The following is a 1078039-nucleotide window of genomic DNA, read 5'->3' on the forward strand; positions in this document are numbered from 1 at the left end:
AGCCCCCAGCTATTTGAATCTTTCCAACCCAGACATATGAAGAGAACATTTTTCTTTCTTTCTTTTCTTTCTTCCTTTCTTTCTTCCTTTCTTTCCTTCCTTCCTTTCTTTTCTTTCTGGCTTTGTTGGGTCTTCATTGCTGCACGCGGGCTTTCTCTAGTTGTGGCGAGCGGGAGCTATTCTTCATTGCAGTGCGTGGGATTCTCATTGCAGTGGCTTTTCGTGTTGCAGAGCATGGGCTCTAGAGCACAGGCTCAGTAGTTCCGGCACGCGGGCTCAGTAGTTCTGGTTCACGGGCTCTAGAGCACAGGCTCAGTAGTTGTGGCGCACGGGCTTAGTTGCTCTGCGGCATGTGGGATCTTCCTGGACCAGGGCTCGAACCCGTGTCCCCTGCGTTGGCAGGCGGATTCTTAACCACTGCGCCACCAGGGAAATCCTGAAGAGAACATTTGGGATGACCCCAGCTCCAGCCTGTCTGCAACCACATGGCAGACCCCAAGCGAGAGCTGCCCAGCTGAGTCCCGTCAACACCAGATTCATGAGCAAATTAAAGGCCACTCTTTGGGTTGGTCTGTGAGGCCACAGGAGACAACTGGAAGACTCCTCCTTCGCTTCAGAGTAAGAAGTGTAGGGCCCAGAGGAGAGAGGAGAACAGGGGACTTGGAGGAAGCGATAAACCTTCATGTTTATCACTTGGTGGAGGCAGCAGTGGGGTAGTGGGTCAGCTCGGAGGAAGGAGCGACAAGGTCTAAGCAGGGATGACCCTTGAGGCTCACATGGTCAGGACGAAAGGGAAAGAGAGGGTACTGACTTTACTGAGTACCTATCATGTGTTAGGGTCCTTCACCCCAAGCCTTCTACCCCTAGCAGGCCTTCCAGTAACGCAACACTGTGGCTCTAGGCTGTGGCAGCCAGCTTTGAACAGCACCCCAGTGACTCTCTCCTCCTGGCATCTGTAACGGGGAAGAACCTCTGTATTCTATTCCAAGCTACTCACCAAAGGGATGTTGCCTATAAGCTTAAAGGATACATAATGGCCCAGCTCTGGGAGCCCTGCTTCCCAGGTAATGAGCATTAAGCTGAAATACCTTTGATGCGCTCACGGCAAACATCCTGACCGGGCCCACCTGTGAATGACTGCAGGGAGGAAGAAAGGAACACCTCCCCTCCGCGGCGGATGGAAACCAGGAAGTATTTGATTTGACTCCCTCTCCCCTTTTAGTATAAAAGGAGCCTGAATTCTACCTGGGCAAGATGGTTCTTTGGGACGTGAGTCTATCATCTTCTCGGTCTGCTGGCTTTCCAGATAAACTCACTATTCCTCACCCCAACAGCTCTTGACTTACTGGCCTGTCCCGTGGCGAGCAGTACAAGCTTGGACTTGGCGACACGTTCACACCCTTGTGTGGTCTCCTCCCACATGGTTAGGGCTGAGCTGTGAAGCCACGGGGATCCTGTGGACACGGTGTTCTGTGACCGCTGGGGCTGAGTCAGAAGAGACACTGACGCTCCCACCTTCCTCCCTCTGGGGGTGAGGATCTCAATATACACATTTCGGGGGGACACAAACATTCAGACCATAGCACCGTCTTACTAAATTTAGAAGGTGGTCTTGCAAAATGGAGATGATTCCTTCATTCCTGATTTCATTCAAAATCACATCGCCTGCTGGGGCACATGCAAGACCCCAGGAATGTAGAAATGAATACCTTGTGGTTCCCACCCAGGAGGATCTCACGTTTAATGAGAGAGAGAGAGATGGAAACGTTAACTACTGTACAATTAGTGGGACGAATGGCACCAGAGGTACATTCATGAAACGCCACCAGGAGCTCAGAGGCGGAAGTCAAGAGGGGCTTCCTGGTGAAGGGGACATAAACTGCTCCCCTCTGGTCCCACCCACTTAGGAAAGGACCCACAGGGTCATGTGCTAATGGTACTTCTCCACCTGAGTATTTTGCTTTGTGGGATTTGCCAGTGAACAGGGATAGAATTAACAATCCCATGTCATAAAAGATTGTGGCTTGATGTTTCGAAGGAGTTTTTGAAATATCAAAAAAACAAAGAGGGGCTTCCCTGGTGGCACAGTGGTTGAGAGTCCGCCTGCCGATGCAGGGGACATGGGTTCGTGCCCCGGTCCGGGATGATCCCACATGCCGCGGAGCGGCTGGGCCCGTGAGCCATGGCCGCTGAGCCTGCGCGTCTGGAGCCTGTGCTCCGCAACGGGAGAGGCCACAACAGTGAGAGGCCCGCGTATCGCAAAAAAAACCCAAAAACAAAAACAAAGAAAAAGGTAACCAGCACTATGCCCTACTTCTCAGAATCCAGAATTTAAACTATTAATATGTTGTCATTTTTATTTCAAATCACTATTTTTTAACATTTAAAGGAGCTAGAATAATATAATAAAGATGAAGTACCCCTTGTATCCATCCCCAGCTTCAATCTGCTTTTTCTCTCCCCAGAGGCAATATTATCATAAATTTGGTATGTATTTGTCTAGTTTATTTAAAATGATTTTATCACGTTTCAATGAATATATATCTCTATACCATATTGCAGGGTAGCATTTTATGCATTTAAAACTTCTACAGAAGTTCTATGTTAGGCAACACATAACATCCTAAAGCTTGATTTTTTATTCAACATTATGTTTTCCAAGATACAGCTGTCTTGATACATATATTAGCTTATTAATTTTAAGTGCTGTAGGGCATTCTTCTACTGAATGACCATTCCATGATTTATTTATACACTTTCCTACTGATGAACACTTAGGTTGTTTCCACCTTTTTGCTCTTTCCAACAATGCTGCAAGAAGCCCTGTGTACACATCTGGTAGAAAACTGCAAACATTTTTGGACTGTAGACTACAAGCATCACCAGATAAAGCCAACTTGCTCACCAAAGCGGATGGACCAATTTTCACTCCCACCGCCATGTAATGCATCTTTATATTAAACACTCAGTATTGCCAGGCTTGCTGATTTGCCAGTTAGTTGTGTGAAGTGGCATCTCATTGCCAGGCATGTGCTGGAATTGGTTTGAGCTGCTCAGGAGAGCCGATCGCATGCATCTCTTCCCAACTCTGGGTTCGGTGACATCATGACATTAGCTTGAAATTAGCCAGGATGGGAGTATTTACACCATGGAAAGTGGCAAACACGACCAATCAGGATTGTCCCCTGGGGAGCAGTTGTTAAGCAGGTTCAGGCACACCCCTGCTTACAGCACCCCTGAGGTCCACCTTCCTACCCTGAATTCCACTCACAGACTCCCCGGGTTACCAGACTGATGCGATTCTTACCGTTTGCGGCTGTAAGTCTTACACAGTTAGTTGAGGCAACTGTTGCTGTCATGGAATTTAACATGGTCTTAGCTGTTCCAGGCTCAAGGGGGCACCAGGCAAGAGGCGCTCCTGTAAGCAAATTTAAAAAACATCTGTGAACTTCAATGGTTTCTTTATTGAGAGGGTATGCAAACAGGTATTTAAATACATTAATACATTCTATTTGTATAACTTTTGGGCAAAATGTCTATTCAACTCTTTTACTCATTTTCAGTTGGGTTACAGAAGGTCCTTAAATATCCTGTTATAAGATGTTACAAGTTAATCAGATACATGATTTGCAAATATCTTCTCTCAGTCTGTGGCTTGTCTTTTTGCTTCTTAATGGTATCTTTTGAAGAGCAAACGTTTTTAACTTTGATAACGTGTCATTTATCACTTTTTTAAAAAAGATTATGCTTTTGTTGTCATATCTAAGAAAGTTTTGCTTAATCCAAAGTCACACAGATTTTCTTTAATGTTTTTCTTCTAGATGTTTCATAGATTTAGCTCTTACACTTAGGTCTCTGATCCATTTTGGGTTAATGTTTATATACAGTGTGAGTCAAGGATTAACTTCTTTTTTTTCCCTGTATGGATGTTCAATTGTTCCAACACTATTTATTGAAAAGGCATTCTCTTTCCCTTTGGGTTGCCTTGGCACCTTTGTAATGAATCAATGAACTGTGCATATGTGGGTCTATTTCTTTCTTTCTTTTTTTGGCCACACCCCACAGCATGCAGAACTTCCCTGACCAGGAATCGAACCTGCACCCCCTGCAGTGGAAGTGCGGAGTCTTAACCACTGGACCGACAGGGAAGTCCTGTGCGTCTATTTCTGAATTCATTTCCTCCTTCTATCTATATTTCTATCCTTTCAATAGGTTCTTAAATACTCCTGGGGATATCACTTTAAAAAATGGATTTCCTTAGCTGCTTCCTATACAATCTCTTTTTCTTGGGAATCTGGCAGAAGTATCTTTTTTTTTTTTTTTTTTTTTTTTTTTTGCGGTACGCGGGCCTCTCACTGCTGTGGCCTCTCCCGTTGCGGAGCACAGGCTCCGGACGCACAGGCTCAGCGGCCATGGCTCACGGGCTCAGCCGCTCCGTGGCATGTGGGATCCTCCCGGACCGGGGCATGAACCCGTGTCCCCTGCATCGGCAGGCGGGCTCTCAACCACTGCACCACCAGGGAAGCCCCCCTTTTTTTTTTTTAATGAGTATGGACCTGACTGACATCTGTCAAGGTTTGATTCTTTGGCTATCAACAAGTCAGCGAGGATCATGTCCGGATCCTGAACTGTCAGGGGGTATTTTCGTTACAGATCTCACCAGATGTGTTCTCTTGCCCTGGCCAGCGTCCTGACTGCTGCCGCTGCCGTGCGCCTCACTGTATGGACCCTCGCCTCCCACTCCCACCCCCTGGTCTCCTGCAACCACGGACCAGGACAGCATGTCAAACAAAGGGAGGATAGGAGGGAGCAGGTGAAGGTTGGGAAAAATGAACTCATTTCTGAGGTTTCCACTGAAATCTGGGCCCTCCTGTTCCCTTTCTGTCTCTCCGCTTTCTTTCCATGAGTGGTGTGTGTCCTTATCTCCCTCTCATCGGGTTAGAGGCTTGGATGTTCTTGACAAGCTCATGGGCTGTTATAAGGATCAGATGAGATTAGAGATGAGAAAGCACTCACGTCTGAAAGTGCTTCATCAATGTACAAGATTATTATTAATCTCCCATTGATCTCTTAATACAGGAAAAACAAAAAACAAAAAAAAACAACTGACCCTTCTCCCGTGGAGTTTCCATGGCAGAGAGATGGCTGTGCCTCTCATCTGCCCGGCCCCTCTCCTCCCTTTCTCTGCTGGATCCAAAGCCCTGGTCCTGGAAATTTCATCACCCTTGTGATTTACCACTGATTAGCCCTCTCCGTAAATCAGGGGGTGCACGTCTGTCCCGAATCAGGTGCACATATTACTTTTGCTTGGCTCATAGAAGGTTTAAGAATTATTTTTATTTTGTGGGCAATGTACAGAAATCAGGAAGAACAAGAATTCAGGTTTCTGAATTTGGGGGAAAAGTTAAAAGACTTGGCTACTCTGGGAATACCTTTCTACCTGTTAACAAGGGTCCTCTCCCCACCTGCCTGACTCGCTCTAGGGATTTCAACTGCAACTCTGATGGGACCGAGTAACCCGGTGTGTCGGTGGCAGGAATCAAACGCACCAATACTCTCTTTTGGGAATTCGTGAGCAATGCTGAATGGATCTGGAGAATGTTTGATTTGGGGGTGTGTTTGTGTCCTTCCCGGGGCCTGTAACATCATCACCCCATGCATGTGGCCGTCCTCCCCACATTCTGGGGAATTAAATCCCTCCACAAAGCCGGGCAGGAAGTCCATGGGTGGATAACAGTATCAAGACAGGGAGACTTTGAAAAACTGCGATTCTAAGTGTAAGCCTACGTTTGTTCTGTTTTAGGATGAAAACATCCCAGACGAGCGTGAAGCGTAATCAGATAAAAAGATCCAGCAGGATGGATGAGGGGATCTAGAACCAATCTATGAAATGAAAAATCCTGGGGTGCCGTCAGCAAGATGGCTGAATAAGACGCTCCTCACGTGTATCCTCGTACCTCAACAGCAATTTGGGGTCCATCCACCTACAGAAATGCTCTTGTAGGAGCTCTGGGATCCAGGTATGAGATTTTAAAAGCTCAATGCAGTCCTTGATGAAGGAGAGGATTCTGAGAAGGCAGGCTCGCACCCCGGCAGCAGATCTGCTGACCATGGTCCCAGCTACAGACCCAGAGACGGCTCTGTATCCCCTGAGGACTCCGCTACAGCCCCGTTTGGTCCTGTCATCGGCACCACGTGCTAAGGGAGGAACCAGGCCCACCCACAGGTCGGGTGTTAGGTGTACAGACCTTGGTCCTGGCTGTGGGCCCTGAAGTGACCCGTGAACCGGTCCCAGCCCCTCTTGGCTGTGGTCCAGGAGCCCATGGAGGTGAGTCCTCCAAATTAAGTCAGACTGTAGATTCTGAAAGGGCCCTGTAACTGGGCTCCAGAAACAGAAAAAAAAATCCTAAAATTCATATAGAAGCACGAAAGATCCTGAACAGCCAAGAAAATCTTGAGAAAGAAGAACAAAGGTGGAGGCTTCACACTTCCTGATTCAAAACTATACACAGGGCTTCCCTGGTGGCGCAGTGGTTGAGAGTCCGCCTGCCGATGCAGGGGACGCGGGTTCGTGCCCCGGTCCGGGAGGATCCCACGTGCCACGGAGCGGCTGGGCCCGTGAGCCATGGCCGCTGAGGCTGCGCGTCCGGAGCCTGTGCTCCGCAACGGGAGAGGCCACAACGGTGAGAAGCCCACATACCGAAAAAAAAAAAAAAAAAGACAAGAGATAACAAGTGTCTACAAGGATGTGGAGAAAAGAAAACCCTAAAGCCCTGTGGTGAGAATGTAAATTGGTGCAGCCACTATGGGAAGCAGTATGGTAGTTCCTCAAAAAAATAACAGTAGAACTACCACATGATCCAGCAATCCTACTTCTGGGTATATATCTGAAGGAAGTGAAATCATTGTCTCAAAGAGATATCACTACCCTCATGTTCACTGCAGCACTATTCACAATAGCCAAGACATGGAAACAAGTGTCCATCAACGGATAAATGGATAAAGAAGATGTGTATACACACACACACACACACACACACCCCAGAGTATTACTCAGCCATAAAAAAAAAGAAATTTTGCTGTTTGCAGATATATGGATGGACTTGGAAGGCATTATGCTAAGTGAAATAAGTCAGACAGAGAAAGACAAATATTGTATGATCTCACTTATATGTGAAATTAAAAAAAAAGTGCCAAATTCATAGAAACAAAGTAGAATGGTGGTTGTCAGGGGCTGGGGGTGGGAGAAGCAGGGATATGCTGGTCAAAGGGTACAAACTTCCAATTATAAGATGGATAAGTTCTGGGGAATCTAGTATTCAGCATGGCAACTGTAGTTAAGAAAACTGTATTACACACTTGAAAGTTGCTAAGAGAGTCGATCTTAAGTGTTCTCACCCCAAAATAAAATCATAATTATGCAACTGATGAATGTGTTAACTAACTCTATTGTGGAAATCATTTCACAATATATACTTCTATAAAACATCACATTGTAGGGCTTCCCTGGTGGCTCAGTGGTTAAGAATCCGCCTGCCAATGCAGGGGACACGGGTTTGAGCCCTTGTCCAGGAAGATCCCATGTGCTGCAGAGCAACGAAGCCTGTGCGCCACAACTACTGAGCCTGTGTTCTAGAGTCCACGAGCCACAACTACTGAGCCTGCATGCCACAACTACTGAGCCTGCGTTCTAGAGTCCACGAGCCACAACTACTGAGCCCGTGCGCCACAACTACTGAAGCTCGCATGCCTAGAGCCCGTGCTCTGCAACAACAGAAGCCACTGCAATGAGAAGCCCGCGCACCATCACGAAGAGTAGCCCCCGCTCGCCGCCAACTAGAGAAAGGCTGCGTACAGCAACGAAGAGCCAACGCAGTCAAAAATAAATAAATAAAATAAATTTTAAAAAATCACATTGTGTAACACCTTAAACTTACATAATGTTATATGTCAATTATATGTCAGTAATGCTGGAAAAAATTTTAAAAAATCTTTACCCAGTGTGTTGAATAAAACCTGATTCCAGACAAAAATCAAAACATACCTTTCAAAATTTTTGTTGTTTTGGTACCTGTCCTCTGTCTCCCAGTAAAAATGTGGCTAGCCCATGAGTTTTTGGTTCATTCTTACATGACAGACATTCCCAGGTCAGTTTAAGAAGCAAAAGCAATCTCAGATCAACATATCCGACTTGAGATATTCATCAAAACTCCAAGCCTGTTTTAGCATTGAATCTCCATTCTGGTTTGGACCTGCTTCAGGCTGGGGGCCTGACGTGGAGACCCGATTGGTCTCATCTGTTCCCTGGCCTGCTTTCTCACAACACGCTACCTGTAGCTTGGAGAGAGACGAGGGGAAAAAGGAGAGAGCTGGTGCTATTGTAAGCTAACTCTGTCCTCCCTGAGCCTGTTCTCTAGGTCCACACAGAATGCATGTTTCCTTTGGGTGGTTGTTCCAGTTACCTGTTGTTAGTTAACACATTAACCCCTAACTTAGCAGCTTACAACCACCATTTTATTTTGCTGGTGATTCTGTAGATCAGGAATTGGGGAAAGGTTGGGATGGGCGGAATTCCCTGGAGCCTTTCATGGGGCTGCCGTCACATGGTGCAGGGGCTGCGTCATCTCCAGGATGGACCAGGATGGACATCCAAGATGGCGCACTCACACAGCTGGAGCTCAGCTGGGTCTGTGGATTAGAGCGCCCCCAGGTGACCCTTCAAGGTGCCTGGGCTCAGAATGCACCAGGGCTGGGCTCAGAGAGGGGTGTCCGGGAACCAGTGCTGAAGTCCAGAGATCCAGATGACCTAGTTCTTCAGATTCTCCCCCACGTAAGTCAACCAGCTGGAGAGTTAGGACACACCATAGTCATGAACTCACCTCCCCCAGGGGATTTCCTCTTGTTTTTAATTTTTTTCCCCAAAGACTGTCTTGGCTAATATTGGCCCTCTGCATTTCCACATAAATTTAAGAACACTGTTAATTTCTACAAAAATTATAATTTTGATTGGAATTTGCATCTGTAGATTCAACTAACATCTTTGTATTGAACAAAGGCGATTGTAACAGCTTTGCAATACTGAATTTTCCACTCCATGAACATAGTATTTAGGTTTTCTTTACTTTTTCTCAGTAATGCTTTTCAGTTTTCTTTAGAGATAACCTGTATGACATTTATAAGATGCATTTCTAGGTATTTGAATTTTTTGTGTTATTAAAATGTTATCTTTTTACAGGCTTTATTTTCTTTTTGTTGCTGGTATGGGTGAATAGATTTTTATGTATTGGCCTTGTTTCCAGCAATCTCGTTAAACTCATTTACTAACTGCAATTATTTTCTGTAGATTCTTCTGGATTTCTACAAACCATTAATCTGTGAATAATGCCCTTTTTATTTCTTCTTTTCCAAGTCTTATGTATTTTGTTTCTTTTTCTTGCCTTATTCTTATCTCACAGGATCTTCGTTATAATGTCGAATTGAAGTGACAGCTGGTATTCTTGTTCCTGTCCTTAAAACTTTTTTTTTCAAAATTTCATTAAGTATTTCATGTAGTTTGGTATTGCTGTAATTTTTTATTTAAAAATTTTTTTTCTTTCTTTTCTTTTTGCGGTACGCGGACCTCTCACTGCTGTGGCCTCTCCCGTTGCAGAGCACAGCCTCCGGACGCACAGGCTCAGCGGCCATGGCTCACGGGCCCAGCCGCTCCGCGGCACGTGGGATCCTCCCAGACCGAGGCACGAACCCGGGTCCCCTGCATCAGCAGGCGGACTCTCAACCACTGCGCCACCAGAAGCCCTTGCTGTAATTTTTTAAAGAAATATACCCATTATCATATTGAGGGAGTTCCCTTCTGTTCCTAGTTTGCTAAAAGTTTTTAAAATCACAAAGATGATAAATTTTATAAAACTTTCTGCATCTATTGAGCAGATACTATAGTATCATTCATTGATTTTTGAGCAGTAGAGCCACATTGTATTCCTGGAATAAACCCAGCTTGGTCATGAACTGTTATTGTTTTTGTTTTTCTTTTTATTTACCACTGGGATCAATTTTGATATTTTACTTCAGAATTTTGCATTCAAATTCATGAATGTAATTGGTTTTGTCAGGATCTGGTATACTCACCTCATAAAACGAGTTTTGGAGTGTTCCTTCTTTATTCTATTCTCTATTAAAGTTTGTAGAAGATTTGCATTATTTATTCTCTAAACATTTCATAGAACTTCTCAGTGAAAACAGTCTGGACCTAGAGTTTACTTTGTGGCGAGTTTTTAAGTTATAGATTTAATTCATTTAATAGTTATAGAACTATGCAGATTTTTGATTTCTTGTGTCAGTTGTGTTTTTCTAGGTATTTGTAAACATCTAAATTTTGAAGTTTATAACTGCTCATATTAGAAAATTTGCTCTTATTTTTATTTTAACATCTAAATATCTGTAGAAATGTTACCTTTTTCATTCCTAATATCTATTTATTCCTTCTCTTTTTCTTGCCAGAGAACCACTGATTTTATTAGTCTTTTCAAAGATACAACTTTTGGCTTTTTCATCCTGCCTATTGTATATTTGTTTTTTAATGTCTGCTCTTTAATATTTCCTTCTTATCTACCTTCTTTAGTTTATTTGCAGTTTAATTTTTTTAAGTTCTTGAGATGACTAGATGATTTTTTGTCTCACTGATTTTTGGTCTTCGTTTTTAATTTTGGACTAACACGAACAGGTTTTAAAGTCATGAATTAGAAATATTTCCATCTTACTCCACATATAGCTTAAATAACACACAATAATTACCTGTTTCCTTAAGGTTAACTAGAAGCCATCTTCTTGTCATCTCTTTATTTTCAAGCTTTCTGTGTCATTTGTTTCAGGTGGTTTGTTTTAACTATATGTAGCTGACTATTGTTTGATACATTCTGAAAATGTTTGTCTCTTAACAGAACTTAACTGGGTTTTTACTTGTGATTACCAATATGTTTTAATACATGCCCCTGTCTTATTTTATGTTTTATTTCCTGTCTTTTGAGGATTGATATTATTGTTTTATTATTATTCCTCCAGCAGTTTGAAATCAAGTTATATGTATACTTCTATTTTTCTACTGATTGTTCTTAAATTTAAAAAATGTCTAGAGTTAATCAGAATTTTTATTTTCTCCTAAGTAAGACCTTTCGTATAATTTTACTCCCCTATTTTCCTACCAGGCTTCCCCCTCTTCTTGCTAACATACCTTTCCCAAGTTGAATTCTTTTGGAATGTTTTCAGCTTAAAGTTTTCAATAACACATTTTAAAATATTATGCATCCTGAATTGTCAACAGATAATTTTTTTCTCCCCTCCACTCTCTCAGTTGTCTACACGTGAAACTCATGAGATGACTGTTAGAGTGATTTTATTGTTTTTCTCATTTTGGTTACTTGCATCTTATGTTGCCTACTTAAATTCATTATTTTTGTTTGTTTTGGTGGAGCAAATCCTTTACTATTTGTTCAAAAAAGATTTATTGGGTGGTAAATGCTTTGAGTCCTGGTATGTCTGAAAGTGTCTTGATTTTGATCTCACATTTAAGTATTAGTTTTGGATGGTGTATAAGATGCTGGATTCAAAGTAATTTTTATCCTTAGAGTTTTGAGGTTGCTCCTCCTTTGTCTTCTAGCATCCACTTTTGCCAACAAGAAGGCAGAACCCAGTTTCATTTTTGTTCCTTTGTGGGCAATCTGTTTTCTTCTCTCTCTCTCTCTCTCTCCTGCTTGCTTTGTAATCTTTTAGGACTTCCCCTTCCTCCTGTTGTTTTGCTTATCTGTTTCACTCATTCTGATCAACTTTCAGTGAACCTATTCAACCACAATCCTTGTGTCTTTCTTTAACTCTGGATAAGTTTATTATTAAATTTTTTCCTCTCCTCCATTCTTTCATTCTTTACTTAGGAAATTCATTTTGGAATGGTTCGATTATTCAGGAAATAATCAGTTTTTAGCTCCATCAATCTACTATTCGTTTGATCTGCTGAGTATAAAATTTTCAGTATCATATTCAATATTTCTAAGACTCCTCATTGGTTCTTTAAAAAAAAAAGTCATCCCCCCCTCCCCCCGATCTGCTGTAATCTCACTAGGCGTTGCTTTATCTGGGGCAATAAAATACTTCATGAAAAAACAGAAACCTTGTCAGTGTTACCCAGTGTGTCAAATGGCTTGAGAACTATGCATTCATAGTTGACCTTAACCTTGGTCATGTGCAGAAAGAGCTGAAGAAAGTAACACATCCACAAGTCGTACTGTTAAAAACAAAATTACTCCTGTCAAGAGTAAAGTTAAAAATCTTGAGATTTATTTTAAACCAGAGCAACACGGACTTACTGTATTCCCCAAAGCGGGACAAGCAAGCTGAACAGACACTGTCTGAAACGCTTTGAGAACTCTGCCACTGTGATGCTAACTTGTCACAGAGCCCGATCTGTAGCCCTAAATTTAGCCCATTCCTTGTTATGAAACCAGGACATTCCATCTTTGTTCAAAAAGGAATGAAACAGAAGTCAGTCCAGCTGCTTTTAATTCATGAAACGGATTTAAATTCAGCTGAGGAAACAAAGACGTTAATTACGGTATTATTTATAATAGCACAAATTGGAAACAACCCAAAAGGTCAAAAAGAAGGAAAAAAAATAAATCCTAATCAAAGTATATTATGTAGACATTAAAAACGATAGTTATGAAGATTCAGTGGCAAGATGGGAAATACGTTATATAAGGTTAAATGAAAAACAGGACAAATTTGTACGTATATTCCTCTTACAATTATGCATATGTAAAATATACCTGAAAATAGGAAAATATAAAAGAAATGTTATTGTGGTAATGAACTGGGATGCTTTTTCTTCTTTTTGTTGTAATTTTATTTAGTTTTTATGGTTATTTCTTATTATTTTCTTTTCCATTACAGTTTGTTACTGGATATTGAATATAGTTCTCTGGGCTATAAAGCAGGACCTTGTTGTTTATGGGATGCTTTTTTATGGGGCAATTTTTCTGTTTGTTTTTTAAAGCCAAAGTTTTGTAACTTGAGATTACTTTTAAAATATTAAAATTTAGGACAACATTTGACAGAGATAGGGAATGTGATGGAGAAATCAGTGGACAGAGCCAGGAGTCCTGGGTTCTAATCACAGCTCTGCTCTGGCCTTGGAACATCCTGGAACAACATCACCTTTCCTGTTGCTTTTGGGCTATTATTTCTGTTGTCTTTTCTCCCTCCATAGATCATATCCTGTGTACTTCCCATACTTCAAAAACTCTTCTAGTTGGGGAGGGAAGGATTGGGAGTTTGGGATTAGCAGATGCAAACTATAATATATAGGATGGATAAACAACAAGGTCCTACTGTATAGCACAGGGAACTAGATTCAATGTCCTGTGACAAACCACAGTGGAAAAGAATATAAAAAAGAATGTATATATGTACTATATAACTGAATCACTTTGCTGGGCAGCAGAAATGAACACATTATAGATCAACTATACTTCAATAAAATTAAAAAAACTCTTCTACAGTCTAGTACTATTATATATTTGTTCTCGTTAAAATTATATTTTCTGCCATTTTACAGAAGTTGCAGTCAGAGGAGAGTGATGCTTAGTCCAGCATTTTGTTATGTCTCTGTTGTTCATCTTTTGTTAACTAATCAATAAATCTGAAGACACGCTTATTCACAATCTTTGTTCTAAAGTTACTCCTCCCTTAAATCTTTGTTAACCAGTAAACCTCATCCAGTTGTTTCTAGAAACTTAATCCATGGGGCTGGCACAGGATATCGTATGTTAGTTCTGACTAACCTTTAAGATTTATTTCAGGCTTTAACAATTGCTTGCCTCTTGGAGTTAAATAAACTTCATGTTACTCATGGTATTGATTACGGATCTCACATCTTGCCCTTTGCTCTGTTGAGCTTGCTTGGGAGGAAATGTTTAGCGTCGATTATGTAACATCGCATTGAAAGTCACAACTCACGGGCTCTGCTTTCAGCTGAGGCTCCAGGTTACGGACCAACTGAATCCGTTTTATTTTACGTGATACATATTTCATTATGCACCATCACCTGTGCTGGTCAACCTGGATCCGTTCATAAAACAGTACCTGTGGGTAGGTATTACTGGTTGACTAAACTACGAGTTATTAAGATGGCATCCCAATAGCTGCCTGCCTTTTAAAATGTGGCTACTAGAAAATTTAAAATTACACACATAGCTTACATTCATAGCTTGTGTTATATTTCTACTGGGCTAGGCTGAAATAGAGTCTAGAAATAGATCCATGCATATATGATTAATTTTTGACAAAGATGCTGGAGCAAATCAACGGGGGGAAAGTCTTTTCGACAAATGGTGTTAGACCTACAGACACAGAAACCAAACCTATGATTACCGAAGCGGAAAGTGGGGGAGGGATACATTAGGAGGCTGGGATTAACAGATACACACTACTATATATAAGATAGGTAACCAATAAGGACCTACTGTAGAGCACAGGGAACTATATTCAATATTCTGTAAATAACCTATAAGGGAAAAGAATCTGAAAAACAATATGTATGTATATCTATATCTATATCTGAATCACTGTGCCGTACACCTGAACCTAACACGACATTGTAAATCAACTATACTTCTGAAAAAAAGTTGAAGAAAAAATGGTGCTAGAATAACTGGATATCCATGTGGGAAAAAAATAAGCACCTGGGCTTCCCTGGTGGCGCAGTGGTTGAGAGTCCGCCTGCCGATGCAGGGGACACGGGTTCGTGCCCCGGTCCGGGGAGATCCCACGTGCCGCGGAGCGGCTGGGCCCGTGAGCCATGGCCGCTGAGCCTGCGCGTCCGGAGCCTGTTGCTCTGCAACGGGAGAGGCCACAACAGTGAGAGGCCCGCGTACCGCAAAAAAAAAAAAAAAAAAAAAAAGCACCAACCCTTACAGAAGGCCACACACAATATTAACTGAAAATGGAACACACACCTGAATGTGAAAGCTCAAACAAAGCTCCTAGAAGAATGCACAGGAAAAAAATATTTGCAACTTAGGGCATGCAATGATTTTTTCTTTTTTGAGATCTGTATTATAATTTCCAGTCAGAGAAATAGCAACGCAGTGAGACCTCATGGAGAATGGGGAGTTTTAGATACATAAATTTCATCAAACAGATAAGGAGGCAAATAATATATCGAGAGGCAGCAATGTACCGGTCCCTTTTTTTTTGGTCACGCTGCATGGCTTGCGGGATCTTAGTTCCCTGACCGGGGATGGAACCTGCGCCCTCGCAGTGAAAGCGCGGAGTCCTAACCACTGGACCACCAGGGAATTTCCCGTGCAATGTACCAGGTCCTTGCTGGCTGCACTTTACATCTGCGACGTCATCCCAGCCTCACAGCACCCCTGCATGGTGGGAAGGATCGTCTCTGCTTTATAGAGAAGACAGACAAGAAAACGGAGTGACCTGCTCACATCACTTAAGCATAAGACATGAATCTGGAATATAAACCCAGTCTGTAGCCAAGTCCTATCACCATATCATGCTGCCGCCTTTGAGCTACCAATTTTTTTTCATTCAATAGTCAATCATTTATTAGCCAATAAATGGTCATAAAATGGGAGTGAATTTTAGATGTGAACTTCCTTTTTTTCCAAAGAAGACATACAGATGGCCAAGAGGCACGTGAATAGATGCTCAACATGGCTAATTATTAGAGAAATGCAAATCAATAAGGTATCACCTCACACCAGTCAGAGTAGCTATCATCAAAAAGTCTAAAAATAATAAATGCTAGAGAGGGTGTGGAGAAAAGGGAACCCTCGTACACTGTTGGTGGGAATGCAAATTGGTGCAGCCGCTATGGAAAACAGTATGGAGGTTCCTTAAAAAACTAAAAATAGAACTACCATATGATCCAGCAATCTCACTCCTGGACATATATCTGGAAAAGATGAAAACTCTAATTTGTTTTTTTTGCGGTACGTGGGCCTCTCACTGTTGTGGCCTCTCCCGTCGTGGAGCACAGGCTCCGGACGCGCAGGCTCAGCGGCCATGGCTCACGGGCCCAGCTGCTCCGCGGCATGTGGGATCTTCCCGGACCGGGGCACGAACCCGTGTCCCCTGCATCGGCAGGCGGACTCTCGACCAGTGCACCACCAGGGAAGCCCGAAAACTCTAATTTGAAAAGATACATGCACTCCAATGTTCATAGCAGCACCATTTACAGTACCCAAGCCATGGAAGCAACCTAACTGTCCATCAAGAAATGACTGGTTTAAGAAGATGTGGTGTATATATACAGTGCAATGTTAGTCACAAAGAGGAATGAAATAATGCCATTTGCAGTAACATAGATGGACCTAGAGATTATCATACTAAGTGAAATAAGTCAGACACAGAAAGACAAATATTACATAACTTACATGTGGAATCTAAAACATAATACAGGGAGTTCCCTGGTGGCCGAATGGTTAGGATTCTGGGCTTTCACTGCTGTGGCCTGGGTTCAATCCTTGGTTGGGGAACTCAGATCCCGTGAGCCAAACAAATTTATGTACAAAACAGAAACAGACTCACAGATGCAGAAAACAAACTTACGGTTACCAAAGGGGAAGGGAGGCGGGTAGGGAAAAAAATTAAGAGTATGGGATTAACATATACACACTATTATATATAAAATAGATAAGTAACAAGGATTTACTGTATAGCACAGGGAACTGTATTCAATAGCTTATAATAACCTATAATGGAAAAGAATCTGAAAAAATATAAATATATATTTAACTGAATCACTTTGCTGTACACCTGAAAGTAACACAATATTGTAAATCAACTATACTTCAATTAAAAAACCTAGAATTTCTTAAACAGGATACAAAAAGCAAATTATAAAATGTTTTCAATTGATAAACTGGACTTTACAAGATGTTGAAAATGTCTTATTGAAAACATCATTAAGTAAACAAGAGGGCAAGTCACATAACTGGATTTTTTTTGTTTGCAATATCTGTAATACACATATCTTGCAAAGGACTTGTATCATATATATGTAGATAATAAGAAGATGAATGGCCAAATTAAAAATGGGCCAAATATTTGAAAAGACCATTCTCCGTGGATTTCCTGTATGCTGGCAGGGTCCGGGCCTTCTGAGCAAAGGACACATTTCAACAGCGAGCCTGTACTGAAACCTAGAGCTAGAATATTCCACCAGAGAAATTTAGAGAAGTACCTTCCTAGAGATGTCCCAGGGTCATCAAGATAAAATCTCCTTCCTCTCCTGGAAATATCTGCTTGCATCCCAGGGTAGTGATTAATCTTCCTCTCCAGAGGGGAAGGCTAGCAGATATGCCAGAAATCCCATAAGAGTTCAGAATCTCCCCATGTTAGGGCCCTGGGGTGCACCCCACTGCCTGTACAGGTGACATCTAGCCCTTCAGGCATGGTGCTGTGGGCTTTCGGGCGTGGGAGAACACATGAGATGCCACTCTGTCTACTGTTTGTGCCATGAGTGATACATCAGTCGTGTCTCTGACCCATGTCTACGGACATAAAATGGTATATGAAATGGTGGCCAGTAAATCCTTAGCGCGCTGGTGGGGAGAAAGCCCAGGCCCTTCCCAGATCCTCATGAACGCTTTTGGTAATGAGGCTGGGGTCCTGACCTGGCCTCCTGGACACGGCAGACGAGGGGCCCAAAGACCAAGTAATGGGACCTGAGGGAAGGTCATGGGAATCGGTACTTGACATGTTGGCCAAACTCCACGATCAGCTGGGCCGTACGGGCTTCTCCACTCGGTCGCCCGTTAGTAGTGTGGCTTGGGAAGGAGGCTGTATGGTCGAAACAAGTAGTCCAAATGGTGATTTTGGGTTTTGCTCTCTCCTCCAGGTGGGAGAAGAAAGGGTGCTGAGCCCCCAGAGCTGGCAGAGGGCTTGGGGTGGACTCGTGACGTTGGCATGTTGTTCACTGGACCACGAGGAGAGGCTGTCACGCTGCTGAGACCTGCGCGTCAATGTGACTCGCACACGCTGCCTCTGGGTCCCGCTCTGCAGCTTTCAGGATTCAGGGTGAGGCCGCGTCTCCCTGTGCAAGAGGAGGACTGAGCACCCCGGACGACTGTCTAAATACGTTGGGAGGAAGGACCTCAAACGTCGATTTCCCCATTGGATACAGGTACCCGAGTGTGTCCATCCCACCTGGTCCTGCGGGGGATGGGACGCTGGGCGCAGTGGGGGGAGGGGTAAACGCACCGCAAGGGTTTATTTTCTGTGTCACCTTGGAGGCTGTTTTGGAGTGAGATGAACGTTTCAGTGGGTGAACTCTGAGTTAGCAGATCGGCCTCCACACCGTCGGGGCTGCACGCGGAGAGCCGGAGGGGGTGGGCTTCCCTGCCATCTGCTACCACTGATGACGGGTCAGGATTCTGCGTGGGGCCCCAGCACCCCAGCGACCTCTCTAGATACTGGAGGCTGAACAAGCATGAGGATCCTGCTTAACTGGAGCCTCTGGGCTCCACAGCAAGGCAGCCTCCACCAGGAGGTCCCTTCGGGGTTTTGGACTTCTTTTGACGCAGCTGTTAGATAACATGACTTTCAAAAAGCAGGTACTAGCTTGCTACCCGGCTCTTGGTGAAACAGAGGCCTGGGTCGTCTGCGTGATCTTCCCATTTTGGGGGAGTGGGTGTACTGGACTCTATGACTGACTGGTGGGAAGGGCCCAAGAGCCTTTTGTGTCCAGTGGGCCCGGTGTCTTGGGGACTGTAGTCAACCTGGCCCCAGAGCAGCTGAGCTTTACAGGAGAAAGTGACAAAGCATGAGTTACTCGCTCTTAAGGGTCCTTCCTTCACAAAAGTTCCCCTAAATGCCTGGGCCCGGCCGAGCTGACACCTATGCCGGTTGCTCTGGCTGGCCAGCACGCAGGGCTGGGATTGGACAGCCTGCTCAGCGGGGCGAGTGCAGACCCTCAGACCAGAGAAGGTCAAGGACACCCCTCTTTGGGGCCATGAAGTGTGGAAACAGATCATGGCAGCTGACTGAACGGACTGGCCACGGTCACGTATGTGGCATGACAAAGGCGGGGTGAGGCCGTAGGTAACGAGGGCTGCAGTCACTGATGCCTGCTCTGTCCTCTGAGGGGACCCAGGGGAAGCACGTGGCTGACGGGGCCCGAAACCTGTTTTCAATTTTTCACCAAGTCGCTACGAACATCCAGGCACATCCCTTCTTATACACGAGACAGGTGGGGGCAGGTGGAGGTCCAGGGAGACAGAACTCTCGCATCGGAGGGTGTGAGAAGTTAAAAGGTTTACGGATGCTGATAGATCGCCTTCCAAAGCAGGATACAAGTGACAAGTGTTCTCATTTCCCTCTGCTTTTAATACAGAGTTTAAAAAATATTTTAGTAAAATACAGAGCATCTGGCTTGATCATAGTGTTTTGGTTTCAGAAGCTCTAGTTTTGTCTAGCACCTGAGGCTTTTCACTGGGAAACATACGGGGCACCCACTCTCTGCTCTAGGTGTGAAAACACAGCCAGAAGCAAAACAAAGCCCTTTCCCCTTGGCTGCAGCTTGGAGTGGAAGAGACCACAGCCCAGCCGACAAGCACACACAGAACAGGGTTGACAGGCAGGGGCTGCGGAGCAGGGGGTGGGGAGTGGGCGGGGCCGGGTGTGTGCGATCTTAGATCGGATGATGGGGAAGAGCCTCTCCAACGCCGATGCCGATGCCGATGCCGATGCCGATGCCGTTTGAGCCGAGATCAGAACGAAGCAATGCGTATCAGGGGATCAATAGATGTTGACTAAGTGAACTGATGTTGTATATAAAAAATTTCCACCCACGGCACCGCCTGCCCGGCTCATACAACTGGTCCCAGGCTGCGGCTGCCGCTGAAGGACCACGTGTATGGCCTGACCCCTGACCCCGACTGGCCCAAACTGAAGATGTTCGCAGGACCCGTGACTGACAAGACTCGTGTTAACCCACTGTGCACACACCTCTGGACTTGTTCTCTTTACAATGGTAGCTGTCAATCTTTAATTAGCACAACTACCAGGGTCCCCTCTACAATCTAAACCCTGCATTTCTTTTTTTTTTTTTTTTTTTTTTTTTTTTTGGCGGTACGCGTGCCTCTCATTGTGGTGGCCTCTCCCGTTGTGGAGCACAGCCTCCGGACGCGCAGGCCCAGTGGCCATGGCGCACGGGTCCAGCCGCTCCGCGGCACGTGGGATCCTCCTGGACCGGGGCACGAACCCGCGTCCCCTGCATCGGCAGGCGGACTCTCAACCACTGCGCCACCAGGGAAGCCCTAAACCCTGCATTTCTGCTCAGCACTTATCTTCAGGGACACCTGCCCCATTGTCTGCACTGGAATGGACTCGGCTTTGCATGTTTTGTCTAAGCTCTGATCATCTTTATTCTTTGACGGCATCCATTCTGATCAAAATAAGTACATAAAGAGTCAGAGATGTGAAAAGGCCAGTGAGGATAAGTTTAACTTTGGTTTATTTGCCGTCTATGGACTGTTGCTGATACCAAGGAAATGTGGCACCCAGGGACCCTTACACCTTTGGTGCCCTTACCCTGAAACTGAGCCATGAACCATGACATCAGGTAGAAAGTCACTCCCAGAGGACTTCATGCAGTGGAAGGGCAGGAAAAAATCACTTTGAAATTCAGGAAGCAAGACGGAATTTACTTTCCCTAGCAGGTGAGTCGCTGGAGATGTCTCCTGCCCTTTGGGCCGTCTAGGTTTCTAAGGATGGTTATTTTGGTGCTGATCAAGTGTCCAGTGGGCTACTCTGGACACACTCAGTGAATGGAAATGTATGAAGGTAAGAGCTGAGCCATCGCTCAGCAGCTTTTGTTTAGGATGCTGACAACCCTGGTTAACAGAATTAATGATGCAATTCAATAAAGACATAACACGTACAAAAAAGATACGGTCTGATGCCTTGTATTCTTCAAAGTGGAATCCATATATGATACTACACTATAATGTAAATTACTATTGACGTATTATGTCATATATAAGCATAATATAGTAGAGTATAATATAGTATGATATTATTATGTCATAGGATGACTTGGTTGTCTGATCTCAGTCCTGGATCTCAATCCTTGGAGGTATAGCTTTCGATCAGATTAAGCAGAAATTCAATTTGATTGTTAAAAGAGCTAGGATTCAATCCATCACGACTTTCCCTGCTAATTAGGTTGGAACAGTGCTTCTTGATTTTAATGTCCGTATGAATCAATGGGGATCCTGTTAAAATGCCGAGTCCGATTCAGAAATTCCAGGGCGGGACCTGGGAACCTGCATTTCTGACCAGCTCCCAGGGGATGCAGCCGCTGCTGGCCCCGGTGGACCCCAGTCTGAGCAGCAGGGGTAGACCGTGGAGACACGGTCTGCCAGGCGTGCACCCCAGGAGTTAAGATGTCGCTCTCTGCAGATGGGTAGGGCCTGGGGCGGCCTGAATCTCTGGACTGGTTCCCTCTAGCCAAGAACAGCCTCACACTTTTACTCCAGTGGTTTTGGTTTTTTTCTACACTTACCAGTGTGGGGTATGAACTAGCTTTGACTTTACAGACCCTGAACTATCTGTTATCTGTTCAAATTCTTTAGATCTCTGGGGACGAAAACCCACAATCCAAAATGACTTTGACAAAAAGGAGATGTATTGGTTCATGTACTGGGAAAGTCTAGGAAGAGTCCTGGCTTTAATGACTCAAATGACATCACCTGGACCCACTGTGCTCCTATATTCTCTGGTCCCACTCACCACCAAGGGGAGGGGGGTTCCCTCATATTCTTGGACTCCTATTCCCTCTGACAGGCCAGAGAAGGCTGGGGCGCCACCAGACCTCATGTCCCCTCAAGGTCAAATCCAGAATTCTTAGCTGTCATCTCGCTGCATCCGGTTGGTTCCTACTGGGTCACATGCTCCTTCCTGCATTAATCACTACTGTCAGCGATTGAACGGCGGCTGAATTGTGTTTCCCCCAGAGATGTTGCAGTCCTAACCCCAGCACCCATGATGGGACCTTATTTGGAAACAGCATCTTTGCAGAGGATGAAGTTAAGATGAGGTCATTAGGGCGGGCCCTAATCCACTGTGATCTATATCCTCATTAAAAGGACACAGGGACAGAAAGGCGCACAGGGAGAAGGAAGAGATCAGGGTGAGGCATCGACAAGCCACAGAACGCCAAAGACTGACAGCAAACCACCTGCAGCGCGGAGAGGAGTGCAGAAAGGACCCTCCCCCACAGCCTCGGAAGGAACCCACGCTGCCCGCACCTCGATCATGGACTTCTGGCCTCCAGAACTGGGAAACCACCAATTTCTGTTATTTCAGCTGCACAGTCATCACTTGGTGATGGCAGCCCTAGCAACCCATTGCCCAGGGTCATGCAGTGCCCATCTGTCTCTGCTGTTCCCTCCCCCCAGCTCACCCCACCCATCACCCCAGTAATGCCCATCCTTCTCTCCTCTACAGACTGTCCTTCTCCAGTGACTCTCCAATTTCAGTCACCTGGGGGGCGGGGCTTGTAAACACATGTGTAGCTGGGCCCCACCCCCAGGGTTTCTGATTCAGCAGGTCTGGGGTGAAGCCCGAGAACCTGCATTTCTAAGTTCCCAGGGGATGCTGAGGCTGATGGTCTGAGAACCCCCTGCTCTGATCCATCCTGTTTTCAAGTCTCCCTGAGAGGCTCTAGATTTTCCCATTCACTGCTTTGCATTGTTTTTTAGACTTTCCTGTTTTCCTCTCATCCCGGCCACATTTAAGCCTCGGGAAGTTCTGTGTGCCCCTCCTCGTTTAGGACACGATAGACACGCCAACTGCCAACTGGTGTCTAGACTTGGGAGGAGAAAGAAGAAAGCCTTCCTGACGTTTGTTAGTCACCAAAGGCTGCAGAAGTGCCCTGTCGCTCGCACTTTCTTTCCTTGCAACTTTCCTAATATCGCCCGCGTTTGTGTACATCTTGATGTACACCTCGCCACAGTCCCCAGGAACCCAGCTTAAGTTAAGTCTTCAGAGAATAACACTGCACACGCTTTTCTTGGAGATTTAAAGCAAGGAGACATCAGTGTGAATTCGAGGGACATGGAAATACTCCTTGGCTGGTACCCAGCCAGAGCTGCACACACGGGGCCTCCTCCTCTTGCTGCATGTCATCTCACGAGGAGGGAAATGGACTCTAGTCTCCCCTCAGCCCCCAGGATGCTCCCTGTACACGCTGGGAAATCCCTTTGTGCCCCTACAACTAAGAGATGAGAAAAGCCATGCCTACAACAGCTTGGGGAGTGCCCTCCCCCCCGCAAAGAACCTTCTAAAAGAATAAGGGCTTGGTCAGTTGAATAATTGGTTATGGTTTCCTGTAATGCACCCTTGTGTGGTCTTTCCTGCCCACGGTTGTTGGGCATTGGCTTTGGCCAGTGGGATGACACAGGCAGGGATTCAAAGTGTGCTTGCAAGGTTGGGCATGGACTCTTGACCTTCTGTCACTGACAAAAGAGGAGCTTCCCCTGAATAGCTTCTGCGTCTTTCACCTGGATCCAAAGTGAGTCCATATGGCACAGACTAGAGTCTTAATCCTAGATGGGGAAGGGGGAAAGGCCAGCTAGACTCGTAGCCTGAAGCAGTAGAAACCCCCCAGATGAGCCCAGACTAGATCAACAAACACATGCAATTTTTTTTTGCCACTGAGATTTTTGTGATTATTCCTTATGCAGTGATAGCTGACTGACGCAGAAGGCAACGACAATGGTGAGGAAGCTGGGATGCAAAATATACTTTTCTCACCTCAAAGTTGCCCAGCCAGGCCCTGCTCCTGCATCAGAAATCACAGGTCCATGCATGGCTTTTTCAAACACCTGATTCACTTTTGTCTCCCTCGTTATGATTTGCAGAAAACGATGTCGTTAAACAGCTTTAAAAACTCTTCCATTAGTAGAAGGCTGGGATCATAATCAACACTTTGGCAAGATTTCAAAACCGAAGGAGAGTTGTGGGGTGGGTTCATTTATAATAAAATGAAATGCCTTGAACGTTTTAGTTTTCAATTATGAAAGTATGAGTGCCAAAGTCTCAGCTGTGCAGTTCAGTTCTTAGCTATTTTCACTAATATCTCCTCAGCCCTTCACATCTAAATACCCAGTCAGTCAACAGCCATAACGGAGTTCTTGTTACCTGCAGGGCTGTGTATGGAGCTGCTGGGAGAAGAGAAGAAAAACACTCTCCCACGCTTTGGGAATTTATAACTTAGAATTATAATTAGTTACTTAGTGAGCCACTAAATAGATCAATTATTCATTTAAATGCCGAGAGAAATTTATCAATGCACTCTTTAGTAACTTTACTTTTGTAAGTTATTATAATCATTTGTGTTTACTTCAAATACTTTACAAAGTATGAGAAACAAAGAAAAAAACACATTGCCAGTAATCCTAACTTTCAAATAACCATTCTTCACATTTTGATCAATAACCTTTCAGACATTTTTTCAAGGCACATGTATTTTCTTTAAAGAATTTTTTTGATGTGGACCATTTTTTAAGTCTTTATTAAATTTGTTACAATAGTGCTTCTGTTTTATGTTTTGTGTTTTTGGCTGTGACGCATGTGGGATCTTAGCTCCCTGACCAGGGATCGAACCCACACCCTCCGCATTGGAAGGCGAAGGCTTAACCACTGGACCACCAGGAAAGTCCCAAGGCATGTGTATTTTCATACACATATTTCTTTTTCAAAGAAAAATAATATCATATTGCTTTTTTCACTTAATATTACATGGCCATCTTTCCATGTCAATGATTACTGAACTGCAGCATAATTTTATAGCTGAAAAGTATTCTTTGCATGGCTGTGTCATGACTTGCTAATCAATTTTCTATCAATAGTCTTTTAGGTTATTTTCTTATTTTCTCTAATATAAAGAGTAATGCAGGGACTTCCCTGGTGGCGCAGTGGTTAAGAATCTGCCTGCCAATGCAGGGGACACGGGTTTGATCCCCGGTCCAGGAAGATCCCACATGCCGCGGAGCAACTAAGCTTGTGCGCCACAACTACTAAGCCTGTGCCCTAGAGTCCACGAGCCACAACTACTGAAGCCCGCACGCCTAGAGCCCGTGCTCCGCAAAAAGAGAAGCCACTGCAATGAGAAACCTGCGCACTGCAACGAAGACTAGCCCCCGTCTGCCCCAACTAGAGAAAGCCCGTGCGCAGCAACGAAGACCCAATGCAGCCCACCCACAAAATACGATGTAACATTAAAAAAAAAGAGTAATGCAGTTAGTAATATCATATATTACTATATGTCCAACGGTCCGCTTTTGACCTTAAGACAGGTTCCTATGTGTGGAATTTTCAGGTCGAATGTATGCTTTTTGAATAAAGCACTTGATATATTCAGGTAAACTGACTTCCAGAGTTTCCATTTTAAATGTCTTCTCTAAAACTTTAATTATTTTGATAAGATGATCATGTCATCATTGAAACATATACTGTACCTGAGTCTCTCTCTTGATGTTAAAGGCTATTATTTTCAAGTTTGTAAGTTGGTTCTAAAAGTTTGATGTCCTTGTGACTCAATCAAAAACTTTGAATTTTGGTCCTTTCAACTCAATGTTCATTAGAGGGGAACATCTACACATATGCAGGAAAAAAAGAGAGAGACGGTGCTACTGCCTCTCTCCTGAGACTCAGCTCTCACATGCTCTGAGTACCTTACTCATCCCCTCCCAGCTCAGCATCCCTACATCAATAATTGCTTCCAACAAACCAGTACCGATCTCCAATCGCTAGACACCTCCCAACGGCTGGGAAATTCCACGGGCTGGAAACTGGCAGCCTCTAGGTGGGACCAATACATCTGTTCACATAGTCTCCACTGTTCCCCAATGATTAAGCCTGGTTGCTTCACTTACTTTCCCTTCCTTGTTTCTATGGCCCTATTGGAGCAGGACCCTGTGGGGCTCTTGGGCACAAAAGCCTTTCTGTGTCCCCCGTTTCTTCTTTTTAGGAAAGAAGCTTCATTCAGCCTCCAGGACCTTCCCTGAGTTCCGAAGGGCAGGTTCCAACAGTGGCTAATCAGGGAAGGGAGGGGATGCGGAGACAAGGGAGGAACGGTGGAGAAACAAGAGTGCACCCTGGGGGCGGGGTCCTGTTCCCCTCCAGGGATACACATAGTACCTTTGAGCTGTTCTGCATACTGAAACTCCCACCAGGTGGAAGAAGTTAACTGCACGCTGCCCACAAGCACGTAGACCCCAGCCAGGCTGGAACCAGAAGGTTGATGATGCCGACTCCCAATTACCTCACCACCGACCAATCAGAAGAATGTCCATGAGCTGACCACGCCCTCCTCCTTGAACCATTCCTATAAAACTCCTCATTCTCGCCTCCAGGTCGGGACACACAGTTTTGAGTGGTTGGGCTCCTGTGGCCCCCTTTGCCTGGCAAAGCAATAAAGCTATTCTCTTCTACTTCACCCCAAACTCTGCCTCCGAGATTCAGTTCAGTACTGGTGGACAGAGGCCAAATTTTGGCTACACTATCTATGAATTTTGTTCTAAATCTCTTCTGGTTTAGAAGAAAAGGGTCTTACATGCAAATACGGAACTTGTGAAGTGACCTCACGTGAACTCTATTTCACAGAGCTTGTAGAAGGAACGGACCTGGGGAGGGGGTACTTTCTGCCCAGATTTGGGGGGGGGGTCGCTTCCCACTGGCTCTCTTGGTTCTTCCTTTCTCTGTGGGTCCCCTTCTGCCTCTGGTCCCCAAGTCCCGTGTCTGACCTCATGGAAAATGAAGGCAACTAAAAGAAGTCAAAATATAGGAAAAGGAAAGAGACTGAGCTGCGGTCTCCACCCTTTGTGTGACAAATGGGCTCCTCTGGCCCTTTCAACGGTGCACATGAAGCTGGATCTTCCCCAGCCGCTCCTATGATTCCATCTGGGAAGCCAGAGGGCAGGCTGGGGCAGGAAGTGAACCCCTTCCTTCAATCTAAGCAGTGTCTGCAGAAGAAGTCAGGGATTGTATAATTTGCTCTGGGAGAGGGGAGACGTTGCTATGACCCCAACCATTCTCTTCTACCCCCCGTCTCTTGTTTTTAAGAGGTACATCTAAAGCAAAAAGCATGCAGAGGTTGAAAATAAAAGGATGGAGCAAAAGACCTGTCAGTAATATGCTACCCCAAAGACTGCTGCTCTTCAATATTAGACGGATTAGTCTTTAAGACATAAAGCGTGATACGGCACGGCGCTGGTCTCTGCAAAATGGTAAGAGGTTCCATTTGGCGAGAAGATACGGCTGTTCTAATCATGAATGCACCCAACAAAATAGCCCTACACGGAGGAAGCTAAAAATGGTTAGAACTGCAGGGGAAGTGGATAAATTCACCCTTACAGTTGTTTCAGTTATCGATAAGGTAATCACACAAAAAATGAACAAGGATTTGGGAGATCTACACAAATGACAACATTGGCTGAATGCACCCACGTGGAATCCTGCATTCAGTGCTAAAGATGGACAGGACCCTCGGGCACCCACCAATGTTAGCAGCGTCATTACCAGGCCACACAGCATCCTCTATAAATCTCACAGGATAGTTTACATACAGCCCTTGTTCTCTGATCACATATTATTAAGTTAGAAGCTAATGTGAAAAGACAATCAAAAAATGCTCAAGGGCTTCCCTGGTGGTGCAGTGGTTGAGAGTCTGCCTGCCGATGCAGGGGACACGGGTTCATGCCCTGGTCCGGGAAGATCCCACATGCCACGGAGCGGCTGGGCCCGTGAGCCATGGCCGCTGAGCCTGCGCGTCCGGAGCCTGTGCTCCGCAACGGGAGAGGCCACAACAGTGAGAGGCCCGCGTACCGCAAAAAAAAAAAAAAAAAAAGTGCTCAGTAGTTGGGAATTTTAAAGCATGCTGCTAAACAATTTGTAGGTTAGAGAAGAAATCTTAAAAAGCCGAAAGTTGATTCTTAAAAAAAATAAAACCCAAACCAAACAAACCCATACAAAGTTCTAGCAAGACTGATCGAGAAAAAAGAGAGGAGGCCCAGATAAATAATGTTATAAAGGAAGAATCATACTTATGGATAAAGTCGAGATTTAAAAGAGAGCACTATTACCAAATACAGTTGATTTTTGTTACTCCTGGCATCTATGTTTTATAAAGTCACCACAAACTCTGAATTAATAGTTGCTCCCGGGAATTTTGGGGTTAAGTTCCCGCCAGCCTCTGGTCCCAGCATTTTCATAAATGGGTCAGTACATAACTTTGTTTTATGTGTGTTTCTGTTAAAAGACACCTTATTTTATATTATTGATTCATTAATATTGAACTCACAGCCAACCGCGCTGCAACTTAGGAATTCATGAAGCTCATCTAACACACGTGTTTTCTCTGAAACGCACATCACAGCCGTTATGCCCTTAGGAACCCTAGACCACACTCCAGCACCATGCTTAGGGGGTATTTTCAACAGCAAAGAGCATAAAAAGGCAAAACACGGCATAAATATACCGCAGGAAGATTGCCTGTTTACAGCACAAGAACTGAAACACGAAGGCAAGGGGTCGCATTGGGTGTGTCAAGTTTTTCTGTGCTTTGCACAGCAGCCCTGCAAGTCCCGATATGGGGATTACCAATACGTTTTAGGGTGAAGGCACATTCGGAATTATGGAACCCGCGAATAAAAAGCATCAATTGCAGGTGCCGGTGGTTTTTTTTTTTAAGACTTGAGTTTTTTAAAAAGCAGTTTTAGGTTTATAACAAAATTAAGGGGTAGGTACGCAGATTTCCCATTTCCCCTACCCCTCAAACAGCCTCCCCCATTATCAACATCCCCACCAGAATGGTATTTTTTTACCAAGGATGAACCTACATTGACACGTCATCATCACCCAAAGACCACAGTTTACATTACTGTTCACTCTGGGTGCTGTACATTCTACGGGTTTGGACAAATGTGTAATGACATATATACAGCATTATAATATCATAAAGAGTATTTTCACTGCCCTAAAAATCCTATGAACTCTGTTTATTCATCTCTCCCTCACCCCAGAAACCACTGCTTTTTTTTTTTTTACTGTCTCCATAGTTTTGCCTTTTCCAGAATGTCATATAGTTGGAATCACACAGTATGTCCTCTTTTCATGAGTTGATAACTCATTTCTTTTTAGCACTGAGTAATATTCCATTGTCAGGATGGACCACAATTATTTATCCACTCACCTACTGAAGGAGATCCCGGTTACGTCCAAGTTATGAATAAAGCTGTTACAAACATCCATGTGCAGGTTTTCGTGTGTACAGACGTTTTCCACTCCTTTTGTTTGCAAACCAGGTTCATCTTGCCTGCCGCGCAGCAAGCCACGACGCTGGGAAGCCAAGGTTTGCAGCAAAGGTCACCTGACGCTGGCGCACGCCTGACTGCAGGGTGGGTGGCCCTATCCAGTCTCAACCAGTCTTAACCAGTCTTAACCAGCTCAGCTCGAATAAGACACAGCTGACTCCAAGTGCCTGGAAAACAACTCAGGCAAACACCTTGCTGTTGAGGCTTCGTGCAGTTTGGAGGACGTGCAAGTCTTTTGCAGCAACAATTAAAACGACCTTGATTCGTGAAGGCGGGTCACAGGTGAAATGGATTTAACTAAAGATTACCCATGGTTTCACTTTGGGTAAAACCAAGAAGCGCCACTGCTGGGTCCCACGGTACTGTGGTGAAAGCAGAGTTAAATTTTGTAAGAAGTCGTCAAACTGTCTTCCGAAGCGGCTGCACCGTTTTGCATTCCCTCCAGCAATGAATGAGTTCCCGCTGCTGTACATCCTCCCCAGCGTTCGGTGCTGTCAGTGTTCAGGATTTCGTCTGTCCTAATAGGTGTGTAGCGGTACCTCACTGTTTTAATTTGCGTTTCTCTAATGACATATAATGTGGAGCATCTTCTATACTATTATTTGACATCTGTATATCCTCTTCGGTGAGGTGTCTGTTAATATCTTCGGCCATGGTCCACTCTTTTTTTTTTTTTGCGGTACGCGGGCCTCTCACTGCTGCGGCCTCTCCCATTGCGGAGCACAGGCCGGACGCGCAGGCTCAGTGGCCATGGCTCACGGGCCCAGCCGCTCCGCGGCATATGGGATCCTCCCAGACCGGGGCACGAACCCGTGTCCCGTGCATCGGCAGGCGGACTCTCAACCACTGCGCCACCAGGGAAGCCCCTATGGTCCACTCTTATAGAGACAAAGTGAAGCACAGAGCTGAGATGATCTGAAGATTCTAATCTAATTCCTGCAATCAGCTAGAACGTAAACTTAATGAGGCCATCAACTTGTGTTTCTAATCACTGCTAAATTTCTAGCACGAGATCGGTGCCTAGCACATGACAGAAGTCCTGTGTTTGCTGAGTGAATCATCAAATAAGACATTTGTATGGATGTGTTCAAGAGTCAGCAAATGTGGTCTCTGGGCCAATGAGGCCCTCAGCCCATTATTATATATAAAGTTTTATTGAGACACAGACACACCTGTTTATTTACATAGTCTAAGGCTGCTTTTGCATTATAATGGCAGAGTTAAGTAGCCGCAAATGAAACCATCTGGCCGGAAAAGCTGAAAACCATTTACTCTGTGGCCCTTGACAGAAAAGGTTTCTCCAGCTCTGGGTCAGGTTGTCAGTTTACCAGTTGCCCAGAGGAGAGCTGCACTTCGGAGCAGGGAAGGACATCCTCTGATTCCTCAGCGCTACTTTTAATTTCATTCAGCATTTTCTTGGTCACACATGGTACTGAGGCTTCAAATTTTATGGATGGCTGGGGAGCCAGTGTCTCCCAGCCTCTGTTCAGTCTGGCGGGGTAGAAAGGTATGTAAACAGGGGTGCGTAATCCTTACATGCCACTCCAAAATTCTAAAGTTCTTCAGAACCTGACCTGACCCGATGAGAGGCTACTTATAATCATTATTTTCCCTGCTTAGTCTGAATATTCATGTGCTTTTCCGCAGAAATATTAATGGGTTTGATTACAGGTTGCCGTCCCTGGATCCTTCTGTGTCTTTAACGGGATAGAAAGCCTCGGCCGTGCATTCTTTGGAAAGCTGCAAAGTTCTCAGTGCGAAAGCACGCACGCCCCCAAGGGTGTTGGATAAGGCGCGTTGGCCTCTCATGGTGATATGACACGATGCAGTTGCAGTTCAGCCTACAAGCAGAGTGCTCGACTCTGGGCGGGGGAAGGCGAAGGGCTGGGGGACTCAGGTGGGCAGCGCTTCGTGGGTATCTGGTAGCAAAGCCGGGGCCATGGACGTTCATGAGGCACTCGGGGCAGTTTGGGGAGAGAGAAAGGGATGATGGGAGAGTTCTACTGAAAGCAAATTTCTAATGGGCTGTCTCACAACAGGAGGTCCTGATAAGGAACTGGTGCTGCCCCCAAAAACTACCCAGGAGAGTTCGGGAGGGGCCAAAGGGGGGAGGATATGCCAGCCCATAATATACCCTACCAACCTCCCAGAATCCTTCACGCTGGGATCCATCTTGGCTGACAGATGCGCGTGCCACCGGAAGGACCCTGAGTCAGACCAAATATGGGCCACTCAGGATGGCTGGTCAGAGATAACCTGGAAGCTAAGCCTGATAGCATAAAACCCGAGGCTGCGAGCCACGTGGCAGAGTAGATCTCCCGGCTTCCCTCACCCTGCTTCTCTCCGCCCGGGCGCCCCTTCCCAGTAAAGTCTTTTGCTTTGTGAGCACGTGTGTCTCCTCAGACAATTCGTTTCTGAGTGTTAGACAAGAGCCCGCTCTCGGGCCCTGGAAGGGGTCCCTCTTCCTGCAACACTTGTCTGATTTTGAGCTGCAAGGGAGGCTGGGAAAGTGAGTCTCTGGCATCTTCAGCCCTGGTCTCGAGAGCTGTCTCTTCCACACACCCCCACCCCAAACACACACCAAGAAGGGACCCTTGACTGGAAAACAAAACGGAAGTAGAAAACCAATGAGATCATGGAAATTCCTAAAGCGTCTATCATTTGGTTTGAGTTTTTTTCCTTCTCATGGATGCCAATCTTTGCTTCCCGCCCTTCTCTTCTCACTTGAAATCAAGTTATGCTTTCAAAAACTGTCATTTTTTTATGGACTGATTGAATGACTTCATTGACTTGAAAGAACTTTCTGCCAACTGCCTTTAATTGATTTTTTCCCTTTAAATCAAAGGTGCTTATATTCAGTCCTGGATCTGCTCCAAATTAAGTGATTATATGTTGTTGCTGCCACACTCTCTCTAATTTCTTCAGAGTAAATGGACTATTCACATCCCTGCCGAAAAGTAACAACCCATTCACAGAGGGAGCACCTGCCATGGTGGGTGCTTGGTTTCCTGGGGAGAGGTGAATTTTCTCTGGCAGGCAACCCCCTTAGAGTTCTTACAAAAAGAGCTAAACGAAAAGGAAAAGGTAGAAAAAAATAAGGGAAACAGTTGGTCTCCAGGATGACAAATTAAGAAGAACGGTAACTGTGATTGAGTTGCTTTTCTCATCTTTGGATTTGAGTCATTAAAACGTGGGAGGGACTGAACACCTTTTCTGTGTGGAGTGCTTCTGCAGAAGCTTTTAGGAAAGACCTCTGTGGCTTAGGGAAGAGGACAGTACAGGGGAGAGGCACAGCTCGGCAGCGATGAAAAAAGGCATGATTGGCTCTAATTCTGATGTCCCGAGTGGCCAACATGAGGTCTCCGGACCCATGCCAATTTTCCTACTTTCTGTAGGAAGAGCTTCTTGTGACATACAAACCCTTTGCAAATTCAGTTTCTGGGGCACCTGAAAAGCAATGATACAAGTTGCAATCATGAAATGGAATCTAGTTAGAATAAATTGCCCAGGCATGAAGGTGAATTAGCTACGGAGGCACTGACGGGCAGGGACGGCTGGATTTGGTGATTGCCATCTGCTCAATTATCAGGGTGATAATTATTTGAAACGACCTTTCCGCCCATCTCTAGGCTAGCACAGAAGGGTAAATGTATTCCCCAATCCATTAACTGTGTGTATTTTTAATGTTTGTGTCTGTGTTCAGTTTGAATGAAGGGAATTCAGAACAAATTGAGGTGGGGGTGTTTAGGAAACACACAACTTTTCCTAGATGTGATGACTTTGATAAATGGGATGCAGGAGAGAAAAACCCAGGAAGGCATTGCAGAAGGAAGGAAGGGAGGGGAGGGAGGGGAGGGAGGGCAGGGGAGGGAGGGGGAGGGGAGGGAGGGAGGGTGGGGGAGGGGAGGGAGGCAGGGAGGGAGGGAGGGTCTCTCTGGTTAAGCAAGGCCACCTTCTTCTCTTTTTGTTGGTTTGCCTCATTGCTTTTGGTTTTAGAAATCAAAACAGAAAATTCTGTGAACTCCCACATGTGAATCTAGCAAGACCTGACCTGCTGTGTCTGGGGCTGGGGTGAGGGAGGGGGGGCTGAAGCCCCCCAATGTGGTCCCCTCCCCGCTCATCTCCATTCACTCACTCACGTGTTTATGCCTTATCTATTTATTGAGCATCTACTATGTGCTAGGCCCTGTGCAATATGCCGGGGAAACAGTGGTGAGCAAGCAAGCAGACGTGATCCCCTTGAAGCTTCCAGTTTGGAGGAGGAGACAGATAAGGATGTAACCATGAGTGTGCATCGTGTCATTACAGATTGTGAACAGGGCTACGAAGGAAACAGAATTTGGTGAAACAGACCAACAAAACGAAAATACCTTACATAGTTGCTCAGGGCAGATCTCTCAAGCCAAGACCTGGAGGATGAGAAGGAGCCCATTCTGTAAAGAACAGATTGTTCTGAGCAGGAGAAAAGGCAGGTGCAAAGGTCCTGAGGCAGGACACTGCTTGATGTGTTCTAAAAGCTGAAGACAAGCAAATATGGCCGCAGTGACATTTCTTAAGTGCTGGATTCATCTGGAACTCATTTCTTCTGTGGTTGTACGTTTCCTGAGCATAAGGGTTGGGTCCAGTAATTTTTTAGAATTTCTCAAATAATTTGCCATAGCAGGGAGAACACAAGGTGGCGATGAGGAAATGCTCGTGGAAGGGAATTGTCAACACCTTCTCAGAAACTCGAGGCCATGACTTGGAAGGCTGCCAGGCCCACCTTTGGCTTTTCCCGAGGGTGAATGATTTTTCTTGTTTAAGTGTTGGAAAGAGAAAGAAATCAAGTTAATAACCCCGCAGGAGCATGCCCCAGGCCTTATGGTTTGTAAAGATTTAACATCACCCGTTTATAACGACTTCATTAATTTATGAGGTTATAATAGTGCTCTCAGTTACCTAAAACCCTTTTAGGAACATCGTAGGATGTAAATAAATAAGTAAATAATTACAATGATAATGTCTTCCGAACCTGAGCCTGTGAAAATAAAGCATCCGCTGTCGCAGGCTGTTTGCTAGGCTGACTGCAAACTGCTGCTTCCTTGTTAATAAATTTGATCACGGAAAACTTTGGAGGTGTCAGAAATCAACCGCCGCGCTGGGTGCAGAATTTCATTTAACGAATGACATCATGTACCACGGTGGTGAAGTGATCGATAAATACACTATATAAACGGTTGCCAGAGACGGATCTGACGCAGCGTTAAAGGTGGGGTCTCAGAGGCAGACACGTCTGTCCCGCTCGCTGCTCTGTCATCCTCAGCTGTTTCAATTGAGGAAATCACTTAATATCCCCAGGCTCCGTTTCTTCATCCATAAGGGGACGATTACGGTATTACCGCCTCCCGGATTGCTGTGGCCTGTATATGGCTTCATGGGGCCTGTTGGCTAAGTCTGACTCTCTACCCATACAGCCTGTGAGCTAAAAATGACTTTTATATTTTTATTATTTATTAATTATTATTTTTAACATTTTGGGCTGTGCCGCACGGCATTGTGGGATCTTATTTCCCCGACCAGGGATCGAACCCGCATCCCCTGCATTGGAAGCGCGGAGTCTTAACCACTAGACCGCCAGGGAAGTCCCTCCCTTTTTAAATGACTGCTAAAAAAATAAAAATAAACACCAAAAAACCAAACAGAATAATATTTCAGGGCACGTAAAATTATGTGAAAATCAGATTTCGATGTCCATAAATGTATCATTGGTTTACACATCATCTCTGGCTACTTTCAGGCTACACAGCAGAGATGGGTATTTGGACAGAGACCACGTGGTGGCCAGCAAAGCCTAAACTAGTTTTTATCAAACCCAGTGGTCCTGTCATTTGAAGTTTCTAACCAGCATCTTGCTACCACATAAGCTGGATTTCTACTGACAAATCTCTTTTCGTGCCACTCAAAGCTACAACAGATGTCGATGTACAAATCATGTTGTGAATGTTTAATTATCATCAACACAATAAAGGGTAAGAATCACACCAGGAAAAAAAGTAAACTTGAGAAAAATATAAGTATGTTCTCTAAGTATGGATTTAAATAGAAATAGAAATGTGAATTCCAAATAATTTTCATGGGTTCATTAAATCAAGTTCAGTAGGACTTCTGCTTTTCGGAGGTTGCTTACTAAATGTATATCCTGTTAATATAACCACATCTTCCCCTAACTAAATCAAAATGAAACTTTTCATTGCATCAGGACCTACCTTTCTTTCTCACCCACCCTAAGCACTCTTTTTGCTACATCATTTAGCACTTATCTGTTCTGTAGATGCTGGAATGTTATTTAGAAGTTACCTTTCAGGTAACTATATTTCAAGGTTATGTGGCAGAGGCAGTGCTCATTTCTGGTATTTTTGCCACAACTTTCTATTCTTGGGTTTTTCTTGACTTGTAGGAATGCTACCCAGCCCTGTAGGACATTCGAAGGTGGGTATCCCTGGGGTGCATTTCTTTGATGCTCTTCGAACTGTAATGGCCTTTCAATAAGTTAGGGCTGGAAAATTTCTCCTTCTTTCCCTAAAACATGTGTTAGGTAACTCATGGGCTTGTGCTGGAAGTCTGAAATTCTATGATCTTAGGTTTTCCAAAAATAGGTCCACGGCCGTCGCCTTTCAGCAATCTGGAGGATGTGGGACTCATTTGAAAGAAAGAGTGGTTCTGCTGCTCTAGACAGTTATGTCCTTTGAAGGGTTATTTTCTTAATGTATATGCTCTCTGGGGTTTTGACACAGATGGGCAAGTCCCTTGAGCATTTCAAAGTATTCCTAATCAGCCAGAAATGGTTATAAGATGCTCATGGTTACATAGTTCAAGATGCTAGAATTTCTACTGTAGAAAAATCACTGTCTCCTTTCCCACATGGCTCACAGTTCAGAGGGAAGGAAAGGATACAGACGGACTTTATTCTAAAGAATAAGTCATGGAGTTGTCCCAGGACAGCGACCTGGAAACCTGTCTGTCTTGGAGTTTGGCAGGGAATTTGCTATGGGGGTTCAGGAGACTGGAAAGGGAGGGTTTCTTCGGAGGGTGCCTTTGAGAGAACACTGTGGGGACTTGCCATGAAGCCCGTGTAGTCAGAGATGGAAGGCTTGGGGATCAGACTCATACCGAGAGCTGTAAAGGTGGAGGGCTGTGTGGAGCGCCCCCTGGTGGCTGCGCAAAGAAATGAAAGCTGCCTTGGGAACAGGCGGCACCACCATCAATGGGACCAAGTGCTTGTTCTGGTGGTGATGGGGGAGGGGCGGGGGGAGTGACCAAATGTAGATTCCAGGCAGTGAGTCATTCTGAAGGTCGCTCCCAGCCTCTAAAGAGTGCCTGGCAGGCAAAGTGACTCAGCTGACCTGTGAATTGCAAGAAGCCTGGGATTGTTGAAAGCAGTCAGATGAAGGAGGTACCGCTTTGTATCTGGGAAATGTAGTCAGATTCCCAGCAGGGATTACCTAGGGGGACCCCAAACACACCAGATCACAACTTCACCAGCCAAGTAACATCTCCTCCCCTGTCCTTCTCCTTCCCTGCCTGACGCTGGGGAACTCATAGCAATAGCTATCGAGTGTAGGAAACAGAAGACCATTCTCCTTTCCATGGGAGGTTTCTAACCCCAAAGCCAGCCTGAGCTGATGGAGGAAAGACAACTGGAGATTTAATAAAATTAGAAAATTCAATCCCTGAAAACGATACTTGTCTGTATTTTCTGGAAGTGATCCAAACATCTCTGTGATCTGCCTGAGATTTCATTAAGGGGTGAGAAGAACTGGTGAAGAAAAGGGGTGCGAAGAGTCAGCAGCGGGAAAGAAAAAAGGTGATTGTTTGCTACTCAGAGGCAAGCTCTGTTGATAAATCTCTTACGTGGGTTTTTCTCAAAGGAAAGGAAAGCTTAAGCCAAGCCGATACTTCATTTTCCTAATTCAAGAGTCACCATCGCTTTCATGGCTTATCTCAACTCCTCAAACATCGACCTCAAAAGGCAAACTTTCACCACTCCATATGCCTAGTAACGCCCGGAGTCCAAGGAATTCTTGAGAGCTTTACTCACAGGAGGATTGGGTGGGGATTTTAACACTGGGGGTTGTGTCTCTCAGGGTTTTAGAGGTGCTCCGAATTCCACGAAACTGCAGGCAAAATGATAAGTGTTTATGTACATTTTTCTGGGGGGAAATGTAAGCATCGTTTTATCGAAAGGGTTTTGAAGTTTCTAGGCCCAAGATAGCGCCATTCCTGCCCCCGGATGCTGTGTCAGCAAATGGAGACTTAGGTAACTTTTGTGTCCCTGTAAATGCTCCCCCTGACCTGAAACACCGGTCCACAAACGCCAAGAAAATGTCATGATTTCCTTGCTTTAAGTAAGTCCAAATGTGCAACCCCAGCCAATCAAGCTTAAGCCAAGTACTCTCGCCTTATTCCCTGAGCATCCAGCCTTACGAGGAAGGAAATCCCACCTCACAGCCGCCCCTGCCTGCTTCCATTGCTCCATAAACCTCATGCTTGCCCCAAATCCCTCGGGAACGGTGCTCCCCTGCTTGTGAGGCGCTGTCCTCCCTGAGTCCATGCGCTGTTTTCCTTTGAATTCAGAAACACTGAACTCGCTACTAAATTGGTTTATTTTTGTCATTTGGCGAGGGTCTCAGACCTAAAAGAGGTCACGAACAACTGGTTAGACTCTTGGGCCCTGATGAACCATTTAAGAGAACAAGGGCTTCCCTGGTGGCGCAGTGGTTGAGAGTCTGCCTGCCAATGCAGGGGACACGGGTTCGTGCCCCGGTCTGGGAAGATCCCACATGCCGCGGAGCGGCTGGGCCCGTGAGCCATGGCCGCTGAGCCTGCACGTCCGGATCCTGTGCTCCGCAACGGGAGAGGCCACAGCAGTGAGAGGCCCGCGTACCGCAAAAAAAAAAAAAAAAGAGAACAAACACTCCATCCCAGCACCCAGGCGAGCGGTTTGGGTTCTCTGGAAGCTGAGTCGGAGATGGATACGTGGGTGGCGATGCTCATTAGGGACCAGTTCTGGAGAACAGAACGGGAGGAAGCAGGAAAAAGTGAAGCTGCCCAAGAGGCCAGCCAAGCCTCAGCCTGCGCAGCTGGGCCCTGGAGTCAGCACGTCCATCAGATGCTATTTCAGAGGAGCCTCCAACCCTGGTCCGGGAAGATCCCACATGCCGCCGAGCAACTAAGCCCGTGCGCCACAACTACCAAGCCTGTGCTCTAGAGCCCACGAGCCACAACTACTGAGCCTGCATGACACAGCTACTGAAGCCCACATGTCTAGAGCCCGTGCTCGACAGCAAGAGAAGCCACCACAATGAGAAGCATGTGCACCACAACGAAGACCCAACACAGCCAAAAACAAATAAATTAAATAAATAAATGACTGATAAAGATGTGGAATCTAAAATATGACACACATGAACTTATCTACAAAACAGAAACACACTCCCAGACATAAAGAACAGACTGTAGTTGCCAAGGGGGAGGGGGAGTGGGGGAAGGATAGAGTAGGAGTTTGGGATTAGCAGAGGCAAACTATTACATATAGGATGGATAAACGACAAGGTCCTACTGTATAGGCACAGGGAACTATACTCAATATCCTGTGATAAACCATAATGGAAAAGCATATGAAAAAGAATGTATATACATGTATAACTGAATCACTTTGTGGTACCATAGAAATTAACATAATATTGCATATCAACTATACTTCAATAAAACAAAATTTTAAAACAGAAAAAAAAAGAAGAGCCTCCTCTTCTTTAAAGAGAAGCAAATCTGACGTCCAGTTGGACCTTTGTTATGCTTGTCATTTCTGGAACTTTTCCATCACAATTTCCGAAACGCCCACGTGACAAACAAAAGAACACCAAGAGTAGTCAACAAACTGTCAGTAAGAAGCATCCTTGGCGCCCGTCTACACCGACTTGCTCAGCCACTGGTAAGGGGAACCGTGCTGAATTTCTGGAATCTGGGCCTTTGTTACCGAACCAGATTCGTTTTGCCCGCGCACACCGCAGGTCAAAACGCTGAGACACCGAGGTTTACAGCAAAGAGGGGCGTTATTTGCAAGGAAGCCATGCGAAGAGGGAGAACAGGCCCCAGATCAGCCTCCCTGAGGCCAAGGGTCTGGGTAAATTATGGGATGAAGCATAAAGAAGCAGGGTGGTCGGCGGCGGTGGGGAGCCTGCGGAGAGGGGATGGGAAAAGGTGTGATCGAGGTCGTTCTGCGCAGGCGTAACTAAGCCACGGCCCTCAGCACGACCTGAGGGTGGAGTTTGCCGTCCTCTGACGTCAAAAGGTCACGGAGCGGGCACTCGCGCATGCCCAGTTGGAGGGTCGGTGGTCCTATCCAGTCTTAACCCGCCCAGCTAGAAGCAGACACAGCTGACTCCGAGCTCCTGGACCACAACTCGGGGAAACGCCTTATCGTTTAGGCTCCGTGCTGCTTGGAGGACGTGCATCCTGAAGACCTTGATTGGCGGAGGCGGGTGCGATGGATTTGGCTAATGATTCGGCTTCGGCTTCACCTGATCACACCACCCTCCCGGCCTTGCCCACCTCGCCCCTTGGCAAGTTTTACCTTCACAGACTGGAATCCTCTAAAAGATGAGGCTCGAATCACCCAGAAGAACGCTCACCTTTTCAAATGTCAAGCTCTTAGCTCCCGTTTAATCCCTTACAAGTTGCAGAAACTGGAATGAAAAGTAGGCGTTCAGCGGGCTGGGCGGCTCTGTGTCGGCCGCCCCGGACCCTTGTGGCTATTTCCCGCAATTAGAATGTTTTCTGGACAGTTTGCTTGAGAACTAGGTCATAACCTGTTCAGCTTTCTCCATTTGAGAAGTCCCACTGATGCTCTCTGTGTCTAAGTGTTAAAAAAAAATCCCTATTGTATAAATTCAACTGGATTCGACTCTGGAAACACTGAGTTTATCCAAAGAATATGCAACATAATCACTTTCCTAAGTGTATTTATGACTCAAGTAGTTTATCATGTTCAAGAACAAACAAAGAGACAGGAAAAGATAGGCATTAACTCGGCCCTTGATTTGTTAAAAAGGTATAAATCCATTTAAAGGAAAAAATACAAAAGTGAAGTCTGGGAATTTTCAGTTTTTTAAAATTGGAGTGATGTGGAGCTCACTGGAGAGACTGATCTCTAGATGGCTTTGTGATAGAGGTCCCATTTTGATCAACTACTGCCGATGTTTATTCTGTTGGGGGACAGATGTTTATTTTGCTGGAGGGCAGCAAAAAAAAAGCCCCTGTCTTAGATGAGATAGGATCACAGGGGACAATTTAGAAGATGGGGTTTGTGAAATCTGCACCTGACTCTGGGGTCAACAGGGGGCTACTTGGTTACCGCATTGTCTCTTCCAGGACACTGCGATGATCCCTCCCTAAAGATGGTCTTTGTGGATCCAGCCCTCCTCCATTGGTGCTCAGACACAACTGACAGTACCCTTCCCAAGTAACTCCTAGCTTTTGGTACTTAAGCCTGAGTTCTATTTTGTAAAGAAGTCCATTTATATCTTTTTTTTTTTTTAGATTCCACACAGAAGTGATATCATGATATTTGTCTTTCTCTGTCTGACTTACTTCACTTAGTATGATAATCTCTAGGTCCATCCATGTTGCTGCAAATGGCATTATCTCTCATTCTTTTTTTACGGCGGAGGAATATTCCATTGTATATATACATATACCATATCTTCTTTATCCATTCATCTGTCGATGGCCATCTAGGTTGCTTCCATACCTTGGCGATTGTAAATAGTGCTGCAGTGAACATTGGGGTGCATGTATCTTTTCCAATTATGTATAGCACAGGGAACTATACTCAATATTTTGTAATAACCCACAGAGAATATATATATTATGTATTTATATAACTGAATCACTTTGCTGTACACCTGAAACTAACACAACATTGTAAATCAACTTATACTTCAATTAAAAAATAAATTAGAAAACACTGAAAGGAAAAAAAGAGACTGAGCTGTCATTGGTAAGACTTATAACCACTTCTTCAGGAAATACTTATAGGGCCTGATTATGAATGTTCCACTATGAAGGTTGAACATATGTGTAGGATAACGTCTGTCTTCAAGGGCTTTGTATGCTCTTAGGGAAGATAAGGTACGACCGCAAATAGGTATTACACAAGGTGGCATGGGACAGATACTAGCAGAGAGCTGTAAGTGTTATGGAAGTTTGGGAAGGCAGCGCTAACGTCTAGCTATGTGCAGTATTTGTGTGCATGGACTCTTACGTGATTACATGAGGGGTGCATGTGAGCCATGTGATGGTATCTCATCAGGAAACGACTTTGAGGGCAGAGGGACAGGACTTACTGATGAATCCTCATTCTGGGGCCTGAGCAATGGGAGGACGGTGTTGTAACTGAGACAGGAGCGCCCAGCGAGAGAGCTGAGTGGCAGGGCAGCCGAGGGTTCCATTCTTCAGCCCCATGAAGGCGGGGAAGCCTGTTAGGCAGTGGGTGGGGAGAAGGGAGTGGGATTCTGAGCCCGAGGACTGGGAGAGGACCGGGCTGCGGATGTACACTCGGGGCCATCGGCTTCAGCCTGGAAGAGGGGACGGCTAAGGGACAGAGCCCTGGAGACTGGAGGGAGGGGAGAAGAGGAGGAAGCAGCAAAGGGGTTCCAGGGGAGCAGCCAGAGAGGTGGGAGGGAAACCCAGAGGGTTTGGCGTCCTGAGTCCGAATGAAGGAAGCAGCTGGATGAGAAGCGGGTGATCAGCTGTGTCAGGTGTCACTACCTGACACCTGAACCAACAGGATGCAGGCTGAACACCAGGCGTTAGACGGAACAGCGTGGAGCTCTTGGTGGAATCGACACAGCGCCGTTGAGACGGAAGGGTCTTGAAAACTCTGACTGGAGTCTGCCTGAGAGATGTTAGAAGAGGGGAAGTGCAGGGCTTCCAGAAGCAACATCGGGACCAACGGGTGACGGTTTTGTAAGAAAGAGCACAAGGCCGCTGGGGTTGCCCACGGCGGACGCTTATCCACAGGAGCCTCCCCTCTACGGGACCCGGTGCAAGGAAATGGATCTGCACATTTATCAGGAGGGTTTCTACCGCACGAGGAAGGCTGCGTAGACGATTTATCAGGTCACTTGCAGCTCTGAGACCCCATCGTTCACTTTGCCGTGGGCTCTGGGACAGTCAGCTGTGGTCACATAATCTGAGGGAGTGAGCATACCTCATCCTGGTGGTAACATCAAGGCAGACAGATGCTCCAGCAGGAGACCTGTCTTTCCATCGTGTGTTCTTTCTCTTTTCACAATTGTATTCACATTCCTAGCCCCTCTTCTTACAATGTTGAATGTAGACCACCTCCCCAGAGAAATCCGAGAATTCTCCGTAGGATCAATGAGCAAAATTGAAAGAAAACTGTTAAAAAGAAACCTGCACAGGAAGCAGGGCCTCCCCATGGAGAGGAAACACATGTTCTTAAATGAGTAATGATCATGAAACTCATTCATAAATAATGCTTCACTGGGTGGTAGAGTATAAAGGGCCTACAAACCTTTGTATAAATGAAAGGGACGTTCTGAGTAGTGGATAAGCACAGTCTCAGGAGGGAAGCAAAGTCACATTATCACTTTCAGTTAGGAAGCAACCGGATTTTTGAGAAAAACACTTGGTTCTCAGTATCATTTTGCACCAGTGTTATTTTATATTTTGGCCAGAATGATTCACCTTTCCGGCATCACTCTCTACCTCTTTACACTCTTTTAGTTTCTTCAAGGTGTATATCACCATTTAAAATGATCGTGTTTACTTAATTGCACACATGTTTCTTGTCTACTTTCCTTGAGGACTGGAATCTTCTCTGTCTCGTACATTGCTTGGCGTTTAATAGATGCTCAGTACGAATTTGTTTACTATCCCTGACTCTCCGTGGTTGCGGCTATGACACCAACCTACTTTACCAGTGTTTGGGAGTCGCTGCATCTCTGGAATGAACCCTAATGAAAACAGGTGTTCACTGTCAGACAACAACCATCCCCAGCTCTCTTCCCTTTTGTTTACCTTCCACTTGAGAGAATGTAAAATGGCCAGATGTTTGCTTTCCCAGTTTTTTTGTTTGTTCGTTTATTTTTGGCCACAAGGGATTGTCATATATCATAGTCCCAAGGGAATGTGCTGAAGTGCTTCAACAAAAGTTTTTCTGTTGGTGATAATAAAAGAGAACCACTACAGAAAACGACCTTTTGCCACTGCACCCATCGTTTCCTGATTTCGAATAAGGCAACCATGCCTGGAGCTGCAGCAGCCATCTTGTGACCATGAAGCAACAAACATCAGATCAAAAAGCTCACATTGTAAAGATGAAGGAAGCAAAGAATGGAGTGATCTTGGATCCCTGACAACTCTTTTAAGCTAAGGGCAGGCACCACCTATCTCCTTGCTAAGTAAGCCTCTATGAGTTCAGTTTTCTGTTACTTGCATCTAAGGTGCTCTAAATGATACCATAACCAGCACACAGTATCACTAAACACCTGTAAGGTAAACACTTGGTTTTCCAGACTGTCTCCAGGATGTTCATGAGTCATGTTCATGGTTGATTCTTGTCTTTCCTATATCTGGGGCCAAACAGAGTGAGGCACAGAAGAGTTTACTAACTTGTTGAAGTTCACCCAGCTAGGACTGGGGCACCAGAACTTGGACTCAAACCCAAGTGTTCCAATTCGAAGCCCTCTAGTTCCCTCTATACTCTCCGCCCACTGGAGGGAGCTGATGAAGGCAGTGCAAGCCTAGTGGGTTGGGTGAACGTAGACTTTAACAAACTTACAGGAACTGTTTTCCAAGGCATGGTTTACTTAATGACAGCTACCTGTACTATAAAGAGATCTGTAAGTAGTGTGATGTAGTGATAAAATATATGTCACTTTTAAGAAATTTTAGAAGTGATAAACCTCAAAGAGACATTTTCCCAAAACATTTTTGTTCATGATTAGCATTATGCAGATCCCTGGTGATGAAACACTGGCTGGACTTTGGCCCTCTAATAAAATACTCACCCCTTAAATTTGTATTTCTTGTTCACCGATTCTACAAACAAAATGGGTCATAGTGAAATTCATGTTCATTGGCACGGTAAATCTAGAATAATTATTTAAAAGTTTATGACATGCTACATCAGCTAGGATACTTTAGCTACAAGTAACTGAAAACTTGATTAAATGAATAGGATGTTTAGGATGATTAGGGTTAAATGATACAGGAGTTGAGTCTCTCTCATTGGAAGAAGTCCAACAGTAAGTTGTTCCAAGACTGGTTATTTCAGTGGAACCATGAAGACATCACAAACCTGGGTAGTTTCTCTCTTTCTGCTCAGTCATCCTCAGCTTTCTCCCTTAGGTAATTTTCCTCATGGTCACCAGATGGCTACCACAGCTCCAGACATCACATCTTTACCCACTCATGCCCAAAAGAATAAGGAGGACTTAATTCTCTCATTCCCTGCTTGACCAGGGAATTTCTCTCAGCAGATGTCCTCTGATGATCCACCGGACAGGAGTTGGACCAGCCTAGCTGCAAGGGAGGCTTCAATGTACATGTTTTTCACTTTCAGCTGCTATGGTGGGAGGAGACTCTGCCACCTGGGAAGAGGGTGGAGGAAGGAACGGCAATAAAGTCTGCTCCACGGGCCCATCTGCACAGGACAATATTGTGAATTGTCTTCAAGGGTCTGGGAAAAGAAACAGTCTTCACCAAACAATCTCAGAATTTGATGCAATCACTCTTCTTCCACAGGATGGCATTGCAGGGAAACAAGTCACTATGATACCTTTCAATGTGTACTTTGGTTTGAGGCCGTAGGGACCCACTCAGGGACTCCTGCTGGTATCCTTATATATTTTTTCTCCATTCATTTCAAAAACGGTTTTAAGTTAAAATGAAATTTCCCTCCTGTCACGTCCCCCAGTCTTCTTCCCTAGAAGCAGCCCGTTACCAGCTCCCTGTGTATCTTTTTAGAAATATTCTGTGAATTTGCAAGCAGACACACATGGACCTGACGTAACGATGCCTCAGCGTACGAGCTTTGGCTGTGATGGCTCTCGGGAAGTTACAGCACTTTTTAAACAATGACTCCTTGTGTGTATATATGTGTGTGCACATGTGCGTCATGACTTTTTCACCAAAATCGCACTAAATAAATATGCTATAACGATGCCATATTTTGATATGACAGCTTCAAGCAAGGACATACAACTTACTTGACCCAGTTTCTTGATGGAGAATATCTGTATAATAAACTTTAGGGACATCCCTGGTGGTGCAGTGGTTAAGAATCCGCTTGCCAATGCAGGGGACACGGGTCCGAGCCCTGGTCCAGGAAGATCCCACATGCCGCGGAGCAACTAAGCCCGTGCGCCACAACTACTGAGCCTGTGCTCGAGAGCCTATGAGCCACAACTACTGAGCCTGTGTGCCACAACTACTGAAGCCCGCACGCCTAGAGCCCACGCTCCGCAACGAGAAGCCACCGCAATGAGAAGCCACCGCAATGAGGAGCTCCATGCGCCGCAACGAAGAGTAGCCCCCGCTCGCTGCAACTAGAGAAAGCCCGCGTGCAGCAACAAAGACCCAACGCAGCCATAAATAAATAAACAAATAAATAAAATTTAAAAACCACTTTAATTTCACGCCAGCATATTTTGCTTTCCTATGTACGCCAGCTGAGAGGTGGTATTTTCAACAAGTCTTCAGTCTGTTTTGTGGACACCCTACTTCCACATTTTAGCTTTGAACACTTCTCTGTTTTGCCTTTATTTGGCCCTCAAGGCGATTTTATGCGTCATTATTTTTAAGTTCGCTTTGAGTCACCAGGCACCCCCCCAAAAGGTTGAAAAATTGGTGAAGAAAGTGCTGAAGACAAAAGAGCAAATGCAATAAAACTTTATTACATTTTATTTTATGGACAAACTCTATCTATTTCCTTTAAGAGTGTTACTATTTATAACCTTGTTTTCCTTGCTCAATTTGTATTTTATCTGTGAAAACTGTTTGGATATTTTAGGTCGGGATGGAACACATCACAATTTTTACTTTGAATAATGGAAACACTTTTTTCACTTAATAGCTCTTCACTCAGGAGTAGGGTTTTTCAGAAGTAAATGAAGATTGCTAAGTGAGGTATGGATGTTATAGATACATGCTGCTTCTTAAACCCACAAGAACTACACATTTTGCCTCTGCTCTTAACCACTTACTGATTTATTCAGTAGGGTGAATAATGCCCCCCCCAAACAATACTGACATCCTAATCTTGGACCTTTATTATAATGCTTAGGTATGCAAGGAAGTTGTGTATATAACGGACTTTGATTTTTTTAATTGAAGTATAGTTAATTTACAATGTTGTGTTAATTTCTGCTGTACAGCAAAGGGATTCAGTTATACATATATACATTCTTTTAAAATATTCTTTTCCATTACGGCTTATCAGAGGATATTGAACATAGTTCCCTGTGCTATACAGTAGGACCTTGTTGTTTGTCCATCCTGTGTATAAAAGCTTACGTCTGCTAACCCCAACCTCCCAGTCCATCCCTCCCCCAACCCCCTCCCCCTTGGCAACCACCAGGCTGTTCTCTATGTCCGTGATTTTGTTTCTGTCTCATAGATAGGTTCATTTGTGTCATATTTTAGATTCCACATATAAGTGATATCATATGGTATTTGTCTTTCTGACTTACTTCACTTAGTATGATAATCTCTAGTTGCATCCATGTTGCTGCGAATGGCATCATTTCATTCTTTTTTACAGCTGAGTAGTATTCCATTGTATATATGTACCACATCTTCCTCATCCGTTCCTCTGTTGATGGACATTTAGGTTGCTTCCACATCTTGGCTATTGTGAATAGGGCTGCTATGACATAGGGGTGCATGTCTCTTTTTGAATTAGAGTTTTGTCTGGATATATGCCCAGGAGTGGGATTGCTGGATCATATGGTAGCTCTATTTTTAGTTTTCTGAGGAACCTCCATACTGTTTTCCACAGTGGCTGCACCAACTTACATTCCTACCAGCACTGTAGGAGGGTTCCCTTTTCTCAGAGTTTGATTTTTATTTATTTATTTTTGTCTGCGTTGGGTCTTCGTTGCTGCACGCGGGCTTTCTCTAGTTGCGGCGAGCGGGGGCTACTCTTCATTGCGGCGCGCGGGCTTCTCATTGCGGTGGCTTCTCTTGTTGCGGAGCACGGGCTCTAGGTGCGCAGGCTCCAGTAATTGTGGCACGCAGACTCAGTAGCTGTGGGGCACGGGCTTAGTTGCTCTGACGCATGTGGGATCTTCCCGGACCAGGGCTCGAACCCGTGTCCCCTGCATTGGCAGGTGGATTCTTAACCACTGCGCCACCAGGGAAGTCCCTCTCGGAGTTTGATTTTAAAGTCAGGAAGTGTGGTTCAGTCAATAGTACGCTTGGAAATGTCCTATGTGAGGGTGAGTTTGATGCTCAGCCTGGTGGGGCTACAGGACCCAGGTATATAATCAAACACTAATCTAGGTGTTGTCACAGAGGTTTGGGTAGTTGTGGTTAATATCTAACAGTCAGCTGACTTTAAGTAAAGGAGATTATCCTCCATCATGTGGTCGGCCCTCTCCAATCAGCTGAAGGCCTTAAGAGCACAAACTGGGATTTCTTGGAGAAGAAGAACTTCTGCCTCCAAACTGTAGTGTCGATTCCTACTTGCGCTGCCAGCCTGCTGGCCTCTCCTGCAGATTTTGAACTTGCCAGTCCCCACAATTGTGTGAGCCAATGCTTTAAAATAAATATAGAGATCAGTGTATCCTCTATAATTGTAATTTGCATAATCAATAATGCATATATGTAAATGTAACAGTCAATATATTATTTATAAAATTATACTAACTATATTAATTACATTGTATATCAGATATAACATACATATAGTAATATACCCATAATTGATAATATAGTGTCCATGGTTTCATGTATACACAGAGTGGTTAGTTAAGAGTGTGCAGGCTAAAAAAAATAAGAATCTTTAAAAGTGAGAATCACACCCTCTCATAGTTGACTACACACACTGTATGAAGGCAAGTGTTCGTAGGATGCAATTACACTGTTTCCCAATCTGTTTGGTCTCAGCCACATCTACTGAGTTTCTATCCAGTCACAGGCATGGGTTGGGTTCTGAAATGTTACGGTGACCAAGAAGCAAGTCCAGGGAAAGTGCACAAGGCGTTTATGCTGCAGTCTCAGGGTAACAGAGCTGGGTGTCTCTGAGGCATGGAGAGCCCCCCACCCAGGAATTCCTGCGACCAGTGGGACCACACCCTGGACAAGCAGCCCCTTGTCGCCACCAGTCCAAGCTCCTCCCCAGTGAGGAACTGGGAAGACGTGGGAAGCAGTGCTCCCTACATCCTACAGCCTGGAATCTTCTGGTGGGCTTTACTGAGAATGTCCCTTGAGCTTATTACAGAAAATGTCAACTTCTAAAAGATATATGTGTCAGAGAACTCATTTTATCAAACGTCAAACCCAGTCCTCTGAGGAGGTACTTCAGGGACTAAATTAACATACTGCAGCCCTGAATCTTTCTCACACATCTTTGTCCCCAGTGAACAATGACAACAATGACAGTTCCTGCCCTGTGACAAGTCGCACATAGAGGGGGGGCACCCATCTCAGCCTGGCACGCGGCGAGAGAGATGCTTCAGAAGAGGACTGATGTGAACAGGTGGAAGGGGGAGGAAAAGGACAGACATTCCAATTCCAGGTAGAGGTAAATGCACACGCACAGGCTCCTGGAATGTTCCAGCAGCTGCCAGGAAGTGGTGCTTCTTAAAATCTGCCACAGGACCCTCCTGCACTGTTGGTGGGAATGTAAATTGATACAGCCACTATGGAGAACAGTATGGAGGTTCCTTAAGAAACTACAAATAGAACTCCCATACGACCCAGCAATCCCACTACTGGGCATACACCCAGAGAAAACCATAATTCCAAAAGACACATGCACCCCAATATTTATTGCAGCACTGTTTACAATAGCCAGGACATGGAAGCAACCTAAATGTCCATCAATAGAAGAATGGATAAAAAAGATGTGGTACATATATACAATAGAATATTACTCAGCCATAAAAAGGAATGAAATTGGGTCATTTGTAGAGACATGGATGGACCTAGAGTCTGTCACACAGAGTGAAGTAAGTCAGAAAGAGAAAAACAAATATTGTAATATTAACTCATATATGTGGAATCTGAAAAAACTGGTATAGATGATCTTCTTTACAAAGCAGAAACAAAGACACAGACGTAGAGAACAAACGTATGGATACCAAGGGGGAAAGGGGAGGGGGGATGAATTGGGAGATTGGGATTGACATATATACACTATTGAAACTATGTATAAAATAGATAACGAGAACCTACTGTATAGCACAGGGAACTCTACTCAGTGCTCTGTGGTGACCTAAATGGGAAGGAAATCCAAAAAAGAGGGGATATATGTATACATATAGTTGATGCACTTTGCTGTACAGTAGAAACTAACACAACATTGTAAAGCAACTATACTCCAATAAAAATTAAAAAAAGAAAAGCTGCCATAGATTTCTGTCCAGATAGGGAAATGGGCAGTGACTGGAAACAGCTCAAATTTAAAAATCAGTTTTTTCCTAGTCGGTGCAAAGTGCCACTCTCTTTTTGTCTTGGAGCTGCACGTGAAAATCTTTACCAGTTTGCCTCTTTAGCACCTCTGGCAGCAGCCTAAATGGGCCAAGTTCTTCTGCTTAGGAGAGGGAAATATTTATACTCCTTGAGGGGAAAGCGAACAGTTAGCCAACACTGGACGCAGGTCATGAACAGGTGATGCAAAGGGAAACGGGCACTGCACCTCATGGGATGCTGATGGGAAGTACGCACAAAGAGTCCACCGAGAACACAGGTGAATGTTTACTGGGAAAGGCAACAACCGTAAATGGCACCTGGTGCATCCTCTAGAAAACTTCCAGGCACAGGACGAGCACAGGGTGCTCCAGCCTCTCACCTTCCCGTTTTCCGAAGGCGCCTGCTGCAGTGCTTCCCGCCCTACGTGCTCCCCTTACCACTCTTCTGACCCAGTGGATCTGTGTCCCCTCCTCTAGAACCTGGGTGGCTCCTGGTACAGCCTCCACCAATGGAGTACAATGGAAATGATGCTCTGTGACTCCCACGGCTGGTTCATAAAAATGCCTTCCTGTCCTGGAACCTCAATCTTGGAACCCAGCCACCATGCTTAAGGAAGCCCAAGTAGCCTACAGAGAGAGGGAGTGGGAGAGGGAGAGGGAGTGGGAGAGGGAGAAGGGGAGGGAGGGGGGAGGGAGAGGGGAAGGGAGGGGGAGGGAGAGGGGGAGGGGAGGGGAGGGAGAGGGGGAGGGGAGGGAGAGGGGGAGGGGAGCGGGGAGAGCGTGCACATGGAGAGGCACCAGGACCACCCCGCCCCCCACTCCCCAACAACAGCTCTGGCTGAGCTCCCTGCCAACCACCAGCCAGCACCTTGACAGCCACGTGACTGTGCCATCTTGAAAGTGGATCCTATGGTCCCCAGTTGAGCTGCCCTAGCTGAAGCTATTTGGAGCACAGCTGAGCTGTCTCCTCTGAACCCTGTGGATTGTGAGCAAAATAAATAATTGTTAAGGTGTTAAGCGTGGGGTGGCTTGTGGGGCAGTAACAGATAACTGACTCTGAAATTAGCCTCCCTCTTGCTACAGCATCATCTCTCACTCCATGTCCTCATCTTACAGTTTGACACTGAGGCTCTTCCATCAGGTCACAGGATCTATGTTCCCTACCCTTGAATCTGGGTCTGCTTGTGACCACGGCATGAGTGACACTACGTGACCCCTGAGCCTAAGTCCTGAAAAGCGACACAGCTTCCTGTTGGCCTTCTGGGGGTGCTCAGTCCTGGAACCCCGCTGCCATGCCATGAGGAAGCCCAACTAGCCCAGGCAGAGAGACCCCATGGAGAGGTCACACAGGCATTCCAGCCACCAGCCCAGCTGAGGTTTCAGCTGACAGCCGGCGCCAACTGCCAGACGCGTGAGCAAAGTCGACTCTGTATCTGTGCTACCCAATAGGGTGGCCATGTACACTGAAAGTAACTGGAATTAAATAAAGTTTAAAATTCAGCTCCTCAGTTGCATTAGCCCCATCTCAAGCTCTCAAAGGCCACATGCCCACAGTTAACATCTGAAGGTTTTTCCTTCCATGCTTATTTCCATGCAGATATTTAGGTGGTTTTTACAAAATTAGGATTATACTCCATATCTAGTTCTGCGATCTCTCTCGCTTAAATATATATTCTACTTTCCACGCAATTTTCTTCTAATTCAAATGAACTTTCTAACCTGAGCTGAAGAAAAGAGGATGAATTATCAGTGTAATTTATGTTTATTTGCTGGTTGAAATTTTTGAATTTATGGCCTCTTAGGTGAGTGTCACAGGATACAAACCTATTGCCTGAAAAGGTGTTGTTAGTTAGAGGATTTAAATAGGTTAAGCAAGAGAAAGAATTGACAATGTGTGTTTCTGAAGGATGTTATCTGTGAGGCTGGGCCAATTCTAAAATGACTCTTTGAAATTAACCAAGAGTCATGAATTTAGCTGATGGAAGCAAAAGGCAGTCTATTTATAGTAAATGTTATCTCCAGGATCTCTTTATTGCAATTTAGGGAATTCTGGCTGGCTCCCATGGGGTTTAGACCCTGGCATTTGGGGGTGGGGGTGAGGGACATCCATGATTAGTGGTTGCTATGGTTTGAATATGTGTTCCTCCCAATTCATATGTTGAGGTCTGGAATGTGATGGAATTTGGAGATGGTGTCTTTGGGAGGCGAGTAGGTCATGGGGTGGAACCCTCATGAATGGGATTAGTGCCCTTATAAGAAGAACAGGAGATAGTCTGTTTCCTCAATCTCTCTCTCTCTCTCTCTCTCTCTGCCATGTAAGGACACACCAGGAAGGCATCCATCTGCAAAACAAGGAGAGGGCTCTCCCCAAGAACCCAACCATGCTGGCACCCCAATCTCTGACTTCAGCCTCCAGGACAGTGAGAAACCAATGTTTGTTGTTTAAGCCATCCAGTCTACGGTATTTTTGTTACAGCAGCCTGAACTGACTAAGACAGTGGTGACAAAGGTTATGTAGGAGTAACGGAACCTCAGTGCATCTGTAGCCTGCATTCATGCTTTGTATGTGTGCGCTGCATGGTGTGAGGTCCAGTGACTCACTAGAAGGGCTCACGAACCAGAAAAGATACCTGCTCACAGTTACGGTTTATTATAGCAAAAAAAAAAAAAAAAAAAAATAGAGGTTGGGGTGAGCAAAGGGAAGAGGTGTGTTGGGTAGAGCTCCATCCCCATGGAGGCAGCAAGGACGCGTGACAGTACATATGGAGCACGGCCAGCCCGGGAAGCTCACCCATGCCTTGGTGTCCAGAATTCTTACTGGGGGTCAGTTGCAGAGGCGTGGCTGAACCTGGTCTCCAGTCCTTCCAGTGGTCAAGCGGATACCGTGTGGCCGGAAGTCCCACCCTAAATCACATCACTAGCGTAGGCTCTCTGTCACAGTTTAAGGCCCCAGATAAACAACAATAGGTTTAGACAACTTGGACCTGCTGATTTAACCCTTTGCTGCCCAGACTCCCTTTCACCAACAGTTACCTATTCCTTTAAACTGTGACTTAAACTCTGCTGTGCCATTTGTGCCCTTGATCTGAAGTTCATTCCGGGGCTCAGATGACAAAGAAGAATGTCCTTACCTGGATTCCCTCCTGCTCAGCTGCTTCTCTTATCTTGCTCTTAAATCTAATTAAGAAACTAAGAAGGGGTTTATTTATGACAGATGGTGATGTTCTTCCTGATATGTTGACAGTGGAAGAAGAGATGGATTAAAAGGGAATGCTAGCTACATATGACGAGAAAAATCTTGGATTGTGATCAAAGTATAAGGTAACCATTCAGAATCTGATGGAACCGTGTAGAACCGGTACTGTTTAGACTCCCTAGGTAATTGCATGGTTTAACGAATACAAAAGTAGGTTAATATTTAATAACAATGAGATTTCAGTAAATGTCAAGGAATTGTGATGGTGGTATTGGGGGATATGACTATTTTTATCAGGATGTTATTATTTATAACTTTAGTATTACAGTGGCTCAAGTCATTATGAGGTTCTCCATAAAAACACTATTTAATAACTGTCACAAATAGCTTCCCTAGGGAGCTTGAAGAATTTTGCTTGACAAAAATCCTGAGAGTGAACAAAGACTCCCCCAAACCAACACACACCTTCCTAGACCACACACATGGACACAGGGGCTTAAGGAATTAAGCATTCAACAACAGACTTTATTTATTTAACATCTTTATCGGAGTTTAATTGCTTTACAATGTTGTGTTAGTTTCTGCTGTATAACAAAGTGAGTCAGCTATATATATACATATATCCCCATATCCCCTCCCTCTTGCGTCTCCCTCCCACCCTCCCTATCCCACCCCTCTAGGTGGTCATAAAGCACTGAATTGATCTCCCTGTGCGATGCAGCTGCTTCCCACTAGCTATCTATTTTACATTTGGTAGTGTATATATGTCAATGCTACTCTCTCACTTCATCCCAGCTTACCCTTCTCCAACCCCGTGTCCTCAACTCCATTCTCTACGTCTGCGTCTTTATTCCTGTCCTGCCCCTAGGTTCATCAGAACCATTTTTTTTTTAGATTCCATATATATATGTGTTAGCATCCGGTATTTGTTTTTCTCTTTCTGACTTACTTTACTCCATATGACAGACTCTAGGTCCATCCACCTCACTATAAATAACTCAATTTCGTTTCTTTTTATGGCTGAGTAATATTCCATTGTATATATGTGCCACATCTTTATCCATTCATCTGTCGATGGACACTTAGGTTGCTTCCATGTCCTGGCTATTGTAAATAGTGCTGTAATGAACATTGTGGTACATGCCTCTTTTTGAATTATGGTTTTCTCAGGGTAGATGCCCAGTAGTGGGATTGCTGGGTCACATGGTAGTTCTATTTTTAGTTTTTTAAGGAACCTCCATACTGTTCTCCATAGTGGCTGTATCAATGTACATTCCCACCAACAGTGCAAGAGGGTTCCCTTTTCTCCACACCCTCTCCAGCATTTACTGTTTGTAGATTTTTTGATGATGGCCATTCTGACTGGTGTGCGGTGATACCTCACTGTAGGTTTGATTTGCATTTCTCTAATGATTAGTGATGTTGAACATCCTTTCATGTGTTTGTTGGCAATCTGTATGTCTTCTTTGGAGAAATGTCTATTTAGGTCTTCTGCCCATTTTTGGATTGGGTTGCTTGGTTTTTTGATATTGAGCTGCATGAGCTGCTTGTATATTTTGGAGATTAATTCTTTGTCAGTTGCTTCATTTGCAAATATTTTCTCCCATTCTGAGGGCTGTCTTTTTGTCTTGTTTACACTTTCCTTTGCTGTGCAAAAGCTTTTAAGTTTCATTAGGTCCCATTTGTTTATTTTTGTTTTTATTTCCATTTCTCTAGGAGGTGGGTCAAAAAGGATCTTGCTGTGATTAATGTCAGAGTGTTCTTCCTATGTTTTCCTCTAAGAATTTTATAGTGTCTGCCCTTACATTTAGGTCCTTAATCCATTTTGAGTTTATTTTTGTCAACACCAGACTTAAAAAAAAAGAAAAGGCATCTGCTAGACAAAAAGCATATGAAAACATGATCAACCTCATTAGGTTGATCAAATGAAAATGAAAATGAAATGCAAATGCAAATGAAAGCCACAGTTAACCAGGTTAGCAGTACTTAGAAAGGTTGACTCTAGGAAACGTTGGTGAGAATGTGAATCAGTAGGAATACTCGTATACTGCCAAGACGATGACAGTAAGACACAACGATCCTGGAAAGCGATCTGGCAATATCTGGTGCTGTTAATGACACCCACACTCTGCCAGAGAGCAATTCCAATCCCAGGTACAGATCCTAGAGAAAACCTTGCACAGATATTCACAAAGACTTGGTTGAGAACGTTCATAGCAGCAGCGTCTATAAAGACAAAATGATGGGAATGACATAAACATCTGTCACCAGGAGACCAGATGAATGCACTATGCCACACAACGGATGCCATCTTGTGGGCATGGACCCCCAGCTTCCAACTGAACCTGTGATGGGAGCCTAATCAACCCTTGTCCAGCAAGGCTGGAAGTTCTGGGGTGTTAACAGCCCCCAGCCCCTGAGAGCCATCTTCAAACTGACTGGTGGAAGCTGGTGGGTAACTCACTCTGGCTCCATGATCCCTCTGAGGCCTCTCCCAGAGCCAGGAGGAGAGGACACTCCCCCTCCAGGCAGTCTCCCAGAGTCCTCCAGTGGGATGGAGCCCCAGGGTCCATGATGCAAGCTGCTTTCCTTTCCACTGTTTATTTGGAGGTGGCCCGAAGAAGCAAAGGGATATTTATTATTATTTAATATTTATTATCTACTATTATTATTATTTTCACATTTCCTTCCAGGAAGATGATGTGGGCCCAGTCCTTGCCTCAGGGCTAGCCTTTGGGTGAAACCAACTGTAAGACTTGGCTTGAAACAAGCCATCTTTGGGAACAGTCCCCAAATTCTTTGTAAGTGCCCCAGCAGGCTTGCCATCCCTCCAGTGGTAGCAAGAAGCATGAATTGTCCCTTTAATTCACTCATTTCTCTCAGCTGACTCCCTGTACCCTCTTCTCTGTGGCTCACGGGAAAGAAAGAAAGGCTCTGACCTCTGGGATATGTTCTCATCGGTTTCCCAATGGCCTGGCTAACTCACTCACTGACCATGTTGAACAAAGTTTATCCCCATAAAATGCCTCTTCTAAATCTCAGGAGCTCCTGCTGTCCTCACACAACTCATGCCAGAGGACAATGAGAGACAGATTCCCTTTCCCACTCTCAGACTCTGAGATACCTTAGAACAAGTTGGACTTATTTCTGAACAAAATCACACAATTCTACCCAACCATTTTGATAAAGGACTTTGTTATACACTTGTCTCCCCCATCGTTGTATTCTGGAAGGTCATGTTACCCTACCAATCGGGGTGGGGTTCCAGTAACTGCTGGGTTGATTGATTTTCAAATTAAAAATGTATAAAGTAAGCTACCTGCATAGCACCTGAAGGTGGACGTTCTCTATGCCATATTTGTAATTTGCTTCTTGGTAGGAAGGAGTAGTCAGATAAATGATTAAATACGAAATAACATAAAAACTATTAAGTCACCCTAATTTTATTTACCATAAAAGCTAATCAAGGTAAAATCATTCTAGCTTGAAACTGGTTACTTTAACTAGAAGCAGGATAAATCCTGAAAAGAGCTTTAAGCTCCCAAAATCTTTAGTGAGGTTTAGTGATTTAGTAAAGTTAAAAGGTGGGATGTTCCATCTCTTTTTATGTTGCCTTAAATCTCTTCCAGAACAAGAAAGGTTACAAGATGGGGTTACCATATAGTTTTTTTTTGTCCCAACTGGAAAAATTTTGAAGCTAAAAAGTGATGCTAAAATATAAATAATTCTAAAATTATTTGTTTATTGACTTACAAGTTGGTTTCATGATATTGGTACAGCTCTAAAGCAGTTCTTTCAAAAATAAATATTTTTAAAAAGTAACCAAAATCAAAATGCATTAAAGGAAAAAGAATTTTAAAATGTTTATATTAATCATCTGAACACTAGATAACAACATGGGAAGAATAATTATTCCTGGCGGCTATTCACATATTCCCTCAGTTTTTTTCTTTTTTTCTTTTTTTTTTTTTTTGCAGTACGCGGGCCTCTCACTGTTGTGGCCTCTCCCGTTGCGGAGCACAGGCTCCGGACGCGCAGGCTCAGCGGCCATGGCTCACGGGCCCAGCTGCTCCGCGGCATGTGGGATCCTCCCGGACCGGGGCACGAACCCGCGTCCCCTGCATCGGCAGGCGGACTCTCAACCACTGCGCCACCAGGGAAGACCTCCCTCAGTCTTTTTAGCCATCTCTACTTCTAACATCATCTCACTGGTATTTTTCTGAAAAGGAAAGTTTTTCAATATTGTTCTATTTTATTTTTTATAAAATTGCCTGCAATCTTCCTCAAAGTGGTTTTTATGACTAATGCATTTGAAATCACTGACACCTTCCATCGATTTTTCTCAGTCAATCATAATATTTTAAGTTACAAAAACATTCTTCTCTACAGGTGCTGAGGTATCTGGTAGGCTCAGAACAATTCTGATAAATGGAGGTTATTATCAATTTTGTTATTTTTGTGTTAAAATGTGTAAATATTTCAGTCCAAAATTTTACAGAGCCTGTCTTTTTTGCTTCCATTCAGAATACCTTCTGTTATTGAACGGTGAAAAGCTGAAAGCATCTCCTCTAAGATCAGGAACAAGACAAGGATGACCACCCTCACCACTTCTATGCAACCTAGTTTTGGAAGTCCTAGTCATGGCAATCAGAGAAGAAAAGGAAATAAAAGGAATCCAAATTGGAAAAGAAGAAGTAAAACTGTCACTGTTTGCAGATGACATGATACTATACATAGAAAATCCTAAAGACACTACCAGAAAACTACTAGAGTTTTCAACGAATTTGGTAAAGTTGCAGGATACAAAATTAATACACAGAGAGCTGTTGCATCTCTATACACTAACAACAAAAGACCAGAAGGAGAAATTAAGGAAACAATCCCATTTACCATCACATCAAGAAGAATAAAAGACCTAGATATAAACCTACCTAAGGAGGCAAAAACCTATGCCCTGAAAACTATAAGATGCTGATGAAAGAAATCAAAGATGACACAGATGGAGAGATATACCATGTTCTTGGATTGGAAGAATCAATATTGTCAGATGACTATTTTACCCAAGGCAATCTACAGATTCAATGCAATCCTTATCAAATTACCAACAGAACTTTTTTTTTTTTTTTTTGCAGATCTAGAACAAAAAATCTTAATATTTGTATGGAAACACAAAAGACCCTGAATAGCCAAAGCAATCCTGAGAAAGAAAAACGGAGCTGGAGGAATCAGGCTCCCTGACCTGACTATACTACAAAGCTACAGTAATCAAAACAATATGGTACTTGCACAAAGACAGACTTATAGATCAATGGACCAGGATAGAAAGCCTAGAAATAAACCTATGCACCTACGGTCAATTAATCTACAACAAAGGAGGCAAGAATGTACAATGGAGAAAAGACAGTCTCTTCAATAAGTGGTGCTGGGAAAACTGGATAGTTATATGTAAAAGAATTAAATTAGAACATTCTCTAAAAACATACATGAAAATAAACTTGAAATGGATTAAAGACCTAAATGTAAGACCAGATACTATAAAACTCTCAGAGGAAAATACTGGCGTAACACTCTTTGACATAGATCAAAGCAATATCTTCTTGGATCCACTCCTAGAGGAATAAAAATAAAAGCAAAAATAAACAAATGGGACCTAATTAAGCATAAAAGCTTTTGCACAGCAAAGAAAACCATAAACAAAATGAAAAGACAACACACAGAATGGGAGAAAATATTTGCAAACTATGCAACCAACAAGGAATTAATCTCCAAAATATACAAAACAGCTCATGCAGCTCAATAAAAAAACACCAAACAAACAGACAACCCAATCAAAAAATGGTTGGAGATCTAAATAGACATTTCTCCAAAGAAAACATACAGATGGCCAAATGGCACATGAAAAGATGCTCAGCATGGCTAATTATTAGAGAAATGAAACTCAAAACTACAATGAGGTATCACCTCACACCAGTCAGAATGGCCATCATCAAAATGTCTACAAACAATAAATACTGGAGAGGGTGTGGAGAAAAGGGAACCCTCCTATACTGTTGGTGGGAATGTAAATTGGTACAACCGTTATGAAGACAGTATGGAGGTTCCTTAAAAAACTAAAAACAGAGCTAACATATGATCCAGCAATCCCACTCCTGAGCGTATATCCAGAGAAAACCATTCTTCGAAAAGATACATGCACCACAATGTTCACTGCAGCACTATTTACAATAGCCAAGACATGGAAGCAACCTAAATGCCCATGGACAGACGAATGGATAAAGATGTGCTGTATATATACAATGGAATATTACTCAGCCCTGAAAAAGAATGAAACAATGCCATTTGCAGCAACATAAATGGGCCTAGAGATTACTATACTAAGTGAAGTAAGTCAGACAGAGAAAAACAAATATCATATATCACTTATATGTGGAATCTAAAAACAGATAGAAATGAACTTATTTATAAAACAGAAACAGACTCACAGACATAGAAAACTTACGGTTACCAAAGGGGAAAGGCTGGTGGAGGGATAAATTAGGAGTTTGAGATCAACATATAAACACTAATATATATAAAATAGATATTCAACAAGGTCCTACTGTATAGCACAGGGAACTCTACCCAATAATCTGTAATAACTTACATGGGATAAGAATCTGAAAAAGAATGGACATATGTATGTGTATAATGGAATCCCTTTGCTGTACAGCAAAAACTAACACAACATTGTAAATCAACTCTACTCCAATATAAAATAAAAATTAAAAAAATTTCTGTGAAGTTTATTCTATTTATGACTCTCTTAAGCATGTCACTAATCAAAAATGTTGAGAAATTGTAAGTACTGTCACTTTATCAAATGAAAAATAGAAGCTCCATCAGAAGATTCTTTCTGCAAGTCTAGATATTCCCAATCACAATTTTAGAATTTTAAAATTAAATCCTGTACATGGTTTGAATTCTCACATCATTTATTTCCTCGCTTACTTTTGCGGCAACAAATTTCAATACCTTCCTGATTGCAGACTTTATTTCCAATAATTGCATTTGGCTAAGATCTTCAAGTGCTTAAGATCTCTTGGCACTCCATGATTACTTTAAAATTTCCAACGTATCTGGAAAAAAATGGGCCCCACATTTGGAAGATTCATTTATAAAAAGGCAAAACAAACAAAAAATATCACTACCATTGCAGGATGCTTAAATGAGATAGTTTTCTCTAACAGTGGAAATATTTCTAAAATGCATTGATGATGGCAAGCAAAGATAGAAAGTGTTGAAATTTTTTCTTTTGAATTTAGCATCAACATCATTTAAATAATTTTGTAGTTCAGTTACTCTGTGCATAAAAAGCTATCTGTAAATGGTGACAGGCACAGTTTCTGTTTCTACTGTTAGAAACTTACTTCATATTTGGGAACAATTATGTGGGTACCACAACCAGTTCCAAGTATGTTTTCGCTCCACAGATTTTAATAATTTAGTAAGAATGCTATTTTTATCTCAACATTTTTCTTCATAAAATTTTGTACTGCATGATTACAGTCCCCTAAATTATTTTATCTTCAATACTGAACTTTTAAACTGAATTTTCAATAGTATTTATAATACTTTTAGAGGTTTCACCTTCAAATAGATGAATTTTCAAAGGCTTTACTTTGATAATGTGAATTGGATGAAAAAGATCACACTATTACTGGAATGAACTGATTTTCTATCAGAAACATCTCATGATGTTGATACAATACTGGCATCATTTAACTGTTTGTGAAATTCTTCTGCCAATGAAGTTGACAACTTAACAGCTAATTCCTTCACGTTTTATACATATGCAGTAAAATTTGGGAGTAACATTAGCAACACTGATTTAGAAGAACAGTCATTTGATCTAAATGAAAAGTCATGCTCCATGGAGTGCCATAGAAATGGACCTTCTGCAGCTGCACGTTTCGTTGTCATCTTTGTCATTTTAAGAAGGCTGTGCTCGGGCTTCCCTGGTGGTGCAGTGCTTGAGAGTCCGCCTGCTGATGCAGAGGACACGGGTTCGTGCCCCGGTCCGAGAAGATCACACATGCCGCGGAGCGGCTAGGCCCGTGAGCCATGGCCACGGAGCCTGTGCTCCGCAACGGGAGAGGCCACAACAGTGAGAGGCCTACGTACTGCAAAAAAAAAAAAAAAAAAAAAAAAAAAGAAGGCTGTGCTCAATTAACTTTATTAAAAAATTTTTTAAAAAATCATGGCCATTTTTATTTATTTTTGGCTATGTTGGGTCTTTGTTGCTGCACGCGGGCTTTTCTCTAGTTGCAGCGAGCGGGGGCTACTCTTTGTTGTGGAGTGTGGGCTTCTCATCATGGTGGCTTCTCTTGTTGCAGAGCACGGGCTCTAGGCACGCGGGCTTCAGTAGTTGTGGCTCGCGGGCTCTAGAGCGCAGGCTCAGTAGTTGCAGCGCACGGGCTTAGTTGCTCCACGGCATGTGGGATCTTCCCGGACCACGGCTTGAACCCATGTCCCCTGCATTGGCAGGCGGATTCCCAACCACTGCGCCACCAGGGAAGTCCCTCAATTAACTTTAAAAAAATTTTATTATTTGGCTGTGCCAGGTCTTAGATGCAGCACCTGGGATCTTCGTTGCGGCATGTGGAATCTTTATGTGTGGTGTGTGGGCTCTCAGTTGCGGCATGCGGGCTCTTAGTTGCGGCATGCGGGATCTAGTTCCCTGACCAGGGATCAAACCCCAGCCCCCTGCATTGGGAGCACGGAGTCTTAACCGCTGGACCACCAGGGAAGTCCCTCAGTTAACTTTTGAAGTAGATACTGAAGCATCTTCAGGAGGTTGGCCTTTTTCTGGTTTTCGTTGGGGGGAGTGCTATCCCCATGGCCCCCGGGTGAGTGGTAAATGTCAACAAGCATTTTGTGTCAATTATGCATTTGTCATCAATTTTCTGGAGAAATGGAAATTCAGTCCTTAGTTTTTATTAAACATGCACTTTTGCTTTTCATTTCCAGTTTATTACTACTGTAGGAGTTTGTTGTGAAATAAAAAGGCATTATCTAGCCATAAAATACATAACTAGTTGTTGATTTACTCTATGCAATAAATGTCTGTACTACTACAGCAAGAGTGTTCAGATGGTTCTAACACACTCACCAGCAGGGGCTCAGTCTCTATTTCCCACGTAAATTCCACACGCACCTACATATATTTTCCCCCGTTGCTTACCAGCCTCACCAACCGCTGGCCTGGTAGTTTCATACATTTTGCAGGTCAAAGCACAGGCAGCTGTACTGAATACTTCCCCCTCATTCCCAACTGGAAGGAGTTAGCCGTGTCCAGCCTCTCCTGACTTCACTCCATTGGTCAGCAAGCCTGCTTTGTTTTCTCAGTGGGTCCCCTACATGCTATCCTTGAAAGACAGGGATCCGTTTCTGTTGGAAATATGGGGAAACAAGGGATGGATGATCTCAGTTTAGCTTTCAGATTTTGTCACATGTGAGAGTGAAAACTCCATCTCCTGCATGTACATCACACACACCACCAGACGAGGTGAGGACCAAAGCTCCACGTACACAGAGTGCTTTCCATCTGGGCTTACACTAATGTGGCAACTACCGCCCTGGGTGCTCAGAAATGAGAGATCTAGACAAGCGCTGACCTGGAACACAGGCATAAACTGATACTATTTCAGGCAAGTCGGGAAGTTGGGTCACTCTAGTGATGATCGATAAGAGACTGATCTATATCTGTATCTCTATATCTATGATAAATAGATAAGTGATAGAGGATATATACACAGATGACAGATAATGAAACCAAGTCCCTCTAGAGCCCAGCTCCTCTGCTGAGGTTGCGATGAACCTCTCTATCCAAAATGTTCTTCTCTTTCTCGTCCAACACCTGTTCCCCTCTAGATAGAGGAGAGTCAAAGAAAACGGGGGACTGAAATTGAGCAGGACCCTGTGGGGCCCTCCCTGGCATAAAAACCTTTCCACGTCCCCCATTTCTTGTTTGTAGGGAACAGACTTTCAGCCTCCTAGACCTTCTCTGAGCTCCAAAGGGCAGATTCAGTTACCAATTAGGGAAATGCAGAAAGATGCACTTCCTGGTTCCTCCTGTGGGCACGTGCACACCAATCTGATAGGTGTCTCTGAGCTCTTACACAGCAACGAAGGCCCTCACCCAGGTGGAGGACGTTGCTTCAGGCTGAGCACAAAGACGGGGACCCCAGACTGGCTGGAACCAGAAGGCTGATGATTGAGATCGCTGTTACCTCACCACCGACCAACCAGAGGAGGGTTACACACCCTGCAGCCCTCCCCCCAAATTTTGTCTATAAAAACCTCTTCCCTGAACTCATCAGGGAGTTCGAGTCTTTTGAGCACGAGCTACCCGTTCTCCTTGCTTGGTCCTGCCATAAACCTTTCTCTGCTCCAAACCCTGATGTTTCCGTTTGTTTGGCCTCACTGCACATCAGGCACAGTTGAACTTGGGTTCAACAACGATACACAGATGACACACAGATAAATGATAGATATATAGACAGACAGGTGATAGGTAGAGATGAGAAATGATAGACAATAGGTACATAAATAGTAGATAACACATAGATGATAGACGATAAATACACGATTCATAGATGACATATATACAATAGACAGATGATAGTTAGGTGATAGATGACAGGTAGATAGATGATAGGTGATGATAGACTGACTGATTGTTTTGCTAATTGTCAATGAATTTTAGAGCCAACTATGCTCAGGCTGACCACTAATATTTGGCAAATTTACTATTTTGTGAAATGTTAGGCGCAGCGTGGTTTGACTGTGTACTGGGAAGCCTTCTACTCCGGGAACTTAGAATTAATCTAAGTTTTAGTTTCCTTATTTAAAAAATGAGGGTAACAAGCACTTCTGGCTCATAATACAAACGTGTGATATTGAATAAGGTGGTATCTGTGAGCACACTTTGAAAAATGTGAACGAAAAGCACCGTCTTTTCATTAGAGAAGGATCTCTGATGTTAAACTCAAGTCATTCCAAACTGCTTCCAAGTTTCTGCCGGTTCCACCAGGGAAGAAAACTACGTTATTTCTTCTTCTGGCGAGATAAGAGATGTGGAATAGTGATGATAGTTTATATTCTTATATAGATTTTCTTTTCTTCCAACTAAAAGGTATCACTTATTGTGTTTGATTTTTTAATTAAAAATATCTATCAAAGTATCATGTGCATGTATTAAAAAATCAAATAGTATCACAAGGCTTATAAGGAAAATCAGTCCTCCCATCCCGAAGTCCTACTCTTCACAGATAATTGCTTTTAACTTTTTTTAAATGGGGGTAAAATATATGCACCACAAAATTTATCATTTCAACCACTTTTTTTTTTTTTTTTTTTGGCGGTACGCGGGCCTCTCACCGCTGTGGCCTCTCCTGTTGCGGAGCACAGGCTCCGGACACGCAGGCTCAGTGGCCATGGCTCACGGGCCCAGCCGCTCCACAGCACGTGGGATCTTCCCGGATTGAGGCAAGAACCCGTGTCCCCTGCATCGGCAGGTGGACTCTCAACCACTGCGCCACCAGGGAAGCCTCATTTTAACCACTTTTAAGTGAACAGTTCTGTGGCATTAAGCACATTCACACTGTTGTGTAACCATCACCACCGTCCATCTCCAGAACTCATTTCATCTTCCCAAATGAGACTCTGCCCCCCATTACACACTGACTGCCCCTGCCCTCCCAGCCCCTGGCACCCACCCTTCTACTTTCTGCCTCTCTGAATCTGACTCCTCTGGGGACCTCACAGAAGTGGAATCCTGCAAGATTTGTCTTTTGTGTCTGGCTTATTTCACTGAGCATCACGTCCTCATGGTTCATCCATGCTGTAGCAGGTGGCAGAATTTCACTGCTTTTTAAGGCTGAGTAATGTTCCATTTATGTATACCTTTATGCGTAAATGGAATACACTATTAATAAACTACCATATATAAAACGTATAGACCACTTTTCGGTTATCCGTTCATCTGTGGCTTGGTTACTTGGGTTGTTTCAACCTTTTGTCTATTGTGACTAATGCTGCTTTGAACGTTTAGGTTTACCAGGAAGCGTTGCACTTGAAACACAGTTCTCGTCAGAGCCCTCCCACTGACAAGGTAACTATTCTTCCAATGCTGACAGAAGCTGACGCTTGGACACCCAGCCTTGCTCCGTTGGCTGCCTCTGCAGGAGAATTCGTTACTGTGAACAAAGCCCCATTGCGGTAAATTAATCCTTGTCGAGAGACTGGCAGCGTCAGGAGGTGTGAGTCTAGGTGGAAACTTTTAGTTGCTTCGGGTGAAGAGATGAATCTACTGGTCACTGACTTCCCTTTCAGGTGTTGGAATCCTACCTCCGGGGTAGGAACCCAAGTGATGCTGTCGAGACTCTGCCTGCGTGGCCCCTCCACCTGCTGGAAGAGAGAGACGTGGAGAGAGGATGCGGTGCAGCTGTCGGGGAGACCAGCGAGAACACCCGCTACCCCCGGGGCTGAGTGGGCCGCCTCATCTGGGAGCACAGTCTGATGAGATGCGCAGGACCACTCCACTTCAGACACGGGGGGCAAAGGATGTTGCCAGCCCTCCCTTCTGCCCTCTGGTTTCCAGGAGCAGCCAGGGCGACACCACCATCCGCTTCGCAAGATAAAGCTCAGTGGGCAGTGGTAATGCCATTCTGCATTTACAAGAAGAAACCCCTTCGCCGAGGAGCCGGGGAAAATGGACTTGGAAAGGCCAGGGAAGCTCTGATGTTCGGAAGCCAGAGGCGTCGTGAGCTGCGTCTTGAATATCCGAGAGGACGAAGACAGAGAGTCCTTCGTGGGAGGTGGCAGAGGACGGATGCTGGGGGCCGGGGCCCATGAGCACAGAGGGCATGCTGACCCACCCATCCCTCAGCAAGAGCACAGTGTTTCCAACCCCCCCGCAGAAGTGCTCCTTGCAGCGATGGCAACCGTGGCCGAACAACAGAGACATTTTCTCCTGGAAGCTTCCTTGTCTGTTGGCTTCTCAGCAGCATCTTCCACAGCATCTCCCACCGCATCTCTGTGCCTTTGCCCGTCCCTCCTCTGCAGTGCATCCCTTAGACACCGGTGTTGCCCAGGGCTTGGGGCTCGGATCTCTTTTCTTCTTGCTCTGGTTATGTGGTGTCCCCCAACCTCGGTTATCCCACAAAAAAAGAAAAAAAGTCCGAGGGGAAATGAACGTAGGCGGGAACAGTTACACACCGTAAAGGCAGTTTCCCCCGCAGACCTCCATCTGCAGTACGAACGCTGAGTGCCCCCTGGAGGCAGCCTTCAAGGAACCATTGGGTCAAAGCCGCTTCGCTGACCCGCCCAGCCCAGTGGGCACTCGGACAGTCCCCTGTCCCTGACTCCGGGTGCCCCCATCCCTTCCTCTCACCCTTTTCAGATGGACCGTTACCATGTGAAACCTGCAGCGTCTCAGGTGTGACCCCTCTCAGATGTGGAAATGAGATGCAGCTTCTTTGTTTCCTACCACGGGTCTCATTTTCCTTATTAGGTGCCCCCTGGAGGATGGAAGGGTGGGAGGGAGACATATTTGCCCAGTCAGCCTCTGCCACCCCAAATACCATCTTTGGGCCAAACATTCAATCTCCCAGCACTCAATCTCCTCGCCAAGGAGGCAGCTGTGGGTCCAGGGGCATCCACGTCCTTAGGGCACTGGGTCCGGGAGAGCCCCTGGCCTCATCCCTGCTGGTCTCCAAGAAGAGGGGCTGCTTTTGTCCTTTGGGGCACTGGGTCAGGGAGAGCCCCTGGCCTCATACCTGCTGGTCTCCAAGAAGAGGGGCTGCTTTGTCCTTTGTGGGTCCTCTGGCTGCCGCCCACTGAGAAGTGGGGTTCCTCGTCCCATTCCTGGGTGTGTGAAGCTCCTTCCTATTAGGACAGCCATGGTTTGTTTTCTTGTCCCCAGGAAGCTTGGCCATTACTAGCAGGGTCCCGCCTTGGTGGCGTTGGTGCCGAGGACCCCAGACGTGTGGCCGAGACCCCCCACCAGATGTTGGATCCTAACAGCATCTCCCTTTGACATCACTTGCTCCGGGAACTTCTTCAAAATCAACTTATCCGAACCATGGATTTCCCCAACAGACCCCTTCTAGGACCCGCGACTGCTCAAGTGGGCGGAGCATCTGCCCACCAGACAACTGTGTCTTTATCAAAACTCCTCCTAGATCCTTGCCTTAGTGGCCCCGTCAAACCTAAGCTGTCACAGTGAGAGCTTTGCCCTATCCCGCTATGATCTCCCCAGTGAAAGACCCGCCTCAAACCACTGGTGACACGTAGCGGGCTGAAGGGTGCCCCCCACAAAGATATGTCCATGTCCTAACCCCTGGACTCTGTGAGTGTGGCCTTGTTCGGAAAAAAGGTCTTTGTAGGTTTATGAAGGATCTTGAGATGAGGAGATCATCCCGGGTTAGCTTGGGGGCCCCCAAATCCAAGAGACACAGAGACAGAAGAGGCGGGAGCAGTGTGACACGAGTCAGAGACTGGAGTGATGTGGCCATAAGCCAAGGAGCACCAACAGCCACCGGAGGCTGGCAGAGGCAGAGAACGGACGCTCCCCTGGCGCCTCTGGAGGGAGTGCGACCCTACCAACATTGAATTTGGGGCTTCTGGCCTCCACAACCGTGAGCAGAGAAATCTCAGTTGTTTTGAGCTGCTCAGGGTGTGGTGGCGCGTTTACAGCACCCACAGGAAACTGACACAAGCCTAGACCTCAAAACCGTACACACGTCCACCCTTGACCCTCTCCCCTGAGAAGCAGTGAGACTCCGACGAGCTGGGGTCAGACTTAACCGCTGTGGGTGAGAAGCCCAGCTCTGCTTGGTCAACGGGTAAGTTGTCTTCCGGGGAGGTGACAGTCAATACCTCTCTGCTCTTGTGTCAGACTCCTTCTCTCCAGCGCTGTGTTATAGTGTCTCCCCAGATTCTGCAAAGAAAATACCCAACAGTGGTGTGAAGGGCTCTCTCTCTCCCTTCCTCCTTCTCTGTCTCTGTCTCTCTATCTTTCTTCATCTCTCTCTCTCCAGCAAGCATGAATGCCTCAGGGTCACACTTTTTCATAAGGATTCTCTTCTTGGAATATGCTGCATTTGTTCTGTGGCATCTTGGCCCAGCAAACTGATGAATTAATTCATTTGTCTGTTCTTCATGCATTTGCCGTATATTTTTTTGTTTACATAGTATTTTTACCAAGGTCCTTGGGAAACAAGAGTTAGCACAGAAAAATTGTCGATAGCGCGTAGAGTGGGGAATCCTGAAATAAAACAGATTAAGTGGGAAGAAGATACACATCTAAAATGTGTATTACGAGTGTTTAATGCCCTACTACTGTATTAGTATTGATGCTCTACCCAGGACGGAGCCAGTTCCTGCTAACAGCAGTCACTCCAAACAAGAAAAGAATTACAGCATGCTTAAAAATACATAGAAAAGGAAGAAAAGTCACATTTAATAGTACTCAACGTGGATGCAATTGTATTAGTATTGATAGAAACAGCGTGGCACCCACGTGCCCCAGAGTTTACAGGACAGCTCTGATTTCAAATATTCTGGTCTTTGCTCAGATTCTATGTTGTAATTTGAGCACTGAGCTACAGGGACAAGACCAGTCAACCATGAGAGCTATCTGTTCATCTCTTCAAGAAATAGCTGAGTGACACAGAGTGGAAAATCACAGATTTTGGACTCAGGTACCACAATGCCCGTGGCCTTGGGCAAGTCACTTCACCAATCTCTGCACCCATTTCTTCACCTGTAAAGTAAGGATGGTAACTAGTAGGGAGGAAAGGAGATCATCCAAGTTTGGGGGTGATATTGTGAAGAATATACCATGTTCTTTTTCTTCTTCTGTTAAACCCTCAGTGGTGTCACTTGTAACTAGAGGGCTTCCCTTGCAGCCCTCAGTCCAAGGTGGGGGGGGGCAGGAACATCAAATCAAATTACTGAATTTTAAGTTTGAAAGAACCAGGGCTTAGATATAAGACGGAGAGATTTGGTATAAGCACTGTGGCATCAACACCCCCAAGCTTCATGTCACTCCAGAGGAAATAAATCTTCCCTGCATTTGTGGAGGAGGAGACACTTGGAAAGACAGCAGAAATTTAGATGCTGGCGAGATTCCTGCCCCCTGCCCCTCACCAGGTGAAGGCTGCAGGAAGTGGGCGGAGGGTCTGCACGTGTGAGCTCAGCAAAGAAAGAGGACACACCATCATATCTTATTAAAAGCTCCCTCAGAGCACGGAGATTTGCATTTTAGGTATTGCCTTTTCAAAGGGTTTACCCCACCCCACCGCGGGAACACTGACCACATATAACAAAAAGAATATGGACATTGCAGTCAGGAAAATTTGGGCTCAAATTCTATCTACAGTAGAGAGAGAGACTGCACCAAGCTGGCCTGGGGGATTAGAACACAGCAGAAGTGATGGCTTGTCACTGTCTAGATCAGGTTATAGAAGACACTGCCTTTTCCATCCTGATCTACCCCTCTCAGATCCCACACGCCGGGGGAAGCCAGCTGCCTTGTCTTGAGCAGCCCTTTGGAGGGTCCCACCTGGTGAGGTGCTGAGGCCTCCTGCCAACAGCCATGACCAAGAACTTGGAAGCCCATCCGCCAACCCAGTCAAGCCTTCAGACAACTTCAGCCCTAGCTGACAGCCTGACTGCATCTCATGAGACCCCCCCCCCCAAGCAAGAACCAGGCAGCTGAGCCACTCCCAGATTTCTGATCCTTAGAAACTGTGTGAGATAATCAATGCACGACGCTTAAAGCCTCAAGGCTTGGGGCTAATTTGCTACGTGACTACTACACCATCTCTCCCAGGTACTGTTCGGTAACCTTGGGCACCTTGCTTCCCGTTTTTCATCTGTAAGACGGGGACTGGGCAGTCAGTGCCCACTCCCATCCCCTTGATTCTTCCAGAGATCCCTGAAAGGGGGGTCTTATACACACCAGCAGCTCCCCATGTCTCCTGCCGGAGCCCGTTCTCTGGCCACGGGAGCATCCCTGGCCCGAGCGTGGAGGCCAGGCTGGAAGCGCCAGGGAGTTGGTACCCCAGGAGAGACCCTCCACCAGTGCAGAAAGGGGCTAGGAGGACCGATACCCCAGCTCCTGCGCCCACGTGAGAGGGCAGTTCTGAGTAACCTACACTGTCTCTCGTGGTGATACCCTTCATTTCCCTTCCTCCCTTCCCCGTCTCATCCTCCCACGACCTCACTATGCTCCCTGGGACGGCTCTCAAGGACGATGCTTGTGCCCACATCCTTGTCTCAAGGTTTGCTTTAGGGACAATCCGAACTAACACTGGGATAATATCAACTAAGTCGGCTTCTGGGTGGCCAACCTGATGCACTGAGGTGCCTCCTCTTCCAGGAGACTTGCAATGAGAACTTGGTTGAAACACCTCATTCTGAGGTGCTTCATCCACAGGAGACTTAGTTATGGATTAGTTGTTTTACACAGTCTTCCTTCCTTCTTTCCTTCCTTCCTTTTTCCTCCCTCCCTCCCTCCCCTTCTTCCTTTTTCTTTCTTTCTCTTTCTTCTCAAATACATCATGTACCTTTTCTTTCTCTGGAAGAAATAGTACATAAATACAGATCTTCCAATCTGAAGGACAATTTGATGCCTAATTACCATGAGCTCAAGAGACAGATTCCAAAATATCTAGAATTAAAGCCCCATCTTTCCTTGGTGGTCCCTCTTCTGAAGAAACAACCTGTACCTGAATGACGGTAGAGAAGGCTTTGCTCCATGAAGAAAGTTATGAAAACATCTGGACGTCCAGGCCACCCCATGGTGAGGAGAATTACCTCAGGGGCGGGGGAGGAAACAACGAATAGAACAAATAAGCTAAAGACAGGCCAACGCATCTCCTTCAGACCAAACCGGGATCAAGCTTCGGTTGATTTTAGCTACTCATGGTAGTTACGTCCTATAAACTCGCCGCAAACGTGGAATTAGTGACTGTGGAACCATTTCTCACAGGGGAAATACAGGGTCAGGTTCCTGTGAGCCTCTGGTCACAACACTCTTGCCAAACAATCAACACGTTCCCTGGTTTTATGCGTGTTTCTCTTTCAGGACACCCAATTCAATGATATTTCTGATTCATTCACATCGGACTCACGACCAGCAGTGCTGCAACGTGCACCTGAACATAGCTCATGTAACATGTGTGTTTCCTCCACGGGGCCCATCACAGCCTTCCTGGGCTTGGGAATACCAGCCAGCCCTTCAGCAGCAGGCTTGGGGCCTTTTTCAACAGCAAAATCGCCACCAGAAAGCACAGAAAGGTGAACAAGCTTCACTAGGTAGACCGTGGGAAGCATGCTTGTTAAAGCGTGAGCTGAACTGAGAAGGTACAGCATCACCTGTTCAACCTCAGCTGGAAACGTGTCACCAGGTAACCAGTCTGGGCTGAACTGTGTCCTCTCCAATCCACGTGTTGAAGCTCTAACCCCCGGGACCGCAGAGCGTGACTGTATTTTGAGATGGGGTCTCTAAAGAGGTGACCGAGTTAAAATGAGGTCATTAGGGTGGCCCTAATCCAACAGGACTGGTGTCCCCATAAGAGGGGGAGATTAGTATGCAGAGAGACTCCAGGGGCACTTGTGCCCAGAGGAAAGGCCAGGTGAGGACACAGGGAGAAGGTGGCCGTCTGCAAGCCAGGGAGAGAGGCCTCAGGACAAAATAACCCCGCCAACACCTTGATCTTGGACTTCCAGCCTCCAGGACTGTGAGACAACAGACTTCTGTCGTTTCAGCCCCCAGTCTACGGTATTTGGTTCTTGCAGCCCTAGTAAACTAATACAGAGACTCAAGTTTTTGCTGCTCTGCGTGTGTCCACGATGGCCGTGAAAGCACTGCCAGTACTGGCCTGGGGTTTCACGTGCATCTTAGCGAGTAGGCAAATTCCCAAATACTGAATCCATGACGTGGAGGGTGACTAGACTGTCACCAAGCCCAGCGTCTGGTCTATTCCTCACATCTACAATCAAACATCCGGATTTTGATTGAATCACAGCCCCACCCTGCAGAGAACAGGCCCTGGATCTCAGAGGCATAAGTGCGTAAAACAGACTGAGGAGAGAGATGTCTCGCCAAGAACCCAGCTCTGTCCATGCGCTGTGGGCCGACGTTTTCCCAACTCAGTTGTACCTCAAATCCCTTACACAAGTTTCACTGACTCCTGGTTTTAGCGCCGAACACGTTGCAGAGGCTGACGGAAGCAGGGAGGATGACCGGAAGCCACAGGGGCTGCCCGGGCTTTGCTGCCTCCCTGTGTGAACCGGTGCCCTGTGACAGATCAGTGCTGCCGTCGCAGGATGAAGCAAAGCCCATTAAAACCGTGACACCACTGACCCACATCAGTGGGACCTAGAGCCTCTGTTCTTTTGCCAGTAATGACCAACGATTTACACTGAGACATTTACCCTCTTAATGGGCAACCCCTTGGATCACTGGCTGGGATTTAAAGGATGGCTGGAAGGGGTGAGCAGTCCTTCTTACAACTCCCCGAAATACTGACCTCATGACACTGGCCTCATTAGCAGCATGCCGTAAAACCAAGGGTGTGGCCCAGACAGCATCCCTCCTCAGCAAAAACGGACCATTACATGTCCCGAGAAAGTGAAGAGGCGTTTCCTTTACTCCTCCTGACAACACCTCTTAACACCAGTTTTTGATAGAATGGTACCTAATGTTTTAATTGATCATTGTGCATTTCAGGGAAGTTCATGGGTTCTCATCCATTTAGTGAGGGTCTCTTTTATGGAAATCATTATGAACAATAATTGTTTCACAATCATGGACATACAACAGCCTTAAATATATATTTTAAAGTTAAAACTTTTTCCTCCTCAAAGTTGATAACAGCTTTCTTTTTCTTCTTTTCTCAGCGGCCATGGCTCATGGGCCTAGCCGCTCCGCGGCATGTGGGATCTTCCTGGACCGGGGCACGAACCCGTGTCCCCTGCGTCGGCAGGTGGACTCTCAACCACTGCGCCACCAGGGAAGCCCGATAACACCTTTTTGAATAGATAATACATTTACGTGGTTCAAACTTCACAAGCTACAAAATAGGACATAGTGAAAATCTTCCTTCTACCCCCGTCTCATGTTACTTAGTTCTTTTCTCCAGAGGCAGCTTATCTTGTTTGTCATCATACACGTGTATGGTCAGCTCTCCGTATCTGCGGATGCAGAACTACAGAGACAGGGGGCTGACTGTACAACATCACTTATACAAGGGACTTGAACATCCGTGGATTTTGATATCCTCCGGGGGTCCTGGAACCCCTGCCCTGTGGATACTGAGGGACAACTGTATAGACTTCCAGACATATTTTCTATGTACAACCAACCAGGTGCATGTGTGTGTGTACATGTGTATACATATATATGTGTGTATCCACGTATGTGCATGGAGATATATACACACATGCACACACGTGTGCATATAGTGGTGGGCAGAGGGGTTGGGCTGCCATTGAGAACGTGCTGGTGGGAGCTGGTGGGAAGGAGACCCTGGCTCCGGGGTGGCAGAAAGCTTAGCTGAATGGTTGCTGTGGTAACATGGGAAACAGGAACTGTCTGTAATGAACGGATGGATCTGGCTAAGATTTCCAGGCAGAATGGCAAAAGCGTCTACTGGTTTCTCTCACTAAGTTTCCTCTTTGAACTGTCTCTTCATAGCCTTTGTCCTTTTAAGGTTTTTGTGACTGGTGTCTTCTTATTAGGGAATTTAGACCCTTGTGATACAACTTGCAAATATATTTCTAAGTTTGTTGTTTGTCTCATGAGTCTGCTTAGGCTGGCTTGTCACACAGAAGTTGTGATTATTATTGTTATTATGTGATCAAATCTGGTTTTTTCTCTTACAGTTTCTGACTCTGTATCATAGCTATACAGCTCCCCAAATCCAAGATTATTTTTTAAACCTAGAGTATTATTCTTTATTACTTTTGTGGTTTCCTTTTAAAAAATAATTTAAACCTTTGTTCTAACGTATTATCTATGTGGATGTGAGAATGGCTGTCCGGTTGCTCTAAAACCACTGATCGAGATGCCAACCTTGTCATAAATGAAATTCTCATAAATGTTTGAGTCTATTTCTGGACTTTTTATTCTGTCCCATTGATTTTTCTGTCCATTCACGTGTTAGTGCCACACGATTTGAGGGAAGGTAAGTTTAAAATCTGTTTTAATATCTGGTAGGACTGATTTTCCCCTTCTTTTTCAGATGTTCCTGTCTGTTCTTACCTGGTTTTCCACATCAACTTGACATCAGTGGTGTATATTGGACACACACACACACACCTTCTTGGTATTGTTATTGGGGTTATGGTAGATTTACACACTAATTTTGGAAGTATGGGCATCTTATTATGTAGATCTTCCAATGTAAGAATGTGATATATTTTCCCACGTATTCTAGGCTTATTTTGTGCCCCTCAGGAGCATATTAAAGTTTTCTTCATAATGACCTTGCGTATTTTATCCTTAGGTATTTTATCTTTGCTGTTGACGTTCCTGCTTTTTTTAGGGACTTGCTTCTTCTGTTATATATTCTAATTAGTTGTTTTAAACGTTAAGACATTTTTTTATGTATTAATATTTTTTCTTTTCTTTTTGCCTGCAGTTTTATACAAAGCAAAAGTCTCTCTTCTCTTTGTGATTTCCACTTTGTCCCACCTGCCCTGCTTCTCGCGTTCAACCTTCCCTTTCAGGGGGACCTCTGTCTCCAGGGCAGGTACCTGATTTATGTTGCTGCAAACAAGGGAAGGCCCCGCTTTTGCCAGAAGTGTTCTCAGAGGCTCCTCCTGTGCTATGCAGCAGCTGTTGCTCAGATGTCTTGTTATTTGCAGTCAAAGACGATTCTAGTCAATAGAGAAGATAACATGGTGAAAGTAGAGCTTAGCAATGGAGCCGGGCTGGGCCTGATGACACCAGCCCTGGATCAAGGTGAGGTCTCCCCTTGGATTTTTGGTTATACAAAGCAATAAATGCTGTCTTGTAAGAAACCAGTTTGACTTGAGTCACCTGGCCCCAAATCTTCCCCTGTACTCAGGGATGACCCCCCTCTATCTTCTCAGTCCCCATTCACTGAGTGCCACTTCATGACGGGCACGTGTCACGGCCCACGGACATCCATGGTCAGATACCGGAGATTTATTTTGTTCTCTTGTTTTCCTGATTCTTTGTGTTGCTTGTAGCTTTGAATCGTGTCTGCGTGTTTGAAGAAACAGCCGCCTACCTCAGGTGTTATGGACTGGCTTTGGCTGGAAAGACCTTTACCGGTCAGCCTGGTAGAGATCTGGGCCTTTGTTCCTCACTGCCCAGATGTCCCGTCTTTTTTTTTGAGGCAGGGGAGGCTATAATCTCTCGTTCTGGTTGGTGTCCGACTGCCAGCTCGGCCAGTGCCCCGTATGAGGCAAGGTAGAAACCGGCCCCTCAGGTCCCCTGACGGGCAACCGGAGCTCGAATGACTGTGGCCATCTCTCCCCCGCCTGCTTTGTCAGTTGTGGAATGACTCAGGCCGCCAAGGCAGGCTTGACCACTATAAAGTTTTAAATGGTTTTAAACGATTTAATTGTGTAATTTTACATGGCTGTCGTCCTTAGCCACAGCTTAGAGCATACATGGACCAGACCACTGTTCAAAGATGGGGTGCACACTGAATGCTCAATTTTAAACACAAGTTAACAGGAGAATAAAAAAGAAATAGGGAGACTTCAGATTTGTCTCTAGATGACACTCAGGAGCTCCTTACAAGAGCCATAAATTGCTGTCTTTGTATCGAAAATGACACAGTGAGATTCCTTTCTCTTTTAAAAACGTGTCACAAAGAGTGAAGCAAGAGTCCCGCCTGACTTGACTCTTCCCGGGCGAGTCTACCCATCTCTCTCCGCTGTGCTCTTTGTGAAGAGATGCCAGCAGCAAGCTTGAAACCATCTCTCTCATCTTTTCACTTGGAGCAAAGGGAACCCTCTTGCACTGCTGGTGGGAATGTGAATTGGTACAGCCACTATGGAGAGCAGTATGGAGGTTCCTTAAAAAACTAAAAATAGAACTACCATATGACCCAGCAATCCCACTACTGGGCATCTACCCAGAGAAAACCATAATTCAAAAAGAGTCATGTACCACAATGTTCACTGCAGCACTATTTACAATAGCCAGGACATGGAAGCAACCTAAGTGTCCATCATCGGATGAATGGATAAAGGAGATGTGGCACATATATACAATGGAATATTACTCAGCCATAAAAAGAAACGGAATTGAGTTACTTGTAGTGAGATGGATGGACCTAGAGTCTGTCATACAGAGTGAAGTAAGTCAGAAAAAGAAAGACAAATACCGTATGCTAACACATATATATGGAATCTAAGGAAAAAAATGTCATGAAGAACCTAGGGGTAAGACGGGAATAAAGACGCAGACCTACTAGAGAATGGACTTGAGGATACGGGGAGGGGGAAGGGTAAGCTGTGACAAAGAGAGAGAGTGGCATGGACATATATACACTACCAAACGTAAAATAGATAGCTGGTGGGAAGCAGCCGCATAGCACAGGGAGATCAGCTCGGTGCTTTGTGACCACCTAGAGGGGTGGGATAGGGAGGGTGGGAGGGAGGGAGATGCAAGAGGGAAGAGATATGGGAACATATGCATATGTATAACTGATTCACTTTGTTATAAAGCAGAAACTAACACACCATGGTAAAGGAATTACACTCCAATAAAGATGTAAAAAAAAAAAAAAGCCACCCCCCCCCCAAAAAATAAATAAAACACGTTTTTGTTTTTAAAACCGTTAACGATTTTGAAATCCAAGATTCAAGAATTTCAAACATCTAGCCAACTTTTGTCCATTTTTAGGATGTAACAGGTAGTTGAAATTCAAGGTAGATTTCAATATTCATTTTTTATTTTAAAATTTTAAGTAAACAAATCAAGCTTTTTGTATAGCTTATTGGAAAACCCCACCTATTTCCCTATATTTTATGAAATAAATGTTTATAAAATAACTTGTGTTAAATATGCTTTCAAAATTATACTGACCCAGATACAGTGTTTTAACTTCACTTTAGCATTCACCATGCGTGCAGAATTACCTGATCACCTTGGCCGAGGCTGAGAACTACATTTCCCAGTCTCCGCCCTATAAGCTTCTGGTTAGAGCTGGTGGGAAGAAGAATTTATGGGAGATCTGAGGGAGGGACGAGCAGCAGCTGCAGGTCAGACGTCAGAATGGGCAGACGCAAGGTGCCCCCGGGGCCAGTGGTCCTTACACTCTGCACTCTGCCCGGGGCGGGTGCGGACATCCTCTGGGCTCCATGTCACAGCATCCTCTACTCTTTTCACCTGCAGACCCTTGGCCACGGTCCAGAGGGACAGTAGCCACCCAGGTGTGCGTCCCACCATCCTCTCCATGGAATTCCCAGCCAAGTCTGCTAAAGTTGCCGCGTGTGTTTGACTTCTTTTATTTCCCCCAAGGACCCACCTTGCCCATTGCTCCATGTTCCGGGGAAACTGCTGAATGACTTTTCTGTGATCTCCCAGAAGCACCTTCCAAGCCTTCACTTCCCGGGTGTGTAAAGGTCCAACGTCTAGAATAAACCCCTAGTTCCAAAATTCTCATAGTGGCCCTGCTTCCCTGATTGAACCCTGACAGATACACCAAGAAAAAGTTCTGAAATGGTTAAGACCCCTGCAATGGTTCTCACGGTGACATAATACTGTGAAAAAGGCTGGTATTCAGAATACACAGGGAAACCCTCAGGTGAATTCATAACTAAATGCGATTTTGTTTTTATTCCTTCGTATGATACTTCTACAAACCCCAAAGCAACAACACCCCCGCCCCCCAGATCCCACAAGGCCACATTTGGAGGAAAACATGGTCACCGTATCTGTATTTTATTCTCAAGACCTGGCACAGATGCTTCACGAATACTCTGAAGCCAGCTGGTACCTTCTGCTCTTGCCTTTTGTGTTCTCCCTCCCAAGGTTTTACAAAGCCTTTCCTAGTCTGACCCTCAATGCAGAGGAGGCTCCGGGATTCCGGGTAAAGTCTGGCTCTTTCTGAAATCCTACGCTGGTGGCGAGCCCTTCCACACCCCTTGGGATTTAAATGAAAACTTTCAACTGCTGGCCAGCAGTTGGGACTTAATCTTTCCGGGTTTTTAACTGGACACATGCAGTACTTATCTGTTTTTTGTTTGTTTTCATTTGAATTGTTAACAGCTTTTACACAGCTTTTAAGTGAATCTTGATTTCTGACCCCTCCGAAAACAATCGGAAGATGCAGCACTACAGGGTCCTCAAGCCCGCCCGCCCACAGGTGGGTGGGTTTGAGCAGCAGCTGCCCTTCTGGGCCGTGAGCCCCAGTCCCCACCAAGCCCTATTGTCCTAACCCGAGCCTGCTCCCTGCATTTATTCTGGCTGCCGGGCTCCCCTGGTGGGTGGTGAGTCTGTGCCTCGGTCCTTCCCATGGACACCCTTCCAGGCGTTGACCCTGGACGTAGTGAACCGCAAGGTGCTCTTCTCGGGCTGCAGGATCCTTCAACACGCTGTCCTGCCACCAGCCCTGGGAGCTCTTCAGATACTTACTGCTGTCATCGACGAGACAGGGTGAGCAGGGGACATCGCACCCAGCGTGCAGAAGCTTACATTTCGGTCAACTGACACTTTTTCTGTCTGGGAGATTTCAGCCCACTTATAAGCTTTTTATCCTTTTGGTGTTTTGCTCCAATTCTTTGTTGATTTTCACAGCCTGTAGGTCTGGATGACATTTTCTGCTTCCATGACCCTCAGTTTGTCCATCATCAGGCATAGCTGAAAAATCAAGTCTCATCTGGAGATGCCAGCATTGTCTAAGATTGCTATTTCATTTACTATTATACTCATTTCACATTGAATTTTTCTTTCACTATTTCAAAGTCTCTTTTTAATCATTTTCAGGTCTTTACATCAGATTTTTTCCACAGGACTTTAGAAGCGGCTACTGGTCTGGTTGCAATGGGGTGCAGTGTGGGGTACAGGGCCCCAGTTCTGGCCCCATTTGTCAATCTACCTGCCCCTAACATCCCATACTCTGGCCAGACTGAACACCAGCAGACCCACGGACACTGCACCCACTTTTTCTCTTTGCTTAAAAGCTCTTTCCCCTCCCTTAGTTGCCTGATAAGTGTCAGTTTGCGCCGCCCTCCCAAGGAAGGGTACCCTGATTGTAACAGGGAAGAATAAATCTGACTCCATACTGGACCTGTTTCTTTTACTTTAACCTTTGTACCCTATTGCTTTAGCTTCCCGTTAAGAATGTTGCCTATAGCCTGAAATCCACAGGACAGCCCATTCTCAAGGCTCTGACCTTTAAGGGTATAACACTTTTCCATTTAGATCGAGATAAAAAGTTGCAGAACAGAGAAAGACATTCGTCCTGCTGGAGGTTTACAGGAACACGGTGACCTGACCTACGTGCACAGCTGCAGGAACAAAGGATTCTTGACACCAAGAAGTCTGCCGCGACCAGCCACATCACCTTCCCTTTTTAGTATAAAAGGAGCCTGAATTCTGACTTGGCTAAGATGGTTCTTTAGCTTCCAGATAAAGTCGCTCTTCCTCGCCCCAGCAGCTCGTATCTTGATTTACTGGCCTGTCGTGTGGTGAGTAGTACGAGCTTGGACACGGTAACATGATCTCTTAGAAGGAGCACAGCACCCTGCCCTGCCTCTAGGTTCCTACGACCCTGGCTCATACATTTGTAACAGCACCTCTGTCAGTTTTGCATCAGTTTACAAGTCTGCACCCCTCACTCGACTTCAAGCCCCTTAAACACTGGGATCTTCTGTTATAAGACTTTTTTCATCTTTGCACCCTGAGTTTGAGAGTACTATAGGAGTGTATTGGTCAGCTATTGCCACAATAACGCTGTGTAACAAATCAACCCCAAACTCACTGGTGAACAATGGCAAGCGTTTAGCAATAACAAGCGCTTATTTCTGGCTCCCATGTCTGCCGGCTGGTGGGGATTTGGCTGATCTAGGCTGGGTTTGGCTCTGCTCCGCCAGAGCTTGCCTGCTCTGTGCTTCTTATTTTGGGATTCGTGGGACACCAGAGGCATGCAGCACGTAGCCCAACTGGATGAGCACATTTTAAGCCTTAGCATCTCGCCTGCTAACACCCTATTAGCCAAAGCATGACATACGGCCAAGGCCAGTGTCTGGTGGTGGGGAAATACCCTGCCCACCACGAACGTTTGGATGTACAATACAAGGGAGGGAAGAATTCACACCAGTAATTCAGTCTACCCCAGGGTATGTAAATATCTGTGGAATCAGCAAATATGGTCTATTCAAGAAATTATGAAAGATTCCTCGTTAACTGTGTAGAATTCAGCAACTGCACATTAACTCACACGTGAGAACGCACTTTGGGAGGCTGCTTCCCACATGGGCCTCTGCATCACCCCGCCCATTTTTAAAAGCAGCACTGACTGTTTCAAACCCACCTGGAGGGTCCGTGTCATAAATGGACAGCAGCCTTGACTGGGATGTTCAGTTCCCTCGTGAACTGAGGCAACACGGGGCCATCTGGGTGAACCCACCTCCGGTCCCCGTCCCCGTCTGCTGTATTAACATTCACTCACGCGTCAAAAGGGAGCAAAAGGCTGAAACGTTATGAAATGCTTGTCGACCGTCGTGTTTTATTGAACCAGCACTGTAGGATGAGTGTGGGCGTATATATGGGAATTATTAACACAGCTTATGAAGGAGGAAATATTTTGGCCCATTATTGTTCCTAATGTTTGTTCTTTTGATTATTTTCTGAATTTCATTACAGGAACCCTTGGGCCCTTTCCAAGCTCTTGCCCATGGAAGTTAATCCTGGGGATTTTTATGCAGTGAAATTTGTTTTTAAGGTTCGTCTTTGTCAGGTTGGTGCAGAACTTCCCTTTAACATTTGAAGAGAGGCAGAGGTCAGGAATCATATGCATAAATATTTGTTTCCTAAACAGTTAATTCCTTCCCTTAAGATGATTTGGGAAAGTGGAGGGGAAAACATTTTCATTATGTAGCAGAAAACGTTGAATAATTTAATGGGCATTTCCGAATACCTGCCTGTGAAATAAAGGCGAGGCACAAAAAGTGAAGGGATGCTTGGAATCGTTCAGGTAGGGACATGCGCCCAGCACAGAGGGGGCAGGAGAGTGACAGGAAATGACAGAAGGGCACTGTGACTCAGTGAGGGGCTGTGGTCTGCAAGTCCCACTGACCTGGTTCTTATCACTCAAGGCTGGAGATGCTGAATTACATGTGGGCAATCGCACGGCTAATCACCGTGGAGAGGAAGTCCTCACTGCCATTGTGGCTGTGTACTTCATACCAGAGGGCAGCTCTCCGACGCTCGTGTATGGAGATGAGGTTTTGCTGAGAAATGTCTCATCATCATCGTTTTCTACAAAAACCGCACATCTTGTTCTAGGGCGCGCTCAGTTACAGTGACAGGTTTCGTACACTGTACTTGCCTTCTCTCTGGTTTCTCAGGTTTGGCCTCACTGACCTTCTTTGTTGTGGGGTGTCCCGTACACTGTAGGACGTTCAGCTGCATCCCTGGTCTCTGCCCGCTAGATGCCAGGAGCACTGCTCCCCCAGCATGATAACCGAATATGTCTCCAGACTTTGCTGCGTTGTTGCTGGAGGGGATACAGTCGCCCCTGGTTGAGAACCACTGCCTTCATCCAATCCACAAACAATTATGTGGCTTGTCATCCAGGGAGATGGAGATGAAAACAATTCAGAACTGTTTTCCTCACGAGATTTGCAACAGCATCAAGTTGGAGAACGCAGGGTGTTGACAAAAGAACAGGGAGACAGGTTCTCCTAGGGGCGTGTTGGGACAAGCACTGGGGAGGAGGGGGGCAACTGTTAGATTCTATTCAAACTAAAAATGCACATTCCCAGTGACCGAGACCTCTTTCAGAGTCAACCCAGCAGAAATCGTGGCACTTTTACAAGAGGAAGCGTTTAAATGATGTCTGTAGCAAAATGACTTGGCAGAGTGAAAAATGGAAAACCTCCTATGTGCCCATCAACAGGAGAGGAGCTCATTAAGCAGCAGTGACTGGGACGCCGGGCGATTTTGCAGCAGCTAAAAATAATTAAGTGCATCTGTGTGTACTACTGTGGACAGACCACTGAGACAAAGCGTTAGGAAAATAAAAAGCAAATTACCATATGAAAGGTCCAGAATCATTTCATCGACGTTTCCCTCTCTCTCATATAAACACACTGTTTCTTTCAGTTGCACGTTTGTGTATGTAAATAGAAGTACATAGAAAAAGGTCTGGAAACACTGTCCGCGAGCGGCAGGGCCACTGTGACTCCATTCTCCCTTTCCTCAGGGCTTGGCGGGGGCGTTGGTGGTAACTGGGCTGGGAGTCTGGAGGGGATAGAAGGACGGGGTGGAGGTGAGTGGAGAAGTGGCACAGGCCCGTGTCTGTTCAAAAGTAGGGCATCTACACGTGTGTTCACAGCATCGTTAGTTACAACCCCAAAGGTAGATAAACCCAAGTGTCCAACAGATGAATGGATGACATAGTTACACACCCAATGGAGTATTATTCATTCATGCCAAAAAAAAAAATACTGCTTCACACTACAGCATGGATGAACCTTGAAAACATGTCAGGTGAGAGAGGCCAGACACAAAAGGCCACATATTATATGATTCCGTTTATACAAAAGGTCCAGAGTCGGCAAATCCATAGAGACAGAAAGCAGACTAGCATCTGTCATGATCCGCTGGCAGAGGGCTCGGGGTGGGGGAACGGGGAGCGACTGCTTGAGGGGACAGGGTCTCCTTTTGAGATAAGTTCTAGAATTAGAGGTGGTGGCTGCCCAACCCTGTGGACGTACTAAATACCACTGAACTGTTCATTTTAAAGGGGGCAATTTTATGTGATACGAATTTCACCTCAATAAAAAATAAATTTTAGGGCTTCCCTGGTGGCGCAGTGGTTGGGAGTCCGCCTGCCGATGCAGGGGACGCGGGTTCGTGCCCCGGTCCGGGAAGATCCCACATGCCGCGGGGCGGCTGGGCCCGTGAGCCATGGCCGCTGAGCCTGCGCATCCGGAGCCTGTGCTCCGCAACGGGAGAGGCCACAACAGTGAGAGGCCCGCGAACCGCAAAAAAAAAAAACCATAAAAAAAAAATTAAAAAAAGTAGGGCAGCACTTACTCTGAGAACCAGGCAGAATCAAACGTGAGCACAACTGCCCAGATCTGTTCCTCCAGAAACGACTCTTCGTCATGACACCAGGGCCCGGGTGACCCCTTGACGAAGCGCGTGTCTGCCGTCAAGGACGTGGGAGAATGTTCACTCCTAATTGACGAAAGTCAAATACTTGGATTTGAGACAAAACGCTAAGGTAACAACTCAACTCCGCCGGACACTTGGTAGAAAAACATGAAGGCAGCACTGAGCTGGCCTCCAGGGCCTCTCGGAGTCGAAACGGGCCCCAAAACAAATCATTAATATGTGGTGAATCAGTGCCAGAAGGATGCTCACCATTTGGGGAGAACACGAGGAGGGGAAGAAGCACATCCCTGAGATGGTGGGTCTTTGCGGCCCCACCCCCCGACAGGGGAGGGGAGCTCAGGAGGAAGGAGCCTACAGGCACCTTTAAGATGCAGATAAAGGGCTTCCCGGGTGTCCAGTGGTTAAGACTCTGCGCTCCTAATGCAGGGGGCCTGGGTTCGATCCCTGGTCGGGAAACTAAGATCCCACATGCCACACGGCACGGCCAAAAACCAACAAAAACAGATGCAGAGGGTGTGAGGTACAGACTTCCTGCGTCTGCACGCGGCCAGCATGACCGGCTAAGGGCCAGGCCCTCCGTGCCCCCAGCACGCCCACCAGGTCCTCTCATCAGCTCCCGTGTCTGTGATCCCATGTTTGCTCTGACTCTCAAACCCCGCATCCTTCCGCCCCCCACCGCCCCGCCCCATTTTAAGACAATAACTTTGCATCCTTCTCCACCTAGAAAACGGAAGCGGCCAGTGCGAGACTCCTTCACTTTCCCAGGCTGTGCCCACAAGGGCCCTACGCCTGGGCTGCCTCCTCCTTTCCAGCTGCTGCCCCTGGTGGTGGGGGGAGGCCCAGATCAGGGCCTGACCCTCCCCTGTGCCCTTGAGCCCCTCCTTCATTCCCCCGTTGTTTACATCTTATCTGTGCGAGATGTGTGCTACGACTGATGGCCCAATACTTGCTGCCTTGTCATTAACTGAGTGCAGTTTCACCGTGCGTCAAACAATCCATGGGTTTCGACAAATGCATCCACCGGGCTTGCACCAGAGTCCTCTCCCCGCCCTGAAGTTCCTCTGTGCTCACTTATCCATCCCTCCCTCCTTCCTGCTCCCAACCCCTGGCAACCGCTGATCTTTCGACTGTCTACAGAGTTTCACTTTTTCCGGGATGTCATGCGCTTGGCCTCACCGTCTGTGGCCCTTGCAGTCTGGCTGCTTTGGCTCAGTGATACGCATTGAAGGTTCCGCCGCACCTGTCCACGGCGTGACAGCTCGTTTCTTTTCTGTGCTGAATAATAATGCGTGGGTTGGATGAACCATGTGTATCCATGCACCTGCTGAGGGCACCGTGGCTGCTTCCAATTCTTGGCGACTTCGGTGAAGCTGCTGCGAGCATCCAGGGGCAGGTCTTTGCATTTGACGCAGGCAAGTGCCTGACGCCTCATTCCGTTCCCTGCGGCTCCTTCTCCATTTCCTTCCTTGTCTCTGCCTTTCTTCCCTCACCTCCCACTCGCTTCTCAACTCAACCCACTCTCGCTTCCTTTCTCAAAGCTGTTAGCCAGCTAGGTTTGTTTTGCCCGCACACAGCAAGCCCAAACGCTGCGGTGCCCGGGTTTGCAGCACAGACAGGGCTCTCGGCAAGGCAGCCAAGCGAGGGGACAGAACAGGTCTCAGATCAGCGCCCCGAAGGTGAGGGGCTGGGGTGTCTGTGGGATGAAGAATGAAGCAGCAGGGCCGTGGAGGCGTGGGGGGCCTGGGGAGAGGGGATGGGAAAAGGTGGGGTCGAGGTCATTCTGCGCAGGCGGAACTAACCACGGCCCTCAGCACGACATGAGGGTGGAGTTTTCGGTCCTCTGACGTCAAAAGGTCACGGAGCGGACACTCGCGCATGCCCAGTTGGAGGGTCTTAACCGGCTCAGCTGGAACCAGATACAGCTGACTCCGACCTCCTGGACCACGACTCCGGCAAACACCTTATTGCTTAGGCTCCGTGCTGCCTGGAGGACGTGCAAGTCCTCGGTAGACTACCTTAATTACCGAAGGCGGGGGAAATGGATTTGGGTAATGATTACCCGCAGCGTCAGTAGTTTGGCAAAGTGGTTCTCAAAGTGTGGTCTCTGGAGCCGCAGCGTCACCTGAGAACTCATTAGAAATGCACTTCCCGGCCACCCCAGACCTGCCGAGTCAGACAGTGGAGCAGAGCCCGTCTTCTGCATTTTAATCTCCCTGCGTGATGCTGACGAGCGTTCAAGTTTGAGAAGGGTAGCACTAAACCGCAGCCCTGGACGGTCCTGGCATCTCTGAGCTTAAAAGCACTCAAAGACAGTGGGATACCCCTCACACCCTCCAGAACAGGTAGATCGAACAGTCTGACAACAAGTGTCCACGAGGATGCGAAGAGGCTGGAACCCTCATCCACTGCTGGTGGGAACGGACCACGGTGCGGCCGCTGAGGGAAACAGTCTGGTGGCTGTAGGACTGACCACAGTTACCGTACGACCCAGCAGTTCCACTCCTGTATACCCATAAGAAATGAAAATGTACATCCATGTGAAAACTCGCACACCCGTGTTCACACAGCATTATTCACAGTGGCCTAAAGGTAGACGCAACCCAAGTGTCCACTGATGGATGAAAGGATACACAAAATGTGGTCTGTTCATACAGTGGAATATTATTCAGCCATAAAAAGGAATGAAGAACTGACACACGTGCTACGACATGGATGAACCTTGAAAACGTGATGCTCACCGAAAGAAACTAGTCATAAAGGACCACGCACTGTATGATTTCATTTGCAGGTAATGTCCAGAATAAGGAAATCCATAGAGATGGCAAGTAGATGAGTGGTTGCTAGGGGCTACGATGGGGGCGGGGAAGCCACTGATCCTGTACACTTTAAATGGATGAATTGTAGCCCAATAAAGCTGCTTTAAAAAAACACACAGGGCTTCCCTGGTGGCACAGTGGTTAAGAATTCGCCTGCCAAATCCAGAGGACACGGGTTCGAGCCCCGGTCCGGGAAGATCCCACATGCCACGGAGCAACTAAGCCTGTGAGCCACAACTACTGAACCTGCGCTCTAGACCCCGCGAGCCACAACTACTGAAGCCCAAGCGCCTAGAGCCAGGGCTCCGCAACGAGAAGCCGCCGCAATGAGAAGCCACCGCAATGAGAAGCCCGCGCTCACCACAACTAGAGAAAGCCTGCGCACAGCTACGCAGACCCAATGTAGCCAAAAATAAATAAATAGATGAATTTATACACACACACACTCCATCCCACTGCTTTTACTATCAAGTTAGGAGTCTTTCCAGCAGGCTACAGAGTGACCCAGGGGAGGCTGTCTCCCCACTGCGATGCTTTTCTGTGCTCAGACTTTCTCTCAGATGCAGCTCACGTGGGTCTCTGCTCGGGTCTGCCCCTCCCCCAGCCCCACCCTCTCAGGGTGCCCTGCCTTTTCCTTCATCAGGCTTATCACAGTTTGTGAAGTATCTTTGTTTTTGTTTCATCAGCGTCTGGTTCTCTCACGAGACCCTAAGCTCCACTAAGCCCCGCACCAGATCTCTTCTGTCTGCAGCACCGAGCACGGTGCCTGGCACAGAGAAGTAAATATTAATCACGTTAACTAATATTAATGGAAATGCTAATGAGTTTCCATACACCTGTGGGGAATGCATCAATATTCAAATGCATGCAAAAATCATTATAATTGCTTTTCTTCTTAGCTGAGCATAAATTTCGCATAATTGCCCATCTTTTTTGAGTTGGAAGTAAACTTGGAGAGGTCGCTGTCATTGATTGCATTAGGTTAAAAAGCCCATAATCCCAGCTGACCTTTCGTCTATAAACCCCTGCTGTTGGCGGGAGGGGCAGGAGTAAGTCAGTAGCTTCGTAGAAACCCACACAGAACTTGGGAATATCCACCTTCATTATCCTGTCTGCAAGGCAGGCCTCTGTCGGTATCTTGACATAAATTTATCCAAGTTGTCCGCTCATGTCAGTCTTGGGTTTCAAGATATTTATTATTTCTTTAGGGGTTTGTTACAAGAAGGTCAAAGAAGAGCGTGACAGTGGGAGACTGATGTGAGGAGAACAAGATTTTCCAAGGATGCAGTCAGGTGATGCTTAGCAATGATGTTCTGTGACGGGGGCCCCGCCTGTTTGTTCGGGCTCAGAAATTGATTTCCTCACGGTTCGGGAGCCTGGAAGTCCAGGGTCAAGGTGTCAGCAGGGTTGGTTCCTTCTGAGGCCTCTCTCCTTGGCTTGCAGATGGCCGTCTTTTCCTTGTGTCCTCACGTGGTCACCCCTCTTCGTGTCTGTGTCCTAATCTCTTCTTATAACCAGTCATAGTGGGTTAGGGCCCATCCTAGTGACCTAATTGTACCATCATTGCCTCTCTAGAGACCCCGTCTCCAAATACAGTCCTATTCTAAGGAACTGGGGGTTAGGACGCCAACATATTAATGTTGAGGTGGGAACGGCACACAATGCAGCACATCACACCATCCATGTGAATAAAGAACAAGTTCGGGGGGACTCGGCATTTGTAACTCTTTCCAGAGTAGTCATGCCAACGTTAGATATTCCATGAATGATATTCTGATCAAAAGTAGAGAAAAACCACCATGACTCACAAGGCACACGCTCTCTTATCAGTATCACGTTTACTTATCGTCTAAACAAATTTGAGACTAGCTCTCACAGTTTTGGTAAATGTGACCACATAGTCCTAGCACAACACAGATGCTTAGTGATGAGAGCCACTGCAGCAGGTGTGAGGTGATACCTCCTTGTGGTTGTGATTTGCATTTCCCTGGTGATTAGTGATGCTGAGCGTCTTTCAATATGCCTGTGGCCATCTGGATGTCCTCTTTGGAAAAATGTCTATTGATTTCATTCTCCTGCCCATTTTTTTTTTAATTTAAAATTTAAAAAATTTATTTATTTATTTTTGGCTGCATGGGGTCTTCGTTGCTGCGTGCGGGCTTTCTCTAGTTGTGGTGAGCGGGGGTTACTCTTCGCTGGGGTGCGCGGCCTTCTCATTGCGGTGGCTTCTCTTGTTGCGGAGCACGGGCTCCAGGTGTGCGGGCTTCAGTAGTTGTGGCACACGGGCTTAGTTGCTCCGCGGCATGTGGGATCTTCCTGGACCAGGGCTTGAACCCGTGTCCCCTGCATTGGCAGGTGGATTCTTAACCACTGTGCCATCAGGGAAGCCCCTCCTGCCCATTTTTAATCAGACTTTGGTTTTTGTTATTGTTCTGTAAGTTCTTTATCTATTTTGGATATAGTTATCTATTAACTCCTTACCTGATACATGGTTTTCAAAGATATCCCATTCTGCAAGCTCTCTTTTCATTTTGTGAATGGCTTCTTTTGCTGGGCAGAAGCTTTGGAGTTAGATGTAGTCCCCTGTGTGGATTTTTGCTTTTGCTGCCTGTGCTTTTGGAATCATGTTAAAGAAAATCATTCCCAAGACCAGTATTGATGAGCTCTTCCCTACATTTTCTTCTAGGAGCTTTATGGTATCAAGTCTTACATGTCAGTCTTTGGTCCTTTAACAAATTAATCAAAGATGTTTTTCATCAGCAGCTGTTTCCTGCTATTATAAACACAGACTGCTCCCCCCTCATCTCACGGTAGGGCTTGATGCAGGGCTGTTCTTTTTCATCAGGCATTCTCATGTACTATATATATATTTGTTTTTTTTGCGGTACGCGGGCCTCTCACTGCTGTGGCCTCTCCCGTTGCAGAGCACAGGCTCCGGAGGCGCAGGCTCAGCGGCCATGGCTCACGGGCCCAGCCGCTCCGCGGCATGTGGGATCTTCCCGGACCGGGGCACGAACCCGCGTCCCCTGCATCGGCAGGCGGACTCTCGACCACTGCGGCACCAGGGAAGCCCCTCTCATGTACTTTTAGAGACAATTCCTCCCTCCTTACTTTTCAGCCCACTGAGTGGTGAGAGTTTTCAAGCCCTAAAGATTGACTAAGAGATATTTTTGGGTAAACAGGGCCATTGGACTTGCCTTTGATCTTTTCTCACCAGGATCCTAAGAGCTGCCTTCATAAATAGCGCTTCATCTGGCTAGTGGCTGGGGCTAAACTACCTTACTTGACATGTTATTAGTTGTTTTTTAATAATAATTGTTCTTTTTCTAAAATAATTAATTTTATTTTTGGCTGCATTGGGTCTTTGTTGCTGCACGTGGGCTTTCTCTAGTTGTGGCAAGCAGGGGCTATTCTTTGTTGGGGTGCGAGGGCTTCTCACTGCGGTGGCTCCTCTTGTTGTGGAGCATGGGCTCTAGGTGCGCAGGCTTCAGTAGTTGTGGCTCACAGGCTCAGTAGTTGTGGCTCACGGGCTCTAGAGCACAGGCTCAGTAGTTGTGGCTTACGGGCTCAGTAGTTGTGGCACAGGGGCTTAGTTGCTCCGTGGCATGTGGGATCTTCCCGGACCAGGGCTTGAACCCATGTCCCCTGCATTGGCAGGTGATTTCTTAACCACTGCACCACCAGGGAAGTCCTTTTGTTAGTTTTTGATTTAACAAACAAACAAACAAAAAATTTTGCCTGTAGGATTTTCCTTTGCAGAAGAGCTAGAAAAAAAAAAAACCCATTTGGTCCACGCAGTTTATGGAGCCATTTGTATTTGCCAAGCATGGTGCAAGGTGCTAGCTGGGCTGGAACTTATCTTTGATTCCAGATCAAGTCTCTCCCTTCAATGATGAAAAATCTCTAGATGTTTCTCAAAGTGTGGCCCAAAGATTTCTTTCAGTCAATTGAGACACTTGTTAAAAATTCAGAGGAGAATTATCTTATGAACATATCTATGAAACTCAATTTCCCCCACAGTTCAAAAAAAGAAAGTAAAAAATGCACACTTCATTTTCAGCCAGTGAAGATAAACTCTAGCATATAGGTAAAATGCTGACAAAAGCAATGGAGCTCCTCCTAGAGCAGGAGGAGACGGAGACGCTGAGGAGAGACCCAAATGGTGACAGTCCAGGTGCTGCAAGTCTCGGAAAATACCAGCAAAAGTGCAGTTCTGTAAGGTAAGAGAACTGATGAGCAAAAGCTTTTCACCTGCTGCTGCAATGTGGCCAGAGAAATGGAGGGTGACAAATGCTCCCCTGGAACCATTCCAACGTACAGAAGTCTACACAAAGGATCATGAAGACACGCCACGCGACAGGAAGAAGTCTGTTCTTGCTACAGTGAACAAAAGGCAAGACTTTGCGTCACGAGACCCTGCAAGGCTAGAAGGCGACCTGAACGTCCCTTCCCACCTACACGATTGTCTGGACGCTGGTTGGTACAGAGCCCTAACTCATTCGGTAATGAGTCATAAAAATATATAGAAGCAGCACAACATCTACCTAAACAGACTAAGAGGAAAAAGTGAGAAAGACAGCAGCCAAACGTTCTACAAAGAGTCACTCAGATACTCTGCAAGTGCATCAGTTTCCTGTTGCTGCTGTAACAAATTACCACAAAACAAGTGGCTTATTTTGAAGGCCAGGAGTCACAAAATGGGCTAAAATGGAGATGCCAGTACGGCTGTGTTCCTTTCTGGAGGGCTGAGGGGAGAAGTGTTTTCTTGTCTTTTCCAGCTTCTAGAGGCTGCCTGCTTTCCTTAGTTCACGGCCTCTTTCTCCACATTTAACGCCAGCAATGGCCAGTTGAGTTTTTTATCATGTTGCATCACCCTGACCTCTTCTACCTCCTGCTTCCACATTTAAGGACCCCTGTGAGTACATTAAGCCCCACCAGATAATCTAGGGTAGTCTCCCCGTTTTAAGGTCATCTGATTAGCAACAGGAATCCATTTGCAACATTCACTCCCCTTTATTATATAACGTAACGTATGCGCAGTTTCCACTAATTAGGACGTGACTACCTTTGGTGGGGACTGGGGTCATTATCCTGCCGACCACACCAGAGTATACACGAGAAAATTGCAAACAAACGTTTCACTAGGCATTTTTTTTTCAAAAAATTAATGAAACAACTGCAACTAAGGAAGACGATAAGTAAAATATTCAAAATCTCAAGTGAGAGAGAAAGAGGGATAAAGCAAAAGCTGACAGCACTTGGGAAAGAAGCAGAAGAAAAGAGTTAAACCATCTTGGAAACGTAGATGGAGTTGGAAGGAGAAAGGGGAGACTGCCACAGTAAATACTGCCCAAAATAAAGGTAATAAAAAATAATAAAGGTGTAGTCTACAGCTGACATAGAGAAGCAGAAAGAAAAAAAAAAAAGGAAAAACCAAAAAGAGACCATTTTAAAACAGGGTATGGAGGGAACGGTGCACAAGCTATGAAAGGTGACTGCTACATCCAGGTAATTGGAGTCCCTGAGGAAGAAACCCAGACAGGAACACAAGAACTATTAGAAGATACAATTCAAGAAAACTTCTTTGAAGTAAAAGAAGACGTGAATCTATGTAACGAAAGAACGTACGACATGACTCAAAGCATTCAACACTGAAACGTTTCTAGTTTGTTACTAAACTTCAAAGATAAAGAAAAAATTCCTTTGGGCAGCCATGCAAGTAAAGGAAGACTCTTAGAAGGAAAAAGTCCAAGTAGGTCTCAGATGTTTTCACAGTAACACTCAAAGCGGAGAGGGAGAGGGAGGGGGAGGGGGAGGGGGAGGGGGAGGGGCAGGGGGAGGGGGAGGGGCAGGGGCAGGGGCAGGGGCAGGGGCAGAGGCAGAGGCAGAGGCAGAGGCAGAGGCAGAGGGAGAAATCCTTACAATATTCCCATGGAAAGAGGGTGTGCGCCATGATTTTACATCCAGCCAAACCATCCTTGAAGTGTAAACACTACCACGAAAATGCCTCTTGCTAAGAAAATATCATTCTATGAGTCCTTCTTGGGGCAATTACCAGATCTACTTTAGCCAAGCAGCTTGTGACCAGAAAAAGAAGGAAATGTTTCAAATTCTTTTCATGAAAAGAGCGTAAGCTTGATATTAATACCCAACAGACTGCAATAGTAGCAGACAGGATACAACCATCACTAGTTACCACGAATGATAATAGTAACAACAATAATAAACTGTCAGCTACTTTCACTCATGAATGTAGATGCAAAATTTCTAAATAAAATATCATACGAGTGAATGAATCTACTAACATTTTCAAATACATCATGACCAAGTACTTTATTATGGAATATAAAAACAATCCAATTAGAAGAAATCTAATAAAATAATATAATTTAAAGGGAAAGGAAAAGTTCAACTTCATTTTATGCTAAAAGGGTATTTAAACATTTTCAACATCCATTCTAATTTTATAAAAGGCATCCAAAGAAATAGGGATAGCTGGATACTACCTTATCCACCACAGGCACCTATTAAAACATATTTACCCCAGCTCAAAATCCAGGGTCAGGGACTTCCCTGGTGGTGCAGTGGTTAAGAATCTGCCTGCCAATGCAGGGGACACAGGTTCAAGCCCTGGTCCGGGAAGATCGCACATGCTGCGGAGCAACTAAGCCCGTGTGCCGCAACTGAAGCCCGCGTACCTAGAGCCAGTGCTCTGAAACAAGAGAAGCCACCGCAATGAGAAGCCTGCGCACCAAAACAAAGAGTAGCCTCTGCTCACCGCAACTAGAGAAAGCCCACACGCAGCAACGAATACCCAACGCAGCCAAAAAAAATAATAATAAAAAAATCCAGGGTCATTCTTTCTTTTTTTAAATAGCAAGAAGATGTTTTATTTTATTATTTTTATTTTTTCCTTGTCTATAAATAATGTTTTATTGAAACACAGTTATACTCCTTTATTTACATTTTACTGTGGCTGCTTTTTGGCTACAATGACTGAGCTGAGTAGATACAATAGACATCATATGGCAAATCTAAAATATTTACTCTCTGGCCCATTATACAAGTTTGCTAACCCCTGCTCTAGAAAAGCAGAATTTTTTTTTTTTTTGACACATGTATGCCGGGAGGTATACTTTTTTTTTTAAACATCTTTATTGGAGTATAATTGCTTTACATTGTTGTGTTAATTTCTGCTGTATAAAAAAGTGAATCAGCTATACATATACATATGTCCCCATATCCCTTCTCTCTTGCGTCTCCCTCCCACCCTCCCTATCCCACACCTCCAGGTGGTCACAAGCACCGAGCTGATCTCCCTGTGCTATGCGGCTGTTGCCACTAGCTATCTACTTTACGTTTGGTAGTGTGTATATGTCCATGCCGCTCTCTCACTTCAACCCAGTTAACCCTGCCCCCTCTCCATGTCCTCAACTTCATTCTCCATGTCTGTGTCTTTATTCCTGTCCTGCCCTTACGTTCATCGGAACCGTTTTTTTTAGATTCCATATATATGTGTTAGCATACAGTATTTGTTTTTCTCTTTGTGGCTTACTTCACTCAGTATGACAGACTCTGGGTCCATCCACCTCACTACAAATAACTCAGTTTTGTTTCTTTTTTATGGCTGAGTAATATTCCATTGTATATATGTGCCACATCTTCTTTATCCATTCATCTGTCGATGGACACTTAGGTTGCTGCCATGTCCTGGCTATTGTAAATAGTGCTGCAATGAACATTGTGGTACATGCCTCTTTTTGAATTATGGTTTTCTCAGGGCATGTGCCCAGTAGTGGGATTGCTGGGTCGTATGGTAGTTCTATTTGTAGTTTCTCCAGGGTCATTCTTAACAGCAATCCCCCAGAAGCATTTCCACTGAAGTCGGTAACATATTAATGATGGCTGCTCTCACTGTTGCTGTGATTTCACAATGCACTGGAGATTCCAGCCCATGCAAGTGGAGGGGGAGACACCACCTAGAGTCTTGCCAAAGAGATCGAATGCGGGTCTAATCAAGCCTCTGGATCCAGATGCCACTTTGCAGGAAATACAGAGACTGGAGCAACCTGCTGAAGGGCATGCCGTCGGCCAAAAACACCCTGGAGTTTCCACAGTGAAACTGCAAGAAAAAGGGAGCGAAGGGAAATCCCGAGATGAACTGAGACTTAAACATAATTTTTAAAGTGGACAAGACTGAGTTATAGGGTCCTGGGGACGCACTCTGGGTGAATCAGTCTTTTCCAGAAATGCAAGGAAGCCCTAGGAACACGGCCAAGAAACCCTTGCCCACGAGCCCAGGAGACAGACATGTATGGGGGTACCGCCTGCCGTGTCGCTGGTAAGTGCCTCAAACTGCAAACGAGCTAAGTGCCCATCAGTGGGAGAACCGATACAGATTGCTTCTTCACCCAGTGGAATATTACGTAGCAATTAAACAGAGGAACTAGAGCCACACATGTCAATATGGATGAATCTGAGAAACAGGACAGAATGAAGAAACGTGCAGAAAGATTTGTACAGAAGGCTACCTTCAATATGTGGGGCTGTAGAAATGGAAAAGAATACCCTATAAAAGTCCTGGAAATACCTCTGTGTATTAATAGCAAAAAACATAAAAACAGGCCCCCGAATGACGCATACCAATTTCTCAGAGCATCTGCCTATGGGGAGGGGAAGGGAGAAGGGTCAGGGGGAAGATGTGGGGGGCTTTGGTTACAGGCATACGATGTTATCTCTTTAAAAATGAAAAGACCTGAAATATACACAGCAAAAAGGATTTGACAGAGATCAAAAAAAAAGGAAGGAATGCAAGGAAGTGATGGCCGTACAAGCCAGAAGGGTGGTCCCTTTGTGGGGTGAGAGAGGACTTGCAGCCCATGTAGATGGGGGGTTTCGGAGGCTGTCCACGACCCGGGTGTCCTGTACCAGGGCGTCTGCCTTAAAATCACTCATGAAGCTGTGCGTCTCTTCTGTGTGTTTTTCTGCGCCCATGTTTTATATTACAATAAAAGTGTTAAAATCTGCATGGCATAAAACAGCACGCAAGTCAAACGTCGAAGTCAGATTGTGACACCGTGTTGGCCACTTATATCAGAAGCAAAGGGCTGACGGATTGTATAAAGAGTTCTTCCAGGTTAGTAAGAAACAGAGCAGCTGTTTATTAGAAAAATTGACAAACTATACGAAGACAGAGTTAAAACATCGTTTACGTGACACTCAGCTTCACTCGCCGTGGGATGGGCGCTGCGGCCCGTCGGCCTTTGGGTCCCCTCCTTTCTGGCCCAGGTGCCTCTGAGGTCACGGGACAGGCTCTGGCAGAAGTGAAACATGTCACTTGCTGGTGGCAGTATTTAAATGCCTGTAGGAGGGGCTCCAGGGCCCTCTTCCCCACCCATGTGACCGTGGCAGCGCTCACCATGGAGGCACAAGAACGGGCCATCACACGGAGGGCAGCTGCCTGGACGGTCACCGAGGCCCCCCAGGCACTCTGGGGCAACTAAGACACCAGCCCTTTCCATCTTCAGCCCCTGAAGTTTTGGGGCTGTTTGTTGCCGCAGCCTAAGCTGGCCTATTCTCGGGAGCGTGTGCAGGGGCTACAGACGTTCTCGCCTTTGACAGCGGTTATCCTGGCCCACACTCGGGAGAAAAATGCTGCTGTTCTACAAACTGCGGAGGCTTCTCAATGAAGCTGATAAGAGGGAAAAAAGGCCAACCAGCTAAGCAGCGCTGAAGAGCTTCATATTTCAAGTACACCACAGACAATTCGTCTTGGTGACCACACGACTGCCATGTATTTGGTCATCCCCACAAACGCACTCTATTACGAAAGAAGCAGGTGACACTGTCTCCCCCTCACTTATTCATTCAACAAACATTCACTGAGTCTGGCACACTCCTGGGTGACAGATCGGAGAATAAAGCAAGTGGGGATGCCTGCTGGCCTCCAGGCCACATTCTAGCAGGGGAGACACAGACAATAAACAAACACAGCACATACACCACGGGCAGCGCGCGACGGAAGGTGTTGCGGGCTACGGGGAAAACAGGGCAGGATAAAAATGATGGGGAACGCTGGCGGCAGGGTTGGTATTTGGAATGAGTGGTCAAGAGAGAATTTATTGAGAGAAGTGACATTTGAGCAAAGATTTGGTGGGGGAGAGAGGCTGAGCCATCCAGCCGTCAAGGAAGTATGCTCTGAGCAGATGACCTGAGCAGATGACGTGGTCTGTGCAAAGGCCCTGGGGTGTTAGAGGGACGGCAAAGAGGCTGGAATGGGATGAATGAGAGCACGTGGGAGAAAAAGGGCAGAGAGAGAGAGAGAGAGAGAGACAGACCAGCGGGAGGACCTGCTAATCCAGCATGTGGAGGCAGAGATCCTGCCTCTCCGATTCTGGGTTCATATTTTCCAAGCTGGAGCTACAAGATTTCCTGATGGTTTGGCTGTGAAATCTTAGAGAAAGAGTCAAGAGTGTCTCCAAGGTTTTATCCTGAGCAGCTGCAAACAGGAGACGACGTCAACGCAGAGGGGACGGTTCTGGGTGCCGGGGCCTCGGAGGAAGACCTGGGGCTCAGTTTTGGACACGTCAACATGAGTTGACCGTTAGCTGTTATACTTGTCTCTTGTGGCTTCCCTAACAAATTTCCACAAACTAGGAGGTTTAAGACAACAAAAATTTCTTCCGTCACGGTCCTGGGGACCGGAAGTCCAAGTCCAGCGGGGCCACGCCCCCTCTGGGGGTGGATCTGTCCCAGGCCCCTTCTGACTCTGGTGGCACCAGCATTTCTGGGCACGTGCCGGTCCCACACCTGTCGCTGCCTCTGTGGTCACACTGCTTCCTCTTCTTCTGTCTGTGTGTCTCTCCTTTGTGTGTCTTGGAAGGACGCTCGTCATTGGATTTGGGGCCCGTCGGGATAATCCAGGATGCTCTCCTCATCTCCAGATCCTTAGTAACAGCTACCAAGCCCTTTTTTCCGAACAAGGCCACGCTCACAGAGTCCAGGGATTACGACATGGACATATCTTTGTGGGGGGGCACCTTCAGCCCACTACGTGTCACCGGTGGTTTAAGGCGGGTCTTTCAACAAGGGAGATCATAGCGGGATTGGGCAAAGCTCTCACTGTAACAGCACAGGCTTGACGGGCACAGTAAGGCAAGGATCTAGGAGGAGTTTTGATAAAGACACAGCTGTTTGGTGGGCAGATGCTCCGCCCACTTGAGCAGTCGCATGTCCTGGAAGGGGTCTGTTTGGGAAACCTGTGGTTCGGATAAGTCGATTTTGAAGAAGTTCCAGAAGCAAGTGATGAGGTCCTTTACTGCATCACAGCCATACGGCTGAGCAGGAAGTCCCAGTTCTCGGTTCTGATACTTCAGCCAGGGGCCTAGAGGTGGACTCCGCCCTCACAGGGGCAAGATGGGCAGCCCCGGCCCCCCTTCTCTGGGCCAAAGTCTTGGCGGGGGGTGGAGGTGGGCATGTTAGACAAAGAGAAGGCTGGTGACAGATAGCCTTTGTGGCACTGCTGTTGGGACCCTCGGCGATACTGCTTCTCCCAGGGGTCCCCCAGCCCCTCGGTGCAGGGGCCCTGCGGCAGGTGGGCAATGACATCACCATTCAACCCAGTGCAGCCATCCAAGTGAAGGCATCAAGTGCTATTATGAATGACTTTCACGTCTGTAACGCCAGATGAGACCTTCAGATCACTTGCTAGAACTCCCGCCTTCTTAGGTGAGGAGGCCCGGAGACATAAAAACAAGGATCTCGTTATTGACATCTCGGTTATTGACCAGGATCTGGTTATTGACATCTCGTTATTGACAAGGATCTCGTTATTGACATCTCGTTATTGACAAGGATCTCGTTATTGACAAGGATCTCGTTATTGACATCTCGTTATTGACAAGGATCTCGTTATTGACATCTCGTTATTGACAAGGATCTCGTTATTGACATCTCGTTATTGACAAGGATCTCGTTATTGACAAGGATCTCGTTATTGACATCTCGTTATTGACAAGGATCTCGTTATTGACATCTCGTTATTGACAAGGATCTCGTTATTGACATCTCGTTATTGACATCTCTGCCACGGCTACCTTCAAACCCAACGGACCAACCCTCAAAGCAGAAGAGTGTTCTGGGTGAGGGGTTTGACTCACAAGCAACAGAGACGGAATCTGGTTCACGCCCCAGAGGCTGCTTTGCCGATAACAGCACCCCAAACTCTAAACAGCAAGGACCTCCTGACAGCACAGGGAACTATATTCAATATCTTGTAAGAACCTATAATGGAAAAGACTCTGAAAAAGAATATACGTATATATAACTGAATCACTTTGCTGTACACTTGAAACTAACACAACACTGTAAATCAACTCTACTTCCATTAAAAAACAAAAACAAAAACAGGGCTTCCCTGGTGGTGCAGTGGTTAAGAATCCGCCTGCCGATGCAGGGTACACGGGTTCCAGCCCTGGTCCGGGAAGATCCCACGTGCCACGGAGCAAGTAAGCCCATGCGCCACAACTACCGAGTCCGCGCTCTAGAGCTCGCGAGCCACAACTACTGAGCCCACGTGCCACAACTACTGAAGCCCGTGCTCCTAGAGCCCGTGCTCTGCAACAAGAGAAGCCCGCGCACCACAACGAACAGTAGCCCCCGCTCGCCGCAACTAGAGAAAGCCTGTGCAGCAACGAAGACCCAACACAGCCAAAAATAAAAACAAAAATGAATAAATAAATTAAAAACAAAAAAAAAACAATGCCCCCAACTCGCACTGGAAGACGCCGAAGTCCCCACCCTGGGGCACCGCTTGGATCCCACGCGCTGGGGTTGCCTCTATGGTTGGCTCCGGACACTGGACAAAGCTGCCCTACCATGGCCACTCTTGGCAGGAGGGACCCAGGACGTCCCTTTTCCTTGGCCTCCTGGCATCGACTCCAAGACTAGAGAAACTGCAGCCCAGGCCACAAGCCCTCGCCCACTTTCCAGTCTGTCTGCGGGAGGTCGAGGCCCTGTGCCCAGTTCCCCAGACGCACAGGAGAGGCGCAGGTGGGGCGACCAGAGTTCACGGCCATGTTCACCGCGAGAAGCGGGATGCGCCCATGTGACATAGTGACAAACACAACAACTATCTTCCTCAACTACAGGCAGACCCTGGAGAGACTGCGGTCCGTTCCAGACCACTGCCGTGGAGCAAGTCACATGGACTTTGTGGTTTCCCAGGGCATAGAAAAGTGACGTTTACACTACACTGGAGTCTATTATGTGTGCAAGAGCATTACGTCTAGAAAAACAATAGGCATACCTTAATTAAAAAAAATACTGCTAAAAAACGCCAGCCCTCATCTGAGCTTTCAGTGAGTCCTAAAGTTTTTGCTGGTGGGGGGGGGGTCTTGCCTCTGCATTGGTGGCTGCTGACTGACTGGGGTCGGGGGGTTGCTGACGGCTGGGGTAGCTGCGGAAATTTCTTAAAATAGGACAACAATGAAGTTCGCCGCATAGATTGACTCTTCCGTTTACGAACCATTTCTCTGTAGCCTGCAGTGCCGTTTGAGAGCATTTTACCCACAGCAGAACTACTTTCAAAATTCAATCCTCTCAAACCCTGCTGCTGCCTGACCAACTGAGTTTATGTAATATTCTAAATCCTTAGCTGTCACCTCAACAACGGATTAAGTTCAGCGTCTTACACGGGCGCCCTTCCTGGCGCCCCACAACTATGACAACAGTAACATCAAAGACGGACCACAGATCACCATAAGTATAATAATAATAAAAAGTTTGAAGTACTGCCCGATTTACCGCCATGTGACGCAGAGGCACGCAGTGAGCCCACGCCATTGGAGGAGTGGCGTCCACAGACGGACGGGACTTGGGGGGGGCCACAGACCTTCGATGTGTAAAAACCCACAGTATCTGCAAAGCGCAATGAAGCAAAGCCCAACAGGACGGGGTGCGCCTGCGCAGCGTCGGTGGCGTCACGCTCTTACACTAAAACTCAGCGCATCCCTTGCAATGCAAACCAGAGTCCCGTCCCCTGGTGACGGCTCGCCGGCGGGCTCCAGCCGGTCTGCCGGGGCTCAGCTCGCCCTGGCACCTCCCACCCTCAGCTCCCTGTTTGCTGCTGCTGCTTCTTTTTTTAGGTAAAATTTACATACAGTGAAATGCACAAGTCTTAAGTGTTAGGATCTGAAGAGCATCGACAAGTGCACACACCTGTGTCAGCCAAACCCCTCTCAAGACATAGCACTTTCCATCACCCGGTCATTCTCTCAGGTCCCTCCCCGTCTCCATCCACTCCCAGAAGCAAGTACTGATTTACTTCCGTCACTTAGGATTTGTTTGGCCCGTTCCGGAATCTCGCATCAGTGGATGCGACAGTATGCACTTTTGGTGCCTAGCTTCCGTCACTTAGCAAGACGTTCGTGACATTCATCGCTGCTGCTGTGCGCATTAGCAGCTCGTCTGTGACTTCTACTCACTGCGGCAGGATCAAGGGGTCCATAATGGACCCACAGAGAGCCTGGGAAATTCACTGCTTTGAACAAGGATTTTTCTGATCCCGGAGACTGGCTGAGGAACGGGGGATGGGGGCCACTGTGCCCTCCAAACCCATTACAGTCAGACCCCCTTTCGTCTCTTTTTACACAGTGACGCTTTGGCTAAGGCTGTGTTTCGGGAGAAAAAGAAGAGTTCCTCCTCCAGAACATCATTTGAGAAACACGGACTGGAAACGTCAAGTCAACTCTTTTTCTCTGAACCGAGCACATCCTCCAGCTAGAAACCATTTCACAGTCAAGAGCTTGAGATTTTAGAAAATCAACGAACAAACGTTTGGCCGCCCAGCGTGGGCGCAGAAGCCCGTGAGACTCAGCGGAAGGTCCCCCAGACCCCGGCACAAGGCTGTACCTGCAGGGGCCGCGGTCCGGCCGGTGACGCCGCTGCCCGGAATACTGCTGCTTGTCCCTGGCGAGCTGCACTCGTCCTGCTCAGAGAGCTCATGTCTCGTGGAACATTCCAGAAGCCTGAGGAGCCCTCCCGGAGCTGTGAGATAGGAAAGGCGGGGAGATTAGAGGCAGCTGACAGTGCAGTGTTCACAGCGGGGGTGTTGCAGAGGAAACACTTGCGCGTTTCTAAACAATTTTGAGGCTTTCTGGGCAAACATCTCTGAAACATGGGATCCTGATTAAGAACAAGCTTTGGAAGTTAACTGGCAACTGTGTAGAGGGTGAGAGGTTCCCCTAATCGTGCAGGGGGAAGAGGCGGGCTCCAGGACCTGGAGACGCTGGGCTTCCGTGGCCCCTGGAGGGGGGATTCCATGCAGAAGGGCTGGAAGGAGGACCCGGCTCGCCCCACGCCCCTGGGGCCCCTCCCAGGCACTATCCGAGGTTTTCGCCATGGCCGCACCCCACTTCTGGGTGCACATTTATATTAAGGGGTATCACGTAGGGTGTGGGCTGAGGATACAGGGAGCATGGCTCCCGTGAGGGTCTCTCTTACACGAGCGTCCGCGGCTCTCAGTCCTGCCTGCTGCTGGGGGGTGGGAGGGTTCTCCATGCTCCACGACGTCACTCGGGACCCAAGGTCCTTCCGTTTCGTTGCTCCCTTCCCCTCAGATTCCGTCCACATCCAATACCGTGGAAGCGGCACTGCTCCCACGTCCGCCTTCCTGCATTTGGAGAGGAAGGAAAAACGCCAACCTCCGAAACAGGCGCTTTGCCTTAGGCCGGAGCCCTGCACGCCCCTTCTGCTCACACCCCATTGGTCCCTCAGAGTCACATGACCACATGGAGCTGAAAGGGAGGCTGGGAGGTGTAGTCTCCGCGGGTGGCCATGTGCTCATGGCTAAAGCTCCGTTTACACGGGAAAAGGAGAGAGAATTTGGGGAGACAGGCAGCGGTCTTTGCAGGAAGTCCTTGAGGGACGGCTGAACGATGTCAGTTCCAGGCAGGTGTTTCTTCTCTCCTGCCAGAGTGAGGCTACTTCTCATCCATTCTTTTTTTTTTTTTAATTGAACGAAAGATTCTTTAAATTCTACAGTGCTTTACAATTTTCAGAAGTTTCACCCAGATGATTTCATATAATCTCAAAATAACCCCTTTTTCCTTCTACCCGTATACTGCTCCTCCCCCTTCCCTCTCCTCTCTAGTAACCACTAGTTTTTTCTCTCTATCTGTGAGTCTGTTTCTTGTTTTATTCACTGGTTTGTTGTATTTTTTAGGTTCCACCTATGAGCGAGATCATACAGTATTTGTCTTTCTCTGTCTGACTTATTTCACTAAGTATAACGCCCTCCAAGTCCATCCATGTTGCTGCAAATGGCAACATTTCATTCTTTTTTATGGCTGAGTAATATTCCATTGTGTGTATGTCCCACACCTTCTTTATCCATTCATCTGTTGATGGACACTTAGGTTGTTTCCATCTTGGCAATTGTGAATAATGCTACAGTGAACATTGGGGTGCATGTACCTTCTCAAATTAGAGTTTTTGTTTTTTGTTTTCGGATATATGCCCAGGAGTGGAATTGCTGGGTCATATGGTAACTCTATTTTTAGTTTTTTGAGGACCCTCCATACTGTTTTCCACAGTGGCTGCACCAGTTTACATTCCCACCAACAGTGCAGGAGGGTTCTCTTTTTGCCGCATCCTCTCCAGCATTTGTTATTTGTGTTCTTTTTGATCATGGCCATTCTGACCGGTGGGAGATCCTGTCTCGCTGTGGTTTTGGTTTGCATTTCCCTGCTTCTCACCCATCCTTTACAACCCTGCCTCCTCTGCTTCTCTGAACCAAACTGGGGCTGAGGGAGCTTCCTCCACCGCCTCCTGCCCCAGCTCCCATGCTCACTGTTGCCGACATCGGTGCAGCTGTTGTGTTTCAGGGCGAACCCCTCATCTTAGGGGTGCATTCTGCACAACTGGTGCATTCCTCCACTGCCCCTGGTGCCCCCACACTTCTTCACTTCCTTCCCTCCTGTCAGGTCCTGCTCAACCCCGGCTGCTTTGTCAGTCTGTACACGTACTTTGAAGTCTGTGGACTATATCTATTGTCTGGTTTCTCCGAACATGCAGTTTATGGGGTTTTATAATTCTCCTTGCTCCTTATGCATGATTTCCAGGAGGAGACGCAGAAAAATGTTCTTATGCAGCCATGTTCATTCTGAAAGGCAATGGGATAGTTTAACGAGTCACTTTATTCTGGTTCGAAGGAGCCAAGGTCTTGGCCTCTTGAGAAACGGCAGTAGAAGGGATTTCTCTGGAGGGCAAAGAGACGGTGGCAAGTAGCAATTTAGGCTGGTGACTGAGAATCAGCTTGACTGACGACAACAAGAGCAGATGAGGAGGACAGGATGCATCTGGGTTTGTGCCTCCCTGACTGCCAGCCCCAGGCACAGCCCTGGGCAAAATATAAGCCTGGGCTCTCCACAGACAATGGCCCAGACGCACTCTGGAGGTAGGTACTGATTCTACAAACAAAGGAAAAACTCCCAGGAAATCAATGTGCAGGTGCCACTGAGTAAATGCAAAGAGGGATGTCGGTGGGCACAGCCGCCCCCTGCAGGGCATCGTAACCACGGGAGGCAAATGAACTGAGCACAGAGAGCTGACAGAAGTGCTGTTAGGGCTGTAAGTCTGCCTCCATCTGGGGTCTCCAGCCCAATAAAGATGGAGAAAGTGCAGCTCACTTCATCTCCTTACATGATTGTGACTTGCAGCACTGAGGTTTCTCTGGAGCATCCAATTTTGTTGTTTTTTCCCTTTTGAAGCAGATTGCTGGTCTCAGAGCCAAAACTGTGAACATTTCTGTGTCCCCACAATGTAACCCATCACCAGGTTAATTCTGGACAGTGTGTGATGTATTTGGATAGAGGACACGGCCAGGCTTTCTTCCAGGGATGCCTTCATTCAGGACATCCTTCGAAACCCAGCCACCCTGCTGGGGGCTGAGGACATGGTGTTGTTCCGTTTCATGGACAAAGAACAGGCTCACAGGGCTCAAGGGTCTTGCTCTACGTCACTAAGCCATAACCTGGTCAGGTGGCTCGAGTGGACACTGCTCACTGGACACCTAAAACTTGTCATCCCATGCTTCCTTGCTAAGAGGAACTTCAGTTTAATACTGCAATGCGCCCAGCCCCAAGTGATGACTTATGAGACATGATTAGCTAAGATGATCATGGGAATCAGCTGTTTCCCAATCCCCCAGCCTCTCCTGCAGCTAGGGGAAGCCATGTGATCCAATTCTGACCCATGAAACCTAAGGAGAGGACTGCTACATGGACATCTGGGAAACCTTTTGCTTTTTTGTTAAAGAGAAAAAAAAAAAGGAAAGATGTGACTAGCATGACTTCTCAGGCTTCCTCCCTTCTCACTGCCTTGTTAGCAGAAGTGATATCTGGTGCTACTGCAGCCATTTTGTGACCCTGAGGCAAAAAAAAAAAAAAGTCACAAGTCTAGGAGCTAACATAGCCTGAGCCCCTGATGACGTTATTAAAGCAGCTGAAGCAATGCCAGCAAAAGCCTACCTCCAGATTTCTGTGAGAAAAATAATTCCCTCTTTTAAAAACCCTGGTTATTCAAATTTTCTCTTAACTGCAGCCAAAATGCATGCCTGATAAAGTAGCAGAGCAGAGCTGAAATGTTTTCAGAGCTGTGTGCTTCCAAAGTCCTGTGGTTGTCACTTTACCATGGAAGCTCCTTGGCAAAAGCCTCTGAAACAGGTTCCCCAAATCCAATGGAATATGGCAAACACGTCACGCAATGAGGTCGGGCATAAGGATTCACACGCGTGACGCTGAGTCTCACCTCGCTGCGCGAGAGTTATCTGCGCCCTTTCTGCTCACGTGCTGCCATCAGACGGTGGGGATGTTCAGTTGTCTGGGGACTGGATTGGGATGGACTTCCGAGACGGCACACCCAAGTGGCTCGCCCACGGTCTGGTGGTCGTCGGGGCCGGTGGCCTCTTCTGCCTGGTGGAGTTTGTCCTAACATGGCATCTGGTTTCCTCTAGATGCCTCCAGAGCAAACGTTCGAAGAGAATGGTCTTTTTCTGCCCTGACCTTGGAAGTCACCCAGCATCACTTCTGTTCCGTCACAAAGAACTCACCAAGGTCAGCCTCGTTTGTACTGGAGGGACAAGAATCAAAGAATTCTAGTGAAGTGTTTTAAAGCCACCACAATCATCTGGAAGGAAATCCTGCTAGAGAACCACCTAGAAGGGCAGTGTTCTGCCAGCCACCAGTGCTGTGTTGAAGGCACAGATGCCAGTAAATTGTTGACCATTTTTTGAGCAGCTGTTGCCTCTTTGCTGATTAGAAAATAATACATGTTAATGGTAGGAGCTCTGGAAAGCAGAGAGAAACTTGAAATCATGCCATATATCATCCCATCCGAGATAAGCCACCATGTTACCAGTGGTTGTATTTCAGTTCTTTTAGTTTCAGATCACACTTAGTTCTGTGCAAGAAATGGAACAGGATAAGGGCTAGAACAGGCCTGGGGTCTTGGGATGCACTGGCTTAGATGGGGTTGTCAGAGAGGACTCCCAGAGGGGGTGATGTTTTTACTGAAACCAAAAATGGCAAAGGACTTGGGGAAAGAGTGGTCCAGAGGAAGGTGTGAGCTGGTGCAAAGGCCCTGAGGTAGCAAAGGATCTGGTATGGCTGTGGATGAATAGGGCGTCTGGTGAGCCTGGAGTGTACTGAATTTCAGGGAGAGACATAAAATGGGGTAGATGTCAGCAAAGAGCAGGCTTTGCGGGGCTTGTCTGCCTTTGTAGCGAGGGTGAATTAATTCCTAAGTAAAATGGTAAGTTTGAAGCGGCAGGGAGAAGGGATCTGATTTAAAAACCGTTTCTCTGGGTGTATTAGTTTGCTAGGGCTGCTGTCACAAAATACCACAAATTGTGTGGCTTAGTAACAAATTTAATCTCCCCCAGTTCTGGAGGCTACAAGTCCAAGATCAAGGTATGGGCGGGGTGGGTTCCTTCTGGGGCTGTGAAGGACCGTCTGTTGCAGGCTCTTCCCTGAGCTTCTGGGATTTTGCTCGCAGTCTTTGGCATTCCTGTGGAAGCATCACCCTGCTCTCCACCTTCATCTTCACATGGAATTCCCCGTGTGTGAATCTGAGTCCAAATGTCCCCATTTTATGAGGACACCAGTCATATCGGATTGGGGCCCCACCCTAATGACTTCATCTTAACTGGATCCTCTGCAAAGAACCCATTTCCAAATAAGGAAATGCACCGGGGTTAGGACGGTAACATCTTTTGAGGAGGAAAGCACAATTCAACCTGTAACATCGGGGCTGCCTGGTAGGTGAGTTTGGGACCAAGAGTGGAAGGCAGAACTACTGACTGACTTCACGGAGAAAGTTCTCCGCCCTTCCTCCAGGGTCTGAGGCCCAGAGGTGGGTGGAGTCCCTGCCCTGGGCTGTGGGCATCCCCGTGGCGCCCTCGCCCCCAGGCTGAGGTTACGAGGCTCCTGCGAGCAGATCGGGCCTGTAAAGGTTGATATCCATCCCCTGCAGGGCCGCCCAAGGACCCGGGGTCCAGGTCTTCCGAGCGGACGTGGCCTTGTTCTGGTCCAGCCTGGGATGAGGCTGCTTTTCCTGGTCTCCCCAGTGACTGCCTTGCGCGGGAGAAGATGCCCGACACTTTGCTTGGAGGTTTGTTTTGTCTGCTTTGCTTGAGATCGTCATCTTCATTATGGGCCCAAACCTGGTACCCTGATCCCAACCCTGATTAGAAGGAAGTCTGTTCTGCTCACACTTTAAATTCAACACAGTAGCTCTGGGAGGGGGAATGTTAAGATCCTGACATCTTCAATTGAGACGGTAAATCCATGTGGCTTAGCAGGGACTTGAGGGAAGGGAGTGTTATGGGTTTAACTTTGTCCTCCCCAAATTCACATTTTATGGTCTGAATCCCCCAGTATCACAAAATGCACTGGTATTTGGAGATGGGGCCTGAAAAGAGGTCATTAAGGTAAAATGAAGTCATTGGGAGGGCCCTAAACCAGTAACATGGGTGTCCTTAGAAGAGAAGATTAGGACACAGACACACAGAGAGAAGATGGCGTGCAGACTCAGGTTGACGACAGTCGTGTACAGCCGAGGAGGATGGCTGCGGAATGCGTCAGCCCTGCCGGTACCTTGATCGTAGATCTCTAGCCTCCAGAGCTGTGAGAACATAGATTTCTGTTGTGAAGCCACCCAGTCTGTGGTGCTTTGTCATGGTGTCCCCAGCAAACCAATACGGAGACTCAAGATGGAGAGATTTGGATAAGAAAGGTATAAAGAGGTTTAGGATATAGAATTCCTCCTCGTTATTCACGGATTCCACAGTTACAAATTCACCGACTCCTTAAAATTTATCTGTAACCCCAAAGTCCACACTTACGGCACATTCGTGGGGTCATAAACGGCCCCAACCTTGGTGCTTGTCCCGTGTTCCTAAACGCAAGTTGCATATGTTAGGTGAGCTTCGTCCAGGCATGAGATAGAGGGCTGTTGGCCCTCTATTCAGTGTTAATGAATAAACAATACACGTGGATTAAATAAGGTGTCTTTAAACGGAAATGCACCTACACTAGGTTTTTTGTTTTTATAAATTTTATATTTTATTTTTGGCTGCATTGAGTCTTCGTTGCTGCGCGTGGACTTTCTCTTGTTGCGGCTCGCGGGCTCTAGGTGCTTGGGCTTCAGTAGTTGTGGTGCACGGGCTTAGTTGCTCCATGGCATGTGGCATCTTCCCGGACCAGGGCTCGAACTCGTGTCTCCTGCATTGGCAGGCGGATTCTCGGATTCTTAACCACTGAGCTACCAGGGAACTCCAAAGGCATTCTTTTTTTTTTTTTTTTTTTTTTTTTTTTTGCGGTATGTGGGCCTCTCACTGCTGCGGCCTCTCCCGTTGCAGAGCACAGGCTCCGGACGTGCAGGCTCAGCGGCCATGGCTCACGGGCCTAGCCGTTCCGCGGCATGTGGGATCTTCCCGAACCGGGGCACGAACCCGCGTCCCCAGCATCGGCAGGCGGACTCTCAACCACTGCGCCACCAGGGAAGCCATACACTAGGTTTTGCATTGATCTGTTTTGCATATGCTGTGTCCAGAGGCTCCCTGGGAATGGCGTATTGCCCCTGGGAGCGACGGTTCCATACTGGCGGAGACTTTACAGGACGTAATTACTGGGAATGATGAGAATCAGCTGTAGGTGCTTCTAGGCTAAGTTGGTAAGATGCTAACGGGGCAAGGGTTTGAGGGGCACCTTAGGGGTGCTTCTGCTTAATGGTTTTTTGGGAGTTGGGCCTCAAAAGGTGGAGACAGGATTAGAAAAGGGATCAAGGGGCATCTCGTGACTCCCGTTTCTGTGCTGATTTCATCAACCCTCTTCACGGCCACGGACAATGGAGATGGTAACTTCCCCTTCCTCCCCATGGAGTCTAAGTCCCATGACCAACAATTTGGGCTCACCTAACGGCCTTCATTTTCTCTTAATGACCATCAGTGGAGGATAACCCTTGTGCCAGGCTGGAGCCGAGCACATCTTCATTTTCAGGTGGCCACGAACCCACAGCACCACACAGTACATTTGGGGAATAAACACCCGAAGTTCTGGGAAAGTGGAGGCACCTGACACCTATTCTCTTTCTAAATCGGACAAAAAATTATTTTCTCTTTAAGAAAAGGGGTTTTGGGGGGAAGTTATTTGTTTGAACTTGACTCTTACTTTTGGGCACCTGGAGGCAACGTTCTATTTCCATAAGATGAACTATATAAATTCCCAGAAGATGGAAGACACGTAGCAGATTTCCGGAAGGGAGGGCTATTTTAAAACGAGGAGGGCATTTCACTGAAAAGGGATGGAGAATAACGTCCTTTTATCCGTACATTAACTCTAGATTCTGAAGCCTGAAAAGAAAGTACCGCCAAGGTCTCCCCATCTCTCCCAGATAAAGGACCGGGAACCGTGTGACTATGGATTACAGACCTTGGCCAGACAGGGAGGGAGCTGAAAGTCAAAATGAAGGAAGGTCCAAGAAGGAGAAATACGTTTTTCTGCTCTGTATTTTAGTCCCGCCCTCCTCTGGAGACATAATTAACATTGTGAGGGAGGACAAGACAGATCACGGCAAAACGATTCAGCAGAAATCAGAGCTGGTTACTGACCTCATAAGGGGAGAGAAAAACAATCAGGGAGGCTGGTAGCAGCCAGCAAGTGCAGGGAGCCTCCCAGCCCCCCCATATGCGGCCCTCCACTTGGGAGAGCAGTTGTTCATCTGCACGCACTAAAATAAGAACCACACATAAACAATACTCAGTATCTTAAAAAATGAAACCCTTAGTGTATGTAACTGCCTATGTTGCTCATCCTTCCCCTCCTGAAACGTATGAAAAATCCCTTCGCCGGGGCCAATTAGGATCCTCCACTGTTTGCGCAAGCAAAGCCACTTATTATAGGTGACAGCATAATTCTAAAACGACGCTTAGAAATAAAACCCAGGCTGTAACCATTTGGCCGAATAAGACTCCGTTGGCTTTGGCAGCCTTGTACATCTGCTAAAAATTCTTCTTTCCCAAAGGTTACGTCTCTGCTTACTATTTATTATTGTGCAGGTGGGGCTGGGAGTGGGGGTCTGGTGGAGGGGGACCTCCGTCACCGCTCGGGCATGCCAGAAATGTCTATGCCTTCAGGGTCTTTACATCGACTTAATTTCGTCTCTGAGTCTCCGTCCTGCTTGGCTGGGTGGGAATACAAGAGGCGCTTTGATGACGCGCTCCCACCCTGGCTTCTTTTGGAAATTGAGCCTAGGATTTGGAGTTCCAGGTGGGGCAAAGACAGCTGGGGTGTTGCTTGGGTCAGAGATGGGTGAGAAGAGAGACCCCCAAGTACCAGCTCCTATGGACCCTCCAAATCTGGAGCTCTCTTTGCTGCCTCTGAACCAGGTTTGGGGAAGCTGGGGGTCCAGGCTGAGATCCACACCCCAGGGACATCGTGAGGCCATGCCTCTGGGGTCTGGGCACCATTTGGGGTATAAAGGTCTGACACAGGCCCCCGCTGTTGAGGGGAACTGTAGCCACTCCTGCACATGCCCAGGAGATGCTGCTTTTTTATCTGAAACTCTCCCTCTGCTTCTGTGTTTCCCCCAGAAACTCACTTCTCTCTTCAAACTATACTATCGATGAGCTTAAGCTTTTGAAACTAAACCAGGTACAGAGAGAAAGTATGTGGCAAACACCTCCTGTCTCCCTCCCTGCCCCAAATCTTCCGATGCTGATAGCATCAATACGGGGAGAAAATCAGTCTTTTAAACAATATTCTCTGACGTTTGACTGGGGGAACTATGGTCTCCGTCATATGAATTCTGCATTGCGGCGAGGTGAGGGCTGAGCGAGGGGAGCGAGCTCTCCTTGCGTCTTGCTGGGTCAACTCTTAAAGAATCAACAGGGGGTATCACCCACATGCCTCTAATCGATGTGATTTAGTGTTTTAAATTCACGTGTTTGGAGTTAGCCTTGCCATCAACTTTATCAATCATGGAGCTCAATATTTAAGACAGTGGGTTGAGATCATCCCTGAAGAACCCCCGCCGTAGAAATCAGAAGAATCCTAGAGTATGCGGGCTATGAAATATCTTTTAAAAGAAAGTCTCCAAGAGTCATTTATTTATTTATTCAACCTAGTCTAGGAGCAGCTGGAAATTTCAATGAATTTGAATATTCTTTCAAATGAGGCAAAACTAGATGAAGATACGCTTGGGGCATAAGATTTAGGTGGTTAACGAAGCTGTCCTTTGCAGGTGAAGATGACGTTGTTAACCTACCACCAGGAAACAATGCACTTGATTATCTTTCTAGTAAAACTAGTGGATTTGTGCTAATCTGTGTTTTTTTTAGTTTTGGTTTCTAAAATCCAATTCGGATTCCAGTTCTGGATAAGACGGAATAATATCTCACCCCTATTTTCCACTGTATGTAATTATAAAACCTGGACAGAAGGCAGAGCAGCTATGGGAGGACTTTGAAGAGAAAGCAGTAGCCGTCAGATTGGGGAAGAAGACCAGAATTTAAAGCACCACCAAAGGGGTGGGGGATTTACCATTTTCCCCCTCCAGTGTCCCCAGCCTGAATTTAATGCAGCTGTGGGGAGAGAGGGATGGGGGTAGGGGAGAGCGCGAGGGAGGGAGAAAGAGAGGGAGGGAGAGAACCCAGGGAAAGTGGCTGATTCCAGCTCAAAGACAAAACAGGAACTCTTATCCTCAGACAGAGAGAGAACATCAACCCCCCGGGGTTTCCTTTCCTTCCTTCTCCCTTGTTTTCTCCATCCTCTCACACCCCAGCTCTCAGACAGCCCCAGCGGGAGCCGAGACTCCCGGAGAGGGGAGCTTCTGTTACAGAACCAGCTTCGTTTTGCCCGATGCCAAGATGCCCACGTTTGCAGCAAAGAGACGGGCTCTTGGCAAGGCAGCCAAGCGAGGAGACAGAACAGGTCTCAGATCAGCGCCCCGAAGGTGAGGGGCTGTGGTGTCTGTGGGATGAAGAATGAAGCAGCAGGGCAGTGGAGGTGTGGGAAGCCTGCGGAGAGGGGATGGGAAAAGGTGGGGTCGAGGTCGTTCTGCGCAGGCGTAACTAACCACGGCCCTCAGCACGACCTGAGGGTGGAGTTTTCAGTCCTCTGACGTCAAAAGGTCACGGAGCGGACACTCGCGCATGCCCAGTTGGAGGGTCGGTGGTCCTATCCAGTCTTAACCCGCCCAGCTAGAAGCAGACACAGCTGACTCCGAGCTCCTGGACCACAACTCGGGGAAACGCCTTATCGTTTAGGCTCCGTGCTGCTTGGAGGACGTGCATCCTGAAGACCTTGATTGGCGGAGGCGGGTGCGATGGATTTGGCTAATGATTCGGCTTCAGCTTCACTTTTCTCTACACGGAGGTGTGATCCTAAGAGGAGGAACCAACCGGGATTATGTGTTTCTCTCTCTGTCTTCCCACCACTTGGGCTCAGATGCAGACCTGGTCACAGAAGTGCCCAGCAGACGGTTGTGCCTGGAGCCTTAAGCTCTGGACAGAGGACCTACAAAGGCAGCAGCAGGCGGAGGTAGGAGCCGGGAAGTGTCTCCAGTACCCTGTGAGCCCCAGGCTCCCCTCGGGGTCTGTGGGGGGATGCCTGGTCCTAATTAGCATACCCCAAAACCTGAGACGTGAACTGGTGGATAAGCCACCTTTCAGGCCCCAGACTGACCACCCGGGGGGAACACACCCAGGACAGACAGACGACGTGAAGAGCATGGTGAAGGCTTTGAAAGCTGAACGACATCGGAGCTGCGGTCCCCGGAACTTGCATCTTGAACCTCACGAGGCTGGTTGTTCACTGAGCAAAGAGATCAACATTCTCCATAGGGTTTGAACGAACCCAGAGTCTCACAGCTTACGGTTAAAAATGTCTGGGATATAATCCAGAGTTATTTAGAGTATGAAGAACCACAGAAAGTTCAACTCTCATGATGATCAAACGAGCGATCGCAAGGATTCTTGGAATATATATTGAAATAGAAAGTCTCAGTAAAGAACTAGAAGACATTTTAAAAGGTGGAAATTTTAGAAATGAAAAAGTTACAATCATTGAAATAATTTCACTGGGTGAACCCAGTGGCAGAATGGAGATGACGGAGGGCTTAATGAACTGAAGATAGATCATAGAAATAATCCAATCCCAACAATGGACAAAATAAAGGGTTGAAAAAAGATGAATACAGCCTCAGGGACCTCTGGGATAGTAACATGTTTAACATTCACGTCATCAGAGCCAGAAGGAAAGGAGAAAGAGGGTGGTTGGCACTGAAGAAATATTTAAAGAACTAATGGTTGAAAATTTCCTAATTTTGGAGAAAGACAAACACCTACAGATTCAAAGGCTCTGTGAGCCCCAAACAGGATTAACCTGAAGGAATTCAGACCCATCATAATTTAAAAACCCCTGAAAACTAAAAACAAGAAGACATGTTGAACATAGCCAGGAAAGCCAACAATAAAACAATGCAGGGCTTCCCTGGTGGCGCAGTGGTTGGGAATCCACCTGCCGATGCAGGGGACACGGGTTCGTGCCCTGGTCCGGGAAGATCCCACATGCAGCGGAGCGGCTGGGCCCGTGAGCCGTGGCCACTGAGCCTGCGCGTCCAGAGCCTGTGCTCCACAACGGAAGAGGCCACAACAGTGAGAGGCCCACGTACCGCAAAAAAACAAAAACGAAACAACAGCAACAACAAAAACAATGCAATACCTATAGAGGAAGAAGGATTTGAATGATTACAGGTTTCTCATAAGAAAACATGGAGGCCAGGAGAAAGGTTCAACACCTTTAAGGCATATTGCTGAGCCTACAATATAGATGAATATGGTGTATTTAACAATAGCAGCACAGGGGAAGCAGTGGGAACCATGCTGTACTGGGGTAAGGTAATGACACCAGGTGACACCATGAGACTGCAGAAGAAATGAAGACTCATAAGTGGTAAATAAGGAGGTTACTATCACAAACTCCATAAATATATTATTGATTCTCGAAGTTTCTTTAAAAGACATACAACCACAGAAAGTAAAAATTATGACAATGTTCTGTGGAGTTTATAACACATGTAGACATGGTGTATATAATAATAGCGCAAAAAGAGGGGAGAGAGATTAGAACTGCGTAAGAGTAACATTTCTGTATCTCTTGTTAGTATAAATCTGAAGTAGATTCTGATAGGTTAAGATGTAAGCCCATGAGAAATCAATATGAAAATAACTTTAAAAATTGGGTAAAAATTTCTCAAAGGAATTAAAATATTATTTTTGAAAATATTCACTTAACCCAAAAATGGGGGGAGGAGTAAATTTTAGTGGAACAAAAATACAGATATATAGAAAACAAAAATCAAAATGGCAGATGTACCCCAATCATATCAATGATAATGTTGACTGTTAACGGATGATGCAAGCCAGTCAAAAGGCAGAGCTTTTCAGACCAATATACAAGCAACAAGCTGTGTTCTCGACAGGAGACATATTCCAAATCCAAAGATGTGAGTAGAATGAGAATAAAAGGATAGAAATAGTAATACCATGCAAACAGCAAGCACGAGAGCTGGAGTGGCTATCCTAATAGACAAGATAGACTTTAAAACCAAAAATGTTACTAAAGATAAATAGGGACGTATTATAATGATAAAATGATCAATCCACTAGAAAGATATATAAAATTATAAACATATATGCTTCTAACAAGACAGAGTCCTAAAATATATGAAGCAAAAAATGATAGAATTGAAGGGAGAGGGACTTCCCTGGTGGCACAGTGGTTAAGAATCTGCCCGCCAATGCAGGGGACACGGGTTCGAACCCTGGTCTGGTAAGATCCCACATGCCGTGGAGCAACTAAGCCCGTGCGCCACAACTACTGAGCCTGTGCTCTAGAGCCTGCGCTCTAGAGCCCCTGCGCCACAACTACTGAAGCCCGCACACTTAGAGCCTGTGCTCCACCACAAGAGAAGCCGCTGCAATGAGAAGCCCACGTACCGCAACAAAGAGTAGCCCCCGTGTGCAGCAATGAAGATCCAAAAAAAAAAAAAAAAAAGGGAGAAATAGATAATTCAACAATAATAGTTGGAGATTTCAATACTCTGCTTTCAAAAATGGATAGAAAACTAGACAGAAGATCAAGGATCTGTAAGACTTGAAAAACACCATAAATCAACAAGACTTGACAGATATCTATAGAACACTGCACCCAATAGTAGCAGAATAGACATCCTTCCCAAGTACACATGGAGCAGTATCCAGGATAGACCCTGTTCTAGGGCATAAAACAAACCCCAATACATTTAAAAGTTGCACTCATACAGAGTACACTTTCCAACAACAATAGAATCAAACTAGAAATCAATAGCAGAAGAAAATTTGGGAAACTCACAAAGACTTAGAAATTAAAAACATACGCCTAAATAACCAATGGGTGAAAGAAGAAATTAAAAGCAAAATTAGAAAATACGTTAACATGAATGAGAAAAAAGTACAACCAGCCAAAATGTATGAAATGCAGCTAAAGCAGTGTTTAAGGAAATTTACAGTAGTGGGCGGGTCGGGGGGAGAAGAAAGATTCAAATCAATCACTAACTTTTCAACCTTAAGAAACAAGAAAAAGAAAAGCAAACAAAACCCAAGGCGAATAGAAATAAGGAAACTATAAAGATTAGAGTCGAAATATGATAAAGACTAGACATCAATACAGATTACCAATGGAACAAAAGTGGGTTCTTTGAAAAGGTCAACAAAATGGACAAAACTTTAGCTAGGCTGACCAAGGAAAAAAGAAGTCAAATTCCTAAAATCAGGAATGAAGAAGGGGATATAATTCGTTCCTCACAGAAATGAAAAGGATTACAGGGAATTCTATGAATAATTATATAAATAACCTAGATAACAGGTGAAATAGAAAATTCCTAGAAAGACACAAACTACCAAAACTGCCTCAGGAAGAAACAGAAAATCTGAATAGACCTATAACAAGTAAAGAGATTGAATTAGCAATAAAAACATTTCCCATGAAGAAAAGCTCCTAACCAAATAGCTTCACTGATTAACTCTATCAAACACTTAAAGAAGAATGTACACTAATGCTTAACAAGCTCTTCCAAGAAACAGAAGAGGAAGGACACTTACTAATTCTGTGAGGCCAGTATTACCCTGATACCAAAACCAGACAAAGACATCACAAAAGGAGACCAACACTACAGACCGATATTCTTTATGGGTAGGGACGCAAAAGTCCTTAACAAAATATTAGTAAATAAAGTCTAATAACATATGAAGAAGATGATATACCTTCACCAACTGGGATTTACCCCCAGGAATGCAAGGTAGTTTAATAAGTGAAAATAAATCAACATAATAAAAATATTAATAGAGTCAAGGACATAAACCACATGATTATCTCAATAGACACAGAAAAGGCATTTGACAAAATCCAACACGCTTTCATGATGAAAAAACTCAACAAACTAGGAATAGAAGGGAACTTCCTCAATCTGATGCAGAACATCTATGAAAAACCTACAAGTAACATCATAATTAATGGTGAAAATTTAATGATTTCCCACTAAGCTCAGTAACAAGACATGATGCCTGCTTTCACCACTTTTGTACCATTTTGTACTGGAAGTTTTAGGCAGGGCAATTAAGCAACAAAAAGATACCAAAAGCATTCATGTTGGAAAGTAAGAAGTTAAAGTATCTCTATTTGCAGAGATATAATCTTGTATTTACAAAATCTCAAAAAATGCACTTAAAAAAAAGAGAGACCTATTAGAATGAATGATGAAGTTAGCAAGGATTCAGGATAAAAATCAACACACAAGAAGTCACTTGTACTTCTATGTTGTGACTATTCCTTCAGTTGCCCAAACAAGCCTCTGAATCATTTCATTTTAAAAATTTTCCATCGTAGAACTGGCCACTTTCTAAATATGTCAAAGTCTATTGTTTTTTTATTAGTGTTACTTCAGCCTTAATTCATATTCTTACCACTTTCCTCCAATTACTGCAATAATCACCTGAATGAGTTTTCTGCCCTATTCCACTTTCTCACTTGTATTTCTATATACTAGCAATGAACAATTCTAAAATAAAATTAAGAAAACATTTCCGTTTACAATAGCACAAAAAGAATAAAACACTTATGAATAAATTTAGTAAAAGAAGTGCAAAACGTGTACACTTTAAACTATAAAACATTGTTGAAAAAAGTTTTAAAGATCTAAATAGATCTAAAGACATCCCATATTCATGGACCGGAAGACATGTTGTTATGATGGCAGTACTCCCCCAACTGATTTCCACATTCAGTGCCATCCCTATTGAAATCCCAGTTACTTTGTTTTGCAGAAATAAACACACTAATCCTAAAATTCACATGGAAATTCAAGGGACCCCAAATAGTCAAAACACTCCTGAAAAAAAAGAATAAAAATGAGTAGTAACACTTTTTCATCTCAAAGCTTACTACAGAGTTACAGTCATCAAGATAACGTATTGGCATAAGGATAGACATAACTCAATGGAATAGAACTGAGAGTACAGAAACAAATCCTTACATTTATGATCACTTGATGTTTGAAATGGGTGCCTCATTATTGCAACGGCAAATAATAGTCTTTTCAATGAACAACGCTGGGAGAGGTAAATAGCCACAAGCTGGAGAATGAAGTGGACCCTTGCTCACCGTCATACATAAACATTAAACCAAATGGATTGTAAACCTAAATGTAAGAGCTAAAATTATGAAACTCTTGGAGGAAGGCACAGGAGTAAATCTTCATGACCTTTGGTTAGGCAATGATTTCTTAGACGTGACACCAAAATCACAAACAATAACAGGAAAAAGAGATAAATTTGACTTCGTCAAAATTAGAAACCTCTGTGCTTTAAATGAAACCGTCAAGAAAGTGCAAAGACAACCCATAGGTTAGAGAAAATCTTTGTAAATCTACATCTGAAAAAGAAATTGTATCCCAAATACGCAAACCTCTTACAACTCAGTGATAATGCTTTAAAAAAATAACACAATTTGAAAAAAATGCACAAAGCATCTGAATAGACATTTCTCCGAAGGAGATATATAAGTGGCCAAAAAACACATGACGTGATGATGCTTACCGTCAGGGAAATGCAATTCGTAACCACAACAAGATACCGGTTCTCACCCTCTACGATGGCGGTGATCAAAAAGACCGACAATAACGAGTGTTGGTGAAGATGTGGAGAAACTGGAACCCTCATGCATTGCTGGTGGGAACATAAAATAGTCCCATCACTTTGGAAAACACCCCGGCATATCCTCAAAATGCTAAACGTATGACTATCCTATAGCTCAGACGTTCTACTCCTGGATACAGTCCCAATAGAAATGAAAACACAAAAACTAGTCCATAAATGCTAATAGGAGAATCCTTTGTAATAGCTGATAAGTACGTCAACGGACGATGTGTTCAACAATGTGTGCTATAGTCATGCAGTGGAGTAATTTTCAGCAATAAAATGGAATGAATTACTGAAGCGTGCTACAGTACGGGTGAACCTTGAAAACATTATAATAAATGAAAGAATTCAGTCACAAAATACCACATATTGTGATTCCATTTATATGAAAGGCCCAGAACAGGCAAATCTATGGAGTCGGAAAGTAGATTAGTGTTTGCCTAGGGGTGGGATTGGAAGGGAAGTGGGGGTGGCTGCCGACGGGCACAGTGTTCCTTTTGGGGCTGATGCGACTGTTCTACAGTTAGATCTGTTGATGGTTGCAAAACTGTGCCTCTTTTCAAAACCATTGAAAGCGGAGAGGAGAGGGATAAATTAGGAGTTTGGGATTCAAATATACACACTACTATATATAAAATACATAACCAACAAGGACCTACTGTAGAGCACAGGGAACTCTACTCAATATCTTGTAATAACCTATAATGGAAGAGAATGTAAAAAAAGAATATATATATGTATAACTGAATCACTTCGCTGTACACCTGAAACTAACACGACATAGTGAGTCAACAATATTTCAATAAAAATGTTAAAAAAAACCCCATTGAATTGTGCACTTTAAATGGTGAATTATATAACACATAAATTATATCTCAATAAGGCTCCTAAAAAAAAAAAAAAGACAGCACATGATTCTAGCTGATTCACGTGATCACGCTACTGCTGTCATCTTTGACACTGTTGTTTGCGAGTGTTGAAAGGTTGTGATATTCTGGGGTAAGTTCTTCTCGGTCAGCTCGTAGTTTGGTGTGTGTGATGTTGGCTTTGGCCCAACGTACTCATCAGAGTGGAAGCCTCGATCAATGTGAGAGCCAGGGTCAAGCCCCAAACACCCCCAAACCCTACCCTGGTTTGACGTGCCACCCCTGGAGATGGACGTGAGCACAGACGCCCGCTGGAATACAGGAGTCACATCTTCGGGCTGTCCTGAGGCACAACTCCAGGGGGCAGTGTTCACAGTGTGATCTATGCAGAGGGTGCCCTCTCGTGTGAATAATTCCCCCAGGAATGGTGCCAGGCATAGAAGCTCACGAGCCGTGCTCTTACACACTCTCCACGAATTCTCACCGCCAGCAACGGGGGACACTTACTTATTCCTGATAGTCTGGTGGCCATTCCACACTGAAAAAAGGAAGACAGGAGACTATATGAATGCTCATGGAACCTCTCCAAACGGACGATTCCTGAGGACGACTCCTCAGATTGCCGTCACCCCGCAGTGCTGGGGGCTCCTCCGTGAAAGGTCCTCATCTGCGCAAAGAATGGACAGCATGAAACGTACTGAGCGCGTCTCCCTCTGGGGGAGCTCCGGTCCCCACCAGGTACCTCACCAATGCCTTCGGGGCTGGACCGAGTGTGTGAATGTGGGAAGCAGGCAGACGGAAGACCAGGGCCCAGGGGAACTGCAGGTGAAGGGTCCACAGCCACATTTGGGTGGCCAGTTTGCAATGCCCTGTTCCGGATGTCATATGGGGCTCCTCCCGGGGAGATGTGCGCAAAGGGACGTAGGGAACCCCTACTTCAGCACCAGTATTTGTGTCAAATCTGGCTCAAGGTCCTGATCTTCAGGGGCACAAAGCAGCACCTGGAGCAGAAGGAAAAATGCCACCTTGCAAAGAGATTGCAACCCACCAGCAAGCCTCGCTGGGACCCACAAAGAGGTGAGATGCCAGCGATCTACCAAGCGTCTCTTTGAAGTTTAATTCTGACACAGCCCTCCCCCAGGGTGGGTCTCGCGAATGACCCTGATTTGTCACCCCCTAGGAAGAAGGCTGCCGTTGCTGTGCTATTTTACATTTCCCCAAATATCTCGACTTTGAAACCGTAGTTTTAGGACCGTGAATGTAAATCCGAGTGGAAAGAAGAATCTTCTGGAGCAGGTATTGGGATAAACGAGCCAGAATGACTCTGGGTTCGTGAAGCAGCTCGTTAGTAGGAATCACATTATTTTGTTTGGCTCAAAAATGATCCCAGATCTTCTTCATTATCTGTGCCTCAGCTGCTCTCCAGAGACGTTTTAGCTGCTCTTACAGACAGATTATGAGAGCCTGGCTCTCCTACCTCAGAGGGTTTTAGGATTTCACTGTTACATGTTTGTATCTCTACTCCCTGGAAATTTGGGTCATTTTGTGCATTACTAAGGACTTTCACTGTCCGTGTTCATTTACTGTGATTATGCTGGTGGTCAAAGGAATCCAGCCAAATTCACAGGTGGCGGAAGAGGTCTCTGTCAAAGGTAATTGGCCTTGGAGCGCCAGCACCTGCACCGTGTTTTACACCTGGGCACACCTGCCTCTGAAACACTCCTGTGATTTCTGACAAAGCAACTGCAATCTCCCACCTCTTAGGAGCCACTAGTGACAACCTGTTCTGATGAAAGGGACAGTCCGTTATGGACTGGGCCTCAAACAGTAAAGAAAACCCACTGAAATGTTTTTGTTGTGGGTAACAGTTTTGGCTTTTACTCCACACAGGGACGATGGACTGAAAATTCACTCGAAACTAATTTATTATAAACCTAAAGGGTAGAGATACAAAGAGCGAGTGTCCTTCCTCTACCCCATCCTCTCTCTGTTTCGCTTTTGTTTCGTTTGAACTTTTGACTGTGTTCACCTCCTTGTTAAACGCGCTGTCAGATATTTCACTGGACTTTTGTACTTGAATTACTGTTATTTTCACGTGGATTGTAGTAACTTTGGGAAATGCACAAAAATCATGGACAAAACAAATACTACCCCAAATCACACCTCCCCAAAGCCGGGCCTCGTATCTCGATGTATTTGTTTCATTAGAATTTTCAAACGTTCCACTGTATGACTGAGAGCTGACTATATGTCGAGCACTGTTCCTTTCAGTATTTTTTTCTGTGATTATATGTCTCTGTATTTACGTAGTTCAGAATTAAGACGTACTCTGCGCTTTTAATTTTGTATCTTGCTTTTGTTACCTAATGTTTTAGTTCTTGCATTTCCCCATGCCATTCAGGAGTTCTCTAACTAGCACATATAATTTGTTATACAAATTTATCATGGTTTATTTAACTGTTTACTTATTTGTACATATTTAGGAGGTTTCTGGCTGTTATAAATGAATATCTGTGTATAATTCTTTGTGTGTTTATTTAACTGCTCTTTGAGAATGAATTGCGAAGTAAGATTTGTAGTCAAAGGTATAAATATCATGTAAGTTTTAGATGCTTATTTCTAAATGGTGCTCCAGAAATATTGGGAGATTTTCTCTTCTATGAAAAGTTGAATGGAAATGTCTAGTTCATAGTTCTTATACCAACACTTATGCTATTTGCGGGGGGCGGGGCTCAAATATTGGATTTTTAATACCTTATTTTGCAATGTTTTAAATTTTTGATGAATAAGTCAGCTGTTGTGTATGTTTGATAGCTAGTTATTTTTCCAGTGTCAGAACTTGCTTTCAAAGCCAGTTTTTCGTACACATTGCAAATATTTTTCCTACTCTGCCTTTCCACTTTTAATTTTGCTTGTGAGGTTTTTTTTTCTATTTTCAGTATATTAGTATAATTTCATTTATCTCTGTTGCCATTTCTTTCATGTTTTTATGCCTAGAAAGTCCTTTCTACCTTGAGACTCCTTGTATTTCTTTCTAGTTGTTGGCTTGCTGTTTAGCTTTAACTCTTTAAAGCATGCAGTTTTTTTTAATATATAATGCAAGGGAGGAAACTCTTTTTATCCAATTAGTTAATAATCTTGCTTCATTCCTCAATGAGGAGTGGGTGGTGTGACACGCTCTTGGAGAAACAGAAAGTATGAAGCAGAATCTGGGCTTCACGTCCTGAAACTTCTCTGTGCTTTGGTTTCCCAACCTCTAAAGTGCAGAGAATAGTTAACTTGTTTTAAGCATTCAATTACTATTTTTAAACAGTTCTACTTTCAGATGTAATTCACTGGCTTACAGCATACCATTCAATGGTTTTTAAGTATATTCACATTGCTGTGCGCCCAGCGCCATGAACATTTTTATCACCCCAAAAAGAAACCCTACACCCCTTAGGCAACCACTGACCTGCTTTCTGTCTCTATAGCATCGCCCGTTGTGGAGAGTTCATATAGATGGAATCACACAGGAGGTGGTCTTTTTGATGAGTTTCTTTACGAAGCACGTTTTCAAGGTTCGCGCAGGTTCTAGCGTATATCAGTATTTCATTCCTTTTCATGGCTGAGCAACATTTCATTTCGTGAACAGACCACGTTTCATTTATCTATTCACCAGCTGATGGACCTTTGAGTTGTTCCTACTTTTTGGCTCTTATAAATTATGCTGCTGTGAACATTCCTGACAATTTTTGTGTGGGCATACGTTTTTGTTTTTTTTTTTTTGGTACGCGGGCCTCTCACTGTTGTGGCCTCTCCCATTGCGGAGCACAGGCTCCGGACGCGCAGGCCCAGTGGCCATGGCCCACAGGCCCAGCCGCTCTGCGGCATGTAGGATCCCCCCGGACCGGGGCACGAACCTGCGTCCCCTGCATCGGCCTGGGTATATGTTTTGAGTGCTCTGGGGAGAAGCATTCTCTCCACTTTCAACCCAGTTTGATTCAAAAGAACCATGGTCTTTGGGTTGTATCTGCAAGAAGCCAGCCACTTTGGAGATGCAGGTTAGGGAAGAGTCCCTAAGACACCCTCACTTTTGACATCAGGAGTCTGATGTAAGTTCAGGAGTCTCTAAGACCACCTTCGGGTTCCATGATTCTCTAGGACTCACAGGACTCGATGAAAGCTGAGCTCTGATTATGGTCATGGTGTAGCAGTGACAGGATGCGGACTGACATCAGCCAGGGGAAGAGGTGCCCAGGGCAGAGGCCAGGAGAGTTCCAACATGGCCCTTCGAGGAACGCCAGCATTACTTTCCTGTGACAACACACACAGAGCACTGCCAGCCCGGGAGGCTCCCCTGAGCCAGGGTTTTCACCGGACGCCAGCACGTGGGCTTGCGACTCCCCGTGTGGCCGAGCTCAGCCTCCACCCCCTCTGGAGCTTGGACTGACGTCCCAAAACCCAAAGCCCCAGGCCTAATTCACATTCTGACTACTTGCTGTGACCCAAGACCCCCAGCAACACAAACACTTCTATCAGCCGTGACATTCCAAGGGCTTTGCGATCACTTCCCAAAGCTGAGGGCAAGGGCCAGACTTCTTTGGGGGCAAGGCTAAAGTCTTCATGACACAGTGAGGGACCCATACAGATTTCCTAGAAATGAACCTGGAAGACTCCTGTCTCATACGCCACATTGCAAGGTAAACCTGTTACAAAATATGGTCTAGAATCCGGATATATCATGCCCCTAATCGTAGAACTTTGGAATTTGGGAAGAACTTTAGAAACCAACATTATTAGCCATCAGGGAAATGCAAATCACAACCACAATGAGGTACCGCTTCACACCAGGTAGGATGGCTGGGATCAGAAAGTCAGATCCTAAAATACAAGACCTGGCAAAGATGTGGAGAAGTCAGGACCCTCATACACTGCTGGTGGGAATGGCGCAGATGCTGTGGAAAACAGTCTGGTGGTTGGTCAGACAATTAAACACAGTTACCATGTGACCCAGCCTTTCCACTCCTAGGTATATACTCAAGATTTCTGGGCCTCTCCTCTTTTCTTTTCTTTTTTTTCAAAATGTGCTTTTTATTTTTTTTTTATTCTGTTCTTTTTGGGCACGCCGTGTGGCCTGCGGGATGTTAGTTCCCCGAGCAGGGATTGAACCCGGGCCCTTGGCAGTGAAAGCCCAGAGTCCTAATCACTGGACCGCCAGGGAATTTCTGGGCCTGTCGTCTTTTCACTAGAGCTGTAAAGAGAAGTCTCCATCCTGGGGTTCAAGGTAGAGAGGAGGAGTGTCTCCCTACCTGTCCTGACCCGTTATCGCCCAGGAGCACAGAGGGAGGAGAGCCATGTTTGCCAAAGACCACACTTAGCCATTCTGTCTTTACCATGAGTCTTGGCCTCAACTACAAATGAGGCAGAACTCACGTGTAGACTTGCCTGGGCCACGGAGCTGACAGACGTGGGTACGCGTCCAGGAACAGGCTGGAGCGGGGTCAGGCTGCGTCCTACAGGGGCCATGTGCTCGACTGCATGGCTGCCCTGACCAGGGACAGGCTCTGCTCCATCCTTACTCCAGGTGGACACAGGATTGATTCCCGCTGTGCCCGAGCTGTGGTGAAAAGCCAGCTAGTCAAATAGGTTCCACGTGATTCTGATTCCCTTGATTGTGCCCGTGAGGATTTATGCAAAGGACGCAGACTTCTTGGGGGCTGCGCTCCGTACAGATCCAGCCACGCGGGGGCCGCTGCGTCCTCCCCGCTCTGACGCATCCTCCAGGCCGGCCTCATTCGTTAGGCTGTGACCCCATAGTGAATCCGGAAAATGGCTTGCCCGTAACCACAGCTGGAAATTTAAATTTTATTTTCGACACACCTTTACCCTTCCTGCTGCCTGATGTGTCTGGCTCTGAGCCAATCTCCCCATGGCTTTGGCTTTAATATGTGGCGATAAACCCCTCAGTGTTACAGCCGCTCTGAGTCGGTCCTGGTGTCACTTTCCTCGACACAGTTAATTGCGAGCACAGCGTGCAAATGGAGATGATAAAACTCCCCGGCTGGAGAGAGTGGGCTGGAGGCATCTGGGCGAACATTCAAATTATCTTTTCACAATGGTGTCAACACAGAGTGGCCAGAGGCCATCTGGGGTTGGGTGGAAAGTGGTGCTTGTATGTTCCTTTAAAAAAATTCTACGATGTGTCCACTTTTAGAGATCAATGCAAGAGAAATGGAGACATAGGTCCACAAAAGGCTTTTTCAAGAATGATGATAGCAGCATCATTGGTTTTAGTCCCAAACAGGAGACGACACGAATGTCTGCCCACAGGAGGCCGGATAAGCACACTGTGTTACGTCCACACGAGGGACCCTTGCTCAGTAGTAAACGGGAACAAACGACACGAAAAGTACATACTGGATGATTCCATTTTTTGACATTCAACGGCCAGTAAGACTAATCTACAGTCACAGAAATCAGAACAGTGGTTCCTCATGGGGGTGCGCAGCCTGGCTTGGAAGTAGCACAAGGGAACTTTCCAGGGTGATGAAAATATTCCACACCTTGAGTGGTGCAGTCGTCCCATCGGTATATATGTTTATCAAAGTGCATCCAAGTTTGCGCTTAGGGCCTGGGCATGTCACTGTATGTAAGTGTTATCTCATCATCAAAAAAGTTCCAAGATGATACACCCCCGAGAGTTACCAGAACTTTGCGTGTCCAGCCCGCTTACCTTTCAGAATGGAACTCCCCAGGCTCCGGCCAGTGCTTGGGATCGGGGTGAAGATGCAGATGGGGGTCACTAACAAGTGTTCCCTTGGGGAGGGTCACCCCGGGGATCTTTTCTTGCAGACCCTCTTGAGACGTCCGCGGAGGAGTAGAGCCTGAGGAACTCATTCACCTCCAGGACTCCACCTGCTGGAAAGAAAGGTGTTTAGCAAGTGGTTACAGAATGCGTCCAATGCTGGACGCTCAGAAAAATAACTCTGTCTTTCAGAATTCTACTAGGCACCTCTGCTTGCGCAGGGCCCACGGAATGGCTGCGCAAGAGAAGATGCTGCGAGCTGCAGTGAGGTGGGGCTGGACCGTCCCGTACGTCATTGGCTGTCAGCATGTATTTACCACCGTGCGTCTTGCACTGGGTTAGGGGCGGTTACTTTTAGGCTTCTTTTAGCGTTGGTATAACCTTTCCTTTCTCACAACAGACTGTGCCTATATGTGTATGGATATCCGAAGTCTACTGGGATTGCTAACTCAACATGGTCAAACAAAATTCTCTTTCCCCACCAGACGGTTCCTCTCGACTCCCCTCCTGTCTTTCTGTCAATGGTCCTGCCCTCCACCCACTTGCTCAGACACAAACCCTAAACATGCCCTTGGTTCTTTATTTTTAAACACACCCTGTCCAGTCCAACAGCAAGTCTCATCCATGTCACCTCCCAAATCTCTCAAATCCAATCAACTTCTCAGTGTCCACTGTTGTCCTCTTTTCCACCTGGACCTCAACATCCTCACTGGCCTCTCTGCCTCCATTTTTGCCCCGTGCATGTATCCCATCCCATCCCCCCCACCGCTCGGTGGTTTCCCGCTGCAGAGAGATCAAAAGCCCAGCTCTATCCCTGCCCTCCTCCCCGGCCTCCCCTGAATTTTCTATACTCCAGTCACCCTGGCCTTCACCCTGGGCTCACGGAGCCCATCGCTGCCCCAAGGCCTCCGCACCTCCTGCCCCTCCACCCGGGACGCTCTATCCTAAGGCTGCCTCCTTGGAGATGCCTCCCAGAACACGTGACCCCAAGTGTAACCTCCAGCCAAGCCCGTCCCCACCCCCTCCCCAGCCCCCAGTCCCTAGCCTGCGGTCCTCCGTGCCGCCTTCACCGAACGGCTCCCTGTCTGCGTTAATCTTGCTTCTTTGTGGGTCGACTTGTCTGCTGCCCTTCGGCCACCTCCCCACCCGGGAGCATTTGCACAATTTGCAGGGCTCAGGGCACAATGGAAACGCAGGTCTCCTTGTTCAAAAATTAATAAGAATTTTAAGCAAAACAGCAAATCAAGCGTGTGGCCCCGTGCGCCTGCTCAGGCCTCCCACCTGGAAGCCAGCCCGTCTCCGCCCATCACACCTGGAAGGGGAGCATCCTGAGGCTACAGCTCTCGCCCTGCTTGTCCACCGCTGGACCAATGGCGGCACAAGGCAAGGGAACGCCCTGGAAGGAATGGAAAAAGGACACGATCGGGAGACCCCTAGCGCAGTGTGGCAGCCGGAGCGGGATCCAGCCCTGTGACATGATCCCTAAATGTTCAGTCAGTCCCCCGGGGTCTCCCAGCCCCGACTCCCCCAGCTTTCCCGCAGTCGCCCACGACGCCCATCTGCACAGCTGGACGTGCGCCACGCTTCGCGGCCTGGCCTGCAGGTGCCTGGAGCCGCAGATGACTGAGGCCTCGGGTCGTAACTTCCAGCTCCGTATTTTCATACCGGTTCTCAATTCACGTGGGCTCTGGGCCTTTTAGGCCATCCTAATAATGTGCGGGCCTGGGAAGAGGCAAATGGGGCTCATCTGGCTTCCCATGAGAGTCTATAAAAAGAGGAAGAGAAAATCGTGACCATGTATGCCCGGGCTCCTGGACCAGAGCCCCTTCCGTCCACGTGCTCCAGCTCTAGGACTCTGGAAAGACCCAGGTGCTGCCTCTCTCCTCCCCAGTGGTCACACGACCCTTCACCCTCTCCAACTCGTTCCAAGCCCCTTCCTTCCCAATGTTTTGCACCAGAAAGTCTCCCTGGCAGTGGACAAGGGGAAACGTCTGAAGCAGAGTCACAGCCATTCGGTGTTTAGCCATTGGTGCAACCAGCGCCCAAAAGACATTTGGGTGCACCTAGTACAAAACCTCTGTCGACCAGAATTGCCGAAGCACGGGGGGCGGGGACTGGGGTAGGGGCTGGGGTTCGGGCGAACCGAAAGAGGCAGGAGATACTCTGATCACTTAAATTGAACAAGAAAAGGACTTGCATTTCACGATGGTTCTAAAAATGTTTCTGAAGCTTGAATTGACTTTCCTGTTTTTGCAGGTCCGGCCCCTGAATATAAATCTTTCTAGGACTTAAAGATCGTGATAGTTGAAGTCATCACCGTGCAGGAGAAGAGACTGGCTTGAATTCTAGGTGGAGGGATATTGTTGCTGGGCAGGTACTGCCTCTCCAGGGAACAAGCTCTGGTTTGAGGTGTTCACCAGTTTCCATGGTGTGAGTCCTCCTTCGGGAATGACCTCAGGCTGCAGTGTGACATCCCTGAATGTGACATGGGGGCGAGTTTGGCACAATTGGCTCTGACAGGGGGTACAAGCCAGCGGTTACACTCCCAGGAGACCTTTTAGTTTTACTTTTAAAAAATTTCAGCTGTGTGTTTACTCTGCTATCTTTGGCCCCTTTTGCCTAAAATGCAAGTGCAGGTGAAAAATTGAGGGATGAGAAGGTCCCACGTGGGGCCTCCCACTGCCAGGCTCCGTGTCACTGGGACCCGCCGGCAGGGTTCCCAAGACGCCACTTCCCCATGTCCCTGCTGGGGGGTGGGTGGGAAATGGGACAAATTAATAGTCAAAGGTAGAAATGTAGTTATCATGACCAGTGGACAGGAGAGAGAGTCTGGGGACAGGTCTGCCTGGGACCTCTCACATCCCCTACATAGGAGGCTGCCCGCTGGTGAAGGCCTGTAATCTTACACGTGGAACCCACTCAGATCCTAGCTGCCTTGACATATGACTGTTTTAACTTCAGCAAAGAGATAAATCGTGTTACTTTGGGTGCCACCATTGGGTGCAGTCATTTCCACATTAACTTGCCTTTACTTTCCAAAAATGATCGCCAATTCACAGGCAAATTTTCCACATCTTAGATGCTGGCATGATCGCAGCGAGACAAACTGTATTTTTCAAAGCCATCTGAGTATGACGTGAACAATGAATATGAAAAAGGGCTTTAAGCCTATTAGCTGATGATTCATTCCTGTCTCGGGTCTAGAGGGAGGGAAAGGAAGTTGCCAACTCACAAAGCCCGTGTTGAACTCACTTCTGGTCAAGAACACGAAGGGAAGGAGCAACTGCACATTGGAAACTACCCTTCGGTTGGTACAAAGGGTGCGAAACTCCTGCACGAGAACTTACTTGATGAGGACAGGACCCAGGACGACCAGGAAGGGCTGTCTGCCTTCACAGATGCTGCTGCAGATGCAAGACCAAGACAAAACAAAATGGCAATGGCTATTTAAGAAGCCGAGATGTCCCGGTTAGCGAGCCTGGCATTTCCTCTCTGAGAATTCTATGATTAAGCAAGTCCCCCATTTCCTTTCCCCCTTACAGTATAAAAAAACCCGAGTATGAATTTTAAGGGCACAGCCCGATAGGATTTCTTCCACGATCTTACCTCCACTCACCTCCCCAGTGCTTTATCAAGCATCATGTCTCCAGTCGTGTTGAAATCTTTAGTCTTTGCTGTATCCAGAATATTCCTGGGATTCCCCCCCCCCCCATTCTGTTTTGGGACATGTAATCGGAAGAGTTCAGTTTTGAGACTCTTGGCAGCTGTGATCACCACCACCCAAAATAAGACGCGGACGTGTCCACCATCTAGAAAGTTACGGTCAATTTGCCACTCAGCTTCCTACCCCCAAACCACCTTCTGATTTCGACCACCATAGATTCACTTTTTGTCTGTTCTTGGACTTCAACAGGCTGACATCATATTATACGTATTCTACTGTGTCCGGCCTCCTCTGCACAACGTGACGTTTGTGGGATGCATGCACGTTGGTGAGTGTATCCATAGTTTATTTCTTCTCATTGTTGAGTAGGATTCCATTGAACGGAATGTGTCCGTTTTCCAAACTAATCCATAATTTGTTGATCCATTTTGTATCGATGAACATTTGGATTATGAAGGAGCCTGCTGTGAACATTCCTGAGCGAGTTGTTTGTTTTTGACACGTTTTCATTTCTCTTGGGTGGATACCTAGGTGAAGAACTGCCAGGTTACAGAGGAAATGTAGGATTAACTTTATAAGATGCTGTTCTTCAAAGTGGTGGAGCCATTCTACACTCTGACCAATAATGTGAGCATTCCAGTTGCTCCACATAAGCACCAACATGTGACGATGCCAACCTTTTCTATTTTTAGCCATTCTAATGGGTGAGAAATGGGTTCTCTCCTTTTCTGTTTAACCAACTTCTATTTGCCCTTCAAGTGCTCAGACACCACCTTTTCTATGTGGCTTTCCGGCTTTGTCTGTGTTCCCTGTAAAACTAGAATGGGCTTCGTGTGGACTTTGAATCATCTTTCCTTCACAGAACCATGAGATCCCTAAAGACAGAAGTGGTGCGTCGTATGTCTCTGCCCCTCTAGTGCCTGGCACTGTGTCTGACCCACAGCAAAAGCCCCCAGAGTCTGATGAATGAATGAGAAGCAGAGAAGGGGTTCGAAGCTGATTTCTGGTTTTGAAATCTTGGCATTTCTGACTCTTTTAAAATGGGAATTTCAAGAGACGTCGAGGTCAGACCGCATAAAAGTGTTATCAAGATACTGATGGATGGTGTCCTATATCATGTCCCCTGCCCTCAAATTTCTTAGCAGAGGACATCGGGCAGCAGCACTAAAATTTGTTTTGCTTGAATCCTGAGAGGATAGAGGGAGAAAGGGAAACTGAGGCAGGACCAGCCACAGCATACGAAACGCTGCCTCGGTAGTGGCTCTCACAGGGAAGGATTTTAAAGAAGAAATCAACCTGCATAAAGACCTTTCTGCCAGGACCTGGGCACGCACACTGGAGAAGGGGGGTCCTCCCGGCTGCAGGGAGTGGCGGCTTCTGCTCATCCTTGAGGTCACCCGGGGCCAGCTGGGCTCCTGGCTCACTCAGCACCCTCTGTATCCCGCCTCCGAGTGTTGTATTTGCATCGGGCCATCTTCCCCAATGGACTCCCAGATTTTCTATGTAACCAGCTTCTACTCACTCCTACGAACTTCTCAAGACCTTACTCAGATATCACCCAGTCCAAGAAGATTCTGGAAATATGAGCCCTTGCCCTGTACCTGATTCAGGGCTCTGCATGCAGTTGTGGTCCAAATACTGGCTGATTAATTTTCAAACTGAGGAGGACACAGCAATGCCTCTGAATCCCCTGTATGAGTGAGACCAGGGTGTTCCACAGCAGAGACGACAGTGGCCACTGCGCTTGCACTGCAAGTTGGACAAGGCCCCGCCCGCCTTATCTTGCTGCAATGGAGGGAGAAGGAGTCACGGTGAGAGGCTTACCCCATATTTTGCCGTATTTCTTAAAACAGTTCAGATTCCAAAATCCCCCACAGAAGAAGAAAGACCTGTTAGACAGGTGATCCTCTGCTGAGTCCACATGGCTCAGACACCCGGGGACCCTTCTCCACCTCCCAATCCACTGTTTCCCAAAGTGGCCGCAAGACGATTTGGGTGGTACATGGACTAACATCCGTTAGGTTAATAGTAACTATTTTAAGGTAAGTTAGAAAAACATACAGCTAGTACATGTAGTCCAGAATTTCTAATCTATTATTTCATAAGATAAAGCTACATTGATTTAGGTTTAAAAAATTAAAGGTTGACTTAAAGAAAATCATGTAGTGAATTATAGTACAGATAGTATTTGGAGATGGGCAAAAATAGTGATGATAGTAGGTGAATGTCAAAACTTTGGAAAAACACTGGACTATCCAAAGCCCCTATCATGCCCAGAAGGAGCTCAGGCATTCATGGAAATCATCAGCTTCCCACCCAGGGACTAGAAAGGAAGTGTTCTCCAACAGTTCTCTGTGAGGTCTGGCCACTTTTCAACCTGAAAAATTAGCACCAGTTGGCATCTGCATTTGCAAACTAGTCCAAGAAGTGGAACTGGGCTGCAGTGGATGGATTTATCTTAGAAACAATCTCCACGCTCCTGGCTGTGCCTCTCCATTCTTGGTGCTGACACAGCTTTGGATGGAAACAAAATGCTGTCTCCCCAGAGCACAGAGGACAGACACTGCTTTCAGAAGATTAGAAAAGACAAACCCTGGAATTCCAGGGTGTGAATCCACCTGGGCCAAGGGCTTGGAAAGGCACCATGTTTCCATCTCCAGCTGGTCAAACCTCCTTCCCCTGCGGAGACCCAAGAACCGCCTCGGGTCCCAGTTATGGCTTCTCTCCTCTTTGCCTTCCTAACCCCACCTCCCCATTAGAATTAGGTGGACAGGCCAAAGGGTCCCAACCACTGGGGGAAAATGACTCTGAAACACACTCACCTTTCAATGTTCCAAAAATGTCCCAGTGAATGATAGAGGCCTGGGTCTAGGAAGACCCAGTTTCTTAAAAAAATTATTCGCCCATATCCCACACCTGTGATGGAGAGCGAGGCTGTATAAAAGGTGTTCGGTCCAACAGAATTTCCCCAGTGATGGAAACGTACCATCATCTGTGCTAATACGGTGGCCTTTACCCACACGTGATACTGAACCCTCGAACAGTGACTAGTGTGACCAAGGAAGTACATTTTACATTTTAATTAATTTAAATTTAAGCAGCCCCATGTGACTGGTGGCTTCTGTACTGGAGAGCACAGCTCCAGACTGAATGCATTTAAGGGCTAGTGAAATAGTGAAATGAGTCAAGACACCCCCTCCGTCCATCTGCCCCCTTTCTTCCTCAGCAGTGAGGAATCGGGGATTTGTGGACATGGTAGTGTCATATGTTGCAGAGAGAGAGTGGGAACTGAGGAAGGAGAGCCAGTTCTGTCTAGGCAGTGGGTGCGTGGGGAGGGGGCATGAAACCAAAAGTAGGGAGGGGTACGGTCAGCTGTCAACACTCCTCAGCCTGCCCACGACGATCAGGTTTTCTCAGCCCTCAGTGAAGCCCACGTTCACCTGACAGAGAAAAACCCCTAAGATGTCACATTAGAAAGATGAACGTGGAGGTGAAGACGTGCCGCTGTCCAGCTGGTGCCTGGGAGGCACGGGACGCAGGCAGGTGAATGTTTTCAGGTGTGTTGTCCCCTGAGAACGGCGGTCTCTTGCACATCTAAAGCCACATTCAAAGTTTGATCATCTTTTCTATTTCAAAGACAGAATGTGTCTCATCTTTCAACTGAAACTGCCTCGCAGACGTCCTTTGAAGAAAGAGGCGTTCCGCCTTCATCTGTGTTTTCGGCCCCATCGATGAGAAACTGGGAAATTACTTGTGTGTTGAAAGAGAGGCGCGTCCCTCGAGGTCTCCTGGGCTCGGCCGTCCTCCTTCTTCCCCGGCAGGTAACCATTCCCAGGGAGTGATTTGGTCCACTTCTCTGGAGGTGGGTGGGTCACGGGCTCTGAAAATCAGGACCCTGTGATTGCTGTGGTCCCTCCGGGGCCGGGAGCCGGAAGGAAGGGCTGGGGTCTGCTGAGGCCTGGACTGTGAATTAAGAATATGGTAGGAACGAAAATCCCCCGATGGGCTGGAAGCTCCCGACTTCTTGACATGATCTAGGGCTGGGGAGCGAGATGAACTTCAGCCACGTCACTTAAAAATTGGAATGTTGGGGCGACAAAAGAAAAAACCATGAAAAAGGGCATCTCTTGCACAATCTCCCTGCCGAACAAGAAGAGGGGGAGGGTTTGCACCCTCTCACAGGCGGGATGTGTGCTCTGGTTTCAATATGCTGGGCTTGTCCCCGAGCCAGGAAGTGCTTGATGCCCACAGCCCACCCCAGGGACACCCCTGGGTCCCGTGAGGACCACACGCCTCCTGCCGGCCCGCAGGTCACAGGGCCCTGAGGACCAGCCTTTGCACAGACCCGCTGCTGCTGGTTTTCCGCTAACAGGACCACATACAGCATCTCGTGGGCAGCGTGGTCCCCACCTCCCTCGTTCCCACTCTCACCTTCCTTCCCTCCCTGGGGGTGTCCCTGGGGCATCAGCACGGGTCTGTGCGGTTAAGAATGACGTTTTTACATGGAAATGCCCCCTCCTCACCTTCCACCTTCTCCCGTTTTCACAGCGGCTGCCAATCGTGACACGAGAGCTGGGTGGGCAGAATGTCCGTGGGGAGAGTGGCTCTCAGAGGTGGGGAGGTTTGAAGAGGGATCAGGGCTCTGGCCACATGGGACTGGCTCCCGGAAAACAGGGGAGAGAGATGCACCACGGACCTGAGAGCCGTGGAAGTGGCCCGTGACAGGCGGAGCTCACACAGGGGCGGCCACCCAGCCCATCATTAGGAGGAACGGCGCTGAGGCTTCCATTCAGTTACAGAGAATAAAGGTCCACGGTGGCCCCCGTCCTTTCCAGCTGCCACCGTGAGGTTCAAACCTCTACCCGATTTGCAATTTGCCAGTGACCTCAGGGCCACGCCTCGGGCCACAGAATTGTGGTGGGCAGCCTGGGTGGGAGCAGGGGGTAGGTGGAGGCCACCCTGAACTCTGATCTAGCATCCATTCTCCCTAAAACATATCTTCTTCCCCCACTTTTTACCATGACACATATAATCCAGAAATAGATTTTCTTTTTTTCAACATTCAGCAGCTTTATTGAGGTATAATTGACATACAATAAACTGCATGTATTTAAAGAGGACAATTAAGAGATATACACACATACCCAGGAAACCATCACCACAATCAAAATGTTGCCCCCCAAACGTTTCTCTGATCACTCCCTTCTACCCGCCACCAAGTGTCTCATACCCGCCCTCCACAACCAAGGACCTGCCTCTGTCACTCGCCTGCATGTCCTAGGATTGTATATAAGATGAAACCATATGGTCTGTTCCTTGCTCTGTCCGGCTTCTTCATTCACGGTGCTTTTGCGATTCGTTTGTGAGGTCCCCTGTGTCAGCAGAGTCCGTTTTGTTGTTTTCGTTGTTGCTGTGGAGTCTTCCACGGTATGAATGGACCATAATTTGCTCTATCAATTCCCCTGCGATGGACATTCAGGTTGTCTCCTACTCTGGCAACTGCGAATAAAGCCACGATTAACATTTATATATAAGTCTTTGGATAGACACCACCTTCCACTTCTCTGGGGTAAATCCCTCGAGTGTAAGAGCTAAATTACACTGTAGGTGTACGTTCAACTTTTTAAGACCCATGCTGATGCCAAGGGGACAACCCCAGGGAGGGAAGGAAGGCGAGAGTGGGGATGAGGGAGGTTGAAGTTCATTTTGGCGTGTGGATGTCTAATGGCTCCAGCACCATTTCCTGAAAAGAATTTCCTTTCTCCATTGAATTGCTTTTGCACTTTGTCAAAAATCAGTTGGCCGTACAAATGTGGAGGTATTTACGGGTTCTTTATTGGGTGCCATGGATCTATGTATCTAAACCTCTGTCAATAGTACACTGTCTTGTTTTGGCCATGCCTGTGTAGCTTGCAGGGTCTTAGTTCCCCTACCAGGAATTGAATCTGGGTCCTCGGCAGTGAGAGTGCAGAGTCCTGACCACTGGACCACCAGTGGTAGCATGCCATCTTGATTACTGCAGCTATATAATGTCTTGAAGACACCTAAACTGGCTCTTCCTGTTTACTCTTTTTCAGAAACTTTGTGATCTGGGGCTGGGCAACGAGTATTTTAAAAAATTTTTTTAGTCATTTATTTATTTATTTTTGGCTGCATTGGGTCTTCGTTGCTGTGCGTGGGCTTTCTCTAGTTGCGGTAGCGGGGGCTACTCTCCGTTGTGGTGCATGGGCTTCTCATTGCGGTGGCTTCTCTTGCTGCGGAGCACGGGCTCTAGGCGCATGGGCTTCAGTACTTGTGGCGTGCGGGCTCAGCAGTTGTGACTCACAGGCCCTAGAGCACAGGCTCAGTAATTGTGGCACGCGGGCTTAGTTGCCCTGTGGCATATTCCCGGACCAGGGCTCGAACCCGTGTCCCTTGCATTGGCAGGCGGGTTCTTAACCCCTGCGCCACCAGGGAAGTCCCTGGGCAACGAGTTCTTATATAAGACACCAAAACCACAAATGATAAAGGGAAGATAGGTAACTGGACTTTATCAAAACTAAAAATGTTTGTGCTTCAAAGGACACCATCAGGAAAGTGAAAATACAACCCCAGATTGGGAGAAAATATTTACAAATCCTATATCTAATAAGGGACTTGTATCCAGAAAACATGAAGAACCCTTGAAACTCAGCGATAAAAGGAGAAATTGCTGAATTTAAAGTTGGGCAAAGCATTTCAATAACCATTTCTCAAAAGAAGACGTATGAATGTCTGACAAGCACATGAAAAGGTGTTCAACCATCAGTCTTTAGAGAAATGCAAATTAAAACCGCAAGATACCACGTTATACCCACTAAGATGGCCAGAATGAAAAAGACATACAATCATAAGTGTTGACAAGGATGTGGAGAAGTTGGAACCCTCATGTTTTGGTGATGGGAATGTAAAATGGTGCAGCCACGTTGGAAAACAGTCTTGTCAGTTCCTCAAAATGTTAAATGTATCACCCAGCAATTCTACCTCTAGGTATATACTCAAAAGAAGTGAAAACCTATGTCCACACAAACCCTTGCAAACAAACGGTCATAGCAGCATTATCCAGAATGGACAAAACCCGAAACAATCCAATTGTCCCTTAACTGCTGAGTGGATAAGCAGAATGTGGATATCCATACAGTGGAATATTATTTGGGCAAAGAGAGGGAATGAAGTAATAATACATGCTACAGCATGGGATCCTGAAAACGTTCTGCTCAGCAAAAGAAACTGGTCACAAAATTCCATGTATGGTGTGATTTCATTGACATGAAATGTGCAGAATAGGCAAATCTGCGGAGACAGAAAATAGATTTGTGGTGGCCCAGGCCGGGAGGGGGGCGGGCTGGGGGAAAATGGCGGCTGACGGCTAATGGCACGAGATTTCCTTTGGGGATGAGGCGAACGTTCTAAAATTTGAGTAAGGTGACAGTTGTGGCTCTGTAAAGGGACAAGTCAGAATCGCTGGCTTCCACACTTCAAACCCACGTGAATTATTTCTCCATAAAGCCCTTAGAAAAACGTTAAGCGGCAGCGGGCAGCCCGTAGCCGGTGGCTGTTGTCTGCACCTCCTGGGGCTACCCTGACCCCACTGGGCAGTGGTCCAGCCTGTGTCCCATTCTTCCTGGAAGAAACCTCTGGCTCTTAAATTCTCAGGGCTTGTTGCACAATGAACCATGCCCCGGATTTTCAAAGGTTTTCTCTAAGGAGCCATGTTTATCTTTTCCCCACTCCTGAACTCTGTATTTTGGAAGACTGTATCTATGTAGCTCAAATAACAGCAGGCTTAGCCCCTTCAGACTGTTGCTGGGAAACCTCTCTTTCACTGAGGCCTACACTTACCACCCTAGTTAAAGTGACAACTGCCCCCGCCTGCCCCCATCTCCCCTCCCCCGCTCTATTTCTGCTTATCTTACCACCACGCAGCAGCCTACACACTTCACTTTTAATTGCATCTACTGCTTACTCTGCGCTCCCCTTACTTCAAAGTCAATTCCAAGAGGGGGGCGGGTTGGTCTTGCTTGTTCACCGATGGATTCCAAGTACATGGACCATTGTAAAGAGCTCAACACTGATCTCTTGAAGGAAGGAATGATTACTAAGAAATACTTAGCTTTCCTTTCATTAATATTTTAAGAATCGGGTACAGTACCAATAGCTACCATCTCTTGAATATTGTAAGTGTTTTACAGATGGGAGAACTGACCCCAGGTCATGCAGCCAGTAAGGATGGGTCCTGGGTGTGAATCCGGACAGTGGCCTCTGCAGGCCCCAAGGCAGCGGCCCCAGCTTGGGGCTGTAATTTCACACCGATGTTATTTCAGTGGAAAGCAGAGAGACTGTACAGCCGAAATTAGGGAAAATAGATGACTTTTTGTTGGGCATATTGAAATATTGAAAATATCTTGCGAAATTCCCTCATGGTACCTCTTTGGACCCCTGGACAGACTGGTGAGTAGAGCTTCCGGAAGCTCTACTGGAAGGTGAGAGTATACGGCTGCGGAAAACAGAGCTTAACGTGCAGGTGCATTTCGATTTAGAGAGATGTAAACACATAATCTACATGCTCACAGTCTACCCTCATAATCATCTGGTGCAAGCCTGGGGGGTTCTGATAGCATCTGATGTGGGATTTTAGCTCCAGGAGATCCGTAAACTGGGAAGACAGCCATGCAAAGCCCGTGCCTCTCAGGGACACAGACAGTCCCGCACGGCCTGCCGTGCCACTGTCCTCTGTCTAGCTGCCTCCTGTTCAGCTGTCTCTTTCCTAAGCCCTGGCACGGTGATCAGTCTCTCTTCCCGTCGGCTGGATGGAAGCGGCATGTCAACGAGGGCAGACACACTGGCGGGTGGCAGATCTGGCGGAACAGCCGCCTTTCTGAGAGCAGACACGGGCATCGGGAGCTGTGATGACCGTGAACTCATCGAACGTGGGCGTTCTCCTGCCCGACGTTCATCTTCCTCCTTTCCACTCATCTCTGCTGACAGCCACCCAGACTCTCTGTAGTCTCATTGTGATTCCAGTGCGTTTCCAGTGTTAGTACAAGCTGGATTCTGATTCACCCGAAGGCAACAGAAAATTCAGACAACAAATTCAGTGGTGATTGTCCTTGACATGATGAAAGACAATCAGAATGAAAGGCTACTCAGGAAGCCAGGATGCGATGGGGCAAGAGAAGAGACAGGGGCTTAGCCCCTTAAGGTTTCAACTCACGAGCTAGTTTTCAACTCACGAGTTAGAGAAGTATGTATTTCCAAAACTTCAAAAATAATTTTAAAAAATGTATGGCACTCCCCAGTACAGACAGGATTCTGAATGGAAGATGGGACTGACCCAAGGCACAATTTCTTAGCCAAAAGACTGTAAGTTGCCCCGAAATGAAACACTGACCACGGTTCAGTTTCAGTGGGAACTGGCTGACACCAGCGTAGTGAATTCTGTTTTGAACGGGGCTACTCTTCTCTAATACCTACGAGCAGGAATGGCGTGCTTGAGGTGGGGAGCCTGGGCCTGTCTTCTGCTTCGGTCCCCCTGTGAACACTGGGCGGCCAGGCCGGGATGGCTCGCACACCCTGGGGTTGGCCTCCATTTCTCACTCAAGGTGCCCTGAGATGGTGGCGGTGGTGCCCACAGGAACAAACCGACCTAACATATCTTTGGAGTCCGCAAACCATCTTCCCACCCATTCTTCACTTAAGCCTCAAAATAACCTAGTTATATTAGGAAAAAACAAAAGCAAAAAACCAGAGAGGATTAGTGAGTTTCCCAAGAGCACACGGCTAGGAAGTGGCCCGTTGTCTTCAATGCCTGTTGACGTCCAGTGCCCTGGATGCCGAGAGAGAGGATGGGCTCTGGGGAGCGGGGATGGGGAGAGGCCCAGTCAACTCAGAGCTCCAGCACTGCTCCATTGTTCTCTTTTTTACATGAAAAGATAATACATGTACCTGGTGAAAAATACAGAGGGTGCCAAGGTTAATCTCAATCCACCCTGGTACCCCCCATTTTCGTCCCCTCTCTAGAGGTAACTGTTACCAAGTTCCCGTCGTCCATCTTTCCGGAGACAGTCTCTCCACATTCTGCACTGGCGTATGTGCACATCTGCACGTGTGCAAACACACACACACACACACGTGGGAGCACACTTATTTTTGCACAGCATGGTATAACTTGGAGATTGCCTTGCACCTGTGTGTGTAATTTCATCTTGTTGAAACAGCTGCGTAGGCTCCAGTGTGTGGACGTAGCAGGATTCTTTTCCTGCTTGGGTGAGTGGGCGCCACTGAGGTGGATGACGAAAGGGGGGCTCCCTGAGATGCAGACAAGGTCCCCCTCGCTGGGGTCCCCACGAGGCTGTGTGGCCCCCTTTATCCATCACAGATGCCCCTGGAGGGCTTGCTGGGTTTCTGTCTGGTTTCTGTCACCCCTCATCTCTGGAGCTGCAAGTCCCCAATCTTCCTGCCCTCGACGTTCTCGAAAACATGTTCCCGAAGACCAAGAGGGGTACAGGACTATCCCCCACAGGCTCCGGGGCTCCATCAGGTTTCTTCTTGGGCTCCCTTTGGGGCCCCATGGGGCTGTCTGGACCCCCAAGTCAGCAGACCAATTACGCTGTTTGCTGGTTGGAGAATCCCACAGAAACATTTTCAGGATGCCTTAGAAATCTGCATTTTTTAATTAAAATATTTGAGTCTGGATTAGATTCAACCCCATAATGTCGTTATTTGCTTACGACTGCAGAATGTTGTCTTATCTGAGGAGAAGCAGGACATTTTTAAGACTGCAGAGCCCAAAATTAACAGCTTGGAATTTTCGCCCATGCTGGCTGTTAACTGACTCCAGCTATTAAAGGGAAAGAGACTTTGGCAAACCCTAAGGTCCTTGTACGAGCAAAGCCATGGACATGTTCACATCATTTTAAAATAGGCGTCTGGCGAACCGATCGTGTTCGGAAAACAGGCTGGTTGATCAGAAGGTTTGCAAAAGCTTCTGCGGCTCCCGAATAAAGTATCTGAAAATGGTTTCACTTCATGACAAAACTAAACCTCTAAAACTTACGTGCCAATGTCACAGAAATTGGCAACAACCATGTCAAGCTTCAGTTTTCTCCCGGGGAGGCCTCGTCACCAACCTCAGAGCCCCTCGTCGCTCTGCCTGTTCTTGGTGCTGGGGGTCTCCGGTGCCCGCAGGCGGGTGCTCTGGGAGATCATCACTGGTGGAGGCAGAGAGAATCACTGCCTCCATCCGGGGAGAAGGGTTCGGCTGTGGTGGAGGAAGGGGCACGTGTACACAGGGGGCAACTGGTCCCTGTTAACCATTTACCTGATGTTCTGGGTGGGTGGGCACAGCGATGCTGACTTAGAGGACACTTCGGGCTGGGCCATTTAAAAGTAGTTCATGAAAACTAAAAACAGAGCTACCATATGATCCAGCAATCCCACTCCTGGGCATATATCCAGACAAAACTCTAATTCAAAAAGAGACATGCACCCCTATGTCATAGCAGCCCTATTCACAACAGCCAAGACACGGAAGCAGCCTAAATGTCCATCAACAGAGGAACGGATAAGGAAGACGTGGTACATATATACAATGGAATACTACTCAGCTGTAAAAAAGAATGAAATGATGCCATTCGCAGCAACATGGATGCAACTAGAGATTATCATACTAAGTGAAGGAAGTCAGACAGAGAAAGACAAATACCATATGATATCACTTATATGTGGAATCTAAAATATGACACAAATGAACCTATCTATGAAACAGAAACAGAATCACGGACATAGAGAACAGCCTGGTGGTTGCCAAGGGGGAGGGGGTTGGGGGAGGGATGGAGTGGGAGGTTGGGATGAGCAGATGTAAGCTTTTATATATAGAATGGATAACCGACAAGGTCCTACTATATAGCCCAGAGAACTGTATTCAGTATTAGTATTCAGTATTTGATACACCATAATGGAAAAGAATATTATAAAAAAGGAATGTAAAAAAAAAAGTAAAGAACATCAATCAATCAAAAAAAAAAAAGGATAAAATGTAGTTCGTGATTTTCACAGAGTGTTTTCCCCCCGCCAGAAATGCCTTGTTTTGTGGAAAACACATGTAAGGCGACATCCACAGCTCGCTGTGCCCTAGCCCTTGCCCGCTTGGCACATCCTGTCTATAAGGTGGACCGTCCCTTTGTCCCAGCTGGAAACCAGGCCGCTCTGATTTGCTCCTGAGCCCAGGCAGCCGGGCTGGGGGGTGTGACTGCTCCCCTGGGGCTGAGGGCCCCCAGGCGTTGCTGCAGGAGCCCCCGGGGTGGCCTTACAGGCGCCCAGAGCTCGGCCTGGGGACCAGGACCCCTCCAGCTGCCAGCAGGGGCGTGGTCTCCAGCTAAGTTAAACAGGGGAACTTACTGAGAGGCTGTTGGGAGCCCTGGAATTGGCAGGAAGCAAGGCTGCTGCTGCAGCCGGGAGGAACCTCAGAGGCGCCTCTGCTTCTTCCCCTGCTTGGGGGCCTCATTCCCAGGAGGGGCACCTGCCCCCTCAGCCCCGCTTGGCTCACCTGTCTCCTGGGAGGTCGTCCTGCCCCAACAGTATCGCTCGGGGGACAGGCAACGCCCCAGGAGCAGCGAGGGTGCGTGGGGCAGGAGAGACACGTTCTAGGGCCCCCTCGGCCCCGAGCTTACCCTGGGGGCCCAGCCCGTCTCAGAGTTGCCCTGCTGAGGGCAATGCCCGGGTCTTCACCTGCTCATGGACTGGGCTCTCTGTGGAGGAGAGGACCCAGACCCCCAGCTCCTTCCAGAAGAAAGCTGACCTCGTGGAGACGCAGGGCCCACCAGCCCGTGACGCCCACCTTCCACAGTCTGGGCTGGGCTCCGCGGGACTCAAGGCCCGGGAACAACGTGCTTCTCCCAGGAAGGTGTAGGCATCAAGGTGATGGCTCCCTCCCCTCCTGCAGAGAACGGAGAGGTCACACTGAGCTCACCCAGCCGGCTGGGTGCAGTGAGGGCTCCCCCCCGAGCCATTTTTCCTTCTTGGGGAGGTCCATCTATCTGTCATCCAACAAGGTAATAGAGATTTCTTTTCTCTGTGATCACTGGTTGCATTTCTAAAGTTTTTAAATTAACTTTTCAGTAATAACAACAGTAACAGTAACAACGGCCAGGCTTTGCCTAGAACAGGCCAGATTGCGCAAGTGAACTGCCGCATTTTCTCTTTACTAACAAAGGAGAGACCCATGGCGGGGGGGGGGGGAGAATAACTTCTGAGCTCCAGGTGCCTTTTTGTGCAGGTGTGGTCCCCACGCTGGACCCTGCGCTGTGTGCAGGGGGCCCTGCCTCCCCGAGGCCAGCTGTCCCCGACGGGAGGAAAGCTTGGGGAAGGCAGATGCCCTCTGGGAAGGCGGGCCGTGCAGCGGTTCTACCTGCTCTGCAGCCCGACTGCTTGGTCTGGACCCTGCCTCTGCCCCGTGTCCACCTGGGGCAAATGGCTGCACCCTGGGCGTGTTTCCTCGCCTGCAAAACGGGATCCTGACAGACCCACAGGGCACGGTGGACCCTGCGGATGGACGAAAGCAGAGCGCACTGCGCCACCCGGAAACGGTACCCTTCACGCGGCAGCTGCGGTGTCCAAAATACTGCAACGTGGGCTGACCTTAAGTGCATATTTATGGGGGCGGAATGTGGGCAGACAATGTGGAGAACAGAGAGAAAATGAAACGTTCTCACCTCTGGCTTGTCAGTGTTTGCACAGGCCCCCTTGTCCCTCCTTCGACCCAGCCCCCGGGCCCCGTCCTCGCAGCGCATGTCCTCCTTGGTGGTACCTGGAATCACTCGGGCAGCGTTTCCCCCGAAAATTGGATGCCTGGGCCCAACCCCCAGAGGTTCTGTCTTCCTGGGCGTGGGTGTGGCCGGGCACTGGGATTTTTAAGCACCACGTGGAGGGCCGCGCTCTGAGGCTGGGAGGACCTGAGGCTGAGGGCAAAGCCACGCCCCCCGGACGCTGGTACCCACGGCACCTTGGCTCCAGGGCACACGGGCCCGGCTGGAAGGGGCGGGAAGGGCCTCGGGCTCGCGGAACCTGCTGGGCCCGCACGGAGAGGGGAGGGGAGGGGAGGGTCCATCGGAGCGGGCAGTCTCCTCCCAGTCAAGGTTAAGTTTGGCAATGATCAGCCTCCCCTCCAGGCACCTGTGGAGTCTTTGTGGGGTGCTCCAGGCGGTGGGGGGCTGGTCCTGAGGATGGCTGCTGGCCATGCCGGGGTGTGCGGGCCCCAGGCTGCTCGCCTCAGGCCCCTGGCCGCCCGGCCGGGCTGCTCCCCGGGCGTGCCTCTCCCCGGGAGATCTAAAACTGAACCCCTCTGACCTCACCTCCGCTGTGCGTCCACACCTGCATCTCCAGGAGGGGCCAGCGCGGCACTGGGCTGACGTTTCAATGTTCGATCCTACAGCCCTAGAATTCATGAGTCACTTCATCAACACTTGCTGAAGAAAATCACAGGCGCATAAGGAACAAAATGATGCTTTTATTAAAAACCGTACCCATAGCACCTCCCTGTCTTCCTACAATTTTTTTTTTTTAAGGAGGTCTGGTTTCTGCACAATTCCAGAAATCGCCGGGAAGACTTCAGGACTGACCTAAGCCCCCGATAAACCAGCAGGTGAGGCACGCACAGCAGACCAGCGCAGTTCCTGGATTTCTACCTGCTCCCACCTTTCGGAGGGTCCCCGCTACAGGGATGCTGAATCAAAGGGCCGCATCTGGATACGTGGATACGATCGCTCACCGGCACCAGGACTACAGTGTGCCAGGAATTCGTAAAAACGGAAAACCATGCTACAAACCCTTAGAAACATTATGCAAACACCATGCTTCAGTCCCGTCGCGGTCCAGGGCAGGCACAGCGCCACAAGGGGTTTACGGAGCGCGCGCCACCCTCCGCGGTCTCCCCCGAAGCTGCCCCACATCACGTCTCTTCCGTGACGACATTTACCGAGCGCTCCTTGAAAGCATGGCCAAGGAGGGGAGGCCTTGGTTTGGACCCATTTATTCAGAGGAGGAGATGCAGTCCAGGAGATGTGCCCCGCGGCCCGCTAACCACAGGGACGGCCCACAGCCCCGCCCGGCTGCTCACTGGTCTGGAAACCTGTGCCCGGAGTCCCCAGTGGGGACGGGAGCCCCGCGCAAACCCATCCCTGCCGCTCAGACAGAGAGCGCGGCCCCGCGGCTGCTTCGCTGCGGGTCCTCACGCGGAAGGGGCAGCTCGCCTGCCCATCACGGGGCCTTCGTCGGGGGACTCAGCGACAGCTGAGCGCGAGACACCTGAAGGGCACCATGGCTTGGAAGGTGCCAGGATAGAACACTCCTCCTTGCCTCGGTTAGAGAAATGGTGCTCGTCCTTTTTTTCAGAGCCGAGATTAAAATCCAGTATCCATTTTCCTATCCTGTGATTTTCTTTTTTCCTCCCTAAAGATGAGAGGTTAGGAATCGATGCTTCTCAACGCCCACACTACCTGGAGGCTGAAACCTAACCAGAGACACCCCACTCTTCCTCTGGTCCAGTAGCTCCCACGGCCCACAGTGCCGGTGCCACTGGGCGGAGTGCGGACGCCAATGCCCACCGCCGCCTCGGACCGCCTGTTCCGTCCCAAAGAAGTTCGCTCAGAGCAGAGAGAACACAGGAAGTATAATGACCCTGGGGAAAAAGGCGTCATGTTGTCACAAAAGCCCAAAAGCCAAAAACACGCCTCAAACCAAGCCGTCCCCACGCTAAGACGTTTCAGCACTTTCCCGTATATAAAGCAATGGACGTATGAGAGCAGAGAGCTTAGAGAGCAGAGCGCGGAAGGCAGTGTTTCTCCACGTTCTCTGTCCGTCGCTTGTCTTCCGAGAAATTCGAGCTGCAGCCTTGGGGCTTCCTGTCCACTTCCCCGTCTGGGACCGAGAGGACCGAGGTGGCTGGTCCTGTGCCCTGGGTGGGTCCCGTCCAGGGAGCGATTCTCATGCAGGAGAGCCTTTGGGCAGAGCGTCTAGGATTTTTGGTTTAGAACGTTTCCCCTCTACACAGAAAAGGAAGGAAGGAACGGAGGGAGGGAGGGAGGTAGGAAGGAAGGAAGGGAAGAAGAAAAGAGAGAAGGAAGGAGGAGGAGAGAGAGAAAGGAACCTTTCCACACCTCCTACTTCTACTTTTAGAGAAACTGAAAGGGTTTTTTTTACCCAACACAAACTCTCAAACAGAAGAGGCCTTTTTTCAGCAACACAAAACTCTCCTTGGTCTCCTGGGGATACCGCACCCAGCAACTCTGAAATCAGAGGGTTAAGACAGCCCTCTGCCCGGAGGAGGCGTGGGAAGAAGGGACCCCGCAGACCACGTGACCCGCGGGTGGCCACGAGACTGGCTCCCCGTGGCGTGGGTGGCTGGCCCAGTCCTTCCCCCCTTGGGGACCTGCAGGCCCGTCCTGTGCCCTGGGGGGTGTGGACAGGCTCCGGCTGACCGGGCTGCCGGCGGCAGGGTCCTTCTGCAGTGCCCCCCCCCCGGAGGGGTGGGGCACACCCCCCGCTGACAGCAGCAGCGCTCCCGGTACATCTGGCCCTGGGACCACGGCTTGACCACGTGTACCTCACACACCTCTTGCAAAAAATGATGTGATGGGCTAGAGGCAGAGCTACGGTTTGGAGTTTCAAAATAGTTCACGCTATTTCCATTTAGCTAAGAAACGAAAACAAAACAGTAACAATTAAAGTAAAAAACGGTTTCCAGAAAATCCATTAAGGCTAAGAGCTGGCCTGGGGTCGGGAAAGGGACAGCCACACCAGTCACGGCAGCGGCGGGAACCCGGAGGCCCCAGGCCGCGCGCGCTCCAAGGAAAGCCGCGGGCCACGCGCACGGCAGGGCCTGGCAGGCACGGGGGGCGGGGGGAGGGGCTGGGGACCCCGTCTTCTCAGAGCCGTTTTGCTATACTTGGAGACACTGTCGCTCTTCGTCTTTCCCATGTACAAAGCTAAACAATTAATAAAAAGGCACCTGGAGACAGCTGAGACTCATTCATTTCATATGACATATTTTAAAAAAAGATAAAAAGATTTTAAAAATACTCTGGTTAACAATGCACACCTCGTAACACAGCGAGCGATTCTGCAGCCGCTGCCTCGCTCGCTCGGGTTGGCGGGCTGGCCGTGTGCTGTGCTGCCAGGGAAGGAGCGAGCTTGCCGAGGGCCACGGCGGTGGCTCCCAGCAGGGGTGCTTCCTGCTCCTGTGCTGCGAGGTCGAAAGGAAGAAAGGAAGGGGGAGCCCGGAATATTTCACCCCTGGAAGGACGCCGAACGGAACCTTGGAATCTGTGGCCCCGCGGCCTGGAACCTTAAAGCCGATTCCTCGCCTACAAACTGCCGAGTGAGAACATTTCAGAGATGGACGCCCTTGGGTCCGGAGGCCCTGAGCCTGGGTCACACACATGCTCTTCGCACGCCGGAGACGGAGACGGTGGGATGGAGCCCCAGGCGGGCCGCTGGTTCTCAGGCAGGGGTTAGAGAAGAGAAGGGAGCGGCCTGCAAGAGGCGTGGCCTCCCTGGACCCCCGTCTCCCGCCCCCCAGCCTTCCTAGTCGGCGCAGAATGGAGAAGCCCGGGACCCGCGGGCTCAGGTCTTCCCAGGTCGGGGTGACGAGCCCTTGCACCAGTGAAACACACCTTCTCGTAAAAAGAAAAGAAACACAAAGAAACCCGCTTCCTGCAGCGATGTTACAAAAAGCCAGTAAAAAAAAAACTTTCCTAATTGCAATCTCGCGTTCGCAAGTGGGTAAAATCAATCATCAGGCGTCAGATCCTCTTAAACCCAAGCTGGAGCCCAGTTCCCAGAGCTGACTGTCTTAACAAGGGTCGCCGCGGGGTCGGTGCCGCTCACACGAAGGACGAGAAGCCGGTGAGCGGAGTCCGGGCGCCGTGGGCGGCGGGCGCGAACACGGCGCTCTGCGTGGTGACCACCGCGCGCGGGGCTGGCCCGGCCTCGGCCCCCGCCACCGCCTCGTACCTGTGCGGGGCCGCGCCCGCGCGCCGCTTCCACGAGTTGTAGTAGGTGGGGTCGCTCAGGTAGTGGTTGACGAAGGAGTGCTGGGGGAGCGCGTCCTCGGACTCGGACTCGGTGCCCTGCGGATAGACGGGTGGACAGCGAGGCGTCAGCCAGGCGGCCGGGGGGCTGGGGGGAGCTCAGGGGGCCCGTGGACACTGGGGCGGTCACAGACGGGGGGAGCTATGCGGGAGCGTGGCCGTGGGCAGCAGGGCTGAGCGGGGAACAGGAAGGGCCAGGAAGGGGACCAGTACTGGCCGCCCACGGTGGGATGGTGCCGGTCACCTGTTTCCTCCCACTTCCCCCACCCCAGACCTCCTACACTCCACACAAGCCGCGCACGGAACCCCCGGACCACCCCCCAAGAGACCCGGGCTGAGCTTGCGCCAAGCCAGGCAATGTGCTGTCTCACTGCCCTTGAGCCTCTGCTCCCCAACCCATCACTGTGCCTGAGCCCGTCCCCGGAGGGTCTGCATTGCACTCGTGCTCCAGGAGAGGTCTACACCCCATCTCCCGCCCAAGGAGAGGTCTACACTCCATTTCCCACCCAGGAGAGGTCTACACCCCATCTCCCACCCAGGAGAGGTCTACACCCCATCTCCCACCCAGGAGAGGTCTACACAGCACTCCCACCCAGGAGAGGTCTACACATCACTCCCACCCAGGAGAGGTCTACACTCCATCTCCCACCCAGGAGAGGTCTACACAGCCTCAAGGGGATGGTGTGTATCCTCGCAGTGCAGAGTACAGAAGAGCACGGGAATGTGGAAGGCCTAGGGGCCACAGCCTGCCCAAGACCGTGACGCAGGCTCCCACAGACCAATGGGATCCCATCCTGAGCTTGAGAGGGGGTGAGGAGGAGGTCTGTCCTTCATGGGACACACATTTCCAGGGAATGTCACGTCCATGCCGATCTCCGAGGGGAGGTTGCCAAGAAAGGACACCGTAAATGAACGTGGTGTCGTGGTGTCTGAAGTGCTACGGGCCCCTCCCTCTCCAGGCACTGAGGGACCTGACCCCTCACCATGCGGCCCCCGAGCAGCTGGTGGAGGAAGTGGGCCACCCATTGACGGCTCAAGATCCGTCCCTCTGAGGGTCTTTCCCCCCTTTTCTTTCTACAAAACAAAGCAGCAGTTTCTAGTAAGAGCATTTAGCCCGCACCGTTTCTATGTTCATTTTCTTGAAGTAAAACTCTGTGCCGTGTACTGTGTGGTCTTGGGAATGGATTTTCAGTGCTGGAAGGTCGGCTGATCCAGACAGTGGAGGCCGAAGTGTTTTCCCAGAGCAGGGAGGGCTCCCGGTTCCCCTGTCCCAGACCTGCCAGGCGGTCCCGGGGCCCCTCCCCTGACTCCTGGGAGCTTCCTGCCCCCCGGTGGGTGGGGATGGTACCCAGGCTGGCCGGGCTCTGCTGTGAGGACCCGCACCCAAGACGCTCCCCAGACCCGGAAAGCACAGGGGTTCCTCCCCGCGCCTGCTACCCCGGACCTCACAGAGGCCACCTTCCATGTGCCAAAAATGGGCCTGCAGGCACGGTGGCTTCCGGCCTTTCAAGTTCAGGGAGGGGACAGGAATCGTGGCCGAGTAAAGCCCCTCCCCTCGCGGGGCACCCTGCCAGGTGAAGGTCGCCGTGGGCAGTGGGCGGGTGACTGGCTGGTCCCTCACACTCCAGCCGCCCACGGGCAGGGCGCCTCCCCGCTGGGCTCCAGGGCCGAGCCGTCAAGGGTTCAGTCACACCTGCCCTTTTTCCTCTCCCCGCAGGGTGACGGAGGCCTGGGTGGTATAAAGGACCGAGTGTCCCCCTAATGCTGGCTCAGAATCTCCGGGGAAGTCTTGGAAGAGCACAGCTTCCTGGGCGGCGGCTCCCGCTCTGCTCTCCTGACTCAGTGGGTCTGGGATGGGGCCCTGGAACGTGTATTCCCTGGAGGCTCTGGGAGGATTCTGAGCAGTGGCCAGGCTGGGGTGCGGGCAGGGGAGGAGGGGACAGTCGCCTTCCGGCCTTCACCTGGGGAGCAGCGTTCTGTGCCGTGAGAGCGGGCGGCCTCTTGGCTGTGCAGACACCCCTCGTGTACATACGGTGGAGCCAGAGACTTCTGGGGTTTTTCAGACACAGACTGAAACCCTTGCTCTAAATGGAATATTTACATAAAGTAGCAACGGTGAGTCACAGATCTGGGAATTCTCAGGACGTTAAATGTAAACCATCTGCGTTGTGACATCATACATGGCTGAGGCAGAGCTCCTGGAAACGGGGGCTGACAAAAACGCCCTCCCAACACATCCCAGAGGTGGAGGACAGCTCCTCCATCACTGGACAGCGATGCCGAGAGGCAGCACAGGCTTCTTTCCTGTGGACACTGCTCACAACAGAGTAGCCTCGTGCCACCTCTGTCGCTGCACCATGACCCTGCGAGGTGGGAGTGAGGATTCCGGCTTATGGATGAAAAAGGGCTGTGTGGGCCCTGGGCGGCGTGGGAGCCTCCCCTGAGCCTGGCCACCCAGGCCTCGGGGTTCCCGGCTCCAAGCCCCTCCTGCACAGCAGCTGAACAGGCTCACCACCCCCTAGACGTCAGTCCCAAGCCCATGATGCACTGAAAACCAAAGGCTGTTTTTGCAACTTGTTTGGAGGCAGAGCCTGACCTGCGTCGAGCTCAAGTGCCGCGGACCCCGAGCTGAACTGCTGGGAGGCCGTCCGGTGTGGATGTCCTCAGGGGTTGCTGCAGAAACACGAGTGGGTTCCGCGAGAGTGCCCCCCGGCCCCGCTGGGGATGTGACCCGATACGGGACTCAGCCCCAACCTGAGAAACGCGCAGTTCTCGAAAGTGCATCTTTTTCAGATAAGAGCTCAGGCACCTGCATGGGTGGCGGGTGGTTAAGATTCATCTTCATCTGTTTTCTAGAGGCCTTGAGGGGCTTACGAGGCCAAGCTCTGTGTAAACTCAGAGAAAGGAGGACAGAGCTCGTGGAGAGAAGCTGAGGAATCTGTTATCAGTCCCTGAGTTGGGTCTGTCACTTCTTCAGACACTGATTTTGGTTCTAAATTTCTTGAAGCTCAGGGGAAGGAAGACACCGAAGCCCTCTTTCCTCACGAGGAGTTCACGGAATGTTCAGAATTGGACGACAGCAATATGGCTCCTGGTTTCACAGACGGGGTCAGGGTTTATGATGAGCTGAAGACTGAACGTTAAGATTCAAGATTTCACCCTTCAGTGTTTGGGGTCCTCCCCACCCACCGTCCCAACCACGTGAGGACGAATGTGAGAAGTCGCGATTGGGTTCCATCTCATTTTGTGTTGGAGAGAATGGAGGCCCACAGAGGCAGTGACCATGTCAGGGTCATACTGGCTGGGGACAGAGTGGGGGCAGACCCAGCTCTGGCATCGCAGCCCAGGTGGCAGAGACAGAGGCTTCTCAGTAACCCTTCGGGGCCACCTTCAACCCCAGCTGTATAAAAGGTTAGAGACACTTCCATGGGTGGGTCTCACACCAGGTCTCTCCAGTGATGGAAAGGCCATCATATGCGGCGGTCACTCGTTTTATAAACACGTCCCACACCCAGGGGGTGTCCCGGGGCACTTCTCTCCCCTCTTTCTACCCTTGTCCCCCCTCCTGCAGCTGTTCAGGATGTGGGGAAGCCGGGTTCACAGTCACCGAGGGACCGAGGTGTGGCCTGGAAGGGGGCTCTGCGTTCCTGCAGGAGCCAGCACTTCTCAGAGTATGTCCAGCGCTGCTTCGGGAATGAACACATCACGTGTCCCACACTCATGTGTATGTCCATGTGATTAACAAAATGTAGTTCCACTGGAGACCTCTAGTAGCTATGTGTCCTCTAGGCCTGTGACAAATGTGGGCACTAAGAGGCCCTGGCAGGAGACAGTCGGGGTCGGCTGTCCAGCTCACAGTGATGTCCCAGTGTTTGCGTCTGAAGTGTGACCCTTTGAAGGAAGTGACCCTTGTCCCACCTTTCCCTGTGACATGGGCTGAAGGGCTTGACCCTCAGAAAGCAGTGACTGGCTAATGGGTGGGCATGCGGCTTAAGCTGAGCCAGTCAGAACCTGCCCTGGGATTTTTCCCACTGCATCTGGAAGGGCAGAGTGCTTCATGTGGGGACCAAGCTGGGCGGCTGGCAGCCTTGAGTGGCAGGGCTGCAGGTCCAGCCGAGTGGTCCCAAAAGCCACTGTGAGAGATGGTTTTGATAACCATCGTGCAGAAAGGAGAGGAGAGACTAAGAGCTGCTCCTTTAGCTTCTTCCTGTTCATTTAGGGAGAGTGAGAGGTACCCAGGTCTCATGACACACGAGGGCGGGGTCGGGGGCGGGGGTGAGGGCGGAGGCGGGGGTGAGGGCGAGGGCGGGGCCGGGGGTGAGGGCGGAGGCGGGGGGGCGGGGCCTCCTGGCTCCTGCTCAGGTCTTGCCTTTGCCTTCACAAGAAGGCACTGAATTAAAATGCCATTCGTCCTTCTGCTGCCTGCCCTGCTTATTGTTTATATGACATTATTATTTTTTCATGAGGATGTATTTTAGTGATTTAGAATTATTGACACAAAGGAAACACTGCAGGGTCTTCTTTTTAAGTTTCCTGTGTGATAATGAAATAGCGTTGTGTGTTGGTTTCCCAGGAGACCGTAGAAGGCCAGCCTGTGATTGGCTGTGCTGGCAGACGGGCTGTGAGAGTTTCTAAAGGTGCATGGACGCCTGGCAAGCTGCTAATAGAGATAATCTCAGCACTTTGGGTACTATATGGGCGAGATGAAAGGCTCAAATATTATTAGGGAATTAATTAAGCAGGAGGGGGTTGGTCTAAGTTGGTTGGAGGAGAGATCTTGAAAACTGTTTCCTTGGATTTCGAAAACAATTTTTAAGATGCGATTTGAACAGTAGCCCTGATGTAATTCAGAAGCATCTGTGCGATAAGACAGAGACAGAGCCTCTTTTTCCTAAACAGAGGTACACAGAGAGCCACAGCACGTGTCATGTGACGCTGATGGCCTAATTCAGAGCAACTCTGATCAGTCAGGTTGGTGTGCACCTGTGAACGGATTCTTAGAATTTTCACTTGAGCAATATTTCTGAAAATTGGGAGAAAAGGATGGCATCACTATTTTTTTTTAGTGAAATATTAGCTTTGCAAAAGAGCTCTTCCGGCCAAGACCTCATAGGGTTTCTGGCTCTGGAGGAGCGGGTGGACAGGAAGGGAGGTCAGGAGATCCCGCCCCAGTCAACCAATCATCAATACAAAGATCCTTCCAGGACGGTCACAGGAGCCAGCAGGTCCTCTCCCTAGTGGAACAATGATTTAACTGGGGAAAATGATCTTATAAACGTTTAGAGTCCCTGGAATTGGTGCCAAGGGCATATAGCAAAGGGGGGAAGACTTACTGCAGAAAATCTAAAATCACTGAAACCAGCAAGCGTCTGAGCCACTCGACCTATGATTTGCCCCCCCCCCCCACCGCCCCTCAGCCCAGGGTGACAGAAGCTCCACTCTGAGCACATGTGGCCAAGAAGACCCAGCCCCTAGTCCAGCAATTTGGTTCGACCTGGAGCAGGAAGCTGCCGGCATTTCTCATCCAACTGCCTGCCCCCAGCTCCACAGTGCAGAACTCTATGCCAGGCAGGTATGGCCAAGAGAACTGGGCTTCCTTCCCTCACGCAGCCTTCGCTGGGAGGCTGGACCATGTGCGTCAGGCACAGCAGGTCGAGAATACTGAGCCCTGATCGCCCCCACCCCAGCCGGCCAGGACGGAAGAAGTTCCACACTGCCCAGATGACCAGGGGCTGCCGTCTCCACCCAGCACCCCACTGGTTCAGCAAGTGCGTCACTATGGAGAAGAGGGCTGTTGGCCCCACTCCAGCTTTGGTGCTGTGACACAGATGTCCTGCTAGGGGGAGAGTCAGTCCTTAAGAATAGAGAGCTCCCCTGCTCTGCCCGAGGGGAATGTCTGTATTTGGACCAGAGCAGGCCTAAGGGCATTGTTGGAAACAATGGCGACCACACGGGTGAGAAATTGAGAGGGAGCTGGCAGCTCCACGATAGCAACAAGTGAAATAATAATAAACCGGCCAAGAAGTTTAGCAGCGAGAACCAGGCAAAGAGACAGCGAAGGAGAGCCCTCTCGGGGGTTAGAGAAAAATTCAAAGGTTAACAACATCCTGCCACTGCAAAAGGGCTGGGCTGTAACTGGATCAAACTATGGAGTAATTTATACCCTGGAGCTTTGTCAAAAATGATAGAGCTAGCAGGTAGTGGAGGTTAACAGCTGGGTGTGATACCCGTGGTGGGAGACAACCCAGAATCCTAATAGGGAGGCAAGAACGAGAGACAAGGGGACCCTGGCTAAGACCGGTCATCCCTGGTTGTCAGGGAAACTGCACGTGTGCCCAAGGCTGCAGCTCTGAGGGGTGACATCGGAGGGTATACACTGCTGAGGAAACGGACGTCCCTGAACTGGTCCAGGCAAGTCACTAAACAAATAAGCAGATAAGCGAACAACAATGACCACAACCAGCGGGGGCTGAATATCAGTATTCTGAGTTGATACGACATAGTATTGAAAGTGAGCTGTTTTCCAAAAACAGGAAAGTGTGATCCATACAGAGGAAAGAAAGCAGGCAGCCTCTGGGGAGCCCCAAATATTGGCAAAGACTTTGAAAGTAGCTATTATAATATGTTCAAAGAACTGAAGGAGGTTTTCGAGAGAAAATGGCGGAAGAGTAGGACGCGATCACCTTCCTCCCCACAGATACACCAGAAATACATCTACACGTGGAGCAACTCCTACAGAACACCTACTGGACGCTGGCAGAAGACCTCAGACCTCCCAAAAGGCAAGAAACTCCCCACGTACCTGGGTAGGGCAAAAGAAAAAGGAAAAACAGAGACAGAAGAATAGGGATAGGACCTACACCTCTGGGAGGGAGCTGTGAAGGAGGAAAGGTTTCCACACACTAGGAAGCCCCTTCGTGGGCGGAGACAGCGGGTGGCAGATGGGGGGAAGCTTCGGGGCCGCGGAGGAGAGCACAGCCACAGGGGTGCGGAGGGCAAAGCAGAGACATTCCCGCACAGAGGATCAGGTCCAACCGGCACTCACCAGCCCGAGAGGCTTGTCTGCTCACCCGCCAGGGCGGGCGGGGCTGGAAGCTGAGGCTCAGCTTCGGTCAGAGCGCAGGGGGAGGACTAGGGTTGGCGGCGTGAACACAGCCTGCGGGGGGTTAGTGCGCCACGGCTAGCCGGGAGGGAGTCCGGGGAAAAGTCTGGAGCTGCCGAAGAGGCAAGAGACTTTTTCTTCCCTCTTTGTTTCCTTGTGCGCGAGGAGAGGGGATTCAGAGCGCTGCTTACAGGAGCTCCAGAGACGGGCGCGAGCTGCGGCTAACAGCGCGGACCCCAGAGACGGGCATGAGACGCTAAGGCTGCTACTGCCGCCACCAAGAAGCCTCTGTGCGAGCACAGGTCACTCTCCACACCTCCCTTCCGGGAGCCTGTGCGGCCCGCCACTGCCAGGGTCCCGGGATCCAGGGACAACTTCCCCGGGAGAATGCACGGCGCGCCTCAGGCTCGTGCAACGTCACGCCGGCCTCTACCGCCGCAGGCCCGCCCCGCACTCCGTGCCCCTCCCTCCCCCCGGCCTGAGTGAGCCAGAGCCCCCAATCAGCGGCTCCTTTAACCCCATCCTGTCTGAGCGAAGAACAGACGCCCTCCGGCGACCTACACGCAAAGGCGGGGCCAAATCCAAAGCGGAGGCCCGGGAGCTGTGAGAACAAAGACGAGAAAGGGAAATCTCTCCCAGCAGCCTCAGGAGCAGCGGCTTAAAGCTCCACAATCAACTTGATGTACCTGCATCTGTGGAATACATGAAGAGACAACAGATCATCCCAAATTGAGGAGGTGGACTTTGAGAGCAAGATTTATGATTTTTTCCCCTTTTCCTCTATTTGTGAGTGTGTACGTGTGTGCTTCTCTGTGAGATTTCGTCTATATAGCTTTGCTTTCACCATTTGTCCTAGGGTTCTGACCGTCTGGTTTTTTTTTTTTGTTTTATTTTTTACTTAAAAATTTTTTTTCTTGATAATTATTTTTTATTTTAATAACTTTATTTTATTCCCTTTCTTTCCCTCTTTCTTTCTTTCTTATTTTTTCTCCCTTTTATTCTGAGCCTTGTGGATGAAAGGCTCTTGGTGGTCAAGCCAGGAGTCACTGCTGTGCCTCTGAGGTGGGAGAGCCAACTTTAGGACACTGGTCCACAAGAGACCTCCCAGCTCCACGTAATATCAAATGGTGAAAATCTCCCAGAGATCTCCATCTCGCCACCAGCAGCCAGCTTCACTCAATGACCAGCAAGCTACAGTGCTGGACATCCTATGCCAAACAACTAGCAAGACAGGAACACAGCCCCATCCATTAGCAGAGAGGCTGCCTAAAATCATAATAAGGCTACAGACACCCCAAAACACACCACCAGATGTGGACCTGCCCACCAGAAAGACAAGATCCAGCCTCATCCACCAGAATACAGGCACTAGTCCCCTCCACCAGGAAACCTACACAACCCACTGAACCAACCTTAGCCACTGGGGACAGACACCAAAAACAACAGGAACTACGAACCTGCAGCCTGCAAAAAGGAGACCCCAAACACAGTAGGATAAGCAAAATGAGAAGACAGAAAAACACACAGCAGATGAAGGAGAAAGGTAAAAACACACCAGACCTAACAAATGAAGAGGAAATAGGCAGTCTACCTAAAAAAGAATTCAGAATAATGATAGTAAAGATGATCCAAAATCTTGGAAATAGAATAGAGAAAATGCAAGAAACATTTAACAAGGACCTAGAAGAACTAAAGAGGAAACAAGCAATGATGAACAACACAATAAATGAAATTAAAAATACTCTAGAAGGGATCAATAGTGGAATAACTGAGGCAGAAGAACGGATAAGTGACCTGGAAGATAAAATAGTGGAAATAATTACTGCAGAGCAGAATAAAGAAAAAAGAAGGAAAAGAACTGAGGACAGTCTCAGAGACCTCTGGGACATTAAACGTACCAACATTTGAATTATAGGGGTCCCAGAAGAAGAAGAGAAAAAGAGAGGGACTGAGAAAATATTTGAAGAGATTATAGTTGAAAACTTCCCCAATATGGGAAAGGAAATAGTTAAGTCCAGGAAGCGCAGAGAGTCCCATACAGGATAAATCCAAGGAGAAACACGCCAAGACACATATTAATCAAACTATCAAAAATTAAATACAAAGAAAGCGTATTAAAAGCAGCAAGGGAAAAACAAAAAATAACACACAAGGGACTCTCCATAAGGTTAACAGCTGATCTTTCAGCAGAAACTCTGCAAGCCAGAAGGGAGTGGCAGGACATATTTAAAGTGATGAAGGAGAAAAACCTACAACCAAGATTACTCTTCCCAGCAAGGATCTCATTCAGATTTGATGGAGAAATTAAAACCTTTACAGACAAGAAAAAGCTGAGAGTTCAGCACTACCAAACCAGCTTTACAACAAATGCTAAAGGAACTTCTCTGGGCAAGAAACACAAGAGAAGGAAAAGACCTACAATGACAAACCCAAAACAATTAAGAAAATGGGAATAGGAACATACATATTGATAATTACCTTAAATGTAAATGGATTAAATGCTCCCACCAAAAGACACAGACTGGCTGAATGGATACAAAAACAAGACCTGTATATATGCTGTCTACAAGAGACCCACTTCAGACCTAGGCACACATACAGACTGAAAGTTAGGGGAGGGAAAAAGATATTCCATGCAAATGGAAATCAGAAGAAAGCTGGAGTAGCAATTCTCATATCAGACAAAATAGACTTTAAGATAAAGACTATTACAAGAGACAAAGAAGGACACTACATAATGATCAAGGGATCAATCTAAGAAGAAGACATAACAATTGTAAATATTTATGCACCCAACACAGGAGCACCTCAATACATAAGGCAAATACTAACAGCCATAAAAGGGGAAATCGACAGTAACACATTCATAGTAGGGGACTTTAACAAAGAACTGAAGGAGACCATGTGGAAAGAATTAAAGTATGCTGACACTACCACACCAAGTAGAGAATATCAATAAAGAGACAGAAATGACTTAAAAAGAACCTAATGAGAAGTTCTAGAGTTGAAAAATACCATAACCAAAATTTAAAAATTCACTAGGGGGACTCAATGGTAGATTTGAGCTGACAGAGGAAAGACTCAGTGCACTTGAAGATAGAATGATAGAGATTATGCAATCTGAAAAACAAACAGAAAAAAGAATAAGAAAAAAAAAAAGAACAGAGCACCCACCAAATGTGAGAATGCACTGAGTGTACCAACATAAGCACAGTGGGAGTACCAGGATGAGAAGAGAAAGAAAGAAGCAGAGAAAATACTGGAAGTAATAATGACTTAAAACATCCCAAATTTGGTAAAAAAAAAAGTCTACACACCTGACAAGCTCAATAAACCACAAGTGAGATAAACGGAACAAGATTCACACCCAGACACATCATAGTTAAAATTCTGAAAGACAAAGACAGAAGGAAACTCTTGAAGTCAGCAAGAGAAAAATGACTCAACCAGAACAACCGAACTCAAACAATATTAACAGCTGACTTCTAATCAGAAAAAATGGAGGACAGAAGACAATGGGGTCACACATTCAAAGTGTTGAAAGAAAACTGTCAACCAAGAATCTTATATTCAACAAACTATTTTGAAAATGAAGGTGAAATAAAGACATTCTGAGATAAACAAAAACAGGACCATTCATTGCTAGCTGACCTGCCTCACAGGAAACACTAAAGGAAGATTGTCAGGTTGAAAGCAAGTGACACCAGAGAGTAATTCAAATCCACATGAAAAAACAAAAAGCACCAACAAAGGTGATTACATAGGGAATTATAAAAGACAGTATAATTACCTATTTGTTCTCCTTTCTTCTCTTATCTGATTTAAATAGCAATTTCATAAAATAATATGTATATAATTGTATTGTTGGGCCTATAATATATAGAAATGTAACATACTTAACAATAGCTATGCAAAGAGGCATAAAGAAATGAAGAGAACCAGAAATAGTAAATAAAAAGGTTAAAATGGTAAACTCTAAATAGATAACTTGCTCACCTTTCTTCTCTCAACTTCTTTAAAAGACACAAAATTCTATCAAAGGATACCTATAAAAATGCATTCTTGGGGTTGCCACATATATGGACTTAATATGTATAATAATAACACAAAGAGGGGAGGAGGGAATGGATCTATACAGAAATATAGAGATTTAGTATAAATCTGAAGCAAATACTGATACTAGGGCAATCACTATAAATGGTACACTAGAAAATACCCACTCAAAAGAGAAGATGACAGCAAAGGAAAAAGAGAGAAATAGAGATATGAGACTTACAGAAGGCAAACACCAAAATGGCAGAGGTAAATTCTGCCTTAGCAGTAATTACATTAAATGTGAATGGATTAAACAACCTGGTGAACAGGTAGAGATTGGCAGAATGAATAAAATAACATGATCCAACTATATGCTGCATGCAAGAGACACATTTTAGATGCAAAGTTTCAAATAGGTTGAAAGTGAAAGGATGGAAGTGATACACTATGTGAACGGGAACCAAAAGAGAACTGGAGTTGGCTGTACTAATATCAGACCAAATAGACTTCAAGACAAAATTGTTACTAGAGACAATGAGGGACACTCTGTACTAATAGAAAGGGTCTATCCATCATGAAGACACAACAGTTATAAACATATATGCACCTAGAAACAGAGCCTGCAAATACATGAAATTAAAACTGACAGAAATGAAGTGAGAAATAGACAATGTTAACAATGATAGTTGGAGACTTCAATACAGCGGATGGCAGAAGATAAGAGTGTAGAAGACTTGAACAGCACTATAAATCAACCAGGCATAACAGACACACACGAAACTCACCACACAGCAACAGCAGAGCAACACACCCTTTTCAAGTGAATTCTTGCAGCACAGACCAGATGCTATGCCATAAAACAGGGCTCAATACATTTGAAAGGACTGAAAATATACAGAGTATGTTCTTTGACCACAATGGAATAAAATTAAAAATCAGTAACAGAAGATTTGAGAAGCTCATAAATCTGAGGAAACTAAAACACACACACCCCTAAATAACCAATATGGCGAATGGGTGACTTGTGTGGTATGTGAATTACATCTCAGTCTGGTTGTTTAAAAGATGTGGTTCAAAGGAAGCGCTCCCACTGGAGCTGGCACTCCCAGATCCCTCTGTTGGGATCCCACGCATCTGCCTACAACTCTCCCAAATCATAAGGGTCAACGTCGGGACCCAGCAAGATTATGGAGCACAGAATCCTGGAAGAAAGACGGGCCTCATCCTATCTACCTGAGAACCCAGGAGCACACAGAGAGCCCAGACATGCGAGTTCTTAGCCTGGACCCCACGGGGCCTTCGCTGGAGGTGATACCACAGGCTTCAGGGGGGCCTGGAGCCCCAGATTCAAGGTGAAAATCCTGGGTGGAGAGAGCATCCACACCTCTGATCAACTTTCTTGAACCAAAAAGCATCTGTGGGAATCACAGAAGGAACCCCTTCCTCCAGGCACAGGGCTTGCCAAGGCCCCGCCTTCACTCAGCCACACGTCCCGGGGCTACGACAGCTCAGCTCTGCACAGCAGGTCGGCAGGAGAGATGGAACTGCGAGCCCGAGGCCCATCAGTGTGTGTCTGGGGAAGACGTTCTAAAGCCTCGCCAAGGGCTTCCCTGGTGGCGCAGTGGTTGAGAGTCCGCCTGCCGATGCAGGGGACGCGGGTTCGTGCCCCGGTCCGGGGAGATCCCACGTGCCGCGGAGCGGCTGGGCCCGTGAGCCATGGCCGCTGAGCCTGCGCGTCCGGAGGCTGTGCTCCGCAACGGGAGAGGCCACGGCGGTGAGAGGCCCGTGCACCACACACACACACACACACACACACACACACACACACACACAAAGCCTCGTCAAGCCTCGGCTCTGATCTATTACGTGAGGACCCGAACAACCTCCTGGCAGGACGTACTGTGGATTCCACGTCCCTCTCCTCCCCTCCCCCCGCCGTCCTCCCTCCCTGCCTCCTTCCTCCACGTGTGTCCACGTGTATGGACTTAGGAATGCGTGTACGTGTGCACGTATGCGTGTGTGCATACGCCTAGCTCAGTGCCTGCACGCGTTTAATAATCCTCCACGCAGATCAGCTGAAATCTGAATCTCAGGACACCCGCGTGTGTGAGAGGAGAAGCAGACTGAGTGCCTCTTATCAACCCGTTCTGAGAATGCTTTCATGAACAAAGAGTCCAGAACTGATGAATCCAGTCCTGACAGCGCTGGGAACGGCCACAGGTGCCTGGGAGCTGGGCTGCAGGAGATGGTGAGGGCGGGGGTCAGTAAGCTCTGGACACATTCGGGGGGGGGTGGTTGTGTGGGTGTGCGTCCAGCCTCAGCACGTGCATGTGGGACGACCTTGGCCTCAGGCTTGTTGTGTGAACAAGGACGAGAACCGCTCTACCTCGCAGGGCTGGTGTGAGCGTTGAACGCACGTGCCCGGCCCAGAGCAGGCGCCCAGTTAGTGCTCAGCACACGCGGAACCGTGAAGAGCGCAGCCCGCAGAGCTGACGCCCGGTCACTGTGAACACCATCCGCGAGGCCTGACGGTCTAAGCGCAGCAGGCCCAGGAACCGAGGACAGATCAAGGCACGTGCGGGTGACTGTCTCTAATCGCTGAGCCAGAACGTGCTGGACGGCGGAGCTGCCCCTTCCCGATGTGCTGCTTTTGGTACAAGCTGCGGCTTCCTTATCAGGAAGAGGCAGGTCTGTGTCAGCTTTTCACTGGAAAACCTACAGCCCCTCAACCGTAGACAAATGTTCCTTCTGAACGTGTGCAGCGCTGCTTCTGCTGTTTTCCCCGTGCCCACGGCTACGGTACAGACGGGGGGCCCGGCGTCCTTGTGAACAGAGCACATGGGGCCGACGGAGCGAGCTGTGCCACCTGCCATGCCCCTGCTGTCCCGGCCCCACCGTGAGCTCATACACAAGCCACCATTTAAAAGACGCCATTCTATGGAGCCTCAGGGCTCAATAAGGCCTGAGTTCAGATCAGAAGGAAGGTGAGACTTGTCTTAGATTAAATATTGATTTAGAGCATGAATGCCAAGGGGTGGGGCGGGCCTGCGCGTCCATCAAAGAGCTTGGTGAATTTCATCCCTGTCAAGGCTCAGCACCGCTGAAACCAAACAGTCTAGGACTGACCGGGCCCCAGCTCTCTACCGGCTGCTTCAACTGGTTTTGTTCGTGAACGTGAGAGACTGACTGGGGCGCTTGTGGGGGAAGCGGGGCCCCTGGGGAGGGCGGGGGCCCCGTGTAACAGGCACCCACCTCAGACTCCGTGGCGTCCCCTGACTTCTCCTGGAGGGTCCCGCCCTCGGTCAGCGCGGCACCGTTGTACTTGTTGCAGATGTCCTCATCTGAGTAGTGTAGTCCGCCGGGGCTGGGCCGAGGCGGGGACCTGGGCGGGACGGGGACACCAGTTACCCACCCCCACTGAGGCCTCCCGACCCACCCTCTGGCCTGCTTCGAGGCTGAGTGGGAGAAATCCACCGCCTCTGGCATCATTTTGGCCCCCAATGCAAACAGTTCGCAGTCCCCCTGCAGCTTCGCATGACGCCCGCCCCGTCTGGGGCCGGGAGATCTCCCGAGACCGCGCCCCTGCCCCTGAGACCTGCCCTTCTTTTCTGTCTCTGGAAATGTCTTTAAAACGTCCCTAACTCCCCACACGCTGCCCCCCCCCCCGGCTCGGCGCTGCCCCACTGGGGGGCCCGTGGGCGTGGGCCCGGCCGAGCGGGTCCTCGGGTGGAGGCAGCACGGGGGCTGGAGCTGTCGCAGCCCTACCTGGTCCCGTTCTTCTTCGAGAAGGTGTTCTTCACGTTGAGGTGGCGGCTGCTGAGCTCCAAGGTGGCAAAGCCCCCGTTGTCCAGGGTCACGGACTCCTCCATGTTGGAGATGCTCTTACCTAAAGCCGGACGGGGGAACGAGCACAGATGCTTCAGTAAGCTGCTCCCCGATGGCCTGCTGGACGGAGCCCAGGGCCGGGCCGGCCTGCGTCAGCCCCCCAGACAGGCAGAGTCAGGCTGCGGAGAGAGGCTGCACGTCAACCCCGCAGCAAAACGACGTTCGCATTTTGGTGTTTATTCTGCTTGACACCAAACTCCGAGTATTTTGATCAGTATTTTATTAAAGAGCACTCAGAATAGGTGAACTCTGTAAACCGTTGAGGACATTAAAGATTCAATACATTTCAAAATAAAAGCCTCACGGTCATAGGACAAGACAGCAAGTGGAGGGTAACTGTATAGGGGTGACAGCTAGAGGGTGCGGGGTCTCTTTCTGCGGTCGTGAAAATGCTCCACAACTGACTGTGGTGATGATGGCCACACGTGCCTGTGAATGTAACTGAAAACCACTTAAAATAAGTCTATAAATACATATCAAAACATATTCTAAAATACATTAGCCGGCCAAAGTTACAAGTAACTCGAGGACAGGAAGAGGTCCCGGTGGCTCCGACCTCGTTTGGCATGAGAGTTGGTGTGTCCTCACGGCTGTCCCTCTGCTCGGGCTGGTCTAGCCCCCTTCTCCCTCCCCCACCTTGGGAGCCCCTCCCCCAGCCATCTTCCTGACTTATCGCTCACCGCCTCCTTCAGGTCACAGCTCAAGGGTCGTGAGACCAGAGAGAACTTTTGGACCCTGAAGTCTTCGCCCTGTGTTTTTTCTCTCCGTGGTGCCGTCACCACGTCTGCATTTCTCCTGCGCTGGCTTGTTCTCTGTGGTCATCTGTCTGTCTTCCTTACCGGACTATAAACTCTTGGAGCACAGACCCAGTTACGCTCGCACAGTAACGCTCTTAGTCACATCCCAGCCCCCGGGACGCTGCCCGAGCACACGCCAGGGGCACCCTGTGTGTCTGTACAATTCACCAGCCTTTCTGAACCGCAAGGGTCCTCTCTGCTGGGGATCCCACAGCCCTCACCTCACCTTAATGTTCTACTCGTGTGCAACGGGGAAAGCCAGCAGAACACAGAGAGTGGTGAATGAAAGAGGAAGCTGCTTGTGAGTAGGGATTTGGGTTGCTGGGAGGAGAGCAGGTGGAAACTGTTATCGGAAGGGGACTCTGACGTCGTACGAGGCAGCAGGATCGTGCAGCAGGGTTAGAACGAGGCTGCAGCGGCAAAGGTTTAGGTTCTGTGCGTCTCCTGGGCAGGCAGGGGGACATGCTGGTAGACAAGTGTTTCTTTTCTTTTTTCTTTCCCCCTGGGCTTCAATGATGACGTTAAATGAATGCTCCAGGGTGAGGCTGAGTATCAGAAGCTGCGGGTCAGATCGGACTTTTCAGGTCTGTTTCCCAGATGGAGAAGAAGAGTGAAAGCGGGGAGATTTTCTCTGCGCCAGACATAGGATTCTGTAATAGCATTAGCTCAGTAAAGTGACATGCCATTCATACTCTGTAAATCCCGCAGGAATAAAATCTGATTTACGAACACTTGTTAGAAGTGAATGCATACAGAAAAAAATAAATCCTTTCTTGGAGGGATGAATGGCTCAATGTTACAAAAGCAAATGGCAGGCACTTTAGGTGCCTGGTTTGATGAACCCTTTTGGTGCCGTGACAATGGTGCTGGGGGCTGGGGTCGGGGATCTGCTGGCCCCCGCTTCACAGAGGTATCAGAGTGTTCCCAGCACCCCGTGAGGTTCCCTCACGGACCTTCGCTGCTTATACTTCTCCACTAAGAACACCCACCACCCTGCCTTCTAGAAACATCCATTCACTAGGTCGTTCCTGACCTTTCTGTAAACGGAGTCACACTGTATGGGCCCTTTTGCGGTCGGCTTTGCCCAGGTTTGTCCATTTCTCTAATGACGGTGATTCCTTTAGCAACGCCACGCCAGGCTGTGCTGGGAACACCGGGGACCCTCTGACCCACAGAGGGCTCGGAGCTGTGATGCGGGACCTAAGGCAGGTGCTCACCCTGTGTTAGTGAGAAGCGCTGGGCCACAGACACGATTCTGTACCATCCCCGAGCCACACCGAATGCCTGAGACGTGCCCCACTCACTGTCCTCATGATACTGGAGTGAGATTTTTCATCTGTTTAACGCTTTCCGCTCTCTAATCATCGCTTAACAAAATACTCCTGCATTTGAGCAACAGTGCAGATGAGGAAACAGACTCACAGAGGCCAAATGACCCAAAGGCCCACTTGAGGGCGGAGCTGGGACAGAATCTGGTGGCCGAGGTCCAGAGCTCCTGTTTCCCTGCACCCGCTGCCTCCGAAGGGATGTCTGTTGTGCCTGTTTCATCGAATGAAATGGAATGTGGATGTGGGCACCCCGGATCCAGGAGGGAAGCCCCAAACGTTTCAGCTCCAGAGTTCCCCCGTGGAGAGACGGGGAAAGGCAGGCGCCGTCCCACCTGGGCCGCAGCTCCCGTACTTCTTGTTCTGGCCGTGCAGGACCAGGGTGAACGCCACCAGCAGGATGCCGAGCAGGCTGGACAGCGCCATCACCAGGAGGAACCACCACTGCTCGTAGAACGGGGCCTCCACCTGAGCTGAAGGGCGACACGGGCACGGTCACGTGGGACAGAAGCTCCGTCCCTGCCGTGAGCGGGGGAGGGGAGGGCTCGAGGGGCAGCCCCGGGCACGGGGAGGGTAAACCCCCCTGCCTGGGCTGGGTTGTCGTGGGCAGACCGACCCAGAGACAAGGCTCTGGTTCCACCGTCTCTTTTGGGCCCAGGGTCCTGTCCCCCCCTTCCCCCCCCCCCCCCCCCCCCCGCCGCTCCCAGCCCAGAGACTTCACTGTCCTGGACCCTGGCCATCGTGTTTATATTCTCTCAATTTCATCTGCTTACAAATGTCGTCTGGGTTAAAGGGAGGGAGGAACAAAAGCGCCTGGGTTTGCTCGTCTCTCCCAGTGCTGGGGCTTCCCTCCCAGACAGCCCCCAAGTCCCCCGGCCACCTCCATCCCCGCTGCCACCCCCCGGGCCACCACCACCGCCGCCTGGGCCACCGGAACCACTGCTCAACTGTGTCGCCTCTTCCCGTTGTGCTCAAACCCTTGACATCACAGAGAGCGTTCTCAGGTGGGAAGTCGGCCCCTCCTAAAAGGCCTCAGTGCTGCCCCTACTGGCCTCGGGGTGCGGTCAGTCTAAGCCTGGGAACCCCGTGACCCCGAGCCCTGCCCGTGCCGAGCACTGGACCCTCCCACACCTGCCCAGGAACCTCTGCTCGCACCCTCCGGCTGGGTGGGCCTGCCTGACCACCTGTCGGCCTCCTCCGCTGCATCAGGGCCCCCAGCCCCGGAGGCTGGGCTGTGTTTTATTTATTTCGATCCTCCAGCAAAGCTGAGCCGAACAACGGGCCCCCCTTAGATAACGTTTTCCCAGAACGAACAGAAAAGGTTTCACTTGAAAGTTGCTTTGAAGAAGCATCGTCTTCCTCATGTTTTATTCTGTTTACTAAGACGAGAAAAATGGGAATTGCTCCTCGGTAGGTGTCGGATGGCCCTGGGGTCCCACTCGTGCCTTCCACGAGCTTCCCTGTTTCAGGGCATCGGACGTGAGGGACGGAACAGGAAGCCCATTACAGGTGGAGCCCAAGGTCTGGCTCCCAGGAGCAGAAACCCCCAGAAAAGACCTCTCCCTTATGCTAAATACCTCACTGGGTGGACGCGAAGCGTGTGCACCCTGGGAACGAGGGGGACGTCTGCTCTGGATCACGTAACAGCACAGGGAGCACTTTAAATCCAAAATACATGAGCTGGATTACAGGCTGTACGTTAAGTCTTCCATCTAATAAGGCCAACACGTCCAAGCCGACCTCTGGGCAGTGGCGCAGAGCAGGCCTGGGCAGAAAGGCCTGGGCGGCTACAGGACTCCAGCCCCGGGTCGGGCTCCCCAACCCCAGTCTGCACAGCGGGGCCTGAGGGGTGCCGGCAGGGGACGGCCTGCTGGCTTCTCGAAACCATGAGATGAGCGGACCGCCGACCAGCTGGAAGCCGAGGCCAGCGCGGGGATGCGACGGATTTCAGAGGAACGGTCCAGCCACGGCGCCCCGTGACCTCAAGGGCCGGATCCGCGTGCTCACGTAGGAACTAGCCTTTGCCACCGGCGACGCGCGTGTGGAATGAAAAGCTCTGTGCATTTGGAATTGTTTTCTAATGATGACCAAGGGAGGCATATCTTGAATTGCTGAACTGGGGTGATGGGTGCTGGGGGTTCCTTATTCTATTCTCTCTACTTTGGGGTGTGTTTACAATTTTCTTAATAAAGATGAAGGAAGTGAGGAAAATTTGACTTTTCTACATACTGTTTGTTAAACAAGCGAGTGGTGCCCGGGTCCTTCCTGCGACCCCTCTCACTGAGCGCCCCTGGGATTCATGTTGCTCCCAAGACGCTACCCTTCCCCCAGACTCACGACCAGGAAAGGATGAAGGATGCTTTCAATCTGAACAAGTGCAGTCAGCGGCTTGAACAAATGCGACTGCAGGGAAGGGAAACAGATTTGTCTTGATTGGAAGGAAAGCTCTCGTGGCTTCTGGCCCGGACTTGGCCTGCTCCCTTGTCCAGATGACCTCCAGTGGCCAGCCCTCAGTCAACCCCTCTACAGCCCGGCTCGCAATCCTGGCTGCACGGAAGGACCGCTGCGGAGCTAGACACTCATCAAGCCCAGACCTGTGCCCCCGGCGATGCAGTTGCTGTCCAGGGTGGGGCCCTGCGTGGCTGTTTTCTAAGCATTCCCTAGGGGTGACCCTAAGGTGCAGGGCGGGGTGGAGACCCGCTTCTCACGCGTACCTGGGACCAGCCTCACCTGCCCTCCCCTCCCCACCCGCTGGTCCTCACTGGGCTCCTCACCTGCTACTTCCTCTGCCTCGTCCCAGGCTCTCCTTCCCTGCAGCCGCCCCCCTGCACCCTTCAAGACCCAGACCCGGGCTCCCTCCTCCGAGAAGCCCTTCCTGATTTTCGGGCAGTCACTTTGACCCCCAGCTGCCACACGCCTTGCCACGTCACTGGTGAGGACAGTCTGTCGCCGCTGACACTCGAGCTCTGGGAAAGGGAGCCTGGCCTCCCCGTGTGCTCTGCTCCACCCAGAGCAGGGCGGGGGGCGGGCACCTCCCACTTCAGGCACAGGGCTCACCGGGGCCCCCGTCGGACACGACCGCGTGTCGAGGGCTAACGCACTCCCCGGTGGCTGCTGGGGGCGAGCTTTGCTTTTCAAAACCAGCCCATGGCTCCACGGTGAGGTCGCGTCCCCTCATGGAGGATCTTGGGCTCCACTTTGCCTGGGAAGCCTCCTCCCCGGGGGGACCCTGCCTGGCTGGAGCTGGTGGCTCCGGTGCTCAGGGAGAGAGGAGAATTCAGAACGGCTGGAGCACAGCGTGGTCGGGAGTGCGGAGCGCGCGGGGCCCGCGCCGTCCTCCCAGCTCCTCGCGAGGCGCGCGCCGGCCCTCCTTCCGTCACCATGGCTCCAGGTCACCCTCCCTGCCCCCGAAGGAGGGGCATCGCCCCGGGATTCCCGCAGGGCTCCTACCTGACACGGCAGCAGGGGGGCTGCTGGGCTCCCCGTAGCCCACCTGGTTCACGGCCACCACCCGGAACTCGTAGGTCACTCCTTGCCTGAGCTTGTCCAGGCTGGCGGTGTAGGACGTGGCGCCGCGCGGAATGTCCTTCACAAACATGTCCCACAGGCCTTCATCTGCAGGGCAGCGAGAGCAGAGGTCAGGGCGCCTGTGCGGGGATGCCCACCCTGCCCTCAGCTCCCAGCTCCCTCCCCTGGGGACGGATGTGAGCCGGAGGCTGGGTGAGCTGCGGGGGCCGGGGGCACAGGCAGGAGAGGGGCCTCCCCCTGGTGACCAGACTCTGCTAAGCCTGCAAGCTGGGCAGAAGCACTTCCCCCGGTGCTCCCTGGGCCTCTGGTTTCTGACTGGATCTCACCTTTGGTGTAGGGTTCCGGCTGCCTACCGACCACCTCCTGCCGCGTGTCCCTAAGCCCGCCTTCCAGACTCACCGAGGACACCCGCTGGCCCAGTGGCGCTGCGTGCACCGGCCACTGACCTGAGTTCTCAGTCCCACTGCTTTCTAACTGGAAACGACAACCCCGCCGGCGGGTCAAGGAGAAAACTTTGAACGACGCCTCTTGTGCCAGCCAGCCGCCAGCCTCGCGGTGACACCGCCACGCTGTCCCCACCGCCTGCGGTGGCCACTGCAGCGCGCTCAGCGCAACTTTCCACCGTCGATAACGGGCCGTGGGCTCTCGCGGGGCGGCGGCGCCGAGTGGCAGCTGGCATGGGGGGGCACGTGCTCCGGGGCGACCCTGCCGGGGCCTAGTTCCCTCACCTGGGGACCCTGCCTTAACCTGCCCATCCGAACGCCCGAAGTGCCGCCCTTGAGTTCGCGCATGCTTTGGAAGCGCTGCAGCATCAAACCTGCCCTAAGACCAGCAGTTACTTAATCTATGCCCAGGTGCTACCGAATACAGGTATACATTTTAAAAAATATACTGAATTTTGAGCAGGCGCCGACACATCTATGTTCATAGAGCATTATTCACAGTGGCCAGAAGGTGGAGGCAACGCAGATGTCCATCAACACAGGAATGGATAAAGAAAAGGTGTCCATCCATCCAATGAAATATGATTCAGCCTTAAAAGGGAAGGAAACGATGATACCTGCTGCAACACGGGTGAACCCAAGGACAGGATGCTCAGTAAGTAAGTCAGAAACAAAAAGGATAAATACCGTATGATTCCACTTAGAGGAGGTCCCTAGAGCAAATTCATAGAGACAGAAAGTAGCAGGGTGGGTGCCAGGGGGCGGGGGAGGGGGATGGGGGGCTAGGGTTTGACGGGGACAGAGATTCAGTTTGGGAAGATGGACAAGTTCTGGAGGTGGACGGTGGTGATGGTTGTGCAACAACGTGGATATACTTAATGCTACTGAACTGTACACCTACAAACGCTTAAAATGGTAAATTTTATGTTATGTATTTTACCACAATAAAAATACATATTGAATTTCTTTAAGCCCTGACGTGTAGGAAAACATTAATAAAATTGAAATTGAAGCCAGAAAATCAGGTGCAGAGAAAAAGGAAGAAGCTAGACAGCCTTGGTGTGAAGCCTGCCTCACCGCACGTTAGCTGTGTGACCTCAGGGAGAGGACTTAACCTCTCTGTGCCTCATCTGTAAAACGGTGACAACAAAGGGCACCTACAACACAGGTGTGTTGCAAGGGTTAAACAAGTTAATATTGATAAAGTGCTTAGTAAGCAGTACACTCCGTGAGTGTCTGCAAAATAAAATATAAATCCAATCTCTGAGGAGGTCTTTCAGTAAAAAGTGGGCTCAGGGCCCAAAATGTTCATTTGAAATAGTGATCCTTCATGAATTATAAATTCTTTTATAGGCACAGGTTTGTGATCTTTTAAAAACAGCAGGAGATCTGGAGAGGAATCTCCATGCACATTTGAATATGCATACATACGTGCAGACAGCTTTACGGGGGCGGGGGGGGGGCGTTATCTGGAAACCAACCTTATCACACATCCTGGAACACCAGATATGTTTGAGAGGATCACAGTAAACAGAAAGAGACAGCTAGTGTGTAAGTTGCATTTGCATAGGGTTTAGAGTTTGCACCGATTAAGCCCTTGTAGTCACAGGTTAATGAAGGAATGGATGTGAATGAGACCTGAAAGGCATAAATCTCTGTACAGGCAAAAAGGGAGTACGCTGATTATTTATTTCTACATATTCACATTGATCGTAGTTGCTCACCAAGCTACCCATTACCACTAATAATGTCCAAATGGCAAGTCATAGCTTAAGCCTTTCTTTTCCTTCTAAAAATACTAAGGTTTACACTCACGCTTGTCATATGTGATTTATTTCTGGTTTGGCAAGAAAGATCGGGGAATAATAGGCACGGAGGGTGCGTTTTCTCTGCACGTGCCACTCCCTCTGCCTGAAGTCCCCGGCGTGGTGGCGGGCATCCTTCCCCTCCGCCCCCTCTCACTCATCCACGCATTCGATGCACAAACACTTAATGCTCCCTCTTCGGTCAGGCCCTGTTCCAGCCAACAGGGGATCAGATGAGATTTCTGTTCTCAGTGGGCTGTTTATAAGTCTATGGGGGAGGGGGGCGATGGAGGAAAATCAACAAGCTCATTGCACCCTTTCAGACTCATCTTTCTGAGGCCAGCCTTGACCCTCTCCTACACCCCTTCTGCCAATGGGCCTCCAGAACGCTTCTTCACATTTACCTGTCTGTTTGCACCACTGGGCTCTTGAATTTTTGAAGAGTTCAGTAAATATCAGTTGACCTGATTCATCTCCCCTTCCTTACTCCTTCCCTTCCCTTTCCTCCTTCCATGCATCCTTCCATCTACCCATCCATCCATCCTCCCTCCATCCCTCCATCTGTCCTCCCATCCATTCATCTTTGTGCCCCCACAGCCTTTCACAGGGCCTGGCACTGGCAAGCTTTCAGTAAATAATCACCACCACCATTTAATTTAGCACTTACTATGAGCAATTCACTGTGCCAAGGGCTTTAAGCATTGAATAAACTGTGCAATATTTTCCCTCTAAAAGGACAGATCATTTTATGCTGTGAAAGAGACTGAAGAAAAAATACAGACTCTTGGAAACGGGATACTGCTTAAAGCCATTGAAATTAAGGGACTTAAGAGTGTGAAAGGCATTCCCAGACCATCTGCGGGCCTGAACACTGCTGCAGTGGGCTCTCTGGATGGCTCTTGCACGACTGTTTCTGTAATGCTTTCCTGCTACTGCGGAAAAAGAATTACTTCCCCTGCCTCTACTGTCACCTGAAGTCCACATTTTATTTTAAGCGCTCTGTCATAGCTCCAGGAATTATGTGCATTTTTCATAAAAACATTTAAAAATATTGATACTGAATCGCAACACACGATTTACTTCACACTGAAAAACGCTGCGAGGGGCGGAGTCACGCCAAGAGGACTTCCTGCGGAAGGAAGCTCGCACTTTTATTCTGCTTAATTCTGCCTTTCCAGAATGAGCACCCTCAGCGTTTTAGGCTGCACTTGTGGTCCCCTGGGCTATCTATCCACACTAACATTCACACCGCGATCACGGCAGGCAGAAAACCCCGGCGGCTGCCGAAGCCTCCGCTCTGTCTCTCCACTGTGCATTGTTTCCTCGCTTGTATTATGTTGTTAAATATCTCAATAAATCAATGACGGAGAAAAGCATGTCTACAAATTAGGGGGAGAAATAACATTACAGAACTATTAAGCATAATGAGATTTGCGCAACTGATTTTCCACGCACCAGGGTAATCCCCGGGCCTGGACTTACATTCTCAATCAATACCTGAGGGGAGCGCGGGCCCTTGTGCTTTTCTGGGGATGCATTCAGCCGGCTGTCAGACTCCGGGCGAGGTCACCCCGCCGGGTGCTCAGCAGACCCCAGCCTGCTTTCCCTCCCCACTGGGGGCGCTCCTACCCCTACATCACCCTCGTGTGGGGAACTCGTGATTGGCCCGAGGAGAGCAGTCGCTCGCGTTTCCCAAAGCCACATCCCTGGATGGCCGATGCCAGAGGCCTGAGGACCAGCCCTGCGGGCGGTGCCCGGACTTCGACCTTCCTGGGAGTCACGTCGACCTTCAGGCCAGGGCCTCCTGATGTCTGTGGCGGGGTGTCCGTGGCATCTTGCTGGGCTCGGTTCCCCTTCTTGGACTCCCAGCACCTTCTCGGCCTCTCCTTACTGTGACACTGCTGGGGAAACGCCACCTCGAGGTATGAAGGTGGGGGAACCGTGGAGAAATACACGTGGCAGAATGCTGCTCGATAGGCCGCACTCCGGTCACACACCTCCATCCCTGCCGGGCTCGGAAGGAAAGCTGCGTGAGGGTCCACACACGCACGTGCGTCCCACCGGCTGCTTTTCCTTTAAAGATATAAGCTCTGGGTCCCGGCTGCCCTGTGGCAGTATTTGTTTACTAAAGAAGGAGAACAGCTAATACTGAACATCCTCGAGGAGAGCAAGCGGTTCCAGTCCACGCGGGTCACTGCCCCGACCGCACTTGTTTCCGGCGCTTGGCGCAAGGCAGCTTCTCTCCTGCGGGGCCGGCACCTTGCCGCCCAGGCACATCTGCTCCCGGCCGTGCCCTCGTCACCGGGGAGCAGGGACACCGCCCTCCCGAGTCCCAGGGTCCACGCTCCACTTACCCTGCCGACGCCCAGAAGCGTGTGTCTATGGCAGGTTTCAAGGCAGGCGCCAAGAAAGACGTTTGACCCCGTGGACGACCCAGCAGGGTCTCCACGCTGAGTGAAACTGTCATTCACGGCCCAAGGGTTCTGGTTCCACTAAGCTCATAACCAGCGCCATGACGTCGGCTTGCAGCTCTGAGCCTGGGAGCTGCTTTTGTCTTAAACGCTGCCATTTCTCTTGGTGTAACTGGGCTGGGTCGGAAATTGAGCTGAAACAGGTGGGGCTTACACCCGAGGCTAAATACATCTGATGATAAAATAATTGTATGTTACCCGATCCTTGTTGAAGGCAGGACACCAATGAGATGAACGCAGAGGATGGCCTGGGACCAGGACCCAGCCCGGAGAGAAACGGCTGCAGAGCCCGACAGGCTCTCAATTCGGGGTCATGCAGGAGAGAAGAAGTGAACACAGGCCAGTGACAGAGTCAGAACTGCAGCTGCAGCCCTTGGGCTGAGGCGCTGACTTGGCAACTTCCGTGGATTTTAAACCTTCTGAAAAGCACTGATTGTTTTTCTTTGTTCAGTTGAAAAGTCCCGCAGGCAAAGATCAGAAGGGGACAGAGTGAGTGGGGAGGGGCCTGGGGGGGCCCCCAGGAGGACCGCAAGTGGGCAGGGAGGGGCCCACGGAGACAGGGGCCCTGCTCCATGTAACCCCCCTCTCCTCTCTGGGCTAAACACATTACGCGTGAAAAAAGCAACACAATGTCTGCCCTGCCTTGGGTACATCCTAAATATGTATTTCACGGCTGCTGTGGAGAGGAAAATATATTTATAGTTCCTTTAGTGCCATTCTGGTCTATTGTGTAAATATGTAAATTAGGTTTCCCGATCTATACAGTAAAATGCCTCGGGACAATTTGTATAAATAGATCATCTGCATATGCCCGCTGCATAGTTTCCACTGCCTTCCTGGGAGCTTAGCAACTCCAACTGGGAGGAAACCTTCGCCCAACCGGAGAAATGAACCTTCGGCAAGGCTGTCCTGTGGCGTCCGGGGCCGCGTCCACACTCGCTGACTGCCCTTCTCCAGGTGTGACGGGGGTGTGTGTCCTAGTCCGATGTGAATTTCACCAGCTGCCGTTCAATTCGGTGTTTTCACGTTAGGGCATCAGCAGAATTTGCAGGGGTTCAAGTGAAGAGGCACAAGGCTGCAGGGCCACCTGCCCGGGCCGCTGGCCACCGTCCCCGCGCCAGCCAAGCGGACGAGCTCCATGCCTTCCAAGGGCAAGATGCAGATGAGGCCTGGTGGGGAGATGGCAGGCAGCCTGGGGCCCCCAGGGCCACCCAACAAAGGGGCTCAGTCTTTCCAGACGCCCGCGGTGACGGGAACCCCGGTGGCCCCCTATTAAAAACTACCCCTCCCAGGGCCCAACACCACTACCAAGCTCCCTCCAGACACCACTGCCCTGCCGGACAGGGCGTCGCCAAAGAGCCTCGGGGAGAGAGTGAGATGATGCAGCATTACTGTTCCGTGTAATGAGGCCTGTAATAGATGACAGCTGAGATCCAAAGCCCCCAGGTACTGGCAAGGCGTTTAAATATTGACAATCCGTAAATGCATTTCGTCTGACTCCAGGCAGCTGCAGGCCTCCGTTAAGGGGGGAGGGCATCTCTCTCAACTTTCAGCGGCTGGACGGTGAGGCCGGCGGCCTGCTCTGGCCCAGTCGAAATCGCTGGCAACCTGCTCTCCAATGTTGAGAAGGTGAAGCAGGACCCTCGGGGCTCGCTGGAAACGACAGCGTCCTCCGGGTCAGCTTCCTGGCACGTCTTGGTCCCTGTGGGTCAGCTTCCACCTTCTGGTAGTGACCCGGGGCGTCAGACCGCCAGCTGCCGGCAGGAGGCTCGTGTCTGGGCGAGGCCCTTGGGTGTGGGGCGCCACCCCGTTAGTGCTGCACCACCTTCCAGACTCCCAGAAGCTGCGCTTGTAACCACCAAGCACCCCGTTTCCTTCATCGCAGCAGACAGATGAGCAGGGGCAGCACGAGGGGAAATGAACCAGCTCCCCAGGGAGCCTGAGAACGCACCCTCCAACCCCGGGGCGGCCCGAGTGCTCACTAGGGCTAGGATTCCCACGCGCCTGCGTCTGGCTGGTGGGGGGCTCCGTTCCCCGCAGGCCGATCGCTGACATGAAGGTGCTCGTTTCAGAGAGACGGTGCACCTGACTGACCAGGGTGAGGAGACCATCCGTGGAGATTAAAAAAAAAAATTTAAGCTCAGCTTTTTCTTTTGAGATAATTGTGGATTCCCACGCAGCTGTGGGAAATAGCACAGGCACCCCATTGTGTCCTTTATCCAGTGTTCCAACCCCCCGTCCCCCCGCAAGGGAAACTACAGTGCAGCGCAACCGGGAAACTGATGCTGACACAGTCCTGATGGGACCCTGTGCTGCAATGCTTGCACCTGGACACGTCTCTCCTCGAGAAACAAAAACCAAAGAGACGGTATGAGACTAAAAATAACTACGTGCATGCCCAGTTGGGACAAATTCTGGACCCCAAAGATACAGAGACCCAAAAACCCAACTGCCACTTTTGAAGAGACTGGAGCAAAAGCAGGGGGTTGGGAGCAAAAGCGAGGTACTGAGCGCGCCCCCTGCACGCAGCACCGCCCAAGAGGTGGGCAAAACACCTGTCTCCCCTCTGGCCCGACTCCTGGATACACCCCTACCCCCACCCCTTGTGAGGAGCACGCTCGCTCCACCCCCTGCCCCGCCCCCGTCAGGGCGTGAAGCAAGGGAGGCTGTTGCTTGCTCTCGAGCGCCCCCTGCTGCAGCAGGGGCCCCAGTAAAGCCTCGCCTGAATTTCCTGTCTGGCCTCTGATCCATTTCTATTGGGGAAGGAGGCCGAGAACCCTGGTGGGTAACACTGATCCACAGCGTTTCCATCGCCTCCAGGGTGCCTCGTGCGGCCCTTCTGCAGCCACGTGTCCGCTGGGATCCTTAACTCTTGTCGGGGAGACAAGCTTTCAGGTAGAAGGAAACGACTCGGCGGGAGTCTTGGGTGCGTGTCCTCTAGAGCAAGGCTTCCTAACCTTTTCTTGGTGCCGTGGACCCTCTGCCAACCCGCTGACTCTGAAGGACCCCATCTCAGAATGGTTTTCATGCATCAAATAAAACTGAAAAGGAAACCCGTTACATTGGTGGTGCTCCTAAATGCCTGGCAGTAACCGCAGGTTCACAGGCATGTCCGTCTCCCGGTTAACGCGGAAGGTCTGGATCACGTGGGTTTTCTTGGCACCCTTGTTAAGCTACGTGGTCTTTGGAAGATGTGGAGGAGAGACGTGCATTGAGGTGACACCCTCATCCCAGGGAACTCAGAAGTCTTCGCTTCTTCACGAACGCTTTCGATAAGAAGGTCTAGCAGGGTCTGCAGACGACCGTAATGTCAACGCCGTGGTGAGTATGAACGATCTCGGGAAATCTCTGCACACCTGGCACGTGACGTGAACGTAGCTGTGATTTCTACTGCTGGTGGTTTCACAGGTACTGCAGTTACTTACGTGGGTTCTCACCTACGGTTATGGGTTGAACTGGGTCCCCTCATCGTTCATACCCTCAAGGCCTAATCCTTAGTATATCAGAATGCGACGTTATTTGGAAACAGGGTCTTTGCAGACATAATTAGTTAAGATGAGGTCATGACGGTGGGCCCTAATCCAGTATGACTGGGGTTCTTCTAAAAGGGGGAAGTTTGGACACAGGAACGCAGGGAGGAGGCCACGTGAAGAGGAAGGTAGGGGTCTCGCTGATGTTCTGCTACAGGCCAAGGACCCGCAAAGGTTGTTAGCGACACGCCAGAAGCCAGGGGAGAGGCCTGGACCAGATCCTCCCCGATGGCCCCCAGAGGGAACCAACCGTGCCGACACCTCGACCTGGGGTTCCAGCCTCCAGACCTGAGAGAGAACACGTTTCTATGATCTAAGCCACCCAGTGTTTGGTACTCGGTTACAGTAGCTGAGCAAACTAACACGTGTTTGTAAGTGAAGGAAAGCTAATGAGTTAGAGGGCTAGTGAAGATAAACACGTATTTTTTCCCGTCGAAGCTGATGGAGCCCCTTGGTGGACCCGAGCAAGGCAACCTTTGCAACAAACGCTCTCCTTGGATTTGGGGAGCAAGCGGCTTTGCCTCCTGAGGCCAGTGCAGCCTCCACTGCCTCAGTCTGGGCACAGACCTCACAGGGCCTTTCAGCCACAGCATTTGGGTTTTTTTGTTTGTTTTTTTTGCGGTACGCGGGCCTCTCCCGTTGCGGAGCACAGGCTCCGGATACGGAGGCTCAGCGGCCACGGCTCACGAGCCCAGCCACTCTGCGGCATGTGGGATCTTCCCGGACCGGGGCACGAACCCGCGTCCCCTGCATCGGAAGGCGGACTCTCAACCACTGCGCCACCAGGGAAGCCCGCGGCACTTGTTGATCTCCGAAAGTGCCCCGGGTCAGATGTCGCCAGCAGAGAGCTGGCTGGCTCTTCTGGGTCCACTGCTGTCAGAGGTACGGGGGGAACAAGTGACCACAGAGGCCTCTGGCGAGTCCAGCCCCGTCACGGATTTGGGACCCTCCATTTCCAGAAAAGGCCAGATGCCCTGCTTATCAGAAACTGTCGGGATCCCCCAGGCCCGGGGGCTGAACATGGGCATTCTTGAGCCAAAGAAGTATCCACATCGCCTTTGCATAGAAACTGTTTTGGTTTTATGTACTAGGTTTCTCCTTAGAAGTTTCTAGAAGGCACTTCTAAGTAATCTTTCAAAAGCCGTTTGGTGGGGAGGAGGGACGCCCGTGACGTCTGCGACGTTGGGGCTCTTCCCTCTTGGTCTAAGAGCTTCTTTAAACATCACACTGAAGTGCTCACAGCGCTGTAGTCCACCTGGAGGCGGGGCCTGGCGATCACTTTCCAAGTGCGTCCCTGGCACGCCGTGTATTTTCACGCTCGGATGTTCCTGCTGAGCCGTACGGCCGTCTGAAGGTCGCGGTGAACGTGCCCGGGGCTCCTGCGAGGGTGATGCTCCCCCAGCTCCAGCCGTAACATCCGACTCAAACCATCCCTCACTTTCCAGTGGTGCCTGCCCTTAGGTATTACTTGAACAGAGAGAAGGCGGAAACCCTCTTAGGGTGGATGGGGTTGGGGCGGATCTCAACCTCGCTCCCCGCGGATGACGTGTGGGTTTCACTACTAACAGGAAGGTTCATGACGATCGGAAATGAGCAGGACACTCTCCACCGAGATCTCGAGCGGAGCCTCTGAAAACACTCGTGGGTCTTACCGCTGAGCTGAGAACATCCTTAAGTGACCCTAAGTTCTCTCGCACGTGTATCTGAGTGACAGTCATCCTCCCCCAAGCCCAGGTAACGTGGCCGGAACACCATGGGTCTGATGCCCGTGAGGTCGCTAGCGCAGCCGTGGTTATGAGAATGGGGGGGGGTGGGGGCTTCCCCGGTGGTCCAGTGGGTAGGGCTCCGCACTCCCAATGGGGTTCCATCCCTGGTCAGGGAACTAGATCCCGCAGGCCGCAACAAAGATCCCGTGTGCCGCATCGGAGACCCGGCGCAGCCAAAATAAATAAATAAATAAAAAATAAATATTTAAAAAAAACAACGGAGGGTGGGGGAGTGAGAGGGCACCTCTCATTTCAAGTCAATGCCCTCCGTCTCCATGTCATCAGGGAGATGCTGGGCCGGGGAGGCCCCAAGCTCTGACACGTCCCCTCTTTTACAGATGCAGAGACACCGTTTCGAGGTTTCGCCCGCCCTACCTGAGGGCCTGGCCTCGATGACGTAGCCCGTGGTGGGCGTCCTGCCCGCGCGGCCCTCCGTCCACTGCAGGGTGAGCTCAGAGGCGGATCTGGTGACCGAGACGTCTCGAGGGGAGCCCGGGGAACCTGTGGACAGAGGAGAAAAGAGCGGGTGGGCTTTGGCCCGGGACTCCTGGGCCTGCAGAGGGGCCGGCTCTGCTGCTAGGTCTCCAGGCGGGGCTCACCCTGGGTCAGTCCCGGTCCCTCATCTTGAAAGTCGGGGTGGGGCTGACACTGGCCTCACAGGGTCCATCAGAGCATCAAGAGAGCTGAGGCGTGGAGGTGTCCTCTCGATCCACTGCCCCCTCCTCCCAAAGCACTTAAACAGAGGCCAAGGGCGTTTGCGCAGCGGGGACCACGCGGTTCCTCTTCATGCCAGGAAAACTTCAAATTTTTCTTACGTATCTTATTTCAAAAATCGAATGCACTTCCTTTCGCTTTTTTTCCAGAAGACAAATACAAACTGGACACGCTCAACACCTAAGAACTTGCTCGCCCACACTGAATGCGTCCGCGTGCAGACGTTCAGGTAACACACGCCTTGGAAGGCGGGGCCAAAGGAGTCCTGAGCTGACGCCAGCTCTGAGCGTCCAGCACGGCTCGTCGGGAGTGCAGACCAAGCCCTGACCGGACGAAGGAGGCCCGATACTCACCCTCGGCCGGCCCGGCCGTGACGCTGGCCCGCAGCTCGGGCCCGTAGGCGATGGTCCGCGCTTGCACTCGGAAGAAGTAGGTCACCCCCTTGGTGAGGTCGCGCACCTTCAGCCAGCGCTGCCAGTTCCCCTTCACGTCCACCGTCACCACCTTGCTCACCCCTAGAGCCGCAGGGAAGGGCGAGAGGGGCCCTGAGCACCGCCTCTTCAGCTCTAATGACCAGGAGGCCGCGAGGTTTGCTGAGGAAGCGTTTCTTACCACCGGGACTGTAAGTGGTGGCAATGGCCGATTTCCAGCACACGTAAGTGCCCTTAGAGTCTAAGCGTGGTAAGTGGGTGCTGACACGGGGAAGAACCACCCACAGCACGCGGGAGGAGGCCCCGGCTCACTGGCCACGTTGGGGCGGGGGAGAGAACCCCGGCGACAGGCACCAAGGTGGGGGCAGGCCCCCGACGTCTGGAGGGTCCCTCCCCACTTGGCTGGGAGCTGCACAAAGCCCTGTGTCACGTCGAAGGCGACCTCGGGCTTCCCAACTTAGTCGGGGGACAGAACGTGGAGGAGGAAGATGGAGGAAGGCTCTGCGTGGGCTGCAGGCGGCCCCCCCACGGGGTCCACTCTGCGGCCTAAAGGCTTTGGCAACGCATGACAACTTCATCCACAGACCCTGAAACATGACGAACCTGTCACCACAGAGAGTGGTAGTGACGCAGCCCCACAGACCTGTGCCGGTACAGAGACGCTTCCCTCAAACCCAGACGCTGAGCAGATGTGATGCTGGCTGTACTAGGTTTAATTAGAAAATAGAGGTTGGACACTTTGGCAGGGGGATACAAACTGCAAAGTACACAAACGCAGCATTTTCCAGAAGGGAAAATAGGGTTCTTTGGTAAAACAAGTCTGAAAATGAAGCATTCAAACAAAAAAAGCTACATAAGTTCTAGACTGCGGGACTTCTCAGAGCCTTCAACACACCGATGTCTGTCGGGCACCTCTTGGAGGAGGGTGTCAGGCTGGGGCAATTCCAGGACTTGTGAGTCAGCAGAGGTCGTGCAGAAGAGCCGCGCTGGGGGCCTGCTGTCCTGGGTCCGGCGTCTGCGCCACCGGGTCCCGTACACAGAGAACAGCCGTGCTTCCCAAGAACAAGGGGCCACCTGCCCTTGCTGCGACCGGCCGGTGTTATCTGCACCTTGAATCCTAGGGTGGCCTTGATCTCAGAAGAGCCCAACAACGTGCGTCCTCGCTACAAAGTGGGTCCAGCTTTCAGAGTCATCAAAGCAAATTCCTCTGACCCTACAGGCCTCCAGAAGCCCTTCTAGTTGGCTTACTGTCTTCATATTGCGCCTTTTATGAAACATTTGTTCAGCGACATGATTCTCTTCCAAGTTGTTTTGGAGCAATTTGGGCTGCTCTTGTGTGACTGGAGCTTTTCGGTAGAGAAGCAGGGCCACTTCTGCACAGAGAGGCCGCCCCTCAGCCGCATCGCTCCAGAACGGGGTTTCAGGGATGAGTCCACACCCATGGTTGACTGTCACCAGTGAACACACGCGGGATCCTGCCAGATACAGTTTTCCTGGAGAGCAGCCCCTTCTTTTGTTAAAAAATGCCCTCCTTCTCCTCAGAGCAAAACCAACCCTGTGCACAGATCTTGTGAACTCTGTCCCGCCAAGAGGTGGAGCTGGTCTGCTTCCCTCCCCCTCCCCCATCCCAACCACATCAGCGTCTTATTTATTCAGTCAACTTTAAAACCATGCCCTGCACTCCAAACCTCAGGGTGCAGTCGCCTGAAATACTTCCATTTCAAACACGTAAGAAAGCATAAAAATAGCTCTTCTATGGAATCAGAGTCCCAAGAACACGGCTCAGTGTTCCGAGGGCCTGGGGGCTCTCCACGCAGCCAGGCCTACTTTCCTGGTGGAGGGACCCGGGGTCCGCAGCACTGCAGTACCACATCGACGCCCCTGTTCCCGGGGCCTGGGCTGCAGGCTGCCCGACCAGGGTCTGCAGGTGTCCCTCCAGACGCTGCCCGGGCCTGGGGGAGGGGGCATGAAGAAGGGTCACCCCAGGCAGAGGTCACTGTTTTACAACTGCTTTTTACTGTCTTTACCACAAACTTGTGCATGTGCATATCAACATAAATATCATATCCTCGGTGATCTTCACAAGGGAAGCGGCGTGACCACAGAGAGTTCATATAAAGATGCTCGAGCTTCTCCCTACGTTTGCAGCCATATCTCTGGGAGCTGCACGGGTCCTCTGAGGCATATGAGAGTACCGAAATGGTCCGGAGTCCCGCTTCCTACTTTGACGGTTCCCTGCCGAAATCCCAGATCCAACCGCGAAGGGGGTGAGGGCCAGGCTTCTCCAGGAGACGCCCTCCAAGAGGCCTGCACACCCATCAGGTCAGCCAGCCGCCCTGAGGGGAGGAGACATAGCATCGGGGCGCTGGGGGCCGCTGGGGAGGGATGGGCCCAGGTGTGGGGACGCGGGGCAGCCAGGGCTGGACCGGGGCCCGAGGTGCCGGGCAGCCTGCCCTCAGCGGGTCCGGGAAGCTGTGCGGTGCTTTCACAGCCGCGGCCTGGTGTTCAGCCTCTCTGTTCTCACCCACGACTCTGTCCACGGTGTCGGGCCTGCTCAGCTAGGCAACGGCGCGGTCTTGGGTCAGAACGCCCCAAAGAGCCCTGGCAGAGAGGCGCCCAGGGCGAGCGCCGCTGCTCCACGATCGGCCGAGGGCGGGTCCCCTCTGAAACTCGCAGGGTCGGCCAGCGGGACGGGGAGTGCGGACGCCCCGGGATCTGGAGCCTGTTCCAGGCCTGTTACTTCTTCCCCGTGTGACGCCGGGCGACGCACTGGACCTCCGCAGGCCTCCGTTTCCCGTCGGTCCTGAGTGGGCAGTGCCCACCTCACAGCAGTGTCGGGAGGGCCGGATCCCAGACCCTGCAGTGACTGTTCGAAAGCACGTCAAACTCCGGGCGCTGCGCTCCACCTGCGTCCCCGGCTGCAGCTCTCCCGCTCCGCGGTGGCCACGCTGCCCCAGCACCCAGGGCTTATGGCGGCCACCGCGGAGCTCAGCTCGCCACCCAGGGCTTATGGCGGCCACCGCGGAGCTCAGCTCGCCATCCCGCTGGTCAGGCCTTGGGAGGCGGCTGGCGTGGCCGATCGCGGCCGGGCGCCTGCGTGCAGCTGGTCCTCAGGTGCCCGGCAGGTGGCCGGCTGTCCGCCAAGGCAAGAGGACGGAGAGGTCACATCCCCGGCATCTCCCCGAGGGCCGGCTCAGGCGTGTCCACGAGAGGACAGGGTGCCTCCCGCGTGCAAATGCTCTCCACGCCTCCGCCCGCCCCACGGCGGTTACTGCTCCAGTGGCCACTGCGAGTCACGCAGCCGAGTCTGGAGGAACACAATGGGGCTCGATCTGGGGCCTTCCTGTGCTCGACCCACGACACCCACCAGCAGGAGGACCGCCACCGGCAGCCGCTGCCCACGCCCCGCGTGACGGCCTCCTTACGGCCCCACTTCGGCCGGGCCGTGCTCCTCTCTGGCTGCCAGCCGTGGCCGCCGGAAGGGCCCAGGACTAGTGTACATCTGGCTAAGTCAGGGGTTCTGGCAGAGGCCGTGGTCCAGGCGGGCTCGCGGTGGGATCCTGGGACGTGATGCCGGGTTGGCGGTGAGCGGGGCACTTCGGGAAGGTCACAGGGTCACCAGGGCGGCACCAGGGCAGTGGGTCGGTGAGCTCTGCTCCTGGGGAAGGGGTGTTTGCTGGTTGCCAGGGAGGCCGGGGGAGGCTTGAGGCCTGTGGCCAGCCTCACCCCCGCGGGAGCAGGGCCCGAGCTGTCGGGGGGCAGGGTGGCCTGCGGTTGGCGGCCCAGCTTAGTGCCGGCCTGGTGCTAGAGGCAGCCCTGCGACACCTCAGGCGGGACTGGACGCTTCCTGTCACCGTCACTGTCACGTGGGGTAGCCCCAGCCCTGGACCGGCCACTCGACAGGCAAGCAGGCGTCAGTGGGTATGGGACGTGCACAGCCAGAGCCTGGCGTCTGGACAGTTTGCTGCTGAGGGCGCAGGAGCCGGGGCGGCGGCTGAGTGAGCGCAGGGCTGAGCCCCCATTCCTGCGCCGATGGCAGGGCAGGTACACTGGCCGGAGACCCAGGCTGAGAGCAGCGGGCCTCCCCACAGACAAGGGACGCTGCTGCGGACGGCGGGCGTCTCGCTACTTGTGAAACGAGGCGAAGACGGCTGTGACCGAAGTGACTCCACCTGTTGTCACTCCAGGGAACGGCAAGCCCAACTCGCGGCTGGAAAGCAAGATGATTTCCTGACTGCCCCTCGGGCTCCGTCTCTGCCGCTCAGCATCACGTTCACGGTCAGAGACACAAGCTCCGGACGTTCCCCATCACGCGACAGATAAGACCTCGGCTCTTGAACCTACCCGCCTGGGTTCGAATCCCTCCTCTCCCCCCGTTCCCCAATGGTAGGCCGCGGACAACGTCTTAAGGTCCTGAAGCCCGACTGCTTTTTTTTTTTTTTGCGGTACGCGGGCCTCTCACTACTGTGGCCTCTCCCGTTGCGGAGCACAGGCTCCGGACGCGCAGGCTCAGCGGCCATGGCTCACGGGCCCAGCCGCTCCGCGGCATGTGGGATCTTCCCGGACCGGGGCACGAACCCGTGTCCCCTGCATCGGCAGGCGGACTCTCGACCACTGCGCCACCAGGGAAGCCCAGCCCACCCGCTTTGTCTGTGGCGTGAGGACAGATGCGGCGCGCCCCGCAGGGCTGTGCTGAGCATGAGGAGAGAACGCACGAGAGCGGTGGGTGCGGCCTGCTGTGTAGCCAGTGCCGGAGGGGCAGCGCCTACCGGTCGGCGTGCTCGGTGGGGTCGCGTTGACGGGGGCACCGGGAGAACCCTGTGAGCTGCTCGTGGCGAACCTGAGTGTCCAAACAACGTGAAACAAACAAGCAGCCCCGGGGACACCGGGAACTGGAGCTGCTGCTGCCCCCCCGGCGATGAGGCGGGGGCAGGGGTTAGGCGTGGGGAAGCTCTGCAGCAATTCTAGCGCCTGACCGTGCAGAGGAGGGTAACGGGGGGCACAGCCAGGCCCCGCTGCGGAATCCGGCCGGGCGGTGGCCTCGCCGGGAGGCCAAGGAGACAGCTGTGGGCCGTGGAGTTTCTGGAAAGACTGTGCAACCCCCCCCACACAGACGCTCTGCTCAGCACTCAGTCACTTGCCGGAGGAAGCGCGGGAAACCTCACTCACGGCCTGGGGTGAGGACGGAGGCGGAGGCCAGTCAGGCACCGTTCTCGGCAACCCTTTCTCATCTGGACGGCACCAGTGGGTTAATATCCTTGAAAAGGTGTTTGGGACCTGGGCTCGTGGAATCTGCGCGCACGTGCGTGTGCAGGGAACGCCGGTGAGCAAAATGGAAGTCTCCAGCAATTCTCGGCCCTCCCTCCCTACCTAACGGGCGGGAACGTGGCCCGTCTCCTTCCGGACCTTGACCCAAGCCACGCCCAGGCCACCTGTCCGCAGACAGGCGCTGGGTCCTGGAAAGACACAGCAGAGCGCGCTGAATCAGTGCTGGTCCCCAGCCTCTCGGCTGTTCTACAAACCGTTTCCACACGTCGCCTCTACTGTTATTTACCTAAGTTCACGTGAGAGAGAGGAAGGACCCTCTGTCACCTCTACTGCTATTTACCTAAGCTCATCGATTTTCTGAGACGCGCTTTCTCCCCCTCGCATTTTTACATCTCTGATTTGGGATGCAGCTCGGAACTGATGCTTCAGGAGGACTGGGCCGTGGTTTAGTGGAAGCATTTCTTCGTTCTCAGCACTTCATAAAATAACAATGAACCTCCCAGGCCGTGGCGGTGTAGATGTGATGAAACAAAATCTGGGCTTAACTTTTCTTCTTCGAATCAACTCCCTGTTTTACTTGAATGTGCTTGTTTTAAAAGGAAACTTTTATCATGGCTTTAAATGGAGAGCCAATATCATTTGATGTGTTGGTGATATCTTTTCCTCCCAGACATTAAATAATCCATAATTTCTACAGTCTGTCTGTGTCTATGACCAGGGCCTCACCTCCCTTCTCTGCACCACAGTGCCAGGCACACAGTGGGGACAGAGAGGAATGCCCGCTCGGCCCTCAGGGTGCGCTCCGGGAGTGGGGCAGCGGGCAGAGATGAGTGGATAAGAGATCAAATCAACACAGAGCTGGCGGCACTAACTACAGCAGGGGCGCAGGGACAGAGCCATGCCGTCACGGCCCAGCTCCTTCCCCCCCGCCCTGTCCACCCCGGCACCTGTCCTCTCCTCTCCCGTCCATCATCCCCGCCCGGAGCCCCCTGCCAGCCCCCCTGGTGGCGCCGGGGTTGATTCAGCCGCGGATCCCGGTCTCCTGTAACTCAGACCCGGCGCCTCTGGCTCCACCTCGGCCCCGTGTCACTGGCCCTGCGGCCGCCCGGACGACTGGCATTGCCCCCTCCCTGCAGGCCCCGCGTGACCGAGCCTCTGTGGGCCAGTCTCGTCTCGGACGCTGGGCGCCTGGGCCCTTCCTGTCCCTCAGCGCCTGTCCCCGCTCCACGCCCGAGGCTCTCACGCAGTCCCACTCTCCTCCTCGTGGCGCTGATCGCTATCAGACTTGTGTGTGTGTGTGTGTGTGTGTGTTCGTGTGTTGCTCTCTCCTCCTTGGAGCGCAGCTCGCTGCACTCAGGAAAGCAAGGATCTCGATGAACAGGTCAGCTCAGATCCCAGCTTCCCTGAACGGCACCTGGCACACAGCAGGTGCTTAAGAAAGACGTGCTGAGTGGAGTTCCCCGGCAGTCTAGTGGTTAGGGCATGGCGCCTTCACTGCAGTGGCCCGGTTCAATCCCCGGTGCGGGGGAAACATCCTGCAAGGTGCGGGCCCAAAACCCCCACCCCCGACACCAAAAACAAACAAAAACCTCGCTGAGTAAACAGAAGAATGAGGGCAGCCCCAGAGGAGCACCCGAGGGAAGCGTCCGGGCCCAGCTGCCCACATGGCTCCAGTCTGCGGCACCCAGGGTGGGACGAGCGCTGAGAGCTCAGGCGCAGCAGGAGAGGCGGGTCTTGGGTGATAAAGAGGCCGGGTCGGGGCCCTGCGGAGGGGCCGTGTGGAGCCCCGGACGCGCTCAGTCGGTTCACCCGCCCCTCCCGGCGCCGTGCCGTGTGGACGGTGGGTGTCACGCAGCCGGGAGGCTTACCTTGGACGGGTGCTAAGGGCTCGTACACCACTCGGTAGCCCTGCAGGACGCCATTGGCTGCCGTGGGCTCCCCCCACGAAACGTTCAGCGTGGTGGAGGTTACTTCCGAGAATGCCAGGAAGCTGGGGGTCCCGGGAGCTGGAGGACAGGACAGAGAGGACGTCACCAAAGCCCCTTTACGTCGTCTACATACGCGTCTACGCCTCCGCGTGGAATAGGGACCTTATTAGATGGAATCTCCAACTTAGTGAAGTCTCAGTGCCGTGGATGAAAAGGAGATTTATTGGTCATCTCCGAACTTCCCAGGGTCAAAATCAGAAACTCAGAGCCTCCCGAGAAGAGCGGAGAAAACGGCGGTGTTTAAACACAAAGGAGCCTGAGAGGTGCAATGACGAAGGCATAAACACGAATAATGGATGGAAACAGAAAATGCGGTGCAGACAGCGCCATCTTCTAGCACCTGCTGGAGGATTCCACGGGCTCCAGTTCTGCTCGTCCGCGGGGGTGGGGGGTGGGCTCTCCCCTCCCCTCCCCTCCTGGGGGCCCAGAGCCTCTGAGGACATCCCCGCACACGCGTCCTCATCTGAAATCCCACGGGCCCCCGGCCATCTCCCTGTCCCCCTTGGTCCGGAGCTGGGGGAGCTCACGCGCCACCCTGAGCTGGAGGAAGCTCCTGGCAGACGCAGAGGCAGGCTGTGTGGCCGGGGAGGACGCCGACCCCGCCGCGGCTCCCGCCCGTCTGCCGGGCCCCGTGGGAGGGCCGGGTGGGTGCTGGTACCCAGGGCTGCCCCACCCCAGCGGGCACTGACGCCCCCCAGCTGGGCTCCCCTCCGTGCTCAGAAATGCCCACTGAATCGGCCCCCACTTGCCCCCTTCCGTCCTCCCCCGTCCCTGGGGGCCCTTTGGCCCTGTGACCCGCTAGGCCCGCAGCGCCCGAGGGCCTCCGCCTCCTACCCTCGGCCCCACAGGTCCGCCCATACCCTTCCCGCTCAGAGCCCACAGTCCACAGACAGCTCCTCCCGGGCTGCTGGACGGGCCCCGAGGACGCAGGCCCTGCAATGCAGTCATGGTCATCTCCCAGGGGGCCTGACCCTCAGGAGCCCCTGTTCCCAGGAAGGCTGAACCCACAGAGGTTTGGGGAGCCCGGAGCCGGTGGGTCTGTGCCCCACGGGCTCCCTAACTTCACTGCCAGCCTTCCACTCCCTGCATCTCAAGAAGGCCCCAGAGCTCCCGGGACCCCGGGCCCAGCCGCCGTTCCCTCGGGAAGCCTGGTCAGCCTCAGGAAGCGCCCCAAACCACTAGGGACTCTGCGAGTCGCCCGGAGAGTGAGTGAGCGGCTCAGAACGTACCCCAGATCAGGAGAGGAGGTCACGGGCAGTGTGACCCCTGGCAGGGCAGCCCGGCCACGCCCGAGGACCTGCGCGGGGCATGTGTCTGAGAGACGGCCTGCCAGCTGCTTCCAGGGGACTCTGTGGCCCAGAGGCCCGGGAAGGCCGACACTGCGGCCTGGGCTCAGCACATCAACATACAAGGAGCTCCCCCTGCCCCGGGATCTGGACCCTGAGAGAATCCCCCGGAGGCCTGGAGCAAGTCCTGCCGGTGACAGATGAGGCCTTGTGCAGATGGAAGCCCGGCCCCCCATTGCCCACGCTGCTCACGCTGGTGAATGTTCACGGGGCAGCTCCACGCAGCAGGCCTGGGCTGGGCGCTGGGGACACCACACGAATCGGACCCAGAAATTCCCAGCTACGCGGGATCTGACTTACAGGACGGGCAGAGCGGAGAGCCGAGGGAATGGAGAGGGAGGGTCGGGGAACAGCGCCAGGGCAGGGAGGTGCCCCAGGCTGTGGGAAGGAAGCCCGTGTCCTCCTACCGGCCTGGTGGGTCCGGCCCTGCCGGGGGTCACTCCTGGGCCCGTCTCCAGCGGCGTTGAAGGCCGAGATGCTGACCAGGTACTGGGTGTGGCTGGTGAGGTTCTTCAGCTTCGCCGTGGTCTCGGGCAGGAACAGCACCCTCATCTTCTCCGTCTCGTTCCGGCTGTCCGCCTCCCAGTAGTAGATCTGCCAGAAAGAGCCGGAGGCTGGAGGCCAGCGCGGGGGGGAAGGGGTGGCGCCCCCTCTGTTCCTCAGCCTGGGGGCGGGTGGCCACTGAGCCAGAGGGGACCTGAGTGCTCCCGGGGGCCGAGCTGTGCTCTGCAGAGTCGGGGGTGGCTGAGGCCAGGCCAGGGTGGACGGGGCCTGAGGATGGAGGTGGCATTTCGGTGGCATCTCCTTCGGCTGCCAGGAAAGTGCCTTTTCTCTCACAGGGCTGGCTGTGGGGGCCCTGCCCCTTCCCCCAAGCTTCTGGACAGAAGGGAGACCAATCTACCCCCTGCTCCAGCCTGTGGGTAGAACAAGTCCCCAGCTTCTACCCTACGCTCCCACGTTTTCTTTAAGGCTGAGATCGAAGGCTTGGATCAATGTGACCCCATACTCCGGATATTAAAACAGCCAAAAATAACTTGGAGACGAACCACGTAGGGCTCAGCCCTGCTGGAGCAGCCCTTGTTTCTCCTGGGTTCCGTTTCTTCTCGTCTAGCTTTTAATGCGCCCGTGGGCGAACATGATGCCCGCGTCCAAAGGTTTACTAAGGTCATCAGAACTGCTTCCCTAGACGGCTGGCTGAGAACCGCTGCCCAAGCCAGTGCCAGCCAGGCCACCCACAGACAGCCCCCATCCACGGATCCACCTCGGCTCTGTGGGCCTACAACAGGCCGGGCCGTGAGAGCCGCTGGCCCACGCGCAGGGCAGCCGAGGCCCGGGGCCTGCTCTCCCCTGCCCCCATGGCCGGCCAGGCCGGAGTGGAGCTGGCGGGGGAGCCTCGCCGTATCCGCCTGCCAGACGCAGTCCAGCTGCTGCTCTGAACTGGCCAGATGAGACGCTCTGCTTGAACAGGCCTTACTAGCCTGAACTCAATATCCAGGTTCAATGTCTCTGTCATTAGGAAATTAGGAAACATGTTTTGGACATACATAAATAGCACCTTGGCTCCGGGCTCAGGGGACTTTCCGTTACCTCATTAATCACTGCAGGTGCCCTGCCGTGGAGGACGGTATTTATTTTCACAAAACACCTACAAACGTCATTTTTAAAGGGACGTTGAATTGGCCCAATAGTCTTCAGGGGAGGCTACCATGGAGTCTGATGGCTGCTCGACGTGGGCTCAACAGCCCAGCCTCACTCTGGAGGAAGGCGGGGAACTCTCAAGGGACTGCACTTCCGGACGGTTCTAGCTGACCTCACGGGGTCCGAGCCCCCTACGCAGGGGTGATGTTGGAGGTGGAACGCCGCGGGGGCTTCCTGCCCCCACCAACTCTGTGCCATTGTTCATCACCTGATGCTCGGACTGCAACGGGCTGCTGCCTTTCTTGGATCCCCCCTCTGGGATATTGAACGTGGAATCATGACAGTGCAGTGTAAGGGTTCTCAAAGTGAGGTTCCCAGGAGCACGCAAATCCTTGGACCCCATCCTGGACCTACCGAACAAGAGACTCGGACCCAGGGCAGGGCTTGGCGCGGGGGGAACCTGTTCTCCTGAGGGCTTCCCTTTTACTGTCGGCAAAGGCGGTGGAGACTCCCAGAGTGGGTGCAGGGGGCGGGAGGCGCTGCTGGTCGCGCGGGGAACTGGGCTCCGCTCTCCCAGGCCAGAGGCAAGGTCAGGCTGAGCCCGTTCCAGCCGCCCGGCTGGGGGCCGAGGGTCTGTCGGCCTGAGTCAGGACGGGAAGCAGAAGCGGCCAGGGTCCCAGCGGAGCCCTCGGGAGATCTGGGGATTCAGGCCACCGACCCTGGCCCGCAAGTGACCTGGAAGGAAGAGGCAAACCAGGCGAGAGGGCGCCTTGCCTTGTAGCCCTGGATGTTTCCGTTCTGGCTCTCGGGCGGCGGCGGCTCCCACGTGACCTCCAGCTGGCTGGCCGTGAGTGGGTTCACCTGCACGTGCTGCGGAGCCATGGCCGGGGCTGCGGAGAGAGCAGCGGGGTCCGCTGAGAAGTCCCGAGACCCTGCCCTGGACCACCCAGCTTGTCTGCCAGCATGACCACACACCCTCCTCAGAACCGCGCCTTTAAATGCATGAAATAAAACCTGGAGAATCCCAAAGAAAACCGATTATATCGAGACACAGCAGAGCTTTGGAAACGAAGGTGTGACACGGTAACCCACGTGCTTGTGCTTGTGACTGAGCCCTGAAGCCAGGCTTAGGAGCTGCTCGCGCGACACCTCTGAGGTCAGGTGGGATGAGCAGAGACGGCGCAGCAACCTCCAACCTCGCCAGGACGGCGGCACACCCGGGGGCACACCCGGGGGCCCTGCTGCTGAGAGAGTCCCAGGCCCCAGGGATGCGGCACTGGTACGTCGCCACATTCATAACTGAGGGAGATGCTCAGTTCCAGGTGGAACTCGGAGAATATAAAGGCATTTATGGGAGCTCCCTGGCGGCCCAGTGGTTAGGACTCTGCGCTTTCACTGCTGAGGGCCTGGGTTCGATCCCTGGTCAGGGAACTACGATCCCACAGGCCTCGCGGCCAAAAATAAATAAAGAAAGGCATCTGTGTTCCCACCACGAGTCCCGGATCCTGGGTAGGAAGCCGTGCTCCAGGTGGAGCTGATGTCTGCAGACCCGGGGCTGCCCCTTCTCAGGGACGGAGCACAGAGGCCACAGCTCCGCACCCCCCAGGAGGACCCGGTCCCACTCCTTCCCTCCCAACCCCGAGGGCCCCCGGGTGCTGTGTTGGTGTCAGCAGGGCCACACTGCGCAGATCAAAGGTGAAAGGTGACTGACAGGGCGCCATGGCCGTGGCCTCGTGGCCTTGCAGGCAGCCGCGGGTAAGTTGGGAATGACGCGGAGGACGCACGTGTACGTTTGGGGACATTTCTCCCCTCTGGCCCGTCTGTCCTCTGCCTCCCAGGAGCTACTCCTTCCTCCCACCTGGGTGACTCCTCCCCCAGTGAACTTCACGCTGGGCTGGACCCTGGGGAGCTCCATGGAGCTGTCGGGGACATTGCTGCGGGGCCAGGGCGCCAACCCAGCACCCTCACGTTCCACGGCCCTGCCTGCGGCCAGGGTGCTGCCTCTTGACTCGAGTCTATTTAGGGCCATGAATGGAAAGGACCACGCGTCAGCGGTCAGCGCCGGAGGGAGACCGCCCAGCTCACAGTCTCTCTGGAGAGGCCTCCTGGGGAGAGGATGACCTCCTTGAGGCACCCCTCCCCCGCTTCTTCCCCTCCCTGCTTCCCCACCACCAGTGCAGAATAAAATAGTAATTAACGCCCACTCAGCCTGACACCGACTATTTATTTTGCTCTAACCGCCTGGCTCCTGTATTGTCACTGCCCACCCTGCCGCTAATGGAAATGTTAATAGCCCCCACCAGGTGGCTGTGACAGACGCTCCGCCTCATTATCAGAAATGCTTATTTACCGCCCCATTAAACAACAGAATCGCACAAAAAACAATTCAATCAAAACCAACCGGAGGAATTTTAACAGCCACATTAATAATCCAAAACATAAATAAAGTTAATGTCTTCTGCGTGTTTGCCATGGGCGACTCTATCACAAAATCACTGTCGTACGATTAAAACGCGAAAGGCAAAATGGAGCACAGCCATTACCCTGGTGGCGGGTTAGGACCACCTGTGCGTGGTCGCCCCAGTCCCCCAAGTTTCCCTCTCAAAGCACAGCCGAACCCAGGGCCCACGACGGCTCTGGGGTCGACACGGGCTGGACAAAGCCTCCCTCCACCGCCACCCCCGGTGCCGTCCTGGGCAGCTGAGCCCCAGGCGCCGCTGCCCCCAGGCTGAGCTGTCTCCACGCCCCCCAGCTGTCCTACAGCACAGCCCCTTCCTGCCAAAAAAATGCTGCAGGTGACAAGGACTTTTGTGATGCTAACACAGCAGGGGAGGGAGAAACCTAGGTGAACACCGAGCAAGGCACGCCAGTTTCAAGACTTATTTTTTTTGGTTCCTGAGATCCTCAGGGTCTCCACCCTGACGGGAGCCCCTGACGTGCAGGAAGGCCGTCTGTCTACACCCCCAGTGCAATCCTTTTCTGTCAGGAAGGTGCTCAGTTTGGAAACCGATGGAGCGTCTGGTGGATCGCGAGCCCCTTGTTCTCCAACCTTAGCATCTGTGGAGTACGGCGCACGCGAACATTGGCTCAGAATGCTGTGTTAAAATGCACGAAATTCGTTTTTAAAAGCACGCTGGCCTGGCCTGGCAGTCCCTGGCGTTTGCTGATCCGCAGATTGCCCACGGACAGCGCTGGAGGGCGGGTGCAGGGTTAGGGCACAGAGCGGAGATTCTCTCCATCCGGCGTCTCGGCCCAGGCAGACGACGCTTTCCCACAGCTGTCACCCACCGGCCTTGAGGGATCGCTCCCGCCACCCCAGCCCCGGAGAGAGGTCCGGGCAGCGCAGGGATAGAGAAGCTTCCTGGACTTCTGGGGGCTCCTTGCACCTGACAGCAGTAGTGGAATCCCAGCGATTTCTGGAATCTTCTGGGATTCTGGCCGAGCGCTGGGAGAGGCCCTGCACAGCTGGGTGCTGTGGGCTGGACTCGGCGGGCGGGTCCCACGGAGCAGCGAGGGCAGCACTTTGGCCGGCTTGCTCGGCCCCGACGTGGCCACCAGGCATCAGGGATACACGGTGGCTGCCCTGACCCGGTGTAGACTTGCTGCCGACAGGAAGCACTGGCCCACGGGCTGCTGGCTCTGCGTCCCGCAGACCCTGGGCGGCCCTGGGCTCACGTCAACCTTTCAGAACCTCTGCTCCAGGGAGGCAGCTGGACAGGCACCCATGTGCTGAACCACGGCAAGGAGAGGAAACAACGCCTCAAAGGCATTTGGTAAACAGCCGAAGCTGGAGGGCAGGGGCTTGTCAGTGGCTCGGCTGGGGCCCTTCACCATCCGGCCCCCGCTTGCCCGCTCACTCTGCCCCCGTGGCGCGGCAGGGGGCGCCCACCCACCCTGCAGAGTCCCCCCCCCCCCCCCCGAGGGAGCTGCATGCCTCCGACACCGGCCTGGCCGACGACGGGGGAGCAGTAGTTACATGCAGGGCACTTCCCAGCAGGAGCTTCCAGAGCGTTCCACGGCGCCGACCTCTCCCCACCCCCAGACCAGCGGGGCCCCCAGATCCCCATCTGTGTCTGGGAGCACAAGAGGCGTAGCTGACCGCGAAGGACAGGGACGTGTGAGAGGAAACACGGGGCGTTTCAGGCGCCGAGACTTGGGGGTGATTTGTCGCCACGGAGCAACTTCGCTGACGTTTTCCTGGACATCAACCGGGCCCTCGGCTTAGCTTGCGGGGCGAGTGGACACGAGGATGGGCAGGACAGGTTCAACAGGAGACGTAATTCACAGCAGTCACAGCACCAGGCAGAAAGTGAGGACAGGGTCAAAGGGCCACGACGGGTTACCGCTGTGGCTGGGGGACGTGGGGCCTTCCTGGAAACAGAACACCCAGCTGGCTCTTCAGGAATGGGGGGGATTTCACACGGGGCCGTGGGCCGGGGAGGCGGGGATGGAGCAGTGGAGAGCTGCGGGGCGGGGCGGCTGCCGGCGTCACGACTGTCGGGCGTCTCGGGGCTGGAACTGCTGCTGCTGGACCAGGCCAGACCATGCTCGGTTTTGACTTTCCCTCTTTGTAAGCCTGTGATTTATTACTTGGGTAGAGCAAGTTTTTAACTGATAATCTGAGGATCACTGTTAATGTTTTAATATAAGGAAATAAGAATTTCTTTACGTGATCTTTCAAAAATTGTACATTCATCAGTTCACTTTAATTACACCAATATTTCTCTGGTCAAACACTGTTTCTCATTTCCTGTCAAAATGAGTAGGAGGGGCTTCCCTGGTGGCGCAGTGGTTGAGAGTCCACCTGCCGACGCAGGGGACACGGGTTCGTGCCCCGGTCCGGGAAGATCCCACATGCCGCGGAGCGGCTGGGCCCGTGAGCCATGGCCGCTGAGCCTGCGCGTCCGGAGCCTGTGCTCCGCAACGGGAGAGGCCACGACAGTGAGAGGCCCGCGTACCGCAAAAAAAAAAAAAAAAAAAAAGTGAGTAGGAAACAATTCTCGAATGTATTTTCACCTTCTCAGCAAACTTTGCCAACACATCTGTTCCCCTAAGCAGGGATAACCGGCGGGGAGGGACTCCAGGTGTGGGTAACTGTGTGGCCTCTGGGCCCCCTCAGTCCATAAAGGAGGTTTGCATGGGTGGCGGGGCTTCGGCCCCGAGGGACAAGCAGCGACTTCGGCCCAGGAAGGAAGGAGGGGCAGATCGCTAGGATCCAGGAAGGAGCCACGTCCGGGCAGGCGTGCAGCCCCTCCTCCTCCAGAAGAAGGCCGTGAGTCACTGCTGCCACCAAACGGGATGTCCAATGCCCGGTCACCCAGGACGCCGGGCAGCTGTGAGCCCCGCCCGCAGGAAGTCAGGCCCGTAAATGAGCATTTCCACTGACATTACAAAGTAATCTTTAACACAGCTTACGACAGACAAAGTGAGATCATATCTGATAAATCTGTAACGCACATGAGGGACACGCACCACCCTTCTCTCAACCGACAGCCCCCACTTCTCCAGCACCCCCAGGACTCGTGGAGACAAATACAGTGGTGCTAACGTCTGCTTTAACTTCCGGTTAACGCAGGGACCCGTCAGTGGGGTGTGAACAGCGCTGAGGCCGGTATCGACGGTGCGCCCTTCATACCAGGGGATCAGGCATCTCTTGCAAACCCTTCATCTGGCCTCACTTCATCCTCATAACCTGGGGAGGTGGGTACAAGTCACTGCCCATTACACAGACGGAAACACTAAGGCCCAGAGAGATCCGGGAACCTGCCCGAGGCCACACACTCAGCAACCGTGTGGATCTGGCCGTACAAACCCAGGCAGCCTGGCTCTGAGCCTCGCTCCCTCCCTCCCTCCCAGGGGAGGGGCAGGGGTAGTGGGTGGGGGGGGTGGGTAGTGGGGACAGGGAATTCGGCCCCACGTGCCGTGCCTGGGTTCCTGGAGCAGCCCCCTCGGACCAGCACGTCTCCCCCCGCTGCCGTCCTCCCCTCCGAGCTCCGGCCCCCAGCCTGTCGTCCATCACCTCACTGCTGAGCCAGGACCAAAAACAACTCCAAGGAAGCTTAGCAAGAAGAATCAGCAAACTGGTCACAAAAACTATTTTCAGAAAACTCAATGCCATGTACCCCAGGCTACAGAAAACATAGCTGGGAGGCTGTGGAAGAGGCCCTGGCTGGCGAGTCGAAGGTCTGGGCTCAGCTGGTGGGACTTGGGACTCCGCTCGATCTCTGCGCTGCAGTTCCATTGTTTGTAAGATTGGAGAAAATACCAGACGTAAAGGGTTTTCGAGCTGAAACGAAATGGGTGGCGTGAGAGCAGAGCAAGGCCCGGCCAGGGGGGCGTGGTGGCCCCAAGCTCGTCCCCGAGGTGACGTCTCTGTCCTGATAATCGCCCGAGGGCTTATCTGGGCACTGGGCACATGGGCACTGCTCTGTGTGGGCTCTGTCCCTGTACAGACGGTAGGTAATCGAGTCACCACATGCTGACGCGTGTAGATGTCCTGGTGGTTCCCGTATGAACCGAGAGCAGCCCAGGTGTGTCACCATGGATCCTGGTCGCAGCTCCAGGGACCCCACTCCTGGTGCTCACAGCCTCACGCGATCCTTCTGACACATAGGATATGGCAGACGCGGTGGGGTGGGCAGCCTCCTGCAGGCAGGTCAGGGAGCCTGAGCTGCCCCTCCTGCTGGTGCCCCCTCCTGGCTCCTCTCGCCCCCCCCACCAGCTCCCTCTAAGGAAGCCAGCCCGTATGGTGACGCTCCACAGAGAGGTGGCCAGGCGAGGACCTCGGGGAGGCCTCTGCCCATCAGCCCAGGAAACGGGGTCCCGTGCACAACCACCCGTGAGCTCAGAAAGGGGCCCTCCCTGGTCAAGCCCTTGGACAGCGCTGCAGGCCTGGCGACACCTTGTGAGAGCCCAAGGTAGAGGACCCAGCTAAGTTGAGCCTGGATTCCTGACCCACAGACTCTGCGAGGTAGCAGGTGTGTGCTGTCTGAGCAGCTACGTTGGGACAATGTGTTACCCAGCAGCAGATGACTAATACACCCCGACCAGTGTGAGCTCCTCAGGGAAAGCACCCAGCCCAAGGCCAGACTGCACGCTCTGGGCTGCCAGAGGCTGGCTGGAGTTTGGTGCGGCCCCTGTTGTAAATGCAGGATTTCATGGTGCGCCAGCGAAACACCCTCTGTTAAGGCCAACATGTCCTCTTAACCAGCCCAGGCCCAGCTGTGGCCTTGGCCCCATGAGTTTGCACAGGAAATCTAGGGTAAGCTCCCGGCCTTTTCACTGGTGGACGTCCTGGCAGAACTGCAGAGCTCTGGAGCACTGCAGGAGCTGGAGCGGTTCTGATTACAGGTGCCTCGGACCAAGGACGGGGTGAGTTAACGAGGGCTCTTAGCTCTGACAGAGCACGTTCACACGTGTGGACAGAATTAGGGGTGCTCCAGCTGCGGACCAGGCAGCGGCAGCCCTAGGACTCCGAGTGTCCAAAGAGTATTTAAAAAAAAAACAGTGGTTTCAATCTGAAAGGAGGTGGAGGCCAGAGAGCTCCAGACTCATAAGAACAAGCACATTTTACCTACAGATGTTTCCGTGATAAAGGTTAGTGGCGAGCAAATCCAGCATTTGGTTTCATCCAGCAATGACCTTTGCTTTCCCATCATCACCACCGCTCACACCATCTTATCAGCTTAATCACTGCTACCGCCGTCGCGAGACGCAAAGTTAGAAGCCACTCAAGCAAACCAGCTACATTGCTCGCGACTGTGGTGGGTTTTCTGTTTTTCCTCTTTGCCTGTAGAGTGAGTTTCCCATCACGGCAAGATCCAGGTCCTGACAGACCACGACCGTATTGTAGCCGACCTGGTCCGCATAACGCAACTCACGGCCCCTAATTAACCAACTGCATCCCACGTGGTTTGTATGCACAAAATTCAAGCTGTAGGGAAAGGATCTTATTCTCATTTTCCCCCTTAGAAAACTGAGGCTTAGAGGAGTTAAGTCACTTGTCCCAGGACGGACTGGATTTGAACTTGGGTCTGCTGACTCTAGGGCCCAAGCTACTTCCCAAGGGCAGAGTTGGGAAGCTTTCCATAAAGGGCCAGACACGTGTCTGAGAACAGGGGAGCAGAGACGCAGGTGGGTGGCGAGACGGGGGAAGATGGTCGTGGTGCCTGGTGGTCGAGCGCTCAGCCTCTGTGTCCTAGTCTGTCTACTTGAAACTTCCCTCATTTCCCCAAGTTAAACAACATAAGACAAACGAAAGCAAGCAGGTTCTCTCACGAAGAGCTTGACTGGGAAGGAGAGGCAAGAGCTGGGCCAGTGTTTGGGGTGAGACACGGGGTCACGGCACGTCTGGAGCCCAGCGGGCGGCGTCAATACCCGACCCTGGGTGGCCGTCTCCCCAGCTGCCCACATGGAGGCGGTGCCTCCTTGGTGTGGACGATCCAGCGTCCACTCTGCCTGCGAAGCTCAGCTGCAGCCCCGCTCCTGTCCACCCCGAGCTCTGTGACACTCAGAGGCCCGCCCCGTGTGGCTTGACCCTGCATGGCCTCAGCCCCTTCCAGGACCCATGGGAGGCCACTTCCCTTCTGCCCAGAGGGCTCCCTCGTCCAGGGCAGGACAGGGGTCTCCCCGCCTTCAGGGGCCTAGCGAGGGGTGGGCTGCGAGCCACCGGCCGGGTGAACCGCGGGGTTCTCTGGAGGCTCCGGCCGAGGACGTGGACTCCGAATGGTGTGGCGTTTGCGATCCTTTCCAAGTAAAGAGCTACGCGTTAGAATGTTCTCTATAACCTTCCTACATTGATGGAAATAAAGTTATGAATAGTGTCATTTCTCTATGAGTGCTTCCTGGGCTCCCGTGCCTGCTAGGAAAGGCCGGAACCCAGGCAGGGCGACGTGGGGAGCCCGGGGGGCGTGAGAGGGATGCCCGGGTTTGGGGGAGGGGCTGACCCCACCGTGGCGGGAAGAACGCAGGGTGGGCCTGGTGCAGCTGAGGTGCTGCTGGGGGGCAGACGGGGGCGGGGCCGGAGGCTCCCATGGGCCCCTCTCGGGAGCACATCGTGCTTCCCTACAGACACGGGGATGCACTGAGGGGAGGAACCGGAAAAGCGACGGGATGGGGTTCGGGCCCAGGAAGGGTCAGTCCAGTGGGGCATGGAGGACGGGTGGCGGGCGGCTCCAGAGGAGGGGCCTGGGGGCCCGCTCACCCCGGGGGGCCCTGCCCCGCCCTCTGTCCCAGCGTTAACGAGGCGCTCGCAGCGCTGGCCGCTTCCCTCTTCCCCGCCCCCCGGGCCGCGTCTGACTGCTCTACTGGCCTAGTCCCGGGGGCACCCCGAGCTCTCGGCGCATCTGCTCCTGTTACCCCGCCCCCACTGCGCTTGCAGGGCGCTTGAAAACCAACGCGGACGCTGGGCTCGTTGTCTCCTTCCCCACGCGGGCCTCAGAGCAGGCATCCTGGGGTCAGGGGTGCAGGGGAGAGAGCCCGGAGGGGCGGCAAAGGCCCAGCGGTATCTTGCTCTTCTCCCCGGCACGGCGAGGGGACGGGCGAACTCTGCACCCACTCCACCTCCGGGCCCCGTGGCCCCGGGTCGGGGGCTGCAGACGCTCCACCGCCGACCTGAGCTTTCACGGGCATGGCCCACTGGACGCAGAGCGAGCCCTGGCTGCTTCGCTGCAGAACCGACAACAACGTTCTTCCTCCTGTTGGGTCAGGGACAGGGCGGACCTCGGCCCCGGGTCTAATCAGGGCTGAGCTGTTGGGACATCCGGGATCACAGAACAACACAAGGAAACTGCAGGCTGTGGCTCAGACCTGCACCGAGGGACCCACCGACTCCAGCAAGAGATGCAAAGGGAGAGACAGGCCGGCGCAATGCCAAAGTCCCTGCATGGGGACCTTTGTGATGGTGACTTCCCACGGCAGGAAGGTGATGGCCGAGACTGGCCTGGGTCTCCCCCTCTGGAGCGAGGCTGTTTCCCTGTGAGGCTCGCACACAGGCACCCCCACTAGCAGCCCGCCGTGGCCCCCGGACCCCCCTTCCCGTGTGTCCAGTGAGAGCTGGAGCCCGACGCAGCCACGCAGCCGCACACCGGGCCACGGAGCCCACGCACGCTTTGCTGGGCTGTGCGGAGCTCCCCCTCCCTACACCCCAGACCCGCAGCCCTGGTCCCGCGACAGTCTGTGAATGTCAGGTGCGTATGGGCGTCAGGTCAGAGCCTCAGGCTTTGTTAGGAGGGGCTGGGTCTGCTCTGCTGCTGTCAGGGCCCCTCGTGGTGTCAGAGCCCCTGGGGATTCTCAGCCACCAGGCCCCCTGAAAGGGCAGAGGCTGCAGGGCAGGCGGGAGCTGGGGCTGTAGGCGCCTCGGGCAGGATCCCTCCCTCTGGGGTCTCCCCTCACCTCCCCGGGCCCCAGGGGGTCTCCTCCCTCTGGGGTCTCCCCTCACCTCCCCGGGCCCTGGGGGTCTCCTACCCTCTGGGGTTTCCTCCCTCTGGGGTCTCCCCTCACCTCCCCGGGCCCCGGGGGTCTCCTCCCTCTGGGGTCTCCCCTCACCTCCCCGGGCCCTGGGGGTCTCCTCCCTCGGGGGGTCTCCCCTCACCTCCCCGGGCCCCGGGGGTCTCCTCCCTCGGGGGGTCTCCCCTCACCTCCCTGGGCCCTGGGGGTCTCCTCCCTCTGGGGTCTCCCCTCACCTCCCCGGGCCCCGGGGGTCTCCTACCCTCTGGGGTTTCCTCCCCCTGGGGTCTCCCCTCACCTCCCTGGGCCCCGGGGGTCTCCTCCCTCTGGGGTCTCCCCTCACCTCCCTGGGCCCTGGGGGTCTCCTCCCTCTGGGGTCTCCCCTCACCTCCCCGGGCCCCGGGGGTCTCCTCCCTCTGGGGTCTCCCCTCACCTCCCCGGGCCCTGGGGGTCTCCTCCCTCTGGGGTCTCCCCTCACCTCCCCGGGCCCCGGGGGTCTCCTACCCTCTGGGGTTTCCTCCCCCTGGGGTCTCCCCTCACCTCCCTGGGCCCCGGGGGTCTCCTCCCTCGGGGGTCTCCCCTCACCTCCCTGGGCCCTGGGGGTCTCCTCCCTCTGGGGTCTCCCCTCACCTCCCCGGGCCCTGGGGGTCTCCTCCCTCTGGGGTCTCCCCTCACCTCCCCGGGCCCTGGGGGTCTCCTCCCTCTGGGGTCTCCCCTCCCCTCCCCGGGCCCCGGGGGGTCGGGCAGGCTGCGTGGCTCCCCTCCTTCCTGTCCAAACCTGCTCTCCCCCACCTTCACTCCCCCAACATTACAGTGTTTGCAGTGCTCCAGGCAACCAGGAAGCCCCGAGCACCCTGGACACTGGGGTGAATCAGAGGCGTCTTTGCATCACAGACAGGAGGTGCAGAGAGCAGAACGGGTGGCGTGTTCCGGAGCAGAGGGGTCCCTAGTTCTGCCCAGGCCGGGGACAGGGCGGCCAGGCCTTGAGGGGCTGGCCTTGAAGGTGGGCTGAGCGGAAGACTGGAGGGTCTTCCAGGGACTGGAGTGAAGAGCAGGGGTTCTGGGCAGATGCAGCGCGGTGTGGGTGGGATGGCGTATGTTCCGGGGGAGCAGTCTGGGAGGTCTGGAAACACAGACGTGTCCCAGGCAGGAAGGCAGCCTTATCCTGAAGGTGGGGCCTGTCCTCCAGTAGTAAGTGTCCTGAAGGCCAGGATATGGGCTCCTTTCAGCTGTAGAGCCCCGAGAACACAGAGCTGGGCCTGGAGGTTTCACGGGGCGGGGGCGGGGGTGACTGGCCGGCAGTCCTGCTGAGGAACCCACAGACACATCTCCCAGAAGCAGCTCTGGCCCCTTGGAAAACTCTGCCATGAGTGCCGCACTGACAGCTGAGCAAACACCCAGGCCCCTTCTGGCAGCAGCATTCAGATCTCCCCTGGGGATCTGGGGATCCTTCCTCCCATTCGGTCCATGTGGTCCAGGTAGAGATGACATCATCCCCTGGCTTTGGGACCTCAGGCCATTGGCTGCAGCAGATGGGCGTGTAAGGCAGGCTAACGGGGGCCGGTGGACTGCCACTGGAGGCACCGTAGAAAAAGGAAACTCTCTTTCTGCCGCCTGAGGCTACAGGGCCACCTTGATGAAGAGCCCGCCCCAGACAGGAGTGAGCTGAGAGGACAGTGCAACCAAGAGGGGACGTGGGACCAGCCTGTTAGGGTGCTGGATCCAGCCATGCCTGAAGCTGTACCCAGGCTCTTCAACTCTTCTGTTACGTGAATTGATAATTGATTTTTTCCGTTTAAGCTGTTTGGGTTTCTATCTCTTGCAAACTGGAGTCCTTACTAATGTATTATTTTTACCAATTTGAAATGCCTGGACTCAGAAATCAATCTCAATGAGAAATCTCCTAAAGATTATGCTTTCTCTCTGAGGTTAAAAGGATTTAAATATTACATATTTGGACTGGAGGGGACCCAAAGATCATTAACTCTCAACCTCTCATTGTTCTGTAGATGGGCCAGACCAATCCAGTAACCACACAGGATCTCAGTCATTCACTCACCACTTACTGACTGACCAGTCCAGGCATGTCCTGGACATTTATCCTCCAGGTGGGACAGGCAAGTTGGGGGCAGAGTTGGGACAAGGACCCCAGTCTCCTCACTCCTAGCCCAAAGCTTTCCCCTCTGCACCACGGTCCTCAGGGCCAGGGCTCAGAGAGGTGAAGTAACTGGCCCCACATCACACAGCCGGAAACCGGCCGAGCCGACACTCAGATGCTCAGGGCAGCCTAACTCGGGAAACCGTGTTGTTTCCAGGCTGTTTTCACACAAGTCTGAGTGTTTCATGCCGACCAGTCTGCGACATGATGAAGCGTCTGGCCAGGTGAGTGGAAATTGGCCCCAGTGAACTTTATTTTCTGCAGGCCTGGTTAGCAGCACTGCTCAGCATCGGAACGAAACCATTATAAGGGGCCCTTGGGCTGTGAGAGGCGGAGACTGGGAGGGCAAAGGGTAACTGGCAGCCACGCTGGAAGTACTGGCATCCTCCTTTCAGAACATTCTCTGCAGCGTAAACACAGACGGCAGAGCAACGCGCTGAGGGCGGAACATCCGCCTCTGTGCCCCGGCCCCTGCTTTCCGTGTTCCTGATGGAGTCTGTTTGGAGGCTGCCGCCCACGCCGCGGTGGCAGAGCCGATGGACAGCCTCCTTCCATCCCTCTCTGCGACCCCCCCGCCCCGGGAGAGTCCGCATGGGGGCAGGTGTGTGTTGGCAGAGGGGCCCCCGTGGAGGGGGCGGGAGCGGCCAGCACCCTGCATCACGGCCAGGCCACACGGGCTCAGCCTCAGCTCAGCACTTGGGAAAAACACCTGGTCCACCCGCGTTCACAGCGGCTCCACCACAAACCCGAGAGGTGGAAACAACCCAGGTGTCCACTGATGGGCCCACAGGTAAAGAAAATGGGGTGTCTGCCCACAGTGAACATGCCTACTGCATGAGAAGAAACAGAGTCTGACACCTGCTCCAACACGGATGAACCAAGAAAACACGCTGAGTGAGAGGAGGCGGGTGCAAAGGACGAATGTGGGGAGTCCATGCCTAGGAAGTACCTAGACTAGGCAAATTCACAGACAGAAAGTAAATTAGAGGCCGTCCGGGGCGGGGGGGAGGGGAGAGGGAAGGGTCTGCTGACGGGCGAGGGGCTCCTGTTTGGGAAGATGAAGGACCCCAGAGGAGACGGCGGGCAGTGGCCGCACAACAGGTGAATGTGCTTCACGCCCCTGAGCTGGACGCTTGCCAGTGATGAGGTCGGCACGTTTCACGTTAACTGTGCTTTACCACAAAACAAACAAACAACAAACGAGACCCATGAACTGCGCACACCCCACGGTCGCCCGCTGGCTGGCTGCGGCCCCAGTGCCGGCCGGGTCTCCCGCCCGGGCTCCAGCCCTGTTCTCTGGACGTCTGCTCTGGTCCTGGGCCTGAGGCCCTGTCCGGAGTGCCTGGGCCCCCGCAGGCTGGGTCCTTTCCCTGGAGTGCAGGCTGGCGGTGGGCGGGTCAGCTCTGCAGGTCGCAGCTGGCCGGCCGTGCGCCCCTCAACCCAGCGGTACGAAGGCCCGCACTGATGCCCAGCGAGGTCCCAGAGCTCCTGCTCTGACGGATGGCACGCGCCACGTCCCCTCCCTGAAATGTCCCCTCCCTGCCACGTCCCCCGTCTGCCCGCGTGGGCTCTTCTGTGGCCAGGCCCATGTCCTCCTGGAACGCTTGGCCCCTGCCCCACCTGCTCCAAGGAACCTCCACCTCCCCCCAGACAGACTTTTGTGTAGAGGCCGATGCGACCTCCTGGTGGCGCACTTGGTTATCCTCGCTCACACGAAAATACTGTGGGACCGGTCCAGAAAAATCCTGCTGAGTTCGGCCCTCAGTGCTGACTGGTTTACGACGATAACCTCTCCAAATAGCAAAAGGTCACCTGATGTGTTCTGTGCACCGGCCGAGTGACCAGAACCCCTCTGTCCTCCGGCAAGCCTGGGTCTCTGTCCACAGAGGGATTCCAAGAATCCTTCACCCTCCCAACTCCGCACCAGCAGATCTGAGCAGAGCCCTCAGGCCAGCTGTCAGGCTCAGAGGAGACGGCCGTCGGCGGGGCGGTGGGCGTCGGGGGGAGGGGTCGCCCTGTGGGCCAGAGGGCAGGCGGCACAGCTCGCAGCAAGGCCTCCACACAGGACACGACGTCTCCCTGTGGGTTAGCCCCACAGAAGGGACGGTCCTTGAAACATACCCAGGGCCACCTCTTACCTAAAAGGGGTACAAACATGGATCCACGTGGCTTTTCGAGACCTGGGAAGGGCCTGTTACAGACGGTCGGGCTGACTCAGTGCCGGGGCCACTGCCCGGCCCAGCCAGAGACGGCAGCTGACAAACATCCCCCCTCCACACACGGAGGCTCCCGCACACCTAGGTTCCCATGGAGGCGACAGCATCGCTCCCCTAGAGCAGGTCCTGATAAATCCAGACGTTAAACACCCTGAATGTCAAAAGCAAGACCTGGCCGCTGTCCCCGTCGGGACACCCAGCCCTCGGCCTCTTTCCAGCCATGACCGGAAGCCTCCTGCCCCACCAGCAAAATGACCTTCATCGAGGGGGACGCTGCTGGCGTCTGAGCTCCGGGCTGGGGGTGGAAACGCGGGACCTACCGGCCTCGCCGACGAAGACCTCCACGGGCGCGCTGGCCGGGCTCTCGCCGATGACGTTGTAGGCTGTCATGACCACTTCATAGCGCCGGTATTTCTTCAGATCTGCAAGGGCCAGGGGACAGGGGTCAGCTGGCGGGACCCCCTCCCTTTCTTAGAGAACTCCCTCCATGAGCCACGCTGAGGGACCAGTGCCCCTTGAGAAGACGCGGGGGAAGAGCTCTTTCTTGCAGAGAGAGGTCTGCGAGGGGCCTGCCACCCTCCGTCCCGGCATTAGTGCACTCGTGAGGCAAAGACGCAACCCATCCTGCGCTCAGGGGAAGGCGGCAGCAGGCTCGTCTTCTGAGGGAAAGAAGCGAGGATACAGGGCCTGACCCGGGCTTGCCTTTTGGTCCAGAATCTCTCCGTAAGCGTAGGAACCGACGGAGTGAGACCCTGGCCCAGTAGGGCAGGCAGAACCCTGACCACCTTCAAGGGGGGGCCTGGAGGTCGGATCCGCGGCACCTCTGCTGAGCTAGCCGCTCGCCGGGAGGCACGATTTGCAGGAACCATGCACCCAGGTGGTCCGGCACGCACCTGGGGCCTCGGGAAAGCCACGCAACGGGGAGAACCTTCCAGAATGTTTTGGCCTAGAGGTCAGCTGCTCTCACCACGTTGGCTAGTACAGAGCTCGTGCCTGGCTACGGGGCCTGGATTCACATGTCATTTTCTTCCCAGGACACGGCCATTAACACCTCAAAGGCCTCGGTATGCCGATATGCGTACAATTCATGGTCGAGGTTCTGTCCACGTGGTCCAGCCGTGCTGCCAGACAAACAACGTGGCTTCGTCTCAACCCCGGGACTCGTGTGGCCCGGGAATCCACGGAGACACACCCGAGTGGACTCTGCTGCGTGGTCGGGGCCGCCCCTGCCGCACTGCATAACCATGATTGGAGGGCCTGGACGAGACCCCGGGAGGGAGCCCTCCACACTGGGGCCGGGCCTACACTGGACCCTTCACCTGGCTGCTCGGGGAGGTCACGTCCGGGGGAGCGCCCGGCCCAGGAGGGACTTGGCGGAGAGACCGGGAAATAACCAGGGGGCGGTGGGTGGCGGGGTGAGCGAGCACACGACAGATGGACGGATGAGGTGACGCTGGGGAGGTGGGACAGCTCTGTGAGCCCCGCCCCGGCTGCCAGGTTGGTCAGCTGGCCCAGGTGGTGGCAGGATGAAAGGGCACGGGCTGGCAGCCAGTGCCCGCACACCTGGGGCCGGAGGAGGGCCGGCTCCCCCTCCCCCATTTATCCTCTTTCTAATCCAGCCACTTCTCCGTGCTGACGTGAATCGCATCGGGGCCCCTTAGCCTTGCACTCGGTTGCTGAAACCCATCCCCAGACAGGAATCGAGGGGAAGCAGTTTGGTTGAAGAGGAATGGAGGACGGGTGGATAAATAAATGGGGTGTGTGCATGCGGTGGACGGTCCCTCAGCCTTGAGAAGGAAGGAGACCCCGACGCTACAGCACGGGTGAAACTAGAAGCGAACCCAGCAGGCGCAGAGGGACCAACGCTGTGCGATTCCACTTCTGTGAGGTCCCCCGGAGGAGCCAGGGTCACAGCGGTGGAAAGTAGGGGGTGGGGGCCAGGGCTGGGGGAGGGGACGGGGCGTCCGTGTTCCACGGGGACAGAGTCTCAGTCTGGGAAGATGAGAAAGTGCTGGAGGCGGACGGTGGGGATGGTTGCCCAACAGTGTGAACGCGCTGAACGCCCCTGAACCGGACCCTTAAGTGGTGAAGACGGCAGTCGTGTGTTACGTGTACTTTACCACAGTAAGAAAGGGGCTTAAAACCACGTCCAAGGAGCCAGAGAGGAGATCTGCCCACTCTGCCTTTCCTCCCGTCCCAAACTCGAAGACCAGCTGCCGGTACCCCGCACTCCCAGCCTCTGCTTCTAGAAGTTTCCTTTCCTGTCTCCCTGGTGGTTCCGGCATACTGCGAAGCAGCGTTTGAGGGGGACCCCAGGAACGAGAGCCTCGACTCCAAGCTGCTTCCACTGGGCCCCTGAGAGGCCACGCGGCGCCGCCTGGCGGCTCGCGGTCACGCCGCCACACGGCTCCCGCTGAGGGCGCTGCCACTTACGTATTAGCTCGTATGTCGTTAACGTGGAGCTGCTGTTCACGCTCTGGAAGCTGCCCTGGGCTGTTGGGGGCAAGCAGAGCAGAAAGGCGGTCAGTGCACAGGGAGCAGCTCTCGCGTGACGGGCCGCGGGCGCGGAGCCGGGGCCTGGCCGGGAAGTCTCTCCACGCCCCGCGTGGCGGGGTCCGCTCGCCGGGGCCCCCGCGCTGCCTGGAGAACCTGCCAGGCCCCCCGGCCCGCGAGGGGGTGGCGTGTGCTCACCCCTCAGGTTAAACGGGTCAAGTTCGCATCTGGCGCGAGGTAGCGGAAGCAGCGCAGGGGGAGATGGAGGTCGGCGTCTCCTGGGCAACGCCTCGTCGGGCTACCTGCGCCCAGAGCCCCGGGCTGAAGGGGACGAGCAGACCCCACCGCACCCTCTCATTCCACGGATGTGACTTTGTGACACAGCCCAGGGAGACGCTCGCTGCGGTCTGGACATCAGCAAGGGACACCCAGGGTGACGCCGAGACTGGGGCTCACGACTGAGCCAGTCCTCCTGGCGGGGCCGGGGCCGAGCTGCAGCCCCGAGGCCCCAGAAGGTGGGCTGGGGAGGGAGCACGGGAGCTGCCCATAGCACGCGTGAGCCTCGCCGAGACGCAGGGCCCGAGCAGGCCCCGGCAGAGCAGGCCCCGGCTCCCCGGCCGGCCCGCCCGGACGCCGGCGCGCAGGGGTTAAGGCTCAAGTATGTCCTCTGACGGTGTGTGGGACTCCAGGAAGAGAGGAGCGGGGAGCGCGGCGCCTGCCCAGCAGCTCCAGAGCTTCCTCAACGGCTGGTGGAAGGACTGCCAGGGTCCGCGGAGGGGTCTGGCGGGGTGCAGGCGAGCAGACAGATGAGCCGGGACAGAAGCCGGGGCTCCCTGCAGCCGCCCCGGCACACCCCAAACCTGCTCCACTTGGGGCGGCCCCGCGCAGCACACGCCCTGCGCTGGCCGGCTGACCCCTGGCCCACCCGAGCCCCTGCCGCCCTGCTTGCCTACCTGCACCGAGCTGTCCTGGGCCCTGTGTCCCCCACTTCCCGTCACATCCTCAGTAACATCCTTTTACCCCGACAGTCACCGCAGATGGATCCTCCTCCGGGCAGCCTCCCCGGTCCCCCAGCGGCCGGGGGGCCTCTGCTCACGGCACCTCGCCACGCCCTGGGCCGTGCGCACCGGCGGTGGGAGGGGGCAGAGCCGCACCTCCTCCAGCCCCCCGAGGCCCAGGCCTGGGGGGCGGATGCACCGTGGTCACAGGAACCTCCCTGCTGCCGGCCCGTGCAGGGGGAGGAGAGGGCTCACCTGTGAGCTCGGCCCGCAGAGCGGAGGGGGTCTTGAGCGTCTTGGACTCGGTGGCCGAGGCCGCCTCGTACTCTAGCTCCCGGTAGTAGATCCTGTAACCCTGCAGGAGGCCGTTCAGGCTCTCGTCCCTCGGGGGCTGCAAAGACACCACAGTCAGGGGACCTGGATCCACGTGTGGCCGCCTGGCGAGGAGGGATTCACCAGTCCACACGGAGGGGCCTCAGCTGTTTGCGAGGAAACAGGCAGGTGTCACACTGATGAGGGAACTCGGGGACAGAGCCTGCTGTGCGGCTGTTTCCCTGGGGCTCCTGGTGCCGGAGTGCGGCACGGGCGTCTCATCCACGTCCAGCCCAAACCCCCGAGCCCCAGGGCTGAGGCCGGAGACCATGGCCCAGGTCACAGACGGGCGAGGACGCTGCCCGTAGCGGGCCAACCCAGGACCTGAAGGGAACCGGGGATGTGGCCTGGCTCTGCATCGTCCGCCGCTGGCCTCACCCCGTCCCCTCAGTCCCTGTCCCTCTGTCCACCCAGGCTGTGGCCGTCTCACTGGGACCCTCACTCACCCCTCCGCCTGCCCGGTCACCCCCACCCTGCCCGACCCAGGCGCAGGCTGGAACCCACACCTCCCTCTTCCGCGTCAGCGCGTGACGGCGGGGCTCGTCTGACTCCTAAGAACCCGGTGGAAGCCAGGTGACGGGTAGCTCGGTGATGAGGCTTAGCTTGAGGGAGAATGCGAGCCCCGTGAGTGTAAGCCCGGGACCCCTGCAAACCCACACTGGGTGCAGCATCTGGTCAGGCAGGGCCCAGCCGGCTGTCCCTTTCCCTGTGGCTGACAGATCTGTCAGGAGAAGAAAGGTCGTCTCGTTCCACACGGAATCCCAGTGAGGCCGCAGCACCGCCCTGGCTTAGGGGCTTCGGGGTCCAGTTTCCCCTCTGGGATCCTCAGCGAGTACAGGATCAAACCTCCCAAACTGTGACCAGACAGACGGGCCGAGAGCACGCCCGTGATCCTGGCTGGAGGGGTCACGAGGCCCTGCCCGGGGACAGGGACGCTCCCTGGACTCCTGTGACTCTGCAAGGCCACCGCCTAAGTGATGCCACTGCGCCTTGGTACACAGCATCCTGGTGCCTGAATGGAGACCACAGCTTTGGCAGGAAAGCCCCTCTGTTGTTGGTTGAACTGTGTCCCCCCAAGAGATATGCTGACATCCTAACCCCGGGTACCTGTGGACGTGAGACCTTGTCTGGAAACAGGGTCTCTGCGGATGTAATCAAGTTAGGAAGCGGTCACACAGCGGTAGGGAGGCCCTGAGGAAACGACTGGCTTCTTGGAGGCAACTCCGTTTTATTTGTCTAAGTCTTTAATGCACTTGCCTTTTAACCCAGCAGTTACAGGTACACGTCTGGAAATCGATGCTACACAAACACTTGCAGGTGTGCAGTCCTGAGTCCCACAAATACAAGCTCGGGACTAACCCCCGCCCCCCCCCCCAAAAAAAGAAACCCGACGCCTAAACCAATCCTCTCTGGGACTTTCCAACGACACGAAGACAACAGGACGACCTTCCAGCCTGAAGGGCACGGACAGCAAAATTGCTTGCAAACGTAATCGCAGACTTAGGACTCGTGAACGCCGTCAGGTGTTATAATAGCTAATTCACACAGGCACCTAAACGTTCAACGTGATGGCTCCATGAAGACAAAGCACATTTTAAGAGGCAATATACAATCTAGCAATTATCTGACAAATGCTGAGACTATAAAAAGACCCAAAGATTCTTATAAGATGAGGACATTTGGACACAGGGAGGCCGTCATGTGGAGGCACAGGCAGAAGTTGGAGGGACGCGTCTAGAAGCCAAGGAGCACCAAGGACTGCCGTGGCCACCAGAAGCTGGGGAGAGCAGGGAGGGTGCCTCCCTGTGTCTTCAGAGTTAACTGACACCTTGATCTTGGACTCTGGCCTTCAGAACTGTGGGAGCGTAGATCCCTGTCGTGCTAAGGCGCCCAGTTTGCGGTGACCTGTCACGGCAGCCCCAGGACACCCGCCTGCTTTGCTGTCCAAACTCTCACCCTTCAATCCTGGTCCCTGAACCCAGGCGCCACGAGGACCTGGATGTTCGGATGAGTCTGTTTCTCTGTGACTTCTTGCTACTCGGTCCCAAACCCAGGAACCAAGCGGATGTGGACAGTGCAGGCTCCGCTGCTCCCCAAACTCCCCAGCAGGACAGCGCAGGCAGCAAGGGTAGTTCCCGAGACACGGGGGGCCCTGCGCACGCTCGCGCACGTGCCAGTCACCACGTTGTCACCAGCGAGGGCTGCCGCACGCTCCCTCGAGCCCGCGCTGCACTGCGGCTCTGCTGCAGCCCTGATCCTCACGGTGCCTCCCGGGTCCTCGGTGACGCCCTCGCCTCACGACAAGCACCTCGGCAGGTCATTTTCCCCATCAGACGCAGACACGCGTGCCTGGGAAACTTGAGTGGACTCGCCACGCGTGTCCATCTTGTTGGAGGAGCCCAGCAAATCCAATCACACGACAGTCCTCCTGGCTGAGGGGCGACAGACCCCAGTGTGAGCTCAGGGGCAGAGAGCCACCAGGAGGGCCGCGGTGGAGCCGCCAATGGCCCCGAGCACGTCTCCTTGAGGAGCCTGTCCAGGCTCCGCCCACCTGACTTTCAGGGAGTGGGAAGCTTGGGAGGAATGGGAAGGACTGGATTCAACTCACCCAAAATATCAAACAGGCAGGATGCTGGGAGTTTGTGAAAATAACAACGTCCTCCCTGGGGACCAAACGTGGCTCTGGAACCAGCGGCAAACACCCGGTCCCCAGCCTGCGTCCACACCTGGCGGGGGGGGGGTGCGGGGCACGGGGGAAGGGACGGAGGCTGCCAATCCCAGGCTCAAACCCTTCCAGCCGAGGAGGAGAAGATGCGGCAGGGGTGTGAGGAGAGGCCGAGCCCCAAGTCCCAGGCACACCTGCTGCAGCTGCGGGCAGGTCCACATCTGGCCGCACCAGAAACCGCGCCCCCTCCCAGCAGGAGCCGTACCAGCCCGGGGAGGAGGGGAGGTGGTCGCACAGCCTGGAGGGCGGCCTCTCTGAAGGCCTCACTAGTGAGGCTCTCGTGACCCATGGCGACGCACAAGGCCTGCCTGCCTTCGCGGGATCCTGAACAGGGTGTAACCACACTTGCTATTCCTCGAGCTCGGAATAAACCATCTGTCATTGGTGAGAGGCCTCTGCGACTCTGGGTGTCCTGGGAGGTCCCGGTAGGGCAGCTCCACATGACCCAGAGAGAGTTCCAGAAGCAGTGGGACCAGTTCAAGTCCTGGCTCTGCGATGGCCTTGCAGGGCAGGCTCAGGCTGGTGCCCAACCTCTGGGGCTCAACCCTGTACCTGCTACATGTGGAAGCCGGCCTAGGTGGTCTCTAGGGGGTTTCTGAACAGAAGTCTCCCTTCGCACGTGCAGACCTTTCTCCCAGCCCTTGGCCCTGACGACGCGGTTCCTGTGGCGTCTGACTTAGCACGTGCCCGTGGAGGCCGGGCCGTGTCTGTGTTGTGTTCGCTTCTATCTTCCCGCAGCTGCTCTGCCAGGCCTGGGACACAGCCAGTGCTTAGTCAGTGCTGGTGGAGGTGCGCTGGGTTTGCTCAAGTGAAGGCGACACCACCTCCGGCTGGATTCATCCTGGATCAGCCATCTGCATGGGCAGACACTTGAAGGGACTGGGGTCCCCTCTAAAAACACCTTCACTCTGCCTTTTGCACGTCAGAACTTCTACCAGCAGGCTTTCTGGGGGTCCAGGGCAGTTCTTCAGTTTTCGAAGCCCCCGTTAAAATACAGATGAGCTGGTCAGCGTGCCCTGGCCTTGACGGCCCACTCCAGCAGATGGAGTGGGAAGGGAAGGGAACCAAGAGCTGGGGACGGCCGGGAGGATGAGGGCGGGCGTCTTGTAGGCAGCAGCGTTGAGTGGAGGGAAGGGCCCGGGTGGGGAGGGGGCAGGACTCCCACCACGAGCCTCAGTCCTGGCCGAGCACTCAGGGATGGGCTGGAGCCGGCGCAGCGGGCTTTCCCAGACCAGGCAGGTCTGGGGTGGGGAGGGTCCACATGGAGTCTGAGGCCTCACGGCGAGTATGAGACAGAGCTGGAACTCAGCTGCTGTCGTCCTGAGGTCTGAGACCATGACTTCCCATGACTTCTGTTTCCTGGAGCACAGAACAGGGATGCCCTCTGACGCCTGTGGGATTAAGTCCCGATGGTGCAGCGGAGCACAGGAGGCCCTAGAGAACCCGGCTCCATCGTGCCTTCCCTTGAAACGTAGCACCAAAGCCCAGTAGCCTTTGCTCTGGCTGTGCGTGATGTTTGTATAGTCGTCTCCCCGCCTTTTACTGGGGGAGTGAGGCAGGAGATAGATGGGCCCCAGGCTGAGCGGCTGGCATGTGTCCCCTGTGGGGGGACAAGGGCAGAAAGAAGCTGAGCCCTGCCCAGATAAAAGATAAAGAGACCACGTATTTCTCATTCTTGAGGTCAAGGAGACCTGCCCCGACTACACATGTGCAGAAAGGTCCCTCGGAGGTCAAAAGGGATGGGGTGCCACCCCACAGTAGGTGATGTCAACCTTCCCAGAGGCCTCTTCACTAGAATCCATCTTGGCTAAGAGATGCGCGCGCGCACACATGGGAGGACTCCGAGATAAACCAAACACGGACCCAGAACCAGGCAAAGCAAGATGACTGGCTGAAGGAAACCCGGAAGAAATGCCCCATATAAGTGATTCAAACTACCACGAGGGCGCAGCTCTCTCTCTGAGTCCACCCGTGTGAGTCTATTCACACATATCCTTTTCCCTCCTAATAAACACTTTACTTGTTTCACAACTTTCCATCTCTTTGTGGGAATTCATTTCTGTAAAGCCGATGGGCCAGGGCCTTGTCCCCGGCCACTGGTCTAGCGGCTATAGGATTCAGGACTCTCACTGTTGCAACCTGACTTCAATCTCTGGCCGGGGAACGGAAATGCTGCTTCAGGCCGCCGCAGGCCGAGGCCCCGTGAGATCAGGAGGACCGTTCATCCTGTCACCTCCCACCTCCCTCTGGCCCGAGTCAGCTGTTCCCGTCCGCTGGCTTCGCACTAAGGCGTGTAGAGCTCAATGCACTAAATGGAATGTGTCCTGTTCACCTCAAGGCGCCCAGCACTCCAAGCGGGAGCTGGTCCTCTGCAGACAACAGAGCGCGTGGTGAGGAAAGCAACAAAGGCCGAGAGCTGTCCTGAAGAGGCCCCGCCGCCCTGCCCCCTCTGCCCAGGGAGCTGCAGCACTCCTCTTAGGGAGGCGTCCCGTACAGCGCTGAGTCCCCCCTTCCCCCAGTCCATCGTGCATGACGGGATCTGTCCCTTAGGACGTTTTCTTTGATCCACTGCAGTCACACGAGGGGAAACGCCTTTGAGTGACAGACTGTGTGACCCGCTGGAGGATTCAGAAGAGCCAGCTTAAACGTTGGGATCAATTCAGAGACGTGAATGCCCAGTATGAGCTGCACTCAGTGTGGACACAAAGCCACCACTGTCTAGAACATACACGCAAATCCTTAGATTCCAAACAGCACTGGACCCGTGAAAGGCACAGTTTGATCATCCTACTAAGAGGAATGAAATCTGACAGACAAGCCCATTCAAATGGGTCAACGGCCTTGAAATTACAGGCAGTGTTTGCATTTTAAACAAATTACAAAAACAAAAAAGTTTACAGGTGAAACATTTCATCTGGAATGCAAATCTATATTTAACCGTAGTTCCTTTGTTCTGCTCACTCTGATTTGGTGAATTACTCGTAATTGTAATTATACTTCAATTGCCCAGCAGTTGACGGGCAGTTATTTCCACAGTGCATCATACTGACCACCTCCTGTGCAGGCTTCCCGGCATTAGTTTGTTCTGCTGGGGTCTGAAGGGGGACAGCTGACACACACACGTGCCGAGCGCCTTTGGTGCGGCTCTCGCCACTTCACAGAGTGTTCTAACCGCAACTGAGGGCTTGCGGCCCAGTGGCCAGAGGCGGGATGGCCGGGCTGACAGCCAGCACCTCGTCCACAGCCACGTGTTCGGAGGCAATGAGGTGACATAGCCCCGAGCTGCCGCCTTCGCAGAAAAGCCCACCTAGTCCCTGGACAGACAGGCCCCACGCCTACAGACAAAGCACAGACCTGGCCGGGTCCAGCACAGCCCGAGGGACCTACCTGCTCTGGGTGGATCACGGTAGTGGAGGGCGGGAAACACAAGTGCCCGGGACCCTGATGGAAGTCAGGGCGGTGGAGGTCTAACGGGCCTTGGATCAGAGACCTTGTGGTGACGTCAGAGGTCACCTTTGACCTCCTGTTTTTATGCAGGAGGAAACTGGAGCCCGAGAGGCCTCTGGGGATCAGAGTCACGCAATGACACACGGGGGCCTGCAGGCTGAGCCCAGGCCCCGGTCCTCTCCCGGGGCTCCCTGGTCCCCTCCCGGGGCTCCCTGGTCCTCTCCCGGGGCTCCCTGGTCCCCTCCCGGGGCTCCCTGGTCCCCTCCCGGGGCTCCCTGGTCCTCTCCCGGGGCTCCCTGCCCCTTTCCGTCCCGCCCTTTCCTCCTGTGGCGGCGCAGTGCACCCGGCCAGGATAAGCCCTCCCCGCTCTCCAAGGCCACGTCCAGACCATCATTTGTGCCTGGTTCCCGCTGGTTCTGGGTGTGCTTCCGGCATTATCTGGACGATTACCATCGACCCGGAGGGAGCCTCTCATGCCGCACAGACCACTCCCTGGACCCCCGGCCCACAGAGGCCACTCCCAGGCAGACCTCAGCTCCCCGTGGCTCTGAACCCAGACCACAGCGCCTGACCTCTGTCTGCCCTCGCCACGGCCTGCTGGCTGTAGGCACTGCCCCCGCCCAGGACGGCAGCCCCCATTCTGGACTCAGGAACTTCCCTTGTTGGCCAGATGCTGTGCCCACACTCATCACTGCCCTTGGCCCCTGCCCACGGGTCTGCGTGCCTGCCCGGCCCAGCTCCAGCCCTGCTCCTGAATTAGCCCCCCACGCCCTGGCTGGATACCTCGCCCTCCGCTGGGCTCGCCCTCGGGCAGGGCAGCCTTCCTCGGCGGTTCTGCCCCTCATTATTTCTGCCCTCAAGGCACCTCACTGTTAGCAAAAATGATCCAGAAGTGGAAGTAAGGCAGAGAGGGCAGCAGGTCCTTTCATGTTGTATTAGAGCACTGCTAACAGCTCACCAAGGGCTATTTGATTATTTAGGAGAAGGTTCCTTGGTTTGACTAAAGACCTGGAACTAACAAAGATTCATGTCATCCTGTTGATGTTTTGTCTGGTTGGAAATAATTCCTGTACCATCGATAACCCAGTAGGACGCGAACCAGTCTTGCCACAGAAGCCTTGCTCCGTCTGCATCCTTCTCCAAAGCTCAGTCCGTCTGCGCTCTGGGCTCCCCCCTTGCCATCCTGCTGGTCCCCTCAGTGCGCTGGGCACGAGTCCATTACGCCTGCCACGACAGTCCTGCATTTCCCGACTTGGAAGTTACACTCACCATTTCCCCGCACAGTGTGCAAGCCCGACTGGCGTGTCCCCTTTGTCCCACTCCACCCCGATCCTGGACCCGGCAGGTGCTGGCTGACCACGCGGTCGCATGAACGGTTTTACCAAACACCGTGGGATGCTGGGGCCCTTACCTGCCACTGGATCAGAACAGACGAGGTGGTGTGCGGTGTCACAGAGACAGAGCTCGGAGGCTCTCCCGGAACTGCAACACGAGAAAGAAGGCAAGGATTAGGCGGCTCTGCCTGTGCCCCGCGGCTGCCTGGGCCACAGCTCTCTCCCGCCCCAGTCAGGAGGCAGGGCCGGGCCCAGCCCCCGAGAGCCGGGGAAAGCTGGCCAGCCAGCATCCAGCCCCCCTCTTCCCTGGGGATGCCCTGCCCCCACCCGCCAGCCTGTGTCCAGGAGACAAGGAACCTAATCCTGGTCGGGCGATCACAGCTCACGTCCCTGACCTTCCCCCCCAGGCGGACCCCAAGACAGACACGCGAGGCTGGGTCTCTCCACGGGGAGCTGCTCACACCAGAGGAGGTGCCCGCGGAGACCGTGCGCTTCCCAGATCTCCCCGGGGGCCTCCCCTCCCCCAGAGGGGGAGCATCAGTGTTTTGAGGTCCTCAGGTCAGAGCGACTCCCGAACAGGACGAGTGATCAAGCCAGGCCACGGTGCCCTTGGCTTTAAACACGGACGTGACTGTCAGGGACGGAGGCTGGCTTCTGGGGGCTGGAGGGACGCCTGCCCTGGTCTGGGTCTCGGTGGTGGCTCTGCTCTACTCCCTGGGGGACAAGGTCGGTTTGATCCCTGCCCACAGCCCCGCCCTGCTCTCTGGAGTGCCTGCCATGCCCAGCAGGCCTTCCTGACATCCCTTCCCCACCTCTGCTCCCGCTGGGCCTGTGCGGCCCTGTCTCAGCAGTCGGACTGGCCTCCTTACGGCTGCCCCACTGGGACATCCTGACACCCGACGCACAGTTGAGGTTCAGCAGTGGGCTGTGAGCAGGGTGACTGGGGAGTTCTCCACGCCCCGCCCCGCCCCAGGGTGTGTCTGGCATACTGCCCCGACGCGGCCCCGGGTCTCTGCTCTGTGAGTCTCCCCTGCACCTGTCAGGCCTCCCCGTCCCACCCAGGGACAGCTCTCCACCCTGCGCCCTCCGACCTCCTGCTGTTCTATCTTAAGACCCTGGTCCAGCTTTCCTGATCACACAGGATTACTATTACGGGGTGGTCTCAGTACCCTAAACACTGTTATAAGGAAACGTTTATTAGCAAGCCATCCACGGGCTCCCAGGCCTCTCCCCCAGCACAAGGCTGCCACCCCTGGAGTCAGCCTCTGCCGCGAGCTGGACTTTGAGAAGATGCAATGACAACACGAGGCTGTTCCAGGGCAAAGAGAGATCACAGATCTCCGAAAAGGAAGATGACACGATAAACGCATCCAAAGGAGTGATCTGAATATGAAAGGGGTGAGAGAGGCCCTCTTCTGACTGAGCCCCTGAGGGGCAGAGGGAGGCTGGGGGAGGCGTCCTGCTTCCACAGTCCTTCTCAGAGACTCCCCCCCAAACCAGCGTGCTGCATTTTCTTTCTTCTAACAATCAGTGCTTAGCTGAAGTGGAACCTTGGTTGTGTTAAACGTGGGATTAAAGCGGAAGCCACAACCTCAGTTTCTCCAGGGCCAGGTCACGCCCCTCCTCCCCGGGAGCTCAGCTGGGACTGCAGCCTCCCATGAGCTCGGCGGCATGTCCCCGGTCAGGACCACCAGGGGGCCCTGGTGGCTTCTGCTCTGTGGCAAATAGTCTCTGCGTGCCCCTGAAGAGCTAGAAGGGTCCCCAGAACCCCTTAGCTGGTCCTTCAGGTCACTGGCGGCCTGGTGTTGGAGAAGCCGCCCTCCCGGGTTACAGAAAGAGCAGAGCTGAAGGTGGGGGGGTCCCGGGGCGAGCAGGCGGACGTGGGCTGGTTTGAGCCTCGCTCCCCTGCTGCGTTAACTGGGGGAGAGGGTGCTCGGGGCAGGTCTGGGGATTATCGTAAAGCACCGCTGGGCGGGCTAAGGGTTGGGGTCTGCAGTCCGGGATCAGAGCCCAGCACTGCTACGCAGCAGCATTCCCTTCCTACCTAAGCACCTGCCTGTCTGCTGGGCGGACTTGAGGACACCGTCTCCCAGCTCCCTCCGAGCCTGCTTTGATCATCCATTGCCAAACAAACTCACAACGGATCTCCGGGCCCAATTCCTCTGAGCAGGACAGGGCGGGTGAAAAGTCACCTGGAGCTGTTAGGGGGTCTCACTTCCATCACTCAACTGTGCTTCTGTCAAGTGACAAAACTGGGTGGCTCGTGAATGAGAAAAATGGGGAAAACCTCTTAAAACACAGCTACCCCACGACATCTATCTTTAATGACCCTATAAATTAGTCAGTCTCAGGGATGCTAAGGGATGGTCGGGGTTTGGAAGCCAATCAAAGAAACCTCCTCCCTTTGGAAGCCCTTGAAGTCTTGATTTACGGCCCTGGGCTGTACAGGAGCGCCCAGCTTCTGCTGCTAGTTGAGCTCCACTGCCCACGGCCACTCCCCCCACTCCCCTTCCTGGCTCAAGACGAGAGTGGGTCTCTCTAGGAGCCGGGGTTCCGGGGCGCAAAGGCGGCAGCGGGAAGTGGGCCCCTTGCTCACCGTCCTGCAGTGTGGTTACCGCCTCTGTCTCCGCGCTGAAGTCACTGTCCCCAATGTCATTGGTGGCCTTCAGGCGCAGCTTGTAGGAGGTGAAGGGCCTCAGCCTGAAACACGGAAGGGACCCGTGACCGCAGAGACCTCCGCCTGTCCGCGGGCCCGGGCGGCGGCGAGGAGCGGGCATTCTGGGGCTGCGGCTGAATCCCCGGGCGCCCGGGACTGTCTGGGGAGCAGCTCCCAGCACCCAGCCCTGGCTCACTGGCCGGTCTAGGGCGACAGGAGATTCCCGGGGCGGGGGGAGCCCAGAACTTCCCAGCAGGGGGAACGGAGCGCTCGCCTAGGGCTCCTGGGGAGGGACTACCACTTCCTGCAGTCAGAGACACCTGTGCTCCGCAAATCGCTGCTCTCCGAGCAGCTCGGAGGACTTCTCAGCAGGAGCTGATCTCACACCGGCGCAGGCACGGGGCCTCGGAGCGCGGAGAGCAGGCGCTCCCCTCCTCCCGCAGCCCAGCGCTCCTTCGCGGAGCCCCGAGCCAGCCCAGCCGCGGCCTGGCTCCAGGGGCTGCCCCTGCCCCGCCCCCTCCCGCCGACCGAGCCAGACTCAGCAGCACAGCCCGTCTAAGCCGCAGCGCGGCTCTGCAGGGTAGAGCCGTCAGGATTCCTGTTGCACGGCGAGCGGACAGAGGCCCCCACCCTCCGCCGGAGGACTGGTCAGCGGCTGGGGGGCGGAGGCTGGAAGAGGGGTCTCGCCCTGAAGTAACACTGCCTCCCACCCTAAGTAAGGCCAAGACAATGTTGGCTGTCCATGTGAAAAGATGTCCCCTCGGCCCACGGATGAGACTTCCGGGACATGAATGCTCTCCTTGGCGCCACCACTGCAGGCTTCCTCTCTCCCTCCCATCCTTCCTCCCTCCCATCCATCCTTCCTCCCTCCCTTCCATCCTTCCTCCCTCCCTTCCATCCTTCCTCCCTCCCTTCCATCCTTCCTCCCTCCCTTCCATCCTTCCTCCCTCCCTTCCATCCTTCCTCCCTCCCATTCGTCCATCCATCCATTCCCCCCCCCCCCACCCAGGCGGTCCGTGTGCCCAGCGCAGAGCCACACTGATGACCGAGGCTTCAGACAAACTCCGCCGTGTGGACGACACACAGACCTTCACCCAGGTCCCCGGCGACGCTCCCCTAGCTCAGCCCCGCTCAGCACCCGGCTGGCTGGCCGGCCGCTGTCACCACCCTTCGGGTTTTACTTCCAGAGGAGCAGATGAGGGCCCTGCGTCCTCCCTTCCCTCCCAGCAGCGGCTGTGTCTCAGGCAGCGGCCCCGCTGTCCTCTCCGTTTCCCGGACCCGAAGATCCGAAGTGATTCTAGACGCTCCCTCCCCGTCCCTCGAGTCCAAACCATCCCCAAGTTTCCTCAACTTGGTCTAAGCACAGCCCTCCCTGCCTCTGACCAACCCTTCCCGTGGCTCTGACGCAGCCGGTAGACCAGTGGTTTTCAAACTGAGCACTGAGGAACCCCTGAGACCCCGAGGGACCCTCCGGGCGTCCAGGGCCTCCGTTCCCCCTGCACCAACCAACAGCAGCTCCACTTCCACCCGGTCTGTAACTGGTTCTGGGTGACACTCTGTTTAGAGAAGGGATTCTGCGTTTTGAAACACTGACAACCATTTTTGGAAAGCATGATCAGAGAAGTTTTCTCTACCTCTGTTTTCAAATCGCCTCCTGCGTAAGATGGATGGCAGCGGCTCTCTGTGAGCCGACACCTCGAGGGATGCTGTTGCTTCCCAGCCCCCCAGAGCCGACTGCACCCTGCTGCTCGCTAGTCCATCGGCGCCCCGATTCCACAGCCAGGAGCAGCGGTGACGGGCAGCCCTGCCTCGGGCCTGGCTTTAGTGGAGACGCTTCCAAAGTCCCACCTGAAGGGCGATCTGGTTTTTGGGTGACATCTTTATTCAGTTAAAATAGACAAGTAAGTTCCCATCTGTCCCCAGCTTCCTAGGAGGGATTTCATGAATGGCGGAGGTAACCACGTCTTTCCTCCCCCGGCCTCCGTCTCCCCCCATCTCCCCATCTGGGCTGACAGCAGCGCCCACACCGTGAGGCTGTTGCTGGGATGAGTTCGGGGAGACGGGCGGGGGGGAGTCTGGCCCACAGCCGGCGCTCAGAACTGAGAAGTGGCCGTAGCGTTCTCGTCCTGCAGGTGTCAGCTTCACCAGCTCCAGGCGATGCCTGTCCCTGCCCACCGTCCCCTACACCCCGTTCACTTCCTCGTCTCCTCCATCGCAATTTGTAATTAACTGTTTCCTTGATGACTGTCTGTCTTATTTACAAGACGCAGGACTCCTTGGGGACAGGGACCGAGGCCCCATTTATTGCCTTGTCCCGAGCACCAATGGCAGTGCCTGGCACCCAGGAGGTGCTCAGTGAATACCCACATAAGGGATGAATGGCTGAGGTGACATTATCTGTCTCTGAAGTTTCTTGGGAGGGTGGAATAAGAGGACACGTCCGGCACATGGTAGGTGCCCCGGAAATGACCCTTGTCTTCACGTGTAGCGCTTTTATCAGCTAGTGCACTGCCATTTAGAACACGGTAGTCACGTGATTTATTGCATTATATTCAGTACTTCACTGCTCTCCAATGATTTCGGTCTGAGGCCAGAGGTCTAGCTCTTTGAAGACCACCCTTTCTTTCCTGACCTCCGGGGTCTCCAGGAGTCGGGGGCACAGCAGGGGAGCAGTAAAGGATGTCTGATGACGGGATGACATCTGAAGACAGGCCTGTGACAGATGGGCTGGGACGAGGAGACTGGGAAGCAGAGCTCCCGGCATCAGACCTGCGCCGTGCGAGCTCTCCCCCTTCACAGGACTGATGACTGTCCCTGAGAGTCGCAGGGGACAGGAGGGCGTCTGAGCTGCAGGACTTAGCCTCTCGGTAGGAAGCCCTGCCAGGAGCCTGAAAACAGGCAGAGAGACTGGGAGGCCGTGAAGGGAGCGGCCATCGCCCTGGAGACGTGACCACGGTTACCGTGTCCGCCTCCTGGTCTCCGTCCTCCACAGGCTCCTCATGTCTGTGGAGCTGCTCCTTTGGATTACTGGTCTACCTCCTCCCCTGAGCACACCCTCATCGCCCCATCCATCCCAGCCCCTCGCTCCCTCCGGGCACAGCAGGACTTCATGACTACTTGATAAATGAATAAGGAACAAGCCCTCCGAGTTCCGCCAGTTCTGCCCCCTGTTCACTCTTCCAGGCCTCCCTGAGCCCCTGCTTTGGAGTCGGCCCAGCAGGAATTTAAATTCTGACCCCGCCACTCCTAACTGGGGCCCGCCGTTTAATTTCTCTGAGTCTCACTCAGTTCATCTATGAAAACAGAGGTAATGATACCCACGCTTCCAGGGGAAGGTACATGACACAACCCACCTCATGAGGTCTGGCAATCGGTCACACAGTAGGCGTTTCCTAAATGTTACTTTCCCTCTCCTGCCTTCCCAAAGGCTGCCGGAGAGGGCAGGCTCAGAGGAACAGCAGGGCCCACGGTTACTGGACACACAGCCAGCGCCGGAGCCCACGCCATCACTGCTCTGTCCTAAAGGGACGTCCAGGACGTCCACGTGGCTCTGTGCTCGGAGCTCCTCTCTTCAGCTACACTGCATTTCTATGGGACGCAACCATCAACCAGGAACCGGTGATGCTGCAATAGGTCCCTCAGACCCAGCCCCTCCCAGTGCCCTGGACCCACATTCACCAGCGTAGGTACAGGCACGAGATGTGGGTCGTTCAACGTTTTGTTTTACACTTTTGTTTAAACGTTTTATGTTGTTTTGGCCACTAGCAGACTTCGTGCAACTGGAAAAAGTAAAATGTAAAAAGAATGTTTAAAAAAAAAAGGAGAAAATGTAGCTGCCAGGACGATGAGGCGGGAAGGGGGATGACACGGTGGCAGCGCACAAGACGTCGCCTTCCCGGGATCCCGCCCGCGACATGTTTTCTTCTCATAGGGGAGGAACCACGTGTCCTGGTTATGGCCCATTAGGAAACTGACAACAGTGTCTCCCGCACCAAATTAAACTGTCTGTCCTGAAGCACGGACCTCTCCTTTCCAACGCAAAGTCCCAAGCACGCCATTGGTCTGTTGGAGGCTCCAGGACAGGAGAGGCAGTTGGATTTTATCGCTCTTCTTTCTTTCACACGGTTACACGAGGAGGTGGGGTTATTTACGGCCGGGCGCCCAGCGCACTGGAGTGTGTTGTACCAAGTAAGCTGGGCATCCCGGCCACGCTCGCCCGACCCCCAACCCCCGGGCTGCACAGGAGAATCCTGGCCTGCGGGGTGTGTCCGCAGCAGAGTGCCTTCCTCTGCAGGGGGAGCTGTGCCTTGCGGGTCCCACGCTGTCGTAAGGCTGGCGGGCTCCACGGGGACAGGCTTTGACTATTCTGGGGGCCTTGTTACTTGGCCGTCCGTTCACTGCTGTCAGTCACCGAGGCAAATCTTCGGCCCGGAGCTGAGAGGAACCACGGGATGGTTCCTCCAGCCCCGTGTTTCACTCCTCCAAGGCCCCCTGGCCACTCGGGGGTGGACGGACTGCTGAGAGCTTGGGGTGTAGATGATAAACACTGTTCGCTACATCTGGACCCGTGTAAATTAGCTGGGTGCTGGTTTGCATCCGTGAATCTTTGAGCTACAGGCCCAGGGAATGTCCGAACCACAAAGGGATCCCCTCCCCCGTTCAGAGAAGCTGAGGCCCCTTCGTTGCTTAAGACGCGTCTGCTGCCCCGTGTCCTCGTCTGCACGACGGGAATAATAAAAAGTCTGGTCTGTACCCCACAGGCCCCTCTCTCCACGTGGACGACCTGTGGGACAACACGTGGGAATTGTTCTGGAACTGATGGAGGGCTGGGTGATGCTGAGATGGTGACGGTGGCGATGACAATGACAGCAGGAAGATGGCGCGGGAGGCTTCACCACCAGGTCGCCGCGGGGAGCGTCTCGGAGGTGTGCGTCCGCACCGATGCCGTTCCAGCCTCATCTCCCCACCACGAGGAGGGCAGCTACAGCTGCCGTGACTGTCACTAGTGTCCTAAAGCCCTACTCGGCAGCAGACGGGCCTGAACAAATGTCGCCTCTAAGTAGCAGGCAGGGACCTCAGCTCTTCCGGAGGCAGAACGTGTGCGTGGGGACCGTCCATCCCTCATCTCCAGACAGAGCTGAGAGCTTTCTGGATCACGGGGTGAGGGAGTCACTCAGACCAGGAATATCACTTGGGGGTCCCAGGAGGCCGCAGCTATAAGTGGCGAGCTGCCTTCCTTCTTGGCCTGGGGCTGCCTCTGAAGTCACCTCCAAAGGGGGCGCCCGTTCTGTGCGCCAAAGCAGAGCTGCCGGAAGGTCCCTGCGAGCCGCCCGGGCTGCTACGCTCATCCCGTCAGGGTGCAGGCCGGCCGCACAGCCGCCCGGAGCCGACAGCACCCGCCGTGCGCGCAGCCTCGCCCCCGTGGGTGCCGGCTCCTTGGACCGGGGGCGTGGCCCCTCTCCTTCAGCCCCGCTGCTGGCTCGTGGAGGAGAGAGCGACGGCGTCGCGCTCCAAGCCCAGCCCTGAGCTGTGCCTCCGGGGCTCTCTGATGGCGCACAGCTCAGGGTCTCTGCTCAGTGGGCAGCAGACTAGCGGCCTTGCCACGGGAGGGCGGGGTGCCCAGGGAGGCCCACACGTGCTCCCTGCTGGCTGGGCAGGGCTGCAGGCAAGGTACCAAACCGACCTCTGACCCTGTTCCTCACCCATGGAACTGGGACGGCAGTGCCCGGAGCTGTCGCGGGGATTCCACGAGCAGGTGGACGTCAGTGTGGCACGGTACCCGGCACGGGGCTCGTTCTGAACGATAAGAGGACCTTGGCCTGCCTAGGAAACCATGGTCCTGGCCTCCTCCGTCCTCCTAGGAGGTCCTGGCAAGGGTACTAGCACCCATGGGGGACAGTGGGGCCCACCACTTAGTGGCCCCTCCCCAGCCCCGGAGCATGAGCCTGGCAGAAAGTGACAACACCAGGGCCGGGTGGGAAGTACAGTGACGATGCCAAGGCGTCTCCCCGGGCTGCTGCCATCACCCTCCCAGGCGGGGGGCTTCCACGCCAGCGGACGTGAGGACGCAGGGCCCAAGGCCACTTCGTAGACCTGCCCGTCTAGACTGTTCCATCTGTAGGATTCTGGCGGGTGATGTAACCCCTCCCAGCCCTAGTCTCCTTCACCGTAAGGAGGGTGGCGGCCGAGAGAAGAGGCCCAGGTGGGATCACGACACAGCGGGTCCAGCTGTGGCCGGCGGTGCAGCCCCTCCCTCCTGCCCAGCAGTTCACCGAACAGCTGGCTCGGGGGCGGGGCTCTGCTCCTGCCCCATCAGCCGTCACTGTCACTAAGGAAGGGCGGCCCCCAGGTGGAATCTGTCCACCTCGCTGACGCAGAGACAGCACAGAGAAGGGCCTCTCTCTGGCCTGTGACACGGTGACAGTGGCAGGCTGGGCTGCCCTCCCCGCCGCCCCCCACTCCATGCCTCTCAGGCACTGGGGAGCCTCAGTCCCCCTCCCGGGCTCAGGGCCCCACCGCCCGTTCATCTGAGCCTCGTCAGTCCCCGGGGCCTGGGGCGGGCGGACCATCCGTGCCGGGCCGCTCGCAGGGACTGGCGGGGAAGCGGCCCGGGTGGGCGTCTGGAAGCGGACGCGGGATGCAAGGACTACCGGGTCCTGGCACAGGAGCACTGACTAGAAGGGGAGACATGGGCTTTCAGTGGCGCGTCTCCGCGTCCTGCACAGACTCCTTACTCAGTGGGCAGGAGCTGGCTGGGGAGGGCAGGGCCCCCGTACCCCGGGAGAGGGTCCCCCTGGCCCTCTGGGTACCTTTCAACGGCACAGGCTGTGGCCTCGTGGCTGATGGACGAGGAGTAGGTCTGCCACTGTCCCCGGGGCAGCTCGCGCAGCTGCACCGTGAAGTACCGGATGGGGGAGGCCCCATCGCTGCCCGGGACCCACTGGAGCTGCAGGCTGCGCGCGGTCACTTCCGCTTGGGGCACCAGGAGCTCCCTGGGGGGCGCCGGCCGCTCTGCAACCCAAAGAGGACAGATCAGGGACATGTGAGAGGCTCGCAGTGAAATTACGCAGGGGGAGGCACTGTGGCGGCCCCGAGAGTCGGATGCATGGATTAGATGACCTTCAGACTGTTCCTGGCTCCGCAGGGATGTGAGGGTCTCTGACTTCGGCCGGGGCCCAGCTTGGATCTGACTGGAGACCCCTGCTTGCCCTTGGAATGTTCCATCCTCAGAGCAGGCAGACAGACTGGAGGTGAACCCACCCATGCTCCCCGACGGCACCGCCACGTAAGGCACCGTGAGCAACACCTGGGCGCCCGAGGACTCGCTCCCGCTCTCTGATTTGGGGACGAGTACATCTTTAACACTGATCTCTCCCTGGAAGTCGACCTGGGCCTGAAACCGTAAAGGCATGTGGAGCAGGGGTGCCTGGGGGCTGTCACTGGCCACTCCGTGCCCACAGGGATGGAGACTGGGATGCGGGCCGGGACCTGGTTTCTGAGTGGGGGTCGTCTGCCCGTCGCTCTGTCTCCTCGCCCCATTGATTTCAACAGAGAAGCTCCCCAGAGGGAGGAATCATTCTTTCGCTGTTTATCAGGAAGAGTATCGATTCTGATTAGAAGGTGTGGCGTGAAATAAAGCAGCAATTCATTGCCGGCCCCAGGTGATGGGCTGCCAGGGGCCCTGGCATCTAACTTAATCAGCAACCTTTGCTGAAGTGCACCCTTCGGCCGGGCGGTTTCTTCTCGCCCCCAGCAGCCTGGGTCCTGCCCCTGCTTCTCAGGCCCCTCCCGGACCCACTGGAAGGGACAAAGCTCTCCTGGGCCCCCTCTCCCTGAGCCACGTGGACCGAGGCCCTGCAGGCCCTGGCGGGGCAGGTGTTCCAGCTGTGGGGCAGGGTGCAGGCGGGGGCACGTGGTGGGCAGGGGACAGGGCTGCCCCCTTGGGGGAGCTCATGTCAGTACTTGCACTCGGGTTTGGTTCAAGTCACATCAAACCGTGAGCAAAACTCTTTCCCCCTCCTTCAGAGGGGCTGCACAGAGTCTAAGGAGGATAGCAAGAAACAAGGCCTGCGGCTCTGAGCTGCCTGGGGGAGAAACGCAGCCCTGCTGCTCCCCGCACACTGAAAGTGCGGGCCTGACCGAGTCCCGGTGGGGGAACCTGCAGGAAGCTCTGGCATCGCTGGGGGGGAGAAGAGCTCTCTATCTTTGGACCTGGGAGGATCAGGCCTGAGAGCCCAGCCTGGGGCGAGTGCTGGGCTGTGAGACCCGCTGTGCGTCCAGCTCCAGGTAGGCTCAGCGGTGCTTAAAGAACGAGCAGTTCGGGCAGCCACCCTCCCCAGGCACGCGTGACCTCCCCTCCCCCGGCCCGGCAGGGAATTGGGCCTCCCGGTCTTACCTCTCTTCTCGGTGGTGATGACGGTGGCCTCCAGCGGCTCCCCCCAGCCCTGCCGGGTCTTGGCCGACAGCCGGAAGACATACGCGGACTCCGGGGCCAGCTCAGTGGCCGTGAACTGCCTCACGGTGGCGCCGACCTCCACGGTGGTGAACGTGTTAGGGCTGCTGCTGGCCAGGCGGTAGGCGATCTGGTACCCTGGGCGGGGGGCACGAGGGCTGCTGGTCAGCTGTGCCCTCACTCACGGGGAAGCCCCCAGTCCTGCCACCCGGGAAACCCTACAGAGCCACGTGTTTCTGCGCTGTTTCCCTCTCCCAGGCCAGCATCTGAGCAGCAGGCTGGGGCTCTTCGGAGCGAAGCCAGGCTCAGTGATGAAGGGAGGGGCTCGGGGCGCCAGGCCCCCTCTTCTTCCTTCACGAACTAGATGTGAAAACAGCTTCCTCTTCCCCGTGGTCCTCGGCGCCCAGAGGACCCAGGGAGCAGCGCGGATGGCGGCTGTGTCCACTGTCCCTGCCCCCGCCCGCCTTCCAGTGGCCCTGCCCTCAACCCCCAAGGGTCTTCTTGCCTGGAACGCCCTTCTCCCTGGAGCCGGCTGCCCCGGAGGCTCTCACACCTGTGCTCAGACCATGTCTGTGTGTCTGTCTGTCTGCACACCCCGCTTCCTCCCGCCAGCCCGGCGCTCCCGCCCCTCCCAGAAGCCCCACCCCTGTGGCTCTGAGCCGGGGGCTCCCCTGAAACAGCTCGTCCCACTGTCGAGGACGCAGAAGGGAGTACATCAGCTCGGGGCAGGCCCCCGGCTCGGACCGTCTCTCAAAGTCCCCTGATCATCAAGGGTTCACGGTTGATCGGGCTTCATTAAGGACCAGGCCTCCCCCACCAGGCCCTGCTGGGGCCCCTCTGCCCGCATCTGAAGAGGCAGAGCGGACCTGCAGACCCGGCCCGAGCCTCCCGGGCTCCCAGACAACTGTGGTCCAGCCGCTGAGTCCTGCGCTAAGACCAGAAGTGGCGGTGCCGTGACCTCCACACCGCTAATGACAGCCAAGCCACTCAGTTCAACGGGGACCCTCAGGGGACCAGGCCAGCAGCGCTGACCCCAGCTCTGCCTTCGCAGGGCGTCCCGTGGGTGTGACGGCCCCTGTGGAGATGGGCTGCTGGCCCTCGGGACAGGCCCTCCGGGCCTCAAGCAGCTTGCGTCTCCGTGGCTTCCCTGCCCCGGGTGGGCATCTCTGCTCCTTCGGGCATCTCCTTGGGCTCCTTCGGTCCTCCCACTCACACAGCCTTTGGCCCCATCAGTGGCCAAGCTTCCTGGCACCTGCCGCCTGCATAAGGAGCCTCAGCGTGCCCCCCACGTGGGGGGCCAGGAGGACGATCCCGTGGGGTCAGACGCAGAGTGTGCCCTAGCGCTCAGCCCCTAACCACTGCGGGTCACTACCATGGCCACGCAGACGGGGGCTGGCAGCCCAGCCCTGTCCACAGTGACCACCGTCACAGCATGTCTGCAGGACCCTGGACAGGCTCGCACAGCTCTGTTCTGCCTCCAGTGGCCATCCTCCCCGCCGTGGCGGCCAGCTGTCCCGGGGTGTCCTGCTGGACACATGTCCTTTCCCACCCACTGGCCGACGACCGGCGGCTCTCCTCCTGGACCTCCCCTAGCACCTCCCTCGCCCCTGCCTGGTCCTGGAGGAGGGGGTGCCTGGAGTTCGGGTGCATCGGGAGCCCAAGCCCAAGCTCTGAGACTCCCAGACACCTAGCGTCCTGAAAATGAGGGCAATGTGGTCAGCGTGGCCACCGCAGCAGTGCCCTCCTACTGCACGCCTGATGGTCCGCACCTCCTGAGCCTCCGGTGGTCCTGCCAGGGAGCAGCAGAGCTCAGAGAGGTAAGCAGTCAGCCTGAGGTCACACAGAAAGTCACCAGCAGAGCTGGCCTGAGCCCTGCGTCTGTCCGGCTCCAAAGCCTTCACTCTCCGCGGAGTCACACTGTCCCGAGAAGCGAAAGCATCCACCCCAGGCTCCCAGCAAAGGGAGTGGGGCCCTTGGCGTCCTGCCCCACGAGAAGAGCATGTCTCCCAGGGACGACGGTGCCCCGGCAGCCACAAGGTGTGGGAGCTTGTGTCCGGGCTGCGCTCCCGGCTCCGGGAGAACGTGCCGCTCCCTGTAGCCCGCTCATTTCTGCGTCACCACTAACACCTCTGCGGTGGGCATCTGCTTTGTCAGAGTCGGTTTCCCTTCCAATCCCCGGCCCTTCTGGTCCTCACCCCTGCTAGTCCCAGGTGATGCGATGAACTCGGTCCTCCGACTTCCGACAGCACCCGCTGGCCCCTCACCATGACCGTGGTGGAAGCACGAGACTCCCGTTCCGCTCACCTCCCCCTTGTCCGTCACACCATCTGTCCTGATTAGCTACGTTATTGCTTGTGTTCTTCCCTGGCCTGGGCCTTTACACTTTAGGTCCATTTCTCTCTCCGTTATTTGATGCATCAAGCCCCAGCTCTCTTCTGAAACTCACCCACTGCTACGAGAGTGATGTAAAACCACGTTTTTACACCAGCTCTAACCTCAGTACATCTACGCTGGCTTTTAGGTGGCGTATTGTTATTTTTGTGTTGTCAGGATTTGCAGGTGAAAAGCGACGCCCATGTTCGGCAGATTTCGAGGGGCACAGGGGGAGATCAGACGGCCTGGAGGCAGCCTCTGTCCGAGGGCGGCGTGGTCCGCGTGGGCATGTGGTTCATCCACAGAGCCTGCAGCACGCCTCACGGGGGACTGGGGGCCTCTATGTCCCCCTGGCCACCGGAGGAAAGTCTGTCTGTGCCCCGTACGAAAGCAACTGACCAACGTCATTATCGCACGCACATTCCCAAACTAAAGCAGGGAACTAAGGAAAGATATCTTGCACAGACAATCCGAACTTTACCCTCCAGCACAAAGACTGCACAGGCAGACACAGACCACCCATAAGAACATGATCAAACACAATACCTTAAAAACGTCAAGAGGGAGGTGTGGCCCAGGGTGAGTGAGTACGGCCATTCGAATACCACTCCTAGTGAAGAAGAGATACCAACCCTCCCCAAAGAACAAACAAGTAACTGCGTTAAAAGCAGATGAATGTATGTATGTCTGAGACCCGGGCCCGGTCTGCGTACACACGGAATTTCTGCGTAGGACTGCGCTGACCAGGTTTCTTTTTCAGAGTGTGACACGGCGTGCCTACAGCTGAGACGGCGGGAGGCGCAGAAACCACCTGACCGGCACGCCCAGGCGCCGGGAACACCGGGGCGGCCGCTGCCGTGTGGTTAACACTTGGCGTCCCGGGGGCCCCCGACGTCCGTCAGGGAGCTCCCTTCACGACCCCCACCAGCCAGCGTCCGGTGCCTTAACTTGTCCCTGCATATTTCGGGGAGTCGTGTGTGTGAGAGATTAAGACGCTGCATTAATTCAGATCACCTTTCACCTGGCAAGCCTGAATTGAAGAGGATTTATACACTTTTAGGAACAGGACGTGATTACGGTTGAGCTTTCTTTATCCTTTATTCTTATGATGTTTCATCTCTTCTCAGATTATCTGCCGCTGGAATTAAAAATCCTGGGATGAAACTCAGATTTTGTTCAAAGGCACATCTTTGTGAGCTGGGATTTGGGAACGAAATGGGAACCGGTCTCCCTGGAGGTCCTCCCCTCCCTCCCCCTTCCTGGGCTGGCTCAGGTCTGCTCTCCATCAAAGGCTCCACCTCTGCCCTCCCCCACCCCCAGAGCACGACGCTAGGGTGACCCTTGACCTCGCCTCCACCTGGGCGGTTCCTTCACACGGTCCCTTGCTCACTCCCTGTCCTGTCTCTTGCCGGCCTTGCCATCCTGGCATTGGATGGCGTGTTGTATGCTTCTAGATGGTCTCTTGTCTGTCTGTCTGTCTGTCTCTCAGAAGCCCCTGACCACGTAGCAGGATGTCGTCAGGAGACCCGGGTCCTAACCCAGCCTAGCTTTTCTCACCTCGGGCAAGTTTCAACTCTCGACTTTTTGTTTCTAGCTATGAATAAAGAAAAACACCAGCCCCGCTCATCAGGGCCTCTGTCCTCCAGGCGCGTCACTCCTGCCACGTGCAGACCTCGCGGTGGTCCACGGGGCACATGACAGCGTCTCCGTGTCACACCCGAGGACGGGCGCGCGGGGCACCCAGTAGACAGGACAGAGCTCCCTCCTGCTCTAAAATGATAGGCTCCTGATGACGTCACGGAAAGGGGGACAAAATAGAAAACAACTTGGCCACTCAACAGGATATTTTCAGGGTGACTGTGGAAGAGCATCTAGACGCAGCGAGAGGCACGGTGCCCGGCCTGAGGCTGGACTCAAGCGCGAACCTCCGTGGGTGACGTTCCATCTGGAGGGGACGCGTTGTTTCAGAAAGCAGCCCAAGAGATGGGGTGCCTGGAAGAGCCTTGGGGTGCCTGTGCAGGGAGGGGCTCAGGCGAGGGGCGGGTCAGGTCCCCTGCGGCAGGGCCTGGAGCCAAATCCGCCACCTCTGGGGGGGGGACAGACAGGCGGCAAGGAGCAGGCGGGCTCACCCACGGCTGCGGAGACCAGCCTTCGGGCCGGCCGCAGCCAGGGCGCTGTGCTGGCTGTAAGGGCAGGGCACGAGGACAGTAAGGTGTGCAGCGGGACGGCAAAGTGGATGTCCCAGCCCGCAGGCCTGCTGTGGGTCACCGAGGCCAGGCTGCCAGGAGATGCGCTCTGAGCTCCCGAGCAGGGTGGGCAGGTGGAGAGGCCGGGGCTCTGCCCCACACGAGACGCTTCCCATTCAATGGCTCTTTCTGCCTGAGCCCCGAGGGCTCCCGGCTGCCCAGAGAACTGCGTGAAATCTGGGCTGTTCTCTCTGATCCAGGTCCCACATGGAGCCACTGGGAGAAGATTCCTCGGCCCGAGGGATATATTTGTATCTTCCTGTCATTTGCCCTAAAGAGAGACAATACCCCTACTGTCCCCGTTCTGTGGTGCGCTGATGAAGATGAATGCCCGCACCTCACCTGGACACGGACGTGCTGAACAACGGAAGAGGCTTCTGTACAGAGACGGCCGGGAGCAAACGCCGAGTGCGGGCTCGCGCATCAGGAACAAGGATGGCGCTCGCGGGACGAGGCTCGTTATGTGACTCTGGGCCCAGGAAGCTCAGAAACACGAGCTGAATCTCAGCGACGTGAGGTCAGAGGCCGCAGCCACGCAAGGAAGGAACAGGGGGCGGGGTCCACGGCGGGAGGAGAGGCGCCCAGAGCAGCCGCTCCTGAAGGTCACAGTGAACCGCGGTGACACAGGCATTCGGAGAAGCCAGGCCACGTACGAGCCGCGGGGCCCCACGGCGAAGACGAAAACCGTGGGTGAGAGAAGCCTGAGCAGCTCAGAAGTGCCCGGGAGATGAGGAGACGTGGCTCATCCAGAAAATCAGGACCCAGAGAGGTCGAGGCTCCAAGCAGGAGACAGGTTCCGGGCCACGCGCGGGGGAGGCGCAAACAGGAGAGTCTGAGAGATGCCGCTGAGGACGGGAGGCCTTTGCGGGGGGCCGGCGGGGGGCCTCGGCTGCCTCGGTTCAATGATCTGGCTGTCGAAGGGCCCCAGATTCATTTTGAGAGAATCGTGTAGACATTTTAGGTGGTGGCAGGCTTTTATCAAGACTGGATGCTTCCCGGGCAAACACAAGGCGTCGATCTGAGAGTCGCCTGTGCGGTGACCATCCCCGGGGCCTCGAGGCCAAGGCCACGAGGGGGGTCCGGTGCTGCCGACCCCTCTGCAGGCACTGTCGGGGGGTGTGGCTGGTGACAGCCCCCCCAGCGCCCATTCCTGGTTCGTGGAACCCACAGCAGCTGAGTCTCCCTGCGGGCAAGCGTCAGCCTAGCCCAGATGCCACCTGGCTCGCTGGTTTTATGGCTTATCCGTTCGAGGGCTGGGGGCTGACAAATGCAACAGTGGAGGAAACGACGCATTTGCGAACTCGGATCATAGTCGAGCCCCTACTTCCCAGCACACCCTTGTGTGACAAGCTAAAGGTCAAGGTTCAGCCCTTGTGGGCAAGCTGACCTCTAACGGGGTGGAGGGGGGGATCTGGCGTGTCCGGCAGGGCAAACCCGCGTGGATTTGAAGATCACATGCATCACTTGAGTGTAACGGCATTTAAGGGACTGTGGAGCAGTTGGTAAGTGGGGGGGGGGGGGATGGCCACTCTCCGGTGGCTCCCACCGCGCCCCCCAGAGGGGGGCTCTGAATGCCGCCAGCTCTCCCTGGTAAAATATTTACACAAATAAGCAAGTGTTTTTCCTTCCAGGCGCCTGCAGCGTTTCCCGCTGTTAATCTCTTTTGGAAATGTAAGAACACGCTTTGGTACAGATTACAAAAGCACTGGCTTCAGAGGTGGTTATATACCCAGAAGGCCGCGCCGCCGGAGTGGGAACGTGGATTCAAGGCCCCCGGATGCAAAGTGAGTCTCGAAGAAAGATGTCTTCCTTTGTCCCCTGTGGACACCAGTCCGAATCTTTAGAACCTGTTTTCCCGTCTTTCCTACGGCATCCGCCATTTAGTGCGCTGGCTGTAACGATATCCAGGTGACAGGTTACCCAAGACAGCGTTCGTTACGATGACCCCTCAACGCCATTGCAGCCACAGAGGCTCCAGTGTGATGTCTCCCACTTTGGAGGGACACAGAGCACTGTCTCACTCTGTCTGGCCACGGTTGGAACCGTCAAGGGATTAAAGTACGACCCCCTCCTTATCTGGAGTTTTGTGATTTTTCAGCGACCCCCAGGGACTACGGATCCACACCCAAGCTTCTCAGTGCCTCGGGGGAGTCCTGTGACCTGGCCCCATGCTGCCTTCCAGCACAAACCCTCCATTCCAGCCGCCAGGGTAGCGGAGAGCAGAGCTGTGCAACACGCCCTTGGTGGGTAGGAGTAAACACTGCGTGTAAATACACAGTGATGCACAACACTCCCCGGTCCCAGAGAAGGGGTGAGATACCGAATGGCCACAGCGCTCCAGCTGGTGCTGACCGGGCACTCGCTGGGAGGCTGGCCCTGTTCTGGGTTCTCTGTGCACCACGTACTGGCCCGACCAGGGAGGCACATGCCGCCTCCCTGGAGGGTGGGGAAGCCCAGGCACACAGGGACTAAGTGACTGGTGTGAATTCACTCGCCGAGGTCGGCGCCCGGCCACGTGGCTGCGGGTTGCCCCCTCCACCCAGCCTGTCCGCCACGCAGTGTTTAAAACACAGGGGAGGCCCAAAGCGGGCAGCCCGTGGTCCTGCCGGAGAGGTCGTGCAGACCGTGCCTGCCTGGGGATCCACGGGAGGATGAGGCCCGCTGCTCAGGGCTGGGTACGTGGGGCCACATCCTGAGAGACGAGCAGTTCTGGGCCTGGTTCCTGTCTCTGCATCACACCCTCTGCAGCCCGAAGAGGCTGGGCCACGTGCGACCCTCTGTTGTGCCACACCTGCCCTGACGTCCCTGCGGACATGACGCCCGGCCAGTGCTCGTGGTGGGACTTCAGGCCATGTCCCTGTGGGTCCAGGGTGGGGAGGAGAGGGGAGGGCCGTCGTCACTTTTTAAATTAATTAATTAATTAACTAATCTTTGGCTGCGTTGGGTCTTCGTTGCTGCGCGCAGGCTTTCTCTAGTTGCGGTGAGCAGGGGCTACTCTACTAATACTTCAGTTGTACTCTAAACTAATACTTCAGCTGTACTCTAAAGTATTTCAAAGGTGCAGAAAAATGCTTGGAATAATATAGATCACACAGCCATGTATTCATCACACACTGAACAAATCTTGAGATTTTGCCTAATTTTTATGGTTTTTGTTTTTATTTTTATAAGAGAGAAAATATGACAGAAAAAAAGTTGAAGCTATTCTGGTGGTCTTATTGGATCCTCTTCCTCAAAGGTAACCCCTATTCTCAACTTATTGCAAATTCCTGCCAAGTTTTTACACTTTTACTATATACGTGTGGCCATAAATGATACACGGTAATGTCTGTGGAGTGCTTAAATGTACAGAGACATTCTTCAGCTGGATCTATTCTTCTGCAACTTGCTTTTCTTCACTCAACAGATGTTTGTGAGACTTATTCATGTTGACACATGTAGGTCTTGTTCGTTACTTTAATTGCTACCGTGATTTCTGAGGTAATGAAGAGCCCGCGGTTTACCTTTTCATCGCCTTATTGATGGACATTCGGATTGTCTCCAGTTCTTTCTTTTTTAAAATTTTCTGTTCTTTAAAGCAGCTCTCAGTGGATCTCCTTGTGCGTTTCCTCCTGTGAACAGGCGTGAGGATTTCTCCAGGGTTAAGACCTGGGGTGCGGGGTGCACCCATGCCCGGATCGCCCCACCGCGGCTGTGCCAGGTCGCGCTCCCAGCAAGAGTGTGTGGCGCTGCACCCCCAAATCCTCCTCTCTGCTGGGGATCGTCAGACTTTCTGTGCTTCTAAACTGGATGAATGTGAAACGCTGTCTAAATTACCTGCATTGTACACGTGCTTTTATGATCAGAAAAACTGATGTTGAAGACACCCGTAAAAGCAGGTGGCACGATTCTAAAGCGAGCCGCCGGTCTCCTGTGGACGGAGGATTCGTGCTGTGACTGTGAGCGCAGGTGCTTTGGGAGCAAAGAGGAGAAGAGCCCAGCCCGGGTCGGGATGGGCGAGGGGGTAAGCCGCAGGCAGAGACGCCATCTGATGTGACTGTCAAAGGAAGAGCAGCGGCCCGGGGTAGGGGGTCTCTCCTTGCGAAGCACCAGGCGAGTACCACGGCTCAGAGCTGGTTGGGGCCAGAGCCTCACCGTGTTGGCAGGGAAGCCCTCGGATGAGCAGTTCAAAGTCACGGCAACAGAACCAGAGCGCACGGCGGTCCGCGCGAAGAGGGAATCCCACGTGAAGGGCACACTTGCCTTCCGCACATCCCCGTGGAGTCCTGCTGTCAGAACCAATTCTTATCGGCCCGGAAAGCTGAGGAGAGCACAGAGATGATCGCAGAATCGGCACGAGCCGGGCTATCGGCAGAGGCGGTGGCGGGGGCCTGGGGCCTGGGGCCTCCTTCCCCAGCAGCCGGGGCCCCCGATCCTCACAGAGAACACCGCTCTGGAAGGCTCCTAGGGCTGGAAGTGACAGGTGGAATTTCGCATCTTGTGCTCTGAAAACGTTTCCTGTTCCACAGCGTGCTGGGGCGTGCCCTGGGTAAACAGACGGTTCGCCCTGCGTGTTCGCCCTGCTTGTTCCGGGAAAGGCTGTAGGCTGGGCACTGAGTCGGGGGGCAGGCCCTGCCGGCGTGCGGGCTCCAGGAAACCTGGAGGGTAGCAGCCAGCTCTGCAGACCGCTGCCGCCCCAGGGCCTGAGACCGGCCTGCGATGGCTCCTCAGCTGGACGGGATCTGAAACGCACACGGCAACAGAGGCTTCTCCGGCTATTTGTCGTGATTTTAATAGCAAGAACCTGCGGTTCCAGAGGTCCCCTAGTTCAGAAACACTGTCGTCACCGCAAAGCGGCTGCAGGAACTGCAGAAGGAAAGAGTGGAGCCGAAGGGCCCCTGGCCTGCTGTGCAGATGACTCGGGAGCCCCAGGCTCCGTCTTAATGAAGTCAGAACTCAGTAAGTATCTGCCTTTCTGTTCACCCTTTTCACGGCTGCCCGACATTATCCAAAAGACACATCCGATCGTGTCACTTCGCTTCTCAAGGTCCTCAGCACAGATTTTCAATTTTTTTTAAAAAAAATTAAGTGTAACCCTTTTCTAGACCAAATCTTATAATCCTCAGCTCAAAAGCAGGTCTAAGTGGTGCATTTTACTGCTGTTTGTAAGCCGTGTTTATGGTCCTACCGTCAATCCCCGATAACCCAAGCAGGCGTATGTGGGGTCTGCCGTGGGTGAGGAGGTTAACACCGCATCTCAGGGCTGCCTGCGTCTGGAGCTTACACCGGGCCTCGTGCCTGGCCTTTAAAGGCCCACTTTGAAAGGTCTGGGCCTCTGGCCCCTCCTGCACGCGAAGCACGCCCTTCCCAGTGGTTCCCAGCCCGGCCCAGCCCGCGTCTCCCTCTGGGAGGTCTGTGCTCCCACAGGCAAAAGGCAGCGCTCCATTCAAGGATTTGGAAACCACTTACGCAACCGAGCAGGACCCCATGGGGCCTTCCCAGCATGGACCCTCCCCGTATCCTCTGCTGTAGCTCCTCTCTGAGGTGCCCAGATAACAGTATCTGATGCCCTTACCCTGAGCTGTTTTACAGATGCTAAAACCTCCACCACGTGGAAGACGTTAACTACTCGATGACCTTGAGCAAAAACGTAGTCCCCAGACCTACTGGAGCCTGAGGACTGATCACGTGAACCCCTGTGCCACCGCCCTTGACCTCACCGTCAACCACTCAGAGAGCTGCGCGTGAGCTGATCGCACACCCCGCGACCCCCCTCCCTCGCCTGGCCTTTAAAAATGCTCTGCTGAAACGCTTCGGGGAGTTGGGGTGTTTTGAGCACCAGCTGCCCTGGACGCCTTGCTTGTTGCCCTGCAATGAAGGCCGCGCTTTCCTTCACTGCAACCCAATGTCAGTAGATTGGCTTTACTGGGCGCGGGCTAGCGGACCCAAGTTGTGGTTTGCTACCACTCATCCTCAAGATAAAGCCCGACAATGCCTTCTGCCCACTGAGCCCCCTGGCCCAGGAGGCGTGGCTTGCAGGGCGTTTCCTGGAACCCCTACCGCATCGCGACCACGTGGTAGTGTCGCTGGTGTCTACCCTGCGAGGACGGCCCACCTACATCTTATCCACTCCTTACCTACCACTCTGAGCATTGAGGCTTGACATATCTGAGGCCCTTAATTTGTCCTGGTGAAAAAGGGCGAACAAATAAAGGGGCTGATGATTTTTCAAAATAAAATTTGCTGCCTTTAGGAAACTAGGACAAATTAAGGCTTTTCATCAAAGTTATCAGAGCTGCTGCTCTGAGTGAAAAGTTCAGAGTAGACCATTTCCCTGAGACCTACGCATGCAGTTCACTTGGGAAACTTCCTCAAAGGGTTAGGTGCAGGCCCTGCAGCAGAAGACAGACGTTTCCGGGACATCGGATCAGAGCCTGGGAGTGAATCTTCCATGAAACACAAGCCCGTGGTTTTCCAAACACACATCAAAATAGCTGGGTTATTTCAGAGCGGACGGAAGGTCAAGTACAGACTGCCACGAACCACGAACGAACACGAAATTCTGGGCTAACAAAATGTAAATTTCACTCTGCAAAGAAACCTTAGTGCAGGACACAGTTAGAGGGCTGCAGTCTCTCAGTTCAGAAGACGCCAGGCTGCTGTAGACAGGATTTTTCTTTTAACCTCTTAGACACCTAATAAAAATAGATGAAATCGATCTATTTGTTATCTCCCTCTAAGCTGTGATCTGTCTCTAAGCTGTGATCTCCTTAGTCACTGCCGCTCCCTTACCCAGAATAACGCCGTTGGGCTCCTCCGGTGGCTGCCACACGATCCGCACAGACGTGAGTCTCACCTCTGGGAACACAAGCCTCACGGGTGGGCCTGGGGCTGAAGGGAGAAAAAGACCGGTGGTTCAGGCGCCGCTGAGTCACGTGGGTACACGACGGGGCCTCATGGGGGAGGGTTCTGTGGGCTGGCCGAGGACAGTCATGACTGCCGATGACACCGTTCATGGGTGAGTTACTCTCAGTTCTGGGAAAGTGACTTTTGGAATCTCTGTGTCTCCCTAATGACTTTGAGAAAATGCCTCATTTTGAATCCAGCTCATCTGCTTTCCAAGCGGCGTAAGCAGTGCTCATGAGCTATGCTGTGAGTCCTGTGAGCGTGTTACCTAAAGCTAGCGGCCCAGTCGCTAAACAGCATTGTAGAGGGTACGTCAAGTCACAGGAGAGATTTCACCAATCTGAGCTGATTCCTCTCCTGGGCTGGACATCCACCAAGCAGGTGTCAGATAAATAAGGTGGCCGAAGGTCCCTCCCACCTCCAAATGGAGGTTACAATTACTGACCAAGTAACATGGCTGTAACCAATGATTTTTCTCTTAGGCACACGACCCCTCTCCCGCATTATCCCAGGAAATTAAGAGTTGATGTCCACAAACACACGGAATAGTGCTTCTGTGTGGTCTGGTGCACCAGTAATTCAAAAACCAGCTATGTATCCCGGCACCATTGAATAATAGCGTCACGGCCATCGTAAAATATATTTACTTAAATGGAGAGGCGAGCAAGCGTGTGGCCAGCGTGGGAACTTCTTGTTGGAACTTAAGAACTGATTGGTTCCCAGGTAAGAGGCAATGAGCATGCAGCAATCAATACACACATAAAATGACGTGCGTTACAGTCATTCCAGGGCTGCTGGATTCTGCCTCAAGCTATTAGGTTGAGAACAGTATTTTAAATTATAAACATGTGTCATGACCCCTGTGTTCGGGTAAAACACAGGGGTTCCTCACACACCAGGACCAATTCACGAGTAGGAAACTCTGACGTCTGTCTTCTGTGGTTTCTGCCCCCTCACTGTCCCCAAGGCTGATCATTTGCATCACAATGAAATGAGGGGAAGGAGAAACACGTTTATATCGGGATTGTGAGAGAGAAAGAGAAATCAGTCCATGACTCTCCCCAGCCGATACTTTGGGAAGAAACCGTGGTAACTGCCCGAGTCTGAGGAACAGTTCCTAAAAGCTCCTGTTACTTTTTACGGGTGTGGCCCTCGACAGAGCATAGAGTTTTGCAAAGACATGACCTTGAGGTTACACGGTCCCTCTCAGACTCCAGCCGCCCTGAGACCAGCTCCCAGGGAAGGACCAGGTTCAAGGCTCCCCCTCTTCTGACCCAGGGGAGGCCCAGCTACGGCTGTCTCCCAGGAACACGGAGAGAACGTTGTCAACTCAGCGGTCAGAGTGCGCTGGGGGCTTGATTTAATTACTTCAGTAAAGATGCTTAAGAAAATCTATGGGTGTTTCACTTCTGTCAGCTGCTTCTGAGCCTGGGTTTTTTGGGGGGAGACTGGCATTTTCCCCCAGAATATTCATCATGGTCTATTTAACACAGATCATGTAAAGCAGCTAACCTTTAAGTGTTTGACATCTGCAAGGTGGAGAAACGTATTTCCTGATGATTTAGACAATGCCGTCAAGATGTACTTGTTACGGAGGCTGCGAACCCCGGGTATCCCGGGAGCCCGTCACACAGCGCACTCTGTGGGGCCTCTAATGACCCCTTACTATGCAAACGAGAGCGGGAAGCCCAGAGGATCTAGAATTGAGGCACGGGGTCTGCAGTGGGGTTTTCAGCCAGTTTGTGCCGACACCACCAGGCCTTAGGTTTTTCTGGCCCAGCTGCCCGGCCTTTACTGCACTGCCTACAGCAGAGCTACGATGAAACTGTGCTCAGGCTGTTAATTAGGCTGTGAACATTCACTCCGGCTGAAACTGGCCATAGAAGCGCTCAGTGACCAGAAAACAACTTTGTTTTGTTTTCCTGTGCTGAAACGAAGAAAAAAGAGTGTTTTGAAAAGTAAGTTAAAAATGACAACCATCCAAAGGGTTTGGATGGCGACAGCAAACCTGGGAGACGGGCAAAGGCAAGCCGTCGACGTACCGTCGTCTTTGGTCCGCTCCAGGATGGGGGGTGAGCTGGGGACCCCGTTCCCGATGCGGGTGAAGGCCAGCACCTGGAGCTCGTACAGCACGAACTTGCCCAGACCCGCCAGGAGCGCGGACTGCGTGTGGTTCCCGCGGACCACGTGGCTCCTGGGCTCCGGATCCAGATCTCTGGCGCGGTACAGGATCTGCATGACACACCGGGGGCGGGGGGGGGGTCAGGAGGACGGTGTGCAAGGAGGGGCCTCGCGGGCCTGGACCACGCGGCAAGGACCAGGCAACTGAGGGTCCTCCCCCTGGGCAGCCGTGTTGAGGGCTTAGGGATCTAATTCCTATCCGCTGGCATTTTGGGGGAAAGATGGAGATGAAGCAGCTGGACTCCAGACTGGAAGGCAGGTGGAGATGTGCCCCAGCCATGGCCGGAGTGGGAGAGCCAGACGCCCCGCTGTAATTCACAGGGTTTCAGGTGCCCAGCGGCAGCCACTGAAACCAGGGCTCGCTAGGAACACAGAGACGTGCTGCTTCCGTGCAAGGGGCCAGCAGCCACTCGCTTGCCCGGCTTATTGGGACATTAGGCTCCTGCCTCAGGGGACCTGTGCTCTCCCCCTGAACCCGAGGCCCCACCCCTGGGCTAGTTACTGCCCACGCTGCAGACACAGCACGCTGAGATGCCCCCTCCACGGCCCGCCTGCTCCCCCTTATTCCCTAAGCTCACCCTCTCGGAACTGGTCCCTCAGATCAGTGACCAGAGGGCCGTAAAAGAGGGGGTCATCAGGGGGGACTTTGAAAAGGGCTTGGCGAGCGCTCTTCTCCAGGGTCCGGGTAGGGGGCGTGGAGTGCTGGTCACTGAACCCACTCAGTGGGATCGCCGCGTCTAAAGGGGCCAGAAGGGAGCCATCAGGGTGCCGGGGTCAGGGGAGGGCAAGAGAACAGGTGGGGAGACAGAATAGGATCTAAATGATGGAGAGCGGGGAGAAGAAGGTGGCAGTGCACGAGACAAGCGTGGCCTTGTGGCCAAATCCAGGAAGATCTGTCCTGCTTCTTGGGGGAGGGGACAGAACAAAAAGAGAGTAGGTTTTTAAGGGTCTGGGTAAACACACACAAGACTAAACCCAGAAACATCTTCCAGAGAAGCTGGAAGGTGTCCAACCCTCACCGCTGATGACACACGTGCAGACACACGCGCAGGGATCTAATGATACGTCCTTAGCATTTTACAGAAAAAGCCATTTCCCACACCAGCCCCGGGAGGGAGCTACCATCACTCCTCCCACTCTACAAGAGAGGAAACGGGCTCAGAGCTTTTAGTGCCTTGTCTTGGCCCACAGGAAGAGGGAACACCGATGCCTCATCTCCAGCCGGTGATGAAGGTAGACGAGACAAGTGACGTGGGGTCAGGAGACAGGCCAGAGCTGCAGATCGGCAGGAAAATGTGGGCTCACGGGTTTGGGGAGACAGGTGACAGCACCGTCACAGCGTGGGCGGAGGAAGGTCACCTGAGCACATACCTTGTAGCCCAGTATGAGCCCGTTCTGGTCCTGCTCCGGCACCGAAGCCCACGTCAGTAAAATCTGGGTGGAGCTGACGGCCTCGGCTGACACGTTTTCAGGGGCGGCTGAAGGAACTGCAGAGAATGAGTTAAATAGATTGGCACCCAAAGTCTAAAGGCTTCTACTAATAAAGGTCTCATTTTTACCCACATAATCAAGTCCTTGAAACAGCAGTGTATTCTGAACATTTTGCAGTGATCAGATTAAACCTGCACAGAAATGTAAATCTCTTTAATATTAGCAACAAATTCCATAAATCCTGGGTATTTAGGAGCTCAATTTTACCTGAGTCCACGCAGCAAGAAAACAAGCTTCGTCTGAGTCTTATATTAACTTGTGAGAACTGTGACTTTCACCCTAGACGGAAATCCTCACCGTCACACACCAGTTTACTGACATCTCCAAACGGGGCACTTTGTGGGGGGCAGGTGGGTGGAGAGGGGAGGGGAGGGGAGGGGAGGGGAGGGGAGGGGAGGTTTACCAAGTGCACATCCCTGTGTGAGAGTAACAGGCACCAAGAAAAGGGCAACTCTCAGCACCCCCAGAGCCTCCACGGTCGAAAAGGAGAACACGTCAAGTTCATGAATCTCATGGGTACATAACACGTGATAGGGCTTTGGCGTCTTCTCAGTCACCCCCAGGACCGCCCTGTGGGCTGGTTCACTCTTTCGTTCATTCACTCACTGATTCATTCACTTGCTCACTCACCCATCCATTCTCTCACCCATCCATTCGCCCACTCATCCATTCGCTCACCCATCCATTCGCTCACCCATCCATTCGCTCACCCATCCGTTCGCCCACCCATCCGTTCGCTCACCCATCCATTCGCTCACTCATCCATTCACCCATCCATCCGTTCGCTCACTCATCCATTCGCCCATCCATCCATTCGCTCACTCATCCATTCACCCATCCATCCATTCGCTCACTCATCCATTCACCCATCCACCCATTCGCTCACTCACACATAAGTACTTCCTCCTCATGGCACAGCCACTGTGAAGGTGACTCTGTTAGTCAGTTAGTCTGAATCCGGAAAGTAATGTGTGTTTGCACGACGACAGTGCTCCCAACCTATGATTCCTAGAGTTCCCACACTGAAGTGATTTGGTCTTTGTTGTGGGTTGAATTGTGTCCCCTCAAGCTCCTATGCTGGAGTCCTGACCCCACTACCCAGAATGTGACCTTATTTGGAAACAGGGTTGTTACAGATGTAATTAATAACATGAGGTCACACAGGGGTAGTGTAGGTCCTAATCCAATAGGACTGGTGTCCGTATGAGAAGAAACAGATGTGCACGTGGGGAGAACCCCCCGGCAGGACTAGGCTTGTGCTGCCCAGCCCAGGAGCTTCTGGAAGCTGGGGGCTGGCTGTGACAGGCCCTCCCGGCCCCTCCAGAGGGGGAGTACGGCTCTGCTGACGCCTCGGTCTCCACCTTCTGGCCTCCAGAACTACGAGAGAACATATATCTGTTGTTTGAAGCCAACAGTTTGGGTCCTTTGTTACTGCAGCCCCAGGAAATGAGCACAGGCTTTAAGAAAAACATGCCAGGATTCATGCTGGGCCTGGAAGAGGTGCTGCTCCGTCATCGCAAGCTTGACCTGGTCGTTCCCACGACTGGCAGGTCTGAGATGGAGAGAAGAGGAGGCCCAGCAACAGGCTGCCACCTCACAGGGCGAGCTTCTGGGGGACACTGAACCTGGGCTCAGCCACCTCTGTCCTGGGAGGGCTGCAAGCCCCAGGAAAGGGCGGCTTCCCTGGCTCGATGCCCAGGAGGCAGTGGCCCCCCTCCCTTTGTCCACTTGCTACACTGACTGACTGTCCTCAGAACTCAGGCACCAGACCGGCTGCCAGTGCCCACAAAACAGAGATGCCACTGTCGGTGCCTGTTAGTCCCAAGCACAGGGGCCCTCCTGGCATTTCTGGAGAGAGAAGATGCAAGTCAGCCCACTGGGCCGATACAAATTTTTTCTTCCCAAATATGTCAGTTGAGAGTCATTCATTCCGTTATTCAGTCATTCAACAAAAGAATATTAATTTATTTGAGCAGATAAGTGTCACAGGAAAAGAATCTTCACGGTTTCCGGTTAACTCAGCCCCCTGAAGGGGAGCATGCTTGCCACACATGCCGCCCTGTGTCCCCCGGCCTCTGGCGGTGGCTCCCACGGCGTCACCTGTGCTCTCTGTGCCTTGGGGGCCCCCACCGGGTGTCGTAACTCCCGAGGCAGTCACCAGGACGCTGTTCACACTCATGCTTATCTTATAAAACATGAGGGATAAGCTGGCGCCTGGAATCAACTGTGAATTAAAGGAGTCAGTATCATTCACAGAGAAGGTACGCCTCCCGTTTACCTAACTTCGTTTTCTGACTTTATTTAGAATCAGGTGAGAGCAGAAAATATACTCTATGCCCAAGATGCTAGTGCTATGTTCTAAACTCCCATCCCTGTCTGTGAAGAGAGAAGCCATTGTCATAGCAACACAAACGGTCAACCTCTCAATCCTTAACTGCTTCCTTTGGGTTAATCTTTGAAACCGTGAACGCCCAATTCTCGCTGTAGATCTACAAATAACAGCTGATTTTCTAAGATGCAGTGACATGTGAAACCATTTACTGGCAGGCCATCCACATCTCCAGAGAATGAGGGCAACCCTGTGATCACAGCAACTCAGCCCCGGCGCCTAGAACACAGCTGGTTTCCTAATGAGAAGACAGGCAGAGAAAATCGCAGTGTTCAGGATGAACATTTCAGCTGCTCCGAGTCCCACCAGGATAAACTCTGCCATCTAATTACAAAGTATTTATGTTTTTAAGATTTGAAAAAAAAAAAATCTTACTCATTACCTAACTTGAAGGAGATTCAACTTCTTTCCCAACCTGATATCTTGAGTTTTGAGACCATCCTAGAATCTCCCCTTTCATTAAAAACGATACCATTTAAAATGCGTTTTTCCTTCAGTTGTTCTCTCTCCTCTACAGGGTTTCCCACCCCTCAGCTCACAGCTACTCCTCATGTAGTCTCTTTGATTTTTAGGGCCTCATTTACCCTTATAATATATTATAATATATCATAAGGTGTCATGAAACCAGCTTGACTGCACTTCAAAACTGGAAACCTCACTTAAATGTGGTTCAAGACGTTCTGCTCGGTACCTCCATTGCTGGCTTTCAGCGCGTCTGCGCACCGTGCTGTCTCTAAGCACTGATGGATGGCTATCTTCACTGAGGTGACGCTGGGTTCCAGAGGTGGGAGTGCAGCTCTCCTCTCCCCACCAGTTCTCTCCAACCCCTCTCCGTCCTCATCAGTGGTGGTGGTAGCACTCCACCAGTGGGCCCGTGTAGCCCCTTCACCCTCTTTGCCCAATGCTGAGCAGTGATTGGCAGGACAAGTCATCTGAAGGGGCTGATTTCTCTGCTGGGGAGGCTACCTGCCCAACCTCGGCAGCACCAGGGAAGGCAAGATATCAGAGCTGCCACAGCTGGGAGGGGCTTGTGGGTCAGAGGTGAGAAGCTTCCTGCAGCAGAAGGTTCTGGAAGCTCCATTTGGAGGTGGGGGTACTGAACCCCTCCAGGACCAGCCCCAGATGGAGGGGCCAACATGACAGCACCAGTTTCCCTAGAGGAGAGAACAGCCCATAAGGGGTCCCAAGGAGCCCACTCTTCTGGTATTAAAAATATCTGAGGGCTTCCCTGGTGGCGCAGTGGTTGAGAGTCCGCCTGCCGATGCGGGGGACACGGGTTCGTGCCCCGGTCCGGGAGGATCCCACATGCCGCGGAGCGGCTGGGCCCGTGAGCCATGGCCGCGGAGCCTGCGTGTCTGGAGCCTGTGCTCCGCGATGGGAGAGGCCACAACAGTGAGAGGCCCGTGTATCACAAAAAAAAAAAAAAAAAAAAAAATCTGAAATCTGAACCACCCATATCTTGAAATGAAGATCAATAACCCTATTATCAAGTTGTAATGGAAACACCTGCTGAGCCAAAACTGTTCTCTTCTTCTCCAAGAGATATGTGTTGAGCCAAAATTTCTCACTGAACAAACATTCAGTTAAAAACGAAAGATAATTTTCTGTAAGGCATAAGCCTCAAAAGAAGAAAGAACGGGATAGCTGGCAAAGCAAAGTGTAAGCTGTAGGAACAATTCTCCCTTGACATCAGCAGCTTTCTCAGCAAGCGAACTATGAGCCTGGCCACAGTCAGCCCCGCTGGCCTGCACGCGGTCCTCTTCTGGCCACACGCACACACATCTGTCAACCGAGACGAATGCGAGCCCACAGTGCTTTGCTGGATACAAAATCTATACCTCAGACAACGACACTGCTCGGCAAAGTCTTTTCAGAGTCCACCTAAGAGATGATCCAAGATCATCTGAGGAGAGCAGAGGTAGAAGAAAACACTGGAGTGAGTTCACACATAGAGCGATGGCCTCTGACCACTGGAAAGATGGCCGCGCAGCAGCTGGAAGGATTTTTACAAAACCAGAGTCTCAGTGCAGCAGTTTTGCCACTGGTTTACTTTGTTCTTTGAAAACTTACCCCAAAGTATTATTTTCTGTTTTGAATGACACTTTCTTCATCTTTACATAACATGTAGTTTGTTGTTTTCTGAACAATATCCTTGGAAAGCGTAGCCAGGCGTACAATTTAAGGTTGACAGTTACTTACTTTCAGCTCCTTCAAGACCATTATTGCATTGTCTTCTGGCCTCTCTTGTTCTGGAGAAGTTGGCTTCCAATGGTCTTTGTAGGTGAGATGCCTTTGCTCCAGATGTCTTTAAGATGCTCTGTGGCTTCTGCATTTGCAGGTGTAGTGCAGTGCATCTTGGTGCAGACTTATTTTTATTTATTCTGTTCAGGATTCACGACTTCAGTCAGATACATAATGTCTCATCTCAGTTCTGGAATTTCTCGGCCATAATCTCCACATATTTCCTCCCTCTCATTCCCCCCCACCTTTCTCTTCTGAGTCTCATTAAATGTATGTTGGACCTTCTCATTCTGTTCTTTATGTCTCTTAACCTCTCTATCATACTTTCAATCTTGATGTCTTAGCACTGTATTTTGAGGTTTTTTTACTCATTTCCAGCTTCCAGTTTGGTAATTCCCTCTTTATCAGTGTCTAACCTACTTTTTACCTCAATCAGAGTGGTTTATTCAATGACTGTGTTTTTCCTAGAAAAAAAAAAACTGTTTAAAATGGCATTATAATCTCTACTTAAAGTGTTCATGCTTTCCTTTAATAATTAAATACTTTAATATTTATTTCCAGCTTTACTGAGATATGATTTGTATATAACATTGTGTAAGACTGAGGTGTACAACATACAACATGTGGCACATTTTAATCTCATACACTGCAAGATGATTACCACCATAGCATTTGCTAACGCCTCCATTAGGTCACATAATTACTATTTATTTTTCTTTTTTGTGGTGACAATGTTTAAGATCTACTCTCTTAGTGACTCTCTCTCTCTTTTTTTTTTGAATTATAACTGACATACAGTATTATACTGGTTCCAGGTGTACAACACAGTGATTCAGTTCTTAACAACTTTCTATAATCACTATGCTGTACATAAGGTTACTCAGAACTTATTCATCTTCCTACTAAAAGTCTTTAATTAATTTAAATGTACTTATTACATTTTGAGGTGTCCAGCGTGGAAACAGCTGCTGGGAGGTGCTGGCTTCCCCTGGCTGCCCTTGCATCCCACACGGGCTTCCAGGGTGACCTCTCTGCTTTTGTACCTGTGGAGCCTTGAGAAGACAGGACACACCCTGGGCTCAGGAAGCCTCCGAGGAAACAGCTAAGTCACAATGGAGCTAGTTCACCGTCTCAGACTTTCTACCTTCTTCTCACCCCTCGTTGGGCGGAGGTCAGGAAGGTATTGAACAGCGCCCCCCCCCCCCGCCCCTGCCCCCAACGGGATACATCAAGCACTGGGAGAGCATCATGGGGTAAGGGGATGGTGAGAGGAGCAGAGACGTTCTTCCTTTTCAGGAGAAAACCTCACTATTTCAGACTAGTGGAAAGAGCTGTCCTGTGCGTCCTTAAAGTGTTACCAACACTTTTCTGTGTTTCTACAAACTCGAACCAGGCCAGTAAGGGTCCTGCAAACCATGTTGACCACGAAGCCTAGAAGAAGAGCATTCTCCAGAGAGACCCCTGAAAGTTTTCCTTTCCTTCCTGACCGTGAGCGGCGCCCCGAGCCCCACGGACGTGAGCAGAGGGGTGTGTGCCGTTTCTGCGCAGGTGTTAAGACACAGGTGCGCCCAGCCTTTGCTCATTCTTCCCCTCTGGCAGCTGCATGCAGATGGTGGCTAATTTACAGGACAGCAGAGCCTGGGTCCTTGAATCACCTCATGGACGAGAGCCACCCAACAACAAGAACACCCATCTTAGGCTGTAATGAGAGAGAAATAAACTGCCATTGTGCTAAAGCAATCGAGCTTTTGAGGGTCTATTTTCTAGCGCAGGAGAGGCTCAGCACATCACACGCATGACTTTATCAGGAGAAGGTCCCGAACACCTTGCATTATAAAGATCTCCTTAGAGTCTCTGTACACGCCTACTTTTCATCATCGGTGGTGAGAATTACCCCTAATTAAAAAGGTAATAATGCGAGTCTAGCCCCTGGTAGAATTCATCATCAATTTCAAAGCAGCGTCATGGGCTCTAATGCAGTTGGACCTAATTACTCAGGAAAGTGTCAACATAGACATGGCAGGGGAGTGAGGGATGAACCAGCGAGATGCCAGTGACACTGCGGACGCTCTGCTCGGTCTCCAGGGAGACACGGGGAGGGCCCGGTCAGCCCTCGTCTCACCTGACTCCCGTGTCCGGCCCCGCACGGACTCGCTCCAGGGCCCAGCCCCGATGGCGTTGAAGGCCTGCATCTGCAGCTCGTACTCTGTCCATTCCTCCAGCCCCTCGACTGTGAGCTCCCTCTCCAGCCGGTCGCTGATGACTTGGGCCAGCGCAGTGGACGGGAGGTCGGGGCGCCAGCACGTAACTCTGTAGCCCACGGACTCGGGGTTCCCATTGTACTGCGAGTCGGGCAGCGGCTGGAAGTGGACAACAGTCCGCGGTGAGCCAAGGTCTTGGGGCCGCCCCCCGTGAGGGTCTCCATGCACGGGCCTGTCTTAGGGGGCCAAGTCCCCGGAAGAGATGTTCTGGGGTGCATATTCTTATGACCTTTATTCCACTTTCCCCTGGAACTTTTCTTCTGTTAATTAAATGAAGTCCTTTCAGTAACTTTGGCTGGACATAATTTCTTTTCATACATTTCAGCTTAATTTTGTGGGGAAATGTTCTGATTCAATATCAGCCTGGCTCTCTTACAAATACCGAGTATTGGTTCCGTGTCAACCTGGCTTAAGGACTTAACAGGTTCAGCCTGCAGGGCCAGTGGCTTTCCTCCCCAAAGATATTCCTCGGTTCCAAGAAGCCAGTGAGTCATCCTACTACTTAATAAGAAGCTGGGGCTGGTCTGAGATCCAACACCGACTGTAACACGCAATACTGCCTGGTTTAACGATGAGATTAGTTTGGACCGGGACAAGGCAAGACTAGGAAATGACTAAGCTCTGGGCTCCCACGCAGGGCCCCCACCTCCCAACTCACCACCCAGCGGAGCCGCAGGCTGGTCTCGCTTGCGGTTCTGACGGTGATGCTGGTGGGGGCCACGTCCGGGGGGGCCTGCAGGGTCTGGATGACCCGGGAGGACTGACTGAAGGGGCTGGCACCGACGACGTTCACCTGCCTCAGTCGGAACCTGGAAGCAAAGCCCACGACCGGAGTTACTCTGCACAAGAGGTAATGTGGAAGGATGGAAACCCGCCCACAACTTCCAGGGGTACGAGGTGGGCGGGGGCAGATCTGTGTCTGCCCGCATCACGGAGGCCATTGCTCAAGGCCGCGCTCTTTCCACCTGGTTTCATTAAAAATGTGAATTACATATATGGCCTCTTGCCCTAAAAGCCTCCACAGAATGGTAAAGGCACCGCAACTCAGCAGTTTACCGTTCCGAGGGAAGCGTGACTGGATGGGTTACGTGGCCAGAACCTGTGCCGTCAGATGCCCTTGGCTGGTTCAAGTTCAGGGCGAGACCAGATTAGAGCTCAAGTAGCTCTTCAACGGAAGTGGAATGCCACAACGTCGCTACCAGATGACAGCTTTGAAATTCCAGCGTCTCTTAATGACCAAGGGTGCCCTGCAACCCATCCTCTGTTGGTTCAGGAGACGAGCAACGGCCCCAGACTCCACACCCTGCGACTCTCACCCCATCGCTGACTTGCCTTTTTCCTTGTCTATAAAACGAGGGTGGAATTAGATGTTCTTTAAAGTCGATGTTAATGTTCTCAGTTTTTATCTCTTCTTTATTAATATGCACAACTATTCGAATTGAACTTATATACCAGACAAATACCCTAAGTAGACACACATATTAATTAGAGGGGCTTCCTAAATTTACGTGATTTTAAGACAGGTTCGCTGATCTCTAATCACACTTTCTGATCTTGGAAATAACTGTAGAGCTTATACTAATTTCCCACGGCAAGTCTTGCATCCCAACAGGTCATTTTATGCTGAATGTTTTTCTCTAAAAACAAGCGTATCTTGACTCATCTGCTCTAATCTTAGGAAGGATGGTCAAATGAATGTAAGTTAAACAGCATCTCTCATCAGGTTTTTTCCAAAACCCCTAAGCCTGCTGTATCGTACTGAAAGTGTCCTTCGCAAAAAGACGTAACATCTCACCTTTTACGCCCTGAATTAGTCATTCTGAGTCTTTTGTTCCCCGATCTTATGAAATGTATCCATCCTGGCAGAACAGCGACTTTATCAAACTCAGCATCTGGTGATAACTGGAAATTCCACCTCCTTCAGTGACCTTATGGGGGAGCCACGATGTCTCTACCAGCCCATGACCAGCCTACCCTTTGTTAAGGCCAAGGATGTACTGCCTGGACAGGTTTCAGGATCAAGGAGCAAAGGTTAAATGGCACATTAAGTGCTTGATCACTGCTAGTCCTGGGCGGGGAGGGGGAAGAAGGGTGCTCTGAGGACGCCTGCCCTGTGTACACACAGCACGGTAACGGTCCCCAGAGGTCGTGGAGTTTTGTAAAGAAAAGCACCACATCTCCAGCCACGTGGGCCTTGGCTACTAAGCCTAATGTACCAGCCATGCTGCTGGCTGCCTGGTCAGCGGCGTTGGTGGTAGGGGGCGTGGCTGACCTAGCATCGGGTACCACCTCCCTGGAATAACACTCGGCCGTGTCTCGTGCCCCGAAAGGTTCAATTTACTGTTATGTCCACCTGGAAGTGTCTCGCTTACACTCATGCAGCCAGGTTTCACTACTGCAGATGGGGCCACCTGTGGGCGGGGGGCACCCCCTTCCTCGTGCGGGGTTCACGGCCTGCCGCTCTCACCTGTAATGCGTGTAGGGCGTGAGGTTCGGGATCTGCAGCGTCTGGGCGTCAGGTTCATTCTCCTCCTCGTAGAGGGTAACCCACTCTTCCTCGTCGCCGACGGCTCCAACCTGGGGAAGGGAGGTCTTGGGACCAGCTGGACGACACAGGGCGGAGGCTGCCATTCATGTACGTGTGGCCGCCCAGTGTCCCCCACGAGTGGGGCGAGTTGAGTCCTGTGTGTGCACACCCCCAACTCGTGCCTCTGAGACGTGGGATCCTCTGTCCCTGCCACTGGGTCTGGGGGGGTTTCAGTCACCAGCTCACAGTCAGGACCTGGGCACAACTGCCCGAGCGCTCTGAGGCCGCGGGTGCAGGAGAGGACCTGGCTGTCGGGTCCTTCATTCCTGCCGAGGGGATAACTCGTCAGAGAAGACCTGCCCAGGACCCCACGGGACCTGGGTGGCCGGGTGTCCTCACGGAGGGTTCAGAGCCACTTCCACTGCAGCCGAGCAGGGGCCTCAGCCTTGCCCGCTCCCACCCTGACCCCTTCTGCCCAAACACACACCAAAGACACCGCCGCTGGCCGGGACACCGGAGGTCCTTCCGCAGGGGACTCGCTGCTGAGGTGTGCCCCGCCTCGGGGCACAGCTGAGCCCTTTCCAAGTGGGGCGCCCTGCCCGCCCTCTGGTCCTGCCCAGGGACCCATTCCTGCTGATTTATTCCCCGTCCATGAACTTCCCGTCCGGTCGGCTGCCCTGGAGGTATTTTCACGTGGCTCTGACCCTCCCAGGACCACCCAGCCTGCCCCCGAGCCACACATCTCGTGGTTCTCGCCACCTTCTGAGGCAGCTTCGAATTCTGCCTGCCCCAGTCTCTCTGCCCCACTCGCGCCGCCTTGCAGAGCCCCAGGGCCTGTCCCCGCGAGAGAACAACGGGGGGACACGAGTCACCACGAGCCAGGGAAGCCTCTGAGTTCTCTTCATGTCCCTGCATCCCTGTCCCAGGCAGGCTGGCAGGTGGTCATGGGAGGGTGGCACGAGAATTCAAACGACCTTGGTAAACTGGAGAAACGGGCGCGGAGGATGAGAGGGGGACAGCAAACACGGGGCCGGGCGGCATGAGTCCCCAAGAAACTGAACGCAAAACTCCAAATACCCTTGACTAAACACGTGAAAGTGGCTTGGCACCTCCTCAAAAACCTAGAATCACCACGTGACCCAGCGCTTCCACCGCTGGGTCTACACCCAGAAGAAGTGCAAACTGGTTCTTCCGCAGGTCCTCGTACACACACGTTCACGGCCGCTCTGCTCACGGCGGCCAAGGGAAGAAGCAGCGCGAGTGTCCATCAAGGGGTGATGGAGAAGCAAAGCGCGGTGCGGCCACAGGACGGACACTGCTCAGCCGGGGAAGGGAGGGGCCCTGACACCTGCTACAGCGCGGGCGGGCCTCGAAAGCGTGGTGCTGAGAGAGGCCAGACCCCAAAGGCCACGTACTGCATGATCCCATTGCATAAGATATGCAGAACAGGTAAACCCACAGACACAGAATGCAGACTGGTGGGCGCCAGGGGAAGGGGAGCGGCCGCCTGACGGGCATGGGGGGCTGGGTGGAGCCCGGCAAAGGTTGCGGAACCAGATGGAGGTGGTGGGGGATGCCGCAGAGGCGCTAACTCGTGAACCGTACAGGCGAACACGGTTCACTTTATGTTCACCACGATTTCACCTCGGTTAGAAAGCGTCAAAATAAAACACGGGATGACCAGCCACAAACGTATGGCGGGGGAAGGGCAGGAGGCCAGAGTGGGTAACGAGCCCGGGAGGCAGCACAGCAGCGAGCCGCTGAAGGGACATCGGGAGGACGCGGCCGGAGTCCGGGGCCCTGCACCGAGGCGGCCAGCCCTCCGCGTCTGCAGCGCGGGACCCCACAGAAGGGGCTGCGGGTCAGCTGTGGGGCTTTCGCTCTGATGAGTGTAACCTACAAGTGTCGGGTGGGGACACCCGAGGTCACCCCGCCCCCAGCAGCGCTCTGGCTCCTTTTTAAAAGACCTTCATTTGAATGGAGGCCGCATTCTGGGGGCTCAGGTGGGTGCCGCATGTCTCCGCGGACCCCGCCCGCCGCTCTCCCTGCGGGCCCAGCCGTCACGACCTAATGGCATCATATAGTCCCAAGCGCACCCAGCCCTCCGCTCCTTCACGCGGCCGGCGAGCTCCTTCGGGTCTGGGCAGCACCAGGCCTTTGGGAAGCCCCCGTGAACGGGACCCCCTCGCCCCCCACTATCCCCCCATCACAGGCCGCCAGAAGGCGATGTTCTAATTCCGTGCTGTGCCGGCACCTTCCACGTGACCCAGCGCACCCAGTTCTCGCTCAGACGCAGTGCGTGTCGAAGATCTATGCTGCTCACGGATGAGGGAAGCAGCAGGTGCGAAGGTGGTTCAGGGGAGAGCACCCGAGGCGGAGTCTGAGTCAGTGGGGGGAAGGAAGCCGCAAGGAGACGGCAACATGCGACGTGAAACCGGTTAGAAGAGCAGCACGGCGGCAACCTCTGCGTTTGCGGCCTCTACAGGTTTGCAGCTCACTTTACAGGGTCTGGGCCAAATCCTAAATAGTAAGTCAAACACAGTCAGAGTCCTTAAGGCAGAGGAGCCTTAGGCAGACTTACTCAGCAAGGCTCTAGCTCTGGCTGGCGCCTGCAACCTCCGGCCCGCAGGCCGAACCCGGCCCACCTCCTGCTTTGTAAATAAAGTTTCACTGGCGCACGGCCTCGCTCACCGGTTCGTGTACGGCCGGCCCCACGTTCATGCTCTCACAGTGGAGCCGCGAAGCTGCAGCGGAGACCCCCTGGCCCCCGAACCTATGTGTTTACCACGCGACCTACCCTGCCTGCGTCCCGCCACAGGGCACGCGGTGTGTCTCCCGCCTCCTCCCGAGGCGTCTTCCACACTTGCTGCCACTTGTCCCACGAGCCCCCAACGTGGGTTCAGGGTCTGACTCGCCACTGAAGCCCCAGCACCTCCCCCAGGGTCCAGCCCAAACTCGGGGCCCGACCCGTTGGTTTAACACACGAATGAATACACAGACAAACGTGTGTGTGTCTTCCAGGGCAGTATTGAAAACGGGCCGCCTGGCACTGAGCTCCAGAAACAAATTATTACCAAAAACATGATTGTAGTTCTAGACCTCGGCGGCGGCGGGGGTTAAATTTCTACAATAAAAGGTTTACATTTGGATCTAAAGAGACAGGAGCCTTCTCAGTGCGGAAGGGGGTCCTCTGATCCCTGCTGGGCTCCTTGGGCTCTGGCTGGATTTCAAGACCATCACGACGACGGCCTTTCTAGAAGCAAGCGGCCGCTCTCTGCCTAGCAAGCGGCTAGGCAGAGCGTGTGGCGGGATTCTTTAAGGATAAAACCAACCAGAGCTCCGTGGGGAGGCTGGGATTTTAACAATTTTTTCCTTCTTTTTCTTTTAATGCTAACAAACAGCACTTTACAATACTTATTACAAGAGCAGAAATGCCACGCGTTTCAAATGCCACTCAGCGGGGGTGGTCATTAGGGCCCACCGGGAGCCCGCTGTCCTCTGCTAGAGCCCCAGGGGAGGCTGCCCCACTGCCCACCTCCACGGGAGGGCCCTGGGACGCTGCTCCCACGGCCCGCCTGCACTGGGCGCCTTCGGACACACCTGCTCTTTTAGTTCCTGGGGTCCCAGACCCCGCCAGCCTTGCCGAGTGGTTTTTCCATCAGAGCCCGAGTTGCCACGGCCGCCGTTGCCATGATGAGCTCGGCACCCGGAGGCCAGGGATCAGTGGCCACTCAGAGGACAGGCATTAACTGGCCCACAAGGTAACTGCACGTGGAGACGAAGCACGTGGACCTGCAGCTGCGCAGGGAGAGGACGAGCCGGACGGGGAGGGCGGGAGGCGGCAGCTCTCCTCTCACCCAGAGCTAAGGAGAGGGGGAAAGATACTCCAGAATCCACCCTATGGAAACCCGCCGAACCCCGGTGTCAGGAGGAAAACCTGCCGGCCAAGCAACCTGCACAGCTCCCGCGTCCCCTCGGGCTGAGCTGTGTCCCCGTGCCTGAGCCAGTGGAGCCTCCCAGGGAGCCCCAGACAGCTGGGGCCCCTCCGCGCGGCACTGCTGGCAGACGGCAGCATAGCCAGGAGGGGACTCAGGGTGGACGGGGCTCGAGGCCAGTTCCCGAAGAGTCTGGACAGCCTGCAACCCTCGTGAGCTGGTGGGGGCGGGGCGGGGTGCCTCTGGCAGCGACTGAGTTTCCTGCTCCGAAACAGCCAGAAGCAGGGTCCCCGCCCTCCCCGCTCCTCCCCAGTACCTTGCTAGTTGCTTATTCATTTACTTTTTAACTATTTAACACTCTTTTTTTTTTGCGGTCCGCGGGCCTCTCACTGTTGCGGCCCCTCCCGTTGCGGAGCACAGGCTCCGGACGCGCAGGCTCAGCGGCCATGGCTCACGGGCCCAGCCGCTCCGCGGCATGTGGGATCCTCCCGGACCGGGGCACGAACCCGCGTCCCCTGCATCGGCAGGCGGACTCTCAACCACTGCGCCACCAGGGAAGCCCTTTAACACTCTTCTTATCTTCGGAAGCAGGAGGGCTGTGAAATGACCATTTGGTCCTCTGCCTTAAATGTCCCTCGATCTCAAATGCTGCTCTCCTGGGTCTGTGACCCTGGGTACTCCTGGCCCCGTCTAGCTTCCCAGCCACCTCTCCTCTGCTTCCTCCTTTGCCCGCAGTGACCCCGAAACAACATCTCTCCCGGGTCTGTCCCGGCTCCTCCTTTCTCCCCTCAGCAGTGTCCTCCTTCCTCCTTGCATTTGGCGTCCCTCTATGAGGACGGCTCAGACCCCGGCGCGGCCTTCGTGCCTCTTGACCGCCGGGAGGACATTCCTGCTTCCAGCCTCTGAGCCAGGGCCTCACCCCCGACGCCTGCTGCCCACCCGCCTCCGTCTGCCCGATGCTGGGAGGCCCCTCGGCCTCTCTTACCTTCACTTGATTTCACTGACAGGACCCCAGTTTAGAAGCTCCTGACCGGTCGCTTGAACTATTTGGATAGTCAAGCTCAGTGACTTAAAAGAAAAGAATGACATCTCTTAGAAAAGCCTCTCTTCCTCAAAACAGACCAAAGTTCAGGGCTGCCGGCTAGCCTGCCCTCGCGTCCGGTCACGGCCACTGGCCTAGCGAGCCTGCTTCCCTGATGAGCAGCTAGAAAGTCACAGGTCAGATGGAGCCCCGGCTGTTGATCTCGGGAAGGCCCCCCTTCCCCATCGGTCACCCTACACAGCCCAGCCTACAATGCCCACAACACTCAGGCCTCAGAAATTTCTGGGCCTCACCTGTTGCGGCCATAAAGTGAGAGACCGGGTCGTCCTCCAGTTCGGACGGCACACGGCTTTACCCGCCGGCCCAGGCGCCACTGAACGGCCTTCACTGTCCGCAGACTCGAGGCCGGCCCCCCAGTCTTACCTCCCCCCATGCGCGCCTGGGTTTTTGCCACCTTATTCACATCCCCTCTGAAATATCCTTCTAGGAACCAGTTTTTCCATAAAGTCCTCCCTGACCCAAGGAGAGGCTTCTCCTGGAAGCCACGTCCCACGCACGACTGTCCCTGCACTGGGGGCCCCTGGGGGCCTGCCTCCCTTGAGTCTGTGGGCCCCCTGTGCCTGGCCCAAGCCCCGCACACAAGAGCAGCTCCACGACGCCGGGCGGCTCGGGACCGGTCTCGGCACCCCGCCCGCCCTCCAGCCGCAGTCTCCGTCCGTCCTGCCGTGGGACCCCGGACCCCTGGTTCCTCTCCTCCCTGCCTCGACAGCGAGGCTGGCCTCCTCCATGCCTGTCACAAGTGTGGGGGGGACAGCATCTGTGTCTGTCCCTTCTCTCCCGTCAGACACTGAGCCTCTCAAGGACGAACAGGACTGCCCACGCCGTCCTGCACCCCGTGGCGGGATTTGGTGCCGCCTTCTAGGACCCTGCAGTGCCGGCGAGGATTGGGCCCCATCACTCATGGAGCGGGGTGTGTGGAGGGTCGGGAAAGGGACCGGAACACCGGAACCGTCCCGACACATGCTCGTGTGATGCGGGGACCTGGCCTTGGGGCTCCGAAGTGAAGGCCCGTCGGGAGACTCTGCTGGGGTGAAGCGTGGGGAGCACCGAGACACCCTGGCCCATGCTCAGAGACCAGGAGATGCAGGCTCTTGCCGACGTTTACAGACACAAACAACCTCCACCCTTAGTAAAGGTGCTGCAGGCTGCTCACACCGGCTCCTGCCTCCCCTCCGGTCTCGCCTCCCATCACCACCTGCTCACACGGGGCCCGACCATGCAGCTGCTCAGCCCTCACCACGTGTGTGTCAGCCACAGTTCTAGTTTCTGTGTTTCATGCCCTGACATCCGGGGCCTGGCTGACCCAGCTGGGACTGCCCCTCCCAGGGCAGCCGGGTCCTAGAGATAACAAACAACTCACCTGTGAGCACACCTTTCCAATGCAAACCAGCCAACCCAGAGCCCTCACCCCACCCCCTCCTCCACGGGGCTCCCACACTCTGGACCACTGTCCCCCTGCCCTCATCACCCAGGGCAGGTACCAGACAACCAGGGACGGGCCCTGTGCCCCAGAGCCTGCTGGAATGGTCCAGACTAGCCCGTCCCCAGCCTGCCCACCCTGCCTTAGTCCACTCCTTCCACGGAAACCACAGTGAGGTCTCTGGTCCACACTGCCCCCCTCTGCCTCCTGGGAGACCCTGGTGCTTCCCTGTGTGGCCCTGCCCGGCATCATGTGCTCCCTCCTCTTGGGATCTGTGAGAAACAAATGGTCTTTTCAGGGAGTTGTCTCCTGATCCATTGGCCTCACTCTACCTGAATAGAAGTGAAATTCACGTTTTAAAACGGCGGGCGCCATGCCTTTCACTCCGCTATTCTCTCTGTTTGGAATGCCCCGCTCCCCATCAAAATACTGTGCATCCATCCTTCAAGGCCCAACTTAGAGTTCACCTCCTACATGGAGCCCTCCTTGATTACCCTATTCTGTTACCCATTTTCTTTCTGCTACTGTCTTGGCAACATTTTTTATAACGATTCTCACAAGCCTCATTTTTATTGATTATTACATTACATCTCAATCATCCCTCCCACATTTCCGCCCAGATTGTGAGTTTCTGGAGGTGGGGACCAAAAGTTTTCCATCTTGGTAATCTAGTACGTAGCATGAATCCTGAAACCTATGTGACAGTAGATGCTTAATAAATGTTTGCTGGATGAATGTATGACTAAATGAAACAAGTATAAAACCTAATGACCAGAAAAATGAAACATACAGGCAAATCTAAAATTCCAGCAAGAGAATTAGGATGGAAGAATTTGAGCGGTCCTCAAAAAGAACAGGAAACTATGACTCTCGTAAAATTTAATTTAGTTGGACAGCTGTGATTTACATGTGCATTGACCTCTATTTTTTGAAAATGACATTTGTAGTAAAACGCGTCCCTCAGTTGTACTTGAGTTGTCACTTACGCCGCAGTATTTTCTTCTCCTGTCTTATTTTTAAAAGTCCCATAACAGGACCTAAAAGGATCTGACAGACTAATGAACAAAAAAGCCACTTCAAACCGTTCATCTTGTACAGATTTCCTATGCAAGTTGAGAAACAAAAGAGAAAAGTCATCGTAAGGGTGTTATTATGGACAGTCAAGCAAACAATAAACATTTTGAAATATCCGAGTGTATATTTCACCGTCACCTAACCCCTCAGTACCTAAGCGCTCAGGCAGAGGCGTTACACCAGAACAGAGCTGAGGCCCGTCTCGGCAAATCTACCCAGATGGCTGGGCCATCGTTGAAGAAGCCATCAGAGGAGTGACAGCCCTCTTACGCATCTGTGACAGACTGTTCAGAAAAAATGTCACTCTTTTTCTTCCTATTATGAAAAAGAAATTCAACCACAGCCAAGGCGTATTACGGTTGAAATGGTGACAGATGCTTATCAAAAGGGCCACAAACAGCCCTACTGCCCACCCACATGGAGGGAAGGAGGAGAGAGAATTAGCGATCAGAAACCCCCAACTCCAGACCTTGAAGTGATGAGATAGAAAGCGTCTGGCCTGTGACCCTGCCAGAGACCCTGCCAGAGACAGAGCACACCGTCGGAGGCAGAAGGCACACAGACAAAGGATGGAAGGTCTCTGCTGGGAAAGGGGACCGGGGACGGCTGGACGCGGGATGGCTTTGGCTCCCTGTGACTACGCTCTCCCCCCAGCAGCTGGACGCCCAGCTGGCTTCCGGCTGCACGAGCTGCTCCTTCCCAGCTGCGCCCGCACCGCCCCCACCGGGGGACGCGGCCCACCTGCTCCTCTGACCGGAGGCCCGCGTGGAACTCCAGCACCTCCTGTCCTGAGCACTGCAGGCCGCTGACCTTGGTGGGCCCAGCCTGGGGCTGGCCTGGCGGTTGGCTGGACCCTGCAGTGTTTCCCGGGCGGAACCCTGCGCTGTCCCACGGGCCTGTGCCAGGAACACCCCCAGTGCAAGGACGGTCCTTCCTCGGAGCCACAGCCACTCGAGCAGCTCTTTGAGTCCGAACACTGGCCTTGGCTTTAATATTTTCATTATGTGCTGTGTTTACTGAGTGCTTAATAGGTGTGAGTCCGGCGCTGAGGCTCTCAAGGCGTTGTTACTCTCCCAACGTCTTCCCGAGGGAGCGAGGCCAGGAGAGGCCGCAGGACTCGTTCTGTGGGCCAGGTCCCCGGCCCTGTGGCCCTTGGCAGCGCGACGGGCCTCCTGCAGCCCCGGCAGCCTCGTGCGAGGACGGCTCCTCTCTGACGTGCCCGGCTCCCGCACTGGCACTGTCTCCGCCGGCCAGCCTGCCCCTCCCCGGCCTTCCTGGGGCCACGTACTTCCTGGCAGGTCCCAGCTGGTCCCATCCTGCGAACAGCCGGGCCCAGCTGAGGACGGAACGCTGGACGGCCCCGGGCAGAGCCGGGCATCTGAGTGTCTTGTTCCAGGGAACCTCCGGTCTTCCTAAGCCTCTGTGTTTCCCAACTTGCTATTTAACGCTTTGATGGACTGTTAAAGAGGAGAAATCACTGGGAATCATACGCAGCAAAGCAGACCGTTGAGAGCAACGTTTCAGAGAGCTGCTCCCCCGACGTGGGCACACCTCCCCGTCCTCGCTCTAAAGGAGGGTCGTGAACGGAGCCTCCCGGAGGCCCACGGCTGTCTGCTTCTCCCTCACTTGCCGTGAGGTCCCGGTGCCCTGTTTCTTCCGTGAGTCCCTCTTCCCTCCGCGCTGGAGATGGGGCACCCAGAGGTCAGTTCGGGACTGGAACCCACCGGCCCTCGGCACGTGCGGAGTGGGTGCAGGCGTGGAGGGGACAGATGAGGCCTTGGACGGGCAGGAAGGCTCCCAACCTGGAACTCCCAGGCAGCGTGCTGGCTGCAAGCCCAGCAGCCTGGGCCTCAACTGTGACAAAACGAAGTGTTTTTCCCGAGAACTCAACGCCAGGAGAGATTTACTGGGAGAGGCCTGGACCAGGTATGATGGGGAAACACGGGGCCCCATACACCCCAAAACTCTCTCTCGGGGGAGCACGTCAGCAAAAGGAAAAGGAAACAAAGCCCGGCCTTCCACTCTTCAGCCCCTGATCCGGTCCCTTGGGGGGACGTGTACTTGGGAGACAGAGCGTCACTCCACCCCGCACCCCAAGTTCTCCGCGCAAGGTGTGTCTCCAAATGCCACCGCCGCAGACACTGCTGGGCCACCTCGGGCATCTGTGAGCGCCTCGCCCGCGGCTCCTGGGCACTGGCCCGCCACCTCCGCTGCTCTGTAGTTATCTAGAGACCAGCACTCCGCAGCCCACGCTGCGTTTTATTAGCCCATAACACTCCCTGAAACAGTGGCTGTTAAGAAAATGGCTACTATTATGCACAAGTAAGCACTAAATGGGCTTTTTCTTTACATTTTCGGATGGAGCCAGTTTTATCTGCACCCAAGTGCTACCACCAGCATCTTCATTACAGAAAACCTTGCTCAGAGCAGCCTTTGGAGAAGCCCGGGTGTTATCTTGGCTACTAGACACAGCCAACAGCTGCGAACGGCGGGGCTCCCAGACGCACCGGGCCGGCAAGCAGGATCAAAGGAAAAGACGTCACATTTGCAATCGCCCCTTTTACTGCACGCCGTGAAAGTGTGGGAGGAGATGTTCTGTTCACTCTGCAGTCAAAGGTTACTAATTAAGCAAAGCATTACGGAACCAGAAATACCCATAAAAGCTGCTATTTAATTTTTTTTTTTTTTTTTGCGGTACGCGGGCCTCTCACTGCAGTGGCCTCTCCCGTTGCGGAGCACAGGCTCCGGACGCGCAGGCTCAGCGGCCATGGCTCACGGGCCCAGCCGCTCCGCGGCATGTGGGATCCTCCCGGACCGGGGCACGAACCCGCGTCCCCTGCAGCGGCAGGCGGACTCTCAACCGCTGCGCCACCAGGGAAGCCCTGGTATTTAAGATTTTAACCCACGTCTGAGCATCAGCTAATTACAGGGCCTTTCAAGGGGCTCCTCCAGTGATGAGGATCTTTGGTTCCATAATTCACTGATGACAGCTCCAGGAACACAGCCTGCTCAGCGCACTTCGACAAACGGTCAGAATTCAAAGGAAACTTTTCTGCAAAGACGTGGATCAGAGGGGAGGAAAGCAAGCGCCGTCCTGCCACAGAACGTTTTGGCAGGAGCCCAGTCCTTGCTCCCGGGGGCTGCTCAGCTGTCCTCTGCCCTGGCTAACTGTCGGGGTCCCTGGGGACGGGGCTCAGATGTCACCCCCTTCGTGGGCCTCTACGGCCACCCGAAGGACTCCGTCCCTCCCTCCTCGGCGTCCACCAGCACCCTGAGCGAACCTCTATAATCACCTGCCCACTTTCTACGTGATTAATCGCTAAGCGGCCGACTTCTTGCCGGCCTGCGTGTCCCCGAGCCTCACTCCTCCGAGGATCCCAGCCTGCGGCCAGGCACAGGGCAGGAGGCGACAACCGCTTCTTGGGTGAGACACTGGGTGAGCGAACGCTGGGGCTGCACTGCAGCACAGAGCGCCTGCCTGGGTGTGGCCTGCATCCATTTGAAGGGAATTGGGTGTGGAATATTCCAGAAGACATCACCTGTGCCAATCACGGTCTCTAGGGTCCCATCATGTTGAGTCCAGGAAAGTTGGAGCCTGCCTGGACCAGCAGTGTGCCAAGACACCCTCAGAGAAGTAGCGGTGGTGCACTGAGGCTTCCTGGGGGACAACATGACAGGGACATGGCCTCCCACTGCCCTGAGGGGCTGACGGGCTTCTCAGAGGAGATTTTCCTTGTAAAGTACCTCGTGCCTATAGAACGCAGAGCCACGCACATCCTAGATACATAAACATAAACAAATGTTCTAGTCCTCCAGCAGCCTGCAAGACAGGTGCCGTCATTCCTGTTCTACAGCTAAAGGACCCGAATGGGAGGGGCAGAGCTGGGGTTCAAGGCCCGGGCTCTCTGGCCCCAAAGCCTGCACTGTCTGTGTCACTGACAGTGTCGTTCTTCGTGCCACATGTCCTCAGGGACCTTGTCTGTGGCCCCTCCTGGGGGTGAGTCAGAGGACGATGCATGGAATGTGATGAGGCCAGGAGGGTGGCACAAGGAAAGATCTCTCAGAGGCTGCAGGTCTGTTCTCTACCTGGACGGGGCCATGTGTGTTTTAGGAGATGATGGGGGCGGGTCGAAGTACGCTCTGCCTTGAGTCTGCAGATGACTGAACACTGGCCTAGCAATGAGGTGCCTTTCAAGGCCTTTAAAGAGACGCCCATTCATTGATCTGTTTTTTGTTTTTTGTTTTTTTTTTTTTTTTGCGGTACGCGGGCCTCTCACTATTGTGGCCTCTCCCGTTGCGGAGCACAGGCTCCAGATGCGCAGGCTCAGCGGCCATGGCTCACGGGCCTTAGCCGCTCCACGGCATGTGGGATCCCCCCGGACCGGGGCACGAACCCGTGTCCCCTGCATCGGCGGGCGGACTCTCAACCACTGCGTCCCCAGGGAAGCCCCCCATTCATTGATTTTTGAATGGACACCCTGCTGTAATATGCCTTCGAGGTTTGTAGGAACCGTTCACAGATAAAAGCAGGATTCGCTTGCCCCAGGATGGATGTTCACGCTAACCTTTGCCACATCACTGTGATATTTTCTTGGGATAACTTAGTATATGATTGAAAACCAGTTCCAACGAACTTGCCCGAGCGAATGGATTAGTACAACGTAAACCAGGTAGCAGCCTGCTGGTGGAGTCAGGGCAGAGGATGGAGGAAAGGGGCACCTCGTCCACGTGGCAGGAGGAGTCGTTACAGGGGCCGCGTGCGTGTCAGCTCTGGGGTGGGATCGGCTTGGGCCCCTACCCACCGAGTGACGAAATGCTCGACACATCCTCTAGTCTCCTCTTGGCCAGGAAACGTCTGTAACCCTCACCCCTGGGGTTTGGCACTAAGCTGCTTTTTATAGATGAACATTTACTCTCTAGGAATATTGAAACACAAATGGTTCAAATAACGAGTTTCAGGAGAAAAAATTACCTTTTCGGTTTTGAAGTTCCAACTGTCTGCACCACTACCAGAATTTTTAGACGTGCCGAGCTAACGTTAACATATTTTAGAAAGACTATTTCAAAGGGACTTCCAGTTCTGGAGATATGGCAGACTAGCTAACCCGAAAAGCCTCCGGCCCCAAAGCCAGAGCAGAGCTGGGCAGAGTGTAACAGACGCATAACAGATGCACGGCTGGGCGCAAGGGGAAGCAAGGTCCGTGCCTGGAGGCCAACAGCGTGGGAAGTGAAGCTGCAGCTAAACTCGCCGTGAAAGCTAAGCAAGCACTGACTATAAGAAAAGATGGTAATTGTCATCGGAGCCTTCGCGGATGTAGGAAACAAGGAAGAAGTGAACACTGGACACAGCCACAAGTATGACTTGGAATGAAGGAAGTTTAGAATCCTGTACCACTGGGAGGAAGACAGAGATAATGGTTAACTTTAGATTTTGACAACTTAAGTTTGCAAGTTAAAAGTCTTAGGGCAGCCTTCATCCTTCCTTCCAGAAGGTCAAGGCAAAGGAGCTTATCCGGACCTGTGCAGAGAAGTGTCCACCCGGCTCAAAGGACTGGCCGCACATGGGGGGCTCAGCAAGTAAGTAAACAGAATGAGGATACTGGGAGCAAAGCAGGGCTAGTATAAATGTGGAAGGGGGGGGTAGCCTGAGTAAATGGATGCTACTGAATTGTATTTGGAGGTGCTGCTGTCAACTACTGCTTCTCAGTGTGTGCAGACAGATATAGAGACAGACCTGGATGTAGACCTGCATGCACGTGGGCACGTGTGTCTCCTAGCTCTGTGCGCTGAGAGGGCCTGGGAGCTACGACACCCTAGGAGCAAGGAGCACGTCTCGTGCCCAGATCTTGCTTTCTAAATACCGCTCTCCACTGAAAGGATCCAAGTTTCCTTGGAGAATGGCTGGGAAGGGAGGTGAAAGAAGAAGATAATCCAGGAGCATCTTGTGCCAGAAAGTAAGGAGGTGCTCCCAGCAGCGGGGACACGTGAAAAGAGCACAGGTGCTGGGCCAAATGCAGGAAAGTAAGGAGGTGCTCCCAGCAGCGGGGACACGTGAAAAGAGCACAGGTGCTGGGCCAAATGCAGGAAAGTAAGGAGGTGCTCCCAGCAGCGGGGACACGTGAAAAGAGCACAGGTGCTGGGCCAAATGCAGGAAAGTAAGGAGGTGCTCCCAGCAGCGGGGACACGTGAAAAGAGCACAGGTGCTGGGCCAAATGCAGGAAAGTAAGGAGGTGCTCCCAGCAGCGGGGACACGTGAAAAGAGCACAGGTGCTGGGCCAAATGCAGGAAAGTAAGGAGGTGCTCCCAGCAGCGGGGACACGTGAAAAGAGCACAGGTGCTGGGCCAAATGCAGGAAAGTAAGGAGGTGCTCCCAGCAGCGGGGACACGTGAAAAGAGCACAGGTGCTGGGCCAAATGCAGGAAAGTAAGGAGGTGCTCCCAGCAGCGGGGACACGTGAAAAGAGCACAGGTGCTGGGCCAAATGCAGGAAAGTAAGGAGGTGCTCCCAGCAGCGGGGACACGTGAAAAGAGCACAGGTGCTGGGCCAAATGCAGGAAAGTTTGAGCGTCACCATAAACAATGACAGCACTGGATTACCACCTGTTACATAAAATAGGAATCAGTGAGTCCACACTGATATAAACAAATAAATGAATAAATAAGGGAGAAGAGAAAGCTCTTTTGTTTTTTAACTGTAACAGTCCAGTCAATAAATGTAGAAGAAATGATTGAATCAGAAAGGTCACAAGTGCGTGCCGCATTATACTAATTAATTCTGGTAAAACATAATCGGAGAGTGACACACTAGGGATGTGAGTGGAAAGGAGAATGAGATTTTCACATAATCTTGAAGTATCTCCCCACAAAACACTCATTCATCGTGAAAGGGAGAAGAGTAGCTTTACAGTGGACAAAACCCGGTGGACTTCATTTCAATCGAGTGAGCAAAATTAGCTCCACCAAAGATGGGGCATTTCGATATCATGTTAAACCCAACAAGACACAGTGTGAAGAACTCAGCATCGCTTCTGTGACATTCTGACCAAAAATGCATAATCTGGGTCTAATCGTGAAGAAATAGACACATCCGCATTGAGGGATATCCTAGGAAATGAATGGCCTGTGATCTCTGAAATTGTCGAGGTCATGAAATTACAGGAATGGCCGAGGAACTAATCCAGGTGAGGGGGATGGAGAGACAGGACGGCCAGGTGCAACGTGTGGTCCTGGACTGGATCCTTTTGCTACCGAGGACATCTGGGGACAAGTGACAAAACTTGGATAGGGTGTCTGGGTGAAGGGTCATTCTTTGTAGTATTCTTGCAACTTTTCTGTGGTTTTGAAATACTTTCAAGGTGAAAGGTAAAAATGAACTTCAGGGCAGTCTCAAACTTTTAAGAAACGGCTACAGGCTGGCGGTGAGCTAGCTGTGAGCACGGCAGCCCAGGAGCTGCACAGACGGGGGGGTCTGTGTCATCACCCACGGGCCCCGTGCCATGGACCTGCACTGCCCTGGCCACTCTGAGACACCAGGTGCAGGCCTGGAGGGGCACGGCCACCTCTGGGGAAAGGCACGGAGCCTGCCCAGATCATCCTCCCTGGGGAACGGAGCCTCGGAACCTCTGGAAAGAGACGTGGGCAGAGGCCGGATCACTGACACGTCCTACTCCAGGCCCCATGCACGGGGCCCCCGAGGCAGGACCAGAGCAGCAAACGTGGTACCTTTTCAACCCCCCGTGTCACCTGGGAAGTTCCATACAAACAGGATGGACCCCACGGCCGGAAATGCTGACGAACTGATCTGAGGTGGGGTCTGAGCGCTGGTGTGTCCTGGAATCTGCACTGACCCGCGGCTGGGATGAAGAACGCCGGCTACCTTAGGAAGACGGTCACGAGGCTCCTGTCTGTACCAGCAAGGCCAGGGCGTCAGCACCCCTCCCTCTCAGCTCCCCTCAGAGCAATCACAACCGAATTTATGAAAACTGGTGAGAAAGCGAACTCTTGGTCTTGAAAGCCAAACCAACAACCAGAAAAGCCAAGTTCACCTACGAACATGAATACAAAAATCTTAAACCCAAACTAAAGCAAACCAAATGAACATCGCGTTGTGTTTATCTCAGGAACACTGGGACGGGCGAACATTAGAATACCAACATAAATCATCTCAGCAACAGATGAAAGAAGAAAAAACATGAACAACTCAGTAGATGCAGAAAACAGTTTGACAAAATTAAACTTCTTCATGATTTTTTTAATCCTAAAAAAACGCAAAAAAACACCCCTCCTAGCAACCCAGGATTAGAAAAGCATCGTCTGAACCCAATACAAACTACCTGCAAAAACAAAGCCTCAAGAATCCCACACAAAACCTCCCGTAAGTCTTGCAAATGTCACACTTGATAATAAGATCTTGAAAGAATTTCTTTAAAGTCAGTAATAAAACAAAGGTTGTCCTAACGCTGCTCCAGTTCACTATGATCCCGGACGATCTAGCCCTCCCATTAAGAACAATAAATAACAAGAAACAGAAAAGAGAAAGAAAGGTTTCAAAGGAAGAAATAAAACTGTCACTAGCAGCAGGTGACGTGACTTCTTTACAGAAAACTACAGAAGAATTAACAGACTAACAAGACATTCTCCGCTTCTGGCCCTGAGGCCCTCACACCAGGCTGGGCGGTGGCACAGCTGCAGCCTCAGGTGTGGGCCCGGGGCCAGGCCGCTCAAGCCGGATCCCCTCCCAGGCTGGGCCGTGTGGTCCGGGGACGTAACTGAGTCCCTCGGGTCTTGTCTGCAGGAGTGGGTCACAGCAGCCTCCTCTCGGTCAGGACGAGGTTTAAATGAGTTAATGTTTGTCAAAGCACTTAGAACACAGGAGAGTTCATTAAATTAAAAAACAAAATTCAAAAATCAACTGTGATCTTATATGCCAGCAACAGAGTCAGAAAATGTAACAAAATGTACATACATTGATTAATCCTCCTGACCATCTCGCAACAGCACTACTGACCCTGTTTTACAGACGAGGACGCTGGGGCTTGCGCAGAAGTTAAATTATGTCCAGGACCACAGAGCTAGGAAAGGAGGGCAAGAAAAAGGGGGGCCGGGGCCGCTGGTGCACAGTCCATACTTCTCCAATCACAGTTTTTGAGGCACGCTGATGGCCCCTCAGTTTGCCTGCCTTTTTGGGAGCAGGGTGAAGGTAGGAATAGATAGCCCAATGCTTTTGCCAGGAAGAAAAGAGCTGACAGAAGTAGGTTTAAACAAATGGAAAGATGTATCATGTTCCTGGATAGAAAGATGATATCATAAGACAACAGCAAGGAGAGTAAAGCAGTGTGCACGCATGCGTGTGTGAGTGTGTGAGTGTGCGCGTGCATGCGTGCACGCATGCGTGTGTGTGCACGCGTGCGTGTGTGCGCATGTGTGCCTGTGTGTGTGCGTGCGCGTGTGCATGCGTATATGTTGGTGGGGATTGGGAAGACCTTACCAGACATTAAAACAAATTTTAAAGCCTCTCTAATTAAACAGTGTAGAGTTAGAGCACGAACAGCCTGACTAATAGAACAGAATAAACAGTTCAGAAACAGACCCAAGTGCATATGGGAATTTAATACTACAAATCAGGAGGAAAAAACGGACTTTTTAATAGATGTTCTGGGGACAATTGCACAGCTATTTGCAAAGTGATAAAAGATGGACTCATACCTCACTCCATACGAAAGAACAAATTCCAAATGGATGGAGACCTAAATGCAAACATGAAACCACAGAACTGGTAGTAAAAAAATTGGGTGAATTCCTTTTTAACCTGAGAAGGAGGAAAATCTTTCTATCTAAGACTTGAAGTGCAAAACCTTGCAAGAAAAGATTGATAAATTAGACTTCAATTTTTTCTGGCATGGCAACAAATTATATATATTGCTGATGGAAATGCAAAATGTACAACCTATAGCAGAGGGATTTGGTAATGTCTAGGAAATTTACATATACATCCATTGCTTGATCTTGAAATCCCGTTCCTAGGATCTATCCCGAAGATTCAGTGGCAGAAGTACAAACTGCGTACGCAAAGGCTGAAAGCACCTTTAGGCAGAATAATGCCCCCTGCAGGCATCCTCCCAGCCACCCCCCAGGTGTCCACACCTTAATCCCTGGGACCTGTGGGTAGTTGCTCCACACAGAAGGGATTCTGCAGACGTGATTAAGGTCAAGAGCCTTGAAATAGGGAGATTATCCTGGATTACAGGGGTGGGTCCTGGAAAGTACGAGAGTGGGGCAGCAGAGTGGGTCAGAGGGATGAGACAGAAGGAGACAGTTGAAGCCTGGGAAGGACCTACCCGCCATGCCTGGCTCTGAAGGTGGAGGGAGGGACGTGGTGGCCATACAAGCTGGGGATGGTGACAGCCAGCTTGGTCCTAGGACCACCGGCAACAGCCTGAATGAGCAGGAGACGGTGGCCTTCCAGAGCCTCCGGACAGGAACGCAGCCTGCCCACACCTGGACTTCAGCCCACGGAGCCCAAAGCTGTGAGATAACACACTTGTGTTGTTCCAGCCACTGGGCTTTGGCTGTTCGTTGTGGCGGCAGCAGGAGAGCAACGCACACCCCAGGTGTCCAGAGGACCAGCTGAACACACAAACTTGCACGTCCACACAAGGGAAGACCACACGCCAGGCACGTGATGTTCACGTGTCCTCAACTGAAGAAAGCAAAGCACCTTCTGCATACGGAAGGGGGACACGGGTATGTGTATTGCTAACGCTGCAAAAGACAGAAGAGGACCAGCCAGAAACCTACTGTGGGGCTTCTGGGGAGAGAGGCAACAGCGTAAAGGGAGAACGACGAACACAAACTTCCCTGAACACAACTAGTAGTTCTGACTTTGAGATCATGCAAATGAGTTACGTGCTCAAAAGTAAATTAAATTTTAAGGGCTTCCCTGGTGGTGCAGTGGCTGAGGGTCCGCCTGCCAATGCAGGGGACACGGCTTCGTGCCCCGATCCGGGAGGATCCCACATGCCGCGGAGCGGCTGGGCCCGTGAGCCATGGCCGCTGAGCCTGCGCGTCCGGAGCCTGTGCTCCGCAGCGGGAGAGGCCACAACAGTGAGAGGCCCGCGTACCGCAAAAAAAAAAAAAAAAAAAAAAAAAAAAAAAGTACAAATGATATTTAAAGAAAGCAATCTCTAAAAATTGAAGCAAAAGAACAAAACAAAGACACTGAAATGAATGAAGCTAATCTGTATTAGGTTGGTGATAGAAACACACAGAGAAGAATTTAGACTCAGTATTTTGACTGTACATTCACAGTGTAATACGGTCTAAGGACAAATAAGTGGCATTCAGCAGGCTCCTTGGCAATATCAGGGACATTGCAATTTTGAAACTCTTTATAGAATAACAGGATAAAGAAAATAAGTAATTTTGTTCATATTTCTAGAAAGCACACTTTCAGTATAAAAGTTACTGAAAACGTGAATTCAAAGTTAAGTAATCTTAAATTTGAATTGGAAATAGCAGTACGAACTCACGATGTTTCCAAACATATGCGTTTCCTCTCTCTATCCGCTGGAAAATTCTAGAAACAATGAGCAGTCAGCAGCAATGAGCGCCCTCCCCTCCCCTTAGTGCCCGGATTACGGCCTTTAAATACGATTTGACGCTAAACGAAACCAGGCAGCGGCGGCTCAGTTTGAGCTTCAGCTCGGCGCTCGAGGGCGCAAGATGCTCCCGGGAAATCCCCCTGCATCAGGGAACAAGGAAATCATCCAAGATCAGTCATCGTGAGGTCAAAACACCTGGACCATGAAGGGCTGCCCACGGGCCAAGATGGGTCCGTGTTAGGTTCAAAAAGAACGATGACTGTAGGTGACTGAAACAGACTGAATACACAAGAAAACCCGTCCTGTCCTACTGACACTCAGGAAAAGAGAGAGCAGGGCAGAAAAGGAAGAAAGAAAAACCTGTTCACGTTGGGAGTGACTGGGAGCCGGTTCCCCACTCTGCAACGCCCTGCCTTCCTGTGTTCAGGGTAACGACCTGACCTGAGGGAGGAGGGTAGCGCTGCTTCTCGGAGCTCCGGCTACTAAATGCGGAAAGACTGATAGAAAGTTGCCCTTTTGAGTATCTGTAGATAACACTGAATCCAGGCAAAGGTCACCGATGGGTGAGACCACTGGATACGAAGCCGACGGGAGGACAAGGCAGGGACCAGGCTGCCGATCGTGCGGTGTCCCTACGTTCCCTAGAGGGGGGTCCCGAGACCCCATGTGTCCTGATGTGCCGCCGTATGAAGCCCCCAGCCCCGCCCAGGAATCACTCTCCACCACAGTGACCACGACAACGTGGGAGCGATCCAATGGAGGTTTTAGAATGAACTTCCTGTTTACAGGAAACACGGGGGCAGGGGGACACGTGAAGTGACACTACAAGGATGCAGATGGGAGATGCTTCTCCGATGGAGGGCATTCCACGGGACGGGGGACTGGGGTTTGTAACAAGGCAGTGGCAGGGGAACAGAAGGGGCTCTGGGTGAAAAGGGCAACATCTCTAGTGGCAGAAGGCAGCTGAGTGGTGGGCTTGAGGGGGTGCCAGGGAGGATTGCAAAGGGCGCAAGGGAGCTAGCTTGTGGGGCCGATGGGCTTGCTCACTATCTAGACTGTGGCGAGGGCCTTACAGGTATACAGACATGCACGTCTGGGTCAAAACTTAACAGACTGTATACTCTAGAAATGTCAAGTTTATTATATGCCAACTACACCTTGAAAAAGCTGTTAAAATTTTTTAAAAAAATGATTTAAGAGACACGACAACCAAATGCATAATGCGAACTCTGTGTGGATCCTGTTCTCATCAAAGCCACACTAAAGAGACGCTTTCGGAAAATCTGGGGAAATGGGAATGTGTCCTGATTATTAGATGATATTGAGGAATGTTTAGTGATTTTGTCACGTGTGATAATGGCATTCTCGTTATGAGAAAATACATCCATGGTTTAACGTAAAGGTATCGAAGGAAGACAAGTGCACAGGATGAGAACAGGTGTGCAACCCAGATCCAGACCGAGAAACAACATTCCTAACGTTCCAGAGCCTTCCCGTACAAGACCCCAGAGGGGACCAGTGCTCTAACGCCCAAGATGATGTTTTCTTCTCTGGGACTTTGTACCTGTGGACTCAAATCACGAGTGTGGCTTCTCTCGCTCAACACTGTGCTTGTGAAATTTGTGCCCATTCAGTGCTGAATACGTGGGAATAAAATGACGTGTGGTCTGAGATACGCAGTGGTCACCAGTGGAGAGAGGGAAGGGGGGGCATGTGGGGCAGGGGAGTACGAGGCACAAACTAAGCTACAGGATGTGTTGCACCACACGGGGAATAGAGCCACTATTTTATAATAACTGTAAATGGAGGACAACCTTTAAAGATTGTGAATAACTATACTGTACACCTGTAACTCATATAATATTGTACAGCAGCTATACTTCAATTTAAAAAGAAAAGGTGCAAACTAATAGGCATGAAATAAATAAGATATAAGGATTTAATGTATGGCACAGTGAATATAACCAATATTTTGTAATAACTTTAAATGGAGTACAATCTATAAAAACATTGAATCGCTATGTTGTACAATTGAAAATAATGTAATAGTATGAATAGACGATACTTCAGTAAAATTTCTTTTAATTGAAAACAAAACCCCCAAACACTCCAGCAACAATAAAAAGTAGGACTAGATGGATCTAGATAAGAGAAGAGACGAGCCTGGGTGATGGGTGTGTGTGGGAGTTCATTAGATCATGCTGCTTCCTTTTGGGTATGTTTAAAATGTTTTAGATTAAAAATATAAATAGGTCAGTTGTGGGACAGAAGCACGAAGCAAACGTAGTGTGGAGAGAAGTGCTATGTGTTCCCCCATCGCTTCCTCTCCTCGGACAGACAGAAGGAAGGACCCTTCCCAGACCCCCTGCGGCTGCCTGGAGCCCGCGACTGTCCTGGCGAACAGAACCCAGGGCAGAAGGAGTGTGGACGCTCCCAGGTCCGGCTCTGGAAGCACAAGACGCAGATCTTGAGTCGCGCCACGGAGGGGTGGGCATCTCCACTCCTGTGGCCCCGCCTGGCCTGACTCCCACTCGGAAGCCCTCGGAGTTTGTGTCCTTGGCGTTCACCGTGCCCAGCTGTACTGCTGTCCAGTGACGCCAAGGACAGACTCTCGGCTTCTGTGTCCCTCCGAGCACTCGCCCGGCTCCATCTGGCCGACTCTGAGACGCCAGCACTGGTTTCCAGGAGATCCCACAATTTTTCTCCTTGATTTTCTTTGATGCGTTTTAAAGTTCGCTTTTATTCTTTTGGTTTTCATTTCCAGGGGATTTATTTCTTCAGTTTGATGGGAGGTAGGGGCATACGGTGATTTTTTCCTACGTAAGTAATTGTTCCAGCCCCATTGATTGATCAGTTCCAAATAGCTGGTTCCCATTGTCAGAATCCTGCAGAGGTTTCTGGAAACAGTTGCTCAATGAAAGTTTTGAAGATGTAGATGGAATCCGTGCCCTGATTTATGGCCAGTTTCCAAGAGCGAATTGTCTTGCAGTAGAGCACAAGCACAGTCACGAAAATCACTAGGGTTTTACTACGGACAATAACTGTTTGGAAGCTTTACCACCCCCGTCGTGCAGGTCTTTGTTTGTTTTCTCAGCTCTTAGAACAAGGCGCTTCTGGGTGGCTGGGATTCACCGAGGCCCCTGTGACCCTCCCTCTGACGCGCGAGCCCTGTGGGACTTGCTATCTTGCTATCGCGCTTTGAGTCAGAGGCAAAGTTCTCCCTGAGGTCGACCCTCAGGCTCCCCGTGACCTGCCCCCGGCTCTTCCCTACACGCCCTCACTCCAGCCATCCGGCACCCCTGCCGTCCTCACAGGTAAAGCGCATGTTCCTCTCCCAGCAACCTGAGGGTCCTTCTCCTGAGAGAGAACCTTCCTCCTTTACGGCACAGACTTTGTCTGTTTTTGTTTACCACTGTGCCCCTCGTGCCTAGCATAGTGCCTGGAAATAAACACGCTCTACAAACATTGCTGAGCAAATGCATATGCATTCATTCATTCATCCGAGAGAAAAGTTGTACCAAACGATCCTCTTAGTCTGTTCGGTAGCGAATTGTGATACAGAATTAAAAGGAGAATCTCAACCAACGATGCCATCAAACTGGGGGAACTTACCATATACTGAACCACAACTTGAATGCTCACCCCATGATCACTTCTCCCACCCTCCAGTAAGAGCCCAGCCTAACATCCCGCTTTCCCCCATCTTCCCACACCCTAACCCCGGCACCCCAGCCGCCTCCAGTCTCTGGTTCACCTCCTCCAAACATCACCACCTCCCAAACTACCCAGAGGCAGCTCCAGCTACGGATTCATCACTCTGCAAAGGCATCAGTCAACCGTCTCTCAACTTTAGGCCCCAGTGTTACTCTGTGGAAACTGCAACTCTCGGCTTCAAGGAGACCATACCTGTCCCTCCACGATCCACCTGGAGATGGACGTCTTCCCGTCGTAGCCGGGTCGGAACTGCAGGGTGGCTGAGCGAGGGCTGATGTTGGAAATGACCAGATTGGATGGGGCACCAGGGAGCTCTGGAGATAAATGAGAGGGGAAAGGTGGAGGTTTAAATTCCGTCACAGCGTAGGAAGGGTATCAACATATCAGCAAGTAAACAGCTCCACAACGCCTTTATATCAGAACAGGGCTTGTTTTCACAACCACGAAGGTGAGAAGCACAGCTCTCCAGGAATGTGCTCACAGCATGACTGCCACCCCCAACGGGGTGGCCCGTCAGGCCCCAGGCCACGTGCCGTGTCACTGGAGACCTGTGAATGTGGCTCCCAGATGACAAACCATGAAGGTCGGGTCACGTCTCACTCATCATCTCCCTGAACAGCAGATGACTGTTCAACAGCAGACACTTGTTGAGTGAAGAAAGGATGGACGAAGGTGGTTCTTCCAGGATCCTCAAAGAACCCAAAGGACCCACCGTCCCTCCTCCCTCTGACAATGACCTTGACGCCTTCGAAAGAGGCGGGGGGAGCGTGCACCCCGTGCGTCTCCAGGCAGCTTGACGTGGGGAGGTGTGCAGGTCCTGAGCCGCAGGCTTCCTGGCTCTGGTTTCCAAGACAACTGGATTCAGGTGAGAGCGCAGAACTCTTCCCGCTCTGCGGGTGCTCGGTTGCTCTGGCAGCTAAACGAGGGGCGGGTGGGCTCTGCACGAGGCTCCCCCGTCTCGGGCTGCCTGCGGCTAAGCCTCCTTGCTGAACACAGGCGGGTTGCCCACTCCCCCCAAGGAGCCCGTCCCACTCAGAAGTGAGATACTGTGAGTTCAAAATGAGAGCTCTTACGTTATTGGGCGATGCAAAAACTCTAGAGAAAGACAGCAGGATGAAATGAAAGCGAAAAAGATGCACTGCGAGCAGGAGAAAGGCTCTCAGGCCGCGCCGTGTCTGAGGAACAGCTTCTGAACTCGCCCGTGTTTGGGGTATTTAAGACCAGGTCTCGCACAGGGACAATAAGACCTCTTTGGTGATCAGTTCAGTATTTGCACAGGCAGCGTCGCTAGGCTCTCGAGGGTCCTTTCCACATCACGTCTAATGAATTTGAAGAGGAAAATATTTAAATCGAAGGACAAGTGACTCTTTTTTGCAAATTTCTCCACTCTCTGCATTCTTTAGCTGGTTCTTCAGTCGTTGATGGATGTAAACTTTAAGCACGGCAAACGGAACACAGCCCCCAAAGGGACCGTCATCACGTGATTTTGCTCGGCCTGCCCCAGGGTGGACCCCCGGCTACAGGTGACCCGAACCGTCAGGGAAGCAACAGCAGCCCCGCGGCCTCCCCCGAGCCTGCGTATCAGGTTCACTCGGCACAGCCGGGCCCGTGTCCCCTCCAGCGCTTCTCTGCGTCCAGGACAGAGCTGGTCACGGTCACGCTGGGGGCGGAGGTGAGGTCAGCTCGCCCACTTCTCAGCCCCGGTTGGACGGTATCCAAGCCGTCCAGGGAACAACCTGGTCACGCACAGGGACGTGCCCCCGGCGTTACCCCGGCCGCTGTACGTCAGCCGTGCCTAACAGATGAAATCACGTGCCGTCGTCATCTCCTCGTCACTGGTTATTAAGCACTAACAACATTTTAAATGTGTGCTTGGCAGCTGGCTGTTTACGCAGAATAACTGCATCTCTCTGGAAGCCAAGGACTTCTTTCTTAAGAAAGGATACGTGTATTTTGAAAATATCTTTAAAAAAACATCGGATTGCCTCAGGTGTGGCCCCCGACCAGCAGTGTGGGTGCCACCTGGGGCTTGTTCCACTGCAGGCTCTGCAGCCTCACCCCAGACCCGGGAGTCGGCCATGCGGGAGTGGAGCCAGCACCGATCGGGGGCAGGCCCTCATCTGATGCTCTGCACAGCGCTAGAAGCATCACTGCCTGCGAGGGAGGGCAGTGGTGACTGCTTGTCAGTAGACAGGAAGCCTTGCTTCGGGACGCTGCGGGCTCCAGGCTCCCCAGACAGCCAGGAAGGTAGAAAGGGCCCCGTGGGGTCACAGCGCTCAGAGGACAGGATACGCTCCCTCCTCCTCTACCACCCCACGGCTTCTCCCGAAACACAGTCCCTGTGCGGAGAGGCGGTTATTCCTCTGGGGAGTTTTAAAAACTGTACACATTTTATTTGTTTTGTATTCTCTTCGGGTCCCGTGTGGTGTGCCACGCTTCCAAGAAAATAATTAGGTTACAAGACCCTAACTGGGCGTGGAGGGTGCGATGGGGGTAAATGCCGGCTTCAGCCTTTCCGGGCCTGATGAGCAAAGCCGTTGTGCTTTTTTCTCAAAGACCAAAACGAGGCCAACTGACCTTTTCAAAGAGCAAGAGACTTCTGGCTTTAATTACAGGACTGAACGGATGGCCCCGTGACATCCTCTCACACCCACACGTATTTTGTAAATTCCTTGGAAAAACACTTTCATTTTAAACATAAACTGTGGAGAGAAAAAGTTGAGTGCAATTTCCAAAGCTGGATGAGGGTGAACGTTTAGGAGGAGATGCTGACTTCCAGAAAGCCCCGCGAGCAGGGTCCCCTCGGCCCTGCTGTGTGTGGACAGACTCTTCACCCTTCACGCCCCTTCCTCGCTCCCCTCCCCCCTGTGCCTTTCCCCGCCACCTACCTTCTCTTCACTCCTTCCCTCAAACCCACATTTTCACTCTTTTGTTGCGTGAATGCAGTTTCGTGCTTCCTGGTCTTAAGTGTAACGTTCATTGACCCCCGGCCATCCGAGCCAGGAGCTGACACCCCTCTTTTAAAGGCCCCCAGGGACTTCTGCACAAAAGATGCCCATCAACTCCGAGCGTGAGAAACGGCCCAGGGAAACGCGGCAGCGGGGACGCCAGGGCCCGAGCACACTGACCTGGGGGCACCCCGGAAGAGATAGTGGACGAGGTGGCCAGGCCAGCGCCCACGGCGGTGAGGGCCGCCACGTCGATGGTGTAGGTGGTGAGAGAGGACAGCCCTTGGATCTTATACTCGTGCGTCGAGCTGTTGAGAGTGCGCTCCATCCGCGAGTCGCTCTTCCCGTACACCTCCCAGGAGATCTGGTAGCCTGGAAAACAAGCGAGGGCACAGGGTGAGTCCCGGGGTCCCGGGGACAGAGGCTGGGCCACCCGTTTATCTCGGAGAATCTGAGCAAGAGCAGGGAGCTCAGCCGGGCCCACTGAAGTCCGCTGCGAGTCCACAGCCCCCGGAAACGAGACCCCGGGCTGGGCCCCTCCGTCCGGCCGCTGGATCTACAGGGGCGGCAGGAGGACGGGGCTGGGATCTCGGTGAGCTCGGTCCCCGGCGCGTGGACAGAGGGGGCTGAGGGCTGGCTGGCAGCCTGCGGTGCTCGGGGCAACCTTCTCTTGTCAAATGATAGACAAGCTTCATCCGCATTTCCATCTGTAGAAGCTGATATTTTCACTACACGGTCTCCAAATCAGCAGCTTGCTCCTGGCTTGCAACTAACTTGTGGAAACACTGCCACTTTTCCCTTTACAAAATGACTGAGAAAACACTTTTTGCCTTAAAGTTTCTCTCCCCCAGGGCATGAGTGTCGCTTCCAGCTCTGCCTTCCCCTTCGGGCCTGTTTTCCGAGCGACATCTGGTCTCCTCTGCACTCGGATCGTCCGGCGGGGCCTCAACGATCACAATTTATCCAGCCATTGCAGTTTGGGGCTCAGAGAAAAAAGACCCTGCCAGCCCCTGGGTCAGCCCCCTTAGAGGGGGCTTCTGTGATTAGAGAACATTTAAGAGTGTCTCCTAAAGAGGGAGGTGGAGATGGAGGGCGCTCCCGGGGCCAAAGGCAGAGCGCTGAAAACGCCTGTTCTTCCGTCTTCCCGGACGATAAACTGGGGAGACAGAGGCACTGGGAGGCGTCTTCCCGTTCCTCTCCCTCTGATGAAAGCAACAAACAGAGTGAGAAACTCTCACTCACAGGTAAACAAGAATTTAGAGGAGAGCGTCCCGGGACCTCAGTGTTGTGAAAACAATAAAATTTTCATGTCAGAAGCCGCTGCCCGTCTGCTGCCCCACAGCCTGGCGACCTCTGTGTGCTGGGGGGCTCCTGTGCTAGGGTGGGGCGGACGGGGCACCCGGCAGTGGAGGAAGCAGGGGGCCCTGCCACACGTCGGAAGCCCCTAGCTGCGCTCCTGGCCCGCGGGGACCGCTAAAGCCCACTAGGCCCACGGCTCCAGCTGCCTCTCGGGGGGCCAACCACTCACCATCTCCCGACTCCAGACCTTAGAACCTCCCTCCTCCCGGGGACCATCCTGACCTCTGGCTTCCCGCATCCTCAGTGGGCCGGCACGAACACCACGGTGCCCTAAAATCAACCCGTTCTGTCTTTCTGGCCAGTTCAGATTTTTGGAACTGATTGTACAATTAAAAAAAGAGAAACCTTCAGGGCAGTGAGGATTAATGGCTTCAAATCCACAGAGTATTTATGATGTTCCTGTGATGCTCTGAGCACTTCACCTGCATTAACTCGCTCAGCCTCATGCCAGAGCCCTGAGGCTGGACCATCGCGACCCCCACATACAAAGGAGGAAGCCTGTGCCGCCAGAGGTTCCTGGACTGGCTGGAGGCGGCCCAGGCTCTTCACGCTCCACGAAGCCTCCTTCCACACGACCTTGCCCTTGACGTGCACAGGCAAACCTGGAAACCAGCCCCGGCCTTGGCGGGTTAGCCTGATAAATCTCTACATGGAGTGACGACACTCGGGGTCTTCCCTGAACGCACAGGAGGAGAAGGCTGTCGTTATGTCGTCATACACGTTTGCCGTTATGTATGTTGTTAATGTCACAACCTTGTCTGTCGGACAATTGTATTTGTTTAAAAGCTGTTCTTCATCAAAATTTCCTAAAATATAGCCTTTTGTTCTGCACGGCAACCTGGAGCCCAAGCACGGCAATTACAACACCTTTAGCAGAAGAGAATTACTAGGATCTCCTGGCATCAAAACTGACACTCCAGCGTGCTGCCGTCATGGCTACAAACACCACCAAACGGACGACTGAAGACGCCCGTGTGCTCGGGAAAGGGTGTGACAAACACCAGCAGAGAGAGGGAGCTGGCCTGGAGGCCGCGCACAGAGGGGCCACGCGGGGGCGTGCGGTGGGCAAGGCCCCGAGCGGGCCGTCCTGGCCGTGAGTGTCCCTCTGGCTCCGGTGCAGGAACGGGCCTCCAGCTGGCGCCCTACCTGCTCCAAACAGCTGCCCAACTGAGACTAGCGACCGGAGGAGCTTCAGAACTAATTCTGCGTGGATCCGGCGCGAACTCTCTGCGAGAGGGCAGTGCATCCAACCCCAGGCTGTCTGCCTGCATCCCGGCCCTCACAGACCAGAGCTCACGCAGGGAGACAGGAGGACGCTGGAATTTACAGGGAGCGCTCGTGGGCAATTCGTGCGCGAGCCCGGCGGCCCTGCCGCTCGCCTCTCCTTCCGGCAGCACAGGGGAGCTCCCGGCACCCAGTTTCCTGAGGGCCGTCTGCACACAGAGCCGCCCGCACGCGGGACCAACGGCATGCTGCCGGCAGCTGCTCTAACAGCCTCGGGCGCAGAGGGACGGTCGCTGGTCCCACGCGGACGTTTCCTGAAAGGGGCTTTTGGAGGCCAGGTCTGCCCACAAACACGGTTTTTCTTTTGCTATACTTGGTAAAATTCTCTCCCTCCAGCCTGGAAAAGGCCTCTGGGGTGCTGCCGGCGTGCCCCACGGGAAACCCAGTCAACCTGGGGAGCGCCGCCCTGCGTGTCCAGGCGGAGCGTCCAGGGCAGGGAGAGCCCCACGGAGGGCAGAGGTCCCTGGCAGGTGACCACCGCCGGGCTCCCCCCTCTGGGGAGGCCCTCTTCCCCCGCAGCCCATCGTACAGGGTGGGCGGGAAAGGCGACGGCACAGGCCAGACGTGGTGGGACAACGCGGCCCCGAGACATGAGAGCGGAGCGTCTGCCTGCAGCTCCGGCCCAGACCCTCAGAGCTGCCACCGCGTACTCGCTCCCGGCCCAGGGGCAGCGCGACCCAGCTCTGAACAGCCGGCGCTGCGAAGGCTGAGTTCCACAATAAACATATAGCTGCTGCCTGTAACTACAGGAATTTGTTTAATAAAGCACGAAATTGGGTTCGTTAAGCTCTATTAGCTGGCGTGACGGAGGACCACCCATCGGGAGTACTGGTGCCGCCGCTCAGCCTGGGGATGTCAGCTCCCCTCGGGTGATGACGCCCGGGGGGGCTCCTTCAAGACTGGAAACTGGAGGGGAGACCTCGGTGCTCCCCAAGGGCAGGGTGGGGCTGAGGGTGTGTCTGTGAGGGGGCGAGGCCTGCCTACCGCCCCGGGGAGTGCGTCCACCGAGGGGTCCTGGCCAGATCTCTGAAACGCAGCACACTGAGGTGAACCCTGAAGCCTGAGCTGACGGAGGTGAACGGTCTGCCTCTCCCCACCTCAGCCCCCTCTGAAATCAGCAGTAGGTACGGCTCTAATTCACTCTAATTCAGCCACAGACGGTCCCCACGGGGCCTGAGCTCGAAGGCCTTTTTCTTCCAGGCGGTAGGGCCTCCTGCTAAGCATTTGCTTCTGGGTTTGCCTTCCCTCTTCCCACTAGCCTGTTTTTCCTCCCTTTGTGTACCTTAAAGTGACATCCTGCTGTCTGCAACCTCCCTCCTCCGCCCCTGCACCCGCCTGGTTTAATTCCTTCCGCTCCTGGCCACAGGAGGGCTTCTTCATTACCTACTCAGCACTGCAGTCCTCTACTACGGAGACCTCAGAACGTGCAACACATTGGGGTTTTGAGGTCCAGTTTCAATAGTGACTTTTCCCCATTCCTGGACTTAACATTATTTAAAGTGGGTATTTCAAAACATCAGCTTCTCGAGGGCAGAACTAGATTCGTAAATTTACTTCATTTAACAGTGAGGGTCAGAGGCGGCGTCAGTTCTCAGGTACCATCTGGACCCGAGGACTCCACTCTGTGAGGGGGTCTGGTCGAGTCCAGGTGAGTAGAGGGCACCCAGCAGGGAAGCAGTGGGCGGGGCTGACGCTGGGAGGTTTCCTGAGTGACGGGAGAGAAAGGAGGAGTTTCGTGGAGGAACACGGTCCCCCGGGGCACTGCAGGGAGAGTGGTGCTGGCCCCCCGCCCGTGTCTGGGGGCCCCCGCAGCCCTCCGGCTCGAGTGAGTCACCATTCAGGATCAGAGCGCGCCGCACTCCTTTGGACGCCCCCTGTGTTTGCAAAGCTGAGTTTTTGGTGGTGGCTGTGATAAGGACACAGGAACAACGTGAAAGCCGACGTGGAACAGGAGCTTCGGCAGGCAGGTCCACTCTGATTCCAAGTTGGAGAAGCTGGGCAGGACCTGGGGGCGCACACGTCCCATCAGGAACTAACTGGTTATTTGAGAAGGTAATGCAAATATTCTTTTCTTTCAATTAATGTGTCTTCTCTTTTCAAACGTCTATCAAGGAGCTAGGATAGAAATACTTACTAAGTTGTGTGCACCTGACCACCTGGCAAGCAGAACTGCCGGGTGTTTCTCTGGCCTGCGGCGTGGCGAGGGACCCAGCGAGTCACCGAGCGCAAGGACCCGAGACAGGGACGCTCTGGGCTGGGGTGAGCAGCGCGGGTCGAACCCGCGTCCAGGCGTTGATGACGTGGAGGGGAGGACGCGGCATCCCTGTCCTGGCTTGGCCACCTGCTGGCCGCGTGACCCTGGGACATTATTGCCCAAGGTCTCAGACGAGGTTAGGAGACGCGCCTTGCCTGGTCGTTCGGAAAGTAAACAAGAGCCGGAACGCTAAGGGGGCCTGCACGCGGGAGGCGCCCACAGGTGGTGCTGCCACCCAGGACACAGGGCGGGAGGAAGGGGACCCTGACCCTGTGGCCAGGCCGGGGACAGCCGATCGCCCCTGGTCCACACTGCTCATTCCCGGACAGTTTTCTTGACCACACAGCCGGCGTGAGCATGCTTTCTGGGCCACGGGGCTCACGAGGGACCCCAGGGGCATTGGTGGTCGGCTGGACCACCTGGCCAGTCGCTGAGGGGTGGGCACAGCTCCGGCTCCCGAGGGGTCACCAGCGGACGGACGTGAGGTCCCCAGGAAGGGCTGCCAGAGCGGTGGGGCCTGCGCTGTGAGAACGCTTCGTGGCTGGCGGGACAGTTCAAGTGCTGTCTACTGAATGGAAAGGGCCGCCCGGGGCAGATCAGGCCAGGCAGCCCCCGGGGGCCGCCCGCAGCCCCGTGAGGGTGTTTCGATGCCCGTGTGTGGGGAGGGGGGAAGGGGTGTGCGAGGGGAGCCCTGAACCTGCTGGAACACGGTCCTCCCCAGCCTCCCCCGAGGCCGAAGCCCATGCGGATTTTATCAAGTCTGCGATTCTTTCACCCAAACTAGGGTTTAAGTTCAGCTTTAACCTGAGAGGTTCTTCAGAAACCTCTTCTACAACAAAATCATTAAAAGCCCTACTAAGGTGAGCTGTTCCCCAGAGACCCCGCGCAGGAGAGGAGAGGCGGCCGGTGCCCAGCCCCGCGCCCCTGGGTCCCCGGACGCGGCTCACCCTGAGGTCCCCCGAGGGTCCCGAGGGGGCCGGCGGCCTGGCACTGGCCCCGGGGGCGTGGCCTGGCCACTCGCAGGCCGGGCACCGGGGCCGCACGCGGCGGCGGGCGCCCAGGGCACAGCCGCCGAGGAAAGGTCACCCCACCCGCCCGGCCTCAGGCTCCTCAGCTGTAAACAGTCGTAATCTCAGCAGTCGCCTCACCGAGTTGCCGTGAGAACTAAGGGAGAGAAAGGCCCACGAGAGGACGCACCAGAAACACGGATTCCTGCCGACCGGAGGCGCTAGAGGCTTGTTCAGATAAGGCGCGGAGGCCAATCTCCAAACTCTGAGGCTGCAGCCCAGGCAGGAAAGGGCACCGCCTGGGGGATGGCGAGCGAGCCCTCTGCCCTCCGCCCTGCGGCTAGTCACCCTGCAGGGGCCACAGGCACCCGTGCGCTGCCAGCCGCACTGCTTGGGGCTGGGTCCATCGCTCTGTGTTGGGGCAAACGTGTTCCTCCTCTACCTGAAGACTGAGACCCTTACCTGTAACGATGCCGTTTTTCTCCAGGGGCTCCTGCCAGCTGACCTTGAGAGACGTGTCCAGGATCTCCGTGAAACTCAGGTGTCCCACAGCTCCGGGTTCTAGCAATTAAACACAAAGACGTCTGTTAGCAAGACAGCCCAATACTCTCTGGTCAGATTTGTGTGGAACGTTCTCACTGTGGAAGGGGGCAGGGAGCTGGGCCAGAGCCCACAGGAAATGTCGGAGAAAACCCAGAAGGGACAGGGAGTCCGAGGTGTTGGAGGTGACCTGGCTATGGTCACATAACTTATTTCACTCGGCCTCATCCCGACCTCACCAAGAACTGCAGAGACCGGCAGCAGGAGAGGCAGACACAATCCCTTCTCTGTCTTTCTCCTGATCTGATCTAATTGGAACAACCAGGTGGCTGGATCCTGAAAGCAACCGCGTGCACCGGCATCCCCAGAGGCCTTTGCAGCCGTGTCATGTGTCTGGCTTGTGTGTGGACAGAGCCCGGAGACCTGGCCCGGAGGTAGTCCCGGCCACACCTGGCTGCAGGGCGACGCCTGCCGACCTGATCCAGAATTCCAGGCCGCAACCCTTACTCACTCTTCCCAGGGGCCCCAGGGGCAGGGCGGGCGCGAGAAATTTCCAGCAAAACGGCACGTTTCCCTGGAGTTTCCCTGACCGTAGCCCCTCCTAGTGCAGGAGGGCAGAGTGGCGGAGCTGCGATTTAACGCTGGGCTCAGCGGGGTTCAAGCCTGGCCCCTCTGCTTGCTGGCTGTGCATTACTTAAGCTCTCTAAGCCTTAGTTTGCTCATCTGTGAAACGGGGAAAATAAAAATGACTCACTCCGCAAGGTAATCGTGAGAAGGAATGGAATAAAACACGGAAGCGCTTAGCGTGTCCTGACACCACAGAAATGCTGATGGACGTTGGCTGCTATCGTTACTAGTTGTCAGTTATCGTACCATCAGAATATAAAGTCATCTCTAAGATGAACTTGCTGTCACTTTGAAGAACACCAGAGAGAAAAGGCCTGAGAGGCCACAACAGGAGTTCAGCAGATCCAAGATCACGGATTCTCAGAGCCGGAGGGACATTACGAATCTGCTCGGATCCCTCCCCGGCTTTGCGGCCGTAAAGTTCAACGCCAGGCCCAGGGCAGCGAAGCAACTGCCCGAGGATGCACAGCTACCAAGCCCAGAGCTGGGGCCTCCTGCTTGCTCTGGGGGGGACCGCAGGGCCATCCGGGGGCGCGGTACTTGTGGCGCACGGGCTTAGTTGCTCCGCGGCACGTGGGATCTTCCCGGGCCAGGGCTCAAACCCGTGTCCCCTGCACTGGCAGGCGGATTCCTGACCACCGCGCCACCGGGGAAGCCCACATTTCACTCTCTGAGCGTGGAACGTGGTAAAGGAGAACGGCTGTCAGGACCATCTCATCCTCCCCCAACTGTGAGTTTCCAGAAAGACAGTCTGACGGATTTTTGAACTGACTTGTTCTTTTTTCAATCGATAGAGCAGCAAAGAAAGCTTTTGGTTCCTTTTCTATTCTCAGTGTTTCTGCTCCCTGGATTCCTGCCCAAATAGTCCTGTCCTCTAGCTCTGCTGGAACCAGCTGGCAACGTCCAGGCTTAAGTTTATATTGTTTCCTCTCTACTGAGCTTCCCACTCCACACACCCTGGCCCCAAGTTCTTATTTCATCAGAGCTTTGGAGAAGAGGCCAGCTGGACGTGGGGCTAACCATGGCGCCGTCCGCGCCGTCACTACAGAGCGATGGCGGCCATTCCTCCAGCACCCAGAGTCCCAAGTCCTCTTTTCCATACACATTTTTTTTTTTTTTAGAAGATGTTGGGGGTAGGAGTTTATTAATTACCAAGTCCTCTTTTAAAGGCCACACCCCCCCCAAGAGCTGACAGCAGCCCTACCTCCCCCGTTTCAGTGAGATCGTCCCTACTTACAAGGATGCTCTATCTTTCTAAGTAGGATGAACAGGCTCCCTGCCTATCAAAAAAATGGTGGTTCAGTTAGAAAATTCTAAAAAGATGACATCACTGCCATTTTTCTCAATTCCCCAGACATTCCTGATTTCTCTCTTCCTTACGAACGGCGGGCCTGGCGGCCCTTAAGGCTCTGTTTCCTGGCTGCACAGCACTGTGAGATGTTTCCCCATAGTCAGTGTCTGTCTGTTTAACTGGCAACAATAGGGCTTTTTTAGTAAAGAATTCAGCCAGGAGTCTTCTCTCACTTATCTGAAGAAGTTCTCTGCTTTTTGCCACTTTTTATTTTTAACAAATGTCCTCTGGGAAGTAAAACCTGACATCCGGTTGGACCTGGCCATGGTCGTTGCTGAGATGCGGCCCTGGCCTCTTCTTTCAATAATGAAATAGAGGAAAACGTCCAAATGATGAAGGGCCGTGAGGGGTGCTCGACAGCCGCTCCTAGAGTTCACCACCACCTTCCTTAGTTATGGGGACTCTCCCCTCCCACCCCGCTTGCAGACGTAAAGCTGTTAGGCTGTGTTTTCCCACAGAGGAGTGGAGCACGGGGCCTCCGAGCAAGCAGAACGTCCCTTCTTCTTCCAGAGGTCCCTCTGCTCGCCACCCCCGCACTGTCCCCAGACCAGCCTCCCCTCACACGACACTGCCAGCGCCCAGGGAGCCTCCCGTTCCTCTTACGCCCACCTGATTCCCAAAGCGACTGCATCCGCTTAGGTGGATGGGCACTGATATCAGATATTTCCATCTGCGGTTAGACCACGGGCTCAATTATATTCCCTCAATTATTTTCCTCGGAAAATAAGGTCATGATCACTAATTGCTAGGACTCCCAAACCTACGGCTTCAGACTCTCTGCTGCCCACAGGCCACACCTGCCTCCATGTGAGTGTGATCCGACCAAACCCAGCGTCCTAACCCTGGACCTGTTTCCCTCCTTTCAGTCACGGGCATCACCATCTGCCCCGTCACCTACGCTGAAGTATGTGGAGTGATCTGCAGAACCCCTTCTTCCCACCCCCTAAGTCTAACCAGCCCCCAGTTCTCTGTGACATGCCTCTAGCGTCTCCCCTACTGCTGGCTCCACCGCTGGTGTAGAGGTGCACATAATTACTTGCCTTCTTCCCAGATTGCATCACCTTTCTCTCTAGCCCATCATCACAAAACCTCCAGACAGAGCTGCTGAAACACTCAAGTCACAGCCCTAAGGGAAATCCCTCTGTGGTTCCCCAATGCCTAGACTATCTCTGTCCAAGCGTCTCAACTTAGCAGTTGAGACTCTCCTGGGTCGGCTCCCAACTTGTTCTCTAGGGTCACCCCCACCCCACAGGCTACACTGAAGCTGAGCTAAATGCCTCATACCCTCTCACACTCTCTTCTACTCCCTTTGCCTTTACGGGTTCTGTTTCTTCTCAACCATTCTCGGCATCAGAAGCTCATCCGTCAGGGCTGACCTCGGTTCTCAGCTCCTCCACAAGACTGACCTGGCCCCCCAGGTATTTTCTGTCACTCCTCCCTGGGCTGCCGCAGCCACTGCTAACGACCTCCTTCCTCAGTGGCACTGACCTCAGTCCTGTCCACCTCAGATCTGATTAGGCTGGGAGCTCTAAAGGCAGAGGCTGTGCTTACTCATCTCTGCTCCCCCTTCAACACGCAGCTGGCTACCTCTCACATGATAGGATTCTACAAACCTCGGAATGGAAGTACATATACACGTTTGTATGTTGGACAGATGGATGAATGAACCCCCTGTAATTATGACAGGTCCAGTACACACAGAACTTGATGAGGTAGCCTTAATATCTTTTTTTGAAAAAAGAGAAGGCTACACCTGACCAACTGTCTCTTTTAATCCTAAAATCTGATGAGGGCTATAGAAAGCTTATAATTATAAGGCAGATTCCAAAGCAGAATACACATTATATTTTCAAGAACTCATGAAACCTTAACTGAGACTGATCATGTTCTGGGCCATAAGGCAAACCTCAATAAATTTAAAAGAAGTGAAATTATGCAAAGTGTGTTCTTTGACTGTAATGGAGCCAAGCTAGAAGTCAAAGGCAGAAAGACAGCAGGAACATCTCCAACACATGGAAATTAAATGCCACACTTCTAAATAATCCATGGGTCAACGAGGAAGCCTCAGAGGAAATAAAAATGTATAGAGCTCAGTGAAGATGAAACAGAACGTACCAAAATATGTGGGATGCAACTAGAGCAGTGTGAAGAGGAAAATTTATAACACTAAATGCTTACATCAGAAATGAGGACAGACCTCAAATCAATCACCTAAGTGCTTACCCCAAGAAATTAAAAACAGAAAAGCAAAATAAACCAAATCAAGCAGAAGGAAATATAAGAGCAGAAATCCATGAAATTGAAAATAAGAAAACAACAGAGAAAAGTTAATGAAACAAGATAGCGGTTCTTCAAAAAAAATCAATAAAATTGATAAATTTCTAGGAAGAATGACCAAAAACCTCCGCAAAAAACAGAAGAAAGAATGAAATAGGGAATCTGACTACATATTTTGCAGCCACTAGAAAAACAATAAGGAGGTACTACCAACAACTTTACACTCAGAAATTCAACAACTTTGTGGATTGATTCCTTGAAAATCACATATTACCAAAATGAAACAGACGACTGAGCAGTACTGTAACCATTAAAGAATCTGAAGTTACAACTTAAAAACTCCCAAAAAAGAACTCTCCAGGAACAGAGGACTTCACTGAAAAATTCTACCAAACATTTAAAGAAGAATGAATACCAATTTTACACAATCTCTTCCAGAAAACAGAAGAGTACGAACTTATTTTATGAGGCCAGTATTATGCTGATACCAAAACCAGACAAAGACAATAAATACAGTAAAGTAAAATCTCAGACCAATATCTCTCATGAACTTAGATGTAAAACATCTTCCATAAGGTATTGGCAAACTGCATCCCACAACATGAACAATAATTATACACCATGACCAAGTGGGATGTATTCCAAGCATGCAAGGTTGGTTCAACATTTGAAAATCAATCCACCTTATCAATTAACAAACTAAAAAGAAAAATCATATGGTCATATCAATTGATGCTGTTAAAGCAGTTGAAAAAATTCAACATTTATTCATGACAAAAACTCTCAGCAAGTTAATATCAGAGGGAAATTACCTCAACTTGATAAAGAACAGCTATGAGAAATATCATACTTAACAGTAGAAGACCAAATGTTTTCTCTCTAAGATCAAGAACAAGGCAAGAATGTCTGCTCTCACCACTCTTATTCAACATAGTACTAGAAATTCTAGTCATTGCAATATGGCAAGAAAAAGAAATAAAGGACATATAGATTAGAAAGGAAGAAAGGGAAGGACATGGATATGTCTATAAAAGAAGAATCTTTGTGGTATTGGAACCATGCAGTATCTTGATTGTGATGGTAGATACACAAATCTATACATGTGATAAGTTGCATAGAACTAAACACACGCGCGCATGTGCGCGTGCACACACACACGAGAACAAGTAAAACTGCAGAGATCTAAATTGGATCGATGGGTTGCATCAATGTAGATATCCTGGTTGTGATGTACTATACTTTTGCAAGTGTTACCATTGATGGAAACTGGGCAAAGTGTACATGGGATCTTAGTATTATTTCTTACAAGTTCATGTGAATCTATAACTATCTCAATAAAATTTCAGTTAAAGAAAAAGCAGATAGCAGATCAAAGTCAGAGTATGGAAAGAACATCAGGGATCAGTTAATAGTGGCAGAGTTACTTTTTATCTTTTTAATGGGAGGAATATCAGTGGTCTCAGAGGGTCAAGAAATCCATTTCTATTCTTCCTGTGTCACTAATTTGACACAGACCTTGAGTCAATTCAAGGCGGTTACAGCAGAGTAGTAGAGTGAAAGCCAGGTGGCTAGGGGTTATGGGGAGTGGGAGAGGTTAGGAGGCACAGTAATCGTTTATACTGAGAGCTGGGTGACTCAGTGGGCAGCACGGTCAGGGAGTTGGCACTTCCAGGTGAGGGAGACCTGAGCACATTTGTGGGCTGAGGAAAGGTCAGACTCTTCATCCTCTGAGATAGGGAAGAGGACCAAGAGTGAGAACATAGGGAAACTCAGGTGGAAGGGGGGGAAGCGAGGAAGCTCAACTTGCACGGCCTTGACCTCTGTAAGTGTCATTGCTGGGAGGACAGTGAAGCTGGGTCTCAGGGGGCAGGACAGAGCGGAGCAGTGGATGACAGCACCGAGCAGAGATAAGTACAGAAGGTCAGACCACACCCAGAGCCCAGCTGAGATGGGAGAGGAGGAAGCTGGAGGAGAGACAAGTGGCAGCCTTTTTAAACTTATTTAAGTTTTAATTCTCCTTATAAAAGAGTACACACTCATTGTAGCAAAGAGAATATGCAGAGAAATAAGAAGAAAATAGTAAAAGATACCCATAATCATGTCACATGGAGATAACAACTGTCGGAATTGTGATATATTTCCTTCAAGGTCTTTTCTCAGCTAATATGGTCTTATACAAGTGTATTTGTATAAAATTTGTAACTCATATAGTTTTGTATACTGTTTTTTTTTTTTTTTTTACCATGTAACATGAGATCAAGACCGTTTCCTCGCAAAACTTCTTTTTAATAACTACAAAATATTTAGTATATTGTCATTCCATAGGTTTTCAATTATCCCCCTTTGGAACATTTGAATGTTTTTCATTTTTTTTTCAATTACTAATAATTGTAACTAACCTCATTGTATATAAATCTTTACGCACATCTGTGATCATTTTCTTAGAAAATGTTTTCCAGAAACATCAGTTGGCCTAGGAGCAGAGAAACAGCTGATCTGAATTGACCAGCTGGAGACAATGGAAAGTCCAGGGTCTTAGAGAGGCGCAGGTGAGATTCCCCTGGGGAAGGTCGGGGAAGACATGGGCTGGGAGGCTTTAAGGGGAGATTCAAGAAGAAGGTAAGGGGATTGGAAGTTGAAATCTGAGTGAAGAGTAGTCTAGCGAGACAAGACCAAAGGCTGACTGTGCAGCTGGGACTGGACTGTCCCTCTTGTCCTCACAGCTCCTTCCTCTAGCCAGGCTTCCTTCCATATTCCACAGACCACCTCTGCCAAACATTATTACTACTTTCAATGACTTACCTCTCCAGGGTGAGCAGACTGTGAACACACTGAGAACACGGAGCTTGCTAGAGACCCACCCTGGCTCCTCCCCTGTGCTGGATACGACAGTGGCCCAAACCTCTTTGACAACTGGCTAAAGGCTATCGATAAGAACTGGGAAAGGAGTACTCACTGTCTTCATGTGTCCGTATGAGCTGAGGCGGGCTTGGAGGCCCGTCCCCCGGAGTGGTGAAACACAGAACTGATGTGAAGTAAGCAGTAAACTTCTTCAAGTTCGTTATGTACCCATGGTGGACTCCATGGAAATCTGGAGCAATGGTGACGACAGTGACGGCCTCGGGGACATCGGCTGGCCACGCCAAAAGCTGGGATGGAACAGGGTGAAAAAGAGATCCTTTTAATTGCATGTCTTCACCCTCAAGTCTGCACCAGAATTTTATTTCACAATTAAAATGTCTTCAAAGAAAGCAAAGTTGTAATTAAGGAACCCCATACAGCCTACATTTTATAATCTCACTGAAAAATATTGAGTTTAAAAGATATCTCGTAGATTATTGAGTACAAATATGTATATTTATATATATTTTTATACATGTGTACATAAATAAAATATCTACTCTAACTCATATTGGGAAAATGGACACTCCTCAAACCTTCACCTTCTGTTCACTTAAACATGTTACAGAACATATTTATTTTTTACCATTTAGAAATAATGATGACATTACTGTTATTCAACTGCATCAGTGCAATCAAACATCAGTACAAACATTTTTCTAGTTAGGCACCCGCTGATTCAAAAAGAAGCCCCTGGTTCAATGGGAACAATGGTAATTATTTATAACTCACATGACACCAGTTTTCTAAAAAGGATTTTAGGAGACATTATACTTTTAAAGAAATGTAGTACATATACACGTTCCAAGGGAAGTTGTTTTAATGTTTTGGCAACATTATGTATGAATGTGACTTTTAATTCCTCTGACACCAAACATTTCTAGGGTTAATTAGGTCTGAAAATGGACACTGTGCAGAACAAGGAGCATATTCATATAGATTTTAGGCCGACAACCAAGCCATCGAATGAACACCCCAGTCTTGCCAATAAGACCTGACAGGAGAGTCAGGAAGGCAGAATCCACTTCGTTGATCAACATGATTTCCTTTCTAAGGGGCTTCTGACTGTAGATACCTCGGCGGGGGGGGAAAAAAGGCAGGACAAATTTCCAGCTACGTCTGCCTTTCTAGTGAAAACCAAGTGTTTTAGTAAGTTGAATCCAAATGGAAAAAAAAGTTGGGAAAAAAATTAACTGTGTGTCTAAGGCAACAACACTCTCTGAATCCGAAACGACCAAGTTTTCAAGCAAACTCTCTATAAAGATACTCCCTGAGTTCACCTGCTGTCACAGAAGATTTGCGAACATGCTGCAGGTAACATTCAGATGGCCTCCCAGGCCAGCCAGGAGATGCTGATCTAAAAGGAAACGTAACCTGTACTTTTGGAAACTGCATCCAGGTACATCTCTGAAGGTAACATATTCTGGTACTCAGACGAAGGGCAGATAGGAGTCTGTCCTTGTCTCTAATTCAGTCCGGATAGGTGCCCCGAGTCAGCCGGTCCCAGTTCTACAAACAGAACTTTCCCTAAAGTAGCGAGAGGGGGACCTACTTATCCTTACTTGGTAGAAACATCACTCAGTTGCACCCAGTGCGCTTTGAGAGAACGCCCTTCCAGGAAGAAGTGGTTTGTACACGTGCCGATTCCAATCAACAGGGATAAGTCTCCGACTGGGCATTTGAAAATGGACGGCTCTTCTCATAACATTGTTCAGTTCTATATGAACCGTCCTCTTTTTTTCTTTCTTTTTGTTTTTTGGCCATGCTGCGCGGCTTGCGGGATCTTAGTTCCCCACCAGGGACTGAACCTGCACCCTCGGCAGTGAAAGCACCGAGTCCTAACCACTGGACCGCCAGGGAATTCCCGTGCACCATCCTCTTGATAACCAATAATTTGAGTTTCTGAACCAGTATAGCTGATGAAAAGACCCTGGATAAAAGGTGACCCCAGGAGGTCAACACACTCTGTAACCGGATGCCGTGGGTTCCTGATGAAATGAGGGGCGGGCAGCCCCCTCACTCATCACAAGACCGTGACACACCACGGCAGCCGCCCGGAGGCTGTGGCCCAAGGCGCCTACCTTGTAGCCCTGGTTGATGCCGTTGATGAACTGCTGGGGTGGAGGGTTCCACAGGAACTGGATGGTCGTGGAGTTCACGGCTTCCACCTGCACGTTCTGCGGGGGCGAGGTCGGCACTGCTCCAGGGCAGCGGAGGGAGACAGCAGGACACGCGGCAGGAGGCGTGGGGCAGGGGAGGGGAGAAGAGACGCTTAGCTGCTGCTCAGGATTCCCCGGCGGTCGCAGCGCTGAGAACGGGGAGGGTGATGGACGTTTTGGGAAGCTAATCGTGACGTTACAAAGAAGAAGAACTGGGCGACTTCTCATTTTCTGCTGGGGAATTCTTTAAGGCATATGCAGAAAAGTGGACCGGCTCACCTGAGCCCCGTGGGCGAGCCTTTCCTAGGGATCCCAGGATGCATAGCAAACAAAAGCGTTCTCTGATTTTTTTTTTCAGTTACCCAATATTTGAGATCAAGGCAAGCTTTCATCCAGAAATCTGCCTTCCCTGTTATATGTCACAGTGTTTCAAGCCCAATTATCCTTCACATGAAAAAAAAAAATCCTTTTTCATAGGTATTGTTATTAATTCATCTGTAGGCTAAATTTCTTTGTCTGCCATAGAAATTATCATTTAAAACATTTCCACTGTCCACTTCTTTTATTGATTTCAACAGCTACTGAACCCAATCATACACCTGCCCAGTGGCCTGTCTTCAAGGAAGTCATATTCTAGGGGAGGCTGATAGAACTGAAACAGGCAAGCGACTCTAGAAAACACACAGGGCAGAGCCTCTGCCCTAGGGAAGCATGGAAGGCCTCTCATCAGAAGACACCTGCACTAGGTCTGGGATAGAACTCTGAGGAGGGAAAGGCCTTGAGAGAGGCATTCGCACCTGGGAAAATGGAGTGAGCAAAGGCGTGGTCTTATGAAAAACCTGGTGAATGGCGAGAAAACAGTGAGCATGGCTGGACATGGGGCCCAGGGGGTAAGAGGGGCGGAGGAAATAGGTCACTGTGGGGATTGCCTCACATGCCGAACGCAGTGGACAACAGTGTATACGGTAGGCAATGGGGAATCAAAAGCCTTGGAAAACAGCAGTGACGTGACATGGCCAGCTTTTTAAGGACGATAACCTCAGTGGCCCCTGCAGAGGGTACTAGTCCACTGGCCGTGCCACGGCAACTTTTTGCAGGATGCAGACGAAGGTCCTGGTTCTTCAGGAGCTTGTTTCAAAAGAAAGACGCTGAATCCCAAAGGACCCTTTGGCTTAAGGTACAGAAACAAAGACAAGAGTCTCTTGGCACAAAACACGTGAGGACAGAGCATGGTCCTATTAAAAATTACTATACACCTTTCATTACACTCTTCTTCAGAAGCTCATCTCATTAGGAAGAGGTGAAAAACATAGAATTCATCCAGGCCCCTCCAGTCACGCTCCAGGTCACCTGTCTTTTCCCATCTGCTCTGGCTGCGCTATCTCTGGGTCCCTCCCTCAGTAAGTCACCAAGAAGACTGTCCCACTTCTCACTCAGCACCCATCCAAAATTTGTGGACTAAAGATGGCCACGGGGATTGCTTTGCCTAGGCTGTAGAAAGTTGGAAAGAACATCGCAGCCATTAAGCATGAGAAAAAGCTGAACAAACGATAGAGTCCGAACTTTTCTTGAGCCCGTAAGGAAGCTGAGGTCACAGGGCAACCAAGTGTCTAAAATATAAGAAAAGACGGACCTCCCCAAGGAGTAGGAATGTGAACATGGGCTCGCCTGTGACAGAGCACGAGAGAAAGAGCAATGGACACCACACAATTGGGAAAATTCAGCGAAATTCTTAATGAATTGCTAAAGGCTGAATGTGGGCTAGCAAGGGAGTACATAGAAAGTCTGTGCTGCAGATACACAAAAAGGTACAATGCATGTAAGACACAAAAACAAGAATAACAGCCCTTCTCATCAGAAACTATGTGAGCCAGAAGGTAATGGGGTGATATCTTTAAAGTACTGATAGAAAAATCTATCACCCCGGAATTCTACATTCTGTGAAAATATCTTCTAAATATGAAAGCAAAAAAAAGACATTTTCAGAAAGACAAAAACTGAGAGAATTCATTACTGGCAGACCTGCATGCACTATGACAAATGTTAAAGGAATATGATATCAGACACCAAAACTTTAGATCTATGCAAAGAATTGATGACTTCTGGAAATAGTTAAAATGAAGTAAATGTCATGTACTTTTTTCTTATTTTGGCTCTCAAAAAATAGTAGCAATTTATTGTGGGCTTATAACATAGGTAAGAATAAAATGACTGACCACAATCGCACAAAAGGTGGGAAGAAGGGATTGAAGGTATACTGTTACAAGGTCCCTACATTACTCACACAATGGATTTCAAGATACATTGTAGTTAATGAATGATATATATATTTAAACTCCAGAGTAATCACTAAACAGATTTGAAAAAGAGATCTAAATAAGGCAAGAGGAGAAAAAATAACGTAATTCTAAAAATATCTAATGAATCAGAAAGCAGGCAGGCAAAAGGAAGAGAAAAGGAAAAAGATAAGAGAGAAAACAAATAGAGAACAATTAGCAAGACGGCAGGTTTTAATCCCATCATATCGACAGTTACATTAAATATATAATGTAATATATTGTCAATATATTTTATTGTATAAGCCAATAAAAGAGAGATTATCAGTTGGATGAAGAGCGAGACCCAACTACACGGTGTTTAAAACAACCCCACTTTGACTATGAGGACACAAATAGCTTAAAAGTAAGAGAATGGAAAAAAATACATGAAACGCTAATTAAAAGGAACCTGGAGTGGTTATATTAATATCAGCCAAAGTAAATACCCTACCAAGGAATTAAACCAATGATAAAGAGGGATATTATATAATGATGACGTGATCTATTCACCAAGAAGACTCAGCAATCCTAAATGCAGGTGCAACAGACCTTCAAAGTACAAAAGGCAAAACTGAAAAAACTGAAAGTAAAAACTAGACAAATCTATTAGTATAGTTTGCGACTTCAACACTCCTTTATTTAAAAAAAAAAGAGGTAGACAAAGAATATCAGTAAGGATCTACAAGAACCACATCATCAAGTAACTTGACCTACATAATATTTCTTTTGAAATCTACCCAATAACAACATACTACACATTCTTTTCAAGCACATATGGAACTTAACTGAGGTGGACATATTTGAAATATACATGTCATATAAAACAAACCTAAACAAGTTAAAAATAACTGAAATCACAAAAAGTATGTTTTATGACCCAACAGAATTAAACTTGAAATTAACAACAGAAAGATATGTGGAAAATCCCTAAAAACTTCAAGATTAAGGAGCACATTTCAAAATAACCCATGAGTTAAAGAGGAAATCACATGGAAAGTTAGAAAGCATTTTCAGTTTAATGGAAGTGAAAAACACAACATATCAAAATTTGGGGATGCAGAAGTGTTAGAGGGGAATTTATAGCATTTAGCTGTTTATATTAGAATCTAAACTTCTACCTTAAGAATCTATGAGAGTAAATTAAACCTATGGAAAGAAACAGTAAAGAAAAAGAGCAGAAATCAATGAAATAAAAATAAACAATAGTTGAGGAAATCAATGAATCCAAAAGCTGGTTCTTTTAAATATCAATAAACTCTTAGCCAGACTGATCAAGAATAGACAGAAATCACAAATTACCAACATCACCAGTATCAGGAGACGCCTCTATAAACCCTACTGAGATTAAAAGAATAGAAGAGCATTTTGAGTATCTTTATGCTCATTAATTCAACAACTTAGATGAAATGAACAAATTCTTTAAAAGAAACACACTTCCAATCTACTCAAGAAGAAATAGATGATCTGAGTAGTCAAAGAGCTATCAAATATTTGAATACAAAATTAAACCCTTCCAACAAAAAAACCTCTAAGCATATAAGGTTCACTGGTTAATTCTACCAAGCATTTGAAGAATGAAATAAAAGACACTGTAAAGCATTATCCTAACACCAAAATAAGAAACAGATGTTGAAAAAAAAAAAGAAAACTACAGGCCAAATATCCCTGAGAACACAGGTGCAAAAACCCTTAATAAAATATTAGAAAGTCAAACTCAGCAATATGTAAAAATCACAATTTATCCTAATCAAGTGGGGTTTATCTTATAAACATAAGGCTGGCTCAATATCTGAATATCAATCAGGGTAATTCAACATTATCAATAGAATTTTAAAAATATAATCATCTTAATAGATTTAGAAAAAGAATTTGACAAAATTCAACCTCCAATAGTGATTAAAAAAACCCCCTCAAACTAGGAATTAAAAGGAACGTACTAAACTTGCTAAGGAGCATCTGTAAATCACCTACAACCAACAACTTATTTAAAATGAAAAACTGAACGCTTTACCCTAAGATCAGCAACAAAGCAAAGGTGTCTTTCTTGCCATCCCTATTCTGGAAGGGCAAGCTGGTGCAGTAATCCGAGAAACAGAAATCAAAGGCACACAGATCGAAAAGGAAAACAAAACAAAACAAAACAAAACAACCTCTCTCTCTTCACAGACAATATGATCATCCATGTAGAAAATTCCTCAGTCTACCAACTATATACTCCTAGAACTGAAATCAGCAAGATCAAAACACAGAAGTCCATTATATTTTGAAACATGAGCAATGGACAACTGGAAATTGAAGTTAAAAATTTAGTACTGGGGCTTCCCTGGTGGCACAGTGGTTAAGAATCCGCCTGCCAATGCAGGGGACATGGGTTCGAGCCCTGGTCTGGGAAGATCCCACATGCCGCGGAGCAACTAAGCCCGTGCGCCACAACTACTGAGCCTGCGCTCTACAGCCCACGAGCCACAACTACTGAGCCCACGTGCTGCAACTACTGAAGCCCACGTGCCTAGAGCCCATGCTCTGCAACAAGAGAAGCCCCCACAATGAGAAGCCTGCGCACCGCAACGAAGAGAAGCCCCCGCTCGCCGCAACTAGAGAAAGCCCGCGCGCAGCAACGAAGACTCCACGCAGCCAAAAATAAATAAATAAAATTAAATTAAAAAGTCAGTACCATTTACATAGCAGTTAAAACATGAAATAGATATAAATTTAACAAACTGTATGCAAGATCCGTATGCTGAAAACTGATGAAAGAAATTAAAGCCCCAAGTAAAGGATGAGTCGCATATTAATGGGTTGGAAGACAACATAACAAAGGTGTCAACTCCCCCAACTGATCTATGGGTTGAATGCAATCCCAACCAAAACTGAAGCTAGCAGTTTTTAGAAATTGAAAAGTTGACTTTAAAATTTATATGGAAAAACAAAGAAATTAGAATAGCAAAATCAATTTCCAAAAAGAAGAACAAAATTGGACAACCTTTACTACATGATATCAAAACTAACTATCAATCTACAGTAATTAAAACAAAGTGCTACTGGAGAAAGGAGGAACACATCGATCAGTAAAACAGAGTTCAGAAATTATTCACATGCATGTCAGCTGGTTTTTAACAAAAGCACAAAGGCCAACTGTGGAAAAAGAGAGTCTTTTCAACAGACGGTGCTGGAACGAACTGGACACCCATATGCCAGAAAACCCCACAAAAACCAATCTGGGTCCATACCTTACACCGTACATGAGAACTAACTCAAAACGGATACGGATCACAGGCTTAAATGTAAATCTATAATTACAAAAATTCTAGGAAAAAATAGTTTTGATGTCGGGTTAGGCGAAGATTTCTGGATATGACAGCAAGGGTACAACCCACCAAAGAAGAAAACTGTAAACTTCTGCTCTGTGAAAGACACCTGCTGAGGAAATGAAAGGAGAGGCCTCAGAGTGGGAGAAAATACTTGTAAGACACATATCCAATAAAGGACTTTTGTTCAGAATATATACAAAAAACTTCCAAAACTCAATAATAAGAAAACCAGAAACTCAAAAAAATTGCCAAAACTAATTAAACAGTTACTTCAACAAAGAAAATATAACGATAGAAATAAGCACATGAAAAGGCCCTCAATCGACATCACTGGCCACCAGGGAAATTAAATCGTGATGTGATACCGCTATATACCTACTAGAAGAGTTAAAATAAAACAGTGACCAGATTCTAGTGAAGATGCAAAGCAACTGGAAGTCTCATACTTTTCATGGGAATGCGGAATGGTAACAGGTACTTGGAAAACACTTTGGTAGTTTCTTACGGAGTTAAACACGCTCTAGCCACAGAATCCAGCAGTCCTACCCCTAAGTATGTATGCAACAGAAGCGAAAACTTCAGTTCACATAAAAATCCGTATGCCACGTTTATAGCAGTTTTAGTAATAACCACCCTAAACTGGAAACATCCCAAAGCCCTTCGACTGGTGGAGAGGAGAACGAACTATGGTCCGTCCATGGGATGGAACACTGCTCAGCAGTGAGCGGGAAGGAACGTCTCACGCTCACCAGCAACATAGGTGGGTCTCGAATGCATTACACTAGGGAAAGGGGCCTGACTCAAAAGGCTACATGCCGGGTTTTCCCATGTTTATGATATTCTGTAAAAGGAAAAGCTAAAGGAGAGAAAACGCGGATGGTTGCCAAGGGCTGAGGGTAGGCGCAGAGCTCTACCCTCGAGGTAGAATTTTACTGTATGTCAGTTATACCGCGACAAATCTGAGTTAAAAATGCTGCAGGTTCTTTGATGCTTTTCTCTCATCTAGAGGTGGTGTCTGTGTCTGGACCCCCTGAATGCAGGCTCTGTGACTATTTTGACCAAGAGAATACAACCCAGGCCTTAATGAACTAGAAGCTTCTACTCCTTATCTCTAGGACTGTCCTTTCTGGGAGCCCCGAGAGGCCATGGCAGGAGTCTGGTGACCCTGCAGCCACCATGCTGGAGAGGCTGTGTGCAGGTGCCCAGGTGGACGGTCCCAGGGTGCCCGGCCTCACAGCCTTCCCTGCTGTGAGTGAACCCATCTCCCCTCCCCCGACACCCACCCGCCAGCCCAGCCCATCTGCCAACTGACCGGGCACAAGGCACTGCCCCTCCGGGCTCCAGTTCCCAGCCCACCCAACCATGAGATATGACGCCTTCAGCCTCTACGTTCATTCTACAGCAATGGATAACCGGACGATCTCCCCCGGAAGAAAGAAGGAAAAGAGGGAAAGGGGAGGAAGGAGAAAAAGAGGGAAAGGGAAGGGGAAGGAAAACTATCAAGGGCTGTTTGGGAAAGGACTGAAAAGAGCTGTGGCGTTTTCTCTCAGAACCCACGCTCTCATTCTTCGCAGGCTTAGTTCTGGGATTTCATTTCCAATCACTGACTCTGAAATTCCGCACAACTTTCCAGTCAAATGTTGTTACATTTCTCTAAACTAAGACCATACGGATCAAACACTTTACTAAAATGGCATTTTGCATAAACGAAATGAGCAGTAATCTCCTGCTGTTCTTTGCTTTGCTCTGCGTTGGTGCCACGTAACAGCCATGCCGAGAGGCTGTGTTGGTGCCACGTAACAACCACGCCAAGAGGCGCTCATTTGCCTGGCTCTGGCCCCTCACCGCACCCCAGGACCCAGGCCTCCAGCCCTGGCTGACCCGGTTAAGAAGGCAATTCCCCCTCCCTTCTCATTACCCAAGACGGCACACAACCATGAGACTCGAGAACCACTGTCTGTGCCGTCCTCACATCAAAGCTCACAGGGTCCGGCCCTTTTGCACACACTCTCCACCCCAAAGTCACAGGATAGAGGTTCTGAGGCCTCAGATTCCTTTCTCTTACCCATCCTGGGTTTTACTCCAAAAATCGCCAACTTTTCTCAGCACTCTTCTCTCTCAGATCCTTCAGCTTCTCTTTTTCCTAATTATTGTCATCAAAAGTGACTCAGATTTGCGAACAACGGGATTAAAAACTCCCTCAACTGAGAAGAAGACCTACAGCCCATAGATCCTTCTTGACAGTGCTTCAAACACACGAGTCACTGTGGCTGAAACGGTTAGGTAACCCTGCCCTTCTGGGGAAGGCTGGGCTTAGGCTCTGAGCTGCCACCGGTCTGCAGAAAGGTGGAGGCCCACGTGTCCAGAGCCGGGTTCAGTCTTCACCAGGATCCTAGCTGGAAGCTGTGGCCTCCTGCTGCTGGGCCTAAGGCCTCCAGGGACCTTTTCTCCCCAGGTAATTAGCATTTGAAGTACCATTCTTTCCAATCCTCTAGCTGCAGGCCTTGAAGAGGCCTGGTGAAGTGACAGGTGTTATGCTTTTCTGTGATTTTCATTGCTCAAAAAAAAAAAAAAAATCCATTTTCACCAGGTAATTCCCCCACAGCACAGACCCCAGTGTGTCCTTGGTCTTAAGCTGGATGCACCATTAGCTCACTGGATACTGTCTCAATTCTCACAGCCAAGGACAAGGAGCTCTGTGGTGAAGCACCCAGCACGCGAGGGCACCTGACAACTAGGTTATGCGAAAGGAAAACCACAGGAGGGGTTTCAGATACAGGAGTCCTTTTCCTTATGGAAAACTGTTTGCAACCTAAAACGAGGGCCATTTCTGGGAGCTGAGAATGGATTTCTTAGAGAGTGGCGAGTAGGGGGCACTGCAGGGTAGAGTGGTCCCATCAGGGTGCTGTCCACGGGGTGCACCGGGGCTGGGAGATTCTCACGTCTGTCAACTTTTCACAGTAGTAAACCACTGTTTACAGCCACTCAAAAATGTACAACTGTTGAAACTACATCTGAAAACTATATGTGTGCATTACACACATTGCTAAGCGAAGAAAGGCAATCCGGAAAGCCTCCATCCCTTAGGAGTCCAACTATATGACATGCTGAGAAAGGCAAAACTGAAGACAGAAAAAGATCCGTGTTGTCAGGGCTGGGGAGGGAGGGATGAATAGATGGAACACGGGATTTCTAGGGCAAGGAAACGATTCTGTGTGATACTGTAATGGTGGACACGTGCCATTCTACATTTGTCCAAGCCCACAGAATGTCCAACACCAAGCGTAAATCCTGGGTGATAAACAGGCGTCAGAATAGGTTCATCAACGATAACAGAATTACCGTCTGGAGGGGGACGCTGACAGTGACGGACGCTGTGGGAAGGGCAAGGGGAGATGGGAAATCTCTGTAGCCGCTGTTCAAATTTGCTGTGAACCTAAAATTCCTCTAAAGTCTATTTAAAAAGTGAAACTATACATAGACTTGCTCTGTAAACCTCCTGAATCCGTCACTATTTTGCACTTTCTACAATATATAGTATCTGCGGCCAGGGGGGCTGGGAGCGGCTAAGCCACGCCTTCCCTGACGCCCGCTCGTCCAGCGTGTCAAGCTGAGCTTTACTTTAGCTGCAAGTTGCTTCTCATCAGTGAATCGTTGTTGTTGTTCAGTGTGTGGGGGTATTTTTTTCAATTAATTTGGTTAGTATTTTCACCTAGTCATATATACAGGGCATGTGTGATTATGCTTACGATTATTTTCTGGTATTAAGTGCTCCCCGATAAAACATGAATGATTTAAAATCTGTTCTTCTCCCTCATTCCCTTCCTTTCACCTTGGATAGTGATGTAAACTCAGCAAGATCTGATTCTTGATGAAATTTCAAAATGAATCATTTTTTAGAAATTTAAAAACATGTTTAAAAATAATAACCTAGAGAAGACATAGAAAATGGACTTGAGGACATGGGGTGGGAGGGCGAAGCTAGGGTGAAGTGACAGTAGCATCGACATATATACACTACTGAACGTAAGATAGCTGGTGGGAAGCAGCAGCCCAGCACAGGGAGATCGGCTCGGTGCTTTGCGATGACCTAGAGGGGTGGGATAGGGAGGGTGGGAGGGAGACGTAAGAGGGAGGGGATATGGGGACATGTGTATGCCTATGCTGATTCGCTTTGCTGCGCAACAGAAACTAACGCAGTATTGTGAAGCAATTATACTCCAATAAAGATCTATTAAAAGAAAAAAAAAGGATTCCTTGGTGCTCAACTGTAGAATCTGAAGAAAAGGAAGCAAATATGTGAAAGTACATGGTACTGGTCTTGGCAAGGGTGGCCATCGTGGCTTAGTAAGTAATGAAGTGGAGAATGAATGGGCCCATCTGAATTCCAAGCGGCTGCTTCCCACGGAAGAAGAGGAATCAGAGAAGGAAGCAAGGGTATGCTTCCCAGGGGGCTCTGGAAGGCAGTGAGGGTCACTGGCCACAGAGGTGACAGCCAGTGATGAAGGAGGAAGGGCAGAGAAAGCGGTGTGGCAGGGAGGTAGGGAACTGTGTGTGTGCATGTGCACACATGTGCATGTGTGTACATGTGTGTGCACGTGTGTACATGTGTGTGCACATGTGTACATGTGTGTGCGTGTGTGTACGTGTGTGTGTGAGGAGAGAGAGGGAGAGAGAATGATTTTTGGTAGTTGCAGATAGTGAAAAAAGTCTGATAAAGAGAGAGTCTAAAGGGGATTCTAGGAAGACTTCTGTGTGGTACACCTTGTCAATCCCATGAGCCACTTCTTCTCACCTTTAAGATTACCCTTTAAGAACTTGGTGTCAGAGACACACTACTGTATATAAAACAGATAAACAACAAGGACCTACTATATAGCACAGGGAACTATATTCTATATCTTGTAATAACTCATAATGGAAAAGAGTCTGAAAAAGATTATCTATATATGTGTATATATATGTGTATATATATGCATAACTGAATCACTTTGCTATACATCTGAAACTAATGCAGCATTGTAAATCAGCTATACTTCAAATTAAAAAAAAGGAAAAAAAATAACCTACTTAATGAAATCAACTCATTAGAAAGGACTACAGGGCTTTACAGCTTCAAATAATTTACTTTTTGAAATATTTTGGATAAGAGATTACACAACTTATATATGTCATGAGCATTTCAGAATTTTAATCCTTTAATTAAATAAAAAAGGAATGTATCAATATTGCTTACTGCATGCATTTTTTTTTGGATTTTCCAACCCGATTTATTTGAAAACTTCCTTAAGAATTTGTTCAACCAAAACTTTTTGAAAAGTTGATTTCTGAAGTTACTACATACATACATATAGTCCACTTTATTGTACTTGATATTTAAATATGTAAATCTTTATTAAAATTATTTAGGTCAATATTATTAATACTATTTTGTATTTATAAAGACATATTTTCTCACCATAATGAACAACCTTTTGATTAAAGGAACATCACCAGGTATACCGAGTCAGAATAGTAGAAACATTTTCTAATCAGGGACCATGACGAGGCTGATCTAGAATTCAGACTTGTGTGTTCCGATAATCTTCTTCTTCAGCCTAAATGTAGTATTTGATGGAAGCAAAGATACCAGGAAAATTATGCCAGCACCTTTCCCCAAAACATCACTCTTACACAAAAATATTAGAACTGGGAAAACTGTCTGCAGGTACAAAGTAAGAAGGACAAGTATTTGTGAGTCTGGTTACAACTGTACCAGTCTGAGTACAAGAAGCTAGTTACAAAGTCCTGCATTTAATAGCTAAAGCCAAACTCCTCCTGCAATTGCGGAATCACTCACATTGCCAGGCTGTGTAGAAACTGTCAGCAATGAGTCTGAGACCAATGAAACCCAGGAAACAGGCAAGGTACCATTTCTGAAGAACACGGTTAGAAGCTGCACGGATGACATGTCAGATGTCCCAGAGACACACTCAGTCTGGAAGATTATGAAATCAGAAAAGCTTCCACTGCCGACTGATGGGTACTGATGTTGGTAACTGCACTTGATATGTAGTAGTAGTTGACTGCCTCAGAAGAAATGCGTACAACATTATGTTTCAAAAACATACGTGTATTAGACCGAGTGCCCTGGAAACAGACTCTGGCCATGAAGAGTTTTCTGTATAAGATTTATGGGTGCTCCGTAGACACACTGCCAAGGAAGAGAAGAGGCCAGGGCTGGGCAGAAGGAGAGGCTTCCAGTGCTGTCTCATTGATCCCACAGGGAGTTCCAGAGCAGGGATGCCCCTTCGAGTTGTCCCAAACTGGGGCCAAGGGACAGGACTTTTCTGTGCCCACAGCAACCAGCCATTGGTCATAGACTGACCCATGGGAGGGGGTCCCCTTGGGAGGGGCACGTCCCCTTGGCAGTAGCAGTGCCCAGGAGGGCCACAGCTCTGAGCCTCAACAGACCAGGTGTTGGCATTGGGGATGGGTGTGTCACCTAGAGGAACTGTTCTGGACAGGGGCACCACAGTGTACCCCATACCAGACAGGCTGCTAAGGATGAAATCATCAAAGCTAAATGGACACTGGGAATAAACAAGACACTAGAGAACAAATTTATAAGTTTTGTATACCAATGCTGACAGAAAGGTATAAAGACTTGGGTTGGAAGAATTAATATTGCTAAAGTGGCCATACTACCCAAAGCAATTTACCAATTTAATGTGACCCTTATCAAATTACCCACGACATTTTTCACAGAGCTAGAACAAATAATCCTGAAATTTATATGGAGCCACAAAAGACCCAGAAGTGCCAAAGCAATCCTGAGGAAAAAGAACAAAGCAGGAGGCATAATCCTCCCAGACTTCAGACAATACTACAAAGCTACAGTAATCAAAATAGCATGGTACTGGCATAAAACCAGACATATGGATCAATGGGACAGAAAAGACAGCCTAGAAATATACCTACGCACCTATGGTCAATTAATTTTCAACAAAGGAGGCAAGAATATACAATGGAGAAAAGCTGGAGAGTCTCATGTAGATCAATGAAATTAGAACACTCTCTAACACCGTACACAAAATTAAACTCAAAATGGCTTAGAGACCTGAACATAAGACATGACACCATAAAACTCCTAGAAGAGAACATAGGTGAAACATTTGCGTACATAAATTGCAGTAATATTTTCTTCAATTAGCCTCCCAAGTCAAAAGAAATAAAAGCAGAAATAAACAAATGGGACCTAATAAACCCATAAGCTTTTTTTTTTTGGAGCAGAGGAAGGTTTATTGCAGGGCCACGCAAGGTGCAGGGCCACGCAACGAGATGCGTGGCTCGTGCTCCAAAAAACCCCGAACTCCAAACCCATAAGCTTTTGCACAGCAGAGGAAACCATAAACAGAATGAAAAGACAACCTATGGAGAGGAAATATTCACAAATGATGCAGCCAACAAAGGCTTAATTTCCAAAATATATCAACAGCTCATGCAACTCAATATCAAAAAAACACAAACAATCCAATCAAAAAATGGGCAGAAGACCTAGATAGGCATTTCTCCAAAGAAGTCATGTAGATGGCCAACAGGCACATGAAAAGATGCTCAACATCACTAATTGTCAGAGAAATGCAAATCAAACTACAATGAGATATCACCTCAAACCAGTCAGAAAGGCCATCATGAAAGTCTACAAATAATCAATGCTGGAGAGGGTGTGGAGAAAAGGGAACCCTCTACACTGCTGGTGAGAATGTAAATTGGTGCAGCCACTGCGGAAAACAGTCTGGAGATGCCTTAAAAACCTAAAAAGAGAATTACCATATGATCTAGCAATCTCATTCCTGGGCATATATCCTGAAAAGAAGAAAACGCTAATTCAAAAAGATACAGGCACCCCAATGTTCACTGCAGCAGTCTTCACAAGAGCCAAGACAAAAGCAACCTAAGTGTCCGCCGATGGATAAAGATGTGGTACATATACACAAAGGAATATTACTCAGCCATAAACTGAGTAGTTTGAACTAACACCACTTGCAGCAACATGGAGGGACCTAGAAATTATCATATTAAGTAAATCAGACAGAGAAAGACAAATATAATATGCTATTACTCACATGTGGAATCTAAAAAAATAATACAAGTCAACTTATTTACAAAACAGAAACAGACTCACAGACATAGAAAACAAACTTATGGTTACCAAAGGGGAAAGGCGGGGAGGAGGGATAAATTAGGAGTATGGGATTAACAGGAACACCCCACTATACATAAAATTGATAAACAAGTATTTATTGTATAGCACAGGGAACTATATTCAATGCAGGTATCCTGGAATAACCTATAATAGAAAAGAATCTGAAGCTCTACACCTGAAGCTAACACAATACTGTAAATCAATTATAGTTACATTAAAAAACGCAAAGGATAAAAAAGAAGACTTTATGGCAAAATTCAATCTGAAAAGCCTGAGATTGAAGAAATCCATTGTTTTAGTCACAGAGTTCTCTCGTCTGTACACCTGAACTCCTCATTAAATGACGTTATCAGGAGGAAAATCTAACGAAGTCCAAGCCACTGCAGTCCCACCTGTCTTTCGCTTTGTGCAAGCAATGGAATCAGAATATACCACTTTGACAAAAGAATTTCGTTGGAGGGACTCCAGCTGGTGCTGTACATTAGTCAGTACTCATCGGCCTGCAATGGAAACGTTGATTTAATGATCTCAACTGGGTCTGTCTCTGGATCACCTGCCATGCCAACCATTTATCTTCTAACAGTATTATTCATAAATGGAACTTCCCTATTTCCGATTTCAGTTTCAAATTGAAGTCTACAAGAGCTTTTGCAAGAGTCTGTGAACTGAACAAAGCATTATTATTGTCATTGTTGTTAGTGTTTTTAGTGAATGGGTCTCACTTCGAAGGGTTGCTGAAGGAAAAGTTACTGGTACCAAAAATGGTCATTAAGTGACATTTTCAGCCCCTGAATGGACACAAGAGAGAACTCCCCAGGCCTTGTGACTGTCTACTAACACGTATGTGCAAAATGGATGGATTCAAAGCAAACCTTCAACTTCCTTATAGGGTTAAAAATTGTTCACTAGTGACATCTAATCAGCTTTATAATTCTAAAGGAATCAGTGTTTGAACTCTAAAGAAAAATTATTAGGACTCGCAGCAGTTATCTGTGTAGATATACAGAAATGCCCATTATTTTTAAATACTTGATATGAAAAACATTTGATCAGATTCCAAATCCATTCACATTATCACAAAAACTGTTTGACATTACATCTGTCAAAGGAATAGAAGGAAGAACTGTTAACTTAAAGAAACACCACCCTTACAGTATAATTTAAAGAGGCTGAATTATCTACGTTCTGGTTAATGGCAAGAAAGAAGTTTCTCTCAACTGTGGAAAAGGCAATAAATAATCTTCAGGCATTTGTGACCACCTGTGCAAATACTTTCTTGTCAATGGTTACTTTCAAATATTTGAAGAGGTTATCATGAAAAGTCTTGATGGTATCTGAATGGGACCATCTCAAGAATAAAACCAGACAGTGAGTAAGTTATGTTTACCCATCAAGGTCAAGTTTCTCACTAAAAATTTTGGGATTTTGATTGGAAAGTTTTATACAAATTCAGTATGTAATAGTTTCCCTAGCATTCTCCAAAGATGACTAATGAGGCTTTTTTTTTTTTTTTTTTTGCGGTACGCGGGCCTCTCACTGTTGTGGCCTCTCCCATTGCGGAGCACAGGCTCCGGACGCGCAGGCTCAGCGGCCATGGCTCACGGGCCCAGCCGCTCCGCGGCATGTGGGATCTTCCCGGACCGGGGCACGAACCCGTGTCCCCTGCATCGGCAGGCGGACCCTCAACCACTGCGCCACCAGGGAAGCCCTAATGAGGCTTTTAACATACATACTGTTATGAATCCATGGACTGAAATGTATTTGGAACACTTCAATTCACTGCAGTTATTACTATTGATTTTCACATTATCCCACCTTTAACGAGTGGGAGCCTCTTCAAGGTGGCACAGGAGTCTTCCTGACAAGCCCTCACGAGTGTCTGATAAGCTTCTTTACTTTTTGGAATTACATATTATATGATATATTATTTATTGCCTGTCCCTGACTTGGAATCATCCATTTACCCAAGAAAGCCTGTTTATTTTGGGGGGTTACTGGGAAGCTCAGTGCTATTAGGTTGGTTCTTATATCCAGGCCTTTTTACAAGAAATTCTTTTTTTCTTTGAAGATAAAATTATCGTACTGCCAATTACAATTTAGGGCTTCAACTTTGCCAAAAATCTCCGTTCCTAACGTCCACACAATCCTTATTTGCTTTATGTCACGATACTCATACAGCTGCACCTTAAGAGACCAAACCCAGCACTACCATTACCAACACGATTGCTGAAAACAGCTTTGGACCTTTATCTTTTTCCTCCAGCTTTTGATTTTGGTTTTGTGCTAGGGATTGTCAATCAAACTGTCATGTTTTAAAGTTCCTTGAAATAGTTACTTTCCATTTGGCTAAGTCACCAATCCAAAATACTGCTATGATCGTTCGTTTCATTTTGCCTTCAGTTTTTTAGAATTTCGTTTATAAATGTTTTAAAGTAATTTAGTAACATCTTACGGAAAAACCTGAATGAACTTTTTGGCCAACCCAATATTTACATGGTTTCAAAGTCAATGAAAAGCCTAATTTCTATTTCTGTACCCTCCTTTTCCTGTAGGTATACTTCCAGCACCGTGAGGTCCTGGGGTTCACCAACCTGTCCTTGCGGGAGCCCACCTGCCACTCCTCCGGCAGGCAGCCACTCAGCTGCTGCCCGCAGAGCTTCTTAGACGCCGTCCCTGCTCTTTAGTCAACTTGCGCCCTGGCCGTACGCTGTAAAGGGACTTTCCTTACTCGGAACTGAAACCCTTCCTTCCGCAATTGCTGCCTGTTGATGCCTGTCTGTCTCCTTGCCCACAGAGCTGTTAGACTAAATGAAAATCACAAAAATATCCAGCTGGGCTTTGCTCCCATGGGCCAAGTAAACACCCCGCTTCCCTCCCGTTTCCCACATGACATGATTGACAGAGCACTGCCCGTGCTGGTCATCCCCGTCTGCAGAGGCCCCGAGTTCTCACCATCCCTCAGGGTGGCATCCAGCCCAAACAGGATTCTGTGGCATTACGATCTGCCTTGACTTGGAAGTGTGTCATCTACAAGGTGACGGTCAACGCTCTCCCTGGATCCGTGCTCAACTCACCTCCCTGACTCTTTTTATGGTAACCGTTGGCAAGTCCCGTCTTCCCTCCCTCTGTCACATGGCTGGTTGTGTGTATGTAAATGCAGTGTCTGGCTTATCCCTTTTATGTTTCAGCCTGATTTCAGCCATCAGTCTAACACAGCAGTTTATTTTTATTTCTGATTCGGGGACAGAATATCTGAATGGCCCGTCTCAGCTGTGACACCTGCATGTTTGATCGGCATGTCCTCTCCATCCCCTCCAAGTCACCGACAGAAGTGCTGACCAAGAAAAGCCCAGAAGACTGATGGGTTTTGCAACTGGAGTCACCCTCACAGTGGCGGTCCATCAAGTGAATGACACTCTTCGGGCAAAGCTGAGCTCTTGGAGTCCATCTAATTACTTTATCACCCAATCCACATTCCCCCTCTTAGCCACGGGGTGCTGACTGAGTCGATAAATGAATGAACGAACGAGTGGAAATCAAGCCACCGAATGAATACACTATTTGGATCCATCGACTCGGTAACCCTCCCCCGAAAGGAACTGAGTTTGGTAGCCTGTGGCCCCTTCTGAGTGACCAAAGGTGACTCCTAGTGACCCTTCTCCACCTTTTCTTCCAGGAACGTCTACTGCTATTTACGGTGCACAGAATTTGAGACTCCGCCAGGCCAGCACCTTTCCTGAACCAGTCTCTGCAGCTGAAAAGAGAGACACCAGTGGTTTTCATGTTTGCTCTTTCATTCAAGTACTCAAACAGCATCATGCAGATTACGTAAAGCTTAGTCGCAGGATCCCCGAGTAAATTCTAGCTGATCATTAGAATGCATCTTCTCTGTAACCTACGTAAACGGCAGAAACAGTTTAAAGTAGGAGTTAATTGAAAGAAACCTACACTGACCATGGAGCTACCTGGCGTCTGGGAGAGTCACAACATGCCAAATAAAATTAATAACCTGAGGCTGTGACATGCCAGCAGGGAATTCACAACGTCTCATGGGACAGGTGGGCGTGGCCTCTGTAGTAGGAAAGTGATTGACTTCCGCTTCCTGCTTGTTTCCCGTATCAACGGGTGCAAACCCAACCTAAAGATGCTAACGGCCCACTGATAATGCTGTAAAATTAGCTGAATTTAGCACAGAATGAAATTACAGCGCATTGCCCGACAAAATTTCTATATGCTAACATGCTCAGCGGCATCTCCCCGTGATACCTTATCTACCTTATCTGTTACAGGTAAACTGTGGAATCTCAGTGTCCTACACAATAGCAGTTCATCTCTCATCGCCCTACAGGGCAAGGTCAGTCTTCCTGGTTGTGAGCAGCCTGGCAGGCGAGCATTCAGGGCACCCCCCTTGCCTAGAAGAGCAGCTCCTCACTTCTGCTCAAATTCCACTCACTGGGAACGGAGCTGCTGGCAGGACAGCTGCTCCCAACAACGTCCACACCACAGAAGGGAGCGTGGGTCCTCAGGTCTCCACCACAAACCACACACCCTGATTTTCCTTATCCTAAAAGCATATGATTGCTAGTATCAGGGACTGAAGTATCTACCCAGAATTCACAGGCATCTCCCTCTCCAGGTGACCCCACAGAACTAAATGCCTTTCAGAGAGGGGAGAAGCAGATCATCATGTGGAAGAATCACGGGCTACACTTTGCTGTGGGGACGAATATATCACAGTTTGTGCGTTGGGCGTTACTGTTAATTCCCGATCGTTACAGGCTGCGGCTGAGTTCTCGTGTTGTGACGGTTCTTGGGGTTTTGATACCCGTAAATGTCTAACTGCATTAAACATTCCTAACACGTTATTAGGACAACAAATCCTGGACAAAGCAGCTCGAGGATCTTTTTTTAATGGCCAGCGTAAGAAAACAGCTTAACACTTAAAAAGTGTTGTGCGTCCTTTTCTGAACTTATTTTTCCCAATTCTTCCTGCTCCAGGCATTGGGGAGAAAGCATTTGGGACCAGCTTCTAGGCTGCGGAGGTACAATGTGTGGGGCAGGGCAAGCAGGGACCCGGCTCTCCTTCTAAGACAAGCAGAAGACTCGGGGGAGAAGGCCAGGCATTGTGCTGCACGCGGACATTCAATCAGTGCAGTGTTGGAAACCGAAATAGGAACAGCAAGGGTCTGTCTGTAATCAGACAGCTATTTACATTCTGTTTATTTACGCATCAGGCATTGTGCTTGGATTTAGGGATACAGATGTAAATAAGACAAATCAGACGTGGCCCCTGCCCTTGAGGCATCCACAGGCTTGTAGCGAAGCCCAGTCCGTAATGTGCTGGTCACAGTAATTTAAGATGGGTTTGATCGTTCCTCGTATCTGCCAGCAGCAGCGGAAGGGCAAGTCCTACCCCGGAAACCCCTTCTCTCCCATGAGGTCGTCTGCACAGATACAGGTGCTGGACTCAGCCTCCTCCATCCCCCAGATCTCAGCTCTGTGCCCAGGCCTGTCACCCCTGCCCAAAGCCCCACTCAGACCCTTGTTTGGTCTTTCAGTGTTGGTTTTAGCAGTATCTCCCTTGCGAAGCCTGATGTGTCCTACAGGCCAGCAGAAGCCTGTTCTGAAAGGGATTCATGATCAGCTGAACCAAACATCCTGTATTGCTTAAATTCAGTGTTTTTCAAAACTGCAGGTTATAAATGCATTAGCAGCAGCCCAGGAAGTCAATTTAGTGATCACAGCCTGCATCTGTTAAAGGAGGAGAGAGTGAAACAGAATGGAATACAAAAGAAAATATTAAAGAACTTCACACACCGTCAGGGCAACTATTGTTCTATGAGCCTTTTGTTTCAGGGGTGTGTGTGTGTGTGTGTGTGTGTGTGTGTGTGTGTGTGTGTGTGTGTGTGTGTGTGTGTGTGTGTGTGTGTGTGTGTGTGTGTGTGTGTGTGTGTGTGTGTGTGTGTGTGTGTGTGTGTGTGTGTGTGTGTGTGTGTGTGTGTGTGTCCTGGGTGTCCATGTAAAACAGACCTCTTATTGTGGATGGCAGTAAAAAATGTCCACGAGCTACTGCAAGCCCACTTGCCATGTGAACATAAGCACCAAAAACCTGGAAGTAATTTATGTCCGTGTTTGCTATATGCAGAATGAAAAGCAAAAGCATACATTCTAGCATTTTCCAGCCTTTTCGAGCTATGTGACCTTTGGAAAGTTAGTTACCTCTCTGAGCTTCCATTTTTTCTCTGTAAAATAGGGACAGGGGTGCTTTTCTCACGTGATGGCTGGGGGATGACTGACGAAATGATAATGAGTGTAAGTGGGGAGCACAGCACAGCAAAACTGGCATAGAGTGGCTTCCCCTAAAATGCTCGTTTCCTATCCTTTCCTTTCCTGAGAGTTCTAAAAGGCCAAATGAAGCCCCTACCTAATGGAATATCCCATATCACTCTGTTCAGTAGTGTTTTAGGTGATGCTGGGAGATTCTGAACATCATCCTGTTCTGTAGGCGCAGCTTGAGGTCTAGAAGGTCTTAAGGATTTTGCACAAATCTTTTGTGCAATGTCATTTATGCCACATTGAGAACTTCCCAAGAGGAGATAAGAATGGAGCTTGCAAACGGAGTGTTCATTTATAATCCTTACTTTAGAAAACCTTGCAAAGCCCAAGTGAACATTTAAGGGCTTTTACTAATGTTTTAGAAATGTGGATAACCAAATGTTTTTTTCCATTTCTCTTTAAATATGAAATATTTCTCTTTCATTAGAAGGTAATGTTCTGAAACCAGAATAAATCATTACAGCACAAAAATACCTGTTACAAGAAGAAAAATGATAAAGAAATAAAACCAGAAAAAATTAAAACCTTGGCATGCTCAAAAATGATGATTTATAGTATAATTTGTCTTTGGACCCTTTCTAGAAAAACCAACATCTGCATTTTTATGGATACATTTAAGGAAGGGATAGGAGTTTGCTAACCTCACTGGCTTATTTTAGGATGGAACCATCACCTATTACATCCATATCCTAACAGTATGTAGGATTCCACACTGAGGCTCACCTCAGACCTCTGTGGTCACCTTACTTCTTCATGTGTCTTTCACCATTAGTCGAACAATTTTTAACAGAAACTGACTGGAACCAAACACTGCATCAGCATCAAATCTGAACCACTGATTGCTTCAGATGACTACAGTGCTTTATCCTCCCATACTAGATGATTAGAAAGTTGCTGAAGCAGACATTGGCCATAAGAAAAATGCTTGTAATTATACTGCGCGTTTAGTCATGCAGAACGTAGACTCTATGGCTTTTTCTACTTGAAACTAACAGCATATTGCTTTCTGGAAGGGGTTTGAAGTAAATTCTCGAGTAAACTTAAGCTGTTTTTCATTCATTTTGGGTAATCACAATGGAAATTTGACGAGTGGGTTCCCGTATTGTGAACTTTAGGCCACGGCCACTGTGACGAACGCACCACGCCCTGTCTTCCCCCGACCCCGCCCGGAAAGTTCGCATGGCTGGAGCTGTTATTAGAGTTTTGCTGCTCCGTGTGTGAATTAATCTCTGGCATTTAAAAATTCTTCTCTAGAGCAGAGAAGGTCATGAGGCCCTGCTAATAAAATCTATCAAATGGGATTGGCAGGCAAGATCATGGTGGGTGGGGGATGAGGGGGGGATATGAAAAGTTGGGAGGTGAGAAAGTTTGTGTTAAATAATCCCTGTGTGTCCAAACCTTAAAGGACGAAAGCAGACAAAGCAGACGTTTTTATTGTATCTTAACAATGACTGGGACTGAAGAGAAACGCGGGGTGTGTGACAGGTGGCACAGGGGGTTCAAATCACTTCAGGGATCAATATCACATGCGGCTGAACTCAAGGGAGGAGTAACTCACTTATCTTCCTTTAGGAGCTTCCTGGAAAAAGGTGCCTCTGAGGCCAAGCCCATGTGCTCCAGGAGCACGAGGCCACTGCGTCTCCTGGGCAGCAGCCTTCCCGTCCCCGCGTTCCTGCCGCTGTGTGCCTGTACCCGGGCCGACCCTGCATTATTTATAAGTTCTCTTTGCGAGTGATGGTCCAACACGCCACACGCCCCGCTAATGGCAGGGGGAGCCGCACCAGCTCTCCTGGCGTTCCCATACCTTCTCGAGAGGAGCCTTACTGAAGTCAAGATAAATGACATCTCATTTCGCCTGATGGATCAAGCCTGCCACGCGGTACAGGGACAGCGACAATGAGTCTGGCTGGACTGCAGCTTCACTCTTCCCAAGGCCACTACTTCCTGATCCTCCGTGATTGACTCCTGATGGACTCCAGAATTATGTTTATATACATTCCAGTAATTTCCCAAATTAGGCTGACAATTAATCTTATGAGTTATTTTTTTCTCCTTAATATACAAGCATTTTAATTATTCCCTTTTCAGCTCCAAGGGCCAACTCAGCCCCCAGGCTTTCTCAGCAATGGCCGCTAACAGCACTGGGACACGCGAGGTGCTGGGAAGGGTCCCCGGTGGCGGATCCACGTGTTCGGCTGTTGGCCAAGCAGACCCGCCGAGCTGAGGGCTGAGGCCGAGGGGTCCGGAGGGGCTGCGGGTTTGCAGTTTCTGCTAATTCCAATGTGCGCGATTATGAAGGATCATGAGACGCTCTTCATGCAGCAGCCATGAGACAGGTTGTCCCACAACTTTATATCTAGAAAGCATAAATACATCCTCTGGGTTTGACTCCCCAGCAGGAGTCACCATACAAAGTGGGGCCGAAACTGCTAGCTGCCCTCCACTTTGCCCTCCCCCTTCCTTCCTTCATAATGGACAGAAACGCACCCAGCTGAAAGACCCTTTCCAGGCTCCCTGGCACAGAGACAGTCCCTGAATTGTAAGCATACGTCTGTGGCAGATGGGACTTCTAAGAAAGCTCTTCAGAGGTGAGCACACTTGATTACTAGGCCACAAGGCACACCCCATGCCTTCCTCCTACTGGGATGTGGACGTGACAGCTGGCATCGCAGGAGTCAGCTTGTAACCATGAGGCAGATGCTAACGATGGCAAAGCAAAAGGAAGGAGCCTGACTCTCTGCTGACCATAAAGGTGCCACTATGACCCTGAGAGAGATAAAAACACACCTCCACCTCAGTTAAGCTACTGTTCCCTTGGGTCTGAGTCTAGCGGCTGGACTCCATTCCTAACCAAATCAGACGGCTACGCTTACTTCCCTGGTGCAGTCCCAGCAAAGCCCCTTCTCAGGGATGCCTTCCCACCAACGGCATACTCCTCAGGGCATCTCGGCTGGAAAGCCTTTACAGCACGTTAGTAATGCCTATCTTGTGGGCAAATGGGGAGTCACTGCCTGTGAATGAGGCCGGATTCTGTTCTAGTTCTTGACCTTGTCTCACAAATGTCAGTCTTTGCTCCCGAGCGAGGCTGCAAGCCCGCAGGTTTGACAATGAGACAGACAGGTATCCCCTCCACTCTCGTTGCCCTGGCCCATCGCCCAACCTTGAGCACACAGTAGGTGCTCACATCAATTCCTGAATGTGTGCTCTCGATTTTACTATTAGCAGAGAGAATAACCCCAAATTTCTTTCTGTACAACTACCAGTACAGAAACATTCAAATACCGCAGTACATACTGGTCATTGTCACGGTGGAAGGAGGAATACAGACAACAACACGGGTGTTTGTACCATAGCTCAGCGTTTTCAAAGCCTTTTCACGTGCATTGCCTTGTTTTTGCTTCACAACTGCCCTTAAAGCAGTCAGGGCAGGTAGACACGTCACAGCTTTACAAATGAAAACAGCAGAGGCTCAAAAAAGTTACTGTGTTTCTCGAAGGCAGATAAGGAGTAAATAGTAAGAATCAGGCCTTACAGACTCCAGGAAAGGGCCGTTTCTGGGGCCACGTGTACAGAAAGGGGAGTGTACGCGAGCCTGCGTGCGTGTGTATGCATGTGTGTGCGCAAGCTTGCGTGCGTGTGTATGCATGTGTGTGCGTTGTGCGCGTGCGTGTGCAGTGCGTGTGCCTGTGTGTGCGTGCCTGTGTGTGTGCGTGCATGTGCGTGTGTGCATGTGAGTATGCGTGCATGTGGTGCACGTGCCTGTGTGTGCACGTGCGTGTACAGACATCTCACAAGCGCCCCAGCCTCATCTCCGTCTCCCTAAGTTACTCAAGGCCCCTCGATGGCGCCGTTTTCTTCCCAACGTCCCACCTTCTAGTCAGAGGCTCCTCACCCGGCTTACCAAGTCATTTGCTCCAGAGCCAGGCCAGCCGCACGTCCCCCCGCACTTGCCCCCATTCTTCCCGACCTTGTGTCTAAAGCTCTCCTGTGACTGTCCTGTCCTGGGCGGCAGCGCGGATTCAAGGACAGAGTTAACGTGCTTTGCTCCCTCTTGTTGGGCTGTGGGTGCCTGGAAGGCTCACAAGGAGCATGGATGATGAGCCCCGTGCGAGCGCGCCCGTGTCCCACGTGAGCCCCGCGCGAGCGTGGGTCCCACTGACAGCAGAGGCTGTTGACGGCGCCCAGAAAACTGAGCTCTCGACTCAGAAGACCCAGCATTAGCGCTGCTCCGCCGTGTGTTAGCCGAGCAACCTTAGACCAGCTCAGTTCGAGCAGAACGTGTCCTGTCCTATGCCATAAACTGCAAGCAAGCTGAGGGAGGGGCCGGCCCCGGTCCTACCGGACAGGTCGCTTGGGGGAGGGCTCGCGGGGCCCCTTGCAGTCTGGGTGGGGTTCCGGGGGCACTGCAGAGGGAAGGCGTGTGGAGCTGCTCTGAAAACCATGAAGCAGCACCCGAACACGCCCCTCAGGCCAGCGCCAGAGATGGGGGAATTCATCACTTCGCAGCCACGCTATCGCTCTTTTGTCTCTGGAGCTGCCGCGTCATCCTCAGCTCCCCTCCGCCTCGCCCGCACCCACCGACAGGCCCCTCTTCTAATGCGGCACTTTGATCACGTCACTCACAGCCCTCAACCTTCCACGGGTCCCCAGGGCAGACTCCACAGCCTCCCAGCCCTTCTCCATCCAGCGGAGCCTGCGGCAGCACAGGATGCAAACGCCCCGGTAACCGAGGAAGCAGAGTCACAGTGAAGAGCCATGGGGATTACTAACAGCAATATCTGTCATTTTAAGTGTTTCCAAATTTATTGTTATTTTATGAAATAGACTAATTAAAGCAAGCATGGACTGTGCAGGGTTTCAGCTACTTTCATTTTTCAGTGAGTGATCAAGGATCACCAGCAGATAAACAGCCCCTTCCCGGTCGTCCTGCACGTTAAACATTTCTCCTATTCACGGTGAACGCAGAGGTGACGGCGCTTAACTCATAAAGGGGGATTTATGGACTTACGGATGACAACAGACGGCCGATCAATAAGGGACGGCAATGACAGCATGTAGTATCAAGGAACATGAGGTCCCGGGCGTGATTTGGGGAGAGAGGTGGGCAGTTAGAAACCTTACCGTTTGAAAAAGGTCAAGGCCTGGTAGCAATAAAAACGCCTAAGCAAATAAAATCACACCTGTGAGTCAGGAGAGGGTAAAACTGCTGAACGAAAAAGGGTTTCAGATCCTGTGGGAAAACTGATTCCCCGGGCAAGGCTCTGGGCTGCTCTGGGCACACCTGGCTGTGTTGAGAGAGGGTCTATTTATTACCGCTAAGAGCTTTGAAAGCGAAATGCAGACACAGAGGAGGTTTCTGAGCGCTCAGCCCTTCCTGGCGCCGAGACCCGGATCCTCCAGAAAACCAGTGGAAATCACTGAAAATAACGGGGTTGGGTCTTAGCACATAAATGTAAGACCCACTGGCTTTATGACATTCTGCCTGGTCATTTTGGGGGGGTGGGTGTGGGGAAGAGTTTTGATCGATTTAGTAAATTGTTTGCTTGTGTAACTGAAAAAGTAAACCAAAGCGGGGGGGGGGGGGAGAGCACCAAGTTGCAAATTCCATTACTAATAATTGTATTACACCATTAAAAGCAAAATACTAAATACTCATCCTCTTTGAAAAACATTCACAGTTTCACACAGGACTCCACGGCCAGCTTCACTGCAAAATATACTGTTATTCCATTTAGGAAAAGCCAATCCCACGGACCTTTTACAGAATAAGTGGACCAGTTAAAGGATGTGTGTAGATACACCCTGTCCTTAGTAACCAGAAAAAAGCAGTTAGAATCGTATCTGTTTCCCCTCTGTGGTTTTGCTATAGTTTTGGAATAGACAGAGAGATGAAATTAAATACGTGACCACTCTCCTAACCACTCCCTAGAGGACTGGACGCTGTCTTTATTCCGAACATGCTCCGGTTGAACTTTGCAAATCCTGCTCCCTAGCGACGTCTGCAGCCTCGGGGGAAAGCAAGCTTACCTCCTTGTAAGGTGTACTCGGTCACCGCCCTGCTGAAGACGCCCAGGCCAGCCCCATTGTAGGCGGCCACCTGTATCTCATACTGCGTCCAGACGATGAGCTCCGTCACCAGGCAGTAGCTGACCTCGGGGCTGCTGATGTTCCTCTGCTGGTACTCTCCGGGCAGGCCAGCCAGGCGGTACCTGCGGCGGACCCAGGGGAGATGACTTGAGCAAGGAACTGGCTTTACCTGAAGTCACTCCACACGCTCAGAGGAAAGCGGAAGTAAAAACAAGAGTAAAGCCAGAGGTCAGCGTCAGACGACACTGCTTCTGCTTCAACCGCTAAAAAAGGTATAACCTAATCTCACAGTGATTATAAGCTCTGGGCCAACAGAACTGACATTCCAACTATGTTAGGGTTCAGGGAAGATGGTCGCTTTTTAAGTGTCAGTTGTCCAGGGAGTACAGTGATTTAAGGTCCAAAATTCCAGACATGATTTCTAGCGGGTGTGGCTATAAATCGGTCTGAGCGAGCCCTTCCTCCTGTGACTAGCAGTGCGCGGTCTCTCGGTGTCCCTGGGCTGAGCTCCCCGCTGGGTTTGCTCACCAAGTCCTGGAGTCAGAATGAGTGCTTTCCAAAGGCATTCACTCTCCTAAAACACTAGGCTGGCGCTAAGTATGACAAATGGCTTTTTAGGGGACCTGTAAGAGCGTGGTGTGTATGCTCTTCAGTGGACTAACGGCAGAGATTTAAAGTTGTATTTATTTAGAACAGCGACACATACACGGCTCTGGACACAGAAAACGTATTAGCTAGGACATCGCTATTTGTACAATGAAAGGGCTGCTGGAGTGTTGTTTTGAGTAGCGAGTGTTTTCCACGACTGCATGTGTAGAAGTGAATCAGTTGCCCTGGGTAAACCGAGGGGCATGTGCAGTGGGCGTAACTTCCTCAGTCATTGGGCAGCTTCCAAAAGCACGAATTTCTATCCGAGAGCTGGTTCTTGCCTCAGGAAGACGTGGCTCTGATGCTCAGTGGGGCAGGGAAGAGAGCACGAGCCCAGAGTGGCAGCAGGAGACCGTCCACTCTCCGCAGAGGGCCGGGGTCTCCAGGCCCCTCCCGGACACTGAGCAAGCCTGCGGAGTCCCGCTCAGTCATCTGCGCTGTCCCCAGGGGCGGAGCGTCTGGACGCAGGCGGACCAGCAGGAGCCCCGGAGTTCAGGCCTGGAATGGAAAACAGCCCTCCAAAGGGAACAATGGCTGAAAAGGCAGTCCGTGAAAATCAGGATCTTCTGAGACTAGTCTTTTGTCCCTTCCTGCTACAGGCCACTTGTACGCGGTGAGGACTGTGGAGAGGAGGCAGAAACGCTGGAGAGCAGGCCAGCTGTGAAAAGCACAAAGACCCAAGGCCTCCCCGACTCCCGCCTGAAAGGAGCAGCAGGATGCGGGCCCTGCAGGGCCCTGGCGACGGTCAGTGGCGCTCTGCGACGGGCCAAGATGGAAGTTAGGGTATCAAACCCCATTTGTGCTTCATAGCCCATCAACTTCCGATCCTACTCAGCTGACACTCCTTTTCTGAACTACCTGCACCAAGTGTAGGCGCCATTCACAGCACGTTAAGTTCATCCGTATAACGGGACGGTCTGTGTTCCAGGCAGGGGACAACAGGAGGAAGGCCTGGTGTGGAATAACCCGCGTACCAAATACTTCCCATCTACGAAACGTAAACTTTTAAAATAAATGGCGCTGAGACAATTAGACAGCCATTTTGAAACAGGTAAATATTGGCTTCACACCCACACCAGACCCCAGAGTGACGTGGCACGTGACTGGTGCCCAGGATCATGGGTAACCAACGTGGCACAAGCCGGGCACGGCTACTGAAGAGCTCACTCCACTATCTGATACACATTCCAGGGAAAAGCAAAGCAATCAGCTCAGAAGACTTAGGCTGGGAAGAAGCCTTAGGAGCTGGGTGGCCTCAAGCAAATTCTTAACGTCCTGGAGCCTTGCTTCCCTCCTCCCTAAACGGACATAATAATGATGGCATCTCACAGGCTTGTTGTAAGGATAAAATGAAACAGTGGGTGCACAGGAGGCGTGACAGTGTAAAGCACCCCCTACACATTTCTCCTTTGGAAACACTGCTCTTGTAGGAAGCATCCTAAGAGAGAACACCGAGCTATGAGAAACAAGCGTGCTGCACACCTTCTCCCAGGCCCCTCTGTGTGAGGTTGTGTGTGACGTGCTGCAGACTCCACGTCTTGGAGACGGCAGCTCTCCCTTCGAGGCGGGCAGCTTGGTCCACTCTGACCGGCGGCTCAGGGTGCTTTTGTAACATCCATGGGATGTCTGGGAAGGTCATAATTAATAACAGAAGTGCAGGGCATCGTCCTCTGACTGGCCGGATACGTTGCCCAGGAGACCGTCTCAGAGAGAACGAGATGATTTTTCACACAGAAATAAACAGGAGAATGTTTTTAAAGGACGTAACCCCTATGCTCCTCTCAAAGCAACACCCTGCCCATTATTATAAATATTTTATGACTGTGAACACACTCTAACTAATTCTTATGGCCAGGGCGACAACAGTTATTTGTTTCCATGTTGTTCTTCCGTGGGCTGTGCTGTTTATCTGCCATGGAGACTTGTGCCCCAGAGGGTCCACACTTGCAAACAGAGCTCATCTGCAGATGGGAGGATTATTCGGAAATGTTTCCAAGCAAAGTCATTTTGGCACGGGTCTTCAATTTCTGAAAACCTGGATATTCACAGGCCTTGGGTAGTGTACCCTCATCTTAGAGCTTTCTTGATTCAAGCCCCTGCAAACACAGATGCCCTCTTTTCCAGTGCTCCACTCGACTGATACCATCACAGAAAATCCTTTTAACAGTCGTAATCCCGCAAAATAGAAAAACGTGCGGTCCCTGATGGGGCCTTGTAACATCAGAGAGATTTCATTATCAAACTCCATGCCCCGGGTTCTGGTTCTGTGGGCTGACTTTTAAAGTCCTTACTTGGCAGCCGGAGCGCAAGGAAACCTCTCCCTCCATGTGCTCAAAAAAAGACAGAGGCGGCCCGGATGACAAGCATGGGAAGGAAGGGCTGGTCTGGGAGGGGAGGCCAATTATTTTCATTAGTTGATAAGCACGGAACAAGGGCGACAGCTGGGGTGAGCAGTGAGGGGCAGGATCGTGACAGAAAACCCCAGCCTCAAGCAGGGGGAAGCACCGGGCTGCTTTCCCCAGGGAAACGGGATTGTCTGGAAGCACCCACAGAACCAGAGTCCACAGGCGCCCCCTGCCCGCAGGGGACAGATCCGCGGTGTCCCCTTTGAAACGGGGAAGGACGGCCAGGGGCGCGGAGACCGAGGGGGCCCTGAGTGCTATCAGTCCTCCGGCCCTCGTGCACCCCTGGGGAGGGCCGCACTTGAACCTCTTCAGGCAGATAATGATCTGGCTTGTGTTCAGAGGATACTTCATACGCTCGAGGAAAAACTCCAAAATAGCGGTGAAATGGTTGTGACGGGTAAATATTACAGGCATAAAGATAAACACGTATGAAACCATGAGTGGGTGATTATGTAAATACATCGGGAATGAGCTCTCTCCCACACGCAAAGATGCGGAGTGAAAGAAGCAACTCTTTCATAATTTCTTACATTGATCTAAGAGACTATATTTCTCCACTTAAGACCTTTGTTAACCCGGTATTTTCTGATCACACTTTTAGAAAGGGCATGGGCTGGGCATCTGGAGGACGGTAATGACGGACACCCATGGTCCCTGCCCCATAAGGCTGGTAACAGATACAGCCACAGCTGCACGGTCCATTAGAAGAGGTTTAATAGTTATCCTTTTAATACTGCTTTACTGTTTTCTTTTTACTTGTGTCAACAAACCTCTCAAATGATCACTTTTGCTGCAATCTTAAAATTAGCAGTGGTTTTGGCAAAGCAGGTGCCTTCTGTCAACCCAGTCGGTGCTGGTACAGTTCACTCAATGTGCTCAGAAGCCTGACGCCCCTCCCCACGGGGGCAGAGACAGCAAACCGGCCACTCTTGGGCCACATCTGTTCTGTAGCTGTGAGGGTCTGGCCTGCCCTGTGTTTCAAAACACATTGATTTCATTCCCAATTTTTAAAAACGGTGAGAATGTGTGTAAAAAGCTGGATTTAAAAATTTCTTTGTAACAGTGGAAAACCTGGCAATTCTGAACAACGCACTAGCATGGCAAAAACTGGCTTATAATTAAATCAACCGCATTATTACTAATTAAAAATTATTATACTTAATAATGCATGCCCCTGGTAAAAACTTAAGAGTGAAAGCATTTACAATGAATAAGCACACTTGCTCCCAACCCATAATATTTCCCCTCCATTCTTCTGCCAAAATGCGACCCCGATAGCGGTTTCTTGCATGTGCGCATCACGGCTGACTGCAGAGACTATCCGGTGAGGCTGCCCACAGGCTCCTGTTCTCATTGGTCTGCCGCCGTCTCCACCAGTCCCTAGAGTCTCGCTGCTGGCCTGAGTCTCTCGATTACTGTTGGGCTCCTACGGACATTTGAGTTTGCGACCTGAGCAAAACAGACCCTTGACTCTCTATAAGGACAGTCTAAAAATGGCCGACCACTGGCTACTTGCCTGAGGATGTACCCACGCAGCACCCCGTTGTGCTCTGTTTCCGGGGGCGGCTGCCACTGGACCATGATGGACTGATTGGTGCGCCCACTGGCCACTATATTTTTCGGGGGAGCGCTGGGTGGCTCTTCAGGGAGCATCAACCTAAGAAAAAGAAGTCCGGGAGGGGGAGAGAGGTCAGCCCCGGAGGCGAAGGGTCCCCGCTCGCATTCTCTACCTTGCCGAAGCTTGAGCCGAACTAGTTACTCAAATCGAGCAATGAACACAGCAAAACGCACAGCGGATCAAACGGAAAGGACGTGCACGAAACAGTTACAAAAAACCAACGTAACAGAAAATCAGTTCAGCAAGCAACAGGAAAGGCGTGGGAGGCGACCTGCTGCTGCTTGAACGGCCCGTGGTACCTCCGCTCCTCGAAGGATCACAGGCGTGAGTGAGGCAGCTCACGGGCCGTAGTCCGAGGCTCCTTCCCGATTGTTTCCTTCGGCTCTTTCAATATTTCTCATATCAAACTCCCACATTTTGAAAAGAGTCATTTAGATCTCTCAACTCTTCTATAGCACAAGCCCACTGAGAGCTCAGGTGCGCTGGGGAGGGCACACTGAAACAGGACGAAGCCCGTTCCCCACGTCACATCTGAACAGGCTTGAAAGCAGCCGCCTGGCCTGGGGAGGTGGGGCTGGTGTGGGGGACAGCATCAGGACCACCAGGGAAACGCCAGAGCTCACTTGGCTTCCTGCCGACACCTGCTCAGTGTTTACCTGTCAAGACGGTAGCACCAGCTCCCGCCTTGCTGGCAGCCAGGCACACAAAGGGCGCGGGGACCCCGCAAGCTCTTAATCTCACGTAAACCGAGGGCTGTGCGCTTGGGAATGATTTATGTCGGCACAGCCAGAGCACCGCAGAAGCTAAGAAACTCCCCTCGGCAGGTAAGGCCCCCCTGGCGAGCCCGGCGAGCCACTGTGCCTCCTCTCTGCTTCCCCCAGTGTGACTAAGGGATGGTGGCTGATGGCCTAACCCGATGCGCCCTAGGCTCCCTGTGCCTCTCCAAGGGTGCGCGTCACACACCTGCTCGTCTCTGCGCTGTACTGGCCCTTGCCCACTTGGTTCACGGCGCACACCCTGAATTGATAGGTACGAGCCGGGGTCAGGCCACGCACGGTGACGCCTGTCATCTCGGGGCCCACGTGTGACAGATGCACTTTCCACGGAGAGTCTGAAAGAACGAGCAAAACAAGGTCAAGCCTCTACAAGCACATGTCTGAATGACAATAAGTGAATGCAAAGTGCGTTCCCGCAGATTAGCTCATTTGCTTACCAAGGCAGGTGGAGTGGTTGGCTCCACTGAACAGATGGGCAAACCGAGGCTCACGGTCCCGTGGTGAGTAACCAGCGGGCCTGGCTTTGAACTCGGGTTTCCCACGCAGAGTCCAGTGTGCCTCCTGTTAACCCCATGCTGTTGTCAACAGGTAAAGGGATTTTTGGGTTCAACCTGCAGACGGCAGTTTAAATGGAACCCAATATTCCTCATGCCTGTGTTCAATATGTGACGGGAAGAAGTTCTCTGTCAGCTCACATGGCAGACTGCAGATTTGTCTCCCAGAAAAGGATGCTGCACATGTCACCAAATGATAAATAAAACCTATAGTCATTAACATTTTAATAAAAGAGGAAATGAGCGTGATAAAGACAGATGGGCTGTGCATTCTGCAACCCATCTGCGTGGCAACTCATTATACTGCCACACCCCTGAGCGGCTCTGGCTGGAGAGACATGGAATGAAATTCACAGCGAGTTTAGAATATCTGTGCTCCCAGCTTTCCGGCAGGCGTGGAAGAGGGACTCTGTCAGCCAAGCGGGCTCTTGCCTGCAAGGCTTCAGAAGGTTCTGTCGGCTCCTACACTTTAGTGGGACTTTCTCTACAGAGTTTAAACAGGCTTTTTGGCCCAATCGTTTCGTGCAGTGATGCCCTGGGATGAACAAGTGCCCCGTGTCAGTTCCGCTCAGAATTGCTATGACCCTGAACTACATTCTCAAGTTATCAGTGAAGTGAAAGGTGGGTGCTGGGGACTGACCTGTAGGAAATCAAGCTGTCTCTCTTATTTCTTGGAAGTGGTGCTAAGCATTATGAACATAACAGCATTATTCATAACAGCCAAAAGGCGATGCAACCCAAGTGTCCATCGACAGGTGGATGGACAACCAGAATACGGTCCATCCATACAACGACCTATTATGCAGCCTTGAAACGAACAGAAATTCCGACACACGCTCCAACGTGGATGAACCTCGAGGACGTGACGCTGAGTGGAATAAGCCAGTCCTCGAAGGACAGATAATGTAGTAGAATTCCACTTAAATGAGACACCTGGAGTACACCGGGGGCTGGGGGAGGGGGGACGGGAGTTAGTGCTTGATGGGGACAGAGTTTCAGTTTTGCGAGATGAAAAGACTTCTGGAAATGATGGTGGGGACGGCTGCACAACGGGGCGATTGTACTTAACGCCACCGAACTGGACACGCCGAAGTGGCTGAGACGGAAAATCTCATGCTGTGTGTATTTTTACCACAATTAAAGAGTTTAAATGGTGGGAATTGCACATAACACAAGGGGGATAACACACGACTCCTGAGACCGATGAGTATGATACAAGGGAAGGGCGCCGACGCGTCTGGCGTAGGCCCGGCTCCGGCAGAGACTCTGCCAGGCGCTCCTGTTCTCACCGCAGGCCCCCTCTCCACCCTGCCCACCCTGCCTGTGCCCTGGAGGGCCTGCCTGGCAGGGAGGGCTCTTCCCTACTCACTGGAGGTTGCCCCAGACTGTCTGCATGCTTCACCCAAAGGCCCCTGCTCTTCTCACGGCGCAGCCCTGCACAATCTCTCTCCCCGGCTCTGCGGCTCGCCTCACCCCTGTGACCACGGGTGATCCCGGCTCTGCCACTCCCCCTCCTAAACTCCCCCCTTGATTATTCTGAGTCGCGAGTGCTGCCTGCTCCTGCGGGGGCCCTGCCACACGCGCTGAAGGAAACACGTCTTCCACCCCCCTCTTCCTGCAGATTACAGGGTCTGTAAGCGCACGCCGCTCACCTGCTCGGTCAGGTACAGAGTGAACCGCGGCAATTTCAGAAAGAGGCAAAGTCAGGAGGACGGTGGTCGAGCCCGTGGACTGAAACGATTAGTCGCACAGGGAAGGGGCAGAGAAGTGCCCCGGACGCCTCCTTCCCGCCGCAAGCGCCCTCCCTCCCTCCCACCCAAACTCAGCCCCACGCGATTCCCTGACTCTCAGCCATTTGTTCACGCAGAGTGTAAACAGCTCCTGAAAGTGTAGCCTGAGTAGTAGGAGCTGCTGCCCAGTTCGATTCGATGACGGGGCCTATTAATCTGCTCTAGACCCTGGGGCTCTGCTCAGTTCTCTGGTTGTATCGATAGGAATTTTTACTTATTCTTTTTCCTCTCCTACTAGAAGATAAAAGATCTGGCAGGAAGAGAGATTAAACTGAAAACTAAAATAAATGAACCCAGTCATGTCATGGGCACTCTGATTTGTACCAAATTAAAAAAAAAAAAGTGGTCTAGGAAGGACTTGCTCACTAACAGACTTTGGAACTGCAGACTTGCTGAGAAGCGTTAAAATTTAAATAGCGAGTCTGCTCCTGACAGTCAACAGGCAAAATCCCTCTAAGAGATTCTTCTTCCAGCCCTCACAAAAGAGTATTATTACAAGATGCTTGTCTCAGGGCTGGAATGTAGAAGAATCTTTTGATAAAGGAACCCATCCCATAAAAGTTTCAATAGCTTTTTTGCACCCCTTTGGGGATGCCCCTTGCTCCTCTAATCTAGAAGACTAAGGGATTTTAGTCTTCCCCGGCCAGGCTATTAAACAAAGCTCTGCTCCACAGACAGGCATCACTAATCTTTCTCTTGGCTTCAGGCGCCCAGAAACCACGAGGCGTTAATCACTCCTCCACTCTGCCTGTTGGTTAAAAAGCTGGTGCCTTTCCATCTTCCCAAATATACTGGAAGCTTTTTTCGATTTAAAAAAAAAAAAAAAAAAAGAGCATCACCATTTTCTCAATTAAAGGTACTTGAGGAAGGAGAATACTTTTCAAAGAAAATTTTCTTAATTGCCAAAAGAACCATTATTATTATTAATACCTAACATTTGTGCAGCTGTTTGAAGTCTGGAAGTACTTTCACATCTGTAACCACAGGAGTCCTCTTGGGAAGGAGGTATTATCTCTCCTCTTAACAGATGGAGAAATCAAGACTCAGGAAGTTTAAATAACTCCTCCCAAGCCTTACGGGCTGTCACTGCCTAGGCTCCTGGATGGTCCAACATCACTGAGAACAGAGCAGCCGGGCCTCCAGCGTTGCCCTGCGAGGCGAGGTACGGGGTACCCAGAAGCACCCGGGAAGTGCTGACACTCACACACCCCCCAAGAAAGCACAGAAAACCAAAAGCTGAATGTGTCTGGGCAATGAAGAAGATGCAGGAACCAGTTAAGTGACACCAGGAGGAAGCGGAGAGCCAAATCCCGGACTTGGGACATTCAGCAGGCAAGCGCCCTGGGCTGTACCCCAGGCGAGAGCGGGTAGGAAGGCAGGCGGGGCTCAAAGCAGGGCGAGTCGGTTAGGAGACGGAAGAGACAAAACCACCAACACAACAGATGGACCTTGTCTGGATCCTGATTCAAGCAAATCAACTGTGAAAAGACATTTTTAGAAAAACGATGAGGGACACTTAAATGTGGACTGAGTATAAGATGATATTAAAGATTCCATTAATTCTGTCATAGGTATACAACGTCCTCTTTCGAGCTATTTACTGAATTACTTAAGGATGAAATGACAAAATCTCTGGGATTTCCTTTAAAATACTTTAGCAAAAAAGGTGGGGAACTGATGAAACAACTGTGGTAAAATATTAATGGTTTTTGAAACCAAATACAAGCACACTCTGTACCTTTGTGCGTATTTAGTACTTTTCCTAACAAAAAGTTTTTAGAAAGTGACTCTTGTCACTACATTGCCAGCAGTGAGCATTGTAACTGCTTAAATTGTACATTGATAGCTGAAAATATATGATTTCACTGACGCTGTACCTTGTATTGCTTTACGTGGATGAGAATGAACATTCTTTCATTAAAATAACTTCTCCCAGGTTACAGCGTGAGTTAAGTGGAAAATTAAGATGCAAATTTATTTTTCTAATTGTAATTCCACTGCTGATTTGGCTACAACTGTCTACATACTGTGTCTCCTGAAATATAAATATCGTAAGTATTATAATAGTAATGGCTACCCATGAGATAAACTCCATTCGAATGCATTTAATTCACTGTTGGATCCTCGGCACCTAGAAGAGTGCGTGACCCACCGTAGGAACTGGATTCCTCCCTGTTCTGGGGAAGCACCTGCTGTGCCCCAGGCACTGGCGATGCCTCCATCGGGGCGCATCCAACCTCCACAGTTACCTGCGGCAGGTACGAGCTTCCCCGTTCACACCCGAGAAGCGGAGGCACGGACTATGGCCTGATCTTTCCACCTCGTGGAGACTCCCGGATAAGCCCGATGTTGTTCTTTTGACTTCTTGTAGCTGCTTAGCATTAAAGCAAGGAAGCCGAGGGCTCGGTCACAGAGATGATTCAGAAGAGGAGCTATTCTCTCGGACCGTCGCCTTCGAGGGTCCAGCACGGTCACGCTGATCAGACACTCTCCTTTCCTGCCCCGGGCTGGCTGTGTAGACGCTGAATGCAAGTGCTCTGGGCTTCTGAGGCCGACAGTGCCCACTCAGGACAGGGGCCACAGAGAAGGCGACCGTAGGACAAACTCCGTCACAGCCCCCGACGTTTCCAAAGCCTGACCCACATGAACAGCAGTCAGCTGAGAACAGGCGCCTGGGGGGGGGTGGCGTGAGGACAGGGCGCTTTGTCTCCGTGGGCTCCTCCCCCAGAGCCCCAACTCCAGTCTAACCACGAGGTGGGGCGGGACGTGAGGACAGGGCGCTTTGCCTCCGTGGGCTCCTCCCCCAGAGCCCCAGCTCCAGTCCAACCACGAGAGGACACTCTGACAAACCCCAGTGGAGTGGCATCCTGCAAGACGCCTGACCTGCCTTCTCGAGCTGCCACCATCATCAAAACCCGGGTAAGTCTGAGAAACTGCCTGGCCAAGAGCAGCCCCAGGAGACGTGGGCCCTCAGTGTGACGTGGTGCTGGATGGGATCCTGGGACAGAAAAAAGCATCTGCAAAACGCTGAGGAAACCCGAGTAAAGCATGGCCTTCAGGTAATAACCATATGCCAATATTAGTTCCCTGATTGTGACCAATGTCCCCCACAAAGGCAAGATGTTAATAAGAGGGGCAACTGAGCATGGGGTCCAGGGAGCCCTCTATCTCCACAATTATCCCGTAAACCAAAAAGTGTTCTAAATAAAACGTTTACCGAGGGGGGAAAAGGCCAGTCAGTTAATGGGTCGACAGGGCCAGGAGGAGAGGGCCAGGTGCGGGGCCTGCACTGGAGGCCCGGGTGTCCTGCGCGAGGAGCGGTCAGGGCTGGTGTATGAGGACAGCAGCGGGCGCGGGGCTCGCCAGCTGTGTGCGGAAAGCCCGGATTTAAGCCACTGGGATTCTTCTGGGGTCGGAGCTCTGCAGGGCGGGCTGTCCCAGACGTGGCTCACGGGAACCTCTCGTGTTTGAGGACCTGCTGCCTTTGGGTGGAGTGAAAACAAGGGGCCGGGCCCTCCACGCGCTGCAAATAGCGGTCACCCAGTGCCCTCACGGTGGACCCTGTGCCCCCTCCAGCGAGACTTGGGTTTGGCCCCCATCTGCGCTGGCCCTGCCCAAGGTCCCAGCAGGGGTACTTGCAGCTTTGAATGGTTTTTCTTAACCAAAGCTCCAAAATTACATAAGCTATAAACCCTGGGTCTATCCTGTAGAACTGTACATCCACAGAGTAATACGAAAAGGTAAATATATGTATGTATCTCACGAAAAAAGTAATAGAAGTTCATTAACAAAAATTTTCTCTGGAAAATAAAGAGTAGGAGAAAAACATGAAACAAAACAAGTACAGGTCAACATTACAGTCGTTTTCTAAGCCATTCTCATGATTTTTCAAGTGCTTTGTGTAATTCTTTTCAACTTTTTCAGAGACTCTGACCTATACTTCAGTGTTCGGCTGAATGAGTTACTGACGTGAGTGTGGCGGGATGAACCACATTCGCTTGTCTATATTACAGCACCCTCAGATCATGGTCACCGTGTCGACAGAGACACAGTGTCAAAGCCCAGACACACAAATAATCTCACCCTCCACAGAGTGAGGCCTCTCGGGGGTGGGGGTGCTGTGGAAAGGATCCCCACTCCAAGCCGCTCATCTGCTCCGGGCGGACGGGAAAACTCAGGGGCAAGCACACCCTGGGCTACGGAGCAGCCTCTCTTGTTTATTCACAGCCCAGATAATAGCAAGCTCTGCGAGGTTAAGTGAGATCCTTCTGCAGGATTCTGGATAAAAAATTATTAAAAGAATGAAAGGCATATAATTTGTAGTGACACTTTAGAATTTCAAGCCTGAGCTGGCAGAAATAACATTTTTAGAACAGACCGTAATCTTGAGAGAAGGCCATGAGGTCTTCCACGATTCTGTCGAGGCATTAAACGTACCTAAAACGAGCGAATCGAAGCACAATTTTCAAAGGATGTTGTGACCCAGAGCTACTCATGGAACCATGGGGGATAAGTCTGAGGTCACAGGAGGGCCGGGCCACTCCCCTAAGGATGGATGGGGTGAGAGACTCAGACTAGTCAGACATCGCCACTGGACCAGGAGAAAGAGCAGAAGTGGACGGGTACTTTCTGCCTAAGACAAAAGCCCAAAGAGCACAGGCTAAAATAGTTGCACATCTTTCACTTGGGGAAGGCTTTCTCTGCCGTATCTGTCTTTAGAGGAGCAATAAAAGTCTGTGGGGTTAGACTTACAGTGTACCAAGTTTTGCCTTAAGAGTTAAGAACAAAAGAGTTGAGCATTTAAGGAACTAAATGAACTTCTCTGCTAAGGACTATGGCCAGAGCGATGCCAAGAACAGGCTTTGAGACCTTCAGCTGTTCACATCTAAGGGACTGGGCCTCCTGAGCTGCTGGTAAGACACCAAATGTGCCCCAGGCGTGGGTTCATGGGGCGACACAGTCCTGGGAAGAGTGTGGTCCCTGAACTGGAGAAGCCGTTTGCATCAGAGGAGACACTGGCCAGAGAGGTTGGACATGGGCACTGGACAAATGCAGAAGCGGAGGGCAACTCAGCCTGGGGCAGGAGACAAGTCTTGGTCGCAGGGAGCCCCACACGGTGGGCTGGGGACAGGTCCGACCTCGGCTGGCCGGCGACCCGGTGGAAGCAGCTGAGCCGGCCTCGGGGAAGACACGCGGCAGGGGCCACTCTGCTCTGCACCGGGTGTCCCGCACGGGAAGCCGCGTCCGTCTGGGGGCCGGGCTTGGGAAGGCAAGGACCCGCAGGGGCTGTGCGGCCCCTCGGCTGCCCTGCCCACCTCCTCATCTTGCCCAAGGGCAGGGAGCCAAGGGGACAGGACCCCAACCCCCCCTCCTCAGCCCCTCTCTGGGCCTACGACACAGCAACGCGACAGGGAACGACTGTGACGCGTGCTGTCCTCCTGGATGGATTTTAAAATGGGAGCAAGTGCTTTTAACGTGAGGTTCAACGTGAAAAAACCCACAGAAAAGTGAGCGAAGGCCGAAACCAGTTCCTCACACTCCAAGGCTTTTAGCAAGTGCCCGTGTGAGACGTGTGTCCCAGACGGATGAAAACGATTTGAAGCGTAACGAACAAAGTCTCTTTGCCACCCCGGCAAGCAAAGCCGCGCAAAGCCCAGCGTCAGCTCTGGAGCAGCTAACAGCGAGGCAGGAGAGGGTGTCCCATGCTCGCGGGGAGGGGCTGGCGGGCAGGCGGCAGGAGAGCCAGCAGAGCCGCACGGGGTCTCCTCACCTCGCCGAGGATGCCCAGGGGCGCAGGCGTCGGGGCCTCCCAGAACCTTCTCCAAAAGCCAGTCTTGGGCCAGCAGGTGACACAAGAAGCCCTGCTCGAGAAAGGTATCGGCGCCAGAACGTTCCACGCTCCAGGAAAGACAAACTGCCCTGGGCCGTCGCTACCTGAACCCCCAAACACCATCTCAGACTCAGCAAGCGCCCGGACCACGACCTCGCGGGGCGCTTCCCGTGCCCGCTCCCGGCTTCCTGGCCATCCTCGGCCCCCTCTTCCCGGAAATTCACTCACCAGTTCAGAATAAGGGCCCTTCCCGCGCCGGGCCCTGGGCCCCTGCCCTCTGCCGCCGGGATGAGAGCTGCCCGCACAGCACCGCCGGCCCAGCTCCGCGGGGCAAGCTGCCAGGCTCTGCGTCCACGCCGTGCTGCTCAGCGGCGCTGCACGGCCCTCTGCGGCTCGCCCTTCAGTCTGGCATCATTCTATCCTGCGTGAGTGTGTATGTGTGTGTGTGGAGAGACAGAAAGAGAGATCTCCTGCTGTTAAAGACCTGCTAAAGTGAAATATGCATGAAACTGGATGATGAAATGAAAATTAAAGATCAACAAATCCAAAATCACTAAGCAGAAGAAGCCAGAGAGATGTTCTAACACCCGGGCGACTTAGGGAGCTCAGCTAAGCACTCGGTCTAGCTTTGGGTTCCCTGTTGACTAAGGGAACAAAGCAACACTCTGGATGCGGGGTTTCAGAAGGAAGCTGCTACGTCGCCCGGGAGAACCAGCAGCCTCCTGACAGCAGCGCTGCCTGCCGTGTGGATTCTCCACGCGTCAGAGGTGGCGAAGGTGCATGGGACGTAGAAACGTCCTTCCAACCTGACAGTTCTCGCACACCTTTGGAAAAGACGAAGAAAGGTATTAACTTACGGAAGACAGTGTTTCTTTCCAAGTTAAGGAAAAATACACTGATTTCAAGTCTGAGGCTCGGGAACCTCATAATGATGACCAAGTTCCTCAGAGTCAGCTCGGAAACCTGTCCAGAGGCAGGACCTTGGGAGTTCACGGCAGAGCTGCGAGCCTACAGGGTATTCATATAGTGAATTCTCCTGCATAAATTGTAGGGTACTGCTAAATGGAATTTAAAAAAAAAACACAAAACTAACTTGCTTAGAAAGAAGAAACATCCCTACATATATTTTTAAAACCCTAAGAACCAGGAATGGGTGGAACGTATTACAGGATGAGAAACGGCTGTTTCAAATCGGTGTCGTGTTCATTTATATGAGTTTCAGATGGAAGTCGGAAGAGTGCTTGCCTTTGAAGGAGGAAGACTGGAAAGGGACACAGGGAACTTTCTGAAATGTTGAAAGTGTGTTGTATCTTGCTTAAGGTATGAGCTACGTGCTGTAGATATATTTGTCAAAACTCAATAAACAACAAGAATATCAACGTTATACACAACAGTAAAATCCTCGTAGACGTCCCACTGAGATCAGATAAACAACGACTATGCCAATCACCTTTACTTTTTAAAATTATTCTGACCGACCCAGTAAGATATAAAAGCAAAAGAAGAGCTTCCCTGGTGGGGCAGTGGTTAAGAATCTGCCTGCCAATGTAGGGGACACGGGTTCGAGCCCTGGTCTGGGAAGATCCCACATGCCGTGAAGCAACAAAGCCTGTGTGCCACAACTACTAAGCCTGTGCTCTAGAGCCCGTGAGCCACAACTACTGAGCCCACGTGCCACAGGTACTGAAGCCCGCGCGGCTAGAGCCCGTGCTCCGCAACAAGAGAAGCCACCACAATGAGAAGCCCTCAGACTGCAACGAAAAATAGCCCCTGCTTGCTGCAACTAGAGAAAGCCCACGCACAGCAACGAAGACCCAACGCAGCCAAAAAAAGTACATAAATAAGAGGATTAACATAAATTATTAAAAAAAAAGCAAACAAAACAGTTTTACTATTTGGAGAAGATATGACTGTCTACCTTGAAAACTAAAAGGATCAACTGAAAAATATTTATAATAATAATAAACAAATACCTAAACATCAATAGCTTTCCTTTGTTTCAACAATGAATAACTCTTTAGAAGATGAAATGGACAGAAAATCCTATTTATAGTAGCAATAAGACAAAATCTTAGGGCAACTGTAACAAATAAAGTATAGAACCTATGGGTATAAACCTGCAAACTTCACTAAGCAATATAAAAAAATAGCTGAAGAAACGGAGAAGCATATTATTTTTCTGGATGGGAAGACAGAATCACCAAGAAGTCAGTTCTCATAAAAGTTATCATAGGTTTAACATGATTAAAAAGTCAATGTGGGGCTTCCCTGGTGGCGCAGTGGTTGAGAGTCCGCCTGCTGATGCAGGGGACATGGGTTCGTGCCCCGGTCCGGGAAGATCCCACATGCTGCGGAGCGGCTGGGCCCGTGAGCCATGGCCGCTGAGCCTGCACGTCCGGAGCCCGTGCTCCGCAACGGGAGAGGCCACAACAGTGAGAGGCCCGTGTACCGCAAAAAAAAAAAAAAAAAAAATAAAAAAAATACATATATATATGTTACGCTTGATAGTGTTGAAATATCCCAACATAAAAGGGACGAAAGAAGTCATAAAGGAAAACATCAGTAGATTTACTACATAAAAAACCCCTCTGTATGTCAAAAAGTAAGACACAAAAATTAAGGGTAAAAAAACAAACTGAAAACATTCTTGTCACAAATGACAGGAAAAACCCTAAGGCCTTGATAGAAAAATAGGGGAAAGGAAACTGACAGATCGTAGCAGGGGAAGCACGAAAAGCAGCCAACTTGGAAAAATGTGTTCAGCACGACCAGAAATCAAAGAATGAAAGTAAAGTAACTACAAGCCCTGAGCTCAAGGCTCAGAGCCATAGATCTTCTCAGCGAAAACACGGGGAAATATCTTCGCAAACTCGGAGCAGGAAAAAATTATTAAAGAGTTTCCTTCCAGACATTTTGCTTAGTTTTGGCATCCTGCCTGTGCTGATGCTCTAAGGGCCTACTTTGCCTGCCCTGCACGTGGGGGCAGGAGTCTGGGGACAGCACTTCCCGGAGAGGACAGTTCCCAGAGGAGGTGCTACGAAGCAGCCGGCGGAAGACGGAAGGGCAGGACTGGGGAGCTGAGCAAAGGCGCAGCGGCGCCGCTGGGTGCGCTCAGGGAGCTTCGAGCAGAGCCCTGACGCTGAAGCTGAAAAGCACAGCAGTGAGTGGCTGGAGATAAATCTGGAGCGGCAGGCGGGGGCCAGGTGATCAGCGGCGCTATCTGTGTGCTAATAAGCCTGGAATCTACTCTCTAAGCAAGAAGGGTTTCTACACGAGAAGGAATTAGGGCTGGCGATCTGGTTAGAAGGTGGCCTGGGACTAAGTCTCCGGCTGCTAGAAGCACAAGCACACTTGGGGGAACCCGAGGCTCCCTGCCCAGCCCGGATGCGACGCCTGCTCTGGGGGCCTCTGCAGCGCTTCAAGACACGCAGAGAACGTGGGGACTCCTGGGCGGAGAGGGGAGGCCAGACGGGTGGGGTTGTATGGCGGGCCAGAGCCAGTCAGGGACAGGGCTGCTGAAATGCGGAGGGGCAGCGGATGAGACAGGACGCTTACGAGGTAAAACCAACCCAAAGGGACGTACTGATGCCTTTGAGGGGGGCGGGGAGTGCTGAGGGGACAGGAATGACGTCTCTGTTTCTAACCTGGAGGGTGATGAGGTCTCCTTTGACAGTTTGCGTTTGGTGAACCTGGGGACGTCTAGGTGGGGACGTCTGCATGAATCTGAGGTCTGGGCTGGAAGCACATGACGGGGAGCTGCAGCCCGTGGTGGGAGGTGACCCTCGGGGAAGGGATCACTGGGGGAAACGTGGGGAGAGAAGACCAGTGTCCCGAGCAAGGAAAACCAAGGGACACCAACACTGTAAGGGCAGGACTGGAAATGAAGTCAGATGAGTCAGAGAAAATGGTCCAAGAGACAAAAGACTGAGACGTGAGAATGAGGAGGGAGATGGAAGTCAAGCCCAGGGAGCAGAGTTGTAAGTGGAGGGGTGAAGAGAGCATGGGATGCAGAGACGTCGGGGAGGAGGGGACCGAAAAGTGCTCGCTGGGTCTGTGCTGTGGAAATGATGCCACGGCTTGGGCAGAGGGGAGCAGATGGCATGAGGGGGTGGAGATGATTCTCCTCTGAGGCAGAAGGAGCCAGGAGACAGGGGGAGCTTGAAGATGGAGGGCCGAGGGATTCAGTGATGGAGCCGAGTCCTGGAGGACGCGGCCGCAGAGGGACCGAGCACACGGCGGGCGGGTTGCTCTCCACACATGTGGGATCGTAGGGATTATTTGTGTTCTTTGTGCTGTAAGTAATTTCTAAATTTTTTATTAATGAGCATATGTAACTTTAATAACAAATTACAAAGGTATTTTTAATATTTTAATCAAATTTAAATATCATAAGGTATAAAGCTATGAACACTCATATCTGTTAAAAACTAACAGGAGAGCTAAACAGGACGAAATATTCTGAAATTTTCATGTAAGTATGCTTGTTACCTGCAATGACTTAACAGGAGTCACGTGCTAAGATTTAAATAAATTAATGCGGAAAAGACTTACTTTTTCTAAGTGGTCAAAGACCAAGCTTATTCTATTTTAGCAGCAAAATGCCTCAGTTAAACTCATGAAAACAGGGAAGGGCTCGGTTTGGGAATTAGTCTGAGATACAGCGATGGCCTTCCCCGAACGTCAGGTATCCCGGAAGCTTGTGGCATGTGCTGCCTTAGATGAGTCTGTGCGTTCCTAACACTAGAGGATGCCAATGCACTCGTGTTAAAGGATACATTTTTAAAAAGGGAAAATCACGGTTCTCATCCAAATATAAAATGAGCATGTGTCAAAGATTTTAGTTGTCATTAATTAATGAGGGAACCAGTAAGATGTTACAACGTATCAAAAGAGAATCTGAACCCCCCCCACACACATACCGACAGTGAGGAATGCTAAAATGAATTTACAAATAGATGCAAAACTGACCAATAGCTACAGAGCAGTAACTAAGTACTGCAGTAACCGCTTATAACCAGGACACGATTCATTTGCATTTCTATGGACAAGAATGATTTGCAGCACTGCAAGTTTTCTATCATCTAGAGTTGTAAAAACAGCTCAAAAACGGTGAAAAGTGCAGGCCCCCAAAGCATCAGGGAACCCTGAAGGCTGCTCGATGAGACACCCAGTGACCTGCTTTTGGGTCCACTTCAGAGTCCATCACAAGTTTTTTCTGGCAATCTCCCCCTTGTGATCGTAATAATCTTAAAGAAAGATTATTCTTAATTAAACTCAACAAATATTTTAGAGAATGGGCCAAATCCTTTTGCTATGCAACAGCGTTTTCAGCCTGTTTACAGGGTCCCTGCTATGGAGACATCAAGAATCCCTGCTCTCTCTTAACACAGGGGTGCCCCAAGGCAGTCCCTTGGGGCACTGACCCCTGCTCTCAGCCCAGCAGGCTTGTACCTCAGGCCAGGCCTTGGGACAGTGCTGCGCTCTCCAGCCCCTGGCCTCCCACAGAGACGCCTGGGCCCAGAGAACTACCGGCTCCACAGACAGGAACTGCAGGACGCCTGCAGGGGCCCGTACTGTCCATAAAGGGCTTCAGCTGCAGTCCAGTGCAGACACTCGGCACAGCTCCGGAGTTCTGCTCCATAAAAGCTCTAAAGAAGCCCTTTCTTAACGGCTGGCGTGTTGTGGGGCAGGTGTTACAAAGCGCCTGCCTCCGCCACTAAAGCCCTCCAGCTTGGTCCCTGCAGGACCCACGGTCTCCAGGAGAACGGCGTCCTACTCAGCCTGCCAGGAGGCGCTGGCGGCAGCGGGTACCCTGAGCCGCTGGACGAGTGGGCTGTTGGGCGGAGCTGTTTACAACTGTCCACTTGCACACCACTGAGTGTTTAGAACTGTCCACTTGCACACCACTGAGTGCAGGCCAAATATCTCCGTTTTAGTGTCCTTGCAGCGAAGCTGTTTTTTTCTGACCATAATCAGCCAGCATGTTCAGCTGCTTCATCAGTGCGGCTAATCCACTGATAGCAGCGCAAAGTGATTCACCCAAGGCCGCAGACGTGTTTTATACAATTGAAATCAGTATCGGCCCGGAGACACCCATGCTACCCACTTTAGATTCTTTGTGTAATAATCACACTGGGTGCGATCATAACAATAGTGGAGAGTATTCCGGATCCTTCTACACTACTCTTCCTCTGAAGCAAAAGCATCTGGGTATCAGCCAGCCCCAGGGGGGTCCAGTAGGACAGCCAGAGGCTGATGAGGGACTCACGACGCCCTCGGTCACCTTCTCAGCATCCTGGCCTGGTTCCCCACATTGGCGTCACCTTGAAAGCCGGCTGGTTCTAAACGCCTCGAGACATGCTCTGGGGCCTTTGCTGACGCTGCCCCTTGTCGTCTGCTGGCCCCGGTCTCCTGCATGCCTGCCCCTCTGAGGGCGCTGTCCCCTCCCAGCTGGGGCCTCCACACGCCGTCCCCCTACTGAACTCGGGACGTACCTCAGCGGGAGCGCCGTACGGGGCAGGATGTGTTGACGTGTCTGACCAGGTCTCTGCTGTTGGTGGGTTGAGACTGACCATTTCAGCTCTGCGGCCCAGCACCCAGCAGAGTGCCTGGTGCCGAGCAGATACCCAATCAGGACTTGGTGCTGAATGGACGGACGGATGGATGGATGGATGGAATAAATGACTGCACGTAAGACCTGCTTCTTATTTAGGCAGGATGTCTGACAGAGAACCAGCCGATCATGCAAGTTGTTAAGAAAATAGTTGGTGTGGCGTTTTGAAACAATGCCTTATTTTACATAACCGGGCTGCCATGGAGCACTCCCCTTTTGGCAGACGGTCTGCGACTATAACTTGAGTCCACCACTGGGGACTCTGCCAGGGACGAACCCAGTTCATCTGGTGAGCGCCTCTGAAGGGCACAAAGACAGACGAGTAAAACACAGTCCTGATCTCAAGGAGGTGACACCCAGCGGGGGTCGCCTCTGCCAGGGCCCTGATGGGGAGCCTGCTTCTGACACTTCTCTCCGTGCAGATCCCTGTCGGGTCCCGTTTTGCTTACAGGCCACGCGGCCCAGACATCCTCGGGAAAACCTTAACCGCCCAGAAAAGTTACGTCAATAAATACTGCCAATCCCTCCCCTCTTTGATCAGAGCTGTTGAACTAAAACTAAGATGGGTGTTGGCTGATTTCCATTCACACCCTACCCTCTCCTTGAGGAAAGAGACCAGATCAGGCAACGCAAAGGACCGCGGAGAGGGAGCGAGGGCCTGGGCCCCGGCACCTCAGTCTAGGATGTGCTTGGAACCGGAGCCATTGTAGTCAAGGGTGAACATTTAGAAAGGCAGGACATGGAAGCAGCATACTGAAGGGGTTGGGGGAGCCCAATTCAAATAAAGGCAGGTCCACAGAGCGGCTTCCCTTAACCCCCGCAGAGACTGACACCCAAGTGCTATCCTGGGTCCACTTTCACCACAGTCGCCGCTAAAGCACGAGAGGGAGGGGTCTGCCCCCTAAGGCTTCTCTGCAGTGGCCTGGCCACCAGGAAGAGCACAGGCTCCAGAGGCTGACGGCTGGGCGGAGCCCCCTCCTCGCCTATTACCACCTGCGACCTCGGGCCAGGGCTTTACACTCGCACGTCACCGAGTGACAGGGCCTGCTGTGGTCTAGCATGCAATGATCAGAAGGGGATCCATCGTGTGAGAGGAGGTGGAAGAACCAAAGGTAATTAGGGGAAACCCGTGAGTTCGGTCAACAGCCAGTGGGAGAGTGTACAGGGCGAGCGAGCTTGGGAAGAGCTGTGGCAGAACCGTAGGCTGTCCTGCCTGAGGGAGTGGGTGGTGCCCAGTGCCTGTGGGGTCTCAGCAGGACAGCCCGCTTTGGCTGGGGGGACACCACCGCTCCCAGCTGTCCTGAAACAGAGACCCACTTATAATAACGTCACGATGAGACCGGCTGCCAGCCCAGGGAAGCTGACCATCACAAGAGCCCAGTGACCTATGGTCTGGCCAGCTCCTCCCTGGGGGAGGCCCCAGGAAGGAGCCTGGAGTAACAGTGGGATGACAAAGGCAGGAAGCCAGCTTCGGCAGGAAGCGGTTCAACGGAGCTCGTGTGTGGAGTCTCCAGGCAAGGGGCCGGGACAGGGGGAGCCTGGCCCTTAGGGAGACATCGTGAAACACGGTGGGTGGCACAGAGCAAAAAGCAGTGGCCTGGGAGGCTGCCCGGGGGCTGAGGCGGGGTGGGTTCTGCTCCAGGCCCTGCTGAATTCGTACGGGGGAGGGAGGATATAGTCCAGTTATATTTTAGGAAGGTCAATGTTTCGGCCTGTGTGAGAACGGTTTGGAAGAGGCTGTGGCACTTGTCCTGGTGAGAGGGAACCGTGCCCTGGAGAGACAGAGAGAGGAGAGCAGGTTCCTGCTACGTCCTAGAACACAGACGGGCAGGGCTGCTGATGCATTGGGGTGGGAGTGGGGTCGGGAGAGGGAAAAAGAAACCCAGGACTATTCCTGGGCTTCTGGCTTGAGTGATACAGGAGTCACCAAGGGGGCACACACTGAGATTAGAATGGCTGCAGTGATGCGGCGGGAACAGCTAGGGTTAAAATGTCCAAAGACAGAGTTTGAAGAACCTCAGTTGGAGGCATCTGTGAGACACCAGATTAGAGATGCCAACTGCTTATGTGGGTTCCATCTGTGGTCCCGGAGGCCAAAGATGAGGAAAAGACGCCACTGGAAATCACAGGGATGCACGAGATGTCCTAGGAAGAGGTTCTGGGAGAGCGGAGAGGAGAGGCCAGCAGAAGAGAGGAGGGGAGGTGGCCAGTGGGGCTGGAGGGGAGTCCAATGAAGGAGGAGACTGTCTGGTGAAGGATGGTGGTGACCGCTGCTGAGAGGCCGAGGAAGGTGAGGAAGGAGACGGCCCACTGAGCCCTTAGCATGACGTCTGCGCCCAAACCACCAACACAGGTTAACTCTCGTTGTTGCTGACCCTCAGACCAGCCCCAGGTGGAGGCACTGTTCATGCGTTTCCAAGTTCGTCCCATGCTGAACTGGGTAGCCTTGCTCAGGGCGGCCCCACGGGCACAGGCATCTGGGGCCTCGGCCCAAACCCAGGCTCCCCCTGGAGGCCCTCCAGCCACTCCGCCCGCTGCCCGCCTAGGCTCCCACGCCGCCCTTTAATTTTCCTGAAGCCCGAGCTGTGGTTTTCATTGGAAACTCCGTAAAGCATCGTAACGTTTCACTAGCTGTTCTGGGACTGGGCCAGAAGTAAAGGTTAAGGACGTTAAGAGCACAGGCAGAAATCTGATTATTGTCCATGGCGACAGTGTTGCTTCGTTACTTACTGTTTTCAGACAGCTCCACAACGTAGTAGAGAACAGGGCTGTTTCCATCAAAGGGTCGGACCCAGGAGAGCATCACGGTATGGCTGTGGGAAGAATTCAGGCTGGCCAGGAGGTTCTGGGGTGAATGAGGCAGTTCACTTGGATACAAAAGAACAAAAAACAGAAAAGAAAAGAAAACGCAAGTCAGAATTGCAGGTCAGCCTCCTCGTTCTTATGTTGCCTGGTCCTTGTGTGCAATGTTTTGAAAATGGAGCACATCAAACACGCCCCGAACACAAATACTAACTACTCCCTGCCCCCAGAAAACCCTTCAGCATTCACAATGTGTTTTATTTTCCAAACGTAATTTGATTTAATCCCTCTGGTAGGGATTAAACAACTAATGACTCTCACTTAAATCGAGTGGGAAGCGCCAATTTTATACAGTAGACTATTTAATCGAGAAAACTTGGTCAACAGTTTGTTTTTACAGCTAGAGGCTGTTGGTGGGAAGGCAGCAAACCATAGAATAGGAAAAGGCCTGGGAAATATAATTTACTGTGGAAGTTTCCGACACCAGCCATCTGGAGTTACCAGCCAAAATGCCCATATGTATTCTTGGACAACGGAGCAGCCTCATTACTGAGCTTGCGAGGTTATATTGTTGTTCTGTCTTCTGTTGGATAATGGAGATTTGGGGAAAGCACTGGAAGGGAAATGTGGTAAAAACACTAACTGGAACCCCATGGAAATAGAAAACAATGCATCAGCAAGGCTATAAAATGGAAACACAAAGCAAATAAATTCTGGAAAGAAGTTACTAACACAAAGGGTCTTCACTGGGATTTACTGGTGACGAAGCGTCAAAATCCAACTGCGTGGTTTCTACCACCGACGGGTCAGCAACCTTGCAGTCGTGAGCTGCCCAGCCCATATTTAACCTTTACATCTCACGCTCCGGGAGCAGGACCCTGTTCTGTGGCCATTGAGAATGGCTTCTTCTCCTACAAGGAGTGCTGGGAAAGGGGAGGCCGGGTATCACCCACTTCACCCACTAACAGCTTCTGGTCTCTCTTAGACATCAATTATTGCTAACCCACATAGGTCAGCACAAAAAGCCATAATTATCCTTGATATTTTTAATTTAAAAAATGTACTCATTTCACTTTGAAATTTATTAAGCTGTTATGTGCTTGCAGCTACCTAAGAAACACAGCTCTCTCTAACCCACCACACCATTTATAAACAAACCAATATTTCTAACATAGACTGTGACTTTATTTATTTAACATCTTTATTGGAGTATAATTGGTTTGCAGTGTTGTGTTAGTTGCTGCTGTATAACAGTGAATCAGCTATATGTATACATATATACCCATATCCCCTCCCTCTTGCGTCTCCCTCCCACCCTCCCTATCCCACCCCTCTAGGTGGTCACAAAGCACCGAGCTGATCTCCCTGTGCTATGCGGCTGCTTCCCACTAGCTATCTGTTTTACATTTGGTAGTGTGTATACGTCCATGCCACTCTCTGGCTTCGTCCCAGCTTACCCTTCCCCCTCCCCGTGTCCTCAAGTCCATTCTCTACGTCTGCATCTTTATTCCTGTCCTGCCCCTAGGTTCTTCAGAACCATTTTTCTTTTTTTAGATTCCATATATATGTGTTAGCATACGGTATTTGTTTCTCTCTTTCTGACTTACTTCACCCTGTATGACAGACTCTAGGTCCATCCACCTCACTACAAACAACTCAATTTCGTTTCTTTTTATGGCTGAGTAATATTCCATTGTATATATGTGCCACATCTTCTTTATCCATTCATCTGTCGATGGACACTTAGGTTGCTTCCATGTCCTGGCTACTGTAAATAATGTTGCAATGAACACTGTGGTACATGACTCTTTTTGAATTATGGTTTTCTCTGGGTATATGCCCAGTAGTGGGATTCCTGGGTCATATGGTAGTTCTATTTTTAGTGTTTTAAGGAACCTCCATACTGTCCTCCATAGTGGCTGTATCAATTTACATTCCCACCAACAGGGCAAGAGGGTTCCCTTTTCTCCACACTCTCTCCAGCATTTATCGTCTGTAGATTTTTTGATGATGGCCATTCTGACTGGTGTGTGGTGATACCTTGCTGTAGGTTTGATTTGCATTTCTCTAATGATTAGTGATGTTGAGCATCCTTTCATGTGTTTGTTGACAATCTGTATATCTTCTTTGGAGAAAGGTCAATTTAGGGCTTCTGCCCATTTTTGGATTGGGTTGTTTGTTTTTTCGATATTGAGCTGCATGAGCTGCTTGTATATTTTGGAGATTAATCCTTTGTCACTTGCTTCGTTTGCAAATATTTTCTCCCATTCAGAGGGTTGTCCTTTCGTCTTGTTTATGGTTTCCTTTGCTGTGCGAAAGATTTTAACTTTCATTAGGTCCCATTTGTTTATTTTTGTTTTTATTTCCATTTCTCTAGGAGGTGGGTCAAAAAGGATCTTGCTGTGATTTATGTCACAGAGTCTTCTGCCTATGTTTTCCTCTAAGAGTTTTATAGTGTCTGGCCTTACATTTAGGTCTTTAATCCATTTTGAATTTACTTTTGTGTATGGTGTTAAGGAGTGTTCTAATTTCATTCTTTTACATGTAGCTGTCCAGTTTTCCCAGCACCACTTATTGAAGAGGGTGTCTTTTCCCAATTGTATATTCCTGCCTCCTTCATCAAAGATAAGGTGACCATATGTGCGTGGGTTTATCTCTGGGCTTTCCATCCTGTTCCATTGATCTATCTTTCTGTTTTTGTGCCAGTACCATACTGCCTTGGTTACTGTAGCTTTGTAGTATAGTCTGAAGTCAGGGAGCCTGATTCCTCCAGCTCCATTTTTCGTTCTCAAGATTGCTTTGGCTATTCGGGGTCTTTTGTGTTTCCACACAAATTGTGAAATTGTTTGTTCTAGTTCTGTGTAAAATGCCATTGGTAGTTTGATAGGAATTGCATTGAATCTGTAGATTGCTTTGGGTAGTATACTTATTTTCACAGTGTTGATTCTTTCAATCCAAGACACTGATATATCTCTCCACCTGTTTGTATCATCTTTAATTTCTTTCATCAGTGTCATAAAGTTTTCTGCATACAGGTCTTTTGTCTCCTTAGGTAGGTTTATTGCTAGGTATTTTATTCTTTTAGTTGCAATGGTAAATGGGAGTGTTTCCTTAATTCCTCTTTCAGATTTTTCATCATTAGTGCGTAGGAATGCAAGAGATTTCTGTGCATTAATTTTGTATCCTGCTACTTTACCAAATTCATTGATTAGACCTAGTAGTTTTCTGGTGGCATCTTTAGGATTCTCTGTGTATAGTATCGTGTCAACTGCAGACAGTGACAGTTTTACCTCTTCTTTTCCGATTTGTATTCCTTTTATTTGTTTTTCTTCTCTGATTGCTGTGGCTAAAACTTTCAAAACTATGTTGAATGATAGTGGTGAGAGTGGGCAACCTTGTCTTGTTCCTGATCTTAGTGGAAATGGTTTCAGTTTTTCACAATTGAGAACGATGTTGGCTGTGGGTTTGTCATATATGGCCTTTATTATGTTGAAGTAAGTTCCCTCTATGCCTACTTTCCGCAGGGTTTTTATCGTAAAAGGGTGTTGAATTTTGTCGAAAGCTTTTTCTGCATCTATTGAGATGATCACATGGTTTTTATCCTTCAGTTTGTTAATATGGTTTATCACATTGATTGATTTGCATATATTGAAGAATCCTTGCATTCCTGGGATAAACCCCCCTTGATCGTGGTGTATGATCCTTTTAATGTGCTGTTGGATTATTTGCTAGTATTTTGTTGAGGATTTTTGCATCTATGTTCAGCAGTGATATTGGCCTGCAGTTTTCCTTCTTTGTGACTCTTTGTCTGGTTTTGGTATCAGGGTGATGGTGGCCTCGTAGAAGAGTTTGGGAGGGTTCCTCCCTCTGCTATATTTTGGAAGAGTTTGAGAAGGATAGGTGTTAGCTCTCCTCTAAATGTTTGATAGAATTTGCCTGTGAATCCATCTGGTCCTGGGCTTTTGTTTGTTGGAAGATTTTTAATCACAGTTTCAATTTCAGCGCTTGTGATTGGTCTGTTTATATTTTCTATTTCTTCCTGGTTCAGTCTCGGAAGGTTGTGCTTTTCTAAGAATTTGTCCATTTTTTTCAGGTTGTCCATTTTATTGGGATAGAGTTGCTTGTAGTAATCTCTCCTTTGTATTTCTTCAGTGTCAGTTGTTACTTCTCCTTTTTCATTTCTAATTCTGTTGATTTGAGTCTTCTCCCTGTTTTTCTTGATGAACTGGCTAAAGGTTTATCAATTTTGTTTACCTTCTCAAAGAACCAGCTTTTAGTTTTATTGATCTTTGCTATCGTTTCCTTCATTTCTTTTTCATTTATTTCTGATCTGATCTTTATGATTTCTTTCCTTCTGCTAACTTTGGGTTTTGTTTTTTCTTGGGTTGTTCTTTCTCTAATGGCTTTAGGTGTAAGGTTAGGTTGTTTGAGATTTTTCTTGTTTCTTGAGGTAGGATTGTATTGCTATAAACTTCCCTCTTGGAATTGCTTTTGCTGCATCCCATAGGTTTTGGGCCATCGTGTTTTCATTGTCATTTGTTTCTAGGTATTTTTTGATTTCCTCTTTGATTTCTTCAGTGATCTCTTGGTTATTTAGTAGCATACTGTTTAGCCTCCATGCGTTTGTATTTTTTACAGTTTTTTTCCTGTAATTGATACCTAGTCTCATAGCGTTGTGGTTGGAAAAGATACTTGATACAATTTCAATTTTCTTAAATTTACCAAGGCTTGATTTGTGACCCAAGATACGAAGTATCCTGGAGAATGTTCCATGAGCTCTTGAGAAGAAAGTGTATTCTGTTGTTTTTGGATGGAATGTCCTATAAATATCAATTAAGTCCATCTTGTTTAATGTATCATTTAAAGCTTGTATTTCCTTATTTATTTTCATTTTGGTTGATCTGCCCATTGGTGAAAGTAGGGTGTTAAAGTCCCCTACTATGATTGTGTTACTGTCGATTTCCCCTTCTATGGCTGTTAGCATTTGCCTTATATATTGAGGTGCTCCTATGTTGGTACACAAAAATTTTTTTTATTTTTTATTTTTTCGGGGTACGCGGGCCTCTCACTGCTGTGGCCTCTCCCGTTGCGGAGCACAGGCTCCGGACGCGCAGGCTCAGCGGCCATGGCTCACGGGCCCAGCCGCTCCGCGGCATGTGGGATCTTCCCGGACCGGGGCACGAACCCGTGTCCCCTGCATCGGCAGGCGGGCTCTCCACCTCTGCGCCAGCAGGAAGCCCGGTACATAAATATTTACAGTTGTTGTATCTTCTTCTTGATCGCTTGATCATTATGCAGTGTCCTTCTTTGTCTCCTGTAATAGTCTTTATTTTAAAGTCTATTTTGCACTGATATGAGAATTGCTACTCCAGCTTTCTTTTGATTTCCATTTGCATGGAATATCTTTTTCCATCCCCTCACTTTCAGTCTGTATGTGTCCCTACGTCTGAAGTGGGTCTCTTGTACACAGCGTATATGTGGGTCTTGTGTTTGTATCCATTCAGCCAGACTGCAACTTTAAATCATAAATCAGTACAATGAAGATTAAACTTGAGCTTGAAATGTTGTCTTGTTTTCTCTTTGTGAACTAAGCTTTAAATCAGAAAAGGAACTTTTCTTTCTTTCTTTTTTTTTAGTGGCTTTAAAAAAAATCAGTTTACTGTATGTATTTTTTTTAATATTTATTTATTTATTATTTATTTATTTATTGGCTGTGTTGGGTCTTCGTTGCTGTGTGCAGCCTTCCTCTAGTTGCGGCGAGCGGGGGCTACTCTTCGTTGTGTGTGCCGGCTTCTCATTGCGGTGGCTTCTCTTGTTGCGGAGCACGGGCTTCTAGGCACAGGCTTCAGTAGCTGTAGCATGCAGGCTCAGTAGTTGTGGCACATGGGCTTAGCTGCTCTGTAGCATGTGGGATCATCCCGGACCAGGGCTCGAACCCGTGACCCTTGCATTGGCAGGTGGATTCTTAACCACTGCGCCACCAGGGAAGTCCTGAGCTGTTATTTCTATCTGACTTCTCCAATAATGGAACCTCCCTTGGATTTCCAACGAAGGCCAAGATGAAGAAAATGCCAGGATGAAAACATCTTTTCTGCTTCTCCCCATTTCCTGCTGGAATTGGTTTGTTCTGAAACCAAACCAAACCGAAGTAGTTGAAACAGTCCCACCTGAAGACAAACTAAGAATAAACGTGGATAAATTTTCCAAATAAGACAAGTTTCTTCTTTGTCCCGGGATGGAAGTAAACCCTTGGAATTTCCTGAGTGACAGGGGTGTCTTTGCTATTCATGGTGGGCCCCTCAGGCCACACCTGAGTTTGTGCTAAAGGTCGCTCGTTGGGGGGCCCCTGCATAGTTCCAGGAGGGGGGTATACACGCTGGAGAGACCAACCATGTATCAGAGGGCTGGGGCTCTGAGACAGTGACATCAGCCTGACCTTCTGATCCCCAGGGAAGTGGAGGGTGGGCGCTGGAGACGGAGTTCAATCACGTGGCCAAGGATTCAGTCATGACCACGTAATAAAACCCCATAAGAACTGGACACCAAGCTCAGATGAGTGTCCTGGTCGGTGATCAGACATGTATGTGCCGGGAGGGTGGCGTGTCCTGAGGATACGAGTTTTGTGCTTGGGACCCTCCCATTCCATGCCCTGTGCATCTCCTCATTTGTCTGGTCCTGACTTTTTATGATAAAACTGAGATAGTAAATAAGCATTTAGCTGAGCTCTGGGGGTCTCTCTAGGGAGCTACTGAGCTGACAGGGGAGTGAGTCTGTCAGGAGCACGGGGGCCTGTGAGCGCTGGAGCGAGGACAGTCTTGTTGGGGACAGTGCCCTTCACCTGTGGGGTCTCTGCTAACTCCAGGCACTCAGTGTCAGAACTGCGCTGTAAGGACTTGCCCTGAAATGGAAGATTTTCTGACATGAGGAGGGTTAACTTAGCAGGCTGGCAAGGGTGGTTGGGGGCCGGGCCATTTTCTACATGCAGACACTGGCCGTGCAGGCGACCGGAGGCCTTGGGAGCAGATGCGGAACGCACGAGGCTGAACAGGCCTCCGTGACGTGGGCGGAGCGCTGCGGGGGTCCTGAGTGGCGCCTTACAGCAGGTACAGGCAGAGGCTCCATTAAAACACTCCAGGGCGTTTCGCCTCCGGGTTGACAGCGAGTCACGAGCCTTTCCTCCCGCCAGAACTAGTGATCTTCTCTGCCCGTCCCCCCTTCCCGCCCGCGGTGACGCTCCAGGATCTCCACTCCATCCACTGTCCACCCTGCACACGGGCATCTCGTGAGTCGCCGGGTCCTACCTGCTGGACCCTAGAAAGGCCCACCCCCTGCTCCGCCCACCCACCAGCCCTCCTAGAGCTGTCGCCTCAGGCCGCATGGAACCTTCTGCACCGTCGGGGTCACGCCACACCCCTGCACCCTCTGCAGCTCCCCCTCCCTGCTCAGGAGCTCCGTTCCCACACTGGGTGCGTGGAACCGCCCGGCCGTGACCAAGGCCATCACCAATGACTCGCAGCTCCCTGAGCCAGGCCGTTCCCACCTGTGCCGGAGAATCCAGCTCAGCCTCCAAAGCTCCGGAGCTCAGTCTCTCCTCTGTGAAGACTTCCTGGGCCTCCCTCTTGCCCTCGACGCACTTTGGAGCAGAACTGATCACGTCTACCCCTCGACGCCCTCTGCGGTTCGTAGCTCTTTCAGCTGAGGAAGCCCTTGGAGCAGCTCAGGCAAGTCCCTCCGTCCAGCCCCAGAGCTGGATGCTCACCCAAGTGTGAGTCTGGGAAGAGTGGCTTCCGATGTCCCCCCTCCTAGCGCTGAAAAGCCTCCCAGGAGAATGCCACAGGGCGTCCAGAAGTACGCACCCGAACAGCAACAACGGCAGCCCTGAGCTTGGTGTGGAGGGGTGAGAAAGACTTAAAAAGAGTGACGAGACTTCGGAACTTAAAAGGCAAGGTGGCCTTGAGGCATTTAGAACAGGAACCGAGATCTAAAGCCCTGTGGTGCCCAAGGACATCACTGTCCGTGATGCAGCTAGAAATAACGAGCCCTCGTCCACTGCTGCCCCAAAAGAGTCCACGGTCGCCCCTGGAGGGTGGCCCACGCAAAGTGTCTTCTTTACAGACATCACAGGACTCAGAGTTGGAAGGAAATTTAGATTTTTTTCCCCCCTAGTTCCAGCCTCTCCCCTCCATGGAAACTCCCTCTAGCGTACCTCGTGTCCAATATTACCTGTTTCCTAATGCAAAGAACTTTTTAATACGCATTGGAAACGTACACTATTTCTTTAAATGATGTTTCGGTTATCTGGAAAATCAAGCTTTGCGAGATACTTGACTAACCCATCAATAGCCGATAAATGAGGCTTTAATATATTCTGAATCCATCTCAGAGAAGCTCATCTAATAGCGGGAGACTGTGTCCTGGCACCTTCTCCGCCAAGTCTGAAAGGAGAGAAATGATCAGCCGTGACTCACAGACAGTGATTTGCAGACAGGGCGGCAGCTGAAAGGCTCTGGGAACAACAGGGACAACGGGGACGAGGCCAGTGCTGTCACTTAAGTGAGTTAGAGAGAAATCATCATCAGGAAGATGACGCCGCCATAACATCAGAAATTAACAACAAAGCCTGGGCCGCAGGGGACAGCGATGAGCGAGGTGTGTTTGAGAGGAACGGCTTGGGGAGAGGCTCGAGAGAAGGCGGTTGGGACAGTGGTGGCCATGGGGAGCTGCTCTCGTGGGAGAGGACTGGGTAAGCATTTCCTACACAAAAGCGCTGTCCCTCTAACGCACAAATGACACCTTGGTCAAACCCATCTCCTCTGGCTTCACTCTGAGGATGAAGGCGATGGGGGCCTGATAACTCTCGAGAGATGGTATTAAATCGTTCGCTCCTTATTATGGCTTTGTCGGAAGTGGTTTTATTGGAAGAAACCTCTCCCACTGCCTCGGGGCCCGAGTCTTCCAGTCGCTCTGTAAGTCAGGTTTTTCTCTGTACTCCGGGCTCAGAAGAATTAGTCTCTGATCTCAGAAGGAATGATGCAATGCTAATTGGGTCTTTAAATGATTAACAATCAATCCAAAAAGCCTTCGTGCCTGGTCCCTCACAGCAAGAAGCTTTGGGGGTCCGGAGTCACCCCAGAACCAGTTCCTTCCTGTAAGGCCCTAGCAAACTAGCAGGAGAGACACAGCTAACACAACTGGTGACTGGCATTGATGATGACCTTGTGTTGTTAATTTACCAGACGCATAAGGAGACCCTCTGGGATTGCAGACGCCTCTCCTCTCGGGGAGAGGATGAGGCAGACGCCTCAGAAATTAGTACCTCCTTGGCGGTACCAAATCCCAAACCCGTTTCAACCTGGTAAGTGGAGCAGGGCTTCCTCAGACGCTGATGGGGCACCTGCTATGCCCCTGGCGCCGTTCCATGCACGGTGGGCTGGCTCCGCAGCAGACAGACACACCTAGTGTGTCAGAGGATAAAAGAGAGAAACTTCCTGGCCCTGGGTGACGGGGAGGGTGCCGCGGATGAAAGGAGGAACACTTTTTATAAGATGGCGAGGAACGGTAAGAGCTGTGACTGACTGTCTGCCCTAAGCTAGGCTCCCGGCCAGGATTTACAAACAGCGGTCCACTCAAACCTCACGGCCACCCTTTAAGGTCAATGGCAACGTGCCCAGTTTACAGGTGAGAAAACTGAGACTGAGGTGCGAGATGACCTGCCCGAAGTCACACAGTCAGGGAGAACTGGGGAGGGGTCTCCAGGCCAGCCTCGCTCCAGAGAGCCGGTGACCCTGCGGGGACTGTGGCTTCTGCCCGCACGGTGCCCTCCCCCGCCCCGCCCCCGCCTGGCACGGCACCAGCTACCGAGCAAACCAACAGGAGAGCTGCCAGCAGGCGGCCTGCTTCTGAAAAGCCCACTTGTGACGCTCCTAATTTCTCCATTTAACAAAGTAGCTTTTAACTCAAGTGGGGAGGCTGGGAAGCAGGCTTTCAGGCCCTTCGGAAGGACACTATTTAGCCACAAGTACCTCTCAGTCACTCCTGCAACGGGAGATTCTGTTGTCATCTGAGTGAGTCAGGAAAATGTTACTGGGCTGGGTTTGTAAGTTCTCCGAGAAGCGCAGAAGACCCTACAACCCCGAGCTGTGCTTGTCATTATTGCTCTCGTCATCACTGATGTCTCAGAGTTAAGACCTTATTGGATGTAAAGATACACCACGCTCTTGCCTACAACCTTCCCCATTCATTCTGATTTGGAAGAGTGGAGCGCTTATTACACCAACAATTCACAAGGAACCACCGTCTTCCAAATCAGCTCTGTAACCAGTTGTACCTAAATTGGTTTGAATCACGAATCTGCAAGTATTTCTATATTTAGAGATGAGGTGTTTTACCATCACACAAAGCCTATTATTTTATAGATACAGCAACGCTTGCTGAAAAATGTATTTTACTTAGAGGAAATCAAATAAGCAAATACTAGGGGAGATGTGCAAATCAGCAGAACATAAACGTTGTGCAGAATAGGAAGAGTTCACTATATTGGAAGCACACAATTTGGCTTCTGCTGACAGAGTCTTTATGAAATGCTAACACTTATTTATGTGGTACCAATGATGGATGATCTGAGAGTTCTCAAAGGTAGTTTAAAAATTGGGAATAGCACAGCGCATTATGTGAATTCACTGGTCATGGATGCCAACGTCATCAACAATTTTTAAAAAGATCCCCACGTGAGCTATGGATGGAGGAGGAAAGCCTGCCGATCAGAGCTGAGCAAGGGTTGGCCGTCCAGCTCTCGACGGTGGGGGGAGCCCAGGGCACATGAGCATCTAAGGGAAGGTGATCCGGGAGGATCGCCGGGGGCCTGCAACAAACACACATTCATTCAACCAACCAACGTGTACTTATTGAGCGCCTCCGGTATGCCAAACACTGCCAGGCACTCACAATGCAGAGCTGTGCCACCCTTCTACTTCAAGAGGGAAGAAGTCGCCCGCGTGATCGGTGCTGACGAGGGCGGAGCAGGTGCTGGGAAGCACGGGAGAGACAGCCTGCATCCCGGGGGCAGGAAGGGATCCTGCGCTGATTCCAGAGGAGGGGCGCACCCTTCAGGGGGAGGTGACAGAAGAGCCAGGCCAAGCCGTGGAGGCAGCAGAGGCTGAGGTGCCCTGGATGGGGGCCCGGGGGCCCAGGAGGGCAGGAAGAGCCCAGGGTCAGCGGGTCCAGTGGCGAGAGGCAGGGTGGGGAGACCCCCACTGGTCCTCTAGGGCCGAAAGGCAACTGGGTGATCTTTGATCACAACAGGTGACTAACCTCTGCGGAGCACAAGGTCATCCTGGGGAGGCCAGCCTGGAGGTAGAACGGCGCTTTCCCAGGTGCCGCAGATCCAACAGCCGGCCTTTCTGGACTAGCAGCTGCCCGTCATTAACCCGTCAAATCCCACGCACAGGCTGGCAGAGAGCTGCTTGTTCAGGTCTGTGTGCAGCCAACACGGGGGGCCCTGGGTGCAGCACTGAGCAAGCGTCCTTCCTTTTCCTTTTTAATTCCCTCGGCCAGGCCTGGGGATTCAAAGGCAAATGAGACATGGCCCTGTACTCAGCGTTCACAGCCTATTTCAGGGAATGAATTTTGCCTGTAGAAGCCTTCCTGGATCGCAGTGGGCAGAGTCCCGTGGGAAAGACCGCTCAATCCTCTCACAGGCCCTTCCTGACGGCCAGCGTGCCCCTGTCGACCAGAGGGGCTGCTGCCCGGCCAGCCCTGCCCCGCTTCTCTAGTTTCCGGTTTGACTTCCGTGCGTATGGGCTGGGGGAACATCTCTGGGGGGCAACATTTTTAAAAAGCAGATAAATACATGTCGGAAAAACACACCGGGTCAGCAGGCTTTTCAGCTTCCTGCCCGTGCGGAGAGGGAGCTGTGGGAGGATGAGCCCGGAGCACAGAGGTGGACGCAACCAGGGCTCCCACGGCCCCCACCCCCAGGAAGGCCCAGGGAGAGGGAACGGGGCTCACAGAGAGGCCGCTGGCTTTCCTGGGACCTGGGCCAACCCGACACTGACCGGAAGCTGCGGACGGGCATCACTTGGAAAAGTGGACCTGCTGTCACTTACACACGGTGTGGTTAAACAGTCTACAACGATATGGGCTCAATGCAGAGAATGTGATAAAAGGGATCAATGAGGAGGAAAACCAATAATTAAACCATCTAAACCGAAGCTGAACATATTATCATTTTAAGGTTACCAAAAAAACCCCAACCCTGTAAGTGTACGTGCCTGAGACCCAAGGCGGTGGCCTCTGACTGTTGGGTTGCGACCCATCACGCGTGTTACGTGATGGTCACATGGGGGAGGGTTGACACTGTGAACACGGAGCAGCCGCGATACTCACATCACCTCCAGGCGGGCTGTCCTGGAGTCGTTCCCGCCCTCAGAGATGACTCCACAGGTGTAGTCTCCAATGTCGCCCGACCACGTCTGGCTAATGAGGAGGGACCCGTCCTTCTCCACCACAATCCTGGAGCTGCCAGATGGGGTGATGATCACGTTGTCCTTCTTCCACACGTAGCTGTGGGTCAAGCAGAGAGTCCTGAGTTAGGACCCCAGTCGCTGATCCTTCCCTGTCTGTTAAAAAGCAAGCAGCTGGGGCTTCCCTGATGGCGCAGTGGTTAAGAATCCGCCTGCCAATGCAGGAGACACGGGTTCGAGCCCTGGTCCGGGAAGATCCCACGTGCCGCAGGGCAACTACTAAGCCTGTGCGCCACAACTACTGAGCCTGCGCTCTAGAGCCCGTGAGCCACAACTACTGAGCCCACACGCCATAACTGAAGCCCGCGTGCATAGAGCCCGTGCTCTGCAACAAGAGAAGCCACCACAATGAGAAGCCTGCACGCCGCAAGGAAGAGTAGCTCCCACTCGCTACAACTAGAGAAGCCCGTGCACAGCAACAAAGACCCAACACAGCCATAAATAAATAAATTTATTAAAAAAAAAAAAAGCAAGCAACTGATGACCTTGTGAGTACAGTAAAAACTGCCAAACTGTGCTCTTAAAAGGGTGATATTTAATACTATGTGAATTACATCTTAAAAAAAAAAAGGAAAAGTGACCAGATGTCTTGTCACAATACAAAGATAGATGCTGAAGTTAAAACAGGAGAAAAAGACAAGTGCAGACATTCGTCTGTCTTTGGGTTCAGGACGGGGAGTCTGAGGGCTCCTGACCACCGGTGTCACCACTGCAACTGTACCTCCCGCTCCTGCAGGAAGGTCTCTGGGGGACAAGAGTGTAGCCTGGGCAGGGGGCAAGGTCCCCAGGGTGTGCCCGTACACGTTTTCTTAAAATCCAACCATTCTGGGGACTTCCGTGGTCGCAGAGTGGTTAAGAATCTGCCTTCCAATGCAGGGGACGTGAGTTCGATCCCTGATCAGGAAACTAGATCCCACATGCCGCAACTAAGAGTTCGCATGCCACAACTAATGAGCCTGCCAGCCGCAACTAAGGAGCACACGTGCTGCAACTAAGAGCCGGTGCAACCATAAATAAATAATCTAATCTAATCTAATATAAATAAAAATGTTAAAAAAAATCCAACCATTCTGGCAGACTGTCCTTAAAACTGCATTTCTTTCTCTTTTAATTCCTTATGACATTTTAGCACATTTTTCTTTTCAAATGTAGACTCCACTAAGAGCCTGTCCAGCCCCTCACTAGTCACGGCTGGATGAGATCAAAGTGCTGGCTTTCCTTTCCAAAGTACTGGATTGGATTTCCAGAATGCACCCCATTCTTTAAAGGCTTAATGCACACAGAGCACAGACATTTACAAACTGCTCCTCTGCAATTACCCCCAGACAGAGCAGGATTGTCTCCACCAGAAGGAAGTGAATCAGCTGCTCACTTGGGGAGCAGCATTTGGCGGCCAGTGTCCCTTAGGGCCAGGTGCTCCTTGGGGCAAAGGAACCCAGGACAAGGGGTGCCCCAGAGGAAGCCGCCTACTTCCTTCTCAGGAGGGAAGCTCCGATTTTGTCTGTTTAATCACACTAAAGAAGTTACAAGAAAACCACAAAGATCTGAGGGGGTTTCTGGTGTGCCCTTAGGGTAGCAGAAAACTGGCTCATTTGTCCTTCGTTCGGTGACACTCCCAAGTCCTTTAGAAACGAATGAATTCCTTCCTAGAATCCTAGATTTCTCCAGGTAATCTCTAACTTGTTGGCTTTCGTTTCTTCGTTTTGCATTCAACATTCTTGTAACGAAAGCAAACTTGGTTTCTGAGCTCTGGGGAAACTCCAGAGAGACAGGTAGAGATGTGGAAATTCACGATTTGTCAAACACCTGCCCAGGAAGAGTGAGGAAACAGCTTAGTCTCCAAATCCGGTGAGTAACGTATGTAAACGTCGACAGCCACCTCCCTCTGCTCAGTGTGAAATGTTCCAGAAAGGAGGGCATCTTGATTCTATCATTTGGCTAACTGCATGCCTTTGGGGCTAAGGCCAGAGTGAAAATACTAGGATGACTGCATCTTTCTTTCTAGATTCATTTTCAAGGCTGGTTCTGAAAATTAGAAACTATTCTGAAAGTGGCAGCCCTTTGGGAAGAAGCTCGCCACCGACAGCCAGCTGTGTCTGCTGCCGCGTGTCTACCTGGGCTGTCACGTTCTTCATCACGACCGTCCCCGTCTGAGTCAAACAAAGACAGGTGTCACCACCCACTTCGTGGCCCTTCACGTCCTCTGGGTCCCCTGGTTCCCCGCAGTTTCCTCTAAGTGTGTTAGATAACCGCAGGTGCCTTTCTTCCATGCGGAACTCCCTCTCCCCATGACACAGTGGCGCCATCCTTGGAGTAGAGAAAACCCCTCGAGGCTAGCACAGCCCCAGCACAAACACTGCTGAAATCCCATTCGATCCCTCTGGATTTTTCTCTCATTAAGTATCGGCCTCTGACAAGTACGTTTTACAGATAGTGTATTAACCTTGGCAGAAAAATCATGAAAAGCTGTATTGAAGTCATGAAGTGGAACATAGCTCACTGTAAATAATACATAAGGCTGGAGTGGAAAATGGGATTTGTGTGATTAATGATGGAGCCCAGAACTGTAAGATGCTCTAATCAGGGATCTGCGGCTGGAATCAAAGTTTCTGAAATTCTCCCTTCTCATCTCTACTTCAGTTCCCCAGCTCCCAGAATACTAATGAGCCCCAAACGTTGTAATTGACCGAGCTGACCGGAGAGAAGTGCGGGGGTCGTGGGTGGTCCCACAGTGCAGCGTGGCCGTGGTCCCCTTAATCACCACGCGGTCCTCCGGAGGGTTCACGATGGACGTTCGATCTGGAAAGACACAAGTCGCGACTCAGACAAGATTACGTGCCTGAGCGTTTCCTCCCTCAGGGGGTGACGAATTGGTCATCTGACATCAAAACCTCCTAGTTTTCTCTTAGCTCGGCAAAACCAGTGCACATGGAAAGCACCCAGAAACGTTCAGGGAATTGAAAGCAAGCCTGTCCGCCTCCCCCAGCCCGTCTCAGGTCACTCCCGGACCTCAGACACTCCGGAAGGGAACAAGAAGGAAGATCGTATGCAGACGGTTAGCGGGTTCTACACCCTGGATTCTTTCCCAAGATTGTCAACATTCTGGTAATTTCTACTGTCTACACAGCACGTCATGACTTTGCAAAGTGCTTTCATTTATGCTGTTTCAATTGATCCTCACAACAGTCTTGTGAGGGCTGTGATAATCCTTTTCCCAGTCATCAGGAAGGAAAACTGATACAAGTACAGGGTCTTGCCTGATGCCACGGGGCCAGTAAGCAGTGGGGCCTGGTGCCAGGTGCAGGCCTGCAAGATCGTCCGGACCTGCGGCCGCCCGACACTCCACAGCTGCCAGGGCCAAGGCCCTGGAGACGGCCCTGGGGTGTGTGTCCCCACGCTGCACACCTCTCGGGAGGGCGCCGCTCGGGCACCAGGAAAGGAGACGGAACTTGGAGCCATGAGACTGGGTTCAGCGCCCAGCCCGACGGCTTACCAGGGGGGCATCCAGAGAAACGCCTCTAAGCTTATTAGTCTTCTTGTCTATGAAAGGGGGCGCTGCTACACTCACGCTGGGACAGAACAGAGTAGGTGACGCCTGGGAAGACCCCTGCCGGCCACACAGCACTGCACCAACCAGTCTAGTGCCATTATAATTTTGAATCTCAGCAGATCCACAAAATTTTCCGGCGAGGGACCTACAGAGATGCAGACATCAGTTTTCCACAAGCTTTTAAATTTATGGTTAATTTTTGGGGACACTGGATGAATCAGATGTGGTTGATAGAACAGACCACCAAATGGAACAAAAGCTCTTTTTCAGTGCTTAACAATATTGGAGGATTTGGATTCATTCCTTTTAAACTTGTGATATTTTTAGAACACCTAATAAATGAGAAAGGGTCATTTATCGAAGCGGACCAACTATATCATAGGAAACGCTAAGCAGACATGAAACAAAGCACAATTTCGTTTTTCCTCAAGGATGGCATTTTAACAAGTTAGTCACTCAGGCAAGTTAAAAATTTCTCTCCTCGTATAGACGGCTTTACAAAAATCTATTAGTGAGCCCTGACCGTCTCTTGCTTCTTTGAACAATAATTTTTTAGTGATACAGGTATGCATGAAGCAGAGAGAGAAAAGTTTATCAGCCAGTGAAGCTAAACACTTGGTAATCCAATCCTTACGTTCTGGAGGACAATTTATTCTGCGTTTCAGAAACCCGTGTTCTAGATAAAATAAAGAGAAAGAAAAGCTGGAGGAACCACAAAGATCCTTCAGTTCACTCCTAACATAGAGGAAACATCCATGTTTAATAGACGAGGAATGTTTTAGTTGGCTATAATGATAGTACAGAAAAAATGCTTTCTCTGGGATTTTCAACCTGGGTCCACTTTTCTTACGTGATGCTTATAAGATTAGCCAACCTATCCGGTTTTTTTTTATTTGAGCTAGTTTTGGGGGTAATATCCCTACTCTACTGAGGTTAAAAAGTTAATCTTTTCTCTCTCCTGAAACGTCCCCATTAAATCTTTGAAGACATTTTCTAATTATTCTTTTAGAAGCTGAAAAATTAATTACTCAACAGATTTCTCCAAATTAGTTGTAAAAATAATGATTCTCCTTTGATTGGATTAGCGAGTCCAAGGGCATATATTGACATCCCCGAGCACAGATGACACGCTGATTAAACCATTATTAACAGAGAGCTGCACACGGGCTGTGGTCCTTACTCCACACGGTGAGCGTGACAGACGCGTTCAGGGAGCCCTCGGAGTTGGCTGCACAGCACGTGTAGTTGCCGGCATCCTGGATTAGGACAGGGGTGATCTGCAGACCCCCAGACTCAAGGAGCGTGAACCTGGGAATTCGCACAGAGCCACTGGCCAGAATGTGGTTTCCTGGGGACGACAGACAAAACAGCAACGTGAGAACTGCAACGTTCGAGAGAAGGTAGTGCTCTGGCCGCACCCAAGAAGATAACGTGAGGAAATAATCAGAAGAAGGCGGAAACTTGATGCACAAAAGTAACCAAAGCAGTTCGCTTTAGCGTTCATTAGAATAACAGAAACCAAGAGCATCCTAATCGTCCAATGTCGAGAGATTTGGTTACACAAGTTATGATCCATGTATGTGATTGTTTCCTTTGGGTGACTGATTCTGAGCTTTCTTTATACGTGTATGCATTTGAAAACTTTCTCTATAAAGCCATTATTACATTCTAAATCAGGAAAGACAAAAAGAAAATATATAAAATGAAAGAACCCCTCTTTCTGATTAATCTGTAGGTTCGCAGATCTTCATAAGCCACGGCCCCAGTGCACGAGTTGGGAAGCCACCGACTGGTTTTCTGGGAGTGAAAACAGATGTAAGTTCTGACGTTTCTCCCAGATCCAGTCCCCTAAGCATGACCAGTTAATCGATGAGGATGAACCCAACTCAGCCGCGGTTCGTTAAGGACAGACTATGTGCGCTGTTCGTTTAGTGGCAGGTGTGCTCAATGTGTAGACAGGGCTGCAGACGAGCTGCAAAGAGCCCAAGATGTGACACCACTCCTCACAGGAACTGAAACTACAGTCGGATTAAGAGAGCCACACACGTCAAGCTGCGGAGGACGCAAGCGATCCTGTGCTAGAGCAACTTTCTTAGAAATGAAGGCGGATGTAGTCTTAACTGTGACTATTACCAAGGAAGCACTCCTGCATTCACAAAGGGGAAGCTGCAGCTGAAATCCAGAGCCCGTCGGGCCCGGGGCACCCGGTGAAGGGCTTGACGGAGGACAGCACCATTCACACGGTGTACAGAAACGTGCTTCCTCTTCTAGGCTGTGAGCTGCACAGAGCTTAAGGGGTCTTGCTCGTCTGACCCCTCCCCGTGCCCCTAGCATCGGCCCCTGGTGGGTGCTCAGTCAATGGATTTTTACTCTTTACCGAACGAATGAGTGAGAATAACCAACACAACGCGGGGCCGCTGGGCTCACTTGCTGCGTCGGCCGCGCCCTGCAGCAGGTGCGAGCGCCTACCTCTCCTCCACGCGATGGCCGGCCTGGGAGCCCCGGACACCTCACAGCTCAGGACGGCTGTCGTCCCGTCGGTAACCGTGGTGTCCGCCGGAAGCTGGGTGAAGGCTGGGGCGACATCTAGGCAGAGGAGGTGAACAGTGAAATATTCAGTGCGTCGTCCCTGGGAAACGCTCAAGCCAGCCTGGTGGAGTCATCCACCTGGGCTTTTACAGAACTAAACACAGAGATAACTGAGCGATGAAAAATGGAAACCTTTCAGGAAGACTACAACCCTCCACTACCCGTCTCCCAGGCATCACCATCTTTGTTTACAGCCTGAAGAGAAATATGGTCTCGTGACGTAATGGACACACAAGTGGGGAAGAGCAGGAAGAACTGTTTTTGACCGACGTTAAAGAGAAGAGAGATGTTTATTTAGATAAATCAAACAAGCTGCTTTCATTATGTAAAGAAAAAGGAAAAAGCTAGTTTCTGAATATCCTACATCGTCCTAAAGATGACACTTTGATACTTCTTAGGATCCGTTCTGAAAGTTAAAACGACCAGATTCCAAGGGCTTCAGAGAAGAATCCCTGGGGGGAGCGTTGGGTCTTCCTGCTCACGGGGGACCGCCCGGGCCTCCAGCTTCCAGCAGCCCTGAGTCAGACCCAGGAAGACAGCGGCAGCTCGGGCCGGCTTCGGGGAGGACTCCGCTGACTCTGCACTACTTTGCGAAAGATTAAGCCAGAACCCCTGAGTCCCAGCCGTGACCTGCAGCGCCCAAACCCTGTGTCAGGGTCTCTGGGGTGCCTGGGCCAATGCCCCCGGGGCAGAAGCGGGCAGGCCCAGTGGACCCTGGGGCAGCCGCCCGCCTCTGCCCTCCCTCCCCGCTGGGCGTCCACCTCTGGTGCGAACCCCTGGATGACGTGGGGGCCCCCCGACTGGTCTCTTCCGTTCGTCCCCTCACTGTCCCCCCACACCAGGTGCGGAGGCCCTCTGAAAGCTTCAGACGACGCCCGGCCAGTGCCCACCTCAGAGCCGCGAAGGCCCCACTCGCCCCCTTGTGCCCGCACACACCTGGGCCGGCCTGTCCCTCCGCGCATCTGTCGGGCCCCTGCAGCCCCCACCTGCACCGTGGCACGCACCTCTCCAAGGCTCTGCAGGGCAGCGTCCTCCCCACCTGCAGGCCTCAGCTCCAGTAATAACCCTCTCATCTCAGAGAACCCAGCCCCCTGCGCCCGCCCTCCAACGAGCTTCCCTGGCCGCTCTGGGCCTCGCCTAGTCTTCCTCTGTAGGGCCCCCAGCGCCCTCTGCCGTCTCTCCCCTCCCCCAGGACCCTCCGTCCTGGAAGCACGAGAACCTGTTCTTCGCAGCATCCTCTTAGCTCTGTCCCCGCGCCTCACGGGCCCAGAGTAACTGACACAGGTGCTCACTAAACGCTTGTTAAGTGAACGAATAAATATTGATTGTTTTACACACTATTTTTCTTTCACTAAAAGTACTTTAATTAAAAAAAAATCCCTTTTGCCAAACCCCGTACTTACAAAACAGACATGCAGCATTACCATTATCACGCATTTATTTGTTCACTCTCCAGTTGTCATGGTAACCAGGTGAAGTAGCACTTTCATTTAAATTTCCAAACCGATCCTCCTAAGAACCCTGTGAACTGGGCTGGTTGGTTCCATTTTGAAAAGAAAACTGAGTCTGAGAGAAGTCGGGTGATCTGCCCTGGGTCTCTCCCGAGAGCAGGGTCTGCAATCCACCAGCCTGGGCCTAATCCAGCCTGTCCCTGCTTTCATAACGGAGTTCTGTGGAACAGCCACGTCTGCTCAGAACCGTCTGCGCTGCCTGCAGGCTACGACAGCAAGGTGAGGAGCAGCAACGGAAACCACGTCCTTCAAAGGCGAAAACAGGCACCATCTGGCTTTGTACAGAAAAAGCTTGCCCATCCCTGCCCTACAACATCCACTATTCCAAACAGGCTGAAATCATTCTAATGGATCAAAACACAGTTTTTGGCTTAAGTCCGCAGTATTATCTCTGCTGCTTGAAGTGATACTGGTTTCCTATGCTCCACAACGGAGGGGAAATTTGACCCCCAGCCAAGGCTGGAGGAAATGACCCCTAGTTTACCAAAACATACGCGTGAATATTTCAGGATCGCGTCGGTCCCTTCCTACTTCTGGCTGACGAGAGCCACTGGCCACGCACACGCTGACCAGTCTGCTTTCTCCGACGGCTCTCAGCATTTTGCTTCCAAAAGGGCAGACGTGAAAGGTAGGGTTCCCTAATCACTAAATCCTACTTCGTTTTAGAAGAACAACATTGCGACTATGGGAGGTTAAAGAGAAAACCCGCACATATAATAAAAACCTTTACCTTTACTTCATTTTTCAGAGGGCCAAAGTATTTCTGTTACTGGGACAATAAAAGAAAGTCACAAAAGAACTATAATTGTTCAATAAAACTAAAATAGAGAATGAATATAAAAAAATGGAAAAAAGATCCAAAGAAAAAGACGCGGGATGAGCTGCTGTTCACTAACCGTCTTTCCAGTTCTGTCCAGAAAAATGGGGAGTGTGTTCCTATGTCTCAGCAAAGCGGTGTGTTCAAGGGCTGGGAAGGCCAAGGCTCCAGAGGGCCGGGGGGAGCGCCGGGATGGGGGTGCTCGGGCTGAACAGACACTGGTGTTTTCTGACATGTCCATGGGGCGAGGACTGGGGAGGCCGGCTCTGCAGCGGGTAGTACTCACTGGTGACGTCCAGGTAGGTGTAGGTCTGGACCTCCCCGCCCTCGTTACTGGCGAAGCACTGGAAGATTCCTGAGTCCTCCGGACGCAGCTTCTGGACGCGCAGGCCTCCACTTGACAGCACGTGGTATCGAGGGCTCTGGAGCTTGTTGATGGAGACCGCGTCCTTGAACCACCGGAGGGTGGGAAGAGGGGCCCCTGTGCAGAAGGGAAACAAAAATCGTTCAGCTTCAAGAACTCCTTACGTGAGGGCTAAATGGCAGTATTTCAACGGGCATTTTCTCATCTAGTCGTCCCTCCCAGCACCCTGTGAGGCGTCATTTTTCTCATCGTATGTGAAGACGGGGTGGGCGAGGCCTGAAGGGGGCGGTGTGGGGCAGCTGCAGACCCTCCCGGCTCTTCCCACGCCTGTGCTCTTGTCCAGATGGTTCTGGCCGCGACTGACCTCGGGCAGGGCTGGGAGGAAGGTCTCTGTCTCTGCCTCTCGGGCTCGGGAAGGGTCACCAGGGCGGAGACTGTGCCACTCGGCAGAACACTTAACCCCGCCTTGTCCCCGCAGGGAACAAGGGTCACAGCGACCTCAAAGGTGGCTGTGAAGGTTAATTGGGTCAGTACACGAGTACCGCCTGGGGCCCGGCCCATGGCGCGCGCGGACAGAGCCGCTCGCTGCTCGTCGCCACAACTAAGGCCAGTGCCGGCGCGCACCGGCTTGGCAACAGCTCTAAGGAGCGGGATATCGCTGACCACCCGCTAGCGCGCTGTGCCGCGGCAGTGATCGGTTAGGTAAAGGGATAAGCACGGGAGGTGCATCTGGTTCAGGCCGGGGAGACACGAGAGGTCCACGCTGTGGCTGCAGGAAGTCACCTTGGCCCCGGACCCTGTACCCAAGAGCGGAGTGAGCTGAGATCACAGCCAAGACTTCGACCAAGAGGGCGAGGGCCACGCTGGGGCTCGGGGCCCAGCTGCCCCTCCTGGGTGCCCCTTCCTCATCCTGATGATCTCACGGGGCAGACCTAGGCCTCCAGGCCGTGAGACTGGAGTTGCTCGCGGTCTCGCCACCTGGAAGGAGGTTGAGGCTGGGGTCGGATGGGGCGTATGCGGTGGACAAGGTCACTGGGGAAGAACCCAGGTTGTCGATGAAGGGACTGTCCTTAGCCCGGGAGCACGAGGACCTCTGTTGCTCGTCCCCCAAATGGGTGTGGTCAGTGCAGGTAACCAGGCGATGATGCACTATTTCCTGGCGGCCTCGCTGCGTGGGACACACCGGGCTCCTCCTCCTGGTGGCTTTTCCGGGAGCCTCGGGGAACCAGCTGAGGGAAGACTGCTTCCGTTCTCCTTCTTCCTGGACCTGAGCAGGGTCAGGTTATCCAGGGAGGGTAGACAAGGGAGCCCGTCCAGGGAACGAGACCACGGCACTCAAGACAAGAGTTCTGGGCTCCGGGGGGCACAGTGTGTTTGTTGTGGCCCTGCGGGAAGTGCAGAACGTCTGGGCTTATTTCTAGATCTCAGATGGCGCTATGCCTCAGTCTCCCTAAATAGGAAATGAATTTAAATAAAATATCCTGATGTGATTCATGCTGAAAGGCACACCCAAATCCCTTGCCTTAAGATGCTATGTAGGTATAAGATGTCTTCCTTAATAAATAAAGTTAATGTCGTGGAATATTTCAAGAGAAGGTATTCTCAGATTCTGTTCTTTGCCTAAATTATGCTTCCTGTCACCTTTCATTAAATCAGGAAATTAAAAAAAAATCCATTGCAAGGTAAAGGCATAAGCAATCCATGTAAACTCTCATAATAGCAATTACATAATGTAGTTTTCATAAAGAATAACCACTTCACATGCTGCTATAGTTGCATTGTCAAAAGAAAGAAGTAAATTATATGATGGCCATGCAAGGCTGAAAGACCCGTTCAGCGTATATTTATCAGCGTGTACTTAACAAGCAGTTTACTCTGCAGATATCAGGCCAGAAAAGCACCCTCTTGTCAAGGGGAGAGCCTAACATTGTCATTTATTGAAAAATAGTTGTTAGTATATAGGGGAACTAGGAGTATATCTATTTTGGGGCAAGTTAATGTCATAAACAGAACTCTTATCCCCACAGTATCGTAGATTCTCGTTTCCAAAATATCAGCACTCTAAATATTTTGTAGCTTCACTTTCACAAGAGTTGTTGGCCTTAAAAAGCTGGTGTTGATAGAGAAGAGAGAACAATGCAGCAAAGATCTCCACTTGAACTTCATAGGACTCTTCTCATTCCTGTCTTCTCCCGCCCTGAGCCCCAGCAGCGGAGAAGAGAAGCAGAGCGGGGATGGAGACTGCACCCTGGGAGCTGGCGGGACTGGGAACCAGAACCAGTAAGGAAATGACTCTTCTGGGCGGGAGCAGCTGTGGCAGAGGCTCAGTGGATGGAGGGGAGGGGAGGGGAGGGGACGGGAGGGGACTCTTGGCCGGACGCCCCTCTCTACGCTGACACTCAACACTGTCCTGAGTGGCACTCCCACTCCTTCCCAGAAATGGAAAGTGACCTGCAGATCGGTGTTATCTGTTCCGAGTCCCAGGGCCTTGGCTCTCAGGGTCCAGGCCTAAGCACTGGCTTTGGAGCTGGTGCCTGTGGGTTTCGATCCCGTCTCCACCAACACGTGGCCCGAGGCAGGCTGCCTGTCCGGGGCTCAGTGAGCAAACGCCCTGGCGCCAGACCGCGGGCGGAGCTGAAGGTGTCTCCTTCATTGTCCTGACCGCGCTTCGAGCGCGTTACTTAGCTTTGCTTCTTAAGGGGTGTTTTCCCATGTATAGAGGGACGTAACGATCGCTCCCTTACGCAGCTGTCATGAAGATTTACAGAATTGTTAGGAATCCTCGCCCGCCAAACTCTTAGAAGAAAAACCCCACCCTTAAGATGAACAGGTGTTAACATAAAGGGTCCTTTTCCTTACTTGACAATCTCCAGAGGACTCATGAAGTTTTGTTTGTGAAATCGCCACAGACAGCCCGTCTCTGTCGGGGCGTTTAGCGTAACTACTTGTGTGCTGGACACGAAATGGGAACAGGGGACAACGAGGGGGGTCGAGGCTCGGGGCGAGAGGTAGAATTCCCTGAGTAACAAAGGAAAAGTCGACTCCAAGCTGAGAGGGTGGAAAAACAGAAGATTTCCTATCTGAGAAGTGGGAACGATCTCTCTTCTCTCAAGTGGGCGTGGTCACCAGTCCCGCTCACCCCACGGATGAGAATGAACTTCCCGCCCCGAGTCTTAGGGCTCTTGCAGAATCAGAGCCTCTGAAGGGAGGCAAGGGGACAGGACTTCATCTCTCTCCGTTGGGACGGACAGGGTGAAGGCTTCCTTGCTGTTCCCTTGGGTAAGGATTATTATCCCCGCTTTGCAGGTTACATGCCCAGCAACTGAGTTCCACTCCACGCCAACGGCCCCGTTTCTAATCACCACAGTCAACCCGTCGCTGTCCAGAGGACGGCTCTCCCTGGAGACGCCATTTCTGTTCCTCCACCACGTCGCTGCTTGCCCTGCGGCTCCCGCACTCACCCACGGCTGCACACACGATGTCCACGGTTTCTTCTACTTCCACTAAAATCCGACTCTCAGGTTCCGCAGTAAAGTACGGCGGCTCTTTAAACAAGAAAAAACCAAAACAGCCCGTAAGCCAAAGAGGTGTATTTCAGAAGACCCTCACAGCCTACAAGAGTTTGAGCTCCTTTTAAAAACTATTTTTGAAAACTTCATTAGTTACCATCGTGCACCCAGACTCAGAATTCGGTGCGCAGAGGCCAAAGGCAATTTACAGTCTAAGGTTCTGGAAGGCAAATTACTACTCAGGGCACTGGCTACATTTCAGTTCATGGGCTTGAATAATGGAATGTCTTAAGTCATATTTTAGAAGGACTATCCCGTGAGGTTCATAAAGGTTTATATTTACAGCACAGTATTTTATAGTCTAGTTTGCTTCAGTATCTAAACTAAACAACAACTCGTGAAGCATGTTAAATAAAGCACGGCAGACAGGCGCCCGGCCTGTTTCAGGGAACGGGGCAGCCTATTAACATATTTTTTAAAGTCTTAGCAGTTCTTCTTCTCCAAAATATAGATTTAATACTTCAGTGGAATGCAAAGTAATAGCTAAGAGAAGAAGAAAATGGGCCCCTCGTCCATCTTCAGTAGCAAAGGAAACCCAACCACTCGCATAGCTCCAGACACCCTGCTCGCCTTCCTGCTCAACAGCAAGACAAGCAGCGGTTGTTTGTATTAAACGATGAATCTCCTTGGAGACTAAACTGCAGTATTTTTCTCAGTTTATTCAGCAGGAATTCAACGGTGGCAAGGCCAGGTTCGAGGAGTATTAAGGTAGTAGTGATTTCATTATCGTGATAACAAAGGGCCGTTGTATTCACTTGCTGTGTGATAATTTCTGGGCGCTGTCTTCCAGAGTGGTTTATTTCCACTGTAATTGTGTTGAATGTGGATACTATAGCTTGGCTATATCTTGTATGGACTGTATCGTTAAAACAGGGTGGGACCTAAAAGACCAAAAAGAGAAATGAAAACTTAGCATTTCAAGGAGATGATTAAGGAGACAAGGCTGAAGGTTCCTCGCTGGAAGCAGTCAGGTATCAATCCTGCAATTACCTGCATCGCTCAAGCGGAAACAATCTGCTGAAGGAACCAGTCTGGCTGAGGCCAGGGCTGCAAATTCACTAGACGGAGGCAGATTCTCCACTGAGTTGTGTGTGTGCAGAGACCAGGCCTCAAGAAATACTGCAGAGATCCTATGTCTCTTTTTCAAGCTGGTCTTCACTGCACACTCCTGCGTGCACACTCACGCGTGCACATTCAGCCGTGCCTCCTTCATCCCTAACAATGACAACAGCGTTGCTTGTGCTCTAACTACACAGCAGCTGCACCCTGCCGAGGCCCTGGTGTGCAGGTCACGCCCCATTCTCATCAGCAAATGCTGAAGCTGATATCTACCGCTGTGGTCTGGTTAAAGGGATGTGCGGGGAATGGAAAAGAACTAAGTTAAAACATCAACATCTGCTATGACGGATTACAGTTTTCCTTTCTTAAACATTTTTATTTTGAGATCACTGGAGAGTCCCACGCGTTTGTAATACATAATAAAGATCCCTTGTGTCCCCTCAGCAGGGACATCTTGCAGAAACTATAGTCCAACCAAGATACTGACAGTGAAACGTGTAGCCTATTGTATTCAACGTTCCCGGCCCCCCAGTCTCGGTTGTACTCGTGTGGACGACTCAGTGCAGGTCTGTGCATCCACACCGCCGTCAAGATGCAGAACGGGCCCGCCACCACCGGGGTCCTCCACGCTGCCCTCTGTAACCACGCCCACCCCAAGGTCCCATCCTGAACCTCCGGCAACCATGCATCTGCTCTCCATCTCTATAATTCTGTCCTTTCAAGAACGTTATATAAATCAAATGATACAGTATGTAACCTTTGGAACTGGCTTTTTCCACGCAGCATGCTTCCCTCGAGATTCTTCCAAGAGTCACACTTTGGTGGGAAGAACCCATACCTATAGACATGCTCAACATCTACAGGACCAGACAATCCCCGAGGCACTGATTACAGAGGCTGTCTGGCACCCTGGCCAATGTCCCGGTGCTGCTGTCCCTCGCCCTGCAGCGCCCAGGTCTTCCCCAAGTGCTGGGGGGGGGAAGGCCCCAGGGTCAGAGACAACGGGCCCTCCTCACATGGTGACCTGAGGCTGGACCGAGCTGACGGAAGGCCTGGCTCTGGGGCTGCAGGTGCCTTAGGGACCCCCGGGCCTGCTCGGGGCGGCTCCTCTGCGAGCGCCGTCATCCCCGCCCGGCCAGTTCCCCGGGCTCACGGCTCCATATCCTCTGTGGCCCCGAGCTCAGAGCCGCCAGGCTCCCTGGGCACGTCCCGCCGGGCGGTCTGCCGGAGCTGGCCGAGCGCTGTGTGTCTCCTCCGCAGCCGACACCCAGGCAAGCTTTAGTGGCCAGGGAGGCCGGGTCTGCTCACTCACTTACTGGTTCCCCTGCCTCTTCCAGGAAGCCTTCCAGGCGCTGAGCCCTCAGCGCAGCCGTGGGGCGGCCGAAGCCCTCCCAGACGCACGCGGCTTCCGACGGTAACGTCATCTCTCCCACGTCCGCACGTTACCACTTCTCTCCCTGCTGACCCCGTATTCCAGCCCAGCTCAGCAGTGCCCTCGGCTACTTCCGCGTACACTTGTCTACAAGGAGAACAGTGGGGGAAAGCACCGGGCGGTTCACCCAAGAAAGACTGAGGTGACTGGTGGGGAGAACCTGCTGTGAACGAGTCATCCCCGCCACGGACTTTTCAACCACTTGATCTTCAAAGGGCAAGTGCGCGTCTCAGCTAATCAGCAACAACTCTGTCTAGAAAGGGTACCCTGCCAACGCAGGTGCGCACTAGACTTAAAAATTTATCGCGATTGAGGCCAATAAAACCAGGGACTGAAACTAACACTTTCACCTCTTTTGAAACAATATGAAGCCGTCAGGAAAACGTTCTCATCCCGTGTGACACCGGCGTGTTAAGAAGAGGCCAGCCACGCGGGCTGTCCTCCACACGTCCCCCGGGGGCCACGGGCAGCTCCTCCAGGCAGCACGGCAAGCCTCCAGTCCCCCGACCTCAGAGCCTGAGGCAGGGATACCTCCCAGGCAGCCCCCAAATTAGGATCCCTCAGGCTCTCCTGCCCTTGATGCTGGGCTCTGGCTCCTGCACCATCCACCCCGCAACCCCGGCTCACGGCACAGCCCAGAGATGCCCCCTCTGCCGTCTGCCCTTCTCCCAGAGCGGCCGTCTCGGGAAGCGGCAGGGCCCGTGGTGTGCCCTTGACTCGCCACTGTTGTCCACGCTTGCGTGCCTTTGTCCACTGGGGTGGGCAGAATGCCCCCAGGAGACGTCCACCCCCAGTCACGGGTACCTGTGAACATGCTACGCTACGCGGCAGGGGAACTCTGCCGACGTGACCGAGGTCATCGACCTAAAAACGGGGAGATGATTTCAGAGCAGCGGGGCGGGCCCAGTCTCATCACAGGGACCCCTAACAGCAGAGAACTTTCTCCAGCTGGCAGCGGTGTGAGGACTCGGCCTGCTGCTGGCTCTGAAGATGAAGGTGGCCGCAGCCAGGGATGCCGGTTGTCTCCAGAACCTGAGAAAGACCCCCCAAGAGCCAGAAAGGAAACAGGCCAGTCCCACAACCGCATGAACTGGATTCTGCAGCCCCTGGGTGAGCCGGGAGGTGGATCCTCCCGGGGCCTCGGGAGAAGAGCCCAGCCCAGCCACGGCCTCGGCTGCAGCCTCGGGAGGCCGGGAACCGTGAGGCGACACATCTGTATTATTTTAAGCTGTTGAGTTTGTGGTCCTTTCTCACAAGAGCAACACAAAGGCCGTCACTGGTCCTGGCTCCTCCCCGTGGACCAGCCTTTCTCAAGTTGCCTCGTTGGCAAATTCATACCCATCTGCAAGGCCAGTCCTCGTGTTCCTTCTCCTGCAGCCGGGCTGGGTCTGCCCCACCCACGTACCCCTTGGGACCGATGACCCACGTCTGTGTGATGCGCCCACCACGCTGGAGGCTGCTTCAGGGAAGAGCGTGTCTTGGTCATCTCTGCGTCTTAGCACCTGCCATCATTTCTGAGAAGACACTTAGAAACCGCCCACTGGAGAAGAGAGAGAGGAGACGCCCACAGACTTCAGGACCCTGAAACTCCTTCAGGGCGGAGACGCATCTAACTCGTCTTCATGCCACCCAGGCTGGTACTCCCGCTGGGTGCCTGGCACACGCTCTGCGCTGGTGAATGACAGGTGGGTGAGCGGAGAAGCAGAGGATGGCAGGGGAGCCTGGAATTGGACGGCGTGTGCGAGAGTTCACACCCTGCTCCCCAGACAGAATTCCTGCTCATCTCGGGGCACCAGGAGCTGCCGGTGCTGCATCCAGGGGCAAGTCACGCCAGCATCGTCTGAGGTCTGTCTCACGCTTCCTCTGGTTTTAAGGAACAGCTCTGTGATAGCTCTTTTCTGAGCTTTAATCAGTGGTAAGATGCCATGCGGATAAGCTCTCCAGTTGGTGACAGGACGCCGATAATGAATTTGGGTGCTTTACTAGGGGTCGTATGTGAAAACTATAAAAAAAGACATCTCAGGCTTTTCTTAAACCGATGTGAACAAGTTAGCAGGCAGGTGCTCTGTGAATCTCCATGAGGAGAGGACTATATGCTCCCTGCAAGATTCTCTTCTGGCCCGAATTGCTGTGAAAGCCCCTCTCCTGCCAACCCCAGGGGAGCCCCCTCACCCCCCGCCTTGCTGAGTGTGTAAGCACTCGCCGTGTGCAACTATAGCTGCCGCGTGAAGGGACTGCCTTCCGCATAAGACCCTGGACGCCAGGACCAGCAGAGCTTCGGGGAGGCCGACTCAGTAAAGACCTCCGTGTCAAGTGGAGGGAAGGAAGGAAGAGAACAGGAAGGAAGGAAGGAAGGAATCTGGGTTGCAAACAAACGTCTAAGAGATGCTCAGTCTCAGCTCTAGGGGAACAACTTCTCAGTCACGGTGCTGCTATCAGCAGAGAGGTATTACAGGTAACTTGTTATTTTAATAGTAGTTCAGATATTGGAGTTTCTGCATGATGTATGTATAAAAAATCAGAATAGACTTGAGGTTTACAGAGAAAGCTCTGTACAACTGTCATGCCCACTCACCCGAGTTTCTGAGCGGGGGTGAAGAAGGCATTGCGCCTCGGGCAGGACACGTGTATGCATGGCCGCGCTGTGCGTGGGACCAGATCCGTCAGTCTGGACGGGAGATGGACCCGCCGTGTTTCACTGAGGTTGAGACGTTGCAGCATTGGTAAGAGGCGCCGTTTTGTTTCCGCCCAAGAAAGAAGAAATGCTTCCATGGGTCGTGAGACACATGCTGACTTCAGAGGCTGCAGGCGTGGAAGATGCATCGTGTCACCGCTGCACGTAAAGCACTAAGGGTGACGTGTGTCACCGCAGAGTCCTACCCACGGCTCCCAAAGCTGCCATTTCAGTCCTTCCGTGCCCGTTACTTCATATCGTCCTCACAACACGAGCTGGAATCGTCTTCTGCAGCACCCACGTTTCACAGCCGTGGACGCTGAGGCCCGCAGAGGCCAGCGAGTGGTGCAGTGAGAACCTGGGCCCAGTCCCGTCTCCACAGCCTGTTCCGTCATGCACGGAGCATCAATGACCCACTAGAGTGTCCACTCTCTGTAGCACAAGAGCTGGGACAGCGTCACTCCTCTGCCTGGTGAAAAGTCTGAGAGGTCACAGAGGCAAGTGGTGACGACTGACGGAGTCCTGAGGGACACGCAGACCCACAAGGCAGGTAAGGAGGGACCCGGGCAGGAAAGGCCATTCATCCTAAGCACAGGTGCTCGGGGGTCTGAAGGGCGACGGTCCACGTCTTGGGTGGGCCTCCTTGAGAGGCAGACCTGAGAGGGTTCCCTGCCAGTGGTTTATCTGGGAGGTGATGGGGACACCATCGGGAGGGCGGGAGGCCGGCTGTAAACGAGCGCGTCGCCAAGGCGGCCCCCGCTGTGGGTGACTGGGTTTACCCCGCGGGGAGACTCTGGAGGCCAGCGAAGACCCCAACCTCCAAATCACATCCCCACCTCGGGGCTGAGGACCCTCCAGTCCACGTGGCGCTGGACTGACGCACGCCGGGGGGTGTGGATGCCAGCACTTCCAGCCTGCCACATGGCGGGTGCCCTGGCCTCACCCAGGGGCAGCCCTGGCTCCAGTGGCCAGAGAACGCAGTCAGGAAACGGGCCCTGAGGCGTCTGTCCCACCGCGTGGGGTGTGCGGTGTGTGGGCAGGTAAGCAAACAAGCGGCGAAGCAACAGCCGCAGACTCCCCGCAGGGCAGGTGGAGGAGACCGTGGACCGCCAAGCCCAGGAGGCTGCTTGCCCTGCCGTGCGGAGACCTCAGAAATTAAGCAACGCGGCAGCCGACTGGACAGGTGGGCTGGACAGCCTGTCTTGTCTCATCAGCAAGAAACAGGAGGAAACGGAAGCCAGTCTGTGTCTGCTTTCTTTCATCTGCACGTTCATGTCGATATTCGCCGCACGGTTCCACCGGCGACGGGGCCGTGGAACCGGGACCAGGGTTTCCTGGGGATCCCTCCCTCCACGATCGCTGGGCTCGGGGCTATAATCTCCCAAATCACTCCGAATTGACAGAGGCTCTTGAGGGCTTTCCCAGGATGATTCAACCACAAAATCCTACCTGTCACAGCGAATTCTTATGAATAAAGGGGATTTAAAGGAACATCATAAAGGTACACGAGTGTGTCTGTGTACCTTTAAAAGCCGGAACACGGAGAGATGGCAACTCAGGAGAATACAGAAACAATCTGCTCTGGAATCCAGATGGAAGTGCAAAACCCAAGTTCACGTGACAGATTTAAAAATGATTTTTTCAGTAAATTTATTTATTTATTTTTGGCTGTGTTGGGTCTTCGTTGCTGCATGTGGGCTTTTCTCTAGTTGCGGCGAGCAGGGGCTACTCTTCGTTGCGGTGCACAGGACTTCTCATTGCGGTGGCTTGCAGAGCATGGGCTCTAGGTGCCCAGGCTTCAGTAGTTGTGGCACGTGGGCTCAGTAGTTGTGGCTCGCGGGCTCTAGAGTGCAGGCTCAGTAGCTGTGGCGCACGGGCTTAGTTGCTCCGCGGCATGTGGGATCTTCCCGGACCAGGGCTCGAACCCGTGTCCCCTGCATTGGCAGCTGGATTCTTAACTACTGCGCCACCAGGGGAGCCCTTAAATATTTTAAAAAGGGAATTATAATGGAAACAAACGTTCTAGTTTACAGGGAGATAGATTTCTTCTCTTGCTTAAATTACCTTGAAATGTTTTAACACAATATAGTCCTGTCTGCTGGAGATTTACACGTTTACAATTTTAATTTGGGTTCAATCTATAATGCGCTGTGCTCACGTAGCTGTAGATCACCCCCGACAGAAAGGTCCTTGACGGGAATGGGGATGGGGTACTGACATCTCTAAAGTGTGGCTGAGAAAGGGAGCAGAGAATCAGCTCAGATCCCTAGTGGAGAATCAGCAATGATTTGCGACTCAAAACCTGCCTTCTCTGACACTTTTAAAATTCGTGCACATCTTTCAGAGGGGCTGACAGCTTTGCATCACGTGAGTTTGGCAGTCATTTTCAGGCCACAGAGCCACTTCCTAATGATTTAAAGGAATGTGACACACTCAAGGCAAACCGCCTTTTATGCAGCATTTCTTCACACTCTAGATAATTTTTTATGAAAACACAAGCTTTCATTTTTCCTTAGTTTGCAAAGTGGCAAACTGCAAAATATGTTATGTGAGGGGCGATTGCTCTCAAAGGGCTTTCTGCTCATGGGATCCTTCCTGGTCTCAATCTGCCTTGTTTGCATGGAGAGGAGAGAGGCAGAGATTCTCCCACCTGGAGTGGACCCTGAAGCACCTCTTATCAGCAGTGGCCACTAGATGGGTCACTGCGACAGTGACCACAGCCGCTGAAGAGGCCTAAACACATTATAGGAGCTGAAGAGACAAGAGAAATAAAGGCCTTTGCCTCACAATTTAATGTAATCTTATCATAATCTGAAAATAGACTGAGGATTCCCTTAGTCTGTGTACAGTGCACCTTCCTAAACATAGAGATTTCCCAGCGTTTAGAGCAGCTCAAATGTGCCTAATTTTGTCTCCCTTCTCCCTGGTTTAAGAATAACACATGATTCTAGGAAGCCTCTCTGTTCTCCCTTTCTAATTTAACAAAAGGTTGACACCCAAGACTTTCTGACTTTCTTCTGGGTCACAAAATAAAAAATAATGGTCATAGATTAATCTCTGAACATTGATCGTAACGGCCAAATAAGAGTTACAGAAAAGCCTCATGGCAGAAAGGCCAGCACAGGGAGGTGATAAACACGCCAAGGATTTCGACACTCTATTTCCCAAGCTTTACGATTGGAAGTTTTCAGAAGGACGTTTCTTGGGAGTATTCAGAACATCAACTCTTTGGACTTAACGCATTGATATTCTTGGGAAAGAAGACTAGGCTGAATCTGGGAGATAAACTCAACTTCACTTCCGTGTGCTGGGTTAAAAGTAGGCGGTGGAACACAGGTGTTAGCTACGTTGTTTCCATGGCCTGGGGTGTGCCACCGCCCTGCGAGGATGCCGACGCCACCGCGTCCCAGTTTGAGCCTCATCTATGGTAGAAAGGACACCGCGTCCCAGCCTGAGCCTCGCCTGTGGTAGAGAGGACACCGCGTCCCAGTTTGAGCCTCACCTATGATAGAAAGGAAGGCTCTGGCTCTGGCGGGCTCGAAAGCACTCCCTGGCAGCGCTGCCTCGCAGGCGTACTCCCCGATGTCCGAGGAGGTCGGGGTGCTGATGGTGAGGCGTCTCCCGAAGCTGTGGAGCCCACGGGTGACTCTCACCCCGTTTCTCTTCCAGGTCACACTCAGCTCCTCGATGGGCCTGTGAGGACGAAGGGCTTTAGTGACAACAATTGTGGATCATGTAGACGGCAATAATAATCATTCTACCAGGAACCATGGCGGGTTGAACAGTGGACATTCAAAACTCAATCCAGATATTACTCTACTCCCTTAAGGCACGCGTCAGCGACACAGTCTGCTCAAGGGCTATTGAGCAGGGATAGCTAATTGCAGCAGCAATGGACCGTAAGTGCTAATGATTCCATTTGCTCAGGAAAAGAATGCATAAAACAAATACTGCTAGGGGACGCGCTACACGGGAGGCGTGATCACGGGAACTCCATCCTGCAGCGACCACTAATGGGGCTGAGAACACCTACGACAACAGAGGAGAAGAGAATTAACTCTTTCCTTTGCACCCAAAGGAGAGCAAAGCTCCTCTCTCTCCCCTTCAGCCAGAACCTAAGAAGAGACCCTGTACCATGACCCAGAGCTAAAGTGGAAAGCGCTGCTTTCCAATATAAGTATTACGTGCAATGTAAATACTGCAGAACAAGGCCCGGGAAAGGTCAGCACACCCGAGTCCTAGCTTCCCATACGCGCCGTGCCCACAGCCCAGCTGGATGAACAAGACCGCCGTTGCTGGAAGAGCCAGCCACACGCGGGAGGGTTCTCATGGGTCGGCACTCCCCGCGAGGGGGCTGGCACGCACCTGGCATTGGCTACGCATTCCAGGGTGGCCTCACTGGACCCGGCCACCACGCTTCTGTTGCTCGGGGGGATCACGATGACAGGGGCCACGGCTTCAGGCGCGCCAACATCTCCTGCGGCAGAGAAAGCAGAAGCCCATGGAACTCTCTGAAGTACAGAAGGTGTGAGGATTGGAACATGACACGAGAGTCCCGTCCAGCTGCTCCGACAGGACACCCAGCGCCTCGGGACCCGACCCCAGCCCTCGAGGGGCACTCGGTGTGGTCCTGGTCCATAAACACATGTCCCACCCAGGAACCACGGGAACAGAGAGCTCCTGCTGCTTCTCCACACATCGTGCCCATAAAGGGCTTCAGACTGTTGTGCATTTTCCAAAATGCTTGCTGACTTTATCAATTTTAGACTTTGCTGATTGAGTTACCTGGTCTACCCACTACTTTCAAATCCGTTGAATTCCACAAATATTTCACGCATCAGGCCCTCTGCTGGGCACGCGTGTGTTTGGGAGGCGGCTGCTCTCTGACTCGGGCCCGAACGTGGTCCCCGGAGCAAAGACATCCCATGAACCAAGTGCTCGGTTCTGTGCGTGCATGTTTAATCCCTTCTCTCTGAAAAGTAACTATTCCGACTCCGTCTCTGTTGTGTGAGTATCAAACTATAAATGACGTAGCTCATACCTCTGGTGACAAGGGAGAAAAAAAACACGAGATGTTTTTGCCACTTTTCTCTCAAATACAAGTAATATCAAAATTAAACTACGTGCGCATTACGACTGTTTATTTAGGGAAAATGAGGACTGATCGCACATTTCGAGAGCAGGACTTTCAATAAAGGGTGGAGATGGAAGAGGCTGGAAATAAAACTAAACTGACATCACAGCAAATGCCCAGTGCTTCCTGGAGGACCTCATGCTGCAGAGACCCGCCACCAGTGAGAGCAGCTGAGGAGAACCGTGGAAGGTTCCAGCTGTGGGCAATGCGGTCAGGGCATCGCGAGAGAGCAGGGGGAGAAAAGAGGACTGGCCTCTAGTCAACTTCCCACAGCTCTGAGTCCGGCTTTCACTGCCTAAGCAGTATGAGATTCTGGAATTAAAGGTTCACGTGAATTAAAAAAAGAAAAAAAAGCTTGAGGCGGGCAGAGCCAACAAATCAATTTTTTAACCCTGTGTATCGACTAGTTACTGCGAGGCCGTTTCAGGCCCTCGGGGCTCCGGGCAAGCGCCGGGCAGCCTTCCCCTCCCCACGCCCGGCAGGGCCTCCCCGGGACCTTCCCAACGCCCGACACCCTCGGCTTGTGAGACTGGGGATCGCGGGGCTGGTTATCAAGCCTCGGTGGATGCCGGAGTACAGACACGTTCGAGACAAAGGCTGAATGCCTGCCTGTCATCTGTGAAAGTCGCTGATGAGGAGAAATGACCTGAGCTGCTAATATTTGCAAACAGTCATGTGAAGTGAAGGAAAGCAGCGGGGCGCGCAGAGGTCGCCGAGCAAGGTGCTAATTTGGCATGAATCAGCGCTCCGCCTGGCGCCGGAGAGGAAGCCCGTGCTCAGCATTTGTCGCCGCCCGGAGGGCAATCCCCCGCCCCGCCCCCACCCCACCCCACCCCGGCGGGCGGCTCAGCCTCGCCTGCGCGCTGACCCCGAGAGACCCGCAGGCGACAGACAGGTCAGCGCCAGGCCCGAGTTCACAGCCCGGGGACCAGCGAACGGGAGGATGCGCCTGCGGAGATTCCAGCCGCCCCGAGGAAAGAGGAAGTCGTTCGTAATTGTGATTCGTAGGGAACAGCAACTTCCGTCTGTATTGCTCTCGTGGCCTAGACCGTTGCCTGATTTCAAGGACCCTCACCCATGGGGTCGACAGGACAAGTCGAGCGAGCAGCTCGACTCGGGGCTGGTAAATGTCAGCCTGCCCGCAAACCCGACCACTTTGTTCTTTCTGGTGATGCGCGAATCACACACGACGCTTGGAGAAGTAGGTCCCAGAGATGCAGATAAAATGTGACGGTTCCTAAAACGTGCATTTCTAACACACACACACAAGGTACACACATGCCGGCAAAGTGACCTTGACTTATGGACACTACAACAGGAAGATCAAATCAAGGTCTTGTGATTGAGGAGTCTGTGCGTTTTCTACTGAAACTTAACGTTTCAGTAAACTTTTACGTAAGCTCCCGGAATCCACATCCCTCGGTAGCAAGGACAGTGCTCGCTGTAGCACACGATGCTGGTACGTTTGCTTCATTTAAGAAAAAAATGTTTTAAAATTTCAGTCAAATTCGTATGAGCACATGGATTAAAAAGAACAGCAAAGAGAGGCTTAAAACGAAATGTGACAACCCACCCCCTCCCCCAAATGTGACTTTTAACTTGTCAGTGGGCAACTTTGCTTCCATCAGGCGGGAAGTTCAGTGTTGTCCCGAAGGGACCCTGAACCCCAGAGTGCGGGGCTCTTTCCTCTGGGGCCATTCATTCTGACGGGGGGCGGGGTGTGTGTGTCCTTACCTGTCTGTCTCTCTGTCCACTCGCCTTAGCTGCCGAGTACTCTACAGTGGGAGGTAGGCAGCAGACTGTCCCAGACACAAACCATTAACTACCCCGGCTCTAGCTCTGGGTCATAACTAGTCCCAAGGTGGCCAAGGCCGCTCCCCAAGCCGAGACCTCCTCCGCCCACCCCCATGGTAATCATTCCTCCAACCAGACCCTTGTTTCATCTCTCAGTCACTAACAGCGCCTACTTGTCCTGTGGCCCTCGGTCTCTTCTCCTGTACTGCATTTTGTAAGGCCAAGTGGCCCGAGGCAGGGGAACACAATCAGATTCACAGGTTGCATCAGACCGAAATTCTCCGGACCACCCAGTTCCAGAAACTGCCCTGGAGACATTCCGGACCACCCAGTTCCAGGGACTGACCTGGGGACTTTGAACCCAGCCCAGCCTTCCCGCCTTTCAAGGGGCGGGACTAACGGTCCCCCAGGATACCCGAAAAGACCACCAAATAAGGAATACCCTGCGCCCTCCCAGATTGACCACACCCCTTTCCCTTCTTCCCCTATAAAGTCTTGCCCGACCCTCGCCCGGGCGCGACTTCTCTGGCCCCTTTCTCTCGGACCAGTGCACCTCGCCCGGGAGCGCTCCCTGATAAAGCTCACTTGAAGCTTTCCTCTGTTTCGCGGTGCCGTTTGCTAAAATCCGACCTTACACATTTTAGTGGGTTTTTACTTCTTTTTTAAGTGAGAGGAGGTCATGGATGTGTATTTTTAAACTGCCAAGCTGACTTTTCTACCAATTTTTTCCCCACGTTCAATTTTTAGAAGAGAAATGCAAAGAAGACTATCTGGGCATTTTTAAAAGAATAAAATGACCTCTTCATTTCTGGTACTCTCACGGTGTCTAAGATGTAATAAGCACTGAACAAATACTCAATGATTGGTTAATTTTTCATAAATATTCTACAATAATGAGCCACTACTACCACCACCAGGAAAATTACCCTCTCCTTCAGGGTTCCGCATTAAAAAACATTTTTAAAATACCATATGCCAACGTATTAAGAATTATTTCCAAGAAGAACGAAAACAAAATGGGAAGTGGGAGGGAAACTGTACTTCACCAAGTTCCCACACAGCCGCTCAACATTCTGTTACGTGTTTACATTTACAAATGTTGCCCAATTTAGGCTAACAACAAGCTATTAAGATAGCTGTTAGCATCCCCCTTTTATAAGACAGCTATTAGCATACCCCTTTTATAGCTATTAGCATCCCCTTTTTAGTCAAAGTCACATGACTAAACATGGTAGAGAATGGGTTTTAAATAGAGGAATGTCTTCATCCAAAGTTCATAAGCCTTCTTTTATATAACGATGTTTCCTCCTAATAAAAACTTTGGTTGTGCTCAGTTAACCAGAAATTAAGTTAACTAGAACACTCCTTCCCCTGAGCATTTCCTTAATTGAGACTTTACTGTAGCGTTTTCAACTGAGCATTTCCCAGGTTGGTTTAGGTGGTTGGGAGGTGCAGACATCGAAGCAAAAGAGGATTTCTGCCGAGGTCAGCAACCGTGGGTGCTAGGTAGCTTCAAAGGCAGAAAGGCGAGTGCTTTGTAGTTCTGGGAAGAAAGGCTCCAGGCAGAGGGAAATGGGGTCTACTCCTAGTCAGTTTCTCCCACATGAACCCCTTAATCACTGGAGAGGCTGAGTAGAGAGGAGCTGTCCAGGTTGCATTTAATTAAAAAGTACATTTAAAGAATATCAAATCTCTCAGACAGAAAAAAAAAAAAAAAAAAAAAAACGTTCAAAGTCTACCAGAACTGCTAAGCTGTGGAATTACTGCAGATGAAGTAGGATGAATGGCACACAGCCTGCTTCCCTGCAGTCAACACAGTGCCGGTGGTGGGACAGCAGCGTGAGGATAAAGGGCATGTCACCTGGACCCAGGGTCAGAAGCACAGGGACAGGCGGGAGGTGGTGACCGAGAGCTGGAAGGAAGGAGCCAGCCCCGCGGTCATCTGGGCGCAGAGTCAGAAAGTCAAGCTCTGGAGACGGAGGTGGGCAAAGGAGGACACGGGAGCTCAGCCAAGTGACGGCAGGAGCCTGGGGGTTGGGAGCAAGAGAACTGCATTGAGAATCCAGTGGAAATACCCTGGCTCCCGGCGGGAAGCAAGTGACTCACCTTCTCCGAGCCTTATCTCCCTAATTTGTAAAATGATGCCCGTCTCACAGGGCCATTCAACACAGGAGTATACTTTTGACACTCTCACTTTCGACGTATGTTTGTATGTTACACGACGCACATCAGACAGCGTGTGGCACACAGGACGTGCTTCGGAACTCGAGGCCGCAGCACCGCGGTGAAGGGGAGACTGAGGCCCTCAGTGCCTGCTCTGCCCCAGGGCTTCCCGTCTCTGCCAGGACGGCCTCCCCGCAGACGCTCTGAAGGCCCGTGCGCCCTGGATGTGAGGCTGCGGGGTGCTGGACCTCGAGGGAAGGCCCGCAGCCCTGCTCGCGGCCCGGGAGGAGCGAGCCCGCCTGCAGGCTTGGGGCCCACACGTCCCCACACGCCTCCTCATGAAGGTCTCCACAGCTCACTCAAAACACAGCCTCTTTCTTTCAAAAAAAGAGCCTATGCCCTGAAAGTGGAATTTTCCAGAACATCTGAGAAAGCAAATCCCTCGTTTGGGCTTCCTCTGTCAGAACCGTCATCTTGCCCGTCCTGCTTCCTAGGCGAGCGCTACCGGCCACGCGCCTCAGGGGATCTCCGTGGCCAAACCGGCGAGGCTGCGGCTCCCCGCTCTGTTCCCTCCGTGGAGCCGGGGGTCGCCCTGGCCGCCCGGAAAATAACGAGCTCAAAGGCCCCCTCCACCGGGAGATGCTGAGGCACATCTGCCCGGAGACACACAAACGTGCAAGATGAGCCAACCACACGGGCACACGTATTCAACCAGGGGCAACCCCGATCCGGGAAAGACGGGGCGGCGGCAAAGGCCACGGCCCCCAAGACTCCAAAGAACCTCGGCTCTCCGGTTCCTAGTGGGTCCAGATCTACAGGGTTCTCACTTAGGTCAGAAGAGGGTCCCGTCCAGAAGCAGCAGCCAATGGCGCCTCCAGGACCTTTCGAAACCTCCAAATGTTCCTGCTCCAAAACAAGTGGTCTAAAACTTCTAGGAACAAGAGAAAAATAAGGTGGAGAACACACGGGAGTCAAAGGCCTTAGGAGAGCCCTCGGTGCTGAGCTATAGGTTCCTCGGTGTTTTCTGAAAGCTTTTCTCAACATCCAATAATGATGATATTTATTGGTTGCATTGACCAGATGACGTAAACAATTACAGACATGCTTTAAAATTCAGGCAACTGGCTATCTGGGCAGAGCAAGAAGTGACCGTCTCGAGCCAGGGCCACGGGTGCTGGGCTCCTCTGGCATCTCTGGTGCCGGCTCTCACCTCACTGCAGTGTCCCGATTTGCGGGGAGATCCGTCCACCTTCTGGAATAAGGAGGGGCGGATGTGTTATTCATCTTTGCACGGAGCAAAGTGCCTGGGCTATAAGAGCCCTTCTGTGAGCGCTCGTTGAAGGAAGAATTAAGTCTTGTCCAAATAGAGCACGGCTGGTTATTATTACCAGCTCTTTATCGCTACAGGATGATAACGACAGGAGCAAGTACCTCTTATTTCCAGGCACTGCGCGAGCTGGGGAATATGAGAGTTAACTGCAGGGGGTCAGAGGTCAGCGACGTCAAGGAGGTCTGGGTTTAGCAGAGGAAGAGAGTCACGTCAGAAGAGCAAGCAGCTGGTGGTGGGGTCAGGAGAGCCGAGGGGAGGGACGCGGCAGGATGCGGGGTCGGGAGTGCTGCGAGACTGATTCTTCCAGGGGAATTAGGAAGGGCTTGAGCCCGGCCCTTGGAAGATGGACAGTATTCACCAGGCAGAGGAGGGAAGGAAAGGCATTCCAGGAACAGGGAAAAAAGAAAGTGGAAACCGGGTTGGCTTGTTTGGAAAACTATCAAGTGGTTCTTGAAGGTTGAGGGGAAACTGGGGCGTGGGAGTGACCCCAGAGGAGGCTGTCAGGGGAGGGGGGCCATGCTACCAAGTTTGGACTTTATCCAGTAGGAAATGGAGAGCCACTGAAGGCCCTTGAGGAGGAAAGTGGTGACGGAGACCGTGCGGGGCTGTTGCGGGCGTCGGTGGGGGGAGAAGAGGGGCCGACGGCAGCTGGGTGTGCGCAGGGAAGCTCTCCCGGCTTCTGGCTCCAGTGGTTTGGGTGGATGGCGGAGCAGCTCATAAGAGTGAAAGCTCAGGAGCAAGAAGGGTTGGGGTGATGATGCGGGCATGTGAAACTGGCGGACAAGGAGGCCTGGGGGTGTCCACGTGGGCAGGAGCACTGGCTGGTCAGCGGCACGAGAGTTCGGGGATGAGCACGGAAGACAGGGCTTGGAGGGCCCCCAGGCGGCTGGAGTCTTAAAGGGCAGGCACAGGAAGTGCACATGGATGGGATAATTGGCGGTCGGGGCAGCGGAAGAAGGAGGAGAAAGACATGATGACACTAAGGAAAGAGGCTGCTGTTCCTTCCAAATGAACAGGAATTCTCACACGGACAATCAAGGTTGCTTCTGCTCAGTTTTTGAAGATGAATCTTTGAGTTTCCCTCCTAGGACAATTACTAAGGAAGGCGGAGCTATATATAAGTAAAAATCCTGACCTTCCCCAAAAAGCGTTTCATTGTGCCACGGAGCACACTAGTAGACACTGCAGAGCTCGAGTCACTCTTTTGTTCGGTTCTATAGCTCAGCTTCTACAAACAGGCTGCCTAGGGCCATTCTCAACCGCTTTCTGGCAATAAAAAGCACAATTTAATTGGTCAGTCTCTTATGATTCTTGACCTTCTTCCATGCACAGCAAGGTACACTCGTGCCCTTTTGGGGGATGGGTGAAACAGCTCCAAGACATTTTACTTGAAGAAAATCAAGTGGCTTTTCTTTTCTTTCTTTTTTTTTTTTAAATAAATAAATTTATTTTAAAAAAGAAGAAGAAGAAAGCTCTACTGCTTTCTGCTCTCCCACTTAACAGCCTCGTGACATCGCAGGCATGTTACTAACCCTCTCCTGTGCCTCATTTTCCTCATCTGTAATGTGGGGATAATAGTACCGCCTCACCTACTCAAGCTCATCACTGAGTGCCCCAAAGTGATTATTAACATTGAGACCCAACTTAATTACTTAGTTCATATAACACAGCCAGAAGAGACAAGTTATATTATAGCATCACTGGGTTTATAATAATATATAAGTAAATATCAGAGCCACACCAGGGAGCACAAAAAGTTAGATTTATTGTTTCTGACAACTGCATAGCGACTTTTAGTTTGTTCATTATTCCCAGCATCACAAATCTGAAATACAATTTTGCTCCTCAGTTACAAACAAATACTCTGAAAAGTGATTAGGTAGCTTTTAAAAAATCATCATTATTCATTTAAGCTAGAATATCTTAAAAATCTTGGCCAGGCAAGATATTAGCTTGACCTTTATAAACCTCTGCATAAAGTGAAAAACCAATCAAGGCATACAGATTTCATTTTGTTCTATGTTTTTAAATACCATCCTTTGTTTCCCTTAAGAGGTTTTGATCTATTCATTCAAAAGTATTCTGAAGCTCTACTGCCCGTTTAAGACAGAATGAAGGCATTTAGAGCATCTGAACTGAGTGCTGTCTTGACGGAACCGAAGCGGGAACTCGATCAGGGTCCTCGCGGGCCTCCCAGCCATGCCTTTGCACAGGAAAGGAACCATCTTTGTTGGTCATCACTCCTGTTATGTCTACATGCGCCCACTTAGGATAGTCACAAATTCTTTCCGAAATGCTGCAGCCGTCCGTGCTCCTGCAGATCTGTATTTTCCAATGCTATTATTAACATCAGCTAGTTGGCAACCTACAATCTGTGTTGTGTAAGGTTCAAAGACAGGCATCCTCCAGACACGGTCTCCCGTTTCAATGCTGGCCTCAAATAGTTTGTTCCACAGCCAGGAAGAACTGGTAAAGACCCCAGTGGCACCGGACCCCAAAGCTGCATCCATGGCACCTGTCAGGGTGGCGGCACTGATGACGACCTTTGGGTTAAAAGTGTGCACGCAGCAGAGCACATCGGCCAGGAGGAGTCTCCCCTCAGCGTCAGTGTCATCCACCTGTATGGTCTTCCCGGTCTTGGCTCTAACAACATCCCCAGGCTGTTGGCCTTCCCGCTGGGCATATTTTCACAAAGAGGGGCCAAACCTACGACGCTGAAGGGCAGGTCGAGCTTGGCGGCAGGCACGATGGCTGAACAGACATGGCGGCTCCTCCCATGTCAGCCCTCATGAGGTCCATGTTTGCAGCCGCCTTGAGGGAGATGCCACCACTGTCAAAGGTAATCCCCTTCCCAACAAACACCAAAGGAGGGTCACCTGCATTGCCTTTGTAGTGAATTTCCAGGAAGACTGGAGGCTCTTCGGACCCTCTGGCCACACTGAGGAATGACCCCATTTCCTGTTCCTGAATCCAAGGCTTGGGTCTGATGTGGACGTCTGTTTTACTACTAGCAATTTGAGATTCTTCTCAGTAATTCCGGAAAATCTGGTTGGCATCATCTCATTGGCGGGCGTCTCACCAAGTGGCACGCCAGGTTCTGCCCAGAAGCAAAGAGGACTCCCCTCTGCCAGGCCTCCTGATACCCACTTCCATGGAGCCACCTTCTTTTCCTGCTTCAGGTCGTCACACTCGTAGAGCCCAGGCACCACTCCTCACGCATGGGCGTCTCCACAGGGGTCCGCCTCCACGGACGGGATCTCCGGGTCCTGAACCTGTCTGCACCCCGCTGCAACAGCGGCTCTGATGTTTTCTTTGCCTTTGCCAGTTTTCCTGGTCATCAACTCCGGCCGTCTTTTTGCCGAGGCCAACCACACCATGCTGGAGAAGCCCTCATGCAGACCATAAACGGTTTGGGTTTTGCCTGCCTTCAGGGGTGGTCCAGATATGTTCAAGAGATCTCTCAGCTTTCCAGACACCAATTTATTAAAATTCTCTCCTGCGCTTATAAACTGGGGCACATCATCTTTTTCTTTGCCACAGATTCCTAAAACAAGGCCCTTCGTCTTGTCTGCGGCGGCTGGACCGAGTCCCCAGAAGCGCTTCCCGCTCAGATGTCGGACGGGCGACTCTCACGGCAGCCGGAAGAGGCAGCAAGAGCATCTTTTCGGCTCGGCCCCCCGGCACCGCCCTCCACCAAGTACGTGGCGCAAGGAGGGCGAGTGCGCGCCTGGGAGCCCGGCTTTCGTTGGGGGGGGGGGGGGCGGGGGTCGGTGGTTGGGCTCCAGTGGCTTTTCCACTCATCAGTTGCTTTTGCAACCCTTCGGAGTCTGTCATCCTTCTCGGAATTATTAAAACGGCCTGGCAAAGGGATTAAGTGCTCTCCTGCCTGCAAAGCATCTCAACAGGTGTGTCTGATCGCTTGCCACCATGGGAGCTGGCGTCTTGATAGCTCAGATCCTGTAGAGCTGAACCCTCCAGGGCACGTACGTTTTAAGAGACTAGGAGAGAGAGGTGTGTGTGTGTGTGTGTGTGTGTGTGTATATATATATATATTATATATATAATCTCCAAGAACCCATAGAAATTATTACTTTTGTTGTTGTTAACATGTGCTACAGTAAAAGGTGTATAGGCAATAGGCAAACCAGGTCATTCCCTCAGATTCCAAGAGGTGAGTTTCTCAAGGCAGAACCTGGGCAATTTTAAGACGCACTTTATTGTGAAAAGTGAAATAGACAGCATGAATTTTCTCCTGATTGGAAAACTCTTGTTCACCAAATAGAAAGTCCCTCCCACCTTTCACTTTCCCCAAACCCACTTTTTAGTTTCTGCGCCCCTGGCTCCTGAACGGGCGAGGCAGGCGTGTAAATTCCTGCGTTAATAATGCCCTGTGTGTGGAGCTGCCGAAGCAGACTCTCCTATCCTTCTAAATGCTGCGTGCTTAGTCGCTCAGTGAGCGAGACCCCGCTCACGGCCGCGAAGGCGCTGGGCAGTGCCGCTGGACGAGCCCCGTCACAGAAGCCCTGCTGCTCCCTCCGAGGAGAGTCTGCACCGGCCGACTCACTCCTTGTTTACTGTACAACGGTGGGAGGGAACACAGCCGTATACCCCATTCACAATTTTACCTTTACGTGTACTCCCATTTTTATCTCAATACACTTCTGGACTTTTCTATTGACGAGAGAGGATAAATAAAATAATGTGACAGCTTGACAAACAATCCAGCAGTTTCTTTTCTTCTCATTCATAACATGTTTGAAAACTTGCACATTTGGAAATCAATGGAATGTTACCAAGAATGTATTTTCATCAGCAGAGGAAAATGAAGGTGATAAAAGGCAACTCTGCAGCAGGCTTATTCGTTTATTTATTGATTGATAGAACACAGAACAGGAGTGTGGATTTAGGAACTGCATGGCTGGACCCTGGAGTGATCCAAACGTACAGAGACAGCAGCTTTCCATTCAAGCATATAAATGCATAACCTACCGTTGAATGCAAAAGAACCACAACCAACAAAGAAACTGGGGCCATGTGTAGTTTGGGTGGGACAGAGAAGTAAGAGGGTGTTCTTCAGGAAGTTAGGTCAATTTTCCAAACGGCCTACTGAAATTATTGAGAAGGTACCTAGGCACAACAGCAGATCACTTTTAGCTTCAGTGAGAAATGCCCTTGAATAATTTTGCCAAACGTGCCAACCTGGGCGTGGAGCCCAAGCCCACCGGGGCGACTGATGCCCATCTGAGGCTATTAGCAAGGACAACGGGGAACTGCAGGACCCCTTGGCAAGGGCCCTCTGAAGCCTTGGTCCCTTCCAGCCGCAGCTGGAGGAGTTCCAAGGAAAAAGTTTTTCTCAAAGTTCCCATGAGACACAAAGTATTTAGAGGTTGGTAGATCTGCAGGAAGAACACCACTGCCTTGAGCAACCTCGAGCAGAGAAATCAAAACCACGTCTGGTTTCTTTAGTGACCATAAAGCCATCATTTGGAGGACCGGAGCTACGCTGACGGGGGCCTCTGCCTCCGCAGGCTGGGGGGCCCTCTGACAATGGCGAGCCCACCCCTCCCAGCCGAGCTCTTCCCCTTGCTCCGCGCTCCACGGGACCCTCCACTCACTATGCTTGTTTGGTTTGTGTCTGTCTCTCCCCGCAGGAGACCAGGAGCACAGGCACTTTCGTCTGTTCTGTTTTAGCCACTCTCTCCAGGCCTACACAGTGCCTCGTGCACAGCAGGTATCCAGTAAGTATCTGTTGACTGAACACGGAGAGAAGGGCTTGGGTTCCTGTGCTTCACCCGCCGTGTGGCAGGCGCTCTCTGAAACATCCCAGCCGCCCTCCTCCGACCTGAGCGCCTCCGCCTGCGACAACTTTCCCCATTCCTACCCCCCGCCTGCACTGCAGCCTGCCGAAGTCCACCATCCATCGGGGCCAGGGAGCATGCCACCTCCTCCAGGAAGGCTTCCCAGGCCCTCAGTTAAAGTGCCCTTCCCTCTCGGTACCTGCTGCTGCTTTTTAAAAGTTGTGGCTAAATATACATACCATGAAATGTACCATTTTAACCATTTTTAAGTGCACAGAACCGTGGCATCAATTTACACCGTTGTGCAGCCGTCCCCAGCATCCCTTTCCAGAACCTCATCTCCCCAGACTGAGACTCTGTCCCCATTAGACACCTGCTCCTCATCCCTTCCTCCCCAGCCCCCTCCCCCTCTCCTGCTCTCTGTCTCTGTGAGTTTGACTCCAGGTACCTCACGTAAATGGAGTCACACGGGATTTGTTCTTTCATGACTGGCTCAGTTCACAGAGCATAATGCCTTCAAGGTTCATGTATGTGGTAACATGGATCAGAATTTCATTCTTTTTTAAGGCTGAATAACGGTCCATTGTATGGACGGACCACATTTCATTTTATCCATTCATCTGCAGATAGACACTTAGGTTGTTGCTTCCGCCTGTTGGCTGTTGTGAATACTGCTGTTATGAACATGGGTGTGTGAGTGAGTATCTGTTTCAGTCTCTGTTTTCAGTTCTTTGGGGTATATATCCAGAAGTAGAACTGCTGAATCAGATGGTAATTCTGCGATTAAGTGTTTAAGGACACATCATACCATTTTCCACAATGGCTGTGCAATTATACACTCCCACCAGCAAGGCAAAAAAGAGTTCCAACTTCTCCACACCCTCACCAACACTTGTTGTTTTCTCTTTGTTTAGACTGTCTTCAGAGTAGCCGACCTAATGGGTGGGAGTGGTGTATCATTTGATTTGATTTCCCTACTGATTAGTGAAGTAGAGCATTTTCCCATGTGCTCAATTAGCCATTTGTATATCATCTTTGGAGAAACATCTATTCCAGTCCTTTGCTCAGTTTTTTTTTTTTTTTTTTTTTTTTTTTTTTTTTTGTGGTACATGGGCCTCTCACTGCTGTGGCCTCTCCCGTTGTGGAGCACAGGCTCCGGACGCGCAGGCTCAGTGGCCATGGCTCACGGGCCCAGCCGCTCCGCGGCATGTGGGATCTTCCCGGACCGGGGCACGAACCCGCGTCCCCTGCATCGGCAGGCGGACTCTCAACCACTGTGCCACCAGGGAAGCCCCTTTGCTCAGTTCTTAAATCAGGTTGTTTGTTTGGTTGTTGAGTTGCAGGAGTCCTTTATATTTTCTGAACATTAATCCCTTATCAGGTGTAGGATTTACAAGTACTTCCCCCTATTCCATGGGTTGCCTTTTCACTCTGTTGATAGTGTCCTTTGATGCGCAAAAGTGTTTAATTTTGATGAAGTCCAATTCATCTGTGTTTTCTTTGCCTGTGATTTTGGTGTCATATCTAAGAAATCACTGACAAATCCAATGTCATCAAGCTTTCCCCCCTGTTGTCTTCAAGGAGTTGGACAGTTCTCGGTCTCAGCTGTAGGTCCTTTGACCCGCTCTGACCCTGGCCCTGGGGTACGCGGTGTAAGGCACGCAGTGCACTTTCCACACTTGGTTCGTATCGCTCTGGAGCTGGTGTTGCCCGTGCCCTGCCCACAGTCTCTGTCACCTGCCGCTTACTTACAAACCCACGACTTTCTGCAAACACCTGCCAGTTCCTATCTGAGGTCATTCTCTGGCCAGGGGTATGACTGGCCTACAAGGGTGAGGTGGAGAGATAAGCCTGCATGCCTGGACGTTAATGTCCCTGGAAGTCGTTCTCAAGGAATAAAGCATAGGAGCTGATGAGTAAATCCCTGCACTTTCTCCCTCAGTCAGCGACACTACGGTGGCTTCTATGTAGTCTCCCTGAGGCTCCTGGGGGACCCAGGACAGATGTTCACTGAGGATGGGCTCACTCACTGATGCACCTGCACTTTGCCCACTCCTTTGCCCATAGTTCCTGGGACCACCTCTAACTAAACGCCTGGACCCACATTTTCACTGAACCCACACGCTCTGCTTCTGGGGGAAAGTGAGACAAACCTTGGTCTCCTTCAGACCAGGGCACCTGTACAAGCACACATCTGCCCCATCCACTGTAATCTCCTTAAGGTGTGCGATTCTTAGTCTTCAGAGCCTCTGGAAACAGTCAGTGCCTAACAGATGCTTGCCAGATCGAATTTCCAAACAGACACCAATATCTGTTCCTAAAATAATCAAATCTCTTCCCAAGACAAGAGTTTTGCATGTAAGTTTCTGGAGAGTAGCACAGCTCTGCTCCTGAGACATGTTTATGACCCTCTGTCAGGCTCCAGTCCTGCTGAACGTCAGATTGTCTTTACATAGCATGAATCACAAACAGAATCTGTAACTAGAAAAGTGTCTCACAGATAAAACCCAGAACAAAGAAATGCAATCCTGAGTCCCTGGAGAAAAACAGAAAATTATCTTAACAAACGCTGTGAGCACATGAGAGAAAGAAAAAAGAAAAAAAAAGGAGATAAATAAGAGAGAAAGGGGCCACAGTATGTTAAGCAGAATATATCAGGAAAACCACAGTTGTGCCCTCCTCCTTAAAATACAATAAAGATCTTTAGAAAACCAGACTAAATTGAAGTTATTTTCCTTGCTACAGATACCATTGTTCAACTCACAGACTAGGAATTATGGCAATTGAAGCTGAAAGTAAATTCATGGTCTAGTTATAAAGACGCCTGCTTGGGAAGCCAGACCGCAGGTGAACACTCCCAGGGCTGTTACTTTCGGAAGACTTTGTTTGACTGGAACAACATAAAACTGAAAGCTTTGTATTCTACAGCTCCCCCAGCCACGTGAAAACACAAAGGGCTGAGGGGCCAACAGTTTGAGAAACAGGTTTCTCAATGTTTCAGCTCCTTCCCAGAAGGGGCACCCCACAGACCAACAGATGACCTTCTTTTTATTTTTTCATGTAAGACTGATATCCTAAATAAAACCAGAGCTTCTCAAATGAGAAATCCAAGACCAATAAAACCTCTCACTTACATATTTAGTGTTTCATAAAACTGCAATGCCGCAAGGTGGTTATACCCAGAACTGGAGAAATATTTTATCGAGCGTGTGGTATTTTCTTCTGTTTCCCACCTTAAATGCCAATGTTCATACAAATATATTGATGAACACTTCCTCTGCTGTGTTTTTAGGTAATCAATTTCTTATTTATTCCATCTTAGAAGAGAGCAAACTCTGAGGCAGGAAATCCTGCAGGTGTCCTAACCAGCACAGAGCAACTGAGAGTACTACATGTTCCAAAACAATAAACGGTAAGTAAACAACCTGATGGGTAACCATGTCCAACAACCATATTCATTCCAAGCTAATTCCAGGAATAGAACTGTATTCTGTTTCCTAACATTAGGATCAAGGAGCATTTCTCTCTGGAGGATGGAGTGAGGACTTTACCCCAGCTCATCTCTAGGTGGGCCAGGCAGGGCTGTATCTCTACCAACGTGGCAGGGCTGACCGCTCCCAACGTACCAGCGCAGGTTCTGGGCTCGGTCTATTTGGAGATTCATCATTCTGACTGGAGAGCGCTGGCCCCGAGAAGAATAAATAATCAGGCTGGGGACATTCAGCTAGAGAGCAGCGCCACACACAACCTGAGCGCACAGGTGAGACAGGAGTGGGGGGCTTGGCTTGTGTCTTGGTCTAACTCTCTCTCCCTCCCACTCCTGCTCACGTGTGCGCTCTCTCTCCCCTGTCTCCGGAAATTTGGTAGGTCATTGTCCTTGATGGGGAGCACAGCAGACAAGACCACAGAATGAGCCGGGGCACAGGGAGGCTTCGATAGTGACGGATGAGAGCTCGTAACTGTGGAGGAATCTCCCCTTCTGTTTTCCCATCTCTCTTCTTTTTGCTAGTGTTGCTATATCAGAATTACCCTTGGGTGTCACAACAGAGGTACAAAGAAATCAGGAAATCTTAAGAGAAGAAAATATTTCTCTTCCTGTCTGCCCTAGCTTCCTTTAAATGAATAAAGTCAGTCCCACAGTGCAAGAATAGAGTCCTCAGCAAGAACAAGACGTTTTCTGACATGACCCAAGGTTATCTATTTAAGCCAACTGCTCCCCTACTCAATCTGCTAGGAAGCAAGTTTTTTTCTTTTTTTTAAATGTCAACACAGTCTCATTTATATTTTGGTCTAAAATCAACACCAACAATAAATCTAAGGTTGATGACAGAAAGAGGGAGAGCATATGAAGAGCAGAAGCTGTGGATATAAAGAATGAAGCCCACCAAACGCAGCTAAGGTCCCGCTTAAGATACCTACTTAAAATTAATTACTGCAGGTGTTATGAGAGGGGAGTGCGCTGCTGGTGGAAACATAAGACGTCTGTTCACATAACCTGGAAGGCAGGTGAATAAAAAATAAACTCCTAATCCCATGTATGGGATTGTTCAAATATACTAAGAAAGAAGCTGGCCATTGTGGGCCTGTTTAAAACGTGGAAGGGTGATGATTACTCAGCAAACCTGGACAGTGCAAACTATCAATTCAAACAAATAAGCACTTCGCGTGTTTCACACACTTAGCAGTCTGCTGTAGTTTTAAAGCAGCATGGCCACTCAGCTTTCTGCGTGACAGCACGAATAACAGATTTAGAGAGAATTTATAGGAGATCCAAAAGTAATTATGGCAAATCTTTAAACAACAGGCACTTCCACCAAACCTCTCCCAAAGCTTCCAATAAGACGATCCATCTGTTTATTTAAATCTACCTTAGTGTCTGGTCAATCCATGGAACTGCTCATTTATTGGCAGTGAAATGCCCCCAGAAGCTTGCACAGAGGGGGAGACAGAACGGAACTGGAGCTAGGACAGTGTCTCTTTAACCAGCATGGGATCAGTCAGCACACAGATGTGGGTGGAACTCACCGAGGAAGGCAGAGGGGAGCTTAAGGAACTTAGAATTCACCCCACATGCCTGGACAGAGGCAAGAATCTTCCCCCAAATTACTTCCCCCCAAAGTGGGAGCTGCCTTTGGTTGAGTCCTTTAAAAGTCTCTCAGATGACAAACGCTCCCTTTATTTCTTTGTTTTGAAAATTAAGTACTGCTTGGGAAAGACACATTAGCCTAAAATAACCCCAATTGAAACATGTGGTGGTTACCTGGAAGGAATCAGTTTTTAGAAAGATGTAGAAATTTAACATAGGGTTAGTAATTTGCTCCCACTTATACGTGTTGGTTATTGTTCTGAAAGGCCTTTTAAATATCATTTGGAAAAGCAAAATGTTAATGTGGTACATCCACACTGTTGGATGCTACCCAGCAGTAAAAAACGCCGAGGAAGCTCTTTATAGACTGATATAGAAAGACCTCTAAGATGTACTGATAAATGAAAAAGCAAAGTGCTGAACAGCAAATATGACACGTTCCTTTTGGGGTAGGAGAGAAGGAAGAAATAAGACTATGCATGCATATTTGCTGTTATTTACATAAAGAAAAATAATGGAATAAAAATAAAAATAATTCAGTGAGACAGATGCAGGAATCATTTTTCTTTTACAACTAGGCTTTTCTAAGAAATGGCTAGAGATAAGACCTTCTAAATGATGATAAAAATACAAATCAAATATATTTATAAACATACTTTTCTTCTTCTAAACCTGGTACAAAATTTATTTTCCTCAGAGTGTCTTTTCTGATTAATTAATTTCAACCCACTCACTAATTAGCTTAATTTGACATCAATATTTTCAGTTTCCAAAACACCAAAAAACCACGTACAGTTTTACAAACATTCTTAAGACCTTTTTATTTATATCTTCTAAACTGGTGCTTCTCAAACCTTCATATGCACACAAGTCATCTGGGAGCCTGTTCCAAAGCAGACTCCAAAGCAGCACGTCTGGGCAGAGCTAGATCCCACATCACTCAGCTCCCAGGTGAAGCCTGTCCTGCTGCCTATGCTCTGACAGCAGAGCTCTCACTACTTAGAAGGAAAAGATCATGCTTTTCAGCACATGGTGAGTTTTCAATACATATCAGCCAACTCATTGCTCCTCAGAGTGGTACTGGGACCTGCAGTACAGACCTCTTCTGGGAGCTGGATAGAGGGGCAGAGTCTTGGGCCATACCCTGGGCCTACTGAATCAGGACCTAAATGTTAAACTCTCTGTGTGATGTGTAAGCTCATTCAATTTGAAAAACTCTGTGCTAGGTGATCTTACTCTTCAATTAGGATTATTTTCCCATGTTTATCAATTACATAAAAGAAAACATATACAAATACTCTGTATTCATGAATGTGACTCAGCAGGAAGGAGTCCTGCTGGGGGTGGAAGGATGCAAGGTCTGGGACAACCACTGGGAAAAAGAGGCAGGAGGAAACTTGGGGTGAGTCCGAGGATTTCTGCGCAGCGCTGCCATCTCCAGAGACTCTAGAAGCTACCAGTCTGGGGGAACTTCAGTCCTGCGGAGGAGGAAGCAGGTGGAAGGTGGGCCAAGCCTCGGCAACCTGGGTACGCTGGAAGGTCAGGAGAGGACTGACACCACACGGGAACGATTAGGATGCGGACACCGTGGTGTGGAGGAAGGAAAGGAGGCTAGGAGAGGGCTAACAAATTGGGCAGGAGAGATGAGCTAGGGATTGAGGAAGTAACAAGGACAAAGGGCAGGAAGAGTGGAAGGGAAGGATGACCATGAACAGAATTAAAGATCCCAAAGGCAGAACATTTTCAGGGATTATAAGGATTACAGCACATTTATGAACTGCTGAGTGCGGGCCAGACTCACTGTGCTACTCACTGTGTGTCCATTATCATGTCTGTTTCTATTGTTCACATTTTGACAGATAAGGAAACAGACTCACCAGGTAGCTTTCCTGCCCCATGTCACAGCACAGAGCTGGATACACACCCAGGGCTTTATGACTAGAATCTGTGCTCTTAACTCCTACCCCATCCTAACCCCAATGAGGAGGTCCCAGGTGTGGTCACACACAAGTAGCAGAGATAAAAGTCCATAGAGAGAAGGCTGAGAAATCCTGTAGCCAGAGTGGTCATTTCAAATGCTGAACTCAGGCCAATCTTCCTAGAACCCAGGCTCGTCACACTCAGACCCTGATAACTGCTCCAGGACCCGCCACTTTGAGTCTACACACCCCTACCTTGGGTGGGAGACATTATCATGGTTCACAATATGTTGAGCTCTCTGCTCCTTCTAGATACAAGGGGAGGATCCTTCTCTTTTCCCAATGAGTTAGGTGTAGGTACCAGTCAGCCATGTATCGATAACTGGTTTTGGCCCATGAAATGTGAGTGGAAGGGATCTACGTCATTTCCAAGCAGATGCATTCAAGTGCCTCTGTGCGACCCCCTGTGCCCCTGCAGTGAACCTGCGGACACGCCACATCTTAGAACAGTGACAGACTTGACAGCCTGGGTCTGAGCACTGTACAGTGAGCAGACTCCTCTCCCACACAGAACCTCTGCTGCACATGCAACGTGAGTGAGAAATAAACTGTGCTGTTTAGGCCCCTGAGACCTTCAGGTTGTCTTTATTGCAGTGTTCCTCTGTCTACCCTGACGGACTGACTTGGCTTCCAAGAGCCCCTTTAATCCATTCCCCCCAAATAATCTGACTGTGTTCTCCACTTCTCCCCAGCATCCCTCCTCAACTCTGGTCATGCTGGTTTCCTCACACCTGGCCCACGTCTGCTGCTCTGCTCCTGGCCCGTATCCGCCCCTCCACCCCTCCCAACCGATCTACGAATGACCTCATAGGCCATCTAGTTCCACAGACATCCTTCAAGGGCCAGACCAAACCTCCCCACCTCTGAAATTTTCCCTAATCACTCTGACCCTTCTTCCAAATCCATAAGACCCTCACAGAACCCATTACACAAGGTAACACTTCAATAAACATTTTGTTCAAAGGAATTTAGAAGACCAGCTCTGCTGCCTTGTCTAAAAATGCCAACAGAATCCTGAGATTAACCTTCAGAACACCCCTGGGAGTGGGGGAAACACGGCACTGCTTGTATGTTCCTTGTAGGTTAAGGCACAAATCTGGAACGCCCTTCTGGTTGCTGGTCTCCAGAAAAGAAGGGCAGGAAGGTTTGAGAAGGACACACAAAACAGCCAGGGCGACGGCACAGGCGGGGTCGTCTGGTCTGTGAAGGGCACTGCGTTCAATCTGGCAGATGCAGGCTGGGCAGATGGTCACCATCTATAAAACCCTGAAGCCTGTGTCCAGGGTCAACAGGGACGGCACCATCAAGTCTCAGCAACGAGGGACAGAAGTCAGGGGCAAGTCTGGACTTTAAGGACACATAAGAGGGCAAGTAGGGGCCAACTCTGCCCAGATCATAGCTTGACCAGGAGTGAAGATAAACACAGTGGTTCCTAGCCCATAATAAACTTTTAAGGCAGCTTAGGCTCCTTTGAGGAAGACTCCTGTGTGTCTAGAGCTGACACTGGCAAGGACAGCTATATCTAATGTCTCCTGATGACACTGAGACAGAGCATCAGATGGGACAGAGAGTTGGGTCCAGCAAGGTAAATTTTATCTTCTTGAAAGAAGTCAGGGCTCCCCTGGTGGCGCAGTGGTTAAGAATCCACCTGCCAATGCAGGGGACACAGGTTCGGGCCCTGGCCCGGGAAGATCCCACATGCCGCGTAACAACTAAGCCAGTGCGCCACAACTACTGAGCCCACATGCCACAACTACTGAAGTCTGCGCGCCTAGAGCCCGTGCTCCACAACAAAGAGAAGCGACCGCAATGAGAAGCCCGCGCACCGCAATGAAGAGTAGCCCCCGCTCGCCGCAACTAGAGACAGCCCGCGCGCAGCAACAAAGACCCAACGCAGCCATAAATAAATCAATAAATAAAAGCAACTTATTATTACTTAAAAAAAAAAAAGAGAAGTCACCCTCCACACGGCAGTCTGGCCCAGTGGCTGAGAGGGCATGCGGGGGGAGGTGGGGACACCCCACCTGAGTCTAACTCTTGGCTTCCCACTCGGCTGTGCGAACGTGGACACATTCCCGACCGTCTCCAAGTCCTAGTTTCCTCATCTGGAAAGTGGGACAATAGCTCCTGCCTCAAAGGTTGCTGTAAATGTGAAGATGAAAGGGCATGTGAAGCGTGGGATCGGATCCCAGATACGGACTGAGGGTGTTTTCAGTGTTAGTTTCTGCGTTTCTATCTGCTGTTGCTGCTGCCGTCATTCTCTGTATTATTGGTCTTTCCAAAGAAAACGTGTCCACTTCTGCTGCTGGGTAGAACCAAAGGTGCATAAAGCTGTCTTGCAGCTTGGTATTTTTGGACCTGACCTGTTCTTTGCCACTTTTGAGCAGTTTCTTTTTTTTTTTACTAAAAAAAAGTTTAATCATCATAATCAAGTAATATTTGCACATGTAGATAAAATGTGCATTTACTGATAAAATTATCTTGTGAAAGGTTTTTAATTAAGTCGTAGAATTGAGGCACTTAAACTAAGTAACAGTATTAGCTCACGACATGGAATTCTATACTGAAGAAGCAAAGATCTGTTCAACAATCTAGAGAATTCGACCAAAAAACCCACTTGCACTTTAATCAACTAGCCTAGCAGCCCTAATGGCTCTGGATACAGTAGATAATGACTATAGTTTATGTTAGCGGAGAATTCTATTAATTTTCCTATACCTTTTTGAAGTTATATCATGAATGGCTATTAATGCTTCCTAATCAAGACAGAGCCAGTCACTGAAACAATTAACCTATTTCTGAAGGTGCAAATAGAAAGATAATTCATCAATTCCCTATTTTTTCCCTCTGCTGCAACACTAGGCTGGCTTTTGTCACTAAATACGCTTCTCCTCAGGACTCACAGCAGCTGCTGTCAGCAATAGAGGACACACAGAGCATGTGTTCGTTTAGAAGGGTCATTGCTGTAGTTCTGTGGTGAGGAACAGTCATTTGTTAACTCAGGTACGAGCCTCAGTCACAACCACGATTTCCACCATCTAAAGACATTAAATGAAGCTAGATTCCTGCAAAGAAATACACCTCAAAATCCCATCTACTTATGAGATTAGAGGGTATTGTTTTTACTGCCGAGCAGATCTCTCTACAGTGACCTAAGGCACGTCCAGACAAGCAAGCTGGACGGGACAGCAGAAGATGGCGCAGACGGGGCACCTCTGTACCAGCCAGTGGCTGCACTTCACGCAGAGCCCTGGTACACCACACGCCCGATGAATGACGGTGTCACAGAAAGAGCTCACGCTTGGCCTCCAAGGGCCTTGTGGTTTGTTCCGGCTTTGCTGCCCACTCTCTGACCCTGGCAAGCTTGTTCCCCTCCAGCTTCCTCTTACTACGGGAGAAATGGGGCTGCGCTGCTGTGAGGACTAAGTGAAAGAACGCATGTAGGTGCTTATAACAGCGGCTAGCATGCGGTAGGTGCTCAATAAAGTGAGCGCCTCAAAATACCTAACTACAAAGCAGGAGAAGAACTAAAGAACCCAACATTTGCTGGATTAAAAAAGGTTTTTTCCGCTAAGTCATGTGACTGCTTTAGAACGTCATACATTTTTTAAAAGATTCTCAAATACCAACATGTTTATCACCTTTTCCATATAATATTTAGTCAGACCTGGTTCATTAAGACCTCAACTTCTGAGCCCCCAAATCCAAGCTATGAAATCTGAGGAACAGAACGGGGCGAGCCCCTACCTGCCCCTCACGCACAGCGTGAGCCGATGGAGAGCCGTCGGTGGACGGATCAGGAGCCGGTCTGAGGCCTGAAGCCCAGGACTGAGGACCCCGCTTAAGTCCTAGGAATGACCAGGCTATCGAGACTGACCTCTATGTAAGTTCAGGTCCCCACATGTCCTGTGGGAAATGGGGCTTCTGCCGACTCGCTCCCTAAACGGATTAATCCTGAAAGGATTATTGCTCCTGCTTGACATAAGGGGAGAAGTCAGGTAAGTTGGCCTAGTCACCGAGTTACGAGGCGGCTGGGACGGAAGGTGAACCCAGATCTGTGTGACGCCCCAGCCCGTGTCCCTGACCACCACGCCTCGCTGCCCCTGAGACACACATGGCTGGTATGTGACAGCCTGTGCTCTGAGGGGTGACTGTGAAGTCAAAACAATTTAGTGCCATTTCCCTGGAACCAGCCCCAGAGCACCGTTTGCAGAGCACCTACTCTTTGCCAGGCCTTAGGCTACGTGTCTATTCACACATCACCCAGTCACTGTTGACATCAACCGCGTTCTCCCGCCTCCGAGGGTCCTCTCATGGCGAGGAAGGAGTACCATCTACAGGTCTGCTCAGCACCGCGGCCAGTGTTCTTTCTGCTGTAACTCACGCTCCTGTGACCTCCATTCGTGTGTGTTTAAAGAGGCGCTTATTCGGGGTCTGGAGGATTAGAAAAGACACCGTGGCTGTGCCTGGGCAGAGCTGATCCACTCCCCCCGCAGAAGCTCCAAATACTCGTCACAGGCTCGTCTGGGGCCCCTGTACTTCAGGACGCAGAAAGGGGTAAAGTGTTTGTACCGCTTATTACCGTACAAACCTCTAAAACCGCGGAAACACAAAGGACTGCTGAAAACACAATTCCTAAAGGAGAACTTCCACATCACGAATGGGAAGAGGTGGCGCGATGACGGCCCAGAAGACAGGGAGTGCAGGTGATGTGTCCGCGCACAGGGAGGCTGAGCTGGGGGCCCCTCAGCAGACGGGGCGGCACGCGCAGCCTTTCCCAGCAGGCGCTCCGCCCGGTCACCTCCTATTCCGAGACATTGGCGACCCTCAAGACACCTGCCCTCGGCTGAAGACAGAAGCGAGGTCCTCGTGCCCGAAGAGTCCCTGCGAGGAGCGCGGGCCGGCCCTTCCGAGGTCTGCGGGGTGCGACCCGCGGGGCGCGGGGGCGGGGCGCAGGGAGGCCCCCTCCGCTCCACCCCGACCAGCACCGCCGCCTCGGCGACCGGAGTTGGACCGCGGTGGCTTCCGCGCAGGGGACACGCCGAGCCTTGGGGCGCTGTAGCATCACTGGCCGCCATCCCGCCCAGCAGAGCAGGGCAGGGCTCCCTGCCCAGAGTCCCCGCGGGGCTCTTCCTCATGTCTAGTGCCGGCCACGTTAAGAGAGGGTGAACCGACCTCGAGGTCTCAGTCCTCTGCTGCAGTGATGTCACCGTCCCCACGGGGCAAGGGGGTGGTGCCTCCCGTTCTCACGTGGGTCTGAAGCCTCCCAGCCCTGCGCCGCGACACTGGGCTGCTCGCTTTGGTCCGTCATACGCTCAGGAAGAGCGGGTGGCCTCCGAGCTACAGTGGGACAGGGAGAAGGGGAAGGCGCTGGCAGACCAGACCTCGAGGGTCAGTCTGGAGGGCAGCATGTGGCACGTCGTGGAGCGAGTGACAGACTCCAGCCCCCGTCCCCACAAGACCAGCGGGGAAACGACAACGGCCGTAATGAGGAGTGAGAGTCCAGGACCTGAGGTCCCAGACAAGTGGGCTGTTTACAGTGAAGGCTGTGGCCCCCTCACCATAAACTGTCACAAACACGGCAACAAGAAAACAAACATTTTGAGCGGGAAGAGTTATGACAGACAGGAGGAGGGCGATGGGTGGAGAAATTCATTATTATCTTTAGTGCCACTTGGTAAACCTGAAAATTAACACGCCACAGCTCCCTGCGGGATGGCTGGTGGGACACTGCAAACTAATCCACAGAGTGGAGGGTCCGCGCGCCTAAGGAAAAGGGCTGCCCCTCCTCGGTCACCTGTCAGCACCCCTGGAGAAATGTTCTGAGCACTCTTCTCCTCAGCAACAGGCTGAACGTAATAGAACTGAAAGGGATGTGCCGGCATCGGCCTGCGTCCTGCTTGCATCCCGCTTGCTGTCCGACAGCGACTGTGCGCGTGGCCAGGGTGGCCCGGGATGCACCGCTGGCGGGGGAGGCTGCACCCGTCACCACGCCCAGCGGATGCCTATCCTGCTATCCCGGCTACAGCACCCCTGGTCAGGAAGGGCCTCCTTTTTCCGTTCCCATATGCAGAGCATCATTCTGTCCAAGCCAGGTACAACTGAATGTCTTCCAAGAAATCATCCAGGAGCCAAACTGCACTTTCTAGCACACGTCCTCAGCTCCATCCTCTCTCACACTCCTCACAGGCCACTGCCATCAAGTTGAGCCACTGTTGCTCAGAAACACGTGGGAGCCCAACTTCTCCCCGCCACCAGCATCACTCACTGCCGCAAAGGCCGGTCTCACCGACCACCTGGCGGATACGGCAGCTTCCCGGGTCCTGTGAGTCTCTGTGGTTACATGCCCTTGGGTCACCCTGAATGCTGCTGTTAAAAAAAAATCAAACTCCTGCCCCTAGGTGATTTGAACTCACCCATTTTGTGCTTCTTAAATCCCTATAGAAATTTCCAAAGGAACAAAATAGGGAAATAACTGTATCAATACTGAAAATCAGGATTGCTTCCATCCACAGGAGAGTTTTTGCAAGGTGGTAGGAATGAGCCCTGAGGGGGCAAAGGCTTACTGATCTGAATTCCCATCTGCAGAAGAAAAGTCAAAGGGACTCCCACCTCACCCCCTGGGGAACCGCGTAAGTGTGGCCAAGGTCAGAATGAGCAGTCTTCATTTTAAAGCATGTGGAGGAACATCTCCTTTATGAAATGGAACACTTCAGGAAATTTCTGAATCACACTGATTCAGATGAGTCAGAAAATCTGAATCGAATAAAAAACTCATTGAGAAGAGTCAATAATATACTATAAATTTGAAAACGGAATAATCGGAGATCAGGAAAGATTGTTTTTAGATGAGAATACAATTGCCAAAATGAAAAATGCAATAGAAGCCCAGAAGAACAGATCAAAATAGTGCGTAAAATCAAATCAGTGAATTTGGCTGGGATTGAGAGCTCTTCCTAGAATTCAGAGAAGATAGATTAAACGAGCTATGAGGAGAGGATAAGCAAAATGGAAGACTGGTCCACTATAAGCACAATAGGAATTCCAGATGGGAGAAGTAGAGCCAGTGAAAGAAAAATGTTAATCACATTAACAATGTGGAAAAATTCCCTGACATGAACACAGAAGATCTGTGTCTTCAAAAAAAAAAAAAAAAAAAAAAAAAAGGGCTTCCGGAGTACCAGGAAAGAGAGAGCCACTACAGTCATGTCCCAGTAGAATGTTGGAGCTTCATGGAGAAATAAAACTTACAAGAGTCAAGATAGATAAAGCAAGGTATCAACCCAAAGGAAACGAAAACTGAAAACCTCCAGACTTCTCCTCTACAACATTAAATGCTAGAAGAGGATGAAGTGACATCTACAGAGCTTTAATGGAGTTAAATTGTATCGCAAATATCCTAAAGATGTCAATCACGGGCCATCCCTTCTCAAGGAATCTGACAGTTTTATCCCATGTCACACCCAGTGGTTTTGTGATAAACATTTAGCAGCCGGCCCCAATCTGCAGTATTCGCCAATGACTCCCACCCTGGCATATCTCAGGCTACACGTACGCCTACAGTCAGTACTCACCAGCACAAGACTGACTGAAACCCCACCCTCAAGCCCCCAACCCAAGGCTGCCCAAAGTTACCAGGCCAGGACTACAACGGGTAGGAATCTGGCAATCAGACTTACCTTCTCAGGAATTTTAGCAAAGAAACAGAGACGACTGTCAGCCACTGAATCTGAGTGGTCATGATGTAAAACTGAGGCTGGTGGCAGAAGTAGGCAAAACAGGCTGGTGAACCAGAGGAGGGTGCCAAGAGGCACAGAGGAGCAGAGATGAGGCCGCCCGGCTCCCGAGGAGCTGGGAAGTGCTTTGGGTCCAGGGAGTTTGTACTTTCAGTTTCTCAAGAGGCCTGCAGGTATCTTGTTCTTGAGCTCCATGAGATTCACTCATTCCTTTTGTTCATATGAACCCCATTTTCACACTGGAGCCAGCAGGTTTTTATGGGTATCTATTTCTTGCGATCAAAAAGCTCTACTAGGGCCTCCTTGGTGGCGCAGTGGTTGAGAGTCCGCCTGCCGATGCAGCGGACACGGATTCGTGCCCCGGTCCGGGAGGATCCCACGTGCCGTGGAGCGGCTGGGCCCGTGGGCCATGGCCGCTGAGCCTGCGCGTCCGGAGCCTGTGCTCCGCAACGGGAGAGGCCACAGCAGTGAGAGGCCCGTGTACCGCAAAAAAAAAAAAAAAAAAAAGCTCTACTAGAACACCCTTAAAATAACAGCTCCACTTCTAGGAATTTAGTGTGAAGAAATAATTTTGATGTTCACACAGATACAGCTAAAAGGCTATTCATCATTCTGTCTATAATGGTGAAAATCTGGAAACAACCTAAATGTCCAACGATTGAGAATTAGGCTGATGAATCATGATGCTTACTTAAATGAAGAACACTACGCAGCTATTTAAAATGATAAGGTAGATAGCTAATACTGTATAAGTAATAAGATATTAAGTGAACAAGTTTACAAAATAGTACATACAGTATGATCTAATTTCACTAAAAATGTCTATTTTTTATTTGTATGAAACACATACAGGCAGACCTTGGAGATATTGCTGGTTTGGTTCCAGACCACCACTATAAAGGGAATATCACAATAAAGCAAGTCACATGAATCTTCTGGTTTCCCAGAGCATATGGAACATAGTTATGTTTACTCTATGCTGCAGTCTATTAAGTGTGCAATAGCATTATGTCTTAAAAACAATGTAATATCTTAATAAGAAAATACTTTATTGCTTAAAAATGCTAATCATCATCTGAGCCGTCAGCAAGTTGCAATCTTTTTGCCAGTGGAAGGTCCTGCCTCGATGTGGACGGCTGCTGACTGATCAGGGTTGTGTCTGCTGCAGGTGGGTGGCGATCTCAAAACGAGACAGCTAAGAAGTCTGCTGCACTGATTGATCTCCTTTCACGAAGGATTTCTCTGTAGCCTGCAGTGCTGTATGACAGCATTTTACTCAGAGCAGAACTTCTTTCAAAATTGGAGTCGATCCTCTCAAACCCTGTTGCTCCTTTATCAACTAAGAGTGTGTACTATTCTAAATCCTTTGTTTCACTGCAACAATCTTCACTAGTAGATTCCAGCTCAAGAAACCACTTTCTTGGCTCATCCATAAGGAACACCTCCTTAACCGTGAAAGTTTTGTCATGAGATTACAGCAATTCAGTCCCATCTTCAGGATCCATTTCTAATTCTAGTTCTCTTGCTGTTTCCACTACATCTGCAGTTATTTCCTCCACTGTAATCTCGAACCTCTCAACGTCATCCATGAGGGTTGGTATCAACTTCTTCTAAATTCCTGTTACTGTTGATATCTTGACATCGTCCCATGAACCAGGAATGTTCTTAATGGCATCTAGAATGGTGACTCCTTTCCAGAAGGTGTTCAATTGACTTTGCTAGGTTCCATCAGAGGAATCACTATCTATGGCGGCTACAGCCTTATGGAATGTATTTCTTAAATAATAAGACTTGAAATTTGAAATGACTCCTTGATCCATGGACTGCAGAATGGATGTTGTGCATGAAACTGGCATGAAAACATTAATCTCATTGCACATCTCCATCAGAGCTCTTGGGTGACCAGGTGCATTGTCTGAGCAGGAATATTTTGAAAGGATTCTTTTTTTCTGAGCAGTAGGTCTCAACATTGGGCTTGAGATATTCAGCACATCACATTCTAAACAGATGTGCTATCATCCAAGCTTTGTTCTTCCACTTATAGAGCACGCGCAGAGTAGATTAATTATCATTCTTAAGGGCCCTAGGACTTTCGGATGGTAATTGTCTTCAACTTAAAGTCACCAGCTGCTTTAGCCCCTAACAAGAGAGTTAGCCTGTCCTTTCAAGCTTTGAAGCCAGGCATTGACTTTTCCTCTCTTGCAATGAAAGTCCTAGATGTCATCTACTTCCAATATAAGGCTGTCTCATCTACACTGAAAATCTGTTGTTTACTGTGGCCAGCTTCATGAATTATCTTACCTGGATCTCCCGGATAACTTGCTGCAGCTTCTACGTCCGCACCTGCTGCTTCACCTTGCACTTTTTTTTTTTTTTTTTTTTTTTGCGGTACGCGGGCCTCTCACTGTTGTGGCCTCTCCCGTTGCAGAGCACAGGCTCCGGATGCGCAGGCTCAGCGGCCATGGCTCACGGGCCCAGCCGCTCTGTGGCATCTTCCTGGACCGGGGCACAAACCCATGACCCCTGCATCGGCAGGCGGACTCTCAACCACTGCGCCACCAGGGAAGCCCCACCTTGCACTTTTATGTTATGGATATGACTTCTTTCCTTAAACCTCATTAAACCAACCTCTGCTGTCTTCAAACTTTTCTTCTGCAGCTTCCTCACCTCTCCCAGGCTTTACAGAATTGAAGAGAGTTAGGGCCTTCCTCTGGATTTGGCATTGGCATTAAGGGAATGTCGTGGCTGGTTTGATCTTCTGTCCAGACCACTAAAACTTTCTCCACATCAGCCATAAGGCTGTTTTGCTTCCTTATCAGTCGTGTTCACTGGAGTAGCACTTTGAATTGACTTTCAAATTAAAGCAAGAGGTGCAAGAGGCCTAGCTTTCAGCCTGTCTCAGTGTCTGACATGCCTTCCTCACTGAGCTTAATCACGTCTAGCTTTTGATTTAAAGTGACAGAGGTGCCACTCTTCCTTTCACTTGAACTCTTAGAAGTGACTGTAGGATTATTAAGTGGCCTAATTTCAATACTGTTGTGTCTCGGAGAACAGGGAAACCCGAGGAGAGGGAGAGAGATGGGGGAACAGCGGTCAGTGCAACAGTCAGAACACACACAGCGTTTATCAGTTAAGTTTGTTGCCTTATGTGGGTGTGGTTCGTGGTTTTGTCTGTATAGCTTTGCTTTCACCATTTGTCCTAGGGTTCTATCCGTCCGTTTTTTTGTTGTTGTTGTTTTGTTTTGGTTTGTTTTTCTTAAAAAATTTTTTTTCTTAATAATCATTTTTTATTTTAATTATTTTATTTTATTTTATCTTACTTTATTTTATTTTATCCTCTTTCTTTCTTTCTTTCTTTCTTTCTACTTTTTCTCCCTTTTCTTCTGAGCCGTGTGGATGAAAGGCCCTTGGTGTTGCAGCCAGGAGTCAGGGCTGTGCCTCTGAGGTGGGAGAGCCAACTTCAGGACACTGGTCCACAAGAGACCTCCCAGCTCCACGTAATATCAAATGGTGAAAATCTCCCAGAGATCTCCATCTCAACGCCAAGACCCAGCTTCACTCAATGACCAGCAAGCTATAGTGCTGGACACCCTATGCCAAACAACTAGCAAGACAGGAACACAGCCCCATCCATTAGCAGAGAGGCTGCCTAAAATCATAATAAGGCTACAGACACCCCAAAACACACCACCAGATGTGGACCTGCCCACCAGAAAGACAAGATCCAGCCTCATCCACCAGAACACAGGCACCAGTCCCCTCCACCAGGAAGCCTACACAACCCACTGAACCAACTTTAGCCACTGGGGGCAGACACCAAAAACAATGGGAACTATGAACCTGCAGCCTGTGAAAAGGAGACCCCAAACACAGTAAGATAAGCAAAATGAGAAGACAGAAAAACACACAGCAGATGAAGGAGCAAGATAGAAACCCACCAGACCTAACAAATGAAGAGGAAATAGGCAGTCTACCTGAAAAAGAATTCAGAATAATGATAGTAAAGATGATCCAAAATCTTGGAAATAGAATAGAGAAAATGCAAGAAACATTTAACAAGGACCTAGAAGAACTAAAGATGAAACAAGCAATGATGAACAACACAATAAATGAAATTAAAAGTACTCTAGATGGGATCAATAGCAGAATAACTGAGGCAGAAGAACGGATAAGTGACCTGGAAGATAAAATAGTGGAAATAACTACTGCAGAGCAGAATAAAGAAAAAAGAATGAAAAGAACTGAGGACAGCCTCAGAGACCTCTGGGACAACATTAAACGCACCAACATTCGAATTACAGGGGCTCCAGAAGAAGAAGAGAAAAAGAGAGGGACTGAGAAAATATTTGAAGAGATTATAGTTGAAAACTTCCCTAATATGGGAAAGGAAATAGTTAATCAAGTCCAGGAAGCACAGAGAGTCCCATACAGGGTAAATCCAAGGAGAAACACGCCAAGACACATAGTAATCAAACTGTCAAATATTAAATACAAAGAAAACATATTAAAAGCAGCAAGGGAAAAACAACAAATAACACACAAGGGAATCCCCATAAGGTTAAAAGCTGATCTTTCAGCAGAAACTCTGCAAGCCAGAAGGGAGTGGCAGGACATATTTAAAGTGATGAAAGGGAAAAACCTACAACCAAGATTACTCTACCCAGCAAGGATCTCATTCAGATTTGATGGAGAAATTAAAACCTTTACAGACAAGAAAAAGCTGAGAGAGTTCAGCACCACCAAACCAGCTTTACAAAAAAAGCTAAAGGAACTTCTCTAGGCAAGAAACACAAGAGAAGGAAAAGACCTACAATAACAAACCCAAAACAATTAAGAAAATGGGAATAGGAACATACATATCGATAATTACCTTAAATGTAAATGGATTAAATGCTCCCACCAAAAGACACAGACTGGCTGAATGGATACAAAAACAAGACCCGTATATATGCTGTCTACAGGAGACCCACTTCAGACCTAGAGACACATACAGACTGAAAGTGAGGGGAGGGAAAAAGATATTCCATGCAAATGGAAACCAAAAGAAAGCTGGAGTAGCAATTCTCATATCAGACAAAATAGACTTTAAAATAAAGACTATTAGAAGAGACAAAGGACACTACATAATGATCAAGGGATCGATCCAAGAAGAAGATATAACAATTGTAAATATTTATGCACCCAACATAGGAGCACCTCAATACATCAGACAAATACTAACAGCCATAAAAGGGGAAATCGACAGTAACACATTCATAGAAGGGGACTTTAACACCCCACTTTCACCAATGGACAGATCATCCAAAGTGAAAATAAATAAGGAAGCACAAGCTTTAAATGATACATTAAACAAGATAGACTTAATTGATATTTATAGGACATTCCATCCAAAAACAACAGAATACACATTTTTCTCAAGTGCACATGGAACATTCTCCAGGATAGATCATATCTTGGGTCACAAATCAAGCCTTGGTAAATTTAAGAAAATTGAAATTGTATCAAGTATCTTTTCCGACCACAACGCTATGAGACTAGATATCAATTACAGGAAAAGATCTGTAAAAAATACAAATGCATGGAGGCTAAACAATACACTACTTAATAACGAAGTGATCACTGAAGAAGTCAAAGAGTAAATCAAAAAATACCTAGAAACAAATGACAATTGAGACACGACGACCCAAAACCTATGGGATGCAGCAAAAGCAGTTCTAAGAGGGAAGTTTATAGCAATACAATCCTACCTTAAGAAACCGGAAACATCTCGAATAAACAACCTAACCTTGCACCTAAAGCAATTAGAGAAAGAAGAACCAAAAAACCCCAAAGTTAGCAGAAGGAAAGAAATCATAAAGATCAGATCAGAAATAAATGAAAAAGAAGTGAAGGAAACGATAGCAAAGATCAATAAAACTAAAAGCTGGTTCTTTGAGAAGATAAACAAAATTGATAAACCATTAGCCAGACTCATCAAGAAAAAAAGGGAGAAGACTCAAATCAATAGAATTAGAAATGAAAAAGGAGAAGTAACAACTGACACTGCAGAAATACAAAAGATCATGAGAGGTTACTACAAGCAACTCTATGCCAATAAAATGGACAACCTGGAAGAAATGGACAAATTCTTAGAAAAGCACAACCTTCCAAGACTGAATCAGGAAGAAATAGAAAATATGAACAGACCAATCACAAGCACTGAAATTGAAACTGTGATTAAAAATCTTCCAACAAACAAAAGCCCAGGACCAGATGGATTCACAGGTGAATTCTATCAAACATTTAGAGGAGAGCTAACACCTATCCTTCTCAAACTCTTCCAAAATATAGCAGAGGGAGGAACACTCCCAAACTCATTCTACGAGGCCACCATCACCCTGATACCAAAACCAGACAAGGATGTCACAAAGAAAGAAAACTACAGGCCAATATCACTGATGAACATAGATGCAAAAATCCTCAACAAAATACTAGCAAACAGAATCCAACAGCACATTAAAAGGATCAAACACCATGATCAAGTGGGGTTTATTCCAGGAATGCAAGAATTCTTCAATATATGCAAATCAATCAATGTGATAAACCATATTAACAGATTGAAGGAGAAAAACCACATGATCATCTCAATAGATGCAGAGAAAGCTTTTGACAAAATTCAACACCCATTTATGATAAAAACCCTGCAGAAAGTAGGCATAAAGGGAACTTTCCTCAACATAATAAAGGCCATATATGACAAACCCACAGCCAACATCATCCTCAATGGTGAAAAACTGAAACCATTTCCACTAAGATCAGGAACAAGAGAAGGTTGCCCAGTCTCACCACTCTTATTCAACATAGTTTTGGAAGTTTTAACCACAGCAACCAGAGAAGAAAAAGAAATAAAAGGAATACAAATCGGAAAAGAAGAAGTAAAGCTGTCACTGTTTGCAGATGACGTGATACTATACACAGAGAATCCTAAAGATGCTACCAGAAAACTACTAGAGCTAATCAATGAATTTGGTAAAGTAGCAGGATACAAAATTAATGCACAGCAATCTCTGGCATTCCTATACACTAATGATGAAAAAGCTGAAAGTGAAATCAAGAAAACACTCCCATTTACCATTACAACAAAAAGAATGAAATATCTAGGAATAGACCTACCTAAGGAGACAAAAGACCTGTATGCAGAAAATTATAAGACACTGATGAAAGAAATTAAAGATGATACAAATAGATGGAGAGATATACCATATTCTTGGATCGGAAGAATCAACAATGTGAAAATGACTCTGCTACCCAAAGCAATCTACAGATTCAATGCAATCCCTATCAAACTACCACTGGCATTTTTCACAGAACTAGAACAAAAAATTTCACAATTTGTAATGAAACACAAAAGACCCCGAAGAGCCAAAGCAATCTTGAGAACGAAAAACGGAGCTGGAGGTTATCAGGCTCCCTGAGTTCAGACTATACTACAAAGCTACAGTAATCAAGACAGTATGGTACTGGCACAAAAACAGAAAGATAGATCAATGGAACAGGATAGAAAGCCCAGAGATATACCCACGCACCTATGGTCACCTTATCTTTGATAAATGAGGCAGGAATGTACAGTGGAGAAAGGACAGCCTCTTCAATAAGTGGTGCTGGGGAAATGGACAGGTACATGTAAAAGTATGACATTAGAACACTCCCTAATACCATACACAAAAATAAGCTCAAAATGGATTAAAGACCTAAATGTAAGGCCAGAAACTATCAAACTCTTAGAGGAAAACAGGCAGAACACTCTATGACATAAATCACAGCAAGATCCTTTTTGACTCACCTCCTAGAGAAATGGAAATAAGAACAAAAATAAACAAATGGGACCTAATGAAACTGCAAAGCTTTTGCACAGCAAAGGAAACCATAAGCAAGACCAAATGACAACCCTCAGAATGGGAGAAAATATTTTCAAATGAAGCAACTGACAAAGGATTAATCTCTAAAATTTATAAGCAGCTCATGCAGCTCAATAACAAAAAAACAAACAACCCAATCCGAAAATGGGCAGAAGAGCTAAATAGACATTTCTCCAAAGAAGATATACAGATTGCCAACAAACACATGAAAGAATGCTCAACATCATTAATCATTAGAGAAATGCAAATCAAAACTACAATGAGATATCATCTCACACGGGTCTGAATGGCCATCCTCAAAAAATCTACAAACAATAAATGCTGGAGAGGATGTGGAGAAAAGGGAACACTCTTGCACTGCTGGTGGGAATGTGAATTGGTACAGCCACTATGGAGAACAGTATGGAGGTTCCTTAAAAAACTACGAATAGAACCACCATATGACCCAGCAATCCCACTACTGGGCATATACCCTGAGAAAAGCATAATTCAAAAAGAGTCATGTACCAAAATGTTCATTGCAGCTCTATTTACTATAGCCATAAAAGGAAAAGAAATTGAGTTATTTGTAGTGAGGTGGATGGACCTAGAGTCTGTCATACAGAGTGAAGTTAGTCAGAAAGAGAAAAACAAATACCGTATGCTAACACATATATACGGAATATAAGAAAATAAATGTCATGAAGAACCAAGGGGTAAGAAAGGAATAGAGACGCAGACCTACTAGAGAATGGACTTGAGGGTATGGGGAGGGGGAAGGGTAAGCTGTGACAAAGCGAAGAGAGTGGCATGGACATACATACACTACCAAATGTAAAATAGATAGCTAGTGGGAAGCAGCCGCATAGCACAGGGAGATCAGCTCGGTGCTTTGTGACCACCTAGAGGGGTGGGATAGGGAGGGTGGGAGGGAGGGAGACGCAAGATGGAAGAGATATGGGAACATATGTATATGTATAACTGATTCACTTTGTTATAAACGAGAAACTAACACACCATTGTAAAGCAATTATACTTCAATAAAGATGTAAAAAAACCAAAATCACTGATGGCAGATCACCATAACACATTAATAATAATGAGAAATCAAGCTAGAAAGTCACACCAGACACTTCCCTCTCTTTAGCCCCATAAATTAGGGTATGATAAATCCTGCTGACCCTACATTCTCCCCCAAACTCACAAGTATGATCCGTTCCTTCTACCCTCTTTGCCACTCGTAGGTCAAGCCCTTGTGCTATCTCATCCGACATACTGCAAAAGCCTTCTTCCAGTTCGCCCAAGTGCTGCAGCCAGCATGGTCTTAAGACACTCACAGGTCTGAAGCCCTGAATGAGTTACCATGACCCACGGAGGAAAGTCCAAAAGTCCCAGCATGCACAGCATGATCTTCCCATATTGAGCCCCAGGCCCGTATTCCATCACCTCCCTGGACACAAACTGGCCGCCAGCTACGGCGGAGTGACTGCCATTCCCGGGGTGTCTTTCCCGCCTCTGCAGGCGGCTCCCTGCCAGCACTGTCCTTTCACCTGTTCCTCCCCGCTGCTTCCTTTTCATCCTGAAAGGCTCAGCGAATTGTCCTCTCCTCGGTAAAGCTTCCTCAGAGCTGGCACCCCCTCAGGCTAACTGGGGGCCCCCCTGTGACCGCAGAGCCCCTGGGGTTTACTCTAGGGGTCAGTAGCGCTGATCACCTGCCTAACCGTGGTTCTGCTTGGTCTCTTCCCGGGAGGACTGAGGCCTCTCTGAGGTCCAGTCTGCGTCTGGGATGTGAGGCGTGTGCGCAGCCCGGGTCTCGTGCAGTCTCTGACGTGCAGTGGGTCCCAGTGAATTACACCGTGAGGTCCTCGACTAGACTGTAGGTTCCGTCAAGTCAGCAGCCCCTAGCCACCCCACAGGGCCCAATGCGACAGCACGCTCGCCGTCAGGTGATCAGTCAGAACTTTAAGTGCCCTGAAGGCCGATGCTGCGCTCAGAGGCTGACTCCACGGGTGAGAAACACATGCGGCTGGTCAACGCCTTGATGTGATCAGTGCTCCCTGCTAACTGTCTCAGTTCACCAGCGAGAGTGAGAAAGCCACTCTAGCGCCTCTGCCCCCCACCTCCCCCTCCAGCTGCCCTCCGTTCCGTCCTCACTGGATGGGTGCAGAGGGCCGGGCACGTGACCCATCTCTGCTTCTTGACCTGCACCTTCAGGTGGGCCCCCTGGCCTCAGTAAAGACAAAATCCGACGTGAAGGCAAGGGCAGTACTGGTGCACACCTCTGGGCCGCACAGCCAGCGTTCACCCTAGGTCTTGCCTCTGCGGACGAACTGACCGTCCACTGGTCAGTGACACACGTCGTTATGTCCCGGGGAGGGAAGGCTGAATCTCAGGATGTGCCAGGAACCCTAGGTGGTCTGGTTTGTCAGGCAAGGCAGGGAGAAGGTAAAAGGGGGTAGAGGGAGGTGAGGTACCAAAGACAGATCGTGTGAGCTGGGATATAGTTAATAATAGTAATTATAGTAGTGATAGCTTGAATTATTCATATTTAGTTAATAGTCATTATATTAGCATTGATAGTAATAGTTATGAACTCATGGGCTAATGATGATTGCATTGAATGTTGTAATAATAATGGATAGAAGAATAATTTTATGCTAACAGATCAATCTGAAAAGAAGCAGAATACAACACCATAAGTGGTACAGATGTATTCATGAGAAAAAGGGTGCGAGAAACCACGTATGTGGAAAATTATTAGAGGATAGATTGGGCCAGCTAAAAAAGGAAGGCTTTAGGTAGAACTGATATCCAATGTCCTTTCCTACAGACGAACTTGAGTAACCCACAGATGCTTCCCGAGTGTTCCCAGTCAGCATGGTGTGGAGATGGGGGACACAGGGGCCCCCACTACTTCTGGGGTTCCCAGTCGTCCCGAGTTTGGGCTGGGAAGGCAGCGCCTGGGGCAGCTGATCCGACACCCAGGCAAGGAAAGTATTGCCGTGATCTCTGCCTAGACGGGAACTCCTACAAAACTACGGATTCCTTAGGAGGCCCGTGAAACTGAGTTTCTTGGGCCCTGAAACAGAAAACTAGAATTAAAAACGAAGCTGCTTCTGCTTTATTGAGACTTTGCTTAGAATCCCTGAGCCCTGAATCTTCTCATCTTCTAATGGTGACCATACCCTGAGTGCAGGAAGAGGGGTGTGTGTGTGTGTGTGTGTGTGTGTGTGTGTGTGTGTGTGTGCAGAAAACACCGTTGGGGCAGACCTTCATAGTGGCCCAGGGAGGCTTCAGACCAGGATGGTAGCACCAGTGTGAGAGAACAGTGCAGTCAGTTAATACTTTTTCGTGACCTTGGAAAGCTCAGGCACCTTTCAGAATGCTAAGGAAACAGATTCCCTGGCCAGAAGAATCTGGCCTCTTGAGGCAATACTCTGCAACATGCAGCTGTTTTTCCTACACAGGCGAATTCTCCAACACAGAGAGCCTTTATAGACAGAGTACGGCTTGTAAAATGTACAGGAGACAATTTTGAACAGAGTATTGTGCTGTGGCAATGTGGCAGCACAGCAGAATAATCTGTTTTTGTCTCGTCTCTCTTTGAAATGTTCCGATTGTCTCTCTGCTGAGGCTCTGTGAGCTGCAGAGAGAACAGAGGTACCGAGCTCTGCACATTCCACCGGAAAATAATGCGACTGTCTGCTGACGCAGCAAGAGGGGAAGCATCGTACACTAGGTCATTGTTTTCCCTGCAGAGAAACACAGTGCTTCCACATCGGCATCACCAAAAAGCTAGCAGTCCCTTCAGATGGTCTTTCAATCCATGGGCGTTTTTATTATTTTTATACATTTTAAATGAACCTTACCCTCGGTTTCTACTTCTCCTATAAAAGATTTACTTCCCCCGGGGTGTCGATGCATAATGATCCTTACTGCTCATTTATGTTTTCAAGGCTGTGTTTCAAGCCTGTTGCATTTAACGTTTATCCAAAAGAGGCTGATTTATATATTAAGAGGGACTTTACTTTAAGCAAGTGAGGTATACAAAAAGATAAAGCCACAGATCACGTGAATTGAGAGGATTCTTTAATCATTGAGCTTCTCTGTAGTAAATTTTAAAATATTTGTACTTAGAAAGTGTGCATTTGTTTGAAACCTCATATTGCATAGCGCATATAGAACAAATCCATCTGCACACACTTGATGCCTGGAAGACACTGCACCAGGCCCTGTGGGGACCACGCAGATGGTCCCTGGCCTCCAGGCGTTTCCCAGGCCTATCATCTCTGGGAGGGCTAGGGACACACTAAAGTCTTAAGGGTCAGTCAGTGCTGTCAGTGGCCACACCACCCTCAGGAGAGGCCACACAGGAGGATCCAGGCCCATGCCCGCTCCACCAGCTGCACCTAACACCAGTCCGCAGCGCCACCCACAGAGTAGATGGAGCGCTGGCCCAGGGCCGAGGCAGGAGTTAAGATTGGAGTTTCTGGTGGCCGTCGGGTCACCACCTGAGAGCTTGAGAATGCAGCCAAACTGGAGGACAGCAGAGGCAGACATGGAAAGAAACCCAGTCCGAGGAAGTCAAGCATGCAGGTACAGCTGTGTCTGAAGACAGTCTGCCCCTGGACCCCCCCATTACCTGTGCCAAGAAATTCCCTATTCATTTGTAAAGCCAGTTCCAGGAATAAACAACCTTCAGGGGAACCAGGAGGAAAATGGGCCAAGAGGCACAGTCAAAGGGGCCCCCTTCCTGATCTCCTTCCCGGCCCCCCTGTCCACCTGAGTAGAGAAAGGCCATCTAGATGTGGCCTCACTCTCATCTCCTGACGGACTGTCTTAGAACCCCAAGATTACCTGTGTTGGTGGAAAGGACACCTACAGATGCAGGGGACTTCAACCCGTGCCTTTCAAATATGGCTCATTCCTTCTTTATTCGAAGGCATCCAAAAAATGATTTCTTTTCCTCCTGAATCCCCCAAAGAATGCTGCCTTTCCCTCACCCCTGCTCTAGAGACCAGGGAAGACACAGGTAAAACACAACTATGTTTTCTCTTACAAAAGAGCATGATTTCCTCTTTGACATCAAAAATATCTTAAAAGTGATTTGGAGGAAGAAGACAGCCGTCACTCTAAACCTAGGGGTGATAAGCAGCTGAGCTGACCAGACGCCAGGGTACTTAAAGGAAGGAAGGGCTTGCTAACGGCCAGTTGTAGCAGACGGACCAAGGGTCAGAACACCCTGACACGGCCACCACACGCTTTAGGGGTCGCTCCCCTAAAGTCATGATGCTGTTTCCATGTGACCCACCCTTTCTGCTCACAGCTGACTGGGCCGTGGGTGGGCATCTGGCCAGCAGTCTGTGGAGGGATCTGCCAGTGACACCTGGGCACGAGGTCACGGTGGGGACCTAGACCCAGAAGATCTTCACCTGGACTGGGTGACTTCCCTCAAACCCTGCCTTCCTTATTTCCACACGGACCTGAGCAGTGAATTCTCTGTCACTCTCTGGGACCCAAATGAGTGTCTGCTTTTTTTGCAGCCCCACGTGTGGACTGCGTTAGACACACAGCAGGCATCATCTGGGTTAGAAATCCAGTTCTGCGGACATGCCATGCTGCTTCTATCACCGCCTTCACCACACTGCACTAGAATCTTCTCTCTCTGTCTCTGTTTTAGGATCCACGTCTTAACTCACTGCTATCACAGAATCGAGTGTATTGTAGACACGAATACAGGTTTAAGTGAAGGAAAGCTAAGCAGCAGAGAAGTGATGAGAAAGGCCAGGGGATAACTGTGAAGCAGGAATGAATATAGCACGAATTCAGCATCACCCCAAGCCCTGAACAAACAAACCACCCCTCCTGAAATAAGAATAAAAAACTGAGCAGTATGTACACAAGCACTCGCTCAATCAAATTACTGTAGTTCCACAGAGAATCACATTGGATGCACACGGCAATATGTAGCAATAACTGGGCAATTCCAGAGCTAAAAAGTATGGTCTTAACTCTGAATATCATAAATGTTAACCTAGACAGAGGAAACTTGATAGAAGACCCTCACTATCTCTGCTGTTTGAGTGCTACATCTTTTGTGATTTATTTTATTTTGCTAAGAATATATTTAAAAAACACAAAATTACCATATGATGCAGCATTTCCACTCCTAGGTGTATACCCCAAAGGATCGAAAACAGGGACTAAAACATACAGTGAGTGTTCACTGTAGCACTATTCACAACAGCAGAAAGGTGGGAACAACCCCAAAGCATATTGACAGGTGAATGAATAGACAAGATGTGGGATGTTCATTCAATGGAATAGTATTCAGCCAGGAAAAGGAATGAAGTTCTGATATACGCTACAGTGTGGATGAACCTTGAAAACATTATGCTAAGTGAGATAAGCCAGATACAAAATGACAAATATTGTATGATTCCACTTCGATGAAATATCTAAACTATGAACATTCATCGAGATAGAAGGTAGATTAGAGGTTACCAGGGGTGGTGGGGGAAGACGGAATGGGGAGTTAACACTTAACAGGTGAAAAGTGTCTGTCTGGCGTGATGAAAATATTTTGGAAATAGGTATTGGTGATGGCTGGACGACATTGTGAATATAATTAATGCCACTGAATGGTACACTTAAAAATGGTTAAAATAGCAAGTTTTATGTTATACATATTTTACTACAATAAAAAATCTATTTAAAGTTTTTTTTAAAGATCTATTTTTTTTTAAGATCTATTTGAAAGATCCAGCAATCCCACTCCTGGGCACACATCCAGAGAAAAACATGGCTTCAAAGGATACACGCACACAATGTTCACTGCAGCACTGTTTACAACAGCCGAGTCATGGAAGCAACCTAAATGTCCATCAACAGATGAATGCATAAGGAAGATGTGGTACATATATGTGATGGAATACCACTCAGCCATAACAAAGGATGAAATAATGCCATTTGCAGCAACATGGATGGACCTGGAGATTATCATACTAAGTGAAGTAAGTCAGACAGAGAAAGACAAATATCATATGATATCGCTTATATGCGTAATCTTAAAAGAAAAAGGATACAAATGAACTTATTTACAAAACAGAAACAGACTCACAGACTTAGAGAACAGAAGTTATGCTTACTGGGGGGAAGGGTGGGGGAGAGGGATACCTTGGGAGTTGGGGATTGACGTGCACACACTGCTGTATTTAAAATAGATAACAAACAAGGTCCTACTGTGGAGCACAGGGAACTCTGCTCAGTATTTGTAATAATCTAAATGGGAAAAGAATTTGAAAAAGAATAGTACATGTACACGTATAACTGAATCACTGTGCTGTACACCTGAAACTAACACAACATTGTTAATAGACTATGCTCCAATGTTAAATAAAAATTAAAAAATACCGATTTAAAGATTTCTGATTTTAGCTACCTGGCAGAACGAGCTATCATGGACCCATTCCTGCTATAAGCACATAAAGTTCTAGGTGAAATATAAGAAAGAAATTTAAAATGCAGAGCTAAGCCTGATAGAAAAAAAGAAGACAATTAGTATATGCCAGAAAATAAGAAATATCAAAAAGACAAAGAAATGTTACTTGTGTTTTGTAGGACTCCTTAACCTGAAAAATTAATTTAAACCATTTCCAGAACAATGAAACCAGTGGGACAATGACACACACAATGCAAAAACATTCCATAATAACACTTCGTAGAATTCATGAATAGGAGAAGGAAGTACTAATGAAGATGAGCTCTCACACACACAAAATACAGCCACCAGCAGGAAGAGTCAGTATAGTTAAAAATAAGCTTTAAACCCCCTGAACATGCGGCAAGAGAGTAATTTCAGAGAGCCTATAAAATAAGAAAGCTTCAGATGATTAAACATAAAAGAAAAAATGGAAATTCTAACAAAATAATAAAATACTATGAAAAGAAAAGGCAGATTTAAAAAGCAGCAAATAGAACTTCTCCAAATGAAAAATATTGTCATTGAAATTAAAAATTCAGAGGTGAGGATAAATATTAGTAAGACAGAGCTAAAGTGAAAATAATCAAATGGAAGAGAGATCAGGAAAATTTCCCAGAATATAGCAAAGACAGAAGAGATAGAAACGATGAAAATGAGGCTTAAGAGAAAGTAAGGTAAAAGAAGAAGGTTCAGTCTATGCTTAACTAGGAGTTCTAGAAAGAGAGACTACAATAGGAAAAAGAAAAACAATGTCCATGAAAAGAAGAACCCTAAGAATTCTGGAACTGATAAAAGATGCGATTCTTCAGACTTATGAAACGTAGTGTCTCTTAAACAGGAGGAAATAAACTACCTAGCGAAACTGCAGACAGCAAAGGTGACGGGAAAGATCTTAAAAACAACCATAGAGAAAGATTACCCACAAAAGAATAATTGAACTGGCAGGAGTTTCCTTATCGGAAAAATAAGGTGGCTGAAGAAAATGGAATACTAGCATCAAGGGGCTGAAAGAAAATAAACTATCAGCCTAGAACTTTATACACATCCAGACTTCATTCAAGACTGAAGGGAAAATCACCCCGAACGATACCCAAACATATGCACAAATATTCATTGTGGCATTACTTACAATAGAAAAATAATGAAAATAATTTAAATGTCAATATACAGGAGACTGCAGAATAAACTATGGTACAATGAATTTGCAGCTGCTGTTAAAAAGGAATGAAGGTTTTATGAATTGATTTCCAGGATATTAACTGAAAACAAAGCAAGGTGCTCATTAACATATAAAAAAAGTTTAGATTTTTATTGATATATTTTATTGATATATTGATATATATTGATATATTGATATAATTGATATATATTGGTATATCAATTGATATAATTGATATATCAATATTGATATATTGATATAAATCGTATACCATAAAAGTCACCATTTTAAAGTGCACAATTGAGTGGTTTTTATTATCACAAGGTTCTGCAACAATCAATACTACCTAATCCCAGAAACCACAAAACTCCTAGAAGAAAACATAGGCAGTAAGCTCTTCAGCATTGGTCTTAGCAATATTATTTTGCATATATCTCCTCAGGCAAGGGAAACAAAAGCAAAAATAAACAAATGGGACTACATCTAACTACTAGAAAGCTTTTGTACAGCAAAGAAAACTATCAATAAAATGAAAAGGCCACCTACCAAATAGGAGAAGGTATATGCAAACTATATATCTGATAAGGGGTTAATATTCAAAATATGCAAAGAACTCAGAGGATGCAACTTCAAAATAACAAATAACCCAATTTAAAAATGGGCAGAGGACCTGAATAGACATTTTTCCAAAGAAGATATACAGATGGCCAACAGACACATGAAAAGGTGTTCAACATCCCTAGTCTTCATGGAAATGCAAATAAAACCCACAAGGAGGTATCACCTCACACTTGTCAGAACAGCTATTACCAAAAAGACAACAAAGAATAATTGTTGTAGAGGGTGTGGAGACAAGGGATCTGTCATGTATATTGGTGGGAACATAAAGTGGTAGAGCCTCTGTGGAAATTGGTATGGAGGTTCCTCAAAAAATTAAAAATACAACCACCACACGATCCAGCAGTTCCACTTCTGGGTATTTTTCTGAAGAAAAAAAAGCCACTAATTTGAAAAGATGTATGTACACCTATGTTCACTTCAACATTATTTACAACAGCCAAGATGTGAAAGCAACCTAAGCATCCACTAATAGACAAATGGACTAAGAAGATGTGTTATTTATGTAAAATGGAATATTAGTCATAAAAGGGGTGAAATCCTGCCAGTTGCCACAATGTGGATGCACTCAGAGGGTATTATACTGAGTGAAATAAGTCAGACAGAGAATGACAACTACCGTACGATTTCACTCAGACATGAAATTAAAAAAATAAAACAAATCAACAAAAGAGAAACAAACTCACAGATACAGAGAACAAACAGGTGGTTGCCAGAAGGGAGGGGCTTGGGGCATGAGTGAAATAGGCCAGGGAGATTAAGAGGAGCAAACTTCCAGTTATGAAATAAATGTGTCATGGGGGTGAAATGTCCAGCATGGGGGGTCTAGTCAATAATATTGCAAGAACTTTTTGTGGTGACGGACTAACTAGACTTATGGTGGTGGTCATTTGGTAACATATAGAAATATCGAATCGCTATGCTGTGCTCCCGGAGCTCACACCATGGCAGGTCAATTATATTTTGATATAACCAAAAAAACAAACACTTTGTCCCTTTTAAAATTAGGTTATTTGTATTTTTATTGTTGAATTGTAAGACTTCTTTACCTATTCTGGATGACACACTTTACCAGATATATGACTTGCAAATATTTCCTCCTATTCTGTGGTACACGCTTGTTATTGCAAAAAGAAACACAGAAAGGATATAACAGAAACTTAGAAAAATGGCTGTTTATGGGGCATGGCTGAGAACGGAGTACGATGTAGAGATAGGAAACAGGATTGGGCTTCTCTGAGTGTATCTTTTCATGGAGTTTTAACTTTTGAACTGTGCTAATGATTTACATATCCAAAACTATATTACTAAATCAACAGAGATAGGAAATTTTCCTACAGTTGATTCAGACAGAAACTAATCAACCTAACTCTACATCAAATAGATAATTATAATATGCATAAGAAAAAAAAGAATTAATCCAAGAACGTTTGGAACCCAGTAACTGGCTGTAACTCTCAGTGGGATATCTTTTTTTTTTTAAAATTTTTATTGGAGTGGGGTTGATTTACAGTGTTGTGCTAGTTTCGGGTGTAGAGCAAAATGAATCAGTTATACATATATTCACCCTATTTTTTTTTTAGATTCTTTTCTCATGTAGGCCATTACAGAGTATTGAGTAGAGTTCCCTGTGCTGTGCAGCAGGTTCTTATCAGTTACCTATTTTATATACGGTAGTGTGTATATGTCAATCCCAATCTCCCAGTGTATCCCTCCCTCCTCAGTGGGACGTCTTTTATGCACACACACACACAAAAACCTAGAAAGAAATCCTGAATTGTACTTAATGACTTTAAAGTAGGTCGTGGTATTAGTACAGCAATTGCAAACAATTTAGTGTGAATTATAGAATTGAGAAAATAAATAAGTATATTAATTTTGTTGGAAATCAGTGTTCTCACTGTGGAATAAGGGAGATACGAGTACGTAATGCAGGGAGGGGAGAAGGTACCCTGTGATATCAGTACTAAGTGAAATTCAGAAGTGCTAGTGTAAGTGCATGAATTTTTATATAACTTATACATATAATATATAAAAATATAAATACATTTTTCAGTGGATAGAGGAAGGAGATATATATATCTCTTATATGTCTTATATTATATATCTTATATTATCTTACTATGTATATCTTATATATCTCCTTGCTCTGCCCAGTGAAAGAGCTTAAAAGCAATAATACCTCAGTAGTAATGAGCACACCCAGTTCCCAGATCTTGGTTTCTAAATACCATACTCTACTTAAAGGATCCATGGCCTCTTGGAATCTTGGCTGATTCCAGGGCCGTGGGCAGGGAAAATACAAGGTGAGCACCTTCTTGGGCCAGAAGGTGAGAAATTCTCAAAATCAGATGAGAACATGTTGAAAGGGTATAGGACACACTTTGAATGGACCCTCGCCAGCCAAATGTGGAACAACTTGAGCATCAGAATGAATAACTGAAGGATTATATTATAACATGTTGAACTAACACAGAGAGCACATGAGTCCGTTCTAAACATTTTTTTAAAGGGCGGAGGTATGGAGAAGGAAAAGCAGTTCTTTACAGAAGAATGCTAACTTTAAAAACATAGAATGGTAGACGTTTAAAAAATCACTGGCATTTGACTGAAGCAAGAGTCATCACATCAATAAATGTTAAAACCATTGGGAAATAGAATAGTCACATAGTTTTGAAGTATTGCCACACAGATTTTTAACTAATCACAAAGGAAAAGAAATGCATCTTTACATGTAGAAAAATCTGTTGGCCTCCATTTAACCAAGTAATCCCTTAATCAAAAATCATCAATAATGAGACAAACAGACATCCAGTGGCCTCTGATGTGGTGCACTGAGAAGGGCATAATATCACCAAAATGTTTAACCTGAATCTAATAAAGATAAAACAATCAGATAAACTCAAGACTGAAGAACATTCTACAAAACAACTAGTCTGGAGTTTTCAAAAATGTCAATGTTAAGTCGAACAAAAGGCCAGGAACTCTTAGATTAAGGATAAGGAGATGAAGAGGACATGAGAACTAATGCAAGGAATAATCATTAACTGGATGCCAGAACAGAAAAAGCTATGAAGTTCTTTATTGTTATAATAAGGGACATTTGGATATGAACTAGGTACTAGATAATAGTGCTAAATCAATGTTAAAATTTAAAGAGCGATATTTCTACCGTGATTATGGAGGAGAATGCTCCTACTTACAGTTGATAGGTGTCGGAGTACTTAGGGGGAATAGCGTGACAAATTTCCAGATGCTTTAGTCTAAAATAGGGGTGTGTGTGTGTGTGTGTGTGTGTGTGTGTATGAGAGAGAGAGAAAGCATAAGTGGAAAACACTAAGAATCTGTAAATCTAGGTGAAGGGTGAAAGATACACATTTTATCATCTTACATTTCTGCAGGTTACAATTTTCCAAAATAAAAGTGGGAGAACCAAAGAGTGAAGTGAAATAAAGATATTTTCAGACTTTCAGTAGAAAATGACTTCCGAAGACGGTACTTGTGTAAGAAGGATACCAAATCCAGGGGGTGGGGGGCAGAAGAAATGATGCGTAATCTGAATAAGCACTAACCGGGAAAAGGAATTTTGTGTCATTATTGTAACTAACTTGGGGATTAAAAACAGGACAGAACCCATACAGGAGGCCACGCAGACGTGAGATGTGGAGGAGAAGCTGGCCAGTACTGAAGTCGGTCCCTTTCTGTTCAGAACATGCTGCCTGATCTCCATTAGGTCAGTTATGCATGTTAGACATTTGAGGGTAACCACTATAAAATGGAAATCTTTATGTAAATTTAAAAATACACACATTCTATATTCTATAGAATCTGGGGGGAAGTAAATGTGTAAGAAAATAGGAAAACATGGATTAGAAGGAGTAACACCAAGTTCAAGTTACTGGTTCCCTCAGCAAAGAGAGGAAGAGGGGGCAGGGGAGAGTGATATTTACAGTTAATTTTTTTATAAGAGAATCCATTCGAATACATAACAGTTTATATGGTGAGGCACCATGTGAGTGAGGGAACCGAAAGCCAAGGGAAGAACTGCGCTTTGCTGTGACAACTCCTGCAGCTGAGATGTGCACAAAGTCTGGGGCAGGGGCACTCGGGGTCAGGGAGCTCCCCCTGCAGCTGTGTCAGCCTGCACTGCCGCCTGAAAACACTGACACTGAAGACAAGGGTGTCCAGGACAGAGAAACAGGGTGGCAAAAACACAAAGATGCAGCAGAGCCGGGCGTTTGGACCACGGCGCGGCTGAGCGTGACGGAAGTGCTGGTGCAGAGGGGAGGATGTCGCTGACTGGCCTGTGAGGGAGTGTGGAGGCAGTGACACCACGTCTGGACCAGACGAGCTGAGGGCTTCACCTGCATTCTCATTCAGTCTCCCCAACGATCCTCTATGGGAACCTCAGTTACTCCCATTTTACAGACAAGGAAACTGATGCTTCAAGAAGATGAGCATTCCTGTAAGTCACATGGTACGGGGTAGGCATAGGATTTGCACACAGGTCTTTTTGACTTCGGAGCTCCGTTCTTAAAAAGATGTTAACCTGTAGGTGATGGGGAGATATGAGAGAACCTCAAACAGAGGAGGGCATGGACAGATGTGCCATGGGAACAGCCCTGTGAAAGTTTTAAAGCAGAACATCACTGTAGGGGAACTGAGGGTGAGCTGTTAAAAAATCAAGGCTAGTCTGGAGGTCTCTCAACGCCAGACCAAGGAGGTAAGTGTCTTTGCTTTCCAAGACAATTTTCACACACTGGCCCACTTGACATTGACAGTAAATCTGGGAGGATTGCAGGAAATAGATTTTAATAAATTTCTCATGATTAAAGTTGGAATCAAAAAGAAACCTAGAACTATATTGATATAATAATAAAATGAGGTACATATGGGCTGTTTTATCTCACTATATTATTGGAAAACCGTTAATTCAGAATTGATGATAACTCATTTAGTAGGGATTGGGTTAAAAAATCGACATTTGTTTAAAGATAAAACCTTTTCTCAGCAAATCAACAATATAAACAAGATGTCGGGAATAACCTCTTTGCACTTACTAAAGAAAGATGTTCGCTGTGATAAAATTACCATCTATTTAATAAAACATGTTCCCAAAGAGCTCTAATTGCTAAGACTTAGTTTGACAACCAAGGGTGACAAAATGCCTTCAAAATAATAAAACCAGAACCCTAAATTAGTCATTCTAACTTTTTACTAATTCAGATGACTTATCGTTAGTCAGAATTACTGCGAGGCTGCTCTTTTGTTTCAGAAGCAATTATTTTCTTAAGAACAATAGGATGTAAAAAGCAAAAGACAAATGATAAAATTGAACAAATATGTGCAATGCACAACATCTAAAACCATTCAAAAAATCGGCAAAGTGCATGAAGAAGAAACAACTTAATTTTCATTGTCCAATTTAAATTATCGCATACATATATAATTTTCCATATATTGCTTTGAAATTTAAAAAGTTAGCTGAAAAGAATTCTTGGGATAAGAGAGCCGAATGACATAATGACAAGAACATTGTACGAGAAGGCAGAAGGTTTTCAGCTTTGGCTCACATCATTTCTTCAACCTAGAACAGCTCTGCCATCATCGGTAAGCCCGACTGCACCCAATTCTTAGGACCCAAGTCAACTATCAGTACTTCAGTGAAGCCTTCCTGGATCATCGAAAGCCAAAAATAACCTCCCTCACTGAATAACTGAACTGCTACATCTGTACTTCTTTTCATTTCAGGCTGCAGTCACTGATGCTCATGCCTCCTGTTCCCTCCTGGAATGTGAGCTGCTTCCTGTTGGCGCGTCGGCCTGTCAACTGTGTTGACTGGTCTCCGCACACAAAGCGCCTTCATGTAGCCACACCTCCACCGAAGGAAGAGAGGGCAAAGAGATGGGCTAAGAAGAGGAAAGGAAAAACCAAGAATGAGGGAAAAAGAAAAAGAGAGAAAGGAGGGAGAAAGGGGAGAAGGTGATAAGGAGAAAGTGGAAAGGAAAGAAAAAAAGAAACTGAAAATGGCAAGGAAAGGGGACTTGATCAAAGTTGGCTAATGAACTATATCCATTTATCTCTTCTTTTTCCCATGAGCATTTTATATAAGAAAATATACACACTCACATGCACCTGTAAAATCAAACTGGACGATCTGGTGAGATGGCTATCAATACGTGAAGAGTCTTAACAAGCTTGTGGCATGTTACGGGTCCCTAGAGAACAGCAGCATTGTCCACAATGGCCAAAAGGTGGAAGCAGCCCAAGTGTTTGCTGACAGATCAGCAAATGAACAAAATGTGCTCCATCCGTACAATGGAAATTTAGCCCTTGAAAGGAAGGTAAATCTAACACGTGCTACAACGTGGATGAACCTTCAGGACGTTACGCGGAGCAAAGTGAGTCAGACACATGGGATATGATTCTACTCATATGAGGGATCTAGAAGTTATCGAACTCATAGAGGCAGAAAGTAGAAGGGTGGGTGCCAGGGGCGGGGGAAGGCGGAATGGGGAGTTAGTGTTTAATGGGGACAGAGTTTCAATTTTCGAAGATGAAAACGTTCTGGAGATGATGCTGGTGATAGCTGCACAGCAATGTGAACGCAGTTAACACTGCCGAACTGTACACTTAAAATGGTTACGATGGTAAATTTTATGTCACGTGTATTTACCACAATTAAAATTCTTTTATTGAAAAAGTAGATGGAAAGGACTTTTGCTTTCAGCTGTGAAGGGCTTAGAGGAATCAAATTTTTTTCCTCACCTTAGACAGCTAGAAAACCAAATGAAACGTATGAAACAATGATTTTCAGATGTTGGTCCACAGGCAGCGAAGAGCACTGATCCCTGGGAGAGACGGTGTGCGGCTGCCCCAGCTCACTGCTTCCAGAGTGTCCACCCCAGGGCGAAGGACCCAAACACATCCCTTTGGGTCTCCTGAGTTGACAAGACAGACTTCAGACTTTGGGGAGGCAAGGAGGCTAAAGCTTGTGGGCCCGAACCCCAGAGAGGAGGTAAGAGCACAGACACAAGGTCCAGAGAGCTGAAGGGGAGTCCCCTCCCGTCTTCTGCTGAGTGCTGGCCTGTGCATCTGTGGTCCGGGTAAGACCATCCAGGCCAGGGTGGGGTGGGGGCGAGGAGTAGGCAGTACACCCCCAGGAGCCCAACAAGGCCTGAAGGAGTTTGTGCTCCATGACAGCTGGCATTGGACAGACTTTATCACCAGCAGACCAGCTCTACCAGAAAGGTTAAAGCAATGCCTCAGGGAGAAGGAAAAGGATGCCAGACAGACAGAAAGTTGGATGTACACAAGAGAATAAAGAGCCCCCCAGACGGTAAGAATGTGAGTAGATCTAAAAGACTTTTGTTTCTCATTTAAAAATATTTCTTTGAAAGAAAAGTGAGAGAAGCAGTAAAGATATAGAAGACTTCAACAACATTATAACCTACTTGACCTAATTGATATTTATAGAACATTCCACACAACAACAGCAAAATACAAAGTCTTTTCAAGTGCACACAGAACATTTGCCAAAATATTGTGGGCCATAAAACAAATGTCAATAAATTTAAAAGGACTGAAATCATGCAAAGTATGTTCTCTGACCACAACAGAATTAAATCAGCAATCAGTAACAGAAAGACAATCTGGACAATCTCCAAACAGTTGGAACTTAACAACACACATAAATAACCCACAGGTCAAAGGAGAAATTACAAAGGCTATTAGAAAATATTTTGTCATGAATGAAAATGAAAACCCAACATATCAAAAACCTGGGATGCACCTAAATCAGTGCTTAGAGAGCTATTCACAGCATCAAAGGTTTACGTTACAAAAGAAGAAAGGTCTCAAATCAGTGACCTGAGAATCCACTTTACGCAAGTTCAGAAACGGAGTACACGAAGGTCAGCAGGGGGAAGTGGTGAGGGGCGGGGCCGGGAGCCACCGGCTCTGCCAGGGCTGTGAGGAGGTGTCAGTCCAGCATAGAGCACAGAGCTTCACGGGGCCGGAGCCAGCAAGCTTCCAGGCCCAGGCTGGGCAGCCCCCAGCCCCAGAAGGCTAAAGCGGAGTCCGTAATTTAGCTGGAGCCATGAACGTTTTTAAACCTGCTCCAGATTTAAGTTACAGGGAGAAGTAAACTAAGTTTTATGAAAGCTTTGACTTTTAATACTATCGGCAGTACATTAAAATGTTCTGAAGATGATTTATGACACGTATTTTCCCAAACTGGTCCAACTCCAATGGTGGAAAGCATGGAAAGTTCCCAGCTTAAAGTACTTAAAACACGCCTGGCCCTATCTAGAGAGGAATCTCAGGAGACATGGCTTAAGAGAGTTCCCCTGTCTTTTAGTGAATTTATTCCCGAATCTTTTTTTTTAAATTTTTTATTTATTTTTGGTTGCACTGGGTCTTTGTTGCTGTGCACAGCCCTTCTCTAGTTGCGTCGAGCGGGGGCTACTCTTCGTTGCGGTGCCCACGCAAAAGAGACATGGGAAGCACGTGGGGAGAACCCTGTGGGGAGTTGCGACACCACCACTTACAAGCGTACCTTAGGCCAGGCTCAGCAGAGCTGCAGCTGACTTGCAGGATTCTTAGGTGAAAAATAAATGTTGGCTGTTGGATGCCACAGAGATTTGGGGGCTGTTAGTTACTGTAGCAAAAGCTGACTAATGCAGAAACCGGTGCACAGAAGGAGGGGCTGCCATGACAGAAACCTGAAATCGGTGGCATTGGTTCTGGGTCTAGGTGATAGGGTACCAGAGAACTCTTGCAGGAAGTTGGCAAAATGGCAACCCAAGGTATGCGGCACTGACACACCTGCCAACAAATAGCACCTGTGATAACTCAGAAGGTAAAAAATGCACCCACTAAACTTGTTTTCAGAATGTTACCAGTGCGAATTGATTGTTACAGGATACCTTTATATCCTATGCAGGGAAGGAAGCCCCCCACCCCAAAACAAAAACAAAAAAAAACAACCCACTGCTTTGCAACTGAAAGGGAATATAGAAAATCCAAAAATTCCAGGACTCGAAGGATTTGCAAATGGAACTATTATACTTCTCACCAAATCAAGGTTGGCCATTAAGGCACAGCCTCCTGGTAAAGACTAAATCAAACGTATGACTGTCAACTCCCTTTATCGAAATCCCGCAGTGGAATCTTCTCAGTTGCACAAAATGGCCCCGGGAGAAAGACCCGGAATTTGGTCTCTTGGAAGCACCAAAAGCTCAAAGTACTTGTGACTGAGCATAGAGAGAGGACCTGGGATCAAAGATTAAAAACAAACAATGGTTTCACGAAGCGCCAAACACACTTTGAACCTGAATGAAAACAGACTGTGGCCATTTGCCGTCTCAAATGATCCTCAGCTTCCACCTTTCCTATGGGTAGGAGACAAGTTAAGAAGTCTGCTTGCCATCGGGGAGGGCATTTCTTCCAGCGCCTTCCTCAGAGGGAGGCGGGGAGGATGAGAGAAGAGTGTAACTTCCAGAGGGTGATCCAGAGTCATGCAAACGGCAGACTGGGGCGCTCTCCTAATCAAGGAACACCCGAACCCTTGCCTCGGGTCTGAAGTATTTGCCCAGCAGGGTATCAGGACTGGCGTGGGCTGTGGTGGGTCTCCTGCCCTTCCTCTTTCCGAAGTGGGGAAGCAGTGGTCCTGCCTTTTGGTTCACGAGACTCCGTGTCAGGAGGGGCTGACTGGACACAGTGCGGACCTTGACCGCGTGACGCCATAAACGTGTGAGAGTCTTTCATGTGGGGGGAGAGTGCACACGTGTGACCGGCAGGGCGGAAGGCGGCACGGCACATCACATGCTCACAACCGCTCGTGACCTCCCTGCTCTGGCTGTGTTTTTCCAGCAGGCAGGTACACAGCCCTGCCACATCTACTGCGGACTTGGGCACGCGAGCTGCTTTGACCAAGGGAACGTGAGAGAAGTGACGGCGCACCAGTTCCCGGCAGAGGCTTCAAGAGGCACTGGGTGTTTCTGCTCCCGCGCTGGAGCTTCTACGGTGTGGAGAACGTGCCCCAGCGAGCGGCTGCTCCACGAGAGCCTGGGTCCCAAGTGAAGAGCACGTGTAGCCCGGGCTAGAGGTGCCAAGCCTGGCCCAGCCCGGCCAAGCCACAGCTGACTGGGAGACCAGTGAGAAACAAGTGTGTGCTGCTGTAAGTCCCTGAAATTGCTGCAATATTTGTTACCGCAGCAAAAACCGACTAGTATTCAAGCATAATAACCACAGACCCAAGGCCACCCCCAGAGAATCGCACGTCATCTTCTCTCATGGCTGTATTCAGCAGCTTTGCTCAAGAGAAATATACTCCAGCTCACACATGTATCTTTAGTTCTACTGGCAGCCACACTGACAAAATTAAATGGTAAGAAGTTTAAAAATATATTCTATCTCATCCAGTATGTCTAAAATATAATCATTCAAAATGTGATTGAGGGGCTTCCCTGGTGGCACAGTGATTGAGAGTCCGCCTGCCGATGCAGGGGACACAGGTTCGTGCCCCGGTCCGGGAAGATCCCACATGCCACAGAGCGGCTGGGCCCATGAGCCATGGCCGCTGAGCCTGCGCGTCCGGAGCCTGTGCTCCGCAACGGGAGAGGCCACAACAGTGAGAGGCCCCCGTACCGCAAACAAAACAAAACAAAACAAAACAAAACAAAACAAAACAAAATGTGATCGATACAAAAACGTAAACTTGAGATAGTCTCCTATTTTTGATACTAAGCCTTCAAGACCTGACAGCGTTTTGGTGCAGCACGTCACAACTTGCGTGAGCCACATTTTAAGTCCTCGATAGCCACACGTGGCTGGGGGCTGCCACACTGAACAATACAGGTCTCCAGAATGACTCTCCTTCCTTATTAGAACTTCCACGAGTGAAAGGGAGAGAATGCCAGCACCAGCTCCAGCTGCCGACTCTCTACAGAACTCTGAGCAAGGAGTATGTCTGGGAGTCATCTTAAAATGAGAGATGAGACCACTTCCCGAGCTTCTCTCTGCTTTGAGCACTTAGGAAATGTCAAACCAATACTGACTGCTCAATCACTCAGGAGTTCTTGGTTATAAACAATAGAAACCAACTCAGGCTAACCTATGTAAAGCAAGGGGTGGGAGGTTCCCAGGAAGGTTCTCAGGAGTTCACAAAACCAGTAAGAGGCTGGCCAGGCAGTCTTAGAAGACAGACAAACAGGAGCTAAGGTATGTATGTCTAAGACAGCCTACAGTCAACACCTTCTAGTGGGCACGGTCTGGAGAGGATGTCAGTGGCACTGCTGTAGGACTTGCCACCTTTGGGCACAGACACGGTGAGTTCTAAAGCGGCTACAGCGCCTTAGGTAGAGGAACCCAGCCCTCCCTTTGTCTTTGTGTCACCCAGGCTATCCCGTGTCCTGGGAGATCCGGGTTCCTGGGTGCCAGGTGGCAGGACGGGAGCATCACGTCCCTACAGGGTCTCACTGCCATCTTCACCAATGCAAGTGCTTTTGGACATAAGGCACTTGTCTTAGTATTAGGAAGTATGCAAAAATTCAATTACATATTTTCTATCCTCAAGGATCCTGGTGGCATTGATTAGACATCACTTTAGTGGGTTTTTGAATTTCCAGGTCCTAGAGGACAACAGTGCTACGGGCAATTTTGTCAGGATCCCTGAAGTCGTCTCAATGCATCTCATTAAAAAATTAAGAGCAACAAGATTATGCTATTCCCACATCGCCACTTAAAAAAAATCAAATTTCATTGTTCCTTTTAAAATTCTTGCAATTATCAGAAGTGCTCACAGATTCATTTTTAGATAAAATGAAAGAACTAAAGTGAACATAGCTTATCATATAGAATACGAAGAGAATGATTCAAAAGATATGAAAACCTTGCCGATTCTGCACCAATACCTTATTATGGAAAACACTGGCTTCTCACAATATGCGCAAGATTGTTTTGCCTCTGTACAATGCAAAAACGAAGTCTACTGCTCCACAAATCCTGATAGCCCCAAATTAGATCTACACTAGAATTCTAAGATCCTATTAGTGTATAATTTATCAGAGTCATTTCCACTGTGGTGGTATCACCATTGTTTTGTGATGATATACTGTACAAAATGCTATTATCAAGGAATTACATTCTGTGAACAATGAATTCAGTAGCAGTCTGTTAATGCATTACCATTGATTTATTGGACACATTTTCTCTTTGGGTCCTCAAAAGCCTTTGTAAATCCACTCTACAGCAGGGCAAGTAACAGCACAAACCCTCCAGAGCAGAGTGGGGTTCCTGTCCTGTCCTGCTCTCAGGGGCCAGAGACCAGGCTGTAGGATGGGGCACACTTATGAAAACAGCATCAGACGGTGGGAGGAGCCCTTCTCACCCAGAGCAAGAAATTATTTCCACAGTTTTCAGAACAAATCGCTGAGTGAGGACAGCCTGGGAACAGCTGTAAAAATACGGTTTCCTCCCTCAGCAGACAGAATCTGTGCGTGTCCGCAGGAAAGAGAAGTAGAGCCGCAGATGTAGAAGACAAGCTTACGGTTACCGGGGGTGGGGGGTGAGCAGGGGGATAAACTGGGAGATTGGAATGGACATACACACACTACTATACGTAAAATAGATAATCAGCAAGGACCTACTGTAGAGCACAGGGAACTCTACTCAGTACTCTGTAATGGCCTCTATGGGAAAAGAATCTAAGAAGGAGTGGATACGTGTATATGTATAACTGATTCACTTTGCTGTACACCTGAAACTAACACAACATTGTAAATCAACTATATTCCAACAAAAAATTTTTTTAAAATGCAGTTTTTAGTTGTTTAGGTTTCAAAACAGCTGTGAGAACAATGGTTTATTACTACCCCACGATGATATTTCATGCCAAGAAGATTTATTTCCAAGCATAACTCGGAGGGATAGGAGAGAAAAAGATGTTACAACTAATACGATGTATAAAGTGAAGAGAACACATCTGCTTAAAAAACCATCACGGCGAGGGAAATGACAACATGCTCTTTTGAATTTTTAAATAACAACATGCTTTTCTTGATTTGTTAAATAACCAAACAAATATATCTTATGAGCAAGAGCAACCTTGTCTCTGGGCATTTCTGAGGAATTAATGAGCAACTGACACACCCAAGGCAAAATCTTCCAGCCTTTCAGAAATCCCCAGAAAAGGCCGTAGGCGGGCCTTGATCACGACTGCTTAATTAATGGTACTTCTCTTACTGGGGAAGACGTTTCTGGGTTTCTGGGGTTCACTAAGACCCAGCAGTCCCTCCCCTGCCCTTGCTGGGCACTCGGAAGACTGCACTTCCCAGCCTTCTCGTAACTAGTTGGGCCATGTGACAAGATGTGGTGAATACAATGGAACTAGAAGCGGCATCTTCATTTCAGGGCTGAATCAGTGAGAGGCCCCAGTGGGAGCGTCCATTCATTCCTGTGACCTGCAAAGGCCCGATGGGCTCGGGGCAGGGGAGCCACAGGATCGACACCGCCCAGCTCCCCGAGTCACCACGTGGACCCGCAGTGGACTCTGTGTGGGTGAGCGATAAACCAGTGTTGTTGTCAAGCCACTGAGACCACGGGGTTGTTTGTGACAGTCGTGGAACCTAGTCTACTTCCTACTCGAAGTTTAAATTAAAAACACGTCACTCCAACAGAAGTATTTCCCCAGCCTCATCCGTTTCTCTTCAGAGTAGGCAAGTCCTTCACTGAAGCAAGTAGGCTCAGCATCTCAAGAGTCAACTTTTGGGTCAGAGTCAGGTGGAGAAGACCCCCAACCCAGATGGAGGAGGTACCAAGCCCATGAAGCCACTGTTGAGCTGAACTGCTAGTTAAATCCTTGGGTTGGCAGGAAGGAAGGGGAGTTTCCACAGAGAAAAGAGCATGAACGACCTACGAGTGTCACCTAAAGCAAGTCACTTAGGCCATTAAGACTCAGTTTTATTACAGTAAGTCCCGTACATACGAACGAGTTCCGTTCCAAGAGCGCGTTTGTTAAGTCCAACAAAGTGAGCCTAGGTACCCAAATAAGAAGATCGGCTGCACAGTACTGTACTGTAAGAGGCCGATAATACTTTTCACACAAATCATACATAAAAAACATACACAAGAAGTAAACATTTTTCATCTCGCAGCACAGCACCTTGGCAAGCACAGCAGCACGGCACAACAGCTGACACGGGCTGGCATCGACGGAACAGGCAAGAAGAGGGACTGACTGCAGTGGGGAGAGGAGGTGGGAGATGGCAGAGCTGAAGGGTCGTCAGCAACGGGAGACGGAGGGCGAGCTGCAATGTCACTCTCGCCTGCCGTTGATGGAATGCACGTGCGCACGTTTGAAAGTTCGCGACTTGAAGGACTGTGTGTAGGGGACTCACTATATCTGTTAAATGAAAGTGACATGACGGCCTCATGCAGCAGATGCTGTGGACCCCTGCCTGCATCCATCCCCTCCGCCCCCCGCGGCAGTGCCCACTGGCAACCTCCCAAGGCCGGTGTCTGTATCCCTCCCTGACAGCTTTCTCTGGGGGCCGGAGCCTGCTCTGCCTTCACCCACAGTGGCCAGACATGCCAGAGAATTCGCTCCCCCCACGCACCACTGTCAAACCAACGATCACAAGTCGTATACACACCTCGGCCCCCTCCCCCTCCCCCGCACACGTTCTGCACTGACTCCAGAGTCCCCCAGAGGGATTAAGCGCTGCTCGTCTACGGCACTACCTGCTACCGTGCCTGATAAGAAGCCTCCGCCGGGCCGCCTTCCCTTCGCTGTGTCACACGTCACCCCTGCCCTAGGACTGCCTCTTGGATAAACCACTTGCATTGAAATCCTTGTCTCAGGGGATGCCTCTGGGACATTCAAAACTCAGAACTCAGCTTAGGGTAGAAGAGGGAGAATTCAAAATAAAATGACACACAAAACGCACGGTCCTGTGTCCTGTCTGCAGAAAGTGCTTACTAGACGCTAGCGTTTATCACTGTCATCGTTATTCACTATGAACTCTGGGAGGAAATAACAGAGAGGAAAGGCTCCAATGAAACTGTACAACCAAAGAAGGCCGGCACTGTGGAATGATGGGGGAGGAAGTAGGCCAGCAGCACCCATCCTGTTTACTGGAAGACATGATAATACATATGCTACAGGCTTCACCAACGTAGGAGAGACAACAGGCACACAAACACGCCCCAGCTCCGCGGAGGGCTGGGCGCGGCTGCCGAAACGATGGCCAGGGTGCGAGGCACGTGCTGACTCGATATAAAAGTGACACATGCACAGAAAGCCTATGAATAAGAAACACCCAGCGTGAAGGGGACAACCATCAGAGGTCTGCACTGCATCCTCTACAGAATGCGAGGGCGTGCCATACTTCCAGCCCCACACCGGTGCTGTCGGCCCCAGTTAGACGCACTGGGGGACCAGCCCGAAGGGCACCGGCCAGTTAGCATGTGTTAACTCAGGAAGCGGCCAGCCCTGAGGACCTGCCGCTCGTTTGCATCTCCAGCTCTCCCTGTGCCGCACACACACTGCACTCTGGCCAGCTGCAGCCGTCTCACCTGGGGGCAGGTTCAGGCTCAGGTACGTCAGGTTCAGGTATACCTGACCCGCCCCTCCCACCACCCCCAGGGCCGCCCCTGGGGTTGCTGTCGGAGAAGCCTGGGGGAGCAGGAGGTCGAGGAGAGCACCTTCCTTCCCGCCCTTTCTGATCTTCCCACCTGGAATGACAGGGGCCAATGGCAAGGAGACGGGACAAGCTCTCACCTACCCAAACCCAGGCCTCGAGCGCAGGCCTGCTCATGAGTACGGAAGCCTCCACCCCATCTGTAATGACCTACTTGGGGTGGGGTCGCCTTTCCCTCTGCAAGTCTGAAGGAGCCGCAGCACAGGCTGCCCCACGTGCCCCGTACTTCCTCTGCCTCAGAGCTTCTCCCTCTGTCCCCCCACCAGCCTGTGAGCCTCCTGTGTCCCCAGCAGGGGCCTGGCACCCAATCGGTGCTCCCAAATGGCTCAATGAAAGGATGTTAAATAAAGATAGGCAGGCAGGCACTGATGTCTCCTCATCTAAGAGACGGAGTTCGCCACTCCACTGCGCAGGGTTCTTGAGAGGAGTTACAAAGAGGCCCAGGTCCCTAAGTCAGAGGCCAGCACACAGCAATGCCAGGGAACAGCAGCGACAGCAAAGCACTGGGGAATCCCCTTCAAACACACTGAACACCTTTTATGCGCATGGCACAGGGATTCAAATGCAGGAGGCCCTCAGGGAGCCTCCGCCTAGTGGCATATAAAAGACGCAAGGCCAACAAAAGCTGTCCACAAAGGAAGCCCTCAGAAGAAGACTGCGTGCCTTGGGAGGAGCCTTGCACACCTGGTTAGGAGGCTTGGACAGTATCCGACAGTATTATTTTTAAGGGTGGTGACTTGATCGCATCTATTTTTAACGTAGGATTCTTGAGGCCACGTGGAGCTTGAGGAGAGGGAAGAGGCCGGGACAGTAGAAGGATGAGCAGCTCACACCCTGAGGAAGATTAGATTCAGGGCGTCTGGAGCAGAGAGGAGGGGCCAGGTTCTAGACCCAGCGCCTTGAATCACTGGGCAGAGTGACTACCACGGGGGCTGACGATGAGAATGGGGCCCGGGGAATAACTCTCAGGCGTCTGGCTCCGTCTTCATGGTAAAGTCTACACTTCTCAGCAGGGAGATGAAAGGCCTTCGTACCCTGGGGTCCTCAAAGTCTTCCACTGGCCCCCAGGAGCCCTGGTTAGCCTTCAGGGTGAATTTCTGAAACTCACTTTTGCAATGAGGCAGCCTCGGACAGCAGAGCTTCACACACACACACACACACACACACACACACACACACACACACACACACACACACACACACACACACACACACACACACACACACACACACACACACACACACACACACACACACACACACACACACCTGGATCAACCTATGGGAGTCTGCCCAAAGAACTTTGTCCTTTGCATACACCCCTTCCTCACGGCTCTCAGGAAGGAGACCACCCTGTCCTTTATAACTTCCTTTGAGACAGAGCAAAGGACGATACAAAAAGGGCTGTGCATGCTCTTAAACTTTTAAGAAACATTTTTTTTCTTCCTACAAAAATCTTAGGAGGAACTTCAACGTAGAAAACAGAGGAACACGGGGGCCACGCCGGACGAAGTGTGTGTGCTGGACATGCCTGAAGCCCCGCCCGATGCCGCCCGGGAAATCTGCTTCATGCCTGGGGGCCTCTTGGCGCCTTCCCAGGACCCCTGGGCTCTGCAGCGCCCGCAGAAAAGCCCCTGGGCTCCATGAGTCACGCCACTAGCTCGGACGAGGGCCACATCTGTGTGGCTCCCCCAGGCAGCACTTGCACTGACCTGTGGGAAAGGGGCAAAAGCGGCATTACCGAAATTGCACGTGAAGAGAACAAAAGCCGGAACCATCTCTTGGGAATGCGTGACTAAATCGTTTTCTGCATCAGTACAGTACGGTAACTCAGAGGACGCAGAGGAAGTCTAAATTATAGAATATTTTCTTTTAAATTAGTTTCATTCATTTTAACGGCTCAAATGAATTGCTAACGAAGTGGTTCCAGAAAGAGGCCCTGCCGAGGCCACTTGAATACAGAGGAAGTTCAGCGGTAGAGTGACATCAGGGCGCCTAAGCCCTTAAGAAGAGTCTGTTCCGGTAAGCAGGCAACAGGTGCCCCTGCAACGCTATTTACAGTCCCAACTGGCTCTCTGTCTCACAGATGGGGCGAGGGGAAGGGTCACCCCAGGCCAGGCCAGGTGACCATAAACCCTAAGCGTGAGGCTTACGGAGTCTGAGCACAGATTCCAGGAGGACAGAATCTGGGTTCGGGGTCAGATTACGAAGGAGAGAAGAAAGACGAGAGCCCTGACAGGACGGTGTTTCTTGGTCAACGCTGGCCGGTCAACCCGCCTGCACCACCCCAGGAAGGGTCTTCTGCTGCCCCCCTGCGCCGCCTGGGTCCGCGGCCCACCCCTAACGTGGAGGGAAACTGCACAGCGACCTCTCAGGAGAAGGTGAAGCTAACGTTTGTAGAGACACGTTGAAAAGCCGTGTGGATTAACCACGCTGGTGGTGGATCCCTTCAGAACCTCCCCGAGCCGCGCTGGGATCCTGGCGTCTGCTGCCAAGGTGCCGCTCTCTTTTATTCTCGAGGGTGGATGCAGCCAGTTCCTCATGTCCTTCCGATCCCCTCCCAGTCTGCGCTCGGCCTCCCTCCGCCTTTTCTCAGCAGGATAAATGACCCGCCCTGCGGCCCGAGCTGGCCTTGGCGCTGGCCTTGCGCTCAGCTGCCTGCGGTGTGACTTCCTGTCGAGGCCCTGTCAGCTCCCTTTGGGCCGCCTCGACCGAGGGGACGGGTTTTGGGGAAAACCAAATAAGAGGGGGCGTGGGTGAAGTAGCAGCAGGCAGCCGTCTGGGAATTTAGCTCGGGTGCTTCTGAGCTGGAAGGATTTCTGATTTTCACCTGTCTGCATGTTCTTAAAAAGAACAACAGGGCATTGTTTTAAGATGTCACCACACATCTGTGCGTTGCTGCACTTGTATTTTGCTCTTGGCAGCCCCCCGGGGAGGTGGCAGAGCGCACGCAGGGCCGGGTCCCTGCTGCCCTGCGCCTGCAGCCAGCCAGCAGTGCGGCCCGACTGCGCATCACCCGGTCAGGCCCTCCTCGCCTAGCAGCCGGTGCCACTCACCCTCCAGTTCTTCACTCGCCCGCTGCTGCGTGTGGCTGGGCTGCAGCCCTGACCAGCTATTAGGCATTCATTTCTAATAGGGCTAACACTTAACAATTATTTTTGCCAGAAATGAAGGCCCACCTCACCATCCTGGGGTCGCAGAACACACCCTTCTCTCTGCGAAGCACGGCAAGAGTTACGTTCATTAAAATCTTTTCATAATGACATCCTTGCTATCAGAGGGCACGGAGGTGATTGACCTTGGCATCTGGGATTAAGGCGGCATTATTTTTCTTGATTACCAGCAGCAGAATAGAAGGGAAATTATAAAGCCATTGAGAGGATTAATACAGCCTCGATCTCTCTCTCCTGGCTCTTTATCTCAAGTGATTAAAATTCTGCAGGAAAAAAAAAAAACGGTCATGTGGCATACGGCTGCCACAGACAGATACAGTATCAGCTCCGTGCATCAGCTCGGTGACAGCCACGCAAAGGTTAATTATGCATGCTGTATATAGTTTTAATCACTTTAATCAGAGCACTGTTCCACTACAGACCAGGCTGTAACTTTTCTACAGGCAGGGGAAGCAGTGCAGGCAAGGCGGTGTTTGTGCAGGAAAAAAGAGAAGAAAAAGGGTACATTCACCGCTAAAAAGAAACATAATGCAAAAGCTACTGACTGAACAACAAGATTAAGGCGGGTGTCCATCCTTAACAGGCAGGGAAGGGTGAAGGGAGGCTGGAGGGGCTGGGAGGTGAGGCCGACTTCGAATCTTCTCCGCTCCAGTTGTGAGGCACAGCCTGGCACCTGGTCCAGGAGGCAGGCTACGGCCTCTGCACCCATCGAGCACTGCGGCTGCAGGCAAACGGCTGAGCTCCCAGGCCTGTGTTGCTGGCTGCTGCACCATATAATCTCACAGGCACTTCTAATTCCCTGCCACGTTCCCTGATGCAAAGTGCACAATTCCTTATTGTACCTCCACCGCTACCCAAATAATAACTTGTGCTAAACGGTTCATATCTGGTTTCTGGCCAGCATGTACAGCAACGTACCTTCAATTACATGCTTTTGCATACTGTCGTGTTTTGCCCTTACAATTTCGTGGTCTGGTTTCACTGTCAAAGAGTAAGAATATTGAGAGCTTTTTCAGTGCTGTGGATAATCTAAAACCCAGGCAAGTTACTACACACAGAATACTGAGAATTAATCGCCCCCAGAGAAGCATAGAGGAGGGGAGACCAATTGGGTACATCCTCTCAAAGAGAAATTATTGACTGTCTGATGTAAAGGTCACAGTTTAAGGAATACACAGGACAATTATACATTTTTCATTATGGTCACCTGTATTAGAAAATGTTAATAAAAATTTTTTTTGTTCTTGACCTGGGTGGTGATTACACAGGTGTGTTTACTCTGTACCAATTCATTCAGCTGAGATTTTTATACGTTTCTGTATGCATGTTATACTCTTCTATTAAAACAACTTAAATGTCACAGGGCAGCCCTGAGGTTAAGAGAAAAATAATATTTCATCTAGGAGTAGAAATGATGACTATTCCAAGATGAGGAGGCAGGTGACAGGAAGTGACAAGGAGGATTTAGGACACTGTCCAACCCTCTGACTTCAGATCTCACTTTGCTCATCTCTAAAGAGAGACGCTTCTCCAAGACGGAATTTAAGACCCCACTATGATTCCGATGAGCACAGTTTTAATAGTCACTACGACCAAAGGATTCGGTTTGCAGTTAAAAGCTTTTATTTTTTAGATAAGTGAATTTTTAAAAACTTTAATATGAAAAAAAATTTTTTAAATATGCTATTTGATTTTAGGGAGAAAATGTGAAGAAAATGCTCTCACTTATCGAAGAATATAGAAATATTTTATTTTATTCTAAAACTCTCAAATGTGGAGATCTGAACGCTACATATGCTTTAATGGGAGTGTAACTTACAACAGCCTTTCCAAGTGAACTTGATAATATGTCACATTTAAAATACGCTTTCCTCCTGTCCGGCAAATCTACTTCTAAAACTGTTTTCTAAGAGAATAACCATATATGTATGAAAAAAAATATGTATAAGGGAGATCACTGCAGTTCACTGGAAGTAAGCTAAATGTCCACTGATGGACATTATTCCAGATTTATTTAATTTGGAAAATCCATATAATGACATTCTATGATGATGTTATATACTGACATGGAAACATGTCTATGATATAGCATTAAGTGAAAAGGAGATTAGAAAACATTGTATTTCATATACTACCATTCCTGTACCTATTTGTATATTTTCAAAAAAAATCTGGAAGGCTATACCTCCAAAGTTGACAGTGGCTGATCCTCTGTGATAGCATACAGGGGATTTTACATGTCTTTTTCTTACTTTTTCTGTATTCTCTCACTTTTTGATACTTTTATAGCCATAATTAAAATGGGAAAACCACCTAAAGATTCCTAATTGGAAAACAGAGAGAAGTCTCCATCAGATATAGTTCACATCTCTAATGGATTAACCAGCCCCCAAATGACATGGACGCAGGGCAGGCACACAGAGGTCGGAGGCAGCTGAGGAGCATTTGCTCTTTATCTCTTTGAGATATCTGACATCCAACAACGCCATAACAGCTACCTTCTGCTGAGGGCCTACTGTGTGCAGGGAGCCACTGTCCCTCAGTTAATCCTCATAACAGCTCTGCCAGACAGAGATTATTGTCCCCACATCTGGAAGAAACCAAGGCTCAGAGAGGCCGAGTGCAGGGACAGTAGAGAAGGGATGATGCCCAGCAGCTCGAGGCCACAATAGCCTAAGGGTTAGGGGCTCTCTGATAGGTCAGGGGACCATTCTGATTAGTCAGAGTTCATTCTGATTGGTTAGGATCTGTTCCTGGCTGGAATTGGAATCTAGTTCTCTCTAATTCTGAAGCTGGATCTTTTAACTGTGCCGTTTCATCTAGGAACACGCTACCTCTCAATCTAAGAATTAAAATTTACACATAAGACCAATGGGAGGACAGAGAGAGAGGTTATTTACCTTATCCAATAAGTCTTTGTGTTACAGAAAGAACAATGTATAATTTATTTTTACCAATCCCTGTTAATATTAAGATATATTTCAACCCCCCAAAATTGTTTTGGGGACACAGAGTAAAGTATTAAAATGCTAAGGTTTGCTGAATGCAGCTCAGTATCTATATCCCACCTTAGCTACTTCACGTGGAAGCATGGTCACTTATCTTGCTTAGAAGCACCACCATGTCAAAAGAAAGGAAGTATCCATGTTCCTTTAAAAAAACCTTTCCTTTGGCCACTGCAGATCCACTATAGCATTGTATTTTGAGTTTTGAAATCCGAAATGTAATCTTTAGTATCTTAAAGTTGAAGTATCTTAGGATGCTACGAGTCATCTATTTCACATTTTAAAATTGTAAAAATAACATCCAGAGAAAAGGTAATGTCCTGCAACCAGTTACTAAAAGCATCCATTCTCTTAAATAGAATAAGTGATGATAAGAGGATGATAATATTGGATTCTTCCTGTCTTAGTTCTATTGAGGCCCCAAGAAATTGAAGTAATGATTCCTTCCGTATCCCACAGTGTGAGATCTCAAAACCAGACCTGCAACATTGGATGTAAAAAATCTGTTCTGCAACTTTCAGCTGCAGAAACCTGTTCTGCAAATTTGCAACCTAAAGGAGACTGGGGAAAGTAGCACCAAAAAAGCTGGAGATTAGAACAAAATTTTGGAGAAAGTTATCAGAACGCTGGGAATCTAACCTTTATCCCAGTTCACCTCAAGTCAAGCGACTGGGGCTGCAGCAGACCCCCGGCAGAGTTTGGTCATGCGTCCCTGGCAATTTGAGGGTGAACAACAAGCTGGTGTCCAGCTCACATCAGACCAGGCAAGAGGACGGGAGAAAGTGCCTACAGTGCAAGAGCTGCCCCGGGAATGTAACTACCCTCCCACTCCTGGCAGTGTGGAAGTCTCCCATGGATTGTGTATGAGCCAGTGTGGCATTGTCTTGGACCCTGCCCAAGAGAACTGCCTGGAAAGTGAAAGAAGGTAGCAGCGGGTACCTAGGGGCTAAGGAAGGGAACACAAGGACCTGCAGGCTGGAGGAGGTGCATTCTTCCATATTGAGGGATCTATAGCTGAAGATTCCCAACATGAATTGGTCTCAGGATTCACAAGGGCTCTCACGGGAGAACTTCGCTTTTTTAAACACCTATGCACATTCAAGAAAGTACTAGTCAAATAAGAACTTTCCTGCACCCTCTTTATATCCCTTCCCCAACCCAACCTCTAGTCAATCTTTCCTTCCTCTGTCCGCAAGTCCGCAGACGGGGAGGGTTGAGCTAGCTGGGAGACAGACAGAGGAGAAACAGAAGTGGGGAAACAGGAGAAGCCAGCCACGAACCCCTTTCCCACTGCAGGCTGCCTGTTCCACACAAGCCTGAAAAGAGCAGGGGGAACGAAGAGCTTCCAGAGCATTTCCTGTGTGTTCTGTCAGTGTAATTTCTGAACTGGGGATTATCTGCGGTATTAAAGGGAGGGAAGGAGTGTTTATTTTTCTGAGAGTGACTTGGAAGGTAAATGGTAGAAACTGGATATCGTACAACTCTGGTGTCAGCTCCTACACGTAAAGAGCGCCACCTCCACAATTAGAACAAGAAAAATGCTGGACAAAGCGCAAACTAATGACTTTTCTTGAAACTGCCCGAGAGGTGAAGCTGCAGGGCCCTGTGAACCTGGGGCTCAGGGTTGTGGCCCTAACAGGTGTCCCTGTTCCTCCCCTATGTGCCATGCTGGCCTGGCATGTGTTTCCGTCTCTCCCCCAGAGGCAGAGCCCCCGACCCGACTAGGTTCCACAGTGTTCTCCTGCTACAGTTTCGTTGCTCTTTCACATGAATAGTAAGGCTTTTGTTTTTCAGGGGGATTAGAGGAGATGGGTATGGGAAGCATTGATGGTGACTGCCATTTGCCTCTTCCGGCTGCTGTAGGTTTCCACCAGTGCCTAAAGGCTGTGGTTGTGCCGTCCTTCCCCCTGCAGGTGAGGGGTTTTGTTCTTGCGGGAATAGAAGAGATGGGTCTGGGCAGAGTTTCAGCAGCAGCTGCTGTTCTTCTCCCCCCGCCAGCCCCAGGAGGGGAGCTTTCTTAAGACTCCCGTCGACCTTCCCTGTGAGCGCCCTGTAGGGCTCTGGAGGAAACTCTGCGCTAGGCTGTGAGCGCCTGCACGCCTGTGGCCCTTAGGGCTGCACAGTCGCACCAGGCCACACTTGACCGTAAACAATTGATCACAACTTGCAGCTGAATCTTCCTGTGGGCTTCAGTCCTGTCCAGTGGCGTCTGTCCCAGGTAAGCACTGCAATGCTCAGGTACTGTTTCTCCCTGGAGGTGCCTGTTTCTTTCTAGATTTGGAGTTAGTTGTTTGCCCTGCAGCTTCAGTTCTCTGGAACTTGAATACACACAAAGAAACAAAGAGCATCAGGAAAGAAATAAATGAAGGTAAATTAAAATACTTTTCTTTCTTTAAAATTAATTTATTAAATATTTTTGGCTGTGTTGGGTCTTCATTGCTGCACGTGGGCTTTCTCTAGTTGTGGCGAGCGGGGGCTACTCTTCGTTGCGGTGCGCAGGCTTCTCATTGCGGTGCCTTCTCTTGTTGTGGAGCACGGGCTCTAGGCGTGCGGGCTTCAGTAGTTGTGGCTCACAGGCTCAGTAGTTGTGACTTGCAGGCTCTAGAGCGCAGGCTCAGTAGCTGTGGTTCACGGGCTCCAGAGCGCAGGCTCAGTAGCTGTGGCTCACGGGCTTAGTTGCTCCGCGGCATGTGGGATCTTCCTGGACCAGGGCTCGAACCTGTGTCCCCTGAATTGGCAGGCAGATTCTTAACCACTGCGCCACCAGGGAAGCCCTAAAATACTTTTCTTATTTTTAAATTATGTAAAAGACTACTGACTGTTTAAAGCTGTAATGGTAAGAATGTATTGTGCGTTGTAGCATATTTAAAAGTAATATTATGATGATAATAGTAAAAGAGATGAGAGAGAAGAATTGGAAATATACTGTCAAAAGATCTTTATACTATACATGAAACAGTACAACACTGTTTGAAGGTAGATTCAAATTATTTTCAAATGTATATTATAAACTCTATAGCAGTCATGATAAGAGTTTTCAGAAAAGAGGTACAGAGTCAATGAAACCAAAAGTTGTTTTTTTAAAAATATATATAAAAAAAGTAATAAACGTCTAGGCAGGATGATTGAGAAAAGAGAGGACACAAATTACAAATACTGAAAAGAGAGAGGGAACATTACTACTGATACCATATATACTAAAAAGATAATAAAGAAATGCCACAAACAATTCTACACCAATAAATTTGATAACTCAGATGACAAGGACTAACTCCTTGAAAGAAACAAGTTACCAAAGCTCACTCAAGAAGAAAAACATAACCTGAATAGTCATATATCTTTTTTTTAATGCTTATCATATTAATTTCATTTAAAACTTAAAACAAAGCGTACTTCAAAACACGGCACGGCATATTATCACAAATGAAGGTGGACATTTTATGATGACAAAAGTATTAATTCATCAAAAAAGTCATATATGTATTAACAAAATTATATTTGTAGTTGAAACATTTAAAAATAAAATGAAACAAAATTCCAGTCCCAGATAGTACCAGTGGTGAAATCTTCCAAACACACCAACTCTACAAAAAACAGAAGGGAAGGGAAGACTTCTCAACTCATTGTATGAGGCCAGCATTACCCCAATACCAAAGCTAGGTAAACACATTACAAGCAAAGAAAACTACAGATGAATACCCTTCATGAATATAGATGTATATATTCTCAACAAAATATTTAAAACTTGAATACAGGAATATAAAAAGTGTACAAAAGAAACATACATCATTACCAAGTGGAGTTTATCCCAGGATTGGAAGGTGGGTTCAATGTTGAAAAAAAACAGTCAATGTAATTCATCTTATTAACAGATTAGATAAGAAAAACCATATGAACATCTCAATAGATGCAGAAAAAAAGAATTTAATAAAATTCAACGTTCATTCATGATAAAACTCTCAAAAAATGGTAAAAAAAAAAAAAAAAAGGAAAGTTTCTTAACCAAACATAGGATATCCACAAAAAACCTACAGCTAACATCATACTTAACAGAGAAAGACTGAGGACATTTAAGGTCAGGAATAAGGAAGGGATGTCTTCTCCACCACTCCTATTCAACAGCCCATTCAATCCTAACCTATACAGGAAGGCAAGAAAAGGACATAATACAGATTGAAGAGAAGGAGAGAAAACTGTCTCTATTTACAAATGAGATGACCTGTCTATGTGGAAACTCTTAAAGAATTTATGAAAAAGCTCCTAGAATAAGTGAGTTTCACAAGATGACAAGGTACCAGATCAATCTGTGAAAGTCAATTGTATACCTGTATATCAGCAATAAACAATAGGAATTTGTGGGGAAAAAAGAACCCACCACTTACCCTAGTACCAAAAACGAACAGAAAAGAAAAGAAATACATAGGTATAAATCTAACAAAACTTGTGCAGGATCTGTATGCTAAAAGCTATAAAACACTGATGAAGGAACTCAAAGAACACCTAGATAAATGGAGAGGTATACCATATTCATGGAAGATCAACGTGGTGAAGATGTCAAAGTCTCTCAAGTTTGACCTATAGATTCAATTCAATACCAAATAATCTCTTCAAAATACCTGACCCTTCCAAAATGTCAAGGTCATGAAAAACAAGGAAAGAATGAGAAACTTTTACAGATTGGAGAATAAGGAGACATAACAACTAAATGCAACATGACAGCCTGGAGTGGATACTGTAGCAGAAAAAGGACCTAAGTGGGAAAACAGGTGAAATCTGAATAAACTCTGTAGGTTAGTTAATGGTACTGTACTAATGTTAATTTCTTAGTCTTGATAAATGTATTATGGTTACAAAAAATGTTAATGTTATGGGAAACTAGATGAAATGTACACAAAACTTTCTGTACTATGTAATTCTTCTATAAATCTGATATTATTTAAAATTAAAAGTTTAGTTTCTTTTAAAAAAAGGTAATAGCACCTGCTGGAGATTTCTCCCAAGGGGTCAGGGAAAGACTGGTCTAAGGAGAATGTCTTGAAATGACAGTGAGAGACAAGAATTAAAGATATTTATTTAAAAGCTATTGCATCCTTCTATGCCCAACTTGTCCAGTGTAACAGTTACGCCCTCACTGAGCACTTATTTTATTCCTGATAGCTGTCAACTTCCCCCAGAGATTGGCACATAAGGTCAGCTGCCTTAGCTTAAACGGGGCAAAGAGCTGTAAAAATGAGAGGTGGCAATCAACTGATATATTAGAATACATTTATAGAATAAGAGAGTTAAGTTTAACATATCAAAAACTCATAGGAACTCTGGCCTCTAGATTGTAATATCTTTATGGAATCTTCAAAGCAAAGCATTATACAGCTTTACATAAACTTTTCTGAGTGCTGACAAAGGCTCTGTATTAAAGAATAATGCATTTTTAAATGCCCTCTATTATTTTGATCATTTTTACTTCTAATGACACAACGACAGTATGTACTCCATTTACACTGGACCTTTCACGTTACACTCAGATAGATGATCCGGAATAAATCCATGAGACACTTAAGTTGTAATACTCAGGGAATGATAAATATCCGATGGCATTTCTTTCAAATAAAATTATTTAAACAGCATTTTCTTCTTCTACCCTGTGGGACCAAAGGAATCCATGTATGATTTGTTAAAGGTTGCATGCGATGAGCTATGTTAGCTTCTCATCTGAACTGTCCATGTGAGCCCTTCTCCCTTCTGCTGGGCAGCATGGCACTCCCAGGTCCAGGTGACTGCCCGAGACAGCCCATGTCCTCCTCCTGGTGAGGTCTCAAAATCTTCAATTTCAAAGAGTCAAAAGCAGCGCGCCTACATCTTCTCATCGGCAAGGAAAACGCACCTGGCCTGTGGAGCGAGGAGCATGCAGGAGAAGTTGGAGGAGTTCTCCAGGAGAGGAGGTGGGGCTTTGAAAAGCTCAGAGCCGACGCTGACTTCCTGCCGCCCCACTTCCCTCTGGGCTTTGCTCCCCCGATGGAAATCTTAGACAAATGAAAAACACAGCTCTGCCAAAATGTACACCGTGTTAGTTCCCATTTATGTTTTTTAAAGAAATCTTCAACTGAAAATGCTCTGCAGCCAATCAGAATCCCCTATAAGAACCACCAGAGTTAGCTTTGTTTTTCCCCAACGAGAAATGTCAATCACCCTCATATTTCCCTTCTGTATTACTGCCTTTCGACAATGTAATACAGTAATTTACATTTTCTTGAACAGAGCAATGATACTGTACACATCATTTATTCATCTCAGGATACTAGGCAACAAAAGCAAGCAATGTAGATGTTTCTCACTCTGAAGGCTAAAAGGATACCTTTTTTATAAACAGTAGCTCTTGAACATACATTAACAGAAATGTTTGCAATTTAAATTCTGTTATGGAGAAAAAGGTATATGCTATACTACATGTAACTTACGTGCCCTTAGAGGTGCCCTTAGTTTCTGAAGAAACAGAATAAACAAGAGTATAGATTTATATTCATGCTAATTCTAAAATTAGAATGAAAGTCCAGGCTGTTTATCATGGTAGAATGCAGTATTAAAATACTGGTACATTTTTGTGGAAGGAAAATATAGAGGAAAGAACAGGGTTTGACCAGAGTAGCAGAGCATATTACATTACCTGGTTGTGAAGACTTCCACATATTTTATTTCATCTAATAGTAATGCAAATTGTGTTTTCCACAAAAAGAGCAAATTTATTAACCAGATGCCACCCAGTCTGTAAAGCCAACTTTGATAAGGTGGCTTTCTTTTCCTATTTCTTTATTAATAAAGTCTAGTTCCCCTGTACAGACAGTTTTAATCTCATTATATCAAGGGCCTTCTTGATGGTATTTAATAACCACAGCACTTCCCTGAGACAAATCTCCTTGCTCAGATGAGACCAGTCACTGAAATAAACCAAGCAGTGTATTTTTTTCAGAATCAATGATTGGTGACAGGTTTGTTTATTGTTCATTCATAAACAATAAATGATAACATTCCTAGTGGGTAATGGTCAGGTTACTTGATTGTATTTCCTTCCGATTTATGAGGCTGACCTATGACTTATCAGTTTGGGCATTTCTTCTAAACTTCACACACCACAGAGTTGCAATCCTTTGTCACGGAAGCTAAATATGCCAGAATTAACATTCTGCTAAACATTCAAACCAAAATGACTCTCGAGTTATGAAATAGGGTTTTTATGAGACATTTTATGTAATCTGTGAACTCCGATCATCTCTAGGAAGATATAAAGGATAAGTAATGGTCTGCCAGAAAGCATTTATCTCTTTCATGAAAGAAAAACAAGCACAAAAGAGAACACACAGTGCAGTGGAAAACCATGAACAGCCAACAGATGACAGCTAGAAATAAAACACGCCGTTATTTCCGAAGAAAATTCTGATTATAAAGACCCCACTATCTCAAAGGTGGAAAATAACCTAGAGACCCAAAAGTGTATTTTAAGGGTTTTCTTTAACATGTTTTCATCAAAAGGACCTACGTTTTCATATATCTTCACACCAAAAGAATCAAAGTCTAATTTCTTAACGTGATTGGGGAAAATATGCTTTCAATTAAGAGTTCCTTTTTTTTTCTCTCCTGTGTTAAAGGCCCCTCTTTTTCCTTCAGCCAGTTTGAGCTCATCTCCTCAGACTGATCGACCAAGACCAATTCTTATTTCATCTTAATCCAACACAATAAAATCACCAAACATGCTTTTTCTGTGTTTGGTTGAAACTTAATTTCCCTTAGTTCTCATGTCATCACTTGGAGAAGTAGGACATTTCCATCAGTGCCAGGGATGAACACCCACTTACAACAGCCAGCTCTACCATCTCCCACTGTTCCTTGTTAATTCGCCAGGAGGGCAGAGGAAAGGGGATGGCTGCGTCCTCCAGCCTGAACCCTTCAGGGAACCCACAGCCTCGCCACCACACTGGCCACTGAGCTGAGTGCTGTGGGCTCAAGGCCGTTCACTCTCTTGGCAACCCAGCTCCCGTGACCAATGGGGTCCCATCCCAACTCTTCAGCTGGGAAACTGAGTCCTTCACGGTGGGTCCTGATTCTTTCTCTCACACTGTTTCTCCATCGTCACCGCCCTTAAAACGCATCACGTGGTTCCCACGCAGGGGCCGGTATGCTTCCTCACTCTAACCAGCTTGGTTTCTGCATGCCCCCCGTCTCTCTCCTGCACTAACCTGTGGTCCATGGATTCTGGGTGGGAGGTGTGGGGCATCATAAGCTCCCTGGGATCGTGTGAACTGTTGTGTGAGTGTGCGCGTTGTTTCGGAGAGCTGGTCTGCGGCGTTCACCATCTAACACTACAATCCCTCTTGATAGTGACGCTCCAGCCACTCTGGCCTCCTTCTCCTAAACCTAACAGATCCCTTCCTTCCTAAACCTTTTGTGCTTGTTCTGTGCCCCTTTCATCATTCAAAGCACACATCAGCCTCTGGAAGGGCTGCAGAGAGGCACCTGTTTGCTGTCTGTCTTCCTCTCGGAATGGGGCTCATCAGAGCAGGGTCACAACTGAACTCCCAGAGCCTGGAACAGGTCTAGGCAGAGAGAGAGAGATAGAGAGATAGAGAGAGAGAGAGAGAGAGAGAGAGAGAGAGAGAGAGACAGAGAGAGAGAGAGAGACAGAGAGAGAGAGAGAGAGAGAGAGAGAGAGAGAGAGAGAGAGAGAGGCCCAATCGATGTTTGCTGAATTAATGCATATGTGAATGAATCAGCCTTTCGAAGTGGTTTGAGACCTAACAGAGCTTCTGATGTGGCTGAACTAGACGAGGGCAATCAGCTTCCCAATACTCAAAAGGGCTCTGCGTCATTCATTGTAAACCATCTGACTCAACTAATACAGTATAATCATGATGTCCTGTTCCCTTTGCCTTCCGCTCTGTTACCGTGGTCCCTTTCCTTTCAGGCAGGGATCAAATCTCCTTTCAGGGGTATGTAGTGCCGTGTTTGCAGCTCTTCTCTCTGTTTTTCCAAATGCATATTTAAAGCTTGCTGACTTATGACTGCAAAGGCTTCCTTTCTCTGTGAACCTCAAAATACTTTCTGGAAAGACATTAGTGGTAGGAATCTTGGATTGTATGTGGGTTACACGGAAGAAAACCCGTAAAACTGATGTGTTGAGAACTGAGGTGACTAGTCACCTGGCTTCTAGCTGGGGGCTGATCCATCATTTCTTCATGCAGACAGAATTTTGGTAAAAGGCACATCACATGTAAGAAAAATTTCTGAGCCTGTGGTCATACTACTACCACCTTCCAACATCCCTTCAAAGGGAGAAGGGTGCACTGCCCTACCCCATTCTCTCTCTTTGTCAGACTCACGCTCTTAAGGCTAATTCCAGCCTCCCTTCGTCAGGAGGCTCTGTCCACCCAAACCTCACTTTCACCCCCCCTTTTTCCTCCCCTCTCTCTCTGCCCGCTCCACAGTGGCTCCAATGTGGCTTCCTGTAAATCTCATCTCCTTGGACATACTTCACTCCCCAAGACCAGCGGCCAGGGTATGTTCTTTCTATTCCTGTCTGATGTCTAGGGGAAGGGGTTTGAATGATGGAAAGCTGAATAAATGTCTGGAAAATGCTAGCAACCCCAGCAGCAGGAGACGAAGTTCAAGTAGGAGCCAAGGAGACGGCTAAACCTGGAGGGTTCCTTCTGGGGAAGATGCTCTGGCTCACTTCCGCTTCCTTGTTTGTAGAGAGACATCCATCCTCATCTCTTCCTCTGTCTCCTTCTGCCCTGTCATTCTTTCCCTCGCTGGGGAGACGTGTGACTTCGCTAATTAGTGGATTGGGGAAAAATACATAGACAGGGTGTGCTCAGCTCAGCGCTCCCTCTTCCTCTTTCCTGGGCAGGCTGCCCAGCCCACAGAGGTGCGCCTGCCCGGCTCCTTCCTGTCCTCCTGGAGCTTCACGCGTGCTGCCCAGGGCCGCCCAGGACTGAGTGGCTAAATTCCACTCTGGTTTTGGTGTTAGCAAGCCCACCTTCCTGCAGATCCCAGCCACACCTCCAAACTCTGCTTTATTAGTCATAAAGATACGACTTTCACCTCCTGTCTGCCTTCCCCTTTTGTCTGACTCCACAGGTTGAGAACTCAGGCAGGAAAGGGGGTTACTGTTTACTGGGCTCCTCAAACCGGAACAGATGTTAGCGTATATTTACTCTCTCTCTCTCCCCAAATGCTTCTAGAATGACAGTAAAAGATTTTTAAAAAATTATTGCTAAGTACAAGGCAAACGGAAGAGGAGATACAACAAATTCTTAGAAGAAAGGAATTGATAGCGAGTTACAACTTAAGTGCCTGTTTATTAAAAATATACCTTTAAAAAGTGAATACTGTAGAACCCAGAAAAAGAGGTAGGCCCTGGAGGCTGCAGGTATCACAGGAAGTTCGGTTGAGTTTAAGGCTGCAAATGGAGAATTGTTGCCTATCTCTATACAGAGCTATTGGAACCCCTCCCCAAATTTTACCTAAAAAGAGTATCATTTTTGTGTGTGAAAATTTTAGAAGTAAGCCCATTCCAGACACAGTTGTACTAAAAATGGGACAGCCAACTGCTTCACACCCATTAGAATGTCTACTGGGATAAAAAACAAAACAGAAAATAAGTGTTGGCAAGGATGTGGAGAAACTGGATCCTTTGGGCCTTGCTGTTGGGAATGTGATATGGTGCAGCCACTGTGGAGGACAAGACGGCATTCCTCGAAAAGTTAAACATAGAATTCTCATATGACTCAGAAATTCCATTCCTTGGTATGTGACCAAAAGAACTGAAAGCAGAGACTTGAGCAGATATTTGCACATCCATGTTGATACAGCATTATTCACAGTAGCCAAAAGGTGAAAACAGTCCGAGTGTCCATTGATGGATGAATGGATAAACAGAATGTGGTCCATCCACACACTGGAATATTAATCAGCCTTGAAAAGGAAGGAAATTCTGACACCTGCTGCAACATGGACGAAGCTTGGAAACATTATGCTGAGCAAAAGAAGTCTAACACAAAAGGACAAACATGGTATAATTCCACGTAGAAGAGGTGCCTGAAGTAACCCCATTCACAGAGACAGAAAGTGGAATAGAAGCTATGGGTGGAGGCAATAACAGGGCTTAGTGTGTAATGGGTACAAAGTTTCAGTCTGGGAAGATGGGAAAGCTCTGGAAATGGACAGTGGTGATGTTTGCACAACAGTGCGAATATGCCCAACGCCACTAACTGCACACTGAAAACCGAGTAAAATGGTAAACTTTACGCTATGCATACTTTATCCCAATTTTTAACAAAAGGGCCTGCTGGCCATGGGGTGCCGAAAGGGGCACTAAGACATCGATGGAAATGTTGAGAAAAGTTTCTACCAGAACTTCTCTCTGAGGAAGTTGTCTGCTAAGTGCACTGATGTGAGAGGCAAGGCGCCCTGCAGACGAGCAGGAGTGACACTATCTACTCCCTGCATTCCTCCTAAGGTGTCTGGGTCACACTGCCAAGGGGCACATTCCAGTTTGAGACAGAGGTGAATGGTTGAGAATGACAACGAACTGGCTGGGTGTTCTCACCAGCACTTCCCTGCCCCACCCCCAAGGAGCTCTGGAACACAGAGCTAAGAGCAGACGCCCCAAAGGAGCCACCAGTATCTCAGATCCTAGTTTTGTCAGAAAAAGGATGACATTTCTGGTAAATACAAGGAAGAGACTAAATGAAAGTCACTGATTATCCAAGCTTTACCTAACAAATAATTCAGGGGACCACATTTTCCTAATCGAGAATTAGAAAGTATCTGAGAAAGGAATCTCTCATTCGTAAATATGGGGGAAAGAAGCCTGATAAGGTCACAAAAGTTACCTTTCGTTATATATTTAACACACACCTTTTACGGAAAAGAACTGTCAAAAATTATTCTACTCTAAAAAGACACGGCCGCTATGTCAGAGCGACGCAGACTGAGACTGCACTACCCGGCGAACGCTGTCTCAATCAGGGGTTCTCGATCTTGGCTACAGACCGGAATTGCCTGGGGAGCTTCAAAAAGTGCCTGTGCCTAGCGTCCTCCCCTCACACTGTGATGGAATAGGTCTGGGTGGGTTCTGGGACTTTCCAAAGCTCCCCATGTGGTTCTAATATGCAGACGACAGCTGAGCGCTTTTCTAAATAAAGGAAACCAATTTCCTAATCATTGCATAAGCAGATAGATCTGCAGATGTAGTCATTCAAATGAGATGTCTGTGCAGGAAACTCGCACCACCATTGGCAAGGAGTTTTTGGAAACTTGCTCTCAAAAATGTTTATACAAAGCAATACCCAGGAGCCTTTGTTTTGTGCTGAGAGCTTGAGTGTCCTGGATAGCAAGTCAATCCTCACTCCCAGTAGGTCTGCATAAAGAGAGGCTCCTCCACAGCGAGGCTCCTGTGCCCCAGCAGCTGCTGGGACTGTTTTCCACAGAAGATGCCCACCTTTACACTGGGACGATAAACACACACTCTTCTGACTCAGTAATCAGGACAGATAATTGCACCCTCTAATTGTCTTCTTTTTTCAGCTTAGGTTCACTTTGACGGGAGAGGGTAAAATTAGTCCACAAGCCCCGTGAAGTTTCCTTCTTTGCTGATTAAAGCCTTAACTGATTCAGAATGTTTTCCAAATCAATCTCTGTGAATTACTTCAGGCACATGAAGGCATCTTATAAAAAAGCGTTAGCCCCAAATAAGGTCTTGAACCAGCACCACGTTAACAGAGACAGCCCTTCTGGCGAAGACAGTCAAGTTCTCCATGGGATGGAAATGAGTCTTGCTTTCTCCCATTTGTGTTCAAATTACTCATTCCATTGCTTTTGGCGACACCCAAGAGCAGGGGGGCAACTAAAACTCTTCAGTTTGAAGCACACACCACTCCCCAAACCCAAAAACGCCTGTGTGGTATCACTACTCCCCTGTAAGCACGGGAGCAACACGACGTACAGGAGACGATCCGATTTTACAAAGACATCAAAGAAAACAATGGGTGGATCCCATTTAAACAAACAAACAAAAAATGACTTAAGTAGCTAGTGGAAAGACATTGAATCAGTCTTCTTTCCTGATCCTTATGCAGGGTGCTGCCTTGACCTCTATGCATAACACGGCACACTGGACACACAGAGGGTGCTTAACCAGCCCGTGTCAGGACTGTTTCCAGTTTACACCAGTACAAACATCCTCCTGTGTACTTCCTCGTCATCACGAGCAAGTATCTCTCAGAGCAGTGAAAAGAAGGGTTACAGAGCAGGGGCTTAGTCATTTTAACAGGTATCAGCGACCTCCTCTCCAAAGTGGCTATATTAACGTATACATTAGTTAACAGCATTTGTAAAATTCCATTATTCTACACCCTGCTCAACACTGGATACTATCCAATTTTTCAAACGTTCGGCAATTTGATGAGCGAAAACTTATATTTTGTTTTCATTTGGATTTCCTAAATTAAAAGTGAGCTTGCCCATGTTTTCCTAAGTTTACTGGCAATATGTATTCATTTTCTCCCAACTGCCTAGTCATATGCTTTGCCCATTCTTTCCACTGAGTTGTCTTTTTTTTTAATATTGATTACCTCTAGAATATTAAACCTTTGAAGATTAACTACGTTGCAAACATTTTCTTCCAGTCTGTCTCTTGTCTCTTAACTTTGTTTATTGGGCCCTTTGTTACACAGAGATTTTAAATTTTGATGCAATAAAATATTTTATCCGTTCTCTTATTGCTTTAAGTTTTTGGCTCTTATAAAGGCCTTCCCTACACCAACATTTCCTAAGGCTTTAACAGTTTTATATTTTACCTTTATGTGTTTGGTCAATTTGGAATTTTGGTAAGTACAGTGTAAGACGTGTCATGGACACTGTGGTTGACTCATCAATGCTGATTCGACCCCTGGAAATCGGTCCAAGCCAATGAGCTCTCCCCTGGCGGCTGTAATTGCAGTTGACTGAATGAGACAAAAGGGAAGGAATTTTCATGGTGTGACTCTCTTTCTCTCCTGATAATGTAACAAGGAAGCACGAAGCCCAAACTGCCACCAGCAGTCACCTTGCAACTTCAAGGAAAACCAGATGTGGAATGAAGGTGATGCTGAGGATGCTGAGAAAGGCAGGAGGAATCTGGGGCCCTGATGACATCATGGGCCACACCGGACACTGCTCTGCTTTTGGACTTCACGTGTGATAATAAATCACCTAACTGTTAAAAGCCAGTTTGAGGTGAGATTTTTCTGCTCCCTGAAGTCCAAAGTAACCTAACTGATTAGTGGATTTCACCACATAAGAGTGCCACTACCCTGAAGACACCATAAGTAAAGGTCCTGGAGAAAGAGTCACCACGAGGAAAAGCCACCTTGGAAGGAGACTTCTAGCCCAGGACCTAGCTTGACCACGGGTGGGCCAGAGATAAATCCTCTAGCTGAGTCCTTCCCCAGTTCATGACCCACAAAATCATGAGCAAAAGAGAGAGAGAGAAAGAGAGAGAGAGGGAGAGAGAGAGAGAGAGAGAGAGAGAGAGGGAGGGAGAGAGAGGGAGGGAGAGGGAGGGAGAGGGAGGGAGGGAGGGAGAGAGAGAGGGAGAGAGAGGGAGGGAGAGAGAGAGAGAGGGAGAGAGAGAGAGAGGGAGAGAGAGGGAGAGAGAGGGAGGGAGAGGGAGGGAGAGGGAGGGAGAGGGAGGGAGAGGGAGGGAGAGGGAGGGAGAGGGAGAGGGAGAGAGGGAGGGAGGGGGAGGGAGAGGGAGAAAATGGTTGTATTTAGCAAGTAAATTTGGGGGTAGTTGTTACACTAGATAACCAAAAATAGTACATTTGTTCATTCCTGCTCCAATATTGAGAATTTATTACTTTATCTTTATGATATGCTTTGAGACTCCAGGGAAAGATTTTCCTCTTTTTTTAGTCCTTATAAAACTTGTGTTTTGAACTTCCATTTCCAGAAGATGGCATAGACATAATTTTCCTTGTTCCTCCACTTAAGCACAACTAACCCCTCTGGGTTTTATATATAAAGCAAACATAAGACTCTGAAAGGTGGGTGAAATGAACCTTAGGACATTTTTCTACATTCTGTCCCAATCCTCCCTCTCCTGAGAAAGCCATGGTTAATAAACAGTTCAATGTGATTCTTTTTTGTATGTTTCTCAAATGAATTAGCTGTACATTCGTGTACTAATAAAATGTATAAAGTATTGTTTTGTGTTTTCTAATGAAGTGGTATCATACTATATGTATCGTTCTGAAACTTTCTTTTTTCCCCACACAGAAATATGTTTTGGGGGTCTAGCTATACTCACATGCACAAATCTACCTCATTATCCTTAACTGACCCCTTGCATTCCACAGTATGAATATACTACGATTTATTAAGTCATTTCCTCATTGAAGGCTTACATATTAATTATAAAATCAATTTGATATGTTTCATGATTGTATTGAATTTATAAATTTGAGGACAGTTGATATCTTCACATAATTGAGTCTTTCCATCCATGAACATGGTACATAACTCCATTTGTTCCTATTTTTAGAATCTTCAGTAAAGTTCTACAGATTCTTGTGTATCTTTTATTGGGTTTATTCAAAATATTTAAAAGTTTAGCTTGCTACAGCGAATGGTATATGTTAATTTTTATTACATTTCTATATTTTTCTACGTAGTTACTCCCAATGAACAGAAAAACTGCTAATTTTTTCCATGTTGATCTTGTATCCAGCCATCTTTCAGAACTCTCCTATAAATCCTAATGGTCAATTGATTACCTCAGATTTTCTGTGTAAGCAATTACATTGCCTGAAATGATACTCTGACCTCTTTCTAATATCTATAACTCTTTTCTCCCTCCATTCATCTCTCTCCCTCTCTCTCTCTCTCTCTGGTCTTATTCATTTACTGTGCCCTTAGTATTGATATAATGTAACAGTGGGCATCCTTGTCCAGATCCAGACTTTAAACCCAAAGTATCTCATAATATACCAATAGGTTGTTTCTACTAGATTTTTGTTAGATACATTTTATTTTTTTGATTAAAGAAAGAACTCTGGTTTTAGTAATTTTGATCATTAAGAAAGTTTAAATCTGCATATCAATCATTTAAAAATATTTTCTTTTTCTATTCCCAGTTGGCTAAGAATAGTTTTTACAGTGAATGGGGGCTGAGTTTTTTTCACAGTGTAATTCTAAACCTTCCTTACATTTTTATATTCTTACATCACTACTTGGTGATGGTATATTAACTGTGATTGTCATAATGTCTGGGTAGATGCTTCCCTTTTCAACATGAAATATCCCCCTTTGTCCTTTGTGATACAATTTGCCTTGAATTCTAATTTATCTAATATCGCATATATTCTAATTAATATTGCTAAACCTAATTGACTATGGTTAACATTTGTCTGATATGTTTTTATATTTTTTATCTTAAGCTTCTTAACATTATTTGAGAAAATAGTTCCTGTAAGTAGCATATATATATGCTACTGTTTTTTCAAAACCCAATCTGAAAGGCTTTGTCTTTTATAACAGGTGGGTTTAAATTAGTCACTGAGATTACTAATCTTTGGACTAATCCTGATATTTTACATATTCATTTTGCCATGATTCTTAGTTGCTTGTTTTTTTAAAAAAAATTCTCTTTTCTGTCCTTTCTTGGATTGACCCAATTGATTCCAGTATTTTTTTCTCCTGGAAAAGCTATGCATTCAATTTCTATTCTTCTAGTGACTGTCCTTAAAATTTTAACATTTACTTAAACTTACTTTTTCCTTATATCTGGACTGAATCAGTAAGAATCTCCTTCTCATGAATAAGATTAAAGAATTATTATACTTTTTCTTTATTTCTCCCCTACTCCATCTTGCTTCTGGGGCCCAAACTCCCAATACCTCTCAGTGTTGATAACTCTTAGAATCTTAGTTCTATGTTGATAGTATCAACAATAAACATTATTTAGACTTAAGATTTGGGAAATTCTTTATTCATTATTACTTCATTTGTATATAGTTTTCTTCCTGCTGGAGTATATCCTTTATTAATTCTTTCATAGTCTGTGTAGGTGGGGAATTTCTGAGACATTAAATGTTTGCAATGTCTTTTTATTTTGACAGTTAAAAGACAGTATAGAGTTCTACAGCCAAAGTTATTTTCCCTCGGAACCTTGACTAGAAGTATTTTATTTTTCTTTATGGGATATTTTAGGATATTGTGTTGGGAGGTTTGTCTGTTTCTGTTTTTATTGGCACCCAATGACTCCTTTGTCTTTCTACAGTTATGAAAGTTCCCTAAGATTTCTTTACACATAACTACACCAAACTATCTTATTATAAAACTCCTGTTATTGAATAAATGCTGGCTTTATCTTCTATAACCATTAACTCCCACCCCCCGCCCAATATCTCATTGTTTGTTATTGATATATTCTAGGAGGGTCCTTAAGCTTGTTTCCCAGTTGTGTTCACTTTTTTCTTCAGTCTATTGAATTTTTATTTCAGCAGTCAATCTTTACTTTCCTGGATCTCTAGTTTTATACTGATGAAAGTTTTCTTGTATCTTTCCTAAAGTAATACATTTATCTTCTTTTTCACTTGTTCTCTTCAATGTTTCCTTGCATAAATATCCTTTGTGGAGTCTGGCGTCTCTCTTTCATGGTGTTTCCTGGCTGTCTAGTGACTCTTGGTGTTGTTCTCATCTTTGTATTTGAGATTCCACAGTAGCATCTACTCACTGCAGTGAGAGGAGGGAGGCAAGTGCTGCTGACCAGGATGGTTGTCTAGATAATCTTCTGGGAGTGAGTTCTCACCTTTCCTCCTGGCTTTCTAGAGGACTGACCTCTCTCTTTCACTCGAATCCCAGTACTCATAGCTCTCACCTGTAGGCAAATACGTCTGCAGCCACAGCAGAGGAGGAGTGAGGAAGTACCACGTGAATACCATAGATGGAGCTGTGAGAGATCACCCTCCGTTTGCACCTGGGCCGTGTTGCTCTCAGTGTCACCCACCTCTAGCGCCGCTCCCACCTTCTGGAAGTTTCCTGTCAACCCACTCTTGGTTGCTCTTCCTCTTTAGGAACTCCTCATAATATATCCCTTTTCCTCTTTTCTGTGTTGTCTACCTATTTATTTGTCTATTACCTATGTATTTATCATGCATTTATCTATCTATCATCCATCTATCTATCATCTATCCATCTCTGCTCTTGTTTCTATTACTTACAGTGAGAGGAAAAGGCTATGGCAGGATCTTAGTCTGCCATTTGATCAGAAACCCCTCAAATATTCTTCTTATATTTTCAGAAGAAAATATCATAGAATAAATCCAAATTGTCACTTTTATGTATTCTAATAAATACAGGCCCTCACGTACAGCTGTGTGACTCTTTATAAAATTTCATGAGCAAAATGTTTCTTGAATTTGCATTCCATTCTCATGGAAAGATCTTCTTGTCAGCATTATGGAATATGGTCGCTATGTTCCCTATAGTAATCAGATCATCTCTAGCAGCTAATAACAGATACGGGTAACAAGTACATACTGAGGATGTGGGTAAGGAAAGGAGGGGAAAGAATTAACATTTACTGAGTGTCTGCCATGTTCTAGGAGCTCTTTTTATATTATCTGATTTAAGTTGCACAAACCCTCTGTAAGGTACAGACTGTTGTGTTTATTCACACTTCACAGATGAGGCATCTCTTGGTGGTGTGCTCATCTTAGTATTTGAGAATTCATGCTAGAATATAGGCTGTATCTGTTCACTGCAGTGAGAGAAGGGAATGAGTCTGCTGCTGACCGGGATGCTTATCTAGATAACCTCTGGAGAGAATTCTTGCCTTTCCTACTAGCTTAGCAGGAGTCTGAAGGTAATCTTCCCACAGTCACAAGATGAGGAAGGAACAGAGTTGAGATTTGAACCCCTGCTCCCAGCATATCATGTATCATGTATCATATTTGGCTCCAACAAGTTTTCTAAGAAAGTGAGATTTACTATATCATCCTGAAGTACTTTATTCCTCAGTTATAATCCCTATTCCATATTCTCAAATTAAGAAATTTGTTAAGCTTTATTTTTAAAAAAAGGAATGCATACATACACATGCATATATTCAAAATCTAATTACAAAAATTTTATAGCATAGTTTTCAATATTTAAATTCAGTTGATTAAAAAAAATCTAAGGATTGTAAAACATAAGACAGACTAGATTGTGAGGTTTTGAAGGACAGTCATATTTATTGCTATATCCTCAACAGCTGACACTTCATGAATGCCATCGGAATTGTTAAATAAATGAGCAAACTCCGGAATCTACCCTCAGAGCTGCAAACTGTTCGCAAGATTAGTCTGAAGAAGAGATTTCCCTCCATCGTTCCAATCAGCAAAATCAACATGCACACTGGGCGTCACCCAAATGGAAACACGCCCTCATCCAGGCTGCTATGTGGGAAGACAGACCCAATCAGTATAACCACAAGTGAACACTCTGCCTTCACAGGGGCTGACCCTCTGGGGGTGGGTGACTTCTATGACACAGGCACATGGTATTTAAAGACTAAGAAAATATATGTTTTTCTTTCCTTAAATAGCATGTTTTGAAGTAAATTTCAAGAAACGTATTTTTTAAACAAATAGCACCTCACTCACATTTTGCCAGACCCATAAAATGGATGTGTTTCCAGTTGGGATGGCTGATGACAGCACCACAAGCACATCTTCCAAACACACGCACTGGCCTTCAAAGACTTTATACCATCCAGCCCTCGCGGCTGGTCAGCTTTCTATCCCAAGACAATCCCAAGAACAAACAAGAGTAGACCCACCCCTTGCACACAGTTCATCATGAACATGAGGCCTGGGGACCAGCAGTGGGGCCCGACCTCTACTTTGTCTATAAAAAGGCAGACTCTGATCCAACCCTTCCTTCTCATTTCGTTCACTCAGATTAACTCACCTTCAACCCCACAAGCAACCTCTCAACGCACTGGCAGCATTAAAGGTTTAAAATACACTTCAAACACATACTTCCTATGAGGAACACATATTTCTCTTATTTGTCAAAATCCGTCAGGGATATGAGAATGTGCTACCTCATTTACAGGTCGCATTCTTTAACAATTATAATTTAAATCTATTTTTCTTCCTCCAGGGGGTGTCCAAAGCCATTTAGCCATTTTGCTTCAATGTCCAGTCTTTCTCCAAAGGGCACATCCTCTGTGTTCACAGCGGCTCCCTGTGAGGAGGGTTTACTGGTGGGCTGTGGGCAATCACTGAGACTTTCCCATAAATGACCTGTACCAAGTGCCTAACGCCAGCAAAGCTCACCTAGTAAATGAGGCTCATTTTTTAAAACACGCATCCTCATGACACCTGTATGATTAGCAAGTTCTTACATCAAAGATATTACTTATCTAGGGCTTCCCTGGTGGCGCAGTGGTTGAGAGTCCGCCTGCCGATGCAGGGGACGCGGGTTCGTGCCCCGGTCCGGGAAGATCCCACATGCCGCGGAGCGGCTGGGCCCGTGAGCCATGGCCGCTGAGCCTGCGCGTCCGGAGCCTGCGCTCCGCAACGGGAGAGGCCACAGCAGTGGGAGGCCCGCGTACCGCAAAACAAAAAAAAGATATTACTTATCTAAATTATTATGCTCTAGGGATTAGTATTTTCAAAATACAGCTCCATTAAAGGGAATGCTGGTGACAAAGAAAGAATACAAACACATAATACAATGAAGCATATTATGCTTCTATCTTTACGGAAATACGAAGTATAAATTAGTTTTAACTGAGATTTAAAGTATGTTAAATACTTATTATTAACATGAAGCAGAAATTAAATATCAATTTCTTAAGAAATATGAAAATAGGATAATTCCTTCATTAAAATGTTAATATCACCAAATAATTCAATTAAAAAAAAGATGATATCATGTCTTCAAGAGAGACATTGCCTCCTAAAAGCTTATTATTTGTGGTAGATAGTATCTTTGTCTGCTTTTAACAAGCTTTAAATGTATTTTAATAAAATGATAATTTTCACTCTAACAAGTGAAAATTCCAAGATGCATAATTTTGAATTATAATCATGCACATGTGGGATTTTTTTCAGTTAGTCCATCAGATTTGGTCAAGAACTCAGACACTTTTTAGAAATTACAAAAGATGTCTTGTTCTTATTAATAATAAAAATGTGATAATCAATTAAGACAATAATATAATAAGTGTCACTTTACTTAATTAATTATTAAATGAGGCAATAGGGACTTCCCTGGTGGCACAGTGGTTAAGAATCTGCCTGCCAATGCAGGGGACACAGGTTCAAACCCTGGTCCAGGAAGATCCCACATGTTGTGGAGCAACAAAGGCCGTACGCCACAACTGCTGAGCCTGCGCTCTAGAGTCCGTGAGTCACAGCTACTGAGCCTGCGCGCCACAACTACTGAAGCCTGTGTGCCTAGAGCCCGTGCTCCACAAGAGAAGCCACCGCAATGAGAAGCCTGAGCACCGCAACGAAGAGTAGCCCCCGCTCACGGCAACTAGAGAAAGCCCACGCGCAGCCACGAAGACCCAACGCAGCCAAAAATAAATAAATGTATAAAAAGTAAAAAATAAAAAAAATAAGGCAATAATAATTAAATAACCATAATAATTAAAATAAGTATCACCTTACAACATGCCAGGCACTGTCTTATACATACTTCACATGTATTTATTTAATACTTAAAAGGTTCCGGCGAGCTAGGTGCCATTGCTGCTTCCTTTAGAGCAGGGGGAGACTCAGGGGCTGGCTCGGGGCCGCCCCAGCCCTCGGTGCTGCCAGACGCCAGGGCAGGCGGCCCGTGCCCAGGCTGGCGCTCCTCACTCCGCAAGGGCCAGCTCTCCTAACTGGCTTTTGTCACAGGACAGCAACACACATATGTGGAAGGATGTGCCTCCGTATTTTAAACTGCTAGACAACATCCCAGAAATTCTCCTCTGCCTCTAGGCCCTTGTCAGCTTGTGAATTAAATACACATTATCATTCCAAACATCTGAATTCTCCCTCTACTAAAGCTAATATGTCACAATGGTGCCAAGCGCTGCATTCACAGCTAAAGTCTGTCGGCTTTTCTATTATATACTCCCTATTTTTAAAATAAATCTTTTAAAAAATATTTATTTATGATATTTGAAAGTTACGCAGATCGGTACAATAACAAGAAGAGGAAAGAAACAAATGATCCCACTACCCAAAGGACTGTGCGTTGTAATATAGGTAATGGCCGCTATCAGAACATTCCTATCTATTATCAAAATGTGCTGCCCTATCAGAATCATCCATCAAAATGAATTCTGCATCCTGCTTTAAACTGAAATTCACCCGTCAGCCTAAGACTCAAAGATCTTCCAAATTCATATTTTCTTGTGATATTTTCTGAAGTCAAAATTTACTCTCAATAATGAATATAATATCAAACTAAACAAAACAAATCTTCCTCAAAAATGATCTTTCTAAAGACTAATAAGCCAATTTCCTACAAATATCCAAGAAGTTTCATTTCTCAGCACCTGAAACTCTGGGTTCCACTCCCAGCTCTATACCGGGCATTGTGCTCGACCTGAGGACACAGGGTCAGAGGGAAGTGCTATCTGGAAGGGGCTCTAAACCTATTCCGGTGAGGCGGAAGCACCGACAGCGTGAGCCAGGCACCAGGGCAGAGGCACCCAAAGTCCCAGGGACCCGAAATGGCTTCCGAAAACCACCCTGCAGATGGAGAGGCAGAAGTAAGGGGAGCTGAGGGCACTCCCGGCCAGGGGATTTGTTCAGATTAGGACAGCGGGGGAGCGGTGGGGGGAAAAGTTGGGATGGAAAACTGAAACTCTAAACATAGGCTGGGACAGGTGTGAAATGTCTTAAATAGGAGGCCAAGCAGTGAGGATTTTAAGTTCTGAAGGGGAGTGGCACGTTTTAGCAGGAGGACTCTACTGTCATTACTGAAAGTCCCCTGCGGGGGACGTGGTGGCTCAGGTACCTGCCAGGGACTGCAGAGGAGATGCCTGCAGCAGACCTGAGGGGGCTACCTGTGTGCTGGGGAAGGGCTACCAAAGGAGGGCTGCTCTGAGCACGCACAGTGTAAGGAATCAATGTCCAGACCCTCAATTTCCAGGCATACTCTTCCCTAGCACTGTCTTCCTGAGACGTCTCCCAAGCTCCAGGTCTCCCTGCCCCGCCTTCCCTTGCACAATCCTCCTTCTCCTGCTTTAAACAGGAATGGCATACCTCTCACCATGCTGAATCTTAAGGACTTTCCACACTGGATAAAACCCAAAGAGGAAATCAAAAAATACCTAGAAACAAATGACAATGGAGACATGACGACCCAAAACCTATGGGATGCAGCAAAGGCAGTTCTAAGAGGGAAGTTTATAGCAATACAATCCTACCTTAAGAAACAGGAAACATCTCGAATAAACAACCTAACCTTGCACCTAAAGCAATTAGAGAAAGAAGAACCAAAAAACCCCAAAGTTAGCAGAAGGAAAGAAATCATAAAGATCAGATCAGAAATAAATGAAAAAGAAATGAAGGAAACGATAGCAAAGGTCAATAAAACTAAAAGCTGGTTCTTTGAGAAGATAAACAAAATTGATAAACCATTAGCCAGACTCATCAAGAAAAAAAGGGAGAAGACTCAAATCAATAGAATTAGAAATGAAAAAGGAGAAGTAACAACTGACGCTGCAGAAATACAAAAGATCATGAGAGGTTACTACAAGCAGCTCTATGCCAGTAAAATGGACAACCTGGAAGAAATGGACAAATTCTTAGAAATGCACAACCTTCCAAGACTGAATCAGGAAGAAATAGAAAATATGAACAGACCAATCATAAGCACTGAAATTGAAACTGTGATTAAAAATCTTCCAACAAACAAAAGCCCAGGACCAGATGGATTCACAGGTGAATTCTATCAAACATTTAGAGAAGAGCTAACACCTATCCTTCTCAAACTCTTCCAAAATATAGCAGAGGAAGGAACACTCCCAAACTCATTCTACGAGGCCACATCACCCTGATACCAAAACCAGACAAGGATGTCACAAAGAAAGAAAACTACAGGCCAATATCACTGATGAACATAGATGCAAAAATCCTCAACAAAATACTAGCAAACAGAAACTAACAGCACATTAAAAGGATCATACACCATGATCAAGTGGGGTTTATTCCACAAATGCAAGGATTCTTCAATATATGCAAATCAATCAACGTGATACACCATATTAAAAAATTGAAGGTGAAAAACCATATGGTCATCTCAACAGATGCAGAGAAAGCTTTCGACAAAATTCAACACCCATTTATGATAAAAACCCTGCAGAAAGTAGGCATAGAGGGAACTTTCCTCAACATAATAAAGGCCATATATGACAAACCCACAGCCAACATCGTCCTCAATGGTGAAAAACTGAAACCATTTCCACTAAGATCAGGAACAAGAGAAGGTTGCCCACTCTCACCACTCTTATTCAACATAGTTTTGGAAGTTTTAGCTACAGCAATCAGAGAAGAAAAGGAATCCAAATTGGAAAAGAAGAAGTAAAGCTGTCACTGTTTGCAGATGACATGACACTATACACAGATAATCCTAAAGATGCTACCAGAAAACTCCTAGAGCTAATCAATGAATTTGGTAAAGTAGCAGGATACAAAATTAATGCACAGCAATCTCTGGCATTCCTATACACTAATGATGAAAAAGCTGAAAGTGAAATCAAGAAAACACTCCCATTTACCATTGCAACAAAAAGAATAAAATATCTAGGAATAAACCTACCTAAGGAGACAAAAGACGTGTATGCAGAATATTAAAAGACACTGATGAAAGAAATTAAGGGTGATACAAATAGATGGAGAGATATACCATGTTCTTGGATTGGAAGAATCACCATTGTGAAAATGACTCTACTATCCAAAGTAATCTACAGATTCAATGCAATCCCTATCAAACTACCACTGGCATTTTTCACAGAACTAGAACAAAAAATTTCACAATTTGTAATGAAACACAAAAGACCCCGAAGAGCCAAAGCAATCTTGAGAACGAAAAACAGAGCTGGAGGTTATCAGGCTCCCTGACTTCAGACTATACTACAAAGCTACAGTAATCAAGACAGTATGGTACTGGCACAAAAACAGAAAGATAGACCAATGGAACAGGATAGAAAGCCCAGAGATAAACCCACGCACATATGGTCACCTTATCTTTGATAAAGGAGGCAGGAATGTACAGTGGAGAAAGGACAGCCTCTTCAATAAGTGGTGCTGGGAAAACTGGACAGGTACATATAAAAGTATGAGATTAGATCACTCCCTAACCCCATACACAAAAATAAGCTCAAAATGGATTAAAGACTTAAATGTAAGGCCAGACACTATAAAACTCTTAGAGGAAAACATAGGCAGAACACTCTATGACATAAATCACAGCAAGATCCTTTTTGACCCACCTCCTAGAGAAATGGAAATAAAAACAAAAATAAACAAATGGGGCCTAATGAAACTGCAAAGCTTTCGCACAGCAAAGGAAACCATAAACAAGACCAAAAGACAATCTTCAGAATGGGAGAGAATATTTGCAAATGAAGCAACTGACAAAGGATTAATCTCTAAAATTTATAAGCAGCTCATGCAGCTCAATAACAAAAAAACAAACAACCCAATCCAAAAGTGGGCAGAAGACCTACATAGACGTTTCTCCAAGGAAGATATACAGACTGCCAACAAACACATGAAAGAATGCTCAACATCATTAATCATTAGAGAAATGCAAATCAAAACTACAATGAGATATCATCTCACACGGGTCAGAATGGCCATCCTCAAAAAATCTAGAAACAATAAATGCTGGAGAGGGTGTGGAGAAAAGGGAACCCTCTTGCACTGCTGGTAGGAATGTGAATTGGTCAGCCACTATGGAGAACAGTATGGAGATTCCTTAAAAAACTACAAATAGAACTACCATATGACCCAGTAATCCCACTACTGGGCATATACCCTGAGAAAAGCATAATTCAAAAAGAGTCATGTACCAAAATGTTCATTGCAGCTCTATTTACAATAGCCAGGAGATGGAAACAACCTAAGTGTCCATCATCGGATGAATGGATAAAGAAGATGTGGCACATATATACAATGGAATATTACTCAGACATAAAAAGAAACGAAATTGAGCTATTTGTAATGAGGTGGATGGACCTAGAGTCTGTCATACAGAGTGAAGTAAGTCAGAAAGAGAAAGACAAATACTGTATGCTAACACATATATATGGAATTTAAGAAAAAAAATGTCATGAAGATCTAGGGGTAAGACAGGAATAAAGACACAGACCTAGTAGACAATGGACTTGAGGATATGGGGAGGGGGAAGGGTAAGCTGTGACAAAGTGAGAGAGTGGCGTGGACATATATATACTACCAAATGTAAAATAGATAGCTAGTGGGAAGCAGCCGCATAGCACAGGGAGATCAGCTCGGTGCTTTGTGACCACCTAGAGGGGTGGGATAGGGAGGGTGAGAGGGAGGGAGATGCAAGAGGGAAGAGATACGGGAACATATGTATATGTATAACTGATTCACTTTGTTATAAAGCAGAAACTAACACACCATTGTAAAACAATTATACTCCAATAAAGATGTAAAACAAAAAACCAAAAAAACCCTTTTGATGTCAAAATGAAAACACAGTTTGAGTTCATTTCATCAGGGCACCAAAACATAAATGCCCCTGAATCCATCTCATTAAGAGATGTGTTTCCAATTAAATAATCATAATAGTCATATTCCAGTAATCCAACCATAAGAATAACTCAATACAGAATTAGTTTTTTAAACAAAGTTTACGGTCACTGGCAATAAAAGTTTCAAATGAGATTTATAAATGTGCGCATGCGTGTTTGTGCGCATGTGTGTACACACATGTGCACATGTATGGATGACTATATGCATCTATGTTGCAGGAAAGTATGACAGGGTAATCATGAAAACTTTTGAAGCATAAAAGAATATTGCATTAGGAAAAAATTCTGTGTGTGTGTGGTGGCAGGGAGGGGCAGGGCAGAATTCAAAAATGTACCAGCACTACCTCCAAATAGTAAAGAAAATATTTTTCACATCCTTTTGAAACAGATGACAATATTAAATCACTATGGTATTTATATAAGCAAGTGGATCCATTCAGAAGAATGATGTGACAATTCTATTTTTAAATGTCAGTACTTATAATAGATATTTCTTGAAACTGTTTACACTTATGAACGTTTTAATATCTTTAAAAAATGTACGCAAGGAGGTACCCAGCTTTCTAAACTTCTTTCCACAGGAAGAGTATCAAAAGCCTCTGCAGAGCCCCATCCAGGTGAGCTGATCGGGCCGTGGTAGCGGCAGTAGACATGAGAGGCCCCCGAGGGGGAAAGGAGGAAAGAGGGCCAAGCCTCCGCAGAAGATGCGCCCCGGGAAGCCGGGGGATTCAGGCTCGAACAGAAGGAGGCAGACCCTTCTGAACAGGAGGGAGGCAAGCTAAGAGCAAGTCGACATGCACCGATTTGGAGGGAATTTATAGAGTGGTAGCTGGCTTCCCTCCCTCAAAGAGGCAGGAGTGTGTTGAGAGTGAGGCAAGCAGGGAGCTGGGGCTTGGGGAGAGCGGTTCGCTGAAAACATCGGCCGCGATCCAAGATGAATATGTTATGTAATTTTCCGAAATGACCTATCAGTAGGTAATCAAATTCCTTAAACAAATGTCCTTGTCTTTTTAAAATCCGAGGCCAGAATTCCCTGAGCACATTTAGAATTCACACCTTATACTCTACTTACTTTATGCAATAAACATAATTTATAGGAAATCTTTATTGAGATCCCTTTAAACAGTACATTAACTGCATACCCTAAGGGGTGCCAGGGTATATTTCGTTTCCTCTGTGTGCACGCACGCACACACGTGTGGCTGGGTGTGTGTCCCCCATGAGCCTTTTATTATTCAGTTCATGGAAATAAGAAAGTGTCATTTATCAGCAACCTAAACCTATGGTTAAAATTTCTGAGGCTTGCTTTCTTCCTGCTATGTGCAAGTTATTCTCATTTACTTCAAACAGAAATACATACGCGTTATCAAGAAATGCAAACGCAACCTTCTTCAAGTAACTGGGAATATGGTCTAAAATTATTAAATTGGATTTCTGTAAAGTTGTATATAGGGGAGCACGTCAAATAAAACATCATTTCCACTGAACTTATTCCAGAGACCACAATTTCAGTTTGTTTATACTGATGATCTGGTCACTTTCTGAACCTAGCCAGTAATTTTACCTATTCATTCAAATACGTTATTTTACTTTTATTATTTTGGGGCTCGTACAGCAAGCAGCCTGTTCGGTGTTAAATAAATATTCACTGCAAATGGAATTTCTTTTTAATTGACTAGTCTGCACTTGTAAAAAAAATTAAGAAGAAAAACTTGTGCATGGAGAGAATGGCATCTGAGTGCTGAAGGGAGGCCCATTGCCTAGGGAACACAGTCAAGAACTAGTTTCCTGTCGGGCAAGTTTGTGACCTGTTTTCTGCACAACCAAATTTCAGGCCATCTGACCAGCTCCAGAGCTCGAGCTTCCCTCCTTTCTTTTGAAGGGTCTGGCCAACAACTTACAGTCTCAGATGACATTTTCACTCTCACGCACCCGGCAGCCTGAAGTAGCTTTGCCCCCCAGCACCCCCCCCCCCCCGCCAACTGTCCCCAGCTGGGCACATCCACGAGAACTTGATGGGCTACCTCTCTTGCCATCCCCCGGCTCTTGGACTTCCCTCCTCTGAAGCTGCACTGGCAGCTGCCCTGCATCCCTGGGCCAGGCCGCTAAGCCCAGTCATTCTCTGTATCTTGTGTGACAGCAGATGTTCTGCTGAAACACATATCCTGGCTAATAAAGTGTTATGTTAAAAGCCCTTTTCTTGAGGGAAAAAAAGCACACTTATTTGTTGAGTAAAAATTGGATTCATTCAGGAGGTTTTACTCTTAATAGATTTTGAACACACAATTGCATATTTTATACGAGTTAAGGCTCTTGTTTAATCAGACTAAATCAGAAACATGGTAGGTAAGTAGGTTTGGCTTTTGTCTCTAAGGTTTTAGACAGACAGCGATGTCCTACGTGTGGGACTCATGCTGTGGAGCTGCTGTTGGCATTAAGTGGTCTTTCAAAAGTGATTCCCTCCAAATTCTTCACTGTTGAAATTATAGTTGAAGAAGTGGATTTTTCTTTGGTTTGGTGAAATTTGGTTTCACGGTATTCTGTTGCAAAAGACAGTCAGCGTAGGAAGCTGAATATCTGCGGAAGCTCAGCAAAGGCGTAGACGCCAAGCTTCAGTGTCCCGAGAGCCAGGTCAGCACGTGCGAGGATCCCGAGGTCTAGGACCTGACGCCTGACGGGGTCCCCTCCTCCCTCCCATCTCCTCCCCCTCTGTTTGAGGAGTTCCCCCTTTCCCTAGGGCGGTACTAGTTAGACTTTTGACTGGTATTCTACACTGAACTAAGAAAATGTTTAATCAGCATAATACTTACATAAACCTTTGTATATATTCCTCCCTTATCTATTCTATAATAAAGTTCACTTAGTTGTGTTGGGCTCATAAAACAAAAGTTTAGAGTTCACCTGGTTCAAACTCCTTCTCATTTTACAGATGGAAAAACTGAGGCCCAGATGCTCAGCAGTGAAAAAGCCAAAAAGCCCGCACAGCTTCATTGTGAGGTGGGTCCTCTATGAAACAGACTCACGTCCTCAGGCCGGAGGCCAGCTTTATAATAAGGCCTTTTTGGTATAACAGTGTCTGAGTGCCTGTGATAATATTGTTTCAGTTCTAAAAGAAACTAATTAATTTTCATCAAAAGCATTATGAATAAAAAAATCAGATGTGCTGAAAAATGAATTAAAACTAATGAAGGAATATCACCAATTGAAAACAGGTTGATTTTAGTTAATTTGGAGAAGAAAGAGCCAAGTACTATTTTGCAGAATTTTAACAATTTCTTCTCCACAATAAAAGCTCCTTTTTTAAAAAATAGCTAGAGGCAACGTTAATAAATCCCATCCCATCTGTAGTCATAAAGAAGACAACTGGAAGCCAGAGTATTCAACCTGGTCCGGAACACAAAGCAAGATGAGCCCACGCTATGCAGGATTCTGAAGTAAACGTAAGTCAACAGAACGCGCCAGAAGGTGGCTCAGTTCTCCCTCTTGGGTTGGCCCCACGCCCCATGCTAAGCCCAACGTCCCAGAAGGCAAGAGCCGGGACGGCCCGGCTGCACCGAGCTGCACAAGTTCCTCCACTGCCGAGTCCCACCGGCTGCTCCCGGGTGGACCCCTGCTTTCCGAAGTCCCCAGGGACTGATGAGGGGCTCACGCATCTTCACCCCGTAGGTATGCGAGCTGGGCCACCTTCCTCCCCTTGCTGACATACGCTCTTCTGAGTTGGGCCTCCACAAATACTGCAGTAATTTCTTGGCTGTACCTGTGGTGACACCACGTTCTCTTTGCCATGTAGACTCAGACACCCTGTCTGAGCCAGGGTTAAGGGCTGTCCGGGGGTCGATTCCAATGACGCAGAGTGAGGAAGACAGGGGTGCGTTCCTCACCCTTGGCCAGCACGTCAGCTGGACTGGGTTGCTGGTCTGGTGGGGTAACCGAGACCTTCCTCAAAGTGTTGAGGTGACTTTCCCTGCTTGTTGTGTATAACACGTACACTCAGGGCCCATGGCAGCACAGGTGCCCATGGGCTTGTGATCACAGGTGAAGCTTGTGACCCCAGTGTCAGCAGCAGGTCTCTCATTAAGCGGCACAAACTCCCAGCCGGCCCCCTGAATTAACTGGAGGCTCACAGCTACTGAGGTCCATGTGGGTTCTCTCTAGGGCAGTCCTTCGCCAGTTTAGTATCAGAATCACCTGGGGAGCTGGCTGAACCACAGGCTCAGGGACCCCATTCCCAGAGACCCCGCTCAGTAGGTCAGCATTAAGACTCTGAGGCTCTGAGCATCTAACGGGTGCCCAGGTGATGCCGATACTGCTGGTCCCCAGACCATACTTTGAGCGGCTTTGCTCTAGAGCCTCTGAAGAGTGCTACTCTCTAACTCTGCTGTTCAACCAGAAGCAGCAACTGGGAACTTGTTAGAAATCTTGGTTTTCTCTGTGCATCTGAATCACCTAAGTATCTTGTTAAGATGCAGAATTTGATAAAGTAGCAATGAGATGGAGCTCAAAATTTTGCATCTCTAACAAGCTCCCAAGATGATGTGACAATTACTGGACCGAGGACCACACTTCAGGTCTGGCCCAATCATCTGCAGCTATATAGTAACATCATCTGGTGCTTTAAAAAGAAGTCCTGAACCAGGCTGGGTGATTTACATGGGCATCTAGGGTTAAGAAACAGTGTCATATACTTAAAATATACTTAAAATATTTTTACTCTGTGTCGTTACTTTTCCTACGATTATGTTACGTATATTGCCCAGCACTTTTCCGAGTTTCATGCTACTTGCCCTCTGCCAGTGTATCTCCCATTTTCCCACAGTCCAGGCACCCTTAGTAGGGCAGCCAGGGGTCCTCATCTCCACCCCTCTGCCACCTCCTTCCCTGTTTCAACTTTCATTTCCAAACTAAGCATAGAGCTCTCATTACCACTTTCGCTGAACATGGGCTTTATATATTTTTGCCCATATCAACCATAAAAGAATTTTGAAAAACCATATCCCCTTCACATATTTTAAGTTTACATTTAAATAGGTAAATTTAATTTCTAGTGTATTTTATAAATCTATTTATTTATTTTTGGCTGCGTTGCTGTGCACTGGCTTTTCTCTAATTGCAGCGAGCAGGGGCCACTCTTCGTTGCGGTGCGTGGGCTTCTTATTGCGGTGGCTTCTCTTGTTGCACAGCAAGGGCTCTGGGCGTGTGAGTTCAGTAGTTGTGGCTCACGGGCTTAGTTGCTCCGCGGCATGTGGGATCTTCCTGGACCAGGGCTCGAAGCTGTGTCCCCTGCATTGGCAGGCGGATTCTTAACCACTGGGCCAGCAGGGAAGCCCTCTAGTGTATTTTATTTTATTTATTTTTTTTGCGGTACGCGGGCCTGTCACTGTTGTGGCCTCTCCCGATGCGGAGCACAGGCTCCGGACGCGCAGGCTCAGCGGCCATGGCTCACAGGCCCAGCCGTGACCAGGGCTCGAACCTGCGTCCCCTGCATCGGCAGGCGGACTCTCAACCACTGCGCCACCAGGGAAGCCCCTAGTGTATTTCAAACAAAACTTCAAATCACTATTTTCAATGAATCTAAAGAGACCTGGATTCTACTGTGAAATGATACCTACCGTCACTCGTTTAAAAATCTGCTTTTAACACCTAGAAATTTTACATCCTTCAATCCACGGCAGAATTGTTTTCCACTGTAATATGTGTTATGTCTGAAAGCCTTTTATCACTGTTCCACACTTCTCTACATAAGAAAGGAGAGCTAGTTCATTTTTTCAAATTCCTGTGATCCTAAAACTGTAAATGTTAAAAAAAAATTCTGAGTTGGTTATCCATTCTAATTATTATTAATACTTAATAATCAAGCCAATATACATCATTACAAATTTTGAAAAATATTGAATATAAAAAGTAAAATTCTACTGGAAATGCATCTCAGTGAGATGAATGAGACTGTTCTCTTTTTAATTAGTTCATGTATTCATGGCTGAATATTACTTCTAGCTAAAATGAGAAAGTGTTCAGCATCAGTTTTATTTCTAGTTTTGTTTTTATAAATGTATGCACTGAGAAAACTTATTTTCATAAACAAGTAGATGGGAATGGAAGTTTTTTCGTAACAATGTCAGTCACTTCTTTGACATTATTCCTATGGTTATGCCCAAAGTCACATAGTAATTTATCATCAAACATTATTTTTAATTATCTATGGGCTGACAACTTGATTAGGTCCTCCTTCCATTTTGTTGAAAGTTACGAACTGCAAGCCGCCTGACTTGCAAGAGGATTTCTTACGCAGTTATTAAAGTCATCCACTTTCTCAGCACTGACCCCAGTGTTTGAAACGATCCTTTGTCTGGCAGGTGGAGGGCTGGATAGTCCAGAGCAAGGCGCCAAAGAAAGGTTATTAGCGTTTGGTGGGAGGGATGCTTTCCTTTTGCAACTGAGAAAGGAAGGTGAAGGGTCTGCCCCTCTATTGCTGACGCTCCTCAGGCAGATCAGTCCAGGAGACAGCACGTGTGTGCGTTTGGGGGTAGAAGCTGATTCCCCGAAAAGCATCCATCTCTGAGGGTCCCTGGAGCAACTGAACCCTGATCTGAAGATCCCGGATCTAGATTAACCCCATCTGTTAGTGGTGAGCAGAGGGGACGTGCCTTTGCCCAACTAATGCCTGCAGGGACCAGGCGGCAAAAACGACTTCACTGAGCAGTGTGAGATGCTCTCCAACTTCTCTGTCTGCCTTTCATTCACTTCTTTTTGGTAGAGACTGGGCATAGCAAAAGATTTCTCTGCTATAAGAAAGAGAACAGGGCAAACACTATAATAAATGGCACCTGGCTGGTGTCCTTGTTGGGGCCACAGTCCGGGGCAGCTGGGACCCTGGCCAGGGGAGTAAAGGCACACAGGGCGTGAGCAACCGCTACTTAGCTTCAGCTCACCGTGGTCCTGAGGGGGATGTGCGTCCCGAGCCACCAGCCCTTCAATATTTACATGGAATCTCCTGGTTTCTAAAAGGCTGTTCACATTTCCTGAACAGTCCCATCTGGGCCTCTGCCAGGGCAGAGCCTTGCTCTTGTCTTGGAAGTTGCTATATTCAGTCTGTGAACAGAGCAGCGTCTGCTGACTCCAGGCACTGCTGTTCCCCCCTCAGGGCGGCCTCCTCCCCAGCTCTTCAGCCATCTAAGTCTTATTCAACATGTAGGTCTCAGTTCAGCATCAGACCCTCAGGAAAAACCTTCCCAGTGCCCCCAGACGCGGCTGGGTGCCCCACCCTGGGGTTTCCATAGTGACCTGTGCTTCTCTCTATCATGGCTCACATGCTTGTTTTAATCATTTAGTTAATGAGATGACCCTCTCACCCTCGGCTTCCCTAACTGCCCATTGCCTAGCACAAGGCTTGGTGCATAAGAGATATTCTATAAATGACTGTGGAATGGTCATTAGCATTTGCCGTGTACACCACGCAGGCCTTGCGTTGAGCACGTCTTTCGGGCACCATTACTATAGATTATTACAGACCCTGGAGATGTGCAGTGCAGCTGTCCCAGAGGAATGACTGGCCAATTACATTTGCTAAAGGAAATTCCCCCCCTACGAACTGCTGCACAGCCACAGACCTTCGGTAACTGAGCCTTAGGTATGTATCCCGCTCATACGAACAACGGGGCCTGGAGTCAAAGCCTTACTGGTCATGACCAGCCCTCACCACTTCTAGACAAGTCCAGGAGCAGAGATCAAAGATGGGTCATGTGGGTAGTTTCAACGGGAGTTCTTTTTGTACACAGAGTGTTAGGCATTCGTACAGAACTGTCCTGTTTAATATGGTAGTCTCTGGACACATGGGGTACTAAAATTAAAATAAATTGAAATTAATAAAATTAAAAATCCACTTTCTCGATCGCACTAGTCACATTTCAAGTACTCAACAGCCCCATGCAGGTACTGGCCACCACACTGTACAGTTCAAATAGAGAAGATCCCCATCATCACAGAAACTCCTACTGGCTCATAGGCCACAGCGCAAATGCTCCCGGCTCAGCAGCTAATGCGAAAGAACCAACATAAGATTCAGAAACATTTCTCTCCAAAGAAGGCGGCCGTCAACACAAACACCCAATTACCTCAAGAAGGAAGAACCTTAATCTCTCCTCTAAAACACCTGCCCCTCACAAAGCTCTAAATCTGCAACAGTTTAACATTCCACAGTGAATGTTTTCCCAAAACAAAGATCAGCGTGCTCCACAGGAAGACGAGAGCCTCTGCCTCAGGAGGGTGAGCTCAACTAAACAAACTGTTCAAGCTGGGGAGGCGGCCAATTCGTCAAATAGTTTTTGAAGCCAGAAAAGTTTCTCTCCACCTTTAAATACGGCTCATGTATTTTTAAGGTATTGTGCAGGCTAAAGGCAACGCAGTCAAGGAGTAAACATATCCCACGAATGGCTGGTTTGGACTTCTGATCTAGAGTAATACCCTAGGAAAAGAGCCACAGAGGAGGAAGGAATGGGGAGTGGTTACGGACTGAAACTGTGTCCCCCTAAAATCCATATGTGGAAGCCCTAACCCCCTTGTGACTGGATTTGTAGACAGAGCCTCTAAGGAGGTAATTAAGGTTCAATGAGGTAATAAGGTTGGGCCTCAATTTGACAGGACTGGTGTTCTTATTAGAGAAGGAAAAGACGCCAGCCATCTCTCCATCCCTTTCTCTCTCTACTCTCCTCCCTTTCCCGCTCTCCCCATGGGTGCCCAGAGGACACAGAGAACACGGCCCTCTGCAAGCAGGGAGAGAGGTCTCACCAGAAAGCAACCCTCTGGCACCTGGCTCTTGGAGTTCCAGCCTCCAGAACTATGAGAAAATAAAAGTTATTTAAGCTGCCTTGTCTGTGGTATCTTGTTATGGCAGCCTGAGCTAATACAAGAGTCTTAACTTATATATCTAAGTTACTTTATGTATATAAGTTATGTATATAACTTATATGTAAGTTGTGAGGAAATCAATTTCTACAAATCACATATTGAATGGCTTAGAGATGAAGAACTTACTTTAATAGTCCATTGGTAAAGCAACTCGTTTTTAAAATTACCATCTGACATACGGGGCTTGCAGAAAACGAGCACTGCATTATTTCACACGGCTCAGTCAGTTTTGCCCGCAGAAGGGCCCCCACTCATGAGAATAATGACGCCTACGGCTTGAAGGCTATAATTCCACTGACTTGTTGTATTTATTTCCAACATAATCCATCTCTTGAAAATTTTCCATATTTTCTCTATAAAAGCCCACACTAATAGTCATATAAATAAGAACCATTGTGAACTCTTTTCAAAAGTTGCTTCAGAGACTTCCCTGGTGGTGCGTGGTTAAGAATCCACCTGCCAATGCAGGGGACACGGGTTCGAGCCCTGGTCCGGGAAGATCCCACATGCCACGGAGCAACTAAGCCCGTGCGCCACAACTACTGAGCCTGCGCTCTAGAGCCCGCGAGCCACAACCACTGAGCCCGCATCCTGCAACTACTGGAGCCTGTGCTCTGCAACAAGAGAAGCCACCACAATGAGAAGCCCGTGCACCCCAACGAAGAGTAACCCCCCGCTCGCTGCAACTAGAGAAAGCCTGCGCACAGCAACGAAGACCCAATGCAGCCAAAGATAAATAAATAAATAAAATTTTTTTTTAAAGTGTTGTTTCAACACACATTTTGCATATATTAACTTCATCTTTACCAACCCTATTTTTATAGCAGGCGAAGGATTAGAAATGGAAGTGGCAGAAACTCAGGGTGTGTGGGAAGACATCCATTCCCCAACTTCCCCATGTTAAAAGTGCTTGCTTGTCTTCTCGTCCCACCAAAGTAGGCTCTGATGGCAGAAACCAGTCTGCCTCGACCATCAGTATATTCTCAACGCTCAGCATAGCGCTGGCACTTACCAAGTACTCGATAAGCATATGTTGAGTGAAGGAAATAACGGATGATGGATGGATGAACATTCTGGAAGAATCCGGGACTTAGTACATGTTTTGGGATAGGTGAGAGCTGGGAACACAGAAAGGCAGTGAGATGACTTTGTATGGAATTGAGAAGAAGAACCTGCCTTGGGGCAGGGAGTACAAGGACACAGGCTAATTTAATTTCCAAGTGAAAATGTCCAGCAACACCACGGATTCTGTTCTCAGGGCCCGACGTCCCGATCACTGGGTCAGACGGGCAAGCTTTGTCCCCTGTCACCAGGAGCTGCATAATCTCTTGGATGAGGGAGAGACAGACACAGAGGGAAGCCGGAGACCAGTGAACCAAACAAAGTCACTAAACAGAGAAAAGTCAATAACTGAAGAGATGCACAGGGGCAAGTCTCCCATTTTAGGGCATCTTTGCTAAATCAGGCAAAGAAGTTAAAAACTTAGAAGATAATCAGGATTTTAGAGTCACAGTGGACTTGAAATGATTCATCCAACTTTCCACTTCGCAAGGACTGAACACTGAGAAATGTCTGGAGAGAACATTTGACCAAAGGTGATACTTAAAGTCACAGAATCAATGAGTCCTCCAAGGAGAAGTAAACAGCAGAAAAACAAATGAAACATTGCACCCAAGGACTAGACAATGGAGAGTCCTCACACGTGGGGGTAAGAAGAACCAAAAAGAGCTAGAAACACCCAAAGAAAAGGAGCTGGAGGGAGAACAAGAACACAGTCAGTGAGAAGGTACCTGAGAAGCCAAAGGTGGGGAGAGATGAAGGAAAGGAGAGTACAAATGGTGGCCCACTGCACAGGGTGAAGAATGAAGACAGGAAAAAAAGCAATGCATTTGGTTCCTAATTGCTTCATTCATTCATTCACTGAATGAGTCTTTACGGAGTCCCCATTACTTTTCATGTATCCTTCTAGCTGCGTGGGAAAACAGACAAAAATCCCTGGCCTCGTGGAACTTCCGTTCTGGTGGAGATAAGACAGTACACATAAAGAGATGAGGTTGTAGGAGGTGCCGACTTGCTGGGCGACACTCAAAGTGGAGACCAGGGGACCAGACAACAGGACAGAAGTTACAATGGTCCTCAGTCACACCGAGCACCGTCCTACGCCAAATCTCCTCCTCTTAATTATCTCACTGGTGCCGCATCTCTCCATACATGAAAGGGGAGGTGAAAGTTCTGCTAACAATGCTCTTCTGACCTCGGAAGCAAAACTAATTGCTCCCTCGCCTGTGCTTCCACATTTTCTACCGAAGTCCATTTCATGTGGCATTTAACACACTGTATTCTTGTCATTTGTTCATGGATCTGCCTCTCCTCAAGAAAAAGCAAGCTCAGGAAAGGCAAGAACCATGTGTCTCATTCATTTAGTCTCCTCGGTGTCAAGCACAATGCCTGGTAGATATGAGATGCTCAGTGTTTCTGAACAAAATACCAGAAAGGAAATCTGAATTTTTTTAAATGGGGGGGGTTATACATTTTGGAACAAAAATGAGACATGAAGACCCTAAAAGTCAAAGGAAACGACCCTGCAGCACTTCTGACTGCTTTTCCTCAGATGTACAGGGATGAACACAGAAATGGTGTAGGGGTGACTCCAAAACAGAGAAGCATGCAAGCTGTTCCCATAATGATGATAAGGCTACTTTTCTATGCATCCTTGAGTGTTCTTCCAGGCTAGGGTGATATTCAAAATACTTAATGACCACCATGCCCACATGGTAGTGGTACCAACCAATTAACACAGAAGCCAGTGGAGGCACAATGGTTTCATATCCAGTCCTTCGGGTGCAGACTTCAGAGGTGGATACAATCCAGCTAATCTCAATGCCAGTACAGAGTTCAAGGAAGCAGAACTGTTGCCTTGATTTTCATCAAGAACATGCTTTCTGTCATAATTTTTTTAAATGTTGTAACTCAAATGAACAAAGAAATGAAAGGCTCTAAATATTTCCTATTCATTTTATATTTCTTTTGATAGTAATATTTCTGCATAATTTTTTTCTGAGGCCGTTTTCTCTATTCGGTTTGGTCTTCCTGAGTAGACCAAAGACATGTGAAACCCCTGAAACTCTCTTAAATGAGCTAATAACCAAAGGTCAACCTCTTTGTATGGTTTTTCTACATAAGTCATTCTGACTAATCAGTGTGCTTCCCAAAGTCGTAAGGAATGGAAAGGCAGAAGGCTGAATCCTGGAGCACATTTGTGCTGGAAACCTTCCCAAATGAGAGTAAATCTTTGTGCGATTCAGCCCTGTCTGAATTAATATAGCCATGGAGTGACACACTGACAGGGAGATATACTAGCGTGTGCAACAATCTTTCAAGGAAAGTGAAAGGAGAAGCAGAGCGTGGGACACTTAATACCAGATGGGATGCAGCTCAACAAACTCCATTATCAGTAAAACAGGCAAACAAACGACCAACCCGCTCCACGGGGTCAGCTGAACGCGCTGCCGCCACCGACATTTCTTTTCAAGTTCTAACTCCTACTCCGAAGTCCAAGTTGGGGACCAAAATGAAAAAATAGTCGTTCTTTCAAGTCTTTCACTAGAGTTTATGTACTTCTGGGTTTTTGCTTGTATCTTGTTCCCTTGGAAAATCACACAGTGCGGCCTTCAGACCCGCCAGAGGGTCGTTCATGTCTATAACTAAGGTGAACCAGAAAATCCCCAGCTCACTTTTTTATGATTTTATAAAACTATGCAAAATAAGAGTCCTCAGAATCCACCTTAAGAAGCTACACTTGCCAGATACTCCTGGGCCAACAGCAAGTTACACTGACAATCAGAAGTCACATGTCTTACGCTCTCTGACGACCTGCTTTGCCACGTATAGAGCTACACCAGGCTCTGAGTGTGGGAACTGATTTTGTGCCCAGGAGGATATTTCTGAAGATCACAAAAGGTAAGAGGGTATAAGCAGAATAGTCACCTGAAATAACAGAGGCTCACAGGCAGAGACCATTGCTAAGAACTCACTGATTGGAGCACAGAGAGTCTACATCTGAAGATAAATTCCTGGCTTCTATTATTTCTGATACAAATTCCATCTTTTTTTTTAACATCTTTATTGGAGTATAATTGCTTTACAATGGTGTGTTAGTTTCTGCTGTATAACAAAGTGAATCAGCTATACATATACATATATCCCCATATCTCTTCCCTCTTGTGTCTCCTTCCCACCCTCCCTATCCCACCCCTCTACATCTCAGAATCAAAGTGTTCTTGGAAAAGTGGGGAATCCAGCACTTTGGATCTGGTAATGGTCTTCACAGGAGCTAAGTGGACTTTCACTTTAACAATACTTTAAACAATTTTCTTAAGGCTTGATTTAATATTCTCAGCTACCGTGCAGAGATCTCCAATTTTACTTACGTGCTGTAAATGCCTTCTATAAGAGCCTTCTAGAACATCATTTATCGTGATCAGTAATAAAACATTATGACTAAGTGGTAAAGGTAGATCTGAGAAGGTGACCAAATGTTAGGCTGCATACACAAAGCAGATTGAGGACTTTCAACATGATTTTAAAGATTGAAAACAATTCTGCACTAAAATAATCTACAAGCTGGAGTTCGAAAACCTCAAAAACTCTTAAGGAAGAGAAGCTAACCAGATGTCTCTGAATTAACAGATTCAGAACATTGAACTCGTTCATAAAAGGAAAGAGTACTGGGAAGTGTGCGTCATTTGTATTCAATGACTGAGAAAATTGTATTTACAACTAACAGCTAGTTCTGTGGTCTCATCTCAGCCGATAACCATTACTTTGCTTGAGGTTTCCCCAAACAAGATGTATAAAGAATAGATGTTAAAGTTCATATAATGACTGTAAGGAAAATTCAGTTTTCCATCCCCTTTGTCTGTGCCCTGTAAACATTTCTTACCTTTCCACATCAATTATAGTGTCAGAGAAATCAGACAAAGTACTTCAGTGAACGTAATATCCAAAGTGATCAGAGCTAGGAAGACACTCACTGCATGAGTACGTTAAAATGTTGAGTCCCTCTCCATATGGGGTTTGAAATGCTCCGCTTCCATATCATGAGCCCAGAGTGAAATGATCTTAAATTCTCAGGCTCCTAGATTCAGGATGTGGCTGAAGACCGGACCCAGAGCCAAGGGTAAGCGTCGTTAGGGTCACTTCTATTTACGGTTCTAAAACCGCCACAAGTAAGAGAGTCCTGTGTTTAAATATCTGAATATAATCGTTTAAATTGGTATGGTTAACACAGGGGCAGGAGGAGAGGTGGTCTGGAGAAATTATGAAAGTTGAGTTCTGGCATCAAAACAGAAGCTCTCGCTTTTTAAAGCACAGCCAAGCTCCTCTGAGGCCGGGTGTGTAAGAGCTCTTGATGGAGAATCTCCAGCGCAAAAGGAGGGCTGACTCGGGGGACGGCTACTCTTCCCGAGTTTGGCCTTTTCCTTGGGCTTCCCTCAGCTGTACACATATTGGCACCAAGGGCTCACCCAGCCTCCTTCCAGGAGAAACGAGGGGGTTTGGGAGGCAAATAAACCTTGACTTGAATTCTCAGCTCCCCGGTTACTATTCTTGGGATTTCCATCACTAACCTAACTTAGGGCCTTGGTGCCCTCAGCTCTGAAACAGGTTGGTCATTAAGGCACAGGGCTAATGTGGAAGGAAGGTGCACATGAACGCCTGTCACCAGCTCAAAGAGCACCAGTGCCCTTCCTCTACCTATGCCCTTGGGGAATCACTTAACAGCTTATTTGTAAATTCTCATCAAATCTGATATAGCTTAGAACAGCTTTGCTCTTATATCACCTAAAACTATCACTTCCACAGTTCAAGGTGACATATAAAGGTTTTCCACACAGATTTGAAGAACTGCAAAGAATATAACTTCCAGTGTATTTTAATATTCTAGTACATTTTAGTCATATAAACTACTGCAGCATTCTTTTATATGTGTCCAAAGGAACCTAAATATTTGATAGAGTAGGTCTAAGGATTTGGTACGCGCATCACCCATTTAAACAATACATGAACAAGCACTCATTTTTAATATCAGAAAGTTTACATCATTTCTATTTTTCTTCCGGAACTGGTACTTCCAGTCTACTCCTCCCACAGAATTTTATCTTAATTTACTATATTTAAGGATTCGAAGTATTTTATTGATCACCCTATCATAGCCTCTGAAAAAAATATGTATATAAATTAAAAATTCCCAGCAACCATATGACTCTGGGCTGGGGTTAAAAAAAAAAAAAACCTACTTGGATTGAGTTATTGCTACAATTATTATTTGCAGTCTGTAAAAGATAAATACATGTATAACAAATTTTCATGAATATTATACATAAAAGAAAAAAAATCACTGGAAATGCATCTCTCCATGAGACGAATGCAAAGTCTACCCTAATTCTAATCCTACTTTTCTTTTTTGTAGAAATAACTGCTGGGAAATTTTGCTCATAATTGTTTAAACACCTCTGAGTATACCAAAAGTCACAGGGTAATTTAGTAGTTAGGATAGACCACTTTCTGTTCCAATAACAAATAAACCCTGAAATCTCAGTGCTTAGCACACCAAGTTTTATTTCCCACTTATATTGAGTCCCATTCAGCCGGGCTGATTCTCCAGGGCTGTTCTTTCCATGCACTAATTCAGCCTCTGGGCAGCTTCTACCTGGCGGCCTACCATCTCCATGCGTGGCCCGGCCACTGTGGGCCCCAGGGGGAAGGCAGAGCATGAAGGTGACTTGCTGGCTCTTAAACACATGGCCTGGAAGTGACACACTCCCTTCTACTCCACACTGAGTGGAGTTAGTCAGTGGCTCCAAACTGCAGGTGGGCTGGAAATGTCTTCTTCTCCTAAGAGCAAGGGGACTTTCTATCACTTAGCAATCAATCACCAGAAATTATCTGTAATAAAATGTCAGCTGACAATGCATTTGGGTGTTGCCTCATTTGGTAGACAGCAGGGAATTGAAAACTCCCGATTTATAAAATGATTTATTTCCCAGTTACTAGAGCACTTCACTTTCCCAGCTCTGACACTGATATTTAGAATTATCCCTTTGTTTGGCACCTGGAAGTTTGGAGCCTCAGATAATGCCTGTACTAAAGATTCGGGATGGATGTGACCTGTGACCATAAGAGAGGAGCCCCCTGCCACACAGGCATCCTCAGGATGATCTGATTTTAATTTCTTTAACTTTTTAGTTTATTATTATTATTTTTGGCCTCGCTGCAGCTTGCAGGATCTTAGTTCCCCAACCTGGGATTGAACCTGGACCTCGGCAGTGAGAGCGTCAAGTCCTAACCGCTGGATCGCCAGGAAATTCCCAGGATGATCTGATTTTAGAAAGCGTATAAGAAATCACCTGGAAACAGATGTCCTGAGAATTATACATGCCTGCTCACCCTCTTGGAGACCTGTGTGCACCCTGAGGGGTACTCATAGCCCGATCTGAAGAGTGTTGCTTTGGGAGAGTGAGGACGTTGGGCATCTCAAATGTGTTCAAAAGTTGAGGGCAAATCACAATTCATGGTTTAACCCGATGCCCTAAGATTTACCGAGGGTGAAATCAGGCTGAAATAAGTCACAGAGGGGAAAAGAAAGACAGACTGGGATGAGGAGAGATGGGAATTCCATGGAAAGAACATGAGTAGAAAACAAAAATAACCCAGTTTTGTCTTGTGGAGGTGGGAAGAGAATTAGGGCCTCATTATTTTTTAATCACTTTGTCCTTTTTTTCTCAAGTCTGGTTGAGAATCCCCAGCTGTACTCTTCTTCTGAACCTCATTCACCACCATTTATACATACACTGGGTTCGGAAACAAACTATTAGGACTGGCATTTTCATTTCTGCCTTTGAACTGAAACCATGAGAAGAAAACAGATCCCTAATGCAGATGGGGTCTATCGGTGGGATGGCTCCGTCACATTGTGCACGCAAGCTGCCCCGAGGGACATCTAAAAATCCTCATTTTCAAGGTACATAGGATGCCTTCCTGCATCTGTTTGCTTTCAAAACTTTCCAACGGGCTGTAGTTTCACGTTTGCCCGGTAGGTGGATTTACGTATTTGTGTACTTAGTTTTAACTAAACTAACTCTCACAGGGTAGATAGCTGGATACAGAAGTACACCTGGGAAGAAATCACAGACGTGAGTTACTCGCAAGTCCAGCACAAATGAGCGACACGGACACAAATGGCAACACGGACACCTGTGCTCTTTATCAACCACATTCCAGGACAAACGGTCCTCCGTAATCAGATGCTGGAAGAACCTGTCCAGAGAAAAACTATCACGAAGACCAAGTAAAGTATGGATTTTCATTCACAAACTGTATGTTGTGCTGTGAGACATGAACTAAAGACAGAATGAAACTCTCATGATTAACAAGATACCGTTTATTTCACCTTTCAGTATTTCACCTTTTTGTGTGATAGCTAAACACTCAAACTTTATAAACAGCTCAGTATGCATATGCCAGGGGTGAATGTCAAGGCCTCCTTACTGATGGTGTGCCTATAAAAAGGCTTCACAGACCACAGCCTAGACTTAGCTCCTTCCACAACCAGCTCCGGGAGGTCTGGGCAGAGCATGTCTTATGCTTCATTACATACCCTACTTAGCAGGTCAATACATGCTAAACGATTAAACTCATCATTCTACGTAAAGTACACTTCTGTTTATGTTTCTGAAAATTCTGGCAGTAAAGTACCATTTACCCTATAAAGCCATAGCTGGATCTGAAATCGGTCATTTGTAATATAGACACTGCCTCGGGATTGCTCTTTAATAACATTTCAAACCGTTCCTACGGCTTTGGCCATCCAATTCATGTCAAAGAACAACTGAAAGGCTTATGCCTGGCCCTTCTCTCCCTATAATGTTATAAGCATGAAGAAAATAAGACAGAATTTTATCCGGGCACACAAAAGCCATGTTTTACAGGGCAGTCCTCTTGGACGACTGTTCCTAGACATTATTCTCAGGAATTCACTTTCAACTACTAACCATACATGAGGTCTGCAGTTAAATTAGAATTATAGAGGACAAAAGAATGTTAAGTGGTCGTCAGAATTGTAAAGCAAAGGTTTGCCAGCCTGAAGGAGGATCAGTTGAAGTGATACCCTATCTGCAAATGTTGTTTGAGGAGCAGACATTTGAGCAGTCATTTCTTTTCTAATTTAAGCTTCATCTCCAGCAGAGAATCTCATTACGCTGGACATTCCGAAGATTGGGTCAGAGCTGATGATGTGTCTAAGGTATGTACAATGGCATTTAAACAATAATTAGTTAATCCCTGTACAGAATTCTTCTCATCTTCAAAAGGAAACTCTCATTTACATATTAATTCAGTTCGGAAGACCTGATCCACACAAGTTAACTCAATGTAAAAGCTTTAAAGTGAAAACCAAAACCAGGTTGGCAGATGCATAGAGCTTCCCTGAGTTTGACCTCAGAATGGAAATGTGTACTCTCAGGCGAGTTCATCCCATTCTTTTTCTGGTGTGCAGCTGAGCCACGGGAGCCAGCGATGAAAAATTCATGCAGGGTGCTTCAGCAGTCCCACCTATGGCCTTAACATCTGCTGGCTTCACGTCACATTAAAACTTCAAAGTGAATCCACCCCCGCGATGGTGGCAAGCTTTCATTGGGAGCAGGAGAACGGATAGCTGAGAGAAGTCCTCTCCTTCCCGACAGGAAATACCTGTGCAGAACATGCTGTAACTTACCCTCTTAACCATATAAAAGGGCGGGGGGGAAGTTAAGAGATAATAATGCACAAAACAGCAGGCGGTACCATGGCGGGGCTGCATTTCACTTCTAATTGTCATGCATTTTAAAAATTTTATTTATTTTTATCTCAATCGTCTTTATCTTTTGCTTCCCATAAGCTTCAAGTGCAGCCAGAATATTCAGCAACTGAAAAGGTGGTGAGGTTTTGAACTCTCAAGTACACAGGTGATTGGGAAAATCTGTCATCTCCTCCCGTCAGCTGCGGGATAGCGCATCACGCACTTTGATGTTTTGAGGCAAGGCTGGCCCTGGGTGCTACTCCACCTCGACACTAGGCTGTCCCTGCAGGAGGAACAGTTTATTACGACGACTGCAAACAAGAGGTAGGCCGCATAGCACTTTCCACTCTTAAATTAATTACAGTGCAATCCACCAGGAATTTAATTTCCAGTACCCTACCACCTTGATCGTATTCACTACAGAAATGTTCCCTACTTTATTCTCCTGATGCCAAGGGAAAATTTATCATCGTTAAATGATAATTGGCTGTAATATCTTTAGATTCTTCAGAATTGCTGGCTGGCAAGTTTTTAAAATTTTTCATCAATCTTGTTTGGTGTTTTTACAAAGCCTACATTAGAAAAAAAAAAAAAGATGTCTAAGCCTTCAGAACACACTGCATCTTACTACCTGCGTGAATAGGTCCTGAGAGTATCTAACTTCGTAATAAATCTGGTGGGGTTGTGCACCCTCCCTATTTCACAGCCTCACACGGTGCTGGCAGGGAAGTCCTGAACTGCAGTTTCCCCCCTTACAGCGTTCGTTGCAGTCCAGAAAGGAGCAAATTTAAACAATTAATTCTGGGGAATTCCCTAGCAGTCCGGTGGTTAGGACTTGAGCTTCCACTACAGAGTGCAAGGGTTCAATCCCTGGTGGAGGAACTAACATCCCACAAACCGAGTAGCATGGCCAAAAAGATGAAAACATAAGTAAATAAAAATGAAAATAAATAAACAGGGACTTCCCTGGTGGCACAGTGGTTAAGAATCCGCCTGCCAGGGTTTGATCCCTGGTCCAGGAAGGTCCCACACGTCGCGGAGCAACTAAGCCCGTGCGCCACAATTACTGAGCCTGCGCCCTAGAGCCCGTGCTCCACAACAAGAGAAGCCACCGCAATGAGAAGCCCGCACACCGCAACAAAGAGCAGCCCCCGCTCGCCGCAACTAGAGAAAGCCCGCGCACAGCAACAAAGACCCAATGCAGCCAAAAATAAATAAATAAAGTTTAAAAAAAGAGACTATTTAAAATAAATAAACAATCAATTCTGGGGTCTTCTGCAGATTTATCAAGATTTCTGATCTTTAGAGGTTTTCAAAATAGAATTTTAGTGAGAAAATGCATGATTGGGCGCCCTTTAAATTTTAGGTAAATCTAACACATCAACAGTAAGGTTCACCCAAGAATTAAAATAAGGCTGTTTCCTCAATCTCCTTACTTGTCACATTTTACCTGGGCCCCATAAAAAGCAGAGAACACAGACGGGGACAGAATGCAGGTTTTCTCCTAAGATTTAAAATAAGTCCGTGCATACCATCAGCTTCTTTATATCTCACCTTCTACACATTTTACCCAGTGCCAATGAAAAGATAAAACTACACAAGGAAAAGAAATGCAACGCAGTTAATTATAATATTTATGAGCTGCTTCCAATATGCTTCTTGGTTAGATGCTGAAATTATTAAAAAATTTACATATTCCAATTATCTAACGCATGGTATGGGGTTCGTACGGCAACTTACAAATTCACTGTATTCGTTTTATTTTCTACTGGCTTTGTAGAGTAGGCATGTAGGAAACTACCAGGTGCAGACTATTTCATACCTTCGTGATGTTAGCATCAAGTTCACCAGAATATTTGTGGAATTTTTTTCCCCCTCTTCTAATAGACTAAGGTCAATTTTTGTGTTTCTGACTCAGAATTCCACCAATTTGACCTATTATTATCCTGGTATGTATATTACAACTGAGTGCTGAATCAGATTTGCTGAACAGAATAAATGGCTCTAATTATAAAAGTTGGAAGTCATTAAAATTATCACAATATATTTAATAACAAAATTTCCATCTTTTATTATTAATACTGAAAAATCTCCATAAATCACATTCTTTTTCTACTATGATTCTTGATTCATAGGGTCCTTCAAACAGCAGCACAACATGCACTGGACTCTGTGAGCCCTACACCTAATCAAGGGACACAACTCTCTGAAGTACCGCAAAGGCCCCGCTGATGGCCAGACCTGTACCGCCTGTGGTCTGGGGCTGAGGACTCAACTCCTAGAAACTAGGAGCTGGTGGCAGGGTGGTGGCCACCTAGGAGCACTTGCCGGGCAGGTGCGGGGCATGTGGGAGCACACGCAGTTAATGCCCACCGTCTCCTGACCGTGGTGCTGTTAACCCAGTAAACTCTATTAGGCCTAAAGCAACTGTATCCCTCAAGGACCAGGAGAAGCAAACACTGCGGTCTATCCCGCCGATGAAACAAACAAAACTTTTCAAACTCCCCGAAGGGGAAAGCCATTCTTTCAAGGTGGTTTTTAAAAACATGACATCTACCACTACACAGACAAATCCACTTAACTCACTCTTGTATGACATGATCATAATATTTTGAAATCTACCATGACCATTTCCCAACTGTATTTTCTCAGCAGCATAATCACTGCATTTCATACCATGAAGCTGCATGCTGCAGACATTTGGTGGCATCTCTGAGACGCACCTTTTGCTCTCTTTTAGCTCCGAGTTCTTGCTTCTGGTCGTTTCCCCCTTCTACGGCAATCAACTCTTCCTAGTAGAATTTCTGGAGCCTTCTTTCAAAGGCCAAATATTTAAACTAAGTTGCCTAAACCAAAACATCCTTAAATCAACTGAACATTTAACTGTGATGTGTGTGTATTTTCTTCATGATCCGGGCTTTTAGTTACTCTTAAGATATACTCCTAATTTTAACACAACTTAGTATATATATATTTTCTCAAAGATTTTTTTTTTAATTAAAGTAAAAGAACATAACCTGTGGCCTAATCTAGTCTCAAGGTGCATGGACACAACTCCTTATAAGCCAAAAGATGTTTTGTTGCTGTTGAAAACCATACACATTAACAGAGTACAAAAGCAAAAATGTTATTTTAAATTCCCCCAAACAAATAAGATCCTGTATTTAGAATGACTGGTCAGATTCACATTTTCTGCCTATCAGTTCAAAGAAAGCAACTATAGACATTGGATCAATACTGAATCAAAACCACTAACCCAGAGAGGTAAGATTTATTGCAAAATGCCCCTTGAGATGGTGGTTATTAATTAAATCCAGAATGCCCTGCTTTCACAACGACCATGTGGGATTTGGGCACTCACCTGCTACACGCAGGCGAATGAGCGGGCTGGTCTTTTTCTCCCCGTTCCTCTCGTTGACGGCCTGCACGTAGTAAGCCCCTGCGTCGCTGGCCGTCGCTGCCAGGATCACCAGCTGGTTCTCCAGCGTGATGGCTCTGCGTCAGGGAAGAAAAGAGACAGTGTCAAGGCCGGTCCGTGGAGCTTCGTATTTGTAAGACAGATTAATTTACCAGGCCGACCAGAAGGCAATGTCCAGAGTTGTTATTGTTGTTGTTCTTGTTTTAAAGGTTAAAAAAAGATCTGGAAGGACAAAAACAAATCCCCAGGCCGACCTGAGGAAAGAGGTGGCGGCTGAGCCTGCGGAGGTCCAATGCTGCGCTGGCTTCTGCCAGGGGCCTGGGAGCCCCAGGCACCACGTCCATACCAACCCTGTGCAGAAGATGGCCTTTTGGAACATACACATCCAGAGTTCGTTGCAACTCAAAGGTTCCTCTGGGAATTCGTAACAAGACAGGTTAGAAGAAACTCTGGAAGAGCTGGCCTTTTTCTTTCAGGCAGGGCTCTGTGATCACACTGGACCGCCAAACCCTGGACCCGGGGCGACAAAATTTATTGTGATTTCTCCACTCCCAGGGAGCCTCATTAGAGATTTTGTACATCTATTTATAGACTAACGGGTAGAAGAAAATTTGTTAGTGGGCACAGTGCTGACCTCTTCAACTCAATTTCCCCATAATTACTGACCCCAGGGCTGCATATTCTCCACCTCTGCTATCTCTCCACAACCTCAGGTGCTGACCAACAGTCTAGGTGATCATCCCTGAACCCTTCTCATATATTCCAATTCTACTGTGTAAAGGAATCTCTGAGACACATTTGGCCCACCCTCCTTCTCTTAAAAAATGAGAAAACAGAGGATCAGAGAGGTTAAGTTGTTTTTCCAAGGTAAAACAGCAAGGTAACAATACCAGAGGGAGGACTAGGTCTTCTCACACGTAGACTGGTGCTCTGCCAACCATACCATACACAGACTCTCGCCCTTACTTATTTAAAAGAAGAAGAAGAAGAAGAAAAACAGCAAAGACACAAATTCCATAAATCCAAATAATCTTTCAGTAAATGGGTGCCCCAGTGTCCTTTGCTCATGTTATAGTTCTATATTCTTTTTACTAGTTAAGGAGGTTGCAGGGTAGAACCTGCTAAAAATCAAAAACAAAAAAAACAAAGGTAAGTGATCTTCTCCTTGGCCGGTGAAGTGCACTTTGAGGGTCAGACACATTCTGAGCACCAAAATGTCATTCAGCCTACACTCTCGTGCTCAAAACACTAGGAAACTCCTGGGACCCTGGAGTCCCACAGCTGCGTCACTCTATGGATGAACAGTTTTATTTGTTCATTTTTAATGCTAGATAGTCATAGCCCTTCTAGAGTCAGCTAAACTAAGATCTCTATTCTAGTAACATAAAAAAACACGCAGGATGTAAAATCGGGGCCTCAGATGTAAATTCGGTGCCTCAGACGTAAAACTGGGGTCACTGATGTAAATCCGTGACCTCGGATGTGAATCCGGGACGCAGATGCCTGTCAAGCCCAGGCAGAGTCCCTGGAGTGCTGGGCGGTGTGGGCGGCACAGATGGCCCGGCTCTGACCCTGAGGACACCAGCCACTCTACCCCTCCGGCAGCTCCGGGTCCCCATTGCCACGCACCAGCCAGGTGGTTCCAGGGATCTGGATGTCCGTGTCTTTGGGGGACCATTACTTCGCCTGCCACATGCTTGTGGGATCTTGGTTCCCAGGCCAGAGGTCGGGCCAGAGCTTCTGTGGTGAGAGCTCCAAGTCCAAACTGCTGGACTAACAGAGAACCTCAGACCCCAGGGAATATCAATCGGAGTGAGGCTGCCCAGAGGTCCTCCTCTCAGCACCAAGATCCAGCTCTACCCAACTGCCTGCAAACTCCACTGCTGGACGTCTCAGGCCAAACAACCACTAAGACAGGAATATAGCACCACCCATCAAAAAAAAAAAAAAAAATGAAACAACAAAAAAATATGTTACAGATGAAGGAGCAAGATAAAAACCTACAAGACCAAATAAATGAAGATGAAACAGGCAACCTACCTGAAAAAGAATTCAGAGTGATGATAGTAAAGATGATCCAAAAGCTCAGAAACAGAATGGAGAAAACACAAGAAACATTTAGCAAGGATCTAGAAGAACTAAAGAGCAAACAAACAGAGATGAACAACACAATCACTGAAATCAAAAATACTCTAGAAGGAATCAATAGCAGAATAACTGAGGCAGAAGAACGGAGAAGTGAGCTGGAAGCTAAAATGGTGGGAATAACTGCCAGGAAGCAGAATAAGGAAAAAAGAATGAAGAGAACTGAGGACAGCCTCAGACCCTCTGGGACATTAAACAACCAACATTCGAATAATAGGGGTCCCAGAAGAAGAAGAGAAAAACAAAGGGTCTGAGAAAATATTTGAAGAGATTAGAGTCGAAAACTTCCCTAACACGGGAAAGGAAACAGTCAATCGAGTCCAGGAAGCACAGAGTCCCATACAGGATAAACCCAAAGAGAAACAAGCTGAGACACATATTAATCAAACTATCAAAAATTAAATACAAAGAAAAAGTATTAAAAGCAGCAAGGGAAAAGCAACAAATAACATAAGGTTAACAGCCGATTTTTCAGCAGAAGCTCTGCAAGCCAGAAGGGAGTGGCAGGACATATTTAAAGTGATGAAAGGGAAAAACCTACAACCAAGATTACTCCACCCAGCAAGGATGTCATTCACATTCGATGGAGAAATTAAAACCTTTACAGATAAGCAAAAATTAAAGAGAACTCAGCACCACTAAACCAGCTTTACAACAAATGCTAAAGGAAGGAAACACAAGAGAAGGAAAAGACCTACAATAACAAACCCAAAACAGTTAAAAAATGGTAATAGGAACCTACATATTGATAATTACCTTAAATGTAAATGGATTAAATACTCCAACCAAAAGGCACAGACTGCCTGAATGGATACAAAAACAAGACCTGTACATATGCTGTCTACAAGAGACCCACTTCAGACCTAGGGACACATACAGACTGAAAGTTAGGGGAGGGAAAAAGATATTCCATGCAAATGGAAATCAAAAGAAAGCTGGAGAAGCAATTCTCATATCAGGCAAAATAGACTTTAAGATAAAGACTATTATAAGAGACAAAGAAGAACACTACATAATGATCAAGGGATCAATCCAAGAAGAAGATATAACAATAGTAAATATTTATGCACCCAACATAGGAGCACCTCAATACATAAGGCAAATGCTAACAGCCATAAAAGGGGAAATCAACAGTAACACAATAACAGTCAGGGACTTTAACAGCCCACATCCACCAATGGACAGATCATCCAAAATGAAAATAAGGAAACACAAGCTTTAAATGACACATTAAACAAGATAGACTTAATTGAAATTTTTAGGACATTCCATCCAAAAACAACAGAATACACTTTCTTCTCAAGTGCTCATGGAACACTGTCCAGGATAGACCATATCTTGGGTCACAAATCAAGCCTTGGTAAATTTAAGAAAACTGAAATCGTATCAAGTATCTTTTCCGACCACAACGCTATGAGACTAGATATCAATTACAGGAAAAAAACTGTAAAAAATACAAACACATGGAGGCTAAACAATACACTACTAAATAACCAAGAGATCACTGAAGAAATCAAAGAGGAAATCAAAAACTACCTAGAAACAAATGACAATGAAAACACAAAGATCCAAAACCTATGGGATGCAGCAAAAGCAGTTCTAAGAGGGAAGTTTATAGCAATACAATCCTACCTCAGGAAACAAGAAAAATCTCAAATAAACAACCTAACCTTACACCTAAAGCAATTAAAGAAAGAAGAACAAAAAAACCCCAAAGATAGCAGAAGGAAAGAAATCATAAAGATCAGATCAGAAATAAATGAAAAAGAAATGAAGTAAATGATAGCAAAGATCAATAAAACTAAAAGCTTGTTCTTTGAGAAGACAGGCAAAATTGATAAACCTTTAGCCAGACTCATCAAGAAAAAAAGGGAGAAGACTCAAATCAACAGAATTAGAAATGAAAAAGGAGAAGTAACAACTGACACTGAAGAAATTCAAAGGAGAGAATACTACAAGCAACGATATGCCAATAAAATGGACAATGGACAACCTGGAAGAAATGGACAAATTCTTAGAAAAGCACAACCTTCTGAGACTGAACCAGGAAGAAATAGAAAATATAAGCAGACCAATCACAAGCACTGAAATTGAAACTGTGATTAAAAATCTTCCAACAAACAAAAGCCCAGGACCAGATGGCTTCACAGGTGAATTCTACCAAACATTTAGAGAAGAGCTAACACCTATCCTTCTGAAGCTCTTCCAAAATATAGCAGAGGGAGGAACACTGCCAAACTCATTCTGTGAGGCCACCATCACCATTATACCAAAACCAGACAAAGATGTCATGAAAAAAGAAATTATAGGCCAATATCACTGATGAACACAGATGCAAAAATCCTCAGCAAAGTACTAGCAAACAGAATCCAACAACACATTAAAAGGATCATACACCATGATCAAGTGGGATTTATCCCAGAAATGCAAGGATTCTTCAATATACACAAATCAATCAATGTGATACACCATATTAACAAATCGAAGGATAGAAACCATATGATCATCTCAATAGATGGAGAAAAAGCTTTTGAAAAAATTCAACACCCATTTATGATAAAAACTCTCCGGAAAGTAGGCATGGAGGGAACCTACCTCAACATAATAAGGCCATATACGACAAACCCACAGCCAACATCACTCTCAATGGTGAAAAATTGAAACCACTTCCTCTAAGATCAGGAACAAGACAAGGTTGCCCACTCTCACCACTATTTTTCAACATAGTTTTGGAAGTTTTAGCCACAGCAATCAGAGATGAAAAAGAAATAAAAGGAATCCAAATCGGAAAAGAAGTAAAACTGTCACTGTTTGCAGATGACATGATACTATACATAGAGAATCCTAAAGATGCTACCAGAAACTACTAGAGCTAATCAATGAATTTGGTAAAGTAGCAGGATACAACATTAATGCACAGAAATCTTTTGCATTCCTATACACTAATTATGAAAAATTTGAAAGAGACATTAAGGAAACACTCCCATTTACCATTGCAACAAAAAGCATAAAATACCGAACCTACCTATGAAGGAGACAAAAGACCTGTATGCAGAAAACTATAAGACACTGATGAAAGAAATTAAAGATGATACAGACAGTTGGAGAGATATACCATGTTCTTGGATTGGAAGAATCAACACTGTGAAAATGACTATGCTACCCAAAGCAATCTACAGATTCAATGCAATACCTATCAAGTTACCAATGGCATTTTTCACAGAGCTAGAACAAAAAAATTCACAATTTGTATGGAAACACAAAAGACCCCGAATAGCCAAAGCAATCTTGAGAACGAAAAACAGAGCTGGAGGAATCAGGCTCCCTGACTTCAGACTCTACTACAAAGCTACAGTAATCAAGACAGTATGGTACTGGCACAAAAACAGAAATACAGGTCAATGGAACAGGATAGAAAGCCCAGAGATAAACCCACGCACATATGGTCACCTTATCTTTGATAAAGGAGGCAAGAGTATACAATGGAGAAAAGACACCCTCTTCAATAAGTGGTGTTGGGAAAACTGGACAGCTACATGTAAAAGAATGAAATTATATCACTTCCTACCACCATACACAAAAATACACTCAAAATGGATTAAAGACCGAAATGTAAGGCCAGAGACTATAAAACTCTTAGAGGAAATCATAGGCAGAACACTCTATGACATAAATCACAGCAAGATCCTTCTGACCCACCTCCTAGAGAAATGGAAATAAAAACTAAAATAAACAAATAGGACCTAATGAAACTGAAAAGCTTTTGCACAGCAAAGGAAACCATAAAAAAAGACGAAAGGACAACCCTCAGAATGGGAGAGAATATTTGCAAACGAAGCAAGTGACAAAGGATTAATCTCCAAAATATACAAGCAGCTCATGCGGCTCAATATCAAAGAAACAGACAATCCAATCCAAAAATGGGCAGAAGACCTAAATTGACATTTCTCCAAAGAAGACATACAGATGGCCAAGAAGCACATGAAAAATTGCTCAACATCACTAATCATTAGAGAAATGCAAATCAAAACTACAAGGAGGTATCACCTCACACCAGTCAGAATGGCCATCATCAAAAAATCTAGAAACAATAAATGCTGGAGAGGGTGTGGAGAAAAGGGAACCCTCTTGCACTGTTGGTGGGAATGTAAATTGATACAGCCACTATGGAGGACAGTATGGAGGTTCCTTAAGAAACTAAAAATAAAACTACCATATGACCCAGCAATCCCACTACTGGGCATATACCCTGAGAAAACCATAATTCAAAAAGAGTCATGTACCACAATGTTCATTGCAACACTATTTACAACAGCCAGGACACGGAAGCAACCTAAGCGTCCATCAACAGATGAAATGGATAAAGAGGATGTGGCACATATATACAATGGAATATTACTCAGCCCCTAGAAAGAAACGAAATTGAGTTCTTTGTAGTGAGGTGGATGGACCCAGAGTCTGTCATACTGAGTGAAGTAAGCCACAAAGAGAAAAACAAATACTGTATGCTAACACATATATATGGAATCTAAAAAAATGGTTCCGATGAACATAAGACAGGACAGGAATAAAGACACAGACATGGAGAATGAAGTTGAGGACATGGAGAGGGGGCAGGGTTAACTGGGTTGAAGTGAGAGAGCGGCATGGACATATACACACTACCAAACGTAAAGTAGATAGCTAGTGGCAGCAGCCGCATAGCACAGGGAGATCAGCTCGGTGCTTGTGACCACCTGGAGGTGTGGGATAGGGAGGGTGGGAGGGAGACGCAAGAGGGAGGGGATATGGGGACATGTGTATGCATATAGCTGATTAACTTTGCTATACAGCAGAAACTAACACAACACTGTAAAGCATTTATACTCAAATAAAGATGTTAAAAAAACATGCAAAATAAATAACTTCTCATAAGAAATTTTAGCATAATAAAACTTTTTCTTCCTGCTACCTCCTAAAATCTTTTTCAAAACCTCTTGATTTTCAGACATTTTATGAGATCATCTTAAGAAGTTACTGCTTATTCAGGGTTCCCTCAGGATATATTACATTTTGAGGTCTCTACGACTAACTTACCTCATTTCTCATTTAGGAAACTTTCCCTATTAAGAAGTTTTCAATTTTTAGTCCCATAAAAATATTTCAAAAAAGCTTTACTATAATTATTCATGATTCCTTTATAGATTCCTTTATAGAACCATAGAAATTGTTCCATTTTATTTTAGCATATGTTACACTGGCACCTAAAATTAAATATGAATATTTATTACACGTGACGTTACACATTTAATAGTACAATTTAAAAACTGAATATATCATAACTTTTTTCTTTAACATCTGATTTTTGCCATACTAATTTCAAATATGCCTATTATTCTTCAGAATTATTCTCCAAAAAGTCCATTAATTCTCTGTATTATTTATGACGTTGTTTCAAGGGTATTGAAAATTAAAAAGTACATAAAGAATAGAAATATTAAAGTTTACATCTGTTATAATTTATAGATTTAAGCTCATTTTTGCTTTTAAATTTCAGTAGTAAAGTCAAAAGTCATGAAGAAAAACCTATCTATTGCCAAAAAGAACACCACAAAAATGCCCAAACTTTAGAGAACATTAGATTAATGAGGATCAATTCCCCAGAAGACCTTATTCTTTTTTCCTATCCATCTCTTTCTGAACAGGGCATTTCTACAAAAGAAACAGATTTTCTTAAAGAAAACTAAAATATCTAAAAACATTCATCAAATTCAAAGTTCTGGTGATTGTAATGATTCTGACTGCAATGTATTAAGAAGACTGTAATGTAATGTATTAATGATTCTGTTGTAATGCTTAAGAAGAAGAACAAGTTTTAAAGATAATGAAGTAGGTACCAAGCAGTGCGTAAACAAAAGGAGGAGGAAGGACAGAATTTTGAGAATCAGAACAAATTAGACCACAGTCTGAATGCAATGATGAGAAGCAAGCTAAGAGATCCTTTAAGATGACCCTTATATTTGTTCATAAAATATTCAGTGATAACTTTAGGTTACTACGTTGGGGCTGACTTCCAACGTCTACTCCACATTCCACCCTTTGACAGCAGCACTGTGGTGTGAGAACTGACCCCACCTGGGGGTCAAGGTTATCCAATCCCTCCTGCTAGTGACGAACAGAGGAAAGAAGGCTTAAGCCAGTCAGCCTACAGCACATACCTGGGGACTGTCACTGGTCTGGGGTGGCCACAGCTCGGTTAGTTCCTCAGATCAATGGGCAGGATCTCCATCCCACGGCTGGGGCTCAGGCCTTTCTCCCTCCACTAGATGTGAACAAGGAAGCGTGTTGCCCCAGACGTTCAAGGTGACAATTTTATGGCTGTGAGGGGAACAACCTTAATATGAAGCTGACCATGTTAGTGGCAGGACAAAGAGAATGGAAAGCACCCAGGTCCTTGACCTTGAGAACCTGCTGGGATCAGTGAACTGTCCTGCAGGCCTTCTTGTCTCTGGACTTCTCATTTCATGAGGTAATGTACGTTACTAGTGCTTAAACGTGTTAAGTTAGGGCTTCTGTTACTAGAAGTGAAATACATCCTGATACAGATTCAAAACAGCATACACAATAGCATCAATTTAGGGTTAAAAAAAACCCAAAGAAAACCTGAAACGCGTATACTCTAGAGTGCATAGAAAAATAATCCCATATATCAGTCTATCTATATGTATACATGAAATGTTAACAGTGGCCAGCTCTGAGTAGAAAGATTCCAAGTTATTTTCTTTCAATTTGTTTTTTAAAATATTTTTCCAATTTTCCCATAAGAAATATCACTTTAGTTATCCAACGAAAAATTTTCAAATTGAATGCAAGGGTATGCTAAGTAATTATGGTAGCAAAGTTTAATAATTTGTCCGTATTTATGAACTATGTGGCTTTTACTATAATGTAATTCCAAAGTACTAATTTAAAACTTACACTGGTTTTATAGGAAAATTACAGTATTAAGCCAGAGATTTTCTTTTAACTTTATTAAAATAACTATGTATTGTTTTATGTAAAATTATTTCCTTAGTATTTCCCATCTTAATTCTACATTTCAAAATGAAGTCTTATAATTCTAACTTCTAATTCCATGGAATAATAATAAAGAAAATAAGAAAAAAAAATGAAAGCACTTAGTCCAGTATGGGTGAAATGTGCTGCAGCTCAGGAAACCAGAATGCTGGATCCATAAAGAGGAAGTTAGAGGGTTACCAGCTACGGACTGTGAGCGCGGGGTGGGGGGTGGGGGGTCATGTGGCCAGTTGCCCTTAATAGTGGGGACTCCTGACCAAGGAAACACTGCAGTTCCACAGAAGAAGACTCGTTCGAATGGACATTCTCTAAGTGCTTTGGGTTAACACTTGATTCTCGCAGCACTTTCTTGAGACAGTGGGCTAAATAAGAACTCTCCGTTTCGGAAAAGATGAAACCTCCTAGGAGCCACTGGGGGTCTTTGACCATCAGCATCGATCAAAAACACCTGTGGGGGAAAAGACCCCTGGGAACTGGGCTCCTACCCCCAAAGCTTATGCATTTCGTGTACGGGGCTGGGGGGAGGGGAGTGGGCACCCAGCTGGGATATGGTCAAGCGTGCTTTCCCCAACACTAGCCAACACTGAGGAGACAAGGCATTCCCCGCGCCATACAGAGCATCTACTTTCAGAGCTGTGACACTGACATACTAATTCTTGAAGCCCAGACTTACGGTTGATGAAAACAGCCCAGGGTGTGCCTGTTCAGGTGATGAGGGGAAAGTCAGGGTATATGTCCCCTTGGATTGCCACGGGGACTGGACCAAATACCCGCATTCACTACTTAGCAACTATCTGCATCCCCAGGCCTGACTTGCGTGGAGGGAATACAACCTGAAACCAGGTACACACCGCCCATGTTCCATGGCGCTTAGATGTGATATGTTTACAAACCATGAGAAGTAACAGGAAACAATAACTTTCCCTCAAGAGCAGTTTTGGGCCCAAAGGGAGGAGTTCCAGGGGGTACCACCCAAAATTTCCATGATGTACATCAAAACTTTCAATGTAACCCGTCCTTCTGCTTTCATAAAAAAATAAAGTGTCTTTGATATTTAATCTTTGACACTTTTTTTTTTTAAGTTTTTATTTATTTGTTTATTTTTGGCCATGTTGGGTCTTAGTTGCTGCGCAGGCTTTCTCTAGTTGCCGCGAGCGGGGGCTACTCTTCGTTGTGGTGTGCGGGCTTCTCATTGCGGTGGCTTCTCTCGTTGCAGAGCACGTGCTCTGGGATCACGGGCTTCAGTAGCTGTGGCTCACAGGCTCAGTAGTTGTGGCTTGCGGGCTCTAGAGCACAGGCTCAGTAGTTGTGGCGCACGGGCTTAGTTGCTCTGTGGCATGTGGGATCTTCCCAGACCAGGGCTCGAGCCCGTGTGCCCACCATTGGCAGGTGGATTCTCAACCACTGTGCCACCAGGGAAGTCCCGATCTGTGACACTTTTAACACACAGCAGGATGGTAATACAAACATGGATACATACATTATGATGAAAATTCAGTGAAGGGTTCAGTAAAATAAGGGCTTTGCCCATAAAATATAAAAGTATAATTTGGGTCTGTGGTTTTACTATTACAAATGTTAAAGCAGCATTTGATTAGTTTGAATTGTCATTTGATTACATCTTTTAAAAAATCAGAGTGCAGAAAAATGCAGAACGTTAGTTCTTAAGCCCTTAAAAATAAAAACAAAACATTTAAAATATTCCCCATTTTAATTAAACAACTTTTTAATGGGCTGGTTCTAAGGTTTAGTGCTCTGAGGATAATCAGGATCTCAGGCCTCGCAGTTTAATAGCAAAGGTCAAAGCAGACAACTTCAGAATTGATGAGCTTCCCTTACTTGTGCAATTAGGAGATCTCAAATTGCTTCCCAGTAGTTCTGGCCATAATGAGTCTCTGGATACTCAATAAATGTTAAGGCACCGGAATGACATGTTTACTTAGTCAAGAAGTAAACACTTGTTGCTGACCATTTGTTCTGGGTGCAAGAAGAACATTTTATTTATTTATCTATCTATCTATCTATTTATTTATTTATTTTTGGCTGCATTGGGTCTTCATTGTTGCACGCGGGCTTTCTCTAGTTACGGCGAGCAGGGACTACTCTTTGTCGCGGTGCACGGGCTTCTCATTGCAGTGGCTTCTCTTGTTGCGGAGCACGGGCTCTAGGCATGCGGGCTTCATTAGTTGTGGCTCGTGGGCTCAGTAGTCGCGGCTCATGGGCTCTAGAGCACAGGCTCAGTAGTTATGGTGCACGGGCTTAGCTGCTCCATGGCATGTGAGATCTTCCCGGACCAGGGCTCGAACCCATGTCCCCTGCATTGGCAGGTGGATTGAACCACTGCGCCACCAGGGAAGTCCAAGAAGAACACTTTAAAAGCAAGTGAAGAAGGGCTTCCCTGGTGGCGCAGTGGTTGAGAGTCCACCTGCCAATGCAGGGGACACGGGTTCGTGCTCCGGTCCAGGAAGATCCCACATGCCGCGGAGGAGCTGGGCCCGTGAGCCATGGCCGCTGAGCCTGCGCGTCCGGAGCCTGTGCTCCGCAACGGGAGAGGCCACAACAGGAGTCAGAACCTGGGAGACGTCTGAAGGTGCTGGGCGGGCGTGGAGGAAGGGCCAGAGCCAAGGGGTGCAGGTGCCCCAGGAAGCTGCAAAAGGCCCGGAAACAGGTTCTCCCCGCACCTTCCAGAAAATACAGCCCTACTGACACCTTGATTTTAGCCCAGTGAGACCAATTTCGGACTTCTGACACCCAGCCAGAACTGTAAGATAGCAAATCTGTGTTAAGTCACTATGTTTGTGGTGTTATGTTATAGCAATAATGGAAAACTACTACTCCTGAAAGACTTCAGTTTTCTGGGCCCCCGTTTCTTCACCTCTGAAATGAGAGATTCCCTACCTAGCTCACAGAGTTGTGTGTACTGAAAAAAATCAGTGGAAGGTATGTCTATGTGCTAAGCATAGGACCTGACACTATAAATATTCAACAATGTTCTTCCCAATGTGACACAAATCCAAACTTATGGCAAAACTGATTCAGGGCTTCCTCTGACAGACTCTGGGCAGCATTTATTCAGTTATTTGTGATAAGAATAAAAGAGAAGATTTTTAATCAAAAGCATTCATAATCTTCCTGTTCCTGTACTTTGGGGCCCTAGTGAGCAGTCTGGGGTAACAGCAGAGATCTAGGAAGGAGGAGGGCCTCGGGGACTCACACTGAGAAGAGAAACTGAAATCCAGAACTGACCCAGAGAGGAAGGGGAGGGGCGAAGAGGCCAGGCTGGCTACGAGGAGAGAGGATGTGAAGTGACGACTGCGGTTCATCTGAATTTTGTAATTCTTGGAGAGACTGGTAGTGATTTCAATTGCTTTGACAATATTTCTCTTTTGGATGGGCTATATTATGTTTTTTGGCTTTGCCATCAAGCAGGGATAGCACAAGATCTGTTCCATTCACGTGTTCATTCATTCGCTCATTCATTCATTTAATCATGTGACAAACAACTATTGAGTCCTTATTGGAAAGTGTTCTGACAGATCAGAGAGTATAAGGGGGGGGTTCATCGGTCTCCACACTCCAGTGGGGGCTGTGTGCTCAGGCGTCTATCACAATGGCTTAAAGTGCTGGCTCCAACCCTGACCCCAGACTGTGGTCTCTAAATGCTGTTTCCACAAAAAGGAACCAGGGCCTTTTGGAGAAATGACTAATTATGGGTCTGGGGCAGGAAATGTACAAGATGAGCCTTGAACATCTGGTATCACATAGGGGGGAAACAATCAAAGACAAGGTCACATCAAAAGGACTCAGGAATCAACCTGAAGAAGCTCCCACTGCCCTAAAAGGGCACAATTTGGCATCAATAAGACGTCCCACAAATCAGATAAAAAGAAATAAACTGTCTCAACCTCTGGATAACATAGTCTCCATAGAAAATACCGAGAAATCTACCAAAAACAAACCCCCAAACAACTCATGGAACTAGTAAGTGATTTCTGCAAAGGTTTCACGATACAAGATAGGTATACAAAAACCAACTGTATTTCTATATAGCAGCAACAAGCATGCAAAAATCAAAATTAAAAATACAATACCATTTATAATGGCTCAACAGAAATACTCAGGTGAAAATAGAAACAGGATTCCTATGTGAAAAACTACAAAAAACACCAAAGAAAGAAAACAAAACTCTAAATAAATGAAAAGACATATGGAGTTCATAGACTGGAAAACTCAACAAAGTAAAGATTTTAGTGTTCTCCAAACAGGTCTATAGATTTAACATGATTCCTATCAAAACCCCAGAAATATTTTTTGTGGATGTAGGAAAGATATTTTTAAAATTAATACGGAAGGTAAAGAAATTAAAATGGTTACAACAATTTCGAAAAAGTATGAAGGATCACTCTACCTGATGTTAAGATTTACTATATAACACAGTTATCGGAACAGTGTGGTATTGACAGATGAAAAGACACATAGATCAAGAGGATACAGACAGGGGCACCATGTGCAAAGGCCCTGGGAGGGGACAGGTGTGTTGTGTTACCACACGGCAAAGGAAGCCATGAAGGCGGGAGCAGACACAGCAAGGAGACAGGGAAGGAGACGCGATGGGAGCAGCCATGCTGTCTGGAACTTTGCAGACCTTCCTTACTCAGGAAAGCTTATCAATGGGAAGGGCCTGCAGTTTATTGCTCTGAGGTCCTTCTTCGTCCTTTGGTCAAGCTTGGTGACCAGAGCCTCAGGGTTGAGGAGGAAGGAGGAAGGAGACGGGGATACTGACGACACACTGACAATGCACAGTGGGAATAAATAAGCTCTATAAGTGTAGCTCCAAGAACTCAAATGCAGAGCTGAGGCCAGGCAGGGGATTTTGCAAAGAAGGATGAAACAACTCAGTGGACGCTAAGGATCAGGGAACAGGAATTTATGCTTTTAATTATAACCTTGCAGTGATACTGAGAAGAGAATAAATTTCATACCCTATTCTCTAAAATAAAAGTAGAGACGTTTAAGAAAAGTTTCCATTAAAGCTACCACAGTGTAAAAAGCAAGAAGCAAACAAACAAAAAAGGTTATGGTGATCAAATATTACTTCAAGCTATAAAAAATAACCTGTTACATGAAACAGCTAACTACATAATAATGCCTCATGAATGAAACAGTAATGTGTCTTATATTATTGGTGTGGCTAGTTTAACTGTGCCTTGGGAGGTGGTAGTAAAATAAAAGGAATTTGCTAAAAACTAGATTTCATTGCGCGAATATCTGACTTTGGGCCATTTCAGTTAGCTAAGAACAAAGCGGTCAGTTAATACGAAAAGAAAGTTGAAGGGCGTTAGCTCAGCGAGAACCAAGAATTCTGACAGTAACAACTCTGCCGAAGCAAGAACGAGCCAGGCTGGCCTGCTGGTATAGCCAGGCTTCCGACACGCCTGTGCAGGTCTGTAAGGTAACTCAAATGGTACCAAGGACTCTGCTCTTTTGATGCAGGAATAGGGTGATCGTGTATGTAGGAAAGACACACGTGAAAAATTGAATGCTGCTGTACTTTTTGAGTCATTTGGGATGTGAAGAAAACTACAAGTATAGTGAAGAGCACATCAATACAGCTAGAAGTTGTCCTCGATGAATTTTATACACACGCACACACACACACACACACACAATGACGTTATCCAAATACCAAGAGATTTAAAGCAATAAGAAAACAGAATTGCTTCATTCCCTTCTAAGATTAGACACACAGGCTAGAAGTTTTCTAATAGAGTCTACTAGGCTATAAAGTAGAAGGCCTGATCAACTGAAAGGTTGGGGACGGGGTGCTAAACAAGAAACATCTGGTTTTTATTGTATATATTTGAAGGTTACAATGAATCCTGTGCAGGGACCAAAAGAGTTACATAGTTCTGGAAAGGTATATTGTTCCATCACATCCAGACAAGAGACCAAACCTAACCTAGAAAAGGAAGAAAGTGTAGAATTAACTAGGAAAAAAAAAAAAAAAAGAACCAAGCATCCAGGTTATAGTAACTTAGTAAAGTAAATTTTAAAACAAATACCAAAAGCAAAGAATTCCAAATTTTCCATTTTGAAGAACGTGTAAAAGGCAAGGGTAGAGAGAAATTCAGGGCCCATATCTGTCAATTTCAGAACAAATGGTATCTAACATATTCATATGCCATTAGCACAGAGAAGCCAAGCGAATACAGTGATTAGGAAAACGGAGGGGAATGCCACACTTTCACGTAAGAGAATTACTGGGTCCTAAAGATATAACATTTCTTTCCAGGTTTAGTTGTAAAGTTTAACAAAATTCTAAAGAACACCCCAATCGAACCTTCTGAAAATGGAAAATAGCTAAAATTAGTGAGCAAAACCTTAAGAAGAAACAGGGTATTTGTAAAACCTCAAAGTGTGTACCCAAAATACTTATCAACTTTTTGTGGTGGTTTTAACTTATGTCCACAAATCCTTTGATTCTCTTCTCTCCAGTAGGTGAAGCTTACTCTTCTCTTGGGTGTGGGCTAGGCTGTAATTGGCCTCTAAGAACACAACAAGGAAAAGGAAAAATCCTAACTTCCCAGTGGACAAACCCGCTGACAGCACCTTAACCAACTGACCAAGACTAATGCCACCTCGTGACTGATGTTGACATTACGAGGCCCTGATAGGATGAGGAGAAGTTCACCTCCCTGGGATTCTTCCCCCCAAATCTATAACCCCAACCTAATCATGACAAAACATCAGACAAGCCCAAATTTTGGGGCACGTTACAAAACAAGTAACCAGGGCCCTTCAAGAGTGTAGAGGTCATGAAACACAAGGAAAGACTGAGAAACTGTCAGAGGTTGCAGGAGACTAAGGAGATGTGACGGGTAAATGAAATGTGGGATCCTGGAGCAGAAAAAGGGCATTAGGAGAAAAGCTGGGAAAATGTGAATAAAGTCTCTAGCTTAGTAAATAGCACTGAAGCGACATTAATTTCTTAGTTTTGATAAATGTACTGTGGTCATACGAGATGTTAACACTTGGGGAAGCTGAGTGATGGGAACACCGGCAGGCTCTTACAACTCTTTCACAACTCTAAAGTTATTCCTAAATACAAAGTGTTTTAAAAAGAAATTGAACAAAGACAACAGCAAGAAATTGACATCTGTACTGAACAGAGAGCCTCAAGACATACCATGGAATATATATGATTAATATGAAATAAAAGGAGAGCTATAAATCATAGGACAGGAAGGGATAATTCAACAGAACATCAGGGAAATACTGGCTAGCCTGTCAGAAAAAAAAAAAATTTAGATCCTTATTGCATGCCACACAGCAATGTAAAATTCCAATGAGATTCTCCAATGGAAAAGACTATAAATTATGACAAACACACATGGGATATCACACAACTGCTTAAAAGAGTGAATTAGAGCCCAGAAGTTGAGTTCAACGGTTTTGTGTATGTATCGTTGAATATGAAAAGTGATATAGAAAATCATATAAAGTGTGATCCAGTTTTTACAAATGGTGGCAATAAAAACTGTGCGTGTGTGTTTGTTTGTACCTGTCTACATGGAGCCACATGACTATACAAAAAAGAATAAGAAAAGATACATATTAGGCTACTAACATGGGTTGGATGAAAAGTTAAAAAGAAGGAAGCAAAAAGGAAAAAGTTGAAAAGAGGAACTTTAAAAAAAGATGTATATGGGCTTCCCTGGTGGCGCAGTGGTTGAGAGTCCGCCTGCCGATGCAGGGGACACGGGTTCGTGCCCCGGTCCGGGAGGATCCCACATGCCACGGAGCGGCTGGGCCCGTGAGCCATGGCCGCTGGGCCTGCGCGTCCGGAGCCTGTGCTCCGCAACGGGAGAGACCACAACAGTGTGAGGCCCGCATACCGCAAAAAAAAAAAAAAAAAGATGTATATGATCACATTTACACATATTTAAAATGACAGTAAATGTGAATATATGTTTAAAGAAATTAAGTCTTAAGAATTAAACATTATAAAACAAAAATAAAATTTAGGTCAGTATATATCTAATTGCTAAATGTAAATGTCCTTTCCTAAATGTGAAAACTATGTAATAAATAACAAAGGTTAATAAACAAAGATTAATAAACGACTACATAATGTTTATAATTTTAGTTTACCTAAAAAACAAGAAAACTGAAAGGCAAACTGGCAAAAATGTAAAAAAAAAAAAAACCCATAAAATTCATTTAAGAATTAAAACTGAATAATGCACATTTGAAAAAACCTCAGCATTATTAATAGCCAAAGGGAAACAAACAAAAGCAATGAAGGCTGTTTTTATCAAAGCCAGAGGTGCGGAGAGTAACCCAAGCGCTTGGACCACGGTGGTCACGGGGAGACAGCGAGAAGGGGTTGCACCCTGGATATTTACAGCAGGCATGGTCGACGGGAGACCTCTGTGCTGGGTGTCAAGGATGAAGGGACCTCCTGCACCACACAGGACAGGAGGCATAAAGGTGCAGCGGTCTTTAAAAGGGAGCTCTGCTTCCGGGGAAGGACGGCAACTTGCAGAGCAAAAGGAAAACAGCCTCCAAGCCTCCGTCTGAGACCCACTTCTACGTTCTGTTACCTTCTTGTTTAAGCAATTCTTTTTCACGGTCGAGGAAGCCTCTCCGTCTCTATTTAAGCCTCTTCTGTTTTTATCTGGCCATCTGTGGGCGCTGGTAGAAACTCTTCAGACATCCCCTTCACTCACAATTAAAGACCTCATTAGTCTTCCCTCTATTAGCCTGTACAAACTCAAGTCTCCCTTTCATTTTACAGAACTATGTCCTATCCCTTTTATCTTTTCTTTTTTTCTTTTTTAAATTTCCTCTCCGAAACACTAGAAGCAGAACTTACACCTCTAAGAAAGTCGAGAGAGGCAAAGAAAAAGACTGCACCCAACCGTAGGGCTCCATCCTACTGGCTTCCAGAGCAGGCTGGTTGAGCTCACAGAAGTCCATGATTTCTAAAGCCAAAGGTTATGACTTCTATTTCTTAGCTCTCTCGTGATGTCTGTGTGCAGCTGACCATGAATCATCACCTGCCCAGAAACACAGTTTACCAGAGCTAAAGTTAGATCTATTGTCCTCACTGACATTATTCTGAGTATAATCAGTCAATTTCATAGATGTTACTACCTGACTCAAGGAAGAATACAAATGGGTACATACCCATTCTTGTGACTTTATCCTATAGCTATATAACATGGGGAGAACACAGACTGCTTTCTAGAGTGGATGCTTCCGAAAGGGCACACGTGAGGTTAGATCTCAGCTCTCAATCTAACATGATGGGTTGTAACACATCAGTGTCACTTTTCAATTTAATGTAATTTAACTTTTCATGAAGGGAGAGAATGCCAGCTGAGAGACAGACATTTAACAACCAGATATGGTGAGGCACAAAAGAAAAATGTCCCGAGTGCAGCCAACCCTCCTCCGTTTGCGCTTTACAGACCCCAGCACTCCTCTCAGGTCCCATTTCTGAAGGAGTTCTGTTCACTTTATATTTGTTTCTATTCCCCTCTCTGTCATAAACTCACAAAATAACCTGTAAGACCTGACCCCTTCCGGCAGCACCACAGGAGGGCTAGCAGTACACTGAGAGCCAAGTCTTGTTTGGCTTGGCGTGCGAGGTGGCATCCATTTACAAGATGACCACAGCCAGCACTCCCGTACAGAAAAAAAAAAAATCACAGCCAGAGGACACTGTCCCATTGAAGGACGGTGCAGGACTGAGCTAGCCAAGTCCTGGCTAATAAATCCCACCTCGTGTGCTAGGACGGTACAGCGTGGTTGACGGATTCTGGGGTCAGTCAGCTATGCCACTAACCTTGGACAAGCTCCCTGACCTAACGGCAGCTCCATCCCCCACGGGAGAAGAGGAAGAACGATGCCTTACAGGACAGGCACAGCAAGTGAAAGAGGGAACACGTGAAAAGTTTCTAGTAGGCTCCCCGGCAGAGTTCACTCTTAATGGTGTAACAGTAACGACAATAGCAATATCTATCATAATTTTTTATAATAAGCCCATTAATCTTTTCTTAAAGGACACATTTAGTGTCCAAGAATTCATGTAGGCAACAGACAGAAGTTCTAAAGCAGATGTCTGGCCAGTCAAGTCGGGGAGAGGACGATGTTGACTTCTGAAATAGAGCGTGGGTGCACCCAAAGCCAGTCCCCCTGCTGGGTATTATTTTCTTGCTTTGATAACTTACTTTGTTTTTATTTTTTAAAATTTCCAGCCTTACCGATATCTGATTGGTATATTAAAATCTTCCTTTTGGGCTTCCCTGATGGCGCAGCGATTGAGAGTCCACCTACCGACGCAGGGGACACGGGTTCGTGCCCCGGTCTGGGAAGATCCCACATGTCGCGGAGCAGCTGGGTCCGTGAGCCACAGCTGCTGAGCCTGCGCGTCCGGAGCCTATGCTCCGCAACGGGATAGGCCACAGCAGTGAGAAGCCCGCGTACCGCAGAAAACAACAACAACAAAAAGTCTTTCTTTTTATTTTGAAAAATCATACTAAAATTAAAAAAAAAAGCAACAGCAGCTAAAATGGGAATGTGAAATATAAAATTCAGGACACTGTCTACAACTTGAGGGAAGGGATAGGCAGGAAGGGGCCTTCAAGCACACGGGTAATATGCTAAGCCTTCAGCTGCAAGCTGGGTAGTTAAGGCATTCAGGACACTCTCCTTTAAACATTTTTGTATATATGAAATAATTTATACTTTAAAAAAATAAATTTATTTATTCATTTATTCTTGGCTGTGTTGGGTTTTTGTTGCTGCGCGCGGGCTTTCTCTAGTTGCGGCGAGCAGGGGCCACTCTTCATTGCAGTGCGCGGGCTTCTCATTACGGTGGCTTCTCTTGTTGCGGAGCACGGCCTCTAGGCATGCGGGCTTCAGTAGCTGCAGCACGCGGGCTCGGTAGTTGTGGCTCGCGGGCTCTAGAGCACAGGCTCAGTAGTTGTGGCACACGGGCTTAGTTGCTCCGCGGCATGTGAGATCTTCCCAGACCAGGGCTCGAACCCGTGTCCCCTGCATTGGCAGGCGGATTCTTATCCACTGCACCACCAGGGAAGTCCCTGTACTTTTTTTTAAAAAGGAGGTAAAAATTATGAAATGTCAAATGAACTCAAAGAACATATTAGAGTAATTTTATAAAGATAGTGGGTTTATTAAAAATAAGACCAATTTGGCTTGTGCTAAGTCGGGGGACGCCACTCCCAAACAATGGGATGGGGGGAACACCCTCAGAGCAAGAGGACTTCGGAAATAGAGGATTTTAGGACTCTCCAGAGAGAAGCAAGGAGGACTCTGTTCCCAGATACCCCTTTAAAGAGATGGGGAGGGACCCTGATCAGGCGCAGGCAGATCCAGCTGCCTTTCCCAAGGTGACTGCAATTGTGCGAACATGCTGCTCCCTACTCCCCAGCCCCCGCCCAGGCGCAGCACATCCCTTCCTGCGATTCCAGAATAACCCCGCTGCACAGCCACTAAAGAATCAGTATTCTGAACGCTGACACCCCATTTAGTCTTTAAATCTCACTTCCAATAGCTAAGTGGCAGAGGAGTGGAAGGTTAGGAAAGGTGCAATTTATGGCTTCCCAAACCGAAAGAAAGAACAAGGTTGCTTAGTTGCTGACAGTAGCCATAGAAATGACTGACAAGAAGGATGCAAAAGCTGGAAAGGGCAGACGGAGGCTGGAGGGTCTGCTGAAAGCCTGCGCAGAGAAAGAGCCCGGAAGACCACCCGAGGTCCAGGAGCCTTCCCTGATCTAACGTGACCAGCACGGTGTGGAATAGTCAGGGTTAGTCATGTCGATCACTGGGCAGGCTTTTCTTTGTGGGGCATGAAGATCTTCAAATACACAGCTTTTCTGTCCATTAGAAAATACATCTTATGTGTAGCTTCATTATTAATAATGATCATGTCTTTTCAGAGGAATACAAGAAGACGTGGTTTAAAGTCAAGTAAATGAATCATTTATAGGATCTTATAATAGTGGAGTGGTTGCCTTCAAATTTAGAAATGTATTATTTGTCTTTTATAGAAACAGACCAAAATATTGAACTTATAACCCTTACATGTTACTGTAATTTTTTTAAAAGGGACATTTGGGTAGATACTTTTCATAACAGCACATCACTCTTCTTAATGGTGCTAATTTTATCATCGTCCCATTTGGAGGATTCTGAAATCCTTTGACCTTTTTTTTTTTCTTCCCATTATCACCCTCACAATTCTATGTATCCCTGTGAAATGAATCTTTTTCCCTCCCATGTATAAAAGCCTTGAGTTATTACAATGTTAACATTTCATTGTGTCGAAGCTACAATAAGTGCACTTAAGCTTTGTGTGTTAAAAGCTAGGCTGGTATGTGTGCTAGACGTTACAGAGGATCAGAGCCTGAGCAGGAGCCAGCAGTGGCCCTGACGTTAAGTAAACGAGCTTAGAGTGAGATGTACAGAGACCCCCAGTGGATGGATGGATGGGTGGGTGGGTGGATGGATGGATGGATGGGTGGTTGGATGGATGGATGGATGGATGGATGGATGGATGGATGGATGGATGGATGGGTGGGTGGGTGGGTGGGTGGGTGGATGGGTGGATGGATAAACTGATGCATGGATGGCTAAGTGGGTGGATGAATGCATGGTGGACGGATGGGAGAGAGAGAAGAGATATTCAGGCCCCTGATGAAAGACGTTCAGTGAGGCAGTGGGAAAGAAAGCGAGAGCATAAAAGGCCTGGTTTGTGTGATTCATTTATTTGTCAGCTAACAAGGGTCAGCTCTTTGCGGGGCCTGCTTGGCAGGGGAACAGGGAATGTAAAGATATATAAGATACACTGCATACATTCAAGAACATACATCTTAGGAAAATTTAAAAATTAATTCTTCAGTGTTCACTGGAAATGACGGAAGAAGAAAGGAAAAAAGAAAGCCAAAAGGGGAGGAATAAACACATACGTAGGCCCGTACTCAGGTGCTCTGTGGCTAAGAGAAGCAGGACTCCCACAGTCACAGGCTGCTGCCCGTCAGGATCTGGCCACTAGGGATGTGGAAGTGGGTGTCTAGGACGGTGTGGACCCTGCTTTAGGGTCCGTGCGAGTTTCCAAGCAACGCCAGTGTATCGGGAAGCTTTGTTCTATATTTGGCCAAAGGAGCCCAGATTGAATTGCGTCCCTAGAGGACATCCCGGGCTGATCACCCTTGATTAAGGTCTATTTCAAAATCGATCCCCCTTTCAGAGATAGAGAATTGGCGGCTTCCTGCATCGGAGAGGGCACTTGGTGTGAGCCACCCCTTCCCCAGGTTCCCTTCCCACCCAAGAGAGCTCCTGGCATCACCCCGCTCAGCCTCGGATTGGGTCCTGAAGGAATGAAGACCAGGCGGGAATCATACCAGCAGCCTTTTCCCACTAGCTAGTAGGATCTGGAACACTGCACTGCTTTGGGCTCATGACCCATGGGCTTGGGGAAGCTTTAGAACAACCAGTTGCCACCAAGTCAGACTTTCCTCATGTCTGTACCATGACTTGGCCCACATGACATGGTTTCTGCAACAGCTCCCTTATAATATCTGAAGCTCTGGCATCTAAGTCATTCCAGCCAGTTCCCAGGGGTTAAATCTGCTTCTGGACTCCTATTTCACCAGCTGCAGCTCCACTAGCTGGCTGGATCTCACGACATTATGTTCCTACTCAACTAAATTCTGGTTTTGCTCACCAGCTCAGCCATGAATGGTACAAGCCACAGTCCAGGTGTTTTTGTTTAACAAGCACTTATCTAATGTTTACTGTAGGCCAGACACTGTTCAACTTTACAATTTACAACTACTAAATAATCCCTCTAACACCCTGGGAGCTAGGCACTGTTATTAGAGACTGAGGCACAGAAAGGTTAAGTAACTTGTCCAAGGTCACACAGCTAGTGAGAGTGAAGCTGTGACTGAAACCCAAGCAGGGGGACTCCAGAGTCAAAGCTCTTTTGACGACTGTGAAAGCTCAAGCTAACGTACCCGCACGGTGGCCCTCCCTTAGCCGCGGGGGATACGTTCCAAGACACCCAGTGATGCCTGAAACTGCGGACAGTACAAAGCCCTGCATGTACTACGTTTTTTCCTGTACTTACACGCCTATGGTAAAGCTGAATTTATAAATTAGACACAGCAAGAGAACATCCAAATTGCCAGCATCACTACTCTTGCGCTTTGGGGCGATTATTAAATAAAATAAGGGTGACTTGAACACAAGCACTGCGACACCATGACCGTTGATCTGATGATCAAGATGGCTACTAAGTGACTGACTATTGGTTGGGATATTGCTGGACAAAAGAATGACTCCTGTCTCAGGTGGGACAGAGTAGGACAGCACAAGATTCCAGCACACTACTCAGAAGAACACTCAATTTAAAACTTATGAATTATTTATTTCCAGAATTTTCCATTTAATATTTTCAGACCACAACCGACCACAGGTTAACTGAAACTGAGCAAAGTGAAGCCACTGCTGAGGGGCGTCTACCGTGCTTAAATTTCTCTCCAAAGGCCACCCCTGCGTATCTCCCCAGCCCCACTCCCAGACGCAATCACTTTCACATCTTTGAGGCTTGTTGCCTGACCTTTGCCTCTGCGTGGGCCATGCACCGAGCTCCAAAGCCACTGTCCTACCCTGTGCCAGGATACCGGGCTGCTGGCTGCGGCCGTGCGCCGAGCAGCACGCTTTGCTCCAGCCTCCCCCTTCTTCGCGCGCTCAGGGCAGGTCCAAGCCCCCAGCAGCCGCCAGATGGCGCCTCCCCCTCAGCCCTCTGAGCCAGCTCTGAGGGGTGGTCTTCGCAGCGCCTGGGTTCCATGGTCTCAGCCTTGTCCCTCGTGTCCCCCCAGCCCCAGCAGTGGCAGCTGCTACTACAGTTGCCCGCTCTGGGTTACCACCTTTCTGCTTTCAGCCTTCCAACACCTATGCAACAATCAATAGCACATGTTAAATCCCCTCTGCTGAGATACCTGGCATGACGTCTATTTTCCTGACTGACAGATAGCAGTATCTGAAAGTCTTTCCCCTGAGTTCAATTGGCTTCTTCAGACACAACCACCCTCCCACCCCCGGCTTCTAGACTGTGATGTAAATGTCTGGTTGCTGGTATCTGGGGGAACAGGGCAGAAAATGGGCAGTGGGCCCAGCATTCAGCATGCAGACTGTCACTCCATCTCCTCTCACCCCACCCTCTGCTACACCTAGTATCCCCATGTGCGGGTCTCTCTCTAGGTCAACCTCCCCCTGAAAAGACAACTGGTCCTGGGTAGTGGGGCGGGCAGTGGTTGGAAAATTAGTAAAAAGCCTACTTATGAACTTTCCACCAATTCCGCCACTTCCGTCCTGCACCTCCTGGCATCCACAAGACCTGTCCTGCAGTCTTTACAGGGTGTGTGGACAAACTGATCTCAGTCTGTTGTAACTGCCTCAGTTTTGCTAATCCAGCTCTGGCTCCTCCAAACGCTTTCTATCCTGCAAAGGTCTTTGCAGCTCCCGCATCTGCGGAACACTGCCGTCTCTCTCACTCCTTCCCTTGTAGTTTATACTTTCTTATTCTCTCACTGACATTTTCTTGGGCTTTCAAGAGGAAGAGGAGAGATAAAGGTGTAAAGATAATGTTCCATGTTTAACTAGATGGTACATTTTTTCAATCCATTATCACTTTCCTTTATAATTCAGAAAGTACATACAAATGGCTTCATCAACACTTCTAAAATACTCAACACAAAAAGTACTATTAAAATGATTAGCTTTGAACGGGATTTCCTAAGAACACTTATTCGCACGTTATGTAAACTAGTAAAAGCAGCCAGAAGCAGAATTAGCTTCCGGGGTCAACAGCCTTCTCAAGGGTCAATCAATGTCATTCCTTCAGGATCCACCCCTACAAAACAGTATCATCACATCCAGTGTAGGGCCAAGCTCTGTCTCCCTCAGAGAAGACCTCGTGGTACATAGCCGACCGGTGACAAGCCATGTTCACAGAGCAGAGAGGAAGCCCTGGCAATAGCTCCGCTCTACCTCCAACCCCGCCCGAGCCCAGGCCTTGTTCCAAGGACAGACCAGGAGACCCAAGCAGCCTAAGGACTCAGGCCTGAGTTCCAACTCCTCGCCTCACACTGGGAGATGCCATGTCCTTATAAAGCGATGCTTCCTGAGGGGCCCTTGGGGAGGACTGTTTGATACACCATATAATTGATCTAAAGGTATAGAAATAAGGACATTAGAACAGTGCAGCATACAGAATTCTAATAGAAAACATTACAGGGACTTCCCTGGTGGCGCAGTGGTTAAGAATCCGCCTGCCAATGCAGGGGACATGGGTTCGAGCCCTGGTCCGGGAAGATCCCACATGCTGCGGAGCAACTAAGCCTGTGCGCCACAACTACCGAGGCCTGCGCACCTAGAGCCCGTGCTCCACAACTACTGAGCCTGCGCTCTACAGCCTGCGAGCCACAACTACCGAGCCCGCGCGCCACAACTACTGAGGCCCGCGCGCCTAGAGCCTGTGCTCTGCAACAAGAGAAGCCACCCCACTGAGAAGCCGACGCACCACAATAAAGAGCAGCTCCCACTCACGGCAACTAGAGAAAGCCCGCGCGCAGCAACGAGGACCCAATGCAGCCAAAAAAATAACAACAATAATTAATTAATTAATTTAAAAAAAAGAAAACGTTACAAAATATATGACACATTTGCCTGCAGGAGCAAACTGCATGCAAATGCAGACAGGGTGGCTGACACCACGGCATGGCCTGCTCACCTCCATCCATCCCCCTTGTGGTAGACCATCCTGGACGGCAGAACCTAGAAAGCTCACGGCCATGTCTGCAGACCCCGCATGGGGTTTCACACATTGACTGCACGCACTGTTGAGGCAGGGGAGGGAGAGCTGAGGGTCCACGTGTCTGCCATTTCTCCTGTCAAGCAGAGGCACGGGGGTGTCTGGTGTGTGGGCAGCAGTGATCACAGGGGTTCCGGTGACCACGTCCTCTACTTCCCAAGTGCCAAGTGGCAGGGTATGTCGCTGCCTGTGATAGCACAAGTGATGCTCTACCGGAAGCCAACAGTCACACAGGTGGCTTCCTGCTTCCGCTCCCCACAGAGGGAGTGTGGTCCTGGGGCCAGCACTGGTGGTGAAGCTTTGAGACTGCCCACCTCCTGCCCTCCTGCTTGTACCAGGGACCCTGCTCCTAAGAGTGGGCCAATTCCTCTGCATTATTCGGGGAGTCATTCCCCAGCTCGGTGCAGAGCCACCCTGCATTTCTCCCGATGGCTCTGTGAGCAACAGCTCACTCCTGCGTCTGCAGACTTGCTGAGAGAGCAGGCCCTGTGCCATCTGCCTCTGACACTGATGGCGGAAAGAACTCCACTGCTCCTGAGGTGTAGGCAGGCCCCAATGAAATGACCTCTTCTGTTTAGGAATGCTTTGATGCAGTGGTTCACAAAGCTACTAAATGTACAAGGGACAGCAGAGAGAGCAGATATGTTACTTTTCTGCCAGTGGGTCAAATACACAGGGGGTTTAAGAGTGCATCTCTGAGTGAACTGTATTATGGTGAGCTGGCCAATGTTACATTTAAAAAAAGGACACATCATCTAGAGGAATGATTCTTACTATTTATACAAAGGTACTTTAGGAATCCCTGAGATACAGAAATTGAGGGAACTAGAAGAGATTTTGCAACAATGCCTTAGAAAAACGAATGTTTTAAAACTAGTTTCTACAGGTATTTATTTCTTCTTCCTACATAGGTTCATCTCTAGCGTTAGAAGATGCTCTTCAAACCAGTGAAAGAGCAGGAGGAGCACAAGGTCTGTCTTCAATGTGATCATTTTTACTTTGTTGTTGTGCTTTGTCACCTTTGCCTTTTTACAAATGAAATAAATACTTCACTTCTGCGACTGAAATAACTATTTTCTTTTCCCTAGTTAATCAGAATTTAGAGGAATATATTTAGAAAAAGGAATTCTGTCAATCATAATTAGCATTCAAACAATGCCAGAAAATTAAAATTAAGTGGGCAAAAGAAGAACAAAGATTAAGGACTATACTCTATGGCACAAAAGTTTTCCTTATGGGATTTTTAAAAAAATTTATTTATTTTTATTTTGGGCTGCCTTGGGTCTTTGCTGCTGCACGCGGGCTTTTCTCCAGTTGCGGCGAGCGGGGGCTACTCTTTGTTGTGGTGCACGGGCTTCTCATTGCGGTGGCTTCTCTTGTTGCAGAGCACAGGCTCTAGGCACGTGGGCTTCAGTAGTTGCGGCACTTGGGCTCAGTAGTTGTGGCTCATGGGCTCTAGTGCTAGTCTCAGTAGCTGTGGCACACGGGCTTCGGTGTTCCGCGGCATGTGGGATCTTCCCGGACCAGGGCTGGAATCCGTGTCCCCTGCAATGGCAGGCGGATTCCCAACCACTGCGCCACCAGGGAAGCCCTCCTTATGGGATTTAAAAAAAATGATTTCGATCATAAGTCTTTCCTGGGATGAAAGAATTTTAATGATAATGAATATATTGTCAGGAGTCGCGCTTCTTATCTGCAACCTGCAAACAAAAGCAATGTTTATGCCAAGCACCACTAAAGCGTAAGGGAAACGGCATCAACCTGTTCGCTTTGAGCAACGGAAGAGAACAAGGTTTGTCCCGTTTCTTCTACCTTCTTTGTTATTTTTTAAATAAGTTGACGTGACGTTCCAGTGATGTTACCTTTAATGAACTAGCATGTTTGTCGGGGTGGAGGAGAGCAAAAAGAGCCCCAGGAGCTGCAGGGTACTAGTCGTAGGGAGGCAGGACTCATGTGCGTTCAAAACAAAATTTTCTTTTAAGGAAAAGCAAACTGTAAAGCACTCAGGCATCATAAAACTTCCCTCTTCTGTCCTTCCACCCCTAACGCAAGCAAACATTCATTACGTGAGAGAGATAAAGACCAGTAAAAGTATTTATTGTATAAAATTCATTGTCATCAGGGAAAACAGGTGGTCATGGACCCCAAAACTTGACACGGAAATAGCTTTGCCCCTTGGAAGACATCTGATGGTATCCTTTGCATTTCTAGTTGCATTCTTTCATATGGACAGGCTTATAGAACCCTCTCTCTCCTTCTTTTGTGTTTCACATACATGACTGTCACTAGGCCAGAATTTAAGACCCTGAATCCAGAACTATCTGGTATGTTTTTAGGTGGGAGAGAGGAGAAAGACTCCAAAGTGGTGGCTTTGGAAGAAGTGGCCCATGTCAGTGTCGCTTCCCTTATCCGAGCACGACAGCACTCACTGGAAAAGCCCGTCTAACCTGCAGCAAGTCGACAGCACCAGTTATTGATTACGCATAATGACGGCAGTTGTAAAAGAGGACCGTGCCTAAGTCAGCTGGAGATGCTCTGTCCAGCACGTGAGCGCTGTTTACTAGGAGGCGGGAAGGAAGGAAGGAGAGAGGCAGAAGCCAACAGACAGAACTCAAAGGAAGAGAAACAAGACAAAGACGAGAGGTGCTTAAGGAGAGCAACCTGCCTTCTCTGCTCCACTGTGGTACCAGCTTGTCCTGTCCTGAAAGAGATCACATTCGCGTATAACATACATGACCACGACTGTACCATCTGACACAGGTGACGAGACCCATGACCTAATACAAGTAAGCAGTTCTCTAAAACTGTGTGTACCTGAAACATACACCTGATTTACTCAATACGTATTTATCTCGCAATTTTGCGTGGGGAAATAAGATAAGGGCCCTCCCCACAGGGTTGTGACGTGACTAACAGGGTGAAGACACAACAACTGTGGACAGCAGCGTCTGAATTTGCAATGCTTTGGGAAATTTTTAAGAGACCGTCTCCTCCCTCCTTACACTCTTCAGACTTAGAGCTTGGAAGGGCATTTACAACCATGGGCAATTGTATTTTTCAAGTTAAATGCCTGTACTTACTGGGTGATTTCCCATTTGTGTTCTGTCTTCTTCTCCCTTTTCCCTCCAGGAGACAACTACTTTATGAAGAATTTACATCAACAGTCTGTTAAAAAGATAATCTCATTTGCAATGTTTTCCTGCATTTTGTTTTCTGTCTTCACATTTTCTAAGCAGACTGGCCTCACCTTCTTAACTATATACTGTTTCCCCCAGATTCTGTTTCAGTTAGAAGATTCCTTTCATCTTAAATGGCATTTCAAAGAAAGAGATGCAGTATCAAGACCAAATTCAAAAACTATTTTTCACTCACAGACTGTTTAAAAAAAATCAGGTCTGATTCGGCTAACTCTGTCCGTGATTCTAAAATGTACAGGGTGCTTGCTTTTGCACACAAAAAAGAGCATGACTTCACCAACCGACACCGACTACTGCTCAGTGCCTCCCATCTGTCTTTAGAATCATTTGTAGCTCTGGTAGCTGCGACACAGAAGATGGGTCTGCCTGTCCTTGCCCACTCAGGAATGGGGATTTACTGCAGGCCGTTATTAAACTACGCCAGCCCTAAGGGGACTCCTTTCTGAAGCCTGGGAGAGGCAGCCTGGGCAACTTCAACTTCATACGCATTCTATTCCGAGTTTCTTGGACCAGATGGTATATACCTAGTCTTAAAGATAGCGTGTTTATTTTTTATATCAATCAGTTTGAAAAAATACAATTAGAAAAGAAACTGGGCACAACTGTTGGCCAAAAGATAAAAAAGGAACATCCATAATTTAATACTGTCTTTGTTAATTTCATTTTGCTCTGAGGCACTCAATTAAGTGTCTGCAATAAAAGCTGTAGCTACACTGGATTCCCAAATCCTATCAAGTGTCAAGGATGTTAAACCCAGAAAACGAACAGATTCTTTAGTCTGAAACCAGCTTGCCTCCCACCTGAACGGTGTTTTACCAGGAAGGCAGTCTGTAATGTGTAATCACAGAAGCACTTTGAAGTAATGGACCCCACTGGGCCCTTCAACCTTATTCAGTTCACATTAAATGATTATGAACTCATCATTTTGCTTGAGCTCACTTTTAAAGTCAGCCATTCTGCCAAGTCTGTTCTGTTAAGATGAAATGTATTTTAGTTCATGGATCATGCTAGCTTCATGGTTGCTCTAAATACACTTCAACCGGCTAAAAACACGTGATGTACTTGACTGTGATGAAATACAAAACACACTCACAGCGTCAGAGCATAAATACAGATGCAGGCGGGTCATCTGCTCATGTGTAGAAATAACTGTTAGATGAAACAGAAACATTCTCTGACTGTATTTTTCAGATATAAAAATGTGAACTGCAGCCCAGTCATGTAAAGAACCACGATGCAATGGGAAATGGGGTTTCTCAAGGAGACTTTTTGTCCAAAGTCCAAAACACTTAACAAGGCATTATTTTAAAAATCTAAGTCATGAGGGCTTGTTCTAAAATATATTATCACCTTGTTTTTTCATGATTTTCTTTAGGCAAATGCTATAAAAATATGGACTAATGTTAGTACAGAAAATTCCAGCTTCTTGTTAACCTTTGTTCTTAATAGGGAAAACAAAATTTGCTTAAAGTAGAAAGACTTTCATATTATACACCACTGGTTGTTACCAAGATGGCAGTCATAATGGCAGGGAAAATGCACGGCACCCGTTGATTTCTATATGCACAGATCAAAAACACCTCTTTTGCCTAAAGGTAGATGAGAAAATAATCAAGAGAGACTTCAAGCTACTTATGTGAAGTAAAATCATGTTAGGAAATGTCAGCTACCAAATAACAATGTCCGTCATCCCCTGCTGATCCTTCCTCTACAGGAAGCTGGCGCTATAGAATTAATGCTTAGAATTGGGGTGGGAACTGGGGAGGAGACCACATCTCCTTTCATAATCGCCACAATGCTTTTAGAACAACTTTCTGCAAAGTCCCTAAGATTAAGATAATTAGTGCAAAATAACATGTAAATGCACTTTGCAATATGGCATGAAAAGCTGCAAGCTGGTGGTCAATCAAAAATCTCCGAAAGTCCACTCTGAGCTCAGGCTAAATATCACATGAGAGGATGTTTCCTCGTCTGTAAAATGACCGTCTTGCTACCTGCCTTGGCTACCTCACAAGGTGAGGAACAAGTTGGATTATATGAGTAAACACTTTGACAGCCGTAACGTCTTACTCAAACATTAGACTATTGGTAAAAAGGCTTAGGGATATCTATTAAGCAGCACACGAATGAGGGCAAATTAGTGCACGGCCATCTGAATATAAAGGGTGGGACAAAAGTCACCCGAAGATCAAACTCGTGTTTCGTTCAGGTCTGCAGTTAAAACATTCATTCTATGTCTCGAGTGTCTTTACCGTAACGCAGAGTTTGCCCCCTTACAGAGACACCTTCATCTCCTCCCGTGTAAGTGCCGAGGGGGGTAGAGAGGAGAAGCAGAAAGGGTGAGTTATGAAGTAGATTTTGGAGGAAAAGATCATCATGATTAGCAATGAAGAAGCAGGTGGCTGAGGCACTGGGAAAGCACGGAGGTGAAACGGCCAGTGGGATGTGGGGAAGGATGCAGATCTCTTGCTGGATCAGAGCTCATGCAGGTATACACTGCTCTACGTGCTACCGTTCTCTGCATGTTACCATGGAGACTTCGAGAAGTTTCACTATGTGGCAGATTAGGAAAGGCTACTGCGTGGCATCCTTAAGTCTCTGTAACAAAATCAAGGTCAACTTCTGTCATATGTCCTTTCCAGATTCATCCTTGTCCAGGAAACCACCTTATTGGTACATGATTTAGGTCTCTGCTTTAATTCTTCTAGAAAAAAATCTTAGCAAAAGATCTCCTTTTCCAGTGATTGTTTCGCAGGTAATTTACTGTGGGCCGTTCACATATTTTGCAATGATTATTAACTATGGTACATGCTGACTGCATGTTTAAAATCCATGCTGCTGGGGCTTCCCTGGTGGCGCAGTGGTTGAGAATCTGCCTGCTAATGCAGGGGACACGGGTTCGAGCCCTGGTCTGGGAGGATCCCACATGCCGCGGAGCAACTAGGCCCATGAGCTACAACTACTGAGCCTGTGCGTCTGGAGCCTGTGCTCCGCAACAAGAGAGGCCGCGACAGTGAGGTCCGCACACCGTGATGAAGAGTGGCCCCCGCTCGCTGCAACTAGAGAAAGCCCTCACACAGAAACGAAGACCCAACACAGCAAAAATAAATTAATTAATTAATAAACTCCTACCCCCAACATCTTCTTAAAAAAAAAAAAAATCCATGCTGCTTGCATAGTGGTTTATATACAGTCACATATTATTCCCATTTAAGCCTTGCAACACCTCTGCGATATGGGTGAGGAGAGCACCCAGCAGAGAAATGTTACACAGCAACGGGCCTGGCCGGGTTCATTACACGGAGCGAGACACGTCGGATGAAGTGTAGAACCCGGCACCATTTGCTCCGGTGGTAGTGATAACAGGCCCCGAATTGCCCACACATAAATCTGACAGAACATCTTTTCAGGATGCAGTTGGGAAGCAGAATGTGGACACACCACGTATGAAAAACAAAAGCCTCCCTGGTTTTCCCAAAGCCCCTCAATACATACATCCACGACTGTCCTCGGCACACTGAAACTCTGTCTCCTGAAGACGGGAAGCTCCACCAAAGCTAATACCACTCACTCTCTCGGTCTCTCCTATGTATTCACTCAACAAACATTTACTGAACACACATTCTATGGGCTCCACCATCATACCCATGACCCGAGGGCCTGGCACTCAGCCCGGGGCACAGCAGGTGCTGAATGAAGGGCGCTGTGGAGGACACAGGGTGGGAAACAGATCACACTTGAGTAGGACATCAAACGGGAACTCCCTTAGTGAACTGGTGCAAATACTGGTGGCGAGCAATTAAGTTGTAGGAGAGGGAGAGTCAGAGGCATTAACCAAAAGATTATAACATTTAAAGAGGCAGTAATGACTGAGCACAAGAATTAAACAGGAAAAACACGAAAAGAGTAAAAATGTTATGCAAGGCTGAAAATTACTTCAAAAACATCGGCCTGCACGAGCAGGACAAATGTGTGCGTGTCACGGATGGAAGACCCTCAGGCCGTCTGCTCTGCAGACAGGAAGGAAGGCCGCCCGGGAGTACGGACGGCCGCTGAGCAGACCACAGCGACGCAGGGTGTTGCTCTAACCTACCAAATGGCAACGGCACAAGGTTCAACCCGACAGAAATCAGGACGGCCTGAAAAAGGCAAAAGCAGTGAAGAGAGACCACGGGGAGCTCATGAAAACAAACGCCTTGAACTATTTCCAAACCTCTTATTTGACCTGTATTTACTGAAAACCAGCACATGCAGAGCAAAACCCCACGTGATCCCAAAACAACTGCGACTGAAGATTGGTGGAGGTGATCTTCTCCAGGAACGGCAGTGGAAGAGAATGGGCAGGGCTCCTGGAGGAGCTGACCCTGCTGCCCACCAGCACCTGGTCGTCTCCGCGAGTCCTCAACCGGTGGACCCTCCGGAGAGGATGGACCACGGAGGTAAAGGTGTCCCTCAGAGAAGAAAGCATGAGTTTGGTAATTAACAATCTCATCTAGAAGGAGTCCCATGATGGTTTGCCAGACTCTGAGAATCAGTTACTTGAAGACTAAATACCACAAATTAATTTAGAAAAGGTAGACAAAGGGTAGAATTCAGAAGAAGATCATAAACCCTGAAAAAAACCTCCAAATTTTATAATTGTTTTTAGATTATAAAAACAATACACACTTTTCTTAGGAAACTTGGAAAATGCAGAAAAATGTCAAGAAATAATCTGGCAAAGATACAAATGTCTGAGAAGTTAAAGCACATTGCTTTCCAAGGGGGTTGGCTTAAGCTGGGTTTGTTCAAAAACCAAATCCGTCCTATGAAGCAAAGAGAAATGACACAGATGTCTCGCTCTGACGGAAGGGATGGCATACCAGCTTGGTATGCATACCAGCATACCATACCTGGTAATCCGAGGTCCCAGGGGCCCTGTGCCCTTCCCCACTCTCCTGGAACACTGCAACGGACACACAGACAAGCCCAGGCTGGCCTGCTGATGGGGCAGAGGCCACAAGGAGGAGAGCACGGTGGTCCAAGCTGAGGCCACCCTTGTTCAGCCCAGAGAAAGCTGGTCCCCAAATGTGAGAGAGGCCCGTCTGGCTCAACAGAGACACTTAGCTGACCACAAACACATGGCTGGGCCCACCCACGACCAGGAAAAGCACCCAGCTGACCCAGAGACTGATGAGCAATAATAACTGATTACTGTGAACAGGCAAACGGGTCAGGGACCCCAGAACTGGAGGAACACGGCACCGGGTATTCATGACCACCCCCAACCAACAGAAGGAAGGACTCGGGCCCAGCACAGCAGCAGGAGAGTCAAGGCAGGCTCCTTCCTCACCTGAACTGAACAACAAGACGTGAGCCCGGCAGCACAGACAAGGGGGCTCATCAATCCAGGGTCCGCTACACATAAGCAGCCAGAAGAAGGGGTTTCTTTCCCCACTGGCCTGAGACTCCTCTCCTCACCAAGAGATGCCACGCAGCCGTGGCAAAGGGGATCTCTCTGCAAGTGCCCGGGCCGGGAAGCCTGTTTCTGCAGGCCTGAGGCTTCACTAGGCAGCCAGGTGTCACTAACCTGGGACGTGCTTTCTACTCCCCACAGGCAGGGGAATCCAGCCAAAAGCCCAGAACCAGAAGCTCTGTCCTTCCCCTCAAGCCTGAGGATGCCCTCCCTCCCCGGAGGCACCAGGCACCTCTGCCTGTGGAAACTTCTGCCCCCTTCAAGAGCAACAGAGGACTGGAAGGAAACCCAACTGCACCAGATAAACAGAGCAGGCCTAAATGGCATTAAAGAGCCTCTGAAAATTGTCAGTGTCGTAAATCAGACGATGCAAATGAAATGGCCCAATTCTTTGAATTACAAACTTGCCAAAACTCAACCAAGATGAAACAGATAACCTGAATAGTCCTATCATTAAAGAAATCCAATTTGAAAAATAAAAAAAAATGCTCCCCAATAGGAAGCTCCCAGACGAGGTGATTTCGCTGGAGAATTTTACCAAACATTTAAAGAGTAATTAACACCAATTCTATGTAATCTCATCAGAGAGCTGAGAAGGGAACACTTCCAAACTGACTTTATGAGGTCAGATTACCCCGATACCAAAACCAAAGATGGCACAAAAACGTAAGCTACAGGTACGTACCGCTCATAGACTCAGAGGTACAAATCCTCAATAAAATATTAGCAGCTTGGGCCCAACAATGGATAAAAAGAATTATACACACTATGACCAGGTAGGATTTATACCAGGTGTGCAAAGCTCGTTCAACCTTTGAAAATCATTCCATGTAATCCATCATAAAAACAGGCTGAAGAAGAAAAGTCATACAGTCATATCAATTGATACAGAAAAAGCATATGACAAAGTCTAACATTCATGATAAAAACTCTGAGTTAGTATAGAGTGCAATTACCTCAACTTGATAAGGAATATTTACAACAAACCTACATCTAACATCATAGTTAAGCATGGAAGCCAATGTTTTAGCCCTAAGGTTCAGAATAAGGCAAGGATATCTGCTCTCACCACTCTTATTCAATATAGTACTGGATATTCCAACCACCACATAAGGAAAGAATAAGGAAAAATTGGAAAGGAAGAAGCAAAATCGTTCCTATTTTCAGGTGATATGATTGACTATGTAGACAATCATAAGGAATCTACAAAGAAAAACCTCCTGGAACCAATAAATGAGTTGAGTAAAGTCACAGAATACAAGATAAACACATGCAGGGACTTCCCTGGTGGGGCAGTGGTTAAGAATCTGCCTGCCAATGCAGGGGGCACAGGTTTGATCCCTGGTCCAGGAAGATCCCACACGCCTCAGAGCAACTAAGCCCATGCGTCACAACTACTGAGCCCACGTGCTGCAACTACTGAAGCCCCCACGCCTAGAGCCCGTGCTCCACAAGAGAAGCCACCGCAATGAGAAGCCCACACACCACAACGAAGAGTAGCCCCTGCTCGCCACAACTAGGGAAAGCCCGCACGCAATGAAGACCCAAAGCATCCAAAAATAAAATTCAAAAAACAAGATAAACACATGCAAAAACATAAATAAATAAAATTTTTTCCATGTACTAACAAACATGTGGGAATGACAAATTAAAAGCATAATACCATTTACACTTCAAACAAAATGAAATAAGTAACTAAAAACTTAGCATATATAGACTCTGTATGCTGAAATTACAAAATGTTGATGAAAGAAATCAGACACAACCTAAATAGATGGAGAGACGTACTGTTCAAGGACTGCAAGATTCAACATAGTAAAGATGTCAGTTCTCTCAAACAGGTCTATAGGGTTAGTGCAACTCCTGTCAAAATCCCAGCAAAATTCTTTCTATACAGAGAGAAGATTATTATAAAACTTATATGGGAAGACAATGGCATTAGGATAGCTAAAACAATTTTGAAAAAGAACACTAAAATAAGAGAAATCACTTTACCCTATGTTAAGACTTACCGTAAAGCTACAGTAATCAAGACAATATGGTACCGGCAGATGGACAGACACACAGATCAATGAAACAGAAAAGAGAACCCAGAAATATAGAAATATGAACAACTGATTTTTGACAAAGGCACAAAAGCTGAATAGAGGAAGGACAGTGTTTTTAAGAATTGGACATTCATAGGGAAAAAGAAAATTAACCTTGACCTAATCCTCACATCTATACACAATTAACTCAAATGATCATGGACTTAAATATAAAATGTAAAACTATAAAACTATTAGAAAAAGATAGAGGAAAAATTCTTTGGGACCTAGGGCTTGTTGAAGAGTTTTTAGACTTGGGAATTCCCTGGCAGTCCAATGGTTAGGACTCAGTACTTTCACTGCCAGAGCTCTGGGTTCAATCCCTAGCTGGGGAACCAAGATCCCGCGAGCCGAGGTGTAGCCCAAAAAAAAAAAAAAAAAAACCCCACCTCAAAACTAGAATTAAAAAGAAAGAGCATTTTTAGACTTGATTCTGATAGCAAGATCCATAAAAGGAAAAACTGATAAATGAGAACTCATGAGAACTTAAAACCTTTGTCTGCAAAAAAAGCTTGTTAGGAGGTTGAAAAGACAAGATACGGACTGGGAGAAAATATTTGCAACCCACATATCCAACAAAGGACTAGTATCTACAATATATAGAAGGTCTCAAAGCTCAACAACAAAAATTCAGTTAGGAGATGGGCGAATGCTGTGAAGAGATATTTGAAGGGAATATACAGATGGCAAATAAGCGGATGAAAATATGTGCAACATCATTAGCCATCAGGGAAATGCAAGCTAAAACCACACCGCGATACCACTACAGACCTAGGATGGCTTAAATAAAAGAGTGACACCACCAAATGCTGATGAGGATGCAGAGAAGTGGATCACTCGTACATTGCTGGCTGGAAAGTGAAAGAGTACAACCATTCGGTAAAGCAGTCTGGCAACTTCTTGTAAAACTAAACATAAGCTATCACACAATGCAGCAATTGCACTCAGACATTTATCTCCGAGAAATGAAAGCTTGCGTTCACACAAAAACCTGTACACAAATGTTCATAGCAGCTTTATTCGTAATAGCCAATAGCTGTAGATAACCCAGATGGGTGAATGATTAAACTTACTGTGGTACATCCACACCATGGAACGTTACTTAGCCATAAAAATGAGTGAACCACGGATACACACAACAGCTAGGATGGACTTCAAGGGAATTATGCTGAGGTCCAATCTCAAAACTAATATCTAAAGGTTATATACTGTCTGATTCTATTTATATAACCTTTTTGAAATAATCATAGAAACGGAGAACAGGTTAGTGGTTGTCACGGGGGTGGAGGTCGGGGTGATGAGGTAGAGTCAATGCAGGTGAGTGCAGCTACAGAAGGGCAACAGGACGGTCCCTTGTGGTGATGGGACTACTCTGTATCCTGACTGTGGTAGAGATACATGAACCTACACGTGATAAAATTACATGGATCTAAATACACAGACACACACACAGGATAAGTACAAGTAAACCGGGAAATCTGAACAGGACGGGGGAGTTGTTGTGTTGTTTTAATCAATGTCAGTAACCTAGATGTGATACTGCAGTGCACTTCTGCAAGATCTCACCACTGTGGGAGCTGAGTCAATGGTAGGTGGCATTTCTCTGTATTATTCCTTACAAGTGCATGTGAAACTACCATTATTTCAAAATTAAAAGTTTCATTTAAAAAGCTGTACTGTTCAAAATTCAATGGAAGCCACATTAGGGCAGAAGAGAAAGCAATATTACTGTAACCATTTTGCAGATGTTACTCAGCATACACACAAGTTGTGGTCATGACATAACAAACCCATGAGGAACGTATGGCCCCTGACAAAGTGCTTCACTCTGTCCTGTATTCCCATAGCAGTTCTGCCAACCAAACAGGATCCAAGGGAGGGGGAAGAGAAAATTGAGTGGAAAAAGCAGACAAGGACAATTTGGGTCATGGAGCCGGTAGCACAGAAGAGGGAAGAAGAGACTGCGAGGGACGGGCAGGCACTGGCGACTGTTTCCGGTCGATTTCTCAGTACTCCTACAGCTGTGTGCTAGGGCTTTAGGCTCTAGGCAGTGCAAAGTGTGAAAACTTCTGTCAGCATGTGAGAACAGGTGTATGATTCACTCCAGACTTCCAGTGGCGCTGGGCTTTTCAAGAAGCAACTCTAGACATTCCAAATGTATGGCACATGCCTGCATGATCTAACCAAATTATTAGACTCAGCCGCCAAAACTGCTGCTGGGCCAAGAAGTACCGAGAGTCTAATAATAAAGACTTGCTAGTTGATGAAATGCTGTCTTTGAAGTTATTGATTTTTATTTAGTTTCCCTGAAATTTAAGGTTCAGGAGTGATAGTGAAATACGTCATCAGCATGCTGAATCGACTGCCTTTGCCCAGTACAATGTCCTCCTGAATTCAGGGGCCTCTACCCTCTGCTTTCTGTAGAGTAAATCTGTACTGCTACAAATCCTTCAAAGCTACAGTTTTCCAGTTGAAACACAGCTGAGAGAGGAGAGGAATTTTTGCTTCTACTACATTCACAGCTGTTTTAAAGAGAACACTGAATGCAGTTAAAAAGCTGGTTGTTAAACTGACAACCGACCCGAAGAATAAATGGGACATCAGTGACGGTCAGCATGGCCATCCAGAGCTTGAGAAGACTCCAGGCCTTCCGCTCTTCCTTGCTGTGTGACCTCAGGCAAGTTAGGCACAGAATGCCCACCTTTTAGGGTTGTGAGGATTAAAAGGGGGCAAGCAGCACAGACGACTTAAATTAGTAACTGGCTGAAAATAAGTGTTCAATAAAATCACCTCTCCTTTCTTTGATAAGAAGTCATTCATGACAATCAATGACCTGAAAGGAGGAAAACGATAACTTTGTCTTGCTCTATTTTTTGTTGCCTTCTAGAAAATTCTAAAGTTTGTTTTCTTGTTTTGTTTCGTTTTATGAGGCAACACATCATAATTAAGAACAGAGAGTCAAGACTCAGTCTGCCCGGGTCAGATCCTAGCCCCTCCTCCTGACCATGCTTCCTTGGGCCTGTCACCTCACATCTCAGTAAAGTGACAAGAAGGATGTCACCTGCCTCTCTGGGTGGCCAGGCGTTGAAATGAGTTGGTACATGTAAAGTACTTAGACCAGAACTGAGCCTGCATGCAGTAAGCACTAAGTACCTGCTAGCAAGTATGGATTTCATTTTGTGTTAAAACAAGTAATTGCAATAAAATAAGAAAAATAAAAAAGAGAAAAAGCCTTAATTCTCACCCTCGTCAGTCTCCCATCCCAGGGGTCTCAGCACCAGTGGGCACTTTCTTTCAAACACCTTTCTGGGCTGGTCTCATTCTCAGCAATAATCTTAAACCTTCTCCACCCAGACCCCAGGTCAGCTTCTCGAAGCCAGGCTCGGAAACCCCAGGTGTCCATCTGCAGCTACGACTGGTCCCCTGAGTCCACCGGCAAGCCCCCCAACCTCCTCTCCACATTGTCTCCCCAGGCCATCCCGCCAGCCTGTGCAGTGCAGGCCCCTCCTCTCCCATCCTTAAGAAAGGACCTCTCTGATGCCCCTTCCATTCCATCCTATCCAGACTTTCCCAAAAAGGATACACACTGTTTCTACTTCCTTTCTATCCCTGCACTGCTCTGGGTTTTCCTACTTAGACTAGTAATAGGATCCTGGAATCCAAATCCAAACAGCAACTGGAACCCAAGGTGCCCCCTCATGTGGCTACTGGGCTTCTGCGGCGTCAGATACAACCACCTCTGGGTATGTTACTGTGAAGGCAGTGGCGTGAGCTTGCTCTGAGGAGTAATCATCCCTCGTTCATATCTTTAATTCCCAAGTGTCTACACATAACAGGTTCGTCTGTATTTGTTGTCTACTGAGAAAACTAATATCAAAATATTCATTAGAGGAACACAATTCCTAATTTCACCATTTATTAGTATTCATAATAAAAACTAACAATAACCAAAAGTTATTTTTTATTGATCACTACTAAAAGTCAGGCAGTATTCTAAATGTTTCACATTCTATTATTCCATTTAATAATTACAATAACCCTATTCAGTAGGTACAATTGCGATGAAGTAGGTATAATTTATCCCATTTAATGGATAAGAAAACTGAGGCAGACAGAGAAATGACTTGTCTGGTAGAGCCAGGATTAAAATCAAGGTAGCCTGACTTCAGCAGAGACTTCACCTGTAGCTACCATTCTGCTTACTTCCCAAGGTGAAAAATAAGATAATATACTTTGCAATTCATGGTGGTTGGGTTATTTTCTTGGAATAAAAGATCTTCCTGAGGCATGAATTTAGAAAATGTTCAGACTGAGAAAAAAATGAATAGCTAGTTTGCTTATTTTACATTAACCAATGCAAATCAGATACCAAGGAGATAAATATAATTATATACAACAGGAATAATGCCCTCCATAAATCAATATTAGAACCTTGCATAGAATTCAGGACGCCGATCCTTAAACATGATGTTTCTATCCATCACTGCAAATCTTGGCCAACTGGCCAGAAATGTCATCTCTTGGAAAAATGCCATTTTTTAGTAAATGATACACTTAATAAAAACATGTTCTTATGAAACAAATGATTAATTCTTTGCATTGTAACCTTATTGCTACTAGGTTCTATATTTCAGCAAGAATGATGAGCTAAGAAGAAAATAACAGCTTTAAAACATGAGCCAGGAAGTACTCTCAGCCCCTTGGGATCTAAGCCCCTTTTAAACAACAAATATTTAATAATGCCCACTTCACTCTTCTGAAGTGAAATTCATAGGTGAAATAACCACACTTTACATACAATTTCAAAAAATCAACGATATAGAGGAGAAATAAAGAAAACAGTTTATAAAGACATGCATTTCAATACGTAGATGCTTAAGTCTGACTACACTGGAGGCATAATGAAGCTGTTAGATCAACACGTCTGGATGTGGAAATACAGGCTTAAAAGCCATTCCACAGACGATATAGGAAAATGGAAGAGTATAGGTGTAAGTGGACACCAGAACAAGAACTGGCGTTAGAAGTGAAGAAAAAGAACAAATTGCTATCACACACGACACAGTAGACTCTCACGGGCATAATGGTGTGTGAAAGCAGCCGGGCATAAAGGTGGGTACTCTTAATGGACTGTTTACATAAGATTTGTAGATGTCAGAATCACAGTTACCTTTAGGGGGGCAGTAATGATGGAAATATTTTATATCCCCATCCGGATGGGTACATATATGTTAAAAAACTCACTGACTGTGGTATATTCATACGATGGACTATTATTTATCAATAAAAAGGAACAAACTACTGGTAAACCAAACAACATGGATGAATCTCAAAACCACTATTTTGAGTAAAATAAACCTTAGACAAAAAAATCCACCTTCTGTATGATTCCACTTATATGCAGTTCTGGTACAGGCTCAACCTGTGGCTCTCAAGGATTTTAGTCTCAGTAACCTCATACAATCTTAACACTATAATTATTGAGAACCCCCAAAAGCTTTGATTTATGTTGATTATATCAATTTCTATTTCTCATATTAAATTTTAAACCGAGACACTTAAAATATTCATCAATTCATTAAAAATGGTAATAGCAAGCCTTACATATTAACGTATATAACATATTTTATGAAAAGTAATATTTGTCAAAAAAAGTCAAAAGAATGGCAGTTTTCATATCTTTGAAAATCTCTTTAATGTCTGCCTTAATAGAAGACAGCTGGATTCTAAATAGCCACTTCTGCATTCAATTTTCATATTAAAATACTTATTCATTATGAATTACTTTATTTCTCCTTTATAGCAGCACTAGGGCATTATATTGATTTTCTGAAAGTATATGTGTAGGCTGGTTTTTAATCTATGAATTTCATTGCAGAAGAGTAAGGGGGCATGATTAAATATTTGTTGTAATAAAAGGGGAGGGTAGAATGTAAATTGATACAGCCACTATGGAGAACAGTATGGAGGTTCCATAAAAAACTAAAAACAGAACTACCATACGACCCAGCAATCCCACTACTGGGCATATACCCTGAGAAAACCATAATTCAAAAGGAGTAACGTACCAAAATGTTCGCTGAAGCTCTATTTACAATAGCCAGGACATGGAAGCAACCTAAGTGTCCATCAACAGATGAGTGGATAAAGAAGATGTGGCATATATATACAATGGAATATTACTCAGCCATAAAAAGAAATTGAGTTATTTGTAGTGAGGTGGATGGACCTAGAGTCTGTCATACATAGTGAAGTAAGTCAGAAAGAGACAAACAAATACTGTATGCTAACACATATATATGGAATCTAAAAAAGAAAAAAAAATGGTCATGAAGAACCTAGGGGCAAGACAGGAATAAAGACACAGACCTACTAGAGAATGGACCTGAGGATATGGGGAGGGGGAAGGGTAAGCTGGGACAAAGTGAGAGAGTGGCATGGACATATATACACTACCAAACGTAAAACAGATAGCTAGTGGGAGGCAGCCGCATAGCACAGGGAGATCAGCTCGGTGCTTTGTGACCACCTAGAGGGGTGGGATAGGGAGGGAGGGAGGGAGGGAGGGAGGGAGGGAGGGAGACGCAAGAGGGAAGAGATATGGGAACATATGTATATGTATAGCTGATTCACTTTGTTATAAAGCAGAAACTAATACACCATTGTAAAGCAATTATACTCCAGTAAAGATGTTTAAAAGAAAAAAAAAGGGAGGAGGGTGATTTTGTCCAGTAGGATTGAGAATAACACTGCCTTAAAACATGTTTTAAAGTATTTATTCTTTCCTTCCTATCTCATCATCCTCCCTGAAATATGAAACCAAGCAGCAGTAACACTACAATGCAAAAAGTTAATGTATAACTGGAAGAATCCCAGCAGACTCCTAAGAGAATGAAATGGAAAAGGGCAAATAAGATCTATGTAGTTTTACAAAAATAGTTTTGGCCCCATGGTCCCCCTTGAAGGTTTCCAAGGTCACCCATGAATCCTAGACCAGGGCTAAACTAACCTATGTCAAAAAAAAAACCCAGAAGAGTGGTTTCCTCTAGGGGTGGAGGTCAGGTTTCACTGGGGAGGGTCACCAGGGAACTGTTCAGGGTGATGGTGATTTCCCGTGTCCGGGCTTGCACACAGACGTATGCATTTGTAAAAAGGAATCACGTGGTACACTCACAATTTATGTAGTTCATTGTATGCAAGTTTTACATAAAGAAAGTAAAGGGATATTGAAATCTAGTTAATGATATACATGGTGAAGTGTTTAGGGGTAAGGGTACTGATGTCTGCAACTTTGTAAAGCATCAAGCAATAAGATGGGCTGGTGGGAAAAGAGAGGGATGGGTCAATGGAGAGACACCTGATGAAGCAAATACAGCAAGACATTAACTGTAGAAACTAGCGGTGGGTATAAGGCTGTTCACTTTTTATTTTTTCTACGTTTGAAAATGTTCATAATAAAATGTTGGAAAAATTCATTCAGTTGTACACTTAAGATCTGCGTACTCTACTATATATAAGTTATACCTCAATAAAAAATTTAAACTATTACACAATTTAGGCTAAATAGTAACAGATGGCTTATTGGTAAATGATAAGAGAAAGAGGAAATAATCTTTATTGAAATAAAGTTTCAAGACAAATTACACATGATTAAAGTGAAGAAAAAGAAATATATGACATTCTTAGGAATAATGAGGCTTATTTTTAAATGTTGTATCAAAATAATGTGCTACCTTGACATGGGATCGGGTACTGACAAAGGGTCCCAGAAACACACCTTGTGTCTCAAACGGCCATCACGTGCCAAGTGATAGACGCGGCCTCTGAAACTCAAGAGGGAAAGAACCAAGAGGCTGTAACACAGGTTGTAGAACACTGGGGGTAGGATCAGAGTAAGACTAAAAAGCAGCAGGCAACCCTCCACATCAGTAATTAAATATGTAATTTTATATTATATTTCACAGGGTCATATTACAAAAATAAAGAATAGAGAGAGGATGACAATAAATGACGTTAAAAAAAACTTGTATTATTAAAGCATGATAGCTTCACATTTAATGTTCCTCTACTAATTAAAAAACATTTGGTTCTAAGTCTCTTGCAATGAATCCCCAATTCCCTCTGTTATATATTTGCATGCCGTGGCTACAAATGAAGACTGATACAGGCATGCCCTACGAGCAGCTCGGATACCACAAGGGCATTGCCGAAATGGTGAACAGCTCTTGGTAAAGTTCCCAACAAAACAAAGCACTATTTCCCCTCAATTTACTCAGTAATTGCATTTGTGGAAAATTTCAGTGTACGTTAAAACCCTGCAAAAATACTATGTGTTTATTTAAAAAATGGAGTACCAGGCTCAGATCATAATGTTTGTTTTTTTTTTTTTACCCCATGTAAACAGCCAGGGAGGCGTGGGAAAGACACGTGAGGGCACACAGCCGTTCTTCCTCATGCTGGGCCACCCCCAGCACCGCAGGCAGTCTTGCCTGGCCCCTGCCCTTTCTGGGACTGGCTGCCGTCCTTGGGACCAGAAATGCCCCACAAACATCCCGTAGGAGGCAGTCCCACATCCACTAGAAGCCACAGATCTAAGGTGATTAAAGGATTGTTTGAGGAACATTTTATATTTTAACAGCAGAAACATATTCCCCGAAACAGAATTAGCAGACTATTACGTGTTCATTCCTAAACTATTCAGTGCAAAAATATTTTCAATTTCTTTAAACAATTCATGGCCAAGTTGTGGTTAAAAATAACACAACCCCACAAAGATATATTCAGATACACAGTCCTCTGCTGATGTTTCGTGACTATAGTTTCACTACAAAGAAAGCATTTCAAATAGTGGCTAAAGACTTGCCATATGGAAACAATATTTGCTTATTCCTGCCTAGGGCTGGATTTAAACCGCTGAGCCAGAAGTGAAAAGCTCCACATTCTGCTATTTAAAACTCGAAGCAAATACAAAAACTTCATACTTGTTCTTAAATATTACTCTTGTGATTTTTAAATCAATTTCCAGGTTATCCAACCTCGGTGTTCCAGTGGTGTATAACGTCATGACTTTTTTGTCTCCACTTCCAAGCGTCACCTGGCCACTGCAGTACTTGTGTGTTTTTACCCTAATCAGGCTGGTGTCACCAATACTCCCGAGGCTTTCCTGTGTCCTCCCCATTCTCCCCAGCATCCTAGATGTCCTTCTGCCTTTGCTGCCTCCTTTCTCTCTTTTTCTTTTTTTTTGTTCTTCCCCATCAACCCTGTACAAAGATTAGGCCTGTTTTTTTTTAAGCAGGAAAAGATGAAATGACACGTGAATTTGTTTGTTTAGAAGAGGCGCCACCACATAATTAAACAGATCACTAGGTATGGACTGAAGGAAAAGAGTTCTTGATCAATAGAATAGATACTGAATTTTTCAAAGAAATTAAGGGGGAAAAAATCAGTCAACTTTAAAAAGCCAAATGTAATTGGGCAATGAAAATGCTGACAAAGGAAAGGTGCTGTTCACTCTATGTTCTACGTAAACGAACATTTTGCAAACACTTACATAAAAATTAAACATGTAATAGCTGACCCACTCCCAGGTATCTACCCAAGGGAATTGAAAATGTGTATTTACAAAAGATTAGGTAGGCAATGTATATACCAGCTTTACTCATAATCACCCCAATAACCAAAACGTCCTTCAACAGTTGAATGGATAAACAAATTGTGATACATTCAGACAACGGAAGATGCCTCAGCATTAAAAGGAATGAACTGTTGATTCACATAACAGCATGAACAAATTTTCAATGCATTTTGCTAGGCAAGACCTAAAGATCCCATTTACATGACATACTGAAAATGGCAAAACTGTGGGGTCGGAAAGAGCTCAGTGGTTGCCAGGGGCTGGAGGGAAGGGCTGAGCACAAAGGGATCACACACAGGGACCTGTGCTGTAGGTACTACGGTGGTGGATACACCGCTCTGGGCTTCTGTGGCTCCCACAGAAAGGTTCACCGTTTGCAAACTAAAAAGAAACAAACAAAAACTAGGGTACTTCCCTGGTGGGGAAGTGGTTGAGAATCCACCTGCCAATGCAGGGGACACGGGTTCGAGCCCTGGTCCGGGAAGATCCCACATGCCGCGGAGCAACTAAGCCCGTGCGCCACAACTACTGAGCCTGCGCTCTAGAGCCCGTGAGCCACAACTACTGAGCCACGTGGTACTCAGTAGCCACAACTACTGAGCCACAACTACTGAGCCCACAACTACTGAAGCCCATGTGCCTAGAGCCTGCAACAAAGAGAAGCCACTGCGATGAGAAGCCCGCACACTGCAACAAAGAGTAGCCCCCGCTCGCTGTGACTAGAGAAAGCCCGCACGCAGCAACGAAGACCCAACGCAGCCAAAAAAAAAAAAAAATTAGCCAGGATACTGGAAGATCCCAGAATGGGGTTCAGACTGTGATAAATGAATGACTGATGAATGAAGTACAAATGTGTGACGTAACCTCACTGAAAGGAGCGAGGAAAAAGAAGGCGCCCTAACTAGCCTCGGAAAACAGTGTTTTGACTGTTATTTCAAGGCTAAAGTTAAGGGAGCCGTACATAAACAGTGCTCAGTTGGTGAATTTGTTTCTCACAGGGACGTGAGTTAATTATGAAACTAGCAAACGTGTACACTGGGGTTAAATAAGTAAGTAAACTGTAGGTAATGGAAGTTAGGTTTCTCACTGTTAGAGAAAGAGAGACTACAAATAAGGAACGGAAGAAAATGACATGAACCCACGGTCCCGGATTACGGTCAGAGATGCCTGCGTGAACTCATGCTTATTTTATTATTATTATTTTTTAGAATTACTGGGGTTTTTAAAAAATTAATTAATTAATTTTTGGCTGCGTTAAGTTTTCTTTGCTGCAGGCGGGCTTTCTCTAGTTGTGGCGAGCAGGGGCTACTCTTCGTTGCGGGCTTCTCATTGCGGTGGCTTCTCTTGTTGCGGAGCACGGGCTCTAGGTGCACGGGCTCTAGGTGCACGGGCTCAGTAGTTGTGGCACAGGGGCTCTATAGCGCAGGCACTCTAGTTGCTCCACGGCATGTGGGATCTTCCCGGACCAGGGCTCGAACCCGTGTCCCCTGCATTAGCAGGAGCATTCTTAACCACTGTGCCACCAGGGAAGCCCCATGCTTATTTTAGAATGCATACAGACAGACAGATACAGGAATATAGACTTGGGTGTATATATGGGTTAGAATATTTGTGTTGATTTCCTAGCTCTGTCCACGGAGAGGCCTAGAAGTGTGACAGTCTAGCAGCAACAAGCATACCCAGTACCCAGATCTTTCTAATCCCATTTCCAATAAAAGAAACCAGGGATCTTTTAAGAAATGGCTGATTCTGGGGCCAGTGCAGGTAATACACAAAATGAGCCCGGAGCATCTCATGGTACCAGGGAGGAAGGAAGTGCTAAGCAAAAAAATTAAAGCGATACACAGAAGCCAACCTGAAAAAGCTCCCAAGGCCAAAGTTGGAACAATCTAAGCTACAAATTAAAAATAGATTATAACCCAAGAGATGACATAAATACCCATGTCCATAATGATATAATAAAGGACTGGATAATAGTACTGACATATACACACTACCAAATGTAAAATGGATGGCTAGTGGGAAGCAGCTGCATAGCACAGGGAGATCAGCTCGGGGCTTTGTGACGATCCAGAGGGGTGGGATAGGGAGGGTGGGAGGGAGGGAGATGCAAGAGGGAGAAGATACGGGGATATATGTGTGCATATAGCTGATTCACTTTGTTGTACAGAAGAAACTAACACTGTAAAGCAATTATACTCCAATAAAGATATTTAAAAAAAAAGATGGCGTATAACCAGAAGAAAAAAAAACAAAAAAAAAAAACATGGGGAGAAGGGACAAATCTTTGTTACAGAAGAATTCCGAATAATAAATGTAGAGGGAATGAGGGAAACAGAACTTCAGCACAATAACTGCTACAAGCAAGATCCCCTGATGATAAAATTTAAGGAGAAGCAGGTATTTGTGTGGCTTCACAGTGTCTCCCCCAGAATGTCAGCGGATTACTGTGGTGGTTTTAACACATGCTCACATATTATTTGATACTCTTCCCTCAGGAAGTGGAGTTTAATTCCCCTCCCGAGTGTGGGCTGGACAGAGTGACTGACTTACTTCTAAGGAACCGGAATCCAATAGCAAATACACACCTGGTCTCTGTCTGGGGTCCTGGCAAAAGAGTTCCTGAAACACTTAGTATTTCCTGAGTGATAAGGATGGTAGGAATGTCTTTTGTTCTAAAGATGGGATTGTTGGTGGGCTCCTATATAGCTTCAGAGATGGGGGCTGGTTGCAAAAAGACCAAGCCTTGATCAGAAACTTGCAATGTTCAGTTCCATTCCCCCAGTCTCTGGGGAGGGAAGGCGTTTGGGGATTGAGTTAATCACTGATGACCAAGGATTTACTCAATCGTGCTTGTGTTATTAAACACCCATAAAACCCTAAACTGAGGGTTTTGTAGATCTTCCAGGTTGCTGAACATGTGCAAGTGCTGGGAGGTGGTGCACCGGAAGCTCGGCTCCCCGAATTGAACTGCTGGACACCCTTTTGGTGTCAGAGAATTGGAGAACTGGTGCGGAAAAACATCACATATTTGGTTAGTATGCGAAAAAACCTTTCAGGAGTAGAGTGACGGAAAAAAACCTAGGAACTGTACCTTGGAGAAACTTGTCAAGCACCACCTGCACCACGTGATCAAGGTCCCCATCATCAGGAATAAGGCACGTTGATATCATGCAGCCCCAGATCACAGAAGGGGCACTTCACCTCTTGTGGTTTTCCTCCAAATCCACAACCCCAGGCTAATCACAAGGAAACAGACACAACGTGGAGGGACATTCCACAAAACATCGGGCCAGTACTCTTCAAAAGTGCCAAAGTCAAGAAAATAAGGAAAGACCAAGAAGTTACCACAGATTGGAGGAGATTGAGAAGACACGAGGACTAAATGCAATGTGGGACCCTGGATGGGATCCTGGAGCGGGAAAAGGACATCAGGAAAAGCTGGTGGGATGCAGATAAAGCCTAACGTTTAGATTTTTTTTTAAAGAGAATAAACAACTGATACACATAAAACAATATGAATGTGTCATACACTTTACGATATGTGAAAAAAGCCAGATCAAAGAGCTCCATGCTGCGTATATCCATTCATACGACATTTTGGAAAAGGCAAAACCATAGGGTCAGAAGGTAGATGAGTGGTTGCTTGGGGTCAAGGGGTGAGGGAAGGGGCTGGCCACAAAGCGAAAGCACAAGGACGTTGGGAGGTGACGTTCTGTATCTTGATTGTGGTGTTGGTGATCAGATTCTATGTCCTTCAAAAAGAGTGAATTTTACTATATACAAATTAAAAAGCAAATTTAAAAAATATCCCAATAGCCTTCTCAATTTAAAATTTCCCACTTAACTATATTCAGTTCACACATGGCTAGATAAATCCCTCAGTACGAAATGAGAGACAATACACAGAGAGACCATGGATGACAACAGAGCTCCCACCCACGTGAGAAGCCTGGGGAGACAAGCCACGCTCATCCTCTGCGCCATCGGCCTGGAGAGGCCGAGACTCGGTCACTGACGGCTCCCACACCCTTCCCAGCGCAGGACCAGACTCGTGAACTGCTTCAGCCTGCCCGGGGAAAGGGCTCCAATCAGGGCCCACCCAAAGCCCTCTCTTCTTTCCCTGTGAAGTTCTCCCACACTCCTCGGCCTGCCTTTGAGTCTCTGCCAAAAGCAAGGCTCCCTCGCTAGAGCGAGCTCCGAATCCATAGCCTCTGTTTGCTCTCCTTTGCTTTCCGTTTATTTCCACAGAAGCAAACCTACTTTATAAAACAAAGCCTTATCAGACATTAGATAAAACGTTGCCCAAGTGCTAGGTAATCAGTAAGGTAAGAAGCTCTGCGCTGAACAAACGAACAGTAGAAGGGAAGCTGCTGAGGGCTCCCTGTGCCGCGAGGCTCTCTCAGAACCACCAAACCACTTCTGAACTCCTTGTACTCCCCTAGCTAACGCCATCATTACTGCACACTAGCTGTTCAGTGAAACAGGTACAATCTTGTCAAATGAGACTTTCTTTCATCATGTCTGAATTATTCACTGCGTATTGTTACCACTGACAAGGGATTTTTCTTTTCTTTTCTTTTTTCTTGGTTATTCAGAAACCAGGTCCTGCTGTTACTTCAGTCAGCAATCCTGGAAGAACTTCCTGGGATAGGAGGAGACAGGAAGGAAGGAGGGGCGTTAGGGAATGCAGGGGAAGAGGGGAAACTAAGAAAAGACTGGCTTTTTTAGTAAAAGATAAGTTTTCTTTTAAGGATACGGTAGAATTAGTAATGGAATGCTTCCAAGGACTGATAAAATGATTGCACTCCACAGTTTAACATTTTAATGCTTCCTATAAAAGTGTTTTCTTTCTTACTACCTGTAACAGCTTGCCAAGCTATTTGAATTTCAGGAGAAATGTTATATAGGCTAAATTAGATGGTGTAAAATTAAATTATTCTGACAGAACAACACCAAGCAAAGTTTGATGAAGGAATTAATAAATTAAGAAACCTTAAAAATTCAATATTCGGGTTTCCCTGGTGGTGCAGTGGTTGGGAGTCCGCCTGCCGATGCAGGGGGCGTGGGTTCGTGCCCCGGTCCGGGAGGATCCCGCGTGCCGCGGAGCGGCTGGGCCCGTGAGCCATGGCCGCTGGACCTGCGCGTCCGGAGCCTGTGCTCCGCAGCGGGAGAGGCCACAGCAGTGAGAGGCTTGCGTACCGCAAAAAAAAAAAAAAAGCAATATTCAATTATAACTTAAATAAATCCTGGGGTACGAACCAAGACAATTGTATTAAAAAGTAATATGAATTTCTCAGAAAAAGAACTTCAGGTTGGTTGAATAAAAACTCTCCAAGGGCCAACTTCATTAGCCAGCGTAACATCCAAGGCTCTTGGAGTGACCAGCTAATTTAAAACAACTTTTACAACCATTTCCAAGTGGCCTAGTCATTTATGTTTATGGTTTGGACAGAAGTCTTAAACGGAAAGCCAAGAGCAATGCCTAGAAATATCAAGTCTCTTTTAGAAAGATTTTCCTCATCAAATCATTAATTTTTTTGTATTTTACTTTCCTTCAACATTTTATTTTATAGGTGATACTGAATTCTCATCAACATATTTTATTAAATATAGTAAAAAGAAAAACAAAACGGACAATAAGTACCAAAGGGCCCAGTTCTAGCTACTTCAAAACATGCCTTTTTAAATGTTTTATTTGCAGATCACAGCCTGTTCAGCCCCCAAATGCCACTTCACCAACTTATGAGCGTCACCTCATGCATTTCATTAATGAGAAAACTGCGTGCAGTCAGGCTTCTCAGACTTTCCCTGTGACGAAACAGGTCTACAGGATGGCCGCTCACGCTTAATACCCCAGCTTTCCAGAGCCAACTGCAGTAAACTGCAAGAGCATTCCTGCCTTGGGTCACTGCAACCTGGCCAGGCTCATTCCTGCTTTCTCTCCTGCAATAAAGATACTTTAAGTGGCACCAACTCTGACTCTGCATTCCTTGTTTCTCTAATACTGATGGTGATTCTTTTTCCTTTCTATTGATGATGATGATTTACTATAATGAAACATGATTTGAACAGTCAAAGTTTCTAAGGAGAATTCAGAAACCAAGTTCACAAGATGACAGAGTTTGGATTTTTTCATTTTCATAAATTCAGATTATAAAAATAGTAAAGAAATTACTATGAAATTCTAATATTTCTAGATACAGTAATTCATAAGCTTGATATCATAACTAGTTTATAAATTACCATATCTGGAAATACTGCCCCACACCCTCTAATGCTTTCCATTTTTGATCATCACCCCTGACATCTTATTGATCTGAAAGTAACAGAATTCAAAGACTCCTTGGGAGTTCAGTGCCTCTCCTTTTATTTGGTTACAGAACTACTACCCTTTTAGACTGGCAGAAAGAGCAATTAGGGAAAGCCAGAATTTAAAGCTGCGATAATAACAAAAACTAGATAGAAAAAAATTGTTGGGACTTCCAACAAAGATAACAGACTCACTACTTATTTACAAGTTACAAATCTGAATTTTTCGTACATTGTTTCTCAATAAGGTTCTGACCTTGGAAGATGGGTCTCATGATTCATAGTAATAAAGATGCAAGGCAAGAAATGGATTCACAGAGTTTTAAGAATTGGGGATGAGAGGAAAAGAGTATACCATACAGTCAGCCCTCCATATCTGCTGATTCCACACCCACAGATTCAACCAACTGTGGACCAAAAATATTCAGAAGAAAAACATTCCATAAAGTTCTAAAAAGCAACACTTGAATTTGCCACACACTGGCAACTATTTACACAGCATTTACATTGTATTAAGTATTGTAAGTGATCTAGAGACGATTTAAAGCATAAGCGAGGATTCGCGTAAGTTACGTGCACATATGACACCATTTTATATAAGGGGCTTGGGCACCCTTGGATTTTGGTATCTGTGCAGTCAGGGGTAGGTTAGGGAAGGGGTTCTGGACCCCATCCACTGTGGATACTGAGGGATGACTACAGTCCCAGATGATATAAATGCATGCTAGAATTCTAAAATCAGAACAGTTTCTATAGATGTTTCTGAAGGCATCTCCCTTAAACACAGAATCACACTTTGACCAAGAATTTAAAACTTCTTTGAATGCTCAGTAACAAAGTTTCTCCATGACCCTTGTTTTCTCATCTTGTTTGCATTTAATTCTATTAAAATCCTAAGGTCAAATGACATTAAAAGTATTGGGAGCTCTTGCAGAATAGTAATTATATATCAAAGTGAAGGCACGGAAACTGTGATGTTCAGGAAACTATTTAAATGAATGAAAATCAAAAGAAAAGGGTCTTTGAAGTCCTAAACATGCATTAAGGTTAAAATAATTGATCTAAAAACTTCATCACATAGATTGCAGTCCTTAATAACAGTGAATAACAGCATATGGAAGACAAGTTAATAGAGTCCATTTCAGCCTCAACCATCAGACTGGGCAAGATGAAAACAAAAATTGTGACATATGTTCAATCATGTAGGCAGAGACTTAGAAAGTGTTTATTAGTTAACTTTCTCCCAAAATGTTGTGTTGAAATGTAAATCACAGAAGGCAAAAGAAATACTTTTTCCACTGGTAGAGAGCTCATTTCATTCTCTGCTCACTGGACATATGCCCCATATGAAACACTATCTTTAGTCTCTAGACCATCATTAGTGATGTTTTTAAAAATTAGACATAACCACACAAATTTAGCAGCTGAACCAGGAAAGGAAATGGAAGCAGAAAACAATTTTCCCAGGGCTTTCAGAAGACAGCGGTCCTCAGAGGAAACTTAGGAGGAGAGCTGTCCAGAGCCCAAGCCCAGCGCTGGGTAAGGCCGCTTCAGGGGCCACAGTCAATGTCCTGCCTCGGCCCCTTCCCAGCTCCTGTCAGCTGCGTCTGATCAGAGCTTAGCACTGCCGGCAAGGAAGTGTTGAACAATTTCTTGGGGGAAAAAGGACCTTTCAAGAGGAAGTCTGTATGGCTCAGAGGACCATCACTGAGGCTCAGTCCTTTGGAAATAGTCCACCTGAACAATTAATGACTGAACAGCACCCAGGCTTTCAGGGACTTGACCACAACCCCCTCCCCCACGGCCCCCTTCTTGTAGCCGGCATCTCTGGCCCTACTCTCACGCTCTGTTTGCTACATGCAGCGTCTTGGGCTGAGTGAATGTGCAGCAGTGATGAATTATGAATGCAGGCGCTGACTTCAAGGTTTATGGGACAGGAAGTACATAGTTTTATAGCCCTCTTATTCGATACCTTGACAACTATCAGACCTTCAGAAGACTGAAGTGCGCGTGAAAACCACTTGCTGAAATTTAAGTTCCACGTTAGTGAGAGCCTAAATGTCCCATTATATCAGAAGCCAAGCCCTCAGGCTGGCAGCCACACAGGGGCCGGAGGGGGGGCTACGGACCAAGACAGCAAGGGTCCCCCAGCCTTCCTCTGGAACCACAGCTGCAAGGTGGATCCCCAGGTATCGCTGTGGGTGGCAGGCCTGCTCTGGAAGGAAAAAGCAAATTCTCAGAAGCGAAAGGCTCTGCACATGCAGGTACATGAGGTTATTACACAAAGAAGGGCAGCCTTGACATGTATCTCCTCTGCTCTGCTGTCATCACCATATTCAGGCATCTTCCCACAATTTAAGCAGAAAAAAGTACAGAAGAGAAAGGTGTGAATAGATGGTAAAGACTGAAATCTTTTATCCCACATGACATGACCCTATGGAGTATCTTTTATTTCACTAGTGTTTATTTATAGACAGCATTACATATAAATTATATATTTAAATATTTTTATACTTGTTGATTTGACATGATAGTAGATGTCAAAGTTAAGTGGTTCACCTTACTTTTCACTCTTCTGCGACGCAATTAACACCTCTTTCTCATTCATTGTTGTCTATCTAATCACTTGAATCAAGCACCTTCTCTTAGAGATGGCTGTAAGATCTTATTAAACCTCTGGTCCCCCTTGGCAATGATAAACTGATACTCTTAAGTGATCTTTAATTGAAGCAGTCAAAATCACCATGTATTTTGGGAGTAAAACATTTTTGCCAATTTTGTTCAATAACTTAGTCAATTTTGTGGTAGGCAAATAAATCGCGTCTTGGTCCCTAAACACACATTACCATGGTCTGTAAGCCTGCGTTAGCTTTGTACTAAAAAGTGTGAAAAATGCCTGGATGCTAACAAGAATGAAAGTCGAACCATTGTACAGTGTGTACAGCTGGGAGAGGTGGGGTTTTGTTTTCAGTTTTGTTTCTCCTTTGTAGTACTGACTTGGTCCAAAGTCATCTGCACTGCTGTTATTTCACACCAGGACAGCTCCAGCCTTGCGAGCTGTAGGGTACATTACCACCACCGGGAGGGAAATGGGAGACTGGAACTCCGCCCAATGCAGAAGCCAAAGAGGAACCTTATCCCCAGCTCCTGGTCCAGCAAGGAGGAAAGAAGAATACAAGGTACTTTTTCTCTGCCGGAACCAGGGTTTAGCTATGAGCAAGCATGGAAAGGGGAAAGGACTTTTATTTCTTTTTCCTATTTCAGTTTAAGAGGTGGTGGTCCCCTTAACCTTCTTTAATGCATTCATCTATCAGACCATCTGATTAGATTCTCAGAAACAGTGAAAACATGATCTGCTAAAATATTCTCATTACTGGTATGTTTCCATCTATCTGTGGCTTGGTTTTTTTGTTCCCTGCTATACTGAAACTTATTTTAAACCAGAATATTATTATTATTAATGAATTTCTATAGAACAGAAAAAAAAGTCTAGATATGACAAATCATATATACCAAACAATTGTGGTACTGTGGATAATATTGAAAATAAAAGCATATAGTAGCTGAGATTCTAAGTTTATATAAAGTCGTTATATGGTTGCATCAAGACTTTTGAATTTCTAAGATTTGTTTTTGCTCCCAGTCAAATAAAACAGGGATGAGATTTAATTCACCCTATGATACCCTATGGTAACAGAACCGGAATTTTTACAGCTCAATACATGACGCGTGAAGAAACTGAACATGTAGTAGAATTTCGGAAGCAATTGCCCAAGGCTAGCTGGTTTCAGTTCCTCCCCCCAGTCCATACGTTTGAATAATATATTTCAATAAAAAACACTGAAGCTTAAGGGTCCTTAGAGGAAAAGCGTACACTGAACGTCTCAAAGGGATGAAGCCAGCATTAGCCCTGACTCCATCCCATTTAATGGGTATTTCCCATGTCATGTCATAAGCCCATTTTAATATATATATTCATTTAAGTGTTCCAAGATAAAACTGAATCTATTTTTCTGAAATAATACATATTTTTCCTAAGTAAATGGTAACACCTATTCATTTTAGAGAATTTAGAAAATAAAGGAGAATATGAAAAGCACCCTTCATCCTACCGCCCAGAAAGCCACAGGAGTAACAATTTGGAGTAATTTCTCAGTTTCTGCATGTATATATATACAGTTTTTCTTTTTCAAAATTAAGATTAAACTGTACATGCTGTTTTGTGCCCCCATTTTTATAATTTCATATCATTAAATATTGTATCATTATGTCATTAAAATTATATTATTTAATATTAATGATTGCATAAGTAATAATGATACACAGTATAATCATATAGTCATGATATACAATATAATTATGACATACTAATACTGTATCATAAATTATATAATTTAACATTGTATCACTGTCTTCTTTGGAAACGTTATTTTCGTATCACTTTCCTGGTTCAAACCTTAAACTGCCTGACAGGTCTGGCATGCTGTTTCCCTTCCTACCTTACCAGCGTCACCACAAGCTCCTCTCCTGTGTCTCTGTTTCATCCTCTTGTTCCCTGGTACCAGTCCTGCTGGCCTTCACACACGCCACTCCCCCATCCTCTTCTCCCTGACGCTTACTGTGGACTCGTTTAGCCTCTACCACTTCCCCAGGGAAAGCGTCCCATTCACTGTCCCCCACACCCCGACACACACACACAAGCACCCACACCCAGTCCAGGTGAAATCCTCCAGGGAAGGCACTCATCCCTCTACATCGTCCTCTCTGAACACCAGTGATTACTTTACGTTCAACTTTTTTCTTACTATTTCTAGTTTATTTATCATCTTTAGGACTTGAGTATTATTTTGTCAACGTTCCACATGTATCTTCCAGGAATGTGACTGAAATCGCATTAAGTCAACCTGTGAATCAATTTAGAGAGAAATGATGTTCTCACAATGTCAAGTTTTCCCATTCAGGAAGAAGGTATGACTGATCACATGGTCAAGGTATTATTTGTATTTGTTTGTAAAGTTTTAGTTTGTCTCATAAAGGTCTTCTACACTTCTTGTTATATTTGTTCCAAATATTAGGTTGTTTTGAGAATTTCTTTTCATGATGTTTTCTATATGGTTATTGCTAATTATATAGGAAAGCTATCTAAAAGAATTTTTTAATTGTGAAATAACACACATATATATGGAACAAAAACAAACACTCATATAAACTATCACCCAGATCAAAATACAGAGCCTTGGACACTTTCCTGCCTGGTGCCCCCTGGCGTCATCACCTGTCTTCACAGCACAATGAACGTTCACCGCCTATGTGCTCATCTCTACACACCATAATTTAGGTTGCCTATATTTCGAACTTTGTAAAAATGGAATTACAGAGTAACTATTCTAAGATACTGATTTTTTACATTATGAGTACAAAAAGTAAAATATTTCATGTTACTCTGTCCCCTCTATAATGCTCTTCCTTTCCTTATGTGGGTCAGAGTTTCTGACCTGTATCATTTTCCTTCTCTTTGAAGAGCTTCCTTTAACACTTCTTGCCAGGCAGGTCTACTGGCAACAAATTCTTCAGTTTTTGGCTGAGAAAGTCTTTCTCCTTCACTTTTTCTCCTTCAGGTTTCAAGGGTAATTTTTACCAGATACAAAATTCTAGGTTGGTGGGTTTTTTTATTTAATGCTTTAAATATTTCACTCCACTCTCTCCTTGCTTGCGTTATTTTCAGCAAGAAATCTGATGTATTTCTTATTCTAGTTCCCTGCTAAGCGTGGTGTTTTCCCTACTCTTGCTTTTTTCCAAGATTTTTCTCCCCGTCTTTGGGTTTTCTGCAGTTTGAATATGATTTGCCTACTAGCAGATTTCTATCATTTACCCTCACTGGTGTTCTAAGAGTTTCCTGGAAGATTAGTGTGGTGTTTGTAGTTAATTTTGGAGAATTCTCAGCCATTATTACTTCAAATATTTCTTCTTTTCTTTCTTCTCCTTCTCGTATACGTATTATGCATATTTACATCTTTTGTAATTGTCCCATAGTTCTTGAATATTCTGTTCCACCGTTTTCATTGTTTTTTCTCCTGATGCTTCAGTCTGGAAAGTTTCTATTGACATACTTTCAAGCTCACTGATTTATTCTTTGTCTATGTCCAGATTACTAATGAGCCCATCAAAGACACTTTTATTTTTTTAAGAACTTTTTGTTCCTGTTATTCTCTTTGATTCTTTCTTGGAGTTTCTATCTCTCTGCTTATATTATCCATCTGCTGTTGCAAGTTGTCTTTTCTTCATTAGAGCCCTTAATATATCAATCATAGTTACTTTAAATTCCCTATCTGATAATTCCAAAATCTGTGTCATTCCTGATTCTGGTTCTGACTCTGATTTTTCTTGCCTGTTGGCGTGCCTTGTAATTTTTTTTTCTTTTTTTTGAGAACCAGGCATGATGTATGGGGGAATAGAAACTGATGTAGGTAGGCATTTAGTGTGAGGTTTTGTTAGTTTGGCTAAAAGCTGGGCTGTGTTTAATGTTTGCTGTAGCTGCAGGTGCCAGAAACTTCAGTTCCCTTGTTTGTTGGTTTCTCTTCCTCCCCTGTTTTCTTTGGGTTTTCCCTAAGAACTCCTCCTTAAATAGAGTCTGTGTCCTGAAGCCCTCTCAGTTGCCATCCACTATTATTATACTGGAGCCCTACTGACCTGGTGGTAAGGTGTTTGGGAGGGAACACATTCTATAATCCTACGATTAAATCTCAATTTTTTAGTGGGCCTAAAAAACAGATTTAATCAGTTACATCTGATTATGAAGAGACCTTCAGAAGCACATCTTGGCCAATTTTCCTTCCCTTAGATGAGACAGGAAGGCTAGATGGGGCTAAAGCTGGCCAGCTGCCCTGCTCTCAGGTCAGATAAGGCTCTGGTGAGTTAGTTTCCCATGGAGGGCTGGCCTTTGTATGAAGAATGCTCTGGGTACATTATTCAAAATGGTTACTTTCCTTTTCCCTGCCAAGGACAAGAAGGGTTTCCCCCACATTTTTACAGTAAGAATCTTGTGGGATTCCAGGAGATAAAACTCACAAAATTGTGGGAGTCCTCCCAAGACTGGGCATCCAGGAGTTCTAAGTCTCAGGTAGTCTACACTTAGCCTCCAGCGATTCCTCAGAATTACGATTCAAATGTTCCTGTGAATGCGTGGGTCAGCGGCTTCTGTTTTAGGTAGCTGATCTCAGCTATGACTCTCTGTATTCACCTGTCTCTCCAGCTTCTGGGACTGAGGTTTGCCCTGTGACCTTCATTCTCTGCTGGACTTTTACCAGTGTTCTTTGCTTTTTCATGTGGATTCAACTCACCTAGTCATGTGCTTCTGGCTGGAAGAATTTCCTTCAGTGTTTCTTATAAGGATCTGCTAGTCACAAATTCTCTCAATTTTTATCTGGGGAAGTCTTTACTTCACCTTCATTTCTGAAAGGTGGTTTTGTGGGATATAGGATTCTTGGTTGGCAGGGCTGTGTTTTCCTCTGAGCAGAGTGTGAACATGTGATCCCACTGCTCTCGGGCCTCTGCTGTGTCTGTTGAGAATCAACTGCGCACCTTATTTAGGTTTCCTGGCAAGTAATGAGCCATTTCTCTTTCTGGCTGCTTTCAAGATTTTCTCCCTGCCTTTGATGTTCAGCATGTTTACTACGATGCATCTGTTTATAAAGATACAATGGGTTTCTTTGCAATTATCCTACTTTGAGTTCACTGAGCATGCTGGCTGGATAGGTTACTGTTCCTCAATAAATTTGGGGTGTTTTCAGCCACTGTCTCCTCAAACACGTTTTCTGCCCCCATCTCCCGCTCTCTCTCTCTGGTATTCCCACTATGCACATGTTGCTGTGTGTCATCGTGTCTGACGCTTCTCAGCTCTCTTCATTTTCTTTCTTTCTTCTCTCTGCTCCTCAGCTTGCACAACCCTATCAATGGATTTTCAAGGTTGCTCATTCCGTCTCCTGCCAGTTCACATCTATTGAGCTTCTCTAGTAAGTTTTTAAATTTAAGTTATTATACTCTTTAACTTCAGAGTTTCCACGTGATTCTTGTTTATAACTTCTGTTTACTGACATTCTCTATGCAACATTTTCATCACACTTTCCTTTACTCCTTTCATCATGGTTTCCATTAGTTCTGTGAATATATTCCTAATAGCTACTTCGAGACTTTTCCTGATAAATGTGACATCTGGTCACTCTCAGAAGCAGTTTCTGTTGTCTGCTTCCCCCCCCCCAACACCCCCACCTCCAGTGTTTGGCTCATACTTTCCTGTTTCTTTTCATGCCTCATAATTTTCTTCTGGAAACGGGACATATATTGTAACAACTCTGGGTATTGGTTCCCCCAACTATGGAACTTCTAACTGTTATTTGCTTGTTTGTTTGCTTATCGACTGGCTGGATTATTTTAGTAAAGTGTATTTCTCCTCCAGAATGTTAAGCCTCCAGTATTGCTCTTTGGACATGTTCACAGTCACCTGGGGTGACTGGTTTTGGCAGAGCTCTCTTCCTTTCTTTCCCTGAACACGCCCAGCTGTTAAACTCCGCTAACTGCCCACTAACTGCTCTATTGTTTTCAATAATGCTCTGAGGCACAAGTTGTTCTACAAGTGAATGCAATCAAATCCTGTCTCCTATGAAGGAGTGGTTTTTGAGGCCAGTGTTTGATACTTGTTCTAACCTCAGGAGGACTCCCCCCTCCCCCGTCCAGGCAAAAATCTTTGAGCCAGGGCTCTGGAGCTGTGGGTGTGTGGGTGGGGACAAAGGCAAGTTTCTCTGAGTGTCACACCCCACCTGCTCCTCTAGGAGCTGAGCTCTGTGCTGGGGGGGGGGGGCAGGGGAGAAGCCTGAGGTCCTCTCAGCTCGCCTCTCTTGGCCTGGAACCACCGACTCATGAGTTGAAGCAAAGGTGGTCAGGACCCCAGTATTCTTCACGCGCTGAATCCAAGGTAGAGCGTCCCATCCACAAGTGGAGGCTGGTGGAAGAAGGGAGCCTCCACCTCTCTACTGCAGTTGCTGGAGCTGAGACTCAGCAACAGGTAGTTGAGGCAGGATGAGAAACGCCGATGCTCTCTCACAGGAAGAAAGCCCTTCACCGGGGAGGTAGAGGCTAAGGAGCCCTGTTCTAGGCTGAAGGGTCTCGAACGGACTCTGTACCTTGTTTAGCTGGGAGGGAGCAGGAAGGAGCAATCTTGATTCAAATTCCACAGACTCTCACCTTTCTTACAGAGTTTTTGTAGATTTTCTTGAATAGATGTTTCTACATTTGTCCCTTGCCCTTATGACCGTTTCTAGAAACTACATTTAAAAAATGTAATAATTTTATCAGTTTCACTGGGGAGAGGGTCAGTGGAGCTCTTCATACTGTGATGTTAGAAGTTGATATCCTCTGATTTTTTTCATATCTAATTTTTGACTAGTTGCCGTTACTGACTTCTCTTAATGGTGGTAATAACACTAATAAGAAAAAACATTTAGATGTTACTTTTAGGTCAAACTATATGACGTTGCCAATATCTAGCCATTCTGATCTACAGAAAAAGCTATTTCATATAATTTAACCTATTATATCTTGAGTATAGTTCTAAATGCTTTACAGATATTATTTTCTTTAATCCTCACAACAATTCAGTGAGGTAGCTATTATATTCCTATTCTACGGATGAAGAGAACCTTTACAGAGAGGTTAAGTAGTTTGCTAAAAGAATGACAGCTAGTTTGCAGTGGAGCTGAGATCCAAACCCATACAGCCAGGCTGCAGAGTATATGTTCTTAATCACCACAACCTACCAGCTTCCAAATTAATAGTTTTCAACCATTTACTTTGGATTTTTCTGAAAAGAAAAATATATCATTTCCAAACAACAATATGTTTTTTCTTTTCTCTTTTCTTTTCCAATAGTGTTATTACTACTTATCAGGTCTAATTACATTGGCTAGAAATTTTAAAACAAAGAGGGCATTAAAACTGGTGAAAACTGGGGCTTCCCTGGTGGCGCAGTGGTTGAGGGTCCGCCTGTCGATGCAGGGGACACGGGTTCGTGCCGCGGTCCGGTAAGATCCCACATGCCGCAGAGCGGCTGGGCCCGTGAGCCATGGCCGCTGAGCCTGCGCGTCCGGAGCCTGTGCTCCGCAACGGGAGAGGCCACAACAGTGAGAGGCCCGCGTACCGCAAAAAAGAAAAAAAAAAAAAAAAACTGGTGAAAACTGAATAAAGTTTGTAGCCTAGTTCACAGTATTGCATGAACGTCAGTTTCTTGGTCTTGCTATTTTACTACAGTTATACAAGATGTCACCATGGGAGAAGCTGGACTCTATTATTTTTGCAACTTCTTGTGAGTCTATGACTATTTTAAAATAAAGAGTAGCGGCAGAAGCAGATATCTTCATCTTATTCTGGACATTAACAGTAATGCTTTAGGATTTTACTGATAGCATAACTTTGGTTTAAGATACATATTAGTTATGTACCTAAAGAGTAATAGTCCAACAAAACAGAGAAACAGAACTGAGAGACGTCAAGATACCACAAGATCTTCATCTAAGTTAATCTGATATAATTTATATACTGGATAAAAAAGAATTCCCAAGGTTATATTTAGCAATGGCAGGGAACTTCAGAGCAAAGAGGAGAGTCAATGATTTATTAAAATTTTTGCTTTTAAGACAACAGTAAATCTAACAACCCTAATTAGAAGGCTTATTACTTAGCTTGACACCTGACACTGCTTCCTCGTCGCTGACTGCTAGGGAAGCATGCCAGAGGATTCAGCCTTCAGGAGGAGAAAATGCAACCACCAAACAGAAACTGACTCTTCATTGCATTTACACTATTAGTTCATTTAGCAGATGTACTGAATGCCTATTAAACGTTTGGCAGGTGAAGCCCATGCCCAAATGAGACTTACATTCTAATAGAGCAGACACTGGAGACAAACATAAGGACACGCAGTGACAAGTGCTACAAAGAAAAGCAAAGCAGGGTAAGGTAAGGGGTTTAGCAGCAATTAGAGAAATGAAAGGGACTATTTTGGATAAGGAGGAACTTTCTGAGGAGAACACAACTGAATTAAGTGAGGGACCAAGCTATGGAAAAATCTTGGAACAGCACCCAAAGCAGAGAAACAGTAGGAAGGACCCTGAGGCAGCAACAAATTAGGAGGCCACTGCAATAAACAAGGTAAGAGATGGCAATGATTCAAGACATCCAGTAGGATGATTTTTGGATGCAAATTACAGAGTACTTGAAGAAAGGTGCTTAATGAATAGTTTTATTGTCACTGTTTTACTAATCACACAGAGTAATAAATACGGAGGAACTGATTCCAGAGTTGGTGCTGTTGCTGAACAACGTCACCGTTTGGGAGACGCATCTTATGATCCACTCATGGCTACAGATGGCTCCTAAGTTATGGCTACTACAGTTCCAGGCATTGCGCCGCATACAGTAATATCCAAGTGGGACGGTTTCCTTATCTGCCGTTGTCTTCATTTCTTTGTACGACACACGGGGGTGAGGTATCCGCTCTTCCTTCTTCTCCATCTAATTACAATGGCTGGTACACAGCAAGCACTAAGCACATTCCTGGCGCATGGTAATTGTTTCTTAAACGTTAACTATTTTAGCTGTTTATAGTTGAGGTTATTTTGAGGTATTCGGGTATTTTGTATCCCAGCACATCCGTTCTAGTAAAATAAAGCAAGACTGGGGGGTGTGAGTGTTTGTTTTAAGAAGGCTTCTGCCTTCTCTGGGGCTGCCTGGCCCCTCTCCGTTAATTAAATAAATTAAAAGGTCAACTCTAATTGCTCTGAAAATTCCAGCTCTGTAAACAGAAGGCCACAAAAGGAAAAAGGTGGAGGGAATGTGGCAGGGAGGACAGGCTGAATGTTCAGAGTTCAGAGAGCCCTGAGCGGGGTCCCCATCAGTCAGGTGTGCCTGGCTACGGAAGCTGAGTCAAAGCTCACCCAGAAGGCCAGACAGCCTGCAACTCCAAATGCACCCGCTTTCACCTCCAGGCATAGACTTAACAAAGGACCGCTTTTAAACTATCCCTCACAGGAGTTCCCCCCTCACGCTTATACTGAGATTTTCCCCATCTGTGTGTCTAAGTACTCCTCTCCTATTCAAGGCACCCAGGACTTTTCTTATTCTTGAATAGAGCCTTTCCTGACACAACCATGTGCACTGACGTGGGATCAACTGATCCTGTACAATCAAATCTATGCCTTTCGATAAGTAAAAGTCATGTCATACCCAAGCTCAATACAAATTACTAATGTTGATGAAGACAAATCATCCTGTAGAAAACCAATCTCAGTTTAATACACACATTTTGCTGGTATTTTTTTGTTTGTTTGCAACAGATTTTTTTCTAGACTATTTCTCCAGGCATCTCTTGCCATTAACCAATCCCTGTGAACTCTGATCAAAAGGGTGTTGATCTTCTATGTCATGAACTTTGACAAATACAGAAGAGATTGAGAAGGAAAGAAGAGGAAGAAAAGGAAAGGGAAAGAAGCCAGGGTCAGAAGATTTAATGAAACCAGATATATGAAAACTTAATGAGAACTGCCCCCAGATTAGTGTTCTGGCCCTTGTATTTAAAGCACTAATTCTTAAATCACTGTAAATACAGCATACATGTATACACACTAGAGTGCAGGTATACAAATGACAGCTCAAGAAGGTGGATGGGGTACTAGGCCTGGATATTGCTGGGTTCTCTAAGTCAATAGCTCGATGTACATGTACCTTTGGAAAGTCATTTACTGTATGTTTTCCGGTTTACACAGTAGTAAAATTAAAATAATCAAGCGTGTCCATCGCCATAGTTCATCTCTTTCTTTGGTGAGTTAGTAATATAGTGACACGGTACACATGGGATACTTTTTTGGCTGTGCCGGGTCTTTGTTGCAGCCCACGGAATCTTCACTGTGGCATGCGGGATCTTTTAGTTGTGGCATGCGAACTCTTAGTTGAGGTATGTGGGATCTAGTTCCCTGACCAGGGATGGAACCCAGGGCTCCTGCATTGGGAGTGCGGAGTCTTCGCCACTGGACCACCGGGGAAGTCCCGGATAAATGGGATTATAAATGTAAATGTTAGGACTCCTAGCTTAAAAGCTTCATGTAATTTGCATAAATCTGCATGCTGAGTTCAAAAGGCACAGATCTGTAATATTAAAGTTAATAAGGGCAAACTACTATTTAATATAAATCCAATGTTCAAGAATAACACAGATGAAATAGAGAGTAGTTTTTAAAAAAACCAGTTGATTGAATGATTTCCTGATTAGGACAGCTAAAATAAGCTCCACACACCTATGGCACTGCCGGTGGGGTGTACAACGCCCACACACACCACTGCAGGGAAGCAGGGGAAGAGGGAGAGCTCCCAGGAGCTGCACATTCCTGCCGCACCTTTCAGAGCTCCAGTGAGGCAGGTGGGCTGACAGGGTCTCCCTAGAGTTCTGGTTGCTCTAAGATTCTGACTGGATAAACTTAAAACCCTGCAGACAGTCCCATGGCTGGTGGGGGGAGGACTGTCCCAGAAACTCTGTCACACCTTCCTCAGCGGCTCAGCAAGTACCTAGGACACCCACGTGACATGTAGGAGGTGGCAGGGTGGGGTGGGTGTTCAGGGAGACGTGGCCGAAGCAGCCAGTGTTCCTCCATAAGCTTCGTTCCACTCTGGGAGGTCTGCAGAGGAGCACAGGCACACGAACCACAGGGTCGGTCCCTGACGGCTTTGCTACACAAAGGGGCCTCTCCCCGTGTCCACATCTGACTGAACCACAGGACACTGCCTGAGGAGAGAAGCACCTCTGGAATGGCAGAGTAAAACCCTCAGACATTCAACTCCTCCATAAAATCAGTTGAGAACATTGGCAAAAACTGTAATGTCAACTTTTTCAGAACTCTGGGAATTAGTCAGAGGCTTGCAACAATCCAAGGAGTGTTTATTAAAGAAAAACAGGTGACTCTTGTTAAGAACAGAAAACTGTGGGTGTTTTAACTTGGCCTATTCCCATATCCCTCTCCTCGATTCCACAGGATTCTTGAACAGCCTTGCAACTACAGTAGCCATGAAAACCAAGTCGCCTTGAAGCCACTAAGTGGGATAAAACAGGATTGTTATTATTTGGTCTGTCAAGGAGTTCCCTTGAAAAGCTTCATTCTTAGTATTTGCCTTTACTTGACCTGACTCAGAGCTCACTCTGTGTCGAAAGTCATGATGAAAACACTCAACAAAGTAGGAATGGAAGGAAGCTGTCCCAACATAGTAAAGACCATATATGAAAAGCCTACAGCTAACATCATGCTTAACTGTGATAGGCTGAAACAGAAGAAGGATGCCCACATTAGCCACTTCTATTCAATACAGTATTGGAAGTCCTAGCCAGAGCAATCAGGTAAGAAAAAGAAATAGAAGGCATCCAAATAGAAAAAGAAGAAGTAAAATGATCTCTATTTGCAAACATAATCTTATAAGTAGAAAACCTGAAAGATTCCAAAAATAAAACTGTTAGGACTAATAAACAAATCCAGCAAGGCTGCAAAGAAAATCAACACACAAAAATCTGTTGCATTTCTATACACTAACAATGAACAATCTAAAAAGGAAATTAAGAAAACAATTCCATTTAAAATAGAATCAAAAAAGAATAAAATACTTAGGAGTAAACTTAACCAAGGAGGTGAAAGACTTCTTCACTGAAAACTACAAAATACTGCTAAAAGAAACTAAAGAACACACAAATAAATGGAAAGATATTCCATGTTCATGGATTGGAGGACTTCTTATTACAATGTCAATACTACCCAAAGTGATCTACAGATTTAATGCAATCACTATAAAATTCCCCATGCTGTTTCTGCAGAAATAGAAAAATCCATCCTAAAATGCAGATGGAATCTCACTGCACCCCAAATAGTAAAAACAATCTTGAAAAGAAAGAACAAAGTTGGAGGTGTCACACTTCCTGATTTCAAAATTTATTACAAAACTGCAATCATCAAAACAGTTTGGTACTGGCATAAAGACAGACATATATATATACCAATGGAATATAATAGAGGGCCCAGAAATAAATCCTTGCATTTGTAATCAAATGATTTTTGATAAGGGTGCCAAGACCATTCACTAGGGAAAGGACAGTCTTTTCAACAAATCATGTTGGGAAAACCAGATATCCACGTGCAAAAGAATGAAGTTGGACCCTTACCTTATATCACATAAAAAAATTAACTCAAAATGGATCTAAGACCTAATTGTAAGACCTAAAACTGTAAAAATCTTAGAAGAAATAGAAGAAATGCCTCATGAAATTGGATTTAGTAATTATTTCTTGTATATGACACAAGAAGCACAGGCAAAAATAGTGAAAATAGATAAATCGGCCTACATCAAAATTAAAAATTTCTGTGCACCAAAGGACACAACGAATAGGGTTAAAAGGCAACCCACAGAATGGGAAAAATATTTGCAAATCTATATTTGATAAGGGGTTAATATTTAGAATATATAAAGAACTCAACAACAACAAATCAAATAACCCAATTTAAAAATGGGCAAAGGATTTGAACAGACATTTCTCCAAAGAATATATACAAATGGCCAACAACACATGAAAAGATGCTCAGCATCACTAATCATTAGGGAAATGCAAATCAAAACCACAGTGAGATCACTTCACGCCCAGGAGAATGGCTGCTATCAAAAAAAGAGAAACTCACAAGTGTTGTGGTGATGTGAAGACATTGGAACCCTGTACACTGTTGATGGGAATGTAAAATGGTGTGGCCATTATGGAAAGCAGTATGGCAATTCCTCAAAAATTAAAAATTGAATTATCATATGACCCAAACAGATGGGTATGTATCCCCCCAAAACTGAAAGCAAGGTCTTGAAGAAATATTTGTACATTCATGTCCATAGCAGCATTATTCACAGTAGCCCAAAGGTGGAAGCAACCCAAGTATCCACTGACTGACGAATAGATAAACAAAACGTAGTATATGCATACAGTGGGGTATTATTCATCCTTAAGAAGGAAGGAAACTATGACACATGCTGTTACACGGATGAAACTTGAGACTATCATGCCAAATGAAAGAGGCCAGTCACAAAAAGACAAATACTGTAGGATCCCACTTATATGAGGTGCCTAGAGCATCACATCCACAGAGACAGAAAGTACAATGGTGGGTGCCAGGGGCTGACGGGATGGGGAAACAGGTAGTTGTTTAACAGGTACGAAGTTCCAGTTTTGCAAGACGAAACAGTTCTGGAGACTGGATACACAGCAATGTGAACTATACACTTAAAAATGGTTAAGATGGTAAATTTTATGTTATGTGGTTTTTACCACAATTTAAAAAGTAAATGAAAAAGAAACAAAAGCCGATATTGACTGAAAGAAATGAATGAAGCAAATTTATAAAGAGACGCAAAGAGGAAAGAGAGAAAAATCTAGATGTTTCTGATTCCAAGCCCTCCCGAGTCCCAGCTGGACTCCTGCCCTATGACTCCAAAGATACGTCAATAGTCTAATTACAAAGTCTCCATTGGGCTTAAACCAGCTTGAGAGTGTGTCATGCAACTTACCAGAGCCCTAGCCAGCACGCACACAGAAAGGAGAATGAGGGACACAGTCACTGAAGACACACGGCTTACTTCATAATTCTGCAAGAACTTGCTGCATGCTGAACTCAGAAAACCAAGAATAGGGGGCATGGGAAATACTGTCCCCCCGAATAAGGCTGATCCTAAAGATATTATAATTTGTTTTTAAGAGAGAGGCTATTCAACTAAAAAGTATGCAGTAGGAGATGAAGGGGCTTAGATATACCTCAGCCGCGCTCATAACAGATACCCCATACGTCTCAAAAACACTTCGGCCTCCAGCCTTCGCTATTTACGTTCACCTCCTCCAATTGGAAAGGAAGTGGTGTTTAATTAATGGCTGTTTCATTTGACCAAGTTTTGGAAGGGAAACATTATTTGAGCTGCAAATGGTAACTAATCTCGGATAATATCTTTAGCTGAAATGTTTAGCCCTCTTACCAAATTACTGACTTAATACTTAAGGAGAAGCTTGCTTACAGACAAATTCTAAAATGTATGTCTATTCGACTTATCATCTTTAACATCATCTATAGGTGAGTCAAAGTCTGAATACAGATTTCATGACCTGTGATTAAGGCGGATAGATGCAGTTCCTCATGCTGATTTGTGCAGAGAGAACCTTCACATTCCTTTGACCTAGTCATGCCAAGGTTTATGTCATTCTTGCACAGGTCACAGAATGTGGGTATCCTCCCTCTGTTGATCACAGTGCACCAGTTAAGCATTAAGGCCTCTGCTCCAGGAGCAGTAGAGTGTCCAATGATACAACTGAATTTAAAAACAACTATAGCTAAATATCAGCCCGATACTATAGGTGAGGAAGAGAGCTACTGCCCCTTAATTCCAGTTACTCTCCATGAAGAAGATGAAATGGGTTGCAGGAACCTTCATCTTACTGGGAACCTGGAAAGGGGAAGGAGCTTTCAGTAAGGGCACACCCAAGGCTGGCAGCAGGTCTGGACCAATAGTTCCCGGCATGGATTCTCAGGGCAGTTTTATTGGAAACGCCTTGGAACCTTTAGAAAAGAAAATTTGGGGGGCTACTCCTTGGAGATCCTGAGTCAGTAGCTCAGGGCTGGGACCCCAGAACAAGTGCCCTGGGGGATTCCGATGTGCCTTCAGATTTGAGAGACGTCTGTCCTGAGAACAGTCACTACAGGTTGTGAAAATCAGGATGGAACAAACCTCTCACAGGGAAGGCTAGGGACATGACAGGCCACTGAAATGCCTCAGAGAGAAGTCACCTCCAGTCCCCACTATGCCTTCCTTCGTTCCTTCCCGTCCAAGTACCGTATGGACTGGTCACCTCACTGCCACTTGCTGTACTAGGGGCTGAGAGGCACAGGAGACAGACGCAGCTTTCGGAACTCACCGGTAGAGGTGAGCACAGGTCTTAAGCAAATTAAAGGGGGAGGAGCTAGAGAAGGCACCCAGGAAGGCCTGCCATCGCAGTCACTCACCACCGCTCAGCGCTCTGACCTCCAGAGCAGGGAAACTGAGACCCTCCAGCTCTGGAGGGAAGACCCAGTGAATCGAATCAAAGCAAAGAGGGCGCTTCTATTACTTGTAGTTTCTATGTATCAATCATGAAAAATAACTCATAAGACAGCCTCTCCTGAATGAAATACTATAATTTACAATGGCTGTCTAACTGCACACATTTAGATGTCTTCCCAAGGTAGTAACTATTTTCATGTCAACCTGTTAAAGTTCTTCAAGGGAAGTATCTTCTTGGAAACTGAATTTGACTCAAGTGGCCCACTGAAAGACACAAGGTGATAAATCAGCATATCCCTTAAAGACCCAACACATTACATAGGGAGCTGTTCCCAGTCATATAAGCCCCCTTTTCAAGAAATCTGTCAAACTCTTTTATGCTTATCACTGAACTGCCCAATGTCTGTTTTATTAATTGGGAAAAAACCACAGAGCTCAAGGGATGGATTCACTTGCCATTGTGCAGACAAATGACCAAAATGCAAGCCTGGAACCTCTGAGATTACTTGCTAGAAACTGGTTGCCTCCCTGGACTCTAGGAAAACTTCCAACGGAGATAAACTCATTCCCCATGCAAGTAAGGAAGGACATTTTAAGAAAAGGTGACTATCACGTGGAGATACACTAATTCCCACATCTACGTTCCAGTAAAATGTAAACTTTGAACAGCCTCATGAGCATTGCCTTATGCTTATTGCAGCAGCTGTGGAGCCTGAACTGAAGGTTTCCCATCCCGTCCGCCACTAGATTCCATGTCACTGAGGGTGTTCCTAGACACTCCGTGCCTCAACTAATCAAATAAAAAGACACGTTGCCAAGATTAATTAGTGTTCGCCACTTAGTCTCTCTGAATGCGTCACATGGAGAGAGCAGAGAAATGTTGCCAAAAAGAAAACAAAAGTGTAATTATGAGCACTGAACAAAGGGTAATATATGAATAGAAATAGTTAAGATTGAGAGAAGACCGACGGCAATGCTGTAGGTACAAACTGTATAAAGCAAAAACTTAGCGTACAAAGCTTTAGAAAAATCTTCCCTATCTTTTCTTGGAATTTTAGAAAGTTCCACTTTATTCTATCTAAATAAGCTCCAAATAATATGGCAGCTCTCTCCTGACAAAGTGCAAAAATGTATTCTTATTATTCATATATGTTTATAAATATTCCTATATTCATTTGATCATAACAATTCGAAATCCAGCAGTTACATGCCCTACTGACAAACTCACACGTGGCTGGAGGGCCGTACTTCACTGTTCTGCACCATCTACTCCAAAAAAAAGAGGAGGCCAACTGGAGCTTTATGTAGTCACAGCTAACAAACACTTCTGCCTTCATCATTTTATCTTAAAAATAGAATTACCAGGAAGTTTTTCTCCATGGGGATTCCATTCTGTTTCTTCTTAAATCTACACACTTCTTTTATTTAGTTCCTCTGAACACGCCCTGATAGAGTGGTATTTGTATTCCCGGGGTTTCTATCATCATCGTGTAGCTGACAGAATGACTCACAGATAGAAAAATTATCTACTTAAACCGCCTAGTCAAGATGCCTGCCGAGGTGGATCTCAACCACAAAGTAGATTAAAATACATGACATGTTTAGCTCCAAAGCAGCAATACCAAACATAAAAGAATATGCAGGAGGAAAGTCATTCTGACACCTGGTACCTATCAACTGACTTACTTGTATGTCACCAGTTCGGGTAGAGTGATGGCATCACTAGTCCCATATCCACCCGCCTGTATCCACTTTCTGGAGTAACGTCCTCCCACGTTGACTCTGAGCTTGGCTGTGTGACCTGCTTGACAGTGGTTCCATAGGAAACATAATACAAGCAGCAGCTTGAAAAAGCACTTGTGAATTTCTTTCTCTCCTGGACACACTGCTAGGAAAATGTGCCCCTTGAGCCTTATAGAAGGATGCTGGTGACATGTGGGAGAGAAATGAGGCCCCTGTCTGAGGCCACCCCTGACCAGCCGCTCTCAGTCATCCCCCATCCGCGACCATGGATGCATAAGCGAGCCCAGATCAGCAGAACCACCCTAGCCAATCCACAGACTTGTGAGAAATAATAAAAAGTTACTCTTTGAAACCGCTAAGTCTGGAGGTGGTTTGTTACACAGCAGTAGCTAACTGACACACTACATGATGGAAATGTAGAGAGTATGAACTGAGAACCAAAATCATCAAAATAAAACCTGTCCTGAGGTTCATCTAAGACCTTAAACCTGATGCTGTATTTCAAAGACTGATGGCAGCCATGAAAAGGCCTCTAGTTTGGGAGACAGAGCAAAATCTTCAAGGCCAGAGTTTGGTACGGTACAGCTGCCAAAATAGCCGATTATGCGTCCTCTCCCACCCCTCCACCCTGTTACTACATCTGAGGCTCTTCCAGCTGGCCGCCTCTTGATCTGTTTGCTTTAGCTAGTCTCCTGGAAGGAACGTGGACCTATTAATTTTGTGAGTAAGAAAAGGTGATCTAAGATCTGGAACCCAAGCCACAACTCTTGCATGTCTTTGGCTTCCTTCCCAGAGCAAAAGGACATTTGTCACCTCATCCTCTCAGACCTGCTGCCGGCACACCTACTCTTTGGAGGGGCTCTTCCCACTGGCACCAGTCCTCTCGCTGCCTTCTCAGAACTGTCTCCTTCACATCTCTGTTAACTCCAGGTTCTACCCTCCTGTCATTTCACAATCTGCTCTTTGAAAAAGTGGACACAGACAGTCCCAGAAGATTCAGTGTCTTGGCAACAGTCTCTTCTATCCACTGGCTTCATTCCAGGGCTCCTATGCTCACTGGGGCTAGAGAAAGCAGCCTGGTGCCTCAGCTGTCAGAGTCCTTTAATGATAGGTGATAAGGCATGAAAAGTACGGCAGAGCGCCCCCTATCATTAGCGGACAGTTAATGAGCGGTCACTGTATGTGGGGCTAAGACACTCCTCCTCTGTCCTAGACTGACCGTTTGTTCAGCTCCAAATGTAAGGATTCTCCAAGTCGTCTCCGTCTCAAAGGAATACTCATTAACGATGGTTCCCCAGGCTGTGGGCCATTTTCCCCCATGAGGACAAAGGTTTCCTTCCAGGAGCCATCAAATCCACATGCACCCAAGCACTAGCTGGAGACTGAACACATAATGGGTCTCACACAGACACACAGCTATAATTGTTTTGCAAATGTCGTGCTGCCAAGACAGAAGTTACTGTAAGTATCTCACTAACCTACAGCCACTTTGTGAGTGTGAATGTGTGTGCTAGCATTATGATACATTTTCTCCATTACTGAGTAATAATGGGTCAACAATTATGTGAGACTCCTTGAAAGCTCTGGTCATTAAAAAAGGTCTTCATATTTAAACAGGCTGAGTGGAAACCAATGTTCTAGAAGTCATTCTAGAACATTCTAGAAGGCTCATTCTTAGGTGGACCTAGGGTCACAGATGTTCTCTGGGGTTATTTAACACTGTTCGGACCAAACCAAACACACAATACGTCTCAGGGCCTAGGGAGGCGTGCCCCAGACAAGAACTGGAGACGGCACAGTCAGTCATGTGAGTTTCTCACCCTGGCACTGCTGACGCTGTGGGTAAGACAGCTCTTTGCTGGGGGAGTGGGGGCATCTGTGCATTGCCGGGTGTTTAGCGGCATCCCTGGCTTCACCCACAAGATATCAGTAGCACCCTTCCACCCCGTGGTGACAACCATAAATCAATGTCCCCAGACATTGTCAAGTGTCTCCCAAGGGATACACTCCTCCCCCGACCCTGGAACCATTAATCGAGGCTATTGTGAGCATCTGAATGCAGTGCTAGAGTGAACACTTCCAATGTCAAGCCATTAAACTGTTCCTTTGTGAAAGTCTGTTTTCATTTGGGTCAATGAACAATTTTACACCTGAATATATACACGTTAATTTTGCTTCAAAATTGAAAACAAAATAGTAAGTGATTTACTAAGATAAAAAAAAACTTTATTTCATTGGACCTTACAAACAAACTTTCATTAATACCCAAAGTAGGGTGATGTCATGTTAAAATAAGTACAAACACCACCCAGGCAAGGAGAGTGATGCCAACAGAGGCTCAATTCAGTTGTCAGGTGGGATCCATGCTGTCAGCAGCTAATCCCAAAGGCTGAGGTCAAGAGGTCCAGCGGCACCCTATGTTCTCCCTCAAGTCAGTTATCTTCCTAATTTTTAAATTAAAATTTTCTTTGTATCTTTCTGACGCTAATTACTGAATGTATTCATTTCAAAGGGAACTTGTGGTTGTTTTATACTGAATTTCTTCTATGAGCTATAAGGATTTTTGTTTCTGTTTACAATGCCTGTTTTGCTGGTTCAGGGGGTCAAGAATACTCAGTCCTTCATGCACAGGCAGAACTAAGGAAATATAATATGACACGTGGTGGGAAAAGAAGAGAGAGCTTTAGGAACACATACGTGAGAGCTCAGCTCTGTGCTAAAGCTTGGAAGTTACAGAAGACATAAAATACATGGTCTCTGACTGAAAGTTAATACTAGGGGAAATTTTTCAGATAAAGTAAGAGTGAACACCAGAGGTTAAGAATAATTAAAAGCTCAGAGTTGTGAGGAGAGGGATTCCAGGGAAGTCAAGCTTTACGGCAGACAGAGCTACGTTCACGTATCCTGCCAGCTGGCAACGGCAGGCTCAAATCCCAGCAAAGTGACAGATCCAGGATGTTCTTCTGGAAACGCTGTCTTCCTCTCAAGTGTGTATTTTCACTCTTAGAAACAGCCATTGCGGTTTGTTAACTCACGACTCTGTGGTTTCCTCGCCCCTCACCTCAGTGTCACCAGACCCTTCTCCACGGTTGACCACAAAGCCATTCTTAGAGGAGTTCTGAGGTTTTACCCACGTATAAAAGACAAACTATAATTTTGATATATTATGGAATTGTAGTTGGGTCGCTCAGCTAAGAGGTGGTGAGCACTTCTCACCTGCCTTCCTAGTGCAGCTCTCAACACATAAGTCTTGTCTCAAATAGTAAGCCTATGGTCTAATCACAAGACGGGTCAGGTTTAAGGGAAGATATCTAGAAGGAGGTGGACCCTGAGGCAGTCTTTGCTGTATAGGCAGAATTAAAATAGAAGTAGTATGGAAAGGGGAGAAAAGACTAACTTTCCAGTGGAGAAACCTGAAAACACACCTCAGCCAGGTGAACAGGTCAGTATCAACAGTGACAGATCACCTTGAGAGCGTGTACCCTGGATATGCTGTGATGAGAACGGCGTTTTACCTCTGCACTACTCCTCCCCAAGAATCCTAACCCTTGTTTAATGGTGAGAAAAATATGAGGAAAACCCAAATTGAAGGGAAATCTACAAAATATTTACCAGCACCCCCCTCAAAACTGTCAAGGTCATCACAAACAAGGAAAGTCTAAGAAACTGTCACAGACTGCAGAAGCCTAAAGGAGACATGCGTGGTGACGAAGGTGATGTGGGACCCCGGATGAGGTCCTGGGACAGAAAAGAGACTAAGTAAAAACTAAGGAAATGTGAATAAAGTGTGGACTTCAGTTAATGCATTTTATTCTCGATGAGCCATTTTTAAACTGCTGTCCTTGGCAAAAGGAGAAGGATGGGTAGGGCAGAACCAGGCTTATGAGAGCACAGAAATAATGGTGTCTGGTGAGGACGGTGCCTGGCAAACATCAGTGGTAAATCCAACATCACACTTTCTTTCCAGAATAGAGAGCAACGGAATGAAACCATTTCCTACTTAGGGATTCTGATTACACACTGGATCAGCAGACACAAACAAACAGAACTCTGATTAAATCAATATGGCAACAAGGTTGCTTTTACAACTAAAAGTAACTTGCTCCTCTATCTGCCATGTAAACAATCAGTAAGGGACACTCTTTCCAATGCCTACTTATGATGCAAGTGAAATTTTAAAAATTAATTCCCTTTAATAGGGGGAAACATTGTTGTCTCTCTAACGCAAGCTTGCTTTCTTGTCACAAGCACGTCATGCCGGTAAAGACTGAAAGGTACATTCTCCAGAGCATTGCTCAGAGACCTACCTTATTCATGATCTGTTTATCATGGAGACAGGCAATTACAGTTTGGTCAGCATGTATAAACGCTGTTTCTTTCCAATGTATCTAGCAAAGTGGGTGAGCAAAAACCTTTTGGTGGGATTTACACCCCTACAGACTACACAGTGGACTGAATAAAGGGAAGAATTGAGCTGGTAGTAGAAAATTTACTAGGAAAGTGGAAACCAGAAGGTCAGCTGGCTCTGCAGTCACTGCTGAAATCTGCTGTCGTGAGCTGTGATTTCCCCCAGCTCCTGACTATGTGAGAGAACCCAGAGTCTGATGTGCCCCACTACCCACATTTTAAAGTTTTTGAAGCATTAAAGGTTTAGATTTAAAAAAAAATTGATTTGTAATCTTGGAGCAGATTCAATGACAAAGAGTAAACGCAGAAACAATTGCATTGCAATGGATAAAACCAAATCGCAAATCAAATATTTTAGAAACCTCTTACTAAGACAAAGAATTCATTTACTCCCTTAAAGGAAAACACGTAAAGGGATGACAGTTGGGCCTCGCCATTAAGGCTACAAAAAATTAATTTCCTATATGTGAGAAATATCTACAGTTGAGTTACTGCCCCCGATTTCACTGTCTGTATGTATCATCTATCTTAATAACCAAAAGCATTGACTTTGTTCTTCAGGCTGGTCAGAGTTAATGGATTTTCGTAAGCACAACGCCTCTAAACCCACTCTAAAAAGAAAGTATCTGTCAACTCCGCGGCTATCATATCCTGCCTGGAGCGGGCTGAAGAGTCTTACAAACTGGGTTCCAGCACTAGGCGAAAACGCTCTTGGGCAAGGACTTCCCCCATCTGGAGCCTCTTTCTCTATCAAGTGGGAATTCCTGCTCCCCTCATCTCGTTGGGATTCTGGGAGGACCGAGCATCAGGCAAACGTAAGGTGATGTGACGCGAAGCATACTTAGCAAATCTGCAATTTATTTTCCCCTAAAGAATTTTAATAGTGTCCCTCTTGCTCTGAGATACCGGTGCCTGAACACAACCTTATTGTTATCAGACCAGCCATTATTTTGTAACGTAAGCATGTTTTAGCCCAGAATCAATTGACTGTTCGATACAATTGAATTCCGACTGCAGTAAATCTTAGAAACTTTACGACAGTAGTAAACTGTGGTTCCTAATCAGATGTCGGGCTTCCCTGGTGGCGCAGTGGTTGAGAGTCCGCCTGCCGATGCAGGGGACGCGGGTTCGTGCCCCGGTCCGGGAAGATCCCACATGCTGCAGAGCGGCTGGGCCCGTGAGCCATGTCCACTGGGCCTGCGCGTCCGGAGCCTGTGCTCCGCAACGGGAGAGGCCACAACAGTGAGAGGCCCACGTACCGCAAAAAAAAAAAAAAAAAGTACCTGTCGAGGCCCAAATATCTGGAAACGGAATGTGGCTAAGGAGGGACGTCTAAGCCAATACAGCTGAAGAAAGAAAGCTTCCAGCAGTTGGGTGGACTGTCCACCCAAATCCACTTCCTGTCTCTAAAATGCACAGCTATGCCTGGGAAGCAGCCCCCCGGCCAGAACTGTATTCCCCACCCCTCTGCAGGTGTGGCCCGGCCCCAAGCTCCCTCAGTGGAACGCTGTTAGGAATGACGTGTGCTACTTCCAGGCCAGGCTCTGGCTGGCGAGGTGTGTATCCTCCTTGCTCTTTCCTCCTTCCGACCAGACGCAGAGCAGTGGTGGCCGGCAGGATGACAGGAAAGCAAAAGCCTGTGTCTCTGAATCCCCAAAGGAAGACAGCAATTCCAGGATCAGGAGCTCAGGAGCACCCATCCTGGGCTCTTCTGGGAATGAAAACCACTTCTGTTGTGTTTGAGTCTGTTTGTTACCCTAGCTTCATCTTACACAGTGCACTATTAGGACCCTCAGAAGGTATAAACACAACCACATAAAAAGTTTTCTCTTAATGCAAATCAAAACCAAATGTCCATCATAGAAAAGTCTACAAATAAAAATGCTGGAGAGGGTGTGGAGAACAGGGAACCCTCCTGCACTGTTGGTAGGAATGTAAACTGGTGCAGCCACCATGGAAAACAGTACGGAGGTTCCTTAAAAAGCTAAAAACAGAGCTACCGTATGATCCAGGATTCCCACTCCTGGGCATATATCCAGAAAGGATGAACACTCTAATTCAAAAAGATACACGTACCCCAACATTCATAGCAGCACGATTTATAATAGCCGAGACATGGAAGCAACCTAAGTGTCCACTGACAGATGAATAAAGAAGATGTCATACACAGTGGAATATTATTCAGCCATAAAAAGGAATGAAATAATGCCATTTGCAGCAACATGGATGGACCTAGAGATTATCATACCAAGTGAAGTAAGTCAGACAGAAAAGACAAATATTGTAGGACATCTCTTATATGTGGAACCTAAAAAATAATACCAATGAATTGATTTACAAAATAGAAACAGACTCACAGACATAGAAAACAAACTTACGGTTGGTTAGGAGTATGGGATTAACAGCTATACACTACTATATATAAAATAGATAAGCAACAAGGATTTACTACGTAACAGAGGGAACAATATTCAATATCTTGTAATAACCTATAACGGAAAATCATCTGAAATCATTTTATATATATATATATATATATATATATATATAACTTAGTCACTTTGCTTTACACTTGAGACTAATGCAATATTGTAAATCAACTATACTTCAATAAAAAAGTTTTCTCTTAATCTCACCCCTCAACACACAACAATTAAATTTTGCTCAGACATAATAAGCAGATGGCACAGTAGAATGACAATTACTTAGTTTGCCACGTTTTTCTTTATAAATGCATGAATTATCTTCTTCCAGTTCTTCAAATTTCATTCATGAAAAGCGTCTATGTTTGAAATTCAGGTTTTACAATGAAACGTATTATCATTAGGTCAAAAAACAGGTAAAATTCTCTCACAGATTTTCCTAATTTTGTTACTAACGTGTGAATAAAGAAAACTGAAGACGTACCTCTTTCAACTTCCTTATTTGTTAAATCATGAAGACATGTAGCAGCACCTAGAAGTTTCCTTTTTTCAACAAATATATTTTTCAAAAGCTTGTATTTAAGATGTAAAAACTGTTATTCTAATATTTTAGGAAAGCGCTGAGTTCTATAGTAATCATCTGAATTTACGTCTACATCTTGGTACAGAGGCAACTTATTTATTTGGTCTTATCTACTCTCATTTTGAATTCTTAATTTATTACTCAATAGGGACAAAGCTAAATCTTGAGTATGGAAGCTTTTCACTTGAGAAAGGTCTGAGAACGGAATTATATAGTCACAAATTCCTTCCTAACACAGATATGCTATCTGGCCTTGCAAAAGTTACTTAACCTCACTGTTTGTTTCCCAAGTGTGAAATCGAATATTACATGTTGCTTCTTTCTTTTCCCACAGAGTCACGTGAAGTTTAAAATTTGTAATGCAATTTCAAGGTGAAAGGAGTTTATCAGTACTAAGTACTTAGGCTGATTTTCCACTCTACCTTGGGAAGTATCTTCTGAGAGTGGAAGGGAAAGTCCAGGAGGGGAACGTGTGTGTGGCCCTGTAGGTTAGAAGCCCACTCTGCTCCAGGGCTGGGCATGGCCCAAAGAACAGGCAGGGGTGTGTGCTGACCTACCACAGCTCAGTCCCTGTCTCCGAGGACCCTGAACCAGGGGTGAGGGGTACTTGATATCACTGTGTGTCTGGGCATCTTGAGGTGGGGTGCTCGTGAACACACTTCGGCCCCTATAAGCACCTCCTGTGTGTCCAGAAGCGTGTGGTGTGCTGTGGAGTGTACACTGAGTGCCCATAGGGGCTCCCGATTCTGAAAGAGCACGTGGACGGAGGTGAAGGACTGGAGGAATGCACAGGCCGGCTGCTCCTGTGTGCCCACCCCGGGTGCTGTCCCCTGCGGTGAGCTGGACAGCCAGGTGGCCCTTGTACTAAAAGCTTTGTATGTGCTTCTCTGCCCTGGGCTGACTCCCCAGGGAGCCGCTTTCCTGTGGCTGACTTGCCAGGGGACAGAGATTGCTTTGTTTCTTCAGCTCGGCTACCTTCTCTGTTCTTGGGGTCCCCGTCTCCCTAAGGGTGGTGATGGCATGGGATGTGGTCCCCAGGCCTCCTCTTCTTCCAGGAAGTCTACCAGCCAGAGGTTCTTTCTGTGTAAATCCTCTTGGCAAGATTTATTGCTAAGAATGATGAGAAAATCAGCAGATAATTGACACAGAGGGAGAGTTTAAAGGATGGCAGACAGTTTACGATGTTACTGTGCTACCTGCCCTTAAGTCCTAGCAAAACGACGCCGAATACGTTTCTAGTAGCTTCCAGCTCTGGATTCTCTCTCCTTATGGTCTATTTCTCCTCCCATTCTCCCCCTCAGGTAGAACACAATACACCCCAAACCATATCCTATCTTCCTCTGGAAATACCAGACACCCTTTGTGGCCGATGTTAGGGCAGAACAGACAACGGAGTCGTTTGCATCTTAAGGGAATCTCAATAGAAGTGTTACCAAACCACTGCAAGACCCTCTTTCCAGAAGTCAGAAGCTTATGCTTGGAAAGCTTGATCACTATTTGGTTTCTGCACATTCTAATTGTATTTTTGATTAATTTTTTAAAAACTCTGATTCTGAAATAATTATAGATTCACAGAAGTTGTGCATCCTTCACCCAGCCTCTCCCAAGGCTGGCATCTTCAGCATAACCCAGCACAACATCAAAATCAGGAAACTGACACGGTACAATCCACAGAGCTTATTCAGATTCTACCAGTATGGTGTGCACTCATCTGCGTGTGTGTGTAAATACACTTTGCAATTTTATCACATGAGCAGCTTTGTGTAACAACCAAGATGCGAAACTGTTCCACCATCACCTAACTCCCTCCAGCCACTTCTGTACACCCAAACCCAGCCCTTGTAGTTATCTTAGCTCTGAAGTCTACTTTGTCTGATATTAATGCAGTCAGTCCTGCTTTTTAAAAAATTAATGCTTGTATGATGTAACTTTTTGTCCTTCTACTTTCAACCTATATATGTCATTATGTTTGAAGCGAGTTTTGTAGGTTTCTTAAATCCACTCCACCAATCTCTCTCTCTTTTAATGGGTGTATTTAGACTCTTTTAATTTATTCTGTTTCTTGTTCTTCTGTTCTCTTTTATTGCCTTCTTGTGGGTTACTTGAAGGTTTTCAGGATTCCATGTTGATTTAGTTATGGTGTTTTTTAGTGACTCGTTTTGTATGGTTTTCTTAGTGGTTGCTCTAACGTTACAATATACATTTATAACTTACCACAATATCAATATTCTACTCCTGCAAATGATGTCCTGAGAGTCCCCTTTCCCTTCCCCACGTTTTAAATATAATTGTCTTAAGTATTCCCTCTATACATAGCTAGTACCACTTCAGATGGTTTTACAGTTTTTTTTCCTTCCAATTTCAAATATTATTTAAGAAATTCGTTGAGAAGGATAGTCTATTTTAGTTACTTTCATTTTCCAGTTCTTTGTTCTTCTTTCCTTTCTGTAGCTCTGAACCTTCTTCTTTAATCACTTTCTTTCTGTTTGGAGGGGCTCCTTTGGTTATTCTCCAAGTGTAGGTGTTGTAGCAACACATTCTCTCAGTTCCCCTTACTCTAAGTTTTCCCCTTCATTCCTGAATGATATTTTTGCCAGATATAGATATAGAATTAGCAGCTGACGGGGTTTTTTTTTTCCCTTTTTTAGTTTGAAGAGTTTTCACTTTTCTTTACTTTTTATAAGGTTAAGTATGATGTAGCTTTGGATAGGTTTCTTTTTCTTATTTGGGATTCACTCAGCTGCTTGAATCTCCAGGTTTGGTTTTTTGTTGTTGTTGTTGCTGTTTGTTTGTTTCCTAAGCTGGGAATTTTTCAGCCATTATTTCTTTGAATGCTTTCTCAGCCCTCTTCTCTTTCTTCTCTCCTCCTGGGCATTCCAATGACGTGAATGTTAGATCTTTGCTTATAGTCTCACAGGTCCCTGAGGCTCTGTTCTCTTTCTTTCCTTTAAGTACGTTTTTTCTTTATTGTTCAAAGTGAGTAAATTCTGTTGATTTGTTCTCATATTCAGTGGTTCCAACCTCATCACCTCCACTCTGCTACTGAGCTCGTCCACCTAGCTTCTCGTTTCAGTTACTGTGTGTTTCAATTGGCTAATTTCCACTTGATATATTTTTTTTAATTTCTTCTTTGCTGAGATTTTCTATTTCTTCCTTCATTTAAACATAAATAAGAATGTGCTGTTGAAACACTTTTATACTGGCTGCTGTAAAGCCCTTGTCAGATAATTCCAACACCTGATTCATTGCAATGTTGTCCCAGCTGATTTTCTCATTCAAGTTGTGATTTTCCTGGTTCTAGGTACGGCAAGTGATTTTCAGTTGTATCCTGGACATTTTGGATATCATGTTGAGGCTCCCAACCCTATTTAAATCTTTCATTTTAGCAGGCAGTTGTCTGGTAAATTTCATGTATAGGATGTAGCCTACTTTTGTGGGCTGTGGTTCCAACGACAATTTATTTTTCAGAACTATTCTGGTCTCCTTTGTTCTGCAGGGTATGCTGGGGCTCTTGCTCTGTAACCCTGTGGGGACAGAAGGACTTCCCTAGGCAGGCCTCCCTGTGTCACTGGGTATGAGGTGAGGGATGCCTGGCCCTCTGGACCGAGAGAGTTTCTCTGGGCCATCAGGTACTGGTGAGGTTCCTGCTCAGTCTTGGCTGGTGCCATGCAAGGAGGGAAGCACCTACCTGGTCTATCTTCCAGGACCAGAAAATCAGAAAATGCTGGGAATGGATCAGAAAATGCTGCATCACCACTTTTTCCATTTACAAGCTTCCAAGTGTTACATTCTGGGCTTGCTTGCTACAGTTTGAATGATCCAAACCAAAATAACATACATAGTAGAGGGGTAGCTCTTTAAATATTTCCCTTAGTACAAGTAGGCTGGACAGTGGAGTCAGCCTGAGTCCCCTCCTCCTTCTTGTAGCAACACGCTCCAGACAGCTTGAGACCAAGCACTTGACCATGACACCATAAACAAACAAATGAAACTGGAGGCCCTCAAGCGTGGGACTTCGGTGCCTCAAGGCTGACTTTCATCAGGACGCCTGTGAGAACTCAGTAGCAAAGCCATGGGTGGGACATAATATCTTTAAATAAATTAGCAAACGATTATGGAGCAATTTCTCTGTGAGTTTCAAACCTCAGGACTTGGTCTCTGACCTCAACGTACTTCTATTCCGCAGAGGACTTTCTGAGGAATCAGGATGAATGACTCTTCAGCTGATTTTGAGGTGTCAATAGTGGTACAATGAATAAGAGGCAGACCTCTTTGTACTGCACTTTGCAGATACCGTGTTTTTTTTACATATTGCAGGTTTGTGGAAACCCCGTGCTGAGCAAGTCTGTCGGCGCCATTTTTCCAACAGCATTTGCCCACTTTGCGTCTCTATGTCACGTTCTGGTAATTTCTGCAATATTTTAAACTTTTTCATTATTATATTTGTCATGGTGATCTGTGATCAGTCATCTTTGATGTTACTACTACGACTCGCTGAAGGCTCAGAGGATGGGTAGCATTTTTCAGCAATAAGGTATTTTTTAATGAAAAAAAAAAGAAAAAATGCTGGATCAAATAGTTTTTAATAAAATTTCTGATAAGTAGTTATGTCATTAATTCACTTATAGTCTGCAGTTCATCTGCAAAAAGTGAAATAAAACCTTAAGTTTACAATCATATTTGAACAATTTATGACAATCTAGTATATTTGTGATTAGGGTAGTTTAATATCTCTCATTAATGGTGCTAATTATACATGCAATTATTTTGGTATACAGTGAACAATAAGGGCAATTACAATCTTAGCATTTAACAGATTTTTAAGTCATCATTTGAGAGGTTGAACCAACTGAGAGATGAGTGCTCTCTACTTGATTCTTCCTTTATTTTTTATTTAATTGACTTTTAAGGCTACATAATATTGATTCAAAACTTAAAAGATTAGAATTATAATCAATCTAAGCCTGCACTGCAGTCTCTCAAAGCCCATTTTATAGTCTAAAAATTTGGTGTCATTTATTAATTTCATTGTAATTTGCACTTAATTAGAACCTCTCCGTATCTGAGACATACACAAAACAACTCATTCTAGCATAACTGGGAAATGAGATATCCTACAAAAGCAAATTTCCCAGACATTTGATGCTCAATGCTTCAAGCACGGTAACTTGTTTTAGAGTCACATTTTAGAGAAAATTTTCTGGAATGAATTATACAGTAGCTCTTTTCCTTCTTAAATAAAGCATGCCGAACGACATTTAACCTTTTGTTGAGGCCTCAGGACCATTTCCACAATTTGTATATTGTTCTGTAACGTAGTAATGACAATATCAGCCACTTACATAAGAATGCAAAGCTTACAGCATTGCAAAATTCTCCAATTCTGTAAGGCTGACAGAATGCAAAGCACTTTACGGACATTATTTTACTCGTATGAAATGGGCAAGTAAAGTATAATTATTTTCTCAATTTAGGAGGAAACTGAGTCTCGGGGAGGTTGAACGACTAGTCAATAATTAAATAGCTAATCAAAAGAAAAAGGACTTGAAAAAGCTAAACTTCACATTGTACTTTTATAGTGCCAAAGCCCTTTTCACACATATTATTTCACTGAATCCTAAGAACGATAATTATTATCCTTCATATTTCACAGTGAGGAAACTGCAGCTCAGAGACTTGAAGCAACTGTCTGCTCACAGATGGCACAGTCAAGGCCTCTGCCTCTGGGTCCTGTGCTCTCTGTAGCTCGTGGGTTTTTAAAGCCCTCCTGAATCTGAGTCCAGAGCTATCCCTGAAGCGCCGGCTTGGCAGGGCTCTTTACACCTTCATGACCAGCAGGCTTACACCAGCAGCCACCTTGGCTTCACATGGCTGGTGCTGTGATTCTCATTCCACAGTTTGCATTCCTCTGCCTCCTCCATGGCTGCTAGGCTGCTGGCTCTCTCTTTGCTGCTGCCTGTACGCCTGCCTCTCACGGTTTCTAATCTGATATTTCAAATACGTTTGTGGACTGAGATGAATGAAGCAGCCTTTGAATTAGGGTCCGAGGAGCTCTCTCCTTTAAATCCAGCCAGGAATTAACGTTACGTCTATTTTGGCTGTGTAAAGCCTGCTTTGCTGATTCCTAGGGCTCAGTTTAGTTCTTAATCACAAAGGTTACTAGATATATGACTCGTCGACAAGTGACAGGTTGTGACTATAATACCTTAGCATAAACAAATTACACAATAATTAAATTGTTGATTGGCTTTGCTTTCAAAGCTAGTACATTCTCCAGATGAAAGCTCTAGTCCAGATTCCATGATCAATGACCAAATAGTGGGACAGAAAGCTGCTGAAAGATTCTGATGACTTATGGGATCTTATTCTAATGGAGCTGACATATGTTTGAAAAGATTCTTTTGGGCCCTTTTTGTTACAAATACTAAAGCCTAGACGAGGCCCAATTCAATGGTAGAAGACTGCGCTGGGAAGAAACCAATAGGAGATATCTACGATGACGAGAGCAATGAATGAAGCAACGCCTGAGGGGAAGCAAAGAGAAGACGTGTGACAGTCCATCTATCCCCCACCCAGGTCCTTTCTTACTTCAAACTCTTTGGAAACCCTTTTTATTGAGGAATTGGATTTCTCTAGGCGTGGAGAGATAAACACCCCCAGTTGTACTTTATACAGAACCTCAGTTCCCAGAGGATTCTGAAGTAAGAAGATCATGATCTTTCTTAACCTAACAGAGGAAGACAAGGTCTTCAGCATCAGCCTGTCGACCAGCCGGACTCGGCTTTGAAAGTAGGTGTTTATCTCGGGGAGGCACTCACCTCTCCCAAGACTGCTGGAGGGTTCCCTGCACCCTCTGGTAGTCCAAGAGCTCCTCCTCCTCCAGACCTGGACCCCTGCCACCGTCCCAGGGAACGCAGCCTGTGCAACGGCGTCCTTTCACCCCAGCTACATGATATCCCCTTGGTTGGTTCAATCCCCTTAAGACAGGCTCAAGACTAACAGATAGTCCAGTGTGTGGGTTTGCACCTTCACAGGGGCTTTTGGGAAATAGTGCTCTAACCCAAAGGAGGGAATCCAATGGTACCAGGGAAGGTCCATGGGGGAGAAGTTGTAAGGCACCTGGGCCAAATCACAGAGCCAGTCACCATATATTTAGCCATGTTTAGACAGCAGTTTTATGTAGCCTTTTCTGAATTTTCCCCCAGAATAAACTTCTTTCCTTTGTGTCCAGGTGTGCCCTGGATACGTATTTCGAACGATGGAACTACTGTACTCTACATGTCTGTCTGTGTGCCCACTGCCGTGTGCTTCACAAAGGCAGTGAAGTGTCTTACTCATCTTTATAACTATGCGTTATAACAACTGCTACCATATTACTGAGCACTGACATTGTTTAACCGTAAGACTTTCACATACATTTTCTGATAGAACCCTTACGATAACCCTATTACACAGATACTACCATTACTCTCATTTACAAATGAGGGAACTGAACTCACACAAGACAACAGCCCAGGAGAACTTTCCTAGAGGATCAGCCATGGCAGGTCTCCTCTTCCTGGTCTTGGCTTCCATACAAATGCACAGAAGACCAGGTCGCACCCTGCTCAGAGGAGTTCAAAGGTGTCCCTCTGTGCTCAGAATAAAATTCCCAAGGACGGAAATGGTCTAAAGAGCCCTGCAGGAGCTGGTCCCTGCTGAACCCTCCTTCCGCATCCTGAGACTCTTCCCGCCACACGCATTTTCTTCCTGCTTCTGCAATGCACCCAGCTTTTCCGCTTCGGGCTCTCTGAGCCCGCCATCTCCACAGCCAGAAATGCTCTAACCACAGGTATTTGCTGGCTCACTCTTACACTTTAGGAATCAGTGCAAACGTCAACTTCTTACAGAAGACTTCCTTGACCACCAACCAAAGTTACCCACCACCCCTAGTACATCAATCACTTAATTCCCTTCATATAATTTATAGCTATCTAGAATTATCTTGTTTATTCATTTGCTTACTTGTTAACTCCCTGTCTCTCCCATGTAAACTTTACAAGGTCAGGGACCTTACTGGTCTACTCTCTGATGTATCCCTGGAGTGTAAGTCTAGTACTCAATAAATATTTAATGACAGAATAAGTGAGTCCTTAATAGCAAAGATGATGGATAGCACAGTCTCCTAAATTAATGGAGATTATTCTCACTTTAAAGAAAAAAAGGAAATCTGCAAAGATATATAGAAATATCTCTTTGTTTTAAAAATTCAAATCATACTGTTTCTTGTGATAAAAGAGAAAGTATATCAACTTTCTTAAATTACATAATTCGGACTTCTCAACATAAAGCTATTCTACCTTCTGAACAATAATATTAATTGCTATCAAATTATAGGTCATGAATTCACTAAAGTACTTCCTGAGAGTTCCCTGGAAATAAAAGTTAAAGTTTGAAACTGACATAAATGTAGAAGAACAGTTTTAAAATGCACTTTATATTTTAGAGGAAAACGTCTGTATTACTACATGAAGCCACAGTAATAAAGATATCAACCAGGTACTTATTAATGATGCGGTATTCACTATGTTATGTAATAGTATATGGTAATTTGAAAATAGAAATAATCAAGTGTGCAAACATTACTGGGATATTTTCTAAAAGGTAGATGGGGGTGGGCTGCTAAGACTGTGGAAACATTCGCCTCTCTGTTGCTTTCCTAATCACCTGGGAGTCCCTTTAGTTCAAGCAGTGACACAGCTGTAGTTAAACTGGGGTGTGTAAGCACTCTCACAATATTTGCCTTAGATGCTACTGCTCTGTTTTAGGAGGTGAGAAAAAACAGTAAGTGTATAAAGACTCTGTTTAAGAAAAAGTACACTGTGAAGCACTAAGACAGAAGAGAAAGATTTTCCCTAACAGCTTGTTCCTATATGAAAATTAGAAACAACTCCAGTCAGATCTCTGCCCTTAATAATTCTAACATGAGAACTTTAATAAAAAACAATCAGATTTGGGCAATGGATTTTTTCCTGCCTCATTAAAACAGCATGGCATAATTGAATAACCAGTGAATAAACAAGTTATTAACTGTGTGTCCAGTATGTGACAACCTCGCATCAAGCTACTCATTCTGAAGGATGCAGAGGTATTTCATACGACCCCTCCCTAAGAAAGCCAGGTGGGAAAGCAAAATGCATACACGTGGAACAGCAGAACAACTAATGGCAGCATATTACGGGCTGTAAGTATCACAGAATCTGCCACTGAAAAATGAGAGAAATATCAATTCTCTACCTGTCCTGAAAGGATTTAAAATGTAAAAGGCATTACAGGCAATATCAAAAGTTTAATAAGAAATGTTTAAAGAGTTTTAATAAAATCTCTTTCTCTATACTCAATATATCAAATGATTTTGAAACAATGTATCAAAAGATAAAGAAAATACAAAACTAAGGAGAATGTTTAAGTCTTGGGGCATCTGGCACATGCTTTGCTCCCTTGAGCTTGGGCTGGAGCTCATCACTAAGGTCCTTGATGGCAAACATCAAGAGGAGAGAGCCTGGAGTTTCTAACCTTTGTAAATTCTCCTTTGATATTAGAAGTTTAGTTCACCCTTCAATGCAGCTAAGAGAAGTTTTGCAAAAGACCAATTTCATGACAAAGAATTTACTCTAAAGAACAGGAAACCATTTGTTGATGCAAATGAATAAACAAAAACAACAAAACTATAACATGAGACAACAACTAAAGCAAACCACTTGGGAAGCCAATGACAAATGCGGGACAATTATCTGGCAAAATTCTATAGCCATTCGTGACCAAAACTATTACTAAACTATGAATGGAACTTCCTCAACTGGGTAAATAGCGCATACAGAAACCCTACAGCTGACATCATACTTCCTGGCGATGTACCAACTGCTCTCCTGTAGGCTCGGCAACAAGGCGGGATGCCCGCTCTCACCACTCTGCTTCAACATGGTAGTGGAATTTCCAGCAAGCTCAATAATGCAGAAGAGGAATAACAGGAATAGAGACAGGAAAGGAAGAAGGTAACCGTTCCTGTTTGTAGGTGGCATGGTGATCTACCTGGAAAATCTCAAGGAATCCATTTTTGGAAAAGCTCATAGAATAAGTACATTTAGCAAGGTCACAGGATAGACGATCAGCATGCGATATCAACTGCATTTGTGATGAACATGGAAATTAAAATTTTAAACTACAATACTTTTTATAATTACTTTAAAAAAAGAAATATTCAAAACACGTTCAGGGCCTGCTGCAGAAAACTACAAAATAGAATAGGGAAATCAAAGATTTAAATATATGTTCCATGGATTGAAAGAAATCAATTTTCTTCAAACTGATGTATAAGTTTAATGCAATTCCTACCAAAATCCTAAGAAAAATTTTTTTTAAGTTTAAAAAAGATTATTCTAAAACGTATGTGGAAAAGCAAAGAAGCTGAAACAAGTTTGAAAAAAAAAGGATAAAATCGGAGGAATCACTCCACCCGATCTGAATTCTTATTACATAGCTAAAGTAATAAAAACTCTGTGGTATTGGCACAGGGAAAGACACATAGATCAGTGGAACAGAGACCGACACAGGTACAGCCAACTAATTTTTGACAAAGGCACAAAAGCAATTCAGTGGAGGAAGAATAGTCTTTTCAACACATGGTGCTGAAGGGGTTAAACACCCAGAGGAAAAAAAAATAAGCCTTGACCTAAACCCTACTCCTTATATAAAACTTCACTCAAAATGTGCTGGATTAAATGTTAAAACTATTAAACTTACGGAAGAGAACATACAAGGAGATCTCCGGGGTTTAGGATTTGGTGAAGAGTTCCTAGGTATGACACCAAAGGCACAGTCCATAAAAATCAATACATTGGAATTCTTAAATTTTTAAAACTTTTGCTCTGCCAAAGAGCCTGTTCAGGGAATGAAAAGACAAGCTACGGACTGTAATAAAATACTTGAAAGCCAAAATTCTCTAGAATACATAGAGAATTCTCCTAAGTCTCCACAGTAAAAAAAATGAATTATAAAATGGGCAAAAAACAAGAGGAGACGTTTTATGAAAGAGGGTGTGCAGATGGAAGATAAGCACATGAAAAGATATTCGGCACCACTAGCCTTGAGAGCAGTGCACATTAAAACCATGCTGACCTATCACGAGGGCGCTAAGAGAACTGCTAAAATGGGGTCTGGAGAAGCTGGGTCGCTCATATACTGCAGGTGGCGAGGTTAAAGGGTCCAGCCACCCTGGAAAAGAGTTTGGCAGGTTCTTAACAAAATTCAACATACAGTGATGAGAAGACTTAGCAGTTGCACTCCTGAGCATTCATCCCAGAGAAAAAACCTCAGTCCTCTAGGATTGCCACGTCTTGCTGGTAGACAGACCCTTTTTCATTATGTTCCTCTGTGTCTCTAGTGATTTTCTTTGCTCTGAGGTCTATTTTATCTGATATTAATATAGCAGGTTCTGAATTCTTTTGATTTCTGTTTGCGTGGCATATCTTTTACTTTACAGTTACTTTCAGTGTACCTACATCATTATTTTGAAGTTAGTTTTTTATAAACAGCATAGAGTTGGGTCATGATTTTTTATCTACTCTACCAATCTCTGTCTTTTTCCTGGTGTATTTAAGCCATTCCTGGTGTATTTAAGCCATTTACCTGTAAATACGATTTGAGGGCTTAAGTCTACTATTTATTTTTTATTTGCTGTTTGTTTTCTCTGTTTGTTTCTTTAATTTCTGTGATTTCTTTTTCTGCCTTCCTTCCTGATTGTCATTTGAATTTTTCTTTTTTTTTTGCAATTCTATTCTGCTGTATATAGTGTTTTTGAGTGTATCCCTTTGCATAGCTTTTTAGGCATTACATTTTATCTATATAAATTTATCATGGTATGCTAGTGCCAACATTTTGCGGTCTGAGTGAAGTATAGAAATCTCACCTCCTTTAAATCCCTTCCCCTTCCCCCATGTACAATACAATCATCTTAAATATTTCCTCTACATTCACTGTGAATAACATTTTACAGTGTTATACTTTTTACTTCAACCATCAAACATAATTTAGAAAACTCATAAGGAAAAGAAAAATCTATCCTATTTATCCATATTTTTGTTCTTTCTGTTGTTCTTTCTTCCTGATGTTCCAAGAGTCCCCTCGTCTTTTCTTTCTTTCTTTCTTTTTTCTTTATCATTTCTGGGTTTTCAGCTGCTCCCTATAGCCATTCTTTAAGGGTAGGTATTATAACAACACAGACTCACGGTTTTCCTTCAGCTAAGAATGTCTTAACTTCCCCTTCATTCCTGAAAGACAGTTTCACCAGATATAGAAGTAGTCGTTGATAGTTCTTCTCTTTCAGCACGTGAAAAATGTTCTGAAACCTTCCTGTGGTCTTCACGGCGTCTGACGAGAAATCGGATGACGTGGGAATTGTCTTCCCCTTGTAAGTAAGGTGTATTCTGCCTGGCTGCTCTTAAGATTTTTCCTTTGTCTTTAGTTCCAACAGCTGGGCAGCTGCGTTTCTTAGTAGGTGTGTCTTCAGACTCACGCTGCTTGGGAGGCACTCAGCCTCTGGAACTGCGGGTTTGTGGGTTTTGCCAAATCCAAGACTTTCCCCAACCCCAGCCTTCTTCCCTTTCTGTTTCTGGGATTCTGATGACACAGTTGTGGGATCCTTTGCTGTAGTCCCAGAAGTCTCTGAGGCTCTGGTTTTGGTTTTGTTTCTGTCTATTTTCTCTATTGTTCAGATGAAGTAATGTCTGTTGTTCTGTCTTGAGGTTCATGGATTCTTTGCTCTGTCTTCACTCTGCTGTTGAGCCCACCCACTGAGATTTTTTATTTCAGCTAGTATATTTTTCAGTTCTAAAAGTCTCAATTTGGTATTGCTTTGTGTCTTCCATTTCTTTGCTGAGATTTATGTTCTCTTTTTTCCCCTATTTGTTTCCAGTGTGTTCGTAATTGTTCACTGAAGCATTTTTGTGACTGTTGCTTTAAAACGTTAGTCAATTTCTAACGTCTGTGTTATGTTGTTGTTAGCGTGTGTTGTCTCTTCTCCTTCAGGTTGAGGTGTTCTTGGCTCCTGTTATGACAAATGACTTTCGGTTGGAACCTGGACATTTTGAGTGTCGTGCCATGAGACTCTGGATGTTAAGCAGATCTACTCAAGCAGGCCTCCTCCAACACTGCTCCCGCAGAGGAAGGGCAGCACTGCCCTTCACTGGCACCAGCTGTGGCGGGAAGTCCAGGACTCCCACTCAGCCTCTAGGGATACCGGGAGTTGGAGTTGCTGCTAGGTTGGGGTGGGAGTCCAGGCTCCCCATGGGCCTCTGCTGACACCTCCCTGCTGAGAGCTGGAGGGGGTCTCTTGCTGCTCCTTACAGAGCCTCCACTGACTGTGTCGGGGAGGGGGCCCTGTTACCACTGGTGGAAGTGAAAAGTCCTGACTCTCCACTAGGCCCTAGTGAGGAGACAGAAGGGCAACTCGACAGCCCTAGGTGCAAATACAAGTCCAGGATCTCCAGGAGGTCTCCCCTGAAACCAAGCAGGGAGCTCATGACTACTCAGAGGGGATGTAAGCCTTGGCTACACACTCAGCCTTCTTTCTCGCCACTCTGGTCAGGGGTAGGGGAGTGGAGCCATCTGTGACAGTCTGGCGATGTTGGAAGTCCAGGCTCCCCACTGGCTTTGCTGGTGGAGTTTGTGAGGGTGGCCACAGTGTTTTCCATGGCATTTGGATGGAGACTGGTTAAAGGTGTTCTGTCCTGCGAGGCTATCCCTCTTGTGGTCCTTTGCCTAGAAAGGGCAGGGTTTCTTGAGGACTCTTTTCTCTGTGCCCACTGGAATCTGGGTTTCCACCATCTCCAGCACCCAGCCCAACATATATGAAGCAAGTAGAAAGCTCAGGGACCCACCACTGCCATTCGCTGGGTCCCAAGGTTCCTAGGCAATCTGCCTTCTGCTTTCCACCTTTCAGGCTCTGCTTATGTTTTTCATATAAAAAGTTCACAGATTTTTAGCTGTACTTAGCAGGAAAAATAGGGAAAAGTACATCTGTTCCCTGTTTCCAGAAGCATGAGTTGAGAAGATTCTTTTAACAGTCTTTCTTCCCCTTCCACAGACTGACGATCAGCAAAATAAGATTCAAGGATCATGAACACAGAGAACCGCCGGAAGAACAACAACAGAAAAACCTACCACAGGGGGGAAGTGGGAAGAAGAAACAGATAAATTATGAACTGTACACCAACCTTAGAAGTAGAAACAAGGCCCTCGTCTGTTTTGCTTTATGGCAAAAGATAATGACTTGGAGATGCGGACAGTCAAAAACTGTACGGGGCAAAGAGTAGGAAGAAAATAATAATTTAAGAAAAAAAGGGAACATTAAAGTTATGTTAATACACATGGCCTTAGGAACAAAAAACAGAAAACCTTTTTTAATGTCTCATGTCAACTTTTAATGAAGCAGAGCTGAAGAGAGATTCTCCATGTCAGCCTAACGTCACTCAGTTCCATTAGTTGAAGGTGAAACCTAATTGCTGAGGAAAAAAAGCAGAGGCAGAAGCTCCAATCAGCCAGTGACATCCTAAAGACACACCGTAAATTACAGCGGGAGAGAAAGGAGTAATTAGCACTACACCAATTTCAAGATCTCGGCTTTCCTTATAATTAGCGGACAAGCAATTTAAAAACCAGAGCCCTGCACAGAATCATTATTGTTATTTTCCAAAGGTAAAAGAAAAGACCTAGCAAGAAAAGGTTTAAGTTCCCTTCACTCACTCCATCTAGTTTTATTATAAGAACTGGTCAAAACAGCTAGAGAAGGAAAATCTAGAAAACAAAAGATTCTCTCACAAGAACCTGAGAGTGTATATCCCTTTCAAGGTCTTTGACTGATTTTCAAACTAAAGGTTCACTCAGCACTGCCATTCTATATATGAAATGAATTTATCACACGTACCATGTTACTTCTGTTTTCTTTAAGAAATTACAATGGTAGGGCTTCCCTGGTGGCGCAGTGGTTGAGAATCTACCTGCCAATGCAGGGGACACGGGTTCGAGCCCTGCTCTGGGAAGATCCCACATGCCGCAGAGCAACTAGGTCCGTGAGCCACGGTTACTGAGCCTGCGCGTCTGGAGCCTGTGCTCTGCAACAAGAGAGGCCGGCCCGCGCACTGCGATGAAGAGTGGCCCCCGCTTGCCGCAACTAGAGAAAGCCCTCGCACAGAAACGAAGACCCAACCCAGCCATAAATAAATAAATAAAAAAAATTAAAAAAAAAAAAAAAAAAGAATGATCCATGCTAAAAAAAAAAAAAAAAAAGAAATTACAATGGTAAATATTAGAGGTCTCCTAGCTATTAGTGTTGGAAACCCTAAGGAATAAGCAGCAATGAAATGCTCTCCCTTTACAATTAATCACTTTCCTATAATTATATTTTAGTCTCTAAATTCAATATACTATTTAATACAATAACTAGAGAATCAATAAATTAGAAGATATTCAAATATATTATTTCTTTCATCCTTTAATTAATTTTAATGTTATTTTAGAAGTTAGCACCTACAAAGGATTAGAAATGTAGACAATGATTACATTAAATGTAATCATCTTTGCTTTTTGAATAACCCTAAATATGGAAGATGATTCAAAGGAAGAGAGAACGCCATCATGAAATCTTAGGTAAAGAAAAGGAGAAGCACGTAGAAATAGAAAAGAGGAGATTTTCATCACCAGTAGGTGGTCACATAGATCTGAGAGGAGAAGGGACAGTCAAAATCACACAGAGGAGTGTGGACTTGAGCCAGGACCACAACGAATGGCAGGTGTTAAGCGAGCCCCAAGGCAGAGAGAGGAGGTTGGGATGCAGGATGGAGGGCCATCGTTCCTCGGAGGCAGTTACAAACACAGGAGCAAGAAGAAACCACCCAGGGAGACTGTTTAGAATGGGAAAAAAGAGGGTCAAATAGAGAATGCACAGAAACACCAGCGTTTTAGCGACAAGGTGAAAAAGTAGTTAAGAGGAACGGTCAGAGGAAGAAATAGGAAAGAGTAGCGTTGAGGAAGGCAAAAGAGGCATGTCAGGAAGCTGAGAGTCATAACAGCTCCAAAGGTTGCAAAAAGCAAGGTAATGTAAAAGGGGGAAATTGTCCATCAGCTTTGATAACTGGGCTGTCACTGCGGAACCAAGAGAAAGCAATTCCACTGGTGTCTCCTGGGGGCTAATCCCATCTTCAGGGCTCCCCACTGCACAGACTGGCTACTGCTTCATATTTGCTTCTCTTTCAGGGCTTTATACTACACAGATTAATAAATACAGTTTACAAGGGAAATGTATACATGATATAAATCTCAGTTAACTAAAGTATTTATTTGAAACACTTAATGCATTGGCAATGCATTTCTCCATGTTTTGTATTTCTGATTTTCTAGGAATATTCACATCCAAGTATGGTACCTCACATCCAAGTATGACAAACTATTATACCACCATTAAAATGATTTTTACAAGGTTTTTGATAAAGGAAAACATCTATGATATAATCTAAGTTTAAAAATGTTTATAAAACAACTTATCAAGTAGGATCTCGATAATGAAAAACATACATAAAAGAAAGTAGGAACATGACAGATGCTTGTAATTTTCTATAAAATAAAGTTAATAAAGTTATGGGTGATTTTTTCTGCTTGCTCAATCTCTTCTGTACTTATCTGTTACAACGAGTGTGTGTTTTGTATAATTTTAAAAATCATGAAAAGCAATAATTAAATCCTGTTATAAAGACAATCAACTTCCTATCCTCCCGCAATTATGTTTAGTATTCAAGTTCTTGGAGGGAAATATAATTTGCTGTGTGAAGAAGCTAATATAGACCATACTGCCTTCTAAGAGAGCTGCCTTCTAAGAACTCTAAGACCATGTGCTGATAAATATTTTAGCAATCAATAAAGTGTGAGTTATACAGAAAAGTTGCGTTAACATAACAACCCTTTGTCTCTAATATGTACAGTTCCCGGCGAGCCACCTCTGTATCTGCTTTCTTGAACAAGGCATTTATATACTAAATGTATTTCAGAATTTGGTGGATCAATAAGAAAACCCAGGGAGATACACCAGAGCACTGACATGCCTAGTTTTCTAGGGTATGTGCTTGCATTTGTACATGTGTTTTTTTGTTTCATAGAAGAAATGATTTTCCACAAGGTCTGAGTATCACTCCCAAGAATCCTCTTGTTCTTCCTAGCACACGGTTTCACAAACTTGCCTGATGATGTGACTTACAAGGATGTTTGTAAAAATGTAGGCTCCCGGGCTCAACCTATAGCAGCAGAATCTCAAGAGATGTGGATTAGAAATCTGTATTTTAAAAAACTTTCCCAGGACACCAAACACACTGAGAACTAAGTCTTATTCTCCTGAGAGTGTCTTAGAGCATCTAAAGAATCGTGTGCTTTTCCAAATTCAGATTTTCCCTTTGCAACTATTCTCATCAATATATACACACCCTTTCCGGACCAATGTAACAGCCAGCGATAACCAGAAATCCCCAGGTCTTTAGTTGCAATTTCAAATTTGCTTACCAGGCAGCTTCTATGCACACTCCAAAGTCTGCTAGAACCCAGGTGCTATCCCCCATTTGCCAAGGTTGGCCACCCACTGAGTCAGTCTAACTGAGAGTGTCTATAGGAGGACAGCATCATGCTAAACTAAACCTGCCCAGAATACTGGTGTGAAAAACAGGCTTTGCCTTAGGAACCTCCCAATCTAGGAAGGGAAATGACTGGCATGGTTATCAACTCCTAAGTTTGCATTTTCCAGACAGCAAAGTGCTTCCGCACAATCCTGTGAGGTAAGCAGGGCGTAATTTACTATTCCCATGTAAGTCGGAAAACTGAAGCAAAGGGGTATTTAAACGATGTGTACACTGTTGCAGAGCTTAGTCTTTCACAACCTGCTTTCCACGCTGTCACACTTTGGGGAAAGGATAGGTATACACATAAATCATCAAACACAGATACGAAAACTACTCTCCAGAGAGGTATGAACAAAATCCTATGAAGGCCTAGAGGAAGCAGTAATCCCTGTGCAGGTGGGACCGGCAAGAGGGCGGGGCCTGGGAGCCCAGCAGTGGGGGATGAACAGAGTGCTGGCAGGCAGACGTGGGGGCAGGACAGGTCACTGAAGGAACCAGGAGGAGGTACAGACAGGGAAGGGAAGGGAAGAGCGATGCTCACAGAAACCAGGCGTTTGTCCAGTTCAGCTGCCCGGCTGGGGTCTACGGGGAGGGGGCAGTGAAGATCTGGCTGGTGAAAAGTACAGGCCAGTGCCGGAATCTAGAGGATGTTCCGTTCTTGAACAACTTACTTCAAGATGGTCTCCAAGAGAGAAACATAACAATTACAGTCAGGAAAGAAATAAAAACAAACTGTTAACAATAAAAATATATACAAAATTGCCTGCAAAATGAAAAAGTGTGGCACCCAGGAAAAAAAATGACCAAACATCACTGGAAGACATAAAGGACAATAGAAATTAGTTGAGAGACAGACAGTATTTCTGGAGGAGAAGACCTAATATTGTAAAGATGTCAGTTCTTCCCAAATTTACCTTATATTTTTGATGAATTCTAACCAAAATCTTTCAGAAAATTTTTCAAACATTCCATTGTGATTCTGAAACTGATCGGAAGAATTAAGAGGCAACACTATGATACAAAAAAATTGAATAATTGAAGTAACTTGCAGTAATAAATATTAAGACATTTTCTTATGCAGAAAAAGGAAATTAGTAAAAGGGAGACAGGGTCATAAAAGAACACAGATGAAGAAACAGATTCTGATGCATGCATAAATGCATGATCTATAAGGAGCATTACAAATTAGTGTGGGGTATTTTGTTATTAGCAGAAAATAATAAATTGCCAATATCCTTAAGAAACAATATATATTAATATACTATACAGGAAATATACTGTCATATTAATGTAATATATAATGCCACCTATAATAATTTTATTTATCTAGACTATGTTCATGTATTTAATAAAAAAGACTGAAATAAAAGAAAATTGGGAAATCACACAAAAACACATGAAATACAGCAGGAGGACAAATAACTGGGAATACTAAAGTAAAATATTAGGATACTACTTTTGTCCATCAAATTGACATATAACTAAAATCTGCAAAATACTCAATGCCAAGAACATGTAAACTAGATACTCCTTGATGGGGTGTGTAAGTTGATACAATTCTAGAAAATAGGAGTGTGCGTCACATTATATATTACATAAATTGGGTCCGAAGGCATAGTATTTTTCTAATGCTTCACAGATGATGTGATATGTATATGTTGCATTACAAAAATATACCCTTTGACCCAGGAATTCCCATTCTAGATTCTATTCTAGGCTAGCAACAAGAAATGAGACAAGGATTTACACTTTCATCATCACATCAGTTAAAATAACACAAAAATCGAGTGTACATCATCAAAATGTATCCAAAGAAAAAGAGTTAAATAATTAGGGTACACAAATAAAATAAAAAATTATTCAGCAAAACTAAAATATATTTTTAAAAGAGTATTTAATAATATGAGAAATTCTCACTACTTACTGATCATTTAAAGCAAATAGCAAAACTGAGCATACAGTGTGATCCCAAACGCACACCCACGTGGGCACATATGCATGCGAACACACACACACAGAGAAGAAATAAGGGGAAGGAAATACATCAAAATGTTAAGAACAGGTGTTTTGTTCTTCTGTGAGGGTTGGTGGGTTATTTTAGGTTATTTTTTTTGATATAGTCTTATATTTTCTAAGTTGTCTATAAAGTTTTAGAATCAGAAATAATTTTTTAAGAAAAAAAGGAAATCAGAAATTATTTGGGGTCTCTGAACAGGAATTATAATTGCAACAAAAGTTCTTTACACAATTACTCATTTAATGTCTGTCTCCCCACTGAATTAGCAGTTAAGTTAGAGTAGGACCCACAGCCGTGGTGCTCAACAGCTGTAGTCTGAAGGCCTGGCACATTGTAGGAACTGAAAAAAATACTGATGAATGAACGAAAGGAAGGAAAGGGAGGAAGGGAAAGCCAGGTCACGGTGAATCTGGCAGACAAGGAGCCCCTCTAACCATCAACTTCCCAAGGACGTCTCAGCCGCACAGCATGTTACCTGCCTTGTAACACATGCCGAACACATGCTGAAGAAATGAGTAAGCAGACAAACCAAGATTTACTGCTTAGTTAAGGCAAGAACAAATACTACAAGCCCCTGTTTTTTTTCTGACACGTTCTGAACACCACTGAAAGCAGACCTGACAGTAACAGATATGCATCGAGGTCAGTGTTGGGTGACCAAGGTCAAAACAGGAAAATCCATAAGCTCAGTTCCCATGGATCATGTCAGATAACAATCTTTTTATTTCTTTTTAAAATATCATACCACCAGAGACCATCTATCTTCTACCTTTTACTGTGAATACTACTGCCTCCTTACATAGGTTCCTGAAAAGAGAAGAAGGTAGGCTATCTTCTGAGCCATCTCCAACATGCAGCAGCTCTGCGAAGCTGCTGTTTGTGGGTTCCCACAGCCAAGTGGGGTAAGCTGTCCATTCCAGTGCAAAACCATTCCAAGGAGTAGCCTGACCTCTTCACGTCCGAAGACATTCTGCTTCCGCGGCATTTCTACTCTGCTTTGTGATAATCATAAACCTTAAGAAAATTCAAGCCGTTTTTTTGTCCCTCGCAAGCCTGAAATTCGGAAATTTCTAATTGGTTTTCAAATACATTTGAAGTTATTCGTGCTGAAAGGTAATTCTAAGGTATGAAACATTGGTGTAATTGAGAGAAACTGGTGAGCTTCCTGCTAAACGATAAGAAAATGAGAGAAGTATTTTTCTAACAGAAGTTGAAGAAATTTTCTTCCAAATAATCTTCCTTGAAGAACAAAATCATCTGACAAAGACAAAACACTGTATTTGAGTATTTCTGGTGGGTCACACAGAGTCTTGTAAGGAAACATTAGCCCAGGGAATTGCCTGTAAATCCAGGCTAAAATATTAGTGTGGTTTTTTTCCTGAAGTGTTTCGAGACTACACATTAGGAAAGGTGTTATATAAATGCAAAGTATTACTTTTAAATTAAATTTTCTTGGAACTCAAAGACAAGTCATGTGGCTTGTATTAATGTAAAGTTTATCTTGACCTTGCAGTGGAAAGTATAATCAACTTGAAAAACTATTGGTACAATGTTATATGGGGTTAAAACTAACGTGGAATCTTAAAACGAAGACGTGCTTTCCTACCTTCTAAACAAGGTTGACTGGGTGACGTTTGCTTGCTGATTTATCTGTAAAAGTCACACAATGATCTCATAATCCAATCCTGGCAGAACTGCTCGATGCATGATTTATTGGATTTCTCTTTATCCTAAATGCCAGCAAAAGGCATAGGCTATCCAGTGGGCTTACTTTTTCATTTACTACATGCACAATCTGGAAGAGACACAATGTGAGAATTATAAAAGAATAAACGTTTGCCACAGTCATTGAACAGTAACAGTAAGCCTCAAATGAATTACTATAATTGTGGCCAAAAAAAAAAAATGTTATTTACTCACAGCCCTCAAAAAATTATAGTTACAATAAACAGATCTATATTGTATGATGCTTGAGACCTAAGTATAACACATGATTTAATTCTGGATTCGTGGCACTCATCACTGGAAGTCCAGCCAGCCAGCACTGGGGATAATGCTGGAGCCGTGGCGAGAACGCCAACCACTGCATTGACAGTAACCAAGCTGTCCCAGCTGCCATTCCCTACTTTTTTCAAAAGGTTAGATCTGCTATGGGTTATAAACTGCAAATCTCATCTAAGAGCGTAATTGCCACTGGCTGCTTCTCCAAGGCAATATTCTAAGAAATGAACAAATATATTTGCAAAAGCATTTGGCAAAAATATTTTGTAGCTTAACTCAAATATTACAAAACATTCATTTCCACACAGATGATCAAAACAAGTATTTTTAAACTGGAAATATTTTTGTTTGCAATAGAAACACATGTTCTGGCTGTCAAAACATTTCTAGATAAAACATGGTTTTTACAAAAGGTATTTAATTTGGCAAATATGTGCCTGTGTAGACACAGACTCAAAGTCTTTAAAATTATGTATAAATTCATCAGAAATAAAAATAATAACTTCCAATTATGTGCTTATTTTATGGAAGGAGCTGAGCAAGAGCTTTATACTTATTATCTCATTTAATCTTTGTCGTTATTAAGTGTGAGAAACATATAAGAAATTTGAGGCCTGGAGAAGTTAAGTAATTTGTCCAAAGTTTCACAAATAGTAAAAGCCTATCATATTGGATTGCACTGAGTCATAAGCAGGAACAACAACCGTAAAAATGTTTTAAAGGGAAGAGGGTCCAGGACTAGGCCAGCAGCTCAGCGAAGTCCGTAAGGAACTCTGCCCTTCCATCTTTCTATAGTTGCAAGCGAAGCTAGGAAACCGAGGGCTGCAAGTACCATCGCTTTCTTAGAGGAGAGGCTGGCAAACATTTTCTGCAAAGCACCAGAGAGTAAACAGCTGAGGGTTTGCAGGCCATGTGGTCTCTGTAACGACTACCCAAGCCTGCCCATACAGCTGGAAAACGACCACAGACAATACACAAATGAATAGGTGACTATATTCCAATAAAACCATATTTACAAAAACACAAAACAGGCTGGGGTGGGGGGAGGGACAGAGATTTGCCCCTGGTTGGCTGCAGTCTGCTGACCTGTCATAGAGCAATCATGATTCAGGTCGGGGTGGGAAGCACACAGCATCACTGTCTCGAACAAGATCACAGGAAAGCCGATGTCTGGCCATGAGCAGTGCACATACAGAACAGAGCGAAGTCTCAAATCTAAGGCCTAGAAGATTCCACAGTCGGTGCTTTCAACCACTATGTTGTGTTTTGGTTTTTTCTTTTGCGGTACGTGGGCCTCTCACTGCTGTGGCCTCTCCCGTCGTGGAGCACAGGCTCCTGACGCGCAGGCTCAGCGGCCATGGCTCACGGGCCCAGCCGCTCCGCGGCATGTGGGATTCTCCCGGACTGGGGCACGAACCCGTGTCCCCTGCATCGGCTGGCGGATTCCCAACCCTTGCGCCACCAGGGAAGCCCCTATGTTGTGTTTTTTTTTAACCACTATGTTGTTTTTATCATTTTATCTCCACAAGTTCACCTTAGAATCCGAGAAGGTGAAAACTGGAAGATACTTTGCATATTATCTCCTCTGCTCTGCAAAGATTCTATAAATAGAGGAGTAAGCTACGGTCTGCAAAGTTAAGTGACTTTCTAGAAGTCACACCACTAGTTAGAAGCACAGAAGAAATCTGTCTCTTGATTCCTTTGCACCATCACTACTGCTCCTGCTTCTAATAACACTAGCAATAGCAGCAGCAAACCTCCCATCTGCAGAGCAGTTAGAACTGCTTTACTTTAAGTACCTCATTTATCTTTCAAAGACCCCTTCAATAGGGATACAACTCACTGCTCAGTTCTCATTCTGCATGTAAGAACTGAAGCCCAAAGATCAACCAATTTGCCAAAGGTCACGCAACCAGGAACTGGGGCCAGAATGAGAATCCAGGTCTGATTCTCAAACCACCAGGCTGAACTGACTGCAGCCTCCTGTGAGCTGCATTGCTCTCCAGGATTTTAGAAAGGTTTGTAAAGCTCCTAAGAAACATTTTGAAAGCCGCAGCCGTTCTGAAGTAGTAATAATACAACTAGTTTTGTGTATACAGCACTCAGGGGGAGTTAGAAAGCGGGCGCATCGTGACTGCACGAAGCATTGACTGTCTTAAAGCTCCTAATACACAGGCTGCCCTGAAGGCAGTTAAAGAACAGTTTCCAGAGCAGTTTCCTTTCGGGAACCTTCTAACCTTTGGAAATAAGACCTTTTCTAACAATCTCTGAAGGTGCCACAGCTCCGCTCTCATTGCCTTACTCTGAGCTCTTAGGAGCTTTTAATCGGCTTACGAATGTAAGTTCACGGAAAGAAGAGGTGGTCTCTGTAGAGCATTTGAAACTAGAAACCTTAATTACTACTTTTTCCTTTTTTCCATACACCTCGAGAAGCCGCAGAAAGCCCCTTTTTGTCACCAAGGGGAGGGTCATCTAGAAGGCAGAATTCCTCCCTGTGGCTTTCTGATGCCTCGACGCAAGACACTTCACACAAATTAGATTCAACACATACCTTGAGGTATGTTCCATGAGCATTCCTCCCTTTATTCATCCAATAAATAGTGTCCTGAATCAACCTTTTCATATTGAGATAATAGTAGATACCCATGCAATTGTAAGAAATAATACAGAGAAAACCCGGGCATCTCTTACCCAACTTCCCCCAGTGGCGACAGCCTGCAAAGCTACAGTCCAACCTACTATCCAGATACAGAGCATTTCCATCGCCCCATCATCCCTTGTGTTGGCCTTTTATAATCACAGCCACCTCTTTCCCTTCCCTACTTCCCTGACCCCCTAGCAACCTCTAATCTGTTCTCCATTCCTGTAACCTTGTCATTTCAATAATGTTCATATAAATGTGGCCTCCTAGGAGTGAATATTTTTCTCACCTTAATTCCCTGAAGATTCACTCAAGTTGCTGCACACATCAATAGTTTGTTTCTTTTTACTGCTGCATAGTATTCCACGTTGTGGATGTACCACAGCTTCATTATTCATTAACCAGTCCTGGGACTTTTTTCAATTTTTGTTGCTTATGAACATTCATGTACTGATTTTTATGTGAAAATAATTTTTCATTTCTATGGAAAAAACGTCCATATGAAAGAGTTTTCTTTTTAAAAATATGCTGTCTTGACCTAGTTTTGAGGCCGTGGCTAAAGGCCAGTCAGTTCCCATTTCTTGAGCAGTGGTGAGTCCACATCCCATCACCTCTCTTGGGGGGCTCTCGCAAGCCAGACCGCCCTGCACTAGCCCTAACTGCTCCACGACCAGCCACCAGGGATGGTCCCTAGACCCTAGAGCTCGCTGAAACTGTTCAAATGAACCAATCCACAAGGAGAGCAAGAAACCTAGCTGCCGTGTTCAAGCTCCCCCTTGCTGCTACCCCGTCCTAGGCTACAACTCCCTGTGTGGCCTTCTCCTTTGGACCTGTAAGTAACAAAGAGCTCTGCCTTTCACCTATCCCGGGCTCAGTGTGTTGTGTCCTGCCATGAATCGAATCTTTGAATCTTATGAAACAGCCCAAGAGTACGTTTGATGGGTTGTATGTAATTGCATATTTAGATTTAAAGAAAACGACCAGCCTATTCCCTTAGTGGCCATACCATTTTACATTCCCACCATCAATGCATGGATTAGCGATAGGAGAAGGTTTGGGTTCTTTTTTCAGATGCTTTGATCAATTTGAGGAAGTTACAAGTTCCCCTCTGTATGTTCAGGCCACTCAAGATGGCTGTTCTCTCACTCTTGGTCCATCCCCTGCCCGACCAGGGCCTGCTCCACCTGCACCTGCTCACCTGACTGACCTTCCTAGTACTTGCCCCAGGCCCAGCTGGTGACTGCTCTTAAAGGGGCAGTGAGGGGGCGTGCCCCTCTGCTTGTTTCCCTGGTAACTAATGAGCCCACCTGACATCAATTCCCCTATAACTGGTAATTGCCCCTTCCCCTCCCCTGTGGAGCGAAGACTGCCCTGTGCTGTCCGCCGCACACAGTGAGGTGTCACTCGAGGACCTTGCTTCAGACAGGTAAGCGCTCCCATCCGTTAAACCACTGATGTATCTGATACTGACTCCAGGCTCTTCCTTCGGTTTTAAAGCTGGGCAAGTGCAAGCCTTGTAGGCCAGTGGGGTGCAGCCCAACAATTGGTGGAGCAACCAGGAGACTGAGGAAAATCCCATGAGCACAGAGATGTCAGGAAACACAGGATGGGGAATGGAAAGTTTCAGGGGCCCGTCCACTAGTTGCAGGTGTAATCCCAGCGTGGCCATCCACTAGTATGTGGGGCCCTGTGGTGACTGTCCTTGTGAATGGGGATGCCAAGAGGTCTGGAGAACAGTGGTCGCTAATGGCTCTGCTACTCTATCAAAGGAGCCTTTGTAATTGGTTAAGCTAGCTTTCTAGAAGGAATGGTATTTCTCTTGTGCCTCTGAGATGTAAACAATCTACCTGGTCTCTCTGGAACTTTAATCTTATGTGATCTCTAAGAGTAAAGGAGAAAAAAGAGCTTTTAGGTAAACTCTATAGAAATAATTATGTTTTGGGAATCTCTATCTAAAATAGTCTCTCCAGATTTTGGTAACTTGAAACTAAAGCTGAAAGTGTGATAGGGAAGAACCTTTTGTGTTCTACTACAAGTTAATCACTGAAGAGATGTTGCCTGTAAGCTTAAATGATTCACAATGGCCCCTCTCTAGGAACCCTGCTTCCCACATAATGAGCATTAAGCTAAAATACCTTTGTTTAGCTCACAGGAAACATCCTGACCAGGCCCACCTGTGAATAACTGCAGGGAGGAAGAAATTAACACCTCCCCTCCGAGGCTGATGGAAACCAGGAAGTGTTTGACTTTACTCTCTCCCCTCTTAGTGTAACAGGAGCCTGAATTCTAACTCAGCAAGGTGGGTCTTTGGGGCAGAAGCCCACTGTCTTCTTGGCTTGCTGGCTTCTGAATAAAGTCGTTATTCCTTGTCCCGACAACTCGTCTCCCAATTATTGGCCTATCGTGTGGCGAGCAGTACAAGCTTACACTCGGTAACAAAACAGAGAATTCATGGGCCATTTCAAACAGGATAAAATATTAGAACATTAATTGCTGGGTGGGTCTAAGTTAATCTACCTTTTCCTGCTTAAGAGACGAAGACTAAAGCATTAAGTTTTCAATCAGGAAATGCACAGTTACTTGCTTCTTGGTTTTTGCCAGAGATTGTTTTCAAGGGTTAAGATTATAATCAGTCATTATTCTTGTAGCCAAGTTTCTTTATCAATTACATTGTGATCAGGTGTTTAACTGTGACTTTTTAAGTTTTTTGTCATTTATAGACAGTTTTTGTTTTACTCTGATGCTTTTGCAGAAGTGCTTCATCTTCAAGATGATTCATAGGAAGAACTTTGTGACAAGTAAGGCCTCTGATACATTTCAGATCTTACTGCCAAAATGGGTAAAAAAAAAAGGAAAGAATCCTAACGGAAAACCTGATGGCTTCGCACAAAGTTAACAAAAGGACTGGCTACTGAGTGAACTGATGGATGTGGTTACATGTTTATGGGTTTTGTCTGGAATGTTACTGGGTTTGATCTGTGTTTTCCAGACACAGGGAAGCTCTTCCCTTCAAGTTAGTTATGACTTACAGCAATTTGGTAAACTACACCTGTGGGTAGAACGGAAGCATTTTTCTTTTCTCTCTGACTGGTCCCTCCAGACATCAGAGACTTGGGTTCTGAGCAGCCTTAGCAGGTGAATGGGAAAAGCTGTCTCCTGTCTTGTGCAGGAATCTCGATACTTTGGGGACCTCTAGAAGAGGGAAGGCCACTGAGGTGGAGCCTGATAGCAGGCCTTTTGCATGGCTTTCCTGGCCTTGAGAGGCCTATTGGGAATTCACTGCTGCTGAGGAGTTCCACCACAGCCAGTCTGGAGGAGCCTATATGGTCAATTACCAGACTTGTTTTGCAAACAGATTAGTCTTGATTTGGCTGTACTTGGTGGAGATGCGGGTAATATTAGAGAGAACAATATTATGTTTCAGTGGATGTTAAATTCTAGTTCTTGAGGTCTGTATTTATGAAATTTAGTTAGCCATACTTCTGCCCTGATGTTCTGGATGGAAAGAAAATCATCTAGTGAAATTGTCACAGAGTATAACTACTCATGAAGTGTGGCACTGCTTGCTTTAAGTCTGCTGCTAAAAGTACTTATACAATGCTTGTGTGACAATTGGGTATAAGTGATAAAATGTATAGCCTATAAAGTGTTTCCCCATTAACATACCCTGAGCCTGTTCATGAGATCTGATTAGTTTTCTCCCAATGGAATGATGAGGTGAATGTAAAGAAGGTCTAGCAACCGAGGGACAAGGTCTGAACCTGTGTAGTAAAACAGGAGGGAAGGGGGCAGGGCACAACCTCTAAAAGAATGACATAGCCCTTGAGGACATGCATAAACTGGCTAGAACCAACTAGGTCCAGGATGGCGGAAGATTCGACTTCCAATAGACCTTGAGCCTCATTATATGCTCACTGTAATGCATTAGCATCTAAATGATATACCCCAGTTCAAGAGCACAGAGGAGAGTGTGATGAAACAGTGAGGCCAGAAGAAACTGTTCACTGGCTGTGTGGCTGATAGGGTCTTGGTGCTCCAGCCGGGTGTCAGGCCTGTGCCTCTGAAGTGGGAAAGCTGAGTTCAGGACATTAGTCCACCAGAGACCTCCTGGATCCATGTAATATCAAACGGCAAAAGCTCTCCCGGAGATCTCCATCTCAATGCTAAGACCCAGCTCCACTCAACAACCAGCAAGCTGCAGTGCTGGACGCCCCATGCCAAACAACTACCAAGACAGGAACACAACACCTCCCATTAGCAGAGAGGCTGCCCAAAATCATAATAAGGTCACAGACATCCCAAAACACACCACCAGACGTGGTCATGCCCACCAGAAAGACAAGATACGGCCTCAGCCACCAGAACACGGGCACCAGTCCCCTCCACCAGGAAGCCTACACAGCCAACTGAACCAACCTTAGCCCCTGGGGGCAGACTCCAAAAACAACGGGAACTACAAACCTGCAGCCTGTGAAAAGGAGACCCTACACAGTAAGTTAAGCAAAATGAGAAGACAGAGAAATATGCAGCAGATGAAGGAGCAAGGTAAAAACCCACCAGACCTAACAAATGAAGAGGAAATAGGCAGTCTACCTGAAATAGGCAGTCTATCATTCAGAGGAATGATAGTAAAGATGATCCAAAATCTTGGAAACAGAGAAAATACAAGAAACGTTTAACAAGGACCTAGAAGAACTAAAGAGCAAACAAATAATGATGAACAGCACAATAAATGAAATTAAAAATTCTCTAGAAGGAATCAATAGCAGAATAACTGAGGCAGAAGAACAGATAAGTGACCTGGAAGATAAAAGAGTGGAAATAACTGCTGCAGAGCAGAATAAAGAAAAAAGAATGAAAAGAATTGAGGACAGTCTCAGAGACCTCTGGGACAACATTAAATGCATGAACATTCAAATTATAGGGGTCCCAGAAGAAGAAGAGAAAAAGAAAGGGACTGAGAAAATATTGGAAGAGATTATAGTTGAAAACTTCCCTAATATGGGAAAGGAAATAGTCAATCAAGTCCAGTAAGCGCAGACAGTCCCATACAGGATAAATACAAGGGGAAACATGCCCAGGCACATATTAAACTATCAAAAATTAAATACAAAGAAAAAAATATTAAAAGCAGCAAAGGAAAAACAACAAATAACATACAAGAGAATCCCCATAAGGTTAACAGCTGATCTCTCAGCAGAAACTCTGCAAGCCCGAAGGGAGTGGCAGGACATATTTAAAGTGATGAAAGGGAAAAACCTACAGCCAAGATTACTCTACCCAGCAAGGATCTCATTCAGATTCAACAGAGAAATTAAAACCTTTACAGACAAGCAAAAACTAAGAAAATTCAGCACCATCAAACCAGCTTTACAACAAATGCTAAAGGAATTTCTCTAGGTGGGAAACACAAGAGAAGGAAAAGACCTACAATAACAAACCCAAAACAAATAAGAAAATGGTAATAGGAACATATATATCAATAATTACCTTAAATGTAAATGGATTAAATGCTCCCACCAAAAGACACAGACTGGCTGAATGGATACAAAAACAAGACCCGTATATATGCTGTCTACAAGAGACCCACTTTAGACCTAGAGACACATACAGACTAAAAGTGAGGGGAGGGAAAAAGATATTCCATGCAAATGGAAATCGAAAGAAAGCTGGAGTAGCAATTCTCATATCAGACAAAATAGACTTTAAAATAAAGACTATTACAAGAGACAAAGAAGGACACTACATAATGATCAAGGGATCAATCCAAGAAGAAGATATAACAACTGTAAATATTTATGCACCCAACATAGAAACACCTCAATACATAAGGCAATGTTAACTGCCATAAAAACGGAAATCGACAGTAGCACATTCATAGTAGGGGACTTTAACACCCCACTTTCACCAATGGAAAGATCATCCAAAATGAAAATAAATAAGGAAACACAAGCTTTAAATGATACATTAAACAAGATGGACTTAATTGAAATTTATAGGACATTCCATTCAAAACAACAGAATATACTATCTTCTCAAATGCTCATGGAACATTCTCCAGGATAGATCATATCTTAGGTCACAAATCAAGCCTTGGTAAATTTAAGAAAATTGAAATTGTATCAAGTATCTTTTCCAACCCCAACACTATGAGGCTAAACACATGGAAGCTAAACAACACACTACTTAATAAACAAGAGATGACTGAAGAAATCAAAGAGGAAATCAAAAAATATCTAGAAACAAATGACGATGAAAACACGACGACGCAAAACCTATGGGATGCAGTAAACGCAGTTCTAAGAGGGAAGTTTATAGCAATGCAAGCCTACCTCAAGAAACAGGAAACATCTCAAATAAACAACTTAACCTTACACATAAAGCTATTAGAGAAAGAACAAAAAACCCCCAAAGTTAGCAGAAGTAAAGAAATCATAAAGATCAGATCAGAAATAAAGGAAAAAGAAATGAAGGAAACAATAGCAAATATCAATAAAACTAAAAGCTGGTTCCTTGAAAAGATAAAACTGATAAACCATTAGCTAACTCATCAAGAAAAAAAGGGAGAAGACTCAAATCAATAGAATTAGAAATTAAAAAAGAGAAGTAACAACTGACACTGCAGAAATATAAAGGATCATGAGAGATTACTACAAGCAACTCTATGCCAATAAAATGGACAACCTGGAAGAAATGGACAAATTCTTAGAAAAGCACAACCTTCTGAGAATGAACCAGGAAGAAATAGAAATAGAAAATAAACAGACCAATCACAAGCACTGAAACTGAAACTGTGATTAAGAATCTTCCAACAAACAAAAGCCCAGGACCAGCTGGCTTCACAGGTGAATTCTACCAAACATTTAGAGAAGAGCTAACACCTATCCTTCTGAAGCTCTTCCAAAATATAGCAGAGGGAGGAACACTGCCAAACTCAATCTATGAGGGCACCACACCATTATACCAAAACCAGATAAAGATGTCACAAAAAAACAAAACTACAGGCCAATATCACTGCTGAACATAGATGCAAAAATCCTCAACAAAATACTAGGAAACAGAATCCAACAACACATTAAAAGGATCATACACCATGATAAAGTGGGGTTATCCCAGGAATGCAAGGATTCTTCAATATATGCAAATTAATCAATGTGATACAATATATTAACATATTGAAGGAGAAAAACCATATGATCATCTCAATAGATGCAGAAAAAGCTTTTGACAAAATTCAACACCCATTTATGATGAAAACCCTCCAGAAAGTAGGGATAGAGGGAACTTACCTCAACATAATAAAGGCCATACATGACAAACCCACAGCCAACATCGATCTCAATGGTGAACAACTGAAACCATTTCCACTAAGATCAGGAACAAGACAAGGTTGCCCACTCTCACCACTATTATTCAACATAGTTTTGGAAGTTTTAGCCACAGCAATCAGAGAAGAAAAAGAAATAAAAGGAATCCAAATTGGAAAAGAAGAAGTAAAGCTGTCACTATTTGCAGATGACATGATACTATACATAGAAAATCCTAAAGATGCTATCAGAAAACTACTAGAGCTAATCAAGAATTTGGTAAAGTAGCAGGATACAAAACTAATGCACAGAAGTCTCTTGCATTCCTATACATTGATGATGAAAAATCTGAATGAGAAATTAAGGAAACACTCCCACTTACCACTGCAACAAAAGAATAAAATACCTAGAAATAAACCTACCTAAGGAGACAAAAGACCTGTATGCAGAAAACTATAAGACACTGATGAAAGAAATTAAAGATGATACAAACAGATGGAGGGATATACCATGTTCTTGGATTGGAAGAATCAACATTGTGAAAATGAGTATAATACCCAAAGCAATCTACAGATTCAGTGCAATCTCTATCAAATTACCAATGGCATTTTTTACAGAACTAGAACAAAACACTTCACAATTTGTATGGAAACACAAAACACCCCGAACAGCCAAAGCAATCTTGAGACAGAAAAACGGAGCTGGAGGCATCAGGCTCCTGGACTTCAGACTATGCTACAAAGCTACAGTAATCAAGACAGTATGGTACTGGCACAAAAAGAGAAATATAGATCAATGGAACACGATAGAAAGCCCAGAGATAAACCCACGCACATATGGTCAACTTATTTTTGATAAATGGAGAAAAGACAGCCTCTTCAGTAAGTGGTGCTGGGAAAACTGGACAGCTACATGTAAAAGAATGAAATTAAAACACTCCTTAACACCATACACAAAAGTAAATTCAAAATGGATTAAAGACCTAAATGTAAGGCCAGACACTATAAAACTCTTAGAGGAAAACATAGGAAGAACACTCTGTGACATAAATCACAGCAAGATCCTTTTTGACCCACCTCCTACAGAAATGGAAATAAAAATAAACAAATGGGACCTAATGAAACTTTAAAGCTTTTGCACAGCAAAGGAAACCATAAACAAGACGAAAAAACAACCCTCAGAATGGGAGAAAATATTTGCCAATGAAGCAACAGGACAGAGGACTAATCTTCAAAATTTACAAGCAGCTCATGCAGCTCAATATCAAAAAAACCAACAACCCAATCCAAAAATGGGCAGAAGACCTAAGTTGACATTTCTCCAAAGAAGACATACAGATAGCCAACAAACACATGAAAGGATGGTCAACATCATTAATCATTAGAGAAATGCAAATCAAAACTACAATGAGGTATCACCACACACCAGTCAGAATGGCCATCATCAAAAAATCTACAAACAATAAATGCTGGAGAGGGTGTGGAGAAAAGGGAACCCTCTTGCACTGTTGGTGGGAATGTGAATTGATACAGCCACTATGGAGAACAGTATGGAGGTTCCTTAAAAAACTAAAAATAGAACTACCATATGACCCAGAAATCCCACTACTGGGCACATACCCTGAGAAAACCATAATTCAAAAAGAGTCATGTAGGGCTTCCCTGTTGGCGCAGTGGTTGAGAGTCCACCTGCCGATGCAGGGGACACGGGTTCATGCCCCGGTCCGGGAAGATCCCACATGCCGTGGAGCGGCTGGGCCTGTGAGCCATGGCCGCTGAGTTTGCGCGTCTGGAGCCTGTGCTCTGCAATGGGAGAGGCCACAACAGTGAGCAGCCCACGTACTGCAAAAAAAAAAAAAAGAGTCATGTACCACAATGTTCATTGAAGCTCTATTTACAACAGCCAGGACATGGAAGCAACCTAAGTGTCCATCAACAGCTGAATGGATAAAGAAGATGTGGCACATATATACAACAGAATATTACTCTGCCATAAAAAGAAATGAAATTGAATTATTTGCAGTGAGGTGGATGGACCTAGAGTCTGTCATACAGAGTGAAGTAAGTCAGAAAGGGAAAAACAAATACTGTATGCTAACACATATATATGGAATCTAAAGAAAAAAAATAGTTATGAAGAACCTGGGGCAGGACAGGAATAAAGATGCGGATGTAGCATGGACTTATATATACTACCAAAATAGATAGCTATTGGGAAGCAGCCACATAGCACAGGGAGACCAGCTTGGGGCTTTGTGACCACCTAGGGGGGTGGGATAGGGAGGGTGTGAGGGAGATGCAAGAGGGGGAGGAGATATGGGGATATATGTACCTGTATAACTGATTCACTTTGTTCTAAAGCAGAAACACACCATTGTAAAGCAATTATACTCCAATAAAGATGTTTAAGTAAATAAATAAATAAATAGTACACCCACTAGCACCATGGCAGTTCCCAGGCCAACCATAAAAGGTTAAAAAGTGGGCGTGGCCCAATTCCTGGAAATCCCCACGCCTTCCCCAAAATAGTTGGAATAATCCTCCCACCCATTAGCCTATGAAATTACCCAGTCCATAAAAACTAACCACCCCATATTTCAGGGCCTCTCGCCTTCTGAGATGACCCACACTCTGTGCAGTGTGTTTCTCTCTAAATAAATCCACTTCTTACATATCACTTTTTCTCTCACTGAATTCTTTCTGCTACGGGACATAAAGAACCTGAGCTTCATTAAGTCCTGACACCAGGTGTGTGATCTCAATTAAAAGACCTTGGGTTCAAGTCCCAATCTGGGTTGTAAGGCTGTGCAGTTTCAGTAGGAGCCAGCACCCCAGCACTGAGGGATGCACATTTTGATCATCAATGCTTTCTACTGAAATATTTGCAACCAGAAGGGGAAATGATGGAAAAATCTGCATGGATTGAGGTATGGGGAAGTCATTCTGGCTTATCTATGGTTTAACTTAAATTTTACTGACCAGAGCAGCCTGTTTTATGGTCTTTCAGACGTGCATTGCACATCTGCTTTGTCCACTGAGGAGGGGAATGCATTTGAAAGTCAAAATGGAGTAGCTGTGGTTCAGACATCCAAGATACAACTTGGTGGCCACTATAGACGTGATTTTGGGTATGTTCTTGTATTACTGAAAACGTGAGTTTTCTGAACTGTACTGCAGATCAGGATAAAAGCCACAGGTCGGTGTGGTATTATCTCTGATTGCAGTCTCTGCTTGTGTTTTGCTTAGTTGTCATGATCTCCCCTGTGTCGTGCCTGTTAGGTGTCTTACATTTCATCCCTAGCCTGAGGGAGGAAACCTATGTGAGGACTGAGCAGCAACGCTGGCCTCTCTGCGGAATGAGTCTAATTGCTGGGTCCCCAGCGAGATGCCATTGTCGTCTTCCTCTGAACTTCCATGAAAAATTGGGTGGGCTACGGTGACTATGTGGGGACTACTGACCATTGGGGAAAAACACTCACCATCTTCCTGTCCCATAAGCCAACAGGTCAGAAGGACCCCGTCGGGAAACATTAACTATACCACTGACTGCCCCTGAGCCCCCCTGGGCTATGCTGTGTGGAGTAGAATAGGCTGGCTTCTGGACACACAAGTCCAACTAGTGGGATGAACTGTGTTTTGTTTGGAAAGACCTAATGGGTTCACCCCTAATGGCACTCAACATAACATGGGTTGGCAGACCTGTACCGTGACTGCTGACTCCTGGCTAGGCCAACAGAATGTTTCTTTTAGAGCCAGGGCCCACCCCTCCCCATGGGAGTGGCTCTTGGTTTGCTCTGGGTTTTTGGCCTGTCTGTATTGTATTTGTAGTATCTGGTTGCAGTGCTACCTACATACCTGACCCCAGGGATATCACGGAAGATGGGAGGACCAAAATTGTAAGGGTCCTGCAGGGTGTGTAGGGGTGGAGCGTATGGTCAGGCCACTCAAGATGGCTGTTCTCTTGCTCTCTGTACATCCCCTGACCGACCAGGGCCTGCTTCACCTGCACCTGCTCACCTGACTGACCTTCCTAGTACTTGCCCCAGGCTCAGCTGGTGACTGTTCTTAAAGGGGTGGTGAGGGGGCAAGCCCCTCTGCTGGTTTCCCTGGTAACTAATGAGCCCACCTGATTTCAATTCCCCTATAACTGTCCTGCCCACAGTCCGCCTCACATGGTGGGATGTTGTTTCAGGACCTTGCTTCAGACCTGTAAGCTTCCCCATCTATTAAACCATTGATGCATCTGTTACTGACTCTGGGCTCTTTCCTAGGTTTCAAAGCTGGGCAAATGCAGGCCAACACCCTCTACTCCTAGTTTGCTGAGAGTTTTTACCAGGAATAGACAGGTGTTGAATTCTGTCAAACGTTCTTTCTGCATAAATTGATACATTTTTCTTCTTTAGCCTATTGATAAGATGGATTACATAGATTGATTTTCAAATGTTGATACCTGGGACAAATCCTAGTCATGATAATTTTCTATACACTGCTGGAATTGATTTGCTAATATTTTAGTGAAGAATTTTTATGACTAAGTTTATGAGCGATATTGGTGTACAGTGTGTCTTTTTTTTAATGTCTTTATTTGGTTTGGGTATCAAAGTAATACTATCCTCATAAAATGAATTGGGAAGTGTTCTTTTCATTTCTTTGGAAGAGACTGTGTAAAACTGGTGTTAATTCTTTTATTTATTTATTTTTATTTATTTATTTTTGTTAATTCTTTAAGTTTGGTTAAATTCTCTAATAAAACTCACTTCAAATGCAACGACATTAGAGATTGAATGGAAATTTTTTTCAGAAACTTTTTATATTGAAGTATACTTGATTTACAATGTTGTGTTAATTTCTGCTGTACAGCAAAGTGATTCAGTTATACATATTGATATATAGATACATTTTAAATTCATTTCCATTATGGTTTATCACAGGATATTATAGTTCTCTGTGCTATACAGTATGACCTTGTTGTTTCTCCATTCTATAAATAATAGTTTGCATTCAGAAACTTTTTAATTGCAAATTTAATTTCCTTAATGGTTATCGGGCTATTCAGGTTATCTATTTCATCTTGATTCAGTTTTGATGGTTTTTTTCCTTTTGAGGAACAGGTGCATTTCGTTTCAGTAATCAAATGTATATGTGCAAACTTATTATTCCTTATTATCATTATGATATTTGCAGATTTTTCATTTCTGACGTTGGTAATTTGTACCTTTTCTTTCTTCGTTGTCGGTCTTCCTACAGGTTTGTCAATTTTATTAATCTTATTTAAGTGTTTTCTTTTTTTCAAGAGTAAAAGCTGTGAATTTACTTTCTGTTAGAATTTATAGTAACTTGAGACAGACCCTATACAGACCCTATTTAGACCCTATATTAGTAGGCTTACATTTTGGCGTGTTTCGTGCTGCATAGTGGCTAAGCTATTTTTCTTTAATCACAGACTCTTGAATGGTATCAAGATTCTAAAAGTTGGCTTTTTTCTTACTATATATCAAATAAGTAAGATACAGGATGGAATGTACAGAACAGAGAATACAGCCAATATTTTATAATAACTTTAAACAGAGTATATAATCTATGAAAAACATTTTTAATATTGACTTTTTCCTCATATTTCTGTTTTCATTTTCACCGTGTTTTGCTCTTTATTACTCCCTTCTGTTTCCTTTGGATTTATTTTGATTTTTTTTCTACTTTCTTGTTTTTAGTTTCTTGAGATGGGAAGTTGGCTTGATTGAGACTTTTTTTTCTAATGTAAGCATTTTATGCTACAAATTTTCCTCTCAGCCCTGATTTAGCTGCATCCCCCAAATTCTGATATGTTGTATTTTATTTTCATTTACTTCTGTATATTTTAACTTCCTCTGAGTTTTCCTTTTTTGACCCAAAGATTACTTAGAAGTGTGTTGTTTAATTTCCAAGTGTTTGGGTATTTTCCTGTTATCTTTCTGTTACTGATTTTTACTTTGATTCCATTATGGTCAAAGATGATTTCTGTATGATTTCAATTTTTTTAATTTGGTGAGGTTTGTTTTAATGGTCCAAGATAATGTCTATCTTTGTGAATGTTCCATGTGTGCTTGAGAAGAATGTTTATTCTGTTTCTGTTGAAGTGTTCTATACATCTTAACTAAGTTCTGTTGGTTGGGTTGTTTAGTTATTCTGTATCATTGCTGATTTTCTGTCTAGGTTGTTCTATCAGTTACTGAGATTGGACTAAATTCACAACTATAATGGTGGATTGTCTATTTCTCCTCTCAACTCTATCAGTTTTTGCCTCATGTATGTTGAGGCTCTGTTGTTTGGTGCATACACATTTAAAATTATTCATTCCTGGTGGATTTATCTTTCGTCATTATGTAATGTCCCTAGTAATCTAGTAATTACTAGTAATTACTAGTAATTTTCTTCGCTCTGAAGACTACTCTTATGGGTTAACTGCCCCCCCACCAACCCCTCCCCACACATATAATGAAGTCCTAACTCCCAGTGCCTCAGAATGCAACCTTATTTGGAAATAGGGTCACTGAAGATGTAATTAGTTGAGATGAGGTCACACTGGAGTAGGGTATGATATTCCAATATGACTGGTGTTCTTATAAGAAGATAACCATATGAATACAGTGACAAATGGAAGAATGTTATGTGAGGACAAAGGCAAATTCAAGTTATGTAGCTGCAAGGCAAGGAATGCCAAGGAATACCAGAAAAACCTCTAGAAGTTAGGAAGAAGCAAGGAAAGATTCCCCTACAATTTTCAGAGAAAGCATGGACATGCCAACACTTTCGTTTCAGGCTTTTAGTCTTCATATTATAAGAAAATAACCTTCTGTTGTTTCAAGCCACCCAGTTTATGGTACTTTCTTGCAGTAGTCCTTGTAACCTAACGTAACTGTTTTGTTTGATATTAATACAGACACTCCTAATTTTTTTTAATTAATGGTTCCATCATATATGGTTTTCTATTCTTTTCCTTTCAGCCCACCCATGTCATTGCATTTGAAGTGAGTTTCCTGTAGACAGCAAATAGCTGGATCATGCTTTTATTATTCCCTCTACAGATCTATCTCTTAGATCATTTACATTTAATTATTGATATGTTATGGCTTAAATTTGCCATTTTATTTTTTTGTTTGGTTCCTCTGATTGTTACTCTGTTTTTCGCTTTTCTTATCTCCCTATGGGTTATTTAAACATTTCTTAAATGATTTATTTCTAGTGTTTTTCAGTATCGTGTGTAGTTTTCATACAGGTTGATGTAGGTACTATATGTATACAGAAAACTTACCACTCTGAGTGAAGTTTAGAAACCTTACTTCCATTTAGATCCCTTTACCTTCTCCACTTTTAAAAATGAATTGTTTTAATTATTTCCCCTATATATACTGAACACCATTTCAGATGGTGTTATAGTGTTTGCTTCAACCATCAAATATGATTTAAGACATTTAAGGGAGGTAGAATAGTCTGTAACATTCACCTCTCTTCTTAGGCATTCCAATGTTCTTCTTTCCTTTCTGGAGTTCTAAGCTTTCTTTCTGTTATCATATTCCGTTTAGAGAATTTCCTTTAGCTGTTCTTTTGCTAGCAACAAATTATCTTAGTTTTCCATCACCCGAGTATGTCTTGATTTCCCTTTCTTCCTGACGGATGTTTTCACCAGATATAAAATTTGCTTTTGACAGTGCTTCTCTTTCAGTACTTAAATATGTTATGCCAATTCCTTCTATGCCCCATGATTTCAGACGACTGCTGTCATTAGAATTTATGTTCCCCTATAAGTAATGTGTCATTTCTGATTCTTTCAAGACTTTTTCCTTTTTCTTTAGTGTTCAGAAGTTTAATTATGATGTGGCTGGGTGTGATTGTTTTTTACATTTATGTGATTTGGGGTTTCCTCAGCTTCTTGAATTCATAGGTTTATGTTTTTTGCCCAATTTGGGATGCTTTCAGACATTACACCTTCAAATACTTTTCAGCCCCACTTTCATTCTCCTCTCCTTCTGAGCCTTGATGATACAAATAGCTCTTATCATTGTTTACAGGTCCCTGTGGGTCTGTTCTTTTTTTTTTTCCATTCTATTTTTTCTCTGTTGCTCAGATTGGGCAAATTCTTGATGTCCTCAAGTTCACTGATTCAATTCTGTCATCTCTGCCACTGAGTCCATCCAGTGAGTTATGTATTTTGGTTATCATGTTTCTCAGTTCTTTCATTTCCATGTTCTTTTCTGTTCCTTCAACTTATTTGCTGAGCTTTTCTCCTTTTCTATGTTTTCCGTGTATCTGAGGAGAGTTGCCAGCTACTTGTTCAGTCGCTTTTGCGATCGGCTCCTTTAAGGTCCTTTCCAGATACACTAGCAGCTGATTTATCTCTGGATCAGTGTCTCTTGACTGGCTGTTCCCACTCAAGCTGTGACTTTCCTGGTTCTTAGTATAAGTCCTCTTAAATTATGTCCTAGACACGCTGGATTAAGTACCTAAGACTGTGCAGCATATGTAATCGTTTTAGCAGGCAGTTCCACGGTTGGTATGTAGCATGAGGACCACCTGTGTATGTTTAGCTTTGTACTGGCCCCTCCAACACTACTCTGGCAAAGGTGGGGCACCAACTCCCACTACCTCATTTCCTGAGTAAGAGTGAAGATCAGCTCCATGGTGGGCCCCACAGCCACCAGGAGGGGAGAGGCGAGGCTGCCTGCTTTGTTTCTGCAGGGTGGCCTGGAGCTCCCCTCCCACTGGGCCCAGATGAAACAAGTGTTGAGTGTGACTGGTCCCCCCCTTCACCAGCTCCCTAGGGTCTCTTGGCTGCTGAGTTAAGGGGATGCTCAGCTCTGTTCCAGGCCACTAACAGCACCTTGGTGGGGGAAATCAGAGCACCACCTCTTTCCTCTGGGCAGAGGATGGAGGATCAACTCCCTGCTCAGTCCTGCCAACACCACCCAATGGGTGGATGAGAGCACCTGCCTATTTGGGTGGAGCAGGGGTTGGGGTGAAACATCAACTTTCTCACGAGTAGGGGCTGGTTGGGGAGGGGGACACTTTTCATATTCCTGTATGGCTAGAGTAGGAGAGAGTTACAAGGATAACCCTTGTGGAGACTTTTCCCAGTGCTCTGGCTAGAAGGAACAATCTTTTTTCTACAGCTCCTTGTCCGGGATACATGGGTGGCAGTGAGGAAACTCAGGGAACTTACTAACACCTTAATCCTTGAGTGCCAAGTCCCCAAGAAGGCTACCTCTTCTTTCCACCTGTCAGAAACATCCTATGTTTTTTTGTTGCATCATGTCCAGGGAATTTCAGTTGTAAGGGAAGGCCCTGGGAGCAGTGGAGCTACTCCATCTTGGCAGAACCTGAAGTCAGCGAATACTGTCTGAATTGCTACTATGTGCCAGGCACAGATGAGTTTTCTGTGCTCATGAAGCTACCTAAATCTTAATGGGCAGACTGCACAAAAATCATGATAATTTATGATGAGTGCTCCCATAGGGCGTGTCAAAATCTACTGACTCTCCACAAAACTCCTCCTATCTGCTCCTTCCGGCCTGAAATTGTTTTTAACAGAGCTCAAAGGCATATAGCTATTAAAAATGAAAGGGGTCAAAAATCATTTACTTATAAGTAGATATTTAGCAAGTGCAGAGCACGTTCTGGGTCCTGTTAGAGGTATTAGAAAAGCATCAGAAAACAAAATAACGAAGAGCCTTGCACTGACGCAGCTTCCCGGCTGCTGGGGTAGACAAACACAATACCCATAATCCACAAGAAGACTGAAATCTCCACTCACTCAGTCACTCAGCTCACTCAGTGTCAACGCCTCACCAGGCAATGCCCTGCCTGAAAATCCCTCCCGGTAAAATCTGCCGCTAAATTTATAAATTCTGGATGGCTGATTTCAGATCCTCCTCTGTTCTGAGAGGGGAGAGCAGGCTGGAGTGTAATGGCGGCACTGTGGAGCTGATGTGGGAAAATAATTCTCCACAGAGGGAAGAGGGAGCACAGGAAGGCAAGCATCCTGGGGTGCAGAGGGTCAGTGCGTTCACTGCAGCAGACAAACGAGTGCGGACCCCGACAGTCCAGTGCACACTTGTGCCTCGATGGGAGCACTGCCATAAGTTCTGTTCCAAATCTCAGTACAACTGTGCATGATTTATGACAGCTTCATTATGAAGAAGCTTTTTCCCCTCTGGAAATGTTAACTTACGACTCACAGAAACCGCCACTTTCACGGGAAGCAGCTGTGGCATTGCTGGAAAAGTATTAGAATCAGAAGACAAGGTTTGTGTTTCAGCTGCGCTGTTTAGCAGACCCTGGGGTAAGATCCTGTTTTTCTAGTGAATCAATTATCTCATCTGGGAGGTGAGTATAATCTTATCTGTGTGGCCTATCTTCTCACAGAGTTGTAGTAAAAGGTAATACAGTTTCATAAATTTTGTTGTATAATTTTTAACATGGTAATCTTCAAGTGATCTGACAGACAGGTCCTTTAAAATTCTACTACTAATCAAACAATTACTTTAACTGCTGTAAGTCTATTTAGAGTCTGTTCTTATTGCATTTAGTCTGTCACAGTTTCACTGCAGAGACATTAGCATGTTTGATTATGCAGTGCTCCCAGCGCCTACTTGGGGTATCAGGTAATATACAGCGCATGAACTGTATTACGTTTCTACAAAAGGAAAAATTTAAAACTCTGAATTCCAAAATACATCTGGTCTCAAGGGGTTCAGAAAAACACTGTGGACCTCTATTTTAATCTTTTTCAAGTGAAGGGAGGGTTAATCAGGGAAGAAAAGCTGTCTTTGGGATGTAACGCCCATGAATTCAATTTATTCATTCAACAAACAATCTGCTATGTTTGCTGTGCCTGCCATGTCTCTGGCTCCGATGCAGATACTGGGGATACAAAATAAAAAAAGCAAAACAAAACAGTATCTTTTTTTTTTTTGGCCATGTGGCATGTGGGATCTTAGTTCCCTGACCAGGGATTGAACCTGTATCCCCTGCATTGAAAGTGCGGAGTCTTAAGCACTGGACTGCCAGGGAAGTCCCACAAAACAGTATCTTGAAGAACATTTTGAAAAATAGGCATTTCTTCATGAATTTGAGAACATGCCTACATGAACGTGACTCAGCAATTCCATTCCTAGGCAAAGACTAACAGAAACGTGTGCAAGTATAGCAGGGAACATGTATAAGGATGATTTATAACAGTCTAATCAGGAGAAAACTCAAAAGTCTATTAACACTAGAATGGATAAACACACTGTGCCGTGTGCAGACAATGGAAAATTAAAAGGTAATGAAAATGAATGTTTACTTTTTAGAACAAGCATGAATTTCATAAAATGTTGAGTGAAAGAGGTCAGACACAAAAAGGATATATACAATAAGATTTCATTTATATAAAGTCTAAAACCTAAATTATAGCACTTAGGGGGCACACTTATTATTAACTATATTAATTATTATAAGTTATAAAGCATTACGAACTGGATAACATACTTATGAGTCAGGATAGCTGTTACCTTTAAGGGAAGAGAAGGGGTAGGACTGGGAAAGGGCAAGCCTAGGCTTCTCAGGGGCGGCAATATTTTAGTTATTAACATTGTTTCTGCAAATATTTACTTTGTAATGATTTATTAAGCTTCACAACTATGTTTTAAAGCCAATCATAGATTTTAAATAATAATAGATTCATAGGAAGATGCAAAAAAATCTTATATAACTATAGTACAATTTCAAAACCAAAATAGCCATTGGTACAATTTCCAGAACTTATTTAGACTTCCCGAGTCTTATGCAAGTTTAGCATGTGTGCATCATTTGTGTAACCACCACAGTCAAGACACAGAGCTGTTCTGTCACCACAAAGGTCCCTGTGCTAACCCTCTGTACACACATCCCTCTCTCTCCTGTCCTCTGCCCTCCCAAACTCTCCTGGATGTCTAACTCCAGAACCACTAGCCTCTTCCCCATCCCCGTAATTGTGCCATATTGAGAATGTTATATAAATGAAGTCATACAGCATAGAACCTTTTGAGACTGGATACTTTTCTATCAGCATAATGTCCTTGAGATCCACTCAAGTTGTTGCCTGTATAAACAGCTCATTCCTTTTTATTGCTGAGTTATATTCCACGGTTATGGATGTACCACAGTTGGTTTAATCATTCACCCCCTGAAGAACAACTGGTTTTGTTTCTAATTTTTGGCTGATTTCAAAGAAATGTCTAAAATTTGGCTATTACAAATAAAGCTGCAATTAATGTTTGTGTACACATTTTTGCTTGAACATAGGACTTCATTTCTCTGGAATAAGTGCCAAGAAGTACCAATGATCACTGGGTCCTCTGACAAGGTTATGTTTGCCGAGTGCCTGCTCCAGTCTGCACACCTCCCAGCAATGTAGGAGCGATTCAACTTCACATCTTGACAGCATTTCGAATTGTCACTACTTTTAATTTTAGCTGTTCTGATAGGTGTATAATGAAATCTCACTGTGGTTTGAATTAGCATTTTCCTAATGGCTAATGATGTTGAAAATATTTTTATATGCTTATTTGACATCTGTATGTCCTCTGGTGAAATGTGTATTCATTTCCTTTGTTCATTTTGTAATTGGATTTTATAACTGTTGTTTTGAAAATTCTTTATATATTCCAGATACCAATCCTTCAAAAGATATGTGATTTACAAATATTTTCTCCCTGTCTGTAGATTATCTTTTCATCCTCTTCACAGCATCATTCACATTGCAAAGTTTTCAGTTTTCATGAAACCCAATTTATTGATTTTTTTTTCATCTATGACTCACGCTTTTGTGGCCACGTCTAAGAATTCTTCACTATCCCTAAGGCCCTGAAGATTTTCTCCTACTTGACAGTGAAGTCTATGGTATGCTTTTAGCTTTGTGTTTCTAGTTTTGGGGTTTTGTTGTTGTTTTGGTGTGAGGTTCAGGTTAAAGTTCTTTTTTTTTTTTTTGCCTATAGATGTCCAATTGGTCAAGCACCATTTGTTGAAAAGATTATTCTTCCTCCACTGAATTTTCTTTAAAATTGTGATTATATATACATATTTATATTTATATTATATATATAACTTAAAATTTATCATTTGAACCATTTTTAAGTTTACAGTTTAACAGCATTAAATACATTCACAAAGTTATACAACCATCACCACTATTTTTTATTATCCCAAACAGCAACTCTGAACTCATTAAACAATAACTCTCGATTCCCTCCTCCGTCTAACCCCTGATAAATTCTACTTTACCTTCTGTCTCCATGAATTTGCCTATTCTGAACACCTGATATAAGTGGAATCGTACAATATTCGTGTTCAGCTTTTTTTAGTTAGCATGTTTTCAAAGTTCATTGATGTAGTAGCATTTTTCAAAAATGTATTCCTTTTATGGTTGAACAGTACTCCAGTGTATATATACATCACATTTTGTTGATTATTTATCTGCTGATAAACACTTGGGTTGTTTCCATCTTTGGGCTACTGTGAATAATGCTGCCATGAACGTGGGTGTGTAAATAAAGTATCTATTTTCAATTCTTTTGGGTATGTACCCAGGAGGAGAACTGCTAGATAACATGGTAATTCTATGTTTAACATTTTGACGAACCACCAAACTGTCTTCCACAGCAGCTGCACCATTCTACATTCTCACCAGCCACACACAAGGGCTCCGATTCCTCCACATCCTCATCAGTTTTTGTCTTTAAATGATAGCCATCCCAATGGGCATGAAGTGGTATGTGTCACTGTGGTTTTGATTTGCATTTCCCTAATGACTAATGACGTTGAGCATCTTTTCATGTGCTTATTGGCCATCTGTATATCTTCTTGGGGGAAATATCTATTCAAATCTTTTACCCACTTCTAAGTTGTAGGAATTTTTTAAAATATGTATTCTGGATATTAATCACTTATCCAATTCAATTGAATGTGAGTTATTTATTAGATTTCCAACTGGAGCTGTTTCATAGGCATGATAAAGTCTATAGCAGTGACTGGCAAATTATGGCCTGTGGGCCAAATCCAGCCCAAGCCTGTTTTTATATGGCCCACGAGCTAAGAACACTGAGGTCACTGTGCATCTATCCACAGTAGTCAAGAGGGAATACCAAATGCTCCCTATACTTTCACAGTCTTGCCCGATTACTTGCCTTGTCCACCAGGATTAATTCTAGCATGCCCTTACCCAGTGTGGGCCAAAGTTGGTGCCTGCTGACTCACAGGAACCAATTTTGTGCTTTTCTGTCCAAATTCTTATAAAATGATGCCAATGTTGGTAGGTGAAATCTGCTTTGATGGGCGTATTTACAACATGGAAGTTCAAATGCCACAAATGAAGACATTTCCTGAGCCACTTAACTAAACATTTAACAGCACATCACTGTCTTTATTCCCGTTTACGGGTAAAGTCCCAGAATCTCAATTCATCTCTCATCTCTCATACTCAAATCCCCAGACATCTCTGAACATCTCCTGCTTCACTGCATCCCTCAGGAATCCCAAACTCCTTAGCCACTCTTACTGTGCCTTTGAGAATCACAGCCCAGCCTCAGCGGAAGTCCCTGTATTGTCAACGTCTTCCCTGAATATTTCTTTCTTCATCTTGCTCCACTGGAAACCTGGCTCTCCCCTGTTGGCTCTCTGACCCTTGCAGCTCTCTCTAGACCCCCCAGACTTCTCCCACCACTGGGCTTGGAGCTGAAGCAGGTGTCCTCCTGGCTTCTCACTGCCACATCCAGGCCACTCCACCTCCTCCTTCTGCAACTGCCTCCACCCCTAATTCTGAATCTCATGTTACCCAACTTTACTTCCCACTATCCCTTCATCATTGTAGTGAACTTCTGATGCTGTCTCTCCCTTACTCTTGATGATATATCTCTTGATTCACAAATCCAATATGTACATGGACAGTGTTCCAATCAACATATGATCAGTCTGTGCTATCCAGAGATATTTTCTCATTCTGCCTTCTGTGCCTTAATGGATTTCAAACCTTCAACAGTACTTAAAAATTCAATGATCAAACAAACCTCCGAATTGTTACCTATTAAAAAACCTCCTTGAAATAATCCCTTATTCTTTATAACATTTCTACTGTGAGTTTTAATGAGATAAAACTTGCTTTGTTCTTGTTTCTAAGAATAATTTATAATCATTTTATTGTTAATGATATCAGTATTTGAGAAGAGGTACTTAGAACCCAGTTTTATGGTATTTCTCAAACGAAACCAACATTTATGTTTTCCTCCTTGGAGTGAAAACTATCGTCCATGATGTAAAGCAGTGACTACGCCGGCAGTAGAGAATGTGGGCCTGAAGAGGAGCTCCGTGTTGACGATAGATTCCCTGTCTTCCCACAGTAAGACAAAACTACCTTGACGCATTAGGAAAACATAATATTCAAAATCACATGAGACAGAGATAAAAGAATAAGACTACCCCAAGGCATCTCACAAATGATGTGAGTCAACTCAGATGTGGGAACATGCCGGCAGGACAGTGGTATGCCAGTATTTTTATTTTGACGTGTTTAAATATTTGGTTATAAATTATTAGGAGTTTAACATTCTCCTTTGAGCTGAGGAGCAACTAGGAAAAGAGAGCATCCTGAATAGACGAGCCACATGACAGCACATGACACCAGGGAGAAGGCTAAGGCTTCCTTCGGAAAATGAATGCTTTCATTTCATCTTTCTTTCTCTACTGATACTGTCTAGCTCTCAGCTACGTCCATCTAATGAGTGATCCTGTTGATCATGAACTGCTCCCGCAAGATTTGTTACTGCAATGCTTCATTCTAGTTTCACACGTCCATTCTATCAAGTGTAGTCAATATTCTGTCCATAGGATGAGAGTTTTGCAGATAAAAACGATTCCCTTTGGAACTTATTTTCTGAAAAGCTCGGTGTATCACTGAAATGTAGAAACCACTACTTTTCAAATTGGGCAAATGCTACAAAAACTATCTTAGTACATTAAGCATTTATTACTATCAGTAAAAGCAGTCCCAGAGCCAAAAGAAGGAAAAAAAAAGATATTTATCCTTTAAAAATGATAGGAAAAAAAGCAAATAAGAGGAATAAGAGGAAATTATTTGGAATCCTTCAAAGGGATGTTGAAACATGCCCCTAGAAAATACGTTCGACTGTTTCAAGAGCTGGAATAGAGCTCTTATCCCCACCCACTGCACACACTCAAAGGCAGGGCCTCAGGATGGGGCCTGCTTGGACACAAGTACACTCTCTACACACTTAGAGCTTTCTCAATCTTTCTCTCTTCTCCACATCATCTCCTTCTTTGAGGCAGCTCTAGAGCCTATGAATGGGATTACTTCTGGACTTATCTAGGCACTGGTCTCCAGTTCATCTCTCTTCTTCATCTGTATATCCTACCTCTTTTGATGATACCTCAGTTATTCTCCTCACGAGTTCTCTGTAGAAGGATAAGTTTAGATTTAGTTTTTCAAGTTGGCCTATCTCCAATAAGGCCAAGAAACAGAAGGATATTTCGAGGTTTTGAGGGTTGGGTGGAGTAGACGAACTATTTGGTTACAATAGAATAATGCAGGGTAGGTGTTCATGATCGCCCAGCACTATGGAAACAGCACTGGTGTGGAAACCACTTGCGGGATGCTTCCATTCTCGCCAGCACTCATGGACAGACCCCCTCTTTATAATTCTCCCTGCCCCTCAATCCTACAGGTCAGAAAAAAAGTCACGGAACCATGACCCACCATTCCTCAGAGTTACCAAGAAAACTCTTGAAGCTCTCAGGTGACCGTAGATCCTAAAGCATTGTTAAACCCTCCCAGAAGCCAAAGTGACTTCAGGGTAGCTATTTCTCAGTTTTCAGGGTCTTCCAGGTTTTAGCTCTAAGCAATTGCTATGTATGCCTTTATGAGCTGGAAAGGGAGCAGTTACGATCAGCCGATTTCCTTATATTATTAAATACAAATAACAAGCAAGAAGTAAAGCAAACAAAAGTTTAGCAACCTCACAGACATACTGTGAGACCTAATTAAATTAAAAGAAAAAACCTTATAAAATAGTTTCAAGATTTCCCACTATGGATTTTATTTTCTGCTCTTAATTTCTACTTAATTTCATTAGAAAATTCAGTGAAAATGCTTTAGATTTTCCACAACACTGTTTCCTCAAGGAATATTTTACTCTGAAGGACAACGGCAACAAAAAAGGGTTTTTGATTGGCTAAACACCTGGAGAAAGACAAGTTTATTTTAAATAAAGATAACTTTCTTTTCTATTAGCTATAATCACATTCATATAGACTACATATTCTTCTCATATATATTGAGAAAAAATGGAGAACATCATATTTTACATATTAGGAGTCCACAACAAGGAAAAGGATAACAACTGGGGCTTTAGACAGCCTCATCCACCAGAGGGCAGACAGCAGAAGCAAGAACTACAGTCCTGTGGAACAAAAAGCACACTGACAGAAAGACAGACAAGATAAAAGCCAGAGGGCTATGTACCAGATGAAGGAACAAGAGAAAACCCCAGAAAAACAACCAAACGAAGTGGAGATAGGAAACCTTCCAAAAAAGAATTCAAATAGTGATACTGAAGATGATCCAGGACCTTGCAAAAAAGAATGGAGGCAAAGACTGAGAAGATGCAAGTATGTTTAACAAAGACTCAGAAGAATTAAAAAACAAACAGAGATGAACAATACAATAATTGAAATGAAAAATACACTAGAAGGAATCAATAGCAGAATAACTGAGGCAGAAGAACGGATAAGTGACCTGAAAGACAGAATGGAGGGATTCACTGCTGTGGAGCAGAATAAAGAAAAAAGAATGAAAAGAAACAAAGACAGACTAAGAGACCTCTGGGACAACATTAAATGCAACAACATTCGCATTATAGGGGCCCCAGAAGGAGAAGAGAGACAGAAAGGACCCGAGAAAATATCTGAAGAGATTATAGTCAAAAACTTCCCTAACATGGGAAAGGAAATAGCCACCCAAGTCCAGGAAGCGCAGAGAGTCCCATACAGGATAAACCCAAGGAGAAACACGCCAAGACACATATTAATCAAATTGGCAAAAATTAAAGACAACGAAAAATTATTGAAAGCAGCAAGGGAAAAACGACAAATAACATACAAGAAACTCCCATAAAGTTAACAGCTGATTTCTCAGCAGAAACTCTACAAGCCAGAAGGGAGGTGCATGACATATTTAAAATGATGAAAGGGAAGAACATACAGCCAAGATTACTCTACCCAGCAAGGATCTCATTCAGATTTGATGGAGAAATCAAAAGCTTTACAGACAAGCAAAAGCTAAGAGAATTCAGCACCACCAAACCAGCTCTACAACAAATGCTAAAGGATGGTGTCTAAGTGGGAAACACAAGAGAAGACAAGGACCTACAAAAGCAAACCCAAAACAATTAAGAAAATGCTCATAGGAACATACATATCGATGATTACCTTAAACATCAATAGAGTAAATGCTCCAACCAAAAGACACAGGTTCACTGAATGGATACAAAAACAAGACCCATATATATGCTGTCTACAAGAGACCCACTTCAGACCCAGGGACACATTCAGACTGAAATTGAGGAGATGGAAAAAGATATTCCACACAAATGGAAATCAAAAGAACGCTGCAATAGCAATACTCACAGCAGATAAAATAGACTTTAAAATAAAGAATGTTAAAAGAGACAAGGAAGGACACTACATAATGATCAAGGGATCAATCCAAGAAGAAGATATAACAATTATAAATAGATATGCACCCAACACAGGAGCACCTCAATACATAAGGCAACTGCTAACAGCTATAAAAGAGGAAATCGACAGAAATAATAATAATAATCGACAATAATAGTGGGGGAGTTAACACCTCACTTACATCAATGGACAGATCATCCAAACAAAATTACTAAGGAAATACAAGCTTTAAATGACACAATGGACCAGAAAGATTTAATTGATATTTACAGGACATTCCATCCCAAAACAGCAGATTACACTTGCCTCTGAAGTGTGCATGGCACTTTCTCCAGGATAGATCACATGTTGGGTCACAAAACAAGCCTCAGTAAATTTAAGAAAATTGAAATCATATCAAGCATCTTTTCTGACCACAATGCTGTGAGATTAGAAATCAATTACAGGGAAAAAAAACATAAAAAACACAAACACATGGAGGCTAAACAATACGTTACTAAATAACCAAGAGATCACTGAAGAAATCAAAAAATACCTACAGACAAATGACAATGAAAACACAATGATCCAAAACCTGTGGGATGCAGCAAAAGCAGCTCTAAGAGCAAAGTTTATAGCTATACAAGCCTACCTCAAGAAAGAAGAAAAATCTCAAATAAACAATCTAACCTTACACCCAAAGGAACTAGAGAAAGAAAAAGAAACAAAACCCAATGTTAGCAGAAGGAAAGAAATCATAAAGATCAGAGCAGAAATAAATGAAATAGAAACAAAGAAAACAATAGCAAAGATCAATAAAACTAAAAGCTGGTTCTTTGAGAAGATAAACAAAATTGATAAACCATTAGCCAGACTCATCAAGAAAAAGAGGGAGAGGACTTAACTCAATAAAATTAGAAATGAAAAAGGAGAAATTACAACAGACACCCCAGAAATACAAAGCATCCTTAGAGACTACTAGAAGCAACTCTTATGCCAGTAAAATGGACAACCTGGAAAAAATGGACAAATTCTTAGAAAGGTATAACCTTCAAAGACTGAACCACAAAGAAATGGAAAATATGAACAGACCAATCACAAGTAATGAAATTGAAACTGTGATTAAAAATCTTCCAACAAACAAAAGTTCAGGACCAGATGGCTTCACAGGTGAATTCTATCAAACATTTAGAGAAGAGCTAACATCCATCCTTCTCAAACTCTTCCAAAAATTGCAGAGAAAGGAATACTCCCAAACTCATTCTATGAGGCCACCATCACCCTGATACCAAAACCAGACAAAGATACTACAAAAAAAATTACAGACCAATATCACTGATGAATATAGATGCAGAAATCCTCAACAAAATACTAGCAAACAGAATCCAAAAGCACATTGAAAGGATCATACACCATGATCAAGTGGGATTTATCCTAGGAATGCAAGGATTCTTCAATATACGCAAATCAATCAATGTGATACACCATATTAACAAATTGAAGAATAAAAACCATAGGATCATCTCAATAGATGCAGAAAAAGCTTCTGACAAATTTCAACACCAATTTATGATAAAAACTCTCCAGGAAGTGGGCAGAGAGGGAACCTACCTCAACATAATAAAGGCCATATACAACAAAACAACAGCAAACATCATTCTCAATGGTGAAAAAATGAAAGCATTTCCTCTAAGATCAGGAACAAGACAAGGATGTCCACTCTCACCACTATTGTTCAGCATAGTTTTGGAAGTCCTAGCCACAGCAATCAGAGAAGAAAAAGAAATAAAAGGAATACAAATTGGAAAAGAAGAATTAAAACTGTCACTGTCTGCAGATGACATGATACTATACATAGAGAATCCTAAAGATGCCACCAGAAAACTACTAGAGCTAATCAATGAATTTGGTAAAGTAGCAGGATACAAAATTAATGCACAGAAATCTGTTGCATTCCTATACACTAATGATGAAAAATCTGAAAGAGCAATTAAGGAAACACTCCCATTTACCATTGCAACAAAAAGAATAAAATACCCAGAAATAAACCTGCCTAAGGAGACAAAAGACCTGTATGCAGAAAACTGTAAGACACTGATGAAAGAAATTAAAGATGATTCAAACAGATGGAGAGATATACCATGTTCTTGGATTGGAAGAATCAACATTGTGAAAATGACTATACTACCCAAAGCAATCTACAGATTCAGTGCAATCCCTATCAAACTACCAATGGCATTTTTCACAGAACTAGAACAAAACATTTCACAATTTGTATGGAAACACAAAAGACCCCGAATAGCCAAAGCAATCTTGAGAAAGAAAAACAGAGCTGGAGAAATCAGGCTCCCTGACTTCAGACTATACTACAAAGCTACAGTCATCAGGACAGTATGGTACTGGCACAAAAACAGAAATATAGATCAGTGGAACAGGATAGAAAGCCCAGAGATAACCCCATGCACATATGGTCACCTTATCTTTGGTAAAGGAGGCAAGAATATATAATGGAGAAAAGACAGTCTCTTCAATAAGTGGTGCTGGGAAAACTGGACAGCTACCTGTAAAACAATGAAATTAGAACACTCCCTAACGCCATACACAAAAATACATTCAAAATGGATTAAAGACCAAAATGTAAGACTGGACACTATAAAACTCTTAGAGGAAAACAGGAAGAACACTCTTTGACATAAATCACAGCAAGATGTTTTTTGATTCACCTCCTAGAGTAATGGAAATAAAAACAAAAATAAATGAATGGGACCTAATGAAACTTAAAAGCTTTTGCAAAGCAAAGGAAACTACAAACAAGACGAAAAGACAACCCTCACAATGGGAGAAAATATTTGCCAACGAATCAACGGACAAATGATTAATCTCCAAAATATATAAACAGCTCATGCAGCTCAATATCAAAAAAACAAAAACCCAATCCAAAAATGGGCAGAAGACCTAAATAGACATTTCTCCAAAGAAGACCCAAGATGGCCAAGAAGCACATGAAAAACTGCTCAACATCACTAATTATTAGAGAAATGCAAATCAAAACTACAATAAGGTATCACCTCACACCAGTAAGAATGGACATCCTCAGAAAATCTACAAACAACAAATGCTGGAGAGGGTTTGGTGGAGAAAAGGGAACCCTCTTGCAGTGTTGGTAGGAATGTAAATTGATACAGCCACTATGGAGAACAGTATTGAAGTTCATTAAAAAACTAAAAATAGAATTACCATATGACCCAGCAATCCCACTACTGGGCATATACCCAGAGAAAACCTTAATTCAAAAAGACACATGCACCCCAATGTTCATTGCAGCACTATTTACAATAGCCAGGACAGGGAAGCAACCTAAATGCCTATCAACAGACGAATGGATAAAGAAGATGTGGTACATATATACAATGGAATATTAATCAGACATAAAAAGGAATGAAATTTGGTCATTTGTAGAGACGTGGATGCATCTAGAGACTGTCATACAGAGTAAAGTAAGTCAGAAGGAGAAAAACAAATATCGTATATTAACGCATATATGTAGAACCTAGAAAATGGTACCGATGAACCGGTGTGCAGGGGAGAAATTGAGACACAGATGTAGAGAACAAACGTATGGACACCAAGGGGGGAAAGTGGTGGGGGTGGGGTGGGGGTGGGTGTGTGATGAATTGGGAGATTGAGATTGACATGTATACACTGATGTGGATAAAACAGATGACTAATAAGAAAAAAAAGAGAAAAAAGCAAGCAATGGCGATAATGATGATAATGTTTTTAGGAAGACCTTCAATAACCATTAAATCAATTCTAAATTAAAAAAAAAACCATAACGTTGAATTCAAGAAGCAAGACACAAAATAATATATTCTGTTTGATTCCATGTGTATAGAAAACCCCCAGAGCAGGAAAAGATATAAGCAGTACAACTAAGAACAACAAGAAAGTGTTACCATAAAGGTCAAGTCTTCTGGGAGAGGAATGGAGGGGAAATGAATTGGAAGGGGGCCCACAGGAGGGTTCAGGTTGTGTTCAATGTTGGAATGAGAGGTGGGCACAAGGGTGTTTGCTTTATAACGTTTTATTCTGTACATTTACGATTTACGTACTTTTCCACATTTCTGTATATTTCATAATTAAATACGGCGGCATCAGTTGAAGAGGGACATTAATAGTATAGCTGGGCTGCAGAAGAAGGCAGATTTCAAAGTAACAAGTTCAAGATGACAGTGATTTATTTTGTAAACTACTTGTTGATATTTAGAAACATTGAAGGAAAAACAAAGATGTAGATATGGGAGTTCCACTAGAAAGTATGCACGTTTAATTTTTTCTCTTAATATTGCTGTATTGTGTTTATCATAATTCCACAGGGATGGTTTTCCAAAATAAATTAGTTTATATAAAATTAAGCAGATAAGTGACACTTTACATATGTTGATTGTTAACATCTCAGTGCAATGTGCCTTTATATCTGAACTGAAAAAGCAATAATGAGAGTAATGCATTAAAGCTTGTTGGAACATTAAACCTTAAACTTCTTTTACTTACATGGAACCCCCAAAGTTAATGCAGGGTATGTGACTGCTACACTGTCAGTGACACTTCCATTTGCCTCCATCTGTGTAACCAGAAGTACCAATTCTTGTGAATCAGCTATTGATAGATTTTCATTTAGCCCCAATTTTTCAAAAATTAGCTTTAAAAGATCATTATAGGCCAAAATGTTGTTCTACATATTACTTATATAAAAAAGAAATAAATGTTATCATTTTAATAATGGAATAAATAGAAGCTGCAGAGTCCCAAGGATGCATTTTTGATAATAACATAGTTATAATAAAATCACATTTGAACAACTATATGAACTTCATGGATATACATTTCTCAAATGAGAATTTACCCATGGTGAGGTCAGAATAACCTGGCAGGGTGTACAGATATGCAAAAGAAATTGCATGTATCATAATTCATTGAGATTTTTTTTATCATTTTTTTAAACATCTTTATTGGAGTGTAATTGCTTTACAATGGTGTGTTAGTTTCTGCTGTATAACAAAGTCAATCAGCTGTATGTATACATATACCCCCATATCTCCTCCCTCTTGTGTCTCCCTCCCACCCTCCCTATCCCACCCCTCTAGGTGGTCACAAAACACCAAGCTGATCTCCCTGTGCTATGCTGCTGCTTCCCACTAGCTATCTATTTTACATTTGGTAGTGTATGCCACTCTCTCACTTTGTCACAGCTTACTCTTCCCCCTCCCTGTGTCCTCAAGTCCGTTCTCTACATCTGCATCTTTATGCCTGTCCAGCCCCTAGGTTCATTAGAACTATTCTTTTTAGATTCCATATATATGTGTTAGCATATGGTATTTGCTTTTCTCTTTCTGACTTACTTCACTCTGTATGACAGACTCTAGGTCCATCCACCTCACTACAAATAGTTCAATTTTGTTTCTTTTTATGGCTGAGTAATATTCCATTGTATATATGTGCTACATCTTTATCCATTCATCTGTCGATGGACACTTACATTGCTTCTATGTGCTGGCTGTTGTAAACAGAGCTGCAATGAACACTGTGGTACATGACTCTTTTTGAATTATGGTTTTCTCAGGGTATATGCCAAGTAGTGGGATGGCTGGGTGGTATAGTAGTTCTATTTTTAATTTTTTAAGGAACCTCCATACTGTTCTCCATAGTGGCTGGATCAATTTACATTCCCACCAACAGTGCAGGAGGGTTCCCTTTTCTCCACACCCTCTCCAGCATTTATTATTTGTAGATTTTTTGATGATGGCCATTCTGACTGGTGTGAGGTGATACCTCCTTGTAGTTTTGATTTGCGATGTTGAGCAGTTTTTCATGTGCTTCTTGATTAGTGATGTTGAGCAGTTTTTCATGTGCTTCTTGGCCATCTTGGGTCTTCTTTGGAGAAATGTCTATTTAGGTCTTCTGCCCATTTTTGGATTGGGTTGTTTGTTTTTTTTGATATTGAGCTGCATGAGTTGCTTGTAAATTTTGCAGATTAATCCTTTGTCATTTGCTTCATTTGCAAATATTTTCTCCCATTCTGAGGGTTGTTTTTTCATCTTGTTTATGGTTTCCTTTGCTGTGCAAAAGCTTTAAAGTTTCACTAGGTCCCATTTGTTTATTTTTGTTTTTATTTCCATTTCTCTAAGAGGTGGGTCAAAAAGGATCTTGCTGTGATTTATGTCACAGAGTGTTCTTCCTATGTTTTCCTCTAGGAGTTTTATAGTGTCTGGCCTTACATTTAGGTCTTTAATCCATTGTGAGTTTATTTTTGTGTATGGTGTTAGGGAGTGTTCTAATTTCACTGTTTTACATGTAGCTGTCCAGTTTTCCCAGCACCACTTACTGAAGAGGCTGTCCTTTCTCCACTGTACATTCCTGCCTCCTTTATCAAAGATAAGGTGACCATATGTGTGTGCGTTTATCTCTGGGCTTTCTATCCTGTTCCATTGATCTATCTTTCTGTTTTTGTGCCAGTACCATACTGTCTTGATTACTGTAGCTTTGTAGTATAGTCTGAAGTCCGGGAGTCTGATTCCTCCAGCTCCGTTTTTCTTTCTCAAGATTGCTTTGGCTATTCGGGGTCTTTTGTGTTTCATTACAAATTGTGAAATTTTTTGTTCTAGTTCCGTGAAAAATGCCATTGGTAGTTTGATAGGGATTGCACTGAATCTGTAGATTGCTTTGGGTAGTATAGTCATTTTCACAATGTTGATTCTTCCAATCCAAGAACATGGTATATCTCTCCGTCTGTTTGAATCATCTTTAATTTCTTTCATCAGTGTCTTACAGTTTTCTGCATACAGGTCTTTTGTCTCCTTAGGTAGGTTTATTTCTAGGTATTTTATTCTTTTTGTTGCAGTGATAAATGGGAGTGTTTCCTTAATTTCTCTTTCAGATTTTTCATCATTAGTGTATAGGAATGCAAGAGATTTCTGTGCATTAATTTTGTATCCTGCGACTTTACCATATTCATTGATTAGCTCTAGTAGTTTTCTGGCAGCATGTTTAGGATTCTCCATGTATAGTATCATGTCATCTGCAGACAGTGTCAACTTTACTTCTACTTTTCCAATTTGGATTCCTTTTTCTTCTCTGACTGCTGTGGCTAAAACTTCCAAAACTATGTTGAATAACAGTGGTGAGAGTGGGCAACCTTGTCTTGATCTTAGAGGAAATGGTTTCAGTTTTTCACCACTGAGAACGATGTTGGCTGTGGTTTTGTCATATTGGCCTTTATTATGTTGAGGTAAGTTCCCTCTGTGTCTACTTTCTGGAGGGTTTTTATCATAAATGGGTGTTGAATTTTGTTAAAAGCTTTTTCTGCATCATCAAATCTGAATGAGATCCTTGCTGGGAAGAGTAATCTTGGTTGTAGGTTTTCCCATTAATCACTTTAAGTATGTCCTGTGGCTCCCTTCTGGCTTGCAGAGTTTCTGCTGAAAGATCAGCTGTTAACCTTATGGGGATTCCCTTGTATGTTATTTGTTGTTTTTCCCTTGCTGCTTTTAATATGTTTTCTTTGTATTTAATTTTTGATAGTTTGATTAGTATGTGTCTTGGCGTGTTTCTCCTTGGGTTTATCCTGTATGGGACCCTCTGTGCTTCCTGGGCTTGATTGACTATTTCCTTTCCCATATTAGGGAAGTTTTCAACTATAATCTCTTCAAATATTTTCTCAGTCCCTTTCTTTTTCTCTTCTTTTTCTGCGACCCCTATAATTCGAATGTTGGTGTGTTTAATGTTGTCCCAGAGGTCTCTGAGACTGTCCTCAATTCTTTTCATTCTTTTTTCTTTATTCTGCTCTGCAGTAGTTATTTCCACTATTTTATCTTCCAGGTCACATACCCATTCTTCTGCCTCAGTTATTCTGCTACTGATTCCTTCTAGAGAATTTTTAATTTCATTTATTGTGTTGTTCAACATGGTTTGATCTTTAGTTCTTCTAGGGCCTTGTTAAAAGTTTCTTGTATTTTCTCTATTCTATTTCCAAGATTTTGGATCATCTTTACTATCATTATTCTGAATTCTTTTTCAGGTAGACTGCCTATTTCCTCTTCATTTCTTAGGTCTGTTGGGTTTTTACCTTGCTCCTTCATCTGCTCTGTGTTTCCCTGTCTTCTCATTTCGCTTACCTTACTGTGTTTGGGCTTCCCTTTTCACAGGCTGCATGTTCATAGTTCCCGTTGTTTTTGCTGTCTGCCCCCAGGGGCTAAGGTTGGTTCAGTGGGTTGTGTAGGCTTCCTGATGGAGGGGACTGGTGCCTGTGTTCTGGTGGATGAGGCTGGATCTTGTCTTTCTGGTGGGCAGGTCCGCATCCGGTGGTGTGTTTTGGGGTGTCTGTGGACTTATTATGATTTTAGGCAGCCTCTCTGCTAATGGGTGGGGTTGTGTTCCTGTCTTGCTAGTTGTTTGGCATGGCGTGTCCAGCACTGTAGCTTGCTGGTCATTGAGTGGAACTGGGTCTTAGCATTGAGATGGAGATCTCTGGGAGATTTTCACCATTTGATATTACCTGGAGCCAGGAGGTCTCTGGGGGACCAATGTCCTGAACTTGGCTTTCCTACATCAGAGGCACAGGCCTGACACCTGGCCAGAGCATGAAGACCCTATCAGCCACATGGCTCAGAAGAAAAGGGAGAAAAAAAGAAAGAAAGAAAGAAAAAATAAAATAAAATAAAAGTTATTAAAATAAAAAAAATATTTAAAAAATCTAAAAGTAATTTAAAAAAAGGAAAAAAAGTAAGAAAGAAGAGACTAACGAAACCGAAAAACAAATCCACCAATGATAGCAAGCACTAAAAACTATACTAAAAAAAAACAAAATGGGCAGACAGAACCCTAGGACAAATGGCAAAAGCAAAGCTATACAGACAAAATCACACTAAGAAGCATATACATACACACTCACAAAAAGAAAAAAAAGGAAAAAAAATATATATATATATAAAAGGAAGAGAGCAACCAAATCAATAAAGAAATCTACCAATGATAATAAGCTCTAAATACTAAACTAAGATAAACAGAAAACCAGAAACAAATTAGATGCAGAAAGCAAACCCCAAGTCTACAGGTGCTCCCAAAGTCCACCACCTCAATTTGGGATGATTCATTGTCTATTCAGGTATTCCACAGATGCAGGGTATGTCAAGTTGATTGCGGAGATTTAATCCACCGCTCCTGAGGCTGCTGGGAGAGATTTCCCTTTCTCCTCTTTGTTCGCACAGCTCCTGGGGTTCAGCTTTGGGTTTGGCCCCGCCTCTGCGTGTAGGTCACCTGAGGTCATCTGTTCCCCAACCCAGACAGGAGGGGGTTAAATCAGCAGCTGATTAGGGGGCTCTGGCTCACTCAGGCCGGGGGGAGGGAGGGGTACGGATGCGGGGTGAGCCTGCGGTGGTAGAGGCCAGCGTGACGTTGCACCAGCCTGAGGCGTGCAGTGTGTTCTCCCGGGGAAGTTGTCCCTGGATCCCGGGACCCTGGCAGTGGTGGGCCGCACAGGCTCCCGGGAGGGGAGGTGTGGACAGTGACCTGTGCTCGCACGCAGGCTTCTTGGTGGCGGCAGTAGCAGGCTTAGCGTCCCATGCCCGTCTCTGGGGTCTGTGCTGATAGCCACGGCTCACACCTGTCTCTGGAGCTCGTTTAGGCGGTGCTCTGAACCCCCTCTCCTCATGCACCCCGAAACAATGGTCTCTTGCCTCTTCGGCAGCTCCAGACTTTTCCCTGGACTCCCTCCCGGCTAGCCATGGCGTACTAACCCCCTTCAGGCTGTGTTCATGCTGCCAACCCCAGTCCTCTCCCTGGGATCTCACCTCTGAAGCCCAAGCCTCAGCTCCCAGCCCCCACCCGCCCCGGCCGGTGAGCAGACAAGCCTCTCGGGCTGGTGAGTGCTGGTCGGCACTGATCCTCTGTGCGGGAATCTCTCCGCTTTGCCCTCCGCACCCCTGTTGCTGCGCTCTCCTCCATGGCTCTAAAGCTTCCCCCCCGCCACCCGTCTCGGCCAGTGAAGGGGCTTCCTAGTGTGTGGAAACTTTTCCTCCACAGCTCCCTCCCAGAGGTGCAGGTCCCGTCCCTATTCTTTTGTCTCTGTTTTTCCTTTTGCCCTACCCAGGTACGTGGGGAGTTTCTTGCCTTTTGGGAAGTCTAAGTTCTTCTGTGCATTCAGTAGGTGTTCTGTAGGAGTTGTTCCACGTGTAGATGTATTTCTGATGTATCTGTGGGGAGGAAGGTGATCTCCACATCTTACTCCTCCACCATCTTGAAGGTCTGTCCTATCATTTGTTTTTCTTCTAAGAGCACTTAATGGCAAAAACAAATCCTTACCACACAATTTCCCAAACTATAAGAGCACCCAAAGTAACAAAGCAAAAGTCCTTAAAGAGGAAAGTTCAATTCCAAGTTCAAAAAGAGAGTGATGTGATTACGTCGGCCAGCACCACCAGATAAAAGTAAGTGTGAGCATCTACCCCTCACTTCATCCTACAAGACCTGAGACAGGAAAGAATAAACCAACTCACCTCCCCACTGACACTGTTAAACCACACTGTCACTGTTTGATCTTTTTATCTCCACAAATGTACTTTAATAGACAGATAAGTATGAAAAGAAAATTAATATTAGTCATAACTCAACCAATTCACTCAAAGAAATCCAACAGCTTGCTATGCACCAGGTGCTGCTTGGGCCAGGGATACACAAGTGACTGAGACATGGCGTCCATCCTCAAGGCACTCACAGTGCAGAGAGAAACCAACAAACAGGCCATCACAGCTTAGAGCTGACAGGACCGACCGTGAAGTAAACATAGGAGACACAGGACCACACAGACCTCACTGCACCTGGTCTCAGTGGGCAGCTGGGCTGAGGAAAGTGGCCGGGGAGGTGTTCTCAGAGAAAGATGAAATCTAAAGCCCAAAGCAAAAGCCAGTCTGGGGAAGGGCATTCTAAGCAGTGGAATAGCATGTGCAAGGGTCCTGTGACGAAGAGGGTCCAGCGCAGGTGGGGCAAGCTTTCCAGGTGGCGTCTTATTGAGGGAAAGGGGGAGGCAGGAGGAGGCCGAGGCAGGCAGCGCCCGCGGGGAGGACCCCGGCTCAGACGTCATCCCGAAGACCGTGGGAAACCACTCAAGCGGGGAGTGGGGGGCAGGGGCGGCGTGTGACCTGCAGAGGGTGTCTACCCTCCAGGGTAGAGACTGAGCTGGGGAGGACAAAGCTGGAGACCTGGACGTGGGTCAGAGCTGGTGCAGAGACCTAAGCAGCACAGTCCGATGGCCTTAAGGAAGGCAGGGGCCGTGGAGGAGAACTTTTTGACACCTGGGATTTGAAGGGAAAGGTGAGGGAGGAATCCCGTGAGACGGCGCAGAGTGTTCTAACTTCCTCTGCCCTTTCATTAATGAAACCAACTGAGAAACTGCCTCTATCACTAAAAATCAATCCAAGCCTGTTAATAGAGGGAGGAGAAAAACAACACAAATAATACTCAATATTTCAAATGTGAATAAACCGTTTACCACTTTTCTCTCTGACTCTGGGGGGCACTAAACAGACTGCAGACGGCTGAGGTGGGAGCGTCAGGGAAGGGCCACTTCTCCTGGGCCACACTGCACATCCTGGGACAACCTCCAACACCACTGCCTGCTGCCTCTGGCTGCCACATTATGTCAGGGGAGGGAGGAGGACAATTTGTTAACTCTGGGATACCAACCACAAGACAAGCTCCATTCATTCATTCAACCAACAAATATTTCTCGAGTATGTGTGGTGAACTGTGCTGTATGCAAGAGGTGCAAAGGTGAAGAAAAATCAGTCCCTGTCCTCAAAGAATTTCAGCCTAGCTTGATTTAAGGTAGCAGGGATTAGAACAGAAATCAAAGCAGAATTATTCACTGTTTTAGTTGATGTTCAAATTCAGGTGAGCTACCCCTCATGGTAAAGAGAGCTTTGCAGAAATTGCTCAAGTGTTCCCAAAGGTCAGGCCATCAGTCATGAAGTGTGGTGAAAAGGGGGAAGAGACGCTGGAGCCTGTTGTAGCTGCACGGAAAGGGTGTCCACGCACACAGGCTCGTGTTGGGAAGCATAGAGAACTCATACCTGGAATCTCCTTCACAGAGGAAGGGCCCAACCACAAGCTCTCACAGGCTTGAGAAGAACAAGAGCCGTCAGAGAGAAAGTCCATTCTTTCTCAGAGGTTTATATCATTAATTCACTTCTCTACTTTCATGTAAATTCAGAGATCTCCAAGTTAGTCAAAAGAATCTACTCCGTTACAAAGGGCTTAATCATTCCACTGTTGATATGGCTCATGTCTATTCTTCCTGAAAATGATAAACTGCCCTTGAAAATCACTGCTAGTTTTCAAACATGAAGATATGAAGGTAACACTTTGTATTTCCTGGAGGCAGTGTTCCTTTGTCTGAGAGCCACGAGCAAGATGCCAAGTTGTTAGAACTCTTGCAGACTTCATCTACTTCCTCAAGAGAGGAAAAAAAAAAAAAAAAGGAAGTTTCCCTAGAAAGAGATTCAAGCACACCAGAACATGATACCACAACAGCAAAGGCGTTAAGATGACCAGAATGAAATGTGCCTAGGAGAAAAGAGTACACACATCAGATTTTCTCATTAGACTTTCTCACAATACGACTGCATTTTAGCTGGAGTTGCCCTGAGTTGTGGGAGCAATTAATAGCCTGGCATTTCTCATTATAACAACTGGCATGACTCAGGGTATCCCAGTGACGCAGTTGGTTGGCACCCCTCCTACTCGCCTTGTAGTTTACATCCCCTTCAAGGCACGTGTGTTTTTGGCAAGCATTCCACCAAGAAGGAGGAAAAATGTCTCCCTGTGGCAAACTGGGAAATGCTCACTAAGCTAATTTGGACAGGTATGTTTCTGTAAGCACTGATGTTCAGACAGAGAACAAAGGGGGAAGTAAACCAAAATGCTTGTAAAAAGGTATGAGTGGTCATTTAGTCATTCTGTGAGACTCAAATGAGATGCTGGGGTCAGGGAGTATCTTACGGTTCATTTTTCTCAAATTGACAATGCCTAGCATACTGTGGAAGCATATCAACTTCTTCCCATGGTGACAATGATCTATTAATTTATTTTCAAAGCAAGTTCCGTTCATGAAAATAAGCCTTGCTTAGCATTTACAGGATAGTTAGCTAACGTTAGATTTCTTTTCCTACTGTCCATGCTTCTTTATAGATGTGGAGCCTTTGGCACTAGTAGGGAAAACACATAATTATAATATGGCAAATTTTATAACCACAGTAGCCACAAACAACAGGTCGGTGGCCAACCATCTTAGTTTGCCCAGGGACCTGCGGACTCTCGGTGCTAAAACCAGAACAGACCTGGGCAAACCAGCATGAGCTGGTCACCGTACATGTCACACACACACCCTTCCGCCAGACATGTGGTGTCAAGAATATGTTTACTTTCTCAACTTACCCAGTGTTTTGTTGTATAAATCCCTCAATTCCAGCATAAACCTCTGAGAACATCACAGAAAATAAACAAACGAAACCATGAGAACAAGCCCCAAATCAAGTGGAGATGTTACAAGCGTAAATTCAACTTCCCTAAATGCTTTATTTATTTAAACATTCAAAAGAGAAAAAAATATTATGCAGGAAATAAACTTTCATTTTGCATAATGAAAGTTATAATGCACGTATAATTTTACCCCCTAAAATCACCCCATTCGAGGACAGAAACATGGATGTTCATTTCTCTGCTCTAGGATGTTTTACTATCATTACAAATCTTACTCTAAATGTCAGTATCACAGCCTTACTCAGTTCAAATATGGACAAGTCAAATCTTTTTACCACTGTAATAGATTTAAAAATATGGAAACATTTGACTCAACTATATTTAGTCTGAGTATATTAATTAATACTAACTTCAAATAATCTAATTATGCATTCCTTCAAAGTCCAAAATGAAATCAAATATGCATAGTACTAGCTGTCTGATATATATAAGGTATATGTTATACACACATGCATATCTCGACCACCATGCACAGATACGTTTATACGTGTTCTATATTTATTTTATACATGCATGTCTCTCTAGATATGCGTGTGTGAGCATGCATGTGTGTGTGGATGCAGGCATGTATTCCCTTACACCTGTGAGACACACCTGGAGGACACAAGACCCTAAACATTGGCTGCCGCTCTGCTGTCTCTCCACGAATGCACCAGCCCCGACCCTGAGCCTGCGGGCTCCTGACCTCAAGTGTCCACATCAGCACCCCTGTTTTCAGGGCCCGGGAGACGTGTACCTCCTGGCAGCACCACTGCCATGCTAAAATAGGGTCTTTCCAAGGACAAATGGAATCTTAGAGAGCTGTCCGCAGCGATGGCTTTGCTCCTTTCAGGACTAAGCTGAAAGGCATGGCAAGGGGGCGAGGAAGAGCTGTGTCCCTTGCTCCATGTCTCACCCTGCGAAACGTTCCGGGGCTATTTCCTGTAACCGAAGAGGATATCTTCTTGGAGATACTGTGACACATTGGATCACACCCCTAAAACCTGCACTACTTCGTTACAGCTAACCCCACAGGATCTACCTCACTACTGCTTCATCAGTTCCATCTTACCTGTTGCTATCGAGAACTTGGACGTTTGTTCACATGAAGGAGTAAGGAAATGATTTTCACACCTCTAGATGGGATGGAAGTAATCAGAAATACAAAATGCAATTTTGCTTTGCAAGATTTACTTGAAGGGAATTAACACCAAGAGAATAATACAACCACTGCCTCCTCCTCTATTTGAAACCCTCAATTAAGTAATAATAATGAGAGAAATAAGAACCACTAACAGTTATGATGCTCTTACGTGATCCAGGAGCTGGTCCAAGCCCTCTAAACGGACAGGTGCTTGCACAGTCCTGTGAGGCAGGGTTTGTTGTTATTCCAGCCACTCAGAAGAGGAAACTGAGTCACAGAGATGCTGAGTTTGCGCCCAAGGTCACACACCATTAAAGGGCAGAACCAGGGTTTGAACTCAGGCCATGTGATTTCAGAGTTCACATTCTTAGCCACCATTTTATATTGCTTCTTTTCAAGTTGTAGCTATCATCCTTCCTAACCATGTTAAGAAGAATAGGAAGATAACAGAAAATGCTAAGGACATTTTCCACTAAATATTTAGAAGCAGTACTTTTTAAAAATTTTAATCATTAGATGTTTTTAAAATGTTCCATCATTGCCACAATTCCTTATTTCATCATTAGATCAAAGAAATGACTAAAATTTATCTGGGGCATTTACAATTTATTTAAATTCATATAGAGTGTGTTAGATGAAAGCCAGGCACTAAACAGCTAGACGTTCCGCTCACAACTAAAGACCAGAGATAAGCCATCGGCAGGCTGCCAATTCCTCCTTCCTCTCCAACTTTAATGAACACAAGTACTGTTTTACATCCATTTCCACAGACAAAATTCTTAAATTTAACTAAAATTTAATTCAATAATATTAACCCATACACAGCAGCTTCAAAACAGACTATGATTTCTCCATATGTATCTAGTTTTCAAATAAGAAAAAGTTAGTAAGACTATTGATAGTAAATTAGTTGTGTAAAGTACTTGGCGTGACACAGGTTTCAGACAGAATACTAAACTCCACAGAGCACAGGTAAAGAATGATCTAGACCTTCGGAGTAGGCAATGATGATTTCCCAGTGATTTCACTGAATGAAAGGCATGTGTTAAAATGGGTAGACTTCACATAGGCAATTTCTAAATACCCAAGATTACTCAGCACAGGTAATACACAAAATTGTTTCATGCATTAAACTATAGACTCTGACTACAAAAATAAAGTATACACATTGTACATATAACCAAAGGACATAATTTATCTCTTGGATATAATACTGTACCTTGCCTGATAATGAATGGGCATGTCTAGACTGAAGAAGATTCATGCTTTCAAAGATAAATAAGTTCTAAGGATTACTCCCCATTTATAATCTTCCAAGGTAAAACAGTACAATTCCGTCAGCGATGATAAAGACTGAGCACTAAAACACCGAGAAAAATCATCCTGGTGAAGCATGAACTAGGCTGTTACGGTTGTTTTGATCCCAAACTTTCTAATCTGTCCACAACACATTTTTTCCACAGGGCCTTCTGATTTATGGCTACGGCAGAGAGGAAAACTGGACCTCTTCCCAACCAGGCTGCAGAACTGAGCCCCTTATGTGCGGTTTTACCCGAAAGGTGACGAAAGCTATAAATGACAGGCTTTTCCCTCCTTCTCCGCTTTTCCCTTTTCTGCCTCACACTGCCTTTTCTCCTCCTCCGCTTTGCTAGAGCTTCTCCTGTGATCCCCTCTCCCCCTCCTCATTTTCTTTGTCCTGGAATTCAAGTTCTCTTGACTCAGACTACGTGTGGGCTGGATTCAGGTAAAATGTTCTTTTCTTGGTGATTCCATGACATCAGACACTCCTGGTTGCCTCTTCCCTTCCTGCTCTCTATCTTTCTGTGGGCATTTTATTTCTCTAAATGTTGAGAAATAATGTTCTCAGAGCTGGCTTCTCTTCTTTTCTGTCTAGTATCTCTCTCCCCAGAAGAGCTCACCCTTCTCATGGTTTTAAATACCACCAATTTTGTATCTCAAGCTTAGATCTTTCCTTTGAGCTCCACACTTGTGTACATTCAACTGTTGATCTAAAAGTTGATCTTTCTATGCTGATTCTTCATGAGCATCTCTCTCCAACTTATCATGACCCAAAAGCATTCTTATCCAGTTGTCATTATTTCAGAAAATATATACCCAAGTCTCAAATCAGAAACAGAAAGCCTGACTCCACTGCATACCCAATTCATCTGTAAGCCCTACTGATTCTACTTTTTTAATCCTTATTTTGTTATGACTTATTCACACTGTTGAATATAACTGTTGATTATCCTTTTGACCGACAGCTCTAATTTGTCCACTTTCTCCATTTCCTCTGCCCTGTCTTAATCCAAGCTACCAGTACCTCATCTGCAAAATAAGATGTTTGCGAAAACTTCCTAAGGATTCCATTCTCACTGTTACCATCAAGTCTTCACAAAGCAGCCAGATTTTTCTTAAAGCAAATCAGATCATGACACCCTCCAAGTCCCTCCACTGCACTTAGAATAAAACCCAAACCCTTTTCCATAGCCACATGACTGGGGCCCTGATGTCATCTGGGGTATTCCACCCACTGTCGCCACACAGATGGATTCCTTTCAGATCTTAGACCACCAGGCTCTTTCCCACTTCAGCTTCTTTGCCAATGTTGCACCCAGAACATCTAGCCCCATTTCTTCATGTCACTGGCTCCTTCTCTCTCTTCAGATTTTGGTCTCAATGTTATGTCCTTGGATAGGGTTGATTCTCTTGATGTGTTTGTTCATTTGCCCATTTTGCATCTGTTTACCCTTACTGGACTGTAAATTCTGTGAGAATAGGGACCCATGTGGCATCATAACCTGCTAGAGTGTCTGACACAAAGGAAGCATCTGGTAAATATTTCTTAAAGAAATGAAGGAATGTCTTTTCTTTACCCACACAGAACTTAGCTCAAGAAAGTTACGGAAAAAAAAAAGATCCAATGAAATATTTAATGATTATCAGTGAAACGTCAAAAAAGAAAAAAAAAGAAAAGAAAACAACTGACTAAAGACTATACATGGTGTCAGGTGTCAAAAAGCCACAGAGTACATGATTCCTCTTATATGAAACGTCCAGAACAGACAAATGCAGAGAGACAGAAAGTAGATGAGTGGCTGCCAGGGTCTGGGGGGAGCGGGGGATGGTGCGCGACAGCTACTGGGTATGGGGCTTTCTTTCGGGATGATGGAAATATCCTGTCAGTGGTGATGATTGTCCAACTCTGTGAATACAGTTGACCCTTGAACAACACAGGTTTGAATTGCGCAGGTCCACCTATACGTGGATATCATTCAATAGTAAACACTACAGCACTACGCAGGGTCCATGGTCAGCTGACTATGGATACAGAGGAAGCAGGTGTATGGAGGGTCGACTGCACCCTAAATACCACTGATTATACAGTTCAAAAGATACACTCTTTCTTTTAAAACAACTTTTTTCTAATTTTTACCTTTTGGCCACGCTGTGCAGCAGGCAGAATGTTAGTTCCCTGACCAGGGATTGAACCTGCACCCTATGAAGGGGAAGCGCGGAGTTTTAACCACTGGACCACCAGGGAAGTCCCAAAAGATATTTTTTAAAAAGAATTAATGATAAGTGAGTTACATCTCAATACAGCTTTTTTTTTTTTTTTAAAAAAAAGACTATGCAGGATGAACTACAATCAAATGCTACCATCCATTCACTAGAGTGTGAGCCCTTTCGAGCCAGAATCATTGTATTGATCTTTTTATCCCCAGATCCTAGCACAGTGCTGGCTGGTGGACAGACTGAATGGACGAATGATGACCTTGACTTTAGGGACTGTCATCTGGATGCAAAAACTCCAGCAATTAGATCTAACTAGGCTTTGGTCAGATCTGATGACAGCGAAGAATGAGCCCTCATGAGAAAATGATTCCACGTTACACAGACATGACACTTTGTAATTCACAAAAGGCTATTATATCTGTTATCATATTTGAATATCACACACAAAAGTAAAAGTCCTGTGAGGTGGGCAGGCTGCTATATCATCACTTGTGTTTTCCAGAAGAACAAAGGGAGCCTCACAGAAGTTAGAGACTTGCCCTAGGACACCTGGCTACACGTGGCATCGTGGAGTCAAAGAACGGGTGGCAGATGCCCACTGCGGGCCCCTTTGCAAACCACCGCTCTTCTGGACAAGCTCAACTCTGCCATCAACATTCACAGAAAGAACCAGAAAGCCATCATTCAGGTGCTCAACTCTGTCCTTGGCTCCATCACTGAAGCAGATTCGACCTTAGATCACGTAGCCACTTTCTCCCCCATGCAGTCATCCACAACGCTGGTGTGATAAGCCTTCCTCTGCCTTCTTTACTGGCAGAGATTTAGAGCAGTCTTGCAGAAAGAAAAGAGCTGTGCGGCACCCTCTGCAGCATCTGCACTGGCTGTACTTCACCTACCCTGCCCCGCAGACCTTCATCCCCAAGGACAGCCAGCTCCCTCCACTTCCCGTCAGAACCCCAGCCAACAACTGGGGGGGGGCAAAACGTTTTCACATCAGACATTCACAGTATTGGCTTTACCCCATTCTGTGTGTGAAAAAGCTGAGTCCCCCAGATGTTAAGTTAGGCCCGCCGAGAATCAGAAAATGATCAAAGAGTACAGCTGGTTCTCAAAGTCGGCTCTTCTTCTTTGCTTTCCAAAGCCCATGCTGCCCCTCATACACCTTACACCCCCACAGGACCGCCCCTGCTTCTACTTACGTTCCTCGACCGCTTCCATACACAGGATCTCCGGCAACGCTGCCTCTCCTCCCACAAAGAGGGCACCCAGTGGATGCAGGCTGCCAACCGTACCAGCGCCTTCTGACAAGTTCAGCTGGCCACCACCCATCTGTGTGACCTCTGACCCTCTCCATGCCCCCACTGCCTTGATCTCTCCAGTTCTCAGCTCCTTACGGCACCAGGCCTGAGGTGCACGAAGGCCCTGGAGTGGGACACATGTCCTGCGGCTTTCTCTGAGCTCTAAGAACATCCCTTCCTTCCTGGGCTTCCTTTCCCCTCCTTCTTTGTGTGGGAGAACTTCACGTTGGTATGCAATATTTCTGCCTAAAGACCCAGGGATGAGACCAGATGGGAGCAGGCTTGCCGGGGTTACAGGGTCCCCAGGTGCAAGTGAAAGCTGAATCACACCGTGACAGTTGGCTCTCCGTGGGCGTGCAGGCGATGTGCATCCTGGAGCATCGCCAGAAGCTGCCCTCACAGGCCAGGCCCCGCCTCTAGGCTACGAACGGGATGGTGTTACAAAGTCTTCTGGACTTACGTCAGCAGCACCCCTTGGCCAGAGCCCAGAGCACATTTCCTTCACAGGGAATGTGGTGCTTCAGGAGTAGCTTCCATGGATGACACCAGTGCAATTCGGTACTTGTTCAGTGAACAGATAAGTGAATGAATAAATGACCTGTATTTAGGAAGAGTAACACTGGTATTGCTAATCTAAAAGAGAAGCTAATAAAAGTCTCTTATATTTGACTGTGTAATAAACTATACATTAGATGCACAGGTAGAAATGCCTCCCTAATTACCCGGCCAATATTAAGACTGGCTTAAATTTCCCAAGGACTTTTTTTTTTTTTTACATCTTTATTGGAGTGTAATTCCTTTACAATGGTGTGTTAGTTTCTGCTTTATAACAAAGTGAATCAGTTATACATGTACATATATTCCCATATCTCTTCCCTCTTGCGTCTCCCTCCCTCCCACCCTCCCTATCCCACCCCTCTAGGTGGTGACAGAGCACCAAGCTGACCTCCCTGTGCTATGCAGCTGCTTCCCACCAGCTATCTACCTTACATTTGGTAGTGTATATATGTCCATGCCTCTCTCTCGCCCTGTCACAGCTCACCCTTCCCCCTCCCCCTATCCTCAAGTCCGTTCTCTAGTAGGTCTGTGTCTTTATTCCCGTCTTACCCCTAGGTTCTTCATGACATTTTTTTCCCTTAAATTCCATATATATGTGTTAGCATGCGGTATTTGTCTTTCTCTTTCTGACTTACTTCACTCTGTATGACAGACTCTAGGACATTTTAACTGACGAAGGAAGGAAGGGGAGATGCGAGGGGCGTATCTCCTTGTATTCTGTACTACAGGTACCGCTAACCAAGGACTGAAAATTCACTGCAAAACAACCTAAATGGGGCTTCCCTGGTGGTGCAGTGGTTAAGAATCCTCCTGCCAATGCAGAGGACATGGGTTCGAGCCCTGGTCTGGGAAGATCCCACATGCCATGGAGCAACTAAGCCCGTGTGCCACAACTACTGAGCCTGTGCTCTAGAGCCTGCGAGCCACAACTACTGAAGCCCGCGTGTCACAACTACTGAAGCCCGTGTGCCTAGAACCCATGCTCCACAACAAGCCACCGCAATGAGAAGCCCACGCACCACAATGAAGAGTAGCCCCCACTCACCGCAACTAGAGAAAGCCTGCGCGCAGCAAGGAAGACCCAACGCAGCCATAAATGTATAAATAAATTTATATTAAAAAAAAACCCTAAAAAATCCATAGTTCCAATGAGCTGATTAGTTAGTTGCCTTTGAATACTAATGCATGTTCATTTATATAATTAGAATAACGAGCAGAAGAGGGGATGATAATAACACCACTACATTACATTTACTTTACAGGTTAGAAAGTGTTTTCACATCTGTAATTCTATCCATCAAATAAATGCTCCCCATAATAATTCCAAGAGCGTGGCGGTGTAGGTATCCTTGTTTCCATTTGAGATATCCCATTACATCATCTTTGTTGGCAACAGTCAAAAAAGACTTGCCCAAGCTCACACAGCTACTAAGGGACAAAGCTGAGACTGAGACCTTCATTTTCTGAGTCTCGGCCTAGTGTACATAGTCCCACACCATCTCCCCAGAATGAGCCAAGTACTACTGTTTATTTATTCATCCAAGAAATACTTATCCATTCATCCAATAACATTACGTAAGTATGGCCAAGCACTGTGCTAAGTTGCTGGGCCTTCAAAGACAAAGAAATAATCCAATACAAAATGGGCAAAGGTATGGTTAGATTCTGTTTGCTAGTATTCTGTTGATTACCCGAGTGGGGCAGTGGGAGGCAAGGCGTGAAGGTGGTCCAAAAGTATGAACTTCCAGTTATAAGACAAATAAGTCCTAAGCATGTGATGTACAGCATGGGGACTACAGTTAACAGTACTATACTGTGTATTTGAAAGTTGTTAAGAGAGTATATCCTAAAAGTTCTCATCACAAGAAAAACACTTTAACTGTGTTGTGAGGAGTATTCACTAAACTTCTTGTAGTATATATATGTATATATATCAAATCATGATGTGCATCTTAAAATAATACAGTGTTATATGTCAATTATATCTCAATAAAACTGGGAGAAAAAAGACAAAGAAAACCTTAATCTGCTTCTACAGATTATAATTAGTAGCAAACAACCAACTATATATGCAAGGGGGATAGACAGATACATGACGGCCATAAGGAAGCATATTATTTAGTAGTACACACTAATAAACATATTTTAAAATGCCTCCTGGACACTATAAAACTCTTGGAGGAAAACAGGAAGAACACTCTTTGACATAAATCACAGCAAGATCTTTTTAGACCTACTTCCTAGAGTAACGGAAATAAAAGCAAAAATAAACAAATGGGACGTAATGAAACTTCAAAGCTTTTGCACAGCAAAGGAAACTATAAACAAGATGAAAAGATAACCCTCAGAATGGGAGAAAATATTTGCAAATGAATCAACGGACAAAGGATTAATCTCCAAAATATATAAACAGCTCATGCAGCTCAATATCAAAAAAACAAAAACCCAATCCAAAAATGGGCAGAAGACCTAAATAGACATTTCTCCAAAGAAGATATACAGATGGCCAAGCAGCACATGGAAGAATGCTCAACATCATTAATCATTAGAGAAATGCAAATCAAAACTACAATGAGGTATCACCTCACACCAGTCAGAATGGGCATCATCAGAAAATCTACAAACAACAAATGCTAGAGAGGGTGTGGAGAAAAGGGAACCCTCTTGCACTGTTGGTAGGAATGTAAATTGATACAGCCACCATGGAGAACAGTATGGAGGTTCCTTAAAAAACTAAAAATAGAATTACCAAATGACCCAGCAATCCCATTACTGGGCATATACCCAGAGAAAACCATAATTCAAAAAGACACATGCACCCCATTGTTCACTGCAGCACTATTTACAATAGCCAGGTCATGGAAGCAACCTAAATACCCATCGACAGACGAATGGATAAAGAAGATGTGGTACATATATACAATGGAATATTACTCAGCCATAAAAGTGAACGAAATTGGGTCATTTGTAGAGATGTGGATGGACCTAGAGACTGTCATACAGAGTGAAGTAAATCAGAAAGAGAAAAACAAATATCGTATATTAATGCATATATGTGGAACCTAGAAAACTGGTACAGACGAACCAGTTTGCAAGGCAGAAATAGAGACACAGATGTAGAGAACAAATGTATGGACACCAATGGGGAAAGTGGTGGGGTGGTGGGGTGGTGGGGTGGGATGAACTGGGAGATTGGGATTGACATACATACACTGATAGGTATAAAACAGACAACTAATAAGAACCTGCTGGATAAAAAAATAAAATTCAAAAAAAATGCCTCTTGCTCATGATTGTTGCCATTTCAAAACATAATGTAGATACAGATTTAAGAGCTAAAACAGAGTGAGGTATGATTCGAACTAACACATTCTAGGCTTGGCAACTTCAGCATTTACTGTTCGTTAAAACTGTATTTTTGGGCTTCCCTGGTGGCACAGTGGTTGGGAGTCCACCTGCCAGTGCAGGTTCCAGCCCTGGTCGGGGAGGATCCCACGTGCTGCAGAGCAGCTGGGCCCATGCGCCGCAGCTACTGAGCCTGCGCTCTGGAGCCCGCAAGTCACAACTACTGAAGCCTGCACACGTGGACCCTGTGCTTCGCAACGAAAGGCCACCGCAGTGCGGCGAAGAGTGGCCCCCACTCACCGCAACTAGAGAAAGCCCGCGCACAGCAGCAAGGACCCAACGCAGCCAAAAATAAATAAATAAAATAAATAAATTTATTAAAAAGAAACTATTTTCATTATCCTAGTTTTAATTAAAGTATTATGTAGAGTTGGTGAGATGCAATTATGTGCAACTGACTTAAGATGTATAATAGGCTAATATTTGTAAAGAAATTCATTATTGTTGCTAGATCTGCTCATGTAAAATGAAGTGGTATTTTATTTTCAAATGAAAAATCGGTACGTAGAATATTAAACTCTTGTCATTAAAGTTAAACACTACATTGCCAACTCAAGTGGAACCAAGTAATTGTAAGATGCCCTGGCCCATCCCTCAGGCTACTCCTTTTGCACGGGAATGGTCCTCTGGCTGTGATGTACCCTGAATCCCAAAGCAGCAGGTGCAGTGTCAGCTGCCTGCACATGCCCAGTGACCTTCATTACGTGCATCTGCATTGCATCATGATGCAGGCCTCACACTTAAGTACCCGGCTGCTGCCAGGTGTAGCCCATAACCTGGTCTCCTACTGTTTATAAGGTAACCCTTCATACAACAGTGTCACAATGACTAACAACCTGAAAGAAAATGTGAAATTCTCACGACCTTAGCCCTCCTCTCACTATGCACAGGCAGGTTCCAGGATAAAGCACAATGAGCTGGAGCCTTGGTCAGCACTCCGTACACCATTCAACAAAGAGATGCAGTGCTTCCAACCTTTTACCTGCTTCTGTGGACATTAACACTAGTCTCCAGGATAATATCAGCTCAGAGGATGGGACTCCTCCTGGTGTGGTTAGAACGACCACAACAAAAAGAACTTTCTAGGCTTTAGAAATCAGCACTTGGAAAAGCCCACGGAGCATGTATAGGAGCTAAGGCAGAGGTGCTGTGCCCCAGGGCTCCAGCACGTTCTCTTCCCCTGGGTCCCTCCTTCCCAGCTGGCTCTAACTCCCAGAAGACACCTACAGGCACAGCCATGCACTCAGCCACATCTATACAGGACTTTTTGGAGCAAGCATCAAGACATGATTGCTACACGCAATGTCATGCGGGTGACATGTAGCATGTACTGTCTTCACATCCTCGAACATTAGGTAGTAAATTACTTCTCACTCCATTATCCCTTGTTAAATGTCCTGACAACTCCAGGAGGAAGAGACCATTCTCCCTCTCCTAAAGGAAGCAGAGGCGCTGCTGTGAGGTTACGTGACCCGCCCCCAGGATAGAGAGATGCCCCTGGGTGGGCGTCTTAGTCGATTCAGGCCACTATAACAAAATACCATAGATTAAGTCATTCATAAGCAAAAACATTATTTCTCACAGTTCTAGAGGCTGGGAAGTCCAAGATCAAGGGGCTGGTGAGAACCCACTTCCCAGTTCACAGACGGCCGCCTTCTCGCTGTGTCCTCGAGTGGTGGAAGGGGCGAGGAGCTCTCTGGGGTCTCTTTTATAGGGCACTCATCCCAGTATGGGGCTCCACCATCACGACCTAAGCACCTCCCAAAGGACCCACACCCACATCCAAACGCTCAGTCTACAGTGGTGGGATTCCAAGCTGCAGATGTTGGAGCCAAACGCCCAGAGGAGCAGTCCAAGGAGGTGTCGCTGTGCTGGTCTACCCAGAGCGAGCCCCCCCCGTGCCACCAGCACACGCTAACCATGTCTCCTCTCCCTCCTTGCAAACCCCAGCTCCTCCGAAGCCCAGGTGGCCCAGCTCCAGCACTGTTTATTCCCGATGTGTCCCCTTCCTCCGCCCACTGACTGAGGAAGGACGCTCCCGGCTTTCCATCTCCCCCAGCTCCTTCTGCCGTCATGCTGCACGGCTCAGCATCCACGTCTCCGTCCACTCTCACACTGTGGCCTCAGTCCTCCACGGACATTTCCTGCACACCATCTCAGCCCCGTGCTCACGGTCACCCCCTAAACCTTGCCAGCCCCTACAGAAACTCCATTCTGAAGCCTAGCCCTCAAATGCCCCATGTCTCAGCCCAGTTTTTCTGGGAAACAGAGCCCTGCCTGATGTGCGTGTCATCACAGGTAAGCAGGAAGGAGGGACAGGAGGAGAGAGCACAGACCAAGGAGGGCTTGATCCCACTGACTCCAGCGGTGCAGCTGTGCCTGACCCTCAGGAGGACTTCCAAGAAGCTGCACGAAGCTGTGTCCCTCAAGAGTCCAGCTGGGATCTGCTGGTCCGCACCCCTCACCTGCATACACTCATCCTGACTCACCAAGGGCCAAAGTCTACCCCCCAAGAATTTAACTTGGCCACCCTCCTGGACTGCATCACCTGATCCCTTCCAATGGAAGGGACTGGCTGGAGCGGTCACGGTGAGGATAGGAGGGTCTGAGGTGCCCAGAGCACCCACTTCCTCTCAGTCCCCCACTCAGGTATCCTTCCACTTCACGGGCTGCAGTCTCCTGACTCTGCCGAATTGGACCACCCATCACCTCCTCCCTCACACGACTCCCAGACAACCAAGAGCCACCTCCCATCTGCAAACCCTCCATGTTCTTGTTCCTTGGTCCCACGTGACAGGCTACACTTCATCCTTCTTTGTAGAGCTGCCTTCTCTACAACTTTACCGCGACAATCCATGACCACAAACCGCAAAGGTGCCACTGTACTCAAATGGTCCCCTAAGTCTAGCGTGTTGCTCAATTTGCTTTTGACTCTCCAGATAATTACTGAGTACCTTCACCTCTCTTCTTGTGTCACACTTCACTCTAAACTTATAACCTCATCCCAATATTCACAGAGGAAATAAAAATCCACAAGAAAACCCTCAGTTTTCCACAAGCATGTCTGCCAGACAACATGCGTCCAAACCCATATCAGGCCCTGTTCTGTAATGGAAGCTGCCCTTGACTCTATCAAAGGCTGTCCCTTGATGGGCTGCATACAGAGTGGTGAAGCCTGTGGACCACACCACACTGGGGCCCTCATGCACGTGCTGGTGATGCGGGTGCCCATGCCACCCAGCCTCTACCTTCTCCGGGGCTCTGCCCCTCACTCACACTCTACTGCATCCTCACACTCTCCTTCTCTAGGAGAGAATTTCCATTAGCATATGAGTATTCTCTGTTATTTCCCACGTGAAGGAAAAAAAACAACCCCCTGACCTCATGGATCCTCACCATTTCTCTGCAGCCATTCTCGATAAAAATTCCCAAAGAGTTCTCATCTTGCTGTCTTTACTTTCTTCTCTGTTATTTAAATGTATTAAAATTGCAATTACCAAACATTTCCTAACTAGAGAAAAATAATAAAATGAAGACCAATGTTTCTAACATTCTATTTCCTCCTAGTTCAATATTCCTTTTCCTCAAGCCCACTCTTAGTAGATCTTCCAGCAAGTTCTCAGAAATGTAAATTCTCGGTCTGAAAATGTCTTCCTTTCTCCCTTACTTTTGGATATTAGTTTGGCTGGATATGAAATTCTGTGATGACAGTTATATCCTCAGGTACTATCATCTTCCCTATTATTGCTGTCAACTGTCATCTAATTGCCGTCCATTGAGGAAATCTGAATTACATGTATTGTTGCTTTTAAGGTTTCTTCTTTGAGGTTCTACAGTTACGCTACAATAAGCCTAGATTTGGATTTAGTTTTATTTATCCTATTTGCAGCTTCTTCTGCTTCTTGACTCTGAGGGTTCCTCATATTAGGAAATATTGTAACAATTATGCCGTTGAACGTGATCTAGCCCCAACTCTCTCCATTCTTTCTTTCTGGGACCTGTCTTAGGTTTCTACTGATTATCCTCTACATCTCTTTGCCTGTCTTCTGTACTTTCCGTCTTTTTATCTCTGTGCCTGATTCTGAGTATTCTTCTCAGACCTACCAGAACAATATTTCTCACTTTAGCTGCAATAGTGTCTGCTCTTTCACCCATTCAATTGATTTTATAAATAAATGATTGTAGTTTTCACTTCAAGAAGTTTAGTTTTTCCCTATTTGGTTTTTTTTTTAAGATGTTGGGGGTAGTTTATTAATTAATTTATTTTTGCTGTGTTGGGTCTTCGTTTCTGTGCGAGGGCTTTCTCTAGTTGTGGCAAGCGGGGGCCACTCTTCATCGTGGTGCGCGGGCCTCTCACTATCGCGGCCTCTCTTTTTCCGGAGCACAGGCTCCAGACGCGCAGGCTCAGTAGTTGTGGCTCACGGGCCTAGTTGCTCCGCAGCATGTGGGACCCTCCCAGACCAGGACTCGAACCCGTGTCCCCTGCATTAGCAGGCAGATTCTCAACCACTGCACTACCAGGGAAGCCCTTGGTTCTTTTTAAAATCAGCACATTAAAAGATGTTCGACATCATTAGCCATTAGGGAAATGCAAATTAAAAACACAATGAGTTGTAATTAAATATCCATCGAGATGGCTAAAATTAAAAAAATAGTGACAACACTGAATGCTAGTGAGGAAGCAAAGAAACTGGGTCATTTGTACATCGTTGGTGGGATTATAAAATGGTACACTAACTCTGGAAACAGTTTGGCATTTTCTTAAAAAAACTAAACATGCAAATACCACATAACCAGTCACTGCACTCCTGGGCATTTATCCCAGAGAAATGAAGACATGTCCACACAAAACATGTACAAGAATATTTACAGCAGCTTTATTCATAAGGGTGAAAAACTGTACACAGCCCAAATGTCCTTCACCTGGTGAAGGGTTACACAAGCTGTGGTATGTCCACACCATGGAAAACTACACAATAAAAAGGAACCCAGCACTCACACATGCAGTAACCTGAACAGAGAATTATGCTGAGTGAAAAACGCCAATCCTAAAAGGTTACAGACTGCACAATTCCATTTATCAAACATCCTCTAAATGATACAATTGCAGAAATGGAGAACAGATTCATGATTGCCAGGATTTAGGGTGGGGACAAAGGCTGGGGGAAAGTAGCTGTTGGTATAAACAGGCAACGTGAGGGGTCCTGTGGTGATGGGACTGTTCTGTGTTTTGAGTGTATCAACGTCAATATCCTGGCTATGATGCGGCACCACAACTCTACGAGGTCTCACCTGGCTATGATGCGGCACCACAACTCTACGAGGTCTCACCTGGCTGTGATGCTCTACTACAGCTCTACGAGGTCTCACCTGCTGTGATGCTCTACTACAGCTCTAAAGGTCTCACCTGGCTGTGATGCTCCACTACAGCTCTATGAGGTCTCACCTGTGATGCTGCACCACAGCTCTGCGAGGTCTCACCTGGCTGTGATGCTGCACCACAGCTCTATGAGGTCTCACCTGTGATGCTGCACCACAGCTCTGCGAGGTCTCACCTGGCTGTGATGCTCTACTACAGCTCTACAAGACCTCACCAGGTAGGGGAACTGTTTAAAGGGCACATGGGATCTCCCTGTATTACTTCTTAACAACTGTATGTGAATCTACAATTAGCTCAAAATATTAAGTTTAATTAAAAATGAGGAAAAAACAAATACTGTATGATTTCACTTATATGAGGGACCCACTGGAGTCAAATTCAGAGAGACAGAAAGTAGAAGGGTGGGTGCCAAGAGCAGGGGGAGTGGGGAGTGGAGAGTTATCCTTTAATGGGGACCGAGCTGCAGTTTCACAAGACGAAAGAGTTCCAAAGATCGGTGGTGGCGATGGCTGTGCAACAATGTGAATACATTTAATGCCGCTGAATTTACGTGAAAAATAGTTAAGACGGTAAATTTCATGTGACACATATTTTAGCACAATTTCAAAAAATTTTCCAAAAACTAAAACCACAGCTCTTCCAAAGACGTCCCACCGTATGTGGAATAAAACTCAGATTTCTTTCCATATTCTGGCGCCTCCAGGATCCCATTTCCTGTCTCGGCCCCTTCTCTTTCCACTCTCTTTGCCCGCTGTTCACGAGGCCCTAAGCGCCAGACCACAGTTTAGCAAACACAACAGGCTTTGTATTTGCCTTTGCATGTATGTGGCCCCGGTGCTCAGAATATTCGTCCTCCAGATGTGTGCACGGCTAGATCTTTCAGACATGAGCCCGAGAGAGCAGGGCAGCACAGAGGCAAAGTGTGGGCTCAAGAGTCAAAGGCTCTAACACTAACCAGCTGCTGGCCTCTCTCTGTCGTTCCTTTCAGCAAAGTGACGATAATAACAGTACAACCCATGGGGCTGCTGTGAGGATTCAACGAATCATTATAGAGAAAACACTTAAAACAGTGCCTGGTACTCTAAAACTATTTAATAACAATCATTATTAATACCACCTCGAGAATATCACAGAAATTATGTCGAATGAAAGAAGGCAGAAACGAAAGAGTTCATATGCCATGATTCTATTTAGAAGCAATTCTAGCATAAGCAAACTAACCTATGGTAATAGAACGAGATTAGCAGGTGGGGGGGGGGCAGGGACCAGGGGTAAGAACTGCCCTGGGGAACTTGCTTAGGGTGGTGATTACATCCGTGTACACATTTGTTAAAATTCATCAACCTGTGTGCTTAAAATCTGCACATTGTGTTGTATGTAAATTACAACTCAATAGAGTGTCACCTTAAAATGTCACCTGCATGGAGAGGCGTCCTTGACCACTCGAGGCAGAGTGCCCACCTCCCTCCCCTCCCGCTCAGTTCTCTCCTGTCCCGTCCTCCATTTCCCTCATAGATTTCATCATCCCCAAAAGAACCCTGGTTATTAACCTGTTTCCACACTGAACCATAACTCAGCGAAGGCAGAAGCTTCGATGTCCTCATGCTGCTTCCTGTCCTGAGCAGCTACAACAGTGCTTGGCACAAAACAAGTGCTCAGTAAGCATCTACTGAGTGCAGGAAGGAGGAAAGAGAGGGAGGGAGAGACAGGCCTGGCCCTGAGCACCCTCCCATGAGCATAGCTGGTGTGAACACCAGAAAGGACCTCAGAGGTCTTTCATGTCACCTTCTTCATTTTGTTTTTTTTTTTTTTGCGGTACACGGGCCTCTCACTGTTGTGGCCTCTCCCGTTGTGGAGCACAGGCTCCGGACACGCAGGCTCAGCGGCCATGGCTCACGGGCCCAGCCGCTCTGCGGCATGTGGGATCTTCCCAGACTGGGGCACGAACCCGCGTCCCCTGCACCGGCAGGCAGACTCTCAACCACTGTGCCACCAGGGAAACCCAAGCTTCCTCAGTTTTGACATGAGAAAATTGAGGCAAAGGAGAGTAAGTTTCCCAAGGTCAGAATTAATGGTGGAAGCAGGTCTGGAGCCCGTTATCTCCTAGTCTTTTTTACTTATACCAAATATGACTCAATTCACACGTACAGACATACTCTATAAACGTTCACAAAATGCCTACAAAACATAATATAAAAATTTTAAAAGCATATTATTTTGAAAACCCAGTTAACTATAAAAATATCATTACAACCAGATCTACTTCCTTCAAGCATTAAGCTGTGACTTCCAATACATGTGCTAATTTAAACAAATCTTTCTTGCAGCAATTGAAATGGTAATAGGTGAATGGATGTTCAAGGATTTAAGCATAGACAATCATGAGTCAGACCGTTTCTAAGTCACCTGGGATGCTGTTTGCTGCCCATACTTCACAATTCAGATCATTCCTGGCAAGTCGCCTCACAAAGCTGACTGGAGGTTTGAAATATTTAATCTATAAACCACGCATTCCTAGGAAAACACATGCCAGTACACTTGTGCTTACAGATTCCTGTCAGGTAGGCTACAGGATGCAGTTTGAGCACAAGAACCTGCAATTAAGCAAAAGAATGGAATTGCACAGGACGAGTTTCTGCGTCCTAATCTGATAACTGCCGACACAAATTACCTCCCGGAGGTCAGAGAAATACTGCATGACATCAACATTCATATTTCATATTTTGAGAAATATAAGGAAACAAAGAACATATATCTAAACTGAAATAACACAGAACAATTTTATTATCAAATTAGACTGTATTTGTAAGACAAGGCTATAATCATCTTTGATACCCAAAGAGAGCAAACTAACTGTTCGGATTCAGTAAATCAGAAAAATAAACATGCACTTTTTTCATCTTCTCAGATAAATAAAACCTATAATTACCAATTCATAATTCTGAGTATAACTTATTCTCAATTCTTTCAAAATACTGTTTGCTTTCCCAAGATATATTTCTCCTTCATCAGCACCGTTTTCTCCTGAGGTTTGTTGTGCCATTTTTTTCCCTTTTTTGGTGAGGATGTTTACAGATATTACATGATTTTTCTTCACATTTCTTCATTCATTCATTCACTTTCCAATATTGCATTTCTGCTCTGCATAACACCAGGCCAGACAGAGTTATAAAAACAAAGACATTTTAGATGGTCAATACCCAGGGGAGGTGAAAACCACTTGCGGAGACAGGACCTACACATACAGCACGGGGTTCATGACCCTCACTAGCTAAAGACTCAAGGTGAGATGTTGAGAGAAAGAGCTGCTGAGCCTGGCACGTGAAGGTCATGGGTGTAGACCCTCAGCTTAACTGCTCCTGGCCTGAGACTGCTGTTGTCCCACCTCCCCAACTTATTAGTTCCCTACGGAGTCTGCTACCTTCACCCGCTTTGCCATGTTACCTAACAAATTCAACTGTTCCAGGCATTAGGACCTGGATATCCTTGGGAGGCCATGAAAGTGCCGCCTTGGTCCCTGCTCCTTGGGCCTCGGGAGCAGCCCTGGTTACCACCCTGTCCTCTCCTTCTGGTGGTTTGGTTCTGTAGTTCTCTAAATACGCCAACATATTTTCTTTTTGCTTAGCCAGAGCCATCCTCTGTAACTTGCAGCTAAGGGCATCTTAAGTGAAATGATAGAACTCTTTGGGCTTCGCTAACTGGCTTATGTAGTCCATACACAGCTTTAAAGACCTATAAATATCAACACGGCAACAACCCCCAAGTTTAACCAAGATCTCTTGGCTAACCTTGAGTCCGATATATACAACTATCTAACGACTGGACCCCCTTGGCCACCTACTAGCACATCACACTTAACATGCCCGACACGAATTTCAGACACCACCACCAACCCCCCGCACACAGACCAGCACTGTTTCACCCCAAATCATCTCCCCATTTCAGAAAATGGTAACTCCATCCTATCAGTTGCTGAGGCCAAAATTCTTGAGTTACCCATGGCTTCTCTCCTCTCATACCCTACATCCAGTCCAATGGGAAATCCCATTGTTTCTACTTTCAAACTATATCACCATCTGACACTTCTCACCACCCTGATCCGAGCCACCTGAATTACTGCAGAAACCCCTCACAGGTCTCCTGGCTTCTGATTCTGTCACCCTACAGCCTGTTCTTAACATAATTCTCTCTTTTTTTTTTAATTTAATAAATCTATTTATTTATTTCTGGCTGTGTTGGGTCTTTGTTGCTGCATGCGGGCTTTCTCTAGTTGCGGCGAGTAGGGGCTACTCTTTGTTGTGGTGCATGGGCTTCTCATTGTGGTGGCTTCTCTTGTTGTGGAGCATGGGATCTAGGCATGTGGGTTCCAGTAGTTGTGGTTCGCAGGCTCCGTAGTTGTGGCGCACGGGTTTAGCTGCTCCGCGGCATGTGGCATCTTCCCAGACCAGGGATCGGACCTGTGTCCCTTGCGTTGGCAGGCGGACTCTTAACCACTGCGCTACCAGGGAAGTCCCTGTTCTCAACATAATTCTTAATAGAAGAACCCTAAGTGAGATTGCATCACTCCTCTGCTCAGATCCTCAGAGCAAACGCCCAGCTCCTCACTATGGCTAAGTAATCTGGTTCTGGAATCTGGCCCCAGGGTCCTGATCACCTCATCTCCAGCCCTCTCCCTGGCTCCACACCAGCCCCACTGGCCTCCCTGCTGCTGCTCAAACACGCCGGCACGGTCCTCCCTCAGAGCTTTCACACGTGCTCTTCTCACCAATACACCCCCGTGCCTCACTCCCTGGATTCATTCAGGGCTCTGCTCATAGTCTAGTACCCGAGAGGCCTTCTCTGATTTCATGTCTAAAATGGCCACCACCCCATCCTGCGCCCCTACTCTGTCACCCTGCTCTGTGTTCTCCTCACTACGTGTCATCAGCTGGCATATCCTACACTCATCAGGCTGGCATCTGTTTCCTTCCAGGTGGATGTAGGCTCCCTGAGGACAGGATCTTTCTTTTGTTTACTGCTGTCTATTCAGAGTATGCCCTGCACAAGGACCTGGTGAATGAATGGAAAACAATGCCCAAATTGCAGTCAGAACTTTGCTAGTTTTTCATTCAGCCTTTCTCATATGAATGTGAGGCAGCTCAGGTGCCACGACTCTTCTGGAAATGATGATGAATTTCTGCTATTTTTCCTACACAGTCTATTCTTTTTTTTTTTTTTTTTTTGTGGTACGCAGGCCTCTCACTGTTGTGGCCTCTCCCGTTGTGGAGCACAGGCTCCGGACACACAGGCTCAGCGGCCATGACTCACGGGCCCAGCCGCTCCGCGGCATGTGGGATCTTCCCAGACCGGGGCACGAACCCGTGTCCCCTGCATCGGCAGGCGGACTCTCAACCACTGCGCCACCAGGGAAGCCCTACACAGTCTATTCTTCATTCAACAATATGCAGCGAAGAACAAGGAGCCCCTGACAGGGTGCCGCATTCTGCACATGGTCATCACCCCTGTGTCTCTCGCTGCCATCCACCCTGTGCTAAGGTAACTGATGATCCCTATATCGAGATAATTTCTGTCTCCATCTCCCACTAGACCTCTGAATTTAATAAAGTCCATGCCTTAATTGGAAGGCCACATTTGCCTTCTCTTTGTCAAAAATTTCTGAAGACAGGGAGCAACAGACCTAATACAGAAAGGATAAACAATGCACATGCAGGGATGCTCACTGTTGACGAGGGTGTGTGTGTGTGTGCGAGTCCGTGGCTCATGGCAAACCCAGGTTAACCTATAGCATTTCAAATTGAAACCTGGTGTTCTAAAAAGGGAGAAAAAAGTTGAAAGCAGTGTAAGGAGAAAATACATCAAAAGCACGAAGAAGGTTCAGCAAAGTAAAGTGGAAAGAAGAATTAGCCTGATGCAGAAGAGAGCATGAGATTTATAGCCAGACAGACATGGGTTTGAGTCCCAGCTCTGCCATTTGTCAGCTGCGTGCCCTTGGGTGGGTCATGTAACATCTCCAATCTTCAGTTCCGATGGCTAATTATACCTGCCTCAGAAGGCAAACGTGAGGATTACAGAAGGTATGTTTAGAGTAGTCCTCAATACATAACAGCTGCTGTTACAATTATTAATAGACTATTCAACTAATTTTTCAAGTTGAGGAACATTAAACTTACTGTTTCCCTTGAAAATGAAGAAAAAGCCTAAAGCTCACAGTTTTAAGGTCATGAGATAATATTAAAAAATACAGGGGTGGGGTGGCAAGATGAGGTTCTCCCTCCCCATGACAAAGGTACGTCTCTCCCCTGTGTTACGGAGCTGACCTCAGATAACCAGGCTAAAAGCAGGAGGAGAGGCTTGACCTGTTTCGACAGGTGCAAAACACTTTGAGCCAGACGTTCCATTTTGAAATGATACCTGGTGGCACAGAACAGAGCTAATGCCATCTGAGTTCTGCCTGCCAACCGTCTGGGCAGAGGCAATGCATAAATGCCCTTCCATCTGATGTCCAAGCTGAACTTTATTAGATGTGTAAAGTAATACATCTTTGAATGATGCATAAACTTGTGGAGAAAACCATGCAAGTGCTGATTTATGGTATCTTGCACAGCAGGTACTTAAATAAATATGGGGGTGATGATGAGGTGGAAAATATGAAACTAAAGGACCTTGAGAAAGTGTAAATATCCATAATCAGCCTCATCTCATCTCTTAAATAAAAAAAGCTACACAGGAATATTATTCCACTGAGATTGGAGATTCATCAATAGCTTCATGGTTGTAAGCAGACCGTTTGTTTGCTATGACACTAAGTTAAAGCCCTACTAGCGTCTTTGCCTTATTAGCTCACCAGGAATTAAACAGTCTTTAGCAAGAACTTGCAAGTTAAAAAAAAACAAGCTTATAAAATTAAGAGTTATTTCATTCTGCATCCTTTTATACTTCTTGAGTAAATGTTGTCTCATGAACATAGCTAGACCACAGGTTAACAAATGAATTACTCTGTAGTTGTACGCTGCTGAGTTAAAATAATCCTTCCACCGTTGACATTAGTTAGAAGCTCCAGTGTTTGAGAGGAAGCCTAATTCAATCTACCCACCCCTCCTTGTACCAACTCTTCCCCAGCACTCATCCCACCTTTGCCCAGCCACACTGTGCTCAACACTAGGACCTTCCAGAATATTTCACAAGAATCTCTCTCAGCTGCTTTTTTCTTTTCAGCCTAACAGTCTTCTAAGAGAATGAGAAATTGATCCTCGTCTTTGTTTCACCCCAACTCCAGAGGCATTTGTTATAGTTGGAATGAATATAAAGGTGGATACATAAGCAACTTTTAATAAAATAAAGAAAAAGGATAGACGTTATCCCATTTTTCCAATGTAATTTATATTTTTACTAGAATCTTAAAATATGGATTTTACATATTTCAATATTTTTCCTGTTTCCAATAACCAAAACAGAAACATTTGCTAAATAAGCTTAAGAACTGTGTGGGCTCAAGCAGAGCTCTGACGCCCGAGTGGAAGAGCGGCGATACTGGACCTAGAGAAGGGACTGCACGGATGCTCAGATGGGGAGAAAGCACATTTGAAAACTGTTCAGCAAATTGCCTTCACATATCCTTTTTGGGGGAAAAAAAGCGCATTTTCTTCTCACAATTTTTTTTTGTCTGAGTGCAACCATCTGATGGCATAAATATTTGACGTTTAGCCCAAGCTTATAGCATTTCACAATTCTTTCAGAAACGTCCATCCTCTAAGTCTTTATATTCGGTATATTATCTTTAAATTACCTTGCAAAATGCCCACTTATAAAATATACACCAAATGTTCTTTTTAATCACTTAAAGCTCCAAATGCAGAAACTGTTTGGCATTAGATAAATATCTTAAATGTGAAGTAGGCAAGAACACCTTGAAATAATGCTTAACTAATCACAAGGCAACTACTCTGCAGTAGATGGGTGAACCACTAATTAGACAAAAGGAAATAAAACTGTCATGGTAGGATAAAAGGATAGAGAGAAATAAGCAGCAATTACTGTTTTATCGTCAGAGAAAGTAGCATCAAACACGGCTCAGTAAGAGGGACAAACCCCACAGCTCTATGAGTAAATACGAGCGCTCATTAAATCAGTACTTGGCGCTAAACACAACTCAGGATGAAAATGACATCCCAGAAGTGCATTCAAAAAAGGAAAAAAAATACCATAAAGAGTATGTAAAGGTGCTTTAGTTAGGCTATGCGGCATATTAAAGAATAATATCACATGACAATTTTCTTAAACTGCTTAAAAATTTCCAAGCCAGTCTTCAAATAGCTGTTTATTAAGGATTGAGGTAGGTCTACTAGACCAGGTTAGTCCTTTCAAAGTTTAATTGGTACACTTAATATGGAAATGGTACCAACAAGTGTAATGAGATGTATTTTAAACTTTAAAGTTTGGAACAACTTACATTCTGTTGCTTGGAATAATCTTGTGCCCTTCTCTGAACCAAGTCACTTGAGGTCTGGGGCAGCTGGCGATGGGCAGTAAGTTGAGCACAGCTGCATGTCCTTGAGGGACCATCTCTCTCTGATCTGTATCCATGAAATTTCCCATATCTGCAAAGAAAAATCAGACCTTTCAAGTTTCAGAAAATTCTTTTTTGAGGGGGTGGGAGGTCAAAGATGGAAATAACTATATTTTATTGCAAAGTCACCAATGTTGCTATAATTAAGCAGTAAGACCAGAGGCGAGCAGTAATGCTGATGAGTGCAGACTGGGCGGTAAAGTGGAGCATAAGGCAAAGCATGTGCCTCCAAAGTACCCACGAAGTGCGCGAATCAGCAGAACTTCATGGTCTTTGTGTCGCTGCAATAATACAATGAAATGTTTGCAACCAATTTTAATATTGAAATAAATTGTGGAAAAGCATCCTCATGCCACATGAAGCATTTTCCCAGAAATGATAATAAAATGATTTCAGACATCCCCCGGCTCCCAGATCTCTCCAGCTGGTTCTACCCAGGCACCTGCCGCTGTCCTGCTCAATTTCTCCTTTTCTTTGTTTCTGGGGTGAATGCTCCCTAAAAGATCTTTTGGGAGAAATATTTAACCATTGATTAATTTTTAGAGGGTTCTCCAAACCCCATACTACTGACTTAATTGGGGGCAGGTAGATTTTGTTCCAGTCTTTGTGCTACTGGTTTACAACATTTAAAAAATGAGATCACAGGAAAAAAACCCCGGTCTTTAGAATGTGGGTATATGTGGCCAATTTTTAAATCAGTACCATTTGATAGTTTTTAAAAATTTCCATATTATGATTAGCTACAGATATATGTATACACACATTGATATGGCATATATACTACATTTTTGTCTGAACGCATATAAATTTGGAACAGTCCATAAAAGATCTCTATTATCAACGGATTTGTGATCCAGAAGAAATTATTGACTATGTTACAAGCAGTGTTTAATAGCCTAGGAAAAGATGAAACAAATGAAACAGATTAGGAAAATATGCACGGTTATTTTAAAGTAAAGTGAAATTTGTTATCAAAGAGAAGGAGAAAAGAGATAAAATCTAGCGCTAGAGGTAAAGGATAGAAACAAGGATATTATATTAAACAATTTATTAAATATAATAAATTCTAAGCTTATTCAAATATGTTTTGGGTATTGACCTTAATTTTTTATTTATGAATTATGTTTTCAATTATTCAATTGAATAAAAGTTCTGAATTATTCTGAAGACAGGTTTAGTTGAGTGACTTCACCAACACAGTTCAGAAAAATGTAAGCCTCCCTAGTAATTAAAACTATAACTAAACATGTATAGCAACAGCACCTTACCCAGTCACTAGTAATTACTGTAGAAAAGTAGAATAACTAGAAATTATTTTAATTTATACAGTAACACTGAAAACCACAAGCCTTAACGGGGGTCAAAATGACATATGAGAAAATATTGTCATCATTGGTTCACACACCCCAATTTAGGAGCTTTTTAGAGTTCTCTAAATCTATTATAACATATTTATATGTAATTTAAAATTTCTTAACACTTCTTGCTTTCTTTTAAATGAAGAGACATTTTGGTAGTAAATTCAAAATATAATAAAGCCTACAGGCCATTTTAGATGGACCCTACCCATCACAGATTTTGGACTAGGAAAGTATTAAATGTTTTGCATCAGCCAACTTCCCTCTCCACATCCTCCTAAAGACTACACCAAAATTCAAGGCCCCTGCATTCCGATATCCCCTCCAGTTACTTTTAAAGGTTTCATTCTCCACAATGGCCTGCCCAGTAGAGAATTAATTCACTACAGCATTAATACATGCTATCCACGTACTTTTTGTTGTGCAGCTGAAGGATTTCTAAACAAATCACTGCAAAGAATTGAATATGAATTGATAAAAATTTAACTAATTGGATTTAATCTTTTATTTTAAAAATATCTGAACCTGGATATGATAAAAGCTAAGAGCAGCTAACTCATAAAACAGAAGGCATCTTGCTCATTTTCTAAATCCTCAACAGAGCCTTATCTATTGAATTGAAAACAGTGGCATTTACCTCATTAGCCCCAGATCATCGTCAGACCAGCTGCATTAGCTATTTACTTCTCTCAATCGATTTTAGAAACTATACTATTCCAAATAGAACCCAAGATAGAAACTCGACTCCCACCGTGGTTAAAGTGATTTTGCTCAGTGTTTTGTTATTTAACATTTGTAGGTCTTTTCAGTGTTCACGTACATGCGACTTGAACTTCTGATCTTCTCTGCAAGAGGGCGCCCATTCTGTTTCGAACCACACAGCGGTAAAACCCAGCATCCAGCCTCTGTAAAGATGGAATAACATACCTGCCAAACACCAAAAAGCAGTGTTAATGGTTCCGTACCTAGGCAGCCAGCCTTGGCATCTCATCTAGTATACTTTGGTATCTAGTACCAAAAATATTTAATTTTTGATAAACTAATATCTACGCAAGCTTTCCCTGACCTACACACTTACTGCTACTGCAATTGATTTGTGAGATTATTTACTTGCTATTTGTCTCTCCAACTAGACTGTAAATATCACATGAAGCTAGGTTCTGGAACTGTCTTGTTCACCATTGTACCCCTGTGCCATCACGTAGTATCAATAGATATCACTCAAAACTGCCTGAATGAATAAGAACTGTTAAATAGCTAAAAATCATTACAAGTAAACCAGACCTTTCAATGTTTTTCTTATAATTTTATCTCTCAGAATTTCTAAAAATTATTTCTAGAACTGGCAATGGTCTTCACATAATGTGTTGTGCCATTCTGCATCAAAGTTCAAACAATGCAGGATGAGACACAGGTGTCATTCAGGCAAAGCAGGCAGTGACATCAGGGCACAACTCCCCTCTCCAGTCCCCATAGCGAGCAGACATCTCCCAACACCATTTACACACTTTCCTTACTTCACATATGGCCTGACATGAACTTCTAAAACTTTTTTGATTGACTGGGAGGTTATTTCATTTGTATTTTCCATTCCTATGACTATAAGTAACCATCCCTCAAATCAATGCCTTTCTAAAAACGTCAGTAAATTTTATAGGGGGGACAAAGTAGCTAGAAGATACAGTTTCCATAAAAGCCCTGGTTTAGGTTTATGGTTAGTTTTATAATTCAGGATATTTTTAAATCCACGAACAAGCAGGAGGTACAACCGAGGACCACTTCATGTGAGTTCTGCAGCTCCGGAGCTCAACCCTTTCGTGCTACCTAGAAGAGTGCATTTAATTGGTTTCTAAGCCATATTCACCAAAAATCAAGAATAAGGGGCTTCCCTGGTGGCGCAGTGGTTGAGAATCTGCCTGCCAATGCAGAGGACACGGGTTCGAGCCCTGGTCTGGGAGGATCCCACATGCCGCGGAGCAACTGGGCCCGTGAGCCACAACTACTGAGCCTGCGTGTCTGGAGCCTGTGCTCCGCAACAGGAGAGGCCGCGACAGTAAGAGGCCCACGATCAAGAGTGGCCCCCACTTGCCGCAGCTGGAGAAAGCCCTCGCACAGAACGAAGGCCCAACACAGCAATCAATCAATGAATCAATCAATCAATAAAAGACTAAGGCTTGATTTTCACACATGGGAGGGTGCCTATCCTAAGAAAGAATAAGAGAGCTAAAACCCAATCAAATAGGAGCCTACTTTCCAAAACAAAGAGAAAACACAGTGATGCTATGCTTTCTAAAAACATGTTCTGATAATAGTTATCTTCAAGTTAAAAATATTTCCTCTTACAAAGTATAATCAGAGAAACCTAGAAAAAAAAAAAATCAGGTAAAAGGCACCAAGTATGGTATGCTTTATTTGCTCAGATCTTACACATACCTTAACATCACTTATATCCAACTAATCGCACCTCTTTTTATTCAAGTATGTCCAATTAGTCAACTGGAAAAAGGAACTGATAGGCATAACTTTTAAATGAATGAAACATTTGGACAATACAGGTAATTCAGTATTAAGCAAATATTAATCAGAGCGTGTTTACCCTCTGATAAACATCTTGAGATCTTACGAGCAAGATTAATAAAATATTTTATGAAAAAATACTGCTGAGTCTCAGTCTTCAAAATTTTATTCTATTCTGAGGAATGGTTTATCTCAAACAAAAAATTAATTAGTGCAGACAATCAGGACAATACCAAACTGAACACAAAGAGTCAAAATGCCATTTATTTAAATTACAAATCAAGACTAGAAGGATGAGCAGCTTTGATTACACACTATGATTGTAATTAGGAGAGATTTTGAGATTAGGTTAAAACAAAGTCAATAAAAGCTTTTGGGAAAGAAATAACACAAGTTATTGGAGTACATATTTGAAAAACTACAAGAGCAGTTTCATCATTGCAAGCTAACCACATTTATACGATTGTTATTCATTTCATTTTTCCTTTTTTGCAGTATCCTGAATAGATTTTATATTCTTTTTGTTTGTTTGTTTTGGTTTTTTTGTTTGTTTTGGTTTTGTGGTATGAGGGCCTCTCACTGCTGTGGCCTCTCCCGTTGCGGAGCACAGGCTCCGGATGTGCAGGCTCAGCGGCCACGGCGCACGGGCTCAGCCGCTCCACGGCATGTGGGATCTTCCCGGACCGGGTCACGAACCCGCGTCCCCTGCATCAGCAGGCGGACTCTCAACCACTGCGCCACCAGGGAAGCCCTAGAATTTATATTCTTATGAATTTCTACAGTAATCCTGTGTACTAATGCACAAAAACAGCACTGCTTTCAAACAACTGGGAGAAACAGATACAAAACTGAATATTAGGCATATGCTGTTTTGTACTGTCTCTTTAGTCTAATGTCTCACCAGGGAAAAAATATACAAAAAAGTGGCAAAGTACTCCACCTATTACAGGAATTCCTACACAAATTATGTTTACCCAACAGATGGGAATATTCACTGGAAGCCTATTGTTTATAAACACACATTTTTAAGCAGAGAAAGTTTCCTGGCTCCTTATAAGTATGATCAAATCCTAGCACCATATGCCACTCAAATATAGAAAATGCCTGCTCCTGTTTCAAATAAGCACAGCTGGGAATGTTTGTATTCACTGTTTCAAGGCAGAATCTACTAGACTAACAGAACCTTTTCCAGGGCTAGTTCATTATCAGGAAGAGCAAATTAAAGAAAATCAAACACAAAGTCACAACAAACCCAAGGGTTTAAACGCTCATTTCTGCTACGTAGGAGACTACCTCAGTTCCGAACTGCCACTCGGAATGGGCAACAAGAGCAACTCTAGAATTTCTCTAAGAAGCAGTTTTAGGTCCATTTCCGTCTGTGAACAATCGCTCGACTAGCCCCGCCTGGAGAGGATATCTGACATTTTTTGTGTGCCTGGGGTCTGCACCATGTTCTTAAATTTGCAGGGTTCTCCACCATGAGTTCTGGTGGAGGCGGACCCCTACACCAGCAGGGCACAGGAATGAGACACCACAGGACCACTGCACACACGTGCGCTGGGCTTCCAGATCTGGGGCTGGCGATGCACAGGGGCAGGGCTAAAGGAGAATCTGTCCAACAGCAGCAGCGGTGGGGCGCCATGGAGCCCTGGACTGGGGAACGGTGCAAGTGTCCAGGGCCCATAGCGGCAGTGGCTCAAGCAGCGGCAACCAGGGTCCAGCAGTACCAGCAGCAGGACCCTGTGGGACTGGCTCTTGGGGCAACTTGGCTCTGATGGGCTCGCCTCCCTCTGGTCCTGCCCAATGTCCAGTCAGCCCAGTGACTGTAAGAGCAACCCAATGTCCAGGTGACAACTTCCTTTTTTGTTTCAACGAGAGAGGGCTTGTTTGGCTTGTCCTAGAACTCCCCAGAATGTAGCCAAAATAACTTTGGTTGAAAAAGCTTCTGAAGTTACTAGGTACTCACCATGGTCACAGAAAAACCCAAATAACGCCTCACTGAATCATCTCTTTTTAAAAAATCATGGCTTCCCAGCTAACCACTAAGAATCATTAAGTGGTAAACAGTCCCCCCAAAACTGAGACTAATTAATCTTTTATAAGGAGTATTCCTGCCATGAGCCACTGAAATTTTAGAAAATGTCTGACAAAATACTATCTGCTTTGGAACAGTTACTGTTGAGCAGTTCTTCCCAACAAGAGTTAAATGCTCTAAGCACACAGGTCTACAGAGACCTGTCACAGTTCAGAATAACGAAACCACATCTTTGATATAGAACAGAAAACCCATACTTCCCCCTCTAAGGTCAGTGGACATAACTCGATCCATGAGAAAGAATTTTCATACCCATTAAAATTAGATATAAGATTTTTTTCTTTTTTTTGGGGGGGGGTCTACATTCATTTTATGCCACTCCAGACAAGACTATTCCCCACAGCTTTAATTTTTTAAAAATTAAAGTATGAAGATATCTATTCTGGTATGAAAGTATCTATTCTGCATGAAAATAAACAACCAAGTTCTATAATAAACTTTCATATCTTGGCCCAAAGCCCATTATTATCTTTAAAGTGAAAAAAGGTTTAAGAAAAAAAAAAAAATACAGAACTAAGCCCTTTATATCCTTCTTGGAAGGATAGGTTTTCTACTTTTCTTAGAAAAGAAAAGGAAAAAAAAAGAAAAGAAAAGTAGAAAACCATCCTATTTTTGGAAACAAGATTACAAATAATTGTATTTTCAATTTTATTTTTATAAATTTCCTATATGAACATTTAAAATACAGCAACAGTCAAAAGTGGAATGAGTCCATAGCGGGCTTCTGCCACAAGCAAAGAGTGAAATGAAACATCCAGCCTGAAACTTGTTAACAAAGAGACGGACACGTGTCCAGCTCACTAACAGGTCTTAGACGTTAAGCAAATTGATGGTTATGCTTTGAATCCTTTCCAAAGAGTTACAGTAATCAGTATGAAGTTAAAGTAAACAGCATAATAAAGATGCAAGTTAGCCGACAGGAACATCATACTCACAAAAGTCCTTTAATCTCTATTTCATTTACTTAAAATTCTGCATTAAGTTGAAAGAGGCAATAAACAGGTCCCTGCTGGGGATGGGCTAAGTAAGCATCTATGGAATCTGTCTGGGAATATAAATCTGGGGACTGTAAGCCCTCCAGGGATCAACTGCATGCTGGGTATCCACATACCAGGAATAACCACATTTAAATTTTATATTCACTTATAAACACCAATTCAAAATTTCTAGCGTTAACATTGAAAAGTTACTAAGAATCTTCTTCTGGGATTGTGGTTTATGTGATTTTCTCTAACAGTAACAATGTTTTGGGATCATTCATTCTTCCTCCATTCCTACCTTCTATTATCAAACCAGGGACAGTAAAGGAGAAATTCACATTTTGGTAAACATGGACACATGACCGGAACTAGTCTGTCAGATCTGTCATTAGGAGAAAATGCTCTCTCAAGTCAGTAAGAATGGAGTTTCAGAAAATCTTTGTGAAAGACAGAGATTTTTTTAGAGCTAAAAGTCCTTTATTCATCTGTTTACTTAATTCTTTATATTGCCAGGTTCTCTAGAGATATTAAAAAAAAAACATCTAGAACCGTTATATGAAGGGTTAAAATATGAGGGGAAATGTTAGTTTCTACACAGTCAAAATGATCCACACCAAAACACAATGGAAAGAAGACCTAAGCTATTAAGTGTTGCAATATTAGCACAAGTGAATTAGAAACGTAAATGAAAAAGCTTTCACTTGTCTCGTGGAAGCACTTCTTGAAATCATGTTACAGACTTGTTTGGTCACTCTGGCTAAAGTTCTCCATTAGAACCCACGATGATCCTGAGATGAATGACCCAAATGGAATCACTTCTTCAAATCCAAGTCATCTCCAGTAAGAACTTTTAAAAGGTCAATGCTACTCTGCTTCAGAAATTCTCCGGAAACAATCATATCTGCTATGACCACATGGAGTTGAAAAGATGGTCAATTAAAATCAGAAGCAAATACACAACTCTGTGGGAGAGATATAAGCATTGGGACACACCATATTAATATTAGAGATCAAAATCGAACAAGAGAGCACAGAATCATACCACTTTAAGCCCTGGAAATCAATGTCAGATACTTTGACTAGGAATGAGATGAGAATAGTCCACACACTTTTACCTGCCAAAGTTTATCTTCCCCTTCCTTATAAACAAATAGACAAATGGACGTGATGCCTTAGGAATGAAACATTCATTTGTTAATTCCAGGGCTCCTAAATATAACCATGGGATATAGAAGAAAGGCCAAAATCAGGTTGAAAGCGTTACACCAAGTGCCCAACCATGCACATCTTGGGCACTAAGAAATAAGAAAGTTACCCCAAGCCTTAAGCACCCTGGGACTGTAAAGGGTTCTACTGGGTTGGGTTGGCGAAAAGGTTCATTTGGTCTTTTTTGCAAGATGGCTCTAGTAGCACTTAGTTGTCTTTAACTTCATTTGAAACAATTTTGTTAGACTGTATGTGACAGCTGGCATATCAGCGTGCACTTTAAAAAAAGACATCAAAATTGGTGAATTTTTGTGTAGCCATTTTAATATTGAAGATAGAAGAAAAAAGCAACATTTTTGTCATATTATGCTTTATTACTTCAAGAAAAGTAAAAATGCAACTGAAATGCAAAAAGATTTGTGCAGTGTATGCAGAAAGTGCTGTGACTGAGCGAACGTGTCAAAAGTGGTTTGCGAAGTTTCGTGCTGGAGATTTCTCACTGGAAGATGCTCCACGGTCGGGTAGACCAGATGAAGTTGATAGCAATCAAATTGAGACATTAATTGAGAACAATCAACGCTATACCATGTAGGAGACAGCCGACATACTCAAAATATCCAAATCAAGCGTTGAAAATCATTTGCACCAGCTTGGTGATGTTAATCGCTTTGACGTTTGGGTTCCACATAAGCTAAGCGAAAAAAAACCTTCTTGACTGTATTTCCACATGTGATTCTCTACTTAAATGTAATGAAAACATTCCATTTTTAAAACAAATTGTGACGAGCGATGAAAAGTGGATACCGTACAATACTGTGGAATGGAAGAGATCGTGGGGCAAGCAAAATGAACCACCACCAACCACACCAAAGGCCCGTCTTCATCCGAAGAAGGTGATGTTGTATGTATGGTGGCATTGGAAGGGAGTCCTCTATTACGAGATCCTTCCGGAAAACCAAACGATTAATTCCAACAAGTACTGATCCCGATTAGACCAACCGAAAGCTGCGCTTGACGAAAAGCGTCCAGAATCAGTCAACAGAAAACGCATAATCTTCTGTCAGGGTAACGCAAGGCTGCTTGTTTCTTTGATGACCCGGCGAAAACTGCCAAAGCTTGGCTGCGAAGTTCTGATTCATCTGCCGTATTCAGCAGACATTGCACCTTTGGATTTCCATTTATTTAGGTCTATTACAAAATTCTCTTAATGGAAAAAATTTCAATTCCCTGGAAGACTATAAAAGCACCTGGAACAGTTCTTTGCTCAAAAAGATAGAAAGTTTTGGGAAGACGGAATTATGAAGTTGCCTGAAAAACGGCAGAAGGTAGTGGAACAAATGCGTGAATACGTTGTTCAATAAAGTTCTTGGTGAAAATGAAAAACATGTCTTTTATTTTTACTTAAAAACTGAAGGCACTTTTTGGCCAACCCAATACTTAGTCAAAATGGGCAAGACTAGTTCATTTGAACCAAAATACAACCTGTTGTTGTTGTTGTGAGCTAGGCAGCTCCCAGAGGACAGGACCAATGAAGAGTGAACCAGGAGAAAAGAATGACTGTAAACAAGGTTAAGAAAACTGAAGGTCAACAACCTGGGGAACTCAGCCCTTTGTGGGAAACTGTAGGTGGGAGTCGCACTCAGTTTGGCTGGTTGATGAAGAAACCAACTGGTTGCGTTTCACTTAAGAAAAGCGTTCTCAATTAAACGGACCTTTCCTGATGAGTACGGGACTCAGCAGGTTCAAAACAAAACAAAATAAAAAAAACAGCGGGCTTCCCTGGTGGCGCAGTGGTTGGGAGTCCGCCTGCCAATTCAGGGGACACGGGTTCGTTCCCCCGTCCGGGAGGATCCCACATGCCGCGGAGCGGCTGGGCCCGTGGGCCATGGCCGCTGAGCCTGCGCGTCCGGAGGCGGTGCCCCGCAACGGGAGAGGCCGCGGTAGTGAGAGGCCCGCGTAACGCAAAAAAAAAAAAAAAAAAAAAACAAAAAAACAGGTATAGGAGTCTAACTCATGGCTTAGTGATGAAGTTCTGTCTCAGGGTCTCAAGCCTAAAGGATATGGGCAAGGGATCAATCTGGGAAAGTCTGACACGGCAGTAATACTGAATTTTCAGACACATGAACATGGAATATCTGTCCATTTATTTAGGTCTTCTTTTATTTCCTTAGGCAACGCTTTATAGTTTTTAGTGTAAAAATGTTACAAATTCCACGTCAGATTTATCTCTAAGATTTCTGAAGATATTTTAAAAATATATAAGATATTTTTAATAAAACTTATAAATTTTAATAGATTGCAGATTATTCTTTCCTAGTATACAGAAATATAACAGATTTCTGTATGCTCATCTTGTATTCTGTAACACTGCTAAACACATAAATTTTAGCAGCTTTTTAAAGATATCACATTTTCTGCAATCATGTAACCCTCAGTAAAATACATTTTTACATCTTCTCTTACAATCTAGATGCTTTTTATTTCTTTTTCTTATTGCAGTGGCTAGTAACTCCATTATTGGGATCTGTTGTTGAGCTTCTTGCATTGATGAGTTTGTAGTTTTCATCAAATGTAAAAATTTTTCAGTATTATTTATTCAAATACTTTTCCACCCCTGCCTCCTTTGGGATTCCAGTTATACATATATTAGGCCATTTGATGTTGTCCTGTAATTCACTAATGGTCTTTTCATTGTGTTTGACTTCTTTTTCTTCCTATCTGCCTTTCATTTTGAAGAGTTATACTGCTATATTTTAAAGTTTACTAATATTTTCTTCTGCATGTCTAATCTGCTGCTAGTCCTATCCAATGTGTTTTTCATCTCAGACATTCTGATCACATGGAGTACAGTTATGACGTTTCAACGCACTTCTCTGCTAACCCTAACATCTGTGTCAGCTTTGGTTTGGTTTCAGTTGATTGATTTTTCTCATCTTGGGTCATGCTTTCCTTCTTTACATGCCTGATAATCTCTGACTGGATTCTAGACATTGTAAATTTTGGTGCTGGATATTTCTGTATTCCTATAAATATTCCTGAGCTTCCTTCTCCAGTGCCGCAAAGATACCTGGAAATGGTCTGATGCTTTCTGGTCTTGCTTTTAAGATTTCTTAGGCAGGACCAGAGCTATATTCGGTCCAGGGTTAGTAACCCCCACTACAGACCCAGGACACTTCTGTGTACCCTTATCCAATAACCCCATGGATTACAAAGTTTTTCAGTCTGGCTGCTGAGAAGAGGCACTGAACCTCACGCTGTGTGAACCTGGGGAACTACTGCCTCCACTTTTTGGGTCCCTGGGCCCTGGTCTTGGGCAGTCTCTTTACATGAACGTGCTGGTGAATAATCTGCCAAATACTAGACAAAGAACCTCTGAGGATCTCCAGAGTTCACTCTCTCCACAGCTCTCTCCTCTCCAGTACTCTGCCTTGATCTCTCTGAACTTTCGGCTCCCTTCACCGCAGGGATCCCTCCAGGTTTCACCTGTTTTCTCCCTCTCTGTGCCACACCTGGAAATTCTCTCAGGGCAGTAACCCGAGCAATCACAGGGCTCACCTTGCTGGTTTTCCATCTCTCAGCCATTACACCTTCGGTTGCCTGACGTCCAGTATCTTGAAAACAATTATTCCATATACTTTGTCCAGTGTTCCGGCTGTTTAGATTACCTATCTGGAATTCTCCTTCAACTCTCTCAGTGAGGTTTTCTACTTTTCTTCATGTTCTACTCATTTCTTATAAAGGTTATTCCCAGGTACTTAATAAATTTTACTGATCTTGTAGAATTTTCGTCCTTTTATAGGACATAAGAAAAAGTAAATTTTCCCTTAACCATTCCTATTTTTTACTGAAATAAAAAGATAAACATCCATCAAATTTCTACTGTTTCTACTGTAACAGAAATTGAGCCAGAGGCAGATCATGTAAGGAGACTATAAGATTTTCTGCAGTTTAGAGTATCCAATTATTCCTCCTGCTGGAACGAGTATTGTGCCTAGCACTAGAAATTTTGGGCATATATATATTTTGAATATAATTACAAAATATTTTTTATCCCAAAGTAGAAAAAATGATTTACAGTAACTATTTTCTGGGGGAAAAAAATGGGTACAAATCTGCCTATGACACTTAAGCAACTTTGTTTAATTACTGAACTACTCTCATTTTCTCAGTGTAGCCACCTGTCCTAAACATGGATATAAGCATCAATATGAATAATATAACATTTGAAACTTACTAAAATTCATTGTGTAGTTTATAACACAAGCAGCAAAGAAAATGTTATTTTTTGTCAAAGACGGAAAAGCTGAATTTATATTAAATATTTGCTTTTTTTAGGGTTAGCACTTTCATAACTGACACCAAAGGGTGGAGTTAGGAAACAGCTACCGTTTTTAGAGTATGTTTTCCAATTTGAGACTTACAGCAGCCTCCTGAAGGTTAACATATGACAGCTGAAGGTGATTATTGGAAGGAAGCAGATGAAAGAGTAATTTGAAAAAATAGCTAAGATTTTTAGACAGGTTTTATATCTTGAAAAAAATGATGACAAAATACAATGGATCCTTAATAACCCATCTCAGTGTCTGAAGCCTTCAGTGAACAGAATATAATTTATCACGTCTAACCTAAACCGTTTTTGCTTCAGAATAACCAATATCTTCCTAACGAGTTTCTGGTGAAATGGTAGTGAAGCATCTACCCTGTTTTAATGGTGCATATATAATGAACCACCTTCTCAATCCTGCTTCAATCAAGCAACAATGCTTTGTCTTCTTGAGGATTATCCAGGGTGTGTCAGGTTAACAGGTAAATTAGCCGATGCAAAGAGCAAGGCAAAAAAGAGCTCAATCTCCTCGCTTTTTTTTTTTTTTTGCGGTACGCGGGCCTCTCACTGTTGTGGCCTCTCCCGTTGTGGAGCACAGGCTCCGGACGCGCAGGCTCAGCGGCCATGGCTCACGGGCCCAGCCGCTCCGCAGCACGTGGATCTTCCCAGACCGGTGCACGAACCCGCGTCCCCTGCATCGGCAGGCAGACTCTCAACCACTGCGCCACCAGGGAAGCCCTCCTCGCATATTTTTAAGTTGACACCAAAATTGTTCTATCATATAGAAGTTTAAATAGTTGCATATATAATAATGGCATAGTATATGTTTTAAAATAAAACGGTCACACACTGTTTTAAATGTATCCAATGGAAGTTAATATAATGATTTTGATATACACACTTTCTATTTCTTAAAAATGAACTGACAGAGGGCTTCCCTGGTGGCACAGTGGTTGAGAGTCCGCCTGCCGATGCAGGGGACACGGGTTCGTGCCCCGGTCCGGGAAGATCCCACGTGCCGCGGAGTGGCTGGGCCCGTGAGCCATGTCCGCTGAGCCTGCGCATCCAGAGCCTGTGCTCCGCAACAGAAGAGGCCACAACAGTGAGAGGCCCATGTACTGCAAAAAAAAAAAAAAAAAAAAAATGAACTGACAGAGCTTTCATACTGTTTCTTTTTACTCTTTGAACTTGAGTATTAAATCCATTTATCCCACAGAATTTTATTCTAATGTAACATTTTTCTATGTCTGAAAGATATTATTTATTACTCAACATACTTCTCTGAAATAAAAATATACAAATAAATGGTAATTTAAAAAGAATTTCCTTTTGTCAAAATGGTCTAAGCACTTAAAAAAAATTTCATCTGGATTACTTGTGGATTGTAATTATTATTACCACACAGCTAATGAAAACAACATCAATGTATTACAAATTTTGAAAAATAATTATTAAACATTAAAAACTTAGAAGGAGCTATGTCTCTTGAAAGTGTCTGTTTATTCAATTACTTCACATTTTATTGAATGTAAAGTTATTTACTATTAGAATGAACAGAACTGGGTAGACATTTACTACAAAAAGAAAAGAAGGTACTGGCCACATATCTGCATACAGTTAGTTTAAATCTAACGAGTACACGAAGACATGAACAAGTAGAGAAGAGGCTGTTGCACACCAGCAAGCAAAACACACTGAAGTGATAAAAATGCGTATGGATTTACAATAGCAAATGATATCTTTTTGCAAAAGTTAACGGAAGTGTCTTCCGAATGAATGAGAAAATACAAAGCACAAACTTTCCTATAGTGCATGGTCCTTCTACATCGGGAGGGCACATTGATCTGATGAAAATAAACAGAACTTTTCACCCCCTCCTCGTTGAGATCTATCACTGAAGCCTCCCCGAGCTCTTTTCACTTCTGGGTAGGTGAAACGAAGACAAGTGTGTTTCAGGGAAGAGTATTTCTCAAAGGGCTTTTTATTTCTAACACATCTTGAAAATTCTAATTCTATTATGTGGAAGTGTGTGTACACCACAGCGCATTCCACTATGTCTGCAGCCTGGATAAAACAAGGTGCCTCTTGCCCGCGGTAACTCTTGCAGATGTTTCTCTGCTTTGTTCTCATAAACGTTCCTTGAGGCACAAATATATACTTTGATGATGGCTGGAGAAGGGAAAAGGGAAGGTTGTTCACAAAAACATGGTACAGTTCTTGCTGACCACCCATACATCTGAATTAAGAAAACCCCAAGATTGGTCAAAGGATCCCATTTCTAGTGTCATACTCTGCCCTTAAAAGTAGTATGTATAGAGTGAAGGCAAGGAGCTCTTCTATGGGATGTTTAAAAGAGGCTTCTCCAAGCCCAATATTTTAAACTCTGCTTGTCTTGCACCCTGAAGGTGTGGTTTCACAGAAGACTCACTGGGAAAGGCGTGTCCTTCTTTTGAGAAGTGGAAGAGATAACACAAAGCAGGTATGAAAAGAGAACTGGCAGGTGCCAACACAGAAGCATGTTCTCAGGTAGCTCAATTTCAGAAAACATGCACGTGGAAACTGAAGATCTAAAAAACTGTTCCTTTGCCACTGTCCATGGCATATACCCCAGGTTTAAGACCACTGTTACAGATCACCCACATCACTACTTCTTTTTATGAGGAAAAACAATATGGATTCTTTTGAAACCTCACTTCCTTCTTCCTGGGGCATACGAAACATGGTATCATTTAGTTTTTATGAGAACCCTCTAAGGTGGGTTTTATTATACCCATTTTACAGATGGGAAAAGTAAGATCAAACTGGTTAGATAACTTGTCCAAAGTCAAACAGATAATAAGTTGAATAGAAGTATCTGAACTCAAGTCCTCTGCCATCGAAGCCCACTGCTCATAATGGTTCTCATTTCTAAGCTCACTTTTTTTTTTGCTTTCTAATACCCCTTCTAACAAACCAAGCCCCATGTCATATCATGATAAAATAGAATTTAATAGAATGTATTAACTGATTGCTGGTGGGCCAGAAAATATTAGAGCCTTTTAATGCTCACACCACCACAAATGAGGTTTGATCACCCCCATTTTGCAGATACTGAAAGTGGGGCTAACAGGCTTCTTGCCCGAGGTCATACCGCTAACACTAACTGGTGATGAGCTCAGATTCAAACGTAGGTCTGTTTGATTTCAACAAGCTCTTAACTATTATGATAAATTGTTCTCACAACAGCAGATCCTCTGACAGTACAGGCCTAATGATGAAAGAGGAGGACACAAACTCCTCTGTCTAAACAGGGCAGGTGGATAATGGGACTGGGCAAAGCAAGCAGGGCACAAGGTGGGGACCAGAGAGTGCTGAGAACTGGGTATCCATGCCTGTACCCCAGGACAGCACTGCCAGCGCCAGCTTCTGTGTGGGGCTGCAAACCCAGGAAGCCATGCCTGCTGACTGTTCAAGAGGGACTGAAAAGCAGATTTTTATGTGAAATCTTACAAGTGTTAAATTCTGGCAATCAATTAAGAAATATCTACTGTGCATATATCCACATATATTTTTAAACTGATACTTTAAATACCCATACCATGTTCCAGGCAGGCTGAATGTGGTTCATGGACCACCATATTATAACTTCTGAGGTAAAGAGTGCATGGTGGGCTATGCCCCATGTTGAGAAGATCATTACTCTATATAAAATATCTCTAGAGACTTCCCTGGAGGTCCAGTGGTTAAGACTTTGCCCTTCCACTGCAGGGGGCATGGGTTCGATCCCTGGTTGGGGAACTAAGATCCCACATGCCACGCAGCCAAAAATAAATCAAGAGTGAAGATTATGTTTAAATAAATAAATAAAAATATCTCTAGACAGCCAATTCGCTTTCTTATTTCATTTAAATAAGAGCAAGGTACTGCTGATTTCTGCTGATTTGGGGGCCTCTGGGACTGGTTTAGGCAGTTGCTAATTCTCCATCCCACTCAGAACTGGAGTATCCAGCATAATCCTCACATAGAACAGGAGGTAAAAAGATACAAAACTAGAAAAACATCAAGCACTGCAAGGAGGTAGGGCTGGGAAGCTGATCCTGATGCTTCCTGGGTGAAGCTGCACCTCAGATATAACCTGATCTCCAGTTTCCCCCATCTCTGTCCTCTGTACTCAGTCCCCAGTACCTAGCACATGGCAGGTGTTCAATACATATTCATTTTTCCTGCTCAGTGTAGACGCTGTACTCATGTCCATCCTCCCATAGTTCCATTTTTCCCCACCCCAACTCTGAAAGTTAGCCAGGAAGGCATTTGTTGACTAATCAGAGCTCCAGAAGCTATGACCTAAAGGTACCTGTTTAAGCATTCACGCTCCTCAGACAGGAACAATGCTGGCGGGTGGGAGAGCTGCCACAAGAAGTCAAATCTACCAGGCTAAAGCTGCTACTTGCATTCCTCTGTAACTACAGCTTCTTTGGTCTGGTGATTTCACTACCGGGCTTACTTTCACAAATATAACGACAGACTTCCTAAGTGTGCATACAACCTGTATCAGAATAGTAAATCACATTCTGATTATATGTTCAAATCTATGCCTTTAATCCTTAACGCCTTACAAATTAAATCCAATATTTCCCCCAGCTTGCGCTATTATGGCCAATAGGCAAAAATTCTAGACACATCAACCTGAAACAGAATCTTATTTTCAAGCAATCAATTACTTATATTCGCTGGTGTAGGTGGTGAGCTCACTGTCGTTGTGCATCCACTTGAATTCCAAGGGCCAGCTCCCTTCAGCGAGGCAAGTGAGAACGAGACGGTTCCCTTCCAGGTGAATCTGCGGAAGGCCCGGCTCTGTTTTAAAATATGGCACAACGTCATCTGAAATATTAAAGGAAAAAGAAAGAAAGGAAAAAAACTGAATGAAGTACACATGAAAATGTCATTCATCCAATTAATCAATCACTTGTTTAAACAGACCTAATTTTAAAAAGCAGAAACGATGGCTATTTGGCCCAATTAAGTAGCAAATTATCCTTGACCCCCTAGAAACCTGCAGTACCCTAGACAATATTTCAAAAGGCTGAATGCTCTATGACAGCACCATGTGAAAGCACCTGACAAGTTCATCCAAGTTATTTCCACTTGTGATTAATACTTACTTACGGCATACTGGGCAATCTCTGCTGATGCAAGCCTTGGTTTTAACTAGGCATTATATTCTCAAAGTAACAATCAAGGGTATATACCTTGGCTCTAAAAGAAAAATATAACCTTCACTTAGTTATTAAAAAAAAAAAAGGTAACTAGGATAAGCACATATACATATACATATAGATTAACACATATACATAAATGGACATGAATCATAATCCAGCTTTCATCTCACACACACACCGTCTCCTTCAGTGACATCCGGGGGCTATCACACTGGAAACCCATGTGTGTTCATACAGTGGAACAGCCTGCAGCAACAGGAACGAACCAACTATTGCTACACACAACACACAACACCACGGATGGAGACGTATGTGTACTGAGAGAAGCCAGACAGGAAAAAATTAGAGCATATGCTTCCATGCAAAAGTTCAGAAAAGTTCAAAACCAGGCGAAACTAGTCTGTGGTGTTAGAGGTCAGTCAGGGTGAGCGTTGTTACCTCTGGGGGATGGGGATGGTGGCAGGTGTGTAACAGGGCAGCTCGTGGAGAGCACATCAAGATCCATTTCTCAACATGGTTACACGGGGCCATTCACTTTGTGAAAATTCATAGAAAATCATCCTGTACCTGACTTGTGCAATTTTTGTATGATGCTTCCTTAATTTTTAAAAAGTGTATGAACATAGGAGACTTATTTGCAGTTTTAGCTCTATCATTTTTCTAATAAAATCCCCAGGGTACACCCGCATAATCCGGTGTGTCTATCCTTCAGGCCTCCTACCCTCTCGACTCAGGAATGAACACTCCAGCACACTCTGCTTTTCACTCTTAAGCCAGGCTAAGCCCTTTCTCCCTGGTGGGGGGGGGGGGGCCGCTTGCCTGTGTTCCTCCTCCACTCCGAGTGCTCCTCCCCAGCTCCCTGCAAAAAGCTGATGCATTCCCATCCTTCAGGTTCACCAAGCTCCTCCCACCAACACGCCCTAACAAACCGTGACTTATACCCAGTGGATTCCCATGCACGATCTCAATCACTTCTGAATTTCTAAACCAATGCCAGGAACAAAGTAGATACTGAATAAATATTCGTTCAATGAATAAATACAATAATAACAAAATTAACAGTAATAGCTAGTGTTCACTGAGTATCTACTATGCCGGAAACTGTTCCAAGTGCTTTATATGTATTACTTGATTTAATTTTCATGAAAGCCCTACAAAATAGATGCCATTATTATACCCATTTTACAAATGGGTAAAGAGAGGCATAGGGAAACTAACTTGTTCAAGGCCACCCAGACAGTATGTGGTACAATCATGATTTAAACCCCAGATAATCTGTTCCAGAATCCAGATATCCTATATATTATGACTCTAAATGTCACAGGTTTCTCAATAGAGAAATTTTCTTCTCAAGAATCCCTATCTTAATGGGACTTCCCTGGTGGTCCAGTGGTTAAGACTTCACGCTCCCAATGCCGGGGGGCTGGGGTTTAATCCCAAGTCAGGGAACTAGATCCCGCATGTGGCAACGAAGATCCTGTGTGTTGCAACTAAGACCCAGCATAGAATGAATGAATGAATGAATGAATAAAAGAATCCTTATCTTAACTTCAAATTTTTGATAAATTTGTAGAATTACTAAACTGGACTTTTAAATTACTGTATTTTTCAAATTAATCATCAAATAGCATATTAACAGTGCCAAAATTGAGACTGTTTTTACATTAAATTGTACGTATAGCTGGTTTCTTCTGTACTGAATATATAGAATTTAAATATAGAGTTTATTTTGCCATTGTGCTGATCACTGCATTCCATAATTGGTACATTGGTAATGCAATGTTACCAGTCTCTTACTAGTATTTATCCACATAAATAAATGTTAACGTATCTGTGAGTGTAGTAGGAGCCTGTAATAAGGAGATTTAACCGCCTCAATGAGATGCCGGGCAGGAGCTGAGAGCTGAAAGATCAGTAGTTGTTGATACTCCAACACACCACGTGCAAAGGCCCTGCGGTGGTAGCAAACATGGCGAGTAACCTTGGAAAGCACAAAAGACTGAAACACCAGCAGTTCTGTAGGTTCAGAGAGAATGACTGGAAGCAGGGCCTCGCAGGCAAGGCAAACACAAGTCTTCTTTCCACATCATCCCTGTGTGATTTTCAATGGTGCCCACTTCACATTCAAAAGCGTTCTTCTTATGTGAATAATAAATTATATGACCACCCTATTTCTAGGCCTTGGTCAAAAGTACTGTCAGTATAATTACGATGATGATTAGCTATTAATATAAAAGGACGGGGCTTCCCTCGTGGCGCAGTGGTTGAGATTCTGCCTGCTAATGCAGGGGACACGGTTTCGAGCCCTGGTCTGGGAGGATCCCACATGCCGCGGAGCAACCGGGCCCGTGAGCCACAACTACTGAGCCTGCGCGTCTGGAGCCTGTGCTCCGCAACAAGAGAGGCCACGATAGTGAGAGGCCCGCGCGCCGCGATGAAGAGTGGCCCCCGCTTGCCACAACTAGAGAAAGCCCTCGCACAGAAACGAAGACCCAACGCAGCAAAAATAAATTAATTAATTAATAAACTCCTACCCCCAACATCTTCAAAAAAAAAAAAAAGGGGCCATGTAGTTAAACGTTCATTTTGGATGCAACATGGAGAAGGAATTAAGAGGGGCCAGAGTAGTGGGAATAGACCAGTTAGGAGGTCACTGCAGTAACCCAAGGAAATGCTCTGAAAGGTGACAGTGGGTTGGGTCAAGGTAAGAGTAGTGACTGTGGTGGTGGAGACAGAAATGGATGGCTCTAAGACAAGATCTAGGGGGCAAAAAAGACTTAACGATGGACTGAATACGGGCGTAAAGGACTGAGAGGTTCAAGAAGGATTCTTAGATCTCTGACATGCACAACTTTCTGTTCAAGAAACGCACCTTGATTCTGTAATCAGCATGGGGCTACAGCACGAATAGGGCAGAGTAGGGCAGGGTTTCTGTCCCTTTGGAGGTTATAGTCTAAATCTGGCACAGGAATAGAAACGGTGAAGCGTCAGGCGCTGTGACCCTAACCCTAACGCAAAGGCAGGAAGTAGTCACCCCCGTCCTACCCCAAAAGTTCCACCTGCTTCTGTCGCACACCACCTACTCTAAGTTACAATTCAAGTGCATTCTCAGGTTTTGATTGTCAACTGGGTGTTGACACAATTTCCCCTTTTGCTATGTGCTAAAGTCACACACTCCCACGACCCACACAGTCTAATAAAGCTGAACTGTGATGGACACGGCTTTGATACCTCGGGACTGACTGCACTACTGGCTTTACTAATGCCCTGCCATGTGCACTATATTCAACAACAGAAAAAGCAATGCCTTCATATGGTTCCAGTGTGCTACAGGAGTGAGTCATTAAAAAAACAGGTATTTTTGAAAGAAAAAGGCTTCAAGATAGATGCTTAAGAAGCTGAATTTGGTTTTACAGTTGACAGAGCATCACTGATTTAATTCATGATGGTTCTGAATGTAAATAATACCATAATAATTCAATTTTTCCTAGAATTCATCGTTTACTAAACATGCCTACACCGTGTACAAATTATGCTGGGTACTGTGATCTAGTAGGAAAAAATATTTTCAAAAAAGAGAGGTTTCATAGGGCTGGCGAGCAAATACCTTGCGACAGTGAAGAATTACGGTTGGCGCTGACTTTGACGTTAGTTATAGGGAGGAGGGAGGGTAACTATGGCAGTGTTCTGGAATGCTAAGGGTCTAAGTTAAAATTACTGCCACAAGTGTTTTAACATAGATTAGCCGATGTGCAGAATAACATAGCTCTCTGAGCCCAGAAATATTTACCACTGAAATATACAGAGTAGATCATGAAATTAAGAGGGCCTAAAGGTAACAAAACATAAAAGCTCTGGGGAGAGAAAGAGAAACAGAAGGAATAGTATTCAGGTCTGCACAGACCCCTACAAAAGCACGTGATCTTTGTATATCTTAAATGGAACAGAAAAGAGTTTGAAAAGATCCATAAAGACAAAAATGACTGAGGTACCTCCGAGATACAATTATGAGACTCTGACCTGGGGACAAGTCAGTGGTCCACCTGATGCTCTTTGAGGTGTATGTGTGTGTGTTTTTCCCAAATAATAACTAATAGGAAAAATGAGCAGACATTAAGTATGCTTCTGTATTCTTACAATGAACATTCATGGAACCCTGAATGAATTACTAAGAAAAACTGTGAAATTTCCATTTTCACATACAATTAAATACAACATAAATCATTTATGAAAGAAAGAGTCTCGTCTGTTTGGATAATACAGATTTAAGGTCCATCCAAAGGAGAGGAATGGACTTGGTGTTCTCTCAAGACAACATCATAATTTTATGATGTATAAGTCACTTCCCTAAATGGATTTCTAAGGTTTTCAGATATAGTGTAAATGTATTTAACTTTACCTGTCCAATATGAAGATAGTCTTCTGCTCATCCAGAAAGGAACCATGACCCATTTGCCACAATAAAAGTCATTTCCATGGGGAAGCCAGAGGATAAGATGCTCTGAAGCAGAACCACGTCCTGGGGTTCCAGGCTTTCCTACCAGCAGGAAGAGTGGCCTTGCCATGGGTTTTAATTATCTGCTCCCAGTGGAATATGGAGGATTTATTACCAGATACTCCTTCGTGGCAGAATGGATAGGAATCACCTAGTCGGTGCCGGGAAAGTCAAACTTCAAGCGATTCTTGCGACGCTGCCAATGAGAGAACTTCAGCCACGACCGTCAATAATTGTAATCTGTTCCGTAACTTCCCCTCTTCTCCCCCATTTTAAAGTGATAACGAGTAAAGAAATAATATTAATCACTTCCACTTAGTAGAGGAATCAACCTACCACAAACAAGGGGGGGTCCAAAGCAGAGCAGCCCCACATGTTCTGGTGACAATAAACTTTAGTAAGCAATCATCATCAGTGCCATCAGCCAGGTGGGAGTCCAGCGGGAAGGGTTGGGAGTCACAGCACGTGGCGAGCACTCAGCTGGAGCAGGGCCCTGTACTACTGAACTCTGCTTTCTTGACGGCTGAATTTCCCAGGGCAGCTAATCTTTTGGTTTGAACCACTCATCTTCCCTTCAAAGCTTCTTTTATATCAAATTCAAACATTTTCATGCCCCAAGCTTATGAATTTACCACTAGCAGAAAGTTTTATTTTTCAAACCCCAGTGAAAAACAAAAGCACAGGGCATAATGCATCATTTGTGAACAGCTATTCTGAAAAATATGGGTAGAAGACTCCTTTTGGGTAAACACAGTCATTCAGATTTCAGCTGCCGGCAGGTCATAATGCACACCCATCGAAGCCAGGAATTTAATCTCACAGTATGTTGTGCTTTTTTCATAACAGCAGTATTAATCTTTTTAAAACAACTGCTGTGCATTGTAAATGTATTTCTGAGGTAAAATTTAAATATATGATTAGATATGTTCTCTTATAGTTAAATACGCAAATCTGGAAAGGTCTCACTACAATGCAGAAGGATGATCCTAGAAGATAACAGTCTCAGGACAAAGTCCTCTATGTGCTTTAGGACAGGCTGTTTCAACCTGCACTTCCTGTGAGCACCTAATGTAAACCCTTCGGTGGTTAAGCTGAAATGAAGAAGGAAAGGAGGAGACAAAGGAGGAAGAGGAAGAGACGGTGGCTCTATCATCCCCGCTAATTCTCAAGCTTCATTCTTCTAGCTTATCAGAAATATTTGTAAATATTTTCCAGTGATAGACTTTCAAATATAGTAGGATGTACCATCACATTCTGGGGCTAAACAAGTTAGCCAACTTCTCTGTATGTCACTTTATATATTTCTACTACTGCCTTGTAAAATGAATGCGAATCAGAAATTTCAGGGCAAAAGGTAGCTACAACTGAACAAACATATACAGGTCTGACTTCAAACATCAGAACCTATCACGATGACCACGAAGCACAGGGACACGGTGCTCTCCAGTTCTCACTCTCTCGTAAGCACTTCCGATGGGGCAGGACTGGAGGCTGGGCTGTAAGGCAGGCTTCCACCCTGCGCTGCAGCATCTCCGACCAACAAGCAGCCAGGCCCTCACCCCTTCCCAGCTGGCGGAGCTTCGCACAGAAGAGGGGACACAAGACTGAGGCCCACAGTGGCTCCCGCACCACATCACCAAGGCTCATCGTCATCCCTCAGGCACTTGCTGAGTGTCTCCTGGCTGCTCTGGGGATACAGCTCGTCCCTGTCCTGAGGGGTCACAGCCCAGGGAGCAAGAGGCTAGTCAACGAGCCAAGGGCAATACAGGAGGTGAGAGCACAGAGGCAGGAAGCCATTGCCTGAGAGGGCCCTTGATGAGGTTCAGGACCGAAGACCTCCCCGGCTGAGGGTCCGCATATCAGCCAGGACAGAAGCGGAAGGGGCGCCAGTGCCCAGAGCAAGCTGACAGCCTCGGGCTTCACAGGGGCTGAGGCCCCAAGGCCGTACGGAGCCACGAGGGCTCAGGTACATCTCCGTGCTGCTGCAGCTACGCAGTGGCTTCCAAAGGTTTCTGAAGGCTCGTTAAGGAACTGTCTCATCCCTTATGACAAGTGAGAATTTTTTTAGATCAATGCACTCCTCCATCCCAACTAAGAAGGAAACTTCTATGCGTCATCTGTTTGTTTGTGCCTGGGCCCAGCTGTGAAAGGTGAGCAGGGCTGCAGGACCGTCCTCGCAGGCCTGGAGAGGCCTCTGAGGATGAGGAATGGCCTGGTGGAGTGGCAGCGACTACTAAGCCTGCTTAGGGACGGAGTTCGGGAAGCCAGGGGACAGGACACCTGAGTACCCTATACGAGGAAGGAAAAGACTTACTGTTCATCCCTCTTGCAAGTGTCTGTCCCCCTGTCCTCTGGGGGGCACCGTAATCAGAGGCAGAAAGAAGATCAAACCATGCACCGCATATTCCTAGATCTCACGGTAAAGTCATCATTTTCTATTCAAAAGTGCATCTAGAAAGTGTGGCCAAGTAGCCGGTCTGCAGTGTTCTCTTGGTATTTGGTCTGTGTGTGTGAAAAGAGGAAAGCAGGAGGGGTCCCTAAGATTCCCACTGAACAGTACTGTGAACAGCTTGCCAATGCATTCAGTCAGGGGCAAGTCAAACTGATTATCTCTGTTTTCTCTAAAATCAATGTGAATTAACAGCATATTTAAGGGAACTCATGGGGTAAAACTACCCTCCCAATATTTTCCCCTAAGAAACCATTCAAGCTTTCAGTGAGATTAACCTACAGTGAAGCTGATGGTAGAAACATAAATGGTTGTATTTATGTACTGGTTTGATCCTGCACTGTGCTAATCTATTTCAGCATATAAATTAATAATAAGAGGCAGTGGAATAAAAGCAATTCCCCTATTTCTCCAAACTGCAATAAGCTTGCAGCTCTCCAATATTTTATTTCAAAGTACAATCACACTGAATCGTCATTTCTATGGTTTGCCGTTAAAAAGTATGACCAACCAAAATAAGAAGAGTTAACAGAAGTAACCGACATTTTTCTTGACTATGGTACAATATTTCTCTCAAATATTCTTTCAAATAATCCTGAAACTCCAACTCAGGTTAAATAAAAGGCCAAAAGGTAAAAGAAAAGAAACTCAGATGAGATTTATCTTTCCCTGATTAATGCAGACTGCTGAGTTTTTGTCACATGTGTACTGACATAAAAACTGGGATTCATCTGACAAGTACAGGTTTCTGGTAACTGACTATACTGCTGAACTGAATGAATAAGCATCTTCAGAACTCTAATGGAAAACTGATGAATTCATAAAAGTGCTAACAAAAGATCAAGATGGAAAAAAAAGTAATTACATGGGACTGAGTGACATGATGAGGATGATTGTAATTTTTGTGACTTTCTGTTGGAAAAAAAAAAAAATCCCACAAGGACTCAGAGGCAAAAAATATACAAATCAATTTTCACTGCAGAGTAAAGGAGCTGTTAACAGTGGAGGATTCCTGGACTGAATGTCAATATTATGACATAGTGTGAGTGTGTTTCGTGTTTGGTAATTGCAATCATTGTTGCTTTTGTTGTGGCCATCCATTTACAATGCTTGGTGTCAGTTTATTCATCTCTTATAAAAATAAAATACAGTGTGTGTGTGTGTGTGTGTGTGTGTGTGTGTGTGAGTTGTGAAAAAAAAAATAACACAAAACTGGAACTCAAAAGATACTTAAATGATGAAGGTTTAATTTTAGACCAGGAAAATTACATGGGAAAAGAACTTCTTAAGAATATCTAAATTCAAATAGATAAGGCCTATTGATTTCAGCAAAGTTACAAACCATAAAGGTTTCTCAAAGAGAAGTACTCGTACATCACAGCAGCTTAGAGCAAAGGCTCAGGAGCCAGATTGCCCAGGCTCAAACCCCGGCTCTACCCTGACCAGCACTGTGAGCTTGGGTAACTCAACCTCCTACACCTGAGTTTCCTACAAAATAATGAAATTATCTCAAAAAGTTTCATTAAAACAAATGCACTGTTAAGATAATGAATATGAAAGCCACAAAGTGGGAGAAAATATTCTGGTTACATGTATCTTGAAAAGATTTGAAGTCAGATTATATAAAGAATGCCTACGATTCAATGATAAGACAAAGAAAACAAATAAAATGAGCAAAAGGCTTGAACATGCACTTCACAAAGGAAGAAATACCAATAGCTAACAAGCACACAGGAAAGTGCTAATATCATCTGACATTAGGGACTATAATGGCTAAATTGAAAAAGACAGACAACACTGAATGTGGGCAAATATGTGTTGCAACTGCAACCATCCTCCTCCATCACTGTAAGGGTGTAAAAATAGTACAGCCACCTGAGAATAAGGTTTGGCGATTTCTTATAAAATTAAACACCTACTCAATGACCCAGAAATTCCAGGCCTAGATGTTTCTTTGAGAGAAAAGAAAGCAAATGTCCACGCAAATCACTTCACATGAATAGTCACAGTGGCATTAATTCTAATACCCTAAACTGAAAACAACAGAGACGACATCAATAAAAATGAACAAACTGATAAACTCAACACCGTGGAAGAGTTTCGCAGACATTATGCTGGGTGAAAGAAACTTTGCCCGTATTATGTGATCCCCTTTATACGAAATTCAACACAGGCGAACCTAATCCATGTGAAAAGAAATCAGAAAAATGGTTGCCTGCAGGGGTAGAGATTGACTGGAATGGACATGAAGAAATTTGATGGAGTGAGAGAAACGTTCCATTTCCCGACCGAGGTGGTAGTTGCATGCGTTTATACATTTGTCAAAACTCATTGAATTGTACACTTAATATCTGTGAATTTCACAGTTTACAAATTTTACCCCAACCAAAAGTCCTTAAGGCATACATGTGCCCATTGTCTCAGAAACAGAGACACTCCTTTGTCAGTCACGGCCTCCAGCTGCTTTAGATCAATGACTGGCGGCTACCCGCATGGTCACTGGCACTTTAAGACACACTCTCCTCTACTATTATGCTAATGAGATTGCCCATGTGCTACTGAACTTTTGATTCTATTGCCATTTAACTCTTCAGGTGTATCTTATCTCCCAGTCAGATGGATGAGTCAACAAGATTATACTTCTATTTGTACTACTAGGACTACTACCTACCAATTATTGAGTATTTACTGCATACCAAGGAAGACATGTTTTAATAAATAATATCTCAGGAATTCCCATGACAACCCCAACAGATAGGTCATATTTTTTAATGCCCATTAGACAGGTGAGAAACTGAGGCAGGAAGTGATTAGGTAACTCATTCAAGATCACATTGATAGTTAAGTGGTAGAGTCAAGGTCAAACACCTCTGTCCCTAATTAATTCCACCACCACACTGTTGGCCTACGGCCCCTGTTTCAGAACGTAAACTAAAAGTGGATAGAAATACAATTGCATAATTAAATATCAACATTAGTGTTGGCAAGTTTTATATCAAGGGGAGTAGTTCGTGTTTCTGTTTCAAAATCCGTAAAATATACAGACAAGTATCCCCCTTACCCGAGATGAAGCTACGTGAAGGTAAGATTTATAGAAAAGCACTTAAAGATGATCAGTGCCATAGCTAAATATTCCCTGCAGGGAGCATTCAATGGATAGGGTAAATTGAGATACAAAAAAGAATATATATATGATTTCCTACAAGCCAAATTACATTAACACATCTATACTACAGAAAAACCACTATTATGTAGCTGATTGAAAACTTACATCATTCAGGAAAGATGAAAAAAAATTGGGAGAAAACTGGCTGCATCTGACTCCAATCTTCTAAGAGTTGCTGAGCACAAATTGGAACTCACTGTGGTAGCAAAAAGGGCATTTTCCAAGTTACTAAACACCAATTTTTAAAATTAAAACACAAATGCAAGTACAGATGAAACCAAATAAAATGATCTCTCTATACATAAACGTATTAGGAAATGATTAAACTCTAAACATGAATGATGACTTTGCTGTATCTAGAGCTAACATTTTCTTAATGTTAATGAGATCCAGGTATGATTCTTTAAGTACGCGTGACTTAAAAACTATCCTCTCTCGCCATGGTTGCAAACTTTATTAAAGCAGGAACTGGTATTTCTTATATCTGTATTATCTCTAAAGCAGTAAGCACAATTTTCTTACAGTCAATGTGTTTAAGCTGCACATAAAAATCTCAACATCATCAGTCATTAGGAAAATGAAAATCAAAATCATAATGAGATAACCTATCCCAGACCACCCACTATCATGGCTATTATCAAAAAGACAAATAATAACAAGTGTTGGCAAGGATATAGAGAAACTGGAACTCATACATTGCTGGTGGGAATATAAAGTGGAAACAGTCTATCAGCTCCTCAAAGTGATAAACATAGAATTATCATGTGACCCAGTAATTCCACTCCTAGGTACACGTCCAAGAGAAATAAAGACACATGTCCACACAAAAACTTGTGCATGAACATTCAGAGCAGCATCAGTCCTAACAGCCAAAAGGTGGAAACAACACAAATGTCTATCAAGCAATGGACGGACAAACAATGTGTGGATGGATAAACGATGTAATATTATTCAGCAGTAAAAAGAAAAATATATGATACATGCTGCAACAGCGGCTGAACCTTAGAAACATGAGCTAAGTGGGAGTGGCTAGTCACAGAGAATCATATGGTCTATGACTGCATTAATATGAATGTCCAGAATAAGGCAAATCTTTACAGACAAAGTAGATCAGTGGTTACCTGGGGACAGATGAGCAGAGCAGGGAGAGGGAAGAGGATGACAAGAGTGCGCTCGTAGGTACAAGGTTTATTTGGGAGGTTCAAAAATTAGTGTATGGTGATGGTTGGACAACTCTGTACACATTAAAAACTTTGAATTTACACTTCAAACAGGTGGATTTTATGGCCTTAAGTTATCTCAACGAAGCTGTTAAAGTAGCATGTTTAGGAAATAATAACAATAGCTCTTTGCGCTAAGCATGTTAAGTACTATCATTTTCACTGCTTTACAGATGAGGAAACTGAGGCACAGAAGGGGCAAGGATGTGCCCAAGGTACACAGCTGGGAAGTGGCAGAGGCAGGGCTTGTGCCCAGGGAACTTCATGCAAAGTTTGTGCTCTCACCCACTCTGCCTTACAGTCTCCTAAAAAGAGCCAGTTTCTGTCTGTGGGTGTCAGCAGTGGTCAGTGCGCAGAAGGAAGGGGAGGGAAACTGGAGCGGACATAGGAGAGGACAACAGGAGAAGAACGAAGGACAGTTGGCTTAAGTTTGGACATACTTTTTTTTTTTTTTTTTTTTTTTTTGCGGTACGCGGGCCTCTCACTGTTGTGGCCTCTCCCGCCGTGGAGCTCCGGACGCTCAGGCTCAGCGGCCATGGCTCACGGGCCCAGCCGCTCTGCGGCATGTGGGATCTTCCCGGACCAGGGCATGAACCCGTGTCCCCTGCATCGGCAGGCGGACACTCAGCCACTGCGCCACCAGGGAAGCCCTGGACATACATTCTTGAAAACCAGAAGGATCTCCCCTGCAGACAGGGGGACCTCTTTGCAAAAAGATCTTGGGCAAGCCTGATGGATTCAATTTGAGAATAAGAAGGAAAACCATCATGAGAAGGTGTCTTCAAAGTTTTCTTCAAAATAATCATGTTCTAAACAAAGAGAATTATGAAAACATGAGCTGAGTACTTTCAGAGCCTCCAAGCTCCCTGAGTAAACAAAGCAAGATTCAAGGAAAGGGGCAGCAGACCCATGGCCATTGCCCACTGGGAGCACATGCCATTCCCAGGCCTGAAGGGCAAAAGAAGGGAGGCATGGCCTGGTGGAGACGGGCTACACTTTCCCCGGGTCCTCTACACTCAACAGGGAGGCCCAGGGGCCACGGCTGGCAGGTAGAAATAACTGAAGGCAAATGCCCCTTTCAAAAGCCCTGAGGTGCTGAGAAAAAAGCATTACTACACAAGCATGTTCTTAATGTCAAGAGATAAGCCTTAAGATGAGTAAGACTTCTCAAAATAGTACCTAGACCCTAGCCTGCTGTCACAGACGCTGAATCACCTAAACTACCCTCCCCAACAGTAAGACCGAGGTAGGACTCTCTACCGCGGCCTCACCAAGTTCCAGCTGGTACACTGCTTTCCAACCATGTTTTACAGATGAGTTCTCTCTCCCCAGGTGCCTGGCTCAACTCCCCAGCTGCCTGTGGACGGAAGGCGGGCAGGAGGGAACAGCCTCTAGATTGCTCGCCCCCCACTGGCTACTTTTCACCTTCACCCCAAGGATATCTACAAGCAATGAGTTAGAAACCCCGTGCCAAACCAGCTAGTGTTTCAAACCAGCTAGTGTTTCAAAGTACGCAGTAAGCAGATGCTTTCAAACTGCCAGATAAAAACATCTAAATGGTGGCAATCTAAGCTGTTTCTAGAGGTGCGATTTAGCCCAGTTCTTCTTTGTCTAAAGCAGTGACATTTACCTAAACAGGGCTTCCACAGCAGGAGTCCCCAAGCTCCACCAGCCTGCTGTGCATTACACAATGGCATGGAAAGGAACGTCTGGTAGCAGTTCAGAAAGGAAACAGAATACCAAGATAAGTAAACAGAGGAAAAAATCCAGCTTAGGAAGAAATAAATAACCTTCACTGGGCAGAATTCAGCAGCAGCAATATACAACCAGCGTCATGAAAATGGTGCAAGAATGACCAGGAGGCAGAGAGAAAGAAAGGGACAGTAAGTGGAGTTATAATTATCTGCACTATTAAAAGCCTTAAAATAGAGGCAGTTTCTCAGAGTTCCAAAGCTTGAACCTTGAATGCTCCTCCTCATTTTGCAAGGATTCTGTTACGCTCAAATGTTTGCATGTAAGGGGGAGGGGAGGGGGATGGCAGTTATACTTTAAATGGCATGTAATCTTTTTACAACGGATAGCTGACATTTTATAGTGAGATATCATTTTGATTTCAAACTGTTGGGTGATTCTTATAATGACTTGAGGAGCTCTAAGGAAATAAAGTATCAGCAGGTGGTCAGTCAAATACGAAGTTCCTCACTCCACAGGCAGTAATCAGGTTGAAATACTTCCTCCATTACTTCCAAAAATAGAGCAGAGAGTGATACACAGGCCTTCCCAGTTTCAAAACTATAATTTCCACAAATGATAAAAATACACTCATTTGTTTCTATATGAAACCATCAATAGACTTGTTTGTAATCTGTGTCAGGGCATCTAAGAAAAATAGCTTTGGGGATTTAAATCATTGCCTCTCAAACTCTGGACCCCAAATCTGATACTAAATCTGATCCTGACATGCTACAAAATTTGGAGAATCACCCATTTAAAGGTTTCTCTCCTTTTGCACACATTTTGCAAACATTTAAAAACTGACCTTCATGTTTCAAATTTTTAAAAAACCCAGCAATATATGTACATCCCAGCATGCCCATGTGTGCACGGACACACACACACACACACACACACACACACACACAAATGGGTGCAGAGATTACAAATAGCTTCCAGTGCTGTGGCCTCATCATGAACATGCACCCTTTTTTATCCATCAGCGCACAGTAGGCCCACTGCAAATTCTACCAAGAAATATGCACCAAAAAGGCATTCAGTGCATGTTCTTTCAACGGAGGAAGCCCCAGCCATCACTGTGACTTGTTTTTCTGAATGTCAGTACGAGCAGCCAGTGCACAATACTTCTTTAATTTTATGACTTTCACACCGTGCCCAATGCCAAGGCCTCTGGGCAAACACATAAAGGACGTCCAGAAAGGAATTAGTAACGGTAAGGCTTCCCCTAGGTGGTCAGTGATCCTCCCCATGTCAATCAGATGAAAGCACTGAATTAACAGCCAGGTCCTGCCATACCCAGCAGGCTCAGAACAGTTTAAAAAGGGTCTATTGGGAGGTTTCAAAAACTTAGGTCCTGGCACTCAGTATTATGACGCTGCAAAAGGAAACGGGTAATCTTTACGGTAATTTGTCATCTAAAATATAAAAGCCTTAAGGATAAAGGTCAAGACTTTGCATTGCCTGTAAGTTGGTCTGAGCTGCCTTCCTCAGAACTGTACAACTCTAAAGTCAAAATGTTAAAATACAGAGCTCTAACTTTAAAAAAATAGCCAAATGTAATTAAACAATGATTGTAATACAACCATGGTTCTCAACTTTGGAAGTACATTAGAATCTCCTGGGGAGTTTTAAAAAATGCTGATACCCAGGCCACACCCCAGACCAAGTAAATCTGAATGCCTGGGAGTGGGGCCCAGGCATCAGCATTTTCAAAGCTTCCCTTGTGATTTTATTGTGCAGCTGAGGCTGAGAACAGTTTAAAGGAAGTGAAGGATATCACACACCATTATTTGACACTAGCGGTCTTCCGCAAAATATGTTTAGACTTTCAATTTTAATTAATAGAACTCTGCTGCTCAAAGCAAGAAATCACTGTGACTCAGTGATTTCAAACTTATTAATATTAATTTTTTAGAAGCTAAACAGAATATTTTCAATTATCAATTCACTCTTTCATTAAATTTGTTTCATTAAATTTCATTATATTTGTTATATAATTTAAAAATAATAAATATTCAAAAGAAAGGCAAAGGAAACAGAAACAGGGAAGGAGGTAAAAAAAGTCTAAATCGATCCTTTTTTTTTTACTTCAAACCAACCAGAATTCAGAATTCAAGAAACAGGATTTGTTTCTACTTCAAATCCACTGAAGTTCAAGTTTTACTCAGGAGTGCCCATAACAGGGGAAGAAACTGAACAAGTGCCCTCACAGTTCTGGGAGCAGAGCCTGAAGCTACCCGCTACGAGCTCTACATGTCAGCTTTAGTCTTCGATTTTATAAACCCATGCATAGTTTATCTACCCTCTATCCCATAACATACTTATGCCAACATGAAAACAAACTTTCACTCCGTATCACTTCTGTGTATATCCTGGCACAGCACCATATAACTAGTTCCAGAAGCACACGATTCTGGCTAAGCGGAGACTGTGATGAGCACAAAGACTGAGGGTGTGGAGAATCAAAAGATTCCATTTATCCATACTTTCTGTATTGCTCAAATAGTACAGTTATTCAAGAGATTTTGATGTAAATAATATCATATTGTCTTCCAAAAACAGTGGTCACAGCAGCTGACACTAATAATATATGTAAAAACTGGAAGAAGACATTCTGGCTGTGGAGACGGTGTTAATGACCAAGAAGAGTCCAGGCACTGATGTCCAAGGGCCACGCTAACTCGGTGAGCAAGTCTGTTCATCCCTGAGTCTCGGGATCCGCAAAACGGGGCTAACAACTTCCACCCCGCAGAGTTGTGAGAATTAAGTGAGGTGATATCTGCACAACAACTGTTATCGAATATCAGTACAAAGTAACTCCTGTCCTTCACATCTGATTCACTGTCCCATGTCAGGAAACTAAAACCCCAAATGAAGAGGAAGCTTCTTTTGTAGTTAAGTGACAACTTCAAAATCATTTCTGACAAGCAGAAGCCATGGGAAAATGACCATGAAGAGAAAGGAGAGCAAATCAAACGCATGCTTTGATTCCTTTATTTCTTTGGTTTGGATCATCCAGAATAGCGATCCAAAGAGCTTTGCTTTTTTCTCAAGTTTCTCTCATCTAGTAAATTACTTTATTCTAGAACACAGCAAGAAGAAACTAAATCAACGCAACACAGATGTTGATAAAACCTGATCAATTTTAAATGAATAATTCAATCAGTGAGGTGTCCAAAAGGTTGCACTAAACCTTTTTCAATATCTTTCTCACACTTAGCATGAAGTCATGGCTGCAAGGACTTTCATCACCTCAACAGAGAACCCAGGAACACACGCTCATGACCCAGGCCATGCACCTGCCCAGCACGTCCACCTCCTCACACAAGTCACCAAAGAAAAACTCAGTGCTTTGAGTCAGGGGCCTTTTATAAGTGAATTTTCTTGGATAGAAGCTTTTCCTGTGGGTTGTTTTGTTTTGTTTTGTTTTTTCTAATTAACCTGCCATAAAATACAAAACTGTTCAATACAGACTTCACTTATTAGTGTATTACTGAAATAATGTTTTACCTTAAACAAATCTACTAAGTATCTGCAGACTAAAGATAAATACTGCTGGAAATATGATGTTATTAATCTAATGCTATAAATCCCATAGTTGGACTTTTCACCGAGTCTCTCTTTACCTAAATAACAGGTATACTTTGCTTGAAGGAACCTTATATTTGGCCAGCAAATCAGATTGGGACAAGTCACTTAATTTCTCTGCAAATCAGCTTCCTTATTTGTAAAATGAGAATAACAGAGTAAAGGACGCCTGGATTCCTAAAAATTGACTTAAGGTTCCTTTAAATGCTTAAGATCCCTTGTACATTTGAAATAAGATTCAATTTACAAAGAATTGATTTACCCACAGCTTTTTAAGAGCAACTCTACATTGGCATAGACATAAGTTTATTGGATCAATGAACCACCCAACACATTTTTATTGACTATTTAGTACATGGAAAGCACTGTGTCAGCTACAGAGAACACAGGAGAAGACAGGGACCCTGCTCTGGAGGAGCTCACTCCTAACTGGAATGTGGAGATCTGATGTGCACACATGGAAACCTAGGTCACCATCCAAGGAAGGTCATGGAGGAATGTGACAGTTAATTTCATGTGTCAACTTGACTGGGCCAAAGGATGCCCAGATAGGGGGTTCAACATTATTCCTGGGTGTGTCTGTGAGGGTCTTTTGGGAAGAGATGAGCATTTGAAATGGCAGACTGAGTAAAGATGGCCTTTCTTGCTGTGGGTGGAGATCATCCAATCCATGGAGGGCCTGAATAGAACAGAAAGGAGGAGGAAGGTTGGATTCAGCCTCCCTCTGCCAGTCTGCTGAGCCAGGACATCGATCGTCTGTCCTCTGCACTCCTACAGTTCTCAGGCCCTAAGACTCAGGCTGGAATCGACACCATCGGCCCTTTCCTGGGCCTCCAGCCTGCAGACAGCACACTGTGGGACTCCTCAGCCTCCGTATTCACGTGTCTCTCTCTCTCTCTCTCTCTCTCTCTCCTCTTGTTATATCCCATTGTTTCTGTTTCTATGAAGAGTTCTAATACGAGCAGCAAATGCTGAAAGTCTCAAGCCCCCTAAAGCCCCTCTGACACCCATTCCTTGTCATCTCCTTCCTCTGCTCCCTCCCTTCTTCTCTAAGTTTGGCATCAGTCTGACTTAAATTCTCAATCACTTCTTCTTACCTAGGTCCACGAGCAGAGCGTGTGTTAGGGATTAGCCATTGTGTCTGGACCCATAACCAGCCCTTTCAACATGATTTCACACACGCCCAAGAATCCCCCCTTGACGGAACGTCAGTCCATGCCCAGCACGCCAATCCCCAAATCTCTGCACTGGGCCCCCCACCCTCTCCTCCTCCTCCACCTCCTTCTGCTACACCCAGCAGTTATGCCACTGCTTCGCCACAAGGCCAGCTAACCCTATTTGGACCCTCATTGCTTTAAAAAAACACATCTCCCGTGGAACCCTTATCACACTGACTGTCCAGCAGCTTCTCCAGCCCATGGCCCCTCTCTGCCGCCTCCACTGAGTGCTTCCCTGCTGCCTATACAAACAGTAAGAATCCCCCATGACATCCACATGACAGCTAAGGTTACTCTGTCCTTGGACACTGTAATCAAAGCGCTTCTGCCGTCCTCTCCCACGTACTGTGGGAAGTCCAAATCCCTCCTCAATTTTGCTGCTAATCTCTAAGAGACAGGCTCTCAAGGTCGCATCAGCTGTGCACACTTGCTCCGGCTGACAGCTGCTGGCCCCCAGCTGGGCTCTTCTGCTGATGCGTGCTGACCCAGTAGAAAGTAGCCCTTTTTTCTCCGTATGACTTAAATTCCTCCTCTCCCTGCTCCATCCTGCCCAAGACACTGGCCCAAGGTGTCCTGTGCATGGCACACGTCACTGACAGTTAGGGCAGCAGAGCAGTGGCTCTGCCGTCTCCCTCCCTGACGACTCCGCTTCCGTTTTACTCGGGCCTCTCTTCCAGGCCAGTCCCACCCCCAAAGTCAATCCCCCCACTTTCTTTAGCACAGCAATACAGCTCTCTTCCACCCAATCAGTTGTGGAGCCCATACATGCATACCCAAAAGTTCATTCTTGTTTCTTCTAAAACAAAGAGCCACAAACTGTTTCCTTTAGCAACAAGGGAATAGCAGAGGCCCTGCAATGTCAGGTTTCCCTCTAATCCCTGAGCCACCAATCTCTAAAGGTAGAGAAAAACAGATTTCTCCAATGACGAAAATTATACCGCATCTTTAGAGGCAGAAGTGGCTATAATCTGTTTTGCTTTTAGTTTGCTTTTTCCCCCATTTCATCTATCTTCCCTTTCCTCAACCCAGATGTACCTTCTAGCTACCATCCTCCTCCCCTCCACTCCCCAACTTCCAGGCTTAATGCCACCCCTGGCAGCACCCACTGCACCCGCCGGGAACCGTGATTCCACCGCTGTGTGACCCCCAGAGTCCAGGGCCCTGGTCCCCTCCGTCGTCAGGACACGTGCTCTTCAGTGTTCTCAGGGGCTCCACACCCCGCCCCTGCTTCTGCAGTCATCCTCTCTCTCTCGAGTGTCTCATCCTCTCCCTTTCCATGCCCAAACAGTCCCACCTCTCACCTTTTTCTGCTCACCCACCCCCATATGCAGTCCATACCACCATCTTTTCATTAATCGTCTCTGAGAGACCTCCCCCAAGTCCTTTCCTCTGACTGCTCTAGTCCCAGTTCTGAGTTACCGCGTCAACTACCTGCTGGGCATATCCTCTCCTCCTCTCTCCTTCTTGCGCTCTGTTGGTCTAGACGACTGCAAAGGCTGGTCATCCTCAGTGCTTGGAGCCCCAGCCCAGCCCAGCCCAAGCAGCCACCACACTGTTTTCCCAAAGCGAGCCCTGTGAAACACTGGTCTCCAATGCGCAACAGAAACAGGATTCTGCCTTTGCCCAGGTCCTCCAGAAAGAAGAGCCTGAGGCAAGAATTAAGTGCTGACATTTTATTTGCACAGTGCAAGCTAGGTCAGAGGACGTAGAGAAACAGAGACCTGAGGCAAGGAGAGATGTCAAGTACTGGGTCGCCCCAGAGGCTGTGATGGCACAGACTCAAAGACGCCAGCTCACTTGGCAGACATGTCCAGGTACGTGTGACTTCTCTGAAAAGTTCCATACCATGGAACAGACTGTGAAGAGACAAAGGACAGGAACCCCACCAGCCCAGCTCCCTCCCAACGCCTACTGATCAAGATTAACCTCTTGGGAAGCTAACTCCCCCAGAAAGTCCAGGTTGCATCACCCCCACCCCTTGGTCACTCCATCAGGAACACTGTCATGAAGCATTTTACCCAAGGCCAGGAGTGGAGGGGCAACTGAATCAGAATGCAGCCCAGACAGAGGGCCAGGCGCGGCGGGGGCAGGGAGTTCCTGGCAGAAGACAGGAGGAGGCAGCCAAGGGAAACCAACAAGGTGCCCCTGGCTTGTGTCCCGCTCAGGTTCATGGTCCAAGACGTTTGAAATGGCACAAAATACATCCTCCATCCAGAAAGTCACAAAGTATATTGAAGGCACTAAGCAATCTTATAATAAAGACCTGCTTATTTCCCAAACTTAATTAAAGCACAGAACTTTTTTTTCCTCACAACGCTCCAAACTACGTTCAAAAAACATCCTTTGGAAAAATTATTCAACTCAATTTACTTTTCTTGCTCTATAAAATTTAGAAACTTCTCCACCATCAACCACTTCAGACCACCATTTGGTTCCTTCCGGGATGGTGAAGGATGGCCGGTACCTGACCCCAAACCAGGGTTCCAGCGTATTACTTAATAGACTGCTGGCATTTAACCTTCACTCCAACCAGACTAGACTTCCCAGGGCTCCACAGGCCCCAGGCTTTCCTCTGTCCTTAACAGCCCCTCCCCCGGAAATGCCTGCCCCGCCTTCTGTCTCCTGCTGCATGAATCTGCTGTCCCAGATGCCACCTTCTCTGTGCCATTTCCTCTGATCTTGCAGGTAGATGTGGTCTTCCCACCTGTGCCCCCCTCTGCAAAGCATACCTCTCAGAGGGCACTTAGGACTCTCCGCCTCTCATTTTAGTACTCATTTCCCCTTTCAAAGTGTAGAGGTTCAAGGGCCAGAGAACGGTTGTATGTTATTCATTTCTGTATCTTAAGGAGACCCCCAAGTGGAGGGTCTTGCACATAATAGCGACTCAGTGAATGAATCAGAAATAAGTGTCGTAAACTGGATAGAAACAACCTCTCAAAGACAAATACAGATGTGGATTCCAGTGTTTTAAGCTCCTCGCATACTTCTAGCAAGGGACTGCCGACTCTCCTTGTGTTTTAAAACTGTTCTAAACAGAATCTTATTTCAAGGTAAGTAAAATATCCTTTATGAATCAGTCACCTTTAAGAGCAATTTGGTGCAAGAAGAGGAAAGTTTCTAAATGGTAACATAATAAACTGAAAACTTGTTTACTGAGAAAGCAGTCTACTCCCCGAAAGACGGCAAGAACTGCCAGATTTACACACCCTCAGGCGTAAGTGACGATCCTCACTAGACTGAGAGCTGTGAACAGTCATGCTGATGTATGGCCCACATGGCTATGGTCAGGGACCAAATGCAAGCAACAGCCAGAGGCTTGGAGAACGTTTACACCCATTTGTCCAGAGCCTCCAACTTGAGTTTCTTTATCAAAATGCTTTTGATCCCCCACTCCCACCCCCTCGCCCTGCTTAGGCCTCAGTAACAGAAGCGGGACCTCGGGAGTAAGTCTCCCTCAGGCTCCTGGATTCCTGAATGCACACCCACTACCCCTGCAAGTCCCTTATTACCTGCCGCGACCTGCCATGTGTGTCTTCCTCCCCAGCGCGGCGGAGGTCCTGGATAATAAAGTCCTTGCCACGCTCAGGCCACAGAGCTACATGAGAAAGAGGACGCTGGAAAAATGGGAGGGAGGGCGGGGCTGGGCACGGCTAAAGGCCTACCAGAGACGGAAGGAACTCTGCTTCCTTTACTGCACAATCAGATCAAGGACCAGAATGGAAGGACTAGCCTTGATACTACGTTCATAAAGCCTCCCTTTTAGGGGAAAATAATGCAAACTACAGGGGAAAAAAATAAGATGAAACCAAGAAAAAGGGAGGGGAAGGAAAAGAAAGGCACCTCACCACCTCCCTCGTCGGTATAAGGTGAATCAAAAGGATCCATCTGACCACTTCTCTTGCTCTTTCTTCCTCTGATCATTTCTCTATAGCCTGAGATTTCCTTTAAACTGAATTAATCAAGGCACTCACCGCAAGCCTCTTTGTTGTGTGGACATATTAGGGGTCGCCTGGGAACACGGAAAATGAGGAAATTACCGACTCTGCCCTCAAGAAGCTTGTAACATGGTTGTGGGACGATACAACCAAATGAAAATTTAATGTGAGCCAGGTCCCTCATTAGTAAAATAGGGAATATGCTTTCCCTGCGGCTGCAAGAATGAAATGCTCAGTTTATTTCAATTGAACCCAACAGACAAGGAACGCTCTTAGCACGGGGTCTGACACAGAGAGAGATCAGTACATAGCAGGAGAATGAGAGACTCCCGTGGGGGCTACGCAGAGGGATGGAGACCTCCGAGAGGACCTGGCGCACAGGTCACACTTGAGGCGGGAGTGGCTGCAGTGCGGGAGCCGGGAGAGCATGAAGGACCCTACCCCGCACACCAGGCCCCAGGAGCCCGAGGGCCTGCGCTGCGCCTCAGCGAGGAGCTCTGCAGTCAGACGGCCTGGATCAGGCTGACACCAGGACCTGCTGGTTGGGGACCCTGGGCTGGGCACCCTTCTCTCCCAGCCTCCTCCTCCTTGTCTGTAAAATGTGCAAGTAACGGCACCAGCCTTGGAGCTGTTATTACTGCCATGACTGTTACTAGGACTAGATGATGATTTGTAGAGAAGCGTAAGGAAGGGAAATGCCAAGCCGGTCTGCGGGTGTTGCAGGGGAGCTAGGTTTCCAGACGCAGGAGCCTCTGGACTTGCTGTGGAACGGGCTCAGGGGCAGGTGAAACCGTCCCACAAGGCCAGTCCCCAGGGGCACTGACACGCGGCCCCGTCTCTGAGGTGGACTGGACACGAGGACTCAAGTCAGGAGGTGGCTACAAAGGCACCAAGGAAAGACGAGGAAGTCCGTCCGCAGCGGGTACACGCAAACAGATGCCCACCAGCTACCTGGGAAATTAATGTGCGCTTCCCCAGAGGCAGGTGTAGCCAGTCCCAACAAACAGCACCTGACTTCCGCTTTGCAGATGCTACGTATATAGTTTAAGTACACACCTTCCGCCTGCATCAAGGAAGCATCAGGAACAAACTGTAGAAGCTCTAGTTTCCGGGGCAATAAAGAAACACTGTTTTTAGTTTGTTCACATGGGCTTAAAGCAGACAAAACACAGCCACATACATGACCGTGCACAGTTCACACAGGTGTAAGTCATGTCTCCTACACGGGAGAAAACTGGTAGAATTGATTACGACTTGCTCTTTGCTAGCAAGTTAAAAGATCCTGACTGCTGTACTACAGTGCAACCCTAGTATCCAAGTAAAGGAGTTATTTGCTGGATAGCTGAGGGCATGGTATTCATTAACTGCATCAGTTCCCTCAGAGGCCACCATATTAAGACACCAGGGATCTCCCGTTGTCACCACTGCCACCCGGCTGCCCAGTGGGGATTCTCTGCTCGATGTCTTCTGCACTTGCTCACTGGTTCCCCAAGGAAGACGCAGGCTTTCTCTAACCGGGCAACAGGCTGCCTACCTGCTGCAGATGCCCCCAGCTAGTTCAGAGTCAGACCCCAGGTGTCTGGTGTAATTTCAGAAGGCTTCACCTGAGGCAGGACACCACCTACTCTGTAAACAGTGGTGACCCCAAGAACCTACCTACTTGGGGGTGGTGGACATAAAAAGAGAAGCCTGAATAGCACAGCATGACCATTCTACATTGTTCATGATGACCTGTGAGCGATCCAAAGTACAACTGGTTTGATAAACAATTGTGCTGAGAGTTGGAAATGGTAGGGTACCTGTCTCTAATTACAGTTTTAACTCTCTTCTGAAATGTGAAGTCAGACTTGTGATTTTCCTCATTTTTCCCTTTCTTTTCTCTTTACCTTTGAACATGGTCCAGGTAAACAAACACATTCATAAGAGGAGCAGGTACACTGAATCACTGCTGACCTGGGTCACACGGGGTACAACTGAGCAGAGAGGAAAGGCTCCATCTCCTATTTCCCTTGGCTATTCACAGGCCTAGCTCTGGAGCCTGCACCTTTAATAGAAAATAAATAATAGATTTACAGCCTCCTGGTTTGTAACAAGACAATGCTATTGTGCTTTGGGTTTCAATGATACATGATAGACTGGGAAGTTTGTTTGTAATTCATTCCCGTAGCTTTAAAGAACAAAGAAAGCGTGATGGGTTTGAATGCTATTAATAAGATGATCCCCCAAATTTTCTCTAAACAGAGTTATTGCCTTTACTAAGACGGTCCCTTTGAAGTTCCTACTTAATGGAATTTTATTGTTTGTCTCTAGATTCTTCTTGATCTTGAAATATCAAAAGCCAGCTGAAACCACTATTTATAGCCTATGTGGGGTTTTTTCCCTCCAGAAAATGTATAAATGTATTCTTTTAGCTTAAATAAACATATTAAATGAGATGTTGCTATGGACTAAATGTTTCTGTCCCCCCAAAATTCGTCTGTTGAAGCCCTAACCCCCAATGCAATGGCATTTGGAGATGAGGCCTTTGGGAGGTAATTATGATTAGGTCAAGTCATGAGAGCGGCGTCCTCATGAGAGACGCTGAGAGCCTGTGCTTTCTCTGCTCTCTCTCTTTCCCCGCCAGGTGAGGACACAGCGAGAAGGTGGCGTCTGCAAGCCAGGAGGAGAACTCTCCCTGGGAACCACACTGGCCAGAAAACTGATTTTGGATTTCGAGCCTCCAGAACTGTGAGGAATGTGTTGTTTGAGCCTCCCGATCTACGGTACTGTGTCACAGAGCTAGAGCTAAGACAAATGTCAATTCAGACTTAAGGATTTGTCTTCTGAGAGGCAAAGGGGGCGTTTTCTGGGCTCCTCATGAGTGTAAAGCAGTGATAATTCAAACAACCTGGAGGGGGCTGGAAGGAGCAACTCAGAAAATTACTCTCCTGCACTTGGAGATAAAGTGGGTCCAACATGACAGCTCACACTCAGACGTTTTCTATAATCCAGAGAAAGTGCCTTTCACATTATTAATCTGCGAGCCTGATAACTGCTTCTTTTCTCAGCCCTAGAATTCTAACTTATTCATCTCAGGAGACTTTCTTTCCAGCTTTCTTTCACCTTTTGTCACATGTTCCTTCTTTATTCCTTTATTTGGTTGAGTAATTGGTCTGCTTCGTAACTTTAAGTGAAATGTCTTCCTTCTGATTTTCATGAAACCAGGCAGTACTGTGTTGCACTAACTACTTTATAAGCTGCTTTAGCTGCGTGGAATGTGTGCGTGGAGGGAGATGGTACGGAGGGGAATGGAGGTCGCGCTTTGCAAATGGAAGGACCCTGGAGCCAGCGCTGGTGAGGGTCAAGGCTGTGGGGAGGAGGCCGGGAACCTTCCCAGGTTCATCTACTCTCAGCAACAGCACACTGGCCCCACCGGTTCCTTAAACCCAGGTTCTGGCAACAGTTCACGGCAGAAATTCACAAACCAGGTCAATTCAGGGACCACAGAGTCTGCTTTGGAAGGACAGCTGAGCCCTCACTGTGAAGCCAAGCCTGTTCACTCTTCAAAGTAAACTATTAGGAATCGTGCAACACACCCTATCTTCAGAACACCAACTCCGCAAAGAATGGCACCTAAAATACAGCCTGTCTTTAGTAAATATTCAATAAATGCATGTAGAATTGCTGAAGCCGTCAGGAAAAAAATAAAAGATAAAAAACACAGTGACTAGGTTTGACCTGGTCACACACTCAGGTTTCTTCTCCTTTCCTTTCTTTCTTCTCTGTCTCTCTTTTTCCTCTCAATGAGCACTGGAACAAGGAGTGGCCGATGGGAAGAACTGCAGGGGCTTGAAGGGTGCCCGGCTGCCGTAGAGAAAAGGAAGAGCAGAGATCACAGTGCTCGTGGCCGCAGCAACCACAGGCAGTTCCCAGAAAGCCTTCGGTTTTGTGGTTTACCTTTGGCCCTAAGCTAATCACGATAACGCACCATCCCCGGGGGAGAGGAGCATGTGATTATTGTTCTTCCTATTCAAAGGCTGGCTTTGGAGGAAGCGCTCATTCACCAGGTGCTGGGTGGGGCTGAAAGACGCACTGTGACTGCACCTCTTCCGGGCTGTGCCCAGCGACTGCTCCGTTCTGCAGTGGACAGCTGACCTACTGTTGTCCAGTGACACTGGCTCCCTAAGGCCAGTTCTTCCCTGGGCCCTCGAGCAAACAGATCCACCCCATTTCCCACTGCTGAAGAGTATACAGAAGCCCAAGACCGGCCCAACCGAGAAGGGCCCTCTGCTCAGCCTCTTCTGAGTCCTGACTCTGCCCGCTGTCCACACCCCTGTGGGACAAACTGCATCCTTCTGCCCCTCCTGGTCACAGGTGCTCAGTGTCAGCCCCAGGCCCAGTTCCAGCCCTAGTTCTGCCACTGCCTCTGGTTCTGCAGCAGCTCCTCCATCAGCCCAAACCATTCTCCACCTTGAGACCAGAGAAGTTTTTCTAAGCATTTTGTCAGATCCCAGCAATATTTAATCTATAGCTCCCCCACTGCTCTGGGATAAAGTACAGACTCCTTCAGAGCAAGCTAGAGGCACTGCCCGCGCAGGGCCCACCTGGCCCCTGACCTGGGCTGCACTCGAGTTCCGGGGGTGCTCTGTACTCTCCCTCACTTCTGGGTGGTCACGCTGGACGCTGCCTCTGCTGGAACAGCGCTCCCCTCACCTCCTCCTCTCGCCAACTGCTACCCACCTTCCGGCTGAAACACCCCTTCCAGTGGGAATTCCTCCTGTGCCCCCTCTTCAGGAGAACACATTCCAAATGGCACCGTGTATTTTGCCGCCATCACACATGCTGTTTAGCCGGTGCACTCTTCTGAATCCCCCACAGAACTACAAGTTCTACGGGGGCAATGAGCTGGTCTGTGTAGTTCGCAATGAAATCCTCTTTACCTGGTACCGTGCCTACCACGTAACAGGCACTCCCTAAGCAGCCACTAATGAATGGCTGTCTATCTTCACTGAAGAACAGTCATCAGAATAAAAAGTACTCATAGCAGAATAATAGTAGGGGCCGCCATTTCTTGAGCTGTGAGGCAGCGCGCTAGGCCCTTTATGTGTGTCTCATTTAACCCGTGCTCTTTCTGGTACATTCCAGCTGTCTCTCCTATGCTCATTCAGTGGTCCATGCACCTTACAGAGCATATGGAGACATTACTCCAGTCCGGTCAGACCTGACGTCTACACCAAGCCCAGGTCTTGATGCCCACCCACTATGCCCAAAATCTTGCCCTCTGAGGGTCTGGGGATCCTAACCCCAAATAAGCTCCACATCGTCTCCAATGAGGCATTTTTGCCCAGGATTGTCATTAAAACAACCTCTTTACAAAAATACATGAGGGCTTCCCTGGTGGCGCAGTGGTTGAGGGTCCGCCTGCCGATGCAGGGGACACAGGTTCGTGCCCCGGTCCGGGAAGATCCCACATGCCGCGGAGCGGCTGGGCCCGTGAGCCGTGGCCGCTAAGCCTGCGCATCCGGAGCCTGTGCTCCGCAACGGGAGAGGCCACAGCAGTGAGAGGCCCACGTACCGCAAAAAAACAAAACAAAACAAAACAAAACAACAAAAATACATGAAATACCATTAAACAACCTAATAAACAAAAACTTCATTTAAATTAGAGTCAGGAGACCATAAGGGAGAGCTGCCACACCCTACTACTCGACATCAAATGTAGAACAAGAGGAAGAGACGTACATTTGCATCTCCAACAGGAAGAAGGTTATTACTTTACCACTCAGCAAGAGGAAGGAAGCATTTCTCCCTGCCCAGCAACAGCCCTGCCAATGAGAGACTGTCACAACTCAGCCAATGAAAATTCCCAGTTTCCTCCAATGGCCTTTTTGTTTGTAACAGCCCCTCCCAACTCCCCCTTCTCCTCTATAAAAGACTGTTCCTCTCCTCTGTCTCTGGAATTGCCTGTGCTTCCCCAGAGATCACATGTCCTTGATTGCAATTCTTCGCTGTTCCTGAATGAACCCATTTTGCTGGTAAAAATAAGTGGCTGTTTTATTGTTTTAGGTCAACAAGTTCTAGCAAAGGAATAGAAAAAAGCAAGAATGAAAGTTACTTTAAATTAGAAACTACTGACTTATTAGTCCTTATTATCCACAGTATTTTGAACATAGTAAGTACCTAGTAAATGGTTGTTGAATTGAATAAAAAAAAATCAGTCACTTCTTGCTGATCTAAAGGTTTAATTTAATGGGCAGAGTGCCCTTTCTTTGATGGTTAGGCATTGGTAGTTAGCCAGTAAATCCTATGTACTTGGATGTTCAACAAGTAGATTTTGAAGATTTTCCTAATAGAATAGTAAGGGAGTAACTTGGGTAAGAGGAGGGAATAATAGGATGAGAAGAGAGAATGATGACTTTTTAAGGGGTAGGTAGAGGTTTACCGATTAGCTTTAAAAAACGCAGACAGCAGATTTAACTCAACATTAAGAAAACAGGTCAGTTTACACTTCCTCATAACTCATGCTGGAATTGCTTGTCCAAGCTAAAAATTTGGCCCTTTTTTCTGACTACCAAGAATGCTGTATTCAGTGAGCTCCGGACACTCCTCAAAGCTGATTTTAAAAAGGGGTCTTAATGAGCTAATACTTTTTAAAAGATGTGAATTTGGGAATTCCCTTATAACAAACTCTAAAACAAAAAGCTACCTCATTAACAACAAAGATAGCCTAGAATAAGAACAATACCATCAAAACCAATATTTTGTAGATCAGTAATATAAAATATCTAAAATAACTTTATATATCTATATACAGAGACAGAGAGTTACAGATACTCCAGAAATTACTTTTAAGTAAATAATCAACTTCAATAATCCAACTCTAAATTAAATTGCATAACATAGAATACTTAACTGGAATTTTAAAAATAAACATTTCAATGGGAAGATCCTAATTTCATTAAATAAATATATTTGAGAAAAATATATTAGCTCCCTGGGGAAATGTAAAACAAATGAGTGTACTGTAAGTACAAATATCTCAGTACATATTCTGATAGAGAAATTCATACTACAGATGGTAAACACATAAATCACCATAGATTAAAGAAGCATGAAAGAAAAGCAAGCAAACTGTGATTATAATGAATTCTAAGCATTTATGTATTAACAAAAATCACCGAACAAAATAAAGAACATTAATTTGAGTTAAAATACAGCATTTTGTGGAGCAAAGCTTTAAATGCCTTTAGGGACCCACTGATGCAGTAAATCACACTGCTCTCACATGCCACGGCATGCCATGCTGCAGGATACAGCCAGGCCACTGCCATCTGTGACTGTGACATAAGTTAATGACCGTGTCGTTATAAATAAAACCATCATTCGAAAACAAGAACTATCCCCAGATAAGAGAGAATTTGAGAGATCCTCACAAGAGCGATGGATTAAATGGGAATCCTCGCCATCCAGTGAGAGGCAGAGAGTAGTTTGGGGAAACAGAACCATTAATTAAGTGATACTGGGGGAAAACAAAACAAAACAGGGAAGCAGCAGCCTAAGGCTTCTCCCAAAGCAACTGGATGCTCGTGCTACACAGAAGATGAAGAGCCATTGGTTTCTGTCCCCACCTCTCTCAAATGATGAAGCTGTTATCCATGATTTAGAATTGTGAAGAAAACAGTGATAAGAAAATAATAGTCCTAAGGCCAAAGGCAGAGAAGGACTCTGAGCCCCAAGGAGGCAGCATCAAAGGAAGATGGTGGTATATCGCACGTAAGACGCACGAGGGGACACAGTTCCCACTAAAACAGTAAACCAAGAGTCAACTGTATGGCACAAGGAACAGAACAGACCCTAACAAGTCTAAGGTAAAACTGTTCCTCCAAAAATAACAACTTTGTAATGCATGCTGACAGAGGGGAAATTTCCTTCCATAAGCACAAAGCAGAAGCCAATGATTCCTGGGTGCACAGGCACCCTGGCCTCTCTAGCAGAGGATCTCCGAGAACCGCCGGGCCTGAGACCATCCAGTGAAGAGCCTTCACTCATCATCCTGGCTCCCGTGTCAGGGGGACCTCACTGCCCACGTGGAGAGAGGCTGCACTGGATGCCCTTGGGACTCTTCACGAGGCTTTGAAAGGTTGCCCCAGTGTCCTCCACTTCCAGCTTCTCAAGGAACACAGCCTCTGGTCCTAGCATCCTGAATATCTGTGCTTCTTTGAAACAAAGAGCTTGCTTTATCTGATGAGCCTTGGGAGCCAGGCAGCTGGCTAGGATTCCCTTTTCCTGTTGGCTGCAACACAGCATATCACTAAAACCAGGCACAGTCATGGCGAAGGACCCAGGCTCTGCGTGCTTCTATCAGCCTCACATCTGGCTCTAGTCTAAGGGCCTACTTTTCTTCACTTCTAACTGATACATTTGTTTTTGTACTCTCTGTATCCTTTTCACCAACTTTAAATGCATTTTAGAACTAAACAAGATATAAATTTTAAATGAGTAAATAAGTATAAAAAATACAAACATTAGGGCTTCCCTGGTGGCACAGTGGTTGAGAGTCTGCCTGCTGATGCAGGGGACACAGGTTCGTGCCCCGGTCCGGGAAGATCCCACATACCGTGGAGCGGCTGGGCCCGTGAGCCATGGCCGCTGAGCCTGCACGTCCGGAGCCTGTGCTCCACAACGGGAGAGGCCCGCGTACCGCAAAAAAAAAAAAAAAAAAAAAACTACAAACATTAATTTTTCCAGTAAGAAAATTAAGGTCTAAAGAACTGCCAACAGTAATGTGTACTAGGAAAAACATATGCCAGGCTAAAATATTCAGTAATAAATTAGAGAAGTTAAACTAAATGTTTGTATAGTGAAAAAAGGATAATAAATCAATTTGTCTATAATTTCTTTTTTTTTTAAATAAATAAATTTATTTATTATTTTTGGCCGTGTTGGGTCTTTGTTTCTGTGCGAGGGCTTTCCGTAGTTGCGGCGAGCGGGGGCCACTCTTCATAGTGGTGCGCTGGTCTCTCACTGTTGCGGCCTCTCTTGCTGCGGAGCACAGGCTCTAGGCGCATGGGCTTCAGTAGTTGTGGCACGTGGGCTCAGCAGTTGTGGCTCGCAGGCTCTAGAGTGCAGGTTCAGTAGTTGTGGCACACGGACTTAGCTGCTCTGCGGCATGTGGGATCTTCCCGCACCAGGGCTCGAAATCATGTCCCCTGCATTGGCAGGCAGATTCTTAACCGCTGTGCCACCAGGGAAGCCCTGTCTATAATTTCTTTGGGAAAATATTTTCTATTTTATTAACAACATAAAATGGATATATGCTCCTATGCAGGAGCAAAACCTGTTGGAATATGGTGTTTGAAGGGTCCTGGTGACCAACAGTATGCATCAAAGATACTCCCAAGATGAGGTAAATTTAGGAAAAAAATCATTTCCTATCAGGGAGCCTGCCAAAGGCCACATCTATATGTCACCAGAGGTGGAGTCATAAATCATAAAGGCTCTGTCTGCCAAGGGTCTGCTCTTTATCGTAAACTGTCGGTGCAAATCATTTCTGAGGTCCTTTGGAATGTGGTAATGAATAACCTTGGGGGACATGCTGAACATTTACCATAACGAAGTCCAAAGGATACCGAAGGAGAAGGTCAAAATTCAATTCAACAAAAACTCCTTGAATGTTAACCACTTGAGGGATTCAGTGATGAACCACCCATAGTCCCTGACCAGAAGAATCTGAAATCTAGTGAGGGAAAAAATACGTACACTACATACAAAGAAGAATGGTGATTATCCCTTTAACAGAGGTACAAAGAGTTATGGAAGCACCACGAAGGAATGCACTTCCTTCTGGAAAGAAGCCAGAAATTAGGAATGGTCTATCAGAGCTGTCTAAAGTCGCTGACTAACAAAGATTAACATAGTAAATAAATGGCCCATATGCTGCCATTTATGACACTGGTTCCAACAGCAAATCTCTTACCCTCTTGAGAACGCTGGAGGATGTGATACAGGTGGCCAAGCATTTTAACCCCCACCTTGACTAGGAAACAATGATGAATAAGAGGAAAACCTCAGGGGGTTACCATCTCTTGCTGATACTTGTGGAATGACAAAATGAAGAATGAAGTGATGAGTACATGACCCAAGTGCTGAGCACACGTGAATCAGAGCACCATGAGAACCAACCACAGCTTTATCGTCATCTGTGACACTTATTACCATGTAACATATGCTATATTTTATTTATTTTTGTTGTTACTGTGGTAATTTAGTTCCACTTTTGTCTAAGTACCAAGACATATTGTGGGCACTTAATAAATATTTATTGAATGAACAAATGAATGATGAGTCTTAAAAAAAAAAAGTTAACACCAATTAACCCAGTGCTTCTAGGAATAACGCCATGGTAATAAGCTACCATTTACCAAGCATTTATTATGTGTCAGACACTCTTCTAATCCTGTTACAGGTCTCACAATAACCCATGAAGAAAGGAAGGCAAAGGGGAGAAATATCTTGGCTGAGGTTACAGTCTGTAAATGCCAGAGCACTGTTCTTTCTAAGTAGATAACCTCAAGTGCGACCAGATTAAGTATTTGCAACGATGCTCATTACACTGCTTTTTTAAAACCCTAAGACAATCTAAATACCTAACAATAAGGGGCAGCTTTCACAAATTGTACCCCATTCATGAAGGGAGTATCATATAACCACCGTTTATATGTATGGGTTGATTTATGTACAGATTCCCTCCTCAACCCATTCCCCACACTCGCACAAGAGCAAATGTAATGACAGTGGCCGCAGTGGTAGCAGCAGGACCTTCCTGTCCTCTGTCCTTTGAGTGTAAATGCAGTGATGTGATCTTCACCCAAACCTTCACCCAAACCTGCTCCTCCGAGCCCTTCCAGCAACTTTTCAAGTATCTGACCCAGAATACTACCTCTCCTTCCACTTGACAACCTGGAACCACACATTATTTCCTACACTAAACTGTAACTTACAGCAGTATATTTGTCCTGTTCCCAGTATCAGAGGGAACGTATCTAATATTTCTTCATTAAGTGCAATCTTTGATATAGTTTTTGGTATGTAACCTTAAAGAAGTTCCCTTTCGTTACTAATTTGTTACGTGCATGTGTTTTTAAAATCATAAATAGGTGTTGAAATTTATCAAATGTTTTTGCTGCACTGAGATAGTATTTTTTTCCTCCATTCTTTTAAATGTGCAGTATTACATGCATAGATTTTCTGATAATGATTACAGTAGCTTCATAAAATGAGCTGAGCATTTTTTTCTTTACCTTCTAGTTTCTGGGACAACTGAGAAAAAGGGACCGTTTCTTAACAGTTTAACAGAAATCACCTATAAAACTTCCCCTAGAGATTGTGGGAGAAAAGGCCTTTGACTACTATTTCCTTGCCTGCTTTAATCATACATTGGTCAAACCATGTTCTCTATTTCTTCTCATGACAACTTTGACCTTTTATATTTTTTCTGAAAATTTATCAATTTAATTTAATTTCCCCCCTCCAAATTTATTAGCATATATTTGTTCCAATACTTTTTTCATCTGAAAATGTCTTTGGTCTATAGCCTAATCTTCTGTTTGCATTTTATTTTCTTCATGTTTAGTCTCTTAGAGGTCTATCTTTCAAAGATCCATTTTTGGATTTTCTTAACCTTCTCTATCATTTATTATTATCATTGTTCTGTATTTTATTGCCTTCAGTACTTTACTTCCTTCCTTCTAGTTTCCCTGAACTTTGTTTTTCTTTTTTTTTTATACCAACTTTTGAGTTGAATGCTTGGCTCACTTATTTTTTAACCATTCTTGTTTACTGATAAAGGTATTTAAGACTATAAAATCCCTTTAAGCACGGCTTGAACTATAGCCCACAATTCTGACATTTAATGTTTTCACTACCTTTCAATTCTAAATATACCGTAATTTCGTTTTTATTTCCTTTTTAACCCAAGGGTTATTTAGAAATATGCTGTTTAATTTCTAATCATAAGGGATTTTTTTATTGGGGGGAGGGCTATCATTCTGTGAGTAATTTCTTATTACACTGCACATATTCAGGGAACCTAATTTGTATCACTTCCATTCTTGGAAATTATTGAGCTTCCTTTATAGCATAATATATACCCATTCCACATGAGCCCCCCCACAAAAAAAAATCACATTTCTCTGTTAGGCATACAGCTTTAGGCATATTTCTAATAGCTCAAGCCTATTAATTGCGTTGTTCAGGACTTCTCCATGTCTGCTTATTTTTTAACTTGAGGATTTAAGTTTCTGACAGCAGTGTGTTAAAAATCTTCAAATACAATTGTTGATTTTCTCTCTCTCTCTCAGCAGTTGTCAATTTCTGCTTGGTATATTTTCAGACTGTATTGTTAGATACCTATGTTTTTGATGATTATACCTTCTTGTAGTCTTGACTTTCCAATGCTCCTTTTATCAGTATATAACATTCATTTCTCCCTTATATTTACTTTAAGTTACTGCTACTTTCTCTTGGATCATATTTGTGTAGTATACCTCTTTTCTATCCTTTCATTTTCAATCTTTCTCTGCCTTTTTTTTGAAGTATGTTTCTTGTAGATAACTCATTTTTGCATCTTGTTTTTCTATTCAGTCTAAGGATTTCTCTTTATAATGAATAAGCCAGTAATATATATTGTGATTAATGTCATATTAGACTCTGATCACTTTTATCACATTTCCCACTTAATGTACTTTCTTTTTGTCTTCTTCCCCCATCCCACCTCCCTTTCCTATTTCTGATTAGGAAAATCAAGTTTTCTTCTGCTGGTTTAAAAGCTGCACCTTCTGTTTTCTGTATGCACAGTGGCTGCTTTTAAGATCCATTCTTATGTTTATCTAACCCTACTGTCAAGTCCCTTTGGTTTCCTCTCAATCAAATAATGCAGATAATGTCTAGAATTTTAGTCCTGGGTTATTTTGCCTGTTTCTCTTTTTATTTTGGTCCTTCACTTTGGTCCAGCCCACGTCACAAATCAAAACGTAAATCAGCCTGCACTTACAGGAAACACCTGTCAAGGAACCTAACACACACCCAGCACAGTCCTCCAACTCAGTTTGGCTAGCTCACCTGACCCTAGAAAACAGGGCCTGCTAGCCTTACCAGGAACTCTCCAGCCTCCTAGCCAGCTGTCCTCTTTCTGTTCTGCTGCCTCTAACACTCCATAAAACCTCGTTCTTACCCTGTACCCCTCAGGAACGATGCTCCCCTGCTTGTGAGGCACTGTACTCCCTGAGTCCAAGGACTGTCTTTCCTTGAACAAAGCATATCCGACTCACTATTAAATTATATTATTTTTTGTCATTTACAGCTTCAATAAACTCTCCAGGGCATCTGATTCCTCCTCACTTCCCTTATCTCTTGGAGCTGCTCATGTGTTTGTTACCCCACATATTCAGATACTCCTCCCAAAATATTTCAATGTGGGTCTTCATATGGAAAGTTTTATAAGGCCTTGTACAGCTGAAGGTATAATTCAAGGCAGTGGGAAAGGTGAAAGCAAAACTTACCGTGAATGTACTTAATGCCACTGAACCGTACACTGAAAAACAGTTAAAATGGTAAATGTTGTGTTATGTATATTTTACCCCAGTTAGAAAGAATAGCTAAGAAAGCTTTCCTCCATGACACCTCCGGCTGCCTCCCGCACAGGCTGCAGTCACAGGCTCCCCAGCTACACAAAAGTTCAGGCAGCCTTCCATCTCCGCGAGGGGGTCCTCATGTTCTATTGTTAGTTAGTTCTCAGCACCGGGATTTCCCTGAGTCTCTGCGCTAGTTTACCCTTCGGCTGGCACTAAAAGCCCATACACCGCTTCTTGGATGTCAAACCCAAAGAAGGTTATGCCGAAGTATTTTCTACAATGAGCGTATTTTACTTGAACAAACAGAAAACGTTATTTTAAAGGTAAGGGTCAAAGCTGATAATGGCAAGTTATTTTTGGAAACTTTACACCATGGTCTGAAATCCTGGGCGATAGGATCCGCCTCGCACTTGGAATCATTTTTCACTAGGGCACTATGCAGCTTCCCAAACATAAAATTATATTCCCCAGGTGAACGCTGGCTCTGAGGCAGCATATTGTAGAGATATGGCATTGCTTTCTGTCCTAGATCAACTACACAAACGTAGCCGTGGGTTGGTAAAAGAGACCTAAAGTATTTATTATGACTGCATATTTTTTCTGTATTTCCCCCCACGGGCGTTTTTTGTTAAAATTAATCTTTCTCAATCCATTTTAACAAGAAAATGAAAGCAAATGTGAATTTAAGAAGAAAACTTTGAAAAGAGAATGAAATATTCATAACTTACAGGTTCCTTATAAAAATAAGTTCCCAGTGCAAGGCCAGCCCTACAATGAATCTTGTTTATATCCATATTCAGAAAAACCTAGTTTGCTTGTTAGAAACAGTGCATTCTGGAAGGAAACATGCTGTTTGTAGCCTGGCCTCTGATAATATCTCCTGGAGCTTCAGAATGTAAATATGTGAAGACCACGTGTAAGCTATAGGGGGACAAACTAAAATCATCAAATTCACATTTAGAGGCCCTGTGTTGATTTATAAATGATGTACTGAGCACTTACTATGTGCTGGACATTATGTCTGACCAATAACTACCATTTAGGAAAACATACACATCCTGATGAGCAAGTCTCTCTAGGAAACACGTCATCAGGAGAATGTTTATCCTCTCGGGGACTTCCAGCTTCCACAACCGCGCTTACTGTTTCTAACCTATAGAGCCGCACTGGGATATGCATGTGGGAATAAAGAAGTGAGCAGAAAGGAGACAGCGTCTTTCCTTTCTCCACTAGAAGCTCTGTCCCTGATGCCTGAAGGAAGCAGCAAGCACAGACACTTAGACAGCTGGCTCGGAAGTATTTCTGACCCAAAGCCGGCCTACTATCCTGAAGACATGATGCAGGCCTTAGACTCTGAGGCTGAGTGCTAGGGATCTGACTCAAGAAACGAGCAAGAGAGTTCAAAGGGCGCGTTCTGCTAACTCTGGAGACATATCAGGATTAAATGAAGATTTCCTGGCTTGCCTGTTCTATGTAGCAGGTACCATCTTATCCTACCCTCACCAAGTTTACAGTCCAGGGCTGTATTTTGCAGGGGAGGGAAGCAGAGGGAAGAAGAGATAATAAGCACCTTCATCGTGTAAAATATATATAGTATGCTGATATGGTAAGTATAAAAAAAATAAAGTGGGAAAGGGGGATATGCTTCGTGGTAGGTGTGAAATTTTAGATAGGATGGATGGGGTGACCTCACTGCAAATGTGACTTCTGAGTACAGACCTAACTGAGAAGCAGGAGCCAGCCATCTGGATATCTGGGGGAGAGCTGGTCCGGCAGAGGGAAAGCAATTGCAAAGCCTTGAAGAAGCACCAGCTCAGGCACGCTGGAGGAACAGCAAGGAGGCCAGACTGGCTTAGGCAGAGAGCCAGGAGGATGGGAGGCTGTAGGAGGGAGGTTACAGAGGGGTGTGCAGGTCACTCCAGACAGGGGGCGGCCACCGGAGAGTGATGTGTCAAGTGTGGCCATGACCTGACCTGTGTGTTTATAGGGTCACGCGGTTCCCGTATGGACACTGGGCGGAAAGGCGGGCAGGGAGCTGGGGGGTAGACATGGCAAGACCAGTTACAAGGCTCCTGCACAAACCCAGGTGAGAGATGCTAAGACAAACTGAGCCAATATTTAAAAGGTTAAGAGTTTATTTGAGCAAAAATCAATTTGAATCAGGCAGCCCAAACAGGAAGTGGTTAAAAGCACGCCACCCCAAAGGAGCCAGGGTAAAAACTTATATAGAGAAAGTGTGGAAGCAAAGGAAATCATTTGATTGGCTACAGTAAAGCCAAGCTGGTTGTTTGTGATCAGCTGTCCTTAGTGTTTTGATTTTGTAACCTTGAGGCATTTACAAGCTTAGGTTTTGGTTTGCTTACAAAGGCCACCAGCATTAGAGTCACTTCAGTCTAATGGATTCCTTGTTCAATTAATTTAAGAGATAATGGTGCCAGATGACAGTAGTAGTAGGGGTGGTTACAAGTGATCTAATCCAGAATATAGACTCAAGGCAGCGACAAAAGTAATTCCAAATAGACTGGATGTAGACGGTGAGAGAAAGAAGCAAGTCATGGATGACTCAACAATTTTTTTGTCCAATGAACTGGAAAGACAGTTGCCATTAACTAAGATGAACTGAGGGGTAAAGACAAAAGACATACATTTGAATGTCATCTGCATACAGACAGTGCTCAAACAGAATGTAATTAATTGGACATTTCTATTTCTCAAAAGCAACAGAGATGTGTTAGTTAGGGGTATTCGGACACACACAGTGCATTTTCCAGAAGCATGATATTATTTTATGATAGATAACATTTAAAATAATTTTTGCAACAGAGCAAACATTCCTAATATGAAGTAGAATTTTAAATGTCTATGAGTTTTTAAGATAAAACACCAGACTTCAAAGAAATGTACTTGTGACAGGTTGTTTTGAGCTATGTTCTGGTCTCCTGGGGCTGTGCATTTCTCTCTTCTGCCAATACAGGTTTTTCTGTGTTCTTTCAAGTTCTGAGGAGCTCAGTAGTTTTTAAGTTTATTCAACATCAATCATCTTGAAACATTTATTGAGTGCCAAGAACTATACTGGGAACTAGGGATACAGCAGCAAAGGCAAGAGTCCCTGCCCTTGTGAAGTCTATAGTCTATGTTGATATTAAGTTCATCTGTGCTTGTTTTTGTTTTGGTTGAGTTTTTAAAGGAAAACACAGTGTCATCTCTATTTAAACTATGCAGGGTTATTTTGGAGGTTCAAATATTTATGATTGTGAAAATAGTTTAGAAACTGTAAGCAGATATGCAGGTAAATTGAATCGACACTTCTTTTACAACAAGGCTTCAGACAGATAAAGTAAAAGCTATTGCAAGACACTTAGAAATGAATCAGAATGGAGTACAAATGAATGACTTACATCTGAGGATGCCGATTACTACATCTGGGCACTAAATCGGTCCCCTAAGTGTCCTGGCACTAAAGAAAAACTTAAATCATGTATCTTTTCGTTTTCTGGCAAAAGAAACACAAAAATTCACTGGCAGAGAAAATATTTTTCCTGGAAATGGACTGAAGCGGGGTTCACATGGGTCTTCAGGTAAGCCATACTGGATAACAGAGTGGACAAGAAGACTGTCCACTACCATTTTACAAAGGAGACAACAGCATTGTTCAAATTGATGCTTCCTATGCTGATGAGTTATAAAGTCAGACTTCGTAATAGTAAATTATCCCTGCAAGAGTCATTATTCTGTACTGTTTGGGGTTTTGTTTCCAAGTACACATTTGACTTTTGTAACATTACTAAAAATAACTATTTATATATCATAGTTACGTTCAGCATCTCAATTACAGACTGAAAGCTTCAAAGAAAACACCTTCAGTTGGAGAGGGCATGCTTTCTATTTTCATTCTTAAGTTTTCAAAAACATACATCCTGTATGTAACAGGAAAATTTAAAACATTCAGCTGTTGCTTCTCATACCCATTAGTCAAAAGCCTGCTTTCAAACAATCTTAGATGTGTGACTTCAAGTACAGTAGGAAAAAGTGATTATATGACTTTAGAGTGGAATATACATTTGCGTAATAAAATGCATATTAAAAACATACCAATATTCCTTGTTTAAATGCTACTTTAAAAATAGTTTTGATAGGGCTTCCCTGGTGGTGCAGTGGTTGAGAGTCCGCCTGCCAATGCAGGGGACGCAGGTTCGTGCCCCGGTCCAAGAAGATCCCACATGCCGCGGAGCGGCTGGGCCCGTGAGCCATGGCCGCTAAGCCTGTGCGTCCGGAGCCTGTGCTCCGCAACAGGAGAGGCCACAACAGTGAGAGGCCCGCATACCGCAAAAAAAAAAAAATTTTTTTTGATAATCCCTAATATAGATTGGTTTGTCATTAACAAAAGGGGAAATGTCTACTGAACCCAAAAGCTATTACAATTAGGCATATTTTAAAAATTATTTTTACAGTCATGATTTAACTACCATTTAGGTATCTTGCCCTGATAACTACCGCCATGGACTGCAGCAGCTCCTGGTTCCCAGTGGTCATGTCTGGGCTGCCCCTCAAGTGCCCTCCCCTCTCCCACCCCCTTCATACAGCAACAATCTCTATCTCCTGGTCCACGCTGCCCATGCTGCTTCGCCCATCACTGCCCCTTCCCCAGTGACTGGAGAAAGTTGGGAATGTGACCCAAACCAGGCTAATCTCAATCTTCCCTGGGATCTTTTCAAAGAAATCCTCAAAGAGGGAGGTTCCCTTTCCTTCTGACTGAAGGAGTTAGGATAAGACCCTAGAGGCTACCAATGATTCCACTGCAGGCGGTATAGAGAACCCAATATTTAAGAAGAAAAGATAAGAAATGGGTAAAGAGACTGTGTCCCAGGTTCCAGTCTCAGAGACCCCCAGAGCGCTCTTGTCCCCTCCACAATTCCTGTGATCCTATTACCTACTACAAGATCCTTCCAAGAAATCCTCTGTGCTCCAGCAATTTCTCTGAACCATATGAAACTGCCGTTTCTGTAAATCAAAATTGTCTAATTTGACAACCATATTGGCAATTTCAACTGGTTCTGCCTAACAGGTCATGTCAAATTTATGCCACTTGGAACTTAAAGAGTCTTTGGTGACTACAGCTGCCAATACTGAATGGAATTTTCAAACTATGTGATAGAAAAAAAAAACCACTACCTTATCTAGTATTAACCATTGCTAGTAAAGATAAAGATATATATGCAAATACCTATATACAGCTACACACATGTTTTTAAATTTACACATAGTATGAATCCATGTGATTGCATAAAACTTCTAGTAATGCAATGTCTCAAATCACGTGGCAGTGTAAATGTGTCACTGGGGGCACATGTTCTGGAATTACACTGCCAGGGGTCAACTCAAAGTAACAAGTTCTTAGCTTTTTTTTCAATTGAAAATTATATTGAGATAATTATACATTCACACACATTTGTAAGAAATTATAGAGATTTTTAGTACCTTTCAGTTTTCTGCAACAGTAATATTTTCCAAAACTATAGAATATTGGGACCAGGATTTGACATGGATATAATCCACTGCTCTTTCTCAGATTTCCCCAGTTTAACCTGTTCTTGTGTGTGTGTGTGTGTAATTCTACAATTTCAGCACAAATGTAGGTTCGTGTGTCCATCACTACAGCCAATATACTGAATATTTCCGTCACCACACAGATCCCTGGTGTTGCCCTTTTGTAACCACAACCACTACCCTGCATCAAATTTCCTTAATGGTTATAAAACTCTTCAAATTACCTACTTCATCTTGATTGAGTTTTGGTAGTTTGTAGTTTTTGACAAATTGGTCCATTTCTTCTTAGTTGGCAAATGTATGAGCATAAAGTTGTCCTTTACATCTTTTAATGGCTTCAGGATCTGTAGTGTTATCCCATTTCATTCCTGATATTAGTGATTTGTGTCTTTGTTTCTTTCTCAGTCTTGCTAATGGTTTATCAATTTTCTTTTTTTTTTAACAAAGAACCAGCTTCTTGCTTTACTGATTTTCTCTATTATTTTCCTATTTTCAATTTCATTGACTTCTGCTCTTTAATGTTCCTTTTTTCTGCTGGCTTTTGGGGTTTTTTTCCTCTTCTTTTTCTAATATCTTGAGGTAGGAACTTAGGTTACTGATTTGAGACCCTTCTTCATTTTTGATGTAAAATTTAGGGCTGTACATTTCCCTCTCAGAACTGCATTAGCTGCATCCTACATAGTTTGTTTTCATTTCCATTCAATTCTACACATTATTATTTCCTCTAAGATGTCTTTGATCCACATATTGCTTAGAAGTATGCTGTCTCATTTTCACCTGCCTGGAGGTTTTCCTGTTGTCTTTCTGCTATTGAGTCCTTGTCTTACTCCACCGTGGTCAGAGAACACACTCTGCATGAGTTCAATTGTTTTAAACGTGCTGAGGTCTGCTCTAAGACATGGGATGTCTCCCATCCTGGCAAATGTCCTGTGAACTCTTGAGAAGTCTGCATTCTGTCACTGTTGGGTGGCATGTTCTAGAAATGCCAATCAGGTCATTGGCTGATTGTGTTGTCCAGCCTTTCTATACCCTTACTGATCTTCTCTCTAGGCAGTCACCCTGTCTAGGTTCAGCATACAGGTCATGGTCTACCTTTATGTGCTGTGGCTTCAATGACAGTCTAATTTTCAGAGGCTTTGCAGTGTTCTTTTGGTCTGCTTCATTTATCTGGTGCCAGTGAGGCTCCCAGTGGTGCTGAGAGGATGGAAGGGGTTTCCCCAAGTATGGCTGTCTGCTGTCTCTCAGTGGAAGAGGGAGAATGCCTACAGGCTGGAAGGGGCTTCCCACGCCTAGCACTTACTGTGGCAGAATCCCCCTTACCTGTGTCCTGGCTACCTTGTGTCTCTGGACAGGGGAGGGTAGTCTCAGACCCACAGTGACAAAGGAGCTACTTGGCTGGGCCATTTGTTGTGGCAGGACGCCTGCAGCAGGGACTACTAAATGCCCAGGCCCCTCTCAGCCCCGTCAGGGAAGGAGCGGGCACACCCCGGCCGATAACTGTTGGCGGGGCTTCTACTGATCCCACTTGCTGCTGATGCCGGACTTGCTTCTGTTTGATCCAGGGAGGGAAAGGGCCTACTGGAGCTGCTTATGTTGCTAGTGTGGGGAGTCAGAAGACGCCAGGCCTCGCCGGCTCTTGTGTTGGCTGGGGAACGTATGAATAATAGGTCCTACCAGAATACGGTTCCTCCATTCCAGAGGTCCCAAACCAGCTGGCCTGCTTCTTACCACCTTTCAGAGTTCTCCTTTTTGGCCTCTTGCACTAGTTCTAAGGTTTATAGTTGTACTTAGTGGGGAGGAGGAGGGAGAAACCGATCTGTGCCATCTTGTACAGACTGGGAATCTCAAATTTCCAATTTTTTGACATTGAGTAAAATCTCTCTACGTCTCAGATTCATTCCTAAAAACTAACTGTCTCATAGTCTGGTGAACATTAAATAGATAACACACATAAAGCTCTCAGCTCACCGCCTTCTATGAAAGAAGCGTTCAGAAAATGTCACAAAATATAAAGCAATAATTAAATTTTGTGAAAAGATATGAATAGAAAGGGCAAGAATGAAATCCATTAAATAATTATACCTCTAGATGGTAGGATCATGGGTATTTTTAAATTTCCTTCTTTTATATTTCTCTGTATTTTCTAAGTGTTCTACAATTAACAGGTTTTCATTTGCAAGGTAAAAATTTTTAAATAACTAACCTAGATCTATACTTTATCACTTCTTATTTAAATATCTTCTGCACATTCTTCAGATAAAGTGAGGAAGATGATGAATACAACAATAAGCCAAACTTATCTTTCATTTCCGGGTTTATGAGATGTCAGAATAAAATGACTGGGCAAGAGCACTAACCGCTGCTGCTTTGTTCTGAGAATGTGATGATTACTTCAAAGTCTTTCACTTCCCTTAACCCCTAGAACGACTTAATTAGCAAACTGCATGACAGCTAAGATAAATGGCTTAACACGATTCACAGCCATGAGTAAGGTAAGATCCTTCTCTGTGGCTAGTCCAGCTCAGAAACATTGCTCGGAATCCACTTCACTGCAAGGAGCTCTCTACAGTGTGATCCACCCAAATGAAAATAATTTCTTCCAACGTAAAAACAGGTACCACAAACTAACACAGTAGCAAATTCTGCCTTCCTTTTGGACTACGTCAGCCTTGATGTACGGGGAGCATAGGTAGGTAAAAAGCTAGCAGCCTCTGGAAGATGGAGTTGCTCAGTGAGCGTTCCTTCAACAGACATCAGCTGAGGGCTTGGGACCATGACTTCAGCAAGCAGAGGGTCCAAAAGGGCAAGACCTCACGTTTAGCAGCTGTGCCAAACTGAAACCTCAGTGAAACCAGCACTTAATGCTCTCGATTACAGTTAAGAGTTTTTTAAAGATTGATAACATGAATCAGCATTTCTAGGTCTAAATAATTCCCTTGAGAAAAATTTTCTTTAAGAAAACCTTTAAGGTTGTCTGCTATATAAAACTACTAAATTCAGGGGCAAAGTGAGATCAGCTAAACTGCTATTTCTGTTTTTATTTTTGGAGAGCTTTAATTCCAGAAAAAAAAAAAAGACTGAAAAGGCAGGCAAGCAAGCTTGAAGCTTAACTGACTCAAAAATTATTAACGTAATAGTGTATAAATAAATACATAATTAGCCCATCTTAAAGCAGGAAAACATCACTGAAGGTTGGGTCCAACTTTACGCTTTGCTACAAAGTGAGGGAGAAACACTGCGGCTGATTCCCCATATGGATTTGAAAACTTTCACTGGAATAATCTTAGCAGATCTTATTACATAGGAACATTAAAAATTCATTTTATTTCAAATACCATAAAATAGTACAAGATGCTCATTTTAAATAATTCACATACCCATCAGGTACTGATATATTAAAATAATATGACCTATATTAATAAATATTGCATTATAAACACAGATGTGTTTTTTTTATTGACTGGATTGTAAAAACATCTAAAAACATCTACTAAAACATCTACCTAAAAACATCTACTCCTGGCAAACTACCGTTACAATAAACATTAATAAAATGCAAAAGAATAAAAAGGAAAAAGATTTTTAAACAAATTAAAAAAAAGAAAATTTAGTGTGCATAATTTAAAAGTAGGTGAGGCCCTTAAATAGGTTGTTCTATCTTGCTATCCTGCTAAAAAATAGTATCAAAAGCTGGCTGAGTTTACCCAACACTTACACATTTTAACCTTTACTTCTTTTAACAATCACAAATGATAAAGGAAGGTTTAAAATAAGCTAATATGTGCATTTCAACTAGGCTCCAGAGCAGTACTGCAAAAAAATTATAAGTACTTATCTTTAATAGAGGAAAACATTTCCTAGAAATACCAAAACATGAAGATAGAAGGAAATATGACGAGAGTTCTTATGAGAAATATTTTCCCTCTTAAGCTATCATTTGTCACAGCACTAATATATCACACAAAGCGTTTCAAATTTTACTTCATATTTTAATGACTACAAGGAAGTTTCAGAGTACATCTGTCAAGTGGATATAATCAGCACAAGAAAATTCCTGCCTTGTTTTCTACATGTCCTAAAAGTCCACTTTTAGGAGTCCTGCATCAAGTGTTAAGAATGGAGAAAAACCAAACTAATATATGATAGACAGGCAAAGAAGTATTCCAATTTATACTATTCCAATAAAATCAGAGAAGGAATAATGATAAATATCCAATTAACTAAGGGGAGGTTTTAAAGGTAGAGGGGAGATGAGACGCTTTAAGTGGTCGTCAGGTCTACTCTGATCTAATCCCTGGTAATGTGTGCAATACCCATCCTTTTCACTTTGCCATAATACTTTGATTTTGAGTGTATTAATTCATCTGAAGAGTACTTGAGAAACGGGAAGAAAGTGCAAATCACTAAAATGTAAAGGTTAAAAAAAATTCCAGGCACTGAAATACTGTGAGTTTATTTAAACATCACAAGATACCTAAAATTTGTAACCCCCTTGATAAATCATTTGTTATTTGTGTTATCTCAATATATATGCAGATATACTAAGATATTCATACATGTTGAGGTATATAAAATACATAAATATATTGAGATATATACATATGAATGTATATGTATATATATGTAAAGCTAAAAATTCACCTTGACTTTACAAATATCAATATCATTGTGCTGATGTGTAATAAACATATATACTTCATATATCTAAATATATGTTTTAGATGCAGATTTAAGGAGACTGTAATGAAGCTGCATTGTTCTATTTCAGTGTTGCATGCACCAAAATAGGATTTCTTTCCTTTCTGGCTAAATCTGGCTGGAGGAAACAACCGGACTATGCAAAGAAGAATGAGTCATGACTCAGATCTCCGCTCACGTATTAAATGATTTGCAGTAAAAAGAAGGGCAAGAGTAAAGAGCAGTGCCTTTATGTGCGTTAGTAAAGCCATTTACAGAAAGATGTCAGTGTCACTCTCTAGGGTCAACTTAAACAATTCCTATAATTTTCACCTTATTTATAGTATAACCATCTAAGTCTGTGCTAAAAAGTAAAACCAAAACCAAAGCCCCCTCTTACCTGCATGGAGACCCGGTAACTCTGATCACAGGACACAAATGCTCTAAATTCAGCCTGGTCTGCACTGTGATTGATGACACATCCCCATCCTATTTCACATTGAATACTGTAAGACGTAAAACTCCCTGCTCTGAAAAGAACTTTATTTTCCTTCAGTACAAGGGACAATGTTTAGCACAATATATTATTTAAAATTTTTAAGTAAAATGGCAACACACAAGGAATTCTTATGTCATCAAATAATTGGTGAGATGTCATTACTTCGTACAAAAGGTACAAAAAGTGTACGGAAGAAAAATAAATAATACTGTATCAACCCTGTGGCGGCTTCCACAAAGAGAATGCATCCACACAGGAAGAGCAGAACTCACAGCAATCACATTTCATGGCCTTCAGAATTAACTGTGTAAATTCTAGATTCCATGAAAAGGAAGTGTATGCATGAAAGATAACTAAACACAGGAGTAAGTCTTAATACAGCATATGTTTTTATACAGTTCAGAAATATACTGCACTTCCACTGAATAGATAATGGAGAGTGACAGAAATCGTGCAGCAGCGAGCTCTACCAGGGCTGTAATTCACTGACAGTGCGAGGAAGGAGAGACTTCTGGCCACCACACGGTTTATATATTGATACTATGCAAAATAAACCCTACTACTGCTGTTCTACGTGACAGAATCGTAACAGAGGTCTCTGATTAATGCTAGAGAAGATATTTGGGGTCAAAGAAGTGATATTTTCTTCCTGACCTTATTGATATGTTACTCTGCAATAGATGATAAAAAGGATAAAAGAATATTAACTCCAGATTTCACAGGAAGCCCTAAGTTAATTAAAAACTTGCCAATATAAAAAGAAGATGGGGAAAAGTACGTCTCTATAACAAATGATGGTCTAGGAATAGAAAAATAGTAAGATATTGAATACAACACAAGAGCCAAATCATTAAATTGGCGTGGCCTTTCTGAAGAGCAATTTGGAAATTCATTTCAAAAGCCTTCAAAAATCTGAGTATCCTTTGACTGAACTACTTCACATCTAGGAAATGGTTCTAAGAAAATAATCATGGATCCACTTATCAATTTAGACAATTTATAAGCATTATTTATAAAAATAAATGATGAGCAACAGAAAACATTTCTCTCCCCGTCTCTCCTTCAGGGAATGTAACAGGACAACATCTGTCAATATTAAAGATGTAGCACACAAGCATGAGACAGACCTGGGTTCAAATCCTGCCTCTACAACTTCTATATCTGGAATGTTTAGAACAATAATGTAACTGAAATTTATTTTTGCACATAGTGGAGAAGGATGTCTACAATTATTTTCTTCTGGAAGTATGGTCAGTTGTGTCAATGACATTTATTAAATAAACCATATTTTCTGAACTGATTTTTACAGCTTTATCATACATCAGATCTTTATATATACTTAGACCTCTAATCTATTCTACAGATCTATTTCAATGTTAATTTGTACTGATTTAATTGTGAGAAATTCATAGTACATGGTTTATAGTTGCCCCACAGTGAAATGTTTTAAGAATCTGGGGGGCAAATTCTTGGATCTATTCTTCCATTGGTACTTTAGAAATAAAAGTTATCTTTAAAAGAATAAAAGGAAAGAGGACGGCGGGAAAAATTGGTTACACTTTCTAATACGTTCTTCAACAAGAATATGTGGGTGGACATGATCAGAAAAGGTTCTGAGAGGAGACAGCCAGGCAGAGGGAAAGGAGGGAGGCAAAAGGCCATGGTCTAAGGCTGAGGTGTATCTGAGTCTTAAGAGAGTATTGAAGTATCCTCACATCCTAAGTTAATATTCTTGGTTTTCCATCCTTGCTTCCTTTAGAGAAGATATAGTTCTAGCCAAAAGGCTAAGAAATATGTAAGAAACATATGTTACAAGGTGATCCAAACGGCAAGTCAAGATGAAGGGCCAGAATAGTATCATGGACTAGGTCAGAGATTCCCAATCTTTTTCAGGTATGAGGATCCCCCTTTTAATGCCAAGAATCTAAATAGAACCCATATGGTAGTAACTGGCCTTTTGGTATCCACTGGTTGAAAAATACACAATAAAATCTACTACAATTGCAGTCAAGATTTTATATAAACCTATTAATCATAATGGTAGCCAGCATATATAGTTACGCTTCACTGTCTAGAGCTCAATCGACTGCTCAGATACTGTCTTTGCCCAAGATAAGTTTTAAAATCTCAATTTTATTGTCAAAAAAAATTTTTCATTTACCAGATAAACTGCTCTGACCTATAAAATCAGTCCATATTTTCTACTCAAATCAATATTATTAATGACAAATTATCACTTTAAACTTAAATATGAGGCTATTAAACCACTTAAAGTAAATATGCTAATATTCTGCATTCAATATTAATTTCTAAACCTACTATTAAGTATAATTTTAAAAATTAGAGTTAAACCATAATAAAGATATCTAAAACTCTAAGAATGGACAAGGTCACACATCATAAAAGAAAAATGTTAGTGCTGATCAACTATTATGAGCTACATTTTTTACACTGAGATTTTCAGGGGTTTTCCTCACCTACCCCATTTGGCTAAATCAAGAGTTTCGGTAGACTGCTATAGACTAAATGTGTGCATCCCCCCAAAATCCACCCGTTGCAATCTAAGCCTCAGTGTGACAGTATTAGGAGGTGAGGGCTTTAGGAGGTTACAGGTCACAAGGGTGGAGGTTTAGTGCCCTTATAAAAGAGACATCAGAGAACTCCCTTGTACCCTCCATCATGCGAGGTCACGGCGGCCAAAGGGTGGCTACCCATGAACCAGAAATGGGTTCCTCACCAGACACCGAATCTGCCAGTGCCTTGATCTTGGACTTGTCAGCCTCAGAACTGTGAGAAATACATGTCTGCTGTTTATAAGCCGCCCAGTCCACAGTATTTTGTTACAGCAGCCTGAACGGGCTAAGAAAATGACATTATATATCTTTCTGATATTTATATTTACAACTATCTTACTGAGATGAGTTTTAAATGCTGGCAAAACAAATAATTTTATACTCTTAATTTCACCAAACTCTAAGAAGTAGGTAACCTGAGACTGAGTCCTTGGAAAGGATAAACCTCACTGAAAATGTGCCAACATTACAGATTTCTAGGTTTCGGGACATTACCTCTGCGATAAGACAGTTCTACAGCAAAGAACACCCAGTGTTTTCCTGTGAAATGACAGTCTTTGCACAGCAAACTACGGGCAAAGGCCACCCGCAACAGCCCACTGCAACCTCTCCTTCTCTGAATTCTTAACAGCCACTGCACACATTTAGCATTTGGGATAGCTCACACTTTTGCTGTTCTCTTTTTCTTTCTATGTCCTACACTCTACTGCCTTGCATAGTGTGCCCTGTATACATTTGACTGCAAATTAAATGTCTATGGTTCATAATATATAGGATATTCTAAGGTGGTATTTTCACAGAGCCTTACTTTAAAAAAAACAATGGCTCTGTTATACAATCTTATCTGATCCTCTGTGAGGTCAATTATGACCTTCATTTTCCACAAGAAGGAAACAGAAATAGAGGGACTGAGTAACTCACACAAAGCCAAACATTTGTTAAGCAGCATCACAGAGACTCAAGTGCATACATTTTTTTCCTCCATTTTCCTCAACATCAGTGCTTATCAACTTGTGCTTCCAGAGCAGCAGTCTCAAGTTGGAGAACTTGAGCTTCCAGAGCAGAGCAGCACTCAAGTTGGAGAACTGCTGTTCTATATCACAAGGATTAAAGGTTAAATTATACATCTAATTATGTTTAGTAATTTTGTAATAATAAAAGAATGTGAAGCCAAGAATACCGCAAGTTATAGAGTCTTTAAATGACTAGATCATATTAATTTACGTTTTCCTCCTTTTAATACATTTTGATACACTCAAAAGTAGGAAACAAAAATGAAACAAAAATTACGTATTAGGTACAAATTTACTTTTTCCCTTTCCCTTTTCAGCTCTCCAAATACTACTTCATTACCCCTCCTACTTGCACTGGCCCCACCAAGATGAACAGAGCAGAGGCCAGGATGCTCAGAAATGCCATCCTGCCCTAGCCGCTCCCGCCAGCAGCAACCCCAGTGTAGGTGTGTGAAATGCTGAGCCAGCCAAAAGGGATCGCAGGTACCTGGCACCATGGGAGAGGGTTGCCAGATGGCTCTAATTCATTCATTCAATAATCTCGCAGTGCCTGTAAACCATGTGCTAGGAACACAGTATACAAAAATGGCCCCTTGTCCCTGAGGAATTCATATTTGAGTGGGGAAAAAATATATGCAAATAAATAACTAATATTTGAATTAAGCCATGTAGGATGAGGAGTAAACGATGTTGAGAGTTCTTGAAGCAAACAGCCATGAAGAAGCCTACAACCCTCTCTTTCTGGAAACAACTCCATATTCACCTTTTTTCCCCCAAATGTGCAATGTCATGTTGGCCTAAAATTGACTGTTAACACTAGCCCCTTTGGGCATTCTGTTTATTTGGTGCACCACAACTATTTTTCTAACCCTTCATCAATCCCATGACACGTCTCTGCTTCCTGTCTAATGCCTTTTTCACCAGCCATCATCCTCATTTTGTACAATGTGGAAATGTCTTGACCAAAGATCTGTTGCCTATCAAAACTTTCTCCTAAAGTTGACTTTGGTCGGAAGTTCGCCTCTGTAAAGTGGGGTTTTATCCTGCTGCCCAGCAAACATTCCCAGTTCTCCCAGGTCCTGGTGGGTCTGCATATCTCTGCCCCCTGAATTGGGTATGGCACTGTGCTGCAGCCAGTGAAATGCAAGCAGAAGTCAGGAGGCTCACTTCCAGGCAGACGCTCAGGACCCAGTGAGCTGTACACACATACACGGGCCACACTGCCTTCTCACTCCGGCAGGTATCGGCGTTTGAGAGGGTGGCTCCTCCACCAGCCTAGACTGTGCTGAGCAGTAGTTCCCCAGCCTTCCCACACTGGGTGGGTAGCCTAAGCATGAAATAAACTGAAATTTTTAAAAGCCAGACTCCCAGTGCAACATTCTCTGGACACCCCAACCTGCCTCTGAGGCCGCTCGAGGTCCAGTGCTGCTTGATCCACGCCGCCTCCTGCACTGCCTTTGCTGACAAAATGCTCTCTACTCTAAATTAACTTGCAAAGGAAAAATGTCTTTTAAATTATTCTGGCAGTCAAACTGTTGGGAACCAAGACGGATACATATGGTCCTTGGAAAGTGAAGAATTCTTACGGAACTATACTAGAAAATTTATAAGCAGTCAAGCATGTCTCCGTAGGCATTTAAAAATGAAACTGATGCTATAAAGGCCAGATAGTCAAAAGCATTTACTAAAGAGAAAAGCCTTTAGCCAAGGATAACACAATTTACGAGGAAAATAATTCAAATATAAAAACCATACAATTGTTACGGTTGAGGAAGGAATTAAACAAGTTGAACAGCAGCACAGATGGCTAGTAGTAACAATCTATGAGCAATCAACGATTTTAACTTTTTATTTTATATTGGAGTATAGCTGATTAACAATGTTGTGTTAGTTTCAGGTGTACAGCACAGTGATTCAGTTATACATATACACGTATCTATTCTTTTTCCAATTCTTTCCATTTAGGTTGTTACAGAATATTGAGCAGAGTTCCCTGTGCTGTACTGTAGGTCCTTGTTGGTTATCCATTTTAAATATAGCAGTGGGTACCTGTCAATCCCCAACTCCTTAACTATCCCTCCCACCCACACACACGCTTCGTAACCATAAGTTCATTCTCTAAGCCTGTGAGTCTGTTTCTGTTTTGTAAATAAGTTCATCTGTATCCGTTGTTTTTAGATTCCGAACACAAATGATATCATACTATATTTCTCTTTCTCTGTCTGACTTAACTTCACTCCATGTGTCTGGGTCCAACCATGCTGCTGCAAATGGCCATTATTTCATTCAAAAAATGATCATTTTTCAAAAATAAAATCAAGCCCATCTTAATGATAAAAACTAAAAGTTTATAAAACTCAGATTGCTATTGGTGTTTTTATTATCAGGTAACCAATAATTGAATATTTTGAGGTAATATGGACGCTAATATTTATTAAATGTTCTGAAAAAAATCATCCTCTTATACAGAATAAGCCAAAAATGAAATTCAAACCATATAAATAAACATCAATAGAATTTAAAACACATTATAACAGTCAAGGGCAGTAGCCTCTCACCTGACCTGCCTGGGGCCGCTTCTGCCCAGACTCCTTTCAGACTGGAGAGCTCATCTCCTCAGTAAAATGGCTGCGCCTACAGGGTAGGAGTCTGGCCTTGTGGCTTTACCCTCACAGTCACAACAGATAATGATCAAATTAAACACTCAGGGTAGAACAGGAGGTCAACGGAAATGGGATCTATTTCTTCCAAAGGTCAAATCTTATCACAAATGCCATCTCAATGACAATTCCTCTATGGTGATATCTCAACTTTTTTCTTGCTAGTGGTAGAAACAGTCTGCCAATTTAAAAAAACAAAATAAAAATGAAGCATAAGCTCAGTTAGCTTGGAGACATACACACTTTGGCAGAGAACTTTGAAACACAAATAGGAACTACGCCTAAGTTTGCCCAGCATGGGGGGATGAGAGCAACAGCTGCAAACTTACCATGAAGGTTAATCTCCCCCAGAGAGGCTCTGGGCATCAGGGGACAAAACAAGCAACAGAGGGAATGAAGGATGCCCTCAGCAAGGTCTGCCCCCCTTTCTTCTTGCTCCTCCCTTTTGGGAAGCTTCTGAAGCTAGGGTAAATCCATTTTTACTCTCCTTCTTAGAAATTTTCCTTTGTCCTTGATGTTTTTTCTTCATTTCTCCATTTACTCTTAAAAAAGGCCCCTTTCAGAGCTGTATGCCTTCTCTGAAGGTACTCCTCGTAAACAAAGAATAAAACTAAGCCTACCACGTCATTTCTAAGAGAGGTTTAAAGAGAAACAATTTCACATTGCCAATAGCTACTGCAAGGTGTTTTCATAAATTAAAGTATCTTTTACTTTAAAACCTTAAATATTTCAAATATTTTTATTGACTGCCATATCAATGCCATTTTAATCAAGCAATACTGCATAAACACTTACTAAATGCTAACCTACTATATATATGCCAGGCTAGGTAAACCAAGATGTTTCCCAGCACAGCCCCTATACACTGATGCTTCTCTCTTATAGACCCAGTGCTCTGCCCTGGAGCGTGGGAGCTACGGCCATGCTGGCTATACAGGTCTCTATAAAACGAGTCATGTTCATGATCTCTACATAAAGCAGAGGTTAAAAAGGATCATTTAGATATATTGGATCACCTTTCCAACACTGGTATTGGGAGAAAAATAATGTTCCAAGTTGTCTTATGTGAGACCTCCACAATCATTAGATTTCTGAATGATGAGTTTACTTGTGGCATATCTAAACTATGTAATATCAAGCTATGACATAACAGAAATATATTGCAGATTATTAGAGAAATCTCTATCATTCCGAATGAAAATTCTAGAGTTTGCTTTGTCACTGACTTCTTAACCAGCAATGAAATGTTTAAATCAATGTGAACCATCTTAAAATAAAACAGTGTCAGATTTTTGAGTTAGTTTATGAATGCTTAAACACACACCAGCCCTTCTTTCCTTGAGCATTCTTATGTTTGCTCCTTTGTTTGAATTACATAATAACAATATGTGAGCTCATTTAGTTCATCACACTGTTAAGCTAAATATTTAATAACACGTTGGGTTAATGGTTTATTTGCCTAAGTCATGCACTGGAGTGATACCTGTCCTAATAAATGGATTCAATCCAAGTCAACAATCATTTGTTGAAAAGTACCCCCATGTCAGATACATGCCTAGATGCAGAAATAGTTTATACAAAGTGTTATGGGAATAATGATAAGGAGGCATTGAGGATAGCTCTAGAGTAACTGACATTTTAAACTGTCCCTGCTGCATAAGTAGGAATTCACAAAAAAGATTAGGACAGGAGACTGGAAGTGGATGGAACATTCCAGGCAGAGGGCAACACATCAGAAAAAGACATGGAGGTAAGGAAGTACAGAGAATGATCAGTGTGTGGCTTAGACTACACCCTCTTTAGCATTATGATAACAAATCAACCTGCATGGCTTTGAGCGTATGGGAGTACACAGAGGGAACTCAGTCAACGGGTTTTGTTTGTTCCCTGAGACAATTTCCAACTTGCACAAAGCACTCATTAGAGTAATTTATAATTAATTATAAACTTTCTATTTCAACAAATAAAAATGAAAACATCTTCTATTAGTCCAATACCTTAGATAGGATATACCTTGCTATATTCAAGGATGTACCTTGTTCAATTTTGATTTAAAATGCATGTATCACTTGAAGAACATTGATGAAGTTCAACAAATGGAAATGATTGTGTCAAATATTTGAGAGACTTTGGAAATCTGTTCTTTGGTAGATAACATGACAGAAAATTAACACGGAGATTTTAACTGGGCTTCCATCCAATAAAATAAAACCTCCTGGAATAGGATCTACTGTCATAACCTTACCCAGACAGACAAGACAAAGGCCCATACTATCACGGTGAAGATACAAAAAGAATGATTCCTTTGACAGTTTCATGTAAATCGCTTGAAATATTTTAAATACTCCATTAAAGTATTATATTATGGATACATGAATAATGGTTTTCAAAATGTCAATTTATATGAACTTGGACTCATTTTTTGTTAAAGCTTTAAGGAAATCACTTTAAAAACAACTTTGGTCAAACTGATACCTAAGTCACAGTCTGGACCATATTTATGCAGACCAAAAATAGCTGCATAATATTAATATGCATTCTCCCTGCATTCATGAATGATTCACTGTGTTCTCTAATTACTTGACTTCTCCACAGCATATATCATTGCAGATATCCATCAACCTTGCCCAGATTTCTTGAGAGTCTTCCCTTCTTAAGATTCAAGTTCACTGCTCTCCTCTAGCTCTTTAATTGCCCTTCTCAAGCTTGCTGGGAATTCCTTTCCTTCCACCTGCCCCTTAAGGGTTCCTGGCGCCTTGCCCACTTCTTGTTTGGTTTTCTGGAGAGCGCAACGTGAAAGCCTACAGACCAAATCTGACCTACATGTGTGTTTTATTTGTTCCTCAAAATACTACAAATTTAAATTTAAAAATCAGAATGGTTCATGTTGTCTTCTGAAAAACTGGGAGGTTTGGCATCATATCTACTGGCTACAGCTGAGCAGCAACTGTCCCCATCAGATGAGGTGTGTGCTCGCCAGCCGGCCACTGCCTACTGACACTGAGCTGAGCTGTAGCTGCAGCTGGTCATCCTAGAGTGGCCGCTCTGCACTCACTCGTCTGGACGCTGTGCGCACAGAGCTGATGAGTCCTGTGAGGGAGACGTACGCAACGATTCTTTGTAACCTAGCGCATTCCTAGGACTCAGCTTGGCGTGGATGATCACCGTGATGGTAACATCCTCATTTAATCAATCAGGCTACAATAATTTACTGAGCACCTATTACGTGCCATGACTATGCCAGCTGTCAGGAGTTCAACAACAAATGAGATGTGGTCCTGCTCTAAATGAGCCTGCAGTCCAAGGTAGGGAGCCAGGCAAGTAAATCAGTCTCTGCTGAGCTCCAGCCCACAGTCTCTAGACCCCAGGGACCCCTCACGTGGATGCTCCAAAGCCAGCACAAACTCTGCTTGTCCAGCCTAAAACTCCCACAAGTAGCCCTCTTCTGAGCATTGCAGGCGGCAAGGGCAAAGGCCCCAAATTCCTCTTTCACTTTCCCATTAAAATTCCATACAAACACTAAAATGATGTTTTAAATCATGTATATATCAAGTCTTGGAAGCAATTTCTAAAGATGAAACACCAACTGGATAAGGTCTTCATAGTCAAGCTCCAACTTCTTGGTAAGTATAAGTAACAGGATGCCCTAGCGGCCCCCTCCCACACAGGCCCTAACTTGTGGAAAGATGCTTACCAACCTGGGAAGTAGGTGACTTGAACAAAGAGAAAGGACCTACTGAAAAACCTCTCCCTTGGGTCTTCTTGTCCCGCTAATGGTGGTGGGGAGTATTCAACTCACAAACAACAAACCCAGAGCCATTTCTTACAAGCTGAGACACACCAGTTAGCGACCAGGTTGAAAAGGCAGAGGGAGATGATACCAATTTGGGAGACAGGACAGAAACAGGAAAAAGAATCCAGCAAAAACACCTCTAGAGGAATCCCTTCTGTCTCTTGGTTCCTACAACCATAAAATCATGCCAGCAGGATAATGAACTCTGGGTCTCTCTCCTTTCCCCCCTCTTCTGTTCCTTAAAACGTTATCCAGCCACCACAGTAATTTCCTCTCCATCAGGCTCGAACGAGCCTTTTTGCCCTCCTCCAAGTTCATCACATTCTGGGGTGAAAAGTGTCTTAAATTCCTGTGTCGTCAGCCTAGCACAGAAGTAGTTGGGCTGGCAGATATGAGGGGACCATGGCGACTTAGTCGATTCCCACATAAAAGGAATAAAGCAGAAATTCTTGAGCACACCATCCAAAGTATTTCACAGTCCAACACCATCTTCCTTTCCAGGTAAGGGGGCATGTACCTTAAGAATGAATAAAGATAACTTGCTGACAGGGCAACAGGAAGGTGCTTGGAGTCAAAATTACATGGATTTTTGGAAAAAACAAAAAGTATTTCTGAACCTGCCTCAGAATTAACAGAAGGAAACATTAATTTAAAAATTAATGAAAAAAAATCTGTTCCTAGACTGTTTTTTAAAAAGGGACTTCCAAGGTAAAGATGGCCGATTGAAAGTACATAGTTAACTCTCTTCTGAAACTTCATGAAATGACAGTAAAAGGATTTTCTTCTAAAAGTAAAGGGAACACAGGAGAGAATACAAAATTTAGACGGCTGGAAAATGTTGTAGCAGTGGGAAATGCTACCGATGACACAGGAAGCCTGAGTCCAAAACCAGCAAGAGGGAAACGAACAGCAGAGATGAGGATGTACAAGGCAAAATCCCCAAAGGATTTTGGGTAGCCTGAGCTACCCCATAAAGGAGTGAAAAGGAGCTAGGCAAGGAAGATTACATGAAAGGTAGTTAAAAACAACCAGTATCTCGATGCTCTTTCCCACTATGCGTAATCAGGTGCCACCCTCTGCCATTCTGGGCAAGCACTGGAGGTTTATTCTCTGCAGAGGGTAACACAAGGGTACATGGACTCAGACTCTGGGACAGACATAGCCGAGTACCTTCCTGAAATCAGGGAGATGATCTGATTTTAAGCATATATGCCCCAACGCACCTTCCTGAATGCTGCAGCCAGGCTATCACCCTCTAGGCAGGTGACAAATAGAATCTTCCCTGGAGAAACTAATCTGCTCAAGGGGGAAAGAAAAATGCCAACATCTAAAATCAAGTTCCCTGACTCAGCAGGTCACCACATCACCCCCAGCCTAGGGCTTGGGGTCAGCAAGCTACTCAGAACAGTAGTGACTTGATGAATCCTTACTGAAGGAAGACTGGAATTTTATATATATATAATATATAAAATATAATATATATAATATATAAATATATTATATATAATATATATTATATATAAATATATATTTTATATATTATATATATAAATATATATACATAATATATATAAAATGAATGCAGTTTGTTGTATTTCACAATCCCAAAGCATCATGGTATTGTAGTGGAGAACTCATTATAAGGAATAAAATGCACATTCCTTAGCATAACATTCAAGGTACTTCACAATTTGACACCATTCTCCTTTCCAACTTCATTTCCTATCACAAGCCTAGGAAAGTCACAAGCATAGGGTCAGAGAAAAGAGCTCTGGGGTCGCACAAACCTGAGACCAAGCCCTGGTTCCAGCACTTCCTAGCTCTGCAACTTTAGCCCAGTTACTTGAACACTGAGAAAAAGAATAGGTGTTTTAAAACAGTGATGAAGACACATAAAGATATGATGTATAACAGAATAGTCAGACACAAAAGAGTACAGAGAGTGGGATTTCATTCAAATGACACTCAAAACAGAAAAAAACTAATCAATAGTAATAAATGCCAGACCAGTGACTGCCTGGATGGAGGAGAGGGGATGATTTTAAAGGGATTCAAGGGACTTTTATGGGATTGTTGGAATGTTTTATATTTTAAGTGTAGTGGATAAAAAACTCATCAAAATGTACAGTTAAAATCTCTGCATTTTATTATATGTAAGTTATACTTCAATTAAAAATAAAAAGAATAGGAAGAACGACAATAAAATATTCTAATGAGGTGCTATTTAATAGTCAATAAAGAATATGGTTTTATAATTCAATTAAACAACTACTGATTGATAACTACCTCATAATAACATGGTACTTTTTATTAAAATAGATTTTTTTCCCCAATAAAATGTCAATTGTTACAAATATGAAATATACAGAAAAGCATAAAGGAAAAAATTACTTCAAATTTAGCACCCAACATAAGCATTGTTACCGTCTGCTTTATATACTTTTTTTTATTAGTCATCACTTTCATACACATCAGTGTACACAAGTCAATCCCAATCGCCCAATTCATCACACCACCACCTCCACCCCCCGCTGCTTTCCCCGCCTGGTGTCCATACGTTTTGTTCTCTACATCTGTGGTGCAATTTCTGCCCTGAAAACTGGTTCATCTGTACCAGTTTTCTAGGTTCCACATATATGCGTTAAAATATGATATTTGTTTTTCTCTTTCTGACTTACTTCACTCTGTATGACAGTCTCTAGAACCATCCACATCTCAACAAATGACTCATTTCGTTCCTTTTTGTGGCTGACTAATATTCCATTGTATATATGTACCACAACTGCTCTATCCATTTGTCTGTCAATGGGCATTTACGTTGCTTCCATGACCTGGCTATTGTAAATAGTGCTGCAATGAACACTGGGGTGCATGTGTCTTTTTGAATTATGGTTTTCTCTGCGCATATGCCCAGTACTGGGATTGCTGGATCATATGGTAGCTCTATTTTTAGTTTTTTAAGGAACCTCCATACTGTTCTCCTTGTGGCTATATCAATTTACATTCCCACCAACAGGGCAAGAGAGTTCCCTTTTCTCCACACCCTCTCCGGCATTTTTGTTTCTAGATTTTCTGTTGATGCCCATTCTAACTGGTGTGAGGTGATATCTCATTGTAGTTTTGATTTGCATTTCTCTAATAATAGTCATGTTGAGCAGCTTTTCATGTGCTTCTTGACCATCTATATGTCTTCTTTGGAGAAATGTCTATTTAGGTCTTCTGCCCATTTTTGGATTGGGTTGTTTTTTTTAATATTGAGCTGTATGAGCTGTTTATATATTTTGGAGAATACTCCTTTGTCTGTTGATTCATTTGCAAATATTTTCTCCCATTGTGAGGGTTGTCTTTTCGTCTCGTTTATGGTTTTCTTTGATGTGAAAAAGGTTTTAAGTTTCATTAGGTCCCATTTGTTTATTTTTATTTCCATTACTCTAGGAGGTGGATCAAAAAAGATCTTGCTGTGATTTATGTCAAAGAGGGTTCTTCCCATGTTTTCCTCTAATAGTTTTATAGTGTCCGGTCTTACATTTAGGTCTCTAATCCATTTTGAGTTTATTTTTGTGTACGGTGTTAGGGAGTGTTCTCATTTCATTCTTTTACACATAGCTGTCCAGTTTTCCCAGAACCACTTACTGAAGAGACTGTCTTTTCTCCATTGTCTATCCTTGCCTCCTTTGTCATAGATTAGTTGACCATAGGTGCGTGGGTTTATCTCTGGGCTTTCTATCCTGTTCCATTGATCTATGTTTCTGTTTTTGTGCCAGTACCATATTGTCTTGATTACTGTAGCTTTGTAGTATAGTCTGAAGTCAGGGAGTCTGATTCCTCCAGCTCCGTTTTTTTCCCTCAAGACTGCTTTGGCTATTCGGGGTCTTTTGTGACTCCATACAAATTTTAATACTTTTTGTTCTACTTCTGTAAAAAAATGCCATTGGTAATTTGATAGGGATTGCATTGAATCTGTAGATTGCTTTGGGTACTACAGTCATTTTCACAATGTTGATTCTTCCAATCCAAGAACATGGTATATCTTTCCATCTGTTGGTATCATCTTTCATTTCTTTCATCAGTGTCTTATAGTTTTCTGCATACAAGTTTTTTGTCTGCCTAGGTAGGTTTATTCCTAGGTTTTTTATTCTTTTTGTTGCAATGGTAAATGGGCGTGTTTCCTGAATTTCTCTTTCAGATTTTTCATCATTAGTGTATAGGAATGCAACAGATTTCCATGCATTAAATTTGTATCCTGCAACTTTACTAAATTCATTGATTAGCTCTAGTAGTTTTCTGGTGGCATCTTTAGGATTCTCTATGTATAGTATCATGTCATCTGCAGACAGGGACAGTTTTACTTCTTCTTTTCCAATTTGTATTTGTTTTATTTCTTTTTCTTCTCTGATTGCCATGGCTAGGGCTTCCAAAACTATGTTGAAAATAGCGGTGAGAGTGGGCATCCTTGTCTTGTTCCTGATTTAGAGGAAATGCTTTCAGTTTTTAACCACTGACAATGATGTTTGCTGTGGGTTTGTCATATGTGGCTTTTATTATGTTGAGGTAGGTTCCCTCTATGCCCACTTTCTGGAGAGTTTTTATCATAAATGGGTGTTGAATTTTGTCAAAAGCTTTTTCTGCATCTATTGAGATGATCATATGGTTTTTACTCTTCAATTTCTTAATATGGTGTATCACATTGATTGATTTGCATATATTGAAGAATCCTTGCATTCCTAGGATAAATCCCACTTGATCACGGTGTATGATCCTTTTAATGTGTTGTTGCATTCTGTTCACTAGTATTTTGTTGAGGATTTTTCATCTATATTCATCAGTGATATTGGTCTGTAATTTTATTTTTTTGTAGTATCTTTGTCTGGTTTTGGTATCAGGGTGATGGTGGCCTCATAGAATGAGTTTGGGAGTATTCCTTCCTCTGCAATTTTTTGGAAGACTTTGAGAAGGATGGGTGTTAGCTCTTCTCTAAATGTTTGATAGAATTCACCTGTGAAGCCATCTGCTCCTGGACTTTTGTTTGTTGGAAGATTTTTTTTTTTCTTTTTTTTTGCAGTATGTGGGCCTCTCACCACTGTGGCCTCTCCCGCCGTGGAGCACAGGCTGCAGACGCGCAGGCCCAGCGGCCATGGCTCACGGGCCCAGCTGCTCCGTGGCATGTGGGATCCTTCTGGACCGGGACACGATCCCGCGTCCCCCACATCGGCAGGCAGACCCTCAACCACTGCGCCACCAGGGAAGCCCCTGTTGGAAGATTTTTAATCACAGTTTCAATTTCATTACTTGTGATTGGTCTGTTCATGTATTCTATTTCCTCCTGGTTCAGTCTTGGAAGGTTATACCTTTCTAAGAATTTGTCCATTTCTTCCAGGTTGTCCATTTTATTGGCATAGAGTTGCTTCTAGTAGTCTCTTAGGATGCTTTATATTTCTGTGGTGTCTGTTGTAACTTCTCCTTTTACATTCTTAATTTTAATGATTTAGTCCTCTCCCTCTTTTTCTTGATGAGTCTAGCTAATGGTTTATCAATTTTGTTTATCTTCTCAAAGAACCAGCTTTTAGTTTTATACATGTTTGCTATTGCTTTCTTTTGTTTCTATTTCCTTTATTTCTGCTTGATCTTTACGACTTCTTTCCTTCTGCTAACTTTGGGTTTTGTTTCTTCTTCTTTCTCTAGTTCCTTTAGGTGTAAGGTCAGATTGAGATTTTTCTTATTTATTGAGGTAGGCTTGTATAGCTATAAACTTCCGTCTTAGAACTGCTTTTGCTGCATCCCATAGGTTTTGGATCATCGTGTTTTCATAGTCATTTGTCTCTAGGTATTTTTTGATTTCCTCTTTGATTTCTTCACTGATCTCTTGGTTATTTAGTAACGTATTGTTTAGCCTCCATGTATTTGTGTTCTTTATGTTTTTTTCCCCTGTAATTCATTTCTAATCTCATAGCGTTGTGGTCAGAAAAGATGCTTGATATGATTTCAATTTTCTTAAATTTAATGAGGCATGATTTGTGACCCAAGATGTGATCTATCCTGGAGAATGTTCCATGCGCACTTGAGAAGAAAGTGTAACCTGCTGTTTGGGGATGGAATGCCCTATAAATATCAATTAAATCTATCTGGTCTATTGTGTCACTTAAAGCTTCTGTTTCCTTATTTATTTTCATTTTGGATGATCTGTCCATTGGTGTAAGTGAGGTGTTAAAGTCCCCCACTATTATTGTGTTACTGTCGATTTCCCCTTTTATAGCTGTAAGCAGTTGCCTTATGTATTAAGGTGCTCCTATGTTGGCTGCATATATACTTATAATTGTTATATCTTCTTCTTGGATTGATCCCTTGATCATTATGTAGTATCCTTCCTTGTCTCCTGTATCATTCTTTATTCTAAAGTCTATTTTATCTGATATGAGTATTGCTACTCCAGCTTTCTTTTCATTTCCATTTGCATGGAATATCTTTTTCCATCCCCTCACTTTCAGTCTGAATATGTCCCTAGGTCTGAAGTGGGTCTCTTGTAGACAGCATATATATGGGTCTCATTTTTGTATTCATTCAGCAAGCCTGTGTCTTTTGGTTGGAGCATTTAATCCATTCACGTTTAAGGTAATTATCAATATGTATGTTCCTCTTACCATTTTCTTAATTGTTCTGGGTTTGTTTTTGTAGGTCTTTTTCTTCTCTTGTGTTTCCCACTTAGAGAAGTTCCTTTAGCATTTGTTGTAGAGCTGGTTTGGTGGTGCTGAATTCTCTTAGCTTTTGCTTGTCTGTAAAGCTTTTGATTTCTCTGTCGAATCTGAATGATATCCCTGCTGGGTAGAGTAATCTTGGTTGTAGGTTCTTCCCTTTCATCACTTTAAGTATATCATGCCACCCCCTTCTGTCTTGTACAGTTTCTGCTGAGAAATCAGCTATTAACCTTATGGGAGTTCCCTTGTATGTTATTTGTCGTTTTTCCCTTGCTGCTTTCAATAATTTTTCATTGTCTTTAATTTTTGCCAATTTGATTACTATGTGTCTCAGCATGTTTCTCCTTGGGTTTATCCTGTATGGGACCCTCTGTGCTTCCTGGACTTGGGTGGCTATTTCCTTTCCCATGTTAGGGAAGTTTTTGACTATAATCTGTTCAAATATTTTCTTTGCTCCTTTCTCTCTTTCTTCTCCTTCTGGGGCCCCTATAATGCGAATGTTCTTGCATTTAATGTTGTCCCAGAGGTCTCTTAGGCTGTCTTCAGTTCTTTTCATTCTTTTTTCTTTATTCTGTTCTGCAGCAGTGAATTCCACCATTCAGTCTTCCAGGTCACTTATCCGTTTTACCTCAGGTAGAAGTTCATAACTTCTACCTCAGTTATGCTGCTATTGATTCCTTCTAGTGTAATTTTCATTTCAGTTATTGTATTGTTCATCTCTGTTTGTTTGTTCTTTAATTCTTCTAGGTCTTTGTTAAACATTCTGGCATCTTCTCGATCTTTGCCTCCATTCTGTTTCCAAGGTCCTGGATCATCTTCCCTATCATTATTCTGAATTCTTTTTCTGGAAGGTTTCCTATCTCCACTTCATTTAGTTGTTTTTCTGGGGTTTTATCTTGTTCCTTCATCCGGTACATAGCCCTCTGCCTTTTCATCTTGTCTATATTTCTGTGAATGTGTGGGGTTTCCACCCCCCCACCCCCCCACAGGCAGTGGGGTAGTTCTTCTTGCTTCTGCTGTCTGCCCTCTGGTGGATGAGGGTATCTAAGAGGCTTGTGGAAGTTTCCTGATGGGAGGGACTGGTGGTGGGTAGAGCTGGCTGTTGCTCTGGTGGGCAGAGCTCAGTAAAACTTTAATCTGCTTGACTGCTGACAGGTGGGGCTGGGTTCCCTCCCTGTTGATTGTTTGGCCTGAGGCAACCCAACACTGGTGCCTACCTGGGCTCTTTGGTTGGGCTAATGGCGGACTCTGGGAGGGCTTAGGCCAAGCAGTACTTCCCAGAACTTCTGCTGCCAGTGTCCCTGTCCCCATGGTGAGCCACAGCCATGCCCCACCTCTGCAGGAGACCCTCCAACACTAGCAGGTAGGTCTGGTTCAGGCTCCCCTGAGGTCACTGCTCCTTCTCCTGGGTCCTGATGTGCACACTACTGTGTGTGCCCTCCAAGAGTGGAGTCTCTGTTTCCCCCAGTTCTTTTGAAGTCCTGCAATCAATTCCCAGTAGATTTCAAAGTCTGATTCTCTAGGAATTCTTCCTCCCGTTGCCAGACCCCCAGGTTGGGAAGCCTGATGTGGGGCTCAGAACCTTCACGCCAGTGGGTGGACTTCTGTGGTATAAGTGTTCTCCAGTGTGTGAGTCACCCACCCAGCAGTTATGGGATTTGATGTTACTGTGATTGTGCCCGTCCTACCATCTCACTGTGTCTTCTCCTTTGTCTTTGGATGTGGGGTACATTTTTTGGTGAGTTCCAGTGTCTTCCTGTCGATGACTGTCCAGCAGCTGCTTGTGATTCTGGTGTTCTCGCAAGAGGGAGTGAGAGCATGTCCTTCTACTCCACCATCTTGGTTCCTATCTCCAGACATTTTTCTATATACAGGTTTTTAAAAATCATTGTTATTAGAATTCAAACATGCAGGGGGAAAATTAAGATTTAAGAAACAAGGTAAACAATTAAAAATTAAATTTCTTATTAAATTATAGCTACCAGATAGTGATTAAAAATAAATATGTACAGGAATATGTTTACATAAGATCATTTCCAAGATATAATGGGGAAAAAAGTAAGGTACTAAATAGTACCTGTATTATGATTTATATATATATACACTGACAAACACATGAAAAATTTCTGCAATAATGTACAGAGACTGTTAGCAATTATTAGCTCTGTCACTGTAGACTTTTAATCTGTTTTGTTTTGAGTGGCGGTGGGATCAGACTTTCACTTTTTGTTTTACAGAATTTGATAATGTCTGAATTTTTCACCATGATACATACATACATATGTACGTGTGTATGTATATAAAAATATGTTGTTTGCATTAGTTGATTATACATTAATTTCATAAGGAAGACCTATAATGACATAATTTGTCATATAATAAGGGAGTATTACAAATAGAGGAAACCCAAGGGCTCTCATTTCACAGCTGAGGAAACTTTAAAGCAGAGAAGTTAAGTAACTTGCATAAGGTTACACAGCTAAATAAGTAGACAAACTGAACTTGGGGAACAGTTCTCTTGGTTCCCAGGCCAGGTTTCTTTCCATACTGTAGCCATAGGGTATAAAGTAATCAAATGTTCTTAAAATTAAGAAGGAGAGTCATGAATTTATGAACGTAACATTCAACACTAATGCATGTAATTAGAATAATATATGTTTTACTTTTAAATTAAACCAAGAGATAAGCAAAGGGACTCTTTATAGCCTACCATAGTTTGTTTTAACGTAATAAAAGAACTACCCACACTTAAACCCGCTCATACTAATGAAAATTAATGTGCAAGCTTTTATATTTTATTAGCTTTATATTTTATTACCTCTTAGATATTTTTTTATTAGCTTAGTTCTGAAATAAACTGGTTCATTTTATTAATTTAAACTGTAAGGCTAAATGCATTTTTTCTCACTTTACAAGACCCTTAACAACTATTAGTAAAATGATTTTGAGAAAATATCACTGCTCTTTCTATAAAAACACTGAACTTTCTTTGTGATATCTGCCTATTTTTTTTACAGTGTTTTAAAATATTTAAATTATTTTTACATGAAATAATTTCTCAACAACTAAGTATTTAAGAATGAAAAAAAACATTATCTTATCCTAATTAAGGATCATAGTAATAAAGTATCACTTAGGAGGAGTTCTGAACCACATAAGTGGCTAGCAATTCTACCAGAAGAAGAAGTGTGTGCTCTAATTTGTTAGTGTAAACCCAATTTTACTACTGAATTACAGTGAACTTTGGGGAAGTAGAATTGTAATGTTCCTGCAAACAACACCCTCCTCACCCACAAAAAGACAAGGACCCTGCTCCTGATTCCCCCAACAAAATCTCCCACACTAAACACACTGCAAACAGATAACATTAATATTTTAAAACCAAAACAATAAGCTTTCAGAAGTTATAAAGCCTTCCATAATAATTCAATGCAATATCTAATATCCCTAGAATTTAAGTTTTTCTTATTCTTAGTTCAAATAGCTTTCTAGGTTTGCTAGTTAAATGTGGAGAACTTTATATAAGAGAACTATGTACACTGACACCTGGAGAACTCCACTGAGGTTAAGACAGATCACCTTATAAAAAAGCATTTGGGTCCCATCCATGTGCAAGGAAGTTATGACCAACAGGCATCTGAGGAAAGCCTCCAACACGAAGGACAGAGACCAAGACAAACAAATGTAAAAAAGGACGCAAGTAGCAGCAGAAGCAATGAAGAAAGCCAAAGGAAGAAATGAATATCCTCAGATAGCTAAGAAAAAACTACTATGGAACGGGGCGGAGGGGGGCATGGAGCCAAAGAGATGGACGACAGGAAAAGAAAAACAGATGAAAACAGGATAATTACCCCAGCAAGTCCAACAGGAAACTATCAAGACTTCTAAAAAGAAATAAAAGACAAAAAGAGAGAAACTATCCAAGAAATAATACCGAAAGTAAAAAAAATTCCCAGAACATGAATTTCCACATTTTAAGGATAAACAGGGTACCTGATACCATTAGTTTTCATTACAGACTTACAGTACTAATTGGTTTTATATAGTACATGTTAGGCCAATAAAAATAAAAATATTTAAATTCAAAACACTGCTTATACCATAATCTCTTACTGTCTGGGGAATATATAGAATTTATTTTGGCATCACCCTCAGAATAATAAAGTTTATATATTTAAGTCACCTATAAGTCACCCCTTAACAATTCCTTTTCAAGTCACAGTAATTCTGTTTCCTTAAGTCTTTACCAATGGGTGTTCTTATTCTACTTTTCAATTTAGTTACTAGAGCTCACATTCTTCAGCCCTGTCTACACTTTTCATTTAGCATTACCCTGTACTGGAAATGGGATTCCAATCAGAGCCTGAGCAGCAGTAACTTTAATCTCTAAGTACTGTATCTGATAAGCAAGAGGTCAGTGTTACGTGCCACTATGCATCCGGGGTTTTCATGGTGTCTTACCCCATATTTACCACAAAGTTCTGGTTAGCTGGGACACGCGAATCACTTCCTCTCACACCTCTATATACACGGTTCAATTACTTTCTACCTGTATTGGGGTATTTCTGTTTTTCTACCCACTGGAACTCATTCTCTGCCCTCCAGGTGTCCTCAGCCTATGTCTGTTCAGAGTCTCTCCATCTCCCTCCTTCTCGCACATTATCTCCGTTTACTGACTGTTTATACTGGCTGAATGGATGGTGCTTTTGAGGACAATGGCTCCAGAAGCAGGGTGCAGAACAAAGAGAGAAAAAAGACAAAAGATGACAATGCATGGACCGGGCCTGCGTAACAGAGATGGAGAGGAGGGACGATTCCAGTGAGATTTAAACCAAACAAAGTTTCAGTAACTCTTGGAATGGATAGTGCAGAAAAGTCTAGTATGATTCTCTGGTTTCTAGTGTATGTAAGAGGGTGAGTAATACGAGTCCCTTCAAGAAAGAACACAGGCTTTTTTATTTATCAAGACTGATGACAATGCTCTTAATTACCTGGAGTTAAGGTCGTAGTTAAAGTAGATAAGCACTGAGTTTGGAGACAAGAGTCTGAGACTTAAACCCAGGTTTCTGTTACTATTTAGTGTATGTAAGCTGGGGTGATTCCCAGGATACTCACTTAGGGCACAGTTTACTCACCTCTAAGGGAAGGTAAAGGCACCAGGTAGGACCTAACATACCATGAGTCAGTGACCTCTCAGTAATCAACCTTTCAGGACAGAGCTCCATGTCCAGAAGCACTGCAGAAGTCTGAATTCCCGACCAGCTGAGGTCCTCACCCTGATCCTCCTGGATTCTGATTTACCATCAACAGTAATTCCTAAAAACTTTGGTTTCACAAGCCGTGGAGAACAAAAAGCAAAACCACAAAGAGAAAAAGGAAAGTTATTAGATGTGATACAAGAGCAGAGGAAATGGCAGCTTATTAATAATCTAACCAAGAAGAAAACACTTAAAAGTAGGAGTAACACTTGACAACCTCATTTCTTTAAAATAGGGGTCTTTAAAGAAAGAAAGCTACAGGGCAATATCACTGATGAACATAGATGCAAAAATCCTCAACAAAATACTAGCAAACAGAATCCAACAGCATATTAAAAAGATCATACACCATGATCAAGTGGGGTTATCCCAGGAATGCAAAGATCCTTCAATATACACAAATCAATCAACGTGATAAACCATATTAACAAACTGAAGGAGAAAAACCATATGGTCATTTCAATAGATGCAGGAAAAGCTTTTGACAAAATTCAACACCCATTTATGATAAAAACCCTCCAGAAAGTAGGCATAGAGGGAACTCACCTCAACATAATAAAGGTCATATATGACAAACCCACCACCAACATCGTGCTCAATGGTGAAAAACTGAAACCATTTCCACTAAGATCAGGAACAAGACAAGGTTGCCCACTCTCACCACTATTATTCAACGTAGTTTTGGAAGTTTTAGCCACAGCAATCAGAGAAGAAAAAGGAATCCAAATTGGAAAAGTAGAAGTAAAGTTGACACTGTCTGCAGATGACATGATACTATACATAGAGAATCCTAAAGATGCTACCAGAAAACTACTAGAGCTAATCAATGAATTTGGTAAAGTAGCAGGATACAAAATTAATGCACAGAAATCTCTGGCATTCCTATACACTAATAATGAAAAATCTGAAAGTGAAATTCAGGAAACACTCCCATTTACCACTGCAACAAAAAGAATAAAATACCTAGGAATAATCCCACCTAGGGAGACAAAAGACCTGTATGCAGAAAACTATAAGACACTGATGAAAGAAATTAAAGATGATACAAATAGATGGAGAGATATACTATGTTCTTGGATTGGAAGAATCAACATTGTGAAAATGACTCTACTACCCAAAGCAATCTACAGATTCAATGCAATCCCTATCAAACTACCACTGGCATTTTTCACAGAACTAGAACAAAAAATGTCACAATTTGCATGGAAACACAAAAGACCCTGAATAGCCAAAGCAATCTTGAGAAAGAAGAACAGAGCTGCAGGAATCAAGCTCCCTGACTTCAGACTATACTACAAAGCTACAGTCATCAAGACAGTATGGTACTGGCACAAAAACAGAAAGATAGATCAATGGAACAGGATAGAAAGCCCAGAGGTAAACCCACACACCTATGGTCACCTTATTTTTGATAAAGGAGACAAGAATATATAATGGAGAAAAGACAGCCTCTTCAATAAATGGTGCTGGGAAAACTGGACAGCTACATGTAAAACAATGAAATTAGAACACTCCCTAACACCATACACAAAAATAAACTCAAAATGGATTAGAGACCGAAATATAAGGCCAGACACTATAAAACTCTTAGAGTAAAATATAGGCAGAACACTCTATGACATAAATCACAGCAAGATCCTTTTTGACCCACCTCCTACAGAAATGGAAATAAAAACAAAAATAAACAAATGGGACCTAATGAAACTTAAAAGCTTTTGCAAAGCAAAGGAAACCATAAACAAGAAGAAAAGACAACCCTCAGAATGTGAGAAAATATTTGCAAATGAAGCAACTGACAAAAGATTAATCTCCAAAATTTACAAACAGCTCATGAAGCTCAATATCAAAGAAACAGACAACCCAATCCAAAAACGGGCAGAAGACCTAAAAGACATTTCTCCACAGAAGATATACAGATTGCCAACAGACACATGAAAGAATGCTCAACATCATTAATCATTAGAGAAATGCAAATCAAAACTACAATGAGATATCATCTCACACCAGTCAGAATGGCCATCCTCAAAAAATCTACAAACAATAAATGCTGGAGAGGGTGTGGAGAAAAGGGAACACTCTTGCACTGCTGGTGGGAATGTAAATTGGTACAGCCACTATGGAGAACAGTATGGAGGTTCCTCAAAAAACTAAAAATAGAACTCCCATACGACCCAGCAATCCCACTACTGGGCATATACCCTGAGAAAACCATAATTCAAAAAGAGTCATGTACCACAATGTTCATTGCAGCTCTATTTACAACAGTCAGGACATGGAAGCAACCTAAGTGTCCATCGACAGATGAATGGATAAAGAAGATGTGGCACATATATACAATGGAATATTACTCAGCCATAAAAAAGAAACGAAATTGAGTTATTTGTAGTGAGGTGGATGGACCCAGAGTCTGTCATACAGGGTGAAGTAAGTCAGAAAGAGAAAAACAAATATCATATGCTAACACATATATATACGGAATCTAAAAAAAAAAAAAAAAAGGTTGTTAAGAACCTAGGGGCAGGACGGGAATAAAGACGCAGACCTACTAGAGAATGGACTTGAGGACACGGGGAGGGGGAAGGGTAAGCTGGGACAAAGTGAGAGAGTGGCATGGACATATATACACTACCAAATGTAAAACCGATAGTTAGTGGGAAGCAGCGGCATAGCACAGGGAGATCAGCTCAGTGCTTTGTGACCACCTAGAGGGGTGGGATAGGAAGGTTGGGAGGGAGGGAGATGCAAGAGGGAAGAGATATGGGGATATATGTATATGTATAGCTGATTCACTTTGTTAAAAAGCAAAAACAAAACAAACAAACAAACAAAAAAGCAAAAACTTACACACCATTGTAAAGCAAGTATACTACAATAAAGATTTGAAAAATAATAATAAGTAAATTAAATACTGGTCCTGAGTCATCAGAAAAAAAGATTGAATTACACTAAGTATCCTCTGACTAAGAAAACAGAAGAAAGGAAGAAGGTAGAAAGTGTATAATAAATTTTATAATGATTTCCATCAAAAATGGTTAAACTTAAAAGATTTTAGTCCTTGAAGGTGTAAGATTCAGTTACCTGGAAAACTAATTTATGATCAGCTACCTGGAAAATTCCACCTTATTCTGGAAAATGACCAGATAAATGGGGTGTTACTGAAGGTGCTACTTTAGTACAAATAAATGAATCACGTTTAAAACAAAAGCCTACTTAATTTCTAGACAGCTTATTTTACCTGAACTGCAGAGTACTTCCTGTGAATTCCTTATATGTTTAAAATATTAATGTGTAACACTTGGCATTGTTCAGATAAGCATTGTAAGTAGTAAGCCAAAATCATTTCTTTTTCAAGAGTAAACTCTGCCATGTATTACTTCTAACAAATGTCAATACCCAGTACAAATGGAAGAATCAAAGTAATTTAAATTAATTTAATTATCTACACTAACAGGGATAAAATAGTATGGATGATCCAAATAATTTTAAATATATTAAAATCACTTATATTTGACTGAGACATACTCAGATAATGACAATTTTAATTACTTACCCACTAAGTATGTTTTAACTAACCTACATTCCCTTTTGGCTAGACTCAGAACATGGCTAGGAAAATCTGAGTCTCTATGAAAAAAATTCAAAAGACAGATTAATGCTCAAATAGCTGGTAAATTCACTTTTTTTAATTTTAAGAAAGTAAAAGTTAAATTTATCCTCAATTTAGCCTTCCCAAATACCCATTATTCAAATAAAGACTAAATCTCCATCACATTTCTCACTACCTTTAAGTAACTGAAGTCAAAATAATCATGAACATTTCAATACAAAATTAAGGGTAAATAAAGGTCTTACACAAAGCACTAAAATAGGGACTGGATTAAGACCACTCCAAAATGTGCCCTTGAATTATTCAAGTAAAAACGTGGGCTTATCAAAAGATCCACATTTAATACCAACTGAAAAGCATGTAGTTTGAGGGTAAGCACTTCGGTCTGACAATCAGGAGCGGATCCAATATGCAGAGTAGAGTTCACATTAGTCCAACCTTGTTAGACTCTTAAATGAATCATTCGTTCACTGGTACACGAAGCAGAGCTATCTGGGTAAAACATTCTAACGGCATAATTCCAAATACCAGCCATATATTTCCAACAGAGACGATCAACTGTACGATAAGGTTTTTCATTGAGAAACAAATTTTAGTAATATTTAGATTTGACCTTCTGGATAGCTGTCTATGTTTTTACACACAGAGAAATAATAAGGCAAGCAAATAATTCTTTCAGAAATTATGTTGTCACACAAATTTGTTCATAGATGTAATTTCACAGACTCACTAGTACTCCTCATGAAGTAAATGAATCCTAATATTCCACGTATGAATTCAGCTACCATAGTTTACATTTTTATTTCTCATTCATGCACATATGCTAACTTCATATTCAAGGTAATTTTGAAATAGATGCTTGACCTTATATACCTGTCTATTTGAAAACAGGTAATACACTGTCAGTAATATCACAAATAAACAACAGAAATACTATTTCCCTCTATTGTTCATTCTATCCATTTATTTTCCTTTGTAGAACTTAAAGATTCACTCATGTTTTATGTATCCCTTCTTTATTCTTTCTGACTTGGTTTTCTTATTTCTCTCATGGTTCAGTCATTCTAAGAACTAGTCATTAGTAGATGTCTTCTATATATGTCTACAATATAATAATATGGTAAAAGACAAATTTCTTCTTAGTAACTTGAAAAGGCCTAAAGTTTTAATAAGCATTTAGCCTTAAAAGAAACAAAATCCATGAACTTTCATTGGAAGTGTTTAAGCAGGAGGGTGATGAACATCTGTAAGGGATACTATAGAAAATGTTTTTAAACAGAAAGATCTAATCCTTGCTCTTAGGCAAGTCAAAATGGTCATTCTAAGACTATGGTTTATTGTATTATTATTTTTAGGGACTTCCCTGGTGGTCCAGTGGGTAGGACTCCACGTTCCCAATGCAGGGGCCCGGGTTCGATCCCTGATCAGGGAACTAGATCTCACATGCATGCTGCAACTAAGAGTCCACATGCCGCATCTAAGACCCGGTGCAACCAAAATAAATAAATTTTTTTTAAAAAATCTAAAAAAAAAGACTATGGTTTATTGTACTATTATTTTCAAATGCATGCAAATAAACTCATTGCCATTTTGAGCTGATACAATTGGTACTTACATACAAATCACTAGTGAGAGCATAAACTGATGCTACGTTTGGGAATATAATTTAATAATACTTTTTAAGAGTCTTTAAAAGTTCTTACTCTTTCTTCTAGTTATTACATTCTCAGAACTCTATCCCAAGGAATACTCTTAGGTATAGAATTCTACCCATAAAAGTGTTCATCACATAGTGAAAAGTTAAAACTCAAACTATACAGTGTTGAATTATGACTCATTTATATGACGGAATACTATGTCGACATTAAACAGCTGCTTATAAATAATGTTTAAAAGAAGGTAAAATAGCTATGAGGTAAATTATGTTTAAAAAGCAGGACATACAGTTGTACGTATAGCATGATTTCAACTATGTAAAACTACAAATAAAAAGTAAAGAAGTATACCAAAATGGAATGCTGATTATTTGAGGGAATCACTCTTTTCTTCTTCATACATTACTATAATCTTTATACGGTTTCTTTTAAACTTTGGGGAAAAAATAAAGATAATTGCTATAGAATTAGTGACTTTTATTTTCTATTTTGGTGGTGTAACAGAGTACCTGAATGGCTGTGAGCAGGAAAAGTACCTTCATGCATCTATAACCGCCGAAATGCCTTCCAGGTCTGTAAGGTGAAGACCCCAGGTCAGAGCAAATGAAGCACTGCTGGAGGAGGGCTTGCTGCTGCCCTAGGCCTTGATGAGGTGCTCACCACCACGCACTGCCCGGCAGACCAATCCCAACACAGGTCAGATTAAGCACTGATTCCCTACATTTCTCTGGAGCGATCCCATTATGCCCTAAATTACTAGTTTGGTTGGTTTGCTTATTTCGCTGTAAACTTCCGCCCACAAAAGAACTTCAAGCACTCTAGTTATCTGACACTATGCAAGTTCTTAACCCCATGTAACCCTCTCTATGCAGTAAATGTATTCGAATTCTACCTGCGCTGCCCTCCACACCCTACCACTATGCCCGCTGGAATTCACCATCTGCCATGCCTCTACACCCTCAATTTCTTCTCTGAATAGCCCCATCACCTCTTCCTTTAACTGAAACCAGGCTTCCCCAGAAGCCCCTTGTAGGTGGCAGCCGTTTTTTTCTCCACACCCCATATGCCATTGCCCTGAAGGCAACATGCCATGGCTGGTTACAGATTTTTTTCCTCACTCAAACTTTCAGCAAATTTAAAGAATTAGCCTTAAATCATTTGTATTATTTTCCTATTCCTGTTATAACAAATTGCCACAAAATCAGTGGCTTAAAACAGCACAAATTTATTATCTCGCCATCATGGATGTTAGAAGTTCAAAAAGGGCTTCATTGGGCTAAGATCAGATTGTCAGCAGGGCTGCAGCCCATCTATTTCCTCGCCTTTCCAGCTCCTAGAGGCCTCTTGTGCTCCTGGCTGGGGGCCCCTTCCTTCATCTTCAAAGCCAGCAAGCAGCACAGCATCTTCAACCTCCCAGACTCTGTTCCCATCATCACATCTCCTTCTCTGACTTTACCTCCTGGCCACCCCTTCCTCCCAATGATGAGAATGCTAGCACTGAGGAACTGTCTTTTTCATACTGCCACAGTTTCTGTCATCATTCAACGTGCACACAGATGATCCATCCTTCACACTCATCTCCCATTTCTTTGCTGTCATCATATCTGAAGAACTTTTCCTCCATCCCAACTTGATCGGCTCCTTCCATGAGTATACTCTAGAGACCTTGACAAAATCTCAACCCCAAGTATCCTGCTATGTCCCAGGCTCACTTTCTCATTATCAGGGCCCCTGAGAGTTCTTTCCTGTAGTACAACTGGAGCTGTGCAATAAGGCAGTCCTGCCCACACACTGCCAAACAACCGACCTCCATCAAGACCTTAAGCCACTGACCTCTAGAACATCTTTACTGGTCATTCCTCTGTTCACATCCTACCTCAGCCCTACACAGTTTAGATCCCACTGTCCGTCACTATAATCATGCCCTTATAAGCACCCCTAACTTCCCTGTCCTCTCGCCCTGTAACCCAGACAGCTGGAAACCCCCAATATCAATGAAACCAAATGCTCTACCCCCACCCCCCCTGCACACAAACAGCTGAACATGGTTTGTGAAAAACACAAAACCAAGCTGGCTCAATCTCGCTTTAAATGCCATCTTTGCAATGATAAATCCTAAAATTATTTCCAGCCATAATTTCTAGAACTCTAGATTCCTAAATACAATGAGTTCACCAAGTGCTTAGGTTTTATTCTCTAAATTCCATCTTCCACTAAAAGAAAACCACGGCTCCTTGAAGGAATAGTTGATTCCAGCATAAACGTAAGATGATCCTGGAAAATGTATTTGTGTCAGAAAGCAAGAAAGTACTCGGAATGATTGGGGCACGTCCAAAAGCTACAGGACCCAGCCTGAAGGGGCTCTCACTGTCTAAATCTTGGGCAATTTGAGCATCAAAATAAATAATGATGGTAACAGATACAAATAAACATATAAATAAATGGGAGAGAAGGAAAGTTCTTCCTTACAGCAGAATGACTGTTAATAACTGAGGAAGGAATAACGAAGTAAAAAAAATCACCATTTGGCAACCACTGTAGTGGTGATTGATTGAGGTGGGAGTCATCAATGGATGCTAACGTTGGTGGGGGAGGTTTGATGAGAAACAGAATATTGGTGTAGTCTTGGCTTATCTCCCAACAAAATACTTAAATTACAAAGGGAAAACTGGTGACCAAGTGATCGAGGCAAACATTGGCAGTGGTGGGATATGGTGATGTCACGTGCCTCCTGATGGGCAGTACTGAAAAGAGAATAGTATCAATTAGGTGGTATTTCTGCCAAAATTCCAGCCCTGGGCTGGATATGAGGAAACACTGGACAGACTCAGGTTGAGGGACATCCTGGAGAATGATAAACCTGAACTCTTTAGAAATGTCAACATCATGAAGATGGGAAAAGACTAAAAAACCAATAAAGACTAAAAGACAGGAGACACAGCAACTAAAGGTAACATGGCTACTGGAGCAGGAAGCAGAAAGAGACGGTAGGATGGTTGGTCAAATGTGAACAGGTTCTGTGGACAGGACTGAAGTGTTATATTGACACTGACTTCCTGATTCACATGGTTAGATTGTGCTTATGGAGGTGAGTGTTCTTGTTTCTTGCTTCAGGTTTTTTGTTGTCGTTGTTTTTAACAAATGCAAGCTCACTACCCTTCCCTACAAAAAAATCCTCCATTACTTAAGGAGGACAGAGCCTCCACTTAAAATCCAAACTCTCTCCTATGCCTCTTAAAGCCTCTGGATCCCCCCTGCTGCCTCTCCAACCTCAGCTCCAACCGTTCACCCCAGCTACTACCATCCACTCCCCTAGGACATCCAGCTAGCTCTGCTTAGGGCCTTTCCATGTGTTGCTCCCTTCTCTAAACTGCCCTCATTCCATCATATCTGTCAGGACTCGGCTTGAATGTCACCTTTCCCAAGAGGCCTTCCCTGACCACACCAAATGTCTTCAGCTCCACGCCTGCACCCTGCTCTGTTTTCTTTGAAGCACTTAACACTACCTGTTGCTCCATAAGGTTTGTATTTACTTGCTTATTGTCTGCCTCCTACGTGAGGGTGTAATTCTTACAAGGGTATCCTACACATCATGGTATCCCCATTACTTACGTGCCTAATACGTGGTGGGCATTTAATAAATATTTGCTAAACTGACACATTAACAGAAATATATGTATAACAAATGTTTACAAAAGAGAAATATAATCATCTGAAGATGTGGATTCACTATAAATGGGAAAATAACAGGGTTAGTGACACTAACCACTAGCAACATTAGGAACAGACCACCAAAGCAGAGATGTGCCGTTCATAATAGAATTTACGTGATTATAGAAACTGACACTGAAGACAGATTTATAGCAATTTAACTGACAACCTGCCATGTGAACACTAGAAAAGGTAAGTAGAGAGAGTCTCAAGGAAGAAGCCTTTCAGAGCTGCTCAAATATCTTCATAATAATATAAAGTTAAATCTGGAAGACATACATAGGATTCAAAACTGCATACTCGGGCTTCCCTGGTGGCGCAGTGGTTGAGAGTCCGCCTGCCGATGCAGGGGACACGGGTTCGTGCCCCGGTCCGGGAAGATCCCACATGCCGTGGCGCGGCTGGGCCCGTGAGCCATGGCCGCTGGGCCTGCGCGTCCGCAGCCTGCGCTCCACAACGGGAGAGGCCACAACAGTGACAGGCCCGCGTACCGCAAAAAAAAACCCTGCATACTCCAGTGGTTTGTATATGCATCAAGAATGAAAATCAAGCAAATAAAGACCATCCATAGCTCTGCGTGTCAGTGAAAAAAGGAAAAGAAACTGAACTGGTACACAAACGAGGCAGATTGATGGCATGAAGGAGAACTTGACCAAAATAAATGGGACTGCAGGCAACAATCATGATGGTGAAAAAGAGAAACGAAAGTAACCATTTCATCCAGCATTCCCAAGCAAAGTGATGGAGGAAAGTATAACAACTAAAAAGAAAAATTCAACCTAAAAACTATCTGCAGACAATGAAAATAATTCCATATATATATACTATATATGGAATACATACACTCACATGACAACATATAAGGAAAATATATAATATAAAAAGGTGGCTGAGAAATTTTAATCTAAAAACAATGATTATTAAATAGAAGTTATGTCAAAATCATAGGGGAAAACACTGACTTTAAAAATTTTCTCCAATGTATGAAAAATACTGCCAATTTACAGTGAAACACGTACCATAATAAAAATCCATGGTAAATCCTACAATGGAAAATTGGATGGTAAAAATAACAAATCCTATAAAGGCCAAAATGTGAATTATTTGATAGCAGGGATATATTATCTCATTAATCTCTATCCCAACCCCATCTTAAGTCCTTGATAAAATCTGAATTTTATTTAAGTGAACAAAATTACATACGACAAGTTATTACTTTAAATGTGATAGTTTTTTATTGGTCAGGGAATAGGGAGTTAGGGAATTTCAGGCAGAAGAAATCTACAAAGCAACTGAGACAGAAAATAACAGGGCATGTGGGGAAAGCCATTTGGAAGACCAACTGTAAATATGGCTTCCACATTGATATCACCTGTCCACACGCCATCCCTTCATCAGAAACGTTCCTCTAAGAGAAACAGAGGTGACAGGAATTCAGCCTGACCCAATACAAGGATAGAGGCTTTTGCAATCAGAAGTATATTGTACACATAACAGCTACAAAAGCATTTTCCAGGTTGGGGTGCGGGGGACACTGTTGAGTTGGTTCTGCTCTCTTACTAACCAGCCACACTCGTAGTGAATGTACTGTGCCATCAACCTTCCAGAAGATAAGAAAAGGGAGACGTGGGGTCTAAACAAAATTAGAAGCGAAAAGGCATTTCCCCAAGTACAAGTGAACAGCCTGATATAAACTCACTAGATAAAGAAAGGGCAGGAGGCAGAAAGTGACCCGCTGTACCCAGAACCCCCTCCTCGGCTTGAATCCATGGAGAGAGGCCCCCCATCGCTACAGAGGCAGGCCACTCTCTTGCATGTGTGAACTCCACTTCTACTCCCAGGCAACTGACTGTGTTTGGACAAAGACACACAATCATATCGACCAGGCTCCCTTTAAACTCAAGATTGCAAACCTCAAGCGGGGCCCTTCCTGCAGCCTGGCAGTCCCACTGTCTGGTCCGTCCCCTCTCCCAGTCCCCTGCGTGACAACTTCATACACCTTTCCCCAAACCTCCCACATCACCTCCTCCTTCCTCATTTTCAGTTTGCTCCTGCTTCTCTAAGAAAATATGTGATCAGAAGAGCGCTACATAAACATCACCACCTCATCTACTCTCCCACCTGTCTCTGTACCTGTATATTCTGCTCTGTCACCTATTACTATTGGCCATACTCCTCCCATCTAAGACCAAACCTGCATCTGCACACTAGATCAAGGACCTAATCCCAGCCGTCCTGCCCTGTCTCTCCCTGTCACTAACTTTTCCCTCCTCTCCTTTACAACAAACTCCATCTTCACTTTCTCCAATTTCTTTTTTCCCAGTGACTCTCTGGAGAGAGACTTAGGTTTGCATCAATGTCCTGTTAGGTTTTCACCAGTATCCCTTCATCAAAACTGCTCCTCCAAGGTCTCCAATAACGTCCAAGTGCTGAACCCTGTGCCCAAGTGTGTGTCCTCTTGCTGGACCCAGCAGCAGCAGCTGGCACGCTGACCTCTTTCCTCCCTCAGCTTCCAGGGCGCCACGGTCCCTGGTCTCCTGCTGCTGCTCTGCTTGTTTCCTCTTCGTTGCCTAGATCTCTAAATGCTGGAGAGCCCAGCGTTCCGTTCACACAACCTCTTCTCCTTTCTATTTACACTTTCTCCCTCAGTGACCTCATCCAACCCCGTGACTTTCAGGCCTTTAGTTACACTGATGGCCCCCATTTTTCTCTAACCTGGACCTCTCCGGAGCACAATTCCAGGTTTGTACATCCAGCTGCCTATCCGACAGCTCCGCGTGGACATGTAGTTGGCGTCTCAAAGTGAACATGCCTACAACTAAGCTCCTGAAATCCACCCTCCAACCTGCTGCTCTCAGTGACCCCATCTCAGGGGACAGAAACATAAGTTCTCAGGTCAAAGACTTTGAGGTCATCCTTGGCTCTGTTTTCCGTTTTTCCTTTCCTCTATGGGCACATATACGCATGCACGTGTGGGCGTAGACACTCACACACACTCACACTCACACACACTCACACACACACACACTCACACACTCACACTCACACACACTCACACACTCACACACACACACACTCACACACACTCTCACACTCACTCACACACACTCACACACACTCTCACACTCACACACACTCTCACACTCACACACACTCACACACACTCTCACACTCACACACACACTCACACTCACTCACACACACACACTCACACACTCTCACACTCACACTCACACTCACACTCACTCACACTCACACACACTCACTCACACACACTCACACTCACACTCACACTCACTCACACACACACTCACACTCACACTCACACACACACTCACACACACTCACTCACACACACTCACACACACACTCACTCACACACACACACACTCTCACACTCACACTCTCACACACACTCACACACACACTCTCACACACTCACACACACTCACACACTCACACACACTCACACACACTCACTCACACACACACACTCACACTCACACTCACACACACTCACTCACACACACACTCACACTCACACTCACACACACACTCACACACACTCACTCACACACACACACACTCACACACACACTCACACTCACTCACACACACACACTCACACACACACTCACTCACACACACACTCACTCACACACACACTCACACACACACTCACACTCACACTCACTCACACACACACTCACACACACACTCACACTCACACACACACACTCACACACACACTCACACACACACTCACACACACACTCACACACACACTCACACTCACACACACTCACTCACACACACTCACACTCACACTCACACTCTCTCCACATCCAATCTGTCAGCAAACCCTGCTGGCACAACCTTTAAAATATATACAAAAATCCTACACTCCCCACCGTCTCTCCTGCTACCACTTAGTGCAGTTATCTCATTACCTTTGTTTGATCATTTAAATCACCTCCCAACTGATCCCCCTGCTGCCATTCTTGCCCCCTTCAACTGTTCTCAACACAGCAACCAGAGTAAGTTCGTTAAAATGTAAGTAGAATCTTGTCATTTCGACCTTTACTCAACGTTCTCCAATGGTTTGCCAACTCACTGCAAATAAAAGCCGAAGTCTTTAAAGTACTCCAGAAAGCCCTGTAGGATCGTGTACGATCCGGTGCCCCTGACCTCATCTCTCGTATCTCGGAGCAATTACTTTTGCTGTTCCTTCCTTCTGGAAAGCCCCTCCCTCACATAGCCAGTTAGTTCACTCCCTTCCTTCCTGCAGGCCTTTGCTCAAATGTCACCTTCTCAGGCAATATATACGGAATGAATGAATGAATCAATGCTGTTCACAAAGCTGATGTGCTGACTCAGGCCACGAGCTACAGGATTCTAATCCCAGTGACGGACTCACAGGCCAGGGGTGAGCATCCAGACCCAGAGGAGACAGGTTTGCATAGACACCAAGTCGTTAGCCAAAAGCGGGGTCTGGACCCACAATCACAGTAATATTTTGCCACTAAGGTAAGTAGAAAACTAAACACACAACCAGTAGACTGCTTGGTGATGATAACATTACAACAAAGAGACTTAAATTATCTAGTAGAATACAGGCAAAATTAACCATCCAGTCACACTGTAGAATTGCTGCTCAAACGTGACCCAGCACTGCCAGTCTGCACACTGTCAGGACAGAAAGAGCAAGCGCTTAAACTCTGAGGCAACTTGACTTTGCTGTGATTTGTCGATGAATGTGATCAAGGTACACATCGTTTGGGTTCCATGTGGTGTGAGCTACACCCTACTCATGTGCAGAAAGGCCACTCATTAGTCTGCAATGGATTAGAACTTTTTAGAAAAGAAAAAACTGCTCTTTCACCACAGATAGCTTCAGAAGCACCACTACACGGAATGCCTTTATAACATATATATGCCTGATTACCTACTGGATAATATTTCTTCCTTTAAATATATACAGAAATATTAATACTTGCATTCCATCTTTTCTTTTCCTTACGTCAAATTATTCAATTTTCTCTTGACAGCATATACCCATAACATATCGCGATTTGGAAATTTAAAATTTTTCTTTTAACTGGTATTGATAGGTTTACTACTTCCTGGTGACTACTTTTTTTGTTTGTTTGTTTGTTTTTTGCGGTACGTGGGCCTCTCACTGTTGTGGCCTCTCCCGTTGCGGAGCACAGGCTTTGGACGCGCAGGCTCAGCGGCCATGGCTCACGGGCCCAGCGGCTCCACGGCATGTGGGATCTTCCCGGACCGGGGCACGAACCCGTGTCCCCTGCATCGGCAGGCGGACTCCCAACCACTGTGCCACCAAGTAAGCCCTGGTGACTACTTTCTAAAGATTTTTCTTAGGGATCAACAATCCTGTCTTTGGCATATAGATTCTACTAACCATTTCTCAGAGAGATTTCCGGTATCAAAGAGTTTCTATTATAACATTATAATTTCTCTTCCCAGACCCCTCAGTACTCCATATGTCCCCTAAGACAGTTCCCATCTCATTACACTATAATTACTAGTTTCATTATCTGTTTTCTCTATTGGACTGTAAAATCTGTAAGGGCAGGCACTATGTCTGAATTCTAGAATAGCTTTATCCCCAGTACCTACAGTAGTTCCTGGCTCACAATAGTTGTCCGATAAACATCTACTGAATAAATGAATGAATTCATTTTATATAGGTAAGTGAACTATATAGGTGACAGAAAATCTGGAGGCCATCAACTGGAAAAAAGGAGAAAGAAGTACATGTTTCCTAAACAAGTGGACACAACACAATGGACACACCACTCTGAGTGGTGCACGTAAATGAGCTTTGTTCCAGAAATTCACATGCCTACCATCAGACAAAGCTAGTGAAACAGAAGTAGACTTCTGCAACAGAATACAAAAAAGGAAATGAAAACTAAGAAATCCAATCATTTATGATACAAACAATAAGCACAATAAAAAGTTTCCTTCGAACTGGAATGCTTTCCCCCCACAATATTCCTGAACATTTACTGAGCACGTGCTAAAGCACAGCACATGGCGGGGTGAGGGAGAAGGGTGCAGAGGCGGATGGATGTGTTATCTCTGGAGCAGAGCTGACTCCTGTGTGAGCTAAAGGATTCTAATTTTCGCTTGTTTTTTCTAGCTTGACGGAAAGAAAAAGTTTTCACATTGCTGCAAATCAGAAGTCTGACTGGTTGTTAACAACTGTCACAGCTTATTTAATATTTGATGATTCTGATTTTCTGACAGTTACCAGTTTTCCTCCTGCTCTGGGAGACTGGGCCCCTCAGGGCTCCCCATGCTGCACTCATTCTGGCGGCTATACCTGTTGGGGTATCATAGATTCTGTGACAGAAGCACACACTGCATAAAGGTGGTAAAGGGTCAAAAAAGACCCTCTAAGGGACACTTATGGGTCTTAGCTAAACCTCAAAAGCTTAGTAGCCATTCACCAGGCAGACACGTTTAGAAGAACGGTCACTTTCATTCACTAACCCAATACTTAGTGATACCCTACTATGTACTGAGTACTTACTGCATGCTCGCTCTGCACCCACAGTGAACCCCCTTGGAAACGTATGCCTGAGTCTGTGTCTCATTCCCCACTAGACTAGAAGCCCTGGGACAGCACAGGCTACATCTCTAGGACCCAGTGCCAAGCACGGTAGTAACCCGTTTGTTAACAGAGGAGAAAACAAGCTGTTTCATTCATGATTTACAAACGCTTTTGCAAACTTTGGTGGCTCTTTAATAATTACAGCGTTCAGGTCAACTGCATTTAGTGATTTTCAGGAGATTTCACTCCAAGTTTTCTCAAAAATATACAAATATTGTCATTTCTAATTCAAATGTGATACCTAAATTTTTCCCCTTTATTTAATCCTGACCTACATCACCTGTCTCACGATACAAATGTTAAAGGTATACCAATTTACCACTTTGTATTAAATTACAAATTTGCCTTGAAGAGGGTTTTTATAAAACTATTACCCAAGTCCTATACGGTATAATTAAATAAGTCAAACTAGCCCTTAGGGACCTCTTACTCGGAAATGAAATTTTAGAGCCAAAGAGTGCCTGTAACCTTTACTGAAGTCATGTCTAAAATGCTAGTTTGAATTTAACAAACTAATGAGATCTCCTTAGAAAAGGCTAGTCATACTCTCTGATGTGAATACTTGTGAATTCCCTTCCCACCAGAAGGATCAACATGGAGATTATTTTAAAACAAGACTGTGTTTTTCAAAGGGTGCTGTGAGCCTCAAAGCTGGAGCCCATGCACCGAGCACTCAGGGGTTGGGTCTGGCCAGGCTGACAACTGGCCTTCAGGCCTCTGGAAACGTGGAAGAAAAGAAATAAGAAGCTTTTCAAAGGTGAGCCGAGGTGACCCCAATTATCAATCATTAATTTAATAAGCATCTCAGGGCTCCTTCTATGAGCCAGGCCCCATAATAAGCCCTGAAGCAACAAGATGATCAAGTCTGTGCATCCAACCAGCTCCTAAGTATTTATCATATGCCTCATCTAAGATATCTGCTTAAAAACCAGTAACTAAATACATATATTTATTTAGCAGGAAAATTATTCAGTTTACTTCAAACTGTGTATCTGAAGATTCTCTCCACTTATCTCCAAGAACAGCTGCAGGATAGGGCACTGGATCAGAATTAAAGCCCAGAATTCTACTTCTACTTGTGACACTGACATGCTGAATGATCTTGATAAAGTAAATAACCTCAGATTTCTGCATTTCACCTCTTCATACTCAAATAGAAAACGCAATTCTTCCTATCCCATATGCATTCTGAAGACTATTATCAGAAAAGCATGTGAAGCACTAAAAGTCTGACACAGGAGAAAAGTTTATCACTTACTGACTGACATCAAAGCCGCCAAAGAGATAGGGAGATTTACTGTACACAATAAAACCAAAAGATAGCATCATTAGTGAAGGAGTTAATGAAGTTGTCTCTTAAAGCTTTAAAATCATAACAAGTCTTATGATGTCAGTATTCAAGGCTGTGCTCAGTAAGCGAGGTGCTTGATGACGATGGTCCAGACCCTATGCCCCACTTGTCCGAACACCTCCTCCACCGTCAAGTTCATCCTGCATATTGCCTCCAGAACAATCTTTCGGAAACTCATTTCCTTATACTACTCTCTCACTCAAAACCAAGTGGTTTCCCATTTTAAGAAATCATACCTAGGGCTTCCCTGGTGGTGCAGTGGTTGAGAGTCCACCTGCCGATGCAGGGGACACGGGTTCATGCCCCGGTCCGGGAAGATCCCACATGCCGCAGAGCGGCTGGGCCCGTGAGCCATGGCCGCTGAGCCTGCGCGTCCGGAGCCTGTGCTCCGCAACGGGAGAGGCCACAACAGTGAGAGGCCCGCGTACCGCAAAAAAAAAAAAAAAAAAAAGAAAGAAAGAAAGAAAGAAATCATACCTAAATTCCATTGCATGACTCTCCAAACTTTATACAATTTGTACATATTATTTACTACTATTTCTAACATAGTCAATGGAGCCTCTTTGCTGTCGCATAAATATACCATATCCAATCCGACATCATATTTGTTCAAGTTGATCAAGTTCTTCCTGTCTTCTACAACTCCACAGTCCTCAGAGCATGAACATTCAAACAGTCTTAAAGGCTCACTCAGCGGCTTCCTCCTCTATAAAGCCTTCCTTATTTTCATCTTCACTGAATTTACTTTCCTTTAAAATCCTAAAATACCAGTATAAATGTTTATCACAAATCCTCAACTAGTTTTTACCAACTCATGTATTAGGACTCTATCTCTTATTTTCTGGGTGCTCACTACTGTGGATAACAATGGTTAACACACAGAAGGAATGTGTTTACAGCCATGAAAACAAACAGGCTCACTGTGGAAAAGAGATCAGCCGCCAAGCACATTCACGCCCTAAATCCCTAGAACCTTTATGTTACTATACAGGGCAAAAGGGACTCTACCGATCTAATGGGAAGATTATCCTGGATTATAATCTGGATGGGCCCAATCTAATCACATGAGCTCCTAAAGCAGAGAGGTGTAGCAGAAGGGAAGTAGAACATTCCCTTGAAGGAGATTCAAGCTGCTGTCCCTGGAGAGAGGCACATGGAAAACAAAAGAGGGAATGTGGGTGGCCTCTCTCTCGGAGCAGAGATCAGGCCCTGGCTAAGAGCCAGCAAGGAAACGGGCTCTTCGGTCCCACAACTGCAAGGAATTGATTTCAGGGAACACCTGAATGAGCTTGGAAGCAAATTCATCCTCAGAGCGTCCAGAAAGAAACATAGCTCTGCTGACACCTTGATTTTGACCTTGTGAGACTCTAAGCAGAAGAATAAGTCGAACCATGATGTACTCAGACTTCTAATCTACACAACTGTGAAATAATAAATGAGCATTGTTTCAAGTTGTTAAATGTGTGGTAATTTATTACGGTAGCAATAAGAAACTAATCTGCTCACAAATATGGCAGCACAAGGTCAAATATGGCAGCACAAGGTCAAACAAATATGGCAGCGCAAGGTCAAACACAGGCCAAAATGCAAATTCAGACAAGCTATCCAAACAGAAGCTAAATGCTGGTAAGTTGGTTAAAGATAAACATGCCCACGTGAACAGAGCTAAAAGTAAAGAGCAGACAACATTCCAGTTTTTATTAAGGAAAACTTGAAGAGATCCCCATAGTCAAACTGGGTTTTAAAATAATTGGGTCAAATATATTAGAACTATAGTACATGATAAGGCTATCTGCTCCAATTGCTTTTGAAATAAAGTGATAAATTTATACAAAATTTCTAAACATTCAGGCAAAATGTTTCAAAGAAAAGGCAAAAACCCTTTTCTCTGACAGGATTAGGAGTACAGTCTGTAACACAAAACACAGCAAAGTTAAATGGCCCACAGAGAGACTGTTCACACAGCTTTGTTATTATAGATGCTATACTAAGGAGATAACCTTCCAAAGGCTCAAGGGAGTAAACAGGTAACTGCACCTGATGTTCTTAACACACAAACTGGATATAGATATAGATAAATCAAGGGGACCACAAAGCATTTATCTAGAAGCCCTAGAGGAAGAGACAGTGAAACTATGAACTTGGTGGTCAAATCCTGACCCTGTAACTTACAAGGCCACTGTGTCAAAGGCAGGTAGAGTGTGAACATAACCCCCACAGCAGGGCTCTAGAGAAGAGTCTGATAACTAAATAAAAACTAAGTATCAAGTTAACTGGCACAATGGCAAAAATATAACCAAAGGTAGTAACTTTTAATCTAATAAAAACCTTTTTAATTTTAAGGAACTTTTTTTTCTCCAAATGCAGAATAACATGCTCAATGGAAAAAACTTAGGAAACAGAACAACTACATGCACAAATAAAATCATCAATAATCCCAATATCTAGAGGTAGTCAATATTATTAATATTCTATTAGATGATTTCCCAGTTTATTTATACAATATCTTTGTTCAAATTTATGTGTATTAATACCCTTTTTATAAAAATAGTATCATACTTTAAGGTTTACCATTATGGAAGGCATTTTCCACAACCTGAATTTTTAATCTCCTCATAGAAATCTGTTGTACGATTCTTTTATTCAATAATAACCTCTATTTGTGGAAATACAAGTGGATTCAGAATTTTTCATCTTCTACACATACTTTAATGCACACCTCTGAGAGTAACAGAGGCAAAATAAAACAGTGGCTTCACCATTCACGAGCTAAGTGATACTGGACAAGCTACTTAACTTTCTGTACCTCAACTTTTTAATCTAAGAAATGGATATGACAGCAGTTCCTACCTCCTAGGGTTATGGTGAGTTAGATAAGTTAATCTATGTAAAATGCTTTAAAATAGCATCTAAAACACAGCAAGTGGTAGAGAGATGTTAGCTCTTATTGTTATTTCCTACAATAAATTCCAAGAAGCATAATTATTGGGTAGACAGGCTCACACTTTAAGAATTCTTAATATGTATTACTAATTTTTTCCCAGAAAGGATAGTATGAAATGTTATTCACCTAAAGAAATATATTCTCTTGCCTCATATCAACACTGGGTAAACTATATAAACTCAGCCCATCTTCTAGGCAAAAACAATACTCTAAGCATAAATACCTCACTAAAGCACTTCGAAAAATTAATTATGCTTTGACAAAGCAAAGGCCTAAAACTATAACTTTAATTTGGCTCTTTAAATACCCTGGTAGGCTTCTGCACCAAAAAGAGTGAGGGCACTAAAACAGACTAACAAAATACAAAATGAATTACCCATTAGATTAAGAAAAAATATTTAGTCACTGGGTAAAGGTAGCACAATAACAAGAAATTTGTTTTCTGGAAAGAGCAATCTCAACTGTAGTGTCAGGTGCTAGAAAAGTGGTCTTATTTAATGATGGCCTAGGAGAAGAAATGCACAAGAAATTCTCTAGATGAGCTAGGAAGAGAAAGCACTGGGTGGTAGTAAAGTTCCAGGCTAACAGATCATGCAACATCAAAAAGCTGACAGCTTTATCAGAAGAGTGGTGCGTATCAACATGGACAACTTGCAGGTAAGACAGACCAGATAATAACAACCTACTCCAGAGATGACAGGCTCTGAGCTAGGAATCATGGAGGGTGACATATTCGTGGCTCCCTAAGTTGTCCTGGGCATTTCCTATAATGAAAAGGGCTCAGTAAGTTCCCGCAGGAAGCATGTACAAGTGACGAGTATCATCAGGAAGAGTATCTGAGACACAGAACATTACTTGACTTCCCCTTCTGTGGAACCATGATGCATTTCTGTCTCTGACACTGTACTGAATTTGCATGGGTACAATTCAAGAGGAGACGTAGGAAATAAAACAAAAGTAAGCTAAAATAATAAAGAGGGCAGAAGAGACCTACATAAAGATAGACTAAAAACGTTAGTGCTCTACAAAATGGAAGAGTCAATTGGGCATAATGGAAGTTTTTATGTAAAGATGCTTGAATTACGGGGCGCTCTCATAAACCTAAAAGTTGTAATTTCCTGGCCACCAGAGCAACTGCTGATATTCTTTCAGAAGCAACTGCTTAGGAATAAGTTTCTTCCAGAAATGGTTCAGACTAAAAATGTAAGTAGGCTCAGTAAGAGTTTTCATACATTTATCAATGATGTATACAATATAGGTCACAGAGAAATATCAGGGCTGTTTGCTTATAACCCTAATCCTCTGAGATGACAGAATCCATATGTTTGTTTTTGGCAAACATACCAAAACACAGTGTCTGGTTCTCAACATCCAAGAGCTACTAGCAGGCTGCTCTGACCCAACACAGCATTTCACAGCTCTTACTTAAGAGTACTTCTTCATGTCCCCAAATTATGGGTGATGAAGTCTCTTACAACTAATGAATTCTTAAGAAAGTAAGCACTTTTCTTTGAATGATTTTTGTATCCATTTCTTTTGAAGTAAAAATATATAATACTGGATATATTTCAAACTGTGAACTATCAGAAGATAACCAGAGTTTTTCACAAAAGTCTTCCATGAACTTTCCCAAATTTTCGTTTATACAAACCCACAATAATTCACTTGAAAGGCCATTACACCCTAATTAATATATTTTTAGAACACTTTGCAAAAGTATTTACTGGTACACTAAAAAATGAATTCCTTAAGAGGTAAGGGAAGCTCTAAAAAATACTTCATTCAGAACTCAGGAGAATGTTTTCATTAAAGGTTTGACAAATATGTCTTCAGTTATTTCTTAAAATATAAAATAGCTTTTTTAAGTAAAATACTTTAAAATTTCTTATTGTACTTTCAATTATTAGCCTGTGGCAAATAATTCCAACATATAAAAGTCAGTTTTGGGTTAAAAGAATATAGAATCATCCAGTAGGATGGTTTGACATAGGTAGATTGTGTGTGTGTGTGTGTGTGTGTGTGTGTGTGTGTGTGTGTGTGAGTGTGAGAGAGAGAGAGAGAGAGAGAGAGAGATTATTTATAGGTTCATGTATGTATAAACATTATATATATATAAATATTTTACAGTATACATAATATGTACATATATAATATGTATAAGCTATATAACTTTAGTATATAGGTGCATAAATATATCATATAGGTGTATATATACATAGAGAGAGACTTTGTATATATATCTTAAGCATTATACACACACATACCTATTTTGAAAGTTGACCAAAAAACAAGAATATATCTTTTGAGTTAAAGGGTAAGAACAGGGATTTCTCTGGTGATCCAGTGGTTGGGAATCCATCTTCCAGGGCAGGGGACATGGGTTTGATCCCTGGTCAGGGAACTAAGATCCCACATGATGCAGGGCAACTAGGCCCTTGCGCCACAACTACTGAGCCCGCACGCTCTGGGGCCCACACACCACAACTAGAGAGAAGCCTGTGTGCTGCAATGAAAGATCCTGTGTGCTGCAACTAAGACCTGACACAGCCAAAAATAAATAATAAATAAATATTTTTTTAAGAAAAGGGTAAGAACAAAGGAGAGTTCTAAAATTTTCTTACATTTTTCCAACTTTTATCACTGAAGACTTAATACTTTAGTTCTCATCTAATGAATTACAGGTATAAAATAACAATGAGTAATGAAATAATTACATGTGCAGAAAGCCCTTCTAATTACACTACATGAATATTTCCAAAGGTCAAAAATGAAAAATTTCAGCTAAGTCTCTTACACTCAGTGAAGTCTATTTTTCATTAGCTTTGTTTCAATCTTTAAAAATTGATCAAAATACTGTGATTTATAGCTTTGAGACCGTACTATTGGGATTTCTTAATAATGCATTTGTAACTTAAAGTAATTGGTAATTTGGGCCTTATGCACATGGACCTGTGCTAAGCAATTCATAGATGCAAGTTTTGCCCTCCAGAATTTTGCTGATTAGCGGTACCTCTCCTTCTGAATTAAATTTAGACACAACAAAAAAATAGTAAATTTTCTTCTTTTCCTAATATACAGAAGTCTTTCCTCCTATGGGACTATTTCTCAGGATGGTCCCAAGAGATAAGAGTCAGCTCTCAGTCCAAGATGTGCTCAACTTCCCAAGATCATTCAATAACACAGCAGAACGAGAAGTTGCTACACCTCTAGTTCCAGTCTCCTCCTGGCCAGTCCAGTGTGCCCCTTCTCTCACCTGCCCCCGGAACCCCCAGATATACAGAGATGTCAAGGGAACAACAGTGTTAAAGGTACCTTCCAAGTCTGATAATGTCTCATCCTGAATCTTTACATTTACTGGTGAAAATGGCCTAAGGGATTATTTTTCTTATAAGGATTAGAAATGTTTCCTTTGCTCTTATTACACATGAAATAAATGCTCCTTTGTATGTATGTAAGAAGAGAAACGTAAATAAGGTGGAACAGAGATGGCTACTTATCTAGCCCAATATCCATTCTTCCATTCCTCTTTAGCAATAACAGGCTTCTGAATTTCATCTGGGCACAAAACACCGTATCTTGTTCCCCAGGCCTAACATTCAGCCAGTGAGAAAGAGTGCAAGTACTGTACAGCAACTTCCAGACACCTCCTTAACAGAAAGCTGAGCCTACACCATTTGCTCTGTTTTCCTTGGCTCTCTTCCTTCCTGCAAGCAGAAATGCATGAGGGCTGGATGAGAGCATCCATCTATGACAACAATATGCTATTCGTGGCAGAGTGGTGAGTCACATGGAGCCTGAGTCCTCATGACTGTGGACCCACCACACCAGCCCTGGACGACCTACCTCTCACAGTGTAAGAGAAAATTAACCTCTCTCTTGTTTAAGCCACATGGATTGTCTATTGAAAGCAACCAAAGGTAATCTACCTGATATGTAAATTTTCTACAGATATATTTGTATTTGTTTCCTTGTTGCATTAGCAGAAAATGCACATTAACACGTAAAAACATGTCCCAGAAACAACAGAAGATTATACAACATATTCAACTTATAAAATGCAGAAATGTCAATTGTAAATCTCTTGCAGAAAAAAAAAATCACACTTGGTAAAAAACTCCAGACAGTAAGTCTATAAACATTTGCTCTGAAACCTATCTCGTCCTTCTGCTCTTTCCTTATTTCTAGAATACTATTTTCTTTATATTGTACACCATAATTTCATGTTTCAGTCACATGAGTCTTAAGTCTTCATTAAGAGACATTAAACATGACAAAGATTTAAATAAAGAGATTTGCTATGTACAGGAAGACTATTTTTTAAATGTCAGTCCCAAATTGATTTATAAGATTAACACAATTCCAAACAAAATCCCAGAATTAAGGGAAAATGTTGATGTAAATATTTATCAGCTTTCTGGATGATGTTTCTATGTTTCAAAGAAACAGAAGAAGCCATAAAAGAAACAAGTTCATCTCCTCAGACCATATTTTTTAAAACTGAAAATTTGCAAAGTCAACTTAAAATCCAAAAGCAAATCACAAACCTAGACAAAATATTTGTAACAAATATGACACAATATAGATAGATTAATTTCATAGCAAGTTAATAACAAATTAAGGACATGAAAAGACAAGGAACGAAACAAGAAATACAAATGGATAATACATATTTGAATAATTTTCCATTAATTTTTCAAAGTACACCAAAACAAGAAGCCGTGTCTCAGCTATAAAATCAGTGAGATTTTAAAAACAGAAACTTTATAGCATTAGCAATCTAGGGTTGAAAACCAGTGCAGTGTTTTCTTGCCATGCAAAGCAGTACAGCTAAGAGGATGCAAAAGCAAGGGCTCTGGAGGAGAAAGACCACCTGGGTGTGAATCCTGGCTCTGCTTCTGCCATCTTTTTGAGCTCCAGTTTCCCCAGGGATGAAACAGGGTTATCACAGGTACCCCCACACACAGGGTGTTTAAGAGGATTTAATGAGATAAAACATCCGAAAGACTAGGAATAAAAGGGCTCAATGTTAACCGCTATCATTTTTATTAGTATAATTATTGAAAAGCAACCTCATAACGTATATGTAGACCCTCAAAAATGTTTCCGTTCTCCAAACCAGTTACTTAATTTCTGGGAATGTACTCTAAGAAAATAATCCAAAATACAGGAAAGGTTTTTATGCACAACTATTTTAATGTCAATGCTATTTATTTTTAAAAAGTGAAGATAACCAAGATTTCTAAGAAGAGGTGAATATTAAATCCCGTGACAATCACACAGCTCTTACAATGACATGATGCATTTTCAACAACACAGGAAAAGAAGCTTTTATTGTGATGCTAAGTGGGGAAAAAAATAGTCACAAGATTATATTTACCCCAAATCTCAACTACTCATACAAATAAGCATGGAAATCACTCAGTTTTTCACTTAATCCTCCATCTACCATGTTAATGCTTTTTAAGCAAAACATCAGAATATCAGTACCCAGTTTCAATACCGTCACAGGACATGAAAAACCAAGCACTGCATTGTCAGCAAACACGGGTGAAGTGAAAACTTCGAGCAGCCAAGACATGACCAGTGATACCTGTGGTGTAACAGAGTCTTCTGTGCAAAGCGATTACACTTTGAGCATTCAGGCCCTGCTTCCTTGTGAAATTTTACACTCCTTGATACACTGGCTTCCTCTCCACCTCACACACTGCTCTTCTCTCACCTCGTGATTAGCAGCACACAGTGGTCTGCAAAGTTGAATTCAAGCTGCAGTTAAAAAAAAAAAATCCCCAGGTCCAAACACTGCAGAAACACTGTGAGATCTACTTCTGATAAGGCTGTCTCCTGAAAACCCTGGAGGCACCAGCTGTAACTGAGCCCCCTGCAGCCTACATCAGTGGCTCTTCTCAACCAGGCCTGCACCTGGGGCCACCCGGGGAGCACTGACAAGTGCTGGAGGTCCCGATCCCACACGCAGCCTGCGTTGGTCTAACTCATTCTAAGATTCAGACTCCACAGGCTCACTCCCCAGTTGTACTGAGGGCTCTCTCTGCCCATCCTGTTCCTTTTCTTACAGAAATCTGACCCAGGGCCAACGGTAGAGGACACATGCCCTGTGTGACGGCTGCTGTGGGAGCCTGCCCGCACTGTTAAGTGGAGGGTCACGTGGGGAGTGAAGAAGCAGGCGTGATGTGGGGAAAAGGACTCGGGGACGGATCCGCTCTGCTCCTTGAGGAACCCTGGGAACACTCGGCTGACGGGCCCATGGTTTTGGATCTGTAAAACAGAGATGACAGAAGAACCCCTAATATTGTGGTTTTAAGCATTTTATTTAATAAACCCTTAAACAGCCATGGTTATGTGCCGGGCACCCTTAAGTGCTTTACAAATCAACATTCCCAGTTTTACATGTGAGGAAACTGAACACGAAAAGGTGAAGAAACGCCTCAGGTCACATCCTGGCTGAGCTGGGATTCACACCCAAGTAGCTCTGGCTCCAGGGTCAGCCTGAGAAGCCCCCATCACTAATATTAGAAATACAGCACAATTAGGGAAGCCTGAGAAGCCATCCCCAAGCATACATGCCAGTGCTGATACCTGGGGTCAAGTCACTGGGCACAATTCCATCACTTAATACGACTTAATCTTACTTAATATACCGACTGCTCCTTTAGGATGGGTTGTGTATGTATGTGTGCACATTATCTCACAAGCGTGCACACAAACACAACGTACACACGTGCACACGGACCTCATTCCTTAGGCTACCGTAAAATTTTCAGTTCATCACTGCTCCTGGCCTACTATGACTGCCATCACTGCTACAGCTATTACTAGAACATTCGATTTACTAAAACATTCTAGATGTGTTTACTCTTTAAGAGCAAAAGAATAAACTACATGCCACATTCAATAAAAGAAATAATCACTTCCTATAAATCTTATTTCTTCCTCTGTTCACCGAATATATACTAAGTGCCTACTCATAGAATCAGTTCTTACTTACAACATAATTTGGTAAACAAACAAGTTTGGGGAAAGGCCAATGCAATACAAGGCAATTCCCATATACAAAAGCTCTGTGTGTTAAGATAGAAAAAGTATAGAATGCTTCGGAGAATTAAGAGAGGATTCCTGGAATTAGATATCTAAGCTGCAATCTCAAGAATGATAATGTCAGAGGGGCAAGAGCAATGTTTAGTTCAATCTGGGGTAGACTAAGTTTGAAAGTCTGATGGACAGGGAAGGCAACAGCCAGTTAAGCTCAGAAAAAAGTATGGCCAGAAAAAAAATATTCGGAGAACACCAGCTTATGGATGATAATTCAAGTTAGGGAACTATGTGACATTGCTAAGGAGGAGTGTGCAGAATTAGAAAAGACAGAGACCATGGACAATACTCCAGCAATCACCAGAATTTTATGCCTGATAAAAGTAAATCAGACAAGATAGGGATAGCCTTAAAGGGAAGAAGAAAAGTAGGAACTTATGTGTCAAAAAAAAGGGAAGAAAGAATTTCAAGAAGTGTCAAATGCCACCAGAAATTAAGTGAGATTAGTACTGAGACAGCCCGCTCGTTTAAGCAATAGGGGAGCCATGAGTAACCATGTGAAATGCTACTGCAGGAGAACTACTAGGTGAATGCAAGAATGAAACAGGTTGAGAATTAGGTGACAGCAGGTCCAGATGTGGCTGTTTAAGACAAGGGGAAATTAAAGCATATCTAAATGCTAATTGGAGGACATCAGCCCTGTAGGAGAAATAGAACACACAGGAGAAGGGAGAGATCATCTATTCAATAGAACATTCAGCAAATATTTATTAAGCACCTACTATGTACTAGGCTTTGTTCCAGACTCAATGATACAAGAAAGACAGGAGAAAGTCTCTGCATTAACCAAGGTGACAAGATATTAGCAAGTTAAATAATAATAATAAAGGGACTGCTAAACATTTCAAAATAACTAGCATTGGACAAGTCTTCCTGGAGTAAAAGAAACTAGAAAACAAAACAAAATATGAGAAATGACTGTTTTCTGTCACAGACTATGATGCCCCAGAAAAAGGAAACAAATGAAGTAAGCCCTAGAGTCACCTTAGGTTTCTGCCTGGAGACATTTATTGGACTATGTTATGAGGGATGGGAGCCCAAGAATCTGGTCTTGTCAGCTGAGGAGACAGAGATCAGAGGAGTCTGTGGAGCAGAACACTAAAAAGGAGGAGATTTACAGAGAAAGAAGTCCAGAAATCTGCATACAATCCCCTTGACTCCGTGTCTGAATACTAAACTGTGCACGTGTAGGGCAAGGTTAGAAGAGACAAGGCAAAAAACAAAAACTGGGGAGGAGTAAGCTGGACACCACTGGAGTGTACACAGGGTCGGAGGACATCGGAGTCCCACTGGAACCTCCTTAAACACCAGAGGCATTAAGTAGAGACCTCTGAAGACCATGAATTAGAATTAGGGCTAAAACACTGCTATAGTACAGACCACTGTTCACCCACCAATCAAAACTCAGAAGCCAAACTTGAAGAGGTCAAGTTGACACATGTGTAATTTACCTTGCCACCAGAAATAAATAAATGCTCTTAAATGAAAATGTAATTAACCAGAAGAAAAATCAAACAGTATAAACAGACGCAGCAATGACAGAGATGATGAAATTAATAGACAAGGACTTCAAATGAGGATTTAAAGGAAAACAAACATAATAATTTATATGAAAATATAGAGAACAAGAGTTGAAAAATACAACACCTGAAATGAAAAAGTGACTGAATGTGCTTAAAAGCACATAAACCTAGGAGAAGAAAAGAACAGTAGATTTGAAGACAGGGCATTAAAAACTGTACAGAAGCACGGGGGAGAAGCAAAGCCTGAATGAAAGACATAGTCACAGTAATCAATCAATATGCTCTACCTGTCATTGGAGTCCTGGAAGAAGGTGAAGTATTTAAATTTGGGAAATTAAAAACATAAATCCACATATCCAAAATGCCTATAAACCCCGAACAGAATAAAAACCAAGAAAACACACCAAGGCATTAATAATTATATTTCTGAAAACCAGTGACAGACAAACTCTTACAAAGCAGCCAGAAGAAAAAAAGAGAAAATAGGTAAGAGACATTACTGACTTTTCATAAGAGACAACACAAGTCAGAGACAATAGAAGAAAATCCTTCTCTTTCAGAAAAATAAATAAATAAATAAAACCATGACCTTGGGGTTCTAAATCCAATGAAAATGTCATTCAAAAATAGAACCAAAAAAATGTTGAGATAATTTGATTTCCAAAGACCTGAACTGCAAGAAAAGCTAAAAGAAGTTTTTCAGGTAAAAGAAAAATGTTATAAAATAAAAGCTTGGAACTACAAAAAGGAATAAAAAGCACTGTAAATGGTAAATATGGATAAATTTAAATTGAATTTTTCTTATTCTTTTACTTTCTTTAAACAGAGTTAAAAGCAAAAATAAAAAAATAATTGCAGAGCTTATACATATGTAAAAAATACGTGATGGTAACAGCATAAAGGGCAGGAAAGGGGAATAAAAGTGTACTGCTTTGGTTTATTATCTTTTACATGAAGGGATATAATATTTAAAGATAGACAATAAATTAAATATGTGTACTGTAAACCCTAGATTAACCAGTAAAAATTAAAGAGCGTTAGTTAGTAAGAAAAAAGAGAACAGGTAATACTTTAAAATTCTGAAACCAAAGGAAGGTAAGCAAAAAGGAAAATTTCTACTTTATTTGTTTCAACTACATATAACCTGTGCTTTTTAAAGAAAATTATTCTAGTGGTCAAAGGTCTTACTATATAGAAAAAGAGCCAAATTAAACATCTAGAGGTGTAACACCCCTTGAAATGTTATATATTTTACTTGTTTGTTTATTTACTTGTATTATTATGTGAGGCATATAAGAGGTGCTCAATTAATACTAGTTGAACGAATAAATCAAATTCTTATAAATGGTGGTTCATGCCCTAAATATCTACTCCCCATTAATTTATTTTTTAAAGCAGTACAATACATTTTCCAAACAAAATCATATGTGGAACTACAACCCGCATAATGAATAAAAGAGGGACTTTGTTAGAAGTTGGAAGAAGGCCTGGGGGCACTTGAGGTCCCTGTCACTTATCTTCTCTATCACCCATGGCAACCCCAAATACATCTCTGTGAAACAAAAATGGCCCATGAAGCACAGTCCAAAAACTTCTGTTTTACATCATTTTACTGACAACTACGAAACAGCTGGGTTTTAAGAAAGGACTATTGAGATATGTCATATACCATAAATTTTAGCTGTTTAAAGGGTACGATTTAATGGATTTTAGTAAATTTTCTGAGTTGTATCACTATCACAATGCAATTTTAGGATATTTCATCACCTCAAAAGAAACTTCAATTCTATTAACAATTAATTCCCATTCCCCACCTCACTCCCACCCCCAGGCAACTAGATCTTTCTCTCTATGTAGATTTGCCTGTTCTGGACCTTTTATATAGACGGAATCAAACAATGTGTGGTCTTTGTGTCTATCTTCTACACTTAGTATATGTTTTCAAGGTTCTTCCATGTTATAGAATGTACCAGTATTTCATTCCTTTTTACTGCTGAGTAATATTCAAGGGTATGGATATACCACATTTTATTTACCAATTCATCAGCTGATGGACATTAGGATTGATTCCACTTTCCAGCCATTATGAATAACACTGCTAGGAACACCTGTGCACAGATTTTTGAATGGATGTATACTTTCATTTTTCTTGGGTACACATCTAGGAGTACAATTGCTGGGTTATATGGAAACTGTATCTTTGACATTTTGAAGAACTGTCGAACCGTTTTCCAAAGTGACATTCCCACAAGCAATGCATGAGAGATAGTTTTTCTTTTGTTTCCTGTGCTTTCAGAAACTACTGCCTAACCCAAGGTCTCAAGATTTACTCCTATGTTTTCTTCTAAGAGTTTTACAGCTATAAGAAAAACGTTGAATTATTTTTGTACAGGTGTGAGGCAGGGATCTGAACATTCTTTACACATGTGTATACAGCTGTCTCAGCACAATTTCCTGAAAAGATTATTTTTTCCTCCATTTAACTGTCTTAGAACTTTGGTTAAAAATCAATTGACTAGGGCTTCCCTGGTGGCGCAGTGGTTAAGAATCCGCCTGCCAATGCAGGAGACACAGGTTCAAGCCCTGATCTGGGAAGATCCCACATGCCGCGGAGCCACTAAGCCCGTGCGCCGCAACTACTGAGCCTGTGCTCTAGAGCCTTTTAGACACAGTTACTGAAGCCTGTGCGCCTAGAGCCCGTGCTCTGCAACAAGAGAAGCCACCACAATGAGAAGCCTGCGCACTGCAATGAAGAGTAGTCCCTGCTCGCCGCAACTAGAGAAAGCCCACACACAGCAATGAAGATCCAACACAGCCAAAAATAAATAAATAAATTTATTTTTTTAAAAAATCAATTGACTATGAATGTAAAGGTTTATTTCTGGACTTTCAGTTCTATTCCACTGATCTACGCGTCTTTCTTTATGCCAATGCCACACTGTCTTGGTCACTGCAGCTTTGCAGTGTTTGAAACTGGGAAGCGCACATCCTCCAACTGCTTTTTTTCCATATTATTTGGTTATTCTGGATCCCCTGTATTTCTACGTGATTTTAGGATCAGCCTGTGAATTCTGCAACACTGACAGAAAGATTCAGCTGGAATTTTGATACGAATGTGTTTAATCTGTAGATCAATTTGGGAAACAATGTCACTTTAATAATATTAAGTCTTCTGATCTATACACATGTCATGCCTTGCCATTTATTTGGATGCTCTTTAATTGCTTTTTAACAATGCTTTATAATTTTCAGTGTACTAGTCGTGCACTTCATTATATTTATTCTTAAGTGCTTCACTCTTTATTGCTATCATAAATGTAATTGTTTTCTTAACTTCATTTGTGGGTTATTCATTGCTGTATACTGTGTTTGACAAGATTCAATCATCACTGGCTGAAAATGAATGTACTGAAATATTATGAATACCATAGGCCAAATAATCCACTTTTTCCAAATACAATTGCTGCAATTCCTGAATCTTAATTAACATTTTCTTACTCCCTGTTTTTCCCTACAGCTGATAAATTCTTCAGAAACTTGTAATTATGTATAATTTAAATATTTTATGTTAATATTCACTTGCCATTTGCAGAGGACAAGATTGCGGCAAGCATGCCACTATCTCCATGTAATTTTAATGAAAAGAAATCCAAAACATTGGATGACACAATTATCTAGTCCACTGTACTGAACATAATACATAATATTAATGATAGTATCATCTATTTAGGTAATTCCAATTCTAAGAAGAGCAAAATATTTCACAAACATTAGTTCATTAATCCCTACAATACTGCAATGATTTGGTAGAATCAGGATTAACATCTTCATCTCAGCTTTATAGCCTAGGAAAGTGTGTTATAGAACAAATAAACAATTTGTTCAGGGCCTCTCAGAAAATCGGCAGCTGGAGCTGGTTTCTATTTAAAAAGCCCTTTCATTTGTCAAAAAATATAGGTGTATGCTCATGCAACATATGCCGTCCTGAAAATGCATGTGAATCCAAGTTTTGTATATATAATCAGGGTTTAAATGCATTAAAGGTACTATTAAAATAAATCATCTTATGAAACATTTTGTTAAAAAAATTTATTAAAACAATGAATGTTAAAATTCTGAAGCAGCTATCTCCAATTAATGACCCTTGTGTACACCTGAATTTTCATTTCATAGTTTTGTTTTAATGGCAGCGACTAAACCATAATTTTAACATTAATTGGTTAATTCATAGTAACCAAATGACAATGAGCTTATGCATAAATGGAATTTTTACTAAAGGTTTTTCTATCACTAGAAATCCAACTATATAAAAACATATGAAGTTATAAAGAAAAAACATCTCTGGCCTGGGAGGGCAAAACAACAAGCAAGAATAAGGATAAGTTAAAATGGTTACAGAATACTTGAAGTTTCCAAATGTCCGTAAATCAAAAGGAAATCATAATATGAACCTTGGAGAACATCAAAAGTAAGAAGTCCTTCTCAAACCCAGTCTCCCATTACTTTTGAGAACTTGTAGATAGTTTATAATTGCAAAAAGTCAAATGACTGTTCTACTTCAACAAAAATAAAAGGAAGATTATGATAATTATGGACCAGTAGTATTTACTTCAGTAACTAGGAAGATTAGAGAACAAATTAATAAATAAATCATTTTATAATCAGCTAGAAAAGTACACATACTGGATCAACTGAAATGGTTAAGAAAAAACAAATTACTCCAGAACAATTTGCATTAATACTTCATCTACTTAGAATTCTGTTACATGAATACATCATGTTTCCAGAATACATCCAAGAACACAAAATAAACAAAAACATGTTTCTAGGTCACCAAAACAGATGCCAAAAAATCCACACACTTAAAGCATTTTATGCACAGGCCAGTCCCTTAGGCGGTCACTCAGGATTCAATTGTTATAATTTCAAACAATCCTAATCAGGTTCTTCCCCCTGACTCCCTAGCTTATAGAAAACTGCAAACAGCAAATTAGAGAAAGGGAAAGGAAGAAAAAGTGGCAACAGCTAAAATCCAAGCAAGTGATTGAAGTAATCTTCTCTAGGGAATCTAATTAGTCCAACAGGAATTCTCTAAAGATACTAATGTCAAAGGTGACCCAAAAAGAGCTCACGTAGATCACCCTGCAATGAAACTTCAAGTTAAAATGGCCCACCCGCATGCTTAGCACTTTCAATCAACTTTTTTAGCCTGCTATTTGGCATTATAAACACACATATAGGATTAATAGTCATCTAAGGAAAGACTTCAACAGAGAAGTTAGAGATCAAAACAATCATTAAAAAAGAAAAGCAACTTTTGGAAAGTAAAGGCTATGGAGAAAGAAGAAAACGTCTTTAAAAATCTATCATTAAAATTCTCAGAGATATGAAAAAAATATTACATCTAACCGATAAGAACAGGATGCTATAAAAAGGAAAAGAACAAAAAAAGAACTCTTAAAAATTAACAGCATGATAGCAGGATAAAAGGAAGAGTTGGAGAATGAAGTTAAAGAAATCTCCCAGAAAGTAGAGCAAAAAGTCAAAGAAATGCAAAATTAAAGAAAAGAGAAGAAATAGAGGCCAGTCCAGGAGGTGCAGCATCCAAATAACAGGAATCCCAGAAAGAAAGAACAGGAACGAAAAAAAACGGAGAGAAAATCATTAATGAAATTTTTTAAGAAAACTCAGAACTGATTCCACCTAGGTATATCATTGTGAAATCTCAATTCACTGGGGGAGAAGAGAAGTTCTTACAAATAGCCTAAGAAAAACCACAGGATCACATCAAAAGAATTAAGAAACTGAATGGCTTTTAACTTCTCAACAGTAACACTGGAAGCGGGAAGACAATGGAGCAACACTTTCATGTTACTGACAAAAATTATTTCCAGCTGAGAATTCTCTATCCTTCCATCTAAGAATGAGGGTAGAATAGCGACGTTTTTAGATATATAAGATCTCAAAAAAGTCATCTCCCATGCAGCTTTATCTCAAAAAATACTGGAGTATATGTTCCACCAAAAGAAAGTAATCTAAAGAAGAGGGAAATGTGGGCTTCAGGAAGCACAAGATCTAGCATAGAGAAGAAGCAAATGGAATCATCAAAATACAGTGAAGAATGATCATTGGATCAGAACTGTGAGACAAATATACAGAGACCTGATGCAATTTCAGCAATGTGACTAATGCAGTAGACATGCTGAGGGCTATCACCACAAACCCCACTCCCTCCCCACCCCCAACCCCCCCTTTTTTTAACCACCTTTTCAACCTGAATACAAAATGCCCAGGTGAGCCAGACCCAGACTCTCATCTGTACTTTGGCTCATCCTAACCACACGTTAATGAAGTTCCTACTCAATTCCCCACCAACTCACAATCCCACCCTGAAGCCTTTATCCACTGAGGACTTTCTTTTCACCCTATGATGGCTACTTTCATCTACTCTGGAGAGCTGTGGTGGCCATTGTGAACTTAGAAACAGAAAAGAGAGAAGCACGCATCCTCTCTTACCATATTTCTGCCAGGCATCTGACACATGACTCACACAACAGCCCTGCCAATTTTTCTGATTATGGTAAAGCTTATGTTTCCCAGAACTCGTTCATGACCTTGAGCATTAACTTCCCCAGAAGAGGCTCTGTAAACTCCCAGGAAAAATGAAGCGCAGCTATGACCCAGAGACTCAGTTCAGTTTCTCTAATTATGGAGACCACAGCAGCAACATTGCCTTTCCCTTACACAGCTGGATGTACAAAAGTTACTCAATTTTTCAAAACAACAATAAATTGTTTTATGCAAAATAACCATACGGTGGTTAACCTGTAAAGAAGAGCAAGGAGACACCTTGGGTTTACTTCTGGGTGTGAGGGAAAGGGAAAAAACAAGGAATGAGTCCACAGTGGGCCTCTAAGACATTGATAATGTTATTTGCTTAACCTGGAAGTTGATTACTTAGGTGTTCATTTTACTATTACTCTTTAAACTATAATACACATTTTACACATGCTTCCCCATATAGTAAACGTCTCACAATTTAAAAAAAATAAAGTAAAAATAGAAAAAAAGGCTAAGACATTAAAGAATAATTGGTTAATAAACTCCATTTTAACGAAGCAAGTTAGTGCTTTATTAAAATCACTGAAAAGCTACAATGACTGGAAAGCTATTGCACTTTCATATAAAGGTGCAATGATGTCTGCAGCAGAGTTACAAAAAGAGTGATAAACATCTATCAAAAAAATAAAAAACAACATGTAAAAAAGAGGAGGTAGCTTGACAAGGCATTTATCCAGGTTAATGTTGTATATATGACCACTGAATTAAATCAAGGCCTAAGATAAATTTGAAAAGATGTCCATCTTAAAGAACCAATTTAGTGCTGCACTGGGTACAATTTTAGCAATTCAGAAAACCAGGTTTTCCAAAATAATCGCAGAGCCATCATCATAACCAGGAACTGTAGAAATGGAACACTGACTAAAATTCACTTATTTTATGGTGTGACACGAACATCAGATTTTAAAAAACAAAGTACAAAACACCTGCATTTTAATTAAACTTTGGATTTCCACATATTCTTAATTAACCAGTAAGAGTTGGCTCCAGATCAATGGTATTCATTCCCGAATTGATCTCTGCCTGCCCTTATGGCCACTGGGTCCCCTGACGTGCCCTGGAAGCAGGATAAGAAGTGCCCTTCAGAGGAGCCCAAGAGAAAGGTCTGGGCTGGAGATAACCATGCGGGAGCTGTCAGCACACAGACAAGTGACAGCTGAGGTCTTGGCTGTGGCTCAAGTTATCAAGAGCCTGTAAACAAAAGATAACACGTACAGGAAGAATTCCAGCACTGAACGGGCAGACAGATGAAGAGGCAGGTAAAAGACTGAGCCACTGTGTCAGTGATACTTGAGGAAAACAAAGTAAGAGGAAGCTTTCAGAAGCAACGGATGGGAGAAGTCCAAGAAAGGCAGGAGTAATCAGTAATGGTACTCAGCAGGAAAGTAAACGTTTTCCTCGCACTGAGCTACGCAGTACGTTAAGCACACGACATATTACTTCACTTAATTCTCCCAACGATGCAATGAAATGGGTACTATCATCACCCCACGTTCTAGACTGAAGAGACTCAGGGAGGTTAAGTAATGAGCTCAAATCTAGAAAGCTGGTAAATAAGGAAGCCGACCCTAACACCAAACTCCATGTATGTTTTCAGCTCCTGCAAAATCTAAAAAGAGACATAAACTCAAACTATAAGTGCACATTCATATACAGTCTGCAGAGTACAAACTATTATTCACAAAAGCTGATGTTTTTCAAGGCCAGCCGCAAGTATTTTCACCCCCAAACCTCACACAGACAAGAAACAAGGCTTAATTTTACAAATCAGTTCAAAACAAGTTTCAAGAATAATGACTTAAAACTTCAAATTAAATGTAGGCCAGTTTAGCCTCAGGGTTTCAAATGACCAACTTTCAGAGAGCTGGTTCCTTTAAATCAATTAGGATCGATATAAACCAGATGGCTGGACTGTCAAACTGGATAGAGCTGTCTGCATGATAAGGTCACTGCATCTGTCACTGGGAGACTTTGGAAAAAGTGTCACATCCAGAAACTCAAAAACCTCACCGCCCATATATCTGAGAAAAGTCCATCAGGGATTAAGATGTGCAGTGAGGGGATCAGATGAGGTTACAGCGTTTGACAGTGTTTGTCAAATTATTGTTTGCATTTTTATTTTGGGAGTAAAGAACGGAAACAAAATCAAAAGCTCTCCACAGCCTAAATAGCATCTAAGGCGTTTATCAAGGTATGTGATTTTATTCCTTCATCTTTAAGCCATTTTTTACTCCATCTTACTACAAACAATATAATCTTAACAGGCGCCACACTGTGTCTGATATCAGGAAGGATATTACCATAATTAAGCGTTATTTCTGTGAGGATATGTATGTTACAGGTTGAGACAAGATCATATATAGTATTATTATATTGCAATTTGCAAAATCATCTCACTCCTGCTGCTTCAGAAACTCACTCTGGAATAGCAATGACCGGAAAGCTACTGTACTTTCATAATAAAGGTGCAATGATGTCTATAGCAGAGGGTTACAAATAGAGTGTTAAACATCATCTATCAAAAAATAAAATGCAAAGAAGAGTAGGTAGCTTGACATTTCCCACAAATACTGTATGTTTTCACACAGATCTATAGCCCCATTCCCCTTGTCTTTGTTTCTATTTCACAATTTCCGCCCTGGGGATGCCTATCTTCGGGGCAAAACAATCTAAAAAATAAAAAGAGTAACCACTGCACTCATGTAGAGGTAACGTGCTTACAACAGGAGCATTATTCAGGATCTCTCTTTTAAGTCACAGATTAAAATAAAGCCTTAAGAATAAGCACTGTCTTGTCTGTTAATAAACATTCTTATCTAGAATGATTTCAACTCTCACATATTTGTTGTCGACATTTTTTACTGGAAAAATGGCATGACCAACACCAATAATTATTTAATTATTCCATGCTGAGAACATAAAGGGACAGAAATACGAATACGGGGACTCAGATTGCTTCACACCCACAATTCGATCAGGTGACCTCTGAAGAGCAGTCTGGTCAGGCACTACTAACCTAACTGTGAGAGGTGAAAGGATTTTTGTCTTCCAGCCTGTAGGAGAAATTAGCCACATGTAGCTTGGATTTGGATACCTTCACTACACTAAATGAATTAACCAACAGTCCACTCTTTATGCGCTCAGAATGTAACAGAACTGAAAAGCAAAATATTTGAAGCACAGATATTCTTCACAAAACAGAGAAATTCAACATGTGAAAATTCACTGTTTTGAAATTTATTGAGCATAAATCAATGTATTATACTTGACCTGAATCCTCACTATTTTAAATTTTCACCTTCACCATGCAACCTATATCCAATTAACTCATTCATTAATATAAAACAGTATTATTTTCCGTATATATTATAATTAGGAAGCAAAACAAGATAAAGTAGGTAAGACAGCTTCCTTCTATAATGCTGAAAATATAATGTTAAAAATAGGACTTGATACTCTGACAAGTTATAGAAACTTTTAAAAAGTATGTATGTATACGTGTTGGTTTGAAAACAGAACAGCTTTATTCGGAATTCCCATAAACAAACTGTGGGAACTATGAACACAGCTACAACCATGAAAACAGTACAGCACATGACTGCATACCAGACATTATCCTTGAAACTCCAGAAATGCTAACTTGTTTGTTCCTGCAGCAGCCCTGTGAGATATGTACCATATCACCCCCACTTTAGTGATGAGGAAGCAGGTCTAACAGAGGTTGAAGTCATGCAGCCACTTACTCTGTGCTAGAGCAGGAATTCAAAACCAAGCCGTGTGACTCCAGGGTCCAAGCTCTTAACCACTATGTTATCCTGTCTCTATTCCTTGGAAAAAGTTTATCAATAGCTTTACTTTACAGTTGAGATCCTATTTGATCTTCACAGCAACAGTCCACTGAGAAAATATGATAAATATGTTCTAATTGTATAGAAAAATTTCCTGGAATGTATGAATTGAAATTTTGAGAAGTATAGCTTAATAGAGCCACACTAGAAGATGTTAACTCAAGAGACAGTGGTCTGTTATTTCCTTGGCTTCAGTATTGTAAAAGAGCCTCCAGGCACTGAGAACAGAACATGCCAAGGCACAGGTTTGTGGCAGGACACAGCCCACTGGGGAGACCAAGGTGCTGCATGGCGGGAGAAGGCAGTGGAGGGAGCCAGAGTGAAAGAGGGATGCAGGAGCCAGATGACAGAGTAGTTACTGAGCGTCTCTGTGGGAAGCATGACATCATCACTATCATTTTAAAGGGAATAGTTATGTCAACACTGTGGAAAGCCGAAACAAAGGGAAAACATTTACAACTGTTACATGTTCCAGCTGCTGGCCTGAACTAAGGCAACAGAAAGGGAGAAAGGGGTCTCACTGAGATGATAGTTCTGAGGAAAACATAATGTTGTGATCAACAGGCTGTGGATAGTAAGAAAAGCATTGAGAGACCCTAAAGCTTCACACTTGAGAGACCGATGCTGGTGTCCCCATTAACCAAATCAGGAAACACCCCTGAGCAGTAGCGCTTCAGGGACACAGAGAGAAGAAGTTTGTGTTCTTTGTTTTAAGTGCCTCTACTACAAATTTTAAATCTGGGGAAGCCCTTTTTCCCACCCAAAGAGTTCATAACTAGAGACAGCAGAGCAAGTTCTGTATTTTAAAACATCGCTTATGAATAGGTAAAAGCTGACCCTCACAGCCATCAGTCCAACTTCTACCAGGCAGTGCACAGCACCAAAGCTAGTAAGCCTGCCTCACCATCCAGAATTTATGGGTTCATTCCCACGCTTAACAAGGAAGGATACATTTTATACAGTTCAACAGGAAAAACCTATTTCCAAAAGACACTCCTGGATCAGTCCCCAAGTTTTCCACCCGAGGTGATGCTGAGTTTTTCTGTCCCACTGGTCCTTGGTATTCTCCCCATACATGCTACTATTATTCTCTATCTCTTTTTACACAAATGTGTTCGAGTGACATTAAGGTTTCAGGTTCTCACAAGAGAGAAACATCGCTAAACATGAACCTATAAGAAACAATGGTCTGGAACTCAAGCAAGAGGTTGGGTTGCAGATGGAGAGAGAGACACACACATGAAACCACAGGACCAAGGAGTGGGCACCTGGTGAGAGGAGAAATCCCCACATCACTTCCTGCATATGATAAATGTTTCCCAAATAAAGTATATGAAGTAATCTCTGAATTATGCAGCATAATCAGTGAATGAGGTAATCCAAATAGGTGAACAGTACAAACATTTTCTCTTATCGTTTTAAACATTAGGTTAAAATTTTGATGACTTTGGTGGCCTTCCCAATATATTGTCTTCTTTAATAAAGTACATAAAACTTAACCCTTTTTCATAAATTTATAATTTCTAACACTAATATTATTACTATAACATAATGTTATGATATCCTTATAAGTTATTATTGGCTCGGAGTTATTTAGCACCACCCTAAATATCCCCGGACTATTATAACTCCTCCCCTCTCTTCCAGATATGATTCCCCCATCATTTCTCATTGCCCCATCTTGCACTACTTATCACCTCCCTCCAAATTCCTATCTTTAATCTGGACTATAATAGAATAACATATAGCAAAGCTCGTTAAAATCGTATATAAGGTAAGTATACTGATTCAAGATAAAAAAGCATGAAAGTCTTCCTTATGCAATAAGAAAAAAAGTTTTTTGGTTTTTGGGGGTTTTTTGGGATACGCAGGCCTCTCACTGTTGTGGCCTCTCCCGTTGCGGAGCACAGGCTTTGGACACGCAGGCTCAGCAGTCACGGCTCACGGGCCCAGCCACTCCGCGGCATGTGGGATCTTTCCGGACCAGGGCACGAACCCGCGTCCCCTGCATCGGCAGCGGACTCTCAACCACTGCGCCACCAGGAAAGCCCGAAAAAAAGATTTTATAATAGCTATTTTGAATGTTGAAGTGAGAAGGAGGTGTTTATTTGCTTTCTCCTAGGTCCTTGAAATATATCTGAATTCTAAATAAATGGGATTAAAGTTTAGTAAAAAATCTAACTTTTCAAAACTCACCTAAGGGTAATACAGAAGCTTGAATTGATACTTCCAATTCAAACTAGAAGGCTGGACGAAGGATTTGTAGTGGAACTTTGGTGCCAATTCAATCTGGTCATTCCATGTACAGACAGATTCAGACTGATCTACTATAGGAAATCCAATGTTCCATAAGTCAGAGGCCATGTCATAAGGGAGAAAGGATGATCAAATGCAGGATTTGTGAGCTAACACAAGAATAATTCTCTTAAACTTGCAAGAGAGAAACAAACTGAAAAGCCCTAACAATGCAAAAGCCCTGACTCATGAAGATGAGATTCATAAAATTCTTCCTATAATCCCTGCTTGTCCTTAGTTAAATAAAAGAATTATCCCAAGAAAATCAAATTTCTTGATTAATTATGACTATTTTATCTGTGTGGGCACTTCCTTGTAAATATGTATAAATTAGGAATAAAGGAAACAATACTCTGTAGTGAGAACAGCACACTACCCAAGAAATATTTTTAATTTTTTTTGAGAACAAAATCCATATGCATCATTAAAATACAATTATTACAATAACTGAATGAACAGAGCTCTAGACTTGAAGACTAAAAACTCAGTTTTAGCTCTCAAGTAATGTCAAGGATGGATAAATAGATGTTAAGTAGGTAGGTAGACAGACACATATTTAAATCTTCTCTTGGAACACAGCACATGCATAAACTACTTATTATTTGAATCCCATTAAATTCCCAGTGTTTTCCTGGCTCATCTAAAATATAAAAATTTTAGTCATTAGGCAACTAAAGGCTGAATTAAGTTCTATGTTCAATCAAGAAGAGCAGGCTGGGCTTCCCTGGTGGCACAGTGGTTGAGAGTCCGCCTGCCGATGCAGGGGACGCGGGTTCGTGCCCGGTCCGGGAAGATCCCACATGCCACGGAGCGGCTGGGCCCGTGAGCCATGGCCGCTGAGCCTGCGCGTCCGGAGCCTGTGCTCCACAACGGGAGAGGCCACAGCAGTGAGAGGCCCGCGTACCAAAAATAGTTTTATAATTACAGTCTTAACAGGATGTCAGGATGTTACATAACAAACAGAACATCAGTCAACCAGACAGCAACAGGGCGCTTGTTAAATGTGAACTGCTGAGATACAGGATGAAGTTTGCTGTGTTGAGGAGGGGGAGGAACTCTGATGAAGAACTGCCCAAGGCACGCCTGCTGGGCACCCATTCCTTTGGTAAGATCACCCAACTTCACAGACATCTGTCAGACACAAGCTTTCTAATTAGAGACATTACCCTTTAACTCACAAATCTGCCCTCACGTATAATACATTTTAGCAGGGAAGAAAGTCTGAGATGAACAGAAAAGATTTTTGGAAATGCTCAGGATTTAAATAAGCAGTTATTATAGTTTCCTCATGTCTTAAGTTCCTAAAAAGCGTCTATTAGAGAAAATTTAAGTTTTATCCCGCCAAATGTCCAAATCACATTTGGCTTTGAAAATGAAATCAACACCTTGAGTTGTATCCAGAAACCAACAGGGAGTCAATGTAAAATGGAACAAAAGGTAGTGTGTTCCATATGGATAGAGGATTTTAAATGCCTATATGTTTCATAAGAGGACCTGTATTCACTGCATCAACTAAGTGGTGGTCAATAAGATACTTTTATCTATGCTAATTACTATTTCTAATTCTTAAATTTAAATTCTGTTCAAGAGTAAGAACTCTTTAAATGGCTACTTTATACTTCGATTACATAATTGTTGGCATATAGTAGTTGGCTTGCAAACAATGTTGGATTTATTGCTCTGATTCATTTAAAAGCCGTAACACTCAGGTAACTTTCAGTAGAACAATGAGACAATATCTAAAGTTCTACCTCAGCTAAGAATGCCTAATTATTACTAATTATTGCCTTAATTAGTTGCTGCAAAAAGACTTCAGGAGAGAGACAGCTATATGCTTATTTCTTTTTCTAAGTAAATCTCATCAGGCAAAATTAGGTAATTCTGCAGAAGACTGCTATCACAATGGTTTATGAATGGGGGAAAAAAAGAAATGCTTTAATCTTTAATTCATTTTATAGACAACATTTTTCAGTAACATCTACCCTAAAACTGCAACAACTGCATTATTCAAAGCTCTAAACCAGTGGTTCTCATATCTGGCTGCATACTGAAACCATCTGGACTCTTTCAAAATACTGATGGCCTGGGCTCCACCCCAGAGGCTCTGACAGGGATCTACATACAGCACTCCACATTGTGGTATGATGATGTGAAGATACACTGACCCACCATGACGCAGTCTCATCGTACAGTGTCAACATGAACAGAAGCCAACGTGGCCCCTTAGCAACCAGGGAGACATCCTGCTCACTGAGGGCCACATATGCCTGTAAGATGAAGTTCCATGAGCGTATGCTTGAACTTCAATGAGGCAACCCAAACAAGATCCTTGTTCTTTCTGTCCTGCAATCTATAAAGTGGGGTGATGTGAGGCTGAGAGCGAGAGTGCATAGAGCACAAGGTGTGGAGAAGCTGATCAACCTGGGGATGGTGGCTATTCTCACATTTGCAATTTGCGGCCCCAGGATGAATGCTACACAGGAGTAAATGCCAAAGAGAAGAAAATTTGCCTGTGGGAGCAAGGGACAGGGGGAATCCACTATGCACCTAGTCTTCTCCTGAAGTTCCAAGAATGCCCCAAGAAGTGAGGGAGAATGCACTTCATCAAAGCCTAAAGGAAGCTCCATGCCTTGCAAAAGTCTGGGAGACTGCCCCCAAATTGTAGGGAACAAGGGTTCCTGCAATATCCTGAAGCTGTCTGAAGAAGGAGTGCTCACAGAAGCCCCGAGTCAGGGATGTGGGCTCAGGCAGTGTGCTCCCCTCACCAGCCATTCCACGCAGCTGAGTGTCTGAGCAGGCAGGGCTTCACGCATGTGTTCACACTGAACTGTATTCCTGACAGAGAGTTAAATGGAGGGGACGGGAAGTCCTAGCTTTCTACGTGGTAAATTCTTACCACAAAATAAGATCTCTAAAGAAATAGAAGAAGAAGAGGAATAGCAACCTATCAAATGATGTACAGAACACATGAATGACTGGCAATCACAGATACTCAATTGAATTAATATATAAATTTATTCTATGCCAGATATGATTCCTAGGCCAAACTTCATACACCTTCCCCAAGAGTAACAAAACAATCCTGAAAGAGCTATTATGAAATATAAATCCTGGGAATCCATTTCTCTTTTCCTAATCGGTATCAGTGATAAGGACTATTAACTTGAAGTATGCCTATTTCCAATAAAAAGAATTTAATAATCCATCATTCATATTAAATTACCTGGATGCAAAGTAAAGAACCTAGCAGTTACAAGATTAAACAGTTACAAGATACCTATACTAGTTGTAATAATTTTTACTAAAGACTGATTTCTTTTTACTTAATTGGTACCTACATCTAAACATCAAGAGAAATAATTCCAGCTTGAAGGCAAGTGACAATATATCATTTTTTGTATTCTCTCAACAAAACTGAAAATAAACAAATGAACAGTAAGCACAAGGGCGGTAAAAAAGCTCATCCTGACAATTAGTTATTCAAATATATTAGCCTTAGACTACTTTGTGTAATTGGCAACATCACTTCTTTATGACAGGACTCATTTAGTGACACTACAACTTCACATCAATTCAGCATTTTACAACAAACGTGAACTAGTCATTATTTGGCATGAATCTTGCTGCACTACCGTATACACTTTGTGACCAAATTTTAATAGGACTATCTCATCTGTATTCACACAATGTTGTTAAACCAATTATTTTTTATGTTGCCTTAAAATAAATCTGCTTTATTTTTCATATGAGAAGCTTTCTCTGGATTACAAATATGCAAGAAAAAAATAACATTTTAATAATAACAAACTAGGTAGCTAATCACATCTTGAGTTACATTTCAATCCATCTCCACATATGTACCTTCTATTATTACTAATAATGAGTTTCTGGAAATCCAGTGCTCACTGCTGGATGAACAATAAAGAAGACACAATGTCTGCTCAAAATCCTAAGATTCTGAATTATAAGCAAAATAGCAACAACAAAAAAAATATATATATATATCTGACATACTCATAATAATAGAAAGAGAATTTTACAGTAATCCTTTTTTGGGGGCAGCAATTACTTATTAAAGAAAAAAATCACACCAAACTTTCCAGGATAAACTCAATTATTTATAGCAAAAAAAAAAGCTTAAGTTACACCCGAAAAAAATATTCCAAATGAAGTGTATGGATTGTTTGTGCAATCTTATAGCTGATAAAGTATTGCACTGTGTAGACAGTAATACTGGTTTCCCACCCAACCACCATCCCTGCACTCCCTGCCACACCAGCCTTTAAACTTACTTGTGGAACCCTGATTTTGTTCACTCTGGCTCAGGTTCTTTGGGAAAGGCAGCTGTCCTTCTGTGCCTCCAATCCTGACTTACCCTCCAGCAGCAAATTATTACTGCACTTACTACCCATGGTGGTCTAGTTCCCGATGACTGCTTTAGGAATGGGCCTATAACCCAATTCCGGTCGTTCAAAGAGCTTGCCGGAGCTACAGGAAGCTTCTAGGAAGGCCTTCCCCCACCCACCCACACACCACAGGCACTGAAATGAGGGCGTTTATTCTTTATCTCGTCGTTATCTGGGAGAGCCATCCTGAAACCATGGGGAGAACCAGCCTAAGAGGATAAACCTAAGCTGAGAAGGGGAGAATGGAAAAATGGAAAGAACTTAGGTTTTTCATGATGCTGTTGAAGCCCGCAGTTAACAAGCCCTGGAATTACCCTACTTCAGGGCTTCTTATTATATAGATCAGTGGTCCCCAACCTTTTCAGCACCAGGGACCGGTTTTGTGGAAGACAATTTTTCCACAGACTGGGCATGGGGGGGATGGTTTTGGGATGATTCAAGCGCATTACATTTATTGTGCACTTTATTTCTATTATTATTACATGGTGATATATAATGAAATACTTATACAACTCACCATAATGCAGAATCAGTGAGAGCCCTGAGCTTGTTTTCCTGCAACTAGATGGTCCCATCTGGGGGTGATGGGAGACAGTGACCCCCGACGTGTGTTGCTATGTCCAATCTACTCCGTGATCTCGTTTTGGCTGCTGTCACTGCAGAAAACCCTGCTTCACAAAGATAGGATGTTGGAAATGGAAGCAGGCTTTTCAGTGCTTTTGTGTCTCAGGATATTCCGCCTTGACTTTAATCCAGAACGTATGGAGGTTTGAAGTTGTCTCAAATATACTTTTAAGGCCACCGTCATCTGCGATCTCAAGCAGTTGATCCTCTTCTAGCACGGACAAAGTCGATTCACCTGGCTTATCCACAAATGGGCCGCAGATCCATTCCTTCCCAGTTCGGGGGTCTTTTGTGGTTGGGAAGTAATGCTCAGACTCTTTTGAAAGCTGAGATAGGTGATCATGCACCAGCTGGGAGAAAGAAGGCCCTGGCTCAGTCTCTTTCAAAACCTCTGCTAATGTTTGAAACACGTCAAAAATCCCAATGGTCACTCGTCGCCCCCATAATTCCAGTTTGGCTTTGAATGCAGCCACTTTACCTGCCAACTTGAACACAGTTGTCGTTCTCCCCTGAAGTGACAGATTGAGTTCATTGAGCAGGTTGAATATGTCATATAAGTAAGCAAATTTTGCAACCCGTTCTGTGTCATTGAAATGTGCTGTGACTGTTCTTCTAAAAGAAATCTCTGGAGCGGCTCTCGTAACTCAAAAACTCTGGCCAGTGATCTCCCTTTAGAAAGCCATCTCACTCTGTGTGTAAGAGAAAACATGTGTGCCCTGCGTCCATCTCCTCAGAGCTGCGTGAACAGACGTGAGTTAAGGGCATGTACTTTAATGCAGTTGATGATTTTAGTCACATCCTGCAAAACGTTGTTAAGTTCAGGTGGCATTTTTCGTCTAGCCAGCATTTCTCTACGGATGACACAGTGCATAGACTCACATTCAGAAGCCACCTCTTTGACCCGAGTAGTGAAACCAGAAAGCCGTCCAGACATGGCAGCCGCTGCGTCATGCATACACCAACACGAACGACCAATTCATTTTTCCTGATATGTATCATTCAAAGGCTTGACTAGTTCTGCCACTGTGGTGTTGGTTGGCAACAAAAGTGTACATAACATACCCTCATGCACATCCTCCTGAAAAATATATCACACAAAAACAAGCATTGTTGCTTTGTTGTCAACATCTGCAGACTCACCAACCTGGATTGCGTACCATGGTGACTCATTAATCCTAACAACTGTGCCTCAATATCCTCTGCTATTTCATCAAATCGTCTAGTTATGGTGCCAGCCGAAAGAGGAACACATGCCGCCTTTTGAACTGCAGCCTCTCCTAAAAGTTCATGACAAACGTGCTTAGCAGCAGGCAGGATCAACTCTTCACCAATAGTAAAGGGCTTCTTAGCTTTGGCAATGCAGTTAGCCACTAAGAACCATGCTCTCAGTGCAGACACATTTGATGAAGTGGTGGCCCTCAATAATTGCTTCTGTTCTTCATGCTCACGTTTCTTTCTTTTGAAAAACTCCAAGGGCTTGTCTTTTGATGCAGAGTGCTTGGTCTCCATGTGGCGAAGCTGTTTTGAAGGTTTCCTGGCTTTGTTGGATAGCCGGTCGCCACGTTACACAAAGCGTACTTGGAGAATGTGAATCACCTGTTGCAATGAACCCGTAATTTAAGTAGGACTCGTGATGTCTTCTTTTTTTTTTCCATATTTCTTTTTTTTTAACATCTTTATTGGAGTATAATTGCTTTACAATGGTGTGTAAGTTTCTGCTTCACAACAAAATGAATCAGTTATATATATACATATGTTGCCATAACTCTTCCCGCTTGCGTCTCCCTCCCTCCCACCCTCCCTAGCCCACCCCTCCAGGCGGTCACAAAGCGTGGTGTCTTCTTTTAAATGCAGCTTTCTTTTTGTTGGCAGTCTTAGAGTCTTCTGCTGTCTCATCATTGGGTCTTTCTCCCTTTTTCAAAGAAGCTCTCCAGCGACATTTGTTTTTTACTCATTTTGTCTAGGGTTAGCTTGTGGGCTTACCAAAACTGTAATTGAGACAAGTGTGCAGTGTGGGAAAGAGGCACGGATGGAAGTGGTAAATAAAATAATGGGTGGGCCGCTCGTGGACTAAAATAAGTTTCGGATTCTGACTTAAAGCCTGCACCAGATGCAGCTATACAATTGAAGTACATCAACTCATTTGCCACTATAAAGCCTGCAGATGCAGCTTAATTGTCACTGATAGGGTTTTGATATGAGTTTGCAAGCAATTGATTTATACAGTCTCTGGGCAGTCAAACCTCTCTGCTAATGATAATCTGTATTTGCAGCCCCTCCCCAGCGCTAGCATCACCATCACCTCCTCAGCTCCCCCTCAGATCATCAGGCATTAGATTCTCCTAAGAAGCGCGAACCTAGATCCCTCCATGTGCAGTTCACAGTAGGGTTCGTGCTACTATAAGAACCTGATGCTGCCGCTGCTCTGACAGGAGGCAGAGCTCAGGCAGTAATGCGAGTGACAGGGAGCGGCTGTAAATACAGATGAAGCGTCTCTCACTCGCCGGCTGCTCACCTCCTGCTGTGCAGCCAGTTCCTATGAGGCCACGGACTGGTGCCAGTCCGTGGCCCAGGGGTTAGGGACCCCGACGTAGATAATAAATTTCCTTTCTGCTTAAGCCATTTTCAGCTGGTTTTCCATTACCTGTAGCTGAAAGCACCCTAACTGATGATCATTGTGATAGACTTCAAAAATCATTTTGTGATCATAGAACACTTATAAAACTTGATGGTTATGCCACAAACTAAGCCTCAGTTCAAAAGCACATAAATTACAGAGATCACATTCTCTGAAGATAATGTAATGAAAACTGAAATTCATGACAAAAATATAAAACAAAAATAGCTAAATAAGGAAAAGAAAATTTTTAAATTCTCCTCAAATACTAAATCATTTCTCAAACAAACGAGAAGCTAAAGATGCAATTATAAAAACTTTAGAAAATAATTCAAGAATACTGCATACCAAAAAGAGAAAGAAAAGATGGGGAAAAAAAGAAATATAACCCGATTTTTATCAGAAAAAAAGATGCAGCATAAAACTAGGGGGAGGGGAAGTAGAAAACAAAGTAATCATTCAATTAGGGATATTGGAAAGCAAAAAGAAACAAGCAAAATAAAGATGAAAGATAAAAACAGAGGAATATGGGAAAGAGTCGAATTGGAAAACTAAACCAAGAGTTCCTTGAAGGAACTAAGCTCAGATGGTTTTGGGAAGAGTTTTCCAAATCTTCAAGGAACAGATAGTTCCCATGTTATATAAAATGTCTTAGGACAAAGAAAAAGATTTCTTAAAGAGCTACCTAATATATTTTAAGAGGCCAACATAATTGAATTCATAAACACAATAAATATGAGAACAGAAACTTAGATGGAAATAACATTTATGATCACAGATGTAACATTTTTTAAATAAAGTATTATTATCTTAAAGTATAAAAGTTAGGCAAGTGTTGTGACCATCTGGTGTTTCTCCAAGGTATATAAATGTTTCGATAATATAAAAACAAAAAGGAAAAGAAATAAAGAGCCCCAATGAATTTACTGTAGCAATGTATTAAAGGGGGGAAAAAATCATATAATTATCAAATAGACGCTGCAATATCATTTGATGATATCCAACTCTAATTCCTAACAAAAATGCTTAGCAAATTCGGATAAAGGGTATATACCAGAAATTTAGAGAAAATTTTATATGTAATGGTAAAATATTAGAAGCATCCATTAAAGGAAAAGTAAAACAAGGAGCTGGGCTCTACCTGCTAATATTCCACATCTCAATACCTGATTGGGGTATTGCAATAAGAAACAAAAATTTAGAGCTATAAATATTGGAAAGAGAAAGATAAGATTATCATAATTCATAAACAGTATGATTATTCACCTAGAAAATCAGACGCAATAGAAAAATAAGGAATTTTGGCAAGTGTACCACATACAAGGTCAACACAGAAATCAATAGCTTTCTTCCACCTCCAAAACAGCCAGTTTAAGAATCTAATAGAAAAAAGCAACATAAACACTACAGTAGGTATAAAACTAAAAGAAATGTGCAAGATCTTTATGAAGACAACTGTGAAACTTTACTAAAGGACATAAACGAAGCCTGAATAAATGAAAAGACACACTCTGTTCAAGAAATGGTGAGACTCAATATTATAAAAATGTCACTTTTTAACAAATTCATTGATAAATGTAATCCCTATCTCTATCAAAATTCAAACATGATTTTTCAGGAACCTGACAAGTTAATCCTAAAACTTACATTAAATTTGAAAATATGGAAGAAAATTTTTAGAAAGAACAATGAAAGAGTTTGAGCTATATGAAATAATAAACAACATAGCACTGTATTTAATTAAAGAGTGTGATAGTAATACAGGAAGAGAGAAAGCAATTAAGAGAATTAAAAAGCCTAGAAATCATGAATGTCATCACTGTTGCCATTGTCGTCATCATCATCATAGCTAACATCTACTTGGCACTTGTTAAGTGCCAGACATGGTTCTAAATTTATTGCATAGATTAGCTCATTTAATTCTTACAACAATCCTTGTAAGTAGTTATATTTTTATTATTCCCACTTTATAGCTGAGGAAACTAAGACTCAGAGAGGTTAAGTAAGTTGTCTAAGGTCCCACAACTAATGCTTGGCAGACTGGGACTCAAATCCAGCATATCCGACCACAGTAACCACCATATTATCCTGGTACAGTGCCATATAGTTTATGGAGGTTGAGAATTTTAAAAGGTAAAATTTCCAATCATTGGACATGCTTAACGTCTTCCACATACCTCTCTAGATGCGCCCTTCTGCATCCTGCTCTGTGCGCAAGACGCTGGCCTGTTTGGACTACATTAGTGGGCTCCTATGACTTCCAGTTGGTTTCACCCAATGGGGAATAAGGTCAAGATATTTATTCTGGCCCCTGAGCCCCAACATCCCCCCCGTGCCCCGCCGCCACACACACATACACATCAGCTCCCTTTCCCCAGGGTTGCCACAAAGCTCACTACATCCCTCGGCAAAATGTCACAGCTCCTATCAGGTGGCCCTCTCCACTCAGCCCTCTCAACATCTGTTTTCCACTTCCATTGACCTTATCCCTAAAGGCCTAAGGTGGAAATAGCAGTTGTTACTTGCTCCAGAGTATGGCAGAATTCCTTTCGGTTTCCCTCAACTGCCACACGTTTGTGAAAGTCTTTTCATTAAACTCTTCAAAAACTATCCCTGTTTACTTGACCAATCTGTTTTCTGCCAGGACCCTGACTGATACACTGAGAAAGGATCAGTTAATCAAATCAGCTAATCTTTGGGGGGAATAATGGTTAAAGCCTACCTCATATCAGTCACAAAAAAAAATTACAGACAAACTGAAGATCAATATATTCAAAATAAACTATATAAATGTTAATAGAAGGTACAGGAAAATAAATATTTTATAACCCTGGGTAAGAATTCCTTCTTTAAAAAGACAAAATTTCAAAACACATAAGAGAAAAACTTATTAATGACATCGAAATTAAAATTTTTGTGTGACAAAAAAAGCAACAGATTTGGCAGTCAGAACTTGTAAGAAAAGATTAATAATTAAGGCATAAAAAGGATGTCAAAACACCCATAAAAATGATGAGCCACACAATAGTAAAGTGAAAGAACATATTCTACCAGACATATTATGAAGCTACAGCAATAAAATGTAAAAAAGAGACAGGTTTTATTTTACAGTATTATGACAGATCAGATGCCCTAAACTATGTACCTATTGACAGCAATTTAAAATGTTAGATGAAATATTTTTTAAAAGGTATTGCAAAATGTATGTCTGATCAGGCAAGAGGGTAAGAAACTGTCAGGGGAAAAAAGTGAAAGCTGTACTGTAGGACGGCAGTGAGATTTCACCATGTCTCTGAACTCTGGTGGCCGGGAGCCTCTGATTTGAGGACTGCATGGGGCATCAGAGATAAGCAATAAAGCCTATGGGCTCCACAAGGTGGAAAGCTCAAAAGAGACTTCTGAATAAAGTTGGAATCACAAAGTCCTTCACCCACAGTGTAAAGGTGAATGAGGAGTAAACCCCTGTATAGAAGAAAAAGGCAAGGACAGGTCTGCCTTACTGGTTTAGAAGGGAAAGCTCTTCCCTGAGAATTTCTAACCACCAGGGGGCCTCACGCAGGTCTGAGGTCCAAATTCCCACTACACCACCAGGAAGTCCAAAGCAACCTTAAGCTAACAATTTTTACATGTGCCCTTCAGGTAGCTGCGCCCCCAGGCAACTGGCAAAGGCAAATACAAATCCCCTCTGGAGGCAGGCAGCTTCAACCCCGGGATTCAAAAAGAAAAATAGGTAAAGGATTAGCAAGCAATTCACACAAGATAAAGTGTACATCGTCAATTAACAGAGAACACAGAAAATGCATCATCTCACCAGGTGCAAGAGATATGCAAATAAAAACACAACACGATACCACCACACCCACTTGATTGGCAAAATTTATACATCTCATAATATTAGGTGCTAACAAGGATGTGGGAAAACTGAACTCTCACATGTTGCTAACTCATTCATTATTCAACAAAATATTTATTGAGCTCCTATATATACCTGGTATTATTTTGGTGAAAACATAAAGTCTGTTTTGAAGCTTATATTACTGTGACCAGAGCCAAGTAATAAAGAATTACAGGTTAAGGGGAGAGGGAAGGGCAGAGAGTTAAGGGCTATAAAGAAAAATAAATCAGGGTAAATATATAGAGCAGAGGTCTGCGAAGTTTTTCTGTAAAAGGTCAGATAGTGGGCTTCCCTGGTGGCGCAGTGGTTGAGAGTCCGCCTGCCGATGCAGGGGACACGGGTTCGTGCCCCAGTCCGGGAAGATCCCACATACCCCGGTGCGGCTGGGCCCGTGAGCCATGGCCGCTGAGCCTGCGCGTCCGGAGCCTGTGCTCCGCAACGGGAGAGGCCACAACAGTGAGAGGCCCGTGTACCACAAAAAGAAAAAAAAAAAATTTTAGGATGTACAGGACAAATGGCCTCAGTCGAAACTACTGGCATTCCTCATTTTATTGCTCTTCACTTTATTGCGCTTCATGGATACTGTATTTTTTACAATTGAATCTCCATGGCAACCCTGAGCCAAGCAAGTCTATCTACACCATTTTCCAACAGCATTTGCTCATCTTGTGTCTCTGTGTCACATTTTGGTAATTCTCACAATATTTCAAACATTTTCATCGTTATTATATTTGTTAGGGTGATCTGTGATTAGTGATCTTTGATGTTACTACTGTAATTCTTTTGGAGTGCCACAAACCATGCCCATATAAGACAGTAAACTTCATCTATAAACGCCCATTGTGTTCCGACTGCTCCAGTGACCAGCCATTTCCCCGTCCCTCTCCCTCTCTTCGAGCCTCCCTATTCTGAGACACAACAATATTGAAATTAGGCCAATTAATAACACTACAATGGCCTCTAAGAGTTCAAGTGAAAGGAAGAGTGGCACCTCTCTCATTTTAAATTAAAAGCTAGAAGTGATTAAGCTTAGTGAGGAAGGCATGTCAAACACTGAGATAAGCCAAAAGCTAGGCCTCAGTTAGCCAAGTTGTGAGCTCAAACTAAAAGTTCTTGAAGAAAATTAAAAGTGCTACTCCAGTGAATGAGGCCTCAACTCTGTTCAATTCTATAAAGGCTGAGAGAGATGAGGACGATGCAGAAGAAAAGACTGAAGCTAACAGAAGTTCGTTCATGAGGTTTAAGGAAAGAAGCCCTCTCCATAACATTAAATTGCAAGATGAAGCAGCAAGTGCTGATGTAGAAGCTGCAGCACGTAATCCAGTAGATCCAGAAAAGAGAATTCATGAAGGTCGCCGCACTAAACACCAGATTTTCAATGTAGATGAAACAGCCTTACATTTGAAGAAGATGCTATCCAGGATCTTCTTGGCAAGAAAGGAGAAGTCAATCTCTGGCTTCAAAGCTTCAAAGCACAGGCAGACCCTCTTGTTAGCAGCTGGTGACTTTAAGTGGAAGCCTGTGCTCATTTACCCTTCCAAAAATCCTAGGGCTTTTCAGAATTATGCTAAAGCTATTCTGTCTGTGCTCTGTTAATGCAACAACAAAGCCTAGATGACAGCGCATCTGTTTACAACATGGTTTACTAAATATTTTAAGTCCATTGTTGAGATCTACTGCTTGGAAAAAAAGGATTCCTTTCAAACCATGACAGCTCACTGACAATGCTCCTGATCACCCAAGAGCTCTGATGAAGATGGACGATGAGATTAATGTAGTCTCATGCCTGCTAACACAGCATGTGTTCTGCAGCCCACAGATCAAGGAGTAATTTCAACTAATTTTACTCTTTAAGAAATATATTTCATAAGGCTAGAGCTGCCACTGACAGTGATTCTTTCATGGATCTGAGCAAAGTCAATCAAAAACCTTCTGGAGGGCTTCCCTGGTGGCGCAGTGGTTGAGAGTCCGCCTGCCGATGCAGGGGACACGGGTTCGTGCCCCGGTCCGGGAGGATCCCACATGCCACGGAGCGGCTGGGCCCATGAGCCATGGCCGCTGAGCCTGCGCATCCGGAGCCTGTGCTCCGCAACGGGAGAGGCCACAACAGTGAGAGGTCCGCATATCGCGCAAAAAAAAAAAAAAAAAAAACCTTCTGGAAAGGATTCACCATTCTAGGTATCACTAAGAACATCTGTGATTCATGGGAAGACGTCAAAATAATCAATATTAACAGGAGTTCAGAAGAAGTCGATTCCGATCCTCATGAATAACTTTGAGAGGTTCAAGACTTCATTGGAGGAAGTAACTGCAGATCTGGCAGAAAGAGCAAGAGAATTAGATTTAGAAGTGGAATCTGAAGATGTGACTGAATTGCTGTGATCTCATGATAAAACTTGAAGGATGAGAAGTTGCTTCTCATGGATGAGCAAAGAAAGTGGTTTCCTGAGATGGAATCTACTCCTAGTGAAGGTGCTGTGAAGATTGCTGAAATGACAGCAAAGGATTTAGAATAGTACATAAATTTAGCTGACAAAGGAGTGGCAGGACTTGAGGATTGACTCAAATTTTGAAAGAAGTTCTACTGTGGATAAAATGCTATCAAACAGCATTGTACACTACAGAGAAATCGTTTGTGAAAGGGAGAGTCAATCGATGCAGCAAATTTCATTATGGTCTTATTTTAAGAAATTGCCACGGCCGCCCCAAACTTCAGCAACCACCACCCTTATTAATCAGTAGCCAACAACACTGAGGCAAGACCTTCAACCAGCAAAAAGATACGACTCTCTGAAGGCTCAGATGATTAGCATTTTTTAAAAATAAAGTATTTTTAATCAAGGTATGTACATTTGTTAGACATAGTATCACTGCACACTTAATAGATGATAGTGTAAACAACTATTCCAAGCACTGGGAACCCAAAAAATTTCATGTGACTCGCTTTAATGCAATATTCGCTCTATTGCAGTGGTCTGGAACTGAACCTGCAATATCTCTGAGGTGCGCTGAACTCAACTCAACCCATGTAGCACAAAAGCCGCCACAGACCACACATAAATGAGTATGGCTATGTTTGTCAACCCCTACTACAGAATGAAGAATAATTTGTTTTTGTTTGTTCGTTTGTTTACCTATTGTGAAAGTTTCAAATATAAAGTATTTAAAAACACAGTCTAATGAATATCTATATACCCACCATCCAGGTTTAATATGAACATTTTGGTATACTTGTCTTATCAATATCTTGTTGAATTATTTTCGAGTAAATACTAGAAATCATGACACAGCCTCATGCATACTCCAGCATGCATTTTAAAAAATATTTTCCTACATGATCACACTATTGTCACAGCTAACAAAATTAACAATACTCCCTAATTTCACCTTACCCTCTGTCCATATTCAAATTTCTACAGAGGCTTAAAAAAAATTACTTTTACAGCTGGTTAGTTCAAATCAGGATCCAGTCAAAGGCAACAGAATGCATTCAGTTATTAGCTCACTCTTACGTGTGAGCTAATCTCATTTTAATCTCAAGTAGTCACCAACATATTTTTTCATGACAGCCTTGATGAAGAGACCAAACCAGTTGAAATATGGAATGGCTCACCTTACCAACTTAACTGATTTCATTTCCATTTTTAATTACATACCTTAGAGAAACTCTCCCAAATATGCACAAAGAAATAAATGCATGAGAATATTTTTGTTTATAACAGCAGAAAAGTGAAAACAACCCAAATGCTTATTGATAGGGAATGGATAACTAACACATCACTGTTTATCATAAGACAGAATTTCATGTAGCAGTTAAAAGGTATATACTATATCTATATGTATTTACATGGATAAATCTAAAAAACATGATTAGTAAAACAGCATTTAAGAACATAGTATATTGTTTATATATTTTTTTAAATAACACATTCAAAAAGTAGCGAACACTGTTCATAAATGTTCACATTCTAAAAATGTGTATATTATAAAAAATAGAAAATAAACTAATCTAGACCCCTCAAAAGCTTTTTGTTGCAATAAAATACACAAAGAAAGATGAATATTTGGAACTCCTTTTATGTGCATAGCTTAACTTGCAAAGAAGAGAGGGAACTCCTTTTCAAAGGATAGAACAAATAAAGATGAAACATAAAGATGGAGCACAGACGCCAAGGAGCTTAAATTGGTGGTCCCAGAAACTAGAGCTTCTGTTTTCAATGACTGCACAAAAAACAAGGACAAGACCTCGGGCCTATATAAGGTGGGAAACTAAAATAAAGACAGAGTCATTAAAGGTCCCTACGTTTACTGTGAAAAGATAAAAAAAAAAGCTTGTTGTTTTTTGGTCTTAATTCTGGATAAAGGAGGGAAAAAAGTCTGAATTCTAATCACAAACTGACCTTAATGAATGACTGAAGTTTAATTTTACCCCATCTGTACAGTCCAAAGCACTCCAAATAGAGAAATTAATGTGAAGTAGTCCCATCTTGGTAGCTGTTCCAAAGAAAGAGAAAACATAACTGCCTCTAGAGAAAGTCTCCCTGTGACACAACCCTCACAGAATTTTTACAATTAAAATCTCCATACACATGAGCTCATAATAAAAATGATAACATATAAGAAAAGAAAGCTTCATAGTGAGGGTCAACAGAAAGAGCAAATGTGATGAGACTCATTAAAAAACTTAAGATACACATAACATTGAGAAACAGAAAACAAAGTAAGGTACTCAATACGTTTTGAAAAATAATAGGCAATTAATAATGTCACAGGAAAGCACCAAGAGACAATGAAAGTATGAACAAGTGTATTTTACAAAGTAAAAAATACACCTTCTAAAAATAAACAGAATTAACTAAACAGTCAATTAGATATAGCTGAAAAGAGAACTTTTGAAGCAGAAAGAAAATAACTGTTAACCTAGAATTCTATAGCAAATAAAACTAACTTTCAAATGCAATGCAAAAATAAAAATATTTTTTCAGGAAAACAAAACCAAACAATGTGAAGAGGAACTTCTGAATGATATATACTTGAAAAAGAAAGCAAACCCAGAAGGATGGTCTGAGAATGCAAGATGAAAAGCTGGCCACAGGAAAGAGTAAACATGTGGTTAATCCCAAACACATATTACCATATAAAATAACAATAAGGATACTGCATTTGGGATTAAGAAAGAAGAGACAGAACTAAATATACTGGAAAATAAGAATGTGGAAAAGAAATGACCATTATTAAGAGGTCATTTAGAGGTCCTTAGATTGTTAGGGCAAAGTTTTTAGACTTTAAATATGCATGTTAAACCTTCATATGTTTATACATGTAATAATATGTTTAATAGATGTTTAATAAATATAATTTATTAAATCTTAAGTCGTGGAGGAAAATATGAAAAGGAGAAGGTTTTTAAATCAAAATGGGGACAAAATAAAATGATAGAAATACAGCGGTAAAAATGGTTCCAAATATATCAGTAATCATAGTAAGTATAACTGAGTTCTCCAACTAAAAACAAATATTGTCTAACTAGGTAAAAAATTCAGAATCCACATACATAATGCTTACAAGAGACACAAAACACAAGCATAGTGAAATGTAGAAAGATAAAGAAAAAAGATACACCCGGGAAATACTAACTAGAAGCCTGAGGCAAGTCTCACTGGGCTACAATCAGCAGAGCTGCAGCCTTCCTGGAGGCTGTAGGAAGAAGACATTTCCTTGCCTTTTCAAGTTTCTAGAGGCTGCCTGCCTCCTTTGACTCATGTCTGCTTCCATCTTCAAAGTCAGCAAAGCTGATGGAGTGTTTCCCACGCCACACCACTCTGACCTCTCCTCCTGCCTCCCTACCCCACATTCAAGGGACCCTGTGACTACATGACATGGCTAGCAAGTGGTGGAGAGAATCTTTCAACCCAAACCAGTCTGACTTGAAAGACCAGATCCTTCCAATACCCTTCACTGCTGTGCTAAGAACATATACGAATTTGTAAAAAATAGCCTAAGAAAAATAAATGAAGACAATACAATGGTCTAAAATGATCACCTAGTTTCTATCACACTCCTAAACATTTTAAGTTAGCACCTTATTTTGGGAGCTAGGGTTTAAGAAGAAGAAGCTAGAAGTAGAATGAAGGTAACTAGAAAGATAAAATGAAAAAAAAGCAATAATTGAAGATATATTAGCAGCTGAACCTAGAGGGAAAATGCAGTAATCAATAAGCACATGGAAGCACACGGCTGAATTCAAAAGGCTTTTCGAGTCAGTTAGGACTGCAAACATCCCACTTCATGCAAGAGTCCCATCTAGAGATACATGGTCCCTCGGGTTTAAAAACTCCACAAAGCTATTCTTCAAACCAGCCTAGATTTTTGTTTATACTATCTAACTACTAATAGTACATATATACAAATCTATAAGGATTATTAAAGAAGTAAATTTATAAAGCATTTTTAAAAGGCACAAGCCAAGTAATTTCAATAAGCATTTAATCACAATTTCACTTCTCATTTTCCACATGTTCTAAATGATTCCCTGGTTTGGGAAAGGATTGGGGATGGAACCAGCTTTCTGAGGAGGAGTGGGAAAGGCTTGCAGAAGGACATTTGAGTTTGAGGTCTTGTTTCACTTGCTTCAACAAATTATTTCACTGATTTGCAGGTGTGTTTTCTCACCTTGGATCAGTCAGTCTTGACGTACCTCACAGGTTTCTGTTATGCTCAGGTAAACTGGTATATATAAAAATATTTTTTAAACCCTAAGGAGCCATTCAAATAGAAGGCATAATGACACTGATGTTGATAATGATGGAGAAAGAACAATAGTAAGAGGAAGAAGGAGAAGAAGAGGAGGAGGGAGGGAAAGGGTCAAATATAATGACCTTTCATTTATTACATCAGTAACGCTTATGAGAGTTTCCTCCCTAAGTATGGCCAACAACTCAAACTCATATGTTACCCCATGTTCTAATGCTGACACTACTATTAGGTAGCTGTGTAACTTAGGCAAGTCACTGGTCTTAATTTCTCCAAATGTAAATTGAGTAATTTAAGCTAAAGTTCTAAATTTTCAAAGCTTTCTGGTTCTCCAGAAACTTCACTTCAGTAAGATAGTGATTCATTTTCTTTAAACTTCAAATGGTAGTATCCTGTTCATTTCAAGGCCCTGTGATGGGGAAGTAACCAATTTTAACTAAATAAAGAACTAGTCATTATCAATTACAATTATCCTGCTAAGATATAAAAATAATCTTATTTATTTGTTCTTTCAAAACATATATTATCTTTAGCTTGTATTGTTTTCTAACTTACTAGCCTTGTCCCTCTAACTACATAATAAAAAGCTCTTCAGGCAAGAAAGATTATTAATTCTTCTCATGTCCTTCACAGTACCTAGTAACACACTGGGCATATGCCAGACACTCAGTAAAATTTACGCAAAATGTGTAACATGGAGAAACTCAACTGTTCTTTACAATCCTTCCTCCCTCAGCAAAAGGTGTCTCAAAATTGTGAAAACATAATAGCTAAAAATGGAATTCTGTGTATATCTAAAAAACAAGAGATGCAAATATTTTTACAATCCTTTTTGCCAACAAAAAGTAGTGGAGGGAAGTATGAATTTACTAACTCAAAACACAGTAGAGAAGGAGACATGGATAAAGGATAAGAAAGCACTCATGTTCACTGTAACACTACTTTTACACAAGCCGAAACACAAAAGAAGGATATAAAGATTAGAAAAGTGAAAAGCTGAAAAAATGCCCAAGACTACAACACATGCTTCAAGTAAAAGTGACTGTGGTTATGAATAATTTGAAGAGCTTGATATTCTTTAAGAGGAAAAACAGCCTTTTTCACAAATCAAATGCAAAACACTTCAATGTTTGTTTCAGAGACATTTTATGTTATAAATGAAGTGTAAAGTCCAGAGTGTTTCAAACTAGTATAATATAATCAGGAAGTTTTATATTAAAAACAGAAAGCCAAAGGGACTATAAAAAGTAAAACCACACAACACTCATTTTGTTCTTGGCTAGGAAAAGTAGTATTTTATCTGATTCTTAGCAATGTTACCAGTCCTTCACTTGAACACAAACTAAATTGGTCTATGTAAGTAAGTTGACAACATTTCTTATTCTTGACTTACTTCAAACATTTCAGGCAAATTGAAAACGAAGTGTAACTATGTAAAATTGAATTTCATCTGAATTAGTTGGAGGATCTAAACTGACTGCTCATATTGTTAACTTTATTAATGACTCCTTAATTAGCAAGGTTTTAAGTACCTATAGTTTGAGGATTAACACATATTAAAAATAACAGTGTGAAATAACCCAATTTACAATATCAGGAGATGATAATGATTTTGTAGAGAGAAACAAGGTCTAATAAAAATAATCTAGATTCCTAATACCACTTACTGACAATCACAGCTTTATACCATGCTAAAATTACATACTTGTCCCCTCATTAGCAACTAATCTCACTTACTCTTCTTGCCAAACCAATTATGAGAAATTTTTGGACTCAAAGGAATTAACAGGACACTTGGACCTCTCTCAGTCTTCTCATGACTCAAGTAATTAGCATGCACTTGAATATGAAATCCATATTGTTTTCCTAAACTAATTAATGAAATGAAGGACATCAAAATGTTATCAACTAATAGCAACTGAAGTCCCATATATCAATAGTCCTCAAACAGATGTAATAGCTGCCAGATGTTGACAGGTTCTTTTTGGTCAACTCAGAGACTAACCTGGGGTGTAAATGAGGAGAAGGAAGCAGAGGTAGTTGCTTATCAAATACAGCAAACTATTTGTGTGATAAAGGAATATTTTATAGGCAATGCTTTGTATATTAAACAGCTTCTGGACTCTCCCAACTCTTTAGGCACATAATACAAGGTGAACAAATTATTATAGTAGAAATTTGCATTTATATGACACTTTCTTCCAAGCAGCTCAAAATGGAAGAACATACGGCTAAGCCATTTTCTCAAAAGTTCATAAAAAGCCTGGAATTTCTGAAAAGAAATTTGGAAGGCTTGTTTCTCCTGTCAGTCCCTTATTTTCCATGTCCTTTCAACCATTCAGTTCAGAAATCAGACTGTAACCGTTCATTAGACTTTCATATTGTTTCCTCTCCTTCCACAATCCTAAACTCAATAAAAAGTTTCCATTATACACAGTTGTAACTTCCTCCCCAAGGTTTTCTTACTGACTGAATGAGAGACTCAAAGCAGACTTCTTTTTACGGACATGTTTTATATTATAAATTAACAGCTCATTAGCTGTCCGTAGCTCTAACTTTTTAAAAGGCTAAATTAACAGTAAGTCAGAAATTAAATTTAGTTTGATTACAGACTTTATATTTCTTTACTAAAACTGAGGCCCGTCAAGAGATCTTTAAATAGTCGTACACAGTGTTTTGAGGACAGTACTTTGACTCTCTCTGAAGCCCACTGCCTATTAGATCCTATATCTGTTGGGTTTGCTCCTGGTAAATAGTACAAACCCAGAGTCAGGCACAAAATAAGCACTCTCTATGTATTTGTTTAAAAGGAGGGAGCGGGGCTGGCATACACATTTTTGAAAATTATCAACGAGGTTCAGAAAAGCCCAGCTGCAAATTCTTCCAAAGACACCAGGCCCCGACAAGGCTGAAAACAAACGCAACCTTGCTGGTCTCTTCCCCATGGACATGAGTAGTGTTAAGTATGGTAAAATTAATGAAAAGAAGTTGCTTCTGGCCGTCAATATTACTGCATGAATTCTGTGCCTGAGGTGAAATTTAAAATATTCTCTCATACCAAGTCAAACAAATCTCTGAAATCTCTAACCAATGATTAAACCACTGATCAGCACAGTTATTTTCCTAGGTCTTAATTCAGGGATGAAGCTTCACCTGATCTGAAATCTCAGGAAGCACTTTCAATTTCCTTGGGAAAATGCCTGACAGACTTCTTTTTAATCTTCCTTTAGATAAAGCTCTCTGAAGATCAAAGGGGCCTCACTCAGGCAGATGTGTTTTGCTGTCAATGGCTAGGGGGAAAAACAGACTTTAAGCAAACTGCTCAGAGAATCCTTAAACAATTAGGCATCAAATAGAGAATACAAGCTCTTCAGAAATGTCAATGGATAAGGAAAAGCACGGCATTCACACACACAAAAAAGACTTTCCTTGGAAAACCAACCTAGAAATAAGCCCTACCTGGAAAACTAGTCACAATTAAGTAGACGAGCTCTTCATAAATATTTAAAAATACTGAAGCAGTATACACAACCTGATTCTATTTACTGAAAGTCTTAATTTCTAAGAATTTCTGATGGAATCACTTAATTGACACAAAATTCCAAATTTAAAATCAGCCTATACATAATCACATAATCAGAAAAATCAGTCTTTAAACCTGACAACATATTGTTACTATTTCATAACTTCACGTAATTAGAAGCCCAAATTATGTAAACAGCCCCCAAAATTCCATAAACTAATTTCTGTTTATATCCTTCCAGAAAACACATCATTGGGCATGAGAAAATATTTCACTAGTAGTAAAGGAAAACATTCTTCTCTTGGACAACATGAATATCACATGAGGTAAGAATAAAGAAATATTGAACATGTATCTGAACTTTTTCATAACTTGAACTGATTATGCTTTATTTTTTCCATTCTAAAATATGAAGATAATTATTCATTTCTTGGATATACATCATTATAAACGTCTGAGGCAAAGAACTGCTTAAAATCCTCAACAAATACAGTAACAGTAATGATAATGTCATCTATGTATAACAGTTAGAAAGCCAGGAAGCCTAAAAATTATGCAAAAGCAAGATCTCTAATAAACCTGTGATGCATTTTCAGATTTTTCCAAGCACTGTTCCAGTGCATAAGCTAATAAACAAAATCTAGTACTAAGGAAAAGTAACTAAGTTTTCATTTGGAGAATAAGTTTTAATTAAACACTGTCCAATTAATTTTACTGTAAAATTAGATGTATCTTTAATCCTACCTCTATCTACAAATCCAAAAAACGTAGAAAAAATCACTAATAAGGAAACTGGTTATAAGACAAATTCTTAAAGGTTTCAGCAAACTTTGTTCTTTGTTCTTTGATAGCTACAAAACATGCACAATGATTTCCATTGCATTTTAGTAAAGATAACAATTTTTTTTAAACTTACTATAATAAAGAATTACCTAACAGCAAATAAACTCACTCAAGGAAAGGAACATCTAGCCCATCTCTCCAAACACCAATAAGATTGTTGTTTTACCAGGTATAGTTTTTATGCATACCAAAAGTACAGTGGGCAACAATTCTTAAATGCCTGTGAATATGGCTCTTAAATTCATGAGTAAAATTATTCTCCTTTGGGGCTTCCCTGGTGGCGCAGTGGTTGAGAGTCCACCTGCCGATTCAGGGGACACGTGTTTGTGCCCGGGTCCGGGAAGATCCCATATGCTGTGGAGCAGCTGGGTCTGTGAGCCATGGCCGCTGAGCCTGCGCGTCCGGAGCCTGTGCTCCGCGCAACGGGAGAGGCCACAACAATGAGAGGCCCGCGTACTGCAGAAAAAAAAAAAATTCTCCTTTTTAAGGGAATGTAAGTGGTATTTAGCTTCAATTCAAATGTTGTTCAATATACAAATTTTACTGTTTTCAATTATTGGCAATTTTTTAAAGTATTTTTTCTACCATGAAAGTAATATGTGCTTATAGAAAATTTTTTTTACTGATTTCACTAAAAATAACACATGGTCTCCATGAAGCATAGATCAAAGTATAAAGAAGTAAAAAGTAGCCTAAATTCTACCACCCAGGTATAAACACATTTATCAACATTTTGTGCCTTTCCTTACTAACTACATGTATTGTTGTTTTCCCATAGCTGACTATACACACACATACACACACACACACACACACACACACAGACATATATATGGAGAGAGAGAGAGAAAGAGACATATTTTTACCAGCATATTTGTCAAAGGAACTAAAGACACTAATGGTACATAATGTTTACCATGGATGATTCGTAAGTATTTCCAACTTAAAAAACTCAACACCTCCAGTCATTTCACATCAATTTAAACACACAGTAAACCATTAGTCAAAATCCTAAACTACGAAAATTCCCTTTATGTTGTTCAGTTCAACTCTGCTGCGGAGAATGGGGGTGGGGGGATACTCTGTGTAATCCTCTTGACAGATTATCATAATCGTTTGGCTCGTTCTGCCATTACTACAAATGCTACAATAGAAAAGGAGTCAGTTATTATTTTATGTAATAAGCAAGAATGACAAGCAATTTCTTATGAACTGTGGATATGGAACATGGCTCAAAAAATAGATATACTCGGGCCTCCCTGGTGGCGCAGTGGTTGAGAGTCCGCCTGCCGATGCAGGGGACACGGGTTCGTGCCCCGGTCCGGGAAGATCCCACATGCCGCGGAGTGGCTGGGCCCGTGAGCCATGGCCGCTGCGCCTGCGCGTCCGGAGCCTGTGCTCCGCAACGGGAGAGGCCACAACAGTGAGAGGCCTGCGTACCGCAAAAAAAAAAAAAAAAAAAAAAGATATACTCATTCTGAGATAAGAGAAACCCGCCAGAAACAGTGCAAGGCTGAGCTCATGGCCCAGGCTAAAGAATCCAACTGCCAAGACACAACCCAACTAAATTCTTGAGGTTAGGACGCAAGCTAGATAAGAATCCTGTCACTTTGTTCTCCGGGTGAGCACCCAGAATTTATCCACTAGCAGAGAGAAACTGTAATGTGATGTTGCCGTGCTTCCTATTATTCCCTCTTTTGGGAAGCAGCACCCATGATGGATCATCTCACTGTCTGTTTCATACCCTGCAGAACACAGCTCTCAGAGCTGGCATATAAAGCTAAGAATCCGCCTGGGGACCCTCAGGCTCTCTCCGTATCCCAAGAACTAAACAAAAGTTAGTTTCCCGTGAGTTTTCATGCGTCAAATCATGACTGCCAATGTGTCCAACAGTCCCGTTCTATGAGGCAGAAGTCAAGGCATAGCCAGTAGCAAACCCTCACCTTCTAACATAGTTGTCCATTTGAGAAGAGAAAAGCCACCACACCTCCTGAAGATGGAATTCATTCAAAGGGACCCATGTCTATGCTTTACTATCAGTCCAAGAAAAAAAGAGTGATGGAAAATTACTGCAACAACTTTTATTCAGGAAGGACTTGGTCCATGTGAACATGTCTCAGGTGTGGTGAATACAAAATTCTCCTCAACATGTCCCTATGGTTTGTTGGGTATTTAGACCTATGGCTAACTCAGTGCTGACTCCCTGAAATGCTCTGTCGTAGGGTGTAAAATGCTTCAGTAACCAGCAACACAGTGCTCTAAGCTGGCTCACCAGGCACTCCTTCCAGACCTTCCAAGTCCTGTGCCTGAATGGTCAGATAAGTGAATGATAAAAAATGGGTCCACCTCCCTTTGTGGGTCTTTCCCATCCTCCATTAAACGGTTAAACAGGAAGAGTATGTTCTCAGTATATGGGGGGCTTGATTCCACCAATAACCTAACATTATACAAACTTCAGCAATTAGAGCGATGAAAAGCCATTCAAAGAAGAAAGGAAAGTGTTCATAGTAATACCTATGACAGGAAAAACAATGGTCAGGGACACCAGAGTATCTCTACTAGAAATATCTCCTCTCAGACTTAGTCTTCAATTGCTGAGATCTCAAATTATGCTGAGGTTACTCATTATATGTTTTATGTACCTATTTCTCCTAATTTTCATTTTTGGTTTAAATAGTTTTATTCATAGTTGAATTTGCATGTGTTACAAAAATATTGGAAAAAATTATGATAATGTCTAGAGAATGCCATCCATTGTCACAAGTGACAAACTGGACATGAGGGCCTCTGCTTCATCTCAGAAGCCAAACCATATCACAAATCAAAAAGTCCACTACAGAGTTCATCCTTAGAATTCCACTAATCACTTGGAACTGGAGGCCCAATATACCAATTTGCTGTGAGGAGCTCCCTACTTGTATAGCCTCACTTACAGAGTTGTCTCCACCACACTCAAATTTTCTGACTCAATTTCTGTAGGAGTTGTGCCCTTCCTTTCTGAAGTCTTCCTCTAAGTGTACCTTCAGTTAGTAATAATGTCAGCCTTGGAGACACAAAGTATATTATTTTTAAAATATTCAACAGATACTATAGTTCAGTGTCAAATATTAAAGGAAAATCATATAAATGTATATTTCCTCCAGATAAGGACTAATTTAATGTACAATATAAAGTCAAGACTTATCTTGTAAAAATCTGCTATTAAAAACTTGAACTGAGAAATGTCATAAAATTGAAATATATTTCAGCCAGAATACTTTATATGTGTGTATAAATATACGCATATGTACACATACAATGAATGTTAAAAATGTACTATGAAGCAGGTATTAAGCAAATACTTATTATCATATTTTAAATGTTGTCTTAAAAAACATAACTTTTCTTAAAAAAAGTAATTGACAGAAGGAAAAGACATTTCAAGTTTTAACTTTCATATCTTGCTTTAACATAGGAAAACAGTTTTTCCTCTGTCCCAAAAAAGTGCTTTATATACGTGAAACGTGCACTTATGTATTTCACTCAGAGAAAAATGTATCAGTGTAACAGTACACAGAAATAAGTATATAAAATATTTTTAAATGATTTTTACAATTGGTAAAAAAAAAAAAAAAGTCACAGTTAAAACATACGAAAAGGCATTTGTTTGTTTTTAGATTAAAGCTACCAGAAAAAGAGAGGAACATTTTACATCTGCATGGCCCTCTGAGTCCAAAAGCTCCAAAGATGGGGAAAATGGCCCTGAGTTTTCAGATGCCTGGAGTGGGATAAAAAAGGAACTATGGGGCCCACATTCCTGCAATATGTCAAAGTTCAGGTTTCTAGGTCACCATTAAATGCAAAAATTACAATAGAAACAATAATACACAAAAGTCATGGATTAAAAGATACAATACTGTAGAGATGTCAGTTGTCCCCAAGTTGATCTGTAGACAATATAATCCCATTCAAAATCTTTGCAGAGTATTTGTGTGTGTGTGTGTGTGTGTGTGTGTGTGTGTATCTGTGTGTGTGATTTGACACACTGATTCTACAAACTTACATGCAAATACAGAAAGGTCAATAATGATCAAAAAAGAACTAAAGAACAAATTTAGAGACTTTCATTTTCAAGTGTAAATCCTATTTATTAAACTACAGTAATTAAAATATAGTGTGGTAATAGTGCAACAACAGACAAAAGAGAACAATGAAACAGAATCCCTATTTGCTTGAGCAAAAAGAAAGAGTCGTACACATATACAGTCGTTTGATTTAGGACAAACGTTGACACTGCAGCGCACTGGAGACAAGATGATCATAATGGTGATGCGCCAAACAGACATACATGTGGAAAAAAATAAATCTTGTACCCTATATCATACCATATATAAAAACAAATTTCAGATAGACTGTATACTTGTAGATTATTCTATTTCCCATCAGTACTCTTCATAAAGGTGATTTACAAAAACAAAAATGAAGAAAATAGGAGGGAGGGCTCTTGAAAATAATACTATATTAGCAGACAAAAGAACAGGTGAGTGGGAAGACGGATTAAGAAAATCTCCCTGTATACAGAACAAAAAGAAAAAGACTTGTACAAAAGAAGAGGAAAAACAGCTAGAAGATAAATCCAGATTTAACTGAAATATAGAAGAAGTTCATTTATTCCTTCATTCAACAAATATTTATTGTACAGAGTACTTACACTGTAAAGACAGTGTTTTAGGCACTTGGGATAAAACAATGAAAAAAAGAGAGAAAACTCACTCTAGTTTTAGAGCTTATATTCTGGCAGAGTTCTATAAAGTAAGAAGAGAGACACAAGAGGAAAGATATTACCAAAGAAATAATATTAGACATTTTCCCAGGGAAGAAAAACAGTTTCCAGATTAAAGTAGCCCACCAAGACCCAGCCCAATGCCACAACACCACATGGAGGTATATCAGTGCAAAATTTCAAAACATCAAAGATAAAGAGACATCTTAAAGTATTAATCTTCTTATATGTCAAATACAAGAATCAGAACACCATTTGATCTCCCAAGAGAATCACTGGAGGCTGCAAGGCAATGACAACACTTTGAAAATTCTGAAGGAAAATAATTCTCAATTAAGAAGTTCATACCTAGACAAGTGTAAAACAGGTATTTTCAAAGATCAAAAGGGTCTAAAAATGAACATCTCACACGTGCATTCTCAGGGAACTCCTAGAGGGTATGTTTCAACAAGCAAGAAGCAAAACAACAAAGGAGACATGGAATCCTGTGAACTAGAGACAACAAAGGAGACGGGTGAAGGAAGAGGGTGGAGTGGTGGTGATGTGAAGTTCTATGATGGGAGCTGCACAGAAGCCCAGAAAACCACCAGCTCAGGTTGAAGTCTGGCTCTTGGGGGAACATCTCTAAGATGAAAAAGGAACTGATAAGCCACCTGATGTGTTTGACTGTATTAAGCTGAATTTCATAGAGTTCAAGGACAAACCAGTAACAGGTATATAGAAAACCTGTGGAGAAAAGAACTATCCTCCTTAGTACACTGTGTGGGCCAGCTATGGACAATAATTATAGTCATAACAGTGTAAGCACCATGTTCAGATTCAACCAAAAGTCGTGAAATTGGGAGGATGAAAGGAGGGAGAGGGCAATGTGTATAATATGTGTGGCAACAGGTTGGGGAAAGGCACAAGAATCAGCTAAAGGAGTTAAATCCTCACCCCATAAGAACTGTGAAAGATAAAAAGAAACGAATTGGTTAGGGATGCCAGGACTGGAGGAACAACAAAACGGCAGCGCATGTTATGAACACCCACCTAACGGATAAAAACAAACCAGGCCTGGTGTCTCCCGATCTCTAAACTAGCAAAGGAGGCAGCTAAGGTGGGCTCATTCCTTCCCTTGGTCAGTAAGAATCTCAGCAATGACACCAGGCAAGCACAGCAACACCAGAAAGGGGTTCAACTAAGAAGCTCACTGAGAATAAGCAGCCAGAAGCAATGCTCCTCTTCCCCCTCAATTTCCCCAAAGCAACCATGAAGCCCAGACTGGGGAAACACCTTCTGTACCCTCAGTAGGCACCCGCAGGAATCAGTGCAAGTCCTGCAGGCATCAGAAGAACAAAACAGATCGAAACAGCAAGACCAAGGCTCTAAAAATTAAGGTGCCACTGGAACCACTAAAAAAAAGTAGACTAAAGTCTGAATGCTGAACCTAAACAAGGTGACTGTTGGCTAAAATAAAAGGTTTAAGCAAGACCAAGAGTCTCCCAACATGATAGCCAAAATGTCTAAGACACAATTAAAAATCATACATCACACCAAACGCCAGGAAAATCACAACTTGAATGAGAAAAGACTATTGACTGATGCCAACACTAAGATGCACTTGTTAGAATTACCTAACAAGAGCTTTTAAGTAGCCATCATAAAGATGCATCAATAAGCAATTACAAATTCTCTTGGAACAAATTTTTTAAAAAAAGAAAAGATAATCTCAGCAAAAAATAAAATAGAAGTTATAAAAAAGAAACCAAACAAAATTTACAGAATTGAAAAATACAATAATAGAAATGAAAAAAGAAACTTGCTGCAAGTGCTTAATAGGACAGTGTAGATCACAGGATAGAACTGGTGAACCTGAAAATAAAACAGTACAATTTACCAATCAGAACAAGAGAGAGAAAAAATACACCAGGGGAAAAATATGACAGAGACTCAGGACCTGTAGTGAAATAACAAAAGATACAAAATTTGTATCATTGGAATCCCAGAAGGAGAGGTGAAAGCTTGTGGGGCAGAAAGAGTATATGAAGAAATAATGACTATTTCCCAAATTTAGCCAAAAAAACGTAAAACCTACAGATTCAAGAAGCTGAATGAATCCCAAAATGGATAAATGCCAAAAAGTCCATATCAAGACAAATTAATGAAAACTTAAAAATTACTGAAATCAGTGAGAGAGAAACAACACCTTACCTACAGAGGGATAACAACTCAAATGACAGATTTCTCAGCAGAAACCATGAAGGCCAGAAGGAACTGACATATTTTTCAAGTGCTGAAAGAAAAAAACTGTCAACCATAACTTCTATATCAACAAAATTATCCTTGAGAAATGAAGAAAAAATAAAAACATTCTGAGACAAAGGAAAACTGAAAGAATTCATCACTAATAAACCTTTTCTTGAAGAATGTCAATCATTCCTCCAAACTGATCTATTGGTCTAACATGACTTCTATCACAATCCCAGTACAAACAGACATTGCAGACATAGACGAGATTATTCAAAAAGTTACATGAAAAGGCGAATAACTACAATAATCTTGACAGAGAAGAACAAAATGAAAGGAATCACATTACCCAATATTAAGCTGTACTATAATACTACATTAATCAAAACTGTGTGATATTGGCAGCAGGACAGATACACAGATCAATGGAACAAAATAGAGAACCCAGAAATATATACACATAACTATGCCCAACTTACTTTTGGCAAAGATGCAAAAACAACTCAATGAAAGAATGAACAGTCTTTTCAATACACAGAGCTGGAACAACTGGGCAACTATGGGTTTTAAAAAAAAAAAAAAAAAGAAGAACCTCAACCTAAAGTGTCACATCTTATGCTAAAATTAACTCAAAATGGATCACAGATGTAAGTATAAAGTTAAAACTCTGCAATTTTTAGAAAAAGTAGGGGAAAAATCTTCCAGAACTAATGGTAAGAAAATAATTCTTAGACTTGACTCTAAAAACACATAAATCCATACAGGAAAAACCGGTAAATTGGACTTCATCAAAATTTTAAACTTTTGCTCTGTAAAGACCCTGTTAAGAGGATGAAAAAAACTACAGACTGGGAGAAAATATTTGTAAACCCGCATATCCAATAAAGAACAAGTGTCTGAATATATAAAGAACTATCAAAACTCAACAGTAGGGAATTCCCTGGCAGCACAGTGGTTAGGGCTCTGCGCCTTCTGCCGAGGGCGCAGGTTCAATCCCTGGTCAGGGAACTAAGATCCGGCAAGCTGAACGGTGGGACCAAAAAAACCCAAAAAAACCCTCAACAATAAAAAGGAAAAAAAGCCAACCTGATCATAAAATGGGCAAACAACATGAACAGACATCAAAAGATGTTCAACATCAATAACCATTAGAGCACTGTGAAATCACGATAAGATATTACTACATACTTACCAGAATGTCTAAATTTAAAAAATGATTACACCAAGTACTGGCAAGAATGCAGAGAAACTGTGCCATTCATACATTGCTGGTGGAATACTAAAATGGCACAGCCACTTTGGAAAATAGCTTGATAGCGTCTTATAAAACTAAATATGCAATTACTATACAACACAGCAACTGCACATTTGGGCATTGCCCCAGAGAAATGAAAAATTACGTTCACACAAAAACCTGCACATAAATGTTCACAGTAGCTTTATTGGCAATAGCCAAAAACTAGAAATAACCCAGATGTCCTCCAACAGGCAAATGGTTAAACATACCATAGCAGATCAATATCATGGGATACTCCTCAGCAATAAAAATGAATGAACTATTGATAAACACAACGACTTAGATGACTTCCAAGAAAATTATGCTGACTGAAAAAGAAACTCCTAAAATGTTACATACTATAACATTTTTGAAATGACAACTTATAGAAATGGAAAACAAACTCATCATTGCCGTGGATTAGGGATTGGGGAGGGGATGGTTATGAAAGCACAACAAGGGACCTTTGTAGTAATAGAACTACTCTGTATCTTGACTACAGAAACACAAACCTACATCTGTGATAAAACTGCATAGAATGTGCGCATGTGTGTGCATGCACACACACATACAACACAAATGACAAGTAAATCCAGGGAAACTTGAAAAAAATCTAAATACATTTATTAATACCAATAAAAGTTCATTTTTAAAGGGAAAATTAAAAGAAAAAACAATAAAATGTAACATTAAAAAGCATGATAAAGATGAAACTCTAGAAAGCGAGTTAATTTTTATGATCTGGCTATATCAATTTTATCTTGGGACTTGGTTTTCTCTTATGCATATTGTGTTTACATATTCTTATTGCACACTGCCTCAAAGTTTTGCAGTATAAATAAATTGACAACCAACCAACCTTGGCTCCAGGTTTATATAAGAAATAAGAAAGCAGTTGTTAATTACTATAAATAGAAGTAAATTATAATGAAAAAGTTAGCATTTTAATGAAAATGACAAAGTTCTCAACATAAAAAAGCCACATAACCTAAAATTCTTAAATTTTCCCTTTCTTCCTCTCCTATCTCACAGCCATGCTTTGTAGCAAAATTGAATAATGAGTGAAATTACTTTATAGATCTAGACTAATCCAAAATACGTTAATCCAAATGTACCTGAATTACAGTTCTAGAACTGTAGAGTACACCACTGTCTCTCAGCTCTACTAAGAAATACCACAGTCCCAATGTCCACCTGAGATGCAAGGCATCATCTTACACTGGCTGAAGGTCAAAGAACACAAGCTGATAGCCCTTCCTAAACCAACGTGTGTCAAGTGTAGTGAGATGAACACCTGCATTGAAATTACCCAGGTGTTTGCTTAAAAATGCATATTCCTGGGCTCTACCCAAAGCTATCATATCAGTTCCTGTGGCTACCGTAACAAATACCGCAAACTGGGTGCTTAAGACAACAGAAATGCACCCTTTTAGATTTCTGGAGGCCAGAAGTCTGAAATCACAGTGTTGGCTGGGCTGCCCTCCTTCTGGAGGCTCTAAGGGAAATTTTGCTCCTTGCCCTTTCCAGCTTCTGGTGGCTCTCAGCCCTTTACACGTGGTAGCATCATTCTAACCTCTGCCTGGTCACACTACCCCCCTCTTCTGTCTTCTCTGTATGTCTCTCTTATTAGTACCTTGTGATGGCATTTAGGGCCCACCTACATAATCCAGAGTGATCTCCTCATCTCTAGATCCTGAATTTATTCACATTTGCAAAAACCCTTTTTCCAAATAAGGTAAAATTCACAGATTCTGGGGATCTGATGTGGGATATCTTGCAGGGGGACATTTTTCAGCCTATCACAGCTACTGAATCAGGATCTCTGACTGTGGGGAACAGGGATCTGCATTCTTTACGTGCCAGCAAATCGCATGCATAGTCAAGTTTCAGAGCCACTGTCCTAAGTACTAGGGAAGAGGACTCCCACAGCACCAAGGCACTCACCCTACTCAGGCACTGGTACAGGGGCTTCAGCAAGTTTGGAAGAAGTGGGCAGAGTACACTGGGTCTAAGCTCTGCCACAGTTCCAGACACCAGTAGTAGGATGTGGACAGAGGGGCAGTGACGCAGGGTCAGTTCTATCATGGGGTCAGGATGGTGCTGAGGAAGCAATGCTGGGACAAAGGGAGTGGTGGCATTAAAAATAACAGTCGCATGTAGTTTTCTCATGGTTGAATGAGGCAACTGACATCAATAAGGGCTTCACAATGAAACGTGCTCTGTGCTGGGAAAAAACAGAAACAGAAATAGCCAGAAAACAAAAACAGGGAGAGAAGGAAGGGATATCTCAGCAGGAACAGCAACAGAAATCTGATTCATCAGAAACCTTACAAGACTTTTGGAAAAAGTAAACAATGGGAAGTTCTAACAGGGTGATGGATGAAGAAAGGGAAATTCCCACAAGAAGGATAATCCACATAACTACATGTATTCCTTTGAATTCTAAATGTCACCATAAATAGGACAATACTGTAGGAAGTGTTTCTCTAATATAACACAGCAGGTTGGCAAATATTTTCATTATTTTAATATTTGCAAGACAGCATTATGAGCTCTAAGTATTGAAGCAAATATATACAAAATTAAGTTTTCTTAATGTGACATTTTAGTAGTAAATGTTTTGTTCTGTTATTAATGCATTTTCCAAATAACTTTCTTGCTTTTTACTTTTGATACAACAATCACAAGGTTAACTTTATTCCAGGGATGTTTACTGTAAGAACTTCCCTATGATTCAAAATGAATTAATAAATCTATGTTATTGATACGTAGGCACATAACTCCCAACCTGCCAGTTTCTAGTATCAATCACCTGCTTCTAAAAAGTGGCAGAAAGAAACCAGATGCCTAGCAAAAGCAATGTACAGCCAGCATCTAAGAATCTGAGATGGCAACATCATTCTAGAATCCTTAGGAAAGTAACTACTTATTCTGAAGAGCTTAGATGACATTCTACCTGTTCTAAAGAAAGCTGACATGACAAAGGCCCCAAATATGTTAAACAGATAAGATATAAAAATGTCTGTAACAATTAATTTTAATCATGTGAGTCCATTTCAATGACCCTTGACAAATTTACACAGTTTAACTCAATAAAAAGTTTAGTCCTCTGTTCCTGGTTCTAAGACACCAGTTTACTAATGGTAATGAGTTTTGAACAAACTATTTTTACTATATATGAAAAAATCAATATTATTCACAGCTCATAAGCAGAGACACCTATACACTGTGTTAACACCCCTGCTTGGGGCCCATTTTCTTGGCAACCGCCCAAAGCAATGTCTTCATATACTGCCCCAAGTTTCTTCCCTACTGCACTGGTTTGACTGGCCATATACAGTTGGTTCATAGTTAGAGAGAAAAACTGTTAATATTGGAAAACGCAAAGTAACCAGGTAGAGCAGAGTTCCTGAACTCTGATGGAACTATTTAATTTTATGTGTTTTGTTCATCAAGTATTTACTTTAGCTTAAATTTCAGTAAATTACTCAGTCCTACATTAAATATAAATTCTCATTAGCAAACATCTTATGCAGTGAAAGATAATGGAAATTAAATTAAATCTACTTAATTCCGATTCCACGTCAATACATCAACAGGACCGAGGAGACGGATCTTGTGCTGAGGCACGTTTGCTAGGCAGCTCCCCTCCCTGCCCCAGAGTCCCCAAGCCCTCCATCTCTCCTCTCTCTGTCCTCAGATGGCATCTCTTAATTCACAAAAGAAAATGCAGCGTCTTCATTCTTCCTCCTGCATACTTCGCCTCTGACTCAAACTTGCCTGCACCTTACATGCTCATCTTTTCATCTGTCTCTGCAGACACAGTGGGAAAGGGGCCCCTATTTTTTAATAGAGCTCCATGCTCCCTCATCTCTTTAGGGACCTTGTGTCAGTTACCTCCGTCATCTCCTTTATTTTCACTCTCTATTCCCGAAACTTAGGACGTTGCTCAAGTCTTGTTCATCTCTCTCTCTCTCTCTCTCTCACACACACACACACACACACACACACACACACACACACACACACACACACACACACACACACACACACACACACACACCCTCCCTCAGCCCTACATCATCTCCTTCTAGCTATTGTATTGTCCACTTTTCTTATAGCCAACCTACTGAAATAAAATACTAGTACGTTTGTCTCCACTTCGTCTCCCATCCTCTATTCAGTCCCTTTAAGCTACCATCTTTCAGTGCCACTTCAGGAACCTGGTCTGGCCTACACCACTGATAACCTCTTTGTTGCCAAATCCAACAGACACCTTTAAGGACTGAGCTGACGTGAACTCTCTGAGCCAACTGACCACACTAACTACTGCTTCCCCTTAGAAAAGTTTCTCCTCCTTCGGCTTCCACAAAACTGCTCTCCTCCTATTTTCTTACCTTTCTGACTATGCCATTTCAGTCAGTTTTATTTAGTAAATGAAAATGAACAAATTAGTCACACAAGTCTGTTTGCTACTTGGTATCTTTTGAGCTTAAATGCTGGATATCTACTGTAGATACTAATTCATCATGAAAAATAATATTGTGAGAATATTTATCAACTATAAATATTCATCAAAAATATAATATTTAATACTTACATACCGTTCCATCTAGGAATACAGTGTATTCTATTTACTTAGGTCCTTACTGTCAGATAGTTAAGCTGTTCAGTAAAGTGTTCTGAACAGACTTCAACAGTCTACTTCTAATTAAAGATGATCTATCACAATAATGTAATATATAACCAAATCTTCTCAAATCTGTAATTGATATGATTCTTGCTGCTGCCTCCTGATTAGAGATACTGAAGTCACCTTTGCCTCTCTTTCATTCCTTGTATGATGGTGGATAAATCCAATCAGCATTCCTCAGCAGGAAGATTTTAGAAAGCATGATGTTGTAGCATCAAGCCCAAGGACTTATTTCCACAATGAATGAAAGTAACAGATGCCCAGATTTGACCTCTCTGTGCAGATGAGCCCAAATAGAACTGGGGGTAGAGGGTTTGCCTTCAGAACCCTCTGGAGGAGCAGCTTTGAGGTGCCCTGAGCCCAAACCGCAACCGTCTTTCTTGGAGAGCCATCCCTACGTAGCTTACGCCATGACAGAAGAGAAAGGCTTCTATGAACCTAACTTCTCTGTGTATGTGTGAAAAGAAAAAAAGAGATTTCATTCTTATATTTAATAAATTATTCTCTTTACAGTGCTTCTATGTTACTGCTTTTGTAGAGGCACTGAACGAATATCTCAGATTTTCCCTTTGTTACCCAGGGTCTTTAAATTGTTAAGTTACATCCTGATTAGTGGATTTGTTCACAGCAGTAATCCTTCTTGTGCCTGCAATTTTAGTCAGCAACAATAAAGAGTTATCAGGTAGCATTTGACATTTGAGCACAGAGAAATAACCTTTCCAATTTACTAAATCCTGCTGTTAAAAAGTCATTACCTTTCTGAAAATGGGTTAAGCTGGAGAAGAAATGTAATCATTTAAGTATTTTAAAAGAATACTGATGGCATTTAAATTTAGAGGGGGAAAGGATGGTTTATTTAGTAAAATCCATTAGCATAATAAATGACTAGCTATCAAGAAAAAGGCAAAGGTTGGCCCTTGTATCTCACCATACATAAAAGTAAATTCCAGGACTTCCCTGGTGGCACAGTGGTTAAGAATCCGCCTGCCAATGCAGGGCACATGGGTTCGAGCCCTGGCCCGGGAAGACCCCACATGCCGTGGAGCAACTAAGCCCGTGCGCCACAGCTACTAAGCCTGCGCTCTAGAGTCCACGAGCCACAACTACCGAAGCCTGCGTGCCACAACTACTGAAGCTTGTGTGCCTAGAGCCTGTGCTCCACAACAAGAGAAGCCACGGCAATGAGAAGCCCATGCACCGCAACAAGAGTAGCCCCCGCTCGCCACAACTAGAGAAAGCCTGCACACAGCAACAAAGACCCAACACAGCCAAAAATAAATTTTTTTTAAAAAAGGTAAATTCCAGATGACTTAAAGATTTCCATATCAAAAAAATAAGACAGTAACGTTCAGACTAGGAGAATTTAGGAGCATATCTGTAGAACTAGGGAAGACAGGAAACTCTCCACAATACAGATAGATAACTGTGATAACGTATTTTTTGTATTTATTCTATAGCAAAATAATAACAAACCACTTCAAAAATTTATAGACTGGTAAAAAATACTTCCAAAATAAATGATCAAAGAGTTAATACCTGATACAGAACGCACTCCCACAAACTGAAAAGAAAAAGACAACTCAATGTAAAAATAGGCAAATAACATAGAGGAAATTCACAGAAGACCAAACTAAAGTGGCCAATAAAAAATGTTGGAGATGTTCAGCATGACGAACAGTCAGAAAATGTCACTTAAAGCAAAAATGAAAATCTCACAGGAAACTACTGAAATGTCCAACAATAGGGAATGACTGCATAAACCGGCCATCCATACTACAGACACTATATACTGTAGTTAATTTTAAATAACTTTGATGTATATCTATTGTCCTGGAAGAAGGAGATGAAAAAGGCAATCTGAAGCCTCATGTATACAGAATGATCCCATTTATGGATCACATATTACTATTAATGAAGTCTAATACATTTGAAGTGTATATGGGTATAAGAAAGTAAGTATGTGTGTGTGTGTACTTGAACATGGAGAAAGATATGGAAAGATAAACCCTCCAATGTTAACATTAGTTGGGGAGAGGGAGAGAGGGTGAAGAGGAGGCTGCTGGGGAAAAGTAACTTTTCCTTCATTATATGTTAATCGCTTCAAATGTTACAATTATTTCACTCTTGTAATTAAAGAAAATATTAAATATAAAAATTGTTTCCTCTAATGTAGTTTAATGTATAATATTTAATATATTAAAACAGATATAACTAATACTGAATTACAAACGTGCTGAGAACACTTTTAAAATGAGATTGAGTCTATCTCCATCCTCTAAGATTTAAATAAGATTTCAAGTTCAGAGCTCTGCAACCTGTCACTTGCACAAAAAAGGGACCTAAAACCCAGCATACCAGATTTATTCATATTTCACATCACTTCATTAACTGTCCCTTCAAGAAATTCATCTTTTTCTCAACTTTTTTCTTGAAAGCTGTTCTACTGATTACATGGTCTCTAAAAAGATGGGCCACATAGAGACTTTTTGTAAGTCTGAAAAAGAATTTGAAGAGAATAAATTCATGGTAAAGCAATAATCTCATAAGCAAATGCACTTGACGGTACAGTTTAACATCCAAAAATATTGTACTTGTAGCTTAAACAATACCCTGGGATATTAACCTAATCCTACACAGTGCCACTGATTTAATATTATTTATTCCTCAAGGACTGAGTTCAAATACAGTTTAATCTTGTTTGAAAACAGGTATTGCTTAAAGTCATTGTTAACTTGTTCTACAAATGCTATTTTACAATACAATGTCAGGAATCTACTAGAGAAAATTAAAAACAGAGACTTGATAGAGTTTGAGTGGATTCAAAATATTTAACTTGATAAAGTTTCTGAAAGTTGGTTGTTCTCACTCATACTCTCTTTTTTACTCCTTTTTAAATCCTACTTTAATTGTAAGTCAAACAAAGCACTGAGAAAGTAATTTTAATTTCGAGGGGGAGGAAGGCTAGTGGAAATTTTGCTAACTCTAAGATTTTAATCCAATTTTCTGCAACTGTATGATAAAGGCAATGGGCAAATATTTTAGAATTAGACAAACTTTGGTCTGTACCTAATGCAACCATTTCTTCATTTTGTGACCTCGGCTAAGTTAATCTACTTCCATGAGCCTCAGCTCTTCATGCACAAAACAGAGATAATACAACCTAATGCACGGAGGTCTAGAGAAGATTAGAGATAGCACACAGCATGTCAAGCATATAGCAGGTGCACCATGAATTATAGTAACTGATACTGTGATTATTAGCAAAATTTCAGATTTATACCAAGGCTATTAAAAATTCCAAAAACAAAACAAAATATACACAAATATGCATAAAACATGTATAAGTTAAACTGGCTGAACATTCCTTTACCCTAAGAGTATATTCTGATTTAATGTGCAAACTTTATTTAAAAGAAATATAATTAAGGAAAGCTTCCTGACTTCCAGCTCCAAACCAAGATGGAGTACACATACTTTTCCCTATTCCTCCTGCTAAGTTCAGCTAAAAACTCTGAACCTAATATAGAAAACAATCATAAAAGCCTCAGAAAGGTGGAAAGAACAAGTAAGATTGGCTAGGGACCCCAGGACCCAAAGAATGACACAGCAGTATATTCTTTTGGTTTTCTTTTCTCCTCATCCCAGATCAGACGCTGAAGATGGTAACCTAGAAAAACCAACGGGAGTAGACAAAAAAGTCTCCAAGAAAATCTTATCTCTAATAACCAAAGCACAAGGAAGGACACAACCTAACAAGACAGAAAACCTTTAGACAATAACCACTCTACTCTGGCAAAATACCTCAGGAAAAAAAACCCACAAACCACATTCCTGTAAGCAGAAGCCAAGTGGGCTGCCTAGATTGCCACTGTTGCCCTGTACCGTGGTACCATTCCTCCCATCCCTCTGGAGTGGTCTCAGAGAAGACAAAAGACTTTCCTCACCATTCAGCAGTAACAAGTTCCAGCCTCCCCTCAATGAGTCATCTGTGCAAATGGGGATCGTTGCTTTACATAAGGCACCTCCCCCCAATCAAGCTGGATACTGGCCTATCGAAAATAGAATATCCATCAAGGATAGCAATCTAACAACTGACTGTAGAATAGGGATATACACAGCTAGGGAGGGCAGCAAGGAAGTGGGATTATCCAAGGAGAGCAGGGGACAATAAGAGTGTGCCCAGTTCTGAGTGGCACACTTTTAAAAGAACTTTGGAAAACTACAGTTTTCTGGTAAAATGAACGGGGTTTTCTTACTCTTGGATGGAGTAAGGAAAGAGCCTTCCCTCTTCTTAGAACTACCTACTACCGAAATTATATGTTGAATTCAGCCACTCAGTCAACGAATATGTATTACCCTAAACATAGGAATACAAAAATGAGTAAGAAAAAAAAAAATGAGTGAGAGAGAAAAGGTGAGGAGGAGGTAGAGAAACCAGTTTGGGAAAAGGAAAATCACGTGTGCACTAAGCACACGTGAAGCTGGAGAGCTCGGGAAGACATCCACGTGGAGACGTCAAACAAGCAAAACTCGCTGGCAGACAAGCATAAATACTGGAGGGCTCCTCTACTGCAGAGACAGAGAGAGCCCACCCAAGGAAAAAAGCAAAGAACTGGGGCCTGGGCCCAGGAGATATCAATCATCTCCATCTTATAAATCCGGGCAGAACTAGACCAAGTTGTCCTTTCCAGGGGAGAAAGTACGTAGGAGAATAGCAGTGCAGGGTAAAGATTTCTGCAGAGGTGAAAGCGCTACAGCAGCCTATTAGGGAGACAGAGGACACGGGTGGGAAGGCTGCACAACGGCATCTCCTGAATCTTTTTGCTTCTTGTCAGGCTTCCATGCTTATTGCCAGAACAACTGTAATTGCTTCCTAACTGCTCTAGTCCACATCTACTTTGGCTCATTTCAATCCATTTTCCAACTGCAGCCATAGAGATTTTTATCAAAACTCAAGTTTGATCATGTTCCCTCCTTTCCTTAACCCTTCCAATGGATTCCCTTTGCCCTTATTACAGCATAAAGACACATCTCCTGAAATTGGCTTTCTGGGCCCTGCAGGCTGAGGGCCTTACCTAACTCCCCAGAACCATGTGTACCTGACCTGCTCCCTGCTCCGAGCTTCACCGGTCTTCTCTAAGTGCCTCAAATAAGTGCCTCAGATACTAAGTGCATTGGCTGCTCTCTCCCACCACAGGACTCCACGTGAGCTGTTCCTCTCCTGCACACTCTTCCCTCCCTTTTCACCTGGTCCACTTCAGATTGCAATTTAAGCGGTTCATCCTCAAGAAACCCTTTCTGGACCTCCAGCAGCAATGACAATAAAATGTCCCAGCCCTTCACAACACCCACCACAGTTAGCATCTTTGGAGTGACTACTTGCCCACCTCCCTCTAGAGTATTAGCTGCTTAGAGATACGGAACCCTCTGGCTCACTACTGCATCCCCAGCACTTAGTTTAGTGCCTGGCATACAGTGAGCTCTCAATAAGCACTGGCTGATAGAACAGATGAAGGACACCCAAAGCAAGGGCTCATGATGGCTAGCGAGTACGTGCCCTGAAGTGAAACACCTAATACAGCCTTTGGTTCATGCTTGGAATTTCACTCACCATCCGAATAGTATTTCTCTTCTGTGTTAAAAGTAAATGCCAGGCTTCCCTGGTGGCGCAGTGATTGAGAGTCCGCCTGCCGATGCAGGGGACACGGGTTCGTGCCCCGGTCTGGGAAGATCCCACGTGCCGCGGAGCGGCTGGGCCCGTGAGCCATGGCCACTGAGCCTGCGCGTCTGGAGCCTGTGCTCCACAACGGGAGAGGCCGTAACAGTGAGAGGCCCGCGTATCGCAAAAAAAAAAAAAAAAAGTAAATGCCACATTATATGAAGATAATGAATAATGCTCTTTTGTTATTAAACTATTTGTGTTAATTGCATTCAGGTCTTCAAGTCATATTGGCAGATCATGTTCTGCTTAGCTTTAATTGAACTTGACGTTATCTGTTTGCACTTTCTTTTAAACTTCCAATGGTGATACCCCTAGCCTGATGACACTAAATTTATAAAAGAAGAATCTAAAAATAAAAGTCATTATGCTTGCTGAGCAAAAAACAGAAACAGATTTACTATCTTCAAGGTCACTCAAAGCTGAACTTAACAAATTCAGTTTTCCCCTTGACAATCACAGAGGAAGAAAGTAAGCACAAACCACACTAGTATCAGGGCTCTTATTTATGCGAGCTGTACGGGAAATACTTAAACTCGGTATTCATCTAGCACTACGGATTTTGTAACTAGTCACTATCTCCTTCATTAACAAGCAGTTAGTGACAAAATCAGATCACATCATCTGTGCAGTTACTTACCAGCTGGAAAATATTCAGGGTATACAAATTTTATTAGCATGGCTGATTATCTGTCAACTATTTTGCTTAATTACTTCTGAATTTGGATTCTAGCCTTCAACTATTTCAAATTTAACATATTTGACATCAAGGGGTTTCAAGCTACTCTTACCTCTGTTTAGTATTTTGTCTTATTCCTATTTTAAAATTGTCAGAAATAAGTACTGTTAGCTCTTAAACTGACAATTCATTCTGCAGCTAAATAAATTATTAATTGGCAGAAAACTATCTACCACATGGTTAATTTTTTGTCAATGTTTATTAAATACTCTCAGCATTACTATATAGGACAAAAAATATTTTGAACTCTACGTTACATGTTAAGGATAGAACCCTAAAACTTTTCTCTTTGCTTTGGAGTAGAAAAAACCATTTGGCTTTTTATTTTTACAGGTTGGATATGGATAGGTTGTTTGTGTGGCTATGTAAGTAATAGCATAGACTCTAATCTATAAGTCATTTGTGGTGCGGGAGGGCAGGCTTCCTGGAAGAAATTAGTTTTGAAGTGAAAGAGAAGGCTGACTGAGGTGGAAAGATCAAAAAAGAAAGAGGGAATATAACAGGTGAGACAGGGTGAGTAGAACAAATAATTTACAGAAAGTAAAGCAAAAGCCGTTCACAGAACACGCAGTTCACATTTTCACAGGTAGTCAGTGGCAACAAGAACATACAAAATGAAAGATAAAAAGTTGAAAAAATATATTGTGCTAAAAACACAAAATGTACCAAGCACACTAAACCCAAATATTCACTTTTAAACTCTCCATTCTATGATTACAATTTTCTGTATCCTTTAAAGAAAAGAGGCATAGAGAAACTGACTCCCCAATGCACAAAGGCAGAATGGTAATTTGAACCCAGGCAAGCCAACTTCATGCCCTCAACCACAACACTACCCTAGTTCGAAGAGATGTATTCTACATGTAAGAGGACAGCATAGGCACATATTCAACAACAAATAGGTTCTGACCTGTCCTTGAAGAACTTGTGGTTTTTCTGCAATGACCAGTCACCATTCCATTTGTTACCTTTATATAACTGACTAAGCAGGATTGTGGGTACCAGTTATGGTGGTGATAAACAATCCCACTACCTGAGTCACAGCTTAGCCTCATACTATAATCAACACTCCTTCAGAAAAATGTGAAGCCCCAATATGAAAAGCTATATTCTATAAAAGGCACGGTTATCTAAATACTTGTGGTATCTGACCTCTTTCTTTCATAACCAGAATTATGTTGCTCTTATTAATAATAATTAATCTTTGTTGCATGTATTCCTTTGCCTTTCCTGCAGGAAATTCCCAAGAGAGGTAGCTGATCAAGGGAGGATTTGAATATTCTTGGATCTCTGGCTTAAATCCCTCTTAGTCTCACCCAAAACGCTCACCATCTGGTGTGGTATCAGCAGGCTAGTTGAGTATATACCTATTTATGTGTGGGTGACTGGCATCTGTGGGACAAGGATGCTTGTGGAGGGCTTGAGGTTTCTACTGAGTAAGACAGCGAATATTTAGACATTTCATATTAAATGAAAATTCTGTGGAGAATTGGTCAAGCAAATCAAGCAAAAAGACCAACTCCCACATAAATCAAAACCACAATGAGATATCACCTCACACCTGTCAGAGCAGCTATTACCAAAAAGACAACAAATAACAAGTGTTGGTGAGGATGTGGGAAAAGGGAACCCTCATGCACTGTTGGTGGGAATGTAAATATAAATGAACGTAAATTGGTGCAGCCACTATGGAAAACAGTATGTCGATTCCTCAAAAAATTAAAAACAGAACTACCATGTGATCCAGCAATTCCATTCCTGGCATTTATCCAAAGAAAATGAAAACACTAATTTGAAAAGATATTTGCACCCTCATGTTCACTACAGCATTATTTACAATAGCCAAGATATGGAAGTAACCTAAGTGCCCATCAATAGATGAAAGGATAAAGAATGGAATATTACTCAGCCATAAAAAAGAACAAAATTTTGTCATTTGTGACAACACGGATGGACCTAGACGTTATTATGCTAAGTGAAATAAATCAGAGAAAGACTAATACTATATGATTTCACTTTACATGTGAAATCTAAAAAAATAAAACAAATGAACAAACATAACAAAACAGAAAGAGTCACAGATACAGAGAACAAACAAGTGGTTGCCAGAGGAGACGGAGGTTAAAAAGTACAAACTTCCAGTTATAAAATAAATGAGTCATGGGTATGAAATGCACAGTGTGGGGAACACAGTCAATTATGTAATATCTCTGTATAGTGACAGGTGGTAACTAATCATGGTGATCATTCTGAAATGTACAGAAATGTCAAATCACTGTGTTATGTACCAGGAACTAACATAGTGAGGTAGGTCAATTATACTTCAAAAAACAAACAAACAAATTCATAGAAAAAGAGATCAGATCTGTGGTTACCAGAAGCTGGTGGAGAGGAGGAATTGGATAAAGGTGGTCAAAAGGTATGAACTTCCTAGGCTTCCCTGGTGGCACAATGGTTGAGAGTCTGCCTGCTGATGTAGGGGACACGGGTTCGTGCTCCGGTCCAGGAAGATCCCACATGCCGTGGAGCAGCTGGGCCTGTGAGCCATGGCCACTGGGCCTGCGCGTCCCGAGCCTGTGCTCCGCAACGGGAGAGGCCACAGCAGTGAGAAGCCCATGTACCGCAAAAAAAAAAAAAAAGGTATGAACTTCCAGTTATAAGATAAATAAGTACCAGGGATATAGTGTACAACATGATAAATATAATTAACACTACTGTATGTTACATATGAAAGTTATTAAGAGTAAATCCTAAGAGTTCTCATCAAAAGGAAAAAAATATATTTTTCTATTATTTAAATTTTATCTATATGCAATGATAGATGTTCACTAAATTTACTGTGGTAATCATTTCATGATGTAAGTCAAGTCATTATACTATGCACCTTAAACTTATACAGTGCTATATGTCAATTATATCTGAACAAAACTAAGGTGAAAAAAGACCAATTCCCAATGTCCTGTTTAATCTAACTATGAGGCACCCAAGGTATCCCTTTGCTTTGTCTCCTGATCAGTGATCCTGAGTGTTTTACATTTTAAACTCAGATACCTGTTTTAAATTTCAGAGATCCAGAGACCCTGTTCATCATTTGAAAGGCTCAATATTTGTTAAGATGTCAATCCTCCCCAAACTGATTTATAAATTCAATGTAATCTCAATCAAAATCCTACCAGAACTTTAGGTAGAAAATGACAAGCTGGTTCTACAAATTCATATGGAATAGCCAAAACAACTCTGGAAAAGGAGTACAAAAGAAGAACAAAGCCAGAAGGCTAACGCTACCTAACTTCAAGAATTATCGTAAAACTACTGTAATCAAAACACTGTAGTACTGGTATACAGAGAGACAAACAGATCAATGGAACAAAATAGAGAGTCCCAAAATAAACCCATACACACATGGACAAATGGTTTTCAGAAAGTACAAAGGCAATTCAGTGGAGAAAAAGAGAGCCTTTTCAACAAATGGTGCTGGAACAAGAAGATAGCCATGGAAGGACAGAAAGAAGGGAGGAAGGGAGGAAGGGAGGGAGGGAGGGAGGGAGGGAGGGAGGGAGGGAGGGAGGGAGGGAGGGAGGGAGGGAGGGAGGGAGGAAGATCTATCCCTCACACCGTATACAAAAATTAATTCAAAATGGATCATAAGCCGAAAACTAAAAAAATTCTACAATAAAACTTAGGAGAATGTATCTGTGATCTTGGGTTAGACAAAGGTTTCTTAGATATGATACCAAAAGCACAATCTATAAAGGACAAACTGGAAAACTGGACCACATCAAAATTTAAAACTTCTACTCCTCAAAAGACATTAAGAACATGAAAAGGTGCAGGTTGGAAAAAAATTTCTGCAAAGTACATACCTGATATACTTGCTTTCAAAATAAATAAAGAACTTCCAAAATTCAACAGACAACCCAATTTCAACTGGACAAAGGATTTGAAAAGATACTTCACCAAAGAAGATATATGTATGGCAAACAAGCACATGAAAAGATGCTCAAAATCACTAGTCATTAGGGAAATTCAAACTAAGACCATAACGATACCTCTACACATTTATTATAATTGCTAAAATTAAAAAGACTGCCCATATGAAGTGTTGGCATGGATGTGAAGAAACTAGACTTTGCAAACAGTGTCCTTAAAAAGTATACTTATCATATGATCCCACCACCCATTCCTATGTCTTGCCCAAGAAAAATGTAAACCTAAGTCCAAACAAACACTTATACAAAAATGTTCATACCAGCTTTATTTGTACTACCCCAGACCTGGAAATACTCCAAATATCCATCAACAGATGAACCGATAAACAAATTGTGGTATACCCACACAACGTAATATTTACACAGCAATAAAAATGAACAATGAAGAGTTGATACACACAAAAGAGATGAATCTCGAAATAATCAGGCTAGAAGACATACCACATGCTTTCATTTTAAATAAAACTCTACAAAATGCAAACTATAGCGACTAAAAGCAGATCAGTGATTGTCTGATGATGGGGAAATGTGCAAAGAACCTGCTCGAGGGATTACAACTCAGCTCAATGAAACTTGAGGGGAGGGATATATATGTTCACCACCTTGATTGTGGTGATGATTTCATGATGTATACATATCAAAACTTACCAAATTGTATACTTTAAATATTTTCAGATTGCCGTATGTCAATTACACCTCAATAGAGCTGTAACTTAAAAAAATGTACACTATAGGTTTAGGAGTTATTTTAATTAATGTCCCATTCTGATCCACCTCAGATGCTTCTGGCATAAGAAAAGGGCCTTCTGGTAGGGAAGGAGGTCTTCATGTGTGTAGTTAGAGCTGTGCTGGCCATTCTGACAGTCTTTTCTCACAAAACTGATAGGTTTAAGTCATGATAATAAAAATAATGTATGAATGAAAAATTTTTTTTCTGTTCTATAAAGCAAACTCTGATAACTCATCCAAAAGTGTATCAGATGATTAAGAAACAAATTTAAAAGGAGGATAAACATTTTTTTACCCCACTGGAAAGTAGTAACTAAGCCAACACAGGACATTCCTGGCCACACTGACTCACAGTAGCATTCCTGTACAGATTCAGTTTGAGTATTGACATGTGGAATTTTGGATTTCGCTTACGTATCTTGGCACATAACTGATTTCTGTCCACCGAGTCAGTCCTGGGAAAGATTGACTACACCCCAAACGATCTGATATTGTTCATGACTTTCCCCACAGGTCTGTAAGGAGTGTAATCGTGGTCTCTAGTGGGAAGCTGGATCCAGAGCTTGCATGTTCCTCACGTATAATCATGGCTGCAGAAACATTAGTTTTATCGGTTTTTAAACAAGAAAGTGACATATGTTTTGGATGGAATGTTTACTCAGGGGAAATTTAACGTTATTTATCTTTTGAAAAAATGGGTTCACTATATTGTATGTAACCAGTTGAGGCTCAACTGAAAACTACCATGAACTACACAGTCAAAAGGCTCAACAATTACTGCAAAGGGGAAACCGGACTGCCGCCAATGAGGGAATTAGTGAAGAATAAACTTTTCAGAACAGGGATATGATGGTTGTCTGAGGGGAGAGGAGAAGATTCTTTGGAGAGGAAGATTAAGAATTTGAGGGGGGAAATAAAAAATCAAAGATGAGCGTTGCCAGTGAAGATGAGAGGCCCCACACCAACCAAATGACAGGCTAGGAGTGGAACCCAGACACAGCCTGCTCCAGAGCCAGACTCTTGATCACGACAGTAAACCAACATATGGGCTAGCAGCCTTCCCAACAGACATTTCATGAGGCTGGCGCTATCTCTGTAGCTGACCACATTGTACAGATGGCACAGGCAGCAAGGACACACTCAGCAACAAAAGGAAACACACACATTTAAGAGGCTTCTTTCATATAGAAACCTGAGGGTCTAGAATATGCTATGACTAAAGAAAGAGAAATTATTCAGAATACGTGGCACGTTCTATCTTCTGTCTTTAAATGAAGGCATCCAGTTTAGCTGGAAGACAGATAACTATAAAATGATAACCCTCGTTACATGTTTCAGGCAGAAGTGATTATTCATTGAGAAAATGAAATAACAATGCCACGTAGATCTCAGTAGCAAATTTTTGGCTTAGTGTTAATGACGCATAAAATCAAAGGAATCAAAAGACTATACAATGCAGCACCTTAAAAGTACTGTGGGGAAAAGGAGGCTTTCAAAAGATCTGGAGGGAAGGTTAGTTGCAAATGTTGACCATGTAGCCTTGGATAACAATTATGCTAAGTCTATTTCTTCATCTGTAAAATGTAGAATAATTCCACCTGCCCTAACGATATTTCAGGATTGAGAAGATCAAATGAGAAGATAAAGAAAACTGTCAAGTCTCTCACACATTTGTAAGGGGGTATTCTCAACTGTCAACACATTACCTCTTTCAGGGGTGTCAACTCTGTGGTTTCTTCACTAGTAACTTCCAGTACTACAAAAGATGACGCTTCTATTCAGCCAAAGCTTCTCAAACCTATGTGAATCATTTTTGGTTCTGCTTAATCATATCCAATTTTTACTTTTTTAAAAAAATAGATCTTTATTGGAGCATAATTGCTTCACAGTACTGTTTTAGTTTCTGTTGTACAACAAAGTGAATCAGTCATATGCATACATATATCCCCATATCGCCCCTCCCTCTTGAGCCTCCCTCCCACTCTCCCTATCACACGTCTCTAGGTCATCGCAAAGCACGGAGCTGATCTCCCTGTGCTATGTTGCTGCTTCCCACTAGCTATCTATTTTACATTCGGTAGTGTATATATGTCGATGCTACTCTTACTTTACCCCAGCTTCCCCCTCCCCACCTGGGTCCTCAAGTCCATGCTCTATGTCTACGTCTTTATTCTTGCCCTGCCACTAGGTTCATCAGTACCATTTTTTTTTTTTTAGATTCCATATATACGTGTTAGCATACGATATTTGTTTTTCTCTTTCTGACTTACTTCACTCTGTATGACAGATTCTAGGTCCATCCACCTCAGTACAAATAACTCAATTTCGTTTCTTTTTATGGCTGAGTAATATTCCATTGTAATAGTCCATCTGAGTAATATTCCATCTTCTTCTGTCGATGGACATTTAGGTTGCTTCCATGTCCTGGCTATTGTAAACAGTGCTGCAATGAACACTGTGGTACATGTCTCTTTTTGAATTAATCATATCTAATTTTAACTGCTGACATCTGACAGGGAACTTCAGGTTTCATAAATTTCCATATTTTTTAAGTTTTACTTTTCATATACTATTAAACATTTGTGTTTTTATGCTAAATCATCCTTTTTAAAAAGTCAAATTTTAGCCTTGAAAATGTCACATTCTTCTTTTATTCCACCTCCAAAGCCACCTCTCAATTCTGAAAAATAACAACGTTAGAAGTTTTTTTAAAAAGAATCATTACTTATTATTCAGTTAGGTTTTTAGATCTGTTTTTTGCATTGGAATATCTCCTTTCACCCCCGAAGGGCACTGAGCAATAAAGGTGAAGGACTACAATAAAATGTCTTGTATGCATTTTTAAGGATTGTATTAATTGTCTTTTAGTGTCATGAGATCTTTGAGAAAGAAAAGCAATGTTAAACCACACTGGGCTCTCTTGGATTTGCTGGGGAAGAGGGGATTCTCTTCCTGGATTCTCCTGGAAGAGGGGCTGCTGCCCCTTGGATATCTAACCCAGGACTTTTTTCATGTAACTGATCTAATAGACATTCTAAGCTCCACATTTTTTTATCAATAAGTAATAATGAAGTAAAGATATACTTTCCTTAGAGAAAATTTTATTGTCTGTGCAGGTTCCTGGGGGGGGGGGTAGATGACTTTTTTAAACTAGTCTAGCATTTTCCTGGTTTTTATTTGCAACTCTAGATGACAGGTTTCAGGGAAAGGGGAAGAATGTGAGCACAAAGATTCTGTTCTAATTTAAATATTCTTCACAATTTAGAAGTAATTACTCTGCTTAAGGTTCAATCACCTTCTAAATGTTACTCAATAAGAAGAAGAGAAAGATATTATGTTGGTCACAGACAAGAATATTAATAAAATAATTGCTAAAGCATAATCATTACTTTCATTTTCTATTTAAAAAGTTTCATTTTTTATCATCTCAGTTGCCAAATTTTAATCTTCATTGATTAAAACCACAGAACTCCTTGCCTACAAACTTATTCAGGTTTGCAAACATTAAATCATCATTAGATTAGAATGACAAGCATGACAAAATTAATACTTCAAAAGAAGTTCAGGGAAATATAAAACCTTAAAAGTACTGAATTAGGTTTTAAATTGAACTCATACAAGCTTAAGTTCAGTGAAAACTAATATTGCATACTTTTTAATCAATTATTTCATAATCATCCCCCTAAATCCTTTAACTTACCAAGAAATCCTATCTAAAAAAGTTTTCTAAAGTCAGCCATAAAATACAACTGACATGCAAATTGATCTAAACTTCCACTGAATCCATCATATGTCACCTCACTTCAACTCATCAAATGACTTAACGTGAGTAAAACGTGTCCTCAGTGCTCGTGTTACAATTAAAATCCATATTATACAGAAAATAAAATGATGTATCACTTGGAACCATTACGGGACTAACTCTATTTTTACTTCATTTTTATTTTCTGAATTTTATTTAATATTTTTATACAGCAGGTTCTGATTAGTTATCCATTTTATACATATTAGTGTATATATGTCAATCCCAATCTCCCAATTCATCACACCACCACGCCCCCTGCCGCTTTCCCCTCTTGGTGTCCATACGTTTGTTCTCTACATCTGTGTCTCAATTTCTGCCCTGCAAACTGGTTCATCTCTACCATTTTTCTAGGTTCCACATATATGCGTTAATATACGATATTTTTCTCTTTCTGACTTAACTTCACTCTATATAACAGACTCTAGATTCATCCATGCCTCTACAAATGACCCAATTTCGTTCCTTTTTACGGCTGAGTAATATTCCATTGTATACATGTACCACATCGTTACCCATTCATCTGTCAATGGGCATTTAGGTTGCTTCCATGACCTAGCTGATATAAATAGTGCTGCAGTGAACACTGGGGTGCATGTGTCTTTTTGAATTATGGTTTTCTCTGGGTATATGCCCAGTAGTGGGATTGCTGGATCATATGGTAATTCTACTTTTACTTTTTAAGGAACCTCCATACTGTTCTCCATGGTGGCTGTATTAATTTACATTCCCACCAACAGTAAAGAGGGTTCCCTTTTCTCCACACCCTCTCCAGCATTTGTTGTTTGTAGATTTTCTGATGATGCCCATTCTACAAAACTCATTGTAGTTTTGATTTGCATTTCTCTAGTAATTAGTGATGTTGAGCAGTTTTTCATGTGCTTCTTGGCCATTTGTATGTCTTCTTTGGAGAAATGTCTGTTCAGGTCTTCTGCCCCTTTTTTGATTGGGTTGTTTGTTTTTCTAACATTGAGCTGCACGAGCTGTCTATGTATTTTGGAGATTGGTCCTTTGTCCGGTGATTCGTATGCAAATATTTTCTACCATTCTGAGGGTTATCGTTTTGTCTTGTTTATGGTTTCCTTTGCTGTGCAAAAGCTTTTAAGTTTCATTAGGTCCCATTTGTTTATTTTTGTTTTTATTTCCATTACTCTAGGAGGTGGATCAAAAAAGATCTTGCTGTGATTTATGTCAAACAGTGTTCTTCCTATGTTTTCCTCTAAGAGTTTTATAGTGTCCAGTTTTACATTTAGGTCTCTAATCCATTTTGAGTTTATTTTTGTGTTTAGAGTTAGGGAGTGTTCTAATTTCATTCTTTTTCTTTTTTTTTTAAATTAAGGGTACTTGAATTAATTAATTTATTTATTTTTGGCTGTGTTGGGTCTTCATTTCTGTGCGAGGGCTTTCTCTAGTTGTGGCAAGTGGGGGCCACTCTTCATCACGGTGCACGGGTCTCTCACTGTCGTGGCCTCTCTTGTTGCAGAGCACAGGCTCCAGACGCACAGGCTCAGTAGTTGTGGCTCATGGGCCTAGTTGTCCTGCAGCATGTGGGATCTTCCCAGACCAGGGCTCGAACCTGTGTCCCCTGCATCAGCAGGCAGATTCTCAACCACTGTGCCACAAGGGAAGCCCTAATTTCATTCTTTTACATGTAGCTGTCCAGTTTTCCCAGCACCACTTACTGAAGAGACTGTCTTTTCTCCATTGTATATCCTTGCATCCCTTGTCATAGATTACGTGACCATAGGTGCGAGGGTTTATCTCTGGGCTTTCTCTCCTGTTCCACTGATCTATATTTCTGTTTTTGTACCAGTACCATATTGTCTTGATTACTGTAGCTTTGTAGTATAGTCTGAAGTCAGGGAGCCTGATTCCTCCAGCTCCGTTGTTTTCCCCCAAGACTGCTTTGGCTATTTGGGGTCTTTTGTGCCTCCATACAAATTTTAAGACATTTGGTTCCAGTTCTGTGAAAAATGCCATTGGTAGTTTGATAGGGGTTGCATTGAACCTGTAGATTGTTTTGGGTAGTATAGGGTAGTTTGATAGGGATTGCATTGAATCTGTAGATTGCTTTGGGTATTATAGTCATTTTCACAATGTTGATTCTTCCAATCCAAGAACATGGTATATCTCTCCATCTGTTTGAATCATCTCTAATTTCTTTCATCAGTGTCTTACAGTTTTCTGCATACAGGTCTTTTGTCTCCCTAGGTGGGTTTATTCCTAGGTATTTTATTCTTTTTGTTGCAATGGTAAATGGGAGTGTTTCCTTAATTTCTCTTTCAGATTTTTCATCATTAGTGTATAGGAATACAACAGATTTCTGTGCATTAATTTTGTATCCTGCAACTTTACCAAATTCATTGATTAGCTCTAGTGGTTTTCAGGTGGCATCCTTAGGATTCTCTATGTATACTATCATGTCATCTGCAGTGACAGTTTTCTTTTTTCTTTTCCAATTTCTATTCCTTTTCTTTTTCTTCTCTGATTGCCATGGCTAGGACTTCCAAAACTATGCTGAACAATAGTGGTGAGAGTGGACATCCTTGTCTTGTTCCTGATCTTACAGAAATGCTTTCAGTTTTTTAACATTGAAAATGATGTTTGCTGTGGGTTTGTCCTCTATGGCCTTTATTATGTTGAGGTAGGTTCCCTCTATGCCCACTTTCTGGAGAATTTTTATCATAAATCAGTGTTAAATTTTGTCAAAAGCTTTTTCTGCATCTACTGAGATGATCCTATGGTTTTTACTCTTCAATATGTTAATATGGTGTATCACATTGCTTGACTTGCATATACTGAAGAATCCTTGCATCCCGGGAATAAATCTCACTTGATCATGGTGTATGATCCTTTTAATGTGCTTGTTGGATTCTGTTTGCTAGTATTTTGTTGAGGATTTTTACATCTATATTCATCAGTGATATTGGTCTGTAATTTTCTTTTTTTGTAGCATCTTTGTCTGGTTTTGGTATCAGGGTGATGGTGGCCTCAAAGAATGAGTTTGGGAGTGTTCCTTCCTCTGCAATTTTTTGGAAGACTTTGAGAAGGATGGGTGTTAGCTCTTCTCTAAATGTTTGATAGAATTCACCTGTGAGGCCATTTGGTCCTGGACTTTTGTTTGTTGGAAGACTGTTAATCACAGTTTCAATTTCATTACTTGTGATGGGTCTGTTCATATTTTCTATTTCTTCCTGGTTCACTCTTAGAAGGTTATAACTTTCTAAGAATTTGTCCATTTCTTCCAGGTTGTCCATTTTATTGGCATAGAGTTGCTTATAGTAGTCTCTTACGACGCTTTGTATTTCTGCAGTGTCTGTTATAACTTCTCTTTTTCCATTTCTAATTTTATGATTTGAGTCCTCTCCCTCTTTTTCTTGATGAGTCTGGCTAATGGTTTATCAATTTTGTTTATCTTCTCAAAGAACCAGCTTTTAGTTTTATTGATCTTTGCTACTGTTTTCTTTGTTTCTATTTCATTTATTTCTGCTCTGATCTTTATGATTTCTTTCCTTCTGCTAACTTTGGGTTTTGTTTCTTCTTCTTTCTCTAGTTCCTTTAGGTGTAAGGTTAGATTGTTTGAGATTTTTCTTGTTTCTTGAGGTAGGCTTGTATAGCTATAAACTTCCCTCTTAGAACTGCTTCTGCTGCATCCCACAGGTTTTGGATCATTGTGTTTTCATTGTCATTTGTCTCTAGGTATTTTTTGACTTCCTCTTTGATTTCTTCAGTGACCTCTTGGTTATTTAGTAACGTATAGTTTAGCCACCATGTATTTGTGTTTTTTACGGTTTTTTTCCCTATAACTGATTTCTAATCTCATAGCATTGTGGTGGTCAGAAAAGATGCTTGATATGATTTCAATTTTCTCAAATTTACTGAGGCATGATTTGTGACCCAGGATGTGATCTATCCTGGAGAATGTTCCATGCGCACTTGAGAAGAAAGTGTAATTTCCTGTTTTGGGATGGAATGTCCTATAAATATCAATTAAATCTATCTGGTCTATTGTGTCATTTAAAGCTTGTGTTTCCTTATTAATTTTGTCTGGATGATCTGTCCATCGGTGTAAGTGAGGTGTTAACGTCCCCCACTATTATTGTGTTACTGTCAATTTCCCCTTTTATAGCTGTTAGCAGTTGCCTTATGTATTGAGGTGCTCCTATGTTGGCTGCATATATATTTATAATTGTTATATCTTCTTCTTGGATTGATCCCTTGATCATTATGTAGTGTCCTTCCTTGTCTCTTGTAACATTCTTTATTTTACAGTTTATTTTATCTGACGTGAGTATTGCTACTCCAGCTTTCTTTTGATTTCCATTTGCATGGAGTATTTTTTCATCCCCTCACTTTCAGTCTGAATGTGTCCCTAGGTCTGAAGTGGGTCTCTCGTAGACAGCATATATATGGGTCTTGTTTTTGTATCCATTCAGCAAGCCTGTATCTTTTGGTTGGAGCATTTAATCCATTCACATTTAAGGTAATTATTGATATGTATGCTCCTATTACCATTTTCTTAATTATTATGTGTTTGTTTTTGTAGGTCCTTTTCTTCTTTTGTATTTCCCACTTAGAGAAGTTCCTTTAGCATTTGTTGTAGAGCTGGTTTGGTGGTGCTGAATTCTCTTAGCTTTTGCTTGTCTGTAAAGCTTTTGATTTCTCCATTGAATTTGAATGAGATCCTTGCCGGGTAGAGTAATCTTAGAGTAATCTTGGTTGTAGGTTCTTCCCTTTCATCACTTTAAATATGTCATGCCCTCCTTTCTGGCTTGTAGAGTTTCTGCTGAGAAATCAGCTCTTAACCTTATGGGAGTTCCCTTATATGATATTTGTTGTTTTTCCCTTGCTGCTTTCAATAATTTTTCTTTGTCTTTACTTTTTGCCAATTTGATTACTATGTGTCTCAGCGTGTTTCTCCTTGGGTTTATCCTGCATGGGACTCTCGGTACTTCCTGGACTTGGGTGGCTATTTCCTTTCCCATGTTAGGGAAGTTTTCGACTATAATTTCTTCAAATATTTTCTTGGGTCCTTTCTCTCTCTCTTCTCCTTCTGGGACCCCTATAATGTGAACGTTGTTGTGTTTAATGTTGTCCCAGAGGTCTCTTAGGCTGTCTTCATTCTTTTTTCTTTATTCTGTTCCGCAGCAGTGAATTCCACCATTCTGTCTTCCAGGTCATTTATCCATTCTTCTGCCTCAGTTATTCTGCTATTGATTCCTTCTAGTATAGTTTTCATTTCAGTTATTGTATTGTTCATCTCTGTTTGTTTGTTCTTTAATTCTTCTAGGTCTTTGTTAAATATTTCTTGCACCTTCTCAATCTTTGCCTCCATTCTTTTTCCGAGGTCCTGGATCATCTTCACTATCATTATTCTGAATCCCTTTTCTGGAAGGTTTCCTATCTCCACTTCATTTAGTTGTTTTTCTGGGGTTTTATCTTGTTCCTTCATCTGGTACATAGCCCTCTGCCTTTTCATCTTGTCTCTCTTTCTGTTAATGTGTTTTTTGTTCCACAGGCTGCAGGATTGTTGTTCTTCTTGCTTCTGCTGTCTGCCCTCTGGTGGATGAGGCTATCTAAGAGGCTTGTGCAAGTTTCCTGATGGGAGGGACTGGTGGTGGGTAGAGCTGGCTGTTGCTCTGGTGGGCAGAGCTCAGTAAAACTTTAATCCACTTGTCTGCTGATGGGTGGGGCTGGGTTCCCTTCCTGTTGGTTGTTTGGCCTGAGGTAACCCAACACTGGAGCCTACCCGGGCTCTTTGCTGGGGCTAATGGCGGACTCTGGGAGGGCTCAAGCCAAGGAGTACTTCCCAGAACTTCTGTTGCCAGTATCCTCGTCCTCACGGTGAGACACATCCGCCCCCCGCCTCTGCAGGAGACCCTCCAACACTAGCAGGTAGGTCTGGTTCAGTCTCCCCTGGGGTCACTGCTCCTTCCCCTGGGTCCCAATGCACACACTGCTTTGTGTGTGCCCTCTAACAGTGGAGTCTCTGTTTCCCCTAGTCCTGTCCAAGTCCTGTAATCAAACCCTGCTAGCCTTCAAAGTCTGATTCTCTAGGAATTCCTCCTCCTGTTGCCAGACCCCCAGGTTGGGAAGCCTGACGTGGGGCTCAGAACCTTCACGCCAGTGGGTGGACTTCTGCGGTATAAGTGTTCTCCAGTCTGTGAGTCACCCACCCAACAGTTATGGGGTTTGATTTTATTGTGATTGCACCCCTCCTACCATTTCACTGTGGCTTCTCCTTTGTCTTTGGATGTGGGGTGAGTTCCAGTGTCTTCCTGTCGATGACTCTTCAGCCGTTAGTTGTGATTCCGGAGCTCTCGCAAGAGGGAGTGAGAGCATGTCCTTCTACTCCGCCATCTATAATTACTTCGGGACTAACTCTTTAATAACTTAGTGTGCAAGCCACATGATGCTAAGCTCATTTACGACCTGAAACAAAATTCAGACCTAATTTCCAAAGCTAACATTTAGCCAAGAGCAACAGTCCTTTTTCATATTTCTAGTGGAGAGAAAACTCTGTCAGTTTAGCTACACAATGTTGTGGTTAACAAGTAAATATAGGGGAGACAGCCTAGAAATCTATGTTTGGGAGTAATCACCATAAATCCATGAGAAAGGATGAGGTCCGCAGAGAATGAATACAGAGAGAGGGGAGGGAACAAACAGAGAACTAGTCAGAAAACACCTACAGAAGACAGACAAGGGTGAGGGTGGGGAGCATGTAGAATAGCACAGAGATCAGTTACCCTTGAGTCCCTCTTTGAATAGTATCCCCCTTAGTAAGTGTCAAAATACGTGGAATTGTAACTCAAACTGGAAAAGATTCTTAATGTAATCTGTTTTGGTTTTCTCCCAGTCATTGTCTTCCATAAAATAGTGAGAAAAACAAAATATTTATGTCAATGATAATACAGAGTCTTTTGTAAAAATATTAAGAATCACAAAAATAAACTGATTATAAGTTAGAAATCTTTAATTCACATGAAGCCAAATAGATTGCAATTAACCAACCGATCAGAGTAAGAATTATATAATTTGGTATTTTATTCTTTGGGATATAACTTCATATCTTATCAGTCGGATCCAAGTGGAGACTTAACAATTAGGAAAAGCCTTCAAAAATTGATCTATAATTTTAGCCCATCATCTTTACTCCAGAAAAATCAGCTATGAAACAAGAGAACATAAAATAATCAGTGCTATGAAATGGGTCAATTCTAACCTGTATCTGAGTTTGCCAAGGGTCAACACGGAAGCAATGGGAGGCTCCACCAGGAGGTGCTTGATTCCCATCTACTCTGCTGCCAGAACTACCACCCAGAAGGTGTTGCAATTCAGAACCCCAAAGCAGTCGGTTTGGGTTGCTGATGGTAGCAAGTCACACCTCATGGGGAGGACCATCTGTGTTGGGTCAGCTGACTTAGGATGGAATCCCAGCTTGGTCACTTGAATGGAAAAAATGACCTTGGATAAGCTACTCGACATCTATGAAATGGAAATACTTTTGTTGTTGTAAGAATTAAAATGGGGAGGGCCTCCCTGGTGGCGCAGTGGTTGAGAGTCCGCCTGCCGATGCAGGGGATGGGGGTTCGTGCCCCAGTCCGGGAGGATCCCACATGCCGCGGAGCGGCTGGGCCCGTGAGCCATGGCCGCTGAGCCTGCGCGTCCGGAGCCTGTGCTCCGCAACGGGAGAGGCCACAACAGTGAGAGGCCCGCGTACCGCAAAAAAAAAAAAAAAAAAAAAAAAATGGGGAAACATGTGATCTTCAATAAATGGTAGCTCTAGTTACGGCACACCATCCTCTCCAAGAGAACTGGGTGACACTCATGGCTAAGCAAACATCCTCAAGGTAAGTGCAAGGTGGCACAGCCAGGCCATTCATCCCTCAACAAAACTAACAAAAAGAGGACTTGAGTAAAAATTCCACCTCATACACCAAAATCAAGGGGAACAAAGTGCAAATTCTCTTACAGATCCTTGATAAAAGAAAATTCAAATTAACATACTAATCTTCATTAAATGAGTCTTTGAAAACGTGATTTCCTAATCTTCTCTCCATCATGCTGGTTCTCTCCTGGTAAGGTGAGTAGCACAGCATGCATAGTTTCTTTCTTTTCTTTTTGTGGTACGCGGGCCTCTCACTGCTGTGGCCTCTCCCGTTGCGTAGCACAGGCTCCGGACGCGCAGGCTCAGCGGCCATGGCTCACGGGCCCAGCCGCTCCGCGGCATGTGGGATCCTCCCGGACCGGGGCACGAACCCGTGTCCCCTGCATCGGCAGGCGGACTCTCAACCACTGCGCCACCAGGGAAGCCCAGCATGCATAGTTTCTAACTCTAGGTCTTCAAAGAGAAAAAAAAAAAAAGTCCATCACAAAATAGGCCAAAATTACCAGCAAAAACAAATTATAAGATGGACCCACATCTATGGTTTTTGCTTCTTTTCTGTTATTATTCCTTTATTGAACTTCCTTCAATTGACTGCTTAAAAGGAACACCACTTTAAATTGTCAGATATGTGGAGTAACAATTCTTAACTCTTCCTTAATGCACTGTAGTATTTATATGTAAAGTAACCTATTTAACAAAAGTTAAACTTATTAATAAATCACTAAGTACACAGAAAACTTTGAGTAAAATTGTGTTTAAAACATAAATTTTTGAAGTCAACTGGAGCATGCATGTAATCTATAAGGTTGTCAAGCTTATGATACCTAAAAGCCGTGTTAAAGATGAGAGTTTTTCAAATTTACAATAGTATCTCTTTTTTTTCTACTAAGCACTGACTATTGCTCGTAAAATTTTTCTGGGTCAGTTGAGCTGGAACAGCAAAAAAGATTTCTAACATGTTTGTATTTGATGTTGGTCCCTAAAGGCTTTCATACAAAGAGTAATAGTTTCTTGGCCAAGCAATCTTTAATGTTGCAATTCGCTCAGTCATCGTGCCGGAAATTTTTTTTTCTGTTTAATATACACCTAAAGAAAAGGGAGACGAAATAGGGAAGAAGAGATAAAAAGAAGCGATGAAGATAAAAATGAAGACAGAGGGCATCCCTACCTAAATTCTACAATTGACATTTTACTATATTTGCTTTAACACATCTCTATTCATCTACACGTTCTTCTATCCTTCCATCTATCTGTCTTATTTTTTGGATGCAATTCAAAGTCTTTCCATATTTGGGACTTCCCTGCTGGCGCAGTGGTTAAGAATCCGCCTGCTAATGCAGGGGACACGGGTTCGAGCCCTGGTCCAAGAAGATCTCACATGCCGCGGAGCAACTAAGCCCGTGCGCCACAACTACTGAGCCTGCACTCTAGAGCCCATGAGCCACAACTACTGAGCTCGCATGCCACAACTACTGAAGCCTGCGCACCTAGAGCCCGTGCTCTGCAACAAGAAGCCACTGCAATGAGAAGTCCACGCACCACAACAAAGAGTAGCCCCCAGTCGCCACAACTAGAGAAAGGCCATATGCAACATTGAAGACCCAGTGCAGCCAAAAATTTAAAAATTAAATAAAATAAAAATAAATTTAAAAAATAAAAATGAAGGCAGAGATAGAAACAGAGAAAGAGATGGCGATGGGATCCTTAGGAGAGGGGAGTTTATTAATTGAATACAATAATCTGAGAACCTACCTCACCTTTCTCAAGAGAAAAGAAATAACAGAAATCTAATCCAACTAACCCTTCCTCCCAAGTAAAAATGACTAAACCAAACATCAACTGGCATGCACCTTCTGAAGTGTGACTGTGAACCAATAACTGCGATGGCAAAACATTTGTAGTATCACAAAAGGCTACAAAATTTATCTCTGGTTTAACATTCACCTGATGCCAGCTGAAATTGAGAATCAAAGCAGTTAACCAGACTGTAGGCAAAAGCAGACATATTCTCTGGCCTCCACCTGGTTTCACTTGGACTTGAACACTGTGCTGTCACACTTGGAATCAACCGGTCAGCATGAGTTATGTCGACTGGAATCTCTGGGGATATGTTTTGCAACCAAGATGAAACTTTGCGGAAAACCTTCCTCTAAAATGAATGGAAAACTAGCTTTAACTCAGAAATCTCAACAACAGTATAAAAGAACTCCAAGATTCTAGTCACTATTTCCTGTAAATGAATATTTACACATTAGCAATAACATGCTATGAATCCGTACAACAGTGAGGCTCAGCCATGAAATTCTTTCTGGAAAAGGTGGCAGCACAGTATTCATCTTCAGACTGGCTTGGGAGAGTCTCTTTTAGCTGGAGGAAACAATTTTATTTGGGAGTTATAAGCAAATTTTGTTACCCTATGGGGAGGCGACTCCTTCCAAAGCAACTCAAATGCAAACATCATTCTGTTTCACAAACCAATCCACCAACACTCTTCTATGACAGGCAGTTCAGGGTGCAGTCTGGACTGGGAAGGTAACAAACCTGGGTTCTTAATAAGATTCGGATACTGTGTCTCTAGCCACTGAATCTCTCAACTTCAGGAGTTTCTCTATGTGAAACCCAGCAAAATATACTTTTAAATAAGTATATACAAGCTTTTGTGATACTACAAACTAAGTTTTTACAAAATATACTTCTAAATAACTAAGACTCTTATGTAAATTCAACATAAATATATAACAATCTATTATTTATTTCTTCCTACTACTTTAATCCTTTGAGCTTGTTTTACATGTTACCCTAATAGGATACTTTGCCCTCTGGAGAATAAATTCACAAGCAGGCATAAGGCTGCCACAGTACAAATCAAACCTCCAGCCCTGCTACATCAAAAGTCTCGTAGCAGCAGATGAACTAAAACTGCCTACAGCCATTCCTGACTAGAGCAAGATGGCATGGCGCCAGTGTGAATGTCGACTCAGCACCAGCATCATAATGCCAAGACCAATACGATGATGCCCATGTCAGCCAGTTAGCAGAAACATGGCAGAATTGGCACTAATGTCATTCTCATACTGAAGAAAATTCACCCTGAAATCTAAGCTATGAGAATATTCTTTGTTTACTGCTGCCTGCAAAACAGTTTTTTGAAGTATTTCACAGGGATTTACTGAGTTTTTATCATAACCCTACCAGAATTTTTTTTCTCCCTCTATCCAATGGGTGTTTTTTTTAAACTCATATATATAAACTTAACTTTTGTCAGGTAATCACAATGTAAAAGACTGAGAAAAGGTTGGATCTTAAATGAATTCTAGGGAGAATCTTTTTATAAACCACAGTCTTCTGATATGAAAAAAAGTCACTCCTGATTTTTATAAAATCTTTCTTATTATTCAGTTTGCTCAAATCAGAATGTACCTATATTCTGATCTATCAGGTAGATCCCATTTTACATATGAGGAAATAGACAGAGGTTAATGTGCTTTTTATTCAAGGTCACAAAGCTAGTCAGTTGCAAAACAGATTATATCTCAGAGCTCCAAATTCCCCGTCCTCCCCTTAGCCCACCGGGCCATGCTGCTTCTCTGACTGAACTGAAAATAGATTACAATAAAAGATTACCATAAAAGTTTGATTCTTCCATTGACCACTTCATGGACTGCCTCTGCAAGTACAATACTGAAAAGGTGACTTGGCGTTCACCTTGGTATTTTTCCTTGCAATGAAGCAGTAAAGAATGTGACTAAAAGGCACAGTCTTACTCACAGACCAAACCACTGTCTGTGTCTTCAGATTACTCACCTAAACAATCAGCAGGCTACTAGGTTTGTGATTAAGTAAAATAGACAAGTTTGCTTTAAAGTATCTCCCCTAGTTTTCGGAATAGTCTGCTCCTGGTCCTTCGTCTATCACAGTGCTTTGGGAGCCCTTTATTACTAGGTATACTTCGGATGTGAAATTTAATTTGAAAATACAGAATGTGTGGTGATAATTGTTTCCTTAGTTTAAAAGTAGTAAAACACAGAAAGCCAGAAGCAAAAAAGCCAAATACACTTAATGAGTAACACACCATATCAGGCGCCTCCCAATCGCCCTCTGCTCGTGTTCCAGTAGAGGACCGAGCCACAGCAGCACTTAGGGAGGGCAGGACTCGGCCCCCCACACCACGGGCATCACGTGGATACCTATCTAGTGATGGATACCTAACTCAGGGTGGGCCAATCAAAGTCACTCTGTCTTTGGGATTCTGGAATCAGGTCTCAGAGACTGGTTAGAATCTACTCATCACTGAAACTGAGAAGATATGAAACCATGAGCAGGGAGGCAATCATGTAGGACCGTGTGCTCAGAGGCCTTTAGCAAGCCAGTGAACGGAGAGAGAAGGAAGTCAACAAGCAAAGGAAAGGCTGCTTCAAGTGACCTTAAAGCCAGAGAGGCAAAGGTAGAGACAGAGCAAAGCCTGACAAAGAGAGAAGCTCCTCTGTGTCTGAGTTCCAGTCTCTGGTCCTTGGGGACCTTGCGATTCCAAATGTGAAAATACCCACTGTAGCCTTAGAATTAGTGTCTTTTTAGTAGGCTAGAGTCTGTTTTTGTTACTTGCTATCAAAAGAACTTTAATTACTAATTAAGACAAGTCCCGATACAAAAAAACAATTTATTAAGAATACGCCAGGGACCTTCCCTGGTGGCACAGTGGTTGAGAGTCCGCCTGCCGATGCAGGGGACACGGGTTCGTGCCCCGGTCCGGGAGGATCCCACATGCCGCGGAGCGGCTGGGCCTGTGAGCCATGGCCGCTGAGCCTGCGCGTCCGGAGCCTGTGCTCCGCAACAGGAGAGGCCACAGCAGTGAGAGGCCCGCGAACCGCAAAAAAAAAAAAAAAGAATACGCCCATGATAAGAAAAAGGGAACATAGAATGTATCAAGTAAGTGCCGTTTATTCTCCGATTCAGAATACCTGAGAAGTGATTCACTGGAAATGCTGCTTCTCTTATGAACACAGAGGTGAAGACAGCTGCCATTCCTGCACAGATGTAAACATCTGACAACTCACCAGGGCCCCTACTCCTCAACAGTGCTGTTGACAGGAAGGGCTGCCCTCCGGATGAGCAGCGGAGTTCCTAGGGTTCCTAAGTTGTACCTCAAAAATGTATTGTTTTATATAATAATTACATGTATTTTAAATAGCACAGAAAGCTATATTTAAAGAAATATACATATTGAGACACAGAAACATAGAGATATGCATATAAAATAGGTTTTTGCAGTATGGCCCACGTAACATCACAATTTAAAACATTATTTCTACAGAAACATGAATTCTGAGGTCCCTACAACAGACTTCGTTCAAGATCAAAGATGAAACACATATATATGGAATCTTAAAAAAAAAAAAAGGTTCTGATGAACCTAGGGGCAGGACAGGAATAAAGATGCAGACATAGAGAAGGGACTTGAGGACATGGGGAGGGGGAAGCGTAAGTTGGGATGAAGTGAGAGAATGGCATGGACATAAACACACTACCAAATGCAAAATAGATAGCTAGTGGGAAGCAGCTGCATCTCATGGGGAGATCAGCTTGGTGCTTTGTGACCACCTAGAAGGGTGGGATAGGGAGGGTGGGAGGGAGACGCAAGAGGGAGGGGACATGGGGATATATGTATATATATAGCTGACTCAGTTTGTTATACAGCAGAAACACAACAATGTAAAGCAATTATACTCTAATAAAGATGTTAAAAAAAAAGATCAAAGATGAGACATATACTCCCTAAATGTCTTACTTACTTTTAATAATGTTTTAGTCTGTATCTTTTACTTAAGAACTATGTGATATATTAAAATGGGTCTGGGTTTAAAAAGACAACCTCAGCTTTACCACTTACTAGCCCTAGTACTTAAGTTACTTAACTTTTTTGAGTCTCAGCTTCCTTATCTCTGCAATGCCTACTGACAAGATTTTTATAATCATGCAATTAATAAGTAAAAGCCATGCACAAGTCCTGGCATTTTAGAGGCACTAAATAATGTCACTTTTTGTCTTTAATCAAATTTTTTCTCAGCCTTCATCTTTCCAGGCCTAGTATTAATCCTTTTAGTCCATCTCTGTACCATAGTTCTCCTCTACCCTGAATAATTTTAAATGCTCCAAACGGGACCTCCTCAGTTTTAGAAGCTGGACTGTATCTCAGAACCAGACTCACTCAGATTTAACTACTCAGTGTGGACTCCTACTACCAGCTGGCCAATGAATGAAGCAGAGACTACGCTGAAGCCATCCCTGAATCCCAGAAGCTGAAGGTGAGGTCGGTCACTTAACATCCCTACCCACCCTGCTTATCTCCCAACCTAACCAGGGATCTCAACTGCTAACTGTTCAGCCCACTTCTCTCCACTCAATTACTGGGATGTTCCTTTCCTTCTCAGGGATGTTTCATTTGTTCTAGGCTGGTCTCTCCTTTATTCTAAGACTAAGGACTCTTGATTCATTCTAAGAAACAATCTCATGTAAGGTCAAGTGTGTCACTAGCTTGCAGAAGCTTTGCATAATCACTGTACAATACTTCATTTTTCAGGCAAGCCCTGGCAATATTACATGGTCAGCCCAGCTAAGCAGGGACAAGAGTTCCTAGAGGGCTGCAGGCCTGATTAGATGTGCAGATGAGTTTTTGAAGACAATGCATTAGTAATTCAAGCTCCATCAGTATGTCGACAGAAACATCAATAGACAGGTTGTGCATCCTTATAGCATTAAAATCCAGAGACATTAAAAAGTTTTGTTAATGGGTTTCTGACACTTCTCAGCTATGTGACCTTAGGCAGTTACCTAATCTTTCCAAAACTCAGTTTCTTTGCTTGCAGAATGACTATAACATACAGACAGCCCTTGCTTTGCATGGTTCTAAGATGCATACATTTCAGTTACCACATTTTAGTTAAATAACACCATTTCCTTAGTAACAGGGTTCAAATGTCAGTTACCATACTATGTTAACCATGAATAATACCATAAAGCAAAAACTTCTGCACTAGCTCTTCAGTCCACAAGTCGTTAAGTAAGTACCAGATGTGTATCATGATCCATGACCAATTAGGCCACTTCTTTCAAAGCCTGTCAGTGACTGGTCACTGTGCATCTGTTCGTTGAACCACAGACAGCAAAGTGCGTCCCTGTTCTGCCTCCTTGTCTCCCAATGATACATGCACCGGACATCTTACAAAAATTGGTAACCCAACGAGGGTACTGGCCAAAACAAAGATGAAAGTGCAGCAGAGAAACAAACAGTGGTAAAGCTGGAAGTGAAATTTAAATCTAGCGTAAGCGGGGTTACGGAGAGGCTGCCGGCCACGGAAGCACTGGTACCACTGCTGTTTGAAAGATTCTGCACGTGCAGCCACAGGGAGCTGGGGAGGCAACTTATCAAGGTAAACAGGCAAAAGGATGAAGATGCCCAAGAGGAAGTAATACCAGTGAAAAACTTCAGGTTGAAGGGACTCCAGGAGATACTTCACAACCACGAAAGCACAAGGGATAGAATATTGGAAGCTGACCCAAACTTAGAAAGGAGTATTCACAATTCACCAAGGCACAGAAGGTACTCCGGATGTCACACAACAAGATGAAGGGAGAAACTGTTCACACTGCTCTTGGTAAGTTTCTATTTCTCAATGTTTTACATTCAGTGTACTAAATCAATGTTCATTTTACTATTTTTTCACTTCCCTACACATTTATAACAGAGTAAGAGTTTTCAGTGCTTTAACAAAAAGTTTTAAGGGTCCTGAAACCACCGTAAGTTTTCCCATTGGTTATTTTTTTTTAACATCTTTATTGGAGTATAATTGCTTTACAATGTTGTGTTAGTTTCTGCTTTGTAAGGAAGTGAATCAGCTATACATATACATATATCCCCATATCCCCTCCCTCTTGCGTCTCCCCCTCCCACCCTCCCTATCCCACCCCTCTAGGTGGTCACAAAGCACGGAGCTGACCTCCCTGTGCTATGCGGCTGCTTCCCACTAGCTATCTGTTTTACGTTTGGTAGTGTATAATGGACATATATACACTCCCATTGGTTATTAAGATGCTTTGCGTGGATCCAGCTTGCACTGCTGTTGTTACAGTCCTGCACTGCCCTGCAAAGTGAGGATGCCTGCACAACCTTTGGGAGGTTGTAGTAAAATTAAATCATATGACGTTCATAAAGTATCTGCTGGGAGATGAGGTTGGAAAGGCAAACAAAGCAAATTCTGAAGAATCTTGCATGCTAAAGATTAATTATAAATTCCTTAAGTATGACAAAGGACCACTGAAAGGGCTGAGGGAATTGTTAGGGCAAGATCTGCATTTAACTGGTCGTATTGAGCAGGATGGATTTTAGGAAATTTTCACTAAAAAAAAGTAACTGAATTAATATGAGAGATTAAGAGTTTCTAAGACTATGGCCCTTGGATGGAGAACCCATCTTTAGGAAATATTTAAATGTAGAATTGACCAAAGGTGATGACTAACTAGAGACAGGCGTTGAGGACGGCTGCATATGTCTAACCAAGGTAATACCTGCTGCCATTTGTTGAATGCCACGTGCCAGGTACTGTCCTAGGGGCTTTACAACTACCTATTAACTCAGTCAATCCTCCTAACAAATTTAGGAGGTAAGTTCTCTTATTACCATTATTTAGAGAAAGGAAAATGAGGCATGGAGAAGGTAACTTGCCCAGGGTCACACAGGTAATAAGTGATGTTGCTGGAACTGGGGTCAGGCTGTCCAACTCCAGAGCCAATCTGAACATATCCTCAACCCACTCATCCCGTGGGTCACCCTCTTTTCACCCAGGGCCCCGTCACTGCACTTAGAGCCCTCTCTTGGTGTCATCCCTCCCACCAGGCTGCTTCTCTTCCTTCTGTCCTTCATCAAATACTTATTAGGCACCCACTGTGTGACTAGCACTGTCCTTCTCTTCTTACTGTAGTGAAAGTTCCCTTTAAAACAGCCAAGATCAACTGCTTATCTCCTGACCAACCATTTCTTCCATGTTGTTAACTGTTTAAGTCATACAACTGCATGGAACAAGAGGAAGATAAAGAAAGGAGCATTTATCTGAGAAGAAAATATAATTTCACAAAGTTTGTAATCCCTCCATCTACAGGTTACCATCTACAGATCTAAATTTTTTGTGAGGACAATAGTGTTCATGAAACTGTTTTTTAACCCACCTGATTTCTAGCTTTCCCTTCCATCTGAGCTCCTACGTCTCCCATCTTGTTTTTAGAAAGACTCTTCCTGAAGGAAAGCCTCTTGGGAAAGTGTGTTCAAAAGATCGTGAGCTAACATTTTTTTACACTTGTCTAGTACTTTCAATAGAAGTTATTTACTCTGCAAATGTCCCAGAAATGACTTTTTCTTTCTACTTATTTTCCCTAATTAATGGCACATTTTATCATAAGTACCTTTAAAATTCAACATATATTTCATTTTCCCTCTCCCACCTAAACAGTGGACATGGTTGCTTTGGTCAATCCCATGCATGGGATTCCCACTACATATTATAAATTTGTTTTCTACGCTATTAACAGAGATTATTTATTGAGTTATATGAGAAAACATACACCTAACAGAAAAAAAAACAGATCTGTCACTGGTGTTGTTATATTTTAGTTATTCAGTTTATGCCAAAATATAGAAAATTGGTCGAAAATGGTAATTCAAATGGGTTACAAAAAAGTTACCCAGAAATCAATCTCCAAATCATAGATTTATGCTCAAAGAGAAAAACAGTCATTCAATTCTTGATTTACACCAGTCATTCATAAAAGTCTTCCACAGATAAGGGCCATAAATTTACTCTCTATAAAAGCGTACATCATTGCCACACGAAGATAACACAGGCCAGCCCTCCCCGAGATCACCCAGCTGCCGAGCAGCAGCTTATGTGTAAAAAGAAAAGGTAATTCTTAGTTCCGTAGTTCCTACACCTCTTCCACCACTTGCAAAAAGCTGACAATTTTACAACTGACAAGAATGGAAAATCAAAGACCTCAAGGTTTTGATACCTTTTCCATATAGAGGATGTAATAACTATATTAAATAATTAATATACAGTTGATTTAGCTAGAAATAGTTTTAATCAGCCATGGCCATTTCAAACAATGAACAATACTTTTCTGTTCATCTTAAATATTTTAGGTTTGATTAATTTTGAAGGGAAATTCTTAGAAAGGTTAACTAAACTGCTTATCAGTCAGACTATCAGAAAAAAGAAAAATTAAATTTTGATGCATAAATGAAACATATACTCATAAATCTCCCATTTTTTTCCTTTCCACAATAATACTAGTCTCTTGTTTTCATCAGTGTGAAAAGATTTCCTGAAATATCCCACATGGTTCATAAATCCCTTATACTTGAGGGTGGTCTAGGTTTAAATGTTTAAGGACATGATTCCAGAGAGAAGGCTTATCTAAACATAGGTATTTATGAAAAGATACCAAATATCTACAGCAAATTACCTCGGTTAGCACAGGTTTGAGCACAAGATAATGAATCTTTTTACACCTCTGATCAAAATGAACTATAAAATAACATCCTTAAAATTAAATTAATATGTATTTGCCAAGAACCAGTTGTTTATTGTTCAGGATGTGTAGGGAGAAAAACAGAGTAATGGTTTTACTTACTTTTACTCTCTATATTATTTACAGAAAATATAACATTAGAAAAGTTTCACAAGGCTGAATTATAATTTTCATAGCAAAGAAGATGATATGGTGTCTGATCATCTGGTCCCTGGTTGCTCAAAAGGAATTTTCCTAATCCATTCAGATAACAAAAGCAAAAGTAAATTCAATTCAAATTACTGAGTTCTATAATACAATACCACCTAGAAATATATTTCCTTTGTATTTGGGATTCTCTGTACGGAAAATAAAAGCAAAAAAGTATAGAAAACGATTGACTCCATGATTAAAACACAATTCAGGGTCTTTATCGATTAACTTTTCATTCCGGAATTTACTGTTTTTATGTTCTCATTGCCCAAAAAAACCCATCATATGAAATCACAGAAACCTACTTATCTCCAGAAATTCTCCCTGTTGAAGATTCAATTAGCCTTGCTCTGTACTCCCTTTGCTCAGCCAATCTGTTCAAAAGTTCATTGTTCTTTTGATAGGGATCATGAAGATTAACTACATATTCTTTTTTCCCTAAAGGCAGAAAACTCGGGTCTCCTGGTTCCTCAATAAAAAGTTTACTCTTCTCTGCCATCTGATGTAAACCAAGCCAACCATAGTGCCATAATAAAAAATGTAAATTACTGGCATCATCTGTGCTTAAATTTTCTCATGGAAAGGATGACAGCTCTCACCAACCAATTTATTTTCTCTTTACATGCTGCATCTACAGTAGTTTCCTTCAATTCCTTATTGATTATGATTAGCTCTTGACAGTTTAAAAAAAGAGAGAGAATTGAGTCACAAAAGGACAAATACTGTATGATTCCATGATTGCACTTATATGTAGTAACTAAAGTAGTCAAATTCATAGAAATAAAAGTAAAATGTGCTTACCAGGGGCTGGGGGGAGGGAGCAAAAGAACTGTTGTTTAATGGGTACAGAATTTTAGTTCCTCCAAGATGAAAAAATTCTGGAGATCTGTTTGACAACAATGTAAGTATAGCTAACACTGCTGAACTGTGTACTTAAAAATGATTAAAATGGCATCTTTTATGTATTTTTTCCAATAAAAAGAATTAATTGAAAAAAGTAAAGGGAAAAGAGTAAAAAAAAAAAAGACTTTAAAATTAAGGTGTCTATAATATTAATGAATGCTTTTTACACTTTAGCAGGTATATAAGATTGGCCTGTCCATTAATATCCCCGATAATATGCAGGGTAAAAAGAGATAACAAAATGAAGTACTTAAAACAAGACCCTGCAACACTTAATAAATGCTATTTTTATGATTACTTTTGAAAGTCAGATCGTTTCTGGTATTTTTCCCTGGAATTCAGTCTATCGTATTTGTATCATTTCCTCTCCCACATTATAAATATCCCCATTTTACCCCCACCTTTCAACCCCTTGGTCCCAGGTTTTGCCAGAGTAGATTTTTCAGTCAATTAATTAGAAATGCATGTGAACTCAGAGCTATAGAAAGGAATAATCTGACTTTTGTAAAAGAACTCCAGTGTTATTAAGAAAATAAAACTGGCTATGTTCTACAGTATTTTCCATGCAATGAATCCACTTAGCTTCACAATCTATTAATAATTATTTAGATTCTTTTCTGATTTGGATTCCTTTTATTTCCTTTTCTTCTCTGATTGCTGTGGCTAAAACTTCCAAAACTATGTTGAATAAGAGTGGTGAGAGTGGGCAACCTCGTCTTGTTCCTGATCTTAGTGGAAATGCTTTTAGTTTTTCACCATTGAGGACGATGTTGGCTGTGGGTTTGTCATATATGGCCTTTATTAGGTTGAGGAAAGTTCCCTCTATGCCTACTTTCTGCAGGGTTTTTATCATAAATGGGTGTTGAATTTTGTCGAAAGCTTTCTCTGCATCTATTGAGATGACCGTATGGTTTTTCTCCTTCAATTTGTTAATATGGTGTATCACGTTGATTGATTTGCGTATATTGAAGAATCTTTGCATTCCTGGAATAAACCCCACTTGATCATGGTGCTTGATCCTTTTAATGTGCTGTTGGATTCTGTTTGCTAGTATTTTGTTGAGGATTTTTGCATCTATGTTCATCAGTGATCTTGGCCTGTAGCTTTCTTTCTTTGTGACATCCTTGTCTGGTTTTGGTATCAGGGTGATGGTGGCCTCGTAGAATGAGTTGGGGAGTGTTCCTCCCTCTGCTATATTTTGGAAGAGTCTGAGAAGGATGGGTGTTAGCTCTTCTCTAAATGTTTGATAGAATTCGCCTGTGAAGCCATCTGGTCCTGGGCTTTTGTTTGTTGGAAGATTTTTAATCACAGTTTCAATTTCAGTGCTTGTGATTGGTCTGTTCATATTTTCTCTTTCTTCCTGATTCAGTCTTGGCAGGTTGTGCTTTTCTAAGAATTCGTCCATTTCTTCCAGGTTGTCCATTTTACTGGCACAGAGCTGCTTGTCGTAATCTCTCCTGATCCTTTGTATTTCTGCAGTGTCAGTTGTTACTTCTCCTTTTTCATTTCTAATTCTATTGATCTGAGTCTTCTCCCTTCTTTTCTTGATGAGTCTGGCTAATGGTTTATCAATTTTGTTTATCTTCTCAAAGAACCAGCTTTTAGTTTTATTGATCTTTGCTATCGTTTCCTTCGTTTCTTTTTCATTTATTTCTGATCTGATCTTTATGATTTCTTTCCTTCTACTAACTTTGGAGTTATTTTGTTCTTCTAATTGCTTTAGGTGCAAGGTTAGGCTGTTTATTCGAGATGTTTCCTGTGTCTTAAGGTAGGACTGTATTGCTATAAACTTCCCTCTTAGAACTGCTTTTGCTGCATCCCATAGGTTTTGGGTCATTGTGTCTCCATTGTCATTTGTTTCTAGGTATTCTTTGCATACAAGCCACTGTTTCTTTTCTACAATGGTGTGTGCGTTTTTCACCCTTGATTTTGCCACTGCCTTCAATATTTTCTTAATTTTTTCTGAAAGGATTCATAGTTAAAACAACAGCATGTCTGCCAATATTGATCCTTTAACCACTTAATTGATAGTAGTTTGCCTGGGTGTAGAATCCTTGGGTCTGTCTGACTGTCTTCCACTTGAAGTTAACATGTTTTATACTGATTAGATACTTGTAGAATTTTCTGTTTTGAAATTCAGAAATCTTAATATAGATATATACATATATCTCATTATATCCCTGCTACCACTGTTAATCAGGCATTATGTCTCCTGATTTACTATTTGATTTTGAGCACCATGCAGTCTATTTAATTCCTCTAATCTGCAACCATGCTTTACATCTCCAAGAATTCTCTTCCATGCTCAGATTATTTTTCATATCAGTCTCTTGTAGATTTAGCACATTGAAAATTTCATTAAAAACTCAGTTATCAGGTTTCAGCTTAAATGTTATTCCTGAAGTTTAGATCTACATTGTATACTAAGACCTAAGCTATCTAGTTTTTATTTCAGGCTAGTCATAAAAAACCTAGGGAAGCTCTATGGAGGCAAGGAAGTAGTACTTAGATTCTACAGGAGAAGCTCCACTACCCTAGGGATCTTAACTTATCAATTCAGTCAACTTATCTTAAGAAAAACTTTGCCTACTTTCCAAAATAGTCTCAAGTACCCAGAAATCAGAAAGGAAAGATGAAGCTCCTGGAGCAGTTCTATTATTTAAGGTTGAGAGCAGGTTCTCACAACTTGACAATGGATGTTATAACAAAAGACAACTCTCCCTTCCCCTAATTTAAAGGTGACATTTAAATGAGGTGTAGACATGGAAAGTTACACCTCATTGCCTAGAGGTGTTCTTTAGTTTTGGACATTCATGTAAAGTAGATGATGTCAATTCTCCATTGATTTCATTTCTCAATATAATCAATTTACATATGGTAGCTCAGTACTAAAAATTAAAACTTTACACATCTAAACTAAAATCAATAATATGAAATTTTTAAGTATTCGTAAAATATTTAGGTCAAAAGGTTTTCTATCATAAGGTAGCAAATACGAAAATGCAATTTTAATAGCTTTAGTAATTGTGAACATCACAATTATTTAGTGACAAACAGTAAATTTAACATTGTAACAACTAAAGGTGGGAGTACAGAGAAGGAAATTTCTTGTAAAAAAAAAAATCATTGGTAAAAGGTTTTACTCTTTCTCCTTTGGACTACCACTTAAGCAACAATGCAGTAAAGCAATCCAAGTATTATGCTTAAAAAATAATTGCTCCTGAGATGTGGTAAATTCTTCCATAAAGATTCTCTTTATACTAAAACAAATACAATGAGGTAACATTCAGATTCTCTAAAACAGTAATTTATTATAATCCTTATTCTTGAGCCATATACCAAACTCTGTAAAAGACAAAGTGTATCACAAAATTAAGCAAAACCTCTCCCATCCCTCCCCAAAACATTAGCAAGGCTATTAAGAGCTATGATAAAGCAGACACACAGACATAAAATACACAGAAGTTCATTAACACCTAACTACTTAAGCATCTCTTCTACATAAAGTAAAATATGGTCACTGCTCTGAAAGAAAAATTGATGAGAAAGGAAACACGCAAAAAGAGGATCAGAAGGGTGCTGAAAACATCTGAGCTGTAAAGCCTTCCCTGCTGCTGGCAATCCATCAGACTGTGCAAAATAAATGCTATTTCATCTAACCTTTAAAAATCTCTTAGGTTAAACAATACTTTCAAATTCACCAAGCCAAAAAAATAATGGGAAAATTTTAACACTAATATGACAATACTGTTAATCCAGCTATAATATTACTACTAACACTTTTAAATGTAAAGAATACCAAATTGAATATTAACTAGCATTCTGTTTTGTTTTCACTCTAGGGCATTGCTTTTCTTTGCAATAACTCTGGAAGGCTCTACAGTTTGCCACTGACAAAGAGGTCTGAGTGTCACAGAAATACTTCAAACACCCAATGCTGTGGTGGCGCGTTCACAGCCCAGGGGTTGGATGCATTTCTTTGTATTACCTACTTCTGAGTCACTGGCACATCTCTAACAGCTTTGCATATTTTCCAATTTTATTTATTTATCTTTGCTTTTCCACATTTTGCCCTTTTGATTGTGGAACTTCTAGGCAGGGATTAATACCAGACCACACTGAGCTTAGTTCTGTTCTTTAGAGAAAGCTGTTAATTCTTTTTTAATAGCGTAGTACATTTCTTGAACACTGGGAACTTCAGTACTTAATGCATACCCAGGTAGTTATCAACTTCAAAACAGATTATGTTCCAAAAGCGTACATGTAAAACTAGGAACAGAACTAGGAACATATTTTCCCATATGATCAACACTGTGAAGGTTGACTAGGATTCGTGACCAGCATTCAAAAATCGACTGAATCCACAATGAAGCTCCTACTGCAAAAGAATCATACAGAGTCAGTGACGGTGTCCGGGGAGCCTGATACGTTCCAAAATAGCGACTGCCCTGGTGGGAAAGCATGGAAGCCTTTGCATTGCTGTTTCTCTAGACACTCACACTAGAAGTGAAGAAGGAACATGTGCTCAGCCAAGAGGGCAGGACTGAGGCAGAAAAGGGAAGGGCAGTCAACCCTAGGTCCTGACTTCATAATTAGTGCCCTCAGAGGCACATTACAATAGGGGAGAACGTGGATTCGGAAGCCAGAATGCCTGGGTTCAAATGCCAATTCTGCCCTCTTGGGCAAGCTACTGAAGCTCTCTGAGCTTCAGTTTCCTGACGGATAAAAGAATAAAAAAGGAATAAGGGCAGCTTCCTCATAGGATTTGTTGTGAAGATTAAATGAGTAAATATATGTAAAGTGCTTAGAACAGGTGACTTGCCCAAAGTGTTGCATGTATTTGTTACTCATTACTTTTCAGAAGTAGAACACACCAGGACTATGCACGGCATTGCCCATGGATCTGCCCATAGTACCCTCCACAATACAGTCTGGAAGATCTTCACAATAAATGTCTTCACAAGGCCACTTCCATCATATAAGGATTTTCAAATTACTTTATGCTTATGTGAAGAGTTGGTCTTCTAAGGTTCTGTTTCAAGTTTTATTGAGCACAGCAATGAAAGAGTACATATTTTTTAATGCCAGTGGTAATGAAAAAAAAAAAAAAGACAGTACTTTTGGCTCAGTGACAAGCAGAGGGGATGAGAAACATCTGGGTTACTCTCTGCTCTTCTGGAGCAGAATGCTCTGAACTGCCTGCTGTGGTTATCTGTACTAAAGTGAATCATCCATTCTATCCATTATCCACTGAGAAAAGAAATCATAGTAGGATGTCTTGGGATTTATTTTTTATCTTATTATAATTTGGAGGATTCTGACAGTGTTTACTGAACTAGAAAAACTCAAGAAAAGGTGCTATCAGTAGAGAAATTATTTGCAAGTGTCCCAATGTTTTATAGTGAAGTCTTGCTTTTCTTTTTAACATATTCTGCAATCTTACTTTTGTCCACCACCCCCATTCTACTAAAACTATGCCTTCTAAAATATCTGGTGACCTCTACTTGCCACACCCAGTGGACCCCTTTCAGACTTTGGCTTGCCCTCCTCAGCAGTATATGTCACTGTTGGACACTCTGCCCTTTTATTCACTCCAGGTATCTCTGTTAGGCACAGGAACATGTGCCAGGCACTGAAAACACATGGGGGTACAGCATGAACAAGACTATCATGAAAGGCAGAAAGGCAACAAGAAAATAACTGCATAGATATTTTATTACAATTGTGACAAATGTGACTAACAAGAAATACAAGGAGCAGTTAGTACATATACTCAGTATATTTGCCTTAGTGTATTAAAGCAGGAAACCCTAGCCTGGAGGGTCAGAAAAGGTAATATTTAAGGGCAAGCTTGAAGAGTTAGTAGGACTTGATCAGAGGAAGGAGCCAGAAACGGTTTAGGCAGAGAAAACAGCACATGCAAAGGACACAGGCTGAAAAAAGGTTGGTGAGCCTGAAAAACTAAAAGAAGGTCAAACTAAGTGTCACGAGAAGATGATGGGGAGGCAGGGAGAGGCCAGACTTGTTCCAAACTCTATGAGCTCTATCCTTTTAGAAGTAAAATTATATATATTTTCTCCTGTAGCCAAAACTAGAATCTCAGTCTCCAGACATTCAGTTCACCATTCAATGTTTCTTCACACCAACCTGCCCCTACGGAACTATTCTGCAAATGAAGAGTCACTCATTTTTAAATCATTTATCCCAAACCCCTTTTTTCTTTCATACTGTAGTAACTGTGGAGTGGGGGGAGCATCTTATACCAAGCGGCATCATACCGCTAATTGGCAGCATCTTTTTTAGTGAGACATAAAACAGTGCATTTTTTTAATCAGTGGCATCTTAGATTTAATTAAATACAAAAGCTACATTTTTTAAGTAAAATATTCCTGTGCTAAGTAGGTATTTGTCTGAAGGAAGATAGACTGTTTTGGTACTTTCACAAGTAAAAATAAAAGGTTTCACCTCCATAAAAGCAACTATCAACAATGTGTTCTGTCAGGATCCCTTAGGATTTTAACTGCTTTGATGGGTTCAGATAGGTCAAATTGCTTCTAAAAAGCTGAGTAAATTCCTATAATGCCAAGATGCTGGCTGAAGGTTCTGTGAGACATAAAGAAAAAAGTTCCAACAATTGTAAAGGATGGAGAAAATCAAGACTATCATTATTACGGAGGCGGGGGGGGGGATACATAGGAAACACGTGGCTCACTTCTACCACCTTTCCTGGTTCTAAACAACGGAGCATAACCACCAATAGACAGATGGGGATCAAAGCATGAGCGTTAGCTACCTACAATTGCCCTCACAGCTTCTGGTAAACTGTGCTGGAGAATGTAGCTTGAGCCTAAGGTCAAAATGAGGCTCCCTATTCACAGAGAGAGCCTTAATTGGTTTACTCACCCAGGGAAGCTGAGACAGGACCAGACATGTGCAGATCAGGCTAGGCCTCACAGGGCCAACCCCCTTGTTCTGCTTTCAGTACTGTGAAGCAGGCAGGGAGAAGAGAACACCTTTACCACCATGAAGCACTCCATGAAAGAGAGTCAGAACAGAGACATGGAGACCAGAAACTTCACCCATATTGTTGTCAAGCTCCCAACTTTACAATTTGTCCTTCTTTTTCCCGTGGGGAGAAGATAATAAAGAGAAAGGAGGCACAGACCCTAAGTGGAAGCAGAGTTGTCTTCCTGCATATAGACACAAAGAAGTGAAACCAACACATTCCTGAAAGGCAAAAATATTAGTAATACTACATCCAAGTCTGATCACAGATATCTACCTTTCTACAACTACCTGACTGTGTAAGCTGTGTAATCTGACACTTGATACAACAAAGCCATCAAGATTTATAGGATACACAATCATTACCTTGACAAGGAAGATAAAATCTACTGAGATACCATAAAATACTCCGCACTTTAAAGGAGACCGCAGTGACTTTCGCAGCAAAGATATCTGTAATCCTGCTTATTTGCACACACCATCTGCTTTATTAGCATGTCATGTCACAAAGAACTACTCTTGTAATTGCAGGCCTCATTTTATAACACTAGGGGAATATGAAGGTAAAGAAGAGACAATAAGCAGAAAGGGAGAATGGCGAATTTAATTTGTCTTGCCCTACCTTCTTCCCAAAATAATTTAAGTGGCCTCATGTTCAATTGCTTAGCCATTCCAAATTATGTTTTTATGCCCATGTGCTAGGCACAGTGTGCTAGACAATGGAAATAAAACAGTGAAGAAAATATGGCCCCTATTCTAAAGAAACTGACAGTCTTGTAATGGAAATAATTTGTTAAATATATAGGAAAGAGTAATGGCAGGAATTTTAAAGCTCAGAAGTAGGGACACAAAGCAACCGCTACACAGACTGATGAATGTCCCCCATACCCATTTTTATACTTTTGCATGTGGGTAACAATGTATAGTATTTCTTTATGGTTTTCTTACCTTACTATCTATCATTCTGCAACTCATTTTTTCACTGGGCATTATGTTCTTCTATGGTTTTAAATCTATTCCTGTTGAGCTGTATGTGTGTATATATTCTTTTTCTGCTATATAGATAAATGCTATACACACAAACCTATCTGCAACAGTCTTCTGCTATGTGAATAGCACACATTTTATTTACCCTTCCTGACCAATATTTAGGTTTCAGTTCTGCCCTAAAGTAACCTCATTTTAAATATATTTTGAACCTCATTTTAAATATATTTTTGTGACACATGCAAGCTTTTCTCTAGCCCACCTAATCTTTCAGATCTTCAGTTTCCTTTCTCAGTCACTGTGATAAATAAAGGATACAAAGCACTTTGTAAAGTTCTACATAACCTCAAAAAGTTAAACACAGGTTACCATATGACCCAGCAATTCCACTCCTAGATACATAACCAAGAGAAGTGAAAACATACGTTCACACAAAAACAGGTACACGAACATTCACAGCAGTATTGTTTATAATGTCCAAAAAGTAGGAACAACCCAAATGTCCCTCAACTGATGAATAAATAAAATGGGGAATGGTATATCCATACAATGGAATACTATTCAGCAATGAAAATGAGAGAAAGTAGCGAAAGATGTTGCAACACTGATGAAACTTGAAAATATTACATTAAGTGAAAAAAGCCAGTCACAAAATGCCACGCATTGTATGACTCCATTTATATGAAATACCCAGAATAGGCAAATTCACAAAGACAGGAAGCACGCTTGTAGTTCCCAGGGACTGGGTGAGGGAGGTGGAGGGAAAATGGAGAGTAATTTCTAATCAGTATGGGATTTCCTTCTGAGGTAATGCAAATCTTATGGAATTAGATAGCGGTGATGTTGGCACAAACTTGTGAATATGTTAAAAATCACTGAACTGTGTACTTTAAAATGGTGAATTTTATGGTATTTTAATTATATCTCAAAAAAGTTCAAAGCTATAAACTTTCCCAGGATACAAAATGTGCATTACACATCTCTGCATTCCCCAAAATATTTTGCATACAGTAGGTTCTCAAGTTATATTTGCTACATCAATATTATGGGCACCAGGGATATTACAGGCACTCATCACTCAAAGTTCATTGGAAACTTCATCCCTAGACTATACCAATTCTTATCTAATCTTTGCCTTTCAGTAAGATGACATGTAGTTCTTATTAAAGAGGGTGGAGGCCATCCTATCATAAGTCAAGTGAATAGTCATAGTGTGCCAAATTATAATACCTGAGGAACAGTGTCTGAAAATCTGCAAAGAATGGAGCCCAGGGAGCTCAGTCAGGCTGGGGGTCTACAACCCCTGCCCTGCCGAGGGTCCTGAGCTTGGCTCCGTAACCCTCCCCCATACCACCCACACACATGCACAATCTCAACTGTAGAAAAGCCTCATTTTATTATATTAAAAGGAATTACACTTACTGGCAAATTACATAGTCTGTTTTCTATTTTTGGTTAATTTTGAAGCACACCAATTATGTACATCATTATATTGTGTCATAAATTTTTTGTAAATTTTGTGACTATGAAGCTCCAAGGAGAGTTCATTCATTCCTTATTTAAATTACATTGATTAAGGACCTACTATGTTCCGGGCACTATTCTAGGCAATGGGTTCATTCATGGTGAGCAAAGCTCCAGCCCCATCAATCCCTCATAGATGTGAGACAAGTCAAACTGCAGAGTTCATAGCCTGTTGCTCTCAAAACATGGTCAAGTCATCTCACAATTTTTTGATTGTGGAGAAAGCAGACACAAAGAATTAAGAAAAAATGGGAAGAATTAGTATGAATGAGAGTAATCACTGCATTAAAAGGGAGCTTCTCCAGGTTACCATTAGCACAATGTTCATCATTTCATGGCAGTGTATCTATTGCATTTCAGATTTGTGGAGAAGCATCAGAGATGCATGAGATAGCTGAGTTTTCCAACTAGATCTCTAATTAAGCTGATACATGTCAAACAATGTATGCTACTAGAATATTCTATTGATAAAACTTATGAACTGGAAGGGGGGGGTCAAAAGAATAAATCTAACTCCAAAGTTTAGCTGATTCATCTACATCACTGGATCCTATATTTCTGTTTCTTATCACTGTATTTTTAGTCAGTTGTTTATAGCTCAAAGGGAAATAAATTTAATCACCAAAGAGTGATTCAGACTGCCTTTTCTCAGGTCTCATTCTCCTTGACCTCCATGCAGCACTTGACAATGTCAACCAACAGGTACTTTTTAAGCTCTCTTGTCCCTAAATGCAGAAACTACATGACCTTTCTCTACTCTCTCGTTCTCTCTGACTTTGCTTTGTCCTACACGATCTTCTCCCTTTTCCCCTTCATTCTTCCCTAGCAGTTCTCAAATGCCAAGCTTTATTTCCATCTTTCTGTAAGATTTTCTCTCTTACAATAACTGTTATTAAAAAGCTCTCCTTATAGTGTTTTGGAAGGGCATTGCCCATTTAATACTTAAAACAACTTTCTGTGCATTAGGTATTTTGTCCTCTATCTTTTCTCTACACCATACAGCCTCTGTTGAAGAGTTTATTTTCACAAAGGAAGGAGAGAGACAAGTGAAGTTAGGAATACGGTTTGACCTGGGTTCAAATTCTTCTACCACTTACTAATTATGTGACCTCTAGCAGAGCAGTTAAGTAGTTAAGTTGATTGAGCCACAGATCCCTCTTCTATACAATACGTACAGCTGACCCTTAAACATGGGTTTGAGCTGCATGGGTACACTTATACACAGATTTTTTTTTTCGGTAAGTACATATATGTACTGTAAATGTATTTCCTCTTATGATTTTCTTAAAACATTTTCTTTTCTCTAGCTTACTTTATTGTAAGAATACAATATTTAATACATACACAAAATATATGTTAATCGACTAGTTTATGTTATTGGTAAACCTTCCAGTCAGTAGTGGGCTATCAGTAGTTAATTTGGGGGAGGTGTCAAAAGTTATATGCAGATTTTTGACTGAGCAGGGGTTCAGCTCCCCTAACCTCCGCATTGTTCAAGGGTCAACTATATGAAAATACCTTTCCAAACAAATGATGGATTAAATTGTGATGATGATAACTAGCATTTTTTTTGATAACTAGCATTTAAATATTAGTTATTATGTGCTAGATACTGTTAAGCACTTTACACATATTAACTCATTTAAATCTCACAAGAATGCTATTGTACCCCTTTTACAGATGAGAAAATTTAGGCTCAGAGAGCATGTTTATATAGCCCTTATCACAGTAGCTAACAAACATTCAATAAACAGGGGCTGCTATTATGATTACCTTTAGGCTGTGACTCTCAAACACACATCCCACCAAATATATACCTTCATTCACTTAAACTCTGCTAGGGGACTTCCACACCGTGTCTCACCAGCATAAACCTAAGAATATCAGGAATCAAACTCCACATTCCATTTCCCTCGTCCCGGCCCAGCCCAACATAAAGCCTGCTTCTCCTGTCCATGCCTCTCAGGTCGGCAGCTGCCGGGGTTCAAGTCACAGTCACCCTGACACTCTGCTGTCCCGCTCTGTCTCAGTCCAGCGCCAGTCTGGGTTTCTCCCTACTTGTACCCCTCCTCTTCCCTCCATTTCTACTTCTTTCACCTCTGTCCTGCCGAAGTGCTAAATTCTGAAGCCAATCAAACTGTACTAAATGTATGCTCTGGAATTCCATAATTTATATGAAGTTTGATGAAAACAGGAAGCAGCAACACCTCAAACCCCACCCACAATGGATGTCTGAAAGGCAACGCGGCAGGAGAAGCAGCAGAACAAGACCACCTACCCGACTGTACAGGCAACCAGACGGCACACACAGGGCAAATATGTGATCAGATTGTAACCCTGAATATTATTATAACACTCAGGCTCTCAGAGTGACCATGAGTATTATCCAAATGGCCTTGAACGCACCCAAAACAAACACATAATAAAATCTTAAAAGAGACCATCATATGGGAAAGGTGGGATGAAGGACACGAGGTTTGGTGAAACCTCAGCCAGGCAAAGAACTGGAAAACCACCAACCCACATTGAATGAAAAGGCCCACGTTATGTTAATCATGGGCAGAAGCGTCAGCTTACATTATCTGGTTCTGTTTTTATGTCGTGTAAAGGAAAGCCAACTCATCTCTCAAGGGTAGGGAGGGAACGGAGCTAACCATGGTAATTCCATTCTTGCAGGTTCCATTTTAGCAGCCTGACAAGCCAGGACTATGTGCCTCCAACTGCCACTAGGGCTGACAGAATCACTTAAGCTAATTAACTAGCTAGGTCTTGGAAATGCAATGGGAACTGTACATCAGCCCTGCTTAATTATTTCAAAACTCGAAACTGCAAAATAAATATTGTAAAGCCTTGGTAAATAAATGGCACTGCCGTTCTCTAATGCATTACTATTATCAAATGTTAGTGAATATAGTTGAGTATGCAAAAGCAAATAAAGTTCTAAAAGCAGAATTTAGAAATGCGTATTAAAATAAAACAACTTACAATTCATAAACAGAGCGATCCATAGTACTGTCTGTCCAACATATTAAATGTAAGCAGCTGATTCAAGTACAGGTCAAATCGATAAGCTTATACAAACAGGTAATTAAAAAGGATGATCAACTCAACATATAGGAAACAAAAAGTAATTGGCTAAAACCTCCTTGAATAACAAGATTAATGAGATACTCAAATATATTATTTAAATATTATTTTTTCAGTAATTTGTCAAATGGCATGCTGTATGGAATTTGTTCATAAATTCCTTTAGAAATAATAACCAGAGTGTAAATATTTTTAAAAAATCAATAAAGCCAATGCTCATAATTAAAGACTGAGGATTGATAAGTAGTAATATTAAATAGAGGAAAAGTAACATTTTAGTCATAAAGTGAATTTATTTGAGCCAAAACATGAACTACAGCATTCTCCAAGTCATCACAGTACACTGGCCTTGAGCTGATTCTCTGTAGGTTCTGTCTGTGCTTCCCATCACCTTGCCTCTACCTTTCTCAGAACATTGATAGCGTTGGCTGAGAGCACGACTATGTCTGCCTCTTTCTCCAGAGCCTGGTACCATGCCTGGCCCATGGTAGTCACTCAATAAGGACTAGTTGTAGGATTTGTTACAATTATGCCACAAAAGTAGAAGCTCCTTGAAGGGAAGGACCAATTCTTACAGATTCCTGCATACCCAATGCTAGAACAGTGCCTGGCATATAAACACCCAAGAAATGTTTGCTAAATGAAGAATCTTCATTTTCAATTTATATCCAGCTTGAAATTTTATAATATAGGTAAATAAATTATTATGATATACATCACTCACATAAAGCTGGTTTCCTGAAAATAAATCTCCTTTATTAAAGGAGACTGACACACACTGGGATAAACTTATTTCTGTATGTAAACATACTGTCGCTATGTTTATTTTTTCCTCCATTTATCTGTTCTTTCATTCGCATCTTTTAATCACAGATATTTAAGCAGGTTGCTGAGGCCAATCAACCATGGCACTGGTCACAAAAAAATACCACTTAGCAGGATGCAAAAATCTGGGCAGACTGGCGCCACGCAAAAGGGCTCAAAGAAGCTTTGTTTTCAATGAGTCATTGAAAGAACAAGTGTTTGGTAATGGCTATCAGCAAAGATTATGCTGTTTGAAAATTCCTTCTGTGATCTACGAAAATTTTAATATGAAGTTCCAGGAAGTCCACTGAATTCTGAGTAGGTCATAAACTAAGGGAGAAACAAAAGCCAACTTGTAAGGACTTCTTTCACCCTGAGCGTCATTAGTGCAGACAGTATGCCCTGTCTCTGTTCATTGTGTGTTTTGTTTTTGTTTTTTTCTACCCATATGGAGAGAGAGAGAGCAGTTTCAGGTGAAAGGATAATCTCTGCCCTTCCCTCTAGGATTCTTGATCCTGTTGGCAGCCAGTTCTCTGTGCCTCACCAACTCTGCAGTTTACTCAATCTTGCCCACAAAGAGGTAAAATTAGAAGAGGGTATTTTCTGCTTTTCTGTGCTAGTATTACATTACAAATGTACTGTTTGCTCTTATTCTACAAAATGGAAACTCCTCCATTCACTAACGTTCTAAATTCTTTCTGTGTTTATATCAATGTTTGTATTCATGCACACATAAATCTCCTTATGTTTCTGTGTGTGTGTTTATATGTGGATGTTGTGTGTGGTTTCTCAATCATTCAAAAAGTCTTTGATGACTTCCCCTTAAATACCTCTCCTTATGAAACACATCCAAACACTAGGAGATTGGCTTATATCCTTGTTTAGTACCCTGGGCCGGATGGTGAAGCTGAATGTTTTTATTACGATGTCCACAAAACGATCTATCAAGTAAGAAGCCAAATCAAGTACGAAACCAAAACTTAGGTACATTAATGAACTGGTCCAAGGAAGAGAGAGAGGTGAGATCTGAACAAGGTCTGTCTGACTCCGGAGTATCTGATCTTGACTTGACAATAACACACCAAGGCAGTGCAGTAGGAGAGGAAAAAATAACCTACCAAGTTCTCCTCAGACACAAGCAGTACAGAGAGAGAGAAACACGTTTGCTACTTAAGTACAAATCTAGGGTTATTTATATTGTCTGGGCTATCTGAAAAACTTCCCCACAGATATATCTATATAGATATATCTATACATATATCTTTTTTTTTTTTTTTTTTTTTTGCATTATGTGGGCCTCTCACTGTCGTGGCCTCTCTCGTTGCGGGGCACAGGCTCCGGACGTGCTGGCTTAGCGGCCATGGCTTATGGGCCTAGCCGCTCCGCGGCATGTGGGATCTTCCCGGACCGGGGCACGAACCCGTGTCCCCTGCATCGGCAGGTGGACTCTCAACCACTGCGCCACCAGGGAAGCCCTATACATATATCTTTAATAGAGATTTAAGCCAAGAGTCCAGTGTAATACACACATCCGAGTTCTATGCCAAGATAAGCACACTGAGATGGTAACTGACTGAGTTCGTATTTCAATTCATCAGCTTTTAAATGAGAGCAAAAACATTTTGGATTAAGTTGTTCTGTATTTTGTTTAAAAATTTTAACATTCAAAACTATTCTGAGGAAAACAGTAATGAAACAAAATAAAAAATACTGCTATTAACTTTCTTACAGGGTTAGCTACACAGCCACTACCCTTGAGTCTGCTCTATCAACCCTGCACTGTTTCGCTAAAGTAAGCTTTCTTATAAGCATATCTGATGATGTCACTCTCCTCTCAAAACACTTCTATGTCTACATATTACCCCAACATGGGATAAACTCAAAAAATTTCAAAGGCAAAAGGCAGGTACAACAGTCTAGTATGAGCCTAAGAAAAGGTAGAAATCGTGGGGAATGGAGAGGGTATACACCTGTAAGGGTGTTTTGATACACAATGTTCAAGATAAGCATTAAAACCAGTGGTCAGCCCACTGGCTACTTGTTTCTAATTTGTGCACTTATGGTGTAAAATCTGTACAGCCTTGTTTAGCAATAAGGCTCTGGGTCCTCTGGATGTGGCATGTCCAAGTTTTACTCCTACTTACTCTACCCTCTCCCTCAAACGTCAAGCTCCCATGATAGCAGAATACTCATACAGCCACTAATACCACACTTATTTCTTTCAAAAAGAAATTCCAGGACTAAGGAAAGTTTTACAAATGAGAGAGTTGGAACAGATCCCCTTTAACAATGAGGATATTAAAACTTCCCAAAGTCATAAAGGTTGCTTATAGGTAGGCCATGATCAGAACCCAAGCCTTTTATCAACTGGTTCAATTTTTTAAATCCAACTGTTTTTGCTCAGAAAGTTTCACATATAGGCAATTCCTCTTATATAAAAGGCTCATCTGAATATTTTCATTTACTTAAGATAAACATTGAAACCTCAATCTTATTATATACATTACGGAACACTAAATTAACAAGTTACTTTATTTTGAATTTCTACCTTTGAAAATACTCCAAAATAGCTCTTCCATTCTTGTCCAGTCAAAACACATTATTTAAACACCATTTACAGCAGCACTTAAAAGGATCCTATATTGTACCACCAGGCAGAATTAAACCATTTACCAAGGCTGCAATTGTTCTAGCTCTGAAGTAACTGAACTCAGTCATGTAAAAACACTGACAAGAATCAACTGGCTTTCAGCCCAGAGAAGCTTTCAAAACCAGTTCAGAAGTATTTAATAATTTTAATGATTTCAAACTCCTTTTCCACTGAATATTACTGTATCCCTAAAATAATGCCAAGCCTAAGAGCAGCCTAATCAGTTGTTTAGATAAACAAAAGTCAACAGACTCTGTTAATAGTAATGCTATCAATTCTCTATTACCTGAGATAAACAGGTAGATATAGATACACACACACACACACACACACACACACACACATATCGCCTTAATTCAACTTGAAATATACAACTCCAATACCCACACAGATGTGTAGTACTCGTGCTCTCTCAGCAAGAGCACACTAGTGAGCATTCCATATGGAAACACACAACAGTATCAGACTATTTTAACAGATAATAACCACTGGGCTATTTTACATCAAAAAACATATAATATTGAGTCTCCCTTTTTTAATATACCTGTGCTCTTTTCACACTTTACTCAGATAGGTGTCATCTGTCATTTTGCTCATAAGTACAAAGAAATTTTTGTTTACCGAAGTCATTTTGCTGCTACCTAAATAATTGCTCCTTATATTAGAACCGAAATACCTTTTTTCCAGTGGCATTTATGAGTCAGCACCACAAATCAAACAGAAAACACTGTCAAATAGTCATAATATTAAAATAACCTACAGTAGGCAATAATAACTAAAGATTTTCCAGTATTAATTTCCAAACATTTGAAAGAAACAATCATTCATTACTATTATGGGGAAAAAAGTAAAGTAAAATAAAATCACAAAATTTTAGAGGGAATCTTAGGGATCTCCTAATGAGTAAGCTAATGACAGAGATACAGAAATGTTGGTTTACCTAATTTATAATAAACCAAAGTGTACATAATTATCTCTATCAATCAGAAGCCATCACATTTACATAAGAACAAAATAATTTTAGTAAGTTTCCAGAGTTATAATAGAATCTAGTATTGAATTTAGAATAGTTTATATTAACTATAAGACTCAATGTCGAAACTTAAACACATTGGTTTCTATTTTTAAGCTACACAAACAGTGAAGGGAAAATTGCAATCAAGAAGAAAACAACATAGTGATCTATTTAAACACCTCAAAATGTCATCATAAAATGGCCCATAAAAAAAAAAAACTACTTCAAATTATTTGCCTTTCACAATGCATATTCTTATTTCACTTGGAAAATTTAATTGTGTTTCACGTATGACCTTTAAAGCATCATTGTCACAGCTTGATAACATCCAAATAATTTCAATAGAACATCTACCACAGATGGGAAGTAATAAAATCATAATAGAAATACTCAAACTTTATAATAGTATCTAGGAGAAATTTCTTTTCTAAAACTTAGTCTTTGTCTCTTCAGAAATGAATATTGTGCTTCCAAGTAAATTTCTTGGGAAGACACAATAAAAACTCTCTGAATAGGCAGACTTCACCATCCTTTATGTCTGATCATTCAGTTCCTTCAGTCCTCATTAAATCCTTCCCTAGGAATCTCAGCTAGACCTTACACATATCCCCTGCATATCCTACTGAGTGCCAGACACTAAGCCACATGGAGCTTTCCCTTCTTTAAGGTCTTTTTACATTTATTTCCTGAATATTATTTTCTGTAAATGACACAACTTTGTCATTTATGATTCACCTAAAAGCAATAGATCATGCGCCAGACTGAGGTCCATGAGGGTAGGACCCAGTTTTCTGCTCCTTTATATCTCCCACAATAGCTGGTACAAGGTACAAGTACAGCAGGTGTTCATATCTCCTAATTGACGAAAGTGGTAAAGACAGCCACACAAATATGTGAGAGCATCAGTATCAATTCCTAGCAAATACCGTGTACTGGTTTTCAAATCCAGATAGTTAAATAAAAATTGAATGGCTACATGTCTGTACAAATGCCATTTGCTCTGACTTAGGTCAATATTCAAATGTTATTTTACATTTTAAGTATTTGAGAAACTAAGGGGTAACTGTTATATTCTAAAACTAGTAGATACAAAATCATTACAAATTGGCAGAACTATTCCCATAGTTCAGATAGGTAAACTACGGCTCAGAGGAGTAATGTAACTGTCCCAAGTATAAGAAGTAAATCCAGAAATCAAAGTTGGGTCTTCACAACCAGTGAACTGTGGCTGGTTCAAGCTACTGTGGCCATGAGCAGCCTTGCTATTTTTCCCAACAAACCATAAAACTGCCATTTTCTCTGCATCCCACATGAAAAGGTCTGGGAGTACCACCTGACTCTACCAACACTGCCTCTCAAAAACGTTTTCCAGTAATATAAACTACCCAGCGGCGGTACTCCCATTATCAACACTCTGTGCTGACACTTCTATTTTAAAAACTCATTCTTTAAAAGAGAAAAACTACAACTGCTTAGATTTTCATTTTCTTAGTTTCCTTTCCCTTCTGATCCTGTCTGCACGATATTATGCTCAAGTCATCTGGATGGTAGTTTTGGGTATTCTCCCAAAATCTCCACTTGATTATTCTAAAAAATCTCTTGAATGCTTGAGCAACTGGAGAACATCATGCTTTAAATATGGATTTAATGAGGGCAGAATTTCCTGTATATTTATTGGACTCTTGCTGACAGCTCCTGTATATTTATTAAACCCCTCAGAGCACATTATGGAGATGAGAGCTGTGAGATTGCAGATGGTGGCAGGGACCTAGGAAGGGGCAGTGTGAGACAACCATTTGTCTCAAAGCAGCAGTATGGCCATCACTTCTTTCATCATTACCCCATCTTGTCCTGATAATGGAGTCTGGGCAAGCTGAGGCAGCCCCATGTGGGACTGGGCAGAGATATCCTCCCTAAGTAATTCCTCTGGTCATAAAAATGGCTTTGAAAGCTGACGTCAAACTCTTTCATAAAACTCCATTACATAATATTGATAGATTCCCCATCTCATGTGTTAGTGTGAAAGTAACCACAACCATAAAATTTTTTGTTTGTGTGTATGTTTTTAATAATGTAATAAAACCCCATGAACCCATTATTCCAAAATAAAACTGGCCCTTATTTATAACATACATATTCCTATGTACCCCCATCCCATTCCTAGGCCTGCCTCCACCTTAGGAGACCACTATCTGGAACTACTCATGTATTTCTGGGTGATGAAAATATTTTATATATATATGTGTGTGTGTGTGTGTGTGTGTGTGTGTGTGTGTGTGTGTGTGTGTGTGTGTGTGTGTGTGTGTGTGTGTGTGTGTGTGTGTATTATGTATATTATGTGCATTTATGTTCTTTTAGTTGTTTCTAAGTTTATAAAATGGGTACATGATATATGTAATATTCATGGACTTATTGTTTCACTTGCTATTAAAATTCACCCATATGGCGGGGGGGGGGGGGAGGAATGGCAGTTTCATTGATGAAACTAAATGAAAACTCAAACCCAAGTAAAGAACACCAGTAAAGGAAACTACAAAGGTAAATATAAAAGACAATAATTATATTTTGGGGGATAGAAGGTGTAACAACTTTCATCTATTTGATTTGAAAGGCAACTGTATAAAACACCAATTATAAAGACTTTAACGGGCTTATAATGTATAAAGATGTAATTTGTAAAATAAAAATAGCATAAGGGTGGGGGAAAGGGTTAGAGCTATATTAGAGCAAGATTCTGTACTACTGAAATTATGTGAGGATTAATATGAACCAGACTGTTTTAAATTAAGATGTTAATTGTAATCCCCAAGATAACAACTAAGAAAATAACATATATATGGGAGAAAAAAAAACCTACCTAACACAAAAGGCATGAGAGAGCAATGGATGAACCAAAAAGATGACATGTAGAAAACAAATGGTAGACATTTATCTTACCTTATCAGTAATTATAATAAATGTAAATGGATTAAACACTAAAATCAAAGACCAGATTAACTGTATGGATTTTTTTTAAATGACTCAACTATATGCTATCAAAAGAGACTCAAATTAGATTGAAAGACACAAGTTGAAAACAAAAGGATAATGATGAATCACGCTAACAGTAAGCAAAGTAGAGCTATACTAATATCAGACAAAAAAGACTTCAAGACAAAAATGTTACTAGAAAAAAAAGGGAAATTTTGTGACAAAAGGGTCAATTCAGAAGGAAAGATAATAATTATAAATGTTTATGAACCTAATAACAGAACCCCAAAATACACGAAACTAAAACTGACAAAACTAAAGAGAGAAATAGACAATTCAACAATAATAGTGGAACATGTCAATACTCCACTTTCAACAATGGATAGAAACAAGCAGAAAGATCAACAAGGAAATGGAAGACTTGAAAAACACTACCAACCAACTTACTTTAACAAACATCTATAGCACACTCCACTCAACAACAAAAAAAGAGACATTCTTCTCAAGTACACATAGTACATTCTCCAAAATAAGCCACATGCTAGGCCAATTTAAAAAAAAGCATTAATAAATTTAAAAGGATTGAAATTATACAAAGTATATTCACCAACCATAATGGAGTTAAATTAGATATAAACAATAAAAGAAAATTTAGAAAAATCCACAAATATTTGGAAATTAAACAACACATTTCTAAATAACAATAGGTCAAAGAAAAAAATTACAGGGGTAATTAGCAAGGATTTTGATATCAGCAGAAATAAAAACACATCAGGTCAAAATGCATGGGACACAGCTAATGCAAGACTTAAAGGAAACTTTATAGCGTTAAATGCCTATATTAGTAAAGACGACGACCTCAAATCAATAATCTAAGCACTTCCCTTCAAAATGTAGGGGGGAAAAAGGAAAACACATTGAAGACAATCATAAAGAAGGAAATAATAAAGATGAGAGTGGAAATTAAAGAACTATAAAACAGAAAAATAAATTTTCTAAGATAAATTTAAAGAACCAAAAGTTCTTTAAAAATATCAACAAAATTGAAAAACCCTTAAGTATACAAACCCTTAGCAAGAAAAAGGAGAGAAAATACAGACCACAAAAATCAGGAATGAAAGATTACCTCTGACTCTTCAGAAATTAAAAGAATTATGAAGAAATACTATGAACAACTTTATGCCAACAAATGCAACAACTTAGATGAGAAAGTAAAAATAATACAAACAGGAAGGGAACATGGGCTGATCTCTTTGGATATGTCTTGTTTTACAATGTTGACACTGAAACCATGTAATCCTATTATGTAATTTAAAAACAAAATTAAACAAAAATAAGCAAAAGGCAGTCACCGAGTAGAAAATGAACTAAACTGCACATCAGGTTGGTGGCATAACCACACAGAGAAAATAATTCCTTCAAGTTACTTTAAAATGCTGAATTTGGGGAGTTCCCTGGTGGTCTAGTGCCTAGGATGCGGCACTTTTAGTGCCGTGGCCCAGGTTCAATCCCTGGTCAAGGAACTGAGATCCTGCAAGCTGCGCGATTGCAAGCAGTGTGATGCGGCCAAAAAAAAATGCTGAATGTTGACCACACATTTCTCCAGAGGGATACAGCCTAAGGCAGTGGTGGGGTGATGGGGGTGGGTGGAGGAGAAGGAGCAGGTGTGGGGAGGAAGAGAACTGCAAAGAAATATCAAATGCATTCTATAGTCTTTTTGTAAATAGAAATACTGTGGTATCATTGTTTTTTAACTATCATAGTTATATCATAGGATAAATCAAATAAGCAGTATGAGACTTTCCAATATAAAATCAAAGAAGAGCTAGTACTCTTGCATTTGATTTAGAAGCATAAGTTTTTCACTTTAAAATAAATATATGCTTATCATATTACTACAAATACTTATGTGTGTATATATGACCTCAGAGATAGGTATGTGTGTATTTGTATTTCCTAGCTCTAACCACTGTAAACACCAAAAAGCAATAACCCAAACTGTGGTTTCTAAATATTGTTTCCACTAAAGAGAACAAGGGCTACTTTCCAAAACGCTTGATTCCACAGTGAGGTGATGAAATGTACATGAGACTAAGAACTTGTTATTCCAGCAACCCACAAAACTACCAAAAACTAATGGGGGTCTCAAAATGAACACTAGCAAACCGAACCCAACAGCATATTAAGATTACACACCATGATCAAATTGGATTTATCCAGGAATGCAAGGGTGCTTCAACGTAAGAAAATCAATGTAATACCATATTAATAGAACAAAGGAATAAAACCACATGATCATCACAATTGACAAGAAAAGGCATTTGACAAAATTTAATATCCTTTCATGATAAAAATACTTTAAAAGGTAGGAATAGAAGGAAACTTCCTCAAAATAATGAAGGGGATTTATAAAAAACCCACAGCTAACATCATTCCAAATGGTGAAAGACTGAAAGCTTTCCACATAAGATCAGGAATAAGAAAAGGATACCCACTCTCACCACAGTTATTCAACATGGTACTGGAAGTTCTAGCCAGGGCACTTAGACAAGAAAAAAGGGATCCAAATTGGAAAGGAAGAAGTAAACTCTCTCTATTCAAAGATGACATGATCCTGTATACAGAAAATCCCAAAGAATCCATAAGAAAGTTACTGGAACTTAATAAATTAATTCGGGAAAGTTGTAGAGTACAAAATCAACATGGAAAAATCAGTTACATTCCTATACATCTGCAATAACCTATCTGAAAGGAAATTAAGAAACCAATTCCAGGGGCTTCACTGGTGGCGCAGTGGTTGAGAGTCCGCCTGCTGATGCAGGGGACATGGGTTCGTGCCCCGGTCCGGGAAGATCCCACATGCCGCGGAGCGGCTGGGCCCGTGAGCCATGGCCGCTGAGCCTGTGCGTCCGGAGCCTGTGCTCTGCAACGGGAGAGGCCACAACAGTGAGAGGCACGCATACCGCAAAAAAAAAAAAAAAAAAGAAACCAATTCCATTTACAATAGCATCTAAAATAATAAAATACCTAGGAATAAGTTTCATTAAGAAAGTGCATGAATTGTACACTAAAAACTATAAAATATTGCTGAAATAAATTAAAGAAGACTTAAATAACAGGAAAGACATCTCATATTCATGGATCAAAAAGCTTAATATTGTTAAGGTATCAAGACTACCTGAAGTGATCTGCAGAGTCAAAGCAATCTCTATTAAATGCCAGGAGTCTTTTACAGAAATGGAAAAGTCAATCCTCAAATTCATAAGGAATTGCAAGGCGCCCAAAATAGCAAAACAATCTTCAAAAAGAAGAACTAAGTTGGAGGACTCACACTCCTAATTTTAAAACTTACTACAACACAACAACAATTAAAACAGTGTGGTACTGGCATGAGAACAGACATATAGACCAATGGGATAGAATTGAGAGTCCAGAAATAAATCCGTATCTCCACAGCCAAGTTAGTTTTGACAAGGTTTCCACATCCTATTCAATGGGAAAAGAACTGTCTCTCCAACGAATGGTGCTGGCACAAATGGATGTCCACATGCAGAAGAATGAAGTTAGACCCCTCTCTCACATAACGTACAAAAATTAACTCAAATGGATCAACAACCTAAATACTGTATAGAAGCTAAAACCATAAAACTGTTAGAAGAAAACATAAGGGTAAATCCTCATGACCTTAGATTTCACAATGGATTCTTAGACATGACACCAAAAGCACAAACAACAAAAGAAAAAACTGGACTTGATCAAAATTTTTTAAATTTGTGCTTCAAAAGATATTATCAAGAAAGCAAAAAAACCGCCTACAGAATGGAAGAAAATATTTGCAAATACACTATCTGATTAGGGTTTAATATCCACAATATCTAAACAACTCCTAAACAAGATGACAAACAACCTAATTTAAAATGGGCAAAGGACTTGAATAGACTTTTCTCCAAAGAAGATACGCAAATGGCCGATAAGCACATGAAATGATACTCAATATCATTTGTCATTAGGGAACTGCAAGTCAAAAATCACAATGAGATATCACTTCACCTACTAGAATGGCTGTAGTTTAAAACAAAAGAAAGAAAATTAACAAGTGGAGAGGATGTGGAGAAATTGCTAGTAGAAGTGTACTACCATGGTGCAGCCACTGAGGAGAACAGTTTTGGCAGTTCTTCATAAAACTAAACATCAAATTACAGTATGACTGAGCAATTTCACTTCTAGGTGTTTACTCAAAAGAACTGAAAACAGACTCATATTTGTACACCAATATTCATTCACAGAATTATTCACAACAGTCAAAAGGCGATAACAACCCAATTATCCATCAACAGATGCATGAATACACAAAATGTGGTATATCCATTCAATGGAACATTATTCAGCCAAAGAAGGAACAAAATTTTGACATATGCTACAATATGGATGAACCTTGAAAACATTATGCTATGTCCAATCATAAAAGGACAAATACTGTATGATTGCACTTACATGAAATATCTAGAATAGTCAAATTCACAGAGAGAGGAAATAGATAAGAGATTGCCAGAAGTTGAAGAAGGAGGGAATGGTGAGTTAGTGCGTACTGGCTATAGAGTTTCTGTTTGGAGTGATGAGAAAGTTTTGGAAATAAATAGTGGTGATGGTTGCACAACATTGTGAATATACATTAATGCCACTGAATTACACACTTAAAAATGGTTAAGATGTCAAATTTTATATTTTATGTTTTTTAAACCATAAGATAATTTTTTAAAAAACTAATTGAGTCTTGCCAAAAGTTGGATCACAAGATCCAACTTAAAGGGGCCCAACTAGCCAAAAATGTGACAATTTGAGTGTCAGTAAAAACTAATGAGTGACATGGAATAAACACCAAGTACATAAAAATTCATGAATCAATAATCTTATTAGATTTTTTAAAATCACTGTTCACCAGTAGAATTTGCTAGGGTATTATGGTAGATTAAGATGGCTGCAAATTCTTTCCTGCTCCTCCCCTTAATTCCAGACTGGCCTTAGTGACTTACTTGACTGATGGAATGCAATAGAAGTATAATTCTGAGACTTCAAGGCTAAAACATAAGAAGCTTTGCAGCTTACACAGGGGACTCTTGGAACATTCCCTCTGGGAACTCTGAGCTACCATGGAAAAAGCCCAACACTACCCTGGGACCATCATGCCTAAGGGGACATGTTTAGGCTCTCTGATAAGTAGTCCCAGGTGAGCCTATCCCAAGGTGCCAGACATGTGTGTGAATCGGTCTTGGACCCTGCAGATCAGCCCATCCACCTTCTTCCACATATAACAGTACTACCAGCCAAGCCCTCCAAAATAATACCTGACCTATCAAATAACGATGTTTAATAAAACAGTTGTTGTTTTATGCCCCTTGAGTTTTGGGGTAATTTGTTATGCAGCAGCAGATAACCAAGCAAGCATCAGCTTATTACTCTGAAAATTGATAAAGGAAAAAAATCAAGCATTTACCTGCCCTTCTAGGATAACTATTTCAGGGTAACTATATAGCTGATGAAGGAAGAATTCTAGCTAATAAAAGCATAAAGAATGATATCATTAGAAATGCACTGTTTTTCAACCCCTGAGGAAATCGTGGTTCTAGGCAATACTCATCAGCGGACTATAAAACCTCAGGTGCGAGGTTTTTAAGAGAAGGATTAGGCACATACTGGAACACGCACACCCGCCAAACACATCCCCACGACCCCACACACAAAAGCACACACAACAGACAAACTGCAGGAAATAAAAAGTGGAAAGCCATTATACAACCGAAGGGGCTTAAAGGACATAATTGAATACAATGTAAGGACTTTTGTTTACATGCTAATTCAAATAAGCCAAGTGGAAAAAGCCATCTTTGGATACAACCTGAGACATCTGAATGTGGATGGAAAATTAATGATATTAAGGAGTGACTATTCATTTCTTTTGGTATGATAATGGAATAGTAGTTATGTTTTTAAAAAAATAAGTACTTAGTGATGAAAACTGAAGTAATTATAGGCAAAATGGCATGATGATTTCTAGTCCTGCTTTAAAATTCTCCAGGAAAATAAAACACACTCTTACCCTCAAATTCCTGCAATTATAACAATATTGCCAAAATGCCGGTAACTATCAAAGCTGGATGATAGGTACACGGGGGTTCACTATACCGTTCTCTTCTGTGAAGTTTGAAAATGTCTGCTATGAAAAATGTTGTAACTGCTCAGTTATCGATTAGAACTGAACTTATGGGTTAATGTGGGGACAACTGCCATCTCTGTAATATTGATACCTTCCATGGTGAATATGGTACATCAGTGCATTTACTGATGTCTCCTTCGTGAAGGCTTTGCGTGTTTTTCTTTTTAATTTAGCCTTAGGTAATATATATATTATGCTATCTTGAATATAGCATATTCTTTACAAAATATTTCTATTGTTTTTTTATTGGATACATATCTACTTTTAAATATTTTTAATACATATTGGGTACAATTATTTCCTTGTGGGAAGAAATCTTTTACTCTACAATAGAAAAACTAAAAAGAAGAAAACATAGCTTCACTTCATAGAATGTACTTAAAAGCAGAATTTCAAGGGACAACTTTATTCCACAAAATGAGGCATCCTTTTAGCTCCAACACTGCTATAAGCAAACTGCTTATATTCAAAGTGCATTTCTAAGTCCTGCACAAGGAATAAAGGTCATGCGGGGGTTGACAGGACAGAGGAAAAGAATGACAGGAAAGACATTTTAAGAGCTGACTTCCGTAGAGTCTGTTATTTCCCTGGCCAGCCCAGGGCAAAAATTACAAGAAATAAATTGCAAAAGACATGGTGCCACTTTATGCAACCTTCCTTCTAGCTCTTTCTTGTCCCTTCTCAGTTTGATATTAAGTTTGATTTTGTGTTCAAGGTCTTTTCACTCCATTCTAAATCTCACCTGGCACAAAAGGTTTAAGAAGTACCCAAGGAGCTATCATAGCTAACTTAAACCTCCAGAATTCCAAATTTGGAAAACAGCCATCGTAGGCACTGGCTCTGTGGAAGAGTAACATTTTCTATTGGGTTTTTAAATTAATTTGCTAGAGTCTCTTATCTAATTTTTACTTGTTAGAAGATGAATTCGTTCCCTAGAGCTGCCATAACAAAATACCACAAACTGGATGGCTTAAAACAACAGAAATTTATTCTCTCACAGTTCTGGACATCAGAAGTCCAAGATCAAGACTGTTGGCAGGGTCCGTTCCTTCTTGGGGGCTCAGAAGAAGAATCTGCTCCATGCCTCTCTCCTAGCTCCTGGTGGCTGCCAACAATCCTTGGTGTTCCTTGGCTTGTGACAGCATAACTTCTATCTCTGCTTCTGTCTTCATGTGGTATTCTCCCTGTGTGTCCCTGGGGTCCAAATTCCCCTCACTGTATAAGGGAATGTCACTAGATTGGGGCCCACCTAATCCTGTATGACCTCATCTCAACCTCATTATATTTGCAAAGACCCTATTTCCAAATAAGGTCACATTCACAGGTTCCATGGTAAACATGAATTGGGGGGTGGAGGGAAGAGCGCTATTCCACCTAGTAAAGGAGAGACGCCAAAAAGCTTTTCAAAATGAGAAGGCATAGTTATTATATACTGGCTTAGATCACTGTAATTAGATCAGTTACATTATTGTCAGTGGTAAACATTTTGAAAACTGATGAGCAAATCCAAACTCTTGTACATATGACACGTTTGACACTCTAAATAAACAAACATGGTTCTCCACAACCTTGCTATTCAAAGTATGGTCGTTAGGGCAGGCTGTCAGAAAGGGCCGGCTGGAACTCTAGGGCATGCACTGAAGCTGCAGTCCACAGGCAGAATTTCTTCTCGTATTTTTACCATAAGCAGCAAGAAGAAACCAAACAGCACTTTCAACACTTTGCTCGGAAATGTCCTCAGCTAGATATTCAAGTTCATCACAAGTTCTGCTTTCCATAAAACTGCAGCAATTTATTCTCTTAACAGTCCTGGAGGCCAGAAGTCCAATATATGAGTAAAAAAGGGCAAAAGTCGGGCTTCCGTGGTGGCACAGTGGTTAAGAATCTGCCTGCCAATGCAGGGGACATGGGTTCGAGCCCTGGTCCAGGAAGATCCCACACGCCACGGAGCAACTAAGCCCATGCGCCACAACTACTGAGCCTGCGCTCTAGAACGCGCAAGCCACAACTACTGAGCCTGAGTGCCACAACTACTAAGCCTGCGTGCCACAACTACCAAAGCCCTCGCGCCTAGAGCCTGTGCTCCACAACAAGAGAAGCCACCGCAATGAGAAGCCTGCACACCGCAACAAAGACCCAACACAGCCGAAAAATAAAATAAAATAATAAAATAAACAATTTTTTTTTAAAAGGGCAAAAGTCAGCCAGAGCCTCACTCTCTCTGGAGCCTCTTGGGGAGGATCCATTTCCCTGCCTTTTCCAGCTTCTAGATCTGCATTCTTTGGCTTCCTGCCCCTTTACTCATCTTCAAAGCTAGGGGTGTACCGTCTTCTGTCTCTGATTCTACTTCCCTCTGCTTCTGTCACGTGGCCTTCTTCTCTTCTGAAGTCAAATCTGCCTCTTATAAGGACACTATACCACCCAGATAATCCAGGATGATCTCCCCATTTCAAGATCCTCAACTTAATCACACATTCACAAGTTCCAGGGGTGAGGACCTGGATACCTTTGGGAGCCATTATTCAACCTTCCACACTCACCTAGCTCTTCTCCCCCGATCCTTTACCTCTGCCCTCATTTCTCCTAGAGTTGGCGCCTTCCTGTCCCTCTGTTAGCTTTTAGTTGAAATGCCACTTCCTCTGAGAGGCCTTTCCACACTGCTCTATCTAAAATTTGACCATCTCTACCACAGCAGTGATTCTCTATCACAGCATGCTGCTCTATTGCTCTCTCAGGAGGTATCACACCTTCTACTGATTTTATTTACTCATTGGTTTACTTGTTGATTGTCTGCTTTCTCCACTGGAACGTAAACTCCATTTGGGCAAGTTACCTTGTCTTTATCATTCTCTACTGCAGCATCCAGCATGGTGCCTGACACATAGTATGTATTCAATAATATTTGTTGAATATGATAGAATTCCCTTTAATTATATATTTATATTCCATAAATATTACATAATATTTATATGATATACAAATATATGTGTAGCATACTTACTATTAAAAATTCTATCTTTATTTATAAACCTAAGTAGCCATCGAGAGATGACGGATAAAGATGTGGTACATATATACAACGGAATAATACTCAGCCACAAAAAATGAAGTAATGCCATTTGCAGCAACATGGATGGACTTAGAGATTGTTATACTACGTGTAGTAAGACAAATATCACATGATATCACTTATACGTGGAATCTAAAAAAAATGATACAAATGAACTTATACAGACCCGCAGACATAGAAAACAAACTTATAAAGGAAAAGAATCTGAAAAAGAATAGATATATATATGTATAATTGAATCACTTTACTGTACACCTGAAACTAACAACATTGTAAATCAACTATATTTCAATAAATTTTTCTTTTTTTTTTTTTTTTACAAAAGAAGTTTCTGTCATCAAGTTTAGGAAACACTGAATTCGACAGTGCTAAATTTATTTATTTATTTACTCTAGATTTTCTCAGATATTTCAGTATGTTAATGTACCCTGTGACCTTTCTAAGGAGAGGATATAGTATGCAGTCTTTCCCAAAGTTACTGAAGCATGGAATCATTTCCGGAAAAGCAACTCTTAAAGGAATTAGTATTCTTCAGACTGTCCTTTAGGATATATTGCTATTGAAAATAAAAATACATTCCAGTTAACTCCTTTGGAACTGGCTGATGACTGCAAAACACTAAAAAGTATACATTAAAAGGAAAGATTAAAAGGCAAAGATTGAGAAACACATAATGAAGTTTGGCATTTTAAAATAAAATTAAAATATTAACCATATAATATTAAAGTTTTCTTCTATAAATAGCTGCAAAAGAAGTTTCATTTCAGATATCCACTGTAATAACTGTGCATTAATTCTATTTAATTCTTTAAGGCCTATGCTGAGTCTGCATAAATTTATTTATAAACATCAAGTAATAACTCAGCAGTTCTATGAAGTACAGTGTGGATAATAAATGATCATAATTACCTTTTGAAATGTAAACTGTCTTAATTTGAAATATAAGAATCTATTGTGGCTCATAAGATTGACTTAAGTTCTCTACCTGAAGAGTTTAAAAAATGTTTCTCTAAAACATAAAAAAAAGCACTATGTACTGTTGTCCTTTGACTAAGACCATTTGCCCAAGAAGGACTAGTCTAGCTACTTATTCAAATGATATGGCATTTAATAGGTTCCATGCATCAAAGATATTTGACAATCATTGACCTTTTATGGCTACAGTCATTTGTGCAATTAACTTGCGGGAAATTATTTTTCTCAGTCACATAATTAATTCCCATGCCATCTTTAAAAAATTCTTGTACCTGAACTAAAAGTTATATGAAAATACTAAGACTATACAGTTTAAGATCAGGTCCCCAACATGGAGTACAATTAGTACTTTAAAGTGCTTCGATATGCATGCAATCTAACTGATTATGTATGGAAGCAGGTAAAAGAGGTCGAATATCCTCCACCAGCTTGGTAAACCAAACACTGCCACAAGCATAACTTTTTATCCTTTTAACTAAGACTTTAATTTGAAAAAAGGAATCATCCAATTTCTAAGCTCATAATTTTAAACTGGAATTTTTAACTGAAGTATAACAATACAATTTAAGAACTAATATTTTATTAGTATGAGAGAGTGGGTGATTTACTTTTAATTAGTATCATTGGTACCTGTGGGTGTTTGCAAATTGGAGACAAAGGGAGAAGTTAGGAAGGAATTTCTTCCCTTTACCCAAAACAAGCTTTATAAAGAATCAGGTTGATCAGTCAACAAATACGTAGTAAGTCGGAAACCTACTGAATTAAAAACTAATTCACATTTGAGTGACTGCCACTCACTGAATCAGATGTTGTGGAGAATACAAATATATAATTATTTGACTTTTATATATATATAATATCTGATTATATATTTTATATGTATTTTATTATATATAATTTTTGTATTTGATTTTTAACTTTTATATGAGTATGGATTGCTTTTATAATAAAAAAGGTCTTAAACTGACATTTATTCTGTGGTTTGGCTTATAATGATTTTACATGCATTCATATACAATAGATAAATTATGGATATAGATAATAAATAATAGAAATGAATACTAAATAAGCAGGCTTACACCTATTCCAATTTAGTCAATTTTTCTGTTGTGAGAAATTAAACTTGTAATGTTTGTTTTCTTCCATACTTTTGCCAATATTCCCAGCAGATCCCCAACACCACAAAATACCATTTATGTAACATCACTAACAAAATGTACTCATTTAAAGTAAAACAAACTGGGGAGTTCCCTGGTGGTCCAGTGGTCAGGATTTGGTGTTTTCACTGCCGTGGCCCAGGTTCAATCCCTGGTCTGGTAACTGAGATCTCACAAGCCGTGTGGCGTGGCCAAAAAAAAAAAAAAAAGTAAAACTAAGGATGTTATTCAAAAATTAGCACTAATGTGATGATTTTAAAAATGAGGATAATTAAGATTATAAATAGTTCAGAATGTTACAGACTATGACAATTAAAATACTTAGGGCAACGCCTGGAACAAAGCAGTCCAGTGACCTTGGCAATTATTTCGGTAAGTACTGAGTACTGGGTTGAACCATCAAATTGCCAATCTTCTGTCATTTTTTAACCTACAAAACAGGCAATTTTACGTGGTTCAATCCACACAACACTAGTTAATACCACCACTCTGTAGTCAATGAGACACAGGTCAAACCCTGTTGTTACTACTAACTAGCCTTGTGATCTAGGACATGTTATTTAATTACCTGAACCTAGGTTTTGTCATCTTTTAAATGGCGACAATAATATACCAGCTTCCTAGGTTTTTCTTGTGAAGTTTGCATAAATCATGCAGGTAACGTGCTTACCTTTTCATGTGGGACAGAGTGGAGCCCTCAATAAATGTTAGTTATTATTATTAAAAATTACTTGTCTTAGAGACAAAGAAAACTATTAAACATGTTCTAACAGCTTTTTGTACAAATCTATGGTTCTATACCTCTAAAGTGCTTGTAGGTATCAGTCAGAAATGTCAGCTAAATTTTTAAAAATACTTTCCCTGTAAGATAACAGCACTGCACAGGTTGGTACTGCTGAACTCAATTTAATTCATGTTCCCTAACCATGACTGGGCTCTTAATGCAACCCACCTACTCCCACATTTCACTCTCCCAAATTCTCTACAACATTTATCAATGGTCTTGTCCATCCTCCTCAGTCTCCACGTCTGCCATCTCTTTCCTAACGCGAAGGATAATGTCTTTTCTCATTTCCTAGAGAAGACAGAAGCCATCAGAAGGTTCTCTCGCATATCCCTGCCACCAAACTGTGAAAGTCCCTCTGTGTCCATATACCTTTCCTTCCTTCAAAGCTTACCCTTTCCCCTGGGCTCTGGATCTCAACACCTTCCATGTCCCTTGAGAAATATAATTCTTCCATGGAAAATATTTCTAAATATCTTCGACCTTTAACCATGCTCTAGGATCACATCACTTCTCGAATGCACACCTCCCTCCAATCACTCCTCTCCCTTCCTTGCCCCTCCATTTCACTTAGAACCCTTTGAGTGTCATTTACTTTCACTGTCACTACTTAACCCCTCCTCACTCCATAGCCCACCGCCACCACTGAAACTGCTTTCTCCAAGGCCACCGATGGCTTCCTTTTGCCAAACCTCAAGTCCCTGCCTCAGTTCCTGGCATACTGGACTCACCAGCACACAGGGCAATATAAACTGTCTTCCTGCCTCTCCTCAGGCTTAGAAAACACCACACCCACCAGGTGATCACCCTCCTACCACTCTCAGTCATCCCTTCTTAACATCTTCATGACACTGCAGTTGATGTTCCCTTGACCTATTCACAAACTGCATTTTTTTTTACATATTATTATAAGCCAAACCGTAAGTTAAACACTAGTTTCTTTTAAGAAAAATTTTTTCTGATTATAAAAGCAATCCACACTCACAGAAAATTTGAAAATCAAATAGAAGTATAAAAAAGGTCATCAAATCATGCCATCCCACCTCCCAAGTATAACATTTTTGGTACTGGTATAGTGCCTTCATACTTATATATATATATGGCATAACACATATAATATGTAAGTTTATAATGATTTTTCATTTATTGCTTATATCATACATTTTTCCCAGGTTATTATTCTTTGAGGCTTCTTGGCTCAATCAAGACAGCTGACCTAACTTTTTCTCCCTCCCAAACTCCATGAAATGGGAGAATAAATATATAATGAAAACAAACCGGCAGCAATAGTAAACACCCAGCAGACCGTGTTCCCCTTCATCTGTAAGGGCTCCTCCCCTCCTGTTCCCTCCACATGTCCTCACTCTTCATCTCCTGGTCCTTCTTTCTCTTCCCATTGCTCAGGTCAACTGTCACTTACTCCAGGTAGAATTCCATGACAATCCCTCCTCCACTAAGTAGCCCTCCATATGTCCCCAAAGCACAATGCGACTTTTCATCACAGAGCATGACCTTTTCTGTGAGGCAGTTGTTGAATGCCTACGTTCCCTACATGACTTGTATAAACTCCATCATGATGTGCTCTGTTTCTCTCTTTGTTCACCTTTATTTTCTAATGCTCAGCACACTGCCCTCCACAATAAACATTTGTGTAACAGATGAGTGAACTTCTGGAAAAACTAAGATTGATGGTAGCACAATGGCAAATCCAAGGAAATACAAGGAACCTGTGACAGTTGACAAGTTTCCCCAGCAGAAGCTCAGAATAATCCCATTATCAGTACAGCACAGGCTAGGGGAGGGAGCTGGCCACAGACAATTGGCCAAATAATTAACCAGAGGGTGGGAGTGCTGAGTTAGTCCCCCTACTTCAACTGCTGAACTCTGATGTCTGCTCCAGGGAAGGGGTGGGTGGGCATGAGCACAGCTTTCTAACAGGGAAGACAGCCAGGCGCACAAAGGGCCAGACAAAATGGAGCAGAGCCGCCTCACCCAGCAGGACAGCTAAGTGAATACCCTGCCCCCAAAACATGCCCCTACCTGCCCCTACCTCCTGTACTGAACCTACACTGGCCAGTGCGGAGGGGGGAATTCTCACTTGAGCTGAAGAAATCCACTCCATCATAGATCCTTACCTAGAGATGTGAACAGAAATACAAGAAACACCGGATGTTTGAGGTAATCAAATAGCATGAAAGAGAGGCACCTAACTAACACGCAGAAAAGACAGTGAAGCAGTTACAAGGATGGGCCTTGAAGTCAGCCAGCCTGGTCTGAATCCTAACGGTGACTTCAGTGTCTCCTCATGTGTGAGAGGGAGACGTGCACACTCCTAACCCCTCACTAAACTGTTAACACAGTAAGCAGAACAAGTTTTTAAATAATCACACTTAGACAACTTCAAGGAGATCACACACCCATAAAAACACCAAACACCAGGGCATCTGAGCAAAAGTGTCTACCTCCCCTCCCACCCAAGGCCTCATGCACTGACAGAAAAGTCTCTTGTTTTTAAAATTAAAGAGTCCTGGACACAAAAAATGGTGCCATGAGATTAAATATTTTATAGGATGCCTGGAAATGAGAAAAACTGCAGGACCAAAAATATGAGGGACTCCCGGAAGACAGAGCAGTGTTCATTGTGGCCCCAAGCAGAAGACTAGAGGATTCTCAAAGTATCCGAGAGAAGTTTCCAGCTCAGAGTCAACAAGTACAGAAAAGCAAGAGTAGCTCGACAAATAAGTTGATTACAAAGGAGACTTGAGAATAGCTGGACTCATAAGCACCCCGCCTATAACCCCCTGCCCTCTGTGTAGCAGTGAAAAAGAAACTCAAAGTAGATGGTTTACCTGGGGAGAGCTCCAAGTGTGGATGTTACAATGTAAGAGAGAACAGAGAAAGAAAACTCTGAACCTCTGGAAAAGACAGGGACTGGCAGTGAGGAAAAGTGGGGAGGGAGAGCAGCAGCTCTGCCTCATAACATAAACACCGACACACCCCATGATACAGTGAAGCCCTTCCTACAGTGACAACTTGGAGGGAACCCAGCTTGCTGCCTGGTTCCCCACCCACACAGCACCCAACAGGGAAGCATGCCAAGCAGCACAGTCCCCAGCTCCAGCACCAGTTCACCTAGTCCTTCACTCCCAAGTACAAGCAGTTACCCAAGAAGCACCAGGCCTTGGCGATAGTCTAATAGCATGGGAAGAAAGGAGCAAGATGAATACACACAACTAACTCTGGAACAAACAGCCATAATCAAGAAATCTGAAGAGAACTTTAAAAAGTTTCTAATTGGCATCCTCAGAGACATTCAAGAACTATTCCTATCAAACTACCACTGGCATTTTTCACAGAACTAGAACAAAAAATTTCACAATTTGTATGGAAACACAAAAGACCCCGAATAGCCAAAGCAATCTTGAGAACGAAAGAAGGAACTGGAGGAATCAGGCTCCCTGACTTCAGACTATACTACAAAGCTACAGTCATCAAGACGGTATGGTACTGGCACAAAAACAGAAAGATAGATCAGTGGAACAGGATAGAAAGCCCAGAGATAAACCCATGCACATATGGACACCTTATCTTTGATAAAGGTGGCAGTAATGTACAATGGAGAAAGGACAGCCTCTTCAATAAGTGGTGCTGGGAAAACTGGACAGGTACATGTAAAAGTATGAGATTAGATCACTCCCTAACACCATACACAAAAATAAGCTCAAAATGGATTAAAGACCTAAATGTAAGGCCAGAAACTATCAAACTCTTAGAGGAAAACATAGGCAGAGCACTCTATGACATAAATCACAGCAAGATCCTTTCTGACCCACCTCCTAGAGTAATGGAAATAAAAACAAAAATAAACAAATGGGACCTAATGAAACTTCAAAGCTTTTGCACAGCAAAGGAAACCATAAACAAGACCAAAAGACAACCCTCAGAATGGGAGAAAATATTTGCAAATGAAGCAACCGACAAAGGATTAATCTCCAAAATTTACAAGCAGCTCATGCAGCTCAATAACAAGAAAACAAACAACCCAATCCAAAAATGGGCAGAAGACCTAAACAGACATTTCTCCAAAGAAGATATACAGACTGCCAACAAACACATGAAAGAATGCTCAACATCATTAATCATTAGAGAAATGCAAATCAAAACTACAATGAGATATCATCTCACACCAGTCAGAATGGCCATCATCAAAAAATCTAGAAACAATAAATGCTGGAGAGGGTGTGGAGAAAAGGGAACACTCTTGCACTGCTGGTGGGAATGTGAATTGGTTCAGCCACTATGGAGAACAGTATGGAGGTTCCTTAAAAAACTACAAATAGAACTACCATATGACCCAGCAATCCCACTACTGGGCATATACCCTGAGAAAACCAAAATTCAAAAAGAGTCATGTACCAAAATGTTCATTGCAGCTCTATTTACAATAGCCCGGAGATGGAAACAACCTAAGTGCCCGTCATCGGATGAATGGATAAAGAAGATGTGGCACATATATACAATGGAATATTACTCAGCCATAAAAAGAAACGAAATTGAGTTATTTGTAGTGAGGTGGATAGACCTAGAGTCTGTCATACAGAGTGAAGTAAGTCAGAAAGAAAAAGACAAATACCATATGCTAACACATATATATGGAATTTAAGAAAAAATGTCATGAAGAACCTAGGGGTAAAGCAGGAATAAAGACGCAGACCTCTTAGAGAACGGACTTGAGGTTATGGGGAGGGGGAAGGGTGAGCTGTGACAGGGCGAGAGAGAGTCATGGGCATATACACACTAACAAACGCAGTAAGGTAGATAGCTAGTGGGAAGCAGCCGCATGGCACAGGGATATTGGCTCGGTGCTTTGTGACAGCCTGGAGGGGTGGGATGGGGAGGGTGGGAGGGAGGGAGACGCAACAGGGAAGACATATGGGAACATATGTTTATGTATGACTGATTCACTTTGTTATAAAGCAGAAACTAACACACCATTGTAAAGCAATTATACCCCAATAAAGATGTTAAAAAAAAAAAAAAAGAACTATTGTACCCATCATAGAATAGACTCCTAGAAAAAAGAATTTATCAGGGACAATAAAGTATTTTTGTGGCCCCAAGCAGAAGTTAAAACTAACTGCCTAAATAAAATTTTCAAAGCAGGGTTGAATGTTACAATAGACATGGAAGAAGGAGGAGTTGGCAACATGGAAGTTAAAAGTTAAGGAAATTACTAATATAGAGAAGAAACATTTGAGAAATAAGAGCATAATGTTGAGAAGCAGAAAGTAGATACAGGAGGGCTCAACAGGAATTTCTGAACAGGAAACAGAATTCCTAGAGATGGAAGATAGAGACAAAGGCAGAAGGAAATTTGACTAGGCCAAAAATCAGGCTTGGGGATTTCGTAATATATACATCCTTCTGTACCTGAGGATAAACTCATGCAAGTAGAAAAGCTTTGTATTTCCATTTTGAGACACGTCAGGCTGCCCTCCAAAAAAGTCAGACAAATCTACATCCCCACCCACATTTTCTAACCTTCCTGCAGATAAAGGAATCTTTTTAATCTCTACCAATCTGATAGGTAAAATGTGATTGTTCATTGTTCTTAATTATATTTCTCAGATAACTACTACTCATGCATTAATTAGCATTTCTACTTTGTGAACTGCTCATTCATGTTATTGGCCAACCCATCTACAGACAGAATCTTCTCATTGCTGATTTTTAAGAGCTGTCAATATTTAAGAGATAAAAACTTTCATAATACAGGTTGCTAACATGTTTCCCTAATTCATAGTTTACCTTTTACCCTTGCTTATAAGGTTTCTTTATCATAAAAAGAAGTTCTGAATTTTACCTTTTGGTTTGGAAACTTCACATTCATAATTAGGAAATGCTTTCCTGCCCCAGAAGTATAAAAATATTCAGCTTTATTTTCTCCTAAATACATTAATAGTTCCATTTCTTACAATGAAATCTTTGATCCACTTGGAATTTTCTTGATAAAAAAAATATAGTAAGAATGCAACTTATCTTTTTCCCCAAATACTGGCTAACTGGTTATCCCAACACCATGTGTTTAAGAATCCATCTGATCAGCTACCTATTGCTGTATAACAAATTACCCCAATACTCACTGGCTTAAAACAACAATAAACATTATCTCACACAGCTTCTTTAGATCAGGCATTCAGGAGCAGCTTAGCTCTGTGGTTCTGGTTTGGTGATCCTCATGAGGTTGAGGGCAAGATGTCACCCAGATCTGCAGTCATCTACAGGCTTGACTGGGGCGGTGGGATCCACTTCCAAGAGAGCCCACTCATATGGCTGGGAAGTTGATGGTGGCTGTTGACCAAGGTCTCAGCTCCTCTCCACATGATCCTCTCCATAGCATTGCCTGAGTGTTCTCATGACATGGTAGTTGGCTCCCCCCAGAGCAAATGATCCAAGGGAACACAAGACAGAAGTTGCAATGTCTTTTATGACCTAAACTTGGGCACACACTGTCACTTTTAAAATGTTCTTTAGGTTATGTAGGTCAGCCCTATCCAATGTCAGAGGGTCTAAGAAGGATGACAATACTAAGAGACAAGGATCACTGGGGGCCATCTTATAAGCTGGTTACCACCTTTCAGTTTTCCACTAATTTAAAATGAAATATGTTGGACCTATACTAAAACCCCATATGTACTTGGGTTTACTTCTAGACTTTATTTCATTTTTCTGTCTCTTCCTGGGCCAATACTGCAGTGATTTAATAACCACAGCCTTATCATAATTTTATTACATGTAAAGACAAGTCTATCCTCATTACTGTTCATTTTCTAAAGTTTTTTTCAACAACTCACAAATATCTATTCTTGAAAATGAACTTCCAAATTACTTTATTAGACATGAGAGACAGATTGGCCTCTGTGATAAATAGTGTTAAGAGTTGTTGTAGAAGCTGTGTAAGTAAAATGCCTATACAGCATCATTAAACATGTTATGCTACTCATGAAACATGTTTTAAGTTATTGTACACTTATTCATTCACCAAATACGTACTGAATGTCTACTACGTGGCAGGTACCATCTAGGTGCTGGACCTACAATGGTGAACTAAGCAGACACAGTCTCTGTCCTCTGATGAGCGTGACAGACTATAATAAACAAAATAAACACATGATTAAGTGTTAAGTGCTATGAAAGAAAAGCTCAGGGACCAAAACAGTGAGCATAACAACAGGACCTACTCAATTTTAAAAGGTCAGGAGAAGTCTCTCTGCAGAGTTAATCAGAGACCTGAACGGTGAATTAGAGTTGACCAGATGTGTGTGGAGGGAGTGGGGAGACAGGGAGAGGAGAATGGTCAGGAATTGGTCCAGACAGAGGGAACACCATAAGTAAAGGGCCTGGGATGCGGAGAGGACTTGACTTGTTCCAAGCACTGAAAAAAAAAAGGCCAGTAAAGCTATAGTGTAGGGAGAGTGGGGTGACCTGAGAAGTATAGTGGCCAAGGAAGTAGGCGAGAGGAAGATCATATATTGCCTCAGGTAATATTTTGAGGCAAGCTGCCTCAACTTTCAGAGAACGAGTTAGACTGTATTGGTGCCAGGGCTATGATTGGCTAAGACATTAAAGTAAGGCAGCTAAACTCCTCAAAGAGAGTAGGATGAAGGTAGAAAGTCAATTGTGGAAAAAAATCTTTTGGGTAGCCACAGTAGCTGATGACAATCTGTCCTGTACACAACTAGGGGGGAAAAGGTCATACACCTTCCAGAGAGTTAACAAGTCCCAAGTAGAGAATTTAAGACCAGTTAATAGGTGGCCTTGCTCCTAAACAGTGAACCACTTAAGGCAATAGTGGATTCTTGATACCAGACTCAGATAATTTCCCCCAATCATCCAGCCTCTAGCTATCAATAAGTGGCCATGAATCTAAAGACTTCCATCATTCCAATTTCCATGGGTATCATAACATCAAGTTAAAAAAAAAAATTCTACTACAATTTGAATTGGGATTACACTGAATTTACAGACCAAGGGAAAACTGACATTTTACAAAGTTGGCTATTCTCATGTGAAAACAAGGTGTGACTTTTTTTTCAAGTCTTTTTGTCCCTTTAAAAAGTTTTATGGTTTCCTTCAAATAAATCATATACAATTCTTAGCAAGTGTATTTCAAGTTTTGGGGTTTGTGATTGTGAATGGGGTTTTCTCTGTCATTTATTCTAAATGGTTATTGTTGGTGTAAAAGAAAGTTAGTGAAATTTACACACTTAATTTGTAAATAAGCACCTTAGTAAAGTGCTTCTAATAGTTTGTCAATTTTCCTTTTTTTTCCTAATCATACCTTCAAAATTACAATAATTTTGCTTCCTCCTGTCATTTACCACTTATTTTTCAGTGTCAAATAACATTATGTCACACTTCCAAAAGGAAACATTTTTTAATGGAATTGATAACACCCTGATTTGGGTTTTTTAAATAAGTGTTTCTAGAATTTCCACTATAATAAATAATGTTAAACTATTACTTTGAGACATCTTTAACAACGTTAAGATCGGAAAGCACCCTTCAATCCTTCTTTTCCTACTACTAAAGATTTTCCTTTTTAAAATAAGGAATAAATGTGAAACTATCAAATAACTTCACAATATCTATTTAGACCATATGGTTTTCCTTCATTGATTTATTCATAACTTCAATTATATTCTTAATACCAAATAATAAATTCCACTTGATATTTTTTAAATTAACTGTTGAATTCTAGTTTCTAAAATTTAATTTTCATCATCAAAATCCTGCAATTTTATTTTTCGTGTGTTTTCTTATTATAGTATTTTTAAATTGGGAATGTAACCAAAACATAAAAGGACATTTCCAGAATGTTAGAATTTAGGTAATTCTGTATTTTGAAATAAAATCCATCACTTTAATACATTTGCAATTCTGCCAATACAGCCCACAACGTATACTATCCTACATCATTTGCTATCTTTGGAGGTTAGTTTATTTCATTTCACTGTTTATCACTTAGGATGTATTCGGCTGCAAGTAACAAAAACTCCAACTCAAACTTTCACAAAAAGTAAACTGACCATCTCCTATAATGATCACTACAGAGGCAGAGCTAGTTTTAGGGTTCTTTTGTTCAGGAGCCAAATGATGTTCTCAAGAACTCATATTCTTGGAAAACAGTATGGAGATTTCTCAAAAAGCTAAAAATAGAACTACCATATGACCCAGCAATTCCACTCCTGGGTATATGGGTGTATAATTCAAAAAGATACATGCACCCCAATGTTCATAGCAGCATTATTTACAATTGCCAAGATATGGAAGCAACCTAAGTTTGCATCAATATATGAATGGATAAAGATGTGATTATACACATACACACACATACACACACATACACACACAATGGACTACTACTCAGCCATAAAAAATGAAATTTTGCCATTTGCAGAAATATGGACGGACTTGGAGAGCATTATGCTAAGTAAAGTAAGGCAGAGAAAGACAAATACAGTATGATATCACTTATATGTGGAATCTAAAAAAAATAAAACTAGTGAATATAGCAAAACAGACTCACTCACAGATATAGAAAACCAACTAGTGGTTACCAGTTAGAAGGGGGAGGGGCAATACAGGGGTGGGGAAGTGGGAGGTACAAACCATGGCGTGTAAGAGGCTCAAGAATGTATTGTATAACACAGGAAATATAGCCAATATTTTGTAATAACTGTAAATGGAAAGTAATCTTTAAAAATTATATAAAATTTTTAAATTTAAAAAAATTTCCAGCAGGAAAAAAAAAAACCTCAGTTGCAAAATGGTAGTAAGATGCAACTGGGTGTGCTTTAAAGCACAAAAGCTTTCAATTTCAATGGAGTTCAATTTATCAATTTTTTAATCTCTTGTGCTTTTCATGACATAGGATTAGGCAAATGCTTTCTTAGCTATGTATTCTTCTAAGAGTTTTGTCATTTGAGCTCTTACATTTAGGTCTGTGATACATTTTGAGTTAACTTTTGCGTATGGTGTAAGGCACAGTTCTGGATTCATCTTTTTGCATGTGGATATCCAATCCTCCCTCTTGTTGAAAAGCCTATTTCTTTCCCACTGAACAATCTTTATAACAAATGGCACTGGGACAATTATTTTCCCATCAATTGGTTCTTAGACTAATCACAGACCACCCCATGGAGCTGAAGATGGAATGGATCCCTGACAAAAATCAGAAAACTTTTTAAAGGATGGCAAGGACAAACAGACGTTGAAAAGGCAACCAATAGGGCAGTGAAGAGGTTTAAAAAAAAGTTTCCCGGGGCTTCCCTGGTGGTACAGTGGTTGAGAGTCCGCCTGCTGATGCAGGGGACACGGGTTCGTGCCCCAGTCCAGGAGGATCCCACATGCCGTGGAGTGGCTGGGCCCGTGAGCCATGGCCGCTGAGCCTGCGCATCCGGAGCCTGTGCTCCGCAACAGGAGAGGCCACAACAGTGAGAGGCCTGCGTATCGCCAAAAAAAAAAAAAGTTTCCCATCTTTTTATGTTTAGGAACAATTTATGTACTGTAGGTATGATCTGTTTGGAAGAATTCACCAGTGGAACTATTTGGGTATAGATTTCTGTGTTGGGAGTGCGTGGGGCTAACTCTCCAACAAACCTCACTTACTGCTATTAATATTGTTATCCTTATGGTTCTTCTCCTCTACTTCAGTCAATCTGGGTAATTTACACTTTACTAGAAAAGCATCCATTTCATTTGGGCTTCAAATTTATTAATACAGTCATAATATATATATTTTTGCCCTTTTCATATTTTGTTCTGTCTCAATTAGGTTACCTAAAGCCTTACCTATATACTGGAGCATTTTTCCCAATGAACTAACATAAATTTATCAATTGTCTGTTTTCTAGCGCATATTTTCTAATAACTTCTTTTTCTTTTATGTCTGTGCTGAAATGCTTTTTATTCCCTCTTGCTATGAAATGTCACTATTTAAGGACATTAATTTTCCTCTATGTACTGCTTTGACTAAATCTCAGTGTTAATATGCATTTTCCATTATACTTTTTCCTAGATATTTTTTTATCTTAATTTTGCTATTCTCTTTGACCCAATCAAGAGTTATTTATGAGATGGCTTGGAGTGGGGGGGAGGGGAAATCGGCGCTTTTTGTTTTAAATTTTCATGTACAACATTTTTGAAATTTCACTGTGGTTAGAGAACGCATTTTCTATTATATTCAGTTTGTTGGAAGTTTAGGTTTTATGATCTAGAAAAAGAATTCCCTGGGGCCCTGGGAAAAGAAGGAATCATCTCTATTTTCAGGGTAAAGCTCTCAACATGTATCTTAGATCACCCTTAGAATATTCATGCCCTCTATCGTCCTGACTTCTTGTCTAACGATCTGTCAAAAATAAACATTAGTGTCTCGTTACTCTTTGTTTTCCTTTGCATTCCCAGTGACAAATGTTTATTGTGATGTAATTTAACCCATAAAAATTAATGTCATTACTTTATTGTGGCTTGTACTTTTCATCTTCATGATTACTTTTGTCCCATGTTAATGCTTTGTCTTAGGGTAACAGAACTTCTATTCTCTTTGTTCGCATTTACCAATTTCTTTCCTTAAAGCCTTTTAGTCATAGCCTTTGACACATAGGCTATGACTCAAAGCCTTTGACACATAGTTTTTATAAAGGAAATATAGCTGGATTGTTTTTGGTTTTGTGTTTGGTTGGTGGGTTTCCAGTTGAGCTAGACTAGTCTGACGGCCTGTACTGCTAACCTCCAATCAAAGGACATGACACATAAATATATTCCAACTTCCCAAAAGGTCAGGAAGCTATACAACTCCATGCTCTCCTTTCAAAGTCAGAGAAATAAGCTAAAACCAAAAAGTGGTCTCCTCCATGGATGAAATATGTATCTAAGCAGCTCTTTAAGGGGTGCAACATGGATGCTGTTGTTTTACATCTGAAAACAGTCATTTACAAACAAGATTTTATATATATGTAAACTCAGCTGAACACAATTACTGAGCCACAGACTTAGTATGTTCCTTTGTAGGTAACCTGCTTTATTCCTGGGTTTGCTTTATCCTTAAGGTTCAAATAGTTTGCCAGAATGGGCCTAAGTAAGAACCTTCAGTCATTACTGTTGGCTGGTGCTCAGGACACCCTTTTGATCTCTACTCACACTCTCTCTGGCATGGGAAAGTTCACTCATGATTTCCCTGCCTAATGCTTTAGTTTCCTGCTATGGAACACCTCTTGGGTTGAGGAGGTGTTATCTGTCCTCCATATCTACTTTTCATATTTACATAACTTTATCCTTTTCTTCTCTGCATTCTGTTCTCAAGCCTGTCATCCATGATACACTTCCCTGTTCTGGCATATCAAGTATTCTTTTGATTGCCTTAATTTTAAATTTTATTGCAATTCTGGTTTTCTTGCATTCTTTTATTTCAACCAGCTTTGACACTTCTGCTTTCATCTCATCCTGTTTCTCCTTAGGGCTCTCTGGTTTCCTTTTTGCCCGAGGCCATGATCTTTTAAGATCCCAGGAGACTTACACTAAATTTGTTGTAAATTTATACTAAATGTGTTCCTTACATACAATCATTTTTGGAGAGACACACTGTGTCTTCAAAGTCATTATTTCATGTCCCTTATTTTCGAGAATCTTTTCAAATCTACATGGTAGACATCTTCCCTATACGTAGTTTTGTAGAGGAGAGGGCTATTTAAATCTAACGTTTCTGCAGACAAGGTAACTTGTCTTTAGTCTCCTCAATGCCCACTAAACGTTGGCAGGTTCTCCCTCTCAGAATGAAACTCAGATTGAAATGAGATGCATTCTACTCTCAGCTCAACTGCTGATGTGTGACAGACATTCCTTCTAATGTGAGCATGTGGAGAGAGAAACTCTTCCTGCTCTGATAGGTACTCCTGTCAGCTGTCACATGCACTGTACATAATACATGAAACACATGGGCACCCACGGTTTTTCCTACTTAAAAAGCTTTTCTTTAAGTGACATGCATTCAAGGGTGGAGGGCACCCTCATCCATCTCCCTCTAGCTCCTGCTACTGGGTTGCACGTTGGGAGTTAGCTTTCAGAGGAAAACGAATGGAAATGAACCAGTGGAGATGGGGAAAGGGGGCAGGTTAAGGACACTGACTGACTGGCTCAAAAGTCTACCAATGAAGTAGCAGGATACAAAATTAATGCACAGAAATCTCTTGCATTCCTATACACCAATGATGAAAAATCCGAAAGTGAAATTAAGAAAACACTCTCATTTACCATTGCAACAAAAAGAATAAAATACCCAGGAATAAACTTATCGAAGGAGACAAAAGACCTGTATGCAGAAAATTATAAGACACTGATGAAAGAAATTAAAGATGATACAAATAGATGGAGAGATATACCATGTTCTTGGATTGGAAGAATCAACATTGTGAAAATGACTCTACTACCCAAAGCAATCTACAGATTCAATGCAATCCCTATCAAACTACCCCTGGCATTTTTCACAGAACTAGAACAAAAAATGTCACAATTTGTATGGAAACACAAAGACCCCGAATAGTCAAAGCAATCTTGAGAAAGAAAAACAGAGCTAGAGGAATCAGGCTCCCAGACTTCAGACTATACTACAAAGCTACAGTAATCAAGACAGTATGGTACTGGCACAAAAACAAAAATATAGATCAATGGAACAGCATAGAAAGCCCAGGGATAAACCCATGCACATGTGGTCACCTTACCTTTGATAAAGGAGGCAAGAATATACAGTGGAGAAAAGACAGCCTCTTCAATAAGTGGTGCTGGGAAAACTGGACAGCTACAGGTAAAAGAATGAAATGAGAACACTCCCTAACACCATACACAAAAATAAATTCAAAATGGATTAGAGACCTAAATGTAAGGCCAGAAACTATCAAACTCTTAGAGGAAAACATAGGCAGAACACTCTATGACATAAATCACAGCAAGATCCTTTTTGACCCACCTCCAAGAGAAATGGAAATAAAAACAAAAATAAACAAATGGAACCTAATGAAACTTAAAAGCTTTTGCACAGCAAAGGAAACCATAAACAAGACAAAAAGACAACCCTCAGAATACAAGAAAATATTTGCAAATGAAGCAACTGACAAAGGATTAATCTCCAAAATTTACAAGCAGCTCATGCAGCTCAATATCAAAAAAACAAACAACCCAATCCATAAATGGGCAGAAGACCTAAACAGACATTTCTCCAAAGAAGATATACAGATTGTCAACAGACACGTGAAAGAATGCTCAACATCATTAATCATTAGAGAAATGCAAATCAAAACTACAATGAGATATTATCTCACACTGGTCAGAATGGCCAACATCAAAAACTCTACAAACAATAAATGCTGGAGAGGGTGTAGAGAAAAGGGAACCCTCTTGCACTGTTGGTGGGAATGTAAATTGATACAGCCACTATGGAGAACAGTATGGAGGTTCCTCAAAAAACTAAAAATAGAACTACCATACGACCCAGCAATCCCACTACTGGGCATATACCGTGAGAAAACCATAATTCAAAAAGAGTCATGTACCAAAATGTTCATTGCAGCTCTATTTACAATAGCCAGGACATGGAAGCAACCTAAGTGTCCATCAACAGATGAGTGGATAAAGAAGATGTGACACATATATACAATGGAATATTACTCAGCCATAAAAAAGAAACAAAACTGAGTTATCTGTAGTGAGGTGGATGGACCTAGAGTCTGTCATACAGAGTGAAGTAAGTCAGAAAGAGAAAAACAAATACCATATGCTAACACACATATATGGAATCTTTAAGAAAAAATGGTCATGAAGAATCTAGGGGCAAGACGGGAATAAAGACATAGATCTACTAGAGAATGGATTTGAGGACACGGAGGGGGAAGGGTAAGCTGGGACAAAGTGAGAGAGTGGCATGGACATATATACACTACCAAACGTAAAACAGACAGCTAGTGGGAAGCAGCCGCATAGCACAGGGAGATCAGCTCCATGCTTTGTGACCACCTAGAGGGGTGGGATAAGGAGGGTGGGAGGGAGGGAGATGCAAGAGGGAAGAGATATGGGGACATATGTATATGTATAGCTGATTCACTTTGTTATAAAGCAGAAATTAACACACCATTGTAAAGCAATTATACTCCAATAAAGATGTTAAAAAAAAAAAAAGAGGTGACTAAGGTTAAATAAGGTCATTCAGATGGGCCTTAATCCAGTATGATTGGTGTCCCTGTAAGAAAAAGAAATGAGGACACAGACATACAGAGGGAAGATCGTGTGAAGGCATAGGGAGAAAACAGCCACCTGCCCTGCCAACACCTTGATCTTAAACTTCTAGGCTCCAGAATTGTGAGAAAATAAATTTCTCTTTTTTAAGCCAAAAAAACCCCAAAAAACAAAAGTCTAGCAATGGCAAACTTTTGCCACTCAGCGTAACCCACATGCTTCCTGAAGTTAGGCATGCTGTGCAAATCAACCTTTAAACTGTGTCCTACCTTGGGTGGGGCCATATGCCCTATGCCAGTTCAGAAGCAGAACATGTTCTATATAATCCCTAACTAGTCTCAATCCATCCCACCAACCACATTTAGGAAGCTTCTACCCAGATCTTAGTATATGGCATTGGCTTTATAGTGCAATTGCCCGTATTTGTCATCTGCATGGATGTTTTAACAGGAATTGGGAAGCGACGTATCAGGCTCAAGTAGTGTGCCACCACATTATCTCAGAAACGTCAGACCTAAGAGTTTGTTTCCTTTTTAAATTATATCATCTTCCACTGTTTTAGTGAGAACTGAGATTACAGGCTGCACTTATGCATCTAACGCATACTTTTCTTAAAAGATTTCTTTTCTCACATCATTCTGAAGTCAAGCTACAGACTTATAAAGAACAACTGACAGCAACTGTTTTCTCACTCCCTCAGGGGTTAACATTCGTGTAGCTGTCTCCTTTGGTTGGCACACCCTGTACTGAAGAAAAAGAGCCATCTGCCTTGCTGTCTGAAAAACACCACTTGTCTGATATTCCCCTGCCAGTGAGGAGACTGCTCTGAAAACCCACATATTCAAGAAGCAGATTCACTTTTGAGAAATTAATGATCACACTATCAAAACCATACTCTCTAAAGTCATATACACATTTCAATTTAAAGTCAGATCTAAATTCAAATTTTATCTTAAGCCTATGTTTGTACTCTTTATTATGGCTTGAATCTAAGTGATTCAGGTAATAGTAATGACACATTTTAAAACAAAGTTTGGTTTTAAAAGTCCTTCTCAATGGGTAGCAACATGCTGTCTCCTGTGGATGAAGGTGATACCACTGACTCCCCATGTTTAATGTTCTGAGTTGGTACTGTGAGCTGATGAGGCTCAGTGCTGCTTGAAAATACTAATTCTTATGAAAGCAAACTACTGCACAGCATAAATGTAAGTATTTATTCTTAGTAAGTGGAAAGAAATGTACCACAAATTTTATAGGTTCAGGTTTTCATCTATTATGAAAGAAAAGGAACTTCAAGCATTTAAATTAATTCACAGTTTACTGCAATTGGTAATGTTTCAATAATTTACAGTAATTCAAGACCAGCTCTTTGATAGCAACATAAATTAAAACCTGAATAAACATCTTACTTTGTGCTATCCTCTTTTATACAACATCATTTCTTTCAATATGAGATTAAGAGAAATGAAGACTAAACGCTGGTTTCAGAAAGTTCTATAATTGAGTTCTTTCTACTTACTTTTACTTTGGATCAGAATACCCTATGTATCAGGTGTTGGCAAGCTTTTCCTATAACGCACAGATAGTAAATAATTTTTGTTTTGCAAACCACATAACCTCTGTCTCATCTGTTCAACTCTGCCACTGTAGAGTGAAAGCAGATGTAGACAATACATAAATAAATGAGCATCAGTGTGCTTCAAACTATTTACATTATTAAAGGAGGCAGGAGGTAGTGCAATGACGTATAAAAATGTGGGACAACACGATTTCATAGAATTACAGACTTCTTGACTTTTATATATAAAACAGAGAAAACAAGGGGCAATATTTATATTATTTATATGATTTATTCAAATTTTACATGTAATAGCTAACTTTTATTCAGCTCTTACTACATGTCAAGTACTGTTCTAAGTGCTTTGCATTAACTGTCTCATTTGGTTCTCATAAAAACATGAAGAAGTTTGAATCGGGGTGTTATGATATAGAGGAGATGCCAGGTCATACCAGGCTCCTTTTCACTTCTAGGAGTGGAAATGAATAGAAGGGAAGATTGGGATGGCAAGGTCCAAATGCCACATGCTTTGGGTTCAAATAACAGACTGTCAAAGTCCTAGAGAGTTTCCAGTGGGTCTTCTCTCCTACTGTCCTTACTGCTTTATCCCTTCAACTCTACCATCCCATCCATGATCCAAACCCTTACATACTGCTTTTAATTCTCAAATTGTCAATTTCACTCAATCCTCTAATACCCTATTACTGACCGCCCTTCTGCAACACCATAAAAACTGGATAGAAACATGGTAGTAAGAGACACCGGATTTGCAATCCCTCTGATAAGATTTGGAACTGAATAAATGTTTCCCACAAAAGTGAGTTGGGAAATAGGTGATTTTAAATGTTCATTTAAACACTAGCCTAACAAGAGGACAAATATCTTTGTCAATAGCAGGTACACAAGACACTCTTTCAGGAAAGGAGAGGCATGGGAACACTTTCTTCTTTGTAATACCTAGAAATGATCAGGACTTACACAACTGACTCAATAGTTAACTAAGTTTTATGTATTTTATCTGTTTCAGATTTTTTTTTTACTCATAGAAGCCATTATTACTAAGTTTACTTTTAGTTGAGGACAATAACACTGGCAATAATGTGACAGGACTCCTTTCCGATGCAGATCATTTCCTCTTAGAATTATCACTTCTACAGAGAGTTCTGACAGTGTGATGGTATCACTGTCTTTCTACAAAGTTCATCCTCAAAGGGAGTATTGTCAGCAACATTAGCGTCCAATAAATAGGAATTAAAGCATGTTCTAGTTATTCTGATTTTCTTTAAAATTTTTTCTGCATATTTGTGCTATAATAATAGTGTATCAAAAATAAATAAAATCTTATCACCATCATCATCCAAACACTATACCAAATTCCCTGGAGGTTGATGACTCTACTATCTGATTTTATAGTGAAGTTTTTTTAATAGCTTTTCACTTACTCAAAATGATGGCAAGGAAGTGAGCAGTTAAACACGTTGAGGGGGAGTTTAACTATAATGGCCTAGAGCAGGGGTCAGCAGAATGTAATCCATGGGCCAAATCTGCCCACTCTTCTCCCTCTCCCTCCACCATCACCTGTTGTTGCAAATAAAAATTTGCTAGAACACAGCCATGACATTCATTTACATATTGTCTAAGGTTGCCTTTACACAACAAAAACAGATTTGAGTAATTGTGACTGAGACTATATAGTCTGCAAAGCCTAAAATACTTACTTCTGGCCCTTTGCAGAAAGGTATTGTAAACCCGTTTTAGGCAAGAGATGCAAAGAACAAGACTATGGAAATGTATAACAAATACAGAGGGAAAAAGGGCATGAATGTCGTTCCACAAAAAGAATTAACAGCACTAGGCAACTGTTTCACAAATGACAAGTTTATGAGAGAAAAATGCCAGTAGAGGCTTTCTGTGGTTTTCTGGTATATGGTGAGAAGATTAATCAGCAAAGGAGCTGGAATAATGCACTGTTATTGACAAGGTGGTTTGAAATATACCCCCAAAAGGTGAGCAGCTAGAGAATGCAGACATGAAAAGAAATTTGTAACTTCTCTATCCCATCTACGCATAAAGATCTAGAGCACATGAAATTACAACTTTAAAAGAGATATTTTTCAAAACTTACACATGGGACTTCCCTGGTGGTCCAGTGGTAAAGAATCTACCTTGCAATGCAGGGGACACGGGTTTGATTCCTGGTCAGGGAACTAAGATCCCACGTGCCGTGGGGCAACTAAGTCCGTATGCCACAACTACTGAGCTTGCGGGCCTCAACCAGAGAGGCTGCGTGCCGCAAACTACAGAGCCCACGTGCTCTGGAACCCACGCACCACAACTACAGAACCCACGTGCCCTGGAGCCTACGTGCCACAACTAGAGAAGAGAAATCCCACATGCCACAACTAGAGAAAAGCCCATGCACTGCAACGCCGCGCACTGCAACAAAAGATCCCACATGCCTCAAAGATCCCACATGCCACAACTAAGACCTGACGCAGCCGAAATAAATAAAATAAATAAATAATAAACCTTAAAAAAAAAAACCTTATACATCCAAAAAAAAACATCCTAAAACAAATGGAAAACCAGAATACAACAGTCACAATTCATCTCCCAAAGAGAGAATCTTTCTTTTTCTTCAAAAATAGAAGCAATAAGTATCAAAAATCTGATAGACAAACAGGCAAAACAGATGAACCAACAGTTTACAGAAAAGAAAGCTCTTAAATATTTTTAAAATGCTCAATTATACTCATAAGAGAAATGTAAAGTGAAACTACACTGAAACACTACTTCTAACCTACCTGGCAACAACCTTCTCTCCTGGCAAGGTTGAGAAGTAACTGAAAATGGCAAACACTGTTGATTAATAAAATAAAATCCCCATAAAGGGGAAGCCTACAATATCTGATAAAATTACACATGCAAAATTATCCAGTACTTATGCTGCCATAAAAAGGAGTAAGGAATATCTTTATGTACTATTATGGAGTAATCTGCAGGATATACTGTGAAATTTAAAAAAAGATGGAGAACAGAGAGAATACAATACTACCTTTTGTATAAGAAAATATGTACTTCCCTATTTTTATGACAAAAATTAATAAAAATGGAGGAGACACTGGGAATGGGTGAAGGGGTTAGAGATGCAAGTGAGCCATCTCTAAAGATAGCTTTTTATTTAATTTTGACTTTTGAACTTAATGTACTGATATATACATGTGTATATATCTATACATACATATATACAAATATACATCTATGTACTTGTGTATATATGTATACATATAGATATATATACAAAATTAAATCAAAACAAATATGTAAAGAAATGGAATTAAATAAACCAATATTTATATCAAATTGGTAAAATATCTACACACTGATTTGTTTGAAGAAAATTTTCAACTCAGTACTGTCTCTGTACATCCTTGGTAGTATACATTGAAAGGACTCTAACCTTAAAAAAACACCTGCAAAAAATCTTGAACTTTATTCAGTAGTTTTATTCTTAATAATATTGGTACTGTAATTTTAAAATGCTTTATGTATATTGTAGGATAAAGCAAATAACTTATTATTAAGGAACAATTATTTTCAGTGTAAGAGAAAAAAGACAAATATAAAGTGAAAGAAGCTAAAAAGTTAAAAACCATCTGCTGTTAAATTTGACTTTGAAATATCAATGTGAATTCATAATTATTTTCATTTCCTAGCTCTGACCACTGTTTTTTCTAGCTATTTTGACGCAATGGCCACCTGTCACAATAGAGCCCAGATCTCGGTTTCTAAATATCATTCTCCCCTAAAAGAAACCAGAGCTTCTTGGAGAGAAGGCTGGCTCTAGGTCTTGGAAAAGAACAAGATGAAAGCAGAATATATCCAAACTGAAAATAAATGAAATATTTAAAGTCTTCAAAGGTCCTTAAAATCAAGAGGCATTTCTACTACCAGCATTCTCTAGCAAACAATCTACTCATTTCTAAAAAGAAATGAATTGGTGATATCTAGATGAATATCCAGAGAATTATGCTGAGTGAAAAAAGGCAATCCCGAAAGTTACATAGTCTGTTATTCCATTTCTATAGTTCTTCAAGTAAAATTATGGAAATGAACAAATTAGTGGTTTCCAGGGGTAGTATTGAGGTCAGCAGGAGGAAAATGGGTGTGGCTATAAAAGGGTAACAAGAGGGATCCTTGTGATGAAAATGTTCTGTATCTTGACTGTATCAATGTCAATATCCTGGATATGATATTGTTCTATAGTTGTCAAGATGCTACAACTGAGGGAAACCTGGTAAAAGGGGCAGAGGATCTCCCTTATACAGTATCTTAGAACAACATATGAATCTATAATTATCTCAAAATAAAAAATTAAGTAAATGAGACACAAATGTTTATTTCCTAAAATTACCCAAGTTTTTCTTAGAAGTCTAGTAAAACAAGCATAGAAAACTGTATAAGAAAAGTATAAACTATAAACAATCCCCTAAAGTACCTTTTAGACAGTACATGAAAATGTCTTCCATGCTGGAGAGGTATGGAGGGAAGGGACCCCTCTTACACTGTTGGTGGGAATGTAAATTGGTACAGCCACTATGGAGAACAGTATGGAGGTTCCTTAAAAAACTAAACATGGAACTACCATATGACCCAGCAATCCCACTCCTGGGCATATGTCTGGAGAAAAACATGGCCTGAAAGGATACATGTACCCTAATGTTCACTGCAGCACTGTTTACAATAGACAAGACATGGAAGCAAACTAAATGTCTGCTGACAGAGGAATGGATAAAGAAGATGTGGTATATATATATATACAATGGAATATTATTCAGCCATAAAAAGAATAAAATAATGTCATTTGCAGCAACATGGATGGACCCAGAGACTGCCATACTGAGTGAAGTCAGACAAAGACAAATATCATGAGATATTGCTTTTATGCAGAATCTAAAAAAAATGATACAAATGAACTTATTTACAAAACAGAAAGAGACTCACAGACTTAGAGAATGAACTTATGGTTACGAAGCGTGTGTGTGGGTGGGAGGGATAGTTAAGGAGTTGGGGATTGACAGGTACACGCTGCTATATTTAAAATGGATAACCAACAAGGACCTACAGTACAGCACAGGGAACTCTGTTCAGTATTCTGTAACAACCTAAATGGGAAAAGAATTTGAAAAAGAATAGATACATTTATATGTATAACTGAATCACTGTGCTGTACACCTGAAACTAACACAACATTGTTAATCAACTGTACTCCAATACAAAATGAAAAGTTAAAAAAAAAAAAAAAGTCTCCCAGGGAGAAAAACCAGTTGTGTATGCATATAATTGTTAATAAGTACTGTTTTTCTTAATTATATATTTCAACACTATAATCTACACTGCAGAGTGTTAGTTTAAAAAATAAATGCAAATTTTTTATTTTCTAAAAATTAATGAATTTTAAATCTTGTGTATTCCTTCAATAGTCTGAAAAGAAAAAAGTAATTATACTTAATTTTTTAAACCTTAGTATTCTAATGGAGTTTGTAAAGATACCAGAAAATATTAAAAATGGCATTTCTTTAGATATAATAAATCCAAGCACGATTATGAATTTGGTGGTGTATAAATTTTCTACTGCTGTATATTTATGTTCAAACACAGTCATCAAAATCCTACTCAAATAAGATTACCACAATGACAAAAAGAGAAGATTCAAGCAGTGTTCAATAAATCCTCTCTAAAAGGAGTCACCAAAGAGTCAAAAAAAAAAAAAAAGGTAAAGGAAGGTTGCATTTACACTCAGCTCACACACATATTTATGTACTACGCTGTGTGAAAACAGATTATACAAAGTCATAATCAGACACCTAATGCCTCAGGGGTATATAAGTTCTCTCAAGGTTAATTTCATCCAGCTTCTACAGTGAGAGTTATTTATCACAGTATAGTCCTCAGATCAAAATGCTATTGTGAGAACTAGGTCCTTTCACTTAGGAAAGTTATTTTTCTTTCCTTTCTAACCTGTTCTAAAATTGCAATAATAAACTTTAAATCCTAAAGGTCTGAGAGTTTTGCAGTAAAGCGTGGTACCAAGTCATAACTCAATGTAGACAAGATGAGGTCTGTCATTGAAAAATTAATCTGCTCCAAGGTATAGATCTAGAATACTTAAAACAGACTTTTTAAAATGCCAGGTTGTGCATATGGCTTCGTTTCAGTATCTATTATCAGTATAGCACTTTAAATAATCACCCTGAAAAATTCACTAGTTATTTTTAATTGATTGAGATTAGAAACCTGCCCAGCTACATATCTTTCCTCTAATAAATATTAAGTAAAGGCCTATATACTTTGCATGACCAAAGGAGAATTCTAGCCAACAGTTAAGTCTAAGAAGGAAGCAACCACAGCGTAGGTGGTCAGGAAGCATAGCTAGCTCTTAGCCTATTTGAAACCTCCTACTGACACTCATGAATAATTTAAAAAATAAATGAGAGATTGTGAAACTGTAGATTTAAATGGAGTGAATCAAAAGCAAAAGATAAACAGAGAAGATGAGGAAATGAGGATGTGAGAGAAGTAACCTGAGGAAGGAAGACATACATGGAAATGCAGAAAAGACCAGACCTGGACATTGAAGTAGAAAAAATGAGAAGAGAACCTACTAGTAGGTGGGACATAAAATGGACTCAAAGAATAAGTAACGCAGAGGTACAACAAAAGAAATACAAATATTCTTACCACAAACATCCAGAAAATTAGCGCTAGTTTCAATAAAGGTTTTTTCAATTAAGTAATTATGGAAATAACGACAGTACCAGAGATACCTGGCCACATATTATTTTCTAAGACTTTGTTATATGTTTAAGATTATCTTTTGATCCTATTAAATTTCTTAACGTTTGTCACTTTAAAATTCAACCAAAGCGAGAGGGTGGCAGATATGACTGCCAACTCATCATTTTGTTTCTTCAGTACATCTGCTATAAATGGCAACTGCAGGCCTTACTATTCCAATGTGCTGAATTGCTGCTCCATGTAAGTACATGGAGTAACACATAGGCAGAACCATTTCCAGTATGGAAATTCCCCAAAGTAAAACCCGCCCCTCCTCCCAGTGGGCTCACAGCTTCACAGCAGAGGACAGACTTCCCTTCCTCGGGGGCTTCTCATGTAGCTAACCTGGCAGCTTCTCCTCCCACTGCTCCAGGAACGAGCAGCCTAGTGACTGGGGCTGTGGAGGGAGCACTGGGCCAGGGTTACAAAACTTGGGACAATCAACCCAACACTGACTTGTCACATACTCTTGACATGTTCTAAAACACATAGCAAAGAAAAGTTTATGTTTCAACAGGAATCTTCAGCAGTTATTCCCACTGAAGAATGTCAGTAACCCTAAGGAGACCTAATATTGATAAAGAATTGAGAGTAAAATCTGTTCTGCCCCGGAACACCCCCCCTTCATTCACTAACATTATGGGCCTGGCATCTGAGAGGCTACCGGGAGCTACACATCTGCATGACAGTGCTCCTCTAAGGTATAACTGCTTTAAAATACCTGGTCTGATGAGAATCAGCCCCACCAGCCACTGAAATTTAGGTAACTGAGGCGCTTCATTCATCTATTCAACAGATTGTATAATGAACACCTGCTGTGCCAGGCACTCCACTGGATATAGTGAAGAACGTTATCGTGAACAAAACTAACTGGTCCCCTGTTCTCTTGAAGTTTACATTCTAACACTGAAGAAACAAACTAACAGAAGTCGTGGGAATGTTAAAGGGTGCTTCATTCTAAGAGGCCGTGAAAGAGGAAGGAACACCTCTCCTCCAGCCCCTGATGTTATGTGGCCTGCAAAGATGACAGCAGAATGGCAGAGCCAGAAGTAAAACGGAGAAAGTGTGGCAATACCTTGCTTAGAAAATATCTTTATGAAAGTATCTATTGTTCCAGAGGCAAAGCGGAAGCCTCAAGATTCATTCAGCCAAAGAGCCTTCCTCGATTTGCCCTAAGACCCAAAGAGTCATGGCTGCAGTATAAATTCCTATCTCCAGGGCTTAATTACTGAGTATGATTCCTTTTAACAGTAACCTCCAGAGTGCCCTGAATAGTAGCATCCCCCAAAGAGTTCCATGAAGCCTCAAGATACTGTCTTGAAATTGCTAAACTCCTGAAAGTGAGGTTCATAAACTGAAGAGTGACAGCAGGAACTGCTGTGGAACTGGTGCGTCTTCTCTATGGTTGTCACAGTATTCCAAACAGGGAGCCCCCAAATCCTCTGGAGTAGAACGTCAGCACTAAGGGACCACATAGTAATCTTGTGTTGAGAAGGTATCCAAAATGTTTTATTTAAATGCATTCCTAGCCAGATGTAAATTCACTCATTACGAGCAAAAAAAATATAATGATAGGGCTTCCCTGCTGGCGCAGTGGTTGAGAATCTGCCTGCCAGTGCAGGGGACACGGGTTCGAGCCCCGGTCTGGGAAGATCCCACATGCTGCAGAGCAACTGGGCCCGTGAGCCACAACTACTGAGCCTGCGCGTCTGGAGCTTGTGCTCCGCAACAAGAGAGGCCACGACAGTGTGAGGCCCGCGCACCGCGATGAAGAGTGGCCCCCGCTCACCGCAACTAGAGAAAGCCCATGCACAGAAACGAAGACCCAACACAGTCAAAAATAATAAATGAATAAAATTTTAAAAAATATATATATAATGATAAACTTAAAAATTAAAACCTAAAAGCCTAGACTATGATTCTTTTAATAACAATGGCCTGTAAAAAAACAATGAAATAATGCCATCTGCAGCAACACGGATGGATCTGGAGATTACCATACTAAGTGAAGTAAGCCCTACAGAGAAAGACAAATGTCATATGATATCGCTTATATGTGGAATCTAAAAAAAAGATACAAATGAACTTATATACAAAACAGAAATAGACCCACAGATAGAGAAAACAAACTTCTGGTTACCAAAGGGGAAGGGGGAAGTGGGATAAATTAGGAGTTTGGGATTAACATATACACACTACTAAAAATAAAGTAGATAACCAACAAGGACCTACTATATATAGCACAGGGAACTATACTCAATATTTTGTAATAATCTATAAGGGAAAAGAATATGAAAAAATAGATATATGTATAACTGAATCACTTTGCTGTACACCTAAAACTAACACAACCTTGTAAATCAACCACACTTCAATAAAACAACAACAACAACGGCCTGACAGTACCATTCCTAATTTTCCATCTTCCTTAGGTTAGTATTGTTCATAGTTCTCAATTCTAAGTGGAAAAAAATCGCATAGCTTAAACAAAAAAGAGAATGTAGGGCTTCCCTGGTGGCGCAGTGGTTGAGAGTCCGCCTGCCGATGCAGGGGACGCGGGTTCGTGCCCCGGTCCGGGAGGATCCCACATGCTGCGGAGCGGCTGGGCCCGTGAGCCGTGGCCGCTGAGCCTGCGCGTCCGGAGCCTGTGCTCCACAATGGGAGAGGCCACAGCAGTGGGAGACCCGCGTACCGCAAAAAAAAAAAAAAAAAAAAAAAAAGCCTTCCACTCCAGGGCTACTTGCTTGCATTGTGGGTACATTCTCTCTTTTTTTTTTTTTCCCCCCGGACCGGGGCACGAACCCGCTTCCCCTGCATTGGCAGGCAGACTCTCAACCACTGCGCCACCAGGGAAGCCCAAGTGGAAGGCTTCTACCTGTAAGGGACCCAGATTCCTAGAGTGTCATCAGGGCTTGAGTCCCTGGGCTCTGCTCCCTCCAAGTGCTGCATTCCTCAGAGGAGCTCTCCCACAGAGCCAAGAAGGCAGCCTCTTGGCAGCCCACATACAAGCAGCAATCCAGAAAGAAAAGGCAATCTTGCCTTGCTAGTCCTGCAGAAAAGTACCAAACGGATGCCAATCGACCTAGTGGACCACATGCCCATGCCCTGAACTAACGCTGTGTCTCCACGATGATGCTGTAGAGTTCTACGGGAGGAAGAGGGGGCCGGCGTGAGGGGGACAGTAACTAAGAGCTTCCACCAAAGAACTATGTTTAGGCATGTGCACACAGTGTGGAAAAAGGGGAGGTTTGCAAAAAAACAAGACAGAAGGAAAACCATTCCAGATAGAAAATTACAGCTGCCATAGCCCACTGTACCAAATTTTTCAACTTTTCATATTTACAAAAGTAAGCCCTTTCTTTAAGTTAAATCTTACATTTTATTTTTGTACAGAGGGCAAACAAAGAGAGAAAAGCAGAGCTGGATGGAAAGTGGGGAGGAACAGTGTCTTCCCCCCACCGCTACATACATCCCTTACCCCCAAATTGATGCCTGAGGGAACTCCCATAACTCCTGGAGTTCTGAGGAGCAGTCTGAAAACCAGGTCTCTAATTTAGATGTTTTTGGGGAAAAGCTGCACTAATGTCCCAAACCATGCCTTAGAAATGTTGTACCATATTCCTATCCAGAACAATCATTATTTAATCCTTATTTGCAATTGCAAAGAGAAATTAAATAGTTAAAATGTTTAATGATTTTATTAAATGCTTAAAACCCACCACATTTTGGCTCCATCTAGGATGCATTCTTATTTACTGTAGTGCAAGCACAGATAAAGGTCTCAGAAATCAAGTCCTCCAGGGATGACTGCCAATTGGTTTAATTTTCAAAATCAATATCAGTGCTCAGAGCTACTAGAATGTTCAAACCTACAGAAAATTCTAGCTGCATAGTATTTCCAGACAACATTTTGAGATTGCTTTTATAGAAAAATTTTTATGAGTCATACCTTAGCTTATGCCGTAAGCCTGAAAGAACATTTTAATGATCAGATTAGCTAATTGCTCCAAATGTCCTCCCTCATTAAAATAACTTACTAATGAAACACATTGCCAAAGATCACCATTTCTAGCACCAGAAATGAATAGGTACAGCTTACACATCAATCTATGAACATCACTAATGATTTAAAGTTTTATTAAGCTACATTCTGTGTTACTAAATATAGTTTTTAAAGCAAATATAATTGAGAAGTACATCTGTCCATAACTACAACAGAGTGTGAAAGAGGAAAAAAGATACACTTAATTACAAATCATAAATACAGCAGCAGAGAAAGTTCAGCTCATCTTTTTTGTTTTTAAGAAGGTACTGTCATCATAGAAGATCTGCCCAGTGGTCAGATAATAATATGTGCACCTCTCAGACCATCCTCAACGTGCTAACACTTAACTCATTGATATCTGTTTGCTTTCTCTTCAGTCCCTCAGGTCAGAGCTATGTGACACCTATGTCATCTTAGCACCTGTGCCATTATATTTTAAAACTTGGTTCTGTGTTTTCTGGTTTCTGTATCATGTTCAAGTAAGAGGAAGAAAGAGGTAGGAGAGAAAAGTGGACAGAGATGGAGGGAGGGAAAAAACAGAAAGAGGAAAGAGCCTGATAAAGAGGGGAAGCCAAGAGAAAAAAACTTAAAAACATCACATTTTCTAGGACCACGAGTATCCACATGTACATCAACTACAAGAGTGTCCCGAGTCTCTCAAAGAGAGACTACATTCTGACTACAGACACATGATTTCAAGGAGAAAGAAATGGAAGAGATACTTAAAGAGATTAACATGATCAAGCAGGTATTTTTCTGATAAGCTCAGAAATGTTCAAAAGACAAAGACATGTCGTGTATAAAAGAATAGCATGAATCTCTAGAATTATTATCAGGAAACAATCTCAGAATAAGATGAGGTTTGTAAAAAATGAAGTTCCATTTAGTTATACTACACTGTTAACAATTACAGAAAACGTAACTCTACAAATACTTTCTTGGTCAAAGAAAATAATCTTCAGAATACATACAGAAAACTAAACATTGGAAAAAGGAAAACTAAAATCCAAAGATTGGTGAAGACAGTGAATTAGTGAATCTTAGATACTCTAAATAAACTGCAGCCTCCTAACTTGCATGAATTACAACGTAGGAACTTATGGATGAGCTCATGGAATACCTGCCTTAATCTTTCAAGAGAGGTAACAAATGTGAGTGCTTCTAGGAGCTGGCAATGTCCTACTTCTTGATCTCAGTGGTAACTACACAGCTGTTTATTTTACAGTTGGATGAACTGTACACATCAGCTTTATGCACTATTTTATGTGCTGTATTTCACACAAAATAAAGGTTAAAAAAATATTTAAGAGGTACCAGATGGCTGGGGAAGGGCAAATGCTTTCAAGAACTATAGCTAGATATATTTAATATGAATCCCTACCAAGAGTCTTACAAACTAAGAGAATAGTTTGTAAAAGCTAATGAAGATGTCATGGGAATTCATACAATACAAGGCCATGAAACCCTCCTTTTACAACAATGTTACTTGTCAGCAACTATAGCTTGTAAGAGCTATGAGGTGTCCTACTCATACAGTGCAGCCCTCATGGTAAGGGAGTGGGGGAAGGTAAGATGGAGAAGTGCCCTGAATGTTGGAACTGTTGTGTAATTTCCTAACTTTGAAGAACCAGACATAAAGGGAGTTAATTATTGGATCAAATTCACTCTAGAGGGAGGACTCTGGGATGTGCTGCAAAGGTCTATGTCCTGTCCTCTCAAGACGTGCAGGTAAGAATATGGAAGGCATACAACAGCAGATTTCACGGATAATGAATTTGGGCATGATAGATGAATTCAGGGGATAGTTTCTGAAATTAGGACCAGAAGCCCTTAAAATACAGATGGTAAGGATGCATGCCTAAAAGTATAAACATGTGGACAGATGGGTAGGAAGTCAAGGGTGTGTCCACTAATGGCTTCTATCTCTTCTATGAAGGACACCTGTGAGGAGGGAGACACCAGGGGACTGAGAAGGATGGGGTAAAGTTGACGTAGAGAATGGAAGAGAAAGCTGACTGGAAACATAGTGGAAATTTTAAGATTTAAATTTGCAAATGGCAAAGAGTACATTTTCACCAATGGATGTCTATATTTTAAAAATAACTCCATATCCATATATCCACTCTTTTTTGAGATTCTTTTCCCATATAGGACAGAGTACTGAGTGGAGTTTCCTGTGCTATACAGTAGGTCCTTATTAGTTATCTATTTTATATATAGTAATGTATATGTATAACAGATTCACTTTACTGTACACCTGAAACTAACAACATTGTAAACCAACTATACCCCAATGAAAATTAAGAATAAATAAAATTAAATTAAAAATTAAAAAAGAACTCCATTACTGATATGAATGACTCATTTATATTTTAACAAAGATTTTTAGCCCTAATTTCAGAGAAGATTCAAAATCAAATTTTAGATATGAGATATTCTGAAATCTTCAGTTACCTTAGTATTTTTAAAAACCTTATATCTTACTAAAATACATCAATGGATTTATCACATAACATGACTGATAAAGGACTAGATTTGGCCAGATAGGTCCCTTCCAATTTAAATCAAAGAAAATGAGGAAATAAACTAACTGAAACTTAGTTATAATCATATAATTAGAACTTCCCAATAGATACAAGAAAGTAAACCACTATCACATACATTAAATGTTGCTTGGTTAATTATTTTAAGCATCTATAGTTACATAGCAGAAAGAATTCCTTAACGTAGTCAACTAAATATAGTTAAGTTCAACAGTTTCTTCATTTAACTTTGCTTCAGTCTATTTCGTTTTGAGATATTTAAGCACAATATAGTCAATAATATTTTGCCCTTATCCTTCAGGATATGTTTTTCATAAGGGCAAGGGTTAATGCCTTAGCTAACAGAGCTCAACAGTCTAGCCAGACTTACAAAGCCAATGTGAAAGCCAATGAAATGTAATTAACTGTATGTGATTTAATAAATGTGTGGTTTTGATATGCATGAAAAAATATAGATTGATCATTTGAGTTAATTCTTTTCAGGAGCTTTTAAAGCATTAAATGATACAAAAAATGTTCCTGCAAATGAAATGTGAGGACTGTTAAATTTAACTTTTATGATGTTGCTTTTACCAACATTTTCCCCAGAAAATTAATTTCTAAAATGATAATTACCAATGAAAAACATTGTTTTAAAAGACCTCTTCCTTATATTCATTTATGCAGGCATAAACATGACATAAAATGAAGTCATACTGTCCTGATTTGTTCACAGCTCTGGTTTTTTGTCTTAAAAAAATAATCTGGGGCTTCCCCGGTGGCGCAGTGATTAAGAATCTGCCTGCCAATGCAGGGGACACGGGTTCAAGCCCTGGTCTGGGAAGATCCCACATGCCGCGGAACAACTAAGCCCGTGAGCCACAACTACTGAGCCTGCGCATCTGGAGCCTGTGCTCCACAACGGGAGAGGCCGTGACAGTGAGAGGCCTGCGCACCGCGATGAAGAGTGGCCCCCACTCGCTGCAACTGGAGAAAGCCCTCGCACAGAAGCGAAGACCCAACACAGCCAAAAATAAATAAATTAATTAAAAAAAATAATAATAATAATCTGAACCTTGGTGAAATGGACGGTGGTCTAAAATGTTGATTCAGAACCCAATTCTACCACAGAATGTGTTACTTGGGCAACTGGTCAACCTCGCTGTGGGCTGGCTCCCTATCTTCAACCTCATGGGATCATTGTAAGGACTACACAAGGCACCCTATGCCCTTTCCACCCTATGAAAAGCACTCTGCACAGAGGCTGGCACAGGATCTGCTCAAGCACATTAGACTGATGCTTCCATTCATCATTTGTATGGAGTCCACTGTGAATGGTCCTTCACCCAACAATGACAAACATGGCCCGTGTAACTACGAATCACATGGTCTGTGTATGCTAACCTAGTTATTGTGGTTTCCATTCATGACAGAGTGATAATATTTGCAATAGGCCTGGGAGTGGTGGGCAGCCCCACTGGGCATTCAGAAATGGACTATAGCCAATTCTTGGGTGAACCATTAAGGAAACTACACAAAGGGCACAACTAATTAGAGCTACACACTTTTTGAATTTTATGGAGTAGAAACAGAATATGGGTTAAGCTGTTAATTCCAAGTAGTAGTAAAATTTAACCTCTCAATTTGTGTTTTAATTTTTTTAAATTATGATTATTTCAAAAATTGGGAGTCATGGTCAGTACATTTTATAAATACAAATGTGGTCTAAGTTTATATCAGCTTTTATTCTAAATGCCAGCAATTTTCAAAACAACCCCCAAATGAAAGATATTCACTAAAATGTATAAGCACCAATCCAAGATTAAGCCAGGCACCTTAAGAAGAGTAAAAGAGGATATACAGCTGACCCTTAAACAATGCAGGGATTAGGGGCACCAATCCCAAACAGTTGAAAATTTGCGTTTAACTTTACAGTCCAGTTGGCCCTCTATGCATCTGTGATTCAACCAACCACAGGCTGTGTAGTAATGTAGTATGTATTTAGTGAAAAATATCTGCATATAAGTGGACCCGCACTGTTCAAACCAGTGTTGTTCAAGGGTCAACTGTAATCTACTTCATGGTCTTGAATTCTTCCATGCCATCATCTGCATCACTTAGATATCCAGCCTCTACTCAAAAAAGGTAACAATAACAGGATCCAAATTAGAGAAACTGCCTCAGGAAAAGAAACTCTAAATTGGGATAATGTGGAAAAATTTTTAAAAACAAAAAACTAATGAGCCAATGGGATATAATCACCGGAAAAACGCATGTATCCACCTGACACTTAACCTACCCTTCTATGCCTTGTTTTTCAAGGCAAATCCTATTTCAACAAGCTGTTTCCATGTATAGTGTGTTCCTGCATCCATGACATGACAAATTAGTTCTTCAACCTGGTGTCTGTCCTACTTCAGATCTTTACTCTTTCAAAACATAGGCCAGAACTCATTTCCTTTTAAGCAGTAGTGAATTCCTGAATCTTTTCATGCTACTCTTTTTCTTTTTAAAAAGAAAAGGGGGGATGGGGGAGTTTCTCCAGATCACCAATAATCAGTAATAATCTGAAATGCCTCTTCTCTCTTATCCTCAGAAATGGACACGGGAAGGGATGGTTAAATCCCAAACTCATGCATCTCTGAAGGCCTACAGGTGCCTCTGCTACCATCGTTTAAATATGGAACTAGAAATAATCTACTTCCGCCTGTCTGAGCCTCAAATTTCCTTCAATGTCCAGCCCACAGTCACACTATAGGCTCAGCTGGTCTCCAGAGCTCTAAGTAAATGAAAACAGGGACCACAGCCTGTGAACTAAAACCTTCATGTAAATACCCTGTTTCTGGTAAATCCACAGATTTCTTGGTCAAGGTACACTCTCCTGCCACCAGCAGGAATGATCTTTTCCCCCTTTAGCTCAGAGACTTACTTCCTAATCCCATTTAGATGATCACTAGATGCTAGGGAAAGGAAAATTTTCAAAAATACTGGAGATCTCTGGAATACAGAATTATCCAAAATTTGGACATTAAGAAAACTACACACAGATGCTGACAACTTTTAGTTTGTAGGTTCAGCGTTCACAGTCTTTCAGGGAGTAGCAAGTAAAAAAGTTAACTGTAGACTTCGTTATCTAAAGTGAAACTTTCTCCAGTTTCTTCAGTAAAGAAGAACAAAGATTTCTCTCAGCTTTACCCCTAATTCTTTCCATGTATGGTCTCACCAGCTTTCCTCTTTTTACTGATTCCGATGTTCTTATCAATGTTCTCCTTTAATATTTTTGCCATATCTGATCTCTAACAAAGATATAACTAGCCTTACTTAGTATGGCTTGGTTGTTCTTTACCAGTACTCACTATTCTTAGGTTTCTTTCTTTTAAGACAGTCTCTTACTCCAATAATATTGCCGTTCTTATATGTTGCATGGTTTTAATTCTTCTACTCCTATTGAAAGACCAGAATATTGCCATAGACACGCAATTGCTCAGAGTCCACATTCCACTTGTTATGGGAAGCCCAGTCTTACCAAACCTCTAAGAATGTTTATATTCCAGAAATCCAGTACTCTGATATCCCTAAAGACCTTCAGAAAACAATCTAGAAGGGCAACACTTCTTCCAGTGGGGGAATTGGGAGGAAAAGCCCTTAGCTTCTACTATGCGAAATAGTTTGGCTCCACATTCCAGTACAAGATCCTGTGTTCTTCTACATAACCAGAAGACCTACTTAAGTGAATTTCCCAAAGCAGCATTTTGTCCTCAAAGGTGACCTCGGGCTCCATCTCTAGAAATGCAGAACTTCCACAAATTTTAATATTATTAATTTTTAAATTCTGATTGAGGTTTCAAAAGCTAATTGGGTCAGTAATCAAAAAATCTCCCAACAAACAAAAGTCCAGGACCAGATGGCTTCACTGGAGATTTCCACTATTTGAAGGAGAACACCAATCCTTCTCAAACTCTTCCAAAAACACAGAAGCAGCAGGAACACTTCCAAATTCATTTTATGAGGCCAGCATTACCCTAATACAGTACCAAAATCAGACAAGGACACTACAAGAAAATTATACAATATCCCTAATGAGCATAGATGTAAAAATACTCAACAAAATATTACCAAACCAAATTCGACAATACATTAAAAGCACGATCAAGTGGAGTTTATTCCAGGGATGCAAAGACGGTTCAACATCTGCAAATCAATGTGATTCATCACATTAACAAAATCAAGGATAAAAATCACATGATCATCTAATAGATGCAGAAAAAGCAAGTGACAAAATTTAGCATCCACTTATGATAAAAACTCTCAAACTGGGTATACGGGAAACATAATAAAAGCCATATATTACATGCCCACAGCTAACAATATACTCAACAGTGAAAAGCTGAAAGTTTTTTCCTCTGAGATGGAGAATGAGACAAGTGCCTATTCTCACCTCCTTCATTCACTATAGTATTGGAAGTCCCAGCTGGAGCAATGAGGCAAGGAAAATAAAAAGCATCCAAATCAGAAAGGGAGAAATAAAACTGTCTCTATTTGCAGATGACATTATATATAGAAAATCCTAAAGATTCCACCAAAAACTGTTAGAACTAATAAATTCAGTAAAGTCACAGGGTACAAAAATATTAAAATTCTGTCCCATTTCTATATACTAATCAACTACAGTATCACAAAGAGAAATTAAAAAATAATCCCATCTACGATTGCATCAAAAAAATAAAATACCTACGAATACATTTAACAAAGGAAGTAAAAGCCACGTACGCTGAAAATTCTAAGATATCGATGAAAGAAACTGAAGACACAAATAAACGGAAAAGTATTCCATGCTTATGGACTGGAAGGATATTGTTATACTGTCCATAATACCCAAAGCAATCTACAGAGTCAACACAACCCCTACCCAAATTCCAGTGGCATTTTTCACTGAAATCGAATAATCCTAAAAGTTGTACAGAACTACAAAAGAACCCAAATAACCAAAGCAATCTTGAGAAAGAACAACAAAGCTGGAGGCATCATGAATCCTGATTTCAAACTATATTACAAAGCTACAGTAATCACAACAGTATGGTACTGGCACAAAAACAGACACATAGATCTATGGAACAGAATAGAGAGCCCAGATGTAAACCTGCACATATATGGACAATTAATTTACGACAAAGGAGCCAAGAATACACAAAGGGGAAAGGACAGTCTCTTCAATAAATGATATTGGGAAAACTAGACAGCCATATGCAAAAGAATAAAACTGGACCACTATCTTACATCATACACAAAAATCAACTCAAAATGGATTAAAGACTTAAACATAAGACCTAAAATTGTAAATCTCCTAGAAAACATAGGTGGTAAGCTCCTTGACATTAGTCTTAATGATGACTTTTTAAATTTGACACCAAAAGCAAAGGCAACAAAAGCAAAAATGAATTAAGTGGGATATCATCAAACCAAAAAGCTTCTGCACAGCAAAGGAAACCATCAACAAAATGAAAAGGCAACCTATGGAATGGTAGAAAATATCTGCAAATCATGTATCTGACAAGGGGTTAATATCCAAAATATATAAAGAACTCATTTAACTCAACAACAAAAACACCAAACAATTAGATTGAAAAACAGGCAAAAGTCTTGAATAGACATATCCAAAGAAGACAACCAGACAGCCAACAAGTACATGAAAAATGCTCAACATCACTTATCATTAGGGAAATGCAAATAAAACCACAATGAGATATAACCTCACACCTATTAGAATGGCTATTATCAAAAAGATAAGAAATAAATGTTGGTAGGATGTGGAAAAAGGGGAATCCCTGTGCACTACTGGCAAGAATGTAAATTGGTGCAGCCACTATGGAAAAGAGTATGGAAGTTCCTCAATAAATTAAAAATAGAACCATCATATGATCCACAAATTCCACTTCTGGATATTTACCTGAAGGAAATGAAAACACTAACTCAAAAAGATATCTGCACACCCATGTTCACTAAAGCATTATTTACAATAGCCAAGACATGGAAACAACCTAAGTGTTCATCAATGGATGAATGGATAAAGAAAATGTGGTATATATACAATACTACTCAGCCATTAAAAAAAGGAAATGCTGCCGTTCGCGACAGCACGGATGGACCTTGAGGGCATTATGCCCAAGTGAAATAAATCAGAGAAAGACAAATACCGTATATGGAATTTCACACACACACACACACACACACAAATACACATCTATGAGAATAAGGAGTAGATGAAAGGCATGAGGGTGGTCAAAAGATACAAAATGCCAGTCAAAAGTCCTGGAGTTGTAATGTATGGCATGGTAACTATATTTAATAATACTGGATTGCATATTTGAAAGTTTCAATAGTAGGGTCAATTACAAGTGGCCAGGGACTTCCCTGGTGGCGCAGTGGTTAAGTATCCGCCTGCCAATGCATGGGACACAGGTTCGATCCCTGGTCTGGGAAGATCCCATAAGCTGCACAGCAACTTAGCCCATGCGCCACAAGTACTGAGCCTGTGTTCTAGAGCCCGTGAACCACAACTACTGAGCCCACGTGTCACAACTACTGAAGCCCATGCACCTAGAGCCCATGCTCTGCAACAAGAGAAGCCACCACAATGAGAAGCCTGCGCACGGCAACGAAGAGTAGCCCCCGCTTGCCGCAACTAGAGAAAGCCTGTGCCCAGCAACAAAGACCCAACGCAACCAAAAATTAATTAATTAATTTTAAAAAAAAACAAGTGGTCAGTTTCAGGATTTAGTTTGAAGGTAGAGCCAACAGAATTTGTTAATGGACTGAATGTGAAAGAGAAGACGAAGGATAATGCCAAGGTTCTGGGCCTGAGTTACTGGGTAAATTATAATGTCATTTACTAAGACAGAGGACACTGGGTAAAGGGCAGAGCTGGAGCAGGAAAAAAAGTTTGGTTTTAGACGGATTTGAGAAGCCTATTAAATGTCTAAGAGGAGATCGGTGTAGGCCACTGAAAATGTAAATCCAGACCTCTGGGGAAGATTGAGGCTAGAGACAAATTAGGCAGGTGATTACCCACAAAGAGAGAAGAAAAGAAAGGACTGAGCCCTGAGGCAAGGAGAGGATTCAACAAAGGGAAGAGAAATGGTTTCAGTCAGCGAGACAGAAGAGTGGGATGCCCTAGACTCTGAAGACAGGTCTTCAAGAAGCAAAGAGTAATCTGATGGTATCAAATGCTCCTGAGAGGCTGTTTTTGGAGTCTCTAGAATGTTTTTATTTTCCTCCTCATACTTACTCTTCTCACTTCCTGGACCCCAATTCCAAGAGTCTCTGTGTCCTTAGGAACTTTGCTGACTCTTGCTTCCTTTTTCCTACATTCCTTAAGTACTGCAAGCTACTCACAGTAATTTGAAAGGGACAGGAAAGAAGGTATAAGAATGATTAAGTCGAGTTCACACCACAGCTTCTTTTTCTTTCATGCCTGGGCTGTAGTATCTGCTAAGATTAAAAGGGACCAGAGTGAAGTGGAGTAGGAATTGCCACTTTAAGGAACAGAAGAATCACCCAATCAAGGACAAGTGAAAGGACAGTACAGCAATTTTGAAGAACAAGCTATGGTTAGAAACCACACACCTACGGAGAATACTGCAGATCGACTCACTCAAAGCTACTCCAGTCTTCTTACTAACAATTCAGAAAGACACTTAATTCCCTGTAATAAATCCCTTTCTGTTTAAAGTAGAAAGAATTAGACTCTATTTTCTACAACTGAACCCTGACCAACACAGTCTTCAAAGTTGTTCTAATTCACCCCAAAGTGCTGAGCAATGTGGCCACAAGAGCGGATAACATGAGTTTATGTTGGGGTAGGGATTTGCATGACCGGAGAGATTTAAAAAGTAAGAAATTCCAGACATCCCACAAGTAGTTTCTGAGCATCATGATTCTGCCAGTAACTGGCCCCATCGGCTCAGTGCATTTTGACCTTCATTAGGAATCAGCCACCCTCAGAGCAACAGAACCAAGGCTCCCAGTTTCTTAAGCAAGAGATCTGAACTCATTCACAGCCCACCCCTGAGAATGACACAGTCAAATATACTGCCTGAAGTAGCAGCCTCTTCTTTTCTTCTTATAAAAGATTATGACAGGGCTTCCCTGGGGGCGCAGTGGTTGAGCGTCCGCCTGCCGATGCAGGGGACACGGGTTCGTGCCCCGGTCCGGGAGGATCCCACGTGCCGCGGAGTGGCTGGGCCCGTGAGCCATGGCCGCTGAGCCTGCGCGTCCGGAGCCCGTTGCTCCGCAGCGGGAGAGGCCACAGCAGTGAGAGGCCCGCATACCGCAAAAAAAAAAAAAAAAAAGATTATGACATACTGACAAGGAGAAATATAAGAGCCTTTTCTGGACAATGAAACCCAGTCCCCAGCCTCAATTTAGCCTTCAGTTCTAATTAGTGGTAATGTCAAAATGGTAAGCTGAATTAACTGTTTAACTTATAATGTTATTATTATTTAGGCACCTTCAATGATACAATGAGTACCACAAAAAAGCTTCACAGATTTACCGAAAATACTTCTTACCTATTTAGGGGAGGGGGAGTTATTTGGAAATACAAACAACTTATTGGCTAAATGTCAGAATCTTTAAAAGTATTACTGTCTCTACAGCCTATTATGACATTCCCAGAAACTGTTCCAGCTTCTACTAACTTTAATTATGAAATGCAGAGTCTTTCTAGGGCCTAGAAATATATTATTTCTAAAATAAACGGTAAGCCATTTACACTTATTATAAAATTTGTTTTTCCAAATAGGTAACAGATGACATTATCATTCCTTTATAATTACTCTAACTTCACTTTAAAAGAGTTATTACTTATTAGAAGTGTGAAGGAGGGCAATTATCAACTTCTTGAATCCTATTGACCCATATCCCTTTATACCCACAAAATAAGAATTTATATCTACATAAGATATAACGTCAGAATAACAGGAAGAATGTGAGAACAATTTATAGCACTGACATTAAAGGATGGAACCCTGCTAGCATTAATTTGTACAACTTTAGTCATACTTATCAGTAAGCCATGCCCTGTGCGTTAATTATCCAGAAGAAAGAGATTTAAAGCTACAATAAAGAAAAAAAATTTTAACTTCCTGTGGATGACCAAAAATAACAGCTTAAAATCTCAAACGATTTCAGTATCAATTAGTGTTACTCAAAAAAGTTAGAGATATTAACTTTAAACATAATAGTTTGGATAAAGTGGTTTTTAATCTGCAATAAATTAACCACCATCTTCTTAGCTTAAAAAAGAGGCTTACTGCTAATCAAAACAAGGCATGAGAAAGCCACATTCTTAAGCTGAAAATAGATTTTTTTTTAGTACCTATAAAGTAAGTAACAACAAGTGTTTTACCATAAATGTACAGAACTACATTGCAAGGTCACATATTATAAAACCTAGATTAATTTTCTTATGAAAACGCCTTTAAAATACTCCCAAGTAAAATATCTAAGTCAACTTAGTTGATGCCGCCTTAAAACAGCCTGCACCTGAGATGTTCAAGGAATGTTTGAGATAACATGTTGCACCAGAATCCAAAGGAAAGGTGTTTCATCAAGCAAATTCATCATCTAAAAATGTATGTTGACATATGACACCAAAAGCACACGCAACAAAAGAAAAAGAAATTGTACATCAAAATGTAAAACTTTTGTGCTTCAAAGAACACCATCAAGAAAGTGAAAATAGGACTTCCCTGGTGGTGCAGTGGTTAAGAATCCACCTGCCAATGCAGGGGTCTCAGGTTCAAGCTCTGGTCCAGGAAGATCCCACATGGCGCGGAGCAACTAAGCCCATGCGCCACAGCTACTGAGCCTGCGCTCTAGAGCCCACAAACCACAGCTACTGAGCCCATGTGACACAACTACTGAAGCCCGCGCGCCGAGAGCCTGTGCTCCGCAACAAGAGAAGCCACCACAATGAGAAGCCCGCACACCACAACAGAGTAGCCCCCACTCTCTGCAACTAAAGAAAGCCCGTGCACAGCAACAAAGACCCAACACAGCCAAAAATAAATAAATAAATTTATGTTTAAAAAATGAAAGTGAAAACAAACCCAAAGCATAGGAAAAAATATTTTGAAATCATATACTAGTTAAGAAATATTATAATTCAAAACTAAATAATTTTAAAATGTGCAAAGAATCTGAATACACATTCCTCTAAAGATTTGTAAATGGCCAATAAGCACATGAAGAGATGCTCAACCTTATTAGCAATCAAGGAAACACAAGTCAAAACCACAATGAGATACCACTTCCCACTTACTAGGATGGCTATAATTTTTTAAAAATGTAAAATAAGTATTCGCAAAGATTTGGAGAAGTTAGTACCCTCATACGCTGTTGGTGGGAATATAAAATGATGCAGCCACTTTGGAAACAGTCTGGCAGTTCCTCAGAGTCATATGACCCAGCAATTCCACTTCTAGATATATACCCAACAGAAACAAAAACACAGCCATACAAAAAGTTGTATGGCAGCATTATTCATAACCACCAAAAGGTAAAAACAATCCAAATATTTGTCCATCAACTGATGAATGGATAAATAAAATGTGGCATATCCATAAAATGGAATACTATTCAGCTATAGAAAAGAATAAAGTACTGATACATGTTACAAGGTACATGAACCTTGAAAATACGATACTAAATGAAAGAAGCCAAACACAAAAGGCCAAAAACATGCTGCATGACTCCTTTTATATTAAATGTCCAGAACAGGCAAATCTAGAGACAGAAAGTAGATTAGTGGCTAATCTAACTACTAATTAGATGAGATTGGGGTTAAAATAATTAACCCCACCCCCACCCCAGGACTCAAAGGATGAAGGGATTATAGCTAAGGAGTGTGAGGTTTCTTTTAAGGGTGATGAAAATGTTCTAAGATTGATTGTTGATTGGTTGCACAACTCTGAAAATACTAAAAGCTGTTGAATTTTACACTTTGAATGAGTGAATTATGTGGTATGTGAATTATACCTCAATAAAGCTATTTAATTTTAGAAGTATATGAACAAGGAGCTCAAAACGAAGAGAGGACAAAGAATCTGTTTCTCCCCAATGTCATAAGAGTGCCTCAAGAAGGTAGTCCAAAGGCATGGGAGCTGAGAACCTACATGAGTACCAACCACTGTCTGCAACATGGCTCATAACGTAAATTTTTTCAAATTGGCATTAACAAAATATGAATTAATTTAAATGAAAAAAGTAAAACATACCTACGTAAATAATACCTAGCAGCAGCGAGAGGGGATAAATAGCATTCATGAACACAATAAGAAGATACATCGGTGAGACCTTTTGTTTGGGTAATTCAACACTATCAGTATGTTTAAATGTACATATCTAGCATTTCCATGGTAGGAGTCAACTTTTTGGATTTTCTTGCAAAAAAAATATGTTGAACTACACATATAGCCAGTGCATGATGTCTAATAACAAAAAAGAAACAACCTAAAGGTCCCTCAAGGACTGGTCACAGAAGTTATGATATACACAGAATACTACACAGTGACTACAAGATCAGTGTGTGCACTTATAGAAAGATCTTAAAAGACACATGTGAAAAAGTGATGGTCAGTATAGAGAATATATAATCCTATTTGGATCTTTTTTTAAAAAATACACATATATACTAACATGAATAAAGATTTTCGGGGCTAAAAATACACAAAATATTTTAGTAGCAGTTACCTTTGGGTAGAAAGATTAGGGTAAGGAGATTTTTTTTACGTAATATGTTTTTTGGCTGTTTGATTTTTTTTCAACCAAGTGAGCTGTTGTTTTTATAAATAAATTTTTAAACCATACTGCCTTTCTGTGTGACATCTGGAGTGTGGCTTACAATACAAACAAGCTAGATTACTTGAACTAGGATGTTAGCATGATCTAAAATGAAATCATCATTTACAAGTAACTTCAATATATATGCCTAAAAGCAAATTCAAAGAGCTCATAAATGTAGACCTTAAAATAGGCCTGATTCTGTTTTATGATACATTACTTCATTTCAAACAATTCATTTCAAACAATTCAAAATAACATTATAATGCACTAGTCAAACAAGACGAAGTGAAAACATTTTGAAATATGTCATTTGCCTCTAGAAGACGTCTCTTTGCTCAACACCTGTAATATTTCAACTATACATTTCAACTTTATTCTTCCCATTTTCAGAAGGAATGTTAAACATGTACAGAATAATACTATATTTATAACATGTTATTTTTAGGTAATCCTATTCTGAATGTTCTATCTACATCTTAACCTTATTTTCACAGCCTCCAAAGGGATAAATGGGGATACTATTATCCTCTTTTTATATATGCATAGTGATCAGGTATCAAAATACACAGTATATCATTCAATATATGAAAAAAACAACCATTATATTATAGGTGCAAAAACTCTTTGGGCCAAAAGTGTTTGAGAATTCAGCTTTCTTTGGATGTTAGAACAGTAATAATACAGCACTACATAACACCCCCTAGGGTACGGCAAAGCACAATATACTCTAACACATCACTCTTTCTGCAAAGAAATGTATGAATATTCACACCAAGTGGGGTAAAGAAAGACACATCTGTGCAGGTAAAGTTTTGCCTCCAATGAGTTATAAAAACATTTGAGAACTTCTATTCTGCAGTGATAGATATTAGATTCTGGGCCTACACTGGGCAGTTTTCTAGCTGGAAAATTACTTTTTCTGCTCAAGTGTATTTTCTTGTATGAAAAAATCACTTTAAATCTCAAAGTTAAATCCTTTTTTGGAGAGATGGGTGTGTGGAGTAAAACCTGACAAAGATCACCTCAGGAATCATTTGCTTTCATCAGCTGTATATAAACAAAATCAGTAAAATCTAAGTATGAGACCCAGAGAGGAAATGTAATTTATTGCTACTTAATTAGCAGCTTCTTCCTCTTTATCTCCCTGAAATCCTTCCACGTGACACATGTTGCCCCCATTCATCACCCTCTTTCTTCAGTTTTGCCTTCTCCAAACTAAAGATCCCCACCAGGCTCCTTCAACCATCCTCTGTGTGACACTATTCCCTAATTTTCCCACACTGATCACTCTCTTGTGGATATACTCATTTGTCAATATCCTTCTGAAAATGTCACACCCAGGACCAAATGCTGGTGTTATCTGACCAGCACAAAATCTAGTTACTTTCCTGGAACTGAGTATTTATTATCGTTACATCTAACATCTTAAGATTATTAAACCTAAGTGCTAAATCACACTAATGCAATTGGTATAAAATCAGAGAGATGATCAACTAATTCACTACTAAATAAAAACGTATAAACACTTTGTACCCAATATGTATATAAAAGGATACTCATTCTCAGTAATAGAGAGATGTAAATAAAAATGAGGTACTATATAATAATTTGATACAGATTAAATGATAATGTCTGGAACTTGCTTCAAATGAACTGACAGAAGGGAAACAGGTGGGATGCAGACGAAACAAGATCAGCCATGAGCTGAAATCACTAGGTGAAAAAACTGGATGATGGGTGCATATTCTAATGTTGCACATGTTTACATTTTTCATGATAAAAAGTTAAAGCAATAAAAAAAGAAAGAAAAAGTGTAAAAGAAGAAGCTGTCAGTTTGCCTATTTCTGATTTGTAATAATTTAAAAAGACCACAAAGCAGTGTTGGTGAGAAGATGTGGAAATGAGGACTTCACTTAGTGACGTATAAATTAACACTACCTTTTTCAAGAGCAACCAGGTGATAGGGAACAAAATGGAAATACTCTGGGATGCAGCAAACCTACTCCAAGGTATTTACCCTAAGTAAGGTGATTATCAGACGAGTAGGAAGAGATGAATACCTAACCATATTCATCACATCATGATTTAAAATGAAGAACTATAACAACTTCAATGTCTACTAATCGGAGAGTTAAGGAAAATCTGACTCACACTGGAAGAGTATGCATCCATCCACTGAAAATAACGGTTGCATGTCTATATTTACAGATTTGAAAATAGATTGATGGGTGAAAGGTAACAAAAAAGGACACAACTTGATCCTACTTCATTGGGGATATGTATACTTTTACATATGAATGGAAGTACAGAGAGATTTCTAGAAACCAGTTCATCAAAATGCTAACAACGGTTATCTGTGCGGAAGATTTCTGTTGATGTTTACATTCATTTCTTTCCCAGTTTATTTTTTTTTAATGTTAGAATTTTATTTTTTTATACAGCAGGTTCTTATTAGTTATCCATTTTATACATATTAGTGTATACATGTCACTCCCAATCTCCCAGTTCATCCCACCCCCCCTCGCCACTTCCCCCCTTGGTGTCCATACGTTTGTTCTCTACATCTGTGTCTCTATTTCTGCCCTGCAAACCAGTTCATCTGTACCATTTTCTAGGTCCCACATATATGTGTTAATATACGATATTCGTTTTTCTCTTTCTGACTTACTTCACTCTGTATGACAGTCTCTAGATCCATCCACATCTCTACAAATGACCCAATTTCGTTCCTTTTTATGGCTGAGTAATATTCCATTGTATATATGTACCACATCTTCTTTACCCATTCACCTGTCAATGGGCATTTAGGTTGCTTCCATGACCTGGCTATTGTAAATAGTGCTGCAATGAACATTGGGGTGCATGTGTCTTTTTGAATTATGGTTTTCTCTGGGTATATGCCCAGTAGTGGGATTGCTGGGTCATATGGTAATTCTATTTTTAGTTTTTTAAGGAACCTCCATACTGCTCTCCATAGTGGTTGTATCAATTTACATTCCCACCAACAGTACAAGAGGGTTCCCTTTTCTCCACACCCTCTGCAGCATTTGTTGTTTGTAGATTTTCTGATGATGCCCATTCTAACTGGTATGAGGTGATACCTCACTGTAGTTTTCATTTGCATTTCTCTAATAATTAGTGATGGTGAGCATCCTTTCATGTGCATCTTGGCCATCTGTATGTCTTCTTTGGAGAAGTGTCTATTCAGGTCTTCTGCCCATTTTTTAATTGGGTTGTTTGTTTTTTTAATCTTGAGCTGCATGAGCTGTTTATATATTTTGGAGAATAATCCTTTGTCTGTTGATTCATTTGCAAATATTTTCTCCCATTCTGAGGGTTGTCTTTTCGTCTCATTTATGGTTTCCTTTGCTGTGCAAAAGCTTTTAAGTTTCATTAGGTCCCATTTGTTCTTGTTTTTATTTTCATTACTCTAGGAGGTGGATCAAAAAAGATCTTGCTGTGATTTATGTCAAAGAGTGTTCTTCTTATGTTTTCCTCTAAGAGTTTTATAGTGTCTGGCCTTACATTTAGGTCTCAAATCCATTTTGAGTTTATTTTTGTGTTTGGAGTTAGGGAGTGTTCTAATTTCATTGTTTTACATGTAGCTGTCCAGTTTTCCCAGCACCACTTATTGAAGAGACTGTCTTTTCTGCATTATATATCCTTGCCTCCTTTGTCATAAATTAGTTGACCATAGGTGCATGGGTTTATCTCTGGGCTTTCTATCCTGTTCCACTGATCTGTATTTCTGTTTTTGTGCCAGTACCATACTGTCTTGATTACTGTAGCTTTGTAGTATACTCTGAAGTCAGGGAGTCTGATTCCTCCAGCTCTGTTGTTTTCCCTCAAGACTGTTTTGGCTATTTGGGGTCTTTTGTGACTCCATACAAATTTTAAGACTTTTGGTTCTAGTTCTGTAAAAAATGTCATTGGTAATTTGATAGGGATTGCATTGAATCTGTAGATTGCTTTGGGTAGTACAGTCATTTTCACAATATTGATTCTTCCAATCCAAGAACATGGTATTTCTCTCCATCTGTTTGTATCATCTTTAATTTCTTTCATCAGTGTCTTATAGTTTCTTGCATACAGGTCTTTTGTCTCCCTAGGTAGGTTTATTCCTAGGTATTTTATTCTTGTTGTTGCAGTGGTAAATGGGAGTGTTTCCTTAATTTCTCTTTCAGATTTTTCATCATTAGTGTATAGGAATGCAACAGATTTCTGTGCATTAATTTTGTACCCTGCAACTTTACCAAATTCATTGATTAGCTCTAGTGGTTTTCTGGTGGCATCTTTAGGATTCTCTATGTATATCATGTCATCTGCAAACAGTGACAGTTTTATTTCTTCTTTTCCAATTTGTATTCCTTTTTTTCCTTCTCTGATGGCCGTGGCTAGGACTTCCAAAACTATGTTGAATAATACTGGCGAGAGTGGACTTCCTTGTCTTGTTCCTGAGCTTAGAGGAAATGCTTTCAGTTTTTTACCATTGAGAATGATGTTTGCTGTGGGTTTGTCCTCTATGGCCTTTATTATGTTGAGATAGGTTCCCTCTATGCCCACTTTCTGGAGAGTTTTTAACATAAATGGGTGTTGAATTTTCTCAAAAGCTTTTTCGGCATCTACTGAGATTATCACATGGTTTTTCTTCTTCCATTTGTTAATATGGTGTATCACACTGATTGATTTGCGTATATTGAAGAATCCTTGCATCCCTGGGATAAATCCCACTTGATCGTGGTGTATGATCTTTTTCATGGGTTGTTGGATTCTGTTTGCTAGTATTTTGTTGAGGATTTTTACATCTATAATCATCAGTGATATTGGTCTGTAATTTTCTTTTTTTGTAGTATCTTTGTCTGGTTTTGGTATCAGGGTGATGTTGGCCTCACAGAATGAGTTTGGGAGTGTTCCTTCCTCTGCAATTTTTTGGAAGACTTTGAGACGGATGGGTATTAGCTCTTCTCTAAATGTTTGATAGAACTCACCTGTGAAGCCATCTGGTCCTGGACTTCTGTTTGTTGGAAGATTTTTAATCATAGTTTCAATTTCATTACTTGTGATTGGTCTGTTCATATTTTCTATTTCTTCCTGGTTCAGTCTTGGAAGGTTATACCTTTCTCAGAATTTGTCCATTTCTTCTTGGTTGTCTATTTTATTGGCATAGAGTTTCTTGTAGTAGGATGCTTTGCATTTCTGCTGTAACTTTTTCTTTTTCATTTCTAATTGTATTGATTTGAGTCCTCTCCCTCTTTTTCTTGATGCGTCTGGCTAATGGTTTATCAATTTTGTTTATCTTCTCAAAGAACCAGCTTTTAGTTTTATTCCTCTTTGCTACTGTTTTCTTTGTTTCTATTTCATTTATTTCTGCTCTGACCTTTATGATTTCTTTCCTTCTGCTAACTTTGGGTTTTGTTTGTTCTTCTTTCTCTAGTCCCTTTAGGTGTAAGGTTAAATTGTTTGAGATTTTTCTTGTTTTTTCAAGTAGGCTTGTATTGCTATAAACTTCCCGCTTAGATCTGCTTTTGCTGTATCCTATAGGTTTTGGATCATTGTGTTTTCATTGTAATTTGTCTCTAGGTATTTTTTGATTTCCTCTTTGATTTCTTCACTGATCTCTTGGTTATTTAGTAACAATGTTTAGCCTCCATGTGTTTGTGTGTATTTTTACATTTTTTCCCCTGTAATCGATTTCTAATATCATAACATTGTGGTCAGAAAAGATGCTTGATATGATTTCAATTTTCTTAAATTTACTGAGGCATGATTTGTGACCCAAGATGTGATCTATCCTGGAGAATGTTCCATGCGCACTTGAGAAGAAAGTGTAATCTGCTGTTTTTGGACGGAATGTCCTATAAATATCAATTAAATCTATCTGGTCTATTGTGTCATTTAAAGCTTGTGTTTCCTTATTAATTTTCTGTCTGGATGATCTGCCCATCGGTGTGAGGTATTAAAGTCTCCCACTATTATTGTGTTCCTGTCGATTTCCCCTTTTATAGCTGTTAGCAGTTGCCTATGTATTAAGGTGCTCCTATGTTGGGTACATATATATTTATAATTGTTATATCTTCCTCTTGGATTGATCCCTTGATCATTATGTAGTGTCCTTCCTTGTCTCTTGTATCATTCTTTAAAGTCTAGTTTATCTGATATGAGTATTGCTACTCCAGCTTTCTTTTGACTTCCATTTGCATGGAATATCTTTTTCCATCCCCTCACTTTCAGTCTGTATGTGTCCTTAGGTCTGAAGTGGGTCTCTTGTAGACAGCATATATATGGGTCTTGTTTTTGTATCCATTCAGTGAGCCTGTGTCTTTTGGTTGGAGCATTTAATCCATTCATGTTTAAGGTAATTATCGATATGTATGTTCCTATTACCATTTTCTTAATTGTTATGTGTTTGTTTTTGTAGGTCCTTTTCTTCTCTTGTGTTTCCCACTTAGAGAAGTTCCTTTAGCATTTGCTGTAGAGCTGGTTTGGTGGTGCTGAATTCTCTTAGCTTTTGCTTGTCTGTAAAGCTTTTGATTTCTCTGTCGAATCTGAATGATATCCCTGCTGGGTAGAGTAATCTTGGTTGTAGGTTCTTCCCTTTCATCACTTTAAATATGTCATGCCCTCCTTTCTGGCTTGTAGAGTTTCTGCTGAGAAATCAGCTGTTAACCTTATGGGAATTCCCTTGTATGTTATTTGTCGTTTTTCCCTTACTGCTTTCAATAATTTTTCTTTGTCTTTAATTTTTCCCAATTTGATTACTAAGTGTCTCGGTGTGTTTCTCCTTGGGTTCCTCCTGCCTGGGACTCTCTGCACTTCCTGGACTTGGGTGGCTATTTCCTTTCCCATGTTAGGGAAGTTTTTGACTATAATTTCTTCAAATATTTTCTTGGGTCCTCTCTCTCTCTTCTCTCCTTCTGGGACCCCTATAATGCGAATGTTGTTGCATTTAATTTTGTCCCAGAGGTCTCTTAGTCTGTCTTCATTTCTTTCAATCCTTTTTTCTTTATTCTGTTCCGCAGCAGTGAATTCCACCATTCTGTCTTCCAGGTCACTTATCCATTCTTCTACCTCAGTTATTCTGCTATTGATTCCTTCTAGTATAGTTTTCATTTCAGTTATTGTATTGTTCATCTCTGTTTGTTCTAAATTTTTCTAGGTCTTTGTTAAAACATTTCTTGCATCTTCTCCATCTTTGCCTCCATTCTTTTTCTGAGGTCCTGGATCATCTTCACTATCATTATTCTGAATTCTTTTTCTGGAAGGTTTCCTATCTCCACACCTCATTTAGTTGTTTTTCTGGGGTTTTATCTGGTTCCTTATCATCTGGTACATAGCCCTCTGCCTTTTCATCTTGCTTTCTGTGAATGTGCTTTTTGTTCCACAGGCTGCAGGACTGTAGTTCTTCTTGCTTCTGCTGTCTGCCCTCTGGTGGATAAGGCTATCTAAGAGGCTTGTGCAAGTTTCCTGATGGGAGGGACTGGTGGTGGGTAGAGCTGGCTGTTGCTCTGGTGGGCAGAGCTCAGTAAAACTTTAATCTGCTTGTCTGTTGATGGGTGGGGCTGGGTTTCCTCCCTGTTGGTTGTTTGGCCTGAGGCAACCCAGCCCTGGAGCCTACCCAGCTCTTTGGTGGGGCTAATGTCGGACTCTGGGAGGGCTCATGCCAAGGAGTACTTCCCAGAACTTCTGCTGCCAATGTCCTTGTCCTCAGGGTGAGCCACAGCCACCCCCTGCCTCTGCAGGAGACCCTCCAACACTAGCAGGTAGGTCTGTTCAGACTCCTATGGGGTCACTGCTCCTTCCCCTGGGTCCCGATGTGCACACTACTTTGTGTGTGCCCTCCAAGAGTGGAGTCTCTGTTTCCCCCAGACGTGTCGAAGTCCTGCAATCAAATCCTGCTAGCCTTCAAAGTCTGATTCTCTAGGAATTCTTCCTCCCGTTTTCAGACCCCCAGGTTGGGAAGCCTGCCGTGGGGCTCAGAACCTTCACTCCAGTGGGTGGACTTCTGTGGTATAAGTGTTCTCCAGTTTGTGAGTCACTCACCCAGCAGTTACGGGAATTGATTTTACTGCGATTGTGCCCTTCCTACAGTCTCATTGTGGCTTCTCCTTTGTCTTTGGATGTGGGGTGTCTTTTTTGCTGAGTTCCAGTGTCTTCCTGTCAATGACTGTTCAGCACTTAGTTGTGATTCCGGTGCTCTCGCAAGAGGGAGTGAGTGCATGTCCTTCTTCTCCACCATCTTGAACCAATCACCACCCACTTCTTTCCCAGTTTAGTTTTTACTTTCTTTATAGTTTTCCACACTCTACATTTTTTAATGAACGAGTAATATTTTCACAAATCCTAAGCCACTGGGAGGGAAAAACAAATCACCATATTGGAATTATATTAAGAGACGTTTAATAACATATACAAATGCCTAAATATGTAATCTTTTCTTTGGTTGGCTCTCTCTCACAATGAGAATGTGTACGGATACAATCAAGTGAGGTGGCCTTTCCTAGGTCTCTCAAAGGGGATGTACTTGACTCATGCAATCTAGTCATGATTTCTAAAAGCCTGCCACTTTTATTATAACCACCATCTCTAAGATCTTCCTGCTCATGAAAAATTAGTTGAACAAAACAGAAATTCAAGCAGTCTGAAGACTATTCATGTAGTTTTTTAAAAAAATGTGTAAGACTTTACTCAGCAATGGTTCTAGTACACTTTCAAAGATATATAAAACTATATCATTTAGCAGTATTAATAATTTTATGAGAAGCTGGTTTATTTTGTTGATATGCACTTTAATCTCTTAAGATGGTTTTGTGATAGAAATAGTTACTTTCACATTCTATCATCTACAATAAAAATCATTTTGGTCCCTGGGAACCAGGATTACATAAAACGAGCTTCTTCGTATGATTTTAATAAACAGTTTTAGGTGTAATGTTAAAATTCACATTTTAAAATGTATCCATATTCTTCTCCTTTTAAAGTTAGTATTCTCTGAGTATTAATGAAAATAAGTAAAGTTACTTATGTATAGATATATGCAATAATTCATGAGGTTAGAGAAATACAGAGTAATAGGTTAAGATGATACATACAAAGGTTAGGATACTATACATAAGATTGCGAATGCTATAATATATGTAATTAAAAAAATAGGCTATTGATGCTCAGACCATGCACCCTCGAGTATCAGTATGTATGACATGGCCTACTGCTTTAAGTTGTCAAATTTCTATGTAAGAATACCACATCAGAATCTGTGTTTTAAGATGGATCCATAAGACTCAAGCATCACCCAACTGTGGATAGGTAGAGAAGTTTAAGAAGCTGTCCTTCCCAATGGGTCCAGGATTCTTTTGGTAATGGTGATGATAATTCTTTTGGTAATGGTGTCTAAGGACACAAACGAATAGGTATCCCATTAGCAAAGTCTACCACATCATACGGGGCTTGAATACAGCTTCCTAAAGCTTGTTCTCTTAAAAAAGAAAAGTTCAACATGGAAAACTTGCCATATATTAAAATAGAAAAATTAAGAATGGAAAAAGGACTTCCTTTTGAACGCTGGCCCCTAAGAACTTTCAAACGTATAAATTCTGTAATCTTGCCCTTTGCTATTTTCTGGGCACACGTTTAACAAAATTATAGAAGAGAAAAACTAAAATCTCTGGTCTTAAAAATAAAATATAAAACCAACCACCACTTCAAATTGACCCCATTATGTTGACTTTCCTAAAGAACAGTTTTCCAGTTTCTATTTTAGCAGCAAAAGAGCCTACTACTGCTTTGAGTGCAAAGCCCATTTTTATAACTAAAAGTTAGTTATACAATGAGAGTTTATTTCCTATTACTGAGAAGATAAGGAACCTACTAGCCCCACATCACCTTTGGTCACTAAGTCCCATCGTCCGTAGCAAACAGACTTACAAGAACTACCTCCTAACTACTCATATTCCACGCTCCAAGCAGTTTAAGGATTATCTTTTATACCTGCTTAAGTTTTTTTTAAGGATTAAACAAACAAAAAGCTCATCAAATTAATAGGCAAATAAAACACTGCTTTCAAAGGGGCCATAGAATAGTCAGGCTTATTGGAATACTGATACATGTTCTAATGCTTTGATTTCGGTATTAATTACATGTGTTCCATTTGTGAAAATTTATCAAGTGATATATTTATTATCTGTGTACCTTTCTGTATGTCTATTTCAATAAGAAGCTTACTTTAGAAAAACCATGTTATGCTTATAATCAATATTATGCTTATAATCAAAACAATCTCCTCAATGATTTCAAATGCTAAGATAAAAGAGGAGAAGAAAGGCAAGAAAAACAATCTGAACCTAAAACTGCAATTGGAGAAAGGAGAGAAACATGAATCACATTTCCTCAGAACAATACATACTAGATTTCATTATGGGGACCAACAGTCCATTTAAGCTCACTTCTCTCGAGCTTATTTCTACATTATGAGATACATCACATGATTAAAATCCTCATGCAGCAATATGAGACCAAGGGCTTGAAGAAATGGAAACAGGTCATATAAACCCTCAAGTTAAAAGGCAGGGAAAAGGCTTCCCTGGTGGCGCGGTGGTTGAGAGTCCGCCTGCCGATGCAGGGGACACGGGTTCGTGCCCTGGTCCGGGAAGATTCCACATGCCGCGGAGCGGCTGGGTCCGTGAGCTATGGCCACTGAGCCTGCACGTCCGGAGCCTGGGCTCCGCAACGGGAGAGGCCCGAGTACCGCAAAAAAAAAAAAAAAGGCAGGGAAAGACGTATTTTACTGGCTAAAGCAGAACCTTTACCCAACCTGTCAAAACATCACAAAACTTTGAGCATTGCTGGAGGCAGAATTCCAAAAATGTCCCACCCCAATCTCTAGAACCTGTGAATACTGTGACATATGGCACATTTAAACCTTCAGACAGGGAGACTATCCCTGCAAGGAGGCAGTGATCTGGGCACATGAGCCCTTAAAAGCAGGGAGTTTCTCTGGCTAAAAACAGTAGTCAAAGATTTTCAGAGCATTAGAAGGATGCAGGGTGCTGTTACTGGTTTGAAGATGGAGGGGCTCTGTGAGAAGGCAGGCCTCGAGAAGCAGAGTGGCCCCAGCCAACATGGCATAGGGACCTCAGTCCTACAAATGCAAGGACCTGAACCTGATCAACAGACGAATGAACTTGCAAGTGGGTTTTCCTCTAGAATCTCCAACTATATTATGAGCCACCCAAATGCCGGCCCACGTTAACCATATTTTTTCTTATCTTTTATAGCAAGCTCTGGAAATTCAATAAGCACAGGCATAAATGGTGATAAAGGAAAAATTACACAACGTATTCATTCATTCAAGAGGTATCTATCAAGTTCCTATTATACACTGGGCACTGTGCCAGGTGCAAGGAATATAACAATGAATAAAATAAAACAATCATATCTTTTGAGGTTCTCAGACTGGTGAAAGAGACTGACATAATAAACTATAATGAGGAAGGTACAAAGATAGGGAGATGCACAGGATACTGTGGAAATCAAGACGATTCTTTGTGTAGAGGACACAGAAATCCAAAAGGCTACAAGGAGGCCGTGATACCTGAGCTGAGACTCAAGGAATAAGCTGAAGTTTGCCTGGTCAAAGGTGGGGTGAGAGAGGGGGCTGAGGGGACAGCATTCAGGGCTAAAGGGACTTGCAAAATAAAGGCAAGGAGGTAAAAACAACACAGTGTGTTGGGGAGAAGGGAGCAAAGGAGTGGAACTACTGGCAATTCAGTACTCTGAGAGTGCCAAATGAAACCCAGGAAGAGATTACACAGCAGAGGAAAACAAGGCTCAGATTATGATCTCCAAATGCCTCAATAAGAGCCACTGTAAGCAGAGACACATGGTGAGATTCATGTTTTGGAAGCTATGTGGAAGATGGATTTGACCAAGAATTGGGCAGAAAATTCAGTAAGGATGATGAAAGATTTTAGAAATATTTAGAGAAGTAAAACCCTCAGGATTTCACAACTGACTAACTGGATATGGCAGGGGAAGGGTCAGGAAGGAAGAGGTAGACTCAAGATGAGTCTCAGGTTTCTAGCTGAGGTGACTCAGTGGATGATGGTGACACCAAGACACAGAAAATACTGGCTGAAACACTGACTAGGTTACAGAAGAATAAGAGAACAGGCTGGAAAGGTGTTTAGTGACATCTAGAGGGAGGTGAAGAGCTTTTAACGCTAGGCTCAACTGGGTCAGCTTTGGAGAGCCGAATAAAGTTTCGAAGACTAAAAAGTAATCCCCAAGGTATTCACTGAAAAAATTCTTAGTCATTATAATAGCCCAGACAGTAGGTGGAGTCCACATTCAGGCTGAGGCAGTAGAAAAACAGGGGATGTATATGAAATATTTCCATGTAGAAACAGTTGTATTATTTTTGTATATGGTGTGAGGAAACATTCCGATCTCATTCTTTTACATGTAGTTGTACAGTTTTCCCAGCACCACTTACTGAAGGGACTGTCTTTTCTCCAGAGTATAATCTTGCCTCCTCTGTCATAGATTAATTGACCATAAGTGTGTGGATTCATTTCTGGGTTCTCTATTCTGTTCCATTGATCTACATGTTTTTGGTGCCAGTAACATGCTGTTTTGATTACTGTAGCTTTGCAGTATAGTTTGATGTCAGGAAGCATGATACCAATACCTCCAGCTTTGCTGTTTTTGTCATAGATATTTTATAGGGATTGCATTAAATCCGCAGATTGCTTTGGGTAGTGTAGATATTAATTCTTCCAATCCAAGGATATCTTTCCATTTCTTTGTATCATCTATAATTTCCTTCAATGTTTTATAGTTTTCAGAATATAGGTCTTTCACCTGCTTGGTTAAGTTTATCCCTAGGTATTTTATTCTTTTTTTAATGCAATCTTAAATGGGATTGTTTTGTTTCCTCTGATAGTTCATTATTAGTGTATATAAAAAGCAACAGATTTCTGTATATTAGTTTCGTATCCTGCAACTTTACCTAATTTATTAGTTCTAATAGCTTTTTGGTGGCAACTTTACGGGTTTTTTACATATAGTATGTCACCTGCAAAGAGTGACAATTTTCACTCTTCCCTTCCAATTTGGATGCCTTTTATTTCTTTTTCTTGTCTGATTGCTGTGGCTATGAATTCCAATATTACATTAAACATAAGTGGTAAGAATAGGCATCCTTGCCTTATTCCTGATTTTAGAGGGAAAATTTTCAGCACTGAAAATGTGAATGACGTTAGCTGTGGTTTTGTCATAACTGGCCTTTATTATGTTGAGTTATGCTCCCTCAATACCAAATTCAATGAGAGTTTTTAATCTTAAATGGATGTTGAATTTTGTCAAATGCTTTTCTGCATCTATCAAGATGATCATGTGATTTTATCCTTTGTTTTGTTAATGTGGTGTATCACATTGATTGATTTGTGAATACTGAACCATCCTTCCAACTGTGGAATAAATCCCACTAGATCATGGTGTATGATCCTTTTTCTATATTGTTGAATTCTGTTTGCTAACATTTTGAGGATTTTTGCATCTATATTCAGAGATATTGGCCTATAAATTTCTTTTTCATAGTGTCTTTGTCTGGTTTTGGTATCATGGTATGGTGGCCTCATAGGATTAATCTGCGAGTGTTCCAGCCTCTTCAATTTTTTGGTAGTTTGAGAAGGACAGATATTAGCTCTTCTTCATATGTTTGGTAGAATTCCCTTGTGAAGCTATCCAATCCTGGACTTCTGTTTGCTGGGAGGTTTTTTGAACTACAAATTCATTAATACTGCTAGTAATCAGTCTGTTCAGACTGTCTATTTCTTCCTGGTTCAATCTTGTAAGGTTGTATGTGTCTGGAAATTTGTCCATTTCTTCTAGGTCGTCCAATTTGTTGCCATATAACTGCTTATAGTATTCTCTTAAGATTTTTTGTATCTCTGTGGTATCAGTTGTTATTTCTCTTTCACTTTTATTTTGTTTATAGATAGGCAAAGCAAGGTCTGAGTAACATTTTTTAAAAGGAAGTCAGGAAAAGATGAAAAAAATGTGTTCAGTTATGCATTTATTCCAAAACTACAAATGCTTGCTATATACAGGTCAGATATGGTGCTAGATAATGCCATGTCAACTCTGGCTTGAAGGATTACTGTATTTGAGGTTCTGGTGGGATGAATCAGACCCAAAGCTCAGATCAGAGGCTGGAATGGGGAGATACAGATGAAGTCATTTGTTTAGGAATGACAGCTGACAAAGAGTAGATAAGGTGAAAAGGAAGAAAAAGCCAAAGATGAAACCCTGGGGAACATCTACACTTATGCAGTTAAGAAGGAAGGAGAGGAAACAGCATAAAACCTTATACATAAATTCACTCAAAATGCTCAGCTACACCTGATTCAGCATGATGTAAGTTCAAAGTTCTGAAAGATACACTCTCCAGTCTCAAGGATTCTACATAATACAATACGAATTTATGTGTACAATAACTACAATACTAGATGGATGGAGCTTATGGGTACTATAGGGAAGTTGCCAAAAATGCTATGAAAGTTGGGGTACTATTCTAAATTGGGTAAATTAGGGAAGATTTCATCAAGGAGAATACATCTTAGTTGACCTTTCAAAGAGGGAAAGGAACAAAGAAAAGAAAGAATAATAAGGATTGGCAAAGATTTGGGAAAACTCACACATTGCTGGTGAGAATGTAAAATGGTTCAGCCACTCTGGAAAACAATTTGGCAAATATTCAAAAAGTTAAACATAGGATTATCACATGATCCAACAATTCCACTCCTAGGAATATACCCCAAAGAAATGAAAGTTAAGTACTCAAACACATGTACATGCATTTTCATAGCTACATTATTCACAACAGCCAAAAGGTGGAAACAATGCAAATGTCCATCAATGGAAGAATGGATAAACAAGTTATGGCACATACATACAACAGATTACTATTTAGCCATAAAAAGAAATGGAGTACCCTGAAAACACTGTTAAGAGAAATAAGCCATATGTAAAAGTTATCATATTGTATGATTCCATTTACATGAAACACCCAGAATAGGTAAATGCATATAGATAGAATGTGGATTAATGGGGAGGGGACAGCTGGGGAGCCCGGGGGTTTGCTACTGCTAATGAGTATGGGTTTCCTTTGGGGGTGATGAAAATGTTTTGGAACTAGGTAGAGGTGGTGACTGCCCAATACTGTGAAAGTACTAAATGCCACTGAATTGTTCACTTTTAAACGGTTAATTTTATGTTATGTAAATTTTACCTCAATTTTAAAAATTACCTTTAAAAGAAAGAAGCTAATATGGTTTCCTGTGACAGGAGGAGGGGGCAAACAGGCTGGAGGGCAAGAGTATAAGCAAGACCTCTCTACACTCCTACACGGTTTGACCTTTGAATCCTGTAATATGCTCACAAAGTAGTCAAAAACAACTCCACATTCACTTTATTAAATCTAAGGTTTGAAAAATAACCTTTGTCACAACATGAAGAGTATTTCTTTGCATAAACTTCTTCAGATACCACAGATCTTCATAATACCTTTAAAAAAAGATGGTTTTGAGTTCTTCTTAACAACAGGTTCTGATATCCTCACCCGATCGATTCACATTCCTGGGCTGAGCCACCAGAGCCAGGGGTAGCAGAACAGGCCAAAGCTCACTGCCTGCAGCCTAACCACCCAGGACCCCATCATTAGAACTGCACTGTAAGAAAGCTTACATGTGACAAAGAAATCAACACAAATTAAATGACCCAGGAAAATCAAAGATGATTTTCTAATTCATTTTGACTTTGATTTTGAGGCTTCTAAGCAATCTGTCAGAAAATTCTGTAGTATCATCTTTCTTCCGGATTTTCTTTTTTAAGATTTTTGAGTTTCATAAAAGATTTTTTATGTACAATAAATACTTAATAGTTTTCAAGAGCCTTCAGTAGACATGCTCTGATATATCTGAAAATTTTAGCACAGCAAGATATCCCTATACCCTATGTCACGTTAGCAAAAGTTACATTTCAGAAGAAAAATAGAGAAACTTCAAGAACTTTGTGATCTTCTCTGTCAAAGTCTATAGGCTACATTCAATTTTTATCAAGTACAAGGTTTAAAGTAAGACTGCTTAGGGCTTCCCTGGTGGCGCAGTGGTTGAGAGTCCACCTGCCGATGCAGGGGACATGGGTTCGTGCCCTGGTCCGGGAAGATCCCACATGCCGCGGAGCAGCTGGGCCCGTGAGCCATGGCCGCTGAGCCTGCGCGTCCGGAGCCTGTGCTCCGCAACGGGAGAGGCCACAACAGTGAGAGGCCCGCGTACCACAAAAAAAAGTAAGACTGCTTAGCCTTAGCTGATATTTTTAAGCCACACTGTTCTTTCAGTACCAAGGTACTAATTTTTCTAATTCCTGAGATCAAAATTATTTTAAACATATTTTGTCAAGTTCAATACTATATATAAAGTTTGGTCTTATTCTATAAGCAGCAAAAGATATATGAAAGGTCTTATTTCCTCTCTTAACAAAGATAAGTAGTTGAAGAAATTCTGTACCTCAAGAAGGACTTACTCTGGGATAGTTGTAATTATTATTTAAACAGAAATTGCTTAAAATATGTAAAATATTTGACAAAAATCTACAAAGACCATAGACTGGCACCACAGATTCGGTTAGATTTCTGATGACTTATTTGTAAAGAACAAAAATTAGTCAAAAGGCTTCCTCTATCTTTAGGGTGTTATTCATACACCAACTGAGACCCCCCCCCAAAAAAAATATCAATATTAAACAAGGCCAGTTTGGGACTTCCCTGGTGGTCCAGTGGTTAAGACTGCATGCTCCCAAGCAGGGGGCATAGTGTCGATCCCCTGTTGGGGAGCTAAGATCCCTCATGCCGCACCTCATGGCCAAAAAAAAAAAAAAAAAAAACCAGAAAAGCAAGGCCAGTTTTTTTAAAGAAGAAACTCTGACACTGAATGCTTAGCAGCAACCTACAGGAACATGAGTTCTTATTCTGTGTACCAAAAATACCTATTTTTGATTTTACTTGTAGCTTTCTCTATAGAGTCCAAGGTACTGCCTGTAAAGTAAGAAGGTGGGATAGGAGCAAACTTCCAACTGCAAAGGAGGGCATAGGTGTCTGGAGCTAGAACGCCTAACTCTTCCAGTGTACACGTGCAACTATGAGGGCTGAGGAGGGAGAGAGGGGAAACTGTGTATGAAGCAGAACCTTCTGGCGCTTCTTAAGCCCACACCTCAGAACAGAACTGGGTGGCAGGGAAAATGAACCTGGGGTAACTGCCACAAAAGGCAGAAGAGTTGTGGCTCTGCCACATCACACCCTCCACCACTTCTGAGCGAGGCTGAGGTGGGATTCATTTCCTCACTTTCTCAGGAAACGCTGGTGCAGAGTTGAGCCGTCATCTCTTTAAACGTTCAAACTTTCAGAAAAGTAAATGAAAAGAAAAAAGGACTTGTAAGAACGGGACATATCTAGACAAATGGAGGAAATCAGATTTTCAATATAAAGAAACAGTAACAAAAACGAACTCCTTGAACGGAACATCTCAAACGTATTCTCATGTGCCACATTTCTATATATTTCCTTCAGTGATTACAGTTCTACGGCAGAAAGGCTCAGTTGGCAATACACAGACCAAGGACATGCAGACCATCACCAGATACCTTGGGAGTAGGTAATAGATCCTCACTCATCACCACAGCATATGATAGAAACTCAGTAGGGATGAAAACATTAAGGTGATCAAACAGTACACATATGTATCATCCAAGTAGTGAAAACCTATCAAGGCCAAGAAGCCAGAAAACACAATCTTGAAGAGAGGATAAAAGAAACCTCGCAAATGTAAGCCAGCTTGCTTAGGCCACACCAGCCAGTAGGTATAGATGAAATCACACTGACATGAACCAATACCTTCAACTAGCCAGCTAAGCCCCCAGATGCTCTTCCAGACGCTCAACTCCCTGGAAAGGCCCTACACCAGAATTCCCAGGTGCACCAATCCTGAGTCCTCCAAGCATCACAGCTTAGCAGACCGCATCAAGTGAGACTCACACCTACCCTGTGGGAAAGGCTGGGGCTTCCCACAGCTAGACTACTTGTACCCTCAGGAAGAACATTAAAACAGCTCAGTAAGATAGCTCATCTAGTTTATACACACCAAATTTTTTAATTTTTTTAAAACACACCACACCCTGCGTACTATTCCCCATGAGGACCCACCGCCTCTGACTTACTCTGACAGTTTTTAATGAACAATGTGTCATGCACACCTCCCACCTATGCTCACACACGCCCCCTCATAATTAGCCCCGTGGACCAGCCTCCTAGGGCCGCTTCCAGACAGGCCCACAGATGAAGTGCTCCTGTGGCATCTTGGGCCCACACTTAATTCTCTCTGCCAATTGCCATCTGTATCCAAATCTCATTTCTATCCCAGCTGAAATCCCAGCCACAAAAAGAATCATCCTGTCTAGTGACTTGACTAAATTTGATTGCCAATATCAATTCATTCCAGAGTATCATCAACAGAAATATCCCTTCTCTGTTGAGGTTTATACTAAACCATAACTGATGGTACCCAATGCAATGGCAGGAGGATATGATCGGTCAGTAAAGTCATCAACGAGCCAAGAAACCTCAAAAGCAAAAGAATATTATTTATTGGGGAAAGGGTGAGGAGGGAAGAAGGAGAGACTATAAACAACAGGCTGGAAGAAAAGGACAACCAAGGTAAGTTATGAGGTCAAGAAACATGTAATGCCTTCTGTGTATTTTATTTTAGCTGAGGAAGAAGAAACACATCAGGGGTTCATTTGATCTGATAAATTCATGAACCTAATAGCAGCTATGATTTATTAAGCAAGACACTGTGCTAAACGCTTTACAGACGTTATCTCTTCTAATCCTTACAAAAACCTTGTGAAGAGATATTAACTTTTCATTTTATAAATGAGCAACTGAAACAGACAGGTTCTGTAACTTGCCCAAGGTCACACAGCTTATAAATGGCAGAGCCAGGATTTGTACCCAGCTCTAAGACTCAAGACACCATCATGTTATAATGCCAATACACCACAGCCAATGGCTTAAAAGCACATCTTCTATGTACGTATTTAAAAACGAGATATATCTGTACTTGCCAATACAAAATGATATCTAAGATACATTGTTAAGTGAAAAAAGAACTATGCTGAGGCCAGTCTCCAAAGTATGTAACAGTAGGCTACCATCTGTATAAAGCTAAAGGATATACGTATATGGTTGCATTACACATATCACTGAAAGAATACTCAAAACAGCGAACAGCAATGACCTCAAGTATAAAGGACCAGGGGAATGAGGATCAGGAAAGTAGATCCCTTTCATACATATACTTTGGTATGATACAACTTTTTAACCCACTCATGTATTTTTTCATAGAGAATAAGTGCTACATAATAAAATATAACTGTAGACTAAAATCCTGTCATGAAAGGATACCTTAAGCCTCCCCGCTTACCAAAGCTAAATAAAATAAAGAGGCTTAAGAACCACAAAGCCACATCTATTTTAATAAAGCATCTTTTCTAGATGTTTCCACAAGGAAAGGGTACCTATTAACACTGCTCACATCCTAAATGTGGACCACACATGTTGCCACCCATAGAAAGAAATGCTGGTGAACATGGGAGGAGAGACTGCAGGTAGGAAACCTTGGTGAGGAAGGGAAGAACAACGGCCACTCAAAAACAGTAAGCCGAGAGAGACAGGAATAGGCAGAGGCAAGCCCACTCCTGACGAGCCCTGGGAAGCACAGCCAGAGAACGAAGCCAAGCCATAGAAATGGGCAAAGAAGACAAAGGCACATAAGCATCTTAAGCAAGGTAAGGGAAAGGCATTCTCACTTCCCAATCAGTCTGGAAAGTGGTAAGATGAAAATAACATCAAAACACGCCGAGACCAATCCCCTTTGTTGTAATTCAAAGAATAATACTCCCATTCAGAATCAATATATGTTTCTTTGCTTGTCTTGAAATATTTACTTTTGGAACTTCTACAATTTTTTATTATTTATAATACAGTTCAAAATTATTGGCAGTGCTTATTAAGCCCTCCCATTTTAAAAGGTTTGGATATCGTTTGCTCGAAGAAAAAGCTAGTCTGGCTAGCTTAAGCAAAAGGGAGACATACTGGAAAACACACCTGAGGAAAAGCTGAACATCCACACTTCGGGATCAGCAAGAACCAGAGAAGCTCTGAGGCTGCAAGACTTGTAGAATTCCACGAAAACAAGTCAAGAGATGACATAGCAGAGAAATGGCTAATGGGGGCCCCTGCTGTGTACCAGGGTCATTCTCAGAAAATGGCACCTTTTGTACACTATTGCATTCATTCATACACGATACTCTCCTAATTTGCATTTACATTGTATTTAATATAAAGTTATTAATAATTCATAATTTATTTAAAACACAAATTTTAAATCACTAATTTTCATTTATAAACTACATGCTTCAAAATTTTTGTACATAATATCATTAAAACTTGAACTTATTAAATTTATTTGATATCAGAGCTGTTATTGGGAGAATGTGACACTAGAATCATAAAACAAAGATTAAACAGCACTAACTAAAAATCGATGGTACAAATGTGTTCATCAACCCATCTTTCAAGGGAGTTTTTGTTCTTACAATGAGCCTGTATTTTAGATACTGCATGCCTTTTTCAAGTAGATGAACAAAATAAGGCCCAAAACAGTAATTTAAGTTTCCTCAAACAGAAAAAACACACCAAAATCTCAAGTCCCCATTATTGCAATCTCAGCCTGAACCACTAAACTACTTTAATACCATATTCCTCCTAAAATCCACTAATATCACATTATGGTAAATAACAATTGCTTTCACAATTTTTTAAAAGTTATAAATGCTTGTTGTTTGAAACTTAGAACTTTCAGGAAAAAAGAAAAATTTCCCATAACACAGAGATAAGCACTTTAAGCAGGCTGGTCTACTCCTTCAACCATACTTGCTGCATATATTATAAAACAGTAATTTCTTATCCATTTCTGACTTAAAATGATATCCCCATTACTTTTTTAATCTATTACACTTTTCAAAAGCAATCTAAGCCCATTACAGAAAATCAGAAATTAGAGAAAAGGAAAAAGAGTCACCAAGACACGGCTGCTATCAATATCCTGGTGCATCACCTCCCAGACCCTTTTCTATTGACCTATATATGGATGACCCTATGTCAGAAACTTCCCACCACATGTGCTCATGTCACACACAATGGGCAGCACAGTGTAGGGACCAAGAGCAGGGACTCTGGAGTCAGCCAGCACTGCATTGAAAACCCAGCTGCACCACTTACTAAGTAGGTGACCTTAAACTCTCTGTACCACAATTTCCTCATCTATAAAATAGGGTTGTCACAAGATTATAAGATACTGCATAGAAAGTCCCTAGCACAGTGCCTGATGCATGAGAAGCACTCAATAAAGACACACTATTACACTGTACAAACCATGCTATAACCTCATTTTTCACCTAGTATATTCTGAACAGCCTTCCATGTCAATTAGATCCACTTCTACAACATCTTTTTAATACCAGCATAGTACAGTAGTTTTCTCATGTGCTACATCAGCCGCTAGAAAAGATGTCAGAAAAATTCAGATCCTCACCATTTTGGTCAGTGTCACCTGCCGCTAACTCTTACACACAGGGCAGAGACTCCAACCAAACCAACTTGTCCCCTAAACGGGGGGAATGGGAGTCAGAGCAGGTTAAGACTCCCAATGTTTCCTCAATAGCTGATTTGGGAGAAGTCACAGGGCAAATGGGGTTTGGCTGTTTGTGGGTTTTTTTTTTTTTAATGTTTTTTATTGTCAATAGTATCTATGATGAAATTCAGTTTATTTGCCCAAGAAAGAGCAAGTTTTAATGCAAAGAACTGTAGTTTTTAAAAACCCTCTTAAGCTGTATTTTCAGATAATAAAATGCTAAACTGTAGATTTTAAATTGCTACAAAGTATCCATCTAAATAGAATCGTACCACAACTTACATTTCACACTTTTGATCCCACAGAGAACAGTAAAATTAGAGATGCAGATAACTGTTGTCTAACTATACTACTGTGATACTAGATTTAAGTAATTTTCAAAGTCCAGGAGTTGGTCAAAAACAACTAGCCAATCATATCAAGTTGACACAAAACAGCAAACGTCTACATTCTCATCTGCCATTTATCCTCATCCGTTGAACTTTTTCGTATCTTAACCACTGTCCTCCCTCAATATGTATGCTTTCCCTCAGATGTTGTTAAACGTAGTTTTTACCCTTGTGCACTGAATCTCTGATAGCTAAGATCCAAGTCCTATTTTTCCACAGCTAAGACCCCAATTCGGAATGTAAAGGAGGTCATCTTGGAATGTGTTGGCTAAACATGAAGGTCTTAATATTTGGTTCTATCTGGCAAGAATCTTGCTATTATCTAGACAATGAATTCCTCACTCCTATTGCTCAGTTTCTTTTACCTGAATCCTTCATCTTTGCGATCCCAAGTGCTAAGCCGAATCCCCAGACTCTAACGTGGCCTGCCTACTTGTAGCCCTACTAGGATTCTGTTTAAGCTGATCTCCTAGGTTCTGAACCCTGTCTGCACTTCACTATTTGTATTTCACTCCTTCCTTCGACTTTCAATTTCTTTCGTCTTGAAATACATCTTTTAGTAGTTCCTTCAGCAAAAGTCTACAAGTGATCAACTTTGTCTTTATCAACAAAGCTTTCATTTCACTTCTACTCTTGAATATTACTTCATATGGATACAGAATGCCAGGCTGATGTTTGTTTCTCCCCCAAAGCATTTAAGATATTATTCTATCATCTTCTGCTACCAACAAAATGTCTTCCAGATATTTAGACAATGACTTTCTTCGGCTTGCTTCTGTCTTGTTTCCAATGTTTCATGTACCATGTGTCTAGGTGTGGATTTGTTTTTATTTATCCTGCTTGGGTTCACTGTGCTTCTTGGACCTAAAAACTCAAGCCTTGCGGTTATGATGGAAAACTGTCAACAATTATATCTTTGGAGAGTAACTCTCCCACTCTATTTCCTCTTTCAGGAAGCTCACAGAAATCGGTAATGGTGAACTTTCTCATACTAAAGTGGGTCTTATCCACTCATTTTCCACCTCTATCTCTCAGTACTGAATTACAAGCAATTTCCTTGGAATTCCTCAAAGATCAATAGTTTTCTCTTCATTTAAATCCACTCAGCTCTTTAACCTGTCCGTTGAGTTTACTTGAGGTTTCTAGAAATTCTATTTGGTTCCTTTCCAAATCCATGTGTTCTTTTTACAACCTGTGGTGTTTTTTCATTGCAGTCTTACCCCTTTTATCTCTAGTAATTTTAACCAAGTGACTTCTGTCCTATGTCCCAGGAGCACCTTTCTCCTATTTACAACATCTGCCAAAGCTCCTCCATAGTGATTCATTTCCTCATGTGGCTGCAATGTTTTATTGCAAGTTCACCCTTAGCATGAGCTGTTTCCTCTATTAGAGTCCCCAGACTCATCTGCTCTGCAGGACAGTTGTACACTTACGTCTGAGGGCTCCACTGGCTCCCATAGTTCTGGACCAGATTTTATGCTAATTTCTTAGCTTGAGGGTTAGTCGCACTGTAAGAAGTGTTAAATTTTAACCTACCACCAGTGTGAGGTACAGCTTTTCTCTTTTCTTATTCCTAATTATGCACAGTCCCAGGAGGATAGCACGTTTCTTTGCACTCCCTCAGACCAGTGGGCAAGGCTTTTCTAGTCTTCTTTTCACAGATGGGACAGCTTCAAGATTTTGTACAGGAGGACACCAACTCCACCTTCCTTCTTTACACAGACCTAAGACCACGTCTCCTGTTTCTTCATGAGACCCTCAGGTCCATGCCCTTGGGGCCTATACTCAGATCTGAAACCACCACAGGCCTTGAGTTCCCAATTACAGCCTCGCTTTGAATTCTCTTTTCACCTGTGGCACCTGGGATTTCCTGGTTTATCAGGCTCAGGAATGCTTTTGCTTTCCCTTGTTCTATTTTGTCCGCAGTGTCGATGCGTCTGCAGCAGGGTGGGAGTGGAAGTCCTAACAGTTCTGGCAGCAGTGTCACTAGGAGGCTCCAGGAGTTGCAGAATAGGAAACTGTGAAATGATCACTTCAGAGAATCGTGATGATTACAATTTTGCCAGATGACAACAGCCCATATTTTTTTTCAGCCTCGAGAACAGTTTTTAAATTGTTTTTAAAATATTCCCAAGGTATTTCAAGATCATTTTGTCACTACACACTTCAAATGCCTTCACAGTTCTTTTCTTGAGAATTTTAACAGTATGAGAAAAACGCCCGTTGACTCCATTTTCTCACTGACCATTCATTCTCTAATCAGCTTCAATCTGCTTTATAGTCCTACAACTCTAGTGAAATTATACTAAAAAGGATCAACATTTACCACCTTATCAACAAACCCAATGGCCTTTCCTTGGTCCTCTTATCAAATTCACTCTCATCAATCCAACGTCTTCCTCCTTCAATTTATCCAGTAAGTCACTGCTACATTAACATGATTACACATCAACTGTTCACACTCCCCCTTCTGGCCTAGTGGCTTATTAATACCTAGTACTACGAGAAAAGACAAAATGAATGAGGCACGATTCCTGTTCACAAAAGTGTAAACAACGATACCACCACCTAACACTTACTAGATACATACTGTGTTCTTGGTAAGGTGCTACATACCTTATCTGTGATCATATGGACTGATCCTCAGAATAGCTATATGAAGTAGGTACAATTATACTTCAGGGATGAGAAATAATGCCTAAAGAAGATTAAGTAGCCCACCCAAGGAAGCACAGCTAGCTTTTGTGAATCAGTTTTATTTTATGCCAAGCCCATCCTCTTAAACATGCTATACTATCTCCACAAGTATTTATACCAAAAGCCCAGATTGCAAAACCCATATACCCAAACATCTTGACAGGTCTCTCTGGATGCCTCAAAGGTACCTCACATTAATACATTCAAAACCAAAATCATGATCTTGCTGCCCAAACTGAGGTGGTCTGACCTCAGTGAATGACTCCCCTAATCAACCAGTCATGCAAGTCAGAAGCCTGGATACCACCCGTGACATATTCTCAATCACCCTCCATATCGAACCTACTGCCAAGTCCTGTCCATCTTTTCCCCTGTCTCTCTCCCTACCCATCCGCCCTCCTCTCTCCACCTCCAACCCTACCACCCTGGCTCAAGCTACTACTTTCTCTCAACAGATGACACAGTTTAACTTGTCTACAGCCATTCTGGCTTCTCCCATCCCCTTCTCGATTTTGCAATCAAAGTGCTCTTTTCTTCTCAAGATAATGCTTTTAAAATGCAAACCTGGGCTTCCCTGGTGGCGCAGTGGTTGAGAATCTGCCTGCTAATGCAGGGGACACAGGTTCGAGCCCTGGTCTGGGAGGATCCCACATGCCGCAGAGCAACTAGGCCCGTGAGCCACAACTACTGAGCCTGCGCGTCTGCAGCCTGTGCTCCGCAACGAGAGGCGGCGACAGTGAGAGGCCCGCGCACCACGATGAAGAGTGGCCCCCGCTTGCCACAACTAGAGAAAGCCCTCGCACAGAAACGAAGACCCAACACAGCAAAAATAAATTAATTAACTCCTACCCCCAACATCTCTTTAAAAAATTTAAAAAAAAATGCAAACCTGACCATTTCACAAATTTCACAACCAAAGCTTTAAGTCAATCTTTATTTCAGGATCTGAAGCAATAGGAATGTAAAGGCTGGCAATAGCCCCATTTTAGTCACAAAGAGAAAGGCAATTTCAGTGAGAGTCAAGAAGGACCCCAACACAGGAACAGAAGCAGAGATGATGACAAAGAGGACAGCACCTGAGAGGTTTCAAATAGTTGGCTCTAGTTATCCCTGAGATGGAGCTGAATCCTACAGCTGCCAAGTTTCAAAGTATTCTTCTTGTTACACTGATACCCCAAGATGCCTCCAATAAAATCTTTTTTTTAAAAAAAGTTATTCAGACTAAGTTTCTAGTTTGCAACCAAGAGAGTCTTAGCAAAGGGGGGGGAAAAAACCCTTAGAAGAGCCAAGAAAAAGGGGACATACCTACACAGCAAAAATAAAACAAATTCCACATAAAGTAAAAATACCTTTGGCCAGAAAATACATAAATATGTTCAATGTTTGTAAACTCATGTATCGCCTCCTTTTAAAGGTGTTACATAAAATGCTGGAGGGTAAGAGCCATGTTTTATGTTCTGCAAATCATCACAGCTTACTGTAGAGCTAAATGCTGAATTAAAAATTAGTAGTAAAAACATGACTGTACGATAACATAAATCATAAAGTTGCATCCTTGGAAACCCACTCCCTCTGGGAACAGTTTATACATGCACTCATGTAAATAAAATGTCTTTTTCTAGTAATACTTTACCACTACTCTATTTCCTGGTTGTGATTTCCATTGTAAGGTATTACAAACTTACCTTGCTCATAGACAAGAATTGTATATATTGCATGAAGGGCTGAAAAGCAGTGTACCATGGAAGGGGAAAAAAAATAGCTATGGAAACTAGAGATTACATCCTATATAAATACTTTTTCTGTTGCCATCTGGTGGTTCATGTATTAAAACAACACTGACACTCATTGTGCAGAAGGGCTCAGTCCACAAAATTAAAACCTCCTATTCTTTTTGCATCACATTTAACACCTAGGGGGAAGGCAAGAAAGAAGACCTTCACTTTGAAAATAGTCCCTCTTTCACAAAACCATAAATACACACACAAAATTAAGGATCACACTAAAGAGAAAAACCCACAGACACCTGTGGATATAATCATCCTTATCTACATATGAATAGGTTATACCTATGTGATATAAGCTATGATATACCTCCTTACCCCAAATCTAACTTCTTCCTTACTAACCTGCTTGGTTTGGTAAAATTCTTAATAAAGGCAACTAACGGCACTCTGAGAAGCCATACTCCTCTTCCAGTTGCCATAGTCATTCTTTAGTTCCCTCCCTGTGCTCTTTTTCTTGGAGAGATCATTCATATTCATAAAAATCAAGCTTACATATTTGAGAGCTTCCAAAACTCTCACAATAAAGAATCATGTCTAGAATACAGAGCAGAGTTCTGAAAGGGAGAAAAGGCAACAAAACATTGCACCAAAGGCTAAATTTATCTATGTAATAATATGGGCCCAAGAGTCCAATTCTCTAAAGTCCACATCTCCAAAGTTAAACACACACATGTGCACACACACACCAAACCCAAAAACACTGCAGAAACTACAGTCTTAGCTCATGTTCAACAAGCTAATCTCCAAAGATCAGTAAATTAATAGATTTACCTGGCTGACATATTTGTTATCAAGAAATTGGATCACTTAATTGACAGCTGCTATCTTCACCAGACATTGTCTGTATATCAACAGAGTGCCAGCTAAGCCTGTTAAAGTGTAGTTATTTTGTTAATTTTGAGGACCTTCTGAATTACTGAAAGTCCCTAATGAAGACAATTAACCAACATAACATTAGGTTGCGTCCAGAAACATCAAGAGAACACCACCTACTAATCTCTTCAATTCCTGACGGTCACTGTCCTGTAAACATAAACATTCTCACATCACTATTTCATATCTTCTAAAATTTCTTACTGCATTAAGTACCTCCTAGATTTCAATTAGCCTTGCCCTTTCCCTTCCAGCCATTTAAATAAATAAGCATCTTGCATTTTAAAGAAATTTATTTCCCCAAACTTCAGGCTTACACTGATAAATTACGGCACTAATTCATTTTACAGAACCTAACATTTTGAGCATGAACCACTTTCAGGCTAGAGTAAATATATCATGTGTAAGATGGCAGCCCCTAAGGAGAAATGTTATACTGCATCTTCGTTGTTTTCGACATTGTAAATATCACGGTAAAGGTAAAATGAAGAGAATCAGGTTCTAAGAACCAAGACATATGGAGTTATCGAATCACCAGACAGAAGACACAGAGAGACTGGTGAAGGGCAGAAAGGATACGACAAAATACAGATCAAAGAATCAGAGCAGAACGATTGTGAAGATCTAGTCTAACCTCCAACTTTTACAGTTGAGAAAAATCAACTGAGAAGCTAACAGACCTGCTTATATTGCAAGTTAGTTTCAGAATAAAATCGAAACCAGGTCTAGTAACACTTATCCCAATGCCTCTTCCATTCACCTCATCCCTGTTTCTAGAAAAGCTTTGTAAACATTCTCATTCCCACAACACCTACAGGAGACCCTGGGGATGGGACGCCTGGAGCCAGGCTAAGGCAGTGAGTCTCTGGCTTTAGAAGCTGCCTGCCAGAAGCCATACCACCTAAATACTAGAAGAGCAAACAGAGAAACAAGAGTTTCCTGAAGCAGTGCTCCCCTACATTTTTAATTTTTGTATTTGGATATGGTAAGAATAGTGTTAAAATAATGAAGCTGTGAGACTAATAATAATGTATTTCTCCAGAACAGGTCTCAGGTATGGGATCAATAACTGGCAGGTAGGCATCTATCAAACTATGACAGACTCCTGTAGTTCAGGGAATCATTAAAAAACATAAGACTAATTTCTATGCATTACTACAAAAGGATGACACGAGGTGCCATCACTGTAGTACCAAATGACGAAATATCTTCTCGGGATCATAGGTACAAATATTTATAATCTGTTTTATTAAAAGAGATTTACAAATTGAGGAGAAATTTTAAGAAAATGCCTTATAGAACTGATGAAGTCAAATTACTAATTAGAATGAAAGAGACTCTACACGTATTAAAATGCTGTTACATTAGGTAAACACGTATCATCGCTTACTGTATTAACCAGATCGTAAAACTTACATCGACACCTTTACTTTTTTTTTTAAGATAATTCTACTTTAACTCCTCTTTATACTATACCTTTCACCCTGATTTTCATTCCCCATCCTCAGTTTTACTCAACTTTCATTGATTTGGACTTAAATGGTGTACTCTTAAAACTGCTTTTTTTTTTACTTCTTACAGAAATTTAAGTCATGACCTAGGCAAAATCCAGCTTCTCCAGCCCACTGGTTATGAGCATAAACTGTGGATTAGGCAGCCTGCTTTCCAATCTGCTTCCACCACTAGTCCTGAGGCCTCAAGCAAATCAGTTAACAGTTCAGTACCTCAGTTTCCTCTCAGACAAAACGCTCCTTGCCTCTCAGGGGTTGTTGTGACGAGTAAATGAGCCTACCTGTAACGCACGTAGTGCGTGGCACATAATAAGGGCTCAGTAAAGGTGAGGTACAGGTGGCCATACGTAAGACTGCAGAGAGGGTGATAATCGCTTATCGTCAGATTTACAAGACGGTTGCCAGCCAAGTGGCCAGCTGCCATCTGTTAAACATGTAGTGGTCTAATAAAATTTAATCAGTAAGTACCTGAACACTTACTAAGTGTAGTACTCTCTATGAAGACTCTCTAGTGAAGCTGCCAGCCTGGAGCTCAAGTTCCACTTGAAATTCAAATTACAAAGATGTGAGGAGAAGGGGGTCTAGGGGTAAGAGGAACAAGGGAAACAAACCACTTCAGGGAGAATGGGAAGCAACAAGGGCCCAAAAGGAAGCTAGATTTGTACTGAACCCAATTAGCACTGTTTTGAGATTTCTCCAGCAAACCAGTGGCAGAGAAGCCTAATTAGTAGACCTTACTCAAGGCTGAGATCGGCCCAAGAAGAGGGATCCAGGTAGGAGTCCAGGTCACAGCAAGTCAGGCTAAGGATGACAGAGAATTGGGTGAGATTATGGGATTGGCCAACAAGGATAAAACTGTAACACGAAGATACGAGAATCACATGTGGAGTTTTTAAATGCACAAATTCTCCCTCCAAGGACCTCCAGGTTGGAGGTAGAGCCCAGATGAGTGTATTTTTAAATTGCACTGGCGATGCTGATGCAAACCCCAGACTAGCACAAAGCAGGAGCTCAACGATGTCAGGAGGAATAAATAGAACGAGCAACTGAAAAGCTAATTAAGTCTGGAAGAAATTTCAAAGTTTGAGATCATGAACATTGAACAAGTGAAAATCAGCTCAAAGTGCAGACAGCTCACTGGAATTGGGGGGGGGGGAGGTACACACACTACAGAACCACAAGACCAGCCAGAAACAAGGTTAAAAGAAAAATCAAGTCATGGGATCTTCCGTAAAAAGGATCACAGCAATGGTTCTCAAACTTGCGGAACACTGGAACCACCTGAGGAGTTCTTAAATCTCCTGATGCCCAGGTCAAACCGCAAGTCAATTAAAACAAATTCTGGGAATGAGATCCAAACTTCGCTATTGTTTAGAGCTCCCAGGTGATTCGAATGTGCAAATATGTTTGAGAAACACTGGGAAAGAAAGGGTCCAGGAAATGCACAGGTGAAGGGAATGAGGAAAATCCAGGCAATCGGAGCTGGTGGTTCTCCAACTCTGGTGTTATCAGAATCACTTGGAAGCAAGCTGATTTCTTCCACGTGGCTCACTGAAGAACAAAGGGACCTGGCCCTCCACAGGTGCCCCCAATTCCCCAGGTAATTCTGATACACACCGAAGTTGGAGAACCATGGTTCCGAGTGGCTAGAAATAACTCCAAAGGAGAAACTAAGAACTATGAACCACCCCAAGCAGTAACTGAGAGCGTTCTACCCCTCTGCACCTGATGAATACAACCTTAACATGAGGCTGTACTGAACATTACCAGAATCAATACACCTGTAAAGGTCCAGCAGTAAAGCTAAGGCACCACAGGTCTCACACACATGACACTTGCAACCCTGCCATCCTCCGCCTCAAAAGGCACCTTCTACAACACTCACGTCTGGCTCCTAGTGGACAACATACCGAAAGCATGCATTGCCACCTGCCTTTCACAATTAGAAAGCAATCTAGAAAAGTTACAAACACACTAATAAGCAGAGTATATAATTCAAATTCCTATTACCAGGTAGAAAGAAACCCCAGGACTATTAAAGTTACATTGGGAAGACGTGAACCTGTTTCACATAATGGTCAATCACGCACTCTGCTTATAACTTGGGCTATGTAACTCTATGTAACTTTTACTGGTTTACACTGCACTTATTTTCTCCCAAGATATCATGACCAAGCCTAGCCACATGAAACGCCATTAGAAGGAAACACTTAAAGAGAAATTAGGAATTGCTTCACCTAGCTACATAGTAATATAGTACTTATGACCAGTTCCAACCAAGTGGTAGGTATTCCATTTAGAACGTTACATTTTATCTAATAAGATTCAAGAGAATACTTCCCCATGCATATGACCAACTCATCATCCCATCAGAAATCTCTATAGCAGCACCAGAATTTTCATTTTCAAGATACATGAGCTTTTGTCAAATAGTGACATCTCCCCTGTAACATGAATTTTCAATATAATATAAAAAATGATGGATATATTACGCATTTCACAGAGAACAGAAACCTGTCAATGAATTTAGAACTTGTTACAACCTATTTGAAATTTTACACTAAAAGATCTGTTCATTCTGTAAACCATGTAAATATAAAACAGGTACCCATGCTTTATACTGGTAACAAGGAATAAAATACTCCTGGCTAACAAAGTTTGTTGCCTTAGTACTTTTTTAAAATTAATTTTCATTAACACTACAATCGTAAAAAGCAACAAGCTGGACAGCCTTCAAACTGATCAAAAGTTGAAATCTGCATAATATACTTCAAAACAAAGCCACATTTTTTCCCCACCATTTGAATTTGTGCACTAATCTTTAGATGTATAAATGTACAGGGCTTATTGCAAAGTGCAAGTCACTGTTTTAGAAAAAAACAGGAAAACTTAATAAACACCCTTTTCTATCTTAAAGGTCATCCCTAAGTGATTTAGATTTCTTCACTTGAACCTGGCTTCTCTGGCAATCTACAGATCCCATTTTACAAAACGACTTAACGCTTTTCTACCAAAGTCTGTCATTAAGCAAAAAAGCACAAATAAGCGAAACGAAAATTTTCCAAGTAATGGAGGAGAGTTAAATTAACCAGAAATATGGCAATATGTTTCCATGTAGCAAAACATGAAAGCGGGCACTTAGGGAGAGGGCGGGGAGGACCTCAGTGCACATCGATTAGGTTAACACTAACAAAAGAAGGATGAGTTAACTGTTAAACTATCGATGACAGTTTTGAGCTCAGACCTTTAAGATGTGATTCCACTTAAATCATTATCCGTCGCTACACACACATCACCTTCCCTGGACACTGAACACGGCTAATTTAAGTTTAGGGCTCCCATCTGCCGTCCACCTGTCTCCTTCCATATCCCACGACACTAAATACCACCAAAGCCAATTCCCCTGAAGCTACCCACGCAGGTACACGCATCTTAAAAGACCGCACCAAAAGGACGCGTGGAGCTAGCTACTTCCACCTTTTCGCCGCTTGCTTTCACCTTTATTCTTTCCAGACAAGCAAACTTCAGCGAGGAGGTATGGTAAGAGGCAGGGGGTACGTGCCGGGTCATTAAAAGAACCCAGATTTCGGGGACAGCTCGGCTCGGGAGAGATGCCACCTCCCTTTTCAAACGGCCATTTGGCACCGGCAGAGGGACAGCACCCACTCAGAGACCAGCACCGACGCAACAGAAACCACAGGGGGCGGAGGGCAAAGCCTAGGGGAGAGGCCGTGGGCACCCAAAGTTCTGCTCTAGCAACGGCCGGGCTCCCCCTGGGGTCAGGCACCGGACCGGAGAGACGCGGGGTCTGGGACACCGGCTCCAGGTGCCCGGCACCTGGAACCCGACGAGAGTCAGCCACTGAGCCCGCAGAGGAGCGGCGGGCTCCCAACTCGGAGGCTCGGCGCCCGGCTCCACTCAGGTCCCGCGAGCGGCACTCGGGCGCGCCTCCCCGCGTCCGCCCCACTCCCCGGCCCGCGTCCGCCCAGCTCCCGGCCCCGGTCCGCCCCGCTCCCCGGCCCGCGTCCGCCCAGCTCCCGGCCCCGGTCCGCCCCGCTCCCCGGCCCGCGTCCGCCCAGCTCCCGGCCCCGGTCCGCCCGCTCCCCGGCCCGCGTCCGCCCAGCTCCCGGCCCCGGTCCGCCCCGCTCCCCGGCCCGCGCCTACCTTGAGCCAGCGCCCGGAGCAAGTGCAGCTGCAGCGCCGCGAGCGCCCACCACCCGCGCCGCCGGCCCGTGCTCAACTTTGTCGCTGGCCTCCCGGCGCGCTGCCCCTCGTCCTCGCCGGGGCTCCCGGGCGCCGAGCGGGCTCCCCAGGACCGCCGCCACCGCCGCCCGGGGCCAGGCAGGGACCCCCGCGGCCGCCCCGAGCCCGCCGCGCCGCCGCCGGCCGCCAGCCGCACGCCCCCGGCCATGCCGAGGAGCCGCCGCCCCCGGCCCCGGCCTCGGGCCCCGTGAGTGGGACGGCGGGCGGTGGCCTCCCGGCCGGGCGGCCAAATACGAGGGGCGCCGGGCGCTGAGGGGAGCGGCGGGGGAGAAGTTGTCAGCGGGGAGATGACAACCTGTCACGCCACCCCCACAGCCGGAGCGCCCTGGCCGCGCCACGTCTCAAGAAGGGTCGGGCGGGCGCTGAGGAGACGCCGCCGCCCCCGCCGCGCGCGGAGGAGAAAGTGCACCCTCCCGCCCGCGCGCCACCGCTCGCCCGCCGCCGCCGCGCCCCATTCACAGCCCAGCCGCACGCGCCGCCCGCCCGCGCCCGCCGCCGCCGCTGATTGGCCGAGGGGAGGGGGCTAGCGGGCCCCCCCCCCAGTCCCTCCCCCACGCCCTCGACTGTTTTCAAACTCGCCGCGCCCGCCCGCCTGGAATTTCGCGCCGGGCCCCGGCCTCGACTCGGGCGGCTTCCCGCGCCGGCTGCGCCCCCTAGGGACGTGCGGCGGGCACTGCAGGCCGGCGCCGGCTCGGCACGCGAGCCCCTAGCGGCTCCCGCTGGGGCGGCTCCGGCCTCGCCCCGCCCAGCAGTGCCGGCGCGCAGGTGGGCTCGCACGTGCGGCCGAGGGCCCGGCGGACTGCAGGCTGCGGGCGGGGACAACTGGGCGCGCCCCTCGCGGCGCCCTGGCCCGCCCTCCCCGCCGCCCGCGGGGGCCGCCCCTCCCACCGGCAGGCTCCGTGTTCGCCTGGTTATGCGCCAAGTTGCGGGGATTGCAAACGAGAAACACGCCTGATCGGGTTTTCAATTCCCAACAACAAAAGGCACCTGTGGGTGCAGATACGCAGCCTGTTGAGAGGAGTGGACGCAGGCTTTGTCGGGGCGTCCAAGGTCATGGGTGGCCTGCGGGGAGCACAGCGCCGGCCGCTTCATACCGTGGGGTGGGCCGGTCCCCTACGGGATGGGTCCACTAGGGGAAGTGTACCCTAGGGGGAGGGTCTCATGGGGGGGTCTCCTGGGGGGTGTCCCCTAGGGGAAGGGTCTCCTAGGAGAAGGGTCCCCTAGGGGGAGGGTCTTCTAGGGGGAGGCTCCCCTGGGGGAGGGTCTTCTAGGAGGTGGATCTCCCGGTGGGAAGAGTCTCCTGGAGCAGGGCCTGGGGCCTCCGCGAAGGGCAGTGGGCGCGGTCGCCGGAGCTCAGCAGCATGTGGTAAGCATTAGCGGAGTTTATGGAGTGAACTAAGCGCTCTGGAGGCTGAGAGGCCAGCATTTTTGTGGGAGGAGGGCCTGGAAGGTGACACACAGTCTGACCCTGGAGCGTGTGATAACTGAGTGAGATCACTAAGTGGTGATGGCAGCGGGTCAGGGCGTGCGCCTCGCTCAGCGCTGGCTCCCCCGGAAGCACTGCGTGCCGGTTTGCTGTTACTCCGTTTATTGCCCCAGGCGGGAGAGTGGACGGCGGGTCACTGTGGCCCGAGGTTCCTGAGTGGGAGCTAGCTCCCGCTTCCAGAGCACCTACTGTGCGCTACCCAACCTCTGCTAAGTCTGAACAATGACCCTATAAAGGAAAGATGAGGAAAGATGGGGAAACTGAGGACCGAGGACAGCAGCCGGTTGGAGGAGGTGGATTCTGAACTGGATCTGACCCCAGGGCCTGCCCTCTGCCTGCTTCCCACACCATGCCAGGAGGGTGGGAAGTGACATGCAACCCAAAGCCAGCGTATTTTCTGGGACCGTATCGCACCAACTCCAACAGCACAGCAGAGCCCTGTGGGCCAGTGGTGTCCTAAGGATACGTGGACGAGGGGGCGGGGGGAGGGGTCTTGCAGTTTCCCCGGCAGCAGCCCTTGGCCTCTTCTAACTCGCAGGGTTATATGCGAGTCTAGAGGGGGAAATGAGCCATGCCTACCGTGTGTTGAACCCTCCTGTGGGCCAGCCCTGTGAGGTAGCATCACACTCATCCCCACCCCACCCCTGCTGTGTGAAAGGGGCTGTCCCACGTGCAGTGGGGGGAAACAGGACAAAAGGGTGAGGTGGCTTCACTGCTGAGCACCTCTGCTTTGGTCAGAGATGGGGGTGAGGCACCAGTGGAGCGGATGAGGGTTTTGACATCTTAGCTCCACTCTTTCTAGTTGTGAAATCTGGGCAAATTGCTGGCTCTATGTTCCTGTAAAAAATTAGGAATAATTCCCACCTCACAGGGTAGTTGCAAAGGAGTGAGGTAATTCACACTCAATAAATGCTAGTTTCCCTTTCCTCATACCACCTTGTTATGAAGCAAACTACCCTTGCTATGCCCACCAGTTGAGTCCAGTCCACATTTAACCTTTTCCTTTCATCTAGAAATATATGCCCATTACTTTCCTTGCAAATGGCAACCCATGCCCACATACCCTTACAGCATAGGCATGAATATGGTTCAGGCAACTTCTTGATATCAGGACATTCAAAAAATGCCCAGAGCCTCTTTTGCTGGGATTGATTTTGCAGTTCAGAGAAACCTTTATGGAAACTTGCCTGGAAATTGGAAAGCCAAGCCAGTATGCTGTAGGTTGTCAGAGAAGCATTGACATCACCGTTACTCCGAAAGGTCTGGAGACACCTCTGGGAAATTTTTTATTCCAATATCATCTTGGGTAAGTGAGGCTCTAATGGTGTCTCATTTTACAGTTGAAGGAACCAAGCCAGGGAAGTTTAATAGATGCAAAGTAGCTGTGATAAACCAGAGCAGGAATCCAGCTCTCCTGAGTGCAGTTCTAAGACTTCTTCCACACCAGATGGTGTTGCCTCTTACATGACCCATTAGGTTACTGTCTTAGGGAGTATGTGTGGACTGTAGGTATTCTTTCTCAAAAAAATAATACAGAGAAACCCCTTTTTAATGCTGGGAGAGGAGGTAGCCAGCACAGAGCTGGAATATTTCTGCCCAAAAGGGCCAGTTAATTTCTCAGTTTAATTTTATCCAGCCCAACAAGAAGGTCTCAAGAAGTGAACATTTTATACATGTTTAAAAATCTTTAGCCGTATACGTATTTTAAAGGGCCATGAAGTGGAGGCATGTTACTCCATGAAAGCAGTCATTTTTCTTTCAAAAATGAGCTATAGTGGTTTACTATTTTCCAGAACAAGAAGTTAGGGTTTCCCCTGCTTGCTTAGAGAAGAGGTTTTCAAAACATGATAATTTAAGTGGAGTTAGGACTGCTCACTGAGACCGGCCGATGTTTTCCAATCTTCATAAATAAAAGCTCCTCCAGGTGTGGTCCATGGTCCATCAGCCTCACCTGGGAGCTGGTGAGAAATGCAAAATCTCAGTCCCTTCCTGGACCTACTGCATCAGAATCTACAGTTTAACAAGATCTCCAAGTGATTCACATGTAAATTAAAGTTTGAGAATCACTCCCTGTCTCTTGGGAATTCAATAAACATGATGAATACAGCTCTCTTTATCTTCCTATATTCCTTCTTTGCTTCCTCTGTCCTTTCTCTTCCTTCTTCTTTTGCCCATAATGGGCCATGAAATAAAAGGGAAGCTTTTTTTAAAGATGGAATTATAATTTTACTTTTTATTTTAAAAGGAAAATATTTTTTCCTTTTAGGGCATTAATTCTGTAATTCAGAACATTAATAACCTCAACTGTATACAAATTAAAAACCAAAAAACACTCATGGCACCGTGAAAAAAAAAAGTCAAGGGAAACAAACAACAAACTCTATACAAATGGCTTTTATAAGTCAGTATGAAAAATTGATGAACAATTCGTAATATAAAGTCGGGCAAAGCACATGAACAGGCAAGTCTGGGAGAAATACAAAGTGAAAATCAATGTTTGAAGAGTGCCCAAAGAAATGAAACATTAGAGTAATAGGGCTTATAACAATGTTAAAGGACTGATAACGGCAAGTGTTGGTGAAGGTATGTGAAAATGGGTACTTATGTTATGGGTGGAAATATAAATTAAACAGCCTTTCTGGAGAGAACCCTGCAATCTGTAGCTAAACTTTAAATAAGAATTGTCTTTGGTCAAGACATTCCACCTCACAAATGCACAAGTGTGTGTTTAAGGTTTTGCAGCATTGTTAATAACAGCAAAACTGGAAAGCAACCTAATCCCCATCCAGGAAGGTTAAGTACAATACAGTACATCCACACAATAACCTCCCACGTGACTGGTAAAAACATGAAGAAAAGTATAGTACAGAAATGTCCACAATATTCGGTTAAGTGTTCTCTTATAAGGTTCTAAAACAAGTATAAATAGAATAATCCCTTTTATGTTCATTTTATTTTTTTTCTGAAAGGATGAATGCCAAACTTTAATAAGTTTCCTTTAGGGGTTATGGAATTATATGATTTTCTCTACTTTAAAATTTATCAAATGTGAATATATATTTCATAATAAATAAAGAGCTTATTTTTTAAAAGCAGAAGGTGATGAGCCCAAGTCATTTCTTTCCTATCATTTATTAAGAAATGTCCCTCATGGGTTCTCAGTGGCTCTTCTGAGAAAAATATTCCCCGATCCTATTAGAGGCTGTAACATACAGCACGAACTTCTCTGCAAGGGGATACCGTGCCCATCCACGTGCAAATCAAGGCAAAGATCAAGGGGATTCCTTACATCTGGTTTCCATGGTCTTCTGACAGACACCCTCTGAATGTCTTAGTATCACTGGAAAATCTCCACCACCTGCTTATCCTACCCTCACCCTCACCTTTGTTCCGTTGCCTAGCAACCCATTAACAAACCACCAGGTGCTGCCTTTGATCCCTACAGGGCGTGTGCTTTGGTTACCTTAGAGCCTACCCAGTTTCCTGAGAATCTGTTCAGAGACTCAACTCTCTCATGAAATGCCCCTATTAAGAAAGCAGCAATGGGCTTCCCTGGTGGCGCAGTGGTTGAGAGTCCGCCTGCCGATGCAGGGGACATGGGTTCGTGCCCCGGTCTGGGAAGATCCCACATGCCGAAGAGCGGCTGGGCCCGTGAGCCATGGCCGCTGAGCCTGTGCTCCGCAACGGGAGAGGCCATAACAGTGACAGGCCCGCGTACCGCAAAAAAAAAAAAAAAAAAAAAAAAGAAAGCAGCAATGGGCTTCCCTGGTGGCGCAGTGGTTGAGAGTCCGCCTACCGATTCAGGGGACGCGGGTTCGTGCCCTGGTCCGGGAAGATCCCACATGCCTTGGAGCGGCTGGGCCCGTGAGCCACGGCCGCTGAGCCTGCGCGTCCGGAGCCTGTGCTCCGCAACGGGAGAGGCCACGGCAGTGAGAGGCCCGCGTACCGCAAAAAAAAAAAAAAAAAAAAAAAAAAAAGTGGCAAAGAAGAGAGGTACCAGAAATTTACCAAGCCGCCAAAAAACTTCTACCAGCCTTCTTTAAGAGTAATTGGCCTTCACTTTTCAGACTGCTTTAAATTGTATGAAGCAGAAGTTCTTAATGTGTGGTCCCAAACCAGCACCATTATCATCACCTGGTTGGAAATGCAAATTCTGGGGCATCATCCCAGACTACAGGATCAAACTCCAATCAGAATCTCTGGGGGTGAGCCCAGCAGGCTGTGTTTTCACAAGCTCTCCAGGTGATGCTGGTGCACGCTCAAGTTGGAGACCCACTGGAAAGTAATTCCATCCATTCTTACTTCTCAACAAGTGTTTATTAAATTCCTGATTTGTGCCAGCCCCAGTTCTAGGCAAGAGAGAAACAAACAATTACAGTAATTGTATGATAAGCGAAAGCACTTAAGGGAACAGCTGAGAAAAGAAGATCTCACCACCTTGGAGAATCAGGGAAAATTTTCCAGGGGAAGGCAAGTCTAAATGTAGACCTGAAGGAGAAGTGGGAATTGAATCAACAGCGAGGAGAAGAAGGAAGGGCGTTCCAGGCAGAGGGAGCACCAAGTGCAGAAGCCCAGAGTGTGAACTTCAGCATGAGAACAACGAACATCTACTGAAGGTTTGTAACAGGCAACTACATAATCAGATACATTTTTAGAAATATCATTCAGGCGGTGGGTTGGATTGCAGTGGGGCAAGATTGGAAGCCAGGAGACCCGCAAGGAGACAGTTGCAGCAATTGAAATAGGAAGTGACAGTGACAGTTGGGATGGGAGAGAAGAGGCAGATAAAGGAACTATTTAGAAGGTAGGATCCGTACTTGAGAAAGGGAGGTGTCAAAGATGACACCTGTTTTCTGGCTTGGGCAGCTAGAAAAACAGCCTTTTGCTTCTTAAGAGAGTGACGAACACAGGTGGAGGAACAGAATTGCAGGGATGAAGGTGGGAGGAACACCTGATTCAATTCTGAACCTGTTAGATACGAGATGTCTGTGGGACATCTTCACACAGATACGATCACTAGACACATGGATTTGGGCAGTAAAACTGAGAAGGAGGGAACAGAGGTAGGGGGAAAGGCAGGAGAAGTTGGTGGTGTCCGAGTGATGGGGAGACGGGTGACTTCATGGAATCAACAATGGCAAAGACGACTGAGTGTCCAGAAGCTCAGTGATCCCTGGATGTAGTGACAAGGATGTTCTCCCAGACCTGTGACAGCAGTTTCATTGGGAGCCCCTGCCAGCCCCAGGTGGTAGAGGAGTGAGTGGGGGATGGAGGTGACATTTTCAAAGGGTTTAGTGTGAAGGTGCGGGCAGAAGATGGCAAGAAGATTTGGGCTTGGGGGAAGTTTCTTTTCTGTAGAAAGGGAGACCCAGGAGGAAGGAGTGGTAATCAATAGCTCACGGTCCTGAAGATCCCTGGGAATGTCCTGGCAAGTGAAGGTTTGATCTTATACAGGGAAGGGTCATCCAGTCCACTGTAAAGGGAGGCTGGGGACAGGGGCAGTGGGCACAGCCTACTTGGTGAGCAGTTGGAGAAAGTTAAGGGAGATACAGTTGATATCTTCTCTCTCTCTCTCTCTCTCATCACTCTCTTCAACAGGGGACCTAGTTATTTTAGGGATGGAAAGAGGAGGGGAATTGGCCGACTTTGAGAGTACAGAGTGTAGGAATTTTGAGATATTTACCTGGGAGAAAGGGAGAGACTTTAGCAACAGATTCAATAGACATCTTTCCACCTGGTTTTCACATAAGCACTATATTTAATCCTCACAACAATCCGTGTGTGATAGGAAATGTGTTTCTGCACTTTACTGAGGCCAAGTAAACTTAAATCATTTGCCCCGGGGTACCCAGCCAGGTTCAAATCCCAGATCTAGGATTTGAACCTATGTCCTGATGCTGTTTCCTGCTTTGGGGGCAGGCAGGACAAATACTGCACAGACAGCATCATGAAAACTGATTAGAGGGGACCTTAAAGGGCATCTTGTTTAAAAGAGGAAGTTTTAAGTCAAATAAAAGAAAGCTCTTAAATCCCTCTGGGAAAAAGGCATGGAAGTGATGGAATCTCAGAGCTGAATGGGAGAGTTGGAACTGACCTTAACACATATTAAGTCCAGTCGTCTGTCCAAGGGACTCAGTGCTTCTCTGTCAACCCACAGGATCATTCCATTTGGAGAAAGCTCTGCTTACTAGTCTCACTTGCACTGAATTGTAATCAGCCTTTCTGTGATGTCCATCTGCTGGTCCTTGTTCTGCACTCGGGAGCTCTATGCAAGTGTCACTGTTTTCTCTCCCTGGTGCCCCAAGATGTGTGTGGTTCACATAAACAATAAACATTTGTTCAAGAGTAAATAGCGGAAGGAGCTCTGGACTGAAAATTGTGAAGGCTGGATTTTAGTCGCGTTCCATCATTTACCAGTGGAATAACTTCAAATATGTCACAGTCCCTCTTTTGGCTTCAGTGTCATTGTCCCAAAATGTGGTATAAAAAAATCACTTTGCTCACAGGTTCTGAGGGTGAGGAAGTTAATCAGGGTACAGCTGGGAAATGGCTGGGGACTGGAATCATCTGGAACTTCTTCACTCGACGTCTTGTACCTGAGTCGGGATTACGTGCAGGCTGGGCTCGGTTGGGAGTGTTAACCAGACTGCATACCTGTGGCTCCTCCGTAGGACTTGGGCTTCCTCACAACCTGGCAGCTGGCTTCCAAGAGGGAGCATCTGAGAGCACGTGTCTGGAAGTTGCATGACCTCTTATGACCTAGTCTTGGAAGGCATGCAGCATCACTTCCCTTGCACTCTATTGGTTGAGATTCACTAAGCCCGGTCCAGATTCAAGAGGAGGGGGAATTAGATGCTCCCTCTTTTTTTTTAACATCTTTATTGGAGTATAATTGCTTTACAATGGTGTGTTAGTTTCTGCTTTATAACAAAGTGAATCAGTTATACATATACATATGTTCCCATATCTCTTCCCTCTGACACTCCCTCTTGATGGCGGTGGTGGCGGGGGGCGGGGCGGGGGGGGAGTCACATTGCAGAAGAGTGGGCAAGATGGGAAATACTGTTGTAGCCGTTTGGGACAATACAGTCTGCCAGAGATAATCCCTGAGGACTCTGGGAGATACTTGGAAAACAGGTACTTTGCAGGGTCAGAAGTCCTGCCTTAGAAAGCCGTGCTTCAGGTTAGAAATACACAGCCCTCCACATCAGCCATTCCTTCTACTACTAGACATTATGTGTCCCCCCAAAATTCATACATGAAGCCCTAACATCCAGTACCTTAGAATGCGACCATACTTGAGAATAAGGCTTTTAAAGAGGTAATTAAGTTAAAATGAGGTCATTAGGGCAGGCCCTATTCCAATCTGACTGGTGTCCTTATAAGAAGTGGAAATTTGGACACACAAAGAGAAACCTGGCATGCACACACGGAAGGAAGACCATGTGAAGGGGTAGCAAGTGGGCAGCCATCTGCAAGCCAAGGAGAGAGACTTCGGAAGGAGCCTGCCAACACCATGATCTTGGACTCCTGGCCTCCAGAACTGTGAGAAGATTCAATTCTGTTGTCTAAGTCACCCAACCTGGTGTTTTGTCATGGCAGTCCTAGCAAACTGATACAGTGAATGACTAGGTGTCACGGCTATGGGCACAGTCCTGCTTCACAGACATCATTGCCCACCTGTGCTCCTCGACATCTCAGCCCCAAATGGGACATTTATTATGTGTTTTTACCTTTCACTCTCCTGTGTTCTATTCAGTTAGGAAGTGAAGCTCAGAGTTGATCAACTCCATCATTCTGAAAAGTTATTAAATGAAGGAGGTGCATGACTGCAGGGTTGCCTAGAGATTATGGAAAGTACTTTGGTGATACATGTGTATGAAAATCCTTGAGAGAGTTCATATTCTTTGGCCCAAGATTACATTCCAGTAAATATATCTTTAAAATAATTGAAAATGCTGAGATTCATGCACAAAGAATGCTTATCTTGGCATTGTTTGCAAAGAAAATCAGAAGCACCCTAAATGTCTGAAAGTAGAAATTATTATACATTATGGCTTATCTACTTCGTGGGATACTGTGAAATTGTTAGATCTATATTTTCAAAGAATATTTAATGACATGGGAAAATGGTCAGGATACGTGGGGGAAATTGTTTATGTCATTTTTCTTTCTTTCTTTTTAAATGTGGAAAACACGGGTATACTTTGGATGGATGGATGGATGGCTGTAAAGACAGATAAATACTAAAAAATGATGGGAAGAAAATGCCCCAAAATACTAATGGTGGTCATTCCTGTATAGGATTACAGGTGACTTTTTCATTAAAAATTCTAGGAATTCTAGACTGAATACATTTCTCTTTATATTAAATAATAAGTAAAAGAAAATAAGTTGTGTTTTAATGTGGAGATGGTACCCGCAGCTCTCTTCTCCCACATGAGGGGCGGACAGTATTTGTCCAACTCACACTGGGAGATGTTTGGAATTTTTAGTAATGCTGCTTTTTCCTACCTCTGCATCTTTTCTCTTTCCTCTCCCTTCTCTTCCTTTCAAAAACCGTTACAACTGAGTCAGCTTCCTGGCCCAGTCGGCTTCATTCTGGGGCCAACAGTGGCACTGAAGAACGTTTGCTGGGAGGACCAAGAATCACAGAATTTGAGAGCTGGAAGGGGCCTCAGAAACCACCTAGTCCAACACAGTTATTTATCCTGTTGTCAGCTGGAGAAGCGTGAAATGTGCAACAGAACATCCCAGTTTACCATAATAAGCCATTATGAGTCTCTCAGCCATGAAGTTGTCCGAATCATTTTCAGAGCTATTTGTAGTTTCAAGTGTATCGTTTCCATAAATCTGCTCCCCACTGGAGAGGACAGGGTGGGGACATGGTTTAACAGCAACACGTGGCCGCAGGCTGCTCTCTGGGTGCCTGTGAGCACGATGGGGGAGGTGTGCAACATGTGGTGGTGGTCCTGGACTAATGTGGGGTCAGTGTGGTGTGCAGAGAGCAGGACAAGCTGGCCAGAGCTGGGTCAGCCTGGCCACGGCTGCAGCAATGTGTTCATTTCTTGGTGATGCAGCTGAAGAGGGATGGCCGAAAGCTGGAGCCATAAATCTCCAGTGAAAATGTTGGCAGAACAAAGGACATGTAGGCTAAAATGGGGAGGACTTGACGTGGAGCTGGTGCCTGTGTTCAAGTATCCGACTGTGTGGACAAGTTATTGGACTTAATTTCAGCACCCATTGGGGGAGGCCTATCCAATGGTGAGTCGAAATTCAGTTAAGGGAGGACTTTCTAGCAATTGGAGCTCTCCCCACACTGAATAAGCTGCCTTGAGAGGTAGTGAGCTCCCTGTCAGTGGAGCAAGTGAAGACGAAGCAGCTGGATTTCAGGAATGTGAGAGAGAAGGAAAAGCGGCAGGCAGAGGGTTGGATCCAGCAAGAGTTAAGATTCCTATCAACTTTCCCTCCCAACTGTGGGATTCTGTCTCTTTTATTTTACTTATGAACCCTGTGTCTTATCCACAAAAAGACTTGGACACAAATGTTTACAGCAGTTTTGTGCAAAATAGACCCAAACTAGAAGCAACTCAAATGTCCTCAATACCCAAATGGATGAACAAACTGTACCGTAGCCCCACAATGAAATACTATACAGCGATGGAAAAGGCGCAGCTACTGATACAGGCAACAGCAGGGATGAATCCCAAAAACACACAGCTGGTGGAAAGAAGCTAGACACTAAAAATACGTATGAGGTTCTAGAACAGGCAAGCTAGTCTACAGTAATAGAAAGCAGATAGGTTACATGGTTGTACACATTTGTCAAAACTCACTGAACCGTGCCGTCACAATGGATGTATTTAATTGTGCGCAAATTTTACCAAAACAAAGTTGATTTTTTAAAAATAGGATGCTTCATTAGCCAGAAAGATTTAAGGCAGCTTTCTTTTATGTGAGACATTTTTTTTAAGATTTTCTTAAACATCAAGTGTTGCCTCCCCTTTCCAATATTCTGTGATCTGGTGAGCAGGGCCCTGTTCATCTTCTCTATACTTTTCAAGGATTTCAACGTGTTACTGGTGTCCACTTTTGCCGTCATCTTTCCAGGCTGAAGAGACCTACCTCCCTACTGTGCCCCCCCGCCCCGAGCGTCAGAGTGGCTGACTTGGGACGTCTCCCATCTCCATGTGTCTGTCTTGAGATACACAGCATAGGTCTGCTCTCCTTTTGTGCACCCCATAAATAGTCACTGATCACCTACTATATAAAACATTTCTCACTTTTAAGGAGCTCACCTTGCAAGAGGCCAACGTTCGGCAGATCATCTTTACACACTTTCAACAGGGGTCTGAGCAGAGAATGGAATGAACACAGAGAAGGCAAGATTAACTCTGAGCAGTGACAGGGGGACCCATAGTCGGGGGAGGTCTCAAGGCATCTGCGTCAGGATTACAGGGGTACCAGGAACTCACAAGAAGGTGTTATACTCTCTGCGGAGAGCCACACAACATTCCAAAGCATGGAGTTATGGAAGAGGGGCAAGGAAAGTTAAAAGGTACCCCCAGCAAAGGTGGGTAGGGCACGGTGGGGAGAACGGCGGGAAATGAGGGCTTTCATGAAGCAGTCCTTCAACGACCTGATGCCCCTCCTGGGAAGATCCAGTATTGTTTGTGTCTTGCCTGATGTGTTCCAGAAATAGTGCACAGTGCCTGCCCGGACCTTTCCCTGGGCCCTGGCTGACAGCTCCACGTTACTTTTCCCTGGATGCATGACCAGGGTTTGCCCCACTGAAGCTCATTTGCCACTTCCCTGCCCGCGCACTCAGCCCTGAAGACCTCCCGCCGTTCAACTCCATTGGCCTGACATTCTACCACCCAGAAAGGTCCAAGGTCACATGCCGAGAGCTGACTTCACTGGGCACGTCTTCTTCCAGATCGTTTGTAAAAACATCACAAGGGACCATTTCCAGGGCTCCTCGCCGGGGTCCCAGCAGTTGACACTGTTCCTGCCAGAGCTGCCTCTTCATTACTGTTCTTTCTTCCCTGTCTCTAAGTCACTTTCTCATCCCACACTGCCCACCCCATCCTACACTAACTAAAGGTTTAAAAATAGATGTTGGGGGCTTCCCTCGTGGCACAGGGGTTGGGGGTCCGCCTGCCGATGCAGGGGACGCGGGCTCGTGCCCCGGTCTGGGAAGATCCCACATGCCGCGGAGCCGCTGGGCCCGTGAGCCACGGCCGCTGAGCCTGCGCATCCGGAGCCTGTGCTCCGCAACGGGAGAGGCCGCAACAGTGAGACGCCCGCGTACCGCAAAAAAAAAAAAAAAAAAAAAAAGATGTTGGTGCAGAAACTTGTCAAGGGCTCTTTGAAAATCTAAAATATTACTTCCATGTGTACCCTCTTCTACTCATTTACTCCCTAACAGAGATGTCACCAGCTTGATTTCCTACATCAAAATAATGACATTTTCCCCCCAGGATCTTTCATTTCCTTTGGTTGGTGTTCGAAGATTATTACTATTTATAACTGAGACACCACCTTGCCCAGAGCAGAAGTGACATTCTCTTGGCCATCCTCAAAGTCCTGGCTAGAAGACCGCCCCCTACCTTGACATTTTAACAAATACCCTTTACCCCTGCCCTGCAGATCCAGGGGGTTCTCAGTCTGAAGATGGTCAAAGAGATCTAGGCAAGTCATTTGCCAACTCTTTTAATTAAGGAAGTTTGTGCAACAAAATCTTAGGTGGAAATGTATTCATTCAACAGATAATCATTTTAGTGCCTTCTCTGTGCCAGGCCCTTTCCTGAGTCCTTGGAATATATCAAAGAAGCCAGCAAAGTTCTGGTCTGCAGAGCTGACACGCAGAAGCGTATAGGGAGGGGAGGAGAGGAGAGGCAAAGCAGGAAGCATAATCAATTACATCGTATATTCAAGGGTATCCCCCCCTGAAGATGGCATTTCAGCAAAGACCGCAGGGAAGGAGGGCTTAGCTGTGGGGATTACCTGGGGAAAAGTATTCCAGGCAGAGGGAACTGCTCTGAAGAGGGAGCCTGCCTGGAGGCTTCCAGGAGCAGCAAAGAGGCCAGTTTGGTGGAAGAGAGGCCAGCTGGTCCACAGGGCGAGGGGCCATAACAGCTGTGGCTCTGGGGAGTCGTGGCAGTGTTTTGACCCAGAGAGAGCCATGACCTGAATGATGTTTGAAAAGGTTACTCTGTAAACTAGAGAATAGGGAAGCCACTCTGTCTGGGGGGAAGAGGAAGAAGAGACCTCTCAGTGGGGTGATCCCCAACTCCTGGGGATCTGCAAAGCCCTTATTGGTTCCATTCCTTATATCACCGTTCTTAAAATATAGAAGATGTTTCTATTATTTAGGCATGGCAAGGCTAACAGATCCAGAGACAACTGCTATTGGAGAGACAGTTTTTGATACTCACAGTTCCCAAAAGAAGGGGCACGCCAACGCCAAGGGGGGATGGGGGAGCACAGGGAAGCACCAGGGCCGCTCAGGAGGCAGAGGGAGAAGGGGAAAACGTAGCAAAGGCCTTTATCGTTATTGTCGAGGAAAGAAACAGGTGAGGCAGGGCGGGCAGGCTTAGGATGGGCTGGTTTGGATCATTCCAGCGGGCTCAGGGGCACAGGGCCCATCCCTGGTTGTCTGGTACCTGCCCTGGGTGATGAGGGCAGGGGGACAGTGGCCCGGAGTGAGGGAGCCCCATGGAGGAGCCAGTGGGGGCTGGGCTCTGGGTTGGCTGGTTTGCACATGAAAGGCCCGCTCACAGGGGAGCTGTTTACCATCGCTAGGAACTGGTTAACCTTGGGAGAGCAGTCCCTCCAGGGTCTGCAAGTTCCCAGGATAGCAAAGCATCAAAAAGACAGAATAAAATATATGATTAATACACAATGGTTCTCATTAGTATCGCTCTGGGAGCTTTTGAAACACAGTGACCCCAGGCCAACTGAGTCAGACTTTGGGAGAAAGAGGTGAGTCTACTGTGAACCAGCACCTCACACCACTTCCTCAGAGATAAATGAGGAAAAGCAGTGGCAGAAGTCCAAGCTTGGCCACCCCCTGGCTGGGAGATCTGGGCCAAGTCACTGTCCCTCCGTGAGCCTTGGTTTCCTCCTCTAGGAAACGAGGAATTGTTTCATGCTTCATGGTAGATGAGAACCTACATCCTGTCAAAATGCTCTGTAATTACAACCACCACCAATATTGTTGTTCTTACTGTTTCGCCATCCTCTTATCCCGAGAGCTTTGAGATCATTTCAGAAGCAGGACTCTGGGTCATGTTTTCATCTTTCTTCTCGTGACACTTATTTCTCTTTGTCTTGTCTGATTAGCGCTTGTGTACTTCGGTCCTCCTTCCCTAGGATACTGGGAGCTCCTTGAGAGCAGTAAATGGCTCTTCACGTTTTTTTCATTGGTCCTCACGAGTTCCTGGAACACTGGCTCCCAATAGGGTTTATTGAATGAAAGCAGAGGCCTTGGGCAGTAGCAGGTCAATAAACATACGTTGTATTGAATCCTTCACTCTTCTTTCCCAGGCCCTGAGCCCAGAAAAATCCCCTGCAAACACTCCCTTTGCTTAACGATGGCGTTGAGGCAGAGAGGTCTTTCTGAATTGTTAGCCTTTTGATGTCTAAGGGAAAATGGCTTGTTCCTTCTGAATGACTGTCCAATTAACAAGCGGTTATGATTATAGCTATAGGAATGTTTCTTTTATTCAACAGACATTTGTTGAGTTCCTACTGTGTACCAGACACAATTTGAGGGTTGGGGTTAGGGAATAAGACACAGCCCCTGGCCTCAAGGAACTTAGAGCTTAGAGTAGGATACGTATAGAGAAACAATTAATTATAATACAAATGATTCTCCTGCTATCACAGCTCAAATAATACAGGTTCTATTACAGGAGTTTTAAAAGGTCCACCATTTCCTTTACTGGGTTTTCCAAACTTAAAATAAAATGGGAGGAAGCCAAAAGGTGGTAAGGATTGATGAAGCTTCTGTTATAGAGGCCAGGAGGGAAGCCTTGTAGCCTTCTTAAAAAGAATAAATGGCATAGACAGAAGCTGACCCATCGAATGAGACATTATATAGGCAGAGAGCAGCCAGATAAACAAAGCCAGATTATATATCCCCATGCCAGGAGCCTACATAACAAGACAGCACATATGGATCCTTGGCAGAAAATGGAGATCTTAATGTAGCTGGCATCTCGGAGACCCGGTGGCAGGGAAACAATTGATGAGATGGGCTTCCAGGCCAAAAATGATACAAGAAGGAGAGAGACAGCAGATGGGAGTAGAAAAGCTGCTTGGAGAAGGATGACGCAGATAGCCGCGGGGCCCCTGGACTCACCTGGAAAAGGGTGTGCTAGGGAATCCCAGTGAGTGGAAACTCCATCTCGCGTGATAACGCTTTGGGACACTCACCACCCACGCACAGCCATGCCCTGGATGGGGATGACCAAGATTAGAGAACAACATGAACAGTATTAGCAAAGAAGCCAATGTAGACCTGGTATTGATGGAAACCTTCCATTGCCCTGCACAGGTAGGCCAAATAGCTTATTGAACAGAAAGTAAAGGTCAATGGCTTTGAAGGTCAGCGGCTTTACTGTTTTGGAAAAAAATTCAACTTTACAGCAAAGTTGAAAAACTAGTACGATGAACACACATGTAGCTTTCTGCTAGATTTATCTGTGTTAACTCTCTCTCCCTTGCCCTCCCTCCTTCTCTCTCCCTCTCTCTCTCTCTCCCCATCTCATCTCTGTCTCTCTCCTTGAGCAACCATTCCTATCACCCAGCCCCCCACCAATTACTTCATCATGCATCTCTTAAAAATAAAGACATTCTCCTATTTTTTTTACATGGAGTATCTCATTTAATCCTCTCCACCACCCTGTACAGGAGGTATTCCTGTCCATGTTTTACTGGTAATAGCCCTGATCCCAATTCACACCTATAAAAACTAACATTAATTCAGTTGCCTAGTACATTTCCCCGTTTGTTCCCTGAATGTTTTCTTGCAGCTGTTTTGTTTCGTTTTGTTTCACCCGAACCTGGACCAATCAGGGTTAGCCTATGGTATGTGGTTCTTCTGTGTCCTTAGACTCTTGCAATTTAGAATAGTCCCCCACCCCTTTTTGTTTTTTCCTCATGACATAAACTGTTTGGAAAAGTTCAAGCCGGTTGTCCTTTAGAACTTTCTGGATTTGCTGCTTGTTTCCTCATGATGACATTCAGGTGAAACACTCTGACAAGAACATAGATGATATAGGTGTTTCAGTGCATCTCATCAGGGCACACATCAAGCTGTCCCACCGCTGGTGACGCAAAGTTTGACCACTGGTTAAGGTGATGCAAAGATCAAGTTTTTATAAGGGATGACCAGCTGACTGGCCCTTTTCTGACACAGGTGGGTCAGGACCCTGGCCTTGATTACAGTGACTGGACCAGGAAGCCATGGAGGAAAGGCACCAAAAAATAGACTAATAAAAACAGTAATAATAATAGCAGCAATTAACTACTGAGTACACTGCCTGCAAGGCAAATGGCTACTGTTTTACACGGAGCATCTCATTTAACCCTCATAACTGCCCTGTACAGTAGGTGCCACCATCCACATTTTACCATCATGAGGCTCAGAGAGGGACAGTGATTTGCCCAGGGTCACACAGTGAGGTAGCAGTAGAGTCAGGGTTCAAACACCTGGCATCTGACTGCAAATTCCATTTTAGCCATCAGGTTAGACCACTTCCTAATCATAGAACAAATTCATTGTCTGAGGGAAAGTGGGGGGAGCGCATACCCAAGAATTAGCTTGCCTACTTACCTGCTCCTTTCAGAAAGATGATACAGCTCATACGGTCAAAAGTGGTCTTTCAGAAAACATGAAGGGAGCATTAAAAAGAATGAATAACTCTATAAATCCAGAGCATTGTCTTCAGTCAACTTACTGGAGGAAAAGTGCCTCATTACAGGAAAACATGCAATCAGAGCTGACCAATTTGCTTTAGTCAAGTCACTTTTACCTCTTCAAGACTCAGTTTACTCATCTTCAAAATGGGCTAGTACATCCTAGAGCAGAGGCTGATCCAGGTCTTAATGGATTTGAAGCTTATTCAATCTGGAATAAGAAAGAAAAAAGATTATTAATACAATCAGGAACAAAGGTGAATATTTATTTAGAATGAGAAAAAAAATCATCACAAATTAGCGCATTTGAAAAAGTTGACAAATACCACACCCAGCACAAAACCCGAGCCTTGGAGAGAAGCCCACACAAGTGAGGCTCCTGAAGGCTGAGCTTCATCAATATCCCAGAACGTCTGCCCTGCAGTCATTCTCCATCTCTCCCTGTGATGTCTGTGAGCCCGACCTTCGGAATGTATTCCAAACCTGCCCACTCTCACTACCGCCTTACCACCTTCGAGCAAGGCTCCCTCATCCCCCACCTGGACGGTTACAGCTGGTCTCCCAGTTTCCATTCTAGGCCCTTTACAGGGCTGTTCTTCACATAGCTTCCAGAAAGATCCTTCTTAAAGGTCAGGAAGTTCATGTCTCTGCCTGTTGTCCAGCCTACAGTGGTTCCCAGAGCACTTAGACCTGCCGTGTCCAGTATGGCAGCCGCTAGCCACAGGCGGCTGTTGAGCACGTGAAGCGGGGTTCACGCAACTGAGAAAGTCCATTTTTAATTTAATCTAATTAATTTGAGCTTAAAAACGGATGCCCAATTCAGTTATTAGAAAACCTTTTCAGCGTGTTTGGGACAACCTGGGCATGTGCATCCACGTTCTCACTGTAAGCATATGAAATCTAAACACTGATCAAGTATTTATGATAAAAATTCAGCACCTAAGTTGAGACGTGCAAGTATAGGTGTAAAACGTATACTGGATATTTTTAAATAGTATGAAAAAGGAACTTCAAATATCTCATTATTTTTTTACATTGATTGCATGTTGAAAGGTTAATATTCTGTATGATTGGTTAAATAAAATGTCATTAAAGTGATTTCACCTGTTTCTTTTTTGTTTTTTTAATGTGATTATGGGAAACTTTTGAATTACATATGTGGCTCATGTTTTATTTCTCTTGAGTAGTGCTGACTTGGAGTAAAATTCAATGTATTGAGATATCCTACATGATCTGGTTCCTGTTTCTCTGTGACCTTATCTCCTAAGACTTTCTTCATGACTGCCAGGTACAGTTGTCCAGGTTGTGTCCTACACAATGACGGCTGGTGCTAGGCTACCCAGAAGAGGATGCCTTTTTCTAAATAACATGAAGGTACTATATGGGCTAATAAACGCCCAGACTTGCCCCCCACTCTCACACCATTGGCCTTGCTGTCTTAGATTATTAGGAATCTCATTCCTGCTTCAGGGTCGATGGACATACTGTACATAGCCCTGGAATCCTCTTCCCAGTGGCTTGCTCCCTGAGTTCATTTGTGTCTTTGGTTTAATGTCAACTCTTCAGAAAGGCCTTCTACAATCACCTAGGAACACCTTGTCTAAAATGGCATCCAAGCCCCCAGTCGCTCTCTGACTTGATCTATTTTGTCTTCATAGGACTTACTGCCACCTGAAATCATATGGTGTATTTATTCACTTGTTTGTCTCTCCCACTGGAATGGAAGTTCATGAAGGTGAGAGCTTTGTCTTATCCACCTGTGTCTTCCCAGTGCCAAGAACAACGACTGGGCGTAGTAGGTTTGTTGACCTAATGAGTAGATTTCTGTCTCAAAAAGTGGCTGACAGCCTTTAAGGAGGCATAAGGTATAAAAGTGCTTTGTAAGTAGTTTGGATCACTGAAAGAAAAAGAAGAAAGAGAAAGAAAAACTTGCCCAGGTGGAAGTAGAGAATCCACTGAGGCATAGCCAGACACAGTTGGGCCTCCAGGATTTTGTTGTGTAGTTGGCAATAGACTCTCATACCAGTCCCATGAAAGGTGGCCTTTTAATGATATTAAAGAGGAAAGACTTCTAGAGACTCAGTAAACTCATTTGGGGGCTGGATTAGTCTGGACACATTGGTTGCAATCAGCAGGACCCCAACACATAACAGCTCAAGAGGGAAAGAAGGACCCATTGACTCACGTAACTGAAAGGCAGGTGACGCTGCTGGCTCTGGAGACCTCAGAAACTAAGCTCTAGGGGGGCCAGACTCTCCTACTCACTCCCTGTTTCCCAATTCCTCCCCATCTCTTGATTCTCATTCTCTGAGCTTGTCGGCAGCACACTCACCTGCTTCAAACAGACCCCTACAGGAGAAGTGAGAGAAGGACCTTAGCAGCTCGGGATTCTATGTGTAGAAATGGCCTCCCCAACAGGCTCTGCTTAGAAAACTTCAGGGAAGGATTCTGGTTGACCCATCCCTGGACCAGTCACTGCAGCCAAGGAGATTGCGTATCATGATCGGCAACCCCAGCACAGCCACTGTGATGGAGTGTGGATGGGAAGTGATGGGACCAGGGCTTCAGCCCCGGTCAGTGTGACTCCGTAGTTGATACTCTCAGTCACTAGGCAACACAACTTCCTGATCACAGACAAGGTCAGCACCTTGCTAGGAGGGCGGCACAAACCACCAGCCCCGTTGCTTGCTTCGTTTCCGAAAATGATGGAATGACTAATAGATGTTCTCGACAGGGGAAAGGATGAAAAGAAAATAGCTAACAGGTTGAATGGACTTCCAGCCTTGGTCTACAGAGGCTATTAGAATGACTTCTACAGCAGACAGGTACTAGATCAAACCGTGGTCAATACCAGGATGTTCTAAGCCAGATTGGAGAGAAGTAAGGGCAGATAAATTACTGTAAGCAGATGGCATCCACCTGAGAGAGCTGCAGGAGCTCATGGATGAAATTGGGGTGGTTGGTTGGCAGGAGTGTGGGTCCGCTGAGCTGGAGAGGATGTCAGCTCACAGATGTGACCCTGGCCGTTAAGAGCGCCACGGCAGGGCCCGGGGAATTACAGCACAGAGAAGTCAGCCCTCAGCCTCCATCTGGACCAAGCTGGTGGCGACTGGAATAAAGAAGTCTGTGGACTCGGAAATAACCCACAGGGGAAGGAATGAACGGGGTGTGGGAGCAACAGCAGCCACCCAGGTGTTGCCCAGAGAAATCACACCTGAGGGCTGTGCTGCGGACCTCCGAGGCCGAGGGGGCGAGTTGGCGCATGCGCAACACACCTGAGGGCTGTGCTGCGGCCCTCCGAGGCCGAGGGGGCGAGTTGGCGCATGCGCAAAGAGAGCCGAAGGCTCTCGTTTCCATGGGGTGATGCACAGCCAGCAGCCCACTTAGCCGGGGGAGAGTACGTTTTCTGAGTCACGCCGTCCTGGCTCCAGCCCCAGCTCTGCCACCAATTTAGACCAGGTGAACTTGGGCTGGTTGCACTGAGCCTCAGTTTCCTTACCTATAACATGAGGATAATCACACCTCACTCCAAAAGCAGCGTTGAGGATTTAAATTGATTTCTTTAACATCCAAAGACAATTTACTGCAACTTCCGTAGAATTGAATTTGTGCTGCAAGACACGTTGCATTTTTACAAAAGTACCTGGCAGGTAGCAGGTAGGTAAAAGCAGTGGCCAGTAGATTGACTACACCTGGAACCAAAGGGTTTTTCATCTGAGTTCTACAGCGCCTAGTGTATCTGGGGGCAAAGCCTTCAGAGCCGCTTTGGAGCATCTTTGGGAAGGTCTTTAACAGACTCCAGGCCTCCTTACCTGTTCCTCCCAAACAGCTCTGCTTGTATTTATTTTCTACCTAAGGTTCTTCCTGAGAAAATGTGTGGCATAGTGGGGTTCTTGGTCCCCTCTCCTCACATCGCATCCTCACTGCTGGTGGGGTCATTTAACATAGTTAATGATAGCTCGACACAATACTAATACAAGTTCATTTGCCTCTAGATTTACCACCCCAAAGTCTGAAGCGTCTATACCTTTAGTGCAGTGGCTGAAAGCAGGAGCTCTGGAGCAGACTGCCTAGGTCTAAATCCTAGCTCTGCCTTTGCTGGCTGTTGTCACCTTAAGCAAGTTACTTAACAACTCTGTGCCTCAATTTCCTCACCTGTAAAATGGGATCGATCATAAAAAATACTTGGCTCATACGGCTGCCCTGAGGATTGAACGAGTTAATAAATGCAAACTGCTAAGCATAGTGCTTTGCATTCTTAGCTACTGATGCCACCATCACATCAGCATCAACATCATCTCCACCACCACCACCACCGTCATTATCATCATCATCATCACCATGGTTATCTTTATTATCACAAGCATCATCATCTCCATCATCACTGTCACCACCACCATCATCACCATCCCACCATCTTCATCGTGAACGTCATTATCACCACCATCATCACTACACCCACAGAAAACTGTGATGCTTTCTTTTGCCCTACAGGATAGAACACATATTCCCTGACTTTGACTGTGCAGGGAGCCAGAAGCTGGAGATCAGGACTCTGGACAGGGGAGTGGGTTGAAAAGGGAAGATGGAGGGTGACCTATGAAAAAGATAGGCTCCCCTATAGCCTATATCTGAGGCCAATTCTGCAAAGACTGAAAGGTGACCCAGGCAGGAAAGGGCTGTTTCCTGTGTTGCACCCTTCCCTGGGCTCCTTGTTACTATTCATAATCAGCTACCCATTGACTGAGTGCCTTTTCTGGTCTTGATCAATACACTCACACCCTTCTAGATGTCCAGTGGTGGCACAACAGTAGGGTAATTAAGGATTTTGCTGCTACAAAGGTTCAAAAAACACCTACATAAACTTTCAAGACTTCAAGGAATTTTATTCACTAAAGACCTTTTGAAATAATTGAGCCACTGACCAGTTGAGATGGGGGCTATATTGACACAGTCAGGGAATGATGGAGAGTAGGGAACAAATGCCAATAACAAAGGGACAGAGGCTTTTCTCCACAGAGAGGTGTAAAGGGCAGGACTCCTGGAAGATCAGTGCCAGCCCCAGTTGTGTTTAATATTCTTTTGCAAGGCCTGCAGGAAGTGGGTAGGGTGTATGGCAGAGAAAGCTCCGGGTTAGCAGATAAAAGGACAAGGGCTGGAAATTGATGGCAGGAAAACAGGAAGATCTCAAGGCTCTGTGCAGGTGAGCAGGAAGGAAGGAGGTGAGATGGAATGTGAGCACGTTCAAGGTGATACTCTTAATAAAATGGGAAGTCTTGGACTGCTTTGGAGAAGTCACCATGCTGCAGACATCACCAAGAGGAACGTTAAAAACAGCATGGGAAGGTTGCCTGTCACTTACACGCTATTTTCATTTCCACATTTCCCCCACATTCCCTGTGCTTGGGGGATGTTCTGAGCTCCAGCACGGTAATACCAAGGCTGGGAACAGCTGAACTGGGGGACTGGGTCAAGGGGGGGGTCTGCTATCTGCTGAGTGGGCCATCTGGCTTGTTCAAGTGCTAACAGCCTTGTTACCTTCCAGAGGATGACCTACAGAGAGGAAAAGGCCATAATGCTGCTATCACTCTTCAAAATGCCCTATCAACTCAAGTGGTAGATGACTGTTTTTCTCTCCAGAATGCTTGTGTGCGACCAGCGATCTCCCAGGCCCGGTGGCAATATTTGTGAGCCACAAATGCTTAGGATGAGCTGGCTACAAAGCTACTTCCTCTAGCTTGTGCCCTGGAGTTCAGTACCCAGTGTCGAGTTCCCTGTTGTTTAGATTTCCAGTGTGAGCTCATTGCATGAATGGCCTGAGAGGACCCTCCAGCCAGCTGGCTCTCCCAAATGAGCTCCTTCTACCTTTTTCACTCCTCCATTCTCTTCCATAAGGCTGAGTATAAGAGCAAAGCAGGCTGGGCTTTGCAACAGTATTATATGTCATCTAAATAAATACATTTCACTGGGGAAAACATGCTAAATATGATATTCCCATGAGTCACAAAACAGCTGTGCTAGCTTTGCAGCGTGAATCTGCTCCCCTATCAGTGCTAACGATTGGAGATCACATTTCAGAACGGGCGATCCCCAGAGCCGCAGAAGGGGTCAACTCCTGGCATTCTGAGGGGGCCCTCAGAACTGCTATGGAAAGTTCATTAGCCATAAAGACTAACACCCAAATAAAATATGATGAGGGTCTGAGGAGCTGGACACAGATTTGAAGTCCATGGAGAGGGCGAGAGATGGGCAGAGACAGTTCTACAAAGCGAAATGATTAGATCTCCCTTTGCTTCAATTCCTGTTACAATGGAAAAAAATAAATCAAGCCCAGCATGCCTCCCACCCACCCTCCACCACCACTGCCAACTGCTAAGGATCTTGGTCACAAACAATTGAGCTAATATTGACAAAGACACTTTGTAAAATTTAGAGTACTATTGGTGGACAGGGGAGACAGGCTTTAGAATAAAGTTAAACCCCAGATTTCTTACTTTCAAATGTCAGAGGGTCTTAAAGGATGGCTTTGGCTGTGGCCATGTTCAATGCATTCAAAATACAGGACGTAGGGAAAAAAGGAGTGTTTCGTTTTACTCTCCCCAAATGGCAGTTTGGTTCTGCATTTCTGTAACCTAATTAATGGGAGAGCACTCGTGTTGCAGTGGAGGAAGGCTCGCTGTGACATCACCATAGTTTCCCGATGCACTGTACAGAGGGGAGAACTCGGGAAGTAATCTCTAAATCACACTAACAGATTGCCTGTTTTCTTGAAACCCTTTTTTTTCAAGAACGTTTTGAGACCACTCCCAGGAGAGAGCCAACGGGCGAAAGGTATGAGGATATCACTGTCAACTGTTTATAGAGAGTTTTGAGGGAGGTTATCCTAACAGGGCTTCCGCCTTCAAACCTTAATCCTTTTTGGGCCTCTGCAAACACCAGGCTCCTTTTTCTTAAGTCTGAGAATGCCTCTGGCACAGGTAGACTTAAGGACCTTTCAGAGGGAAGGAGCAATAAAGAGAACAGGTCTAAGATGCTGTGAAGCTCTCCGCGGTCCAATTCTTCCCATTGCCCTGGCTTTGATTTTTAACGTTCATTCCAACTGCTTGGGAATCTCTGAAGCCTGTCAGTCCCCATCCTGTGCCGAGAATCACATGTGGAACCGCTGCCTTCCAATAAAATATCTGAAATTAAATCCTTGTGTCCTTTGATAGCATCTTTCAATAACAGAATTGCCTGCTCAGTTGTTCAGATAGCACTTCCTGCCTATGCAGAGCAACAGTATACAGAACAGAGTTAATACGCTTAACATTCTATTTTCGGAGGCCTATACCATAGAATATCTTTGTTAGTATAATTAATTTAATTCAGTCGTGCCTACCCAGAAATTTTTTTAATCGTATTGCTATTTGAATAGGTGATGTGATTATAATAAGCTAACATTTTTTTTTAACAAATGCATATTTATTGTCAGATGATAGGAAGATATTGAGAGAGGCCTGGAAACCATTACCGCGAAGGCTTGAACAACCACAATTTACTGCAAAGAGATAAAAACCGAACACCTCAGCCATATTATCGCCATAATTGTCTGCTGTTTACCCATCTTGTAAAATAAACGGATCATGAAATGTGAGAGCACGTTTCAAAACATACATGGAAGGTGTTAGAGTGATTATGCCTAGGCTGCCTGACTTAATTGTAAATTGTTTTTCTTTCAGCTGGAAGTGAGACGGTATTGATTAGTAGCGGTTTTGACAAGATCGGAAGTCCATGGACTTCCTTCAGAGGGAACTCTGCAAAGGTGTCTGCATCCCTCCGAGGGTTTACAAAGAAATTTTTTTGTAGCTTTTAATGGCATTTTGTTGTTTGTTAATCCCTGGTGTGGGCACAAACCAGAAGATTCGAGATGTGATCAGTGTACAAGTGGCTCAAGTGTTAACGCGGAGCTTTTCTCTCTGAACGCCCGGTGGCAAAGGCAAAAGCTGGACTGCACCGGGCGGCCCCAGGGAACTGCCGACGAGGATGCGTGCACAGCCACCGCGCCAGCTATCTCCTGCCACTTCAGAGGTGCTGGCAGCAAAGTGAAATCTAACTCGACACTCGTCTCCTTCCTTCCCAGTCACTCTGTTCCGTGCCTTTGCCACCAACAGATTTTCATTCTCAGCAGCCAGAATAATGTATTGGTTTCCACTGTTCTCCTTGGCTGAATCCTCAAGTACGCCAACTCCCCGCTTTTCTGGACGGACTCTCCGTAGTTCAGCTGGCGTCTCATCAGCGCCTTGCTGATCCTCCAACCTTCCTCCAGAGTCGTGGTTCTTCCCTGTCCCTCAAGTCGGAGAGGAATAACAAGCAAACAGACACCATCCAGTTTAGGTTAAACCGAATGGGGGATGAACTCTACCACATTTTTGCTTTGTTGAGGGAAGCTCAATATCGCCCTTGTACAGAGAGCAAATCAGCTTCACCAAGGCAACAAATGTTGCCCTTTTTCTCCTGGTCCAAAGTTCTGCATTTCCCACTCACAGCTGAGGCTCTTAATTTTGTCCTCACCGGGAGAGTTTTCTGAGCTTTAAGATGCCCCGTTTTACCTAGATAATCAGTGCCATGCTCTTGTTTGGTGCAAAAAACAAAACCATTATGGTATAGATTCTTTAGGTAAGTCAGGAATGGGGTCTAAACATGTAGGTAATGGGTCTGGTGATCAAATTCAGACTGTCATCGTGGCGATGCATCTTCCAAGGAAAACCACACAGAGTGTACATAACTCTGATTAACCTCACTGCTGCAGACAAAGCAAAGTGATAATACGGAAGTGAAAAATGCCTCCTTTAAAATAGAAGTAGAATTCTGCTGGGCTCTGTGGAGTGCGTGCATGCGTGTGTGTGTGTGTGTGTACGTGTACGTGTGTTTCACACCAACCTCCATTATTTTTCTAGTCTTAAGCAGAGACTTCCATCAGTCCATTAATTTCCATGACAGATTCCAGTGAACTGAACAGTCAGTGGGAGCATCTGGATGGTCCTCGCACACCGGGAAGCAGGTAGATGGAGCACAGCCCACCAACATGCAACACCAGGAAACAGATCACGTGTCAGGAAACTTCAAAGTGCTGCCTCCTTCCAGTCCAGCTGCGAGACCCCACCAGCATGCATCTGAAGTCTCTCCCTTTTAAAATAACATACCTCCGAGTTTTGTTGTGTAAGTGAACATTTTTGACAAAAATGACGTGAAGGGTTAACGTTTAAAAACTCTGGCTGCGAGTGAGGGATCTGATTGGGGCACTGAAGAGAGGCAAACCCTGGACACATGTCTAAAAATAACATCTACATCTCCCTTTGCAGCTATAATTTTTTTCACATCCCTGGCGAGCTGTCTGAAGGCTGAGATGGGAAGCTCTCCCAAGCCTCTCCCTCAGTCCCTGACACTTGGTTCTTACTTTATTTAAAGCAGACATCAGGCAAGGGGAACAGGAAACGGAGGGCCGGGAGGGGGTTGGGGAGCATGGTCAAATCCACCTACAGCCTTTGGCGGGACACCAGCTCCCTAAACAGCCACAGGTACAGAAGGATTCTGAAAACCACCCCAAACTTAGGTCTACTTCCCGCTGCTTTTCAGGGCCCAGGAAGTGAACAGTGGGGCTCTTCCTCACGTTAACACGGAGCCCCTGCCTTCTGATTGGATCAGCACCGAGGAATTTTCGAAAACAGCCCTCGGGATGAACCTCACAGATAACGCTGAGAAAATGAAGTCAGCCGTTACAGAGAATATCCTGTAGGATTCTGCATGATTCCTTGATACAAACGTAAAAAATGACACACAATTTACTGACGGTGATGGAAGTGACAACAGTGGTTATTCTTTGAGGTCATTGGGAGGACCTTCGGCAGTGCTGGATTCTATACTGTGCTCTGGATGCATTTACCTCGTAAAGATTTATCAAGCTATAAACTTGAGATGGGTTAATTCACTGTATGTTAGTTACACCTCATTAGTTATGCCTTTATATAATTTCTCTCTCCTTCTAGTTCATATAAAATGAAAAACATCAAACGTACAGAATTGTATGGGGAACGATAGCTTAAATGCTGTGTATTCACAATTTAACTTTTTTTTTTTTTTTTTTTTTTTTTTGCGGTACGCGGGCCTCTCACTGCCGTGGCCTCTCCCGTTGCGGAGCACAGGCTCCGGACGCGCAGGCTCAGCGGCCATGGCTCACGGGCCCAGCCGCTCCGCGGCATGTGGGATCTTCCCGGACCGGGGCACGAACCTGTGTCCCCTGCATCGGCAGGCGGACTCTCAACCACTGTGCCACCAGGGAAGCCCCACAGTTGAACTTTAACAAGACTTAATATTCTGTTGTTTCCTCCAAATTTTTTTCTTTTCTTTTTGAAGAAATAAACATTACAGGTAGAACTGAAGTCCCTGATGTGTCTGTTTCTAATCCCACTGCTCTCCCTCCCTCTCCAGAGGTAAGTACCATCCTGCCTGTAGTGTTATTCATTATATCTTCCCAACATAAGTATTTTGTATAGCCATAAAAGATGCATTGTATTGTTCTGTAGGCTTTTAAACTTTACGTAAGGGTTATCATATAGTTTGAATCATTTTGCAATCTTTTCTTTTCAGGCAAGAGGTTTTGTTTGGGGGATTATCCGTATGGATTCATGTAGCTCTATTTCCTTCATTTTAACCACTATAGTGTACTCCACTGTGAAAATATACTGTGATGTGTTTGTCCATTCTCCTAAAGATAGACATTTGAGTGACAGAGGCTGTTGGTTGCTTCCCAATGCCCCTTCTTCCTTTCTTAGTAACAGACCCCACGTTTATTCAGAGTAGCAATGTGCCCAGTTAAAAGGATAGATTTCCCCACGTTTCTTGCTCCCAGGTCTGGCCCCTAGAATGTAAGCAGGGGTTCCTGGGTAGTACTTAAGAGAAGACTCCTTTAAAGAGGGACAAGCTGGGGCATGCCCTTTTGCTCTTCTTCCCCTTCCCTTTTCTTGTTGCTTGGAATGTGAACTTAATAGCCGGAGCTCCAGCAGCCACCTTAAACCATGTGGTGATGGTGAGGATGGAAGCCACTTGCTAAGTCTGACAAAGCAGGAAGACACAAGATAACTGGGTCACTGGTGACTTTGTGTAGCCTTCACCCCAACCCTGAGCTTTTCTTTCAATCTGAGAAAATAAACCCTTACATAGATAGGTCTCTATTGCTACCAGCTGAACATTTCATTGTCGTTACTAACTGGTAGAATTTGGGGGTTATTATAAGCAATAATGCAATGAATGATCTTGGACCTGTCTTACTGTGCTCTTGTGTGAGAGTTTCAGTAAGGCATTGTGATACAGTAAGAAATACATATTTGGTCTCATTCCAGGTTCTTGATGCAGAACTTCTAAAATCCTTAGAATTTCCCAAGTGACAGGGATGATAGGAGCATCTTTTAGTATTCCTAACAAGCCCCTTTCAAGCATACCTGAGTTTACACTAATAAGGGGACTCAGGGTGGGTCCCTCAATAACTCCAGGATGGGGGCTGGTTGCCAGAGGGACCAATCAAGTAATTAGAGGGTTGGAGTTTTCACCCCTACATACGGACCTCCCGGAAGGGAAGAGGGGCTAGAGATCGAGTCAAATCACCAATAGCCATGATTTAATCAGTCATGACTATGTAATGAAACCTCCATAAAACCCCTGAATGATGGGGTTCAGAGAGCTTCGGGGAACACATTGAGGAGGGTAGTGCACCGAGAGAGAGGGGACATGGAAGCTCTGCTCCCCGTACCCTGCCTTGTACATCTCTTCCATCTGGCTGCTCTGAGTTGTATCCTTTATAACAAACAGTTACAGTAAGTAAAGCTGTTATCTGAGTTCTGTGAGTCATTCTGGTGAATTATTGAACCTGAGGAGGGGATCACGGGAACCCCCGGTTTATAGACAGTGGCTCAGAATTACAGGTGGTAACCTGGAACTTGTCACCGGCATCTGAAGTGGGTGGGGGCCGTCTTGAGGGACTCAGCCCTTCACCGGTGGGTTTCTGCACTAACTCTGGGTAGTTGGTGTCAGAACTGAATTGAATTGTAGGACACCCATTTGGTATCAGAGAGTTGGAGAACTGATTGGTATGAGGGAAAAAACCACACATTTGGTGAAAACATTTCAGGCACACACCTGGAAACAGACCTGGAGGGAGGTAGGGCGTGCCCGTATCCAGTTTTACAAGACACCGCCAAATGTTCTTTCAAAGCTTGTGCCAAGTTATATTCGCACCGCATATATGAGAGTTTGTGTTCCTCTCCGTTCTTGACGCTCTGAGTATTGTCAAACTTTAAAATTTTTGCCTATCTAATGGGTGTGAAACATTCTTATATATATATATATTTAGTATCTTGGGTTTTTTTTTTTTACATCTTTATTAGAGTATAATTGCTTTACAATGGTATGTTAGTTTCTGCTTTATAACAAAGTGAATCAATTATACATATACATATGTTCCCATATCTCTTCCCTCTTGCGTCTCCCTCCCTCCCACCCTCCCTATCCCACCCCTCCAGGCGGTCACAAAGCACCAGCTGATCTCCCTGTGCTATGCGGCTGCTTCCCACTAGCTATCTATTTTACATTTGGTAGTGTATATATGTCCATGCCTCTCTCTCGCTTTGTCACAGCTTACCCTTCCCCCTCCCCACATCCTCAAGTCCATTCTCTAGTAGGTCTGTGTCTTTATTCCTGTCTTACCCCTAGGTTCTTCATGACATTTTTTTTTTCTTAAATCCCATATATATGTGTTAGCATACGGTATTTGTATTTCTCTTTCTGACTTACTTCACTCTGTAAGTATCTTGTTTTAATTTGCATTTGACTGATTCCTAGTGAGACTGACCTTTTTTTCCCCCCATATATTTATGTGCTATTCAGTTTTCCTTGTCAGTGAATTATCTGTTCATTTTCTTTGTCCATCCTTCTACTGAGTTTTTTGTTTTCTTGTAGGAATTTTTCATATATTCTGGAAACCTCATCTTAATCAGTTATCACTTCTCCTCATCCGTGCCTTATATTTTCACTTTGTCTCTTGTTGTCCAGAGATTTTGTTTTATTGTAGTCAAATTTATCCATCCACATTTTCCCTTACAGTTTATACTTTTTCATGTCTTGCTTAAGAAATCCTTTCCTACATGGAAGCCATAAAAATATTTCTCTGTATTTTCTATTAAGAGTTTTCTAATATTGTTTCTTACATATCAGTCTTTAGTCCATCAGGATTTTATTTTTGTATACATTGTGGAGAGGCAACTCATTTTTATATGGATTATGAATTGGCCTGTATTCTTTCCCCACTGATGAGAACATTAGTTAGTTTCCACATACGTTGGTTTGTCTCTATTCTTCCTTTCTATTCTGTTGCCCTATCAGTTTATTTCTGTGTTACTATTGCACTATTTTAAACCCCAAAGCTCTGTTTGATACCTAGTAGGGCAAGTTCCATGTTATCTGTTTCCTTTCATCCACAAATGTGTAGACTATTCTTGGCCTTTTCTCCTTCACATGACATTTTGAATAAGTTTGGGAAAGTTCCTTGAGAATTCCTGTTTGGATTGAATTCAATTTATAAATTAAATTGGAGGAGAATTAATATCTTTATTACATTAAAGATTCCCAACCTTTTATATGATTTATCCGTGCTTTAAAAAAATTTTTTCCTCTGGTCATGTTTTGTACTTTCTTCATAAAGTTTTTGTAAAATTTATCTATTCACAGTTGGTGTAAGTCATTTGTTTGCTGTTGTATTTTTCTTCTATTACTATTTTTTTTATTAATTAATTTATTTTTGGCTGTGTTGGGTCTTCGTTGCTGCACATGGGCTTTCTCTAATTGCGGCACGGAGGCTACTCCTAGTTGTGGTGCCTGGGCTTCTCATTGCGGTGGCTTCTCTTGTTGCAGAGCATGGGCTCTAGGCGCGCAGGCTTCAGTAGTTGCAGCACGCGGGCTCAGTAGTTGTGGCGCACAGGCTTAGTTGCTCCGGGGCATGTGGGATTTTCCTGGACCAGGGCCCGAACCCGTGTCCCATGCATTGGCAGGCAGATTCTTAAGCACTGCGCCACCAGGGAAGTCCCTTCTATTACATTTTGCGTGTCTTTTCCTTCTATGAAATTTCTAACTGGTTTCTATTGTTATACAAAATGCTATTGATTTTGCATTTTGATTTTATATCCCAAACATTACTGATCTCTTATTAGTATGGGATCTAAGTTTTCTGGTTTACACCTGTTGTCCTGAGATCCCATCAGGTTTAGCATTAGTCCCAGGTCTCTCATTTTTAATGTTATATTATTAGCAATTGCATTTACATGAACCAGAATGGACATGGTAGACCTCATCTTTGTAATTCCAGCTTCTGCAGTGGTCTTGCCTACATCTCGTCTGAGAAATCCCGGTCTTTCTGCAGTAAACACAATTCTCACTTTAACACATGGTTTAGCGTGAGCAACAACCAGTGAGAACCCACCTTTTTTTTCCCGACTCTTTTTACACTCCAGGTAACTGACACCTCCCTTTATAGGATAACAAACAGGGCACTGGCTGGTAGAACAAAAGTGCTTGAACCTTCTTTGTTTGTGACACCATGAGGATCTGGTTTGCCTATCATGATTACACTGAGTTTATAAAATTGTTTCAGTAGCTTACCTTCTTTTCCTAGTCTCTGTAATAGCTTTTATGAGATGAGGGCTCTCTCTTCTTTGAAGTTTTGTTAGAACTCACCTGTAAAACAGAATCCGGGCCTTTTGCCTGTGTACGGTGTCTGGGGTATGGTTTGTGGGGGTATTCTTGATTGTCGATTCCATTTCTTTAATAGTTTTGGTGCATTTAAACCTTCTTGAATCAATTTTGGTAGTCTACATTTTTCTAGAAAATGATTCACTTCATTCCAGTTTTCAAATTTGTTGGCATAAGTTATTCATTGTGTCCTCCTGATGAAAACAAAAATCTCAACTGTATCTGTGTTTGTTTACCCCTTTCTATACCTATTGTTTATTTATGCCTTTTTGATCCACTTTTAAATCTTGCTAGAGGATTGTCTATTTTGTTTGATTAAAAAGGCAGCTTAAAAACAATACTTTCTCCTTGATCCCAGTTTTCTATTTCACGTATTTTCATTAAAAAATTTATTAATTTTTCTCTGTTAAACAAAAAAAATAGCATTTTTAAAAAAGCAGTAGTTCATTGCATTTTCCAATGTACTTCATGAATTTTTGTGCTGTTTCTCATTTTTCATGCCTTTCTTCTTTGTTTGCTTCCTCTGGTATTGAGAATCTGCTGATAATAAACTCTCTTATTTGTTGTATGTCTGAAAATGTCTCTGTTTAGCCTTGACTACTGGATAGTAGTTTAGCTGGGTATAGAATCCCAGGGAAGGCATTTTAAAGAAATTTTCTTGATTGTGTTCATTACATTTTATAATTATACACATTGTGTGATTATTTGAAAAATGTCTATCTCCCACCGGAATGATTTTTGTTTCTTTTGCCCACCACTGTGTATCCTAGTCTCTAGAGCATTGCCAGGTACATAGTAGGCACTCAATAAACAGTGTGCAATGAGTGAATGAGTGAATGAATGAATCCTTCACTGGGCCCTCTGTTTTCTGACAGCAAGGTGGGTGTCTTCTTCTTCAGGGCTGAGTCCCAGTGCCTTGCTTAGTGCCTGACAGTAGTAACTAAATAAACATTTGTTGAAGGAATAAATGAATTCACCCTAGTTCTAAAACAAGAGCCTAAGGACAGTAATCTTAGGAATCAGTGCCTTTTGAAAGGCAATCTTTGGAATCCCCTGGGTTCACATTTTCTTTTTGAAAATTTCTTCTCTGGGGTTAGCTGCAAGGGATCTGGGGGTAGAGAGGAGCTTTCATGAAAGCGAAACCCTCCTTCGAAAGGGAGTGTTCCCTTTCACCAAATCTGCACAAACTTGCAAAGATCTATTCACAGAAAGGAGAATGTTCTCCAGCTTAGCTAGGAGCCTGGCTGAGTCCTCTTTTCTAAATGGACTACAAGGCATCATCACTGGTGGCTCCTTTAAAGGAAGAGGGTGTCACACCAGGAAAGGTGACATCCAGATGCAGACTGCACAGGCCGGCACAGCAGCTAATAAAATATTCAGCAGCTGCTGCTGTGGTGTCAGTGAGGACAGTGCCGCCCAGGGCACTAGGATTTTGCAGAAAGGCCCAATGAGGTAGGGGCCTTTGAGGACATGGTACAGGAGGCATTTAAAGTCAGCCCCCTGAGAGCACTAATGCACTTCGATTTGGCCATTTATAAAGTAGAAGGAACTATTAGGACTCGGAAAAGACGCCACGTCTGCACCATTTGAGGACGCAGGGGTCACCTGCGTGTCAACAGCGTAAGAGGGTCATTCATAAAGCCTTTAGTCCGTTCATCGGCCCTAAAACCCTGCTCACCACACCCAAGCAGGCTGCTGCGTTTCGCCACGCTCTGGTCAAGTCTAACAGTTCTCAAAAGTCCGGTCTCACACACGTAGAGTCCCAACTGCAGGCGGTTTCTATAGACACAGGCGGCACCCCGTCCCACTCAAAACACCCCCTTTAGATCGGAGGGCAGTAATCTTGTAACAGACACCCTCTACCAGCGGGTGGCAGGCCTCCAGTGCACATCTCTGCCCCGGTCACCCTTAAGACCACCCAGTTCACGGACAGCCATGTTGGAGAAAGACAAAAGGAGGAGAAAAATGAGTTTTAAAGACGCCAAAGCTAACGTGTTAGCGAGATTTTAAAAACATGTGTTCCTTGGCTCGCCGAGCAGGCCGTTTCTCAAACTGCGTCTCCTTCAGCCATGACGTCTTCTCTGAAACATGGGAGTATAAACAGAGGACAACACCCCTTCCACATAGTGGTGCAGACGCAGGCAGGACACAGCTGCCAGAGGAAAAGAACAGAATCAGAAGAGCGAATTGGGTTTTGAGGCATCAAAGTAGGTTTTCCAAACAAAGGAGAGTGGCTGTTTCTTTGTTAGGAGGGAAAAAAGCCATCCTGGGACATACTTGACAGTCACCCTTTAATGTTGATATATGACGAAAACGTTGTTTTGATCTGCAGCCCGCCATTAGGCCTTGCCTTCCGGAGACTCTCCAGCTTCTGCGTCCTCGAGAAAGGGACTTACTGAGTGGCTTAACACATCTTTCAAGTAAAGATTAACAACAATGATAATAATAAAGTGACAAATTGGCTTTGAATCTTGGCAAAACGGAAAACCATGTGTTTTGAGAGTTGCTTCATTCACTGGTAATTAAGTTTTCTTTTTCCCCACAAAAATTAGACTTTTTTGGACCCATCCCATAGCTTGAAGCATGTGAGCCTCTTAATAGGGACCTCTCTCCTCTTTTGAAGATCAAATCCTGGCTAGTTTTGTTTGAAGTTCAGAGCCCTGTATGGGATCCGAGGCTCATTAATGAAATAGTAGCGCATATTTGGAATATTTCTACAACCCCAAAGACTTCATCCTAGGAGGGAAATGTAATAAGGACTCACTGACTTTAACCAAAAAAAAAAAAAAAAGATGGTCTCCAAGTTCCTCTGACATTATGGAATTGAACATATGTCTTCATGCCCTGGGCCACCCAAAGGACTCAGGCATGAGGATGCCAGTGTACTATCTGCATCTCTTCTAATCAACGCCCAGCCCAGTCATCAGCCCTCTCGTCAGCAAAAGTCACTGAGCGTTTGGGTATCTACACAGCTTGTTTGTCTTGAGTTAGAGCAGCCTTGCAAAACACAGATGTTTTCCTTTTAATCCTGTTTGCACTTCGCAGCGGTCACACTCGAAGTTATCTGGCTGCAGGAGACCCCTCCAAGACTGATCATGCAAGAGAAAAGGCATCTGATTTGGGGCTGGTCCCTGCCTCTCTGCATTGCTGAGCACAGTTAATTCATCTGAAGAGAATGGCTTATGAGGGTGGGGAGGAACATATAAATACCTCTTTTTTTTAATGGTAACGCTATAGAATCTCATCACCAGGCCCTTCAAGGTCAGTTTATGACTGTGCTTTATGTGCTTTTGGATATTCGCTCCTCCACCAGGATTTGCATAGAGCCTTCCTGGCTTTCCCGAGAGAGACGATTCAAGAGCTCAGACTGATGGCAAACACTCTGGACTCAGCAAGTCTTGGGCCTGCTGCTTCCTTGGCTGTGTGACCTTGGGCAAATTACTTTACCTCTCTGGGCTGCTTCTTTATCAGTAAAGAGGAGCTGAAACAAATATCTACATCATGGGGCTATGGCAAAAATTACGGGAGATACTGCGCAGAGACACGTAAACATGCAGTGCGTGTTTGCTATTCTTTGATTTAATCTCTGTCCCTTGGGCAGAGATTTTTTTCCTCGTTTCGGGCCCTTGATCTCATAAGAGCCAGCTCAAGGATCAGAGCCTCGGAATGAAGCAGACCGTGTGTGTATTTCTCCTCTGCCCGCGAAAACGTCCACTTTGCTCCCTCCTTTGGATCAAGGAGCAAAGGCTGCTACGAAACACGATATTACCACGTTACTCACACCCTATGGATACCGTGATCCAAGATTTGGATCAGCCCTAGAGAGAGGCTTGGTCTTAGATGAATAGGACATAGGGCAGATAGAGGTCCAGATTCAATAAGCGTTAACTGAGAGTCTACTCTGTGCCAGGAAATTTGTTAGGTCTATTCTTATGTCCAAAACAAAACTCTAGGACAGGTATCATTATGATCTCCATTTTATAGAAGAAGTAACGGCGTTAGGGGAAATAAATAATTGGTCCAAGACCCAAAAGTCCCCCTCTGCCACCGGGATAAAGACCCAAGAGGTGACCCAAGAGGGTCATGGTGTGACCCTCTATCCATCCACCTCATCTCCATCTCCTACCTTATACCTCACTGTAACCCAAGGCAAATCCAGCCTTCTTTTTCCTGCCTTAAGGGAGACTAAGCTCCAAAGGCCAGCAGCACAACCAACAGAAAATCCAACCTCCCAAAAGCACGGAACTCTAATGACAGCCTTTACTGGCAATATCTTATGGACGGTCTTAACACACGGAGGAAAATCCTAAAAACCCACTTTCCCTACCTCTCACCGCAAGCCCTCATCCTTATGGGAGCTGCTCATCCCATTTCCTTTTCTCCCTCATTAATTCTCAAATGTCACCCCCTTATTCTCCTCCCCCTACGATGCACCTGCTCTCCTTTCTCCAGGGAAGAGTGTGGCCAGCCCTGGCGTCCTACCCTGTCCTCTCTACTCCTTGCCAGGTTAGCACGGCAAAGCCCAGTGGGGAGGGAGGTCTGAAGATTGCAAACAGCAATGCTGACAGTTTTTGTCTTTATCCCATTCACACTGCATTTCCAGCTGATAACTTCCCTGCGGGGGCCACGCCACTTAAGGTCTTTTCTCACGCAGTCCTCTCTGCCCCAAGCAGCCTACTTCTCCCGTGACTCTCCTCCTCAAGCCCTACTGCCCACTCAGAGGAGGCCTTCTCTGACTGACCCACCCCTTCACCTGGGCAAGAGGCTCAGGGGCCTCTTCTCTGGGCTCCTGAACATCCCCGACCATAACTCATGTATAGTGGTTACCACGCCATACTGCCACCCAGCTGTCCCCTCTTCTCCTTGGTTTCGCTTTCCTTGGCTTCAACTGCATGGTCAACTACGATCCAAAAATACCAAATGGAAAATTCCAGAAATAAACGATTCCCAAGTTTTCCTTTGTGTCCTGTTCTCTGTAGCGTGATGAAATCTCTCGCTGTCCTGCTCAGTTCCTCCTGGGACGTGAATCATCTCTTTGTCCAGCGTATGCTGCTGTTAGGCACTTAGTAGCCGTCTCTGTTATCAGATCTACCGTCACGGCGTCACAGTGCTTGTGTTCAAGTCACCTTCATTTTATTTAATAAGCGCCCCAAAGCGCAAGAGTAGTGATGCTGGCAATTAGGATATTCTCTTGCTGTGCCTAATTTATAAATTCAGCTTTATCACAGGTATGTATGTATAGGAAAAAACGTAGTCTATATAATGTTCAGTACTATCCACAGTTTCAGGCATCACTGGGGGTCTTGGAACATATCCCCCTTGTTTGAGGGGGGGACCCCTGTTTTCATTTATAGATCCATCTCCTGCCATATTGCGAGTTTCTTGGGGGCCCAACAGCAAGCTCTCTCCAGATAATTGCTTCTGGTTGTTTTTGTTTGTTTGTTTGTTTTGTTTTTTTTTGCGGTACGCGGGCCTCTCACTGTTGTGGCCTCTCCCGTTGCGGAGCACAGGCTCTGGACGCGCAGGCTCAGCGGCCATGGCTCACGGGCCCAGCTGCTCCGCGGCACGTGGGATCTTCCCAGACCGGGGCACGAACCTGTGTCCCCTGCATCGGCAGGCGGACTCCCAACCACTGCACCACCAGGGAAGCCCACTTCTGTTGTTTTTTAAGAGTGCCTTAAACAAATAAGAATTGATTCTTCTCAACACCAAAAAGACAAGAGGTGTCCTTACTAGCACTGATTCAGCAGCACAGAGGCAGGGCCAGCCTCCCCGAGGTCCTATTGGGCTTCCCCTCCTGCTGAAGCCTCATCACCGCATAATGGCTCCTGTGACTCTAGACAGTGCAGCCACGTTCAAGGCAGGAAGAAACAGGGAACAGACGTAAAGTCAGCTGTCCGAACTTTGACCGGGCATGCAACGGCTTCCCTAGAACCCAGCCTGGTCTTGAACCTGAACCAAGGTGTCTTACTGGCCATTGCTGGGAGACAAACCTTTTCCCCAGCTTGTTTCATGGATTGTTATGACCTGATTTGTTTTGCTTTTTTCTTTCTTTGGACTAAAAGTCATATAACACAAGATAACCATTTTAAAGTGAGAAATTCAGTGGCCTTTAGTACATTACAGCTGTTGTGCAACCCTCACTTCTATCTAGTTCCAAAACATTTTTGTCCCCCCAAAAGGAAACCCCACACCACCAAGCAGTTACTCCTCATTGCCCCCGCCCCCTGCCCCTGGTAACACCAGTCTGCTTTCTGTCTCTACGGATTTCCCTGTTGTACGCATTTCATATAAGTGGACATATACAATACATGACTTTTTGCATCGCCACCTTTCACTTAGCATAAAGTTTTTGAGGTTCACCCACGCGGTAGCATGTACCAGAGCCTCATGCCTTTTTGTGATGAATAATTCTCTGTCGTGTGGATATACCACAATTAGTTTGTCCATTCATCCATTGACGGGCATTTGGGCTGTTTATCATGTGATTTGAGCCCAGGCATCCTGGCTCCAAGTCCCTGCCGTGGACCCCTGTAGAATGCCAGGGCCTGGTCCTTGGGGTGAATAAGGGCTTCAGGGTTACCCTTGTTGCCTGGAGGGAGTGAGCTTGCTCCTGAGATGGGGAGGGGACACTTGGGGACCCACTGGAAACCATCTTTGTCTGCTTCCCAGCCCTGCCTGGCCCTGTGAACATCCGCCTTTGGGGAGCCTCTGCCGTCCATACCCACTTAGGGCTGCCACCAGGGAAAGCAGTAGCTGTCTTCAGCTGGGGTCATCCAACCCACAACTGCATTGGCTGGTGCCCAGCCGAGAATATTCCTCAGCACTGGGGTCATTTACGTAGTTCTTACAAGTAATCATGTAGGATTCATAGCTGGTTGACTCTTTATTCTTGTCAGAGGCTGATAAATTGGCCGGACGCAGGAATCATTCTTCAATAATTAAAAGACTTTATGGCTTGCGGAAGGAAGCAAATTTGGGAGCACCGACCAGGAGCCTGGGCAGCACTCCGAAGACTACGTCCACCACGGGCTGCTGACGGCTCACCTCTGACGTGGTCTCTGGGATCTCAGTTCAGCCACCCAGAGGCGCTGCTCTCTGCAGAGTCAGGCACTTTCAGGTGTCCCCTGGGGTTGGAGTTGGACCGATTGGTCTAGGGAAGCAAAACGATGGCCCTGAATGGGCTCAGCATCCTGGAGGTTTGCGTGGAGGTACCATTTCAACCCCTTTTAATTTCTTGCTCTGGAGACATATAGGTACATATAGGTACATATAGGTACATATAGGTATCCCCAGCACAGGAAATAAAACCTGGCACGCTGTCCTCAGCCCCCAGGGAAGGACTCTGTCTTCCTAGGAAAGAGCCCAGGAAGGAAATGCTCAGCCATTGGCTTTGGACACAAGTGAAGGAAAGATTAAGGGATGGTATACAAAGGTGCTCAGTGGACAAGCACAGCACAAGCCACCTTACTTTCCTCAAAAGCAGAGATTTTATTCTAGCAGGAGCCCTTACAACATCAGGCTTACGATCTCCAGCTTTTGAGTCAAAAAGCCTTGAGTTTCACAGATTTAGAGAATGAGCTTAACCAGGGGAAAGAGCTGGGGGGAGGAATACATTGGGAGTTTGGGATTGACATGTACACACTGCTATATTTAAAATAAAATGTCTTTCCATGAGGGGAAAAAAAAAAAGACCTGAGTTTGAATCCAGGCTCTGCCAGTTAGTAGCTGGGTGTCCCTGGGTAAGTTACTTAACTGAGCCTCAGTTTCCTCATCCGTATAACAAAAATAATGCCAACTTCATGAGGAGTGAATAGGATAACCCTGTGAAGTGAGTGTCTGGCAGAAGGCGAGAGCTCAGTCAACCGTAGCTGTCAGATTACCTGTGACTCGATTCCCCACTTCACTTGCCCCTGTCCATGCAGACAGAGCTACCAGGACCCCTACTTTCCAATACCTCCCCTATTTCAGTTCTTCAAATCCAAAGGTTTACAGTCTCAAATCTTGTCAGGACATTTTTCTTCGGGGGCCCTCTATGCCAGGATGGGCTGAGGATTATAAAGTGTGGTTAAGGGTTTCAAGGTCAAACCTAGTACTTCCTATGAAAATAAAAAGAGAGCAGTACATTACATTGTCAAGTTAATACAGTGTGATGGAGCATCTCCAGACGGCACATCCTGGAAGACTGTAAAAGTCTAATAGATTTAGGGAAACTGTACCTCGGGGAGCATATTAGACAGCGCTCCTCAATGGATCAAAACTGTCTTGGAGGCTCCCTTCCCAGGGAACAGCAGTGCCCCTTAAGTGATTGCTTTCTCTCAACAACCTGGAGATGAATTGTACTTCATACGTTAACTATGCACAAATGGGGCACTTATGCTGAACAGAGAGTGCACCTTATTTTACCTCAAATGAAAAAGTATATCCTTTGAAAGCCAAATTCTGCTTTCTTCTAAATTACTGTAAAATGACATAATGCCATACTGATTTCCCTGGCTCCATCTCTGCTGATTTCGGATGTAGTCGGACCCATTTCTATGCCTCTACTGAAGTGTCTTTAATTATTCCAGAGGATGTCTTCATGCATTTAAGTTTTAATCAGATATAAAATTAGCAGAGTGTACACTTTGCACATATGCTCCTAGGAAGGGATCATTTCAATGAGCTTTTATCCTGGGAAGAAAAGCCATTTTACAATGAAAATGTTAACAAAAATAACATAACTGAACTCTTCAGACTTTTTAAGAGTTACCACACGAAATCATCAACTTATTTTACCCATTTTGTGCAGTCCTAAAGTTGCACATGCTTTCACAATCTGAACAGTCACTTAAGAGGCATCGCTCTAATGAGCTGAGGGTTGGTGAGGAACAGCCCTGTTGGCAGATGCTTGCCCCTTGCTTCTCATGTATCTTTCTGTTCGTTGGGATTTAATCTCTTCCATGGGGAGGACTGTTCAAGTTGAGTAATTTAAATACGCTCAGTGACTAGACAAGGCACCATGGTACCCTCAGGGACCAGGCCATCGGATGGAGCATCGATCACCGGAGTCTTGACTCCTTTTCAGGGGCAAGATGCTGCAGGAGGAAGTTATGCACATCACTTCTCCCATAAATTGTTCATCAGAACAGTCAAAGGCCAGCCTGGATCTCAGGGGAAGAAAAAGAGGCCCCATCTCTCGATGAAAAGATTGTCAAAGAATGTGGAGTCATCTTTAAACCCTGTGGCCATCAAGAACACGTGCAACGTGGGGGCTGTTTTGGAGACTGAATGTTACTGTTTGAGGCACATTGTCACACTGCACTATGAAAAGCAGGTTAGCAAAGACGCATGTTCAACTAAACCAAGAGGAACTCAAGGTCATTACCAGACTTTTTACAAAGTACATTTGATCTGTTCGTGTTTCTCATGCTCCAGTTCTAAGTGATTTCCAAGAATCACTAAATCTTGTTCTATTTACCTTCTAAATATTGTGCACATTTCCAGTTTTCACCAGCACAAACACTGTCACCACCACCACCACCACCATCAAAACCACCACCTCCACCACCTCCTCCACCACCACCACCACCACAATCACCTCCATCACCATCACCTCCACCATCACTTCCATCACCTCCACCACCACCTCCACCACCACCACCACCACCATTGCCTCCACCAGCTCCACCACCACCACCTCCATCACCATCACCTCTACCACCGCCACCATCACCTCCACCACCATCACCTCCATCACCTCCACCATCATCACCACCACCACCACCATCACCTCCACCACCATCATCTCCATCACCTCCACCACCTCCATCACCACCACCACCTCCATCACCACCACCACCTCCAACACCATCACCTCCATCACCACCATCACCTCCACCACATTTGTCCAACCTACCCTCATGTTACCCACAGTAGCCTCTGACTGTTCTAGCCACACCCACCCTGACTCCTTCCAGTTCAGCTGTTCCACTGCAGAGTGATCATTTCAAAATCTGATCATGTCCCAGAGCCCACTTATAACTCTCCAGTGGCTTCCTGGCACTCTCAAGATGAGAACCAAGTTATTTATCACAGCACACAAGGCCTAGCCTACCTCTCTAGCTTCATCTCTCATCAGCTTCTCCTTTTGCTCCAAACCAGTCTTTTCAGTTTTTTGTTCTTGCCATCTTTCCTCAACCCACATGCTGACCTCCAGCCAAAATGCCCTTTCCTCCTCTCTTTGAACAGGTAATTCTCAGTTAGTGTTGCTCTAGGTAAGCTCAACGCTCCCACTGTAGAACCATAGAGCAGCTCCTTTACTTTGCTTGCCGTGTGTGTACTTTCACATTTGCTGATGGGACCGTTTGGTCAGTAAGCATCCACCACCCTAAGTGGTAAGTTCCGTATTGGTAACAGGAATGTCACCAACATGGGCCCCTGAGCCTGGGAAGGGGCAGCCCAGAGGAGCTGCTCAATAAACATTTCCTTAATGAAGGAATGAACCTTATGTTCACCAGGAACTGCCCCATTTACCTCTTTCAGGTTGTGAAGTCGGTTTGAGGGTTTAAAATTGGAACAAAGTAATGGCTAGGATATACTGCATTTTAGGCTCGAAACAGTCATAGACTCGTATCTCAGCCGCCTTGCTGTATTCATATCTCCACTGAAAGACTTGTTATATATATTAACACTCAACTACTTTAAGCATGTAAAAAATTACTTTAAATTGTGATGCACTCCTAAAAACAACCCTTGAAGAAAGAATATTTTTATCAACTAAATAGGAGAATCTGAATATTTTTATAATCCCTGTGTACTTAGCTGATCACACAGATTAAGCAGCAATCCATTCTTAGCTGTATTTTTATCACTTTCTTCAAAATGTTAATAAAGAAAGAAAGAATTACAAGTGAAACTAAAGTTAGCTTTACCTCCTTTACTGGTTCCATTATTTCCCTCCCCTCTCTGGAGGCAGCCACCATCAAAAATTTGGTATAAATACATTAAATTCTTGATTTTATAGTTTTCTACATATATGTGCAATCATAAATAATGTAGGTGTTGCTTCGTGTATCTTACAATTGTGTTCAAATGGCATCATATAGTTCACATCATTCTGAAATATTTGTTTTATGAGATCTATTCATTCTGATAAGCATGGATTTATTTATTAACTGATTATGCTATTCCATTCTATGCGTATTCTACAATTTATTTATCTATTCTTGTACTGATGGTCATTTAGATTACTTCCAAGTTTTCATGAAGCAAACTCTGTTGGGATAGACGTGGAACAGAGATACTAGAGTTTCTCTATAGTCAGGTACAAATTATACTCAGTAGAGACTTTCTAATGAGTAGAATTGTCCAAACATGAGATGGGCTGCTTCACATGGGATACACTCTACACTCCCCATGCCTGAGCAGAAGCTGGCCAATTACTCCTTAGAGATGTCTTAGAGACAATTTTTAAAAATTTTATTTTTTGAAGTATAGTTGATTTGCCATGTTGTGCTAATATATATTATATATTCTGTATATTATATATATATGTATATATATATATTCTGTATATTATATATAATCTGTATATATATATATATATATATATATAAAAAACTGAATCCATTATGGTTTATTACAGGATATTGAATATAGTTCCTTGTGCTACACAGTAGGACCTTGTTGTTTATCCATCCTATATATAATAGTTTGCATCTACTGATCCCAAACTCCCAAGCCCTCCCTCCCCCACCCCCTTCCCCCTTGGCAACCATAAGTCTGTTCTCTATGTCCGTGAGTCTGTTTCTATTTCGTAGATAAGTTCATTTGTGTTACATTTTAGGTTCCACACATAAGTGATATCATATGGTATTTGTCTTTCTCTTTCTAACATACTTCACATAGTATGATAATCTCCAGGTCCATCCGTGTTGCTGCAAATGGCATATTTCATTCTTTTTTATGTCCAAGTAGTATTCCATTGCATACACATATACACCACATCCTCTTTATCCATTCCTCTGTTGATGGACATTTAGATTGTCTCCATGTCTTGGCTATTGTAAACAGTGCTGCTATGAACATAGGGGTGTGTGTATCTTTTTGAAATATAGTTTTGTCCAGATACATGCCCAGGAGTGGGATTGTTGGATCACATGGCAACTTAGAGACAATTACTATAGGGAGTTGAAGACTTACCTGGTTCCTTCTGATTCTGTATGTTCTAGGTATTGCGGGTATGATCTTTTTGAATCAGGTGTTGGCAAACTATAGCCAGAATGCAAAATGCAGCCTGATGCCTGTTTTTGTAAATAATGTTTCACTGGAACACAGCCATGCTCATTCATTTATATACTGTGTGTGGCGGCTTTCATGCTAAAAGAACCCAGTTGAGTAGTCACAAAATCCACAACATTTACTATCTTTGCCCTTAAAAAAAGTTCTGGGGTGGACTTCCCGGGTGGCGCAGTCGTTAAGAATCTGCCTGCCAATGTAAGGGACACGGGTTCGAGCCCTGGTCCAGGAAGATTCCACGTGCCGCAGGGCAACTAAGCCCATGCGCCATAATTACTGAGCCTGCGCTCTAGAGTCTGCGAGACACAACTACTGAGCCCGCGTGCCACAACTACTGAAGCCCGTGTGCCACAAATACTGAGCCCACGTGCCACAACTACTGAAGCCCACGAGCCTAGAGCCCATGCTCCACAACAAGAGAAGCCACCACAATGAGAAGCCCACAGGCCGCAATGAAGAGTAGCCCCTGCTCGCCACAACTAGAGAGAGCCCACGCACAACAACGAAGACACAATGCAGCCAATAATTAATTAATTAATTAATTTTTTAAAAGTTCTGGGAGATTTGGGCTTCGCATCTCACACTCCTTTAAATAAGTCACCCAGCCTCTCTTTGCTTTGGCAGTACGCTCCAGTGCAATGCCTGGAACACAGCTGGTGCTCAGTAAATACTTGTGTTACAAGCCAGAGGATGACTGAACCACTGGCAAGGTAGCCTCTTACAGCAAGAACATTGGAAAAATCTGTAGGGTCCGTGAGGGCAGAGATCTTCTCTTTGACATTCCCGCCTGACACACCACCCACCACAAGGTAGACCCTCACCAAGTATTTGTGGAATGCAATCGAACAGGTCTGCATTGGTGGCATTCCATTCGTTAAATAATGGACCTCCATTTCCTCTGCGCCCGGTCAGTAAACCAGCAGTCTTGGTTGGCTTGGAGAAGCTTAAGGGAAGAGGCAGTTCCTCTCTTGCCTTCAAACAGATGTCCCTGTTCTTAGTGTGTAGGTCTGGCTGGTCCAACTCAGGGGCAGTGACACTGCCAGAGGCATGAGTGAGTTGGACTAACTGTTCCATCAGCAGAGCCATCATCTCTTTGTCAGGAGTTGGCAATGCGGAGCGGGCTGGCATGTTGTCTTCTCAGCACACAGCGCTGAGGGCTTACCAAACCCACAATACTCAACACCCATCTAAGGGCGATCCAGGGTTTCAGACTGTTTAAATGTATTGCATCCCATAGCTCGTAAACACATAGAGATCAAAATCAAGGTTTTCACCAGAGTTGAGCATGATGGATCTGCTCTGTAGGAACCAAGACTGTTTCTGTTCCCATGTCTCCTTTTGCTACCTCATCCCTCAAGAAGCAAGTCACTGTCACCCCCTCCAGGAAGCCTTCCCTGAACTCATTTGTGAAACTACCTACCTCTCAAATCCATGTTGATCCTACAAAGGACTTCTGACAAGCAAGCATGAAATTCTGAGCCATCCTCCATGCTTAATGACTATCTAGTCCTAAATCAGAGAAGAAGGATGCCCATGGACTGGAAGATGAAAAAATCTAATCTCACGTCTTTTCCTAACTTAACACTCAGGGCCTTCATCTGAGAAGGGGAAGAATTCCTGCCTCACCTTGACAGGGAGAGAATTCAGCTTCTCACCCCGTATAGCCTTCCTCAAAGCTTCCTAAATTCTAGCTTCTCATAACCCCCATTTCCATCATTAAAAAACGCCAGCTGCAATGAACTGAATATTTATGTCACTCCAAAGTTCATATGTTGAAATTCCACCTCCCAAGGCAATGGTGTAAAAAGGTGGAGCATTTGGGAGGTGATGAGGTCATGAGGGTGGAGCCCTCATGAATGGGATCAGTGCCCTTATAAAAAAGACCCCAGAGCTCCCTCACCCCTTCCACCATGTGAGGACACAGGGAGAAGACAGCTGTCTGTGACCCAGGAATTGGGTCCTCACCAGACACCGAATCTGCCGGCACCTTGACCTTGGACTCTGCAGTCTCCACGACAGAAATAAACATTTGTTATGTAAGTTGACCAGTCTACGGTAACTTTGTTTTAGCAGCCCGAATGCACTAAGACACCAGCCCAAACAGTATTGCGTAGACGTTCACTAATGACTGCTCACTAACAATTTCAGGTATTTGAGATTTCTTGTCCCAGAGGAATTTTAAAGCTTCCTGAGCACAAAGACTGCATCTTTCATTTCTCTTAAATAACAGTGACATGAGAGAGCTTTCTGGTGGGCTGGCAACATTCAACACTTGATCAGGGCGGTGGTTACATAGGTGTGAACATGTGTAAACACTCACAGGGCTCTACTCTGAAGCTTTGTCCACTGTACTATCTCACACTCCACCTCAGTAAAAACTTAAGACAGTAACAATGAATGAGCATGGATTAAACACTCACCATGTAAGGCACTAGGATAGGGACCTCACAGACATTACTTTCATCCTCACAACAAATGGGTGAGTTTGGTACCATCCTCCCCACTGAACAGCTAAGCAAACTGAGGCTCAAAGAGATAAGGCCGTTTGTCCGGGGCCACATACCTTCTCAGTTCTGCACTCAGGGGCCACACTCAAGCAGAGTGGATGGTGAACCTTGTGCTCTTCTCAGCTGAGGTCACCAGGACCTCAAGAGAAAAAGAAACACACACATATGCACGCACATAAGATGCTCACACGCGCACATACACACACGTGTGCGTGCACACACTTATTCAAGATAAGCTTTCAACTGCAATTCCAAAATACGTTTTATAAAAGACAATGAACAAATTTATGCCTCCCAAGGAAATGCAAATACAAGAGCATCGGAAAGGACTTGCCAAGGATGAACCCAGAATAGTGCTTCCCAAACCCTAACGTGCAGTGAACCACCTGGGCACCTTGTCAAAAGGCAGGTGCTGAATCAGGACAGCTGGGAGGGGACCAGGGCGTCTGCATTTCTCACAAGCTCCAGGTGATGCCAACGCTGCTGATCTGTGATCAAACATCCGAGCATATTTCGATGCACATGGGATCGATTGGATCATTACAAAACACAAGAACTTGCTTAAAAAGTTAGATAGTTCCTGCCGATGGAAAATATTGGCATTGCCCCTGGTCAGGTTACAGATTTCATTTTCATCTAAAGTGATGCATTTGAAACCCCCCTCTGAAGGTTCCAACCTGAGGCCTGAAGTTCTCAGAGCCCACCTTGCTGCCAGGTGTCAGGTTCTGTCCCAGTCCTGCCCACCCCAGCTCCCAGGGACACCAGAGGCCATCAGCCACAATCTTGTTCTGTAGGAGGGAGACCCCGGGGTCTGGTTAATTTCCCTCCAATGGCTTGTACCCCTGCAGCTCCTGGTGTGTCATCGTCATTATAACCAAACTCTGAGAGTCTGCGGTTGAAATGAACAGGACTCACAACGTCTTGCGGCTCCCCTGCACCCCAGATTTTGATGAAGCCAATTCAAGTGTCAGCAGCATGCCAGCAAGGGTACGGGGAGCTTTCAGTTTGCAAAGTTGCAGCCCTAAGTTCAGACAATGTGGGATTCTGCTCCCAGTTTACCAGCAGTGGTCGTCTCGTTTATTACTGAGAGAGCGAGACAGCTGATGGTAGAGACACAGCTCACCTAGCTTTATGCACCTGCCGGCCATGACAAGAAAGTTCCTATTCTACCTTGATTGACAAATTTGCTCCCGAAATCACACAGTGGCTCAACAAAAAGGAAAGCTGTGTGTGTGTGTGTGTGTGTGTGTGTGTGTGTATGTGTGTGTCTCCATCTATCTGTAGAGAGAAGCACATAAAGGTGTTTTGATTCTGAGCACTGGTGTCGCGCTACCACATTATCTGAAGCACGGCCCTGAGACCTCACGGAGAATGTGATTCTTTGATCTTTGCTGCAGTTTGGTGAAATATATACAGAGGAGTTTTCGTTGTGTGTTTCTCTCTGTGTGTGCATTTTTAACTGTCCCAGGCAGGCCACAGGGAATGGCGATCTGAAGGCTTTGCGCATGTGAGGAATGTAGGAGAGAGACGGGGTGCTGGGCCTCCGTTCAGACATGCAGCAGCAGTATCAGCTGCAAGTTGGCTTTGGAGCTGCCAGGAAGCATTCGCCCTGATAGCTGTCTCTTTTGTGAGTTGCTGATATGCGGGGTCTGCATGGCATTGCCAGCAGCTTTGTGGACAACCCTGTTATAAGCCCTCCACGAAGCTCCCGTTATTTGGCTGTTGTTATGGGAACAGTACAATTATGGCCAAATTGGAGTGGCGTGCATCGGGGGTGGGCAAAATCGCTATGTTTGTTCAAACGTATTTTGTCTGATCACCTGGACTGAAGGTGAACAGACAGGAAGACCAGGGAGCAGAAACCCTGCCCGGCTTTGGGGATTACGGGCCTGAGGATGTGCTGGAAAAAGAAGGTGCCTTTCAGAGAGAAATATCACATCCTCTTACTTTCTCTGTAATTTTACAAAAATACTATAACTGTGCACCAGAGCAGGAACTTCAGTGATGTTCAAAGATTCTAGGTAGCCTCTTTACTTTTGTTACCCAAGTTAATACATGCCTGCAATACGTCATGTTGCAATGTAAGGTTTTTGACTGAGAAAGTTAAAGTATCTGTCAATAATCTTTTAAAAGGATTGTTATCTTTATTCAGGCTTAATATAGTTATTAAGCCAACGCCTGACTACAAGCTAATTAAGATAGCAACTGAAACATCAAGGCAATCCATGCTCCATGAAGCCGAGCTGCTTTTTCAAAGCTGTAGGTGGGGAGAGGAGCTTACCTCCCATAAAAATGGAAACATGAGTTCACACAACGCTTCCCCCTTCCATCTCCAAAATCACAGAAATAATGAATAAAGTGTAAACATATGTTCTAAGACTTAACTTCCTTTGAGAAACATATCGATTGTTTGGGAGCTAAATCCTGCAAGGTAAAGAAAACAGCAAATTGTTTCCACCTATCCCAGGATGGGGTCCAGTCTGGGGAGGACTCTTCCACCCATGAATGGAGGCTAAAACATTGCAACCGTAGCCCAGGGTGATTGCCTGAGGTGGCAGGAATCAGCAGAGGCACCTGCAGAACTTATGTCAAATCACACCTTGTCAATGTCCCTGTGGGACAAAAACCCCAAGCCCCCAATATAAGCCCCCTTGTTACTCAGAAACCCAGTGGGCTTGGTGGAGGCCACAGCAAAACTGCTGGTCACAGTGGGGTGATCCCAGGGAGGGAAAATGTACCCATATACACGCAGAACTTCTCTTCAAGATGAGTTTTCAAACTAAAATTCCAACGCACATCTTTTACAACAGGGTTCCCCAACCCTGGGGACTGGACAGGTACCAGTCTGTGGCCTGTTAGGAACCGGACTGCACAGCAGGAGGTGAGCGGTGAGCACACGAAGCTTCATCTGTATTTACAGCTGCTCCCCATTGCTCGCATTACCACCTGAGCTCTGCCATCTGTCAGCATTACTGTGAACAGTATAATTATTTCATTATATATCACCATGTAATAATAATAGAAATAAAGCGCACAATAAATGTAATGCACTTGGGCTTCCCTGGTGGCGCAGTGGTTGAGAATCTGCCTGCCAATGCAGGGGACACGGGTTCGAGCCCTGGTCTGGGAAGATCCCACATGCCACGGAGCAGCTGGGCCCGTGCGCCACAGCTACTGAGCCTGCGTGACTGGAGCCTGTGCTCTGCAACAAGAGAAGGCCACGACAGTGAGAGGCCTGCGCACCGCGATGAAGAGTGGCCCCCGCTCGCCGCAACTAGAGAAGGCCCTCGCACAGAAACGAAGACCCAACACAGCCAAAAATAAATAAATAAATAAATTTATAAAAAAAAATGTAATGCACTTGAATCATCCCAAAACCATCCCCACCCCAAGTCCATGGAAAACTCTTCTTCCACGAAACAGGTCCCTGGTGCCAAAAAGCTGGGGACCGCTGTTATATGAGATGACCAACAAATTCATCAGTCCCAAGGAGATGAAAACATTAGGGTAATCCGAATGGTTTTGAAATAAGTATGATTACAATTCTCAAAGATAAAAGGAGGAAAAGCACCCCTTGAACAAGACCAAGATAACAAAGAAAAGCAAAGCTGATAAGAATGAACAAAAAAGCAAGACTTTAAAAAATTAAAAATCCTGGAAATAAGCTTCCACTCACAGAAAGATGGGACTCGTGTGCTTTTTCCTAAAAACCCTGGAGATCATACATAAAACAAACACGAAAAGATGTTGAGAGGTGCAGAGAAGATGGCAGTGTTCCGCGGAAAGAAGAAATGAGACAGAACTGAGTTCTTTAGTTTCCTTTTGCCTCATTTATCCCTCATACAGCCCATCAGAAAAGCTAGCAATTTGGAAATACCAAGAGGCACAGACAAAGAAGAAAGTCTCAAGGAAAGCCTGCTTTCTCTAGCTAAGGAACCAAGAAAACACCAGCCTAGAAAGACGGAACTTTTAGACAATAGCCGCTCTACCGCAGGCAACCATCACAGAAAATACTGTGACCCCACCTACACTCCCACCAGCGAAGGCTGAGTGAAAGTCAAAACTTTCATCCCCACTGAATGGGTACGAGGCCCCACCCAAAGGTGTCAGCGGAGACCACAGCACGGGGGTGGGGGTGGAGGGGGGGGCTAGACTTCCACCCATACCTGGTAGGATAACACGCCCAGCCACCTCCTTGCTGGAGTGTGTCCGAAGAGCCAAGTGGAGAATCAGACCACTCAGCGTTATCCAGTGGAAACAAGGCAACCTTCACATGATAACAGTGGACACCGTGTAGAGAGGAGTAAGGAAGTACCCACGTGCCCACCAGCCAGGGTGGTATCAGTGGTGGCTGGTGGGGAGCTTGAAGCCACCCCTCCGCTCAGCACTAAAGAGGAGCATGGCTCTCTCTCATGTCCCTGGAGACCCAGTGGGGAACCTGCATCCCCTCCCCCAACCCCAACCCCTGGAAATAACAAGGGGAGGATCCCCTCCTTCAGCTGAGGAAGTGTAGAAAAAAATGTTAAAACAGAAGGTTTAAATAAAATCCAGAATCTCATAACAAATACTCAAAAGCTCATTTCAATCAAATATTACTAACCATAGGAAGAACCAACAAAACTCAGCTTGAATGAGGAAAGTGAATCAGCAGATGCTGGACTGTGTTGAAGGGCATCCCCCTAAAGTCCATGCCCACCTGGAACCTCAGAACGTGACCTTATCTGGAAATAGGGTCTTTGCAGGTGTCATCAGTTAAGGAGGTCAAGATGAAATCACCATGGATTTAGGTGATTCCTCTCCTACTCTTATAGGAACAATGACACAGATAGATAGACCAAAAGAAAGCCAGAGGCAGAGATTGGAGTGGTGCACTGACAAGCCAGGGAATGACAAGCATGCTGGTAGCCACCAGGAGCTGAGAGGGAGGCCTGGAGCAGACTCTCCCTCAAACCTCCAGAAGGAGCCAACCCTGCTGACATCTTGATCTGAGACTTCTAGCCATCAGAACTGGGAGAGAATAAGTATTGTTGCTTTAAGTCACCCAGTTTAAGGTAATTTGTTATGGCAGTCCTAGAAAACTAAGACAGATGTCAACACAGAGATGATGCAGGTGTTAGAATTATCTGACAAAGATTTTAAAGCACTCAACATAAAATGCTTCAGGGAACAATTATGAACACCCCTGAAGCAAATGAAGGTATAGAAAGTCTCAGCACAGAAATAGAAAATATTTTTATAAATAAAATAAAAATTTTAAAACTGAAAAATACAACAACCAAAATAAAAATCTCAATGGATGGGCTTAACAGCAGAATGGAGAGGAGAGAACAATAGTGAACGTGAAGAAAGAATAATAAAAATGACCCTGTCTGAACAACAGAGAGAAAATACACCAAAAAAGAAAAAAGAAAGAAAAAAGAACAGAGCCTCAGGAATCTGCAGCACTATTACAAAATATCTAATATTCATGTTATCTGAGTTCCAGAAGAAGAGGAGGAAGCGGGTGGGACTGAAAACGTCTTCAAAGAAATAATGGTTAAAAAGTTCCTAAGTTTGGAAAAGGACAAATTTACAGGTTCAAGAAGCTGAGTAAACCCTAAACAGGATACACTAAAAGAAATCCATATCACAATCAAATTTATAAAAACTCTTTGGTTGGAAAAGAAAATAGAAAAAGAAAAAAATCTTGAAAGCAGAGACAAATGAGATCTTACTTAAAGGGGAAAAACAATCCATACAACAGTGGATTTCCCATCAGAAACCAGAGGCCAGAAGGAGGTGACACAACACTTTTCAAGTGCCAAACTAAAAGAACTGCCAGTCCAGAATTCTATATACAGTGAAAATTCCTTCAGGAATGGAGGAAAAATCAAGGCTTTTTGGAATGAATAGAAGCTCAGAGAATTTGTCACCAGTAGAAATAAGCTAAAGGAATAGCTAACTGAAGTTTTATAAACAGAAAGGAAATGATAAAAGAAGGAATCTTGGAACACAAGGAAAGAAGAAAGAACACAATAGACTTCTCCTCTTGAAATCTGTAAATTATGTTTGATGGTTAAAGCACAAATTATAACACCGTCTGATGTGATTCTCAATGGTAATTATATTATAAATAGGGGAGGGTAAAGGGACATTAAAAAGAAGTAAGGTTTTTACATTTTGCTCAATCTGCTAAAATATGGACACGCGTAGACTGTTAAATGTTTTGCAAAGACCCTAATGTAATACCTAGAGCAACAACTAACAAATCTATAAAAGAGATGTATTCATCAAAGGCACTGGAAATAAATAGAAATGGCATTAGGAAAAAGTGGTGAAAAGAAAGCAAGAAAAAGAAAATAGGAATCTGATTTCCAACTTTCAGCTCCCATCCTCCCAAGAAGAAAAAGAGCTGAACAAACTGAAAATCAACAACTCTTCTTAGATCCCTCGTAGAACTGAGGTCATAGGGCAAACCTCTGCCTTGAAATTTGGAGAGATGGGTGAATACAGAGAATCACAGCTTCTGGAGAATAGAAGTCACTGGAGAATTTAGACTCCTGGGGGCCCAGTTTTGGGAGGCCCCCAATTTCACAGTTTTATTTTCAAGAGACTCACCAGGTTCTCCCAGTGAAGAAAGGAGAAAAATGCCCCCATGCTTCAGGAGGAAGCAGAAAGTAACCACTTTGAAATACACCGAGAACATTCAGTTCTCAGCAACACGGGTCTGCTTTCAACGGAAACTTCCAGAACCTTCTCTGATCTAAGGGAAGGGCAGTTAGACAACTGGATCCCACTCTAGCCTCCCTATCTCACAGAAGTTGAGGGGAAAAAGGCTGAGAAACTCTGAGAAGGTCATAGCTCAGGGACTCAGGTCCACTAAAAAACAAAAACAACCAAAACCCAAACTGAAAAAGCCCTGAGATTTAATATAAGATGATAGAATGTCTCCCCTCCCCCATACCTCACCACCACCTCAATAGGGCTCCAGCATAATCATAGGGAATTACAACTGAGAAATCTGCAAGACACAGACTCTATTTAAAAAGAAGTTTCCATGGAAATCCAGAGAAAACAGGGAGAAAAAACCAAGGACACTAGAGGACATCGAAGCCTCTGACACTGAAGCTGCAGCAGCAAGCATTAACACAACCTAACCTCCAGCCAGTAAACAGAAAACTCATAATAAAAGCCTACTCACTTCTGTTCTTATGGCCTGATACACCATGTCTGACTTTCAATAAAAAATTATAGGCATGAAAAAAGGCAAGGAAAAACACAGTCTGAAGAGACAAAGCAACAGCCAGAATCCAACTCAGGTATGACACAGATGTTGAAATTATCAGGCTGGGGATTTAAAATAACTATGATAAATATGCTAAGGGACCTAATGGGAAAAGTGGATAACATGTAATAAAAGATGGGTAATGTAAGCAGAGAGATGAAAATGCTAATAATGAATCAAAAGGAAATGCTGTAAAAAAAAAAAAAACTAACAGAAATGAAGGATGCTTTTGACGGGCAAATCAGTAGACTGAACATGGTTGAGGAAAGAACCATTGAGCTTGAAAAATGTCAATAGACACTTCCCAAACTGAAATGCAAAGAGAAAGAAGAATGAGAGGAAATGAGGAACAGAATACCCGAGAGCTGTGGAACAATTACAAAAGGTACAACATTTGTGCAACGGGAATAACAGAAAAAGAAACAGAAAAAAAAAGGAATATTTAAAGTAATAATGACTGAGAGAATTTTTCAAAATTAATGATATACACCAAACTACAATTAGGCGAACACCAAGGAGGATAAATACCAAAACGTCTACACCTAAGCAAATCACATTCAAATTGCAGAAAATCAAAGACAAAGAGAAAAATCTTGAAAGATGACAGAGGAAGAAAGCACCTTACCTACAGAGGAGCAAGAATGAGAATTTATATCAGAGTTCTCTTCACAAACCATGCAAGCAAAAAGAGAGTGGAGTGGAATGTTTAATGTGTTGAAAGGAAAAAAAAAAAAAAAAAAGACTTCCAGCCTAGAAATTGTATCTAGCAAAGTTATCCTTCAAAGGTTAAGAAGAAATACTTTCTCAAACAAACAAAAAGTGAGCAACTTGTTGCCAGTAGACCTGCCTTGTAAAAAAAATGCTAAAAAGAAATTCTTCAGAGAGAAAGGAAATGATGTAGAGCAGAAACTCAGATCTGCAAAAGAAGAGAAGAACAGTAGAGAAGGAATAAATGAAGACAAAATTTTAAATATTTTATTTTTTTATTCTTAACTGATCTGCTAGGTAACTGTTCAAGATAATAATAGCAACAATGTACTGGGTGATTATATCTAATAGATAAGTGACATGCATGCCACCAACGTTATAACAGAAATTGGGAATACTTTGTTATAAGGAAGCAATGTACTGTTATTTGAAAGTGGACTTGGACTAGTTGTAAATATATATTGAAACCACTAAAACATTTCTTAAAAGAAATATAATTGACATACTAATAGAGGAGAGTAAATTGAATCACATAAAATGCTTAATTCAAGCCAGCAAAGGCAGAAAAAGAAACAAAGACCAAAAAAAAAAAAGAAGAAAAGAAAAAGAAAAAAAAGGAAGAGGGAACAAAGAAGGGCTGTGAATAGAAGACTATTATAAATATGGTAGTTACATAACCCAACTGTAAAAAGTTATACTCAGAGAAGTCTCAGTTCCTATCCCAGTCCCCTAAACCCTTTAAGTAATTGCTTTCATTAATTTCTGGTTTATATTTCCTGTGTTGTTTTACAGGAAAAAAAAATCAAATACACACATACATACGAAACTATTGTAACATTCTTTTGCACTTTGCTTTTTTTACATAACAACATATTCTGGAAATCACTCTATCAGTTCTTGGGGATTTTCCTCATTGTTTTTTCCAGCTGCCTAATAATCTATTGCATGGATGTAACCTAATTTATTCACTCAGTCTCCTATGGATGGGTAATTAGGTTGTCCCCAATATTAGAAACAAAGCTGCAATAACTGGTTTTAAATCATATGTCATTTCATATTTGTGGAGATGTGTCTTCAGGGCGAATTCCTAGAAGTAGGATTGGTGGGTCAGAGAGTAGATGCTTGGTATTAGGTTGAATATAGTCCAATTCCTTTCTGGAGGGTTTAGTTATTTTGCACCCCACTGCATCTTCCCATAGAGTGTTGTTCAGTTGTTCTTGAATTTTTGTTAAAATGAAAGGTAAGAAATGGTACCTCAGTACCGTTTCTCAGTATAGTTTTAATTTCTATTTCTCTTATTGAGGGTAAAGTTGAATACCTTTTCATATGTCTAAAAGGGCTAGTTGTGTATTGATTTTTATGAAGTATGTGGTTATGTCTGTTGCTCATTTTTCAGTCAAGTTTGTGGTCTTTCACCCTTCCCTTTAAAAAAGCTTTTTAATATATTAGGAATGTTAGCCCTTTATCTGTTATACAGGTTATACTCCTGTTCCCTGGTTTCCCTTTGTTGTTTGTTTTTTACTTGGCTTACATTGATTTTTTAACCATAAAAGGTATATTTTTCATGCAATCAAATGTACCAGTCTTTTTATTTATTGCATCTAGATTTTTTCATCATGGTTAGAAAGGGTTTCTCCACAGCCAGGTTGTAAAGGAATTCATCCATAATTTTCAAAAAAACACTTGTGTGGTTTCATTATTTACATTAGATTTCTAATCCATTTTGAATTTATTCTAGTTTATGGTATGAGGAATGGATTAAATTTTGATTCTATGTCCAAATACCTATCACAAAACCATTTAGTTAAAAGTCTGTCTTGAGAAAGACAAATACTGTATGATATCACTTATATGTGAAATATAAAAAATACAACAAACTAGTGAATATAACAAAAAAACAGCAGACTCATAGATCTAGAGAATAAATTAGTGGTTACCAGTGGGAAGAGGGAAAGGGGAAGGGACAATATTAAGGTAGGGGAATAAAAAGTACAAACTCTAAAGCTTAAGTATAAAATAAGCTACAAGGATATATTGTATAACACAGGGAATATATCCAATATTTTATAATAACTATAAGTGGAGTATAACCTTTAAAAATTATGAATCACTATATTGTACACCTGTAACTTATAAAATATTGTACAGTAACTATACTTCAAAAAAAAAAAAGAAGTCTTTCCTATCCCCAGTGATCTGAGATACCACATTTATCACATAATAAATATTCATATGTTCTTAGGTCTATTTCCAGATTTCATACTGATCTTTCTTCCTGTTTATGCACCAGCACTACATTCTTAGTTATAGAGGCTGTATAATGTTTTAATATCTGGAAGAGTAGTTAGCCTTTATTGCCCTTTTTCTGGTTTCCCTATTTTTTGCATGTTTGTCTTTCTATTTGAACATTCAAATCAACTTGTCTAGCTGCAGAAAACAAAACAATACTTGGTATTTTTATGAAGAATTGACATCTTCATAATGTTGAGCCAACCTGTACAAGAATAAGAAATGTCTTTCCATTTGCCCAAGTTTATTTTTGCAGAAAGATATTGGATCCTTAATTAGAAATTTCACATCTTGCGCTGAGTAGGATAAATACAAACGAATTCACACAGACAATTTTAGTGAAACTGCAGAGTATTAAGGATAAACAGAAAAAGATTCATAGCTGCCAGGGAGAGGATATTTATTGCCCACAAAGCAAACACAGTTAGGAAGACATCAGCAACATCAGATACCAAGAAACATAAAACTGCTGAGGAAATAAGCATGTCAATCTAGGATAATATACCTGGAGAAGCTATCATTCAAGCGTGAGGGCAAAATAAAGATACTTTCACACACCAAAATGATTAAAAGGGTTTATTTCCACAGATGGCCCCCCCCTCCCATAAGAAAGCTACTAAAGGATGTACTTCAGAAGAAAGAAAATTACATTCTGATGAAGGAGTGGGACAGAGGAAACAAGAGCAAACAAAAACATCATTAAATAATTTGATAAGTCTTGTTAACTATTGCCTCTAAGAAAAGGTATTTTTGTGTTTACAAAAGATAGATACGAACTTCTATAGAGCAGTAACATGGAAAGTGGGAGGGAAGAGGATGAATTTGCTAAAGCCCTTTTCTTGCTTGAGGGAAGAACAGAGACACTGTGTACCTTTAGGCTTTTGAGAAAAATACACAAAGTAACTGTGTTAGAAACTTTTGTGAGTAACTTAGAAAGACAGAAATACAAGCTATCATTTCCATCACAGGGAAAGAAATGAAAGAAAATAAAGAAAACTTATCAATCCATAGCAGAAAGGAAAGGAAGGGGCAGAAACAAGGCCAATAGAAAAAATACAAAATAAGACGACAGAATTAAATCCTGATGTATCAGTAATCACAATAAATGTGATTGGGTTAAACTCACATATTAAATATCAACTTGGATTTAAGATAGAGTTTTATGCTGCTTCTAAACAAGAGGCACACTTAAAACCAAATGACTCAGAAAGGTTAAGACCATAAGGTGGCCGTTAATTCTTTGTACCCTGTAGTTGCTTTTACTTTTCTTACCCCCAGCACAGAATTTTATTTATTTTGGAAAACAACAGTCTGTCCAACAGGCCTTATCATTCCAGTCTGTTGCAGCTGACTGGTCCGATTCTGTCCTGCTTCATAACACGTCCCTCTGTGATCAGCCTTGAATGGTTTCAGAAAAAGGCTAAGGATGAAGCCCTAAGGCACTCCGCTAGAGACACCAACTCCCTGTTAGTCCTTATCTGGATACTTTCATTCTAGAAGTTGCAAAGTCACCTGGTCATCTTCTCATTCATCCTGCTATTTCCCCAGCTCATCCAGATATCTTAATATGCCAGGGCTTTGACCACCAAGACACCGAGAGAACTTTTGCTAATAACAGACTTAACCACATCGCAAGCTGTTTTGCTGTAAAACCCCAAACAACTCAACCCCCTTTCTTAAGCTGGAGAAGGAAAACAGCGGCTGATGGAAGATACTGCATTCCTGCTGCTTAATTTAGCACATCCTGTACGTCCAAAATGCCTCTTGGGCTTCCCCGGTGGCGCAGTGGTTGAGAATCCTCCTGCCAATGCAGGGACACGGGTTCAAGCCCTGGCCCGGGAAGATCCCACATGCCGCGGAGCAACTAAGCCCGTGCACCACAACTACTGAGCCTGTGCTCTAGACCCCACAAGCCACAACTACTGAGCCCACGTGCCACAACTACTGAAGCCCACACGCCTAGAGCCCATGCTCTGCAACAAGAGAAGCCACTGCAATGAGAAGCCTGCGTGCCACAACAAAGAGTAGTCCCCGCTCACCGCAACTAGAGAAAGCATGCGCGCGGCAACGAAGACCCAACGCAGCCAAAAACAAATAAATTAAATAAATAAATTTATTTTTTTAAATGCCTCTGATGTCAGTTCTTCTGTTTTTCATTTGCAGTAATTGAGAAGTGAAGGTTCCAAGTCAAGAACCAGTATCAGAACAAAAGCCAGAGCTGCATACCAGTCATTTAGCATGTTTAAGTGTAACCTTCTTTAAAAGTTCATTGAGAAGTCCAGGCAAAGCAGCCAGTGGTGCACCTGTCTCTTTCAGCTGATATAGGAATAATTAATTACATGAAAATGACTTCCATTGGAGGTTAATTTATCTTGGCTGACAGTCACATACATACGCAGATATGTCTTGTGCTGCAGTAGAGCAGAGATTTATTTAGAGCATTTTATTTATATCTTGGGTGATTTCATTCCTAAGAAATTGAGGGCGAGAAAGAGGAGACGGTGCAGGAACGCAAGAAGGGAAGATTTCTCACCATTTTTTTTTAAACAAAAGGGAAAAGAGGCCAATGTCACAACCAGGAACTTGGCTTTCTCCCCAGGATGCAGTAGAATTCAGACACACCGGAGAGAGGGGTCAAATGTGTGTTGGGGGCAGGTAAGCGGGGAGAGCAAGGGCAGGGGTGGTGGATTTGGCCGGGTGTCTGTGGGACCGGCCAGGTCTTCGTTTATTTACTTCCTCCCGAGAGATCGGGCGTGAAGCCAAAGTTGCCACCATGCTGTGCTCAAAGATAAGACAACGCAAACACAGTGCCTCAGAATCAGCCCACCCCCCCAACACACAAATATGACCTCAGCCTCCCTGGGAGCCGAGAAGAACCTGTCTCTCCAAATAATGGCTAAACTTTATCGTGGGTTTTGTTATGTACTGAGCACTTAACAAGCAGTAAGTCATTCCATCCTCACCCCAACTCTGAGTGGTAGTTACTTTTTATTGTCCCCATTTATGGTTGGGGAAACTGAGGCTCAGAGAGGTTAGGGAACTTACTCAAAGTTGCACAGCTAGCCAATGATGGAGCCAGGTTTTGAACCCAGGACTGGAGCTGACTCTCCCAGTCTATACTTGTAACCAGTGCACACACTGCCTCTCTGTCATTGTTGTTATTATTATTATTATTATCAAGACAAGTGGTCCCACAACATCTCTGGAAGATCTAATGGATTCCTGACGTGTATCCCTGAGTACACGTGCTGGGTTTTTAAATTTCAGGCGAGGAGGGCATCGTCATCTCTGAGGGGTCAGGTGAGCTTTAGCCTACCCTCTGGTTCACTAGCACATAAAGAGAACAAAGCAAAGTGTGAGAGGAAATTGTTTTGAATAATCACCTTGCAAGCCCTGTCCGCATCAGCACATCAGTGGTGGTTGTTACCGTCAGCGGTAAGCCTCACTCTCCCAGGTCGTTAGTCACAGTGGGGTGTCACCTCAGGTTCCGGGGACCCCAAGCCACCAGCTTGTCATAATAATAATACTCACCTTTACCACCGGTACTCTCCCACTTGTGAATTGCTTACTGCGGCCAGAATTCAGATCCAGATCTGCCCATTTCATCTCCACCACCGACTAGCTTTGCGGTTTGGGAACGTGTCACGTCCCTTCTCTGAACTTTGGTGTCCTCTTGTGCACCGTGAGGATAGCTATGCCCACTTAAAAAATAATGTTTATTTATTTAGTCATTACGTTACATGCATGATTTATTTATATGCATGATTTTATTAATTCTCACAAGAGCCCTGTTAGGCAGATTCTGTCAGGACGCCCACCTTTAGATGAGGAAACTGAAATTTACAGGGGGGATTGTAACCTACAAAGGCCACAGCTTATTAAGTGGTAGAGCAGAGATTTAAACCAATTTCGGGGTGACTCCAATGCAAGGCTTTTCATCATAACACATCTCCAGGGTTATTGTAAAAATTAGATACAATGTATGTTGAGGGCTTAACCCAGTGCCCAGCACATCGTCGGACTCAATCATCAACGTGTAGACACTGCCATCATCATTGCTGTCCTCACGCTGGCCCTGCCCATCTCCAGGGCGAACCCCAAATCATGGCACTGCAGGCAGCAGCCACAGTGACACCCCCTCCTAGCCAGGTTTAGGAGAGAGGTGAATTGCCTGCAGAGAGAGGGTCACCAGACTGAAACTCATCTTATTTTAAAATAGTATGCTAACACATATATATGGAATCTAAAAAAGAAATCGTTCTGAAGAACCTAGGGGCAGGACAGGAATAAAGACGCAGACGCAGAGAATGCACTTGAGGACACGGGGCGGCGGGGAAGGGTAAGCTGGGACGAAGCGAGACAGTGGCATGGACGGACGTATATACACACTACCAAATGTAAAACAGATAGCTGGTGGGAAGCAGCCGCATAGCACAGGGAGATCAGCTCGGTGCTTTGTGTCCACCTAGAGGGGTGGGCTAGGGAGGGTGAGAGGGAGACGCAAGAGGGAGAGGATATGGGGATATATGTATACGTATGTATACGTCTAGCACTTTGTCATACAGCAGAAACCAGCACACCATTGTAAAGCAATTATACTCCAATAAAGATGATAAAAAAAATAAAATAGGTACTCCTTTTAAACAAAACAAAACAAAACCAAAACCTGTCCAGCCAGACTGCCCAGTCTCCTTACACAATAGCTATCTTAATGAAATCTCAAGTTCATTTAACTCTATCTGAGAGCCTCTTGAAAGGAAAAGCACCCAGGTTCCCAACTCTGGTCTAGAAAGAGTGCATTGGGTAACCAGACACTTCTGTTATCAGCCAGCTTTAGGGAACAGACCCGCCCACTTGCCTCAGCAGCAAACACCGGCCCTAACTTCACAGCAGGTAATCCTTTCGCTCCAGCTGCGAAGCAGTGGAAAATAATCATTTATGGGAAACAAGATGGTGCTGCCTTGGAGCCCTGAGCATGGTGGAGGGTGGTGGTGAAAGGCCCACCGTGGGGTCAGGCTGCCTGGGTTGAAACCCTAGCTCAGTAACAACCTCCCTGTGCCTCAGTCTCCTGCTCTGTAAAATGGGAATAACAAGACCACCTACCTCTGCAGGGCTGTTGCTTGGATCTGATGAATCAATTCACACGTGTAACGTGCTTCCAGCAGCGCCTGGCACGCAGTCACGCCCATGGGACTTTCAGGAGTTATATTATTTATCATAATAATGATAACAATGAATATTAGTTTTATTGAACTCTCCACCATTCTGTGGCAACCCAGCTCCCGGCAATATTTTTACAGGCAGATCTGCACAATCAAGAAGCTTTCAGGTTTGCAACAGAACCTGGCAGGGAGGGTCAGAGTCTGCTGTTGGGGAAAGAGCTGGTGAGAGATTAGGATGAAAGAGGGTAGGAGACGGGTAGAGACCAAGGGTCCCCTCCTTACAACAGGGCCTGAGATGGAGTTAGGGATGGACGGCCTTCAGGAGGATCCTCCCTCAGACTCCAGGGCAGCCTCTCTGCTCAGCCCTTGCTTCCTAATGCCAAGCTCTTCCACAATTTGAGCGACCAGCTTGTTTGGGGGGACAGGGTAGGAGGGAAGGTTCTAGAAGGGGTAGGCCCAGAGGACCATCATGTGGCTTTAGGCAAAGGTGACAGTATTCTAGAGTACCCATAAGCCATGAAGTGTTTGCGGTAACCCCTGGGGGTGGAAATGTTGACTTTTTTCTGAGCCCTGTGCTCTGGGAAAACAACATGATTAAGAAATTCCCCGCCCTCTTGTGTTCCGGAAACAGCTTACTGAAAAGAAACACCCTCCCCCAATATGACTTGGATAAGGCTCAAGGATGCTGCTGCCTTATTTGCCAAACACAAGGCCAGACTCAGACCCTCCCCCCACAAATTCCCATCTTCTGCTTCATAAATGATTTGCTGGATTGCTCGTCCCACTAATCGACCAGAACGAACCCCTGTTAACAGAACCCGGGTTAAGCGTCTCTCCTTCCTCAGGTCCCTGAACCCTGGCCCACCTGCAGGTGAGCGGGCAGACAGCTCCTCCTGAGAACAGGCTGTCCTTGGGGTAGGACGTTCTCTGATCTGCTGCCCATCCTCTCCCTCCTACTCCCATTCAGACGACTTCCCCACACCCACTCTTCCTAGCCTTGTTTACTCTCTTCCATAAAAGAAAAACCCTGCGCCTAACCTTTCCACACTCACAGATCTATGGTCAGAGCATCCCCCAAACTGCAAGGGTCCCTGAGCCCCACCTTCTCGCTCACAATAATCCTGCCAAATACAGCCTCGCCTCACAAAATCTGGATTTGTTTCTCATCGGACAGAGGGGAAAACCTTTGCGTGGGACCTCCCGAGCCCTGGTTTTCTAGAAGGCTTAGGTCTTTCTCTGCTCCTGATGGCTTTCTCAATCTTTAAGAAACAGAGGGTCCCTCCCGCCCCTCAGTCTCCTCAGAGGAGCCGTCAGCTCTCAGCTTCCCTCTGGTCTGTCATCAACTTACACGACCTGGCAGATTGCTGGTCACCCTCTGGATTGGCTGCCTGCAGTCAAGTCCTCACCTCTAGTCCCACCTGCTAAACCAGGTGAGGTCACCTGGCGAAAACCACAGATGCTCAGACAGCCGTGCCCCAGGCGGCAGGAGGCGTTTCTCTTCAAAGGGGCCCAGGCGGGGCCAGAGATGATGGATATTTCCACTCCAGCTCCGCAAGGAGGCTACAAGAAAGCCAGCAGGCCTCTTATCAACTGAAAACCGACTATTCTTTGGAAGCGAGCATGAACTCAACCCCCAGTTGCTTAATTTGTTCTTTTCTCCACTTTCCCAGGATACCACTTGTTTCATCCTTTTCTCTTTTACATTAAGTGCATTAAGAGTAACTGAAAGTGACTTCGCAAGGAACAGAACCCTCCCCTACAAAATTCCGCAGTTTCACCACGAGCCCAAACAAAAGGAAATCTGTCCACTGGTTTTCTTGGTCTGGAGTAATTATTTGTTTCACGTAAAAAAAAAAAAATTCTGTTTTTCTTTTTCACTGGTGCTGCAGCAGCAAACAGAAGCCCCTTTTTTCTTTTTTTAGTTTCAGCAGCTCAGGATGCTACACCGTGCACAGATGTGGAGGAGGTCCCGCTCACTCTGATGGTGTCAGCGGTATGTCTGTTGAATAATATAAAGGCAGCCGCCAGAGTGAAATAACGCGATGAGCCCGTGTGAAGGACTGGCCCTGCAGGGACCAAATCAGAGATTCCCAATTAGGGGTTCACAAACAATGGGAAATGCCACGTTCAGGATTGACTGCTGAAAAGAATGTCCCAGCTAATTAAAACGCCAGGGCTCCCCGGCTCCCCACGATTTATAATCGGCCCGGGAGGTAACACTTGTCCACTTGTCAGTTCCTGTTGATAAGAAGTTCTGCTTGACAGTTCCTGAGGTCTTTGATAAATAAAATAGAGGAAAACAGATGGATTATGACTTAGTAAATGCAGTGCTGCTGGGGAAGTTTTTAAGATGCAGAGGTCGTGACCAGCCTTGGCATCACCTGTGAGCTTGTCCAAAACGCAGAGCTTGGTCCCTGCCAAAGGCCCATGGGGTCAGAACCTGCACGTTCACGAGACCCCCGGGTGATTTGTGCGCACGTTACAGCTGGAGAAACCCTGGGACAGAGTACAGTTGAATGCGAGCGAAGGAGGCAGAGAACAAGGAGGGAGAGGGACACAGCATCCTAAACATGCAGGGCCACCACTGCAGAAAGGGTGAGACGGCCCCCCACGTCCTTCGCTGCTGGTGTTCATTGATTCCAGTCACCCCAAAAGTATTTATTGAGTGTGCCCTTTCAGCGAGGTACTATTGTGGGCACGGGGCACAGTGGTGTGCTGGTTAGCGTTTAACAACTGGCTCTAGGGGAGGAATTCCATCATGATTGGTGTTAGTATCTTCGTTTGTGTTAAGACGAAAGTAAGACAACAAACGCACGTACTAGAAATTTACTTCTTCACCAGTGACCTGAGCGACTTCTTTGCCGAGTCCGATAACAGTTACCAAATATTGGAAGAACATCTCTTTAATTCTTTGTGCTATTTACAATTTAACATGACATATCTACATTCATAATTTAATCTACATTAGTAACCTTTTCTCCACCTGTCTTAATCTAGACAATCAACCAAACAGTAAATCAAGTTCTGATTTGTGGTGTGTGCTGATTCCTGCAGTGTAAATACCCCCACTGTGGCCACCATGCCAACATGATGTCACACAGCACACCACTACACGGTGCGTCCCCTCTACAGATAAATAGATGCGAACGACCTCAAGAGCAGAGGTAACAGTACAATCATTAGAAAGTGATGAGTTTTGAGTATTCATGATCTTTGCAGCATAATTTGTTTTTGTGATCTAATTTTTAATAATGTCAGCTTACAATATTCCTTAAAATGTAACAGTTGGCTCTCCCAGGCTGGTAGGAGCTGGCTCCCATGCAGCACCGGGCAGGGGTATTAACCACGCACAGGGCAGACGTGGCCCCCATCTTCTGAGCTTACAGTTTAGTGAGGGATCTTGAGCTGCATTAAACCCAGCTTCCCTTAGACTAAAGGCAGAGGGTGGGAGATGAAATTGGCCCTCGGTTTGCTCTGGCGCCCACTCTGGTCTAGGAAAGCCCCTTCCCCAGGTGCAGCCCCAGGGACCGGGCCTCCGGAGCCCCCCACAGAGTGAGGGCAGTGGAGACCCACCAGGAGAGGGGAGGAAGAGGAACCAGGAGGCTGGAACAAAGAGAATTTTGGAGAGGAGATTAGGGAAGGGTGACCTTGGCTTGCCCTTCCGAAATCTGGGCCACCCATGGAAGAAACAATGGCAGAGCAGGAAAACTCTTGAAGAGGTGCAAGAGCTAGAGTCCAGCCTAGACTGAGGCCAAAACTCCTGGGCCCGGAGCCAAGAAGGGAACTACCTCGTACGTCGGTTCCCTACTACGGGCAGGTTGGATGACTCACACTCTCCCTCACATTTGACCCTCACACAACCTGGTGGAGTTGGCAGCTTTGCCAACGTCGACTGATGGAAGGAGAAACTGAGGCTCAGAGAGGTTAAGGAACTTACCCCAAATCACACAGACACAAGGTGGCAGAGCTGAGACTCAAACACAGGAGGCCCACAACTCTTCGCCTGCCTGGGACGGGGACCAAGGACACCCGAGACCCAGGTCACCCCGGTTGATAATGTTGCGGCCGCTCCCAGCCCTGTCCCATGCCCCTAAGTGAGGCAGGGCCATTCCTGGCCACCCTGAATGGCTATCCCTACCCACTCTGGGTCCCCTTTATGACTTGTTTCTTCCCTCCCAGGTCTGGCGTTATTTCCCTTTTGTGACTGTTTTCCTGGTAACAGTGCTGCAGACACGGCCCTTGTCCCAGCCACGGTCCTTACTACGTGGAGCTACCCTGGTTTACGAGGCTGTTTAGGCTATTTTGCTGCTCTCTCCTTGCTACACCCCTAATCTTCGCTTTTCCTCTAGCTTCCTCCAGGGTTATTGATCGTCAAGACAAAGGTCGTCGCAGACTCGAAAGAAACAGGGCAACAGGCAAGAGAAGGCTGACTTCTGGCTGTCAAGTTTGCTCTCACCAACATTAAACGGAAAGATGGAGACGGAGGAAGCCCTACTGTGTCACCTGTCTCTTCTCAAGCTACATCTTACCAGAACCTAGATTCAGAAACAACAATCATTATAATAACATCTTCTGCTAGCAACAGATTCACCAGCGTACTTTCATACACTTGAACATCTTCGTTAATTCTCAAAACAGTTCCGCAGTGCAGGCAGAGTAGGTATTATTACACCCATTTTACACATAAAGAAACGGAATAGAAGGGTCATGTCACAGCTGAACTTCCAGCTCTGGACGAGATGGCATATCCCCAACCCTCCCAGGTCCTCCTTCCTACAGCTGAAAATCCCTAGACATGACAGAACAAAGAAGCAGAAGACAGAGTTCCCCCTCCCCTTCCCTTGTGTCAGCAGGGCTTCTGCCCCCTACCCTGGGGAGCCTGGGGCGGGGGGAGGTGCTCAGAGACAATAAGATGGTGCAAGGCGGTTCTCCACTTTCACTGGAAAGGTGTCAGCAGAGCCGAGGGAAAAGCGAACTGCTGCCTACGCAGCTGCAGTGAGGTAGAGTCAGCACTCACTTCTGCTAGGATGCTGTCAGGGGCTCAGTGGGAAGTGATCATGCAACCCGTCCAGCCCTCAACCATAAAATCTTATGGAAAACCCCGTATGAACTTTTTGGCCAACACAATACATCTCAACAGGGAGACTGCCTGCTCAAAAAGAAAACTGGAATAGGATCCAGGGTCTCGTACTATAACACTCCCAATGTCCAGGATAGGATGGAAAAATCACCCCTCATATCAAGAACCATGAAAATCACAACTTGGATGAAAAAAGACAGTCGACAGGCATCATACAGAGATGAATCAGAGCTTGGAATGGTCAAGAATTTAAAAGCAGCCATGGTAAAAATGCTTCAACAAGCAATTATGAATTCTTTTGTAACAAATAAAATAGAAACTCTCAGTAAAGAAATAGAAGTTATTAAAAAGAACCAAATGGAAATTTAGAAACTGAAAATGACAATAACCAGGAAAAAAACCCAAAACCTCACAGGATGGGCTCCATAGAGTGGCAATGACAAAGGAGAGAATTAGCAAACTTGAGGATAGAGCAATAGAATTTCCCAATCTCAATAACAGACAGAAAAATAAACTGGAAAAAAAAAAAAGAAAATATTTTCAGGGACCTCGAGACAGAAAGAAAAGAATTAACGTTTATACCTTCTGGGTCCCAATTAAGACAAAGAAAAAATATTGAAAGCATTCAGAAACAACACATTACTTATTTGGGAAACATCATATGGGAAGGATAGCAGATTTCTTATCTGAAACTATGGAGGCCAAAAAGAAGTGGTTCAACATTTTCCAAGTGCTGTAAAAAGAACTATCAACTGCAAATTCTACATTTGATAAAAATATCTTTCAGAAATGAGGGGAAAGAGAGACATTCTCAAATGAAGGCAAACCAAGAGAATATATTGTTGGCAAACATATCCTTGAAGATTGGGTAAAAGAAGTGGTCGAAACAGAAGCTTTTTAAAATATAACTTCTGTTTCTTTACTGAGAATTTCTCTTTTTTTCATTTGTTTCAAGAAAGCTTGGAACTTCAGAAAGGATAAAAAAAAAACTATGGAATGTATAGAAATAGGGCTAAATATAATGACTATACTTCCCATGAATATCTTAAATTGTATTTGATAATTGAAGCATAATTAGAACATCTGAAGTGATATTCATGTATGCAGAGAATATACTTAAGGCAATTATATATATATGAGTATATGTATATATACATATTATACACACACACACACACATATATATATATATATATATATATTTTTTTTTTTTCTTTAATGAGGAGGTTAAAGGGACCTAAATGGAAGTAAGGTTACATTTTACTCAAGTGGTAAAGCATCAATACTACTAGACTGCAAAAAGTTGTTTATATATAGTGTAATCCCTACAGCAACCAATAATTTTACACAATCTCTCCCAGAAAATAGAAGAGAAAGTAATGCTTTCAGCTCATTTTATGAGGCTAATATTACCCTGACACCAAAACCAGATAAAGATAGTTAAAAGAAAGAAAAACACAAGCCTGTATCTCTCATGAATTTAGATTCAAAAATCCTCAACAAAAATTTTAGCAAATTGAATTCAGTAATATAGAAAAAAGAATTTTACACCAAAATGAAATGGAATTTTATTCTAGGGATGCAAGGCTCATTCAATATATTCAAAAATCGATGTCATCTACCATACTGACAAGCTAAGGAAGAAAGATCATATGATCTTAACAATTTATGCAAAAAAAACCCACCACGTTTGGCAAAATCCAACACTCATTCATTATAAAAGCTCTTGGAAAACTAGGACTAGAGGGAACTTCCGCAACTTGATTAAGAGCATCCACTAAAAGCTTTCAACTAACATCACAGTTGATGCTGAAATACTCAATGCTTCCCCCCTGAGGTTGGAAACAAAAGAAGGATATCGTCTCTCACCACTTATTCAACTTAGTACTGGAAGTTCTAGCCAGTACAATAAGGCAAGAAAAGGAAATAGATACATAGCTTGGAAGAGAAAAAATAAAACTGTCACCATTTACAAAAGGCATGATTGCCTTTATAGAAAATTCTAAGGAGTCTATCAAAAAACTCACAGAACTAATAAGGAAGTTCAGCGATGTTGCACAGTGAAAGGTCAACTCACAAAAATCGATCACATTTCAATGTACTAACAATGAACCTGCGAAAAGTGAAACTGAAAACATTTACAATTGCTTCACAGAAAATGAAATATTTAGGTATAAACTGACAAAACATGTACAGGCTCTGTATCTTGACTGTTACAAAATACTAATAAAATAAATAGAAAAAGACCTAAATAAATGGAGAAATACACCACATCCATGGATTGGAAGATTCCACATAGTAAAGATGCCAATTCTTCCCAAACTGATCTAAAGGTTTAGTGCAAGTACTATTAATGTCCCAGCAAGATTTTCTTTTATAGATAAGCTTATTCTAAACTTTCTATGGAAAAACACAGGACTTCAAATATCAATAGCTAAAAACGTTCTTGAAAAAGATTAAATTGGGAGAAATTTCTCTAATATTGAGGCTTACTATATGGTTACAGTAATCAAAACAGTGTAGTTTTGCCAGAAGGATTAGACTCATACGTCAATGGAACAGAATAGAGAACCCGGAAATAGACTCACACAAATGCCCAACTGATTTTAGAAAAAAGAGGAAAAGCAATCCAATGGAAGAAAAGACAGTTCATTCAGCAAACAGTACTGGAGCAACTGGACACCCATAAATAACAACAACAAAATGAACCTCTATCTAAGCCTCACACTTTATACAAAAATTAACTCAAGATGGGCCACAGACTTAAATGTAAAAATACAATTACAGTTGACCCTTGAACAATGCGGGGAGTTAGGGGCACCAGCCCTCCATGTATTTAAAAATCCACGTATAGAATATCCACTTACAGACAGCCCTTTGTATAGGAGTTTCCTCCCCATCTGTGGTTTTGTCATCCGAGGAGTCAACCAAATAAGGATGTGTAGTCCTGTAGTTTTTACCATTGAAAAAAAATCTGCTTGTAAGTGGACCCACGCAGTTCAAACCTGTGTTATCCAAGGGTCAACTGTATACGATACTTAGGAAAAGAAATAGGAGAAAATCTTTGTGATGCAGGGCTAGATAAAGAGTTTATTGGAAACACATTTTTTTTAAAGCTTCTTTTTTGTGTGTAATTTTTATTTATTTTTGGCTGCATTGGGTCTTTGTTGCTGTGTGCAGGCTTTCTCTAGTTGCAGCCAGCGGGGGCTACTCTTCGTTGCAGTGCGTGGGCTTCTCATTGTGCTGGCTTCTCTTGTTGTGGAGCACGGGCTCTAGGCGCGTGGGCTCAGCAGTTGTGGCACGTGGGCTCAGTAGTTGTGGCGTGCGGGCTTAGTTGCTCCACAGCATGTGGGATCTTCCCGGACCAGGGCTCGAACCCGTGTCCCCTGCATTGGCAGGTGGATTCTTAACCACTGCGCCACTAGGGAAGCCCCGGAAACACATTTAATAGAAGGAAAAATTGGTTCATTGGAGTTCATCAAAATTAAAAACTTTGCTCTGTGAAAGACTCTGTTAAGAGGGTGAAAAGGCAAGCTCTGGATGGGGGCGGGGGGCAGGAATATTTACAAATTATGTATCTGACAAAGGACTCCTATCTAGAGTATAAAAACATCTCTCAAACTTCACAGGAAATAAACAATCCAATCAGAAAATTGGCAAAAATGGATAAACATTTCACCAAGGAGGATACACAGAAGGCAGATAAGAACAGAAAAAATGCTCACCATCATTAGCTGGTAGGGAAATGCAATTAAGGCCACAGTGACCTATCACTACATGCCTATCAGATGGTTCTAATGAAAAGTAGCGATAAGATGAAGTGCTGGTGAGGATGTGAAGAAGACGAAGCACTCATGCAATGCCAGTGGGAATGTAAAACAGTACAACCTTTCTGGAAAAGAGTACGGCAGTTCCTTACAAAACGAAACACGTGCTTATCATTCGACCCAGATATTGTACACCTGGGCATTTATCCCAGAGAAATTAAAACTTATGTTCATACTAAAATCTCTCCAGGAATGGTCATAGCGGCTTATTCATAATAGCCCCAAATTGGAAAAAACCCCAGCACCCTTCAAAGGGTGGATGATTAAACAAATGGCAATACCTCTATACCATGAAATACTACTCAGCGATCTAAAAAAAAGAACAATCTATTGATACATACGGTAACTTGGATGGATCTCAAGAGAATTGTGCTGAGTGCTAAAAGCCAAATCTCAAGAGATTACATAGCTCAAGAGATTCCATTTTTATAACCCTCTTGAAATGATAAAATTAGAGGTGGAGAACAGATTAGTGGTTGCCAGGGACTTCCAGGGGAGTGGGGGAAGGAGAGGTAGCTCTGGCTGTAAAAAGGCACCACAAGAGATTTTTTTTTTTTTTTTCTGGCTGCACTGTGTGTCTTGTGACGTCTTAAGTTCCCTGACCAGGGATTGAACCTGGGCCCTCAGGAGTGAGAACGCAGAGTCCTAACCACTGGACCGCCAGGGAAGTCCCATGAGAGATCCTTCTGATGGGACTGTGTCTACTGTAGCTGGTAGTGGTCACAAAATCCACACGTTATAAAATCACATGGAGCTGAACACACACATTTACACACCCAAATGAGAGCCTGTGAAACTGGCAAAGCTGAACAGTGTTGGTGGATCACACCAACGTCAATTTCCTGTTGGGATATCGTAATATAGTCACGCAAGTTGGTATCATCAGGGGAAAGTAAGTGAAGGGTATACAGCATCCTTCTGCTTGCTTCTTACAACGATCTGCATATTTACTATGACCTCAAAATAAAGTTTTTTTAAAAGGTCACACCTGAGTAATACACAGAGGGAACCCAAAGTCACGTCATTCCTGATGTTCCTGCTAAATGGAAGATATGATTCTGGGTGAGCCAGCGGACACAGTTGGAACAACGCCCAGAACTTGTGTTCCAGCGCCTTTCACGGGGAAGGAGGAGCTGGACTGGTCGGTAAGGAAGATCTCACGGGAAACAGAGGGAGCCACTGAGACGGGCAATGCCAAACACAAGATCAGCTCTTCCTGGAGGGATGTGAGAAATGCCAAGTGGTAGCACAGGCTCCAGATGCAATGGGGTCAGACAAAGGGAGGTCCCCAAGGCAGGAGGTCCAAGGAAGCTTCATGGAAGAGGCAGTTCTCAACAAGTGTAAGAATGGCTTGACCCTCTGACTCACTTCTAATGACTAGATTACAGCAAAAGTGATGGATGTCGGGCTTCCCTGGTGGCACAGTTGTTGAGAGTCTGCCTGCCAATGCAGGGGACATGGGTTCGTGCCCCGGTCTGGGAAGATCCCACATGTCGCGGAGCGGCTGGGCCCGTGAGCCATGGCCGCTGAGCCTGCGCGTCCGGAGCCTGTGCTCCGCAACGGGAGAGGCCACAACAGTGAGAGGCCCGCGTACCGCAAGAAAAAAAAAGTGATGGATGTCACTTCTGAGATGAGGTTACAAAAGTCTGACTGCCATCTTGACCTCTCTCTCTTTTTCTCACTTTCTCCTTCTGACAAAGCCAGCTGCCATGCTGTGAAACCACCCTATGGCAAAGTTATGTGGCCAGAATCTGGACCCTGGCTCTGGCCAACAGCCCGAGAGGAACTGAATCTACCATGAACTGTTAGCTGAGCCGGCAGCGGCTTCTGCCCCAGGTGAACTTCGTGATGACTGTGGCTTCCCTGACTCCTTGAGTTCAGCTGTACAAGACTCCAAGCCAAAGGACCCAGCTCAGCCGAGCCTCGATTCCCCGGCCACAGAAACTGCGAGATCGTAAACGCGTGTTGTCTTGCTTAGTTTGGGGGCCATTTGTCACGCAGCACGCGATGACCAATACAGGTGGTGACGTCTCTCATCATCCAGCGGGCTAGCCCTGGCCTGTTCACACGGAGGCTGCAGAGCCCTGAGAGCAGAAGCATGTAAGACCTCACGGGCCCAGGTTTAGAGTCAGCACGTGTCACTTCCACCGAATTCTATTGGCCAACACAAGTCCCGGAGGATTCAGGGGGTGGGGAAATGGATTCCCCCCGTGGATGGGAAGAGCCTGAAAGTCACATCGCAAAGAAGGGTGCATACAGTTTTGCAAACGATCAAACCTCCCCTGCCCCCGGGGTCAGAAGGTGGATGTCACACAAGGTAACACCAGGCTCAGAACTGGAGCCCGGAGTCCAGCGGGTGGGGTGGGTGGGAACGAGCTACAGAGTTGCCCCAGGAAACTGCAAACTCTCCACACTCCCTCCATACCTTCCCCACCACGGCCTGAAATGAGCTTTCAAACAGGCCACCTTTGCACCCTCCGCGGCTCCCCAGCCAGACAGGACAAGGCTCTGCACACAGCCTGCAACCGACACCGCGGTCTGGCCCTTGCTGGCCTCTCCCGCCTCCTACCAGAATCTTCCCACTCTCAAGCCCCAGCTGTCCTGGACCCCTGGCAATGCTTTGGGGTCGCTCTCTGACCTCCAGCAGCCCCTGGACCTCCCTCATCTGTCCCAAGCACAGCAGCCTGATTTCCAAAGGCCAGACCCTCATCGCTGTTGGATAGTTGTTGGAAAATGGCAGCGAATTCCCAGGATTACCTGGGAATCGATATCCCCCCAGGGATATTTTTACACCCACGTCGGGGTACAAGTACCCCAGCCCCTCACTCCACGCCCAGGACCATCTGAGGCAGGTGCTGTGCATCATTTCCCAGACCTCCCTGCAGGGCTAGGAGGACAGAACCCCCCACGAGCGGGTTCCCGTCCACGTTGATGGCATGAGAAGCAGGTCCCCAGCAGAAGGCTGCTTGCCCGCTCTCAGCACAAAGGATGGAAACATTCAGCAGCTTTTGGTCCAAGATGCCCAGTGTCAAGGCTCCCGTGCCCTCAGCTGCGTCTCTACACGCTGAAGAGTCCTGGGCTCCTTCTCTGCCCCCAGTCCCATCGCCCGGAGGCACCGCCATCCAGCCTGTCGGATCAGCTACAGCTGGGCCCGTGCCTGTGAGTTAATATGTCCAGGATCCACCTCCCCGCCCTGCGTGGGTGAAAACATGCAGGGCTCTGACCTGGTCCCGCAGGGTGGAGAGAAGGCATGAGCCGAAATCACACATGCTGGCCTGGGTTTGTGATGGCGCCAGAGGCTCTGATAAAATTACACCACGAGGGTTCGACCCAGGGCTGGGGGGTGGGACGTGGAAGGGGGTGGTCCCTGGACAACCCCAAGAAAGAGGTCGGCAGTGGAAGAAAGTCTTCGGTTCTCCGGGCACTTGCGCTCTGTGGAAATTCAGCAATTTTAACTGTGCAAAGCACAGCTCTGCGAAGGCTGGCCTGGGAGGACCGGCCGGCCGGGGCTCCAGGTGAACAGGCCATGCCATCCACACTTGGCATTCACACCCTGTGGGCATCTCTCCTCCTCGCTGCTCTATGATGAAGACACCCTTGGAAGCCTTGCTTTCCTCTCCCTGTTCTCCCCTCCAGCGGTCCCTTCCCCGACTCTCCCCCCAGCTTTGCTTCCTTCTCTGCCGCAGAAACAGACGGGGCTTCCTCCCTTCTCTCTCCTTACGCTCTTTCCCCGGCTAGTCTCCACCCCTGGGGTTCCCCTATTGCTCCCAGGATAGCGATGTCTGTTCCCACCAACCCTGAGCTCCCCCAAGTAGGTCCCACGAGTCAAGTTCACGGAGCTCAGATCTGAACTCATCATGTCCCCCTCTCCCTACCACCCCTCCCCCCTGCCCTTCCAGGTGCCCCCCCCCCCCTGCTGCACTGTCCCTGCCTCGCCTGCTGACTGGGAAGGAGGGCGGGAGGTGGGGACCCCACCTCATTCCTCGCTGTGCTAGTAACAGTCTCACTCATTCATTCACAAGTGTTGATCGAGAGCGTTCTCTGTGTTGGGTCAGGTCATGGGACGCTGAGCACAGAAAATGACCCATTACTGTTCTCGGGGCTCACACTGGGGAGCAGATGAACAAGTGTGTGAATCCCCGAGTGCCCAAGGGGCCTCATGAGTCCTGAGTCGTGTGGCTTTTGAAAACCACGGTCTTGCAGTCTGGGCTGTCATACGTTGGTTTCTTGGTAATCAACGCATCTCAGCACTGTATGGGGGTGAATTTCATTTCCACTCGGCTTCCCTGAGGGCGGTAGACAAAATTGCAGTTTAGATCCAATCAATACATGTTTGTTGAGAGTCCATTGTTTGCTTGCAGATCTTGGGCATTGTGGGGACACAAAGGGAGACAACGTGGGATGAGCTTACCATGGAAACGTGTCCTGTCTGCTCTGTGGTGTTCACCATGGCCAGGAAAACAAACAAAAGGAATGTTTTTGGTGACAATGGAGGCAGGAAAGTGAGAAAACAAAAAGGACATCCTCGGTTTCCACACAAGACAAAGTTCTGAGTGGGAGAGGCAAGTCTTATTTGATGGTATCAGGTAGACATCCCTTCTCTTCCCCAAACTTCTGCCGACTAAAATTCTACCATTAGAGATTTATTCCTCTGATTAAACGTTGCCCTCCCTAGGCCAGTTCTTTTTTCCAAATGAAAATTCTTGTAGAAAGAGGATACCATGCCCTTAATCTCTTAAATGACACATAAGTTGACATGCATGCCAATCTGTCAGGCCAATCTACCACCCATGAGTAGTACTTGCCTGAAGCATTGTGTTGAGAAAGCCTCTGAGGCTCTATCTGGCTTCTGATGCAAAGAATGTCCATTGATTAGTTATGTCTGCCATGGGTGCAAGAAGGGGAGAGAGTATTTACTTTCCCTGCCTTAGGGCAGAGGAGCTTAAGGGATTTTTTTTCCCCTGCTGTAACAGGAGAGGCTGGACAAACATGGAAAATCTGATGGCAGGGGCCCCTGGAGGAGGCATGTAAGAAGAAAAGGCTGAGACTGCTAATCTCATCATGTCACCTCCTGGTCTGTCCATGGCCCCAGGCTCTCAGAACCTGCGGCTGGAAGCCCAAAGCCCTGTCCCTGCTCTCAGAGCCATCTCAGATGTCAACCCACCTAGACTTCCAGCCACGTGTTTGACCATACTCCTGGCGCTTTTCTGTTCCAACTTCACGGAACTCTTTTTTTCCGAGCTTTTCAATGTCTTGTGACACACACACCTAAAACTGTTAAATATTTAGGCTGTACAATGTGATTGTTAAAAGGTGTATAATGCAATGATTTGATAGATATATATATACAATGTGAATTGATTACCACAATCAAGTTAATGCGTCCATCACCTTACATAGTTACCCTTTTGTGTGTGGTGTGGTGAGAACACTTAAAATCTATTCTCTTAGCAACTTGCAAGTATTATTAACTATACTCACCATGCTGTACATTAGAGCCCCAGAACCTACTCATCTTATAACTGGAAGTTTGTACCCTTTGACCAACTTCTCCCATTTCCCGTGGTAACCACTGTTCTACCCTCTGGTTCTGTGAGTTGGACGTTTTCAGATTCTATATATAAGTAAGTGAGACCCTACAGTAATTGTCCTTCTCTGTCTGGTTTGTTTTGCTCAGCACAGGTGTCCTCCAGGTTCCTCCTGCTGTTGCGAATGGCAGGGCCTCTTTCTTTTTAAAGGCTACATGGTGGTCCACACTTTCTTTATACATTTATCTGTCCGTGGACACTTAGGGTATTTCCATATCTTGGCCAAGGTGTGAATAATGCTGCCACGGACATGGGAGTGCAGATATCTCTTCAAGATACTAATTTCATTTCCTTTTGGTGTGTATACGCAGAAGTGGGATCGCCGGGTCATATGGTAGTTCTATTTTGAATTTTTTGAGGAACCTCCATACTGTTTTCCATAATGACTGTACCAATTTACGTTCTTTTATTTTATTTTTTTTTTTGCGGTATGCGGGCGTCTCACTGTTGTGGCCTCTCCCGTTGCGGAGCACAGGCTCCGGACGCGCAGGCTCAGCAGCCATGGCTCACGGGCCCAGCCGCTCCTCGGCATGTGGGATCTTCCTGTACCAGGGCACAAAGCCGTGTCCCCTGCATCGGCAGGCGGACTCTCAACCACTGCGCCACCAGGGAAGCCCCCAATTTACATTCTTATCAACAGAATACAAGGGTTCTCTTTTTGCCACATCCTGGCCAACCCTGTTATTTCTTGTCTTTTTGATAATAGTCATCCTAACAGGTGTGAAGTGATATCTCATTGTGGTTTTGACTTGCATTTCCGTAATGGTTAGTGATTCTGAGCATCTTTTCACATACCTCTTGGCCATGTGTAGGTCTTCTTTGGAAAAATATCTATTCAGGTTCTTTGCCCATTTTTTAACTGGGGTTTTATTTTTTGCACCACTGAACTCTTTGCAGAGCCAGGATGTGCCTTTATCTATGCCTTTCCTAGACCACTTAGAACATCCTTGCCCATTGTCTCCGCAGGGGAACTCTTATGTAACTCCATCAAGATCTGACGCAAACATCACTTCCTCTGAGAAGCCCTCCCTGATTCCTCCACCTGGGTCATCACTCCCTCCTCTGTTTATTTACTGTGGACCCAGCCTCTTCCTGGCAGTCTTCACCCTCTATCACCCTATCCTTCAATGTGTCTCACTTTCTCATAAGGCTGAGAGTTCCACTGAGGGCAGGGCTACAGTTTGACTTCTGTGAGTCCAGACCCAGCACTGGGCCTGACACACAGCTGGTGTGCAATGACCATTGGCTAAATATGTGAATGAGTCAGTGAGTGAATGAACAAACTTCACAGATGTCATACTGGCGCTGAGACTCAGCTCCACAACCACGCTCCGTGCTTTTCCTTTTGTTCCTACAACAGTGCGCTGACGTGGTAAACCACCCTCAGATCTTCATGACTGAACGTAATGCAGGCTAATTCCCTCCCACAAAGCCCAATGTGAGTGTCTTTATATTAACCCTGTCCTTTAATTTCTGTTCCGATGCTGTCCCATCTGGGGCCTTGCTGACTCTCGAGGGACCGTCCCTCCCAAGGTTATCTGCTTCCTAGAAATAGTGAACAACTCCCCTGTGAGCACCTTTCCAATGCAAACCAGCCAACGCAGAGCCCAGCCTCGCCCCACCCCCGGCTCCTCCATGAGGCTCCCTCACCCGGGCCACTGTCCCCCTGCCCTCATCACCCAGGGCAGGTACCAGACAACCAGGGACGGGCCTGTGCCCCAGAGCCTGCTGGAATGGTCCAGACTAGCCTGTCCTCAGCCTGCCCACCCTGCCTTGTCCACTCCTTCCACGGAAACCACAGTGAGGTCTCTGGTCCACACTGCCCCTCCCTCTGACACCTGACCCACCCTGGTGCTTCCCTGTGTGACCCTGCCCTGCACCACGGGCTTCCTCCTCTTGGGAACTGTGACTAGCAAACAATCCTTCCAAGGCAGTCACCTCCTGATCTGCTGACCTTCCCGTACCTCGAATTTTCTATCCGTGCACGACTTTTTAGAACAGTCTTCCATTCAGTGACTCAGCCTTCCGGGGTGCTCCCAGTACAGCTCCACCGCTTCGCCGCGTCACACGGTCCCCACATTCTGTGGCAAGGAAAAGAGAGCAGGGACGTCGCACGCCAGCTCTTACCTACTCCTGCCCGCAAGTGGCACGGGCCACCCCTGCTCACCACCCATTGGCCAGAGCCAGTCACACACATGGTGCCACTTGGGCACAGGGGGTGTGGCTGGGAAACCTGGGGGTGGGGGTGTCACTCTCTGCACTTCTGGTCTTGATCTCCCCCTCCAAGTAAAGAATGGATCAGCAATCTAAGGTCAGTATGTATTTCGTTTAATGACGATGACATGATGTGATTGTAGAGTACCCTTTGCCATGGATATGACCTAGTTTGTCACCAGAAAATATGGAAGCTGAACGTTAAAAAAACAGAGACCGCAAGGAGATAGGGCAAAGGACGGATTGGGCCATAAACGCGCTCCGGCATTAGGGCCGTGAGTGAGATTAACAGGCCGAGGCCCGAGAGCTCCCCTGCTCTCACCTCCGTGGGCCAGAAGCAGATGGGGGCCATTTGGGGATGGCTGGCTTAGGCTGGGATGTGGCAAAGAGGAAATGTGTGTCTGTTACCACCCTGTCTTGTTGACATCCTCCGGATGTGTGTCTCTGGGACCCATAAGCCAGTTTCCCGCAGATGTTTGCTTTAAGTGGTTGCATTAAGCAGCCTGACCACGGTCAGGCTCTCGAACATTCACGACCGGGGAGGGGTCAGCAGAGGAGAGAGGCATTGGGAATCCTTGAAAGCACAGACCTGCACGAGATGATAATTCCATGATAATTCCAGCTTCCTTCTCTCCCATATACTAACTACAGCTGCCCAGAGGTTGTAAAATGATGCGGGTTCCACCCCTCCCTTCTCCCGCCCTGGGAGACACAGAGGCAATACACCGGGTGGTGGAGAAGGCTGACGAGAAGAGAGAGCCTTTCTGGAGGCAGGAGAGGAACCGGACGTGCAGTTCAGACCCGGGCAGAGGCTCTAAGTGCATAATTGTATCTAGTCTTCAGAAATGGAAGGAGGTTCTCATTTTTACAAATGAGGATGCAAGATTCAGAAGGGGTAGGAAACCAGCCTGGAGTCACACAGGATTTGAGTGGGTGATTTTGAGCCAGGGCCCCTTCTCCTGCCGCAGTCCTACACAGACAGGCCCAGCCTGCAGCTCTGGGATCTTGACATTAAGGCATCTCACTCCAGACCCATCGCCCACTTTCGAGATGGCCATTAACGGAGAACAATGGCTTTAACCTCGTGGAGGACGCGATCCAGAGGCTGGCAGAGCTGCACGTTCTTTCTGCAGAAACGCACCCACCCTCAGGCAGGCACGTGCTCCGTGGTTCCGCCCACAATTCCAGGGTGTTTGTGGGTGTCCCGGATGGAAGTATAGCTGGTGGGCTGCAGGGGAAGCGCTTTCTCCCCAGCCTGGTATACTGCAAACACCTTCAAGGTAATACGTTGGCACGCCTGTGGTTCGAGAGCTGATAGACCACTGTGAGAGGAAACAGCGTGACCAAAGGGCAGGGGACCCCGGACAAGGAATCGGAGAGTCACGTGTTTGTTTCATGTGCTTACTCCCCCACCTCCAGGTGTGCCCCCTCCCCACCCCATGTTAGACCTGGCCTCACCTTTGCTCGGTGAGCCCCTGGGAGCGGAGGCTGTGTGTCACCCCCCCAGCCTCGGGAGAGGACCTTTCCTCCTCGGTATCACGCGACCGCCCCTCTTCTCTTCCCACAGACCCTCTCTCATGATCTTCCATTCTACAACTTGGTTGTCGACATCCTTGATTCAGAAAACTGGTAAGGAAGCTGAGCTGCCAGCTGCAAAGGGGCCAGGACGTGGAAGACCCCAGGTGGGTTTCGGCAAAAGGCCTTCTGCCTTCCACGAATAGGAGGAGAGAGCTGGGGCTCGGGGAGAAAGCAGCGGCATTGTTTGTGGTTACTTGGCCTCCCGTGCCTCGGTTTCCCCATCTGGAAAATGGGGGCAATGGTAGTTCTAACCTCAGAGGGTCATTAACCTGCAAAGCATGGAGAACAGCACCTGGTGCACAGAGCTCACAACATACGTGGGAGTTGTTGTCACTCCAGCCCTTGTGTCCACAGAGACCAGGAGACAGGGTCCTGGGGTTGCAAGGGAATACCTGTTAAATAACAGCCCCTCCTTCCCCTGGGCTCTGGACAAGTCGAGTGAGACCAGTGAGACAGCAAAGCATCCCCTTCATTCTTCATGCGCTTAAAGTCCACCCCTCCACCTCCCTGGGGCGTGGGGAGGCCAGGAGACCGGGATGGGGGAAGGGCAGCTCTCTCGGCCATGGTCAGGCACTGCTCTCCGTGCCATCATGCCAGCCACAGGTCTGCGTGGCTCCTGGTCGCGCCTGTGGTCTGAGATGTGTCTGCATACTTGTGACCAACCCCCTGGGGGTTGGCTTTGCCCTCTAGTGAACTCACCAGCGGAACCTTCCACGTGGACCCCATATAGAAACACAATCTCAGCTGCACCTGGTTTTTCTCTTTTTCAGTTAAAGTTCTTTAATAGTCCCCATTTAATTGGTTTGTTTGTGGCCAATAAACCGGCAACACAAGGAGGGGCCGAGGGCGTGCTCCCCCACCAGGTCCTGGGTTTGGACTCAGGCAGGAGACACTGCCCCGGGGCAGGTGCAGGACAGGGTTCAGCCACCTGTGCCCCCAGGATGGAAGGAGAGGGCCCCTCACTTCTAGGAGAAGCCCTGGGATGGAGACAGTGGCCGACAGGGCAGTTTCTTCTCCAGTGTTGCCCCGCTCGTGTGGCTGCAATGGCTCTGTCACTACACTGTCCTCCTGCCTCAGCAGGTGACGCAGGAGTGCGAGGCTACCTGCAGCCCCCAGATGACTCAGCTCAGCTCTGGTGGGAAACATCTAAAGCCTGAAAGCCAATAATGAGGACCTCACGACCTCAGCTGCCTCCAGCTTTGATTTCCAGCAAGAGAAAAGCAACTGTAACATTAATGAAGTCAAGATTTGGGGAGAAAAAAACATGTAATACTTCCAGCTGAGTTCTGGCCTTACATGTATGCAATCCACTCAAAGAAAAGCAACCGACTAGGAAAAATATTGCCAACACCCATCACACAAAAAGGATTACTTTTGATAATATGTAAAGAGCTCCTACCAATCAAAAACAAAAAAGACAAATGACCCAGCAGAAAAATTGACAACGAGCATTGTTGCAAGCAGTGCTGGCCGCCTGCTGGGACAGCCACCCCCGTGTCCCCGTGCCAGGGCCCAGGTCTGCTCAGGCCACCACCTGCACGCGGACACGTGCTTGGGGCGGGGCCCATCCCCAGTGCCCTGGAATCTGGGCTAGGCTCCTTGCCTGTGACCCACAGATAGGAGCGAAGGGCTGTTGATGTCACCTGTCCCGTCTGCTGGGCGCCGTGGGGAGGACGGGAAGAGGGCTTCCAGGAAAGGTCTTCCTCAACCTTCAAAAGAGATGCTGAAAGAGAGGGCCCCTTTCCTGCTTGCAGTCACTGTCGTGAAGACGTAAATCCTGAAGAGGCTGCGGAGATCTTGGACTCAGAGAGGAAATGGCTAAGAGGAGGATTTCTCTGAGGATATGTCAGAGCAGAAAAATGGAAAGAACCCTGATATCGCTGGACCGCTGAGCTTGCCAGTCTGGGAGCTACTTTTAGTCTGCACTTTTTTCTACTTAAAAAATTATTTTTAACTGTGGTAAATGCATGTAACATAAAATGTACTGTAGTAATTAAGTGTATCATTTTTACGTGTTTAGTTCAGTGGCAATAAGCACGTTCACGTTGTTGTGCAATCATCACTCACCATCATCTCCAGCACTTGTTCATCTTCCCAAACGGATACTCTGCCCCCACCACACACTAACTCCCCCTCCCCCCATCCCACCCCTCCCCCTCCCCCACTTCCTGTCTCTATGAATCCGACCCCTCCGAGGACCTCGTGTGACGTCATACAGTATTCGTCCCTTTACAACTGGCATATGTCACTTAACGCCTTCCAGGTTCATCCATGTTGTATCACGTGTCAGAAGTCCCTTCTGTTTCTTTTTTTAATTATTTGTTTTATGTACTCATTTATTTATTTATCTGGCTGCTTCAGGTCTTAGTTGCAGCGCGTGGGATCTTTTGTTGCGGCATGCCGGCTTCTCTCTAGTTGTGGCGTGCGGGTTTTCTCTTCTCTAGTTGTGGTGCACAGGCTCCAGGGCGCGTGGCGCACGGGCTTAGTTGCCCCACAGCGTGCAGGATCTTAGTTCCCTGACCAGGGATTGAACCCATGTCCCCTGCATCGCAAGGTGGATTCTTTACCACTGGACCACCAGGGAAGTCCCTCCCTTCCTTTTTCAGGTTGAATAACATCCCATTGTATGGATGGACCCCATTGTGTTTACCCATTCATCCATCGATGGACACGTGAGTTGTTTCCACCTTTTGGCTGCGGGGAATAATGCTGCTATGAACGTGGGTGAACGAAGATCTCTTTAAATCCTTGCTTCAGTTCTTCTGGGTATAAACCCAGAAATGGGAGTAGCTGCATCATATAGTGATTCTCAGTTTATTTTTTTGAGGAGCAGACATACTGTTTTCCAAAGCACCTGCACCATTTTACATTCGCTCATCTCCAGCTCTTTTAATACGAGAAGATAAATTCCTTATCACCCAAGCCAGCTGAGTCATGGTTTTCTGTTCCTTGCTCCCCAAACACCCTGATCACTACAGATAGAAACAGGCATATAGATGAGGTATGATTGGCCAATAAACATATGAAAATATGCTCGGCCTAAGTAGTTACATCAGGAAATGCAAATTGCAATAACTGATGTATCGATAGTTTGTGCCCTTTAGATTGGTAAAGAGTAAAAAGATTGATAATTGGTAACATCGGTGATGCTGTAGTGTAGGAGCTCTTACACAGGAGTGGAGGAAGCGGCCCCTAGAACAGCATTTGGGGAGGGCAATTCAGTGTCACTAAAATCTTTTTAAAAAAATTTTATTGAATAGGTAGCTAGTGGGAAGCAGCCGCATAGCACAGGGAGATCAGCTTGGTGCTTTGTGTCCACCTAGATGGGGGGGATAGGGAGGGTGGGAGGGAGACGCAGAGGGAAGAGATATGGGGATATATGTATACATACAGCTGATTCACTTTGTTATACAGCAGAAACTAACACACCATTGTAAAGCAATTATACTCCAATAAAGAGGTTCAAAAAATTTATTGGAGTATAATTGATTTACAACGTTGTGTTAGTTTCAGGTGTACAGCAAAGTCAATCAGTTATACATAAACATGTATCCACTCTTTTTTCAAGATTCTTTTCCCATATAGGTCATTACAGAGTATAGAGAAGAGTTCCCTGGGCTCAGGATCACTAAAACTTTAAATGCACCTACGTTTTAATCTCACGATGCCAAGCCAGCCTGTTTTGTAGGAACACTAGCACAAATACACAAAGCAGTAAGGAGAAAGAAGCAGATGGTCTGGAGCAGTGGTAAGAGGAAAAAAACCAGGAAACCGTCCAATGGCTTCCAAGAACTTGGTTAACTAAATCATGATGCAGTCACACTGTGGAAAACTATGCAGCTGTAGAAAGAATGAGTTTCTCCACAAATTGTGCAAGCGTGGAAAAACCTCCAAGACAATCAATTTTTAAAGTCCAGCGAAAATCAAGTCACAGACTAATGCAAATAATATAGTTGAATTTGGTCAAACCTTGTAGCTGAACATGTGTATGTACGTGTGTGTATACAGACACAGATTCAGAGAGAAAAGGCCATGAAGGAATAGACTCCAGGGTTAACAATGGTTCCTCTGTAGAGAGAATGTGGAGAGCTGGGAATGAGAAGAAACTTTAAGTTCTCATTCTATGTTCTGTTTGAAAAACATTTTTTACAGTGTATTGCTGCATTGTGTGATTTCTTTAAAATGCGAGACACTCATGATGTTCAAAAGCAATATATAAAAGGGTTGTGTTATGGAAAGAAAGGGTTTCATTGTAAGCGGGGAGGTTCTGCCTGCCCCCTACTCCTCCGACGCCTGACCCCATTTCACAGATGCGGGCGTTTCCCTGCAAGTGAGGAAACTGCAGCAGCTCCGAGGCCACCAAAGCAAGGCCAGAGCCTCCAATTTCTCAGCCTGGGCCCCCAAGGAGCCTGAAAACAGAGTCGTTGTCTGCAGCCCCCAGGCCTCCACCTGAGCAAACGTCAGTCACTCCCCCACCCCCCATTTCTTCCTACCTGGTGTCTCCCATGGAGCTCTGGCCTCAGCCTGTACCCAGCTGCCCCAGCTCCAAAGGCTGCAATCACCGCAGCCACGTGTCTGAGCCACGTTCCTGGTTGGCTGCCTCGTGGCTGGAGATCCACCTTCTCACTGTCAGGTTTGCTTTTGGAGGCCCCTGACAGCTCTGGGGGGCATCTTACCTTGTGGGAGGGGTGCTGAGTTCAGGGGCTGCTGTGGGCTTCGTTCACCTCTGTCCGGGGTCCTTAACCAAGAGTTCCACAGGTACAAGTCAGAAGGTCCAGAACCTGGTACCGGGTAATCTCCTGTATTTTATTTTATGTATTTCCACATTTTTCACAGCCCCTCCAGCTGTAAGACCCGACCCTGACGTTTAGCAGCTGTCGACCTGGACAATGTCCCATAACCTTCCAACCTTCAGCTTCCTCATCTGTAAAACGGGGCTAGTGAGACCTGGCTGTGAGGAGCTGCTGTGAGGATTAATGCACAGTGTAAGGGCTGTGATCAAGGAGCCTGGGCCAAGGAGGAGGGGGCACAGAAGAAGGATGATTTGACCCAGCCTAGGCATCCTGGAGGGCTTCTTGAGGGAGGGAGCAGAGTTGAGTTTTGAAGACTGTCCAGTTACCACTGCTGTGTAATTAAAAAACACCCCAACTTAGTGGCAGAAAAGAACCATTTCATTGTGTTCACAGATCCATGGGCCATCTCTGCTCCACCGTGTCTGGGACCTCACCTGGGGATACGTGAAGGCTGGGCTCTACGGCTGGGTTCGGGGTCATCTGGAGGTATCTTCACTCACATGTCTGGCAGTCGGTGCTGGCTGTCGGCTGGGACCTTGCTGTCCTGTCAGCTGGAACACTGACCCAGGACCTCTCTGTGGTTTCTCTACATGGGCTAGTTGGGCTTCCCCATAGCATGGCAACTGGGTTCCAAGAGAGAGCCTCCCAAGAGAACCAAGAGGGAGCTGTATCACCTTTGTCAACCTAGCCCCAGAAGTCACATAGCACCACCTCTGCCGTGGTCATACACTCTCCCAGATTCAAGGGGATGGAACATAGACTCCACCTCTTGATGAAAGAACCGTCATTGTAAGATCATGTGAAATGGGAGATATCGTTGCTGCCATTTGGGGGGGGGGAATAGAATCTGTCACAAAGGCCAAAGCAAACAGGAAGTGTATCCTCTAGGCTAAGGGGAAGGGAACGTGTTTCCAGGAACATGTTTCCTGGGTCAACTGGGACTGTCGTGTAGGTTGTGCACTGTACAAAGGCGCCCAGATGAGAGGGCAAGTGGGAGCTGAAATCCATGCAGTCCTCCATTCAATGAGCTCTGTGTTCATGCACGAAGGTGCAACTCCTCAGGGGAAGGGCAGACTTTTCCTTTTCCAAGGGCATCGTCCACTTGCTAAGGTGAGCACCCACAGAGCTGTGTGCACCCGGAGGGGTTACACTTTCTTAATACCCATAAGATAATCATAGGGACCGGCCGGGGTCCTGGGGAAGGTGAGGCTGGAACAGGAGGTGAGGAGAGGGGAGGGGAGACCCAGGCTGAGACCAGGGGCCGCGCTCCTCTGCCATCATCCCCTGACCCTTCCCCAAACACACACACCCAGAAAGTCATTTTCCGTCTTATTTTGACATCCTCTGGTCAGGATTCTAGTTTTGTTCTGGTCCCCAGTCCAGTGCACCTCAAGCTGATGGAGGAGGTCCTGATGTCACCAATGGGTCAACATAAACATGGAGCAAACCTTCAACTCAGAAGAGAAGCAGGAGGCAGGACTTGGGCCAGACTCCAGGCTTCAGTGAGGATGCAGCCTCTCCTGGAGAAGAGAAGGAAAGAATCAGGACATAAACGTCCCTCCTTAGAAGGTTTGGAAGAGCATCTTTCAGGGGCCGAGGTGCTAAAGCAGGAGGCAAGGACTCCAAGTTAAATACAGCAAATGCCCCTTTGCTTAGCGTTTCATCTCTCTTTTTCCAATTTCCCTTTATGGAGATGGGGCTATTTTGAAGAATGCTCAGCGCTATAAAAATAAAGCCAGAATTGCATATCTGGGCTTCCGGAGAGCCCGCGGTAGGAAATGTGGAAGGCGAAAGCTATTTATACAGTGAGGGAGCGTTTCAGCTAGAAACTTACAACCGGTGTTTAGAATTAATTCAGCGCGTTGTCTGCTCCAAGGACATATGCTACGTGTCTAGAATGGTTACACCTCCAACACCGTATGTGTCTGTTTGGTGTGGCCGCGAAGGATCGTGGAGCCTCCTGGCACGCAGGCTCCGTGTGTTGGCGATGATCACACCTCCCTGTGCCCAGGTGTCTAGAATCCTAGAGTCTTTGGAAATTAGTGGACATATGGCGTGTGTCTCAGGTTTTGGCACCAGACAGAGAAAATAAAAGGTGTGTGCAGTCCAGGGTCAGGCAGGGGGTGACCTGCGCATCTTTGCTGTCTCAGCTTCACATGATGTGGTGGGTTCCCAGCTCAGAGGGGGCATCCCCAGGGTTTGCATCTAGACGAACTGGAGCCCACAGTGGGGCTGCTGGAATCCGGGGAATGGGCACCCACCAGTTCCGGAACTGGCAGCCCTCGGCAGTTTTCACCTTCGAAACGCTAAAAAGGTAACTGGTACATCTGGTGACACAGAGCTAGAGAATCTGAATTAGCCAGAGACTCAGCCACTGCCCACGGGTGGAAGAAGGGAGACAGATTCGTGGCAACAGATGTGGGGTCACAAGCCAGACCTCGAAGACTGTTCAGGAAGGAATTGGGAAAAGTAGTGATTGTCACCAACCAGGTGTGGACTCACTGTACCCATGGTGCCCAGATACACTCAGAAGCCCCAAGACCTACCCCTACTTTCCCTGTAAGAGCCAGAAACAAACTCACGTATGTCCTCAAAGAGAAATGTCTATTAAGCACCCATGTAGGAGTTATCCATACAAAAGAGGCAGGAGATCCAAACTCCTGTCTTCACGGAGCTGACATTCTTACGGGGCGATGGGCATTATTAGTGACATATTGGTCGGCTCCGGCTGCCATAACAACAGACCACAGACTGGCGGCTTAAACGACAAACATTTATTTCTCACAGTTCTCAAGGCTGGGAGTGCAAGATCAAGGTGGCATCAGGGTTGGTTTCTGATGAAGCCTCTCTTCCTGGCTTGCAGATGGCTACCTTCTTGCTGTGTCCTCTGGGTGCCCTTTCCTCTGGGCAAGGAAAGAGAGAGAGATTTGGTGTCTCTTCCTCTTCTTATAAGGCCACCAGTCCTATTGGATCAGGGACCCACCCTTACGACCTCATCTAACCTTAATTACCCCCTGAAAGGCCCCATCTCCAGATACAGTCACATTGGGGGCTGGGGCTTCAACATAAATTTTAGGGGGGACACAACCTAGTCCATAACAGGGGAAGAGAAACACACGAAAGAGTAAGTCCATTACATCGAATATTAGAAGGAAACTGCCGTGAAGAAAAAGGAAGCAGGGGAGGGGAGCGGGGAGGGCAGGGTGGGTTTGCACATTTAATGAAAGTGGTCATATGGGCCTGGCTGAGAAGCGACACCTAAATGGAACAAGCCACTCAGCCTGGCAGAGACCAGGAGCGCAGGTGCAGAGCACAGGTGCATGTCAAGGAGCAGCAGGGAGGCCAGTTGGCAGGAGAGGTGGACACACGGGCAAGTCAAGTTCCGAGAAGACAGATGAGGTCAGACCAGCTATGGGGGACAGGTCGTGTGTACCTGCAGAGCACGGGAAGGGCTTGGCTTTCAGTCCTGGCGACGAGGAACCCTTGGGGGAGGGGGTTCAGAGCAAAGCAGCAACATGGCCTGACCTCCTGGGTGCCTGCCTTGTGGAGAACATTCTGTAACAGGGTAAAGCAACATTTAAAAAAAAATATCGAACTCCATGAGTTCTTGCTGGAAAAGTAGTCTTTGATTTTCCAATTCCATTTTGGACCCCGTAGAGAAAGCACAAAGTCATAGTCAGGGGACCCAGGTAGATGCCCTCACTCTGTGATGTGGACACGCCACTTAAATTGCCCTGCCTCTGTTTCCCCATCTGTGAAATGGGGACAGTCTGGCAGCCCTCCCTGCCTCACTAGTGACCAGCATGAGCTGAGATTACAGAAATGCAGACGTGCAAAGCTTTGAAGGTAAAGATGCCCTTCAGCTCTTGGTGGGGGTGGCGCGGGGGGGCAGGAGTGAAACCAACACTCCTTGCCCTTATGTTTCCTTGTTTGAGCCAAGACAGGGTGTGGTGTCAGAGCATCTGGAGTAACCCCACATGAGGCTGTGTCTGGAACATGAGTTGAGCTGCAAGGAGAGCTGTCAAGCTAAACAGGGAAGGTCTCACAAGCAGGATGACGTGCGTGGTGTTGTCTCTGTGGACTGTCCCCCTAAAGCACCCTAAAGCCTCCCCCCAGCCCCTGCGGCTAGCAACTTGCAAGAAATAGTTTTTTCTTTTTCACTTAACAATCACCAAATTCATCTTCAAATTGTGCAAATTGAAAATCAGCTCAGGGACCAAGAATAATATTACCAACCAGAGAGTACAAGAACTTAAAAAAAAAAAAGTTAGTTTAAAAAAATTAGGTACTACTCACAGAAAGGAAAGATTTCATCAGTACAAGGCAGGGGGGCGCGGTTCAGGGAGAGGTCAGTCATCACCCTTCCTGATACCCATTCCTCCTCCCCAGAGGCAGAGGCAGTTACCAATGCTCACGTGTCCTTCCAGAAGAGAGAGCCACACCTGTAACTCTGCCTTGAAATGCTTTTTATACACACATGCACATATGTCATCCCTTTAATTCCAAAATGGACAGTGAATTATACTTCCTGTGGCACCTTGATTTTTTTCATTTAACAATAAGACTTGGATACTGTTCCAACTTGGCACTTAAAGAACTTCCTCATTCATGGGCTTCCCTGACGGCGCAGTGGTTAAGAATCCGCCTGCCAACGCAGGGGACACGGATTCAAGCCCTGGTCCAGGAAGATCCCACGTGCCGCAGAGCAACTAAGGCCATGCGCCACAACTACTGAGCCTGTGCTCCAGAGCCCGCGAGCCACAACTGCTGGAGCCCATGCTCCACAACAAGAGAAGCCACCACAATGAGAAGTCCACGCACCGCAACGAAGAGTAGCCCCCGCTCGCCGCAACTAGAGAAAGCCTGAGCACAGCAATGAAGACCCAATGCAGCCAAAAATGAATAAATTAATTAATTTATTTATTTTTAAAAAAAGAACTTCCTCATTCTTTTTCATTTCATTTTGCACATTCTTTTTCGTAGAGTGAAAGTACCATAAGTTAGTCAAGCAGACTCCTATTGACTTGGGCTGTTTTCCATTTTTGGCTAATTTCTACAATGTTGGAAAGAATATGCTGTACAAATGCTCTGGTACCTGTGTGAATACATCTGTGGGATAAATTCCTAGGAGAGGAAAAGCTGGGTCAGGAAGTAAGAGCTTTAGGCATTTGCATAGGCCTCCTCAAATCGCCTTCCCAAGAGCTTGTATCTATCCCGCGACTCCCAGGGTACGAGAGCCATCATTCCCCAGATGGAAGTTGTATCAGTTCCCTGGGGCTGCTGAAAACTGTAAGCTGTGGCTTAAAACCATCAAAATGCATTCTCTCACATTTCTGGGGGTCAGAAGTCCAGATTCAAGGTGTCTGCAGGATTGGCTCCTTCCGGAAGCCCAGGGAGCATTGTGCCGTATCTCTTTCCTAGTTTCTGGTGGCTGCTGGCATTTCTAACATGCCGTAGCTTGTAGATGCATCGCCCCAATCTCTGCTTCTGTCTTCACACGACCTCTCTCTCCTATAGGTCATGTGTCCAAATTTCCCTTGTCTTCTACGAACACCAGCTGATGGATTGAAGCCCACTCTAATCCAGTATGACCATGTCATAAACTGATTACATCTGCAAAGACCCTATTTCCAAATAAGGTCTCATCCACAGGTACCAGGGGTTAAGACTTCAACGTACCTTTTGGGAGGACAACCTGCAACACAGGTATGATGGAATGTTTCCGTCTTTGATACTGCGAGAGGCCCCCAGCAATTTTTATGGCAAAGAGTCACGTCAGTGGTGGAAATCCCAACAAGTCAGCCGCTCCACCTAACCCTCTGGCTGCCTCTTCAGCGCCATTGACACCTGAAGTCCTCTGCCTGCCTTTAGCAGCTCCTTCCTGGGTGGGGTGGGGTAGAGCGGTGGGAGGAATGGGGAGATGGGGAGTGCTGTCCTAAGGTGTTCCCACACAGCTCCGAAACCTGGGACCTCCTGGGGAGGTTCGCCAATACTGATGCCTGGTCCAGTGGAGTCACATTTAATTGGAGCTTAAATTCTAAAGTTCTGCAAAGTAAAAACGACATGTAGTCAAAGTTATGCTTGGAAAGGCCCCTTAGGTGTTCAAAAGCCACTACCCAACTTTTGTTTGTCTTTGCGTTTGGCGATGCAAAATGGTCCACGGAGGCCAAGGTCTGGCTGGGGCCCCCTTATGCGTGACGGGGCGATGGGATGCTTCTTCTCTGTACTCAGGGAAGGATGCTCCCATCCAGGGAAAGCCTTGAACTCTGCCTCCGGAGAGGAAGTGCACTGTTCAGACTCCCTCTTCCCTTCAGCTGAGCTTTGAAGGGAAAATATCTGAAAGTGCTTAGTGCCCAGGGAATCCCCATCCGCAGTCTGTCAGCAAGATGAATGTTCCGGAAGCGGACTGGTGACCCCAGGGACACAGAGGGCGCCTCTGACCCTCTCGGCAGTCCTGCTAACCCTCTTCCCATTTTCTGTCAACGGAACAAAGATTTTCTCTAGGGCCAGCGCCCTGGTGATGAGCCTGTGTCCCTCAGCCTTGCCAGCACCCTCACATCGAGGGAAAGTGACGGGCAGGGTTGTGGGAATCCTCCCCCATCCCACCTGCTTGCTAGTCCAGGAAGATGGCCGTGACTTGCGGAGTATAAAAGCAGGAAGAATGAGAGCCTCCCCGGGGCTCTGACAGAGATGTAGAGAACCCCGCGTCCGATCGAAGAAATATGTAATGAACTGAGGGAATTTGCTTTGGCAAAATCCGCTGTCCGCTCCATCCGATTATCCTGTCTCCTAACGAGGATCCTAAGTGTTTGACTCCATTTAAATGATATTTAAAGACGCACCTTTGTGACGGAGGAGCGGGGTGGGCTCCCCAGCGCACGGCAGCTTACATGGAGCAAATGCAAACGTTGTGCACACTTCTTGATTTATTGACTTACGTCTCCCAGACAGTCTCCCACCCGGAACGGCATGGGGCTGGAAGCCGTGTGAAAATCTTCCAAACGCTGCTCAGAAAACAGGGGGTCATCCCCTGAACACGTTGCCTGCTCCAGAGAGACGACCAGAGAGAAAAGTCCTCCCACCGCAGAATGTATCGCTGGGGGTTCAAGGTTCCTCCCAAACACCAAACGTAATCAAGGCTCACAACCAGTGCCTGATAAATGTACCAAGGTGAGGAATTCGATTTGCCAGAGTTTCCCATCAGGGAAGTTGTTTATTGATTTTCTTAAGGGTTTTTTTTTTTAAAGAAGGCTATTCCTGCTTACAATTTTATTTCCTTTAATATTTCAAGAGAAACGTGATCCGATATTGGAATTATTTGTAATTAGTGTTATTTGATGGCTTGTTTCTGCCAACATGACCCTATACTGAACAGAGCCTTGTGGGGCATGGGGGGTTACTTGAGTTACATTTTGCGGGTCACATCGGGATTCTGGTAAAAATGCATTGTACGCAGTGTGGACCTGGGCGAAGAGAGTGTTTTCACCTCCTGGCTTCTGGACTTGTGAGGTCTGGAATTGAAGGTCCATCTGATTCGAGCCGTTCTGGTTCTTAGAATACAACTGCAAATTCAGAGAGGCGTGACAGAGAGGACCCTAAAAAGGAAACCACGCTTTCTGTGAAAATGCACGTTGGGGGCAAGATAGTTCACGTGGAGACCCTGAGAGTAATAGGTGAGTTCATTGAAATTGCAGAAGCTTTAAAAACCTCTTCTGGAAAACTCTGAAGGTTTAAATTTGTAATTGGATTCACATCCCCCACCTCCTAATGTCCAAAGACACTGAGAGTTTTCTTGTTTTGTTGTTAAAATCAGAGTCCTTTTCAGACACTGAGGAAAGTTCACCATCAGATTAGCTAAAAATTGCTGTTCAAATTTTAAAATAATTTTAAAATTGTCTTCCAGGAGGCATCTCTTCCTTCGACCAGTTATAAAGTTATGGAATTCCAAATGTTTGAGTGAATAAAGGAATGAGAAATTGTCTTCTCATTCCACAGGACCTGACACTAGAAGGTTCATAGTAAACATCTGCAGACCACCTGAACCGCTGGCTGGTGGCGACCCAGTGCAGAACCGGTCAGACGGAGGAAATCACTGAGTCCTGCTCTCAGAGAACTGGCAATCCGGTGACTGGAAAAAGAAAGAGAGGGTGAGGAAGGAAGGGAACCGAGGGACGGAGCTGACCAGGCAGATCCACGCTCTGGTGGGGAGCCCCCAAGTCCTATTTCATGCCTGCCTCTCTGCCACTCACCCACCACTGGCCCCTCACTGTATCCCTGCCCCTCACTGTGGGACTCTGAAGTTCCTTGCATCAAAGCGGGGGAGAATATTTCCCCACACCCCGTCCATGGGTTCACCTGTGGGACCTGCTTTGCCCAATAGAACGAGGAGGGTATGAGGCTTCCTTCCCAGCCAGCTCCCAGCCTGGGCGTCGAGTGTTTGCACGTTTGCGTCTGTCCTTTTATCCTTCTGCCAGAGTCATGAGAGGACAGGCCTGGCTAGCCTACTGTCTCCAGAGGAAAATGAGAGACCTGTGGATCAGAGCCAGCCTCGCCAAGCCCAGTCTGGGCCATCCACTCCTCAGCTGACCCTCAGCCCCGTGAGCATGAATAACGATGGTTTTGGGCCACTGAGCTTGGGGGTGTTTTTGTTATGCCACAATTTTATGTCAATAGCTAATCGACCCACTCCCTTCCGTGGACTGCTCGGTCCTCCCCATTCCGCACATTTTAGCCCACCTGCAGCTTCACACCTCCCACACCAGTTGCTGCCCTGCATCCTGCGTGCTCATCCCGACTCCCTGAGACCCTCCGGCACCACCATTGATTTTGCAGTCCACCTGTTTCCCGTGTATTGATGTTTCCATGTTTGAATCTTTCTCAGGTCTGCAGCACCTTTGGCGCACGGAGCTGGCTGGTCCTGCCCCGGTCCCCTCCTCTCCCTGCACCGGGTGTCCACTCCTGCCCTTCCCTCTTCCTCTCCCCGTCTCTCCCGGCCCCCTAGCACGGGGCAGGTGCTCACCTCCCTGGAATCTCTGCTGCCTTCTTTGCAGGAAGGCGTTTAGAAACACTCTGTGCGGGCATCATTCATACACGAGTACTGTCGCCGCTGATGGGGTAGGTAAGCCCCGCAGCGGGCTTGGTGACCTCCGGTGCTAGATCTCCTGGCAGAAGAAGCCGCGCTCTCGTGGAACAGACGCAGCCTTGTCTTGCCAACAGCAAATTCCGTCAGCTGCAACTGTTATTTGACAGCATTTGTTAACATGTTAACGACGGGAAAAGGCTTTTGGGAGAAACAGCTCATCCCTGGGTCCTCCTCTCTGAAATGAAGGAATGGGGCTGTGTGGGGAGGTGAAGCAGACACAACAGAACCAATGCCCCCTGGAAAGATCCCGGGTTTCGCCAATGTTGTTTCAGAGCGTGAGGTCTCAGAGGCAGACACACGTCTGTCTGTGGAACCCCAAAGACGCAATTTGGGTGCAAGGAACAGGGACTCACACAGGGTAACTCGAGGAAAAGGAATGTCTCCATCAGGACCCTCACAGCAAAGATGTCACGCTCAATTAAGATGACTCAAGGCAGGCTTAAGGAAAGAGATGAGACGTCTCCTGGGAAGCCACAGGGGAAATGAAGTATCCCAGGGCTAGTAACACTGGAGTTGCCGCCACGTCCAGGCCCAAAGGGGCAGAGAGGAGCTGACGACAAGGACCAAGGAGGAGAGAGTCACGTACAGAGCCACCTCGAGGTGACTTATACCTTCAGTTGAGGAGCTCAACTGGCCCAAGGCAACCACACTGGAGGGAGCTGGGGAGACTGACACACCAGCCTTACCCTCTTCTGTCCCTCAGAACCCCCAACGGGAAGCCAAAGACAGGTTAGTCCGTTGACATCATCTGCACGGACCAGCCTCCTGGGCTGAGTGACGGGAAGAAGAGTGGAGAGTGGATCTGGGTACTTGTAGCTCTTCTGCAAACCCCAGGACCGCGAATTCAGGGCTGGGCTCCGCAAAGTATGAGAAGGATTTCTCCACAAAGTATGGAGAAGGGTACGGTGTTTCCTAAAACATCTAAAAAACAGAGCTACAGAGCATACCGCACTTTCACTCATGGGCGGATATCTTGGGAAAACCAAAAATCGACAGGACACAGGCACCCCAAAGTTTAGCACTGCTCTGTTTACAATAACCTCGACTTGGTTACACCTTAAATATCCCAGGAAAGAGAAAAGTGGATAAAGCAGTTGTCGTACTTACGTACAATGGAATCCTTAATCCTTTGTACTTATTTACGGAAGATCCTAGGAAGGATTCAAAGGCACTTGGAACACGCAGACGTGGAAATGCCAGTCATGAAAGGGGAAGATTTTATACTCACACATCCCAAGAAGGAGGAGGCTTACGCCACGCAGGGCAGCACCAGGGTCTCCCAGGAGGCAGAGGGAGGGGCAGTGCGGACCAGAGACATCACTGTGGTTTCTGCGGAAAGAATGGACAAGGCAGGGTGGGCAGGCTGGGGACGGGCTACTTTGGATAATTCCAGGGGGCTCTGGGCCACAGGGCCCATCCCTGGTTGTCTGGTACCTGCCCTGCGTGATGAGGGCAGGTGGGCAGTGGCCCAGAGTGTGGGAGCCCCATGGAGGAGGGGATGTGGTGAGGGCTCTGGTTTGGCTAGTTTGCATTGGAAGGTTGTGCTCACGGATGAGTTGTTTGTTATCTTTAGGAATTAGCCAGCCCTGGAGGGACAGTCCCTCCAGAGTCAGCAAGACCCCAAGATGTCAAAGCATCAGAATAGAAAATAAAAGAAACGATTAATATAAATGGTGAGACCAGAGAAGAAGAATAGAGGTTCAAAAGGGGAGGATGTACTGACAGCGACTTTTTAGTAGAACCTCCTGTGTATAAAGACCTGTGCTGAAGGCAGAAGAATTCCAGGAAGCACTTGGGTGTCTGCCACCATCACGCGTACGATGTGGACACCGGGACGTCAGCTCAGAGCAGGTGGAACGTGAGCCCCCGTGCGTGCAGGCATCGTCCGCTCCAGGGAGGACGCCTGTGGGCCTATATCTAGTCAGCGCCGGGAGTGGGCACCGGGGGTCCACTTCCAGAGCCAGTTCTCAAAGCGGCTGAACACACACACTGCCGTTCCGTCTGCCAGAGGAGGCCAGGGAGACACATCCGCTGGCTTTTCAGGACACGATGTTTTCTGCTGAATGGCCACTACAAGGCCATTCGGGGAATCGGTGGAGTCTGCATGGGAGGTGGGAAAGCAGGCATAAAATGTGCCCTGGGAGACATGGGTGTGGGCAGGACAGGGTCGCACCTCCTGGAGGAAGATCCTTCTAGGAGGCGGGCTCTCGTTGCTGGCTTCTTTGCATTAAAAAAAATATTCCACATTAAAATATGGGAGCCTCCAGAGAGGAAGTATCAAACATTTTCAAACAAGGCAATTCGTTTTCTTGCTCAAACCCCATCCCCAAACTACGAGAGGTGTCTTTCAGCGAACTTGGAACATTAACGTGACTGGAAGTCAATCAGTCCCTGGGTGAAAATAACAGAGCAGTACACCGAAGGGAAAGTGGAAAAAAGTCATAAAGCCGTGAGAAAATGCACCGGTTTCCAGAGTGTCCTTTGGAAAACGTTAATGGGCCCAGCGAGGCTGCTTGCCCCTCCTCTCCAGGGCGCCCTCTCCCCAGCACTCCTGGGGGCCCCTTTGACACAGATGAGAGCCAGCCCTGCTCTCAACAGCCCTCCTTGTCAGGGGGACGAGCGGGGATCTCTGCATCAGGGCAGGGTGGCCGGGAACGTTTCAGGCCGCAGCCTCCTGCAACTCAAATGCAGCATCATAAGAAACACTCAAAGCCCAGGACAATTGCAAACGCCTTACTTCATTATGATTTTTTTTCCCTTGAGCTCGCTAATTAAATCATTAAAATTTTATCTTCACTATGGATAAGAACCCTTTGAAACATTTAATTAGTAGGCTGCAGGAGGTACACAGGAGTCCGGACTGTTAGGACGGGAAGGTGGATGGGGTGACGGAAGGAAGAGAGACGCGGGGAAAGTGACAGGAAGAGAGTGGACCGTTCATTTACAAAGGCCTCTGCAAGCTCGCCTGCCCCTCTGCCTTTTCTCAGGAGCTCTGGCGGGTAGCCAGGTTCTCGCCCAGAGAGACATCCCTGTGCGTGTGCATGCCTGTGTGTGTGTGTGTGTGTGTGTGTGCACATGTAGAGACAGACAGACAGGCAGAGACAGAGAGAGGGGCAGAGACAGTGAGAATGCGATGGAGTGAGAGGTCCAGGGCTCAGCAAGCTAAACTGCATTTCGAAGTTTGCATGCATTTACATTCAGGGTCTCTGAGTTGCCTGCCCTTCTCTCACTCCCATCCAGCAAAATAAAATATCATGAAATGAAACTGAAGTAGTGCAACTCCAAGGTCAAGCTCGTACTCAGCAGGTTGGGCAAAAGGCCCCTGGGCTCCCAGGGGACAGACGCTGCCGGTTCTGAGCCCTCCCCGCTGGCCAGCAGCTGCTAAGTGTCTTCCAGGGTCTCGCACGATCTCACGACAACCCCAGAGTCGGTGTCATCACCTCCTTGGCCATGACGGATCCAGTCCTCTGGCCGCCGTCACAAGGTACCAGTCTCGGTGGCTCAGAACAACGTTGACGTTCTCACAGCTCTGGAGACCAGAAGGCCAAAGTCCAGGGGTCTACAGGGCCCTGCTCGCCCCCAAACCTGCAGAGAACCCCTTCCTTGCCTCTTCTGGCTTCAGGAAGCCCCAGATGTCCTTTGGTTTGTGGTGGCCTCAGGCCAATCTTCACACTGTGTCCCCCACATCCATCTTCACATCCTCTTCCCTCTTCGTGTGTCTCTGAGTCCGAATTTCCCCTCGTATAAGGACACCTGTCCTATTGGATCAGGGCCCGCCCCGATGACCTCATCATCTCAACTTGACTACCTCTGCCAAGACCTCATCTCCCGATAAGGTCACAGTCACAGGGACCGGGGTGAGGACCTCAGCATCTCTTGTTGGGGACACGAGTTGAACCATCACGAGGACTGGGAGAGGTTTCGGAGCAAAGGTCACACAGCTGCTAAGTGTGGCAGCTGGATTTACAGCCCAGACCCGACCTCGGCGCCAGGCGGCCAACTGCGGTGCTGTCTGGGGAGACTCTAGGTCTTACATGCAGGGGCTTCTGACCCCGGGAGTGTCCCAGGTAGGCCAGGCCACGCATAGCCGGAGCCTACAGCAAGCCTCAGCGCTTCTCTCCTGGACACTGCCGTCTCCGTGTGTCACTGGTGTTTTGTGGGATTTCAGGGCTCACTGCACGTTTGGACCATCTCCAGGGGCAGGTTTTCAGGGCGATTCTTCCTGGCACGGCCAGCCCCTCCCTCCAGATCCCCCAGCTGCCCTGCTCACCCCTGGCCCCGCGGCAGCCGGCAGAACAAAGTGAGGCCAAAGGGATGCTCCCCCGGCTGTGGCCCGAGGACGTCGGGATCAGAGGGCTTCTCAGACCCTCCTGGTGTCCTGAGCCCGGGAGCGCCAGCCCAGGCGCCCTGGTATCACTCAGGGTTTGTCCAGAAGGGAGGGGCCTGACGTGCCTTCTGGGGGCCCCCATGGTCAGTCCCTACCCTCCCATGGCTTTCTCTGTCACCCCAGCCCATCCTGCGCAGGGTGGAGCTCCCGGTGCCAACCAGAGAGAGGAGGCTGGAGAAGGCAGAGGGAGGGGTGGTCTCGGAGAGCCAGGAACCCACCCATGTGTCCTGCCCACTCAGGTCACGTGGATTCTCCCTTCGGGGGGCTCCACGCTCATTCCTGTCGTAAATAAACGAGCCAAGGGGCTGCCTTGCCAAGATGCAGACGAGCCCCAGGCACGCTGGTACCTCCACCAAGTTCTCTGCAGGAGGGGATTAAAAGAGGGGAGGGTTTCCCATTAAACACTGTAATTATTGAAATCCTTTGAGGCGCACACAGGAGAGAGTATGCAAAACATTTAAGGAAACTTCTGGTACCAAACGGCTATTATACTGTCAAGTTACAGATACGGGGGAAGAAAAGCACACGATGCCGGCGTTCAGGAAACACAATGATACAGGACTGCATGTAAAGCGGCGGGGACAGCTGTGACCCTGCTCTGTGCCCTAGGAGATAATGAGAGCGTGCAGGTCTTTGCTTTCGCTCACTATCTGGGGAGTTTAACCCCTCACCCTGGGCAGGGGTGGAATATCTGACTGTACCACGGCAGCTTTCCAGCCAGCTCCCCTGCATGTTAGGGAAGCAGGACTTCTGCTCTGGGGCAGACAGAGCCAGTGACCAGACTCTGGTCTCAGTGAATTCCAGAGATTTCTTAGAAGAGCCAATGGAGAGTATGCCGAGAGGTACAGGAAGGGTAGGGAGACAAACCCTCCATCGTGGTGATCACCTGCCATAGTAAATCCACCATTTCGCTCTAGCCAAGGAGGGACAGGCTGAGAGACAGGACTGGGGGTGCGGTCCACGCAGAACTTGGCTTGAGCACACAGGCCTCCCCCTCCCCACAGAAAATAAGAACTCGCCCAGCTCCCCCTGGGAGTGTGCCTAAGAAAGTTCTGGTTAGATTCCTGGGCTGGGCAGAGACAGGGCAAGTCGTTATTTCTTCCTTGTTAGGAGGGAAAACATTCCACGGAAGGAGATGCAGAAGGGTCTTTGTGAGGTGCATCTGGAACTTTCTACTGCCCCAGGCGCTCCCTGGGGCTTTATTGATGCCCCAGGCAATGAATTCCAGTGGGATCTGAGGCGAGCTCCTAATTGCTCCCCAGCTGACAGCTAAACCCCATCCTCCTTGGTTACCAGCTCCACTCTCTCCATAAAAAGAGCCATGCGGCTGCCATGGCCAGTGAGGTCTCTCCGCTGACCAGAGCTGTAGCAAGGCTGGACGTGTCCCCACCAACCCTGTGGATAGTGTCTGGAGGGAGATCCCGCTTTAGTCTTTTCTCCACCAGGCCACTCAATTCCCTGGGGCCGTTGCCAATGGCGTTCTCAGAGCCTTGAACCTGCTACTTGGAGGGGTGTTCCAAGGACCAGCAGAAACCCACGCCCACTGAGTCAGTCATTTTACCCAGGTCTTCAGCCCCCCTGTGGGCACAGCCTGAGAAGCACTTCTCTGAGGCGCTCCAACCTGGACGGCAGGAGGGAAGAAATCTCCAGGTCTATGGAGTCTGAAGGAACAGTCCAGAAAGCAAGGACCCGATCATGGACATGGTCTCTGTATGGATCAAATATGTCTGTATTCCCCCGCAATTCACGTGCGATGGTGTTGGGAGGTGGAGCCTTTGGGGAGGGGATTAGGTCGGGAGGGTAGAGCCCCATAATGGGATCGGTGCCCTTATAAAAGGGACCCCGGGGAGCTCCCCTGCCCCTGCCACCACGTGAGGACACAGAAGATGAACCAGGATGAGGGCCCTCGCCAGACACTGAATCTGCTGGCCCCTTGATCTCAGGCTCCCAACTTCCAGAACCACGAGAAGTAAACGTCTGCACCTTCTAAGCCTCCCAGTCCAAGGTATTTTATTACAGCAGCTTGAACGGACTAAGACAGCCCCCCTTGCACATGGAAAAGAAAGGGCTGCGTTTTGAGCTGGGCTTCTTGCAGGGTGTACCCCACAGCTCTGGGAGGAGATGGTGACCCCAGAAGAGAAACCAAGAGCGCTGAGAACACAAGACGAAACCAAATGGTCCCTTGATCACGTACGGACACCACTCCCCCTGCCCCAGCCTGTGACGAGCTTCAGCTATCGCCCTCTGCTGGGCTCTATGAGAAATACAACTGGGAGCTGTGTTAGGACAGCCATCAGACCCCTTAATTATTTCAATAACAAAGACAGGATAATAATAGCCAACATTTCCTGAGGACAGCTCAGTCCTGGGCACTATTCTAGGGTCTTTATACACTAACCCATTTAATTCTCACAACCCCCCGTGAGACTTTTATTATCTCTTAAAGATTGTAATACGTGCATTTGTGGTTCACCGTGCCTATTTCCCTGCAGTAAAACTCAAAACACGTGGCATAGACTTTACCATTTTAACCATTTTGAGGGTACAGTTCAGTGGTATTAATACACATTGTTGTACAACCGTCACCAACATCATCTTCAGAGCTCTGTCATCTTCCCAAGCCGAGACTCTGCACCCATTTAACACAAACTCCCCACCCCCTCCTCCAGCCCCTGGGGATGTATTTTCTACTTTCTGTGGCCATGACTTCCACTACTCTAGGGACATCAGGCAGTGGGGTAAGTATTTTTCTTTTTGTAATTAGCCAACTTAAATTAAACTAACTGTAGAGCACAGGGAACTGTATTCAATATCCTGGGATAAACCGTAATGGAAAATAATCCGAAAAAAACATCTCCAGGTGTGTAACTGAGTCACTTTGCTGCACAGCAGACCGGCACAGCATTGTAAATCAACTACACTTGAGTAAGAAAAAATTTTTTTAATTAAAAAAAATAAAATAAAATCCTTTAGTGTTTTACTTCAAGGAAATAGACATGGCGAAGTATAAATGCAGTTTATTGTGATATCTAAAAATAATTAAAAAAAATAAACTTTGTGGGGAATTCCCTGGTGGTCCAGTGGTTAGGACTCTGCCCTTTCACTCCCAAGGGCCCGGGTTCCATCCCTGGTCGGAGGGACGCAGGCTGCACGGTGTGGCCACAAAAAAACAAAAACAAAAACCTTTGTGAAATGAGAAACGTGACCCACAAACATTCTTACTCTTCTGGAAATAAATGGACCTCAGATGAAAAAGAGGCCGGCGGCGATAACAGCAGCCGCCCCAGCTGCTTCAGGAAAGTTCTAGAAAGTGGGACGTGGAGCCGTTCCCTCTGGCACCTGACCCGGGAAACCCCGTGGCCAGCCACTGCCTCTCCGGGTGGCAGGTGGCCTGCTCACGGTGCGTTTCTAAGCCGAGCTGCTCTCCTGTCTGAGCTGCTGTTACAGCCCGCTGGCCACAGCGATGTCTTGGAGCCAAAGGTGGCAGGTTCGGCTTCTGAGGCAGGAAGCCAGGCAGCCGGCTACGGAGATGGGCCCAGTCTCATAGATGCCCACCAGCGACCCCCCGAACTGGCAGCTCCCAAGAAGGAGGTCAGAGCTGGACCCGTCCCCTGGGTGATCCCGGCTTCCTGTTGGCAAGGAGGGAAGGAAAAATCCAGAAAGGTCCTCGCGCAGAAGCCCCAAACCCTTGCCGGAGGCTCCCCCCATCCCTCCAACATTATTTCCAAGTCCTCTCCCTGCAGGGGATCCGACAGAATTCCTTCGCCCACAGGGTGAGTTTAATCCCCTCTTGTTAATCAAATCATCTCTAGAAGCTAGCCTAGACCTGAATTAGGTTCTTGGCTTCTAGCCAAACATTTCCAGACCAGCATCTGTGACCACGGCCCTCATTCGGCCCCTTGAAGAGTCCCAATTCTTCCTCGTTTAATGACATCAGGGGGCGGAGCAGCCTGGTGGAATACAGAGCTTCCTTCCTTTTAAAAAATGAAATATCCCCATCACTGAACTTGACCGAGTATAAACGGCACAGGTTGGTCCCCATGGGGTTAGCTACTTCCATTGAACAAGTCCCCTTTCGCCTCAGAACCAGCCTCATCTCGAAAGAAGAATCGCAGCCTGCTTCTTTTTTTTTTTTTAAACATCTTTATTGGAGTATAATTGCTTTACAACGGTGTGTTAGTTTCTGCTGTATAACAAAGTGAATCAGCTATATGTAATCATATATTTCCACATCCCCTCCCTCTTTCGTCTCCCTCCCTATCCCACCCCTCTAGGTGGTCACAAAGCACGGAGCTGATCTCCCTGTGCTATGCAGCTGCTTCCCACTAGCAAATGTAAAATAGATAGCTATTGGGAAGCACCCTGCTTCTTTTCTTTTTTAACGTTTTTATTGGAGTATAATTGCTTTACAATGGTGTGTTAGCTTCTGCTTTATAAAAAAGTGAATCAGTTATACATATACATATATCCCCATATCTCTTCCCTCTTGCTTCTCCCTCCCTCCCACCCTCCCTATCCCACCCTTCTAGCTGGTCACAAAGCACAGAGCTGATCTCCCTGTGCTATGTGACTGCTTCCCACTAGCTATCTGTTTTACATTTGGTAGTGTATATATGTCCATATATACACTACCACTCTCTCACTTTGTCCCAGCTTACCCTTCCCCCTCCCCGTGTCCTCAAGTCCATTCTCTAGTAGGTCTGCATCTTTATTCCCGTCTTGCCCCTAGGTTCTTCATGACCTTTTTTTTTTAGATTCCATATATATGCGTTAGCATGCAGTATTTATTTTTCTCTTTCTGACTTATTTCTCTCTGTATGACAGACTCTAGGTCCATCCACCTCACTACAAATAACTCAATTTCATTCCTTTTTATGGCTGAGTAATATTACATTGTATATATGTGCCACATCTTCTTTATCCATTCATCTGTCAATGGACACTTAGGTTGCTTCCATGGAAACACAAAAGACCCCGAATAGCCAAAGCAATCTTGAGAAAGAAAAACAGAGCTGGAGGAATCAGGCTCCCTGACTTCAGACTATACTACAAAGCTACAGTCATCAGGACAGTATGGTACTGGCACAAAAACAGAAATATACATCAATGGAACAGGATAGAAAGCCCAGAGGTAAACCCACGCACATATGGTCACCTTATCTTTGATAAAGGAGGCAAGAATATACAATGGAGAAAAGACAGCCTCTTCAATAAGTGGTGCTGGGAAAACTGGACAGCTACATGTAAAAGAATGAAATGAGAACACTCCCTAACACCATACACAAAAATAAACTTAAAATGGATTAAAGACCTAAATGTAAGGCCAGAAACTATCAAACTCTTAGAGGAAAACATAGGCAGAACACTCTATGACATCAATCACAGCAAGATCCTTTTTTTTTTTTTTGTGGTACACGGGCTTCTCACTGTTGTGGCCTCTCCCGTTGCGGAGCACAGGCTCCGGACGCACAGGCTCAGCGGCCATGGCTCACGGGCCCAGCCACTTCGCGGCATGTGGGATCTTCCCGGACCGGGGCACGAACCCGTGTCCCCTGCATCGGCAGGCAGACTCTCAACCACTGCGCCACCAGGGAAGCCCCAGCAAGATCCTTTTTGACCCACCTCCTAGAGAAATGGAAATAAAAGCCTGCTTCTTAAGAATACTCCTCAGGCCTGACCGTCGACTGGGAGAGGCAGCCTGAGGGACTTGCTGAGGCTTTACTGTCCTGTTTAGTTTAGGGATGTTTTCACCACTCCCAGTTCATCTCCCCCTCCCTCTGACTCTCTTCTTTCTAAAGGGGACCCAATTCAGGACAGGAGGTACAGCCTCTCTGCTCTTCCCCCTCCACCCCCCATCCCCTCCACCCTCTTCCAGGCTAAAGAATGAGGCAAGGGACTTGCTTCCCTTCCCTGATTTAATGAGCAAGAATTCCACCCTAGCCGAGCCAGGCTCAGCTGCGGGGAGCACAGCGGGGTACAGGGAGGCTCTGCCAGGGGGACGGGGGAAACAGCACCATCTGCAGAGCTGAAGTTGGGGACGGCTTGGAGGGCAAGGGGCCCTGATGGTTCCCAGGCCAGCTCCTGGGAGGCTGGCTTTGATGCTGTCCCAGAATTTGGTTCAGAGTCAAAGCAAAGGAATGAATTTGTTAGCTGGAACACAGCCCTGAATTCTCCCCAGGAAATTCTCTGAAAAAGAGATTTAACCTGGGAGGGTTTCAATGAGGTGATGAATCACCCAGCTCCTCTCCAGCCTTTCATATCCAACGTTTCTCTTTTCTACCTCGGGTGAGGTAAATGGATGCAAAACATCCTTAGATTCCTGGGCGCTTTGAAGTTTTCAAAGGGCCTTTACTTACCTTGTCTCCTGCGAACTTCTGGGCAACCCTAGGGGCGAATGGGAGAGGCCAGTAACAGGAGCTTAGGGTGAAGGGCCCCATTGTACCAATAGAGAAACAAGACACAAATAAGGTCCAGTGGCTTTTCCCCAGGTCCCACAGCCTGGGAAGTGTGGTTAGGACCAGAGTCCGGGTCTCCATCTGCAAGGAGTGGTTACCATATTGGACAGAACAGAAAGAACACTTCATGGTCACAAAGTCCTGCGGGACAGCAATAGGACAGGAGAACAGGGCTGGTCAAACCACAGCCCTCAAATCAAATGCAGTGGGCTTCCCTGGTGGCGCAGTGGTTGAGAGTCTGCCTGCCAATGCAGGGGACACGGGTTCGTGCTCCGGTCCAGGAAGATCCCACAAGCCGCGGAGCGGCTGGGCCCGTGAGCCATGGCCACTGAGCCTGCGCGTCCGGAGCCTGTGCTCCGCAACGGGAGAGGCCACAACAGTGAGAGGCCCGTGTACCGCAAAAAATCAAATGCAGTCCCTGACTGTTTTCTGTGAACAATGTTTGATCAGAACATGGCCACACCCATTCCTTTATTCACGGCCTAGGGCTGCTCTCCTGCCCCAAGCATAGCACCGACTAGTTGTCACGAATCCTTAAATATCTGGTCCTTTACCAGAAAACTTTGCCTATCCCTGCTTTAGAAGACACTGAATCTCTAGTTCCACTCAGGGCTGCTCAGTACGGCTGAGCACACATCCAGAGACCCAGAATGATCTCAGACCGCAAAAATCCCTCCTCTCTCTTTTCCCGGTTAGTGGGATCCATTGAACACACCTGCCTGTGTGTGTTTCCAGAAAAGAAGTATAGTTCTTTTACTCACAGGATGGTTTTTTTCTTCCTTCTATTCCGTCTTAGCAGATTTCTTCCTGCTCTGTCTCCACCCACCCCCTCGCCTGTTCTAGCTGCTGGAAGACATCACATCTGTCCCAATAGATCAACTTCACAGGACTCTTTGGAGTGAAATAATCCAGAGATCATATAGCACTCATGTATTGATCGCTATGCCAAGTACAGACCAACATTATCTTGCAGAATCTTCCCGACAGTTATGTGAGAGAGGGTCTGTTACCAACCCATTTTATAGATGGGTACACTTCAGTCTTTCTGAAGCCAAGACCTATGTTCCGACCACTGTGCTCAACTGCCTCCTGGGGGAGTCCTGGATGATAGCAGTGACTACCTTCCAAAGAGACAGACTTTTCATTATGGAAAATGTGAAACATCTACAAAGGTACAGAGAATACTCGCTGAAGCCCTGTGATCCCCTCAGCCAGTTTCAACAATTTCCAGCTCACGGCCGATCCCGTTTCACCCACTCTTCAACCCGATCCCAGGGGGCCCTGAATTCCTTTGAGGCCGGTCCCAGGCATTCTGTCATTTAATCGGTAAATATTTCAGTGTGCCTCTTTAAAAACTGTAAACACAATACTATTATCACAGCTAAAAATACTCACAATAATTCCCTAATATCCTCAAAAATCCCGCCCATAATCAAAGTCCTCTAATTGTCTGAGATACTTTTTCTTTCATTGTTTTTAAATGCAAATTAGTATCTAACTAAGGCCCGTCCATTGTGATTGGTTGACCTTTCTCCTATGTCTCCTCCAATATATGCCTCCCCTTTTCCATGCAATTATTTAGTTAAATAATTATTTATTTAATGCAGATGAGTCATCTGTCCTATAGACTTTGCCATAGTCTAGATTTTGATGACTGCATCTCCATGGTGTCATTGAAGGAGTCCCTCTGTCCTCTGTTTTTTATGTATATTGGTAGCTGGATCTAGAGGGTTAATGAGATTCGGGTTTTGGTTTGGGGCAAGAATATTTCATTATGTAGTACCGTGCTCCTCAATTGGGGCACAGAATCCTTGGTTTGTGTCTCTTTTGGGGGCGTGGGGCAGTGTTCATGGACTTTAATGGTCATTGCTTAGATCCATTCATTCATTCGAGGCTGCAGAACGGTCATATCTGAATTCTACCTTCCTCTTCATTAATTTGCTGGAATACTTCTGTAGTGAGGACCCTCCTCTCACCCACCATTTGGCCACCTGGCCTGAGGCATAGTTGCTAAGGAAAGGCAGGATAAATGCTTAGTGTTTTTCCTGCTTCATGGGTCAACTTTAAAAATAATGAGTTGGTACACTAGCATCCTCCAAAGGTGGTCAGTGGGGGATATTGTTTCTTTAGGAATCATGGGTTTAAACACACTCCATGTGTTTTGATCCATTGCGCTAGTTATCCTTAACGATGCTGAATTGCTGAAGGGGATCCGTTGGACCAACTCCCCCTACAGTTTTGGCACCTTCTAGCACAAGAGCCATCAGGGTTGACAGGGTTGGGGAAGGATGGGATCCCCTCATCTTGCCGCAGGCTGTAGCATCCCACCTGGTCCATCCACGGTCTGCCCATGTGCAGATGCATGGTTCACAGAGCAGCTGTAAGCAAAGAATGTTCTAGAACCCAGCCAGGTGGTAGGAAGGAACAGGCACCATTCGTGGTCAAGAGTGAGAAACCTGGACCCAGATGCCCTGGTGAGGGGTGTGCCTTGTTGGGTTATGTTTGATGAAGACACTGGTTCTAAGCCTGCAAATGCACGCACCACACCTGCACATACACATGCACACACATCACCCTGGCAAATGCACAGGACTACTGCTCACGAGGGAAAATCCTTTCCAGGCTCCGTTTCCACCCGCTGAAAACACAGATGCTCTCAAATCTCGGAGCTGGCCAACTAACTCGGTTTGATAAAGGGGCAGAGGCACCTCAATGTCTATGTACGTTTCCTTTTCTTCTCCTCCCATCTCAGAACTCAGGCTGTGCCAATCAGTGACAACCTGGACTTACCAGTGAATGTCTAGTCTAAGTGGAATTTCTTCTGCCATTTCCAAAGTCTGCAGACCCCCACTGGCATTCTCTTTATTTTATTTGCTCAGCCCCTGCTCAGGACAGGATATTGGAGATGAATTATTTATACCCCCAAGAAACCAAAAGAGAGAGAGAGAGAGAGAGAGAGAATAAGAAAGAGTAAGAAAACGGTAATTTCTGTACTGCTATTTTGCAGGTGTTGTCTTTCTCACTGAAAAAATATTTCATTCTCCCTTCATTTCTGAAAATTTCATTTGTGTACTGCCACTGAGGGACAACATTATTGATTTATTTAAAATATTTATACTGAATTACAGCATCAGATAGACACATGCATTAGCAGGAACCGTTCAGAGCAATATGCCCACGAAGTTTATTTTTGAACAGAAAGTTGAGAAGGCTGTGTCTACAAACATCAAATGACTCATTCTTCGCTAATCACTGACACCTGCAGCAGAATCACTCTCTACTAAAACTCAGCATTTCGGTTAATTTCTGCTCCAATTAGTGTGGTAACAAATGCATCGCCCGCTTTATATAGAAATGCAGAAGCTGCACAACGATTTGGGGAGCTCTCGATTTTCTTCCTAAAATTCTAGCCAAGAAAGCAAGAAAAGGCAACCATAGGGGTGTTACGGCCAGACCCAGGTGGTCAGTGGTCCCTCCTAAGAGCAGGGTTGCTTGGAAACCAGTCAGTTCAATCTCTGAAGCTGGGACAACGGAGAGTTCAGGGGTCAGGGGCCAGACAATCTTGAGTTTAGGTTGCTGCCCTGCTGTTCATATGCTGTGTGACCTTGGGCAAATCGCTTAGCGCCTCTGAGCCTCAGGATGGGGATAAACAGTTGGTCCCATCTCACTGGGGTGCTGTTGAGGCAAAGTCCTCGGACCGTGGTGGGTGTCCCATGCACACTCTTTCCCGTGGCTACTGCTCAGGGTCAGCCCCATTTTTCTGGACCCCAAAACTTCCCACCAATGCTGCTCCCCATTTCAATTCTCCAGCCTGGGCTCCTATTCTACCCAGTGCTGCGGGCTCCTGCCTTCCACCGGTCCACGAATGTACTTTCATCCTAACCTGGCCCCACCCACCAGGTGGAGAGCAGAACAGCGACGAAACAGCCACCCAGGCTTGGTGCCCACCACACAGTGATAATAAGAGCACTTCCTCTGTTGCAATGTGCCTCACCAAGCTGCGCACGTGCGTTGACTCAGTAAAGCTCCACGACTCCCGAGAGGTAGGTACTATCATTCCCCCATTTTATGGATGAGGAAACCGAGACTTTAGGGAAAAGTAGTCCCAAAACGCAGAAACAGACAATTCACAGAGGAGGAAATCAAAATTGCCGATCGAGCTCAGAAAAAGCTGCCCAGCCTCACAAGCCGCCACAGAAAGGCAAATTAAACTGATCATGAGATGCCGTTCTTCATCAATTAGATTAACAGATGATTAAGAGGGCAATCACCTCCAATGCTGGCGGACTGTGGGAAAGCAGGTGTTTACATACCACGTGAAACAGTTCAATTGCTGCAGCCTTTACAGGAATTAACCTCACAATAGCTATTAAAGTTTAAAATGCTTGTCCTTTGAACAAGCAACCTCACTTTGGGGAATCTATCCTACACAAGTCAGATCAGCAGTGCGTGAAAGTTGTGTCCAAGGCTGTTTGTGGCAGCATCGTTCAAGGCAGGGAAAACGAAGGATTCCGACAACATTGTAATGGAGAAAAAAGGGAAACAGTTCAAGGATGTTAAAGGATTGTTTTTAATAGGGGGGAAATGGAAACAAACTAAATTTTCATCGATAGAGAGGAGCTGGATAAATGTTCTAATCCATATTACAGAATATCACGCAACAGTTTAAAGAACAAATTACAGCTCTACGTGCTGGATCGCTGAGTGAGAAACCAACCTAAGCTGCTCCTTAAAATGGGTCAGAGAGCAACATTTTAGCTAATAGGAAACTATATTCCATTATTTTAAGTGGTGTAATATCATAATGCATTCCCAGCCCATTCGAAAAGCCCAAGGTCCCCCAAATTACTAAAACTCTCTCCAATAATCATGAAATAATCCACTGAGTGTTTATAATATCAGGCATTTAAGCCATCAATATAAGGAAGATGTGGCACATATACACGATGGAATATTACTCAGCCATAAAAAGAAACGAAATTGAGTTATTTGTAGTGAGGTGGATGGACCTAGAGTTTGTCGTACAGAGTGAAGTACGTCAGAAAGAGAAAAACAAATACCGTATGCTAACGCATACATATGGAATCTAAAAAATGGTTCTGATGAACCTAGGGGCAGGACAGGAATAAAGACACAGATGTAGAGAATGGACTTGAGGACACGGGGAGGGGGAAGGGTAAGCTGGGACGAAGTGAGAGAGTGGCATGGACATATATACACTACCAAATGTAAAACCGATAGCTAGTGGGGAACAACCGCATAGCGCAGGGAGATCAGCTCCGTGCTTTGTGACCACCTAGAGGGGTGGGATAGGGAGGGAGGGAGGGTGGGAGACACAAGAGGGAGGGGATATGGGGATATATGTATACATACAGCTGATTCACTTTGTTATACAGCAGAAACTAACACACCATTGTAAAGCAATTATACTCCAATAAAGATGCTAAAAAAATAAATAAAAGGTGAACACGGAAAAAAAACCCCATCAGTAGCCTAATTATTTAACTCTTTGTGCACTCGCTCAAGGGGCCGTGTGTGCACACTCAACCGTACTGTTCTCCTTTATTGCAATTAACGTACCCTGTGATATCAGCAAATGGCAAACTAATGTTAAAGGTACGCAGTGAATGCAGATAAGATTTAGCAAAATAAAATGAACGAGGGGACGTTTTAATAATGGAGGGTTACTGATGGAAGAGTCATCTGAGAGGAGGGGGAATGGGGCCGTGACGAGTGCCGTGGGCCACCCAGATGCCCCTTCAGGGAGGAACTTGTCTCTCCAGCTGCCGGCAGTGCTGCGGGCAGATAGCCTTTAGCTGTGAGCCCTTCGGGAGCTGTGTCTCCTAAGGCCACGTCCCTCTGTGGGACAGCTGCCCCATGTGGGTCATTGGCTTGCTGGTCTAGCGGGCACAGTCAGACATCTGCTCGCCCCTTAAGGATGAGCAAGGCGGGCAGGCTTAAGATCAGCTGGTTTGGATCATTCCAGCGGGCTCTGGGGCACAGGGCCCGTCCCTGGCTGTCTGGTACCTGCCCTGGGTGATGAGGGCAGGGGGACAGTGGCCCGGAGTGTGGGAGCCCCATGGAGCAGACGGCGGGGGCTGGGCTCTGGGTTGGATCGTTTGCATTGGAAGGGTGTGCTCACTGGTGAGTTACTTACTATCTCTAGGATCCGGCTGCCCTGGGAGGGGCAGTCCCAGCTGGGTCAGCCAGGCCCCGGATGTGAAAACACCCGGACACAGAAAATACAAGATAGGGACTTCCCTGGTGGCGCAGTGGTTGGGAGTCCGCCTGCCGATGCAGGGGACACGGGTTCGTGCCCCGGTCCGGGAAGATCCCACATGCCGCGGAGCAACTAGGCCCGTGAGCCACAGCTACTGAGCCTGAGCGTCTGGAGCCTGTCCTCCGCAACGGGAGAGGCCACAACAGCGAGAGGCCCGCGTACCGCGCTGAAGGGTGGCCCCCGCTCGCCGCAACTAGAGAAAGCCCTCGCACAGAAACGAAGACCCAACACAGCCAAAAATAATAAATAAAATTAAAAAAAAAGAAAATACAAGATAAGTGAATACACCTGAAGGTGAACGAGCAAAGGCGAGGAGGAGAGAGTCCTGTGGGCAGAGCCGCATGAGGGCAGGAAGACAGGTGCACATTCTAATTTCCCTCCAGTTGCTCCGCCTACAGCCTCCCAGGAAGGCTTGCGGCCTGGGCGGGAGGGCAGAGAACCCTGCGCACTGGCGTCCCAGAGTGACTGGACCAAGCCTCGCTTCTGGTTCACACCTGCTGCCCTCTCCCAGCACCCAGCTGTGCCCGCGACCTCAGCCTCTGGCCAGGTAGGATTCCCTGATAGACCCGGCTGCATGCAGGACATTTACTGAGGAGGGGGCTCACACTGCGGAGGGGAGGAGACGGGAGGGGAGGGAGTGGGCACGGGGGAAGTCGCCGAGATGCGGCCTCATCCACGGCCAGGGTCGCTGTCCCAGCCAGGGTGGATTGCGGGGCATCCGCGCCTGACTCAGTTTTTGTGACCAAGTTGGTGGGTGCGGTCTGGAGTCGTGGCAGGCGGGGGCAAGGGGAAGCGGACAACGTCTGGAGATGTTTTGGATGCGGCACGAGGACTTGGCAACTGACGGATATGCACGCATCTTGGGTGGGCAGTGGGCAGAGGGAGGCCAGCAGGGAGCTCCCTGGTTTCACTTGCAGCTGGGTGGGTGTCGGGTATTTAACTGGAATAGAACTCAAGGGCAGCATTGAGCTGGGGAGTAGTTACCAGCACGTACGAGGAAGGCATCCCGAACGGAGTCGAGTAGACGTTTGTTTCAAAGCACTGCACTGTAATTTTCTGTTTTTGTGATATCTTTGTCTGGTCTTGGTATCAGGGTGATGCTGGCCTCAGAGAATGAGTTCGGAAGTGTTCCTTCCTCTGCAATTTTTGGGAATAGTTTCAGAAGGATGGGTGTTAACTCTTCTCTAAATGTGTAGTAGAATTCACCTGTGAAGCCGTCTGGTCCTGGACTTGTTTGCTGGGAGCTACAGGTCAATCTCGCTGATGAACATAGATGCAAAAATCCTCAACAAAATACCAGCAAACAAATCCAATACGTTAAAAGGATCAGACACCATGATCAAGTGGCATTTATCCTAGGGATGCGAGGATTTTCCAGTATTTGCACATCAATCAATGTGATACACCTCATTAACAAACTGAAGGAGAAAAGCCATAGGATCATCTCAATAGATACAGAAAAAGCTTTTGATAAAATTCAACCTCCATTTATGATTAAAAACTCCCCAGAAGGTGGACATAAAAGGAAACATACCTCAACGTAATAAAAGCCATATATGACAAACCCACAGTTAACATAATACTCGGTGAAAATCTGAAAGCATTTCCTCAAAGAGCCGCACTCATGCTCATCAATGCAGGTCAGCCTCACAGCTGGCTGCCCCTCCCCCCTCCAGTGCTCTATCCTCCCCTCCTTCTCTTCTGTCTCCCTTCCCTCCTCCCTAAAGTACATTTTTAGCATCAGGGTATTGGGCAGCCTACACGTGGCATTAGGGGAAACCTGGCCATGATCCTATGTGACATAAAATTCATTAGCAATACCTAGTTTTGCCTTCATTATTCAGAAAGCTGTACCCACTTAGTCCGAAACTAGGGTGAGATGATGAGTAGAGAACACAT

General features: G+C 45.1%; 1 protein-coding gene, 1 long non-coding RNA gene and 1 pseudogene across 2 annotated transcripts; 1 reads left to right on the forward strand and 2 right to left on the reverse strand.

The window, feature by feature from the left end:
* Positions 1-146611: 146611 nt before the first annotated feature.
* SDK1 (sidekick cell adhesion molecule 1) lies at positions 146612-964423 on the reverse strand. The gene is made up of 45 exons (XM_060123048.1): positions 964304-964423; positions 676658-676817; positions 661656-661762; positions 659361-659508; positions 491506-491639; positions 376929-377040; positions 376066-376256; positions 367291-367374; positions 363752-363946; positions 361018-361134; positions 357695-357797; positions 354862-355038; positions 342406-342542; positions 325076-325223; positions 324011-324151; positions 319382-319563; positions 293124-293239; positions 291098-291290; positions 283809-283907; positions 277623-277814; positions 274687-274808; positions 251591-251700; positions 249782-249932; positions 248985-249222; positions 242113-242228; positions 240603-240792; positions 238447-238545; positions 227000-227194; positions 225414-225615; positions 218545-218648; positions 216026-216096; positions 208326-208461; positions 207013-207072; positions 204900-205001; positions 190534-190649; positions 188529-188715; positions 186656-186793; positions 179442-179603; positions 178750-178875; positions 168282-168446; positions 165167-165304; positions 164929-165045; positions 162590-162710; positions 162077-162206; positions 146612-147726 (listed from the first exon to the last, which is right to left on the reverse strand). The coding sequence occupies exons 2-45, from the start codon at positions 676699-676701 to the stop codon at positions 147481-147483; spliced, it is 6162 nt and encodes a 2053-aa protein (XP_059979031.1). The 5' UTR covers positions 676702-676817; positions 964304-964423; the 3' UTR covers positions 146612-147480.
* On the forward strand, positions 173406-181283 carry LOC132505140 (uncharacterized). The gene is made up of 3 exons (XR_009535277.1): positions 173406-173567; positions 178713-178820; positions 179238-181283. It is a non-coding gene; the product is annotated as an uncharacterized LOC132505140 (long non-coding RNA).
* Positions 385075-386644, reverse strand: LOC132505520 (cytosol aminopeptidase-like; annotated as a pseudogene).
* Positions 964424-1078039: the final 113616 nt, after the last annotated feature.

The sequence above is a fragment of the Lagenorhynchus albirostris genome, chromosome 15 (genome assembly GCF_949774975.1).
Source record: "Lagenorhynchus albirostris chromosome 15, mLagAlb1.1, whole genome shotgun sequence".
Classification (NCBI taxonomy): Eukaryota; Metazoa; Chordata; class Mammalia; order Artiodactyla; family Delphinidae; genus Lagenorhynchus; species Lagenorhynchus albirostris.

Excerpts from the sequence above, each read along its gene's own strand:
- SDK1 (XM_060123048.1), bottom strand. The coding sequence starts at position 676,701 with ATGCACAACGACAGTGAGCTCACCACCTACACCAGCGAATATAA. Across the intron at positions 240,793-242,112 it reads GGCTCATACTGGGCTACAAG|ATCCTGTACCGCGCCAGAGA; the intron begins GTATGTGCTCAG and ends TGTGTCATGCAG. Across the intron at positions 162,207-162,589 it reads TCGAAGAAGAACGGGACCAG|GTCCCCGCCTCGGCCCAGCC; the intron begins GTAGGGCTGCGA and ends CGTCCCGCCCAG.